A 1153433-nucleotide genomic window follows, 5' to 3' on the forward strand; every position below is an offset into this window, starting at 1 on the left:
TTTTGAAACCTTATCAAGATGTGGCTGAATATTTGCACGGGTTTTTATTATAGTACTTCATTATAGATAATTGCACCATCTGCAAGATCTCTGAGGTTACTATTAATATTGTCTGCCAGGTCATTAATGTACAATATAAACAGCAAAGATCTCAACACACTTCTCTGCAGGGTATAACAGAAGTTGCTTTTACATCTACTACCTCCTTTTCTACTTTACTGAAAATGTAAATCTGTCTACTTTTCTTATTTGCCCTTTGTACTTTCATAATCATTGTTACTGCTACTGTCTTGTGGTTATTGATACCAGTTTCTATGTGAACATCATCAAAGAAGTCAACTTAATATGTTACCACTAGATCTAATACATATCCATCTGTAGTATTGTTTTATAAGACAGTTTGTCATGTCCACAACTTACAAAACTAATTATCCCAGTCAAATGTTGAATGATTAAAGTCTCTTCTGTTGTGATAGTTTTCTCTAAATTTTTTGTTACCTCTGGAGGAGAGAGTGGGGGTGGGGAGGGGTGTAAGTCTAGTAGTGACAAGAGAACACTTATAAGTTTATACTCATCCTTGATATCAAGTCTTACCCAAACAGTCTTGAATGCAGCTTAAATTTCTGTCTTGATGTATCTGAGTTTCTTGTCTATTGCAACAAATATATCAACTCCATTTCCTATTAGGTTATCCATTCAAGACACATTTGCAGGGAACTCCTTGAGTGTGGGTCACAAATGGCCAATGATGTTTATGGCATTCGCTGTCCCACATATTCTCTATGATGCAATAACAATATTGCCTGCTAACAATGACAGGGGATGGGAAGCACAGCAGGAGGCTGCAGAGCATGTTTGAACTACTAAGTCAACAAGTAGCTCACAACAGTGCTACACTGCCATTGATGTGTTATGATGCAGAGCAATAGTAAAGATAAACCAAGCAAACATTGTGTTATATGTAGAACAACAGATGCCAAAGTTGACATTTTGTCAGAAAGGAACCCAAGGAATTTCACAGAGTGACAAAAGAAGTGGCATATGAAATAATAGCATTTCTGCCAGATGAGTCAGTAGAATGTGTGGTGTGGTATATGCTCAACTGTGCAGACAATGTACATGAGTAGTACAATGCTGGCAGGATCTGCTTAAGAAGTGAAAAGTGATATTAAACAGATATTGGGCCATATTTTTCATCAACCTTGTTGGGCAGGGAGCCACAAATCCCATCTCCAGTGATTTAGTAAAGGAATGGATATGAAACATAATTATGTACATGGAAGGTCATCCACAGTGATATGATCACACAGTACATAAGGAAAATTATGGATATTCAAGGTAGGACAAGCTTGTTACAAAAACTGGTGTTTGTGCATTTCAAGGATGCTCAATACAATTTTTAGGATCCACATGATAGTGATATGCACATCAAATTGCACATGACATATATTACAGTGATTTCAAAGGAGCAGTGGATGGTTGCATAACATCAAACGGTGCAACAAAATTGGAAGATATAAGATAGCAAAATTTTAGACAAAACATTGACAACGCATAGAAAACTGTGAAAATCTGTACATAAGATAAACAAATTTGTCCCATCATTCACATTGCAAAGAACCCTGGGTAAGCCAAGAAACAGATGGAAATATGACATAAAGAAATATTCGAGAAACAGGTGGAAATATGACATAAAGAAAGATGCTTAAGTTCTTAATGTAATCAATTGTGGAGGAAACAGCAATAGACAGACTGCAGTGGAGACAGACTTTTGACACAGCAAGTCTACAGGATCAGCGACCGCTCAATATGTAAGTAAGTAATAATTATATGAAGGTGTGCTACATGTGAGGCTGACTCCAGTGAACAGAACACTATTCAGGACTGTTAGGCTATGTTTACATGGAAGTAGTAACCGGACTGCACTGTGCCATGTGACTTTGATCACGTAGTAGTTCTCTCTGTATATTCATCTGGTATACTACTGCAGCAATGTTCTCAAGGGCTGTAGTGAATACTGTGATTGAGAAATGCTATTGCCACAACTACATCTAGTAAATAAAGAAGTTTTGAATATTAACCTTACCATAAAATACTAGCCGTTTAGTGTATTGAAGAAGTCACCAAAAAAAATTAGGACAAGGATATGTGACAGTAACAGGCTGCAGTATTGACTGGCTGAAATGAAAAGTTAAGTTCCACATTCTGGCCCTAGATGTCATTGGACTCAGTATGGAGAGGCATGTAGTCTGCACACTGGCATCCTTTTGTTGTGGGTTTCTTGAATTTGGAACTGTTACTAATCAGTCAGATAGCTCCTCAGTTGGCCTCATTAGGTTGAATATACCCCACACCAGTCCCCCATGAAAGGAAGAAAATCCGTGGCAGTACCAGCAATCCAACTCGGGTCCTCTGCACGGCAGTCGACTGGAGATAAATAAATATTGAAATAAACTTTCTATAATTATGATAGAAAATACCTTGCATTAATTGACAAGCCTTGATAAGATACTTACTGTTGTCTCAAAAGCAAGAAGAAATTATGGGTGGCTGAAACAAAAATGGTGTAGTACTTTATGTTGTGGTTTAAAATAAACCTTAGTTAATGTCATATATTGTATATAAACTAGCTAAATAATATGGTTGGGATAGAGGAAGTGGGGAGGGGGATTCATAGGGCTCCAGCATCCAGCAGAAACCCCTGTGTACTGGCACAGGTTTTAAAGTTATACTAATCACATGAGATGACACAACTCATTTGGCACAGTAATAAATTATGTTCCAATGGATAATAAGATCAGGATACCTGTGAATGAGATGAAAGTCACTATTCCCACATGTAGATACTAAAGCAATGAGTCACTTTTCTTGTTTCAGATGTGTAACCATTAACCTTCAGATATTCAGAAAATGCATTTTTACACATATCTGACCAATACTAATGCCATTTCAGTATTATTGTTTGGTGAAAGTATGCAACTAGAAGACAGCAATAATGAGCTTAGAGCTTTGAATCTGCACAGAACAGTGTAAACATGCAATGATGCATAATTTCCTCTCCATAAATATGCCTGGCATGCATTTCTCTAAGACGGTTAAATGAACACCTTAATGAGTAGCACTACATGGCAGTCATAATGAGCTTAACATAGTGTACCACTCATTTATTTGATTAAGCAATGTTTTCTATTTGCACAGTGATGACAAATAACAACCCCTGGATGCCTGTTAACTTGAGCTGTTGGACAGACACAGTTGCCCACTGAAATGTAGTTTGGGGAAATAAATATAAAAAACAAAGCAATGGTCAAGAAAAAAAAGTCTTTGTCTTTCAAGATGTCAAGAAACCATGTGATCTTGAACCATCTAAGCATTTTGCCAAACCACTCTGAACGGCTTTTACTGCCATCTCCAAAATTACTTTATTTGCCAAGCAAAGTAGTTTACATTATCTCCAGTGACTTTCTCTTTCTGTCTGGCGAGTTTTCAAAATTTTGTCTACTTTCATGACTTCCCCATTTTCCCCCACTTTTCTTCATTTTCCTATCTTTTTCCACCCTCCCCCTCCTGTTTTTGCCGCTCCCACCATTTCTGACACTCTAAACCTTCCTCTCTTGTCATGATGAGTCGCATGCTTTTGCTCTATCAAAATTAAGGCCCCACATTGTATTTCTTGAAACCTGCTGGGCCCTTGGGGCTACTCTCAAAGGCATGACATTGAAACACCTGTTTCTGGATGTAATACTACTCTACACCAACCTCTTTTAGAGTTTCAAATACAGCAATATCTTGCACTTACCTGACTAGTTGGTGACCTACATGCCTCATCTGCCAGTTTCCACTCCACCAGACTTCTCTCCTCCTACAAAATCCTGCTGTTATCTGCCCTGCATGTTTCCTTGGATGGTATCATCTGCCAAGCCAACTTCAGACTGCAACAACGTATCAGACTTTACCTCAAAAAGCTATCCCACCTACTCCTAATCTACCTCAACTGTGGTGTTTCCCTTCCTGTCCCTCTGCGGTTCCCCAAACAGCCAGACCATCAACCATCACTCCTCTCCTACAAACCAAGCTTGGCCACCCTCCTTAACATCCTACAACCGTCACCACTGCCTCGCAGACCACCAACAACTCATAACAAGAACAAGTCACAACAGTAAGAAGTTCTCAAAATCTCATCCAAAGCACTCTCCCACCCCTGAATTATCTGTATTTTCCAAGAGTCACACTTTCAGTCCTCAACCTGCATTTAACCATACTGCTTTGGTGAAAGACCTACTTTCCTTTACATGTAATGTCAACTGGAAATATCACTTTGCAACTGAACCCCAGAATCTTTCCAACAGCAAACCTGTCATTGAACCCTGCTTTGAATAGTTCTGACCATGATCCCAACTTGATCCACCTGTACTACCTCAAAATCATCCCTTACAAACCTTCCAAGAATTCATCACAGTCAGCATTGCTTCGCAACGCTTCCTCAGGTCCGCACAACATGACCATAACATGTCCTTTGCAGAACTCCAGGATCTACATTCCCTAAAAGCTGATCCTTCCAGCAAACAGCGGATCTACCACTGAGGTACTTGACAGATGGGAGTATGTTAGTGAATTCTACAAGAGCTGTCTGATACCTCTACATACAGCATCCATCATCAACATCCCATCCCTGTTATTGAAATTGATCTGCTGTACCTCCTAGAAACCTCAGGCCCCTTATCGGGACTTACACCTCAATCCAAAGAACTTCTTACCCCACCCAAATTGTGTAACCCTCCATAAGATCCACAAATCCAATCATCTTGGCCGTCTTATTGTTGCTGGCTTCAAAGCCCCCAATGAACATATATCTGCTTTAGTTGATCAACACCTGCAACCCATAGTACAAAGACTTCCCTCCTGCATTAAAGATACTAACGTTTTCCGTGATCATATGAAATTAATACCCTTCCTACTCCCACCACACACCTTTCTTGTTGCCATGATGTCATCTTATTTGGTACCAACATCCGCCACATACATGGTCTGTCTGCTGCTGAGCATTTCCTCAGTCAGTGACCACATGGTTCCAAACCTATGACGTCCTTCCTGCTCACCTTAATCAACTTTTACTTATCAACAACTACTTCACCTTTGAGAGGCAGACAAACAAACAGATCAGGGATATGGCCATGGGAACTAGGATGGCTCCTTCCTATGCCAATCTAATCATGAGTCACTTGGGAGCCCCTGGTTTGGTTTAGATACATTGATGACATCTTTGCCATTGGAATCACACCAAGACTGACCTGTTAAAATTCCAGGAATCTCTAAATACCTTCTCCCAATTAAACTTCACATAGTCCTATTCTGAATCCCATGCCGTTTTCATTGATGTTGATCACATTCTCACTGAAGGCCAGCTACACACTTCAATCCACAATCCACATCAGACCTACTAACAAACAACAGTAATTGCATTTCGACAGTTGCCATCCTTTCCATGTCAAATGTTCTCTCCCATACAGACTTGGCATTTGAGGCAGAAATATTTGTTTGGATGCAGACTCTTTACAGCAGTACGGCATCACTCTCAATTCAGCCTTCACTAGACATAATTATCCCAACAGTCTAGTTCAAAAGCAGATTTCCTTGGCCTTCACATCCAATCCTGGTACTGCTGATCCCTCCAGAAAACTACTTTGGAACGCGCCACTTGTCACCCAGTATTGTCCTTATCTTGAATGTATTAATGAGCTACTTCAACAAGATCATGACTTCCTAAAATCATGCCCTGAAATGAGATCCACTATCTGAGATTTTCTCCACCACACCTAGAATAGTTTTTTTTTTATTTTTACCCTGACAATCTCTGCAATATTCTTGTCAGATCCTACATTTCTTGTACACCCATCTCCCTACCCTATGGCTCCTACCCCTATGACTGTCCCCACTGCAAGACTTGCCCTATGCGCCTTCCTACCACCACCTATACAAACCCTGTAACTGGCAAAACATATACTATCAAAGGGAGAGCCACCTGTGAAATGACATGTCATATACCAGCCGTTATATAAACACTGTTTGGACTTTTACATCAGCATGACTACCATCTAGTTATCAGTCAGGATGAAAGGGCATGGACAGAGGGTGTATAAGGCAACACACAATATCCTGCTGCAGAGCGTACTGTACAACATGACAGTCATGATCTTGGTGCCTGTCTCACCACACGCATCATCGGGGTTCTTCCCCCAGTCTCCAGTTTCTCAGTACTTCACATGTGGCAACTAGCACTACAACATGTCCTTGGCTCTCACCACCCACCAGACCATTATTTACATTGATTTCTTCAGTCTCAGCATTTCTTCACAATAACTACTCCTTTACTCACTCAATTTTAGTTTCCTACATCTTTCATTTTCTGAGTTGTCTATTTTTTGCCACCCCACTCTCACCTCTGTTACATACAGTGCAGTTTGCTTTTCACCCTTATTAATTCTTGCACAATATTTTAGCAGTAATCTCTGTCTCACATCTTACTCTGTCTTCCACCATTAAGCACTCAGGCTTCAACCTCGCCTGGGGCAGTCCCCAACAAGTAGTATTTCTTTCTCATCCCATCCGGTGAGTGTCCCCAGACTCCGGGAACTGGGTGACTTTTCTGAACTGTACCCCTTTCCCTAAACTTCACCAGTCCTTTTTCTTCAGCTCTCTTCCTTCCCCTTCAACTCTTCTGCCAGAAGGAAGAGCCATTGGCTCTGAAAGCGTGTAAAAGCTAAACTCGTTTTTAGTTTGTGTCTTCCCCTGCCACCCCATTGTGAGTAGATTTCTTTACCTATCCATTTACATTAAGCATATATGGTGAGTTCTGAAGCATGCCTGAGAATGTCTTTGGCATGGCACAACCATTATATGAGACCAAGGACTGTCTATAATCCCAGAACAGAAGATCAGATGGGTTTGAAATGAAGAGTGTGATCAAACAGGAAAGGTGTGTATGACCACTCCTGTACATCCTCATCAAGATGCATTGTAAAACCAGTCAAAGAAGACGCCAACACCTAATGCATTAGTCTTCTTCAGTACTGTAATGGTACGTGAGAGACAGAAGTAGAACCACAAGCCAAATTAGATCTCTGGCTCTCCTTCAATAAAACTTTTCTGGGTGTGTGACCACATCACGATGTGATAAAATTACAAACATTTTCACCATTATTGCTGGCATCTTTGTCAGTAGTGACTTGTGGTTTCTGATTACTGTTTTATGTCTACTACAAGATCTTGGCTCCTCTAGTTAAAAATAAATGGGTCTTCTGCCATACTACATGTTGACTGGATGACAGAACCAAGAAAGAGGGATAATATATGAAATGTGCTAAGAACATTTGATGTTAATTTCAATTGGTTATCATTGACAAATCCATTGTAAACTGTTATCATGACAAAGTATGATATAAATGGATAGATAAAAAAAGCTACTCACCAAGCGGTGGCGGGGGAATACACACACAAAAAGATTTAGCTTTTACAACCTTTTGGAGCCAGTGGCTCCTTCTTCTGACAGAAGAGCTACATAGAAAAAAGAGGGGTGGAGGAAAAGGACTGGACACGTTAGGGAAAGGGGTACAATTCAGAAAATGGTTGGATCTCCTCACTTCCAAATCAAAGGATTACGCTGCCTGGGCTACACTCAGGGCGCAATCAACATAGTTGGAAGAACCCTTTGTTGCTGCTGATCATAAGTCACAAAGGACCCTGGGTCAGAGGAAACTTACCGGACAGGGTGAGAGGGAAAGGCTGATTGTTGGGGACTGCACTGAACATGACTTGAAGATGCTGCTATGGTGAAGAACCTAGTTTCCTTTACACTTAATGTCAACTGGAAATATCACTTTGCATCCAAATCTCAAAACCTTTCCAACAGAAAACCTGACATTGAACACTGCCTTGAACAGTACTGATAATGATCCCAACTTGATCCACCACCACTACCTCAGAACCTTCCAAGAATACCTCAAGTCCAGCATTGATTCACAACCTTTTCTCAGATCCCTACAACATGACCCTAACCTGTCCTCTGCAGAACTCCAGGCTCTACATTCCCTAAAAGCTTATGACTAACATTATACTTCCAGCAAGCAAAAGGATCTACCACTTTTGTTCTTGACCAACAGGAGTATGTTATTGAAGGTCTGTGCCATCTGTCTGACAACTCTACTTACAGCATCTGCCATAAAATCCCATCCCTGTGATTCAAACTGACCTGCAACCTCTCCAAAAATCTCAGGCCCCTCACAAGAACTTACACCTCAATCCATATGAACTTCTTACCCCACCCAAACTACACACCCTCACCTTTTTTATCTTCTTCCTAAGATCCACAATCCCAATCATCCTGGCCATCCTATTGTTTCTGGCTTCAAATCACTCATCAAATGTATATATGCCTTAGTTGATCAACACCTGCAACCCATAGTACAAAAAGTACACTCCTATATTAAAAATACCAACCATTTACTAGAATGTCTGAAATCTGGGACGCTCCCACTCCCATCATGCACTTTCCTTGTCACCATTGATGCCAACTACCTCTACATCAACATACCCCACATATATGATCTGTCTGCTGCTGAACATTTCCCCAGCCAATGTTCACCTGATTCCAATCCTATGACATCCTTCTTGCTCACCTTAATCAACTTTACACTTACCAACAATTATTTCGCCTTTGAAAGTCAGACAAACAAATAGTTCAGGGGTACAACCATGGGAACCAGGATGTCTCCTTCCTTTGCCAACCTTTCCATGGGTCACTTGGCAGGGGCTTTCCTGGGATCCAAAGTCTTCAGTTCCTGGTTCGGTTTACATACATTGATGACATCTTTGCCGTATGCACTCATGGTGAGGCTGACCTGTTGAAATTCCAGGAATTTCTAAATACCTTCTCCCAATTAAATTTCAAATGGTCCTGTTCCAAATCCCATGCCACTTTCCTTGATGTTGATGTCATCCCCACTGAAGGTCAGTTACATACTTCCCCCCACATAAAACCTACCAACAAACAACAGTACCTAATTTTGACAGGTGTCGTCCTTTACATATCAGACGTTCCCTCCCATACAGCTTTGGGATTCTAGGCATATGTATTTGTTCAGATGCAGACTCTTTACGATGATACACCACCACTCTCATTTCAGCCTTCACTGGATGTAATGATCCCAACAGCCTAATTCAAAAGCAGATTTCCTCGGCCATTGCATCAAATCCTGGTACCGCTGATCTCTCCAAAAAACAACTTCGGAGCACACCACTTGTTGCCCAGTATTATCCTGGTCTGGAATGTATCAATCAGCTACTTCAACAAGACCATGACTTCCTAAAATCATGCTATGAAATGAGATCCACTGTGTCTGAAATTTTGCCCACCACCCCTAAAATAGCTTTTTGTCACCCTCCCAATCTCCGCAATATCCTTGTCAGTTCCTATGCTCCTTGTGCACACATTTCCCTACCCTATGGCTTCTACCACTGTGACCATCCCTGCTGCAAGACTTGCCCTATGCACCCTCGTACCACCACCTATTCGAGCCCAGTAACTGGCAAAACATATACTATCAAAGGGAGAGCCACCTGTGTAATGACATGCCATGTACCAGCTGTAATGTTCAGCCTTTTACATCAGCATGAATACCACCCAGCTATAAGTCAGGATGAAAGGGCACAAGCAGAGGGTGTATACAGGCAACACTGCAGAGAATGCTGTACAACATGACAGTCATGACCTTGGTCCTGTTTCACCACACACGGCATCTGGATTCTTCCCCTCAAATACCAGTTTCTCAGAACTCTGCAGGTGGGAACTGGCACTACAACATGTCCTTGGTTCTTGCCACCCACCTGGCATTAATTTACGTTAATTCCTTTCATCTCAGCATTTCGTCACAGTAGCTACTCCTTTCTTGACTCAATTTTAGTTTCCTACATCTTTCATTTTCTTAGTTGTCTGTTTTTCACCTTCCCTCATGCACTTAGCTTTTCACTCTTATTAATCCATGCATGATGTGTTAGTAGTAATCTCTGTTTGTTGTATTACACTGTCTTCCATCTTTAAATCTCAGGTTTTCAAATCTCATCTGGTGCAGTCCCCAACTATCAGTATTTCCTTCTCAAAACGTCCAGTAAGTCTCCCCTGATCTGAGGTTCTGGGCGACTTTTCTGAACTGCACCCCTTTCCCTAAACCTCTTCAGTCCTTTTCCTTCACTTTTCTTCCTTCCTCTTCAAATCTTCTGCCAGAAGAAGGAGACACTGGCTCCAAAAGCTTGTAAGAGTTAAATGCTTTTGTGTGTGTGTGTTCCCCTATCACCACTTGCTGAGTAGATACTTTATCTATCTGTCTATATTGTATAATCAATAATTGATTATTTTTGTTGTTATATCTAGACAAAGTGCTGTTTTTGCATTAGTTGGTTATGTCTTGGCCCCGTCAGTGCTTCCTGATGCTTTCAAACTGGTGTTTATGCCTTATTATGGAACAGATTCAGAAGCTCACACTGCCTGCCATCCTGCAACAGCTGGCAACCATGAAGATGAATGCTTGTACCCCATCAGTTAATTTTAGTTGGCTGCCTCCCTATCTCAACATCGTATCACCTTTTTCTCTTTTGCTAGTAAGTGGCTTCCTGGCTAAGGATTGGGCCTCTTTAAATTGTATGGACTCACCACGCTTGTCTTCATGTTATGATTTAATACCCTGACCTATCCTTTTGTATGCCAGAAGTCACTGAGGTTATCTGTTATTGTAGGCTCATGTATATTGATGAGACAGAATGCCCTAACAGTGTGTGTATTGTGGAGCACAAGTGATATGTAGGCTTTTGACTTTACACTAAACTAGCAGTGGCAGAGCATGAAGACAAGTGTGGTGAGACCATAAAATTTAAACAAGGTTATGTCTTAGCCAGACAGTCAGATATCACCAAGAGAAAAATCAAGGAGCCTGTAAAGATAGAAAAGTGGCCTACTAATATGAACTATGAGAAGGACTGTAGCTCTCACCAACCTGGGTCCTACTTATTACAGGCCAGCAGACTGACTGAAATTGTGTAACTGCACTAACACATGCTGTAAACATCTCATTGGAGGATGTTTGCTATTTGCAGGATTCATATTGATACTTAAAAAATGAAGAAAGGGAGAGTCTAACATGCCATCATCATCAAGATCATTAGTGGCAGGGCACAAGCTTGCAATGTTTCAAGGATAGGGGAAAGGAACTGTCTAACATTTGCCTGGAGTGAATTAGAGAAATCACAGAAAACCTAAATGTGGATGGCCAGATGCTGATTTGAACCATCATCCTCTTAAATATGGGTCCATGGTGATGACAGTTGTGCCACCTAGCTCATTTGTTGATTCTTACAGAAGAAATTTTATTTCTCGAATAAAATCACAATACATGGACATTAATGTGTTCCATAACTCTACCACAGATTGGTGTCAGTAATTTAAGATTATAGTCATGTACGCATTTACAATCACCATTCTTGAAAATTAAAATGAATTGTTCCTCTTTTTAACAAACACTCGGAATGATGTATTACTCCTGTGACCCACAGTAAACGCTTACCAGAAGGGGAATAGTCTCTTCCACATAGTCCATAAAGTACTTCTCATGTATCCTGGCATACATAAGGATAGGTCAGGGTATTAAATCATAACATGAAGACAAGCGTGGCGAGTCCATACAATTTAAAGAGGCCCAATCCTTTTTCTGTTGTGCAACTCTAGTTGAATATCTATCATTTTGCCGTTTGTGTGACAGTTGTAAAATGGAATGGTAATATGATCTTTCTCAATGAAACAAATTCAGAAGACTGAATTCATTATATCAGTATTGTATCTGCCATCCACTGTTGTTGTGCCAGTGTGATTGCAAGATGACCGCATAGATAATTTTGATCTGTTACTTTAAGTAAGATCAAAAATCTTATGGTTTTTTTTCAGAAGACTGCATAAATATTCAGTTTCAAATTCATTGCATGATACTTTATTTGTTGTAATTATGTTTATATTGGTTACCTTCAGCTATTATTTGTCAACCAGGCTTTGACTCCATTTACATCTACTACGAAACTTGCTTTGCTTTTGTGGCAAATTTTTAGTGTAGCTGTTGAATGATGGGATAGATTTTTCCCATCACTGAAAAACTAGGTTGCCACATATGTATCTAAACTGTTCTGAACAATACTTTCGAATTTATGCATTGATGTTCCTGGAGATGAATGTTTGATGTTGTCTGTGCACATAACATGCAATTCATTTGCTGTTGCACTTGATAAGCAGAAATATTTTCCTGCCTTGCTTGATACTTGTAGCCATTTCTGCCATAACAATGTCAATGTAATGGATAGTGATTTTCTTCCTGAATGTTAATGAAATCAAGTTCAAGTCTGTGAGTTATCTGGACATGAGAGATATTGGCCTCTGGAGTCATTACTTTAACTTATCAAGAGAATTTTCAGAAATACATAAAATAAGGGAAAGCAACCATTCACCTATAGAAGATTGATTCTTGGAGCACAGTAAAACATAACAGAAAATTGCATTCACACTAGTTATCAAGCACTGCTCTTTCTCCAGCAGTAGCACACACATTCAAGTACAACCACACAGGCACCCAAATGCACACTGCCATGGTCATGGCAAGACTAATTATTGATTCTTGATTACTGAATTTTCAGATAATACATTGGGAACCATCTCAATGAAATCCTGATCACTGGCACCTCTTTTAATGAAGCGAGCCTCTCATCCTATACCCATCAAGTGCAATTCCCTTTATTATGTGACACGATCAGGATGTTTCCACACAACAGTCTCCAAGTATTCTCTAAAGCTTTCTGGTACTACAGCTTCTGAAGAAAATGTCTGTAAAAGCATCCACATATGTTTAACTCCACTTTGGCTCTTACATTTAACCAGATTATTTTTCACTCAGCATCTATAATAACCAGCTTGATATGACTGAATTTATTACAGCAATAAATACATCACTGCCATTGCTGCCTTGCATACCCTTGATCTATGAACCAATTGGAATTTAAGATTCCACCACTTTTCACTTCTGGCTTCAGTCAGCTTTCTGTTCTTAATATGCATGTGTGTTATTACTGTTAATAACTGAGATTAGTTCTAAGGCATTAGCTTCAAAGCTCCTGCATGTAACTAATCCAATATTAATTTTATCAAAAGGAAAATTTTGTGAGCTAGTGTGTGAGTGACCTACCTTCCTTTATGACCTTCCTATCCATATTTTCTCCCAGAGGAAGAAATTAATAGTTTTAAAAGCTTTACAAGTTTTGCAAATTTCTATTCACTGATGGCAACTAAAAATTGCCACACCATGAAGGCTGCATGTAAATAAACATCAAGATGGTATGCTTGGATATATAAATGATAAGTATTCCAGCACAACAATAACAACTGAAGATAGCTGTAACACCAACTACATTCTGTGTAAAAAAGAAGCTTATGCAGTGGGCTTCTCATTCAGAAATCATATTGGAATGTCGATAGTTGTGAGAAGATTATGTTACGCTTCACATAAGAAAGAGAAATTCCATTAGCACGTGTTGGAATGTGATAGCAACGGGATTGTGCCCTATTAAGAATGAGCTTTGTCATTCCATGATATTGCTGTTCTTACTGGTTGGATTCAGTGATTATGAATACGGAATCATTGGGTTCAGGAGTGCCAAGCAGGATCTCAAAGGCCCCCTGTGACTAATGCCTGAAGAGACATATATACTGTTGTTTCGGCTGGGCATGATTTTACAGGTATGCCACATATCTTGAGTCAGGGAATGGGCTTGTTTGAAGCAAGACAGTTATCAACATGGACAGTGTGGAGCCTCATGGATCCTCGGTACAGTGACCAGTGGTATGGCTTCCTTTGATGTGACTACAGAGAGAGGTGCATCAACAGTGGCGTGATAATATTGAACGCAGATGTGACACTGTGCCATCTTTTCAGGTGAGTGTTGATTCTATGTACTGCATCATGATTTGTGGGGGATCCAAGGAGAATAATCATTGTCACATTACATACATCATTGTCATAAGAGCTCAGCAGTTGGTGTGTAGATATGACAGGTGCTGTTGGGCACAAATCATTACCATATCTGATTCATCTAGATCATAATTTGGACAGCAGCCATTTCATTTATGACATATTATGCCTGTCTCTTAGCTCTATCACCAAAGTCCCTGTGATGTTAACTTTCAATAAGATAATGCAAGACTTTATGCTCTCAGCACACTGTTGCCCTAGTCAGTCATCTCCTCCATTGAAAACATTAGATTATGGGTTGCCAAGAAACTGGACCCCCACTATTCACTAGCCACACTTTATTAACTCTAGCACAGGGTTAAAGCAGCATGGAATGCTGTATGTGTACCTGTCATCCAAGCTTAGTTTGACTCATTGCCATCATAGCTGCCAGATTTGGTAGCCCAGCATACTAAATTTCACATCCTGTACACCCCAAATCATCTACAAATCCAATCATACATGCTGTATGCTGTATATGTACAATAACTGTAAGTTAATTGTTTGCTATCTTCTTTGGTACTGCACTTTTCACGTTCAGCTCTTAATGTGTCAGTTGACAGTATTAAAAAAATTTGCTCTTATAGTTATGTATTGACCAGCAATTCTGTCTCATAATTTTGTAACTCAGTATTTCTTACTACATCTGCCATAGAAGGAAGAATGTTCACCTCTGTTCTTGGAATGACTGATGTAGTATTTTTCTCTAAAACCAGCAAGAAATTTTTAAGTGAGTCTATAGAGAAGAGTTATTCTAACCAAATTACCTCCCATGTGAACATACTCATCCATCTGATTAGCCACTGCTTTTGTCTAGTGTGTTCCTGACCTTTTGAGGGGCTATGGGATATGAGTCTTCAAATTGCAGAGATCAACAGATCTGCATCTGATACCATTGTATATTTTTTGAACCTCTGATTTGAGCACTACACTTGTCACCGAACCCGAACTCTGTGTTTGGTTCTGGGATTGATACTGCATATTGTCACTTCTTGCTCTCACAGTATTTAACTTGTAAACCAGCAGTCAACCAAGTAAAACAGCTTGCACCCCATCAACTTTCATCTGTCTTGATAACATGTGAGAGTATTATGAAGCCAATAGCCTGAAACCAAATCATGGCAAAACAGTGCTGTAGTCAGTGCTTACCACCACTACAACAGACATGTAAACTGAAAGTTGAAAGACTCTTGGCAGGGAACTCCTCTCAATAACAGCTCCACACCATTAAATACTTCCGGGTTATTCTTGATAGGAGCCTAACATTTAAAAAGCAATGTGTCAGTGTCAGAATTAAAGTTACAGTATGAAACAGTATCTTAAAAAAAAACTCAAAGTCACAAGTTGGTAAGCACATTCACATGTACCTCAGAGGTTGGTTTTAGCCTTGTGTTACTCCAGTGTACTACCAATCTTGCCACTAAGGTTGACGTTGCTCTTCATTAAACTTGCCACCAGGTGACAAGATGCTCGATACAAACTCTAGTTGAGGAGATCAAAGTTCTGACTGGAATAACAACACCTGGCATCAGATAGATAGTAACAGTGGAATCCAAAAGAATAAAAATCAACTCTAATGATACACACCCATTTCATGGGCATTAACCTATTGCTTGACATTGACTCAGGAGGAAAAAATTTGTCTCATGTACAGTGTCACTAGTGAAGTAAAAGACAGCAGGGGACTTCAACACTGGCAAGCCAAAGCTACACATTTTTGGATACTACTAAAAGAGAAACTGCTCACAGGAAACACCTGCCTTGGCCAACAAGATGGTCATTTAACCATCTTCATGTGGGAATTGGTTGAAGTAAAGCTTCCATCTTAAAAAGGGGACTCTACGATAATCAAGATGTGCCCTGTGTGTGTGATGCTAAACAGATGATGACTCATGTCCTTCACTGCCTGTTTACACCATCTCTTCAGGTATTGTGATGCAAGAGGGTCTGGCATCATCAAGTTCAACAGCTGCCTATCTTGCAGCAGTGCTACACTTCATCTAAATGGTTATCATATACATGCTGAGAAGAAAAAGAAGGAGAAGAAGACTGCACACTTCCACACCTTGTGTCAGGCTACCTATCTTCACAAAATCCACCAACCATCAAATAAAGGGATTGAGGATGACATTATGAAAACAAGCTGCAAGTGTCATTCATGCTGATATGAGCTGTGGTCTTACAGCTGGCTGCACCCAGTGTGTTCAGTATCTGCTTATAGAGCCACATTGACATTACAGAAAAAATTCCCTAGCAGATGTTCTGATTTCATCCTGCTCTTCCTTTATAGCGTACGAGCTTTTTTGTTGAAGAACATTATTACAATGCCTAATACAGGAGCTATCAATGAGTATTATGTCCACCTGACATGCTAGTCAAGTCTTCACAGAAACCTCAGTCAATGGACAGAGAATCATGTAGTGCACCAGATATGCTCTAAGCAGATGTCAGCACTTATTTTTTGTTGTTAAAATGTAAGGAAACAGCCTTGCAACTGTTATCCACATTCGCATTCCACCAAGTAATCTGTGACCTCACTGTCTACCAGTAGCCTCCAGTGGACAGATGTGAGGTGCTCATGTAATGCGCATCAAAAGTTTCAGTAATGTTAATGATCATTGGCAAAGACAGAAAGCAGAAGTGCCACAGTTTTTACCATAGGTGAGTAAGTGCTGCCATTATGCAAAGCACCAGCCTGCAGCCTGTAAACCGTGGGCAACACAATGTTTAGCTATCTCTGGAAAGCAAAATGTATGTGTGCACTTATACTCAACAAGCACAGTTTCTGTTCATCTCCTACTACGTAAAACTGTATATTGCATGAGAGAAGGTGCAGATTAAAGCAACTGGAGACTAACTAAAACTGTAGAGTGACTGCTAAAACCAAAGTCATAATTATATGATTGTGGCACTACAAGCAGTGAAAAGCTACAATGATAAACTGCAATTATGACTGAAAGAAACCTCTGAAGACACTTGAAGTAATGCAATTAAATTGGTATAGTTATATGAAAAGAACAGCTCTCCTCAAAACCAGTCAAGTGTACTTTGGTAGAAATGATGCTGGCAAGAAACCAAGAAGAAGTTCTTTGTCATGTAAACAGGTGTCTACTGTATATACAACAACTTTTCATGGATAAAGTGGTATGGATGAAGATCAAACAAAATAGCACATAGCTTTTTGGGGGCTGAGGGATAATGGTTATGAGTATTCTTGTGTCATCAGCAAGTATTTCTTTGAAGTCAAGAGGAAGTCACTTAAATGGTCTAAGAGTAGGAGCGGACCCTATACAATACTTTAATTTGTCTTTTGTGTTTTTGTTTGGGTGGCTAGCAGATCATACTCAAAATCTTCAGGTTCTGAAGTTATTATTGCATTGTTTCAGTTATTATTGCATTGTTCCACTACACTATTTAATTCCAGGTCCTCTCATTTGTGTCTTATCATTCCTTAACCGAGTTTGAACACACTAGCTTTTCACTTTGAGAAACTTTTCAGCAGTTCTATTATTTTCTCTTTCTCCCCTTTCCTCTTAAGTCATTAAAGCAAGTTCCAATGCCTTGGGCAGCTAGAGATCTAATGCTACATGCTATACGTTTCTTTTTTATGATAGAGTACCAAGCATTCACACAGAATTTTAATAGTAGATGAAATTGTTTCATAATTACTTTTAATCATGTGAATACTTACCCTTTTATATATGATATCATCGAAGCCAATAATAGTGAATGTATCATCAGAATTTATTTGATTGTAGTCATGTGCTTTTATAAACACCAAAGGTAATATTCCATGTCTTTTCAGATCACTCTCCATTTTTGAAGAAAAAGATTTAGCTAATACAGCTTTACATCCCATATAGCGAAGCTGAAGGGCAGCATATTCATTTGTGCGACCTGCACCAAAACCGTATTCAGCAACAACTATCCATGGGGATGATGATGCCTTGTATGATGATGCTGCATTATGAACACTTGTCAATTTTCCAGACAACTGGCTCTGCACCTATAGATAAGCATTTAAAAATTAGTTTGAACTGAAAAAGGTAAATGATACCTCCAGTGTATAGCAAAATATTTTCACATTAAGATTATGGAATTTTAAATTGATAACTAGTTTACCTGATTTCTGAGGTTGTTTTCTGCATTCACAGCACTGATGAATAGGTTTTTGCAGTACTTGCTGAGATTCCCACAGTATTTCAACCATGGACCACTAGGAGAGATGATATCCATATCACAACAGCCTTTCATTTTTATCAACACCAACATATTTTTGTACTCATTTTCCTGAGGAGCTGAGAAGGGCTGCAGGTGATTTATCCACTCTGTTCGTTGTGAGCCTTGCTCTTCATTTTCATTTGTTTTTTGCTTCTGATTTTCTGGGATCTGGACATCCCTCTTAAGGCTCGACCTAAAAAGTCCTTCCAGATTTGCATCATGTAAAGAGAAAACATTTCCTTTTGTATCTTTCAGTTGTTGTTCTAGGGGATTTGAGTCTAATGTACCAATGATAGAGAATATTGTAACCAGTTCTGGGGATGCTACAAATATATTTGAGTTTGGTGTAATAGAAAATTCTTTGAGATGTTCTCGATTGCAGGATGTTATTATTGCGCTGTCATTATTGCCAGCAGTCCGAATAATTTCAACTTCATCACAGGAAAGGGCAGGAAATTCTGCTCCAAATTTCCTGAGAATTTGTGCTGTGCCTTCTTTTTCCATTACTTGGAGAATATTGTGTGAACTTGGGCTAATTTTTAGAGGAATTCTGCTCTTCAAACCATGTGAGAGAGCTTGTCTGGCAATGTCTGCACAATTTATTAAATCCTTATATGTTGCCATTGAATATCTCCCAATGAGGCCTAGATGCAGTTTCCTTGGAACACTAAAAGGAAGCACTTTTGGAAATTTATTTACAGAGATGTCCACACTTGGTATAAATGGTATGCAGATGTATGGATCTGTTTCACTGAGATTTAAAGTAATTTTGTCATCATAAACTGCATCTTTATCAGGTGTTAAATTGACAACATGTTTCATTGATGCATCTGCCACATCACTTCTACCCGTTGTTTTGAGGTGTGAATGCATCCTCAAAGTATAAGGAAACAAAGAAATATCTATGCCAATATCTGCACCCAATTGGCAAATTTTAGCCATTTCCAGACATGATAATAGGTGTACTCCAGGTCCAGAATACTCAACAATGTTTATATTATTTGGGTGAGTCTTTAAATTTTCATGTAATTTTGCTACAATATCATGTGCTCTGACAAATTTTTTCTGTACTCCAAGCACATCAACTTTGACAATATTAAGATCCTTTAAGCTTATGGGAATGCCACATATTACATCAATAGCAGTTGAGCTGTTAATATGTAGACCCATAGAAGCCAGACCACCAGCAAATGAAGAATAAAAGTCAGTAGCAATGTTGAAACTCCCAGGTATATTGTAATTATAAAAGAGAACTTGATGAGGTGAACCAGATCCGGGGGGCCAAAAATCCATTTTATACTTTGTAGCCGCTGCAGTAAGAAAATTGTACATCTCATCATCATAGTCCGTGGGTCGGTGCAGTAACTGCTTGCTGTCCTCATATCCTTCTTCTATTATTCCATCGCAGTGAAGGCTACATGACAAATGGTCACAATTTACATTTAATAGTTGAAGTTGCTGGATGGTCAATAAGGCTTGCCTGTCTTGAAGTGCCAGGTGGTCCACATGGACATCAAGACCTTGAGGTATATGTTTTGTTGAGTCGACTGCTCTGTGGCAGTAAAGAATTTTCTCTGTCAATGAAAGAGGTTTTTTGAGTTTTCTTCTGGCATCATTGAGTTGTTTTGACCATAATTCATGTATGTTGTTTTGCAAAGTGTGCAAGTTCTTGCTTATTGTTGTAGCCATCATCCATTTTCTTAAATGATGTATGACAGGCTGAAAATGTATAAAAATGATTATATAGTAGCATTCTTACATTATTGTTAGAGGAAACATTGTAACTTTTAACATATTTGTCATTATATTTATTATTTTATACATGAAAATATAAAAGAAAAGTCTGTTATCCAGGTACAGATACAGTTCTAAATTATTTCCCATAAAGTGTGTAAGTACTAACCTATTCTCTCAATTTGAAACTCTAACATGCTTGTTTTTTATTTTTGAATTCAATTTTAAATTTTTGCATTCATTTTTTAAAGTTAAATCTCTTCAGTTGTAGACTGTGTTTTGAAAACTATGCACTTTAATAAGAGATTGAAAAGTTGTTCAGAATTCTTTGATAAAGTTAGAAAACACCTCAGTATCATAAAATTTTAATGCTTCTAATAGGTTTTTGTGCTACTAGTGTGGAATGCCTGGTGATAGTGTCCTCCAACAGATTACTTGAGATAATCAGTTTGAATCCTTGCTTGTGGATGAACTTTGATCAACATAATTAGACTTGTAAGGGGAGGAGAGCTGGCAGTATATAAATCTTGAATGTTAGAGTCTATACATATACCATATATTTTTGTAAACATGACAGCATAAGATGCCATTCATAATGATCTGTCCATCAGATAGAAAAGCTAAACTTTGTGGTGTCTTGACGGTTTCTTTATATGATTGTGGTAAATATTGTGGAATTTTGTATTTCCTCCAGATCTCTTTTGAAAGTGTTGGAATTCATTTTGTTTTTCATTACCAACAGCAAATATGTGGCATGACTGACAGATAAATTCATAACTTGTGACTATGAATAAAGAATTCGAAAGTCTATCTTCTTGGATGAAGAATGATGAAAAGTAAATGATACATAGGAACCAGTAAACAAATGGGAGCTCAGCCGGACCAAGTGTTATGAGATACTCACCAGACTGAAGTAGAATCTTACACTTATTTCTCAGTTGGATGGGACTGCTTCATCTTTACTTAGATGCATCAACATGTTCATCAGTTTCACCCATGGGAAGAGGTCTAGTTGAGTTTTAAGTTTGTTGAAATGTGCTACCTGGAATGCTTTAACAGTCACATACCTGCTTGCTGATATTTTTCTACAGTTCTACAACGATATGAGGCAATTCTTTCACATTCCTTCATTCAGTTACTGATACAAGTCATGAGGGCATGATATCCTATAATTAAGTAATTGTGTTCTCTTCTATAGTATGGCTGCTATAGTGTGCCTGGAAAGTTCAACACTAAACTGGATTTAGGGAATCTCACTTGCGGAAGCAAACAATACACATAATAATTAGTAAAGTGATGGGTAGAATCTCAGAAAATCATTTGTAGTCATAAATGTGGACAGAAGTAAACAATGGAAAGTCTGGGATGGAACAATAATGATGTGGAAAAGATAGATTACAACCCACCACATAGAGGAGTTGTTGAGTCACAGGCAGGCACAATAATAAAGTCCGTTAGAAATATTTCAGCTTTTTGAAAAAATCCTTCTTTGGAATTAGTAAACTTAACATCTTCAAACAAGGCCAGCTGACACATGTAGGTCCTCTGTCTCCAGGTGCTAAGGACAGACTGCAACTGCATCAGACATGAGCAGCAATCTAGCTGGAATGGGTAGTTGAAGTAAGGAAGAGGTGTGGGGGCAAGGCACGGGGAGTATGTAGGGTAGGGTGAGTGAAGATGCTAGTGCTGCCTGTGAGAGCATGCAGAGACAGGATAGGGCTACTAGGTGCAGAGTTGAGAGGCTGTGCTGAGGAGGAGAGAAGTAGAGATGAGGAAAGCAGCACGTAGTGCTTTGGTGTGATAGAAGTACTGGAGTGGGAGCAGGGAAGCGGATAGGCAAGTGGAGGACATGGACTAGCAACATTGAGGCCATGGAATTACAGGAACAAAGGATATGTTGGAGGGAGAGCTCCCACTTGTCTAATTCAGAGAAGCTGATGTTGGTGGTGTAGTGGAACTGGTCTGTGCACCTTCCTTCTTCAGGTACTGGAAAATCCATCACAGTTTGGTTCACTACATGATCCAATAATGCACAAATGGTAAACTTATATTCAGTGTAGTTTTGATGGCATATCTAAAATGGCCTTGTATTTTAATAAACAAAAATAAAGCTTGAAGGTAATATAAGGTTTATTTAGAAAATATAATTACTTTTTCATAAATTGCAAAATTGAAACACTGACATTTAAAAATACTATAATTGTATTTAAGGTTTCTATAACTGTTTTGAAAAATAAATTGATAAAAATATGAAATGAAAACCATTAACCATTTATAAATTGTTGTGAATGTAAAAAATTGATATTTGAGCATCAGCAAATTTCAAAATGAAAATCTATCATAACTTTTTGTATCTTCTTTATTCTTCTTGTTAAATAGGTAGTAGTTGTGGATGCAGTAACACGTAGTGCTGTGTTTGAGTTGAACATGTTTGTTGGAAGCATCCTGTGGTGTGTCATGATTATGTATTGTTTTGAAGTATTTCCAAAAATAGAATAAAACTGTTTGAAGAGAATTCAAAAGCCTACAACACCTTGTTACTGCACTGACATATAAAACTAGAACACCCAGAATCCTATATAGAAATGCAGGAGAGTATCATCCACCAAGACTGCTGAGCTAACAATTGAAGAAAAACTGCAATGGACAACAAGAAAAGAGATATTTTCCAGTTGTTATTATCACTATTATCACTAAATGTATTGTACTAACCCTCCTAAGACTAATTTAAGCTCAAGATAAATTATTCCAAAATTATCATGATAGAAGCAAGGTTTGGAAAATTGTTTTTAATGTTAAATACTGTGAGAATTTTAACATTCCAGATGATGTAGATTATGAAGCAGTCATTAAAGTGAAGCACATTATGTTGGGTGGCATGTTCAGCAACTTGATGGTCCATCTGTCTCTTGGCCGTAATTTGATGGTGGCAATTCATATGGAACAGACAACTTGTTAGTTGTCATCCCCACTTAGAATGCACTACAGTTGTTGCTGCTAAGTTGGTGGATTACATGGCTGCTTGCACAGATGGCCCTGCCTTTGAGGGGTATGAGATGCCTGTGACAAGACTGGAGTCAACATCAGCGGGAGGATGTAGGGGACAAGTCTTTCGGCTCGGTCTATTGCAGGGGTATGAACCATGCTGCAAGGGCTTTGGAGCAGGGGTGGGTAGGAACAGACAGGGTATTACATAGCTTGGTTGGGTGGCAGATTTCCACTGTTGGAGAAAGTGGGGAGAATATTTCTCATTTCAGTGCATGATGGGAGGCAGTCAAAGCTCCTGGCAGAGAATGTGATTCAGTTGATCCAGTCCTGGGTGACACTGAGTCATGAGAGGAATGCTCCTTTGTCACTAGATAGTGGGTATGTGGGGAATTATAGGTGACTAGTGAGAGAAGGTCTGGGAAATCTGTTTCTGTACAAGGTTGGAGGGTAGTTTCGGTCTGTGAAGGCCTCACTGAGACCCCTGGCATATTTGGAGTGGAACTGATGATCAGACTTGCAGCAGCTAGTCTTCATCAAATGAATTCCACTCATTTGATTAGTGTATTAAATATTAATTCTCATACATCACATGTCACAAGACAATGAAGGCTATAAAAGCAAAGGTGTTTAAAAATCATCTTGAAGACTGATCATGTAATTGGAAATTTTGTAGTAAGACTGCAACCTTTCTGTTCCTCTCCCAAATAAACTTATTGTACTTTAGAAATACGCTTCCTAAATTTAGTTCAAAAATGGCTCTGAGCACTATGGGACTTAACTTCTGAGGTCATCAGTCCCCTAGAACTTAGAACTACTTAAACCTACCTAACCTAAGGACATCACACACACCCATGCCTGAAGCAGGATTCAAACCTGCGACCGTAGCGGTTACACGGTTCTGGACTGTAGCGCCTAGAACTGCTCAGCCACCCTGGCCAGCACTAAATTTAGTGTTGCTCTACCCAGGTTTGGGCAAAATTTAAAGTGTGTGCGTGTGAGTGTGAGTGTGTGTGTGTGTGTGTGTGTGTGTGTGTGTGTGTACTTGAATGGGAAAAGACTAGTAACTCAAAATCTGATGAAATCTACTCTGTTGTTACCTGTGTGATATATGCCTTACACATCAGTTAACTGCAGGAAAGTGGTTATTGCGTATATTTTGTACTAGCTGATATAAAAAACTCTTTGTACAGGTTGAAAATTTAGCTGCACTGTATTTACCATTACCCATTGCTACATACACTTTAAAATGAAAATCATAGTGAGGAACTACTCATTTCATTCATTCACACATCATATTCTGTAAATCTCATCATGAAAGAGAGCCTTAGGGATGTGAAATGAATAAAGTTGTGCATTAGTAGGCAGAAACAGCCACTGAAAGCTACTTGTGTAAACTAAACAAACGTCAAGTTATACCATGTGCTAATCCAGTTGCAGTGATAATTATGGGGATTGCTTCTAAACCATGTTATGTATGTGTTTGTTTATTAGAAGTAAAAACAGCTACTCTGGAAAAGTGACTGCTCCTACTCCTGAACTACTAAGTTGCTATTTTTATCAAATAGTCAAAGCATAGCTTGTATATAAATTTTACAGAACACTTTTAGACATCTAAATGGGGTGTCTCATGTTAATCTATATTGGCCAATATCTCTTGAGTGGCACAATTCTGCAAAAAACTTCTCTAGTAAAAGTTGTAAAGTTTGAAGGGGGTCATGGAGTGATTACCTCAAAATGACCTTTTTTTTTTTGAAAAACCAATGGTTTGTCATCAGGGGGCTCTCCATTATAACTTTCCCAGGTTACCAATATCTCAAGAACAAAGCAAGACCGGGAAAAACGTTCAATGGAAATCTTGCTTACTGAACTTGAAATGGCCTTTAAATTCTTAACCTGAAAGCAAATACTATCAGCATTAGCAAAACCCAATGTGCACCACTCGGAGGGTGCCGACTCAGAGACCAGTATTGTGCTTGTGCTGGCACAATCATAGAAGAGAAGGGTGGAGCTTTGAGGCTAACTAATAAGCATTATTGTTGGGGAATTTGAAGTCATGACTGGAGGTTCAGAGAAATTTTACCTTTGGAGACAATGAAAATTTCTTTGCTGTGCTCACTTAGAATGATTCTTGACTGGCTTGATTCTCATAATTTTTCTCTTATGAACTTAATAAAAATGTGTGTTAATGGGTGTAGAAAAATTCCACCTTGTTGAACTTTGATGAATTTTACCTTGTAGGACTTCGAACAGTCTCGACTTGTGAGACTCTAATGAGCTCCTATGAAGTGAAATTTTTCCTCATCTGTACAAGCAAAAGTATTCTCAACATGAATGTTTGGAGTCCATAAGAGAAAAGTTTATCTGAGTCACCTTTTCTCACAATCAACTTTCTCGGGCCCGTCTTTCATCTCTGCCTTGAAAAAGATGGATTACCATGGGATATTTCATTATTTTATTATTTACATCAATATTGAGATATGTAAAGGTGCCCTCTTGAAAGACACAAATCCATTAGACACCTAAGTAATTTTCTGAAAGAGCACACTTGAATGCTGCATGTTTTGGCTTCACATTGTGGTGTAAATAACAGTGAGAATGTGTAAAAAAATGGTCGTTTACACTGTCATAAGTCAGTTGTCCTGCAACACGCTTGCTGGATGTTTCCTTAAAGGAAAAACCTAAGAAAATCAATAATAGTAAAAGTGATCAGTAAAATTTATTTTTCGACTCTAATCTGTCCAAAATGGCTGATTATATGCCATTAGAAATAGTGAGAATGTAATTGTTGGCGAGTGTTGTGATAATTATGCAGCTTTGCAAAGATTGTGTGCCAAAAGGTATCCAAATGCCCGTCATCCCATGAAGGTACAATTAGGTCTCTGGTAAGACAAACTGAAAGAGGGACGTTGAAAGGGCAGAGACAAAAGGTGGGCCCAAGAGAGGCCATTGCACTGGGAGTTCATGCTATTGTCACTGAAGATCCAAACCTTTTGACTCATCAGATTCAATGAATGCATGACATGCCTCGATCAGTGATATCTTGTGTTTTAAGATACTTTAAATTCCATCCTTATTGCTTACATATCACCCAAGAAATTGAGTCTGGGGCTTCTGAGAGACATCTGACACTTTGTGATGGGCCGATACGCAAATGTGTGCTCACACTCTCTTTACAGATGAGGCAAACTTTGACAACATGGTAGGAGTCAATCACCATAATGCACATTACTGGGTGGAAGCAAATCCTTGCTGGCAATGAGATCATTGAACACAGAGACAATGGTCAATCAATGTCTGGGCAGGCATAGTTGGAGATTACATGATAGGTCCTGTTTTTTACAGTGAAATGTTGAATGGCTTGCACTATTTTCATATTCTCCGGAATCTGATGCTTCCTTTGCTAGAAAATATCCCTCTAGACATATGAGCATGTATGTAGTTTCAACATGTGCCTCTGCACATCAGGCCAAACCTGTCAGAAGATACCTTAATGCAACTTACCCAAATCCATGGATTGGTATTGGTAGTGCAATTCATGAATTCCTGCCAAGATCATCAGGCTTAACTCCACTGGACTTCTTCTTAAGGGGAGCTGTGAAACAGGTGTACTCCACTCCCATGAAGATGCCAGAAGATAGGAGAGAAAGGATCGTGGCAGCTTTCTGGGCAATCACCCATCAGACACTGAATGTTGAGATTAGTTTCTGACAGAGAGTGAAAATGTGCATTAGGCAAAATGGGCTGTTGATCAAGCATCTGAGGTCCTACATTTCCAGTGAGAACTATGTTAATCAGCCATTTTCAGGCCTAACTATGTGCGAAGTCAACTGGGTAACCTTCATGTGGTCCACATTGGTTTCTGATAATGCCAATGGTATTTGCTTTCAGGTTAATCCCTACTAAAGAATTTCAAGATCGTGAAAATTTCACCATCAGGCAGAGCTCAGAAACCATACAAGATTTTCATTGAACATTTTTTCTGATCTTTCTTCGTTCTCAAGATACTGCTAACCTAGTAAAGTTACAATGAAGTGCCCCTGGTGGCAAATCATTGGTTCTTTGAAAAAAATGTTCCCTACAAACAATGCATATTTTTTCACATAGAATACAAATATGGAATAAAAAATAGGGGTTACCGTTTGCAAAAATGAACTTGACCTTGAAAACAGGGTGCCACTCCAGAGATATCGGCCAGTATAGATTAAAATGGGACACCCTGTATGATGAAAGCAGGTCGCTGGGGAAGAACAGTAGCAGTGGCATTGTAGACAGAACAACAAGGGGTAATTCAGTGTAGGACTGTTTATAAGAATAAATACAGAAATGATGGTTCTTTGCTTAGGAGAAAACCAAGAATGGTTGGACAAGCATTCAACCAGTAGTTTGGTGTTGACTTTGTGCAAATATTTTCTCCAGTGGCAAGAGTAAACTCATTTAGACCACTCTGCCAGTCAAATTTGATGTGCATGTCTCACAACTGGATAACATGGCTACATTTCTCAGTGATAAAATTGACACGTAAATATTCATGGAACAGCTGGATTTGCTGATGAATTCTTACAGAAGACAAAAAGAGTCAAGAAGACAAGTGAAATACCTCAGACATTGAAAACTAGTGATAAAGTGCATGAATTTTGGAAAGTCATTTGTGGGGTGTATCAAGCTGGTCAACAGTGATATGAAAAGTTGATTGTAACTCTAACATCAGTTGGATTACAAGTTACAAATTTGGACAGTGTAGGAAAATGCCCAGCCTTCCAACTTATTTATGAAGATGACATCATAATCACTTCAGAAGAAAGTCATCGATGAGTTATCTGCCAGATTTGATGTAAGGGTTCCTGGTACCTTAGGATGTTATTGGAGGATCGACATTAAGTCAGTCTGTTGACAAAAGTACCATATGTCAAAGTGGTTATATTGGAGAAGTCATACACCAGTTAAGAATGGATGGCTGCGAACCAGTAAGGACTCCATTGGCAACTGGGAGAAACTTCGATGCAACAGCAACAGTGGAAGATGTACTCATTATCCACTCAGAGAACTGGTTGAACCATTGATGTACATCATTGTTGGTACTCAATGCAGCTTGTGCAATGGATTCAATAAGCTAAGACAGTACAATAGCAACCATAATTTTTTTCACTGGCAAGTGGCCAAGTGAATCCTTAGATACCTCAAAGAAACCATAGAAAAGAAAGTGACATACATAAAGTATAAAGGAGGAAGTTTCTGAAACTTCCTGACAATTTAAAACTGTGTGACAGATGAGGACTCAAAGAGCACAACTCATTCTGGAAGGAATTTTTTGTTTACAGATGTGAATTGAGGAAGTTCCATGTATATAAAACAATGAAAACAAATCAATTTTTGACAGAATAATTTAATTGGATAGGTAAAAAATCTACTCACCAAGCGACAGCAGAATGCATACATAAATTAGGCAAGCTCTCAGAGCCAGTGGCTCCTTCTTCAGGCAGAAGGGTTGAAAGGGAAGAAAAATTGGCAAAGGAAAAGGACTGGAGAGGAAAAGGGGTAGATTTTGGGAAAGTCACCCAGAGCCACAGGTCAGGGGAGACTTGCTGGATGGGATGAGAGAGAAAGACCAGGTCATTGTCCCAAAATCTACCCCTTTTCCTAGGTGTCTTGAGTCCATTTCCTTCCCTCCTTTTCCCTCCCCTTCTGCCCGAAGAAGGAGCCACTGGCTCCAAAAGCTTGCCTAATAATAATCTTCTTTTATGTGTGTGTTCTGTTGTCGTTGGTGAGTAAATTTGTTATTGGAAAGGTAGCATATAAACCAGGTGCACATATCCCAGATTTTCACTCCAAGTTGAAGTACTTTGACATACAATACCATTTTGTACAGCAAGCTCTACAGAAGTATCCCCTGAAACTGGAATATCAGCTGACAAAAGACATGCTGACAATTGCTCTAACAAAGGCCCTTCCTGAACTGAAACATGAGAAATGTGTTGAAGGACTTGGACTTCAATCCTCAAGCCAGATACTTAGCACTCAATTCTTAATTTATAGCTGTCTGTGTCAATATTGAGGGGCCATGCATGAGATTCAAATTTTACCACCGTGTAATAACTTTCTACAGATGTAACTAAGTGCACCATGTAACAACTGTGGCTTCTACAGATGTAGCTAGGTGCATACTTTATGCTAGGTGCATACTTTATCACACCTGTTATTAAACAATAGAAAAACAAGGTAGGAATATCAACAATACCATGAAAAGGATAGACTTCTGCTCACCATAAAGATGACATGTTGAGTTGCAGACAGGTGCAATGAAAAGACTGCTACACATAACCTTTTGGCCAAAGCCTTCTTCAGAAAAGAAAACACACACACACATTCATACAAGCAAGCACATCTAATGGACACATGACAGCTATCTGTGGCCACTAGGGTCAGAATGCATCTCTCATGTTGAATAAAGCAGCAATCTGGTGTGGGGTGAGGAAGGAGAGATGTTGGGTTTGAGTGGGGTGAGAGAAGAGCACCGTGTTCTGGAGTGTGCAGGGACTAGATGGTGGCAGGACAAGGCTCCCATGCACAGTGTTGGGTGGCTGTGGTGGTTTGGGGGGGGGGGGGGGAGGGGCAGGAAAGAAGGAGAGGAGCAGAGAAGGGGAAAAACACTAGTGGGAGTGTCGTCAGAGAGCAGCGCACAGTGACAATGAGGGGTATGAATTGCAAGGAGATGACAGGATAGAGGGAGCAGAAACTGCTTCCACAGGTGGTGTATGGCTGCACTTACTTCTACTGAAAGATTGGTGTTCTCAGGAAAGTACCTGGGGAAGGAAGGTGGGTCCAAGTTGGAGGTGAGGAGATGAGAAATTCCTGGGAGGTGACTAGGGGGTGTTAGGTGGGAGGGGGGGGGGGGGGGGGGGGGAGAGGCAGGGTCTGATGTAGGTATTAGGTTGGGTTTGGTTGGAAGGACTGGTGGCAAGGAGGTGATCCCATTGCAGGGATTGGGAGAAGGACATTAGGTCTTTGACAAATCCAACATGGTTAACATTTTTAACATCGTTAACACAGCCTCAAAGCAGATCCTGACCTAATAGTACTAACTGCAGACAGATGTTCCACCAATGTCATTACAAATCACGATAAGTACCCGGTGGAAGGCTCTGCCAGTTTTCTGAATACTCCACCTATAAGCTCTGCTAGAGTGAGGCCATCCCAGAAATCCCTGCTTAAAGACTTAGGTCCTTCCCAGAACCTCTCCCCTGAATCCATTTCCCTCTTCAACCCTATGACACCCCACACACACACACCTTCTAATACTCTCCAAAATCCATGAACCCACCAATGCTGGACACCCCATTGTAGCTGGTTACTGCGCCCCCAATGAAAGAATTTTGACCCTCATTGGCCAACACTTCCAACCTGTGGCCCAAATTGTAGCAAAAAATCCCCACTATACAGTTGATCACCCAGAGATGATGTATCTACAGTGACAGAAACTCCATTGCCTGGTACACTGAAGATCTCACAAAGGCCTTCACAGACAGGCACAATCCCACAGATCTAATCTGCAAACAGACTGGCTGTGCCAAATTCCCACCCTCCTACCAGCCCAAATAACCAGTTACAAAGGAGCACCACCTTCATGACAGTACCAACCAAGACTAGGAAAACACATCCATTGTGAGGGCTTTGATCATTTACCATCATGTGCTGAAGTGTGGAACATCCTGTTCAAGGTCCTTCCAACCCCTTCTACAGTGGTGTTCCATTACCCACGCAACCTCCACAACATTCTAGTCAACTGTTATACCACCCCAAATCCTAACTCCTTTCCACAGGGATCATACCCCTGTTGGAAATCCAGCTGCAAGACCTGCCCAATCTGCCCACCCTATTCCAGTTCTGTCACAGGCTTGTCCTATTCAGTGAGAGACTGGGCCACTGGTGAAAGCAGCCATGTCATTTACCAGTTCTCCTGCAATCGCTGCACATCTTCTTGTACTGATATGATTACCAAAAACTCTCAACAGGATGAATGGCCACCACCAAACTGTGGGCAAGAGGAAAGTGGACCGTCCTGTGGCACAACATGCAGCTGAACATAACATTATTGATTTCAATGGCTGCTTCACAACCCAGGCCATCTGGATCCTCAACTCCACCACCAGCTTTTCTGAACTGTGCCGATGGGAGCTATCTTTACAACACATTCTGTGCTTCCAAAATTGTGCCGGCCTCAATGTATGGTAACCATGGTAACCTATCATTCCCATGCCCTCCACCCACCTGCTTCCATCCCATCTGTCCTGTCTCCTCCTCCCGATTTGTGTCCCCTCACCACCGTTGTGCACAGCTGTCAGATAATTCACCCACCCATCTTTCTACCCTTCTCTGTTCCTTTCTTTTCTGACCCAGCACCCATCCACTGCTTCCCAACACTGTGCCTGGCAGCCTTGTCCTGTCCTGTATGCTCCACAAGACAGTGTTCTTTTGTCACCCTATCCAAACCAAGGGTTTGGCATCCTTCTCTTACCTTGCTCCAAACAAGATTGCTGCTTTAGTTCAACATGAAGTTACTTTCTGTTCATAGCAGCCAGAGACAGAAGACATGTTTGGGGTGTGCTTGCTTGTGAAAATGTGTGTGTGCTTTCTTTTTTGAAGAAGGCTTTATGCTTATAAAATATTTTTACTGTATTTTCAGACAGTACTTCATTACAGGTGACTGTATTTCCCACAAATGTCTTGAGGTTGCAATTAATTGAGGTTGTTGTTGTTGTTGTGGTCTTCAGTCCTGAGACTGGTTTGATGCAGCTCTCCATGCTACTCTATCCTGTGCAAGCTTTTTCATCTCCCAGTACCTACTGCAACCTACATCCTTCTGAATCTGCTTAGTGTATTCATCTCTTGGTCTCCCTCTACGATTTTTACCCTCCATGCTGCCCTCCAATACTAAATTGGTGATCCCTTGATGCCTCAGAACATGTCCTACCAACCGATCCCTTCTTCTGGTCAAGTTGTGCCACAAACTTCTCTTCTCCCCAATCCTATTCAATACTTCCTCATTAGTTATGTGATCTACCCATCTAATCTTCAGCATTCTTCTGTAGCACCACATTTCAAAAGCTTGTATTCTCTTCTTGTCCAAACTATTTATCGTCCATGTTTCACTTCCATACATAGCTACACTCCATATGAATACTTTCAGAAATGACTTCCTGACACTTAAATCAATACTGGATGTTAACAAATTTCTCTTCTTCAGAAACGCTTTCCTTGCCATTGCCAGCCTACATTTTATATCCTCTCTACTTCGACCATCATCAGTTATTTTGCTCCCCAAATAGCAAAACTTCTTTACTACTTTAAGTGCCTCATTTCCTAATCTAATTCCCTCAGCATCACCCGACTTAATTAGACTACATTCCATTATCCTTGTTTTGCTTTTGTTGATGTTCATCTTATATCCTCCTTTCAAGACACTGTCCATTCCATTCAACTGCTCTTCCAAGTCCTTTGCTGTCTCTGACAGAATTACAATGTCATCGGCGAACCTCAAAGTTTTTACTTCTTCTCCATGAATTTTAATACCTACTCTGAATTTTTCTTTTGTTTCCTTTCTTGCTTGCTCAATATACAGATTGAACAACATCGGGGAGAGGCTACAACCCTGTCTTACTCCCTTCCCAACCACTGCTTCCCTTTCATGTCCCTCGACTATTATAACTGCCATCTGGTTTCTGTACAAATTGTAAATAGCCTTTCGCTCCCTGTATTTTACCCCTGCCACCTTTAGAATTTGAAAGAGAGTACTCCAGTCAACATTGTCAAAAGCTTTCTATAAGTCTACAAATGCTAGAAACGTAGGTTTGCCTTTCCTTAATCTTTCTTCTAAGATAAGTCATAAGGTCAGTATTGCCTCACGTGTTCCAGTGTTTCTACGGAATCCAAACTGATCTTCCCCGAGGTTGGCTTCTACTAGTTTTTCCATTCGTCTGTAAAGAATTCGTGTTAGTATTTTGCAGCTGTGACTTATTAAGCTGATAGTTCGGTAATTTTCACATCTGTCAACACCTGCTTTCTTTGGGATTGGAATTATTATATTCTTCTTGAAGTCTGAGGGTATTTCGCCTGTTTCATACATCTTGCTCACCAGATGGTAGAGTTTTGTCAGGACTGGCTCTCCCACGGCCGTCAGTAGTTCCAATGGAATATTGTCTGCACCGGGGGCCTTGTTTCGACTCAGGTCTTTCAGTGCTCTGTCAAACTCTTCACGCAGTATCATATCTCCCATTTCATCTTCATCTACATCCTCTTCCATTTCCATAATATTGTCCTCAAGTACATCGCCCTTGTATAGACCCTCTATATACTCCTTCCACCTTCCTGCTTTCCCTTCTTTGCTTAGAACTGGGTTTCCATCTGAGCTCTTGATATTCATACAAGTCGTTCTCTTATCTCCAAAGGTCTCTTTAATTTTCCTGTAGGTAGTATCTATCTTACCCCTAGTGAGATAGGCCTCTACATCCTTACATTTGTCCTCTAGCCATCCCTGCTTAGCCATTTTGCACTTCCTGTCGATCTCATTTTTGAGACGTTTGTATTCCTTTTTGCCTGTTTCACTTACTGCATTTTTGTATTTTCTCATTCCATCAATTAAATTCAATATTTCTTCTGTTACCCAAGGGTTTCTACTAGCCCTCGTCTTCTTACCTACTTGATCCTCTGCTGCCTTCACTACTTCATCCCTCAGAGCTACCCATTCTTCTTCTACTGTATTTATTTCCCCCATTCCTGTCAATTGCTCCCTTATGCTCTCCCTGAATCTCTGTACAACCTCTGGTTCTTTTAGTTTATCCAGGTCCCATCTCCTTAAATTCCCACCTTTTTGCAGTTTCTTCAGTTTTAATCTACAGCTCATAACCAATAGATTGTGGTCAGAGTCCACATCTGCCCCTGGAAATGTCTTACAATTTAAAACCTGGTTCCTAAATCTCTGTCTTACCATTATATAATCTATCTGATACCTTTTAGTATCTCCAGGGTTCTTCCATGTATACAACCTTCTTTCATGATTCTTAAACCAAGTGTTAGTTATGATTATGTTGTGCTCTGTGCAAGATTCGACCAGGCGGCTTCCTCTTTCATTTCTGTCCCCCAATCCATATTCACCTACTATGTTTCCTTCTCTCCCATTTCCTACACTCGAATTCCAGTCACCCATGACTATTAAATTTTCGTCTCCCTTCACAATCTGAATAATTTCTTTTATTTCATCATACATTTCTTCAATTTCTTCGTCATCTGCAGAGCTAGTTGGCATATAAACTTGTACTACTGTAGTAGGCGTGGGCTTCGTATCTATCTTGGCCACAATAATGCGTTCACTATGCTGTTTGTAGTAGCTTACCCGCATTCCTATATTCCTATTCATTATTAAACCTACTCCTGCATTACCCCTATTTGATTTTGTGTTTATAACCCTGTAGTCACCTGACCAGAAGTCTTGTTCCTCCTCCCACCGAACTTCACTAATTCCCACTATATCTAACTTCAACCTATCCATTTCCCTTTTTAAATTTTCTAACCTACCTGCCCGATTAAGGGATCTGACATTCCACGCTCCGATCCGTAGAACGCCAGTTTTCTTTCTCCTGATAACGACATCCTCTTGAGTAGTCCCCGCCTGGAGATCCGAATGGGGGACTATTTTACCTCCGGAATATTTTACCCAAGAAGACGCCATCATCATGTAATCATACAGTAAAGCTGCATGCCCTCGGGAAAAATTACCGCTGTAGTTTCCCCTTGCTTTCAGCCGTTTGCAGTACCAGCACAGCAAGGCCGTTTTGGTTATTGTTACAAGGCCAGATCAGTCAATCATCCAGACTGTTGCCCTTGCAACTACTGAAAAGGCTGCTGCCCCTCTTCAGGAACCACACGTTTGTCTGGCCTCTCAACAGATACCCCTCCGTTGTGGTTGCACCTACGGTACGGCTATCTGTATCGCTGAGGCACGCAAGCCTCCCCACCAACGGCAAGGTCCGTGGTTCATGGAAGGGTCCCAAAACCCTTCCTGCAGGCATCCCTGATGTTACTTGTAGATTTATGACTCTAGATCTACCATGAAATCTTCAGGCCAGCTGTAAATTTCATTTGATACCCCAAATGCTCATACCTTCATTAAAAAGTAATGGAATGGTACTAAGTCAGGTAATTTTTAGAAGTAAAAAAATACTGCATTTTTGCTTAGCTTGGTTTGATACATATAGATGTTTGGATGTAAGTTTCAGTGTGATGGTGCTCAATGTCAAGAAAGGTGGATTTGGACAATGACAAGATTGAGTTAGGAAGAAGATTTAAGTTTTTGCAGAATGTGATGTAGGTTTTCTACAGTGTGTGTCTACACAACCAAGCTGTCTTCAATAAATCAGTATCAAGACATGTGGCCTAGCTTCTGTGCACCATTAAAAGGTGGGGGTAAGATTGGGCCATCCTCTTATTTTGTAGATCCTCAGATTGAAGTAGTTATGGATAAGTATGAAGTGGGTAGGATGATAATAAATAAGGTTCTAGGCAGACTCACAGGTGGTCACTGTAAAAGGTAGTATTCTAAGAGCGAGTGGCCATTTGTATGAGGGTTGATGATTTAGACTGAGGTTGCATCAATAATGTCAAGAAGGCATCCTAGTGGGAGAGGGATCTGAAAGGATTAGGGATGTTGCAGGGAGTGTTTGAGTTATTGCATGTAGGATGGGAGACACTGGGCAGTGTACTGGAGGTGTCAGTGTACCAAGTGTGACAATGGGATTTATTCTATTGGTGATTTGAAATCTAAAGCAATGTGACAGCTAGGATGGATGTTTTTGTGTATTCTTGCAAGTAGATAAAACATAGTGGGGTGTGGGTTAGGAGGAATAACGTTTTATATGCAGGTAGTTATAAGGCATAATGTTTTAAGAATTTTCTTTAGCTCAGCCTGGATAAATGAACTGGGGTCATTAGGGACAGTTTTGTATGCCAGAAAATATTAATTTCTTGCCCATATTTAATCCAAAAAATTTGATCATGTCAACTTCTTTCATAAGCTGATTATTATGTGGTATTTTAAGTTCCACACAGTTCAAATGTTTGGGTCTGAAATGTACCATGTGGGTTTTTGCTATGTTCAGTTTTAACCCATTCAACTGAAACCAGTTTTTTTTAGGGTATGTAATATTTAACTGAGATTTTGTGTCACAGCTTTGCCAATTTTCTTCAGCAGAGTTGAATTTTGCTGCTGGCTGCTCATATAATTAGAAATCAGTGTCTTTTTCTCATTTTCTAAGCGCTAAAATTTTCTAATATTTCTTATAAACCACTATTCATTGGTGCTATAATAGCCTTCTGGTTACTGAATGCCTCCTTTACTTTCACTCTCTTGCTAAGCAATTTGATTTTGTGGAATTCAACACTACTAAAGAAGGTAAAATATTCTAAATTTATGAAAATATTGAGACAATGAAATAAAAATTAATGCCATTATGAAATACATACGAATGAGGTCACAAAATATGTGAAGAGGAGAATTCTTCCTTCTCCTTTCTTTTTTAACTTTTTTTTACAAAAAATACAGAGGGATTGTACAAAAACAACACAAAAGTGATGATAAACAGATACAATGATTTGGTTTGGTGATATAAAATTGGCAAATACTGGGAAGGATATGAGGTGCATGTTTAACATCTTGATGAGTGCTTAATCAAGTTAAAACTAAAGATGCTGTACACAAAAAGGTATTTTAATGTAAGAAACACATCTCTAGTTCAAGTAAATAATTTTGATGCCTTGGTTCTTAATAACCAAGTTAAGTTGATTATAGTTGACACTGTAAAAAGAGCCAAGTGAGACATCAGGAATAAAAATATCTTATTAACTGGTTCTGGGTGGGAATTGTGCTGCATGAGGAAAATCCTGTAGATGCAGACACGGAGAAAATGAAAAAATTATCGTGAATAAGGAATTTTCTATAAATTATGTTAAAAGTAATAATAGAGAAATGGGTCCAAGAAAAAAGGCCATTAACACAGTAACTGGACATCTTACTCCTTGCAATCACTCCTCAAGCAACATTTTTGAATGAAAAGATCTATGAAAAAAAAATATTTGTCCTCAGAACATCAGTATTTATGAAAATGGTTACTCAAATGAACTGTGGATGAATATACCTCAAAGGTTTAAATAACAGGAAACAGATAATTATACTTGCATTTTCAAGCTGTCACATTTAATGAATAATGAAAACAGTTAATAACTTACCAGTGTCATGATTTGTCTTGTGAAAAAGTCTGTTTCTATTGTCATTGATTTCACTGTTGATTTTGAACAACATTTCCAGAGAATGAACTTACCATTTGTTGCTAGGCAACTGACTAACTAATATGGTTCACATGTTCACTTTGTTGGGTTATTCTTATTTTCCCTCTTGTTGTTATTATCATAATTAAAAGCTTCAAATTTTCTGAAAAGTAAACTGTGCTAGAGGACAACTAAGAGAAAAACATGAATAGCTTGGCTTTTCAGAACTAACAGTTCTGATTCTTTGTCTGATAAATTAAGAAGGAATGGGCTTTAAATGACTGCAGTAGAAAAAGTAGTAGAATAAGGTCAGGACTGGAACTTCCTGGCAGATTAAAACATTGTGCCAGACCAGGACTCAAAACTATGACCTTTGTGTATTGCATGCAAGTGCTTTAACAACTCAGTTATTCAAACATGGATGACAACTTTCCCTTACAGCTCTATGTCAGTCAGTACCTTACTCCTGCCTTCACAGAAGTTCTGTATATCTTGCACTCCTGGAAGAAAAAGTATTGCAAAGAAATGTATTACCAACAGCCCAAAGACTAAAAGATTGTTTCCAGAATGAATTTTCACTCTGCAGTGAAGTGTGTGCTGATTTCTTACTTTAGTGCTAGTCCTGAAAAGTTACTGGTGGAAGTAGGTCTCTAAGGGCAGGTCATGACACAGGCTTTGATAACTTAGTCACTCCGCCACACACCGTTGGGTGGCTTGCGGAGTATAAATGTAGATGTAGACACTAGAGAACTTGGGTGTTCCAGGTTTGAATTCCAGTCTAGCACTCAGCTTTATCCTTCTACGAAGTTTCAAATCAGCACATAGTGAAAATTCATTATGGAATTGTCAAGATATTTTGATGTTGGATTAATTGTTAACTATTCATTTTTATGTCACTTTAAACACCTGTGAACCCCAGATCTGTATAACCATGCATATAGGTAGAACAGAATTCAGTCATTACTGTTTACATCCATTGGTAAGTGAAAGGGATGTGGATCAGTTCAAGACATACAGTTGAAACAATGAAGCAAGTGTTAAAATGACATTTATAATGATATGTCATAAAAACACTATAAGATATTTTACAAAATAAAATTTAACCACAATGCTCCTGCTTTCAAAATACTTTCTGCTTTCTCAGTTACCATTTAAATATCTGCCGTTTATCTACTGCCACTAGTTTTTATTTTTAAATGATCACACTGATATATGTCATGGAACCATAGTTAATTATACCCTATAAGAATGCAGGCTAACTTACAGTAAACATAAATTCTTGTCATGCTACAAACAGGAAACTACAGTTCTTGAATCTGTACTATCAGATGATTTATAGGAGTGGCCAATAAGGTAGGCTTTTAATTTCCTTTTGAATTTTTAGAGGTTTTCCTCTTTATTACTTTATCTCAAATTGGAGCTTGTCGAAGACTTGTTTAGTGTTCAGAAAGGGGTTAACCAGTATATTTTTGTGCAAATTCCTTTTGTATTTTATTTTTCCTTGAGCTGTAATTTGCACAGCTACTTCTATTTTCTTCCACAAGCTCAACCCTCAGCAGAAGCAGATCTTGTTTTAGCATCAAATCTTGTTAAGGAATTAGCATACTGGGAAGCAAATTTAAGAATGATGTACTTATGTATTTGTTGTATGAAAATACAATTTATTCAACATAATGTGATGGGCAGGGGATGTCAGGGAAATGGTGAAGCAGATCATCATATGAAAAATCCAGTCAGTCACCAGCCCAGTCAGAGTCAACATAACCAATTGTCATATGAGAACAGTGTTTATCTCTAGCACAAAACAATTTGGTTTTAGGGTTCCCATCATATAATGCAATAAATGTTTGAAAGAATTCAATAAATTCAAGCTTGCTCATGATTGGCACCTGCTTAGGATACATATTGCTGCACAAATATCTGGCCTGGAACTTAACATGGCAAACATCAGTTACCCTGTAAATTTTCTACATTTTTTTGTAAATGTCTTCATTTTCAGCTTTTTCTCTTTATTACACAGTGTGAACAAAACTATTTTCAAACATATCAAAAGCTTTTAACACTTCTAAAGATAGGTACTTCGACAAACAGTAATAGTACCTTCCCTTAAATTTTGAACAATATTCATTCCCAAATAGTTCCTAATCAGACCTAAATCCTTCATTTTAAAGTATCATTTAATAATAATTATCAGTTTCACTTTGGGAAGTTGGAGCTATCAGCAGGTCGTGTAAACAAGTAAGTATGTTTTATAGTAGCAATATTCAAAATCACTGCTTACAAACCCTTGGCAGTTGTTACAGTGCAAAATTTAACATTTAAATTTTTGGGCGATTCCTTTAAATTGTACAAAGCCTTTCTAAGTTAACAAACTTTACCATTCATTTTATTGCAACAGCTACTGTGTAATTTAAAATAATATTCTCCAATTACAAACATCCACTGCTGGATGGTATAGTTATTCTCATAAAAAAAAAAAAAAAAAAAAAAAAAAAAAAAAAAAAAAAAAAAAAAAAGAAAAAAAAAAAGAAACACGGAAAAGTCTTGCCAAAGTTAATTTTGCAAGTGGACTGTATATTTCCGAATAAATCAATCTGTGTTGGAAACCTTTAGGTACAAGACAAGCTTTGTAAGATACATTATCTTTCTCTTTTTCACTAAAAAAACTTTACAGTTGTTTGGTTATATATGTAATACCATGTATTATTTTCTTCCAGGAATTGCAGCTCTCTTGCTTTTGCATCTTCCCAATTTTTCAGCACCACCACTAGACTTTGCTTGAGGGCAGGTGCTTGGGTTATTATCATTCACTGCTGTCGACTGGCCCAGCTCATAATCCTAGTAGTTCAGGCATTGAATATTCCTTCTGGGTCTCAGACTGTATGTCCCCTCATCCTCATGATCTACATTTTTCTCTGTATCCTCAAAAGAAACTTTTGTGTTTTCTCCAATTTCTGGTTCTTCTGTAAGCTGACCTCTCTTTTCTCTGATAACCTCAATTCTCATTTTTTCTTTCTGCCCCTCCAAGTCTGAAATTTTATCTTAATATCTGATTCTATTACAGGAATATCAATTTTCTTCTCCCTTTCAGATGTTGCTAGTGCCAATAAAACTGCATTTCAATGTTCCTCAATTTTCTAGGTGGAAGCTATAAATATTCTGTACCCCTTCACATCATAGCCCTTAAATAAAACTCTTGGTTTTTGGTGTCTAGTTTCAATCTCTTTTCTTTGGGTACAAGGACAGACAAACAAACCTAAAATATTTTCAAATCTTCTAAGGATAACACTATGCCATAAAAGGCCTCAAAACGAGTTTTACCTCTGACAGGATTTGGCAGTTTTATTTAGTACATAAACCACTGTGTTAACTGCTTCTGCTCAGAAATGTGTGAGCAGTTCTGAAATCATTGAATGAGCAGCTTCAACCAAGGTGCTCATTTTCCTGTCAGCTCTTACATTTTGCTGTGGTGTGTGCATGAAACTTGTTTGGTGGTGTAATGGAACTGCTCCACATACCTTGATTTTCATGAAGTATTGTATTTTTTCATGTAATGCCGATTAAAGTAATGACCCTTATGATACATTATTAATGTAATGCTTTTTGTTTCTTATAACCATTGCTTTTATTAAACATTAAGTACATTTGTATCTCTTTGAAATTAATTTTGATCATATCAATACTGCACACATGTCTTTGGATGTAAATATCAATATATTGAAACATCTGTGAGCTGCAGGGTATAGTATCTTTGCTGTTGATTTTTGTGTATCAATTCTGTAGGTCTATTATTGAGTCATGAGCCCATTGCTGTTGTATAATGGTGAAGTTGGTTGAACTCTGAAATCTAGTGTTTTACGATTATGATGGAGTGAGATGCGAACAGTAATGATGAGTTATAATTCTTGTAAATGTTAAAAAAAAATTAAGCACAATCTCAATATCTGATTCATTATTTGATTACACCCTAAGGACATGAAAGCACAGCTCATCCCTCTTGTATGAAGCAAGGTCATTGAAGTGAACAACCTGCCAAAGAAGAATTCTAAGTCAATGAGACAAAAGTAAATTATATTGTTTTTAACAGCAATTTGACCATTTTTTTATTTGTGCTAATCATTTCTTGGTGTAGCTATTATTGATGCCAATTGAGTGAGGAGGAGTGTTAAAATTGATTATGCCATTTTCATTCAAAAACATACCCAGGTCAGTATTCATAAACTGCAGTTCATTATCACTCCTTAGAACTTTAATTTTCAGACCAGTTTCTCTGTCAGCTTTTGCAGCAAAATTCCTAATCAGATCTTTAACTTCACCCTTCTGTTTCATAAAGAATACATTGCAATAGCCCGAGTAGTCATCCTTCAAAAGAAAAAAAGATATCTCACTCCTCCAAACAAGTGCAACACATGTCCGCATTAGCTCTTGATGAACTAATAGGGAAAGGCAAGAAAATTTGTTTACCTGCCAAACAACATTCACAATCAACAAAGTTGTCAACAAAGTCCACTCTCTTATGGAAAAAGAACTTTCCCACCATTTTTTATGCCAAACACTCAAGTTCTCAACACGTTTAGAGAAATTTACCAGGCCACTATTGATACTGACTGATGAAAAGTCATTGTCAACAAGAAGTGCATTTTATCTGCACATGTCAGAGTAACCATTGACAGTTCCCATTGCGTTCTATGTAGGAGAAACAACATATGATACATTTTATTGACCTGTTTGGATAATGCACAGACTTCACTTTTACTATTCAAGAATTCACATTATTCTTTGTTTGACTCTAAACAGTTACCTTTGTCCAACATTGCTCCCACAGAAAACAGACTGAATTTCAGTTGAGGCATAAAAAGCACTCCACTTAGCACTGTTTTGCCGCCTTTAACACCATTCCACACATTCAGTTTCACAGTATCACACCCAAACACATCATTAAGTTTACCGTCACCCACAGTAAATTTTGTCATGCTTTGCACACTGTGTGGTTTCTTAAACAATTCTCTATTATTGCACATGTGATCATTAGCACCTGCATCCATGAACCAATAACTTTCTAGGTTAATTCCTTGACTCATACACATGAAGGCAGTTACAAAATGGCCCTCCTTACAACAAGCTTAAATTGTAATTTTTTACTGTGTGGTTGTAGGCTTTTCCGACGAATCAAGTGTTTGTACTGTTGTCAGTTGTCCATCCTGGTGCAGTCGTTTTTCAACAGTCAAACAATGGAAAATCCAGGGTGGAATGTAACAATATTATGAAAGTTACTGTGGCCCCCCGGAGAGAATCTCTGCTCTCATAGACCAGCACCTTCTACGTATTACCCGGAACCTACCCTCCTATATAAAAGGTCCCAACCATTTCCTCCACCTACTCTCCAGTTTCTGTCCCTTTACCACATGGTGCCCTGTTCATCACTATTGATGCCACCTCCCTTTACACTAACATTCCTAATGCCCATGGCCTTACCGCTATTGAACACTACCTCTCCCAATGCCTGACGGATTCCAAACCAGCAACCTCCTTCCTAGTAACCATGACCAACTATATCCTCACCCACAATTACTTCTCCTTTGTAGACATTACCTACAAACAAATCCGGGATACGGCTATGGGCACCTGCATCGCACAATCCTATGCTAATCTATTCATGGGCCATCTAGAGGAATCCTTCCAAAAATCCCAGAATCCTAAACCCCTCACTTGGTTCAGATTCATTGATGACATCTTTGCTATCTGGATCAAGGGTGAGGACACCCTATCCACATTTTTCCTGAACCTCAACAACTTCTCTCCCATTTTCTTCTCCTGGTCCTACTCAACCTAACATGCCACCTACCTAGATGTTGACCTCCACATCCAAAAATGGCTACATCAGTACCTCTGTCCTTATCAGACCTTCTAACCACCAGCAATACCTCCACTTTGACAGCTGCCACCCATTCCATACCAAGAAGCCCCTTCAATATGGCTTGACCACTCATGGTCATTGCGTCTGCAGTGACAAGCAGTCCCTCTTGAAATATACCAAGGTTCTTACTGAAGCCTTCACTGACCATACTTATCCTACCAACCATGTACAAAAACAAATCTCCCATACCTTATCTTTCCAGTCTCCCACCACCGCCAAAAGTCCCAGCATCTGGTCACAGAGGAGCATTCCCCCATAACTCAGTATCACCCAGGGCTGGAGCTACTGAATTACATTCTCTGCCATGATTTCGATTACCTCTTGTTGTGCCCTAAAATGAGAAATGTCCTGCCCACTGTCCTTCTCACCCCTCCCTCAGTGGTATTCTGCCATCCACTGAACCTACACAATATATTTGTCCATCCTTACACAACCCCTGCTCCAAATCCCTTACCTCATGGCTCATACCTCTGTAATTGACCTAGATGCAAGACCTGTCCCATACACCCTCCCACCACCACCTACTCCAGCCTGGTCACTAACATCACATATCCCATCAAAGGCAGGGCTACCTGTGAAACCAGTAATGTGATCTACTAGCTAAACTGTAACCACTGTGCCACATTCTATGTAGGTATGCAACCAATGTCCACAGCTCGTGGTCTCGCAGTTGTGTTCTCACTTCGTGAGCACGGGGTCCCAGGTGTGATTCCTGGTGGGGTCAGGGATTTTCACCTGGCTCAGGATGACTGGGTATTTGTGTTGTCCTCATAATTTCATCATTCATGAAAGTGGCAAGATTGGACCGAGCAAAGGTTGGAAATTTGTACAGGTGCTGATAATCAAGCAGTTGAGTGCCCCACGAACCAAATATCATCGTCATCATGGCAACCAACAAGCTATCTGTCCACATGAATGTCCACCGACAAACAGTGGTCAAGAAACAAGATGATCACCCTGCTGGTGAACACGCTGCCAAACATGATATCCTTCATTTCAATGACTGCTTCACAGCCTGTGCCATATGGATCCTTCCCATCAACACCAGCTTTCCTGAATTGTCCAGGTGAGAACTTGCCCTGCAGTACACCCCACGTTCCCATAACCCTCCTGGTCTCAACCTCATTAGTCATTGTCCTCACCCATCCAGCCCCTTCCCTTTTCCCATTCCAACACTACACAGCCATCATTCCACAATGACAATTAATCTTTTTATTTATCTCCTTTTCCACTAACCCCCCCATCCCCACTTCTCCCCTGCCCTATGTCCAATCTGCAGCACTTCACAGTCTGCCGCCCCCACCATTCTATCCTTCTCCCTCCCCCTCCCTGCCCCTGCCTCCTCCTTACCTCCCACCCAGTCACCACTCCCATCATGCACTGGTGCTGCTGCTTGCAGAGTGGTTTCAGTTGCCTGAGACTGCAGTTGTGTGTGTGAGTTGTGTTTGCATGAGTTTGTTTGCACGCGCATGCACTCGCGCGCCTGTGTGTGTTGTGTGTGTGTGTGTGTGTGTGTGTGTGTGTGTGTGTGTGTGTGTGCGCGCGTATTTGTGTGTCATCTGTTGTTGATGAATTCCTTTATACCTGAAAGCTTTAATTGTCAGAGTCTTTTTGTTGTGCCTATCTGTGACTCAGCATCTCCGGTATATGGTGACTAGCAACTTTCATAATACTGATATTTCAACAGTGTAACTTGGTGTCATCTTCAGATGATACCCATAAAATGAGCGTCTTTGCTACATCCTGCCTCCTTTATATTCTTATTTCTCCATCCCTTCCTCCACTGTCAGCTGTTCATATTTCAATAGCCACTTTAAGGAAACAGTCCCAAAATGATGAGGTCAGTCTCAGCATTTCCTTTTCTGCCCTATAGCCACGCAGTGTTCTGCAACCACATATTGCTTAAGTTCGGTGTTCGTGAATCTTTCTTCAGTTGTTGGTACATTTTCCCTAATATATGCCATACTGCATTTACATGAAATATGGTGAACACCTGTTTTATGAAGCCCCATGTCATCTTTTACCGTACCTAATAAGGATGAAAAATTCATTTAATGTTATATCAAGGCAGGCTTCTACTGATTTTGTGTGATAGTTTGCCTGCGCACGGTAGATAAGCCATTGTCTTTTCCTTCTCATTGCGTTCTGCCTGCTGGGCTTGCGCTTTCTGCCTGAACCATGTCAGATTTGTCTCTCATTGTATTCATTCTTCTTTAAAAGGTGCTTTAGGTAGGCTTTCTCCATGTGATATTGCATGGGCCCTGTGTACCAGTGTACATAACACACTCTCACACTGTGAAGGATGATGGCAGCTGGCAGCATGGAGATACAAGTCACTGTGGGTGGCTTTCCTGTATGTACTGTTTAGTGCTGTTCATTCTGCACTTGACTAAGACTTCAAAAAGCGAAGTTTGCCATTCTTCTCCACCTCTTTGGTGAATTTGATACTGGGAGTCGGAGGGTTCAGATGCTGGAGGAACTCCTGAAGTCTTTTAGTCCCACCTGGCTACTCCATAAACGTGTCACCAATATATCTCAAAAACCATGTAGGCTTCAGTGCATCTGTTTCCAGAGCCTTCTCTGTGAAGTCCTCCATAAACAAGATTGGCCCAACTGGTGACAGTAGGCGACACCACCCATTTGTTCATAATAGTCACCACTGAAGAGAAAGAATGGTGATGTGAGGACAGATTTGAAGCAATTACTCATTGTCAGGATGAACTACTTCTTGATCAACTTGAGGGAATCAGCAAGTGGCACTCTGGTGAAGAAAGATACCTCATCAAAGTTCACCATAAGGTCCTGGTCACAGTGGCATAGTTCTCATGTCTGTTGAATGAAATGTACAGAGTTCTTGATGTGTTACATTTACTGATGTAAGGGCTTAACACTGCCATCAGATGTCTGTCCAGCTGGTGTGCTGACTGGCCTATGTTGCTTACAATAGGATGTAGAGGAACATCTCATTTATGAACCTTTTGTAAGCTATAGAGAGATGAGACACATATTGGGGAAACTGTATGGACAATTAAAGAAAGAAGTAAGGAACACAGAAGGCACACAGAACTTAAGCAACCAACAAAAGCTGTGTTGCAGAACACTGCTTGGATACAGGGGTGACCATGAAGTATGAGGAAATGGAAGTGCTAAGACAGGCCATGCCATTTTGAGACTGTTGTTCTGAAGAAGGCTATTGAAATGTGAGTGGCTGATGAACTGATCAACAGAGACCCTGGGTTCACTCTCAGTAAAGCTCAGGACCCAGCACTCAGCCAGCTAAAATCACAGCGTCAGCCGAGAGCAACTTCTGCACCCAATCCAGGCTGTAGGACTACTGAGGGACCAGAGCCCCCTATCAGCTTCCAGCTGGAAGCTGCACCATTGCCCCCACCACTCCATCAATTGCGGCATGTGACCAGCAGTGGAGCAAGGACTGGGGGGTGATAAGAGTATAAATAAGGCAGGTGTAGCAAAGATGCTCATTCTACAGGTATCACCTGAAGATAGCAGCAAAGTATGCTATCGAAATATTGTGTTATAAAAATGACTGCAGCCAAACGGACACCCGACACCATCACAAATAATTTTTTGCTGTCTCCTTACACTGATGAAAGCTACCTCCAGCTGATGAGACTGACTGTTTCTCTCTTCCTCAGTGGGCAATTCTGAAATTAACTTACCTTGTTAAGTGTTTGCATCGAACATAAATGTTTATATTGCTCAAACAACAATATTAACACCTTGATTAGCCATTTTCTCTGAAAGTAGTTCACTGGTTTGCTTCAATTTAGTGTTGATTTCTTCTAGATTTGACATAACTGTAACCACTGAGTCATCTCCGAATTGGAGTGAGAATAACTTTTACTGAAGTTGGTGAATGCTCTCCTCAGACTCTTTCTCATAGACAGTCTTCTGATATCCACATATCAGCTGGCATCACACACAGAGGCAGGTGAATGAGTGATGCTATCTCCACCTGCACTGATGATACAGTAAGTTCTCATGCTTTTGTGTCCTTTTCAGCTGTGATTTTTCCACAGCTTATTTCTCCTTAGGAGGCTTAATAGCTGTGCCATTGAAAACACCTAAAAATCTCTTTCTTCTTAATATCACTTCCATTTGGTTTTTCCACTCTGCTCAATTGCAAACAATGTCAAATGCTGATGTGTAGAAACTTCCATTGCACAACACATATACTAAGCCAGTAACATCAAGTTTGCTGTTTATTGTGATACCACAAACAAAAAAAAAAATAAAATAAATAAATCTGCCACTACCATAGAAACCAGACTTATGCACATAGGGCTGTACCTGTAATCAGGCACAGTAAATAAAGCTCAATAATGAGTCTGTTTGTGCATATTTTATTTAATTATGTAATAGCTGACACTCAATGGCAGCCAACAATAGCACACTCAGAGTATTTAAAAAAAATAATAAAATAAAATAAAAAATAAAAAAAAAATAAAAAGAAAAATAAAAATAAAAATTTGAAGCATCCGATAATGGAAGTTAACACGAATCAAGAGAAATACAGTGTTGCCACATTAAAACAACCTTAACATTTTACCACTAACAGTCTGTTTAGGACACGGGCAACAATGTATCTCCATAAAAATTGATGTTGAAGATTTAAGATGAGTTGCAAGATAACATGGCTACAAGTCTTGATGAAAGATCCAGTCACAGCACAAATGTAATGGCCATTGGCATTTTGCCATGGAGGGGAGAAGAAGGGTAAACTGAAACATTTGCATCTGTATCAATAAGGAATTTTAGCATTGTAGACTAGTCTCTTATAAACAGTCGAGAGCTGCCCAGTTTGAAATCAGCTGTGAGTACTGCTGATTTCTGGTGACATCTTCCTTGTCGTAGGGTGGTTGATCCTGCCAGGCTGCAGCTCTGTATTTGCTGAGATATAAGCAGATGTTCTTTGTAGTGAGTGAACACCTGTTTCTACTGGAAAAGCATTACTGTTGCAGTGCATGAACTGGATACCATATTCGTAGGGTCTCAACTTGTGTCCAAAAATTGCTTTCATAGATTGCCCAATAAAGTCTGTATGACACACATGTCCTGCCTACTATTTATAGTGGAAGGTGGCACAGATACTGTCACTGACAGCAGTCAAAATCACATTCGGTTCCTTTAATTTTTTCGTATTTAACTTAGGTGTGGATGCACTTTTCTCCATGCGTCTCGCTACCTGTCTAGACTCTTGATGAAATCAATAGTACTAGAATGGTTTTAAAAAGAAATTAAATGCTTTTCTGTCTTATTTAACTGATCTGAACATAGGAATTGCCATTTACTATGTAAGTCTATGACATTGTTGCAGCACGTGAAAGGGCAGATCACCTGTTTCTGTGACCAGGCTATAATTCTTTGTTCTGCTTTTGACTTCTTGTCTTCCACATTTTCATATGCTCTTTTGAGATTTTCTTTGTTAATTTTTATCTACAGTAGTATTTTTGAAACAAATAGTAACCCTTTTTAGGTGCAATTTTTGTAGCAACTCAGTGAAGATAATTTCTTTTTTCATCCTGTTAGAATTGTGATCAACTGACTGTATTTATTTTCTGACAATTTTATTTTTGTGATTTAGGACCAAACACTATGATGGTTCATATAAAACCATGGCACCTTTGTGAGGTACTAAAACTATGGTGGTAAATAGATTTCCCACTTCCCTTTTGTGAGCTGTTACGCATTGCCATTACAAGTAAAAAAATAATGAACAGTGTTTTCTGTTTTTATTTTATGTTTTATTTTACTTTATTTAAAAATTATTTCTACCTGATGTTGGAGTTAAGTTACCACAATATGCAAAAAATCCTTGAAACTTTATCACACAATAATGGTATGAGCTGATATAGATCACAATAATGTATATTGCAGATGTGAAGCAATGTGTTCTGACAACAGAAGAGATCCCAAGACAAACAGAAACTGATTGTTATAGAAGTTTTCATACACTTGGGTGCAGTGTACTACCACAAGATGTCAGGTGTAGACAGAGGTGGTAAGATATTTCCAAAGGCTTTAGGATACCCCTGAGTTGGTGGTAAGTATGCTTCACAAGGACCATAAATGACAGATTAATTTTCTGGGAAGTATACCTCCCAAGCCCCTTCCAGAAACTATAGTACTATGGTGGTAACCATACTTCCCAGTAACCATTAAAAGACTGCTGTTTGATCGGATATATACTTCCCACAGTCCTGTAGGCTGTATTTCACAACAAAAAGAAACTACAGCTGGTGCAGCAGACTGCTGCTAGAAGCCAGAAGTGTATAGAAGTAGTAACTCATATTCCATTAAACTCCGTAAAGAAATACGTTTAAAGGAAGTATATCCGCTACAGCCCACGAAAGGGTTAAAGATACAAGAATCACTAGAAATTCGTTATTTTTCTTCAAAACACTCAATAATCAGTAAGTCTGCAGTTGGATTCTTCTTACACATTGTTTTATCTTTAATTTGACCTATTGTTTAGGTCTGTGCTCCATTTGGTCACAAAGTTAAGAATTTTCTAAATTCATGAGCTTCTGTTCATCCATCTATTGCCTAACCTTAGTTTCTTTGTGTCTTTGAGACTTTTCTGTTGATGTGTTACACTAGTGCATAATTATTTAGATTCCTATGCTTATATTGTCTGAGTGGTGCCTTTCTTATGCTTGCAAGATTAAAGCAGTCATGTAAGTCATTTCTGATTGCATTTCACCTTGTGTCTACGTTACCCTGTCAGTCCAGCTGTCTATTTGGACAGATATATTACCATCTCTGTTTTCTGTTATATCTCATCTCAGCCACCTTCTCATTTCTGCTGTGCATGGTATCTGCCTGTCAGACATTTGCGTGTGCTGCCGTAAATTCCTCAGGAATGGCAGTGCACATTTGAACATGTTTTTGTGCGTAGCTCAGAGGGTTTTCATCTTAAAATATGCCCACTTGCAGCCTCATAAAACTAACTGACAATGGTGCTGCAAGGAGCACCAGTGCATCATTCACAAAAGAAAAATGCAATTTTTATACCATGCTGTATTGTCTTGCAACATATAATGAAATTATAAACAATAATGCACACATCATAAAAAGTTTTGCATTGCCCCAGTTCCCATAACTCCTGAAGATAGATGTTGACTGTGGATATTGTATCACAGACACAGTCCCTTTTACTATTCAGAGATGTCACTAAACCTTCCCAAAGGTGTAAACAACCATGCATGAGCAGCACCTATTAGATGGAGGGGGTCCAACAGCTGATCAGTTCCAGTCATTCCACCAGGAAGGAGGTACACGGCTCGTGTAGTCTGTAGTTCAACCATGTCTAGATGGTCAATACTACAGTTCAATCGCCTATGCATTGTTACTTTGTTCCAGGAAGAGCTCTCAATAAGGGAGTGTCCAGGCATCTCAGAGTGAATGAAAGCAATGTTGTTCAGACATGGAGCAGATACATAGAGGCAGGAACTATTGATGACATGCCTCGCTGAGGATGCTCAAGGGCTACTACTGCAATGGGTGATCACTGACTATGGCTTGGAGGAACCCTGACAGCAACGCCACCATATTGAATAATGCTTTTTGTGCAGCAACAGGACATCATGTTACAACTCAAACTGTGCACAATAGGCTGCATGATGTGCAACTTCACTCCTGACATCCATGACAAAGTCCACCTTTGCAACCATGACACCTTGCAGCACGGTACACAATCAAGCAAGGTGGTGCAGCAGCTAGCACACTGGACTCGCATTCAGGAGGATGATGGTTCAATCCCACAACTGGCCATCCTGATTTTCCCTAATCCGATAAGACTGGTGACCTGTCTGGTCTCCTCCCCCTAACAACCCAACCCAACATTGTACAGATGGGCCGGTCAACATGCCGAATGGACTGCTCAGGATTAGCATCACATTATTTTCCCCAATGAATGTCACATATGCCTTCAACCAGACAATCTCGGAGACATGTTTGGAGGCAACCCGGTCAGGCTGGACACTTTAGACAGACTGTCCAGTGAGTGCATCAAGGTGGAGGTTCCCTGATGTTTTGGCGTGCATTATGTGGGGCCTATGTATGCCACTGATGGTCATGGAAGACACCGTAATGGTTGTACGATACATGAAGGCCATCATCCGACCAATAGTGCAACCATATTGGCAGCATATTTGCGAGGCATTCGTCTTCATGGATGACAATTCTCACCCCTGTCATGCACATCTTGTGAATGACTTCCTTCAGGATATCAACATTGCTTGACTAGAGTGTCCAGCATGTTCTCCAGACATGAACCCTATCAGAAATGCCTGGAATAGATTGAAAAGGGCTGTTTATGGACAATGTGACTCATCAACCACTTTGAGGGATCTACACTGAATCGCCATTCATGAGTGGGACAATCTGGACCAACAGTGCCTTGATAAACTTGTGGATAGTATGCCATGATGAATACAGGCATGCATCAATGCAAGAGGACGTGCTACTGGGTATTAGAGATACTGGTGTGTACAGCAATCTGGACCACCACCTCTGATTGTCTCACTGTACGGTGGTACAACATGCAATTTGTGGTTTTCATGAGCTATAAAAAGGGCGGAAATGATGTTTATGTAGATCACTATTCCAGTTTTCTGTACAGGTTCCAGAGCTCTAGGAACCGAGGTGATGGAAAACTTTTTTTGATTAGGCAACAAACGATAGTGTTTTCCTCTCCAGCCTCATGCTTCATCCTAAAATATAAATTGTCACATTTAAACATACCAAAAGGACAACCAAATGAACCACTGAATGAGTGCTTCACCAGATAATCCAAGGGTCATTAGGGTCCATTCTCCATTTCTGTACTATGGATATATCTTAATCATATTTATAATAAATTCAACAAGCATCAATTGACATGTATGCAACATATGCTGCACTCATAAATCTTCAACTAAAGGTGTGCCGGCAAAACATGACTTTAAAATCATAACACTTTATTTGTAGATTCTTAAGCGTGTGCAGCAAACTGTCAATTTGAGAGTACTGACTAAATGGATCACTAAAAAAGAACATATCACTTTGCATTGATAAATTTCATTATTGAACCATTTCGGGTACAGTCCATCTTCAAAATGTCTGGCAAACAGTATTCAAAATTATAAGCACAAGTGTAATTTATGAACATCATTAAGAGTAAAGATACTGAAGTTGTTAAAACAATATTCAAAAAATAATCATACCAAATAGAATAGCAGTCATACAAGGCATGAAGTCAGATGCATCCATCCTTACCATCAGTGCTCAGTTGATGAAGAGTCACTGTTAAAAAACCGAAATACTGAAAAGTGTCAGGAGGTGGGTGGGTACTATGGGTACAGTAGCATTACCAGCATCCACAGAAATATCATAAATGAAAAACTTAATAACAACAGTATTAAAAATTGTACAGAAATCAAAACAAAGACCTAAATAAAAAACTAACTACAGAAATTCTAAAAAAAAATATAGACAGCAGTTAAAGGTACATACATACTTCAAGAAGGGCCATTAAGAAAGGGGAAGAAAGGATAACAGGAGAGTGGAAGAAAGGAGAACTGGAGTAGGATACTGGGAGAATAGCAAATCAGTCATAATGAAAAATTCATACAAAGGACCAGAAAATATTAAGCAATGAAAAGATCCTTTGTACTAGATGGCAAACACCCTAGTGGGCTAGTGGATAGAGGAAGAAATCAGAGAGGGGAGAGACATCTTTGTTACATAAATGTTGCCTCTGCACCAATGAATATTTAATGGAGCACCAAGTTTTCTAGTAACCTAGGCATCTGCAATAAACATATGCTTTTACTAGTAAATTTAATCAGCATTACATAATGAAGTAAAAATACAAAACTTAACTTGATGGTTATCATGAATAGGTTAGCAAAGACAAAACAATAATGAAAAACTATATTTTAGAAAGCCTCAAGCTAAAGACTGTTAGAATATGAAAATAACCGTACATACGGGGTGGTCCTAAATTAGTTATCTGAAAACAATTATGAAAAGGAGGGATTGCTATTCACGGAAAGATGACATGCTGAGTTTCAGACAGGCAAAACAAAAAGACTGTTGTACACTAAGCTTTCAGCCAGACTGCAGAAGTGGCTGCAGATGTACGAGTGAAGTTTGCCTGCTTGTGTGAATGTGTGTGTTTTCCTTTCTTTTCTGAAGAAGGCATGACCAAAAGCTTAGTGTGTAACAGTGTTTTTGTTGTGCCTGTGTGCAACTCAGTGTCTAATCTTTACAGTGAGTAGCAACCTATCCTTTTCGTAACTGTTGACATTCGAACTTGGACTTCCTATTGTTTGATAATTGTTGTTGTTGTTGTTGTGGTCTTCAGTCCTGAGATTGGTTTGATGCAGCTCTCTATGCTACTCTATCCTGTGCAAGCTTCTTCATCTCCCAGTACCTACTGCAACCTACATCTTTCTGTATCTGTTTATTGTATTCATCTCTTCGTCTCCCTCTACGATTTTTACCCTCCACGCTGCCCTCCAATACTAAATTGGTGATCCCTTGATGCCTCAGAACATGTCCTACCAAACGATCCTTTCTTCTAGTCAAGTTGTGCCACAAACTTCTCTTCTCCCCAATCCTATTCAAAACCTCCTCATTAGTTATACGATCTACCCATCTAATCTTCAGCATTCTTCTGTAGCACCACATTTTGAAAGCTTCTATTCTCTTCTTGTCCAAACTAGTTATCATCCATGTTTCACTACCATACATGGCTACACTCCATACAAATACTTTCAAAAACGGCTTTCTGACACTTAAATCTATACTCGATGTTAACAAATTTCTCTTCTTCAGAAATGCTTTCCTTGCCATTGCCAGTCTGCATTTTATATCCTCTCTACTTCGACCACCATCAGTTATTTTGCTCCCAAAATGGCAAAATTCCTTTACTACTTTATGTGTCTCATTTCCTAATTTAATTCCCTCAGCATCACCCGATTTTATTCGACTACATTCCATTAACCTTGTTTTGCTTTTGTTGATGTTCATCTTATATCCTCCTTTCAAGTCACTATCCATTCCATTCAACTGCCCTTCCAAGTCCTTTGCTGTCTCTGACAGAATTACAATGTCATCGACGAACCTCAAAGTTTTTATTTCTTCTCCATTGATTTTAATACCTACTCCGAATTTGAAAAACATTGGGGAGAGGCAACAAACCTGCCTCACTCCCTTCCCAATCACTGCTTCCCTTTCATGTCCCTCGACTCTTATAACTGCAATCTGGTTTCTATACAAATTGTAAATAGTCTTTTGCTCCCTGTATTTTACCCCTGCCACCTTCAGAATTTGAAAGGGAGTATTCCAGTCAACATTGTCAAAAGCTTTCTCTAAGTCTACAAATGCTAGAAATGTAGGTTTACCTTTCCTTAATCTTTCTTCTAAGATAAGTCATAGGGTCAGCATTGCCTCACAGGTTCCAATATTTCTATGGAATCCAAACTGATCTTCCCCTTAGGTCGGCTTCTACCAGTTTTTCCATTCGTCTGTAAAGAATTCGCGTCAGTATTTTGCATCCGTGATTTATTAAACTGATTGTTCGGTAATTTTCACATCTGTCAGCACCTGCTTTCTTTGGGATTGGAATTATTGTATTGTTCTTGAAATCTGAGGGTATTTTGCCTGTCTCAGACATCTTGCTCACCAGATGGTAGAGTTTTGTCAGGACTGGCTCACCCAAGGCAGTCAGTAGTTCTAATGGAATGTTGTCTACTCCCGGGACCTTGTTTCAACTCAGGTTTTTCAGTGCTCTGTCAAACTCTTCACTCAGTATCATATCTCCCATTTCATCTTCATCTACATCCTCTTCCATTTCCATAATATTGTCCTGAAGTACATCACCCTTGTATAGACCCTCTATATGCTCCTTCCACCTTTCTGCTTCCCCTTCTTTGCTTAGTACTGGATTTCTATATGAGCTCTTGATATTCATACAATTGGTTCTCTTTTCTCCAAAGGTCTCTTTAATTTTTCTGTAGGCAGTATCTATCTTACCCCTAGTGAGATAAGACTCTACATCCTTGCATTTGTCCTCTAGCCATCCCTGCTTAGCCATTTTGCACTTCCTGTCGATCTCATTTTTGAGGCGTTTGTATTCCTTTTTGCCTGCTTCATTTACTGCATTTTTATATTTTATCCTTTCATCAGTTAAATTCAATATTTCTTCTGTTACCCAAGGATTTCTATTAGCCCTCGTCTGTTTACCTATTTGATACTTTGCTGCCTTCACTACTTCATCTCTCAAAGCTACCCATTCTTCTTCTACTGTATTTCTTTCCCCCCATTCCTGTCAATTGTTTCCTTATGCTCTCCCTGAAACTCTGTACAACCTCTGGTTCTTTCAGTTTATCCAGGTCCCATCTCCTTAAATTCCCACCTTTTTGCAGTTTCTTCAGTTTTTATGTACAGTTCATAACCAACAGATTGTGGTCAGAGTCCACATCTGCCCCTGGAAATGTCTTACAATTTAAAACATGGTTCCTAAATCTCTGTCTTACCATTATATAATCTATATGAAACCTGTCAGTATCTCCAGGCTTCTTCCATGTATACAACCTTCTTTTATGATTCCTGAACCAAGTGTTAGCTATGATTAAGTTGTGTTCTGTGCAAAATTCTACCAGGCAGCTTCCTCTTTCATTTCTTAGCCCCAATCCATATTCACCTACTACATTTCCTTCTCTCCCTTTTCCTACTACCGAATTCCAGTCCCCCATGACTATTGATTTTTCGTCTCCCTTCACTATCTGAATAATTTCTTTTATTTCATCATACATTTCTTCAGTTTCTTCATCATCTGCAGAGCTAGTTGGCATATAAGCTTGTACTACTGTAGTAGGCATGGGCTTCGTGTCTATCTTGGCCACAATAATGCGTTCACTATGCTGTTTGTAGTAGCTTATCCACACTCCTATTTTTTTATTCATTATTAAACCGACTCCTGCATTACCCCTATTTGATTTTGTATTTATAACCCTATATTCACCTGACCAAAAGTCTTGTTCCTCCCGCCACCAAACTTCACTAATTCCTACAATATCTAACTTTAACCTATCCATTTCGCTTTTTAAATTTTCTAACCTACCTGCTCGATTAAGGGATCTGACATTCCACGCTCCAATCCGTAGAACGCCTGATAGCAACATCCTCTTGAGTAGTCCCCACCCAGAGATCCGAATGGGGGATTATTTTACCTCCAGAATATTTTACCCAAGAGGACACCATCATAATTTAACCATGCAGTAAAGCTGCATGCCCTCGGGTTAAATTACGTCTGTAGTTTCCCCTTGCTTTCAGCCGTTCGCAGTACCAGCACAGCAAGGCCGTTTTGGTTAGTGTTACAAGGCCAGATCAGTCAATCATCCAGACTGTTGCCCCTGCAACTACTGAAAAGGCTGCTGCCCCTCTTCAGGAACCACACGTTTGTCTGGCCTCTCAACAGATACCCCTCCGTTGTGGTTGCACCTACGGTACGGCACGCAAGCCTCCCCACCAACAGCAAGGTCCATGGTTCTTGGGGGGGTTTGATAATTACCTAAAAGGAATATTAAATAATGCAGGAGATTTACTTACTTAAAATAATTTATTCTCAGTTATTGTTAGAAAACCAATATTCTTTCTACTAATGTTTGATGCGGGTTCCCCGTGGTAGATGGCAGATATCCCATCTGATATCTGCCATCTGACCTGCAACCCTCGGGTGACTGACATCTATATGCCACACAACTTGTTTCCAAAAACTGATAAGCAATGTTTTTATAGTATGTAATAGATAAGTGAAGCAACTGCATATCAGGAAACTGAAATGTGTTTAAAATTTTAAAAAATCAGGTTCATCTGGCTACACAAATGTATATGACGTACAAGCAAAAACTGTAGGGGACTGAGAGTCAAAGCATTCTCAAAATTATGTTGCTGAATTTATTGGTATGTGTCATAAGCATATCAGAAGAGAAGGGAATGGTACAGGTCACATGCCTGTTATGTGACCAGGCACTTGGCAACACTATAAGCTGTGTAAAAAGTGACAGAGTTAAAATGGAATGCACAAAAAGTTAATTTCAAAAATTAAAAGAAGAAGTCCATTATGAAAAAAATTCTACAAAGCCTTATTTTATGCAACAGATATTTATATATGCAGATAAATTAGACATATAGCATCTCTACCTCCTGGTCTCATTGATATAGTAACATTATTTCTTGTCCATTTTGGAGAGCCTCTCAACATCCGTTTTAATATATGTAATTACTCTCATATTTTAATAGTCCTTAGTATAATGGTTTGTAAAATATTGTTTTTCATTATTATTTGGTTTTTACCAACCTAGTTATGATTACTCTCAAATTTATATTTTGTATTATTTCTTCATTATGTAATGAAGTTTAGTGTTGTGGCATTGATAGGTCACATCAACCATGATTAACACCATCTTTTGACTGTGATTGCTCTGCTGAGCCTCCATTTTAGTTTTTAGTTCTGATCTATATTGCAAGCTGTGTACACATATATGAGTTACTGTGAAATATATATCAATGTGGAATTTAATGGGGATAGTTATTGCATTCAGCCAGTAATCGTATCCCATTCCCATACTGGTGACCCCATAGTTTCTACGTCTCCCGTGACTTCTGCGCCAGCCGGCCGCGGTGGTCTCACGGTTCTAGGCGCGCAGTCCGGAACCGCGCGACTGCTATGGTTGCAGGTTCGAATCCTGCCTCGGGCATGGATGTGTGTGATGTCCTTAGGTTAGTTAGGTTTAAGTAGTTCTAAGTTCTAGGGGACTGATGACCACAACTGTTAAGTCCCATAGTGCTCAGAGCCATTTGAACCATTTGAACTTCCGTGCCGGGTGTTGTAAATCACCATGTTATGTGCACGATGCCATGGCTACCTCACCCAATGCTTTGTTCAAAGATTTTGAAGCACAACAACAATCGCCGAACATCTTCATTCCTTCACCAGCAATCAGTTCTACATTAATTCACAGTGATTTGTGATCTCAAGCCACATTAATTTCACACTTTGTCACTCTACAATGGTTGAGTGCGACACTGCTAACACAAACACTGGACTCAGGTTTTGTGTCGCTGGACTGTGCTCGCCAGCATGTGAAGCATGAAGTGAATAATATTCAGAACTGTGTACCTACTGATTGATCATATAATGCTCAAAGTGATCTTGATTTGCATACATACTTTGACTCTCAACAGACCACAACAACAGTTACTGTCATGCCATGTGCAGCACTGCCATTATTGCAAAATGCACCCGGTCACTATCAACCGTGACCTGTTCCGGTTTTGCCTCATTGGCGAACTAATCAAGAACATTTTAGTGTGCACAATTCTCCATGTTCACTTAAGAAGAACTTAAAGTTTGGTAATACGAGTTACTGACCACACCCCTCTGCCTCCCACCCACCCCGTCCCTGCACTCGCAGGGAGCCCCGGTTTCGGTCACTCTGCTGCTCGCCTCTCCCACAGCATCTCCTGTGTCTGCTGTGCCGGCTTCCACATTGTGTCCGGGGTGGGTCAGTTAAATTCAGTATCTGTAAACTCCGGTCCGGTTTATGGGACCCCTGTAAGTATTGTGGAACTGCTCATTCCCACGGTACCGACCGTGCCAGCCACATTGTGCTTTCACGACACGTCAAGGACAATGAAACCTGCTGTTGCTACAGATGTGCTTGCCAGTAACACACCTATGCCTACTGTGCCGGTCTGCTGTATGGCCTCTCTTACCATGGACCAGCTGGTTTTCCAAGGGACACCAAAGCTGCCTTCATCCCCTCCCACTGGTCGTCTGCCGAAGCTGCCTCCTTTATATGAAGACAACCCTGTATCATGGTTTGATCTTGTTGAGCATCTTTTTGAGTTGCATCATGTGTCCGACAACAACTCTAAATTCCTATGGCTCATCACGCACCTCCATGATCGCTCAGACTTAATTTGTGATCTACTTCTCTCACCACCACCTCTACCAAAGTACAAGTTCATGAAGAAAACGATTATAGACCAATTTTCCTGCTCACCACAAGAATTAATCATCAAGATCTCATACAAGGAACATCTGGGGCACCAAACTCCATCACAATCCTGGCGCTGCCTTCGGTTGCACCACGTTCAGTGCCATGTGTTTCAAATAGTGCTTCTAATGACAGTTGTGCGTGTGATACGAACACGCCCACTGTGCAGGCAGCCAACCCGTGTGTTGATAAACATTGCCCCTCTCTCGTGTGCCAACCATGTGACTTGGTGGCCATTGCTGTTCCCCACGCAATGCCAATTCCTCTCTTGCCTGCGCCCATTACCCAAGGCAAGGCTGACAACAGACAGTCACTGTGCACCCCAACCTGGTCCGTGGTGCGCGTGTAGCCGACCTCTCCAAACAAGCACATGCCGTGCTCACATGATAGGTATGACGAACTGTGTACACATATATGACTTACTGTGAAATATACCTCTATGTGGAATTTAATGGGGATAGTTATTGCATTCAACTGATAATCGTATCCCTTGCCCATAGTGTTACTTGGAAAAGCACACATTGCTTGCAGATGCCAAGATTACTAGAAAACCTGGTGCTGTATTAAATATTCAGTCAATGCAACAGCACCATTTATGTAATAAGGATGCCTCTCCCCATCCCTGATTTCCTTCCTTAACTGTCAGGCTGCTTGGGGTTTATCACTAGCATTAAGAATTCTTTCATTGCTTATATTTTTTGGTACTTTGTATGAATTTTGGATTGTTGATTGTGGTTAGTATATTATTCTCGCAATATACTGGTTCTCCATTTGTACCTCTCCTGCCATCCTTTCTTCCCCTTCCCTACTGGTCCTAACTGAACCATGTATTCATCAGGCACTGTAAGGGTATAGTTTTTTAGAATTTTTATATTTAATTTTATATATTTCCTTCCTTAACTGTCAGGCTGCTTGGGGTTTATCATCTAGCATTAAGAATTCTTTCATTGCTTATATTTTTTGGTACTTTGTATGAATTTTGGATTGTTGATTGTGGTTAGTATATTATTCTCGCAATATACTGGTTCTCCATTTGTACCTCTCCTGCTATCCTTTCTTCCCCTTCCCTACTGGTCCTAACTGAACCATGTATTCATCAGGCACTGTAAGGGTATAGTTTTTTAGAATTTTTATATTTAATTTTATATTTAGTCTTTGTTTCTATTTCTGTACTGTTTTTAGTATTATTGTTATCAAGTTGTTCATTTAATTCTGTGGATGCTTGTAATACCACTGTAACCATACAGGCTTACCAGCTGGTAATACTTTACAGTATTTAGGTTTTGTAATGGCGACTCTCCATCAATTGAGTACTGATGGTGAGGGAAGACACATGTGATGCTATATTTTGTATGAATGCTATTCTATTTGGTATGATTACATTTTTGTAACACATTCTGTATCCTTACTCTTAATGACTTTTTCATATTATGATTGTGCTTACAACTTTGTATTTTGCTTGCCAGATGTTCTAGCAACCAATTTATTGTTGACTTCGTAATTGCTCTCAGCATTACATTATGGTCACAGGCCTCCTGTGCAACTTTATGTTACATCTACAGTCACACTTACTCATGTGTGAAATTCTGTGTTTATCCTCTCTCTTACACACACACACACACACACACACACACACACACACACACACAAAACTCCCAATCATATAATTAAATACTTATATACTTATTTTAGATATGAACTGTCTGACAAAGCTGGCATTATCAAGGTATTCATTTTAACAATTTTCCGTTAGACACAAAAACAAAACATGGACTGTATGTTAAGTGTAATTAAAAAAAAAATCATTTCCACATATTTGTGAAAACATCTTTGAGATTATAAAACAGCCATACAAAGAAAAATGTTTACTATTCAGATATATAGGTACAGTATCCTGGACAATTTCTGTTTCCTAGACACAGCTGCTTTGCATGTCTACAATGCAGTTTTGTAAACGTCTCTATTAAAATGCCTCTTTGTAGCTCTATAGGCAGGTGAACCAATGAAGTTTGTGGAAGTAGCTTGGGGCCAATGCAAGAGGAATGGAATGATCATTGGCTGAGTGATATCTGGGTGGAAAAGCTGTAAGTGCAGTGTGAACCTTTCAAGGAAAAGTCATATGCATTTCAGTTTAATATGGAAAAAATAGATGGTTGAGGAGCAGCATGCAGAATTTAGTGAGTCGATTGTGGGAATGTTTTAGTCAAAACTGTAGGAAGTGGATTATACTGAAATACATATTTGCTTAAGTTTGGATAGCAAACTTAATTATTAGAGTTAAATAATATAGTTGGAAACATAAAGTAGCAGATCAAGTGGCACTGTGAGAAGATAGGGTCATATACAGAAATAGTTAAAAAAGTGATTCTGAGGGAGTATCTGAAGAAAAATACTATTTAGAAGTAAAGAAAAATAAATTTCCTGGAATTGTTAGATCTAAAAAGTTGTAACAGAAGCTGGGAAGTTTACTTTCAGTTCATATCTTTAGTACTATTTATATCAAGCTAGGTGAACATCAAGGAAAGTCACCTTATGGACGTATTAATCTGTAGGAAGATCACATATCTACGGGAGAAATTAGTGCATAAAATAGAATAAAGAATGTGTTGTTGGATTTATTGGATGAGGTAGACATTTTAGGTAAATCCAAACCTAATCAGTTGGAAGAGTAACTTGAAAGATATAAAAGAGAAGGGAAAGGCTCTTTCAGATTTGATACCCAGTTGAATAATAGTTATAGCTGGTAAAAAAGTAAAAGATGACGCTATATCAAAATTATTTGCAGAATATCTGCAAGAAAGACATCTCCTCAAAACTAGAACAATGGTGGTAATTAATACTACCTCACATGAAAGGAGATACAATAAATGAAATAGATTTTAGACTTCTCATCTTCCTTCCTATAATACACAGAATATTCTCTAAAATTATTATAAAGTCAGTAAACAAAAACCACTCAGTTTTAATCAGATAAAAGTATAAAGTATAAGTTGGTTTTGTAAATGAATATAGCAGAGTGAACACCCTACAGCATGTGAAGAAACTTTTTCAGTGGAGCAGTTAGAATGTAGTATGAGTTATCACTGCACCTGGAAAGGAAAGATTTCAAGATAATTTTTGACTCAGTTTCAACTTAACCTGTACTGACAACCCTACAGAGAGAACACATTGATTCACTCTATGGCAGTTATAATCGCCCCCTCGTTCCTTCTTCCATCTGTTGCGCACAAGCCTCACAGAGTGGCCGCGTGGTTTGAGGTGACGTGTCACGGAGTGAGCGGCCTCTCCCGCTGGAGGTTAGAGTCCTCCCTCGGGCATGGTTGTGTGTGTCATTCTTAACATAAGTTAGTTTAAGTAGTGTGTAAGTCGAGGGACCGATGACCTCAGCAATTTGGACCCTTACGAATTCACACACATTTGAACATTTTTTTTGTTGTCCACATTAAACAATGCCTAGTCCAAGTAATTAATAAGCGAAATCTTTTACAAAGATTTGAGAGGAGGGAAGATTACAATAAACTCTCAAGTTCACTTAGCTTCTCATGTTGAGATGGCTCAAGTTCTTCTTGTCTAAGGGTCTGATACCTGAAGCTGAAAATTTAACATCAGGTCCTCATGATTGGTTTGAACTAAATAAATTGGGAGATTGTTCTTGCAGAATTTTTTAAATAAATATACTTTCCACTGATTTCTCACATTTCAGTATATCATACAGTATTTTGATTTTTCACATCAACAAAATTGAAATTACATTGCTTGCATTTATTATGCAAAAATACTCCTGATCACATCAGAGGTATGCTTATGACTTTCAATCTTTGTGGAAATAAAAATACTTCAAAGAGCTTACAATTATTCTTAACAAATGAATTCCTACTAGTTTCATTTAAATTACTAATTTCAATTATTATTTCATAAATGAATCAAGAAATAAACGTAGTAAACAGTACACAATTGCATAATTAATAATAGAAAATTGAAGTGTGCAAATAACTTGTAATATCAAATGTTAAAAAAAAAAAAAAAAAAAAAATGTGAACCAGTACTTATTGATTATAAAATCGAAACTGAAATATTTTATAAAGTAATTCCTTTTCATAAATTTTAGCTTGAAATATAAAAAGCTGTTTATAAAATTATATGAAAGTTTACAGAAAAGCAACTGATCTGTCCAAAATTCAAAAAATAAAACTGGTGTTGACAACTACAGTTGAGGAAAAGCAATGCTAGAGAAGGGTGTCCCACTACAGCACCCCCCTCACATAATATGGAATAATGTGCTTACAATATTTTGTGACCTACTATAAGGTTTGCCTAACAGTGTACAAAATGATACCGAAAGATAGAATACAGATTGTCAAAGTTAAGTTCCAAAATTACAAGAAAATTTTACATTGTGTGATCATCACTTCCCTATGAACATAAATATAGTTTAGCTTACAAAGAACTGAAAAAGGTAAAGAAGGAAATACATAGCATTTGACAAATTTCTGATTACAATAAACAGTGTTCTTCTTGCTTACAGTTTGTCTGTAGTCCAAATAAGTGTGAAACCTGGGTAGTGAAATGGAAAATTAACACATGGTGACAATTTCCAAAATTGTGGACAAAAGTCACATGGAGTTGCCCTAACATATTTAGCTTCATACAGAATGGTTTAATCTAGTAAAATCCTTAAGTCTCTTTCAGCATTGCCATGCCATGAATGAGGTTTAAGTGTCTATTTATGTTACGCAGAAATAAATAATAAAATATTACAGAAAAATGTTACCATAATAACCTAATGTAAATGACATAATACAAAAGTGAAACATTGTTCCTATAAACATAGTAAATATCATACCACAAATGTAAGCATATTAACCATCGTAAAGTAGAATTCAGACGTACAGAAGTATCTCACTCATAATATGTTAATTACAAGAATATTGATTTAGTTAATAGGTCTCATTAATCAATATACTTAAGACTGAATGATCCCTGCAAGTGTGAGTAACAGGCTGTTAATTAAGAATGAAGTTATGCCAGAAACACTGCCTTAAATCAGCAACTTAAGAAGTGAGTACAATTTTAGTGCAATATAGGTTTACATGAATGTGTTACACAACATAATTACAATGATCCCAAAACCAAAATCTTAACATATTGCAGAAAACATGAGAAAAATATCTACTATACAAGTCATAATCTTGAACTTTTTAAATTTTCACATTTCTGTGTTGAACATAACAAATCATCAGTCATAGAACATCAACCTTCCACAGGATTATACCTGAGTCAAACAAGATTTAATGTTACATACTGTATTGGGAAGTTAATCCCCCAATTGAAAAGACAAATGTTTATGTGGAATAGCACTGTCCATACCAGTGGCTTCTTTTCTAAACAAATAGTTCCTTGAAATTTATATAAATACAAGAATTTTGCAAGTAGGATAATTTCTTGGCTCATAATTTAAAAATGTGTCACAAGACTGATGTAGTTGACGGATGCTTGAGTACATTACCTAGCACCTTTGATCTCTTGGGAGTCAACTGGGCCAAAAAGGGTACAGCCATACAGGAGTGTGGGGGTGAGTCCACCCACATCTTTCAGTTTCATCCCTAGATTTCTCATCACATACTCGAACTGATAGGTAACTTCCTGTCTAGCTTTCACATCGAATCCTGAGACATTGTTTTATGTACTACTAATGCAGTTCAATACTACCCTCACATCAAACGACATATGTTTTGCCTGTCTATGTAGAAAAACAAATATTCAGCAGTGATGTCAAAATGGGCTAAAAAGTGTTCACATATATGGTACATTAATAAACAGAGATAAATATTATGAGAAAATGAACTAGTAAGGTAATATACACATATATAAAAAATACCTCAAAGTAACATTAACTTGGAAATTAGCAGATTAAAGGGAATTATGTACACAAACAAGACAAGTTGGACTGCACTGATGCAGCAAATGCCTAGAAAATGAGGCATGGACCATAGTCCACGATGTACTGACATAAGAATTCTGTGTTTAACATACACATGTGTTTGGTTTGCACATATGAATTTTCAAGATACTATTCCTAATATTTTCAGTACCGGTACACAGAAATAAAATGAGTTGTCATTCAATTTATCACAACACCCATGGGTTTACTCAAAACAGTTCATGACAATTAAGTTACTTTTTGCAGAGTAAACAAGAATAATAATAATTTTTAACACTAATAGCATTCTGAAATCTGAAATCTGAAATCTATCACTAGATACTCAATGGCATTGACTCATTTCAAAATTGTAGTAGGATCTACCCATTTAGTCACGTGGCATATATCTATCAAAATCTATTACATAACAGAATTACATATTTGTATGAACCAGCAAATATAGTGTGGCATAGACTTAAACTCAGTCAATAGATAAGACAGAACTTTTGAAATTATGGGAATGGGATCAGTAATTGTGATATAGAAAACTTAACCCGCCTTATGGAGTACTCCAGATGTCCAAGGGTGAGGGCGTGCGGGCATTGACATCGGTGGAAATCATGCACATAGGCAGGCGCACCACAGGTACTTCTATCTCGAATGAGGTGGGTTGTGCAGGCAAAGTGGTGAGATGCAGGTCCACTTCATAGTCATTCAGCCACCATGGCCGGATGAGATGGCAGCCAGCCCAGGAGTAAGCTGGCAGGGTGGTCGTCGGCTTGGTGGGGGCATGTGTGGCCCTTGAGTGGATTGAGCTGTCCATAGAAATGAAAGCATGTAGAGATGCTCAGTCACATTTGCACAGGAGTGTGAGGTTGTGTTGATGTGTAAGGGACTGTTCCATGGCAGGACCTCAGTATCTGTCAAAAGAATGAGGACTCGGTCATCGAACATCACTACAGAAATGTCGTTCACTCGGTGCGGCAGCACACTGCAGGACAAACTGATAATAGATGAGTGTGTTTCCAATGTTGGAGGTGAGGGCGTGAAACCTGTGCTGGGTGAAACAGGGGGTGAGGTTGGGAAACCAGTGAATGGTGGTGAACAGTCTTTGGCGGAAGAGGTGTGCGGTGAGGTTGATTGGAGCACATCTTCATTCTTGATCAAGGATGGATCATCTGAGAGTCCTTCCATCAGGGTTGATGAAAGCCAGTTTCAGGCAATGAAGAGAAACTGTCAGTGTGCGGTCTTTAATCATGATATCAAAAGTTGTGTCCTACCACCACAGGACCTCGTAGGGGCCAAGATAAGGAGATTGAAGGGGCTGCCTAACCACATCATCACACAGCATGACATGGGAGCAGTTGGAGAGTGCTGTGGGAACATAAGTCTCGAGCGGTGAGTGACTGATGGGTTGTTGAAAATGCGTGCACATCCTGCTAATGAAATCTGGCAAGGGCTAATGAAATCTGGCGAGGGTGGAAGACCCTCGCTAACCTGGGGAAGAATAAGTTCCCCCGGTAGGACTGAATTGTCACCAAAAACAAATTTGGATATAGTTCCCTGGAGGTCAGGTTTATAGGTCAAGTGTAGACCAAAAAGCACCCATGGGAGAGCTTCCGACCAGAGACAATCATGGCGTCAAAGGGGGTGCAGTGCTATCTTTCCACCAACCCATTGCTTTGTGGGTGATAGGTGGTAGAATGTATTTTTTTAATACCGCAGGTATTGCAGAGGATGGTGAAAAGGGAGGATTTGAACTGTCGACCCTGATCGGTGGTGGTAGTGGTCGGGCACTTGAAATGAACGATCCACGAGCCAATGAAAGCCTTGGCTACCATTTCAGAAGTAATGTAAGGGAGAGGGACAGCCTCGACCCAGCAAGACAAATGGTCAACAGTTGATAAGATATATCTACGGCCCTCCGAAGGAGGAAGAGGCCCGATCAGATCAATATTTATTTATTTATTTATTGTTCCGTGGGACCACATTAAGGAGAAGTCTCAATGGTCACGGAATGAGTCAATACATGAAATTATAACACGATAGTGGAAACAGATAAAATGAAATATAAGAAACATATTCAGGTGACAATTCGTAAGTTTAAATAAAGAAAATCAACATTGTAACACTGGAAATTGCTTAATTTTTCAGCTCTTCCCGGAGATCCTCGACAGAATAGAAGGAGTGAGCCATGAGGAAACTCTTCAGTTTAGACTTAAAAGTGTTTGGGCTACTGATAAGATTTTTGAGTTCTGTGGTAGCTTATTGAAAATGGATGCAGCAGAATACTGCACTCCTTTCTGCACAAGAGTCAAGGAAGTGCATTCCACATGCAGTTTTGATTTCTGCCTAGTATTAACTGAGTGAAAGCTGTTAACTCTTGGGAATAAGCTAATATTGCTAACAACAAACAACATTAAAGAAAATATGTACTGTGAGGGCAATGTCAGAATTCCCAGACTATTTAATAGGGGTCGACAAGTGGTTCTCGAACTTAAACCACACGTAGCTCAAACAGACCGTTTTTGAGCCAAAAAAACCCTTTTTGAATCAGAAGAATTACCCCAAAAAATAATACCATATGACATAAACGTATGAAAATATGCGAAGTAGACTACTTTTCGTGTTGAACTGTCACTTATTTCAGATACTGTGCTAATGGTAAATAAAGCAGCATTTAGTTTCTGAACAAGATCTTGAACATGGGCTTTCCACAACAGCTTACTATCTATCCGAATGCCTAGGCACTTGAACTGATCCATCTCGCTTATAATATGCCCATTCTGTCTGATCAAAATATTGGTTCTTGTTGAATTGTGAGTTAGAAACTGTAAAAACTGAGTCTTACTGTGATTTAGCATAAAATTATTTTCCACAAGCCACGAACTTATTTCATGAACTACGTTATTTGATACTGTTTCAATATTACACACAAGATCCTTCACTATCAAGCTGGTGTCATCAGCAAACAGAAATATTTTTGAATCACCTGTAATACTAGAAGGCATATCATTTATATAAATAAGAAACAGCAGTGGCCCCAGCACCGACCCTTGGGGAACGCCCCACTTAACAGTGCCCCATTGGGACTGAACATCACTACCACTCTCAATATTGCGGAGAATTACCTTCTGCTTTCTGTTCTTAAAGTAAGAGGTGAACCAATTTTAAGCTACTCCCCTTACTCCATAATGGTCCAACTTCTGCAGTAATATTTTGTGGTCAACACAGTCAAAAGCCTTCGTTAAATCAAAGAAAACACCTAGCATTCACAACCTTTTATTTAACCCATCCAAAACCTCACAGAGAAAAGAGAATATAGCATTTTCAGTTGTTAAACCATTTCTAAAACCAAACTGAACATTTGACAGCAAATTATGTGAATTTAAATGCTCCAGTAACCTTGTACATACAACCTTCTTGATAACTTTAGCAAACACCGATTGCATAGAAATAGGTCTAAAATTGTCAACGTTATCAATGTCTCCCTTTTTATAAAGTGGCTTCACTACCGAGTGCTTTAATCGGTCAGGAAACCGACCACTCCTAAAGGAAAAGTTACAGATATGGCTAAGTACAGGGCTAACATTCATAGAACAATACTTCAGTATTCTGCTAGATACCCCATCATATCCATGAGAGATCTTGGTCTTTAGTGATTTAATTATTAACTCAATCTCCCTCTTGTCAGTATCATGGAGGAGCATTTCAGGTAACAGTCTTGGAACGCTTTTTTCTATGAGCGCTATATGATTCCCTGTTGGGACTATGTTTCTATTTAGTTCACCTGCTATATTCAGAAAGTGATTATTAAATACTGTACATGTATGTGACTTATCAGTAACACGGACATTCCCACTATGCACTGATTTAATATCCTCGACCTGTCTCTGCAGACCAGCCACTTCCTTTACGACTGACCATATGGTTTTAATTTTATCCTGAGGCTTAGCTATTCTATCTGCATACCACATACTTTTTGCCTTCCCAATAACTTTTTTAAGCACCTTACAATACTGTTTGTAATGGGCTGCTGCATTTAGATTGACTGTTTCTAATGTTTTGATATAACTGCCACTTTGTTCTACAAGATATTCTTATCCCTTTAGTCAGCCACACAGGCTGCCTGTTTGTGCTAGTACCCTGTTTTGAACGTTCTAATGGAAAGCAACTTTCAAAGAGCACGTGAAATGTCTTGAGCAAAGCATTATATTAACCGTCTACTGTATCAGCACTATAAACATCTTGCCACTCTTGTTCCTTGATAAGGTTTACAAAGATCTCTACAGCAACTGGATCAGCTTTCCTAAAAAGTTGATAACTATATTTAACATGTGTTGCAGCACAAAAATCTTTTAGAGTTAAAATTTGTGCATAATGATCTGAAAGGCCATTCACCTTTTTGCTAACAGAATGCCCTTCTAGTAATGAGGAATGAACAAAAATATTGTCTATGGTTGTTCTACTGTTCCCTTGCACTCTCGTTGGAAAGAATACAGTTTGCATAAAATTATATGAATTAAGCATCCTTTTTCTTGCACAATCACTTATACAATTAATACTGAAGTCACCACATATAACTAACTTTTTGTATTTCCTATAAAGTGAACCAAGAACTTCCTCTAGCTTTAGCAAAAATGTTGTGAAATCGGAGTCTGGGGATCTATAAATAACAACAGTAAGAAGTTTAGCTCCACTAAATTTAACCACACCTGCACAACATTCAAACACCTTTTCAGTGCATTACTTTGAAACATCAATTGACTCAAATGGGATACCGTTTTTCACATACATGGCTACTCCCCCACACCGCAAAGAGCTCCTAGAAAAGCTGCCAGCCAACCTGTATCCTGGTAAAGGAAGCCTCTGAATTATCTCCTTATTTAAGAAGTGTTCAGATATACCAATAATTTCAGAGTCAGCATCTATAAGCAGTTCACTAACTTTGTCTCTAATACCTTATATATTTTGATGAAATATACTAATTCCCTCATTAATCGGATACCTAAGCTTTGTCGAAAGTGGTTTCTTTGTTAGAGAGACTTCCCTTAAGCAGCAATACCTATCAGCTGACTTCAATCTAAAAAAGGTACAGCTCTAACACCCACAACTACTGGAATTTTCCCATGAGAGATCCCACCACCCTCACCCATGCTGTCACCTATAAGCTTTGCCAACCTCCCCTTTCCATACCTGTTGAGGTGCAGGCCGTGTTTAGTGAAACCCATCCTGCTGATAGACTCCACCAACACCACTGAAATGTGACTCATGCCTTCTGTCATCAGCGCACCCCCAAGTCACATGTTATTACGCCTGACGGCTGTATTAAGATGAGGCCGATCGTGACACTGAAACAGTTCCACAAAATGCACATTCATGTTGCCAGTCTGAGTGGCTATCTTTTCCAGGTCACCACCTATGTCATACTCCCCATCCCTGTCAATACTATTACCAGCCCCACCCACAATCACTACCTGATCCTCTTTAGTAAAATTCCTACATAACCCCCTATGTTAACAGTCACCTGAGCCAATCTTGCATTAGGCTTCACAATGCTGGTGACCTGGTACTCACTCCCCAACAATTCCTGCAACTGCTGGCCTACACCTCTACCATGAGAGCTACCTAACAGCAGAACCCTCTTCTTTCTCTTAGACTTTGCAACTGTTCTAGCCACCGTAACTGCTGAGGTCTGCTGCATACTTCCTACATCTACAGCTACCAGAGATTCCTCTCCACTAGACTCTGACAGTTGGTCATATCTATTGCAAACACCAATAGTGAAACTATCTGAAAATCTCCTTCTCCTAGCAGATCTCTTGCCAACAGCCAGCTCCCATTCCCCACTCCCCTTCTCCCTCCTCATTCTATCTAGCTCCTCCTGTGCGTTTTTCAACTGCACCTGAAGGGCACAGATCTTACGCTCCTGCTCCTCTATCAACTTACTCTTGCTACATAACCTGCAGTTCCAGGAGAGGATCTCACCAGAATGCCCACTGACTTCCCCACTGCATTCCCTTCAGTGAAAATACTTCAAACAAGTCTCACACCACAATCCACTACTCACGAACCTAGGGCAAAGCCCACCCTTTTCACTCTTGGTAAAATTTTACAGTTATTGAAACAAGAAAACAACTTTATCTAAGTTCCGCTACTACAATAAGGAGATGTTAAAAACAGACTACAATAATCACAAACTTGCTCTACAAGGGAAGTAACTACTATTATTGACAGTATTAATCAACAACAAATGAGAATATAACAAAAGACTGACACAGAAATTAAATCAAACGTCTAATGACACAGTAACGAAACTGAAAGCAGTTCCCAAAAATTTCTTCTGAAATTATTTCACCAGAAAACACCAAGAACACCGGTTGAAGACTACAAAGTTCCTAAATAAACCACTATACACAAACAATTAATTAGTACTTAGCTTTCAATGCGCCGCTACAGCTGCAACTGGTCAGGGCGGAATGTAAACATGGGTAAGAGGTTAAGTTGCTTAATATGAAACACTCACAAATATCGGGCCACAACACAAGAAAGGCAGAGGTGAATGAAGAAAACACTAATAAGTCACTTATATAGTAAATATTATCACAAAAACCATTAAAATATATATCTGAAACCTAAAAATATATGAAAACTTAGAGAGCGATCTCACACGCAATCACTCATCCTGCGGGAATGTCGAACTTGCCCAGAGGCAGGGAAGAGTGGCAGCTGATCTCATTGCACTGACAAGCAACGCAGCTGCATGCGCAGGTTTGACAGTCCCATTTGATATTCTTAAAAAACAAAACATTCTGACATGAGATGTGTTGGAGTTGAAGGTCTGGATGACCATAGACAAGTGATTTTCATGTTCCTCTGCTGAGCTGCTGAAAACAAGAATGTCATCCAGATAAGCAAAGCAAAACTCGAACTGTCGCAAGATAGAGTGAATGAAATGTTGCCACGTTTGCGCCATATTTTTTAGTCCGAACGGCATGAAGTGGTATTGGAATAAAACAAGCGGCGTGATAATAGCCTTCTTAGGATTGTCTTCTGGTGCCACGGGAATCTGGTGGTAGTGCATTTACAGTCAATAACACTGAAAATTATGGTGCCTGATAACATATGAGTGAAGTCATTGATGTTTGGCACTGGGTAATTGTCCATGACAGTATGAGCATTTAAGTGTCTGTAATCGCCACACATTCAAGAAGATCCATCATGTTTGGGGACGAGGTGGATTGGTGAAGACCAGTTGCTGTCTGAAGGTTGCAGAACACCGGCCGCCAAAAGTTCATTAATCTGCTGCCGGGCTGCGAGCAACTTGATAGGGTTGAGGCGTCTGACCTTGTGACTAATAGGAGGGCCATCGGTGGTAACTATCTTGTGTCTCGTTCCATCAGTGATGGAAGAAACTGAGAACTGCACATGAGATTGGTTAACATCCTGGCGCCAAGTCTTCGGATGAGTAGGGTGCAACGAGATGTAGCCATTACCACAAGTGGGGAAACGTAACACGAAAGACACATGTCTCTTACGGGAGTGTGGCGTGCGCTTGTGTAGAGGGGGTGGGTGTGTGCGCCGCGCTGAGTGAAGGGAAACGGGTGGCGACTATCCGCTGTCATCCTTGCACTGGACAACCAATGTGGGCGAGAGCAGCACTGGTGTCGCACGTCGGGCCACAATGGCTGCTGGGTCATGTGGCCGATGAGTGAGAGAGGGGGAATGTTTATCAAGATGCACGCTAACTATCTGAGAGGTGGGAGTGGTCGCAATGTGCATGTGACTGTCATTAGCAGCACTGTTAGAAACACACGGCACTGGATGAAGCGAGCGCGAGCGGGAGGGTGGGGGTTGGAACGTCACATGCAAGTAAAGTTTGTGGACTAACCTGGTGAGAGTTCGAGCAATCTTGTTTAGGTGGTGGCGCCATGGACTGCAGTTGCAGAAGTGAGGTATGAGCTGTGACGAGCTCACTGTAAGTGGATGTGATGCATTGTTTTATTGTAGAAGTGACTTTGTCTGTGAAGAAGCGGGTGAAGCCATCAAAGTAGGTATGATTGAAATGTCAGCACCAGTGTTGACCACAAAAGCTAGACCTGACACAATGTCAGTCACATAGAGACGACCACTCAGCCAGGTGGATGAGTGAATGGAGTGTAATGTAAGAGGATGCCTGTCAGGTTCCCTGCAGGACTCGGCATCTCTTAGCTCCTGCAGTCAGAGTTTGGGTGTTGGCATGGCAACCTGCACTTCTAGGCATCGTTGCCGAGCACTTTGTGGTACCAGCAGAAAGAGTGAGCAGGGTGAGGAGGAGATGGAGACTGTGACAGTGGGGGTGGCTTGTCCTCATTGATTTGTTCCAGTAAATAGACTGGTACATAAGATGCGTGGGCGATCCTGGAGTGCTCGGACAGTAGAGAGAGTGAGCTGACACTACCAGGAGAAGTAGACAAGGTGACGGTGGAGAAAGCCCTGCCTCTGTCGGCCGAAGATCAGTATGCGGGGGCAGCTGTGTCAACGAACAGTGTGGAATGAACCAGCTGATGTTGCTGCAGCAGCGAATACAACTGGTCAGTGATGCGTAAGCAGCAGCCAATGGACTTGAACGAGTGTAATATCAGATGGATCAGTAGATCAGTAGGTAGTTTGGCAGACCTCACAGCCCATAGTGTAGCGTCAGGCATGGTATGCTCATTCACGAGCTATTGGAGGTGGCACCAGAGTTGTGAGGGGGTGCATTCCCCCAGGTGCTCCTCGTAGAGAATCTTGATTATTAACTCTTGTGGTGAGCAGGCAAGTCATTCCATTATAGTCTTCTTGGCAAACTCGTATTTTGGTGCAGGCAGCGGCAAAAGGGCACATCACAAATCATATCTGAGTGGTCATGGAGGTGTGTGACAAGGCAGAGAAACTTTGTGTTGTCGTTAGACACATGATGTAATTCGAACAGATGCTTGATGAACCCGAACCACGATGCCGGGTTGTCCTCATATAAGGGTGGTAGCTTCGGCAGGTGGCCAGGAGGGGGTCACGACGGCGGCTTTAGTGTCTCCTGAGGTAGCAGCTGGACTGAGGTTAGGTCAGAGGGTGGCACGGTAGGCCCGGATTTAAACCAGGTGAGCGAATCCATAGTAGCGGCAGCTTGCATAGTTGACTGTGTGTCATGAAAACACAGCATGGCAGGCATGGACAGTACCTTGGAAACGGGCAGATGGGTGGCACATGAGGGAGGCCTGGAAACTGGACTGTCAGTGACGAATGCTGAATGGAAACGACCCGCTTCTGGAACAGGGTGAGAGACCGGCGGGGCAGACACAGGCGGTACTGTGGGAGCGACAGGTGGTTGAGCAACCAGAAACAGGGACCCCCATAAGTGAGGGTGGTGTGGGGGTGTGGGGAGGTGAGAACGCCACCCACGTGGAAACTATCTGATGCATAACATGCCTGTAGCATATGTGGCGGGCCACTGAGCCGAGGTAAGGGGTCCATGTTACGCAAAACACTGAACTGTGCATGTAAATCAGACACAAATGGAACACCACGTGCGTGGAACGGATCCGGCGTGGTTTGTGGTTATGGCGGTGTTGCACATGGCCTGACAGTAACTGATATAGCATGTCGGTGGGTGGCTAAACATGTGTTCGAATGGAGATCACTTTGTTCTTGAAACATTCGATTTGAAGAGACACAATTCGAAATATTGTTCAGTTCACATTTCACATTTGGATGGCCATAATCCGGTGACGTGAAGCCTGGGTCCATTGTTTGCTCTAACGACGTAGTTGTAGACCATTGAAGGTTAATGAGGTTAGCACACGGCTTTGGTTGAGAATGCGAATCACTGTGCATAAATGATGAATATGCCATTGGCGAAGAAACAACGAAACTCGGTGACCGAAGTTGTGCTTCCACATCTTCAAACAAGGCAATCTTTTGGCTTGTTCATTATGTAGTGCATATAACCTGTTGCATAAACACCAGCACGGAAGATGCGAAACACAAACAAACTGTGGAGTCACCACTATGGGAATGGGATTGGTAATCGGGATATAGAAAACTTAATTCCCATATATGTCTTAGCTCATATATTTGACACTGTATCCATACAGAATGAAGTATAACAAAAAACTGACTAAAGTAAAGTTAAGATGGAGGCTCGACAGAGCACTTAGAGATCACAGATATTAAGTTTCGTGGTCAATAAGAACTATCGACTCCACAAGATCACATCATCTTAAATACTACATTCCTGAAAAAGTTGTTGTGGTCTTCAGTCCTGAGACTGGTTTGATGCAGCTCTCCATGCTACTCTATCCTGTGCAAGCTTCTTCATCTCCCAGTACTTACTGCAGTTACATCCTTCTGAATCTGCTTAGTGTATTCATCTCTTGGTCTCCCTCCATGATTTTTTCCCTCCACGCTGCCCTCCAATACTAAATTGGTGATCCCTTGATGCCTCAGAACATGTCCTACCAACCTATCCCTTCTTCTAGTCAAGTTGTGCCACAAGCTCCTCTTCTCCCCAATTCTATTCAATACCTTGTGATCTACCCATCTAATCTTCAGCATTCTTCTGTAGCACCACATTTCGAAAGCTTCTATTCTCTTCTTGTCTAAACTATTTATCATCCACGTTTCACTTCCATACATGGCTACACTCCATAAAAATACTTTCAGAAACGACTTCCTGACATTTAAATCTATACTCGATGTTAACAAATTTTTCTTCTTCAGAAACGCTTTCCTTGCCATTGCCAGTCTACATTTTATATCCTTTCTACTTCGACCATCATCAGTTATTTTGCTCCCCAAATAGCAAAACTCCTTTACTACTTTAAGTGTCTCATTTCCTAATCTAATTCCCTCAGCATCACCCGACTTAATTTGACTACATTCCATTATCCTCGTTTTGCTTTTGTTGATGTTCATCTTATACCCTCCTTTCAAGACACTGTCCATTCCGTTCAACTGCTCTTCCAAGTCCTTTGCTGTCTCTGACAGAATTACAATATCATCGGCGAACCTCAACATTTTTATTTCTTCTCCATGGATTTTAATACCTACTCTGAACTTTTCTTTTGTTTCCTTTATTGCTTGCTCAATATACAGATTGACTAACATCGGGGATAGGCTACAACCCTGTCTCACTCCCTTCCCAACCACTGCTTCCCTTTCATGCTCCTCGACTCTTATAACTGCCATCTGGTTTCTGTACAAATTGTAAATATCCTTTCACTCCCTGTATTTTACCCCCGCCACCTTCAGAATTTGAAAGAGAGTACTCCAGTCAACATTGTCAAAAGCTTTCTCTAAGTCTACAAATGCTAGAAACCTAGGTTTACCTTTCCTTAATCTTTCTTCTAAGATAAGTCGTAGGGTCAGTATTGCCTCACGTGTTCCAACATTTCTTCAGAATCCAAACTGATCTTCTCCGAGGTCGGCTTATATCAGCTTTTCCATTTGTCTGTAAAGAATTCGCATTAGTATTTTGCAGCTGTGACTCATTAAACTGATAGTTCGGTAATTTTCACATCTGTCAACACCTGCTTTCTTTGGGATTGGAATTATTATATTCTTCTTGAAGTCTGAGGGTATTTTGCCTGTCTCATACATCTTGCTCACCAGATGGTAGAGTTTTGTCAGGACTGGCTCTCCCAAGGCTGTCAGTAGTTCTAATGGAATGTTGTCTACTCCCGGGGCCTTGTTTCGACTCAGGTCTTTCAGTGCTCTGTGAAACTCTTTACGCAGTATCATATCTCCCATTTCATCTTCATCTACATCCTCTTCCATTTCCATAATATTGTCCTGAAGTACATCGCCCTTGTATAGACCCTCTATATACTCCTTCCACCTTTCTGATTTCCCTTCTTTGGTTAGAACTGGGTTTCCATCAAAGCTCTTGATATTCATACAAGTGGTTCTCTTTTCTCCAAAGGTCTCTTTAATTTTCCTGTTAGCAGTATCTATTTTACCCCTAGTGAGATAAGCCTCTACATCCTTACATTTGTCCTCTAGCCATCCCTGCTTAGCCATTTTGCACTTCCTGTCAATCTCAGTTTTGAGACGTTTGTATTCCTTTTTGCCTGCTTCATTTACTGCATTTTTATATTTTCTCCTTTCATAAATTAAATTCAATATTTCTTCTGTTACCCAAGGGTTTCTACTAGCCCTCATCTTTTTACCTACTTGATCCTGTGCTGCCTTCACTATTTCATCTCTCAGTGCTACCCATTCTTCTTCTACTATATTTCTTTCCCCCATTCCTGTCAATTGTTCCCTTATGCTCTCTCTCAAACTCTATACAACCTCTGGTTCTTTCAGTTTATCCAGGTCCCATCCCCCTTAAATTCCCACCTTTTTGCAGTTTCTTCAGTTTTAATCTACAGTTCATAACCAATAGATTGTCGTCAGAGTTCACATCTGTCCCTGGAAATGTCTTACAATTTAAAACCTGGTTCCTAAATCTCTGTCTTACCATTATATAAATCTATCTGATACCTTTTAGTATCTCCAGAGTTCTTCCATGTATACAACCTCCTTTCACGATTCTTGAACCAAGTGTTAGATATGACTAAGTTATGCTCTGCGCAAAATTCTACCAGACGGCTTCCTCTTTCATTTCTTAGCCCCAATCCATATTCACCTACTATGTTTCCTTCTCTCCCTTTTCCTACTGACGAATTCCAGTCACCCATGACTATTAAATTTTTGTCTCCATTCACTACCTGAATAATTTCTTTTATCTCATCATTTATTTCATCAATTTCTTTGTCATCTGCAGAACTAGTTTGCATATAAACTTGTACTACTGTAGTAGGCATGGGCTTTGTGTCTATCTTGGCCACAATAATGCGTTCACTATGCTGTTTGTAGTAGCTTACCTGGATTCCTATTTTTTTATTCAGTATTAAGCCTACACCTGCATTACCCCTATTTGCTTTTGTATTTATAACCCTGTATTCACCCGACCAAAAGTCTTGTTCTTCCTGCCACTGAACTTCACTAATTCCCACTATATCTAACATTAACCTATCCATTTCCCTTTTTAAATTTTCTAACCTACCTACCCGATTAAGGGATCTGACATTCCATACTCCGATCCGTAGAATGCCAGTTTTCTTTCTCCTGATAACTGAAAAACGGGAAAGAAAAAAATTAGATATTTATGCACTTATGCACCATGTCTATAACCTTTCAGTTCAGTGATATTGTGTAATCCAAACAACTTCTTAGATTTAGGATACACAAGTCTGTATGCCTTAGGGTGCAGATTTCGAAGACTTTTGAATGATCCTATACAAATATCGAAGAATTTCTTTATCTCAGATGTCAACACTTTAGATTTCTCTTTGCCTTTCATCAAGACAATATCTCCTATGTCAAACTTAGAGAAAATCTGTCTTTACCATTTTGTCTCTGATTTCTTCTATCCCGCTGCTTGTTCATCATCTTCCTGACACATTCTTCTCTGTCTAGTGGTGACAGAATTTTTCATGGTGGAAGCTCAACATTCTCAGAAATAAAGTTAGCTAGTCTGTGATTAAACATAATTTCAAATGGTGAAAAACCTCCTGAAGAATGTTGTAAGCTGTTCATAATATCCTCAAAATCACTGACATAATCTATCCAACTGGTATGATTCTTACTGCAATATCTTCTAAACAGCCTTCCAATTTCTCTCATATATCTTTTTGCAGGATTACTCAGCAGATGGTACACAGAGATTAGAATATGCTTTATTTTAGCATGATCAACAAAGTCTTTCCAAGCTTATGATGTAACCTGAGAACCATTGTCAGATAAAAGTGTTTTAGGAATACCCATCTAATGAAAATACATGTTTTCAAACTTAGAAATGGTTTGCTTACTGGATGCTTTCTTAAGAGGAAACAGCAGTATGAACTTTGGAAAAACATCGGCCACCACAAAAAATAACAAAATCCATTTTTAGATCCAGGCGAAGGTCCATAGACATTCACAGACACGAGGACTAGGTTATTATTAGGCAATATGTTTTGCATTTGACCTCTACTTGTTTGGTTACTTACCTTCACTCTTTAGCATCTGTCATAGCTGGCACTCTTCTCCTTGATTCTCCTTCCTATGTTATAAAAATAGATGTTTCTCTCAACATTTTGTATACATTTGGTTGATCCAAATTGACCAAAACCCTCATGTGCATTAGTAATTGAAGTATCAATACACTGTTCTAACCAACATAGTGGCCAATCATCCGGGTCAGTCTTTGTGTTCTGAATAAAGTAACCTTGTGTACCTTATAATATTGTTGAGTGTTTTCTCCTCCTTTCTTACCCAACATACTCTTAACCAATTTCCAATTTTGATCATGACTTTAATACTGGTGGATGTCTTTGTGAATTTTCAAGATCTCTTTTTCCTCTTTCACACATCTCAAGTACATAATTCGAACTTTCTCTCTCTCTCTCTCTCTCTCTCTCTCTCTCTCTCTCCTTCACCAAAGTTGTTAGAAGAGACACTCCCTTAAGGTATCCCAGACAAAGCATCAGCAACTACATTGTGTGTGCCTTGAATGTATCTGATTTCATATATCAGCTGCTGTAAAAACAAGGCCGATTGAGTAATTTTGTCATAGTACAGCTTACACTCCTGTAGATAACAAATTGCTTTGTGATCAGTATAGATGATGACTTTGTGACCTAGTAAATAATTTTTAAACTTTTTGAATGCCCAATGCACACCCAAAAGTTCTTTCTCAGTTACAGTGTATGTCTTTTCAGGTTTCTACAATACTCTACTAGCAAATGCAAGTGATCTATGTTCAACAACACCTTCAACTTCAACCTCCTGAAATAAATGAGCACCCAAACCAACATCACTACTGTCTGTACTGTCTGTCATAACAGAAAAAGACAAATACAGACGTAACAGAAAGAGACAAATTCAATCTGAGCAATATTTGAGTTTGACACAAATATCCTTTGACCTCATCAAAAGCACCCTGACATTCCTGATTCCAATCCCAACCAGTATTCTTCTTCAAAAGTTCACACAGGCATGAAGTATTCAAAGCTTGGCTGCTTCAAAATTTTCTATAGAATCCAGTTAAACCAAAAATAATTTAAGCTGTTTTTTGTTGTGAGGAGCAGGAAAATTGGCATTTGAATCAAGTTTCTCTTTATCAGGTGAAATTCCTTTGTCAGATATAACATGTCCTAAAAATTTTACTTCTTCCACACCAAATTTACACTTATTCATTTTTAAAGTCATACCTTGTGATTCCAGTTTTGAAAACACATCTCTTAACACATCCAAATGTTGTTCCCAGGTCTTTTCAGTGGTCAAAATGTCATCAACATACACAATTAAATTTGAAGTCACCTCACTTCTCAAGACAGAATCCAGAGCTCTTATGTATTCAGTTACAGATACATTTAGCCCAAATGGCACCACACAGTATTGAGAACACTTACCTTCATACAAAAATGCAGTATACTTTCTAGAATTAATTTCAAGTGGAAACTTGTAAAATCCAGATGTCAATTCATGAATTTTACACAATAAAATTTGTGTAGCAGCTTGTCCATGTTCTCCAGGATGGTCATTCTCTCCAATAAGAAACTTATTAAGATGTCTAGAGTCCAAAAAATTTTCATTCCACCATTTCTTGTACTTGCCACAACCAAAGAATTATTGTAAGCTCTCCTATTTCTCTCAGTTACTCGCTATGTTTCCATTTTCTGAATTTTTTATCCACATCTTACCTGTTTGAAAATGGTGTACTATATGACTTGAGAAAGAAAGGTTTATTATTTCTAAGGTCCCTGGTCTTTCACTGAAAACATTTCTATACTCTGAAAACAAATTCTTAAGTTGTTACTTTTGTTGGTTGTTAAGAGTTTTAGCTTCCCTCATCTTAGAATCTACTACACTTTCAAAATCTTGATCCTCAGTCACATCAAAATTTATATCATTATCAGGTAATCACTTTGGTTCACAATGTTTTGCAAATAGTTACAACTTTTCCCACAGTTTAAAATACAGAAATTAGTGTTTATATAAGTATTACTTTTATGTTCCAAAATAAACAATTATTTAGCACTCCATCCAAACCAAGCCTCAACTTTTACTATCCAATCCACACCGAGAATTATATTTTCTTCCAGACAAGGGATGACTAAGCATCCATGTTCAAAAATCTTGTCTTCTATACTGAAAGTTAAAAGTACCTGAGATTTTACCAATTTGCTTTGCTTCCCTGTAACTCCTCTTACCTTTACTCTGACAATGGGCATTTCCACAAAATTCTTACTGTAGCTGATTTTGTCTCTAAATTGTTCAGATATATCACAAATTGGGCTACCTGTATCAATCGAACAGTTGCCTTCCCACTGATCAGTCTTAATTTTAATGCAAGGACACCAAAGATCTCAATCATCCTCTCTGTTGTCAGACATTTTGTGCATAAGGTCACTTTCAGATTCATCCAATGCCCCATCCACACTATCTTCACAAGGTTTTAATAACTTTACAGGTATCATAACATTACTTTGTTTACTCATGTTGTCAGGTAAAGATTGAACACAGTGAATAGATTCCAAGGCACAACTAATGTCACTTGTTACAAAAGGAATGCAAAACACATTCCTCTCAATATTGCACTTCCTGGTTAGAGCCTCTTTCACGTCATTCCACCAACTGGGATACAAATTCTGACTAACCACAGCTAACTTATTCCAGAATGCACTTTTATCAAAATTATCATGAACTTGGTCCCAAACAAACTTCAAAAAGTTTCCACCTTATTCTCCTGGCTCACAGATACATGCGTTTACTGTTTGGATCATTACTGTGCATGACATTAATGAAAAACTGTTTTGACTGGACTGGTATTCCATGACCCTCACTTACAACAACACATACATCACTTACCTTATCTGTATTATTAACATTACAAATAGCTGATAATCTTTCCACGAATACCTGATACTCATCATCATCATATTCCTCCAAAATTACTTCATCACTGACAATATAAGTCTCATCTCATTCGCAGCTTATGCTCTAGTGGCAAGCGGTGCTACCCCTGGATCACAGGGTCCCGAGTTCGATTCCTGGCTGGGTGGGGGATATTCTCTGCCTGGGGACTGGGTGTTTATGTTGTCCTCATCATTCCCTTATCATATTGTGGAAGTGGCTAGATTAGACTGTGTATGGAATGGTAATTTGTACAGGCGCTGATAATGGTGCAGTTGAGTGCCCCACAAACCAAACTTCATCATCAGGTCTCATCTCCATCAAAGTCAGTTACCTCAACTACATTCATTTTCAGTATGCCACCCATCTCAGACTTACCAACCTCAGTTACTTCACAGCTCTCACTCACATTTACATAAAAAATAGCACCTAGTTCAGATTCAATAAGTCATCATCTGATTCACATACTTCAACAATATTGTTTTTTGCCCAAGAGAAGAAATCATTAGTCCATGGTAGATACTACACCAAAAGTTTCACTACTGTCACATTCTTGTCTGTGATTAGCAGTTACATCACTATAATTAAATATAGTATCACAAAACTTTTGATCAAAGCATAAACAAGAAATCAGATATTCTTTCTGTTCAATTTCAGATACATATCATTAGCACTGCTATTATTGTGTAATTGCAGGTGTAACTTAGGGGTCCTGTGCTTGTTATGTTTCCTCACCCCAAAACTGTGCACCTTCATTGAGCTGAACACCTGTTTCTCAAGTAGTTACTTCCATGATTGTTTCTTCTATTAAAATGCCATGGTTATTCCCATTATTTCTATCCTGCTGATGTTCAGAATTTCTCTCTCTATTGACACTTTGATCCTGATGAAAGTTACTATTATCTCTGTTTCTGTGATTACTTCCATTGTGATTTCTGTTATTCCTATTATTATGTTACATGCTTCTTTCTACTGCCCTATCCAGCCTGTCAACATATTGTAAAAACCGTTCAAGGCAATCGTCAGGTCCATGTACCAAATCCCACTGCAGACTTTCTGGTAATCTCCTTTTAAGCACATCAATCAAGGACATTTTGCCAAATGATTTGTCAAGATGTGCTAATTTTTTAAGTTCGTTCTAACAAAACTCTTTGGTGTGACATCACATATGCTGGACTGCTGTTGAAATTGCTCGTCAATATTTTATAAAGTTTTTGTCTTAAGTTACTTATTTTAAAGTTTATTTGTGTTAATATTTGCTGTAAAACTAACTTATTAGTGGATTTTCAATAATCTCAGTCTTTCTTCCTGTGTTATTTATTCCACTGGTCTGTTATTCATGAATGTGCTTATGTCATTCGTCCAAGCCTCACACCTTAGTAGTGTGTTTACATTTTGCAGTGTGCGCTTGCAGCTTTTGCAGTGATAAAGCTAAGTACTGACAAAGTTATTTGTGCAATGTTATACAGTTATTAAATTTAATAGTTTTCAGCAGTGTTTCTTGCTGTTTGTGGTAAAATAACAATTTAATAGACTTTCAGAAACATTTGCCCCCTGTGTTTTTTAGAGCTTTCTGTACATTGAAGTCATTTAGTAAACTTTCTGCTTTAGTTTTCAACTGACATTTCTTATTGTTCCTAGTGAAATATTTCAGTAAAATTTTCATTCAGTGTTTTAACTTCATTGAGTGTTCCAGTGGCCGCTTGAATTTTTGGTTTTAGATAATAATTTTGTGAATTATTGTTGGTATTGGTGTAAGTTTTGCTTTAGTAATATTAATATAAGTAGTTGCTTCCTTAGTAGTGAGAGAATTTTGAGACTGCTATTGTTAGTTCTATTAATAGTTTTACTGGTGTAACTGAACTTAGGTAACGTAGATATATAGTTTTTTTTTCAGTAATTGTAAAATTTTACCATGAGTGAGGAGTGTAGGCTCTGTCATAGGTTTGTGAGTAGTGGGTTATGATGTGAGATTTGTTCAAAGTACTGTCATTGGAGGGCATGCAGTGGGGAAGCCAGTGGGCATTCTAGCGAGATCCCCTCCTGGGAATGCAGAATCTGTAGTAGAAATAAGTTGATAGAGGAGTATTAGTATAAGATCTGTGCCCTTCAGATACAGTCATAACACACTAAGGAGGAACTAGATAGTTTGAGGAGGGTGAAGGGTGCTGGGGAATGGGAACTGGCAGTTGGCAAGAAGGCAGCTAGGAGGAGGAGGCAGTCAGACAGTCACCGTATTTACTCGAATCTAAGCCGCACCTGAAAAATGAGACTCGAAATAAAGGAAAAAAAAAATTCCCGAAACTAAGCCGCACGTGAATTTTGAGACTCGAAATTCAAGGGGAGAGAAAAGTTTTAGGCCGCACCTCCAAATCGAAACAAAGTTGGTACACTGTATATGAGAGACAATTTAGGTTGAATGAATGACGATTGAGCTACAGTAGTTTGGTTTGAGTCGTAAGCTTAGCAGTTAAGCTTTACCAGGTAGCAATTGCTATGCATCAGGCGCTCCGTCCATATTTATACGGATACCCTTCCTTTTTCACGTGCTTCGTCTCGTTTGAATCGATTGCTTACTTTGCTTTGATCTGATAATTGCCGTTTTTTTTCTTATAGGTGTTTACGTCACTCTAAGCTGAAAATGCATTACTTTACTGTGTCATGCACTGTTTGTCGCATTCTGGTAGTGCATATTTACGGCCTGTCGCCGCTCGCGGCATGGCTTGCTTTTGTGCGCGCTACCGCCGCTTACAATTTTTTTTTTTTAAAAAAAGAGAGGAATCGTCTCATTAGCGAAACAATGGCAGGAGACTGCTATTTGTTGTTAGTTACACTGCTGCTTTCTTTGATAATAGTCAACAAGAAACAAATAATAGATTGCATATGATAGAACATGTTCTGAACGATAGTTAGGCGAAAATTTTTCTCCGTCTGAAAATCTTTGCGGCCGCTTCTTTAGTACATCAAATTCTGCACAGAAATTAGAGTCATCTTAGATTTAAAAATCTAGTCAGTTGCTGTGCTTCATTTCTGACCGTATCACTATTAGGCATAAGAATAATACGAATATAAACATGACACGATATGTATATTCTTCCGCGTTTGCTGTTGTCTCACTCTAGTTTCGTAGTTTCTTAGGCAGACAGGATTTAAATGAGATAACAGCAAACACGAAAGAATACATCGCAAAATGTTTATATTCGTATTATTCTTATTGTGAAGAGAATACTGCATGTGATTCACATTTCATCAGGTTCCTATTAGCAACCATCTCTTCTCACAGGTAGGAAAAAATTCAGAACGTAGAGTTGGCCATATTTACAAACATCCCAAACAGTCTTACCAGTCAGATTTTCACAGTACATTGAAATTCTGCTACATTCGAAGATGAACAATACAGAATTTGTATTTACTTTGTTGGATAATGTATAAAAATGCAGTGGTCGAAACGCGGGGCGGAGAAAAAAAGCTCGTCTTCCACCTTTTTTTTTTAATTTATTTACTGGCCCAGAGGTTTTGGCGCCAGTATTTATCTTTGTGCCTACAAAGCATGCCTGTGTAGCACTACATATATTCGATGGCAGAAGTTAGTTGTGGCGGCACGTACCAACATTTTTCAGAACATCCGCTTGCTTTGCACTCGATTCTAAGCCGCAGGCGGTTTTTTGGCTTTCAAAACCCGGAAAAAAAGTGCGGCTTGGATTCGAGTAAATACGGGTATAATTTGTGTATGTGCAATAGATTTGACCAAATGTCAGAGTTGAGTGGAGTGGAGCCTCTTGTAGTTGTAGGTGTAGGGAACGTGCAGCAGTCCTCAGTAGTTAGGAGGTCTAGGTCAGTGACAAGGTCTAACAGAAAGAAGAAGGTTCTGCTGCTAGGTAGTTTGCATGGTAGAGATGTGGGCCAGCAGTTGCAGGAAGTGTTGGGGAGTGAGTACCAGGTCACCAGCATTGTGAAGCCTAGTGCAGGGTTGGCTCAGGTGACTGACAGCATAGGGGAGCTATGTAGGAATTTATGAAGAAGGATAAGGTAGTGATAGTGGGTTGACCAGGGAACAGTCTTGATAGGGATGTGGAATATGGTGTAGGTGGTGATCTGGTAAAGATAGCTACTCAAACTGGTGGCACTAACGTGCATTTCATGCAACTGTTTCAGTGTCATGATAGGCCTCATCTTAATGCGGCTGTTAGGTGTTTTAACATGGGGCTGGAGAAGGCACTGATGGCAGAGGGCATGGGTCACATTTCAGTGGTGGCAGTTGAGTCTATCACTAGATTGGGTTTCATTAGGCATGGCCCCTACCTCAATAGATATGGGAAGAGGAGGCTGGCAAAACTTACAGGTGACAGTGTAGTTGGCGACGGTGGGATCACTCATGGAAAAATTTCTGTAATAGTTGGTGTTAGAGCTGCACCTATTTTAGATCGAAGTCAGCTGATAGGTATACCTGCTTAAAAGAAGTCCCTCCAACTAGGGGCTCACCTTCAGAGGATATCATGTTTCCAAATAGAGAAGGAATTAGTATATTTCATCAAAATATAAGAGGTATTAGAGATAAAGTTAGTCAACTGCTTATAGATGTTGGTATACTGGAGCACCACTTAAATTATTTGACAATTCAGAGGCTTCCTTTACCAGGATACAGATTAGCTGGCTGTTTTTCAAGGAGTTCCTTGTGGACTGGGGGAGTGGCCATGTATGTAAAAAACGGCATTCCATTTGAGTCCAAAGACGTATCACGTAACTGCACTGAGCAGGTATTTGAATGTTGTGCAGGGGCAGTTGAATTTAGTGAACCTAAACTTCTAATTGTTGTTGATTATATGTCCCCTAACTCTGCCTTCAGAGCAGTTCTGCACAAGCTAGAGAGGGTCCTTGATTCACTTTATAGGAAGTACCAAAAATTAGTTATATGGGGTGACTTCAATATAAATTTTGTATATGATGATGCAAGAAAAAGGATGTTGGTAGATCTCCTAAATTCATATGATTTGATGAAGACAGTGTTTTTTCCAGCTAGGGTGCAGGGGAACAGTAGCACAGCCATAGACAATATTTTTATTCATTCTTCATTACTAGATAGACATTCTGTTAGTAAAAGTGTGAATGGCCTTTCATACCATGATGCACAAATTTTAACACTAAAAGGCCTTTGTACTCAAACAAATGTCACTTATAATTACAAACTATGTAGGAAAGTTAATCCATCAGCAGTAGAAAGTCTTTTTAATCTTGTCAAGTAACAAGAGTGGCAGCATGTTAATAGTGCTGATTACATAGATGACAAATATAATGCTTTCCTTAATAGATTTCTCATGCTCTTTGAGAGTTTGCTTTCCATTAGAATGCTGTAAATGGGGTACTAGCTGTGAAAGGTAGCCTGGGTGGCTGACTAGTGGGATAAAGATATCATGTAGAAGAAAGTGAGAGTTATATCAAAATATTAGAAGTGGTCACAATCAAGCTGCAGTATCCCATTACAAACAGTACTGTATGGTGCTTTAATTTCACTGAATGATCATATGATTACTGAAACTGAACAGTTCAAATTTCTAGGTGTTCAGATAGATAGTAAACTGTTGTGGAAAGCTCATGTTCAGGATCTTGTTCAAAGATTTAATGCTTCCATTTTTACTATTCGAATGGTATCTTAAGTGTGTGATTGTTTGATATCAAAATTAACCTACTCTGCTTATTTTCATTCATTTATGTCATATGGTATTATATTTTGGGGTAACTCTTCCCATTCTGGAAGGACATTTTTGGCTCAGAAATGGGCAGTTCGGGCAATAAGTGGTGTAAGTTCATGAAGCTCTTGTTGACACCTGTTCGCGAGTCTGGGTATTTTGACATTGGCCTCGCAATATATATGTATTCCTTACTGTCACTTCTTATTAACAATATTAGTTTATTCCCAAGAATAAGCAGCTTTCACTCAGATAATACTCGGCAAAAATCAAACCTGCATTTGGTTCAGATTTCCTTAACTCTTGTGCAGAACGATGTGCAATATACTGCTGCATCCATTTCATTAAGCTATGACTAGAACTGAAAAATCTTAACAGTAATCCAAGTGCTTTCAAATCAAAACTGGAGAGTTTCCTCATGGGGTCACTCCTTCTATTCTGTTGAGGAGCCTTGAAAAATTAAGCTGATTCTTGATGTATTGTTGATTACGCTTACTTAAACTTATGGCTTGACTTTTTTCAGGCTCATAAACATTTTATTTTTATCTGTTATTACTTTTGTGTTGTAATTTCATGTACTGACATGTTCCATGACCTTGGAGATTTGTTCCTCAGTTTGGTCCTAAGGAACTTGACATGTAAATAAATAAATAAATAAACTCCTATAATTAGGACCAGTCAAAAATTCACTTTTCATTCTCACCTGTTCTGCTTCCAACCAAAGTTTATTTAAAAAACTTTTCTCAAAACTCTGATTTGTCACCCATTGACTTAAATTTAAATTTGCCCATGACAGAACTTTGCCTTCAAGAAATCTTTTAACCAATTTAATTTCTTAACTGTCAGTCATGCTTCACACAAAGCTATGTCTGTAATGGTGCAGAAAATCCACTGGATGTAAATTACATGGTGGAAAACCTTTGATAGGAGTGTTGGACCATGCAATACATTATTTGAACACAGATTTTTGTTAATACAACTTTCTGAACTGCTGAAATATTTTTATCTGAAACAGTTACATTAGTTTGCACATTGTTCGCTACATTTAATTTTTTTTTTTTTTGTTTTTTTTTTGTTTAAGCTAGTGTTATTTTTTTGGGTGGTAGCTCCCAACTCACACAGTTTTTTCAGTATGGCCTTCTGTTCAACTCTGATGTCATCAACATTGTTTAATTGTTTCGTTGACTCAGCTATCAACTCATTTTCTAAAACAAGGAATTTATTTTCTAACACATCAACTTTTTCATTCACTATTTTTAAACCTTTTGACAACCAATTTCTTAACTCTGAAACTTTATTACCAAATTGACCTATCTGATCTTGTACCCTGTCCATTTTACTATCATTTTCAATTTTCAAGTCATTTATTTGTCCTTGCATTGATGTTTGCAAATCATTTAGTCTTTTATTACTTTTAGTTAAATGATCATTATCTGCATTAAATTTGCTGTTGTTGCCTATCTTCATTTCATCTAGTTTTGCCTAAATTAAATGCAAAACGTCAGTCTTTACTGTTTTGTTACTGTCTATTATTTCACTTGGCTCAAACATGGCCAGACTGGATCTTGCAGCTTCAATTTCTACCTCACATTTGCTTTCACCCCTATTTGTTTTGTCAACAAGCACACAAGTCCACAAACAAATTAACTTCACAAATAGTTTGTAATTATCTTTCCTTTTTGATGTCACTAACTGTAGTTTAAAGTCCTTTTCACTTTCATTAGATCGAGTCCATCATTTTCAGAAGTGCATCATCACAGTTGGTTTAAAGATCCTTTGTTGGGCATCCTTCAATTTTGCTCCACATGATAGAAAATTAATTACTACATAAATTTAAGAAATCAATGAAATAAAAGAATTTCTGAAACAGACAAAACTTCATTATTAGTCAATTAATCACAGATGACACCCACACTTCTAATCTACTCCCTCCATCCTACTTCCATCTATCGTCCACGCTGAAGTCATTTATGAACATTTGAGAGGAGTGAAGATTACAATAAATTCTCTAGCTTACTTAGCTTGTCATGTTGAGATGGCTCCAGTTCTTCTTTTCTAGGGGTCTGATTCATGAAACTATAAATGTCACTGCATGTCCTCACCATGGGTTTGAACTAAATAAATCTGAAGATTATTGTTGGAGCATTGTTTTTTATGTCAGCATATTTTCTCGCATTTTAGTATATCATGGACTATTTTGATTTTTCACATTAACAAGGCCAAAATTACATTGTTCACACGAAAATAAAAAAATAAATCCAATCACATCAGAGACATGCTTACAGCTTTCACACTCTGCAGAAATAACAATATTCCAAATGATTTACAATTATTCTCAACAAATGAATTCCTATTAGCTTTATTTATTTTATTAATTTTGATTATTGTTTCATAAATGAATCCAGAAATAAGCATAGCAAACACTACAGGTTTGTGTAATTAATAATAGAAATTTTAAGTGTACCAATAATTAGTAATTTCAAATGTTTTTAAAAATATAATTTTAACTGTACATTCAGAGCTAGTACTTATCGATTGTAACATCAAGATTAAAAATTTTTTTATAGTCATTCCTTTTCATAAATTTTAGCTTGAAATATAGCATACTATGTATAAAATTATATGAAAGTTTTCAGAAAATCAACTGAGATAATACTGACCTGTCCAAAATTCGAAAAATAATACTGGTATCAACTACTACTGTTAAGGAAAAGTAATGCTAGAGAAGGTTGTCCCGTTATTCCAGATTCTCAAACTGGGAAAAAGAAGAAGCAATATGTGTTACTGGCCCACATCTCAATCACCTTTATTTTGCTGCTGATGTACTGTGTGCCTCTAATGCAGATAAACTGCAAGAGCATAATTAAGAAGTTTGAAAATAAGCCTGAAAAGTAATAATATTTAGACTAAAATAAAATATAATCAACACATTGAAAAGAAAAAGCATAAATTATTAAAAATTCATAGACACCACTGAGAAAATTTCAAATTTAAAACAGCTGAAGGGAAAAGCTGGATAGGCAACAAAAGAAATAAACAGAAGTGAATACATGGCATGGTTTGCTATTGGTAAACTAAACAGAGTTTTTAAAAATCAAGCTTTTATTGTGTGAAAAAGGGAAAGCATACAGTCAATGTATATTACAACATTTTTCTTGGTGCAATTAGACATGGGATTTTAATGTACAAACCATTAAAACCAATTTTGCTCAGTGAATAATAGAGCTATGAATGATAGCAGCATGTAGAAGGGATGGGGGAAACAAACAAATGGATCAGGAAAAATGCTAGGAGTCAGAGAGATTGAAATTATAAGATGTGAAAGAGCAGTTGGTGTGTCACAAAAGTGAAGGACAGATGGACTAGAATCTGAGACAAGAGAAAAATTAGAAGCTATAGGGAAAATGAAATATAAGAACCAAACAGTGGAGAACAAAAGACACAGTGTAAAGAGATACTGTAGGGTAACGTAGGTAATGGCAGATGGAGACGGGCTCAGGAGGAGGTGCGGTAGATTAGAAATAGACAATGGTCGCTACTTCAAGAGTTGTACAACTATTAATATTTGCTCGACCCTCTTGCTGACAATGCTGAATCTATAGAAAGGAAATCCACAATTGGCAAAATCCATGTTACATTCTATCTGATATTCAATCATATTTCTGTGTTGATGAAGGCATGATGACCTAAAGTTGTGAGTGAGAATAAATGAACACATGCAGACATTAGGCGTGGTACCACATAGTGGCCTTTTGCAGATCATTCTCTGCAGTAATCATGACACTGATGCCTTCTTAACAGATACTGAATTTGGTTTATGCCTCCCAGTATCAGCGCTTCAGTAATTCACAGGTAGGAACTTATTAATTCATTATATGTTTGATTCCCACCATACACACATAACTTGCACCTGATGAACTACTTTTATTGTGGTCAACATATGGAGCACTGTAATATAATGTTTATAAGTCATTTCTGTTATTCAGGAGGTTTGAAATCCTCATCAATTCATCCACATTGCTCAAAGGTGAGATCTTAGATGATCTGCAAGGTAAGCAGATTACAATAATTACAGAGTGTACAGAAGCATCTGAACAATCGTTCATCCTATGCTCCATATGTGAATGGAACAGGGAGAAGCCACAAAAACTGATACAGTAAGCAATATCCTCTGCCATGCACTTCACAGTGATTTGCAGAATATGGATGTATGTGTAGTTAATTGTATAGCTAAATTTCTTGTCCAGATGAGCTTGTTAATAGCTTCCTTCCTAACTGTCTTCCTTCCTTTGTCTAGCTTTTGATCGCCCTGCCATCATTTTACATTTTATACATTTTTTATCTTTTATTTCCTTGTTATCTTCTTCTACTCCATTAAAATCATCTTTCAATTTTATCTGTTGTCATCCAGTTTAGTCTTTCCCACCATTCTCATCTTACTTATCCTTTCCCTCACTTCTCAGCTGATATCTCTGTCACTTACAATTTTTTCCAGGCCTCATCTCTTACATGTGTTTAATTGATGTTTTTGCTCTTATCTTGTCCTACTTGCTCTCCTTTGGCATCCTGATCTGAGTGAATTTTCTAATTTAATTCCAGTTTATGTGGTTTCTTTCCAACTCTTTCTTTCAGTAAATGAAGAAACCTCCATTTCCAAAAACTAATTTTTTAATGGCTCTGTGTATGATGTTTGATGGTGTGATGATGTGCATAGACTAGAAAACAGTCCCTTCACATTTCATAAAAGATTAGGAATGAAATTTTTCCTCTCTTTACTGGCACAATTAGAGTCAAATGATAAAGTGGACAGTGCTTCTGCAGATAAATGCTGACATCCCTAAAGACTGCTGATGTGTACTACAAGACACAAACATCTACCTGTGTGATAATGTGGTGACACTCTATAGTGCGTAAGTGTCAACCACCCATCTGCTTCAACAGATGTCAACAGCAGATGACATGTTGCACAGCACCAGATTGGACCATAAGCAAAAGCAGACACCATGCACTTCCTTGCTGCAGCTTGGGGTTTTTCCCAGAAAGGCATGTGACAGAAAGTGCTCCCTGATCAGCACCTCCTGTGGCAACACTGATTGACTTTCATCTCTGTTTGAACAAGATTCCATTTTTCTGTGTGTTAATTTCAGAGTGTTTTGTGTTATAAGAACAAACATTTGATGGTTTGCTGTAACATTGCTCCAGATAGGTTCGAGTGAAGCAAAGACAGTGGCAGTGAGTTAGTACTATAAGCTTTGGCTGAATTGTAATTGCTGGCATCTGAAAGCCTTATTGAGAACTAGCGATAGAGTGCTTCATTTACTCTTGATATAGAATAAGTTTTGTTATTAATCCTTATGCACTACCAAGTAGCTTCGTTTTCACAGTTTACTTCCTCTGCCTCACAGACTCTCTTGTATTAATGTCTGCAGTCTGATGGATCATATCAGTCTTACCAAACGCATTATCACAGGAGTGCACATGTGCACCAGCATGAGACTGTCTTTTCACAGATAACCAGCTATTTTCTTCTCCTCAGTAGCAGAAATATTTAATGTATTGCCTTGCTTGTATTAGTAAATTCATACGTGACTTGTAATTTTACCCACCTGTTTTCTTCATGTCTCATGCACATTGTGGTAGTAGTGTGTAACTGTACCCACACAGACAAAATGCCATTTCCCACACCACTGTAGCAAAAGTATTTAATTGTATTGTTTGTGTCATGAGCGATTAAGCTTAGAGTAAATTCACGCATGGTCACTTTGTCCGCTTCCTCTTGCATTTTGAGTGCATGATAGTGTTTTGCAGTTATGATAATACTGTGTGTGCACAGTCTGGTTATAACTATATGCTGACATATTTGTCTAACAAGGAGATGGTCAGACCTGTGAAGCTAAAACATAGATTGATGTTTTTGCCACTGTTTGTTAGCAATGAAAAAGGTCCATATGCAAAATTTTACCTGCTGACATGAACTGGAAGTCATCTAAACAAAATCACAAAAACCGCTGTTTTTCTTACTTGGCACTTGTAGTGAAGGCTGGCCACTCCTGCAAATCTTGAGCCATGAGCTGTTGGTATAGTGAGCACTGTGCACATGGTCAGAAAGTGTGCTTGTCTTATCGCAGCATTCACTGAAGAGGAATATCGCTGCTAGGTTTTGGAGAATAAGGGAAACCAATATTTGTCTCTCTGGGATCCACGTTCTTTCAATTTCTGCCATGTTTCAGAAACATATCATCCTGAAGCTAGTTTGAGTTGTGAAATATATTGTGTTCATCTACACGTATGCTTCACAAGCCTCTTAACACTGAATATTCAGTTTCCCCTCACAGGTGTTGGCGAACTCTGTAAATGTTTTGCTGCTTGCTATGGACATATACAACAGACACCTGAGGTGGATGTTCAGGTCAGTTACACCAAACAACACCTTTTTAACAGTAGTTCATTTATTCACCTCTTTACACAAGCAAGGCTTACAAAGAACTGCGTATGGCAGAAGAGAGCAAAGATAATCGTAGCTTAGCGTCCAAAGATGATGCTCGGAGTCTAGAGACAAACGTATATCGATGCTGGATGCTGGTGTTGATCTCATCGGCACCACATAGCCCCCCCCCCCCCTTCCCCCCACGCAGTACGGAGTACTCTTGAGAGGCCGGGGGGCGGGGGGTTTGACCAAGGCATCGGCAGGGGTGGTCCGCGGGAGCCGAGCCACGGTCAGCTCGACAGCATTGTCGGGGAGCTGTAGATGACGTGAAGGAAGGTTTGGCCACCGAACCTGGAAGTCGTTGAAGTGCACCGGGCTTCGTACTGGGCATGCTGGCCGTGGGGCGACAGGTAGGCCGGCGGTTTGTGAGTGGAATAGAGCAATGACAATGATGTTTCCGGTGGGTGTGGCGAACACACGATGCATGTCCAGGTGGACGTCGGGTGAGAGGGGAACACATTTCACCAGGTGGCAGGGAATGGCGGAGGTTGTGTTATGAGCACCAGATGAAAGGAAACACATGACAAACAGTGTCATGGATTATGTCTGGGGGAACAAGCACAAACACCTCGAGCAAGGGCATGTTCCACGTTCAAGATTGGGGGGGGGGGGGGGGCGTGAGAAACCTCAGCAGGGTGATGCAAGCGATGGAGGAGACGTGAAAGGGACCGGCGAAGGGCCCAGCAGCGAGGGCGTGATTGTAGGTAAGCTCGATGTGGAGAGCATGCGGCACTTGACGGAGTGCGTGAGACCGGAGTAGGGGGCGAGATCAGAGGAGAGCTCGATGATTGGAGCTGGAAGTCACTCGATTGAGTGTGTAGGTCAGACCTGGAGGGAGTGGTCGGAGTGTCATTAGCCACGACAGTGAGTGGCGTGGTCGTGGCCTGAAGGGGGGTAGAAGAAGGCTCTACATGAGCAGGCTTAAGTCTGTTGATAGAGACTGTGACGACTGAATCTTTCATCTGGATGTAACAGGTGTTGGCTGAGCGCTGGAGAACTTGGTATGGGCGGGTATATGGAGGTTGGAGGGGAGCATGGACAGTGTCATCTCAGAGCATGACGTACTCGCAATTGTCCAGAGATTTTGGGACGTGAACCTTAGGGCGGGAATGGCTGGTGGGTGGAGTGATGTGGAGGTTGATGAAGTGGAGTCTGACGGGGTCCACGAAGGAAGGTAAGTCAGACTGAGGGAGAGAAGCAGAAGGCCTCACAAGTTCGCCAGGGAGAGCAATGTTCTGGCCGTATACGAACTCGGCTATTGTGCCTTTGAGGTCTTCCTTGTAGATCATATGAATGCCGAGTAGCACAAGAGGAAGGGCCTTTGTCCAAAGAGAGTCATGGCATCAAAGAGCCGCCTTGAAAGTGCTGTGCCAGTGCTCAACTAGCCCGTTACTTTGCGGGTGGTATGCTGTGGTATGGATGCGCAGGATGCCGCAAATGTTGCAAATCTTGTTGAACAGGGCTGACTCAAATTGTCTGCCCTGGTCAGTCGTGATGATAGCTGGACATCCGAAACGTGATACCCATGACTCGACGAAAGCTCGAGCAACAGATTCTGCGTAATATTGGGGAGGGGACAGCCTCGACCCAGCGAGTTGTTTGGTCGATAGACGAGAGAACATAATGAGAGCCGTTAGAGGGGGATAGAGGGCTGACAATGTCAATATGAATATGCTGGAAACGCCCAGGAGGGATCAAAAAGGTGCCGAGGTGGGGGTGAAGTGTGCTTGTGTACTTTGCATCGTTGGCACACAAAGCAGGAGTGTGCCCATTGCTGGCAATCCTTGTTGACATTTCTCCACACAAAGTGCTCCACTACAATGCAGGCGGATGCATGAACACCAGGGTGGGCTAAATTAAGCAATGCGTTGAAGACAGCTTGACGGAGCAAGGTAGGGATGAGGGGGCGTAGCGTGCCCGTACTGTCGTTGCACCAGATCTCACCAGAAATGCCAGGGAAGGTGGAGCAGATGAAGTGTAGTGAAGAGGTAGAGTCTGAGATCAGGTTTTGTGTGTCCTCATCGACGGGCTGGAGGTTAGGTAGTTCAGAGAGGTCTAACAGCGAATGGACAGCATCGACTCGTGAAAGGAAATCAGCAACTATATTGTCAGCACCCTTTATGTGTCTGACATCAGTGGTGAACTGAGATATGAAGTCCATGTATCTGAAGCGGCGAGGAGGCGGGTCAGCTGGTTTGTAATAGCCACAGCCAGGGGTTTGTGGTCCATTAAAACATAGAAAGGGCATCCCTCAACGTCAGTCTTAAAATGCTTGATCGCTTCATAGACCGCGAGCAACTCCCTGTCAAACGCGAAATATTTCCGTTGTGCATTGGTGAGCTTGCGCGAGAAGACCTGGACAGCTGAAGTCTGGCCATCGATTGTCTGGTTAAGGACATGGCTGGTGGCAGAATCACTCGCGTCTGTGGTGATGAAAAGCTGCACATTGGGATGAGGATGTGCAATGGTGCAGGCCTTGGCAAGAGGACTTTTGAGGGCGGTGAAAGAGTCAGTCATGGCAGGGGTCCATGGAATGGGCCGAGATCCAGAAGTGTGGGTGCCTGCCAAGGCATCCGTCAGTGGAGCCTGAATATCCACAGCCCAAGTTAGATGTCGGCGATAATAATTAACTGTCCCTAGAAAGCGCCGGAGCTCTTTGAATGACACAGGTCTGGGTAGGTTTAGTATTGTTTGTACCGTCTCAGGGGGTGGTGAAATGCCATCGGCAGAAACCCGAAAACCAAGAAAAGTGGCAGTGGGTTGATGTAGCTGCAATTTGTCCTGGTCTGGTCTCGATGCCTGCTGCCGTGAGAGTGTTCATAACAGTTTGCACATGTCGAATGTTGGCCTCGACGGAGGACCTGAACACAAGAATGTCATCAAGGTATGCAAAGCAGAATTTTAGATGGCATAGCACTTCATTGATGAAGCGTTGCCAGGTCTGGGTTGCATTTTTCAGACTGAAGAGCATGAATCAAAACTGAAATAACCCAACTGGGGTGGTGATGGCTGTCTTCTCGATGTCTTCAGGTGCCATGGGGATCTGGTGGTAGGCCCATTTGCAATCAATGACAGAGAACGTGGTCACACCTGCGAGGGAACTGGTAAAGTTGGCAATGTTGGGTATGGGGTAAATGTGCCTGCCAAAGAGTTGACTGCAGGAGGGGGCGAGGCCATCAGCGGTGTCAGCGAGTGGTTACCGGTGTTCAAATTAACGTGGCGTCCATGGCGTGCAGGGGGAGGGCGAAGCTGTCGGTAGGAGGCAGGTTCAGTTCTCCAGATGTGAAGCTTGCATTGTAGTGCAGAATGTGCTCGGTCAGCGGCGTGGATAAGTACGTCAGTTGCTTGATCTTCAAGGCAAGAGATGCCAGTTTGGACAGAAAGAGGAAGTTTCTTGATCCAGATTGACAAGAGCATGTTATCAGGCATGGCCTGGTTGTTAACAAGAAGTCAGAGATGGCACCACAGCTGTGATGGAGTCGAGTCACCGAGTTGTTCCTTGTAGATGAGCTGCTGGACCTTTTCAGTTGATGTCTGTGTAACACGTTCCAGTGTCGTCCTCTTGACAGAAGCGTATACGTCTACCTGAGGAGGTGTGGTGAATAATCATGAATCAAGTCAGCATGGTTGTGGAGATTGTTAATGAGACAAATATAGTGTGACTGGCCATCAAGCGAATAATATTGAAAGATCTGCTTGACTAACGCAAACCAGAATTCGGGGTTCTCAATGGATAACACAAGCAGTTTCGGTAGTTTCACGAGTGGTGGCAGCCTGGAAGCAGCCTGGGGGTGAAGTGCGGAAGCAGATGTGAGGTCCAAAGCATGGGCGGCAGTAGCATTCTTGAGCCTTCATAGCATGGTTGGGGAGCTCGATGGAGCTCTGAACTGGCCATGCGGTAGAGTGAAGGTGGCACATTGCGGTGGGGGATGGTGTGTCGTGTCATAGAAGGCTGACGCAGATGAGACACCGGTTTGTGCCGAAAATGAATGTGGAAGCTTGACAGGAGCCAGTGCGGATGTGACAGGAGAGATGTGTTACATGGAAGGTGGCCCGTCGCGGATGGCTGACACAGAAGAGGCGCCCGGCTGTGCCGAAAATGGTTGCGGAAGCTCAACTGGAGCTGGCGCAGATGCAACAGGTGAGAAATAATTCATGAACTGTGGGTGCATGTTAACACGCTGATAGCTTGACAAGAGAGCTGAGCCGTATTCACCTGTGTGGCAATGAGGCGGCGGAGGTGTGGGCTGAACCGAAGCACCATGTGTATAGTGATGCCGAACATGGGGTGAGTGGTAAAAAGGTTCATTGTTCATAGTCACTCCACTCGAAATCACGTTCAGATAAGGTGGGAGCCATGGCACAGAGCACTGGGACGTAGTAGTAGAACATAGGGTGTCGTTAGGCTCACTAGACCACTTGTTGTTCACGTTGCAGGCTGATGTGCTGAAGTCAGAAGACACATATTGATATGGGACAGAAGTAGCACCAAGTGTGGTCGGAAGCTGAGGTGAAAGGCCCGTGAGCCTGGCAGGGCCGACCACGTGGCTGTAGTAAATGTGGGGTTGCACAGAGTAGGGCGTCGAGAATTGTTGCTCCGGCAGTGGAAAGTTGTCCAATGAAATATTAATGGAGTTCGACGTTGGTACTGCACTGCATCAAGAGCCATAAATAGTGGTGGCACAGTTGGTGGAGGTAGGCACATAAGGTGGCAGTAACAAAGGCGTTTGGTAACCAGAGTCATGCCTGTTCCCAACCTCACTTATTGTTGCAGGCTCTAAAATGTCCGGCGAAATCGGCGTAATCGTCAAGTGAGGGGCATCATGTTGCAGTCCTGGCGGGGGTACATCGTGTGCAACACAATGCATGTCAGTCACAAAATCCGGTGTTAGGCGTTGGGCTGAAGTCATTGTTCGAATGCTATGTTGATGTAATACACACAAAAATGACCGATGTGGAGGCCGCAGACACAGTAAAACAGCAAGAACAGAAGACGTTACAACTCGTCGGGGTCACCAGTGAGGTGGATGTTCGGGTCAGTTACACCAAACAACACCTTTTTAACAGTAGTTCATTTATTCACCTGTTTACACAAGCAAGGCTTACAAAGAACTGCCTATGGTGGAAGAGAGCAAAGATAATCTGAGCTTAGCGTCCAAATACGATGCTCAGAGTCTAGAGACAAACGTATGTCGATGCTGGTGTCGACTCATTGGTGCCACACACCTAATGAAGCTCTCAATAGAAAACATTGATGAAGACTGTGTGATGGGTGAAATGGTAGTTAAACTACTAGACAAGCATATGAATAATGCAAACATGTGTCTAGAAATGATTGAAATATTCGATAGTGCAGATTGAAAATCAACCATTGGCAAAGAAACCGGAGAAAATTGTACTCACAAAGAGAGTATTAGTGTCATGTATAACCACCAGTTATCTCAAAAAGCAACACTGGGAACTAAAATTATCTTATCAGACAATGAAAGAGCGGTGATGTATTTGTTGTGCCGTAACATCTACAATTTGAAAATATGAGGATCGCAGCTCGTGAGACAATGGGAGTTAGTATGCTCTGTATGCTCATAATTATTACATCAGTTATGTATATTGTGCTTACCAATAAGTAGTGTAGAAATTGTATCTCTATAATGTGTTACTATTCCACTATCACACAGCCAGTACCCCATTTCCCATAGTAGTGACACCGGATTTCAGAGTCATACTGCGATATTGCTGTTAACTCAAAAACATGATGTGTTGGTTACGCCGTTGAGAATGCATCAACAACATCTCTTAACAAGTGCTCATGAATTCCAAGAACATTCCATGTGCAAAATCGCTAAATATCCACCAGGGCTTGGCCGGTACTACAGTGCCAAAGGACATAGTGACAATGCCTTCATTATCTGCCACATCTTCAGACCAAACTTGCATTGCCACTCATGCCAAGCAATGAATTGTCCCAAGACAAATGCCGATTTCCTTGAGTGACTTCACAATAAATGTTCCAGATTTGACACCAAGTGAATCTACTCCTTGCACTTCAGACAAAACGGCAACAGAGAATTGAAAAAAATGATCGCTACCTGCCTCCATAACAAACGTTAGTTTAACTGACTTCAACTTTTGCATAGGACAAAACATAGCTTGTTCCAGTGCTAGTGATAATGAGCTTTATGACACTCACATTTACAACCTGAACCATATGGACATCTCCCACAGTGCTGTTACAGTTGAATAACAATGGCCTGTGGCATACCACGCCATCATTCTATTACGACATTCATCTGTCAATGGACAGTGGAATCAAGATTTTCATCACCTCTCAGTACCTGTGCTTTCCAATTTCCCAAATCTGGTTCTGACCCTTGTGACTAGATGCAAGTTCCAGAAGACAGACTATGAGTCACTCATACCTCAGCCACACCAGCCATGCTGGGCATCACAACCGACTAGCTTCTGGTCCCTCATTGTGCTTTGCATTTGTGTCACCTACACCCAGTGCCAAAACCAACTATGGACTCTGAGAACATGTTTTTCACCACCTCACCTCCACAATGTCAGATGCCACTGCCGCCCAGTTCGAGTGATGTCACAACTGTGTCAACCATATCACAAATGTTTGCACACCTACACAAACCCCATGAGACAAGGTCTCTGCCACAGGATAATAAATGCACTACGTCTTCCTTTTTTACATTTCCAGGACCACATGCACACTCTCACCTACATTTTCTGCCATCTGAGACATCTGACATTGGGAAAGTTGTACATACTGCATTGGCCTCAAAATTTCACTCACACACATAGCAGTTATTCAAGCAGCCACCTGTGTCCTATGCACATCACCCATGATGCTAATGCCATCCACTCCATGACATTACTTACCTCATCATGCATATCCCTACATTGAGCCACATTTCCTACCCATCTCACACACTGATACTCCTGCACCATGCAACGACCACATTGCGATGGTGCCTTACAATCAAATCACTGGCAGCTATCATACCATCCACCATTGTCTAAACTACTGTTGTTCCATGCAGAGTCTCCCACAATGTAGTTTGCCCTCAGTAAGTGTTTCATGTCAGCCAATGGCATCTTTGGGGACAACGAGAAATTTGCCATTTTTCTTAACCATCTCAGAGACAGCGCAGACCTTATCAGTGACTTGTTTTTGGATGTTCCAACTTCTTACAAATACAAAACTGCCAAGACACTACTTCTGCAATGACTAACATGCATTCCTCTCAGCAGCTACACCCTGTCATCAATGACATTAATTTGGGCAACAGCACACTGTCTTCATGCTGGCACCATCTGTTGAGTTCTAATTCACCCAACACTCCTGCCTGATTGCACACTATGGACACTTTGGCACCTAAAACTGCCAGAGAACATCCAGACAGCAATGCTAGCACATGAGGAGGCACAGCTGGAATTCAAACTTCAACTCGCTGACAGAAGGCAGACACAATCACACCACCACATTCTAGTCAACAATCAACAGTGTTACACTGTAGTCAATACCTAGAATGTCTGTGCTGAAACTGATTTTGCACAATCCCAGCCAAGCTGTCCTGACATTCAGTGCAGCTGCAGACTGCCCGACAACGGCTGGGTCAATCCAATCCAAACCATGCTATACCACCCTCTCTACCACCACGAGTGACTTTCATTGCTCCAGTGGACATCAGTCACTTACCATGACAGCCAAGGTTGCCGCCTTCATGCTGACTCTGTATATAAACAAAAGCCATGCAGACAAAGTGCATCACCTGCTACCACATTCAACACACAGCAATGCTACTGCTGGTTTAACAGCAGATTAGGGCAGGATGCACAGTGCTGTAGACAACACTGTACCTACCCCAACTAGATCTGTGACCTGATGTAGGTGCACCAGGATGCTCTTCATTAACAACAATAGAGCACCAATGCAGCATTTCACTAGAAGATGGTTCTCAACTATTCATCCATGACAGGTGCCTGCACATGCATTTCCTAATTGACACTGGGACCAATGTAAGCTCTGTACTGCTGGCTCTTGTGCTTGCTACACTGTCACCATTACCACTGTAACTGCATGTGGCCAGTTACTCTGTAGTCACAGTTGCTGGGAATTCCACACATCGTGCTCGAACTTGGCACAGATATGCAAATACCTTGGAAATCCCTAGTGGCAGAGACAGTTGAACAAGCCCTTGCAGCTGATTCTCTCTGGCACTACCAACTACAGCTGGATATAAATCGTGCCCTCCTATTATGTTGGGACAGCCAGCAGCTGGTCTGTGGTTTGGGCAGCGATACACTTCCTGCTGGCACTGTAATGCCCTCGGTCATGCTGCAGCTGCTTGTTACACCACTTGACCTGAAGCTACAAAGTGAAGCACTTTACAACCAGCTATGCTTAAAGGCAGCTGGGTACTCATCAGTACATCATGACAGTGAGCTCATGTGCCTCAAAGCAAATAACTACAGAAATGAATCATGCACGCCTCTGCACCACTACATGCAACTCAACAGCATCTTGATGACCTTCATCATCTTGACACCAATTACTACCGTGGTTCCACTACTATGGGCACTTCCCATATTAGTGAAGTGTCACAACCCCTATGTGAGTGTGCTCCTGAGACAATACTGACTTAAAAGTGACAGCAAATCACTTTGCACCGCACCTCCTGGACCTGCTCCATGTTCCCCCATTAGATCACACACTTTGCACCCCACCTCCTGGACCTGCTCCATGTTCCCCCATTAGATCACAATCAGTCTGTGACATGTGGCATGGTACAATCCACCACATTACAACCAAACTAGGTCTCGCTATCCATTGATGCCCCTGTGATCTAGCTCCCCACAAAATTAAAGGAGCTAATGCCACGGCGGAGAACTTTTGCGAGCTGGCATAGTTAGACCATCAGACAGTGCTCCCCAGTTAAACTAATTCAAAAGAGTGGTACTTGGTACCTATGCAGCAATTACCACGATCTCAATGCCTGTACAATGATTGGCAGCTAACCCATTCTGAATTTGCATGATTTTTCCGATGTCTTGGCCAGGGCAAAAATTTTCAGCATTGTCAATTTCAAAACAGCATACCTGCAAATTCTGATGGCAGCCAAGAACATACCAAAAGCTGTAATAATCATGCCACTCAGTGTCTTTGAGTTCCTCTGTATGCCATATGGGCTAAAAAAATGTGGCACAGGTGTAGCAATGATTTATTGAGAGCATACTACACGATTTTTCTTTTTGTTATATCTATCTAGATGATGTCATATTCTTTTTGTGAAATGAGCAAGATCACAATGATCACTTGTTTATCATTCTTGATAAGCTGGCCTCTCATGGGGTCTTGGCAAACAATGGCAAGTGCCAACTTCAGCAAACCTGGGTGACGTTTGTTGGACACCACATTGACATGTCTGGGGTGCATTCTACTCCTGAGAAAATGCACCAGATACACCTTCTCCCACATCCCAACAACTACCAAGAGCTGCACAGGTTTTTGAGGATGATAAACTTCTACAGGAACCAACTGCCACACGCTGCTGAGACTTTGCTACCAGTCATCCAAGCATGGCATGGCAAGAATACATTTGGTAAATGACACTTAAATCGGACACCGCAAATACAGGCGGCCTTCAACTAAGTAAATAAACACCTGTTTTACACATCATGGTACTGATGTTGCAGTCAGGGCTGTGTTACAGCAAGATATTGGTGGAATTCCTCAGCCTCTTAGATTTTTCTCTCACAACTTACCGACACCCAGGAAAAATGTTCTATGTTTGACCCCAAATTACTAGCCATATATAAGCAGTTTGTCACTTGTTGAGGGGAGACTCCTTGCCCATTGGCAGACACATTCCGCAAGCTGTTGGTAGGTTCAGCACCCACCTATATTTTGTAACACAGTTCACTTCTGACCTGAGATACATTAAACATGCCAATAATATTGTTTTGGGCTATCTTTCCCATACCACAGATACCTCTGCCCAGTTGGACTTCGGTAGCATTGCAGTTGCACAAGCAACAGATGCCAATCTCCGCAACTTATTTAACAAACCAGACACGAGATTCCAATTGAACAGCGCGCACTACCTGGTGTGACCAAACAAATTTGGTGTGATGTTTTGAATACATGTGTCCAACCAGTCATCCCAGAGCTGTATTGCAGGACAATTTTTGACCTTCTTCACAACCTTCCACATTGAGGCATGTGCCCTACCATACACCTCATCATGGAACAGTTTGTTTTGCCTAACATTAAAAAAGATTCAGCCACCTGGGCCAAGACTTGCATTCTGTGTCAGCAGGCAGAAACTGGCTGTTATGCGCAGCTCCCTTTGAAAAATTCCTCATTCTAAAGGGGTAGTTCCAGCATGTCTACATTGACTCTGTAGGACCACTCCCTGAATTGCATAGTTACCATTATATTCTGTCATTAATAGATCACGTGATATGATTGGTGGGTGTAATGCCCGTTTCTGACATATTAGCAGAGGCAGTAGCATAACTTTCATTGACAGTTGGATTGCCAAGTTCAGCTGTCTGGCCTCCTTAATGTTACACCAAGGTCAGTAGTTTGAATCCCTATTATTCAGTGGCTTATGCCACCTTTGCAGGTGCCACTGATTTCACGCAAGTGCCTACCACCGCCAGTCCAATGACCTCATGGAATGGTGGCAGTGGATGATGAAAGCTGCTGTCAAGTATCACTTAGAATCATGGGTAGTGGCCCTTCTGTGTGATCTCCTGGCATTCACATGGCACATAAAGATGATTTTGGTGTGTCACTTGCGAAATACTGCATGGTGAGCCCCTACTCTACCAGCTGGTTCGTTACACATGAAATGGTCTCCACAGTCCAGGACTTACCAGACTTAGTTGGACGTGTGTGCACACATATACAAAACATCCATGTGCCACACTGCTATTGTTACATGACACAATAAATTTTTATTCATAAAGACACTCCCAACCCCACTGTCTCCTATGCACTGATTAGTCAATTTCCAAGTGTGTGTGATCTCCATGTTTTTCTACCTGACGAAATATCCATCACATTACGTGATACTGACCTCATGATTACTGCAACCTACAGGGACAGGTGGTTGGGTGCAGGCACTGTCACACACAATTTCATGTACACTACTCCTGTCCCACCAGAAGATGACTTGGAAGTATTTCAGAAACTTCAAGAAAGAACTAAAGGGCACAACATAAAGCATATGCATGACGTAATTGCTATAACAAGACACATGTATTTTATTTTATGACACCAACCAAAGACATAGATATAGTACACAGCAGAGAGATTAATTTAACATTTCACTTCAACACTTCCCCTAAATGTATATCTTGCTAAATGCAGAACTTAACACATTCCAATTAATGATCTTAAATATTTAAGCCGGACATGTGGCAATGGTTTGGTGAGAATATCTGCAGCTTGCTGATTGCCTGGTACATGCTCAATGGCTAGCTGGCCTTCTTGAATCTTGTCACAGATGTAGTGCATGCGACCATCAATATGCTTTGATCTCTTGTGAAATTCACGATTTTTAGCCAGTTTAATAGCACTTGCATTATCAACAAGAAGAACAGGAACACTCTCCAGTGGCAAAATTTCTTCATAGAGCCTAGACAGCCATATTCCTTCTCTTGCCCCTTTCACTGGCAGCCACATACTCTGACTCTGTTGTTGGCAGTGATATGCAATGTTGCTGCCTACTAGCCCAGGTAACTGATCCTCCACAAAATCTTGCAACCACTCCACTAACTGAGCATCGGGTTGCTGGATCACTGGCATAATCAGCATCAGTATACATCTCAAGTTTTTTGTTTGCATGGCTAGTATCATATTTTATACCCAATGACACTGAACCTTTTATATACTTTAGGATTCTTTTTACCATAGACCAGTGTTTTCTCGAGGATTATCTAAAAATTTTGACACATAGATCACTGCAAATGCTATATCGGGCCTTGTACCAACAAGTAAATATATAAGACAGCGAACTGCTTCTCAATATGGAGCATTAGTTGGTTTATCACTGGTTAACTCATTTGGCTGCAGGTACTGCTCTATTGGAGTTGACACAGGATTGGCCTCGGTCATGTTGAACCGTCGAAGAATATCTTTAGCATAAGTTTCTTGATTAATCTCTACTGATCCATTATCATGACATACAATATTAATATTTAAGAAATATCCTATTGGCTCAACAGTAATTTTAAACTCTTCTTGAATTTCCTTCAGGAAAACTTCAATATCCTTCTTCTTACTTGCAGATATTAATCCATCATCAACATACAGAACTACCATCAACTTGTCATTGGAGTTTTCTCGATAGAACAAACACAGATCTGCCTTACTTTCCACAAGCCTAAGATTTATTAGGAAGTCCTTGAAGTATTGGTTCCAGCACCTTGGAGATTGTTTTAGTCCATATAAACTTTTTTGAAGTTTGAATACCCGATCAGTTCCATCACTAAATCCCTCAGGCTGCTCCATATATATCTCTTTTTTTAAGAAGCCATTCAAAAAAGCAGATTTTACATCAAACTGCGCCAACTGGAGTTGCTCACTAGCAGAAACACTCAAAACTGCTCTAATTGTGTCATATCTAGCAACAGGACTGAACATTTCATTAGAGTCAATACCTTTTTGTTGACAAAATTTGTCAACTACTAGTCTTCCTTTATAGTGATCAATTTTACCATCAGCCTTACACTTAATTCCACAAATCCAATGGTTTGTAATGGGCTTATGGTCTGGAGGCAGAGGTTCCAAAGTCCACGTAGCATTTTCTTTCAGTGAAGTCATTTCTTCCTCCATTGCTCTTCTCCAGTGTTCATGGTCTACAGAATTAATAGCATCAGTACAATTCTTTGGCTCATTTATTTCAGCCAGCATAATTTTAATAAGGCACTCTGGTTTCTTCAGTTGTTGCCTATTCCTCAATTCTCTTTCACTAGAACTTTCTTTTGTAGGTTCCTTAAACACATTTACATCTTCATGATTCTTCAATTCTTCATTGTCTGTTTCACTTGGGAGTAACACCACTGTTCTACCAGTTTTCTCAGGTTCAAAAACAACATCCTTACTCCAAATAATCCGTTTTTCTGATTCAATCCACACTCAAAAGCCATCAATACCATCAGAATAACCATCAAAGATTCCTGGTTTTCCTTTTGGATCCAATTTCTGTCGCTGTTTCTTTGGAATATGAACAAAATACTGTATCGCCTTTCCAGTGAATGCCTCATAAGGTGTTTTGCCATCCACACAACTTGTACCAGTTTGTGTAACACATAAACAGCTGTGTTTACTGCTTCTGCCACAAAAAATTAGGCAGGCCTTGAGCTAGCAACATGGTTTGAGCTAGTTCCACAACTGTTCTGTTAGTGTGCTCAGCACATCCATTCTGCTCTGGAGTATAAGGATTTGTGATGATGAGTTGTATGCCATTTAATTTCATCAAATCTTTAACTTCAGTATTATCGAATTCTAGTCCACCGTCACATTGAAATGCTTTTGGTAGTTGACCACAAAAATTCTTCACAATGCTCACCATTCCTGCAATCTTCTCTGCAGCCTCAGACTTTTGCTTGAGAAAATATATCATGTGTAATCTTGAAAAGTCACAAGTGAAGCAAAGAAAATATTCTGCTCCTCCCAGCAATTTACACTCCATAGGTCCACATAGATCAGCATGAATCACTTCTCCAGGTTGTGTGGCACGCTACTGTCATAACTGAAAACTGCTGCAATGCTGCTTCCCATAACACATGCCTCAAAAAATTCTTTGCCAAAGTCTTTAACTTCAACACCATGCTGCTTCAAGAATTGTTGGACATGATGTTTGTTTTGATGACCCAAGCATTCATGCCAAATTTGCAGGGAGTCCTTTGATGCAAGATTTATCTCAGGATCAAAAGGCTCAATTTGTGTTGTCACTTGAATCAACACCTTCAATAAGTTTGCTACTACATATGTCACATGCTTTTACAATGCCATTGTTTTGAAACTCACACTTGTCTTTCAATGAATAAAAGTCTAATCCCTTGTCCGTAGCAGACGATACAGAAAATAGATGTCTTTGCCCTTCTGGAGTATACAAAACATTATCCATATGGCATAACTTCCATTTTCCATTGATGAAAGCTTCCAAATAAATAGTCCCTTTTTCTAGAGCATTCATAGTTGAATCATTGCCCATGCATATCTGCAGTGGCAATGCAAACTTAGTAAATGATGTATACCACTCAGTTTTCTTAGCCATGTCATTTGTCATTCCACGATCAGCAATCCATGAGTCCTCATCCAACTCTGCACTTATTACTTCACCAATGAAAGCCTGGTCAGGCAAATCACTTTTATTTTGGTTGTGGACGGTATTTTGTTTGTGTTTCACATTTGGACATATGTTTTTAATATGGCCAAATCCACCACAACCGAAACATTTGAGCTTCTTTTTGTTTGTAGACTTTTTGTATTTGTTTGACGAAGTAACGTTCCTCACAGTGGTGCTGTCTGCATTTTTAATGTTTGCTTTGGTAGCGAAAAGTGCAACTACCTCATCTCGTTTCTCCCTTCGACAAGCACAACGACTGTCATCAGAAGTTAACACATCCATTAAATGTTTTAGCATTTGTTGATCTTCAGATCTTGCCCACCATGACTGTTGCTGACTTTCATAACTGTCGGGAAGTGTGTTAAGCAGTCGCACCATTGATGATGGTTCATCAGGTTTCACATTCAAAGAATCAAGTTTTCAAAGCGAGATGGGTCACCATGTCATCACCTGAACTCATGTAAAAATTGAAGAATTCTGACTGAACAAATTGTGCAGCTTGCTTTGTTTTCTGTTCAAACACAGCATGTAGCTTGTCCCACATATCTCATTCACTCTCACATGCAACCAACAATGCCATGACTTTTGCTTCTACAATTCTAACAATAATCTGACTTGCTGCATGATTAGCTTTGTTCCATCTTTTCAGCACAGAATTAAACACATCTATTTGTGCAGGGAGAGCATAAGGGAGCAATTGACAGGAATGGGGGAAATAAATACAGTAGAAGAAGAATGGGTAGCTTTGAGGGATGAAGTAGTGAAGGCAGCAGAGGATCAAGTATGTAAAAAGACGAGGGCTAGTAGAAATCCTTGGGTAACAGAAGAAATATTGAATTTAATTGATGAAAGGAGAAAATATAAAAATGCAGTAAGTGAAACAGGCAAAAAGGAATACAAACGTCTCAAAAATGAGATCGACAGGAAGTGCAAAATGGCTAAGCAGGGATGGCTAGAGGACAAATGTAAGGATGTAGAGGCCTATCTCACTAGGGGTAAGATAGATACCGCCTACAGGAAAATTAGAGAGACCTTTGGAAATAAGAGAACAACTTGTATGAATATCAAGAGCTCAGATGGAAACCCAGTTCTAAGCAAAGAAGGGAAAGCAGAAAGGTGGAAGGAGTATATAGAGGGTCTATACAAGGGCGATGTACTTGAGGACAATATTACGGAAATGGAAGAGGATGTAGATGAAGATGAAATGGGAGATATGATACTGCGTGAAGAGTTTGACAGAGCACTGAAAGACCTGAGTCGAAACAAAGCCCCCGGAGTAGACAATATTCCATTGGAACTACTGACGGCCGTGGGAGAGCCAGTCCTGACAAAACTCTACCATCTGGTGAGGAAGATGTATGAGACAGGCGAAATACCCTCAGACTTCAAGAAGAATATAATAATTCCAATCCCAAAGAAAGCAGGTGTTGACAGATGTGAAAATTACCGAACTATCAGCTTAATAAGTCACAGCTGCAAAATACTAACATGAATTCTTTACAGACGAATGGAAAAACTAGTAGAAGCCAACCTCGGGGAAGATCAGTTTGGATTCCGCAGAAACACTGGAACACGTGAGGCAATACTGACCTTACGACTTATCTTAGAAGAAAGATTAAAGAAAGGCAAACCTACGTTTCTAGCATTTGTAGACTTAGAGAAAGCTTTTGACAATGTTGACTGGAATACTCTCTTTCAAATTCTAAAGGTGGCAGGGGTAAAATACAGGGAGCGAAAGGCTATTTACAATTTGTACAGAAACCAGATGGCAGTTATAAGAGTCGAGGGACATGAAAGGGAAGCAGTGGTTGGGAAGGGAGTAAGACAGGGTTGTAGCCTCTCCCCGATGTTGTTCAATCTGTATATTGAGCAAGCAGTAAAGGAAACAAAAGAAAAATTCGGAGTAGGTATTAAAATTCATGGAGAAGAAATAAAAACTTTGAGGTTCGCCGATGACATTGTAATTCTGTCAGAGACAGCAAAGGACTTGGAAGAGCAGTTGAACGGAATGGACAGTGTCTTGAAAGGAGGATATAAGATGAACATCAACAAAAGCAAAACAAGGATAATGGAATGTAGTCTAATTAAGTCGGGTGATGCTGAGGGAATTAGATTAGGAAATGAGGCACTTAAAGTAGTAAAGGAGTTTTGCTATTTGGGGAGCAAAATAACTGATGATGGTCGAAGTAGAGAGGATATAAAATGTAGGCTGGCAATGGCAAGGAAAGCGTTTCTGAAGAAGAGAAATTTGTTAACATCGAGTATAGATTTAAGTGTCAGGAAGTCATTTCTGAAAGTATTCGTATGGAGTGTAGCCATGTATGGAAGTGAAACATGGACGATAAATAGTTTGGACAAGAAGAGAATAGAAGCTTTCTAAATGTGGTGCTACAGAAGAATGCTGAAGATTAGATGGGTAGATCACATAACTAATGAGGAAGTATTGAATAGGATTGGGGAGAAGAGAAGTTTGTGACACAACTTGACCAGAAGAAGGGATCGGTTGGTAGGACATGTTCTGAGGCATCAAGGGATCACCAATTTAGTATTGGAGGGCAGCGTGGAGGGTAAAAATCGTAGAGGGAGACCAAGAGATGAATACACTAAGCAGATTCAGAAGGATGTAGGTTGCAGTAGGTACTGGGAGATGAAAAAGCTTGCACAGGATAGAGTAGCATGGAGAGCTGCATCAAACCAGTCTCAGGACTGAAGACCACAACAACAACAACAACAATTTGTGCTGATGTTGCATCCACTGGCAAAGCTGCCAGTTTTTCTACTTCGCCAATACACACATCGTAAGCACCGTCTAATGCACATAAAAAATTTCATACTGCGAACTTCTAAATAGTCCAATTTTCAGTCCCACACAGCTTCTCTATACCATGAAAATCCATTGTTGTCCTGTAAAACAGTTCAGATTTACAACTGCAAAAATTCTACAAGAGAAATGTGCAGTAATTATTCGCGTATATACAATACGACCTGCGCGTATAAAACAAAACACGGTAACGCATTTCTGGTGCCACGAAATGTAAAATTGCAATACCCAATTCCTTTGTTGAATCATGTACTGGGCCTATAACCTATTGCAGAAACTTCAAGAAAGAACTAAAGAGCACAACATAAAGCATATACACGACATAGTTGCTATAACAAGGCACACGTATTTTATTTTGTGACACCAACCAAAGACATAGATATAGTACACAGCAGAGAGATTAATATAAACATTTAACTTCAACAGGCAGGATTCACCTCCTGTTTTTCAGCAGATGGTACACTCACAGTCACTGCCCCAGCTTACAGCACCACAGGCCCCACAACGTCTCCTGTGGATGCAAGAATGCATAACAATGCTGCCAAATTGTTTCCCTTTTCAAATACCACTGCTGAGCCAGCAACAATTAAAGATACTGGAAAAACTATGTACTTATCTGTTGCCTCTGCCAGCATCAACCCATTAGTTGCACTGCTGACATCATGCTTTGGGCATGCCCTGTGCCCTCCGGTGCACCTTGCTGACTACGATATGTCTTCTTCCGTCGTATCCACTGTCACACAGCCACCCATGTCACTTCCAACAGATGGTGCCTGCCACAGCCTCTCCTGACATGCTCTGCACTAGGAGGGGAGAGGGGCTCTCTGTAGCGATGTAACATTTCTGACTTGAAAAAAGGAGGATCACTGCCCTGTAGGCAGTGGGAGTTAGTATGCACTGTATGCTTGTAATGATTTTGTCAGGTACGAATATTGTGCTTATCAATAAATATATGAAAATTATATCTCAGTGCTTTGTCACTATTGTGCTATCACACTACTGGTACCCCATTTCCCAAATACTGTTCAAAATATATATTGCTCTGTCCATCTGAACATCAATAGTATAGAAGAAAAAAGGAAGTCACTGGACATTGTAAGAGCTAAATGGAAATTGCGATGGAGTTAAATGTGTATCTTTTCGAGCTATTTACCAAAGCCAGACAAAAGTCATTTAGTGTCAGTGATAGAACTTTACATGATTGAGCAATGCAGTAGGCACTAAAGAATTGACATCTTCTCAAAGTTTGATTAGTCACTTCAAAATATTTTATAAAATATTGGCAAGAAAAAGAATGAAATTTATATTGAGAAACAGGTCAGAAAATTAAGTGATTCAAACAGAAATGATGTTGTTGTTGTTGTTGTTGTGGTCTTCAGTCCTGAGACTAGTTTGATGCAGCTCTCCATGCTACTCTATCCTGTGCAAGCTTCTTCATCTCCCAGTACCTACTGCAGCCTACATACTTCTGAATCTGCTTAGTGTATTCATCTCTTGGTCTTCCTCTACGATTTTTACCCTCCACGCTGCCCTCCAATACTAAATTGGTGATCCCTCGATGTCTCAGAATATGTCCTACCAACCGATCCCTTCTTCTAGTTAAGTTGTGCCAAATACGCCTCTTCTCCCCAATTCTATTCAATACTTCATCTTTAGTTATGTGATCTACCCATCTAATCTTCAGCATTCTTCTGTAGCACCACATTTAGAAAGCTTCTATTCTCTTCTTGTCTAAACTATTTATCGTCCACATTTCAGTTCCATACATGGCTACACTCCATACAAATACTTTCAGAAATGACTTCCTGTCATTTAAATCTGTACTCAATGTTAACAAATTTCTTTTCTTCAGAAACGCTTTCCTTGCCATTGCCAGTCTTCATTTTATATCCTCTCTACTTTGACCATCATCAGTTATTTTGCTCCCCAAATAGCAAAACTCCTTTACTACTTTAAGTGTCTCATTTCCTAATCTAATTCCCTCAGCATCACCCAATTTAATTTGACTACATTCCACTGTCCTTGTTTTGCTTTTGTTGATGTTCATCATATACCCTCTTTTCAAGACACTGTCCATACCATTCGGCTGCTCTTCCAAGTCCTTTGCTGTCTCTGACAGAATTACAATGTCATCGGCGAACCTCAACATTTTTATTTCTTCTCCATGGATTTTAATACCTACTCCAAACTTTTCTTTCGTTTCGTTTATTGCTTGCTCAATATACAGATTGAATAACATTGGGGATAGGCAACAACCCTGTGTCACTCCCTTCCCAACCGCTGCTTCCCTTTCATACCCCTCGACTCTTATAACTGCCATCTGCTTTCTGTACAAATTGTAAATAGCCTTTTTGCACCCTGTATTTTACCCCTGCCACATTCAGAATTTGAAAGAGAGTATTCCAATCAACATTGTCAAAAGCTTTCTCTAAGTCTACAAATGCTAGAAATGTAGGTTTGCCTTTCCTTAATCTTTCTGCTAAGATAAGTCATAGGGTCAGTATTGCCTCACGTGTTCCAATATTTCCACGGAATCCAAACTGATCTTCCCTGAGGTCAGCTTCTACCAGTTTTTCCATTCATCTGTAAAGAATTCACATTAGTATTTTAAATTAATTAGTATTCACTTATTAAACTGATAGTTTGGTAATTTTCACATCTGTCAACACCTGCTTTCTTTGGGATTGAAATTATTATATTCTTCTTGAAATCTGAGGGAATTTCGCCTGTCTCATACATCATGCTCACCAGATGGTAGAGTTTTATCAGGACTGGCTCTCCCAAGGCTGTCAGTAGTTCTAATGGAATGTTGTCTACTCCGGGGGCCTTGTTTCGACTCAGGTCTTTCAGTGCTCTGTCAAACTCTTTACGCTGTATCATATCACCCATTTCATCTTCATCTACATCCTCTTCCATTTCCATAATATTGTCCTCAAGTACATCGCCCTTGTTTAGACTCTCTATATGCTCCTTCCACCTTTCTGCTTCCCTTCTTTGCTTAGAACTGGGTTTCCATCAAAGCTCTTGATATTCATGCAAGTGGTTCTCCTTTCTCCAAAGGTCTCTTTAATTTTCCTGTAAGCAGTATCTATCTTACCCCTAGTGAGATAAGCCTCTACATCCTTACATTTGTCCTCTAGCCATCCCTGCTTAGCCATTTTGCACTTCCTGTCGATCTCACTTTTGAGACGTTTGTATTCCTTTTTGCCTGCTTCATTTACTGCATTTTTATATTTTCTCCTTTCATCAATTAAATTCAATATTTCTTCTGTTACCCAAGGGTTTCTACTAGCCCTCGTCTTTTTACCTACTTGATCCTGTGCTGCCTTCACTATTGCATCCCTCAGAGCTACCCATTCTTCTACTGTATTTCTTTCCCCATTCCTGTCAATTGTTCCCTTATGCTCTCCCTGAAACTCTGTACAACCACTGGTTCTTTCAGTTTATCCAGGTCCCATCTCCTTAAATTCCCACCTTTTTGCAGTTTCTTCAGTTTTAACCTACAGTTCATAACCAATACATTGTGGTCAGAGTCCACATCTGCCCCTGGAAATGTGTTACAATTTAAAATCTGGTTCCTAAATCTCTGTCTTACCATTATATAATCTATCTGAAACCTTCTAGTATCTCCAGGGTTCTTCCATGTATACAACCTTCTTTTATGATTCTTGAACCAAGTGTTACCTATGATTTAGTTATGCTCTGAGCAAAATTCTACCAGGCAGCTTCCTCTTTCATTTCTTAGCCCCAATCCATATTCACCTACTATGTTTCCTTCTCTCCCTTTTCCTACTCTCAAATTTCAGTCACCCATGTCTATTAAATTTTCGTCTCCCTTCACTACCTGAATAATTTTTTTTATCTCATCATACATTTCATAAATTTCTTCATCATCTGCATAGATAGTGGACATATAAACTTTTACTACTGTAGCAGGCGTTGGCTTCATGTCTATCTTGGCCACAATAAAGCGTTCACTATGCTGTTTGTAGTAGCTTACCCGTACTCCTATTTTTTTATTCATTATTAAACCTACTCCTGCATTACCCCTATTTGATTTTGTATTTATAACCCTGTATTCACCTGACCAAATGTTTTGTTCCTCCTGCCACCAAACTTCACTAATTCCAACTATGTCTAACTTTAACCTATCCATTTCTGTTTTTAAATTTTCTAACCTACCTGCCCAATTAAGGGATCTGACATTCCACGCTTTGATCCATAGAACACCAATTTTCCTTCTCCTGATAACGACGTCCTCTTGAATAGTCCCCGCCCGGAGATCCAAATGGGGGACTATTTTACCTTCAGAATATTTTACCCAAGAGGACGCCATCATCATTTAATCATACAGTAAAGCTGCATGCCCTCAAGAAAAATTACGGCTGTAGTTTCCCCTTGCTTTCAGTCGTTCGCAGTACCAGAATGGCAAGGCCATTTTGGTTAGTGTTACAAGGCCAGATCAGTCAATCATCCAGACTGTTGCCCCTGCAACTACTGAAAAGGCTGCTGCCCCTCTTCAGGAACCACACGTTTGTCTGGCCTCTCAACAGGTACCCCTCCGTTGTGGTTGCACCTACGGCACGGCTATCTGTACCATCGAGGCATGCAAGCCTCCCCACCAATGGCAAGGTCTATGGTTAATGGAGGGAGGAATGAAATGATAGAAGTTTTTATTATGATTGCAAATCATAAGGTTACTAGTTTTAGTGACTCTTACATTCACAATGCAGATCAGTCTGGTTTCCAAAAAGAAAAGTTTGTTAAAAGAACACTGTCATTCTAAGGGGAAAACCATACAGAGGCAACTATGCAGTCCATTACTGCAATCACACACTCATACACTAAAATGCCCATAATGAGTCTGGATGGTTTCTTGCTGCCTAAACTAAGTGCATGTCTTCAAGAATCAGCCACATATTTTGGACTTCATGTCAAAAGAACAATATTCTTAGCAGACAATCTTATGGTAGACACACCAAAGTTGGGGAAAAATGGGAAATGAAAATGTTACTATTTTCATGCATCATGCTTTTCTTCCATTCCACAGGAACAAATCTCTTTTCCTTTTAGATTCATGACCAGGTCATAAAAGTTCTGATTCATTAAAAGCTGTATTTTGTGCTCAGTATGACAAAGAAGTAGAGATACTTCAGATTCCAACTGGCATGACGAACGTAATTCAACAATTAGACAGAGAATCTTTTTGGTAGTGGAAAACATTTTACATAAAACTAACAGAGAAAATAACTGTGTGCAGATCACTGCAGTTTCAAGTCTACCATTGTGACAATATTCCCAAGTTGCAATCGGTAGTGCATTGTCAGTTTTCCTCTTCATGGTTTCAAAACTTGGTTAACTTTGTATGGCACTTTTCAAAATCTATTGATATTAGACCTCATTCATTTCTTAACACTGGCCCAGTTTCATCTAAGGACATCTAATAATGTCTGTGACTAGCAGCACTGTCATATTTTGTCTTTACTTGTATGTTCTTGGTGTACAAAAAATGTTTGTTTGGAACATTGCATCAATATTTTGCATTTTTGTGGCAGTAACAAGAATTAAAATGAATTTTTATGTATTCCAAGCCATGATATTTATTTGAATCTATTCCATGGCATTTGGAAGGCATGCTATAGATAACATATCAGTTGTACTTGTCAATGAATGTTTAATTATCTTATGAGCACTTTCACATGGTGAATCTGCTCTCTCACTGCTGTGGCAAGAGAGTTACACATAGCTAACACCACCATGTCTTTACATGGCATTGGCATAACATAGCAAGAGAGGTCATGGCTATACTACTCAGTTATGAGTGCAGAAAACATGTAACAGATTTCTTAAAAATTTTTACAGACTTCCAGGTCATGTCAGCAGATAAAATACTGCATATGGACTTTTTCAACATTAGCTTGCAATGGTGAAAAAATCAACACAGGCTTTGACATGACAACTCTGGCCATCCCCTTGTAATTTATGCAGACCACTATGAGTGTGTCACAAGCTATAGGTTGCTTAATGCTGTGTTGACAGTGTTATATTTAATAAATGAAGTCCACACCTCAAACTGTGAGCACCCACTGTGTGTCACCCACTGCAACTTATTTGCAGTTTGGTAGCTGCCCTCTCTAAGCATAAAAACAGTCTCTCCTATAATGATGCATATGCTGAAGGGTGCTATGTCAAATGAAGTGAACATCTTCAATGTAGTATTTAGTTTCACTTTGGTATGCACACCAGATCCAGGTGCATGTGAATAGTAGTGTTCATGAGAAGAGAAGTAATAGTTTCCTTTTTTTTTGGACAGCTGAAGGTAATAGATTGTCCTATGTAATACTACTACAATATAGTTGTGTCAGTTCCAATAAACAGGCTGTGAGAACATTTCTGTGCCCTGTTATTTCATTCTGCAGACCTAATCCCATGTGTGCCACTGCATGGTACAAATTGAGCTCAAATATTACAAGATAGGAGGAATGTATTTCCCACAGTAAAAATTGTCACCTGTTTTTCAGTAGATTTATTAGATCCATTTACATAATATTTTTCAAAGAATAAACTTTAGTTTTTGTACAAAATTTATAGTAAACACCAAAATATTATTTCAGTAGAAATGTGAATACTTAACTTTTGAAAAAGTAAGATGTGCATTTACATTGATACTTAAAATGTATTTTTAGGTTGTATTTTGTTCTTCTGTTTTCTTTCAGGAGAGATAAGATGCAATGCTCGTTGTGTAGCAAGCACGGCACATGTTGCCACCTGGAATAATAATGAAATAAACATTTTTTCATGTACTGTATAACTTAAGTAATTTTACATTAAAGAATGAAAGCCTGAAAAATTATTGATGTTTTTTCACTCATGAAGATGAATAATAGAGTAATGTAATTGGTAATGAGAAATCACTACAGACTGAGTGAATATGAAGACTTAAAATTCTGAGCGGTTCTAGGCACTACAGTCTGGAACCGCGCGACCGCTACGGTCGCAGGTTCGAATCCTGCCTCGGGCATGGATGTCTGTGATGTCCTTAGGTTAGTTAGGTTTAAGTAGTTTTAAGTTGTAGGGGACTGACGACCACAGCAGTTAAGTCCCATAGTGCTCAGAGCCATTTTGAACTTAAAATTCAGGAAGTATTTAGCTGTTATAAAGCCCTCTTCTACTGTATCCTGGTGACATGAAATGTAACTATCACATCAGTATTCTCAAGATGCTTGCTGAAATAACATTTTCCTCAGTCCTAATGGTGATTCAAATATTAGAGTGCTTTGCTAATCATATTCTTGCTAGAGATGATACACCCTTGGCTTTCTGCAACCTATGAGCTGATATATCTAGACAGTTTCATAGTAACACACATTTAAATTTGGACTCCAACCACTTTGCAGTGTGGAATTTTCCATGTACGAAAAGCATTTTTAATAGAGGAAAAGAAAAATTAAAGAGAAAAATAAGTTCTGGTTGGCACTACTTGGAGCTCTGGATCTTTGCTCTGATACCTGCCCCTCCCCTCCTCCCCCCCCCACCCCCCACTCCCCTCACCCGCACTCCCACCCCACCCAACCCCCATCACCAAGGGACAGTTTACATCTATTCTCAGATTCACAATGTAATAGGAAATGAAACCATTTACTGAAGAACAGAATACCTTCACTCATGATTCATACACAAAAAAGAATGAAAACAAATCTGTGACCAATCATGCTGCCCGGCTTTCTATACATTCAATATCCTCTGTTATTCCTATCTGGTACAGGTACCACACATTTGGTCAATATTCTAGAATGGATAGCACAAGAGTCTAGTAAATAATGTCCTTTGTAGATTGACTGCATTTCCCTAGTATTGTACAATGAACTGATGGCTGCCACCTGCTTTATGTTAAACTGAGCCTATGTGATTTTTCCATTTCATATCCCAACAAATTGTTACACCCAAGTATTTGTATGGTTTCACTGACTAATTGCGACTCATTGATAAGCCTTAAAATGCTACTTTTTTTCATTTTGTGAAGGGCTCAATTTTATATTTCTGAACAGTTAAAGCAGGTAGCCAATCTCTGCACTACTTTGAAATCTTGTCAAGATCTAATTGAATATTTGTTTAGTGTTTTCAGACATTACTTCACTACAGATAATCTCATCATCTGTGAACAGTCTAATGTTGCTATTAATATGTCCTGGAGGCACACTTTAACTACTTCTACATCTGCTGATGACTTTCCACCCAAGATAAGATACCCCCTACCAAGATATCCTCAATCCTATCACAAACTTCACTTTATCCATTATTAATGTACGTGTGGAACTGTGCCCAATGCTCTTTGGGTATCATGAAATACAGCATCTGCCTGACTGCTGTGATCCATGGGTTTCAGGATGTCATGTGAGAAAAGCACAAGTGCTGTTTCACATGATCAGTGCTTCAGAACACATGCTGATTGGCAAGGAGGAGGTCATTCTTTTTGAGGTATCTCATATTTTTTAAATTCAGAATATGTTCCAAGATTCTACAATAGATGGATATCAAGGATATTGGATGGTAGTTTTGTGGATCACATGTGCTACCCTTTGTACTTTGATGAAGAAACATCTAGATAAATCCACATATGGCGCAAAATCAGGTAGTCTTAATGCCAACATCATCTGACAATAGTGCATGTGTAAGTTGTGCTACCACTATACAAATCAATACAAGGTGCAAAATCAGGTGATTTTAATGGCAACATTTTCTGACAGTGGTACTTGTGTAAGTTCTGCTACAGCTACATCCTCCAACTGGTTACATGATCTGTGCCTATAGGTTGGGTAGTAATGGTACAGCAGGTGAACTGGTTGAAGGTGCATTACTTAATAAACCTATCTGTTGTAATTTCCTTAACACCTACTGTTCTTACATCACACCTTCCTCAACCAACACTTTCAGGATAAAAACTAGATCTGAAGTGTCAATGAAGTGCAGCAGAGGTGCTATTATGCTCTTGGTAAATTGATACTTACAGGTATGACATGTCCCTCTTCCACTGACCATGACTACACCATAAAACATAAGTGTGTTGGTGAGCTAAAATAATTTGTTATGTGTGCAAGACCCAGAATTTCACTGGCAGAGATGGCCCTAGCCTATGCATTTCTGGGGTGCAACAAAAGATTGGCCACACTTCAAGAACATTTGAAGGCACTGTTGCCATGGTCAGCCATCTGCAGGCTGCTGCCTTGGGGTATAGCATTGGTGGAGAAACTGGCATATTAATGGGACATCTCAGATGTCATTTGTTTCACCCACAGGTTTTTTTGCCAAAGCACTTCCAGTGTACCTGGTATGAGGGAACTGTGCTCATCACAGAGTGAGTGGGAGGTTGTAACATGTTTGCATGACTCAAAATATGGGCACTGTCTGTCTGGCCATGTCCATTCTCTCCGTGAGTGGACAAGTGGCTGCTCCTTCATAAGGGTAGCAGGAACACAGGGGAAGGGATTTGCTAGTTATCAGCAGCTCCAGTGTTGGGTGCATTATGGGATACCTCTGGGAAATATCATCTAGGGCTGGCAAAAAGTTCAGTGGGCACCCAGTATGCCTTTTGTGAAACCTCATCTGAGATGTGGAGAAAGCCCTGCCTGCAACAACAGCGAGTGCGGGGTGAAGTTGTCTTCTAGTTGTGGCTCATGTTGGGTCCAATGACGCCTCTTGCTTGGGTTCTGAAGCCATCCTCAGTTTGTACATAAGACTGGTGGACATAGTGAAGAATGCTGACCCTGCTTTGGCATGCAAGCAGAGTTCACAGTTTGCAGTATTATAAGAGGGTCACTCCGAAAGAAATGCACACTATTTTTTTTTAAATCCATCTTTTATTCTACATGTTTGAAAGTTTTACAGTGTGTAGATACATCCTTTAGGAACAATATTTTCATTTCTCCACATAATTTCTATCCCTCTTAACTGCCGTATGCCATCTTGGAACTAGTGCCTGTATACCCGCACAGTAAAATTCTCGACCAACCTGTTGGAGCTACTGTTTGGCAGCGTGCACAAGGGAGTCATCATCTTCAAACTTTGTTCCACAAAGATAATCTTTCATTACATGTAAGCTTTCAGTTTCCCAAAGAGATGATAGTCACATGGAGCCAGGTCAGGACTGTAAGGCGGGTGTTTCAGTGCTGTCCATCCGAGTTTTGTGATCGCTTCCATTGGTTTTTTGACTGACATGTGGCTGTACTTTGTTGTGCAACAGCAAAACAGCCTGCTTTTGCCAATGTGGTTGAACATGACTCAGTTGAACTTGAAGTTTCTTCAGAGTCATCACATATGCATCAGAATTTATGGTGGTTCCACTTGGCATGATGTCTACAAGCAAGAGTCCTTCGGAATCGAAAAACACCATAGCCATAACTTTTCTGACAGAAGTTGTGGTTTTGAATTTTTTTTTTCTTGGGTGAATTTGCATGATGCCACTCCATTGATTGCCTCTTCGTCTCCGGTGAAAAATGATGGAGCCATGTTTCATCACCTGTCACAATTCTTCCAAGAAATTCATCTCCACCATTCTCGTACTGTTCCAAAAGTTTGCTGTGTACCATTTTTATTGTTTCTTTGTGAGCCACTGTCAACATCCTGGGAACCCACCTGACACATACCTTTTTTATTGCGAAGACTTTCAGTGTTCTGCAAACACTTCCTTTCCCTATGCCAACGTAGCATGACAATTCATTCAATGTGTCTGTCAGCAGTCACCAATTCATTAACTCTCTGCACATTGTCTGGACGTGTGCAGTATGAGGCCTGCCACTGTGAGGACAATCCTCAATATTGTCATGCCCTCTTTCATCACGTAACCTGCTTGCCCACTGACTGTACTGGGATCGACAGCAGCATCTCCATACACCTTTTTCAACCTCTTGTGGATGTTTCCCATTGTCTCGTTTTCACAGTACAGGAAAAAAGCACATTGCTTCTGATGAATGTCAAGTGTAGCAGCCATCTTGAAGACATGCTGTGATGGCGCCACTCACAGGAACAGGTTGAACTAAGTTTGAAAACAAGCGGGAAGGATGTATCTACACACTGTAAAACTTTCGCACATGCAGAATGAAAATTGTATTTATAGAAAAATAGTGTGCATTTCTTTTGGAGTGACTCTCGTACTATAACTGCCAGATCCTTTGATGTGGAGCCAAGTGAAGTCTCTCAATCAGAGGGTCTGAAGACTGTGTGAAGGTCTTGTCAGTAAATTTCTGCACCTGTGTTATAGAGCTGGGAATTGCAGGACTCTTCTTGATAGACTGGGGGTGCACTACACAGAGGAAGCAACTGCTCATGTGGCAGTGTATTTGTGGAGAACAGTGGATTTTTTGGCTAGGCAAAATACTGAGGCCTGATGACTGCTCATCAGTCAATACCTGTCAGAGAGTGAAATCAGATTCTGTACAAGGTAAAGACACTTCAGATGTCTAAACTGTAACAGTAAATCACCAAAGCTTTCATAACAGAGTTCCTGAATTTACCACACTCTAGGAACAGTCACATGGAACCAAGAGCTGGAGAAAATCCAAAGTAGAAAGCTCTGAAATATTTAGTAATATGGAACACATATTGTAAAGACAGATTATACATCATGGGAGGGTAGTGATCATTGCATGGACTAAAATATTTTGTTGGTTGAAACTGAGTCTGGCTGTGAAGTTATTACACTACAAGTAACCAGCCTAAGTGAACTCAAGACCATCATCATATGTCCTTACCAACCACCTCATTCAACTGTACCAGTTGTAGAATCATTCAGAGAAAATCTATGCTAAAAACGGAAGTACCCTGATCATAGAATACTGGTTGGAGGCAACTTTAACCTTCCGAGGATAGACTGGGATATGTGTAGGTCCATTAGAAGTTATAAGGTAAGTCAGTCTTGTGAAGCAGTCCTGAAAATACTTTCCAAAAACTGCATTGAGCAGAAAGTTTGGCAACCAACATGCAATGGAAATATTTTAGATCTTGTAGCTACCAATAGGTCTGACCTTATTGACAGTGTCAATATAGAGACTAGGATTAGTAATAGTGATGTCATCATAATGATAATGGTTACTGAAGTTCATAAATCCCTCAAGGAAGCTAGGAGAATGTTTATGTTGGAAAGAGCACATAATCAGTTGTTAGCATCCTACTAAGGCAATGACTGGAAATAATTCACTTACAATATGATAATAATATACAAATTAGGGGCAAAGTTTAAACTGATTGCAAATTGAACTCTGAAGAAATATATGCCAGGTAAGTGTATTAAGAGGGAAAAAGCTTAGTTTACAAACAAAATGCAGAAAATGCTGAGGCTGCAGAGATTGTTGTGCTCTCAGTTCAAAAAAGGATGCAGAAATGCCAACAGACAAAAGTTGGTAGAAATTCATTCGTCTATAAAAAGATTGATACATGCTTGTATGTTAGCAAAAGATCTTGCTAACATGAAAAATTCTGGTCCTACATAAAATCACTAAACAATTCAGTGGCTTCTATTCAGTCACTCATTAGCCGGTCCTCTGTAGCAATAGAAGGCAGCTGTTTATAGACTCATGCAAGCAGAAGCATCATACAGACATACCATTGTTTGACTGTCACAGAAATTCCTGTATGGATGATGTAGAAATAAGTGTATCTAGCATTCAGAAGAAACTGAAAGAGTTGAAAACAAATAACATGCCTGGTGTGTATAGAATTCCAATTTGGTTTTGTGGATACTACTCTTCAGGAGTGCCCCCTTACCTAGTTTTCAATTATCATGAATTTCTGACCAAGCACAAAATCTCAAGCAACTGGAAAAATCACAGGTGACTCCTATAAATAAGAAGGATAAAAGAATGGACCCCCAAACTTACAGACCAATATCCTTAACATCAGTTTGCTGCAGACTTCTTGAACATATCCGAAGTTTGAATATAATAAATTTGCTTGACGCACAGTAGCTTCTGTCCAGCTATCCAGATTTAGAAACTATTGCTCATGCAAAAATCAGCTTGTCCTTTTCTCATTTGACATCATGTGAACCACAGATGAAGAGTAACATGCACGTTCCATATTCCTAGATTTCCAAGTAGGATTTAACACAGTGCTCCACTGCAGTCTGTTAATGAATGATTGAGCTTATGGGATAGATTTCCAGACATGTGAGTGGCTCAAAGATCTCTTAAGGAGTACACTCAGAACATTGTCCTTGATGGCGAGTCTTCATCAGAGCAAGGATATCACCAGTGGTGTCCCAGGGAATTGTGATAGAACTGCTCTTGTTCTTCATATACAAAAATGATCTGACAGATAGGCTGAGCAGCAAGCCGCAACTGTTTGCTGGTGACACGGTGACACTATAGTGTCGGGAGGGGGGAGTGTTGTTATTGAATGACTGTAGGAGCATACAGAATGTCTTAGACAGAATTTAAATTTGGTGTGATGATGAATGGTAGCTTGCTCTAAATGTTGAAAAATATAAGTTAATGCTGATGAGTAGGGAAAACAATCCAGCATCATGATTTAATTTCTAGGTGTGATTGTGCAAGGCAATATGAGATGGGAAAAGGATGTATGATTGGTAGTAGGGAAGGTGAATGTTTGACTTTGGTTTATTGGTAGAATTTTAGAAAATTCTGGCTCACCTATAAAGTGGACTGTGTATAAAATACTGGTGCAACCCATTCTTGAGTGTTTGTGACATTGAACCAATTAAGAGGCATGCTGTCAGATGTGTTACCATTAAGTTCAGCCAATGCACGAGGATTACAGAAATCCTACTAACTCAAATGGGAATCCTCAGAAGGAAGACAACCTTTCCTTTGTGAAACACTGCTGATAAAATTTAGATAACCAACATTTGCAGCTGACTGCAGCAGAATGACTGTATGTTGCCAGAGTACATTTTGTGTGAGTATGTGTGTGGATGTTGCTGTAACCAGGTTATACATTTATATTCTATATTACAGCAGTGGATAAATTTAAGAATTCCACAGAAAACTACTGTGTGTGAGTGTGTAAGGTGGAAAACTTATTTTCTTTCTGCATCTGGGCTTCCTTTATCAAATAATAGGGCTGGGTGAAATAGAATTGTATAAAAGGTAGCAAGAACATTTTATTTTCACTCAGGATTATAGCTGAATGTCATGTTAACCCTTGAGTAAGTCCACTTGCTTCAACTCTTTCCTTTCTCTTCTGCCACATATGGGAAACTATGAGTTAAACCAACCATTACCTACCCTTAAAGAGAAGTAGGAGGCCCTTTAAAAGGGCAAAAGGGCAAATGCTGGGACAGTTCCTTTGAAAGGGCACGGCCGACTCCCTTCCCTAATCTGATGAGACCAATGACCTCGCTGTTTGGTCTCTTCCCCCAAACAATCCAATCCAATCCAATCCCTTTAAAAGTTCTTTGCTAAACATAATTTCTTCAGGAATTGATGACCCATAAATGAGAGGTGGATAGTGCAAATTACTGTTCCTTCTTTTATTACAGTGAGGTGACAAAAGTCATGGGATACCTCCTACTACTGTGATGAACCTCCTTTTGCCCAGAGTAGTGCAGCAACTTGACATGACATGAACTCAATAACTTGTGGAAATATTGAGCGAGGCTGCAAATATAGACATCCATAATTATGAAAATGGTGCTGATGCATGATTTTATGCATTAAGTGACCTCTTGATTATGTCTGATGAATGTTTGATGGGATTCATGTTGGGCAATATAGGTAGACAAATCATCTGCTTGAATGGTAAAGAATTTTCTTCAAACTAATCATGAACAATTGTGGCCCGGTGACCTGGCACAGTGTCATCCATAAAAGTTGCATCACTGTTTGGGATATGAAGTCCATGAATGAATGCAAATGGTCAATGATCAGTTCAGCTGGACCAGAGGACCCAGTCATTTCCTTGTACACACTGCACACATCATTATGAAGCCACCAACAGCTTGCACAGTGCCTTGTTGATAACTTGGGTCTATGGTTGTGTGGGGCCTGCACCACACTCAAATCCTACCTCCACCTCTTACCAGCTGAAATCAGGACTCATCTGACTATTCCACAGTTTTCCAGTCATTTAGGGCCCAACTGATACAGTAACGAACCCAGCAGGGGTGTTGCAGGTCATTTTGTTCTGTTAGCAAAAGACTCACATCAGTCACCTTCTGCCATAGTCCACCAACACCAAATTCCACAGCACTATCCTAATGAGTAGGTTCATCATATGTCCCATATTGATTTCTGTAGTTACTTCATGCAGTGTTGCTTGTCTGGTAGCACTGACAACTTTACACTGTTCTTGGTCATTAAGTGAAGGCTGCCAGCCACTGCATTGTCCATGATAACAGTATTGCCTGAAATGTGGTATTCTCGGCACACTATTGATGTTATGCAGCTTGGAAAATTGAATTATTTAATAATTTTTGGAATAGAATGCCCCTTGCATCTAACTCCAACTATCATTCTGCATTCAAAGTCTGTCAATTTCTGTCGTGCAGTCATAATCGCATTTGAAACTTTTTCGCATGAATCATCTGATTACAGTTTACAGCTCCATCAATGAACTGTCCTTTTACGCCTTGTGTGCATGGTACTATTGCCATCTGTGTATGCACATTTCACTATCCCATGACTTTTGTCACCTCAGTGTATATTTATGAATGTTACTATTGCTTTCAGACATTGATTAAATGTTGACAAGACACTTTTTACGAGAGTAAATAAATAGTGAGGCTTAAATAACTGTTTACAGGAAGTACTAGAGGAAACACCACATATTGTCCTTATTTCATGCTTCTGTGCAACAATGACACTTTTCCCTCAGTGACAAATTACCACAGTATATGGTGCCAAAAGAGATTAGTGAATAAAAATTGGAGAAGTTAGTCAATTTTTTTCATCTCCAAAATCTGATTACCTGTAACATAAAAGTTGCAGAGTTTAGACATTAAGATGATCTGTAAGTTGTGAATTCCAGTTCAAGTTCTTATCAGTATAAGTAGTTAAGAATTTAGAATATTCTGTTTCATTCATTGATTTATCATTATGTATCATTGTTTAATAGTGTGGTTATGCCTTGAGTAGTACTGAATTTCAGGTATAGAGTATTGTCTAAATTCAGTGATGGTCCATTTGCAGAAAATCATTTAAGTTTCAAGAAAATGTTATTTGTACTTTCAACTGTTGAAGTTTTTCCATTAGGCTTGATTATAATATTTGCATTGTCTGCAAAGAGAATTATTTCTACTTTTTTAATTATAGAATGGAAGATCATTTATATATAACAAGAACTGGAGGAAAAACATAACTGACATCTGTGATACACTTATAGTAATTACTCTCCATTCTGAAGATGATGTTTCATTCTGTGCACTCCCTGATTTTCTTAATGAAATACCCTGCACACTACTGGTTACACAGCATGAAAATGTAGTTACGCAGCATGAAAGTCAGTTATCAACAAGATCTATGATACCATAATATTTGAGCTTCACTAGAGGTTTACTGCAAACAGCACAAACAGAAATTAAAAGCATGTATAATGTTGTTTTTGATTTGGAAAAAAAGGGATTTGAAATACAAATTAATGTTGACTAAATACCTTTTTCTCCAAGTACCTTGAAGAAGGAGGTAGGCACTGAAACTGGTCAGTAATTATTAACATCTGTCTTAATAACTTTCTTGTAAAGTAGTGTGACAGTAGCATAATTCACTCTGTCTGGAAATATACCATGTGATAGTGACGTGTTACATTTATGATTGAATACATGTCATGATAGTGAAAAATAGTATTCTCATCACTGCTGTCTCTCTGCCATCTGACAGTAAGGTTGGTACCTTGCAATGTCCACTACTGACATCTCCTCTGGCAGCTGGTAAGAATCACCAGAAGGCCATCATGTGGGCCTGCCTGCTGCATAAAGCTGCAGGTAAAACCCAGCTTTGGGGCCACTGCAAGACATTTTGAATCATACTGTGCTGAAGTCTTTGTCTTGCACCTACTTTTGTGACCTTGCTGCCTACTGGGTTTCCATTGGACTAGATTCTTGATTGTGTTTATGATGTGCCCTTTTGGACAAGAAGTGTGAACTATCAAGTGATTACAGTGTTCTTTGGGGAAGCAGAGCTTAGAGTAATTGTCATTTGCCTACATATATGAGTTATTGCTTCTTGCATACATTTTATTACATTATCCCTAGAACTGTCTATGCTAATCTTCTCAGCTACTTAAAATAAGTGATTATAAAGTATTAGGAATGAAAATGCACACAATACATGTGTAATATTCTACAATATTTATTGTTTTCTTTTATAAACCAGTTTCAGGCTGTTACATCATCATCAGGTACAAAGATAAATATGTGTGTCTGTGAAATTTTTGTAGTATCAAAAATTTTAAACTAGTCCATGTACAGTTCATTATTTAATATGTCACATATTTTATGCAAGTTCAGTAGTTTTTCCATTGCATTTTCACTGAAATAATTCCTCTCTTCTTAGTCTTAAATTGAATATTAACACTGTCACCTTTGGAAACACACTGGAATGCTCTGCAGATGCACTAGTTTAAAATCTTTGATCCTACAAACATTCCATAACCACAGCCAAAAACTGCTTTGTAAAAAAAAAAAGAAGTAATGAATATTGTAGAATACTAGAACAGTGTCATGTGTTTTTTCATTTATAATATATAAAATATCTACCAAGAACCAACAAAACAGTGAATCAATGCGATAATTAGATATATTGTTCACCTAACTGCTATCTTAAGTACTGTTTTCATCAGTAATATTTTCACCAGTAAACGTTCCATCAATGAAGCTTTTTTTGGAAACCTCTTCATGCAACAGCCTTGTTTCATGCAAGGTGAAATTGTATTTAATGAGCCACAAGGATCAAGTATGCCATTGGTTTAGACAATCCTGTGCAGAATGGGGTCTGTGTCAGAATATCATATTTCAGTGCTAATAACTCAATCAACATTGTTTGCCTACTTTCTGTTTCGGCCACAAAAGGTTGTGCAAAAGAGGCAAATCATGTTTTTGCCTTTGCCAATCTATTGAATACATTTAGCACCACACTGATCCTGATCCCTTTTCTTTTGTAAAAACGGGTAAGAAGAAGAATCCGTCTGCTGTTTTTGTTTAAAATAATGTACTTGAGAAATCAAGTGAGGCCCGTCATAGAATGCCTGGCCGGCAAACAAGTTGCTCTCTATCTTAGGGCCACTTTGGACTGGTGGTTGTAGTAATAATCAAATCCGTACTGCCATATTTTCTACCATAGCAAAATGCACCCCGAGCACCTCGGCCATATACCTGGAGGCACTGGTAAATGTGGATGGGAGAATCACCATTCTATACAAGTTTTTAGTATCAAAACCTTGCTGTAAAATAATTATAAGGTGATGCAATTTTTCCACATGTAATTGTCTCTGATGATTGCAGATGAATAGAATTTTAATTTTTGGATACACATTTACTAAAAATTGGTCTTAAAAACAATGTCAACATGTATGTTTGTTCTCACATAGTTGGATTAAAAAATGTAGAACAGCACTGCAGAAATTTTTTGTTAAAATTCGGAGCACCTGTGCATGGATCAACATTATACACAGTAAAATTGTAGCTGTTGTCACCTTGATAAAACATTCTAGGATACTGTAATGAGTTATAAGCATGATGTATTTCATTGATTCTCTGAAGACAATTATCATGAGTATGTAACACCAAGTCTCTCCTATCACAGCTCTGGTCTACTAGTTGGTGCATTATAGTGACTCAGGTGAGGTCCTCTTGGTCTTCTTTTAGCTGTAATTATTTGTAATTATCAAACAATGGAAACTCCGAGGTATGAATATCAACAATGTAGGCTCTGGATTTGGTGGAAAGTTGAGTCAAAACATCCCCATAACACTGTTGTTAACCTTTCCATCAAAACCCTCAGCTCCACAGAAGTTTCAGCCTATTCAAACACCTCACCTTTGGCTCTACATACAAATTTAACCATGTTGAGCTTGTCAAAGACCTATTTCTCTTCTCCCAATTCCTGCAATGCAAACAATTCTTTGCTGCCAATCCCTCCAACCAAAACCTCTCTAATTCCAACACTGAATTCTGCCTCTTCTAGTTCCTACTACCATCCGACCGTGATCCTTCACTCTCCTGCCTGACCATCCACTATTCACCTACTAGTAATTCCCTATCTCCAACTTAGCTTCATCATCCTTCCCCAAGTCCCTTCCTCAGAACACAAACCTTTCAGTAGAAGAAAGAACAGCCATACACAAACTCAAAACAAATCATTACTTAATCATCCTATCAGCAGAAAACATTTCCACTGCAGTTGATGTTAATGACAACAACTACTTGGCAGAAGGCCTCTGCCAACTATCTGAATCCTGCACTTATAAAGTCTGCCAGAGTGATCCCATCCCAGAAGTCCAACACAACCTCCAGTCCCTGCTTGAAGCCTCAGGCTCTTCCCAGAACATCTCCTAGAAATCACTTTCACTTGTCAATGCTACAACAACCCACACACCCACGTTCTACATGCTTCCCGAAATCCACAAACCCAACAATCCTGGACACTCCATTGTGGCTGGTCATTGTACCCACACTGAAAGAATTCAGGCCTCACTGACCAACACCTCTAGCCTATTGCCTGCAATCTAGCCTCCCATATTAAAGACACCAACCACTTCCTTCACTGACTCTTCACAATCCCTACACCCTTACCACCTGGATCCCTATTCATCACAGTTGACACCACCTCCCTGTACACCAACAACCCTCATGCCGAAGGTCTTACTGCTATTGAACACTACCTTTCCCAATGGCCTTCAGACTCCAAATCCACTACCTCATTCCTCATATTCCTTACTTATTTTATCCTAACCCACAACTGCTTTTCATTTGAAGGGAAGACATATAAACAAATCTGTGGCACAGCCATGGGCACCTGCATGACATCCTCTTATGCCAATATTTTTATGTGCCATCTAGAGGAGATCTTCCTAGCCTCCCAAAACACCAAACTCCTAGTCTGGTTCAGATACTTCAGTGATATCTTCATGATCTGGACCCAGGGCCAAGACACCCTGTTTTAATTCCTTCAAAACCTCAATGCCTTCTCTCACATCTGCTTCACATTGCCCCCTCAATCCAGCGTTCCACCTTCCTAGGCATTGAGCTCCTCCTCCCTGATGGCTCCATCTGCACCTCTGTTCACATTAAATCTGCCAACCACCAAAAGTACCTGCATTTTGACAACTGTCATCCCTCTCACAACAAAAAATACCTCCCATACAACCTGGCCACCAAGGGAGTATGCTGAGTGTCCCACCAAGGCCTTCACTGACAGGCATTATTTTTCCCAGACCTATGCCGCAAACAGATCTCCCATGCCATTTCCCCTCACACCCTCAATCCTCCCACCATCCCCAAGAACCAGCCACAAAGGAGTGTTCCCTTCATCACCCACTACACCCTGGACAGGAGTGATTGAAACATGTCCTTCACCAGGGCTTTGGTTACCTATCATCATGCCCTGAAATGAGGGACAGCCTGCCCTAGATACTTCCCACACCTCCTAAAGTGGTGTTCGATTGCCCAACCAACCTCCACAATATCCTAATCATTCCTTATGCAACTCCTAATCCAAACCCCTTGGCACAAGGATCATTTCCCTGTAGAAGGTCCAGGTGCAAAACCTGCCCAAACCACCCAGCCGTCACTTCCTACTCCAGTCTTGTCACAGGTTCACTCTATCCGATCAGGAGATGGACCACCTGTAGAAGTAGCCACACCTTTTATCAGCTCTGCTGCAATCATTGCACAGCTTTCTATATTGGTATGACTACCAACCAGTTGCCCAGCAGGATGAATGGTCACCACCAAACGGTGGCAAAGAGCAGAGCAGACCCCCTTCTGCCACAACATGTAGCTGAAAATAATACACTTAATTTCAATGGCTGCTTCACTACCCTAGCCATTTGGATCCTTACCTCCACCACTAGCTTTTCTTAACTGTGCACATAGGAGTTATCCTTACAACACATTCTATGCTCTCCAACCCTCCACTCAACAGTTTTCACCCACTCTGTTCTATCATTTCCTCCTCATTCTCATCTTCCTCTCTGTTCATTTGCAGCCCTCTGCCAATGAATCTGCCCATATTTCTCCACTCGTCTTCTTTTTTGCTCCTTTTTTCCCCACCTCCCTGCCCCACAACCTCCTGATGCTGCACCTGTTGGCAGTCTAGTCCCTGTGCTCTCCACCAGACAGTGTTCGTCTCCCTCCCCACCCATACACTACTGTCCCTCCCCCTTCCCTGGCACCTCTAAATTGTTGCTTGCATCACATGAGATAGTTGCATTCCAGCCCGAGATGCTGGAGTTGGCGGTCATGTGTGCGTGACGTGTGCTTGCTTGTGTGTGTGAATGATGAGTGTCTCTCTTTTACTGATGAAGACTGGCCAAAGGCTTTATGTAGGTGTCTTTTAAATGTGCTTATCTTCAACCTGACATGTATTCTTTATGGTAAGAATCTTGTAATTGTTGCACTCATCATTTGGAGCTGGTTGAAGTGCCACTGTAAAGCTCTTGACATATAGGTTTACATGGTGTAGCACAATTTGCAGGCTTCTCAGCAAACCTGAGTTTAAACTTGTAATATGCTGTTGCCCAATATTTGCCTAGTCTTGGTAATTAGCCAAAAAAATAAACTTCAAAAACCTTGGAACATCTATTGGCAGAAAAGAGCCAATCAGGTGATACATGTGGCCCTGCAACTCAAAAGCAGGCATTAACAACCCTTCAGTGGTATGATTCACTCCAAAAGAAGTCATTTGGAAAGCCCCATTGTAGGCCCTTAAGTTATCCAAGAAGTACTTCAAAAGCACAAGCACATGTTCTCCATTTAATAACTGTGTTGAACAATTCTCTCATTGTTCTCCTTATGCTCATTTTGCTTCCTTCAACTTTTGAACATCAGCTAAGTTTTTGCTTATCTTGAATCTGAGATGAAGTGCTCTTTGTTTACTTAGCACTTTTCTAACATGGCTATTAAACCATGGTGGATGTTTCCCATCCCTTAAAACATTACTCCCAACGTACTTTCCTAGGGAACATTGAATGATACATTTGAATTTTTTCCATTTGTTCTCCACATCTTCATCCTCATCACTGAATATTTGATGCCGACTGCTGAGATATTTTGAAATTTTTATCCTGTCACCCTTGCTGAGCAAATATATCTACCTACCTTTCTTAACATTCATTATGGGACCTGTTGTCTAGATGCGGTCACAGCCTTATGATCACTGATAACTTCCTCTACGTTAACTGATTCTAAGTTTAGATCTGTTTGTTGCCATGAGGCTTAAGACGTTACCCTCACAAGTTGGTTCTCTAACTGTCTGCTCAAGGTAATTTTCAGACAAGACGTCCAGAACAATGCCACATGATTCCCTGTCTCTGGTACCAGTTTTGATGGCATAACATTTCCAATCTATACCTGGCAAATTGAAGTCACCCCCTAATACAATGGCATGCTCAGGAAAATTACTGATGTTATTCTGCAAGCTCTCCCTGAAGCACTCTACAACTACAGATCCTGGCCCAGGTGGTCTATAAAGGCACCCAATCACCATTTTTGACTGACTGTTCTTTCATACTCAATTTTGCCCAGATTAATTCAAATTTGGAATCTGTGATAACCTCGCTAGATTTTATCAAATTTTCTACTGCAATAAACATGCCACCACCATTGGTTACTAACCTATCCTTATGATAGTCTGAACTTAGGATTTCATTGTCACTGACATCTGGTTTCAACCAGCTTTCTGTTCCCAATACTATCAGTACATTATAACCTTCATTAAGTGATACTAATTCTGGGACCTTTCCTCGGATGCTCCTGCAGTTTACTAAAATCATATTAATCTTTTCTATCTCTGATCTGTGAGGACCAAGATTCTCTGAGGTTTCTATGGCTGATTTAACAGGTAAATCATGTTTGCTCCAAAGGGAGTGGTCCTCTAACCTAAAAAAGCCAAATATGCACACCACATGTACTCCATTACCCTAGTAGCCACTTCCTGCATGTAGTGCACGTCTGACCTATTAAGGGGAACCCTACAATTCTGCACTCGATAGTGGAGGTCAAGAAATTCACATACGATACTGTCACAGAGCGATCTGAGCCTCTAGTTTAGACCTTCCATTCTGCTCCAAACCAGAAGACCATGATCAACTCGGGGTGCAATGCTACAAATAGACAGCTTAGCATGCACTCTGCATGCATTGCTAGTTCCCTTCACCAAATCAGCCAGCCACTGAACAGAGCAGAGGATGGCCTCAGAACCCAAACAGCAGGCATCATTTGTGCTGACATGTGCTACTACATGCAGCTGGTTGCACCCAGTGCGCTTGATAGCTGCCAGCAGGGCCTCCTCCACATCTCGGGTGAGACCTCCTGGCAAACATACCGAATGCACACTGGAATTCTTTCTCACCTTGCCTGCTATCTCCCTGAGGGACTCTATCACCCACCTGACATTGGAGCTCCCAGTGACTAGCATACCCACCCTCTGTAGTTGTCCCGACAGGGCAGGAAAATTGACCGCTGGCCCAACAGGAGAGTCATCCCATGCTGGCTCAGAGTTATCGTCAACACTGGGAAGCACATCATACCTGTTGCTAAGACATAGGGAGCCAGCTGCATGGCCAGCTCCCTCTTTTGCCTTCCACCAGTGACATGCAAACCCACCACTGTCTGCCACCCACTCTGGAGTGAGGACGGACTGGTCAGATTTTACATATCAGAAGCTGCAGTGACGCCAAGGCCACCAGCAGATTCCAGTGACACCAAAGGTGTCACAGGTCTTGTTACTTATGCCCTGACATCACCCCAACTTCAAGCATTAGCTAGAAGCTTGTCAACAGTAGCCAACACAGCTTCAAGCTGTTTACAGACAGGAGCCAACTCTCCTTGTGTCCTCTCAGAACAAGCACAGTTTCTAGCCATATCAACTGTGTATAAAATAGATATGAAGTCTCACATGATGCTACTGAGTTTGAAAATATACCAAAGGAGAATAAAGTAAAACTAAAAGTTGGTGTGCAGATTTATCAATGAACTCTGAGACCACAAGCTATTAAACAGAAATAAATTTCTCTACACAGAAAATTTACACTAGGTAGCCACCCTACACAAAGATGTGTACAAGACTTATGCAAAAACAAAAACTACAATTAATTTTCTAACCACTAGTCTACAATTTAAAATACACATGTACAGTTCACTTCTTTGCAGAAGCACATGAACAAAAAGCAAAGACTAAATTAATTTACAGTTCATCACACAAGTGCTGCTGCTGCTGCTCTGCTGCACTTCTCTCGGCTCAGCGGCAGTTGTGGCCCTGCTGGAACAGGTGGTGATGGGGGAATGTATGGGACAGGTCTTACATCTAGGTCTATTACAGGGATATGAGCCATGAGGTAAGAGTTTGAGAGCAGGGGACAAATTATTGTGTAGATCCAGTGGATGGTGGAATACCTTTGTGGGAGGGATAGTGGACAGGACATTTCTCATTTCAGGGCATGATGAAAGGTACTTGAAACCGTGGTGGAGAATATAATTCAGTTGCACCAGGTCTGGGTGGTACTGGATTATGAGGGGAATGTTCCTCTACAGCTGGATGGTGAGACTTTGGGAGGTGGTGGGAGACTGTAAAGATAAGGCACAGGAGATTTGTTCTTGTACAAGGTTGGAAGGATAATTATGGTCTGTGAAGGCTTCAATCAGACCATTGATATATTTCAAGATGAACCGTTTGTCTCTGTAGGTGCAGCAACCATGAGTGGCTAGGCTGTGTGGAAGGGACTTGGTATGGAATGGATGGCAGCTGTCGAAGTGGAGATGTTGCTGGTGGTTAGTATGTTTAATATGGACAGAGGTACTGATGTAGCCATCTTTGAGAAGGAGATCAACATCTAGGAAGATGGCTTGTTGGGTTGAGTAGGACCAGGTGAAGCAAATGGGTGAGAAGCTCCTGAGGTTCTGGAGGAATGTGGATAGGGTGTCCTCACCTAAATCCAGATCATCAATGAATCTGCACCAGGTGAGGGTTTAGTATTCTGGATGTTTAGGAAGGATCCCTCTGGATGGCCCATGATTATATTAGCATAGGATGGTGCCATGCAGTTGCTCATAGCCATACCCCAGATTTGTTTGCAGGTAATGCCTTCAAAGGAGAATTGTGAGTGGGGATATAGTTGGTCATGGCAACTAGGAAGGAGGTTGTTGGTTTAGAATACATTGGCCATTCGGAAAGGTAGTGTTCAATAGCAGTAAGGCCATAGGCATTAGGGATGTTAGTGTAAAGGGAGATGTCATTAATAGTGACAAGCAGGGCATCATGTGGTAAAAGTACAGGAACTGTGGAGAGTCAGTGGATGAAATGGTTGGAATCTTTTATGTAGAAGTGTAGATTCCAGATAATAGGTTGCAGGTGTTGGTCTATGAAAGCAGACATTCTCTCAGTGGGAGCAAAGTAACAGGCCACAATGGGGCGACCTGGATGGTTGGATTTATGGACTTTAGGAAGCAAGTAGAAGATAGGAATGTGGGGAATGGTAGGGGTGAGCAGAGAGATGGACTCTGGACAGAGGTTCTAGGAGGGGCCTAAATCTAGAAAACTTCACAGAGTTCAACAGTACCTCACCATTCTGCAAAATCTACACCCATTGTCCAATGATGAAGATGTTATGTCCACCTCAAAACAGGTCAGTTAAGTGCCATTACCTAATTGTGCTCATTTGATCACATCCAGCATTATTGACAGTGTCTCCATAACTGGGTTGTCCATTGATGATAGTGTTACAATAACATCGATTGCTGTGCCCTTAGCCACCACTTCCAGCCCATCCAGTCTCAGACTATTTGTACCCTCTGTGATGGGACAGTTCATAACATCAACACCACCCCCAGCCCATCGGTCTGCCATTGCCGACCTTGCCTGCCTCCGCACAGACTCAAAGCAGCAAAGGCCACCATGGAAGAACTCTTACATGCTGGTATTATATGGCCATCCAACAGTGCCTGGGCTTATGCTATCAAGGTAATCATCAAAAAGGTGATTGTGTGACGACTGTTGGTACCTGAACGCCCAGCATATAATAGACAGCTATCCTGTACTGAACTTACAACACTTCACACACAAACTTGGGGTGCCAGTATATTCAGTGTTGTTGACTGTGAAAGGGGCAATTTATAGATACCTATGGATGACGAGAATATACAAAAAACTGCAATAATCAGGCCATTCGATCTGTTTGAGTTTTATTTATGGCATATGGACTAAAAAATGTGGTCCAGACTTGGCACAGATTTATTGACAGCCTCCTATTTAATATGTCCTTCTGCTTTTATCTGGAGTGTCTTAACATATGGATGTGAACCATGGACTCTGGGAAAGGCAGAGAAAAAGAGACTGGAAGCAATGGAAATGTGGATATGGAGAAGAATGACTAAAACAAGCTGGGTAGATAGAAAAAGTAATGAACGCTGCTAAATTATATAGGAAGAAGAAAATAAAAAAAATGATAGGGCACATAATGAGACACCAGTTCCTAAAGAATGTATTTGAAGGAAAAGTTTTAGGAAAAAAACCAAGAGGCAGGCCAAGAGCAACATATTTTAATAACATCAAAGAAGATATGGGGATAAAATCGTATGAAGAATTGAAGAGGGGTGACAATGGAGAGTGGGTCATGGCTAAATTGACAAGGCATAGCCTTTAGTTTATGATGATCTGCTATGCTTACCTAGGTGACGTGATAATTTTCTTGCAGCCTCCCAATGAACATGAGATTTATTTACACACTGTGTTAGACAAGTTAGCAGCACATGGCATAATCAATACCATTATATGCCAACTTCAGCAATCACATGTTACCTTCATTAGATATTTGGTTGACACTTCAGGGATATACCCCATGCTGGAGAAAAATCGGAACAAATCTGCCTCCTCCTCCCCCCTCCCCCCACCCTCCCCTCCCTCAGACAACCACAAACTACAACACTACAACATTTACTCAGAGTCATCAGTTATCAGGTTTTACAGGCATCATCTCCCCTCCCACACACTGCTGAAACTCTCTTGCTTCTGACCTAGCCACTGCATGGCAATAACACCACCAATGAACAACACCTGATGTGTATGCTTGAAAGATTAAATCTAATCTCACAAAGGCTGTCATCCTTGCCCTTCTGTTGTGGGATGTGTACCTTGTGATCACTGCAGATGCCAGCGATCATGCAATTGATGTGGTTCTGCAAGAATAGATCACCAGTGCAACAAAACACTGCATTTCTTCTCTCAAAAGCAAACCGATACTCAGAAGAAATGGCTGACTCTTGATAGTGAGCTCCTGGCCATCTACAAGGCAGTCCACTATTTCCAGGATGACACTGAAGGATGCCCTCTAATCATTTACATTGACCACACGCCTCTCACAGATGCGATCAGAAACCCTTGTGTTAACACCACACCAAGTCATGCTTCCCACTATGACCTGGTTTTCGAATTTACCAGTGACATCAGACATGTCTGTGTTTGGAAAATATAGTCATGGACTACCTGTTTCATTTACTGGTCACATCTACTCAGCTGGACTTTGATCTACTCACTGATCCTCAGGTCACAGATCCTGACCTACAACAACTACTCGCTAGAAAAAACACTGGGCTACAACTACAACAGCACACACTGCCTGGACCCATCAAACCTGTTTGGTGTGATGTGACATGTTTGACTTGTTGCACAATCTTGCACATCTTGATGTATGTCCCACCCTCAAATTAGTCATGAAACTCTTCATCTGTCCCAGTGTTAGGCATGATTGCACTGCATGAACCAGGGCCTGCATCCCTTGTCAATTTCTCAACAGACAAAGCTTGGACTTTACACTCAACCCCCCCCCCCCCCCCCCCCCCCCGCCCCACCCTCATCCAAAAGGGGGATTTTCAACACATTCACATTTATTTAGTCAGGCCACTCCCTGAGTCACAGGGATAATTGATTGTACAACACATTGGGTTGAGGCCAACCTGTTACCGAACATTCCAACTGACACAGTTGCCAAGGCCTTTGTTTGCATCTGGATTGACAGGTTCAGCTGTCCTACATTGCTGATGACAGACAAAGGCTGAAAATTTGAGTCTCTCTTGTTCAACGAACTGCACCAACTTTTTGGGTGCCATTATTTTCCCCACAACTGCTTATCCCACCCTGTCAAATGACCTAATGAACTGATGGCACCACATGCTCAGGGCACCATTAATCTGCCACTCACAGTCATGGACCAATGCCCCACATGGGTACTTCTAGGAATTAGGATTGCTTTTAAAGAAGATTTGAATGCCTTGCTTGCTGAGGTCTATATGGTCAGCTGCTCCATTTGTCACTCAAGGTGTAGATACACTGGATGATAAGTATTTGGAACTAGTGCAACATGCAAATGAGCATGTATGCAACATTTGTGTACCATTGCCTACCCATCATGCAAAGCCTACATTTGTTCATAAGAACTTAAATACCTGCTCTCTTGCTATGCTGTGCACAGGTGCCATCAAGCTGGCTTTGCACCCCCACTACAGTGGCCAACACCACTTAGTCAAGCAGGACACCTACACATTTGACATTATCATCTTAGGAAAGACCATTGCAGTGCCCTTAAACAGACTGAGGCCTGCATGGACTTGAGCTGACTCCTTGCATGCATGCCCTGCATAGGCAACTCCACAGCAGACAGACAATTACTACAGGTACAACTAAATATGACTGACTTTCTGCCAGAAGATACTGATGTCACCATTCATGGCTCACTGTTAGTCATCTCTGCCCCACTATAGTCTCCAGGTCAATCAAACATGCCACACCCCTGCCCTCCTTCATCGATACGGTAGGTTTAACATCTCGCTTCATGACGGATGGAGCCCTCATCATCACCAACCCTGTATATGCTGCTCTCACAGCTGATGCTGAGGATGATGCGGCCTCTACTACCACAATGCCAGCTTTTGTCATCATGCCGGGTATGATGCCTACTCCTCCATTGTGATGATGATGTCACACCTCCTGCTGCCTTACGAGTCACAGACCATCAAATCATCTACACTGCACTGCTGTCCCCTTCTCCTCAGCCTTCAGTAGCTCCTCTCACTTTGTGCTTTGGCTATGCACTGCACCCACCAGTACAACTTGTCATTTATGACATTTCAGCAATTTACGGCTCCACCACACTGACATTCCACTGGTGCACATAGCTTTCTACCACATACTCTGCATTATGGTGGGGGGGCGTCTCTGGGGAGGTAGCTCTGTGGAGTTGCCCAGAACAATCTCACTGCCCTGAGGTAGCTCAACTAACCTCTATGGACCTGCACTTAGTTCGCTCTGATCAATGATTGTGACAACATACTCTGTACCCTGTAGGGCAATAAAATATATTAGTATGAAATGGTAGACCTGTTAGTTGTTATTATATGTAACTACTATCTTAAGTACCATACTTCCAACACCTCAAGCCTTCAAGGGGGCCATGTATTATAACTTTTAATTCCATCCTATTTTGTATGTGTGAAATGTTTGTGAAATAACTCTGTAAATTATTCACCTCTGCTCTTGCTTTAAATTTACACATTTATGTGACTGTACCAACACCTGAAACAACATACCTAATCACTGGACTATTTTGTTCATATTTTATTTTTGCGCTTAGGACTTTTGTTATTACCTTGTGAGTTTTGTCTTTCACTGTCTGGCTCCCATTAAAGGAACAGATGCCATTCTGCTGTGCTCATTGTAAAGATTGTTATGTACATGGTAATTAGATTTTCTTAATATCATAGGAAGTTAAATTTATTCTGCCTTTTATTTCTAACAAATGCCATGCCATTTTTATACAGTTTTTAATTTGTATGATGTGTTTGCAGTGATTGCAGCTGGAACAGAGGCATTGATGGCACCATGTTAGTGGACATTAATGACAAACACTTTTTATATTCAGTCAATACTTTTAATTGCGTCTTATGCTATACATCCCTGAGATACGTGGACCAGTCATTTTATTTGTATCTTGCAGGATTTTCATCTGAGCTATGCAAAGAATGATTCGATCATTTGTCTGCTAACAATGATGTCATCATGCGGCCTACACCAGTTGGGCACAGGTCCCATAAAAATATAAAAGTTTCTGATGGTGGTTAATTTCCCTTATATGTTGCATTCTCAGCTGCACGTCAAACTTGTTATGAATCGTTGACTGTATTACCATCTCATGACACATATCCTTTTTTTCTGAATTTATATTAAATAATTGAAATTACTGTTTTTAACCTATTTAAGGGTACCAAAATGTCAGTATGTATCAATAATTATTAACAGGTACTTGAAGAATAAACCAAAAAGATCTGCTACATTATTGAATAAGAAACAAATTAAAGCAGTGATACGAATGAGACTGAATTCCTGTAAAATTGCTGTGACAGAAGTGGTGACATATTCCACCAAATTTAATGATAATTTCCTAAGAGTGACTGTAAACATTGGAGCTAAACAACAATAGATGGACTGATGTTCATACTTCATATACCACTGTCAGGCCCTATGGAGGTTAATCCACCCACTTTCTCAGACAGAAATCCTGTGTTACTACAGGTATGTGTACAAAATAACAGCAGTAATAGCTAATAAATTAAGCATATGTTCTGGATGTTATAGACTTACTTCTAAATACTTAACTAAGAAACTATGTGATATCTCTCATAACTATGACACAGTTCACAGATGAATTGTTGGACATTAGCGCCAATGGGCACAATTTTTTGCCAGGTGACCACATTGCCTTCATCAAATGCGCTGACAAACTGTTCGTCAGTGATCCTGTCGATGGCAATGTGATCACTTGCCGAAATATTGTGCCTGTTGGTCACTGACTATTTCATCAAGAATAATATTGGTAGAAGTTGAAGAATCACATATACACAACAGAATAAAACATAAATCACTACCTGTTAATAAATACAGTATTAACAAATAACACATGTTACTTTTACAATAGACGGAACGGTCATAGTTTTTTTCTTGCTATATGCCACTTGCTATTCTCATGAACAGAAGGTGAAAATGTACTACATGTTACAGCTAGAGATTCCCTCAGCTGAGAAACAGAAGAAAATTCTGGAGAAAATAGTTCAACTATAGAACTGAATAGAAATGTTACCTGGAATCTTACAGTAAAAGACGCAGAAGAAAAAGGAGAGAGGAATATTAACAATGTTGGTTTGAATCCATTCCATTGATTTGATGTACATGAAGTTTTTGATAAATAATGTTACCCTAAATTTTCTCTTGGCATTGAACTCCTGCAGTCGCTTCACTGTGCTGATTAGATGCTTGTAACCACCAGATTCGCCTTGCACCCAAGGATGATTAAGTGCTTCTTCTGCTGAGAGACGACTCGATGGATCCACATGAAGAAGCTGCAACATATATTGTGACATCAGTATGTGTTTTAATCATAATTGTTGAGTCATGTTTATATTTCATGTTCTTCTGAAATGTTTCTTTCAGACCAGTGTAACCCAGTTTCATCATTATTTTTTAAACTGAAGACACCAAGTATGCTGAGACACATTTACATCATGAACAACTTAGAACAGATTTTTACTAAGTATGTTAGAAATTTTTGTTTTACTTGATGGTTGTTGTTGTTATGGGTGTAGCAGGAAAAGCATTTCTGAAAAGGAGAAATTTGTTAACATCAAATATAAATTTAATTATTAGCAAATCTTTTATGAAAATATTTGCCTGGAGCATAGCCTTGTGTGGAAGTGAAACATAAAAGGTAAAGAATTCAGAGAAGAAGAGAATAGTACCTTTTAAAACATGGTGTTACAGAAAACTCAGCTGCTCTTCACTCTACTCTATCTTGCACAAGCCTCTTCATGTTTCAAGAACTACTTCAAAATACAACACTTTGAAACTCATTACTGTACTCATCCATTGGTCTCTCTCTTCAGGTTTTACTCCTCATACTTTCCTCCAGTATGAAATTGATGATTCCTTCATGCTTCAGGATGTGTCCTATTAACCAGTCCCTTCTTTTAGTCAAGTTATGCAATTAATTTCTTTTTTCCCCATTTGATTCAGTACCTCCTCATTAGTAATCAATCTACAGACATAATCTTTAGTATTCTTCTGTAACACCATGTTTCAAAAGATTCATCTGAACTGAACTGTTTATCATTCATGTTTCATTCAGTACAAGGCTACACTCTAGACAAATACTTTCATATAAGTTAAATTTATATTTGATGTTCACAGACTTCTCTTTACAGAAACGCTTTTCCTGCTACAGCCAGTCCACATTTCATATTCTCTCTATTTCAGATATGGTCAGTTACTTTGCTGCCCAAAGTGCAGAACTCATTAAAAATTTTTAATGTCTCATTTAATAATCTAATTCCTACAGTATCATCTGATTTAACTCAAATGCATTCCATTATCCTTGTTTTACTTTCATTGATGTTCATCTTATAACCTCTTCCACACCTGACTGTCAAACTCTGACAGACTATATTTATAGATGTAAATCTGTTCCAGACCTTCACTGTCACCCCAGTCTTAAATGATCTATCAGACATTCATGGAGAGCACCTCCCTCTATGTGACGATAGACCTCTCAAGAGAACAACATCCTCCTGGAAATCAATCAGACTTATGAATAAGGAGTCTCTGGAAATTTTTAACCATAAACTGCAGCATGAAGATTGGAGTTTAGTAAACAGGGCAGGTAATGTTGATGCTTAGTTTAACATATTCATAAATGAATTCTTATCACATTTTGAAGAAGTTTTTCATAAAAAGTTTGTTAGGAACAATATTTCCTTGTCCTTAAAGAAGCCATAGGTCACAAGTGGGATTAGACAGTCATGTAAATCAAAGGGGTAACTTTATATTGCAGCTAGAGTGTCCAAGGACACAGAAATAGCTAGCTACTTTAAAATTTATTGGAAGATCCTAAAGAAAGTGGTTCCAATATCAGAAGCACAGTATTATGAAAAAGAAATTGATAACTCTAATAATAAAATGAAGACTATTTCACATTAAGCTATCAGGGAGACTGGAAGGAATAAAAAAAAAAAGACCTGTAGACAGCTCCAGAATCACACAAAAAGGGAATCTTGTACAAAATCCCGAAATCATAGCTGATAACTTCAATAAGCTCTTCCTGTCAGTGTCTGAATTAGTCAAATGCATATAGTAACTGAAATTGAAAGAACAGTTGCCTCCATAAAAAATAAAAACTCCTGTGGAGTAGACAATATTTGTAGCAAGTTGTTAAAACAGTGTTGTGCTTCTGTAAATGATACACTGCATCACATCTTCAATGCCTCTTTGCAATAAGGAATTATTTCTGAAAGACTTAAGTATGCTCTGGTCAAGCCTCTGTTCAAGAAAAATGATGCTACGAATTTCAGGGCAGTATCTCTCTGGACTGTTTTTTTTTTTTTTTTTTTTTGAAGATACTTGAAAAAATTATGTATTCTAAAATTTTAGGACACCTGCATAAATTCAGTATTCATAGCAAAAATCAGTTTGGTTTCCAAAAAGGTCTCTTAACAGAATAAGCAATCAGTTTCCTTTAATTTACATCTATGGTCACAAAATTTTGTTAACAGATTACTGGTTTTGGTCTTTAATGACCAGCATCAGATCTTCAGCATTTTTGCTGCAGATCTGATGATGGTCATTAAAGACCAAAACCAATAATCTATTAACAAAAGTTTGTGACCATAGATGTAAATTACAGGAAACTTATTACATATACGGGTCACTGTTTTTCATGACAGTGTTGCAGCTTGTGAAAGAATAAGCAATCTATGCTCTTATAAATATGGTTTTGGAATCTCTAAATGAGAAAATGGTGACAACAAGCTTACTTTGTCATTTATGTAAAGTCTTTAACACTTTGAACTACCAAATACTGTTATTGAAGGCAGACCATTTATGAATACATGGTGTAGCAAATATCTCAGTATAGTCACACCTGAAAGACAGGAAACAGAAAGTAGTCGAACAATGGAAAATCCAGAATGGAATGTACCAATATTAGAGAAGGAAAGTTGCTACTTGCCATATAGCAGAGGTGCTGAGTCACAGATAGTCACAACAAAAAGAATCTCACAATTATAGCTTTCAGGCATTAAGGCATTTGTCAACAATGGACACACATACACATACACACTCACACAAATGCATCTCACACACATGACTGTAGTCTCAGGCAACTGAAACCACACTCAGAAAGTAGTCTTAGATAGATTAAACAATTTGTGTGGTGGCATGGCTTCATCAGAATAGAGAGGCATTAACTGTGGATTGCCACAAGGATCTATTATTGGTCCTTTACTATTCCTGATATTTATAAATGATTTACCTCATTCTACAATGATATAATGTAATTCTACCATCTTTGCACATGACACTAACATAATGGTTAATGGTTGTAAATGTAAAATGTTCAAGACTCTGTTAATTATAATCTTATATATTTAATCAAACAGTTTCCTGCTAATGATCTTTCACTAAACTTTAGTAAGACTAACTTCATTCAGTTCATTTCCAACTGCCAAAATTGAGGAAGAAATAACTGTTAAAATATGACACACAGGTAACAGAAAGAGTTGAAGTAACAAAGTTTCTGAGAGTTAAGACTGACTGTAGAGTAAACTGGTCTCATCATATTTTAGATATTTACAAGATTATCAATTTTTACTCTGTGAATGATCTCTGACCATGGAAGCTTAAGCACTGCAAAAGCAACATACTATGGTTACTTCCATTCATTGATGTCGTATGGAATCATTTTCTCGGAAAATCAACCCCTAGCACAGAAAATATTCATTGCTCATAAGCCTTTTGTAAGAGTGACATGTTGCAGAAGCCTATTATGGAAACTTTCAGTTATTACAACTACATCTCAATACATATATTCACTTACATGTTTCATCAGTAAAAACACTGATTTATGCCATTGTAGCTGTGAATACCACCAGTACAATTCAATGGGGAAGCATGATTTTCACAATGAATGTAAAAATTTGAAAGAAGTGCAATATTCTGGTATAAATACATGTAATGCTCTTCCTCAAGAAATTAAATGGGAGATAGGCAACAAAACTACATTTAAAGAGCTTCTGAGGTAATTTTTTTTAGCCATGTCATTTCACAGTTTGGAAGAATTTTTAAAACACAGTGAAAAACTGCCTTAAAACCTCAAAAAACCTGTAACAAATTTATGGAAAGGAAAGTTGCTATTCACCATACAGCAGAGATGCTGAGTCACAGATAGACATAACAAAAAGACTGTCACAAATAAAGCTTTCAGTTATTAAGGCCTTCATCAACAATAGACCCCCCCCCCCCCCCCCCCCCCCGCACACACACACACCCCTCACACATACGACTGCAGTCTCAGGCAACTGAAACCACACTGCAAGCAGCAGCGTCTGTGCATGATGGGAGTGACAACTAGGTGGGAGTAAGGAGGAGGCTGGGGGGGGGGGGGCTCATGTGGTGGGGGAGGGGACAGTGAAGTGCTGCAGGTTAGATTTTGGGCAGGGTAGAGGTGGGGAGGGGGGGGGGGGCAGTAGTGGGAAAAGAGAGAAGTAAAAAGACTGGGTGTGATGGTGGAATGACAACTGTTTAGTGCTGGAATGGGAACAGGGAAGGGGTTGGATATATGAGGACAGTGTCTAACAATGGTTGAAGCCAGGAGGGTTATGAGAACATATGATGTATTGCAGGGAAGTTCCCACCTGCGCAATTCAAAAAAGCTTCTGTCAGTGGGAAGGATCCATATGGCACTGGCTGTGAAGCAGTCATAGAAATGAAGGATGTCATGTTTGGCAGTGTGTGCAGCAACAGGGTGGAATCACTGAACAATAAACAACATTGCAAGACATTTCGCGCACGGTCTGTCAGTGAACAATGTCATGTTTGGTGCCAAAAGGTGGCCTAACAGCAGGCACCAGCACATATAATTTCAGTGCTCTGTAACATCATTGGATGATGTTTCCAGACATAGTTTTCTATCCTCAGTTTGTTCCTCATGACATCCTCTACAGTAACTTGAAGTTTGTTGGTACTTTTTGTAACACCCTGTATCTTGCTTCCACCTTTCAGCTTTCCCTTCTTTGCTTAATAATTTTCCATCTGAGCTCTCTATATTGATACAACTGTTTCCTTTTTCCCAGAGGTTTGCCATTTTGCAGTTCCTATCAGCCACAGTTTTTAGAGATCTGTATTTCATTTTGCCTACTTTATAAACTGCAGTTTCATATTTTTTCCTTTCATCTATTATGTTCAACATTTTTGCATTGTCAAATGATTTCTACTGGGCTTTGTCATTTTGCCTTTTTGGTCCTCTGCTGTCTCTACTATTTCATCTTTCAGGTTTACTACACCTTTGTCTTCTATTGTGTTCCTTACACATACAATCAATTATTGCCTAAATAACATTGTTGAAACTCTCAACAACCTCCAGTTCTTTCAACTTGCCCAGGTCCTACCTTCTTAATTTACTATTTTTCTGCTATTTCTTCAGTTTTAATATGCAATTCATATTCAAAGAATTATCATCAGAATCTACATCTGCCACTGGAAATGTTTTGTAGTTTTAAATCTGGTTTTGGAATCTTTGTCTTATCATTACGTTAATCATTTTGGAGCCTTCTCGTATCTCTACATCTCTTCCACATATGCAACTTGTTTTTAATGCTTTTTTACCAAGTATTAATGTTGGTTAAATAGTAGTCTTTACTGTATTGTTGAATATCTAGAAAATCAAATTTCTTACCCAATATCTGCTAGCAACCTGTTAAAGGTTTTTACACTAGATATAAAACTCCAGTCTAAATTCTAAACTAGCACACAGAATCTGTGTGGAAATTATGTTTACTTCCAGCTTTGTGGAGCCGGCCGTTGTGGCCGAGCGGTTCTAGGCGCTTCAGTCTGGAACCGCGTGACCGCTACGGTCGCAGGTTCGAATCCTGCCTTGGACATGAATGTGTGTGATGTCCTTAGGTTAGTTAGGTTTAAGTAGTTCTAAGTTCTAGGGGACTGATGACCTCAGATGTTAAGTCCTATAGTGCTCAGAGCCATTTGAACCAGCTTTGTGGTTGCAAATTTCACAGTTCATCCAAAATTATGTCTTATCCTGCCACCTGGAATTCATGGAAGTATCTTACTAACAGAAAAGAAAGGAGCATAGGCTGCAACTGAGAGATGAAGGAAGGACTTATTTGCAGGGAATTCATTTTAGTCAATAACAGTGTATAAACTGTGATGGTATATAAGTTCTTAAACATCAAGTTCGCATTCCCCATACTGTGAATCTTGCCTTGGTGAGGTGACTTGTGTTCCTTAATGATATAGTTAGCCATCTTGTAGGTGCAACTACAACAGAGGGATATCTGTGGAATGGCCAGACAAAACAAAGGTTCTTAAAGGGGAGCAGCAGCCTTTTGAGTATTTACAGAGACAATAGTCTGGATAATTAACTGATATGGTCTTGTAACACTAGTCAATATGGAGTTCCTCTGTTGGTACTGCAAACAGCTGAAAGCAAGGGGAAACAATAGCCATAAATTTTCCTGATGGCATGCAGCTCTACTGTATGGTAAATGATGATGACATCCTCCTAGATAGAAACCTGTGGGGTAAAAACAATATTATGAAATGGATAGATTGCTACTCACCATGAAGATGACCCATTAAGTTTCAGACAAACACAACAAAATACTGATACACATTGTACTCTTAGCCAAAGCCTTCTTCCAAAAAGAAAAGAAAACACACACATTCATACAGGCAAGAGTACCTCATGCATACATGCTTGTGTGAGGTATGCTTGCTTGTGTGTGTGTGTGTGTGTGTGTGTGTGTGTGTGTGTGTGTGTGTGTGTGTATGGTATTTTTTTTTTCTTTTCTGAAGAAGGCTTTGGCTGAAAGCTCACAGCTCCATGCTATTCATCACTCCAATCATTATAGATCATGATGTTATCACAGTGACAACGATTAATAAAGTTAATAAATGCCTCAAGAAGGCTAGGGGAGTTTTTATGCTGGGAAGAGCAGTTAAAGTATTGTTGAAATCATACTTAGACAATGAATGGAGATCATTTAATTCCAGTATGTTGGAAACAGAGTAACCCACCAGGGTAGCCGAGAGTGTTAATGCACTGCTTCCTGGACTCAGATAGGCATGCTGGCAGCTTTCCAAAGCTGTTTCACAGAGGAAGACTGCACTGTAGTTCCTTCTCTAGATTGTCACACAGATGACAAAATGGTAGATATCGAAATAGATTACAGAGGGATAGAAAAACAATTAAAATCACTCAAAAGAGGAAAGGTCACTGGACCTGATGGGATACCAGTTCGATTTTATACAGAGTATGTGAAGGAACTTGCTCCCTTTCGTGTAGTGGTGTACAGTAGGTCTCTAGAAGAGTGTAGCATTCCAAAAGGTTGGAAAAGGGCTCAGGTCATCCCCATTTTCAAGAAGGGACGTTGAACAGATGTGCAGAACTATAGACCTATATCTCTAACATCAATCAGTTGTAGAGGCTTTGGGACATGTATTATGTTTGAGTATAATGACTTTTCTGAAGACTGGAAATCTACTCTGTAGGAATCAGTTTGGGTTTCAAAAAAGACAATCGTGTGAAACCCAGCTCATGCTATTCGTCCATGAGACTCAGAGGGCCAAAGACACGGGTTCCCAGGTTGATGCCATGTTTCTTGACTTCCACAAGGCATTTGATACAGTTCCCCACAGTCATTTAATGAACAAGGTAAGAGCATTGGACACACACCAGTTGTGTGATTAGATTGAAGAGTTCCTAGATAATTGAATGCAGCATGCCATTCTCAATGGAGAGAAGTCTTCTGAAGTAAGAGTGATTTCAGGTGTGCCACATAGGAATGTCGTATGACCATTGTTTGCCCAGTGCTTGAATATTGCTTACCAGTGTGGGCTCAGTACCAGATAGGGTTGACAGAAGAGATAGATGTCCACTGACTGTTGTCAGTAGCGAGCCAGTGGGTGTGTTGGACCTTCCATTGAGCTACGGACCCCCTTGAAGATGTCTCCCGCAGTCGGAGACGAAAAGTTGGGAATCGACACAGAATTCGTCAACCGACCATGGCATAATAGCCCAGATAATTATAATGGACATGATATTTCTGGCCGTGAAAGTCTACATTTTGGTAGAAGAGATGGAGCAGCACGCTTCATTACAGGATCATTTAGTAATCACAAAAGCATTACAGAGATGATAGGTAAACTCCAGTGGAAGGCTCTGCAAGACAGACACTCAGTAGCTTGGTACGGGCTTTTGTTGAAGTTTTGAGAACATACCTTCACCGAGGACTCAAGCAGTATATTGCTCCCTCCAACGTATGTCTTTCAAAGCCACCATGAGGATAAAGTCAGAGAGGTTAGAGCCCACACAGAGGCATACCAACAATCTTTCTTTCCATGAACAATACGAGACTGGAATAGAAGGGAGAACCGATAGAGGTATTCAAGGTATCCTTGGCCCACACCGTCAGGTGGCTTGTGGAGTATTGATGTAGATGCAGAAAGTTTAAACTGACTGCAAATTGCACTCTGGAGAAGCATGTGTCAAGCAGGTGAATTAATAATGGAAGAGACTCACTGTGGTTTACTGATAAATTTCAGAAAAATGCTGTAGAGCTTAGAATCTTGCACTCTCAGTTCAAAAAATGATGTGCAAATAATGACAGGCAAAAATTAGTAGAATTTGTGTATGCACAAAATGACCACACATGAAGCATAAAACTTCCACCTTCATACCTCAGTGAAACATCTTGCTGAGAACCTCAGAAAATTCTGGTCCTATGTAAAATCACTAAGTGCATTGTAGGTTTCTATACAGTCATTCATTGACCAATCTGGTGTGCCAATACAGGACAGCAAAAGGAAAAATGAAGTTTTAAATTTCATGTTTGAAAAATCAGTCATGCAGAAGGATCTGACTGGCACACAGTTTACTGTATGGAGGACATAGAAACAGATATCCCTGGCACTGAGAAGCAATTGAAAGAGTTGAAAACAAATAAGTTGCCAGATCTGGATCAGCATCCCAATTTGGTTTTACAGAGAGTACTCTTTGGCATCGGCTCCTTACTTAGCTTGTCTTTATTGAGAACTTCTTCTCCAGTACAAAGTCCCAATGATTGGAAAAAAGTGCAGGTGACTCCTACATATGAGAAGGGTAAAGGAACAGAAGCACAAAATTACAGCTCAATGTTCTTAACAATGATTTGCTGCAGAATTAGTGAGCATATTCTAAGTTCAAATATAATAAATTTCCTTGAGACAGAAAAGTTTCTGTCCATGCATCAACAAAGATTTAGAAATTTTTTGCAGAATTCAGCTTGTCCTTTTCTCACATTATAACCTGTGAAATATGCATCAAGGGCAACATGCAGAATCAGTATTCCTAGATTCCTGGAAAGCAACTGACACTGCACCACATCGAAAAAAGTTAATGCAGATCTGACCACATGGAGTAGGTTCCCAGATAAATGAGTGGCTTGAAGACGTCTTAAGCAACAGAACACAGTATGTTGTCTTGGACAGTGAGTGTTTGTCAGAGACAAAAGTATCATAATTAGAGACCCATGGAAGTGTGATAGGACTGCTCTTGTTTTCTATTTACATAAACAGTCTGTCTGATAGGGTGATCAGCAAGCTGTGATTGTTTGCTGATGATGCTATAATATACAGGAAAGTGTCATCATTGAGTGACTGTAGGAGGATACAGGATGACTTAGACAGAATTTCTGTTTGACAAAAGGCAGCCTGGTCTAAAGGTAGAGAAATGTAAGTTAGTGTAGATGAGTAGGAAAAACAATTCTGTAATGTCTCTGTACCATATTGGGGTGTGCTGCTTGACACAGTTCTTTTCATTAAATATGTATGCATAATGTTGCAAAGTAATACAAAATGAAATGAACACATAAGGGTGGTAGTAGGGAAGGTAAATGGTTGACTTCAGCCAGAAAAGATAAGAGGAAATTGTTCTCATATGTAGGTGTATAGAGACTCAGTTTTCTCTTGCTCCATTTCTGATTCAGAAAAGAGAAGATTGGTAATGCTACATAGTACTGTCCATTATGATGTGTGTGGTGGCTTGTAGAGTAAGCATGAAGCTATGATGGTGGTTTGGTGAAAATAAAGCTAATGCTCTTTGGAACTTACCAGCTATCTCTCAAAAGATAAAACATCTTTGCTCCTCCATTCCTACATATTATACTTTACACTGAAAATCAATGTCAGATCACTACTTCTGAAATGTGAACATTGTCATAAATTAATTGATAAATGCAGCTGAACAATAATCAAATCATTACTGAATTAGGTAAAATACTTGTTTAATATTATTGTCAGTACCTGTGTAATAAGCTCTTTGGCACTGTCAGACACTTCTTCCCATAATGGAGAAGTAAAGTTTGGGGGCTCAAACATGTAGCTGTCTCTTTCAGCTTCACTGCTATCATTCCAGTATGGTTCAAAACCACAAAGCCTGTGAAAAATAAAAACACACAATAATGGATGAAGGCATCATTTATATTTCCCACAAAAGTCTTATTGTCACTGATTACCTTATCAAAATATTACCTGCCACCAATATTATGAATTGTATTGTCTCATGTGAGACTATTTAAAAACGGTTCTGAAAATTTTTAATTTTAAAGAAATAAAACTGAAGTGCTGGTAGCAATAAGTTTATAATATACAATGTACATACACAAAACTGTAACATAAATAAAAACTGTACTCAGCTGGGTGACAAACACAAACTACACCTTTTTGTGAAAAAAGCCCCAGATTAAGTTAACACTGAAATATAATGAGATGAACATAGAAGTGTACTTAAGATAATGTTAGTGACTAAGACTGGATAGAGAGGGTATTCATGTAGAACTACTTGGAGCATTAGACCAAGCTCAGATAATGAAGAGGCCTCAAAGAAAGTGACAATCTGTAAATTACTACCAGAATGTCTCTCTAATATTGACACAGTAACAGTTTGTCAGAGATTTTGCAATGAGCATAATGACTGGTCTCTGGGAAGCTGATTTGTCATATCATGGCATTATGTCTCATACTGGGCATTTTATTATGACAGTGATGTGTGTGTGGAATCTGTGTAGGGTCAGGGTCAAACATGACAAGTGGGAGATAGATTATGCTATTTGCTAAAATAAGCACCAGCTAAGCTCTGTCTTGTACTGAAAACCTTAATAAACAATAAGGCTTGATTCATTGTGATGGAAAGCTGCAACAGGTGTGGACCTTTCTGAATCATCAGTGTGAATGTATCTAATGTAGGCCAGACTGGAGGCAAGCCATTGGCTTAGCTTCCACTGTCCAGGAAACACAAATGCCTCAGACTATGACAGAAATGTGGCTGAATCAGTGGTATACTGGGCTGCAAAATGAAGTGTATTAGGATGAGTACTGCTTCAAGGTGTCCTGCTGATATCATCACATACATATTAGAAGCTAACATGGTGACCATAATCTGGTAGTCTTCAATGTTGAGCTGTATGGCAGACAAACTCCAGTTGTTGGTTACAACATGTGATCTCAACACCTACATATTCAGGAGAGTCTGAATAGTAACTTCTACATAAGGGATATTTGAGAGAATGAGGTAATATCCCTCCTTCAGACAATTCCACATGTCACATTTCAACAGGAGACTGCCCAACATCATATGGTGAGGCTTATGTAAGGCTTTTGTAAATAACAATAAGTACTGCTCCTTCTCTTACCAACATGTACACCTGACTGCCCATTACACATTTATGTGATATTGTTGGTTAACAATTTGTGCATCAGTATCCTTCAACAGCCTCTGTTGATGCTTTCACCTGAAGGGACATTCATTACGAAGATTTCTGAATCTCTTTCATTCCATGATTAGAAGCTCTGATTGCAGCACACAGTGGCCTAATAACACTTCTTCTCAGACATTACACTCAATAAATTCAAAGAAAAACAAAACAATTTCCACACTGGCTGCTCAGTTGAAATGCATACAATACTTTATTCAGTGCTACTAGCCAGTTTACACCTTAGTTCATTGTGAAGCACAGTTATAACATAATAGTGACAAATTTCATTTCATTTTCAGTGACAAATGTATTAATAATTTACTATTATTAAATTGCTATTAATTATTTGTGCTTATTCATGCTAAAATTAAGATAATAAAAGTAGGAAGAAAGTCAATACTTAAAATTACAAAACTCTCTCCCATTTTCACTCACACCTAACAAGGCATACCCAGGCATGAAAAGAGTAAACTGTGCAGTGTTGTCAATATTAAAATGTGCAATTAAAATCCCAACTAAAACATAGGATAAAGGTTCAAAAAATATCAGGAATGTGTCTGGCTGATAACTTACCAAAAAAATTTAAAAAATGGGATGAACTAGTGACAATGGTAATGCATTAAAACTTACTTTCTAACAGTTTAGGGAGCAAGTCAGACATATCACAAAATCTTAAAAGTTGTATCACATTTTTCTCATTGTTAACTAAAACATAAAACAGATCAGGTCATATGCTAATCTTTGCCCTCATGTCTGAATATAAAATATGTTCCGTTAAAATGTGGAATACTGTAATCTGTACAACACAGCAACCATACAGCAGAAGGCCCTCTCACCATAGCAGGAAGCCATGTGTCATCAGACAGTATCCTGTCTGAAGATGAATGAGAAGGACTTCATGTCATCTCAGGGACCAGAAGGCGGCACCCCATTACTGACTAGTAGTTGGTTTTCCTAACCACAACTTATTGTTTGTCCCCTTTAGCCACTCTTTTTCCTACTGATGCATGACTCTTTACCTCAATAGAGCCAAAACTAGTTTTGGGGTTTGTAACCCATCATCAGGGGCATATTATGTACCTCTACAGCAGCAACACACATGCCACTTAATGTGATGGAATCTGAAATCCATCCTGTCACATAGTATACAAGCTGTCTTGTATTTTACTGATATCAGCCTGTGTACTACATAATAGGACAGATTTTGGATCCTATCATGTTAAGGGATATGCATGTCACTGCTTTAGAGATACATAGTATCTACTGATGATCAGTTATAAACCTGAAAATTGGTTTTACCAAATAAACATTTATAGTGCAACTCATGGTGTATAGATGATGTCCCTTAATAAATACCTGAAAACTGTGAAGCACCAAGCATTCAGGATTTTTACATGTGTATAGCTTGTAGGGAGACAGTACAATGACCTAACTGATGGCATTGACAGCCACATCTGTAGTAATAGTAGTAGTAGCAATCTACCGTATCTTCCTTCGCCGTCGGCGTTGTCGTGGTTACCGTGAGACACCGTTATACCAAGAGGAAAGGCGCGTCGATCTCAGAGGATGAGATATGATGACCTTAAGCCATAGACAACACACAATGGTCACGGTAGCACCTGATTCCAGAATAGCTGCAGTAGTTAAGATCTACGAACTATCCCCTGTTGACCAGGTCCCCAAAACTTAACTCGTAACGAGATCCCTTCAAAGCAAATTGTCATACGATCGTCTATAAAGGCTTCGTACAACGAGAGTACATGTTACGGTTTATGGAATAATAACAGATACGACCAAACTGTCTTGTCTCTTCTGCTTTATTTAACATAACTTCGTTCACAGTTTCATTTTGCATTCACCACTCATTCACCGAAACCCTTTGATGAACAGTTTTGGTTGCATAACACCAACAGTCAATGATAATGATACAGCTTTTCTCCTTTTTATAAATTGAAGCCCGCTCTCCGTGATATAATAAAAAAAAGCGGTCTCAATACTGCGTGCCTCGTGAGACGCGAATAGACTTATCCTGGAATTGACCGCCCTGTAGGTGTACTCAATTTAATGACCACACTACACTGTCCGCTATTTCGCGTAACTGAATGTCCATTTGTTAGTCTGATTATACACTGTAACTATTTAAAATTCGCCCCTATATTTTTCACAACGCACAACTAGCACTTCGTTACGGGTTTTCTTTTTTTTTTTTCTAAGAGTAAACGGAAAAAAAAGACGCCGTATCATTGGCTTAGTCGATATAAAGCAAAGCACCTTAATATGCCCAATTTTACCTCTTCTTATAGGATCGGCTACCTTAATCATTAATTTATTACATATTATTTCCAATAACGCTAAACAGGTATCGCCGTTATATTTTAATTGTATTCAAAAGCATGTTACTACTATTATGACCGACCAAATCATAACAAATCGCGCGGCGTGCATTTTTAACGACAACTTTACACTATTCAAGTTCCATTACAGCTGTCTTGACTCGTAATGTTACAGCAGTAGTAGTAGTAATAGCAGTAGTACTTGCAGTTCAAACAACAGTAGCATGAGAAGGGTAGATTGCTACTCACCACATACAGGAGATGTTGAGTTGCAAACAGGCAAAATGAAAAGACAGCTATATATTCAAGCTTTCGGCCAAAATGAATTCTTCAGGGATATTTCTGAAGAAGGTCTTTTGGCTGAAAGCTTAAATGCTTAGCAGTCATTCATTGTGCCTGTCTGTGACTCAGTGCCTCATTTGTGTGGTGAGTATCAATATGTCATTTTCATAACATTGTCATTATTCCACCTGGGCTTTTCATTGTTTGGTAGTAACTCTATTCATCCATGGATTACATTTACAAGGAGACTGAAAATGTCATGGTATTAAAATTTAAGAACAACTAAAATAGCATTCATGGAAAACCTTAATCAGGTTGGGTGGGTGAAGACTGGAACATCCACACTCTTGAATATACAGCTAGCATGTTTAAAACAGTGCTATCTCATTCGGTTTATCTGCAGTGTACAATACTGTTTTATAAAGAAATTGCCGGCCGGTGTGGCCATGCGGTTAAAGGCGCTTCAGTCTGGAACCGCGTGACCGCTACAGTCGCAGGTTCGAATCCTGCCTCGGGCATGGATGTGTGTGATGTCCTTAGGTTAGTTAGGTTTAATTAGTTCTAAGTTCTAGGTGACTGATGACCTCAGAAGTTAAGTCGCATAGTGCTCAGAGCCGTTTTATAAAGAAATTATTTAATAATGTGAAAGACTAGTACTAAATTTTTCATTCATTTCTCACTCTTAATCACTGTGAACAAAATACGCACATTGTTTCACAATGTAACACTACACATCATATCGGCTTACCTCAGGACCATAGTGATGAAGTTTGATTTTCCTGTTTATGTTCTGGAATTTCACAGTTTACAAGCCTCAAAATTGATCCAGCATTTATCTATAAGTGAGATATTGAACTCAGAGAGTGGATGAATATTAGTATTGTACATTCCATGGCTTTGTGAGTAACGTTTTCTTTTAGTAATATCTTTAATCATCTTGGTTGATTTATTTTGCAGTTTTATTCATCAGTAGAAGTTGTAACACAGAAAACAATTCCATAGCTAACAAATGAGTGTATACATGAACAGTTTTAACTATAAGACACTGGCTGTGCCACACAGAAGATAGGACTCTATGGGTGTAACATGTTGTTGACATATTGTTTGCAAGTATCTTGGTGTGCTCACATTACTTCAGCAAAGAATCAGTATTCATTCCTAGAAATTATGTGTCTCTTACACAGTGTATAGAGGTATCATTTGCATTTAATTTAACAGTCATTTTCCCTCTAGAATCTTAACTTCATGGCATCTGTTTTCTTTATACTGTCTCACTTTGCAGCATACTGACCAACTATAAACTTCCTCCAAGAATTCATTTGATTTCTTTTCAAGGAGTTATCCTGTTTTTTAGTGACTGATATTTTTATCATCAGCACACTGAATTTTTACCTTGACTAACACCACTGGAAAAGTCATTCATGTATAGGAGGAACAATATTATCCTAATATGTTATTCTGTGGAATTCCTGTATAAATAAATGTTGTCTGTTGTATGTTTAGCCCTTTTTGAGGTTTGTATTATCTTTAGTCTTTGTACACTGCCTCCTAGATATGATCAGAATCAGTATTTAGCTACAGTCTCACCTTCAGTGTCCGCAAGATCACATAAAACTCTGCAACATGTGAGATTTATTAAGTAAGTAATGCAGCACTTTTTTTTCAGCTAATTTCAGTTGAAAATATGTATAATTTGATGTGTGACTTTGTGGAGTTTTCCTGCTTCAGCCTCTGTAGTTTCATGAAGTTGTGATAGGTGGGAGCACTATCCCCAGCCTTCAAAACGGTGTCTCTGGTAGAGGTGCATTTCAAGCAAAGAGCTGTCATTGAATTTCTTTTGGCAGAAAATTAGAGGATCACAGATATTTGTAGGCACTTGTAGAATCTCTACAGAGCCCTTGCCGTGAACAAAAGCATGGTGAGTCATTGGCCAAGGCATCTGTCATCACAGCAACAAGTTCACACAAACCTGTCTGATCTCCCATGTGCCTGCCAGCTGCAAACAGTGGTGACTCCTGCATTTTTGGAGCATGAGGATACGTTCATGTCGTATGCAAAAAAGGCAAATGAACTTCTCCATCTCTGTGACAGTACAAGGCCTGAAACAAGTATTCACACCCACGAATAGCTCACAAAACTTCATTAGACTGTTTTTCCTCATCCGCCCTACAGCCCAGATCTTGCACCTTTTGACTTCCACATGTTTGGCCCAGTGAAGGATGCCCTCCATATGAAGCAGTTTGTTGACAATGAGGAGTTTATTGATGCAGCAAGACATTGGCTCAAACCCTGCCCAGCGGAGTGATACCATGCACCACAGGCTATCCCAGTCAGGTGGCAAAGGCCAGAGCACTGAACAGAAATTATGTAGAAAAATAGGGTTTTGTAGCCAAAAGAATGGGAAATAATATTGTGTATTGGAACCCTGAATAAACCAACCTGCTTTCAGAAAAAAGTGGTGCATTACTTACTGAATACTCTTTGTATATAGTAAATTCATTTGGAAAATGAATCTTTATGATGTATTCAAGGAAAACGACTAAATAGCCACATGAGTCTCCCCTACTGACCAATTTGTCACTACAGCTACATAGTTGTTGTGTTTACATAAACTTTTATTAAGCTTTGAATTAAAAACACATGCAAGAGTACCAACTGTCCTGTATCTTACTAAGTTTAAAACTATTCTGGCATCTTTAGTCACCAAGGTGACAATCGGCTCCATTCCTGGGTCAGGGTTCTTATTTGACCCACATTAAGTGTTGCAATGCTATGCATTGTACAGATTCAAAAAGGCTATGTTGTTCTTGAAGTAGTTGTGAAAACTGCTTTCATGGACTGCTGAGAAACAGTTTGATGAGCTGGTGAATCTGGAACAGCAGAGAAATCTTAAGACTTGTTCACCATAAGGAGCTGTCACTGGATGGCAAGTGGTAACTCCTCAGCCTCATCATGGAGGCTGCATATAGGGCTGGTCTTATAAGCACCTGTGGCCAGACTAATATTCTCATGGAGGATAGCATCAACAATCTTGAGGTAACTAGGTCTTGCTGATCCATAAAGCATACCTCCATAAGTGCATCCAGTGCCATACAAAACCTTTACAAACTGGAGCAGATGTGCCATGTTTACTCCCCAGGACCTGCGACTAAAGACGACAATTTTGAATGAAATATGAGGCCCAGAAACCTCAGATTAAAAAAAAATTAAATTAGTGTCCTTCATTTGCAGGCCTGATACATTGAAATGACAACAAGAATGGTTAAAATCCACACAAACACACTAAACTGTAGAAAATATGAAATCAGTATGAGCCAAGTCACCTATTCTTACAACCTTCAAGTTGCAATTGGTGAGTTGCTGTTACTGGGTTGATAGAGGAAAGAAAGAATGCAAAGTCATCCACAAATAAAGAACACCCCACTGAGTTCCATACCATATAGGTTATACCATTAATAGTAACTGAGAACAGAGGTGCACTTAAACTACTGTGTTGAGGCACGCTATTCTCCTGATAAAATCTGTCAGACAGAGCTTCGACAATTTGGCATCTAAAAAACCACTGTGATAGGAAAAACTGTATGAGTACAGGCAATCTTGCAAAGAAGCCCCATTGATGGAGCTGTATGAGAATATTTGTGCATCCAAGTATTTCATAAAACTTGTCTATATCAAAAAATATGCCCACTAGGTGCAGTCTCCACAGGAAAGACTGTGATATAGCCATCTGCAGCAATGTCAAGTTGTCAACAATGGATCAATACCTCCTGTCATTAAACTGAGAATGCCAAAAAAGTTCCATGGTCTCAAGGGCGTAAACAAGGTGCAGTTTACCATGTGCTACAGGATCTTTACTACACAGTTAGTTAAGGCAACACTTTGATAACTTTTGGGACCAGACTCCTATGTATCAGTCCTGTAGGGATCATAAACACAATGTTAGACTAATTAAAGTGCACACAGATGCTTTTAAGCAGTTGTTCTTCCTGTGCTCTGTAATTGAATGGCATGGAAAAAAGCTTTAATAAGTGGTCTAATGGGAGGCACCCTTTTCCATGTACTTCACAGTTGTTTGTAAGAATAGATATAGAAGGAACGAATCATCATAAATTGTCATCCTCCTCCTCATCATCATCACCATGATCTACTCTTCACTCTAGTGAGGCAGATATGGTTGAGTGAGCCCATCCCGGAGTGTTCTATCCATCCAGTCATTGATTTCAATGTGATTAGTATTGTACAGCTCATGCAGTGTATTTGGATATCTGTTTCCCTCATATACCTCAAGTTCTTTCTTTAGGACTTTTGCCTGGTACACTCTTTCAAAATATTTTTAAAGTGTGGTCTCTGGAGACAATTGAAAAGTTCTGTCCCACAGCAACTGGAGAAGGTGTGAAGAAAGAGACTGTCCATAAAGTGACAGCTGAAGGGAGTCTCCTGAAGCATTATTAATACAGTAGGTCAGCTTTCAAAACTTAAAATCAGCCAGTGAATGGAAAACTTCTGACAACAACTTGAGGCAGGTGCAAATAATGTCTTACTGTCTGAAGCAAAACACACTGCCATAACAAGAAGCAGAAAATTTTGTGGGATTGGTCTTTAAACATCCTACAACTATCAAAATAAATTCAAGCACCTTATTTGCCAAATGAAAAGGGGAATATTCTCACCATGGGAACTACAAGGCAAAGTGCTGAACAACTAAACTTTGCCTTGATTATAGACTTTGTTGATCTGGAAATCACACAAAGCATACAGTGCAGCTAAATTCATATTCCAAAAAGACACAGATGCTAACAGAATTGACAAATAAAAGTGCAACAAAATACTCAGTAAATTAGTTCTTGAAGCATATAAAGGCAAATGACCTACATGATGTACATAATCACACCAAGGCTCCAGATGTCAGAAGGTGGTCCAAATCCTTTATTCAGCAGCACTTCTGGAGCTGAAAAATACAAGATTTTTATTATTTTGTATATATACTCTGTACATATATAAACCATTAAACGGCACTTAAGAAACCCTCGATGTCGGTCTTAAAATTATACTGCCTTAGAGTATTGAGTGAAAGTCTATAGTAACTGCACTATTAGTCATAAATTTCTCTCTCTCTCTCTCTCTGTATGTGTGTGTGTGTGTGTGTGTGTGTGTGTGTGTGTGTGTCCATGCTCTGCAGAAAACTGCAAGGTTGAAAGTTGAGATCTAATGGTCTTGTCATGAGTCTGTACACAGCTCATTTCTTTCTCTACTCTGTGAATGGTTAATTTTCATGTTTTGTATCATAATCAGGATTTTCTATTACAGTGACTGAACTGTAATTGTTCATACACAGTTAGTGTTGAAAATGAAAAGATTACTGGAATTACAACTGAAGGCATTCTAAAATGTAATATGAATATAGAGTTGTTGTCTACTAAATGACTAAAATCACAATAGTGATAAACATAGTAAATAAACAGTGAAAGGATGTCTGTCTGAAAGCAAGATGATTCTGAGATGATGTAAATGAAAGTAAATGCATATAGTATTAGGATTAGCACCCAAAAAGTCTAGCTGATGCCACTTTGTCTCTCTTAACATAATAACAGCACATAATTTGTACATATACAAGGTGTCCAAAAGCTTTAGCATAAAATGATATGGATGGTAGAGGATCCTAAGCTTAGTATTTCGATATAAAGCAGTAATGGAGGACAGTGAATATTCTAGGGAGTATTAAGACCTGAATGAGCAATATATGCAAAGCTTGTGTTTATAAGCTACTGAAGAAATCTCGTTTCATGTAACTGCTCCAATTCTTATAGGGAATTAGCAACTTTTAGCTCAACAATTAAGAAGATAATGAACAGGCTTAATTTAAAGTTATTTGTTCACTGCCTTGTAATACATTGCTCCAGCCAAAATGCAGCCCCACTGTGACTGCTGTGCTTGAACATGGGATGAGTTGCTTGATGTTCATAAAAAGCTGGAAATTGCCCTGACAACTGGCAGCTGCTGTGAATCAGGCATTGGAAGAGCATTCAAGAGTCATATACCTGTGACACTGATATCAGAGGTACCCCAAGTTCTGTCCTCTCCTGCGGATCCTGTCTCCTCTGCAGAAAGTACAGGCTCTGCAATTAATAGTCCACTTGACTGTGAGTGGCATGTCAATGGTAGATTGGGAGCACGAAGGACTCAGGATGTTGTATCAGTCCTTCTAATCAACAAATTTGAGTTGCTGTCTTTCACCTGTTTTGAGGGAACCTGTTTTTTTTTCTAGTGTGAAGAGGAGGCAAACACAAAAGTGTAGGGGTCTATTAATCTTCAGCATTTCAAACACATGGCAAATGGTGGTACCCCTTTGGGAAATGGAAGCAAGGGACTGGAAAGGACACTAGGTGCACTCAGTGTGTATGCCTGGAGCCTCATTCAACATGTTGAAGAGGCTATTCCAGCAGCCATTGAGGGAACAGGGTGCAACCAACTGAAGACTATGGTGTATGTTTGAACATATGATGCCTGTAATATGGGCTCCAAAGTCATACTTGAGTCATTTCAGTGACTGGCAGAGATGGTTGAAAAGATTTGTTACCAGTACATTCGAATAACACATGAGTGTTATGGAGAACCTTTTGGAACTCAAAAGGGAATCCCTGGAGAGAAGGTGATGTTCTTTTCAAGAAACATTACTGAGTAAATTTAGAGAACCGGCATTCAAAGCTGACTGCTGAATGCTTCTACTGTTGGCAACATAGCTTGCACATAAGGACCATGAAGAAAAGATACGAGAAATTGGAGCCCATATGGAGGCATATAGATAGTCATTTTTCGCTTGCTCTATTTCCAAGTGGAACAAGAATGGAAAAGACTAGTAGTGGTACAGGGTACCCTCCACCTTGCACCAAACAGTGGCTTGCAAAGTATCGATGCAGATGTAGACCAGCCTTTTGCATGGAGTTTCAATGAAGCTCACAATTTTAAGCATTATCCTGGGAACTCATTGTTGCCCTTTGGTTCTGAATGAAGTGGACAGACTTAACCTGAGGCTGTGAACATTCTGTGATAAGACAAGCTGCAACTTGCTGGACTTCCACAATAGGATAGAGCTCTGTATGGTCCCTTTAAATGTGCCAGGTGTGCACTACACATCAGAGGCTGCTACTTAGGTAGCTGACTATGGGAGGGGTGCACATAAAGTTTTTTTAGATTAGGTGACACTCCATCCAATCCAGATAACAATTGGAATTGGAAGCCCAGAAGTACCAGAGTAAGACTAACAGAAATGCCTCCCACAGTTCTGAGTACTAAAATCCTAACAGTTAACTCCCACAGCATTTGCAACAAAGAGCAAGAGTTTGCTCATGAAAAGCAGTGAAGCTCACATAATATTAGGTACAGAAAGCTGGTTGAAATCTGACATTGATAGTAGTGAGGTTTTTGGGGAACATTTAAGTATATATTAAAATGATAGAAATGGAATTGGTATATTCATCACAGTAGACAAGAAACTCAAATCCACCAAGATAGAAATTGAAGCAGCATATGATAATGTGTGGAGAAGACTCAATATCAAGCATGGACATAAAATGATAGTTCGAGCCTTTTATTGCCTACCAAACTCATCTCCTGATGCAACCAAAACTATAGAGAAAACCTCAGTTCACTTGTACGTAAGTTCTGCAATCATCAGTGGAGATTTTAATCATCCAACAGTTAACTGGGAAAATTACAATTTCCTTAGTGATTGACCTGATAAGACATACTGTGGAATGTTACTAAATGCCTTATCTGAAAACTACATAGGACAGATAGTTTGGAACTCCACTCATGATGCAAATATATTGGATTTAATGGCAACAAATAGACCTGACATTTTTGAGGATGTCCACATCAAAACTGGTATCAGTGACCATGATGTGGTTGTGGCAACAATGATTACCAAAGTACAAAGGACAACTAAAACAAGCATAAAGACATAAATGTTCATTAAATAGTTAAAAAATCAGTACCATCGTATCTCAATGCGAATCTTGAAACTTTCAGCAAAGGGCAGGTGCATGTAGAGGTACAATGCGGCAAGTTTAAAACAGTACTAGATCATGCACTGGACAGAAATGTCCCCAGTAGAATAGTTCATAATGGGAAACACACCATGGTATACCGTTACTGCAAAGAAACTTCTAAAGAAACAGAGACTACTGCATAATAGGTGTAAAACAAAACACGGGGCTATAGATAGAGGGATGCTGAATGGAACACATTTGGCTTTCAAAAGAGCAATGCATGAAGCCTTCATGGACTACCATAGCATAATATTGTCAAATGATCTTTTGCAAAACCTCAATAAGTTCTAGTGATATGTAAAGGCTGTCAGTGGCACCAGTCCCTAGAAAATGAGACAGGAACTAAAACTGAGCATAGCAAAGCAAAACCTGAAATGCTTAACTCCATTTTCAAATGTTCATTTGCAAAGGAAAACCCAGGAGAATTGCCCCAATTTAATCCTCATACCACTGAAAAGATGAAGGAAATAAGTATTAGTGTCAGTTGTGTTGAGAAACAGCTGAAATCATTAAAACTGAACAAAGCTCCAGTGCCTTTTATTTATACTGAATTTTCCACTGAGATAGCCCCTCTTCTAATTGTAATCTGTCTAGATCCCTTAAACAAGTCTCCATGCCCAATTCTTGGAAAAAAGCACAGGTCACTCCCACCTACAAGAAAGGTAATTGAAGTGTTCCACAAAACTACTGTCCAATATCCTTGACATCAATTTGTTGTAGAATTTTAGTACATATTCTGAGCTCAAACATAATGAGATATCTTGGACAGAATGACCTCTTCATTGCCAGTCGGCATGGATTCTGAAAACATCTATCATGTGAAACCCAACTTGCACTTTTCTCACATGATATACTGAAAGCATTGGATCAAGGCAGTCAGGTAGATCCAGTATCTCTTGATTTCCAAAATTCATTTGACTCAGTACCAAACTATGCTTATTGTAAAATGTATGGTCATAGGGCGTATCAAGTGAAATTTGTAACTGGACTGAGGGCTTCTTAGTAGGGAGGATGCTGCATGTTATCTTGAATAGCTATCATCAGATGTAGAAGTAACTTCAGGTATACCCCAGGGAACCATTTAGGGACTCTTTCTGTTGTTGCTGTAGATTAATGACCTTGCAGACAATGTTAATAGCAGCCTCAGACTGTTTGCAGCTGATGCAGTTATCTATGTTGAAGTACTGTCTGAAAGAAGCTGCATAAAATTAAATCAGATCTTGATAAGATTTCAAAGTGGTGCAAAGATTAGCAACTTGATTTAAAAGTCCAGAAATGTAAAACTGTGCACTTCACAGAATGGAAAAAACATAGTATCCTTCTACTATAATATCAATGAGTCACAACTGGAATCATACAATACCTAGGTGTAACATTATGTAGGGATGTGAAATGGAATGATCATGTAGGCTCAGTCATGGGTAAAATAAATTTTGGTTTATTGGTAGAATACTGGGGAACTGCAATAAGTCTACAAAGAGATTGCTTACAAACCACTGGTGCAACTGGTTCTGGAATATTGCTCAAGAGTATGGGACCCATACCAAATAGGACTAACAGGGGATCTTGAACATATACAGAGAAGGGCATTATGAATGGTCACAGGTTTGTTTGATCCATGGGAGAGTGTCCTAAAGAAACTGAAGGAACTGAACTGGAAGACACTTGAAGATAGATGTAAACTATCACCAAGAAAGTCTGTTAGCAAAGTTTCAATAACTGGCTTTAAATGATGATTCTAGGAATGTACTATAATCCCCTGAGTATCACTCACATAAGGATCATGAGGATAAGATTAGAATAATTACTGCATGAACAAGGATATTCAAACAATCATTCTTCCCACACTTCATACATGAGTGGAACTGGTGGAAGCCATAGTAACTGGTGCAGTGGGATGTACCCTCTGCCTTCACAGTGATTTGCAGTGTATAGATTTAGAAGTAGATATTCCATGACAAGCAAATACCAGTTACATCAAAATTGGTAGTGTTAGCTTGAGAAAACAATACACAGTTTTAATACTCTACTTCTGAGACATGATCTTGGATGATATAGTAGAGATTCTACATGTCTCAACTGTGTGGCTTTCAGATGTTCTCGCTTGTGGCATGCCAAAAGATTGTAACAGGCAGCTGTGGCACTTAGATGTTCACAGCAGTGTTTGTGCATGAAGTAACATTCAGATAACTGTGTATGAGTTGCCCCCCCCCCCCCCCCTTGTTTACACTATGAACTTGCTCTTGGACTCTCAAGTTTATGACTATTTGGCCCATACTTTGTTTATGATTTGGTTCTCAATTCTCTTCATGAATATTTCATTAACAGCTACTGCATACTGTCTCCTCCTCAAAACCAAACTAACAAAGCACTGCTTCTTCAGTGTTTATGAATAGGTACACAGCTCCACTGCAGTCACAGTGTCCTGAACTTTGTTGCTGTTCCATTTGAAATTTATGTTTCAAAGAAAACAGCTAGCAAAGTACTGGTGGAGCAGCAATTGCACCCATGTCATGAACATCGTATACAGGCAATGAGGCCAAATGATTTTGAATACTAAATTTAGTTCTGTCAATACATTATCCACCACAGTACTCCAGGAGTGAACTTCCAACAGTACAAATTTTTCACAGGCTTCTTTCAACTGTAACTAAACTACCACAAAAGCTATGTCTGGAGCAATGAAAATCTGTTCCCTACATTCATCTCAGTTCATCAGCACTGAATCTTTATCAAATCATGGGCTGTAGTTTTATAAGATCATCTAATAGGACATTATTTGCTGTGATCCTAATGTTATAGTAAACAGTACCTAGTGTTCATTCAATATTTTCTGTGGCAGCTGTTGAGACTATTCCTCTTACTTTTGTGAGATCTGATCTCATGTTGCAGCACGTCATTTCAATATTATCGCCTGTGAGATCATAAATGGCAGATAACTTCATAATTGGTTCAAGTACATCACCAAATATAATTAGTTTTTAAGAATAAATGTAATTGTGTAGATAAAAAAATCCACTCACCAAGTGGCAGCATAACACATGTTGAAAGCATAAAAATTTGTAAGTTTTTGGAGCCTGTGGCTTCTTCTTCTGGCAGAAAAGTTGAAGGGAAGGTAGAGGGGTCCCTTCCCCTTCAGCCCTTCTACCAGAAGAAGGAGCCAGTGTCTCTGAAAGCTTGCAAATTTAAATAACTTTACATGTGAGTTCTCCAGCTGCTACTTGGTGAGTGGATTTTTTATCTATCCAATTACATTACATTCTCATAACTGGTTGGAAAATGGAGGCTATGTCATGGATGGATCTCACTCCTGTGGATTTATTTCAACTGGGTTACAACAAAGTCAGTGGTATGTGAAACCCAAATAGAAACTGAAGGTAAATGAGTGGTTGAGTCCTAGCTCTGTCTCTCAGTATACGATAAACAACAGGGATATTTTGACAGAGAGTAGAAAAAATTTATGAGCTATTGTAATACGTGCATTGGGACTGAAAAGGTACTAGAGGCTTAAGTTGATACTGCCAGATGTAAGTTGTTTTTATTTATAAAATGCTAAATATTCATTTCTGATCATTTGTTCTTGATTCCAAAGTATACAATTTAAGTTTATATGTGATCAGTGTAGTTTGTCTCTAGACATGTCCCTCCCATGGGTTATAATCTATGACCTCAACAAGAGTAATGTTGTTGTTGTTGTTGTGATCTTCAGTCCTGAGACTGGTTTGATGCAGCACTCCATGCTACTCTATCCTGCGCAAGCTTCTTCATCTCCCAGTACTTACTGCAACACACGTCCTTCTGGATCTGCTTAGTGTATTCATCTCTTGGTCTCCCTCTATGATTTTTACCCTCCACACTGCCCTCCAATGCTAAATTTGTGATCCCTTGATGCCTCAGAACATGTCCTACTAACCGATCCCTTCTTCTTGTCAAGTTGTGCCACAAACTCCACTTCTCCCCAATTCTCTTCAATACCTCCTCACTAGTTATGTGATCCACCCATCTAATCTTCAGCATTCTTCTGTAGCACCACATTTCAAAAGCTTCAATTCTCTTCTTATCCAAACTATTTATCGTCCATGTTTCACTTCCATACATGGCTACACTCCATACAAATACTTTCAGAAATGACTTCCTGACACTTAAACCTATACTCGATGTTAACAAATTTCTTTTCTTCAGAAACGCTTTTCTAGCCATTGCCAGTCTACATTTTATATTCTCTCTACTTCGACCATCATCAGTTATTTTGCTCCCCAAATAGCAAAACTCATTTACTACTTTAAGTGTCTCATTTCCTAATCTAACTCCCTCAGCATCACCCGACTTAATTCGACTCCATTCCATTCTCCTCGTTTTGCTTTTGTTGATGTTCATCTTAATCCTCCTTTCAAGACACTGTCCATTCCATTCAACTGCTCTTCCAAATCCTTTGCTGTCTCTGACAGAATTACAATGTCATCGGTGAACCTCAAAGTTTTTATTTCTTGTCCATGGATTTTAATTCCTACTCCGAATTTTTATTTTGTTTCCTATACTGCTTGCTCAATATACAGATTGAATAACATCGGGGAGAGGCTACAACCCTGTCTCACTCCCTTCCCAACCGCTGCTTCCTTTTCATGTCCCTCGACTCTTATAACTGCCATCTGGTTTCTGTACAAATTGTAAATAGCCTTTCGCTCCCTGTATTTTACCCCTGCCACCTTCAGAATTTGAAAGAGAGTATTCTAGTCAACATTGACAAAATCTTTCTCTAAGTCTACAAATGCTAGAAACATAGGTTTGCCTTTCCTTAATCTCTCTTCTAAGATAAGTCGTAAGGTCAGTATTGCCTCACGTGTTCCAGTATTTCTACGGAATCCAAACTTATCTTCCCCAAGGTTGGCTTCTACTAGTTTTTCCATTCATCCGTACACAATTCTCGTTAGTATTTTGCAGCTGTGGCTTATTAAACTGATAGTTCGGTAATTTTCACATCTGTCAACACCTGCTTTCTTTGGGATTGGAATTATTATATTCTTCTTGAAGTCTGAGGGTATTTCGCCTGTCTCATACATCTTGCTCACCAGATGGTAGAGTTTTGTCAGGACTGGCTCTCCCAAGGCTGTCAGTAGTTCTAATGGAACATTGTCAACTCCTAGGGCCTTGTTTTGACTCAGGTCTTTCACTGCTCTGTCAAACTCTTCACGCAGTATTGTATCTCCTATTTCATCTTCATCTACATTCTCTTCCATTTCCATAATATTGTCCTCAAGTACATTGCCCTTGTAAAGACCCTCTATATACTCCTTTCACCTTTCTGCTTTCCCCTCTTTGCTTAGAACCGGGTTTCCATCTGAGCTCTTGATATTCATACAAGTGGTTCTCTTTTCTCCAAAGGTCTCTTTAATTTTTCTATAGGCAGTATCTATCTTACCCCTAGTGAGATAAGCCTCTACATCCTTACATTTGTCCTCTAGCTATCCCTGCTTAGCCATTTTGCACTTCCTGTCGATCTCATTTTTGAGACGTTTGTATTCCTTTTTCCCTGCTGCATTTACTGCATTTTTATATTTTCTCCTTTCATCAATTAAATTCAGTAATTCTTCTGTTACCCAACAATTTCTACTACCCCTCGTCTTTTTACCTACTTGATCCTCTGCTGCCTTAACTACTTCAGCCCTCAGGGCTACCCATTCTTTTTCTACTGTATTTCTTTCCCCCATTTGTGACAAATGTTCCCGTATGCTCTCCCTGAAATTCTGTGCAACCTCTGGTTTAATCAGTTTGTCCAGATCCCATCTCCTTAAATTCCCACCTTTTTGCAGTTTTTTCAGTTTTAATCTACAGCTCATGACCAATAGATCGTGGTCACAGTCCACATCTGCCCCTGGAAATGTCTTACAATTTAATACCTGGTTCCTAAATGTCTGTCTTACCGTTATGTAATCTATCTTATACCTTCTAGTATTTCCAGGATTCCTCCACGTGTACAACCTTCTTTTATGATTCTTGAACCAAGTGTTAGCTATGATTAAGTTATGCTTTGCGCAAAATTCTACCAGACGGCTTCCTCTTTCATTTCTTAGCCCCAATCCATATTCACCTGCTATGTTTCCTTCTCTCCGTTTTCCTACTCTCGAATTCCAGTCACCCATGACTATTAAATTTTCGTCTCCCTTCACTATCTGAATAATTTCTTTTATCTCATCATACATTTCATCAGTTTCTTCATCATCTGCAGAGCTAGTTGGCATATAAACATGTACTATTGTAATAGGTGTGGGATTCGTGTCTATCTTGGCCACAATAATGCATTCACTATGCTGTTTGCAGTAGCTTACCCGCACTCCTGTTTTTTTATTCATTATTAATCCTACTCCTGCATTACCCCTATTTGATTTTGTATTTATAACCCTGTATTCACCTGACCAAAAGTCTTGTTCCTCCTGCCACTGAACTTCACTAATTCCCACTATATCTAACTTTAACCTATCCCTTTCCCTTTTTAAGATTTCTAACCTACCTGCCCGATTAAGGGATCTGACATTCCATGCTCTGATCCGCAGAATGCCAGTTTTCTTTCTCCTGATAATGACGTCCTCTTGAGTTGTCCCCTCCCAGAGATCCGAATGGGGGACTATTTTACCTCCGGAATATTTTACCCAAGAGGATGCCATCATCATTTAACCATACAGTAAAGCTGCATGCCCTCGGGAAAAATTATGGCTGTAGTTTCCGCTTGCTTTCAGCCGTTCGCAGTACCAGCACAGGGTTACAAGGCCAGATCAGTCAATCACCCAGACTGTTGCCCCTGCAACTACTGAAAAGGCTGCTGCCCCTCTTCAGGAACCACACGTTTGTCTGGCCTCTCAGCAGATACCCCTCCATTGTGGTTGCACCTATGGTACGGCCATTTGTATTCCTGAGGCACGCAAACCTCCCCACCAACTGCAAGGTCCATGGTTCATGGGAGGGGGGGAACAAGAGTAATAGCCATGTTATTTGTTATCTGAATACTGCAATACAAGTAAACTTATAAATTTTTATGACTATCCTAGATAATAAAGGAACTTTTTTGTGTTTAACTATAATAAGCACTTTACTTTTTCTAGTTTATTTTGTTTTCCATAGATACGATTTCTCTAATGACTAATGGTTTTGTACTTGACTTATTACTGTAATTTTTTATCAGATTGTAGTTGAAGTCACATGTAGACGTTAACAAACTTTTATCTAGAAATGTATTGAATAATGTAATGATATCTTATCCTTTTAATTCAACAGTTTATGTTGAGTTAATCTTTTTTTCAGTTGAAGAGAAGGGCAAAATAAGAAAATATTTTAAACTGGATGCTACATCACTGAGTTTAGTGGTTTGTAAGCTGCATAATGATCGTGCAGGACAAGGAGAGAGCAGTAATTGGAAGTAGAAAGTTTTGCATTTAGATAAGATATAGAACAAGAGGTTTTATACTAAAGCCTGCATGATACATAAGTTATGTACTTAGGGCTTCGAATACACTACCCCATTATATAATCAAAGTGTTTAATAAGTATGTGTAAAACAATATTCTGCAGTAGAACTAACCAGAATAGCTCCTTGGAAACCCAGGATGCCTCTTTTGAAGCAGATGGTTTAGGCCATGGTCAGTCATCTTGAGGCAAGAGTTTTCATCTTCAGATTCAAAAAGTAGATGTTCCGGCTTCAGATCACCATGAACCACACCAGAACCATGCAGGTACTGTCAATACAATGCAATATAACGTAAGGGATCTGAAAGCAAGAAACCAATAGTAATCCTGTCTTATATGCAAATTATTAAAAGAAAGTAAAAAATTCAGAATGTGTGTATAGATTATTCAAAGGTTTATGCTTTACAACATTCTTGAAAATTATTAGGATGTATTATGAAATGCATTACAACAATAATGGTATTAAAATGATTTTATAACATATTTCTTAAAATATGTGTCTGTAGCTTGTAGCTGTACTAACACTGGGGTAGAAATAGAATGTAATGTTTCATCAGGAATATTAAAATTTAGAGCCATTTGTAAACTTTTGTGGATATGTTAATGAATCTGAAGAGTAAACAAATTCCATTCCTAGGTAACGTTTATATATGTGTTTAAAGGTAGATTATGAAGTTTTTGATTAAATTACTTGTGTGAGAATAGAAAAGAGTTATGATGCTGTGGACGTGATACATTAAAATAAATGGCATTTCTGAGCAGCAAAATTGGCTTGCATCATACCTCTGTAGCCTCTGAAGTATCTCTGTATATTCTTAAAATTTCTTATTGTTTAACTTTGTTCCTGCTGCTATCTCCTCCCTATGTGAAGCTTAATACGTTATTTACACAAATGTTGTTCACATGAAAACAATAACTTTCTGTTTTGATGGTACCATACTGTCTATGAACCAATGAACAATCTCCATCCATTTTCATGCCAAATTAAATATTACCAGTGAAAACAGATTTCCTTTTGTGGTTGTAAGTACATCAGCAGCAGATACACAGACTATATTGAAGTATGCACAGATTTAAAAGGAATACCTTCGCTGAATTTTATTTGGTGACTCAGACTACTTGTCAGAATGATGTGTTAGTATGTAACATGTCATCAGTTTGTCAGATAATTTTCTTAGTTTACCTTCAGATGTAGTTTATATTTAATACAATACATTTTCATGTAGGCTGTGCCATACATGTCTGTGACATTCAATAATATCATCAAGGCTCTATGAATGTTTTTGATTTGTCACATATGTTAAATTAGACAGTTTAAATGTAATCTTCAGACAACTGTGGATATATTTCAAAACTAAATTATTTATACACAATTTCACTGAGGAATTTTAAAAATCTCATGCTTGAGATGAAAAGTTATTAACTTTTAAGCTGCCAGCCTCCTCCATAACTGTGGTCACTAACATATGCTTGTGCTGTGGTGCTCAACTGAAAAGGTATCTTTCTTGAATCCTGATGGTGGAAGAAAGTTTCATCACCAACATTTAGTTGGCATGAGGAGGAGAGGTGGTGGTATGAAGTTTTTTGCCACCAGATATGCAAGTGAGAGAGTGGAAAATTATGCTGGCACACAGACTACTCCTGTTACATACCACCAAGAGGCTGCATAGCTTGTCTCCATCTAGAAGACTGATCACCTCAAAGGTGTCAATTGCCCTCATGCCATGAGACATTGTAGAGAGGTTCAGATTTAGTCCTGGACATCAGCACTGATTTTCAGGACTAAATAATGCATAATGGACCACTAAATGTCACGAGAGTGGTTCCCCCAGTAGAAAATGAACCAGGAAATATGTTTGTTTCGCCATCTTCAGCAGCAGCTGTTAAAATCACTTACTACTGGTTATCTGTCTTGATCTGACAGAAATTTAATTAAAGAGAACTACACCAGACACATTTTCCGTGGTTATTCTGCAAAATGGATACATACATTTGTACATTTTTGGTTGTTTTAGGTTAAAAACAGTGTCTTGTTTGTTCAGTTGGTGTGCAAGTTACTCATAGTGCTTCCTTACATGTTCTACTTCCTTCCTCATTGCTAGCAGTGGTTGATGTCAAAAGACTTTGATTTACATATGTGCTTGGCAGTTGTTCCCATTCTGCAGTATTTCTTGTGCTGCATTATTTACACTTCACTTTAGTATACCATTTCTCACTGCACAGTAACAGTGTTTATGTCTGTTTGTTTGTTTTCATTCAAGTTGTAAGTATTGCCAACCCACCCCTTTAACCTACTTTCTTTTTTGGTGGGAGAGGGGGTGAGGCTCGATGGTGATTGTAGGACAGAATCTGGAAGGAGATGGTAGTGGTAAATGGAGACTGTGGTTATATGTGTCTATTTAATGTTATATTAAGATGGATCAATCAGTTTAAAGAGTTTGTGAATTGCCAAGTTTATATTATGTTTTATGAGTTGTTTCTTTTCTGTTGTGGTTTTTTGAATGTGGTAGTTTTTGTTGTTATTTGTCCTAACAATTTCCATGTCTATGGCTCTGGTGGTAATGAGACATGAAAGTGGAAACCATTAGGATAAATAACAACAAAAAGCACCTCCTCACCTTACAAGAAAACTACCACATTCAGAAAACCACAAAAGAAAAGAAACAACTCGCAACTGATCAGACCAACCTGGCAAACCACACACTCCTTAAACTGACTGATCACTTAATAGAACGTTAAATATGCACATACAGCCACAAGCTCCATTTACCACCACCATCTCCTTCCAGATTCTGTCATACGGTCACTATCCAGTCCCCCAACAACAAACAAAAAATCTCCCCCTCATCTCCTCCCACATCTCTACATAACGTACCATAACTTACAAGATAATTTCACTAATTTACACTAAGTCTCTCTCTCTCTCTCTCTCTCTCTCTCTCTCTCTCTCTCTCTCTCTCTCTCTCGCACACACACACACACACACACACACACACACACACACACACAAACACACACACACACACACTCTCTCTCTCTCTCTCTCTCTCTCTCTCTCTCTCTCTCAAACACACAGACACAAAGTAGTTTCACAGGTTGGCAACAATCACAGTGTGAATGAAAAGAAACAAACAGAAATGAACACTGTTACTGTGCAGAGTAAGAAACAGTTTACAAAAGTTAAGTGTAAACAATTCAGCACAAGAAATACTGTAGAATGGAAAAGACTTCCAAGTGCATATGTGAATCGAAGTCTTTCAATGTCAACCGCTGCTAGCAAGGAAGGATTAAGTAGAATATTTAAGGTAACATTGAAAGTAACTTGCACACCAGCTTTATAAAAAATAAATAAATAAAAAGTTTTTAAACTAAAATAACAAAGAATGTACAAACTTATACATCCAATTTGCACAGTAACCACGGAAGATGCTTTATAAATAAAAGCAAAATGCGTTTGGTGCAATTATCTTTAATTAAATAGCAGTCAGCTCATGATGGATAACCAATAGGAAAGTAATCAGGGAATATTGTGTTGACAGTAGAGAAGCAATAACAGCAGAATATATCAGCAAAGAGTTCTCAGTGACTTTGAATGTGCACTAGTCATCTGATGTTACCCGAGTAACAACATCAACAGGGACATTTCAACCCTGCTAAAGATGACCAAGTTGACTGTTGGTGATGAGACTGTGAAGCAAAGATACAAAGGAGCAACTACAACTAAACCAAGACCAGGGAGACCTCATACACTGATCGACTGGGACCATATAGGGGAACCTGGCCTAAAATAAGACACCCAAAGCAAAACTGACTCTGTACTCCAAATTTATTTATATTTGTTTGTACAAAGTTGCAAACATGAATATAACTAACAAACACATGTTTTTGTACACAATATATTTAAAAAAAGAAAATATGTATTGCACAAAATCAGCATTGCAAAATTACTTCAGTGTTTCATTTTACCCTAGTTACTGGGGGTAAAAAGAAACATGTGTAGGTCATTTTACCCTAGTAAAAATATCATGTCATAAAGTATTCAGTCTTTGCATATGTCACATACAAATCTCTTAGCTGTCCTAGGAAGACCTGCACATGGCACATTTTACACACTGCAGCCAAGTCTTCCTAGGCTTAGAACGACTAAATAGGTCATTGCAGTAAATACAAGGAGCATCGTCCTCGTCAGCATCTCCGCCCAAAATATCTCCTTTGTCTTCACTTTCATCCCTGAATATCAGCTGTCTTTTTGCACATCTTCCCGCTTTTCTCTCTTCTAATGCTCGCTTTCAAAAATGGCTCTGAGCACTATGGGACTTAACATCTGAGGTCATCACTCCCCTAGAACTTAGAACTACTTAAACCTAACTAACCTAAGGACATCACACACATCCATGCCCGAGGCAGGATTCGAACCTGCAACCGTAGCGGTCGCACGGTTCCAGACTGTAGCACCTAGAACCGCTCGGCCACACTGGCCGGCATGCTCGCTTTCCCGCAAACTTTGCTTGTAAATTTAATAGATATGGACTACTGGTAAAATTTGGGAAACATCCCGTTTTCTTTTGCTTCGAACATAAGATCCAGAAGCTGATGGGACTGGTAATATATCCTGTGGTGAAACTCGGATATGTTGGGTCTTGGAACAGTATGTTTCCCTTAGATCTGGTAGAGGGGTATCTGGACTATTCACACTATTTTCATTAGAACCATATGGAAGTGTAACGTCTGCTTTTGAAGTCGAGTCATTCTGGATACGTTGTTCTTCTCAATGTGTTGGCTCAACTATATTCTCCACTGTAACTCCTCCATTGCCAATCTCTTCGCGCTTTTCATCAATGTTTGTTACTAAAGAAGGCAAAAATTCGTGCGCCGGAAATATTTGTGGGCTGAACGGCCAAATTCCGGTTTTCATGAAACCACTAAAGGCATTACTAATGGTAGCAGCATTCCCATACGCCTCACAAAATATTTCAGCTACCTGAAATTGAGTTATGACTCTTCCTGGATCATTTTTTAACCACACTGTGGCGGACAGATCATAGTAAGTCTTCAGAGGACCATAGAAACATACTTCTAGAGGTTGCAGCTTGTGTGTGCAATGAGGAGGAAAAGAAATCATAATTACGCCGTTTTCTCTCGCGCAAGTGATTACTTCTAAGCCTTTATGCGTACTATGTCCATCTAATAGTAATAAAACTTTGTTAACTTTGCTTCCATTTGCATACTTTTGAAAACGTTTAAGCCAAATGAGAAATGAATCTCCTGTCATCCAGCCAGACCCACTAGGCAGCCCTAGTGATCCTGTAAGTGCGCCATCTAAAAGCTCGTGATTCCATCTTTTCCTTGGAAAAAGTAGAGTTGGCGAGATAAAGTTTCCTGATGAACTCATGCAGCATACAACAGTAACATGCTGTCCTCTCTCTGCACTGGTGATTGTCCCAACTTGTTTTTTACCTGTTGCTGCAAACACTTTTTGAGGTTTCTGCACTGTTGAAAGTGTTGATTCGTCAACATTCCATTCCCTAGCGGGCTCAATATTATTTTTCTGTGATGTTTGTTCAAGAATGTTAAAAAACTTTTCTAATTGCGGTTTGTTAAAAGACTGGGCTCTAGCTGCTGAAGTGGGCTCTCGTTTTCTGAGAGCAATGTCTGGATTTCTCTTTCGAAATCCCCTAAGCCAATCCCAGCCTGCCATTTCATCTTTTTTGCTGAATCTGTGAGATATTCTATTTTGCTCTGCTAACTGAAAAGCTAATTTTCGTATAGCGTTACATGTAAGACCAAACATTCGGGATTCTAAATCTTTTATGTGATCGACCAGCAATGTTTCAAGTCTCTTAGAAAATGTAGGGATGAATCGTCCCAAGCCTTTGTCTGCTCCAGTGATACGTTTGTTTTTTTCCATAACTCTTCGACGTAACATAGCTTTTGGAACACCAAATGTCTTTGAAGCGCCGGCCTGTGTGGCCAAGCGGTTCTAGGCGCTTCAGTCTGGCGCTTCAGCAGGTTCGAATCCTGCCTCGGGCATGAATGTCTGTGTTGTCCTTAGGTTGGTTAGGTTTAAGTAGTTCTAAGTTCTAGGAGACTGATGACCTCAGATGTTAAGTCCCACAGTGCTCAGAGTCTTTTTTTTTTTTTTTTTTTTTTTTTTTTTGTCTTTGAAGCTTTTAGCCATTTCATATCTTTTCTTTCAATAGCTTGAATAGCTTGTTTCATTGAGTCTTCGCTCCATGACTGACTATCTGTCTCTTTCTTGTAGGTCCCAACCATTTGTGCTGAAAAGAAGCTGAGTGTTACGCACCTATTATTTTATGATCCTACATAGACAGCATACTTTAAGTTAGGCATATGATATTATTATATTGCATCAATTACTATCAACCAGCAGTTATAGCCTCAGCCTACAAATATTTCTGTATATAAAACATTTACGATATATAATTTCATTATCTTATTAATACTGTTTTGTTGTTTTTAGTATTATAATTAATTTTAATATGTAAACACAACAATAAAGATTCAAAATATACGATTTATTTTCCAGGGTAAAACGGCACATTATATATGGGTAAAATGACCCACTGTTTCATTATACCCAAGTAACTGGTGTATCATTTTACCCTGGACAGCCATTTTGTACTCGGAACAACAGGCGCATGACCAGCTTATGTCTATCAACAAAACTTTGTAGTCAACAAACAAAGAAAAGAATATGGTTCCATGACCTTAACTTACATTTTTGATAACAATATAATAAAGTAGGTATTTAGAGCATTATGTGACTTACCGATATTAGATCAGCACCTGTTGATTACAACTTTGAGCTCTAGCGCGGAAAATAAACACAAGAGGCATACACTATTAACACAGTACCACTACTATCAACTTATGAATTGCGCACTACACTAGATTTACAGCTGAGTATCATGATATTCGAGAAACAAGTGGTGTCTCATTTTATCCTAGTATTTCATTTTACGCCAGGTTCCCCTAGTCCTGAGAAGGGTAACAGTAAAAAATTGTATGAAATTGGGGGAAGGAATTACTAGTCATTTCCAAAGTGCTGCCTTCAGCGAACACAATGACTGCGTATAAGAAGCTAAAAATGTTGGGATACAATAGTCAAACAGATCCTCATCAGTCAAACATTTTTGCAACCAGTGCTAAACTATACTCAGTGCAGTGTAAAGAGTAATGCCACTGGACAGTGGGTGACTGGAAATGGATGATTTGGAGTGATAAATCACGCTTATATCTTGTGGCAATCTGGTGGAAGAGTTGGGGATTGGGGAACACCTGGAGAACATTACCTACCATCATACATAGTGCCAACAATGAAGTATGGGGGATATGGTGTATTGCATAGGAGTTTTATACATTTTTAGGATATAGTGCTTAAAAAAATGCTAAATGCAGGTGGATATGGACATAATTTCCAGCACTATGTACTGCATGCAATAGATTAACAGTTTAGAAACTATGATTGTTTGTTCCAGCATGATAATGCACTCTGTCATAAAGCAGCGTCTGTGAGCCAATGGTTTGTGGACAGTAACATTTCTGAAATGGACTGGCCCGCCCAGAGCCCCGAACTGTAGACTCATCACTGGGATGAGTAAAAAAATCGACATCGCTTCAGGCCCCAATATCCAACATCATTACCTTCTTTGGTTTCGGCTCTTCAGGAGAAATGGGCTTCCTCAAGAAAATCAGCTCGTTTGACCTCCTGATCTGGGACTGATGAACACAACAAGACCTCTGTAACTAAGCTGTTGGAATCCTTCACTGAGCTCTTGGTGGTACAATGGTTGTGCAATGAACATTGTGTGGCACAGACTAGGCAAGATGGCCGCCGAGTGCCGAGTGAGATCACAGGTGTTTTCTTCATCCACTAAAAGAATTTATTTAATAGGAAGTAATGTCAAATTTAAATTTTCTTTGTATCGTCTACTTGCTGTAGTGTCCGTTCTTGTCACACAACTGAATATTAGCGTCCCAGCACAGCTTCTTGAAAAAACTTCGTGTTATCTGAAGGCCTGATAATCGCAACATAACCCAAAATTTTGCGTGACATAAACACAAAAAAATCTATTCAGGTTTTCTTGATAGTGCAAAATTCGTTACAAAAGACAGCTACTAGTTTCATCAGTGTCTATTGTCGCAATGAAAGTGTAATTAAACGTTTCCAAATCGTATTTAATGAACACATTTCGTATGTTTACTAGTTAGATATACGCGATCTAGGCCTAAATTTTCCGAGCTATAAATGTTTAAAAACTTGACCAAACACGCTTGATAACGTAAATTCTCTAAAAGCAAAGTAATTACTAATTCTTTCTTCTGTCATTGTATCTCTAAATCAGTACAAAAACAACAACAACTGCATGTAAGACCTTTGTGTCGTTCTTTGTTTACTTACTAGTGTCCTTGACAAATTTAAAACATTCTTTAAATTTAATTATTCCTTCGAAACTGACCATGAGTGAGAAATGTGGGAGCGGTTACAGGGTAGTGAGTAGAAGGATTTTTTGTCAATCTTGAAGGAAATATTTTCACTGGGGGGGGGGGGGGGGGGGGGAGGCAGTGGATAGACTGTTGGGAGAACAGAAGAGGTTCTCTCCTGGAACTGCATAGTATGCAGTAGGAACATTCTGATTGGGGAACAAGAAAGGAAAAATCTGTACCCTTCAGGCATAGTTGGAGGAAGCAAGGAAGGAACTGATAAGGATCAATGGAGTTAGGGGGAGGGGGGTGTTGGGAAATGGAAGCTGGTAGGAGGATAGGAAGAAAGAACGCAATCTGACAGTTTTATCATAAACCATTGCCAGAGTTACGTGGAGAAGAGCCTCAGATAGAAAAAGGAACAGGAAATGTGCAGTACGCTTCAACTGAGGCCAAGAAGCCTAGGAATGTACAAAGTGTTGAGAAGAAGAAAGTGCTGCTAGCAGTAGTAGCCATGGGCGAGGTGTAGGCCCTTAGTTACAGGAAAGTTTAGGGGCATTGTACCAGGCCACCAATATCTTCCAAGCCAAATGCAGGGCTAAGTCATGTGATAGAGGACTTAGGGTCTTTATGTAAGGACTTTACAAAAGAGGACCACGTAGTGATAGTGGGTGGGGTGGGAAACAGTTTGATAGGAATGGGGCATGTGGCATAGGTGATGACCGGGACAAGATAGCTTCCCTGACTCATGACACCAATGTACGCTTTGTTGAGCTGTTCTGGCATCATGATCAACCACACCTTGTTGGAGCTGTGAGGTGAATCAATGTGGTGTTAGAGATGGCTCTCAGGGCAGCCAAGTTTGCTCATGTTTCTCTGGTGCCTGTCGGGACTATCAACAGATGGAGTTTCACTAGGCATGGCCTACACTTAAACAGGACTGGGAAGGGAAGATTGGTACAGCTGATTCATGAAAGTATAGGGGGTGGATCTTGGGCCACACATGGTCAAATATCTGTTGTAATGGGTAGGAAAAGTAAGTCTTTTTTAGGATAAATCTAGACAACAGGTTCCCCTGCCTAAAGAATATCTCCATCAGTTTAAAAAATACTGAAACAATCACTCACAAGACAGATTTTAACACTCCAAATATCACACATACCTGATGTCACAAAGAAAAACAAACCATTGGAAAGAGTAACATGGGGAATTTCATAAACGAAACAATCCTCTATCAAAACATAAAATCAATAAAAAAATAAAGTACAACTATCAGGAGTTGAGCTCCAATCTTTGAACTGCACAGTAGTTTGTGTTACAGGGCACTGGTATAGAGACACAGAAATCCAACATGTAGTATTATCATTGTATGAAAGGGCAAACTCTTACTGCAGAACTGCTTCAAGGGGTGCAGGATCATGCATTTACAACAGAAAAGGAACACAGTTCAAATCAGAGATGACCTCAGTACAGTAAGGGACAACAAACACTTTGAAATATCAGCTATTGAATTAACAGGGCTTGATATCACCAAGAAATTAATCATTCTGTGTGTGTGTATAGATCTCCCAGTGGTAGTGTGGACACTTTTTCAATAAATTAACAGAAGTTCTAGATAAAGTCTCAAGTACGAAGTTCAACATAATTCTGTGTGAGGACATCAGCATCAACACTAATATCATAAATGAATCCAGAAACACACTCATAAATATCCTTCAAAGTTTTGTCATGTTCCTATCTGTCAGTAGTGCAACAAGGGTTATGCAATTACTGCATCAGTAACTGACCATGTGGCTACAAATATGGACAGGGAATGTGATATAAAAGATCTCGGACTATCAGACCATCTCTGTCAAATAACAACAGTAAAATCAGGCATCGAATATTTCCCTAAACTACAAGCCTACAAACGACACCTATCAGAAATCAAAATAAAAGAGTTCTCCAAAGAACTAGCAAAACAGAAGCTGGGATGAAGTGTAAAAGGAAGCCAATGTGAATATGAAATTCTCTAATTTCTCCACGTTGTTTAAATTGAACTTTGAAAAGGCATTTCAAAAAGCTTGACTGTTGCAGCCAGAGGATCACTTGGATGATGGTACGGCATGTTGTGGTCTTCAACAATGAAAAGCAGATTCTGCCTGCATGCAACTACGGTCATTTGTGCATATGATGTAGACTTGTTGGACACTGTCTCATAGAGTGAATTTATTTGAGACGTACTTGCTCCACTCCAGGCCTTATGGTCTGGGGTATGATAAGCTACAACTGTCGTTCACCTTTGTATTTCTGAAGGTGACACTAGCAGACACTCGGTATGTGCAGAATGTTGTTAGACCTGTTCTTTTGCTATTCTTGGAACAGGAAGGTGATGTGTCAGGAAGGTGACGTGTTGTTCTAACAGGATAATGCTCGCTCCCACACTGATCGTGAAACTCAACATGCTCTGCAGGATGTGCAGTGACTTCCATGGCCAGTGCAGTCTCTGGAATTGTCTCCAACCAAGCACCTGTGGGATATGATGGATGGAAAGTGACTCATGCAACTCGCCAACCAACAATTCTTACAGAACTACGTGAATGGGTTAAGCAGGCATAGTGTAACTCATCCCAGGACAATATTCGCGATCTGTTCAACCAACTGGATGCCAGAGTCGATGCCTACCTTGACGCCTAAGGAGGCTACATTACATACGAATATGGGAGTTTCAGCATGGGTCGATACCTGGTACCTCATAATCTCTTGTGCTATTGACCTGTAAATGTAGTCATTTCATTTAGTCCATATGCACTGTTGCAACAATAAATTTTGAGTGAACTGAATGTTTCTAAAAGTGTGTGCTAACCTCTTTCTGACAGTGTATATAGAAAATTGTGTACATGTTGGTGCACAGACAATGACAGCTGATAAAAGGACAGCAACCTGCATGTCAAAATGTAGCTGCACTACAGGCAGATTAGCCTCTTGCCAACTCTCAGCAAGATCTATGAGCGCCTTCTGCTAAAACCCATACAGGAACATATTACCAGAGTGCAACTTCTGCCTGATTTCCAATTTGGATTCCGGCAGAATCACTCTGCCCCATAACAGATCATGAGAGTGGTTGAAGCAGCCACGGAGGGCTTCTGCCACAGAGGCTACTGTGGGGTAGTGCTACTAGACATAGCCAAAGCCTTCGACTCAGTATGGCATAGAGGGCAACTCTACAAGTTATAGACACAAGGGTTCCCTGGGAGCACAGTTAAGCAGATCAAAAGCTATCTCACGAATATGACTTTCTCTGTCAAAGTAGAAACCGCCACCTCCACCAAAAGGCGTATTCGTGCTGGAGTGCCACAGGGATCGGTCCTGGGGCCCGTTTGGTACAGTCTGTACACTGCGGACACACCAACGGCCCCCCTGGTGCACACAGCGCAGTACGCAGACGACAGCCTTCTACAAATGAAATGCGAACAAGGACCTGGTCATCCATAGGCTACGAAGGGTTTTAGATGACACAGAAACTAGGGCCTGTCGCTGGCGCATTACCATCAGTTCTGAAAAGACGCAGGCTATGCTGATCACCCGGAGGCTTGGAAGGCGTGGAGCTCCTCAACGTCCCCCCCCCCCCCCCACCCACCCCACCTTCACCTAAACGGAACCTAACCCCTGGCGCAGAACCGCCAAGTACCTTGGTGTAACCTTGGACTCTTGTCTTACGTGGAAACCCCACATAGACGAGGTCCACAGGAAGGTCTGTGCCAGAATGCCCATCCTATAACCAATCCTCAACTCAACCAGTTCCCTTCCCTGCTCTGTGGGTGTGAACGTATATCAGGCCCTGATACAGCCAGTAATGGAGTATGCATGCCCTGTCTGGGGATAGGCGGCGAGCAGCACCTGGACAAACTCCAGAGGCTGCAGAACTGCGCCCACAGGAGGGCACTGCGCCTGCTCGTCAGATTTCCTATTAACGATCTGCACGCCGCTGTTGAAATCCCACTCCTAAAAGAGCGCTTCCAAGATCTGGCAAGGGCCTTCTATGCAAGCCCTTCAAGGTCAGGAAACGTCCTCATCCACGCCCTAGGTCGGCATGACATGTCCCGTGACAAGCATTAACGCCCAGTGACGATCTTCAATGACTAAGTCGAAGAGAAAATCCCTAAATCAAATTCCTGATCCTCTTCCCTCCCCCATAATATCAATCATCTCGCCAACCCTAGGCAAGTACCAGACACATACAGAACAATCATCACATCGCACAGACAACCAAAAATCACAGAAATAAACACACACACAAGTACAAAGTGGAGTAAAAGCCGCAATGCTACAAACGCCCCCAAACACTTCCCCAGAGAGGGGAAAGCATCAGATGAGAGTGAGTGAGGCTGACGTAGTGATTCAGTGTGGGTAGTTTCGTTCAGTGCATGCTGCAGACGTGTTTAGTGTTCCGACTTTAGTGTCTAGTGGACTATTTTGTATGACCATATTTTATTCGTTTACTTTAGTCTCTTAGTGTATTGTGAATTAAGTTTGCAATGGATAAATCTGTTATCAAAAAGGCGCGCCTGGAAGTTGATGATACTTCAAGTCAACCTCCAGCAATTATTGTGTCATCAATTGATTCGTCGCCTTCGGGCGAGAACCGTTCACAGACGAAACTTGGACAATCCGGTAAGGGAAGATCATTTCAGAAGTCTTGGTTGATCAAATATACGTGGCTAGAATATGAAGCATCTACCGAAAAAGGGTTTTGCAAATCTTGCAAAGAGGCAGATGCTAAATGTTGTGGCGTAACAAGCTTGCTACGCCACACTGGGAAGGGAGCCGAAAGAAAGGCACGCGTACACACACGCCGACTGGCGTCAATTCTGGAACAGGATACGTTATGACTGCTATAAAGAAAATACGTAGCTTTGGAATATACTTAACTTTTAATCTTTGTTGGTTTACAACGTTCTTCTTGAGACATTTATACGATAACTCTCAAACTAGGTAAGGCTAATGGCGCCTTGCTAGGTCGTAGCCATGGACTCAGCAGAAGGCTATTCTAACTGTCTCTCGGCAAATGAGAGGAAGGCTTCGTCCGTATTGTCGCTAGCAATGTCGCCCGTACAACTGGGGCGAGTGCTATATCGTATCTCGAGACCTGCCTTGTGGTGGCGCTAGGTCCGCGATCACACAGTGGCGACACGCGGGTCCGACATGTACTAAATGGACCGCGGCCAATTTAAGCTACCACCTAGCAAGTGTGGTGTCTGGCGGTGACACCACACTAAACATCTATTACAATTTTCTTAAAAAAATGATGCTATTATTGGCTTCAATCAAGAAGCCTGAACATTTTTCTATTTTGGTTCACGAAATAAGTGAGTCTTCGATTCACGAACAAATGTCATTTTGTATTCGTAATGCCGATGATTCCTTAATCATCAACAGAGATTTCATGTTTTATATTGAATGTAAGGCGTGATAGTTTTGAACACTTTTGGGAATTGTTTTTAAAAGAAAAACCTTCACAAGTTGATGATCCTTTGCTTCTTCGGAATCGAAGTAAACCAAAGAAGTATGAAAACAACAGAGTCAGCTCACCACGCACTTTCAAAACCCCAAAGGAATACTACAAAGCTATTTACATTGAAGTTTGTGAAACGGTGCAATCTTACATTACTGAGCGGTTTGCTTCAACTGGACTCACACAGATCATTGCTGTTGAACAAGAGTGCTTGCTTTTAGTAAACAGAGGTGAAGGAAATTTGGAAAAATCAACTGAGTTTTTCAAAAATGACCTAGACATTGAGAGACGGCGCTTACACTTGAATATGTTAGCCGATGTTACTAATAAAAAACAACTGGTCTTAAAAAAAAAACCATGCGTGATGTAAGAAAGTACATTACACAAAAGTCTGCAGTTGGAGAAATGTTATGTGAAGCAGTGAAGTGCATTAAGCTTTTCCAAGTAGTTCCAATCACGACTGCAACAGCATAACAGTCATTCAGCGCTCTTAGACATCTGAAGTCGTATCTCCGATCAACACTGGGACGGAAGTGATTGAACAACTTGGCTGTTCTTCATGCCCACCGGGATGTTTTGGATATCCGACCAGTCATCAACGACTTCATATTCAGGAATCCAGTCAGACGGTCGACATTTGCACGTTTCTAAAGGCACTTTAGCCCTAATAATGGCATTTAGAGCAATACCAAAATTCTGTATAAAATAGAGAATTAGATACGTGCATAATGATAAATTTTCAGTTTCGAAATATTAGTACTAGTTTAGAACTGTATTACTATAGTACTGTATTAGTTATTTTCAAATACTTAAATATTTTTAGGGTCTAAGACCCAATTGAAACCCGCTATTTACATGATTTTTGACTGAAAGTATTAGGCATACTGTATTAACTTTATTAACTGTATTAAAGCATTAACTTTGAGATATTGTTTTTATTTAATGAAATCTGAGCCTTATGCAAAGTAAGCTTAAATTAGCTATTTCACTTGTTAATCGAAGTGCTATTACTGTGCAACAGCAATATTTTATGTTTTATTCTTTTAATGATAGTTTAGGATTTATTTAAATATAATTTCAGTCTTTTCAGAGCTATATATTCCCTGCTCTGTAATAGTCTATAAGCATGATTATTACTGTAAATTAAATTAGCTTTTTACGAAAATGCCATGCACGTTTATGTTTTCTTTTTTTAGAGTCAAAAAATGTGTCAAGCTTGTCGAGTTTCCGGAGTGTCGAATTATCGAGAGTCCAGTTTTCGGGGTTCTAATGTTGATCATATGACTCTAAAATGCTTAAAAAAACTTTAAAACTCACTATTTTTCATCTAAAATTTAGAAAATTTCCCAGGGAAAGACCCCCAGTTCCCCCCCCCCCCCCCCCCAAATATTTTTTACAAGTCGGCACCCCTGCTATCATACTATGGCGAGACGCCGAAGAATTTAAAACAAATGTGGAGCAACAATGGTTTCCAGCACATGGAAGACGAATGTATATATGTCTCCAAGAGATACACCTTAAAGTTTCTGACGCCCCTGTGCTATCTGGTTACAAAAAGTATTACCTCATTAAGAGACAGAAGTGGCTATTTTTGAAACAATGCATACCACTCCTCACCTCTCCTCCTCATCACTAGCCTATAAGCAGTCACTGCACCAGCGAACGTACATCAAATGTTAAGAATATGTACCCTGTGTTTGCACTCACACAAAGTTCGGCCAAGAAGTTCCTCTGAGATCATTATACAGCTCCTCCAACCACACTTCCTGGATGCAATTTTAGCACACAGTGTCCTATGGGGTTTAGCAACTACTTGCATCAAGGCTAGAGTCACTGAGAGCATTCTAATGCAGTGTCTATCGAACAGGGTGCAGAGCACTTGTGCAAGAATGGCTGCATCATACTACAAATATAATCCACAACAGCATCTGCACCACAGGCCACCTACAAGGGTAGCCTGTCACTTGACAGAATAGTGGGTGATGGTCTGTAATCACAGGCAGACAGGTGGCTCTGCATAGGTTCAAAAGCCAGTAAGCTACAGAAACCCGCACATCCTATTGGGTTGCAAGAGTAAAATGCTATTGAATTGTTAGGGAGGGTAAGATGAGACCTTGGTAACAATTCCTGATCACCATCAACTGATTCACAAAAATTAAGATTGTGAAGGAGATCATCAGGGTGTAAGGTAAAGTTTCAGTTACCACCTCGAAAAAAAAAAATCGAGCTGTGACAATGGTGTATATTGATTGTCTAATTCTATACATATTCACATTTTAGTCCAACACATTTTTTCCCAACGATAGATGACTCGACAGAAACTTATGTTGTACTGATCTGCATTTTGGCTGTTCAGGAAATATTCCACTTCGAAAACAAACGTATTGTCATTCTGAAAATGCCTGCTATGCAATGGTTCCTTCATCTGAGAAAAGAAGTAGTAATCAATGGGTGAAATAATGCAGTCACGAGAGAATACAAGGAGTATACATAATGAACTGCCATGGAGCAAAATTACCCTTTTTTAAGCATCCTGCCACGCTTCCTCGTGAGATTTCGGCAGTATGCTCCTGTGACCGTTTGCGCCTTAGGAGCATCATGTGTTATTGGTTAACCATGGCAGTTTCAAAAGAATATCCACAAGGGGAAGGCCTCAGACACGGCCAACAGATTCGACTCTATTTGGCAGGTCGTCTGCGCACAAGCTAAAATGAAGGACTCCAAGATATTTTGGCTCAACAACGCCCCACTTTTGAGGAAACTGCGCCTACAGTTCGTTACGTGCAAACGACTCAGAACTGATGAGATGGACAAATAACAGAAAACTGAGCATTTGTCTCTAAAAGTCTGTAGAGCTAGATTACTAAACCCCCGTACAATTTTTAATAGGAGTTGGTATCTTTTCGCCGTTCCCACCAACCTGGACACATGAGCGACACATGCTCTTGAGTACCTATACGGCAAACATTGTTGTTAACAATGTTAAAATTCTTGGTGAAAACTTCAGTTGTCTTTTATTTTCCACAATTCGGTACTAGTTTCGGTCAATTAGCAGTATCAAGCTTAGCTGGCATAAACAACAGGAAAATTATACCATAATTCGAACAAAAATAATTTGTTCTTTTTAGTCCACCATAGTACGTAAAACATTTCTAATAATAATAACTGTGTACGATAATCTTCGTCAAGAAACAAGTCCACATCGACAGCTATTAACACACCGACAGATGTAACTGACATATGGCTGATTTATTTATTGCCTGAGTACTGGGGTTTGCTGACACTTGTGCTCTTATAGTAAATATTACGGACTTTAGTAATGGCGTGCCTGTTTTCTAATAGTTGACATAATTGTTTTATCGCTTAGATTTTTTCCTTAGTGTGGCATCTTAGGTGAAATATCAAGCAGTTACAGTTCGGAAAGTACTAGTTTGTATGACAATGACCATCTTCGGCGCTAATATCAACTTTTGCTACTGAAATTGGCACAATATGGACGCTTTTGAGTTTTTTTTTTTTTCTCCCTAACATGGACCTACTGGATGATTCGTTTGAAGAAGCTGATGAAGACATACACAATGGAGAATTTAACGAAGAGGATGATTTTGTTGAAGAAAATAATGTTGTTTGTACCCCTGACAATGATGTAGGACACAGGGTTTGAAGCTGCAAATAAACAAAAGGGGTAACAGGAAGAAGATTCCCTGGGTGACTGTGGAAAACCGAGCAAGGTCTTGCTTAGACTGAAATAACAGTGTCCGAAACAAAAGACTCCCTTCTCATTTTGGAGTTATATTAATTATAATAATTTGTAACTAGTGTATAACAGATTATGAATTCCTTTCAAATAATATTTTGAGCAATATAATTGTCATTAGAGGTTATAAAACAGGACATCTTGTACTTATATTGTACGTAACATACCAATGGAGATCTAAAAATAGAAATAAACTGGTGAATAATCTGTAAATCTATGGTTCTCGTTGAATAAAATTTGGAGTAGTGAAATTTACCATGTAGCAATGTAACATTTCTTAACCACGACACCCCTCCCCCTTTTAGAGCTTTGGGGCTAGTCACGGTTCATGTATAATCGAAAAAGCTGAGGAAACATGTGAATGAAATCACTCAAATCCAGAGAGTGAGGGAAAGCATTCGTTATAGCTCACATGTCTGCAGAGACTAATTTCATTTGACTTGCCATGGCTGTAGGAAATGTTAATATTTTTAATTACATGTAAGATCAGAGATGTTTACAATTTTAGTTAGAAATTAATCATAACTAGAAGTGGGCACAGGCTTTCAGGGGAATGAAATAACGAGTCCCGACGCAGTTAAAAGCTTTGTTTGTCAGCGGCCGACCAAACACTTCACTGAGGATTCTTTTGATGGTTCGCTAAGATTATGAGGGTCGAGGTCACAGGCGTCAGTGGCAACCTTTTGATGCTCATAATGGAAGTTAGAATGATAGTCTCACATTTCAACAAACACATGTCGAGGAAAGTTCCCGAGGGAATGTTCAGGACAGATATTGCAGAGGGCTGTGTGTACCCAGGATCAGTGTAAAACGGAAAAAAAGTCAGAGAGGGGCAGATTAAAGGAGAGTAGAGATTCAGGGAGTAATCAGTGCAGCCGGAGTGCTTTGACGCTGCTCAGTAGCACCTGGTGGGGCAATTGACTGTTCATTTACGAGAAGATCGTGATAAATTCTGGTGGACACGTGACAACTGCAAGTTAAGTAGAAGTTTTCACTATTCATTAGGATAGCATTGAACAGAGACCTCCTGTCTGTTTCAAAGAACTAAGTTAGAGGAATTTCATTAAATAGCAGGAACAAGTTACAGATTCGTACTTGTCTCCTTTACTGTAGGGCAAGTGCCCATTACTGTGCGAGGTGTCGCAGTGGCTAGCACACTGGACTCGTATTCGGGGGGACGACGGTTCAATCCCGCGTCCAGCCATCCAGATTTAGGTTTTCCGTGATTTCTCTAAATCGCTCCAGGCAAATGCCGGGATGGTTCCTTTGAAAGGGCACGGCCGATGTCCTTCCTTAATCCGATGAGACCGATGTCCACGCTGTCCGGTCTCCTCCCCCAAACAACCCAACCCAACCAAGAGCCCATTGATTGACAGCGAATTATTTCGAAATGTTCATGGTTTACGATTTAGGCCAAGTGGCCAGTAGTTATCAGAAGGAATGGCAATGAAGGCACTCGTTTCTGATAACGGTCCTCCCTAGTGATTACTGCATGCAACTGACATTCTGTTAAGAGGTTCAACCTGATACTTGGATAAACAAATGTGTTGGTTAGAACAATAAACGAATTGACTAAAAGCAATAACTTGCTACTTCAGCAGATTAGTCGTACCAACTCCACAAGAATTACCAACATGTTGCAACCGAACACTAATCCCAATCAAGGGGAGCTCTTTTCTATCATCTCCGGTATAAATGTTGACAAACAAGCTAACTGAATTCATATTATCACTAAGATCCTGGCTAAGCCACGCAGATAACACCGAATCCAAAAGAAAAAAAAAGTTGGTGTAGGGAAACTATGCCGGGACATGACTTACTGAAAAAAGGAATGAACAGATAAACAATCGATTGGCCCATCGGTCGTTAAAATCTGTCGTTTTTTCTATCACTAGATGGGACTTCAATTGCACCAGCGGCGTAGCATGTAACTATCCCTTCTCCATATGGGAGCAAGTTTGTGTGCTGTCTGTGGCTCATTAAGCCGACCGCTGTGGCCGAGCGGTTCTAGGCGCTTCTGTCCGGAACCGCGCTGCTGCTACGGTCGCAGGTTCGAATCCTGCCTCAGGCGTGGATGTGTGTGATGTCCTTAGGTTAGTTAGGTTTAAGTAGTTCTAAGTCTAGGGGACTGATGACCTCAGATATTAAGTCCCATAGTGCTTGTAGCCATTTGAATCCTTTTTTTTTCTTTTTTTTTTGTGGCGCATTACACAACGTCTGGTCACAACAGGGTTCATTACAGTTACGTACCCCTCGGGCCTGCGGGATCTCTCAGCCGCCAATACCGCACGACCCGCTCTTTTCCTTTCATTTACACAGACAGAGCGATTACCTGCAGGGCCGACAGCAACTGGCGCACGGCGGCTGCGGCGTCTCGCTCGCTGTAGTGGCCACGGCCGGCCAGCCGCTCCAGAAGTTCGCCGCCGGACATCAGCTCCGCCACCAGCTGCACCTCCGACTCGGTCTCCAACACGTCGCGTAGCTGCACCTGCAACGTCATCCCACTATATCGTGCGAAACTCGCCGCTAAGCGTCAAGAGTGGGCGACCCGCAAGTACGGGATAGTTATAATTAAACTGACGGTCTTCCAAGGCGCTGAAACATCTTAAGTGGACATTACACGACGATCCGCCGCGAACGGTACTGGTCTATGGCGATAGACATCTAGCGGTATAATGGGTGAAACTACGAAAATTAGCAGACACATTATCAGCACGCCCGAATAGAGAGCAGTTCTAAACTGCCGTCAATCCGCGCATGCGCAGTAGGCACCGATAACTCGCGCATGCGCAGAAGGTTGTACCACAGTGTTTTCTGTTTGTTATTTGGTTATTGTTAGGCGGCTAGTGGATAATTTCAGATTTTCGTGTTCGGGATTTTTCGCGTTGGGGCTCTTCCACATTTTTTTTCAGTAAGCAGGTTTCATAAATCCAGAAAATAACCTTTTTTTGCTGTAGACTGTTTTATACTAGCTGTTTGTGAAAGGAGTTTTTCTATTGATAGCTTCGTATTCTAGAAATTAAATGGAGCGAAGAGGCGTTAAGCGTCTTAAATCAGGCATACAGCGACGAAAGGTGTATGTATAACCCACTGTATCATATAATAAGGTAGTTGGTAATCGTCCCTTTCTGAGTAATATGCATATAACGTTATACGGTGATTTTCGATTTGCATCGTAATGTCTTAGTTTACGAAAGTTCAGGTTTGATTTGATTGCATCTTTTGCTTGATTTCAGCATGCCAGAAAAGAGAAACTGGCAGTGAAAGCGAGAAAGTCCTTGCAGTGTGGCCCAGTGCGACAGACGAGGAGTGCAAAACTCGGAAAAATAACCACAAGTACACCTTTAAGTATGAGTCCTTTAACAAGTGTTGCAACTTGCAGTGCATATATCCACAACAACTTTCGAAATGGTGGGCTGTGCTATTCTGTTGCTAAAAGCTAGAGTCTTAAAAGATTCACCAGTCGCCAGGAAACGTAATGGTACATCCAGCCTCCGGCCTGTGGTGGCCGAGCGGTTCTAGGCGCTACAGTCTGGAACCGCGCGACCGCTACGGTCGCAGGTTCGAATCCTGCCTCGGGCATGGATGTGTGTGATGTCCTTAAGTTAGTTAGGTTTAAGTAGTTCTAAGTTCTAGGGGACTGATGACCTCAGAAGTTGAGTCCCATAGTGCTCAGAGCCATTCGAACCATTTGGTACATCCAGCCTGCAACGTAACGAGGCATTTACCAGTGCTTTATTCGTGATCTAGGCTGGTATAATCACAAAACGTATAAACATATGATGTAATTATTACTTTCAAGAATGTGAGACAGCCTCCCTCATGACTGTGTCACACTTGCTAATTCCATCTCCTATCACAGACAGCAGCTTCTCTAAACAGGCCATGTCCATCCTCACGAAGCTTCGAAATTCATGCGGATCTTCGAGCTTCAGTTCTTTTATAAGTATTGAATGTAATCCCTTGCCTTTCTACCTTCTTTTCAGCGAGGATCGAACTCAACAACGCCTGGCTTTTTGTTTTCGTCGTCGTTCTGCCCTAATCAGAAGATATACTGTCACTACCAGGGCAATAGCTCCGAAAACAAATGGGTCCTCCATGTGCAAAATGCTGTATAAATACATATACCTGTGTAACCGAGTGTCGTAATATAAAGCTAACTGTTGAGTCTCAAATTTAGAACGGTAGCAACCTACATACGAGAAAAACAATTACGTAATAAATAATAATAAACATCTTCTTATGAAATTGGAACCTTGAGCTACATATATAATTACAACGGATGACACCCCAATATGTCACACGGACGCCCTTGTGTTTCGTGCTGTAGTTCGAACGACTTTACGAGAGATCAGACAGTTCTGTTTGCTTTTCGAGCGTTATCACTGTCTACTACGCATCCGCGCCAGGTATATTCCGCGTGGATGGTGTAATAGGTCTACATGAACCAGCCTGTACTTACAGATATGCACGCTTGGGGCGCTGGTGCATAGATCTACGGTTTAGGCGCATCGTGTAATACGGGCTTTAGGTACGCTCATTAATCGGTGCGCTCACGGAGTATCCTGAAAAAATAATAGTTCCACTTCCTATCACCAGGTGAAAATAAAGCGCTGTAAGCAGAGAGAATATGATGTGGATGCAGCAAAAGGTGAGGAACGATGAACCACTTGATAATGGTGGTTCTGGTACGGTTCGTAGAATATGGTCACAAGTTACAACAGGTGTTGAATACGGTCTCGCCACTGAGCGACATCCTGTTTCCATAACATGGCACGGTCGACAGTTGCTCGCAGCATATCCAGCGTAAGCAGAGTGATACGTCATCGTATGCTATCCTTCATATTAGGGAGAGTCTGGATACATCCGTGATAGAGACAATCTTTCAGATATTCGCACAAATAGGCGTCACGTGGATTTACGTCGGGGTATCTGGAAGGACACACATCTTGAAATTGCCAAGAGATGATGAGTTTGTTACTGAAGGTCTCTCAAAGTAAATATTTCACCTGGCAAGTGACATGTGGTGTTGCCCCATCGTTCCTGAAAATAGTGGCGTGGCTACAGTTGCATTCTTGCACAACTACACTACTGGCCATTAAAATTGCTCCAGCAAGAAGAAATGCATATCATAAATGGGTATTCATTGGACAAATATATTATACTAGAACTGACATGTGATTACATTTTCGCGCAATTTGGGTACATAGATCCTGAGAAATCAGTACCCAGAACAACCACCTCTGGTCGTAATAACGACCTTGATACGTGTGGGCATTGAGTCAAACAGAGCTTGGATGGCGTGTACAGGTATAGCTGCCCGTGCAGCTTCAACACGATACCACAGTTCATCAAGAGTAGTGGCTGGTGTATTGTGACGAGCCAGTTGCTCGGCCACCATTGACCTGACGTTTTCAATTGGAGAGAGATCTGGAGAATGTGCTGGCCAGGGCAGCAGTCGAACATTTTCTGTATCCAAAAAGGCCCGTTCAGGACTTGCAACATGCAGTCGTGCATTATCCTGCTGAAATTTAGCGTTTCGCAGAGATCGAATGAAGGGTAGAGCCACGGGTCGTAACACATCTGAAATGTAACGTCCACTGTTCAAAGTGCCGGCAATGCGAACAAGAGGTGACCGAGACGTGTAACCAATGACACCCCATGCCATCACGCCGGGTGATACGCCAGTATGGCGATGACGAATACACGTTTCCAATGTGCGTTCACCGCGATGTCACCAAACATGGATGCTACCATCATGATGCTGTAAACAGAACCTGGATTCATCCGAAAAAATGACGTTTTGCCATTCGTGCACCCAGGTTCGTCGTCAAGTACACCATCGCAGGCGCTCCTGCCCGTGATGCAGCGTCAAGGGTAACCACAGCCATGGTCTCCGAGCTGATACTCCGTGCTGCTGCAAAACGTCGTCGAACTGTTCGTGCAGATGGTTGTTGTCTTGCAAACGTCCCCATCTGTTGACTCCTGGATCGAGACGTGGCTGCACGATCCGTTACAGCCATGCGGATAAGATGCCTGTCATCTCGACTGCTAGTGATACGAGGTCGTTGGGATCCAGCACGGCGTTCCGTATTACCCTCCTGAACCCACCGATTCCATATTCTGCTAACAGTCATTGGATCTCGACCAACGCGAGGAGCAATGTTGCGATACGATAAACCGCAATTGCGATAGGCTACAATCCGACCTTTATCAAAGTCGGAAACGTGATGGTACGCATTTCTCCTCCTTACACGAGGCATCACAACAACGTTTCACCAGGCAACGCCGGTCAACTGCTGTTTGTGTAAGAGAAATCGGTTGGAAACTTTCCTCATGTCAGCACGTTGTAGGTGTCGCCACCGGCGCTAACCTTGTGTCAATGCTGTGAAAAGTTAATAATTTGCATATCACAACATCTTGTTCCTGTCGGTTAAATTTCGCGTCTGTAGCACGTCATCTTCCTGGTGTAGCAATTTTAATGGCCAGTAGTGTAGAATCACGTGTTGCGCAAAGAGGTTCTTACAATGTGCAGATGTCATTCTAAACCTAACTGGTCTGTGAGGTGTCATCTCCTCAAAGAAGAACGGACCGAAAATGAAGGAGCATGTGAAACCATACAACAGAGTCACATAAGCTGAGTGCAATGGATGTCTCTTCACAACATGTAGCGGAGTAGTATAGTTCTGTGCATTCACTGAACTATGCAGAGTAAAATGTGTCTCGTCCGTCCAAAGAATATTCCCCAGACACATGACATCCACTTCCAAGCATGCCAAAAAATGAAGGGCGAAGTCACAACGTTGTAGCATACAGGGGACAGGCAAAATAATGTGATTAGTGGTAGCAATGGGATGGTTGCGTATGACAATCAACAACGCAAGTAAGGCACGTATCACACTGGACTGTGCGTGTTCGGTACGGTCTAGGCATGAGCGCAGGTTGTTCATGAACAGTGCATACTTCGTATCTGCATTCATAGCCCGAGGGCGAAGAACAATGAAAGACCGAACAGAGTTCCAAAGAGGGCAGATTGTAGGGCCCATTAGCTGGAGCATCAGTAACAAAGACAGCCAACTTTTTGGATGTTTCAAGAGCAACTGTATCAACAATCATGACAGCCTACACAAAACATGGAAAGACATCATCATGTAAACGTAATAGTGGGCGCAAATCAAAACTAAATGACAGAGATCGTCGTGCGCTAACATGAATTGCGTCTAAACAACACAGAACTATGGTGGCTAAAGTGACAGCAGAGCTCAATAGCCATCTTCGAGACCCTGCATCAATCTACACTGTCCGCCGACAACACCATACAGCGAATATTCATAGACGAGCTGCTATACCGAAACGATTAGTGACAACAACCAACTCTAAAAAGCGTAAAACATGGTGTCAGGAGCATAAATCCTGGGCGGCTCATCAGTGGAAACACGTCATATGGTCCGACGAGTCAACGTTCTCGATATTTCCAACAACGGGCTGGATTTACGTCTATAGAGTGTCAAAAGAAGCCTACAATCCCGATTGCTTGATTCCAATGTTTAAGCATGGAGGTGGATGTGTGATGGTGTGGACAGTCATATCACGGTATTCTGCTGGTCCCATCATTACTCTCAAAAGCCATGTTACAGCCAACGATTATGTGAACACTTTAGGTGATCAAGTGCACCCCATGATTCAAATATTGTTCCCCAACAATGAAGCCATATTTCAGGATGATAATGCACCACAATCGTGGTATGAGGAGCCTGAAACTGAACTGCTGCGTCTTTCCTGGCCAGAACAGTCCCTGGATTTGAACACCGTCAAAGTGTTAGGGGCAGTATTGGAGGGCAGAATCCAGAGCAGATTTCCGCCTCACTCGTCACTACAGGCGTTAGAAGAGGTTCTGATTGAAGAGTGGCATAGCATTCCATTGGAGACTATGCAATCGTTGTATGCCAATATTCCAAGAAGAATCGCAGCTGTATTACAGGCAAATGGGGGTCCAATCCCTTATCAATAAACCACTCCCAAGTAAGTACACGTGTTCACATTATTTTGCCTACCCCCTGTATCTTCATTTTGTGCACATTCTGAATCTCGGATAGCACTGTAAAATGCGCCATAAAATGTTTTGAATAGTTGACCATGGGGGAGGGAATCTCCAAGAGGCAGCTCGAGCACTGGCTGCAGAATCTGAGGCGCGTGCTGCACGTTTGCCTACAGCTACAGCAACTTCATCAACAACTACCATGGGAGTTGGCCACCGCCCTCTTCCTGCTGCACTACCTAATTAACTCGTTTCTTCAAATTTCTTGATCATCATCTTTAGCCGATTTATTGAGGCGGGGCCACTTTGCAGCTGTTTCTGTCGACGATATTCCCAGAATGCAGCGCTGCTATTACTGCCGTTCTGATAAAACAACTTTGCCAGCAGTGCACGATCTTTTTTCCGAATAACCATTGCATTTCGATGGAAAACGTCACCCTTCTTAACCCTTTATACCAACAGTCACTTCACAAAAGAAATCAACAAACGTTACCAAGCGACGAACAGCATACTAACATCAAAACAGGAAATATTTCACATTCTGACTGCTTACAGCGCTTTTTCTCGCCTAGTGGCGGGAAGTGGAACTATTCTTTTTTTTTCGACGTACTTCACAAGTGTTCCTGGGATGTATACAACCAGCACTGCCGCATTCCGAACACCGTCGGTATAATTATAGCCATCCAGCATAAAATGGGGCCGGGAGAAATGTGTTATCAGCAGAGAAACAGTAAGAGGACAAAGGGTCGGTCAGGGGAACACAGCGACTTCCAACGTGGAGTAGACATTTGATGTCACCTGAATAATAAATACACCAAGAACATTCCAACTCATCTTAAGCTCCCAAGTCGACATTTGGAGATGCACATTGCACAACATTATTAAAGGATCACTTTTTCGAAACAGTGTAATTATTTCCAACTGCGATGCAAAAGTTTAAAATATGGCTCAAACGTGCCTACAACATTCCTCTCTAATGGTGCAAAAGTGTGGCGTCCTGTGACGTCACTCGTGGACTGGCGACGCTTCAAACAGCGAGGTGTCTACAAATGCGGAAAAAGGACCAAAACTCGGAAGTTCAGGCGAAGTGTAAGGTGGGTGAACTATGTCATATTGGCACAAAATGTCACCACAACTCTTCCAGTTCCACCGTGGACCTGTCACACGATAGGAAGGTTATCACATCCCCTCTTACCCACGCATCAAACCCTCTTTCGACGTCTCTGCGAAAGAAGGAAAACTGCGACGACCAATATTGAAATCACACGGTCCTGTTGTTGGTGGCCGAGGAAAACATTTCAGACTCAAAGCCTCTCAGAATCGACGCGAAGAGGCTTTGTGATGTAGCAGAAAGGACGTCAATGAAATCACCATTTCCTAAGGGCGTTGATTCCTACTCATTTCGCGGTCGAAAACAACAGCTTGCAGCATGGTGAGCAATAGGATTACATCCTCGACAAAATTTGACACTTTTGACACTCCCGGATGTTTCCGCCGTTCTCCGTCTGGGGGTGTCAGCAGTGTCTTAGGGGAACAAGGACGCCTCAAGGAAAGGATGGTTTCATTGACTCCTTCCTGCCACCCCATGAGGCCTTTTCGTGTCGATTTTAAGCGGCGTTGAGTCTGAAATGTTTTTCTCGGTCACCTATAAGAAAAACGCGTGATTTCAACGTTGGTCGTCGCGGTTCTGACCTCCAGCGCAGAGGCGTTGGAAGTACGGGTGAAATGTGGGTAAGAGGGGATTTGACAACCTTCCTATACTGTGACAGGTGTGCGGTGACGCTGTGCAGAATTGTGGTGAAGTTTGATGCCATTGCGACGTCATTAGGCCACCTTACACTTCACTTGAACTTCGGAGCTCTGGCCCTTTTTCTTTCGCATGTGTCTACACCTTGCTGTTGAAGCGTCTTCGAGTCCGAGGGTGACGTTGCACAGTGCCACACTTTTGCACCATTACAGAAACAGGTTGTACGCACCTTTGACTAAAATTTCAAACGTTCGCGTCGCAATGGGAGGTAATTACGGGGTTTCGAGAAACTGACACTGTAATTGCGTTGCACCGTGTCGTTACCACGTGAAAACGAGAAGGGACAACCAAGCTAGATCAAGAGGAGAGAGACTTTATGTAATGACGGGCGGGGACTGTCGAACATAGCGGAGTGTGTCTGTAGAAAATAGCATGAAATCAGCTGAGTCAAGCACTCGTGAGTTTCCAAGTGCTGACAGCAGTGAATGTGCGTAGGAACTTCAAAAGAACGGGTTACAACTGTCGAACAGCTAGTGATAAGCATTAATGTAGTCAATGCTAAGCGATGCTTCAGGTGGTGTGCGAAACGGTGGTTTGGAGTGATGAATCACGTTGTACCCCGTGACAGTCCCATGGTCCGATCGAAGCCTTTGCATTTGGCGAATCCTCGGATAACGTTGTCATCATGTATAGTGTGAACCCTAAATTACGAAGGAGGTGGTGTTACAGTAAGGGAGGGAAGGGTGGGGGGGAGTGTTTCTGGTTAGGGTGGGGCACCCTTATTACGCGTAAGAAAGGGCTGCAGGATGATAGCAACATGTTTCACGATATTCTGTACTGCGTACAGTAGAGGAACAGTTAGGAGCGATCATTGTTTGTAGTTAGATAACCATTTGTTTCATAGGTGAAATTCACGATACACGTAATGATGTGCAAGGGTTGGCCTCTTATATAAGGCGAAAACAAAATTTACCAGCAGTTTCTTGTAAACAAGAATTTTCCAGATACCGTGATGGGGTATTGTGCCGTATACGGATGAGTGATTTTATGTGTACTAACGACTGCGACAAAGGTTAATTTTTTTTGTCCTTCATGAAATAACGTGCGCTGGATGTTCGTCTGATACTCGCATCCTTCTTGGTCGGTGTTGTCCTCATAATCACAATTAAAACTAGTAATGTGTAAATGTGACGCTGTCTGCGTGCTGGATATTTCTGTGGATCTTCGATATTTTCTACCTTCTTGTGTGAGACGTATTTCGTGACATGAACAATATAGTGATGTACCAATTCCGTGCTGGTCGTATATTCAAGCGTTGCACCTCCAGCCCATTGCTTGAGCATGCTCATTGTCTCATTCGCTTTACGATGACGAGATTCGACAATGTTAAATCCTATCTTTACAGGGCCGTTGTTGCCCCCTTTCTTTTGTTCTGTTTGCAGTGCACCTGGCCAACGCCATTGCTATTAACTTCACGGGGCATTCCTCCGTAGTTCTATTGCTTTATTACCGTTCATACGAATTCTCACTCGGCACTAACGAAGCAGAGCTTGAACGTGATGCGGAAATTTCAGAAACGATTATGATTCACTTGTCTCGACGGCTTATATCTCATCACCTTCAGCTTCGACTTCGTGGTACATTTCTTCATCAACAAAATGTTTTTAGTTCTCCAACTCCAAAAGTCACTCGACGATAGCCGCTCCTATCAATTTTGAATGCCGATAAATAGAGCTGCCTGCTTCGGATAATGCATCTCTCTTGCAGTTCTTGCACAAATAAAAGCACAGTGTCGATCATTTACGCTTGACATCCTCTGTGGCCGTTTCGCAAGTGTTTATTTGAGTCCTGGTCAAAGGCAGTGTTCCTCGACTGCTAAAATTGTTCAACTGAAAAATTCTAGTGAGCAACCTGGTATGACTACATAAACAAAAATTCAATTTACAACAAATTACATATTGCACAAAGCAGGTGTTACTAACGGAAAATAATTATATTATTTCACAAAGCAGACAGGATAGTTGTAAGTAAACTACCGCTGCTTCAGCGGAAAATTATTTATCATATTTACCCAACTTATAGGAATGATGTTCAGACTGTGGGCTGCAGGATTTGCGTCGTTAGTAGTGTTAGTGTTTTAACTTGCCGTGAGGCGCCGGTACTGGTACGACGACGTACGGTTGAAAGAAACATCAGTGTACGTTACAGTTCAAACAGTCAGCTTGGGTCTGGACAATGTGTGCAGGGTTTTAGTCGCAAAGCTGTTTTGTCAAAACAACAACAATAGTCTTGCTGCTGTTTGCGAGTACCGAAGCATGAAAGGAATACGGAAAGGTCCTCTTTCCGTACCGTGATTGAAGAACATGATTCGCAAGTCCAAGTTAACTCGCTGTTTGGGAATTGCTTCTAGGAGCGACCGAAGCCCAATTGAGCCTCAGCCCTGGCTGAGAATGCTGGACGCAATGAGCGATCTTCTAGTAGTGCACGAGTTGTGTCACTACACCAGAACATTCCGTGATCATTCAGTGTTTGGGGCAGCAGTAGACCAATCTCTAGTGCGGTTCCAGTCTGTCGTGGATCCCAATGGTTGCCACATTGAGAAACGTTTGTAGCTTGGAACCTAAACATGGTATGCAATTAACAAATGTTACTCTCTCATATGGAAATTAACATATTTTTCCTTCAATGGTTTATTCGGAACTTCTCTTCCGTATGTCCTTTCTACAAAGTTTCATTGTCGTACGCTCAGTCGTTTCTCACTGGGGACCATCAAGTAGCGAAAGTTTATTTATAACCAACTGCATTTTATTCTACGCATGTACGATAAAAATTCACTGCACGTATGCTTGAGGTTTTCAACGGACTAATGATACAGAACAACTCCAGCCTATCGTGACATATGCCTTGATTGCTGGAAACCCTCACTCTTCGAATTTTACAGGTACCCAATGAGGAACAGAAAACGAGGATAGCATACCTGGATTCCAGTATTTGCGTGCATTCTGTCCCGCGTCTCGATATAAACCAAGCGTTGAGTGGTTAGGTGTCAGTGATCCACCGTGACGAATACGGAGCGGATCTTCTCGGAGTTTTCTTCGTGGCACTTATGAAAACGAAGTCTGTGCAAAATCGTTGAGTAACTGAAATCATCGAACTGTCATAACTGCTCGAAATCACATGATATAGTGAGACACAAACCATATATTAAAAAAGTCAGAAAGATCTGTCGTATTACAGTTCCTCACTGTTAGCAGACATAGACTATGAAGCATGCCAAACGTCTGTTTCTTCGGCTTGCTATCAAGTGTGGAATGCGAGGAAGACTTGAAAGATGAATCTCGGACCGAGTGTATAATTTAAATGACCTGCAGCTGAAGTCTATATTGCATACTATCGACAGGTAAATAGAGGCAGAAAAAACAGCTGGATGCCGAACTTCCCGTCTAGAAGGACCAAATTTCGTCGTATGTAATATTTTTTTCCATTTTAGTACATTTTATATTTCAACAGGTATCACGACAGCCAGATAACATTCTTCACTGGTACAGAAGTGAGACATTAGCTCGTCTTGCTGCAGATGTAACCTGTTCGCAGCGGTCATGAAAGTAGAAATCAGAAGGGAAACCACGGCAGAAAGACAACAGAACACTGCATTAAACTCAAATTACCTGTCTTCTCCAATTAGTTTTCCCGGTACAGACTCCATTTTGTCGACCGTTAGTAAACTGTTCGCAGAAGTCATGAAAGTCGAAATCACAACTGAAAGCACGGTAGAACGCTAGTAGAACTGATAAAAGGTCGGGCAGAAAACGATTTTCAGTAACTGCATTAAGTCCAAATTTCCTGCCTCCGCCAGTCAATTTCCCCGGAACAGACTCCATTTTACCGACAGTTCGGAATAACTTCACAAAATGTCAGCGTGAGTAGTGGCGCTCAACTTTAGGGGAATTGTTCATCATAAACAAAATGCAAAACAGTTGCAAGCTTGCTAAGAAATCAATTGTTTGTACAGCTCTTCACTGAAAGCCACCAAAACGTGAAATGCTAATATTTTAGCACAGTCAGTGCCAACATGACGTTAGATATAGTGTCTGCGAGAAACAGAACAGACGTCGATTACATGACGTATTGGTGACAAGCGCGAAGACATTAACTGTGATATATAAAACAGCAAGATCTCCGCCTACCATTGGGGAATCATTCAACACTCAATAATACTAACTCGCATTGAAATGATTACTTATATTCCACAAACATGAAAGCAAGGCCCCACAATGGACCTGCAATATCGTAGTATGACGAATTCTGGTATATAAATGCCACGTACACGCATCTGTCAGATTGAAAGGTTTCTCGCAGTCCAAATACTTCACCAATGAAATTTCACCTATGACGCGTGTATTTCTCTAGCACATTCCACTAAACAACACAAAATTAAACATGTAATTTTAATAAACATGCGAAGGCATCGAAAGCGGAAGAAAACAAAAATCGAAAAAATTGTATCAAAGTATAAAAATAGGAAGTATACGTAAATGCTGCAAGAATGAAAGCAGTGTCAAAAGGTAAATGTTTTCAAAAATGTAAAATTTGCTATGGAAAGTCCTTTAACGAAACAAATTCGTTGTAGTTTCGGTTACTGAATTCACTGAAAATGCTAATTAAATTGCTCCGGCTTTAAGTTTCCACTAAATGCAAATACTTCTAAAATACCAGAACTTATCACAGTAAAAAATTTAAATAAGAAATTTCTAGATGCAGGAGCTCTAGTCATAAAATATGATAAGGGTAATGCGGTAGTACTATTATATGAAAAACATTACACTGACAAAATATTACAGTATCTCGAACAGAACGGCATAAACTAAATCAGTAATGACCCATTCAATAAGTTCCAAACAGAACTAAAAAGAAAATCTGATGCCTCTCCGTTTCTGTTGCACTCACGAGAAAAATGTAGATTAAAGTTAATGAATCCAAGGCTTCCTACTGCAAGAGTTCACATTAAAATACATAAACGTAGCAAGTCAATTACATTTATTAATAATAACGAATGTCCTCCCAATAGCGAACTAAATTTCATACTCGATAAAGAACTTAAAAGTATATACAAATCCGACAAAATTTTCAGCGTTAAAAATAGCATCCAAGTTGCTGACCATATAGTAAACACGACTATCCAAGAAGATGCAATTTTTGTCTCTGGGGATGTTACTAATATGTTTACGAACATACCAATTGATGAAATATTAGAAATAATTAAGCGTAATTTACTACAGCATAAACTATGGCAGTTGGTGAGATTGTAGAGTTGTTAAGTCTTCTTGCAATTTAGCCTTGATTTCAGTTACTTTACCGTTGATGGAAAAATTTATCGCGCGGAAGACTGTCAAATGATGGATAATAATTTACCAGCATCTTATCACAAATTTTCCCTAATGACTTGGAAATCAGGTTTTCTGATAAATTCCCCGATATAAAGTAGAAAATCTTGTATTATCACCGGCATGTTGACGACAGTATAGTTCTATTTAAAGGAACCAAGAAAGATTTAAATGAAGTAACAGATAAACTCAACCGAATGCACCAAAAATTTAAGTTCACAGTTGAACATGAAGCTGATAGTAGCATCATTTTCCTCAAATTGTCAATTAGTATATTGAATGGGAAACATATTGAAACACGTATGTAACGCAGCAGCGATGGCGAGGCATTGTAGCATCTGTGACCAGAGAGTATGCGCTTGACCGCGCGAGTGTTGCGAGCGGTTCTCAGTCTGTTAGTAGTAGTCGTTGCGAGTCTGTCAGTAGTCTGTCGTTGCGAGTCTGTCAGTTCAGTCGTTGCGAGTCTGTAGCTCTGTCTAGTTGAGAGCAGTACGCTAATTGTCGTCATGCAGAGCGGTCGGTCAGTAGTAGCAGCCCAGTGCGGTTGTGTGATGTAGGCGGTCGGCAACACTGGTCAAGATGAGGAATAAGGTATACTGTTAATTAATATAATCATTAGATAATGAAAAATTTTATTTACTGTAATTATTCTCCAACAAGTCCCCCAATAATAATTTTTTATTTCAAAAGCATTTTCTCAAAAATTTAATTTTTTATTGAACTCAAGATTTCGTTGCACTTCCCATTTCATTCCACTTCTTTTGAAGAAAAACTCCACTAAAATCACAAAAAAACAGAATATTATTATTTGCAATGCAGTTCCTCCAAGCGGTGCGCAACAACAAGAGCAGATATGTGACATCCATTTATTCCGAGGTAAGACTTTAATTCTGATTGTTTTACACAGGGCCAAAGACCGATATTTCGGTTTAATTGAATTTTCTTATCACTGAATGGACTTTAATTTTTTTTGAAGGATTTACATTCGAGTCAGATTGCGTATTTCACATTTTTGTTGCCATTGTCAGTACATTTCATTGTGGGCAGGTTACGCATAGAGCAATGTCCATTAGCATCCCTAAATAATATTGTCAATTATTATAAATTTTGCGGGGAGGTTACACTTGGCTCCCATTTCTATTAAGTATTGTCATTTTGTTTTTTCTTTCTTTTAAAATTACGGTGGGGAGGTTACACTTGGCGACCCTGCCAGGATCGAATTTCGTTGAGAGTCTTTTGAGCAACAGTCAGATATCTGCTCTTATTTGCTTAAGTATAATTAGGATTTAGCGCAACGCTTTTAATAATATTGTGACTTTCTCTCTACAGGTCAACGGTGATTTGTTGCTTTGTTGTATTTGTGTGTTGCTTTTGCATTGTGTTTATTTGTTTTGTGAAAAATTTTGACTATTGTAAAAATGCCGCGAAAGACTGTGAATAGTGTATCGCGAGGTATTTTGAATGAAATTACCGACTTAAACAGCGTGACCGATAGTAATTATGACACGCAGTGTGATGATGACAATCCTGCGTTCACTAACAATCAGTGCATTCCAACCACTAATGATGACTTTCACCTTAATGATGAACAAACGAACTCAATTGTCTCGTGTGTTAACTTCACGACAATTGATGACGCGGAGCGGTCTATAGTAATGAGCGCTGCCGAGCTTAACACACCCGATTTAGAAAATCCAAGTAATGTACAGACAAATTTGTCTAATGAAAATGAACAGGATACTGAAAGTACGACGGATTTATTTAATTCCGAAATAATGTCTGACAGTGTACATCCGACTGCTCAGAATAACCAAATGGTTACAGTAAGCGTGAAAGTTCCAGATCCACCACTAAACAGCACAGAGAGTATAAACGCTAACTTTGGCTTTGAACAAATCATGGTAAGATTGCTACAACAACAGAGTGAAGATATCAAACAACAATTTAGTGAACAGGATAAAAAATTTAATAAAATCGATGAAAATTTCAAACAACAGAACGAAAAACTTGACAATAATGACAAAAAACAAGACAAACTTAGTGAACAGGTCAGACAACAGAGTGAAGATTTTAAACAACTTAGTGAACAGGTCAAACAAGATAATGAAAAACTCAATCAACAGTTAAATGAAAAATTAGACGACAGTTCCAGACAGCTTAGTGAACAAATAAGAGCCGTTGCCGCGCAGTGTCATGACACTAAGGAACAGTTGCGAGTGGAAATTGAGGCTTGTTCACGAAAAAATAGCGAAGAAATTAAGTCTGTTGCGCAAGAATTAAGCGAAATGCAAACAGTCGCAACAGAAACACTCAGAGACGAAATTAGCGGAGTCGCTAAACAGTGCTCTGAAAAAGCTGCACAATTACGGGACGAGTTTAGAGCAATGACGGTAGAACTTTCGCGCACTATGGACGCAAAGATAGACGCGAAATTCGAACAGCAGAACACTCAGATTAACGAGCGCTTTAATCAGCACATACAGAACAGTGATACGCGTTTCCGCAGATTTATTCAGGATCAAAACAAAGTAAAACGACAAGTCATGGAAACAATCACTGCACAAAGACAAGAGGACAAACGTAAAATATTCGCGAAAGCGAAGACGTATGTAGACAATAATATTACTACAGTGTCCGACAAAATTAATACCATAGAACAATTGAACGCGGAATTACGGGATGAAATTTCTGATCTTAAAGCAAAAACAGATACACACTCAGTAAATATTCAAACAGTGACAGATAGATTCGAACAACTAGATCTAACACAGGATTGCGATGTCATCAAAGCTGATGTTAAAAAACTGAGCGAAACTACGCGGAAGTTGCAAAAACAGATTAATGCGTCTGATTCTAAAACCGATGATCAGGTTAAAATACTGACTGAAAAATGTGATGAATTGGCCAGTCGTATTGATGTTATCGAAAATACTAATGACAATAAATCAGACGATACTGCACCGGTTTCTTTTATCCAAACACCTGAATTTCAAAATTTACAGCAGACAATTAATGAGATCGATTCATCTAACAACACGTTACGTAGGAAGTTGTCAAGTTTACAACAAGAAGTAACAGAAATGAAAAACACTTCAGTTAATAACATACAACAGACGCCACTTTATGAACATTTGTCAGACTTACGCAGCGTGTATAATGTGAGCAATTTACAGCAGCCACGCGACTTAAAATCTGAAAAACTACGTAACTTGAAGTACGAAATGACACAGACAAACAAATTCACACACAAACCTGAACGTGTTATCAAATTCAGTGACGAGAACGTTGATTATAAGAAATTTGCATTTGTGAGAAAATGTAAGGAATTTAATAATGGCAGAACACAGATACATGATTTGCATTGTATACGACAATTTATTTTTGTACTTTCACCGCTATTACCTGTAATGCAGAAGCTAGCTTTGAACCTGATGCGACAATTTGGTATTGCATTTTTATCAGCATTGCCTATAATGCAGAAATTAGAATTAGCAAGAATTCAGCGATTTGCTTTTGGAATTTTACCGCTATTGCGTGCAACGCAAAAGCTAAAATTTAGTTGCAGTGCGTAATTGACCTCAGGGGATTCATTACGCTTTAATGAATATGTGCCGTAGCGAGCATAGGGCCCCGAGCTGTAGTAGTGCTGTTTCATCTTTAGTTTTCTGCACTGCTGCCTTTTCTTCTACTATCCTTTATATCTATCAAAATAGCTCTTTAACTATTGCTCTTTCTAGAATTAAGAAACATATGTAATGAAAACCGGACATGACAAATTTTTTACCGAATGTGACAATTTTCAGTAGGCACTCCCGTAATGACAACTACCGCCGTAATTTTAGTAACAGATAAAATCGTAATCATCAGTATGTGTAAAGTTATTAGTAACAGCAAACGCATTTTTTGGTAACAATAGACCTTTTCACCACAACAGCATGAAAGTAAGCCGCTTAGCATACGTAACCAACAATGCAGTCTACAAGGTCAACCAAACTTTAATGTTTCGCCGCGTGCACGTATAGTCCTAGCTCCAACAAATAGTAACGCATGGCAGCAAAGAAATAACTACGTACAGATAACACACTATTTCAACTCGTATCGCAATGCGCCGTATAGAAATTACTATCATGACAGACGTAAAAATAATGACCACAATTTTCAGCGTACATTTAATAACAGTCGATCTTATGAGCAGCAACAACATCGGCGACAACATATTATGATGAATGAAACAGACAATAGGTGTCATCCATAGCGTAACACGTCAGTAAGAAATAACAAAGCAGTTCATATAGTGGATATGCCACAACATTCTCCCGTAAATAATAACACATACGATAGTTTTTAACCAGATACAGCACAGATTGCATATTACAGTAACGCAAACATTACTTTTGACACGCAGAATTTTGCTCACGAGAATGTTATTTGAAACATGCTCTGTTGAATGCTCCACTTTTATCGCACCCAGATCTTACTAGAAATTTTTCCATTGCTACCGACAGTTCCAACACCGCTTTAGGCGTACACATTTTCCAGGAAATAGAAGAAGATGGCTCTACAGTAATTAAAAACATCGCATTTGCAAGTCGCATTTTGTCACCTGCTGAACGAAATTACTCCGTTACAGAACTTGAAACATTATGTGTTGTATGGGCTTTCACGAGATTTAGGCATTTTCTTTATGGCAGACACACCACCGTTTACACTGACCATAGAGCCATACAATTTTTGCTTTCAGCCAAATTCACTCACGATAGATTAAGTAGATGGAAGCTGTATTTACAGGAATTTAATTTTACGATTGTTCACATTCCCGGCACACAAAATGTTATAGCAGACGCACTATCGCGTTCTCTCAGCAACAATCAGCAAGACGTAGCCACCCACTTCTGCAAAGCAAATTTCAGTGTCATGTACATTCAGCAAGTTGCATTTGAAAATTTTATTTCATCGTCATTACAGGACATAGCACAAGAACAAAATAAAGACAACGTGTGGAAAGAAATTAAACACCTTTGGCAAGATAAGAAAAATGTTACGATTAGGAACCACTACACTGTACGCAATGACATTTTGTTTCGCCGCTCTCATCCTGACAGCAACAATTGGTTATTATGCATACCTGACGAACTGGTTAACAAATTAATTTGGTACACTCATTTAAGTTACGCACATTACGGAGCACGAAAATGTTTTCTTATACTGAGACAGAACTGTTATTTTACTAACATGGAAAAACGTATACGACGAGTTTTAGCGTCTTGTAAAATTTGCCAGAAAGCTAAATCAGACACCACTTCACATATTCCTCCTTTATATCCCATTATACCTGTTAAATTAAGACATATGGCCGCAGTAGATATTTTTGGTCCGATTCCCAGAACTAACAGAGGTTTTTGCTACATATTTGTCGCTGTTGAGCTCACTTCAAAATTTGTTACTTTCACTCCATTACGCAAAGCTACTGCTAAAACTGTTTCAAATGCATTTATAAAACATTTTCTATCTCATGTAGGGCATGTAATGAAAGTAATTTCCGACAATGGATCTCAATTTCGTAGTAACAAATGGACACGCATGTTACGAGCCAGAAACATTTCTCCGATTTATATATCCAAGTACCACGCTTCTTCGAACCCTTGTGAAAGATTAATGAAGGAAATTGGTAAGCTGTGCCGAATATACTGCCACAAAAGACATATTGATTGGGATACACACATACTCTCATTCCAAGATGTAATTAATTCCATTCCAAATGAATCCACTATGCTATCTCCGACTGTTATACTGAAAAACGTTGAACCACCGAACAAAATTAAAGAATTAATAGAATTTCCCAAAAGTCGTCGCCTACGACACCACGAAATAATTGACATTGCGCTGAAGAACATCAAACGTGCCGCAGAGCGCCGGAGAAGACAGCAAAAACAGGTTTGTAAACGCCGAGACTTTCACGTTGGACAGAAAATATTAGTGCGTACACACTATTTATCCAGCAAATTAAAAGGTAAGTGCAGTAAATTTGAACTTCTATACGCAGGTCCATATCGGATTCGCAGCATCCCTCACCCCAATGTTGTACACGTCGAAACTTTGAGAACCAGAAAATCGAAAGGCAATCACCATATATCAAACATTAAACCGTTTATTGAGTGAAACCACTGTATGATTCAACACACTATGATGCCATTTACTAATGCAATTATTTCACGTGACTAATTATTGATGATTATCGTATTTTTTCTTGGCAAGTGCCCGGCAAGGTAAGGTTAGCAGGTCGCTCTTCTTGTCGTTACACATCAGACCGTGCATATTTTTCCAGATGAATTTACACATTTATGACTATTTTTGCAATTATATTTATGTGACTACTTATTGATGATTATCGTATTTTTTCTTGGCAAGTGCCCGGCAAGGTAAGGTTAGCAGGTCGCTTTTCTTGTCGTTACACATCAGACCGTGCACATTTTCCATTTTTTTTGTGTGTATGATTGTACTCCTGTTTTGTCTGTATGCACTATGAAATAGTTAAGATATAACACACACCAGTCGACTTTGACATTTTTTTTTTTTGCCTTATGACGTCTCAACATCGTGACTGTTAAACATTTTTTTTTTGCTACTGCATTGTATTATTCTGTGTACATTTTTGCATCTGAACACTGTCAACGTCTTTAACATATTACGTTTTCTGTCATGCTATGCTGTATGGTTAATTATGTTACCATAAACCAGTTATTATCTAGAGGGTATATGATTTAAATGCAGGACATTAATCTTTGTTCATCAATTTCAGAAAGGAATGATGATTCTAAGAAATAAATTCAACAGAAATGGGAATTTCACCTACGGAATAAACGAAAGGAGATGCAATAACTTTATGAGGAAGAGTAAATGGATCAGGATTAACAAACATTAACAAGAATATACTATACTCATCACAGAATAGCAGTCTTAACTAATTTTTTCTTTCAGAATACAAGGTGATTGATGCAGACTGTCAGAGAGAACTACACATCTTAGTTTTAGTGATGAAATATGCTAGAGATAAGGAATAGTTATGTAATGAGTAATGAAGTGATTTTTTGCAGATGATAGTGAATACTGATGAATAATGATGAAGGAAATGGTATTATGAATAATGAAGTTTTTCTTTACAGGTGACAGATGAGGATAATGTTGAAGTTATGTATTTATGCTACGTAGTTATTTAAGTATTTGTTGCAGTTTGCTTTGACAGCAGGTGTTACATTGCATAGTAGGATGACTGAAAGTTTTGGAAAGGACAGCTATGGAACACATTTTTATACACACTTCACTGCCTGTTAATTCGAAGTTCACTTCTTTTCAGCATAGTGTGCGTTTCTTCTTTCAGGTCAATAATCCGTTTTTTGTAATTTTTCCAGGAGAAGTTTTTTTCATGATACTTACTAAACCTGTTAGTTATTATACCTGTTCTAGTACTTGCATTTTTATTTTTTACCCATTTGTGTTTATCACTTCTAAATGTGATCACATGTACTGCCTTGTTACATAATCTTGCTACAGCTGACTCATGACGAATGACGTTACCTATCCTCATTTGCAGCAATAGGTCAAAAGCAAAAAGTATTATGCCTCAGCAATTAATTATCGATCCCAACGCAATGCATTGCTAACAAAAAGAATATAAAATGTATTAACAGTCCCAAATAGTGATACCAGTTTGAGAAAATTCTGAATAATACTGATCAACTCTGAATAGCATGTCACTTGAGTAATGACCTCTTAATGAGACTATATTCAAAATAATGCTTTGTCACTAGCTAATAACTGCCACTGTCTATTATAATGATACTACGTATAATGCCTGTGATTATTAATGATTTGCCTGTAATTAACTGATTTTAATAATGACTTTGTAATGGTCTGAATACTACTGAAGGAGGAACACTGTTTATTGTAATGTTACCACTTATAATGCTTGTGATTACTAATGATTTGACTGTAATTAACTGATTTTAATAATGCCTTTGTAATGATCTGAATACTACTGAATGAGGAACACTGTTTATTGTAATGAGTACTTGTAATGCCCATGATTATTAATGCTATGACTGTAATTAACTGATTTTTAATAATGACTTCGTAATAATCTGAATAATACTGAATGATGATTTTATTCAATACTTGCTGGCCACTGAGTGCCAATAATTAATGTCACTTGAAGAATTGTGATTAATTATGCCATTGATTAGCTCTTGTTTCCAATGTTGATACTTTGTAATTTGAAATGAATGTGACTGTTTAATAATGCTTTGTAATTAATTAAGGCTAATAATTCTTACTATATTGGAATTTCAAATGATTAATTAACGATGCCATACTTTGTTATTGGAAATGAATGTGACTGTTTCATAGTGCTTTGTAATTAGGAAAAGACTAATGATTCTTAATAGATTGGAATGACACATAATTAATTAACTATGGTACTGTTTAATAATGCTTTGTAATTAATTAAGGCTAATAATTCTTACTATATTGCAATGACAAATGATCAATTAATTAACTGTAATTAGACAAATGATTAATTAACGACAAATGATTAATTAACTGTAATTAGACAAATGATTAATGTGATTAATTAACTGGAATTATACAAATGATTAATTAACTGTAATTAGACAAATGATTAATTAACGACAAATGATTAATTAACTGTAATTAGACAAATGATTAATGTGATTAATTAACTGGAATTATACAAATGATTAATTAACTGTAATTAGACAAATGATTAATTAACTGTAATTAGAAAAAGGCTAATGATTATTGGAATGAAAATGATTAATTAACTGTAATTAGAAAAAGGCTAATGATTATTGGAATGAAAATGATTAATTAACTGTAATTAGGAAAAGGCTAATGATTATTGGAATGACAAATGATTAATTAACTGTAATTAGGAGAAGGTTAATGATTCTTAATTATACTCTGTAACTGAAAAGAATGCGATTATTTCATAATGCTTTGTAACCAGGAAAAGAAGGCTACTGATTCTATGTACAACAATTAATGAACATTTTTCTGTAATACTACATACTTGGTACAGAAATGTTCAATAACTGGGCTATGAATGCCACAAACTGCTAATTAAGTCTGTAATTGTCAATATTATGTGACTTGATGTCCTTCACCTCATAAGCTGACTACCCTGAATTATTGCAATGTCCATTTGTCCTGTCTATCCCAGTGATCATGGAGCACTATATTTGGTTTTGCACTAATTCTACGTTGGTGTGCCTTGTAAGAGTGTGGTGTTGACACGACATGCTGTCCACCACCATGAGCGATGAAGACATTATTATGGTCCCACTGTTTGGTGTACCTAATGTACTGCCGAAATGAAAACATGGAACATTACTACGACAGTTCAGTGTCTTTGCTACACTGATAAATTCTGATGGGAAAAGAACTTCAAGTTGTGTCACTTGGTGTTGTACTTCTGTGGAAAGATATGGACTTTCAGAACAGCTGTGTGGAATCTAAAGTGCTACAACCATGATGCAATCCTTCCCTTTCCTATCCTGATTCTTGTCACATAAAGAAAAAATTTTTTTTTGGTAACATCATTTATGTTCATAGGTTATACATTTTTCGATTCGCTGAACTCCAATGCGAGTACACTTATGTCACTTGTCAACATAATATTTTTTGCCAGTCTGTTTATTTGTTCTGAATATGCTAAAGAATTTTTTCAGTGCCTGTGCACTTTATCTGTCAAAAAAATTTGTATATACTTTTCTGATTTGCTACTATGTTTAGTATTCACATTTTGTCTTTGTCTGATATATTTTGTACTTAGTGCGTGTGCACAACATTTAAATATTCTGTAAGTTGTAGAATTTTGTTAGTTAAAGAAAAATTTTGCCGCGCTTGGCAAGTCCAAATGACTCACCATCGCTGCCAAATTTTTGCCCCCCCAGTGGAGGGTTATGAAACACGTATGTAACGCAGCAGCGATGGCGAGGCATTGTAGCATCTGTGACCAGAGAGTATGCGCTTGACCGCGCGAGTGTTGCGAGCGGTTCTCAGTCTGTTAGTAGTAGTCGTTGCGAGTCTGTCAGTAGTCTGTCGTTGCGAGTCTGTCAGTTCAGTCGTTGCGAGTCTGTAGCTCTGTCTAGTTGAGAGCAGTACGCTAATTGTCGTCATGCAGAGCGGTCGGTCAGTAGTAGCAGCCCAGTGCGGTTGTGTGATGTAGGCGGTCGGCAACACTGGTCAAGATGAGGAATAAGGTATACTGTTAATTAATATAATCATTAGATAATGAAAAATTTTATTTACTGTAATTATTCTCCAACAAGTCCCCCAATAATAATTTTTTATTTCAAAAGCATTTTCTCAAAAATTTAATTTTTTATTGAACTCAAGATTTCGTTGCACTTCCCATTTCATTCCACTTCTTTTGAAGAAAAACTCCACTAAAATCACAAAAAAACAGAATATTATTATTTGCAATGCAGTTCCTCCAAGCGGTGCGCAACAACAAGAGCAGATATGTGACATCCATTTATTCCGAGGTAAGACTTTAATTCTGATTGTTTTACACAGGGCCAAAGACCGATATTTCGGTTTAATTGAATTTTCTTATCACTGAATGGACTTTAATTTTTTTTGAAGGATTTACATTCGAGTCAGATTGCGTATTTCACATTTTTGTTGCCATTGTCAGTACATTTCATTGTGGGCAGGTTACGCATAGAGCAATGTCCATTAGCATCCCTAAATAATATTGTCAATTATTATAAATTTTGCGGGGAGGTTACACTTGGCTCCCATTTCTATTAAGTATTGTCATTTTGTTTTTTCTTTCTTTTAAAATTACGGTGGGGAGGTTACAATATCTTTAAAGTTTACGTGAAGCCTGCATATTCAGGTATAACTATTGGAAATAATTCATGTCATCCAATACAGTACGAAAAAGCATATTTCTATTCAGCTTTACACAGAATGTTACAGTTACCGTCCACAGAAGAAGACAGATCTACAGAGTTACAGGCAATCAAAAAGCATTAAGGAACAATTACCAAGAGCGTGATACCCTATGTGATCACAAGTATCCGGACACCCACAAAACATACGTTTTTCATATTAGAAGCTGCCACCTACTGCCAGGTACTCCACACCAACGACCTCAGTAGTTATTAGACATCGTGAGGGAGCAGAATGGGGCGCTCCGCGGAACTCACGGATTTTGAATATGGTGAGGTGATTGGGTGTCACTTGTGTCATACGTCTGTACGCGAGATTCCCACACTCCGAGACATCCCTAGATCCACTGTTTTCGATGTGACAGTGAAGTGGAAATGAGAAGGGGCACGAACAGCACGAAAGCGTACATGCCCTACCTCGTCTGTTGACCGATAGAGACGACCGACAGTTGAAGAGGGTCGTAATGTGTAATAGGCAGACATCTACCCACGCCATCACACAGGAATTCCAAACTGCATCAGGATCCATTGCAAGTATTATGACACTTAGGCGGTAGGTGAGGAAATTTGGATTTCATGGTCGAGCACCTGCTCATAAGCCACACATCATACCGGTAATTGCCAAACGATGCCTCACTTGGTGTAAGGTGCGTAGACATTGGACGACTGAACAGTGGAAAAACGTTGTGTGGAAAATCGCTCGGAGCGTTATGGGACTTAACTGCTGAAGTCATCAGTCCCCTAGAACTTAGAACTACTTAAATCTAACCAACCTAAGGACAACACACACATCCATGCCCGAGGCAGGATTCGAACCTGCGATCGTAGCAGTGGCGCGGTTCCAGACTGTAGCGCCTAGAACCGCTCGGTCACTCCGGTCGGCTGTTGTGCGGAGTGACGAATCACGGTACACAATGTGGCGACGTGATGGCAGGATGTGGGTATGGCGAATGCCCGGTGAACGTCATCTGCCAGCGTGTGTAGTGCCAACAGTAAAATTAGGATGCGGTGGTGTTATGGTGTGGTCGTGTTTTTCATGGAGAGGGCTTGCACCCTTTGTTGTTTTGCGTGACACTATAACAGCATAGGCCTACATTGATGTTTAACCATCTTATTACTTCCCACTGTTGAAGACCAATTCGAGGATGACGATTGCATCTTTCAACACGACCGAGCACCTGTTCATAATGCACGACCTGTGGCGGAGTGGTTACACGAGAAGAACATCTTCGTAATGTAAAGAGTCCTGTCCTGAATCCTATAGAACACTTTTGGGATATTTCGGAACGCCGTTTTCGTGCCAGGCCTCACCGACCAACATCTATAACTCTCTTCAGTTCAGCACTCCGTAAAGAATGGGCTGCCATTCCCCAAGAAACCTTCCAGCACCTAATTGAACGTATGCCTGAAGGAGTGGAAGCTGTCATCACGGCCAAGGGTACGCCAACACCATACTGAATTACAGCATTGCCGATGGATGGCGCCACGAACTTGTAAGTCATTTTCAGCCAGGTATCTGGACACTTTTGATCAATAGTGTATAATGAAATTGTACCACACGCTACAGAAAAATATTAAACGAAAGAAGAACAATAGTATAGGAAAGCCAGAAGAAAAGAAAAAGTATATTACACTCACATAAAAAGGTCCTATAACAGACCGCATTGTGAAATGGTTCCCAAAATAGAAAGTTCAAGTAGCATTTCGAAGTAGCATCTCCCTTAGGCACGCACTAAAGAAAATATATATTGGGTGAACATTTGAGAACAACTAAACATACTTTAGGCGAGATTGAAGATAGTATAAAAATTTTCCACACCGCAGATAAAGGTCTCTGTTAAATGTTTTGGAAGAATTATAAATTTTCGTAGAAAAGAACAAAATAGGCAAAATTTATTAAACCAATAAACCGGTTTTAATTTACGTGGGTGCTTGTACTTATCTGGTGAAATGCTGTAGATAAGTAACCAAATTATAACGCCTACAGTATTATCCCAAAAGAAATATTTTTAAGAACAGTAGTTTTGAATGTATTCCGGTAAAGATATTTCTAAATATGTATTTTTATACTGTGTTTTGAAGGATATTTCTATTTTTACAGATTTTCTCGTATTTTTTTGAAAGATAAGCAGGTATGTACAAATATGAGATGCCTATATACACGCCCATAAAAGAGGAGATTAAAATGTAAATTTAGTTTACCGTAGTTGTAAATTATCTTTGGATACACTATACCACGGACGTTACAAGTACTGTTGTACAGCCAATTTCATCTTTGGCGGTGTCAGTGTCATCGTTTACAACACTCACGCTCATAAATTAACGGTAATGCTCATACATGTTGAATCAACGCTCTGGTGGGCGGTTGCGGGTTTAAATCACCTCGGGGTATGACCATGCGGTGCATTTGACCTGCGGTCGTCGCACGGTGGCGCTGGCAGCAGTCCACATACACAAAGGTGTGTTGGTGCATGTCAGAGTACGGTGCAGCGAATAAGTGTGCAGACGTTTTCAGACGTGCTAATGGTGACTGTGTGTTGAAAATGGTTCAAAGAACATATATTGATGTTATGAGGGGTAGAATACTAGGGCGCGACTGGAGGCTGGTCAAACACAGCGGGTCGTAGCACGGGCCCTCCATGTGCCGCAAAGAGTGATCTCAAGATTATGGCAACGAATCCAGCAGACAGAAAACGTATCCAGGCGCTACAGAACGCGACGTCCACAGTGTACAACACCACAAGAAGACAGATATCTCACCATCAGTGCCCGCAGACGGCCACGGAATACTCCAGGCAGCCTTGCTTGGGGCCTTACCGCAGCCACTGGAACACTTGTGTCCAGACACAAAGTCTACAGACGACTGAACAGATTTGGTTTATTCGCCAGAGACCTGCAAGGTGCATTCCATTGACCCCTGGTCACAGGAGAGCCCGTAAAGCCTGGTGTCAAGAACACAGTACATGGTCATTGGAACAGTGGTCCGAAGTTATTTTCACGGACGAGTCCAGGTATAGTCTGAGCAGTGATTCTCGCCGGGTTTTCATCTGGTGTGAACCAGGAACCGGATACCAACCCCTTAATGTCCTTGAAAGGGACCTGTATGGAGGTCGTTGTTTGATGGTGTGGGGTGGGATTATGATTGGTGCACGGAAACCCCTGAATGTCTTTGACAGAGGAACTGTAAGAGGTCAGGTGTATCGGGACGTCATTTTGTACCAGTATGTCCGCATTTTCAGGGGTGCAGTGGGTCCCACCTTCCTCCTGATGGATGTTAACGCACGGCCCCACCGAGCTGCCATCGTGGAGGAGTACCTTGAAACAGGAGATATCAGGCGAATGGAGTGGCCTGCCTGTTCTCCAGACCTAAAGCCCATCGATCACGTCTGGGATACTCTCGGTCGACGAATCGCTGCACGTCTTCAAACCCCTACGGCACTTCAGGGGCTCCGACAGGCACTGGTGGAAGAATGGGAGGCTGTACCTCAGCAGCTGCTCGACCACCTAATCCAGAGTATGCCAACCCGTTGTGCGGCCTGTGTACATGTGCATAGTGATCATATCCCATACTGATGTCGGGGTACATGCGTAGGAAACAGTGGCGTTTTGTAGCACATGTGTTTCGGGACGGTTTTCTCAACTTATCACCAATACCGTGTACTTACAGACTTGTGTCGTGTGTGTTTCCTATGTGCCTGCCGGCCGCGGTGGCCGAGCGGTTCTGGGCGCTGAGTCCGGAACCACGCGACTGCTACGGTCGCAGGTTCGAATCCTGCCTCGGGCATGGATGTGTGTGATGTCCTTACGTTAGTTAGGTTTAAGTAGTTCTAAGTTATAGGGGACTGATGACCATAGAAGATAAGTCTCATAGTGCTCAGAGCCATTTGAACCATTTTGAACCTATGTGCCTATGCTACTAGAGCCAGTTTTGTGTAGTGCCATGTTGTGTGGCACCACATACTACAGTTATCCTTAATTTATGAGCATCAATGTACATTCCTTTAAAAGTAATTGAGTGCTGTAGTACAGCCAGTTTAATCTTTAGGGCTGTCAGCCAACTTTAAACACAGTCTTTAATGCTGTCAGCTAGCTTTAAACGTAAGTCACCATACTGTAAATGGAAGATGTTCTTTATGCAGCGGCAATGTAAGTTTTCCCCATAATGTCAATTTGTATCTTTTCCGGTTTATATTCTGATGATGCTCTGGTCCATTTAAAGAGCGAAACCGATAAATAGAAAATACAAAGTGCGACTTGTGGCTGTTTTCGAAAACTTAAAAACTTCAATGCCATCCGTACAAAGTCTAGATCGTGCAGTCCCTCCAACCAATGGATTACAGCGCTCGTTATGACTTGGTTGTTGCCACACTGGCTGAGTTTGAGGAAGATGATGACTATATGAAACGTGTTCTTTACTCAGATGAGGTCACATTTCATTTGGACGGTGTTGTCAACCGACTCAATGCTAGGATCTGGGAGATCGAAAATCCCCACGCAGTGCTTGAGACCGTTACAGCCAGCCCTAAGTTGAAAGTTTGGTGTGGTTTTATGCACTATAAAATTATAGGTCTTTTTTTCTTCTGTAAAATTATAATCAAACTCAATACCTATCTTGATCAGTTGTAATATTTTTGTTGTGCGACAGATTCAGGAACATTCCGGAATTAATTTTGCAACAAGATGGTGCACCACCTCTTTGGAGGTTAGACGTTCTTGACTATTTGGATACAACATTGCCGGGGAGACGGTGTGGCCGTGCGGTTAAAGGCGCTTCAGTCTGGAACCGCGTGACCGCTACGGTCGCAGGTTCGAATCCTGCCTCGGGCATGGATGTGAGTGATGTCCTTAGGTTAGTTAGGTTTAAGTAGTTCTAAGTTCTAGGGGACTGATGACCACAGCAGTTAAGTCCCATAGTGCTCAGAGCCATTTTGCCGGGGAGATGGAACGGGCGTGGTGGTCCCATCAACCGGCCTCCGCGATCACCGGACATAACACCACTGGATTTCTTCCTTTGGGGTCATATAAAGACAAAGGGTCACCAAACGCATGTGAACGGCATCACAGTATGATGCGCATTATTACTGAAGCCATAACATCCATTCCTTAAGTAATGTAGATTAACACCTTGGTGGAGTTGGAATATCGCCTGGGTATCCTTCGGACAACGAAAGGAGCACACGTGGAAATTTATTAATTGTGTGTGTGTGTGTGTGTGTGTGTGTGTGTACACAAAAATTTGTATATGTTAACCTGCACTTCAAGATATAAAATATGTGTCTATGTGTTATATTTTCTGTTTTATCCATGTTTGTAATGAGGGAAAGACTTCTGGGACAACCTTCATGTCTCAGTCCGCGATGTGTGTCAGTAAACGTTCACTGGGAAAGTACGTGGTTACGCAGTCCAAACACCATAGATTTCCCGTTATTATTTCGTGAAATATTAGTGACAAGAAGTTAAATTTCTTACTTCAACTTCAGAGCCCATACTGTTCGCAGAAAGTGGTCAATTTGAGACAACTTTTTCTTCACTGTCCCGATTGATAGCTTTCATCTTATTAAGTTCTGGTACAATAAGTTGCACCGAGAATCACTTTAATTTGTGTGTCCATTAACTTCACAGTCTGCTCGACAAGGCAAAGCAGTCCACTCTGCTAACAGGAGACTCAAGTGTCTGCACGTCGCGTTGTCAAATGCACCTTGTGAGATATCAGTCCATAATATGAACCAGTTCAAGATATTTATATTTTAAATTTATAGCCCTCTATGCACCGGAAAAAAGAAGGAAAGGAAACAACCTATAGCTGCTACTGTATGCACACACTTCGCTCTCTCGCACAAGACATCACAATCCCCTCTTCTTAAACTCTCTTCAGTCAACTTTGTTGCCGTTTATGCCTAGCGACCTCTCGATACATTTCTAAAGGTCGACCTCTCTGCATAACATTAACACAGATTACACTGTCCAGACACTGAAATGAAAGTGCTGTTTCACACTATTATGCTCGTAGAAATGTTTTATACCAAATGTTACTAAATGTGTAAGTATATAACATCCGAAATAATGAATAATAACAATTTCATAAGTGGCAGCTACACAGCGTAACAGTAACACAAATCCAGTAATAGCGCAACTATCTCCGATGTACATAGGAAAAAAAAAGAAAAGAAAAAGAGAAAGACACAAAATTACATTGTCTATTGTAATATCTTCACAAGCAGCACACGAACACCCAACTAGCTTCACCATTTCCGAAATGCTCGTTTCCAAGCGCCGGCCTATATCAGTCTGCCGTTTGTCGAAGTTGTCTATGTCATTTGTAATAAAACAAGATTTGAAAGAACCTTTTCTCCCACTAGTGACAACCTAAATTCTGGCCAGATTTGGTCTTTCTGTCGTTTATAAAGTGCACCATCCGTTACTGTGGATGTTTGCGAGTGTTTCTAACTCTCGAGGGTAAATTTTTCTGTAAATACATCGATATGTTCACTTTCTGCAAGTTGCCCTTTGAAGATTAGTTCACAAAAAATCATCAGCAAAGCATATTTTAACAAAACTATAGTATTTATTAACATTTTTAACAGACTATTTCAACTACAGATAAAATTTATGTCACCAATTATATTTTTATATTTCTTATTTCGATATGTAATCGATGTTGTAACATAGCACAAAGTTTCCTGTTTTAATATTTGAAACTGTTTTAACCTTTGTTAACTTATTACTAAAAGTCTTCACATAAATGCATGTCCTCAAGTATCGTTCAATAAACTAAATTTGATGAATAATCTTAAAAAGGAGATAACACTAACTTAACGTTCACTCATCGAAAGTTCTGGTGGTTTCGAGAGAAACCAGCTTGTCATATATTATTGTTCGGAGACGCTATCTGCGTCAGACTGTTTTTGATATCGATTGAGTTAGAACCTATAAAGATCTTTGCAATGTATGTGGCAGATAGACAATGAAAAGAGTTCTATGTTTTGTAGCTAACATGTGCATTTGGACATATGAAACTACGTGTGAAATTTTTATGTGGAATGACATAATAAATATGACATAATAAATATTAATTTCATGCCTTGTCATTTAACACCCTGGAACTCAAATATGAAATTACGAAACATTTCAATGCCTCTGGACACTCAACCCTATTAAAAAGCTAAGGGAAATTTTTACAATTGTTTGAGTTCACCTTTCTTGCAATTGAATATACAATGAGGTGACAAAACCATGGGATGCCTCCTAATATCGTGTCGGACCTCCTTTGCTCTGCACAGCTCAGCATCTCGTCGTGGCATGGACTCTACAAGTCGTTCGACGTCCTCTGCAGAAATATCAAACCATGCTGCCTCTATAGCCGTCCATAACTGCGAAGGTGTTACCAGTGAAGGATTTTGGGCACGAACTGACCTCTCGATTACGTCCCGTAAATGTTCGATGGGATGCACGTCGGGCAATCTGTGTGGCCAAACCATTCGCTCGAATCGTCCAAAATGTTCTTCAATCCAATTGCGAGCAATTGTGGCCCAATGACATGGCGCACTGTCATCCATAAAAATTGCATCGTTGTTTGGATACATGAAGTCCCTGAATAGCTGCAAATGATGTCCAAATAGCCGAACATAACAGGCGCAGTCCATTACATGTAAACACAACCCACACTATTATGGAGTCATCATCAGTTTGCACAGTCCTCTGTTGACTAATGGGTCCATGGCTTCTTGGGGCCTGAGCCACGCTCGAGCCCTGTCATCAGCTTTTACCAGTTGAGACTCACCTGACCGGGCCACGGTCTTCCAGTCGTTTAGGGTTGTACCGACATAGTCATGAGCCCAGGAGATGCCATACCGGCGATGTCGCACTGTTAGCAAAGGCACTCGTGTCGGTCTTCTGTTGCCATAGCCCGTTAACGCCAAATTTCGCCACGCTGTCCTAACGGATACGATAGTCGTATGTCGCACACTGATTATTGCGGTAATTTCAAGCAGTGTTGTTTGTCTTCTAGCAATGACAAATGTACGCAAACGCTATTGCTCTCGGTCGTTAAGTGAAGGCCATAGGCCTCTGCGTTGCCCGTAGTGAGAGGTAATGCCTAAAAATTTGGTGTTCTCGACACACTCTTGACATGTAGATCTTGGAACCTAATGATTTTCGAAACAGATTGTCCCATTAAAAATCTGTTAATTTCGGAAGTGTGGCAATAACCATGTTGAAACCTTTTCACACGAGTCACCTGACTACTAATCACAGTTCGGCTAATGTACTGTCCTATTACACCTTGCGTACGCGACATTACCGCCATCTGTATATGTGCATATAGCTATCCCATGACTTGTCACCTCAATGTACAGTGCATACTAAACACTATCTGTTTTTAAGCAATGTCGATGTGAACTATAAACAAAATTTCTTACTTCTAAAGGAAGGGATGGGCGTCATACATTGCAGTTCCCCACTTGCGGCCCGTATCGTCGCCAGAAAGATTCCCCATTCGTCTATGGCCCGCTTACACACTTTTTATATCTTCAATAAGACAATACACCGCCTCCTCGCCGCTTCATTGTGGGACAAAGGAGTGAGCAACACTCCACTGACATGAAGGTACTTGTGTGACCTCAGTTCACATGTTTCGAATTCCGCTGACGCCGTGGAGAGAAATGTAAATGCGTCAGACCAAGCTCCGATCGATCTTCGTCATTTACAGACGGTGGTCGACCGTACATGGATGCAGAATGCTCCCCAACGCTTGCGATATCTAGTGAAGTCTATGTCATGGGTAAACTACTGAGAAGCCACATCTGAGAGATCAATAGAAGGCGAACCCCCAAATATCTTATTAAGACTTTAGAAAGTTGTATACGGGCTTGTACAACGAAGCTGGTTTTTGTCGACGATTTCATTTTTTGCTTAGACTAACGACATCATCCGAGAAGCGAAGCTACAAGTTGTTCTGTAAAATATAAATTTTCGCAACCAGAAATTACGTACTTATTGAGGACGTCCTCTACAGATGGCCAAGGAGTTCTTTCGACCACGGCCTAACCGAATCGGCAGGGAGTACGAGAGAAGGGGCGTTAGCGAGTGAGGTTCTTTAGGGGTGACTACTTTTCAAATTTTACTGTTTCTTCTCTTTTTTCTCAAATTCCTTCAACAATTGTCTGGATGTTGCACCAATTCGGAACGGCTGAGGTCCCTCGAGTGAGTTAGGTATCGGAAGTGAAGACCCATACCGGCACGACCACGGTGACGTACATGGTAACGCCGGCGCGCTCCCCATCGACTGTCTAGAGATCTAAATGCACGGAAAGTGGAACACTCTTGCTCTGCAACAGAGATCGAAATAAGTAACTAGGTCTCACTTCAAGCAGCACCTCCGCTGTCCGACGACATTTCAAACCAGACAAAAACAGTCAGCTGAGCGTTGCTTTAAAATAGTCAGAAAAAGATTAGCTAGGTTCGGATTTCAATAAATAAAACGTGAAAACAACAAGCACAACGGGTAATAAACGAGCATTGATCGTGAAGTAGAGATATAGCTAGCATCTCCCCATGTAGCCCGTTAGTAACGAAAGTTACCTGACAGTAGACAAAGTAGCGGCCGCCCTAATTACTCCTAAGTTGCTTGAACTAGAGCGCACACAGTTAGTTAACCTTAACTAGTTACCATCGCTTATAACTATGCCACTAGGTCTTTATGATGAACTATGACTACGCTGATGAGCATTAGCCCTAACTTAAACTAGCTCTCCAGTTTAAGGGGAGGACCTAAGCCTTTTATAACTATTCAGACTGTAGCTTGACTAACAGTGAAAGTCCCCGTAGGCCAATTAATCACTGCAGAAAGAGAACACATCTCTGTGTAGGACTTAGAAAATAAAACATTACGTCCGTCACTAAGAAAAACTGATCACGGCAGCAACGAACCAAAGCTAAGCTTAATAAACATGGACACGTCTGTAAAATAACACTAACAGCTGAAGAACATGGTCATACAATAAGGAGCTCGGTTCTTAAATCCACTCAATATGCACAACGGCAGTCCTGAAGAACAAGAAAATCACAATGGAAACCCTCAAGATAAATACAGAGGAACACAAAGCGGCGGCTTAATTAAGCACTCTCAGGCTCGTCCAACAACGAAAAACATGATCATAAGAAATTAGTAAAATACCTTCACTAAAATTTAATACTCAGTGGAACCGGCTCTCTCAAACCACAAGTCATCGAATATTTTCGAAAAAGAATGGTTGTGCAGTGATTGGCCCGATCCTGTCAGAAAGACGTATGACGTGGCCTGCTATCAGTCGCCAGTCATTAGCTGCCATGTGGTGAGCTGTTGCTCAGAATTGCAAGTCTGGCTTCTGGCACATCTGGGAAGTCAGAATATCTGCTTCTTCATGCCTCTAATGCCAGAGAATCCTCAACCACGTATGCATCCAGAGTGTCGAAAAAATTCTATCTTTCCTCTCTGCTCTGCGTGAAACCGGTGCAAAAGATACTCCACAAATGAGAAGGCTCCGGCAAGAATTGGCCAAGGAGATATTTCTGTTTTAAACAGCAGCTCAATGTCCCATCTAGCAAGTGTTTTATAAGTTATCCAGTGACCTGCCTTCTGGCCTTTACAGTTTTGGAAAAAAAGTGAGTTCCAAACTCCCACTTTTCACTTCTCAGACATCAATTTTCCTCTGAAATTTCTAGAAAACAGCGAACTGAACTCCCATTTACAGATGTTTTTTTTCGACCCCCACTGAGCTACCTTTCTGCCTTGTCACAGACACAAGTTCTCACTCCACGTGGAGTGTCATCCGACTGTCACACTTCCTCCCCCACAAGGGAAGAAGAAAAAAATTTTAGCAATAAATAACTACTGAGCTCCCCACGAGAAAGCGTATATGAATATCTCCCGACCAGCTGGGCTCCTCCGTTTTTACAGGAAAAAAAGCGTTATGGATGGACAACTACATTCCACCAAGCTGTTCATTGAGCAGACGGACAGATTTGTAAAAATAACTTATTCTGCACTTGCGACGCGTACGACTTGGTTCATTATACTGGCCCTTTTTATCCAAAATCCGGGACTGCACAGCGCGTTGTCGCAGTCTGCGGAGTGTTGATTCCTCGCGCTCCATCAGCATCACACCGTGTAAATGCCTAACCGGTCGCCAGTGTCTGGGTCACTGCCCTGCTCCCAGGAGCCTAGTAGCAATAACATACGAGACGTATTAGTCCCTAGTTTAACAGGAGTGTCTCCAGGTTTTATTTAAAATACAAGGTGAAATATAGAAATTGTGGTTGTTTCTTCATGATCTATGCTGAGTATGAAATCGAGTACAAACGTAAGATCAAAATTCCAACAAAACTGGGTCTTGACATGAAATTTCTGGTATCTATATGTGGCTTCTCGCGCGAGCTCTGATTTCCCGCCGGCCGGTGTGGCCGAGCGGATCTAGGCGCTTCAGTCTGGAACCGCGCGACCGCTACGGTCCCAAGTTTCGAATCCTGCCTCGTGCATGGATGTGTGTGATGCCCTTAGGTTAGTTAGGTTTAAGTAGTTCTAAGTTCTAGGGGACTGATGACCTCAGATGTTAAGTCCCATAGTTCTCAGAGCCATTTGATCCTTTTTTTCTGATTTCCCTTATTTTATTATGATGATCGCTTCTCACCATGTAGGCCACATAACTGAAACGGTATTCCTTAAGCACCTCATTTATTTACAAGCCGCTTGTGAGGTACAGTGTCAGAAGCCTTCTGGAAATGTAGAAATTCAGAACCAATTTGAAATCCCTTGTCAACTGCACTTAACACTTCATGTGAGTAAAAAGCTAGTTGTGTTTCACAAGAACGATGTTTTCTAAAACCGTGTTGACTGTGTTTCAATAGACCCTTCTCTTCAATGTAATTCATAGTGTTCGAACACGATACATGTTCCAAAATCCTGATGCTGAGCAGTTATCGACACGCAAGGAAATCACATAAGATAGAACAGCACCATTACGTATATTCGAAGACACTGACCCATATTAACCGAAAAATAGAGAAACGTTAGATGCGTTAATGGAAGAGGTGGAGGGAAGCAGGAACCCAAGTAGTAGCAAAAGAGAGAATATATGTGGTGTCTGTTCTTGCGGACATGTCCAAAAGAACAAACTCGATTTTGGTCCTGCAATGTGAATGTGAAAAACCAAAGTGAAGAAGGAAAGAATCGAGACGAAGGAGAACTAAGATAACTTACAGGTAGACTACGTGGTATCAGGGAAGTGCCAACAAATTCAACTTCGCTGGTGATCACCACTGCAACAGCGGAGACCTTATCGTGCCCTATAGATGAAAAAGAAATTAGAAAACAGTTTGTATGTGTGTGAAAATACTCATTTTTTCCAGATGCATCGAACCGCCTACACCGAAAGATCTGGACTGGGCAATTCCAAGACGCTTTATCTCGATCTTGGCCACATGTTATGAAAATTAATTTTTTACGCACACACTTTACAGAGAAGGCATGAGTAAGAATCTGAGTGATTGCAGGAGAATGTAAGACAGACAAAGATTCAAAAGTGCTTACCTTACAGAATACTGGTAGAAGACAAAACAAGATCAAGTAAAACTGGGATTCCCGATTATGGAAAATTATGCAGATTCGAAATGACAGAACTCCATGCAGTATTTATAGGAGATGGTAGACAGAGATCAGTTCTTAGACGTAGGCTACCTTATGAGGCAGCAGTGCTCATATGTATTTGTTTGACGAAAGTTCCGCATCAGATCCAGATGAAAATTATAATCGCCGTTGGGAACAGGCACGATGTAAGTGGATACCAGCGTTTATTGCTAGAGTCAGGTTGCAATCGAAGTTGAGAAATAATGGAATCTGTACACAAGAGTTTGGTTACAACCGAAGAACAGAAACCGAGTGAGGTTGCGCAGTGGTTAGTATACTGGACTCGCATTCGGGAGGACTACGGTTCAAACCCGCGTCGCTTTAGGCAAAATGTCGGGATAACTCCTGTGAAAGGGCACGGCCGAATTTCCTTCTCCATCCTTCTCTAATCTGATGTTATGCTCCGTCTCTAATGATCACGTTATCAACGGGACGTTAAACACTAATCTCCTCCACCTCCTCCGAACAGAAGTAAAAGAACCTGCGCACTCTGATGCACTTTCTATCTGTAAATCAGCAAGAGAATAACCAAAATTGGAGACTGGACGGCGACTGCGAAGGTATGAAAATGGGTGAGATAGATGCGAAATGAAAACAGACGATGGGACCACAGAATCAGCCAGATGACTGGAGAAATAACTGGGGACATGACGAGAAATAAGATATCTGGAAACACGACAATCAGCAAGCAGGAACGAAAAATATGCAGAGGTGAAGGAGTAAGTGCGAGTGAATTTTGGTTCGGATCACATATATTTAGTGAAAATTTTTTACAGTGAAAGCCATACTAGGACTCTATTTTCTGAAAAATTACCACGTCGAGCTACAATTGAAAGAGAGATTTGTACTGGTGAATTTAAATGATGAGAAGATTAAATAAAAATTCTTAGGTAATGCAGAAACGCTGGTAGAAGGAAGTTATTCGTTAGGCTTCACTGCCAATGAAATTGAAGAGGTGTTGATGGGAGCTAAGAGGAACAAGGGAAGAAGCAGTAGGTGAAATTATCCTGAACCAACAAAAGATTGTGAGGAGGTTCAAACAGATGATTTGAACGAAGATGTGACCTCAGCCTCGATCACAGAAGTTTTAATAAAAATACGTAATCCCAAAAAGAAGGTCTCCTATTTTTTTATAAGCACATAGACCTGTTTATTTCTACAATGGTCTTCATCAGTTTACAGCTTGAACATTTAGCTATTTTTCGACGTAATCACCATTTCTGTAGATGCATTTTTGTAGACGTTACTGCAGTTTTTGTATGCCCATGTCATACCAGCTCGCTGCTATGATGTTCAGAAAGTTATGAACCTCTTCTTTCATCTTGTCGTCGGAGCTGAATTGCTTTCTGGCCAAATGTTCTTTTAACCAGTCCAGAAAGTTGTCCTGTTTGGCTGCAAGGCGGTGAAGAAATGCGCAGGAAGCTTCAACTCGTTGCTACTTGTGGTCTTCAGTCAGCATGCGTGGCACCCATCTTGCGCACACCTTCCGGTAGTTCAATGTTTCCGTTAAATTTCTGTGAGCGGTGCTTCGGGAAACCTCAGGAACTAACGTGGAGAGATCATCCAGGGTGATCCGCCGATCTTCACGCATGCTTTGCTCAACCTTCAACACTGTCTCCTCAGAAATTGACGGTCTCCCGTTCCTTTGTTCGTCGTGAATTTCGGTCCGACCAGCTGCAAACTCTCTACACCACTTACGAACATTTTTGACATCCATGCACGATTCACCATACACTTCCGTCAATTGGCGATGGATTTCAATCGGCGCAGTGCCCTTTGCGTTCAAAAACCGAATTACTGCGCGCAATTCGCACTTGGCGGTAACATCCAACGGGAGCTCCATTCTCAACGGCTGCCAAGCCAAGACTGAGCTCCTGAGCGCGGCGTGCGCATGTTTACACACAGGGCGTGAAGCTCTTTTCATAATAGTGTGACCAACTGCCATACAAACAGAGTTCTGTACTTATATAAAAAAAATAGGAGACCATACTTTTGGGATTACCCTCGTAGATGATTTAGACGATGACGAAGGCGACGAAGAATGGGAAAACGTGTGTACCCGTGGATCAGAAGAGGAGGAGGCAGAATTCTTAGGATGCAACGTAAAAGAAGACGATTATTCAATTTTTTAATTGAGAGGATTTGTTGGCGCTCTGTTAAACACACCAAAAGAGGAAGAAGACACGGGCAAGGATGAGCACGTTTCAGATGCTGAGAAATGTTCGCATGTGCTATTGTTAGGAGCAGAAAAGAAATGGCACAACAACAAAGAGGTATCAAAAGTGATTGCAGAGACGATCCGTGGCGTAACCCGTTCTGTGGAAATAATGAAATGGTAAATATGTATTGGGAATTTCAGGAAAGTGAATAAACTTAGTAAAGTCATGTAGACGAAAATTGTGTAGTGGGCTGTCAGTCTGATCAGAAAAAGAAGAGAAACTGTAGACTAACCCCTTGTTAGGCGTAAATGCCACCCAGTAATAGCAAAATTAGCTCAGGAAAAAGTCAGTGCAAAAGCAGAGAAGAGGAAGGAAAATCAGCAAGGACCGATAACGGAGGCAAAGCTTATTATGGGTGATAATGATTTATTACTATCAAAGATGTGTCGATATGTAAGCAGCAAATTATTTTACGTATTTTTTGAACCTTACCACGTGTTGGAAATTGGACATGACAATGTCGTTGAATTAGAAACATTGTGAAGCGAAAAATCAATTGGAAATTATCGTACTTCATATGTCAAATTATTATTTACAGAATGAGAAGAATAAGAACTCAGAGACACTACATTCAGTCTCAGGTCTGTTCTGAGAGGATGCAATAATAATGAGAAATAACATAAGAAAAAGGAGTCATCAGATCGCAAAGGAGAGTTTTATCAAGGAACAAGTTCAGTGTCAGCAGGAGAAGTCAGGAAGATGGCTTAGCAGGTACTGAGAAGAGAAACATTAAACGGGATCATTGGCTGTAGTTGCCCTTTGATGAAATTGTGCGTGTTGGTGAGGTTTATTTTACTTCATATGTTTGCCAGATGCGAAGGAACACTTAGCAAGAAGCCATAGAGCTTGATTCTTATGTGGTTGATGTTAGGTAGTAAAGAGTGGCGGGAGTTTGAGGATAGCAGACGTGAAGGAACGATAGCCTGTGAGGACTTAGCACACGTCAAGAAATGCTGCAATATGGGCATAATTGATGAGTATAACAGTATGTGATTTACGTGAGTAATTGTTAGTTTGATGAGAGTGAAATGTGATAATTCTTGTGTGTCTTCAGGTACTGTTGACAGAACAGAGAGATGAACTTTTGGAGGAAAATTATGACGAAAGCAAACGAATAAAAATACTAAAAAAATTAATTTGGCATGACGCTGATTGAAGGAAGGAATAAGTTATACAAGGATTTTCAGTAAAAGATATGCAGGCCATGAACAATTGCAAATGAGAAATAAGATATCCATGAAGGATAAGAAATCATAAGGTAAGGAATCAACGAAATAAAAAACGGGTAATGTAATATCTTGTCTTGTAAATTTTCACGTAGGTGTCGAGAACTGTGTTATGCTTGTGCTTATGTTTCAGATTGGTAATCACCACAATTTGAGGGACCCACAGAATAAGAGACAAAACGAGTTCATAAGATGGAGAGTGATGGATGTATAGAGGATTTGACATGTCGAAGGAAAAATAGCGAATGAAGAGAACAGAAGATGATTAAAGTATTTAGGGTGGCCACCACATCTGCTTTGGGTAAAATATAATTACGAGATGTCTACGAGTAGTGGTAGACCTCTCTGGGCTAACCAGTAGAGCACGTCAACAATAAGTAACTGTATGAAAAGAATTAACCACTAACAGAACTCTCCTGAGCGCCAACGAAAAGAATATTGAGAAAAGTATTATTACATAAAGAATAAAAAAGGAGTTTGAAAAATTTTTGTAATTAAAATTTAACTGTCATGGAATAAATTAAATGTAAATATGAATTTTGGAAAGAGTGAAGAATTAATGGCAACGTATAATAATAACTTGTAAAAGAATTGATGTAAATGAAATGTTTAAAGATAAATCTTTGAAAGAGTAGAAATTCATGTAAGAATTAATAGTAATGACATACAAAAATTGCTGAAGTACTTGAGTTAAATTCAAAACAATTTAAAACATTTTACTATTGAAGGAAGTGTAAGAAGAGGGGATTATGTTTGAATTTTATGAGATCTGTGTTAGTAATATTCGTACTGGAAACTGTCTGAGATCACACCAGTCACACGTTGGAAGGAGGCAAGAGAGCGCCGCAAATGGCAGATGGGTCGAGAGAACTGGAACAAGTAAACAATGCGCTATGGCACAGCCGTAGTCACACTCACGCCCAGTAGCGCAAGAAACTGGCACGGCAGGTTGAGCAGCCACTGTCCGCCAGCCAAGATAAGCTTACGCGAGGACGATACCCTCATATCTCTTACCTACTTGGAGCTGGATGACCCCCCCCCCCCCCACACACACAAGCGAACATTCAAAGGGATGTCCGGAACCACTCACCACCTCATCGAGGACGAACTCACAGCTGGACGTTCTGAGACTTCACTGCTACAAAACGCGTCCAATAGCAACCCTTTTTATGTATTTAAAATGATGACGTCACATGGAGACTGCACGTAGCTACTGCCAACGAAGCAGTACATGTTCCCCATGTCATTTACACATCGTGAGCACCGAAACAATCTCAACAATACTCATATTTTCCAAAGTCTTGCGTGCGATGAAATACTTCTGGCTTTAATGTAGACCCTCTTGGCTGGAATGGAATATTTCTGTCGACTGAAAGGAGATCGTTGACCGCTTATCAAGCGAACACTAATTACGTTTCATGTTGGGTGAGTGAAAAGACGGTAACTACTCAATTTTGATGTATCTTGTGACACTATACAGGAAGGAAGGGACACTATTTCGACTTTGTTTCCTACACCTGCACCTGCGAACTAGCGTTGACTTTTGTGATCATACCGAGGACGAACTTTTTGTAAGGAAGATTATGGTCACCATTACTGTGAACACCTGTTCTTACGACTTCGTATTTGTGTGCAATGAAGAAAGTGGGGAGAAACTTCATGTCGTGTACAATCTCTCACTGCACACAGTTCAACTTCTTGTCAAACTGATGTCAATGTGCCAAGCTATACTCGTTGCCATGAACCTTGAACACAGTATCTACTCCCATACCTCTCACACCAAACCATCTCTTGTGACGGACTTGTTTTGTGCCTCAAACTGATGACAATTCTGTGTGGATTTCTTTCCGGGACAATCTTATATATTGTTGTATAACAGACACTGACCTGTGGATATTCATTATAAAACACACGAATTCTGCTAACTAATTGTCTTGTTTTAATTTATTTAAATACCACCTTGTACGGAGAACGGATGATATAAGATTTGATACCTCCAGTTCTGTATTGCTATTTACTTGGTGTTTGACCACACCGCTATTTACAGATGTGTACACCATTTTATGCAGAGTGACACAAGTGTGATTTATGTATGAAAAATTCAGTTTTATATTTTTTTGTGCATTCCAAGGATTTTACATTGTTTTTTGTCGCGTTTATTGCTGTATCTATCTTGAATATTACGTATATCTTGTAATATCTATATTATTGCATGATGATGTACCTTCGAGTGTTTTACTGCGTTTGCTGTATCTTAATTTATGTACACGTGAATAGGTATGAATGAGTTAAATTTTAAAAAATTGTTGTTAGTGAGAGTGAATGATTAATTGAGGTTTAAACTTTGAAAAAGTATGAGTGGGCATTAGCCATGAGTGAGTCAATGAGTAAGAAAGGTAATAATACATTATTTTTATAAAATGTTTGATTGTGAATATGAGTCAAGCCAAGAACAGAAATTGTTATGTTAATTTTGAAAAGAAGCGTGAACGAGTTGTGAGCTGGAACACTAGATAAATCTGACATGTTTAATAAAAGAAGTTCACATTTTATGCCAGCAAGGAGAGAGTATACGATGACTTATTAGATTGGTACCGAACATAAGAAATAATGATGTGTACCCTTGGTAAAATTCCATCCCTCTCCAAACACACAGTGCCGAATAAGAGTACATGATACCACTGCCATGTTACTCACAATCCCAGAGCCATTTCAGGGCAAATTTCTTTGACGAACCTATGTTATAAGAAATTCTGAACAAATTTAAAGAGAGCAAAAAGGGGTGATTTTACGTCCTTGTTTTACTCAAGCTGACCGGTAACTGATGTAAGACGCAAAATAAAAAGACAAATCAAATAGGAATAAATTAATCCCACCAACAAATAAAATATGAATCAATACCAGTGACTGCCAATGTTTACCTATGTAGATTGCAATTTGTTATATTCAGCGGCATGCACACCTAAGTACGAAGTCTCTGTGAAACCATCTTGCATTTGGCTGTAGGTGAGGGGATGTGCCGTGAGCCGTAACAGCCTCAGCAGAATTCGCAGCAGGTGCACAAACCCCGGGTTGTCAGACTAGACAATGCTTTGAAGTAAGCCGACTTGGCATTGGCTGCATTCGAAGTCACACACTACGTTGTATCTCTAGCCTGTGCGGGAAGATGGAGACTCTTTTTAACAAGTTGTGTGTGGCCTGGGGATGCTTGCTGTTTTTCACAGTTCCGGAAAAAAAACATCGTTCAAATGGCTCTGTGCACTATGGGACTTAACATCGGAGGTCATCAGTCCCCTAGAACTTAGAACTACTTAAACCTAACTAACCTAAATCACACACATCCATGCCCGAGGCAGGATACAAACTTGCGACCGTAGCAGTCGCGGGGTTCCAGACTGAAGCGCCTAGAACCGCTCGGCCACATCTGCCGACTATTCCGGTAGCACTCATACTGTGCACGCTACGGCTGGCAGTCAGAATTTTTGAAATTCACAGACTGCTAAGGTAACGTCTGAGAGAGAGAATGGGAACAAGGATGTGTGGAGCACCTTCGAAAATTATAAGATACTGCCACTGCACTCAGGCCCTGCAAGGAAAAATGTTTAATGAAGTATAAAAACAGATACCATTGGTTAATATAAGCAATTTAGAAGTGAGAGTAAGAAACACGACTGTACTTACAGAGGTTCACCTTTATTGGTCAACATGCGAACGTAGACAGAGGGAGGAGGGGAGGAGGACATAGTTTTGGAGCACTAATTATCACGAATTTCGTAACGGGTTTACCACTGGAAACGTGGGTGATAGAGGGAGACCAGCGCCTTTCAAGATAGTTTCTCACTGATTGGCACACAAAGTATTTATCATTCAGCCGATGAAAATTACGTGGCTCCAGAAAAACACAACCGAGTCTCCCCTGTTGGAAGCAGACTGCTGAAAGCCAGGAGCCGTCCCCTGTAATACTCTTCGGCCAGGCTCCCATCAGGCAGATTTTACTTCGGCAGTGAAAGGCTCTCATCCGCCTAAGCTGAAATTAGATGCAAGTCTGTGCTACAGATCCAATGACTGATCTTGCAGTCATTTCAGCCTCAACTTGCAGATTGTGAGTACAGTCAGATCCGGCCTCAAACCCGAGGCGAACTGTAGGGCACGTTCACTTATTTTTAACTTACTTACTGCGTTGGCCACACAAACAGCAGTCGGTCTTTGGCTTCACCAATCAGTCTCCTCCAGCGTTCTCGGTCCATGTATTCTTCTTCAGACAGCCCCAGCGTACTCATATCATCTCTAACCTGATAAATCCATCGGAGTCGTGGTCTTCCCCGTGGTCTTTTGCCTCTAATATCTTCCTCCATACCTGTCTCATGATCTGGCCTTCTCGACTCATTACGTGTCCATACCACTTCATTCTTCTTTCTTTGATCACTGCCACGATGTCCATTGACTTGTAAAGCTCCTGCAATTCACCGTTGATTCTTTTCCTCCATTCATCTCCATCCTACACTGGCCCAAAAATCAGTCTGAGGATGACATTCTCAAATGTCAACACTTTTATTTCCATCTTTTGAGTGATGGTACAGGTCTCTGCTCCATATAAGACTACAGGTTGTATTATTGTCTTGTAGAATTTGGTCTTTGAGGATCTCGATAGAAGCCTGGACTTAAACAGCTTTCCCAGAGCAAACCTTGACCTGTTTCCTGCTTGTGTTCGTGCGGTAATTTCCTGGTCACTCACTTTTAACTATGTTCAGTAATTTCAGTCTTCATTGTGAACACATGTTTGCAGTTAAAGGTTCGATATGCTATCAACTCCGGCCGTAGATTCAAACTCATACCCTTCTATAGCGTTTTTTACCTTTAAACACTAACCTTCGGAAATCACAGTGTGACTTACGTGAATATACTGTAATTGTTTTATCCAGATACTCGTGTATCTGAACAACATGCCAGATCCCGTATCCAGGTTTGTCAATGTTCTGGCTTATTATTATCAATGACTGTCAAACCATTTCTTTTGTAGTTGAGTGTAATAAGTTGAGTTGACTGAGATCATTGTTTAATTTCATAGATAATCGAACTCCTTTATCATTATTTTGGTGACCAATATTTTAATTATATCACACAGACAGGCCCACTTTAATACATTAAATTAAAGATTCAGTTTTTTAAGCACCACCACCACTACCACCCTAATGACACCTTACAACTGGCTGTCAACTTTTCGAAAAAGCTATATCGGCATTTCCCTGAACATTCCAAGGAATTCGCAGAAACCCTAAATTTCGATGGCAGAATGAAATGTGAGTATAGCTTCCCAAGAATTCGTCTCACTGTGTGCCAACATGAATAATTTGGAAGTATATACTCTTGGAGTAGGGAAGCAAAGTAAGACAATAAAGGCAAGTTTTCCAGTCCAGATTTCGTACCAGTTAGTTTCATTCCAGAGCCTTCAGATGAACTAGCTGCAGTTTTAGCAGTCATACACAAGCACTCGCTTGACGAAGATCTGTATCTGAAGTCTGGGAAGTTGTACATGCCACATCAAAACACAAGGAATGAAACAGAAGTAATTCGCTGAACTATATGTCCACATTACTGTAAATGATTTACAGTAGCATTTTGGAACTTATAATGTATTCGAACATATGAATTACCTCGAACAGAACGATCTATTGACGACTTGATCTTTATTGGCACACAGTAATGAATGCTGTCGAGAGGGGATCTCAGGTTAATTCCATATTTCTAGTATTCCAGATACTAGATCTAGTATTCCAGGGGGTCTTTGACACCGTTGCTCAAATTGTGTGTCTGTAGTTCCCCAATGAACAGGCTCTCTACTGTTCTTTATCTACATAAACAAAGAAATGGTTTAACAATCATTGACTATAATAAGCTAAGGCACTGGCAAAGCTGGACACAGGATCTGGCATATGATTCAGATAGACGTATATCTAGATAGTCTATTAGATTTTTCGTAGATGATGCTGTCAGTACCATATGGAAAAGTCATCAGAAGATCAAAACTAATTTCAGAATTATTTAGACAAGTTATCTGCATGGCAGGAAAGTGACGACTGAAACTGAACAATAAAAAGTTTGAGATTCTAAAAAAAAGTTCGTTAAATTTTTGTTACACAATAAATCACTCTATTTTAGCGGTTGTGGGTTCGACTAAATACCTATGGATGCCGTTGGGAAGACGAAATGGGATTGCCTACATTACACTTGTTCGTCCTCTTCTGGAGTATTTGCTATATGGTATGGGATCCTTACCAAGTAGGACTTATGAAGGACGTCGAAAAAATACACAGAAGGGCAGTTTGTTTTGTATTGTCGCAAAATAGGGTGTGTGTATCGAAGTGTATCATAAACGACTGGGGTGACAATCATCAAAACAAAGGCAATTTTCGTTGTAGCGTGATCTTTCAACGAAATTTGAATAATTAACTTTCTTCTTTGAATATATTGTTAATTCCAGCCTACATAGGGATGAATGACTATCGTAATAGAATAAGACAAATCAGAGCGTTTACGGAAACATTTAGGTACCCATTTTTCCATGTACTCTTTGACAGTGGAACGTTCGAGAAGTCGTCTGAAAATGTTTCTATGAACCCTCTGCTAAACAATTAAATGTAAAATGCACTCATGTACATGCGGACGCATAACTTCCGCACTACTTTACTCTGCCTGTTAGAGCCCTTCGAGAGACAGACACACCTCAAGCGCGGCTCATTGGCCGCTAGAGTGCCTGAGAGAGGACTGGACACTCGGTAGTGGAGATAAGAAACAAATAAAACAGGGATCCGTGACCATGCATGCCTAGTTAGATGTGCCGAGCTAGAAGCATAGGCTGCATACTGTGTGATATCCAAGGCCCACGTCAATGTACCGTATTTTGATTTCGTTATTTACTCGTCATTTTATTTCTCTTTGAACTGGGTGGAGGGAGGGGGGGGGGGGTGTGTGGTGTGGTCCGCATCAATAACTCAGGAACTGGAGAGTTTTAGCATCGTTAAAGAATATGTTTAGCCCTTCGTTTTTCGAGTTTGCATTAATCCGCCGTTTTTATTCGCCACCTTTATATGCAGATTTCCTTCGTCATGTGAAAGCTGAAATGAAGTTTTATTACGTCAGCGAACGATCTGAAATACGTTTTACGGGTTGTGTTGTTCACTCCTACTTCAGTGAGAGCTGCCCAGGCGGCCAGGTCGCCGAGTTCAGAAAGGAACAAACGGCTGCGTGAGCGCGAAATACAGTGGTACGATTTCAAGGGCCTCCACTTCTTTGATAACGGAGCAGAAAGTTGACTAAAAAGGTGGGGAACAGATGTACTGACCAAGCGTGGCCGTAGCTGCATTTATTGTATTTCCCAACAAAAGCATTTCTTGCTACAGAACAGAGGCTGAGAGCGGGGAATACGGTTCATTGTGCAGTGTTTCCGATATGAGTGTCGGATTGCAGGTAACACTCTTTATCTGTTAAGTGTTTGAAGAAATTTATCTTTGAAATTTGCTCACTTGTAGAGCTGGTTTGCGCTTCAATCGTCGTCTTTATTTCTATATGCGTTAATGACGCTTACTTTCGTCTGCGTGGTTTAGTTTTTCTCGTTTATTCTAGCAGGCACGTGTGTTACTAAGCGCAAATACTGCACCGACCGCTCTTTCTTGCTTGTTTGTTATCTGCTCGAGCCATACCGCTACCTGTAAAATATTTTCAGTGCCTTACGACGCGTTTAACGCAAGTAACGGGAATACGTGTTTCGCTATCCTGCTTACGCACGAACTCAGGCGGGTTAACCAGTGCGTGTGTGGGCGTGTGCGCGCGCCCTTATATCTGTGTGTGTGTGTGTGTGTGTGAATGAGTGCGAGAGAGAGAGAGAGAAAGAGAGAGAGAGAGAGCATACTGCAGTGCTGCCTCTGCTTTCCGTAATACACTGAGTGTGTTGCGCTGATTACAAAAAATAAAACATTTTCACAATTCCTAGAGGATTGTTGTGTGATGGATCGTAAGTCTTAGAAACACACTTACGAAAGATGGAAAATAAAATGCCTGGAGACGCCGCACCACATAGGTGATCTTTTGCCATGTACACTCCTGGAAATGGAAAAAAGAACACATTGACACCGGTGTGTCAGACCCACCATACTTGCTCCGAACACTGCGAGAGGGCTGTACAAGCAATGATCACACGCACGGCACAGCGGACACACCAGGAACCGCGGTGTTGGCCGTCGAATGGCGCTAGCTGCGCGGCATTTGTGCACCGCCGCCGTCAGTGTCAGCCAGTTTGCCGTGGCATACGGAGCTCCATCGCAGTCTTTAACACTGGTAGCATGCCGCGACAGCGTGGACGTGAACCGTATGTGCAGTTGACGGACTTTGAGCGAGGGCGTATAGTGGGCATGCGGGAGGCCGGGTGGACGTACCGCCGAATTGCTCAACACATGGGGCGTGAGGTCTCCACAGTACATCGATGTTGTCGCCAGTGGTCGGCGGAAGGTGCACGTGCCCGTCGACCTGGGACCGGACCGCAGCGACGCACGGATGCACGCCAAGACCGTAGGATCCTACGCAGTGCCGTAGGGGACCGCACCGCCACTTCCCAGCAAATTAGGGACACTGTTGCTCCTGGGGTATCGGCGAGGACCATTCGCAACCGTCTCCATGAAGCTGGGCTACGGTCCCGCACACCGTTAGGCCGTCTTCCGCTCACGCCCGCCTCCAGTGGTGTCGCGACAGGCGTGAATGGAGGGACGAATGGAGACGTGTCGTCTTCAGCGATGAGAGTCGCTTCTGCCTTGGTGCCAATGATGGTCGTATGCGTGTTTGGCGCCGTGCAGGTGAGCGCCACAATCAGGACTGCATACGACCGAGGCACACAGGGCCAACACCCGGCATCATGGTGTGGGGAGCGATCTCCTACACTGGCCGTACACCACTGGTGATCGTCGAGGGAACACTGAATAGTGCACGGTACATCCAAACCGTCATCGAACCCATCGTTCTACCATTCCTAGACCGGCAAGGGAACTTGCTGTTCCAACAGGACAATGCACGTCCGCATGTATCCCGTGCCACCCAACGTGCTCTAGAAAGTGTAAGTCAACTACCCTGGCCAGCAAGATCTCCGGATCTGTCCCCCATTGAGCATGTTTGGGACTGGATGAAGTGTCGTCTCACGCGGTCTGCACGTCCAGCACGAACGCTGGTCCAACTGAGGCGCCAGGTGGAAATGGCATGGCAAGCCGTTCCACAGGACTACATCCAGCATGTCTACGATCGTCTCCATGGGAGAATAGCAGCCTGCATTGCTGCGAAAGGTGGATATACACTGTACTAGTGCCGACATTGTGCATGCTCTGTTGCCTGTGTCTATGTGCCTGTGGTTCTGTCAGTGTGATCATGTGATGTATCTGACCCCAGGAATGTGTCAATAAAGTTTCCCCTTCCTGGGACAATGAATTCACGGTGTTCTTATTTCAATTTCCAGGAGTGTATTACACATGATGTACATTGTATTACGGGGTTAGTTTCTCACATTTTTGTGAGCTCTGAACATTTTTCACTCAGGAATCCATGACCCAAAATTAAAATTTACGGAATCCCTTCAAAAACTACCCTATCATCGTCTAACGGTAAGTAATTGACTGAGATGGGAGGATGTTAACTTGTGGACGGTTGTACTGAGCGGGCGTCGGCATGCGTCGGCGGCGTGCTCTCCTTGCATCTCTGGTCGCGGTTCGGGACGAGGTATATTGTTATCGAAGGTAATGAAGTAGCATTGTGCTCAGCTAATAACATATGTTAATTGTAATTAATTTGTCCAAGAACTGCCCCAATAATAACTTTCTTATAAAGTAACTGATTTAAAGAAAAGGATTCATTTCAACTTAAATAATACTTCCTATGCATTCCCTCCAAGAATCAAAATTAAATATGGGCCAGCATTGCACGGAGCTGTGCCGAAAAATAAGAGCAGATATAGATGCAGTTTTCCTCAGGTAAGAATTTATTAGGTTTAATTATTTCACAGGGCCGAAGGTCAGCGCAGCTGCCCTTATAAGATTTATCAGGTTTAATTATTGCTGTTCACATGTTACATTCAGTTCATGCTTCATTATTTAATTAATATTATTGTGGGTTTATGATCACTCTTCGTTAGTTAATGTTTGTGGGAGTTTACATTTGGCCCATTATTATTCTTTAATTTTGCAAGCAGGTTACGCTTGGCTCCTTTTTATTATTCAGTTTTGTGGGAAGACAACATTTCACTTAACATTGACTTTCATATTCTTGCTGGGAGGTTACAATTTCACTATTATTGACATTCAAAATTTTGCGGGGAGGTTACAAGCTGATCTATCTGAGCTAGCGTACAATTATTGCTGTTTATGGTGCTTAAGTTGGTCTCACTACGTACAGGCTGATTCAGTTGCCCTTATCGATGTCGTTTTATGCAACCCGGAATTATATCTGGCCTTCAAAAAACACACACGACATTTTCACATTTTCTCACTCGCTACGTGCAAACTATTAGTTCTACAGAAAAAATGAACATAGTTTTTTTTTTTAAATTTAATGTAGTTAAATTTTGTAGTGGGATACGTTTTCGGTGGAGGACGCGGTTTTCGAGTTGTTCGAGAGAAACGTATTAAAGTGACCTTCAAACACTCATCCCTCACCAGTCCGGATTTCTACAACATTGTTCGTGACATTTCGCTCTACCCTGAACAAAACGTGCCAAGAACACGAACTATTGGTCTCTATTGGTTGGGCTATTATGCCCGCAGCGTAGTCGGCTATTTTGTTAACATTATTAATTTGAACGTGCCCGTGAAGGTATTGAAGGAAAGACGACTTTTGTAAACGTTACGTTAAAAGGAATTACGTTGAAAATTTAACCCTGGTAAGCACAGTAAATTCGCAGTTAGAAGACCTGACGAATTCAACGATGCAATTGTTAATTTTATGCTGTTAAAATTCACAAAACTGTTAGGTAAAATTTACCCAAATGTCAGTTTTACAATTTGTAATTACTCGACTAAGGTGGTGGCGTAATAGAGCCACTCTATCAAGACCGAAAACGGTAGTATGTTTGAAATAATTTGTGCAGTAGCAAATTTTTCTGTAGTGGTAGGAGGGAGTGCCTTAAACAACATATCAAAAAGCCTGACCAGTGGAGGCTGTGTGTGGCATTAGGGGTCTGTTTAAAGGTCACTTTTGTACATTTTTCTTGAATACCTCGAAAATTACGATATCTAGCGAAATGTATGCTAGTACAGAATTTAATCACATCACAGTTCCTACACAAAGGTCCTATTCATTCTTCTGTAGGACTAATAATTTGCGCGTAGCGAACGAGAGAATATGAAAATGCCGCGTTTGGTTTTGAAGGCCAGTTATAACACTGCAGGTTGCATAAAACGACATCGTTAGAGACAGCTGTATATACTTGCAGATCGTCCGCAACCGATATGAAAACAATATGTCTTCGAGTACGGTAAATACATATTTGCAAAACTGCCAAAATTTTATTTGTATTATGTACAAGTTTTTGGGAATGCCGGGCGAGGCCACTGGTTTTATGCGGGCAGATTCTCAAAGAGACAGCTTCCGACCAAACAAAAGTTCAACGCGATCGTCAACTGATGGAAACAGTGACAGTCTCAGGTGGTAGTCATCAGGCAGGTGCAAGGAGAAGGACATGGGCTCCTAAATGTGAAAAAAAGATGTTTTGTAACATGTTGGTAACCCAAGACAATTGAGATAGAATCCAGGTCAAACACCTGAGCGTCTCCAATTGTCCAGAATCATGATACGGTCTGATGAATCATGTTTCATTGATAAGCCATATATGGGCTGTTGAAAGTCCACGCACTACCCGTACGAGAAGTTACCACGGGAGAGCCTCAATAAACACTTGGAGCGTAGTTGATGGAGACCACCTTATTAAATTTCTCATTTTACCACATTTCTTGACTGGTGCGAGGTATTTGTCTTGAGAGCGACTTACGCGGATTTGTGAAGGAAGATTCCTCGAAACTTCACATTGGTATATGGTACCAAGAAGATGATGATCCAGCGCTCTTTCTTTGCCTCCCCTGAACATGCTTCATAGGCATCTTATGACAGGAAGTAAGAGGAAGGGTTGCCCAGCCCCTTGCTCTGCGCGCTTTCCTGACCTCCCACTACAGCTTTTTTCCCTATAAAAATTCAGAGAGGCCAATGCGCATCCAGTTCGGCAGTATCAGTAGACAAGTCTACTAAGTACATCGTTATAGCGTTTAATTCCATAATAAGCCAACATGCAATCTTACAGAGAGTGAGATAAAACATGTTCGGTCGTTGGATGATCTGTAACGTGGTCGTCATTTTGAACATTTGTTGTAAAGTAATTTGGCTTATTGAAGCTGGCAGGACGCAGGTTGAAATTTTTTCTTTGATTGTATTAATCAGCACAATTGTGAAACCTACTTCGATGCTTTGTTTAACCTACTGAACCTTATGAGAAGAACACAAAAGGAAACACAATTTCCACACTGCTGCAGGAACTTTGTTTCATACATCCGTTCATAGGCTAATTTTTGAAAATTATTCAAAATATTGATGGGCCTTACTACCTATTACGGTTCCCCGGTTCGGTTCCCGGCGGGGTTAGGGATTTTCTCTGCCTCGTGATGGATGGGTGTTATGTGATGTCCTTAGGTTAGTTAGGTTTAAGTAGTTCTAAGTTGTAGGGGACTGATGACCATAGATGTTAAGTCCCATAGTGCTCAGAGCCATTTTACTACCTATTACACTTTAACCTGAGCAGTTATGACTCTGAAGATATTCCCCTTCTTGTACAAAATGTTGACCGACGAATGAATAACAACCCGATTTTACTAGTGTTAATGAGATGGAAGCCTGTGGTACTGCTGAAGTCGGCGGCCCTTGGTGTCATTCGAGAGGAGTGATCTTTGTGCCGGTACCTGATTTCACCATCTGCTTTCTCTCATCATCAAATACAGACATGACATCAAACTGTATGCACACCCATTAGTCACCTACATTCAACGTATACGCTTAAGACACAATTGTTACACACCCCGATGAAAGATACCATAGTGCGCAAAGGAAGAACATTATTCGCACCAAGCGAGGTGACGCAGTGGTTCGGTAGGGAGACGGTCCACACCCGCGTCCGGCCATCCTGATTTCGATTTTCCGTGATTTCTTTAAATCGCTTCAGGTACGTGCCGGAATCGTTCCTTTGAAAGGGCACGGCCAACTTCCTTTGCCATCCTTCCCTAATCCAATGTGACCGATGACCTCGGTATTTGCTCCCCTCCCCCAAATCAACCAATCAACAAACCAACCAACATTATTCGTTTAGAGGGCGGAAGCCACCTCTCTGGGACTCCAAGACTGTTACTATTGCTGCTGTTGTGATCACAGCAGACCAATGACTGGATTGGTACCTCTCTCTACGCTCTACTGCACTGTGCAGGCATCATCTCTGCCTATATCCATTTGAAATTGACTAATGTAGTGAATCTTTGGTCTCCTTCTTCAAGTTTTATTCTCATACTACGCAGCCGTCCTTCAGGAAATTAACGATTCAGTGATTCCTCAGAAGGTGTGCTATCAACTGATCCCTTCTGGTAGTCAAACTGTGCTATCCATTTATTTCCCGATCAATTCGATTCAGTACCTCCGCATTATCTGGAATACACATCTGACCTTCAGCTTTCTACTGTAGCTCCACATTTGAAAAGCCTCTCTTTTACTGAATAAAATGTTTTCGGGCTTGCAGCCGCGTCAAGTGATTAAAATGCAAAGAGCTTTCGACCAAGCACTTCTTGCCCATCGTCAAGGGGAATGATTGCTGATTGGTTGGTGGTACGTCCTAATATAAAAGATTTTTAATAAAAATTATACCAGTTGATGTCCCACCATCATACAATTTAAATATGGATGTACGAAGGTTAATATAAACGAGTTGCCGCCTGTGGCGTTACCGGTGCTCACAGCCTCGCCATATATGGGCACTGGTTTATTTCGCTTTTGCTGTGCCCGCTTCAATCTTGCGACCTCTTGATCCGACGCTGATCTGAGCTGCAAGCCGTCACCGCTATTAGAAGTGTTATGGACGATTTTTATTTCGATGGTGTCTTTAGTTACACAATCCCAGAAGCCGCAAATGTGAGCCTTGACAGAGATCTCGTCAAATTCGAGTCAGTAAACATTTTCTAGCGCATACTTGGCTAAACCGGATTTTTCAGAATAGCGGAGGTGATGAACTTCTCATGCTTCTTCCTGCATTGTTCAACATTACGCATTGTTTGTCCCACTTAAGACTGACCACACTCGCAAGGTTTCTTGTAGACTCCAGGTATTCTGATATCTGCCCCATCTTTAATTGGTCTCAGTAGTTACCGGATGTTTGTTGGGAGGCCTTAAGATCGATTTGATGTTGTGTCTTTTCAGCAGGCGGCGTATCTAGGCCGACAAGGAACCAGAAAACGGCTAAAAAGGAATTTTCTTTTCCTGTCCTTATCGGTGGTATCATTGTGACTCGTGGCTCACACTAACGGTTTACGGGACTGTTTAATGAAAGAAGTCATAGAAAGAAAAAGCACCGATGACACGATGGACTGCAAATTAAGGCGGCCTTGGATCCATATATTAAGAGGTTTTAGCGGGCATGGCAAACGCGGAGTCTATGTATGCCTACATATGGTGATGTTGTGAGCACCAGTGACGTCATAGCCGGCAGCTCGGACTCACGAGAAACACGGGGCTCTCAATGAACTTGTGATCACACTAGTCGGCTTGTCTGCCACACTTCGCGAACGCTCAGCTTCGTGCAGGGCCCACGAGAAATCAAAATGATAATGTAACCACTGAAGGCCTTAACTTCGTCGGGTTATATCGAGAGTTTGCATGCATTTAAATGCGCAGTTAAGAACTATTAAACCCATCTGAAATAATAATTCGCTCCCCGCCAGAGAGGATGCTATCACGTGCTGCGACGTACGCGCCACTGCCTGTCTTTCTCGTGGGCCTCGCGCCAGCTTGTATGTAAGGGCGTATCAGCAGCCTTCAGCAGTCATTCCACTTGACAATGACCAAGCGGTGCTTGGTGGGAAGATAGTGGCATTTTAAGCACCTGACGCCACTGGCTGGAAGTTCTGAAGCATTTTATTCATTGTTACCGCCGGGAGAGCCTAAATTATTACATTTTTCCTTTTCTGGTCTGAACTATTTATCACCTGCAGCTACGTTTCATTTTCAGATAAATACCTCCCAAAAAAACTTCCAAAATTTAAAATTTGTATTCAGCTTAACAAATTTGTCTTTCTCGGAAACGCTTTTCTTGCTCTTACCAGTCTGTATTTCATATCCTCTCCACTATGACCATCATCAGTTATTTTGCTGCCCACACACGAGTAGTAATACTCATCTGCTATTTTTCTTGCATAATTTTCTTATCTAATTCCTTCAGCATCGATTGATTAGATTCTATAACACTGGTTTTACTTTTGTTTACATTCATAAATAACGTTTTAAAGATACTATCCTTTAAATGCGAACATTTTTAGGTTAAGCTTTACCGTGACTGTTACTGACATTAAATGAAACAACAAGTTTACTGTTATCAGTCACCGTTTTATTTATTTCCACGACGCGTTTCGAAGGTTTAAACCTCCATCATCGGGTGGATCTACATTAGTTAGTATTAATTTGTGTGTGTGTTGTGTTACGATTCTAGGAGGAACTTGTGGCACTGCCTCTAGTGGTCACAGGTTCCTTCGAGTTACGACAGCAAAAGGAACCTGTGACCACTGGAGGCAGTGCCACAAGTTCCTCCTAGAATCGTAACACAACACACACAGAGAGAGGATGCTATCAAATGTAAATCCACCCGATGATGGAGGTTTAAACCTTCGAAACGCGTCATGGAAATAAATAAAACGGTGACTGGTAACAGTAAACTTGTTGTTTCATTTAAAGATACTATCCATTTGGTTCAACTACTCTTCCAAGTTCTTTGCCATCTATCGCAGAATTACAATGTCATCAGCAAATGTCATACTTTTAATTTCTTCTCCATGGACTTTAATTTCTTTTGTAAATTTCTTCTTGGTTTCTTTTACTACTTGCTCATTGTCTCACGCGCAACCACTGATTCCCTTTCATGTCCATCGACCCTTATAACTGCAGTTTGGTTTCTGCATAAGTTGCAGATAATTTTTGCTCTCAGTATTTTATCTCTGTTACCTCCATCAAAAAAGGTGTTAAACTTTGCCTTATTCCCAAGCTTTAAACACTGAGTTTGAAACCGGTGCGGTCTACAAGATACTCAGGTTTTTACGAAGGCCCCAGGATGCTCAACGGTTGACGACCCCTCAGACGGCGGACTGATCCAAATTAATAATCGTTAGGATCAGTTGACGAAAAATCTTTAATGAGTAATAAACTAATTTATATATAAGACCTGCTTTCACAAATTCATCTCGACAGGGACGCGGTGGCACTGAAGCTCGCCTATTTCATGACCACGTGGCCGTGTTTGAGGGCTGCGCGGTGCGGGCTGGGCTCTGTTATTCGGACACGACAAGACCTGTCGCCGGGCTGTCCTCCTGCCGCAGCCGCCCACGTGACGTGTGTCGCGAGTTCTGCGCTGCTGCGGACAGCTTCTCATCCCTCTCGGCCCTGTCCGGTGTGGCGACTTCCGCTGACAGCGCCGCGCTACGTTTTCCAGGCCGGCAGATACGCTAGGCGTGGAGTTATCTGCATACAGCGACACCGCAGCGCATCTAACCTGCCGACCGTATGTGAACACGTGCCAGATAAGTTCTCCACAGGCTAAAACTTGAAACAGCAAATACGTACCGTACTGAAATAAAAGTGACCAAAACAATGTTTCCCATCATTTGTATATCAGCGAACGTCTCTGAGCTGACCTAAAAGCAAGATAGGCAGGAACTTACCATGTAGAGAGTACCTGCCTCTGATAAGCTATCATTGGTCAGTTGGTCCTGACGTCACCGAGGAGACTGCAGTGTCGCAGTTGCAAGAGGTCCATGATTAAGGAATTTGTTGCTAGCGCACTCGAGCAGATGTAATTTCGATGGATTGCTCACGCGCTGCCTGCGATATGTAAGCTGTAAGAGACTCTCAGACCACAGAGCAGTGTTGTATGCAGTAGGAACTGTGTAGCAGTTGTAGTAGTCGTAGCTATCAGTCGCGTGTGTGGAGTTGGCTGAGCCGGTCGTGGGGAGCGATGGCGGAGCTTGAGCATTGTAGTATAAGGTAAAAGCACCCTCACGCATATATACTATTGTTATATCAGGCCCCATGTAATATGTTTTAAAAAATCTCTTAATAATAAACTTTCTCATAAAAAATTAACTTTTGACAATTATTCATCTCAATTTAAAGAATTTACTAATTTCTCCAATCGATAGTCATCCTGATTATTGTACAGAAAAATCAGTTGTTTCTTTTTATACATGACCAATCTATCGGCCAGCGTTGCACTGAGCTGTGCCAGAAAAATTTCTTATAGGAGCAGATATATACGCGTTATCCGGCGACCTTATGAGGTAAGAATTTTCTATTTATTCAGAATGATTTTTCAGGGCCATGACGCAGCACCGCTGACGTTCAAAATTTACCAGTTTAAATCCACAGTCAATTATTGAAAGGTTATAAGTCAGCCACAATTGTTATTGAGAAATTAGTCACGTTATTATTGGTAGGTTACGGAATAATAAACTGTTGCTAGGTTTCACTAAATGTCAATGCTATACATATTTTCACTGTTGGGTAGTTACGCTAAATGTGAATATTATTCATATTATTTTATTATGGGCAGGTTACACAGTTCTACGTTGCACTAAGCGAGGGGTCACCAAACTACGGCCCGCACCCGCTTCATCGACGGTACTTAAATTTGACTGATGAAACTTAGGGAACACAAGATGTTGTGATACAATTTTAATCTTCTCTGAAGGGCCAAAGAATCTGGCACACCTGCCTAATATCGTTTAGGGCCCCCTCGAGCACGCAGAAGTACCGCCACACGACGTGGCATGAACTTGACCAAAGTGTAAAGTAGTGCCGGAGCGAATTGACACCATGAATCTTGCAAAGGTGTCCATAAATCCCTATAGTACGAGGGGGTAGAGATCTCTTCTGAATAGCCACGATATGCTAAAAAATGTTCATGTCTGGGGAGTTTGGTGGCCAGCGGAAGTGTTTAAACTCAGAGTGTATCTGGAGCTACTCTGCAACAATTCTGGACGTGTGGGGTGTCACATTGTCCTGTAGGAATTGCCCAAGTCAGTCGGAATACAGAATGGACAGGAATAGAAGCAGGTGACCAGACAGGATGCTTACGTACGCGTCACCTGTCAGCCTCGTACCTAGACGTGTCAGGGGTCTCATATCACTCCAGCTGCACATGCCCCACACCATTACAGAGTCTCCACAAGCTTGAACAGTCACCTGCTGACATGCAGGGTCCATGGAGTCATGAGGCTGTCTCCATATCCGTACACTTCCATTCGCTCGATTCAATTTGAAACGATACTCGTCTGACCAGGCAACATGTTTCCAGTCATTAACAGTCTAATGTCGGTGTTGACGGGCCCAGACGAGGCATAATGTTTTGTGTCGTGCAGTCACCAAGGCTACACGAGTGGGCCTTCAGCTCTGAAAGCCCATATCGATGATGTTTCGTTGGATGGTTCCCACACTGACCCAGCTGGCCCAGCATTGAAATCTGCAGCAGTTTTCGGAAAGATTGCACGTCTGTCACGTTGAACGATTCTCTTCAGTTGTCGTTGGTCCCGTTCTTTCAGGATCTTTCTCCGGCACCAGCGATGTCGGAGATTTGATGTTTTACCGAATTCGTAACATTCAAGGTGAACTGGTAGCACGGGAAAATAACATTTCATCCCTACCTGGGAGAAGCTGTGTCCCATCGCTCGTGCGCCGACTATAACACACGTTCAAACTTACTTAAATCTTGATAACCTAGCGTTGTAGCAGCAGTAACCGATCTAACTGCGCGAGACACTTGTCTTATATAGGCGCTGCCGACCACAACGCCGTATTCTGTCTGTTTTTATACCTCTGTATTTGAATGCGCGTGCCTATACCAGTTTCTTTGGCGCTTCATTGTAAGTATTATGTTAAGAACACTAGGAGAGCTTCACACGTGCGAAAAGCTCCTGGGTGTTATTTTTCTTAAATTTACTATGTTCAATGGTCACGACACATTAGGAAAATTTGCAAATTCCGGGCGATCTGTTCATACACTGCATCATACATCCGCAAGCGCTCTATGGGAAAGGCTTAGATACTTCTTGTGTACTGAAACTGGTCCTTCCTGTCGTGAAATTTATTCGAGGACATGCACTCATTCTCTTGAAGAAATTGATTCTGAATTCTGCGACTTGCCACATTACACAGCAGTGAGTTGGCTCAGCTGCGGTCAATTCCTGTTGGGTTTTTACTAGCACCGAAACCAATTAGTTTTTTTCTCACTGAAAAAGACAGAGCTGATCCACAGCTGTCAGATCCTACCTGGGTCGTTTTTGGCGTACATCACATCTCACTTGAATGAACTGATCTATAAAATTTAGGGAAGGGATGAACTCGCCTGTGAACCCCAAAGAAGCATCAAAGAATTTCGAAGAAAACTGTCATTGTTTTGTAGCACGGCTTGAAACAGAAAATTGTCTCATTTTTACTATTTCAAAGAGCTTTGTGCTCCAATCTCCGAAGATGTCAACCTTGATTTCCGATGGAAATTTTTCTTAACTTGAAGACGCCTTCTCCAGATAGATTTTCAAATCTTGGCAGAAATGAATAGTAGTCGTCTATTATACAATCCATTCGATTGTATCCTTGACGATGTGCCAGTTGAGCTATAGTTGGAACTCATTGATTTGCAACCAGATGACTTGATGAAAGAGAAGTAAAGAGAAGGAAAACTTATTAAGTTTCACCGCTGCTTAAATGACGCCAAGTTTACGAAACTGAAGAAATTTGCCGCTGGTAGAGAGTCAGTGTTTGGAACAACTTATATCTGTGAACAAACGTTTTCGTAAATGAGGTATGTTCAGTTAGTACATCGAGCGAGATTTACTAATGGACATTTGAAAGCAATTCTCTTGATTGGATGCGGACTATCAAACAAACCCTGTATGATATCTTAAAAGCCAAACATCAGTTTCAAAAATCTGACTAACGATTTTTGTTTCTTAGTTTGTGAGATACGGGTATGCGCACAATAGGTCTGATGTAACTATCTTTCTGCTAACGTCGCATTCTTTGAGAGCGTTTTTAGTAAATAAATATATTGATTGTCCTTGTTTTTGTGCACTGTGTGCCACGCATCCACGATGAACACGGAACACAGAACTTGTTTTGTGTCTTTCTTCACAGAGCTTTCGTTCTGGCTTGCAAGTATTGTACAGAATGTTGATGTGGCACTCGCTCGTCATTTTGTTGTTATTCGGCCCTCTGTGAAAAAAGTTTTGTGACCTCTGCGCTAAGCGATGAACGCGACGTTCTTCCTCGGTGTCAACTCCAGGACATTTCAAAATAATTAATGTTCCATTTCGTCACGCTGGAAGCTATTGTGTTCTCTTTTGATTATTTTATTACATTTTTACCGAACGTAAACCCAAGACGCCGCCTGAGCTAGGATTCATTCATTCACTCGGTAAATTACTGGTTACTACAGCAAGACATCATTTTTTGATTTATACTACTCCTGGCACGAACTGCCTAGAGGAATTTTTCCACAAGAAAATGCCCTGTTAAATAAATGGGACGTTACAGAGCGCTAACAATAACAGGATGAAAACCAGAACGAGACAAGTGAAAGCAGCTTAACTCTGCATAGCGAGCCTCACCGTCTCTCGCAGTTTCGTATGTTTACTGTTTGTAATAATTATCAGACCAACGTTTCATTAGATTTCTGGAATTATAAAATACGTTTATATCAATTGTATAATCGTTATATCCTCCTTTACATATTGTCAGCAAAACTACGATCGTAGTAGCACTACAGGAAGATATTGTTTGTAAATCATTACTCTACTGTTCAAATAATGTATAAGTATTCTCAAATCAATAATAATGTATTAGCATGTAATTCAGCAAATGTAAAATATTTTAAATAAATTGGAACCATCTGGCTGATAAAGGGCATGAAGATAAGTCTTAAAACAGCCCGCCAAAGGAATGAAACGTTTTTCAAAAAAAGAAATTTCTTTCCCAATGATTCGTAATTGGGATTCCCTCTACTCCATTCACAGCCTGTTGCGTATGTGAGTGAAAAGATGAAGTTCTGGGAATCCTTCCCTCATTTCCCGCAAAAGATTTCTGTTTGAGATTCCCACTGTCTAAATAGTTTCCCACCGCCTAACTAAAAAGGGCTTACATCAGCTCGACATGGTCTCATGAAAGATGTATATAAACTAAAAAAACAGTAATATTGTTGCGCATCAAATACGTTACTAAAATTAGAGAATAAAGATGATGTTACAATCTGTCTCAAAATGTATTCAAACTGTACCAATGTACTCAGACATTCTACTGATGGAGATGAGACCACTTTCAGAAATCACAGTAATTCTATAACGATTGGCGATAAGTTTTGTAGCGGGCTGACAATTTCTTGTTTGACCTTCCAGTGAATCGTCGATGTTCTTCCATTTGAAGACAATGTATCCTGCCAGGCATGTCAAGGTACTCGCGTCTTATCTTCAATTCTGAACGAATTGAGAGCAAATATAGAGCCCAGTTGTGTTTGCATCTACTTTTGACATTAATATAACGGGATTTACGGTTAAACAGGTGCCTAGTTTGACGCATAACCGACTGGAATGACGTTTTTCACAATCCGTGTTGGTTGCTCAACATTCATGTAATTATTTGAGGAAACAGAATTATTCTTTGGCCCAACCGCTCAAATCTCCAAATCTCGACGAGACTGCAGGAGGATTATTCAGAACCTTCGAAGAGGTACATGTTTTCATCTTCGATAGGATGAATATTGATAGTCGATTGAGTTACATCTGTTGATGTGATACTTCGGTTGATGGTGAAATACAGCTTAATTGCGATGTGGGAGGAGCAAGTATATTTGGCTTTGTATTCACGATGAGTTCGTCGAAAGAATAATAAAAGAACCGGAAGGATCTGAACTACGCGCTGAAGCTGTGCATTACGACATAGGAGTCAAAGGTTTGGACGTCTGGAAGTAGCTTGGGCTATCCACAAATAAATCATATTTCTCAAATCATGTAGATCGTTATTGGCACTCCCATGAAACCGCTTATTAGGCGAAGGAGTAGTTGTGCCAGACCCATGACTGGACAAAGAAGTTAACGGAAAATCTGCGTTTCATATTTCAGAGGTTCTCGTGCACGGTAAAGTGTGATGATAGCTGCACATTAACTTTAACGCTACTCTGCGGAAGCTGTGAAATGTGTGCCAAAGAAAACTCAAAGGTGATTTAACTGAACTAGTAAACGATCGTTCCAAACTCGAGTTACGCCGAAGACGACATAATTTCCGTGAAAAACGGATACGGCTTCAACTTTAGCAGATGGAGGGTCTTAAGAAGATTTTTGGTCGTTTTTTCTGTTATAATTTTAGGAACTCTCTATGTGTTTCAGAAAAATGTGTTGACATCTGTGTACTCAGCCTTAGGTCTCTTTAACAATGTAATGAGCTTGGGAACATTACATATTGACTGCTAGGTTGAAGCAAGACTATCTAGCAATTTATTAACTTTGTCTTTTAGTTTTGAATAACCGACACTTTCCGTATTTGTTTGGTCTCGGATATAACAGTCTTCTATCCGTTATTTATTAATAAAATTGTAAAAACCTGGCAAGTCCATTTGCCGCAGCAGCAGTGCTAAAATTTTTGGTTTCTAAATAAAACTTTTTTAAAAACGAGTAATATTTACTCGGGAAATTTCCATTGCTTTGAAATATCGAATTATTACACAAATGTGCAAAAGCGATCGGCACTGTTTTAACAATAACGTCTATAGTTAGAACCTAGCAAGAAACACATGGAACTCGTATAAGAATCGGAAAACATAGCAGAGACAATAACGTAGCTGTTGGCATATGGGGTGGCCTATTAGATGTTTCGCGTGCATATGGAGTATGCAAGACTTGCCCCCGCCTGGTCTACAGGTTAGATTCTCGATTTTGTCAACGGGTATGAGTTGTATTGCAGAATGGTACCATCCTTACTTGGTAAGTATTTTGTGAAGTGCGGTCGGAATGAAGTACAATGCTCTATTTAATTTAAAAGATTAAAAACTGGAGGAAGTACAACAATTCAGAGACACCAGTCAAAGAGAAAAAAAAAGAAACATCCACAGTGTTCTTTGGAGGCGAAGCTACATTTGACTGATATACCTACTACTTGGTTGACGTGCTACAAACTTGGGATAATAACTGAACAACTAATTTTGTGGTCGTTTCAGGGTGAAAAGATGATACCATCCGAAAGTCATCAACTTGTGACGTTTTGCTCTCGCTGTCGCAGCAGCCGTCTCCTTCGACTTTGCAATCTTTGCTGGAGACGATGAGACTGTTTTCTGCCATAGCCTCAACCCCATATCGATCATGGTCTCCTACTCCTTCACTTTCGCTAGAATTTTACAGTCTTTGTTCTACGTCCACGTTGTTCATTGGAAGCAACAGAAGAACAAAAATAAAAAACGGAAATCGTTTATTTCTGAAACCGATTATTTTGAGCAGTTTTAACTGTCAGCTTGAACTGGAGACGAAAAGAACAAGCGTAAACGAAAACCGCTGTCCCTACTGAGGCTGGCGACCATGTCTGTTATGATGCCGTCTCTTCCCAGGCTGTGCTGCCTTCAGGTTTCATTGTTAACCATCTGCTCCGTATTGTCGCATCGTAATAGTTCACGCATGCAGGTAGGCAACCCAATAAACAGCTTTGCAAAGCGGGCTGCGATCGCGTCTACCCGAACAATTCGTGTCAATGAATTGCTCGCACGAACTGATGTTTGCTGCGTCACATACTGTAACCGTGAGCATCTGTAATGTGAGCTGAAAACTTGGAGAGAAGTTCTATCCACTGATATATGTCTGTTTTCTGTATGTCTTACGATTTGGCGCAGTCGTTTTCTGAAAACCCAGAGGTACTTATGAATAACCCAGTACGTCCCAGCCCTCCCCAAGGTAGAAAACGAAATGGTGGAAAATATTTTTTTCATATTGTTAATTATGACTACACATTAATTATATTCCAATCCGAAAACAATTGATGGTGAAAGGGTTAAGGTAAATGATGCACTCATCTACATCTACATCTACGTTTATACTCCGCAAGCCACCCAACGGTGTGTGACGGAGGGCACTTTACGTGCCACTGCCATTACCTCCCTTTCCTGTTCCAGTCGCGTATGGTTCGCGGGAAGAACGACTGTCTGAAAGCCTCCGTGCGCGCTCGAATCTCTCTAATTTTACATTCATGATCCCCTCTGGAGGTGTAAGTAGGGGGAAGCAATATATCCGATACCTCACCCAGAAACGCACCCTTTGGAAACCTGGACAGCAAGCTACACCGCGATGCAGAGCGCCTCTCTTGCAGTGTCTACCACTTAAGTTTGCTAAACATCTCCGTAACGCTATCACGCTTACCAAATAACCCTGTGACGAAACGCGCCGCTCTTCTTTGGATCTTCTCTATCTCCTCCGTCAACCCGACCTGGTACGGATCGCATACTGATGAGCAGTACTCAAATATAGGTCGAACGAGTGTTTTGTAAGCCACCTCCTTTTTTGATGGACTACATTTTCTAAGGACTCTCCCAATGAATCTCAACCTGGCACCCGCCTTACCAACAATTAATTTTATATGATCATTCCACTTCAAATCGTTCCGCACGCATACTCCCAGATATTTTACAGAAGTAACTGCTACCAGTGTTTGTTCCGCTATCATATAATCATACAATAAAGGATTCTTCTTTCTATGTATTCGCAATACATTACATTTGTCTATGTTAAGGGTCAGTTGCCACTCGCTGCACCAAGTGCCTTTCCGCTGCAGATCTTCCTTCATTTCGCTGCAATTTTCTAATGCTGCAACTTCTCTGTATACGACAGCATCATCCGCGAAAAGCCACATGAAACTTACGACACTATCTAGTAGGTCATTTATATATATTGTGAAAAGCAGTGGTCCCATAACACTCCCCTGTGGTACGCCAGAGGTTACTTTAACGTCTGTAGACGTCTCTCCATTGAGGACAACATGCTGTGTTATGTTTGCTAAAATCTCTTCAATCCAGCCACGCAGCTGGCCTGATATTCCGTAAGCTCTTACTTCGTTTATCAGGCGACAGTGCGGAACTGTATCGAACGGCTTCCGGAAGTCATCGCTGATGGAACGGTAACCATTACTCTTCTTTGCTGTCCGTATTGAAAAGGAGCAGGTAATGAGCCTACAAAGCTGATAACATAAATTTACTGTCAAATGAAAGTAAAACAAAACGAAAATGAAGACAGTCTGTTAGAAAGTGCATTTATCTGTATATCTGTGAAACTAAAATATGCTGTTGTGTAACATTCAATACCGTGTAGCTCTACCGCGTGCACTTTAACATGTTCAGATCCTCAATGATATGCCCCAAAAAGCCATCGAGACGTTTCTGATCAAACTTGTCCCACTCTGCGGAGAGAATCCTCCTTTGATTATCTACGGTTTGAGGAGGGTTGCTGTGACAATGCATTATAAGTTTCATGCCGTCCCAAGCTTGCTCAGTCAGATTCATCTCGGAAGAAGCACAGTACCCTCCATTCGGTAGACTGCTCATTCCTGGAGGAAGACATTCGCGAGGCGGTCGTGGTGTGGTCGTGCGTTATCGTCTTGAGAGACGAACCGATCACTGGAATGTTGATTGTAAAGCTGGACAAAAGATTGAAGTGCCACGTATTACTATAGCCGAAAAATTACACTCGGTAGCGACGAGAGGAGTTCGAACGCGGTACCGATCCTAAACGTGACTGTCCCACCATCCTGGTGAACCCGCGAGCTGCTAGTCTGAGATGCGTATTGGTACCTGGTAGCCTCCACACCCTTATTCTACAATCATCAGGCTTCAGACGAATCTTACGCTAGTCGGTGAAGAGAACTGGATGCCGGTGACCCATGTTCCATTTCAGGTGTTTCCTTCCCAACCTTCTTCGCGCACAACCGTGCCCGGTGGTTTGGGTCAAGAGAACTACAATGGTCTATTTTATTCACTGCGGGCTATATCTGAATCTCAATTTGTAGGCAGTCATCAGTAACTGGAATTGTTTACCGCTGACTGACACTATGAGGGATGTATTCAATGTACTGTGTCTCACGATAGCTATTCAATGTTCAAGTGTTGTCGTTTGTTGTAACTAATAAGGCGAACACTTCCCGTTAGAATAACCCTTATCGAACACTTGATATAAAAATCTTTGTGTAAATATGGGTTTTTTGCATAAGTTCGTAGCGTTTTTCGGTAAGTTTAATAAACACAACCGATATAGATAACAGAGACTTTAGACATCAATAGTAGCTGTATATTCTCCTTCACTATTTATAACAGCTTGTCAACGCCGGGGTATATTTTCGATTCCGCAGCTGTAGAAATCACGTGGTTTTGAGGCGAAGAACTCGTCAAGCCATGTTCGGAGCGCGTTTCCATTCTTTGAAGGTTGTTAGATGGGGAGCAGCAAAGGCGAAAATTTGAACCATTTGAGGGCGCAAGATCAGGTAAATAAGTTAGGTGCTGAATGACTTACCAACCCAACTCCTTTGTAGTGTTTTTTGTCAGTCTAGCAGAATGCGGGCGGGTGTTACTGTGGAGTTAGCATCACTCACGCAGTCTTTCTAGCCGTTTTTCTTGGACTGCGTGTGCAAGTCGTCTCAGTTGTTGATGGTGAATGCCAGCAGTGAGTATTACACGTCGAAGAAGCAATTCGTAGTGCACCACACCTTCTCTCTTCGATCAGATGCATTATCTTTTGATAATGATGACGTTTGGTTTGTGGGGCTCTCAACTGCGAGGTCATCAGCTCCCGTACAAGGTCCCAATTTTTTATACAGTCTTATTTTTAACAGTCCAATCTAGCCACGGTCATGAATGATAATAACGATGATGAAGACAACACAAATATCCAGTCACCGGGCAGGGAAAATCCCCAACCCGGCCAGGAATTGAACCCGGAACCCCGTGATCCAGAGGCAGCAACGCTAGCCACTAGACGACGAGCCACGGACGCATTATCTTTTGCGGATACGCGCCAGTCTTTGTACGGGGAGTAACTGCTTTGTTTGGAATAAACCATTCCTTTGTTTTTCTTGTGTCAGAGAAAGTGGTATCCATGCACGCGGATTTTGATCCTTCCCCATTGCATGCCATCGTCGCACGGTGGTGGAATGATCACAGTTCATCATATTTGCCAGTTCTCAAGTACACTAATGTAGATTACTGCGCACCAATGCGTTTATACTAACTTCACCAAACTCCGAAGCTCTGCCTGAATGTGAAGAATCACTAATGTCAAACGCCCCTGCTCAAAACGAGGAACTCATTTTCTTGCCGAGCTCTGTCCAGTGGCATTATCCCCATAAACGGGAGAAATGTTTCTATCTGCCTCCGTTGCTGTCAGCCGGTTACTGAAATTGAACAGCAGAATATGTTGGAAAAGTTCCGATTTCTCCACCTGGCACTCCATTTTCTAGCGTCCACAGCTCAACTCACTATCTCCAAATGGCAAAACGACAATATGTACACTCAAAAAGGACCACTTAACTACAAATAAAAAATGGCAACCGATAAATAAATCCATAACAACTGGAATACCAAGATACAAAACGGATACGCTACGAACTTATGCACCAACATAATAGTTGTCTGTGTAAGCAACGTACTGTAAGACCCACTGCTTTCATTTGATATAAAATAAAAAATTTTGCAGCTGGTTAAAAAAAACAAATGGTTAATTTTATGAAGTTAGTTACAGTAATATTTATCATTAATTTTTTATCGTTATTCCGAGGGAAAAAAATGAAGTGAGAATCGTGATGCAAGAACAAAGTTTGAGCACAGGATCAGACCAGGAGGTGAGCATTATGCGGTACTGCTACCTCTACTGCAGACATTTCTTCAGTTATAGAAGGCACGGGAAAGCGATTTGTATACTCATGAGTCCTTGAAATAGTCTGTCATATACGAGTAAGTACCGTTCACGACCGCGCAAACTTGCGCAAGAAGTCACTCGGCAGAGTTTTGTTAAGTGTTGGGTTAATTATAAGAGTGTTAGAGCTGCGTCATTTAAATGCAGAGAAGTGTAAATTGCAAGTGAATCGTCTGATCTACGAGTTGTGGCATAATTCTGCTGAACTCGCTGCACTCTACATAAATTCGAGATCGGCTGTGACCGTTTGATCTGTCCTAGTCGATTAAAGCAAAAGGAAGGAAGGCCCTTTTTTTAACATTATTTAAATTTTCACGTTATAAAAGTATGTTGTAATTTAGCGCAACAGACACTTGTGCGAGCACATGAAATTGCTTGAAATTGTGCGTCCTTTTCCGTATACTTTGTAAGCTTACATTGTGTGGTTCAAGTTGTCGCATAAGGTTTCTCTTTTAGAAGTTATCTCCAGATTTACTAATATGAATTGGATGTCAGAGCCACCACTTATTCGCAGTGACGTAATAGATTTTATGGGAGACAGCTTTCGAAAACTGATTTCACCAAGTGATATGAGGGAAAAGCTCATATTAATTTTGACACTTTTTTCAAAATGTTTCAAATGGCTCTGAGCACTCTATGACTTAACATCTAAGGACATCAGTCCCCTAGACTTAGAACTACTTAAACCTAACTAACCTAAGGACATCACACACATCCATTCCAGAGGCAGGATTGGAACGTGCGACCGTAGCAGCAGCGCGGTTCCGGACTGAAGCGCCTAGAACAGCTCGACCACAACGGTCGGCGAAACTTTTTTAAGTAAAGCCTTTTGAAGCAGTTAGGTATTTAAGTCGAAGCACGAGGTCAAAATGCTTGGTTCTGACAACTAGTCTTTATTAAAAGGCCAACATTTGATTACTATTAATTAATTACAACATCGACAAAACTTGTAACTGTCTAGACGAAAACCAATTTCAGTTTCGTAATCCTTTGACGAAATGGAGTCGTTTGATATGTATGTCGCTAGATATGTATCACACCAACATTTTTATTTTAGTGTTTTCTTAGAGTTTTTTGTTTGTATGTGGTTTTAAATCTACCATTTCTTTTTCAACTCGGCTCAGACAATATATTATAAACGTGTTTTACACTGGAGCAGAAGCGCAGTTTGTGAGGGACTCCGAATGTCAGTTGAATGCGCTGAAACCCTCATGCAACTGGCCACGAGCATAACTTAAAATTGTGTGAAACTTAATTTGATTCACTAGAAACGTCAAGATTTTGACTTGGTTCTTGTTTGACGCCATAGGAATGACGTTACACGCCACCAGACCAAATGAAGCAGCCTTAGCTGAAGAAGGTCAGTGCTTCTGAGTTTTCGATTTTATCAGGCAACATATTGGCAACAATGATTAGGTCAGCCGCGATATGTCTTTCTTTTTGTACCGGACAATAGAAAACAAATGTTACTTAATATTTCGTTTGCTATTTACAGGGTCCAGTGACATTTGTGTGACCACAACCTATGCTCGACGTCAACGTGCAATAACCACTCACAGATGGCAGCACCAGATAGAGGTTATTTAAGCGTGTCCGAGGGAAAGAGGAAAACAGCTCAGTCGTTGTCGTAATGCGGAAAGGAGGGGGTTTATCTGACGTACAAAAGGGTATTATCATTAGCTTTCAGGTCAAGGGTGGACGTACACTCCTGGAAATGGAAAAAAGAACACATTGACACCGGTGTGTCAGACCCACCATACTTGCTCCGGACACTGCGAGAGGGCTGTACAAGCAATGATCACACGCACGGCACAGCGGACACACCAGGAACCGCGGTGTTGGCCGTCGAATGGCGCTAGCTGCGCAGCATTTGTGCACCGCCGCCGTCAGTGTCAGCCAGTTTGCCGTGGCATACGGAGCTCCATCGCAGTCTTTAACACTGGTAGCATGCCGCGACAACGTGGACGTGAACCGTATGTGCAGTTGACGGACTTTGAGCGAGGGCGTATAGTGGGCATGTGGGAGGCCGGGTGGACGTACCGCAGAATTGCTCAACACGTGGGGCGTGAGGTCTCCACAGTACATCGATGTTGTCGCCAGTGGTCGGCGGAAGGTGCACGTGCCCGTCGACCTGGGACCGGACCGCAGCGACGCACGGATGCACGCCAAGACCGTAGGATCCTACGCAGTGCCGTAGGGGACCGCACCGCCACTTCCCAGCAAATTAGGGACACTGTTGCTCCTGGGGTATCGGCGAGGACCATTCGCAACCGTCTCCATGAAGCTGGGCTACGGTCCCGCACACCGTTAGGCCGTCTTCCGCTCACACCCAACATTGTGCAGCCCGCCCCCAGTGGTGTCGCGACAGGCGTGAATGGAGGGACGAATGGAGACGTGTCGTCTTCAGCGATGAGAGTCGCTTTTGCCTTGGTGCCAATGATGGTCGTATGCGTGTTTGGCGCCGTGCAGGTGAGAGCCACAATCAGGACTGCATACGACCGAGGCACACAGGGCCAACACCCGGCATCATGGTGTGGGGAGCGATCTCCTACACTGGCCGTACACCACTGGTGATCGTCGAGGGGACACTGAATAGTGCACGGTACATCCAAACCGTCATCGAACTCATCGTTCTACCATTCCTAGACCGGCAAGGGAACTTGCTGTTCCAACAGGACAATGCACGTCCGCATGTATCCCGTGCCACCCAACGTGCTCTAGAAGGTGTAAGTCAACTACCCTGGCCAGCAAGATCTCCGGATCTGTCCCCCATTGAGCATGTTTGGGACTGGATGAAGCGTCGTCTCACGCGGTCTGCACGTCCAGCACGAACGCTGGTCCAACTGAGGCGCCAGGTGGAAATGGCATGGCAAGCCGTTCCACAGGACTACATTCAGCATTTCTACGATCGTATCCATGGGAGAATAGCAGCCTGCATTGCTGCGAAAGGTGGATATACACTGTACTAGTGCCGACATTGTGCATGCTCTGTTGCCTGTGTCTATGTGCCTGTGGTTCTGTCAGTGTGATCATGTGATGTATCTGACCCCAGGAATGTGTCAATAAAGTTTCCCCTTCCTGGGACAATGAATTCACGGTGTTCTTATTTCAATTTCCAGGAGTGTATTTCCGAAACGGCTAAGTTCGTAAACTTCGTGTGCCGCAGCGGTAAAGTAAAACGTGCATGGTGAAATGGCGGTATCTAAAACCAGCGCAGAGGCAACTGTGGTGCACCACGGGCCATAGATGGCAGGGCTGAATGACAGCTGCGGAGATGTGTACGGGAGAACAGAAGTGTAACTTTTGAGCAACTGTGCAACCAATGAACCAAGGGGCTGCCAACAATTCTCCTCAACGACCATACGGCGAACGCTGCTGCTTATGGGTCCCCGCAGGAGGCGCTTGATTCATGCATTCATGCTGACTGCTGTCGATCGGCGACGAAGGCTGGAATTTTCAGACCAGTACCGCAACTAGACGTCCACCGAGTGGTGACAGGTGGTCTTTTCAGATGAATCACGTTTTATGTTCCCTCTGACAGATGGCCGTTAGAGTATACGGCGTGAGACGTCTGAAAGTAAACATCCTACCACAATCGTCGAAAGGATCCAGGTCGGAAGGCATTCCCTGGGTGATTCGTCATTCTGGAAAGCACACTTGATCAACACAAGGGTGCATCTATCCTTTTGGACCATATCCGTCCCTGAATGCAGTGTGTTTTTCCTCGACATGATGACATCCACCTGGAGGACAGTGCAGCATGTCACAGAGCACGCAGTGTATGTGCTTTTTACGGAGAGCACCTCAATGATTTTTTTTAAATAAAGGTGCTCTTGTTTGCAAGATAGCTATTATTAATACCAATTACACTTAGGTGGTATTCATAAAAACACCTGCCAGGGTAGCCAAGAGCGCTAATGCGCAACTCCCTGGATTCGGGTAGGCGCACCGGTCCCGAATCGAATCCGCCCAGCGGATGTGGTTTTTAGGCGGTTTTCCACATCCCACTGGGTGAATACTGGGCTGGTCCCCACGTTCCGCATCAGTTACACGACTCGCAGACATCTGACACACTCTTCCATGGCTTACAATAGACACAGGCAATTGGGGTACACTACTTCCATCCCGGGCAGTACAGGGTGGTGACAGGAAGGGCATCTGAGCACCCCTTACATTAACATGCCACATCCGATTAACCATGGCCGACCCTGCATAACCGCGGGAGAAGGCTCAGGAAAGAGAGGAAGGTATTAATAAAAACAATTTTGCAACCGAGACTGTGTTTATTAAAAAAATTCCATAAGCGGTTGTTGTACCTGATAGTTAACAATGGATTATAACCAGTAACACCTAGATTTTACCGTACACACCTGGCCACCAGACTCTCCGGATTAAGGATTTAAATCCTGTCGGAAAAATGCGGGACCACCTCGATAGGTCTGTTCGCGCTATGGGTCCTCCACATGGAAACATAACACAGGTGACCATGACACTGGAGTCGCATGGCTCCAGACCCGTGTCTGTATCTTTCAGGACCAGTTTCATTCTCTTCCTGCACGTCTTACAGTGGTCCGTGCTACAAGAGGTAGTTATTCAGGCTATTGATAGGCGGTAACGATAATGTGTGTGGACGATGTACAAAGCTAAGATGAACATATGAAATGGGTCCGTGGACCGGGAATCATGGAGAACTAGCGATCACGGGATAAGTATATCCACGGGAGATGCGGATTTGGGTATCTGCTTTCTGTGAAGTACATGACGAAATATACGTAGATGTGAGTGCCGCATCATTATTCAGTAATCAACATGGCAGTGAGGCGTTTACCGGAGAAATAAATAATTTACTCAAAGTGTGATCAAAACTATGGAAAGATTCTCTAATATCGCAACAGGACATAGCGACATTTCAACATTTACCAAGTGAATTGGCCTCTGTCGGTAGGCTAACGGTTTCGTTACCCTCAATATGAAGAGCAAGAGTCATCAGTTCTCTGCAAAAGACGCACAAAGGTACTTAAATCCTTAGCAGCCGTGTAAAAAAGAAGGTACAGTTAAATATTTAGAATTACTTATTTTTCTGTGCCGCATCCCGTGTCTTGAAGGAGTTGGCTCATTACATTTTGGATTTTGCAGTGTTACTGGTGGAGGGTGTTCGGATGCCATTTCTGTAATTAAATGTAATAAAACAGTTGTTTGTACTCAGTTGCTTTTGAGTTGTTGGTTCAGTCAGATGCTGCTCAGTAACTACTCACTGTACTTGAGATTACAATATACACTATTGGACCTATAGCTGCAGCTTTATTCAGAAAAGTACTTATTCGTGTAGTGCAAGTGAATAAAGCTTAAAAAATTTCAAGGGAAAACGTATCTGTTTTTAATTACAGCTTACAGTGACTTTTTAATGATACTTATCTTCAAATGGTCACGCAGCAATACATCTGCAGAGATAATGCAAAAGTATATATTTTCTTGCAAGCAGCCATATGCTCTAAAGAAGGATTAATATAACGATCGACGTCGTCCTCTTAATAGATGCACAAAATGGAACTGGTCAACGACCTACAGAAATCTGGAAATTTCAGTTTATAAAAGGAAACTGCTATTAAAATGCTACTTACTAGGACCAAAATTTATAGAAAGCCTTTGGAAGAAAATTCGGTAGTGTAACTTCTGTGGGAAAGCTCAACTCCCATAATTTTAAGACAAATCACTGTTGATTTCTGGGTGAAGTCAGCTGCAACATGTTGTGGATTAAGCACGTAATGCAGCTTCGTAATACTGTCTAGAACACTGAATAAGCATGTAACAGGGGCATTGCTCATCGTTCGTGATACGACTAAAAACGTTAAGAAGCTACACCAGGGCTAATACTTCGACGAAACGCTGGAATCAACATATTATTCAAAGAAAAAACTCCAAGAAAGAACGCGTAAAGCATGCGGTAAGAGGCGGGGTACACGAAAAGAAACACACCTGGAAGACCGGACTCGTCACGTAATATGCAGATGGCTGTGCCGTGAACATTTTTCCATTGGAAATCTTCAGGCCACCACTCATGGACTGTCTTTTTGACTCAGGCTTGTTGTAAAGACACTACATAACGTTCTCTTTAACGATGCGCTTAAAGAGATTGTCGATTTCAATATCATTTTGAACTAACAGGTTACAACATCACCCAATAACTGATTCTTGTCAAGCATCTTCTGCATCTATGGCCGAAAACCGTTGCGATAATCAAGCGGTACCAGCGTTCTTCTCCACGACCCTTTAGCCGCTATTAAGTTGGGATCATAATTACCTGCTGCTAGCGAGCCCCTGCGCTAGCGTGGTGAGGCGCGCATCCCTCCACCCTGTATCGATCGCTGGTGGGGCCTCAGATTACGATGCATCAAGTTAGCACTCGCCCCAAATTAGACAAAATATATCATGGCTTCCTTAAAATCTGTACTGCAGCCAAAGCTATGTATCTGAAAAAGTCATAAATGCCTATCTATATTCGACGCCAGTCCCTGGCGAATAAGTTTGTGTTGTGGAGAATCCAAACTCTGGAGCTCTGAGTTATTCAGAATATAACTGGGTTACAGGAGCTCCTTTAGACAATTTCTTCTTTTTCTGATGAACGGTAACCTATGTTTAACAGAAGCGCTTCCTTGCTACCTAGTTTAGAGAACGAAAAAAAAAAAAACACTTAGATTTTACTTTTTCGTAGTTACTCCCTTCTTGCAATAACCATATGACACGCAAAACATTAAAAGTTAGCAACACATTCGCAACAACTATGCAAATGCAGTGACCAGAAGCCATCAAAATGTGAACTGAAATCAAACGATCTAGATGCCAGTTATATTTTAGCGTCGTTCACACCAGCGGTTTCGACTCATTTAAGATTCAGTCTCAAGAGTGTTAAGTGGGGTGAGATTCCCGTGTCCCAGTAGTGCCCTAATACACTGTTATGACATTGTTTGTAACAATAGTATGAAGGGTGATTCCGAATTCCTATTACAGGCTTCTTGGGGTTGTAAATGGGACTCAGCAGGTGAAATTTTGATAAAGAACTCACGTCCGAAAATGCATAATTTGGATATAAACTAGTCTGAAGGTCGGATCACTTTTAAATCTCCGAATTCACCCTAGGCACATCACATAACACCTTCATTCCACTAATAACGGCTGCGAGAAACTGGTATGTTCACAACTAAGATGTATGGCTGTGGTGCTCCACGGACGGGGTGGACTCTCCACTTTGAAAAGAATGTCCTTTTTCACGTAGAAGATAACTCGAAGACAAGTAGGTGAAACACTGCTCGTGCCCTGTGCTCCTACAGCAAACAGATCAGAGCTAATTGTCCCCGCTGTGTGCGTACCGTGAAGGGAGAGATTCGAAAGTGATCCCATCATCAGACTAATATTACTGTATCCAGGGGGTACATTTCCGGGCGTTTCCTCTATTAAGTCCCGTCTACAGCCACTAGAAGTCGGTAACAGGAATTTTGAACTACGAAGTTAAGTCAGGTGTTGCGTGCGTCGCTGTAATAACGTAAGTGGCAACCACAGACGGGTCTCAGAGAGCAAATAGACGTGGAAGGTCACAGCTGCGTTGTGCGCCTGCGCGTTCTGCTACTCACCATCGAAATGGCTCTGAGCACTATGGGACTCAACTGCAGTGGTCATAAGTCCCCTAGAACTTAGAACTACTTAAACCTAACTAACCTAAGGATATCACACACATCCATGCCCGAGGCAGGATTCGAACCTGCGACCGTAGCGGTCGTGCGGTTCCAGACTGTAGCGCCTTTAACCGCTCGGCCACTCCGGCCGGCTGCTACTCACCATCGTTCGGCCCTTTCATGCAGATAAAGTGAGATATAAAATGAACAGCCAAACAACTGGTACATCTGTGTAATATTGTGTACGGCCGCCGCGAGCACGCAGAAGTGTCACAACACAACTTGGCATGGACTCAACTAATGTCTGAAGTAGTGCTGGAGGGAAGTGACACCATGAATCCTGTAGGGCTGTCCGTAAATCCGCAAGAGTACGAGGGCTGGAGATCTCTTCTGAACAGCACGTTGCAAGGCATCCCAGATATGCTCAATAATGCTAATGTCTAGGGAGTTTGGTGGCCAGTGAAAGTGTTTAAACTCAGAAGAGTGTTCCTGGAGCCACTATCTAGCAATTCCGGACGTGTGGGATGTCGCATTGTCCTGCTGGAATTGGCCAAGTCCATCGGAATGGACATGAATGGATACAGGTGACCAGGATGTTTACATACGTGTTACCTGTCATCGTATCTAGACGTATCAGAGGTCCCATATCACTCCAACTACACACACACACCCCACACCATTACATAGCCTCCACCAGCTTGAATAGTCACCTGCTGACATGCAGGGTCCATGGATTCATGAGGTTGCCTCCATACCCGTACACGTCCATCCGTTCGATGCAATTCGAAACGAGATTCGTTCGACCAGGCAACACGTTTCCAGTCATTAACGGTCCAATGTCGGTGTTGACGGCCCCAGGCGAGGAGTAAAGCTTTGTGTCGTGCAGTCATCAAGATAACGCGAGTGGGCCTCTGGCTCTGAAAGCCCATATCGATTATGTTTGGTTGAGTGGTTCGCACACTGACACTTGCTGATGGTCCAGCACTGAAATCTGCAGCAATTTGCAGAAGGGTTGCACGTCTGTCACGATGAACGATTCTCTCACGTTGTCGTTCGTCCCGTTCTTACGGGATATTTTTCCGGCCGCAGCGGTGTCGGAGATTTGATGTTTTGCGGGTTACTGATATTCACGGTACACTCATGAATTGGTCGTACGGGAAAATTCCCACTTCATCGCTACCTCTGAGATGCTGTGTCCCACCGCTCGTGCGCCGACTGGAATAGCACGTTCAAACTGACTTCAATCTTGATAACCTGCCATTCTAACAACTGAACCAGACACTTGTTACATTAAATAGGCGTTGCCGACCGCAGCACTGTGTTCTGTCTGTTTACATATCTCTATATTTGAATACGCATGCCTGTACCAGTTTCTTCGGCGCTACAGTGTAGAATGCTGTGGCGTCCATTAAAAACGCTGGGGAACAGTGAACACCAATTTTGACCTTTTTCTCCTTATATTTGGGCACTTATTACAAAAGTGCTTTCAATTTCTATCCCATTAGCTCTAGCTTTATAGATATAGCTTATTCACGTTCCGCATATACCTCACATACAAATAAATGTAGGAGACATTTAGATGACTCAAGCACTTCCACTTTTATTAAACGGTTGAATTGATCTAACCACCATCATTTATTTACACATAAGTCGCGTTAGGTTCATAAATTTTCTTCCATTAGGTCACTGGCACATCGTTTCTGTGACTTCTCCGTTGCAGTGATCTCGGACATACACTCTGGATACTTCAACAGCAGTCCGCCGACGTACGTATAGCCCCTACTCCATGATACCTTTCTTCCAAACGTATTTCCTGGTGAAAACACTCACCCTGTTCACCGCTTACATCACCAAGACAATCTGGAAATCCGTCGAAATGGCAGTGAAGAGAGTGTAATTTTATGTTCACGTTACAAACTACTGATGGCCTTGGGAGAGCCAGTCATGACAAAACTCTACCATCTGGTGAGCAAGATGTATGAGACAGGCGAAATACCCACAGACTTCAAGAAGAATATAATAATTCCAATACCAAAGAAAGCAGGTGTTGACAGATGTGAAAATTACCGAACTATCAGTTTAATAAGTCACAGCTGCAAAATACTAACGCGAATTCTTTACAGACGAATGGAAAAACTGGTAGAAGCGCACCTCGGGGAAGATCAGTTTGGATTCCGTAGAAATGTTGGAACACGTGAGGCAATACTAACCTTACGACTTATCTTAGAAGAAAGATTAAGAAAAGGCAAACCTACGTTTCTAGCATTTGTAGACTTAGAGAAAGCTTTTGACAACGTTAACTGGAATACTCTCTTTCAAATTCTGAAGGTTGCAGGGGTAAAATACAGGGAGCGAAAGGCTATTTACAATTTGTACAGAAACCAGATGGCAGTTATAAGAGTCGAGGGGCATGAAAGGGAAGCAGTGGTTGGGAAGGGAGTGAGACAGGGTTGTAGCCTCTCCCCGATGTTATTCAATCTGTATATTGAGCAAGCAGTAAAGGAAACAAAAGAAAAATTCGTAGTAGGTATTAAAATTCATGGAGAAGAAATAAAAACTTTGAGGTTCGCCGATGACATTGTAATTCTGTCAGAGACAGCAAAGGACTTGGAAGAGCAGTTGAACGGAATGGACAGTGTCTTGAAAGGAGGATATAAGATGAACATCAACAAAAGCAAAACGAGGATAATGGAATGTAGTCAAATTAAATCGGGTGATGCTGAGGGGATTAGATTAGGAAATGAGACACTTAAAGTAGTAAAGGAGTTTTGCTATTTAGGGAGTAAAATAGCTGATGATGGTCGAAGTAGAGAGGATATAAAATGTAGACTGGCAATGGCAAGGAAATCGTTTCTGAAGAAGAGAAATTTGTTAACATCGAGTATAGATTTAAGTGTCAGGAAGTCGTTTCTGAAAGTATTTGTATGGAGTGTAGCCATGTATGGAAGTGAAACATGGACGATAACCAGTTTGGACAAGAAGAGAATAGAAGCTTTCGAAATGTGGTGCTACAGAAGAATGCTGAAGATAAGGTGGGTAGATCACGTAACTAATGAGGAGGTATTGAACAGGATTGCGGAGAAGAGAAGTTTGTGGCACAACTTGACCAGAAGAAGGGATCGGTTGGTAGGACATGTTTTGAGGCATCGAGGGATCACAAATTTAGCGTTGGAGGGCAGTGTGGAGGGTAAAAATCGTAGAGGGAGACCAAGAGATCAGTACACTAAGCAGATTCAGAAGGATGTAGGTTGCAGTAGGTACTGGGAGATGAAGAAGGTTGCACGGGATAGAGTAGCATGGAGAGCTGCATCAAACCAGTCTCAGGACTGAAGACCACAACAACAACAACATTACAAACAAGTGTACAAAAACTAGTGAGTCTATTCTCCATTAGTTCTTCATAGTTAGAAGCCTTACGTTTTCAAAGAAATTCTTTACTACCTTGCAGAATGAGGACCACTCAGCTGCCTCAGATCCCTCATTGAGCCTTGAAAGTTCCGGTCATTTATCAGATGATGGATTTATATCCATCAAATATACCTGTTTTTATTTTCTCCTTACTCAATGTAAGACATTTTTTACATAACCAAACCATTTTCCATGTCTATTCAGAACCTTGAATAGCTGCTTCATTAATACAAGTTTGATTTGCAGTGATTCCAGTACGATGTTATTTCTATCAGCCAAAAGGTCTGTGATGATTTTGTTTCTCCAACGATCATGCTTTCACCAAGAGGCCGCTGTATTTTCACCCAGTGTTGATATTTACGTCTAGCGTCCCATCGGCGTATAAAACGTGAGTATTTGGTGTACCGCCACCCCCCCCCCCCCCCCTCCTCGTTGTTGTCCCAGAAGAGAATTACTTGAGATCGACGCAGATAACCCATTGGTGGCTGCAGAAAGACATATTCCCTAAGCTTGATTTTCAAGCATAGAAACTCAGTGATCAGTTGGGAATTTTCTTGTACTTGTTCACATTATGCAAAAGAAGACATTTTAGGCTGCGTTCGGAGCTGCATAACCGCCATTCACCTGGTGGTCATATCCGTATATCGTTTCATGAACAGTCCTTCAACACTGGCAGAAAAAGCAAATTGGTTTTCATTTATGAAGATTGGCAGGAAACATTTCTCGTTTGCGACAGAATGTGACTTTTGTTCGCGGTAACAGCAGTGTTCATTTGCAGCCTGGAAGCTAACAATTCAGGCCACTTTCTTGGAGGACTTAAATGTCTAATTATGTCGTTCACTTCCGCTTGATTAAAGCCGGTTGCAACTGATGAAGGTCCTGCAGAATCACTGTCATTTTGTTCAGGATAGCTTTCAGCTGATTGGTCCTCTTCTTCTGATGACTGTGGAAGATTTGTAAATATATAACAGGTGTCTGAATGTGGAAGCGGGCGTCTTGCATAGCATAGATAGGGATATTTCCATCTTTTCTAGTTATTGCAGTTGATACCCTTTTCCTCACGGTGTTTTTCCACCTTTCAGCCGGTAGGTGATGACGGAATCGAGGCGCACGTCCTGCAATATTTCTCAAATGATTTTACAGAAAACATTCGGAAAAAAATCATTTTTGCTTTACTAGTAGCTTTTATGTCAGCTTCATTATGACATGCCCATCATTTTTGCGTTTGTTACATATTACATAATATGTTGCTTTACATGAAATTTATTTAACATATAGAATTTTATTTAGACTTGCGTAGAGGCGTCTATCTGTCACCAATATCGAGAAAATTTGATGTGATGTAGCACACTCGTATGCGATCCTACCGCCCCAGCGATAAAGCCAGAGTGAAATATCCACAGCATTTCCCATATTTCATTAACGGTTTGAGATATCAAAATGAGATTTTGGCAATATGCAAAGAGGAGAGTATGTTTCCTTACGGTTATTATGAAAAACTTCGTTATCTGGGGTATTATTCCACTAACTACAAACTTTTCCAATGAAAGAATGTAATTTTTAATGGTCATCGATAGCTGGTGAAATGAGAAATGCAGTGGGTTTTGGAACAACATAAACGAAGACATTAAACGTTTATTTTGTACTGAGGATGTGCTTTTTCATAAGGTTCCTCAGTTAATATACTTAATAAACCACTGTTTCAGAACTCTCTCCTAATTGCGTCTGCACACCATACTATTGAGACGTGACTGTGTAAATTACGCTGTATTTGGTAAAAGGAGCAAATTTCAACATGGCATTGAAAAAATGTGTTGGCTTTACTCAAAATTCGCCACTCGTGACACTTCGCTGAAAGTTACAAATGGTTAATAAGCCAGGCGAAAATACGAGGGTGAGTCAAATGAAAACCTTAAATATTTTTTTAAATATTATTTATTGAGCAGAAGTGGTACAAAGCTGTATCACTTTTCAACATAATCTCCCCCACGCTCAATGTAAGCCCTCCAGTGATTACATAGTGCATAAATTCCATTAGAAAAAAATTCTTTTTAAGTCCGCACAACCACTCATGCACCGCGTGGCGTACCTCTTCATCAGAACGGAACTTCTTCCCTCCCATTGCGTCTTTGAGTGGTCCAAACATATGGAAATCGCTTAGGGCAAGGTCTGGTTAGTATGGTTGATGAGGGAGACACTCAAAATGCAGGACTGTGATTGTTGCAACTGTTGTACGGGCAGTGTGGGGCCTTGCATTGTCATGTTGCAAAAGGACACCTGCTGACAGCAATCCACGTCTCTTTGATTTGATTGCAGACTGCAGATGATTTTTTAGGAGATCTATGTATGATGCACTGGTGACAATGGTCCCTCTAGGCACGTATGCTCCAAAATGACGTCTTTTTCTTCCCAAAAGAAAGTCAGCATAATCTTCCCTGCTGATGGTTCTGTCGAAACTTCTTTGGTTTTGGTGATGAGGAATGGCGCCATTCCATGCTCGCTCTCTTCGTTTCCGGTTGGTGGAAGTGTGCCTAGGTTTCGTCCCCAGTAACGATTCTTGCAAGGAAGCCATCACCTTCTCGTTCAAAGCGCTGAAGAAGTTCTTCACAAGCATCAACACGTCGTTCTCTCATTTCAGAAGTCAGCTGCTGTAGCACCCATCTTGCAGACACTTTGTAAAACTGGAGCACATCACGCACAATGTGGTGCGCTGACCCATGACTAATCTGTAAACATGCTGCAGTGTCACTCGGCGGTATTCCTTCACTATGGCTTCAACTGCTGCAATGTTCTGTGGAGTCACAATCCGTTGTGCCTGACCTGGACGAGGAGCTTCTTCCACTGAAGTCACACCATTTGCGAACTTCCTACTCCATTCGTAGAGTTGCTGCTGTGACAAACTTGTATCACCGTACTGAACCTTCATTCGTCGATGAATTTCAATAGGTTTCACACCTTCACTACGCAAAAACTGAATAACAGAACGCTGTTCTTCCCTGGTGCAAGTCGCAATTGGGGCGGCCATCTTTATACTGATACTGCAACGGTGTGTGTGCTTCTGCACTATGCTGCCACCTACAGGCCATTCTGCACTCTGTTTGTAGCACGCTTACCAACTTACAGGATAACGGTGCGAAATTTCGATTTGTTATTACAAATTTAAGGTTTTCATTTGACTCACCCTCGTAGTTCGCTGCATTTTCGGCTGAATTCTTTTTAGATACTAACCAAAGCACCATGCAAGCGTGAACATGGAGGGGCTACACTTAATATTTACAAAAAAAATGTGAGTGTAGGCTCCAGATTAGAACGGCACTTCCCCTCCAGCGCTCGGCATTTTCGCTATACCTGCCCACAGCCCTTACCACTATCACCCTCCCCCTAGGTTCCCTGATGTCTGCGCTTCCACCGGCCGCGGTATTTTGCGCGGTCTCCAGCTGTTGACAAATACCATAATTTTAACTCATTAATACAGGTTTTAACTCTATTCTGTGACTCAGCTTCACTGTGCAAAAAAGTATTTACACTGTAGTTAATAAGAACAATATTTTTTTTCGGTATTAATGGTGATTGTGCTCTGTGGCTGTTGATTGAATTATTTGAAGAAATACAGCAATCAGCCACTTCTTTTGTACAGTTTCATTTAATGCAAGTGCGCAGTTTGTCTTTTACTATCTTCACCTTGCATGATACATTAGATCTTGACTAGTACAACTTTTTATTGACTGCAGTTTTGAAGCAGCAGCTACCCTGTGCCAAAACGAATTGTTATTTTGGAAAGCGCAGCTGTAGCATCAAAAATCTTGTAAATGAAAACGCTATAGATGAAGATCTAATGTACTAAGCAAATTGAAGATGGGTGAACGTCCGAAACACGTCCTTGGATACGATAAAGCCATACAAAACAGGTTCCAAAGAGCTATCAGCATCCAACTAGAAAATGATCGTGCGTTGCGAGTTAAAAATAATGGGGTACAATGGGCGAGCAGCTCGTCGTAAGCCACACGCTGTATGACTGGCTCCCGGCGGAGGTTCGAATCCTCCCTCGGGCATGGGTGTGTGTGTGTGTGTCCTTAGGATAATTTAGCTTAAGTAGTGTGTAAGCTTAGGGACTGATGACCTTAGCAGTTAAGTCCCATAAGATTTGACGCACTTTTGTATTTTTTTTTTTTGTATAACTGTACAATGTTACCTGCCGTCATACGTAGCGCGAATAGTGCAATATGGAATGGAAGCTTCTTTCATGACTGAGATGTGGCCCCTTAGTCACCCTCAGAAAACGTTAAACGTGGAAGGATATGAACATATTTTACAACACTGTGTATTGCATATACACTCCTGGAAATTGAAATAAGAACACCGTGAATTCATTGTCCCAGGAAGGGGAAACTTTATTAACACATTCCTGGGGTCAGATACATCACATGATCACACTGACAGAACCACAGGCACATAGACACAGGCAACAGAGCATGCACAATGTCGGCACTAGTACAGTGTATATCCACCTTTCGCAGCAATGCAGGCTGCTATTCTCCCATGGAGACGATCGTAGAGATGCTGGATGTAGTCCTGTGGAACGGCTTGCCATGCCATTTCCACCTGGCGCCTCAGTTGCACCAGCGTTCGTGCTGGACGTGCAGACCGCGTGAGACGACGCTTCATCCCGTCCCAAACATGCTCAATGGGGGACAGATCTGGAGATCTTGCTGGCCAGGGTAGTTGACTTACACCTTCTAGAGCACGTTGGATGGCACGGGATACATGCGGACGTGCATTGTCCTGTTGGAACAGCAAGTTCCCTTGCCGGTCTAGGAATGGTAGAACGATGGGTTCGATGACAGTTTGGATGTACCGTGCACTATTCAGTGTCCCCTCGACGATCACCAGTGGTGTACGGCCAGTGTAGGAGATCGCTCCCCACACCATGATGCTGGGTGTTGGCCCTGTGTGCCTCGGTCGTATGCAGTCCTGATTGTGGCGCTCACCTGCACGGCGCCAAACACGCATACGACCATCATTGGCACCAAGGCAGAAGCGACTCTCATCGCTGAAGACGACACATCTCCATTCGTCCCTCCATTCACGCCTGTCGCGACACCACTGGAGGCGGGCTGCACGATGTTGGGGCGTGAGCGGAAGACGGCCTAACGGTGTGCGGGACCGTAGCCCAGCTTCATGGAGACGGTTGCGAATGGTCCTCGCCGATACCACAGGAGCAACAGTGTCCCTAATTTGCTGGGAAGTGGCGGTGCGGTCCCCTACGGCACTGCGTAGGATCCTACGGTCTTGGCGTGCATCCGTGCGTCGCTGCGGTCCGGTCCCAGGTCGACGGGCACGTGCACCTTCCGCCGACCACTGGCGACAACATCGATGTACTGTGGAGACCTCACGCCCCACGTGTTGAGCAATTCGGCGGTACGTCCACCCGGCCTCCCGCATGCCCACTATACGCCCTCGCTCAAAGTCCGTCAGCTGCACATACGGTTCACGTCTACGCTGTCGCGGCGTGCTACCAGTGTTAAAGACTGCGATGGAGCTCCGTATGCCACGGCAAACTGGCTGACACTGACGGTGACGGTGCACAAATGCTGCGCAGCTAGCGCCATTCGACGGCCAACACGGCGGTTCCTGGTGTGTCCGCTGTGCCGTGCGTGTGATCATTGCTTGTACAGCCCTCTCGCAGTGTCCGGAGCAAGTATGGTGGGTCTGACACACCGGTGTCAATGTGTTCTTTTTTCCATTTCCAGGAGTGTAGTAAAAAAAAAGTTTGAAAATAATGATTGTTTGTGTCAGCATGATAATGGATCCCGCCATAAAGCAGCATCTGTGAGGCAACATTTTGTTGGCAATAACATTCCTGAAATGGTCTGGCCTGACCAGGGTTCCGACTTGAAGCCAATGGAACACCTTTGGGCTGAGTTAGAACAACGTTGCCAACATTTCTAATTTCCCCAATTTCTGATCTTGAGGATGAATGTGCGGCCATTCCTCGACACACTTTCACACACCTCACTGAAAGTGACCCCAGAAGAGTTCAAATGGTCATCAAGGTGAAAGGTGTACCCCATATTAGTGTCCACTAATAGGTGTCTGGTCGCTTCTGATCAGATAATGTACTTATTATTAATACGAGGGCTATCCACAAAGTACGTTACGTTTTGGAATTAAAAATAAATAAAGTATTGGAATTTTTTTTATTATATACAGATGAAAGCCATACTTAAATACTATTTTTCTACATAGTTGCCATTTAAATTAAGGCACTTATCGTAGCGATGGACGAGCTTGGAAATTCCTTCGTCGTAAAATTCGGCCGCCTGCGCCTTCAACCACGTGGTTAATCAGTAACCCGGTAGAAATACGATTTTTGTGGATTTCCTGGAAAGAGGCACTACAATAAACTCTCAAATGTATTGCCAAACTCTGCACAACCTCAGAGGAGCAATACAAAACAAGCGCAGGGGAAAGTTGGGCTCAAAGATCTTGCTGATTCATGACAACGCCCAGGCCCACACAGCTAATGCCACTCGTGAAGTTCTCGAATATTTTAAGTGGGAGTTGTTTCCTCATCCGCCGTACAGTCCCGACCTGGCACCGAGCGACTTCCACTTATTCCCAGCAATGAAGAAGTGGTTGGCTATGCAGCGTTTTGATGACGAGGCACAGCTTCAAGAAGAGGTAACCACGTGGTTGAAGGCGCAGGCGGCCGAATTTTACGACGAAGGAATTTCCAAGCTCGTCCATCGCTACGATAAGTGCCTTAATTTAAATGGCAACTATGTAGGAAAGTAGTATTGAAGTGTGGCTTTCATCTGTATATAATTAAAAAAATTTCCAATAGTTTATTTATTTTTAATTCCAAAACGTAATGTACTTTGTGGATAGCCCTCGTATCAGCTAATTAAATTGCTTGATTTGGAGGCAAATTTCTGTACAGTTACGGTAGAGCACTCACGATGTTGGGATGTCTGAGCGTCCGCAGGATCGGCAGCTGCTTCATCGCCGCACTCCTCACCAGCCGCGTCTGCAACAAAAAAAACGGTGGCCGACTCACTCATCTGGCTCCAGAAAAGTATGTTGGATACAATATCACTTGCGGTCCAAAGACATTAACTGAAGGAAGAAAGGAAGATTGAATAAACGTCCCGTCGACATCGGTGTCACTAGAGATGGAGCACAAGTTCGTGTTAGGGCAGTGTGGGGAAGCAAATCGACTATGCCCTTTTCAAATCAACCATCGCAGCATTTGCCTTATGCGGTTTATGGAAATCACGGAAAAACTTCACCTGTATCGCCAGAGTGGTATTTGATTGGACCTTTGAATGCGTAATCCGAAGGCGGCAGGACCCAGGATGACTCCCAGAACAGGCCTTCCTGATACTCCACTCACAGTTCTAGACTGCTTCAAGGATTCTCTAGTGTACCCAATGTTTTATCAGTTCGAAGATTTACATTCATTCATGTGAATGTGGAACGAGCTCAGCTATACGTTTAGAAAGGAGAAGTCATTGAGATACACTTAATCTATATGCTATATTAACAATACACTACCACTGCACTGATTATTGCTAGTCATGCTTATGCCAGCTAAACTTAATCATATAAATTACAAAGATAACTACTAGAGTAGCTGCTGTTTATCTTCTTTTAATAGCTTCAAGTGTGCTTGACTTTCAAACAACATATTTACCAGCATATGGAAATGCTGAGACCTATTTACACTCTATTACTACGCATACAGTTTGACAATGGGCACTGGTATTTGCCACGTATCTAACAGAAGTTTTCAATCCCTAAAAATACACATTCAGAGAAGTGATAGAGCCGTTTCTAACAAAGTATGTCTTTAATTATCTTGTGAATTGGTACGGATTCTCAATTTTTTGCTTTATGTTAGACCCGAGCTTGTTGGATAACTTTGCACCAGAGTACATAACTCTACTCTGGGCCCTAGACAAGGGGGCAAAGTCTGCATGACACCTGTCAGTGTGCCGGCCGCGGTGGTCTCGCGGTTCTAGGCGCGCAGTCCGGAAGCGCGCGACTGCTACAGTCGCAGATTCGAATCCTGCCTCGGGCATGGATGTGTCTGATGTCCTTAGGTTAGTTAGGTTTAAGTAGTTCTAAGTTCTAGGGGACTGATGACCACAGCTGTTAAGTCCCATAGTGCTCAGAGCCATTCCAACCATTTTTGACACCTGTCGGTGTCCCTTACGTTGTGCAATGGTTCACTGGACGGCTTCGGCCGTTAGTGTTTTGCTTTTGGTTGTGGCTAACATTGGCTAGCTGATAGTACTGCATGAGATAACCAATTTCGTCTGCTGTGATACTTTTTACCGCTTAACTGTATTTAGTACTGTTTATTTACCAGGTGATAAGGGTACGCTATTTCAGCAATTACGTTCTTTATTAAACATGACGACGCATATGAGCATTTGAGATGTTTTGTGAACATTATTTAGGGATTATTTACTTCTGTGCGTGATTTCTGCTTTCGTATAAGCTCGAAGGGGTCAAGCGTGGCTCTTTACCTCCCGCACAGCTCATAAATGTGTGTCGCTCTGTGTGGTGACCGGGCTTGCTTCCTCCTCTTCCCGGTAGACCCACGCGAAATCAGCCAATTTACAGTAAACACATTGTAACTGTGCAAATCGCTGTTAAGCTGAGACTGATTTTTATTGTGTGATCACTGAGTACATGTCTTGGAAAATGAATGTAATAAACCCAAAAGCTGTAAACAATGTCTTGCGTAAAATGTATGGCCAAGTGAATTAAACAATATTATCACTACTCTCTTCTGCTGAATAACCTTTACTCTGACTTTAAGTGCATTACAGCATTGTTGTTGTTGTTGTTGTGGTCTTCAGTCTAGTGACTTGTTTGATGCAGCTCTCCATGCTACTCTATCCTGTGCAAACTTCTTCATCTCCCACTACCTACTGCAACCTACATCCTTTTGAGTCTGCTTACTATATTCATCTCTTCGCTTCTCTCTACGATTTTTACCCTCCACGCTGCCCTCCAGTACTAACTTGATGATCCCCTGATGCCTCAGAACATGTACTACCAATCAATCCCGTCTTCTAGTCAAGCTGTCCCACAAATTTCTCTTCTCCCCAACTCTATTCAATACCTCCTCATTGGTTATGTGATTTACCCATCCAATCTTCAATATTCACCTGTAGCACCACATTTCGAAAGCTTCTATTCTCTTCTTGTCCAAACTATTTATCATACACGTTTCACTTCCATACATGGCTACACTCCATACAAATGCTTTCAGAAACGACTTCCTGACACTTAAATCTGTACTCGATGTTAACAAATTTCCCTTCTTCAGAAACGATTTCCTTGCCATTGCCAGTCTACATTTGATATCCTCTCTACTTTGGCCATCATTAGTTATTTTGCTCCCCAAATAGCAAAACTCATTTACTACTTTAAGCATCTCGTTTCCTAATTTAATTCCCTCAGCGTCACCCGATTTAATTCGACTACACTCCATTATCCTCGTATTGCTTTTGTTGTTCAACTGCTCTCCCATATCCTTTGCTGTCTCTGACAAAATTACAATGTCATCGGCGAACCTCAAAGTTTTTATTTCTTCTTCCATGGATTGTAATTTCTACTCCGAATTTTTCTTTTGTTTCTTTTACTGCTTGCTCAATATACGGATTGAATAACATTGGGGATAGGCTACAACCCTGTTTCACTCCCTTCCCAAACACTGCTTCCCTTTCCTGCCCCACGACTCTTATAACTGCCATCTGGTTTCTGTACAAATTGTAAATAGCCTTTCGCTCCCTGTATTTTACCCCTGCCACCCTCAGAATTTGAAAGAGAGTATTCCAATCAATATTATGAAAAGCTTTCTCTAAGTCTACAAATGCTAGAAACGTAGGTTAACCTTTCCTTAATCTATTTTCTAAGATAAGTTGTAGGGTCAGTATTGCCTCACGTTTTCCAACATTTCTACGGAATCCAAACTGATCGTCCCCGAAGTCGGCTTCTACCAGTTTTTCCGTTTGTCTGTAAAGAATTCGTGTTAGTATTTTGCAGCTGTGGCTTATTAAACTTATAGTTCGGTAATTTTCACATCTGTCAAAATCTGCTTTCTTTGAGATTGAAATTCCATAGGTTCAGTAATAGTTACCAGTTGCCTTTAAATGAGACTGTCAAAACTTAGATCAGTTTGATTACATTAACCTGTGAGTGGTTGAGACTGAAGGTAGGGAAAACTGATATTTTTTTAAAAAAACACTATTTCTCTACCATAAAGCAGGAATCGATTGTTATAGGTATTTTCGTCTCATTTCACATGACATTTTATTCCTATCCTGTTAATGCTAAAGCATTTGGATTTAGTGGTATTCATAGTTTTCCAAATCAGGACACAAGCACTTGAACACAAAGGGAAAAGTTTGGTGGTTGGAGTCCTTGTCTAGTACACAGTTTTAAACTGTCAATAAATTTCACTGAAACAATAATTAAAAGATGACCTTGGGAAAGATCAGGCTGAGTTCCGGAGGAGTGTTATTAAATGCGAGGAAATACTGACACTATGACTTTCACGAGCCACTTCCATTAATGCGACTATCGAGTATGTTCGATGTGAACGTGTAAAAACGACTCATAGATGGCAGCTGATCAACTGTCCGTGGAGGGTTTATAAAACGTGTAGAGCGAACGCAGGAAGCAGTGCTGTCGTTGGCGTAGTGCGGAAATGGAGCGTTATATCTGACGTCCAAAATGGCATGATCATTGGCTTATGGGCCAAAATTTCTAAAACCCCTAAGTTCGATAAATAAACCGTGTGTTACCTAAAACAGGTGCCGAGGCACCACGGGCCATAGACGACAGGGATAAACGACGGGTGCGAATATGTGTGCGGCCGAAAAGTAGTGTAGCTGATGAGCAGCTGACCGCCCAGATGAACCAAGAGACTGCCAACAGTGTCCCTCAACGGCCTTTCAGCGAATGTTGCTGCGTATGGGCATTCGCAGCAGACGCCTGGTTCATGCACCGATGCTGACAGATGTTCAGGCTGCAATTTTCACGCCAGTACCGCAACTGAGTGGTGACAGGTAGCCTTTTCAGAAGAATCTCGTTTTATGCTCCATCGAACAGATGGGCGTTGGCGCGTTTTATGCTCCATCGAACAGATGGACGTTGGCGTGTACGGCGTTATGGCTTGGGTGATCTCGTCATCCTAGAAGGCACAATGGATCAACACATGTATGCGTCTATCCTTGAGCGGGGTGTCCAATCTTATATACTCTGTTTTTCCTCTGCAGGATGTCATCTATCAGCAGGACAAAGCAACGTCTCACACAGCTCGCTGTGTGCAGGTGTTGTTCGAATAGCACCAGGATGAGTTTACCGTAGTCATCTGCCCACAAGGCTCATCGGCTTAAACCCAACAGATAATCCGTGGGACTACTTCGGTCGTGCTGTAGGCGCCATGGATCCTTAACCAAGAAACCTAACGCAACTGCCCACGGCACAGGAGTGGACAAGACTCCACATCCATGTTGATAACTTCCAGGGCCTGACTGACTCTCTTCCCGCGTGTCTCACAGGGGCCTGCTCTGCAAACGGTGCTTACTCAGGCTTCTGACAGGTGATCACATTAATGTGGTTTGACAGTATATATTAGAACGGACACCAAAGGAAGACGAACATACATTTAAAACGCTTATAGATGTACAAAAGATTGTCACAGCGTTGCCCTGAATACACTCTTCGCTATTCTGGAATTGTTAGTGTTAAAATAAATGGGGAAAAAGGTTTTCTCAGCTTTTAGAGATACCAGACTGCAATTATAGGGGGTGCGTTAGTTGTGAAGGGAATGAGATGGGATGTAGCCGTTTCCCTGAAGACTGGGAATGAGATAGGATGTAGCAATTTCCATATGTTATTCAATCTGAACACAGAGCAAGCCTAGTAAGGAAACCAAGGAGTAACTTTGATAAAGAGTTGAAGTTTAGGAGAAGAAATTAAAGAGCTAAGGTTTGTCGATGGCTGTGTAGCTCTCTCAGAGACAGCAAAGTACTTGGGAGCTCCATGGAATGGAATAGATATTGAGCCATGGCGGCTGGCACTAGCGTGCTCCACTTGCATCGCTGATATCGATATTCGGCTGTCCTGCTGTCTTTGACGCCTCCCCTTGCGGTTTTTCGGATTAGCGTGTGACGGGGGAGTCTCCGGTCGGCTTTCAACGAGCCAACTTGTGTTGAAAACAAGCCCGCGTCCCTAACCGTTGTGCATGGGCCTCGCCGTGCTCGCCGCCTTTGTCTTTCGGCGCGCGCCGGATGTACGGTGCCGATCATTGGGCGCCTTGAAGTGCAAAATTGTAGTGGGTTCGTCGTCTCACGCTGAACAGCTTCCCAGCTCGTAATTTGCAAGCTCCAAGTTACGTATGACTTTTATTCTGTGTTCAACTAAGAGGATTGTTGAAACTTATGGTGGCATGGGTAGCTGTCAGAGATGGTTCTGAACTTGGTTCCAAAGTGGCTATTTTTAAGGAGACTTACGTTCCACATTCCGTTTCTGTTTATTGGTGGAGTGTATGTTTTAAGTGGTTTTCATGCATATTTTAACTTGTTTTAGCGCATATTGCCAATTTTCGGACTGGCTGTGGTTGTGTACGTGCCCGGCAGCTGTAGAGTTGATGGTTTAATCATTTGTCACGGCAGCATTTGGTACTTTTATTTAATGTTCAAAGTGCTTTTCCCGCTAATTTACTGGGAGACGGATAATGTTAGAGTATTGATCCGTACGAACTTGGGGACGCGCTTATTATTTATTCCAGTGTGGCTGTGATTTGACCTTCTTTTCATTGCAATCTATTTTGTGTTGCAGGCCCTTTGTTAAGACTGCTTGTTACTGGGCGTCGGCGCGGTTATGGACTGTCAGAACCGCTCATTGTAGTGCCGGTCGGATTATACAGGGTGGTCGTGATCGTGATCGTGACCGGGCCAAATATCTCGCGAAGTAAGCGTCCAACGAAAAAACAACAAAGAACGAAACTTGTCTAGCTTGAAGGGGGAAACCAGATGGCACTATGGTTGGCCCGCTAGATGGCACTGCCATAGGTCAAACGGATATCAAATGCGTTTTTTAAAAATAGGAACCTCCATTTTTTATTACATATTCGTGTAGTACGTAAAGAAATATGAATGTTTTAGTTGGATTACTTTTTTCGCTTTCTGATAGATGGCGCTATAATAGTCACAAATATATGTCTCACAATTTTAGATGAACAGTTGGTAACAGGTAGGTTCTTTTAAATTAAAATACAGAACGTAGGTACGTTTGAACATTTGATTTCGGTTGTTCCAATGTGATACATGTACCTTTGTGAACGTATCATTTCTGAGAACGCATGCTGTTACAGCGTGATTACCTGTAAATATCACATTAATGCAATAAATGCTCAAAATGATGTCCGTCAACCTCAATGCATTTGGCAATAAGTGTAACGACATTCCTCTCAACAGCAAGTAGTTCGCCTTCCGTAATGTTCGCACATGCATTGACAATGCGCTGACGCATGTTGTCAGGCGTTGTCGGTGGATCACGATAGCAAATATCCTTCAACTTTCCCCACAGAAAGAAATCCGGGGACGTCAGATCGGGTGAAAGTGCTTCGACGACCAATCCACCTGTCATGAAATATGCTATTCAATACCGCTTCAACCGCACGCGAGCTATGTGCCGGACGTCCATCATGTTGGAAGTACATCGCCGTTCTGTCATGCAGTGATGCAGTGAAACATCTTGTGGTAATATCGTTAGAACATTACGTAGGAAATCAGCATACATTGCACTATTTAGATTGCCATCGATAAAATGGGGGCCAATTATCCTTCCTCCCATAATGCCGCACCATACATTAACCCGCCAAGGTCGCTGACGATCCACTTGTCGTAGCCATCGTGGATTTTCCGTTGCCCAATAGTGCATATTATGCCGGTTTACGTTACCGCTGTTGGTGAATGACGCTTCGTCGCTAAATTGAACGCGCGCAAAAAATCTGTCTCCGCCCCGTAATTTCTCTTGTGCCCAGTGGCAGACCTGTAGATGACGTTCAAAGTCGACGCCATGCAATTCCTGATGCATAGAAATATGGTACGGGTGCAATCGATGTTGATGTAGCTTTCTCAACACCGACGTTTTTGAGATTCCCGATTCTCGCGCAATTTGTCTGCTACTGATGTGCGGATTAGTCGTGACAGCAGCTAAAACACCTACTGGTGCATCATCATTCGTTGCAGGTCGTGGTTGACGTTTCACATGTGGCTGAACACTTCCTGTTTCCTTAAATAACGTAACTATTCGGCGAATGGTCTGGACACTTGGATGATGTCGTACAGGATACCGAGCAGCATACATAGCACACACCCGTTGGGCATTTTGATCACAATAGCCATACATCAACACGATATCGACGTTTTCCGCAATTGCTAAACGGTCCATTTTAACACGGGTAATGTATCACGAAGCAAATACCGTCCGCACTGACGGAATGTTACGTGATACCACATACTTATACGTTTGTGACTATTACAGCGCCATCTGTCACAAAGCGAAAAAAGTGATCCAACTAAAACATTCATATTTATTTACGTACTACACGAATATGTAATATAAAATGGGGTTCCCTATTTAAAAAAACGCAATTGATATCCGTTTGACCTATGGAAGCGCCATCTAGCGGTCCAACCATAGCGCCATCTGGTTTCCCCTGTGATATTATTGGATTACAGACATTTTTGCATATGAGAAAAGGACAGCCATCGAGCTGTAGTTTGTAATGATACTAAGCATGACAACGCGAGAGTAAAGAAACGAAATCTGTTTACAACGTGCGCCTATACCAAGGCGCGCGGCCAGCGTTTAAAAGGTACTTTTAAACACTATGACTCGCTGGGCGCAGATATTTAAAATCATTGCCGCAGCGCTTGATAGCAAGAAGCTGCGAAACAGAAGAAAGAACAATTTATCATTTGTTAGGAAAATTCTAGAGTCTTTATAGTTAGTTGTACTTCTGGTCGCCGATATGTTAACATGTACTTCATTACCTTTGATGTTTGGTCGCCGACTTGTTAAAACGTGTTGTGTAGCACCGCTACAAGTTATATTTCATTTAGTGTGAAAAACCACGTTATCACCAAGATAAAAAACGCTTTTGTAAACCTTGTGACGATAAAAAATACTTACGCGCACGCCAGGACATTTAATTTTTACAAAATATCACACATACCAAAGCAGCGATTGTTGGACTGCTCCATGTATGAGAAAAACATAAAAAAGTAAGTTTTGTATTCATTGTAAATTTGTTAATGTTTATAGTTTAACGCCTTTGTTCTTTGAGAATATATTGATGCTTCACTGTACAGAAAATCTATGCTTATTCTTTTCTTTAAATTAACCACAAATAATGTTTATGTTTAAATGAACTTTGTTACAGGTTCGCTCTTTATCGCGGTGTCTCAATTGTATTTGGGAGACCATTAATGTGTTCAGTTTCCGATCTGACAACTTTTTTTACAAAATTTCACCGTTTTGCATTTTTTTATTATTCAAATAGGTCCCTTAGGTAATTTCATTGAAGAGTCTGATTGAGTGAAAGCAATCCGGGTTAAGAGGTCATTTGAGAAACTATTTTCACGCAGTCAATCTGTACGTCTCCTGAACACAATCGAGAACCGATGCATCGTCGATCATTCATTAATTTTTCTCTCTTTCCAAGTCGTACCAAAAAAAACGGCCAAGGAGAACCGCCGTGAGTACGCAATCTAGTGTTAAAAGGTTGCATACTTTATCTTGTCGGCAAACATTGCCATAAATTATCATCATCATTGTTATACTTGGTTAAATGAGAAAAGCGAAAAAACCTTTTAACGCTAGACCCCCTTCAAACTAGACGAGTTTCGTTCTTTGTAGTTTTTTCGTTTGGTGCTTACTTCGTGAGATATTTGGCCTGGTCACGATCAATGGTATATAAATATATACCTCCTGTTATGTGATCCTGTGCACAAGCCGTGGGCAGTGAACGCTCGTATTGTCTGCCGGCCGTAGCGTTATTGCTTCCAAACATTGTTATGGGCCTTAACGCTGTTCCTTAAAGTTAAGTTCAACTTGGGAATCATTCTGAGTCATTATGTCTATTAGTTGAAGCCACTCTATTATAATATTAGCGTTTCTGTAAGTTATTTTACTGGTTGCGTTATTAGTAGCCATTCTTATTTAACACCTGTTTTAATCATACGTGTATCTTTAATGAACATGGAACTTGTTCTTATTTCTGTGTGCAAGTTTTGCGACCGTGGTTGGCCCACCTTGTATTTTTAGTATAAGCATGTTTAACTGTGGTCCTTTATGTGGGCAGTTCAGTTTTATTAAGCTTTAAGATCTCTTGTTGTTTATGGAGTTGTGGTATTATGTGGCTGTGTAAGTTTGGTTGCAAGTGTATATTGTTATTAGTCTTTAGTGATATGGTTAAACAAGAACGATTGTTTGTGAATGATTATTCACCGTCCCTACTATCAATGATGTTGGTTGTGGACACAAAATAATATGATTCTTACTCTTGTTTATGTAATTCTGTTAAACTGAAAATTTGTATACTGTATCGGTAAGAGGGCAAATGTCCGAATTGAAGTTTATAATAAAATTTTTTTGAGCCAAATTAAAATTGTATAATAATCACAGACTTGTCCATTACCAGTGATCCCAGGTTCCTATCTCCTTTAAATAACTGTAGTGAGATTGTAATTTTGGAGAATGGAGTAGTACCTGGGTTCAGATATTTTTGATAAGAGGTTAAAATATGAACAACAACAAAAGGAAAACAAAGGCATTGAGTGTAATCGAATTAAATCAGGTTATACTGACGGAATGGGATTAGAAAATGACAGAAAGAAAGTAATAGACGATTTATACTATTTGTGCTCCAAAGTAATTGGCGATGGTAGAAGTAAAGAACATATAAAATATTTGTTTGCAGTAGCAAGAAAGGCCTTTCTGTCAATGACTGTTAGTATCAAATATAAATTTAAGTGTTAGGAAGTCATTTTTAAAAGTATTTGCTTGGAGTGTAGTCTCTAAGAAACTAAATGTGGACAATATTGAATACAGACAAAAGGAGAAAAGAAGCTTTTGAAATGTGGTGTTACACAAGAATGATATCGGCAAAGCAAGTAGCAGGCATGAAAACTCTGTCAGTTGTTTCGAATTGGAGAGCCTTCTGTTCAATTCTCAGTTCTCAGTGATAAAGATAGGCTCCGAGTTCTGCAGTTGGGTGTCATCTGTCTCTTGAATGGAATTTGTATACAAAAACAATTTCAGCATAGATTTTCATTTCTTCAGTCTCTCTTCCTCTATTGGTCGGGTTCATAGGCGGAAACCGATGTTTTGAATAAGCTGACAGCGTTATTCACTGTTTTGTAGGATCCCGTGTCCCAGTCTATACATACGGAACCATTATAGGATCATTTTTTGTCCGTCTCTCTGTCTGCCTGTCTGTCCGACTGTTAAACACCCATTTACTGAGCAACGGATGGACATATGAAGTTGAAATTTATGTCCCGTACTAAGGTGTACAATTAGTTTGGCGGTGTAAAAAACGAAGCTTCTAAGTCAATGCAATCAAAAGATATGGCCAGTTAAGTCACATATTTTAGTATTCGCAAACTTACTCAGCAGAATCACAGGGTACTTCCCGGTGACCTATAGTCATGAAATTTGGCAACAAGCAATGGTTCACAGCCTAAGTAAAGGAAACAAATCCGAGAACCGTTAATTTGTAATAATATCAAACGAAAACCCTTTTTTTTGTCATTTGTATTCGAATGTCTGTCTGCCCGGACGCCTGTCTGTTAAGATACCTTTCTCTCTGGAACTGGTCGAAGTATTAAGTTAAAGTTTATGTCGCATATTAAGGTCTATAGTCCCATGGAACTGTAATAAATGTAAGCTTATAAGTCAGTACCATCAAATGATACGGCCATTTATGTCATATATTTTGATATTCGAAAAACTCACTCACCGAAACGCATAGAATAACTGCCGTTGACCCAGCATTATGAAATTATGTAAGAAGCAAGTTTCCGCATTACAACTACAGGAAAAAATAAAAAATTGTTAATTTATAACTATATCATACTTTTTTTAAAATTTATTATCCGATTGTTTTCGTCCGTCCGTTGATTATACACCCTTTTCTCGGGAACGGGCAGATTTATTTACATACCAAGGTCTAGGTTACCTTGGCGGTGTAATAAATGTAAGCTTCTACGTCAATGCAGTCGAAAGATACGGTCATTTATGTCACATATTTTGATACTCGCAAACTTACTCATCAAAACCTATAGGGTGCTTTCCATTAACCTAGAATCATGAAATTTGGCAGAAAGCAAGGTTTCACAGTACAAGAAAATAAATAAAACCAGAAAAATGTTAATTTGCAGTTACATCACACGAAAAAAATTATTTTGTCGTGCTTTATCCGACTTCAGAATTAAAATTTAAGCATTCTCGTAAGTTTTGAGATTACTTGGGACCATTTCTTGCTAGTACCAATATCGATAACAGGAAAAAATCACCGAGATTCTCGATTCCCAGGATGGATGAACTGTCTATATATATTATTAAGTTTGTACGTAATCATCAGATCGATAATCCTACTAGGACCTGGTCTTTTTCCCTTTCTGCCACTTTGATGTACTTCGCCTCTTCGTACTCAACGTCTACGGGCAGAATTTAACCGACATCACTGCGTCAGAGTACTCTTACGGCAAAGGGCAGAGGTCGTTCGACATGTGAGGAAATGGATTCATTCGTTGGACTTACACCAGTTGGAAACGCGAGCTCCGACAGCAGAGATTTTATGGCGTGGTGTCGGTCCTTCGTGATCTTGGCAGCAATAAGTCGCCAGGCCATGAAACGCTTTATGTGTCCATTCGCAGGTTCGCAAGCACCGGGCGGCCACTAAGGCGGCCGGGACCTCCTTCGCTGCCCATTTTCGCTAGATAAATGGCAGAAGTGAAAATAATTTCCAGCGAGGTTTGGCCGACGAACTACGTCGCAATAAATACTGGGACAGTGAGATATTAGGAAAAGAGGACTGACAGCTCTTAGTGGCAGGAATTGATGACGCGTACTTTGGGTGCAAGAAATACATATCAACGCGTAACGCGTGCTGTCAATAAATAAAGGGAGAAAATGAAAGTGATATCACAAATGAATAACAAAGAGATAAGTAAGCGAAGTAACAGGTTATAAATATGTTAAAAGGAGTTAATGAAGTGTTTCATACATTTCTTGGCTGTAGGACCGTACAGTCCTGGACTAGATTACATTAGCAATTGCAGGTTGATTCCAACAGTTACACGGTGACTATCACCAATACACGACCAGTTGGCAAAATGTTTGACAAAAGAGAAGATGCGTCTCTTGTTGGCCTAAGGTTAAGATATGAGCGTACCAATTATGATAAGTCTTTCGGGCGGACTGACTTTTTAGAACCAATTCGCTGAGTTGCACTGAACATAGCGGCATATGAAACCTAGGAAAACAACCGGCCGGTGTGGCCGAGCGGTTCTAGGCGCTTCAGTCTGGAACCGTGCGACCGCTACGGTCGCAGGTTCGAATCCTGCCTCGGGCATGGAAGTGTGTGATGCCCTTAGGTTAGTTAGGTTTAAGTAGTTCTAAGTTCTAGGGGACTGATGACCTCAGCAGTTGAGTCCCATAGTGCTCAGAGCCATTTGACCCATTTTGAACCTAGGAAAACAACCTAACGTATAAGAACAAACTGGTATTGGAGCAGAGACAGTTTACAGGCTACGCTTCAAGAAAATTGGACTCAGGCATAAAAGAGGCTGTGGAAATTAGAACGTGTGCAAACAACATGACACAGTGTGTTTTTTAAATGTGGCTGATGGATATTTACAAGGCTGATGGACAAGGACAGACGGAACAGTTTTAAATGGTAAATCCTGGTTTGGGAACCGCTGAGTCAAAAGTTACAAAGGAAAACGTATTGTGTGGTAACTCTGTCAGTGGAATACGAGAACTTACGAATCAATGTTTGTACGATACAATAAATGTATATTCTATATAAAGACAAGACGTTATTTAAAGTTGTCAGCAAAACTTTGGAAAATTCTTGGCCGACTTACTTCAGATTTCCAAACTATACTCTAATAAACATTCAGACAGCCACATAATATATACTTTTTTAACAACAATATACGAGTTCTCTGCTAAAAGTGACTCGAGGAAGAAAACGCTGTGCTGTGAAAATGTGCGGTTTAGTTTTATTTCTAGCGGTCAGATTTAACTATGACAGCAGGGCATTTAAACCATTTTTTCTTATATAATTTAAAACAAAAATTGTATACTCAACATAGAGCTGTTTAGTTTTCTTCGTAGTCGATTCTAACAGAAAACAGGAAAGTTGCATTTACGGCTTACTAGCTTACGATCAAAATACTACTACGTACGGAAAGTAAATCTCGGAAACTTTGTAATACTATGCGTTCAAAGATTAAAACTATACGAAATACTGTCATTGAAACTACTGTCCTGATAGATCCAGCAATTAGAGAGGTCTCTCTCATACACCATACGCCAAAGACTACAAGCGATTTACCCATTCATTTTCAGCGACTTCAATCCCCACGAATGTTTCGTTTCCAATAACAACATGGAGGAGGGAAGGAGAGTTGGAGGATGAGATGAAGCAACAGAAGTGGGGGGGGGGGGAGTGATGGACGAAGAGAAGTGGAAGGAGGACGAGGAGGGGCAGGAGGAGATTGACAAAAAGGTGCGGGAGGGGAGGGGGAGGGAGGACATTAAGGCGCACATACAATCTAATTTACGTAGTAGGTAAGAGCCTTCCTTCCTCGTTGCGGGGGTCCTATGGCTGTCTCCGTATCCTGCATCTCTGTCTGCTCTGAGCACTATGAGACTTAACATCTGAGGTCATCAGTCCCCTAGGACTTAGAACTACTTAAACCTAACTAACCCAAGGACATCACACACATCCATGCCCGAGGCAGGATTCGAACCTGCGACCGTAGCGGTCGCACGGTTCCAGACTGAAGCGTCTAGAACCGCTCGGCCCCTGCATCTCTGTCGCCAGATGCCTTGATGTCGCCATTCTTCCTCATCCTCTTCCATTTCCAGTCTCTCAGTCGCTTCTTGCATACCACTCTGTCACTATTTCCGTGACCTCCCTCTAGTTCTCCTTCTAGAAGGTTGCTATGAAAGTGTTCTCTTGGGCCATCTGCCTTCATCCATTCTTTTGACACGCCCAAACCATCCCGGCTGTCTTTCTTCTATTTTATCCATAATACTATAATGGGTCTCTCTCCTTTCTCTTATTTCCTCATTTCTAACGTGGTCAAAAAAAAAAAAAAAAAAAAAACGTGGTTTACACAAAGAAGCGGGTGACAGAAAACTTCTAGGAACAGCAAATTACGTGATGCGTCCAGTGAGATGACCCGTCCTCATACAAAGGTATGGAAGTCTCCCGTCTGCCTCTACAAGTTGAAGCGTACAGTCGAGAAGCTCTAGTGAAATGGTGTTGTACACGAATACCGAACTACATTTGTATCTTCCAATATTTTTTATCCTAATCCTATTTCCTTTACTTAGACGAACTATTTTTATTTGTATCTTCCTTGGTATTCTTGCCTTCAGCTTCTTTATTGCTACTACTTCATCGTCCGTTCCAATGACACCTTTCCTTATTCCCTATCAGCTTACCGTTGCCCGACTTATCTCATCCCTCTCAACTATAAATTTTTCAGCTCTGTCTTCATTTTTAGTGGTTCTATACACCACCTTATTCCAGTTAATTTTTTTTGAGATCTGATATTCAAAATACTTTTCACAAGCAGTGCTCCACAGTTATGAAATGTTTCAGGAAACGGACGTTCAAACCAAATATACCTGCTATACCAGTTATTTACAATTTGGTTCAATCAAAGATCAGTTTTAAGTGGTTTAGAGATGTCATTCATTCCTAAGTACGAGTAATAATTCACTTTTCTAAAAATACTAATTGATTACCATTTATGTCAAAACCCAGACGCATCTACTACATTTCATTTTGTTTATCTGTCTCTGTTTACCTAGACATGTCCGCCCAAGAGCTGAACGATCAGCGCGTTGGAATGCCACGCACGGGTGAATGGGTCGGTGAGGGAGATTTTCTCCCCTCACGGACTGGGTATTGTGTTGTCCTCATCATCATTTCATTCCCCACTATCGATGCACAAGTCGCCTCCCCATTGTCGACGCGCAAGTCGCCCAATGTGGCGTCGCACTCAATAAGGCTTGCTCTTGGCGGCCGAACTTCCCGACTGGGAACTCCCGGCCACTGACGATATACCATCATTTTTTACCTAGACGTGTGGTAGAAGCGCTAAAACATACAAAAATCAAAACCACTATAAAAATTTCGGAATAAAGATTAAACACAATGATGATGATATGTATATCAAATGAATGCATTTGAGGAGTACATACATGGAATCAAATTATCTCAAAGAAAAGTATTAAGAAAACCATCTACGAATTTGTAACGGTGTTCTAACAAATTACTCTTAATTAAGACATCGTATTTTAAATGAAACAAGTTAAGAGTGTCGTTGCACTATGATGTTGTAATGTGATTGAGATATCTCAGTTGCTTGAAAAAGATTTTTAAAGGACGAGTTAAAAACAATATTGAGCAGTGTTGTCGTATTAGGTTGCTGGGGTTTGTTTAAGGAAGCTGTGCACCACGAAACCTATTACGTCACTCCGAATAACATGTAATTCTGACTTTCAATAATGTTAATAATATTGAGAGTGTTTTCTAACAAGAAAACCCCCATCGAAACTTTAATCACACAATGAGAGCTGATGAAGTAAATGCAAGTACAATGAGTGATTTGAAAAGAGACGAATAATTTCAAGCAAATTCATGTTTTAGACTTTGACTATGTGAAAATTTAAGTTATGGTGAAAAAATAGCCTTACAGGTGAATCAGTCAATCAGATGCACATGGCATGCTTCCAGTTGTTTTTACATCGACAAAATTGTGGATAATTCAACTGAATTATATGGCAATAGGAAAGCCGCAAAACCATAAAATAGAAGCAAAAAGCAGGAAGACCAGAATAACGTCGACTATTCGTGTAGCTGATCCTTAGCATAAATCATTGTAACGTACTGCGCATAATCAGGCGGAACGGCCCGTTCGATTACACCACTGGCGACAAACTACCGGCGACCATAACGATCATAAAGTATATGAATGTGACTGCCCAGTGCGAAATAAAATGCAATGATCGAGTAAAGATAGTTGTAGAAAAAGAACAGATGTCACATACATTCACTGGAACAATTGTTAGGAAATATAACACACCAACGAAAGAAACAGCTTATAAAACCATCGGTCGAGCGACTGTTGAGTAGTGCTCACCAGTCTGGGAGCCTTACCGGCTAGTATTAACTAGTAAACACCCCCTCCCCTCCCTTTATTGTATAAAGAATCAAACTCCCTTGTGTAAAACAACTTCAAACATCAGAGTAAGTAGAAATGTGTTAATATGTTAAATATTTGACATTAAGCATGTAAGCGGGAAAAAATTTAGGAAAGATTTGAAATTATGTTTAGTGTCTCCAAGTACGAGTCTCATTATCAACACTGGATTAGTACTAAGTACTCTCATTATCAAACGCTGGATGAGTACAGTATGGATAATTTGTACTCCCTAACTTGTACTCCGTTTTAGGCAAAAGACAGTTAGTCATGCATCTCAATGTTTATAATGTCATATATTCTGAACTCTCTGTAGTACAATAATATAATTTTACAAATACATTCAGTGGTACGTCTATATTTACTTCCATGTGCATTCTCCACAAGCTACGATACTTTGCGTGGCGGAGGGTATCCTGTAACACTACTCTTCATTTCTATTTCTGCTCCACTCGCAAACAGAGCGAGGGAAAAGCAACATTCTATATGCCTCCCTACGAGCCCTAATTTCTCTTATCTTCGCGGTCCTTACTGTAAATGTTAGTGGCGGCAGTAGAATCGTTCTGCAGTCAGCTTCAAATGCCGGTTCTCTAAATTTTCTCATTATGTTCCTCTAAAAGAACGTCGCCTTCCCTCCAGGGATTCCCATTTGAGATCCCGAAGCATCTTCGTAAGACTTATGAGTCGTTCAAGCCTGTTGGTAGCAAATCTAGCAGCCGGCCTCTGAACTGCTTCCATGTCTTCCTTGAATCCAACTTGGTACGGATCCCAACCACTCGAACTGTACTCAAAAGCAGGTCGCACCAGCGTCCCTTATGCGGTCTCCTTCACAGATGAGCCACCCTTTCCTAAAATTCTCCCAATAAATCGAAGTCGAGTATTCGCCTTCCCTACCACAGTTCTCACATGCTCATTCTATTTCATATCGCTTTGCAACGTTACGCCCAGATATTTAATAGACGTGAGTGTGTCAAGCAGCGCACTGCTGATGCTTCATTCGAACATTAATGGTACGTTTTTCCTACTCATTTGCATTAACCAGATAAATTATGTATACAGAAAATTACAGTGGTCTTATCACACTTCCCCGGGGCACTCCTGACTATACCATCGTCTCTGATGAACAATCGCCGTCGAGGGCAACGTACTGGTATTTGGATACCTTTTGCCAAATGTGAAGCGAATAGAGTTAGCTGTAAAGAAGTAACATCATGTCTGATGATGAAGTTTCACTGCATGAACAACAAAAATGTAGTAAGCGATAAATTATTTTGCTTTCATCATTTTGTGACGGGATCGTGAATGATTTTCGTGAAGACTGGGAAGTATGTGTAAAATTTGTTGGAAGTCGCCAAGTGCTGTCATTCTCAAATACTGGATGAATATAGTCTGGACAATTTGTGCGCCGTGATTTACGATGCCTCATTATGCCACAAGTCGGTGTTCTCTGAGATCAGACATCGCCTCAACGAATTCACTGTGAGTACGCAAATGACCAAACCTCGCTAATTTATCGCAACAGATTCTAAGAATTGGAAACATACCCCATGAAGCACTTTGGTTACATGGTTATATCGACTGTTGCGTCTAAGAAACGTTGGAATTAAATACCTGAAACTGACAGAGGGCCTCAACTACTGGGTAATGTCCGCCCCCGGTAGCTCAGTGGCAGTCTGCCGCCGGCAGTGCTGCGAGGCGGTCACGCGCCAGAGCGCTGCGGGCGAGGCGCGCACGGTGTGTTTGTGTTTACTTCGGCCGCTGTAAGTGCCGTTTTCCTTCTAGACCACCATGGCGCACAACTATCGGAAGAAGACATTACGTTTCAACTTTTGTTCCGACTTCGCCCGACCCAAGGCCCTGGAGGTAGACCGGTTTATACGCGATGAAGTTAAAATACCACCAACGGATCTAATTGGTATCCACTTGTCCATAGTTAGCAGTACCGTCTACGTCAAAATGATCAACGATGCGGCGTGCGACAAGGTGCTTCAAGAGGCAAAACGTGGACTGCGCTTCTGTCATTCCGACGGCAACGTCGGACCCGTTACCGTCGATCACGCAGGTCTCGGCACACGGACGATAAGGATCTTCGAACTGCCGTTCGAACTACCTGCAGACGTCGTCATCGAGGCGCTCCGTCCCTATGGCAACGTTCTGGAACATGTTGCCGAACGATGGGTCCAATTTCAGACCTATCCAGTTTTAAACGGTGTTAGACAGGTCCGCATCGAGTTGCAGAAACACGTGCCTTCCTATCTACGTATCGGAGGCTGCCGTGCCATTATAATGTACGACGGCCAACCTCGGACCTGTTCCGGTTGCGGGAAAGAAGGTCACCTACGGTCTGAATGCATTCAACGACGTGTCGCGCAGCTCCCGTTGTCGGAAGCGTCCGTCACACCCACGATGACCGCCCTACCGGTCACTTACGCAGCGGCTCTTGCCACGTCTACAGTTTCGTCCAGTCCGTCGCCCGGTCCTTCCGATCGGCACGTCCCACCGTCCCAGTCACCAACGGACGGTACAGACGTCCCACCTGACAACCTTGCCGCCGAACAGGCTCCCGCACCGGATGCTGAGGAGACCAGTACATCTTCACAACACCTGTCTGACAATTTCATTGTACCCACCGACGCCTTCGAACCAGGTCGACGCTCCTCCTTGCCGTCGTCCGACACTGAGGAACACGTGCGCAAACAACGCTCGCCACGTAGGCGCAAACGCCGTCGCCGTTCACCCACGGGCTCTCAGAGCGTTGCCACCCGCGACGACGAAGACGACACCCAAGCAGCCGACATTTCCACGCAGAGGTCGGCGGACAACTTTCACGATGAACAAGACGTTTCGCAGGACGGGACCACTATGGAGATCGCCACGCACAATGTAACAATCGGTGCGCCGGTTGAGACGCCTGTCTCCCCGCCGACAACTCCAGATCTCTCTCACCACGACGCAATTCCCATGGACATTGGACAGACCCACGGCACCGGAGCATGGGCCGACGACATTGAGGAAGGTACGCCCCCTCCTCCGGATGAGTTACCTCCGCCGGACGAGGCTACCTGTTAACATCAAAAGCGAGGCATTGCAGCTGATGGGACGGGACTTCCTGTCGGTGCCCTCCTCTTACTTCCCTTGGTGATGGTAGATGCGCGTCCACCACCACTGAAACAAACATACCGGTTTGCCACACTGAACATCAACATGATCGGCACTGCACCCAAGCTGCAACTCCTATGTGACATGCTTCGGGCCTCTGACGTCGACGTCGCCCTTCTTCAGGAAGTACGCGTTGCCACACTACCACCAGTCTACGGCTACGACTCATACACGTCCACATGTGATCAATCAGGGCGTGGAGTGGCTTTCTACATACGCGAAGGAATCCCACTCACGGACACGACAATCCTTCCCTGTGGAAGAGGCATGGCTGTTACCATCTTCGACACGCGCGTCATCAATATCTACGCTCCGTCTGGCTCCACGAACCGTCGGCAGCGGTCCACTTTCTTCGGACATGACGTGGCGCCCCTGTTTTCTGGACGCTATGATCGCCTTGTCATGGGAGGCGATTTCAACTGTGTCCTCCATCCGCAGGACCAAGTACCTGGTTATTCGCCATGCCCGGCGCTGCTCACCTTAATCGAAGATTTTCATCTAGTAGACGTTTGGGAGAAAATTCATGGCAATACCCCCGGTTTTACCCATTATACAGCACATTCTGCGAGCAGACTGGACCGGTTTTATGTCTCTGCTCACCTCGACAATGAAGTCGCCCAAGCTGAACGATGGCCCCTTGCATTTTCGGACCATTGCGCCGTCATTTGCTCTCTGGCTCTGCCACCTCAGTCAGTGTGGCGCAGCAGAGGTTACTGGAAGCTTAATACCTCCCTCCTTAATGATCCACACTGCCGACAATGTATTGCCACTACATGGGCGTCTTGCGAAAGACGCCTTGCGCAGTACACATCCACGTTCCATTGGCGGCTCAAATGTGCCAAACCTGCGATCAGAAAGGCCTTCATACAATGTGGCAAGGAAGCAGCAGCATGGCATCGAGATACCACAAATTTTCACTACGCCTTCCTCCGTGAGCTCGATGCGCTCCCTCCATCACCTGCCACCCACAGGGAACGACAACGTACTAAAGCTCGTCTCCTCTCTCTTCAACGTGCACGACTGCATGGTGTCGTGGTGCGTTCCCGACGACAAGACCTCCTCCACGACGAAACCCCATCCACAATCCATGCCGCATCCGCCCATAGTCGTCGACGTCGGCTTTTCGTCCCCAACATCACGACCTCCGATGGTGTTCACCACACAACACAGGCGGCGGTCGTGTCCGCCTTTGCTGAACATTATCGCCAATTTTATGATGATGAACCGATGGCGACGCCCATTCCTGATGATCTCCGTCCTTCCCCTGATCGGACTCTCACCGTAGCGGAGTCAACGTCCATGATGTCTGCAATCACCGCAGAAGAGGTGGTAGATGCGATCAACAAAGGGGCCAAGAACAAATCACCCGGACCAGATGGTCTCCCAGTGGAATTTTACCGGGCGTTCACCACGTTAATGCTTCCTCGCTGGACGGAAATAATTCAGGAACTCTTTACTCCGTCCTTCCCAATTCCACCTGAATTCGTCACTGGCATTCTTCTACCTGTGCCTAAACCGAAGGGAGGGTCTCATGTCTCTGCATATCGCCCCCTTACACTACTGAATGCAGACTATAAAATCTATGCACGCCTCTTAGCAGCGCGCATACGCTCCTTTCACCTGAGCAGACTGCACGTGGTTGTGGGGCCACCTTACAAACAGCCCTAGGAGAATGCCGTGACCTCATTGCACTGGCGTCGGTTTGTCGCCTTCGTGCAGCACTGGTATCCGTCGATTTCACGAGTGCCTTTGATCGCGTTCGACACCCATTCCTCCTCATGGTGGCGACACGTATGGGGTTCCCTTTGCTTTTTGTCGATGCCATTCGCCGGTTACTCCTTCCCGCGGTCTCGATGGTACAAGTCAATGGCAGGCTTGTAGGACCGATTCCTATACGCCGCTCTGTGCGTCAAGGATGCCCTATGTCTACTTTACTATATGCCATTGCACTTGAGCCCCTCATCACTGGACTTACCTCTAGACTGCAGGGCCTCACTTTGCGTGACCACACCTTTCACTGTAGGGCTTATGCGGACGATCTCCTCTTTCTCACCTGCTCCTCCACGGAACTCAATGATGCCATCCAATGGATCCACCAGTATGGACGTCTTTCTGGTAGCATTCTTAATGTCAGTAAATCGACTATGATGCACATTGGGCGCGGCCTCCCGGCTATGGTGCCGACCCCACTCCCAGTTAGTGCCACCCTTCGTTACTTGGGTATCGAATTTACGAGCTCCACACACCGCACAGTGGCCCTGGCTTACCGGCGGCTTTTGCAGTCGATTCGGCACCATGTTCGCGGTCAAGTGCACCGTAACTTAAACCAACTCCAACGTGTGTCCTATGTCAACATCTATGTCGCCCCTAAACTGGTACACGTCGCCCAGATCCTCCCAATGCCGTTACTCCTTGGCCGCCGCATCCAATCAGCCTTTGGATATTTCGTGTCAGCAGGGGCACTTTTCAAAGTCCGCTACAACACTCTAACACTGCCTCCTGCAAAAAGTGGCCTCGGACTCGTCAACGTGCGGGCACGCTCTTCTGCACTCTTTGTCCACACTCTGTTGCGGCACTGGCAGGGGCCGGTCCCGTCCTTAACACGCAGTCTCTTAGATATCCTCCGACCAGCTTCTCTCGATCCACCGATCAATGTGGCACCTATTTCTCCATTATTGTACTACGTCGCGAATTGTTTCATAGAACTCAGCTACGTTCGGGCCGATCTTCCAGTCACCCGTCCTCCCCGTACAAAAGATTATTATCGTTTTTTTATGCTGTCCAACCCTTGCGACCCCATGGTGCTACAGCATCCTGACATTCACTGGCGCACGGTTTGGGGGTGTGTGCATGCACCCTTTTTACCGTCGTCTGTGTCCGCACTCTGGTATGTTTTAGTCTATGGAAAATTCCCGACTAATAGTCGACTTTATCGCATAGGACTGGCCACCTCCACACTCTGCCCTGACTGTCAGCTCGAAGACACCGACGAGCACCGTCTTACGTGCCCCCTGAAACAAAACGTATGGCTCCTCATCCAACGAATCGTGGGCTTTTACCTCCGTGCCCCGCCAACGACGGTAACCCCGGATTTCCTGTTGTTGCCCCAGACATTTCACTACCCTCTTGCTAAGCACCATACCCTAATCTGGTTTCGAGGACAGGCTTTAGAATATCTCTTTCGGAGTGGTCCGCATACAGTCCTTGACTTCTGGTACAAAGTTGTGACCGCGCATAGCACCCTCACCCGAAAACCATCTTACCGACAAACTTTTGCCGGTTATCTCCGCAGCGTCTTCCTTGACCCCCCTCAAAGTTGGGGTGTACCATGCCTACCTGTCACATGATGCAACACCCTTATCCACGTTCTCATGCATCGACCAAAAACAAACACAATTTTTTTTTTTTTTTTTTTAGGAAGAAGACAGAATATGTTATATTTTGTTGTATTTAATTTTTTTTAACTAACAGTCATTTGTATATTTTTTAAATGGTACCTTGAAGAACTTTTGCATAGTGAATATATATGTACTTTTAGTTTGTTCAATACAAATTTTTAAACAAAAACAAAACAAAAAAAAAACAAAAAAAGGAAAACAGGATATGTTCTAATGTGTTGTATTTCATGTTATTCTAATAATTTGTTTACCTAAAAAAAAAAAAAAAAAAAAAAAAAAAAAAAAAAAAAAAAAAAAAGTGGTCAGCGTGACAGACTGTCAATCCAAAGGGCCCGGGTTCGATTCCCGGCTGGGTCTGAGATTTTCTCCGCTCAGGGACTGGGTATTGTGTTCTCCTAATCATCATCATTTCCTCCCCATCGACGCGCAAGTCGCCGAAGTGGCGTCAAACCGAAAGACTTGCACCAGGTGAACGGTCTACCCGACGGGAGGCTCTCGTCACACGACATTTCACATTTCACTGGGTAATGGTTAGAGAACTCTGGCCACCAATATAATAGGTAATCTACTAAATACTAAATGAGAGAGGTAGATCCGATAACATCTAATTTTTATTCATGGAAAAGCTAAGAACGCCGGAAAGATTCATGAATAGTTTGCCATCAAAAGAGACACTGGAACACGGCTTTCTTTCACAAGATGTTATTGAATGATTAATTACCGAGGGTCGTCACCTATATTCCTCTCTGGTGGCCAGAAAACAAAGTACGGGCACGTCGTTGCTGTTGTGGTCTTCAGTCCGAAGATTGGTTTGACGCAGCTCTGAATGGTACACTGTCTTGTGGGAACCTCATCATCTCCGAGTAACTACTGCAAGATACATCCTTCTGAATCTAGTTACTGTGTTCATCTCTTGGTCTCCCTCTACGATTTTTACGATTCTTTGCAGTAGATCAAATCATACTTCTCAAGCAGAAAACAAGGAGTTGTTGGAGGCTCAAATATTGCCTCCAGACACTTCCTCGCTGATCATAGAGGTTCATTTCGATGCAGGACTCATCACTGAAGACAATTATACTCCAGTCAATTATACTTCCCTCCAAATCTAAATTGGTGATCCTTTGATGTCTCAGAATGTGTCCTGTCAACCGATCCATACTTTTGATCAAGCTTTGCCATAAACTGCTTGTTTGCCCAATTCTATTCAGTATCTGCTCATTAGTTACGTGATCGACCCACATGATCTTCAGAATTCTTGTGTAGCACCACATTTTGAAAGCTTCTATTCTCTCTTTATTTAAACTTTTTATCGGAGGTCCGAGTGGTTCGAGTCCACCCTCGGGCATGGGTGTGTGTTTGTCCTTAGCGTAGGTTAGTTAAAGTTAGATTAAGTAGTGTGTAAGCTTAGTGACCGATGATCTCAGCAGTTTGGTACCATCAATCCAGACAAATACTCTCCTGATGACATCCTCCTGAGTAATCCCTGCCCAGAAATCCAAACTAGGGACTGTTTTATCTCCGCAATATTTTATCCAACAGGACCACATAGCAGAGCTGCATGTCCTCGGGAAAAATTAGGGCTGTAGTTTCCTCTTGCTTTCAGCCGTTCGCAACGCCAGCGCAGCAAGGCCGTTTAGGTTGAGACCAGAGGAGTCAATCAATCAGACTGTTGCCCCTGCAGCCTTTGAAATGGCTGCTGCCCTTTTTAGGAACAACACGTTTGTCTGGACTCTGAGGTTAAGCCTCTCTTTCTCTACTCTGCCTCATGACCTGAAGTCAAAAGCGATCATCGACATCTGTCCTCTTAACGTGCCCGCAGCAATCGTGGCCGAAGGTGGTGGCGCCGACCGCTGAGGCATCAGGTCTGCTAAAAGTGTGTGCCGCTGGTTGTAGCGAGTTGACTGGGTGAAGCCGAACTTATCATCCTGTTGACGCCAGCGCGGTTGATTCGATAGAGTTAAAAGTATAACTCCGGAATGACTTGGAAGGCTGCAAAAGTGCAACCATCTCATCACTCTAAGCACTCTAAGCAGCAGCCATTTCAGAAGTTGCAGGGGCAACAGTCTGGTTGATTGACTCTTCTGGTCTCAACCTAAACGGCATTGCTGTGCAGGCGTTGCGAACGGCTGAATGCAAGAGGAAACTACAGCCGTAATATTTCCCGAGGACGTGCAGTTCTGCTATATGATCAACCAAGAAATCAACTGCCGAGGCCCGCAAGACTCTCTCGATGCCTCGGGAAAGTACTTGCAAAAATCCCCGTAACCAATCAGTAAAAGGGCGTAAATGTACCGCCAATCCCAGACATGGGAACTGGTTTCCTGTCTGCCACCATATACTCGTAATTCAACATGCATCAGCCAATGAAAACCTTAGTTTCATTAGCCAGTAGGGACTAGGTGAAGATTCCCGTGGCTGATTCTTCTTGAAGGGAAATTCTACAATTTTAGGAAGGCTACCAGCCTCGTTCCACAAAAGGTGCACTGGAAAGATTTTCCAAGTGCATGTGCGGCAATAATTCTGGCTTAGTAATACAGCGTCACGAGAGAAAACATAACAGGCAGTTTCACTGTGGATACCGAAAACCGCCAATCGATGGCTTTTACGAGGACCAGGTCTAAACCCATCCACCCGTGAGCTATCGGTTGTTACTGTATGCAGAATTCGCTTGAGTACCTTCGGCTACGTCTCCCACAGACCAGACACGGCCATTGGATAACCTCCGCACGCGGCTCGCCATAGTGCCGTCTTTTCAAAAGGGAATGGTCCAATAAGACATGTCGAAACCTACCCTGAAATTTTTTGCACAGGAAGGAGACAACGAAAGAAATGTACTGTCAAAGTATTAACTGCTAAGAGGCACTGGAAGTATTGAAGAAAATCGCTGACACTTGCCAAATTCGGAGCGCACCAGGAGGCGGTAAAAAATGTACAACCCCACTGGCGCTGTAGCACATCCTTAGGGGCAACTAGGCACACACACACACACACACACACACACACACACACACACACAAACACATACACACTCACTCACACACACACACACACACACACACACACACACACACACACACACACACAGCCGAGGTCGGCGGTACATTTGTAAACAGGAAAGACGACACAACCCGATCGTAGTTTGTAAAGGACGTTTGAAGTTACCGTTCGTTGATAGTTTCTCTGACACTACAATACACAGTTACCATTCTCTCGAATTAGCCACTCAAGTAACATCTATTACTAATTATGAGTTGCTTTTTGCAGCATTGGTAAGTATTGATTGACAACACAGATAATGCTGAATTAATATTCATTGTGCTTTCGTAAGGCATACCTACTAATAGTATCTTTTTTTCTTCCAGTTTCACAGTAATCTGGAATCCAATTAACGTTCTCGATTTAGCAGTGATGAAATATGAAGAACATGGTTTCCAGCCGAAATCACCTACTTGCCACAAGGACGTGCATATGTGTCGTTTGTTAATTGATTTCCTTGACATTCATTTGAATGATATCGACATTTCGTTTGGAATTGTGGATACATTAGAAGAAATAGGAAATAACTTTGACGATTCCATGAATTGTGGTTCGGACGACGTCAGTTGTGCCAGTAACAGTTCTGAAGAAGAATACCTTCCAAGCCTAGAAAAACACGTACTGCAACAGCTTTCAGCGACAAAGAAAAAGCAATGAAATATGGATTAAACGAAGGACGGAAAAAACGCTTGAAGTTACGCAGTGTGCAAAGGCGTTTTCGTTTCGTATAATCGGAGCGTGAACTGTACAAACGGAAGAATGAATTACATGAAGTAAGAAATATGCGGCAAACGGAAAGCCGAAACCATCTGGGCCCTCCGAACTGCATCTGACATGAACGTAGCTGATTTCCAGGCTTCGTCGACCTGGCTACGCAGGTTCAAGATATCGTATAGAGTAAGAAGTCGTCAAATTACAAAGTTTAGCTCACGTAAACGTGTAGAGCAGCTGCCAGTGATACACAATGCCGTAGAGAAATTCATAGCTGACGTAAGGACGAAACTTGCTGCTATCCCCGCAACTGCTGTTTATAACGCTGATCAGTCAGGTTTCGTGAAAGAATTGCATGCACACCGCAGTTAATCATTTCGGGGTCAAACAAAGACGGAGTCGGTTGCCCAATCAGTGAAGGCAATGACACATTCATATACGGTAAGGCCAGTGATTAGTATGAGTGGTTTACTGTTTCCGCAGCTACACCCGTATATCTGTGTTCAAGAACTGCAAGACAAATAAGGACCAAGAGTAAAAAAAATCGACTGGTTAGTTGAAAAAATCTTGCAATCGACGTACCAAAATCTGGAAAAATGGGAAAGAATAATTTTCAACATTTCGTTCGAAACCTATTCCTACCAGCTGCAGAAACTAACTCATTGCTTTTGTTGGATTCATGATCTGGACGAAATAACACCTCTGTTTTTGTGGAGGAGGACGAAAAATCTGTAGATGTAATGTGGATCCCGCCTGGAACTATTAGTGCGATTCAGCCTCTCGATAAAGAATTTTTTCGACAGTGGAAAGCGTTTTTCAAGAAATTATCAGAGCCGGCCGCTGTGACCGAGCGGTTCTAGGCGCTTGAGTCCTGAACCACGCGGCTGCTACGGTAGCAGGCTCGAATCCTGCCTCGGGCATGGATGTGTGTGATGTCCTCAGGTTGGTTGAGTTTAAGCAGTTCTAGGTCTAGGGGACTGATGACCTCAGATGTTAAGTCCCACAGCGCTTGGAGCCAGTTTTGAAATTATCAGACAACGTAATTTCCGATACCTCTCTTCTTCATTTCAGGTTTATCAGTATTCTTAAGCTCCAGGTATTTGTGCATTTTCTAAGACTGTCAACTCATTGCTTGATTTAATCTGAAGAGCTCTTTCATGCATTAAGTCAGAAATTTATAATATGAGTATCCATTTGCTCTGATAATAATAGATAATACTACTGCCAAAGTCACTGAAAATACAAAAAACGTGAATCGAAATTTCTAAAATTCTTTCAATTTGGTTCAATATACATTCAATAGAAGTTCGCTACGAGCTCGAGAAGTTGACTTCTTATTATGAGAACATAATGATTTTTGAAAACAACTATAAGATTCTTGCAGCTTGTCGTAATTTGGCCTATGTTATTTATTTTCTCTATTCTCTGGACCACACAATTCTAACACTTGCGTTTTTATTTTTTGTTGTATTATGCATTCAGTCCCCCCCCATGAACCATGGACCTTGCCGTTGGTGGGGAGGCTTGCGTGCCTCAGCGATACAGATAGCCGTACCGTAGGTGCAACCACAACGGAGGGGTATCTGTTGAGAGGCCAGACAAACGTGTGGTTCCTGAAGAGGGGCAGCAGCCTTTTCAGTAGTTGCAAGGGCAACAGTCTGAATGATTGACTGATCTGGCCTTGTAACAATAACCAAAACGGCCTTGCTGTGCTGGTACTGCGAACGGCTGAAAGCAAGGGGAAACTACAGCCGTAATTTTTCCCGAGGGCATACAGCTTTACTGTATGATTACATGATGATGGCGTCCTCTTGGGTAAAATATTCCGGAGGTAAAATAGTCCCCCATTCGGATCTCCGGGCGGGGACTACTCAAGAGGATGTCGTTATCAGGAGAAAGAAAACTGGCGTTCTACGGATCGGAGCGTGGAATGTCAGATCCCTTAATCGGGCAGGTAGGTTAGAAAATTTAAAAAGGGAAATGGATAGGTTGAAGTTAGATATAGTGGGAATTAGTGAAGTTCGGTGGCAGGAGGAACAAGACTTCTGGTCAGGTGACTACAGGGTTATAAACACAAAATCAAATAGGGGTAATGCAGGAGTAGGTTTAATAATGAATAGGAAAATAGGAATGCGGGTAAGCTACTACAAACAGCATAGTGAACGCATTATTGTGGCCAAGATAGATACGAAGCCCACGCCTACTACAGTAGTACAGGTTTATATGCCAACTAGCTCTGCAGATGACGAAGAAATTGAAGAAATGTATCATGAAATAAAAGAAATTATTCAGATTGTGAAGGGAGACGAAAATTTAATAGTCATGGGTGACTGGAATTCGAGTGTAGGAAAAGGGAGAGAAGGAAACATAGTAGGTGAATATGGACTGGGGGACAGAAATGAAAGAGGAAGCCGTCTGGTAGAATTTTGCACAGAGCACAACATAATCATAACTAACACTTGGTTTAAGAATCATGAAAGAAGGTTGTATACATGGAAGAACCCTGGAGATACTAAAAGGTATCAGATAGATCATATAATGGTAAGACAGAGATTTAGGAACCAGGTTTTAAATTGTAAGACATTTCCAGGGGCAGATGTGGACTCTGACCACAATCTATTGGTTATGACCTGTAGATTAAAACTGAAGAAACTGCAAAAAGGTGGGAATTTAAGGAGATGGGACCTGGATAAACTGACTAAACCAGAGGTTGTACAGAGATTCAGGGAGAGCATAAGGGAGCAATTGACAGGAATGGGGGAAATAAATACAGTAGAAGAAGAATGGGTAGCTTTGAGGGATGAAGTAGTGAAGGCAGCAGAGGATCAAGTAGGTAAAAAGAAGAGGGCTAGTAGAAATCCTTGGGTAACAGAAGAAATGTTGAATTTAATTGATGTAGGAGAAAATATAAAAATGCAGTAAGTGAAACAGGCAAAAAGGAATACAAACGTCTCAAAAATGAGATCGACAGGAAGTGCAAAATGGCTAAGCAGGGATGGCTAGAGGACAAATGTAAGGATGTAGAGTCCTATCTCACTAGGGGTAAGATAGATACCGCCTACAGGAAAATTAGAGAGACCTTTGGAGAGAAGAGAACCACTTGTATGAATATCAAGAGCTCAGATGGAAACCCAGTTCTAAGCAAAGAAGGGAAAGCAGAAAGGTGGAAGGAGTATATAGAGGGTCTATACAAGGGCGATGTACTTGAGGACAATATTATGGAAATGGAAGAGGATGTAGATGAAGATGAAATGGGAGATATGATACTGCGTGAAGAGTTTGACAGAGCACTGAAAGACCTGAGTCGAAACAAGGCCCCCGGAGTAGACAATATTCCATTGGAACTACTGACGGCCGTTGGAGAGCCAGTCCTGACAAAACTCTACCATCTGGTGAGCAAGATGTATGAAACAGGCGAAATACCCTCAGACTTCAAGAAGAATATAATAATTCCAATCCCAAAGAAAGCAGGTGTTGACAGATGTGAAAATTACCGAACTATCAGCTTAATAAGTCACAGCTGCAAAATACTAACACGAATTCTTTACAGACGAATGGAAAAACTAGTAGAAGCCAACCTCGGGGAAGATCAGTTTGGATTCCGTAGAAACACTGCAACACGTGAGGCAATACTGACCTTACGACTTATCTTAGAAGAAAGATTAAGGAAAGGCAAACCTACGTTTCTAGCATTTGTAGACTTAGAGAAAGCTTTTGACAATGTTGACTGGAATACTCTCTTTCAAATTCTAAAGGTGGCTGGGGTAAAATACAGGGAGCGAAAGGCTATTTACAATTTGTACAGAAACAAATGGCAGTTATAAGAGTCGAGGAACATGAAAGGGAAGCAGTGGTTGGGAAGGGAGTAAGACAGGGTTGTAGCCTCTCCCCGATGTTGTTCAATCTGTATATTGAGCAAGCAGTAAAGGAAACAAAAGAAAAATTCGGAGTAGGTATTAAAATTCATGGAGAAGAAATAAAAACTTTGAGGTTCGCCGATGACATTGTAATTCTGTCAGAGACAGCAAAGGACTTGGAAGAGCAGTTGAATGGAATGGACAGTGTCTTGAAAGGAGGATATAAGATGAACATCAACAAAATCAAAACAGGGATAATGGAATGTAGTCTAATTAAGTCGGGTGATGCTGAGGGAATTAGATTAGGAAATGAGGCACTTAAAGTAGTAAAGGAGTTTTGCTATTTGGGGAGCAAAATAACTGATGATGGTCGAAGTAGAGAGGATATAAAATGTAGGCTGGCAATGGCAAGGAAAGCGTTTCTGAAGAAGAGAAATTTGTTAACATCCAGTATTGATTTAAGTGTCAGGAAGTCATTTCTGAAAGTATTCGTATGGAGTGTAGCCATGTATGGAAGTGAAACATGGACGATAAATAGTTTGGACAAGAAGAGAATAGAAGCTTTCGAAATGTGGTGCTACAGAAGAATGCTAAAGATTAGATGGGTAGATCACATAACTAATGAGGAAGTATTGAATAGGATTGGGGAGAAGAGAAGTTTGTGGCACAACTTGACCAGAAGAAGGGATCGGTTGGTAGGACATGTTCTGAGGCATCAAGGGATCACCAATTTAGTAGTGGAGGGCAGCGTGGAGGGTAAAAATCGTAGAGGGAGACCAAGAGATGAATACACTAAGCAGATTCAGAAGGATGTAGGTTGCAGTAGGTACTGGGAGATGAAAAGCTTGCACAGGATAGAGTAGCATGGAGAGCTGCATCAAACCAGTCTCAGGACTGAAGACCAAAACAACAACAACAACAACATGCATTCAGTTACCCATTCAAAAGTAGTCCACTATTTTTAGATAGCACCTCAATCGGTACACCTACGGAACTAGTACAATTTTGGACTTGGCAATACACGCTGTATATTGAAGTCTAGTGAGACAGTTTCACAGTTACGCGATTTTTTGGCTACTATCATTATTCAAACCAATAATTTTAAGTTTCTTTTACAACTCAGTCCCAGCTGAACCCACGTCTTACACTTCACGAAGTGTATTCAACGCTCATCATTTTTCAAAGTTCTTTGTCCGGTTATAACACAGTCCTAAAAATTTTGAAAAGTTGAATTTTATGGTAAACAGAACACGGTTTCCTCTACTTTTTTATTTTTATTTACTTATTCTTTACCTGAAAACCCGAATATTAAGCTTTTCTTTATTGATTTGCTCATATTTGGGATAATGATATTCATTTTATCCATCCTACAAGGAAAGATGAAGAATTGCAAATATCAGCGTCTATTTTGGCCCACATTTGTTACTTTTTTCCAAGATAGCCCCTTTTTCACCATCGAGCAGTACCGACTTAAGATGGCAGCACTATACATCCCGTTCTACCTTTGCCTCATCAGTTTAAGAGCCCATCGTGAGCACTCATCATGTTCTTCGCTCACAAATTATAATTTCACGGGAAGGAATCCACGAGTGGTTACAAAATACGCGTTAGAACTGTTCAAACAACGGACGGATCAGATAATTCAAACTTCTTTGAACATTACTGCTTTGATATTTCCCAGAAAATCATTCGAAATAATCTTAAAGTATTTGATAGGTATTTTCCTCGTTGTATTTTAGCATTAATTCAGACTCAGCGAGTATCTTTCCAACGTGCTCTGACTTGCGGGTCGAAAAATACAACGGGTCACGCTTTCCGAAAACTGAGCCTGGAGAACTTTTCCCGAAAGGAAGTGACTATGACAATGTTTACATTAACAAATTTACAAAATTCTTCATAAGCATTAGTTTTATATGTACTTCCGCAAACAAAACTTTTCTAGGTTCTATCAGTGTTTCATGTACAAAATTTTTGTATTCCACGAGTCACTGTCGGTCACTTCGGCCAACTTTTCCGCGAACAGAATATGTCGTTTTATTCGCCAGTTTACTATAATAACTGTTAGGAACTAAATGCTCCTCTCTGCCCACAACACTAATAATAACGCGATGAACATGTGCAAAGCCTGTGTATCATCGCGTAGTGATAATATTATGTGAGAATTACGACATATTCAGGCAGTAGCACTAATTGCTTGTATATGGGCCCGACATTTAGTGAAAATAACATAAATACATAGAATGGTTGCAATTCGAAAGCTAGCGCTAATAAGATAATTTCATAGGTTGGAGCTTCCTTGCTTTGTTTGGAACATTTTAATAAAAAAAAAATTTGTAATTTCTAATGGTGGAATTTGCCTTGCTTTCTCTCTCGATGAAATATTTGGATATTGTGCCTAGTTGCCTAGTGTACTGTACGATTTTTGTGTATGTTTCATGACGATTTTCCATTGACAATATGATGCTTAAGAGTAATGTAATAGGAATATTTGACTTGTTTTGTGCATTACAAAAACTATATATGGATTCGTCTGGCGTCAAATTGATATAATACAGTCCTGTCTTCAGTCTGGCCGCGCGGGATTAGCCGAGCGGTCTATGGCACTGCAGTCATGGACTGTGCGCTGGTCCCGCGGAGGTTCGAGTCCTCCCTCGGGCATGGGTGTGTGTGTTTGTCCTTAGGATAATTTAGGTTAAGTAGTGTGTAAGCTTAGGGACTGATTACCTTAGCAGTTAAGTCCCATAAGATTTCACACACATTTGACAGTTGATCGTTGCACCATGATGGGGTCATCAAACAGAACAACTCCTTCAGAGTCCCAGAAGACCGTCGCCGTGATCTTACCGGCTGAGGACCACGCTTTTAACTTTTCCTTCGGAGAAGAGGTGTTTTGATACCGCTCCATGAAGAGCCATTTTGTTTCCGATTCGAACTTTTAGACCCAAATTTCATCATCTGTGACGATTTTTGACAAAAAATTGTCGCTACCAGCCTCGTAACGCGCAAGCAATTCCGCACAGAGGATCCTAGCGGGCACATACGTTTCAGTACCCCAACTGGTGGACGAGTGTGTCAGTACTATAGGCAGAGACGGCCAATTGTGCAGCGAGGAGCTGATCTGTTGATCACTTCGAATGAGAGTGCCCGCATGTTCCAACACTGTAGAAGTCACAGAAAAAAAGTGAGAGCTATTTTTTTATTTTTTTTATTTTTTAATTTTTAATTTTTTAATTTTTTTTTAAATTTGGCCTTTGAGTGTGTACTCAATTTAGCCATCGGCAACACATAGTGACAATGTACACATAATTGAATAAACAAATAGAGAAATGCATATTTACAAGAATAAAAAGTTTAACTGTTACAGTTTTGTACATAATGTTTTAAAAATTGAATTGAATTGAATTGGAAAATAATTAAAAGTGTCTTGGCTTACAATTCACACCAATTGTGAAATATCTTCATTAGCAAGACATATTTATAATTTATGTACACCATTAAAACCTACAGATTGTAACCAGTACTCTTGATGAAGTTAACTATCACTTTATGTAGACGAACGTCTTTAGTACACAAAAGAGAAGAAGCTGATTGAGGAAGATGATAGCCCATACTCAGCAATGTCTTCAGAAAGACCAACCGTTCACGGTCAAATTTGGGGCACATAAATAAGATGTGGTTGACATCAGCTTCCGACTCAGGATCACACTCACATGCTGGTGAACTGTAAACGTTGATCCGATGTAGATGTTGTGGGAAAGAGGCATGATTGAAGTGGAGTCTTATGATGGTAGAAATCGTGAATCGGTCCAGATGTGTCCTCATTAACCACGGCTGTGAAGGAATCCGAGGTTGTAGCACTGCGTAATAACCGCCTTTTATCTGTTGAGAAACGTTCACATTTCCTGCCATTGTTGTCTTGTGTGATCCTTGACTTCACGTAAGTAGTCTGTATAAGGAAGGTGCAGATACAGGACGGTGCCTAAGGTTGCCGCTTGTTTGGCTAATGCATCAACTTCATCATTGTAGAGGATACCACAGTGGGAAGGTACCCACAACAAATGGATCGTCCGGCCCGTGCGTGTGCTGCGAATATATTCAGATTTCACATCCAAGATATAACTGTTGGTTGTTTTGTTCCATCGACTATACTGAATGTTTTTAAGAACGCTTTGCGAGTCAGATACTATCAATATCTTGGGGAAGGAAGTGCTAGAGACAAACTTAAGTGCTTCCAAAACTGCCACTGTCTCCGCCGTAAAAATAGAAGTGCTCGTAGGCAGTTTGAAGGTTTTGCGGATCTGGATCTGAGGGCAGAAAAAAGCGCATCCTGTACACTCTTCTTGCAGAATTTTGGAGCCATCGGTATATACACAGAGAAAACCCGGCCATTGTGCGTGAACGAGACGATTGAAGCCAACGTTGACATTAGTACTGTACAGCCAGGTCGTACTTAAATAATGGACTGGGATCTGGGAGCAGAGCGTTAGAAGATCATATTCAAAAACAGGTAGATGCGCTGAACGCCGTATAGAATGTATGACAGGTGACCAAGTGTCAAAGCTGGCACAAACGGCTGGCACTTTATTCCTTCTGTGGGATGCAATCCACAGTCGATAAATGCAGTCTCTACTTTGATAGACGGAACTGGCCATAATGGCCATGCCTTGAATGTAGAACTTGTCCGATAACATTTGGCGCCTAATGCTCAAGGGCATCTCCCCTGCTTCTATTAAAAGGGCGTTGGTGGGTGTCGATCGCATGGCTCCAAGACAGGTACGAATGGCTCTATATTGAAGAGTATCTAATCTGGAATCTTTGACGCAGTGTGGTAGAATTGACAGCCATAGTCTAATCCGTCGGTACATGGTGAGTAAAATACTCTGGTGCGCTCCCCACCAGACACGAGTGAGTGATCTGATTACATTTAAACCTTCTTCACACTTGGTAACGGTGGATAGGATGTGGGGCGCCCAGCTTAACCGAGAGTCAAAAATCATCCCCAGAAATCGAGCGTGAGATTTTATTTGGAAGGTGTACTTGCCACAGGTAATGTGATCTTCAGTGCGAGCTGTCGTCGACTTGGAGAAGGGAACGACTGCTGATTTCTCAGCCGAGATCTCCAGCCCAATGATAGAGAGCCACTCATCGATGTGTGCGATGGTTGTGGTTAATGCCGTTTTAGCCTGAAGATATGAAGCAGCAGTAGAATAAACACATATATCATCAGCATGCTGTAGGATTTTTGTGGGGGGAGTAATTATGCGTTCTAGGTCGTGCGTATATAGAGTATACAGGAGAGGACTTAAAACTGCACATTGCGGCAAGACCTGGGAGACATAAAAAGGTGCGATCATGGTACCTTTGAAACGGACGTAGATCGTTCTTTGAGTAATCAGGGTACTGATACCGTAGATCATCCGTGAAGGAATTCCGAATCCTGCCAGCTTGTCCAAGAGTATCGATATTTGTACGTGATCATCTGCACCCTTAACGTCAAGAAAAGCTGCCACTACTGTCTCTTTCGTTTGAAAGGCTGACGTGATATCCATATTAAGCAAAAACAGGTTATCCATGGTCCCTTTGCCTTTTCTGAAGCCGTATTGACTCCGAGGCAACAAATTACTTTTTTCAAGCCACCATTCTAGTCTCCTTTTTACCATTCGTTCCAGTGTATTTGCAACACACGACGACAAGGCAATAGGTCTATAATTAGTACCGACATTTGGATCTTTACCACTTTTGAGAATTGCAATTATTACTTGCGTATTCCATGTTGATATGAGGTCTGTCTTCATCCAGTACTGATTGAAAATGTTCAAGAGAATGTCTTTCACTTCTATAGGCAGGTGTGCAAGCATAGAGCAGTGTATATGATCAATGCCAGGGCAACTGTCGCTCGATACTTTAATAGCTTCGTTGAGTTCTTCTTTAGAGAAAGGACGAAAGAGAACATGATAGCGGTCTTCTTCCGCAGGGAACCGATTGTTTAAAAATGGCACCGTGGGAGGAGCGATTGTAGCTATGAATTCCTCTAACCAGGTCGTGGTAGCAGGAGGGGAGGAAGACAGTCTTCTTGTTCCAAGGGCTTTTATTTTATGCCAGATGCTTGCCATACTGGTTTCATTATATAGGGACAGGCAAAATTGTTTCCAACTGTCCTTCTTGGTTGTCTTCAGGAATTTGTTAACTCGCGCATTCACTTTTTGCACAGCCAAGAAGTTGTCCAATGAAGGATTCTGACGATAGGTTTTCAAGGCGAGCCGTCGCTTCGCAACTTCCCGAGAGCATTCAGAATTCCACCAAGGAGGATACCGGTGCTTCATTACTGTAAACTCTTTTTTCTTAGGGATGCTGATGCCAGCTGCGATGTTCATAGCATTGAGTAAAACTGGGTAGGCATCTTCGTCCCGTAAGTCACGTCTCGTATTTGCGAGTGCCCGCCGAACCGTTTCCTTATAAGAGGCCCAATTGGCTTCATTGATTTTCCACGTAATATTAGAGTAACAGATGTGCGTAGTATCGACGTTGATGTTAATGTGAAACTTTATTGGGAGATGATCGGATCCCATTGAATCCTTTTTAACGCACCAATTAGATATTTCAGTAAAGCAGGGGGTGCAAAGAGTTACATCAACTGCGGAGGGTCTACGTAGAGGTGAAGTTATCATAGTAGGAGAGCCATCGTTGAGTATCACTAGGTTATTATCTTCGATAACGCTTATCAAGGTCCTGCCGTTCCTGTCTGTCCCGTCTCCTCCCCACGCTACATGGTGGGCATTCACGTCTCCAGCTACGATAAAGGGAGGACGAAGCTGACTTATTAATTGTCTCCAGTCATCTTCCACGATACTGTGGTGGGGAGCGTTATACAACCAGACAACTGTAAAGGTTTTGTGGGCGGGTCGTATCTCCACAGCAACTAATTCAAGGTTGGTGACAGGTACGTGTAACGGGTGTGGTCGATGCGGCAGCGAAGTTTTTATCAGTATAGCTACGCCCCCCCCCCCCCCCAATCGAGACGGTCTTCCCTTACTATAGAATAATTTTGAAAGCGAACAGTTCGTTCGAATTTGAACCAAGTTTCACATAACAGAACGATATCAGGCTGACTTACGAACAGTTCTCGTTGCAAGCTTTCTCTATTAGAATTAGCCGATCTCGCATTCCACTGCAATACTTTTAAAGCCGCCATAATTTAGGGAGAGAGAGACTGAAATATGCCCGTAACGAGGTGACGGATATCGGAATTGTTCATAGCACTATTTTGTCTCATGTTTTGCATGACAATATCAATCACATTTATTATCTTATCTATAAGTTCAGCATGACCTTGAGGCTGTCGTTGATTCGGTGCTTGTGGGGTTGCTAATCTGTGAGTAGCAGGCTGGTATGGATTTTGGCTGATGGGAGTGAATGAATGTTGCATGGGATATAACAGGCTGCGGTACTGAGACCACTCACGAACGTTACTTTGGTTGTTTACTTGCGCCTGCCGCCGGGGAGGCCGGTAAGAAACGTATGTCTGCTGGGGCACAGTTGCACATTGAGTTGCGTCCGCACTTCCGCGTTGTTGACTCTGCTAGCGGCGGGAAGAGTTGTGGGTTTTGAAAGTCCGGAGAGCTCAAATTTATTGGAGCAGGAATGATCGGAGCCGGCAAGTGATGTTGTTGAACCCCGGTGACGGATGCATAGGTTGGCATACGAGCAATAGACAGCGCATCCCTGAAGTCAATGTTGTTGAACGTAGCTAATTCTTGAGCTCGTCGCCGTATATGGTATTCCGGGCAGGAACGGTCCGTGGATGAATGTTGTCCCCCGCAACGAGCGCAAATAGTGATAGGTGAGACACAGGATTCAACATTATGTGGACCACTACATTTAATGCATATCATCTGAGATCGACATTGTTTGCTGATGTGCCCGTAACGAAGACAGTTAAAGCACTGCCTGACAGTTGGTACATAGAGGTCGACGGGACATCTTGTTCTCTGAATAGACACGGCTTCCGGTAAAGTTTGAGAGTCGAAGGTTAACAAACAGGTCTGCAATTGAACGATTTGGTCTTTACCATATTTCTTTGTAAACCTCCGAACGCCTACAACAGGGAAGGGAGATTGTACGACTTCCAAAACCTCCGCTTCTTCAAGGTTGGTGACTACTTTCCTGATTACTCCCAGCTTATGGACGACAAAGAAAGGAATGTAAGCTTCTATATTTTTTGACTTTAATACCTCACTGGTAACTAGGAAATTAGCCTTGTCTGGGGTTTTCAGTTCCACCTTAACTTTTGTTTTTCCTGCTGAAGAGATGTTAAGGATAGAATTCTTCACTTCTGGCAAGGAAATATGCAATAATTTCCCTAGTGCCATAGGGTGCAAGCGGCCGAAGTTTGTGTCCAAACATTCCATGTAAACTACGAATGGTCCCCTGTCTGTACGTTTGTAAAAGTTGAGAGACCTCGGAGTAGGTGCAGGTCCCACAGGAGGAGTGTTAGTTGCAGCATGTTGGTTAGGAGTGAGCCCAGAAGCAGTTGCTACAGGGGGGTCAGCTAAATTTGAAACGTCAGTTACAGGTAAGAGTTGATTAGCATCTGCTATGAAGGTTTTGGAATTTCTTAAATCCAGACTGACCTCACTTTGTCGCTTGTTTCTCGTAGCGGAGAAGCTGGAGGAATCCTGTTCCGATAAATCCATATGCTCTTCTGCTGGCTGTATCCAAGATTCTCTCCGAACAGCTGCTAACGAGTGGCTGATCACAGCCGTCGTGTTGTCCAATGTAGTTCCTGGAGGAGCTGGTAAGGATGCTGCATCTGGATGTAGCCGCTGGGCAGGTGGTTGTTGTTGATGTTGTACCATAGGGGCGTCGAAGTCACCACCCCCTTCTTCATACACCCCACCATACATTGCAGGGGCTTGCCGTCACCGATAGTAATGTCAGGTGTTAATGTGCTTGTCAGCACGCGGCCGGCCGCACCGAGCACGTAAACAAGGCCCGTCCGCGCTGCTCGCCCACCGAAGCACGACTTGGCGCTGCTAGGGATGCGTTGACACCGCAAAAACACACGGCAACTCTAATTTGTAGGAGAACAGAGACTAAATTGTCTATATTTTTCAATATTTCTCGAGCACCACACGAAAACTGATGGTTGTTGAGGTTGCTAAACAGAGATAATGAAATGAGAGCTATCTGATCAGAATGCACCTCCGTTACAGAGGCCAATGTGAAGGTTAGTTACAGCGTCGTCACGTATTGAAACTTCGTGAAACTCCAGGGTTTGAAGAGGGAACATTCCACGATCTCCTACACCAAATTCCTCATTTTTTTCAACTGAAATTGGCCGAGAAAAAAAGTGTTGCATTATTTATTGAACGGCCCTTGCACGTATCAGATATAAAATCGTTAAAACAGAAATATTAAAGAAAAACATTACTTCTTTAGTCAGCAGGAAAAATATACGGGTGTATCAAAAGGATCATCCGATTTAAAAAAAAATCATATCTGTTATGTTATTTGAGATATGTGCGTTTAACGACGTATTGTTGGAAAGAGCAAGCTCTCGTGTATTCATGGTTCCAGCTAGGAAGCCGCACCGTGCGCCCATTTCTAATAAAAATGATCTCGGGACAACAGAAAGCATTTTGTTCTACGTTTTGCACAGTGCGCGTCAGTAATAACTATTCTGCGTGATTTTCGTACTGATGCTCCTACAGCACAGAGCATTAGGCGAAGACTTGAACAATTCCGAGAAACAGGTTGTTTGTGTAAGGGCAAATCGCCGGACCGCCCCGAGTGTCCGACACAGACACCGAACGCATCCGCCATAGTTTCACAAGGAGCCTAGAGAAATCCGTTCGCCGTGCAGCTCGACAGCTCAAACATGCCCCAGATGTCCGTCGGGCGCACGTTTACACATGAAACCATACAAAATTCAGCTACTGTAAGCTCTTCATGAAGGGGACAAACAACAACACGTGGAGATCCGTAATTTTGTTCTTGGAAAGATGGAGGATGACAGTATTCTTCCACGCTTCGTGTTGAGTGACGGGGCAACATTCCATTTAAATGGAAAGATGAAGCGTCATAATGTGAGAATATGGGACACGGAACAACCACATGAAGTTGTACAACATGAGAGGGACTCTCAGAATTCAATGTGTTTTGTGCAGTTTCATGGGAAAAGGTGTATGATCAATTTTTCTTTGCCGAGAAGACTCTTACGCGAAGCAAATATCTTGATATCCTTAGAACTTTCTTGTCCCACGGTTCGAGACTGATTTTCATTTACCAACAGAATGGGGCACCGCCACTCTGACATCTGTAAGTGCGGTATTGCTGAACGATGGAGCGGACGCATGGGACCAAATGATTTAGCCCTACATTACTGACCTCCACGGTCATCGGACCTAACTGTATGTGTTTATTTCTTGTGGAGGATTATAAAAGACTCTGTTTATGAGCCTCCGTTACCAACAACAATGAATGAATTGAGACGTCGCATAACAGCAGCTGTGGAAGCTGTAACTCAAGATATGCTCGCTGGAGTGTGGGAACAATCTGATACCGCATTGACATATGCCTTGCATCTGAAGGAGGCATATTGAACACCTATGAAAAGGTATGAAAATTTTTTTTTGAGTTTCCCGTTCATCAAGAAACAAAATTAATTGTATATATTTATTAGTTTGATAAGTACAGATGTGCCAAGTCGGATGGTTCTTTTTGATACACCCTGTATAATAAGATAAAGTAAACGAGAACATACGTAGTATAAAGACCGATGAAGAAGTTTCCGTTAAAAAGCCAGATTTACCCCTTGCCTACGCGTCGGTGTTCACACAACCGCATCGGAGCTACGGTGGGTTGCATATACGTTCAGGCAACGCACTCAAACGGAAACACTTTGATCGACTGTGATATAACTGTCAAAACTCTTTGGGTTATAGCCTAACGAACTTACGTTGGTAATACATTGTTCATGTACAGTTGGGTGGCCTGGTATGCAACAAAACAGAAATGTAATTGAGAAGGGTTTGGCAGAGAATAGATAATAAGACTGTATGACCAAATTTTTTCTACACTATTGAATTTTACAATAAACAACGTGGCAGAAGTGTTTCTCGAGTAGCTGTGACATAATATATCAACTGCAAACATGGGAGCTGTTATCCGAGGCTGTACGGGCGTCTTCGGAATGAAAATACGTTTTGTACGTTCTGTACCCGTGGTCTAGGGGTAGCGTCTTTGATTCACAATCAAAACGTCTTCGATCCCGGGTTCGATCCCCGCCACTGCCTAAATTTTGATAAATAATCGGCATTGGCGGCCGAAGACTTCCGGCATAAGAAGTCAGCCTCATTCTGCCAACGGCCTTGTCAAAGAGGGCGGAGGAGCGGATAGAGGTTCAGGGCACTCTCTTGTCCTAGGGGTGGGAAATTGCCCCTAAAGGCGGGAGAATCAGCAATGATCAACGACATGAGGATGCAGAAGGCAATGGAAACCACTGCATTAAAGACACGTAACGTGTATCCACAGGACATGTGGCCTGTAATTGAAGGAGTGTCATGATGATCTCTCCATTGGCAAAAGATTCCGGAATAGTCCCCCAATCGGATCTCCGGGAGGGGACTGCCAAGGGGGAGGTTACCATGAGAAAAAGATTGAATAATCAACGAAAGGATAACGTTCTACGAGTCGGGGCGTGGAATGTCAGAAGCTTGAACGTGGTAGGGAAACTAGAAAATCTGAAAAGGGAAATGCAAAGGCTCAATCTAGATATAGTAGGGGTCAGTGAAGTGAAGTGGAAGGAAGACAAGGATTTCTGGTCAGATGAGTATCGGGTAAAATCAACAGCAGCATAAAATGGTATAATAGGTGTAGGATTCGTTATGAATAGGAAGGTAGGGCAGAGGGTGTGTTACTGTGAACATTTCAGTGACCGGGTTGTTCTAATCAGAATCGACAGCAGACCAACACCAACGACGATAGTTAAGGTATACATGCCGACGTCGCAAGCTGAAGATGAACAGATAGAGAAAGTGTATGAGGATATTGAAAAGGTAATGCAGTATGTAAAGGGGGACGAAAATCTAATAGTCATGGGTGACTGGAATGCAGTTGTAGGGGAAGGAGTAGAAGAAAAGGTTACAGGAAAATATCGGCTTGGGACAAGGAATGAAAGAGGAGAAAGACTAATTGAGTTCTGTAACAAGTTTCAGCTAGTAATAGCGAATACCCCGTTCAAGAATCACAAAAGGAGGAGGTATACTTGGAAAAGGCCGGGAGATACGGGAAGATTTCAATTAGATTACATCATGGTCCGACAGAGATTCCGAAATCAGATACTGGATTGTAAGGCGTACCCAGGAGCAGATATAGACTCAGATCACAATATAGTAGTGATGAAGAGTAGGCTGAAGTTCAAGACATTAGTCAGGAATAATCAATACGCAAAGAAGTGGGATACGGAAGTACTAAGGAATGACGAGATACGTTTGAAGTTCTCTAACGCTATAGATACAGCAATAAGGAATAGCGCAGTAGGCAGTACAGTTGAAGAGGAATGGACATCTCTAAAAAGGACCATCAAAGAAGTTGGGAGGAAAACATAGGTACAAAGAAGGTAGCTGCGAAGAAACCATGGGTAACAGAAGAAATACTTCAGTTGATTGATGAAAGGAGGAAGTACAAACATGTTCCGGGAAAATCAGGAATACAGAAATACAAGTCGCTGAGGAATGAAATAAATAGGAAGTGCAGGGAAGCTAAGACGAAATGGCTGCAGGAAAAATGTGAAGACATCGAAAAAGATATGATTGTCGGAAGGACAGACTCAGCATACAGGAAAATCAAAACAACCTCTGGTGACATTAAAAGCAACGGTGGTAACATTAAGAGTGCAACGGGAATTCCACTGTTAAATGCAGAGGAGAGAGCAGATAGGTGGAAAGAATACATTGAAAGCCTCTATGAGGGTGAAGATTTGTCTGATGTGATAGAAGAAGAAACAGGAGTCGATTTAGAAGAGATAGGGGATCCAGTATTAGAATCGGAATTTAAAAGAGCTTTGGAGGACTTACGGTCAAATAAGGCAGAAGGGATAGATAACATTCCATCAGAATTTCTAAAATCATTGGGGGAAGTGGCAACAAAACGACTATTCACGTTGGTGTGTAGAATATATGAGTCTGGCGATATACCATCTGACTTTCGGAAAAGCATCATCCACACAATTCCGAAGACGGCAAGAGCTGACAAGTGCGATAATTATCGCACAATCAGCTTAACAGTTCATGCATCGAAGCTGCTTACAAGAATAATATACAGAAGAATGGAAAAGAAAATTGAGAATGCGCTAGGTGACGATCAGTTTGGCTTTAGGAAAAGTAAAGGGACGAGAGAGGCAATTCTGACGTTACGGCTAATAATGGAAGCAAGGCTAAAGAAAGATCAAGACACTTTCATAGGATTTGTCGACCTGGAAAAAGCGTTCGACAATATAAAATGGTGCAAGCTGTTCGAGATTCTGAAAAAAGTAGGGGTAAGCTATAGGGAGAGACGGGTCATATACAATATGTACAACAACCAAGAGGGAATAATAAGAGTGGACGATCAAGAACGAAGTGCTCGTATGAAGAAGGGTGTAAGACAAGGCTGTAGCCTTTCGCCCCTAATATTCAATCTGTACATAGAAGAAGCAATGATGGAAATAAAAGAAAGGTTCAAGAGTGGAATTAAAATACAAGGTGAAAGGATATCAGTGGTACGATTCGCTGATGACATTGCTATCCTGAGTGAAAGTGAAGAAGAATTAAATGATCTGCTGAACGGAATGAACAGTCAATGAGTACACAGTATGGTTTGAGAGTAAATCGGAGAAAGACGAAGGTAATGAGAAGTAGTAGAAATGAGAACAGCGAGAAACTTAACATCAGGATTGATGGTCACGAAGTCAATGAAGTTAAGGAATTCTGCTACCTAGGCAGCAAAATAAGCAATGACGGACGGAGCAAGGAGGACATCAAAAGCAGACTCGCTATGGCAAAAAAGGCATTTCTGGCCAAGAGAAGTCTACTAATATCAAATACCGGACTTAATTTGAGGAAGAAATTTCTGAGGATGTACGTCTGGAGTACAGCATTGTATGGTAGTGAAACATGGACTGTGGGAAAACCGGAACAGAAGGGAATCAAAGCATTTGAGATGTGGTGCTATAGACGAATGTTGAAAATTAGGCGGACTGATACGGTAAGGAATGAGGAGGTTCTACGCAGAATCAGAGAGGAAAGGAATATGTGGAAAACACTGATAAGGAGAAGGGACAGGATGATAGGACATCTGCTAAGACATGAGGGAATGACTTCCATGGTACTAGAGGGAGCTGTAGAGGGCAAAAACTGTAGAGGAAGACAGAGATTGGAATACGTCAAGCAAATAATTGAGGACGTAGGTTGCAAGTGCTACTCTGAGATGAAGAGGTTAGCATAGGAAAGGAATTCGTGGCGGGCCGCATCAAACCAGTCAGTAGACTGATGACCAAAAAAAAAAAAAAGAAAAAAAAAAGAAAAAAAAGAAAAAGCGATGTTACGCAAGCTGTGCAGGTAAGCACAGTGGCAGGTTTGACTCCGTTAGCAGGACTTTATCTCAGCATTTCGTTTTTAGAGAAGCCCCTACACAAAGCCCCCAGAGGCTTGCCTCGCCTTAGACTGGTACAGCTACTCTGCCGAAGCCTGCCTGCACTGAGTGGCCCTTCTGGTAGCTATGCGACCACCGGCGAAGCTCTCGACTTGGTTGGAGCGCGCGAACCCTCCAAGCCGGCACTCAACGTGCCTTAGATAATTCGGGTCTCCTTGCGAGTCGAAGGTTAGTAGAGAGTAACGCGCTGCCATTACCCACAATTTGAACAGTTTGTATTGTTAAATGTAGTGGCGTGTATAACATGTTCCTAACAATAGAAAAAAGAGCTAGTGAAAGCAGCACTCAAAAATTAGTCGATAAAATGGAAGATATGTCACTGCATCAAGCGAACGGAAATTGAACGGAAGCCGGTAAGGCTTCTTCACAAAATCAAGTGGACAAATGCGACTGGTGGCTACGTTTACGCGACATTTAAGCCACGGCCATGGTGCTCAAATAACATTTTTCATCACGATAGCTTCAATTATCAGCATAGGAATCACACAACCAATCGGTTGCAAATAATTGTTTGATACACTGACCTAGGCTTCTACACCTTTAAGAATGTCTTCATTGGAATGAAATTTTAAGAAGTCGTAAGATTACATTGCGAGAAAGCAATGGTCAAAGTTTCGAGCAGATATGCTCAAGTCAAAAATTAAAATTAAACCGTTCAAGCCTTTTGAATGTATGCCTTGCTAGGAACAACTTCATTTAGTCTGATGTCGTTCCTAGCAAGCCTTGAACAGTTTAATTTTAATTTTTGATTTGAGGATATCTGCTCGAAACTTTGACCATTGGTTTCTCGCGATGTAATTTTACGGTTTCTTAAAATTTCTTTGTGATGAAAACACCCTTAGAGGCAAAAACACCTGCCGGCAGCTGAGGTCATCAGTCCCCTAGAACTAAGAACTACTTAAACCTAACTAACGTAAGGACATCACACACATCCGTGCCCGAGGCAGGATTCGAACCTGCGACCGTAGCAGTCGCTCGGTTCCGGACTAAAGTGCCCAGAACCGCTCGGCCACCTTGGTCGGCCGTGCGCGAAGTCCAGGCGACACTACCTGCAACGGGTTCCACAGCTAGACGAGTTTGAGAGGGACCGCTTCGTGGGACTGTGAGAGGCTGGGTGGTCTTATCGTCATATTGCGCTCCACACCAGTCGTAGAGACATCAACCTTGTCCGTTGTTGGCGACAGTAGACACAGAAAGGCACACATGCATGGCATGTGGCATCTGTATGTCCAACATGCATCACAAGAAGGGGGGACTGACGTATTAAAGTTACTGAAGTTAAAATCTTCTGGGCTGTTAGGCCGCATAATATTTCCTCTAAAATAATCCACGTTTCGACCCCTCTGCTGAGATCTTCTTCAGGACCTTCCGGTGTCCACTACTGCTAGAACACCGGAACATCCTGAAGAAGATAACAGCAGAGGGGTCGAAACATCGATTATTTTAGAGGAAATATGACGCGGCTTAACAACCCAAAAGATTTTAACATTAGTGACAACGGCTACGAAAACCTGCAGACTAACATAAAACGTTTCTATGGACTGACATATTGTCTGCCACACAACAAAGGGTTCGACAGCAACGACAGGGGTCATTCTCCGGGCTGTATTTTCTTATACGCAAAATCCCTTGAGTGCTAATACCATTGGCAACCGTTTGCATGATACAGGGCTCACTATACGCCGTCCGTTAGGGCACCTGCGACTCACATCCACGCAGCAACGCTCCTGACTCGCCTCTTGTGGACAACAACGGACAAGGGGCCGTGCAGACCGGCAGTGGGTCATCTGTTGTGACAATTCTTGTTTCTATCTCGGAGGCTACGACCAACAGGTTCGTGTCTGCAGAAGTGGTTTGTCGTTGCCCATCACACGTCCCGCCAGCCTGGTGGGATGGTATGGGGAACGATGTTCTATGGTGTCCACTCACTGTTAGTGTCCTCTATGGGTTCCGTCAACTAGTGACTCAGCCATTCGTAAACACCCATGCCCTCAGCCTATTTCAACAGGACAAAGCTCGCCCTCATACTGTTGCCACCTCACGAGCGTGCCTTGTCGCTGTGGATACTCTCTCGTGGCGAACCACACCGCCCGATCTCCGGCCGATCGAGAAAATGTGGGGCTCCATGGGGCGTGCACCAGGACTCCATCTCACCCTCCAGTCTGAGCGCACAGGCACAAGCGGCGTGGGATTGCATATCACAGAACTACATCAGAGACACGTACAACTCCATGCCGCGACGTATGGACGCTTGTATTCAAAAGCCCTGTGGTCGGACTCCCTATACTAACATGTACGTTTTGTGGCCGTGTGGCGCAATAAACGTTGGTCCTTCAAAGATGAATTGCTGTCATTTCCTATGTGTGGTACCATCTGCCTGCCTGATTACAAAGATCGCAACTTGCCTTGTCCTTCTGGGTGCAGCTCTTTTTGTCCCGATTAGTTTAAATACAAGTGATCGAAGATAAATTAACTGTATGAGTTTAGTAGTTATTAAATAATGAAATTCGAACATTAATTTTATGTATGTACTCGAGGCTATGGAGAAATGACGATAAACGTGATGATGTTCCCCATGTTTTCGGTTCTTGTTATGAAAGTATTGGGATTAATATGTAAATTAATGTTTGTCAATATGGCTATTTATGAGCAAAAGCCCGTCTTCAAGCTTAGCGATATTCCAGCAAGGCTAACCTGGTACTCAACAGTCACCACAGTCCGGTACTTGCTGCAGAAGACACATTTAGGGTGGTAACGCAGTTTCACTGTAGCCTGTCGCCTGTTTCTCCTTGGATACGAGTCTTTAAATCGACCCAATAAAAACTGTCTCCTCCACTTTTTAGCTAGAAATCGAGGAGGCGACACATGGTTTCTCGTTCGATGTGGTCTGCAGGTAGGCAACATGGACTTGAGACTTAGGGGCCATGTTGGCAGAAGCAGCCTCAGAGGAATCGGAACGCAACTACTACGCGAGCAATCACTTCGATCGTTTTGCTATTAGTAAACCGTGATAACTCTTTGGCTAATTTACGATGCTAGCACGAATGTATGACCGCAACTGATGCTCGTAATCAACTTTGCTATCTTTCTCAATTGTCTCGTTATCTAAATCTTCTTATGGCCTCTGAACTGTTTTTTTATTCTTTTGAACTCAATCATCCGAGCAATGTCCGTCGGATTTCTTCTTATATTCTTGTTTAATTATTTAGGCACTGTGCGCAATCTTTTCTCTGCTACTGATGTTATTCATTTGTGCTCTAATTGCTTGTAGTTTTGAGGGTCGTATCTGTTTTATTTAAGTTTAAATACGGCTCTCTTCTGACCAGTGTTTGTCTGACATTTGTCCTACAGTTTACATCTAAACATGTCAGTTGCTAATGAGCAAAGGACTGGATTTAATTTAACCCTGCCAGTAGGAAAAGAAATCAGTTGTTTTAGTATCTGTATACAAACTGAAAGCTTTCAGGCACGTTTTCACTTTTAGCAGAACTTAGGAAAGGCCATGGGGCATGGAGAGCGCTTTATATACTTCGAGAAACAAGATATTAGTTCAACCTATGTCAGTATACTCATACGGCCGGGAGAGGAGTGTGCTGACTACATTCCCTTTCGTATTTGCATCCAGTGACGCCTGTGGGCCGAGGATGATACGGCGGCCGGTCGGTACCGTTGTGCTTTCACGGCCTGTTCGAGCGGAGTTTAGTTTTTATGTCAGCCTACTGACGAATGACTATGAATGATAAGTGATTCAAAATTGTCGCTTAGCGTGTGTACAAATTCCAGAAAGGCAAATAACGAACTACCAATAGACCTGTTTCACTATAGAGGACACGTGGGCAGAAGCGATAACTGTGTGCTCTATGAAAACATAACAGTAAGAACGAACCAGAACGTTGGATTCTGTAAGTTCCAACCGAATGTTATTTCGATGTGACGTAAGGAAAATTCACACGGACCTTTGGGAAGTGTCACCTGCTCGAGACCTCTTATCTGTTAAAAAGCTTCTGCGAAGAAGTCTATGTTTTTTCGACAGAAGGCGACCATCTCAAATCCTGCCTGGATAGATTGGAGTGAGGGAACGTAATGCTAGTTCGTTTAACTGCAACAGCGCTTCTGCCTCGCAGTTGGAACTTTTGATGGTAGCCAACTCCTATTAAAAGGATCCTCACCTATCGCTAGCCAGCTTGTAGAATCACAGCTGAGCAGTCTCCCACCAAACCAAAAAAGAGAACTGAACAGAAAGCAATAAAAGGAAGAGTCACCGGACGTATCTCGATAGCAATTATTATATGGACTATTTGATCAAGGGAAATGAGCATAAAATACGCTAAAATATGTTAGGGGACAGTTTCAGAGAAGACTGGTCATGTAACATAGGTCATCATTTCGTAGGTACATTGTATATTCCAGGTGTTAACTCTGTAGTGTGAGACCATTGACGAGCATTGTCTATCCAGGTACAGTACATTTACATAATGTCTTATGAAATGCACCAAAGACATGAAAAAGAAACATAATAACGATTACGTTAAAGACAAAAGGAGTGAAACGAGAATGACATATTTTAATAGAGAACTAAATACAAAGAAATCCTCTTGCCACTAGACTCGTCAGTTATTGGCGTTTTGCTGAACTTGTATTATTTATGCTGTGAATTAGCGATTCACCGTACAGATGTATCCCCAACTCACTTGGCTGTCGGCGCCAGCGCTGGTGTTACCTTTCGCCAAGGCAGAGTGCAACTGCATCAGCAAAATACTCGCTTGCAGGGCCACAGTGACGCATGGATGGCGTGCTGTCACATTGAGGAGCCGTTCGGTATACGTGGGTGGACCAGCAACCTCAACTTGGTGCTGGCGTCTGAGGCGGTGGACAGCGGCTGACAAGTCTTTGCATATGGCACCGGGACATGCATGGTGTACTGGCCCAGCTTGTTTACATCCACGTGTGGCTGGCTTAGGGAATTGGCTGGCGATTGTAGGTGGAGGAAGGGGCTATTTTTGTCGTCATCACAATGACTCACAGAGGAGATGCAGCATCAAAAACACCAGCAAGAAGGAAACACTGTCAGTTACTTGCTGAGGGGATAGCCGCCTTGACGAGGTGAAGCAGGAAGTGGTGGAGCCCACCAGCGATGCAGCCTGCTGGACTCCGCAGTGTGGGTTTGCAGTAGCTTGCCATCAAGAAAAGCCACAGTTTTTGTCAGGAACAGCGGATTGTGCTTGGCTTCATGGATGCTGTGAATGTGGCGTGGCCAGGATACAATCTGTTGTTAGCTGTGCTGTGTGTTAGGGTACGATGGCTAAAGGAGATTGTTACAGCTGTGATCAGTGCAAATCTTAGTAGTGCAGACGACCGTGTATGGTTTGGTCAATTTGAACTGTGCAAGAGACCACAGTGCATAATTTACATATTGTTTCCGAACCCGTGTGGAATTAGAAACCGTACTAGTAACTTCTTAGAAATTTCTTCCTCAAATTAAGGCCCGTGTTTGGTACCAGTAGACTTGGCCAGGAATGCCCGCTTTGCCTGTGCGAGTCTGCTCTTTATTTACTTCGTCCGTCATGGGTTATTTTGCTTCCAAGGTAGCGGAATTTCTTCACTTCGTCTAACATGTGATCACCAATGATACTACGTTTTTCGCTATTCTTTCTGCTGCTTCTCATTACTTCGTCTTTTTCAGGTTAATTCTCAATCGATATTCTGTACTCATTAGACTGTACATTCTATTCAACAGATCCTGTAATCCTTCTTAACTTTTATTGCCGCCCGGGATTAGCCGAGCGGTCTCAGGCGCTGCAGCCATAGACTGTGCGGCTGGTCCCGGCGGAGGTTCGAGTCCTCCCTCGGGCATGGGTGTGTGTGTTTGTCCGTAGGATAATTTAGTTTAAGTAGTGTGTAAGCTTAGGGACTGATGACCTTGGCAGTTAAGTCCCATAAGATTTCACACACATTTGAACATTTTTTTAAAATTTTTTAACAATGTCATCAGCGAGTCTTACATTGCTTTCACCCTGAATTTCAATCCCACTCCTGAACCTTTATTTATTTCCGTCATGTTTCTTCTATATATAGATTAAACAGTAGGGGTGAAAGACTGCTTTCCTGTCTTACACCTCTTTAATTCGAACATTTCGTTCTTCGTCTTCCAGTCTTATTGTTCCGTCTTCATTCTAGTACATGATGTGTATTACCCGCCTTGCTCTGATTTGTTTATGAATTCCGAACTCCTTGCATCATTTTACACTGTCGAACGCGTTTTCTGGGTCGACTAATCCTATGTAAGCCTCTTGATTTTTCTTCAGTCGTGCTTCCATTACCAAGCGCAACGTTACAACCGTTTCTTTGGTGCCTTTACCTTTTCGAAAGCCAAACCGATCTTCATTTAACAGATCCTTCGTTTCCTTTCCTTTCTTCGGTATACTGTCCTTGTAAGCAGCTTGGATGCATCAGCAACAAAGCCGATTGTTCTCGTACTTGCCCTTGCTCTCTTCGGAATTGTGTGGATGATTATTTTCCGAACCTCTGATCGTACGTCGCCGGTCACATAGATTCTATACACTAATTTGAATACCCATTTGATTGCCACTTCCTCCAAGGGTTTCAGAAATTCCTATGAAATGTTGACTATCCTTTCTACCTTATTGGATCTCAAGTCTTGCACAGCTCCTTTAAATTCTTAGTCTAATACTGGCTTCCCTGTCTTTTGCAAACCGACTCCAATTTCCTCATAGAGCCCTTCAGCGTTCTTTTTTCCCCTATCCGCTTTCTCCTCTGCGTTTAATAGTGGACTTTCCTTTGCACTCTTAATGTTACCACCCTTGCTTTTAATTTCACCGAAGGTTGTTTTGACTTTTCTGTTTGCTTAGTCAGTCCTCCCGACGATCATGTCTTTTTCGATTTCTTCGCATCTTAGCTACAGCCATGTCGCCTAGGCTGTTCTGCTCTTCCCCTTCGTTTCATTTCTAAGAGATATATTTTGCTGTATTCCTGCTTTCCCTGAACACTTTTATACTTCTTCTTTTCTCGATCAAGTGAAGTATTTCTTACAATAGCTGTTAGAGAACAATTTTAAGTTGTGAACAGTAGATTAATAAAACATTTTAAAATATAAAGAATGTACGATCAATAATTGTTGTAACATGTATTTAGCCGGCTGGTGTGGCCGTGCGGTTCTAGGTGCTTCAGTCTGGAACCACGTGACCGCTACGGTCGCAGGTTCGAATCCTGCCTCGGGCATGGATGTGTGTGATGTCCTTAGGTTAGTTAGGTTTAAGTAGTTCTAAGTTCTAGGGGACTGATGACCATAGATGTTAAGTCCCATAGTGCTCAGAGCCACTTTTTTTTTAACATGTATTTGTATCACAATAAAAAGTCCCAGTCCTTTGACGCATGTCACCATTTGCCGCCTCTGGCCAAGATTACGCGAGCACTGCAGGTATCCCTTAGTGTAAGTTTACGTTTTAACATCCAGCGATGTTCATATGTGGAGGCTACATTGTATATTGCCACGTTTATATTTTGTGGCTAGAAACTTACACACACGTCCGGTAGCAGTGGGATACTTACGTATATGATGCACTATTTTCCTTCAAAGAGATCTGGAATATTTCAAGTCGTCAGTGCTAATTATCGTGACATCCACTATATTTTGTTCTTCAGGATGATTTGATAATGGACAGACTGTCCGAAACTAGTCATCAATAAGTAAACAAAAATTTCTACAGAAACTTTCTAACAGTTATTGTAATCACATTAAAGTTACAGACCTGTTTCAACCCCAGCGTTTTGGAGATACTGAAGTATTTCTTTTGTTTTTCAAGATCTCATCGCAGTTACCATCTTTTAACCTATGTTTGTCCCTTCATATGTGAGTGCTCTTTTTAGAGATGTCCACTCCTCTTCCACTGACCTCGCCAGGTTTGCCGAGAGAGCTAATACGCTGCTTCCCCGAGTCGGGTAGGCCCGCCGGCCCCAGATCGAGTCCGCCCAGCGTATTAACGACGAGGGCCGGTGTGCTGGCCAGCCTGGATGTGGTTTTTAGGTGATTTTCCTCATCCCACTATGTGAATACCAGGCTGGTCCCCACGTTCCGCCTCAGATACACGAATCGCAGACACTTGCTGCATGTTCACACTATTTCATGATTTACACTAGACGCAGACTGCTGGGGGGGGAGGGGGGGGGGGTACGGGGTGACGGCAGGAAGGGCATCCGATCCGGTCACCGCTTCAGATTAACCATGCCAAATCCGATTGTAACAATGCCAACCCTGTGAAAACTGCGGGACAAAGGCACAAGCGAAAGAAAGAAAGAAAGAACTCCTCTTCAACTGAGCGGCCTACTGTGGTATTCCTTACCACAGTATCCACATCTTTAGCCAACATCAAACACGTGTCACCACTGAGGTACGTAACTATACAACTATCTGAAACAGTTACTACATAGGTTAAGCACTTCAAGAACAGCGAATGCGTTCAATGCTTTAGCGTGTCTCACTGTGCCATTCGCTCTAGAATAACAACGAAATAACCGATGTACAATTATGGTTTGCTTCCAGTGGCATCACTTCTTGGGTAGGCGTGCTGCATTCGACGACCAATCGCTGAGCCGTCAATTTTTTCTTTAATTTATGGTTGAACTTTCTGTGAATGAAATGCAGTCATTTCTTCGCGTCATATGATCTCTGTTGCCTCAATATCTTTGAAGTTTCACTGTTCATTTTTGTTGCAGTCATCTTTGTTTGAGATTATGATTGAGACAGAGAACACGATTTGTTTCCAAATTTACTAAACGCGCAAAACAAACTGACACTCGGTACGGTGGACGGTGGGGCTAACCATAAATGCACTTCCAATTTACGGCCACTCCCATTAGTCACGGTGCCGAGTGGCAACTTAGTTTGCGCGTACAGTAAATCAAGTAATGTTTTAGCTTAACCGTTGAACAGCATACTTTATGATAAATTATATTCCCATGAAAAGTAATGTTTCTATGTTGTCCACTAGTAAACTGTTTTAAGTACTATACATTTAAATAATGTTTCTTATAGACAAGAAAATCTGTCCGGCTTTAATATTTCCTCTAAAAAATATTTCTTTTGAATGAAATGTCGTGCATGTTGGTTTGTGTTACTGAAACAAAAGGCATCAATAATAATGATGATGGTAACAGTAATATGCATTGAAGTATCAAGTGCACACTGTGCTTGAATAACTTCCATTATGTAGGTAGTAAACAAAATAACACCCTAATCATACGCAGGCAGAAACCAGTAACAAAACAATTATCCATTGTGATCCGTGAGCATCACACGTTTATTGTTTCGTCTTTTCCACTTTCTGTGTTATAAGAGTGCGTAAGTGACCACTAACATCACTTATTTGTTTATTTGGTTAAACTCTCTCAACCTGACGTCTATAACACGTAACTTCACAAATGTATAGCACACATACAAATGGCAATACATGCCACTTTGTGACGAGTCACCTTTAACTCTTAATGACAATTACTGCAATTTTCAAGTGAGTGACTGCTATGTCCACTTACTAACGATTCTGCTTTACTGGTATAATCTGACTTTATTAACACGTGAACTGTAATCAGCATCTCACGGTATCTACCAGAAAATGAAACATTTACTGGTAAAAGTTTATATTTGTGTGTTAGGAAGAAAAAAATGTTCCTTCGCTTTTTGATAATACGTATTTCCAGGGGGAAAATTAATATTTAACAAACTGACTTCATATAAAGATATAAAAAGTCCATGACTGTTCACCCACCAATTACCGAGTGACAGACTGCCAGTGCTTTGCATTTCGATGTATTGTTGTTGCGTTCTTCAGTCTGAAGACTAGTTACCAATCCTCCATGATACTCTGTCCCATGCAAGCCTCTTCATTTCCGAAGAACTGCTGCAACTTACGTCCTTCTGAATCTGCTTACTGTATTCATCTCTTGGTCCCAAGATTTTTATCCCCTTTCCCACACTTCTTCCAATACTACATTGGTGATCCCTTGATGTCTAATAGCGTGTCCTATCAAGCGATCCCTTCTTCTATTCAGGTTGTGCCACAAACTTCCCCCCCCCTCCCCCCCCCCCCCCAGCCCAATTCTATTCAGTACCTCCTCACCAGTTATGTGATTTATCCGTCTAATCTTCATCATTCTTCCGTAGCACCACATTTCAAAAGCTTCTATTCTCTTCTATATTCGATATTAACAAATTTCTTTTCTTCAGAAACGCTTTTCTTGCCATTGTCAGCCTACACTTTATCTCCTCTCTAATTCGACCATCGTCAAGTTATCTTGCTGTTAGCAAAACTGATCTACTACTTCAAGTTTCTCGTTTCCTAGTCTGATTCGCTCAGAATCACCTGATTTAATTCGACAACTTTTACTTTTGTTGATTTTCATCTTACACCCACCTTTCAAGACAGTGTCCATTCCGTTAAACTGCTCTTCCAAGTCATTTGCTGTCTCTGACAGAATTACAATGCCATCGGCAAATCTCAAATTTTTTATTTCTTCTCCCTGAACTTCAATTCCTTCTCCAAATTTTTCTATGGTTTCGTTTCCTGCTTGCTCAGTGTACAGATTGAACAACATCGGAAATATGCTACAATCCTGACGCACTCTTTTCTCAGTCACTGCTTTCTTTTCACGCCCCTCGACTCTTATATCTGGTTTCTGTTCAAGTTGTAAATACCTTTTCGCTCCCTTCAGAAATTCAAAGAGAGTATTCCAGTCAACATTCTCAAAAGCTTTCTCTAAGTCTACTACTGCTATAAGCCTAGGTTTGCCCTTCCTTAACCTATCTTCTAAGATACGTCGTAAAGCCAGTATTTTCTCGCGTGTGCCTACATCTCTCCAGAATCCAAACTGACCTCCCCGTGGTCGGTTTATATCAGTTTTTACATTCTTCTGTAATGTATTTGAGTTAGTAATTTGGTACCATGGCTCATTAAGCTAATAGCTCGATAATATTCCCACGTGTCAGCACTTTGGAAGTGAAATTACTACATTCTTCTTGAAGTCTGAGGGTATTTCGGCTGTCTCATATATCTTACACACCAGATGGAAGAGTTTTGTCATGGCTGGCTCTCTCTAGGCTACCAGTAGGTCTCCAGGGGCCTTGTCTCGACTTAGATCTTTCTGTGCTCTGTTAAACTCGTCTCACGAAATCATGTCTCCCATCTGCTCTTCATCTACGTCCTCTTCCATTTCATATTGCCTGCCAGTTCATCTGCCTTGTACAGACCCTCTATAAACTCCTTCCACCTTTCAGCTTTCCCTTTTTTGCTTAGGACTGGTTTACCTTCTGAGCTCTTGATATTCATTCAGCTGCATCTCTTTTCTCCAAGGGCCTCTTTAATTTCGATATAAGTTCTTATTATTTTGCACTCTGTTTGGTAGACTGCGATACTCATTCTGGAGACGCAAACGTATCGTCTGCGAGCTAAATGCCTTTCGTGGCCAACAGAAAGTTTTCAGTGATTCTGGTTGTACACAAGTTTTCATAATGGCATTAGTTGAGTGATATTTTCTTGAGGTTTAATTAAATGCATTTGAGCCATAAAAATGGAAATTGTCAGTCAACGACGGTTAATTGAAAAGTAGCTTTCCGTGAGGCTATAATTAAAACACTGAAATAGTTAAATCAAAAATATATTATATTTACATTATTGTGCAGTTTTCTACACAATCACCATCCAGATTTAAGCATTTGTCATACCTCTTACCGAGCTGACAAATTCCCTCTAGAAGCAATTCAGTCAACTGATATTGCAGCCAACCCATAATAGCATCTGCAAGTTTTACGTCGTAGCACTAACTTTCGGGAGCCGAGTTACTTTTCCATGTGCATGAAAGGAAGAAATCACTTAGAGGCAAGTCTGTGATGAAGGGCTGTTGTTCAGAAACGTCCCACTTAAAGTGACGCAGCAATTCTTGTGTTTGCCAAGAAAGTGTGGTCGGGCATTGTCGTGCAAAAACACGGCACAGTTGTCAAAGAGACTGCGTCGTTTATTTTGAATGGCTCTTTTCAGTTTTCTTATGTCTCACAATAGGCGTGATAACTGATTGTCCTTTCACGTTCCATAAAGTCATAAAACAAGATTTCTTTATCGTGCCGCTAGCAGTAGCCACAACCTTTCTGGCTGACAGAGTTAGGCTAATTTTTTATGGTTTGTAGGACGCAGCGGTATACCATTGACTGCTGTTTTGCCTACTTATAGAATTGCTAACCCTTGCCTTGTCATTAAGTTGATCATATTTCCACGCTCAAATTCGGGTCACATTACAACTTTCGATATTCCAAGAAAGAGGAAGATCTTATTTGAATGTAGTAATACTTTACTAGTATCGGTATCTTCTAAGACGAAGAAGTGTGAACAGACCAACTGTATTTACCAGTGCTCTGGACTGTCTTCAGCCTGCAAATGAAAAAATTCAACACAAGTTTCGTCATAACTCACTCTAGCCATTAACATTGCTTTAGTAGTTTCTATAGCAAGGTGTTTTGGATCGCTTTGTCAATCAGTTTCACCAACGTAACTAAAACTAATTATACAGTGTACGTATACAGATGAAATAAATATATAACTCGAGATAGATCGTTTCATAGTTGTTAAATCTGGGACAAATAGGTGTCCAGAATTGCCTCTCAAAAAGCTAAAAAGCTTGTGACTGTTCCAATAGAAACGTGACTGTTGCTTACTTATTCGTCACTAGTCGTGATTACGTTCGATAGGTCTTCCACTTTCGCATCCTAACAAAGAAAATCCAAGCAAGCTGTCAGACCTTGAAATTTGAGTCCCTCGGGAAGGAATTTTTGAAATGAGTAATTGTGTAGATACGATCTATTCAGAAAAGTTCGAGAAATTTGAAGAAATGTGTCCGACAGTTGAGACAGTAGTTTTCGCGAATATTTTCGTTAATTTTCCGTACAAGTTTGCTGCTAGCTACAGACGGATGGCCACTTCTATCAGCATCGTTGACATTCGACGAACCACTCTTAAACATGCAGCATGATGACGCACTATATCTCTTTACTTATGACATTGTTTCCGTATACATTATACAGCTCAAATTTTGGGACGAATGTCAGCACGTTTTAAATTCGTTGCCTCTAAAAACCATACTACGGATATCACATTTGGCGCAAATGTCAGTTCCAGTGCTTGCTTTGAACGGTTACCGTAGGCTAAATAAGCGGTGTTATTTTCTCACTGTCCCTACACATTACACACTGCCCTAATGCGAATGTCAGTGTAGTGACGATTGCGTTCCGTTCTCTACTTCCCGTGTTAGACCACTGAAGTTTCTTTTCCAATATCCCTCGTATTTAACGCTTAACCGTAATGGCTTTAATTGACAAGAGACCAAGTCTTTTGAAACTTGTGTTACTACAATTATGCGCTAAGGAATGTAAGCTGATGCTTGGGTAGTTGAGCACTGACCTTGTTGATGACCTTGCAGGCGTACTCCTTCTTGCCCTTGTACAAGCACTTGTACACTGTGGACGACGCCCCCCTGCAACAGAGAGATAATGGATTTCAGTCTGCAGCTGCGATTTCGTGCTGCAGCGTACTTTGCGCTCTTCCTTTGTTCTGGCAGTCTGGTGCTATAACCACTGTTTCTTAGACTTCGCATGTAATTAACTAGAGCCGTTGTTAAGTCGCAGAAAGACCTAACGCTCCTGCTATCTAAGAACACTCCATCAACGCTCCACTGAGTTTACAAAGCGCACCGTTGACTTTGTGTGTGTGTGTGTGTGTGTGTGTGTGTGTGTGTGTGTGTATGTGTGTGTGTGTGTGTGTGTGTGTGTCTGTTGACAAGAATGGTGAAGGTGTCGTAACGAATGCTGCTCCTCTTTGAAGGCAACACAAGCAACCACAGAACTAAACATCTCCAGCTAAGAGAATGCTAGCTGTCAGCAACGTTTTAAATTCAAACCTACTGTGTGATTGGCCGGAATTCTTAACGAGAACTTTGCATATTTAATTGTGCAAATACGGTTTTGCCTTCACTAAACCCACATTCTCCCTGTTTAACAGGAGAGTGTTTCATAAAGTAATTTTGCATAATTATGAATGTAGTACTGGATTTTGATATTTACATTTACAAAATTACTGACAGAGAAACATTAACAGAGCAAATATATACTTTAGTATGGTATGTATGTTTATGTGGCTTTTGTTCCAGCGTATCACCTGCAAATAATGAGGATTATTCATTGTTACGTTACTTAACTCTGATTCAAAGAATCCGGCAACACCTGCACAATGCGAGGCCGACCACCAGACATCACAAGAGGTGGATTTGCTAGTATAAAATGAAGCGGGGATTATTTTGTTGTCAGTAGAGTAGCAGAAACAGCATAATTGGTTGGTCAGCAGAGCTCAATGAATTTGATACTGGATTAGGCAACGAATGTTACATGAGTAACAAATCTATCACGGACGTTTCCACCTTTCTAAAGGTGCCCAGTTCGAATAATGATGTGATTGTAAGCTGGAAACGCGTACGGACAACCACAACTAAACAAAGACCAGGAAAACCTTGAGTACTGGCTGAAAGGAAACGTCGAGCACAGCGGTGGATGATTGCTGAAAAATATCGCATGAAATCAGCAGCAGGAATCACTCTTGCATCGCATGAACTCAACACCAGGAATCACTCTTGAATCAGCAGCAGAAATCATTCGTGAGTTATCGTGTCTTATCTTCAAGGTCCTTACGTGCGATGTATGTTGGCGGCAGCAGAATCGTTCGGAAGTCAGCTTCAAATGCCGGTTCTCTAAATTTTCTCAGTAGTGTTTCTCGAAAAGAACGACGTCTTTCCTCCATGGATTCCCATTTGAGTTACCAAAGCATCTCCATAACACTTTACGTGTTGTTCGAACCTAGCGGTAACAAATCTAGCAACCCGCCTCTTAGTTGTTTCGATGTATTCCTTCACTCCGACCTGGTACGGATCCCAGAACTCAATAACAGATTGCACCAGCGCCTTATACGCGGTCTCCTTTACAGGTGAACCAATCTTCCCTAAAAAATGGCTCTGAGCACTATGGAACTTAACATCTATGGTCATCAGTCCACTAGAACTTAGAACTACTTAAACCTAACTAACCTAAGGACATCACACAACACCCAGCCATCACGAGGCAGAGAAAATCCCTGACCCCGCCGGGAATCGAACCCGGGAACCCGGGCGTGGGAAGCGAGAACGCTACCGCACGACCACGAGATGCGGGCAATCTTCCCTAAAATTCTCCAAATAAACCGAAGTCGAGCTTTCGCCTTTCCTACCACAGTTCTCACATGCTCGTTCCACCTCACAGTGCTTTTCAACAATATGCCCAGATTTTTAAACGACTTGACTCTGTCTTTCTGGACACTAGTAATACTGTATCTGAACATTACAGGTTTGATCTTCCTACTCATCCGCGTTAACTCACATTTTTCCACGTTGAGGACTAGCTGCCATTCAGCATACCAACTGGAAATTTAGTCTAAGTCATCTTGTATGTTCTTACAGTCATTCAACATCGACACCTTACGGTACACCACGACATCAATGGTCTAGCGGTTCTAGGCGCTCAGTCCGGAACCGCGCGACTGCTACGGTCACAGGTTCGAATCCTGCCTCGGGCATGGATGTGTGTGATGTCCATAGGTTAGTTAGGTTTAAGTAGTTCTAAGTTCTAGGGGACTGATGACCACAGATGTTAAGTCCCATAGTGCTCAGAGCCAACACCACGACATCATCAGCAAACAACCATAGATTGCTGTCCACCATGTCAGCCAAATCATTTATGTACATAGAGAACAACACCGATCCTATCAAACTTCCCTGGGGCACTCATGACGATACCCTTGTCTAATGAACACTCCCCGTCGCAAACAACTGGGCACTATTACTTAAGAAGTCTTCGAGCCACTGACATATCTGTGAACTTATTTCATATGCTCTTACCTTCGTTAATAGTCTGCAATGGGGTGCCGTGTCAAATGCTTTCCGGAAATCTAGATATATGGAATCTGCCTGTTGCCCTTCATCCATAGCTCTCGATCGACGCTTTCTAAAACTATGCTGATTCGCACACATACGCTTCTGTTTCAAGAAAGTTTACTGTGTTCGAACTGAGAATATGATCAAGATTTCTGCAGCAAACAGAAGTTAGGCAAGTTAGTCTGTAATTTTGCGCGTCCGTTCTTTTACCTTTCTTACATACTGGAGTCACCTGAGCTTTTTTTCAGTCGCTTGGGACTTTGCACTGGGCGAGAGATTCATGATAAGTGCAAGCTAGGTAAGGGGCCAGTGCGGTAGAATGCTCTTTGTAAAATCGGCGCCGGCCGTTGTGGCCGAGCGGTTCTAGGTGTTTCAGTCCGGAACCGCGCGACTTCTATGGTCGCGGGTTCGAATCCTGCCTCGGGCATGGATGTGTGTAAAGTCCTTAGGTTAGTTAGGTTTACATAGTTCTAAATTCTAGGGGACTGATGACCTCAGATGTTAAGTCCCATAAATCGTTTTACATTTCGTTACGATCCATTACTGTCCTGTAGAGTACAGCAGCGTCGGAAACCACTGGCGGTTCCTACAGTCCTTATCTCATGACCGTTCATGTACGGTATACATGTGTGGTGTCTGTTCTTTCAGATATCTAATTATTTAAATGCCCAATTGCGGCTAATGTCGGAGAGAACAGACACAACACATGTATGATACGTTTGCAAGCTTCACTTATATGACATGCTTCGTGCGGATGCACAACGGGGTCCGACCCTCTTGCGGGAATATAGGAAACGCTGCGAGCAACCGAGGTACATGGACAGGGAGGCTGCTTCGGAGTGTGGGATAAGTTGAGAATTTGGGTCAGACGGAAAGCTTGCTCAGATAGCTGAAGCATTTGAGGGGACTGCTCACTTAATGCGTGATATCCGGGATCTAGTCCCGGTCTGGTACTAATTTCAACTTTCGTCTTTGACTTATTTCAATGGCCAATTATGGCTGACATCTGTAAGTTGCTCGAAATGCTTATGCGGGGCTTCTGATATCGTTATTGGTCGGTTTTATGAGGCTGAAATTCAGAGGCGAAATGGTGGACAAGGGTCGGAGGGGCAGGGAATGTAGAATATGAGTAAAACGGCGATGTAGGACACCTTTACTAGCGATTAATGGATAGACTACTACTCTGGTCGGAAGGACGACGGTTCAATCCCGCGTCCGGCCATCCTGATTTAGGTTTTCCGTGATTTCCCTAAATCGCTCCAGGCAAATGCCGGGATGGCTCCTTTCAAAGGGCACGGCCGACTTCCTTCCCTAATCCGATGAGACCGATGACCTCGCTGTCTGGTCTCCTTCCCCCCAAAAACAACCAACCAACTACTCTGGTGTGCAAAACTTAAGGACGAACGTAATTGTTGCACGATGTTTCACTGGCAAGTAACGTAGCTCGATGAAACACGGACAAAATATAGAAAGAACTGCTACAGTATAATAACTGCAAGAAATATTCAATGAGACGAACAGGAACGACAACGATTACACTAAAGTCACTGCGATTTACAATGATCCTCAGGACATGACAAAAGGTGGGACATGGTCCTTGACGGGGTGTGTGATCGTTGCAGACGGCACCTTATGCTCTACAACGTGCCCCCATGCTGGCCATCGGAGTCAATAACTTGTGGATGGTCGCTGGGACATGTGGACGTGCAGCAGTACTTGCGGGACGCATCTAACAAGTGCTGATTGGGGTTTAAGTCGGAGAAGGGAGAGCGGCGAGGGTGGTTCGGCAGGTCACTCGATGCATCGAATATCCTCTCGTTCCAAGAGCTCATCCACCTGCGCAACTCGACGCTGTCGAGCACTGTCATCCATAAAAATGAAGTCAGGGCCTAATGCATTCCTGAAAAGACGCACATGTGGAAGGGTGACAACGTCACAATAACGCTGAGCGGTGAGTGTACAATATTCACCGAAAGGTTGATGTTCTACAATATTACTGGGTACAACACGTCTTTCCACTTTTCTCCGTATGAGAGTACTTCCAGAATCACTAATCGGACTGAATCTGACCTCATCCGAGAAGAGCACGTGACCTCGTTGGTTCAAATGGCTCTGAGCACTATGGGAGGTCATCAGTCCCGTAGAACTTAGAACTACTTAAACGTAACTAACCTAAGGACATCACACACATCCATGCCCGAGGCAGGATTCGAACCTGCGACCGTAGCGGTCGCGCGGTTCCAGACTGTAGCGCCTAGAACCGCTCGGCCACTCTGGCTGGCCCTCGTTGGTCCAATCCAAAGCTCTTGGCAGCAGGTAAACGGTAATGACGATATGAGGTATGAGGTTGCTTAACGGACTATCGTACTGGTCGCTTGGCAAAGAGATCATCCCCCCCCCCCCCCCCATCCCACATGCAGTCGCTGTCCTACTGTGGAGCACGTGACTGCGTGGCTTGCAGTCCTGAGTCCTGGTAGATGTTGGTTGCTATTGCACCATGTGTTTGACGTCGACTCCTTCTTGCTTGTTGCGCATTGCAGCAGTCGTCTGATGGTGTAGTTGCTCTTCGGGCAGCAATGCCTATGATTCGGAATTACCACATCCACGTGAAACCATGCTGTGAGCAATACCAAACTCCTGTACTACACGCGTCGCACTTCGTCCTCCTTCCAGTTTCCGAAGATTTTTTCCCTGTCTGAAGTCAAACAGATGTTGTAACCGGCCCACGTTATAATGATGAGCGCTCTCGTAACTGCTTACTGTCTGATTGATACATTGTCTCTTCCTGTGCGTTTTGTGGCGCCAGCCCCATTTGGCGCTGTGGCCACGCTGACCTCATGCAATGCGATGTCCGGTTTCTGTGCACGACTGCGAGACAGCAGGCAACATGCTCCCACACTTTCATACATTTCCACCGAGTAGTTAATGTTTCTGTAATTCCATCTTTCTTCGAGTAGTTAATACGTTATGGTACCTTATCTAGCTCGTGAAGAACAGTGTATATATCTGGACCTATACTCTGCAAGCCACTTTACAGTGTCAATGTTAAAAAAATATCGGCTCAACCACTTCTTTATGGTGTAAAACACTAAGATTGACGCGTTTCGGAAGTCAAGCTTCCATTATCAGAATAATGAAAAGTAAAAGAACCTGTTTAAACTCGCTAAAATTGAACATGCACCAGGCACAATAAAATTGATAATAAAATTAAAACATCGTGGCTACTTCGCTTGTTGCAGCCGTGTCTTCCAAGGTGCGTCTCCACATAGTCGTCAAAATATAAAAAAACCCTCTAAAATGGTGTAGCGTATGGTGTTCAGCATCTAACCACATGGCTCTCTCCTCTATCGTCGTAGCCGCCCGTGCGTCTTCGTTGATACCACACAGCACGTAGCCAAACATGACACTGAAACGCGAGTGAGCTCACGCGCAAGTAAACAAGGAAGTCACAGAGATGTCTATACAAACAGATTACGTATACATGTTCCAAGGACCTCATGAAATGATGGTATCCTGCCAATTGCTAAAAATGTAATTACTAAAAGAAACCAGTAAAATGCTTGAAAAAGTTATTTGTATCACCAGTTAGCTGTTCAGTGTGATCTGATTATCCACGCTATGTATCGTAATTTCCAGCTGTTCTAGTACATCCACTTTTTTACCTTTGTTCTGTCTATCCAAAATAAAGGGATCCTGATCTACTCCAAACATGGGGTGTCCCGTTTCCCAAATATGCGTGGCTACAGCTGACTTTTCGAAATTATTAAGCCGGAAAGCATCGCTATGTTCTTTGTAACGTACTTTAAAGGACCTACCAGTTTGGCCTACATAGCTTGCCTTGCATGTGTTACACTGAATTTTATAGACCCCAGCTCTCTCATATTTATCCCTTTCCAGCTGTAAATTATTTCTTGGTTTAAACCTTTTAAAGTTGATACCGCTTTTCAGACCAATAATACGCTGCGGTTTAAACTAAGAAATAATTTACAGATGTTAGATGTTGAACAACATAGGCCACACCATTTTAGAGTTTTTTTTAAATATTTTGACGACTATGTGGAGATGCACCTTTTGAAGACACGGCTGCAACAAGGGAAGTAGCCACGATGTTTTAATTTTATTATCAATTTTATTGTGCCTGGGCAATGTTCCATTTTAGCGAGTTTTAACAGCTTCTTTTTATTATTCTGATGATGGAAGCTTGACTTCCGAAACGCGTCAATCTTAGTGTTTTACACTATAAACAAGTGGTTGAGCCGATATATTTTTTAACATTGACATTTACAACCACGACCTCTCATCCAGTATGAATAAAATCAAACTTTACAGTGTGTATCAGAGGGCACTTGGTGCATCACTCTAACTTTCCGCCCCTCTTGTGTTTTAGTCACGACTGGTGAGCGGAAGAACAACCGTTGACAGAGCCACCATATTAGCTCGAGTCTCTCTAATTTTACCTTCTTTTAGTTACGTACGCTCTTGGAATTTTAATACGGACCCCAAGATAACCACAATACCTCTCCTGTAGCGTCCCCCACTGGATTTGATGAGGATCTGCGTAATGCTTTCGTGATCGTTTATCGAATACGTGACTAAACGTTGCATCTCATTTAGTTTCTCTATCAGTCCCCTCTGGTAAGTTCAGGACGGAGATGCAATACTCACGTATCGGCCGAACATCTCTATCGTAGGCAGACTACAATTCTTCCACTGAAGCTGTCCGACATCTGTCGATCCTACGATTTCTTTTAGGTGTTGATCCCATTTAAATCACTCCGTACACATGTATTCGCATATGTAATAGACGTGTCAGTTACCAGTGATTGTTCGGCCATCGTGTAAGCAAATTATAATTCGTGTTTCCGCCTAATTTTCTGCATCCCCTACTCTTTTCCACTCGAGAATGGCGCGTGGGAAGAATAAATGTCGATAAGCTCCTGTATTGGCTCTAATTTCTCGAATTTTCGCGGCATGGTCATTACGTGAGACATATGTATACGTTGTCCGATTCTTTCCGGTAAGTGGTCTCTCCAAATTTCAACAGTAAGCCTCTCTGTGATACAAAATGCCTCTCTTGTAATGCCTGTCAATGGCGGTTGTTGAGCATTTCGATAACACTCTCGAGCCGACTAAACAATCCCTTGAACGAAACGTGCCGCTCTTCGTTGAATATTCTCAATCTTTTGTCGGTCGTACCTGGTAAGGATCCCATATTCATGAACAATATTCAAGAATCGGTCGAACAAGCGCCTTATAAAGCACTTCCTTTGTACAAAAATTCCATTTCCTGAAGATTCTTCCTATGAAACTCAGTCAGGTATCAGCTTTTGCTGCTGTTTGAGATCGGTCTGATTAGTTACTTCTAGATATATTACGCTTCCAGCAATTTCTCATAGTTGTACAGTACTGGCTTTCTTTTCTTATATATGCGCAAAACGTTACATTTAATTATGCCAACTGCCAGAGCCCGCACTATTTATCAGTCCTCTGCAATTCATTCTGCATATCGACGACATCATCTGCGACCAGTTTTAAAAAGCATCCGATGTTTTCTACTAGATAATTTATATACATTGTAAACAGTAACGGCCCTACGACACTTCTTGGGGTACTCCGAAAATTACCTTTACGTCTGTCGAATTTGTTCGTTTAAGACCGACTTGTTGAGTTCTATCTGCAAGGAAGTCTTGAAACCAGTCGCAAATCTGGTCCTATACTCGATAAGCTCTTTTTTTTTTTTACTAAACGGCAGTGCGGGACGGAGTCTAATGCCTTCCTGAAGTGAACCTGAAACAAGGGCCATCTTCTGCAATAGTTTAGCATTTCACTACCATTTTCTGGCTTTGCCTCTTCCCTATACTCTACACTGTCCACGAAAAATGCTAGTACAATTCTTTTTCTTTATACAAAGATGCGCATCAAGGCACCATCGTTGCATGATAGAAGATGCCCTACACCACAGCCAATCCTATTCCACTCGTGAATGGAGCGAGAGAAAAGCGGCTATATGCTTTCGTACGAGCCTTGATTTCTCTTAACATAGTGTCCCTTACGCGAGATGTACATTGGTCAGTAGAATTGTTCTGCAGTGTGTAGAAAATGTTTGTTCTCTAAATTTTCTCAATAGCGTTTCCCTGTGACAGAATTAGTGTACCCCAGCTGTCTGCGTCTAGTATAAATCATGAAATAGTGTGAACGTGTTTGAAATGTATGCGAGTTGTGCAACTGAGTCAGGACGTGGGGACTAGCCCGGCGTTCACCTGGTGGGATGTGGAAACCCGCCTAAAAACCACATCTAGGCTGGCCAGGACTCTGGTCCTTGTCGTTAATCCGCCGGGCGGATTCGATCCGGGGCCAGCGCGCCTACTTGAGCCCAGGGAGCAGCGCATTAGCGCTCTCGGCTAACTTGGCGGGTTCGTGATGCAGTATATAACTGTATCGAATGCCTTTCGCAAGACAGGGAGCACGGCAAAAATATCGGTCTCTCCTGGCGAGTTTCGAGGCCGAATACAGCGGGATGGGTTTCAAAAGGTCCTTGTTTTCAGAATCCTTATTGTCTCCTGCATAATGGATAAACTGGAGTTTTGCGGTTGCTGAAGTGAATCCCAATGATGCTCCAGGTAGAGAAGGAAGAGCAGGAAGCTGAGATCTTGCCCAACGTTGCGGACCGTTGAGGGATATCGATGGGAGGCGCAGTGTTTCATTAAAAAATTAAACACGCAAAAATAATGGATTCGGTTCACGTCGCCGGCCGGTGCGTTGTGAGCGTCAAAATGTTTCTGCGCCCTCTACAAACTCGTTATTTGTGTTGCGATATCGATTCGGATTGGGAGGTGTTCGCTATTTTTTCTTCAGTTGATTTCCGTTACAGTGTAATGGCGAGAGCTGCCGGTGTCTTCCGAAGACTATTGGGTAGATGTGAGAGAATCGCCAAGCTACACCACGATAAGTGGTAGCGCCGCATCCGGGCCCCAGCTTAATGTCGAGTAGCAGCGACGCTGGGGACCCTACTGCGGGAGCCGCAGCCCCGTGACCCTGCAGACGGCCCGGGCACTCGCTCTAATGAGGCCCACCATTGTGGGCCCGCTACGCGCCACCTGCTATCCGCGCCTCTGTTTCTGCACGCCCGCTCTCTGCTCTGTACGTTTCAAAGGAGCCCGAAATGACAACAGGCTGCCGCAAATGGCAGACTAGAAACAATTGATCGCCGAGCCAAGTGAAACGTTGGCGAAAGTAACATATCCAATTGCCTCTGTATCACTCCTAACACACTTTTTATTTCCTTTCTTTTCCTTTCTAATCAACTCCTTCTCTGCCTATTAATATGCTGCCGGAAAAAATATGCAACACCCTTAAGGACAAGGCGACTTTATCGACAGTCGACGTGACAGGTAGTTTATTAGTAGTATATGACAACAAAGTCAGACCAAACAGCAGCATCAGTACACAATGACGACCCCCCCCCCCCCCCCCCACCAGGCTCGTAAAGGTGCCTAATGGCAGCCTGCGATAGGTTGTCTCAAGAACCTTGCACCTTTTGTTGCAATTCGGCCATAGTTCTTGCGGGCTCTAGATAAAGAGAGAACTCCCTTTTTATCATCCATGCGTGTTCAATTGGTGAGAGACCTGGTGATCTTACTGACAAGAGAATAGTTCTGTACCATGATGAGCAGGTTACGTCATAGCAGCTGTATGTGGTCGTGCACTGACGCGCTGCAAAGCACATCATCTTCCTGTCGAAGAAATGGCCGTACCGTAGCATGGGGATAACAACATGTGCAATGTAGTGGACATTTACTTTACCCTTCTGAAAAAAAACCAGACGTGACCGCGCGCTCTAACTGATTGCTCGCTACGCCACGAAGACTGGGTCAGGACACGTGTGTTGTGGGCGAATACACTTTGGAATAGGCCGCTCTGCCTGTCTACGCCGTACACGTTTAAGTCCATCACTCGCGTACGTATTCTCTAGTCGACTCTTTCACCACACCGGAGTAGCCGTGATTGGCGTGTCATGGCGTCAGTATCAGCATGGGCAGAGCCACATATGATCCCGTCGATCCATCCAACCAGCCTCCCGCAGATTCGTACAGCGACCACGTTTAAATAACTAAAGTCGTTCAACATGGAGTACGTAATCGTCGGCGGGATATGATTATGCCCTAGAACGAATATTGTACACACTGTTCACCTCCAAACTCAGTCCAGCTACTGCCTGGATAGTCAAAACAGAGGGCGCACGGACAGGTCTCTATAGCACCATCTGAACGTCGTTGACCGTGACAGATGAATCACTGCTACTACAACCCCTCAGAACGCTCATATTATACCCTGGTGCAACTGAACACAGTCTTTCAGCATGTTCTTTTTTTCCAGCAGCGTATGTAACGCACAAAAGCTGACCAAAATACGTTGCACCGATTGCTGCAGTGTTTTTATGTGTTTTCTTAATTTATTTCATTAACAGTAGCACAGATAGAAGTAAGAAAGAATTGCAGGGCATGTTAACTGGAACGAACAGTCTAATAAGCGCACACGACAGATTGAGAGCAAGCTAAAGAAACATGTAAATATTGAGGAGTTGTACAAAAGAGTTTATCGATAAACCTAATGTCAAGATGAAGGACACGAAATAGTCGAAGTTAAGCAATTCTACTATCTTGGAAGCACAACATATAATGGACAAATGACGAAGGCCTTAAAGGTGAGAGTAACACAGGAAATGCGGGGATTTTTGGACAAAAGCAGGTTACTAATAGCAAACATCGATTTTACTTCGAGGAAAAAGTTCTGAGAATGTGCATTTGGAGCACACACTATAAGCAAGTGAAGCAGGGACTGTGGGAGAATCAGAAAAGACGATATGGTGCTTTAGACGTTTACTGAAAAGTAGGTGAATTGATAACATCGGAAATGAAGCGGTGCTCCGCAGGAACGATGAGAAGAGGAACATGCGGAAAATATTGACAATAAAAAGGGATAAGATAACAGGATATCTCTTCAGATATCAAGGAATAACTTCTATGCATCAAGGAATAGCGTCTATGGTATTTGAGTGAGCTCTAGTGACTAAAAATTGTAGGGAAAGTTAGAGATTTGGAATATTTAAAAAAAGTAACTGAGGTGCAGTTTTCGTTCTGAAATGAAGAGACTGGTACAGGAGAAGTAATAGGAGCGGGCCGCATCTATATCTACATCTACACACACACTCTGTAAGCCACAATAAGATGTATGGCGGAGGGTACCGTGTACCATTGCTAGTCATTTTCTTTCTTATTGCACTCGCAAACAGGTTGAGGAAAAAATTACTGTGTACAGCGTGATCAGAAACAGTCTAAAGGTCTTGTGAGGTGTTGCAGGGTAGGTTGTGCTGAGAAATAATTGTAAAAAAAATGACTCTTTGCTACGTATCGGAGTTAATTAGATGTAAGTTAGCCAATCAGGCCATTGCGTGTGCAAATTCAAGCGGCCCGCCAGACACAATTAGCGTCAATTGTTCTCAAAGCGTAGACGATAGTACACGAGACTGCTCAGTCTTTGGCTCGCGTTCTATCCTTACTACCGTCGAACATCTAATTTCTGTATCGCTCTCTTATTCGGTTTAAGGAAATCAAACGAAGTACACCGTCTCCGGCAGGCCGCTTCAATTTGCGCGCAGAATGACCTGGTGGTTAACTTCATTGCTAATTAACTCGGAAACGGCGCAAGGTATCGAATTGTTTATTATGAATTATTTTTTATCACACCCTACGGTGCAACATCCTTATAAATTTTCAGAGTGTTACTGACCGTCGTACACATGCCTTTGTAAGATCCCCAATTTTTCTTAACTTGTCTTTGCGGTCCTTATGCGAAATACACGTTGGCGGCAGATGAATCGTTTTGCAATCAGCGGCAGATACATATTCTCCAAATTTTCTCAACAGGTTTCGCGAAAAGAACGTCGTCTTCCCTCCAAGAACTCCCATTTAAGTTCAAGAAGCATCTCCGAAACACTCACGTGTTGACTGAATTTACTGATAACAAATCTAACAGCATACTTCTGAATTGCTTCGATGTCTTCCTTTAATCCAACATGGTGGGGATCCCAAACATTCGAACGGTACTCAAGAATGGGTTGCAAAAGTGTTCTACACGGGGTTTGGTTTGTAGATGACTTACACTTTCCTAAAACTCTCCCAATAAACCGAAGATGACCGTCCCTATTAATGTCTTTATACACTCGTTCCATTTCATATCGCTTTGTAAAGGTACATTACAAAACTAATGTTTTATTCGAAAATTACAGGATTGTTTTTCTTACTAATTTTCATTAACTTACACTTCTCTTTCTTGAATTTAGAGCAAGCTGCTATTTATCACAAAAAATAGAAATTCTGTCTACGTCATCCTGTATTCTTCTGTTGTTACACAAGGACTGAAACAACTAAATAAAATCTTCTTTTGCATTCATTACGTGTCGCGTGAGAATAACTATTCTGAAGAAGTGATAAAATACAGTGTTTAAGAAGTATAATATTGGTTAGTTTTAATTACGTGGATTCTCCTGAAACTGAAATCATTTTTCAAAAAGTACTGTTGCATCTGGTAAAGGTTTCTGCCCCCCGCCTAAAAGAATGCCAACCGTAGTTACAGCTCTGACAGAGTGGAGAAAGTAAACTCTACGGGATGTCCATTGTTACTGACTGGGAATGATAGTCATTTAGCGCTTCGGGAGAGCCTAAATATGACTGGATCTGAGAGGAGTTAGTACGAAGTTCAAATTTTGCATCTCGACAGACTGTCGCGTACAGTGAACAAGAGAGGGAAACAAGGCTTGAGAGTATTTTGTGAGAATTTAAGCCAAGCACTGAAGTTTAAGCGTACTACAGAATGCTGCATGTACTCAGTGGCGCGGGCGGGGCAAAAAATGGTTCAAATGGCTCTGAGCACTAGGGGACTTAACATCTGAGGTCATCAGTCCCCTAGAACGTAGAACTACTTAAACCTAACTAATCTAAGGACATTACGCACATTCCTGCCCGAGGCAGGATTCGAACCTGCGACCGAAGCGGTCGCGCGGTACCAGACTGAAGCGCCTAGAACCGCTCGGCCACACTGGCCGGCCCGGCGGAGCAGAAAGCTTAGTTAGAAACAACGGATGTGTCCAGAGTACTGGAAGGGTTTTTGACTGCAGCATGTTTTTCCACAATTTTTTTAGATAAACTATAGTCTCATACTAATGTCGCCTCGCGAGAAGTTGTGACGCTTACACACTGACGGAAAAAAATCGCAACATCAAAAAATAATTAATGTAATCAAATTTCGGGAATCATTTGTCTAGATAACATTTTTGAGTGGTCAACAATGAAATATCAAAGGTTACCGTAAACGCGAGATCAGCCATTGCAAATTTGAAATGTTGGTAGATTAATAACGGGTGTAGCCGCTAGAACGTTGAATGCAAGCATGCAGACGTGCATGCATTGTGATGTGTAGGTGCCATGTGTCAGTTTGTGTGATGGAGTTCCATGCCTGTTGCACCTGGTCGGTCAGTACAGGGACGGTTAATGCCGTTTGTGGATGACGCTGAAGTTGTTCGAAAGTGTCCCATATGTGCTCGACTCGATACAGATCTGGTTATCGAGCAGACCGAGGCAACATGTCGACATTATGCAGAGCATGTTGGGTTACAACAGCGGTATGTGGGCGAGCGTTATCCTATTCGAAAACACTCCCTGCAGTGATTTTTATGAGTGGCAGCACAACAGGTCGAATCACCATACTGACATCCAAATTTGAGACAGAGTGTGTGGGATAACCACGAAAGTGTTCCTGCTGTCATACGAGATCGCACCCCAGAACGTAACTATAGATGTAGGTCCAGTGTGTTTAGCACGCAGACAGGTTTATTGGACGAGGTCTCCTTCTAGGCAAGACGCATCTGTCACTGAAAACACAACAGACCTCCTCCCTGGCACTCAAATGAGCTCTCACGTGACACAGCTCAAGCTAAAAATGCCGGAGGTTTTGGGTCTGTAGATTGCACGCTACAGCGCGTCTGGCTCGGAGATGTCCTTGAAGTAATCCGTTTGTATAGTTCGTTGTATCACTGTGGTGCCAGCTGCTGCTGAAACTACTTCTGCAGATGCAGTACGATGCGCCAGAGCCTCACGCCGAACACGATGGTCGTCCCTCTCGGTAGTGCCACATGGTTGTCAGAGTCCAGTCTTTTTGCTATTGTACATTCTCGTGACCACCGCTGCCAGCAATCGTGCACGTACAGTGGCTTCTTTCCTGCCAAGGTTTTCTGCAACATCGTGGAAGGAACATCCAGCTTTTCGTAGCCCTATAACACGAACTCGTTCGAACTCAGTGAGGTGGTGATAATGGAGTCTTTGTCGTCTTAAAGGTATTTTTGACCAACATCAACTCACCACGTCCAATCCCGAAGGTAACTAATGCTCACGACCGTTACAATGAGTATTTAAAATGAAATTGATTGCATCCTCATAAAGGCACTACTAGTGCCACTCGTATACGACTGGCTCGAATTTTGAACACACACCATCTTTCAGATGTAGATACATGCCTATCAACTTCTGTTTATGTCGCATGACTTTTTTTTGGTGCTGCGATTTTTTTCTGTCAATCTATTAGTCTTACGCCACGTACGGAGTGCTTGCTGGACGCCAGTAGCCACCGAGTATGTAACACGAGAGACAACAAATAGTGCAAATCACGCACCACGCACTCAAAGTGCAACTTGCTGTAAATGGACTACATACACTTGGCTGGAGACTGCAGTGGAGCTTTCTCGAGTAGAAACAACTTTGGACTCTGGGACGTGACGCAGGAAGCGCACGTCACCAGAAGGTTCTTATATCGGGCGCTGCAGCGACCCAGCGGGTAGAGTCTTCGATAGTCTTTAGAGTCTGCGATTGCGACTAATGTCTCACTATATATGCTGCAGTAGGAGTAAATGGTAATTGCAGTTCGGTAGATCGCCTCATATAGTCATTCTGTACCACTTAACCACCTTCGCGCATTTTACTTCCATCCCTCTTCGCGCACTTTACTTCTACCCCTCGGATGTAGCCTGCAGAGCTCCTTATCTTACAAAATCCATCAGTAGTTGCTTGCTGTCTTCCTTGTTCTGGTCTTTAGCAGGATGTTGATGGCAACGAGTTTTCCACTCAGATCCGCAGCCGCACGTAATTGTCCAGTTTTCAGCTCCCTCTCAGAACGTGACAAGACCGCACGTAAAAAACATAAATACAGCGAGTTTTAAGTTAACATTAAAATAATTTCTCCCGCTATCCGTGCTTATAATTGACAGTTACCTTGAGGATATCAGGATCAAATTTTTGTGTACTTGACGATAAAATGGAAATTATTTTCCAAGTATTTCTTGATGCTGTACACGAGCTAAACGTACTTTGCAAGCTACCTGGTTTGGTTAGGGCATCGTAGTTAACAATAAGTGTTAACTGTCATGTGATAGGCATACGTGGAACAAACTTGCATCTTGGTTGAAAGTACCAGGAAGCATGCTCCGACTTCGAATTTCCCTTTAACAATCTAATAACTACGACGCAAACGGTAAAAATTTACTTTAGTATTCCTTTCCCCATTTTAGGGGAGTTTGGTGCGGGAGAGATCAAGAGGAGGCACTACCCTCCCTCCCTCCCCCCTTTCTCTTAACATTTGGAGTAAGGAGTTCTTATTCATTATCATCTCCTTCCAAGGATTAGGTGTTGCAGCTATGTGTTCCTGTCTCTATCATCCATCTGTCCATCTCTCATCTCTTATGATGTTTACCTAGTCCTCTTTTTCCAGTCGGCCGATAATTCATTGCATTTTCTGGCAATTTATTTTCTATCATTCTATCGACATGATCCTTCCATTTCATTCTGTTCTCTTCTACGTTTCCGACAACTGAAAATATTTTTAAATCTGATCTTATCGTATCATTCCCCATTTTATGCAATTTATTAAATATCTCATAAACTTACCCTTGCTTAGCCTCTGATACCTGTATATGCGCTTTTTCTTTTTTTGTTACTGTTCATGATTCGGAACCATTACACCATAATTTTACAAAATTTCATTTGTGTTTCCTTTCTTGTGCTTCTTCCTAAAGTTCTTCCATTTGTTCCGCAGATAACCTTCTTCTCAAGGCCTTTGTCATACTTAAAACAAATATCACATCCTTGATAAACGATGTGGGATATTGGTTCTAATTTTTTTTCCCTTATTATTATTTTCGATGTGACTGGATTCTTTCCTTTGAAAGTAATTATCTTTGTCTTACCATCAGATATAGTTAAGTTGCCGTATATCACATTTTAAAACTAAACTAAACTCCTCCCGAACAGGCCATTAAGGTCCAGCGGTACCGACCGGCCGCCGAGTCATCCTCAGCTCATAAGCGTCTCTTGGCGCGGATGTGGAGGGGCATGTGGTCAGCACACCGCTCTCCCGGCCATATGTCAGTCTCCGAGACCGGAGCCGCTACTTCTCAATCAAGTACTTCCTCAGTTGGCCTCACAAGGGCTGAGTGCAACACGCCTGCCAATAGCGCTCGGCAGACCGGATGGTCGCCCATTCAAGTGCTAACCCAGCCCGATAGCGCTTAACTTCGGTGATCTGACGGGAACCAGTGGTACCACCGCGGCAAGGCCGTTGGCATATCGCATTTTAGCTCTGTCTATATACTGCTCTTTGCGAATTGTCGTATGTTTCCTTTATAATTATCTGGTCATCAGCATACAACGGAGTATTTAATGGTGTGATAGGTCCTATTTTAATTCCTAACTGTAGTTCATCTTTCCGTTTCATAACTAGATCGTCAGTATATAAATTAAATGAAGTGTGTGATAAACTGCATCTTGCTTTATTAAAATTTGGACTGACGTTTTTAGCCTGAACTCATAACTATATTTGTACTTACACACTGAGTCTTTATGGTATTAATGAGGTGTTTAGGAATATCTTTTACTTCCAATATTTTCCACAAAAGAGGTCTTTTACCTTTTCACAGGCTTTCTCATAATCAGTAAATACTAATTGCGTTTCTAAGCAAATTCTCGATATTTTCTAATATTTTTTATTATAAATGTACTGCCATTTCATAAACGTCCTTTCTGAAGCCTAAATTTTTATTCATTACAGAATTCTCAGAAACTTGTAAGATGTGATTTCCCATATTCCTGCTACTACATATCTTATTTAATCAGTTCTAGCATTACGTGGCTGATCGCTGTGATACTGTACTCTAGCCTTAGAAATAATATTCTAACCTACAACTTGCAATTTCAGTGTCTTGTTCTCGCCCCCTGGATAAATTTCTACGGACACAATGCCAACGCCATTACTTAATGAATTTCCATTAGTTCTTTCGGAAATACAGAGTATCCAGAACCATTAGCGTCAAAATTAAGTAGACGGGACAGGATTCTAAACAGTGTATTTTGAGACAAGGAACCAATGATCGCAACTCTCGTTTAGAAGAAAAGACAACATTCATTGAGTGAGTAGTAGACGGAGAAACGATATACACTTGGATACCACTTCCCTAAACACTTTACAGAAACGTGTGTGTTGCTCAGCAAGCTTCATTCTCAAAGGCATCTAGCAGAACTAAGAAAAAGAGCGATAGACCACAAGTATTCAAATACAAGTTCAAAGGTTTTCCTTTGGCACTCTCTCTCTATTTTGTAAGCCAGTTTCTCGCAGAAGATGAGATCTTTTCTCTGTAATGTGTTATTTATTCCTGTATTCCCTTTTTTATGTTATATTAATTATTTAATACTTTGTTTATAGGTTTTTTGATCAGTAGTCTGTAAATTATGTCCTGATTCGTTCCACGACAAAGTATCTGTGTCCCGGAAGTTTAAGAATAAATATTTCCGATGGAACGACGTCCTGAATGAGAAGTGCGTGTGAGGCACGTTTATGGAAACCGCTTACATTTCTCCGACGTTATTAAAAGCATTATAATATACAATCATATGTAATGTGTCCATTGTCTATTTTTTACCAACAGATTTCTTAAAGTAGATGGTGTACTGAATCTCAGTCAAAATTCAAGACGAAGTGGTTGGTAGATTGCTTCAGTGCGCTGTCAAATTCTTCACGCACTATCATTTCTCCCATCCTGTCTTCATCCACGTCTTCTTCCATTCATATAATATTGCCCTCAAGCTGATTTTCCTTGTACAGACGCTCTATATACTCCTTCCACCTTTCTGCTTTCCCTTCTTTGCTTAGGACTGGTTTTCCACCTGAGCTGTTGACATTCATGCAGGTGGTTCTCTTTTCACTATTTTTACAAAATGTTTGGATTAACCTGTTACGAAGATACTATACATGAGACCATATTCTGCCCCGTTCCTAGTTTAACAGAGGCGTTAGGGGGTAGATTTCCTGTAATGCTGGCAGTAATGAGACTGACGACGTAAGTAATGTGCAACGTCTCAGTTACTCTAATTAAGAGCTTCTCCTCTTGGTATTCATGGCTTAATTAAATTTTAATTGGGAGCTCGCGACGTAATCCGCGAGAAGCATACCCGTTTAAAGACTCACTTAACTCGATAATCCGAAACAGATTAAATGAAACTTGACCGTTGTTGACGAATTAAGTCAATTTACGTGAAATTTCGTCTAAAGATCTGTTCCCGTATTGCGATATAATTGCTTTAAATTTTGTTTATTACACCATCAGGGTAGTATAAAAACAATTATATCCATGCAACCGACTTCTAACCCGTAATAAGCCATTTTCAGAAAGTTACTTTTAGAAATTACGGTTTATGTTGTTTAACAAGATGCACACACAAGGTCTTCACAATTACGCCTATTTGAATGATTTCTACGACTTGACTTCAAACATGTGCGCACGTTCGCGCCGCAAACAGACACACACAAACACACAATTAAAGTGCAGCTGCTTGTTATATCGATTCGCTATCGCGTTGATAATATTCATGTACGAGTGAGATTTTTTTGATGTGTTCTTTCCTAGAAAATTATCTTTCCCCTTCTTCATTTATGAGAAGTTGAGCGTTAAATAGGTACATGTTTATCATTATCAAAAGGAGCGTGCGAGCACCGAATGATATACCCAATGCATCAGCTTGTGGAAAACGCAGTCACCAAAATTATTGTTATTGTTTGATTTTCAGATATCTTTTCTAAATAATACTGCAAGTTAGCCACAAAACTGTTCACAAAAATTGTAAATTTATAATGGATATGGTTATTATTTCTCTCTTTATCGTAATGCATGTCAAATGTTACAATCTACCAACTTATATCGTAAGTGATCACTAAAAACATGAGAAGTATTGATGCGTGCGAACAAGCTCCCTTTCAAAATATGCTGGCTGGTAACTTTAGATTAAACAATGAATTTTATGTTTTGCGAGCTCCTGATATGGTGATGTTCCATTTCGTGGTATTGAAATAATAATTTTGCTGGAACATTGAGATATCCAAATAGGTAGAATGTCTTATGGACTGATGGAATTCCTACGCAGCTTGTACCACTCGAATAAACGGGTGGGTTCGTTAGAAACTTCTTTACATGTCTGAAGAGCACGAAACACCTTGAATTCATAGAGCCACATCAAAACTGATAAAAAACCAAATTATTAGTGAAGTGTTGCGGAAATTGCTTCCTTTCACGTACTCTAATATTGGTGAAAAGAGATTCTTTTCTTCTTACGGTGACTAATCTTGATACTCATTTTTTTCGCTTCCAGGAGACAGTAGAAAGTATGAGCAGATAACTCGGAACAACTGCATAAAATGGAACGGAGTTCCTTCTATAACTTGCGACCAAAATGAAGTATTCGTGTATCTTTTGTGAGCTCGATTTTGACTTGAAAGCCGTTAAACGACCCTCTAACAAAGCAGAAAATATCTTCTTTTAAGTGACTGCAAACGAACGATATTTACTGTATTCGCCAACCTTCTCAACAAACGAGCATAACTACCTATTATCCATCAATTCAAATAGAAGAGTTATCATTTTCCATGTCTTTTATCTACTTATTGACATTTTCAATAAATATTGAAATTAGTGGATATCCTTACGTAACTGAATACTGTGCAAGTATAGCTGTTGCCATAAGCTGGTCGGTTTTTTACAAGGGACCGCCCAGTTGTAGCGGACGGACAGAATCAGCTCGTTGGCATAAGTGGACTCAAAAACAATAGTCGCCACAGACCACTGTATTAGACTGGAGGGAAACTGACGGCTTTCGGAGTGTATAGGCGTAGGGACTAGGGGACAGGCCAGAACGTCGGAATATGTGAGAACTGAGAAGGCAGTAAACTTCATCTGTCGTTGATGCACTGTGCAACGACAAGGGCATAACGAAATCTCCACGAAAGGTCGGCAGCAGAGGAAAAAAGGCGAAAAGTAATAGAGTAGAGCTGGAACAAAGTCGGTTGCTGGAAGAAAAGATACCTGAGATCTGTCCATCCAGTGAATTGGTCCTAGAAGGGGAAGAGAGCTGACGCGGGTCGGAGACGACCATACTTGCCTACTCATTTGTTTACTTGCCTTGCTGGCCTGTGATACTCCATTCACTTTGCAGAAATATTACGAACTTTTAGTCGACCTACTGTCCTAGCTGATTTGTCTGCTGATAAACGCTGAGGATAGAGCGGGTAAGTGGGCGCATTAAAGGGAACTGTGACGGGGAGGAACTGTTTCGTGATCTGATAGAAGAAGAGTGTTGAGTCGATATGGAAGTGATAGGGGATCCAGAATTAGAATTTAAAACGGATTTTTAAGAACTGAGGTCAAATAAGGCAGAAGGGATAGATAACATTCCACCGGAATTTGTAAAATGATCAGGGGGAGTAGCAACCGAACTGCTATTCAGGTTGTTGTGAAATCTGTGAGACCGGCGACGTACCGCCAGACGTATGGAAAAATATCATTCACACAATTCCGAAGACACCAAGGACAGATAAGTGCGAGAACTATTGCACAACCATCTTAACAGCTCATGCTTCGAAGCTGCCGATAAGAGTAGTATACAAAATAATGGGAAAGATAACTCATGTTGTGTTGGATAACGAGCAGTCTGGCTTTAGGAAAAGTAAAGGTATCAGAGAGTCAATCCGGATTTTGGGCTTCATAATGGAAGCAAGGCTGAAAAAAAAACAAGACATGCTCATAGGATTCGTCGACTCACAAAAAGTGTTCGACAGTGCAAAATGGTGTAAGACGTTTGAAATTTTGAGAAAACTAGGAGTAAACTATAGGAAAGATAAGTAATACAGAACATATACGAGAAACAAGAGGGAACATACGATTGTAAGACGAAGAACGAAGTGCTCGGATTAAAACGGAAGTAAGACAGGTATGCTGTCTTTCACCCCTACATCGAAGAAGCAATGACGGAAATAAATGAAAGGTCCAAGAGGGGGATTAAAATTCAGGGCCAAGGATAAGATTCGCTGATAATGATTCTACCATCAATGGAGATGAAAAGGAATTACAGACACTATTCAGTGAAATAAATAGCCTACTGAGCACAGAATATGGATTGAAAGTAGACCGACGAACGTCTGAAGCAAAGATAAGTAGCAGAAACGAGAATAGCGAGAAGCTAAACATCAAAATTGGTGATCACAGTAGAGTCATGGAAATTAAGGGATGCTATTTTGGAAGCAAAATAACCCATGACGGATGAAACAAGGACGACATGAAAGCAGACTAGCACAGACAATGAGGGCATTCTTTGTCAAAAGGAGCCTTCTGTATCAAACTTACGCCTTAATCTGAGGAAGAAATATCTGTGATTGTACGTTTGGAGGACAGCACTGTACCTTTGGTGGACAGAATTTAGGTAAACTGCAACACAAGAGAATCGAAGCTTTTGAAACGCTGTTTTTCATAAGAATTCTGAAAATTAGGTGGAATGATAAGGAATGAGGACGTTCTCATCAGAATCGAGGAAGAAAGAAAGATACGGAAAACATTGACAAGAGGAACGGACTGGATGATAGGACATGTATTAAGACATCAAGGAATAACTTCCATGGCCCTGGAGGGAGCTGCAGAAAGTAGAAACGGTGGAATACAGAGAGTGGAATGTATCCTAAAACTAATTTAGGATGTACGGCGCAAGTGTTTCTCTGAGGTGAACAAGTTGGCATACGAGAGAAATTATCCATAGCGAGCCGCATAAAATCAGTCAGAAGACTGCTGACTCAATAAATTAAAAAAAAAAAACATAAAAAATCAGAAGCCTCAACTCTAGCTGAATGCCAGTTAGCTACGAATGCTATAGCCGTAGGGTCGAAAATATCGTTCCTGTGAAGCACAACTGACCTTTTAATCACATGAAGTAATGAGTACTATCGACAGGCGTTCTGAAGTTGATTCCATGTTTTTAGATTCCCAGAAAGCTCTTGACACTGGCTTCCAATGGAACTGCGTATCTGTGAATTATCGCTTCATTTGACCGACTAGATTCGTGACTTTCTGTCAGAGATCACTGTTTGCAGTAACTAACGGAAACACATCGAATAAAATAGAGGTGATATCCGACGTTTCCCAGACAAATGTCATACACCCTCTGCTGTTCTAAATCTACATAAACGACTCAGGGGACAATCTGAGAATCCCTCTTTGAGTGTTTGCAGATGATGCTGTCGTTTACCATACGTCTACGAATTACGAAATGATTTGCATATGATTTCTGTGTGGTGAGAAAGGTGGCAATCGGGTCTAAACAATAAAAAGAGTGAGGTCATCAACATGAACGCTAAAATGAATCCGTTAAATTTCGGTTACACGATAAATCACATGAAATGGAATGATCGTGTGGAATTAATGGCCAGGGTTGTTCGACCGCCTAGTCCAAGTCCTTTTAGCCGTCCAGAGTGGCCGAGCGGTTCTAGGAGCTACAGTCTGGAACCGCGCGACCACTACGGTCGCAGGTTCGAATCCTGCCTCGGGTATGGATGTGTGTTAAGTCTTTAGATTAGTTAGGTTTAAGTAGTTCTAAGTTCTAGGGGACTGATGACCTGAGAAGTTCCCATAGTGCTCAGAGCCAAGTCATTTTACTTGACGCCACATCAGTGACTTGGGTGGAATACCCTGAGTTTTGTACCCATATTTCTTTCGATATGCTTCTCCGTCGTTTATTGGTCAGTGGTTCCGGGTAGATGTTCTATGACGTTTCTCAAAATCCATGATTGAGAACTTCACTCAGTTGTTTTTTTATAGAGGGTGGCCAGTCCTCTGGTCGAGCAAATTTAGCTACGTCTTTGTTTTTCATTTGTCGTCCGTTCCACCTGCTTCTTTGTCGTTTTCTAGTTACCATTTCTGTGCTGCTATCGTGTGACAAGAGTCAATCGATGACAATTTCAGTCATTTTCTTACTGCCGTTGCTACCATCGTTCGGGCTGGGCCGCTAGACCATGAGCTGCGCACACAAATCTAAAGGCTGTCAATTCACCTATATATCTAGAGATTACAAATACGGACATCTTAAATGGGAATGATCACACAGAAAACGTCACTGGGAAGGCGAACTAAAGACAATTTTATTTGCAGAATAGAAGAAGCAACAGGTCTACTAAAGAGACAGCTACACTACATTCGTCTCTTCTCTTCGGGAGAATTGCTACGCGGTATAGAATCCATATCAGATAGGATTGACGGGTGAACATCAAAAAAGTTCAAAGAAGGGCAACGAAATAGGGAGATAATGTCACGGATATGATACGCAAGGGAGTGGCAATCATTAAAGCAAAGGCGTTTTTCGTTGCAGCGAGAACTTTTAACGAAATCTCAATCGCGAACTTTCTCCTATGACATCGAAAATACTCTGTTGGCGCCCACCAACATACGGAGGAATGGTCATCGTAATAAAATATGAGAAATCAGAGATCACACAGAAAGATTTTAGCGTTCGTTTTTCCCGCGTTCTGTTCTAGAGTGGAACGGAAGAGAAATATGCTGAAGGTGGTTCGATGAATGCTGTGCCATGCATTTAAATGTGAATTTGAGAACAGCCAGGTAGATCTACGTGTAGATGCAGCTGGTAGCCCTCACTTACAGCTGGGCTATGTCCACGACCCAGATAACCGGTGGTTTTCACATTTCATTGTGAGAGGACCACCAGTTTATCTGACATTAATTGACTATTCAAGTTTTTCATTCCCTCATCTGACCTGCCGCCTACACGTTGCACTAACCAGGTGGTAATAAGCACGCACACCATGGTGAACAAATCAAATCATTTCATCACAGGCACAGCCACATTGATTAGGACTCTGGCCAAACGGCTCGGAAGTAGAAGTCTCTATAAATTTAAAATTTTCCTTATGTTTTTAATTGTGTTCAGGTGATAAATTCATTCGCTAGTTATTTGGTCCAAGATTACATCCAACGAACTCAGATATTTTAACCAATTTATGCAGAAAACTACCGTTTCGAGACTGGTTGTTGGGTGTCTCCATACTACATCTGACGCCGAAAATCAAATTAAAAATATAATCAGATTAATCTCTTTTTTCATTTTATGAGACTATTAGTGATAGGGACAACCTATTAGATCGAAGTAAAGGGCACAAATAAAGTATGGAGCGAGCAGATGACGGAGTTGTGTAGCGAATATGGGCCATAAAAAGCACCAGTGGTGTACCGTACTATAGGCATGTGGGTACGAGTGCCCAAATCATTTAATAATTGCACTACAGGAGTAAGAATGCACTGTGGTGGCAAAAAGTGCACAGTTTTCAAACGCCGCAGGCTGATCAGATACTGCCACGTTGTGTTTATGAAACCAAGCGACCATTTCGATACACCACTGAGGCAAGTAATTACGTCTGCATTAATCTACTGTAGAGTTAGGCTAATTAAACTTAGTTTATAGCCAGTGTCCTCTACGTTGTAACATTCAGACCGAATCTGGAGACAGCCCTTTACAGTTGCAGTGTGTTAATGTACTTCGTTTCCAGTAACTCACTACTGGCTCAACACGTTGCGCTAAAGTGGGCAAAACAAAGTGACGTATCTCCGAGTAAGACGCGAAGCGAAGCACCTATAGCAGCGACCAACAACCCACGTAATATCATCGTAACCTCGCAAAGTCTAAAAATACAAGCAGTCAGCACCCCTGTAACGAACCATTCAGTGATTTCAGGATTTGTAACTCACTTCTGTTGGATACAAGTGTATTACATTAAATATTACGTCATCTTACTTGGTCAGTAGGTCGATTTTGGAGTATGCTATAATATCAGTCTAAGTAAGATCTTCAATCGCTGCATCACTTCGTTGAGAAACGTGTGTTTCAGTTGCTCCATCGTAAGACGAGTGAAACAGAGAAAGAAAAGTATTGAAAAGCGAAACGTATTATTGCAGGGTCATGTAGCAGAAATCATTGATCAATGAGAAGCTGTGCGATGGATGTGCAGGAAAGTACCTCTGTATATCTGTGGGCTTGCCACCTGATAACGTCAGTCATATTTAAGGACATATCAGCGATCTATCAGTACCGACAGATTATTCTAGCTTACAGCTATCTACACAGAGGGCTATAATTGCATCTAAAAATTAAAGCACTCTTCATTCTGAAGTTTGGTCTGAAAAACATTATGCCTCATAAGCAATGCGGCTAACCAAAGCTATAGGCCCTAGCGTTCCTCCAATCGGCTAACTGAGCCTCCATACTACTTTTGCAAGAGGAGGAGGAGGAGGAGGACGAGTGCTGTCGGCGTGAAAGGGTGCGGACTGCAGTTTCACTTTGAATTTTTCAACAAAAGAACCATTTTCACACGTGGAAAATTTTATATGCGCTGGCGGAAGGCGGAATTGCAATTTGCACAATTAATCATAACATCGCTGCAAGGCTGAAAGATAAGTACTTTTCACAGTCATGTCATATCTGAGAGAGTGGCTGCCCCGTAGTGACATCTCTGTAAATGCTGCGTTTACAGGAAACATTTAAAGAGAGCAAGAATGAACATCTTTTGCTTCCATATTACTAAAATTTCGAGAAAAAGTCCACTAAACCAGAACAGTACTGCAACAATATTGCCTACTAAGTGTTTCAAAAGAACCAAATTACTTTAAAAAAATCTATATTTACAGTAGCTTTGTAATGTGATTTTTGCGGAAATGCAAACGTTTTCGTTTATTGTTTTATCATCAGTCTACTGACTGGTATGATGCGGCCCGCCACGAATTCCTTTCCTGTGCTTACCTCTTCATCTCAGAGTAGCACTTGCAACCTACGTCTTCAATTATTTGCTTGACGTATTCCAATCTCTGTCTTCCTCTACAGTTTTCTCCCTCTACAGCTCCCTCTAGTACCATGGATGTCATTCCCTCGTGTCTTAGCAGATGTCCTATCATCCTGTCCCTTCTCCTTATCAGTGTTTTCCACATATTCCTTTCCTCTCCGATCCTGCGTAGAACCTCCTCATTCCTTACCTTATCAGTCCACCTAATTTTCAACATTCGTCTATAGCACCACATCTCAAATGCTTTGATCCCCTTCTGTTCCGGTTTTCCCACAGTCCATGTTTCACTACCATACAATGCTGTACTCCAGACGTACATCCTCAGAAATTTCTTCCTCAAATTAAGGCCGGTATTTAATATTAGTAGACTTCTCTTGGCCAGAAATGCCTTTTTTGCCATAGCAAGTCTGCTTTTGATGTCCTCCTTGCTCCGTCCGTCATTGGTTATTTTGCTGCCTAGGTAACAGAATTCCTTAACTTCATTGACTTCGTGACCATCAATCCTGATGTTAAGTTTCGCGCTGTTCTCATTTCTACTACTTCTCATTACCTTCGTCTTTCTCCGATTTACTCTCAAACAATACTGTGTACTCATTAGACTGTTCATTCCGTTCAGCAGACCATTTAATTCTTCTTCACTTTCACTCAGGATAGCAATGTCATCAGCGAATCGTATCACTGATATCCTTTCACCTTGTATTTTAATTCCACTCTTGAACTTTTCTTTTATTTCCAACATTGCTTCCACGATGTACAGATTGAATAGTAGGGACGAAAGGCTACAGCCTTGTTTTACACCCTTCTTAATACGAGCACTTCGTTCTTGATCGTCCACTCTTATTATTCCCTCTTGGTTGTTGTACATATTGTATATGACCCGTCTCTCCCTATAGCTTACCCCTACTTTTTTCAGAATCTCGAACAGCTTGCACCATTTTATATTGTCGAACGCTTTTTCCAGGTCGACAAATCCTATGAAAGTGTCTTGATCTTTCTTTAGCCTTGCTTCCATTATTAGTCTTAACGTCAGAATTGCCTCTGTCGTCCCTTTACTTTTCCTAAAGCCAAATTGATCGTCACCTAGCGCATTCTCAATTTTCTTTTCCATTCTTCTGTGTATTATTCTTGTAAGCAGCTTCGATGCATTAGCTGTTAAGCTGATTGTGCGATAATTCTCGCACTTGTCAGCTCTTGCCGTCTTCGGAATTGTGTGGATGATGCTTTTCCGAAAGTCAGATGGTATGTCGCCAGACTCATATATTCTACACACCAACGTGAATAGTCGTTTTGTTGCCACTTCCCCCAATGATTTTAGAAATTCTGATGGAATGTTATCTATCCCTTCTGCCTTATTTGACCGTAAGTCCTCCAAAGCTCTTTTAAATTCCGATTCTAATACTGGATCCCCTATCTCTTCTAAATCGACTCATGTTTCTTCTTCTATCACATCAGACAAATCTTCACCCTTATAGAGGCTTTCAATGTATTCTTTCCACCTATCTGCTCTCTCCTCTGCATTTAACAGTGGAATTCCCGTTGCACTCTTAATGTTACCACCGTTGCTTTTAATGTCACCAAAGGTTGTTTTGACTTTCCTGAATGCTGAGTCTGTCCTTCCGACAATCATGTCTTTTTCGATGTCTTCACATTTTTCCTGCAGCCATTTCGTCTTAGCTTCCCTGCACTTCCTATTTATTTCATTCCTCAGCGACTTGTATTTCTGTATTCCTGATTTTCCCGGAACATGTTTGACCTTCTTCCTTTCGTGAATCAAGTTTTTCTTCTGTTACCCATGGTTTCTTCGCAGCTGCCTTCTTTGTACCTATGTTTTCCTTCCCAACTTCTGTGAAGGCCCTTTTTAGAGATGTCCATTCCTCTTCAACTGTACTGCCTACTGCGCTATTCTTTATTGCTGTATCTATAGCGTTAGAGAACTTCAAACGTATCTCGTCATTCCTTAGTACTTCCATATCCCACTTCTTTGCGTATTGATTCTTCCTGACTAATGTCTTGAACTTCAGCCTACTCTTCATCACTACTATATTGTGGTCTGAGTCTATATCTGCTCCCGGGTACGCCTTACAATCCAGTATCTGATTTCGGAATCTCTGTCGGACCATGATGTAATCTAATTGAAATCTTCCCGTATCTCCCGGCCTTTTCCAAGTATACCTCCTCCTCTTGTGATTCTTGAACAGGGTATTCGCTATTACTAGCTGAAACTTGTTATAGAACTCAATTAGTCTTTCTCCTCTTTCATTCCTTGTCCCAAATCCATATTCTCCTGTAACCTTTTCTTCTACTCCTTCCCCTACAACTGCATTCCAGTTGCCCATGACTATTAGAATTTCGTCCCCCTTTACATACTGCATTATCCTTTCGATATCCTCATACACTTTCTCTATCTGTTCATCTTCAGCTTGCGACGTCGTCATGTATACCTGAACTATCGTTGTCGGTGTTGGTCTGCTGTCGATTCTGATTAGAACAACCCGATCACTGAACTGTTCACAGTAACACACCCTCTGCCCTACCTTTCTATTCATAACGAATCCTACACCTGTTATACCATTTTCTGCTGCTGTTGATATTACCCGACACTCATCTGACCAGAAATCCTTGTCTTCCTTCCACTTCACTTCACTGTCCCCTACTATATCTAGATTGAGCCTTTGCATTTCCCTTTTCAGATTTTCTAGTTTCCCTACCACGTTCAAGCTTCTGACATTCCACGCCCCGACTCGTAGAACGTTATCCTTTCGTTGATTATTCAATCTTTTTCTCATGGTAACCTCCCCCTTGGCAGTCCTCTCCCGGAGATCCGAATGGGGGACTATTCCGGAATCTTTTGCCAATGGAGAGATCATCATGACACTTCTTCAATTACAGGCCACATGTCCTGTGGATACACGTTACGTGTCTTTAATGCAGTGGTTTCCATTGCCTTCTGCATCCTCATGTCGTTGATCATTGCTGATTCTTCCGCCTTTAGGGGCAATTTCCCACCCCTAGGAGCTACAAATGTGAAAATACAGTTCACGTCCTGTTCTTGAAAGTGACGTCTTAAACATGGAAACGGTCCGACACCTCTCACTGAACGAGATAAAGAACGTTTCAGAATACATGTAGTAATCATATGGAAATTTGTGTGAGTTCAAATTCATGGCTTAAGCGTGAGGAATATAGAACGTGTGAAATTTTTAGATGAACTGCGTTTAGTAGATGAGTGCCAAGCGATCGCTTAGAATCATCTTAAAGAGGTGTCGTTACAAAATTTTTAAGTGACATGAACTGAGAGCCGATAATTTCAAACAATGTACAGTATTTTTAACTTAATTTTCCTACAAATAATAGTAATGTGCACTGATTCTTAAACGTCCAGCGGGAAAATTAAGAATATTTAAGTTAGTTGAGGTGAAATGAGCGCAACTGCACATCGGAGCAACGTACACGCAGATGTGGAAATCCCTAAAAGTCGTCCAATGGTGACAAAATTATTTGGGATCACAGATGTTTTTCATTACTCATTTCCACTGTGGAATATTTCAGTTTATGTCGCAGCTGAGCACTTTTAAGATAGAATAATACTTGTTCCTTGCTAGAGGGGCAACTGCTTCCATGGTGTTAAATGCGTGCGGCATTGTATACCACCGCACGTCGCACGTTCTGGGCAGCAACTGCTACAACTTGCGTTTCGCGGTTAGAAGTATGCCCAATAGCCCTTTCAGGCACAAATTGTCTTCCAGAGGTTACATGTGACTGTTATCCAGGAATCACAGGTATGCAGTGATCATCTGACGTCACAGACCATGTCAAAAAAATATTTGCGTTAAAGCAATTATAAGAGATCCGTAACTATTCGTGATGTTACTAAATGGCTTGGCAGATAATGTTTTCAGCTCTCTCAGATCGTTTCCAGACAATGCGGAGAAGTCAAGAGGTGAAAAAAATGTTAATAAATGAGACTTCGAGAGGAATTGCGACTTACGCAGACATCTGAGCCTTAACAAAAATAAATGTTACGCAAATACTGTAGACGAAAAGACCTGATGTATTTTGTAAGAATGCATAGCATGATATCATACGAGTATACGATCGCGCGAGTAGTCACTGAAATGAACCACATGACGTGTTAGGAACGACTGAACGTGGCACAATCACACAAATATCGCCACAGAGAAAGCTAGTGGCACATTGATTTATCGGAGGAATAGACAGGACATTTAATTACTAAAGAAGGAGACCGCTAAGGAAATGGCCAACATACATGGTGAAGAGTATTTAAACCGACAAGTTCTGGGAGGTTGTAGGGGACATCAAAACAAATATTTTTCCCTAATGTCATTTTTTCCTATGGGGGTTATTTAAACCGATACAGACCGTATTACGCTCTTCAGTTGTTACAGGCCGTATTAGGATCTTCAGTTGTTAGAGGGCGTATTACGCTCTTCAGTTGTAGGCAACTGCTGTCCACCAGTGTAGTCGTGCATTGTCTCTGTTTACTAATGGAGCGATACACCTGGAGTGAGTACACTGATATGGTTGGTGCGTACTACGTAGCGCACCACAACGGACGAGCTGCACAGCGTGTTTATCAACAACATTATCCTAATCGCCGTATCCCGCGAGGAAGCTGTCTTGCGGCATGTGGAGCGGGATCCTTCAATCAGCACTCGTGCAACTGCACGTAACATGGGGACGAATCAGACGAATGTAGGAACAGTCCTTCGAGAGCAATTGTTACGTCCATTTCACATACAGCGTCTCCACAACCTGAAACCAGTTGATTATCCAGCCAGAGCACAGTTTTCGCAGTGGTACCTGGAACAGTGTGAAATGCATCCTACATTTCCATCCAATTTTCTCGCTAGAGCATTGCCAGAATTGCTGGAAGACGCCCCGCTCCCTACAAGACAACGCATGTGGTTCCAACATGACGGGGCGCCAACACATTTCAGTCGTCGTGTGCGTCGATTCCTGGACCGACGGTTCCCAGAAACGTGGATTGGCAGAGGCGGTCCTGTACCGTGGCCTGTTCGATCCCCAGACATGTCCCCTCTGGACTTTCTGTGTGGGGAGAGATGCGCACCATTGTTTACCCAACTCCTGTTGCATCAGAAGAGGATATGGTTGCCTGGGCAGCAGCAGCAGCAGCAGCAGCAGGAACAATTCAGGGTACTCCTGGGGTTTTTGCCCGTGTAAGACAGAACGACCCGACGGTATAACCTTTTTTTACGTGTCAATGGAAGCATTTTTGAAAATCTACTGTAATTGAAATTGGGTTGTGTTAATGTGTTGTCCCTTGGTCATAAAAAATGGAAAAGTGTTTGGTGGTTTAATTAATTTGCCGCCAAATAAATCTTCCTCTACCGGTTTAAATACTCCTCATAGGGAAAAATGACATTAGGGAAAAATATTTGTTTTTATGTCCCCTACAACCTCCCAGAGTTTGTCGGTTTAAATACTTTTCACCCTGAATAGCAGTGAGAGGTGTTACAAGGAACGAACGCCCATTGCAGCAACTAAAGCTTTACTCTCAAAATTCTGAGAGCCCACTTTCCAGTATTAGACAAGAAACATATTATTGACAGAATAGTACATGGGTTTATTACGGGAAGTGGGCGACGCGCTGCAGGCTTCGCCAACAGCTGCTGCGTAGCGCTTTACTCTGGTGGGAGATTAGTTCCCGAGGCGACTCTTTTATCGCGCAACCTGCAACGGCGTGGCTCCACATCGATAGCGCTGCAGCTAATCAGCGGAAACGCCCGTGACAGCGGCGAGACTCTGCGCTCAGCAAATACGACGGCCGGGGAGGCGCGCCGCGATTAGCCCAGGAGATACGCGGCAGAGGCGGCGGCAGCGGGACTCGGCAGGTGGGCGTGCAACACCGTCACACGACACGACAGGCAGGCGAGCGAGCGAGCCGGCGGCGCGCCGGTCACCGCAACGGACGCGCACTTCGGAGGAGTGGGGCCGATAGCCCCGTCCCTCTTGATTTAAGTTTCTTGTGGTTTCACAAAACCAATGAAAATCTGGCCGTTCACAAATGATGCAAGTCAATACTTGTCATCGACAATGAGTCTATTCAGCTGCTATTTCTGTTATTTGAAAAATCTAATAGTAAATGTCTACACTACATACTGTTTTCAGTGGCAGAAGGCATAGTTTAGGGCAAATGTTTGAGCGGAGCGAAAAAAAACTCCGTAGAAATTACACAATGGATTTTTGTCCGAGTTTTTGTAGCCAAACGGAGAGTGTGAAATGGATCATTGCGTTATCAAATAGACTAGCTTGTGGTTTAGTTTTGCAAATCAGGTTTAATTGATTGAAAGCAATCAGGGTAAGTAAGATAAATTGTATTAGTGATTTTAGGGAAAACTGAAATATTTCAGCAACAGTTCCTGCTATCTATGTAAATGAAGTGTCGAAAAGTTTATCTCTCCGAGGCTAGCCATTCTGCGCATAAAAAGTTGGACTGGTGTACAAATTACGGAATTCTTTCTTTCGTATTGAACAAATAAATTAAATATCAAGCTATAGCACAAATTGTAACTTCCCTGCTTTCTCTTGATGTATACAATAGAATACCAATCGATATTTAAATATATTGAATTTCATACTTTAGAAGCAAGACTTGAGTTTTTAAATAAATATGCTTTGTCGAAGAGTAGGAAGTAATATATGTTAGAGAAAAATTTGGCATACCTCATTTGCTGTACACGATTTCGAGCACCATTCAAACTCATGTCAAATGTTTCTCAACTCTATTTTTGTTTCATACTTCTACACAAATATTTTCACCTTCCATTCTTCTTGTTCATCCTTACCCGCTCACACCATTCCAAAAGTTAGGTTTTCAGAATGTACAATTTTTTGAATTCTGCGAATACAACACACTGAAAATAGATTTTCGTTATCTGTTTGGTTATTTCGATGTATAAGGTTATCACCTACAGGATATAGCAGATTTCAACATACACGTGTAAAATAACGTTTTCAACAAAAGAAACAAAAGCGCGAAAGCATAGGCAAGATAAGTAGAAACAAAAATCTAACCTTAATATAATCTCATCACCAACCTAAACTATCCCTTCCTAAAACTAAAGTACGGCGAGGATAGGTCAGCCCAGAGTACGGCTAAAGACTATACTAGCTAACCAATGTAGCAGTCCTCCCTGAAGCGTCGCCAACATCCCTCGCACCTCTGGTCCGTTCTATGATACACTATTTGATCAAAAGTCTTCGGACACTTGGCTGAAAATGACAAGTTCGTGGCGCCCTACATCGGTAATGCTGGAATTCAGTATGGCGCTGGCCAGCACTTAGCTTTGATGACTGCTTCCACTCTCGCAGACACACTTTCAATCAGTTGCTGGAAGGTTTCTTGGGGAATGGCAGCCCTTCACGGAGTGCTGCACTGAGGACACGTATCGATGTCGGTCGGTGACGCCTGGCACAAAGTTGGCGCTCCAAAATATCCCAAAGGTGTTCTGTAGGATTCACGTCAGCACTCTGATCAGGACAGTCTATTACAGGCATGCTATTGTCGTGTAACCACCCCGCCACAAGCCGTGCATTATGAACAGGTGCTCGATCGTGTTGAAAGATGCAATCGCCATCCCCGTATTGGTCTTCAGTAGTGGGAAGCAAGAAGGTGCTTAAAACATCAATGTAGGCCTGTGCTGTGATAGTGCCACGCAAAACAACAAGAACTGAAATCCCCCTCCATGCAAAACACGATCACACCATAGCACCACCGCCTCCGAATTTTACTGTTGGCACTACGCACGCTGGTAGATGACATTCATCGGGCATTCACTATACCCACACCCCACCATCGGATCGCCACATTGTGTACGGTGATTCGTCACTCCACGCAACGTTTTTTCACTGTTCAGTCATCCAATGTTTACCCTAATTGCACCAAGCGAGGCGTCGTTGGGCGTTTACCGGCATGATGTGTGGCTTATTGAGCAGTCGCTGGACCATGAAATCCAAGTTTTCTTACTTCCCGCTTAATTGTCATAATACTTGCAGTGGATCTTAATGCGTCTGGAATTCCCGTGTGACGGTCTGAATAGATGTCTGCCTATTGCCGGCCGCGGTGGTCTCGCGGTTAAGGCGCTCAGTCCGGAACCGCGCGACTGCTACGGTCGCAGGTTCGAATCCTGCCAGTAGGAAGGAGAGCTTCTATAAAGTTTGGAAGGTAGGAGACGAGATACTGGCAGAAGTAAAGCTGTGAGTACCGGGCGTGAGTCGTGCTTCGGTAGCTCAGATGGTAGAACACTTGCCCGCGAAAGGCAAAGGTCCCGAGTTCGAGTCTCGGTCGGGCACACAGTTTTAATCTGCCAGGAAGTTTCATATCAGCGCACACTCCGCTGCAGAGTGAAAATCTCATTCGATGAATTTACATGTTTTGCGTAAATGTGCACATAATTTTACTTTCGATATCTGTATGTATCAGCTTAATTGGGAAAGTACAGCAAGCGTTTGATTTGACTGCATCTTCTACGCTATTTCAGCATGCCAGTAAGGATAGTGTTGAGAGAACAGCCCCAAGAGTCAGAGCAGCTGTGCCGACCACGATCAGTGATGACTGTACAAGCCTTTTTGCATCTTTGTTCTCGCGCTATTATGAAACAGTTTCCTTTATTACTGTGTCACTTGCGCGAATCCTATCATGTACGATCGACAGCAGCTTGTCAAAACAAGGCACATCCATTCTGACGAACTTTCTAAATTCCTGTGGAGCTTCAGATCTCAGTTTCTTCATCAACAGGGAGTATTATGTCCCTAGCTTCACCACTTCTTCCCGAGCCGGGGTCAAACCCAGTTCCTACTCCTCATATTACGTCATCGTGCTGCCCTTCTAACGACCAAGGCGGACAATGGCACAGCAAATGTTGGGTACATGATTGCGTCCTCCATGCCTAAAATTCTGTGAAACGTAAACATAGAATATAGTCTGCTTGTATTTGCATGACATAAAACCAACACTTCAGTCCACAATTCTGTATAGTCATAACGTAATTTCAATCTAGTTGCTCAAGGCAACAATAACAGCTTAATCAATACGTACCTAGACCTCTCAGAAGTTTCAATAGTAAACGAGCAGCTTCAAAAACATACCAACTTTCACACTCAACGAGTAAACAATCCTGCAGTTCCACATTTGTACCACTGAGGCGCTAGTGAAGAATTGCATGTTAGGTGTATCACGTAATAGAGCTAACGAAAAAGTTGGTAGTTCCAGACCTGTACGTTTGGGACTCTGGTGCAGACTTGTAAACGATAGGTGCGTCGTGTAATACCGGCTTAAAGCATTCCACCAGAGCCGGCCGGAGTGGCCGTGCGGTTCTAGGCGCTACAGTCTGGAACCGAGCGACCGCTACGGTCGCAGGTTCGAATCCTGCCTCGGGCATGGGTGTGTGTGATGTGCTTAATTAGTTCTAAGTTCTAGGCGACTGATGACCTCAGAAGTTAAGTCGCATAGCGCTCAGAGCCATTTGAACCATTCCACCAGAGTTCAACCACAAAAACTTTCACCGTTTGTTCACATTGGTCCTATCGAAGTTCCAGCGTCGCCGAAGCCTGCACCCCGAGAAAAGGTGGTAGCCTTTGCCACACGGTCGTAATCAGACAAGAAGCTTTTTCCTTAAGAGGCAGCAGCATTGTGAGAGCGATTGCAGCGGGGAGCTTCCTGCAGTTCGGCCATTGTCTCGCAATCCAATTAAGGCGTGGCGGAGTGTGCGTGTGTCGCGGGTAGCAGAGTCGTTAAGGGCAGCGGGGGCCTTCTGGTCGATGGCGGCGACACGCGAGCCGTGTGCTGTGCTGTGGCGTTACAAATGACTATCGCCCCCGGACCAACCCCAGGGACTCTGGGACTGCAGTGGCCACCAGCCACTGTCACAGACAAACGGCAGCCTCCGACAAGAAATACCTCCGTGAGGTCACAGCGCTGTCTATGAATAATAGTATACAACCACACATTTATTTCAAAAGTCCTTTTACTCCATTCTCACACTCTGTGGTACTGATACGGAAACTGTGGTAATGTAATATAGAGAATCAGTCGTGGTTTCAATAAAGATGATTTTGTTAGTTCTTCATTTGCGACGCGTTTCGCCTACATTTAAAGGCATCTTCAGACAATCTAGAAAAATTGCAAAACCCAGTACAAATAGAATGGCCGTACAGAAAAATCTAAACCAACACACCACCTAAAAATTCCCTAACTCTGCAACATAAAAATTATAGGTCATAAATTGCGTTCGGGGGGGGGGGGGGGGGGGGCTGTATGGTAGCTAACGGGTGTACTAGGTCCCAAAGTATGAAATATAAAAATTTAACACCTACCTAACTATGGGTACATAATCACCTCGTGAAATGAGGAGTCAAACATGTAAAATTGCATCCTTTCTCCTGTTGTATAAAGTCATGGTTTATATATTTTAACAATGTTGTTTCCCTTCTCCAGATGACTTTTATGCTATTGGCAGAACCTGTACATTTAAAAAGTCGCTTTTCATCTTATCATACGAGAGTGCTTCTTTATTGCCATTATTGGCTTGTGGTGTGTCACCATACTACTGTAAACCTTCACGAGGTAAGCTTTTGCCTGTTTTCTTTTTAATGACTATTGCTAATAATCTTGCTTGCAACCTCATGTAGTTGTTGCTTTAGATAAAAATTACGACCATCGGCATTGTTCACTTTTTAGCGCTATACATGCACTTGGCCCACGGTTTCTGGGTGTAATTTTATACGATTGACTCCTCATTTCATGAGATGATTATTTACCTGTAGTAGTTCGGTAAGTGTTACACTTTTGTATTTCATACTAAGCGAGTTAGTGAGCCCTTCTGTAGCTATCATTCCCCCCACCCGTCCCCTCCAAACACAATTAAGGACCTGTAACTTTTATGTTGTAGAGTTAGAGAATTTTTACGTGGTTTGTTGGTTTAGATTTTTGTATAAGCCATTCATTATATTTGTACAAATTTTCCTACATCGCCTGAAGCTGCCTTTAATTACAGGCGAAATGCGTCGCAAATAAAGAACTAATAAAACCATCCAGAAGGCCTTAGTGAGTTAATACTACAATATGTGTAGGGCGTGAACAGTATATTATAACGATGCTGATAACGATAATAATGGCAACAATAACATTATATTAAATATGTCAATCCTATTAATTTTGTTAAGCAGTTTCATCATTACGTTATTGTCGAAATTGAGTAATGATATCTATCAGAAATGTGTGACAGTGGTACGGAACAGACCAAATCTGGAAGAAAAATATACTGGTCAGAGGAAGTTCTAAAACAATAGGGTATGGTTAGCAGATGAGAGGAAAGAAAGAAAACATAAGCAGATAGGGATTACAGTGTAAAAGAGAGATTGGTTAACTGCTGGACGAAAGGCAAAGTGATATGCCGATAGGGAAACTATGCAGCTAATTAAAAAACTTCAATCTTCCCTTGAACACGCAGTGTTTTTCGGTAAGTCGTAGGTTACAGGGCAGTTTGGTTGAATGGAGGGCATGCAGAAGATTTGGTGTGGTGCAAAGAGACGGCCAAGTTGCTGGATGTATACGACCTGGTACTGCAGTTATGATGCAATGTAAGTATTTGGTAGGCGAGGAGCCATTTTCAAGATACTCGTGACAAAGAAACCGGTGAAGTGAACAGAGCTTGTGACAATCATTTATCTGTCTGGTCGCATCCGCAGTAACTTGATACAGGAAGAACTGAATGATCAAAGAACCGAAAGTGAAACACATAACATCTCAAAATAGTGGATCTTTCGTTGAAATAACATTAAACACTAATCTTACTTCCTTACTTTTCTGAGTAATGTGTACATTCTTTGAAAGAGAGTATCTTTTTAATTGAGTCAAGAAGATACACAATTTATTTATTATTCATTCCGATGCTAATAATCATCATAGTCTTGTCGCAGCTTCATGAGTTGACAGAGTGGCACAATAACACGGCAGACAACACTTACAGTTTGTAGTCTTCCTTGCATAGTTCGTCATTCACTTTTCTGTGTATTCGTGCTAAAACTTCCCACATCGTCAATTTTTGTTATAGTCTTGATTATTTATTATCACCATAATTGGTTTTCTCATATCGTCAGCTATTCTCATATCTTGCACAATGGCTCCACATACTGTAATTTCAACGACAAGTCACCCTTATCATTAAGTATTTACAGCATTCTTATTTATTAGAAAGAGTTTTTTTTACACATTAGAAAGAGTTTTTTTTGTTTTTTTTGTGTTTTTTTTTTTGCTCGATTGATGTTTCTGGATCATTCGGTCATTCTGTTAGAGATTCCGTTCTGTTCAATAATCTGTATAAATTTGTTTGAAGTTTAAGATGAGAATGACTTTGCATACAGAGGAACTAACTACACCTTGGTAATGAATTTTTCATTGGGTGTGTATGAACTGTTGTGTATATTGCCTGAAATTGTTTCCACTTTCCAGTACAAAACTGATTTTGACGATGCCCTTCTCTTTAAGTCATGCACTCCATTCACGCTACTAGTGTTCTGCAAAAATAAATCAACTAAAAATTGACGATAAGTTATTGTTTCTTTTCTTCCTAATGAGATATGACCACATTTCGTGATTCCACAAGTTAGGTTTATGGAAATAAAAGTAAATGTCATCGTCCAATTATACGGTAAGTGCATCTGTCAGACTGTGCATTTTAATAAAACCAACTTGTTGTTGTGGACTTCAGTCCATAGACTGGTTTGATGCAGCTCTCCATGCCACTCTATCCTGTGCAAGCCTCTTCGTCTCCGAGTAACTACTGCAACTTACATCCTCCTGAATTTGATTAAGGTCTTCATCCCTTGGTATCCCTTTATGATTTTTACCCCCCGCCCCTCCCCACAGTTATCTCCAACACGAAGTTGGTGATCCCTTGATGTCTCAGATGCGTCCTACAACCGATCCCTTCTTCTTGTCAGGTTGCGCCACAAATTTCTTTTCTCCCCAGTTGTTCTGTACCTCCTCCTAGTTTCTTGATCTACCCAGCTAACCTTCAGCACTCTTCTGTAGCACCACATTTCAAAAGCTTCTATTCTCTTCCTGTCTAAACTGTTTCTTGTCCTTATTTCACTTTCATACGTGGCTACAATCGATACAAATACTTCTAGAAAAGACTTCCGAACACTTAAATCTATATTCCAGACTAATAAATTTCTTTTATTCAGAAATGCTTATCTTGCCATTACCAATCCACATTTTATATCCTCCCTACTTCGACCACAATCAGTTATTTTGCTGCCTAAATAACAAAACTCATCGACTAGTTTAGGTGTTTCATTTCCTAATCTAATTGGCTTAGAATCACCTGATTTAATTCGACTACATTCCATTATCCTTGTTCTACTTTTTTTGATGTGTATCTTATATCCACCTTTCAAGACACTATCTATTACGTTCAATTTTTCTTTCAAGTCCATTGCTCTCTATGACATAGTTATAATGTTATCGACAAACTTCAAAATTTTTATTTCTTCTACCTGAACTTTAATTCCTTCTCCACATTTTTCTTTTATTTCCTTTAGTACTTTATCAATGTACAGATTGAATAACATCGCAGATAGGCTGCAAACCCGTCTCACTCCCTTCTCAACCACTGTTTCCTTTTTCCGCGCCAGGGTTCTTATAAATGCCGTCTGATTTCTGTACAAGTTGTAGACAGCCTTTCGCTCCCTGTATTCCACTCCTGATACCTTCAGAATTTCCAGGAAAATATTCCAGTCAGCGCTGTTAAAAGCTTTCTCTAAGTCTACATATGCTGTAAACGTAGATCTGCCTTTCCGTAACCAATCTTCTAAGAGTAGTCGTAAGGTCAGTATTGCCTCACGTGTCCCTGCATTTCTCCAGAATCTAAACTGATCATTCCCGAGGTCGTCTTTTGCCATCTTTTCCATTCTTCTGCAAAGAATTCGTGTTAGTTTTTGCAACCATGACTTATTAAACTGACAGTTCAGTAATATTTCACTCCTGTTAGCACCTGCTTTCTTTGGAATTGTAATGATTATATTCTTGTTGAAGTCTGAGGTACTTCGCTTGTCTCATAGATCTTGCACACCAGGTGGATGAGTACTGTCGTGTCTGGCTCTCCCAAGGCTACCAGTAGGTTTGACGGAATGTCGTCTAGTCCTGGGACCTTGCTTCGACTTAGGTCTTTCAGTACTCCATCAAATTCTTCTCGTAGTATTACGTCTCCCGGTATCATGTCTCCCGTCTCATGTTCATTCACGTCCTCTTCGATTCTTATAATATTGCCCCCAACTATGTCTCCCTTGTACAGACCCTCCATAGGCTCCTTCCACCTTTCAGCTTTCCCTTCTTTGTCTAGGACTGGTTTTCCATCTGAGCTCTTGATATTCTTCTCTTATCTCCAAAGGTATGTTTAACTTGCCTATAGGCAATACCTGTCTTTCCTCTAATTGTATATGCTTCCAAATCCTTACTTTTGTCCTCTACCCATTCCTGATTAGCCATTTTGCATTACCTAGAAATCTGTTTTTTTTTTTTTGGCTTTTGTATTCCATTTCACCTGCTTCATTTGCTTCGTTTTTATATTTTCTCCTTTCATCAATTAATTTCTACTAGGCCTTGTGGTTTTACCTATTTCATCTCTGCTGCCTTCACTATATCATATCTCAAAGCTACTCATTCGTCTTCCACGTCCTTCCCCGTTCTAGTCAATCGTTTCCTAATGCCCCCTCTGAAACCTTCAAGAACCTCTGGTTCTTTCAACTTATCCAGATCCCATATTCTTAATTTACTACCTTTTTGGAATTTCTTTAGCTTTAATTTACTGTTCATAACCAATAATCTGTGCTCAGAGTCCACATCTGCCCCTAGAAATGTCTTACGATTTAATATCTGCTTCCTAAATCACTGTCTTAGCATCATATAAGCAATCTGAAACCTTCTGGTCTCTCCAGATCTCTTCCACGAATACAATCTTCTTTTACGATTCCTAAACAAAATGTTAGCGATTATTAAATTGTGCTCCGTGGAAAATTCTACAAGGCGGCTTTCTCTTACACTCCTTTCCCCCTGTCCAAATGCATCTACTATTTTTTCTTCTGTTCCTTTTCCAACTACTGTATTCTAGTCTCCCCTCCCAATTACATTTTCGTCTCCCTTAACTACCAGAATAATTTCTTTTATCTGATCATGCATTTCTTCAATCTCTTCATCATCTGCGGAGCTAATTGGCATATAAACTTGTATTACTATGGTGGCTTTTGTGTTTATCTTGGCTACAATGGTGTGTTCACTATGCTGGTCATAGTAGCTTACCGTCATTCCTATTTTCTTACCCATTATTAAACTTACTCTTACATTACCCCTATCTGGTCTTCTATTTATAACCGTATATTCACCTGACCAGACGTCTTGTTCCCGCTGTTACAGAACTTCACTAATTCCAAATATATCTAACTTCAACATACCCACTTCCCGTTTTATATTTTTTAACCTAACTACACGATTAAGGGATCTTACACAACTCACTCCGATCCGCAGAACGCCAGTTTTATTTCTCCTGAGTACGAAATCCTCCTGAGAGTCCCCACCCGGAGATCCGAATGGGGGAGTATTTTACCTCCGGAATATTTTACGCAAGAGGATGCCTTCATCATTTGTATGGTACGACTACGCTACATGATACATGTATCTCGTGCCCCAGGATGGGACGTATCCAGTTACTTCGAAACACAAGTCGGAGGAAATATTGCCGTCATATTGGCATCAAGTCCGCAGTAAAAGACGGCTATTCCTTCTGGTTGTAAAGTGTCACGAAATATCACCGACGCCTGCCGCAGGCGGCATCGTACGTCAAAACGAACGTCGCCCGCCCCCCTCCCACCCAGCACAGCTACAACAGCAGCAGATGCCAGGAGCGCCGTACAAATATGTGGGCCTGCTTGCGTCGTTCATCACAGTGCCTACACGCGGCACGCGACAGCTGTGAATCAACAGGTGAAACGAAACTGTTTCCAGAGATGAATGGTCTGTAATATGTAGACCATTGTATCGCACCTGCGCCACACATCAAGGGAATACGGTACGGAATCAATCTCGCAAAAATTACGAGGTGTGATCAAAAAGTAACGGGATTTTTTTGATTTCACGGACTTCATGCATCACAGCTTTAATTTTTTTATCTTGTTATAGCCATGCTCCTGACGTGCGTTTATATTTTCACCTGTTTCGAGTATGTACTTTATTGTTGACAGTCGAAAAGGTGATGCGAGTTTTTGAGTTCTCGGCGAATTTTTTCTTTCAGAAAAGTTGTATCAAAGGATTTCCATTAAATTTTGCTTTAAAAGTCACTCAAAGGGCAGCACCGCAATCAAGATGTTGACTATGGCTTTTGGCGAATCTACTACGATTATGACAAGATTTTACGAGTGGTATAAACGATTCATATCGGGGCGAGAATACTTTGAAGACGACGACCGCCCGGTTAGTTAGTTAGTTAGTTGGTTGCGTGTTCCATTGATCAGTCGCACGGTACGGAAGCCGTTATGATGTGGAATGTGTCAAGTGCACAAGAAATGCACATATCATACAAGATTTTTTAATATATAAAGTACCGTGTTTAATGTTTCTATTATTTACCTCATTCCCTTAAATGGCACCACATGCGTATACTATATTAACAGATTTATTTATTGTTATTCAAGAATTCGTCTATGGTATAGAAAGAGTTGTCAACGAGATAGGATTTCAATTTATTTTTGAAGCTATTGCTGCTGTCTGTCAGACATTTTATTTCATCTGGTAATTTGTCCAAAATTTTTATAGCAGCATATTTTACCCCTTTCTGTGCCAAAGATAGGTTGAGTAAAGGATAGTGTAAGTCTTTCTTTTTTCTGGTATTATAATCATGAATGTCACTGTTGTTTTTAAACTGGCCCATGTTATTTAGAGCAAATTTTATTATTGAGTAAATGTACTGTGAGGTTGTTGTAAGAATTTCAAATATTTTAAAAAGACGCCTACAAGACGTGCGATTAAAAACCCCACACATTATTCTAACCACTTTCTTTTGAGCAGTGAATACTTTTTGTATAAGTGTTGAGTTAGCCCAAACTATTATTCCGTATGACATCAGAGAGCGAAAGTATGCAAAGTATGTTAGCTTTCTAGTTTCTATATCCTCAAAATTGGCAATTATTCTGATTGCAAAAGTTGCTGAACCTAGTCGCTTTGGAAGATCCAAAATATGAATTTTCCAATTAAGATTCTCATCTGTATGTACGCCCTAGCACACCAGTTACAGATAGCGATATGGAAAAAATAAAGCAATTGGTTCTGCAAAATTGCCGAATCACCATCAGAGAGGATGCTGATAATGTCGGTACATCTTTTGACTCATGCAAGCAATATTTCAAATGTTTTGGGCATGGAAAGTGTAGCAGCAAAGTTTGTCCTGAAAATGTTGAATTTCGGTCATAAACGACGTCGTTCAGGAACTGATAAATCAAGCCGACAACGATCCAGAACTTTTAAAGAAGGTTATAAAAGCTGGCGAAACATTGGTACACGGATATGACGTCGAAACTAAGACCCAATCGTCCCAGTGGAAACTGTCTGAAGAGCCTAGACCGTAAAAAGTTGGACAAGTTCTGTCACATGTGAAGGTTCTTCTTACTGTTTTCTGCGACTAAATCGGATAGTGCATTAAGAGTTCCTACCTTATGGTCACACGGTCACGAAGCAACCCGAAGAAAACGACCTGAATTGTGACAAAACCACACGCAGAAATTGCATCACGGTAATGCTACAGTTCGCATCTCAATGCTCGTTCGTGATGTTTTGGAAAAAAAATCTAAATTGTTATGTTGCCTGAGCAACGGACATGGCCCATTGCGTTGTCTTTCTATTTCCGAGGCTGAAGAGGACCATGAAAAGACGTCGTTTTGCCACTGTCGATGAGATGAAATCAGAATCGCTGAAGGAGCTGAACGTCATAAGGAGAAGTGTTTCCAGAAGTGCTTCCAATAAAAAGCGCTGGCACGATTGTGCTATATTTTAAGGAGATTACTTTGCAGGAGACAAAGTTGATGTCGATTAATAAATGTATAGCCGGCCGGGGTGGCCGAGCGGTTCTAGGCGCTACAGTCTGGAACCGCGCGAGCGCTACGGGCATGTGTGTGTGTGATGTCCTTAGGTTAGTTAGGTTCAAGTAGTTCTAAGTTCTAGGGGACTGATGACCTCAGAAGTTAAGTCCCATTGTGCTCAGAGCCATTTGAACCAATAAATGAATACTCGTTAAGAAAAACAAAAATTCCCGTTGCTTCTTGATTACACCTCGTATAGCGTTCTCTGAACTGACACTCAAGGCTGCATAAGAAGAAAACTAAATAATGGATCCTTTTTAGAAAATCAGAAGGACAGCATCACGCCACCCACTAAAATGTAAATGTCGTGTGACTAGGGCCTCCCGTCGGGGAGACCGTTTCGATTTGACGCCACTTCGGCCACTTGCGCCTCGATGGGGATGAAATGATGACGATTTGGACAACACCACACCCAGTCCCTGAGCGGAGAAAATTTCCGACCTAGCCGGGAATTGAACCCGGGTCCTTAGGATTGACATTATGTCGCGCAGACAATTTTTTTTTTTATGAATACCCGTTTATCATTTGCATTTCTTCTTGGTGTAGCAACTTTAATGGCCAGTAGTGTATATAAAGAACTAAAATCGTTATAAAGATGTCGACCATTCAGCTACCGGGGTCCAACACGCTATCCACTTTGATATAGAAATGCAGCGAAAGAGGCGTTTACCGACATTGCAGGAAGATGTTTCGAAAGCTCTCTACATTTGGAAATAAATTGCCGTATCGAGTGGACATGTGAAATCACCTGTACAATACACACCCTTTCAGTCCAAACAGTCTTAAGATTGGTTTAACAAAAAATAGAAGAACGAGGTGTGGTTTTAATGCTTGAGCTGTTCTACAGAGTCTCACCCCACTTGAGCACAACGCACAGAGCGTTGGTACAACCACGCGAATATTTTAGAAAAGTACTTCTTTTACGTGATGTCACATTGTCCACTACTGTGTCACATTGGCTTGAGTGGTCCTTATGTCGTCAAAGCATTGTCCTATTGTGTGAATTTCGTCATTTTGTTCTTCTCTTGGATGCTGTTCAGCTCGCACGACACGTAATCTTGAATATCGATTATGTCGTCAAAGTGTTGTCTCCTTAAGTGAATTTCTGCACTTTGTCGTTTTGAGGTAGGGTCGTATCGATAACACCAAGTCTCGTCAACCGTGACGTTTCTTAAGAAAATAATTGTCCTCATTTTGCATTTCAATCAGGTCGCGGCAGAGATCCATGTGTCGTTGGTTTTTGTTCGGGAGTCAAGATGTGCGGGATAAACTTTCCACACACTTTTCTCTTCTTCAAAACATTCTGGAGAACGTCTTGCACACTTGATTTAGAAATGTTCCACTGCGATTGCTGACATAGCAACGTTGACATGCTGTGGTTGAATGTCTACAACCTAACGCAAGCGCTCACAATCGACTGGCAATGCATATCGGTTGTTTGCAGTTGACAGTTCAGGCTGCCACCCTAGTTACTGCCATTGCATCGCTTGTACTCCAGGAATAAACTCGGTTTCGGAACTTTTTGGACGGACGGTGTATACAACAGGATACGGCGTAAGAGCGCGAGAACTTTAATACGGAACCCTAGAGATTTGCAAACATGACATGTTGTGGTGTCATCGAAGAAAACTGAACGTTATTTTTGTAAATATAACATAAAAGTTGCGTTTAGCGCATTTAAGGCATTAAGGCATCCTCTGTGCCAAATTGTTTGACAAGGGACGAATAAATATTTGCAGTCGGGCACTTATAAAAGCAATGGCACGAACCGATCGAAAATCTGTAAAGTGTACACAGGTCGGATTACTAGAGATGTTTAACGAACTCGCATATAGAGAGAACATAAACGCAGATGAGCGCAAAAAACCTACTAACATGCACATCTTACGTATCGCTTCTCAGGGTGGCTTGTAGACATTTTATAAGAAGTGGAAATAGTTTCCGGTTATCGTTAATGAGGAAAACTAGTTCGTTCATGATATCTTACCTCACTCACTGCGGCGTTTCCTAACAAATTTGACAGGATATGTGTGATGGTCTTGTGCACCACAGATAAAAACTGAATTTCGGCGATTATTGCACGAAATACTCCGGACGGCGCAGTTAGCATCGGCCCCACTAGTATTTACTCTTATTCCTGTTTCAATCATATTTACTACACACATCAATAAAAGTTTAGCATCACCCCAGTTCCCAGAACTCCTCAAGATAGACGATGACTGTGAATATTGTATCATAGTATCGCAGACACAGTCACTTTGACTGTTCAAAGATGTCACTAAACACGCCCAAAGGTATAAACAACCACGCATGAGCAGCGCCAATTAGACGGAGGAAGTCCGACAGCCGATCAGTTCCAGTCATTCCACCAGAATGGAGGTACACAGCTCGTGTTGTCTGTTGTTAAACCATGTCTAGACGGTCAATACCGCGATTCTATCGCGTCCGCATTGTTACTATGTGCCACTAAGGGAAGTGTCCAGGCGTCTCGGAGGGAACCAAAACGATGTTGTTCGGACATGGAGGAGATACGGGGAGACAGGAACTGTCGATGGCATGCCTCGCTCAGGCCGCCCAAGGACGACTACTGCAGTGGATCACCGCTACCTACGGATTATGGCTCGCAGGAACCCTGCTACGATGTTGAATAATACTTTTCGTGCAGACACAGGACTCGCGTTACGACTCAAATTGTGCCAATAGGCTGCATGATGTGCAACTTCACTCCCGACGTCCATGGCAAGATCCATCTTTGCAACCACGACACCATGCACTGCTGTACATATGGACCCAACAACACGGCGAATGGGCCGCTCAGGAGTGGCATCACTTTCTCTTCACCGATGAGTGTCGTACATGCCTTCAACCAGACAATCGTCGAAGTCGTGTTTGGCTGAAAGCCTTAGAGACACTGTCCAGCGAGTGCAGCAATATGGAGGTTACCTGCTGTTTTGGGGTGGCATTATGTGGAGCCGACGTATGCCGCTGGTGCTCAAGGAAGGCGCTCTAACGCCGGCCGGTGTGGCTGTGCGGTTCGAGGCGCTTCAGTCTGGAACCGCGCGACCGCTACGGGCGCAGGTTCGAATCCTGCCTCGGTCATGGATGTGTGTGATGTCCTTAGGCTAGTTAGGTTTAAGTAGTTCTAAGTTCTAGGGGACTGATGACCTCAGATGTTAAGTCCCATGATGCTCAGAGCCATTTGAACCATCTGAAGGCGCTTTAACGACTATACGATACGTGAATGCCATTCTCCGACCGATAGTGAAACCATATCGGCAGCACATTGGCTAGGCGTTCGCCTTCATGAGTGATAATTCGCGCCCCCATCGTGCGCACATCTTGTGAATAACTTTCTTCAGGATAACGACATCGCTCGACTGGAGTGGCCAGCATGTTTTCCAGACATGAACCCTATCGAACATGCCTGGGATAGAATGAAAAGGTCTGTTAAAGGACGACGTGTCCCACCAACCACCCTGAGGGATCTACGTCGAATCGCCGCTGAGGTGTGGGACAATCTGGACCAACAGTGCCTTGATGAACTTGTGGATAGTATATCACGACGAATACAGGCATCCATCAATGCAGGTGGACGTGCTACTGGGTATTAGAGGTACCGGTATGTACAGCAATCTGGACCACCACCGCTGAAGGTCTCTCTGTATGGAGATACAACATGCAATGTGTGGTTTTCGTGAGCAATAAAAAGGGGTACAAATGATTTTTACATTGATCTTTATTCTAATTTAATTTTCTGTACAGGTTCCGGACTCCCGGAACCGAGGTGATGCAAAATTTTTTTTTATGTTTGTGTAATTGATGCCTTCTTTAAGGTTGCATTGATTTGAAATATTTTAGCGCTCTTTTCTATAGAAAAAATTACATTTTTAAGGAGTTAATCTGCACATTCCTTCCTTGCTGAAGTGATAGGTAGCAGCAGGGAAAAAAATCGTTTTATTTTATAGCCAAATTCGGAGTTATTTTATGGCAAATTCGCTGATATGTTTTGTCAAATTCTTAGTTATTTTTGCCAGATTTGTAGGTATTTTTAGCATTAGTTGCTATTTTTTCGAATTCATAATTGTTTCTCGCCAAATTCGGTGATTTTTTTCCAAATTGGAATTCCTTTCTTGCCACATTCGGAGCCCCTTTTTGCCACATTAGATGTCCCTTTTTGTCATATTCGGTGACCGTTCTTCTTAAACTCGATGTTTTTTTGTCGAATTCAATTTTATTTTTTGCCAAAATCGGTGCTTCGGCATTTTCTTTTACAAAATAAGACATTGTTTTTTAATTAAGTTTTTCCAAATTCAATGTTTTATTTGCCAATTCGTAGTATTTTTCCAGTATGTGGTGTCGATTTTTCCCAAATTCGATGTTAATTTTTGCCACATTTGCTGCTTTTTGCCAAATTTGGTGCTATTTTTTTGGTCATATCGAAGTTCGTTACCCGGGAATTGATCGTCATTTTGAGATTAGACACGAACCTCAGGCTTGCAGTGATTAGAAGACAAAACCCAATTTTAATATTCAATAACTATCAGTTCAGGGTATTAGAAACCGCCATCTGACATTACATTTTTATACGACAAAATAACAAATATCGCGATATCTCTTAAAATCGCATTAGTTCGCTAAAAACGTTTAATTTCGCTTTATTTTTCGCGGCACCGTTTTCGTGAAATTTTACTGTCTCTAGGTGTAGGTTATACGTTTATGGGAACAATACTTTGGATGCTATTTTTAACTCTTCCACAAAAGACGGCCCGTTCATGTAGTATACTTTTTCGGTCGTAGAAGAATTTGAAGGTATGCAGTTGTAGGCGATCAGCATGAAGGCGGATCAGAAAAATCTACTGTACGGATGCTGAATGCCTCTCTCCAGTATCGGGGTGATTTGAGGACTCCACAGTTATGGGACTGGATGCCCCATCCATTGCCGAATTCGACAGACGACATGCACGGCCACACCGCATCCGCCTCATGAACATTTCGTTTTAGGAGACGCAATCAACAAAATGGAGCAGTCTGCGCTACGTGTCCACATCAGTCCGACTGAGTCTATTTAAGAGCGGATAAAACTCACTGTGCATCTTCACAGAGACTCTAATCACACAATGGATGACCTTAAGGGAGAAGTCCACGAAGAGTGGAACAGGCACGAACTGTATCTTGTGGATACATTTGTGTTTCAGTGCACGGCGTTACGGAAAGGTGTTGAAATTATCTAGCAAGAGAATTTGATTTCACAGATGTACTTTATTCGAATAAGAAGCTTTCTTTTGGTTATGATCTTTATTTATTTCACATTAAAATTATTTTCTTACCTTCATTAGGATAGGCTAAAGTTTAACAGGCTAGTCAGGAAGAGTCAACGCACAAAAAAGTTGCACACGGAAGTTCTACAGAGTGAAGAGGTACGCTTCTACATCTACATCTACATCTATACTCCGCGAGCCACCTTACGGTGTGTGGCGGAGGGTACTTATTGTACCACTATCTGATCCCCCCTTCCCTGTTGCATTCACGAATTGTGCGTGGGAAGAACGACTGCTTGTAAGTCTCCGTATTTGCTCTAATTTCTCGGATCTTTTCGTTGTGATCATTACGCGAGATATATGTGGGCGGTAGTAATATGTTGCCCATCTCTTCCCGGAATGTGCTCTCTCGTAATATCGATAATAAACCTCTCCGTATTGCGTAACGCCTTTCTTGAAGTGTCCGCCACTGGAGCTTGTTCAGCATCTCCGTAACGCTCTCGCGCTGACTAAATGTCCCCATGACGAATCGCGCTGCTTTTCGCTGGATCATGTCTATCTCTTCTATTAATCCAACCTGGTAAGGGTCCCATACTGATGAGTAATACTCAAGAATCGGACGAACAAGCGTTTTGTAAGCTACTTCTTTCGTCGATGAGTCACATTTTCTTAGAATTCTTCCTATGAATCTCAACCTGGCGCCTGCTTTTCCCACTATTTGTTTTATGTGATCATTCCACTTCAGATCGCTCCGGATAGTAACTCCTAAGTATTTTACGGTCGTTACCGCTTCCAATGATTTACCACCTATGGCATAATCGTACTGGAATGGATTTCTGCCCCTATGTATGCGCATTATATTACATTTATCTACGTTTAGGGAAAGCTGCCAGCTGTCGCACCATGCATTAATCCTCTGCAGGTCCTCCTGGAGTACGTACGAGTCTTCTGATGTTGCTACTTTCTTGTAGACAACCGTGTCATCTGCAAATAGCCTCACGGAGCTACCGATGTTGTCAACTAAGTCATTTATGTATATTGTAAACAATAAAGGTCCTATCACGCTTCCCTGCGGTACTCCCGAAATTACCTCTACATCTGCAGATTTTGAACCATTAAGAATGACATGTTGTGTTCTTTCTTCTAGGAAATCCTGAATCCAATCACAAACCTGGTCCGATATTCCGTAAGCTCGTATTTTTTTCACTAAACGTAAGTGCGGAACCGTATCAAATGCCTTCCTGAAGTCCAGGAATACGGCATCAATCTGCTCGCCAGTGTCTACGGCACTGTGAATTTCTTGGGCAAATAGGGCGAGCTGAGTTTCACATGATCTCTGTTTGCGGAATCCATGTTGGTTATGATGAAGGAGATTTGTATTATCTAAGAACGTCATAATACGAGAACACAAAACATGTTCCATTATTCTACAACAGATTGACGTAAGCGAAATAGGCCTATAATTATTCGCATCTGATTTATGACCCTTCTTGAAAATGGGAACGACCTGCGCTTTCTTCCAGTCGCTAGGTACTTTACGTTCTTCCAGCGATCTACGATAAATTGCTGATAGAAAGGGGGCAAGTTCTTTAGCATAATCACTGTAGAATCTTAAGGGTATCTCGTCTGGTTCGGATGCTTTTCCGCTACTAAGTGATAGCAGTTGTTTTTCAATTCCGATATCGTTTATTTCAATGTTTTCCATTTTGGCGTCCGTGCGACGGCTGAAGTCAGGGACCGTGTTACGATTTTCCGCAGTGAAACAGTTTCGGAACACTGAATTCAGTATTTCTGCCTTTCTTCGGTCGTCCTCTGTTTCGTGGTCAACGAGTGACTGAATAGGGGATTTAGATCCGCTTTCCGATTTTACATATGACCAAAACTTTTTAGGGTTCTTGTTTAGATTGTTTGCCAATGTTTTATGTTCGAATTCGTTGAATGCTTCTCTCATTGCTCTCTTTACGCTCTTTTTCGCTTCGTTCAGCTTTTCCTTATCAGCTATGATTCGACTACTCTTAAACCTATGATGAAGCTTTCTTTGTTTCCGTAGTACCTTTCGTACATGATTGTTATACCACGGTGGATCTTTCCCCTCGCTTTGGACCTTAGTCGGTACGAACTTATCTAAGGCGTACTGGACGATGTTTCTGAAATTTTTCCATTTTTGTTCCACATCCTCTTCCTCAGAAATGAACGTTTGATGGTGGTCACTCAGATATTCTGCGATTTGTGCCCTATCACTCTTGTTAAGCAAATATATTTTCCTTCCTTTCTTGGCATTTCTTATTACACTTGTAGTCATTGATGCAACCACTGACTTATGATCACTGACACCCTCTTCTACATTCACGGAGTCGAAAAGTTCCGGTCTATTTGTTGCTATGAGGTCTAAAACGTTAGCTTCACGAGTTGGTTCTCTAACTATCTGCTCGAAGTAATTCTCGGACAAGGCAGTCAGGATAATGTCACAAGAGTCTCTGTCCCTGGCTCCAGTTCTGATTGTGTGACTATCCCATTCTATACCTGGTAGATTGAAGTCTCCCCCTATTACAATAGTATGATCACGAAACTTCTTCACGACGTTCTGCAGGTTCTCTCTGAGGCGCTCAACTACTACGGTTGCTGATGCAGGTGGTCTATAGAAGCATCCGACTATCATATCTGACCCACCTTTGATACTTAACTTAACCCAGATTATTTCACATTCGCATTCGCTAATAACTTCACTGGATATTATTGAATTCTTTACTGCTATAAATACTCCTCCACCATTGGCGTTTATCCTATCCTTGCGGTATATATTCCATTCTGTGTCTAGGATTTCGTTACTGTTCACTTCCGGTTTTAACCAACTTTCCGTTCCTAATACTATATGCGCACTATTTCCTTCAATAAGAGATACTAATTCTGGAACCTTGCCCTGGATACTCCTGCAGTTTACCAATATTACGTTGACTTTTCCTGTTTTTGGTCTCTGAGGACGGACGTTCTTTATCAACGATGATAATGTCCTCTCTGGTAAGCCGTCAGGTATTTTATCGTTTCGCCCAAGGGGGGTCCCTCTAACCTAAAAAACCCCCGTGTGCACGCCACACGTACTCTGCTACCCTAGTAGCTGCTTCCGGTGTGTAGTGCACGCCTGACCTGTCTAGGGGGGCCCTACAGTTCTCCACCCAATAACGGAGGTCGATGAATTTGCAACCATTATAGTCGCAGAGTCGTCTGAGCCTCTGGTTTAGATCCTCCACACGGCTCCAAACCAGAGGACCGCGATCGACTCTGGGCACTATGCTGCAGATATTAAGCTCAGCTTGCACTCCGCGTGCGATGCTGGTTGTCTTCACCAAATCAGCCAGCCGCCGGAAGGAACCAAGGATGGCCTCAGAACCCAAGCGGCAGGCGTCATTCGTTCCGACATGTGCTACTATCTGCAGCCGGTCACACCCAGTGCGTTCAATAGCTGCCGGAAGGGCCTCCTCCACATTACGCACGAGACCCCCCGGCAAGCACACCGAGTGCACACTGGCATTCTTCTCCGACCTACCCGCTATTTTCCTAAGGGGCTCCATAACCCGCCTAACGTTGGAGCTCCCTATAACTAATAGGCCCGCCCTCTGTGACTGTCGGGACCTTGCCGGAGAATCGGCCACTGGCCCAACAGGCGAGGCATCCTGTGGTGGCTCGGAAACGATGTCATCACCACTAGGAAGCACCCCGTACCTGTTGGAAAGGGGTAAGGCAGCTGCCACGCGGCCAGATCCCACCTTCGCCTTTCGGCCAGGCACGCGCGAGCCCACCACTGTCCGCCATTCACCCTGGAGTGATGGCTGACCGGTAAGATGCTCACTGCCGGAAGACGCAGCGACATCAGGGGTTCCATGCGATTCCAAGGCCACCGAAGTAGGCATAGGTCTCACCACAGTTGCCCCAACGCCACTACGAGCCGACGCCTGCGCCTCGAGCTCGATGAGCCTAACAGACAAAGCCTCCACCTGCCCCCGAAGAGTGGCCAATTCTCCTTGCGTCCGCTCACAACAACCACAGTCCCTACACATGACTATGTTTACCCTACAAGCGAACGGTGTACTCGCCTTATTAGCAGCAGGAAATCGAAGTGCTCTCTCACTGACGGTCTAACCGACACTGAGCTGTTCTAATCAAACAAACAAAAGCCTGTACGATACGAGGGTCGATAGCAACGGCGATACTGTACACTACACTGTTATTAAAATAAACGGTTGTGTCTAGTAGGCACTCAAACACGCAAGAAATTACAAAAATAAAATAGTAACTACCCAGATAACTGAAAATAAGTTGTACCTGTTTGAAGCTCGTAAAAATGTGTAACAAGCGAACAGTGTACTCGCCTTATTAGCAGCAGGAAATCGAAGTGCTCTCTCACTGACGGTCTAACCGACACTGAGCTGTTCTAACCAAACAAACAAAAGCCTGTACGATACGAGGGTCGATAGCAACGGCGATACTGTACACTACACTGTTATTAAAATAAACGGTTGTGTCTAGTAGGCTATAGATATAATGAACAGCTCAGTAAGCAGTTCTGCTGAAGAGGAATGGACATCTCTAAAAAAGGCAGTCATAGAAATTGGAAGGAAAAACTTTGGTACAAGGAAGGAAACTGAGAGGAAACCATGGGTAACAGAAAAATATTTAAGCTAATCGAAGACAAAAGGATGGACAAAATGTTCAGGGAAATTCAGGAATACTGAGATACAAGTCACTAAGAAATGAAATACACTATGTGATATGTGATCAAAAGTATCCTGACACCCCCCCCCCCCAAAAAAAAACATACGTTTTTCATATTAGGTGCATTGTGCTGCCACCTACTGCCAGGTACTCCATATCAGCGACCTCAGTAGACATTAGACATAGAGAGACAGCAGAATGGGGCGCTCAGAGGAACTCACGGACTTCGAATGTGGTCAGGTGATTGGGTGTCAGTTGTGTAATACGTCTGTACGCGAGATTTCCACCCTCCTGAACATCTCTAGGTCCATTGTTTCCCAAGTGATAGTGAAGTGGAAACGTGAAGGGACACGTACAGCACAAAAGCGTACAGGCCGATCTCGTCTGCTGACTGACAGAGACCGCCGACAGTTGAAGAGGGTAGTAATGTGTAATAGGTAGAATCTATCCAGACCGTCACACAGGAATTCCAAAATGCAACAGGATCCACTGCAAGTACTATGACAGTGAGGCAAGAGGTGAGAAAACTTGGATTTCAACGTAGAGCGACTGCTCATAAGCCACACATCGCGCCGCTTAATGCCAAACTGACGCCTCACTTGGTGTGAGGAGCGTAAACATTGGACGATTGAACAGTGGAAAAACTTTGTATGGAGTGACGAATCATGGTATACAATGTGTCGATCCAATGGCAGGGTGTGGGCATACATAATGCCCGGTGAACGTCATATGCCAGCGTGTGTATTGCCAACAGTAAAATTCGGAGGCGGTGGTGTTATAGTGTGGTTGTGTTTTTCATGGGGGGCCTTGTACCCGTTGTTGTTTTGCGTGGCACTATCACAGCAAACGCCTACATTGATGATTTAAGCACCTTGTTGGTTCTCACTGTTGAAGTGCAATTCGGGGATGGCGATTGCATCTTTTAACACGATCGAGCACCTGTTCATAATCCATGGCCTGTGGCGGAGTGGTTACACGACAATAACATCCCTGTAATGGACTGGCCTGCACAGAGACCTGACCTGAATCCTGTATACCACCTCTGGGATGTTTTGGAACGCCGGCTTCGTGCCAGGCCTCACCGACCGACATCGATACTTCTCCTCATTGGAGCACTCCGTGAAGAATGGGCTGCCATCTCCCAAGACACCTTCCAGCACCTTATTGAATGTATGCCTGCGAGAGTGGAAGCTGTCATCAAGGCTAAGGGTGGGCCAATACCGTATTGAATTCCAGCATTACCGATGGAGTGCGACACGAACTTGTAAGTCATTTTCAGCCAGGTGTCGGGATACTTTTAATCACATAGTGTAAGTAGGAAGTGCAGGTTAGCCAAGGCGAACTGCTTGCATGAAAAATGTGAAGAGGTCCAAAAAGAATTGGTTGTTGGAAGGACTGACTCAGCGTATTGGAAAACAACCTTCGGTACCGTTAAATGCAAGGGCGGTAATATTAAGAGTGCAATGGTGAAACGTAGAGGAGAGAGTGGATATGTGGAAAGAGTACATTGAATGCCTATGTGATGGGGAGTACTAATCTGATTACGTGATGGAAGAAAGAACATGAGTCGACAGTATTAGAATCAGAATTTAGAAGAGCTTTGGGCGAATTATGATCAAATCAGATAGAAGGGATGGATAACATTAGATCGAAATTTCTAAAATCATATGGGGGAAGTGACAACAAAAGGGTTACTCAAGTTGATGTGTAGAATGTATGAGACTGGTGATATACCATCAGACTTTCGGAAAAATATCATCTACGCAATTTCGAAGATCGCAATGAACTAGAAGTGCGCGAATCAACGCAACAAGTTGCTGATAGAACAGTATGCAGAAGAATGGAAAAGAAAATGAAGGATTTGATAGATGACGATCAGTTCGGCGTTAGGAAAGGTAAAGGCACCAGAGTAGCCATTGTGACGTTGCGGCTGATAATGATAGCAAGACTTAAGAAAAATCAAGACACGTTCATAGGATTTGTCGACCTGGAAAGACCGTTCTCAAATTTAAAATGGTGCAAAATGTTCGAAATTCGTGGAAAAGTAGGTATAAGATATAGGAAAAAGGCAGGTAATATACTATATGTAGAAGAGGGAACAATAAGTGGAAGACCAAGAACGAAGTGCTCGAATTAAAAAAGGTGTAAGACTACTACTCAACCCGTACTTCGAAGAAGCAAAGACGAAAATAAAAGAAAAGTTCAAGAGTGGGATTGAAATTCAAGGTGAAAGGATATCAATGATAAGATGATATTACTATCCTCAGTGAAACTGAAGAAGAATTACAGGATGTATAGAATGGAATTAACAGTCTAATGAGTACAGAATATGAACTGAGAGGAAACAAAAGAAATACGAAAATAATGAGCAGTAGCAACTTAACATCGTAATTGGTGATCACTAAGTAGATGAAGTTAAGGAATTCTGCTACCTAGGCACCAAAATGATTCATGATGGATGGAGAAAGGAGGACACGAAAAGCAGACTGGCACGGACAAACAGCACATTCCTGGTCAAGGGAAACTTGCTAGTATGAAACACAGGCCTTAATCTGAGGAAGAAAATTCTGAGAATGTATGTTTGGAGCACAGGGTCGTAAGGTAGTGAAACATGGAATGGGTGAAAATCGGAGCAGGAGCGAATCGAAGCATCAGAGACGTGGTGCTACAGTCGAATGTTGAGAATTAGGTGGGCTGATAAGGTAAGGAATGATGACGTTATGCACAAAATCGTCGAGGAAAGGAATATATGGAAAACGCTGACAAGAAGAAGCGACAGGATGGCAGGACATCGGTTACGACATCAAGAAATGACCTCCATGCGATAAGATTGAGCGGTAGAGGGTAAAAATTGTAGGAGAAGTCAAAGATTGGAATACACCCAACAAATAATTTAGGAAGTATGGTGCAAATGCTACTCTGAGATGAAGAGTTTCGCACGCGAAGGAATTCATTGCGAGCCGCACTGATGACTAAAAAAAGTATTATGGTTTCATTTCCTGCTCCCAGGGAATGTAGGATAACATGACTTCTTCATAGGTACGCAAACTGAACAAAATTTCTCTTATCACTTGACCTACAGGGCTAAAAAAAAAAAAAAAAAAAAATAACAAATTTCGAAATTATTCGAAGTACCAACTCATAAGGACATTACGTCTTAACATGCCGTCGACGTCAACGGCATTAGGGGCAGAGCAGATGCTCGAATTGGATAAGGATGGCTTTAAAAAATTACTAACTGGCGCGTTAAGGAAATCCAGTGTAATTCTAGACTGCTGGACGAGGACTTCGTATACGCTCCACACGAATTCGAGTCTAGTGTTGTCTCAAACAACACAAAACCTGGTCCAGGTATAGTGTTCATATCTTTATTTAGCTGTTTGTACTCCGGGAATGAGAAACATATAGCCAAAGGTGCTGAGGAACGAATAGTAATTAATGTCTCACAGTACTATACGTGATCAGTAGTGTTTTACTCAAGACTGTGCATTTAAGAGGCCGTTTTTGGTAGCCCAGAGTTATCTCGGGATATTAAAAAACATTTGTGCATACGAAAGGCGACCCAAAAGTAACTAAAATCGCTTTACTATAAGCAGAGTAACGTGTGCCCGATAGCGTGATGGCAACGACTGGATGAGATATTGCAGAAAGAACGGCTTGCACTGAGCCATTCAAAGGTTTTTCTCGTGCACTAAAATAGGGTAATAAAAGATGGAAAATTAAAATGGCGAAGAGATCGTCAGTATTACACGGCCCAGTCACATTAACGTGACTACAGCCTGTTTCGACGTCAACTTGCAATAACAACTCACAGACGGCAGGTAGCAGCACCAGCAGAGGAGGTAACATAAAGCATGTCGGGGGACGTAGAAAACTTTGCAGTCGTTGTCGTAAAGCGGAAACGGAGCGATTTATCTGACGTCCCGTCCAAAAGGGCGTGTTAACTGGCTTTACGTTCAAGGGTGGAAGCAATTCCGAAACGGCTAAATCTGTAAACTGTTCACCGTGGTTAAAGCATACCGTGCATGGCAAAATGGCGCTTCCAAAACCGGTGTTAAGGCAAATGTGGTGCACCAGTGGCCATAGATGACAGGGGTTAAAGACGGATGCGGTGATATGTACGGGCGAATGTACGTGCAACTGGGGAGCAGCTGACCGATCAAATGAAGCAAGTGGCTACCAACAGTGTCTCCTGAACAACCGTTCAGCGAACGTTGCTGCGCCGGCCGGTGTGACCGAGCGGTTCTAGGCGCTTCAGTCTGGAACCGCGCGACCGCTACGGTCGCAGGTTCGAATCCTGCCTCGGGCATGGATGTGTGTATTGTTCCTTGGTTAGTTAGGTTTAAGTAGTTCCAAGTTCTAGGGGACTGATGACCTCGATGTTGTCCCATAGTGCTCAGAGCCATTTGAACCATTTGAACGTTGCTGCGCATGGGCCTCCGCAGCAGACGCCTGGTTCGCGCACCCATGCTGACTGCTGTTCATCGACGAAACCTGGAATTTTCACACCTATACTGCACCTGGACGTCCAACGAGTGGCGACAGGTGGCCTTTTGAGATGAATCTCGATTCATAAAACGTTTGTGGCATTTGACGGAGAAAAACTAGGTTCATATTCGCAGCAAAGCAAAATTTCGAAAATATTTTCCCAAACTGTTCCCAAACTGTAACGTAACGGCAATTTTGGTCTTTGAAACTGAGCTGTATAGTCAGTTCTGTGTTATTAGTAAGAAGTGCAGTAAAAATATCAAAAGTATGTAATTACACACAGCTTTATGTTTCTGTGTTTGATACTCCTATGAACGCTCATAAGTTTCATAGGAAAAAGGCGGACGGATCTAATGGCAACAACCAAGGCAAGACAAAAGGTAAACAAAACTGACGGAATAAATACAGCGAAGACTGCCGAATGGAATGTAAGCGGTCTTAACATGATGGCTCTTGTATCAGAAAAATAGTTATACTCTAAAAACATAAATATGACAGATATTAGTGAAACTAAGAAAAAAATTGAAAGGCACCAAAATGTTGATTGAGTACATGCTGACATATAGCGGTGTAGAACAGCAGAACTGGACAAGTGCTGGAATTGGAATATTAATAGATAAGAAGTGGAAAAGGCCTCGCACATGCTACATATATGTAAATCAGAGAATAATTGGTGCTCGATTTAATTCTGGCAAAAGATTTAATCGCAAGACTAGGGAATATGGAAACAGAAAACGTGGTAGGAAATTATGCAGAAGCACGCCTTAAGAACAATGTGGCAAACCTTAGCTATAAAATACATTTTAACGCGGAAAAGAAATACATAAAAATACTTGGATTCTAGAGGACTGCGATCACAAATACTCTATGTAATAGTCCATGAAAAAACGAGAATTGTTTGATACGCACGAGTCTGCAGGGAAGTGGCATGGTAGTTGTTACTAAAATGATTGTTTTGGCTATGTGGAAGAGATACGGCACAGAGCACAAAGAGGGAAAAGACAATGAGAAGTTTGGAATAGGGCTACTACAGGATTGTAGGATATTATCAAAGACGACTAACTAAATATATTTTAGCAATACCATCAGCAGAAGACACATGTATGCAGTATCATAAGAATAACATTAAAGAACGAAACACGGAAGGACACCCAGCTCATGTTCTGTAATTGAATGACTATCCTTATGCTACTTTATGGAAGTGAGTCATCGATAATGAGAGAGGGAGAGAGAAAAGACGCGTACAAAATGAAATATTTAAGATCTATAGAAACTGTTCTAGATGAGATCGATCTAAAAATGTGGAGAGATTAGTGAACAGTAGCAAACGTATAACCAAAACAATAAAACACGACTACTAAAAAAACGGAGAGATCATCTAGAATAGGGTCAATCAACCTCTCTTTACCTACCGCCCATTTTTGTACCTCTGTTAGTAGTAAAATTTTCTAACTCCTCACTGGTTCCACAATAATGGTGATTCGTAAAGTAGAGAAGTAACTTTACTTTATAAAATTTCTAAAGCAGAGTTACAGTAAGTTGAACCATATACGACGGCGTAGTGAAACGTATTGTTCCTCCGTGGTTTTTATGTGAGAATTCCTAAAGCTTTTTAAATAAAACAAATATTATTAACATTCTACTTCTTTATTCTCCATGTCGACATATTTGTTCCTCATCTTAGTCGCACTGGCTTCGAAAGCATTTCTCCTAAGGAGATACACCTTCGTTGATACATTCACTGTACAATGTTTGACTTTGTTGACAGAGCCACTACCTCACCTATGATTGCACCGCTTCATCCTATCAGAGTGAGTTCCTCAAAGATATTCTTTAAGTTTTGCAAACAGATGAAAATCGGATGGGCCCAAGTCGGGACTGTATGCTGTATGACGGATGATCGACAAAAGTGAACCAAATGAACGGTCGGTTCGGTGTAGCAGTCGTTGCACTCGTGTGTGGTCTAGCATTGTTGTACTGAAGCAGAAGGTGCTCCATGCGTGGACGAAATCTTCAAATTCGAAACTCATTTACTGTAAGCTGTTTCTCATGCACCGCCATCTTACATTTCACAATTCTGGCATGCTACCGTCGGAGGGCTGCAGATATGTAGACATGAAGAATAAAGATGAAAAACGTTAGTAACGTTTCTTCTACATAAAAAGTCTTAAGAACTTTCACATGAAAAATTCGGAGGAATTACTTTTCAGCAGTCTCTCGTAGTAATACTTTGTGTCAATATTTTTTTTTTAAACTGATGAAACTAATGCTGATCGGTGCTGGTGAGTTCACAAAGACGCTCTTCATTGCGAAGGACGACAGCTGTACAGGGTCGACCGGGCCGTAACTTGTCATGCACACCATTTTCACCAACTTGAAAATGCCGTGCTCATCACCTCACAATGCGCACTTCTATTGTATTGCGTTCATACACCTTCAGCAAGCGCCGATGGATATCAACCGGCGCAATTTCTTCAGCGGTGAGGAATTCAATCACACATCGCTGTTTTATACGCGCATCCATATCAAACTCCATTTTGGGACACTCCTCTGCTGCCGCCAACCGCCGCAGAACAACGGAAAGAGGAGGGTTCAAGCATTAGCACTACACCAACGATATCTGGCGCTGACATCCAACGTCACCACAAAAAAATAGGAGGCATTAGTTTCGGAACGATCCTCGCACAGTGGCCTGATTCACGGCGCTCCTGGAAGGCGGCGTGAGTTGACGTCTTGTACGATAACGTTAACCACGGGCGCGGTTATCGCTCGTTCGCGGCTGGCTGCGTTTCATTAGGCAGTCGGCTGCGCTGCCCTCACCGGCTGTGGCGTGTCACGCCGAACAGGCTGCTTCGCCGCATGAATGACGTAACGAAACACGAGCGCCAGGTGACAGCCATGCTACGATAATGAAACGTCAACACTTGCCAGGTCATTGGCCGAATGATTATATGCAATCTTTCTTACAGGTTCTACATCTATACTTCGCGAATGCACCTTGTGGTATGTGGTACTAAAGAGAACAGCTGCAAGGAGAACCGTGACATTGACAGAGAACGTGAAGCTAGTAAACACATTTTTTTTCTGTCAAAATATTGGTACGTGGCCAAAAATGTAATCCCCTACCACAGAACTGAAGCGGATAATAATACAACCAGTCTGCTGACTACTGTTGCGTGGAGACATACTTTAAGGTGGCATACAACGCATACGCTATAAAACCAGAAGGAAGACTCGGCCTGATTGTCTTTTTGCTAATGTGTGGTGGCCCATTGATACATAGGACACCCATAACCACAGAAAACAATCTTTCTTGCCCTGCAGTAGCCTTGTTTGACAAAATACAGACCAGAGTTGGCAGTAGCGCTCATGGACAACACAAATGTTCGATCTAGATTCGATCACATGCGAGAGTACATTACACTGAAGAGTTACATAACTGGGCGTGCTCTCAACCACTGAGAGAAGGCTGCAAAGGCATTATACTACTCTGTCAGAGGCAACACACTCAGGAATACCAAAGAGCCGAAGTTTTCGAAGAGCTGGGAGAATTTCTTACTACATTAAGTCCGCGGCACCTGGTAAAAGGTTGTAAACGAGACGATGCCGACCAATAAAAAGTGGCAGACGTACACTGAGGTCACTAAAGTAATGGGAAACATCCTAATATCGTGAAGGACTTTTTTCCCGGCGTACTGTAGCAAATCGACGTGTCTTGGACTCATAAAGCCGTCGGAAGTCGCCTGCAGATATATGGAGCAATGGTTTCTCTATAGCTGTCCGTAACTGCGGAAATGTAGTCGGTGCAGGAAGTTGTGCACGAACTGATCGCTCTATCATGTCCTGCTGTATAGTCGGTGCGGTCACGGGTCCAGGAGAGGCGCTGCAGACCACGTTGTGCAGTAAGTAGAGGCACTCGCCTCGGCCGTCTGCTGCCATGGCCCGTTAACGCCAGATTCCGCTGCACTGTCATAACGGACACGTTCGCCGTACGTCGCACACTGATTTCTGCCGTTATTTGACGTAGTGTTGCTTGTCTGATAGCACTGACGCAAACGCCGCAGCTCTCGGTCGTTAAGTGAAGGCCGTCGGCCACAACGTTGTCCGTGGTGAGAGGTAATGCCTGAAATTTAGTATTCTCGGCACGCTCTCGACACTGTGGATCTCGAAGTGTTGAATTCCTAGTTTCCGAAATGGAATGTTACATGCGTCTAGCTCCAACTATCACTAGACGTTGAAAATCTGTTAATTCCCGTAGTGCGGTCGCAATCCCGTCCGAAACGTATTCGCATGAATCATCTGAGTACAGATGACAGCTTCGCCAATGCACTGCCGTTTCATACCTTGTATACGCCTCACTACAGACATATGTAAATGTGCATATCGATATCACACGACTTTTGTCACCTTAGTGTGCTCTGCCACCTCTATGTAGTGCGAGACTGATCATTATACGTGAAGAAAAGACGGACCTGTTCTCATAAGACGAGGTGGGGTGTATTGTATTATCAGTGAGAAGCAATAATTAGCGAAATAGATCGCTTAGGAGAGCTCAGTGAAACCGAACGTGGCTTAGTCACTGCTTGTTATTTGAGTAACACATCCATTAGAGACCCTTAAACCTTTCTAAAGCTGCCAGATTGACTGTTGGTGATGAGAATGTGAAGTGGAGAGGTGGAGGAACAACCGCAGCTAAACCAAGCCCAGGAAGACCTCATGTACCGACGAACGGGGACAGCGGAACATTGCGAGGGGTCTTTTTTCGAAATAGGGGGGGGGGGGGGGGTTTAAAAAAATTGCAAGAAATCAGCGGAAGGAATCACTCGGCAGTTCCAAAGTTCTATAGCACAATTAGTTGCGTAGGAAGTTAAAAAGAATGGGGTGCAATGGTCGAACAGTTCCTCGTAAGCCAAACATTTCTGTACTCAGTGTTTCCTTACGCTTGAGATGGCACAAGCGGCGACGCCACTGGACAGTGGGTGACTGGAAACGAATGATTTAGAGTTATGAATCACACTATACACCGTGGCAGTCAGAGGCAAGGGTTCTGGTTACGTGCCAATAAGAACTAATGAGGTGCTGTTACGTTATGAGGGTGTTTTTCGTCGTTAGAGTGTGGTCCCCTAACTGCATTTAAGAAAACTTAAAATGTGGAAGGATATGCACACATCTTGTGGCTTTGTGTGCTGCGTAAAGTAGAAGAGCTCTTCTACTGTGAATGTATGTACAATACTGGCCATTAAAATTGCTTCACCACGAAGATGTGCTACAGACGCGAAATTTAACCGACAGGAAGAGGATGCTATGATATGCAAATGATTAGCTTTTCAGAGCATTCACACAAATTTGGCGCCGGTGGTGACACCTACAACATGCTGACATGAGGAAACTTTCCAACCGATTTCTCATACACAAACAGCAGTTGACCGGCGTTTCCTGGTGAAACGTTGTTGTGATTCCTCGTGTACGGAGGATAAATGGGTACCATCACGTTTCCGACTTTGATAAAGGTCGGATAGTAGCCTATCGCGATTGCGGTTTATCGCATCCCGACATTGCTGCACGCGTTGGTCGAAATCCAATGACTGTTACCAGAATATGGAATCGGTAGGTTCAGGAGGGTAATACGGAACGCCGTGCTGGATCCCAACGGCCTCGTATAGCTAGCAGTCGAGATGACAGCCGTCTTATCCGCATGGCTGTAACGGATCGTGCAGCCAAGTCTCGATCCCTGAGTCAACAGATGGGGACGTTTGCAAGACAACAACCATCTGCACGAACAGTTCGATGACGATTGCAGCAGCATGGATTATCAGCTCGAAGACCATGGCTGCGGTTACCCTTGACGCTGCATCACAGACAGGAGCGCCTGCGATTGTATACTCAACGACGAACATGTGTGTACGAATGGCAAAACGTCGTTTTTTCGGATGAATCCAGGTTCTGTTTACAGCATCATGATGGTCGCATCCATGTTTGGCGATATCGCGGTGAACGCACATTGGAAGCGTGTATTCGTCATCGCCATACTGGCGTATCACCAGGCGTGATGGTATGGGGTGCCATTCGTTACACGTCTCGGTCACCTCTTGTTCGCATTGACGGCACTTTGAACAGTGGACGTTACATTTAAGATGTGTTACGACCCGTGGCTCTACCCTTCATTCTATCCCTGCGAAACCCTACTTTTCAGCAGGATAATGCACGACCGCATGTTGCAGGTCCTGTACGGGCCTTTCTGGATACAGAAAATGTTCGACTGCTGCCCTGGCAAGCAGATTTTCCAAATCTCTCACCAATTGGAAACGTCTGATCAATGGTGGCCGAGCAACTGGCTTGTCACAATACGACAGTCACTACTCTTGATGAACTGTGGTATCGTGTTGAAGCTGCTTGGGCAGCTGTACCTGTACACGCCATCCAAGCTCAGCTTGACTCAATGTCCAGACATATCAAAGCCGTTATTACGGTCAGAGGTGGCTGTTCTGGGTACTGCGTGAAAATGTAATCACATGTCTGTTCTAGTATAATGTATGTTGTTGTTGTTGTGGTCTTCAGTCCTGAGACTGGTTTGATGCAGCTCTCCATGCTAGTCTATCCTGTGCAAGGTTCTTCATCTCCCAGTACCTACTGTAACCTACATCCTTCTGAATCTGCTTAGTGTATTCACCTCTTGGCCTCCCTCTACGATTTTTACCCCCCACGCTGCCCTCCAATACTAAATTGGTGATCCCTTGATGCCTCAGAACATGTCCTACCAACCGATCCCTTCTTCTGGTCAAGTTGTGCCACAAACGTCTCTTCTCCCCAATCCTATTCAATACTTCCTCATTAGTTATGTGATCTACCCATCTAATCTTCAGTATTATTCTGTAGCACCACATTTCGAAAGCTTCTATTCTCTTCTTGTCCAAACTATTTATCGTCCATGTTTTACTTCCATACATGGCTACACTCCATACAAATACTTTCAGAAACGACTTCCTGACACTTAAATCTGTACTCGATGTTAACAAATTTCCCTTCTTCAGAAATTCCCTCAGCATCACCCGACTTAATTCTACTACATTCCATTATCCTCGTTTTGCTTTTGTTGATGTTCATCTTATATACTCCTCTCAAGACACTGTCCATTCCATTCAACTGCTCTTCCAAGTCCTTTGCTGTCTCTGACAGAATTACAATGTCATCGGCGAACCTCAAAGTTTTTATTTCTTCTCCATGGATTTTAATACCTACTCCGAATTTTTCTTTTGTTTCCTTTACTGCTTGCTCAATATACAGATTGAATAACATCGGGGTGAGGCTGCAACCCTGTCTTACTCCCTTCCCAACCACTGCTTCCCTTTCATGCCCCTCAACTCTTATAACTGCCATCTGGTTTCTGTACAAATTGTAAATAGCCTTTCGCTCCCTGTATTTTACCCCTGCGACCTTTAGAATTTGAAAGAGTATATTCCAGTCAACATTGTCAAAAGCTTTCTCTAAGTCTACAAATGCTAGAAACGTAGGTTTGCCTTTCCTTAATCTTTCTTCTAAGGTAAGTCGTAAGGTCAGTATTGCCTCACGTGTTCCAGTATTTCTACGAAATCCAAACTGATCTTCCCTGAGGTCGGCTTCTACTAGTTTTTCTATTCGTCTGTAAAGAATTCGTGTTAGTATTTTGCAGCTGTGGCTTATTAAACTGATTGTTCGGTAATTTTCACATTTGTCAACACCTGCCTTCTTTGGGATTGGAATTATTATATTCTTCTTGAAGTCTGAGGGTATTTCGCCTGTTTCATACATCTTGCTCACCAGATGGTAGAGTTTTGTCAGGACTGGCTCTCCCATGGCCGTCAGTAGTTCCAATGGAATGTTGTCGACTCCCGGGGCCTTGTTTCGACTCAGGTCTTTCAGTGCTCTGTCAAACTCTTCACGCTGTATCGTATCTCCCATTTCATCTTCATCTACATCCTCTTCCATTTCCATAATATTGTCCTCAAGTACATCGCCCTTGTATAGATCCTCTATATACTCCTTCCACCTTTCTGCTTTCCCTTCTTTGCTTAGAACTGGGTTTCCATCTGAGCTCTTGATGTTCATACAAGTGGTTCTCTTGTCTCCAAAGGTCTCTTTAATTTTCCTGTAGGCAGTATCTATCTTACCCCTAGTGAGATAAGCCTCTACATCCTTACATTTGTCCTCTAGCCATCCCTGCTTAGCCATTTTGCACTTCCTGTCGATCTCATTTTTGAGACGTTTGTATTCCTTTTTGCCTGCTTCATTTATTACATTTTTATATTTTCTCCTTTCATCAATTAAATTCAATATTTCTTGTGTTACCCAAGGATTTCTACTAGCCCTCGTCTTTTTACCTACTTTATCCTCTGCTGCCTTCACCATTTCATCCCTCAAAGCTACTCGTTCTTCTTCTACTGTATTTCTTTCCCCCATTCCTGTCAATTGTTCCCTTATGCTCTCCCTGAAACTCTGTACAACCTCTGGTTCTTTCAGTTTATCCAGGTCCCATCTCCTTAAATTCCTACCTTTTTGCAGTTTCTTCAGTTTTAATCTACAGGTCATAACCAATAGATTGTGGTCAGAGTCCACATCTGCCCCTGGAAATGTCTTACAATTTAAAACCTGGTTCCTAAATCTCTGTCTTACCATTATATGATCTATCTGATACCTTTTAGTATCTCCAGGATTCTTCCATGTATACAACCTTCTTTCATGATTCTTAAACCAAGTGTCAGCTATGATTAAGTTGCGTTCTGTGCAAAATTCTACCAGGTGGCTTCCTCTTTCATTTCTTAGCCCCAATCCATATCCACCTACTACGTTTCCTTCTCTCCCTTTTCCTACACTCGAATTCCAGTCACCCATGACAATTAAATTTTCATCTCCCTTCACTATCTGAATAATTTCTTTTATTTCATCATACATTTCTTCAATTTCTTCGTCATCTGCAGAGCTAGTTGGCATATAAACTTGTACTACTGTAGTAGGTGTGGGCTTCGTATCTATCTTGACCGCAATAATGCGTTCACTATGCTGTTTTAGTAGCTTACCCGCATTCCTATTTTCCTATTCATTATTAAACCTACTCCTGCATTACCCCTATTTGATTTTGTGTTTATAACCCTGTAGTCACCTGACCAGAAGTCTTGTTCCTCCTGCTACTGAACTTCACTAATTCCTATCCATTTCCTATCCATTTCCCTTTTTAAATTTTCTAACCTACCTGCCCGATTAAGGGATCTGAGATTCCACGCTCCGATCCGTAGAACGCCAGTTTTCTTTCTCCTGATAACGACATCCTCTTGAGTAGTCCCCGCCCGCAGATCCGAATGGGGGACTATTTTACCTCCGGAATATTTTACCCAAGAGGACGCCATCATCATTTAATCATACAGTAAAGCTGCATGCCCTCGGGAAAAATTACGGCTGTAGTTTCCCCTTGCTTTCAGCCGTTCGCAGTACCAGCACAGCAAGGCCGTTTTGGTATAATGTATATGTCCAATGAATACCAGTTTATCATCTGCATTTCTTCTTGGTGTAGCAATTTTAATGGCCAGTAGTGTATGTATCAGCATAACAATGAACTCCATCGTACTGTGGCATCTATGAGACTGTGATTTGTGGACGTGGACTTGTTTGCCCATAGTGCCACCCTGAAACCAATGGAATAACTTTGCTATGAATTACAACATCGACTTCGTCCCAGATCCCAGTAACCAACATCACTACTATATCTAGTTTCGGTTCTTCAGGAAAACGGACTTCCATTCCTCCACAGACATTCAGACGTGTCACTGAAAGTGTCAACAGTAAAGTTCAAGCTATCATATAGGCAAAAGGTGGCCACATCCCAACTGAATGTCCACTTATCGAAGTCCCGATACTATTGGGTCATGCACTCGTAATGTACCAGCCTTAAAAAAAAACTAATTTCGACAACCGCGCTGGCCGACGAACTGTGTTACAGCACCAAATCGACAGCCTCCGATAACCTTCGACAAAGCTGCGAAGAGAGTCAAGCTCCGCAAAGAAAGCCGCAAAAGCCGGACGAACGTGGCATCTCTCTACATGGTGTCAGCTTCCCGAGAACATCCAGCCACAATAAACATCCAATTGCGAATACGATATTGAAACTGAGAGATTTCGCGTAAGTTAAATGGAAAGACATGTTTTTGTAAATCACTAATGCGTATGTTTATCATTTGTTATCTTTTTCATTATCCCTTTGGTGCCTTGTTGTGCCAAAAACCTACGTGTCATGAATCTAAACTATTTAATTAACCATCTAAAATACATAAGATAACAATAAAAGTTACTAGACAAAGAAAAAAAATCTGTTCCGTTCATGAATGGTGGGCGGGAGTCGTCAGGCTTCTGACTGGTTTGATGCAGCCAGCCACGAACTCATCTCAGAGTAAAACTTGCAACCTACATCCACAATTATTTGCTGAATGTTTTCCAATCTCTGTCTTCCTCTATAGTTTTTAGTCTCTTCAACTTCCTCTAATACCACGGAATTTATTTAGCACGGAAGTTATTCCGTGATGTCTTAATAGATATTCTATCATCTTGTGCCTTCTTCTTGTCAGTGTTTTCCAAATATTTCTTTCCTCTCCGATCCTGCGCAGAACCTTCTCATACCTTACCTTATCAGGCCACCTGATTTTCAACATTCGTCTGCAGCTCCAAATCGCAAATGCGTCAATTCTCTTTTGTTCCGGTTTTCCAAGAGTCCATGTTTCACTACCATTCAAAGCTGTCCTCCAAACATTCATTTTCAGAAATTTGTTCTTACAGTTAAGGCCTATTTGATATTGGTAGACTTCTCTTGGCCACGAATGCCCTTTTTGCCAATGCTAGTCTGCTTTTAATGTCGTCCATGCCCCGTCCGTCATTAGTTATTTTGCTGCGTGGGTAGCAGAATTCCTCAACTTCTTTTACTTCGTGACCACCAATACTGATGGTAAGTTTCTCGCTGTTCTCATTTCTGCTACTTACCGTTACTTTCCTGTCTCTTCAATTTACTCTCAGTCCATGTTCAGTCCATTGAGAAGATCATGTAATTCTTCACTTTCACTCCAATCCTGAACTTTTATTTTATTTTCATCACTGTTTCTTCAATTTATAGATTCAACAGTAGGGTAAAAGACTAAATCCCTGTCTTACACCCTTTTCAATTCGAGCACTTCTATCTTGGTCTTCCCTCTTGGTTCTTGTACATAAGGTATATTACCCGTGTTTCCCTACAGCTTATTGCTATTTTTCTCCGAATTCCTGACATCTTGCACCAGTTTACACTGTCGAACGCTTTTTCCAGGTCGACAAATCCTATGAACGTGTCTTGATTTTTCTTCAGTCGTACTTCCATTACCAACCGCAACGACAAAGCTACTTTCATAAAGCCAAACTGATCATCACCTAACATATTCTCATAATTATGTGCACGAATATATCTGATTTTGACGTCAAGGTCATTTCGCAAGATGATTTTGGGGGAACTGATACTTCGACTCGTACAGGAAAGTATACTCTGGAAATTTTGACAATAAACTTCTACTTGATGCATAATGTATATCTCGTAGCGTCTGCCAAAGGAGAAGAATAGGTATCTGCGGGGCGTACTGACGCTTATTTAATGAAACTGTGACAAAAAACAAGCTCTTATTTCGTCCTCTTCTGTATAATCTAATGCTTGGACTTTCTCTGTTAATCCTATCTGTTGACTGACGAGCGGAATTCAATATTCGACTGAACAAGCGAATCTTTCAGTCCGGCATCTGCTCTCCGTAAAAAAAAGTTTTATGCGGTCGTAACAATTTATGTCGCCACGGCCGTATTTTAACGGTTATTACTGCTTCCAGTGACTGATCTCCGAACAATAATGGGCATTTCCTCATATTTATGCCAATACGTTACGTTTATTTACGATGCGAGTCAACTGCCACAGCCTGTGCCATGCGTCGATGCTCTGTGACTGTTATTACATTTCGCTGCAGCTTTCTGGTGTCGCTTCATTTCCACATACTTCATCACTCACAACACCCGCAACACGCACACTCATTTTGCTTCAGACGTTATGAACCAGACCAGTTACATGTACCGTGAACAGTGACGGTACTAAACTCTCGAACTTATTTTTACATCTCACGAATTGGCTCCGTTAACAATGACGCGATAAGTTCACCTGCTAAGAAGTTCTGGATAAAGTTCGAAAGCTGGTCAAATAATGTGTAAGACAGTCTTTGTTCACTAGTGGACAGAGCGAAGAGCGTTCCGCAATTCAAGAAACGTTCCTTCAATCCGGACACCGTTATTTACTTCTAGCTGAAGCCCACGGAACATACGCACAGATTCAGAAAAACTGGATGATTTATTCAAGAGAAATAACTTCACAACCTGAGCACGTCATAACGCGTTGGTCCACATCTTGCCCTTATGCAAGCTGTTATTCTGCTTGGTACTGACTGATTAAGTTGTTGGAGGTCCTTCTGTGGAATATTGTATCAAATTCTGTCCAATTGGCGTCTTCAACTTTTGTAGTCCTGTGTTCCTGAGTTGCATGCAACATTACAGTATATTGGTAATTTGTACTTATGGACCGTCTGACAGCAACTGAATAAAACACAATTTTAGTCTATCCAATTGGCGCTTTAGATCGTGAAAATCCCGAGACAGTGAGAGAGCCAAGCCCATAATGCTCCAAATGTTCTCAATTTGGGAGAGACTGGCGACCCTGCAGGCCAAGGGTTTTGGCGAGTTCGAAGACAAGCACTAGAAACTCTCCCTAAATGAGGAAGGGTATGATCTTGCTGAAATATAAAGCCAAGATGGCTTGCCAAGAAGGGCAACAAAACTGGACATGGGATATCGTCGACGTACCTTTGAGCTGTAAGGGTGCTGCGGATGGAAACCACAGGTGTCCTGTTATGAAATGGAATATCACCCCAGACCATCAGTCCTAGCTGTTGGGCTGTATGGCGAGTGACGCTCAAGTTCGTATCCACGCACTATCCGGGGCGTCTCCGGGGACGCCTTCGCTGATGATTGGAGCTCAGTTCGAAGCGGGAGACAATTCTACTCCAGTCAATGAGATTCCAGATCCCGATGGCCAGCGAAGGCTTGTCTGGAGATGCCCTGGACAGCTGTGGGATACCAACCTGATTGTCACCTGCCATACTGCCCGACAATGAGGAGTGATGCTCTGGAGTGCCATTTCATTTCACAGCAGGACCACTTTGGTTGTCACCCACGGCACCCTTACTGCACAGCATTACGCCGACGATATTCTATGCCCCGTTTTGTTGCCCTTCATGGCAAGCCACCCTGGGCTTACATTTCAGCAAGAAAATTGCGTGCATATGGAGTATCGTCTCAGTTATGCGACTGGATTCGTGATTTCCTCTCAGAGAGGTCAGAGTACATAGTGATAGACGGTAAATCATCGAGTAGAACAGAAGTGATATCTGGCGTTCCGCAAGGTAGTGTCATAGGCCCTCTGCTGTTCCTGACTTATGTAAATGAACTAGGTGATAATCTGAGCAGCCCCCTTAGATTCTTTACGGATGACGCTGTAATTTACCGTCTAGTAAAACCATCAGACGATCAATTCCAATTACGAAATGATCTAGAGAGAATTTCTGTATGGTGCAGAAAGTGGCAATTACCACTAAACAGAGATAAGTGCGAGGTCATCCACATGGGTACTAAAAGAAGTTCGATAAATTTAGGGTATACGAAAATGGTTCAAATGGCTCTGAGCACTATGCGACTTAACTTCTGAGGTCATCAGTCGCCTAGAACTTAGAACTAATTAAACCTAACTAACCTAAGCACATCACACACATCCATGCCCGAGGCAGGATTCGAACCTGCGACCGTAGCGGTCACGCGGTTCCAGACTGAAGCGCCTTTAACCGCACGGCCACACCGGCCGGCTAGGGTATACGATCAATCGCACAAATCTAAGGGCTGTCAATTCGACTAAATACCTAGGAATCACAATTACGAGCAACTTAAATTGGAAAGACCACATAGATAATACCGTGGGGAAGGCGAAACAACGACTGCGCTTTGTCGACAGAACACTTAGAAGAGCCGGCCGGGGCGGCCGAGCGGTTCTAGGCGACCGCTACGGTCGCAGGTTCGAATTCTGCCTGGGGCATGGATGTGTGTGATGTCCTTAGGTTAGTTAGGTTGAAGTAGTTCTAAGTTCTAGGGGACTGACAACCTCAGAAGTTAAGTACCATAGTGCTCAGAGCCATTTGAACCACTTAGAAGTTGCGACAAACCCACTAAAGAGACAGCGTACATTACACTTGTCGGTCCTCTGTTGGAATATTGCTGCGCGGTATGGGATCTTTACCAGATAGGATTGACGGAGGACTCGAAAAAGTGCAAAGAAGTGCAGCTCGTTTCGTGTTATCGCGCAATAGGGAATGAGAGTGTCACTGATATGATACGCGAGTTGGGTTGGCAGTCACTGAAACAAAGGCGGTTTTTTTTGCGCAGAGATTTATTTACGAAATTTCAATCACCAACTTTTTCTTCTGAGTGCGTAAATATTTTCTCGACACCCACCTACGTAGGGAGAAATGATCATCTTAATAAAATAAGAGAAATCAGAGCTCGAACGGAAAGATTTAGGTGTTCCTTTTTCCCACGTGCCATTCGAGAGTGGAATGGTAGAGAATTAGTATGAAAATGGTTCGATGAACCCCCTACCAGGCACTTAAGTGTGAATTGCAGAGTAACCATGTAGATGTAGAAATGCACTTCCGCTCACGGCGAGAGTTTCACCGCTTGTCTTCGTGCTTGCGAAACCTTACCTCGGCCAGCAAGATCGCCAGATCTATCTATTGAGAGCGTTTGAAGCATTATGGAATGGTCCTCCAACCAGCTCGGGATTTTGACGACTTAACGCGCTAATCTACATCTACATCTACATCTATACTCCGCGAGCCACCTTACGGTGTGTGGCGGAGGGTACTTATTGTACCACTATCTGATCCCCCCTTCCCTGTTCCATTCACGAATTGTGCGTGGGAAGAACGACTGCTTGTAAGTCTCCGTATTTGCTCTAATTTCTCGGATCTTTTCGTTGTGATCATTACGCGAGATATATGTGGGCGGTAGTAATATGTTGCCCATCTCTTCCCGGAATGTGCTCTCTCGTAATTTCGATAATAAACCTCTCCGTATTGCGTAACGCCTTTCTTGAAGTGTCCGCCACTGGAGCTTGTTCAGCATCTCCGTAACGCTCTCGCGCTGACTAAATGTCCCCATGACGAATCGCGCTGCTTTTCGCTGGATCATGTCTATCTCTTCTATTAATCCAACCTGGTAAGGGTCCCATACTGATGAGCAATACTCAAGAATCGGACGAACAAGTGTTTTGTAAGCTACTTCTTTCGTCGATGAGTCACATTTTCTTAGAATTCTTCCTATGAATCTCAACCTGGCGCCTGCTTTTCCCACTATTTGTTTTATGTGATCATTCCACTTCAGATCGCTCCGGATAGTAACTCCTAAGTATTTTACGGTCGTTACCGCTTCCAATGATTTACCACCTATGGCATAATCGTACTGGAATGGATTTCTGCCCCTATGTATGCGCATTATATTACATTTATCTACGTTTAGGGAAAGCTGCCAGCTGTCGCACCATGCATTAATCCTCTGCAGGTCCTCCTGGAGTACGTACGAGTCTTCTGATGTTGCTACTTTCTTGTAGACAACCGTGTCATCTGCAAATAGCCTCACGGAGCTACCGATGTTGTCAACTAAGTCATTTATGTATATTGTAAACAATAAAGGTCCTATCACGCTTCCCTGCGGTACTCCCGAAATTACCTCTACATCTGCAGATTTTGAACCGTTAAGAATGACATGTTGTGTTCTTTCTTCTAGGAAATCCTGAATCCAATCACAAACCTGGTCCGATATTCCGTAAGCTCGTATTTTTTTCACTAAACGTAAGTGCGGAACCGTATCAAATGCCTTCCTGAAGTCCAGGAATACGGCATCAATCTGCTCGCCAGTGTCTACGGCACTGTGAATTTCTTGGGCAAATAGGGCGAGCTGAGTTTCACATGATCTCTGTTTGCGGAATCCATGTTGGTTATGATGAAGGAGATTTGTATTATCTAAGAACGTCATAATACGAGAACACAAAACATGTTCCATTATTCTACAACAGATTGACGTAAGCGAAATAGGCCTATAATTATTCGCATCTGATTTATGACCCTTCTTGAAAATGGGAACGACCTGCGCTTTCTTCCAGTCGCTAGGTACTTTACGTTCTTCCAGCGATCTACGATAAATTGCTGATAGAAAGGGGGCAAGTTCTTTAGCATAATCACTGTAGAATCTTAAGGGTATCTCTAATTGGACAGAATATGGCACGATATCCCTCTGGGGGACATTCAACAACTCTGTCAATCAGTGCTAAGCCGAATAACTGCTTGCATGAGTGCCGGAGGTAAACCAACGCATTATTCTGTTGCTCAGTCTGTGAAGCCCTTTCTCTTGAATAACTTACCCAGTTTTTCTGAAACTGTATTTGTTTATCTGTACGTGTTCGTCATATCTACCGATTTCCGTCCGATTCGGATACTGTCTTCGTGGTGTATCGTATTTTTTTGTTGTTCCTTAGAGTGTACCTACGTTTTTACAATCGATCGGAATGGTTTGTTGTTCCAGCGACCGATACTAAACGTGCTGCAAAGAGAGGTTTCGATATGTGTGTTGTAGTTCGGCGCATGCCGAAACGTGAGGAAATTACGATGCGATTGATAAAATTCGAAATAGCGATGGCAGCCTCTCTCAACAGTATCACATGCTGATTTTTTTACCGTTACTTCTCACAGCCTGCAGTCTCAGAAGACACGGCACCATTAGGACTTCAGTTGCAGGTTTGCTCGAGTGAAGGATGAAATGGGGATCTTGATTTGTCTGTCATCGATTTTCACCGGTTCGCAGTACACGAAGCTACACTGATGCTCATAAATTAAGGATAATTGCAGAATGTGGTGCCACACAACGTGGCACTACACAAAACTGGCGCTAATAGCATAGGCACATAGGGAAGACACACGACACTGAGCTGTAAGTCCACGGTATTGGTGATAAGTTGAAAAAAACCGTCCCGAAACACATGTGTTACAAAACGCCACTGTTTCCTGCGCATGTACCCCGACATAAGTATGGGATATGATCACCATGCACACGTACACAGGCCTCACAACGAGTTGGCATACTCTGGATCAGGTGGTCGAGCAGCTGCTGGGGTATAGCCTCCCATTCTTGCGCCAGTGCCTGTCGGAGCTCCTGAAGTGTCCTCGGGGTTTGAAGACGTGCAGCGACACGCCGACCGAGAGATGTGCTCGATGGGGTTTAGGTCTGGAGAACAGGCAGGCCACTCCATTCGCCTGATATTTTCTGTTTCAAGGTACTCCTCCGCGATGGCAGCTCGGTGGAGCCGTGCGTTATCATCCATCAGGAGGAAGGTGGGACCCACTAAACCCCTGAAAAGGCGGACATACTGGTGAAAAACGACGTCCCGATACCACTGACCTGTTACAGTTCCTCTGTCAAAGACATGCAGGGGTGTACGTGCACCAACCATAATCCCACCCCACAGCATCAAACCATGACCTCCATACAGGTCCCTTTCAAGGACATTAAGGGGTTGGTATCTGGTTCCTGGTTCACGCCGGATGAAAACCCGGCGAGAATCACTGTTTAGACTATACCTGGACCCGTCCGTGAACATAACCTGGGACCATTGTTCCAATGACTATGTACTATGTTCTTGACACCGCGCTTTATGGGCTCTCGTGTGACCAGGGGTTAGTATAATGCATCTTGCAGGTCTCCGGTTGAATAAGCCGTGTCTGTTCAGTCGTCTGTAGACTGTGCGTCTGGAGACAACTGTTCCAGTGGTTGCGGTAAGGTCCCGAGCAAGGCTACCTGCTGTACTCCGTGGCCGTCTGCGGGCACTGATGGTGAGATATCGGTCTTCTTATGGTGTTGTACACTGTGGACGTCCCATACTGTAGAGCCTGGATATGTTTCCTGTCTGCTGGAATCATTGCCATAATCTTGAGATCACACTTTGTGTCACACGGAGGACCCGTGCTACGACGTGCTGTGTTTGACCAGCCTCCAGACACCCTGGTATTCTACCCCTCATAACGTCATCAATATGTGTTCTCTGAGACATTTTCAACAGGCAGTCACCATTAGCACGTCTGGAAAAGTCTGCACACTTACTCGCTGCAATGTAGTCTGACATGCACCAACACACCTCTGCGTATGTGGACTGCTACCAGCGTCATCGTGCGACTACCGCAGGTCAAATGCACCGCATGGTCATACCCCTAGGTGATTGAAACCCACAAAACCGCCCACCAGAGCGTTGCTTCACAGTGTATCAGCATTGTCCTTAATTTATGAGCATGAGTGTATATCCGATCATGTGAATCTGTTCGACAGCATTTCGCGGGTCATTTCTACTTTTAGCACAGCAATATACCGCCTCGTGGCTCTCTAAATGTGTCTGAACGATTTGAGGAACAGTCTTCGAGATGTCAATCCTGCTGAAAAATCGAACAAGAAGTGCCCGCCTCGGACCGACCTCCGATTGGCTGAGTTGTGGGCAATGGGTAGGGTTGACCATACATGGATAAGATTGATGCCAATACTTTCGGGGTGTTCCGTAGAGGTGCAGTATTCTAACCCATAGTTATTGGGCTTTCTCTCATAAAAACTATCTGACGGGATGGAGAAGACTGTCGTTGTTACATACAGGGCGGATAACCTAAAACTGGTGAGAAAAAACTTTTATAAGGCTGACGCAGACGTGGCCCTTGTTAAATATCAAAAGACCTGCCAATCACAGAAAATGCTGGAAAGCGTTATTATCTTGATCACACAAACTTTTACAGTTCACTATAGTGAAGTGTAAAAGTCTGAGAGATCAAGACGGACCTGTAAAATAAAGTGCCAAAAATATGATCACGGACTCATTTTCAGATTTTATGTCTTCAACTGATAAGCATAATTTCGATGCGCCAGTCGGTTGCTGTCACATACAGGGGTTGCACAAACATACTATACAATGCATGCTTGAACATAAATCAGATGATAGCGAAGCCTGCAGGTTGCGCTGTTGTATTTGACCACAAACGGCACCGATAAAATGTCTTCAATACACTGCAAGTGTCAGTCGTGGCCAGAACACTGTTGTCTGTAGTTACACTAGTTATGAGTACATGATGTCGGAGTTAAGTGAGTTCTAACGTGGGAAAATAGTTGGTGGTCGCATGGGGGGGGGGGGAGGGAGGGGGTGCTTCCGTATAGGATGTTGCTACTTCTGGCCGAATGGCTCTAAGCACTATGGGACTTAACGTCTGAGGTCATCAGTCCCGTAGACTTAGAACTACTTAAACCTAACTAACCTAATAAGAACATCACAAAACATCCATGCCCCAGGCATGCGACCGTAGCAGCAGCGCGGTTCCGGCCTAAAGCGCCCAGACCCGCTCGGTCACAGCGGCCGGCCTTCTGACCGAGATCACATCCAAAGAGTGAAATTTGGCGGGGATTCAGTGTTGATTTGGGCAGCAGTATAGTCGTATTCAATGAGACCCGTTGTTATTCTGTGAGGTCGCATTACTGCCAAGAATTATGTGACCATTTTAGCTGATGAGGTCCATTCCATGCTCTAATGTTTGTTCCTCAATGCTGATTCTGTGTTCCAAGATTAAGGACCCCTATTCAAACAGCTCGCATCGCCCAGGGCTGGTTTTGTGAGCGCTAGGTTGAACTGTCGCTCTCCCCCGGTCACCTCAAGTCACCAGATCTCAGTATTACTCAGCCTTTGTCGTCTACTTTGGAGGGAAGGGTGAAGAATCGCTATCCGTCTCCATCATCGTTATCTGAACTTGCCACTGTTTTAGGGAAAGAATGGTATAAGATTCCCTTGAAAACAATAGAGGGCCCAGACTGTCAAATTCAAAATGGAAGCTGGTTTGAATCCCAGCGGCTTTCCTACACCGTTCAAAAATGGTTCAAATGGCTCTGAGCACTATGGGACTTAACTTCTGAGGTCATCAGACCCCTAGAACTTAAAACTACTTAAACATAACTAACCTAAGGACATCACACATATCCATGCCCGAGGCAGGATTCGGACCTACGACCGTAGTGGTCGCGCGGTTCCAGACTGTAGCGCCTAGAACCGCTCGTCCACCACGGCCGGCCCTCCTACACCGTATTAGGCATGTTAATGTGTTGTGTTTACTGTGTTTCCATATTTATGTCCAATCCCTGTATCTACCCAAGTTCCGAGTACTTCGCCTTCTCATTACGTATGTGTGCATGAGACGCTGGTTTAGTTGATTTCGGGGAGGGGACCAAACAGCGAAGTCATCGGTTCCATCGGATGAGGGAAGGATGGGGAAGGAAATCGGCCTCGCCCTTTCAAGGGAACCATCCCGGCATTTGGCTGAAGCGATTTAGTGAAATCACGGAAAACCTAAATCAGAAAGGCCGGACGCGGATTTGAACCGCCGTCCTCCCGAATGGGAGTTCGGTGCGCTAACCACCGCGCCACCTCGCTCGGCGCGTGAGAGGAGCAGATGTGTTTAATGGGAACACAAAACAGTGTGAACGATAAAACAGTGCGCGTTGTCTGTCGAGTGTTATACGAAGCGCAATCCGTGGGAAACGACTGCGGAATTTTTTGTGCAAGAATTTAGGACTAAAAGTGTTTTGGCAAAACCTCCAGCAAAGTCTGCAATGCGAAACTTAGCGGCAAAATGACGAATAGCAAATAAAAACACTAACTATTCAAAAAGAATTCGACGACAAGAGAACATCGCTCGACTCCTACTGTATACAGGGTGTTACAAAAAGGTGCGGCCAAACGTTCAGGAAACATTCCTCACACACAAATAAAGAAAATATGTTATGTGGACATGTGTCCGGAAACGCTTAATTTCCATGTTAGAGCTCATTTTAGTTTCGTCAGTATGTACTGTATTTCCTCGATTCACCGCCAGTTGGCCCAATTGAAGGAAGGTAATGTTGACTTCGGTGCTTGTGTTGACATGCGACTCATTGCTCTACAGTACTAGCATCAAACACATCAGTACGTAGCATCAACACGTTAGTGTTCATCACGAACGTGGTTTTGCAGTCAGTGCAATGTTTACAAATGCGGAGTTGGCAGATGCCCATTTGATGTATGGATTAGCACGGGGCAATAGCCGTGGCGCGGGACGTTTGTATCGAGACAAATTTCCAGAACGAAGGTGTCCCGACAGGAAGACGTTCGAAGCGGTTGATCGGCATCTTAGGGAGCACGGAACATTCCAGCCTATGACTCGCGACTGGGGAAGACTTAGAAAGACGAGGACACCTGCAATGGACGAGGCAATTCTTCGTGCAGTTGACGATAACCCTAATGTCAGCGTCAGAGAAATTGCTGATGTACAAGGTAACGTTGACCACGTCACTGCATGGACAGTGCTACGGGAGAACCAGTTGTTTCTGTACCATGTACAGCGTGTGCAGGCACTATCAGCAACTGATTGGCCTCCACGGGTACACTTCTGCGAATGATTCATCCAACAATGTGTCATTCCTCATTTCAGTGCAAAAGTTCTCTTTACGGATGAGGCTTCATTCCAACGTGATCAAATTGTAAATTTTCACAATCAACATGTGTGAGCTGACGAGAATACGCACGCAATTGTGCAATCACGTCATCAACACAAATTTTCTGTGAACATTTGGGCAGGCATTGTTGGTGATGTCTTGATTTGGCCCCATGTTCTTCCACCTACGCTCAATGGAGCACGTTATCGTGATTTCATACGGGATACTCTACCTGTGCTGCTAGAAATGTGCCTTTACAAGCACGACACAACATGTGGTTCATGCACGATGGAGCTCCTGCACATCTCAGCTGAAGTGTTCGTACGCTTCTCAACAACAAATTCGGTGACCGATGGATTGGTACAGGCGGACCAATTCCATAGCCTCCACGCTCTCCTGACCTCAACCCTCTTGACTTTCATTTATGGGGGCATTTGAAGGCTCTTGTCTACGAAACCCCGGTACCAAATGTAGAGACTCTTCGTGTTCGTATTGTGGACGGCTGTGATACAATACGCCATTCTCCAGGGCTGCATCAGCGCATCAGGGATTCCATGCGACAGAGGGTGGATGAATGTATCCTCGCTAGTGGAGGACGTTTTGAACATTTCCTGTAACAAAGTGTTTGAAGTCACGCTGGTACGTTCTGTTGCTGTGTGTTTCCATTCCATGATTAATGTGATTTGAAGAAAAGTAATAAAATGAGCTCTAACATGGAAAGTAAGCGTTTCCGGACACATGTCCACATATCATATTTTCTTTCTTTGTGTGTGAGGAATGTTTCCTGAAAGTTTGGCCGTATCTCTTTGTAACACCCTGTATATTTTCCGGACCAGTTTCATTTTTTCCGTACAGCCAGCTGTCTCTCAGCTCTGTCAAAACAATAAGTTTGTTTATGAAATAAATAGCGCCTTGTAGCAAAAAAAAATAATTATTTTACAAACAAACCTATTGCGAGACTTCCGTAAAAAGAAACTACCGTCTGCGTCGTGGAAAAACACGCACTGACTCCTGTTTACAGTTACGTTCCACTACTGATAGAAATTTGTTTAGCAGCATCAGCTGCTAACAACATCTCCAGCTATTTTTCGCAAAGGAAAACTGCGAAGCTTCTACGCAGCCTCCCTCACAAATAACGCGCAGTAATGTAGTGAGTATATTATACAAGTGAAGTAAAATTCACGCACTCGAACTTCGCATCGTGATTGCTCACATACTGGCAATACAAAAATGTTTCTCACAAAATTTTGTCCCGCGCATATTTCGTGCAGTAAATTGACGTTAAAGACTGGCAATCTGGCAACACTGTAATCCCGTATACGGTAACTACCTCTGTCCGGGGATAGCAACAATGCTGTGCAGTTGGTGCAGAGGGTTGGAGGACATTTTTTGTTTTTATTATTAAAAGTAGTCTATGTGGTGCGGTATCTGGCTTCGTAGTCGTCATACAGCGATTACAGTGAGTCTTCTACAAAATATCAGTTATGTAAAATGAACACAGAAACGCAAATACAATCATTTTCATCGGTCAACTTTTAAAGAAAGCTTTCGTATGTCGTGGGCGTGAATTGTTTTGCATCACTGCACCTACTAGATTCCAAACCTTTTTTGTGTGTACCCTCCCCCAATGACCTCATCGATTAGTACCAACTATTATTCAGCTCCATTACATTCCGTTAGGGCCTTACGTCACCAGAAGGTCTAGCAACGTGTTTTGCAAATGATTTCTATGGGACCATTAAGAGGAGAGTATACAGAAAACAGATTTGGAATCTAGTAGGTGCAGTGGCCCGAAAGAAAAGGCTTCTTTAAAAGCTGACCAATGAAAATTATTGTACTTCCATTTCTGTGTTCGTATATGTAACTGCAAATGGTTTGTAGAAGACCCACTGTAAGAGCTGTGTGACGATTAAGACGCCAGAAGATGTAGTCTACTTTTAGGAAATAAAAACGAAGAAATCTCGATCCAGACTCGAATCCTCGACCTTCTGCGTGCTAACCCAGGCCGCTATCCACTGCACCCACTTTACAGCCCCATTCTATTGAAACACCGTACATGTGATTATAGCGTTGCCAGATTACCAGTCTTTAACGTCTTTAACTTCCATTCACTGTCATATGCGCAGGACGATATTTAATGAGAGATTTTTGTATTGCCAGCAGTTGAGGAACCGCGGCGCGAAGTCCGAGTATACAAATGTTTCTTCACCCATTATATTAGCGGTCGAATCCCATAACTTATCCTCATTTTTCTCAGAATCTGCAACATCTAGCAACATTTTACACTGGCGAATGCTTTTTCCAGTATGTAGTGAAGATTATCCTGCGAACGGGCACCGGGTCGTGTACTTCCGTGCAGTGAAGTATGGGTTCGTAGAATGCTATTGTGTAATTGTTTGGAAGCTCATTATTACATTTCTCACACATAACTTTTCTTCGTGGTATTTTAAATTTAAATACACCATATTCTGTTGAAGTAGATATAAAGAGAAAGTTTTCGCAATGAGACTTATATGTTACGTAGACGATTTTCTTCTGCTTGTACATTCAAGTATTGGAATTGTATGTTGGAATACCCATGGGGAATATAATGTTATTAGTTTATACTTACCGACAGTACACTGCTTTTTGATTCACTTCTCTCGGTTTCATTTGAAATTGAACGTTGTCATTTCTCTGTATTTTGGTGATTTGAACGCATCTGGCTAATTGGCCACCGTTTTGTTGTGCTACGTAATCGACTATTAGGACTCAAAAACATATTAATGAACAGGCACACAACTGTTAAGCTCCCACCAGCTTATTAGCAACAAGCAATCCTCTGCAAGCTGTTAGGTTACAGATGCTGAGAAACGTACTTCGAAGGGTGCTGCATTGCTGTCTGATGATTATGGAGTACTGGACTAAGTGAATTCACTTTCGATTATGATGTTATGTATAAAGGTGAATCAGGCTTTAAAATTTCACTCAATGATTACTGGTTTTGTATACTAATATTACGCTTACACGGAGAGAGAGACTGTGCCGTTGCACAGCTGGACGCTGTAAGGATACGCTTAACACACGTGCAATGTAATCCATCGCCTTTGCAAACTGATCTATTCACTGTGTAATTAGCAAATATTACACACGCAAGTCCATTTCGTTCCTCTGCGCTCAATCTATGAAATGATGGGTGTTGCGAGACTACTTTTGTAATTCAGTTCACGAGTCATATCGCGTTCCCAATTTGTTTTTGTGCCATTAGTATGATTAATTTTGCATATCTTGGAAGTATCAGGGCAAATTATCAGTACTCGGAATAGTATATACTTTTCTGAACACATGCACAACTTACAAGGTACATTTCGAACAATTATCTTTATGAAACGATGAGTGTTTATTTCCCCGTCTCGGCTCGCACATTTTATTCGAACTATCTGGCATTAAAAATAAGAGGCATTACTTATTTGAAATATAAGGGCTAGTCTGTCATCAAGGATATATGCTGACGGGAAAAAAGCGCAACACCAAAACATAGTGAATGTAGAGTAATGAAATTCCGGGAATACATTTGTCTAGGTAACGTATTTAAGTGATTAACATTGCAAGATCACAGATTAATGTAACTGCCAGATAAGCCATTGCAAATGTAGCCGCCTGAATCTTGAATGTAAGCGTGCATACATCGGGTTGGACAGGTGCAGATTGTCAGCTTGTGGGATGGAGTTCCATGCCTATTGTCTAGGTAACATATTTAAGTGATTAACATTGCAAAATCACAGATTAATGTAACCGCCAGATAAGCCATTGCAAATGTAACCGCCAGAATGTTGAATGTAAGCGTGCATACATCGGGTTGGACAGGTGCAGAATGTCAGTTTGTAGGATGAAGTTCCATGCCTATTGTACTTGTTCAGTCCATATAGGGACGGTTAACGCTGTTTTTGGATGACGCTGGAGTTGTCGTCCGAAGATGTCCCATACGTGCTCGATTGGAGACAGATATGGTCCACCATGTCGACACTCTGTAGAGCATGTTGGATTACAACAGTTATATATGGGCAAGCGTTATCCTGTTGGATAGCATCCCCTGGAATACTGTTCATAAATGGTAGCAGGACGGGTTGAACCACCAGATCGACGTATAGTTTTGCAGTCAAGGTGTGTGGAATCATCACGAGAGTGCTCCTGCTGTCATACGGAATCGCACCCCTGTAGGTCCAGTGTGTCAAGCACGCTGACAGGTTGGTTGCAAGCCATCAACTGGCCTTCTTCTAATCAATACACGGCCCTCATTGGCACCGAGGTAGAACCATATTTCATCAGAAAACACAACATACCTCCACTGTGCCCTCCAGTGAGCTCCCGATTCACTCTGGAGTCGCAAATGGCGCATGTTTAGGGCCAGTGGAAAGCGCACTACACGGCGTCTGATTCGGAGATGTCAAAGTAGCCGATTTGTAACGGTACGTTGCGTCACTGTAGTGTCAACGGTTGCTCGCATTGGTGCTGAAGATGTAGTATAGTGCGCCAAAGTAAAAGCCGAACACAATGCTCTTCCCTCTCGGTAGTGACACGCGACCATTCGCAGCCTTGTCTTCTTGCATCTGTACATTCTCGTCACCACCGGCGCCAGCAAACGTATACAGTGGCTACATTCTTGCCAGGTCTTTCTGCAGTATCGCAGAAAGAAAATCCAGCTCCTCGTAGCCATATTACACGAACGCGTTCAAAATCAGTGAAGTGCTGATAATGTCATCCTTGTCGCCTTAGAGGCAATCTTGACTAATAGAAACTCACCACGTCCAGTGTCAAGATATATAACGCTCACGACAGGTACAAAGTGTATTTAAAGCAAACCTGATTTGCATCCTCATAGCGGCGCTGCTAGCGCCAATCTTATGCGACTAGTGCGAAATGTGAATAGACACCATCTGTCAGATGTAGAAACATGCGCTCCAACTATCGTTTATGTAGCATAAATACTTCTTGGTTTTGAGATTTTTTTCCATCAGTATAAAAAAATGTTGTTTTCGGCGGTTTTAAGTTCCGATAAACCTACTTCGTATTTCCACATAATCGACGTGCACTTCTTCCACCAGTTTCTTCAAGCCCTCGGAGAGGAGAAAACGGCAAATGCCGTAACTCGATTTTCCAGGAACGTCGCTCAAAGAAAGGCGAATCAAAATAAGCGAACTCGTGTCTGTCTTATCCGTAGATGCTCGACCGTTCCTGAGAAAAGACGGTGAAAGTTTTCGACGTAATTTAGATGCTTTTCATAGCGCGATTCTCAGGCGAAATGGCGGCATTAAGGTAGCGTCGCGGCTTCTCAATTTTGCGCCACGCGTTCGAAACCCGATAATCGTTTTTATTTATTTTAATTCAGCTTTTGTTTTTTCGTTTATCTACTCACGTCCGTAGAGGGTTACTACACGAATGTTTCTTATCGAGGTTGAGAGCAGAAAGGCGTTATACTAATTGTAAAATTACAACTGACGTTCAGAAAGTCATACATTTATAATATGATATATGTGCGTATGGTATTTTCAGGGGTTACAATCTTTTTTATTCACATATTCTTAAATTTCATTTCTTATAGTAAGCCTTACTTTTATTCTGGGAAAATTTCGTGCATCCCTTGGATGATACTGACAGAAGTATTCTAAACATAGATATTTCTAAAATTACGAGCATCGCACGAGGGCATGTTTTGCCACAGTGACATATCTTCGCATGAATCTCCCTCGAGAGAGAAAAAGTGGTCAACAATGCAGAAGATCTCACGCGTTTGCAAGAATTTCACTTCAGACCATGCGTAACTTTTCCGAAAACTGGCGTTTGCAACTGATTATAAATCAAGACACACTACAGAGATTTGACCGAAGGCAATTTGAATTAATTTTCTCATTATTTTCTCATTATTTTCTTTGGTAATTCATTCAACAGACAAACCATTAGTAGACGAACAAGGACAACGTTACTTCGATATACACTGGAAAACATGCGTGTGGTAATCTTCTACGGATCGGGTAAATAAATTAAAAACAAAAATAAATCCGTAATCGGGATTCGAACACAGGGCGCAAAGTGTGAACCTGCGACGCTAGCACTGTATCACTGCTTCTGTTGAGCTAGTTACTCGCTGAAATGCACACAGAGTACCTCGAAAACTTTGACTCTCGTTTTCTCAGAAATGGTTGAGTATCCAAGCACAAGCTGAGACAAGTAAGTGTTCGCTTATTTTGACTCCCCTTACACTGAGCGAAGTTTTTGGGAAATCGAGTTGTGGCACTTGCCGTGTTCTCCACATTAGAAGTTCTCCGCCTGAGAACGGTCGCCTTGAGTTCTTCGTCATATTCAAACCACTGTTCATCAAGCCATTACTTGCAGTACAAGAAGCGGTGATCGTCATAGAGTGCAAGATCGGAACTGTAGGATCAGGGATGGGAAAGTTCCCAACGGAAGTGCCGAATCTTATCGTTAACGAGGGCAGTAGTGTGTGAACGCTGGGCGACTATCCTGGACGACAGTTTTCCGCTACGTCGATTTTGGATGCCATGACTCAGTGTGAGGGGTGCGTGTCGCAGTATATTTCGCCAGAAAGTTTTGACACACATACCACGGAAATAACTAAAGTAACATTCTTTTCATCCAGAAAACAGAAGATGTCTCGTGCTTGAACTTTTTCGATTTTGGAGAAGTTGACTGTCGTTGGGTGATTTTTTACTCTGCATTAATATCTTACATCCAAGTCTCGTCGCCCATAACATTATGGTAAATTATTAAACCCTTAACCTGTCTATAGCGCTTCAAGAACTGTCATCTACTTGACATTCTTTGTTGTTTGTTTTGATCTGCAAGCATTGTAGGTACCGACATCGCACAGAATTTGCCATACTCGAGTTTTTCCCTGAGAAAATCCATCAGCCAAGGCATCCCAGTTTTTGGTCCATTGGCTGAACGATTTTATCGGTCTGAATATTGGGTATGCCACTCTGCTTCACAGCATACAGATTTGTACGACCGTTTTAAAATATAGACACGCTTGTCTAATCTTTCCTTCACTCATAAACATTGCACATTTGCTGATGAATTTGGGCACCTCTAGATCCTTTTTTATAAACAATCTAATTACTGCTGCGTAGTTGGGGAAGTGCCGATTTTCAAAATGACTAATTTTTTTGCTTTCAGGCACAGTCGAAGGGCTAAGGAAAAAGTAATGACTTCTGTGGCTTCGTAGGCAGTCAACAGATGGCGCTGCATTCATATATCTATGGTCTCAACTGTCATCATTTAAATATAAACTAACAGCCCTTATTTATCACACGCAGCTGTACATTACGGTGTTTATGTAAACCGCTGCTCGCATCTCGTGGTCGTGCGGTAGCGTTCTCGCTTCCCACACCCGGGTTCCCGGGTTCGATTCCCGGCGGGGTCAGGGATTTTCTCTGCCTCGTGATGGCTGGGTGTTGTGTGCTGTCCTTAGGTTAGTTAGGTTTAAGTAGTTCTAAGTTCTAGGGGACTGATGACCATAGATGTTAAGTCCCATAGTGCTCAGAGCCATTTGAACCATTTTGTAAACCGCTTGTCGTTCAAACTGATCTCCATGAACACAGTGTGCACCATATGTCAAGTTGGCATAAATGTTTGCATATGGTAACGACTAGCATTTCAAGTGAGAGTTCAGTGTTTTGCGCCCCCTGTCATTGTTGCGAACAGCCACGATACCGTCGCTAGTTGTGTTTTTATCTCGTGCGAACAGAAACCAGACTGTCGCCGTGTTTTTTAACTGTGCACTTCTCCTTCTTGTGTGGCTTCATCCGCACCGTCAACGCCTTGTTTTTGTATTTTAAGTTCCGCAACTTTCCGCCATTTTACTGTTATTAACAAAGTCACCGTTTTATCGCTTTTTATATTGCTTGTTCTCTCACCATTGTTTGTTTAACTTTTCTCTCAGCTGCAGAGCAGCGTATTAAGTTCCTGTCAGCCCGCCGCTCCACAGGAGGGGGGGGGGGGGGGGGGGGGAAATCGAAAACCAGTAAAGGAATAAAAAACAATAGGCAGGAGTGAGGCCATTTACATTCTGTGTGTAAGGAAAGATTACACAAAGGGTTTCTCATTCACAAATCCCATTTGAATGTTGGTGGCACGTAGTTTAATAAAGAGAATCCATACATATTATAAAAATGGATGTATGTATCTATGTATGTTCCACATTTCATCCTAAAGCGCTGCAGCGATTTTAACCAAACTTGGTACACATATCGCTTACTGTCTGGACAGAATCGCTGTGGGTGTAAGAACCATTTACCTGCGAAGGGGATGAAGGTGCAAAAATATTGTAGCCCACGACGCGCCAATACCTTTACGAAACTTTTTCTCACTGACAACCTCCACAAAATGAACAAAAGAAAAAAAGTTTGTCGAACAAAATTTTCGCTGTTCATGCATTAAAACCGCCGGATGAAAAAATGGTTCAAATGGCTCTGAGCACTATGGGACTTAACTTCTGAGGTCATCAGTCCCCTAGAACTTAGAACTACTTAAACCTAACTAACCTAAGGACATCACACACATCCATGCCCGAGGCAGGATTCGAACGCCTAGAACCGCTCGGCCATCCCGGCCGCTGCTGCATGAAGTATGACGTTTTAATTTATTACTTTCTTTATAGAAAATGTATTCGAGACTGTTTTTGCAGACAGCAGTGACATATACCATAAAATAAACCGCAATATTATAGTGCTCCCATCGTAAGATACACGGTTCAGGAGATATGACGTTATAAACATTGATCTATGTGAAAATGAAACTGCAGGACGGAATTCGCTACAGATACAAATGAAATATGTGTACGAATACATTTGAAATTATGTTCAATGTATGTGAAATATGTTCGACACAAGTGTACGGAGGCAAATTCATGGGTAAAAGGCTCATCCTAAGCACCTGGAATGATTTCAACCAAATTTGGTTCACATATTAGTGACATACTGGAAAGAAGAGAAGGAGAGGGGATGGAGGAGATGGACTGAGAGGGAAGTAGTAGTTGGACAGAGTTGAGAGTAAGTTGGACAGAGAGATGGGAGGCGCCTCATATGGACAGTGAGAGGATGGTGGGGGAGGTAGGCAGAGAGTGGGGATGGAGAAGGTGGACAAAGAGAGAGGGTGGACAAAGAAGATGGATAGAGAGAGGAGGAAGGAGGAGATATACAGAGGGAGGGATGGTAGGAGGAGACGGACTAGCAGAAGATTAGAATAAATACACACACGAACAACATTGGGTACTCCTTTATTATTGAATAAATGAATATGGTATCGGTATGTCCAGGAGGACGGTACCGGTACTCAACGCCATACAGGATCAATAAGGCCCGGCGCGATTATCATCCGAGAAGACGGACGTTATCTAATGAACGAAAATTTTATGGCCATCCTCTCAATACAGCGTTGATCCACTTTTGGAGAGCAATGCAGCAGTGATTTTGTTTGGTGTGGATTCGATAAGTTCACTCACGACTCGCGCACCTAATAAGTTATATGTCAGTGGTTTGTCGTCTCTAAACTAGCGCCTAATGGCGCCCAAGATGTGTTCCATCGGATTCGGATCAGACGAATTTGGTAACCTAGACAGCAACGTGTGTCTACTATCATGCTCTTCAGACAACTGCAGCATGATTCTGGCCTTGGGACATGTAAGGTTATCGTGTTGGAAGATGGCATCGCACCCACTTTAATGTTCACGTGTCCACAGCTGTCATGGTGGCTCTGATTATTACCACAGGCCTCATGGAAGCCCAGGTGCTCTGCGCCTGTGGTGCTGTGCTTATTTCGAACAGTTGGGGTATCTGGAAACGAACCTCGACCTACTGTAACAAGAACTGTGATTCATTCGACCAGGCAAAACGTTTTCATTCATACATTGTCCATTCTCGTTAAACCTGTGCCCACTGCAACCCTTAGCTGACGATGTCTTTGGTCAATATGGGAATACGTATGATCGTCTGCTGCGGAGGCAAATGTTAACAGTGTGCGCTGAAAGGTGTGCTCCGAAGCGCTTGTGCTTACACCAGCGTTCTGTAGTCACGTCTGCTTCATATCCTCCTTCACACAGCGTGCGAAACTCTGACATCCAAGCTGTGTGATTAAACGTAGCCGCTCAGCACCTTGTCGACTACTTGTGGTTTTCCCGTCCTTCAACCACTAGACAATAGCGCGCGAACAGCCGATCAACTTCACGTTTCCGCTTTACTCATTCCCAGCCATCGCGTAATAACAATCTGACCTTTGTCTAAGTCGCTTGTGTCAGTGGGTCTCTCCTCCGCTGTGTATAACAGGGTGACCCAAAAGCCCATTAACATTTGAAAATGCATTTATTCACGAAATACGGCATTGACCCTCAATTACCTTTCATTTATAGCGCATCTGTTACCAAGCGCTAAGTCCCGAGAGACTTGAAAAAAGGACATGTGACTCTTGTATATAAAAAGGATAAAAGAACAGATCTGCAAAATTCTGTAGCAATATGCTTAACACTGGCTTTCTGCAGAATTCTTGAACATATCCTCATTTCGAACACAATACATTTTCTTGAGACGGAAAAGCTTCTGTCCACAAATAAGCACGGAATTAGGAAGCATCCCTCGTAAGAAACAAAGGTTGCCCTCTCCTAACACGATATACTGCGAACTCTGGATGAAGGGCAACATGCAGGTTCCATATTCCTAGATTTTCAGAAAGCGTTAGAGACGGTGCCCCCTGCAGACTGCAAACGAAGGTACGAGGTTACGGAATAGGTTCCCAGTTATGTGAGTGTCTCAAAGATTTCTTAAGTAATAGAATCCAATCCGTTGTTCTCAAAGGCGAATGGTCATCAGAGACAAGCGCATCGTCAGGAGTGCCCCACGGAAGTGTGATAAGACCTCTGTTATTTTAGATGTAAATAAATGATGTGACGGACAGGGCGAGAAGGAATCTGCTGCTGTTTGCTAGTGCTGTGGTGTGTGGGAAGGCGTCGTCGTTGAGTGACTGTAGGAGGAACAAGGCGACTCAGACAGAGTTTCTAGTTAGTGAAATGGATGGCACCTACTTGTAAATGTAGAAACGTGTAAATTAATGTGGATGAGTAGGAAAAATAAACCCATAATGGTCGAATAAGGCATAAGTAGGTCACCGCCTGAAACAGTCATGTTGATTTATCAAATGGCTCTGAGCACTGTGGGACTTAACTTCTGAGGTCATCAGTCCCCTAGAACTTAGAACTACTTAAACCTAACTAACCTAAGGACATCACACACATCCTTGCCCGAGGCTGGATTCGAACCTGCGACCGTAGCGGTCGCGCGGTTCCAGACTGAAGCGCCTAGAACCGCTCGGCCACTCCAGCCGGCCTGTTGATTTACCAACGTGTAGTATTGCACAGCGAAATGAAATGAGACGAGCACGTAAGGACGATAATAGGGTAGGCGAATGGTCGACTTCGGTTTATTGTAAGGGTTTTAGAAAAGTGTGGTTCAACTGTAAAAGAGACCGCGTACAGAACACTAGTGCGACTAGTTCTTGAGAACTGCTCGACTGCTTTGGATCCCCGGCAGATCGGGGTGACGCAAGACGTCGAAGTAATTTAGAGGCGGGCTGATAGATTTGTTACCGGTGGGTTCGAACAACAGGTGTTACGGAGATGCTTCGGATACTAAAATGGGAATCGCTGAAGGGAAGGCGACATTCTTTTCGAAGAACGATAATGAGGAACTGTAGAGAACCGACGTTCGAAGCTGACCTCAGAACGTTCTGCTGCGCCAAAGTACATTTAACGTAAGGACCACGAAGATAAGATAGGAGAAATTAGGGCTCATAGGCCTGTAGACAGTCGTTTGTCCCTCGCTCTGACTAGTAGTGAGACAAGGTACTCTTCACCACGCACCGTACGGTGGCTTACGGAGTATGTATTTATATGCAGATGTAGAAGTTATGATGGAAATAAAAGCAAAGTTTAGATATAGGATTAGTAGGCCGACTGGAAGGATGTCAGTAAGAAGATATCCACATTGAAAGTGAGGGAGAGTTGCAGGACCTATTGAACAGAATGCACACACACTGTGGACTGAAAGTAAATCGAAGATACGAAATGAATGAGCAACTGCAGAAATGGGATTAACGATAAACTTAACATCTGAACTGGGGACCATTACATGGACGTAGTAAAGGAAATCTGCCACCTTGGAAGGAAAATTATACATGGCGGACGAAGCAAGAAGAAAGTAAGAGGTAGAGTAGGACAGGCAAAGCGGGCATCCCTAGTATTGAACACTGGCCTTAATTGGAGAAAGAAATATGAGAGAAAGTACTTTTAGAGGACAGATCTGTGTAGATGTGAAACATGGCTTTTGGGAAAAACGAAAAAAGGAGAATCGAAGCGAATGAGATGTAGTAGAAGGACGTTGGCATTTTTGAAAATTAGGTGGACCAAAAAGATAAGAAATGAGGAGTTTCTCCGCAGCGTCGCTGAGTAGAGGAACCTCTGGCAGAAAACTGGCAAGAGGAAGGGGTAAGATGACAGGAAGTGTGTTAAGATATCGAGGAATAATTTCCATGTTTATTAGGGGAACTGTAGTTGGTACAAATTGTAGGAGAAGATTTGATTTTACCCGATAAATGATTGAGAATGCTGGGTGTAAGTGGTATTCACAGATGAAGAGCTTGGGATAGGAAAGGATTTCGTGGAGGGCTGCATCAAACCAGTCAGAAGATTTAATGGCCCAAAGGAAAAAAAAGTTTCCAAGTTTTCCTCTGACGAAAGAAACCCTGACAATTACTAGACAGTATACATTATGCCAACTGGATGAAATATTCATGGCTATGGGCTAGTCCTGAACTCGAATAATAAATCATTAGCACACTGCTTAAATATATTTTAAAATGTTGTTTATCAAGTGTCTGGGTTTTGCGGAGGGCTATAAATCCGAAATGTCCATTTAAACAGGCTCCACGCATCGACCGACAGAAAGAAGGTCGATTCTCAGGGTAAAAGTGTCTGTATCTACATGTGTACTCCGCAAGTCACTGCAAAGTGCATAGCGTAATGTACGTCCTACCAGTAGTGATAGTTAAGTCCTGTTCCTTTCGATAGGTGATGCACGATGGTGGCAGCAGAATGTCGCACTGTTTCGCATAAAGGGCCTCTAAATTTATCAAAAATGGTTTTACAAGAACTACGTCGTCTTTCTGCCAAGAATAGCCATTAAATTCCCCGAGCGCGTCTGTTACACCATTAGATGGGTACAGGAGGTGCTGGCTGTACCTACCTGTTACGACCGTAACAGTGAGTCTCTGAATTCTGTTTTCATGTCTACCTGATAAGGACTCCAAACACTGGACTAGTACTCTACAACTGTTCCCTCTGGGGACATGCAATTTCCATTGCAGATACTTTGCGTTTTAATGGAATCCTTCAACAAGATCGCTTTTCCTGATACTGATTTTACGTGGTCATCACATTGTACATCACTATTTAGTATTACTCTTATGTTCTTATACGATATGATGTGTACATCACTATTTAGTATTACTCCTACATTCTTATACGATATGATATGTTCAACATATTCCCAATCAACCTTTTAATGGGGTACTATAGGGTTCTTTCTCCCTATTTTACAGGCATTATCATACGAGGGAGTGCTGAAAAGTAATGTCTTCGAAATTTTAATCAAAACTCGTAAATTTTTATAAATGAAACGTTCTACATCTTTATTATTCAAGTATAAATATTTAAAATCCTCTGCTGTTAGTGGGATCCGAATTGTAGCATGTGATATTGCGGCGTGTAATGTAGCTAATGTCGTTGCGTGAAAAACAGCGTGCTATAATCGAAAGCACGATTTCGAAGAGATCGTCTGCACATGGTGCACCTTTCCCTTCAGAATGACAATGGCAAACAGCACATGACCACTGCAACATCTGCACCAATCCGGCGCGTTGGGTTTGTGGTGACGATTTTCACGACTCCAGAGAGTAACGCACCACAATCGACAAGCCGTGCTCCAAACATTCGTAGCGTAGCAGCTGTATGGGATGGCAGTACAAACTGTACCGAGGTCCACTAGTGGCCGCAGCTGCCAACCTATGGGCATCACGTGTCTGGATAGTGATCAGTCGATGCCTCGTTAAATAGCACTGAGCTACGGCGGACAATTATCTTCAGTGGGCCGAGACGTGTACAGTCTCCAGTTACCGTCGAGTCTACAAACTGCAGTATTCGTCCGTCGTCTCCGAGATTTAGGCTCCGTAGACAACGTAGGCCAGGTCTAGACCCAACGAAGGTATCACTCAGAGGCACAGTGCACTACTTTAATATTTTAGAGGACTTGTAATAATTTCAAACGCCTAATAGTGCTGGACACTTCACAGGAAGAAGCATCATTTAAGCTATTTCTCCATATATAATAAATATCATCTTATTACTAATTGTTTGGAATCTTTCTGAGTGAAGATAACCTACGCCGTCCCCCTGCATTTCCAACAGAGTTCACTGTCGTCGATCGTCCTCTATACTGTCCCGACTTCCATCCATCCGATTTTCCACTGTTTCCAAAACGTAAAGAACACCTTGCACGACTTCACTTCGATAGTGATGAAGCGGTCGCCGGCAGAAGTGAAGTTGTGGCTTCGTCAACGACGTCAAACATTCTACAGTGACGGTATCAACAAACTGGTATCTCTCTGGGAGAAATGTCTTCGTCGCCAGGGTGACTACGGTGAGAAATAAAAATGTAGACATGAAGAACAAAGATATATAATGTTAATAACGCTGGGTTTTACTTAAACGTTTTAAGAGTTTTCGCGTAAATAATTTGGAGGCATTACTTTTCAGCACGCCCTCGTGAATTTACCCACGTCTAAGGAGAGCAGCCCTTCATTACACCAAATGGAAATTTTGTGCGGTCTTCAAAGAACAATGCTTTTCTGTAGACTACAGCATCGCCAGTGTACAATTTTATAATGTTTTTAATCATGTCTAGTAAATGGTTTATGTCCAAAGGGCCAGTGGGAGCTGTAATTATCGTATGTCAGCGGAACTTAGTAGATATTCTCATGCGTTAATACGGAACCGATTTACCCTGGAAAAAATTAATTCCAATTTTGTCAGCCAGATGCAAATCTGGTGCTGTGGATGCAAGAAAGACGTATAGAAATGTTTCCATATTCAATGCACTAGGAACGGGACGTGAGCAGAAAAAGTAACGAGAAGGCATAATGTTGATTTTATTATAACCGACGCTTCCACGATTTGTACAATATGACTATCGGAGACGATGACGAGATGCTCCATCCGTGAATCGACGTGACCAGCAGTTGCTCGCAGCAATTCCGGTGGAATCTGAGAAAATCATTCCCCTGTATTGGCCTTCAGATCAGGTAGAGATCGAACGCATCCCTTTTAAACGCGTTCTTTCAGCAAGTGCTCTATCATCTGAGATACCCAAGCTCGACTGACAATCCGTCCTCACAGCTTCAATTCTGCCAGTACCTCGTCTCCTACCTTCCAAACTTCATAGACGATCTTCTGCGAACCTTGCTCGCGAAAGGCAAAGGTCCCGAGTTCGAGTCTCGGTCCGTCGCACAGTTTTAATCTCCCAGGAAGTTTCACATGGATCCAGATCAGATGATCTCGCAGGTCATGCCTGTGGAAAATCACTATAGACAGACGTTCGTGGAAGATTGCATTAAGCAGATCTTTCACTGCCCAGCGACGTAAGGTGTTGCCCCACGTTGCGTGGAAACAATAGGTTTCTACATAGTTGTACTCTTCCAAAGCAGGAGTCACATGCCGTACAAGGAGGTCTCGATAACATTCAGACATCACACTACACTTGACAGGCCCTCTGAATGTATTCTCTTCAAAAAAGAACGGAACGAGAATAAAGGTTCTTCTGAATCTTCACCCCACTGTCACGTACGGCGAGTGCGACGGCTCTTCTTGCACAAGACGCTGTTTAGCAGTATCCCGAATGACAGTTCTGTGCGTTCACTGCACCCTGTAGTGTAAAATGAGCCTCGTCACTCCATACACTATTACCTGATCACTTTTCATTAACTTCGATCTGCGCCAGAAACCAAAGAGGAAATTCAGAACGTTGCTGTGGATGAAAAGGTTTCAGTTGCTTCACCATCTGGATCTTGTGCGTATACCAGTGTAAAATAGACCGCAAAACTTTCCGAACTGTCGACCGTTGGATGGACAATTATGGTAACGCTGCAGGAGCACTAGCTCTTCACGGGGCATGTGCTTTATGGTCAATTAATATCAACCTCGTCAGTGAGTTCCACTGGGATAGGACGCCTTCCTCCTCAGGTACCCAGATCACCCGTGTTTTCGAATTTCATTACCGTCTTTAATGGCATGGGGGCTCTCTTCGGAGCCTTCAGTCGACGATACTCTCTCAATGCAGCAATGCAGCACTGTAATTGCTGCCGTTCACACACAACAGCTTCACTAACAGCGCACGGTCTTTCTTTTTCGTAGCTGTACTGTTCACTCACGTAATGGCTTTTGAAGCGACAACGTGGGTGTCATGTCGTCATACAAACAGTATACAGTGCAATATTAGCGCTTGGTGGCCAAGACTGGAGCTAATTCGTTTTCCACCGTAAATCTGTTCCACATTAACGCATCAGTATATCTACCAAGATCCGCTGCCATACGATAATTACAGCACACGCTGGACCTTTGCGAGTAGTTGCAGTTTAGTTATAACCACCCGTAATACTGAGAAGATCCTGCTACGTTTGCTTGGGGCTCATTTGACGTCATTTTCGTTTCTGTTTAACAGTGTAAAGTCTGTTAGTCAAATGTTGGCCAGACAAATCACATAATCTGCGTAGACACTTCGTGTGATCGTATTTTAGCAATTGACGATATGAATCAGTGTCTACCTGTTCACTTACATCCGCTGTTTGCAAGACATCGTGCACAAATGAAGGAAGTTTTGCATCCCTTGGGTAGTGAATTCAACAATCGTACATAACGTATAGAACGACTGACATTAAAAATTAACAAACAGTATTTTTAAGTGTATAAAAAAGAACACACTCTGATGTAGGGATATTTTATGTAATTATATCAGATATTAACAAAGATAATCAAAGAGATGTAATGCAAGCAGACATATAGGAAACGCTGCCATTGTAAATAATGCAAATAGCAACTTACAATTAGAATCTCTCTCTACTGATATTCATTGCTCGTTTCGTTTTGATCTTGTTGCTCGTATGTCGTATCGAGCTAATTTTGTTTCATTTGTTATAAGAGCGATTATTCTTATCTGGACTTAAAGGTCGGTATTGTCGTATCATGGTTATGATTATTAATGCATTGTAAAGCAAGACTGAGCGTACATGTATTCATTTATTAGATAATAACCTCATTTTGGCACTTATTTGACAATTTCCAGTAATTTAGCTCAGCTGCTGCGGAGGCAAAAAGCATTATCGCTGGCGGCCATTTGATCTAGGCACTTTTTCAATTCGGGTATATTTAAAATCAAAAGCGCACAGAAAATACTTAAAATATGGAATAAATGATCCTGGAGCGTATTTAAACATCAGAACATTGATTTAAATACCAGAACTTGACGTAAGTGGGAAAGGGTAAATCCTACGATCCTGGCTTGACTGTATGAAACTGCGTAAGTAACTGAGACTTAATTTCCAATTATACTGATAGTGAGGAGTGAGTAATTTTACATTTATGTATGTTTGCAGGTGGGGCTATTGAGCCGCCAAATAACTGTTAAAATTCATGGTGAACTTTGAGCTGTTCAACTGCTGAAGGTTCAGTACGAATTTTAACAATTTACCTTTGTTGTAAATAATTTTATTGCCTCATAATTAGGTGTTTTATGTGGTGGATATACGCACACCAAAAAAATTTGGCATCAAACCGGTTCCCAGGACTTCTGAAGACAGGCGTTAACTTTGGATATTGCATCACAGACACAGTTCGTTTGACTGTTCAGAGATGTCACTAAACCCGCCCAAAGATGTAAACAACCATCCATGAGCAGCGCCCATTAGACGGAGGAGGTCCGGCAGCCTATCAGCTCCAGTCATTCCACCAGGAAGGAGGTACACGGCTCGTATTGTCGTTCAGCCATGCCTAGACGGTCACTACCGCCGTTCGATCGCGTCGGCATTGTTACTTTGTGCCAGGAAGGCCTCTCAACAAGGGAAGTGTCCAGGCGTCTGGGAGTGAGCCAAAGCGATGTTGTACGGACATGGAGGAGATACAGAGAGACAGGATCTGTCAATGACATGCCGCGCTCACGCCGCCCAAGGGCTACTACTGCAGAGGATGACCGCTACGGCTCGGAAGAACCCTGACAGCAACGCCACCATGTTGAATAATGCTTTTCGTGCAGGCACAGGACGTCGTGTTATGACTCAAACTGTGCGCAGTAGGCTGCATGATGTGCAACTTCACTCCCGACGTCCAAGGGAAGTCCATCTTTGCAACCACGACGCCCTCCAGCGCTGTACAGATGGGTCTAGCAACATGCTGAATGGACCGCTCAGGATAGGCATTACGTTCTCTTTACCGATGAATGTCGCATATGCCTTTAAACAGACAATCGTCGGAGACATATTTGGAGGCAACCCAGCCAGGCTGAACGCCTTGGACACTCTGTCCAGGGAGTGCAGCAAGCGGGAGGTTCCCTGCTGTTTTGAGGTGTCATTATGTGGGACCGACGTACGCCGTTGGTCGTCATGGAAAGCGCCATAGCGACTGTACGATACGTGAATGCCATCCTCCGACCGATAGTGCAACCATATCGGCAGCATATTGGCGAGACATTCATTTTCATGGACGACAATTCGCGCCCCCATCGTGCACATCTTGTGAATGACTTTCTTTAGGATAACGACATCGTTCATTTAGAGTGTCCAGCATGTTCTGCAGACATGAACCCCATCGAACATGCCTGGGATAGACTGAAAGGGCTGTTTGTGGACGACGTGACCCACCAACCACTGAGGGATATACCCCAAATCGCTGTTGAGGAGTGGGAGAATCTGGACCAACAGTGCCTTGATGAACTTGTGGATAGTATGCAATGACAAATACAGGCATGCATCAAACCAAGAGAACGTGCTACTGGGTATTAGAGGTGCCGGTGTGTACAGCAATCTTTACCACCACCGGTGAAGGTCTCGCTGTATGGTGGTACAACACGCAATGTGTGGTCTCCATGAGCAATAAAAAGGGCGGAAATGATGTTTATGTTGATCTCTATTCCAATTTTCTGTACAGGTTCCGGAATTCTCGGTACCGAGGTGATACAAAACTTTTCTTTGATGTGTGTATGTATACGGCTTACAGAACCAACGTATATCAAGTGCAAAAATATAGCTTATGTGATCGTTTTTTATTAGATGCTAATAAATATGAACTATTTAGTCTGGGCCAGCACCGACTCTGTACTTCTATCATATCAAACATCTTGATACAGCTCTATATACCGTATACACCACTAAAGTCTGGGGCAACATACCTTTGTGAATTTCTACACTTCTGTTGTAACTACACTTTATGTTGTTAACATTAGAGATCCTGTTACGTTGGCTTCGGGCGCATCTGACGTCATTTTCGTTTCTGTTTAACATTCGCCGTCCAGTGCAATGCCTGTCAGTCAAATATCGGCCGAGAAAATCACATAATCTGCGCTGACATTTCATGTGGTCGTACTTTAGCAGTTGACAGTATGATTCAGTGTCTACCTGTTCGCTTGCATCTACTGTGTAAGTAGGCTGTTTAGGTTTTTATGTTGGTAACGCCACGTAGCGCTCTGTATGAAAATCACTGACTGTGCTGTGTGCAATCTGTGGCTGGTTGGCATTTCGCTATTTTAGTGTTGGGCAGTTGGATGTGAAGAGTGCATAGCGTTGTGCAGTTGGAGGTGAGCCGCCAGCAGTGGTGGATGTGGGGAGAGAAATGGCAGAGTTTTGAGTGCGGACGATCTGTACGTGTGTCCGTCAGAAAAAGGAAATTTGTAAGACTGGATGTCATGAACTGATATATATATATTTACAAATTTCCTTTTTCTGACGGACACACGTACAGATCGTCCGCACTCAGAACTCTGCCATCTCTCTCCCCACATCCACCACTGCTGGCGGCTCACCTCCAACTGCACAACGCTATGCACTCTTCACATCCAACTGCCCAACACTAAAATAGCGAAATGCCAACCAGCCACAGATGGCAGAGTTTTGAGTGCGGACGATCTGTACGTGTGTCCGTCAGAAAAAGGAAATTTGTAAATATATATATATCAGTTCATGACATCCAGTCTTACAATATATATATATATCAGTTCATGACATCCAGTCTTACAAATTTCCTTTTTCTGACGGACACACGTACAGATCGTCCGCACTCAAAACTCTGCCATTTCTCTCCCCACATCCACCACTGCTGGCGGCTCACCTCCAACTGCACAACGCTATGCACTCTTCACATCCAACTGCCCAACACTAATATATATATATATATATATATATATATATATATATATATATATATATATATATATCTATAATGACTTTTGAACACAATTAAGGTAAATACATTGTTTGTTCTCTATCAAAATCTTTCATTTGCTAACTATGCCTATCAGTAGTTAGTGCCTTCAGTAATTAGAACCTTTTTATTTAGCTGGCAGTATTGGCGCACGCTGTATTGCAGTAGTTTGAATAACGAAGATTTTTGTGAGGTAAGAGATTCGTGAAAGTTATAGGTTAGTGTTAGTCAGGGCCCTATTTTTTGTAGGGATTATTGAAAATCAGATTGCGTTGCGCTAAAAAAAAATATTGTGTGTCAGTTTACTGTTGATCAGAACAAGTAAAGAGAGAAATGTCTGAGTACGTGCAGTCTTTCTCAGCTGTTTGAAAATCAAATAACGTAAAAGGTTTACCAGCACTGTCATTCTTAATTTTTATAAGGGGATGTTTCAACTGTCTGCAAGATATCGTGCATGAATGAAGCAAGACAGTTCAGTTCAGCAGGCAGGCTTCGTAGAAATTATTTCGCCTCTACTGGAAAGATAAAAAACGACAAACTTGTTCATTCGTCACTTATAAGGAGTCAAGAGCAATAATGCTCATGCCCGAACTATTGATGCACGGTCCAGTGCGATGCTGTTCCCTCAGTGAAGCAGACGGTGCGGTGTTTAGCTTTAAGGAGAGGGAATTTGCTGCGTGACAGAGGAGCTGGAATGGAAGCAATCACTTAAGGCGGGCGGCTGGCTGCCAGAATTCATTTCCAGCGGCGAGAGGCGACCCGAGGCGCCGCGCCGCCCTAGTCTCCCGCCCTCTGGCGTCGCGACGCGTCGCCTCGGCATCTCAGTTACTGCCGGCGGTTTCCCATTTTGCGCCGCGGGAAACCGTCACCAGTAACTGAGATGCGTCTTCGCACCCAGCAAAAGACCGATGACGTGCACAATGACATACTTATTAGGTAAAGATAAACGGAGGCATTTCCATAAATCATTTCATCCGAATTACTAAGTGATAGCCGGCCGCTGTGGCCGAGCGGTTCTAGGCGCTTCAATCCGGAACCGCGCTGCTGCTACGGTCGCAGGTTCGAATCCTGCCTCAGGCTTGTATGTGTGTGATGTCCTTAGGTTAGTTAGGTTCAAGTAGTTCTAAGTTCTAGGGGACTGATGACCTCAGATGTTAAGTGCTTAGAGCCATTTGAACCATACTCAGTGATAAACATTCCCACATTTGCAACGACCGCTCTACAAAAAATATAATAACTTCATGCCTGATTTTCAGTTCCATAACATTTAACTGTATTTGAGACTTCGCGACGTTCTTCTTTTCGTACGCCAATAAAAATAATTCAGAAAGTACACCCTTCGCAAAAAATAAATAAAATAAACGAAGCGCCACGAAGGAGTTATCCGAATGAGGCGGAAATCGGTAAATGTGATAGATATGTAAAGACAAACATAACGTAACATGAAATATTAGGATAACAAGATAATTTATTCAAAAGAAATAGTTTTACAAATAGAGTTTGTCAATAGCGCTTTGGTCCACCTCTGGCTCTTATGCAAACAGGTATTCGGCCTGACTTGTTGGATGTCCATCTGAGGATGTTGTGTGAAATTCTGTCCCATTGACGCTTAAGATTGTCAAGATCACGAGATGTTTGGAGGGCGATGCTTATAATGCTCCAAACGTACACAGTTGGGGAGAGATCCGGCAACCTTGCTGGCCAAGATTGAGTTTTGCAATCACGAAGTAAAGCAATAGAAACTCTTGCCGTGTGGAGGCGGGCACTATCTTGCTCAAATATGAGCACATGCCATGAAGGGCAACAAAACGTAGCGTAGAATATCGTCGACGTACCTCTATGCTGTAAGGGTGCGGCGGATGACAACCAAATGGGCTCTGCTATGAAAGAAATGGCACACAAGAACATTACTCCTGGTTATCGAGCCGTGTGCTGGGCGACAGTCAGGTTAGTGTCCCACCACTGTTCCCGGCGTCCCCCGGTACAGCTTCGCTCTGGTATCTCATTCATTAGAGTAATATGTACATACAAAAATATATCGCTGTACCACACACAGTTCAGGAGATGCGAAGTCATAAACATAGAGCTGTGTGAAAATGAAATTCACTACAGATATAGGTGAAATACGTGCACAAGTACGAGCGAAATAAGTTAATTATACACTACTGGCCATTAAAATTGCTACACCACGAAGATGACGTGCTACAGTCGCGAAATTTAACCGACAGGAAGAAGATGCTGTGATATGCAAATCATTAGCTTTTCAGAGCATTCACACAATGTTGCCGCCAGTGGAGACACCTACAACGTGCTGACATGAGGAAAGTTTCCAACCGATTTCTCATACACAAACAGCAGTTGACCGGCGTTGCATGGTGACACATTGTTATGATGCCTCGTGTAAGGAGGAGAAATGCGTACCATCACGTTTCCGACTTTGATAAAGGTCGGATTGTAGCCTATCGCGATTGCGGTTTATCGTATCGCCACATGGCACTCGCGTTGGTGGAGATCCAATGACTGTTAGCAGAATATGGAATCGGTGGGTTCAGGAGGGTAATACGGAAGGCCGTGCTGGATCCCAACCGCCTCGTATCGCTAGCAGTCGAGATGACAGGCATCTTATCCGCATGGTTGTAACGGATCGTGTAGCCACGTCTCGATCCCTGAGTCAACAGATGGGGACGTTTGCAAGACAACAACCATCTACTCGAACAGTTTCACGACGTTTGCAGCAGCATGGACTATCAGCTCGGAGACCATGGCTACAGTTACCCTTGACGCTGCATCACAGACAGGAGCGCCTGCGATGGTGTACTCAACGACGAACCTGTGTGCACGAATGGCAAAGCGTCATTTTTGAGGATGAATCCAGGTTCCGTTTACAGAATCATGATGGTCGCACCCGTGTTTGGCGACATCGCGGTGAACGCACATTGGAAGCGTGTATGCGTCATCGCCATACTGGCGTATCACCCGGCGTGGTGGTATGGGGTGCCATTGGTTACACGTCTCGATCACCTCTTGTTCGCATTGACGGCACTTTGAACAGTATACGTTACATTTCAGATGTCTTACGACCCGTGGCTCTACCTTTCATTCGATCCCTGCGAAACTCGACATTTCAGCAGGATAATGCACGACCGCATGTTGCAGGTCCTGTACGGGCCTTTCTGGATACAGGAATTGTTCGACTGCTGCTCTGGCCAGCACATTCTCCAGATCTCTCACCAATTGAAAACGTCTTGTGAATGGTGGCCGAGCAACTGGCTCGTCACAACACGGCAGTCACTACTCTTGATGAACTGTGGTATCGTGTCGAAGCTGCATGGGCAGCTGTACCTGTACACGCCACCCAAGCTGTGTTTGACTCAATGCCCAGGCGTATCAAGACCGTTACTACTGTCAGAGGTGGTTGTTCTGGGTACTGATTTCTCAGGATCTATGCACCCAAATTGCGTGAAAGTGTTCAAATGGTTCAAATGGCTCTGAGCACTATGGGACTTAACATCTGTGGTCATCAGTCGCCTAGAACTTAGAACTACTTAAACCTAACTAACCTAAGGACATCACACACATCCATGCCCGAGGCAGGATTCGAACCTGCGACCGTAGCAGTCGCGCGGTTCCGGACTGAGCGCCTAGAACCGCTAGACCACTGCGCCCGGCCGTGAAAATGTAATTACATGTCAGTTCTAGTATAATATATTTGTCCAATGAATACCCGTTTATCATCTGCATTTCTTCTCGGTGTAGCAATTTTAATGGCCAGTAGTGAATCTCACTGTACGACACAGTTCAGGAGATGCGAAGTCATAAACATAGAGCTGTGTGAAAATGAAATTCACTAGAAATACGAACGAAATATGTTAAATATATATGAAATACTTGATATGTGCAAAGCCACAGATAAAAAGGTAATCGTAAACTCTGGAACGATTTCAATCAAATTTGGTACATATATTAGTTACTATCTGGAACGAAATACAGTGGGGTAAGTAACATCAACCTCCCATTGGGATGGCGTATGTACCATCAACGTCCTATTCGAGAGAGTAGGAGGAGGAAGAGCTAAACGGATAAAGAGGGGATGGAAGAGATGGACAGAGAGAGAGTAGAAGAGGAGGACATGGACAGAAACGGGGCAGCGAAAGAGATGCGCATAGAGAGAGTGAGGAAGAAATGGACAGGGGGAGGGGTGGGGGAAATGGACCGTGAAAAGGAGGAGATAGAAAGGGGAGAGAAGGAGACAGATAGAGAAAGGAGGAGATGGACAGAGAAAGAAGCGAGGAGGAAATGAACAGCATGAGACTTCAGTGATGAGTCCCTTTTCTAATTGAGCTCCGATGACCAGCGAGACGTGTCTGGAGACATTGCAGTGAGATAACAATCCGAATGTGACCCGCCATACGGTCCGAAATATGGGAGTGATGGTCTGCGGTGCCATTTCTTTTCATAGCAAGACCCCACTGGTTGTCTTCCACGGCACCCTTACAACACAGCCTTTCATGGTAACCTGTCCTGGATTTACATTTCAGCAAGACAGTGCCCGCCCGCACACGACTAGAGCTTTTAATGCTTGCCTTCGTGCTTGCGGAATTCTACCTTGGCCAACAAGATCCCAGTGTAACGTTTGGAGCTTTATGGACACGGCCTTCCAACCGGCTCGGGATTCTGGCAATCTAACGTGCCAGTTGAACAGAATCTGGCACGACATACCCCAGAAGGACATCCAACAACTCTATCACTTCTACTGATTTCCGTCCAACTCGTATAACTGCTTCGTGGTGCGTCGATTTTTCGTTGTCTTAGAGTGTATTTTGCGTCCGAACGCAACAGTAGAAGTAGATGCATTCGTTGAAGTACAACTCAGGGTTTAAAAAGAAAAGAAAAAAAAAACTACTTACGAAATTCCAGGATGCTGGAATAGCTGTGGGTCAGCAACTTCTGTTAATCAGTACAACGAAAAACCAGTTCAGAGCTGCAAATTTTACTTTTTTTTATTCACTCGATGGCTAATTTCGGGTTGTGAGCCATTTTCAAATCATCGTAATATAGTCAAAAATGGTATTTCCGTAGATGTGAAAACCATGTTAATTTTTTTTTTCCTTTATTGATTTTCAATTCCCCCCGAAGCGGGCGGGCTGGCAGTAGCCTAGTACGCTGCTCTACAGCCTACAGACTTTTATTTTAAAAACGGAAGAAGAAAAGAAACAAGAAAAACAGGCTATGAAACGGTGACGTAAAGTGTAAAATGGCGGAAAAATGCGGAAGGTTGAAAAAAAAAGGAAAAGGGGTTGGCAATGTTAATAAAAGACACAGGAATCAGACAAGTAACATAGTACACACACAATTAAAAACACGGTGACAGTCTGGTTTCTGTGCGCAAGAGATAAAAGGCACACCCAACGACAGTATGATGGCCGTTCGCAACACTTCCCAAAAAACACAACACGGAACACTCACTGTAGAACACTGCACGAAAGTGGCGGCATAACCATGTTAAAAATGCCTCGCGTATTTATACTTAGCCTTACTTGATGATTTATGTTGAGAACAGTAGGAATTTGCCTTACTTCCGTACATTAGTCGCTCTAATCCTCTAACTGCGCTGAAGACCTTGCTGTCGTGCGCCCCCAAAACCCCTCTACTACTGCTACTACACTCTAACTGATTATATCCTACCTATACATGGAATGTATAGCCAGACTATATAATTTTATTTATTGACTCTTAATATGTTGTTTAAACGTTTTCTGCGGAAGAAATATCACAATGTATGTAAAGCCCTCTAGTGGTTAAGTTCTTACGATCGGTGCGCGCCTACATAACATCCTAGCGTCCGACCCAACAGAGGGCGCTGATCATTGATCTGTCTTTTTTCAGCTGTCATATAGACTTTTTATCTTTCATAGGCTATTTATAGGTTGCCACAGGCAATGTATTACGTATATTAATTGTTGACCGTAAATTCACCACAAAAAGGGTCGGACCTATTCTCTTCGTATATTTCCTTTTAATAATTTTATATGGGTGGCTGTATTCGTCTTTTAATGTACCACAATTGGTTTCTATGATAGTTACCAAATTTTAAAGTTTGCTACATGTATTTTACCTAATGTGTTTTTATCAGATTGTTTTTTCCGTAAATGATGACTACATCTAGGGAGGAGTAGGCAAACAGATTCCTGGTAGCTACTATACTTCAGAAGCCAGTTGAAATAATGACTGTGTGGACGATGTGGCCTATTCTAAACCTTATTTTAGATCTATGTGACGATGCTGTGCTGATTATGTCTATATGTTTTCACGATACCATTATGGCCTTATCACTTTAGGACATGGTGTAAAAAAGGTACATTTTATCGTATTTTATCTGTACATTTCCCTGGTTGTATGATAGTATACTGTGATATATATTGCTGTATTATGTTGAAAGACACACTGCTCACTAGATATATATATTTGTATATTGCAGATCTGAGGATGGTCATTACGGACTGAAACCGGTCATCGTCTAAAGAATTGATATTGTGATCAAAGATTGGAATAAAAAACATTTATGTAACGGACTGTTACAGCGCATACAGATTATATTCAGTCGAAATGGAGCGTTAGGAAGTATTAAAGTGTTTGACTTACAGCTGTTGTATGGAAAATGAGAGACAATGGTTTGGTACCAACAGTGCCGGTTCATCGGACCAGATTTACGACACCGCTGCCACTTACTTGAAGCGGACCTCTGTCCAAACGTCCCTAAGCCAAGTCAGAATGGAACCTCAGTTGTGTTCATAGTTGATTTTTTAACATTATTGGTAAAATCATAATGCAATGCCTAGCTGAACGAGTTGCCTTGCAGACAAGTTCTGAACTGATTAAAAATTAGGTCTGTGGATGAGCACTGTCATGATATGTAGGTCGTAGAAGTTAACGAAAGAGAAAACATACTGTTTTGACTGTTAAAAACCGTACTAGAAACATGAATGCTCCTATTCAGCGAGGTGACGTAGGGGTTAAGTCACTTGACGGAGTTTCATATCCGTGTTCGGTTATGCAGATGTAGGGTTTTTGTATTATCCCAAAATCGCTTGGAATGAATTCTAGAGTGGTCGTTTCAAACGGCACTGCCGATTTCCTTCCACATTATTAACAAAACCGAGCTTGTCCTCTGTCTATAATGATCTCGGCGTCCGCAGCATGTTAAATGCTAACCATCCTTTTCTTTTTCTTGCACAGAAAAGATCTTAAAAAGCCATATATTAATCACATAACACTCTGATACACGATTAAATGATACATCCTGAAAGCATTCTTTAGCTAGAGAGGGAATAAAAACAATGCACTCCGTGTTCAGGCCACTAGTGGCCTACCGGGACCATCCGACCAAAGGGAATATAGAACAAAAACTTAATTTCTTACAGACAGACGGATAGAAACAAGACCCTGTATTTTACTCAATTTGTTTAATGCGCAAAGCTTAAATATAATCCCGTTAAATATAAAATAGTGCGTATTAACAAGAAATCATGATAGCAGTGGTAGAGTCTTTTGCTATTTAGTGTAACTGAAGACGACAACGACATGTACAGACAACACATTAGCAGAAACAAAACTAACTTAGACTTTGTTTGGGAAGGTAAGTCAATGAAACACTCCAGCGAAAAAAGGAAAAAAAAAACCATGAAGGAATTTTCCGAATGGGATCGACATCGAAGGATATGATGGTCCACCTCTGGTCCTTATGAAAGCAGTTACTTGGTTTCGCATTGATTGATAGAGTTGTTGGATAGCCTGTGTAACATATCACGAAAATTTTAAGCAAATTGATTGTTTAGATTCTGAGAAAACATGTAATTTGTATGAAAAAATAAAACTCTTGGAAATCGAGCGACAAAGTTTGGATTACCTTTTTAGTGCAGTCCAAGTCCACAGGATGGATTATCTTCATCTTCTGCAAAGTCCTCCCCCAGCTTCCTCTTTGACCTCCTCCTCTTTACTCTGGCTTGTATTTCTAGGCTATTGCAGCCCTGTGAGCAGTCCGAAGAAGTTCCTTGTCTAAAGCAGGCATCGTTCGTATCATGTCGAAACTTGTCTTCATCCCCTTATTTCGAAATACTTTGCACATTAGAACGTTGCCGTCATTGAAACAATAGCACCATACACACTAAAGTGAAGTGTTTCTATTCCAACAAACACAGTGTTAATCTTCGTACATCCATAGTTGAAATGGAGGACAGTGGGACGTCAGCTGCTATAAATTTATATTAAAAATGAAGAAATTCCTCCAGTTGTATTACTAACCACCTTCCACACGGAGCACGTCCGTATCTCACCACTGACTTCTAGTATCACCCGCCCGCAGTTGACGTCGACAAGTGTATGGGCCTGAAGATGACGTTCTTACAACGTTGAAACTAGTTGCCAAAATAAAATCGACACCTTAAATAAAGTTGAAACTAGTTGCCAAAATAAAATCGACACCTTAAATACAGCTGGACGAATTTCTTCGTTTTTAATATAGACACAGTGTTGGAGATTCTTGATCATATAACACTATTTACACTTTGGTTGGGATTGTGAGTTTTTCCATGGACACGCTTTTTCAACAGTTCTGGCGCTGCTAAGCCTCTGAAAATATGTTTGATTCTATATTTCTAGATTTCTAGAAAGCTTTTGACAACGTTTCTCACAAGAGACCTAATAAAAATGCGTTCCTGTGGAGTATCGTCACAGTGGTGCGACTAGAGTCGTGATTTCTTGTCACAAAGGTAACTGTAGATAGTAATCGACGGAAAGCCATCGAGTAAAACAGAAGTTATATCTGGCGTTCCTCATGGGTATGCTATAGGCCCTCTGCTGTTCCTAATCTATTTGAATGATATAGGAGACAATATAAGCAGCCCTCTTAAGATTTACTGTAGATGATGCTGTCATTTAGTGTCTAGTAAAGTCATCAGTTAATCAAAACCAGTTGCAAAATGACAGACACGATACCTGCATGGTGCGAGAAATGATAGTTTATTCTGAATAAGGAAAAGTGGGAGGTCATCTGCATCAGCAAAGAAAAGAAATCGATTAATTAACACTATAAATCCCACAAATCTAAAGGTAGTGTATTCAGCTAAATTCGTAGATATTACTGTTACGAACAATTTAAATTGCAACGATCACACAGATAATGTAGTGGGGAAGGTAATCCAAAGAGTGTGTTTCATTGGCAAAAGATTTAGATGGTGCAACCGGTCTATTAAAGTGATTGCCTACATTACGCTAGTCCGTCCTCTGATAGAATGTTGCTGTGTGATATGGGATCCGTACCATATAGGAATGGCAGATAATATCGAAAGGGTGTCGCGGATATGATACACGATTTAGTGTGGCATTCATTAAAACAAAGGCATTTTTCGTTGCGACGAGAACGTTTCCCGAAATTTGAATCACCAACTTTCTCCTCTGAATGCCAAAATATTTTACTGCTGGAAAATCAGAGCTCATGTGACAAGATTTAACTGCTCTTTTTTTCCCACCGTCTGTTAGAGAGTGGAACGACAGAGAAATAGTCTGAAGGTGATTCGAAGACCCTTCTGCCAGGCACTAACATGTGAATTGCCGAATAGGCTTGTAGATGTAGATGTACCTTGGGGTAAACTTTTTTCGGTGTACTTATAACGGGAGACGAACGCTTGGTGCAAGGGCGAGGCAAAACAAATTAAAACTGCATGAAAGACCATATAGAGAAGTGTTAACAATGTTAAGTCTTTCCAGACCGATGAAGTCTGATAATCTTGGAGGGTGTTGGCGGATAACACTCTCGTGCGTAGGGAAATCGCAACGTCAGAAAATCATAGCAAACTGCAGGAACACCTGCAGAGATTGACGTATAGCGCAGAGACTATCGGTTGACAGCCTACCGTAAATAAATGTAACGTAGTGCAGGAAGAGACCTGTTATTGTGGTTATACCGCTAACGCGGTTGTACTTGCGCCTGCTGTTTGATGTGGGTCCGTTCTTGCTTGCTGCACAATGTAGCGGTTATCGGTATCCTCTCTTTCGGGCAGCTGTACTTCCTAGTTCGGAACGCTCCTCTTGCACGTGAAACCATGCTGAGAACAACAACAAATCCCTGTACTACAGTCGTCACATCTCGTCCTTCTTCCAGTTTCGCGGCGATTTTGCCCCATGTGCAGTCATCCAGATGTTGTCTCCAGGGTCATGACGTAATGAAGAACATCTCTACAGTGCACCGTAACTGCTCGGTGATTAGCACACTGTGTTTTCCCGTTGCTTCAACTGGCTCTTCTCACGTCCAATCTTCCGACTAGTTTGATGTGGCCTGCCACGAATTCCTCTCCTGTATCTACCTTTTCATGTCAGAGTAGTACTTGCAACCTACTTCCTCGTGTATTTTCTTGGTGTATCCCAATTTCTGTCTTCCTCTACAGTTTTTGCCCTCCGCAGCTCTCTCTAGTACCAAAGACGTTATTTCCTGATATGTTAACAGATGTCTTTTCATTTTCTTCTTTCTTCTTGTCAGTGTTTTCCATACATTCCTTTCCGATTCTGTGCAGAACCTCCTCATTACTTACCTTATTTGTCCATCTAATTTTCAACGTTCTTCTGTAGCGCCACATCTCAAATTGTCCACTGCTCTTCTGTAGTGGTTTTGCCACAGTCCAAGTCTCACTGCCATACAATGATGTGCTGCAAATGTTCGTTCTCAGAAATTTCTTCCTCTAATTATGACCTACTATTGATGCTATTAGACTTCTCTTTGCCAGGAATGTCCTTTTTTGCCAGTGCAAGTCTACTTTCTGTGTCCCTGTTTCGTCCGCCACGGGTTATTTTGTTGCTTAGGTAGCAGAATTCCTTAACTTCATCTACTTCGTGATCACCAATTGTGATGGTAAGTTTCTCGCAGTTCTCATTCCTGCTACGTCTCATTACTTTTATTTTTGCTTCGATTTACTCCTAATTCATTTTCTGTACTCATTAGACTGCAGATTCTGTAATTCTTCACTTCCACTGAGGCTATGCATTCATCAGCAAATCTTAACACTGATATCCTTTCACCTTGAATATTAATCTCACTCTCGAACATTTCTTTTAGTTCCGTCATTGCTCCTTCGACGTACAGACTGAACAGCAGGGGCGAAAGACTACGTCCCTGTCTAACCCCCTTCTTAATCTGTGCACTTCTTTCTTGATCTTCCAGTCTTTATTGTTTCCTCTTGTTTCTTGTACTTACTGTTACATTACCAGTCACTCCCTGTAGCTTACCCGTATTTCTCTCAGGATTTTTATCATCTTGCACCATTTTACACTGTCCAACGCTTTTTACAGGTCGACAGATCCTATGAACATATTTTGATTTTTCTTTAGTCTTGCTACCGCAACGCCAGAACTGCCTCTCTGTTGCCTTTACCTTTCCTGAAGCCAAACTGATTGTCACCTAACAGATCCGCTCAATATTATTTTTCATTCTTGTGTGTACTATTCTAGTCAGCAACTTGGATGCATGAACTATTAGGATAATTCTCGCACTTGTCGGCTCTCGAAATCTTGGGATTTGTGTGGATGATATTTTTCAGAAAGTTTGTTGGTATATCGGCAATCTCATGTATTCTATACACTAATGTGAATAACCGTTTTCTTGTCACTACCGCCAACGGTTTTAGAAATTCGAGTGGTCTGTTACCTACCCATTCTGCCTTATTTCATTTTAAGTCTTCCAGGTCTCTTTGTTTATTTTTTTTAAAATTGTTATGGGACTTAACTGCTAAGGTCATCAGTCCCTAATCTTACGCACTACTTAACCTAAACTATCCTAAAGACAAGCACACACACCACACCCGAGGGAGGACTAGGACCTCCGCCGGGACCAGCCGCACAGTCCATGACTGCATCGCCCTAGACCGCTCGGCTAATGCCGTGCGGCCCAGATCTTTTCTAAGCTCTGATGCTAGTACTGGATTCCCTATCTCTTCCCTGTAAACTCCCTTTTCTTCTTCTATCGTTCTACACCCTCGTAGAGGCCCTCAGTGAACTCTTTCAATCTATCTGCTTTCTCCTCTGAATTTAACAGTGGAATTCCCATTGCACTCTTAATATTACTGCCCTTGCTTCACCGAAAGGTCTTCTGATATCTCTACATGCTGAGCCAGTCCTTGAGACAATCATTTCTTTTTCGATCTCTTCACATTTTCATGTAGCCTTTTCGCCTCGGCGCTATAATCGCGATGACCACACGCCATTTGACGTCCCGCGTTCTGTGCACGACTGGGAAACCACTGAGTACATGCGCATGCACTTTCGTTCACTTCCATCGAATAGTTAATAGGTTGTTAAAAAAATGGCTCTGATCACTATGAGACTTAACTTCTCAGGTCATCACTCCCCTAGAACTTAGAACTACTTAAACCTAACTAACCTAAGGACATCACACACATCCATGCCCGAGGCAGGATTCGAACCTGCGACCGTAGCGGTCGCACGGTTCCAGACTGTAGCGCCTAGAACCGCTCGGCCACTCCGGCCGGCTTAATAGGTTGTGTTTGGAGAGCAGTGGATATTGTCCGTTTCAATAGTACTACATTTTTGGCTAGTTAAATGGCCTTTCGTTACTCCGTGTTACTACAGATTCGAGAGTATTCGGTTGTTGGTCCAGGAGGGGAGAAGTGGTAGAGCTCTGACCGCTAACGACTTCTGCCGGTAGACTGAGAGTGCGTTGCCTCGACTGCGGCGCTCGCTCAGTGCCCTTAAAGAGCGATCTCTGCTCTACCGCTGGGTCACGCAAGTAGGTCGGCTCGTCTGCCGGTGCCAGCCGAATATTCTCTTACGTCACACGGACGAGGTGAAAGCCACTGCCAGAGGCTGTGCCCGGCTTCTTTATTCCGTTGCACAAGCGCGCATGTTCGCTGACCGTACTTGTGAGAGGAGTAGTAATCTCGGCAGCCGGTGGCGCGTCGCAGTCAGCGCCTGCACCTTCCCCTGGCCGCACCTGCTGGCGGCCTCACTCGCCGCTTGACAGCCGACACCTCGCCTCCCGCAATCTCCTGGCGGCAGCATCCAATATAAAGTTTGCTCAACAGCCTTTCCCTCACATGGAAACCCAAAACGCTTTCTGCACCGGATCTGACACTCGGGCAACTTCAGAGCAGTGCAGCACATTGAAAATGGAACATTTTTTCCCATATTACTTTCAACCTGTAATCTCCGTGCTTCGTCTTGTAATTCGTTTGAAAATATGGAAGGAAGTAATTAATTAAACCTTATTGCTCACTGAAGAGGATGTTTCGAAGTCCTTGCATCCGACGTCTACTGGTGACAAATCACGAAAAAACTTCTACTAGAAACAAAATGTTCGGCGATGCTTCTCGGCGACTCAGAGCGTATTTCTACTGACAGAGCCCTGTTTAACTACACAGGAAGTGATTCGCAATCGACCGGCTACCAACTCGCGTCGGCAGACGGTTTCATTTAACTCGCTCCGTATGTGGAGGGCCTTAATTTTCAGGCTTCATCTACATCTACATCTACATGATTACTCTGCAATTCACATTTAAGTGCTTGGCAGAGGGTTCATCGAACCACAATCATACTGTATCCCTACCATTCCACTCCCGAACAGCGCGCGGAAAAAACGAACACCAAACCTTTCTGTTCGAGCTCTGATTTCTCTTATTTTATTTTGATGATCATTCCTACCTATGTAGGTTGGGCTCAACAAAATATTTTGGCATTCAGAAGAGATAGTCGGTGACAGAAATTTCGTAAATACGTAGATCTCGCAGCGACGAAAAACGTCTTCGCTTTAATGACTTCCATCCCAACTTGCGTATCATATCTGCCACACTCTCTCCCTTATTACATGATAATACAAAACGAGCTGCCCTTTTTTGCACCCTTTCGATGTCCTCCGTCAATCCCACCTGGTAAGGATCCCACACCGCGCAGCAATATTCTAACAGAGGACGAACGAGTGTAGTGTAAGCTGTCTTTTTAATGGACTTGTTACACCTTCTAAGTGTCCTGCCAATGAAACGCAACCTTTGGCTCGCCTTCCCCACAATATTATCTATGTGGTCTTTCCAACTAAAGTTGTTCATAAATTTAACACCCAGGTACTTCGTTGAATTGACAGCCTTGAAAATTGTCCTATTTATCGAGTAATCTAATTCCAACGGATTTCTTTTGGAACTCATGTTCTGAAGCGACGAGAATCTTTGCCTAATCGACTGGTGCATGGGGGTTTCTGTATATGGCAAGTGAAATGATTGTTGCAGATCGACCATTATCTTCTATGGAAAAGGACTGGGAATTGTATACAGCAGTGGTCATCAAATATTTTTGCTCCAGAGCCAGGACTGGATTTGTGCGGCAACATCTCACGCTGCACATTTATAGACCTTATTATTAATCGGTAACCCCCCAATGGACTAGATAGAGAAAGGAAGCGACAAGCTGGCACCCAGCCGCCAGGTACTCATCGTTAAAAGTCAACAACTTTGGGAACACTTCGTGTCGACTGCTCTTTGGTTCCTACTGCTGTCATACTAAGCGACCCCAAAGTTGTGACACTGTAGCTATCTAACGATGGGTTGCGTGTCTGCAAGAGCGGATGACTAATTGATTAATAACGGTAACTGCACTTCTATTTAAACGTGTTTACCAATATGAGACACGATCTCAAATATCTACTAAACGTTGTGAATGTCTTTTTTTCTTCTCTTTGCACTGTGTTACCCCCAAACTTAATTTAACTTCATGTTTCTTGCTAAGATAACCTTTCTGTAATGTGAATTCACGAGTCATTGTTACTTCTGTCTGAAATTTGTGCCATAATAGGTGATCGTTACGCTGCAAATACGCCCACGAGTTGTGAGCACTGGAAGCCGAACAGTAAAACATTTTCCCCATCACGTTCCATCTGCCCGCAGCGTTCGCGTTACTTACTCGTCTGCCCCTGAGGTTAGCAGCCAACTGTAAATAGCCACGGCCGAATTCGCCAACGTCAACAAAAATTAACCATATCTTAAAATTCTATTGTTCTCACATCTATATCTACATCTACATTGATACTCTCCGAATTCATCGAACCACCTTCACAAGAACTCCCTATTATTCCACTCTCGAAAAGCGCGGAAAAACCAACACCTATGTCTTTCCATGCGAGCTCTGATTCCTCTTATTTTATTATAATGATCCTTTCTCCTTACGTTGGTCGGCGTCAAAACAATATTTTCGCATTCGTAGGAAAAAACTAGTCTCGCAGCAACGAGATGATACAAAACGCGCCGTCCTTCTTTGGACTTTCTCGATGTACTCTACTAACCCTAACTGGTAAGGATCCCACATCGGGTAACAGAACTCCAAAATAGGAGAGACAAGCGTAGTATAGGCAGTCTTTTAGTAGATCTGTTGCATCCTCTAAGTGTTCTGCCAATAAAACGCAGTCTTTGGTTTGTCTTCAACACAAAATTTTCTGTGTGTTGTTTCCGATTTAAGTCGTTGGTAATTGCAACTCCTAGGTATTTAGTTGAATTTATGGTTTTCAGATTTGGTTGATTTATCGTGTAACCGAAGTTTAACGGATTACTTTTTGCACTCATATGGATAGCCTCACACTTTTAATTATTTAGGGCCAACTGACAATTTTTGCACCATACAGATATCTTTTCTAAATCGTGTCGCAATTTGTTTCGATCTTCTAATGACTTTACTAGGCTGTAAACGATAGCGTCACCTGCAAGCAACCTACGAGTGCTGCTCAGATTGTCTGCTAAATCGTTTATATAGATAAGGAGCAGCGGAGGGCTTATAACACTACATTGGGGAACGACAGAAATCACTTCTGTTTTACTCGATGAATTTCCGTCAACTATTAAGCACTCTGACCTCTCTGAAACGAAATCATCAATCCGGTCGCATAACTGAGACGATATTCCATAACTACTAATTTGTTCACAAACAGCTTGTGAAGTACGGTGTCGAAAGCTTTCTGAAAATGCGGTATCAATATGAAATGCCTTGTCGACAGCTCTCAACGCTTTGAGTAAAGAGCTAGATGTGTTTCACAAGAACGATGTTGTCTAAATCCGTGTTGACTGTGTGTCAAAAGACCGTTCTCGTCGATGTAATTCATAATGTTCGAACAAAATATACGTTCCAAAATCCTGCAGCATATCGACGTTAATGATATGTACCTGTAAGTTAGTGGATTACTCCTACTGGCTGTCTGTGTGACCTGTGCAGCTTTCCAGTCTATGGGTACGGATCTTTCGCCGAGCGAGTGGCTGCATATGATTGTTCAGTGTGTAGATGTTGCATCAGCATACTCGGAAAGGAATTTAATTGGCATACAGTCTGGACCGGTAGACTTGCTTTCATTAAGTGATTTAAGTTGCTTCACTACTCCGAGGATTTCTACTTCTAAGTTCTCATGTAGGCAGCATGTCATTCTCAATGGAGAGAACTCTTCCGAAGCAAGAGTGGTTTCAGGTGTGCCGTAGGGAAGTGTCGTAGGACCTTTGGTATTCACCGTTGCTATTAAATAACCTTGTGGATAACATTGGAAGTTCACTGAGGCTTTTTGCGGATGATGCTGTAGTTTATCGGGAGCTTGTAGCAATGGAAAATTGTACTGAAATGCAGGAGGATCTGCAACGAATTGACGCATGGTGCAGGGAATGGCAATTGAATCTCAATGTAGACAAGCTTAATGTGCTGCGAATACATAGAAAGAAAGATCCTCTATCATTTAGCTACAATATAGCAGGTCAGCAACTGGAAGCAGTTCATTCCATAAATTATTTGGGAGTAGGCAGATGCCAGACTGAGATTCATTGGAAGAATCGTAAGGAAATACAGTCCGAAAACAAAGGAAGTAGGTTACAGTACACTTGTTCGCCTACTGCTTGAATACTGCTCACCGGTGTGGGATCCGTACCAGATAGGGTTGATAGAAGAGATAGAGAAGATCCAACTGAGAGTAGCAGCTTCGTTACAGGATCATTTAGTAATCGCGAAAGCGTTACGGAGATGATAGATAAACTCCAGTGGAAGACTTTGCAGGAGAGACGCTCAGCAGCTCGGTACGGGCTTTTGTTGAAGTTTCGAGAACATACCTTGACCAAGGAGTCAAGCAGTATATTGCTCTCTCCTACGTATATCTCGCGACGAGACCATGACGATAAAATCAGAGGGATTAGAGCCCACACAGAGGCATACCGACAATCTTTCTTTTCACGAACAATACGAGACTGGAATAGAAGGGAGAACCGGTAGAGGTACTCAAGGTAACCTCCGCCACACACCGTCAGGTGGCTTGCTGAGTATGGATGTAGATGTAGATGTAGGCAACTGTTCTTGATTCGAATTATGGAATATTTACTTCGGCTTCTTTGGTGAAGGAATTTTGGAAGGCCGTGTTCAGCAACTCTGCTTTAGCAGCACTGTCATCGATAGTATTTCCATTGCCATCGCGCAGAGAAGGCATTGACTGTCTTGCCACTAGCGTACTTTACAGACGACCAGAATCTCTTTGGATTTGAAGCCATGCTTCGAGACAACGTCTAACTGTGTAAACTATTTTAAGCATTTCGCTACAGACGGCCAGAATCTCTTTGGATTTTTAGCCATGCTTCGACAGAACGTCTAGTTGTGTAAACTATTTTAAGCACTTCCCACAGAAGTGCGAGCTAGATTTCGAGCTTCTGTAAAAGATCGCCAACGTTGGGTATTTTGCTTACATTTACATGTGGAGTGCTTTCTTCGTTGTTCTGACCTAATAACTCTTCATTACTGAGCAAGACAACTACATTCATAACGAAGCTCTTAACTTTATCTGACGTTTTGGATTCGGCTATTAGTTGCTATAGTGTTACTTATAATCCGTCTTGATTGCAAAAATGTTAATGCACATGACCGGTTTCAGTTCCTGTAGAACCATTTTCAGATCTGAAATGCATTTATACTAATTTACTATTTCACAAATGCAAACCTAATTCATCCTATCCGATCAACATCAAATGTACCACAACGTACCTGCAATTTTGGTTACAGGAGTAACCCGTCCACACACACAGCAATCTTCACATGCTGCGTTACATTAAATTGGTTGGCAGAATGCACGTGATTTATATTAATTACAAAACTCTTACCGACAGGTGGCGTCTCTTACATTTGTTACGTTACATATGAACATACTGTATTAAGTAGATTATTGTAATTTGCTTTTATCTCTAGATATACTTAGTTACCCACGGCGATGGACATCAGACGACTGAACGGCTCGCAGCACGACACCGAAATAGCAGGAACTACAGAAGCAGACCATGGAGGAAAACAAGTCTACCCAGCGCCACGGATATAGAAATCACCCTTTGTTTTCGATCGTACAAAGATGATAATTTTATTGTGTGTTTTAATTTTGACTAGTACAGATTTTAACCTTGACAACTACAGATTTTAACTAAGTATTTCTAGAGATAAAAGCAAATTAGAATAATCTACTTAATACAGTATGTTCATATGTAATGTAACAAATGTACCAGACGCCACCTGTCGGTAAGAGTTTTATAATTAATATAAATCACGTGCATTGTGCCAACCAATTTAATGTAACGCAGCATGTAAAGGTTGTTGTGTGTGGACGGGTTACTCGTGTAACCAAAATTGCGTTCTGGTACATTTGATGTTGATCGGATAGGATGAAATAGGTTTGCATTTGTGAAATAGAAAATTAGTATCATTGTCATTTCAGGTCTGAAGATGTTTCTAGAGGAACCGAAACCTGTCACGTGAATAAACATTTTTGCAATCTAGACAGATTATAAGTAACATTGTATAACCAGTGATTGCCGTATCCTATCAGACATTATGCCTGTTTTTGCAAAATTAGTTTCTAGTTGCATATTGCGGCAGACCGCACGAATATTTGATTCGGGGGAGCAAGCGGCCCGTGGGCTATAATTTGACGACCAGTGGTATATCGCCTCGAAGCAAGCTGGCAAGCACAACGAGGAATGTGGCTGAATGAAATTGTCCTCCCACCGTGAAAATGAGAACTTGGTACCAAAAGCAGTCAGTGTACAATCGCCTACGTGTCTGGCGGGCGCTAGCCGCAGTGCCCTACATTCTGACTCGGAGTGTGTCTGCAGCCGCTTACTTTGAGCCTACAACGTGGAGAGACACGCAGCGTTTTCTGACCAGGCGACAGAAAGCTGGCAGCCTGCAGCGTGCAGCAGTTCCGCTAGGCAGTCAGTAATCCGTGTCCATCCGGCTGTTTTGTGTTTCAATGACGCGTGGAGTAAACCTATCTCGAACGCGGCGGCGGAGCACGGAATACGCGGAACGCCAGCAACGAACACGTGCTGCAAAATGCAGGCGACACTTGCAGCTTGATACATTGGGTACCATAGAAGACCTACACAGCTCATCACGTCATTATGTGAAAACTGGGGCCAACGAGATGTCTGGCCCTGTGCTGTGCCTCGCAGCACGTGACACTACAGATCTTACGAAACGCAGCCACCGTTTGCTGCAGGAAGTGAGTTACTATTCCACGCCAGTTTAATGCTTTGCAGCAACGCCTTTAAATACATTCAAGCTCTCGATAACAAATGACAAAGTTAAGGACTTTGGTAGGTAACTTTTCATTCACGTACTGATTTCTATCTTGGCCTCAGGCAAGGTAACTACTGTGGCGCAGCTAGTTCGTTGCGGGGCCCGTATTTCTCGCGGGCCCCGGTGGAAACCAGCATCTCGATTAGCTGACGGGTGGATACTGATTGCCAGCAACTAATCTACGTCTACACTCCGCAAGCCACCTTAAGAGACACATATGTCTGACTTTTCTTGGAATGTATGCTCTCTCAATTCTTCAGCAGTTGTATCTTTCTGTGATACACAACGACTCTCTTGTAGCGTCTGCTACCAGAGTTTCAAAAAATGGTTCAAATGGCTCTGAGCACTATGGGACTTAACCTAACTAACCTAAGGACATCACACACATCCATGCCCGAGGCAGGATTCGAACCTGCGACCGTAGCAGTCCCGCGGTTCCGGACTGCAGCGCCTAGAACCGCACGGCCACCGCGGCCGGCTACCAGAGTTTGGTGAGCATCTCCGTAATGCTCTCGCACTTACTAAACGACCTCGTAAGGAAATCTGCCCTTCTTCGTCGGATCTTTTCTATTTATTCTATTAATCAAACTTGATGAGCGTCTCAAACTTATGTGCAATGCACAAGAAGCGGTCTTACAAGTATATTACAGTCAGTTATTTCGTGGGCCAATTACATTTCCGTAAGATTCCTTAAATAAATCTCAGTCTGGCACCTGTTCTTCCTACTGTTTCTTTTGTGCGGTCTACCACTTAAAGTTGCTCCGGACGGTTACTCCCAGATATTTTACGTTCGTTACCATTTTCAGTGATCTTTCGCCAACAGCACATTCGAATACCAATGGGTCTCTTCGTATATTTCTTAGCTATGCCTTGCATTTATTTACGTTCACGCTGCTACTGCCTACACTTCCTGCATATCGCCAGTCTTCTGGCGTCCTTCTTGTAAACAATGGAAGCATTTGAGAACAGCTTCATGGCACTACCAACACCTTATCCACTAGATCGTTTATACAGGGTGTTTCAAAATATTTCCATCAAACTGCTATGGATGATAGATCACGTCATGGGAAACAACTATTGTCAGAGACAGAATTGTCACTGGCACTTCCTGGTGACGCGAGGCGTCTTTTTCTTGAATTCCTTGTCCTGGGTCGATGAGATTCCACTGAACTGTCAAGCTCTACTAATGCCGTGTGCTGCATGTGCATGCTGCCTCTACCAGTAAATAGACAGAGATTTTCAAAAAGGAGGCCCAGAATTTAGTCACAAATCTGATCCAATATTCCGTATCTTCTTCACTAAACGACGGTACAAAAATGTACCGAGCGCCTTCCGATACAGAAGGGACACAGCATCCGCCTGGGTTCTTTAGTCTACGATATCTTGAATCTTAAAGACTAACAGAGCGGACTGTGTGTTGAAATACGTCTGTTTACAGAAAGGCATTTCCACTTTTCAGCCTGGCTGTGATAAAATCTCTATCATTCGTACCACTTCCCGCAGATTTCGGCTGTTTGCCATTTTCAAGCTTATACTCATATAAGCGTAAATTTACGCCATCACTCTTTGCGGGCGTATATAAATGTACATTTTTTATTTCAACACGTAGGCTCGTAGAAGGCACGAGTGAGAACAATGTTCCGCATTCATCAACGCTGTAAAATAAAATTACTTCCGTAGTGGCACACGTACATAAACATAAAACTCATAATACATCGCACAGAACACTGCTCCAGCCAGGTAGTTGTTCGGTTGAATCTCGGTCACAATATTAGCTATACTACCTTCCGGTTTCTGCCTAGAAACATCCTGGAAGTTTCAACTTCTGAGTAATATCACAGCAATTTTGCCAAGTGTACGTATGCATTAACCATACACACACGAACCGACTTGAAAAAGCGTCCAAAAGCTTTCCATGATGGACAGAAGTCAATATCACGTGATACTCTAAGGCATTTTAAACGAGAGGCTTAGACGGTTGCAGGAGAGTGGAGCAATTTGTTTGGTAGGCTGCTGATAAAATGGGATCTGCAGTAAGAATCCGTAATTACAGAGACCTTAGCGCCAGACCGGTTGTCTTGGCACTGACCCAAAGTCTCCGTTTCGCCCACGACGTATAACATACAGACATCATTTTCTTCATTATGACCTGAGAACCGTGCGCCTGCACGGAAATGCAACAAGGCAAAGGGAAGGAAACAGAATCCCAGAATACTGGAAAAAAGGATTATCACCGCATTGTTCAAGAAGGGAAACCGAAGGGCCGCCACACTAAAACTAATAGACAATTCTGAGAGGAATGGGACTTAGGAGGAGGAGAAAGAGAGGGAGAAGTAACATGGTTTCAGGGAGAAATATAGCATTATGGACCTCATTTTTGCATTAAGATTACTGGAAGAAAGGTACTGGGAACATGGTGAGAATATTGCAAGTAAATTTTTGGATACTGAAAAAGCCTACGGTAGTGTTCCTCGAAACAAGATCTGGACATGCTTATAAGATATAAAGATGGCGAAGTATTCAATTGGAAAACTAAAGATATTTAGGAGAATGGCTACATCCTGTCCAGACAGGCAGTGAACGATCGAAATAGTTCGACACAAAACGGATATCCAACAGGGATGTCCCCTATCGCCATGCATATTCGTAATAGTAATCGACAATATTATAATATCTTTCAAGGAAATGGACAATGAACCTAATGACCTAGTATTCACGTTACGAGGAGAAATAGAAGTTGAGATTCAGAAAAAACTGACAAAACGAAACAGTATATTTACAAATTTTGGACCGAAGATACACAACACCAAAACGTGGAAATCATGATCAGCAAGAAAGGAAAAAGCTCGAACGAAATTACAATCAGAACGAATGAAATTATGGTAGGTTTCCCATTTCAGATACGTCGAAAGTACAATTTCAAAGTACATTGTTAACCAGAAAATATTTCACGTGACACAGAGAACACGCAGTTTTTAAAATCAAGTCAGAACTCCTCTAAGGAACTGCGCCAGAACCGCACGGCCACACCGGCCGGCCACACAGGACATCCGACAGCATGTGAGAGGTGGATACAAGAGAATGTAATGAGAATGTAATGTTGGTGGCTGATTGATTTTCCTCCATCGCGATGTGGTCCACACCTCTATACTGCAGGGTGGGGAGGGGGGTTGAGGGCGGGTGGATGGGAGGGCACTGCGTCGTACACATAAATTCGCGTAACAGTCAGCACATCTCTGATGCTGTTACATGTAGTCCTATATTTTTCTGTGCATTAATTCTGTTCCGAAAGTGTCTAGCGACATTATAATCCATAGCGAAACGCTATGTACAATTCATTTAGATTTACTGAAATGAAAAGACTGAATAGATAGGGATGAAATAAACGAAGATGCAAAAACGTGAAATGGTTGAGAAATGCAGACTCTTCAGTGCAATAATAAATAGGGATGAAATGAAGGAAGATGCTACAACATAAGATGAAATGATTGAGAAATGGTGACTCCAATAAATATCTCGTAACGAATGAAAATTTGTGTGAGACTAATATCTTATCATATCATAGCATTTCGACTATTTCATCCTCATTGACTCCGTTTGTTTCACTTCAGTAAATTTATTTTGTATAATCCGTATGACAGCTGAAGTCAAGGAGCTCCATAAAAATTTTCTCCTTGTGTCTATCGCCACACTCGTGTTTTCTGCCTCATGTGTCTCTTAGAATTTCTTCACAGCCTTAACTCTTTTGATGATTATTACGTAAGCTAAACAACTATTAAAACATTGTGCATGACATAGTTCAGTTTAACTCCCACGTAATTTATTTTCGTTCATTTAAAAATATTGAAGATTAGCTATATTGAACTGTACAAATGTAATTGTAGAGGTAGTCTAATAAAAGGAGTTGCTCCTAGTTAAACAAGTGATTGAGTATCATCAATAGTTCACTGATAGACTGCGAATCACGAACTTTTGTAATGACTGTATACAGCGTAACATACTAACTGCACTCTTTTAAGGTTAACTGCCGACTGACTGGCACAGAAGTATCTGTACTGAATGACTGGCGACGAGTGACTGATGCTTTGTTCGTAATACCAGTTTAATGATGTGCGTAGGACAGATATCATAAAAAATTAGAACATAAAGCTACGACATATTTAAGATATTCGCGTGAAAGTAAAAATTAAATAATCACATTACACATAGAAATACACTCCTGGAAATGGAAAAAAGAACACATTGACAACGGTGTGTCAGACCCACCATACTTGCTCCGGACACTGCGAGAGGGCTGTACAAGCAATGATCACACGCACGGCACAGCGGACACACCAGGAACCGCGGTGTTGGCCGTCGAATGGCGCTAGCTGCGCAGCATTTGTGCACCGCCGCCGTCAGTGTCAGCCAGTTTGCCGTGGCATACGGAGCCCCATCGCAGTCTTTAACACTGGTAGCATGCCGCGACAGCGTGGACGTGAACCGTATGTGCAGTTGACGGACATTGAGCGAGGGCGTATAGTGGGCATGCGGGAGGCCGGGTGGACGTACCGCCGAATTGCTCAACACGTGGGGCGTGAGGTCTCCACAGTACATCGATGTTGTCGCCAGTGGTCGGCGGAAGGTGCACGTGCCCGTCGACCTGGGACCGGACCGCAGCGACGCACGGATGCACGCCAAGACCGTAGGATCCTACGCAGTGCCGTAGGGGACCGCACCGCCACTTCCCAGCAAATTAGGGACACTGTTGCTCCTGGGGTATCGGCGAGGACCATTCGCAACCGTCTCCATGAAGCTGGGCTACGGTCCCGCACACCGTTAGGCCGTCTTCCGCTCACGCCCCAACATCGTGCAGCCCGCCTCCAGTGGTGTCGCGACAGGCGTGAATGGAGGGACGAATGGAGACGTGTCGTCTTCAGCGATGAGATTCGCTTCTGCCTTGGTGCCAATGACGGTCGTATACGTGTTTGGCGCCGTGCAGGTGAGCGCCACAATCAGGACTGCATACGACCGAGGCACACAGGGCCAACACCCGGCATCATGGTGTGGGGAGCGATCTCCTACACTGGCCGTACACCACTGGTGATCGTCGAGGGGACACTGAATAGTGCATGGTACATCCAAACCGTCATCGAACCCATCGTTCTACCATTCCTAGACCGGCAAGGGAACTTGCTGTTCCAACAGGACAATGCACGTCCGCATGTATCCCGTGCCACCCAACGTGCTCTAGAAGGTGTAAGTCAACTACCCTGGCCAGCAAGATCTCCGGATCTGTCCCCCATTGAGCATGTTTGGGACTGGATGAAGCGTCGTCTCACGCGGTCTGCACGTCCAGCACGAACGCTGGTCCAACTGAGGCGCCAGGTGGAAATGGCATGGCAAGCCGTTCCACAGGACTACATCCAGCATCTCTACGATCGTCTCCATGGGAGAATAGCAGCCTGCATTGCTGCGAAAGGTGGATATACACTGTACTAGTGCCGACATTGTGCATGCTCTGTTGCCTGTGTCTATGTGCCTGTGGTTCTGTCAGTGTGATCATGTGATGTATCTGACCCCAATAATGTGTCAATAAAGTTTCCCCTTCCTGGGACAATGAATTCACGGTGTTGTTATTTCAATTTCCAGGAGTGTAATTTGTTTACCCATTAGATATATCTTCGTAAACTGGTATAAGTAATAAATGGTTCAAATGGCTCTGAGCACTATGGGACTTAACTTCTGAGGTCATCAGTCCCCTACAAATTAGAACTATTTAACTCTAACCAACCTAAGGAAATCACACACACCCATGCCCGAGGCAGGATTCGAACCTGCGATCGTAGCGGTCGCGCGGTTCCAGACTGTAGCGCCTAGAACTGCTCGGCCACCTCGGCCGGCTGGTATAAGTAATAGTTCTGTTTGATGGGGGTAAGGTTTTCACGAGTCTGTATCTACAAAAGCCAACCAAGAATATTCTGCAAAGTTAAATTTTCAAAACCCGAAAATTTTGTTACCTAACATATTATTTTAGTGCGAGCATACATTTTTGAAACAGAAAAACTGAGGCTACAGACCTACAATACTGTATTACAGTTTAAGATTCGACCATTATAGAAAATGATAATTTTAAATAGGAATAACTTTGAAAATAATAAGTTTTAGAAAAATTACAACGTTTGTTTGAAAGAGCAGAGTGAAGATTAGCAAATAAGTTATGCCAGTCCTAAGACAAACAGTTATCAGCATGGTCGAATTTTTCAGTGGAAGTGGTTTTACGTGACCGTGAAATTGTGAACGTTTAACTGAAATAATGACTAATTATAACACTATCAGTAGTTGCCTGAAAATTATAGAATGAATAATAAAGCTTAGCAAAAGGCAGTGGGAATAATAAATTATCGATTTTCTGAAATGATTATGTGTCTGAAAGGTATCAGAAAAGACAATAAAATGTTTATTTACGTTGTGGAATTATAGCAAGCGCGACTATTCCGCCTTTCTAGGTTTCAAATGGAGCAAGTCATACATAAGCTATATGAGAGCCCTTTGTTGTAATAAACGGAAATCATAAATGTAACTATTAGTGACCATGGAAATTTGAGTCAGGGCTGTATTAGATATTCTCAGATGCCCTAATGGATAACGCGTCTGTTCATGATTTGCATAAACTGTACAGTGCAAGACCTGTCCATCCCCAAGGTTTCAGCCAACTAAATATAAAATCTCAGCTGCTTGTGAGTGTGTGGAGGGTGAATATTTCGAAGACAACTTCAAAACAACAACGTTACCCCTACGGCAGTCAGACATACGCCTTAAAAAGATGTTACAGCCCACTGTATAGCATTGTACCTTAAAGAGGCTCATAAATCTTTACTTGACAACTGAATACAATTCCCAAGAACTCATTCAGAACCTGCAATTGACACACATTATTCCACCATTCCAAAGAGTGCTTGGCCGTCAACGAAGTGAATAGCAAGCTGGAAAAAATACAGCTTTAAGAATCAGATAGACACGAGATTCATCGTCCAGGAGCCACCAGAAATACAGAAAAATACTTCTAGGCCAGTTTTGATATCACGGATACGAGAAACTTGATAAGAAATTATAAACAATGCGATAGCCACAGATGAATATTTGAATGAAACAAAACGTGTCTCATCTCCAGTATGCAAAATTTATGACCAAGTGGGCACAAAAGAACAGAACTAAGATATGAAATGAATCCAAAAGAGAGGAGCTATAAGAGCGATATCCATCGAAACGCAAATACTGTTGGTCAAGTGTTCATGCTCGATTGAACATTGGATCATAATACAGAAATAATATTTTCTGATTGTTATTGGTTTTTCTAGTAAATAGTGAAGAAACATCAACATGAATTTGAACCAATATAAAATATAGGACATTATAAACAAATAATCCACACGATGTACACTATGTGATCGTAAGTATCCGGAAACCTCTAAAAACATACGTTTTTCATATTAGGTGCATTGTGCTGTCACCTACGGCGAGGTACTCCATATCAGCGACCTCAGTAGTCATTAGACATCGTGAGAGACCAGAATGGGGCGCTCCGCGGTACTCACGGACTTAGAACGTGGTCAGGTGACTGGGTGTCACTTGTGTCATACATCTGTACGCGAGATTTCCTCACTCCTAAACATCCCTAGGTTCACTGTCTCCGATGTGATAGTGAAGGGACACGTACAGTGCAAAAGCGTACAGGGCGACCTCGTCTGTTGACTGACTGAGACCGCCAACAGTTAAGAAGCTCGTAATGTGTAATAGGCAGACATCTATCCAGACCATCACAGAGGAATCCGAAACTGCATCAGAATCCACTGCAAGTACTATGACAGTTAGGCGGAAGGTAAGAAAACTTCGATTTCACGATCGAGCTCGTAAGCCACACATCACGCCGGTAAATATCAAACGACGCCTCGTTTGGTGTAAACATTGGACGACTGAACTGTGGAAAAACGTTGTGTGGAGTGACGAATCACGGTACACAAAGTGGAGATCCGATGGCAGTGTGTGGGTACGGCGAATGCCCGGTGAATATCATCTGCTAGCATGTGTAGTGCCAACAGTAAAATTCTGAGGCTGTGGTGTTACGGTGTAGTGATGTTTTTCATGGAGAGGGCTTGCACCCCTAGTTGTTTCGTGTAGCACAATCACAGCACAGGCCTACACTGATGTTGTAAGCACCTTCTTGCTTCCTACTGTTGAAGAGCAATTCGGGATAGCGATTGCATTTTTCAACAAGATCGAGCACCTGTTCATAATGCACGGCCTGTGGCGGTGTAGTTACAAGACAAGATCATCCCTGTAATGGACTGGTCTGGACAGAATCCTGACCTGAATCCTGTAGAACATCTTTGGGATGTTTTGGAACGCGGACTTCGTGCCAGGCCTTACCGACCGACATCGATAACTCAGCTCAGTGCAGCACTCTCTGATGATTGAGCTGCCATCCACCAAGAAACGTTCCAGCACCTGATTGAACTTATGCCTGCGAGAGTGGAAGTTGTCATCAAGGCTGAGGGTGGGCCAACACCGTATTGAATTCCAGCATTACCGATGGAGGGCGCCACGAACTTGTAAGTCATTTTCAGCCAGGTGTCCGGATACTTTTGATCACGTAGTGTACAAACAAAAGACGCATAACATTATTTAGTTATTTTAAACCACGACAGAGGCGTTTTTATTTATTTTTCGTCTCCCAGTTTCAATTAGAAGGGTTCAGTGATCTTGTCAGTTTGTTGTATAAATGAGAAGTAATGACGGAGTTGTGGTGTCACCGCTAGACACCACACTTGCTAGGTGGTACCCTTTAAATCGGCCGCGGTCCGGTAGTATACGTCGGACCCGCGTGTCGCCACTATCAGTGATTGCAGACCGAGCGCCGCCACACAGCAGGTCTAGAGAGACTTCCTAGCACTCGCCCCAGTTGTACAGCCGACTTTGCTAGCGATGGTTCACTGACAAATTACGCTCTCATTTGCCGAGACGATAGTTAGCATAGCCTTCAGCTACGTCATTTACTACGACCTAGCAAGGCGCCATTATCATTTGCTATTTATCTTGTGATGCATGTACCGTCAGACAGATGTTCACCAATTATGGATTAAAGTTAAGTATTCCAGAAGCTACGTACTATTTTTGCTACTATAAAGACCTTGTCATTTTCCAGACCTCACGCCCGGCTGTGTGAGCTTTAACGCGTGCCTTTCGGCTTCACCTCATAGTGGCTTGGCTGTCTTGCCAAGTCACAACAGGAGTAATCCACCCGGGAACGCAGTCTAAGCGAGAGAAATGTCATGTCTATAAAGTCAGAAAAGACGTGTGATCAAAAGAAAAAATTGGCTAGGGGTGAGTAGGACTAACGCACTGAGGGTTCCGTGCAGACTTATGTATACAGATACTTCATCCATTCCGGGAATCGAGGGTCTCGACAATTTTTGCCTGTTGTCGTCATTGATACTGGCAAAATATCGGCCCCAGGGATTCCAAGACTTCTGAGAATGTTGTGATTTCAATTTTGAAGTCGGATAGCAAATGAAAATAGCAATACTTTTTCCTGTGATGTAATTACAAATTTACAATTTTCGCTTTCTTCCTATACTTGTATTGTGAAACCTTGCTTCTTGTCAAACTTCATGATGCTAGACTAGCGGGAAGTACCCTACAGGTTTCGATGAGTGAGTTTGCGAGCACTGAAATATGCGACATAACTGGCCGTATCTTTTGACTCCACTGACTTAAAAGCTTCTCTATTTTACACCGTCAAGGGATTGGAGACCTTAAAATGTGACATGAATTTCAGCTTGTTACATCTACCTGTTCCTAAGAGAAAGGGTTTCGAACAGCCGGCCAGAGAGACAGGCAGTCAGACAGATAACAAAGTGATGGTATTAGTCGAAAACAATGATAATGCACCTGGGAGTGAGAGTCTTTCGGTCGGCTTAGCGTGAGTCAGTGCGTAATCGGTGTCGGTAGTACGCGCACAACTGTCTTTGAAGCACTGACAATGCGATGCGTGTCGCATAGTCATCACTGAACTTCCCGAATGAGATTTTCACTCTGCAGCGGAGTGTGCGCTGATATGAAACTTCCTGGCAGATTAAAACTGTGTGCCCAACCGCGACTCGAACTCGGGACCTTTGCCTTTTGCGGGCAATTGCTCTACCAACTGAGCCACCGAAGCACGACTCAAGCCCGGTACTCACAGCTTTACTTCTGCCCGCGAAAGGCAAAGGTCCCGAGTTCGAGTCTCGGTCGGGCACACAGTTTTAACCTGCCAGGAAGTTTCATCACTGTACTTGCTTACCGTAACGTCACCGCATGTGTCCGATAACGGGCAAGTGCAATAATATCGTGGCTGAGTAGTATAAGGGTTCTGTTTGTACAGACTGAGGTACGGTACCATAAAAGTGAAGTGATTGTTCGCGAAATCCAAATGAGTCAAATGGCTCTGAGCAGTATGGGACTTTACATCTGAGGTCATCAGTCCCTTGAACTTAGAATTATTAGTACCTAACTAACCTGAGGACATCACACACATCCATGTCCGAGGCAGGATTCGAACCTGCGACGGTATCAGTCGCGCGGTTCCGGACTGAAGCGCCTAGAACCGCTCGGCCACAGTGGCCGGCGCGAGATCCAGTAAATCAAGTTTGCAGTGCCAGTTTGAAACAAATTTTCGTTACGAGCGACACATTCACGATTTTCACAACATTTTTATTTTGTCCATACATTCTACTTAATCTGAAAATATAAACGATTCGCGCTGTGTATTTCAAAACATTTGTTTGCGATATAATCAGAAGTTCGGAGTGGTAATACGAAGTTAAGCGCTGTCGTGCTTCGCTAACACTTGGGTGGGTCACTGTCTGGTCTGCCGGGCGCTATTGGCAAGCGGGGTGCACTCAGCCTTTGTGGGCCAATTGAGGAGCTAGTTGACTGAGAAGTAGCTACGCCCGTCACGAAAATTGATCACATGTCCATCCGTACCCGCATACGGGTGACGCTTAAGGCATGAGGATGACACGGCGGACGGTCGGTGCCGTTAGGCCTTCAAGGCGTGTACGGAGGGTGTTTGCTTTTATATGATCAGAAATACTCGAATACCCCAGTGTAATGAGGAGTTAACCACTAGATGTCAAGAAAGGCGGACTCACCAGTATTATAAGGGGTTGGGATATTGTATTTTCAGAAGAGATGCGGTAAGAGCAGAATGGGTCGGTCTGGTGACACGAGCAGTAATTGTGCCGTGCGCCAGCAATCCTTGCGATTTGTCATCTAGTATCGATCCTTCCGCTTCTGTTGTTCGAACTTCCGAGTACCAAGGCGGCGGTGCCTGCTGAGGAAAGGCTGTTCGAGGAATAGCACAGGCAGTACAGCGGAGAGAATCGCGAGGGGAGGAAGTGCGAGTGCTGTGTGCGGACCTTGGCTATCAGCAGCTTGTTGATAGCTGACGGAGCTAACTATAGTCACCGTCTCCCATTTATAACTAATACACAGTCTAAATTTAGGCCTTAATTGCGCAGATATCTCAGAAATGAGGACTCGAGTCATTTGAAATTTGTGCGATTTACGTATTTTCTAAACCCACCGCTGAAACAAAATGGTTGAAATGGCGCTGAGCACAGTGGGACTTAACTTCTGAGGTCATCAGTCCCCTAGAACTTAGAACTACTTAATCCTAACTAACCTAGGGACATCACACACATCCACGCCCGAGGCAGGATTCGAACCTGCGACGGTAGCGGTCACGCGGTTCCAGACTGTGGCGCCTAGAACCGCTCGGCCACCCCAGCCGGCGCAGAACACTTAGAAAATGCAATAGGTCTACTAAAGAGACAGCTTACATTGCGGCTTGTACATCCTCTTCTGGTGTCCTGCTATGCTGCACGAGATCCGCATCATACAGGACTGAGGGAGAACTTCGAAAAAATTCAATGAAGGGCAACTCGTTTTGTATTATTGCAAAACAGGGGAAAGAGTGCCACCGTATGATACGGGAATTGGACCGTCAGTCATTAACAACAAAGACTTTTTTTGCGGCACGATCTTGTCATGGAATTTCAATCACCAACTTTCTCCTCAGAGTGTGAAAATATTTTGTTGGCGCCCACCAACATGGTGAGAAATGATCGTCGTAATAAAATACGATAAATCAGGACTGACACAAAGATTTAAATGTTGTTTTTTTGTTCCGCGCACTGGTCGGGAGTGGAACGATAAAGCAATAGCTTGCAGGCACTTAACTGTGAATGGCTGAGTACTCATGTAGAAGTAGCCGCCATCATCTGCCCCTGCTTACGTCGTTACATCGAGGACGAGGAGTTGCTTTAGGACTGCCATCATCAAGTGGCGCCTACACGAAGACACGGAAATAATGGCTCCCTCCGTGACTGCACGGGCCACGTGTAAAATTTGAATTCAAACAGCTTTTGATAATGACCACCGCAATATTGTGATTTCTTGTATTGCGATGTATGCTAATCAATAATGTTTCTGACATTACTGTATGAAAATCCAACCCTGCCACAACCCAAAACCTCATGCATAATTGATTTGCATATCAAGTTTATTACTTGTTTAATGCCTATGTATTCAATCCCTGATGGGGTAATTTCACCAGCTGTGAGAATCTTTGATTTCATTGTAATTATTTGGATTTATAAAAGGCTCTTTTTTTCTTTCTAACAGCTGAATGTGATCGTTGCCTTGTCCTTGCCAAACTGAGCGACGATCGTCCTGGCAAATTCTGTGGTCTACGCACGTAGCCTGTCATTATTGGTTATAAGGTAGGTGTCTCTATTATTTATTTTTAAATAATATGTTCACTTTCATTAAAAATTTAGAATTTCGACTGGACGATTACTTGTGTAGCTTGCTTAATTTTCGATAGCATAGCTGCAGGATATAAATGAGACGGTATGCGACTTAGCACTTAAGACAGTTAGAGAGCTTGGACAAATGGAGTAGAAGTGAAAGATAAACTCGCCAACACAGGCTCCTCTGTCCCTTTTCTGTTACGGTGGTAATCAGCAATCATAAAACTGTTCAAAAATGTTGACCATGGAGCACCCTACAACTTTGTTTTTACAGGCCCATGCATTTGAAGAGGTGAGGGTGGGATGAGTAAGAGGAACAGTAGCTATGCATAACAGTCGAGAAGTTGAACCACAATTTCAGCCTGCTAGCAGTTATGGGCTGTTGTGGATTTTCTTTTATATGGCTAGAAAGTAGGGGTCCAAAGTCTTAGTATGTTAGTGGTGTGAATTGGATAGTTGTGGTTTGTGGGGAAAGGTCTTATGGATGGAAAGCTCTGGTGGGCTATCCTCTTTGCCTGGGTTTTTGAAGGGTTCATGGAAATATACTCCTGGATGCACCTGAAGATGAAATTATAGAGTTGAGGTATGGATGATCTTTGGAAAAGACAGCAGTGATGTCATTAGCGTATTGTAATAGGTACACAGGAGTTAAAAGGAATCGTAAATCGTATTTTCTATTATTTTTCCTTTGTTACAGTTTCATTCCGTTGACTCTAACAGGCGAGTATGGTCTGGCAAAGGTACAATTTCCGTTCTTCAACCAGAAAAATACAAAACGAATAGTTATAAAAAATAATAGAAAGATAAGATTTTTCACATTGTTGTCAAACGATTTAACACTCGCACTCCTTTGAAAGAAGGACTGATAAAACTGGTGAAGCACTTGTGCTGGAATAGTATGATTTGGGGGGGGGGGGGGTCGGGGAGACCTTGAGTGGTTCTGGTGGAGTAAGCTGTGGAGTATCAATAAAGAAAGAGGTTTGGTATCTGGGAATGGGCATAAAAGAAGGATGGGTGGTAGGGAAACATGGTACTTGGTGTGGGTGTAGCTAGGCTAGTATGGAGGTCTTGTCGTGGTTATGGGGAGAAAAAGTAGGAGAGGACGGGAAGGGAACACGTGGTTATATGATAGGAACATTTCAGGGTGGGTTTCACAATGGCACAGCTTACTGCCTGGGTTTTGGATGCATATGTATGGTGGATAGAAGGCACGAAACACGACGCACGTTGTAAGCTATAGAAAAGAGCTATAAGCATAATAACTCGAAGTAGTAGTTGGCCTCATTGCAAAGAGCTATTTTGAAAACTGGGCATCTTTACTGCACCAAGTGAGTGCATCTAAAAATATATGGTGCATATCAGGGATAATATTGCTAGCTACTCTACTAATAGATCTGTACATAATCATGGAACAAGAGCCAGTGTGGACTTACAGTTACCAAGGAAAAGCTCAAAACGGTATTTTTCTATCAGTGAATAAAATTGTGTAATAAACTGCCCAAGGAAATGAGAGACATTGTTAAAATACATATCTGTTCAAAAAGCCAGCTAAACCATTCTTCGTATGTAACGCATACTATCTGTAGCGTTTTAATACGTGATCATGGTCTACTGCTTTCGGAAGAAAGTCTTCAGGATTTAAAGTGTACGGTGGTAACGTCTTTGTAACGCAATACTTCTCGGGTGGAAAGAAGAGAGGACTGGAAGGAAACATGGATATTACTTCAATGTTGGTAGCCCAAGAATTGGTTGTCCGAACAGGCTGGACTTGTCGTAAGGGCCATAGAACTATCAACGGGTGTCCTTAGCGTGTGCGGAGTTGAAGAGCTATTAGGAGATATTTGTGTGTAAATAAGAAAAAAACATTGTATAATAGGACCAACGGAATGAGGAGGTACAGATGTTACGAGGATGGTGTTCGCTCTGCTCGGCCAACCTGATTTGGATTTCCCATGGTTTTCCTAGATGACTCCAGACAAATGCCGGGATGGTTCCTTCATCAAAGCCACGACCTACCAGCTGTCCTACCCATATAGAGCATATTTAAGTGTGCTACGTATATGTATATTTTAGCTATTGATTTTTATTGCATTACTATGTTTTTATTGTATTACTGCGTTTTAGTGTATCATTGTGAGATGATCCTTGGATGAAATAAATAAATAAAATAATAAACAAATCTCTTAAGAAACCACTGGTTGCGCCAGGAGGTGAAATATTAACGATATAGTTGAAGGGAGTATAGAATTTCCGGAGGGTGGGACACAGAGTTACTAGGGAGGCTTTGTCATAGGCCTGCTGGAGTAAATGGATAGGAGGCGATGGCTTGGCTATGTCAGCTGTGTGAAGGATGTATTGGGATTAGGAAGGAACCTCAGGGCACTACTGCTACGGGATGGAAGATAACGGAACTGGTGTTGATTTCTATGACAAAGTATATGTGGTTGAATAGAAAGGCTGCAACAATGCGGATATAATTAATTGCTTGTGCTTAGGTCTGGAGTTTTAATAGGAAACTAGAATGTCATATATGGCCATGGTATTTTTCAAGGCCAAGTTATACGAAAATGGCTGAGCCGTGTGGCTCGATCAGCGATATCCCCACCGCCGTATGGGTGCCGCCACCTACCGGGCAGATTGGGCAGCGAGCGGTAAGCTCTAGAAAGTAGCATGGGACTTTGCTTTGGGACGCCTAGCAATGATGTGTTAGCACAGTATGAAATTCAACTTTTACACAACGACACAAGTTCAGCACAATAGGCTGTGGTGTGGTAGGACTGGACCAAGTGACACATCAGGTAATCACCATCGACAGTTGCACTGAACTTTTCTTTGGCAGATTTAAACAAGACAAATAACAAAAAAAACCATCAAAACATTTTTAAAATTACCACACAACTTTAAAACCACCATTTAGGGAGGCCACTTAGGAGTCACCAAGACTATTGCTAAGATTCGGGAGCGTCTAACCTAGGCGACAGTGTATAAGGACATTCGTAGATTAGTAGAGCAATGTCGCGTTTGTAAAGGGTCCAAGCCCAACTCTAATGCGAGAAGAGGTTGCTGCAATCTGCCAGTGAGAATGCACCAATGGACCAGGTGTTCATTGATTATATTGGACCATTGCCGAGAACGCGGAATGGCAGTAGATATTTTTGGCAGTGGTGGATGCGTTCACAAGCTTTGTATGGTTCACCCTTAGTAGTGGAATAACAGCGGGTTTACCCATTCGCCACATTACTAACATTTTTTCGATCTTTGGTCCACCAAGGTCGCTTGTTAATGATAACGCCCCTGCTTTCGTGTCGCAGCAGTTCAGGAAATTTTGTTTCGAAAGTCATGTCACCGCTATTCCCTAATACCCGCAACCTTCATTTGCGCAGGGAGTGAATCGCCATCTTAAGGCCTCTCTCATACCCTTCCACCAGACGTCGCAGCGAAGATGGGACGAGACGATCCCTTGGTTGAACTAAGCCTTCAACTCTGCCCGCCACGAAGCGAGTAAGGCTGCCCCTCTCTCTCTCTCTCTGATGTTTAGTTATCTTGTGAACTCCCCACTCGCCAGTTTGTGGTCCATCAATGATTTATTGGCAGAGGAGGTGACCAGCGAGCAGAATTGGAAACGTGCCACGGAAAATATCGAACTTGCACACCGGAAAGCGCTACAATGAAGGGCGCCGTCCATTTAAAGTCCAACCAGGGGCGACAGTTTTCATTCGTAATTTTGCGGCAAGGAGCAAGGAAAAGACAAAATCTCGAGCAAGATATCACCACGTTCGTGGGACCCTGAAAGGTGTTACGGGTCTTGAACCTAGTCAGTTTGCTGGTTCGGAATAATCGGACGGGGGAAACCTCACGGGTTCACATCTCTAAGGTCAAGGGAGGGAGCTAGCTCTCGTCTCTTGTCTTGGACGAATCTGGGATGGTTTCCGGTTTTCTGAGGTGGAAGATGAGCCGTGTGGTTCGATCAGCGATATTCCCGCGGCCGGTATGGGTCATCTTTCCGGTGGTGTGCGCAGAGCGCGCAGAGGCGTCACCTACCGGGCCGATCGGGGAGCGAGCGATAAGCTCCAGCAGGTAGTGTGGGACTTTGCTTTGGGACACCTAGCAGTAACGTCGTTTGCCAAGTCTAGCGGCGAGTACAGGTGCCGTGCGAGGCAACAGGAAGAGCACATCTAAAAGGGGCTGTTTAGCCGGGTGACGGCGCCGTAGGAAATGGTTCAAAATGGCTCTGAGCACTATGGGACTTAACACCTGAGGTCATCGGTCCCCTATAACTTAGAATTCCTTAAACCTAACTAACCTAAGGACATCACACGCATCCATGCCCGAGGCCGGATTCGAACCTGCGACCGTAGCAGTCGCGCGGTTCCGGACTGCAGCGCCTAGAACCGCGTGGCCACCGCGGTCGGCGCCGTAGGAAATATCGCCAGCGTGGAAGCAGTCACCTTACTGGGAAGCCGTTGGTGTATTTCGCTTGCTACATGTCTCCTAACAACGGGATCTGCGGCGGCTGGCTTCGTCGAACAAGCAAGAGGGTAACGGCCTTGCTTGTGCTGTAAATTGTGGCCGGAATCGACTACTGGGTTCTGTGCTGTTGACTTCATTTTCTTGACTTGCCGTTGCTACTCCTACTGAGCCTGTCCTCGAATGTTTTTAATTTCAACTTGCTTAGTACGCAATGTTCTAGTGAGAGTTGCATGTGATGTGATGATTAACATTTACTATGGCCTGCAGTGCTGATACATTCTGTTTGTAGATTGTTACTGCCAGTGTTTGACCGTCATTGAAAACAGTTTGGCTAGTTCTTGCCTAAGTGCCGCCTGGTTATTGTATTTGTATCACACGATCTAGTCTGCTCGCGGCTTAATGTATAATTGGCGTTAAACACATAAGATAATAGATTTGTACTGCTTAGCTGATGTTGATTAATAGGTTGATTAATTCTACAGATGATGTGCTGTAGTGAATTATTGTGTTTCTAGTTTCTTAACGCAGATGTCAGTCTGTTGTAGATACCCACTAGTTCTGGAATTTTTCGCACCTATTCGTGACTGTTGCTGCTTCCGTTTGTGGGTCCATGCCGAGCCTGTATTGGAAACAGCTGAGTGAGCGGGCGTCCGCTTCTGGGCGTAGTCTGTTGAATCCCACGAGGTTCCTTGGTCACATGAAATTTTATATTTTATATCCTACATTGTACGGTGCCTGCCATTTAAGTAACGTGGTTGTGTGCCATTGATATCTGATTTGTTGTTGCCTATACTCTGAATTACTTTGTTACCAATCACTGCAGTAACGAAAGACTACATTTTCTCCTTAAATTTTAGTAAATTGTTCTTGAGGTTGATCATAGTTTTTGAGAAATAATTTTTAACTAATTTCACCAAGTGTGTAATAGGCCTTGAGTGCCGTGGTTTATGAATGTTTAAATTTTGAAGTAACTTGCACTCACCTTAATGGTAATTTTAAAGATGTGTGGTAATTTAAAAAATGTGTTGATGGTTTTGTTATTTGTCTTGTTTAAATGTGCCAAATAAAGTTCAGTGCAACTGTCGATGGTGATTGCCTGATGTGTCACTTGGTCCAGTCCTACCATGCCCAAAACCTATTGCTCTGAGCTTGTGTCGTTGTGTAAAAGGTTGAATTCCATGCTGTACCAACACATCAATGGTGGTTTTTAGATTATTGAACTGATGGAACAGAAAATAAGTGAAGTAGATGAATTAGTCGTGAGAGAAGAAGTATGGACAGAAACCATACTGATTAACAGGCAGGGATAACTGCTGGTTCAGCTGAAGTTCGATTCGAAGATTTTTCTAAACACCAAGTTGAGGCTGACGGGGAGACAGAAGAAGATGTTGCTGGGAGATTTGTTGGATTTAGATGTGGGAATTTTTTCAGAGCTCAGAATAGCAACCTGGGTGGATTATAACAGTGTAGAAGGTGGCAAAGTTCACTGGGAAGAAATGCAAGCAGGAGAGCTTCTGTAAAGTTTGGAAGGTAGGAGACGAGGTACTGGCAGAAGTAAAGCTGTGAGGACGGGGCGTGAGTCGTGCGTGGGTAGCTCAGTTGGTAGAGCACTTGCCCGCGATAGGTAAAGGTCCCGAGTTGGAGTCTCGGCCCTGCACACAGTTTTAATGTGCCAGGAAGTTTCAATGCAAGCATTATTTCAGGTGTCTGTACGTGATGTAATCATGACTGGGAATAGTGTGGAAATTCTTATGAAGTATCTGTTTTATTTGTTGTGCTGTAATTGTTCTCTACATACTGGAATCCAAGAGCAAGGGCTGGGGTAGTGGTATCGGCACGTTCATGGCCAGTTCGCAGTAAGTGGGGAGCCATCCGGGACTGTAAAAGTAGGATGTAAAGTGGTTTTCTTTGCTTAGACTATCAAGCGAAATGGAGAGGGTACTACAGAGCAGCGTTGTTGCCGGTGAGGTGAAAGCTTCCCATTACATTGAGGACTGTGGTGCTGAGATTGGCTGATGTTTGGCGCCAATCCCGAACATTGTTTGCATTTTTAGATATCTAATGTGTCCCTTTATTTGCCGGTGGCGTGCGAATGTGTCTGAAGGATGAATCAGCAGGGCCTCACGCTATCGTTTCGTAATAAATGGCGTGTGACGAGGACCTCCCGTCGGGTAGACCGCTCGCCGGGTGCAAGTCTGTCGATTTGACGCCACTTCGGCGACTTACGCGGCGATGGGGATGAAATGACGGCAATTAGGACAACACAACACCCAGTCTCTGAGCGGAGAAAATATCCGACCCAGCTGGGAATCGAACCCGGGCCGTTAGGATGGACAGTCTGTCGCGCTGACCACTTTTTTTTAATCACAAATGTAAAGAAACAGGGATACAGGGATGTTGTTTTTATTTATATATTTATTTATTTTCCATAAAGATCACTTTGTTAAGAGGAACATGTAAATCATTTCATGGTATAGTATGTGCATTATATATGGAGCGGTGAGAGAAGCGTGAGGGTCATTATCAGCTGTCAAATGTGCACACCGACTGCACCCGGCACATCCCAACTGCGTGGGGGGTCGAGGAAGACTGCCTGAAGATAGTTGGCAAAGGTTTTCCAATAGTGTGACCATCTATGAACCTCATTGTGGGCTTGCTGCAAGAAATACCAAAAGTCCAGTCGCGACTTGGCAGCATCCCCATAGAGGTACGCGATCGTCCAACCCTTGACCCAGATGATCGAGTGTGATTTAGTCGCCGGAAAGTGATCACTCTCCGGATGTAAGAAGGAAGCAGGTGTAATATGTTGCGGGGTCACACGGAGGTAGCAAGCCACTATCTGTCTTCCTAGGAGCCATACGTCCTCCACCGCGATACAAGTTAAGCGGTGATGGTCGTCATCCACTTGGTGACATTTCGGGCATAGTGGAGTGTCCACTAGTCCAATTGCATGGAGTCGTTGGTTGGTGTTGAACTTGCCACAGGTGACAGAGAACCACAGTGCCCGAACGAAGGTAGGAAGGAATTTTTGGTGCACATGTCTCCAAATCTTCGGCCAATGCAACTTGGGGTGTTTGAGTTCAATGACATTACGACTTATCCGTCGTAGCAGCCAAACATAAAAATCTTCGCGCATGGTGGTCTCGTGCGCGGAAGCTCGTCTCTGATATAGCTAAGTTCCACGATAAATGTTGATACATGCGCAAAATGTGACGTAATGTTGCCCACCACCACCGGAGGTGTGACGGACGCTGGAACTAGGAGATGTAAAGGAATCACGCCCGCTGCGCCATTGCTTGTACATAGTGGCTAGAAAGAGCGCCGTCGCTCGGCAGTGAACATTCGTAGGTCCGAGTCCCCCCTTGTCCATAGGGAGCGTGAGCACTTCGTATCGCACCTTGAGGGGCGATCCAATCATCACAAAATAGCCTAGTGCTGATTGAAGTCGAGGTCCGAGCGTGAGTGGTACGGGCAGGATCTGCGAAATATGCACCATTCGAGAAACCACATAAGTGTTCAGATATTCGACTAGCTGCAAAGGATCAAGGCGCCGCAGGAGATGTTGGCGGACCATGGTACGTGTTGTCTGTAAAATACGTCGGTAGTTAACTGCCGCAGTATTTTTTACAGATGAGGTAAAGTCTATGCCGAGATAGCGGAATCGTTGCACATAAGGAAACGGACTGATTTCTTCCGGCGTAAGGCCCCTTCCAACCAGCATTGCCACCGATTTGTTCATGTTCACTGCACTACCCGCCGTCACACTGTGGTCCAACAGCAGTTCAAGGACCGTCTTCACCTCTTCCTCAGAACGAACGAGTAGCAGGAGGTCGTCCGCATAGGAACGACATTTGAAGGTGTAGCCCCGCACTTCCATCCCAGAAAGAGAATTTGTTAGCCTCCCAATTAATGGTTCCAACGCTATCGCGAACGGCAGCATCGAAAGAGGGCAGCCCTGGCTAATGGATCGTCGAATTTGAATGGGCCCTGCTATACGACCATTAACCTGTACCAAGGATTGTGAGCCCCCATAAATCCTTCTAATGAGACCAGTAAAACGGTCTGGAAATCCCATTTGTTCCAGTACAGCGTACAGATAGTTGTGGCGCACCTTATCAAAAGCACTGTCAAAATCAACCGCCACCACCGCCGCTTTAAGCCGGCACTCCTCCGCCAGCGCTATCACATCACGGCATTCGCCAGTAGCTGTTTGCACATTCACCGATCCGCCCGGTGTCGTCTGTTCCGGAGAGAGAACGCTACGAATTACATACGACATCGGGACGCGAGCAACCATGCAAAGATCTTATAGTCGGCATTAAGCAGGGTGATAGGGCGATAATGTGTGACCGTAATTCCTGGCTTCGGTTTATGTACTGGCACCAAGAGGCCTTCCATAAAAGCCGGTGGAATAGACGCATCGGAATTTAACATCTCGTTGTACATTTCCGTCCATCGCGGTGCCATTTCGTTGCGAAATTCTCGATAAAATTCAGCAGGAAGTCCATCAATGCCTGGGGACCGATTCAACGCACCCTTTGCGATCGAATCATGTACTTCCGTACAGCTAATGGCTTCCAGTAAGGTTCCCGCAGCTTCCACCATCAGTGTACGGGAGACGTACGTGGCTATACGTTCGAGGTCATCGACAGGGGCTGCTTCTTCCAGATAGATGTGTTGGTAATGGTCGACGAATGCAGAGACAGTGTCCGCTTGACGCGTCACTCTTCGGTCTTCGCGGGTAATTAATTCCCGTACCAAAACGTGTCGTCGGTGCTTTCGTTCATTCACGACGTGGTGCATGGAAGGAATCTCGTGCATTATCGTATCGTGACACCTGGCGCGCACCATGGTTCCCTGAAGATGTTTCCGAGCTAAAGCCACTAGTTTAGCTTTTATCCTTTTGCGTTCGATCCAGACGTCCTGTCCCGGCGGACCATCGTCCAGGTCGCGCAGCGCTGCAAAATATAAGTCGGTCGTACGGCGGCGCCATTCTGCCATCTCCCTGCTATATGAGATGAACGTACGGCGAAGCGCCGGTTTAGCACAAGTCAGCCACCAATCAAGCTTCGTCGCATACCTTCCAACCCTTCGCTCGCACATCGTCCATGTCTCAAGGATCCGGTGACGGCATTCACGATCATGTAGATGTTGAATGTTTAATTTCCACGGGGCCTAACTACGGGGAAGAAGCACCGTACAGATGTAAGGGCTGTGATCGGAAAATGCCAATGGCCAGCGTTCCGCGTCGTGGACATCATTTGCATGAGCCCGTGAAATTTAAATGCGATCTAACCTGCTTGCCGAATGACTTGTCACATAGGTGTATCCCGGTGCATCTCCATGTCGTAATTCCCACGTGTCACTAAGTACAAGGTCGTTGACAACGATTCGCAACTCCTGGCTGATGTTTGCTTGCGGCCATTGGTCTTTCTGGCTGAGAACACAGTTGAAATCTCCACCAATTATTACACATTCGTAACGTCCATGGAAAAGTGGGGCAATGTCTTCTGCATAAAATCGCGCCCTTTCCCGCCGCCGATTGTTTCCCGACGGTGCATAAAGATTGATGATGCGTGTCCCAAACGTCGTGAAAGCCATTCCCCTGGGCGACGGAAGGTAACACACGTTTTCCACTGGCAAGCTATCTCGCACGTAAACTGCCACCCCACTCCCATTGTGATCTCCATGTGACGAATAGGATTGGTAGCCTGCGATGTATGGGAGTGCAGCTATGTGGACTTCCTGCAGCAAAGCAATATCCACATCAGATGCCCAAATCGTTTCCTTAAGTAGGTGTATTTTGGCAGGTGAAAGCACGTCATTTACATTTAATGTCGCAATACGGTACGCATGGCGTTGAATCCCACTCCGTCGATGCGCAACAACATCTCCCTGCATCGGCGCTGGGGGCTGAGTTAGAAGACGTTCTCTCGCCCCTCTCCCTTCACCTTCAGCAATTATTAGGCTGTGTTCGTGAGTGCTGGCTGCCTCTGTATGACGTCCGGCGCCTCCTCAATATCGTCATACCACATCTTTGCAGGCAGTGATATATTCGCGTCCATTGCCACAGCGTCTGCGTCTGGAGAGCCAACTGGCTGTGATTTCTCTTCAGCATCACCACGTCCCGGTACCGTCAATGTGACAGACCGCTGCGGGTCTGATCGAACAGTTTCCATTGCCTCATCCTGTTTCGTAGAGGCTGTGTGTCGTCTTGGTCCACTGGCACATCGTCGTCGGGGCAAGGGGAGTCATCCCTAGGAGATGTCGTGCGACGACGCCCTTTCTTCCTTTTCGGGGAACGTTGTTTGCGTGATCTTCCTTCCGCGTCCTCAGATTATAGGGAATCACGGCTGCCCGACAGAAAAGCATCCGTAGGAACAGGAAGTGTTTCGAGTCCCATCGTTGTACTTGGCAGGAGTTCGGTCGAAACTGATGTTGTCGTCACAGAGTGCGTTCCAGACGGAACAGCATCCGTAGGGTCTGGAACTGCTTCGTGTACTATCGGTGTGCTTGGTGGGAGTTCGGTCTCATCTGATATTGTCGCCGTAGATTGTATGCTCGATGGAGCAGCATCCTCTGTCATCCCGACGTCTGTTACAAGGTTTCGGAGAGTGCCATCTTGATCATCCACCGGGGCTGTGTCTTTTTGGTCATCAGCGGACGCAGTGAGGGCTTTGGCATAGGTGATCGGTAGTACTGTCATCGCCGGCGACGGCTCCCGCACATCTGAAGGCAGTTGCGCAATCCGCCGTTGCATACAGTTCGACCTGAAGTGTCCCTCCTGGCCACAGCCAGAACATGTACGTGGTTGACCATCGTAAATCACCACCGCCCGACAACCACCAGTTGCCAGATAGGACGGTACATGATTCTGAAGATCAATGGTGATCTGTCGCACTCCGTTAAGAACGGAGTACGTGGCGAATTGAGTCCAGCGTTCTGCTGTGTGACCATGTACCGTGCCGTATGGCTTAAAAGCCGGGAGCTCAAATGGCAGCTCAAAAACACGTATTGTCCGTACACCCAGACCAGCATGATCTACAGTTACCGTGCCGACATTCCCGTCACTATGGCAAAATCGGAGACCTGCTTTTGTCGCCTGTAGAATTCTCTCACACGCCGCGTCATTTATCATCTTAACATACACCGTGGGACTAACGATGGACAGGTGAATTCCGACAATATCGTTTGGCGGTATCTTGACGTCCTCTCGAATGAATCGTTCCACTGTTAAAGCCTTTGGTCGTTCGTAGTCTTTGCAGAAATTGAATCGTAATGTAGTTTTCCTGTACTTGTTCGCCATGATCGTTGTTACTAGCCCGCGCGCAGACTAAGTCCACAAGTAAACAAACACTCGCACACGCCGCACAGGCGGAAGTATCGGACCTCCGCTTCGCACGGCCGCTAGCGCCGAAGTGTACCACAGCTACCGGGGGCGGACTATCGTTTCGTGATACACTGCTGAATGGTTTGTAATTAAACGACGGTCGTTTCTAAAAAATCTGGTGACCGGTTTGTGTGCTCGAATGGCTCTCGTCTCTTTAGTGCTCAAGTGTTTGGGATGGACATTTCTTCTATGGTGAGCACCATGAGAAGCACACAAAACCTAAATTGTTAGCTTCGACAGTATTCTTCAGCAGTATTTAGACTGTTTAAAAATATACATGCAAATACAAGAACACTTACTAATCTACGAGTGGAGTATGTTTGCGCAGCAAAAGCAGCACTGAAATGGATCTAGAGGCACCTAAGAATTACACGCAGACCGTGACTCGAAAGGAAATATGCATGTAGTTTTTACGACTAAACTAGGTTGTTTGCCGAGACAGAAGATAAAGTCGTAAAGGAAAGAGCAGATGCGATTGCGAAACAAAGAGCGCGCGTGGTGCCCTCAAACTGTCACCAGCGCGCGTGTCGGGGCCTCGCAACAGGTTACACAGCCATGCAGCTGCCTAAGTGGACAGGCATGTGGCGCAGTCACGCACCACGACTCATTTATATTCCGCGCGCTACATTTGGAGCTACTTAAGATCTTTGATTGTGAATACCAGCTAATTCTGTAAAAGCGCGGAATTATTCAACAGGTATCAGGGCACTCTCTACTGAACATTCTCGACCTATAACGAGATGTTTGTAGTCTCCTCTTGGAAACACGGTCTTTCATGTGTCTGGCCAGCTTTGCAGCTTGTTAGACGTATTACTTCATTCATTAATAGACATACCGAGATGTACTAATTTCATGCACATAATCAATTGTTGGAGGATACACTATTGGATCATCCGTGAGTGTGGATAATCCAGCAGAGTGGAGTTCAGCTTCGCTTCGGTATAGATGCAACGACCATCGCCTGCTGAAATCTGGATTTCTCGGCGCCCTCTTACATGGTCTACTGGTTCGTTTCGATTCCCTAATACGGTTATCGTCTACAGGAATATCCGAGTCCAGTTGTACAGGAGGATTCACTGCAGCTCGACATGAAACTAAAATATTTGATCAAAAGTATCTGAGATATGGCTGAAAATGGCGCCCTCCATCGGTAATGTTGGAATTCAGTATGGTTTTCGCCCACCCTTGGCCTTGATGACAGATTCCACTCTCGCAGGCATACGTTCAACTACGTGCTGGAAGGTTTCTTGGGGAATGGCAGCCCATTCTTCGCAGAGTGCTGCACTGAAGAGAGGTACCGATGTCGGTCGGTGAGGCATGGCACGGATTCGGCGTTCCAAAACATCCCAAAGGTTTTCTGTAGTATTCAGGTGAAGACTCTGTGCAGGCCAGTCCATTACAGAGATGTTGTTGTGAAACTACTCCACCACAGGCCGTGCAATATGAACAGGTGCTCGATCGTGTTGCACTTCAACAGTGGGAAGCAAAAAGGTGCTTAAAACATCAGTGTAGGCCTGTGCTGTGATAGTGCCACGCAAAACAAGGGGTGCAAACCCCCTCCATGAAAAACACGACCACACCATAACACCACCGCCTCCGAATTTTACTGTTGGCACTACACACACTGGCAGATGACGTTCAGCGGGCATTCGCCAAACCCACACCCTGCCATCGGATCGTCACATTGTGTGCCGTAATTCGTCACTCCACACGAAGTTTTTCCACTGTTCAATCGCCCAATCGACTAAACCTTTATCGCTTGATTTGTAGTGTAATACGTGGCATGCCAATTTGAGAGTTGCTGATAATTGAGGAATCGTAGCAACAAGTTGTACAATCTCTTTCTGAAAATGTAGCGTGGGATGGGAGGTGGGGTGGCGATAGGGAGGGCATCGGGCCAGCCTCTGCCACGAACCTTGTCAGATCCAATAATTAACTTGCTACCCCGTGAAGACGGGGTAAAGGCCAGGAAAAAGAAGAATAACACAAAGAAGGTGGCATCATTTTTTGATCACCCTGTCCAACTGTATAGCTGACACTCAGGAGCACGTAACAGAAGTGTAAAGCTTTGTTCCGCTAGTAATTTTCTAATTAATACTGAAACTAACGGTTTTTACTGTATGTCTTCCCAAATGAGGAGGCTACAGAGATCCGATAATGTTTTCTTTGGTTAAGCGTCAATTTATGGATGACTTTAATTTTGATGTAGCTCGCTTCAAATTATAATAACTAATTTCACCAAAATAGCGCCGAATGTGAGAAAGAGTCATTCGTTTGGAAGAAGATGTAATGAGCTCAAGGATATCTCTGATGTGTAGTAGCTGAGGGTTAGACGCTAAAAGCAGATGATAGGTAACACGAAAAAAGAGGCGCCTCAGAACTAGCTAATAAAAGTGGATAAACGTTTTTTGGAACGCCCCATTCATGTAACATCAGAAAATAGTGCCATCCACGGTACTATGCTGTTTCCTTTATTGGGACCAGCAGAATAATTTTTTTCTGTAACAACCAATACTTAATGTCCGCGTCGCATAGCCAGTGTCCACCACAGCGGATCTCGTACTACACGCCGTGTTGCTGAAAGTCTTGTACTGAAAGCTGATACACTCAGATGTTTACAGGCTCTAGTATAGCCTCCTCAGATCTCTTGTAGCATATATGCTGTATCCAAATCTTTTTTCTAATTCAGGGAATAAACTAAACTCTCTGTACGACATTTTTGCATATACTTTACACCATGTGCTATCACTGCATCAATAGTTTTCGTTCTTGCAAGTTCCCATTGGGTGATAGTAATTTTGATATAGAAGTTATTTAGAAAACACTATAATATACTGATGTAATTCTTCATGCTTTCCCGGCGATCTGTTGACATCTTGGATATTCGGGATCCAGCCGGATGTTCGCGTCGTTCTCGCACGATATTTCAACAGCGTGCCTCGCTGTCTTCTTCTGGTGCTACCTGAGACTGTCAAACAGTGACAGCATACTATTTCACAACAATATAATGATAATTCTTTTTTCGATGTAACGTTGGGACTAGATTCGGTAGCAACCTACCCCTTGCCAATCCAGTCGTTTTCATAAAATTAAGGTGTTTAGTATCGAATTTTCTCAGTATTGCACATATTTCAGTTGTTTTATAACATAAACAGCATTCACTTTGAAGATGTTCTAAAATTTTGAATAATCACATCAATTTTTTAAATTTACTATTTTAATCTCATTTTGTCCCAGAACAATGTATCGACCACTCATATAAACCACTAGCTGACAAACCCGGCATTGAAGAGGTATTAATTTCGCCAGTTTTCCATTACAAACGAAAACAAAAAGTTAACTGTGTTTGTAGTGACGTATCGAAGTAATTTCGTTCCCATGTATTCAAGAAAACAATTTTGAAATTATGAAACAATCCTACAATGAAATACCCGCAATGTACAAATGCATAAGAGAAGTTTCCAAACCAAGACGCATGAACCCGAAAACTTTCTGTACTCTGGGCGCAGGTGCTTCGCGTATCTACAGCGCCATTTTTTAAACATCTCCCCGGTAACAACTCTTCATAGCACTGCTATCATTTACGCCTACACTCATTTGTATTTCGCAGTTGAAAGCTTTCTAAAGCGCTTTCAAGTGTCGGGACTTCCTTATGTTGATTCGACTATAGCAGAGTCTGGGTAGCAAAGAGTAAATGTTTTAGAACTTCACGCATGATGAGCCATTTTTTTCACATATCTCAGTGCTTATGACGTCAAACCTCTTGAACTATGTGTCGCACAATATTTTTGTGCAGGTACATTCAGAGGCATATGTGGATACTGTTAGCGAAATACGTTGCGAATCGAGTTAGTAGCAAAGAATTTACAAAATTAAACGTCATGGCTCTGAGCACTATGCGTCTTAATTTCTGAGGTCATCAGTCGCCTAGAACTTAGAACTAATTAAACCTAACTAACCTAGGGACATCACACACATCCATGCCCGAGGCAGGATGCGAACCTGCGACCGGAGCGGTGGCTCGGCTCCAGACTGTAGCGCCTAGAACCGCACGGCCACTCCGGCCGGCATTAAACGTCATGCACAATTGGCAGTTTTCCATGATTCTCAGTGTTCATGACGTTATATCTCCTGAAAACTATGTATGGTACCATGGTATACTTTGTAGGCACTTTTAGCGGCATGTGTGGATACTGCCTGCGAAATTTACTGCGAATGCAGTTAGTAACACAAAAGTAATACATTTAAAGGTCATGCATGATGCGAAAGTTTTTCACGCATCTTATTGTATGTTGTTGTTCTTGTTGTGATCTCCGGTCCAGAGACTGGTTTGATGCAGCTCTCCGTGCTACTCTAGTCTGTGCAAGCTTATCCCCGAGTAAATACTGCGACCTACCGCCTTTTGAATCTGCTTAGTTTATTCACCTTTTGGGGTCCCTCTGCGGTTGTTACCCTCGACGCTTCCCTCCAACACTAAATTGGCGATTCCTAGATGCCTCTGAACGTGTACTACCAACCGAACCCTTCTTTCAGTCAGGTTGTGCAACAAATAACTTTTCTCCCCAATTCTATTCAGTAACTCCTTATTAGTTACGTGATCTACCCATCTAATTTTCAGCATTCTTCTGTAGCACCACATTTAGAAAGCTTCTGTTTTCTTCTTGTCCAAACTATTTATCGTCCATATTTCACTTCCATACATGGCTACACTCCATACAAATAGTATCAGAAAACATTTCCTGACACTTAAATCTACACTCGATGTTAACAAATTTCTCTTCTTCACAAACGCTTTCCATGCAGTAGCCAGTCTACATTTTATATCTTCTCTACTTCGACCATCTCCAGTTATTTTGCTCCCCAAACAGCAAAACTCATCTACTACTTTAAGTGTCTCATTTCCCTATCTAATTGCCTCAGCATCACCTGATTTAATTCCGCTACATTCCATTATCCTCGTTTTGCGTTTGTTGATTTCTTAAATCCTCCTTCAAGACACTGTCCATTCCGTTCAACTGCTCTTCCAGGTCCTTCGCTGCCTCTTACAGAATTACAATGTCATCGGCACACCTCAAAGTTTTTATTTCTTCTCTACGGATTATAATTCCTACTCCAAATTTATCCTTTGTTTCATTTACTGCTTGCTCAGTATACACATTGAATAACATCGGAGATAGGCTATAACCCGGTCTCGTTGCCTTCTCAACCATTGCTTCCCTTTTCGTGCTCCTCGACTCTTATAACTGCAGTTTGGTTTCTGTACAAATTGTAAATAGCCTATCGCCCCCTATATTTTAACCCTGCCACCTTCAAAATTTGAAAGAGAGTATCCCAGTCAACACTGTAAAAAGTTTTCTCTAAGTCTACAAATGCTACAAACGTAGGTTTGCTTTTTCTTAATCTATCTTCTAAGATAAGTCGTAGAGTCAGTATTGCCTCGCGAATCCAACATTTTTACGGAATTCAAACTGATCTTCCCCGAAGCTCCTACCAGTTTTCCCGTTCGCCTATAAAGAATTCGTGTTAGTATTTTGCAGCAGTGACTTATTATACTATTAGTTCGGTAATTTTCACATCTGTCAACACCTGCTTTCTTTGGGATTGGAATTATTACATTCTTCTTGAAGTCTGAGGGTATTTCGCCTGTCTCATACATCTTACTCACCAGACGGTAGAGTTTTGTCAGGACTGGCTCTCCCAAGGCTGTCAGTAGTTCTAATGGAATGTTGTCTACTCCCAGAGCCTTGTTTCGACTTAGGTTTTTCAGAGCTCTGTCAAACTCTTCACGCAATATCATATCTCCCATTTCATCTTTATCTACATCTTCTTCCATTTCAATAATATTGCCTTCAAGTACATAGCCCTTGTATAGACCCTCTATACATTCCTTCCACCTTTCTGCTTTCCCTTCTTTGCTTGTGAATTGTTTTCCATCTGAGCTCTTGATATTCATACACGTCTCTTTAATTTCCTTCAAAGGTGTCTTTAATTTTCCTATAGAGATTGTATCTTTCCCCTAGTGATATATGCCTCCACATCCTTACATTTGGCCTCTGTCCATTCTTGCTTAGCCATTTTGCTCTTCCTGTCGACCTCATTTTTGAGGAGTTTGTATTGCTTTTCTCCTGATTCATTTATTGCATTTTTATATTTTCTCCTTTCGTCGATTAAATTCAGTATCTCTTCTGTTACCCAAGCGTTTCTACTAGCCTTCCTCTTTTTACCTCCATGATCCTCTACTGTCTTCACTATTTCATCTCCCAAAAATACCCATTCTTCTTCTACTGTATTACTTTCCCCTGTATTTGTCAATCGTTCCCTAATGCTCTCTCTGAAACTCTCTACCATCTCTGGTTCTTTCAGTTTATTCAGGCCCCATCTCCTTAAATTCTTCCCTTTTTGCAGTTTCTTCAGTTTTAATCTATAGTTCATAACCAGAGTCCACATCTGCCCCTAGAAATGTCTTACAATTTAAAACCTGGTTCCTAAATCTCTGTCTTACCATTATATAACCTATTTGAAACCTTTCAGTATCTCCAGGCCTCTTCCAAGCATACAGTCTTCTTTCACGATTCTTAAACCACGTGTTAGCTATAATTAAATTATTCTCTGTGCAAAATTCTACCACGGGGCTTCCTCTTTCAGTCCTTGCCACCAGTCCATATTCACTTACTGTTTGTCCTTCTCTTCCTTTCCCTGCTATCGGATTCAAGTTCCCCAGGACTACTAAATTTTCATCTCCCTTAAGTATCGGAAAAATTTCTATTATCGCATCATACACTTCTTCAATCTCTTCATAATATGCGGAGGTAGTTGGCATATAAACTTGTAGTACTTTGGTAAGCGTGGGCTTCATGTCTGTCTTGGCTACAATAATTCGTTCACTATGTTGTTCGTAGTAGCTTATCCGTGCTTCTAGATTTTTATTCATTATTAAACCTATTCCTGCATTACTCCTATTTGATTTTGTATTTGTAAACGTGTATTCACCTGACTAGAAGTCTTGTTCCTCCTGCCACCGAACTTCACTTATTCCCACTATATATAACTTTAACCTATTCATTTCCCCTTTTTAAATATCATAACCTGTCTGCCCAACTAAGGGATCTGACATTTCACGTTCCGATGCTTAGAGCGCCACTTTTCTTTCTCCTGATAACGATGTTCTCCTGAGTAGTCCCCGCACAGAGATCTGGACGGGGGACTATTTTACGTCCGGAATATTTTACCGAAGAGGACGCCATTATTATTTAACCACACAGTAAGACTGCGTGCCCTCGGAAAAAATTACGGCTGTAGTTTCCCATTGCTTTTATGCGTTCACAGTACCAGCACAACAAGGTCGTTTTGGTTAATATTAAAAAAATGGTTCAAATGGCTCTAAGCACTCTTGGGCTTTACATCTGAGGTCATCAGTCCCCTAGACTTAGAACTATTTAAACCGAACTAACCTAAGGACATCACACACATCCATGCCCGAGGCAGGATTCGATCCTACGACCGTAGCAGTCGCCTGGATCCGGACTGAAGCGCCTAGAACCGCTCGGCCACCGCGGCCGGCGGTAAATGTTACAAGGCCAGATCACAGTCAACGATCCAGACTGTTGCCCCTACAACTACAGAAAAGGCTGCTGTTCTTCTTCAGGAACCACACGTTTGTCTGGCCTCTCAGCAGATACCCCTCCGTTGTGGTTACATCTACGACACGGCTATCTGTATCGCTCAAGCACGCAAGCCTCCCCAACAACGGCAAGGTCCGTGGTTCATGTACATGACGTAATATCTCCTTGACTACGATAGACAGGTGGTTTTTACATTCCACAGCGACTGTTGCCTGCCAGTAAGGAATATGTGTACCTACTTCGGTTGATATCGATCCAATAGTTTTGGTGATGTGGACCACAGAAACACACAGACACAAAATATATATATATATATATATATATATATATATATATATATATATATATATATATGTGTGTGTGTGTGTGTGTGTGTAATTTTATTTGCTTTCCATTGATACAGTACTCTCTGGAATGCGTGAGTGAATGAATGTGAGTGTGTTTTATTTTGCTATACGGTGGTTTAGTCTGCTGCAGAGAATCAGCGGTAGTCGTACAGAATGGCCAACCCTTGTAGTTTTCAGATAGGCAAAGAGGTTTTCTCTCCTCGTGTGAAAGTTACCAGTGTTAGGTTGGTGACGGAAGCCACATCTCTGGGTTTTCCTGGCCACGGGGTGGTGTGGGAGACGTTGGAGTGTGTGAGACGGTCAGTCTGCTTGCAGCTCGCCGAGGGTCTGCAGCCGAAGTCTCTTTCCGGGTGGCGCGTTGTCCCATAGCAAGAAGGGAGCTTTTAGATTTTGGTCTCGCGTTTCCTCTTATAAATATTGATTTGCTGTGTCGCAACAAGGAAAGCAAGGCTTTTGCAGACTTTCAGTTTGATTCGTAATGTAGACTTTAGTTCGATTCGTAAGAAGAACGTAGCACAAAGGTGTTGCATTTGTTGAAGCGGCCTCGGTTTATTGCGAATGTTTGTGTGCCAGCAACTGCGTGTATATGCATTCAAATCTTTTCCGAATCTTGGTAATTTTTGCTCCTTTGTAAATTTTCTTTGTCTCATTACCTTATGTCCTGTTGAAACCATCCACAAGGGTCAATATCAGAGTTTGTTGGCCCTCTGTCATTATCATTTGTCTATTCAAATGTGTCCTCAGTAAAATGTTAATTGTTTGCGACTGCGTGGTTTGATGTTACTAAAATTTGGCCACCGTACGTAGAAATGGTGTCTTCGCGAACCACATGGGCACATGAGTCTGTCATGAAACGCACAGCACTTCACAAGCAATTGTACTTAGTTACCAGGCAACAGCAATTCTATAGATACATTATTACATCAATGTTTTAAGGAATAAATAATTTTGCCTCCAATCTTATTCAGTGTACCTATGTAACGTCTCTGTTACCTACGCCATTTACCTTGTAGTTTTCCTTGTTAGCCCATCCATAGCGTTTCCAAGCCTACAGGTCCAATAATTAGCGTCCCTTTTTATTTAAAACAAATGCTTTGGAATAGATCTTGTTTTCAGGAATGTTGCTACAAGCTGCACTTATGCACAGTGTCCACGCACACTTTACTTTATTCAATATATGATTCACGTGAACAATGCATGGATCATATTAATAATGGCATCCCATTCCTTATCAGTGACTTTACAATCAATGTTCTTCTGTCAGTTTTTTACATATGAATAAATTATGTAGTTTTCCGACTCAGGGCAACCTCTTATTTGTCGTGTGGCTAGAGTGGGTGGCGACCCAATCTTTTAAGTTGGTTTCAATGTCAGATAGCATTTTCTTATTCAAAGTGCGCGTGGCTCTTTTAGCCATCAGGATATTTTCGAAGTGCTCTTCACGCTTGTTACACATAGACCTTTTATTCACGCTACTTACACATGGCGACCCTGAAATACGGTCGCTAATGAAGTTTCAACATGGATAGTGTGGGATAAATAGGCACCATGAAGGTGCTACCAAAGAGCTATGTGAGCGCATGGCCCGTTTAGAATTACACATGAGAGGCGTAACGGCCCATGAAGCTAAAATAAATGAGCGCAATGGCAATTACTCCGACAGTGATTTCGGGATCGGTGGCGAGTTTGATTATCGTTACGATCATCGTTCTCGTACCACGTGCGAACGGCTGGGATCCCCTCAGGAATGTTCGCGAAGGAGTAGAAATCATGAATTTGATTTCAAACAGTTTCTCACAGTGAGGAGTTTTGAAATTTTCCGTAATTCGGCCACGGGAATTCAGCTGCAGGCCTAGATGGAACAATTCGAATTCTCCGTTCCTCCGTTTCTCCGACGTTTCCAAGTACGCACAAAATTGAATACACGATCGTTTATCTCGAAGGTGAGCCAGCGGTGTGAATGAGGTCAATTGCACGCATTTGCTACTCAGTCAGGCAATTTCGACAACATTTTCTTTCAATTTATTGGTCAGTAGCAGCCCAAAGTCGAGTAAAACACGGACTTATCACGATACCAGAACCCAACGGGTCGGAATTCTCCAGCACTGTGCAGATGTTCGAACACATGCTGCAGGCGAATGAGTATTTAAACGATCCCCATGGGCCTGCGGAAATTATTGACATTTGTCTGGGAAAAATTCCCGTGCAATTGCGGCATGTTATCCTTGCAGGATGGTGTAAGGACGACATAGGAGGTTTCCGTAATCTGCTCCTAGAACGTGAGTGCGGTGCGAACGGCAGCGCGTAGTTATGGCTGGAGCGCCTACGAGCAGCGGCAGCGCGAAAATGGCTCTAAGCACTATGCGACTTAACTTCTGAGGTCATCAGTTGCCTAGAACTTAGAACTAATTAAACCTAAGTAACCTAAGGACATCACACACATCCACGCCCAAGGCAGGATTCGAACCTGCGACCGTAGCGGTCACTCGGTCCCAGACTGTAGGGCCTAGAACCGCACGGCCACTCCGACCGGCAGCGGCTGCGCGAGCGGAGCCGCAGCCGTCGAGGCAGGTGGCAGTCACAGCGCAACGTCACACAGCGAGCGATCGTTGGCAGCGTCGCGACTCTTCGCGGAACTCGGGTAGAGTGAGTAATGCAAATGGTAACCGATCGCTAAGCGGGAACTGGAGACACCCCGGAGAGGTAGAAAGATATGGACATGACGTAGGAGTAACTACGGCAGACCAGGGAACGGTAATTATGACTTGCCCCAAAATGATAACCGATCAAGCAATGGCAGGGGTGCTATAAACAGTGCAGGTGGCCCGCCAGAGGGTGTAAAAATTCGTCCGGCGAACCCCCGACAAAATCCGCCTACTGCCCCTAATCAAATGGAACAATGACAGTTGACTGACGCAGAAGGCGTCAACTTACTGAGGACCAATGCCATTGTCGATATTGGAGTACATTTGATTGAGAAGAAAGCAGATGATCATGCATCTCTGAGACCGGAACGACGTGTTTCCCCTATGTTTTTTTTATTCATTTCTTATGTGGGTAAAATTAAAGTGCATTATTTACTATGAATTGTGAAGGGTTCCTCAATATGTTTACTGTTGTATCTTCTTTTCAGCAGAAAAGGGTCGTGTTGTGTAGTTTTATAACATCAGAGTATGACTGATAATGAGGGTCAGATGAGGTGCTTTCTCTCATAGTAAGATAATTTTTCTTCCTCATGAGTGACAAGGTATAGAGTACGGTGGTGTGGCGAGTAAATGATAGCAAATGGTTCAAATGGCTCTGAGCACTATGGGACTTAACAGCTATGGTCATCAGTCCTCTAGAACTTAGAACTACTTAAACCTAACTAACCTAAGGACATCACACAACACCCAGTCATCACGAGGCAGAGAAAATCCCTGACCCCGCCGGGAATCGAACCCGGGAAAACGATAGTAAAGTGTTTGTTTATGATTAACTTCAGTTGTCGTGTATTTATTGCCTCTAGGTGAGGATGATTTTGTGAGACTTTCAAATGTACTGCGATGTTTATGAAACGATTTGACGACTTGTAGCCGGCCGCGGTGGTCTCGCGGTTCTAGGCGCGCAGTTCGGAACCGCGCGACTGCTACGGTCACAGGTTCGAATCCTGCCTCGGGCATGGATGTGTGTGATGTCCTTAGGTTAGTTAGGTTTAAGTAGTTCTAAGTTCTGGGGGACTGATGACCACAGCTGTTAAGTCCCATAGTGCTCAGAGCCATTTGACCCATTTTTTGACGACTTGTAGGCTGATGGATTTGTGTATGAAGTGAGACTAATAGCGTTTGATTTTCAGTGATGCCACGTTATAAGATGATTAGAAGTGTAATTCGCCACCACCTATTACTAGGTACGTTTAAGGATACCAGAATATGGAAGCCCTGGAAGATGAATATTGAAACACGTTTTAAAAGCATGCAATTTTATATTCGGTAAATAATCAAGGTAACAACCTATAAATGTGAAATATCGTGAAAGTATGTGACGATCCCTGGCGACACATAGTGAATAATGGTGCAATGGTTGTATCATATGACAATTAGTAACATGAGAAATTATGGCCCTGGACAAATGATTTGATTTTTTTGACTATCGTTTATGTGTTTACGTATAGGATAAAGTGATTCTGACTTCTGCTTTATGCCCACTAATTCCGTTTAGATCAATCTCATGCTTAAATATTAACACGTAATAATTCCAGGTACGAATTGTATGAACCTTCTGTGTCTCAATAACCATAAATTCTATTGTGAAATGTTCATAGAAAAGATATCACAGAAATTTTCCACAGATCATCAAACATGTACTGCAAGCCATGGAGAAGCAGTCAAAAAAAAAAAAAATAGCAATATGGGTATCGAAAAAATACATTTTTGTGTGGGGATCGTGGTCGTCCTATGTGTCTGTGGTGACTGGTATAAATTCTGCAGATTGTGTGTGGGAATGTAGTTAGCAGTAGATAAAATTTTGTGTTTACATTTAGTAGCGTCACCAAACCTACTCCATTTCCTTACCAAATCTTGTACACGACCTGTCCTGAACCATTGTCTCAACGTATGTAATGTTGTATCTATGTGATATAAGAAGTATCTTCGTTGTTTAAATTTTGAGTATCATGTCATTCTTGTTAAGGGAACTCAGATAATTTCCTAAGAGTTAAATTCATTTCTTTTTATCTTGGAAACTAATCCTAATCCTTAATAATTCGTCATATAAGTTTTCTTTTTTTAGATTATTAAGAAGGCTCTCTTTCTAAAACAAATTTCGGGTAATTTTTCATGGCCTAGTCAGTAGTTGGAATTTCCGCAATTTTTTTTTGTAATATACGCACCAAATTATGTGAAAGTCTCAGTGAGTGCAGCTATTAAGTGGGCGCAACATCGTCAGGCTGCGCATCAGAAAGTAAGGGACCTGCTGCAAAGGCAAGTGTTGCGGCGCCTTGCTATCAACAGCGAGCCAGTGGTGTGGCGAGTGGTCACGGCTGTTTCCACGCCAGAGGGGTCGGATGCTGGTTTTCACCAAACCCCATATTGTCGGCCGGCGCAGACAACGTGGCGCGACAGGGCGTCGCCCTGGTCGCTGATGTGGGCGCGCTGGGTTAGCGTGACGCTGAAGGGCGTCACTCGCGCACACACAAGTGAGATTTGGGCAGTGCCGGAGGCATTAGCCGTCCGAAGTGGCCGAGCGGTTCTAGGCGCTACAGTCTGGAACCGTATGACCGCTACGGTCGCAGGTTCGAATCCTGCCTCGGGCATGGATGTGTGTGATGTCCTTAGGTTAGTTAGGTTTAAGTAGTTCTAAGTTCTAGGGGACTGATGACCTCAGAAGTTAAGTCCCATACTGCTCAGAGTCATGTGAACCAAAAAACATTAGTACGGTCTGACGACGGCATGGCTCCTGATCTATTGAGACGTTACCATCTCAGGGAGGAAGATGGTTTCGCTGAGTTTCACGGCACGGTGACGTGGCCATGTGACAAGTACAGTGCTGTGCAGTTGACCGCTACCAAATAGCACCTGAAGTGGACGTTCCCTGCTTGCTGAGGGAAGGCACGAAGAAGAGCTTATTAGTGCCTTTCTCGCTCGGGAATGTCCTGACGAACATTGCATGGCTCTACCAACTGAGCTCTGCGCAAACGATGACGACGATGGTACGAAGACTGAAGTGACGTACCCTCACGTTCAGAAGAAATGCAGTCCTGGTCGATGTGCCTTGCTTGCCGAGGGCGGCGCTATCAGAAGAGCCATTTTTGCCTCCGTTGGGCAGGAATGACAAACGACCACGGTGCACTAAGATGTCCTAACGGAAGAATTGACACTGGCCACGACGAAGTACATCCGCGCGTTTCGGAACCGCCGAGTAGGCGTGGCGAACAGACAGTCATGCGTGCTGACAGCTATGCCGGCGGGAGACGTTCTACCAATGAGGTCCTTTACTCTGTGGGACGATGGCGTGTGCTCTAGTGGATTCGGGGGTGATGTCACCCCACGATCAGTGAAGTGTTCGCCACATAATATGGATGTGTGATTGTCTTGAAATAATCTATCGAGGCGCGTATATCTTTAGTGTGTTACGGCGTGAAACTAGCTATGATGATAAACAAAGTGTCAACGAAAGCTGCGACGTCATGCTTACAAACCACCGACGTAATATTGTCTAGTCTAGCCGTGAACTCACGAGTTAAACCGTGTAGTATTGTGTTTGTTTCTGTGTTAATTATGATTTTTTGTTGAATATCGTTAAACAATTTAATTTCCAATGTTACTTTGATGACCGACAGAGGTCTGTTTTGTCAAATAAATTTCATGTTTTCTCTTTAAAATTTTATTTGAAATACTTGTAATTTGGCTATTGCACTGAGCATTATGATCAAGACACAAGTACCGATCATCTTATAATAATAACTCATAATAACTGTTTAAAGCAATTTTTAACATGATATCTCCTGGTTGTAACTGCAATAAGTTGGGTGATATGATGTCAACTTCCAATGTCATACATTCCATTTATCTTAATCTGTTCGCTTTGCAGACCACATGAGGTCACAACTACTGACAAATTTCATCCAAAATTCATTTAAATATTGTAGATTAGTCGTTTCTTTTGAGCTGCTTTTTGTCTTTTGGGATAATTGTTTCTTAAGTTATGTTTGTTTCGAAGACTGTTGGCGAAACTCCTAGCATGTATAGAAATTTCACAGCACAGACTTCTCCGGGACGTTTGCGGTGATAAAAGGGTCATGTAGTCCCCTTTCATTATCATTTTATTTGCTTTCCAGTGATACAGAAATCTCTGGCATGCGTGAGTGAATGAATGTGGCTGTGTTTCATTTTGCTATACGGTGGTTTAGTCTGCTGCAGAGAATCAGCAGTAGTCGTACAGAATGGCCAACCCTTGTAGTTTTCAGGTAGGCAAAGAGGCTTGCTCCCCTTTTGTGAAAGTTACCGGTGTCAGGTAGGTGGCGGAAGCTTCATCTCTGGGCTATGTATGATATCACACAGCCCGTATAGGATGCAGATAGATTTGCGTCAGTTATGTGTTACGAAAATAGTGTGAAAGGCTTTTACGACAGCTGATCACTTACGATTTCATCATCTTGCTGCTTCACTTGCATCACTGGTGTAATGGCGGTGCTGTTGATTGACATTACACTATTGAATATTGTGACAAAATACATTGTATCGGCATCCTATACAGTCTGTGATATCATACATAGTTAACCACAAGGAAGAAAACCAGCAGAAGACATCACTGATTTCGATTTCTAGCCATACACTGCCCCGCTTCTCCACCGCAAATGCCACACGAGCCACTACAGTAATAAACAATGGACAAAGAGTTTTAGATTAATATAGTTTAAGACTGTTTAACTTTAAGTAACATTTCTCTGTATGTATAAACGCCTGAAGATGAACAGAACATGTTCGAAACACGTTGCATTATGTTAGATTAAACATAAAATAAAAAACTGACTGTTAGCAGAAACTAGAAATAAATAATTAAGTAATGCAAGGCTTTTGCCGACTTTCAGTTTGATTACTAATGCAGACTTGACTTTTATCCTTAACAAGAACGTAGCACAAAGGTGTGGTATATGTTGAAGCGCCCTCGGCTCAGTGTAAATGTTTGTCTGCCTGCAAGTGCGTGTATATGCATTCTAATCTTTTCCGAATCTTGATAATTGTTACTTCTTTGAGAATTTTCTTTGCCTCATTACCTTATGTCCGGTGGAAACCATCCACATGTGTTAATATTAGAGTTTGTTGGCCCTCTGACATTATCATTTGTCTCATTCAAATGTGTCCACAGTAAAATGTAAATTGTTCGCGACTGCGTAGTTTGATATTACTGAAATTTGGCCACGGTACGTAGAAATGGTGTCTTCGCGAACCACATGGGCAGACGAGTCTGTTGTGAAACGTACCGCATTTCACAAACAATTGTACTTAGTTACCAGGCAACAGCAATTCTATAGATACATTACATCAATGTTTTAAGGAATAAATAATTTGGCCTCCAATCTTATCCAGAGCACCGATGTTACGTCTCCGTTACCTACGCCATTTACCTAGTAGTTTTCCTTGTTAGCCCATCCATAGCGTTTCCATTCTCTCAGGTCCAATAATTAGTACCCCTTTTATTTAAAACAAATGCTTTGGAATAGATCATGTTTTCAGGAATGTTGCTGGAAGCTGCACTTACGTACAGTGTCCACCACTCTTTACTTTATTCAATAGTGGATTCACATGGACACTGCCTGGATCTTATTAATAATGACATCCCATTCTTTATCAGTGACTTTACAATCAATGTTTTTCTGTGAGTCTTACATATGAATAAATTAAGTAATTTTACGACTCAGCGCAACCTCTTATTTGTCGTGTGGCTAGAGTTGGTGGCGACCCAATCCTTTACGTTGATTTCAATGTCAGATAGCATTTTCTTGTTCAAAGAGCGCGTGGCTCTTTTAGCCATCAGGATACATTCAAAGTGCATTTCACGCTTCTTACATATAGCTGCCTTTTATTCACGCTACTGATTTTTTAACATGTATGGATTCACTTATAAAATGTAGCGGAATAGAGACGGGCCAGGTATGACGCCGCCATTTATCAGTGTCCCTCTTCGTTGCTCGCAGTTCTCTTACTCGCTCTTTGCAGCACTATAGCGCCTTTCATAATTTTAGAAGACTTTCGTCTTGTAATATTTTTTATTGTTTTTCTGTTGGCCTATGAAACCTAATGACCAATAGTGATCTAGTCTTTTCCTCCAATTTTAGTAAAAAATAAAATGCGTAAAAAAAAGGAATCACCCAGAAGGGAATTAGAAAACGAGATGAAACGCCACGGGCAGAGAGTGTATGTGATGTGATTTCAGAGATTACAACTTCGAGCGGCATCATTTATCAGTATGAAGTTGCCTCTGCCTTCCTCTCCTGCCAGATTAAGTTGAGAAAGTTATACAGAGCTGTTATATCATTTCCTGAGGCAAGCTGGCATACAAGTATTTAACTGGTCCTTGATATGCTGAATAGGATATCTCCTATAGGAGACAGATCTGGGGAGCTTGCTGGCTATGGGAGTACCGCAACATCACACACATGGATCTTAGAGACATGCGTCAAATGTGGACGAGCAGTGTCCTGCTGGAAAACAGCACCCTAATACTGTCGCAAGAGGTTAACGCTTGAGGTCAGAGGATGTCTGTGACGTACCGTTGGCCGTCAGATCCCTCCGGTCACTAGCAGCCGTAACCACGGCTCTCCACTGGATAACACCAAGAATAACGACGCCGTGCCTCTCCAAAACATTAGAAGGATGAGAACTCTCCCGACGTACCATTATACTCGTCGACGATGGTCATCCGTGGTAGCCAGGCTATTCATGCATGGGACACAGTTCCCTCGTCTGGCTGCTGCTGTTCTCCGACTAATGGTGCATGATGACACAGAATCATGCAGGAAGTCAATTCTTGATCTCAGATGGCAGGCGTCGGAGTGAAGGAATTATGGTGTGCTTGGTGCACAACACGGCGATCCACCCTTCTGGTGGTCAGACGTGGCCGAACGGAGCCTTAGCGTTGAGTATGCCTGTCCACATTTTCCTATGCAGTCCAATATTGAGCTGCTGTCACATATGAATGGTCCACAGCTCCGGATATTGCACGTTTCGACCAGGCAGTCATGACGCTGTCCACTCCCCTTACCTTCTCTATCAGTCCTGGTAACAAAAATACTAACACCAATGCGCTCAGGTGGCCGTTCTACCGCTCACAGACAATTGAAACTCTATTAATTTACTCACACGTAGATTATGTGAATGTGTACAAAGTTACAATGTTTCTTCTTTTCTTTTTATCAAGCAGTACATTTGTTTACTTAAGACGTAAAGTTGTCATACGTCAGAAACTTGCTTTGAACGCCACAGTGCCTTACTAGGCGTTGCCTTATTGGCAAAATTTGTTTCATTCAACCAGTTATAGGGCTACCTACAGCTGAATGTGGAATCTGAACCTCGATGCAATTCAGTATTTTCACAATATCAACCACAGCGAGAGATGGAAGAAGTGACAATTGATAGATAAAATTCTTGGACGGACAGGCGACCAAACCGCTTATCTTTGAATCCAGTCTGGTTGTTCATTTAATTACGTGTACATCTTTGTTGCACATTTATGTCAATTATGTAATCATATTAGGGCTCTTCATCTGTCCCTGACTAATAAACTGACGGCACTATTCACGAATGTACCGAGTACTTTGTTTTCGTGGCCACAAGGAACGGAAAAGCTTTCTGTGGGCCGGCCTAGGTTGAGAAAGAGGTTGGCAGGTTAGGTGTGTCGCCACAATAGAAGACACTTCGTCAACTTCTACTTAATTCCATTTCCAAACCGCTGCAGAGAATAATCTCTTCTTAGAGTTGCCAATTTTGACAATACTATGCTCGATTTAATGCTGTTGCTATACTTCCAATTCCTTTCTTTTCTGTTAACTACGTACATAAAATCTTGCACATATTCCAGTTTCTGTCTCTACAGCCCTATTTTTTCATCTCCTCACACCGACGTACTTTTATTTTCTGCCAGCCGGGGTGGCCGAGCGGTTCTAGGCGCTACAGTCTGGAACCACGCGACCGCTACGGTCGCAGGTTCGAATCCTGCCTCGGGCATGGATGTTTGTGATGTCCTTAGGTTAGTTAGGTTTAAGTAGTTCTAAGTTCTAGAGGACTGATGGCCTCAGAAGTTAAGTCCCGTAGTGCTCAGAGCCATTTGAACCAATTTTTATAATTTTCTCCTTGTTTATTTTTATCACACGAAATTTTCCAGTAGATTCCATCTCCTACCAGTTTTTGGAGCTCTTCTACACCCCAGGCTAGATCAGATAGGTCATATGCGAATCTCAGACACTGCATTTTCCGACCATTATTACCACCTAGTTCGTTAGTAAACAGTGCTCATGCTCACATTTCTTTCCCTGCGCAGGATGAAGCACGTAAAAAGAAATATTTAACCTCTTGTTAATTAGGCGAACAGTGACAAGGGGCTCATGAAAGAAGAACCAGCACGTTCAGTTTTCTTAATTATTGGTATTCAGGCACGAGCTTTACTTTGTTTATTTCTTTTCTTAAACAGATGATACGCTTGCGGCAGATCAACACATTTTATGAGATAAATTCATTAGTACAACTCTCGCTTAGGCGCAACATTAGATTATGGAGAAAAAAGGCACTGAAATGTTTTGCCTGTTTTATAAAAGTTTGGACGGTGCGTTCCTTGGAGGTTTACTCCATTCTCCACATCCCATTTTGTGCAACGTAAGCACCACATATCACCTATCTCGGCGATGCAGTTATCTGATCAAAATTAGTAAACATAGGAGCCATCTGTCTTTCCATCCACACATTTATTTTAACTCATGTTACAGTTTCTCAATACGGACACTATTTGTTACACGGCAAACTTGAACACGTCTGTGAAATTCATTGAAGTCGTTGACACGAATGGCCTAGGAAACCGGAACTGCAGTCCGCTTTAGAAATCTGTTCTTTGGGTTGCCTAATTCCAGGAACGAAGTAATTTGACTGAATGATTTGTCTACGAGTGACTGTAAACTGAAAACCATGCAGCCTCCATGGTTCCATTCAAAAGTTATCACTACAAGCGTTAAGAAATTTATTCCACTGGAAGACGAGACGATAATTTACTGTTACGTAGTAGTCTATCGGCTGCTGACGGCACCACAACCACACCCAATCCAGCCCATTCTCGTCCGACTGAAACCGGCGTCCACGCATATCTTCCTTCTGGTCGCTAAAGACGTGAAAATCACACGGTGAAAGATCTGGGCTGTACGGAGTATGTAGCCGTGTTTCCCAAACAAAAACCCGAAGCGATTGGCAGTGTGGGGGAGGGCGTTATAGTGCAACAGCATGATTCCGTCCGACAGCATTCAATAGCCCGAGGGTTACCGGCAAACCCAAGACTGGTAATATCCCACATCGCCAAGTTCCGATAAGGTCATGATGACCTTCTTTTTCAACTTCGGGGGACCTACTATCGTCGAGTTGCTCCAGCGTAGAACCACAAACAGTGTGCAGCACTATGACGACACTTTGCAGAAAGTGTGACGCTCCGTAAAGTCAAAACGCCGAGGAATGCTGGCGGACGGAATCATCCTGTCGGACAATAAATCTGCCCCAGCACTGTCAATTTGACGAAGGCTACGCTTCAGCTATTTGGGTGGGAAACACTGCAACATCGTCCGGAGAGCCCGGATCTCTCATCGTGTGATATTCACATGTTCGGCGATCTGAAGAAAGATAAGCGTGGAACTCGTTTTCAGTCGGCCATGGCTAGTGCAAGAGTGGGTGCGACTGTGGATCAGTCAGCGGCCGACCGTGTTCTACAAAACAAAAAATGATCGTCTCGTCTCCCAATGGGATAAATGTCTTAATGCGTGTGGTGATTACCTTTGAATGGATACATTCCATTGTCCCGTTGTGGCGGGTGTTCGCTTTGCACTTCACTGCGCCTTATAACTGTTACGACACGACTGCTACTTGATGCGTCTACGCCACGGCGAGTGTTATGAATCAGAACATGGAGGGACGCTCTATCCGCTGGTATGTCATTTTTCTGTGTGGCTTTCAGTTTTGCACAGTTGTCTTCTCAAATCCTGAAGGTATTTGTCAATAACCCTGTTCCGACAGCTTTTATTAGTTCACATTGTCAAAGTTTTCTCCTGAAACGAAGGTATACGTTTTATACCTCGCTAGATGGTAACACTAATAGTTCATTTCCCACGTTAAAAGTGGGTTTAGCAAAGCAGCGCTCGAATAAAGTACACGAATGCACGATAGCAGAACGACACGTTTATAAACGAGTACATTAAAGCTCCCATTACAAGCCCAGAGACGGGGACGAGCTACTTCACCTGTGAATCTGAGAGCCAAATTATTCGTAGAAGGAAGCAAAGGTTGGCGTTAGTGCACTACTGCAAGTCCAGATCCCATCCAAATCAAGTTCCGAAAGCAAGGCAATGTCGTCGACACAGTAAAAATATGGTGCATAACTACAGCCTTCATACGCATTTGGAAACTGACTGTTGTCTTTCTTCTTTTCCTTTCTTTGTTGTATTTTAACCCTCCTCGCGTCACATAGGAAAAGAGGGCAGGGATCGCTGTCAGTGGTACAAACATCCTCATCGTCAACCACTGGGTTTATGCTCATAATATCGAAACAACCTAATTAAAATGTGAATATTTTATAATTATTTAGAGAAATGGTTTTCACTGATGTTATTAAAAAGTTGTTAGCTCTCCTCGTCTACACTTTACAAAAATAAAATAAGAAATGCATATTAAAAGATGGCACGGAAAGGTGAAAATCTTAAAATGGATCACTACACATTCACTACAAGTTGAAGTTACAAGAGAAAGGTGTTCTTAGAGTGTGGCTGTAAACAAAGTACTTAAGTGGAATGTATTCGGGTGAAAAGTATTCATGTGAATGGACGGAAACAGAGCTGTAGGAGATGGCTGAGGTGTGCTTGTGCAACGGTGTGAAGAGAAAAGAGGTAGAGGAAGATGAAGAGCACTCGTGTCGACTGCGGTATGGAAAAGAGGCTTAGAGGTGTTGGTATGAATAAATAACGAAGCTGGCGGGTGTCATTGTACGGGAGAGGGAGTCGGCTAAAATTACTTTGGAAATCAGGCTGGTTGGATATGTCGAAATAGTCGTCGCAGCATACCAGGGACTCGAAATTTGAGGGGGATCAATGAAATTAGTGGAGTGGTGTTTGCAGATAGTGTCGAATATACAAAAACGATCAGTTTGACTGAACAGAAGTGAGGTAGTAAAGAATACACGTGGGGACCACTATACGCATGACTGCTGTTCGCTCCTCTCACAGCTTTATTGGTACCCGACCAAGGAGGAGACTGGCCAGAGCAGATGTTTCCTCTGGCGGCCTTTGCTGGCTCAGAGTTTGCGCGAGGAGCATCGCGCCCCACTGAGACAGTCTAGGGTGTCTGTTTCCATATCACTGTCTGATGGGCGTTGGGATGACGATGATTCTGCTTCCGCGTCGCTGCTTAGTTTTGTGTTTTCTCTACATCATATCCAATTTGGCCGGCCGGAGTGACCGAGCGGTTCTAGGCGCTACAGTCTGGAACCGCGCGACCGCTACGGTCGCAGGTTCGAATCCTGCCTCGGGCATGGATGTGTGTGATGTCCTTAGGTTAGTTAGGTTTAAGTAGTTCTAAGTTCTAGGGGACTGATGACCTCAGCAGTTAAGTCCCATAGTGCTTAGAGCCATATCCAATTTGTCTGGAGTACAGTAATCCAGGTCGTCTTCTTCTTCTCTTGCGTCGAGTAAGTCCTTCCATTACCTGGTGATTATAAGGAAACTTTCGCTACCTGAATCAGTGTAGATAGAAAACTATTTACCGTATGGGTACCACTTGCTGGGAATGATATTCAGACTGTGAGTGCAGCATTTGCGTTGTTAGTAGTGTTAGTATTCTTGCCGTTAGTCGCCGGTACTGCGATGGGGCATAAGGTTGAAACACATGCTTCAGTGAGCATTACAGTTGCACACAGTCAACATCGGTCTGGACAAGGTGAACAAGGCTTTGTTCGGAAAGCTGTTTTATCAAAACAACAGCAACAACGCTGCTGATCTTCGCGGTTATTGGCGCATTAAAGGAATACAGAGACATTCTAGTTAACTGGCGAATAGGGAACCGCTCCTCGGATAGGCCAACGGCCAACTGCGACACAAATTATTGAAGAAGTTACTATTACCATGGCTGAGAATGTGCGATCTTCAAGCAGTGTACGAGCTGTGTCACGATAGCTGAACATTCCATGGTCCACTATTCGAAAAGTGCTGGGAACAATTGTGAAACGGTGTCTCTGGTGCCGCTCAATGTTGTCGCGGATGCAGATGGTCATCGCACTGAGCAGCGTTTGTGACCTGGAATGCCGGCCGAAGTGGCCGTGCGGTTAAAGGCGCTGCAGTCTGGAACCGCAAGACCGCTACGGTCGCAGGTTCGAATCCTGCCTCGGGCATGGATGTTTGTGATGTCCTTAGGTTAGTTAGGTTTAACTAGTTCTAAGTTCTAGGGGACTAATGACCTCAGCAGTTGAGTTCCATAGTGCTCAGAGCCATTTTTTTTGACCTGGAATGTAAACATGGTATGCAATCAGCATATACTACCCTCTCAACAAAAAATTAAAATTTGGCTCTTTCAGTGGTTTGTTCGTTATTTGTCTCCCACATGTCCTTACAAATGTATTCACAAAGTTTTAGTGTCTTACAATCATTCGTTTCTGATGATGGCCCTCTCAGGTATTGAAAGTTAATTATAACCACTCTGTACATTAACTAGGAAACTATTGTGTCGGTGAGATGGTCATTTTATTGATCTCTTCTTTTCTGTGCTACTGGTATCAGAGATCTAGGAGAGCTATCGAAGTGGGTAGCAAAGAAATTTATGGCACAATTATCTAAAAGAAAGTATGATCTGAAAGAGAAGATTCCGATACATCAATGAATCATCAATTTGATATTGGAGGGAAGTGTGCGTGTCTTAGAGGGGATAAAATTGTAGAGCGGGACCGAGACTTAAGTACGGCAAGCTCAGATGCATGTAGGTTACAATAGTTACGCACGGATGAAGAGCCTTACACAGTATAGACCATATATATCGTATCGAAGATCACAACAATAACAATCACATTTCAAAACCTTTTATTCCCTTCTTGTCTGATTGCCTGTCCTCCAAGTTCCACTCCTGTACAAGAAAACAGTTTTGTTTCTTATGAATACAACATCCTTCAGATGATGATGATGATGTTTGGTTTGTGGGCCGCACAACTGCGCGGTTATCAGCGCCCGTACAAATTCCCAACCTTTGCTCAGTCCAGTCTCGCCACTTTCATGAATGTTGATGAATAATGAGGACAACACAAACACTCAGTCATCTCGAGGCAGGTGAAAATCCCTGACCCCACCGGGAATCGCACCCGGGACCCCGCGCTGAGGAAGCGAGAACGCGACCACGAGAACATCCTTCAGAGTTGTCCCCGCCCCCTCCCCCCCTCCTCCAGCTATCCGAATATGTAACTATTTTACCTTCGGAATATTTAAGACAGGTCGGACGAACGGACGCTAAATGACGGCGAGCACGCTTCGAAGGTGAGAAAATGAGGTAAGTTTTTCAGTGCTTACGTGTAACTTTCATGATGTTGTACTTGAACACTGTATAATGTAGGGATCGAAAAGAGGAATTAATAGACTACTCATTGAGACTACTGCATTTAACATTCGCTTCGCGTGGTTGCGGTATGGAAGGCGGGAGGTGGTGGGGGGGGGGGGGGGGGGGAGAGGCGGGGGAGGGCTGCAAAATTGCATGCTATTGGAAACTCCGCGTTTTCGCCTTTGGCTGCAGGACCAAGGCGGGGGACAGTTACGGGAAGAATATCATTGCCCGAGCTGGAGTCAGCGATTAAGGGAAAAGAGCTGATGCTGATGTCATCAGTTCCAGGTACGCTGATATTAACATAAGCGAAATTCTAGCTCGTTCTCTCCTTGCTTACCTACTTGCCGTCAGATAGAAACACTGCGGTACCAACGTAGCAACGCCATTCGGCTAAATGTTACAAGGCCAGATCAGTCAATCATTCTGATTTTTGCCCTTGCAGCTATTGAAAAGACTGCTGCTCCTCTTTACGAACTTCGCATTTGTTTGGCCTCTCAATAGATATCCTTCCGTTGTGGCTGCACGTACAGTTCGGCTATCTTTATCGTAGAGGCACCGAAGCCAGCCCACCTTAGCCAGGTTCATGGTTTATTTATTTAAACATGGGGTGCCTTATCATAACATGTAAGCTTTCACGGCCGGCGTCTTCATTAATTAAAACTTCCTGGCTGAATTGCCGTGGTCCATATATAAAACTTCTTCTCCTTCCTGACCTTTCGTTGCCTACCGCGGGCGTCGGCGACTCACATCAGAAGATGTTGCCCGCAGTAGGCAACGAAAGGTCAGGAAGGAGAAGAAGTTTTATATATGGACCACGGCAATTCAGCCCGGAAGTTTAATTAATGATAATGTGGTGACTTATTTCAGTACCGTTTTTTGTTTGTTGGGGACTGCATAATTTTTGCTGCATCCGGCGTCCCTATTGACAAAATCCACCACTACTTTGCGATCACCATTTGCATGAACGTGAAAGGGGGAAGTGATAGTGGTATATGACTCCGTGAATGACAGCAATTTCGCTTGAGGATTACAGATGTAGATGTAGCAACTTGTCAAGCAGGCGACACTGAAGTGATGCTCGCATTGGAGATCTGCGAACTGCACGGAAGAACGCATTGCTTCGTATCGAGTTGGGCCGCCAGCCACGTGTGTGCGCTTGCTTCGTGACGTGGGGTGCGGTCGTCGCCACGCTGTCTGCTGTCTGCTGCCTGTTCCCACCTCCGCCGCGCCGCTGACCTGCCGCGGCTGTCTTGGCCCACTTTCTGCAGTTGCTGGAGAAACCGCAGCAGCATTCCTGCGGAAAATCTCACGGGTAGCGCATGTCTTGCGTCATCTGCTCTCGTGCTGTCGCTTTCGTGAAATCTCAGCCAATGGACCGAAGGACGATACGAATCGCAGGTCGCTTTGAAGGTGAGAACACTGTATAATGTAGGGTTCGAAAGAGGAATTAATAGATTACTCATTGAGACTACTGCATTTAAGATTCACTTTCGCGTGGAAATAATAGTTCCAGCGGATCTCCAAAATCAACATTGGTGCATTTGTCGGAAAATGGAGAAATGAAGCAAATTCCCGCAGGTAGTTTGGGATAAATTCCGCAGCTCCAACAATGTGACGACAATTATTTAGAGATAACCCCCCCCCCCCCCCCCGCCAAGGATGACGTTCAACACACATTGACTGAGATTATCTCACATGAAGTTATAATTCCGTTGTATAACATGAAGACTGAGGGGAAACTTTCTGGCAAAGCATTGATATCTTTACTCCTTACGTCGGAACCCAATAAAGAACGACTGGAAGAAGAAGGGGTGCGAAAAGGAAAGTTATCTACTGAGAAGGAATGCCGTGGCATAGAAAAGAAAAAAGAGCTTGCTGTAGAAACAACACGAAGTAAGCTATAGCTCATTTCACCCATGCCAAAAAAGGAAGAAAATAGATCAAACAGCAAGTTGATTATTCTTCAGTCAGATTCATACTTCTCACATCATGACAGTAGCTAAGATGTAGATATGGATTTACTATTTCGCGAAGAAATATCCGAAGAAGAAGAAAAACAAGAGCCTGAGTTTCAACGAAATATCAGAGGACCTAACAAAGTGCACTATTTACTAGGTACCTGAATAGCTTAGCCTCAGTAACTGAATCTCTCAGCTTTCCCTACTAATACTCCTTTCATGGAGAAGAAAGTATTGTTTTTGTAGAAGTATTTTTAAGTTTTACGTTCAAATTTACGAGACAGTGCAGTTCTTTATTGTGTAAGGTAACTTGGCCACAATACAACAGTGTTACAAAGGGTTATTTCAACTGCTTTCATCACGATGTCATTTACTTTTATCCGCGTTTATCTCAAGTGGAGCAAAGACTCACTCTGCGGGGCTTTAACATATTTTGTGGGGTAAATCCCCGCCATTTTCGTTTAGCAAAACGGTAAATTTCTCTATGATTAATAACCATTCAGAGCTGGAATTTGGGTGGGTTATAGGTAACAATCCAATCTATGACTTCAATTTCAAATCGAGGGAAAAATCTATCCTCATTGACCACAATATTAGGAAAGCCTGAAAGTTGTGAGCCTTTACCCTACCTACCCAACTCAGGGCTTTTGCGAGGCAAAGTCTGAAAGTTCATCTCAAAAAAATGTTACATAATTATTTTTTATCTGTTTGCTGATACATGTGTTCACTCGTGATACACAGTGAAATTCCCGCAACGCAGTACCGCAGCACGCCACTAGAGGACCCAAAGTTGACTCAGGCCACTGACGTACTGGAGTACCGTGCGGAAATTCGTTTTCTCCATTTGAAGGGGAACAACACTGCAAGAATACGTGCTGAGTTGGTACAAGTGTGCTCTGTCATATGACACACTGGTTATGAGGCGCACACACATCCAGCGCGCTCAGACAATTCAGACTGACGAAGAACGAAGTAGCAGTCAGTGTGCTCAGACAATTCAGACTGATGAAGAACGAAGGAGCAGTCAATTTACCCGGAGAAGAAATGGGATCACAAGAGAAGTAGTGCCTCTAGTGCTGAAATACCAGTGTATTACAATCAAAGCGATAGTGAAAAATGTGAAAATCAGTCTTGGATCTGTTGTCAATGTACTGCACGACATTTTGAACACGAGAAAGATCCCTGGAAAGGTTCTCATGCGTCGCGTCGGATGGTGTCATGCTAACAGCACAATATTTCAACGTGGCAGTTACTCACAATCTTCAGGTGCAATATAGGAATATGTGGTCGCTGCCGGCCACTGTGGCCGAGCGGTTCTAGGCGCTTCAGTCTGGAGCCGCGCTGCTGCAACGGTCGCAGGTTCGAATCCTGCCTCGGGCATGGATGTGTGCGATGTCCTTAGGTTAGTTAGGTTTAAGAATTTCTAAGTCTAGGGGACTGATGACCTCAGATGTTAAGTCCCATAGCACATCAGAGCCATTATGTGGTCGCTCGCCAGCATACGATGGCTGGCTGAAAAAGCGCAGGAGACAGTGGAAGAGAAGGTAACGTTATCGCTGAGGTCATAATTGTTAAATGGGACAGAAGTGCGAAGAAAAGTTTAAATGGCGAGGGGACTAGTGATTCTGCAAAACCACATGTTTAAAAATATTGAAAGTAGCATAGTTCAATGACGTATCTTGGGGTGAGAGAAGGGCTGTAGTAGGAAGAATATTGTGATTGTAGTATCTGCAATTTAAAGTTGTTTGAACAATTACTGTAGTAAACTTAATCCGTGCTACAGACGGTTTGAACCAAGTAACTTAAGTCTCTGTTGGTCCATTAAAAATGGCTCTGAGCACTATGGGACTCAACTGCTGTGGTCATTAGTCCCCTAGAACTTAGAACTACTTAAACCTAACTAACCTAAGGACATCACACACATCCATGCCCGAGGCAGGATTCGAACCTGCGACCGTAGCAGTCGCACGGTTCCGGACTGAGCGCCTAGAACCGCGAGACCACCGCTGCCGGCTGTTGGTCCATTATGACCAGGGGACATCGGCTGGTACATATTTTTCAATTCGATAAATTCCACCAACAGCCTTGTACTTTAGCTTATTTTATTTCGAACGCCACCAGTTTCGGCAATTCATTTTGCCATCTTTAGGCCCCACACGCCTTTTTCGAATCTACGAGCTTATTGTAAAGCGCCATAAAACTGAATATCGTGAATCCCAATCGTTGTGCAACTGATCCATACGAAAGCGTGATGCGGGCTCAGTTGGTATACGGTTGTTGGTAAAGTTTATTGAATTGACAAGTAACTTAATGTCTACAGCAAATAATAGTAAAATTAATAATAGTATTGGGCACGCTAAAATTTCTTCATGTTTACGGTAGATAATCTAAAACCTGGCGTGACCTATTGTAGTTAAAGCCATCTCCATAACAGTCCAAAAGCCAACTCCCTAACAGTCCCTTAGCACAACGGTAGTTAAGAAACAGGTGAGGGCGAAGGCAGGGTTGGTGATCGTTTACAAAACTCGACAACTATAAAAATCTGAACAATATTCTTTCAGTACATACACTTCCTGTATTTGGTCCGAATAAAAGCGTGGTAATGCAATAGTTGCCGTTTCTCGTAGGATACATCGCGCTTTGTGAGACTGAGGCACCACAAAAAATTATACTATTTATTTACATTAATTACAGCTGACAGCAGTCTTTGCTGCTCTGACGACGAATCACATCCTAAACCTAAATAAGACGACAACATAGTAGTAAACGGAAATATTTGAAACACAGGAATAAATGATCAAGGTGCATACCACATCGCTGCAAGAGAAAAGCACTCTGTGATAAATGGTCAGTATACGCTGCTGTAAAAACTCTATCCCGCACCAGAAGTCGAACCTGTATTTATTTTTTTGCGTACAGCATACCAACATCCGGGGCACGGGAGCACGCCGCGCGGTCCCGCTCATAGCTTTACCGTGCCGATACCGTCCGCAATACAGTTTTAATCTGTCGGGAGCTTTCATTAAAGAGTACACTCCGTTGAACGCAAAGTTTCATTCGTCATTCGGAACTGTGTTGTGGAACGGTAAGCAGTTTTAATCTGTCAGGAAGGTTCAGTTAAATGAAGTCCATCTCGCAAAGTGAAAGTTGAGTTTAATACGAACGGAATTCCGCATAACCACATAACGGCAAAAATCTCATGCTCTAATCTGGAGACGACAATCACAAAAGCACTTCAAAATGCAGTTGACTGGTCCGACGGGCCAGTATTCATCAACAGCCTAAATGTACGTAAGAAAATTAAGGATTTGTTAGCTGACGGCCAGTTTGGCTTTAGGAAAGGTGTAGGCACCAAAGAGGTGTGGCAGTGACATTTTTCATGTCTGGTGCAAAGTGGTATCAAAAGTGCGCGAGAATTTTTTTTTTTTGGTCAGGTATTGTTTTTTATCTTTGCCGTAAGACTATAGAGTCTCCTAGTTTTTGTTACTCCTCTGTTGTTTTTTTAGTTCCTTCTCATTGTGAGTTTTTACGAATAAATATTTTTTCGTTAACTAATTATACCGGACGGCTATGCAATTATTTGTTGTAGGCAAGTCGCCTACATAATTGGTGACCTCCGATTAAGGAACTTTAAATATTTTTTTAGCTACGTCGAACATTAACTGCAAAAGCAATGAACGACGACGGCAAACGATACGGTTCGATAATGGAAGAAATTCATAGGTTTCAGAATGAGACAGAAACTGTACAGTTGCATATTTCGAAAGATATGAACTTCAAGCATATACTGGACCAAAGGAATGACGTTGGTTCAACAACCATAGCACACACCAGCAAGGCAACGTCATCGGAAACTGGGACTACTGCAGCACAACCACAGCAAGTAACAGCAATGGAAGTACCCGATGGTTTCAACGCTTCACCAACTCAACGGTTTCAGTTACGGGCGCCGCCATTCATGCCTTCTCAGCCACACACATGGTTCGCGGTAATGGAAAATATATTTCTACAACAAAGAATAGTCAGTCATCACGAGAAGTTCACCTTGGTGATAAGTAATTTGGACCATCAGACCTCGGCTTTGATATCTAACATTATAGTGAACCCGCCTACAGAAGGAGCATACTGTAGACTGAAAGAAGGACTAATTTCTCGGTGTGTGAAGTCAGTTGACATCAGAGTCAAATAAGTACTGTACCAAGAAAAACGGGGAGATAGGATCCCGTCAGAATACTGGCGTCATTTACGCAGCCTGGTAGATAGTTCCACAGTCTCTGATAGACTGTTACTCCACGTATGGTAACAACAGCTACCAACGCAAGTAAAAACTACACTAGCTATATACGACGAAAGATCAGTTGACAAACTGCTGCTCGCTGCAGATAGAATCTACGAGACGCACGAGCCTACTGCAACAGTCGCAATGACGTCGACAGATGCCACGTACGGTAACTATCATTACCAGCAAGACCAAACTGACGATATAACAGTAAACTGTGCTGCGGTCGCAACGCGACAAACAACAACCGCCCCCGAGACATCCGACGCACACCAGAGCTGGACGTCGAATAAAATTTAAGTATCAAGATATCCCTGGGGCTCCGCACTTTAAGGGGGGGGGGGGGAGGGGGCTGTGTGGCAGTGATATTTTTCATGTCTGGTGCAAAGTGATATCAAAAGTGCGCGAGAGTTTTTTTTGTCATGTGTTGTTTTTTATCTTTGCCGTAAGACTATAGAGTCTCCTAGTTTTTGTTACTTCTCATTGTGAGTTTTTACGAATAAATATTTTTTCGTTAACTAATTAACCGGACGGCTATGCAATTATTTGTTGTAGGCAAGTCGCCTACAGAGGTAATTCTGATGTTGTGGCTAATAATGAAAGTGAGACTAATGAAAATCAAGACACGTTTACAGAATTTGTCGACCTGGAAAAAGCGTTCGTCAATGTAAAATGGTGCAAGATGTTCGAAATCTGAGAAAAACAGGGGTAAGCTGCAGGGAGAGACGAGTAACATACAATATGTACAAGAGCCAAGAGGGAGTAATAAGAGTGGACGACGAATTAAAAAGCGTGTAAGACAGGGCTGTAATGTTTCACTCCTAGTGTTCAACTTGTACATAGAAGAAGCAATATTGCAAATAAAGAAAAAGGTTCAATAGTGGAATCAAAATTCAAGGTGGATGGATATCTATGACACGATTCGCTGATGACATTGCTATCCTTAGTGAAAGTGAAGCAAAATTGCATGACCTGCTGAATGTAATGAACAGTATAATAAGTACAGAATATGAATTGAGAGTAAATCGAAGAAAGACGAAAGCAGCAGACATGAGAACAGCGAGAAACTTAACATCAGGATTGATGGTCACCAGGTAGATGAAGTTAAGGAATTCTACTGCCTAGGCAGCAAAATAATGAATGACTGATGGAGCATGGAGGACATAAAAAGGGTGTCAGCACTGTCAAAATGGCATTCCTGGCTAAGAGAAGTCTACTAATATCAAACACAGGCCTTAATTTGAGGAAGAAATTTATGTGAATGTGCGTTCGGAGCACAGCATTGTATGGTAGTGAAACATGGACTACGAGAAAGCCGAAACAGAAGAGAATCGAAGCATTTAAGATGTGGTGCTATAAACGAATGTGGAAAATTAGGTGGACTGATAAGGTAAGGAATGAGGAGGTTTTGCGCAGAGTTGAGGAGGAAAGGAATATGTGGAAAATACTGACAAGGAGAAGGGACGGGACGATAGGACATCTATTAAGACATCATGGAATGACTTGCACGGTACTAGAGGGAGCTGTAAAGGGGAAAAACTGTGGAGGAAGACAAGAGATTGGAATACATCCAGCAAATAACTGAGGACTTAGGTTGCGAGTACTACTCCGGGATGAAGAGGTTGGCACAAGAGAGGAATTCGTGGCGGGCCACATCTAATGTCAGAAGACTGATGGAAAAAGAAAAGAAGAAGAAAACTTGCAGCAAGCGGTGACGTAATGGTTTCGTCGCGTTGTCAACTTAAGACAGTGAGATGAAGACGACTGGCTCGTCTGAAATGTTACTTGCTGGCAGATCGAAACTGTGTGCCGGACCGAGACTCGATCTCGAGACCTCTGCCTTTCGCGGGACAGTGCTCTACCAAGTGAGCTACCCAAGCATGACTCACGACCCGTCCTCACAGCTTCAGTTCCGCCAGTACCTTGTCTCTTATCTTGTGTTTCTTCTTATTTGTGTTTTCTCTAGTTTCTGCTCATTTTATTAACAATGTGATGACGTTGAATAAGAAAAAATAATTTCATTTATAAAAAGGGAAACAATCTAGTGAAAGACAATATTCCCAGAAGATCCAAAGACCATGTTTTATACAGAGAAATGTATATGTGAGGAATATAAAGCCATTGAAAAATGTGAAAGTGTACTTTTCACTTGTCATCTTCTTGTTAACTTGTCTCTTGTTCGTGGGAGCTCAAGCTGACCAGATGTAAGTTAGGTAACCTCTTAACTGTTTGCTGGATAAATATTACTTACAGATATATATATTGTTGAGTCCACGATTAATTTGAACTACCACCTTGTCTTCTTGCCACTTATTCAATTTACTTTGTATTTGTTTCGGGGGAAAACAGGCGAGATTAAATAAAACTGTAGAAACTTCGTGCTATTTGTCCGCAAATTACCCATCCTCAATGTGGGTTGCCTCCATGTCACTACTGTCATGCTATACTGAATTGCATTAATTTCAAATTGCTAATTAGTGTTGTACCTTTGAGAAACCTATACAGTGATCGTCTTATTGTGAGGCAGGAGGAAAAGCCACACGTTGAAACTAGCAATTGCTTTTCCGACTTTTGCCGCAAGAAAAAACATAATTATTTAATCACTACTCCGTTGACGATATCTTTTTAATTTTCTCTTTCCAATAACTGCCTAAACCACAGTCAGACAGGAAACCCATTCATGCACACCTATACCCACAAACACCTGGCCCAAAGACGCATTGTTCTGAGAGCCCGGTTCTTCGAATGGAAGCCGTCTCTAAAGCCTAAAAACTTCTAAAAGAACTGAAGTATGAGCGAAAAGTCTTCCGTGAGAATTCGTGTGACAATCAACAAATTTCACAAGCAGATACAGAAGGTACACGCAAGTAGAATATGTCTTAGATTGGAAGTAAAAAGGTTGCGTTTTTGCCATTTTGTGGTTCAGTGTCAGAGAAGGTTAGAAACTTCCTGAAACGACATAAATCTAGCCAGTATTCAGGCTTCCAGACAAAATACGCTATCAGGCTTCTCAATGGTAACGTAGCGCTGGGGTTCCTGTCGTTTAAAAATCACGGTTTAGGTATGGGTGGACCGCGCGCGATAGTACAATGCCTGATTATTCTACTCAGAGATAGATATACCTTGCTAATATACCTTGTAATATGGATACAAAATTGCATCCACTGATACGTCTATTATCAAGAGGGATACACTGTAAGATACACAGATAAATAATACAAAATAAAAAAAGATGCACCACGAAGGAATTGCACGAGTGAGACGGAAATCAGTAGATGTGACGTACATGTGTAGACAAACAAATGATCATATTTTCAGGAAAATTGGATGATTGATCCAAGAGAAAGAGCTTCATAAATTAAGCAGATCAATAACGCATTGGACCACCTCTGGCTCTTATTAAAGCAGTTATTCGCCTTGGCATTGATTGACAGGGTTGTTAAATGTCCTCCTGAGGTATATTGTGCCAAATTCTGTCCAATTGGGGCTTTACATCAGCAGATTCCTGCCCTGGTTGGAGGCGCTGCCCATAATGCTCCAAACGTTCTCAGCTGGGGAGGGATCGAGGGACGTTGCTCGCCAAGGCAGGGTTTGGCAGGCACAAAGACAAGCAGTTGAAACTCTCGCCGTGTGTCGGGCAGGCATTATCTTGCTGAAATATAGGCCCAGAATAGCTTGCCATGATGAGCAACAAAACCGGGCGTAGGATATCTCTGACGTACCGTTGCGCTGTAAAAGTACCGCGAATGACTACAAAAAGGGTTCTGCTATGAAAAGAAATTGCACCGCAGACCATCATTCGTGGTTGTTGAGCAATATGGCGGGCGGCAGTCAGTTGGTATTGCACAGCTGTGTGGGGGCGTCTCCAAACACGCTCTTCGCCGGTCATCGGGGCTCAGTTCGAAGCGGGACTCATCACTGAAGACAATTCCACTCCAGTCAATGAGATTTGCAGCCTAAGACGAGTCTGGAGACGCCCCGGACAGTGGTGGGATACCGACGAGACTGAAATGAAATTTGAAAGTTGTGCTAAGGTCTTAAGGGACCAAACGCTCAGGTCATCGGTCCCTAAGCTTACGCACCACTTAATCTAACTTAAACTAACTTGCGCCAAAGACACACACACACACACACACACACACACACACACACACACACACATGCCCGATGGAAGACTAGAACCACCGACGGGGGTTAGCCGCCCGGACCGTGACAAGACGCCTTAGGCCGCGCGGCAAGACAAGACTGTCGCCAGTCATAGGCGTCACTGACTTGCTGAAATTGTAAAGCTCTTTCTCTTGAATAACTATAAAATTGTAATCATTTATGCTTCTGTACATGTAGATCTCATCTACAGGTTTTGGTGCCATTGGGATAATTCCTCCAAGGTGCGTCTTTCTTTTTTGTCGTAGAGTGTGTAAGTAGGCTGTTTAGGTTTTTATGTTGGTAACGCCACGTAGTGCTCTGTATGAAAATCGCTGCCTGCGCTGTGTGCAGTCTGTGGCTGGTTGGACTCATTGTTGGAATATTTACCATTGTAGTGTTGGGCAGTTGGCTGTTAACAGCGCGTAACGTTGCGCAGTTGGAGGTGAGCCACCAGCAGTGGGGGATGTGGGGAGAGAGATGGCGGAGTTTTCAGAGCGGATGATCTGGACGTGTGTCCATCAGAGACAGTAAAATTGTAAGAATGGATGTCATGAACTGATATATATATATATATATATATATATATATATATATAATGACTTTTGAACACTATTAAGGTAAATACATTGTTTGTTCTCTATCAAAATCTTTCATTTTCTAGCTATGCCTATCAGTAGTTAGTGCCTTCAGTAGTTAGAATCTTTTATTTAGCTGGCAGTAGTGGCGCTCGCTGTATTGCAGTAGTTCGAGTATAGAAGATTTTTGTGAGGTAAGTGATTCGTGAAAGGTATAGGTTAATGTTAGTCAGGGCGATTCTTCTGTAGGGGTTATTGAAAGTCAGATTGTGTTGCGCTAAAAATATTGTATGTCAGTTTAGTGATGATCAGAATGAGTAAAGAGAGAAATTTCTGAGCACGTTCAGTTTTACTCAGCTGTTTCTGTCTCAAATAACGTAAGAATTTTCCAGCACCGTCATTCATAATTTTTCAAAAGGGACGTTTCAAGTGCATCTAATAACACATAAAATAAAGACCTGACAACACGTACATTTACATCTACGTTTACATTACATAATTATTTACTCCATTGGCCACCATGCAGAGCATAGTGGAGGGTACATCGTACCAGCGTTATCGATTCTTTTCTATTTAATTCACGTATTACGTGAAAGAAAAACGACTATTTGTATGTATGCGCTCTCATCTCTTTCATTTTATTTTCTTGATAGTTCGCGAGAGATACTATGGTGGCAGCTCTGTGGTTGCAGAGCCTTCTTTGAATACAGATCGTCAAAATTTACCCAACAAGTTTTCATCAGAATCACGTTAACTTTATCTTTTGTGAAGACATAGTTGAACTGTATCACGGTATCAGTACGGAGATTATTACGCAGCAGTGGCCCACATATGTGGTTTCTTCAGTTTAAAACACGACACGTTTCGGGAAGGTATGATCTCAATTTAAAGGTCTGTAAACAAGGAAAACACAAATCATTACTTCACATTATTTCATATGCTAGTAATCATGTAATGTAAACCTGTCTATATTGCTCACGTAGTACTACGTATCTCAAAATTAATATGCCGTTAAGGATAGTCAAAAATAAGCAAGGAGCAATTATGCACTGTCAAACTTCGACCATAAATATAATAGACTGGCCCTGACGTCATTTTCGTGGCTCCAACATCTCTGGGCTAAAGTCACGTGAATGTTGGCAAAACATGGTTGTTTCGTGTTGCGCTTATGGCTGTACTCAGCGTTTTGTCGGGGGAAATGGCATTACATTTCACGTGTGTTTCTATGATAATGCAGATGCGTTTATTGAAATCTGCTGAAGTTACATTTATATGTTTTTTACACTTGAAATATAGTATCACGTAAATTAAAGTGTTGAAAGTGATGCCTGTAAAGTCAGACTCATATTAAATTTTGGAAAGTATCTGTGATAATTCGGTTATAGAAGTATAAGTGTTTCTCGTTCCTACTCATAGGTTCCCTAAGGATGAAAACCGAAGACAGCTTTGGATACAGGCCCTGAAACGGAAAAACTTTAAGCCATCTGCACACACGCGCCTTTTTGTATGTACAAGTGAGATTATAATAAGGTAAGTGCACCTATAGTCGATACATGAAGAGCATTTTTTTCTGCCTTGTAATACTATTAAATAAATGTAGGTTCCAAAATTATTTTCTGAAACTTCAGAGTCTCACCTTTCATCTAAAATATCATTTTTTTTAAAACTGATAGTTTAAACTTTTGTAAAAATAGTAGGAATTGAACCTTTGAAGTGCACCTAAAATTGATACTCTAAAATGGACCTATAGTTGACATAATTCCCATGTCCCATTTTCTTTTATAAGCGACTAGAGCTCAAAACGCGGCGAATCCAATATTTACAGTTTTGACACGAGGCCACTCTTACTGTTTAAAAGAATTTTAACGACATTTTACTTTAACTGATAGTTTATAGTAATTTAGTCCCGCTGCCCACCAGAGGGACGTTCGATATACTTTTTACATTTTATAAATGGTACTGTGAACAAATCAATGTCAAATGTAGTTCTGACATAATTTTTCGCAAATAAAAAAGTAATTTTTGTTGGAAGCGTTTGGCAGTCAATTGAGAAATGTGGGTAAAATACGATACAAACACAGGATGACAGACGCATTTGAAATCCCGCCACGTTTTGCCAACAGTCACGTGGTTTATGTTGGAGCCACACCAGCCCTATAGCTGCTGCACAGCAAGGCCAGTCTACTAGTATCTATGGTCGAAGCTGTCAAATATACAAGACAGTTCATTCTACATATTTCCTGACCAGCGAGAGTAGTCAACTGTCAATCACATACTTAGGATTGTAATAATTTTTTAAGTACAATCTTTGACAGGTGATTGATAATGACTCGCTGGTCAGTAAACACAGCTCTGTGAGAGTATTAAGTGCCATCAGTAATTACGAATGTTATGGCACCATATGTATAAATGGAAGTCTTATACAGGGTTGGATAAAAATATGGATACATCGCAGCAAAGATATTCTTGAACATAAACGCAGATGGTATCGAAGCCTGCTTTGCAGTGTTTTATTTGACCGCTAACAGCACCAGTGCTAATTTCTCAATATGTTGCGTGTGTCAGTCATGATCAGAGCAGTGGTCTCTGTTGTCGTGTGTGCATTATGTCGAAGCTCAGTGAATTCGTACGTGGGCAAATTGTTGGTGCTCGTGTAGTGGGTGTTTACGTAACCCAGGCAGCCAAAGTATTTGGTGCTTCAAGAGGTACGATGAAAGCGGAAAAAATCACGTGGTAAGTCACAACGCAGACGAGTGTGTGCTGAGTGATCGTGTCAGACGGTCACTGAAGAGGATTGTGACGAAAAATAGGAGGATGACCTGTAAAAGTCAGTACAGAAATCAATGTGTGATCCACAAGCAGGGAATTCCAGAGCGAACTGCAATTCCACAACCTCTCATCAATGACATAAATGCTCGTAACAGGAAAACGTGGTTCCGAAGACATAAAACCTAGACTGTGGAGTAATGGAAGAAAGTCATTTGGTCAGATGAGTCTTTTTCACACTGTGTCCAACTTCTGGCCGAATTTATTTTTCAAGAGTGAAATATGGCGGGGACACGTTGACTATTTGGGCAGCCGTATCGTGGTATTCCAAGGGCCCCTTTGTTACTTTTCTATGTTCGCATTACTGTCAAGGATTATGTGACCATTTTCCCTTATCAGATCTATCCTACGGCACAATGTTTCTTCCCCAATGGCGATGCTGTGTTCTAAGAGGACAGGATCCCCTTTTATGCAGTTCGCATTGTCTAGTTCGTTTTGTGAGCACGAGTGTGCGAAGACGTGGATTAATCGTAGCATCTCCTCTGACGACAGTAGTCACCGGATCTCAATATTATTGAGCCTTTGTGGTCTACTTTGGAGAGAGCAGTGAGTGATCGCAATCCACCTCTATCAGTTTTACCTGAAGTTGCCACTATTGTGTCAGAAGAATGGTATAAGTTTCGCTTGAAAACCATACAGGACTTAGATTTATCCATTTCGAGGCGACTGGAAGGTGTTCTCAATGCCAATGGGCGTCCTACACCTTATTACGGATGGTAATGTTTTGCTTTCGGCATTCCGTGTCTTTTTCTAACCTCTAATTCTTTGACTGCGCATATTTTCTGCTTGCTTCCTTTCGACCGCGCGTAACGTCATAATATTTGTAAGATACTTAATACTACGGTACATGTACATTACACACAAATTTCTGTTACTTGTTTGTAAAGATATTAAATAATGCCAAGTAGTGATTTGCGTTTTCCTTGTTTATAGAACTTGATATTGCGATCATGTCTTGCCGAAAGATGTTGTGTTTTAAAATTAAATCACATATTCGGATAACAGGTGCATCATAACCTTCGTACTGATACTTCCTCTTCCCTAGAAGGATATTCATTTTATTTCCCCACGCGTTTCTGTTACAGCTCTGTCTGTGATATATGTGGTGTCACCGCCAGACACCACACTTGCTAGGTGGTAGCCTTTAAATCGGCCGCAGTCCGTTAGTATACGTCGGACCCGCGTGTCGCCACTATCAGTGTTTGCAGACCGAGCGCCGCCACACGGCAGGTCTAGTCTAGAGAGACTCCCTAGGACTCGCCCCAGTTGGACAGCCGACTTTGCTAGTGATGGTTCACTGTCTACATACGCTCTCATTTGCAGAAACGACAGTTTAGCATAGCCTTCAGCTACGTCATTTACTACGACCTAGCAAGGCGCCATATTCAGTTACTATTCTGAACAGATAATTGAATCATGTACCGTCAAGAGCGAAGTTCATCATTAATGGATTAAAGTTAAGTATCAAACTAATTACGTCCGCTTTCTGAATTCTAATTTCTTGTCATGTTCCAGACCTCACGTCAGTATAGATCTTCCCTCCTCACGCCAGCCTGCGTGAGCTAAAACGCGTGCATTTCGGCCTCCAGTTGTAACACGGTGTTGGCTCTTCTGCCAACACAACAATATACCCACGTGTTACCGTGCTAGCAGCCTGTCTCTGAATTCATTCAGTGTCCGTTGTGTCTACTGGATAAAGTTTACAAACATTAGAGTAATATTCTACAATTGGTGGCTCTATCGTGTTATACGGAATTTCCTTTACGGATGAAGTGCATTTTCCTTAGCGATGAACTCCATTTTCCTGGAACCCTTCCAACAAATCTCTTTTATTCGCTTTCCCTAATATTGATTTTTTTTATTCCTAGTAATTTGTTAGTAATACGATGTGACGTGCTGAAGATACGCACCACTAAAGTTATTATCAGATACTACCGGGTTATTTCTCTTTATTACAGCTGTTACATTACATTTGTGCACAATCAAAAAGAACTACCACATATTAGGCCGACAGGAAGTAGAAAGTTTGTCCTACTCTTAATGCAGTTCCTTACTATCGTCCGACGACGACGAAGTGTGGAATATGGCCATCGAAAGATTAAAGTAGGTGTAGCAGAAAGGGCGAAAACATTACGTTCAATTGTAATGAACTAAACATCAGTGATGCCAACAACTACACGGGAGTGTGTTACCACTTGAAAACGATCGAAGAGAACTACGACTAAACCTCGTGGATTGTAGCTAAGTGACACTGCTGCAAGCCCTAAAATTTTATGTACTTTCCCTTTTGTCAGATTTACGTTAGGTGATTTTAAATTCCGAGGAAAATGCAAAACCTAAAAATAAGTAGAGCCAGTTTCTATGTTGTTCTTTGTTCTGCATTTGATAAGTTAGTTCGGAGACGAGATAGGTGCATAAGAGTGGAATGGACGTCAGGGAAGTCAGTACCTTTCAGTACTGGAGTCTGCCTGACAATTTCCCGTGTCCTACGACGCCTGCCGGCCGTGACATAAACAGCTACTGGTGACTACGGGCAGCAGGCGATGTGACGCGCTAACGAGATAAGCGGGCGTAATGAATTGCAGCGCCACGTAATTGGAAGCGGTGAATGGAATTAATCCAGCTGCCAAGCCCCACCTGCGGACGATGGGTAGCCGCGCCTCAGAGGGTACACCAACACGGAAAAAGTTGGTAAAACGTGGCGCTCTTCAGCTGACAAATTTCCCTGACATCATTAAACCTATAACACTAAAGGGAGGAGGATGTTACATTGTTAGTAAGTCATCATAAATTTTACGGCTTTTATTAAAAAAAAGCCATAATTTATAGTTCATTTATCAGGTAATTACAATCACAAGCTCTCCAGCTCCCCAGTGGTATGTTACAGAAAAATAAGTATAAAATGTCCTGTTTTACACCATCTAGTGACAATACCACATTGGTGGGAACGGCGAATTGGTACCAAAAGCAATTGGAAATTATACGAGGGTTAAGAAAGTGGCAAGTGACCACAGAGTTATTTTCACACAGTTATTACTTTTGCAGTAAGGTCTCGATTTTCTGACCTTCGCTAATAAGACTGTCCCTTTTATCCGCCATTGATTTTGTAACTACTTCTGACTATACGTTGGGAGACAGCTGCGCAACCATGTGTCGTAGCACGGAACTGAACATACTCTACAGGACAAAATAAATGAAGTTCTATTCAAAAATAATGCGACAGAATGATGGGGGACAAGCATTCCTGTGGGCGCTAATTTCATTCTGTGTGATGTACACTGACGTGAGAGAAGTTACGGGCTACCTCTTTCTGCCCGGCGTAGTGCGAATGGACGTGGAATGGCCTCAACAAGTAGTTGTAAGTCCCCTGCAGAAATATGGAGCCATGCTGCCTCTATAGCCGTCCATAAATGTTAATATTTTCCCAATACAGGATTTTCTGGATGAATTGATCTCTCGATCATGTACCATAAATGTTCGGTAGGATTCATGCTGGCCGATCTGGGTGGCCAAATCATTCGCTCGATATGTCCAGAATGTTCAAACCGTTCGCGAACAATTGTGGCCCGGTGACATGGTGCATTGTCATCCATAAAAATTCCATCGTTGAACAGCTGCTAATAGTCTCCAAGCAGCCGAACCCAACCATTTCCAGTCAATGATCGGTTCAGTTGGATTAGAGGACTCAGTCTGTTCCACATAAACACAGCCTACACCACTATGGAGCCACAACGAGATTGTAGGTAGCATGCTTTGTTGACAATTTGGACCCACGGCTTCGTGGGGTCTGCGGCACACTCGAACCTTCCGTCAGCTCTACCAACTGAAATCGGGACTCACCTGATCAGGTCACGGTTCTCCAGTCGTCTAGGGTCCAACTGAAATTGCCACGAGCCCGGGAGAGCTGCAGGCGGTGCTATTAGCAAAGGCACTCGCGTGGGTCGTCTGCTGCTGTAGCCCGTTAATAGCAAATTTCGGTGCACTGTCCTAACGGACGCGTTCGTCGTACGTTCCATGCTGATTTCTGTGTTTATTTCACGGAGAGTTTCTTGTATTTTGGTACTCACAACTCAATCTGGTGTGTCCCGGTCGTAACTTAGTCTATTGCGATATTCGGTTTAAGATATGTGTTAATAAGAACAATAAAGCAGAAGAAATAACCAGTACACCAGCAGCGACTGAGTAGCACTGCAGTACGGCCATGGCAAACAGTACGCTGTGGACTAGCACACGAGGTGGTGCATGTCGAACAGGGATGGTAAGGCGGCTTACGGTAAGTGCGTCGAGCCTGCACACACTCCAGCTTTGAGATCTGTGCGTATCCTTGTTAGTTCCACGTCGCTTCGCAAGTCGAATAGGTGATTGTGTCACTAGACAGACTACAGTAGGTCAATATTATTGTTTATTAATATGTTTTCCCTATACTGCTAAGGAAAGGAGTGCAGTACTACCGCGCAGTATTTAGTCTGGTTAGAAGACCATCAAGAGGCTGCTGCAGGGTTACTGTTCTTTGTTGCAAGCAGAAGAAAGAAAAGGAGCTGGATGGAAAAAGAAGTATAAAAAATTCCTGAATTTTTTTCTTTAAAAACTAATTTTTAGGGAAGATCTTCTATCGTAGCTGTTGGTACCGCCCTCTGTATTTAATGAGCAACAACTCATAAGTACCACTCTTAATTATACGGTTCTGAAATAATCTTCCTGTTTTGAACACGTTGTAGTAGGTACACACAGCAACGGAGGTGTCAGCAACTGGCAAGGATATTGTCAATACTGCCCACAGAAGGCACAATGTTTCTCAGGCAGTGCACACATGTTCTTTATTGTTTAATTTCAGTAAATATTGAGCAACAATGCTGACCGTGTAGGGGGCGCTTTAGGCGAGTCAGTGTTGGTAATGTTGCGCAGTATTTAGTCTGGTTAGAAATGTTGGACGATCAAGAGGTTACTGCAGGGTTACTGCTCTACTTTGTTGCAAGCAGAAGAGAGAAAAGGAACTGGATGAAAAACGAAATATAAAAAATTCCTGAATTTTGTTCTTTAAAAACTAATTTTTAGGGAAGATCTTGTGTCGTAATTGTTGGTACCGCCCTCTGTATTTAATGAGCAACAACTCATAAGTATCACTCTTAATTATACGCTTCTGAAATAATCTTCCTGTTTCAAAACGTTTTAGTAGGTACACACAGCAGCGAACACAAAGAAACCCGGAGGTGTCAGCAACTGGAAAGGATGTTGTCAATACTGCTCACAGAAGGCAGAATGTTTATCAGGCAGCGCACATATGTTCTTAATTGTTGAATTTCAGTAAATACTGAGCAACAATACTTATCGTGTAGGGGGCGCCTTAGGCGAGTCAGTATTGGAAATTTTCGGCAACTTCCGCCAAAGGAGGCGAAGTGTGTTGACCGTCTCACTCGCACTTCACGGCCGAGATCACACCACGTGGACCGGGCCCGCGCCTGCAGTGCTCTAATTAGTGCTGCGGGCATGTGCCTCGCTTTCGGTCAGTCTCTTATGCAGTCGACAACAACAACAGGGACCGGTTGAGAGGTAAACATCCACGTGCACCGTGCACGGGTTGCCCTTCTCGTTTAGTGTGCAAACTCCGTCTCGCTGTCTGCTACCGCCACACAGTAGCGCTTCAATGATCGCCACTTGCATGTCTTAGAGACACTTCGTCAAACGGAATATCGCGTTAAATTACTTTGAGAACGTATTATCAAATGGGCACGATTCATTTTTGACGAGAAACAAGCAGTCGTTTCTCGTTGTCAATGTGCGTGTCAAGGAACGCACTTTTGTCGGATATGCAATCGAATCACACAACTACGTACACATAATATTTCCGTAGTCTAAGTAGCTGCTATCTTCCTGATCTCGCCGGAACTGGATCGCAGATTTTTTTCCTCCCGCGCCCCATATGGATGGTGGTGGGGGTGGGAGAAGGGGGGGGGGGAGACTGTCAGCGGCACAATCAGCGCGCTCTTTAGCCAGGTGATAGTAAAAATTAATGAGACGAAAAGAAACAGACAGCTAATTTAATACTTTTTGAAGGTGAAAATAAAAGCGAAGTTTTTATATATACCAGAGGTAGGACTTCTTGCACGTTTAGTTAAAATAGTAATTATAAAAGATTAAACGAAATACAATAACACCATTAAAACATTTAAGATATGATGCTGAAACACTGATATTTAAAAATAGCACTTTTCTTGGACTAAAGCCTGGAAGGACCTGCCCTGCGGTAGTGGGTCTATTATTGAAGAGGGAAAGGTTGGCTGGTGAGAAGGGTAAGAATGTGGTGCAATAAGGACGGAGAAATGGTGAATAGTGTCGATGGGGTAGGAGTGGCCTTTAGAACAGAAGAAGGGGTGGAGTGGTGGTGGGTATGGGTGATGCTAACAGTTGTTGAGAGAGTGGGGGTGGGGAAAGAAGGCCAGCTGAAGAAAAAAAGGTGTAAGGAAATGTGAGACGAAGAGGAAGAGGTAGCCCTGATGAGGTGGAGTGGGTGGAATGAACTTGGTAGGATGAGTAAATTTCAGGGCGGAGTTCGTGATCTGGGCGGGGGCGATGGTTGAAGTTCGTGGAGAATGTGCAAGCGTAGGGTTGGTGAGATGTGTTCGTAAAGGCGAAGGCAGCATACGAGGATTGGGAAACGGGAAACTATAGGATTATTGGAGTCCTGGATCACACCGTGAACGGTGATCTTCTTATAAGCAGCAGAATGCCGACAGCGCATGCGTCACAAATCGTTGCTGCTGCCCCCTAACGCAAGTGAAAGTGCAGCGCCCCAGCGGCGAAAGCCTGCAAAAGCGATGAGTCTCTATCGATTACTACTGTCTATACATCCTGTCAGCCGGGTCAATACCGTTGTCCATTAATCATAAAAATTATGGCATATAAAACACGGTTCCAAATCTTACTTTAAGGGTGACCCTCGTATACATTTATAATGTAGCCTGCCAGTGTAATTTAGATTGATACCTTTAAAACACAGTCATAATAACGGGACGCAGGGGCAAGAACATCATCAGTTAATACACCGGGAAAGTCTACGTTGTCACAGTATTTCTGTCACAATAATTTTTTAGGCTGACTCCATCTATAGACTCCAAAACGAAATCGCAAACATCTACGGAAACATTTAAATGACACCTACACCTACACGATTAGTCTCAAAATCACACGTAAGTGTGTGACAGAGGGCTCATAAACCTTCTTAGACTACGTATTTCTCTGCTTGTCCGCTCTCGAATACCAAGTGGGAAAATTGAACGCCTAAATCTTTCCGTGCGAGCTCTGATTAATTTTATTACTAGCTGTAGCCGGCCACGCTTTGTTGTGGCTCAGTCTCTTTAGATGGATATGAAAGAAAAGAGAAAGCACAGGTTTGTAATATGTGTGGGAATTGGATTTACGTCTCAATCTCCTTCTCTCCCCGGTCTCTGTCCATCTCTCCTTCCCCATTTTTGTTCTTCTCCTCCTTCTTCCCCCTCTCTCTATCCAATATCTCCTCCTCTCTCTGTCCAGCTTTTCCTCCCCCTCTCTCTTCATCCTCTCTCTCCATCTCCTTCTGCCCCTTCCCTCTCCCTCTTTCAGAGTCCATTACCTCCTCCACCCTTTCTCTGTCTATCTTGTCCTGCCCCGTCTCTCTCTATCTCCTCCTGCCCCCGCTTTCTCTTCATCTCCTGTTTTCTACGTTCATTTCCTCCCGCCCCTCTGTTCATCTCCTGTTCCCTCCTCTCTCTGGCCTTGAGACTTGTTTATTATTATTCTAAATCCAGATTCTGTAGTCGTATTCTATGAATAAGCCAGCAAGCCATAAATACAACTTTCTGTTTGGTAACAACGTTTCACTATTTTGTGTATAGATTTATACAGGGTGTTACAAAAAGGTACGGCTAAACTTTCAGGAAACATTCCTCACACACAAATAAAGAAGAGATATTATGTGGACATGTGTCTGGAAATGCTTAATTTCCATGTTAGAGCTCATTTTAGTTTCGTCAGTATGTACTGTACTTCCTCGATTCATCGCCAGTTGGCTGCATCAGCGCTCAGGGATTCCATGTGACGGAGGGTGGATGCATGTATCCTCGCTAACGGAGGACATTTTGAACATTTCCTGTAACAAAGTGTTTGAAGTCACGCTGGTACGTTCTGTTGCTGTGTGTTTCCATTCCATGATTAATGTGATTTGAAGAGAAGTAATGAAATGAGCTCTAACATGGAAAGTGAGTGTTTCCGGACACATGTCCACATAACATATTTTCTTTCTTTGTGTGTGAGGAATGTTTCCTGAAAGTTTGGCCGTGCCTTTTTGTAAGACCCTGTATATTACAAAGTATGTAGTCTACATATGCCTATGCGTTTTTTACTGTAACATGTAAGAATTTGAAGTAAATCGTGAAGGAATGTTTTGATATGTTTGGTAACAACGCGTTCCCTTTATGTATTACATATATATATTCATGTATTATATGCATTAAAAATATACATATATTAAAAAATTAGGTACCTCAAACACCCCTATGTTAGAATTCAGGTTATGACAAAATTTCAAAGCAGTCGGTCAAGAACTTTCAGAGATTAACGATTTTGAACCAATCAACATTTGCATTTTTATAACGTTTCCCCTTTTATTGCCTGTATATTAAATATATATCAGCAGATATATGAAGATACTTGAGTGTATATATATATATATATATATATATATATATATATATATATGTAATTTTAATAACAATGTTTCCCTAGTATTAAATTTATAAAAATTGTGTCTTACATGTATAAAAAAGAAATAGATACCTAAAAATATGCCTGTATTATAATGCTACGCTGTGCCAAAATTTCAAAGCAATAGATCAAGAACTTTCGGAGACACTCGATTTTGACCAAACGAACATTTAAATTTTCATTTATGTACATAGATGATCGTTATTTCTGCCTATGTTGGTGGGAGCTGACAAAATATTTTCACACACTGAGGAGATAGTTGATGCCCAAAATTTACTGAAAAGATCTCCTTGTAACTCTCTTTACCACAATTCCCGATAATACGAAACGAATTGCCCTTCTTTGAATTCAGTCCTGTCTGTTAAGAATATGGGCCAATTATCCCTAGGTATTTAGATGAATCGACAACATGTAAATCTGTGTGGTTTATAAACTGAAACTTAACGATTTTCTCTTTCTTTTATACTCATGTATAGGACCTCACACATTTTTGTTTAGGATCAACTAGCAATTTTCACATAATGCAGATATCTTGTCTGAATGATCTCAGTCGTTTTAATTTTAATCTTCTGGTGAGTTTACTAGATGATAAACGACAGCATCATCCACAAACAATACAAGAAAGCTGCCTAGGTTGTTTCATAAATTGTTAATATAGATTTGAGCAAAGAAGGGTTTATAACACGTCATTGGGGAAACATAACCACTTCGGTTTCACTGGATCAGTGACTGTCAAATTTTCTTGCTCAAGAGCCAGTACTGACACTGTGTGGTGGCTCCTTGGGTCACATATGTACCGACCTTATTATTAATTAGTAACCTACATAAATTAGTATTTTAGGAGCCCCCAATAGACTGGCTTTAGTAAGGACGTGGTAAGTTGTCTGCCTGCTTCCAAATACTGATCACTAAAAGTCGGCACCGTCCGGACCATTTCGTGCCGACTGTTTTGTTTCGGATTCCTGTCAACCTCAGGGACTCTAGAGTTGGAATACTGTAAACTACTGATGAAGTATTGTTGTCCTGTCTGTGTGAGCGCATGATCAATTGATTAGTAACAGTAATCATATTTAAATGCACTGTGCAGTGTGGGGACGACCGGAAATCTTAACTAAACGTCTTGAATGTCATTTTCCTTCTACTCATTTCGTTGTATTACAACAATCTCAATTTAATTTTAAATTCTTTCTGAAATACAGAGTGATTCCGCGATGATATTACGAACTTTTAAGGATGATAGAAGAGGATAACTGCATGAATTTGAGGTAGATATCCTGCTCCAGACACAGACGAATCGAAAGTTATAAGCGAAAACTATTGTGATATTTCTGATAGTGGAATATGGTACCGGTGTTGTTGATGCTAAGACTGTAAGGAAGACAACTTTCAGAGATGGTAGTATGGATCAAACAAGAAAGAAAAGTGTTGTAAACATAGGCTCTACAATGGAGACTTGAGCTACGAGCATTTGTTCATCTTCTATACTGTGACCACATCTCTTCTACCGAACTAGGGTCATAGTTCTTAAGGTATACATTTTAGAGCCCATATTAACTGGAAATATTTTTCTTGTTTCGGTCCATACTACCTCCCCCAAATATATGGAAACCGAACAGCTTGCACTAGAAGAGATCGGTTACATAGTATCGAAGATGAACAAGTGCTCTTATCTCTTAAGGTGTTCATTTTTGAATTCATGTGTACTAGACATTTTTTCTTTTTTGATTCAGTTTACCACCTCTTAGAGCTTCCTACCTTACAACCTTAGCAAGAACGGTATCGGTACTTGGATTCCACTGTCAGATATATCATAACTATTTTCTCTTATAACTTTCGATTTGGCCGTTTCCGAACCATGATGCCTTACCCCATATTCGTACCACTTGTGAAGATGAGCGTCTCTATAATTAGCTTTTTCGAATCCATTTTACTTTCGTTTGAAATTTATGCCTTAGCTGCTGATCGGCACGAGTCGCACACGCCCTTGATTTTTCAGTAGTAGAAGACAAACAATAAATAATTCCACTCGCACGCCTTCTAACCCCACAGTGCCCACGCTACTTATGTCTCCGAGGAAAGTGTATTTTTATTTCGTACTGAACTGGAAACTCACACTCATAAGAAACTCTTAACTTCAGTTGATATTTTAGGATTCGGCTGTTAATTGATAGGTGTATATTGTAAAATACGGCTGAGAACCGTGGGTCGCACAAACATTTCATTCGTACAGCCTGCACTAGATGGTCTCCAGTCGGTTACTGCAAATTTTCTCCCTTCTTACAGGACAACTGAGACGATACTCCACAGGCACACAATCTGATTACTAGCCGCCTATAAGCAACAGTGCTTAAAGCCTTCTTATTTTTTACTCGTATACAGATGGAATCACTTTCTCATTCCGTGTCAATAGTATGAATGGAGGGCCCTTTGCGTTTCACAAGAAGGATGTTTTCTGAATCCATGCTGGTTGTACGTCAGTATAAACGCCAGAGAAAATTCACCTGACTACTCTTGGGAGGCACACCTGGTACCGTGTGAGCTGTAATGCAGTCTGCCTGTCGCCAGCGACAGAATAGAATCACCTGCTATTCTCGGAGGAAGTTTTCTGGTCCATCTTCAACTGCAGTATGTTCGAGCCAGCTGTTGTATCCCCGCCAAATGCGCACTTCGATATAGAATGGCACTGATGGTGGCAGCGTGTCGCCTCGTCCGTAGCGCCGATAACTGGGACCGCACAAAGCGGGTATCCTGGCCTGAGCCACTGGCCAGTCGTGTCCGATAAATCTAGCCACGCCTCCGCTGACAGGCAATCTCCTGGGGTTTATGGGGCTTGCAGCAAGCGCCTGCAATCGGCAGGCTACCACCACCTCGCTGTACGCTCCCGCATTTGCTCCAGCTGACGTGTTAGTCCGAATATTTCGCTGGAAGACCGGTGCCGGAGCGTGTGCGAGGTCCACTTGGCCAGCACGACTACATTGCAGAGAAGCATCATGACAGTATTATGTGTCCACGGTAACTTGAGGCGACTTGACGCTTTCTCTGGTGCTGCCAGAAGTGGAGAATATCGACACTAGAAGTGGTAGTCACGAAATTAGACACCTCAAGGTCACACCCTCTCTCTGTAGTCCCCCAGCGCTAAGCGCTATGGTTAGCCTGCTTCAGAGCTTTGTTGGCGCATATATACAGTACGTCAGCGCCTGTGTTTCCCTGCGATATCATGTACACACACGTGGTTTCTGTCTTCCATGGAAAGATGTGTGTGTTTGGTAGTGAGCAAAATGCAGGAGCAAGGGCTTATGAGTAGAGCTATTCCGGTCAGCGTGCGTAAGGGGCGAAAAGACATACGAAAACTAACTAAGGTTGTCGTATCGAAAGTAGAGAAGACTTTTTTTGCTGAGCTCACCAGCAGTGAACAAGCCAGGACCAATATAAATTTTGCACAAGTTCATAAAACGACAACAAAACACTGTGGTATTTTCGAAACGACTATATTACTTATTAACAATGCAGTATCATCTGCAGAATCTCTAGACATGAGCACATGTTCTGATTCTTTATGAAAATGATATAAATAAAGACGCCAATTGTGGACTTTGACGACTTTCACAAAATATCAGTATAAAGAACTGTACTTTGATTCTAAGACGCAGTAGACTATCCGACGGCTAGAAAACTACAGAATGATCTCCGCGAAAAACTTAATTATTCTCGCTCAGAGACCTCTGTTGTTTGTTTTCACCACTCACTTGATTTCTAATTTATAAAGTATAAAGATGGAAAAAAATGTGTAAAATGCATTTACTGCGTCCTGAGGACAATAGTCTTTGTAGTGAACTCCGATGAAACTTAGGTTTCACATAATCACTGGTAAAAACATATTTTACTCGACTTCAACAGAAATATAAATTTTGCACAAGTTCATAAAACGACAACAAAACACTGTGGTATTTTCGAAACGACTCTATTACTTATTAACAATGCAGTATCATCTGCAGAATCTCTAGACATGAGCACATGGCATGAAAGTATTACACTTGCGTTTGTACAGCAAGTATCCGCGATAGGGTGATGGGTGCAGTGACGAAGAAGCAGTAAGAGCTGAAAGTCAAAAATTTTCGAGAGGTATGGAATATTTTCGGTCGTTATAAGACGAAATGACATCATGGCAGCGGCATATGTTGTCTGTTGAAAAAATTCCGGAACATTCGTAATAAGGCGCCAATGGCGTGTTGGAGCGAAATGCGGTTGGCACAGGCCTGTGTTTAATGTGTAACTGTACGAAATGGCTCTGAGCACTATGACTCTGAGCACTATGCGACTTAACTTCTGAGGCCATCAGTCGCCTAGAACTTAGAACTAATTAAACCTAACTAACCTAAGGACATCACACACATCCATGCCAGAGGCAGGATGACCGTGGTCACGCGGTTCCAGACTGAAGCGCCTTGAACCGCACAGCCACACCGGCCGGCTAACTGTCCGAAGTTTCATTGTTGTGTGTCTGTTAGTTATTGTTCAGTGCTGTATTGAGTAGAATGTTGTGTCGCACAGTTTGCGAATTTCGAGACGGCCGACCTAGAGGACCAACGCGTCTGCGCTAAATGTTGCGTCAAACTCAAGAAAACCTTTACAGAGACACACCAAATGAGCAGGAAGCCTACGGTGATGAATGCTTAAGGCGTACTAGGTGTTATGAGTGGTTCACACAGTTTAAAAATGGTCAGACAGAAGTTAAAGATGACCCTCGTGTAGGACGTCCTGTGATATCTACCGACGACGCACGTGTCGGGAACGTCTACAAAATGGTGCGTGCCAGACGAAGACTGACTATCCTAGAGATGTAACATTTCAGTACGATTATCTCATGAAATCCTGACACAGCATCTTGGAATGCGTCGTGTTGCCGCCAAGTTTGACCCACGGCTCATGAGTCAAGATCGGGAAGACCTTCGACTCGCAGTCTGTGAAGAGCTTTTGGATCGCGCAAATGAGAATGAGATGTTCCTTAAGAGAATCATAACTGGTAATGAGACGTGGGTCTGCGGTTATGATGTTGAAACCTAGATTCAATCTTCACAGTGGATCGGGAAAGGTTCTTCAACACCAAAGGTCAGGTCAAATGTCACAGACATGCTGATAGTTTCCTTTGAAGGATTAGTTCTCATGAATTCATGCCACAGGGACATACTGTTAATCGATGGTAATATCGGGACGTGTTGCGAAGCCTGCGAAAACAGGTGAGAAGGAAACGGCATGAAATGTGGCGAGACCATGGCTTTTGCATGACGATAACGCATCCGCACGTTCACCCCTGTTGGTGCATCCTTTGTACTCTCCACACCTGGCCCCGACAGCTTTTTTTTTTTTTTTTACTTCCAAAGTTGAAAACCCTGTTGAAAGGACTAAGATTTTCGACGATAGACGAGATAAAAGAAAATTCGCAGACGGCGCTTCGCACGATCCAGCAAGAGGAGTACCCAGACTGCTTCAGGAAGAGGAAACGACTTTGGGAGAGGTGTTATCAATTGTGGTGGAGGGTATTTCAAAGGAGAACATACACAATAAGTAAAAGGTATGTGCAGAAAAATTTTGTGGACAAAGTTTCTGAATTTTTTTAACAGACCTCGTACAAGAACTCGTGTGCTACTGTGCACGGGGTCTCTCGTAAATCAAATACGGTCGGCCGGAGCGGCCGTGCGGTTCTAGGCGCTACAGCCTGGAACCGAGCGACCGCTACGGTCGCAAGTTCGAATCCTGCCTCGGGCATGGATATGTGTGGTGTACTTAGGTTAGTTATGTTTAATTAGTTCTAAGTACTAGGCGGCTGATGACCTCAGAAGTTAAGTCGCATAGTGCTCCGAGCCATTTGAACCATTTGAGCCAAATCAAATACCTTCCAACGCTACACGATACAATAATTATGTTTCAGATGCTCCCAGAATTAATTCTATAGTTTTCTCTCTGGAAGTTTGTGCAAGATCCAACAGAACGCAAATTTATAAGCAACGACATTTTTCGTTACAGAGGCGGGACAGTTTCGCACCTCTCATGGTATTTTATTTTTTATCTTGGAATACTTTCATGTTTGCACGATAAAATATGTATCACATGCATCTATAAACGCTGAGAATATTCATAGATTATTTTCAGTACAAATATGTCAGTAGTTCCGCTTTTCTGCAGGCGGAATTAAAAATTTATTTTGTTCAAAAATATATTTTTTCTCGGCAGCTGGCAAGAATTTCCTTCTGGAAAGTACTCCATGAGATTCTAGACTAAAAGTGGAGATGTTTAATGTAGTTTTCGGTATTGTTACTAGCATTTGAAATTATCACTAACAGGACTGTGTGATGACATTGAGGTCATCACCTATTTTCGTAATGGCAGTTGTAGTTGAAAGATATTCATTTGTCTCCGAGTGCTGCCAACATTAGGCTGCTCATAGACGCAAAGAACATATTAGCACAGTGTAACACATGCAGTCACGATACTCTCTGGTGTGAATGTTGTTGCCGTTTAACAGCTGTAATGGCACTTGCGCTCCAAGCGATGATAATGCGAATAGTCACATGTGTCGTAAGAATAATGTGTTTTTTAGATTATTTTTCTACTTAATTAACGAAATAATAGTCATATTTTTGCGTTCCTTGCATTAGTAAATTACCAAGGGACTTGAATTATCGCGAAATACATGTAAAAGCAGCCGTATCTCAGTGATTCAATGACGTAAGCTACGGCTTATGCATGAAGAAATATTTCAATTATGTGTACAGTTGCAGCTTACTCTGCTGACTCTAAGAGAATGTAAAAACATATTTCATGCATGAGAAGTGTATATTGTTGTTTTCTGTTCTTATTACGATAGTCGCTTTCCTTGACACATAATAAACATTTTTTTATGGAATCGATTTTGTGATATAAATATATTTTTGTGAATGTAATTAATTACCTTTGCTTCGAAGTGGTCGCGCGGTTCCAGACTGAAGCACCTAGAACCGCTCGGTCACACGGGCCGGCTGTTGGAAAACAGTTTCAATGCTGTTATTTTATTGTGACATCTGTGTGGCTTTCCTTTCAGTTCCAAGTGAGATGGCTTATTTGGTACATTAAATAATGTAAGTATTATTACAAACAGGTTTCCTACTTTCCACATTCACTGATATGACTGGAAGTGTAGCCAGCAAAACTTCGCATTGCTGGGTAGGTATACGATGTCTTTCATCAAAAGGGCAGGTCTTCTGGTGTTTACTATCAATTTTGTCTTCTTAAAGGAAAACGACTTTCTTCAGTGAAAATTTGTACGTTACAAGAGAATCGTAAATAATCTTTCCTGTAATGTATCGGTTCATACCTACCACAGTCCTCAGGAAACTAAAGAAATACAAACGTAGTGTAATTGTTTGTTTGTGTCAATTTTTGTGGCGCAACATGCACTCTCTATTGCAAAAATATGATACAAAAGCAGTATAAACTATAGTGTTTCCAATCATCCGATATCGTACTCATAAATGTCACTTGCTGGCCACATGCCCGAAAGAACAGTCACCACATTAACGTGAGGGCATCCAGCGATCTCTTGAGTGCGGATACACACCAGACTTGAGCTACTACAGGAATCATGGAAACGGCGCGAGTAATGAGGATAACCGGAAAGGGCACTATATTAGCAGCGCGTGGATAAGTTGACAATTTGGGTCTGTCGAGAGGCGTGCTAGAGTATTCCGTGCAGACGCGATGTTCCCTGAGTCCGGACGGTTTAGTGGCCAGTTGGCCGTCAGCGACGGAGCGGCGAGAGCATTTGCTTTGCGTCCCGCCAGTCTAGTGGCGTATGCGAGTTTGTTTACTTTGCGCGAGCGCGAGTCGCTTGCTAGAAGTTCATTGAAGTAACATGGCGCAGTCCTGTACGACTGAATATCCACGACCGCGAGCATACGAAGTAAAAACCTTCTTGTCCGCAGCTCGTGGTCGTGCGGTCGCGTTCTCGCTTCCCGCGTCCGGGTTCCCGGGTTCGATTCCCGGCGGGGTCAGGGATTTTCTCTGCCTCGTGATGACTGGGTGTTGTGTGATGTCCTTAGGTTAGTTAGGTTTAAGTAGTTCTAAGTTCTAGGGGACTGATGACCATAGATGTTAAGTCCCATAGTGCTCAGAGCCATTTGAACAAAAACCTTCTTGCGAGATGAACCACAGCTAGATCCACAGGACATCACTGATATTCTCTTTCCGATCACGGCCAGTGTCGTCAATGTTAAGATGATTAACGAAGAAGCGTGCACGAAGGTGGTTACCGGTGCTGCCAGAAAACTCCAGTTCAGGCACTCAGGTGGGCATAGTGGCGCTGTTACCGATGAACATGCAGGCCTAGGCATGAGGACCCTCGGGGTATTCGAGCTGCCTTTTGAGGTACCCGTCGATTCCGTTATTTCTGCTCTTTAGCCATACGGGACTGTCAGCCACTTGGCAGACTTTTACAATGCATCCCGTACTCAATGGAGTAGGGCAGGTCAAAATCGAACTCATGAAGCACGTTCCTTCATACCTAAACATTGCCGGTTATCGGGCAATTATCGTGTACGATGGGCAACCGCTCACATTCTCAGGATGTGGACAGCAGGATCATATTCGTCCTGATTGTTTGCAGCAGCGGATCACCCAGATTCCATCAGGTAAGCGGTACAACATGTTCCTCATTCGATTCTACCAATTAACTATGCACCTACCAAGTGTGGCGCAGAAGTGACGATACCTACAACGACTGCCACTGGTGATTGGGACAGATTACCACTGCAGACAAACTAACACGTTACTGACGGGGCCCATACCACCTGCTCGCTGTTGAGGGAGTCGCCAGATAACCCCAAACAGCAAGTGCCACAACACAACGAGCGAATGGATTTTGATCCACTAGTCCTGCCAATCCACGCTTTCCTCTCAGAAGGCACAGAGGAGTCAGGTCTGCTCTCACATTCTGACTCGGAGACGCACGTCCGGAAGCAGCGTTCACCTCGCAAGCACAAGAAACGCAGACGGACGCCACCTGTTACTTGTCACTTGTGGGCAGATAGCGAACGTACTGATTTCGAACGTGTCGTGGACGCACCTGCTACGGAAGCGTCGACTGACACTTCTCCCCGTTTAAGAACTGAGACGATGGATTCTTCTTCTCCTGGAAACCCGTTCGGAGATGAAGGGGGCAATGGAACACTGTCGCAACCCCGAGGAACCATCTTTGGTAGCTGCTATAGCACCCTGGCAGCCTCTCTCCAGTGACTCGTGGGCGGACGACGTGGATGACGACTATTTGGCGGGCGCAGCCCTTGTAGAAGAGGAGGAATTCCCCCTCCCCCCCACATCAACCCCTCGTCTCCGTCGGACAGCATAATAATAAAGACGACAGGATGGAGTTGGGGTGAGCAAATTCATCGCAACTGCTAACACTGACGACTGCCATTACCTTAGATGACGAACGACAGTCATATCGATTCGCGACTATCGACATCAATACAATCCAATTGCACGTGATTTGTCGTTGTTACGCGACACACTTTATGCGGCCGACATTGGCGTGGCCTTATTGCAATAGGTATACGTTCTTGGCTTCATGGACATCTCTGAATACACGACATGCATATCACATGCGTCGGATACGGACAGTAGCGTCGCAATACTTCTCAAAGAAGATTTAGTAGCCACCGATGTACGTTAACTACCGAATCCCAGGTGTATAGCACTTACGGTCCAAGTGATACATCTCGTCAATGGTTACGCACGTGCCGCTACCAGCAAGAGGCGTGAACGTTTGCTATTCCTACTGAGGAATTAAGGCAATTAAGCAAAGGGAGGATAGATAATATGATGATCGGGGGCGATTTTAATTGCACACGAAGGACCAGATTCAGCGCTGTCATTCGCGAGCTCGGATTGGTAGACACTTGGGACATTATCTATGCAGGTAGACCGGTTTTCACACACTTCACGGAACATTCGTCCAGCGCAATTGACAGGCTATCAGCATTTACTGATGATGCTGCTTACATCAGTACCATCACGCTTAGATGCAAAAGGTGCTAAAAAATGGTTCAAATGGCTCTGAGCACTATGGGACTCAACTGCTGAGGTCATTAGTCCCCTAGAACTTAGAACTAGTTAAACCTAACTAACCTAAGGACATCACAAACATCCATGCCCGAGGCAGGATTCGAACCTGCGACCGTAGCGGTCTTGCGGTTCCAGACTGCAGCGCCTTTAACCGCACGGCCACTTCGGCCGGCGCAAAAGGTGTAGCGTAGCCGCAGCCCGTGAACATTTAACCTCACGGGATTGTCAGAGGGCGGTATGAGACATGGGGAGACAGTGCCTACGACGACGAGGAGCGTATACGCCTGCTTTATAAAGGTGGCTGGACTGTGCCAAGCCGAGTCTTCGACGTTCCTTGAATAGGTTTAGTATGGAAGCTGCGGCTTGGAGACGCAGCACTACAGAGTTCTTCTACGCCATCCTCAGGGAGTTTCCCGTTATCCCGAAACTGTAGGACTGCCAGATGACTGTCAGCAGAGCAAAAGTGAAGATTGTGACTATGATCCGTCAGCACTTGGAATAGACCACCATTCGTGCACGTTAAACGGTCGAAACTGCTCACAAAAGGCCCTCGATGTACCATATAGCCATGGAACGAAAGTGCAGACACAGGACTTTGATCCATGAGGTCTCAACGGAAGACGGCGTATGTCAGGTCATGCAAAGAGACATAAGCAATGCATACTTTATCTATTATTCTCACCTGTACGCGGAGATCTGATCCGGAGGTCATTGCTGCTGCCGCTGGTTTGACGCACGCCACGGTTACGCTGGAACTCTAACAGTAACTGCTAGAACCGGTGACTGAAGAATAAGTGTTGTATGCCATTGGAAAAGGAGCACTAAGTAAGAGACCAAGACCGGGTGGGTTACCCCTGGAGTGTTACAGGACTTTCCCGAGGCTCTTGGTACCCTGTTGGACATGTCAAGAGCTCATGACGTCAGAGGTGCAATTTCCAGCTGCCTCTGTGGAAGGTGCCATCATCCCAATCCGCAAACGTTGCGGAGGATCACGTATTACGGTCTACCGACCATAAACTTCGTTGAAAGGTGATATGAAATTCACGACACGTCTACTGGCAGCTTGAATTCGGCGTAAGATGTCTCATGTCCTATCACTGGATTAGGCATCGATGGGTGAGACTTCTAATATCCGCACCGCACTGTGCCACTACAGAGACCTGATTTTCCATCGCCAAGTTGCATCGTGCACAAGGAGCTCTGGTTGCAATCGACTTTAGTCAAGTATTTGATCATGTACATCATACGCACTTAAATGCCGTTCTTTAGAATCTGCATTACAGGGGCGCCTTCGCCGAGGCGGTGCTTCGACTACTATGTGGTGCAACATCGAAAGCGCTTATCAACGGTAGACTGTCGAACACCTTGCAGATTCGCCGCTCTATTTGACAGGGATGCCCCTTACCGACGATACTCTACGCCTTAACATTAGAACCTTTGTTGTGCGGTATGCGACACCGCCTCATGGGATTGTCGCTTGGTGGCATAGTCACTATGTGTTTGTCGTCTCGGACGAAGATTAATCTGAAGTCGTTTGAACATTATTAAAGACCCTAAGAGTTACATTCGTGGACGCCCACATGCTAAAGTGGCTTTTAAGAGGTATATTTATGTATTTGTAATTATTAGTTCCATTATCTTACGAGAACGAAGACTTGCAACGGTACAAGGTTTGTTACAGAGACTGACAGCCACTCCTCTTAATAAATGGACAAATACACGAAGATAACAATATTGATTATAGCATCCACAAGCTCTGGGAAGAGTACCAAGTAAGAGTTTTTTACATTGCCGGAAAAATTTTACAGTTAAACGTCCAAGTGAGTATAGGACAGGGTAAGGGCAGGTACCAACAGATTCGTCGGATGACCCTCCACGAAGGAAGTCGCTTACACAAAACCCTTCCTGCTGAATATTGTCCAGTGCACAGCGGTCTCTGGCACTTGCACTAAGTAGGATTAACAGAAGAGAGGGAGAATATTGAATCATGGTCTCCGCTATTTGCCATGGCTTTGCTTAAACCGTGCAAACGTGTCACAAAAATACAACAATGGGAGATGCTATAGAATCGATGTGGAGCACCTCAGAAAAGGTTCCTTTAAACCTCAAAATGTAGCCATTTGAAGATCATAAGAAACATATTTCATCCTTCAATAAGCATCTCGCATAATGTCAGTTATGGTCAAATGGGTTTTACTGACAGGTGGAATATGAATGTTGTTGTTGTAGTTGTGGTCTTCAGTCCTGAGACTGGTTTGATGCAGCTCTCCATGCTACTCTATCCTGTGCAAGCTTCTTCATCTTCCAGTACCTACTGCAACCTACATCCTTCTGAATCTGCTTAGTGCATTCATCTCTTGGTCTCCCTCTACGATTTTTACCCTCTACGCTGCATTCCAATACTAAATTGGTGATCCCTTGATGCCTCAGAACATGTCCTACCAACCGATCCCTTCTTCTGGTCAAGTTGTGCCACAAACTTCTCTTCTCCCCAATCCTATTCAATACTTCCTCATTAGTTATGTGATTTACCCCTCTAATCTTCAGCATTCTTCTGTAGCACCACATTTCAAAAGCTTCTATTCTCTTCTTGTCCAAACTATTTATCGTCCACGTTTCACTTCCATACATGCCTACACTCCATACAAATACTTTCAGAAATGACTTCCTGACACTTAAATCTATACTCGATGTAAACAAATTTCTCTTCTTCAGAAACGCTTTCCTTGCCATTGCCAGTCTACATTTTATATCCTCTCTACTTCGACCATCATCAGTTATTTTGCTCCCCAAATAGCAAAACTCCTTTACTACTTTAAGTGTCTCATTTCCTAATCTAATTCCCTCAGCATCACCCGACTTAATTCGACTACATTCCATTATCCTCGTTTTGCTTTTGTTGATGTTCATCTTATATCCTCCTTTCAAGACACTGTCCATTCCATTCAACTGCTCTTCCAAGTCCTTTGCTGTCTCTGACAGAATTACAATGTCATCGGCGAACCTCAAAGTTTTTATTTCTTCTCCATGGATTTTAATACCTACTCCGAATTTTTCTTTTGTTTCCTTTACCGCTTGCTCAATATACAGATTGAATAACATCGGGGAGAGGCTACAACCCTGTCTTACTCCCTTCCCAACCACTGCTTCCCTTTCATGTCCCTCGACTCATATAACTGCCATTTGGTTTCTGTACAAATTGTAAATAGCCTTTCGCTCCCTGTATTTTACCCCTGCAACCTTTAGAATTTGAAAGAGAGTATTCCAGTCAACATTGCCAAAGCTTTCTCTGAGTCTACAAATGCTAGAAACGTAGGTTTGCCTTTCCTTAATCTTTCTTCTAAGATAAGTCGTAAGGTCAGTATTGCCTCACGTGTTCCAGTATTTCTACGGAATCCAAACTGATCTTCCCCGAGGTCGGCTTCTACTAGTTTTTCCATTCGTTGTAAAGAATTCGTGTTAGTATTTTGCAGCTGTGGCTTATTAAACAGATTGTTCGGTAATTTTCACATCTGTCAACACCTGCTTTCTTTGGGATTGGAATTATTATATTCTTCTTGAAGTCTGAGGGTATTTCGCCTGTTTCATACATCTTGCTCACCAGATGGTAGAGTTTTGTCAGGACTGGCTCTCCCATGGCCGTCAGTAGTTCCAATGGAATGTTGTCTACTCCGGGGGCCTTGTTTCGACTCAGCTCTTTCAGTGCTCTGTCAAACTCTTCACGCAGTATCGTATCTCCCATTTCATCTTCATCTACATCCTCTTCCATTTCCATAATATTGTTCTCAAGTACATCGCCCTTGAATAGACCCTCTATATACTCCTTCCACCTTTCTGTTTTCTCTTCTTTGCTTAGAACTGGGTTTCCATCTGAGCTCTTGATGTTCATGCAAGTGGTTCTCTTATCTCCAAAGGTCTCTTTAATTTTCCTGTAGGCAGTATCTATCTTACCCCTAGTGAGATAAGCCTCTATATCCTTACATTTGTCCTCTAGCCATCCCTGCTTAGCCATTTTGCACTTCCTGTCGATCTCATTTTTGAGACGTTTGTATTCCTTTTTGCCTGCTTCATTTACTGCATTTTTATATTTTGTCCTTTCATCAATTAAATTCAATATTTGTTCTGTTGCCCAAGGATTTCTACTAGCACTCGTCTTTTTACCTACTTGATCCTCTGCTGCCTTCTCTACTTCATCCCTCAAAGCTACCCATTCTTCTTCTACTGTATTTCTTTTCCCCATTCCTGTCAATTGTTCCCTTATGCTCTCCCTGAAACTCTGTACAACCTCTGGTTTAGTCAGTTTATCCAGGTCCCATCTCCTTAAATTCCCACCTTTTTGCAGTTTTTTCAGTTGTAATCTACAGGTCGTAACCAGTAGATTGTGGTCAGAGTCCACATCTACCCCTGGAAACGTCTTATAATTTAAAACCTGGTTCCTAAACCTCTGTATTACCATTATATAATCTATCTGATACCTTCTAGTATTTCCAGGGTTCTTCCATGTATACAACCTTCTTTCATGATTCTTAAACCAAGTGTTAGCTATGATTAAGTTGTGCTCTGTGCAAAATTATACCAGGCGGCTTCCTCTTTCATTTCTTAGCCCCAATCCATATTCACCTACTACGTTTCCTTCTCTCCCTTTTCCTACTACCGAATTCCAGTCACCCATGACTATTAAATTTGCATCACCCTTCACTATCTGAATAATTTCTTTTATTTCATCATACATTTCTTCAATTTCTTCGTCATCTGCAGAACTAGTTGGTATAATATAAACTTGTACTACTGTAGTAGGTGTGGACCTCGTATCTATCTTGGCCACAATAATGCGTTCACTATGCTGTTTGTAGTAGCTTACCCGCATTCCTATTTTCCTATTCATTATTAAACCTACTCCAGCATGACCCCTATTTGATTTTGTGTTTATAACCCTGCAGTCACTTGGCCAGAAGCCTTGTTCCTCCTGCCACCGAACTTCACTAATTTCCACTATATCTAACTTTAACCTATCCATTTCCCTTTTTAAATTTTCTAACCTACCTGCCCGATTAAGGAATCTGACATCCCACGCTCCAATCCGTAGAACGCCAGTTTTCTTTCTCTTGATAACGACATCCTCTTGAGTAGTCCCCGCCCGGAGATCCGAATGGGAGACTATTTTACCTCCGGAATATTTTACCTATGAGGACGCCACCATCATTTAATCATACAGTAAAGCTGCATGCCCTCGGGAAAAATTACGGCCGTAGTTTCCCCTTGTTTTCAGCCGTTCGCAGTACCAGCACAGCAAGGCTGTTTTGATTATTGTTACAAGGCCAGATCAGTCAATCATCCAGACTGTTGCCCTTGCAACTACTGAAAAGGCTACTGCCCCTCTTCAGGAACCACACGTTTGTCTGGCCTCTCAACAGATACCCCTCCGTTGTGGTTGCACCGACGGTACGACTATCTGTATCGCTGAGGCACGCAAGGCTCCCCACCAACGGCAAGGTCCATGGTTCATGGGGGGGAATATGAATAGAAGGGAGGAAATAATAGTTAACCTTCCCAACTATTGTTTGTTGAGACCTTCCCAACTATTGTTTGTTGAGCGTACATTTTGAAATAAACTTGCTTCATCTAATACGTCATTTAAACTCGTTGTTTTAGCTGAGAAAAGCCATGTCACCTGCGGAACCAAAACATTGGTATGTAACCCTCTTCACTGTAGAGAACATATTTTATTTCCTATACTGCTTCCACTATACAGCAGAGATGAATAATCAGAGTAGTAACCGTCGTTTCCTAACATGACCTAGTTTATTTATTGTGGATACCGTAAATGCCTCTTCCTGTCTATACTTCCTTTCAAATCTTTCCGAATCCTAAGAATCTTGTTAGGATTTAATTTGTCACAACAGTATTCTACGTTTAAAATCCATACTGAATTACATTCTCAAGGTAAATAACATTTCTTACAATTTATATTCGTAAAATTTAGAATTATATGCATTCGACTCTTCCAGTCAGGAAAATCAATTTCAGGAAAATGCTGGAGAAAAGATGCAGGTGAACAAGCTGATAACGAAGAGAAGGATGAAGATGCATTCAGAAGCTTTTACAGTAAAAAGCAATCCTTATAAGACAAAATGTATCTGTGTTTAAGGTACCATTCAACAGATTGTACCAATTACCAACTGATTTTTGCAGAATTTTACTGTTACATTCCTTCTTTCTACATAATATATCAGCAGACTTGTAATTGAACATTATTGAAACTAAACGCCTGGAAATGTATTCACGTGTACTGAAGAAGAAGATGATGATGGTGATTCGTCTCCACGATCTGTTAACGGATGGTTGTTTCTTTATACAGGAGTTAGGTTCTTTATTCAGGGATATTACAGGAACGACTATTCGAATCGAAAAAGTCTAGTAAATATGGGCTCCAAAATGCATATCTCGAGAAATATCAGCACTTCTTAATCTTCACTACTTTGAAACACAGCTCTTCTATCGAACAAGTGCTCATAGATCTTAAGGGGTTCATTTTAGAGCCCATGTTTACTACACTTTTTTTGCTTCAAATTATCGTTCCTGTCATATTGTGGATAATTCGTCATTCCTCCTGGGACGCCCAGTATTAGACCACTGATGCGAAATATTGTTTTAAAACTCGGTCAGAGAGATGTATATAGTATTATTTCCACAGATAATGCCCGTATACTGCTTATACAGTAATGAAGAAATACAGCTCTGAATAATGGTTCTTCAAGTTGATTTGGAATAAAGCGAGTAAAGCCTGACAGTCTGATAACGAGCTACTAATGCAGAGAGAAAGAAGACGATCTGCAAATAAAACTTTCGCAATATTCATTTCTCGTAATTGGCTTGTTTCGGTAATTGGCTAAATTATAGCCTGACGAAACTCAACAGTGTCAGGACAGAAATAAATAATTACGTTTAGAAGTAATCAATAACGGTCTACTTGTAATTAAAGGGGATTTGTTGTTGGAACCCCGGCCTATATTGTACACGTAAGTCACATATGTGAGATGCTGAGCAGTTCTTGGCTACGCAAGTGGCCCATCGAACTTAAAAACATCGTTCAACACTAGCATAGAACACTGTGCCTTAGAACAGAGAGAACTGAAAATCTTTTGCTGCGATATCTCTCGTATATTACATTCGTATATGAATAGCCTTGAAACAGTTAACAGTACTTTTTCATGAAACCGATGAAAATTATAGTAATAATATATGGTAATATTAATGTTGTGCAGCTCATAGACTTGATCAAGCGTTAGGAATTCTTGCGACGTTTTTTTTTTTTGCCAAGCCCTCTGCCTGTTTATTCAAATAGCCCGTCAGTTGTCTTCGAGAGGATACCCTTTCGATCTTAACACCATAGAAAAACCTGAGACGTCCCCAGGAATCGAATACGTCACCTACTGATCAACTGTGCCAATCACGAAATACAAGTTGTTTCAGGAAGAATACTCAATATTTTAGGAGGTGGTAGTATACGCCCCCGTTTCACAATCTTTTTTTTCTTTTGGGGCACACCGAAGTACATTTCAAACTTTCGCAACATTCCTACATATGATTTTTTTTCCTAGATACAAAAATGCAAAGTAATTAAGTACATACAATATTTTTTATGATGGGACGACTGTGAGGTAGATATTTTACAAGTTTATTACTGTAAAAACGTTTGGCGATAAATTTTTTGTGTTCTAGTTATTTTATCTGCAGAAGATTTCAAGACATTACAAATAGCGCGACGTACCTTATATGTATTCGGCATATGACAGGAACGAGAAACGGCATGAAACGGCGGTTGGGAAACGCTTAGGCTAATTCCAAAGAAGAATTCCATGTAACATGTGTCTAGTTTTTATGGTTACATATATACAGCTGTTATTACGTACTGCAAAGAAATATTCAGTGAAGGTGTTAAGCAGAGACAAATGATTAAGATCAAAGTTGATTTTAATAAATTCCACCTCCGACTTCAAATGCTTTCGAATTTTCTTGAAACACCACATGTAGCTTTTCTGAGGTCATCTTGAAGTTCATTTATGAGGGCTTCACTATTCATAAGCCGAACGCTCAAACTCTCTCTTCTACTTACTTTTTCTTTGTACATTTCGCCTATCAGCAATCCCAACAGGAAAATGACTAAAATGGAAAGCTTTTGAGACCTTCGTCGCCACGAAATTCGACATTTTTTCTGCCGGGGAATGTTAAGTCATATGACGACTAGAATGTCCAGAGTGCTGGAAGTACATATCCATCCTTGTAGCCAAAAGTACCTCTTCCTATGAAGCTGGGAGTTCGTTTACAGAAAAGTCTAAGTGTAGATAATGAGGCTCTGTAATGCTGTAACACAAAAATCCCAGCCCATCATACATCTCGCCGACACATGGAGAAATTATGTGTGCTTCTTGAGAGACTATGTTCTACCAACTTAATGGTGTCTTCTTCTTCTTCTTCTTCTACTACTACTACTACTACTACATTCTATTCTTTTATACGATGAGATGAAATACACGGTGACTCAGTTGTCCCTACCTCTGGATTTCATGTAACCTGTAATACCTTGAAATACTATGTGCTAGAATTTCGTATTCTCTCGCTCGTTACATTCAAACTATTAGTCCTACAGAAAATATGAACAGGATCTTTCCGTAGGAAATTTAATGTATTTATATTTTGGATATATTTTCGCTAGATACCGTATTTTTCGAATTATTCAAGAAAAATGTACATAAGTGACCTTCAAATGGGTTTTTTTTGAATACCTTGAGAACTTTGGCTTCCACCGAAAATTACCTTTCATAAAAAAAGTTATTATTCATTATTTCTGCAGAACTAATAGCTTGTACGTAGTATACGAGAGAATACGAAGTGTTTGGTATTTGGAGGCACTGGGGATTGTGTAAAACCCAGCAGCAGGGGCAGCCGAATCACTCTTAATGGCTCTTTGACACAGCACCAACCTCACACTAATTAACCAACTAACTCCGTCCAAAAATCGGTACCCACCGACCGCTATGTCATCCTAAGCTGATAGACCTCACTGTATGCGGATATGGAGGAGCATGTGGTCAGCACACCACACTCCCAGCCATCGTTTTTTTCGTGACCGGAGCCGCTACTTCTCTGTCAAGTAGCTCCTCAACTGACCTGAAGAGAGATCAGTGCACCGAACTTTGCCAGCACTGCTCGACAGACTCGGACAGTCATCCATCCAAGTGATAGCCAAGCCCAACAGTGCTTAACTTCGGTGATCTGACGGGAACCTGTGTTACCACTACGGCAGGGCCGTTGGCACCAAACAGTATAGTGATAACGCGAGTAAACCCTCTCGATACCGGTACTCTGCAATTAGGAAATCGTCTATGCTATTCTCTACAACCAGCAGTGGCGTTTCCGTACACAGATGCCAAAAACGCATAATCAGCATTTGTAAGTACGTGCGCGTACTTAAACGACACAGCTGAACTGGCCAACAAGTCACAGTCACTGTCACAAATGTAAAAATTCAGCTATGTGAACTCAAGCACAACACGAGAAATGGAACTTATCTCTATAATGAGCCTTATCTCCGTAATCAATAAAAATTTGGCACACATTATACGAATGTTTTATTCGAAGTACTCAACAATGTCACCATCTAAAACACGTACTATTCGACCCGAAACACTATGTTTCATGTATACAGGGTGTTACAAAAAGGTACGGCCAAACGTTCAGGAAACATTCCTCACACACAAAGAAAGAAAATATGTTATGTGGACATGTGTCCGGAAACGCTTACTTTCCATGTTAGAGCTCATTTTATTACTTCTCTTCAAATCACATTAATCATGGAATGGAAACACACAGCAACAGAACGTACCAGCGTGACTTCAAACACTTTGTTACAGGAAATGTTCAAAATGTCCTCCGCTAGCGAGGATACATGCATCCACCCTCCGTCGCATGGAATCCCTGATGCGCTGATGCAGCCCTGGAGAATGGCGTATTGTATCACAGCTGTCCACAATACGAGCACCAAGAGTCTCAACATTTGGTACCGGGGTTGCGTAGACAAGAGCTTTCAAATGCCCCCATAAATGAAAGTCAAGAGGATTGAGGCCAGGAGAGAGTGGAGGCTATGGAATTGGTCCGCCTGTACCAATCCATCGGTCACCGAATCTGTTGTTGAGAAGCGTACGAACAATTCGACTGAAATGTGCAGGAGCTCCATCGTGCATGAACCACATGTTGTGTCGTATTTGTAAAGGCACATGTTCTAGCAGCACAGGTAGAGTATCCCGTATGAAACCATGATAACGTGCTCCATTGAGCGTAGGTGGAAGAACATGGGGCCCAGTCAAGACATCACCAACAATGCCTGCCCAAACGTTCACAGAAAATCTGTGTTGATGACGTGATTGCACAATTGCGTGCGGATTCTCGTCAGCCCACACATGTTGATTGTGAAAATTTACAATTTGATCACGTTGGAATGAAGCCTTACTGACGAAACCAAAATGAGCTCTAATATGGAAATTAAGCGTTTCCGGAGACATGTGCACATAACATCTTTTCTTTATTTGTGTGTGAGGAATGTTTCCTGAAAGTTTGGCCGTACCTTTTTGTAACACCGTGTATTTACAGAAAGCTACATTATTACCCGTGGCTTCGCCAGCTCATGCGTATAGTATATACAGAGACATTAGAAACAGTCTGAAAAGCTTGTAAGGATGTTTCGATACCTTGCGTCCTTGCCGAATTAATTACCACTGAAGTTAGCCAACCAGTTCGCTGGTCTCGCAGATTCAAGCGGCCCGCCAAATACTCGCACAATTGGTGTCAGTTCTTGATGATAGCGCACAAGACTGTTCAGCTTTTGGCCCGGATTCGATCCTTACTACCGTCCCACGTCCAATTTTTGTATAGCTCTCTTGCTCAGTTTGGCGACACCATCTCTGGAGGGACGCTTAAATTTGCGTGCACTGTGGTCTGACTTCAACGGCTAACTGCAGTGCTTTTTAACTCGGAAACAGCAGCACATATTGAATTTATATCAACAATTACACATATAAAAATGTTTTGCATCACCCCGGTTCCCAGAACTCCTGAAGACAGACGTTGACTTGGGATATTGTATGACAGACACACTCCCTTTGACTGTTCAAAGATTTCACCAAACCCGCTCAAACATGTAAACAACCATGCATGAGCAGCGCCTATTAGACGGAGGGGGTCCGACAGACGATCAGTTCCAGTCATTCTATCACGAAAGAGGTACACGGGTCGTGTTGTTGTAGTTCAACCATGCCCAGACAGTCAATACCGCGGTTCGATTGCGTCCGTATTGTTACTTTGTGCCAGAAAGGGCTCTCAACAAGGGAAGTGTCCAGGCGTCTCGGAGTGAACCAAATCGATGTTGTTCGGACATGGAGGAGATACAGAGACACAGGAACTGTCGATGACAAGCCTCGCTCACGCCGCCCAAGGGCTATTACTGCAGTGGATGACCGGTACCTACGGATTATGGCTCGGAGGAACCCTGACAACAATGACATCATGTTGAATAATGCTTTTCGTGCAGCCACAGCACGTCGTGTTACGACTCAAACTATGCGCAATAGGCTGTATGACGCGCAACTCCATCTTTGCAACCACTTTGCAATCTGCGCGATGCAGATTGGTCCAACAACATACCGAATGGACCGCTCAGAATTGGCATTCTCTTCACCGATGAGTGTCGCATATGGCTTCAACCAGACAATCGTCGGAGACGGGTTTGGAGGCAAATCGATCAGGCTGAACGCCTTAGACACACTGTCCAGCGGGTGCAGCAAAGTGGAGGCTCCGTGCTGTTTTGAGGTGGCATTGTAAGGAGCGGACGTGCGCCATTGTTGGTCATGGAAGGCGCCGTAACGGCTGTACGATACCTTAATGCCGTCCTCCGACCGATAGTGCAACCATATCGGCAGCATATTGGCGTGGCATTCGTCTTCATGGACGACAATTCGCGCCCCCATCGTGCACATCTTGTGAATGACTTCCTTCAGGGTAACGACATCTCTCGACTACAGTGGCCAGCATGTTCTCCAGACATGAACCCCATCGAACATGCGTGGGATAAATTGAAAACGTCTGTTTATGGATGAAGTGGCTCACCAATCACTCTGAGGGACCTTCGCCGAATCTCTGTTGAGTAGTGGGACAATCTGGACCAACAGTGCCTTGGTGAACTTGTGGATAGTATGCCACGACGAATACACACATGCATCAATGCAAGAGGACGAGCTACTGGTTATTAGAAGTACCGGTTTGTGTAGCAATCTGGACCACCACCTCCGAAGATCTCGCTGTATGGTGGCACAACATGCAATGTGGTTTTCATGAGCAATAATGAAGGCGCAAATGATGTCTACGTTCAGGTTCCGGAACTCTCGGAACCGAGGTGATGCAAAACTTACAAGCTATTCAGGCTATTCCTAACCGCCCTTTATATAATGCGTACATAAATTCATGTCTAAATCTCAGCTGTTTTACACCTTACGACTCGAGAGTGAATATTAAATTTACATGTGCTATCTCTGTGGCAAGTTTTGGTTTCCAGACGCGTTGACAATAATATTAGCTCAGTGCCGGGCTCATTCTCGAGACCTGGTTGACACACCGAGCAGTGCAAATAAGACATAAATTACATTTCACACTTTTAAAGATTTCCAAGTCAACTAAATACAGGAAAGAAATACAAAGAGATGGATCTAGAACATTTTTACGTAACATCCCCTTCACATCCCCATCTCTCCCACACTACTTTTATTCAAAAACTGAGTCATTTGTCTACCAAATAGTTTTCAGCAATTTCTCCAGGTGTTCCTGGGCTATGCTTTCATGTCATCCCTTTTTCTAAACCACACTGAAAGCGTGCTATGTGGATATCGCTGTAACAGTATTTTTTTTTTTTTCAGTTTACAAGTGATGTGCCAAGTTTGGTAGAAATTTCTTCAAGCGTTACAGACATGAGATGATATGTCACAGTTTTTGTACATCACCCCTCTCCCGAAACTCACACACACACACACACACACACACACACACACACACACAGGAGAGATATTACGCCAGTTACCTATATCGTGGCTACGCTTTCATAACATTAATCAGGAAAAATTAAAACTCTCCGGCATTTGTTCCCCCTACTTCTCTTCCTGTCTGTTTCATGTCACGCAGTTCCTCTTCCATCAGCCTCCCCACACTCTGAACCTCATCAACCTCCCTCCACACACACCGTACTCCTTTCCCGCCTATCCACTACTCTTCTACATCTTCCACCTGCCTCCTACACTCGCACTACTTTCCCCCTCTGGCCATCTCCTCACCTCTTTCTGTCCACCTCCTCCTTCCTCTCTCTCTCTGTGTATATTTTCCCTACCACCCTCTTTCTCCATCTCCTCCTGCCACCTCTGACCGTCTCATGCTCTTCCTTCTCTGTTCAATCCACCCTGCCCCTCACTCAGTCCATCTATTCCTTCCCCCCTCCCCCCTCCTTTCTCTGAGCTTCGCCTCTCCTTCTGCGCACATCACCCTCCCCACTCTCTCTCTGTTATCTCCTCCTTCCCCCTCTCTCCATCTATTATTTGTTCCTCCTCTCTCTGTCCACCTCCTCCTCCCACTTCTGTCCATCTCTTTCTTCCCCTCTCTGCCCATTTCCACTATCCATGAGCCCCTTCCCGCTCTCTCATTCCGTCTCCTTCTCACCCCCATCCACCTACTCCTCTCCATTCTATATACCCATGTTCACCTCACCCTCTATCTGCCTATCTTCTCCTCCCCATTCTCTGTGTCCCTCTCCTCCCCTCCCCTTTCTCTGTTTCTCTGTCCATCTGTGCCATTCCATTTTCACCCTCACATCAATGAGAGGTAGTGTTTCTTACTCCACAGTGTTTTCAAGTATGTCTACTCAACACATCGCTGCAAATATTATCGCAAAAGAGAATTAAGAGAGTTAGTGGTGAGCTTCCTACTCCTGTTCTGGAATGGCTCGAGTAAAACAACTTTCTCCAAGCTTATGAGTGCACTCTCCTCCTTACACTTCTTTTGACGTTGTTCGATAGTGCCAACAGACAGTGGAAACTGATCTTCTAAATTTACGTAGCAATGCTGTGGTTTTTCAACTATTCCAATTTAAAAGTCCTGAGCACCTCAGTAATTCTGCCACGTAGTCAGAGCCAGCCAGCAATTGCAATTTCAATTTTATTTTTACTTAAAGGCGAAGTAGCATACGCTACATGCTTTAAAAATTTTCTGTTTCGGTTTGGATCGCCTTAAAGCTATCCAGCGATGACACTTTCTCAAAGGGAAAACAGGCAGCGTTCGATGTACAAAATATCGTGGTGCATCAAGAATATTAGGTGGGGTGTAGGACAAGACTAGAACTACATATGCGACAGTTTGGTGTTGAGAGAATTTGCAATCTTCTAGTCTCCGTACTTCCCTCACAGCGATTGATCCATCGAGCCGACTGAAAAGTCGCCATGCTTGTTTAGCCAGGGTGCATCTTTGCTCTGGCTGGTGACGGGTTCCTCGTCCAACGTATTACACTGATCAACAACCATTTTGCATTCTTTTTTGTAGAATAAAAAAGTACCCTTAGAAATTTTGTTTAATGTAAAGTTTTCGTGTTATTTAAAAAATATTTTCGAGTTATTTAAAAGTGTAAATTACTTTCCTTACAAATTCAGTTTTCTTATTTTATTTCTATAAAGCCTTGTAGCTCCAAGAAAAAATATAAACGTTAAGGACTAGAAAAAGTGGTTTGTCTGCATATGTCAAAAATCAAAATGCATGTGCACTGGTGTGAATGTTATTACATTATGACAATGATTTCCATCTCTATCTTTGGCTCATTCAGTAGGTAAGAAGGAAACATGAACGCGTGGTCCTGCTGCCAGGGGGACCATCAAATGAAAAGGCCATAGCCGATCATGTGCGGTGATTTAGAAGTGGTTGCACTATGTACAGGATTGCGGACTGGTTTCATAACATACTGTTGCTTTCTGTGTTTGTGGGACACCAAAGACATCAAAAACCACTAGTATGTCACAAAATGGCATGAGGCATATTGCAAGAAAGGATAATGTTAAGAAAAACATATTTTGGTGCCGAACAAAGTGATGTTGCTTCCGAATAGAGATTTTTCCAAAGGCTTTTTCATTCATTTGAAAGATGTTTTTCTCAGTGTCAACAAGGCAAAGTTGAAAGAACGTCCGTTTATTGGACAATTCAGAAATTCGTTACCTGATGAGACCTTTATGCTAAATTCGCGAATGTCGACTTACAAATTTTTACTTCTTTCAAAGGCACATTTCATGACTTGTTAAGTAACAGAAGAAAAGAGATTTGTCTTTCTATAGTGACTGAAATATTGGACAAATACAAAAATGTGGCACATGGAATGTCACTAAAAAGATTTTTTCTTTCACTTTTTTATTTTTTATTTTATTTCACTTTTTTTCTCAAAAATTAGGAATTGATAGCAGGAACAGGGTGAACGTATCCTTCAATATATCCTTCTCATGGAATGTATCTAACTTGGATTGTGGAACACTTCAGTGATGAGCGATTATTGTTGAGTTTCGCTTAGAGATGCTAACGAGATATCTTAGAAAAGAAAAGTATGCTCATCCCATTTCTCTAAATAAACTGACATTAAACTTTGTAAAACATTAACATTTGCATTTATTTTTAGTGGTTTTATCGTGTGTTTGACTTACTGTATGATAAGAATATTGTTATGTTATTTTATGTAATTATTTGAGCATTTCTCGTTTGATGTTTATAATACTTTAGTTTTAACAAGTTCCACAATAGATTGGAAATAAAATCGATTCGATTTTTTTATCTTTTCTTTCTGAGAAATATATCGTCATATAGAAAATCTGGTTGTAACTTTCAATTAAGCACCCCAGGATTGGTTGTAACTTTCAGTTCAGCATCCCAAAATTAGTTGAATAAAGCCACTTAGAAACCAGATGCAGAAAAAAGTTCCAATTTGTTGACCAGTGATACTGAGCGCAGCATCTGACGTAACATATCTGATATACGTGAGAAGGTTTCCATCAAAACTTCGATTAAATAAATTTGGAGTGACATTTCAGTGAATTGAGTGGTAGGGTCCAGTCACCAGCGAACTGTAGTTCTTTTCCTTTCTTCAGCGCTACGTACTCCTTTTGCTGCCTGTTTTATGGGTAAGCAGAGCCTTGTTAAAACTGACTGGCTTCGTACCTGCAACACAGTCCCCGTCAATACCAAATGTCAATCAAATGGCTCAAATGGCTCTGAGCACTATGCGACTCAACTGCTGAGGTCATCAGTCGTCTAGAACTTAGAACTAATTAAACCTAACTAACCTAAGGACACCACACACATCCATGCCCGAGGCAGGATTCGAACCTGCGACCGTAGCGGTCACGCGGTTCCAGACTGAAGCGCCTTTAACCGCACGGCCACACCGGCCGGCCTAAATGTCAATCACAAAGTTGTTTTTTCGATTTATGGCTGTGATCTGATGAGGACTGTTGATAAAATGTCGATATACTGACTTTTTTTCCAAAAAGTTCCGAAGAATATCTGCGACTACTTTTCACCGATATATCGATACATAGATATCGATATATATGCTTATTTTGTATTACATTTTTTCGTAATTTTCGGTAAATATTTGAAATTGTTATTTTGAAACTGTAGTAAACATACTTTTACTTTCACTGTGTGACGGAGTCTTACTATTTTTTTGAGGTTTAATGATGTTCCTTGTTTCTCTTGTCTGGGTGAAGCAAGTGCAGATGGCACGAAGAAGAAGTCCGATTGCCCCCTGTGTGTGTGTGTGTGTGTGTGTGTGTGTGTGTGTGTGTGTGTGTGTGTGTGTGTGAGGGGGCGGGGGGTGAATGATGGAATAACGAGACATGCAATGTGAAGAAATAGCACACCAGTTGCGTTAAAAAACAATTTTTAACGCAACTAATGTGCTATTTCTTCACTTCGGCATTCTTCAAAAGCAGTTGCTGAAATTGATGAACAAAAATGTGAATGTTGAGATTGGCCTTTGCGGTGGGCGGAGACGTGTGTGGGAAATGCTGGCGTAATCGGCCCTCGAGACTACCAACACAAACTCAACATTTAACTCCAGTACTCAATTTTGACATTGCGACTTCTAGTTCGCTGTCGTTTCAGAAATGAAAAAAGAGGGAAGTCGACATGAAATGTTTTGGACAAATCCGATGTGTGACGAAAACGAACAGCGGACTCATCGGACACCTTTTATTGTGTCACTTATGATACATGCAGTTACCATTGTTAGCGAAATGTATATCCCCAAGCATGAACGTGCATCGTTTTGCTATCAATTCTTGCTCCAGAGATCTTGCTAGGTTGCTGATGTACAGAATATCTAATAATAAATCAATACTTAAATATGCAGCTCTAAAACTTGTAGCTTATTTGAAATGTGCAGCCGATACTTTTTTGGCCGGTACTTCGAAATTTTTTCAGGCGATGTACCGATGTATCGATGATCTTTGTCGATGTTTCGAAGGCTGACAATGACATCATTTTCAATATCGATCTATGGATTCCCCATATTTAAAAAGTCAACAGTCCTACATCCGAACGGAGAGGCTTTGGTGGAGGTTTCACAAGAGAGTAACTTGAATGAGTGACAGTTATGAGGACGATCGAGCCAACAATGAGGCATATATCTTTCGGGCGTGGTAGCTGTCAGGCAACACGTAGGACTGAGTGTGGAGGAAATTGTGTCACTTACGATACATACCCCAAATCAGCCCAACTGAAGTAACGTTCTGTCGTTCACACATGGCAAATATCAACCGAAAGAAATTGTCTCTTAATAAACTCACTGGACTAAACGTCAGCGAGTCCCTTAAAAGAGCACACTGGTCGTTTCGCAACGCTGCAGATTGTTTAGAACTGGTACTAGGTATTATGTGACTCTCTAACGGGGACGTAAGTCATGGCACGTGATGTGCGTACGTACCAGCAATCATCTGTAAGGAATCTGCCCAAGAAGATGGATCGACGTGGAGATGTAATAGACTGGCAGATAAGAGGTATCCTCTTAGGACGTGCCCATGATCACGTGTGCCACGTAACACGGAATGAGGATAGTGGTCATAAAAGATCGCAACTGACAGGGGCCAGAGTCGATGGTTGAGCTGCACCAGTAACAATCGATTCCAAGCCCGGTAGGAAATTCTGCTGTCATTGTTTGCAGGTCTGCTTCAATCAAATCCCGAACGAATATTGTGATGGCAACAGCATGCAAAGGGCAGATGTAGTCGGTGAACTTGCAAAAGGCCATTGTTCACGCTGGCCGTCTTCCATGGGGCCAAACAACGTAAAAACGGGACAGTACCTGACTGGATGCTTGTAGTATGAGACCAGTTGCAATGTCTACTCCTTCCAAATGACACAAGGCGTCGTGTGCACCTACGGTCCATTGAGGCGTTTAACACACAAATGTCCTGAGTAGTTCAGACCGGAAGTGGTTCAGGGGTGTACTTTTTTCATACCGTCACTTCGGCCCACTAATCATGGTTACCGTAAACGTGAAACAGTATGTTGGTTTCAACGTTACCGGTAACCAAGATGTGCATTTTGTTCCAAAGCGTCGTGATTAATACCTGGTGTTTACAATTAATGGAGGTCCATTGCGGTTGTAATTATCGTAGGTAGGAAACCTCATAGATATGTTACTGCGGAAGGATTTACGCCGAAAAAGAAATTCAAATTTTGGCCAATGGTTGTAAATATGACGCCTACACTGTTGATATGACGGTATGACATCCACGCTCAAAACGGTTAATAATAAAATCAAGGTAATGCTTTCCTCATTTGTTTGAACTTCTCTGCTCACGTCCAGTTCCTAATGCAATACATGTGCAAACATTTGTATACGTATTTCTTGCATTCGTTCACAACTCCAGCCCTTGCAAACCGAGCAAGGTGACGCAGTGGTTAGCACACTGCGCTCGCATTCGGGAGGACGACGATTCAAACCCGCGTCCAGCCATCCTGATTTAAGTTTTCCGTTATTTCCCTAAATCGCTTCAGGCAAGTGCCGGGATGGTTCTTGTGAAAGGGCACGGCCGATTTCCTTCCGCACCCTTCCCTTCACCGAGCTTGTGCTCCATCTCTAATGAGCTCGTTGTCGACGGGACGTTAACAACTAATCTCCTCCTCCTCCAGGCTTGCAGCTAGTGGCCAAAATCTGAACAAATTTTTTCCCAGCGTAAATCGGTTCCGCGTTAACGCATCAGCATATGCGCCAAATTTCGCTGCCATACTATAACTGCAGTCCGCATTGGACCTCTCTGAGTAGCTGCACTTTAATTATAACCACCCGGTACATATACGGTGGACACTTTCGACTTGGCAGTCTTGTTCACAGCACTGTACACATAGGTTCCCGCTTTGACTAACATCGAGGTACTCTATCGCACCCTGACAGGCTAGCTAAAATACCCAATCGTAATTCCACATAAAATGTCTGTGTTTGTTTGGAACGGGGGATTAAAAGTAGCAGTCAACACCCGTACAATTTTGAAGTTCTACGAGATCTAATCATCACAGGGTGGCTTCCGCTGGATATGTCACATGAAGAAATGTGTGGACTCCGTTCCTCGCCGAAATATAGCCGTTATCAAGGCTATTAGCGTGATGTCTCCTGGCGGTGATTTTGTTTTCGTGAGAATATACTGAAAAAATATTTTATTATGCCATAAACGAAGCAAGGCTAAATTCATCTCACAGGGTAATATAGTAGTTAACACAACGAACAAGACAGTTAGAGGATCACTTTTCGTAATACCTAAATTATTCCTCGTTGCGACGTACAAGCTCGAAAAGCTTGTAATTTCACTCAAAGGCGCCTACAATCTTCCTCTGTAATGGTGCAAAAGTGTGGCGCCCTGCGACGCCACCCTCTGGTTCCGTGACGGTTCGGACACCGAAGTGTCGACACATGCGAAAAACAGCTGGAGCCCAGAAGTTCATATAACGTGCAATGTGGGTTAATGATGTCTCACTGGCACCACATTCCATCTCAGTTCTGCCCAGTGCCACGTGGACGTGTCATACGACGGGAAGGTCGCCGCTCCCTCTCTTACCCACATTTTACCCCTCTTTTAACGCATCTGTGACGCCTAGCGGTGAAATTACGAGGTATTCTTATGTGAGGCCGAGGAAAACATTTCAGACACACCGCCGCCCTGAATGGACACAAAAATGTCTTAGGGGTGGCATAAAGAGGATTAATGAAATCACCACTTCCCCTGAGGCGTTCATCCACACACATTTTGCGGTCTAAAACGTGGCTTAAAGAGGATTAATGAAATCACCACTTCCCCTGAGGCGTTGATTCACACACATTTTGCGGTCTAAAACATAGTGCAATAAACAACAGGACGTTATTCTTGATAATCTTTGACACTGCCCGACGGCCGCTTTAACCTCTAAGGACATCGTAGTCTAGCAACCCACTGAACATGGCCACACCCATTTGGAGTGCAGTACGACCATAATTTTTACTCTGGTGTATAGTGTGGAACCACATGGGACAGATAAAAACGATTCTACGAATTTTGAAAGCTGTACGAAGCAGCAGAGAGCGTTTATGTGTTTTCAGTCCTCCTGTTTTTCGCACTCCTGTGGTATGGTCATGGAGGGGTGTGATATTGACAAACGTGTGAATAAAATGACAAGGACCTCTCTAAGACCCCCCCCCCCCCCCCCGCAGTCTAGCTGTACTGCGAGTACCACCTGTCCACATTTGTTGAGCACTTTAAAAATTTACTTACACAGTGAAAACCCGGATGTGAATCTTGGCTGCCTGCTAGTAGCCGTCAGAACTGGGGGGTGTTACATGGTTGCCTACCTGCAGGCATCTAGTACTCTCATCATGTGTTTACTCTTTGGATGGGTACATTTTTAAAGTGCTCAAGAAACTTGGGCAGGTGGCACTAGGGGTGTTACTGAACTGATGGCAAGAAGAGTGCCCCTTGCCGTTTTATTTACATATACGTCAATGTCACACCCCTCCATGACCACGCCAAACAAGAGTTCAAGACAGGAAGGCTAAAGAAACATAATCACCTTTTGCTGCTTTAGATAGCTTTCAAACTTCATCGAATTTTTTTGAACGGTCCCATATGGTTCCACATTGTACACCAGAGCAAAAACTGCGGTCGCACTGCACTTTAAAGGGGTGCGATCACGTTCAAGAGTATGGCTAGCCATGATGTCTTTAGAGAACGGGTGAAGCGTCTGTGGGGTGCCAGCAGTGTCAAAAAATGTCAGGAATGTCAGCCTGTTGGTCATTACACTTTGAATTGTAGTTTCTGAACCCAAAATGCTTGGGAATCAACGCCCTATAGGAAGGGGTAGTTTCAGTGACACCATTAATGCCTCCCCCTGAGACCTTATATTGTCGATTGTGAGCGGTGGTGTGTCTGAAATGTTTTCGTCGGCCACACATAAGATAATCATGTGATTTCAATGCTAAGAGTCGTGATTATGACTTCTATCACACAGTTGTCAAGAGTGGGGGTGTGGGGGTGAGATACAACAGGGGCTGCGATGACATTTCGTCGTGTGACACGTCCACGATGCGATTGGACAGAGTTGTGATGAAGTTTGGTGCCAGTGTCACGTCCTTAACATACCTTACACGACACATGAACTTCTAAGCTCTGCCGTTTTACTTCTCACGTGTCGACACAATGCTGTTGGAAGCGTCGCCAAACCTGAGGGTGACGTCGCAGGGCACTACGCTTTTGTTAATTTTAATTTTAAAAACCAACAGCCTCAGTTGCAAAGTTTACCTAGATTTACCTAGGTTTCAGTCAGGATAACCTGACCTTCTTCAGAATAGCAGTAACTACCGTTGTCCATAGTGGACATCGTCAAGCTAAAACTACAAGTCCATTGGTTAAATTATGATGTGATTTGGCGAACAACGCTCCAAAGGACACCTTTAAACGTCACTGAGTTAGATCAATTCAAACTGATCCAGCTAGTCTGAACCAAAACTTCGTATCCAGTAGATTGTGGCAAGGTGACGCTACCCTCCCGTGACCCTTATATGGATATGAATGCCATTAATTATGTTAATAATAAGTTGTGTGTGATCAGATGATGGCATCAGTGCTATCATATAGTACTGACCACAATCGGTCATATTGAAGGATTATGTGGTAGCACCTATATTCTATAATGGGGTCGTGTCTTGGTGATCGTCATTCTGGTCACTAAAGGTGTCCTTTGGAGCGTTGTTCGCCAAATCACACCATAATTTAACCAATTTCCCGTCTTCCTCCCATAGTTTAGACTAGTTCTTTAAGTACATATTGATCTTTGTCGGTCAATTATTTGAAGTGTGTTGACCGGAGCGATGTTCGCCAAGTCACACTTTAGCTTTAAACATAATTCTTCTGTCATTCCCTAAGTTCGGTGGCAGTGGTCCACTTGGGAACCCGTGTCTATTGCCCTCTGAGTCTCGTGGACGAATAGCGCGAGCTGGGTTTCACACGATCGTCTTTTTCGAAACCCATGCTGATTCCTGCAGAGTAGATTTCTAGTCTCCAGAAAAGTCATTGTACTCCAACATAATACGTGTTCCAAAATTCTACAACTGATCGAGGTTGGAGATATAGGTCTATAGTTCTGCACATCTGTTCGACGTCCCTTCTTAAAAACGGGGATGACCTGTGCCTTTTTTCCAATCCTTTGGAACGCTACGCTCTTCTAGAGACCCACGGTACACCGCTGCAAGAAAGGGCGGGGGGGGGGGGGGGGGAGGGGGGGGGGGGCCTTCGCGTACTCATGCGTAAAATCGAACTGGTATCCCATCAGGTCCAGCGGCCTTTCCTCTTTTGAGCAACTTTAATTGTTTCTCTATCCCTCTGTCGTCTATTTCGATATTTACCATTTTGTCACCTGTGCGACAATCTAGAGAGGGAACTACAGTGCAGTCTTCCTCTGTGAAACAGCTTTGGAAAAAGACATTGAATATTTCGGACTTTAGTCTGTCATCCTCTGTTTCAGTACCATTTTGGTCACAGAGTGTCTGTACATTTGGTTTGATCCACCTACCGCTTTGACATAAGACCAAAATTTCTTAGGATTTATTCCCAAGTCAGTACAAAGAACTTTACTTTCGAATTCATTGAACGCCTCTCGCATAGCCCTCCTCACATTACATTTCGCTTCGCGTAATTTTTGTTTGTCTGCAGGGCTTTGGCTATGTTCATGTTTGCTAAGTTCTCTTTGCTTCCGCAGCAGTTTTCTAACTCGGTTGTTGTACCACGGTTGCTCTTTCCCATCTCTTACGATCTTGCTTGGCACATACTCATCTAATGCATATTGTACGATGGTTTTGAACTTTGTCCACTCATCCTCAACACTATCTGTACTTGAGACAAAACTTTTGTGTTGAGCCGTCAAGTACTCTGAAATCTGCTTTTTGTCACTTTTGCTAAACAGAAAAATCTTCCTGCCTTTTTTAATATTTCTATTTACGGCTGCAATCATCGATGCAGTAACCGCTTTATGATTGCTAATTCCCTGTTCTGCTTTAACTGTTTCAAATAGTTCGGGTCTGTTTGTCACCAGAAGGTCTAATATGTTATCGCCACGAGTCGGTTCTCTGTTTAACTGCTCAAGGTAGTTTTCAGATAATGCACTTAAAAAGATTTCACTGGATTCTTTGTCCCTGCCACCCGTTATAAACGTTTGAGTCTCCCAGTCTGTATCCGGCAAATTAAAATCTCCACCCAGAACTATAACATGGTCGGGAAACCTACTCGAATTATTTTTCAAATTTTCCTTCAGGTGCTCTGCCACAACAGCTGCTGAGCCAGGTGGCCTATAGAGACATCCAATTACCAAGTTTGAGCCTGCTTTGTGACCTTCACCCAAATTATTTCACATTTAGGATCTCCGTCAATTTCCTTCGATACTATTGTACTTTTTATCGGTATAAATACGCCTCCCCCTTCACTGTCCAGCCTGTCTCTGCGGTATAAATTCCAATCTAAGTTTAGAATTTCATTACTGTTTACATCTGGCTTCAGCCAACTTTCTGTCCCTAGTACTATGTGGGCGTTATGTCCGTTTATTAATGAGAGCAGTTCTGGGACCTTTCTATAGATGCTCCTGCAGTTTACTATTAGCACATTAACATTGTTATTCCCTGTTGCGTTTTGCCTAGTACTACCTTGTCGCGTCTCAGGAGGCGTCTTGTTGGGCCTAGGGAGGGAATTCTCTAACCTAAAAAACCCACATGTGCACTCCACACGTACTCCGCTACCCTTGTAGCCCCCTATTCAGGGGGACCCTACATTTATCTACCCGATAGCGGAGGTCGAGGAATTTGCACCCCAGATCTCCGCAGAATCGTCTGAGCCTCTGGTTTAAGCCTTCCACTCGGCTCCAAACCAGAGGACCGCGATCGATTCTGGGAACGATACTACAAATAGTTAGCTCAGATTCCACCCCGCGAGCGAGGCTTTCCGCCTTCACCAACTCCGCCAACCGCCTGTATGAACTCAGGAAGACCTCTGAACCCAGACGGCAGGAGTCATTGGTGCCAATTCGCAGTCGGGTGCACCCAGTACTCTCTATCGCCGCCGGCAGGGCCTCTTCCACATCTCGGATGAGACCCCCCGACCTTTCCGCTATCTCCCTAACATTGGAGCTCCCAACCGCTAAAAAACCCCTCCCCCCGTGTGCCTGCTCGGACCTTGCTGAAGGAGCGGCCACATGTCCACTCACAGGCAGAGCGGGCGATGCCACACGGCCAACCTCCACATTGGCCCTCCGCCTCGTGCGACGCGAACGCCGCTGAACCCGCCACTTCCCTTGGGGAGAGGGTGGCCCAACCCCGCTCGGTACGCGCGAAGATGTCTCGACAACAGGGACCGTGGGCGAAGCATGCAACACCTGGGGTGTACCATGCGACGCACCAGACTCCCAACTGCTGCTACACTCTGAGGCAGCAGCCTGAAGACGGCTGACCGCGGCCATCAACACGTTCAGCTGTTCGCGAACAGTGGTCAGCTCCTCCTGCGTCCGTACACAGCAGTCACACATGCTATACATCCTAAGAAATGAATTTACTGTAGAGAGTTAATCACTTTTAACTAGACTGCTAATTCACTAAAGGCGGCTGATAGCTGTCTAAGCTGTGGTTACTAGACACTTCTTGTTGAAAACAATGAAAATAAGCACTATCTGTCTCTCGACTGTATTCAAAACAAACGCTAGCACTACTGGCACTACAGCTGACTAAAGGGACTCTCTCTGACTGTATTCAAAACAAACACGAAATCTATGGAACATTTACTAGTATTCGAAAATTAAATCTTCCTAAAAGCAAAAACACACGGAAGAAGAAGTGACAAGTAAGAAAAATACAGTTAATACTTAAATTAACGTAGCTCGCTGTACAGCAGATATGGAGCAGACGACACTGACACTTTGACCATTTTTGTGCTAAGTCAATAGGATGTTCATGCGTTGTACCATAGCTAAGCAAATGCTTAAATTTACGTCTCAAAAAATTTTTAGACCTAGTCATAATAATGATGATGTTGGCTTTATATTATCCTTCCTACTCCTAAGTTCTTTTTGGGTGATTAAACTTAGTGTTTAAGCACAAAATTTTCCTAGACAGGTCATACGTGGTAAGGACGTGATGTCTTCCTCATATCATGACCAACGAATACTTCATAAATGTTAAGGCAGTCGATCTAAGTACGTTCTGCACAGGATAACACATACTCCCTTTTCCTCAGCTGTATCTTTCTTTTATTTCACTTTACTAGTAAATTCAAAGTCAGGAGTTAGGTTCTCGTCTTGTCCCAACAAGTACCCAACACACAGTATGCGCAGGCGCAAGGTATTGTGACCGCCTAGGCCGGCCTCATGACGCTATGGCCAGTTCTAGTACAGCACTCGTGGCTGCCGAAGCAGTTTCACATAAGTTTTTTTACAAAAAGAAATGGCTCTGAGCACTATGGGACTTAACTGCTGTGGTCCTCAGTCCCCTAGAACGTAGAACTACTTAAACCTAACTAACCTAAGGACATCACACACATCCATGTCCGAGGCAGGATTCGAACCTGTAACCGTAGCGGTCGCGCGGTTCCAGACTGTAGCGCCTAGAACCGCTCGGCCAGTCTGACCGGCTAAGTTTTTTACAGTCTGACGATAATTTATGGATTTGTAGCTTTAGCTTGACGATGTCCACTATGGACAAACGGTAGTTACTTTTATACTGAAGATGGTCTGGTTATTCCGACTGAAACCTAGGTAAATCTAGGTAAACTTTGCAACTGAGGCTGTTGGTTTTTAAAATTAAAATTATTATTTATACAGTTACTGACAGGGCCGCGAAATGTTGAAAATTTTTAGCTACGCTTTTGCATCGTTACAGAGGAAGCCTGTAGACACTTTTCGGCCCAATTTCAACTTTTGCATCGCAGTGGGAGACAATTACAGGGTTTCGAAAAACGTGATCTTTTAATTTTGTTGCACAGGGTATTTGGTTTTTGTGCATAAAAATTAAAAATCAGTTTTTCTTCAGGCTTACGATTCCGCACAGTAACCCTGCTTATTTTGAATTTTAAAGCAGGACTCGATTAAAAATCTTTAACCTCTTACGTTCAGTTAGTTCGTACATTCATTATAAAATAATTATCGTTTCATTATTGCAGTTATCGTTATGGTTGTTAATTTAGTTCACAGTCCCTTCTAATTAAATATTAGCATCATAAAAGTGCTCCCTGGACGTTTTACGTTTTGTGACTCTGAGTCACAAAGAGCAAGAAGTCACGTAGCGCTGTGTATGAAATATAACTAAACTTAAAAATTATTTCTTAATTTGAACCGGACGCATTATCACCTACCGTTCAAGAATAAATGCTAGATAACTTTATTGTGCTCAGTGTTGAATTCGGTGACTACATACAAGGCAAGGACATTCAGGAAAAATATGTACACTTAAAGACTGGCTTTCTTTCCACGATATTGATGTGCCAAAAGCTGTGCAAGCAGCACTGACCTGCCGATGACGTCTCCCAGGATGTAGCAGTCCTCGAGTCGCTTCCCGGCCTGCTCCGGCAGCCACGGCTGTTGAGCCGCCACGTCCAGTTGTAGGGGCTTTGTCTCCGACATCTGCAGGCAAACAGAATTTCTTCACTGCCGAGCATAGGTCGAGAAATATCAGCTTCAGTGTAAATTTCTCAAAACATATTTTCCACCACCAGCATAACAGCGAGCGTGCGTCAACTTATATTAAAGAGAAGCATGGAACGAAAGAATGACGCGTAAGTAACTACAAATATTAGCTGGACTTACCGTAGGTGCTTGTACAACCGAATAATATTAAATAGAAAACACTTCCTAATGCACAAAATTATACCTATTCTCTCATCAACCGGTACCTGACTTCTTAGGCCGTCTTCAGGCGACAGATAAATGTCGAAAATGCACATGAAATGGCGTGTGAGTTATAGAGAAGATACAAGAGATGCAAAATTATGACATTCAGAATGTTTAGAAGGAAAAACATTACATTTTTTTGGCAAACAGAGGTATTTACGTTAACTAAAATTGGCAGTTGCGAGTAGGACTCGCACACTGAGGGTCCCATACAAATTTAATTATGTATATATAAATATCAACAGTATCAAAATCTCTACAGTAGTTCCGAGGACTAGCCGGCCGATGTGGCCGAGCGGTTCTAGGTGCTTCAGTCTGGAACCGCGCGACGCTACGGTCGCAGGTTCGAATCCTGCCTCGGGAATGGGTGTGTGTGATGTCCTTAGGTTAGTTAGGTTTAAGTAGTTCTAAGTTCTAGGGGACTGATGACCTAAGATGTTAAGTCCCATAGTGCACAGGGCCATTTGAACCAGTTCCGAGGACTAGCCCAAATATACAAAAACAAGTGAGCAGGCGACTTCAGTTTTTATTTGCTTACTAAAACATTACGAAACTTATATTTTGTCTTTGCATGTAGTAGAGTTCGTCTGGTATGTTTCTGATGGATGATGATTCTAAAGATATTTTTATATCACATATTTACAGTTTAAAAACCTTCAGATATTTTACTTTACTTCTACTGTGAAACTTTTCTTCTTGCTTAATTTCGTATTTCTGGGTCAACAGGAAGTAACCTATATATTTTGATCAGCGAATTTGCGAGTATCAAAATATGTGACATTGTTATGCCGGAGCCAAGGTAGCCCCTGAGGGCTGGCAACCCATATTACACAACAGAGGATGGGGTTGTCTATGTCCAAAGCATACCAAAAGCACCATGGTAAACACCGGCTATTTACGTACAAGATAATGGAAGCAGACATTCTGAGCACTACTTCCTGCAGGGGGAGCTCGAGCCACGGCTTGCAGGAAGTGTCACCACGCCGAAACTTGATTGACTGGAGACAGCTATTTAGGAGCTAGAACCAGCCCCGAAGTTCAGTTCACTCCGGATGCCGACCTCGTGGACTTCGACTGCTGAAGATTATGTCTTAGTCTCTGAATTGGACTTTTACTAATGTGTGTGTGTGTTACCATGGACCTTTGTGGAAAATTAGAAGTGAAGTTTTGTTTGCCTTAATTAGGAGACTTACTGGCATCGTTATTGTTACCTTCTTTTGCTATTCAGTCATCAACCTTCTAAACTTACATAAGTAAAAGTTGTGTTTTTGAAAAATTGCGCATTGTCTGTCACAATAGACATAAATGACCGAATCTTTTGATTGGACTTACCTAGAATCTGAAATTTTATACACCGCCAAGGGATCATAGATCTTAATATGTAACATAAATTTGAACTCGGTATGTCACCTGTTGCAGAGAAAAAGTGTGTCAACAGACGGACAGACAAACGGACAGACGGATAATAAAAAACAACAATTTTTTTCGTGTTTTATAATTACAAATTAACAATTTTTGGATTTAGTCCTTTACTTATAGTGCCAAGTCTTGCTTCTTGCCAAATTTCATCATTCTAGGTCAAGGGAAATCAAACTATCGGTTTTGATGAGTGAGTTTGCGAGTATCAAAATATGTCACACAAGTTAGGGACTTCACTGACTTAGAAGCTTAAAATTTTTACACCGCCAAGAGACCATAGACCTTAATATGTGACTTCAATTTGAAATTTATATGTTAACCTATTCCAGAGGAAAAGGGTTTTAACAGACAAACAGACAGACCAACACAAATTAACGGTTTCGGAGTTTTTCCTCTACTTATACTGTGCAACTCTGCTTTCATGATTCTAGATCAGCTGGAAACGCCCTACAGGTTTTGATTGGAGAGTTTTCGAGCCACATAAATGGTCGTATCATTTGATTGCATTGACTTAGAAGATTACACTTTTACACTGCCAAGGGACGATAGCCCTTAATATACGACATAAATTTGAGCTTGATACGTCTACCCGTTCCCGAGAAAAAGAGTTTTTAACAGTCGGACATACAGACAGACGGACAACAAAGCAGTCCTATAGGGGTTCCGTTTTTACTAATTGAGGCACAGCACCCTAAAAAGAAAACAAAAGATTTTTATGTAAAGATAAGATATGTTAGGGGTATAGGTAGAAATACGGTGATAATTAGTACCTTAATATGTATCCTCATCAATGTGTTAGTTGGTTTTCTCTGTGTCTAACAGTGTTCTCGCAGATGTACCAAATAATTTACAACCTGATGTTTTCTGCACACTCATAGCTGCACCGCAAAATGATCTATGCCTGTCAGTACAGACTACCTGTTTTGTGTCCGTGCATCCACGCATAAATACATAACCTGCTGTCCAGGTGAAAATAAACATTAATGGCTTGTTTGTGCCACGCATACTTTGAGGTACGAACCACCCTAAAAACATAGTATTTGCAGTAGCAGTAATTCTTAGTCTGGAAATGAAGTAAATACTAATGGGATGTTGTTCAGTATACTGTACTCAGTCATCAACAAAAATATCTGCACGTACACCCCCAACACTGTATATTTAACAACTGATGAAAAATGAACTTGAATTTACAATCTTCATCTACTATTTGTAACTGAAACTAAGTTTAACATTGAGTAAATAGGAAACTGAATAGGTCACTCACTACTAAGCTGGCATTCTGTGCATAGTATTTCCAGTGGGATCATCTTACTGTTTTCCTTAAAAGAATGTAATACATAACATTCTACACCATACGACCCGTTTTCTATTAAAAGATGATCGACAAAGGTTTCATCTCTTATCTATTAGAAAGGCAATGACTCTGAAAAGAGGTTCCATGCTAAGACCCCGCCTACATTGGGGAGGTAAACAACTACGGATAAAGAAGAAAATAACAGCTAACAGGAAAAGCTCAGGCAGCGCAGTTCACTCGTTACGGTCTGTGAGAAGCAGTGCAGATTCAACGTTGTGGAAAGGGTGAGCTGATGCAGCGCCGCGACAGGTGCGGCATCGATTTTTAGGTGTCCGAAGAAGCCGATAATCGCTGGGCGAAGACGCTGTCCAGGCCGCGGTTGGCAGCGCATTGTTCCTCCTGGCCCAGCGGAGCCGAGCTCAGCTGACACAGCCGCCGCCTCGAGCACCAACCCCCTCCTCCCTACCATCCCCCGGTCCCGTCTCCTTTCCTCCTCCCACTGAAACACTCCCGCCGCAAGTCAGTCGTTGCAGCGTTTCCCAGGAGCCATACACTAATTGTCACTAGGTATCTTTGTCCTTTCGGCATTGAAGATACAGGGGCTACACGAAAATTAGGAAACTACTAGAGAAGTGCATGTTTGAACATAAACGCAGATGACAGCCAAGCCTGCAGGTTGCGCTGTCTTATTCGTCTAGGAACGGCACATGTACGAAGTCCTCAACACGTTGCAGTTGTCGGTCGTGCCAGAATAGTGTCATGTTTCGTTGTGATTACGGTATGCAGGAACTAAATAATTTGAATGGGGACAAGCCGTTGATTTTTTTCTAGAGTCACCACATCGAAGATTTATACCACACACAGAGAAGGGGAAAAACTTCATCTGCCAAATCAGGACGCGGACAAAAGTGACTGTTGAGTGATCGTCACACACGGTCATTGAAGAGGACTGTGACGAAGTAGAGGACGACAGGAACCTTGTCAGCACCAAAACATTCCGAAGGAAGCATCATTTGCAGGGAAATGCTTGGCAAGGGGAGTTCCAAAATTACTGATCAGTATATGCCCGTAACAGGAAAACGCGGTGCCGAAGCCGTAAAAGCTGCACTATGGAGCAATGCAAGAAAGTCATTTGACCGGACGAGACTTGTCTCAAATTCTTTCCGTATTCTAGCCGAGCTTACGGCCCAATAGGACATAGCGGAGATTTGGTGATGATCCGGCAGCCAAAGCATGGTATTCCATGATTGCTCTCGCTTGTCTGGTCCACCCCTTGATCAATGTTTTTCCTCAAAGCCGATGCTGTGTTAAAAGACGATATGGCTCCTGTTCACACAGCTTGTATCGTCCAGGACTGATTTTGTGAGCACGAGGTTGAATTGTTGCATCTTTCCCAACCCGCACAACAGGCATCAGATCTCAATATTATTGAGTCTTTGTGGTCTGCTTCGGAGAGAAAGGTGCGAAGGTGCGTGACCGCTCAGTCATCGTTCCCTTAACATCCCATTATTTTGCAGGAAAAATGATACAAAATTCCCTTTAAAACCATACAGGACCTGTATTCATCCATTCCGAGACGAATGGAAGCTGTTTTGGATGCCAAGTTTCCTACACCGTACTGTGTTTTTGGTGGTCCCATGTTCCTGTCAAATCCCTGTACACTCAACCATGTCATTGTGCGTGTTACGATATTATTGTACAGGCACATTCCCTTACATGACTTTTATAAATAAAAGTGCCCAACCTTAGATACTTTTTGGTTTAACAATTAGCTATGAAAGGAAGTGTTAGGTATAGATAAATAATGCGATAAATAATAGCAGTAGAGCTAACCACCTAAACCGAATTTAGTTATTTAGTTGTTGAATTTATGCAAATGAAGAAGAAAGATCGTAGAGATGGCATTTTGGCCTCTGCTAAAACTGACAGTACTGATGTGGTCGGTGGAAACTTACGACATGAAGTCACGTCAGTTGAGCAACAGATACCTATAGTATTCCACTGGAAACTGATATTCAACGAAACCTATATCACTGAAAGATAGTGAATACACATCAAAAAAAGATTTACGTCACATCGGTTACGCGAGTTCTGGAACCTGCACAGATACTTATCAACATATACACCAATTCCGCTCTTTTTATTGCTCATGAAACCACACAATGCATGTTATACCAACATACAGCGATACCTTCAGAAGTGGTGGTCCAGATTGCTGTACACACCGGTACCTGTAATACCCAATAGCTCGTCCTCTTGCATTGATGCATAACGGTATTCATCGTGCCATAGTATCCACAACTACACCGAGGCCCTGTTGGTACAGATTGTCCCACTCCTCAACGGCGATTCCGCGTAGATCCATCAGAGTGGTTGCTGGGTCACGTCGTCTATAAGCAGCCCTTTCAATCTATCCCACGCATGTTCGAAAGGGTTCCTGTCTGGAGAAGAGGCTGACCACTCTAGTCGAGCGATGTCGTTATCCTGATGGATGTCATTCACAAGACGTGCACGATAGGAACGTGAATTGTTGTCCATGAAGACGAATGCATCGCCAATATGCTGTCGATATGGTTGCACTATCGGTTGGAGAATGGCATCCACGTATCGTACAGCCGTTAAGGCACCTCTCATGACCACCAGCGGCGTACATCGGCCCCACATAATGCTACCCCAAAACAGCAGGGAACCCCCACCTTACTGCACTCGCTAGACAGGATGTCTAAGGCGCACAGCCTGACCGGTTTGCCTCCGAACACGTCTCCGACGAGTGTCTGGTTGAAGGCATATGCGACACCCATCAGTGAAGAGAACGTGATACCAATGCTGAGCGGTCCAATCAGTATGTTGTTGGACCTATCTGTACCGCGCTGCATGGTGTCGTGGTTGCAAAGATGGACCTCGCCATGGACGTCGGGAGTGAAGTTAGGCATACGTCTATCTATTGCGCACGGTTTGAGTCGTAACACGACGCCATGTGGCTGCACGAAAAGCATTATTCAACACGGTGGCGTTGCTGTCAGTGTTCCTCCGAGCCATAATCCGTAGGTAGCGGTCATCCAATGCAGTACCAGCCCTCAGGCGGCGTGAGCGAGGCATGTCATCGACAGTTCCTGTCTCTCTGTATCTCCTCCATGTCCGAACAACATAGCTTCCTTTAACTCCTAGGTGCCTGGGCACTTCCCTTGTTGAGAGCCCTTCCTCTCACAAAGTAGCAATGCGGACGCGATCGAACCGCGATATTGACCGTCTAGGTGAACGGGAAGGTGTCGTCGTTGAGTGACTGTAGGAGGATACAAGATGACTTGGACAGGATTTGTGATTGGTGTAAATAATGGCTGCTAACTCTAAATATAGATAAATGTAAATTAATGCAAATGAATAGGAAAAAGAATCCCGTATGTTTGAGTACTCCATTAGTAGTGTAGCGCTTATCACAGTCACGTCGATTAATCAGGTCGGATTGAGGGATGACATAGAAGCAATTCAGAGGCGGGCTGCTAGATTTGTTACTGGTAGGTTTGATCATCACGCGAGTGTTACGGAAATGCTTCAGGAACTCGAGTGGGAGTCTCTAGAGGAAAGGAGGCGTTCTTTTCGTGAATCGCTGCTGAGTAAATTTAGAGAACCAGCATCTGAGGCTGACTGCAGTACAATTTTACTGCCGCCAACTTACATTTCGTCGAAAGACCACAAAGATAAGATAAGAGAGATTATGGCTCGTACAGAGGCATATAGGCAGTCATTTTTCCCTCGTTCTGTTTGGGAGTGGAACAGGGAGAGAAGATGCTAGTTGTGGTACGAGGTATCCTCCGCCACGTACCGTATGGTGGATTGCGGAGTATGTATGTAGATGTAGATGTAGATGTAGGCATTGTTGAACTACAGACAACACGAGTCGTATACCTCCTTCCTGGTGCAATAACTGGAATTGATCGGCTGTCGGACCCCCTCCATCTAATATACGCTGCTCATGCATGGTTGTTTACATCTTTAGGCGGGTTTAGTGACATCTCTGAGCAATCAAAGGAACTGTGGTTCAAATGGTTCGAATGGCCCTAATCACTATGGGACTTAACATTTGAGGTCATCAGTCCCCTAGATTTAGGTCTACTAAAACCTAACTTAACCTAAGGACATCACACACATCCATGCCCGGGACAGGATTAGAACCTGCAACCGTAGCAGCAGCGCGGTTCCGGACTGAAGCACCTAGAACCGCTCGGCCACAGCGGCCGACCAAAGGGACTGTGTCTGTGATACAATATCCACAGTCACCGTCTATCTTCAGGAGTTCTGGCAACCGGGGTGAAGCAAAACTTTTTTGGTATGTGTACAAATAATGTATTTTGAGTTGATGTAGCAAACTGATTTACTACAGGAAACTGTTTGCAAGGTAACGAAAGCCATTCGAGATTGTAAGTGTAAAGAAATCGTACCTATGACCATTGTTCTACAGAGTGTCTGAAGAAACTGTAACTCACTCTTCATTTATTGTTCGGAGGCAACGAAGTGGAAAAAGAACACTGTGATTGTCCAGCTGAGATGTTTAGCAGAGGTCAGAAACACTTTCTCGTAAAGAACGCGATAAATAATTCAGGTTAGGAAGAGCGAGAATTTTTGTGGATTTTGTCTGTGGAGGACTAAATTTTAAAGACGGACTTACACAATTTCGCATTTTTTTTGCTGATAAAGGACATAAATAACAATAAAAGAAAAGCATCTGGTAAAAAATGAAAAAAATTCTTTTGCCTTTTCAAAATTGTGAGAGACGTATGTGAGCTGTCAAGGTAGAATGATTCGTGTCACTTTGGTGTGGGTTTGTGCACCGTTGAATAATGCCGCGTTTTGATAAATGTAGCTGAATAAATGAGATCCAACAGACAGTATTTTGAGAGGATGGTGCTCAGTGGTAGATCTTACGATAAAACGACTGTAGTAAAGCTTTTATAAACCGTTGAACCTGACAGCGCGCTAGTATTTTATTTTAAATTATTTCTACTTTCGTATGATCGCCTGTAACACAGACGACATGGTAAATCCTGATTATTTTTCTAACTATAGCAATATTGGCCATTCGTCAAGAGGCAGTCTGATAACCTTCCAGTTCGCTGAGCAGTGATGTAGCTTTGGAGCAGTGTTTCTCAAACTGTGTTCCGCGGAACAATGACTTTCCGAGGAAGTGGCTAAGTGATCTACGAAAAACCATCAATAATGGGGCAGTTTTCCGACATCTTGACGATACAAATTTTTTAAAATTTTTTTATTATGACTTCTGTTTTATTAATAATGATTTGAAATTGAAGTGATCAAAGTAATCACTGAATAAAACACGTTTTTTTATTCATAAAAGTTTTTTAACTTTCAAAATAAGCAAGGTGTTCCATCACACCAATAGGATTTTCAGAGTACTCTATCAGAGGAAAATTTTGGGAACCTCTGCTCTAGAGGACCAGTTTCCTCGCTATACCTGCGCTGTCTAGAGCGTCACTGAGTGAGCTTATATTGAGTCGCTAAATCATACATCAAGCTTCTAATTTTGTCTGACCCAGTACTCTGATTGTAATAATAGTAACAGTAGTTTGCCACACTTCAATCAATGCTCTTAGATACTGGCAGATCACCATTCTTGACTCAAGGTGATACATGGTTGCTGACGTATAAATTTAATCAATAGGGTAAGTTGGTACAATTTCGCTCATTTCGGACAAATGCTATTGCAACTGGAAACACGTTGAGGAAAGAAATAATTTAAATTATGGCACTTGTTCTTTGTTGTTTAATGAATGTACAGCACAAATTTTACACCATTTCAAGTCTTGCTTTAAACACAAGAAAAGGTTACAGAATTGAGTAAAATTGTTCGAAATTGTACCACACTAGGTACAATTGTGATCACATCTTAGTACAATTCTGATCATTGTCATCTTCCACATAAAAAGCACTTTTACCCCTGGCGCCGACGGAAACTTCTTGGTACCAAACATTAGAAAGCAGCGAATCCAGTCACCCTTTGCCAATGATTCAGCACTATAATAATGCAAGAAACAGAAACCACAGTTATTCTCGTTGTTTACTGGCGGTTTTAAGCTTTTAACACTTCTTCCATCATTTTTCCTAGTATTACATTTCTTTTTATTGTTCTTGTTGCATTTGTTTACTTCTGTGTTTGGTGCCTGTTGAAAATATTTGTCTTGCTGCGGTGGTTTTCCAGGTTTTCACCTTAAGTTAGTCGAATTGATGTCTGTGTTTTCCTTTTTCGAGACGATACCTTTCTCTCTGGAGTTGGCAATGTCCTTGACATAATCGTGCTGAGAAATTGTACTGGATGCTGGTCCTACGGATTTTCCGTGGTCTTCGGTTACATCTTTTAAAGATATGCGCACCTCGTCCAGAATTCTGGTAGTAGCTTGATTGGTTGAGGCTGAAGAAGCAGGAGCCTCGAACAACGTTGAAGATGCAAAATTCTCCTCAGGAACAACATCTTTGCAGAAGAGCATTATTATTGTGCACTGGAAACCCTTGATTGTACACCATTCAGATGCAGTTTTACTCCAGGCATCACAGGAAATAGTACAGAATCTTGGCTTTGTAGTGGTTTCATTGGGGGTTACGAATCCAGTCAGTTGCATTTCTGTGATATTGAGCCTTCAGAGACTTGAAGAAACTTAATTCTAATGGCTGTATTAAAAGTGTACTGTGTGGAGGCAATTCCGAAAGTTCTGTCCCTTTTTCCTGACAGTACTCTACATCATCCAAGGTGGTATGGCTCCATGGTCGTCCATAACAACTGTAATACTACCCACTGTTTTGTATTTCTTAAAGATTTCTTCATTAATCTACCCTGATTCACTCATCTCCTCAATGGAGCCAGGAGGTAGCCCATTTTCAAATTCAGGAGCTTTCCTCGGTCCTTTGAAAATTACCATTGGTGGTAAATACGTACCGGATGCATTCATGCATGCAGCAACAGTCACATTTTGCTCTCATTCCACGTTAGTTAGCGAAACAATTTCTCGCTTACCTTTACGACTATTTTTATGGGTCTGTTGTTAAGAAAAAGCTGAACTCATACATATTACAAATACACTCCGGTTTATCAAACAAATCATATTCCTTTAAGATTTTTTCCAAATTTTGGAAATATTTACTTACTTTCGCTTTATTTAAGCCTTCAGCTCTGGATCGTGAGAGACCCTCGAGTTTTTGCAGGCTATGCTTAGTGTGTCTCCTAATAAATGCCCTATGTCAATCGATTCCAGCAACCTTCCTTCCTAAGTTCCATGGAGGTTTCAAATTATTTTTCTCAGGCAACCGAAATGCAGCTCTTCTTAACTGGAGTGGCGATATATCCAATCGTCGCTGTTCTAGAAATAAAGTTTTCTGAACCAAAGCATCTTCCATTTCTGAACTGAATACCGCTGGAGGACCAATTCTGTTTTCTATAGTAGGAGGCAATCCAGCTTGTATTTTCTTTTTAATTTGTACTTTACGATGAAGGGTGCTGAAAGGAATATCGTATAATTCTGACGCAGTTAGAAGGCTCTTATTGCCTCATGTTATGAATTTGGAATCAATTCATTGTAAATTTTCTTTTTTGGTTGCTTTCAGGGCCTGTAAGCGAAAAAAATATGGATTTTCTTTGCAAACTCACGAGACAAAATATATTTAAATGTAGAGAACTTATTTGTAGTAATAGTGTATAATGTGGACACAATAACTAGTCTTGACGGATTAAACTAAAGAACTGCATTGATCGAAATTTTACTGGGCTATCGAAATTGTACCTTTTTCTGGTTTGAAATGAGCTTTGGCTACAATGAGATCCTGAGTAAATAATAGTACTGAACTGTGCCAAGGGACGGCAGCACATGTCACACAGTCTTTTTTTTTTTTTTTTATAGATGCCTCAGAACACGCCGGAAAGGAAAACAAGTCTCCAACCTTACTAATACAGAATTTACAAGCACATGGAAACTGATAAATTTATAAAAGCGCATAAAACTGTGCAACTTCACTTACCTCTCAGGAAAAAAAATATAATCTCTGTAGCACAATCTGTCGTATTCAGGGAAAAGACAGGGTGAGCTGTAGAAACCTTCCGCAACGCCATGCAAAGGCAAGGGTCCAAAGACTACGAAACGGAAAAATGGCGCGAACCTTATGTTGATCGGAATTATACCTATATCGAAATTGTACTGCCTTACCCTACTCAGAATTATCAGTCTTTGATGAAGAATGTCTTCAATGCACAAACATAATATTGTATACGCATCGAAGAAGCGATGTAGCTAAACATATTACAATCAAATACTCAGAAGACGGTTTTTTGAGGGGGTCGGAAAAAATCTGAAAATCTCATAAGTGTGTTGGAGGGTAGGTTGTGCCGAGAAATTAGCACTGAAATTAGGCAATCAGACGGTTGTGCGCGCAAATTCAAGCGGCCCGCCAGAGTCAGTTGCTCTGCAGCGTAAATGATAGCGCACGGAGACTGCTCAGATTCAGTACTTACTAGTGTCCCATGTTCATCTTTTGTATCGCTCTCTCATTCAGTTTTAGGAAATCAAACGAAGCACACGTTTGGCGACACCGGCTCTGGCGGGCTGCTTGAATTTGTGAGTCCAACGGTCTGATTGGCTAACTTTAATGCTTGTTTGCTCGGAAACGGCGGAACGTATCGATTTTTTTTCATATAAGTTATTCCTCAGCACACTCTACCCTGCAACATTGTTAAAAGCGTTCCAAACTATTAGTGACCAACCTGTGTATCAGACAATACGTTTTCCATTTAAGTTGTTTCTGATTAATAAAATACAGTTTTATTCTATGAGAATGTCTTGTGGAGGGGATGGAGACTGTACACGATGACTGAATCTCAGAACAATAAGCTGGGCGACCTAGCAGTGGCTTACGTAGATTGTATGAAAGGCATTTTGTGAAACAACCAGCACTTATATGACGACGCTGTATGTTTACTCTAGTCCTCCAAATATGTAAAGATACCATTATTTACAGTTTGGTTTCTTAGAGCCCGTAATTTGGTAGAATACTAAAAGTATTTGAGTAGGGTAAGTGCCTAATTATACGTATAATGGCAGTAACAACGCCACAACTGGCGATAGTTTGTCTCATCCAGCCAAAAATGAGCGCAGTCCTACTTTCTGCAGATGAGAGGCTGGCTTCGCTGACTACCTCTCGAGAATCGAAATCCAGTCTTTATATAGAAGATGGATGAATCTCCCATTACTTTGAAAGCGTCGGTAAAATGTTCCGATACGTATTCAGGTCTGGAACATTGTTACAGAGGACAGTGTCAAGTGGGCACAAACTTGAATATCCGATTTGGACGGTTTTCCCGAAAGTTTTGCTAGCGAAACTGAAAGCTGTCATTTTACTGCAAGCCGTAATACTGCGTGTCGCATTATACAGCCTTTTCTTAAGGACACTAGTTCACAGAGAGGTAACAAACTGTTAAATTTTTTCAGTGGCGGCGTTAGGCGCCGGCGACCGCTGACGGCCTCGTGCCTGTGGGGGACTCGCAAAAAAGTTGATTAAACTGTTAAAATTTTAGCTACTTAGTTGTCCATCTCTATTTCGGTACGAATGTAGTAGTATTTATCGAGAGGGTCGCCTTGCAACATTATGATAGTCAAGCCCCATTACAAACTGAATCTAAGGTGTACTCCTATGCGGCAGCGCGCCAAGCGTGCACTGGTTCTGGTTAGGCCTATAACATTAGACGATTCGCGCGGGATACACCTGTCGCAAATCAGCTCATGCGCACTAGACGGCAGTAACGCGTGGAACTCGAGGGAGACTGTTGCAAAGTCGTTCATAGAGACTAAAAAAATTTGTAAAATAAATTATTAAATTTAATACTTAGAGAGGAAACTGATTTCCATATTAAAGAAAGATACATGTTAAATGGAAAATACACTTACTTTTCTTTATTCCATATTCACAGCTCGCTTGATAGGCACAGTTTTTCCGTATTGACACTTCAAGCCGACAACAAGCAAACGAAACAGCGCTCTGTGGAAGAGACAATACAGGCAGGAGCATTGTCTTGGCCAGTTATATCAGCTCTCTGAAACCAATCCTACCTAGTGACAATTCATTCTCGTTTCATGTTATTGAACTGGTACAAGTGAATAAGTCTTTTATCTCTGAAGGTGTGGTTGTACCAATATCAGTCATACACACTAAAGGAATCCCTCCGATTGTAAGTACACAAACACATTTCTCAGCGTATTTATTTGGCTGCTGTCATGCATCACAGAATTAAAAAAAATATTCTGCCACGTATGAAAATCGCGTGTTTATTTGCCTGCTATCATACATGAAAGAGTACAAAAAAATATTCTGCCACGTATGATAATCGCACAGCTTATTCGCTCTATACTGTGACATTCAGAACTTTAAGTGTCCTACTGTACTTATCAACGTACTTAGCACAAAATGTTCTTTTAGGTCATCAAGTCTGGAGGGCCCTCAAGAGACAGGGACACGGGGAGAAAATGGGAATCCGGCGCATCAAAATGAAAATGAAAAGATGAGACGATTACATACAACAAAGCTATGAGTTCGAGCATGATGAAATTTCTTAAAAAAAAACTTCAGGTGTAACTGGTCCAGTGGCTTCCGATGAAGCTCTTATCCAAGCGTCTTTAGTTTCTGAACCAGAACCAGCTTCAGGGTCAAATGAATCTGTTACCCTTTCTGACACAGCATCAGAGTTGGGTGAAACTGCTCTGATCCGAGAATGTGAGCCGAATAAAGACTTCAAAAGTGATAATGAAGAGCAAAATGTTCACATAAGAGAGTCATTTATAGAATTAGATTCGGGAAAGTGGGTATTTCTATTAACAGATTCGCAGTATCATGATTTAATTCAAAATGGTCCCCAACAAAACCTAGGGAAACCTGTTGAAGGCTACTTTTTTCACATTTTCAGAAACAGATAGTAAAAGAAGGATGTTGTGACTGTAAGGAACTGCGTATTCTGTAAAGGAAGCAAATACGGAAAAACGGTAGATAAAGAAAACGAGAGATTGACTAGGGAATCACAAAAGTATTGGTATAACTTTTTTGAAAGAGTGATCGATATTATGAAATGCTTAGCTTCACACAATCTGGTGTTTAGAGAGCATCGAAAATCCCTTAACCAGAACGACAGCGGAAACACTGGAAATTTCATATATTTCATATATTTAAATTGTTATCCACATATTATCTAACACTAAAAGAGCACCTGCAACGTATCACGCGTTCGGGAAGACGACGGTTCAGTCCCACGTCCGATCATCCTGATTTAGGTTTCCCGTGATTTCGCTAAATCGCTCCAGGTAAATACCGGGATGGTTCCTTCGAAAGGGCACGGCCGACTTCCTTCCCCGTCCTTCCCTAATCCGATGAGACCGATGACCTCGCTGTTTGGTCTCCTTCCCAAACAACCCAACCCAACCCAACGCAACGTATTAATGGAAAGCAAATTCGTCAGCATTATCTAACCCACGACATCGAAAATGAATTAATTACATTAGTGTCCAAATCTGTTATCAACGAAATTATAGACAGAGTCAAACAAGAAAAATATTATGCCTTCATGCTCGATTGTACCAGGTTTTCGAGCCTTGTGGAACAAATGTCAATAATACTAAGATTTTGTAATTCCTCAACTGGAGAGGTAGAGGAACATTTCGTTGGGTTTATTGACGTCGCTGAAACAACGGGAGAGTATTTAACAAATGCCGTTTTAAAGGAACAATAAAACAATTTCCTAGGCATCCGCAATGTCGAAGTCACGGATATGAGGCTGAATTCATGTTCATTGAAATAAATATACAAAGTCGGAAATTCTTGACTGGCGTCGTGTACAAGCCGCCAAAAATAAGCTCAATGAGTTCTTTTCAGTCGGAATTACATTCACTTCAGTGTCAATACGAACATGTCATCGTAATGGGTGACTTGAACATAGACCTGCTAAGAGACACTCCCTCCGCAATAAACCTAAGAAGACTGTTTAGTTGCAATAGCATGAACATTCTTCCATTACAACCTACACACCATACGGCGCACAGTCATACTCTTATAGACGTAATCGCAACGAAACAGACTGACAAAGTAAGAGATGTTGGTCAAACATCGGCCCCTGGCCTCTCAGCACATGATGTAATATTCCTGGCCTACTCTGTGCAGCCCCCAAGGATCAAATCGCGTTACATAACTTGTAGGAACATGAAACGTATTGACCTTGACGCTCTAACAGCCGATTGCTCAGAAATCCTATGGCATCAAATAATCAGAAAACCCACAATCGACGGCAAAATTAATGACCTTGGTGATAAACTCACTGCCCTCTATGACAAACATGCACCTGTGCGCACAATCCGTGTAAGAAAATCTCCTGCTCCATGGCTGACAGCTGAATTACGTCAAATGATGACTAAGAGGGATGCTGCCCACAGGCGTTTCAAGGCAGATCCGAAACCCGAGCGTTTCGAAGAATATAGAAAGCTACGGAACAGAGTGAAACAATGCATTCGCAATGCTAAAATCAGGCACGCTCGCTCCCTTGTATGCAGCGATCTGACGCCCACGACTCTATGGAAGAATCTCCGTAGCTTGGGGGTCGGAAAGGCAAAATCGGAAACTACTTTTCATGTGTCTGCTAACGAATTAAATGAATTCTTCTCTCCACCTCTGAATACCAGCACAGCTGATAATTACCGTCCACAAGAATCCCCAAACAGGATAACTAACAACGATACCTTCCATCTAAAACATGTAACAACAAATACGGCAAGAAAAGCAATAATGAGAATCTCTTCTGATGCAATAGGCAACGACAGTATCGGTATAACCATGATTAAGAATGTTGCCGATATCTTAGTACCTGTCTTAACTGACATATTTAATTTTTCCCTCGTGAACGGAATATATCCTACTGCATGGAAAAGAAGCCTAATTCGACCCATCCCTAAGATCGAAAACCCGCAACTGCCTAGTGATTACCGACCAATTAGCATACTGCCTGCTGTTTCCAAAGCACTTGAATATATTGTTCATGACCAAATCACTGAACACTTGCATGAATTCAGCCTATACGACAAATTTCAATCCGGTTTCCGTAAACATCACAGCACAAACACTGCTCTAATTAAAGTAACTGATGACCTGAAATATGCCATCGACAATCGAAAGGCAACAATATTGACGCTACTGGACTTCAGCAAAGCTTTTGACACTGTTAACTTTGACATATTGCTCAGAAAAATGCAACAGCTTAATTTCTCTGATAGTGCAATGAGATGGTTTGAAAGCTACTTAAAAGACAGACAGCAATGTGTTGTCTGCGTAAATGAAAAATCTTCCTGGAAACATGTTTCCTCGGGAGTGCCACAAGGATCAGTCTTAGGACCACTTTTGTTTTCTTTATATGTCAACGATATTTCGTCGGTTCTGTCCTCCTGTAAATATCATTTCTATGCCGACGACCTCCAGCTCTACCTAAGTGTCAGACCTGAAGATGTAAACACTGCAATCGCTCAGATGAATGATGATCTGTCTTCAGTAGTGAGATGGGCGAAAAACCTGGGGCTTAAACTAAATGCAAAAAAGACGCAAGTAATCTTAATAGCCCATCAGAAATTAATAAGTTCAGATTTCCGCGAACGGCTACCTCCTATTCTGCTCGACGGTACTCCAATACCATATCAGAAAACAGTGAAGAACTTGGGTGTAACTTTGGATGAGCATCTCAACTGGGCGGAGAATACAGTCGCAGTGTGCCGAAAGACGTCTGCTTGTCTCTATGCTCTCAAAAAGTTTCGGAACATATTTCCACAGGACTTGAAACGCCAGCTCGTGCAAGCACTCGTTCTACCGAACCTCCACTATTGTGATGTGATTCAACAAGGCATGAGCAGTGAAAACAAAAGACGGCTAGAGCTAACCATGAATGCCTGTGTGCGTTACACCTGCAACATTCGCCGATATGATCATGTTAGTGCTTCATACTCCGAGCTAGGGTGGCTGCGGCCTGACAAATTGCGTGACTACCACACTCTATGTCTACTCCACCGACTCCTCATCGCGCAAGCACCCCAGTACCTTGCTTCAGAGATTAAAAACCTGTCATGTCATCATAATCGAAACACGAGGTCACTCTTATTTGGTATCCTAACTGTGCCCACTCACAAAACAAAAACTTTTGCAAACTCCTTCTCAGTTGCCACTGTCCGCCTATGGAACAAACTGCCCCTTACCTTGGGCAAAATTCGATCTCCTGCTGCTTTTAAGAAGAAGTTGAAGCATTTCCTACTATCATCCTCACAAAGTTCTCCACAAAATTAATGTACAAGGACAATCCCCTCATCTGTCAAATAGCAAAGCTAGCGTCTCCTATCTTGCTCCTGAGATGCCTTCCTCTTCATCTTTCTCTATTAGCCACGCAATCTTCTTTTCCTTTATATTTCCTTAATTATGTTTCATCATGTCTCTATTCTTCTCCTCCCTTCACCATGAGTCTCCCTCATACTCCGTGCTGCCGGCACTCCTATCTAAAATCTGTCTCTTCAATAATGTCTAATTATAACAGTACTTGTGACCTAAGAATATAAACTCTATATGTATGTATTTTTCCAGGTGTACCTTTCAAATTGTTTATCTCACTTTTTGTACTAGATGTAGTTTAACATGCCTACTAAAACATATGAATGTAAAATAAGTAGAATGCCTGGTTAGATGTAAGAGAGGGCCTGATGGCCCTAATCTTGCCAGGTTAAATAAATAAATAAATAAATAAATAAATAAATAAATATGGCTGGCAATAATAAAGGTGTTAGAACAAGAATACTTAATATTAATCGACGAGCTTTGTTCACGACCTGTGGATGCCATTGCTGCAATCTGCTTTAGCCAGATCCGTCTAATAATTCTACAACAGCTAAAACATTTTTCGGCCTCATCAATAAAGTTTATGTGCTTTTTACAAAATCAAGCAAGCGTTGGGATCTTATTTAAACTTAACTGAAATTGACAGTGAAACCACTGTCTGAAACACGATGGGAAAGTAGAATCGGAGCTGTAAAACCGATATTTTAGCAGTTTGATGACGTCGTCGAAAGCGTGAGTGACCTGAAAAATAGAGCTGATGATTCAGAAACTCCTAGCGACTGTGAAGCAGTCTTGAAGGAAATGTTAACTTTTGAGTTTATTGTTGAAATGCACGTGTGGTATGAGGTTTTACAACGTGTCAACAGTATAAGTAAACTATGGCAATCGGTTCAAGTGAACCTGAAAGTCGCTACTGATACTTGACGTTCATTTCGTGACAGGATTCAAGAATTCCGTAACACTGGATTTGAAACAAGCATTGCAGAAGCTCTATTGTTTGTATAAAAAGTCAGTTAAGAAATTGAGTCTCAGTTTAAAATAAAAGAATAGCGCAGAAAGAAAGAATGTTTTTTGATGAGCAAACCTTTTTACAGAATACGCTGCGAACGTTTTGAATAAAAACAGACTGCTTTTAGTTGGGGTTTCTATTTGGAAGGCCACTGATTATAGGTGAGATTGTGCAAATAGAGCAAACTAAATAATAAAAGAAATCAATTTGAACCAAAAACTGTGAGTTAGAAACATGCACTTGTAGTTTAATATGAAATTTGCGACGGTATTTGTGACTGCAGGCTACGAAAAAATGAATACTTATTTTTCAAAGAGCTCACGTCACATAGCTAGTGGGCTAGATTTGGAATGCAGGACAAACATATATCAGATTAGCAGTCAAACAAAGCAGTTTAGAGACACGTCAAATGAAATAAATTTTTGTAGCTTTCCTTAACTTTGCTACGTCTTTCATCGCCCTAGACCAGGTAGCGGATCTGTGGTGCTTGTTGAGGTAAGCGATCGCAAGTAGCGATTGTAAATGAGCGACGCCAAAGTGTGGCAGTCTGATGCCGGAGATAGCTGTAAATGTCTCGCAAAACTAAAAGCTACGAAGAATAATGTCTCAGTCACGTCATTGATGTGTATTTTATGTCAGATGCGTGTGAGACCAAGAGTAACTATTATGCTGAAGAATAATGTCTCAGTCACGTTAATGACGTGTGTTTTATGTCATATGCGTGTGAGACCAAGAGTAACTATTATGCTGGTTCCACCATCGCTGCATCTGATATACGGTGTGGTATTCGTGTCCTCTGTCTAGGGTACATAAGCCAGATTTGTCGATTTGAGGCAGCGCCATATAGTTATTACGACGAATCCTACATCGGCTGCTTCCTTCCATCTCAAATAAACTTGACACTTTCGAAGAAAGATACGTTTTCTGTAGATTCATGTTATTTCGTTATTTCCACATACTTACGCAGTTTACTTCAGGTACTACTATCATTTCCTGCTTTCCTGTTCTATCAGTGAATGATTTGCGGGAAGTGCGATATCCCTAAAACCGCATATGAGCTCGAGAAACTCATCATCGTCATTTGCTGTTATTGTTATGGGAGTAGGTAATACGTTGTTAGACTCCCCGTGTTACACGCTCTTGGAATTGCAATCGTAAACTTCTCTGACGTGGACAACGCCTCTCTTTTGAAGTATGCCGCTAGAGATTATCTCTGCAGTGCTCTCGTATTTCCTAAAAGATCCGTAACGAAACGCTTCACTCTTCTTAGAAACCCGTCTCTCTATGAATCGTACCTGGTCAGAATCACCGGGTGAAAAGAGAAAAAGAATTGCAGTAGGAGGGTTTTATGACATACTTCCTTCAGGATGAGCAACCTTTCCCAATCAGTTTTATATGGTGTCTCTCCGATAATGCAACTTTCAGCAAACCATTTACGTTGTGACGGATTTATGGCATTGTCTAGTTTGTAGAATAAATTTACAACAACTGAATTTGTTAATTACAAATAATTCACTAAAATCTGGCAATTTTAATTAGCTATGCTAATTAGAGTAATTCATCTGGGAGCAACAAAAATAAATGGGCAGTTGCCCCAGTTTGAGAAATGTAATTAAAATATGTCATCATAACACTTACTTCCACTCAAATAATTAACTGAGAGGTGACGGATCATTATTTTCTTAATTACTTATCAACCATTGTAAACTACACAAGTGGTAATTCCCTGCCGATTAAAACTGTGTGTTGGGCAGAAACTGGAATCAGAAAGAACTTTGAACTGGGCTTTTCGCTTATAATGCTCTTACTGATTGAGCTAACCGACTCGACTCACAGCCCAGACTGGAATATCTAGTTCTGACAACATACGGTTTTAATCTGACAGGAAGTTCGAAATAGCATACGCTCCTGTGCCTACTGAAAGTACCAGTCTCACACACATGTAAGACTTCAGACATCCACAGTAATAGCAATGGAAGTAATACAAATAATAATAGTAAGAAGTAGACAAACAAGAAGAAGAAGAAAAAAAGGTGACACAGGGAAAGTTAACTTTTTTTTACCTCGAAAGAAATGTAAACAATGTGTATATGCAGTTACCATTAATCGTTGGGAATTCTGTCCTATCTGAACTCAGTGAACGACCATAAAACAGTAAATAATGAAATTTTAATTTTTTTTCAGTTCAGTTTGTAATTATATTGTCTGAAATTGTATTATTCACTAGAATTTCATGCATAATCTATGAACGGCAGTTACGATAGTTATTTTTAACGTACTTTTTTTTACTTCATGGCAGAGTTATTGGAAGTTTGCGTCACGGTCAATCAGCTGCAGTATCATAATGTTGTACTGAAAAGTATCTGGCTCTCTAGTACAGTAAGTGTAATTTAATTTCTGAGTAAATAATGGTTTTGATAAAAAATAGTGAAGTAATTAATAAGAGGTTCCAAATTCAGGGCAGTTTTTTTGAACTCGAACTGTGCCCTTTTTTTATCGACATTCTTCGATTCATCCGCAGAGTCAAGCAGCTTGGTCGTACATTTCAGTGTTAAATGTCATTTGATTGCGTTTCTGTCAACCAAGAGCATATTTTAGCTGTATCTTGCCAGTGTAAAGTGGGTTATCTTACGTTATCATTACTGAGCTTAAGATAACTTGCTCTAATATCTACTGTTACGTTATCATCCACTATTTGTAGAATTCGGTTATCGACCTTAATCCCTACGAATTCTTTCTTAAAAAAATTAAATGTTCCGCTTTTGTCCACTGCGAGTCGCACTGGAGCCGAGACCGTGCAACATAAAACAATACAGGAGACATACGCCGTCATGAAATGTGATTTTATTAAAAAATGGAAGCAAAACTTCAGGTGCTCAGCATCACTATATTTTCGTTATTTGTATATAGTTCCCACTCCCTTGCTTTAACGTGACCATATAAACCCCGTGAAATGTGCAAAATCTGTTTTACAATGTAAGTTTGCCATACTGAAGGCTATGCAGCAGACAATAGAAGAGACGAGAGAGAATTCTTTATAAAAAAAATAGATGATATGATAACGTTAAGCACCTGTAAAACTACTTGCGCTTTTGACATGCACCTTATACTGTTTCGTACAGAGTGGCACGTATGAACTGAATCAGGAGTCTGTTCCGTGACCTGCGGGAAGGAGGCTGGGAGTAGTTGGTTGTCAATAGAGAAACAGCCACAGCACAATGAGTCAGTGGGAGAGCTCAGTGTCTTCTAATGCGCATTAGGCTTTCGTTTTATTTGAGTAAAAGAAAACTTGCAATCTCTGTCCGCCCCTTGTAGCTGAGTGGTCACCGCGACGGAATGTCATACCTAAGGATCCGGGTTCGATTCCCGGCTGGGTCGGAGATTTTCTTCGCTCAGGGACTGGGTGTTGTGTTGTCCTTATCATCGTCATTTCATCCCCATAGACACGCAAGTCCCGAAGTGGCGTCAATTCAAAAGACTTGCACCAGGCGAACGGTCTACCCGACGGGAGACCCAAGCCACACGGCTTTTCCATTTCCATTCTAAGCTAACCAATTCAACAGTTGTTATTGTGAAGTGGAAACGCGAACGAATGGCCACAGCTAAACCAATGCCAAGAAGACCTCGTGTACTGACGGACAGGCACTTTCGAGCAGAGGACGGTTGTAAAAAAACAACGTGGAAACAGTGGACAGAATTCGTGAGATCCAAAGTGGAATCAGCAGTCCAACTAGTACAACGACTGCGCGTAGGGAGTTAAAATGAATGGGGTACAATGGTCTAGCAACTCCTCACAGGGCACATACTTCTTTCTCCAATCCCAAGCGATGCTTGACGTGGTATAAAGAACGACGCCACTGGAGTGTGGATTACTGAAAACCAATGATAGCGAGTGTTGCATCAAGCTGTATCCTGAGGCAATCCGATGGATGAGTATGGGTTTCGTGAAAGCCTGGATAACTTTACCTGCCGTCATGTGTAATGCCAATAGTGAAGTAAGAGGGAGGTCGAATTGCGGAGTGGGGGTGTTATTCGTCGTTGCGGTATGGTCCTCTTATTGCGCTTAAGAAAATATGAAATGTAGGAGGACACGATGACATTTTACAGCATTGTGTACTGCGCACGGACGAAGATTGTTTGCACGAGCATGACAGTGCACATTGTCATAAAACAGCATATTTTGGACAGTAGTTTGTTGACAATAACATTTGTGAAATGAAATGGACTGGGCTGCTCAGCGTCAGACCTCAACCCAGTGGAATACCTGTGGGATGAGGTACACTATGTGATCAAAAGTATCCGGATACCCCCAAAAAACATGCGATTTTCATATTAGGCCCACTGTGCTGCCACCTACTGCCATGATCTCCATATCAGCTACCTCAGTAGTCATTAGACATCGTGAGAGAACTGAATGGGGCGCTCCGCGGAACTCACGTACTATGTCTACAGTTTCCGATGTGGTAGTGAACTGGAAACGTAAAGGGACATGTACAGCACAAAAGCGTACAGGCCGACCTCGTCTGTTGACTGACAGAGACCGCAGCGGTTGAAGAGGGTCGTAATGTGTAATAGCCAGACATCTTCCAGACACAGAATTCCAACCTGCATCAGCATCCACTGCAAGTACTATGACATTTAGGCGGGAAGTGAGAAAACTTGGATTTCATCGTCGAGCGGCTGCTCATAAGCTACACATCACGACGGTAAATGGCAAACGACGCCTCGCTTTGTGTAAGAGGCGTAAACATTGGACGCTTGAACAATGGAAAAACGTTGTGTAGAGTAACGATTCACAGTACACAATGTGGTGATCCGATGGCAGGGTTTGGGTATGGCGAATGCCTGGTGAACGTCATCTGCCGACGTGTGTTGTGCCAACAGTAAAATTCGGATGCGGTGGTGTCATGATGTGGTCGTGTTTTTCATGGAGGGTCTTGCACCACTTGTTGTTTTGCGTGCCACTGTCACAGCACAGGCCTACATTGAAGTTGCACCTTCTTACTTCCCACTGTTGAAGAGCAATTCGGGGATGGCGACTGCATCTTTCAACACGATCGAGCACCTGTTCATAATGCACGGTCTGTGGCGGAGTGGTTACACAACAAGAACATCCTGACCTGAATCCTATAGAACACCTTTATGATGTTTCGGAACGTCTACTTCGTGCCAGGCCTCACCGACCGACAGCGGTACCTATCTCAGTGCAGAACTCCGTGAAGAATGGGCAGCCATTCCCCAAGAAACCTTCCAGCACCTGATTGAACATGCGCCTGTGACAGTGAAAGCTGTCATCAAGACTAAGGGTGGGCCAAGGCCATATTGAATTTCAACATTACTGATGGAGGGCGCCACGAACTTGTAAGTCATTTTCAGCCAGGTGTTCGGACACTTTTGATCACAAACTGTATAACGTCGACTTCGGTCCAGACCCTTACATCACTGATCACTACCGTTTGTGGTTCCAGCTCTTGAGGAAGAATGGCCTGCAATTGCTTCACAGACACCTCACTGATACCGTTCCCCAGAAAAGTTAAAGCTGCCGTTAATGTCTAGTAACAGGTCTCCGGATACTTTTGATTATATGGTGTAGTTGTGAGAAACAGTCACTCAACGAGTAATGAACATTGCTTTTCCTGCGGTCAGCAAATTTCTTAATTTCCGTGGAAATGCTGATGTTTCGTATTTCATCTACATGCTGTGTTGTTTGCCCTACTGCCCCAGCACTTGCACTTGCTCAGTCCCTTTCTGCTCATAGCCTAAGAGACATTGCAAATTAACCTACTGGTCACGATTGTTCATGGCTGACATCTTTGTTCTACTGGACGTTTTTATCCTCCAGGGCAAGATTGCTGCAATTGAATCTCGTGATTGATGACTGTGCAGAAATTATAAGAGCGATTGCTCCAACGATTTTCACCCCAGTTGGTTTCCTTTTACTTATTCACAGATTCTTGTGATGAACGCCCAACTGTCGCTGCACACCTTCTTAGCAGATGTACGATAAGCATCTGGAGACAAGACTTCGGCGCACTATTTTATCTTGCGAGACCTCGTACGCACAATCATTATGCACAATATGTTATTTTTTCCGGTTGTACCGAATGTGATGGTAGGTAATTAATTGTAGTTCTTCTCAGCCAGTAGCATAAGTTGTCATAAATTTAAAATGCTATGTTTCCTAGGTACGGTGACGAGCTCGCGACGGGGAATTGTTTTAGTGGAATCATAGCACGTATTTTTGTTATCCTGTTACACATATTTTTCAGAATTAATTTGGGAGCTAATCATGAACGGTACGTTGATGGTTTAGTGATTCTTTAGCCATACAATAAACAGTAACTAGCGAATTTAGTTAAGAAAGTAGGGGAATTTGTCGTAAGTTTCCGAAGTTTCTTCTTTGGCGAGTTGTGCAATGATGTTTATCTTCTCTCGGCTTCTGCTACCGTTCATCTGAATCACAACTAATGTAAGAAAGTGGGATTGTGTCTTGTGAAGATGTCACCAACACATGCAAACTAGGAGCTTACGGTGTTCAACGGTGACTTCTGACTCAATCTAGGAGGAGGTTCAGAGAGTCCGTAAGTGGCTGAACAACAGTAGACCAAAGCTAGGATGGTCTGCTTTAGAAGATGGGTTATGATAGGGCGAAAGTTATTGACTTCAGTCACAGGACACCCACTGTGTTGGCGAAATCCTGCATCTCGATGTCATACATCCCCTCCCCCCCCCCCCCCCCCCAGGACAATATTCAACCAACATAGACTTTATGCAAGTGCGATAAGAAGGCACTGTTTCCGAATGGTGTGACAGCATCTCATCGCCTGCGATCTCTCATATTTGTCCAACAGCGAAAGCGAATCTAACGGAAGAAACCGGAAGCGTCCAACCAAACGCCATGCGACTTCCACTTGTTCAAATATCTAAAGATACTAGTGGCTGAAAATGATTTTCAGTCTAATAAAGAAATTCTGACAGTAATGTACGGGAAATTTGTTAGATGTCCCAGAAATGTACTTCAGAGATGAGGTCTACAGTAAACACCTAATGCGGCAAAGTGCATAGATTTAAGTCGGGACTAGATAAAAAAAAGTAAGTGCATTTTTACCTAAACCGTGTGACACTAAGTACTGCGGAACATACACTATAACTAAGTTGAATTTCGTCATTAAATACAGTCCTTACTGCAATGAAATTAGTCTCAATGAAGATGAAATGTCCTATATTATTTTACAGTGCTCTAGAAACGCTGTACACTAGTGTTACCGTTCTGAGTACAAATTAAGATACAGGCCTGAATACAAGCGCGGAATTCCCGCTGTCCACGTGTCTGTGCACAGATGCAGAACGCACAGCGATGAACCGCTGCTTGCAAAGTTTTAAAACACAATGGAGATACGACGCCAACGATGGACGTCACACTACAATGTTTCAGGTTTCGTTGGCGTTGTGATAACAGAGATAGGTCAAAGCTGGGATTTCATACAATTGCAATGTACTGTATTTATGTACATCATGACACAAGCAAGCAAAGTACTTTCACAACAAACAGATTTGTATCTGCAGACCCAAAAACCAACCTCTCACAACTACAGTAAACGCGATAAATGCACGCTATGTACGTCATACCTTTTTACGTAATCGTGCTGCTGTCAAGTAGGCGTTTTGCAATTGTGGTATACGTGCGTCTCAATTCTTCTCGAACGTTTCATAGCACGCCATTCTGTCTGTTTCGGGTGGTTTTGTAATATGTATGACATTACTCATAGATTATCTCGACAATGAAGAGGAATTGGTCAGTTATATCTCTCTTATCTCGGTATACGATACTCACATTAAATTTATGACACAATCCAACGGAAGTGACTTTTGTAGTCTAGGAACCTAAATCATTCTCACACTTTTCACACAGAGAGCTGTTACATAAAAATAACACAAGATTTATTACCAAATACTTTTAAATTGTAATCAAAATTTTAAACAATTGTCATTATTAGTATTTGTATTGCTTATTCAGGAAACATTTAACGAATGTAGTAAATTGTATTAGACTCTTTGGATGTAAAGATTAATGTATTCAAATATCTCTGAGCTGTAAGCTATGGTATCCTTGTCGTTGAGTTTTATGTGTCAGTTATGGAGTATCATGAATAGTAATCTTTCATTGAGTTATGGCGGTTGTACGATAGAAGTTGCTGTGTTATAGCGCAAAATATTGCTAAGTATCTGTAATGAAACTGCCATGTTAGAGAATAGAATCCAAATTGTGAAATTATACCGGAATACAGCAAGAACAAAATAAAAGGAAGAATAAAAATTCCTCACGCAACAGACTCCTTATCTGTCAAGAACCGAGCGCGTCATGCCTACTAGACAACGGTTATTGAACGAGCCTCAATTTCGACAAAGATCTACAAGAGCCAAATGAGTGTATTTTTAGTTTTTAAGTGTCATTGCGAAGTTTCTTCTCATTTTGAATGGGTGCACACTCTTAATGATACCATTCTTCAAAATGTGGGCGAGAACAGTCGATGATTTTCATCAGTAACAGGAAGAGGTTCGTGATAGATACCTTTTCTATATTAGGGAGAAGTATTAAGAATTATAATCCCTTTTTATTTGAGCACCGTTTTTATACTACTACTACAGAAACTGCTCGCAGCTATGCTTAATACGTAAGCAAAACACTTTTATACTCCAATGTCTGTTCTGATGTAGACCAAAACATTAGTCATATTAGCCTTGTTTCTGGTAGACATCTACGAACAAGCTTCCGTGGTCAAGTCGACATATAGCTGTGACACAATGTCAGTATGTGTCAGACACGAAACTTAGTGCTGGGAGATATTTTCATCGCCGAATTTGGCGAGTCGCTTCACTATAAAGTCCTTTAAGATGAATTACGTCTTGCCTAACGAAGCTGACGTGATAAGTTTGCTCTGCTACAACAGAACTGTGTTTGCTCAGCACGGAAGGCTTACGTCACGTCTTTGAGCAGCCGCCACATTCAGGAACGTGTTTGTTCACTGCGAAGGTGCGCCGTCTATTTACTTCTATACTCCGCAAGGCACCCTAAGCTGCTTGGCGAAGGGTTTCTCCGTACCGCTACCGTTATAATCCCGTCCATCTCCTCCCTCCCCCCCCCCACCAGAAAAATAAATAAAATCCCTCCTCGCAGTTTTCCTGTTCCATTCGCGAGGAGAACGACAGACCGTGCGCCTCTGATTTTCCCGTCATGGTTGTTTGGCGAGATGTATGCGAGAGGAAGCAGCATTTTGTCGACATTTTCTTCGAAAAAGTTCTCGAAATTTTGTCAACAACGCCCTTCGCAACCGCAACGCTGTTTTGGATACTATCACAGCAGTCTGATCTTAAAACTCTGGTGCTTACTAGAAAAATCGAAACGAAATCCGTTGCTATTCTTCTCATCTTCTCTGTGTCGTATATTAAACCTACCTGGTTCAGTTACGTACCACAGATTTTGCACCACATAATTAATTTCGGCTTATGATGACCATTTTCAAGACCTCATTACAAACAACTTCCCATTCACATGGAGTCAACATTTGTAAACAAGATACAGTCAGAAAGTAGTACGCCAAAACAACTTCGTCGTTTTATATAAAAATGTAAGTACCACACACAAATTGTTGTACGGAGTTTGAATATGGTACTTAAATCTCTATACATAAAAGGGAAGTATCCTGACTGACACATCATCATCTAGTACAAAACGCTAAGGATAGAAATTTGAAATTTTGAGAGGGTGCTAATCTTATACAGTAGGCATGGTATAAGAAGGCATTTTTCGAAATGCCACCACTAAGGAGATGAAAGGCTTTTTTTAAAGTATGTCGCTACTAAGGCCATTTTGAAGCAAAAACTACGAAAGTTGATATTTGGTTTCTCGAACACAATATATACATGTTTCAGTGTTTTTGGAAATTCAGTGCCTAAGGGGATGAAAAAGCGGGTCAATTACGGGACAAAATGTTTTTTCAGAATATATCGCTGTTAAGACAATTTTGAAGCTAGACCCACTAAAATACACTCCTGGAAATTGAAATAAGAACACCGTGAATTCATTGTCCCAGGAAGGGGAAACGTTATTGACACATTCCTGGGGTCAGATACATCACATGATCACACTGACAGAACCACAGGCACATAGACACAGGCAACAGAGCATGCACAATGTCGGCACTAGTACAGTGTATATCCACCTTTCGCAGCAATGCAGGCTGCTATTCTCCCATGGAGACGATCGTAGAGATGCTGGATGTAGTCCTGTGGAACGGCTTGCCATGCCATTTCCACCTGGCGCCTCAGTTGGACCAGCGTTCGTGCTGGACGTGCAGACCGCGTGAGACGACGCTTCATCCAGTCCCAAACATGCTCAATTGGGGACAGATCCGGAGATCTTGCTGGCCAGGGTAGTTGACTTACACCTTCTAGAGCACGTTGGGTGGCACGGGATACATGCGGACGTGCATTGTCCTTTTGGAACAGCAAGTTCCCTTGCCGGTCTAGGAATGGTAGAACGATGGGTTCGATGACGGTTTGGATGTACCGTGCACTATTCAGTGTCCCCTCGACGATCACCAGTGGCGTACGGTCAGTGTAGGAGATCGCTCCCCACACCATGATGCCGGGTGTTGGCCCTGTGTGCCTCGGTCGTATGCAGTCCTGATTGTGGCGCTCACCTGCACGGCGCCAAACACGCATACGACCATCATTGGCACCAAGGCAGAAGCGACTCTCATCGCTGAAGACGACACGTCTCCATTCGTCCCTCCATTCACGCCTGTCGCGACACCACTGGAGGCGGGCTGCACGATGTTGGGGCGTGAGCGGAAGACGGCCTAACGGTGTGCGGGACCGTAGCCCAGCTTCATGGAGACGGTTGCGAATGGTCCTCGCCGATACCCCAGGAGCAACAGTGTCTCTAGTTTGCTGGGAAGTGGCGGTGCGGTCCCCTACGGCACTGCGTAGGATCCTACGGTCTTGGCGTGCATCCGTACGTCGCTGCGGTCCGGTCCCAGGTCGACGGGCACGTGCAGCTTCCGCCGACCACTGGCGACAACATCGATGTACTGTGGAGACCTCACGCCCCACGTGTTGAGCAATTCGGCGGTACGTCCACCCGGCCTCCCGCATGCAGACCCTCGCTCAAAGTCCGTCAACTGCACATACGGTTCACGTCCACGCTGTCGCGGCATGCTACCAGTGTTAAAGACTGCGATGGAGCTCCGTATGCCACGGCAAACTGGCTGACACTGACGGCGGCGGTGCACAAATGCTGCGCAGCTAGCGCCATTCGACGGCCAACACCGCGGTTCCTGGTGTGTCCGCTGTGCCGTGCGTGTGATCATTGCTTGTACAGCCCTCTCGCAGTGTCCGGAGCAAGTATGGTGGGTCTGACACACCGGTGTCAATGTGTTCTTTTTTCCATTTCCAGGAGTGTAGGTATTTGCTTTCTCGGTCAGAAATACAAAAAAAAAGAAACACTGTTTCAGAAGTTTTGGAAATTCAACTACTAAGGGTGTAAAATAGTGGCTGAAAATTTTTCTTAAATAAATTGTTATTACAGAACTACTGAAGCAGTTTCAAAGCTACATCTACGAAAATTAGTATTTGACTTCTTGGTCAGAAAGTAGAAAATAAGTGTTTCAGTGTTTTTGAAAATTCAGGGGGAGCGATGGCGACGGTCAAGGGCATCTGGCCACCTTCTGCCAGAAGGTTGCCAAATCCAATAAATTACGTGGTGACACAGGATAAGGGCAGAAAAAAGAATAAAGCCTGTTGCATGGGGGCTTAATTAAATAAAATGCAAATAATTTTAATGTTTGGTAGCTGTATGTCCGATTACGCTGTGTCTCGTAAACGGTTGGCCCTGACTAGTATTATTACGCTATCTGACTGCATAGAACAACAACAAAGAATGAAATGTAAATTTTCGTTAACACAATTAATTAATTAAGTCCCCAGCAACTATAAAACCTACGAAACCAAAGCACAAGTGTAATTGTTCTGTGTGTGGGAGTGTGATTCAACGTACACATCTGGCACGGTACTTCTTCAACAAGACAAGAAATTTTAAATATCATTTATACTGAAGTAATTTAAAAAAATAAAAATATTATAATTGCGCAAGAAAACCAGAATTACACTCTAATACAAGAACACAAGCCAGATGCTTTGTTGACTGAACCTGTAATGACGCATTATTTAAGACACTGAAATAATGAGAGAGAAAAGATTTTTTTTTTTTTTTTTTTTTTTTTTTTTTTTTTTTTTTTTTTTTTACCTTCGTTTATATTGATGAAAAGCAATCTCTCCTCACCACTACGACATCTCAGCGAACGAGTTCTCAACAAGGACTTTTCACTAGCACATCTCAACAAGCACTGCCTACTACGAGTTCTGAACAAGCACTGCCAGTGGAGGCGGCTGAATAATACTCTTTGGCGCAATCTCTGGCGCTGTGGCTCAGTGTAGCCACCTTTCATATGCCCCTCCTCCACGGGCCAGAATTTGATGGTATTTTTGCCAGAATTGGTGGTGAAAATACCACCAAATTCGTCCACAAAATACAGACAAAAATAAAAGATAATATTAATACGTAAATATCACATAATTAGACAAAATTTTGGCTTTGCACTGACCTTTCAATAACCTAATATATAAAATACAGTAAGCAATACAATTTCTTTCATACATGTGACTTTACATAATAGTTTACACAATACACAAAAATAAGTTTATACAAATGTTCACATAAAATGCTTTCAATGATTAGTTCCAGCAGTAGCACCCAGCAATGGTCAACAGGTGCAGACACCAACAAGTGACATCATTTTAGTAGAAACAGTTCCATTAGTGGCACTCAGCAATGTTGAGCAAGTACAGACACCAACAGGTGACATCTTTTCAGTAGAAGCAGTCCATCAGTGGCACCCAGCATTGTTGAACAGGTGCAGACACCAACAAGTGACATTATTTCAGTAGAAGCAATCCATCAGTGGCACCCAGCAATGTTGAGTAGATGCAGACAGCAAGAAGTAACATCATTTCAGTAGAAACAGTTCTAACAGAGGCACCCAGTAGTGTTGAACAAGTGCAGACACCAACAAGTGACATTATGTCAGTAGAAACAGTTCCATCAGTGGCACCCAGCAATGTTGAGCAGGTGCAGACAGCAACAAGTGACAACATTTCAGTAGAAGCAGTCCATCAGTGGCACCCAGCAATGTTGAGCAGGTGCAGACACCAACAAGTGACATCATTTCAGTAGAAGCAGTTCCATTAGTGGCACCCAGCAATGTTGAAGAGGTACACACAGCAACAAGTCACATTTCTCAGCAGAAGCGGTTCCATTAGTGACATCCAGCATTGTTGAACAGGTGCAGACACCAACAAGTGACATTATTTAAGTAGAAGCTGTTCATCAGTGGCACCCAGTAATGTTGACAGGTGCAGACACCAACAAGTGACATTATTTCAGTAGAAGCAATCCATCAGTGGCACCCAACAACGTTGAGCAGTTGCAGACACCAACAAGTGACATCATCTCAGCAGAAGCAGTTTCATTAGTGGCACCCAGCAATGTTGAACAGGTGCAGACACCAACAAGTGACATCATTTCAGTAGAAGCAGTCCATCAGTGGCACCCAGTAATGTTGACAGATGCAGACACCAACAAGTGACATTTCAGTAGAAGCAGTTCATTAGTGGCACCCAGCAGTGTTGAGTAGGTGCAGACACCAACAAGTGACATTATTTCAGTAGAAGCAGTCCATCAGTTGCACCCAGCATTGTTGAACAGGTGCAGACACCAACAAGTGACATTATCTCAGTAGAAGCAGTCCATCAGTGGCAACCAGTAATGTTGACAGGTGCAGACACCAACAAGTGACATTATTTCAGTAGAAGCAGTCCATCAGTGGCACCCAGCAATGTTGAGCAAGTACAGACACCAACAAGTGACATTATTTCAGTAGAAGCAGTTCCATTAGTGGCACCCAGCAATGTTGAGTAGGTGCAGACACCAACAAGTGACGTTATGTCAATAGAAGCAGTTCCATCAGTTGCACCCAGCAATGTTGAACAGGTGCAGACAGCAACAAGTGACAACATTTCAGTAGAAACAGTTCCATCTGTGGCACCCAGCAATGTTGAGCAGGTGCAGACACCAACAAGTGACATTATTTCAGTAGAAGCAGTTCCATCTGTGGCACCCAGCAATGTTGAACAGGTACACAAAGCAACAAGTCACATTTCTCAGCAGAAGCAGTTCCATTAGTGGCACCCAGCAATGTTGAACAGGTGCAGACCCCAACAAGTGACATTATTTCAGTACAAGCAGTTCATCAGTGGCACCCAGCAATGAAGAGCAGGTCCAGACAGCAGTCCATAATATTCACTATCACTAATCACACTGTTCATCAGAGTTTATAAGCAGAAATTAAACATGTCCTAGTGGCACCAATCATGTAGAAAAAGTACAAGTAACAATCCATAATATTCACTATCCTAATCACACAGTTCATCAGCAGAAATTAAACATTTCTAAGTGGCACCCATTATGTTGAAAAAGTGCAGGTAACAGTCCATAATATTCACCATCACTAATCACACAGTTCATCAGCAGAAATTCAACATTTCTAAGTGGCACCCATTATGTTGAAAAAGTGCAGGTAACAGTCCATAATATTCACCACCACTAATCACACAGTTCATCAGCAGAAATTAAACATTTCTAAGTGTCACACATCAATGTTGAACAAGTGCAGGTAACAGTTCATAATGTTCACCACCACTAATCAGACAGTTCAGGCATGAACAATTGTTTGAATACACATACAAATGCTTTTACACACTAAACATATAAATTCTAATAAACACACAAATGATGTCAGATAATTGTCATATTAACTATTACAAATACACAAATATGAGTAAACCTATAATATTTATGGGTGTCAGTGCAAGCCACAACAAACAAGTAAAATAATATTTAGGAGATAGGTTGGGACTAATTATTTGGGATTAGGAAAGGAAAACACACAAAACACACTCACTCATCTTTCATCCACATTAAGTACTACTGTGTAATTGAATAGTGTTAACTGTGTAAATGCAATTCTGTCAAAATTTGATGTTCATCATGTGTATCAAGTAGTAGTGGCAGCAATGTATAACTGTCAATAATAGTTAGTCAACGTCATAGTCATCATGTCAAGACCAATGTTTGCCAAGCCAGATCAAATGTACGGTTGCTGAACAACTGTCAGTGAGCCAAGATATGCAAATGCTTCCTCTCTCAAAAAAAAAGTATATACTGCTTAGTGATTTAACAAAGTGTGTGTATAGACTTTCTTCCTTCTACTTGAGTGTTCTAGTCTGCTATCTTCATCCTCCTTGTTCCATATAGACCAACAAAAAAAAAAAAAAAATATGCACCTCACTTACTTTACCTCTTATACACCAAAACTCCAATAATCATCAGCATCACATAATCTCAATACTTCAATAATACCTCTTACGTCGATACATATAAACCTTATCATTAATAGCATTTAACTTACCTCTTGTCCACCAAAACTCCAATAATCATCAACTTCACATAATCTCAATAATACCTCAATAATACCTCTTCAATACGTCGATACATATAAACCTAATTACCAATATCATTTCACTTCCATAACAACTCTTTCCTCTAGTCAATCTCCTCGAACAAGTACAGATAAAATCCTAATGCAAACCTCATCATCCCATACAATCCGAAGACACACTGTCAATACACAACCTCTGTGTAATCCATCTGACCCAAATCTTCTACTCATTATGAATTATAAACAAAAGAAATGCATACATGACCTCTAACAGACTTAGTTCGAATAACTCTCAGTAATTAAGTACGATTACGGAGTGTGAATGATCATAATATTTCACAGTGTTTACACCACTTCAATAATTATGGCAGAAGCAAACATGTGGAGTACTTCTTGTGTCAAGTGTCACTTCCTATTTCAATTGCTCACGAAAAATGCAGTGTAATAACTGTCAATGGTCTAAACCTAGTTTTGGTATGTCATGTCGTTAGCTTCCTTCCTATTAGCATACATTTATACAGCTTCCATAAAACCTCCAGCTCATGTGACTTCTATGAAGTTTCTTGTACTAATGTCGTTCGTCGAATTATAGCAGTTCATTTTCCTATCTTAAAAATATAAGGCACTGAGCATAAGCAAAACATGCAATAGCGAGTAAATATACCAGTAGAGAACAGAATGTCAACAAGTGGATGCAGCACAATTCTTACAACGAGGCTCTGCCAAGCGAACAATCTATAATTAATACAATAGTGTGACCTAAACTCTATGTTCATACACAGTATATCAGCATTTCTATATACCAAATTAAAGAGTAGTTATGACAACAAAACAGAAATGTGGAAATATGCAATCCATAAGCAAGGCAGCAAATATGTTATCTAACATAATAAACAGGTCATTAGCATCATATCAGCATAAGCAAATAAATGTTCATATGTAATCTTAATAAGTAAACATGAAGGCGCAAGCAGATAAATCACAAAGTATAACTTACATACATAATCACAGTCAGCACAATTAATCAGGTTACAATTATAATTTAAATAAATAAGCACAGCAGGCACATAATAGAAAAATATGACATCAGTGAAAAAGCAGTGCAGCCAAGCGATGCATAATATATACAAATAACAACCCTGTTCATTAATAAAACATTGACAAAAATCAGCAAATGTACGCAAGCACATCGCTTCGCAAGTAATTTCATAGAACATGAAATTAGCACAAACTATGAATCACGTAATTGCAAGCAGCAAATTAGTCTAAAGTACGTACCTAAGTGGAAATATGTTACCTGAAAAATGAACTCAATTAATAGTTACCTTTTTAGTTTATTAGTTTCTTCTTCGAAATTACGTTCTTCCTGAAATTTTCTCGATAGCAAGTCCTCTTAACGTCGGAGACACACAGAATTTACCTGAAGTTCTTAAATATTTTATAGAACCGTATCCTGAAAAATACTGAACGTTAATAACATAATTCATCAAGTCACTATAGCTTTATACTGAATTTAATCGGAGAAATTAGACTGTGTATTTGTTTACGGCTGTCAGTGCATTCGCACTGAGCGCTCGATCAGCTGTAGGCGTGTGACGTAGGAAGCAATTGTTTGCGGTCAACGACTGCCTTGTGCGGCGCGCAGACTTGACTGTTGCTTTGAGTAGGTGCCGCCGCCAAAACACAGCGCGGTATCCTTGTATTCTCCGTGTGTTTACATGTAGCTGTTAGTTTCTCACAAGTATGTCATTCCACAAAAATTTTTCAAAAGTATATCATTCCACAAAAATTTTAACGTTGGATATATGATGTATTCCCTTAGAGCGTCGTGATTTAAGAGTTTCTACTTCAACAATGTTATCATGAATAATTTTGCGAATTCTATATGGACCGTTATAAAGCAGAAAAAAATTGCGACACAATCCCTTTCCTTTGTGAGACAAACGGTGGGACTTAATTAATACCTTTTGACCAACTGACAAGATTTTTAAACGACCAGGATGTTTAGCCGATTTCTCTCTTCTAGCAGCCGCAGATGCAATATTTTGTAGAGCCAGGTTGACAACTTCAGAATGCCGCAGTTTCCGTGAAGGCGGAAAAGGAACGATTTCTGATATGCGATTTGTCGGTGCTTTGTTTTTTAATATCAGTATTGGCGGTAAAGAAGTTGAGTCATTAGGAAGTTCATTCAGAATGTTTTGAAAAATATGAAGATACTGATCCCAAGTTCTGTGATTCTGATGACAATAAAGACGACACAATTTATTGATTTCCTTCATCCATCTCTCTGAAGCGTTAGATTGAGGGTGAAAAAGTGAAATGAAAATTGGTTTAATTTTACGACGTCGTAGAGTACGAAGCCAAATTTTAGAACGAAACTGTGATCCATTATCTGATATAACCTTATCAACATGACCCACTTCTTTAAGAAAATGTTTGATGAAAGCATTAGATACTGAACGAGCTGTTGCTTTGCGTAAAGGTGTAAAACACACATATTTTGATGTCAATTCCACTGCTACGAAAATGTACGCAAAACCATTAGTAGAACGAACTACTGGACCGAACAAATTGACTGCAGCCATGTCCTTTAATTTCGCTGGAATGATAGGAAACAACGGTGCTCTGTGAGAAATTGTTGGCGGCTTAGCCTTTTGACATAATTTGCATTTGGCCAGAACAGATCGAATACGTTTTTCCATATTACTGAAGTAGCAATTTTCCCATAATTTATGAAAGCATTTTCTGGGACCAAAGTGTGCATAACTGAAATGCATATACCAAATCAGCTTATTAACCCACTCATCAGGAATACAAACTAACCAAACAGAGTTGTCGACCGATTTTCGTTTAAAAAGAATGTCATTGCGAACTGAATAGCATCTAGTTTCTCTGGATCAGGAAGAATACCTTCTGTAGAAATAATGTGACCGAGAAATTTCACCTGAGAACGACCAAATTCAGATTTTTCCAAGTTCACTGTAATGCCAACTCTTGCAAAAATACGTAATAATGAATCCAAAATTTTGTTGTGCTCACTCCAAGAACGTTTAGCAATAAGAATATCGTCAACATATGAAGTAATATTGTCACGAAGATAAACAGGTAAAATTTCATTTAAACTAGGAATGAATGCTGCTGAAGATACAGTAAGTCCAAACGGTAATTTCCGAAATCACTTGTAGGTAAAATCGTCATATCCGGTTATTGTTTACTTACTCTCTAGCTAGATTGATAGTCGAAGAGTTGGTTTGACAGATGCAAAGAATAGTAAAAGAGTAGGCAGCGGTACAGAAAACTAAAAGGGAAATAGCACCACTACAGCTCGGGGCCCTATGCTCGCTATGGCACATATGCACTTAGAGTAGTGAATCCCCTGAGGACTTTAATAGCCGCACATAATTTCCAGTTTGTGACTTAGTGGCAAATTTGGCGGAAGTGCGTACATAAATTGATCTAACCATGAACATGGATGTATGTCATTCTTAGCATTGCGGAAGATCTTAAATTTCCGAACAGTCAAAAAGTGTTTATAGTCAAAGTTTTCGCCTCGTGGCGACAAAGACCTACCGCGTCTGTCCCAGTCCGAATGTCGATTATTGTCAAGTTCACGCGCCTGACGCTCTCTTGTTGCTTCTCGTAAATGAAATAAATTATTTTCTTCAAACCCCTCTGGTATCTGTGATTCTAAATTTCCTTTGCCGTCTTTTCCTACGATTTCGCCTTCAATTTGTTTGACTTGCTTTTTTAATGCCTCAAATTCCCTTTTCACGCGTTCATTAACTTTTCCTAGATTTTCAACATGCTTATTTATGTTCTGGTACTCTTCGGTTTCTGCAAATGGTAATGAAGCTGTATCATCCGAATCTCTGTCCCCATGTAAACTAAGATTTGTCAATTTATCTGAAATCTCCTCAACTCTTTCCGATAAATCACCTATTTGTTCTTTCTGTTTATTTACGTCTTCCGTAAGTGTCGCGACTCGGGTTTCAGTATTAACACATTTGGTAGTTAACTGTTCATATTGTTGTGTTAGGTTATTTATTCTGTCATTTGGTACGGATTCCTCGATTCTCTCAAATATTTCTTCCTTATCGTGTGCGCGTTGTAAATTTAACTCTGAAAATTTTTGTACTATCACGCGATCTCTTTCTTCCTGTTCTCTATACTGTTCCCTTTGTTTAATCTCTACTGCAATTAATCTATTATTGTGTGAATTCAAAATCGGTTGTACTTCTTCTCTGATTTCTTTCTTTAGCTCATCTTTCATATTTTTGAAACATGTCCCTATTCGTGAGTCTAGCCGTGTTTCCAATGTTCCCATCTCAGTTCTGATTGTTCCTATTTGTGAGTCCAACCGTGTTTCCATTGTTCCCATATCAGTTTTTAATTCAGATCCCAAAGTTCCCATCTCGGTTTTAATTGTTCCTATCTCTGTTTTAATTTCAGATCGTAGCTGTGATCACATTGTTCCCATCTCAGTTTTAAATTCAGATCGAAAATTTAATATTGCACTCATCAACTGCTCCATTTTAACTTGTTAGAAATTCCTTTCGCCCCTAACATTTCCCACAAAACCAGCTTCCTTCGTCATAGCTGTAAAGCTATCTGTGTTCGATACTATTCCAGAATCTTCTATCGTTAATCTCGTATTCTGTGAATTTTCTGATTGAGAAAAATTTTGAAATGGTTCCGGACTATCTTCCCGACTTATTAAATTGTTTTCCACTTCATTATTCATGATACTGTTTTCCTCTGTTGGCGAGTTCGCCATGTTAACAATTTCGTCATTATCACTATCCACCATTTTTGCCTTTTTCATCGATCACGTAATCATTTACAAAACATACAAAACTCGTCACTATACGAAAATTACACACAATGACTCTTTATCTCCAACAATACCATTCACATGAAATGTTTCCTTCAAACACGATTAACGAACAATTGAAATAATTGCACTAGATTGTCAAACACGTATACAAGACAACAAAATTAATTCTGGAAAAAAAATACCATTAGAAGAATGACAATTACCAAATCTACACATGCAAAATAGACTACAATTACTAAACTACAGATTACTACAACAATACTACTGTCTACTATTTTTACAATCAGAAGAATTCCAGGGGACGATCCGAAGCAGCAGTCGCCACGTGCATGGGGGCTTAATTAAATAAAATGCAAATAATTTTAATTTTTGGTAGCTGTATGTCCGATTACGCTGTGTCTCGTAAACGATTGGCCCTGACTAGTATTATTACGCTATCTGACTGCATAGAACAACAACAAAGAGTGAAATGTAAATTTTCGTTAACACAATTAATTAATTAAGTCCCCAGCAACTATAAAACCTACGAAACCAAAGCACAAGTGTAATTGTTCTGTGTGTGGGAGTGTGATTCAACGTACACATCTGGCACAGTTCTTCTTCAACAAGACAAGAAATTTTAAATATCATTTATACTGAAGTAATTTAAAAAAATAAAAATATTATAATTGCGCAAGAAAACCAGAATTACACTCTAATACAAGAACACAAGCCAGATGCTTTGTTGACTGAACCTGTAATGACGCATTATTTAAGACACTGAAATAATGAGAGAGAAAAGAATTTTTTTTTTTTTTTTTTTACCTTCGTTTATATTGATGAAAAGCACTCTAAACATCACAATCTCTCCACACCGACTCGCCACTACGACATCTCAGCAAGCACTTACTACCACGAGTTCTCAACAAGGACTTTTCACTAGCACATCTCAACAAGCACTGCCTACTACGAGTTCTGAACAAGCACTGCCAGTGGAGGCGGCTGAATAATACTCTTTGGCGCAATCTCTGGCGCTGTGGCTCAGTGTAGCCACCTTTCACTGTACCGTATTTACATATGTTGATTCGAAGCGACTGCAAAATTGTTTTTAATCTGGCCTTGAAGATGATGAACTACCTGCTGTATGATCTGTTGTCTGTAACTACAATGAATATTAAAAAAAAAAAACCTTAACTGAATCACTGTGAATTTTGCTCCAATTATGTCGCAACTAGTGTACCTGGCGAGACTCCCAGAAAGGAATGTAACACTTAAGAACAAATGTAATGATGATTTCGTAAGCTACGGCACGTCTCCATGAGCGATCTGCACGTTCTTGGGTGAACAATTGTCGGCACCCACTAGTAAGCTACTTCATATAATGTTCTTTCACTAAGGACAGTTTGAGAAAAATATCCTCCAGTTAATCTGTCAATTGGTTTTCCTACTAGTTTCATGTGGTCGATCCTCTTTAAATTGTTTCGGACGCAGTACCGAGTAAAAGAGAGCTATTAATGTTCATAGCGAGTGATGGCCAGTCGTTTAGTCGAACTATGCTGGGAATATCCGTCACTATATGCCAATACAGTACATTGATTTCTATTGGGGTCAATGCAGTTCTCCTTGCATTCCGCCACCATTTTGCGGCGTTGCGACTTTTCTCGGTGATCAAAAGTAATCGGACACGTGGCTGAAAATTACTTACAAGTCCGTGGCACTCTCCATCGGTAATTCTTAAATTCAGTATGCTGTTGGCCCACCCTTAGCCTCGATGACAGCTTCCACTCTCGCAGGCATAGATTCAATCAGGTGCTGGAAGGTTTCTTAGGGAATGGCAGCCCATTCTTCACGGAGTGCTGCACTGAGATAGGTAACGCTGTCGGTCGGTGAGGCCTGGCACGAAGAAGACGTTCCGAAACATCCCAAAGGTGTTCTATAGGATTCAGGTCAGGTCTCTGTTCAGGTCAGTCTATTACAGGGGTGACATTGTCGTGTAACCACTCCATAACAGGCTGTGCGTTATGAACAGGTGCTCGATTGTGTTGAAAGGCGCAATCCCCATCCCCGAAAAGCTCTTCAACAGTGGGAAGCAAGAAGATGCTTAAAACATGAATGTAGGCTTGCACTGTGATAGTGTCAAGCAAAACAACAACCGGTGCAAGGCCCCTCCATGAAAAATACGACCACATCATAACACCGCCGCCTCCGAATTTTACTGTTGGCACTACGCACGCTGGCAGATGACGTTCACCAGGTATTCGCCATATCCACACCCTGTCATCGGATCGCCTCATTGTGTACCGTCATTCGTTACTCCACACAGTGTTTTTCCGCTGTTCAATGATCCAATGTTTACGCTTCTTACACGAAGCGAGGCGTCGTTTGGCATATAACTGCGTTATGTGTGGCTTGTGAGCAGCCGATCGACCGTGAAATCCAAGTTTTCTCACCTCCCGTCTGTCATAGTACTTGGATCCTGATGCAGATTGGAATTCCTGTGTGATGGTCTGGATAGATGTCTACCTATTACACATTACGACCCTCTTCAACTGTCGGCGGTCTGTGTCAGTCAATAGACGAGGTCGACCTGTACGCTTTTGTGCTGTACGTGTCCGTTCACGTTTCCACTTCACTATCACTTGGGAAACAATGGACCTCTGACAGAATTACAATGTCATCGGCAAACCTCAAAGTTTTTATTTCTTCTTCATGGATTTTAATACCTACTCCGAATTTTTCTTTTGTTTCCTTCACTGCTTGCTCAATATACAGATTGAATAACATCGGGGAAAGGCTACAACCCTGTCTCACTCCCTTTCCAACCACTGCTTCCCTTTCATGTCCCTCGACTCTTATAACTGCCATCTGGTTTTTGTACAAATTGTAAATAGCCTTTCGCTCCCTGTATTTTACCCCTGCCACCTTCAGAATTTGAAAGAGAGTATTCCAATCAACAATGTCAAAAGCTTTCTCTAAGTATACAAATGCTAGAAACCTAGGTTTGCCTTTCCTTAATCTAGCTTCTAAGATAAGTCGTAGGCTCATTATTGCCTCACGTGTTCCAATATTTCTACGGAATCCAAACTGATCTTCCCCGAGGTCAGCTTCTACTAGTTTTTCCATTCGTCTGTAAAGAATTCGCGTTAGTATTTTGCAACTGTGGCTTATTAAACAGATTGTTCGGTAATTTTCACACCTGTCAACACCTGCTTTCTTTGGGATTGGAATTATTATATTCTTCTTGAAGTCTGAGGGTATTTCACCTGTCTCATATATCTTCCTCACTAGATGGTAGAGTTTTGTCAGGACTGGCTCTCCCAAGGCTGTCAGTAGTTCTAATGGAATGTTGTCTACTCCCGGGGCCTTGTTTCGAGCCGGCCGGCGTGGCCGAGCGGTTCTAGGCGCTACAGTTTGGAGCCGCGCGACCGCTACGGTCGCAGGTTCGAATCCTGCCTCGGGCATGGATGTGTGTGATGTCCTTAGGTTAGTTAGGTTTAAGTAGTTCTAAGTTCTAGGGGACTGATGACCTCAGCAGTTAAGTCCCATAGTGCCCAGAGCCATTTGAACCTTGTTTCGACTCAGGTCTTTCAGTGCTCTGTCAAACTCTTCACGCAGTATCGTATTTCTCATTTCATCTTCATCTACATCCTCTCCTATTTCCATGATATTGTTCTCAAGTACATCGCCCTTGTATAGACCCTCTATATACTCCTTCCACCTTTCTGCTTTCCCCTCTTTGCTTAGAACTGGGTTTCCGTCTGAGCTCTTGATATTCATACAAGTGGTTCACATTGCTCCAAAGGTCTCTCTAATTTTCCTGTAGGCTGTATCTAGTGAGATAAGCCTCTACATCCTTACATTTGTCCTCTAGCCATCCCTGCTTAGCCATTTTGCACTTCCTGTCGATCTCATTTTTGAGACGTTTGTATTCCTTTTTGCCTGCTTCATTTACTGCATTTTTGTATTTTGTCCTTTCATCAATTAAATTCAATATTTCTTCTGTTACCCAAGGCTTTCTACTAGCCCTCATCTTTTTACCTACTTGATCCTCTGCTGCCTTCACTACTACATCCCTCAAAGCTACCCATTCTTCTTCTACTGTATTTCTTTCCCCCATTCCTGTCAATTGTTCCCTTATGCACTCTCTGAAACTCTGTACAACCTCTGGTTTAGTCAGTTTATCCAGGTCCCATCTACTTAAATTCCTACCTTTTTGCAGTTTCTTCAGTTTTAGTCTACAGCTCATAACCAATAGATTCTGGTCAGAGTCCACATCTGCCCCTGGAAACGTCCTACAATTTAAAACCTGGTTCCTAAATCTCTTTCTTACCATTATATAATCTATCTGAAACCTGTCAGTATCTCCAGGCTTCTTCCATGTATACAGCCTTCTTTTATGATTCTTGAACCAAGTGTTAGCTAGGATTAAGTTGTGCTCTGTGCAAAATTCCACCAGGCGGCTTCCTCTTTCATTTCTTATATTCACCTACTATGTTTCCTTCTCTCCCTTTTCCTACACTCGAATCCCAGACACCCATGACTATTAAATTTTCGTCTCCCTTCACTATCTGAATAATTTCTTTGATTTCATCATACATTTCTTCGATTTCTTCGTCATCTGCAGAGCTAGTTGGCATATAAACTTGTACTACTGTAGTAGGCGTGGGCTTCGTGTCTATCTTCGCCACAATAATGCGCTCACTATGCTGTTCGTAGTAGCTTACCCGCACTCCTATTTTTTTATTCATTATTAAACCTACTCCTGCGTTACCCCTATTTGATTTTGTATTTGTAATCCTGTATTCGCCTGACCAAAAGTCTTGTTCCTCCTGCCACCGAACTTCACTAATTCCTACTATATCTAACTTTAACCTATCCATTTCCCTTTTTAAATTTTCTAACCTACCTGCCCGATTAAGGGATCTGACATTCCACGCTCCAATCCGTAGAATGCCAGTTTCTTTCTCCTGATGACGACGTCCTCTTGAGTAGTCCCCGCCCGGAGATCCGAATGGGGGACTATTTTACTTCCGGAATATTTTACCCAAGAGGACGCCATCATCATTTAACCATACAGTAAAGCTGCATGCCCTCGGGAAAAATTGCGGCCGTAGTTTCCCCTTGCTTTCAGCCGTTCGTAGTACCAGCACAGCCATGCCGTTTTGGTTAATGTTACAAGGCCTGATCAGTCAATCATCCAGACTTGCCCCTGCAACTACTGAAAAGGCTGCTGCCCCTCTTCATTAACCACGCGTTTGTCTGGCCTCTCAACAGATACCCCTCCGTTGTGGTTGCACCTACGGTACGGCTATCTGTATCGCTGAGGCACGCAAGCCTCCCCACAAACGGCAAGGTTCATGGTTCACGGGGGGCGGGGGGGGGGGGGGGGGGGGGACAAAATAGCGCTAGCAAAAGCAGTCACTGCAGATGAACAGAACAAGCCAGGTCGACAACACAAACGGCAGTGAACTGACAATGAGTTGCGTTAGACAAGCCTAGCGGCAGAAATACGTACTTCACAAGCTCCCCCTCGGCAGTGTTGTTCCTGTTCTTTTTTTTGGGTACTCCTCATACAGCACGCCCTTTCTCGTGCACTGACGTACACTGAGATGTAAAATGCCGTGGGACAGCGATCTTCACATATGCAGATGGTGATAGTGTCGCGTACACAAGGTATAAAAGGGCAGTGCATTGACGGAGCTGTCATTTGTACTTAGGCGATTCATGTGAAATGGTTCCCGACGTGATTATGGCTGCACAACGGTAACTAACAGACTGAACGTGGGATGGTAGTTGGAACTAGGTGCATGGGACACTCCATTCCGGAAATCGTTAGGGAATTCAGTATTCCGAGATCCATAGTGTCAAGAGTGTGCCAAAAATGCTACATTTCAGGCATTAGCCCTCACCACAGACAACGCATTGGCCGACGGCCTCCATCTAAACACCGAGAGCAGCGGCGTTTGCGTAGAGTCGTCAGTACTAACAGAAAGGCAAAACTGCCTGAAATAAACACAGAAATCAATGTGGGACGTACGACGAACGTATCCATTAGGATAGTGTGGTGAAATCTTGTGGTAATGGGCTATGGCAGCAGACGACCGACACGGGTGCTTTTGCTAACAGCACGACATCGCCTTCAGTGCCTCTCCTGGACCTGTCTCCATATAAGTTGGACCCCACAAAATTGAAAAACCGTGGCCTTGTCCGATGAGTCCCGATGCCTGTTGGTAAGAGCTGATGGCAGGGTTGAGGTGTAGCGCAGACCGCACAAAGCCATGGACTCAAACTGTCAACAAGGCACCGTACAAGCTGTTGGTGGCTCTATAATGGTGTGGGCTGTGTTCATATGGAATGGATTGGGTCCTCTGGTCCAACTGAACCGGCCATTGACTGGAATTGGTGACGTTCGGCCACTTGAAGACCTTTCACACAGACCGTCATGGACTTCATCTTCCCACGCAACGATGGAATTTTTATGAATGGCAATGAGCCATGTCACCGGGCTACGGTTGTTTGCTGTTAGTCTGAAAAACATTCTGGTCAGTTTGAGCGAATGATCTGGTCACCCAAATTACCCGACATGAATCCCATCGAACATTTATGGGGCATAATCGAGAGGCCAGTTCGTTCACAAAATCCTGCACAGGCAATTATTTCGCAATTACGGATGGCAGTAGAGGCAGCACGACTCAGTATTTCTCGCTGAGTCGCTGCCAAGTCGAGTTGCTGCAACACGCCGGGCAAAAGGAGATCCGATGCGATTTTAGGAGGTATCCCATGACTTTTTCATCTCACTGTAGTTACGTTACACACTACCAGAGGGATGAAACTATGTAGATACGAAAATGAAGTTATAGTGTTTTATTTAAAAAGCCTTCAGTGCTTCCACATAAAAAGTAGGAGACATTATTTTTCAACAAGTCCTCGTACTATTGCCTAACGGCACTGTGGACACTGATAGTCCAAATGAGAAATCTTAGCATAAACATGCCGAAAACTGAAACAAATGAGCCAGAGCAGCAAGTATTTCATAGACAACAACGAGTACATCCATTTTGGCAGCTCTTAAATATGAAGGTAAAGTAAGACTGAATTCTCTGCCGCGTCAGATTATAATGACAAGCTTTCAGAAACATTCAGTGGTCTTCACATCAAACATATAAACCAACCTGAAGAAAATATGGCATACTTTTTTCTTATGCGTACTGCAGTTTAAGAGAGTGTTACAAATTACACGTTTCGCTTTCATTTAATGAGCATTAATTGTGGTTCTGTAGACGTAGCAAACATAAAAAACAGTCTTTGATTATGAATGTGGTGTACAATTTACTACGGCGTTTAATACTCCTTTTGACGTGATCAAACAAAGTTACGAAACACTCTGAAAGACACTGAACACGACTTCAGTATATGTAAATTTCATACCTTATTCATAAACAAAAACAGTTTTTAATCTATGAATTAACGCTGAAGAAATGTATCATGTGTGCTATATTTACAGAACCGTCACCAACGATGATTTGTAAATAAAAGGTAAAAACGTGTGAAGTACGGTAATACTCTGTTAAATTGCCGTATGGCTAGAAAGTTGATATATAACAGCTATCTCGAAAGAGGTTCACCTAAAAAAATATTTCACTGAACAAAGCAAGTTATGAGCAGTGCTATCTACAAGCAATAATCTATGACTCTGTGACGATATTGTATGAATTCATCAACGGAGCGCTCAGAAAACTTCAAAGAGTTGTGGAAAGATCTCTGACTGTACACTCACCCACCCACCCACCCACGCACGCACAGCCGCCCACCCACACACACGCACAACCACACACACATACACACTCACACACAAACACACTCACAGTAAAAAAAGAATGGTCGAATGTCTTATGATACGTTACTAACCGCAGCAACCTACTGAAATGGGAAATTTAAATGAAATACGAGTGGACCAGCCACCTCACCAAAACCAAGAACAAAAAATGGACAAACCTGGTCATGTAATAAATTCCAAGAAACAGGAGAAGACTTAGGGCAAGCTCGATAGACCAAGGGGATAAGGGAATCCTCACCTAGCAGAGAAAATCCCACGATAGTAGTAGGTGAAAACTGCTGAAACCGCACGTCGACGTGTGGCTGGAAGATGCCTCATCATTTTGAGATAAATACAGATGATGATGACTATGAGGCAAAACTTGATTGTACTGTGTTTAAAAAGTTCGTGGAAAAATAAAAACTACTTACGTGTTTGGAGTAAACCTTTTTTATTTTTCGACATAGTCTCCTTTTAGACTTCTACGCTTCGTCCATCGCTGTCCTAATTTGTTAATCCCTTCCGAATAATCGAATAATAGGAATTGTCCAAGTCTGCAAAACAGCTGTTAGTTGCTGCAATCACCTCCTCGTTTGAATAAAAACTTTGTCCCGCCAGCCATTTCTTCTAATTGAGGAACAAATAGTAGTCCGAGGGACCCAAGTCTGGAGAATAGAGGGGATGTGAAACGAGTTGGAATCCTATTTCCAATAATTTTGCAACCACAACTGCTGAGGTATGTGATGGTGCATCGTCGTGATGGAAAAGGAATTTTTTGCAGTCCAATCGCATGCGTCTTTCTTGCAGCTTGGTTTTCAAACGGTTCAATAACGATGAATAATATCCACCTGTAATAGTCTTACACTTTTGCAGATAGTCGACGAGGATTATCCCTTGCGAATCCCAAAAGACAGTCGCCTTTTTTGGTGCAGATTCTCTCTTGGTAGCCCATTGTTTAGATTGTTTTTTGGTCTCAGGAGTATAGTAATGTATCCATGTTTCATTCACAGTGACGAAACGACGCTTAAAGTCCTGTGGATTCTTCGTGAACGGCAGCAAACCATCCTTGCAACACTTCACACGATTCCGTTTTTGGTCAAGCGTGAGCAATCGCGGAACCCATCTTGCGGATAGCTTTCTCATGTCCAAACGCTTATGCAAAATATTATGTACCCGTTCATTCGAGATACCCACAGCACTAGCCATCTCACGCACCTTAACTCTTCTGTCATCCATCACCATATCATGGATTTTATCAACGATTTCTGGAGTCGTAACCACCACAGGGCGTCCAGAACGTTCACCACCACTTGTGCCCATATGGCCACTCCGAAAATTTTGAAACCTCTTATAAACTGTTCTAATCGAAGGTGCAGAGTCACCGTAATGTTTATCAAGCTACTCTTTAGCCTTCTGAGGCGTTTTGCCTTTCATAAAGTTATGTTTAATCACCATACAAAGTTCTTTTTCGTCCATTTTTTGACCATCACTCGACTTCCTTGATTCTGACGAACGCCAAACACAAAGAAATAGACCAATATGGCAGAAACTTGGTGTGCGTTCTTTCTAAAGATGCTACTAACTAAACGTCACCTCGATACGCGCCGGTGGTGCCATCTCTCGGACTTTGCACGGACTTTTCAAACGCCCCTCGTATAAAGGGCGATCAAAAAGTTTCCGTTCGAAGGCAGTACAGTCCAGAATCGGTATGTCAGTCAGGCAAAATCCCCATGAGCATTGAGACAATCAACCCACAGACGCTTGAGCTTGAAGACACCCATCTGGTAAAACACCGTGTCTAGCTGCGTGAGGAAGCCCGTAACTGCTTGCTGCACACCCTCGTGTGACAGGAATCATTGACCCTTCAAGGTACCTTTTAAGCGATCGAAGGCGTGATAATCAGGTGTGGAGAGATCAGGATTATAGGGCGGGTGTTCGAGCGTCCCCCATTTGAATTGGCGAACTTCTCCTAGCCTCCCAGATCGACCCGTGACTTGTATAGAATCGCGACCAGCACGAAACGTGACCCACCGTCCACAACGGTGGTTTTCGAGAGACATGCTCGTCCATACACATTCTTCATTCTGCCATGGATGTCTACCAGTGTTCGTCCTTCAGTAACAAAGAAAAGAGTAACAGAACATTGGTTCTGTTTGGACCCGTTTTGTAATAACGTCGCCATAGTTCACATTTCCCTGTTTACCACATGCACGTCGGAAAGACACGAATGCCACACTAATCCCTTGCTGCCGGCCGCGGTGGTCTCGCGGTTCTAGGCGCGCAGTCCGGAACCCTGCGACTGCTATGGTCGCAGGTTCGAATCCTGCCTCGGGCATGGATGTGTGTGATGTCCTTAGGTTAGTTAGGTTTAAGTAGTTCTAAGTTCTAGGGGACTGATAACTACAGTAGTTGAGTCCCATAGTGCTCAGAGCGATTTGAACCATTTTGAATCCCTTGCTATAAGGCGTGCTTATATTATCTCATCGGACGCTAGGACAAAACAAACGTTTCGCTAAACAGAGACAATTTGCCAGTCCAAAAGTAAAAATATTTTGTTCTCCTTCCAGACGAACTGTGTCTCAACCATTCCTTCCTGTTGCGAGAAGCGAATTGCAGAACACGTCTACCTGGAAATATTGGAAACTGGTTGGTAAAACACCTCACTGTGGAGAAGAAAAGATTCATTTTCCTGTGCTCGTATCCACGCTATAGTAGTGATTCTTCAAATTTATGAACCATAAAAATGGTTCAAAGTGCTTGAAAGAGACAGAAGCTGTTGGTTATAGAAGCAGCGAACGTTGTGTATACATGAGCATTCTATAAGGCACAGTTTCCGAGCGTGTTCTGATCACAGTAACATAAAACTCTTCAGATAATAAATAGCGGCCTCCATTCTCAGTTTGTCGCATAAGCCTTATCATCAAACACTCATTAAAATAGGTATTAGCATCAAAACATACATACGTTGATTTTACTACTGATTATTTGTCATGGGGTGTGAGAAGGAACACCTGAATCTGTGTCGATGTAGCGAGAGAGAGAGAGAGAGAGAGAGAGGGTGCAAGGAACGAAGGGTGGGGGCTCAACATCTCTTAATGGAGTGTTGCTTCATAGCCGGGTATATTGTTGTAAAACAAGTTTTTATGACACCTCTTACTGATTTACTCGGCTTTACAGCGCTTCCTTTATTGCAGTCTTTCGCCTTCATAACGGTAGACGATTTTTTTTCGTTAGCAGCGACCTTGTTATGCTGCACGATGTCTTCTCTTCGGGGGCAGTCGCTGTTTGCATTTTCGACAGAAAAATGATTCTATTACACAGAACATAGCTACACACTAAAATAAAAATGGAGTACAAAAATAAAACTTTGTTGGAACTCCCTATCGATATTTCGATATAACTGTGCTTGTGCATGGTTCGCTGTACTATCGGCCGACATGTCATTCCGCTTTTCGCTGTACTCTCGTTAAATCTTTGTTGTGTTTCAGTCATAAGAATGCACTTCTTTCCTACAGTCACTGTTTCACTAGTTGCGAAATTAAACAATGATTACTAACAGCAGATTGCAACGGGGCTGAAATAATATAAGTTCGTAGGCTTTCGTGGCTGGTGTCATTAAGGATAAAAGAATTTTCAGTATTAACAGTGAACCACACTGAAGAGAACCGCAGCAAGTCGGCCGAAACGTCGGTAATTCGGCTTTTTAGTAGGTAGGAGTGATGTGGCCCAATACCCAAAATTATTTTATCCGAAAAAGGATGAAATGATTCGTATTTCTCTGAAGAGGAGTCGATTTATGTGTCTGTGGACTGTATACAGCTGCAAAAATCTTCGCTATGTATCCGTTTATCATCTCTTGGGCGTTTCTATTTCGTTTAAGTACTGGAACTTACAAATTCTGTTACAAACGAAACGTCGTTCTGGAGAGAAAAAGACATCCTCCTCACAGATGGCTGGCTAAAAGCTCTATGTGAGTGTGTTCCTTCTGCAAGATAGTCTATGTGTAAGTGTGTTTTGTACAGAATACAAACAAGCTTAAAACGAACATGTCGATGTAACAGGGTTCTTATTGTTCCTTAATATACACTCCTGGAAATTGAAATAAGAACACCGTGAATTCATTGTCCCAGGAAGGGGAAACTTTATTGACACATTCCTGGGGTCAGATACATCACATGATCACACTGACAGAACCACAGGCACATAGACACAGGCAACAGAGCATGCACAATGTCGGCACTAGTACAGTGTATATCCACCTTTCGCAGCAATGCAGGCTGCTATTCTCCCATGGAGACGATCGTAGAGATGCTGGATGTAGTCCTGTGGAACGGCTTGCCATGCCATTTCCACCAGGCGCCTTAGTTGGACCAGCGTTCGTGCTGGACGTGCAGACCGCGTGAGACGACGCTTCATCCAGTCCCAAACATGCTCAATGGGGGACAGATCCGGAGATCTTGCTGGCCAGGGTAGCTGACTTACACCTTCTAGAGCACGTTGGGTGGCACGGGATACATGCGGATGTGCATTGTCCTGTTGGAACAGCAAGTTCCCTTGCCGGTCTAGGAATGGTAGAACGATGGGTTCGATGACGGTTTGGATGTACCGTGCACTATTCAGTGTCCCCTCGACGATCACCAGTGGTGTACGGCCAGTGTAGGAGATCGCTCCCCACACCATGATGCCGGGTGTTGGCCCTGTGTGCCTCGGTCGTATGCAGTCCTGATTGTGGCGCTCACCTGCACGGCGCCAAACACGCATACGACCATCATTGGCACCAAGGCAGAAGCGACTCTCGTCGCTGAAGACGACACGTCTCCATTCGTCCCTCCATTCACGCCTGTCGCGACACCACTGGAGGCGGGCTGCACGATGTTGGGGCGTGAGCGGAAGACGGCCTAACGGTGTGCGGGACCGTAGCCCAGCTTCATGGAGACGGTTGCGAATGGTCCTTGCCGATACCCCAGGAGCAACAGTGTCCCTAATTTGCTGGGAAGTGGCGGTGCGGTCCCCTACGGCACTGCGTAGGATCCTACGGTCTTGGCGTGCATCCGTGCGTCGCTGCGGTCCGGTCCCAGGTCGACGGGCACGTGCACCTTCCGCCGACCATTGGCGACAACATCGATGTACTGTGGAGACCTCACGCCCCACGTGTTGAGCAATTCGGCGGTACGTCCACCCGGCCTCCCGCATGCCCACTATACGCCCTCGCTCAAAGTCCGTCAACTGCACATACGGTTCACGTCCACGCTGTCGCGGCATGCTACCAGTGTTAAAGAATGCGATGGAGCTCCGTATGCCACGGCAAACTGGCTGACACTGACGGCGGCGGTGCACAAATGCTGCGCAGCTAGCGCCATTCGACGGCCAACACCGCGGTTCCTGGTGTGTCCGCTGTGCCGTGCGTGTGATCATTGCTTGTACAGCCCTCTCGCAGTGTCCGGAGCAAGTATGGTGGGTCTGACACACCGGTGTCAATGTGTTCTTTTTTCCATTTCCAGGAGTGTAGTTAGAATTCACAAACTGGTTGGTATTCCATTTTTTAAATTTGATTTTTGATTATATCTGTCTCCACTCCGCCAGCTACATTTAACGACTTTTGAATTTTCATTATATTTTTACACATTTGTTTATAAATGGTTACATACACAAATAAGGTGTCCTGATGTAAGCGTATTTTAGATAGGTTCCTATTATACAGTTCATCCTTATGTTATTCGTACTTAAAATGTAGTAATGGAGGTGGGTAACCTTCCGCTGCTTTAATATGAGGTGTAATTTTGTTTGCTACCTTTGATATTTAGTGAAAGTTAATAATTGGTGATTCAAAGCTGATTCTTTTGCACTTTCAGGGTAGATCTAAGAAAGTCTCAAATTCTAATTTTGTAGATATGAACTAGGTAACATTCCTTTACCACGTTTATTTATAATCTAAGCCCTGATGATTCCATTAAACCATGCATTCCTCATCGGTTCTGTATTTTTATTGCCATAAAATTTCCATTTCCTCTTTTAAGGGGTACGGGATGTTCACTTTTCCAAATACCCTATGCTTGTAAACTTATTATTGAAATAAAATCGTTACTTGGAGGTCTAATTATTTGGAATTTTCCTCGTACAATACTTCCTTCAACATTAGTGTCAGATATTTCGTTATCTTCAAGACCAGCACGTATTACGAGTGTTCAGTATGTTATCCCATCGAAATATCATACACAGTACTTACTCATTACGATAAGCAACCACCAGCAGCTGATTTTATTTCACATTTTTAAGTTTTTCAAAAATTGCGTAAGCAGGTGTTGGTTTTTAAATATTTCCAGAGAAATGCTGTGTACTCGTTCTCATATTCCATAGTGAATGCAATATACTTTCCAATGAATTTTCCAGACATGAAATGAAATTTACTGGTGAGACGGTACAGTACTTGACATAAAAATTGTTCTTTCTAGTGAAATATGAAAACAGAGACGAAATACGTGTGTACCTACATATTTCCTGATGCGAAAATGCTGTAAGTTACAGCAATATTGTCAATATCCTTACGTTTATTTAATAAGATGAAAAAAATTCAAATCGTTCAGATGCTTTTGGACATGAAACCAATTTACGTGATTTAGGTGAAATTGACGTGTTTTTATAAGTAATAGAAACCGTTTGGATACTTTTGAAGATGGCGCAAAAAATTCATATCATTCGAATATTTCGAACATAGTAAAAAAAAATTAGATTGTTCAGATATTTTTGAATGCTGTACAAATTTCAAATCACTTGGATGGTTTTGAACAGGGCACCAAAATGGCAATTAGTACAAGTGAGCTACTTCTGTGACCCCTGATTTTATAATTTATATTTTTTTTAGTTTCCTGCAGTCTCTAATTTTTTAATTTGTTCCAGTTCCACCTTGCATTTTCAAAATTCCTGCCAGCAGCATTTCGGATTCCGCCGTCTTGGATTGTGGCAACAGAGGGGGACATCGCTTTTCTCAGTGCTTATCGCGTGGAAAGTGTCCCACGTAAGTAGGTAGCTGTACTGCTTATCTTCTAGATGCTGCCAATTTTTCAACACTTTCGTAAATAATTCGTTTCAATTTTGCAATTAAGGTGGAATAGTTTTACCATGGAAGGCTCTCCCGAAGATCCCAATAACACGGATTGAAATTCGTCTACTCCCGCGTCTTTCAGTGTACTGCCAAACTTCTCTCAGTATCGTATGTCATCTCGTTTACTTCCTCTTTTATATTAGACAGAAATTTAGAAACGTGACTTATCAGACCGTCTGATGTTTCTCATGCACACACTACATCGGTTATCTGCCTCTCTACTCCGAGAAATGAGTCTCCTTGTAAGTTAATTCAAACGTGTTGTAGTGATTAGCAACAGCCGCGAGTATTAATGCGGTAGAAATCAAGAGACGGTACCAGAAGCGGAGAGTGTTATGGATGAACCTGCAGCAGAAACGCCAACGCTCTTTCTGTGGGTCCCACCGAGTACAATTTCATATCCGTAAGAGCCCAGTTACAGCTGGGATGTAACCCTGTGCGGAGCCGCTAAAGATAGCTGTTACATTAAACGATGGGCGTATGCCGCCCACGTCGAGATATCCAGTGACACAGTTGTATCAGACCGGCTGTAGGCACGTTGTTGCCAGTTTCCACTCGTGCGAACTCATAACCCAGCAGTTTTCCAGGCCCCACCTACACCTATACCCCGAAAACCATCTTACGGCATGTGTGTGATGGAACTTGTCTACCAGCTTACTTCCTCCTTCTCCCGCTCCAGTCGCGTATGGTTTGCGGGAAGAACGATTTCTTGTAAGCCCCTGTATGGGATCTAACCTCTCAGATTTTACCCTCATGGTCTTTTCGCGAGATATACATAGGAGTAAGCAATATACTGGTTGACACTTCTAGGAATGTACTCTGTCAGAACTTTAGCAGTAGACCATTACGTGGTGCAGAACGCCTCTCTCTCGCTCTTAATTGAATCTTCTGTATTACTTCTGTCAGTCATACCTGGTACGGATCCCATACTGACGAACAATACTGAAATGTTAATCGAACGAATGTGTTGTAAGCTACTTCCTTTGTTGACAGACGATTTCTTGATGACTCTCTCAATGAACGTCAGTCTGGCGTCTGCCTTACTCGCAATTAATTTTTTCCACTTCAGATCACTCTGTACCCATATTCGTAGATATTTTATGCAAGTAACTACTTCCAGTGGTTGTTCTTGCAGAAACATACCATAAAGGAAATTTCTACGTATTCGCAATGCGTTACATTTTTTTATGTTGAGGGTGAATCTTCACTCCATGCATCAAGCGTCGTATATATACATAGCGAAATATCTCACGAAATAAGCATCAAACGAAAAAACTACAAAGAACGAAACTCGTCCAGCTTGAAGGGGTAAACCAGATGGCGCTATGGTTGGCCCGTTAGATGGCACTGCCATAGGTCAAACGGATATCAACTGCATTTTTTAAAATAGGAACCCCCATTTTTTATTACATATTCGTGTAGTACGTAAAGAAATATGAATGTTTCAGTTGGACCACTTTTTTCGCTTTGCGATAGATGGCGCTGTAATAGTCACAAACGTATAAGTACGTGGTATCACGTATCATACCGCCAGTGCGGACGGTATTTGCATCGTGATACATTACCCGTGTTAAAATGGACCGTTTACCAATTGCGGAAAAGGTTGATATCGTGTTGATGTATGGCTATTGTGATCAAAATGCCCAACGGGCGTGTGCTGTGTACGCTGCTCCGTATCCTGGACGACATCATCCAAGTGTCCGGACCGTTTGTCGGGTAGTTACGTTATTTAAGGAAACAGGAAGTGTTCAGTCACATGTGAAACGTTAACCACGACCTGCAACAAATGATGATTCCCAAGTAGGTGTTTTAGGTGCTGTCGCGGCTAATCCTCACATCAGTAGCAGACAAATTGCGCGAGAATCGAGAATCTCAAAAACGTCGGTGTTGAGAATGCTACATCAACATCGATTGCACCCGTACCATATTTCTATGCACCAGGAATTGCATGGCGACGACTTTGAACGTCGTGTACAGTTCTGCCACTGGGCACAAGAGAATTACGGGACGATGACAGATTTTTTACACGCGTTATATCTAGCGACGAAGCGTCATTCACCAACAGCGGTAACGTAAACCGGCATAATATGCACTATTGGGCAACGGAAAACCCACGATGGCTGCGACAAGTGAAACATCAGCGACCTTGGCGGGTTAATGTATGGTGCGGCATTATGGGAGGAAGGATAATTGGCCCCCATTTAATCGATGGCAATCTAAATGGTGCAATGTATGCTGATTTCCTACGTAATGTTCTACCGATGTTACTACAAGATTTTTCACTGCGTGACAGAATTCTGATGTACTTCCAACTTGATGGATGTCCGGCACATAGCTCGCGTGCGGTTGAAGCGGTATTGAATAGCATATTTCATGACAGGTGGATTGGTCGTCGAAGAACTATCCCATGGCCCGCACTTTCACCGGATCTGACGTCCCCGGATTTCTTTCTGTGGGGGAAGTTGAAGGATATTTGCTATCCTGATCCACCGACAATGCCTGACAACATGCGTCAGCGCATTGTCAATGCATGTGCGAACATTACGGAAGGCAAACTATACTCACTGTTGAGAGGAATGTCGTTACATGTATTGCCAAATGCATTGAGGTTGACGGACATCATACATGTATCACAGTGGGACAACCGAAATTAAAATGTTCAAACGTACCTGCGTTCGACATTTTAATTTAAAAAACCTACCTGTTAGCAGCTGTTCGTCTAAAATTGTGAGCCATATGTTTGTGACTACTACAGCGCCATCTATCACAAAACGAAATAAGTGGTCCAACTAAAATATTCCTATTTCTTTATGTACTACTCGAATATGTGATAGCCGGCCGGGGTGGCCGAGCGGTTCTAGGCGCTACAGTGTGGAACCGCGACCGCTACGGTCGCAGGTTCGAATCCTGCCTCGGGCATGGATGTGTGTGATGTCCTTAGGTTAGTTAGGTTTAAGTAGTTCTATGTTCTAGGGGACTGATGACCTTAGAAGTTAAGTCCCATAGTGCTCAGAGCAATTTGAACCATTTCGAATATGTGATAAAAATGGGGGTTCCTATTTTTAAAAAAACCAGTTGATATTCGTTTGACCTATGGCAGAGCCATCTAGCGGGCCAACCATAGCGCCATCTGGTTTCCCCCTTTAAGCTAGACAAGTTTCGTTCTTTGTAGTTTTCTCGTTTGACCCTTATTTCGTGAGGTATTTGGCCCGGTCACGGTCAATGGACCACCCTGTATATATATATAATCCCCTGGGTCATGCCCAAATTTACTTTTGCGTCTTAAGACCTCTCTCCATTCAGTATGACATGCTGTTTTCTGTGTACCAGAATCTCTTCAGTCCGGTTACACAGTTGATCTGGTATACCGTACACTCGTATTTTGTTCATTAGGTGGCATTGCAGCACCGTATCGAATGCCTTTCGTAAGTCAAAGGAAACGATATCTATCTCGGCGCCTGTTTCTACTGCTTGTGCTCCGTCCCTAATGATCTCGTTGTCGACAGGACGTTAAACACTAATTTCCTTCTCCTCCTCCTCCTTCAGTAGCAATTCGTTGAAATTCCCAATTCCTTTGTTTCCAAACAATTCCTCAACTAACCGAGCCCGATGTCCCTAGCACAGGACATAGAGCTACACTATGTGATCAAAAGTATCCGGACACCCCAAAAACATACGCTTTTCATATTAGGTGCACTGTGCTGCCACCTACTGCCAGGTAATCCATATCAGCTACTTCAGTAGTCGTTAGACATCGTGAGAGAGCAGAATGGGGCGCTCACAGGAACTCATGGACTTCGAGCGTGGTCAGGTAATTGGGTGTCATGCAAGATTTCCACACTCTTAAACATCCCTAGGTCCATTGTTTCCGATATGATAGTGAAGTGGAAACGTGGAGGGACACGTACAGCCCAAAAGCGTACAGGATGACCTAGTCTGTTGACTGTCAGAGACCGCCGACAGTTGAAGGGGGTCGTAATGTGTAATAGGCAGACATCTGTTCATACTATCACACAGGAATTCCAAACTGTACCAGGATCCATTGCAACTGCTATGAAAGTTAGGCGGAAGATGAGAAAACTTGGACTTCATGGTCGAGCGGCTGCTCATAAGCCAAACATGACGCCGGTAAATGCTGCCAAACGACGCCTCGCTTCGTGTAAGGAGCGTAAACATTGGACCATAGAACAGTGGAAAAACGTTATGTAGAGTGATGAATCGCGGTACACAGTGTGGCGATACGATGGCAGGTTGTGGGTATGGCGAATGCCCGGTGAACGTCATCTGCCAGCGTGTGTAGTGCCAACAGCAACATTCCGAGGTGGTGGAGTTATGGTGTGGTCGTGTTTCTTTATGGAGGGGGCTTGCACCCCTTATTGTTTTGCGTGGCACTATCACAGCACAGGCCTACATTGATGTTTTAAGCACCTTCCTGCTTCCCACAGTTGAAGAAATGAAATGATCGTATGGCTTTGTTGGCCTCAGGCCCCATGCGGGGAAGTTCGGCCGCCGTATTGCAAGTCCTTTTTAGTTGACGCCACTTCGGCGACTTGCAAGTCAATGAGGATGAAATGATGATGGACACACAACACCCAGTCATCACGAGGCAGAGAAAATCCCTGACCCCGCCGGGAATCGAACCCGGAGAGATATTCAGGGATGGCAAATGCATCTTTATACACTATCGAGCACCTGTTCATAATGCACGGCCTGTGGTGGAGTGGTTAGACGACAATAACATCCCTGTAATGGACTGGTCTGCACAGAATCCTGATCTGAATTCTATAGAACACCTTTGGGATGTTTTGGAACGCCGGCATCGTGCCAGGCCTCACCGACCGACATCGATACCTCTCCTCAGTGCAGCACTCCATGAAGAATGGGCTGCCATTCCCCAAGAAACCTTCCAGCATCTGTGAGAGTGGAAACTGTCATCAAGGCTAAGGGTGGGCGAAAACCATATTGAATTCCAGCATTACCGTTGTAATGCGCAACGAACTTGTAAGTCACTTTCAGCCAGGTGTCCGGATACTTTTGATCACATAGTGTACTTCTATTTTTAGCGTTAATATTGCAGCTGATTAGTGTAGACCGCTCGCAACCCCTAAAGGTGACGTACAGACTTGCCAGTCTCAACAACATAAGTCGATACTTTACTCACGTATAATTTCTTTTGCCCACATTTGAGATTCTTCGTGCAGTCACACTGCTACAAGAGAGGTAACGGGGACCAAAAGATTTAATCTGGAGGACGCTACTGCCATTATCTCAATTATTTAAAATTTTGCCTTCTTGGAAGTTAAGTGATGATCAAAATGGATAACACGATGTAATATTGCGGAGTAATTATAAAGCACGCTGTGGTTTTGCCTCAATAACGAAACAGCAACAGCAGGTACTGTGGTGGTGAGGTGGTTGTATCAGTACGGCTGATCTGATCCCTGTTCTGCTTCGCCACGGTCCACTGACATCCCATTACAAAATCCAATTACGTTCCTGCTGCTTGTGCTGCTGCGGACATTCTGGAAATTAGTCCAGCACAGGTTACGGACAAAAAGCAAGCATAAACATCTTACAAACATTTGCATAGTAATTCGAGTGGAAAGTATATCTGATATTAAGCACTGGCTTAGGGGACGGCGCTTTTTTGTTTTGCACTATGCGACGTTCTTCATGCGTTAAAAACCGGATCACCAGTACCATTTGCAAACACTACCTCTGAAAACATAACTACCTCTCCGAAATACGCGGCAACCAGTCTTTTCTCTGCATGTTTTCGCATGTTGTAACGTTTGGTACTATTCCGTTACCTTTGCGAAGTGGAAACGCCGGAGATGAGGAGAATCAGACAAGCTTTACAATTATACTCTCTTAATGTGAGACGATGGACTATCACGCACCTGAATAGTTCCTGTGTGCTGTGGAAGATAGCGTCACAGGAACCGATGGAGGGGAAAGGTAGGTAAATTAAGACCTAGCAGCTCTTTGTGACCTGTTTTGGCAGGAGTTATATTTCTGTTTACATATTTTTATCCATTATTTGACATTAATAGTCCGTCTTTTATTCTGCTGAATGATACTTTACAGTGTAATACTCCTCTCTGCGGAGAGCCTTCCCATTCCTTATCTCATCAATCCACATAATTTTCAACATTATTTTGTAGCAACGCATTTCAAATACTTGGATTATCTTCTCTTCCGGATTTCCCACACTCTAGACTTCTCTTGACCCGGAATGCCTTTTTTTACCAGTGCTGTTCTGCTTATTATCTCGCCCTTGTTTCTATCCATCATGGGCTAATTTGCTGTCTGGGTAGCTGGATTCCATAATTTCTTAGTCACCAATTCTGATGTTAAGTTTCTCGCTGTTCTCATTTCTGCTACTTATCATTACTTTCGTCTTTATTCGGTGTACTCTCACTCCAAACTGGGTGCTCATTAGATTGTTCATTCAATTTAAGACATGTTGCAGTCTTCGTACTTTCACTGAGGATAACAATATCATCAGCGAATCTTATGATTGGTATCCTTTCACCCTGAATTTTAATCTTCGACGTTTACTTCTCTCATTGTTTCTTCGATGTATAGATTGAAAAGTAGGGAATCATCCCTGCCTTGTACCCCATTTTATCCGAGCACTTCATTCTTTCTTTCCCATTTTTATAGTTTCGTCTTGGTTCTTGTGCATATTGTATAACACTTATCTTTCCTTACAGCTTACCCCCATTTTCTCAGAATTTCCAACGTCTTGCGCTATTTTATGTTGTCGGTCGCTTTTTCTAGGTCGACAAACTCTGCGAACGTGACTTGATTTTTCTTGTCTTTAGTTACTGTGTAGGAAATAATGCAACCAACTACAAGTTTTCTTGAAATGATTTTGTTATACCATTACTAGTTTCGGGCCTGAACCCATCGTCAGATGATAGCGTTGACTTCTTTGCAATATTTACATTTGTCTCATAAAACATAACAAAGTTTTGTGATGCATAGTTTAAAATGGTTTTACATTTCCTAATATATAATAAAAGCTTTTGTGAATAGAACGCATATAAGTGTAAAAACTATGTAATCACAAAAAATTTATTATATTTTAGAAACAAATGCAAAACTTCAATAAATTTCAACACTACCATTTGACGATGCGCTCAGGCCCGGAACTAGTAATGGTATAATAAAATTATTTCAAGAAAACTTGTGGCTGGTTGCAGTATTTCCTAGAGCATAGTTTACGAAAACAGCCGCGGTTTTTTCTAACCAAAATGCAGAAAACTTTCTTGTCTTGCTTTTATTTTCAGTCGCAACTTCAGAACACCTCTCTAGTGCCATTCCTTTCCTAGAGTCAAATTGTTGGTCATCTAAGAGATCCTCAACTTTCTTTTTCATTCTTCTGTATATTTTTCTTGTCAGCAGCTTATATACATGAGCCGTTAAGCTGAATGTGTGATAGTTCTAGCACTTATGTGCCCATGATGTTATCGGGAATGTGTGCATGATATATTTGCGAAAGTCTGATGGTACATCGCCATTCTCGTACAGTTTACTCACCAACGTGAATAGTCGTTTTGTTGCCACTTCCCGCAACGATTTTAGAAATTCCAGTAGAATGTTATCCATCCCTCCCGCCTCATTTGATCTTAAGTCGTTCAAAGCTCTTTTTAAATTCTGATTCTATTATTGTACCTCCTATTCCTTCTTTTACCACGTCGTCAGACATGTCTTCCGCCTCATAGGGTTCATCGATGTATTCTTCCCGCTTATGAACTCTCTCTTCTGCATTTAACAGTGGAATTCCCGTTGTACTCTTAATGTAACCAAGCTTGCTTTCAGTTTCCCCAAAGGTTGTATTGATTTTTCTATATGCTGAGTCAGTCCGTTATAGCTGCACAGAATCTATGACGTCGATGTCTCTACTTTCACAGATTCTACACCCCGACTTTTATAGAAATGGCTCTGAGCACTATGGGACTTAACATCTATGGTCATCAGTCCCCTAGAACTTAGAACTACTTAAACCTAACTAACCTAAGGACATCACACATATCCATGCCCGAGGCAGGATTGGAACCTGCGACCGTAGCTGTTCCAGACTGAAGCGCCTAGAACCGCACGGCCACACCGGCCGGCACTTGTATAGACGTTTGGTTGCTATTTACCCGATTAAGTTTAGATATTCCGTTGGAATGTTATTTATTACTTGTGCCTTAGTTGCTCCCAAGTCTTCAAAGCTCTGTTAACTACATCCGTCTTCCATATCAACTCCCATTTCTTCTACCACGCCATCAGACAAGTCCTCCATCTCTTAAAGGCCTTCTGTGTAATCCCACCTCTCTTTTAACAGTGGAATTCCACTTGCCCTCTTATTTTGATCCCCCTTGATTGTAATTTCAAGGAAGGCTGTTTCGACTTTCTACATATGCTGAATCAGTGCTTACGACGACCATTCCTTCATCGACTTCTTCACATTTTTCTTGCAGCCATATCGCCTTGGCGTCGCTGTACTTCTTTTTAATTTATTCCTCAGTGGCGTGTATTGCTGTATTCCTGTCTCTTCTTCAGCATTTTGTATTTCCTTTTTTCGCCGGTCAATTGATGCACTTCTTATGTTACCCAAGGTTTCTTCGCAGGTAGTTCCTTGTCCCTATGTTTATCCGTACATGAGCCGTGCGCGGCTCGTGTTCATTCCGTTTATTGTTTGTCATTTTCTCTTACCGTCCTGCCGCCTCGTTTTCTTATTCCATTTACAGGCGTCATTAACTTCCTGCCTTACATGCCTTTGAGTGGCAGCAGCAGCGCTTATCGATAAGTGCTCTGTCGTACTATCTCTGGAGCGACCGATAGTATTACCGGATCGTCGTGAATCTGGAAGTGAGTCGGGCATGGAGCAGCAGTAGGAACGGAGCGCCTGTGAGGTCCGGGTAGCCGGTACTCGCCGACCGCTGGCGACACACATGTACTGTCCGACGGAAGGAGACCTGAGCGGCGACGACCGTTGGTTGGTCATTCCCGGTCGGTCGTCTCATCGGACGACGCGTATTTGGTCGCCGACCGCTTATGGAAACTCTGTGTGTGTCGACTTGTCATTTCTCCCTGTTGTTCCACGTTGAATGGTTTTAGGATTGTCGGAGTTCTTGGTGCAAGTGTTTACGTGAAACTGTGTGCAGCTTCTGTGATTTCCACTGAGCAGATGAATGCTGTCTGCGTACTGGAGTAGCCAGTTGATCGGTTGCGACGGAGGGGAATTGATTAAGTTGTTGGTTCGTTCTTCAGCAGTCCCTATGTCGTGCTGCCACTCGATTATTTAGTGTTACGCTTGGCTGCCTGCCTCACCTAAACTGTTGTTACAATTTCCTGCCTAGGCCGACCCTTGGATCACTTCTGAGCACCACTGTTCTGTTGCTTGCGATCGTGATTTTCTTTTGTCGCAAGTACTGTGCCAAGCCTTCAGCCGTGTATTAATTTTGTCTGTTCTATGTTTAGTATATGGCCTTCAGCCAAACCTTATGTGAAGTATTTTAAGAATAGGCGTTCAGCCGTGTTTTATTTAAAATTCTTGTTTGCTCTGTATTGAGGCCTTCAGCCGCGATTGTTTTAAAATTTGTGGCTTTCAGCCGAAATGTGTAAATTCCTGTCTGTAAGGTTTCTCTTTAATTATATCGAATTCTTATTATGGCCTTCAGCCGTATTCTGTAAATGTTTATCTTAAGGTTTGTCTTTAATTATTTTGGCTGGCTCTGAGCACTATGGGACTTAACTACTGAGGTCATCAGTCCCCTAGAACTTAGAACTACTTAAACCTAACTAACCTAAGGACATCACACACATCCATGCCCGAGGCAGGATTCGAACCTGCGACCGCAGCGGTCACGCGGTTCCAAACTGACGCGCTTAGAACCGCACGGCCACACCGGCCGGCAATTATTTTGAATAATTGTTTAGGCCTTCAGTCGACAAGATATTTGAGGTTTTCTTAAGATGGTTTTCTGTTGTACTGTAAATGCTTGTCTTTATAGGTTGCCTTTTATTATGTCGAAATATTATTGGGCTTTCAGCCGAAGAATTAATTTAAATTTTCCTTAATATGGCTTTTAGCCGAAATTGGTAAATACTTGCCTTTTAAAGACTTTCCTTTGGGGATCTCAAATATTATTTCGGCCTTTAGCCGAGAAGATATTTCAATTTTACTTTAAGTAAGGCCTTCAGCCGTTTGTCTAAATTCTTGTGTTTTAAAAGGAATTATTTAAACCTTATTGCAGAGAAGTTAGTTGGGCTCTCAGCCGTGAATTGGTCCTTGTTGTTTTAAAGAGAAAACTGTGCAGTGGTTTTGGAGGAATAAAGTTGTGTGTTCTTGTGTAGCTAACAGTAACTGATCATGGCCCCTTCCCACAACCTGAATCGCTCTTTCCTGGGTATCCGTATTTTAGTCCAATTTTTCTGACTGCTCGTTTTAGAGTTGTCCATTCCTCTTTAACTGAACTGCTATGGTATTTATTGTCGCTGCATTTGCAGCCTCAGAGACCTACAAAAGCATTTCATCATTCCTCATTTTTGCAGTGTCCCACTTCTTTCCCCATTAATACTTTTGGGCTATTCTCTTAAACTTGAGCTTACTCTTCATAATTACTAAATCGTGATCGGGATCTGTATCTGTTCCGGGATACATCTTATAATTCAATATTTGATATCAGAATTTCTGTTTGACCAGGCTGTAATCCAGCTGTTATCTTCTTGTGAGTCCTGGCCATTCCCAAGTACGCCTCACTCCACCCTCCCCTCACCCATTTTGATTTTTGAACAAAGTATTAATAGTGGAAGAAAGAGAGTCTGAAGAGAGTTACAGCTTATCTCTAATTATCCTCCCTACTTCTCTCCCCGTGCCTCACTCTCCTCTCATTCCAAGATGACGACTTGTCCTGGCGTTGAAGTACGTTTATTTTTCTTAAATGTCATCTGATTTCCACGAATTTAGAAGTTGGTTTGTGACACTCTGAAATAGTTGCAGTACTGTGTGAGGGTTCGGTACCGCTGTTGGATATTTGACTCATCAGTATTGTGGCGTCATGCTTATTTTTCACTTCAAACAATTGTGCGGAGGGTTTCACTTTGTTTAACCATTAACTCACGTGATGTGCATCTCTCAGACTGCACGAAAATTTTCGAATTCGCTCTCCAACTTCGGTTAGTGCAAAATGTTTCCATATTGCTCCCTACCCTACTTACAACGGCAACCCCGCAATATACTGCTTGCTGTCGGTGTGTTGTTGCAGTCTTTGTTGTTGGCAGGCGTTGGCGTTTTTTCATTGTCGATTTTTTACGATCCTGTGTTTTATCAGATTATTAGTCGGTGGATGGAGGAAGATAGATTAAGAAATAGACGAAAAAGATGACGATTTTGCAGTAGCCAATGATCATAATTCTGCTAGCCAACAACAGGATCAGTCAAGGTGAAAACTTCCGGATAAGGGTGATGGGGACCTTTCTGCTTCTACAATAAAATACTTAAAGTGTTAGTTAAAATCAAATGTGTCCTGAGTAGTCGTAAAACGTAGATTCCAGCACTGAATATCAGTTTTGCAGACTTTCTTTTATACCTATTGGGCGCAGTTTTTATTTGCAGATTTAAACCCTGGAATTTACTTTTATAAGCAATTATACTTAGTACAAAGATACTACAATTTTTCAGAACGTCAAATTCAGTTCTCTAACAGTTGGTTTGCGTGTGCTATTTAATAGACTGCACAAAAGTAATACTGTAAGCTTTACTTAGTGCGATGTAATCAACAGCGAGTATTTAAAATAATTTTAAAAATATATCTTATGCACTGTAAGGTAAAAAAAGACCCACTATAAAGGAATTATCCGAATGGTACGGCAAAAAAGATAGAAGTGATGTACATGTGTAGACAAGCAAAATTATTGCAATTTCAGAAAAACTAGATGATTTATTGAAGAGAAAGAGCTTCACAAATTGAGCAAGTTAGTAACGCATTGTTCCACCTTCGACCCTTATGCAAACATTTATTCGGCTTGGCATTGATTGAGAAATACCATGCCAAATTCTGTCCAACTGGCGCGTTAATCGTCAAAATCCCGAGTTTGTTGGAGGGCCCTGCCCATAATGCGCCAAACATTCTCAGATGGGGACAGATCCGTTGACTGCTGGCCAAGGCAGTATTTGGCAAGCACGAAGACAAGCAACAGAAACTCTCGTCGTGTGCAGGCGAGCATTATCTTGCTGAAATATACGCCCAGGATGGCCTTCCACGAAAGGCCCAAAATGGGACGTAGAATATCGTCGACGCACAGCTGTGCTGTACGGGTGGCACGTCGACAACCAATTATGTGTCGGACCAGCCATTCAATTTGTAGCGGAACTCATCACTGAAGGCAGTCCTACTACAGCCAATGAGAGACCAGGTCGAAGACGCGTCTGGAGACGTCCTGTACGGCTGTGGGGTACCAAGCCGACTGTCGCCCGCAGTACGACCCAACAACCAAGAGTGATGGTCTCGTGCGCCATTTCTTTTCATAGCAGGACTCATTTGGTTGTCGACGTGCCACCCGTACAGCACAGCTGTGCGTCGACGATATTCTACGTCCCATTTTGTGGCCTTTCGTGGAAGGCCATCCTGTGCGTATATTTCAGCAAGATAATGCTCGCCTGCACACGACGAGAGCTGAGAATATTACTATTTAAGCAATTGTGCGGTGTGACTGTGCACAGTTTTTGCTGGCGTGGAACAGTTTAGCGTTCGCACAAACAACATACAATTGCAACATCAGAAGCTCGTGGCGAATGTACCGAGTACCAGCTGGCGGCTCTCAACAGCTGCACCGTCACGGCCTAGTGTTGTTCTCAAGGTCTCGAAGCAATTGCGCGCTGACATCGTTGCGGCGGCACCTCCATACAATTAACTTTGCAACTCTATCTACGACTCTGTAGCACACCTGTCTGAGGTGGAAAGAAAATCGATACATTGGAGGATTTCTACGTGTTACGTTGCAGGTGTCAGTGTAATAGAAAAGGAAGAAAGATTATCTGTTATGTTGCAGGAGTCTGCGTAATAGAAAAGGAAGGAATATTACAGTTTAATGTTCCATCGGCATCAAGGTCACTAGAGATGGAGCAAAAGCTCAGATTGTTCCAAGGACGAGGAAGTATATCAGCCGTACGCTTGCAAAGGAATGATTCCGTCATTTGTCAGGAGTGATTTTAAAAAACTGCAGAAAATCTGAATCAGGATGGTCGGATGCGGATTTGAACCGTGGGCCTCCCGAATGCAAGTCCAGTGTGCTAACCACCGCGCCACCTACATCTACATCTACATCTAGATACATACTCCGCAATTCACCATACGGTGCGTGGCGGAGGGTACCTCGTACCACAACTAGCATCTTCTCTCCCTGTTCCACTCCCAAACAGAACGAGGGAAAAATGACTGCCTATATGCCTCTGTACGAGCCCTAATCTCTCTTATCTTATCTTTGTGGTCTTTCCGCGAAATGTAAGTTGGCGGCAGTAAAATTGTACTGCAGTCAGCCTCAAATGCTGGTTCTCTAAATTTCCTTAGTAGCGATTCACGAAAAGAACGCCTCCTTTCCTCTAGAGACTTCCACCTGAGTTCCTGAAACATTTCCGTAACACTCGCGAGATGATCAAACCTACCAGTAACAAATCTAGCAGCCCGCCTCTGAATTGCTTCGATGTCCTCCATCAATCCGACCTGATAGGGATCCCAAACACTCGAGCAGTACTCAAGAATAGGTCGTATTAGTGTTTTATAAGCGGTCTCCTTTACAGATGAACCACATCTTCCCAAAATTCTACCAATGAACCGAAGACGACTATCCGCCTTCCCCACAACTGTCATTACATGCTCGTCCCACTTCATATCACTCTGCAATGTTACGCCCAAACATTTAATCGACGTGACTGTGTCAAGCGCTACACTACTAAGGGAGTATTCAAACATTACAGGATTCTTTTTCCTATTCATCTTGCATTAATTTACATTTATCTATATTTAGAGTTAGCTTCCATTCTTTACACCAATCACAAATACTGTCCAAGTCATCTTGTATTCTCCTACTGTCACTCAAAGACGACACCTTCCCGTACACCACAGCATCATCAGCAAAAAGCCGCACATTGCTATCCACCCTATCCAAAAGATCATTTATGTAGATAGAAAACAACAGCGGACCTACCACACTTCCCTGGGGCGCTCCAGATGATACCCTCACCTCCGATGAACACTCACTATGGAGGGCAACGTACTGGGTTCTATTACTATTGGTGGTCTCAACGCAGGGTAAATTAAAAGCATTGGCATACAGTATTCTGCGAAATTTGACTGTAGGGGAGAAAGCTAACAGCAGGGTTGCCACACGTTACCCCCAGTGAAATTCCCTGATATTTCCCTGATTTCGAGACAAGTTTTATCATTTTTACCTGACAAATTTTGGGATCTCAAGGGTAAATAAAGACATAAGCTGGCAAAAAATTTAAGGACTTCTGTATTTCTAAAGGTGTGAGCAAAAATCTTAAGTACTAACACCAACATCTTTTGTAATGAACTGTTTTCAGATGGAGAAAGCAAGCAACTTGGTATATATGTTTCATTAAGACCACTGATGTTATTTTATTTCAACAAAACGAAACACATTCGGTGACAAAAATAGGTATTTTCTTGTAGTCGCAAGAAAGATTTAAAATACATTTACTGATTTCAGAAATATCCTCAGAAAAAAGTAAGCCTCTTGAAAAAAGTGCATAAGGTGGGGAAGAGTTGAGTAAACCAACACTATAGGTGACCGCCAATAAAATGTTGGTTCTACTATGTTTGTTATTGTCGGTTATTACCCAATGTGTTGTGTCTTTTATTTTACAGATATTGTGTGGTTTTTCTTTCAAGAAAAACATGAGAACATAGCGTACAAACTGCCAGAGACTGCCACAATTTTCTTCTTCTTATCGTCCACAATTTCTAATGTATAAACTACTTTCGGAGTGTCAAAAATACACTAGACTAATAAAATGACGCACTGTACAATGTACTTGTGGCGAGACAGTTGCAATCCCTGAAATCCGTAGCGCATGGCCTCTGGCCTGCCGAAGAGCACCGCAGTCCTGGGTTCACGGATAAACCACGAAAATCCACTGCATTACGCCACACACTGACAGACCCGGCCTGCGGGCAGGTCTGTGAGACTAGATCCGACGGACAGGACCAACACATTAGTGGGAAACGATGGCCTTCAGACCGGCAGTCCCGATCCGTCAGAGGTACCCACAGAAATGACCCGTCGGGGAAGTCCACTCGTGTGGCCAGCTATTCACGTGTCACATACACCTTGTTGATGAAATGGGAACACGTTGATCACTCCATGCTACAGATAACTTGCGCAAATACTCCGAGAATCAATACTAATGAGGATAGGTAGCAACTTACCGTAAAGATGATCGGCGAGCCGCGGACTGGCACGTAGAAAAGACAATAACATTCTCGTAACTAAATTTTTGGCCATAGGCTTTGTCAGAAAACGAGAGCGCTGACATTCGCACAATCACTCAGACACAACTAATGCATACATTACCGCGTCAATAGTCTAATCAGAATCAGATACAAACCAACCACTCCTCACGCCTCCCCGCCTCTCGTCGGCAACTGCTAGGTTAGGGTCAAGAAGTGGTGGCAGCAATGACTGGAAGTTGAGGGGAGTATTAGAAAGGGGAGAGGCAGTAAGAATGATGGAGTAGGAAGCAGCGCACGTATTCAGCTGCACCCAGCCACCGACATCTCAGTACATTTCATCTACTGAGACAAAAACGAGTTTTCCAGTGTTTTTTTCTAATTTTCCTGATATTTCCCTGATTTCTGTGACACATTGTAAATCACATATTGGATAAGTATGTGCCGAAAAAGTAGGTTACGCACGGAAAAGACCCACCGTGGTTTAACAGCGCAATTCGGAGAATGCTTAGGAAGCAAAGGCAGTTGCACTTGCGGTACAAGAAAGATCGGGAGAATGACGACAGGCAAAAGTTAGTAGAGATTCGTGCTGCTGTAAAAAGAGCGATGTGCGAAGCATTCAACCACTACCACCGTCATAGCAAAAGATCTTGCTGAAAACCCAAGGAAACTGTGATCTTATGTAAAATCGGTAAGCGGGTCGAAGGCTTCCATCCAGTCACTCACTGATCAGTCTGGTCTGGCAACGGAAGACAGCAAAACGAAAGCTGAAATTTTAAATTTAGCATTTGAGAAATCTTTCACGCAGGAGGATCGCACAAACATACCGCCTTTTGAGTCTCGTACAGATTCTCGTATGGAGGACATAGTGATAGACATCCCTGGGGTTGTGAAGCAGCTGAATGGGTTGAAAATAAATAAATCGCCAGGTCCTGATGGGATTCCAGTTCGGTTTTAGAGAGAGTACTCTACTGCATTGGCTCCTTACTTAGCTTCCATTTGTCGCGAATCTCTTGCCCAACGTAAAGTCCCGAGCGACTGGAAAAAAGCGCAGGTGACACCTGTATATAAGAAGGGTAGAAGGACGGACCCTCAAAATTACAGACCAATATCCTTAACATCGGTTTGTTGCAGGATTCTCGAACATATTCTCAGTTCGAATATAATGAATTTCCTTGAGACAGAGAAGTTGCTGTCCATGCATCAGCACGGCTTCAGAAAGCATCGCTCCTGCGAAACGCAACTCGCCCTTTTTTCACATGATATCTTGCGAACCATGGATGAAGGGTATCAGACGGATGCCATATTCCTTGACTTCCGGAAAGCGTTTGACTCGGTGCCCCACTGCAGACTCCTAATTAAGGAACCAGCATATGGGATTGGTTCCCAAGTATGTGAGTGGCTCGAAGACTTCTTAAGTAATAGAACCCAGTACGTTGTCCTCGATGGTGAGGGTTCATCGGAAGTGAGGGTATCATCTGGAGTGCCCCAGGGAAGTGTGGTAGGTCGGCTGTTGTTTTCTATCTTCATAAATGATCTTTTTGGTAGGGTGGATAGCAATGTGCGGCTGTTTGCTGATGATGCTGTGGTGTACGGGAAGGTGTCGTTGTTGAGTGACTGTAGGAGGATACAAGATGACTTGGACAGGATTTGTGATTGGTGTAAAGAATGACAGCTAACTCTAAATATAGATAAATGTAAATTAATGCAGATGAATAGGAAAAAGAATCCTGTAATGTTTGAATACCCCATTAATAGTGTAGCGCTTGACACAGTCACGTCGATTAAATATTCATTGGTACAATTTTGGGAAGATGTGGTTCATCTGTAAATTAGACCGCTTATAGAACGCTGGTGCGACCTATTATTGAGTACTGCTCGAGCGTTTGGGATCCCTATCAGGTCGGATTGATGGAGGACATAGAAGCAATTCAGAGGCGGGCTGCTAGATTTGTTACTGGTAGGTTTGATCATCTCGCGAGTGTTACGGAAACGCTTCAGGAACACGGGTGGGAGTCTCTAGAGGAAAGGAGGCGTTCTTTTCGTGAATCGCTGCTAAGGAAATTTAGAGAACCAGCATTTGGGCTGACTGCAGTACAATTTTACTGCCGCCAACTTACATTTCGCGGAAAGACCACAAAGATAAGATAAGAGAGATTAGGGCTCGTACAGAGACATATAGGCAGTCATTTTTCCCTCGTTCTGTTTGGGAGTGGAACAGGGAGAGAAGACGCTAGTTGTGGTACGAGGTTCCCTCCGCCACGCACCGTATGGTGAATTGCGGAGTATGTATGTAGATGTAGATGTAGATCTAGACACGTTTGAAATTCCCTGATTTTCAGAACTTGTGGCAATCCTTTAACAGTAACAATGAAAAGTTTCCGAATTTTCATGTTAGTCAATTGTGTTACATTACTGCCAAGATAAAATTCACAAGGCAGTAGCAGCTATTTCTAAAGACCATCGCAAAACGAAAATTTTCGGTCCTATTTTCGAATGTTATTTATCAGCAGGGGTGTGCTTCATTTCAAATTAGGATGCGTGTATGATTCTGCCCTACGAGCCACGAACCTATTGCACCTGACTGAAAAATACACGTCTTCTTCGTTGCGACAGAGAGCGACGGGTAACGCTTAACAAATTACGTATTAGCAGGTGGGTACCTAAGCCCAAGTACGGAAAGCGCAAAGCATTTTGTCGCAGGAGACGTCCATTTTTGCTACTGAGAAAACAAAGCTTGTAGAGTTCTTCAGTGTAAGTTGCTAGTATTTTCGACAGCAATTATCCGCTGATTTGATGAAGAATATTTTTTTCTATACCTTCCGAGGAAAATTGTGTTGGCTCTGAGCACTATGGGACTCAACTGCTGAGGTCATTAGTCCCCTAGAACTTAGAACTAGTTAAACCTAACTAAGGACATCACACACATCCATGCCCGAGGTAGGATTCGAACCTGCGACCGTAGCGGTCTCGCGGTTCCAGACTGCAGCGCCAGAACCGCATGGCCACTTCGGCCGGCGGAAAATTGTGTCCTTCAGGTTATCTTGTGAAGCTTTATTGGCCAAATCGATGTAGGAGATATTTGTATACGGGAACACATAGATCGACAGGAAGGGGAAATCAAACGCAGATCGAATCGATTCCTCACGTGGTATTGACAGTCATTGGACATACAACAACTAGAATTGATGTCTTTTTCGGAGGATTATTACACCAGCTCCTATGATTCGCTGGTTGGTTCCTCATTCACGCCTCAAAACACAGACACTCGTTTTTAGAGCTTAGACTATGTTCCATATCGATTGAAGTATCACAGTGGTGGGCGTATACCATATTCACAGAGGATAGGGTTCAGATCGCCATCTGTGTATCCACATTTAAGTTCGCTGTAGATCCCCTAAAATACTACACGTTGTACGCGTAACAGTTACTTTGAACACTGAACACCTTAAGGTCACCAGCGCTAGGCAGATACGAAGAAGATCAGTACCAAAGAGAAAATTCTCAGCTAAACACCACAGAAAATTGGTAACAAGTAATAACTCCATTCAAAATTTTCAGCCATGCGAGACTTCCTACTTCCGTAAACATATAGTTCGCGATCCAACAACTGTGAGAATTGTAATTATATGAACAACGTACAGAGAGACGGTAAACATTTTTCGTTGGCGGATCTCGTGATACCAAGACAGCGCTAAACAGTTTAGCGCTCAACTGAACTTGCGCCACTTATTAGTGTTTCAAGAATTTTCGCGGAATTCGCTCGCACGTGTGTGTCTTCCATACGGAGGTGGCTGGCAGAATGATACGGGCTCTCACAATCATAATAGACTGCAGTGAAAGTGATATGGAAAGTTACAAACACGCCAACCAATGTCCGCCAGTATGCACGCACAGGAGGATCTTCAAGGCGCACTGAACAAAGTGTGCAACACGTGTGCAGCGCATTAAACTTACCAGGGCTAGGCAGTTGAACAACAAACGAAGTTAGTTAGCTACATGTTCCTTAGATCATTTGAGCAATTCTTTTATCGAAATGATGCGGAAGTAGGGCCCAATCAGTTTACAGGATATGTTTACATCATTAGTGTAAACATTAATGAACTCATTATAATTTTATTCCAAGTCATACCAACACACTTAAAAACAAGATTTTTCAAAATACAAGTCACCAGTTTTTTAAGCGAAATTCGTCAATGGAATAGAAGGAGCTGTCTAGGAGGAGCTGTATAGGATAAATTATTTTAAATTGCGTTTAAACTTTTCTTCACTACCTATCAGATATTTTATGTTACTGGTAAAATGATCAAAAATTTTTATTGCTGTATATTAACTCCTCTCTGAGCCACTGACAGCTTTAACAAGGGGTAATAAAGGTATGTACATCACTAATCTTCTCAAATTGCGATGGATTATTTATGACGAATGTCATTAGCGAAAATATGTATTGGGACGGCGCAGTTAAAACTCTTAGCTCCTTGAACAGGTGCCTACAAGACGTCCATTCGTGAACACAACTTATTATATTTACTTCTCACTTTTGTGTAGTCAGTACCTCCTTTATGAGTGATTAGTTACCTCCGAAAATTATTCTGTACGACATTATTGAGTGCAAATATGCAAAATATATCAGTCTGATACGTTTATTCCAATATTAGTAATTATACGATGAGCAATAGAAGCTGAACTTGATTGTTTAAGAAGCTCAGTAGAATGTCTCTTCCAGTTGACGTTTTCGTCAATATGTACACCCAAAAATTTGGAACATTCTACCCTACTTACTGACTCCTGCTCATGTGCTACATAATTATTGGTATGGTTATATTTGTTGTACAGAACTGAATGTAGTGTGTTTTCTTTTTTAATTTAGGTAGAGTCTATTTCCAGAGATCCACTTAATAAGTCTTTAAAAAATATCATTTACTAGTTCTTGCACTGCCTTTTCTCTACTGGGATTTATTACAACACTAGTATTGTCTGCAGAAGGCATCAATATTGTTTGTTGAAAGTTAAGTGGAAGGTCATTCATATGTATTAGGAATAAGAGTGAACCCGCAGTTGAACACTGTGGGACTCCCTTTGTGATTTTGTCCGCTCCTTCCCCCCCCCCCCCCCCCAAAAAAAAACACAAAAATTTTGTGTCTTTCTGACAATGTCTGCATTATGCAGCACAAGCTTTTTCATTGTGTTTGTCAAGTATGATTCAAACCAGCAGGTGTAAGGCCATCAGTTCCATAAAACCTGAGAGTACCAAAATCTATACAAATGAAGGCCTTCGAGAAAAAAAAAAAAATATCAGCTGGCGATATATCATTATTTAAGGCTTGTAATGTTTGCCGATTGAATGTACACATAGCATTTTTAGTCCAGCAACCTTTCCGGGATCCAAACTGCGATGTGCAAAGTATGAGAGTCGTTCAATAAGCAATGCCCCACATTAAAAAAAAAAGCCATTAATATACGTAGACAAACGTCCTTGTTGGTGATTCACATTTGATATTTGTTCTGTGTGCTGGTGAAGTTTCGAACCGATCTGGCAGATCGCAGAGCCGCAGAACATGGCGTCTAAATACGACTCACGTTACAAGCAGCGTGCTGTTATTGAATTCTTGTGTGCAGAAAAAGAAATCATGATGAACATCCATAAACGTTTGTGTGCAGTGTATTTCGATGCCGCAGTTGATAATACAGTTGGGCGATGGGTAAAGAAAGTTACAGCCTCAGGAAATGCAGAAACAGAGCTCCATGATTAGCCACGCTCGAAACGCCCTTTCACAGTCACTCTGCTCCAGACGAGCTGAATCGTGCGGATGCCATTATTCGTGACGACCGGCGCATCACAACTCGAAAATTGGCTCTTCAGTTGTCTGTCAGCATTGGCAGGGCGCCTGCAATGATCGAGAGTCTCGAATATACAAAGAAATGCTCACGATGGGTTCCAGGAATGCTCACAGCGGACCAGAAGATTGAGTGAAAGGCCATTTCATCCGAATTGTTGGAGCGTTTTGAGACCGACGGAGAGGCCTTTCTGTCACGAATCGTTAAGGGATACGAAACCAGGGTGCACCATTTTGCGCCGGAAACAAAAAGGCGGTCCGTAGATTGGGATCATCCTCATTCACCACAAAAGGAGAAATTCAAGACAACCCCCTCCACCGGAAAAGTCATGGTGACAGTCTTCTGGGATCTCATGGAAGTGATGCGAATAAGGTCAGTCATCAATTCAGTGGCATACGTGAAGACTCTGAGTAAACTTAAGATTCTTTCCGACCTGTTCGATCGGGTAAGAATCTAGCAGAAATCTTGCTCCATCACGAAAATGCACGCGCACAAACAAGTCTGAGAACCGGTGACATATTGCCAAATGGGGTTGGACATCATTGCCTCATCAACACTACAGTCTAGACCTGGTACCCTAGGACTGTCATCTCTTTGGGCCGCTTAAAGGTTCTCTACGGGGAACACATTTTGAAGATTACGAAAACATAGCTACGCCTACAGGACAAGAGCTCTCACCAGCAGGGAATACATGCTATTCCACAACGTTGACGTACGGCCATCGAACTTGATGGTGACTGTGTAGAAAAACAGGATACGGACAAGACATGTTGTTGTATATTGTCTCCAAATTCTCACTCTTAACAATAAATATGTTCTGAGAAAAAAATGTAGGGCATTACTTATTGAACGACCCTCGTAATTTGTTTCCACTTAAGTGTGCCTCAAAGACAGATACAGGGACACTAGACAAGCGCAGCTAAAGAGTCTCAGGTTACAAAACTGAAGCTAACACCACACAGGCACATAAAAGTAGCGACACGTAATAACTCCATAGACTTGGGTTGCACTGTTAACGCGCACTATGTGTGAGCGCTGTGCAGCCGCACGGGCTCTTCTGGTTGACAATACCCGCCATGCCTTTGTGACGGTGCAGCTGAAAACCGGTCTCTTTCGCCACGGCGAGAAACATGTCATTTGTGATGGAACTGGAGCCCTTCAGGACTCACGCTAAGTACGAGTAAGAGAGTGAATGCAGTCGATAAAAATGTGAGTAATGTATCTGGAATAATATGACCCGTTTGTACATGGCTGAGCGGCCATCTAAAGGCGCATACACACTAACAGAATAAGGCAAACGATCGACAGCGAATGGATTCGCCGGACTTAGGTCGCCAACGAATTGGCGTCCGACCTTTCATCCTCACCAAACCAGTTGGGACCAACACGTTCGGCCACATGGAATCGCCGCTTGTCAAGGTTTCTCCCATTTTTTTTATTTCTATAAAGTAGCGTTTTAATAACGGTTTCAACGGCCGAGGTTACGACGGAAGAAGAGGCTTTAGCACGTCGCACGAGCAGCATTTATTTTACTGTAAGACGCTGATCATCAGTAAAAGAAGAGGAAGAAGCATTGACGCTAATCGACGCCCTTTTATATAAAAAAAATAGGGAGCAGTGTGGCGGTACAAAATCAGTGTCAGACGTTGAAGGTGGATTGGATTATGGGCTATTTCAAATTTTTTTGTGAATCTTAGCTGCAGATTTCGAGTTGTTATTGATTTTTTTTATCTGTGTTGTATATTGTGAACTCCGCGACTGTTAATGATAGTTGGTGAATGACGCAACCAGCGTCATTCACCAGCTTTTACTGAATTGTGTAGGCCCTAAAATTTCTATAGATGACACTTCTTTTAGGAGTTATATGCCTGAAGATATCCATAAAGATTCCATTTTATTTTTCACATCGTGTACATTATTTTGTAACAGCTCATTTATTTCCCTCCGAGCGCCTAAGATTTGCTATTTAAAATTTACAATGGCAGTTCGTAGCATCCCAGAAACATTCCCGTTTGCGATTAAACTATCAGCTCTAATGCTGTCTCCACATCCCACTCAATACACCAACATTTTTAGACACGATACATACAGAACCGTGGGTCGCAAGGCCAGCTCACCTCCAAAGCTCTGATGTTACCACTGGCAATTCGAACAGCATACAAGGTCAATCGCTTCGTTGTCGCTTGGTTATCTTTCGCTGGTCTAGTGAAAGGGGCCCAAACTTTTCCTGACTTAGAGAATGCCGATACTTTGGTGGTACAGCTTGTTTATTTTGAATGTTAATAAATGAGTAATTTTGTTGTATTCAGTGATTAATTTTAAATAATAACTAATAACACAGAAATAATAATAACATCAAAAAATAGTTAGTGTCGTAAGGAAGTCAGAAAACCCCATGTTATTAATACCTTTTCTCGGAGCACACGTCCCGTGGGACACCAGCGTTCCGTAGAACCTAGTTTGTGAGACCCTGGTCCCGTCTTTATACCGTTTTCAAATGATTCTGTCATTCATCATCTAGTAAAGTCGTCGGAAGATCAAAGCTAACTGCAAAATAATTTGGATAAGGTATTTTCCGCTAACCGATAAATCACACAAGTCTAGAGGTTGTGATTCAACTAAATAGCTATAAATTATAATTACGAACAATTTAAGTTGGAATAGTCACTTGGATAATGTTGTGGAGGAAGGTAAACCAAAGACCGCGTGTTATATGCAGAACACTGGTTTACTAAAGAGATTGCCTAAACTATGCCTCTCTGTCCTCTGCTAGAGTACTACTGTGCGATATGAGATCCTTATTAGATACGACTGACGGAGAATATCGAAAAAGTTCAAAGCAGGCAGCTCATTTTGTATTATCACTAAATAGGGAAGAGAGTGTCACTGATATGATACGCGAGTTGGGATGGCAGTCATCAAAACAAAACAAAGGCTTGCATTTTCAACTTTTCGCGGCATAATGAATAATCCATTAAATTTCGGGCATGTAGCCATGCAAATGAAATTTCTTCCACTGATATTTCGGCCGCGTATCGTCCGGCCATCCTCAGAGTGAGTCACAAGACTGATACTTTTTGTGCGGCTCCATGCCCGAAATTTAATGGACTAAAAGAAAGGCGTTTCTCGTTGCGTCGAGATCTTTTCGTACAATTTCAGTCTCCAACCCTCTCCTCCGAATGTAAAATATTTTGACACCCACGTAGGGACAAATGATTGTTGTGGTAAAATAAGAGAAATTAGAGCTCGCATGGGATTATTTAAGTGTTAGTTTTTGACGGGCGCTGTTCGAGAGTGGAACGGTAGAGAAAGAGAGTGTCAGTGATTCGATGATCTCTGCCAGGCACTTAAGTGTGAGTTGCAAAGTAATCATGTAGATGTAGATGTAGGTGTATATACTTTGGATAATTACGTTATTTTGTTGAAAAATAAAGTCACGGAGACCTCAGGGCACAGTCGTCGTCCTTAACATGTATTAAATGCAGCACCTGCTGTCCATCCAGCTCCTATGTTAACGCCGGCCGGTGTGGCCGTGCGGTTCTAAGCGCGTCAGTTTGGAGCCGCGTGACCGCTACGGTCGCAGGTTCGAATCCTGCCTTGGGCAGTAATACAAACACATCTTTCTGCTGCCCCGTCACTGGTGGTCGTCATCCTGAGAGGCCGTGGAGCTACAGACGTTGTCGCAATTATGCCAGTTTCCTGAATCTAGGAATGAGGTGTCTGTACTATCCATTCGGCCGTGCGAGCAATACGTGCTAATCACGTGGAACCGCTTACATCCTCCATGACGTTGAGTATGGCCATCCCGAATAGTGTTGTCAGGCGACCAGATTTAGCCGATCATTTCCGGCTTTTTAAGGTCATACCTGACTTTCGGCAAAATATCACCCACACAATTCTGAAGGCTGCAAGTGATGATAAGTGCGAGAATTATCGCACACAGCCGGCCGCAGTGGCCGAGCGGTTCTAGGCGCTACAGTCTGAAACCGCGCATCCGCTACGGTCGCAGGTTCGAATCCTGCCTCGGGCATGGATGTGTATGATGTCTTTAGATTAGTTAGGTTTAAGTACTTCTAAGTTATAGGGGACTGATGACCTCAGAAGTTAAGTCCCATAATGCTCAGAGCCATTTGAGCCAATTACCGCACAATCAGCTTAACAGCTCATGCATCCAAGTTTCTCACAAGAATAATGCACAGAAGAACGGAAAAGAAAACCGAGGATATGTTAGATGATGATCAGTTTGCATTTAGGAAAGGTAAAGGCACCAGGCAGACAGTTACGACGGTGCGGTTGACAATGGAAGCAAGACTAAAGAAAAACCAAGAGGCCTTCAAGGGCTTTGTCGACCTGGAAAAAAGCGTTCGACAATGTAACATGGTGCAAGATGTTCGAAATTCTTAGAAAAATAGGGGTGAGCTATAGGAAGAGACGGGTTATATACAATATGTACAAGAGCCAACGAACGAACTGCTCTGATAGAAAGGGTGCAAAACAGGGACGTAGTCTTTTGCCCTGCTGTTCAGTCTGTACATCGAAGAAACAATGACAGAAGTAAAAGAAAGGTTCATGAGTGGAAACGAAATGCAAGGTGAAAGGATACAAATGATGCGATTCGCTGATGACGTTTCTATCCTGAGTGAAAGAGAATTAGAATTACATGATATGGCGAATAGAATGAGCAGTCTAATGAGTACAGAATATGGATTGAGAGTAAATCGAAGAAAGACGAAACCAATGAGAAGCAGGAGAAATGAGAACAGCCAGAAAATTAACATCAGCATTAATGGTCACGAAGTGGATGAAGTAAAGGAATTCTACTTCCCAGGCAGCAAAATAACCAATGATGGACGGAGCAAGGAGAACATCAAAAGCAGACTGGCAGCGGCATATAGGGCATTTCTGGTCAAGAGAAGTTTACTAGAATCAAACATAGGCCTTAATTCGAGGAAGAAATTCATGAGAATTTACGTTTTGAGCGTTGCTTTGAATGGTAGTGAAACATGGAATTTTGGAAACCCCGAACAGAAGAGAATCGAAGCAATTGCAATATTGTGCTGCAAACGAACGTTGAAAATTAGGTGGACTGACAAGGTAAATAATGAAGGGGTTCTGCACAGAATTGTAAGGGAATATGTGTAAAACCTCGACAAGAAAAAGGAAGAGGATGATAGGACATTTGTTAAGACGTCAGGGGATGACTTCAGCGGTACCAGAGGGAGCTTTAGAGGGCAAAAACTGTAGAGGAAGACAGAGATTGGAATGCATCGAGGAAATGAGGACGTAGGTTGCAAGTGCTACTCTGAGATGAAGAGGTTAGCACAGGAGAGGAATTCGTGGCGGGTCACATCAAACCAGCCAGAAACTGATGACTCAAGAAAAATCCAGCCAGATAGCCAAATATATACAACTCCGCCCTGTGTAGCCTTTGTTAGGCACTCCAGTGACGAAGGACAGAACGTACAACTAAGGGTCATTCCAAGCTTAAGACGTAAACGTGAGGAATGAGGAGGAATAAGGAGAACCATAAAGATATATAGATATATCGAGCAATTCTGTTTTTACGTCTGTGTCATATGTTTTACTTCGTAGGCAGAAGGAGCCTAAGTGTAAGAACATAAAGAACGCATCTGCAGGGCGATTCGCAGCGCTATCCAGCGCAGCTGTACGCACCTACTGAGTGCACACAGAGAGCGCTGGTTAGCCTGCTAGTCAAGGCGCAGCAGTGCCAGTTCGGGTAGAACGTCGCGCACTCCATTAGCTCTGCAGTCTTCTCACACGATTTTGCAGAAACTATTCTATAAAAATTGATTTCTGCTTTAGTTAAGATTCATACAAGAGCATGCTGACGAATAATGCCTCCATACTTTTTGTGTGGAAACCCTTAAAGCTTTTTAAATAACACAAACGTTATGAACATTCTACATCATAATTCTTTATGCGTACTAATTTATTTTTCAAGGTAGTCACTCCGGCGACGAACACATTTTATACGGTCACTGTAGAGTGTTTGACTTTGTTGACAGAGCCACAATCTCACCTCTGCTTGCTCTGATTCATCACTGTCCAAGTGAAGCCCTCGAAAGTATTCTTCAAGTTTTGGAAACTGCTGCAAATCATATGGGGCGGGCAATTCGGGACCGTACGGAGGATGATCGATGACAGAGAATCCAAGACGTAGAATTGTTGCAGACGTCGCAGCGCTCGTGTTTGGTTTTCCACTCTCATGCTGAAGGACAAGGTGCTCCAAGTGTGGACCAAGTGTTCGAATTCTAAACTCGATTTGAGCACGCTGTTCTTCATGCACCGACATAGCTACGTTATACATTTTATATGCTACAAATCGGAGCTCTCTAGTGTCAGAGAGCTGCAAACATGTAGGCATGAAAAATCAAGAAATAGAATGTTGATAACATTTGCTTTATTTAAAAAGACTTAAAAGTTTTCACATTAAACATTCGTAGGCTTTACTTTTCCGCACGCGCTCGTATTTTACTTCAGTTGTATCTTGGCAATGAAGCACCACAGGCAGTGCAGACCGTTCTTCTAATACGGCCCACATACCTGTTCTAATGAAGGCCCTGGGGCCATATTTGGCTAAATATCTTTAACTTTTCTCTCATCCTGTTTTTAGATGGCTAAAAGTGTATACTGGGATAAAAATGCAATGTTCAATGCAATTAATTCTGTTCAAGAAGAAAATATGTTACTTAAACAAGCAGTAGGTGAACTTTGAATACCGAGTAAAACACTGAGGACGTATATGAAGACTCTGAAGTCTCAAAACGCTGACTCTGCAGATATTTTGAATGTTGCACTAAGTCGTGAAACTATCTCATCTCCTTATATAGGAGGTCGCTGGTCAAGTACTGTAAAGGAACGGAGAAAAATTATTACGGTTAGGACGCAGATGACGATAAACGTATGGTTTTTCAGCGAGCTATTGTAAGCCGCCATCCTGGTATCGCCTTCATATAAGAGCAGTTCCTCTTTAAAGCTAGGATCCAAGGATTTGCAAAGGAGAAGAACGTGGACAACTTTCGTTTCGATTCTAAAGTTGGAAATTCACAACACAAAACACAAACCAACGACAATCTTTCAGTGTTGGCCTCTGGCGCTTCGCAGTGGAAGATTAAATGTGTGCATATTGATCCCACAAACCACACAGTCTGTAATTAGGGGCTCCATGCTCTGTGACAATCGTGTTCAAGTGTTTTCTGAAGTTCCCATGGTCAATTATTAGACCTACCTGAGTTTAATCCGCGCTCTCTTCAGGCCCGGGATTGCAGAACCTCTCTTAATATATAGTTTCGGCATCATTAGCTTGTCATATTTTTGTTTTCGAATTGTAGCCCAACAGAAATTAGATATTGAGAATAAAATGTGGCTTGGGCGTCTGCCTTGTTAGAACTGAAGTCAGCAGGAGTCATCGGGACTTACAGCTCTCTGCCGGTCAATTTAGACCCCATTTACTTCTCACTAATGCATTTAACTCAGTCTAAGTAGTAATAGGCAGTTCGAAAATGAAGTCTGTGCCGTCTAGTGATGGAAAGATATGCTGTGCGAGTTGCTCGTTGCGTTGTGCTCCGTTACCCTGTGACACTACAACTCCAGCAAGCCTAGTCACGTGCCAGGACACGCGCGTGAGCGTCCGATTAATCAGAATCACATTTATATTCCTACGGAATGCTGATCTACACATTAAAACTAACACTCTGGTGTATTTCATTTTTTTAATATCAAATTTATTTTGATGTTTACATAGCTTTACATACTTATTATCTCACAAAGAGAAATCGGAAATTAAAGGGACAATCATGGACAGTTTCCTTACGTAATGCAAAATAGTGTACGATCGTCATGAGAAACGAGGCAGTCCTAGAATCCGTAGAAAATTCGTCCTCCAGTTGGCACCCAGGCATGATGGAAAACTTCTGAGGAACGAAGGCATTACCCGTTTTGTATGTCTCAGAAGGTAGAACGTGACGCCTGCCTTTCTCAGCAGTTGGCAGGAGACCTATATCTTGGAGTCGGAGAGTTGCTGAAGACCGGTCACTCGATCATAAAAACTATGGAACGCGGCCATCTCACTCTCATTCTCTTTTTTCGGACGTCACGTTCGAAAGACACCAATGGTTATCGCATTCGGCTCATGCATTTGCCGCCTGGAGTCTCGTTACTGTTTTGCTGTTCCTTACGCTAGACAGAGACGAGTAATTACCCCAGCCAACGTAGCTCGTCGATCCCCTTAAAGCAAGACTTCCTGGGTCCTATATTGTAAGTATCAGCGCTGTGCGCTCTGCCTTCTGGATTTTGACTTCTCCTGGCTGTCGTTATGGGTTTTTGGGTTTTCTAAAGCGCCATAGTTTAACAGGACGCGAACAACTGTTTCGGGTAGGGGCAGCCTGCTGGTAAGAAGACGTCTCAACCCTTCTGTCTCCTTCTCATCTCGACTGAATTATCATGAATGTAATAATCTTTCTCCTCTCTTTCTGTTTTGTCTCAAAAGTTTTCCGTCAACGGTAGTATCAGCAGTGTAGAGATTAAATTTAGCTTCTAGAGTAAAGTCACGTTGTCCACTACTCTCCAATTATTAATTCAGTAATTTACCAACAAGTTCTGTTTCCCTTTAGTGTCAGTATTGTGTTTAAGACTGTCTACCGTAGAGTTCAAAATGGCTCTGAGCACCATGGGACTTAACTGCTGAGGACATCAGTCCCCCAGAACTTAGAACTACTTAAACCTAACCAACCTAAGGACATCACACACATCCTTCCCCGAGTCAGGATTCGAACCTGCGACCGTAGCGGTCGCGCGGTTCCAGACTGTAGCGCCTAGAACCTCTCGGCCACTCCGGCCGGCTGCCGTAGAGTATTTGCGACGACCGTACTTTTGTGCAGACTGTTCCTAGCAATGTGAAAGTTGCTTGCTGTAATACGTAAATACTAGCTGACAAACATGGCACTACCAGGGTATTAATTTTGCCGATTTTCCGTAAGAAACTAAAAAAAAAAAAATAACTATGTTTTTGCTGAAGTATCGAAAATATTTCATTTCTATGTATTCGTGAAAACGCCTGTGAAATTATGAAAACTCCTACAAAGAAATCTGCATAATGTCAAAATGTATAAGTTTACTATTGAAATAAAAAAAATGATGCCGCACAGGTTCTGTACGCTGGGCGGAGGTGTTTCATGCGTCTACAACGCGATTTTGAAACCGTCTCTAATGCCTTGTCATACCTCTATAGAGAGCTGTCGTTTTCGCCTACAGCCCTTTGTGCTTCGAGTTGAAAGCTGTCAAAAGTGATGTCATGTATCAGGGATTCCCTTACGTTGACTTGACTGTAGGAGTGTCTTAGTAGTAAAGAATAAATTAATAAATCTTCATGTATGGTGCGGAATTTATGCCACGCATCTCAGTTTTTGTGACGTCATATCTCTTGAACTAAGTGTCATACAATCGTATGTTTAGAAGATACTGTCAGCGGCATGTGCGGATACTGTCAGCAAAATATTTACGAACCGAGTCAATAGAAAAAGTGTAATGAATTTAAACGCCATGCACATTGCGGCAACGTTCCTCGCGTCTCAGTGTCAGATCTCCTGAACCATAAACACCCCCCCCCCCCCCCACAGTGATTGTTGCCTGACGTAAGGAGTACGTGTGCCAAGTTTTTTTTAATTCGGCCCAGAGATTTAGAAGAAGATATGGAACCTACAAACATGCACACACATTTTTATAATATGTATGGATTTTAAACATAACTTTTCACTTCGTCTGTTGTGGCCCCTGTCTACCTCCTCAGCGTCTTAATTAAACAGGTTTGAACCCCTTGAAAGTAGGGGCGAGCACAACGCATGTACACTATATGATCAAAAGCATCCGTACACCCCCAGAAACATACGTTTTTCATGCAAGGTGCATTGTGCTGTCACCTACTGCCAGGTACTCCATATCAGTGACCTCAGTACTCATTAAACATCGTAAGAGGGCAGAATATGGCGCTCTGCGAAACTCACGAATTTCGAACGTGGTCAAGGGATTGGGTGCCACTTGTGTCATACGTCTGCACGCGAGAATTCCACACTCCTAAACATCCCTAGCTCCACTGTTACCGATGTGATAGTGAAGTGGAAACGTGAAGGAACACGTAGAGCACAAAACCGTACAGGCCGACCTCGTCTGTTGACTGACAGAGAGACCGCCGACAGTTGAAGAGGGTCGTTATGTGTAATAGGCAGACATCTATCCAGACCATCACACAAGAATTCCAAACGCGTCAGGATCCACTGCAAGTACTATGACAGTTACGCGGGAAGTGAGAAATCTTGCCGGCCGGTGTGGCATGCGGTTCTAGGCGCTTCAGTCTGGAACCGCGTGACCACTACGGTCGCAGGTTCGAATCCTGCCACGGGCAGGGATGTGTGTGATGTCCTTAGGTTAGTTAGGTTTAATTAGTTCTAAGTTCTAGGCGACTGATGACCTCAGAAGTTAAGTCGCATAATGCTCAGAGCCATTTGAACCGTTTGAGAAATCTTGGATTTCATGGTCGAGCGGTCGCTCATAAGCCACACATCACGCCGGTAAGTAACAAACGACACCTCGCTTGGTGTAAGGAGCGTAAACATTGGACCATCGAACAGCGGAAAAGCGTTGTGTGGGGTGACGAATCACGGTACACAGTGTGGCGATCCGATGACGTGTGGGTATGGCGAATGCCCGGTGTACGTCATCTGCCATTGTGTCTACTGCCAATAGTAAAATTCTTAGGCGGTGGTGTTATGGTGTCGTCGTGTTTTTCGTGGATGGGGCTTGCACCACTTGTTGTTTTGCGTGCCACTATCACAGCACAGGCCTACACTGATGTTTTAAGCATCTTCTTGCTTCCCACTGTTGAAGAGCAATTCGCGGATGGCGATTGCGTCCTTCAACACGATCGAGGACCTGTTCATAATGCACGGCCTGTGGGGGAGTGGTTACACGACAATAACGTCCCTATAATGGACTGGCCTTCACAGAGTCCTGACCTGAATCCTATAGAATACCTTTGGGATGTTTTGGAACGCCGACTGCGTGCCAGGCCTCACCGACCGACGTCAATACCTCTCCTCAGTGCAGCACTCCGTGAAGAATGGGCTGTGATTCCCCAAGAAACCTTCCAAACCTTGAACGTATGCCTGCGAGAGTGGAAGCTGTCATCGAAGCTAAGGGTGGGCCGACACCATATTGAATTCCAGCGTTACCGACGGAGGGCGCCACCAACTTGTAAATCATTTTCAGCCAGGTGACCGAATACTTTTGATCACATAGTGTATAACCAGTGTCATTGCATCTCAAAGGTGCAATGATTCGAAAGACTGCTATGGCCGTAATTCTGAGTTTCTGCTGATACACACAACGCATTCTAAATGCGAGAATTGTCAATGGCTTTCTTCTGTAAGTACGAGGACGCAGCAAAGCGTGGTTGGGTGTCTATAGCAACACATGTAGGTGTAAGATTTGGACACGGTAGTGGTTTGACTCTCTGAGGCTGGCTAGTGGTTCAATTGCATCATCAATCATCTCAATGAGATGAGTGCCACAACAGCTGCACGCTTAAGGCAGCGAATGGGAGCGAGCGCAGGCTGTTGATGGGGCGGAGCCGAAAGGTCTAGCAATGAAGAGACGAGGCTAGCCCTATTTTACACTCTACTATTCTGTGCCATGGCTGCTGTTGACTTTGTTCCAGCTTTGTGTCGAATCCGATAACTATATGATGGCTTGTCCGATTTCATTTCTACGAAAATATTTTTGTGTAAATGGGAGTATACCAAATCTGTTACTGCAATTTGTTATTTATGGCTATATTACTGTTCATGTGAAAAATAAATACTTATATTTTTAATTTCGCGCGATTTTTCACTCCGTAACCCACATGGGATCGAGTAACATCTTAACTTCGTAACGAACACCTTACGTATCACTGTTTATCATGCTAGTTGTGAAATACAATCACTTCACGCGCAGTTGATTCGCTTATGTTGTACTGAAAAAGGGTGATTGCGTGTAACATACGGTTCAATAAGTTTAAGATCACACATTATAGTGTACAAAATGATGGTAAAGGTTCGAAATATTTTTTCAAGTTGGAAATATACTGAGATTTATCTCCTCCCACGAATAAAGGAAGAGATGTAAAACCACTTACAAGGGAACCTCTCCATCGCACCCCTCTCAGATTTAGTTACAAGTTGGCACAGTGGATAGGCCTTGAAAAACTGAACACAGATCAATCGAGAAAACAGGAAGAAGTTATATGGAACTATGAAAAAAATAAGCAAAATATACAAACTGAGTAGTCCATGCCCAACATAGGCAACATCAAGGATAATGTGAACTCAGGAGCGCCGTGGTCCCGTGGTTAGCGTGAGCAGCTGCAAACCGCAAGGTCCTTAGTTCAAGCCATCTTCGAGTGAAAAGTTATTTTTTTTTCAGACAATTATTAAAGTTCAGGGACTCAAACATAATCAACTTCGCTCTCCAAACTTCCAGGACATGTTCAGATTTGCTTGGACACATGCAGGATTTGACGGTCTACACACGGAAAAATTTGAAAACGTTAAAAACGTATGTTTTGACAGAGCACAGGGAAAACTGTGCGACTGTGAAACTGTTGCATTCATTTGTTGCAGTTTATGTGACAACCTCTTATGTTTTCATCACTTTTTTGGGAGTGATTATCACATCCACAAGAAAACCTCAATCGGGCAAGGTAGAAGAATCTTTTTACCCATTCGTCGTCAAGTGTACAAGTTAGATAGGTCGACAACATATTCCTGTCAGGCGACGCACATGCTGTCACCAGTGTCGTATAGAATATATCAGACGTGTTGTTCTGTGGAGGAATCGGTTGACCTATGACCTTGCGAGCAAATGTTTTCGGTTCCCATTGGAGAGGCGCGTCCTTTCGTCTACTAATCGCACGGTTTTGCGGTGCGGTCGCAAAACACAGACACTAAACTTATTACAGTGAACAGAGACGTCAATGAACGAACGGACGGATCATAAATTTGCGAAAATAAAGAAAGTACAATTTTCACTCGAGGAAAGACTTGAACCAAGGACCTCTCATTCCGGCACTGCTCACGCTAACCACGGGACCACGGCACTCCTGAGTTCACAATGTCCTTAATGTTGCCTATCTTGCACATGGACTACTGAGTTCGTATATTTTGCTTATTTTTTTCATAGTTCCACACAACTTCTTCCTGTTTTCTCGATTGATCTTTGTCCAGTTTTTCGAGGCCTGTCCACTGTGCCAACTTATAACAAAATCTGAGGGGGGTGCGATGGGGAGGTTCCCTTGTTAGTATCGTGCGCTATCGTGTTAGCTCAGGTGCAGATGAGCTTTCAAAAAGGGTTGTCAGGCTCCCATCGCATCGTCTCACTTTTATCATAATTACCCTTCTCCTTTTCGACGATGGTTTATTTGAACGCTACTATTATTTAGTGATCGGTTGGATGTATTTCATGAAACGCTATGCATAGATGCCACTAATCGTTGATTATATTCTTTATCGAAAAGCATGTTTGAGCAGAAGTCGTAATTGCATGTCACGATATACGAATAAAACTTCAGCTTCCAAGAATGGTTGAATGTTGGACGAAAATCTCTACTTGCCGTTGCTGTTCAGGATTCTTCTACATTTTCTACTTCTTTCGGTGCGTGGCGGAGGTCACTTTCCTCCTTTCCTGTTGCAGTCACGAATGGTTCGGGGAAAGAACGATTGTCGCAAAGCCTCTGTGTGGTCTCTAATCTCTCTAATGTTACCTTCATGGTCTTTCCACGAGATGTAAGTAGACGGAAGCAACATATTGACTGACTCTTCAAAGAACGTACGCTCTAAGAACTTTAATAGTAAACTGCACCATGATGCATCACACCCCTCTTGCAGCGTCTGCCTCTGAAGTCAGCTGAGAACCTCCATGAAGCTTTTGAGCTTTCTAAATGAAACTGTAACAAAACGTGTTGCTCTTCTTTCGAGCTTCTCTATTTCCTCTATCAGGCCTATCAAGTGCGTGTCCATGTCGTTGATGTGTTCTTCGGTCCGAAGCCTGGTTTGATGCAGATACTCTAGTCCGTGCCTCTTCATCTCCGAATAACTATTGCAACTCCTATATCCTTCTGAATATACTTACTGTATTCGTCTCTTGGTCGCCCTCTACGATTGCGCCCCAAGCACACTTCCCTCCAATACTAAACTGTGATCATTTTCTCAGAATGCGTCCTCTCTACCGACCCCTCCCTTTGATCACGTTGTGCTACAAATTTCTTGTCTCTCCAATTCGTTTCAGTATATCCTCAAAAGTTACGTGATTGACCCACACAATCTTCAAAATTCTTCTGTAGCACCACGTTTCGAAAGTTTCTATTCTCATTTTTGTTTAAACTGTTTAACGTTCATGTTTCACTTCCATACATGGCTACGCGCCAGACAAATACCTTCAGAAAAGACTTGCATTTAAATCTATATTCAGTGGAAACAAATTCCATTTCTTCAGAAGCGCTTTCCTTGTCAGAACCAGTTTATATTTTATATCCTCTCTACTTTGGCTACCATTAGTTATTTTGCTGCCCAAAATGCAAACCTCATCTATTACTTTAAGTGTCTAGTTTTCTAATCTAATTCCCTTAGCATCATCTTATTTAATTCGATTATATTCCATTATGCAGCCTAACGGAAACAGAACGCCACCATTTACAAGTGTTTGAGAATAAAGTTTATAGAAAAATCTTGGGTCCATATTATGACAATGAATCACAATGCTGGAAGAGAAGACACAACATAGAAATCCACGAGCTATCACAACAACCAACGATAGTAAACATAAAAAATGCTATAAGACTGCAACGGGCTGGACATCTGATGAGAATGAAAGAAGATCAAATTGTATCCATATTATGACAATGAATCACAATGCTGGAAGAGAAAACACAACATAAAGATCCAAGACCTATCACAACAACCAACGACAGTAAACATAACAAATGCTAAAAGACTGCAATGGGCTGGACATCTGATGAGAATGAAAGAAGATTAAATTGGGTTCAGAATATTCAGGGAGAAGCCATATGGCAAAAGACCAAGGAGTACTTGGCGCAATGAAATTGATTGCATATGCGAAATATTGGGAATAAATAACTGGCAAGAGGCAGCACAAGACAGGACCATTTGGAAGAACCATGTGAGATCAGCATGGGAGCTTCGATTCCTTTAGAAGCCCACTACTACTACTACTACTACTACTACATTTCATTATCCTTGTTTTACTTTTATTGATGTTCATCTTATATCCTCCTTTCAAGAGACTGTTCATTCCGTTCAGCTGCATTTCCAAGTCCTTTGCTGTCTCTGACACAATTACACTGTCAACGGCAAACCTTGAAATTTTTATTTCTCCTCCTGGAACTTTAATTCCTACTCCAAATTTTTCTTTGATTTCCTTACTGCCTGTTCAATGTACGGATTGAATAACATAGGGGATAGGCTACCACCCTGATTCACTCCCTTCTCAACCACTCTTCCCTTTCACGCCCTTTGACTCTTATAACTGCCGTCTGGTTTCCGTACAAGTTGTAAATAGCCTGTAGCTCGCTGTATTTTACCCCTGCTACTTTCAAAATTTCAAAGAGAGTGTTTCAGTCAACACTGCAAAAGCTTTCTCTAAGTCTGCAAATGCTATAAACGTAGCTTCGTCTTTCCTCAACCTATCTTCTAAGAGAAATCGTAGAGTCAACATTGCCTCGCGTGTTTCTACATTTCTCTGAAATCCAAACTGATCTTCCCCGAGGTCGGATTCTATCGGTTTTTCTATTCTTCTATGAAGAATTCGTGTTAGTATTCTCAGCCACGACTTATTAAACTGACACTTCAGTAGTTTTTCACATCTGTCAGCAACTGCTTGCTTTTGAATTGTAATTACTACAATCTTCTTGAAGTCTGAGGGTATTTCGTCTGTCTCATACATCTTGCACACCAGATGGAAGAGTTTTGTCACGGCTGGCTCTCAGTAGTTCTGACGGAATATCGTCTATCCCCGGGGCCTTATTTCAGCTTAGATCTTTCAGTGATGTATCAAATTCTCTCTCCTCTCATCTTCATCTACGTCCACTTACCTTTCTATAACGTTGCCTTCAAGTTCATTTCCTCTGTACAGACCTTCTATATACTCCTTCCACCTTTCAGCTTTCCCTTCTTTCTATCCGAGCTCTTGATATTCATAGAGCTGCTCTCTTTTCCTAAAGGGGAAATATGCTTATATATTTGTCCTCTATCCATTCCTGCTTAGGCATTTAGCACTTCTTGTCAGTCTCATTTTTCAAATCTTTGTATTCCCTTTGGCATGCTTCATTTGCTGCATTTTTAAATTTTCTCCTTTCATCAATGAAATTCAATATCTCTTGTGTTATCCAAGGATTTTTACTATGCCTTGTCTTTTTATCTATTTGATCCTCTGTTGCTTTCACTGTTTCATCTCTCATAGCTATCCATTCTTCTTCTCCGGCATTTCTTTCCCCCGTTCTTGTCAATCGTTGCCTAAGACTCCCTCTGAAACTCTCAATAACCTCTGGTTCTTTCAACTTATCCAGGTCCTACAGCCTTAATTTCCTACCTTTTTACAATTTCTTCTGTGGAGTCCTCCCCACTCGTATCTTATAGGGTGCCTAAAGGTTGCTGCTTTCTGGATAGCTATACAACAATTCAAGAAAATCACAAAATGGGTTTTATTCCCATAAAGTAGATTGACAATGCTTAACTTTGGTTTACAATGTCGTGTCGCAAGCTATTGGCGACATGCAAATAATCAGTGTCTTTCGCTATATAGAATGTCCACGCGAGTAATGGATATGGATCACTAATATCGACTGTTCTAGTGCCTCTCTTCTAGTGTGTGGTTTCTAGTATGGGTCTTGTGTTGCCTGCTGTTCGCGGAGGCTGGCAGGAACGGCGCTTAAATTCTCTTCGGCTAGAGGCCGCTCCTTTCGTGGTGCGGTCCTAGTCAGCGAACTATTGGCTGACGTCGTCTCACAGCCCTCTCTGCTCTTGCGTTCTTCATCCTCGTGCTGGCGCTTGTCGCTACGCCGGAACATCCTCAGTTTTATTCTACAGTTCACAATCACTAAAATGTGGTCAGAGTGCCCCAGGCAACGTCTTAAAATTTAAAATCTGGCTAAATCTCTGTCTACCCATTACATAATCAATCTGAAACCTAGCGGTGTCTCCAGGTCTCTTCGACGCATACAATCTTCTTTTATCATTATTAAACCAAGTGTTAGCGATGATTAACTTATCCTACGTGCAATATTCTGCAATGCGGCTTCCTCTTTTATTCCTTTCCCCCAATCCATATTCACCCTGTATTTTTCCTTCTTTTCCTTTTCCTACTATCGAATTCCAGTTCCTCGTCACAATTAAATTTTCGTCTCCTTTAACTATCTGAATAATTTCTTTTATCTCTTCGTACATTTCCTCAATCCTAACTTCAATTTATCCATTTCCGTTTTTAAATTTTCTAGCCTACTTGCTCTATCAAGGGATCTAACATTTCACACTCCGATCCATAGAACGCCAGTTTTGTTTCTCCTGATAACGACGTCCCCGCCCGGAAATTTGAACAAGGGACTATTTTGCCTCCGGAATATTTTACAAAAGAGGATGCCATCATCATTTAACAGTAGAGAAGAGCAGCATCCCTCGGAAAAAATTACGGCTGTAGTTTCCCATTGCTTTCAGATGTTCACACTACCGTCACAGCGAGGTCGTTTTACTTGATGTTACAAGGCCAGATCAGTCAGTCACCCAGACTGTTGCCCCTGCAACTATTGGAAACGCTGCTGCCCCTCTTCAGGAACCATAGGTTTGTCTGGCCTCTCAACAGATAACCTTTTGTTGTGGCTTAACATACGGTAGGGCTTTCTGTATCGCTGAGGTACGCAAGCCGCACCATCGATGGCTAGGTCATGCATGGTTCATGGGGGATGGGGAACGGGTCAGGTCGAGCTAAATTAAACTGGTGGAACTAATGTTTTCTAAACTGCTTCCTTTTTGGTAGACTAAATATGCTACGGATTCTTCCAATGAATCTCAGTCTGATACCTGCCTTACCAGCGATTAATTTCATGTGGTCGTTTCACTTTAAATCGTTCCGTACGTATATTCCTACATATTTTATGGGAGTAACTGCTTCCAGTGATTGTCCCCCGAAATCCTGTAATCATGCGATAAAGAGTCTTTCTGTCTATGTATTCGCAAAATGCTACATTTGTATTTGTAACTGTTTAATTGCCACTCCCTGAACCAAGCGTCGATCCATCGATCCACTGCACATCTTCCAGCATTTCGCTACGATTTTCTAGCGTGACGTCTTATCTGTATACAATAGAGTCATCCGCGGAAAGCCTCATGGATCCTCCGATGTTATCTACTTGGCCATTTGCACATACAATGGAAAGTAATGTTCCTCTAACACTCCTTTGTGGCACGGTCGAAGTTACTTTTACTCGTGAAGAGTTCTTTACTTTGACATGGTGGCTTCTGTTTTCTAGAAAATCTTCAGTTCAGTCACATAGTTGTTCAGCTATTCCGTACGCTTGCGTTCTGTTCATTAGGCGGCAGTCTGCAACTGTATCGAATGCCTTTCCGAAGCCAAGCAACCTGGGCGCGTTCGTTTTCCACTTTCTGGATTTCATGAACGAACAGTGCGAGATGAGTTTAACACAACCATTGTTTTTGGAACCCATGTTCGTTCCTTGGGAGAAGATTGTCAGCCTCCAGAAATGTCATAATACGTGCGTATAAAACATGTTCCAAAATTATACAACTGACCGACGTCAGAGAAATAGGCCTATAGCTGAGTCTGTTCTACATACATTCTTTCGGAAAACGGAAATGACCTGTGCTATTTTCCAATCATCTAGAACACTTCGCTCCTCCGAAGAACTAGGTGCACTGCCCCTCTGCTAGAGGGAAAAATTGTTTCGCATACTTTATGTAGAATCGTACTGGTATCCCACCAGGTCCACCGGTATGCCTCCTGTTGCGCGATTTTGCTTGAATTTCTATCCCACGGTCGTTCATTCCGATGTCAGCCATTTTGTCGTTCGTGCGACGATTTGAAGAAGGCACTACAGTGCGATCTTCCTCAGTGAAACATTTTTGGAAAAAACTGTTTAGTATTTCGACCTTTTCTGTGTCGTTCTCCGTGTTAATGCTATTATGGTGACAGAGTGTCTAGACAGATGCCTCCGATATGTTTACTGACTTAACATAAGACAAAAACTTATTCAGACTTTCTGTCCAGTCAGTTTACTTTAGAATTCTTGAACGATTCATGCGTGCCTCTACTTACGAATGTTGCAGTGCAACTCTCGTTGTTTTCGTTGCTGTCTAACGTAGCTGTCGAACGACGGCGCGTCTTTTCACTCCCTCAAAACTTTCTCAGCACGAGCGTATTGAAGAGTGCCTTTGAACTTAGTCCATTGATGCTCATTATTGTCATTGCTGGAGATGGAATTTGGTTTCTTTGCTCTGTTTGATCATTCAAGATTCGATCAAGTTGGTTGCTAAGGTGGCTTTATTTTTCTATTTCTTCCGACAAACTCATCTGCAGTCCTTTATCAGCAAAATTTAGTATTTCCAAGTTGTGTTGAGCGCTCTTCTGTGGCGCCATGTCGGATCATATACATAACAAAAGTTGACTTATTTAAATCTTTTAGCTTTAGTGGATCCACTTTTCCGTATTCAGTGGCTATGCTGTCGTCTGACGTTGAGCTCTTTCCCGAAACTAGTTACGATGAAATAAATCATTCATTAATAAATGTGTCTGGTTGCAATTTTTTCTTCCGTAATATTCACAAAACCAGCTGCCTGGTTCTCAAACCAGCATGGATATAGCAAGTTCCTTTATTTTTGTCGATGTATCTATATTGGGCGCTAAGGGAAAATGATGGTAATTAATTCACTAATGTAGCTGCTATGGTATTGGATTGTCTCTTCTCTGACAGAACAGTGTTCAAGATCTGACAAACGCCTTCTGTAAAAGAGGCGTTACCCTCAGCATTTTCTCTCTAGTTCACAGCTTCTTTCCGCCGCGGTTGTCTGGTGGAGTCAGTTTTTCGGGACAGCAAGCTGTTTGGCATGCACTGCGTGAGCCGCCATTAAGTCAATGGACGGCAGCTTAATTAAACCCACGATACGCCCTCCGACTGGCGCTAGGGTTTTCCTGCAGCGAGACATACGACGCCGTTTCGAGTCAGCTGGAGTACATGCAGCATATCGATTATCTGCTGGTAACACGGTTCCGACGCAACATGTTTAAAATTTCATCCTACATATACTTGTTTCGAGTAACTCAAAATATTAATATTTGCATGAGAAAATGAAAGAGAGCTTAAAAAAACTTAACGCGAAGTTCATAACTTCTGGAGAGAGGAGAAGCATAGCGTATGAAACAGTGGTGCCCAATTTTTTTATGAACAGATACAGTATCAGGCTATAGCTCCAAAGACGTTTAACACCTAATTTAAATTTTAGATTGAATAATGTCCCTCTGCTACTGTTAATGATTAATTAATATCCAAACAAATAAAATTTCATCGATTTTGTAGATTTTTATAAAGCCAAGGAATAATGTGTCTACGGGTCCTCGTCCTTGGCTGAGTGGAGTACACGGACGCTATTCCCTGTATGGCCACTAATGTTTCCTTGGTAGGCGGACTGCACTTCACGATGCCAACTGAATAGTAGCTGCTCATGGTCTGGAATGGTAACAACGGCTGGGAGAATGCTATACTAACCATATGCCTCTCCGTATCGGATCCAAATAATTGAGTGAGCTTAAGACATGGCGGATCGTTGGCTTTACACGGTGGTCAGGGCCGGAACGTAGAGTTGGTAATGTGTCAATGAGGCAGTTGGTACTGGCTATTTCTTTTTTGTTTTCCCCAAGATCTCGTCGAGTGCTCATTAAAAGTAATGCACCAAATTCATTATGTTTTTCAATTTTACTTTCGTTGGTCCCTTCGTAGAAAATCTACTCTAATTTTTGCGAAATGAAGTTGCTATTCCTACGTTTTTTCCGATATTAATGGATATATGTTCTGGTACCGAGCGCCGCGGGGTTAGAATCCGCGCCAGACGGCGTGGAACTCGATGACCACTAGAGGTTTCTGCAGCAGTGGTGCCGTAAGCCGTGGCTGCGCACGTTCCTGGCCCCGAGTCTAATGTGAGGGCACCACTGTGGAGCACGTGGTCCCAGCGGCCAATAGCGACGTACCCCGTCGTGGATTTAGGCAGCTACCTCTTACTCATCAAGGCAGTCTGGTATTCGTATTTAGTCGATTGATATCCGCTGCAGTCATGGACTGTGCGGCTGGTCCCGGCGGAGGTTCGAGTCCTCCCTCGGGCATGGGTGTGTGTATTTGTCCTTAGGATAATTTAGGTTACGTAGTGTGTCAGCTTAGGGACTGATGATCTTAGCAGTTAAGTCCCATAAGATATCACACACATTTGAACATTTTTTTCGATTGATATCTCGCTGACAGACATCGTGTTTACATTGCGTGTGCTTACTTCCCGTTTACGAGTGGACGTTGTTTTGTTTTCGTGAGGTTATCTCTTGTGACCCCACTGGTTAATACTTTGTTGTTGATCTTAGTGTCTTGCTCGGTTGTCTGTCGTCGTGCTTGTCCTTCCATTCCCATTCGTCCGTCTTGTTTGTTCACGGGGCGCTCCCGTTCCGTCCCACCACGTTTTCATTAGCGGCAACCCCGCACCATTCCTGTTGCGGTTACAACACATGTCACCAATCTGTCGCCAAGATGTACCACACTTCAGCATGACTTCGAGCGCAGACAATCACTGGATGTCACCTGAGTAACAAATGCATCAGCGACATTTCAACCCATCTAAAGCTATTGACCACTTGAATTTAAAGTAAAACCGCGAAGGAACAACCACGGCTAAACCAAGACCACGAAGACCTCATGTACTGACGCATCGAGCATTGTGGAGGGAAACTGAATAAAAAAATCGAGTTAAATCAGCGGACGGAATCACTTGCAATCTCCAAAGTGCTGCCAACACTCCATCAAGCACAATGGCTGCGCATAGGACATTAAAACGAATGCTGTGCAATAGTGAAACAGATCCTCACAAACGACATATTTCTATAGTCAAGCGATGCTTAAGGTGGTGCAAACAGCGGCGCTGCTGGGCAATCGATGACTGGAAACGGCTGTTTTGGAGTGAGGAATCACGCTGTGCCCTTTTGCAATCCGATGGAAGGGTTAGGATTTGACGGATGCCTGAAGAACATTACCTGTTCAAAAATGGTTCAAATGGCTTGAAGCACTGTGGGACTTAACATCAGAGGTCATCAGTCCCCTAGACTTAGAACTACTTAAACCCAGCTAACCTAAGGACATCACACACATCCATGCCCGAGACAGGATTCGAACCTGCTACTGTAGCAGCATCGCATGAAGAGTCCTTCCTGAAAATTGTTGTTGAATAAATGGTGGAAAAAAGAAACTAGAACCTAGACATGAGTATAAAGTCTAAACCAGAGGTTCAGACGGTTCTGCGACGGTATCAGACGCAAATTTCTCGACCTTCGCTATCGGGTGCAGAATTGTAGGGTTCCCCTTATACGTCAGGCGTGCATTACACACAGGAAGCGGCTACTAGGGTAGCGGAGTACGTGTGGCATGCACATAGAGCTTTTTTAGGTTAGAGGACCCTCCCCTTGGGAGCAAACACGATTTGCCTGTTAAATCAGCCACAGGACCTCAGAGAATCTTGGTCCTCGCAGATCAGAGATAAAGATTAATATGATTTTATTAAACTGCAGGAGCATCCAAGGAGAGGACCCTGAATTAGTATCTCTTATTGAATGTTATAATGCACAGTTAGTATTGGAAACAGAAAGCTGGTTGACGCCAGATGTCAATGACAACGAAATCCTAAGTTCAGACTGGAATGTTTATCGTAAGGATAGGTTAGTCTCCAATGGTGGTGGTGTGCTTATCGCAGTAAAAAATTCTATCAAATCCAGTGAGCTTATCACGGATTCTGAATTTGAATTAATCTGGGTGAAATTGAGTATCAAAGAACGGTCAAAAATGGTGATCGAATGCTTTTATAGACCACCTGGGTCAGGATCTGTAGTTGTAGAGCGCTTCAGACATCGCTTGCAGAATATCATTGGTAATTTTCCTGATCATGCCGTTGTAATAGGGGGTGACTTCAACCTGCCAGGTGTAGATTGGGAGTGTCATTGCCATCAAAACTGATGCCAGAGACAGGGAATCGTGTGGCATTGTTCCGAATGTCTTGTCCGAAAATTACCTTGAGCAGATAGTTAGAGAACCAGCTCGTGAGGGTAACGTAGAGAAAGGTATCAGTGATCATAAGGCTGTGACGGCATATATGACGACGGGTCCTACAAAGAATGTTATGAAAGGTAGGAAGATATATCTGCTCAGCAAGGGTGACAGGGTACAAATTTTAGAATATCTCAGCAGTCAGCAAATATTCGGTGATTAGGACGAAGATGTGGAGAACAAACGGAAAAAAATTCAAAGGCATCGTTCAATATTCCCTAGACAAGTACGTTCCGAGTAAGGTTTTAAAGGATGGGAAATGTCCACCATGGTTTAATAGACGTGTTACAAAAGCGCTACGTAAACAAAGAGCACTTCATCTCAGATTCAAGAAAAGTAGAAACCTAACTGACAAACAAAAGCTGAACGGAGCGAAAATAAGTGCAAAGAGAGCAATGAGAGAAGCCTTCAATGATTTCGAACGTAAGACGTTGTCAACCGATCTGAGTAAAAACCCTAAGAGATTTTGGTCGTATGTAAAATCAGTAAGTGGGTGAAAATCATCTACTCATTCTTTCAACGACCACACCGGCACCGAAACGTAAGATAACAGAGAGAAGGCCGAAGTACTGAATTCAGTCTTCCGAAGTTGTTTCACCGCGGAAGATCGTAACAATGTCCCTCCTTTCAATCGTCGTACGAACGTCGAAATGGCAGATATTGAGATAACCGATCATTGAATTGAAAAGCAGCTGCAATCGCTTGGTAGTGAAAAGGCGTCAGGACCAGATGAGATACCGATAAAATACTGTAAAGATTATGCGAAAGAGCTTGCTCCGCTTTTAACAGTAATTTATCGTAGATCGCTTGAGCAACGAAAGGTAGCTAACGACTGGAAGAAAGCGCAGGTCATTCCCGTTTTGAAGAAAGGCCGTAAGACAGATCCAATCAATTATAGACCTATATCTTTGACGTCAACCTGTTGTAGAATTAAGAAACATGTTTCATGCTCAAGAATTATGACGTTCTTGGAAAATGAACAGCTCCTCTATAAAAATCAACATGCATTCCACAAACAGAGATGCTGCGAAACTCAGCTCGCTCTGTTCCTCCATGAGGTCCACATCGCAGTGGACAGCGGCGCTCAGATTTATGACGTGTTCCTTGATTTTAGTAAGGCATTTGACACCATCCCGCATTGCCGTTTAATGAAATAAGTGCGAGCTTACGGAGTATCGGAGCAGACTTGCGATTGGCTTCAAGACTTTCTTGCAGATAGAACTCAACATGTCGCTCTTAACGAAATGAAATCGACACATGTAAAGGTAATATCCGGAGTACCACACGAACGTGTGATAGGACCGTTGCTGTTCACAATATATATAAATTATCTATTAGAAAGTGTCGGACGTTCTTTAAGGTCATTCGCAGATGATGCAGTTGTTTATACCAAAGTAGGAACGCCAGAAGATAGTAAGAATTTGCAGAACGACCTGCAGAGAATTGATGAATGGTGCAGACTCTGGCAGTTGATCCTGAACGTAAATAAATGTATCATATTGCCCATACATAGGGAAAGAAATCCACTAGTGTACAGCTACGCTATTGATGACAAACAGCTGGAGACAGCGTCTGCTGTAAAATATCTAGGCGTAACTATCCAGAGCGACCTTAAGTGGAATGGCCATATAAACCAGATAGTTGGAAAAGCAGACACAAGACTCAGATTCATCGGAAGAAGTGGCTTATAAGGCGCTTGTTCGCCAGATTCTTGAGTATTGTTCATCTATCTGGGATCTCTATCAGATAGGACTGATAGAGGTGATAGAGAAGATCCAACGAAGAGCTTCGCGTTTCGTCACGGGATCATTTAGCTGGCGAGAGAGCGTTACAGAGATGCTAAACAAACACCACTTGCAGACGTTACAAGAGAGATGTTGTGCATCACGGAGAGATTTATTATTGAAATTTCGGGATAGGAATCAGACGACATATTACTGCCCCTCGCATACATCTCTCGTATTGACCACGAGGAGAAAATTCGAGGAATTAGAGCCATTACAGAGGCTTACTGACAATGATTCTATCCACGCACTATTCGCTAGTGGAACAGAGTTGGATGAATCAGGTAGTGGTTCCGAAAGTACCCTCCTACACACACCATTAGGTGGCTTGCGGAGTTATTCAGGATGTTAGGACTGTAAGTGCAGATACCTATAGTGATGACTGAGGACAGTGTACTGAACATTACATGAGTATCTACTACATCTGAAGACAAATAATTACAGCTGTTACGAATAGTATGTCTTTTAGGTCGGTAAGTGACTTAAGGTACGAGTGACGCAAGTAAACCGTTCAAGTTTATTTTCTCCTGGGCAACAGGTCAGGTGTTGAAGGCAAAAGGATAGTTTATACTGACAGGCGTAGTGCACTTCGCGGTGCAATTACGACTGTGTGGAGAAGTCAGATAGTAAATCATGTTATGCGTTTGCGGAAGACTGTTAGACATACAGAGAAAACAACTTTCAGACTGAATGTGGTACTTATTAAGGTACCAACAATCTCAGTATTGTACCTATACCTCTAATACCTTACGATGCTGCAGTGGTGCAGAAACGAACGTATATCTGCCAAGCGACAAGAAGATGGAACTGCATGACACCAACCTTAGAAGTTGATGTAGGCTGTGGTTGTAAGTGCTACTACTGTTGTCAGCCGTATGGCCTAATCAGTACTACAACTTACACGTCGCTGGCTTTCGTGAACATTCGGAATTAAGCATACCTTGCTGTTTCATTCAACATCCAGCATCCAGTAAGCCGCCCCCACCCCCCGCCCCCCTCACCACCATCCATTATTATGAATAGCTTCCGATTACTTTAAAAATAAGTTAATGTGTCAAATAAATATTTGACGTTAAGCACGTAAGCCAGAAAAAGTTTGCTAACGGTTTCAAATTATGTTTAAGTTTCTTGGAATTGCTTTCATTGTCGAATACAGGATGAGTATAGCGTGTGTAATTTGCGCTTCGTTTTATGAGAAGGTATTTTTTCACGTATCTCAGTGTTTATGACGTTATTTCTCCTGAATTATATGTCTTGCAACGATATAATTTTGCAGGTACATTCAGTGGTGTACTGGGATAGTTTCTGCGAAAATGTGTTGCGAACAGAGCATGTAGGATAAAAGTTACAAATAAAGCGTCGTGCTCACTGCTAAAATTTAATTTCGTGAACAGCGAAATCTAGAAAACCATGAACATTTTTCCTTTCATTATTTTGCGGTGTCAGCGAAAATCGTTTCAAAAATGTTTGAAATTACGTGTAAAGTTTGTTGGGAGTCGCTGTGCTTTTACTTAAATTTGCACGTCGTGATTTACGCAGTCTCAAGACATACACATACTTTCTAACTGTAATACTTGCCTTATTGTTTTAAACCCATAATGTAACGTCACATCTCTTCAACAGTAGATTTCATTTACATTGACAGACTAAGGACATTAATGTTACTTAATAAAAGAAGCATGGTCTCGTGTAGGCAATACGTCAGATTTTGAACTAATCGTGTTCTCTCTACTATCCCTTACCACATTCGATCGTCGCAAAGAAAAGTATTTCATTTTAAAATCAGCAAATTTGCGGGGAGGGAAGGGGACGATGATGTTATATGGGAGCAACGAACCTGAGGGAAGAGAGATAGGAGACAGAGGAATGAAAAGAGACGGTGTAATAAAGGATGACCAGGTTCAAGATATAATAACATAAAATGTAATAACTTGAAACGCAATTCAGAGTTTGCTTCTACAATTATCGTAACCCAAAATGTTTTCTGTGTTTGTTTGCTACAGTTGGTACAATGTGAGCATGCGCGTAACTGCTTCGTTCCCGTAAATGCACTTCAGTATCCATATGGATTCCAGAAAAGTTCTTTCTCTCGCGGAGCTTAAAGTCTGTTACACTGACCCAATGTCGTTTTCGGGTCGAGTGTGGACTGCGACCAACTCACGATGTTCTCACTAACGTAACAATCAATAAAAGGGGAAACTGGGAGCTTGCTTTCGGTGTTGGGCCACCACTGCAAGCACGCAGTTCCAGAGGCCACTGTAAAATTAATCCATACGTCCTACCAGCGGAGCGCTCCTAAGACAATCCGACAGGCAAGTAGGCAGTTACCTCGTTCGACGATACGTGATGTTGTTCACGAAAGGTTGTGCCTACGTTCGTAGAAGCTGCAGCCTCGTCACAAAATCATGGCTGAGGACACGTCACGATGGTAGGCATTCGCGGAGACAATTCTAACAAAACTGGGTCTCTTCTGCACGTAGTGATAAGAGTGTGAAAGGGACTCTCCGAAAGTGGAATGGATTGTTGAAGGACAGGGTTATAGGCCCACTCTTCTTCGCGGAGCCTACATTTAATGCAGCAACATAGGTGGACATGTTGGAGCTGTATGCTATGTCATAACTTCCTCGGGACGTGATTTTTCAACAGTGTGGTGCACCAAACCAGTTTGTGAACATTGGCGAATTTCTTGAATCATGAGTTCTCGGATCGCTGGGTTCGGAGAGGTAATCCATCGATTGCATGGCCATCTATAAGACCAGACATTAAGCCACTTGATTTTTTTCTGTGGTTTTTTTTCAAGAATCAATTGTACCAGACACCAATTCATGATCTACCATATCTACGACATCACATTTCTGCAGCTGTTGCAAATGTGACTCCTGAAAAGCTGCAAAATATTGGTCTGGTCTGAAAGTGCAGTGCATTGGCGGAGGTATCACTTGTACTCCAGGGATTCATGTGCAAAAGATTTCCGACGTGATTATGGACGCACGGCTTTGAAATCGCGATAGTACTTGGAGATAACGAGTGGGATATCACATATTAGAAATCGTTAGGTAATTCAATATTCCACAATCCACAGTGTTAAGAGTGTGCCGAGGATACCAAATATCAGGCATTACCTCTCACTACGGACAACGCAGCGGCCGACGGCCTTCACTTAACAACCGAAAAGCGGACAAGTAACACAGCGTGAAATAACCGCAAAAATCAATGTGGGATGACCGAAGTAATCCGTTACGACAGCGCGGCGAAATTTGGCGTTTATGGGCAGAGGTGGCAGATGACCGGCGAGAGTGCCTTTCTAACAGCACGACATCGTCTGCAGCATCTCTGCTGGGCTCGTGATCATTTGGTTTGGACCTTAAACGACTGGAAAACCGTGGTCTGGTGAGTCCCGATTTCAGTTGGTAAGAGCTGATGGTAGGGTTCGAGTACAGCGCAGACCCCACGAAGCCATGGACCCGAGTTATCAACAACGCACTGTGCAAGATGCTAGTGACTCCATAATGGAGTGGGCTATCTTCACATGCAATGGACTGGGTTCTCTGAGCCGATCATTGACTGAAAATGGTAATGTTCGGCTACCTAGAAATCATTTGTAGCCATTCACGGGCTTCATGTTCCCAAATCATGATGGAATTTTTAGGGATGACAATGTGCCATGTCACCGGGCCACAGTTGATCGCGATTGGTTTGGAGAAAATTGCGGATAATTCGAGCGAATGTTTTGGCTACCCGGAGCGACCGACATTAATCTCATCAAACAATTATAGGACATAATCGTCAGTTCATGCACACAATCCTGCACCGGCAACACTATCGCAGTGTGGACGGCTATGGAGGCAGCATTGCTCAATATCTCTACAGGGGACTTCCAAGAACTTGTTGAGTCTATGCACGTCGAGTTGCTGCACTACGCCGGAAAAAGAAGGTCCGAAGCTATATTAAGAGGTAATGGCCGGACCACGTGGTCCAGGGACTTCATGGCTGAGAATTCCACAGTGACGCTGTGTCAATGAAGGAGAGATGCTGAGAGTGCCAAAGATGGCGGACTTTGTGAACCCTTAATGGCAGAAATTTTACAGTTCATATAGAAATTGATAGTAGCCAGAGGAATCTTGATACCTCAAAAAGAAACATGTACATTACCATTATTTGCACGACGATTCTGATGGTGTAATCAGATTTTCAATATCTTTATTAGTTTAAAGTTTAGAATCTGACAATAAATTATACAAGTAACACCCAGCAACGAATTTCCAAAATCTATACGGTTCATCCGATTTTCTCGATCTATGTGTCTTTATAAAGTTATTAGTGTAAACCTAAATTGGTATAAATTACAGGCAAGTAACTTTAATTGTACATGAGTTAGTGGAGGTCAAAGTGACCGATTACTATCGATCGCGTCAGGCCATAAGTACTCCACAGTTACACGAAAAACCGGTAGCAGCATGCTTACAAATATATTTATTCATCTACGTCTTTGTTTATAACCGATATATAGTATTCATGAAGAAATTGGTTAATTATTTACTGTGTTTTATAAAGCACAGAGACATTAGGCTACTGGCTTAATGTTGTTTCTATTCCTTTGATGTTTGTTTATTTAAGTTGTTTATGTCTTTAATAATGTGTGTAGAGCGTGCTTATGGTCCAGTCATAGGAATATTTGTTTAATTTCAAGTTATTTAAATGTAAACCCAATATATCGAATGTGTTTCATTATGTTTGTGGGTGTGCGTTGGCTTGAAGATAGGGCGGGAGCGCTCTAGCCAGTCACAACGCTCGTGAATGGGGAGACTGGATGGAAGTGGGAGAACACGTGGGTCACATTGCTGCTGCTCGCTGCTACTCTCGCTCGCCGCGCCAACATGCCTGGACGCCCGAAGGGAAGACGAGGAGAACAAATTGCCGCGGTCGTCAGCCTCCTGGCCCAAGCGCTCGGGCTGGACAACAGGCAGAAGAGGAAGAAACCTGCACAGTGCTTCCGCTGTCAGAAGCTGGGGCACTTCGCCGCGGACTGCACAGGAGTACTCGCATGTTTGAAATGTACAAAGTCGCACCTCACAAGCGAGTGCACGAAGCCCAGGGATGCCTCCGCTACATGTTCCAACTGCGGCGGTCCACACGCCGCCAACCACCGTGGCTACCGTTATCTCAAGAACTGTGACCGCGGGAAGGGGCGGTACACACGTCGACGGCGAATTACCGCGCAAGAAGAGGTCGCAATGAACCAAGAAGCGGTAAACGCTCCGCCCGCGCATCATTCCACCGGCACTTCTTCGGGTGCTGGCACTGGCGCGAGTGGAGGATAGTGCTGCTGCAATCCCGATAGCATTCGCAAGATCGATGATGCTGTCGCCAACACAGTTGCCGCTCTCAAATCTGCCATGGCAGAGGAGAGGGCTGCACTTCGGGCCGAGGTGGACGAGGTACTTGCAGCTCCGCGAGTTGCTGGCCTGCAAGTCTCGCAAGGGGCGAGACGTTACGACTGCCACCATCGCCACGCAGATGGACGCTCTCCCGGCTCCTGCGGTAACGCAGAGCGCTATGGGGGTGCCCACTTAGGTGGCGAATGAGATGTCTGCCCCCTCCTCGAAAGGGGAGGGTCTGCGGAATCAAGATTCCGAGCCAGCTCCACCAGGAGGAACACGGGACGACGTGGCCAAAGACATCGAATTGCCCGCCCGTCCGCCTTCCCGAGGACAAGACGGAATAGCCGCTGCTGAGAGATGAAGACACAACTGCTGCGCCCATCGAAGAACAAGACACAGAAGAGGTAGTCAATACGCCGCCAGCAGAGACAGAGATGACTGCGCCAGGACTACTGAAGATGGTCGCAAAATCATTGCGTGACAAGACGTACGCGCATCACAGTATCCCGTACCCTTTTACCGACTCCAATGTTGCTAAACCACCTCTACCCCACAAGTCATATGATTTCGGTTGGGCAATTGCCAATCTAATCGCCGTCTTTCCTAAGAGGGACTTGGACCTTATAAACCGCTTCCCTATTTTTACCGAGTATGACTGGCAGCGCATAATCGCTGCTATTCCAAGAGTTAAGCAGAAGAAGAAGAACAAACATTCCTCTTCTTCGCACCGCTAGATTCCTAGCACCCACTGTATTTTTTCCTGTCGAGCTCAGACAAGTTTTAGCTAACCCTTTTAATCCCAGTCAATTTTATCTTATATTCGTGGAGTAAATGACAATAGACAACAGATTACGATATTGTAGACCACCTCAGGGGAGGTTGTCCATACCAGAGAGCAGAGAGAGAGTGGGAGAACAGTACGGGAGATGACACGAGAGAGTCCCAGACAGTACGGCGCGACGGACGCACTGTCGCTGGAAAGACTAGGAGAGTGGAGCAGTTTGCGTGTGGGCGTGGGAGATACTAATATTTCGTAGTGCCGACTTGTGTTCTTGCGAGATTTCCCTGGCTTCTGCAGTGAAGACTTAGTATGCTTTTAGAAGTGAATATCTTGCGAACTATGTTGTTGTTCATAACTAATTACGTGAAGTAGGACTCTATTGTTTCCCGGTTACACAACTTACATGTAATTTAATTGCTGGACCATCGACACCAATAAGTGTTTTACAGTAATAAAGGACATTCTTAAAGGTACTTCTGTTATCGTACTCATCAGTTAAAGTCGTTAAAATAGTATCTACAGAATTTATTTACTTGCAGTCTTTAATTTATAAATGTCTATATTACGTTCAAAATTTGTAATTGCCTTCTGAAAGGAACCTTCGACCATTTGACTCATGTGTATATTCATATTGTAATACTGTAGCCTCAGCAATATTTGGCTTGTAATGCGGCAACTACGTATCCCATGCCCTAGACAACGAAACCAGCCAAAACTTTCAATATTTCAACTCTGTGTCTGAGGATATGTAGTTGGGGGCTACACACCATCACACCACATCATTTATGTTTTTGAAAGCCCGCAAGTCACAATACTTGTGGAAACATACCGTCTATAAATATGTCAATTACTTCTCATTTATTACATTTTATATTATTGTTGTTTAACCCGAACACTCTGTACAACAGCTGAAAAAAAGCGAAATGAAAGTAGTTAGCGGAAAAGGAGAATAAAAACAATCGTAATCGGTTATGAGCGCTCGCTTTACTGTTTTACAAAAAAGAATGGCTATCACGTTCATTTTTAGGAGAGAAATTATTTTTATATCTTCGCCAAACAACAACGTGTAAATGGAGACGTCTAAACTCCGGCTGTACAGACACTTTTAAATAATAATCCACAGCCGACCAATTCATCTGACTAAAACACTAAAAATCTTGCACTAAAAATCGGTCGAAAATTAAAACTTCAAAACAAAGCGCACAACAGACTAAACTGCACGCCTCCAGTCGCTTCACCCATTGCTTAATTTGCCGTTGTGAGCAAAGGCCTTTTTCGAGGCACTCGACTTCATGTGTCCGTTGCTTGCAGATACGAAATCTTCGATCGGAAACTGACAGAAATGGATCTGCATTCATTGACTGCAGCAACTCTTGACGGATATGAAACCGGTTGTCTTTGACAGAAGTGATACTCGTTGTCGGTCGCTGTCGGTTAGCTTCTTTTTACGTCCACTATAATTATGCTGCACCGGTTGGCAAACCATTTCTCGTAGCCGAGATGGGCAGTCAAGGTTAATACGACAACATATCGGGCAACTTCATTCACGGTGCGGTCATGTGCAAGACCAAACACGATAGCTCCTTTCCGACATTCTGTCACGCTTCTAAGTCCCTGCATCTTACTTCACCGAATCCACACAACCGATTGGCACACACACAACACTTCGCTGCAGTGAATTACGTCAGTGGTGCAGGGACATGTGACCTAGTGGTACCAGTTGTACGCTACCTGCAGCGTTCCAGAGCGACCATTATCCTCTTTCTCGAGTGGCACCAGAACTAAAGTGGCATAATACCCCTGGATGTTTCTTTGTGTAGGAATATTTCAGAGAGCGCATTTAGTGCGAATGGCCAGTTTAAAAGTGATGTCAACTTGCTTCAAGTTTCCTGCGCCATCGATACTCGGCCCTGACCCTTCCAAGCCGGTTCTCGCGTCGCGGAAGCGTCCGTCCTGATGCTATCTATACCCGTGGTCACGGGCCCTGCGATCAATATACGCCTTCCACTTCTGACTTACGTTTCACGCCGCTGTCCGCTCGTGCCACGGCCGTGCATTGTACAGATCTTGCCTTGATATTACTATGCTGAAAATCAGTACGATGACACCGCATAAACGTTCAGCATCCCATTCTTTGTTACGTTTAAGGCAAATAAAAGTAAGAGAAATATTTAAATCTCGCTGAAATTATGAAATGCATAAATAAAGGTTTGCCTTGGGAAAGAAATGTCACAAATGCGATGGCACGGTGTGGTTAATAATGTGACAACCAAATTTTCTGTTGTTCTGAGTTACTGCCATCAAATACCTATACTACAGCAAACAGCCCCTGGTGGCTAGTGAACAATTATTCTTTGAAGGCTCGTTGACGCAGAAAATACTGTATGGACTTCCACGTAAAAAATAGTAATGAATATAATTCGGAGTTCGTAAAAATAAATCTCTAGACTTTTTGAGATTACAACGCTTAAACTACGTGGTGTGACAAGCAACCTGTCGTTCTGCGTTCAAACACTGTGTGCACAATTTCCTAAATCATGTCTTCGAACACACGAAATCATCAGAATAAATTTAATGTGGTAACAACAAAAGGTTTTTACAATGAATGCAGGCACCAGCAATTATGGGTAAAACAGTTCAATAGAACACATTTGCACACAGAGATGACACATACCTTCTAATGTCTCAGAGTCAGAAAAAAAGAATAAGTAACTAGAAGAGGAAATCGTCGCTTCCTAAGATAGCGTCTGTATTCCTTTTTTTTTTAAAAAAAAAAAAAGAAAAAACAGAATGCAATAGAGAGGTTGCTTATTATGTCTTACTAATATTGTCTGTGAGTTGTAATTGACATTGGTTATTCAGTTTTTCACACATAACATACGCATTTTGTGACATACAAGTTTTTAGAGGATGATTTTTTGTTTGCAAACATAATAACAACAAAAAACAATACTCCTTTAATAGGATATGTTAAAGTTATCGTGAGCTTTGGTCCACTACAAACAGAATGCGTTACATTAAAAACAAAATCGCTGGTAATTGGTTTTAAGTGCTTTCCTAAATTTCTGCCTTTTTTATTTTGACCTGTTGCACTGCGGTTTATTATGTTCCGAAATGTTACATCGTGTGTGACCGTAAAGGTACTTAGCTCTTAATTTACGAATAGTTAATGTGTAATGGTTTTCTTCTTAATTCGACGGTAAATCTGTCTGGCAGCCACATGTATGGCTTAGTATTCCGACCCGGTATAGCCAAGGATATTTATTTAGTAGGAGGATTGAAACACCACGTACTCGGCCACTTGAAGACAACTTACATAATATTCGGAAAAGTATTGGTTCGGTTTTCAGAAGCCGAGTTTGAAAGTTGCTGTACAATCCCTTAGAGGTTTATCACGGATTTAAACGAAGTCAAACTCTTCTTGATAAATAAAACACGAATTAAGTCAAAATGAACGTTAGGAGGGCAATTGAAAGTGTTCGATTAAAGGATATAAATCATTCATAGAGTTTCTCATTCATAATACCGGCCACAAATGGAAGATGACACAGAAAATGACGGCATACGGTTTGCATCTATCAAATTTGTTTAACTGAGGGAGATCGCAATATGGTATCTTATTTCAGTCATCACACGAATGCAGAAAATACCTATTTACATAAGTGAATTTTTATTGTTCCCACCAATGATCACAAAACCTTTTGTCCTTAGACTAGCGGTATCGATCAGCAGTGACCATCTTCAGATCTGTTTTATAACGCGTCTTAATATAATAAATATATAGTGGTGTAAATAGCTGCTAAACAAAAATCGATTAAAATCGCTAAACAGAGGAACGGCAGCTAGACATTAAGAGATAATTGTACGATTTTACACAGTTTCTGAGAGTTGTTTATATAATATTCTTTTACGGCTCGTGTTTCCGTACTAAACCATTAAGCATACTCATTGTTTTGCATTTCAGCTAACTGTGAAAGGCTGTTTAAAAATCGCCAATTAAGTATTTTTCTTGTTCACTAAGTTGTGATCCAAGTTTGTTTACTTTGGCAGCAAATACTTCCAAACCTCAGTGCTTAAATAATTTACCTTTCCCTACCCCGCGCAGAACTTCCTTCCACGCTAAACAACGTAGTATATCTTTGAGCACATCCTACAAGATTATATACTGGGACAGGACTTAGGTTAGCAAGTGTTTGCGGTTTTATGAGACAGAGGCGGAATGGTGTCGTCACGGCTGTCTCTAAGTTTTTGAATAGATGTATTATACACAACCAAACGGCAAAATTTTCGATGTTGTTCAGGGATATTTTCTAAGCATTATGGTAGAAATGGCTGTGGTTTGCAATGGCTTATTACAGAGCAATCGCGTAATTTAGATTTATTCTGTTTGTTACCCAATTACCTCAGTTTCGGCAAAAAGCCTGTAACATATAATCACCAAAAGGTGCAACACCAAACAGAGAGTAGTGCAACAACACTGAGATATAAAAATAGTGTGACGTGACTTCTGCCAGACCGGGAACAGACCAGAAAAGCCGTACTGTGCCGTTCTTCCACTGCATTCACTGAACCCATGCTAGAGGATCATATCGGCTAACTTTTCGTCAGTAAATCTATCCATACTGCTATGTGTCACTGTTATAGCACAACTAACACGGCCAGAAAAACTACCCTAAGCAGAATTTTATGCAAACTTAAGGGCGAAGCGTAAAACCCGGATTTTCCGATTTAGCCGAGCGGTTGCCTTCATCGTTTCGACTATCCGAGCACACTTCCGTATGCCGTGTGTCTACGTCCTGCAGTCGCAGTTACTGTTATTCCCGCACAGGGTGAGATTTTATTATTATTATTATTATTATTATTATTATTGCGGCCTGTCTAGGCATGTAATACTATTTGCAGTGTCTGTGTTTTACGATGTACTATGCAATGACCTACAGACAAGCAGACAGGGTTGCACAATGGACATGAACGGATGCAGGTGATCAGGCTGGATGCTTACGTACGTGTCACCTGTCAGAGTCGTATCTAGACGTATCCCACTGCACACGCCCTTCACCACCGGCTTGAACAGTCCCCTGCTGACATGCAGGGTCCACGGATTCATGAGGTTGTCTCTATATCTGTACACGCCCATGCGTTCAATATAATTTGAAACGAGACTCGTCCGACGAGGCTACCTGTTTCCAGTCACCAACAGTCCAAAATCGGTGTTGACGGGCCCAAGTGAGGCGTAAAGCTTTGTGTCGTGCAATCATCAAAGGTGCACTAGAGGGCCTTATGCTCCGAAAGCCCATATCGATGATGTTTCGTTGAATGGTTCGCAGGCTGACATTTGTTGCTGGTCCAGCACTGAAATCTGCAGCAGTTTGCGTAACTTCTGTCATGTTGAACGATTCTCTTCAGTGATCGTTGGTCCAGCTCTTGCAGGATCGTTGTCCGGCCGCATAGATGTCGAAGATGTGATGTTTTACCGGATTCCTGATATTCACCGTACACTTGTGAAATTGTACGGGAAAATCCCCACTTCATCGCTACGTCGGAGATGCTGTGCCCATCGGTCGTGTGCCGACTATAACACCACGTTCAAACTCACTTAAATCTTGATAACCTGCCATTGTAGCAGCAATAACCGATTTAACAACTACTCCAGACACTTGTTGTCTGGCCGGCCGCTGTGGACGAGCGGTCCTAGGCGCTTCAGTCCGGGACCATGCGGCTGCTACTGTCGCAGGTTCGAATCCTGCCTCAGGCATGGATGTGTGTGATGTACTTAGGTTAGTTAGGTTTACGTAGATCTAAGTCTAGGGGACTGATAACCTCAGATGTTAAGTCCCATAGTGCTCAGAGCCATTTGAACACTTGTCTTATATAGGCGTTCTTGACCGCAGCGCCGTATTCTGCCTGGTTACACAACTCTGTATTTAAATACGCATGCCAATACCAGTTTCTTTGGCTCTTGGACTCTTGCGCAAATAGTTTTATTTCAGTGTAGAAACAAAAGTAAATAGGGGTAATAAATGAAAACGGTATGCAGTTACTCTATAAGAGCCACCCGCGACCATGGATCCTTTTGACCGACAGAGTTCGGGCTTATCTCATATGAATAGATTATTGTAATCACAGTAATGTTAGCAACCTTAGATTGTATATACGATATGACAGCGCCATTGTTACTCTGATTACAATTCACTGCGGCGATCACAGCCGTTACGAAACACATCAAATGAATTCGCATTTGCGAATAAGGATTACATCAGCTGCAGAATAGTATGTCGGCAATGAAAATTTGTGCCGGACAGGTACTCGAACCCGGATTTTCCGCTTACCGTGAGAGGTCACTTGACCATTTTTTAAATCATCTCATTTTGTTCGTAATCGATCGTTGCGTTTGTTCGGGGCGGACGTCCGAAGACACCCATTCAAGTTCTTAGTTGATCTATTTACTCAGTTTTTTTTTTATTACCAAGGGCAGCTAACCCTCGAACCGAACACACTGAGTTACCGTGCCGGCTTAACCATTTGCCTATAATTGACGACTCAAGGTCAGCCCCCAACTTCCACATGTTAACCATGCGTCTATGACCTGCACTCGTACATCAATTATGTGCGTTCGCGTACAGGTCAGACGTTGTACTTCAAAGTCGCTTGCCCGATATCGGCAGATAAATACGGTATTGTAGTGCCAGTGTTACTCTGATTACGATCCACTGCTGCGACCATTGGCGTTACGAAACACATCAAATGAATTGGCAATTACGAATAAGGACTACCAACCATCAGCTGTAGAATGGAATGACGACAGTGAAAATTTGTGCCGGACCGAGACTCGAACCCTGATATCTCGATTATCTCGTGCGGTCGTCTTACCATTTGGCTATTCGTGCATGATATATGGAAGTTTGGGTGTGGATCCCACTCGTGCACGCATGGCCACCTAATAAAGCGACCGCTCGCGATAATCGGTAAAGTCGTGTTCGAATCCCGGTCTGGCACAAATTTTCATTGTCGTCATTTCAATATACACCTGACGGTAGTCCTTATTCGCAATTGCGACTTATTTTGACGTGTACCTCAGATTGTTGTTGAACTTAGCTTAAAAATAGGTGCTTGTCATCCGAGACTGGTTGGTAAATTAATTTTACGGTGCGAATGTGTGACTGTACTACTTCACTGAAATCTGCTCACTTACTGTTGCTCCGATGTACTGATTAACTACTCAGTGGCTATTGAATTTGCCTGGCACAATTTCAACTGAAAGAATATGAATGTAATTTCCAAATCAAGGAAGGGTGCTACATATTTTGAGTCAAAAATGTTTTCGAACGCATATTCAAAGACTGTGTGAACGAAAAACAGGTATCTGCTTGAGGCAGCTCGCAACCTCTGGTAAACGCAAGCGTCATTGAGAAAACCTTTCTAGCCAATATAAACACAACAGCAACATATGCCACCATCACACATATTCTCACACGACAATGATACGTGCGCTGGATTATTGAATGATAGCTAGCGACGATGTTATGCTGGGGGCCGCATTCGTATAGGTGCTGACGTCATCGTGAATGAACAACACTTTAAAGCTGGCGTCAGTGTGTACTCGGCAAGCTGTGTAGCGCTGTTTGTTTCCAATGACGATGCGTGTCCCCGACTAAGATACGTAAACACCTTCAGCGATGACGAGCTGCGCTGGCGCCAATATTGCTCTAGCAGGCTGTCCTCTGATCTCGCTCACGCACGGGCTATCCCATCTGCGCAAGCACGTCCTCGCTACAAACAGTATACACTTATATCTCCACGGAAATTGAATCCTGCAGTGGGGCTTGCAGCGTCGTTGTTTACTTTTCTCCACCGCTCGTTTACCTCACCAAGTCCCACACACTGACGTCGCCATTACGAAATACAAATCTTACAAAATCTCCCTGAGGGCTACTCAGATAGTCGTGTTCCATTTGAATATGGGTGACACGCATACTGGACGAAAGTCATCGTTTCCCCACTCGGATAGCCGAAGACGTTAACGCGCCGCTTCTAGGACTCGGGGAGGAGAGCTTGACCCTGACCAAATCCTCATCGACAACGACAACTATGGCTGGTGAGCTGGCATTTTTTTTTTTTTTTTGCGGTTTCTCACAACTCATTAGGTTAATACCAGGCTGGTACCCACATTCTGCCTCAGATACATACTACACGAACTTTTAGAAAAGTTATCGTACTTGCATACAGAATTAGCTCTATACGCATACAGATAGTGTACGCACATTCCGTTCTTGTGGGGGAGGGGGTGTGGCGGGTAGGTGTATAAAGGACTGATGACTTTAGGTGTTTAGCTTTTCAAACTCTTAATCAGCAGCAGCAGCTTAAGATCTGTTGTTTACGAGATCACAGATACAAGTCAGATGTCAACTCTCACTGGATGGTTCATCGAAAGTAGACGGAGCATCGAAAGTGATAGTTTGGTGTGGAGTACGGTTAGGGAGAGATTCCGAAATCAGATACTGGATCGTTAGACGCATCCAGGAGCAGGTATAGACTCAGATCTGAATTTTAGTAGTGATGAATAGTAGGCTGAGGTTTAAGAGACTAAACAGAAAGAATTAAAGCACAAAGAAGTGTTACATGGAGATACTACAAAATGAAGAGATATGGTTGAAGGCTATAAATACTGCGATAAGGAATACATCAATAGGTAGTTCACCTCAAGGGGCAATCACGGAAGCTGGAAAGAAAAACAAGGATAAAAAGAAGGTAACTGCCAAGAAACCATGGGTAACAGAAGAAATACAACAGTTGATCGATAAAAAAAGGAAGCACAAAAATTTTCAGGGAAATTAGGGAATACAGAAATACAACTCACTTAGGAATTAAATACATAGGAAGTGCGGGGAAGCTAAGGTGGAATGGCTGCTTGAAAAATATGAAGTAATCGAAACAGAAATGATTGTCATAAAGACTGACCAAGAGTGGTATCATTAAGTGTGCAATGGGAATTCCACTGTTAATTGCAGAGGAGAAGAGGATAGGTAGTAAGAGTACGGTATACTGAAGTCTTCTATGATGGGGAAGACGATGATGTGATAGAAGAAGAAACAGGAGTCGATATGGAAAAGATAGGGGATCCACTATTATAATTAGAATTTAAAAGAGCTTTGGAAGACTTAAGATTGCATGGGACAGTAGAGATAAATGACAATCCAGCAGAATTTCTAAAATCATCACTGAAGTTGCAACAAAACGACTATTCACGGTGGTATTCAGAGTGTATGAGACTCGCTATATACCATCTGACTTTCGGAAAAACATCACCCACACAATTAGGGATACTGTAAGAGCCGACAAGCGCGAGAATTATCGCACAATAAGCTTAAAAGTTCCTTCATCCAAGTTGCTGACAAGATTAATATGCAGAAGAATGGAAAATAAAATTGAGCATTTGTTAGATGAGGATAAATTAGGGATACTGTAAGAGCCGACAAGCGCGAGAATTATCGCACAATAAGCTTAAAAGTTCCTTCATCCAAGTTGCTGACAAGAATAATATGCAGAAGAATGGAAAATAAAATTGAGCATTTGTTAGATGAGGATAAATTTGGCTTTAGGAAAGGTAAAGGCACCAGGGAGGCAAAAAAATGTTCAAATGTGTGTGAAATCTTATGGGACTTAACTGCTAAGGTCATCAGTCCCTAAGCTTACACACTACTTAATCTAAATTATCCTAAGGACAATGCCCGAGGGAGGATTCGAACCTCTGCCAGGACCAGCCGCACCCAGGAAGGCAGTTCTGACGTTGTAGTTGATAATGGAAGCTAGGGTAAAGAAAAATCAAGACAAGTTCGAAGGAATTGTCGACCCGGAAAAAGCTTTCGAAAGTGTCAAATGGTGCAAGAAGTTTGTAATTTTGAGAAAAAACAGGTGTCTCTATAGCGAAAGGCTGGTAATATACAATATGTACAAGAACCAAGAGGGAATAATAACAGTGGAAGACCAAGAACGAAGTGCTCGGATTAAAAAGGATGTTCAATGTATACATCTAAAAAGCAATGTCGGAAATAAAGGAAAAGTTCAAGGCTGGAATTACAATTCAAGATGGAAAAATATCAATGGTAAGATTCGCTAAAGACATTACTATCCTCAGTGAAAGTGTAGAAGAATTGCAGGAGCTGCTGAATGGAATGGACAGTTTAATTGGCACAGAATATAGATTGAGAATAAATCGAATTAAGATGAAAGTAATGAGAAGTAGCAGAAATAAGAACAGCGAGAAAAGCAACATCAGGATTCGTGATCACGAAGTAGATGAAGTTAAGGAATTGTGCTACTTAGGCAGCAAAATAACCCACGATGGACAGAGAAAGGAGGACATTAAAAGCAGGCTAGAGTGGCAAAAAAGAGCATTCCTGGCCAATAGAAGTGTGCCAGTACCAAACATACGCTTTAATTTGAGGAGGACGTATCTGAGAATGCACGTTTAGAGCAGAGCATTTTATAGAAGTGAAACAAAGGCTGTGGGAAACCTGGAAAAGAAGAGAATCGAAGCATTTGAGATGTGGTTTTACAGAAGAATGTTGAAAATTAAATGGACTGATAAGATACGGAATGAAGAAGTTCTCCACCGAATCGGCGAGGAAAGTAATATACGGGAAACATTGACTAGAAGAAGAGACAGGTTGGTAGGACATGTGTTAAGATATGAGGGGATAATTTCCATGGTACTAGACGAGTTGTAGAGTATAAAACTGTTGAGTGAGACAGAGACTAGAACTCGTCCAGCAAATAATTAAAGACGTAGGGCCCATGTGCTACTCTGCTGAGACGAAGAGTTTAGCACAGGAGAGGAACCAAACCAGACAGAAGACTGATGTTTAAAAAAAAAGTGGTTTCTCGTACTGGTCAGCAGTTCTCTATTCACTGCACGCTAACGTAACCTGTTGCCATGTGCAGTCGTAAGAGACGAAGGAGTGCTGTCTGAAGACGGATATTTGCAACTTTCTTTCGACGCGATGATGTCCATCTCATTACGGGCTAGCTGGCCAGGAATAACTAGATACCCCGGTAGTTGATCGATGTCTGGTGGAGTGGCCACTACTTTCCCCGGATTTCTATCTACATCCGCTCCAGCTACTGCCGGGTCTGGGTGCTGACGAGTCCTCTCCATTTGGCTCCGTCCTCCCACCACTTTTCTTCCTCCACTTGCTGCCAGGTCACACCTCTCCTTTCAACAGATATTCTCACTCCCATTTTCCACCGTGTTCTTGGGCGCCCTCTAGGTCTTTTCCCATCCATCTTTAGTTCTTCCATAATTTTGGGGAGTCTCTGCCAATGCATCCTCTTAACATGCCCATACCATCTTAATCTCTTTCTTTCAATTTCTTCTCTCATACTTTTTTGTTTGAGGTCCTTTCTAATCTCTACATTCCTTACTCTGTCCATTCTTGTTTTTCCCTTAACTGCTCTGAGAAATTTCATTTCCCCTGCTTGCAGTCTGCTCCAGTCCCTTTTTGTCATTGTCCATGTTTCTCCACCATAGGTGACAATAGGGATATAATAATTCTTATACATAAGGAGTTTTGCTCTTTCTGAAACTTCATTATTCCAAATCAGAAATTGGTAGAAATTGCCTCCCTTCTGTAACCTCCTATTAATTTCGTTATTTATTCTTCCATCACTAGATATTTCACTCCCTAAATAAGTGAAACTTTCTACCACTTTGAGGGGTTCTCCATTCAAGGTAATATTTCCGTTGATTCCTTTCTCCCTTCCAAATACCATTACTTCACTCTTATCTTTATTTATTTTTAATCCATACCTTTTCATTATTTCCTTCCACGCATCAAGCTGTAACTGTACATCTACCTCTCTATCACCCCATATTACCATATCATCTGCAAAAATCATCTTTTTGTCTTTTTCTTTTCCTATATCTTTAACTGCCCTATTCATTCCCTCCATCACAACATTAAAAAGCGCAGGAGATAGAATACTTCCTTGCTTAAGTCCTTGTCTTATTTCGAAGTATTCAGAGTTCCCCAATGGTGTTCTAATTCTACAATTGTGGCCTCTGTACATTGTCTTTATAACATTAATGTATCCATCTTCTATATCTATCTTCTTCAGTTCGTCCCAGAGTCTTTCCCTGTTAACTGAGTCATATGCCTTTTCTATGTCTATAAAAACCATTATCACCCTCTTGTTATACTCCCAACTTTTTTCCATCAGTTGACGGATAGAAAATATCAGGTCGATCGTGCTCCTTCCTTTCCTAAACCCATGCTGTTCTTCACTCAGCTCCTTTTCTATCTTTTCACTTATTCGATTTAGTAAAATTCTTTCAAAAATCTTGGCTGTATGGCTCATGAGGGTTATTCCTCTGTAGTTTTTACAAAGTCTTTTATTGCCTTTCTTGAAGATGCGAACAATGTTTCCTGTTCTCCAGTCGTCAGGTATTTTACTATTTCTCCACACGCTTGATAGTACTCTATACAGCCACTGCATTCCCACTGGACCTGCTGCTCTTATCATGTCCACTGATACTTCATCAGGTCCTGGGGCTTTCCCCCCATTCACCTTCTTCACAGCTTTTTCCATTTCTTCCCGTGTAATTTGTCCTAATTCTGCTTCCCAACTTCTCTCAATTTCTTCATTATTTGCTGTTTCCTCATGTACCTGCTCCTCAGCGTTTAACAGCTTCTTAAAATGTTCTTTCCAGAGATCTTTTATATTCCCTGGATCTTCAATAATGGTACCGTCCTCTGTTTCCATCTTCCCCGGATTTAAGTCCATTAAATTTCTGTCTGTTCAAACATGGCTCAAATGGCTCTGAGCACTATGGTACTTAACTTCTGAGGTCATCAGTCCCCTAGAACTTAGAGCTACTTAAACCTAATTAATCTAAGGACAACACACACCTCCATGTCCGAGGCAGGATTCGAGCCCGCGACCGTTGCGATCGCGCGGTTCCAGACTGTAGCGCCTAGAACCGTTCGGCCAGTTCAAACATGTGCAGACAATTGTGTATCTGGAATGCACATCTCATGGAGCGGATTATTGGTGCTTGTGCTGACATTCCAATACATGTGATGGTTGAAATCAATGAGGAATGGGTCAAGTGGATAACAACAACCTTACAACGAGGTGGACAATACGTTGAGGGCATCCTGTAGCATCTATGTTTTATCACCACCATTTGTCTTGTTCAGCACAAAATGAGACTTAAATTGAGAATGTGCTTAGATGAAAATCACCATTGTTTTTCTCCTGTAACTCTCTATCTGTCAAACATGTCATATGAGCCCCTTTGTACCTGAAATTTACGATTGTCATTCATGATGTTGGTCTCCAAAATTTCCGCCATATTAGTAATAAAACTTCACAAGTTTGCTATTCTTACACTACTTCGCTGTTTTCACCTGTTTTTGTTTTAGAAGCTTGGTTTCACACGTAAGGACCACCCTACAGTAAAGGTTCCTAAGCCAGCAGAGGGGAAACAAACTCCAGGGAACGATTATGACATTATTTTTAAATGACAAGCACTCTTGTTTTGTTGCATATCTGAATGGTGCAAGCACCACTGGCTTCGCTCTAGTCGACACTGTGCACAACTTATTGATCTGTAATATTTTAAAAAAAAAAAAAAAAAAAAAAAAAAAAAAAAAAAAAAAAAAAAAAACACTGACGGACGATATACAAGAGAAGTATCCACGAAGTGTTAGACAATAGTACGGATGTTTTCAGCACAAAAGTGATAGGGCAGCGAGTCACGTTCGGGGCAGTGTTTATATCTTCCAGCGGCAACCATTGTCCATACTATCCCATCTGCTCCGATATGCAGCATACACTCTCCACACAACTTTCTTATCGTATGCTTGCGGTGTGCATCCGACTGTCATCTTATTAAGAAACAAACATCGACATGATTTTTCGGCAGAGTATGCAAAGTTACGAGTCTACAGAAACTGCACTTTCTCGGCTCGTAAATTGAATTAAAATTGGAAGGAAGAAATATACCGTGCTAAACATTACTATTTCTTACAGTCGTTACCATCCGTAACGTTGGCTATTCTCCGCACTTGGTGCTAGTAATTCAACCCTGGCGACGAATTCATTTCGTCAAACGTGAGACCAATTTGTTTCCTGACCGCGCGACTGCTGTGACTCTTGTATTGGGCCGTAGGTGGTCCCTGTGCTTCCAGCCGTGATCGAAGTTGCTCCTTATGTCCCTGCTGCAGCGCGGCTACCATACGTTTTCATTTTATAAAATTTTTATCAGCATTTGGTAATATAAGTACAGACTCATTCCGTTTTCGAATAGTTTTTTTTTTCATAAAGCACCATGGGGTCTAAGAAAAATAATTAATATCTATATCGTGCAGAGACAGCGACGAGTTTATGGCTCGAGGAGAGAGAGAGATGAAAGTTAGTGTGGCACGTAATCTATTTTTCCCTAATTGGAGCAAGCGGGATCGCCTACGTCAGAACGACTTTAGAAAAGGTAGACTGTCATTAAGGAAACCAACTACGAATGAGAGAAGGAACATAACCTACCAGTCTATATGCCATTTTTGATCACGGAAAAATATAAGATTATATTGCGAAATATACTGAAAGATTTTAAAATGCTATTTAATTTAATCAATGGTATGAAATCGCTATATACTCAAGAAGGCATACATTTGACAGATAAGAAGGGAAAAACCCCTAGTAGTCAATCAAGGCAAAATTGTTTGCCATATAAGATCCTACAGGTGTGGCAAAACTCGTAGCCAAAAGGCATAAACTTGGAAAATAACAGTTACTTTACGACTACATCGTTCGCAAACGACCAATGATAAGAGCGGAGTCAGAAGAAAATTTGCAGACGAATGTAACAATAATAAAACGTTCGGGACGTATAGCTCAAAATAACAATCATGAAACAAATGGCTATGCAAGAAAAACGTTATTTTACAGATTGCTGTAACAGTGCTTAGAGAAAAAATACATCAGCCAACTTTGTTTACTTGTCTGGGTTACAATAACAGATATGATACTGAAATAGAAGACACTATCCATAGATACAGACTAGAATAGATGTATTAATATCAACTTTGAAAACCTTAGGAGGAAATATCGCAAAATCATAACGCTTAATATCACTTCAAAACTAGCTTAGTTTTCTGAAACTAAGATAAGGTTATTAAGACAGCTAGATAACAGGATGGGAACATAAAAAAATGAGATTTTATGCACAGAGAAAACGATTTTATGAGAAAAAATTAGAAATGATATGTCTTTATGGAAATGAATACTTATAAAATAACTGAGGAAGTACACAATTACCAAATACAATAAAAATGCCATATAAAAACACGGTGAGAAATGCATACATGAACGTAAATTCCGAAGCTATCCAAGACTGCAGGTTGCCCTGTGGGATTTCAGCACAAAAGCCACCAATACAAAGTCCTCAGTATTGTGATGGCACATGTTAGATGTTGCCAAAGAGGTATACGTAAGTTACAAACGGAAGCGATGCGCTGAAGCAGAGATGCTTTTAGATGAGAGAGATGAGCCTGTCAATTTTTTTTATGTCGATAAAAAGAGAGAAGTCGGTGATCTGTCTTCATGAAAAGAGGACGCGAACATTTTATTGCACTTCCTATTCCTATTGTAACAGTTCTGTTAATAAAATTGGATTTGTGTTAACATAACTAACGAGAAGTGAATTACGGTGTCTGACTTTTTATTTGACAAACAGTTCATCTCACCGCATCGAAATACGATTTCCTTTCATTAGGTGACATGGTCAACAATTAGCAAGTTGTACGGCGGCTGTATTCGAGACGACCGTCGCAGCAAGAAGAAGGGGTAAAGTTATCCACACAACTAACAACAGTTAGTATTAAGCTTCCTAGAAAGTTTATTTCAGATGTGTTTTATGGTGTCTGTTCGGCAGCCGGCCGTGAAAGCATTTGATTAACTTCCGTTTATGACTTCACAGTTAAGAGACAGAAAACATTTCCAGTTCAAAAATTCGAATTCATTATCGAGCCAGTACTAAAAAAAAAAAAGAATACAATAAACAGAGACCAGATCCCGCAATCTTCGGAAATTTTCTCCAGAGACAACCTCAGCAAGTGTAGTCCACCCACATGACCCATGTCGGACGTTGGGCTGTTACTCGAGTATTACTCGTCAGTTTGGGACCCTTACCAGATAAGATTAATGGAGGAAATAGAAAAAAAATATTCAAATGTGTGAGAATTCCTAAGCAACAAACCTGCTGAGGTCACACACTACTTAAACTAACTTATGGTAAGGACAACACACACACCCATGCCCGAGGGAGGACTCGAACCTCCGGCGGGAGGGGCCGCGCAGTCCGTGACATGACGCCTGAAAGCGCGCGGCCACTCCGCGCGGGGGAGGAAATAGAGACGATCCAAAGAAGAGCAACGCGTTTCGTTACAGATCTTTTTCAGTAGAAGAGTAAGCGTTACGGAGATGCTCACACGACTCTCGTGGCAGGCACTAAAAGAGAGGCATTGTGCATCACATTACTGAAAATATTCCGGCAGCGCACATTCCTTCAAAATTCATCCTGTACGTTGCTTCCTCCTAAGTGTATCTCGCGGAGAGACCACACTGGTACCATTGGCCACCATTCCCTTGTGCATTGTGTCTCAGGTGTAATTACTGAGATGACTATGATGAGGGCATGCGGAATCTAGTATCGTCGGTGTGTTGTTGGTGATGATGAAAGAGAAGACAAATGGTGAAGCTCGGTACTAGCACATAGCATACGTTCTTCGAATAGCACAAAAGGGTTCGATGAGGTTAGCATCTTCATCTGGCGACCGGATATCCAACGTAATTTTACATGCCCTCACTAAATTAACGCCGGCCGGAGTGGCTGAGCGGTTCTAGGCGCGTCAGTCTGGAACCGCGCGACCGCTACGGTCGCAGGTTCGAATCCTGCCTCGGGCATGGATGTGTGTGATGTCCTTAGGTTAGTTAGGTTTAAGTAGTTCTAAGTTCTAGGAGACTGATGACCTCAGCTGTTAAGTCCCATGGTGCTCATAGCCATTTGAACCATTTTTGAACTAAATTAACACAGTGGAATAATTTATAATTTAGCTTAGTACATAAGGCCAAACACTGATGTTCAGGAACTTTACGCCACTACCTCTTCATCTGCTTTGCTTCTTCTTCTCCCTTTTCTTCTTCCAAACACGATATAAATGAAACTACTGATACCACAGTCCTATCGCTCGGCAGACGTTCCGTCTTCCTACGCTTTTATAAAAAAATGATTGTCTCAAGATATGCTCTTGGTCAAATGAATACCCAGCTCCCCCTTCCCCTCCACTTCAGAGAAAAATCTTCACAAACCGAACTCGCATCCTAGCCACCAAATAGATACATGTATCAATTTAGTATCCGTTTGAAGAAACCCAGTATATGTAATGGATATTGGGTAGTGGGAAGGTACCCAGAGCTATTTGTCGTGGAATGTCTACATCTGTATTCCATAAACCACTTTATGCTGTGTGGCGGACAGTACTTTGTGTACTACTCTCCCTTACCCCTATTCCTGTCCCAGTCTTAGATGGCATGTGGGAAGAACGATTGGTGGTAGGCCTCGGTAATGGCTCGAATCATGGGTATGGGTGCAAATAAATAAATCTTTCCCAATTCAAGCAGCTGAACCCGTACTGGTTATCTCAGATTAAAAGGCCATATGATATAAGTGTGTGGGCTTCCACAGCCAGTGCCCATTTCGATAAAATCTAACTGGATATTATAACACTAAAAACAGCTACTAAGCAAAAATGGATTCTCTGTCGCTTTTTTTTTCAGTGGTTTTACTCACGATGTCCAATCTGTTGGTTCCATATGGCAAAGGACATCACAGTTCTGAAACTAAAGCTCATTGTTGGTTATAACTGCTAATAACTGTAGTAGCACTGGAAATAGCCTTTCATACTACCACCCTTTTACGGGCACCTTGTCTTTGGACTTTCCCATAGCTTTCCAGAACAGTGACGTGAGATGACACGCAAATTATAAATCGGGAGGTAAATGAGGAATATCAAGATCAAGAATCAGTTGTTTCAACGAGCTGAACAGGAGCGCTGCAATGACGGTCGAAACAACGGTTGTCTTTTGTAGTTATTGCTGGCCGCCACCGAATCCCTTCATGAGCCAATCTCCCCAACTCAGAGTAGCAATTGCTACCTACGCCTTCAATTATTCGTTGGATATATTCCAATATCTACGTTCCTCAACCCTCTCGTACCGTGGAAGTCATTCCATGATGTCTTAAAAGATCTCTTGTCCTCCTGTACCTTCTTCTTGTCAGTGTTTTCCGTATATTCCTTTCCTTGACGATTCTGTCGAGAACCTCATTCCTTACGTTATCAGTCCACCTAATTTTCAACATTCTTGTGTACCACCACATCTCATACCCTTCTATTCTCGTCTTTTCCGGTTTATCCACAGTCTGTGTTTAACTACCATACAATTCTGTGCTCCAAACGTACATTCTCAGAAGTTTCTTCCTCAAATTAAGGCCTATGTTTGATACTAGTAGATTTCTCTTGGCCAGGAAGCCATTCTTGTCAGTGCTAGTGTGCTTTTTATGTCATCCCTGCTCCGTCCTTCATGGGTTATTGTGCTGCCTAGGTAACAGAATCCCTTAACTTCGTCTACTTTCTGATCCACAGTTCTAATGTTAATTTTCTCTGTGTTCTCGTTTCAGTTACTTCTCGTTACTTCTATCCTTATTAGATTTACTCTCAATTCATATTCTGCACTCATTAGACTGTTCATTCCAATCAACAGATCCTGTAATTGTTCTTCTCTTTCACTCTGGATAGTTAGTTACTTCCTTAATTAGTTACATGTTTCATATATCGTTCCTACTCATACAAGTGCAATTTAAAACAAGTTTTTCTATGGCTACCAGTTTTTAAGTAGAAATTCGTCAGCGGAATAGGGGTTGTCCAGGAGAAATGATTGTAAATCATATTTAATCCTTGATTCACCAACTGTTAGACATTTCATGTTACAGGGCAAATGATCAAAACATTTTGTTGCTGCATATAGAACTCCTTTCTGAGCCACTGACAGCTTCAATAATTGGTAAGAAACGTCATTTCTTCTCTCTACTATTGTAGGTATGTACATCATTGTTCTTCTCAAATTGTGATATATTATTTACGACGAATTTCATTAGCGGAAATATGTATTGTGACTGCGCAGTTAAAATGTCTAGCTCCTTGTTACTGTTCGCTTTTGTGCCATCAGTACTTCCTTTCTAAATGATGAGTTAGCTCAGGAAATTATTACGTACGACAGTATTAAGTGGAAATATGCAAAATATGTCAGAGGGTTGGTACGCTTGTTTCCGTACTAGCAATTATAGAAAGACATAAGTAGCTGGACTCAGTTATTTAAGCAGCTCAGTAATATGTTTATTCCCATTCCCGTTTTCAAGTAGTGTCATCAGCGAAACTTTGAATTTTAACTCAAATCTCTTTCATTTATTTCTGACATTGCTTCTTTGTTGTATAGATTGAACAGTAATGGCAAAAGACTGCGTCCCTTTGTTAAACCCTTTTAATCAGAGCACTTCGTTCTTGATCTTCGAGTCTTGTTGTTTCCTCATGGTTCTTGTAGATATTGTATATTTACCCGTCTTTCCCTACAGTGTACCCTTATTTTTCTCAGAATTTCGGTCATCTTGCACCATTTGATATTGCTGAAGTAATTGATACTTTTAAAAAAATGGAGTAGCCTAATACAAAAAAGTTTTTTTATAAAGAATGACACACGCTGTTTGCATTTTTCCAGGTAACGCGTGCGATGGTGCCAATTATAGTGACTTCGCACCACACTCTCTTCTCCAGACGGTGACCGAATACAGATGGTGAATACTTAAACTGCGGTATCGACGGTTTCTCTGTCGTCCGCACACGCTGCACCGCACGTCGCTCCCATCTCCGCGGAAAAAGATACGTTTAACTCGTTGACTGCTGTGTAGACGTGGCAGCCACAGAGGAACCACACGCCTGACACTGTGTGTCTGGGTTTGCCTGGCCGCAGAATTGAGAGCACGTAGAACGGAAACTCGGCTGCAATCCGTGAACCAAAATTTAGTGCACATGCGCGGAATCTGCCGTACTGATACCGAGTAAACAGATGTGTTTGAAGTCAACACATAGGTTTTGTTTATTTTATTAATTGCGAATTTTAGCTGCTGCGCTTACCTACAAGTAAACAGATGTCTGGCGTACTGTTAAAATGTATAATGAGCAGTAGTAAGAGAAAAGACCGCACAGGAAAGTAATGAGCAGTTTCCACGAACCGTCTGATAGCAGCACATGAGAAAAATGAGTTTTCCGATTTTCTTCCTGTAAACAACAAAAGCCCATTACATTGTAAAAAATACTGTGTATGAATGAAGCAAAGCTACATTAATTCTTGGAGTTAATTATTCGGTAGGGGTTCTCCTTTTCCTTTAGAACCTAAAAGGCGACCATTTTCGCATTTTTGCGTTTTTTTCATTACTGTACATAATAAGCCTCATTTGATTTTGTAGAAACTAATTGGCTCACAAAATTAGTATCTGTTGTGTCTTATAGTTCCATATCATAGCTTGATAATGAAGTGTGTACTTTTTGATACTGATCATAGCATCTGTGATACATTTCGAAGCGCACTATAGCATAACATTTGAAGGTTTTGTAGTGAACTTGTGGTTGCTGGCTACTCTACGTTTGATTCATGTTAGGTGATACGATGCTCTGTGTTAAATTTAGCCAACATATAAAAATAGTTTCTGAAGGTGGAAGGAAATCCACATCTTACAACAATATGGAAAAAATAGAAGTTGAAGCATTTTAGTTGAGCGTGTTAGCGCCGAACGCGCTGCCTGAGCGCGCCACGTGCATGTATTGTAGCCCGCAGCTTATAGTTAGCCGTGAATAGTTCGTGGAAGCCGTTTCCCAAATGGAAATGGAAATGCCGTGTGGGTAGGGCCTCCCGTCGGTAGACAGTTCGCCTGGTGCAAGTCTCTCGAGTTGTCACTACTTAGGCAACTTGAGTGTCGATGGGGATGAAATGATGATGATAAGGACAACACAACACCCAGTCCCTGAGCGGAGAAAATCTCTGACCCAGCCGGAAATCGAACCCGGGATGTTAAATATGACATTCCGCCGCGCTGACCAGTCAGCTACCAGGGGCGGACGATTCTAAAATTATTGGTCACGAATTATTGTCGCACTTACCTCTTGGAGAAACTGATAAAGAAGAAGACATTCTACACCAACAGTTGCATAATGCAAAAGCTCATACTTAGGACAAAGCTTGGCAGAAGTTCCTGTACGACACTTATCAATCGTCATTTACACACATCAAAAGAAGTTTTGCACCACTCTGGTTCCCAGAACTCCTGAAGACAGACGTTCACTGTGTATATTATATCACACACACAGTCCCTTTGACTGTTCAGAGATGTCACTAATCCCCTCCCCCCCCCCCCCCCCAAACAAGATGTAAACAACCATGCATCAGCAGCGTCTATTAGACGGAGGGAATCCAGACAATCAGTTGCAGACATTCCACCAGAAAGGAGGTACACGGCTCGTGTTGTCTGTAGTTCAACCATGCCTAAACGGTCAATAACGCGATTCGATCGCATCCGCATTGTTACTTTATGCCACGAAGGGCTCTCAACAAGGGAAGTATCCAGGCGTCTCGGAGTGAACCAAAGCGATGTTGTTCGGACATGGAGGAGATACAGAGACACAGGAACTGTCGACGACATGCCTCACTCAGGCCGCCCAAGGGCTGCTACTGCACTGAACGACCGCTACCTACGGATTATGGCTCGGAGGGACCCTGACAGCAACGCCACCGTATTGAATAATGCTTTTCGTGCAGCCACATGACGTCATGTTACGACTCGGACTGTGCGCGATAGGCTGCATGATGCGCAACTTCACTCCAGACGTCCATGGCGAGGTCCATCTTTGCAACCACGACACCATGCCGAATGGACCTCTAAGGATTGTCATCACGTTCTTTTCACCGATGAGTGTCGCATGTACCTTCAACCAGACAATCGTCAGAGACATGTTTGAAGGCAACCTGGTCGGGAATGGCGCCTTAGACACACTGTCCAGCGAGTTCATAAAGTTTCAGGTTCCATGCTATTTTTGGGTGACATTATGTGGGGCCGACGTAGCCGCTGGTGGTCATGCAAGGCGCCGTAGCGGCTGTACGATACGTGAATTCCATCCTCCGACTAATAGTGTAACCATATCGGCAGCATAATGCGAGGCATTCGTCTTCATGGACGACAATTCGTGCCCCCATCGTGCACATCTTGTGAATGATTTCCTTCAGAATAACGACATCGCTCGTTTAGAAAAAAATGGCTCTGAGCACTACGGGACTTAACATCTGAGGTCATCAGTCCCCTAGAACTTAGAACTACTTAAAACTAACTAACCTAAGGACATCACACACATCCATGCCCGAGGCAGGATTCGAACCTGCGACCGTAGCGGTCGCGCGGTTCCAGACTGTAGCGCCTAGAACCGCTCGGCCACTCCGGCCGGCTGTATGGTGGTACACCACGCAGTGTGTGGTTTTCATGAGCAATAAAAAGAGCGTAAATGATGTTTATGTTGATGTCTATTCCAGTTTTCTGTACAGGTTCCGGAACTCTCGGAACCGAGGTTATGCAAAACTCTTTTGAATTGTGTATTAAACGAATATGACTCATTACATGTTAACACGTTGGTTGCCTGATGCTCAGTGATGAAGTTCCATCTCCAACAACAGAATGGACAGCGTAAAGAAGCGAAATCAGAGGGTGGCTCCTTTGCTTTGTATGAAGTCAAGCGTTGCGCTCGACGACATATTGAAACAGGTTAAAGCGAAGCGGCAGCTGCTTCGTACTAAGGTAGCTGCTTAGTAAATAAATAATATGTTGGGGTGAACTTACAGGTCTGGGTTTAATTCCAAATATTTGTATAAACTGAATTTTAATGGAGTCTACTGTCATCATTTAAAATAATACCTGCGTGTTAATTTGAGGCTGAAAACGTAATGAAAATTTCAGCACTGATGCAAACACTGAAACTCTGCAGAACGTCCGGTAAAAGATGTTTCTGTTGGAAGTGAAGTTGATTTATCAGCTCTTAGTACTGGGAAAGAAAAATTAAGATGTAAAATAAAACGGCTGCAAGAAAAAAATGACATTTACAAGACAAAGTAACTTCATTGTCATCTGATATTAAAAGCAGTGGCAGTTTACAGCTCGCATACATGAACAGTAACCCATGTAAAAGCCCAGTGTGGAACAGACAACCAAGAAATGTAAGTTCTATATGTTTTCAACTAATTTGTTCATAATGTAAATACATATGCTCATGTTTTCTCCATTTAATAAATATTTGAAGTGCCATTAGTTGACCACGCCACCTCGTACCAATTACAGACACAACAGTCTGCTGCCAAGTATTGAATCCTCTGATTCCGGTGTGCATAGGGACTTCGGATGTGGAGACTAGTTTTTAACTGTCCATTTACATATACTACTCTGTTCTGTGAAACAAGTGGGAGAATCACTTTTGTCCACCAACATCCCAGGATGCAAGCACGCCCCTGTTCCATTAACCAGAGATATTACAATGGTATCGTAAGTTTCAGAATAGGAATGTACTTTGATTCTCGAGTCTTCCGTATATCACTTTCTTGCCATCGATATGACCACAATAAGTTTTACACTAAGGAATTAATTATATTAGCTGGTGGTGGGCATTGACTTAAATCAATGGGGAAAGTTGACAATTCGTGCCAGAGTGGGATTCGAACCTGGGTATCCTGATACCTAGGCATGCCCTGAACACTGCACCATCTGGACACAGTGGTCATCGGAACTGCACAGACTACCCCAGCACGCCTTCCATCAGACCCTAATTGAATGAATTAAGACTACCTGCAGCTGTCACTTTTTTCTTTATTCATTGTACAGTCCCACAATTTCAGTTTTAGATTATTATCAAGCATCATATTAAACAGTAGCAACATACATGTAGTGTTTTAGCAGTCAGTTAAAAGTTAAACATCATGAAAGTTAGATTCTAAAATGTGCTAGGAATAATAAAACTTGTTGTTGTTGTTGTTGTGGTCTTCAGTCCTGAGACTGGTTTGATGCAGCTCTCCATGCTACTCTATCCTGTGCAAGCTTTTTCATCTCCCAGTACCTACTGCAACCTACATCCTTCTGAACCTGCTTAGTGTATTCATCTCTTGGTCTCCCTCTACGATTTTTACCCTCCACGCTGCACTCCGATACTAAATTGGTGATCCCTTGATGCCTCAGAACATGTCCTACCAACCGATCCCTTCTTCTGGTCAAATTGTGCCACAAACTTCTCTTCTCCCCAATCCTATTCAATACTTCCTCATTAGTTATGTGATCTACCCATCTAATCTTCAGCATTCTTCTGTAGTACCACATTTCGAAAGCTTCTATTCTCTTCTTGTATAAACTATTTATCGTCCATGTTTCACTTCCATACATGGCTACACTCCATACAAATACTTTCAGAAAGGACTTCCTGACACTTAAATCTATACTCGATGTTAACAAATTTCTCTTCTTCAGAAACGCTTTCCTTGCCATTGCCAGTCTACATTTTATATCCTCTCTACTTCGACCATCATCAGTTATTTTGCTCCCCAAATAGCAAAACTCCTTTACTACTTTAAGTGTCTCATTTCCTAATCTAATTCCCTCAGCATCACCCGACTTAATTAGACTACATTCCATTATCCTTGTTTTGCTTTTGTTGATGTTCATCTTATATCCTCCTTTCAAGACACTGTCCATTCCATTCAACTGCTCTTCCAAGTCCTTTGCTGTCTCTGACAGAATTACAATGTCATCGGCGAACCTCAAAGTTTTTATTTCTTCTCCATGAATTTTAATACCTACTCCGAATTTTTCTTTTGTTTCCTTTACTGCTTGCTCAATATACAGATTGAACAACATCGGGGAGAGGCTACAACCCTGTCTTACTCCCTTCCCAACCACTGCTTCCCTTTCATGTCCCTCGACTCTTATAACTGCCATCTGGTTTCTGTACAAATTGTAAATAGCCTTTCGCTCCCTGTATTTTACCCCTGCCACCTTTAGAGTTTGAAAGAGAGTATTCCAGTCAACATTGTCAAAAGCTTTCTCTAAGTCTACAAATGCTAGAAACGTAGGTTTGCCTTTCCTTAATCTTTCTTCTAAGGTAAGTCGTAAGGTCAGTATTGCCTCACGTGTTCCAGTGTTTCTACGGAATCCAAACTGATCTTCCCCGAGGTTGGCTTCTACTAGTTTTTCCATTCATCTGTAAAGAATTCGTGTTAGTATTTTGCAGCTGTGACTTATTAAACTGATAGTTCGGTAATTTTCACATCTGTCAACACCTGCTTTCTTTGGGATTGGAATTATTATATTCTTCTTGAAGTCTGAGGGTATTTCGCCTGTTTCATACATCTTGCTCACCAGATGGTAGAGTTTTGTCAGGACTGGCTCTCCCACGGCCGTCAGTAGTTCCAATGGAATATTGTCTACTCCGGGGGCCTTGTTTCGACTCAGGTCTTTCAGTGCTCTGTCAAACTCTTCACGCAGTATCATATCTCCCATTTCATCTTCATCTACATCCTCTTCCATTTCCATAATATTGTCCTCAAGTACATCGCCCTTGTATAGACCCTCTATATACTCCTTCCACCTTTCTGCTTTCCCTTCTTTGCTTAGAACCGGGTTTCCATCTGAGCTCTTGATATTCATACAAGTCGTTCTCTTATCTCCAAAGGTCTCTTTAATTTTCCTGTAGGCGGTATCTATCTTACCTCTAGTGAGATAGGCCTCTACATCCTTACATTTGTCCTCTAGCCATCCCTGCTTAGCCATTTTGCACTTCCTGTCGATCTCATTTTTGAGACGTTTATATTCCTTTTTGCCTGTTTCACTTACTGCATTTTTATATTTTCTCCTTTCATCAATTAAATTCAATATTTCTTCTGTTACCCAAGGATTTCTACTAGCCCTCGTCTTTTTACCTACTTGATCCTCTGCTGCCTTCACTACTTCATCCCTCAAAGCTACCCATTCTTCTTCTACTGTATTTATTTCCCCCATTCCTGTCAATTGCTCCCTTATGCTCTCCCTGAATCTCTGTACAACCTCTGGTTCTTTTAGTTTGTCCAGGTCCCATCTCCTTAAATTCCCACCTTTTTGCAGTTTCTTCAGTTTTAATCTACAGGTCATAACCAATAGATTGTGGTCAGAGTCCACATCTGCCCCTGGGAATGTCTTACAATTTAAAACCTGGTTCCTAAATCTCTGTCTTACCATTATATAATCTATCTGATACCTTTTAGTATCTCCAGGGTTCTTCCATGTATACAACCTTCTTTCATGATTCTTAAACCAAGTGTTAGTTATGATTATGTTGTGCTCTGTGCAAAATTCTACCAGGCGGCTTCCTCTTTCATTTCTGTCCCCCAATCCATATTCACCTACTATGTTTCCTTCTCTCCCTTTTCCTACACTCGAATTCCAGTCACCCATGACTATTAAATTTTCGTCTCCCTTCACAATCTGAATAATTTCTTTTATTTCATCATACATTTCTTCAATTTCTTCGTCATCTGCAGAGCTAGTTGGCATATAAACTTGTACTACTGTAGTAGGTGTGGGCTTCGTATCCATCTTGGCCACAATAATGCGTTCACTATGCTGTTTGTAGTAGCTTACCCGCATTCCTATTTTCCTATTCATTATTAAACCTACTCCTGCATTACCCCTATTTGATTTTGTGTTTATAACCCTGTATTCACCTGACCAGAAGTCTTGTTCCTCCTGCCACCGAACTTCACTAATTCCCACTATATCTAACTTCAACCTATCCCTTTCCCTTTTTAAATTTTCTAACCTACCTGCCCGATTAAGGGATCTGACATTCCACGCTCCGATCCGTAGAACGCCAGTTTTCTTTCTCCTGATAACGACATCCTCTTGAGTAGTCCCCGCCCGGAGATCCGAATGGGGGACTATTTTACCTCCGGAATATTTTACCCAAGAGGACGCCATCATCATGTAATCATACAGTAAAGCTGCATGCCCTCGGGAAAAATTACGGCTGTAGTTTCCCCTTGCTTTCAGCCGTTCGCAGTACCAGCACAGCAAGGCCGTTTTGGTTATTGTTACAAGGCCAGATCAGTCAATCATCCAGACTGTTGCCCTTGCAACTACTGAAAAGGCTGCTGCCCCTCTTCAGGAACCACACGTTTGTCTGGCCTCTCAACAGACACCCTTCCGTTGTGGTTGCACCTACGGTACGGCTATCTGTATCGCTGAGGCACGCAAGCCTCCCCACCAACGGCAAGGTCCATGGTTCATGGGGGGGAATAAAACTTACTTTACAAAATATTCATCATAGGCACATTATGCCGTAGAAGCCTTTGCATCAGTCTGTACTTAAATACCATCCACCATCATTGTGCTTATGAGTGCAGATGTCGTAACTGTCATAAAACTGATAGCACTGTGATTGTCACATTTCCTGCTTGAAATTTCATAAGATATGTGTATTCCTTAGGGCTTGCGTCGTTATATAACTCAGCAACTTATATATTTATAAAGAGTGTACAGACTCCCTGCTGTTGATATTAATTTTTATTCTTTCGCTTTCACTACAGACCTGTTCTGGCTAAATTGCCATCATAGTGTGCCCTGCGATGGAATGTGGGTGATATTATTTTTATTTTATATTATAGTAGAATGCTCAGATAACCTCGATATTGAGCACTCTAAATACGGACCATAGTGAAGACTTACTGCTCCTCTTTGAAGAGAATCGTTTTGGAGTGAATAAAAGGTAGTTTTTACGAAAGCAGAACGAGTACTAATAAAAGTCTGAAATGTCCCAAAATTATGCCACAGCTGTGTTAGGATATATATACAAAAACAGGAAACAGAAAGCGGCCAGTAATCGCGCAGTGTATCGACATAGTCCTTGTCCGTGGCAGCAGAAACAGCTATTAACCACTATCCACTTACACCTGTGACAATGGCGTCAGTCAATATTTGGGAAATCTTCTGAACACGAGTGTGCCGAAAAACATGAAGAAATATTTAGTGACCATAGAAGCATGAATAATTTGACAATTTCCTGGAATATTGCTAGGTTCTACAGTAAATGGGCAATATTGAAAAACATCAGCCCGACTAAGATATAGCATTGATATAAATGATATTATAGTTTTGTTATTTTGCTACCCGTTATGCATTTAAGTGAGGTATGTATCACCTTCTTCTGCGAAACAGTTTTGTTTATATGGCTTTAAATAAGGTATCCTTTTTTGTCTGTTTCGGTGAAATACCGTGCGGACATAGTTTTTCCTTTTTTTCCAAGCGGGCTATTAATAACGTAAATCCTGGAAAATTTGGAGATGGCTTACGAGCGGGAGCAAACATGAATGAAAATGAATACAAGTGTGGTGCGTCCACTTGTTACTGTGAATCAGATGTGGGTTCAGTACCTCAGACGATAACAGAAAAAGTAGTCAGACCAAATGAGGAACACACCAAAAAGACTGTTTTTTTGAAATTCAGAAGAGTTTCATCTTACACATTACACTAATAATCGACAGGCTACTACGCAACTATTTTGGACCAACTGAACGAAATATATGTGTAAGGAGATTAGAATTGTGAAATTTCGGTAGGATAATGCCCCAGACCACAATAGTTCTTTGGAAATAGGTTTCAAATATGAACTGTTGGAACATCGTATCATTCAACAAATTCATTTTACTTCCACCTGCTTCCATACCAACTGAATATATGTATTAGAAATGTTTTCTACTCAGTGAAGTAATTAAGGCCGCCGTAGATGGGTTCTTTATAGAACTTGCCCTCGAGGGGCGTGATGCTAGGTGAACATTTATAATTTCAGTATGGGAGGTTTTAATGAATTAATACAAATGAACTCGATAGTATTATAGGTAGCTTATATGCACAATGAAAACAGCAAAGCGTCTAATACATTGGTTGGTTCGTTGATTTTTTTGGGGGGGGGGGGGGGGAGGGGGGGGGCAAATAACGAGGTCATCTGCCCCATCGGATTATGGAAGGGAAGCTGTCGTGTGCCCTGTCAAAGGAACCATCCTGACATTTGCCGGGTTTGCATCGTCGTCTCCCGAATGCGAGTCCAGTGTGCTGCCTACTGCGCCACCTCGCTCGGCTCTGATAAACCTATAAGAACTGAGGCACGTTTATTGTCTTCCTAAAATTTTGGCGACTGTGTATACTTTGTACTGATACAACTTCAGCTTTAGCTAGAGATACTAGTTACTCAAATGAGGCCCATAACTGGTTAAAGGAAAGCAGAGGAATATACATAAAGTGGGGCTGCTTGGGAGAAAATAGTCTTACCATCTTCAGCGATTGGAAAGTATTCTGGAGAACTTAAAAAATCATGTTTTATTTCTTCGTGTGAAGTGTGGGTCTGCAGCCTCATCTGGGCTTCTCCATATGTTGCAAAGTTCACTGCATTAGACAGAACAAGTCGCCACATTGTGCCATAGCCATGTCATATTTACAAAAGCCATTAGTAACGGCGCTGTCATGTGTGTTATTACTTATACTGTTAAGTTGTCTTCAGCTCTGCACAGCTGTCATGTTGCTATAAACCCACACTATTAGAGAATAGTAATAATAATAATAATAATAATAACAAGTAACTTGAACCTCTGTGAAAAAAAATCACAAATTCAGTAACTCTGCAGTATTTATTGCCTTGTTGATGACGTCTGGTAAGATAGCGCTCAGACACAAAAATTAACCTGCAAATGAAAATTACGGAGACACCGGAGATGACTCACCTGCCAGGCCTACTTGCCTGACTTCGTTAGTGGGGTACTTGCGAAATACATATTTGTAGCAGTACTGTCATACTAATTCAGTCCGTCAGAGGGGTGAACATTAGTGACCACTATGCGAAATAAAAAGTAATCGGGTGAACAAGAGCATCATCGTGGGGAAACATATACAAAAAAAATTTGATAACTCATCCAGCTGTCTTCCGGTGGCATGCTGGTGAATTGTCCTCAATGGATCAGTGCATATGATAACGAAAGCTCGCTATGCTGTTGAAATACGGCGTTATTCATAAGTAACTCCCGGTTTCCAGAACACGACTGTGCGGAAGCTGCTAGACATATAAAGAAAAACAACGCATATCAGTGGACAGAGTAGCTCTTCAAGTTTTTAAGTCGCATTACACTTGCTCAGTGTAGGAATCGTTTGTGTTTCATGAAATGACAATACGTACATATAATTACTGGAAGTCTCTGCCCACTTCGGAAATCTGTTCATTGAGTTGCCTATCGGCAGGCGTGAACTAATTCAATGCTACACTATGGAGTGGATGTTTTGTCCACGGGTTCTGACGCCCCTGCCCCCTAGTGCAACTGCGCCACAGCGCGTATTAGAAATTGAAATTTAGGGATATGCTCTGTCCTCTGATAAGTGTCATTTTTCTGTAGGTTTTGTAGTTTTTGTGCAGTCCATCTTCTGAAACTCCAGAGGTACTTATGAACAGCCCTGTATTGCGCATCTTGGTCATGTTGACACAGCTTCGCCTTCAAACTCTCCATTCCTGATACACACCAAAAAAAAAACTGAAGAATCGTAATTTTTCCTGTTGAGCAGTATGCTGTCCAGTTACATTATTGTGACCACCTGCCAAAAGTCTGAATAACCACCATTTCTAGCGATCAAACGCTGGGATACGTGCAGGAAGACAGTGAGTGAGATTCCGGAAGTTACTGACAGGGATGTGGAGCTATACTGACTCCAGTTCTGTGGCCAGCTGCTTTATGTTTCTCGGTAGAGGGTCCATGGCAGGTACAGCCCGATCGAGGTGGTCCCACAGATTCTAGATTGGGTTTATGTCCCGAGACTTTGGGGGCCAGAGGACTACTGTAACCTCATGTGGTTCTCTTCAAACCACACACGTACACTGAGAATTACTTGAGACGTTGCATTGTCCTGCTGGTAGATGCCATCATGCCGAAGAAAAACAAACTACTTGCAGGGGTGGACATGGTACCCAAGGATTGATGCATACTTTTGTTGATCCAGTGTGCCTTCCAGAATGACGAGATCACCCAGCGAATCCCACGAAACTTTCGCGATACCGTAACGCTCCCTTGCTGGCCGCGGTGGCCGAGCGGTTCTAGGCGCTTCAGTCCGGAGCCATTTGAACCAACGCTCCCTTCTCCGGCCTGAACTCTTCCGAGGATTGTTGCAGCTGTTTGTTTCCAAACGTTTTATACAGTACACGCCAATGGCCATCTGTCTGATGAGGCATAAAACGTGATTCATCTGAAAAGGCCACCTGTCGCCACTCAGTGAATGTCCAGTTGCAATAATGGCGTGCAAAATCCAGCCTCAGCTGTCACCATGGGTGCTTGAACCAGGCACCTGCTGCGGAGGCCTAGACATCTGCAGCAACGTTAGTAGTAGGTAATGGGGATATCGCTTCACGTTGCGGGTTGCATACATTCAGGGGAAACTTGATTGATTTATGACCCCTTCCCCCTCCCCTTAATCTACTGTTCTGCGAAATGGTTTATTACACTGTAGGGATAATTTGCCCTTCCGAGGAACACCCCCACCCCTCCCACTCCACCACTCCCATCCCTCTGAAAATCTCCAACACTCCCCCCCCCCCCCCCCCGCCCTCGTCGATACAAACACGCTTTCAGGCTTGAGTTATTCGAATAGCCCCCTTCACTCTATCAATATGATTGATAACTAATTGACCTGATCAATTAATTAACCCCTCACCTCTGGTAAATCCCCCGGCCCCCTCCCCTACCCCATCTGTAAGTTGGCGGGGGTGTGCTGGAGAGGTAGGATCTCACAACCGGAAATTCAATTATGTAGAAGAGGGTAGATTTTTTATTTATAAAATTCAACTTTCAGGGGTTGGATCTCTCTTGCTCGTCATTCTCTAATGTTTGGGAAGATGCAGGTCCTGTAAAATACATCGAAAAGAAGTAATTAAATCGATCGTTTTTTTTTATATTCTGATCGCACAAGGAATACTGTCATGAAACACTCAGCACATGTAATTACACTGTTAAAAACTTTCGACTGCAACAGATGCACAGATACAGATATACAGAAAACAAGTCAAATGCACTGCAGCTGTAGAATATGTGGCTGGAAGTGACTGGATGCGTTCGAATACAGTGCTATACTGTACTATCCGATCAGAAAAATAGTGTATCTGCGCTAGGTGTTGACAACTGTACTACATTTACAAGCAATTTTAGAATATGTGGTGAGAGGTGATGTCACAATCGCATGGGCAGGAGTGACACAAAATCAGTAAAATTACAAAAACTGATGGAAAATATGTATAAGATGAGGGAAAATACGCCAAAATGCGGTGGAAGCTGAGGGGGGATGGGAGTGTACTTGCATGTCTTCTGTTTGGTGCAGCAACATTCTTGTACATGCAAGTGAGAATATGACAGCAAAAGGAATACGAGAAAAAATTTACTTGGAAGCACTGGGAACCAGGCAAACGGCCGTTTTTCGTTAAAGCGATAAGACGGCTGTAACAGAATATTTAACGTGGATGACCACCAATAGAGTAATAAATTTATATATGTCGGATCAGAGGACCAGGTGGACCTCAGATTTATTAGCAACCACTTTGTAGATTTTTAAAAAGTGTCCTTAGCTAAAGACCGTTGTATTACCAGCTGGGGGATTGCAATGTAGAACTACAGAATGGATTGTGTTTGACCCTATGCAAGACTGTTTAGGTGTTTTAAATCCTAACAAACAGTATTTGCAATGTGCTTCTCTGTACTCTCCACGAATCACAGCCATGTGGTGTCAGCTAACAGCTGCTGCATGGTTTTGCAACAACATTCAGCTGTATGTCTTTTGAGGTAATAGTGCTACATGCAAGTTGACTACGGTCCTTGATGCATTCCTAGTAAGGAGAACCACCTTCCTATAAATTGACGAGCATCTGCATTAAAGGATGAAAGAAAGTGGATGGAGTGATCGGTTGAAAGAGGTTATAATGAGATATTATTTAATGATAGGCTGATGATGCATTTTAGAGAGAGAGATGTTGTGGTGGGTCATCTATGACACGTTTAACCAGGTCTTTTATGTTCTCTCAGGGTGCATCAGTTGTGTGCTACAACTTAAAATCGACTCCTATACAATTGCATGTTCTGTGTGTGACTGAAAGCGCTGTCTACTTGCAATCGTTGACAGTAAATCTCTCCATACCACAGTCAGAAGAGGACTTCCAACACATGTGTAATGAATAATGTCAATCGATGGACAACCTATATGAACATCCTCCTCCAGATAAACGAAGATGTATGCAAAGTACTCCATTTCCCTTCCACATCTTGGACATAAATCGAGTCTTCAGTTTCATAACTCCAATTATTCTAAGTTAGTGACACACATTTGTTAGGTGCTGCAAACCCTGTGTATACACTTGCTTGACAGTTGTCCTGTTTCTGCAGAATGGCATGTAATTTCACTTGTCAAATACTGCTGCTATACGTTTGTTTCCCTGTAAGAGACATTTTCGGTTCTGACGATCATTTTATGGGACTGCTGCGAGCATAGCATAATTTCTAAACCATAATCGGATGTCAGCTCTGGGTGCTATACACCTCTGGAAAGCTGTATTGTGCACGTATGACAAAGAATCTATGTTTTTCTTTGATGTAGAAGGAAGTAGATTTATCATCTTAAAGTTTGTCACTGTAGTGAGTGAGGTAGAAAACTTGCAGGACAGATGTATGTCAGATGTTGGACTTATATGTCCTGCATTAGAATATTAAGAGTATACTGCATGACTAATATTTTGGAACCACATGGCTTTAACATTATACCATATTCAAGCGCAGAACTGTGTAGCCTTAAGAGAGTATCTGTTTATGTACTATGATCATTTCTCTCATTCCAGTACCTTTTTGGTACTGACCCTGGACGCTAGACCAATGTTATAAAATTGATAGCACCTTTAATTTATTAAAAAGCTTGAAAGCCCATCTGTCTGGAGCGCCGTCATGCACAAACCACACATTTCTTCTTAACCATCCGTTATATCATCATGGCACTCTCATATCTACTCTACAACGATAAGGGGTGCTAACTTCCATGGCCTTGTACACTTGGATGGGTGCCGTGAGTAAGATTGGTGTGGAACAGCAGTTATGGAATCAGCTCATTCTGTTCCTTCATGAGATGTGGAATGTAGTGGGTACAGTACCCTCTGACTTTTTGTCAGCTGTAAATCAAACCAGCAACAGTGTTGCGGGGAGGGTTGCCAAAGACAGTATGGGGAGATCTTATAATCTCCAGCTTTATCCTATGAGTCTGAGAAAACTCTAATACTCCCATGAACGTAGGGAGAGACAGCCAATCGTAATCATAAATGATGCACTGTGATAGAAGGGCTAGAAACGTGTAAATAACCTAACTTCATCGGTACTGGACCCTGTCTGGTATATTTTGGTGTATATGCCCGAGAATTATCCATAAATGAATGTATTGCACAGTCACCCATCTTCATTCGCAATCTATTATATGGTACATGCAAAGCAGTGGACGAATGGTTTATCGATGATACAGAAATTAGAAGCATGCTGCTGTGTCATTGATTGGTGTTGAAATTACAGAAAACTAGTTCAGATGGTTCAAATGGCTCTGAGCACTATGGGACTTAACATCTGAGGTCATCAGTCCCATAGAACTTAGAGCTACTTAAACCTAACTAACCTAAGGACATCATACACATCCATGCCCGAGGCAGGATTCGAACCTGCGACCGTAGCGGTCACGCGGTTCCAGACTGAAGCGCCTATAACCGCACGGCCACTCCGGCCGGCCAGAAAACTAGTAAAATTGCTAAAATTGAACATACTATCAACTGTGGTGCTTAGTACAGTACATTGTCCCATATCGACAGTGCCTTTTCCATCCTATCTGTCCACTTTTATGCTGTTGATTATTACATAATGATTAAGTGACGCCACGTGTTTGACATGGAGAGAGTCTTCGTGGGAGCAACACCGTCTGTGGATGGCCAGCACCAAAAAACTGATCGTGCACATGGCTGCAATATGAGGAATCAGTGTTCTTGATCTCTTTGAAACCGAACACTTAGACATCTGCTAACCCGTCACTGTGGAAGATGAGGTTAAATGTAGAAGTCATCACCTTCGGGCAGCTGTTTGGAAATGCACCACTATGCCACAAACTCTTCCAGTTTACATATGTTGCGATGTCCTCCACATTTTTATTAATACGAAACACCGCCTCTGTCTTTTATTTCAACCATCCTGTGTGTTGGTGGAGCAGCATAGTTTACACCATGTGATGTCCAGCTTTCTGCGAGAGTCAATGGATTGAAGTGTTGTTGATTTAGTACCCTATACAGACTTTGAAGTTATGGTGGATAAACAAAGTGCATGGCAGTGTACAAAGCTGTAGAGGTACATTCTGTGGAGCAGAAATACAATGTATCAAACTGCTAATGAAAGTACAACACAGGACCCTCTCTAGCGATTGATAGTCTGTGGGATATGGTCCTCCTACAGTACGGGTGACGAAATTTTACACTTGTCTGTGGAAGCGACTTCAATCACTGGCCACCTTCTTCAATGTACCAATACCTGTGTTTTTAATAGGATCACCACATATGCTGGATGTCAGCATGCAGATAATATTTATTTTCGGTATATTGGAAGAGAGGGATGTGGTCATCTCGTCAAGTTCTTTACTGAATTACGTTAGTGAAATGTTTTTAGTTTGTAGAGTTTTTCCCTGTTGTATGGTAGAAAGCAACGAGTATAGAGAGAATGTTTGGGTGACAGTCATGAATGCACCTCGAGGGATGCAGATCTCCATTGGACTGCAGTACCTGTATGTAGTTTGGAAATGTACCACGATCCAGTAACAAAATCCTCGTCCTTCTTCCAGTTCTCATATACTAATTTTCCTAATAAGAAACAAAACCATAACTGCTCATAGTTTTTTCTATACTATCTCGTGCTGTGGGAGAAAGCTTCGTTTGGTGCAGGCCTTACACATTGTACACGGTTGGCAGAGCTATTCATATTTATCTTGAGTGGTCAAAACAAGGTCCTGTCACATTAACTCAGCTCACAGTATGCAGAAGGTAGTTGACATAGTGCTCTCCGACTTCCACTCAGTTCCAAGTTAAACTGTAATGATCACATGGACAAAGCTGCAGAGAGGGCAGGGCAGAGACTGAGGAGCAGTTACAAGATGCATAGGGACAGTCTAAGACCAAGACCGCTTTTCATGCAGGGTGACAGTAACATAGTCGTTGCCGTCTTGGTTTTACGCGTAATAGCTGGTCTCTTATAAGATGTTTACGTCTATCTTCCTAAGACACACTGTTACCATTCGCAAGAAAAACAAATTCGGCATGTCTGTCCTTTGCGGATTTTCACTCAATGTTGTCTGGTGCCACCAGGATTCAGCTATTGGCGAAGTATTGTACTTAGCAGGGGATGTGTGATAGATTCTCTGTGATTGGCAGCCTTATGAAGTTTGTGTTGGGGGTGTAAAGCTACTATGGTCATTACTCTAACATACGCAAAAAATGGCTATATTTGGTTGTAAGGGAGGTATGGATTTGATGTAGGCAACTGCGATTTCATTGCACTGATAGCTGCAAGGGGGATGAAAAAATTTACATGGAAAATTATGTTCAGTCATAAGAAGGATATAGATACTGACATTTTCAGAGCCACAGCCATTAGGAGGAGGAATATCCGATACTTTGCTCGTTGTCAAATGTCAGATTGGGGGTGCAATCGTAATATTTAATTGTACGTAATTACAGTAATAAATAGGTAGCTGGTTTCCGTGGATGACACGATTTGGTATGCAGAATGCATAATGTGTGTAGTCAAAGCCCGGAATGAATTGACAGTTCCAGTCTAAGGTGTAAGTCGTCACTGAGCTTCCAAACCAGTCAGGTGTGGAACAGGCATGTAACTGACCTAACCATGTCGCCCCCTGGGTGTGTGGATAACGAACTAATGCTCAGTATGGTTTGGGCTGTCTCCACTGTCGCATGTGTTGCATGTATTCTCCGTGGAAAAAAGAGCTACTCAGTATCGACCACTGCCAAGTGCTGGCATTGGACATATTAATAACATCCAAATTCCAATCACTTCAGTCATCGTGGAAACCCATTGCGATTAGACGGTCCTCTCTGGAAAGCCAAGTCGAGCTGCAGACGGGGCATGATTGCTGAGATACGCGTGCCATGGTGGCAATCTGCTGTGTGCGACATCTGGCTTGGGTTGTTGCATGTGGGCATTAGGACGTGATTGTACGGGATGCGCGAGTGTTACTGTGATCTTTGACATCTAGCCATGACAGCTGCTACTGTTACAGATTGGATTATAGTTTAAGAGTGTTGTTTAGTGGTTCTCAGTACAGCACAGTGGAAATTCTTGAAAATTCGTGATAAGTTCTTATGGCACCAAATTGCTGAGGTCATCAGCCCCTAGACATATGCACTACTTAATCTAAGTTAAACTAACTTCCACTAAGAACGACACACACACGCATACCCAAGGGAGGACTTGGACCTCCGACGGGGGTAGCCATGCGAACCGTGGCAAAGCTCCCAAGACCGCGTGGCTACCCAGCGTGGCAATCACAGTGGACTCTGTCTTGCAGAGGTATTTGTTGTTGTCTCTATTCTATCACACAGTACGCCCTTCCTCATCGTTCTGAATGCAGCAGAGAGAAGCAGTTTAGAAATTCTGTAGTTCTTTAAAACCTCAATCGCAATTTCAAATTCCCGATTGATGATTTTATTGTTTCCCGTAGTGGTATTGTAAGTGCACATCTGTCCAGCCCCTCTTGCAAATTGTTCAAGGACACAGCGTGCAACTGAGCTGAAATTTGAAACTTTCAGGTCATCTTAGATTCCCAGGCTGGGGCTGTTGCAGTTATTATTGATCCAAGTTAAGTGTAAACGGTTAAAGAATGTCTTGTATGAGGCTGCATGTGAACCATTAGGTCTGATCCCTAAATACATATACCACAAAACTGCTGACATTAGGATATGGAGGTACATTATAAACGGAAGGCATGTGAAAAATGGTTAGCTACGAAAGATTAATATGATTGGAAACCGCATATCACAGCTAGAACAGAGATGAAATTTTTTTTAATAAAAGCCAAGAATAAATCCTGTAAATAAATGTGAGGAAGAAGCAGAGAGACGTACAGGATAATCTGGTCCTCGAACATCGACTGTCTAGTTGAAGCTCGCGAACAGAAGTAAGTCAGCCTCAGTTACATTTTGGTATTTTGGTGAATTATCACTTCACGGAATAAATGTCACAGTGTAAACGGCGACGAACTCTCTCGTAGTGGAACTGACTGTTCGTGGCAGTTGCGTTGCGACTAACTTGCGCGACATTGTTAAAGTATTATTGATCTTTGACATACGGTACGTAATATGTTACAAAGAGTGTACCTCGTAACGCTCCGCATGTAATTGCCCGGGTTCTACCCAGTATTTGACAATGAGAGCACTTAGCGACTTGCAACTAGCTTTGGACACAATTTCAAACCCTTACGAAAGTTTTTCTCGATGATACCCGCCCTCAAAATGAGGAAATGAAACAAGTTTATCGCTTACTACATTTTCGCTGTTCGTGGCGTAAAACTGCCGCATCAGGGGTGAGTTTTAATGCATTAATTCTTCATTACTAAATATATTCCCAAAACGTTTTGCTGACAGTATTGATATATACCACTAAACGTCCCTGCAAAATTATACTATTATTCGTCACGTAGTTCAGGAGATATGACGTCATAAACAGTGAGATACCCGATAAACTACGTTTTTTTTAAAAAACGGAGCGCAAGTTATTCAGATTATATTCATCATGTGTTTGATGATGAGAACACTTAGCGACTTCCAACTCACTTTAAAGTTAATTAGAAACTTTTTCTAAACTTTTTTTTCACTCACATCTTTAACGTCAAATATTTGACGTTTTTGCTCTTCTTTAAAGTAATCATAAATTTGAAGCTTTTTATGAAACAACATAGATTTTTTAAAGGGCAGATATAAGGCAAAATGCATTCTTGTACTTAAAAATATATATCTCCAAAAACATTACAGCTAAAAAGTAAAACTTGAGACTATTATGCTCAACATGCTACTTTATATTCTGTATAATTTGTGTTTGAAAATGCTCATCGACGTACATTTTATAAGGATTCGAATTTTTAATTACCATTGTTCCTATAATGTACCTTTTCTCGTAAACTAAGCAATCAATACAATTGGAATATCACAGTTTACATCTGCAATAAGTGGTTAATAAAATATGTGGAACAGATTTTTGTTTAAGATCGCAGTTGCTTTGAAATTAATTTTTTTAGTTTTATGTTATCTGGGACTGCTCTATTTTTCTCTAATTATAAAGGAGACCTTTTCTCAGAGAAACGATAACGGGAAAGTGCTGCGCACGATTATTCAGTAAGTAATACATAAGACTATGCAAATTTTCAGGATATTAGCTTTTATAGTTCCTGAGAAAAGCTACATTATAGCTCAAAAAGTCAGTTTATGGCAACTCTCTTTTAGCGTTTTTATTTCAATGTTTGACAATATTGCTATACCCCTAGTAGCTACCACTGTCCCTAGCCATAATCTTTATTGTCTTCCTCGTCTCCCTGGAGTAATCTCTTTCCCTGCCTCCTTTGTCTTGCTAACTTTTGCATTTTTTTCTTCTGCTGCCAGAGCTTTGTCCAGTCGCGCTTCATCGATTCTTCTGAGTATCTACAGCGTGAATGCTCCTGGATGGAAGCCTAGTCTCTGTACGCACTTACTCCTACCTACATTTCCACTACTGAACACTAGACAGTCATCACATGCAGTTATCTTCATAACAATTGAAGACATAAATACTGTTTTTGGACTGCGCACCCATATCATGGTTATTGTAGCTCTTATTTGTATTCTGTGTTTTCGCCTGTACACATTTTCTCAGCGGTTGAGGATTGCTTAGCTACCTGGTAGTTGGTTTTATAACATCTAAAACAGCAAGTGGAAAACCATGTTTGTCGATTTATCGCTTTCCAGTGGCTTCTGCCTGAAGATATTTGCTCCGTATGTCACAAACGGAATGTTGAGGATTATCATCTGAGGAAAGTTTGTGGAAGAATAGTGCCCATACAGCTTTCTGCGTTGTTTTCACACTATCTAACTTATACCTTACAGCTTTTTCATAATATACTTGTAAAGTGTGAATTTCATTGTATGTCAGTCTATTAACACCTCCTAGTGGCTTTCCATCTTCTATTTTCTTGCCTTTTATTTCTTTCTTCAACCTGGGAAGTCTACCTCCCACTCGCTTTTGAACATGCCCAACACATTCCAGTTTTTCAGTTTTAGTTTGTGACGAGCCATAAGGATTGCTCTCTAAAACAGTCTTAAAAGCACTGGAATCTCCATCACCTAGATACTTCACATACCTAACACTATCTTGTTCAACTGACCTTCGGAATATTAGTTTCATCTCAGCTGATTCCATTGCACCATTTGACCCCTGGTAATTCATGCTGCACACTTTCTTGTGTTGTTGCTGCCACCTTTCTTCTTCACTGCCATCACTGCTCTTTCCTGTGTCACACTGACAGCAATATTTGCTCATTACTTGGAAGTCTAAGATTTTCTCAGTATCCGTAATAATGACAGATGATACACCATGAAGTGATGTATGGTCTCCTCCATCCAGGTTCCATCACAAAAGACACACAAATCTGTCTTCACTACATAGTGTCCTCCTTACCCCTCGTTGTTAATATCTACATCTTCTATCTTGTCCTCCTTGCACTCAACTTCAAGAGCACTGAGGAGTGTTCCGTTGTAATCGCTGAATCTAGTCACTGTTGCCAGCATGTTCATCAACCCACAAAACAAATTTGTGCCTTCTCCGCCTATACCAAGCACCTCATGGCGTAACACGATATTGTATTCACCTGGTAAATCTTCCCATGGAGAGCAGATGTTTTGAACTGAACATCATATTTACAAACTTTACACAAAATATGTATATTACTTACAGTGCCAATTCTGTCACTATCATCATACATTCTATGGTCCTTTGAGCCACAGTTACCATACGCACATGAAATATTAAACATATGGGCTAGTACTTCTAAGTCAGTTAACCTAAATCCTTTGGAAAACTAGTTTTCACTAAATTTCCTCTCAAATGAACTCAATGAGTTTGTCGAAAATCGTTCTTCACACGTAGGAGCAGTATCTGTAACACTGTTATTTAAATTCGATATTTCCTCACCTTTTTGGATATGCGTGCACTGGTACGACCCATTTCGAGCAAAACGGGTTGGTATACGCAAAACTAAAAACTGAAATAAGTTTGTAGCACATACTATTAAGAAAACCACCTTATAAACAGAGGAATAAGTAAATATAATCCTTCTCTCAGCCTTCTAAACTCATTTGCCGTTCGTTTAGATTGCGTGAACGAAAAATTAACGCATAAAAAATTCTAGGATAGAGAAGATGTGAGTCACAGCATAGAAAGATGGGGCGTGGCAGGCGTAGATGCCCAAAAAACTTTTTTTTAAACATATTTCTGGCTAGAATTCAATTATGAAACTTTGCGATGCTATTCTTAAACAATCAGTGTAACAAATTACGGAATAAAAGAGTTCGAATTTTTTCGCAGGGTTTTGCCGTACATCTCCCCTTAATAAATCAGAGATTTACTAGCTACTTACTGCCTGGAAAGAGCCACTGTGGGGTGGGAATGAAAAGGCGGCGACATTAAGACACAGCTCAGGAACACCTGGAGCAGTTTCAACCAAATTTGGTAGATACGTAACTTAGTATTTGTATGAAAATAATGTGAGAGTGAGATTTCCCACCACTACTACCTATGGGAGTATGGATGAGAAGGTCTGAGTCAAAAGTTTTCGAAAACGATCTTTTAGAATTTATTTCCTGTATTTATTTGATTTTGAATCCTTTTAAAAATATGAAATCCAGTTTGTATCTTACGTGTGCTGTTCAGTGTGTAAACCAGACCGCGAGAACCAATACAACAGCAAACCATTAATTTTGTAAACATGTTTCGAAACCTAAGATGAATCCACACGGTTATATATCACAGATAAATTTAATATCCTCTCTCGAGTCGATGGTGTAAAACAGCAGCGAATCACACACATATATCTGCAATATGTAACATACGCGTATGGTCAATATCTCTTTTCTAAGCCCACCGATCTGCGTCAACCAAACTAGGTGCACATATCAATCATTACTAGGAAAGAGATGCTGTGTGGGTAAAAACCACCAACCTCCCATTGGGATGGAAGTGGGTGTAATAACCTGGCGAAGAACAGTGGAGGAGGGAGGAGCAGGTCGGCAGAGAGTAGTGGGATCAGGAGATGGATAGGCAGAGAAGGGTGCGAGGAGATTGGCAGACAGAGACAGAAAGGATGGACGATGAGAGGGGTTAGGAGAAGATGAACAAGAGAAGGAGGAGGAGGAGGTGGATAGGAAGAGGCGGGAGGAGGAGATAGACTAATAAAAGATTGTAATAAGTAAATATCCAGGAAACTCTGGGTCTCTCAGCTAGCTTGCTATAAAAGAGCCAGTCGAAAAATTAACAACAAGGGGAGGAGACATACATATGACTTTCATAATTTACAAAGGCATAGGATAACGGACCAGTAAAGAATCTATATCGATATCTTGATGAGAGCACAATACATAAGCTACAAGTTCCTATAGTTAAAAAAGCTTACAAGGTATTATAGACAAGAATTAAAATAGGAAAAGAAATCTCCAGAACAATACGACCAACCAAAGATACCTACTTTGTTTAAAGTTCTTAAAGAATAGATGAAAAGATGTGGAGGAATTGACCTAGACGTACAAGCGGGGTAGTTATCGATTTTATTATCCGCTGATCATCAAATAATTTTGGCTGCAGATGACGATGATATAGAGTACATGATAAAGTAAAACTTCGAATAACTAGGGGTGACAATAAAATTTTCTAAAGCAATATATCTCTCTATAAGCACCGAAGAGCATGACATTGTATACATGAAAAAACTGTTGAGGCATGTCAAAAGTATAAATAACTGAGAGTTACGAGTGTCGTTTAACATCTGGGTTCCTGTAAACACGAAATAAATCAGGGGACCACACAAGCTAAACAATCAATCAATAAGCTGAATTCCATCAGATGAAATTAAGGAAAAAAATTATATGAAGCAATAAAACAATGCATTCATTTATATGGAGCAGAATCCTGGGAAATGATAAAACAAGACAGAAAGGGAATTGAATCCTTGCACATGATTTTCTGAGATAGAGTTTCAAGGTGAGAGAATCTCCCAAATACAGAAATCAGGAAGCAAATGAAAAAGCTCAAGTACATCACCGAAAAACTGAAAAAATCGGCATTTAAAACTGTATGGCGTGTGATGAGGTTAGGGGTTCAACGATGGCTGAAAAAAAAAGAGTAAGCACTATGCCGGCAATCTCCATAAAAGAAAACAAAAAAGGGGGAAGACCCTGCACAGAACAGAAATATCAAATGTATAAGGATAAGCAAAGAAGAAATTTAAAAGAATATTTATGCAAGGATGAAGAAGCTTGGATACAAGTTGGTGAGAAGTAGCCTACAGAACTACAAAAGAATTTATTACAAGAGGCGCAGTGCTTTTGAAGATTATTAAAAAAAAAAAGTTGTTCCCCAGTAGTTAGTCGCTTCCTTAACAAAATGAACTGATGTGAAAACGCACTCCATTATTTACAAACAGATTTTCTTAGTTTACAATTTCCTTAATTTTGAGCTGAGCTATAATCATTTATTCCGTGGAGTAACGTTTGTGTTGAACTGTTCAGCTGGCGCCGCCAGAGTGGTGTAAAGTTTATATTGCACTCAGATGCTGAATCTAGGTCACCAGTTACGACTTTTGTACCGTAAAAAGTAAATTTTCCAGGCTCTTGTAATTAGATTCCATAATGCTGAACTCAAGCGCTCACTACTAAGCTACCAAATAACTTTTATATAAAATCCTCCTCCTTTTAAGAAAGTCAAATGTAACAGTGTTTCAAGGCGAAATCAGTCATTCGTCCAGATTGTTGCTTTTGCACTTATTGAAAAGATTGGTGGTTCTCTTTATACGTCAGTCTGGCCTCTCCGAAGATACATCACCGATGTAGTTGCAACTACGGTATTGTTATCTGTATCGCTGAGGAATGGGAGACACCCCACCGTAGTGGGGGCCATTACAATGTATGAAAAAAAGAGAGTGTGGAAAACAAAATATATCTGTTTCAGAGAGCTGGAACGGTGATCGAGATACTGCAGAACAGTCTGAACTAGCGTTGATCGAGTGTGAAGTAACGCTTTTAGAAGTGCACTAAATCACTACGGATTCCTTCCAACATTAACACGGGAGAACCCTCCCTTGGCATCGTCCGTCAGAGCTGGTACTCTTCCGCCAAGGAGCATGCGATGTTTAAAAGACGCGCCAGCAGCGTGTGTAGCGAGCGAGCGCATCGCCGGCACTCACCGTCGCTGGCAGTCCTCACATCCGCGTCGTATGCCGCGCAGCGTCGCACTGGCGGCGCGAGACCAGCTGCCGACAGCCGCCCCTCCACGCCCCCTCCCCCCGCCCCCCCTCCTCACACCAAGCAACAACTGCCGGCGTTCTGACACCGCAACTCTTCAGCGCAGCCGCTGCCACTAGGTTTCGAGCAGCGACTGCGTCGAAGTGGTGATCGCTACCTACCTTAGTGCCGTAACAGTGAACTGAGGCATGCTAGAGCGGCCAAATGATACACTGGTGAGCAAAACTTAAGACCGTAACTAAATCCGAGTTCACACATGCAACTTATCTGTAGCCACAGCTAGTGGCATACTGGAGTTGCAACGCAGTTGCATGTGTGATCTCCAAGTTTTTAGTGGCGCAACTTAAGAGAAGCAGCTTTTGTCATGCCACAAATACACTACTGGCCATTAAAATTGCTACGCCAAGAAGAAATGCGGATGATAAACGGGTATTCATTGGACAAATACATTATACTAGAACTGACATGTGATTCATTTTCACGCAATTTGGGTGCATAGTCCTGAGAAGTCAGTACCCAGAACAACCACCTCTGTCCGTAATAACGGCCTTGATACACCTGGGCATTGAGTCAAACAGAGCTTGGATGGCGTTTACAGGTACAGTTGCCCATGCAGATTCAACACGATGCCACAGTTCATCAAGAGTAGTGACTGGTGTACTGTGACGAGACAGTCGCTCGGCCACCATTGATCAGACGTTTTCAGTTGGTGAGAGATCTGGAGAATGTGCTTGCTAGGGCAGCAGTCGAATATTTTCTGTATCCAGAAAGGCTCGTACAGGACCTGCAACATGCGGTCGTACATTATCCTGCTGAAATGTAGGGTTTCGCAGGGATCGAATGAAGGGTAGAGCCACGGGTCGTAACACATCTGAAATGTAACGACCACTGTTCAAAGTGCCGTCAATGCGAACAAGAGGTGACCGACATGCGTAACCAATGGCACCCCATACCATCACGCCGGATGACACGCCAGTATGGCGATGACGAATACACGCTTCCAACGTGCGTTCACCGCGATGTCGCTAAACACTTATGCGACCATCATGTGCTGTAAACAGAATCTGGATTCATCCGAAAAAATGACGTTTTGCCATTCGTGCACCCAGGTTCGTCGTTGAGTACACCATCACAGGCGCTCCTGTCAGTGATGCAGCGTCAAGGGTAACCGCAGCCATGGTCTCCGAGCTGACAGTCCATGCTGCTGCAAATGTCGTCGAACTGTTCGTGCGGATGGTTGTTGTCTTGCAAACGTCCTCATCTGTCGATCCAGGGATCGAGACGTGGCTGTACAATCCGTTACAGCCATGTGGATAAGATGCCTGTCATCTCGACTGCTAGTGATACGAGGCCGTTGGGATCCAGCACGGCGTTCCGTATTACCTTCCTGAACCCACCGATGCCATATTCTGCAAACAGTCATTGGGTCTCGACCAACGCGAGCAGCAATGTCGCGATACGATAAACCGCAATAGCGATAGGCTACAATCTGACCTTTATCAAAGTCGGAAACGTGATGGTACGCATTTCTCCTCCTTACACGAGGCATCACAACAACGTTTCACCAGGCAACGCCGGTCAACTGCTGTTTGTGTATGAGAAATCGGTTGGAAACTTTCCTCATGTCAGCACGTTGTAGGTGTCGCCACCGGCGCCAACCTAGTGTGAATGCTCTGAAAAGCTAATCATTTGCATATCACAGCATCTTCTTCCTGTCGGTTAAATTTCGCGTCTGTAGCACGTCATCTTCGTGGTGTAGTAATCTGAGTGACCAGTAGTGTACTTTGGTGCCGTAACAGTGAACTAAGGTAAGTTAGAGGCTAAATTATACACTGGTGAGCAAAACTTTATAACTTAACTAAAGCCGAGTTCACACATGCAATTTATCTGTCGCCACAGCTAGTGGCATACTGGAGTTGCAACGCAGTTCCATGTGTGATCTCCCAGTTTTAGTGACGCAACTTATGAGAAGCAACTTTTGTCATGCCAGAAATAGTTCAGCTTTGTTGTATTTTGATGCGCCACTTCCTTTCCACAACTGCTCCCAACAGTGGATGGCAGGTACAGTTTCGCAACTTCTGAAATTACAACGGCAGCTTATGTTCGATTTTCTCTCTCTCTCTCTCTCTCTCTCTCTGTGTGTGTGTGTGTGTGTGTGTGTGTGTGTGTGTGTGTGTGTAAACAATGACGTACCCGACAACCTTAAAAGTTTTTTGAATGAATATATAAATAAACCTATATACGTAAACAAAAAGGCGAGTCATATAAACTTCGTGATTCGTGAGACCAAGCATTGTACAAATTTTGGATTATCTGCAAGAAACAGCTTCAGAGTGTGATGTGACAGCCGTTAAAGTAAAAATTAGTTATTCGAAATGCCTGTAACAATGAATACAATACTATTCTAAAATCTTGGAAGAGTAACGTGTCTGCAGCTGATATTTACCTGCCAGCTGTTGGTTACTTCGCCATTGCAGGCAGCGTTTTCGTCCCCGAGTGTTAATATTTTTATAACTGTGTTTGTGCCTCTGATTTATCCCTATGCGAAATTTATTTCCAGATTCAAAATTTGGATTTCGTCTTCCTTGTATTTAACTCTTGTCACAGCTCCAGTGCCATAACCTGCATTATAACATTCATACTCGCCCATATTATTTAAATGACGCCATATTGAAAACTGTGTGACTATAAAGAATTTCTGGCGTCCTGTGTGAATGGTAGCTCACGATGCCACTACAGAAAGCTACAAGCTGTGGCTCTTGGTTGTTGTACAGATTATTACCCGTCTTTCCCTATACCTTACCCCTATTTTTCTCAAAATTCCGAACATCTTGCACCATTTTATATTGTCGAACGCTTTTTCCAACTTAGCGAGGTGGCGCAGTGCTTAGCACATTGACCCCGCATTCGGGAGGCAACGGTTCAAATCCGCGCCCGGCCATCCAGACCTAGGTTTTCTGTTATTTCTCTAAATTTGTCCAGGAAAATGCAAGAATGGTTCCTTTCGAAGCGCATGGACGATTTACATCCCAATCGTTGAAACAATCCGAGCTAGGGCTGTGTCTCTAATGACCTTGATGTCGACAGATCCTCCGAACGTGTCTTGATTTTTCTTCAGTCTTGCTTCCATCACCAACCACGTCACATGTGCCTCTCTAGTGCCTTTACCTTTCCTAAAGCTAAACTGATCGCCATGTGACAGATCCTCAGTTTTCTTTTCCATTCTTCTGTGTATTATTCTTGTCAGCAGCTTGGGTGCATGAACTATTAATCTGATTGTCCGACAATTCTCGCACTTGGCGGCTTTTACAACAGTGGAAAATGTGTAGCTGAAATCTTTCGAAAGTCTCGTGATATATCGCCAGTCTAGGTGTCTAGACACCTAGTCCATGGCTGCACTCTGCTATTATTGCTGAACATCAAACTGTTAAGTGATTATCCGATGCGATGTTACCTCGTTATGTAGTTTTACATCACGCCAGTTCAACGGATACCATGCAATAGGCGTGAAATATCATCGGTCCATTATCTATCACCCAACAATTCCTTATTCCACTAATATCTGGTATTTTCGATCGTTTCCCGTGTCACCACTGATCCACCCCAACTGCTTGGGGCAGGGGCACTAGGCAAGTCATACACCCAGTAATTCTCCAAATAATTAGTGGTATGTATACCAAATTTGACTGAAACTGCTCCGTACATTCCACAACAATGTTTTACCTTCACTCCTGTCCGCCCCGGGTAGCGGTGGTCAGCGTGACAATGTCAATTCTAAGGGCCCGGGTTCGATTTCAGGCTGGGTCGGAAATTTTCTTCGCTCAGGGACTGGGAGTTGCGTTGTCCTGATCATCATCATATCATCCCCATGGACGCGCAAGTCGCTGAAGTGGCGTCAAATCGAAAGACTTGCACCCGGCGAACGGTCTACCCAACGGGAGGCCCTATTCACACGACATTACATTACCTTCACTCCTTTCCACACTTGCACCCACGTGACCAAGCATATGGGTTGTCCTCGTGTATATCTATACTGGGCAACCCATCCTAAGGTGTGTGGTAAGAATGACTATGGGTAAAATTCATGACATATGATTCATCTGATTCTCTCGTCGCCATCGTTTCACGGGACGTATGTGGCAGGAAGTCATGTTTTACCTGTCCCTTCTTGGAATAAGCGCTCTTGCAATCTCGGCAAAACGCCTCTCTTGCCTGCGACGGGAGTTTATTGAACCTCTACTTAACATCCCAACGCTCACTAAGCGGTCCCGTGATGAAACGCGACCGTTGGATCTTCTCTATCTGTAATTGGTAAGAGTCCCATATTGATGAATGGTACTCAGGAATCAGTGAGATGAATGCTTCGTATAGCATTTATTTCATGAAATAATTACATCTCTTTAAAATTCTCACTCCAGCATCTGATTTTTCATATCATTGGCTTTGTGTGGTCATCCCAGGTCATCCCACGGTAAGTAATTCCGTATTGTTATTACCTAAGTACATTTAGGTGACGAAGGTCATGGGATATCTTCTAATACCGTATCCGACCTCCTTTTGGCCGGCGTAGGGCAGCACCTAGACGTGACATGGACTCAACAAGTCGTTGGAAGTTCCCTGCAGAAATACTGAGCCATGCTGCCTCTGTGGCCGTACATAATTGCGGAAGCGTTGCGGTGCAGCATTATGTGCACGAGCTGACCTCTCGATTATGTCCCACAAATGTCCCATGGGATTCATGTCGCGGAATCTGGGTGGCTAAATCATTCGCCAGAATCGTCCAGAATGTTGTTCAGACAAACCGCGAAAAACTGTGGAACGGTGACATGGTGCATTGTCATCTATAAAAATTTCATTGTTGTTTGGGAACATGAAGTCCACGAATGGCTGAGAATGGCCTCCATGTAGACGAACAGAACCATTTCCTGTCAGTGATCGGTTCAGTTGGACGAGACGACACAGTTCATTCCCTGTAAACACAGCCCGCACACTTACGGAGCCACCACCAAGTCGCACAGTGGCTTGTTAACAACGTCGATGGCTTTGTGGGATCTGCAACCCTGCCGTCACACCTTACCAAATGAAATCGTCTCATCTGACCAGGCGTCGGTTTTCCAGTTGTCTAGGGTCCAGCTGATATAGTCACGAGACCAAGATAGGCGCTGCAAGCGGCGTCGTGCTGTTGCACTCTCGTTGGTCGTCTGCTGTCGTAGCCCTTTAACGTCAAATTTCACCGCGTTACTCTAACGGATATGTTCGTCGTACTTCCCATGTTGACTTCTGCGGTTATTTCACGCAGTGTTACTTGTCTGTTAGCACTGGCAACTCTGCCAAACGCCACTGCTCTCGGTTGTAACTTGAACATCGTCGGCCATTGCATTGTTTGTGCTCAGAGATTGTGACTGTTATTTGGTGTTATCGGTACACACTTGACAATATGGATCTCGGAATACTGAATTCTCTAACGATTTCAGAAATGGGATGTCCCATGTGTCTAGCTCCATCTGCGAGGGTAATCCCAAAAGTAAGGTCTCCTATTTTGTATAAGTACATAGACCTGTTTATTTCTACAATGGTTTACATCAGTTTACAGCTTGAACATTTAGCCATTTTTCGACATAATCACCATTTATGTCGATGGTCTTTTGTATACGCTGTAGCAGTTTTTGTATGCTCATGTCATACCAGCTCGCCGCCATGCTGTTCAGAAAGTTATAAACCTCTTCTTTCACCTCGTCGTCAGAGCTGAATCGCTTTTCGGGCAAATGTTCTTTTAACCTAAGTAACAGGTGATAAGTCACTGAGCCCTGAAACTGTTGCAAGAGAGCAACGGTTTGCCGAGCAATGTGTGGGCGAGCGTTGTCATGGAGAATGCGTACGCCCTTGCTCAACATTCCTCTTCTCCGGTTCTGAATTGCCCGTCAGGAACCAGCGGGCAGAGATAATCCAGGGTGATCCACCGATCTTCACGCATGCTCTGCTCAACCTTCAACACCGTCTCCTCAGAAACTGACGGTCTCCCGCTCCCTTGTTTGTCATGAACTTTGGTCCGACCAGCTGCAAACTCTCTACACCACTTACGAACATTTTTGTCATCCATGCACAACTCACCATACACTTCCGTCAATTGGCAATGGATTTCAATCGGCGCAGTGCCCTTTGCGTTCAAAACCGAATAACAGCGCGCAATTCGCACTTGGCAGTAACATCCAACGGGAGCTCCATTTTCAACGGCTGCCAATCCAAGACTGAGCGCCTCAGCGCGGCGTGCGCATGTTTAAACACAGCGCGTGAAGCACTCTTCATAACAGTGTGGCCAACTGCTACACAAACAGAGTTCTGTACTTATAAAAAAATAGGAGACCTTACTTTTTGGATTGCCTTCGTACCATTCCGTGTTGAAAGTATGTTAATTCCCGTCTTGCAGCCGTCATCACATCGGAACCTCCTCACATGTATCACCTGAGTACAAATGACAGCTTCGCCTTTGCATTGCCCTCTTATTCCTTCGGTACGCGATATTACGGCCATCTGCATCTGTACTTATCGCTGTCCAAAGACTTTTGTCACCCCAGTGTATTTTACGCTTTCTAGTTAGTCGTTACCAATAGCGTAATCGCACAATAATGTATCTTTTCACCTATTTATGTGCAGTTCGCTACATTCATTTGCATTCAGAGAAACTGCCAACACCTGCAGCAATCGTCTGTCCTCTGCAAGTCTTCCTGCATTACGCTACAGACTTCTCACACTGCAACGTCCTTCAGACAATAGAATCGTCCGCAAATAGCCTCACTTAGCCACAAGAGTCATCCACTTGATCATGAATATAAGTTGTGAATCAGATGTGGCCAAGAGTTTGGCTTGCGAACCGTGCCCTGGCATAAGTGCAGGAGTGCACAGCCTTGCAGTACATTACCTCACTACCCCACCTCCACATCACACCGAACTGAGCGCGGAGTGAGGGAATAGGGGAAATTGAATGCACCTAAACAGCAGTACAGTCGCACTGCATTCGACTTTGTTTCACATTTCGAAACAACATATACCACACACAATACAAGTTTTCAGTATTATTTATTTTTGGTGGGCTAAAGGAACAATTTTTGTCTGGAACGAGCTTCTGACATTCAAACAGACGCAGACAAATTCACAGATTTTTACACTGAGGTTGCCTTGTAATCGGGACTTATTTAGTTTCATAATTGAAACAAGATATTTCACACACATACATTGACGGAAAATAAATCGCAGCACGAAGAAACAAGTAATGTAGAGCAATGAATTTTCGGATATACATCTATTGAGGTAAAATATTTAAGTGATTATCGTTCCAATATCAAAGGACAATGTCAGTGCGAGAAAAGCCACTGAAAATTTGAAGTGCTGGTATATTAACAACCGGTGTGACTGGCAAAATGTTGACTAAAGGCAGCCAAACGGATATGCATTGTGCCGTACAGGTGCCGGATGTCAGTTTGTGGGATGGAGTCCCATGCATATTGTACTTGTCGGACAATACTGGAAGGTTAATGCTGGCTGTGGATGACGCTGGAGTTGTCGTCCGATGCTATCCCATACGTGCTCCAGTGAAGAATATCTGCTGATCAAACAGCGTAATGTGGGCGAGCGTTATCCTGTTAGAAAACACCCCCTGGAGTGCTGTTCATGAATGGCAGCAAAACAGGACGAATTACCAGACTGACGTACAAATTTGCAGTCAGGGTGCGTGGAGTAACCACGGGAATGCTCCTCCTGTCATATGAAATTGCACATCAGACCACAATCCCAGATATACGTCCACTGTGTCTAGGCTGCAGATAGGTTGGTTGCACGTGCTTATGTGGACTCCTTCCAATCGGCATTTGGCTATTAATGACAAGGAGGGAGAACCGGCTTTCCTCACCCCCCCTCCGGTAAGCTCTCGCTTGACGCCACTGAAATCGCAAACTGTGGCGGTTTGAGGTCAGTGGGACGCACGGAACAGGGCGTCTGGCTCGGAACTCTTCTTGAAATAAACGATTTATAACAGTTGGTTGGGTCACTGTGGTGCCAACTACAGTTCGAATTGCTGCTGCAGACACAGTTACGATGCGCCACAGCCTTCCGCCGAAAACCACGGCCTTCCCTCTTGGTAGTGCCACGTGGCCGTCCGAAGCCCGGTCTTCTTGCTACAGTATCTTACTGTAACCGCCGTTGCCAGCACTCATTACAGTGGCTACATTCCGCCAAGTCTTTCTGCAATATCGCGGTAGGAACAACCAGCTTCTCGTAACCTTATTACACGACCTCGTTCAATCTCAATGAGCTGCGACAATGGAGTTGTCGATGCCTTACAGACATTCTGCACTTACATCAACTCACCACGTCCCGTCTCAAAGGTAACTAACCCTCACGACAGTTACAGCGCGTATTTAAAACCAACCTGTGTTGCATTCTCATAGTGCCAGCGCCGTTAGTGGCACACTTATCCGACTGGCGCTAAATTTCAATAAATTCCATCTTTAGGATGTAGAAACAGGCCTCCCATCTTTCTCTGAAATCGCACAACTTCTTCATGGTGTTGCATTTTTTTCCGTCAGTGTATTATTTTGATCGAAATATTGTAGCACTGTTGCAACCTCATTATAGAGAGTGGAAATACTACCTGAGGAAAGCAATGTAGACGCCCTGGACAGTTTTAAAGTAAAAGATTTGACATTAAATGGAAATTAACTTGCTGGCGAACGAGTTACATCTGCACTTACACAGGGACGCTTTCAACTGAAACAGCGAATGTTCTCGAAAACAGTTTGAAAACAGATGTAAGATTGGTAGTGTTCTCTAATCGCTTAGGAAACTATCCTCTGTAATTCTTTCAAGGCCACAATGGATTCTTCAAACTCGCGTTTGCTTTAACAGAAGTGAGCTTAGGGAATTGTTCTCTGTTTGTCAGAATTTGTCCCTTCTATAGAACTATTTTCTTTTCAAATGCATCCCCATGAACTTAGAAAGAAGTTCTCACCTAAAAAGTCTTAAAATACGCATTGTGCAGTCAAGTCCACTTACAATGCGAGATCTGCAGTCCATTCCAGATGTTGTAATTTCCATTCCTGCTCTCCTTTTTCCTTCATAAATTCAACAACATGAGGCTTTAAATGGAAAAATCGTTCCAGCCATTCCCCTTGACTTAATCAGTGCACTTTGCAGCAATATATAAAGTCTCCATATTCTTCGTTCAATTCCATCGAAAAATGTTGCAACTGACAGCTTTTCGACTTCAGAGATTTTATTATTCGTTTCCCCAATTTCTTCACGTGCTCCATGCGTACAAATTCTTGATGTATAGAATAATGACTCCCGTCTGTCGATCGTTGTAATTTTCTGTTTTTGTTGTTTCATACCAAATTTGCTGTACCTGTCGATTATGCGACTGCGTAATAGGTACTGACAATTCTCATCCCTCTCTTCTGTCATCTCCCTAAAGGCTTGTGGCGACAGATCGCTAAACTATCTCTTTTTGTGCAAACAACCAGGTATCTCTGAGAAGAACAGAGCAGAGTTGAGACAGGCCGAGCCTTGGGCCGCAAGTAGTCCGCACTTTTGGTTCACTGTGGCCGCCCTGTTGTAATTAGTAGTGGCCCTATAATACTCCCAAACTTACATTTAAGTTATGACCACCTGCTTAATAGCTTGTTTGTCCTTCTTTGGAACTAAATACATTACTGATTCTGCGTATCATGGATCCGACAGTTTGTAGGTTTGTGGGGGTATATGGCATTAGATGTCTACAAACAGGTCACATATTTCTCGGAAATAATGGACCAATGACTTGCTTACGCGATGATGGCGCCCAATAGTGACCCAGATGGGCTCCATAGGATTTACATTTCGTCGCTGAGACGTCAACGAGAGTTCACTAAAGCCCCTCAAACCACTGTAGCATGGTTCTGGCTCCAAGACATGGACAGTTATACTGCTGAAATACCACAGAGCCGTAGGGAAAGACATGCAGCATGAAGGGATCCAGGTGGTTAGCAAAAGTCAGCGCGTCTTAAAAAATGGTTCAAATGCCTCTAAGCACTATGGGACTTAATATCTGAGGTCATCAGTCCCCTATAACATAGAACTACTTAAACCTAACTAACCTAAGGACATCACAAGCATCCATGCCCGAGGCAGGACTCGAACCTGCGATAGTAGCAATCGCGCAGCTCCGGACTGAAGCGCCTAGAACCGCTCGGCCACCGAGGTCGGCAGCGCATCTTCAATCACTACCACAGGTCCCATGCAATCGCGGGAGAATGTCTACCATAACATAATACTGCTGTCACCAGCCTGCGTCCGTGGCGATCTGCACGAGTTGTGGCGCTGTTTACCTTGATGACGGCGTTTTTGAAGACGAGCATCGACCTAGTGTATCAAAAATGTGATTCACCTGTAGATCTGACACCTATCCGTTGATTCGTGGTCGAAACTTGTGGTCCTGTGCCCAATGCAATTGTAATTGACTAAGTCGTTGGGTCGACATGTGAACATATAGAGGTGGTCTGCTGTACAGCTTCATATTCAACAATGTACGATGAAAGGCGTGCTCCGAAACACTTGTGTGTGCACCAGCATTGTGCACTTTCGGCAGAGATGCCACAGATCACCATATATGATAGTTTACAGAGCAGACAACCATCTATCCACTTTACAGAGCAGACAAGCCTTCGAACCCCACGTTCTGTGAGGAGTCGTGGACGTCCAACCGTTTAGCGCCTAGTGGTAGTTTCACTGTCCTACCTCTTTCCGTAGATGCTCAGGACAGTAGCACGTGAACATTCGACCTGCTTCGCCGTTTCAAAGACAGTCTTCAACAGGACCTGCGTAATACTAATCCCCCTTTGTCAACGTTGCTTATCTCAATGAAGTTCCCCATTTGCAGTCCATATCTTCACTGGGGTGATTCTCTGTCAGTGTCTGCTCCGCTTACATACTTTTTTTACCCCGTCACGTGTCCACAACTCCACCAGGTGGCAACCAACGTCGCGGTGGACGGTGGTCATAATATTTTTGCTGGTCAGCGTACATTTATGAATTTCATTCCGTTAGGAGCGACGAGTTGGGTTCGTCTGTAAAGAAGTCATGAATCCTGTCTCAGATATGGTACAATAACAGTAAGCTCTTATTTTTTTCACTAAACGACAGTGCGAAACTGCATCGAATGCCTTCCGGGTGTCAAGGAACATGGCATCAACCAGAGCGCCTTTGCCTATGGTGCTCTGGCTCTCATGGACGAACAGAGTGAGGTGAGAAAAATAGTCCGTTATTGAGTCCTCCTTGATGCAAAACACCTTGTTATTCGTTTATTTTTATCTTTTTTTTCTTTATTATCCCAAACTAGTTTCGGCGACAAATATCACCATCATCAGTGGACTTTTTAATCTGAAACATGCAGAAAATGGCATGGTTATACAAACACAGTAAAACATTATCATATTTTTCCAATTCGTCTTTTGAAATATAGTTTTAAGTTTGTTGAAGAGCTTTACCCTAAACACCAAATTGAAGTGTTCCAAGATAATATTATTGTTTCTACGCCATGCCAGGCATTTCCAGTAAAGCTCTTCAACAAACGTAAAACTACATTTCAAAAGATGAATTGTAAAAATGTAATAATGTTTTACTGTGTATGTATAACCATACAATTTTCTGCATGTTTTAGATTAAAAAGTCCACTGATGATGGTGATATTTGTCGCCGAAACTAGTTTGGGATAATAAAGAAAAAATATAAACGAATAACAAGGTGTTTTGCATCAAGGCAGACTCAATTTCTGACTGTTTTTCTGTGCAAACACGGATCAAATGGAAAAGTTCCAAGATAATATTATTGTTTCTACGTCATGCCAGGCATTTCCAGTAAAACTCTTCAACAAACTTAAAACTGTATTTCAAAACACGAATTGTAAGTTTGGGATAATAGAGAAAAAAAACGAATAACAAGATGTTTTGCATCAAGGAGGACTCAATTTCTGACTGCTTTTCTATGCAAACACGGACCAAATGGCAGAGTTCCAAGATAATATTAGAGTGAGGTGACTTTCACAAGATCTCTGTTTGCGGGCTCAACACTGATTTTTATAGAGGAGATTTTCGTTCACCATAAGCCTCATTATGCTTGTCTACGGAACATACTCCATGATTCTAAAACAGATTGACACCATCGTTACAGGCCTATAATTATGCGTCTCAGTCCAACAACTCTTCTCCTAAACGGCAATGACCGGCTCTTTTTGGCAGTCGCTAAGTACTCTTCGTTGTTCCATCGGCCTTCAGAAACCTACTACCAGAAGGAGAGGAAGTTATTTCACATAATCTCTGTGGAACCTCACAGGTATCTATTCCACGATTACTTATCTTAATATCTGCCATTTCAGCATTTGCGCGTTCATTGAAAAGAGGCATTGTATTACGTCTTCTGTGGTGATATAATTTCCGTTGACCGAAGTCAGCATTTCTTTCTTCTGTCTGTTATCATCTGCTTCCGTGTGAGTGTAGTCCTGAACGAGTGAATAGACGATTTCGATCAGCTGACTGGCTTTACATATCACTTGGGAAAAATTTACTTTGAAATTTACTGAATGCTACGCGTCTCACTCATCTTACCGTCATATTGACTTCATTCAGTTTTTGTTTACTAGGCTTCCATTTTTCTTTAATCACAGATGAAGCTCACTTTCCTTCTAACATGCCTGTTGTACCACGGTAGGACTTTCCCATCCTTCACAGCCTTGCTCGCCACATATTTGCCTATGATATATTTTAAGGTAAAGTGTTCTACCTGGAATATAATGTACCTAGTAACATACGACGCTTCCTGGTCGGTGCTTCAACCCAGTAAGCGATTTTAGAAGCCACATGAACGACCGCGAACTAGAGACAGCTATCGGCAGTTTCTGGCTATTTTTATTGTTTTTGTTGTTGTGAAAAGTGAGTTTGTATTTTGTGCAGCGTCTATAAATTTTACGAGTTTTACACATTTAAGTACTGTGTAATATATTAAAGCTATTTTGAGCATATTGTTAATTCTTCAGTTACAGAGTTTTGTGGCAAGTAAAACTCTGTATATTTTTAAAACTAGTTACATAACGCGTGGACGATTAAGCCGAACTTTGAATGTTGTGCACCATCTTGTACCTCGAAACCGAAAATGTTTTTACCATGGATACTTGTATTGGTTGCCGAAAGCTTCTATTTCAGAATGTTTTTAACTTGTAACTGGTTTTGATAACTTGTTTTTCGTAACACTTCGTCTTAATTTGACTTTACTAATTGTTTATTGGTGTGTGGTAGAGTAGTAGTGTAACATATAGATTATTAAATGTAGTATTGTCAAGATTTTTTTCGATTGCAACACTTTGATTTTGATGGTTCAAATGGCTCTGAGCACTATGGGACTTAATATCTGAGGTCATCAGTCCCCTCGAACTTAGAACTACTTAAACCTAACTAACCTAAGGACATCACACACATCCATACCCGAGGCAGGATTCGATCATAGCGATCCTGCGGTTCCAGACTGAAGCGCCTAGAACCGCTCGGCCACACCGGCCAGCCTTTGATTTTGAGCAGAATATTTCTTTCTATATGTATGACCTTGGAACCGTTTTTCACTTTTTGGAAAGTTTTGCTCACATAAAAAGAATGCTATCATTTCACAACGCAATACGAAAATACATTAAACTTCCGTTACCAGGGTGACTTGCGGCCAATGTCTGAACAGTGCTCCGAGGTAAACCGGTACATTGCTGGAAGGAAGTCATTCCCATCCTGAGAGCAGAATATTTGATGTTGGCTACTTAAATACTCCCGGATTTGTATCCTACCTCTCTTGTTAACCACAAATATTTTCCTGCCTTTTTTAACATTACTTTTGTAGCATATCGACCGTATTTAGTCAGAAAGTATGCCAGACAAGAAATAAGTTGCAACAGAGCCAGCTGCAGGCAGGCAACAGAATTATGCAATGGGAAGCAAAAGATGATCGACAGGCTTTGCGAAGCAGAGCCAACTGGGCGTGGTGCAGCAACAACCAACACTGCAATACGCTATCGATAGGACGGAGGCCTTTCCTCACTTCCCAGAACAGAGGTATTTCGAGCACGTGCCTTAAGCCCTAAACGAACATAGTCTGGAGTGTATAAGTACTCAACCATTCGTGTGCTAAAATATCCTCGTCTCAGTATCAAAGCCTACATCACAAGCCTGTGACACCCACAGTTACATCCCCGAATGCATTATAGGGTCCGCTGTTCGGGCTGGGCATCCTGCCTTGAGTCACGAGAGCAGCCGCCGCTGGAATAGAGAGCCACGTGCTCGTTGGAGGGAGTCACGCCCCCCTTCGCTGTATCATCAGCTGCACTGCTGACCTGTTATCGTGGTCGCAGCTGGAGACCTCGCTGACAACAGCATTTGAGTGATGCCACGCTTGACCCCACTCTTTGCACTGTCAGCAATGACAGACATCTATTGTTTCACATGAGGGACAACTGGATTCCCCCACCAAGCTGTTCCTTATGTACTACGTGTAAAGGCCGAAATAAAGAAGTTAATTTAACAAATCTACTGTTCTCTGTAGCGTTGCTCTTGGGGGGCGAAAAGAAAAAGAATTGTTATTTTATATTTTTTTGAAAAATGTCGAAAAAGTGAATATTTTGGTGGGTCACTTGGCAACAGAATCAGGGATTGATTACACTATTATAATAACATACGCTGAGCATTAAATACCTGAGTAAGAGCAGCAGATTGATTTATTTGAGATGGTTCGGGAGAAACATTATCATTTCTGTGCATTTTTATAGTCGCGATGTAGTGATACCCGGAACAACACTAAGGAACCAGAAGATTTATAGACTTTAAAAGAAATGCAACACTACATAATTAAAAAAAAGAGTTGATTCATAAATAATAGGAAAACGATAATGTTCCTTCTGCCTCATGCTGTGCTCGGTCCATCAGCGTCATCGTAATTTCTGGTGATGAACTGACAGAAAATAAGTATCATTCAAGTAAATGACGAGATGGAAATTATCATGGTTAATTTACTAAAATAAGCGCACTTATCTTTAACACACGTTTTTTGAATGCTACGTACCTTTTCATATTAAATTACAATAGATGACCATTGTGGTTAAATACTTTATACATAACAGTCAAAATGTCCACTTGATGCTGTCTGTTCATAATCAGTTACAAGAAACTACATGTTTTCTGATTGGAAATATAACAATTAGCACATTTATTGAATATTTTCATATAAAATATAAAATACCGATGCGGAACGCAGCAAGTCCGCGTCCACATTTCATGCAATACAAACAGTAAAAGGTGAGGCGCCCAATGCCTCATTTGTCTTGAAACAACAGAATTCTTATTTATATCATTAATCGATACATGTACACAGAGATTTACAGGCACCGCGCAAGAACGGCAAAGATAAAGACTAATAGATTCTGTCGCTGCTATGCGATGGTTCATTTCTTTTACTTTACAATTGTTCGATAACTTTAGGCCATCAGGCGATTAACATTGAGCGTATATTAATGTTTGTGAGGCCAAAATTACTAATATTGCATCTCTTGACATCCCATTTAACTCTTCGTGGGTGAGAGCCTACGAGTCATCTAACACTGGTGTCAGATCATTGATGTCGCCTTCTTAGAGGAACGTCTAAACCTACAACCTACGGAACGGTGAGTCCAAAATATTTTGACAGTATTTTGGTCTTGGAGAAAAGATTTGAAGGTCGTGCTTTTTGTAAAGTGGATTTTATTGTGAGTAGAGAACCCGTGGATTTCTCTAGTTTCAGAGGTAATGGAAGTCACGATTGGTTAGTGTCCGTTAGATGTGCACAGTGTAAACTTGAGGCCCACTCAGCGCCATGTACGGAATCAGTTCCAGTAAAATGTTATACATATAATCGTTAGAAGCATATGGCTAGGGAACGCTGGAGGTCTAGATGGCTCATGATTAGACGTAAGAATTAAGTTAATCTATTTAGTGTTTTTGTATTATGAATATTAATTCTGAAAATGAGTGTTGTCAGGGACAAAGGTTCGACAGAAACAGAGAGGCAAGGTGTGTCAGAGGCAGAAGCAGTACGCATATTGTTAGAAAATGCGGCGCAATTAACAGCGGATAACGTAGAACTGCGTGGGCTGGTAGAATCGCAGTCGTCACAATGGGATGTAGATTTGTTAGTGGCAACTTTAATTGCTTTTCTTTCTGGATGCGCAGGCCTTTGTAGAAGACCTTGGAAATCTAGCTGAAATGCGAGGTCGGTCTGAGAAGGAATTAATGAGTGTTGCAAAACTGAAACTAATAGGAGAAGCTAAAATTTGTGTAGGGTATACAAAAGCTCTTAAAGGAGCCACGAAATTCGAAGAATTAAGGGAAGTATTCCTAAGGTTAAAAGCAGCGAAGTTAACACTGAGTACAGAAAAGTATAGTTTTGTGATGGAAGAGGTAGCATGTCTATGTCATATTTTAAGTAAAGATATGGTTAAGACAGACCCAAGATTAATTAGAGCAGTACGTGTATTTCTGTGCCAGAATCTACAAACGGGTTGCAATTGTTCTTAGGAGTTGCGAACTATTATCAACGGTACGTAAAAAGTTCCACATATATTGCCAGACTGTTGACACAGTTGTTAAAAAGGTTACTAAATTTGTTTGGTCATAAGAGTTGCAACATGCTTCTGAGGAGCTAAAGAAGCTTTAACATCGAGCCTGATATTTCCGGATTTTAATAGAGAATTTATCATGTGATGCATCAAACCATACACTTTCATGTATGTTGTCGCGATAGATAGAAGGCGTAGAACATCCCGTATCTTACAAATCAAGGCAGCTAAATTCTCCAAAAAGAAATTAGAAAGAGATGTTAAGCTTTATTTAAGGAATCACATATTTCAAATGTTATATGTATGCTAAAAGTTTAGTGCAATAACAGATCATGTGTCACTAAAATTGTCGATGGGGTTAAAGGATCCTTCTAATAGATCGATGCAATGGGCTGTAAGCCTAAGTGAATTTGATTTTGAAGTCACGCATAAACCTGGGAAGAAGCATTGAAATACGGATGGCTCAAGTAGAAAAGTATAAGTATTACATATTGGGGGTAATGAATGTAAGGAATGGCAAAGTGCACAGAGAGCGGATAACGAATGTAAGCAGTATTCTAAGCAGTCACAGTTTTGTATGCAGGATGGATTGCTATGCAGAGAAACCAAGTTAGGACCATTGGTAGTGGTACCAGTGAAGATAAGGAATAGAGTGCTACAAGAAGCTGATGGTCACGTATTAGCGGGTCATGGGGGTTGCAGGTCTACCAACAGACGAGTAGCAGAAAGATATTGGTGGAGGAACAGGCACAGAGAGTGGATTTGTGTCAAACAAGAGTATCATTGCAGAGGTTACTCAAAGCATTAGCACCTTTCGAGTTGCTGGGACTGATGTTTTAGATCCATTCATTGAACACCTGGAGGGATAAAGTGCATACAATCATAGATCATTTTTCAAGATACGAAGGAATGGTCGCGATGCTAAACCAGCAGGCAACAACAATGGCGTATTCCTCTGCGTAGCAACCCATCCTGCATACAAAACTGTGACTGCTTAGAATACTGCTTATATTCGTTATCCGCTCTCTGTGCACTTTGCCATTCCTTATAGCCAAATGGTTCAAATGGCTCTGAGCACTATAGGACTCAACATCTGAGGTCATCAGTCCCCCAGAACTTAGAACTACTTAAACCTAACTAACCTAAGGACATCACACACATCCATGCCCGAGGCAGGATTCGAACCTGCGACCGTAGCGGTCGCGCGGTTCCAGACTGTAGCGCCTAGAACTGCTCCGCCACTCGGGCCGGCATTCCTTATACTCATTACCCCCAATATGAATACTGAGTAATTGGATACTGACGTTAGAAGAGCCTGAAACGGCGGTAACAGACCAGTGAACGAACATCATGTCAGATCTATTCAAGGAATTGTATAAGTTATTGGATATGAAGTAGTTAAGGACGAGTCCTCTCCATCCGCAAGCCAATGGAAGGACTAAAATAGTGCATAGGACAATCGGGAAGATATATGGATATTACGTTGTCTCATATCACATCAAATGGGATGCCTATCTGAAGTATGTTGTCTCCACCTAGAACTCAAAACAAAATATGAATACAGGATTATCGCCATACGAAGCAGTATAAGGTCGTAAAATTCCATCACAGTTCGACATATTGTAAAGGAAGAAAGAGAAGGCTGGAGTGTGTCAGAGTGACCAGCGAAATTTGGAATAGAGTACGGAGTGTAAATACACGACCACTGGAGAAGCACGAAGAAGCAGTGGGCCGTACGGCAAGAATACCCCAAAACAAGGTTGGTCAGTGTGTGATGCTATCAACTTAGTATACGCCGAAGTGAAAGATAAAAAAGTTAGTTCGATGTATCTCAGGGGCCATTCCAAGCGGTAGGCATTACATCGCCAGTAAATGTAAAGATTCACTTGCCAATGAGAACGACGATAGTGCATGTAGAGCGGTTGAAACCTTTTCGAGGGGGCCTGGAAGTCATTCCAGGGATAACAGATGTGGACCGGAAAGCGAAAGTAAGGAGAAAGGTATCGGAAGATAAACGAGAGGTTGTGAATGAAATGGTAACGAGGAACCCTTATGGATTGAGGACTAGGAGACAGTCACTTAATTTTTTTTTTTTGAGATTAGGTACGGATTTAGTGTAATTAGTATAAGCTACTGTGGAGCAGCAACAATTTGAAGGTGGAGGAAAGCGTGTGTCTCCGTGCCGGTAGGTGAGGTGCAGAGAAGGCGAGATGATGCGATTCATAGAGGGACTGCTGATCTTCGTCGGGGTGAAAGTGTTACGGAGCCAGCACCTGGGAGATGGAGTATTTTTCGCCAAGCAGGAAGATGTAGTGATAAGCAGTCATCGCAGGGTGATAAAGTGATATTCAAGCTAGCCACAGCACTGATGAGAATTGATGGAGCGGAAGTTTCCATTTCCATTTATATACCAGTAGCAGGGAAACAAGCACGGCTACATATCTCGTGTGTATCCTGTGAAGTGTGGGATATTGTGGAAATTCATAATAGTAAATACACAGCGACTATTATTAATTACAAAAGACAAAGGAAGATATGTATAAATGGAGAAAGCAAAGTTACAAAAATACTTCCGACGAAAATCACAGTCTGTCGGAATACGGTATTAAGAGGTGGGCACATTCAAAAATATAAACTGAAGGAAGGTATTTAATCCGCTCCTTCAGAGTTGGCGACCAAAACAATCATCATAGATATAGTTTTTCTTTCACTGGATCTGTCGTCAGGTATGGCTACATAATGTTTGTCCACGATAAGTTGACGATTGGCATTGTGGCTGTCGGGAACGGCCGTGCCACCCATTTCGACTGCCGAGGGGAGAGGATCGGTGAGGCGAAGGGAGAATCGGCTGCTCCTAGCAGTGCTGCCACCACTGCCTGCGTTTTGCACTTAACACGAAATCGCAGGTGGCACTCGCGGAAGTATTACCTGCTTGAGTCAAACTTCCGTCGGGTCGAAATCACCTAATTTGTTGACATATTCGTGATCGAGATTCTTACGTATAACGTAGGCATTATTTATGTATCGAAAACAATGAAAAATGAGTATAGATGGGTGTACGACTTTCGACACTATGCACAGAAAGTAAAAAAACACTGATTTTTGGGATCAGTTTTCACATTGCATTCATCATTATCATTGCCACTTGCGGATATGGCATTGGTGATAACTTCACCGATGGCCATTTCCATTATTCTATCTCGTGTACAGTACTCTTACTACAGCTGCTGTACATTCCTGCAGTAACCTTGCAAGTCCTGTGCAGTAAACAACATTAACAAGATTCTGCAGTCTTTGCTTCGACATCTCGCCAGAGGCATTGTTGTCACTGGAATTGAGTTTTATTTTGGCCTATGCCAATTTTACCGGATTTAGATCTCAGTTGTAGGGCGGTAAACGCACTACTTTGTGGCATCTGCTCTCAGCGATTTTATCCACAACGTACACTTTGAAGGCGGGTTTGTTTCCCTTTATTGTAGATAACAGTTCAGTTTTACTCATTGAGTAGTTGCACTTTCTTTGCTCATCTTGCAATCACTCTAACGTCGTAATCCTGAAATCGAACTTCCTGCTGTGGTATGGCGCATTATCTACACAACCACAGAATTGGGTGGAATATTACGAACGACAATATCTGCAACCCCCCCCCCCCCCCTCTCACCTACGTCCGGTCCTCTAGTTTCGTCAGACTCAAGGAGTTCGCGATTAATAGTGGAAACTGTTTCTTGATTTAAATTTCCTGACAAATTAAAACCGTGTGCCTGAACGGGCTCCCAGCTTCGAGTCTCGGCCCGACACAAAGTTTTAAGTTGTAAGGAGGTTCCACATCAGCGTACACTCCGCTGCAGGGAGAAATTTTTCTACTTTCTTGCAGCTTGCTGCAAGTAGGCCTACTCGTCAAATTTGTCTTTTCTTGGAAGTTCTTCTCAAACTTGCAGAAGTTGTGTGTTCAGTACTGGTGCGAAAGTATCATTGTCAAAAAGGAGAGTGGCACAAAGACAGATAGGTAGAAACAAATGTACCGTTGCAATCCCTAAACACACATAATTGGCTGAATCAGTCAAGGAACTATAAACGGGTTTACCAATTAATTTGTTTCACCAGAAGGCAAAGTAGAACGCCAGTACAGACGTCTTTAAATATTAACTGATTTATTTAATGTTATCGTAAACAAAAATGCATTACATTTCTGATAAAAGTAATAAATCTGCTTGCAAAAATCGAAGAGTAATTAAAAGTTTGTCTGTTGGAGAGATACCACGCCGCAATTTTGTTTCCTATTATCGAGTACCTGATTATACAATAGACACGAGAAATCCTCTAATTTCAGTTAATTGGATAGTGTTTTTTGGTAACATCAATATGTACTCCAATAATACTTTATTTTTGTGTTTAGTTATGGTTTTTAATCATTAATAATAAAGCAGCAATAGTGGCGACTGCTCTGGCTTTAAAGAATAACTGCTCTTCTGTGACTAGTACTTGCTGCGAGTTCCTGAAGTAAACTTGCCCCAGTGGCATGAAGAAGTAAACCTGAGTAAGTTTTTGTTTTAATGTAAACACATCAACAAGTACTTACAGAAGTTGCTTGCTAGTTTTGTAATACTTCGCGTCTAGGGTCAGTTTGAGGTTGGCAGCACTCGGAGACAAATGAATATCTTTCAAGTAGTGCCGATTTTCTCCGCTTCTGGCAGCACTAGTGAAATCGTCAAGTTATCATGGCCAAACAGTAGCTGAAAACTGTTTGCTATAGGGGTACAGATAGGACCAAATCCAGGTAGGCCATATAAATTGTTTTGGATGTAAAAACTTGTATGATGTACCACTCCTGAAAATCGGACCCCATTACCCACACCGCGCTTTGGAACGAACTTCAAATTATAATTAGGGGCCTTGCAAATAACTGTATTCTTTTAGGTAAAACATGTCAAAACTTTTTTAGAGATTGTTGTTAATGTTAGTAAAAACGGTGCAATGTTGTGCTCTTGCAGTCAAAATACTCTACTAGGCAAATTAAGAACAGTATTTTCCTGAAAAGCAGCACATAGGCACCTCGGGGAGGACGAATGTTGTTTTGTTTTGTGAAGCGGTCCCGACAGCTAGTGCATGCTGTCGTAAATTCGACCGCCAACAGTGCTTATTCTCCGTAGCGCTCCAACGCCGTATTTTCACTTCTGGAGAGATGCAAAAATTGTTCTGCGCACTATTAATTTCATTCTAAGCAATATTAGTGAATAATACAGCTAAATATTGCCGCGTTCAGAAATCAAAAGCATTTCTTTCTCTGTTCCGTAACGTTAGAAACGCTTCAATTACATGCGATTCAGACATTTAAAATGCAAAGGTAAATCGGTCACACGTGGGATGGGCGGGCTCGGTTACAGCTAGTTGTTTCGAGCAGGGGAAGCATACGTCAGCAAAGAGGCTAAAATTGAACGGAGTGGTTTTTTATTAAACGGAACAGTGTGCGAGATAATGGGACCTAATTTCCACTTGCCCGCCGGGATTTCGAGGGTAACTCACCTGAACGTTTCGCAGCCTCATTTGTATTGGCCAGAGTAGCCCATGGAACTGCTACCTCCCGCATATCAAACAACATTAAATCAAACTCTAGGTCCGGAATCAATGCAGTCTATAAACACACTTCTGAACCAGCAGGAGCGACGAGTCACCCTGGGAACTTTAGTGCGGCATGTAAATTTATATCAGGAAAATGAGTACCGCAAGGAGACAATACTGACTACTGTCACACTAACTACCACACAGACACTTGTTCTGATGAGTGTAGTCCTTGTTTTGGTATGCAGAAAACGAAGCACATGACGGAGTTCACTTTCTTTAAAAGTTGAGCATGGTTTGTGTTCTTCTGGATTAATTTTTTTATCTAATATTATTCATGAGCGTTTAGGTCTACAAAGATTATTAATTAACAAGGGCCCAGCCATCATTTAGATTCCTGTAGATTAGATACCCTGAACATAAAAGTAGCAGAAGGAAGATGACGGAACAAGGTAATATTATTACGGATAATTGATTCTTTTTAGCTTATAAATTTGGAATACAGAGTTAGAAGTTATTGCGCAAGAAGACTAGTAATAAAGTAAGTTACACAGTGTTTGGTTAAGGAGCAGTGCAAGGGGTCCAGTATAAATGTGTAAGATTAAGTGATGGGCTAAGGAAATCAATTGTTAGAATTATTTTTAAGAGGCGAAACAGAGTTAGAAGGACCAGTCCCCAGGAACTCTAGTGTAAAGGTTAATCTAATTTGGTCGACCTTAGGGACCGGGTCATGATGAAAAGGAGGGCAATGTAGAGCATCGGCCGTATTTTGTCAAAGAGTACACCAAAACGAAGTGAGTTGCAACAGAACCAGCTGCAGGCGGACAAGAGTGTCATGCGTTGTGAAGCAAAACACGGCCGACGAGTGTGGTATAGCAATAGCCAACGCAGCAATATGGTAGTGGAAGGACGGAAGCCTTTCCTTACTTGGCACCACAGTAGTTAGAGTATGTGCCTTAAGCCCTAAACAAACATAATCTGGAGCATATAAGTACTCCACTATTCGGGTACTAAAATATTCTCGTCTCAGTATCACAGCCTACGCCACAAGCCTGTGACACTTGCAGTGACGTCCCTGAATGCAGCACGCGGTCTGCTGTTTGACCATGGGATGGGGAATCCCGCCCTGGGCCACGAAAGCAACCGCCACTGGAGCAGAGAGCCGCCTGCTTCGTGGAGAGAGGTGGTGGCTGACTCCGTGGTATGGTCAGCTGGGCTGCTGTCATGGTCACATCTGGAGACGTCCCTGACAGCGGTATTCGAGTGATGCCATCCTTTTTCTCACTCTTTAGACTGTCAGCAAAGTCAGACATCAATTGTTTCACATGAGAGACAACTGGACACCTCCACCAAGCTGTTTCTGATGTACTAGGGCCGAGGGCCGGAATATATAAGTTAAATAAACAAATCTACTGTCATTCTGATGTATCTTTTCATACTCCATGAGTGACAATTCATGGGTCATCTAACACCTGTAGCACCTGCAGTGATCTATCACAGCTTTATTATCAAGACTTACGATTAAACCCATACCGTTCATTTGAGTTTCATCTATTTGTCCCCACATCTCTATCCCGAGAGCTGAATATTTTATGTCGACTACTTAAATACTCTGAAATTTAAGTAAACATAATTTCCTACCTTTTTTAACATTACTTGTAACACCCATAGTCATCTATCAAAGCCTTATGACCAGGACTTATCACTGGACCCTTACAATGCTTTTGTTTTACAGATTTGTCCCCGCATCTCCATCCTGAGAGTTATATATTTCATGTTGACTACTGTCATAGTCTGCAAATTGTGTCTTATCACTCTTACTAACTACAAATAATTTCCTACTTAAATAAATTTTACTTATAATACCTGTAGTCATTTACCACAACCTTATTATCAGGACTATTATTATTATTGAACCTAGAAAACCCAAATACTATATATATCACGCATACACTAATCATTGTCGTCCAGTTTTATTTCACTATATCTCCATCACCACATCCTTGCGAAACCGAATTCTGAAGGTATGACAATAATATCGATCGTTTCCAGTTATTTTACAAGGCTACATGCTTCTCATCCTTGCCATCACGTTCCCCCCTCCAATCCCCCATCTCATGTCACCGCGCCTCTATTCATGCTAGCGATATTACACACCTTTCTCCAGTACTTTTTCCCAGACAGTAGGTCATATTTTTGTCTCATTTGGTTGGATCTGCTCCTGGCGTCCCATTGCAGAACTATCCATGAAAACACACACACACACACACACACACACACACATATATATATATATATATATATATACGTCTACATATTTCTATAGAGGGCGTTTTACGCTGCTGACCATTTAAACTTCCACAACAGGAAGGGTAGGAAATAAAGAAATTTTATTTAATCTGCATCTCTCTCTCTCTCTCTCTCTCTCTCTCTCTCTCTCTCTCTATATATATATATATATATATATATATATATATATATATATATGACAAATGCAAGCAGGCGACTTCAATTTATATATATATATAAATTGAAGTCGCCTGCTTGCATTTGTCTGTATGTGCAGGCTAATCGCTAATCTCAGAAAGTTCGGCAGGGATTTTGGTCCCTGAATAATGGATACACCGACCCACAAGTGTGGTCTCTGTACGCAGTTCATAAATATTTCGTATAAATTACCAACAATTAAAGTTTAGTGCGAAAGCGAAGCCAGTGCCAGCTAGCGAGCAACCACCGTAATTCTACAGAGGAGCAGTTACTTGAGAGACTGGAAAGCGTGTCGCAATTTGCTTCTGGCGTGATATTGACGCTTTAAGGATTCTGGCTAGAAACCGAAAGGCTGTACTATCGGATCACGGCTGGGTCACATTTTCTTTCACTTTGCCTTTTACGGTAGTGTTCACCTCTCGAGCACCTGTAGATTCGCCAGAAGCGAAACGTGGCTCAGAGTCCACGTTATAGTGTAGCTCCTCTTTTCCCGGTTGGATAACTGGCTAGGAACATGCACGTCGCCTAAGTACCATTCACTTGATTGCGGTCGTTTTGAAAAAACTGCATATCGCAAATAACGTGCGAATTCAAAACCTATGGTTTTCAGTTCTTTATACATAATGTAAAACGCAGTGTGGTGTGCATCTTTGCTTTGTTTATTTAAAGAAAGCTTTACAGCAACGCAACTTATGATTCAACGTTCAGCTTTCTCAAATGGTTCAAATGGCTCTGAGCAGTATGGGACTCAATTTCTGAAGTCATCAGTCCCCTAGAACTTAGAACTACTTAAACCTAACTAACCTATGGACATCAGACACATCCATGCCCGTGGCAGGATTCGAACCTGCGACCGTAGCGGTCGCGTGGTTCCAGACTGTAGCGTCTAGAAGCGCTCGGCCACCCTGGCCGGCGTTCAGCTTTCTCCTTTCCTTGCGTCAAGCATAGAAACGAACATAATTCTCTGCATCCTGAGACGAAATATATTATTCGTTTGTGCACTTCCAGATTGTGCAGAAGACTGGTAAAGGTATCCCCACTGGCGACGGATTTACAATTATGACGACAAGTTCGGACAAACAATTTCTGCCTCCCTCAAGTTAGCAATCGCAACATTAGCAGCTTCACTACGTTTACATGCAATACGTCCTTTCACATTTAAACTTTCAGATTTCAGAGCTCCTTGAATCAAACCTAGATGTGGACACTATTCTTTGCGTGGCACCGCAAAGAAGTCTGTTATAAAAAGTCCACGACAAAAACTTCGGCAATGAGTTTAAACAGCGCCTCATGTACTAAGGTCCACAATAATTTGTTCTGTGACAGGACCTAAACACGTACATCACGCGAGCTCTTTCTTATTTGTTCTTTTATTTATGACCCCTCAGCAAGTCTCCGACACGTATTGAATCACTAACACACATATACACCCGTGATTCGCATACAGTACCTTTACTTTCGGTGTAAACATATTACTTACATCACGATGTGCTCCCATTATTGCCATGAAATATCACTCCAAGCGTCACTTCTGTATGGAACACATAACATTTTTGTCTCCAGATAACTTGCCCACCGTGCAGTACTTACATTGCATGGCTTATGTGAAACTAATAATACTCACATGGTTCACGTTGTCCTCTGAATAATTTTAGTCGTGATCCACAAACAAAATACGCCACGCCGTACATACTTAGTCCTACCCATGCGATCCCGGACCCTGTCGCTAATAGTCTATAATATGAGCAATACATGATTACATTTTAGATGACTGGAGGACGTACAGGGATGGCAGCGACGGGTATGTCTTCCCAAGTTGCCTGAGTGCTATGACAGATTTCATTATCGGTTGTGGCTGGCGAATAGAGGCAAGCCAAGCTGTTGGCAAGCCAGGAAAGAAGTTTTCAGTGGATGAGAGGGATGGAGAATGTGCTGGCCCATGCAAGATTCGAACACCCTCTACATCGAGGAGGGTCACGCAACTTGTGGTCTCCTTGAAAGATAACGCCACGGAGACTTTGGCACAGCGCACAGCCGTCAGGATTAAAACATCAAGTATGTAAGGGGTGCTGTGCACATTACTGGCTTTGCAAATCAGAGGCTATCGTGTTGAGTTCCCAACTGCATTGCACACCACACCCTGTGGGGCAGGCCTGTATGCTGATCATGAACGAAATTGGAAAAGTTCATTCTGCTTGAAAACCTTCACAAACGGCTATGTTCATCGTCATGCTGCACTTACATTGATCAGAAAGAATTTTCTGACCACCTTCGGCACGGATAACAACGGCGATGCGTCGGGGCATGGAAGCAGTCGATGGTAGGTTGCCGGAGGGAGTTGGCATCACATCTGTACACAAGTCACCTAATTTCCGTAAAATCTAGGGAGAGGGGCGATGAGCTTCGACACCACGTTCAGTCACATCCTAGATGCATTTATTGGGTTCAGTCTAGCGAGCTGGGGGACCAGCACATCAATTGGAAATCGCCACGGTGTTCCTCGAACCACTCCACCACACTCCTGGCCTTGTGACAGAGGGCATTATCTTGCTAAAAAATGCCACTGGCTTCAGGAAACTTGATCGTCATGAAGCTGTTTTCGTGGTCTGCAACCAGTGTTATTACGAGCTCCACTGGACCCAGGGATGCCCATATGAATCCTTCCCAGAGCTTAATGGAACCGGCACCAGCTTATCGCAGTCCACCAGAGTACAGGTGTCAAGGAGCCGTTACCCTGGAAGACGACGGATTTGCTCCCTCCCTTTGACGTGACGAAGAACGTATCAGGATTCCTCATACCATGCAACGCTCTGCCACTGCATCAACGTCCAGTGCCGATCGTCACATGCCCATTTCAGTCATAGTTGCCGATGTATGTGGTGTTAACATTGGCACATGCATGGGTCGTGTGCTGCGAAGGCCCATCGTTCTGAGTTTTCGGTTCACTGCGTGTTCAGACTCATTTGTATTATGCCCAGAATTAAAGTCTGATGTTAGTTCCGCCACAATCCACCACAGGCCGCTGTCTATCTTATTTTAGTAATCTGCCCAACCTCTGATGTCCGACATCTGTAATGAGGGTTGGTCGCTCAACACCACGATGTCTGGATGTGGCTTCACCTTGATTTCGCCACATGTTGAAGACACTCATGCAGCACTCCTCGAATACCCAAGAAGTTGTCCAGTTTCTGAAACGCTCGTGCCGAGCCTCCGCACCATCACAATCTGCCTTCCGTCAAAGTCAAGTAGATCGCGCGCCTTCTCCATTCTACGTACGGACAGCATACTCAGTGATACTACATGCACTTTGCGTGCTTCTGACTAGCAATGATTCCTCACCAGGTGACGCTGCTATCGCCTGTATTGATTTATACCTATAGTAGATCCGTGATCATAATGTTCTTGCTGGTCAATGTAGAACCGGGACTCGTCTGGAAAGACAATGACGTACAACCTCTGCATTCAGTTTTACTGGGCATACGACCATTGGCACACCTTTCCCTGCCGCCTTGTCAAGGGGAGCCGTGATAATCACCCCTGTGTTTACACTCATTGGTGCACCAGATGTCACCGCACTGTCATTGTCGACATCGTGAAAGGTATGTACCTTTAGATCGCCAATGAAAGTGCATGTGGAGAGTACGTGCCACCATAGTTCCTTGAAGGTCCAAGTGCTCTAATGCCAGAAGGTCAAAAGAAATACTGCATCGAAAACCTTCAGCACATCAGTGTTCTAAGCTGTGACTGTAAAACCAGAGCGCGATGATTTTTCGGACGCCCAAAGGAAATGATGTACAAACTTATTAACACCAAAAAACCGTGCGGCATACCAGGCTTATCAAAACTGGATGCACTTGTGACGTACCGCGACTGTATTGGATGAGCAACAACAACCCTCACTTCCACATAAGAAATATTTCAAGGGTGCGGGAGAGTCGTGGGGTTGAGGAACCAGTGGAAATACTGTTGATAGTTGAGAACGGCTTTTATTGATTTTAATACATGACGTGGGGAGGCGAGCCCTCCTCTAACTGTTTTCCCTCTCCAGTGCCGATGAGTGGGCGGAGAATTTCGCCTACTGACCCGATACTCCGCATTGCTGACGGAAGGCCTGTGGTCAGCTGACAGCCTTTAGAGGTCACCGCTATTGACGTCAGCAGCCCGGTTACTGCTGTGCAGTACAATTTAATGCTGCACTCAGGTATCCTGGCTTCGCAGCCCACCTTGCATGTCTGTTATTGTGACCACACGTTACCACACTGGCAGCTACCGACTTGCGGCTGTTACACAGTAGGGCATCTTCCGCACTACTTGCCAATACATTTGCTGAAGACTTACAAGTTTTCCTCAAAGATTAGACAGTGGTACTACATAAAAACGAACTTCAGAAAATCTTCGAACAGATTCAGCCATGAACACCCTTGGATTTAAGAATAATTTATGGGCAACAATCTTTAATCTACTGAGAAACTCAATTTCTTGAATATTCGTAAATGAAGATGCAGCAGATCCGTTCTCTGTCAAGTGCGCAGTAAAACAAGGATGCGCATATTATCTACACCACAGTTTGTCATATAGCTCAACCCATTACTACGCAAAATCTAGTCATCCTGCACGGGTGTGACATTTGGAAACTCAAGCACATTTTGTAATTCTTAAGCGGATAACCTGGTGGTATTTATTACAAATGTCTAAAACTCGTACAAGCTAAAGCAAGGTTTAAATTACACGAAAGAGCATCGTGTTTAACGATAAACCCTACAAAAACTATGCTCATAGCTAAGGGACAAGTACAAGGTAATTCCAACGGCTTTGTTACGTAATAAAAAAAGAAACACAAAATCCTCGGAGTACGTGTCCCGGCCAGTATTCGATAAATGGCAGCTTGCAACTAGTAAGCAATACTATATTATAACAGGGAAATAACTAAAGCAAATGCAACAAGAAACCTGACATTTACAAAAAAGGTAAAGTAAATAAACGAATTTTTACTGTTAATGGCTTGTTACATATCTCGAATTCCACATCTGCCCAGTGATCTGGGACGAACTATAAGGGGAGATAAAAATGCTCTGTTCGAAGGCTGTATGTCCAGAATCGGCACGAACTGAGGCGACGCCACCCTGAACATTGAGGAAATAATCCAACCGACGCATCAGGTTGAAGATACCCGTTTCGTAAAGCAACGTGTCCTATTGCGTGAAGAAGACTCTCTGACTACTACACATCCGCGTCCGACAGGAATCGTCGAAACTTCAACACCTTAGTTAAGGGACTGAAGGCGTGATTACGGCATGAGCCGGGATCAGCACTCTCGAGTGTCTTCCATTGATTTGGTCTGTAGTGGATGAGGTTGGACTCCCAGATCGACTGCCGTCTTGTGTCGAATAGCAACCAGCACGGAACTTCGTGCAATATTGCACAACGGTGGTTTTCGACAGATATGCTATCCCACTCACATCCCTCATTCTCCGATGGATTTTTACCGGTGTTTTCCCTTCGGCAGCCTAGAAAAGAAGAACGGCACATTGGCCCTGTTTAGACGCATTTGCCGACCGGGGTGGCCGAGCGGTTCTAGGCGCTACAGTCTGGAACCGTGCAACCGCTACGGTCGCAGGTTCGAATCCTGCCTCGGGCATGGATGTGTGTGATGTCCTTAGTTTAGTTAGGTTTAAGTAGTTCTAAGTTCTAGGGGACTGATGACCTCAGAATTTAAGTCCCATAGTGCTCAGAGCCATTTGAACCATTTTTAGACGCATTTGGAAATAACGTCGCCATACTTCGTGTTTCCACATTTATCGCGCAAATGTCGGACATGGACGAATGCAACACTAATCCATGCTTACATGTCGGTGCTTGTCTACCCGCATTGTAGTCGATCTACGTTGCTTATATGCTGCAGCAATGCCCTGAAACGAGAAAGCGGTCTCTGCTGACACACAAGACAGTCATAGACAATGACCCGGCCAGTACGACAGCGCCCTCATTCGCCAGATACAGACCAGAGTCCGCAACAGCAACGATGGAATACACAAATATTCCAACTGCCCTCGTCGACACGGGACAGTATTAAATGCAGAAGATCTGCAACGCAGAAAAGAAAATACCTGAAGCTGTCAACGTCGTCAGGAATATCACTGTCAGAATTTGCGCAGTACTGATGAAACATCGTATGGCAAAATGTCTCAGTGCGTTTATCACCAGAAACCCACAGCGCGTGGTTCAAAGTTGTTAACAGGGCGATACCGGCCAATGAAAAACTGGCAGCCATTCACTTGCTCCGAACAGAGGACTACGACACACGCAGTAAACTACATATTGTGGAGCACAGGGTCTTATGTCAAAAGGTCGCACCCATTTGGCAGACTGGTAAACAAATACTCAGCCTGGTCGACAGAACCGTGCCGAACCATTTTAACGCAACAGCTATCACCCGTACCATCCTTCAAGGCATTACATGTACACAAGGCTCAGCCACCAAATGGATGGTCACCTGCACAGTCTACTAATTAATTAGTAAGTTTAAGAATAATAATTACAATGGAAATTTTTTGGCGCCAAACAAGAGGTGCGACAAGTCAGTACGCCCGTCAGCATGTGTCTCAGGTAACTTACACACACGCACTCCAGACAGTCATGCTTATGATTTTTCGTATACACGAAAAATCTGTAACATACAATATCGGATTATTAGACGATAGTTCTTCGAGCCTTGAAGTTATTAAGCTCCTCTTCTTCTTTGAAAACAAAATTACGATATCCAGCTTTTTTGCTTCTCTGATACCAGTAACGCAGATAGATCAGGTGAAATAAGAAACTAGTAGTGATGCTGTCTTTGTACTGTACGAAGTGATATATTTCGCACTATTGGTGAACTAAACAGAAATTCACGTCCTCTCTCTATCACAGACGGGAAAAGACAGATCGTGCAAGATCGATGAAACATCCGATAACACAAGAAAATTAATATTCTCAATCTTTTCTCGCTAGCTCCACAGGCTTGATTGCTATGGGCGTACCACATTTTACCCTTTGCCGTAAACTACTTAGGCGAATGACGATAAAAACAGACAAAAAAACTTATAACCGTAAAGGTAAACGAACAAACGATCCAAATGAACAGCGCACTCCATCTTTCAGAAGCGGCACATCATAAAATTACAATTCTAACATACATGTGGGAACAACATTGAAAAACAAGGAAAACTCCACGTTAAAGGAAATCCTTATGTTCCTAGACATTGCATTAGATACAGCCTTTGAATGGTTGTGACTAATGTCAGTAACAAGGCTGGACAGCAAGCTGTATAACAACAGCACCAAACCGACGCGTTCATATCAATAGAAAGATGCACTAAAATGGCATGTCAAGACCTAGAAGAAAGCTGCTGCAGTTTGTCGAACGAGGCATGCCTCTACACACAGTCGGCTTCTTAGGAACACCCAGTCACAATGAACTTCCAGCTGCGAATTACGGGAATGGACAGGGATCATGGAATGGGAGCTGAAAGCCGTTTCATGAATGAAACCGAAATACATTTTTTGTAAATTACTAATTTGTATGTTTCTGTTATCTCTTTCATTAATAATGTTATGTTATTACTGTGTCAGGAATAAAAATATTTCCATTGATCAGATTTTTGATACTGAATTAACTATGTAAAGTTCAGAACATAATAATAAAATTGAAAGAAAGTGGATACTTCTCTTCATGCGAACCAGTGCATTTCCTGACGTGCTCTATTATCCTGCATGGCAGAGCAAATAGTATGTCCATCCTTTCGGGCGCTAGTGCCACTGAGACCTTGCATGGCGCTGAGTATGACAATTCTGAATAAATCGATTCCATATTGGCATGACAGTCGTAAGATATTGATCAACGGGAGCAGCAGTATCATGGACCGACAGCTCGTAGTCCCGCTAGGCTGCAGAACTACTGGTAAACGTTTCACCATCTTTATACAAAGCATAACGCTATCTTCTAACAATCAAATGCGTTTTATCAATGAAAAAACCCTCTGCGTAATCTTTATTTATATACAGAATGTGGTTGATGTTACTCTTACCTAAGCTGTGCCGCCACGCAGAAACGCTAATCGTTTTTATATTCAAGCACGCAGTACATTACGCACCTGTTTGACGTTTCTTACATGCCGCCATCATGCTTCGGCCAGCACTAATGTTCCCACATAGGGCGACCAAGAACTACTGAAAATTAACACAGCGAATGCCATAGCGGCTCTGAAGAGGAGCTCCGTTTGTCTCCAACAAGTAGTTCATTTGCCGGTAACCTCGCGAAACCTCGCGCAGCCGAAGACCGCATCTAAATCACTCCAGCCATTAGTGGTGCTACGTAAATAACACTTTGGAATGCAGGAGCCCGCTCAGAACAAATACTCCACTGTAAAAGTCTGTGAATTCATTCGGTTGATTGATTGATTATTAGTGTGTTAGGGCACACAATAACGAGGTTATCAGCACCCGTTCCCAAAATAAATGTTGACGAGTGCAGCCAAGATTTTTTAAACAAGGATCAATTCAGAGCCGATCTTTGCGAGAATTGTAAATGCTCAAATTTCCAAATTGGACACAGCACATCAAAACAGGTAGATAAAACTAAAAATAAAATACCAGTATGAAACAGGTAAAAATAATTAACTGTGGCTGGGTGACCACTTACAAATAATGGGTGACCAAACCACTTTACAGCACATTAAGATCTCAATCACAATATTTTGGGAAGAAGTCCAGACATCACACAAAAACGTAAAACTCTAGCCACGCTCGCCTCCTTATTAGTTAAAATAGGGGGCAGGTCTGGTGGGAAACTTAAATCTTCCCTCAAACCCGCATGTAAAACACACTCAGGTAAAATATGTCGTATCGACAGCTGTGTCTCACATGTCTGACGCGTTGGTGGCTCCTCACGACGTAACAGAAAACCATGTGTCAATGGACAATGTCCTATTCGAAGCCGTGTAAGGGCTCCTTCGTCAGCTCGTCGTGGTCGGAAGGAGGTAAGCCACGGTCGGACAGAATCCTTCACCGCTCGCAACTTATTATCCCTCACTTCCAGTCACTGAGCCTCCCACCAACGCATGATCTTCCGAGTCACGAATAATTTATTCGGTCCACGTCGGTCAGACATACACACCACCATGACCTGGTCACACAGAGCATTAAATATTAAGCGTGCAGTGTCCTTGGAGCGAGGCTAGTAATGCACACCGCTCATTTGCGCCTCCATGGATATCCCCCCAAAAACAGTTCTCGTTGGCAAGGAGAATGTGATATTCTTAGTCTTCTTCGCGACCTACAGAAGCATACCTAGGGGCTGTAGTTCATTCCCAGTCGGGAATAAACTGTGGTTTTGTGATAGTTGGCATCTACCTTCTAGCATCTGCCAATTCAGGATTTTCTTATTTCCCTGACGCTATGTCAAACGAATCTGTGACTACTAGGCTGTCCTATTTTGTGTACCTGTTTGCATTACTCGGAATGGGTCCCGTACAGTTGACCAATAATATAACATGTGCCACATGAGCTTTGTAGTTAAATTCCGTTGTACACTTAATATTTCCAGTATTTCAAGACCAGATCCAAGGAGGGGGTTATCGGTGTCATGACTTCTCTCCCCCAATGTGAATTTTTCTAAAAGTGTTCATATTTTTACGTACATCGATTTCAAAACTACTCAGACAACTTTTGGAGAATAAAATGGCATGCAAACTAACATACCGTAGTCGGAGGTGGCACAAATACTAGAGAAATATGGGTTATGTTTAACGTTGGAGTAGCAGAGCAACATGTTTTATGGATAAAAAATGATTTAATTGTCTCTCACAGATTGCTTACATGCAGGGGCACGGCTGTGGCAGCGCCGACGAGATGGCATCATCATGCCCTTCCCTCTCCTAAGTCAAGTCCCTTACTTTCAAATAGGCAAATTAGAGAGCTTCTCAGGCAACATATGCGCATTAGATATCCTAATCACATTTCTTTACTCCTTTAATCCGTGCCCCTTTCTTGGAAATAAATCAGTCAGAGAGCTTGTAAGCGGACTTACACAATCACACCTCAACGAAAGATTGGAATATCACAAAGTTTACAACAATGACTTCTTATAGTACACCCACTGACATTTATATATCACCTTATTAACAAAATAAACATAATTCCTCCTGAAAACAAGAACTATTTTGGTTAGTTAGAAAAAATAATTACAGAACAACGCAAGCTCTCTCCTAATCGTATACAGTGAAAACAAAAACAGTGAAAATCTTTATCTCATGATGATGATGATGATGATGATTATCAGTCTTTAGTAGTGAGTTGTTCCACTCTGCGAGGTATGGTCTGGATGAGTCTGATGGACTCATACCCCAAGTTTACCTTGGGGTATGAGTTCCCGCTCCTCATTGGCAGCTTCAGTGAGGTCCTGAAGATTGTCAAGTGAATTCGGATGCAATACGATGGTCACCTTCAACAAGTCCCATGCATGCTCAGTTACATTCATATCTTGTGACTTCGCTGGCCAATGAATTCGGTTGATGTTGCATCTTTGAAGATACAGAGACATTGCTGGAGTAAGGTGCGGTCTTGCATTGTCTTCGACTAGGATGAATTTGCCACCGACTTCACGTCTGTAGGGGCTTACAATAGTTTGTAGGACGTCTTGGAAGTATCGGGGACCAGTCAAACTGCCATAGATGGGGATTAGAGGGGCCTGCCATCCCATCATTACTCCCGTCCAGAATATTACACATCCACTCGCAAATGTATGGAGTTCATGAACGTATCAGCGTTCCTGGTGTCACCTAGTGCTTCTCCAAACCCTAACACTTCTAGTGTCCAGTCGCCAACCAATCCTGGTCTCGTCAACGAACATCACATTACCCCATCCTACAATGGTCCAATGTTGATGGCCATTGCACAGGTCCTTCTTTTGCGTTGGCTCCATTGGTTCAGTGCAAAACTTCTCGTTCGTCTTCTGGAATGGAGATCACCCTAATGCAATCTCTTACGCACTGTTTTGTCTGAGATACGAAACCCCGTTACCGGGAGAAGTCTTTCCAATATGTCTAGCAGTAGATGTTGGGCGCCTGCAAGGCGACCGTTGGAGGAAAAGATCCTACTTTGGTGTTATCATACAAGGACGACCACTGGGAGGTCTATCTTTCACATTTCCCGTCTCTCTGTACTTTCTCCACACATTAGACACACCACTTTGAGTAACATGTAATCGATCGGCAACATCTTGCTGTGTATGACCTGCTGAAAGTAAAGCAACTATCCTGACGCTATCAAAGTGCTGTACACCTCTAAGTGGCATGGTAATGCAGTGCTGAACACAAACTGAACGAAGCTGTTGTTGATACTGGATTGCTCGCGATGTGACGCTGTGGCAGCGTTATGTTTACATAACTTGGAAACGGCCACGAAGCGTGCCAGTAGTAAACGCCGTCCAGTTTATGGGCTCTAATTAGACAATGCATGAAGTACCTAGGTCGATGAGACCTCTAGTATCATGGACTACATTTTGCAATAGAATTCCAAACTTTTGTTGAGCAGAGTATTTAGATTTCCCAAATACAGCCCTTTGTTTTACTAGGCATTAAAATTAAACAACCTAGAGCCGCCGTCTTGTCAGAATTTAGGGCAACCTGACATAGCTTCATCAGCAGAACACAGACACAGCTTCATCAAGTCTACACTTGTCAGAGACCTTGTTGACTTCACAACAACCTGGCACAGAATCAGTCATTACAGTGTCTGTACATTACAGTGTCTGTGTAGTTAGATGCAAATGTTCCCCAGACGTGCATGCATGTCCTGGAGACATGCTCGGATAGCAGGAGTGGTTAAGGCAACTGCTCACGATAATGGGTCAAACCAGATTCGAGACCTTGTCTGGTACAAATTTCCGTGCTTTTCGAGTAAACGGCACGGCTGATGCACAATCGTACTCATAAATTGTGGATACATTTCCTGACATAATTCGTCAGCATTCTCAGCAACCTGACACACACGCACACACACACACGTACATTTTGCTCTCCCAATAACGTTATTTTACCACCATTTTACCATCCATTAAAAACAAACATCCAGTCCCTATCCTCTAGAGTCGACCGTCTTATTCTCTGTATTCCACCTAACAACGCCTCACGTTCGATATTTGTACTCCACTTGGTGCAAGGCACGAAGGGCCCGCAAATTCAGTGTCACAATGTTATTATTGTTCTACAACGGTCCAGAATTCACGTGGCTCTCTTATTGAGGCTCTCTAAAAAGTTTTTGAACTGTAGCTCCTTTCCTTTCCATAATCAACTGCCAAATAATACTAAGATCAATAGGAAGTTTATCGACCGACGTCACGCTTTCCAGGACTTTCACATAACAAAGCATGGTGTGGTTTAGACAACTGTTTAATGTGATATATCACTTAAACCGTATATTTTCGTAATAGGCAAGTATATCTACGAAAAGCATCAAATGCGATATGCTAGCATCGTAAACACTAAGATACGCATGGTAGCTATTCGGTTTGCTTCTGTCAAAGATAAGGATAAACAACGTTCCAGAAAGAGGAAATTTCGATTTCTCATTGAGTACAAAAATTCGATCTTCACACCCAAGTAAAACATAATTTAAAACTGTGTTATTTGTGGAAACACATAAAGACTTTTTCTATAAGAGTAGAAAACGCATGAGGGTCATTTACTGGCACTACCGATCTAACTTACAGGTTGAGACACACTTGGTGATAACTGACTAACTCATGTTGTTGCACAGTGAAAACTGCATGAGACTTCAATGAATTAACATTCTGATTAGTAGTTCTAACATCTGGATTTAATACACATACATACAGGTAAAAAACGAAGGTTGTTGTGCTATCAACTATCCACTTTGAATTGTTTTTCAGTATTAACCATATATTATAGTGGCTTAGCTAGGATAGTTACTTTTTTTCAGTACAAAACGTTTGCCATTCTCTGGTGATCATCCTAACTTATGCTGTCACAGCAGTGGTAAACAACATGACAAATCAATAAGATAACATGCTTAATAGTAATTTAAACATCTGAACTTAATACACATTCGTAAAGGTAAGAAATTAGAATTGCTATGCTTTCAACTGTCCACCTGCCAATACTTTTCAATGTTAGCCAAACATTATTAGCTTTTCCCTGCTGTACAAAACGCTTACCATCTTCTGTTGGTAATGCTAACTTATACTGTCAAGCAGTGGAAGTCGATCTTTAATACACTTAGACATTATTTCATAGGGTCGAGCACTAGTTATAAATCATAGCTTCCAGTTTGGTAAAACCATGTTGTTTAGCCAAGGAAGATGTGAAATTTCCTCGTAGAAAATCATTAGGGACACTTCATAAAATAGGTAAGATGGCTACCGATGTGATGATTCACTCCTGGGCTTGTGATTTGACTTATAAATTTAACGCAGAGTATATCTTTATTCAACACTTGGAACTCTTCCACATTAAGCTGTCTGTTCCAACCTCCTTATCGTTTTTAAAAATCGTCTTGCTGTTTCCTTAGTAGTCTTCTTGCACAATGAAGTCATGGTTTTATGTTAGGCAATCATATATTTCAATTTTCTTAAAAATCCCAGCAAAAGTTTGCACTAAATCCAGGTCTAAAGGTAAAAGCCGTCTACACGAAGTCGCTGCAGTATTGCAGGCAGCAGCTCATCGTGGAGGCTTTAACACGTAGAAAACTTTTAAATACACCATAGTTTTACTCCTTTTACATCACAGACAATCTCTTCTCCAATTGGTTTTGGCAGTCCGCAAGTACAAAGTTGCTCCCCTTCTGATAGCAACCTGATACATGTGCAACCCATATCTGTATAATATGAGAAATAAGACAAGTGTAAGTTTGAATACGTCGAAATGTCTTTACTTGTCTGAGACCTTGCTGACTAAACATAGGCACACATCTTAGCACAGGTCTCCGTTGCACGCTCATGATTCCTAAATTTAGAACAAGTCTTGATTCGTTTGACAGCTTGTTGACTAAGTTTAGCGCATGACGTCATACACGTCGTTTGAGGAAGGAGGGGGAGGGGGTGGGGGGTTTAGCCTACTTCCTGGTATTTGTATGGGTTGACTGATTCCGATTGTAATTCAGGCGTCGTACATATTGAATATTACATTTTTGCATCTGTTAAGTGCACAACTTTACATTTGTAGAGGTTTAAAGTAAGCTGTCCATCTTTTCTTCATCTTGAAATCTTATCAAGATATGACTGGATATTTGTGCAGTCTGAGGTTACTATTAATGTTGTCTGACTGATCATTAATATTTAACATGAACATTAATCGTCTCAACAGACTTCCTTGGGACATACCTGGTGTTACATCTACATCTGTTGATGACTCTTCATCTGAGATATATAAGCTTGTGCTCTACCTATCAAGAAATTCCCAGTCCAGTCACAAATATCGTTTGATATTGTTGTAGTAGTCTTTGTCGTCAGTGCGTACGTTGATAACAAAGACCAAGGTACCACTGATGTCGATGTAATCAGGGGCGCTACTCCCAGACGAACGCCAGACTCACATATTACACAATTACTGAAATGAATAGAACTCTGGTTCACAAATATAAATTCAGACAAATTCTCAACTTCAAGAGGCCGTCATACATTTGTTGGTGGACTCGCTTCGCCTGGCGAGTCTGCTTTCCTGTGTAACATGGGCTATTTAAGAGAAGTCTAGATTGCAGGAGTGGTGACTCGTTCCTACAACTCATTAACAGACGGTAGCATGAGTGAAATGCTTTTCGGAAGCCAAGAAGTACTGTACTGACATGGTTGCCGTGATCCATGGGTTTTAGAAAGTCGTGTTGTAAAAGCACCAGTTGAGGCTAGCATGACCAACGTTTCCGTCAGTTGTCGCCTTAGTGAGGCGACATTTCGGTGTCCACCGCCTGGGTATCCGGCAAAGACACGAGTTTACATGTCCGCTGGGGAATCAGTCGCAGCAGAGGTTAGTTTAGATTAGATTAGTACTTAATCCATAGATCGTGAATACGACACTTCGTAATGATGTGGAACGTGTCAGGTTAATAAAAGGTGTCCATACAAGATATTACATTAGACAAAATATTACATGCCACTCAATACTTTTTTTTTTTTTGAGGTTGGGGAATTACCCACGTACTATATCAAAAATGCATCTAATGAGTTAGAAATTATTTTAATTTCCTTTTAAATGCTATATGGCTATCTGTCAGACTTTTGATGCTATTAGGTAAGTGACCAAAGACTTTTGTGGCAGCATAATTTACCCCCTTCTGAACCAAAGTTAGATTTAACCTTGAGTAGTAAAGATCATCCTCTCTCCTAGTGTTGTAGCCATGTACACGGCTATTACTTTTGAATTCGTTCGGATTGTTAATAACAAATTTCGTAAGTGAATATATATACTGTGAGGCTACAGTGAAGATTTCTAGCTCTTTAAATAAGTGTCTGCAGGATGATCTTGGATGAGCTCCAGCAATTATTCTGATTACACGCTTTTGTGCAATGAACGCTTTTTTACTCAATGATGAGTTACCCCAGAATATGAAGCCATACGAAAGCAGAGAATGAAAATAGGCGTGGTAAGCTAATTTACTCAGGTGTATATCGCCAAAATTTGCAGTGAGCCTAATAGCATAAGTAGCTGAACTCAAACGTTTCAGCAGATCCTCAGTGTGTTTTTCCAGTTCAACCCCTCATCAATGCATACACCTTGAAACTTTGAATATTCTACCTTAGCTACCGATTTCTGATCGAAGTCTATATTTATTAATGGGGTCTTTCCATTTACTGTGTGGAACTGTGTATACTGTGTTTTGTCAAAGTTTAATGAGAGCCCATTTGCAGAGAACCACTTAATGATTTTTTGAAAAACATCATTTACAATTTCACCAGTTAATTCTTGTCTGTCGGGTGTGATAGCTATGCTTGTATCATCGGCAAAAAGTACCAGCTCTGCATCTTCGTGAATATAGAATGGCAAGTCATTAATATACAGGGTGTTACAAAAAGGTACGGCCAAACTTTCAGGAAACATTTCTCACACACAAATAAAGAAAAGATGTTATGTGGACATGTGTCCGGAAACGCTTAATTTCCATGTTAGAGCTCATTTTAGTTTCGTCAGTATGTACTGTACAACGTGATCAAATTGTAAATTTTCACAATCAACATGTGTGGGCTGATGAGAATCCGCATGCAATTGTGCAATCACGTCATCAACACAGATTTTCTGTGAACGTTTGGGCAGGCGTTGTTAGTGATGTCTTGATTGGGCCCCATGTTCTTCCGCCTACGCTCAATGGAGCACGTTATCATGATTTCATACGGGATACTCTACCCGTGCTGCTAGAACATGTGCCTTTACAAGTACGACACAACATGTGGTTCATGCACGATGGAGCTCCTGCACATTTCAGTTGAAGTGTTCGTATGCTTCTCAACAACAGATTCGGTGACCGATGGATTGGTAGAGGCGGACCAATTCCATGGCCTCCACGCTCTCCTGACTTCAACCCTCTTGACTTTCATTTATGGGGGCATTTGAAAGCTCTTGTCTACGCATCCCCGGTACCAAATGTAGAGACTCTTCGTGCTCATATTGTGGACGGCTGTGATACAATACGCCTTTCTCCAGGGCTGCATCGGCCCATCAGGGATTCCATGCGACGGAGGGTGGATGCATGTATCCTCGCTAACGGAGGACATTTTGAACATTTCCTGTAACAAAGTGTTTGAAGTCACGCTGGTACGTTCTCTTGCAGTGTGTCTCCATTCCATGATTAATGTGATTTGAAGAGAAGTAATAAAATGAGCTCTAACATGGAAAGTAAGCGTTTCCGGACACATGTCCACATAACATATTTTCTTTCTTTGTGTGTGAGGAATATTTCCTGAAAGTTTGGCCGCACCTTTTTGTAACACCCTGTATATTAAGAACAGCAGAGGACCCAAGACCGAACCTTGCGGCACCCCATTCTTGATTGCTCCCCAGTTTGAGAAATCACCAGTTTTTTTGCATATTATGTGAACTGTTTATTTCAACTTTCTGCACTCTTCCCGTTAAGTATGATTTAAACCATTTGAGCACTGTCCCATTCAGACCACAGTACTTGAGCTTGTCTAGAAGTATTTCGTGATTTACACAATCAAAAGCCTTCGACAGATAATAAAAAATCCCAACGGGTGACTTCCGGTTACTCAGAGCATTTAATATTTCATTAGTGAAAGTATATATAGCATTTTCCGTTGAATAACCCTTCTGGAAACCAAACTGACATTTTGTTAAAACTTTATTTTTACAAAGGTGTGAAGCTACTCTACAATACGTTACTCTTTCAAGAATTTTGGATAAGGCAGTCAGAAGAGAGATTGGTCGGTAGTTGTTGACATCAGTCGTATCCCCTTTTCTGTGCAGTGGTTTAACAATGGCATACTTCAGTCTATCTGGGAAAATGCCCTGCTTCAGAGAGCTGTTACATATGCGGCTAATAATCCCACTTATTTCTTGGGAACAAGCTTTTATTATCCTGCTGGAAATGCCATGAATTCCATGTGAGCTTTTATTCTTGAGAGAGTTTATTATCTTCCTAATTTCAGCAGTGGAGGTGGGTGGAATTTCAGTTGTATCAAATGGTGTGGGTAAGGTCTCTTCCATTAACTGCCTTGCTTCTTCTAATGAACATTTAGATCCTATTTTCTCTACAACATTTAAAAAATGATTATTCAAAATGTCCCGATGCCAAGATGGAACAAGATATCAGATAATGTTTTTCGAGGCAACTGTCCTGCCTGTCGTGACTGACAGAAATACGTCATAGTAAACAACAATGAAGACACACGATGACGTTCTATCAGTAGCACGAGTCTTCATACACTTTAATGAACATGAATACCACCCCTGCGGGGAACCTTGGAGTCGAACAATCTAGACGAGCACTTAACGTATTTGCTACGAATCATGAACCACCATGTCTGATCATTCAACGGCCAAAACTGTACAAAATCGTTAGATTAGATGATCCTGAATCAAGAGTAGATGGGCAGTAACGGTCAAAAATGTCACAGGTTCACGGGGGTCCTTTTCTGCTAAGTCAAAAAAGGCAGACGATATTATCACAATATGTTTCATGTTACAAATGCACATAGATTCTGTCATTTTACTAACAAAATGATTGTTTTCAGACATTTCAGGTGTCACCCATACTTCCAATGATGAAAAGAACATCCCAGCGTTTGTTACCCTCCTACCTTGAGATTGCTATTTACTTGTTACGCTCTTGTCCCTCGATTCACAGCTCACGAACGCAACAAGCTAGACCTTTGGATTTCGCAAAATAATTGAATAAAATGTAAAATTTAAATCAGCTCTGGTCGAATTTTTAAATAATAATTGGTCACAATAGGACATGGCGAATATTATCGCAAAAAAACCGTCCACATAAATCACGACATGTGTTATGAATATTGTACTGAATATAATACTATTAATCAAACGATTAATGAAGATATAACTTGTCAAGAACACGAGGACGCACATACTTAGATTGTTACCAAGTTTGTCAAATTAGTTAACGGGGCTGAGTATCTATTCAGTATTCAACACTGACATTTGAATTACTCGCATAATGCTAGGGAAAATAGATAAATGGATGTTGGTATCGATACTTCCCGCATTAAATTGATGTTATCCGTCTGCGTGAAACAATCGGATTGCGCTAGCTAAATCTTCGCCTGCTCTTCATGCTGTGACCGCCTGTGATTGCATTCCTGCTTTCTATCACAAGGAAAAGAAGGACATAAAAATGTTGAAAAATCCAACGCAGTACCAAAAGGCTTTCACAGATTTTGCAGATGTGCTTCTGATATTGGGAATATATTTAACGTCTTAGAAGAATTAAAGTGCAGATCAAAGAAAAAAAGTTAATGATGCCGATTCGGTTAGATTAAACGTTTTTTATACCAACATATAACATGAAATGTGAATATTCGTGTAAAGTTGTAAATTTGTTTTTATCTAATTTTGACACCAGGATTCTATCGCCGTGTAAAACAGAAATGGAACAGCAATTATTGATAATAAAATACATTTCGCAAATATGGAGCAAACCTAACATGTCGAAACCCCACAGATTTCGTAAGGTATGACAACGAGGGGCTTTAACTATTTTTCATGACTCTCCAATTACTCGTCAATTACCAGAAATGAGCGACGTTATTTTAGACGAAGAATCAACATCCACAAAATGGATAGCCGACGTGAATTTCACCATAATATTTTTTATAAATAAATGAGTGATTTTGTCTGATTATACTCGTTTTACAGAAGAAGACACTGAAGAAATTGGTACTGACCTGTAGGGTGACTTTGATGAGGACGATAATGTTGATGAGTCCGACAGTGATTAAAAACATTCACATTTTTCTCTTTAAATGAACTGTATTTTTGTAAGTTTATCCACTTTCTTTTTGTGTAATTTATTTCAGAAATCCTGCAGTACGATGGTTTCGAGTAAGCTCTATATTAATCACGTCAGAATTTGAGGGTTGCAGATTGTTCATTTACTTGCAACATAGACTTTCATACGAAAGTAGTGAAAGGCTGTGATTAGGAAGGTGCTGCAGTAAATTCGATTTTTTTTCTGCGCCTGAGCAACTTATTTTATCATATCCAAAATTTTTCTGACATAATGTTTTGTTGCCGACCGGTAAAATTTTTTAACCGTTTTGTAACAGTCGCAGAATGGAAGGTGCTCATATTTTCTTTTGCAAAATTGTTTCTACTTATTAATTGACCCAAATCTGATAATAAAAGAAATTTTTAGGTGGTTTTCTATGATTTGGCTTTTTGGTTGCATCTTTTATTTGTTCAAACGGTTCCCCAGGATTACGCTACGCTCTAAGCGTCTGAAAAATCAGACATGCCGCTATGACACAACAGGTAAAATTTGTTGACATTTTTGAAAGTGCCGTCCGATCAGATGTGACTCGAAAAATTTCTAAAATTAGTATCTTTTGGTTTGGTGTAATCGAATCTATCGACTTGATATGTTTTTGTCGTATTGGTACAAGTCAAAAATTTTGGTCGTAGGCTCTCGTGCTACTAGGCACGCTACGAGTTGAGGTCTTTACAGATAAGAGAAAGGCTATCTGCATCCACACCACCACACCCCTCTTATCGACATTAAAATTTTCATTCTAATGTGGTCAGCACACCGGAGCCCTGACACTATACTAGGGTTTGGCCTAAAGTTTCGTCTCCTGCTGCTGGACTTCGTAATTTACAATACATTGACTAAGAACGTGAACGTCACTAATGACCGCATTTTAATATAACGTAACTTCTCATCCAGAGCGAATTTTTACTCTAAAGCACTGTATGCGCTGATTTGAAACTTCCTGGCCGATTAAAACTGTGTGCCGAATCGGAACTTGAACGTTCAAGGGCCCCAGGTTCGAGTCACGGTCTGGTACAGTTTTAATCAGCCAGGAAGAATAGTATCCTGTCATACACTCTTGATGTGCTTCATAATTACTGAAACAAATTCTGCGAATTTTCTAGGGCAACACTTCTGCAACACTGGGAAGTCAAATGAAGTCGTAACAATTTTTCGTCCATATTCCATACTGTCAGGTATTTGGTATGTAATCCGTTTACCAAAAGTACGTTAGTTTACCATAATACGAGGGTTGACTGAAAAGTAATGCCTCCACCTTCGTAACTCTTTAACAGTTGGCAGCATTGGTATGCTGCAGGTACTGGCTCGTTCCGCAGCCTCTTCTCTGCAGCTCCAGTTGGCGGGAAGATTTAGCATTGAACGGTTGTGTTATTACAGTATAAAGTTGGAACACTGCGCAGACGGTCGGTGAATGCGATTTAAGCAACTTGCAGTCATTGAATTCTTGACAGCAGAAGGTGCCACCCCAAAGGAGATTCATTAGAGAATGGAAGCAGTTTACGGTGATCTTGCTGATGTGAGTATTGTGCGTCGTCGGTCGAGTAAGTTTAAAGATGTTGAGGCGGGAACATCTGACCTGCGAGACAAACAAAGAGTTGGACCTCCTGTGGCAGCAACAACCGAGTTTCACAAGCAAAATGTTGACACATTGATTCAGGATGATCGTCGTATCACTCAGGCAGAAACTGCAAGCACAATCGGCATTTCACAAGAACGTGTGGGGCCCCATATTGCTTTGCTTGGCTATCGGAAGATCTGTCCACAATGGGTATCTCTAATGCTGACTCCCGAAATGAAAGCGCCCAGACTTGAAATTTGCCAGGATCCGCCATCTGCTCCCGATAATGAAATACGATCTGCGGGGACATCATTATGCTTCTGATGAAGACGTTGAGAGAACTGTGCGACTGTGGTTACGGAAACAGGGTGTCGACTTCATCCGTGACGGTTTCAGAAAATTTGTTCATTGTTGGCAGAAATGTACCCAATTGGCTGGTGATTATGTGGAAAAGTGAATATTGGAAATTAAAGATCACATTCTAAGGATTATTCCTGCGTTCCACGTACTAAAATATTCCCATCCAAACCCAGTTAACGAAGGCGAAGGCATTACTTTTCATTCAACCCTCGTATTACGTCACAGGAGAGGCAATCGTGGCGGGTAGCATCAATCTCTCAGAAGACCGATGACACAATAAAAAAAAATCACTAAGCTGAGATCACCTGCACTAAATTTAAGATTTATACATTACACAGTGAGATATAATCACCTCTTTTACACATTCTGAACCCTCTGGATATCGATGGGTATCACTAGTTTCATTTGCAAGTGAAAAGGTCCATATAAAGCCTGTTTGCTAAAATGCGTTATTTCATGCATGACTGTTTATATTTTGTGTGATTAGGATATTTTTTTAGTTTTAACACGAAATACGGAAATTTATTTTAACTAAATTTCGTTAACTATAATATGTGATTTTTGTGCAGCGGCCGTTAATAGTCAAGTGTCTTCGTCTAGCAAACGTATATACGGACACCAATACGTATACTACGCAACGGTACAATCTATCATTACTTTGAAGATATTCTGGTGTGGCTGAGCTAATAAACAGCCAGTTCCTATCCTTATATATGGGATATAGAAATTACATTATAGATAAGTTTTCTCAAACAGGGGCTGACAATGCCACAGCGCCTGAAAAGAATAAGTGCTCGGCAAGCACAGTTTCGTCGTTCTACCGCGTGGCTTACGAGTTGTTTCAAAAAATGTGTGTGAAATCTTATGGGACTTAGCTGCTAAGGTCATCAGTCCCTAAGCTTACACACCACTTAACCTAAATTATCCTACGGACAAACACACACACCCATGCCCGAGGGAGAACCCATTTGTTTACAAAATCGGCCCTATTGTACAACACTGACTCCTCATACACATCTTGCTTAGGCAAAAATAAGTTAAAAATCGGAACTAGCATTACTCACAAAATATTTATTTGTTATTGCTTCAGAAAGGCAAAATATTGGAACATTAGTCTTACTATGGTAATGGAAACGGAAATTTCAAACAACCTTCTGATTTATTAGAATAACCGGATGTGGCACCCGGTTTCGCTCAGGGAGTTGATATGAGCATGCATGGTAGTTGGAGTATAATGATAGCTATTTTAAGTATATAGACGTAAGAAAATTTTATTGAAAAAATATTCCAGCTACTTACAATACTTGTTCATAAACAACATTTTTCATTTTGTTATCCGGGTTATATAAGTACAAATTTTCCGAATATCCTATTCGAGGGAAAACTATGTATAGCAGACCGTGGCCGAAGAAGTAGACTTTGACGTTGATGCCGCAATATTTTAAAGTTTGTCTTTGCTCTTTGCTAATTGTAAGACAGTAGGCTAATTTAATTGGTAACTGCGCTCTTTTAAACTGGAATGGCAATTCAGTAGAGATCAGTGGTATTCTGGGGATAAATAGTGTGTATCCCTTGTACTTTCCAGTCATACATTTGGCTTCGATGATGTTATTGGATAGCTGTCTGACGATCGTCCTTGTACATAGTTTTGGTGAGTTGAGATTTCTGAGTAGTATGCTCGGAGATCCAGTTTTAAGTCAAAGCCAGTGTAATGAGTTTAGAAATTATTGAGGTAAGTTCACACTTTCTTTAATGTTTACCACCGCGTCGATCGATTTGTATATTCTCTCTCCACCAGAATCTTCTTTTGAATATTAAAGTTGATACCATCGACAATATTATTTTTAGTTTCCAAATAGCAACTCCGGATTGATATAGTTGTGAAGATTGTTCGGATAAATTTGGTCGATGAGTTTGCTTTCTGCAGTGGCTATGTTGCAGATATAACTGTTGAGTTTAATGAGGCCGGTCGTCTCATCAGTACTATATGTGCCTTCGCCTATTTGTAAAAATTGTTAAGCAAAATGTGCTGTTGTTTCGTCTTTCGATAGTTCAGCTCTCATGTTTTTTGTTAGACTCAGTATTTGTACGTATGGTGAGAGATGTGATCTTTTTATGCATGCACTGCTGTCGTCCGCTGGAGTTGACTTTTGGATAACTGGAAGTGTTCGTCGAAAATCTCGTCAGAGTATGAGTAGAGCTCCTTCCACCATTTCAGAGTTTCCTCGCATGTGTTATAATGTTCTGTCCATGGCTCTGGTGATTTTTATGTAACGTTGTGCATTCGTCCCAGGAGTAAATTTTACCTTGCTTTAAAAGTTCACCCTGTCCAGATGCTCCTGAAGTTCTACATACTGGGAACTGTCTTCGGCTATATTCAACAGTAACTGTAGGGCGGAATGGGCAGTTCTTCCTCCTTCCATAAAATTTAGTTGCAGTGTCGGATGATGCCAGCGCAAGTGCGATGTGTTGTTTAGCACGTTTTTCCACCAGCAGTAGATTTATTAGGAACGTTTTCCCTGTGCCCCGTGATGCACCCAAGCAAACAATTCCGCAAGTGTTTTGTCGATCCGGTACATGACAACGTTGTAAGTTGATTTTGATTTTCACTGAGGAGTTTTTTGTTGTGAGCAATGTATTGAAGTTGTACGTTGATGTTGTAGCTTTTTCCCTTTGTAGTTTCGTAGTTTAACACAATGATAGCATCTCTTCGTGATGCTTGCATCCCAAGTTGTACTAAGGTATGCTTGCTTATTGCTAAACATTTATCTTCTAGGTGAGTGAGTGTTTCATTGAAGATGTAGTTGTTAAATTTGATGGTCATTTGAGGATGAGCTTGTCGGATATGATACAGTAAGTCATCATTCATACTTTCTTTGAGAAAGTCCAGCAGCTGTTTTGGAATCGATGGCTACATGTTGCTAGAATTACGGTGAATAAGTGACTCATTTCTTCAGCTGAGGCTGTGAGTGAGGCTTCTTGTAGCATTAATTCCCAGTGGTTCACGTTTTCTAGTAGTCCTAAGTGCTGGCATGTTTATCCGTACGTCTGACATAGGTAACCGTCAATATTCTTGAGATCTGTGAAACATGTTGGTCCTCGTATTTCGTGTAGCAACAACCAGAGACAGAAACATTCGGCGTTGTTCGGATGTACGGTGTAGACCTTTACACGGCCTAGAACCCCAGTTTTCATGGTTCCTGGATGATCATCTACTGGAATTCCTTGTTTTCGTCATTGAAAGATTTTTCTTGTTGTGTTTCATGTGTAATAAGTAGGGGCATCCACACATAGTAATTTTTTCGCGAATGGATCCCTTTGATACAGTTGGTAAAAATCTGTTGTTTTCTAAGGTGGTTTGTTTGTGATATTTCTGGCGGTGGAAGTAAACTCTCTGTTCTTTCTCCAAATGCACTGCTAGATGTTGCACAGTTGGTTCACGTTCATGTATGGGAGAACCGAAAATCCGCCGGCCTGTTTTGTTACTGTTGATGTTGCAAGCCGTCATAAATATATGTCTGAGTGATGCTATCTTTGCATAAAGGAAAGCATTACCTCCTCAGTAACCTTCAAATTGAGAGCTACACCCTTAATTTTTATATATGAAATTAGTGAATATAGTCATAGCATTTTTGTCGCTTAAGCCTGCAGTCACTTCCAGAACACAAATTAATAATCAAAGTAATTAATTTTATAAAATGGAACCTTAAATTGCTGGTGTATCCATGTACCACCACAATAATATCAAATCAGTGGATATTTGAGGGAGTATGAATGAGAAAAATAGCGTGTTTAAGTTTACAAAATAATGACAAGTTTTATTAATCCTTTTATAACTACAACGAGCTGATAAATCTTACACAAAAAATGACAAACACAAATCAGAAAAGGGCAAAGTATACATTGTGGTGAGAGCTATACACATTCTCCACTGAATTAATCACTTTTACAACGCAATTTGACATTGTTTACACGAAGCCACTCTGAGGCCCATCTCTATTCAAATCCAACTACGAGCAAGTATACCACAAACTACGGTTCACCTGTGAACAGGGAGCTGTGAATATCATTTAATAACCCTACGCCGATGCAGCAGTATTTTACCCCTTCACCTTGATTCAGGCGGCAGCAGGAACGGCCCGCTGTGGACGGGGAGCGGCGCGTTGCGGCAGCTGTGATGTTCTGACTCGTCCACGAAAATTTGCAAACTACGCGGTCTGGCTTTCTGACTATCAGAACACTTCCCTGTTAGAGCCCTGAAATCGCGGCAGATTTCAGTGTCAGGTGCACCCATTCGCTGGTCTGGCCAATCAATTTGACTCCCAAGCACGATGGTGCGTGCTGGAATTGTAAAACGTCAGACAGCCGCCTCAGAACGAATAAGTTCACCCTCGTGACACATGATATGTCCGAAATGATACGTAGTTCCACTGTTGTATAGCTGGAAACTGCCACTGGCTATTAGCTCACCACAAAATACCGTCCACAAGTCTCAGCTACTAGGGAAAGACCTGAAGTTCCCCACCAGGGGAGGGCCATAAGACATAGAAAGCAAGGAATAACTACCGCTTTCCACCAAGCCTCGGTACGGGAGATGAATTAGCAAAAGCGAAACCGCCCCCACATTGCACAAACCAATCGAACTATCCTCTACTGATTGAATCTTCCCTCTTGAATCTTCTGTTGTCCTGGCAGCCAATCCAGACACAGCACCGGAGTTCCCACGCTGGAGGAGCAAGCCTCCACTTTGCATATCCTGACAGGAGCCAGTCAGTGACTCCAAATCTCTCATGTTTGAAAAAAGAAGATTTTAGAGCAGGTAAAATAAAAAAATAAAAAATCTACCTAGACGGGATCCAGCTGAATGGTTGACATTGTTCCAGAACATTCCATAACATTCGAGAGTGTACTGGAATGTTCCACAGTGACCTGGGATCTTCCGAGATGTTCCAAACATTCTGGAATCTTCCCAAATTTTTAAGACTATTCATGAATATTCCAAAACGCCCCAGCTCATTCTAGAACATTCTGGAATGCTGGAATGTGGAATGCTCTCGAATACTCTCGAATATTCTGGAATGTTCTCGAATACTATCGAATGTTCTGGAATGTTCTAGAACTTTCTAGACTGCGAAACACCACCTCATACAACTCCCTTGATCGTACCAGGACTGGTTTCTGAGTTTTAGCGTCATGTTCATTTTACACTTACTTTCATAATATATATTGGTTACTATGACAAAGCGTTAGACAGAGTAGTACGACATGAACCACCTGTTACACTTATTATGCGCATTGTGCCAGGTTACTGAATGGACAATACAAAGAAAGAAAAAACTCAGAAATATTATGGATCTGTTCCGTGAATGAAACTACCATTTACTAACTCCAGATAGCGGGCTGAACAGTCTAATCGTCAATCTGATACACACTTGTTAGGGAAACCTAATCAGTCTCTTAACACACCAAACGGTGAGAAAAACAAAGACACCTTGCCTCGTATCACTAAGCAGGATGAAAAGAGAGGAGCGCGAGTTCAAAAAATATACCTCGCTCTCTCAATGTGTAATAGTGTAGCATCTCTCAATACCATTTGCAATATTGTGCTATCCTTCTCTTCAACTGAATGGCAGCAAAAACCTCAGATCACAGCTTGTCTAATAAAACAGCTTTCAAACGGCTTGTACCGGATCAGCGATGCGTGCCCGCACAAACTGACAATAAAGGTATATCATACGTAAAACTGCTCCTCAGCGCTTACTAACTCACAACAGCATGAAAACCATTACATGGCGAGACAACTTAGGACTGCCCACGTCTGACCAGAAAAAACGTACTTTGGACGCGCCTTTCTTTCACTTCACTTATCCAGTTCATGTGTACACACTTATATCGAGTTAGACTGACACTGTGACCGATATGATGTTTATTAAAGAGGTTTGATACTGTGTACTGAGTTCACTGGTAGCTAATTACATTGAGTAGTTTTCAGGTGATAGGACTGAGTTCATGCTTTGGTGGGCAGTTACGGCTGCAGCTGGGCGAAAAAAAACTTGCCGAGCATAGACAGCGAAAGAGGTCGCTCTATTAGCGTCAGCTCGGAAACCAAGGAAAGGACGTGGATGCAGATATAGCGACAGGGCCTGGTAGCCTCTGGTACTACTTTCGTGCAAAAGAGCGCTCGTTGGCACATACAGCCTGTGAAATAGGAAGTCGCCTAGCCACGGGCAGACAAGTACTCTGAGCGGACCACAGTCCATTGTTCCAGAGGCTTGCAGCAGAGCTTTTTATAGCTGCTTTAGTCGAATCGCGACGACCGGAGTCACGATGATTGTTCTCTGTCGAGGAGAGTGCAATCTTCAGATTCTGCAGGTATCCCCTTGACGTTTCCCTGTAGACCTTCCTAAGAGATTCGTATCTGTTAAGTTCGTGAAAAAAGGACACAATGGCTGAAGTGGGCCAGCATGGCAGACGCTATATTTTTTATAGTCGCGTAAGCAACAATGCCAAACTGCTTCCCATACCACCGGAGAAACAGTATGTGGACTGGGACGCCTATGGTGACCTCAGAAGGCACACCAGCGGGCGCCTGCTCTATGTGACAGAAAGCGACAGGACTGGAGGAGCAGAACTTACCTGTTTTCTGGAGGGAGGCTGTATTGAGAGCGGAGAACTACGTGACTGGCATATAGAAGCACTCTTGTATTTTGACTGATTGTTTCAGCTTTTTGAGAGTAATCAACATGGAGCATTTTTGAAAATGGTAGTGGAGAGACTGAGACGTTCGGAGATAGATTCAGGCTCTGGCCATGAGCAGATAGATTCAGTCTTTGACTTGGTGGTTTTATTCGTCTGGGTGTTGGTCATGACGCGAGACTGATAGTATATTACTTTTGATCCAAAGACACGGTCGCAGACCCTGGGACGGGAGGAAACGAAGTCCATTGTTCGAGTGGACGGAGACCTGCACTGGTGGCCACAATGCAGACTCCCGCAGGTGTATGGTGAGCATTTTGCAGCTCTGGCACTTTAGGAATCTTTAGGGTGAAGTTTCATTGTCCACGGTGTGCTCTTTCGAACAGAAGCAGTTGCTGTTCAATTTACGCATATCGTGGTAGCTTGAAACTTTGCAGTTCACAATCACTGTCAGTTAAAATAGTCAGCCAGATTGCATTATCCATAGTGAAAGTTGAAGTTAGTTATTCACCACTCCCCAACTTTGGCAACCGTACATCAGTACATACTTCATTGCATTAAGCAGGAGCAAGTATCAAATCAAGGTTGTTTATAGCTGTACATGTCCAATGCCATTTATAAAAATAAATCTCTTATTATCTTGTATGTTATTGTTATTTCAAAAGATAACAATCCTTAGTCACTTATTAATTTGATTCACTTATATGGGACATAAAAAGAGTTAGCCGGCCGCGGTGGCCGAGCGGTTCTAGGCGCTTTAGTCGGGCACCACGCGGGTGCTACGGTCGCAGGTTCGAATCCTGTCTCGGGTATCGATGTGTGTGATGTCCTTAGGTTAGTTAGGTTTAAGTAGTTCTAAGTTCCAGGGGACTGGTGATCTCAGATGTTAAGTCCCATAGTGCTCAAAGCCATAAAAAGAGTTATTTCTGAATATTACACGTTTTCTCAACTTCAGTTTCACTGGCAGGGCCCCAACTTAGTCGTTTGTGCATAAATATCCTGTCGCGTTTAATTTATAAGTGTAACCAAGGATTGGTTCTAGGCCGCATAATATTGCAGGGCAGAAGTCCAGTAGACGTACTCCACATACCTTCCCACAAAACGAGACACTTATAACTGCTTCTCCTTCTTCCTTTCAAATTCTACCTGCTCATGTGACATGACCACCTCCTAGCCGCTCATTGGCCCAACTACTGACTCCAAAGACGTCCAGGTAGCAGACAAAATATCGAAATCGATCAATTGCGATCGGAAAATAAACTTAAGAGCTATCCTGTAACTGATGCGAAAAATTCGTGACCCAAATGAAGGGTGGCTGAATCAACAGACACTTCCCAGTTTAAATAACATCTTTAACAGAGATGTAAATAACTTATTTATTTCCTTTCTTATGTAAGCAGAATAACAAGGGGCAGTATGGCGTGATCTTATGGCGTGCTAACATCATCGATGATGTCATTGATGAGTGATGGGATTTCCCCACCTCCACTCCCACCGCCACCTCCTTCTGACAAAGGCCAATTGCCCTATGTATAAAACAGCAGGAATCCAAATTTTGGCGGGAAATTCAAAATTTTCCCAGGAAATTTAAAAAAAATAGCCCAATTGCGCAAGTGTGTTTCATGTAGGGCTGTTGTCCCAACTATAAACCATGCAAAATTCAATATAGTGCTTGCTAGGTGACTTGGAATGCAAGCATCAGAATCCAAGATGTTTGATCTGGAATACAAGATGGAAACCAGGGCATACTGGTGCACCTCTACGATGTCATAATACAGCTCAGACTGCCAGTCTATCTATAACGCTTAGGAATTCTGGTGTGCAGGCCCAGAGCAGGAAAACTATCACAACTTTATTACGTCACAATCCAAGGTGATAGGACATAGGGAAGTGACTTGCATGTAGAGACCTCTGGGGCTATTTATAGCAAACAGGTCATTGTGTAATTCTATCTTGCCTGTCTCAAGTTAAGTAATTCCCCCTGCTTAAACAAATGTTTATATTTAGCCAGCACGTATGTCATACAGGATCGTAAGTTCAAATTGTACGCTGTGTAGTAGAAGCACTCGCATCTTTAATTAAACAAATACCTTGCCGGGCAGAACTCCCTACTCGGTGATCGCAAAGCTCTCGATCACAAGACTGGTTGAGAACTCTGCTAACACCCTATCTGTAGCATCCTTGCTGAGAGCCAAGACAGAAAGTGGACAATTGCGTCTTTATTTAAACAAACACCACACCAGGAAGGGTCTCTTCTAGTAAGTTCACCGTCTGCAGACCGTCCACAAACACTCATGGGACTGTCATGGTCACACGCTGCCATAGGCAGCAGGCAGGGTGGACACATTGTTGGCAAACTAGGTGCATTCAGACCTTGTGAGACCAATTGGGGAGCTACTTGATTGAGAAATAGTGGCGCCGGTCATGAAAACTGACTATGGCTGGGAGACTGGTGTGCTGTCCGCATGACCCTTCATATTCACATCTGGTGATGCCTAAGGTCTGAGGATGACATGGCGACCGATCGGTGCCGATGGGCCCTCAAGGCTTGTATTTCTCTACTGCAGGTTGGGAAGAGCTCTCATTTACAAGGAGAATCGTAACGTTCAAAGAAGTGGTAAATACAAACGATGAGAAAACAGAATCGTACGAGTTTAATGGCCTGTAGCTTTCTTATCCACAGCATTTCAACATGAAAAACTGTCACCAGTATCAAACGCCAGACCACAGAACACCTGCCGACATGGTCTTAAGAGTGTAGGCGAATAGACCCCATAGTCCATCCGTGTAATGACTGAGCATGGTGCTCCCAGGATACTGGGGCTATGAATCACATGTATGCGGTGGAGTGCAGCAGGCTGGCATTCTGTCACATGCACAGCCACAGCTTATCGTAGTTATGAAATTGTGTTTGTAAGCAGTTGACATAGAGTGGTTCTTCTATTATCAGTGTATGATACACACACAGTATTGATCATACTGACGTCTTCTATGCTATTCAGTTTAGAGTATACAGCAGCGCCTCCCCCTCTCGTCATGTGGCGTGATGTTGTTATGTCTGTATTGCAGTCAGCTCACCCACAATGACAATAGTGGTATACAATATACTCCATATGCACCACATAAAGATTTGCTGAGTATAAGGACGTCAGAGGTTTCTACTAGATTTCTAAGTCGAACGTCGAAATACCAAGAGCAAAGTGGTGTCGTTTCTACAGAAGTCAGAAAACGTATGAGACTTACTGTCAGTTCTTGAAAAATGGAAACAGTTGTTGAATAGCATATTATTATAAATTACAACGTCGATCCTTTGTTACACAAGAAGAAAATGCTGTTGATAGCACTGATACATTTCGAATACGTCATACAAAACTCAGAATCCATCTGTGTTTTATGGTGTAAACGTCAGACATCTCCACAGAACATCTAAAAGACGTCAGGTGACATACATACAGCAAGTCACTGACTTTTCATGTCAGTTTGGTGTGAAATCAACTTGATGATATTTCTACATAAAGAAAGTGCAATCATGCATTTCTGCTCATGCTGTAACATCTTGGAACTGTATTTAACGTGTTAAACTCAGCAAATGTACTACAAAGTTATCCATTTTCCACTTAAATAATAGAACTTCCGCGCCAAATACCATCTTAGTATATATGTATAGTTAAGGCTCACCGGCCTATTGACCATCTTCTTCTTCTGTGCGGATGCACAAACGGTGTCCGAACTCTTACGGGAATCGGCAACTCGCCGCGAGTAATGAGTATAATGGGCGAGGGCACTACGAATGTAGTGCGGGGCAATACGTTCAGAATGTGGGTTTCGCGGGAGGCGTGCCAGAGATAAATAGTGTAACTTTCTTGCTATTTGTCATGTGAGAAAAGAGATACAGCCTTCGATTTGATGGACCTCAAGCATATTCACTTTGTTTTTGGAAAGAACATCTTGTGACCACTTGTGTTGTTCCTGTCTTTAAAAATAACTTCATTAAAATGGAAATGTCGCTTATGTCTCCCAAAGAAGTAGCATCCATCACAAAATCCTTAAAATCTAAATATTCCAGTGGGTATGATAACATCAATGAAGTTAATCAAAGAGTGCTCATGCGAGTTGAGTTCTATCTTAAGTTATTTGTATAATAAATTTCTTATCAGCAGAACATTTCCAGACTGGCAAAAATATGCTGAAGTTAAACCTCTTTACAAGAAGGGGGATAAAGAGATATCATCAAACTATTGACCAATTTCACTTTTGTCGCCTTTCTCAAAAAATATTTGAAAACAAGTTTATCAAAACTAGACATGATTGTCTTAATGGGATTTCCACGATCGTTCATTAAATAAATAAAAATATGGCATTTCAGTCTTTGATCGCTATTTTTTATTTTCAATGACCGGTTTCAGGCTAGCTGCCCATCTTCATATCTGTTAGAAAAGTTAAAATATAATTAACAAGAGAGATACAGTTAGTTCAAATTGTTCAAATTGCTCTGAGCACTATGGGACTCAACATCTTAGGTCATAAGTCCCCTAGAACTTAGAACTACTTAATCCTAACTAACCCAAGGACATCACACACACCCATGCCCGAGGCAGGATTCGAACCTGCGACCGTAGCAGTCCCGCGATTCCGGACTGCAGCGCCAGAACCTCACGGCCACCGCGGCCGGCATACAGTTAGTGATAGGAATATCTTAGTTTACAAAAAGAAATTTTGGAACGTATTAAATGCCAACATACCATATATTGTAGTTGCAGAGTAACTTGTCAGTACACAACTATCGGTTCGCTGTCATAACTAAAGTAAATTTTAATCTGTTAAAACCTTATATCGCAGTTTTAGAGAAACATGATTGGTAACAGTCAAAAAAGTGCCCTCTACCTATAAGAATTGTGCATATGTTATTATTTCACCGTACATATTAATGGCGAATATACTTTTTGATAAAACAATTTTTAAAGTAATAACATACGAATAATCTTTTTTTTTTTTTGAGTGGACCATGTACCCAACTAATTTACACTAATTTAAAATTTCTTTATGAAGAAACTTAAAAATATAATTAAAATGTAGATATTCTTTCGAAAATGTGCGTTTCCTCTTCTTTGTTTTGACTGGTGGTGGAGAGGATTTCCCTACGTCAGTACACAACGCCACGCCAAGTCCTCTTCCGCTCCGCCCAATTCACCTCGCTGCCACTACGATGAGGACCGTTCCGCTGCAGTTGGTTCTTACTGGAGCGTGCTGTTGCATTCAAGAGTAAGCCTAAGACAGGTCTTTAAAAATCTCATAATAACTCCTGTGCATAAAATCGCTTTGCTCATTAAGTAGTAGGCCTGGGATTTTTCTTTGATGAGCGTATATATCAATCTCTTCGAGCACGTTGAGATAGAGACTTTTTGGAGCTTTATGTAGCACCTCCATTTGTTCATTTATATTACTCACTTCATGTTTACTATCTTTTACGTGTGCTCCAAATGCTGTCCGATTGCTATGACTGCAATGTTCCCTGTATCAAATTTCAAAATTCCTCCCTGTCTGTCCTATATAATAACTGTCACATCTCCTTAAGCATCAGACTGCAAATAATATATGGTTCAAGTTACAGTTTGGATTTCTTAAGGGTTGGGATATAGAGAGAGCTGTTTACACTTACAGTTAAGTCATCAGATAATAAATTAGAGGCTACTGACATTTTCTGTGATCTGTAAAAAGCCTTTGACTGTATGAACCACAGCATCCTCTTAAGTAAATTAGAATAGTATGGTGTCCCTGGCAATGCTGCGATATGCTTTGAGTCTTATCCATCTAACAGCAGACAAAGGGTGTCACTGCAAAATACCTGTGTAGTAAGCAGTCAGTCTTCACCTGACTGGAAATTAATTACATGTGGTGTTCCATAAGGTTCCATCTTGGGGCCATTGCTTTTTCTTGTGTACATTAATGACCTGTCATCTGTTACATTGCCAAATGCTAAGTTTGTTTTGTTTGCAGATGATACAAACATTGCAATAAGTAGCAAGTCAAGGACAGATTTAGAAATAACTGCCAATCAAATTTTCACTGACATTAATAAGTGGTTTAAATTTAGTCTGCTGTCATCAAACTATGAGAAGACCCACTATATGCAGTTGAGAAACTGTAAGAGATTTCCTTCCAGCATACGTATAACATACAAAGACATGCACATCAAAGAGGTTGACAGAGATAAATTTATGGGAATACAACTCAATAATACGAGGTGCATTCAAGTTCTAAGGCCTCCGATTTTTTTTCTAATTAACTACTCACCCAAAATCGATGAAACTGGCGTTACTTCTCGACGTAATCGCCCTGCAGACGTACACAGTTTTCGCAACACTGACGCCATGATTCCATGGCTGCAGCGAAGGCTTCTTTAGGAGTCTGTTTTGACCACTGGAAAATCGCTGAGGCAATAGCAGCACGGCTTGTGAATGTGCGGCCATGGAGAGTGTCTTTCATTGTTGAAAAAAGCCAAAAGTCACTAGAAGCCAGGTCAGGTGAGTAGGGAGCATGAGGAATCACTTCAAAGTTGCTATCACGAAGAAACTGTTGCGTAACGTTAGCTTGATGTGGGGGTGCGTTGTCTTGGTGAAACAGCACACGCGCAGCCCTTCCCGGACGTTTTTGTTGCAGTGCAGGAAGGAATTTGTTCTTCAAAACATTTTCGTAGGATGCACCTGTTACCATAGTGCCCTTTGGAGCGCAATGGGTAAGGATTACGCTCTCGCTGTCCCAGAACATGGACACCATCATTTTTTCAGCACTTGCAGTTACCCGAAAATTTTTTGGTGGCGGTGAATCTGTGTGCTTCCATTGAACTGACTGGCGCTTTGTTTCTGGATTGAAAAATGGCATCCACGTCTCATCCATTGTCACAACTGACGAAAAGAAAGTCCCATTCATGCTGTCGTTGCGTGTCAACATTGCTTGGCCACATGCCACACGGGCAGCCATGTGGTCATCTGTAAGCATTCGTGGCACCCACCTGGATGACACTTTTCGCATTTTCAGGTCATCATGCAGGATTGTGTGCACAGAACCCACAGAAATGCCAACTCTGGAGGCAATCTGATCAACAGTCATTCGGCGATCCCCCAAAACAATTCTCTCCACTTTCTCGATTATGTCGTCAGGCCAGCTTGTGCGATCCCAAGGTTGTTTCGGTTTGCTGTCACACGATGTTCTGCCTTCATTAAACTGTCGCACCCACAAATGCACTTTCGACACATCCATAACTCCATCACCACATGTCTCCTTCAACTGTCGATGAATTTCAATTGGTTTCACACCACGCAAATTCAGAAAACGAATGATTTCACACTATCCAAGTAAGGAAAACGTCGCCATTTTAAGTATTTAAAACAGTTCTCATTCTCTCCACTGGCGGTAAAATTCCATCTGCCATATGGTGCTGCCATCTCTGGGATGTATTGACAATGAACGCGGCCTCATTTTAAAACAATGCGCATGTTTCTATCTCTTTCCAGTCCAGAGAAAAAAAATCAGAGGCCTTAGAACTTGAATGCACCTCGTAAATTCAGTTGGGAAGGACATACCATGGAATTGCTTAGGCACCTAAACAAGTTTGTATTTGCAGTGAGAATGATGTCAGATGTAGGAGATATAAATATAAAAGACTTCCATACTTTGCTTACTTTCATTCAGTTCTGTTGTATGGGATCATGTTCTGGGGCAACTCATGAAACTGAGCAAAAGTTGTAGGGTGCAAAAGCGTGCGATAAGAATCATTTGTGGTGTAAATTCTTCTGCTTCTCAGCACATTTATTCCTTAATGAAATTTGTTGCAAGTAATACACCTCTATTTCCAGCCAATAACTCAATACATAGTATCAGTATTAGGAATAAGAACAATCTACATAAAGACATAAAAACACTTACCTTGCTCCAAAAAGGGGTCCAATATTAGGAAACACACGTTTTCAATAAATTGCAAGCAACTATTAAAAACTTGGTTTCCAATAAAGCACTGTTTAAACAGAGTTTGAAAGACTTTTTGATAGGCACCTTCTTCTACTCTATAGATGAAAATCTTAACAGAGACTGTTAAGACAGCTTAAGTAAAAATGTCTGTTGGATTTCAGTTTTTACAGCACTTGGTCACAACAGTCAATATTAGGTATTTTGTGTATGATAAACCTATTAGTAGTGCATAACAATGTTTCAGTCTGACAGCACGTTAATTCTGTAAATATTTGCTGTTCCATCTTACTGCATTGTATTCACTTATTTTGACAATCTTATGACAAATGATCGGGTCAGTAAGTATTATATTCAAATGTTTTCTGCTTTTGTGTTATATACTTTCAGACATGTTCCACACTCATGAGAATCATCTCATTTTTTGGGTCTATGGAATGAAAACTGAATCTTATCTTATATGTGCACATTTCAAGGTTGTTTTATGTTTGTGTTTTAGAGTAAGAGTGTGTCTGAGTTCCTTGATCAGTGTAGCATGTGAAGTATCCTGATTAAATGGTGTTGGAGTCGAAACTTGTAGTTTGAGCTTCAGTTGATACTCATTTATTGCACTGTTAATTTTTTACTTTGTCAATTAACTTCATGATAGTAATAAGGTATTTAAAATTTGAGTCAGGAATGGTGTTCAAGCCCTATTTCCCCACTCATACCATCCCCAAGGCAACTACATGGCATGCTGCATTAGCATTTATGAGCTATAAACCACATTTAGAGTTCACAATTTAAAGTTCTTCATAAATAATACTCGCAAATGAGCACTTTAGTCTCACAAGTGCTGCACACCATATGAGCCTGTTCCTGACATATGGCAAATTGAACCCAAAGTTTCCAGATATTGACTTTTTAAATGCCGCACTACAAAACAGATGGTCAGGATCATCCTCTTCAGGAACTTCTTTCCCCTACAGGTTTTGTCAGGTTTGTACTACCAGAAGATAGTTCTGTTTCTTCTTCCTCACTAGAAAATTCATCCTCATTTCATTTTGTCCTAGATAAGAGTCTTTATTTCCCAGTATGAAGTCTTCTCTTTTGTAGGTCTATTTGATGTTTTTCTGGTTCCTGCTTGATTGTTGTGTCATTTTAATCCTATGAGAGGAATCTGTCTCATGTGATGCCTTCTTCTGTAGATTCTATTCACTTTTTTTCTTGCTATAGAACACTTCAATACATTTTTACTGAGAAAACTGGTTAGGACAGTAAATGCAAGTGCTTTCTGCCCTCTCTTTGATGTCTTCTGGTTTATGGTTTGGCCTGGAGAAATGTGTTGGGGCTTGACATAGCCTACAGATGTTGATAAACTTGCTATCTGCTCTTCCGTTCACTGTCCATTGCCTTTCATCAAATGACCTCCACTTTCAGTTCCAGAAGTTTGTAGGTCACAAACTTCACCATCACAAAGTGCTTCACCGCTGTCAGCAATATGTTCTGCTTAATGTTCAGCTGCAATGAAATCAGCTACTGTGGAAACTCCTCTGTTTATTGGATAAATGCCCATACATTTAAATCCACTGACGACTATTGCACCACTCTGGACTCTGAGGTATGGCTCTCCAAAGTTCTCCACAATCATAGATGTCTATACCACCTTTTCCTAAAGCCTGTCTGATCTCTTTACTATAATGTCTTCAGGGGGTCCACGAAAGTCTTATTGAGGGGTTGTAATCTATGTTTAGTAGGAGGAGGCAAGCAGAGGATGGTCACATCATTATCTTTTGGTTTTATTATGACACCTGTATTCCTGATAAGAAAATAATGCCCATCCAATATGACCAAGACTGATCAGCTATAGATTTTGTATGTTTAATGAAGTGGGTAAATTATTCGGTGAACAGATAGAAGTGTGCCCAACCTGACTGATGACAGAATGAGATTTTCACTCTGCAGCGGAGTGTGCACTGATATGAAACTTCCTGGCAGATTAAAACTGTGTGCCCGACTGAGACTCGAACTCGGGACCCGAGTTCGAGTCTCGGTCAGGCACACGGTTTTAATCTGCCAGGAAGTTTCTGACTGATGACATTTTGCAGTAACTCCAGGAAGTCCACCTTTCATCAGTCTGGCTGTACCATTGGTGCATGAAAAAAACAATCGGAGGCAAGAAGTTGCTGCCTGCACTGAAGCACAAGATGATCATCAACAGCCCTTTCTCTCTGTAGAAATGTGGATTCCTATCTGTTTTCTTCCTTCATGCCAATTACATGAGGAATTTTTTTACACTACACTTCGACCGGACTTACCAACACTTTAAGATCTGGTTAGGAGGAGATCCAGGCCAGGAGGATAACAATGTCTAGTGAATTTGGCTTCCAGAAAATCAAAAAATTTCATGACACCGTCTTGATTGAAATCGATGTCTCAAGCAATTGATGTTCCTTCAGGCTTTTGTACTGAAAGTTGATTCTTGTTGTAATGTTACAAGTAGAAGATTTGACTGCCACAGGATGCTGTGAGTGAACATGAAAATTTGTTGGTGTGGCCAGCTGCTGGTAGGTGAGCAGAGCATAAGTAAAAGTGGCTAACTAGCCATGAGGGTCAGTGGCCATCAAGGTTTTCCCAGGCAGAAAAAAGAAGTGTGTTCTGGTGACATGGTCATGGAATGAGTTAAGATGGAGGAACCTGTGACTTGGAACATTGTTATTAATACAATTCTAATGAAAAATATGTAAAATTTACCACAAGTATGCTAGAGAAAAACCAATAACAGTTTTTGAACTGCCAAATGGGGATAGCTCATTGAACATAAATCCATGTCAGTGAAGGCTTCAGTGAGACCCTCGGTATATTTTTAGAGGGACTTCTCATCACTACAGATATGATGGTGGTTGCAGCTTGGCTTGTACATCACGTGACTGGTTTCACAGGTGGCCCTGCCTTTGATGGTATAGGTGATGTTACTGACTGGACTGGAGTAGGTGGTGGTAGGTGGATGTATGGGGTCTTGCATCTAGGTCTATTACAGAGGTATGAGCCATTAGGTAAGGGATTAGGAGCAGGAGTTGAGTAAGGGTGGATTAGCATATTGTGAAGGTTCGGTGGATGGCGGAATACCACTATAGAAGGGGTGGGAAGGATAGTGGGCAGGACGTTTCTCATTTTAGGGAATGACAAGAAGTAATCGAAACCCTGGCAGAGTATGTAATTTAGTTGCTCCAGTCCCAGATGGTACTGAGTTACGAGGGGAATGCTCCTCTGTGGCCGGACTGTGGGACTTTGGGAGGTGGTGGGAGACTGGAAAGAAAAGGCATGGGAGATTTGTTTTTGTACAAGGTAGGGAGGACAATTACAGTCAGTGAAGGCTTCAGTGAGATCCCCGAAAATGACCACAGGTGGCTAGGCTGTACAGAAGGGACTTCTTGGTATGGAATGGGTGGCAGCTGTAGAAATGGAGGTATTTCTGGTGGTTAGTAGGTTTGATAAGGATGGAGGTACTGATGTAACCATCTCTGAGGTGAAGGTCAACATCTAGGAAGGTGGCTTTTTGGGTTGAGTAGGACCAGATGAAGCAAATGGGGGAGAAGTTGTTGAGGTTCTGGAGGAATGTGGATAGTGTGTCCTTGTCTCGAATCCAGGTAGCAAAGATGTCATCAATGAATCTGAACCAAGTGAGGTGTTTAGGATTCTGGGTTTTTTAGGGAGGATTCATCTAGATGGCCCATGAATAGGTTGGCATAGGATGGTGGCACATGGGTGCCCATAGTCATACCCCGGATTTGTTTGTTGGTAATGCTTTCAAAGGAGAAGTAATTGTGGGTGAGGATATAGTTGGTCACTCCATCACTACACAGCTGTCATTGCACCACCACTCCCAGTCTTTTAATTTCTTCTTCTTTTTATTTCTCTCCTTTCTGCTATTTCGCATTGACTGTCATATCATCTGAAAGTCCCAATTATTGGGGGTATTGACTACTATGACCTTAGTTCTATATTTGCACACTACAGTGCAGCATTTACTTAAAAAGATGCAGAATTCTCTTTCAAAGTCACCTCGCCATTCAAAGTCACCTCGCCATTCAAAGTCATCCCACTTTGTGGTACCTAGAAAATCATCCAGTACGACACAGCACGGATACCAGAAAGGGAAACCAACAGAAATAGCAATTTAATTTATTGTACAGGGCTTATTCAACCAGATGGTAGTGTCAGATGTTTTCCTTGACTTATGAAAAGTGTTTAACACAATTAATGATGCAGTCCTAATAGAGAAACTAGAAAACTCTGGTATTCATGGATAAAGAGCAGATTGGATATCATCATGTCTCAGTAGTAGGAGGTGACATGTAACTATTAACAATTTAAACACGTCAGAAGTTAAAAGCATTAAATGTGATGTAACTCAAGGATCTGTTGTGGGACCTATCCTCTTCAATTTATTTTTAAATAATGTACAAATGTATGAAAATGACCATAAGATACTGCAGGCATATGATATGACTCTGCTAAATCTTTCCAACAACTTTCAAGCACTTGAGAAGAACACTTTCATATCAGTCAATGACACATCACAATGGCTTATAGACAATGAGTTAATAATTAATCTGGAAACAAAAGGAAGAACATAAAGATGTTTTTCTAGGTGAAAAAGAACTGAAAGATGTAACTGCAGTTAAATTTTTTGTCGTAATAATAGACAGTCAGCTAAACAGGAAGCAGCAAATAAATACTATACCCAACAAGCTGACCTTAGTGATATTAGTAATGAAACAACTGGCTCAGTATGTACATCAAGACCTTTTGTGCACTGTCTATACTGGACTTTTTGAACCATACATGCAATATGGTATCACACTATGAGGGACTCAACCACCACAGGAATGAAAAGAATATTCACACTACAAACAAAAGACGTTTGAATTATATTGAAAAAGAAGCAGAAAGAATCTTGTAGAAACTATTTCAAAGAATTTAAGGTTTTGATATTTCCATCACTGTGGCAAGCTCCCACAAAGCTGGAGACCAATGAGACTGTTCATCCTGACAACACAAGGATCAGAAAACAACTGTGGTGCATTTCTCACAGACTCCATACTTTTGAAATAGGACCTAAATATGTTGATATAAAATTAATACAGGCATTGCCAAGGTACTTACAAAATCTCTAAACTGAGATGATGGTCCCTGCATGCCTAAAAGAGTTTTCAATAGAAGAAGAATTCTACAGTGTGTCTGAGTACATCAGCAGACAGTAGGGAAAAGTTTATGCTGTGAATGATAAACGCTATGTACAATATTAAGAGAAACTAGAATTAGAGATTAATGTGTAGCAACTGCTACTCACATTGACTGCTGTTCCGCACTCATTAGGTCCATTCATGCCATCCATAGATAGACTTGTGTCATGAATTCACAGACTGCACAGCAACAAATGAACGGTGTAAACTGCCAAGTTTGAATCCGCCACTTGAAGCACTGAATAATGTTGTTGCCTACTCCTTGGAGTTTTAACTTTTGTTTTTTGTGTTTATTCTGTTCGTTGGTTACCGTTTTTGTTGTTTACAAGTTACCTGTAGCAACTGTGCTCCTTTTTCTGTAACACCAAATAATAAATGATTCAAGTATATTCTCAGTGCGTGTCTGAATATCTATTAAGTATGAGTAGCTCTACACGATGAAAATTAATGCCGACATGATGTCTGACTTGGAAGAGTTCCCACACCATTTGTTGAGAAAAGTGGCCCAGGGTGTTTGGCTAAATTAGTTACTTCCAAAAAACACACATAATACATCAGACAAAACTGACTTCCAAACCTTTTTATATATAAATGTACCATCTGCTATTCTATAGCTTTGGTGCGAATGATCATGTGGCATTGCTGGATGGAAGTTCCTACCTGAGGAAGTTCACCCACTGAGTTGTAAGTGTGTTCAGTCAACACCACATTGGATGATTTGTGTGTTGATTATGATGAAGCAGTGATGACAACACAACACCTGGTCCTCAAGCAGAGGAAACCTGACCAGGCTGGGAATGGAACCCAGGCCTGTTGCATGGCAGTCAGATGTGCTGACCACTATGCTAAGGGGATGGACCCTTCGTGGGAATTTTGCATTGACAAAGTAATATTATTTAGCACCATTCTGTTCTGTTATATTTGGCATAATACAAAAGTCCAACTGAAAACAGTCTGCTGCATGTACTTGGTATTATTTCACTTATTAGGACTTGAAGACAGCTAGAAAATATGCCTTGAAATCAGAAAAACAAATGTGGAATCCTATTTAGAAAGCACTGGCCGCATTGCCTGCTTTGGTATGGCAGATTGTTCTCTATGTATGACTTCAGAAATTACGTTTAGTTCCAATATATTATTTTCTTTTTCACTTAAAAATATTTCGTGTGATACCATGTCATATGTATATTCAAAATGTGTAACTGGTAAGCTTCTATCAGCAATTTAGCAATAATGGTTTGGTAAAAACTAAATTTCCTCCTGAGTGGATGCTTTAGCAGACCCCTCCCCCCCCCCCCCCTCCCCCACCCACTTCCTATTTAGCCCAAGGCGTCACCCTACAATGTCAATATCAGCTCGCAGGGACAAAAAAAAAATGCTGATCTACACAATTGAAGGTCTTATACCAACCGGCTATATGTTAATATTTGAGGCTTGTGCTATTTGATGATTAAATACTATTTACACATTCTCAGTTGAGAAAACTGTGGCATGCTAAGCAAATTGTTGCCAGTTCAGTGTGTGACTACTCTTGAGTACACTACTTTCCCCAATGGTTTGGAAAAAGATGTTAGTAAGAGAACTGGACAATAAGTGTTTAAGGCTGTCGTGTTATCTTTCTTATGAAGTGGTTTAATCATTGCACATTTTAACCTGTTTGGAAAAATTCCCTGTGCCAGTGATGCACTGAATATATCACACAGGACATTCCTTAATAAGTTGGAACAACTTTTCAGAATTCTGTTTGAAATATCATCAATCCCACAATAACTTTTGTTCTTTAGAGTTTTTATAATTGCATTGGCACTGAGCTGCAGAGGTAGCATTTTCACTTGACATCATATGTCGGTGACATCGCATTGGCACCAAGTGACAGAAGTGGCATCTTAGCATGGTGTCACACATGGGAAAGATCACACTGACACCAAGCTGCAGAGATGGCATCTTCACATGGTGGCATCACATTAGCACTGAGTTGCGGAGTTGGGATCTTCACACTGCACTATCCCAGCAGCACCAAGCTGCAGAGACAGCATCTTCACATGGAGGCATCGCATCAGCACCGAACTGCAGGGACAGTATCATCACACAGCAGAATCGCATTGGCACTGAGCTCCAGAGGGGGCATCTTCACACGGTGGAATTGAACCAATACCAAACTGCAGAGGTGACATTTTCACATAGCATCACATGTGAGGAATGTTGTATCGGCACCAAGCAGAACAAATGGCATCTTCACACAGCATCACAAATGGTGGTCCATGTTGTGTGTGATACTGCATCGGCACTGGATCAAATACAGAGCAGTAGAGGCCGCATATGTCAGTGGAGAAACACAAGTTAAGTACAGTCAGTGGCTGCAATGTTAATTTGTTTTCTCATAGTCAGCCATGACCAGTGAAATTCACAAATCGCAAAGTGATTGTGAGTCAGAGGGTGCAGGAAATGATGTTAGCACTGACAGCACACCAGTGAGAAGGGAAGAAATAGGCTGGGGACCAGAAAGTGATTTCAAGCATTCTTTGAAACACTGCGTAACAAATTAGAAAAGATAGATTTACAAATGAAGAGTATAAAAACTGAAATAATTGGGAATATAGATTCAAAATTAAAGGAATGGAACTAAAACTTGGTGATAAGTGCAGTGAGTGGAAAATGTGATCAGCTACATATTAAATTTACTGAGATTATAAATAAATATGAAAATATGGTTAAAATGGTCAAGGGAGTTAATCTCAGAGTTGATGAGGTTGAAAAGGGATTGATAGCCAAAATTGAAACTGTCAAAGATTGTGTTGTGAAACAAATTGAGGCAGAAGAAAATTGCATAAATTATGAAATACAAACAAATACAGAGTTTAAATTAGTGAATGTAGGCATTGCTGAATGTTATAGATGTGTGCATTAAAAGCTGGAAAGGGAAGATAGCAAGAGAGAGAAACAGACAAATGAATTGAAGGAATCGATAAGTAGTGTAGCAGTTGGACAAGGGGATTTAATGATGGGGCATCCATAGTGTAAGGATTGCATACAAAACCATTCAGTCGAGAGGGTAAATACTGTGAAGTGGACTTCTTGGCTGCAAGTAAAGTTAATTTTGTTGCTGGCATAAGTGACATGACAAAAATTAAATTTGTGAAGGAAGGGTGAGCTCAGTCATGAGATAGTCAGCACGCAGAGCAATTTGACTTTCAGACTTTTCAAATGAGGTTCTTGAATAAATACTGGGGTAAGCTAAACAAGTAAGATTACAAAATGAATTTTTGAATGTGTCATGATATAAGTGCAGTAAAGAGAGCACGAGGGAACTTTGTGCAAGGGAATCAAATAAATTTACACATTTGGACAGGCCAGGAGGAGTGCTTACAGAAATGTCTACATTGAAAAGGAGACTTCAAGAATCACTGCAGTGGGATATCATCCACAGCCTTAGGGATTCTGTAGAGGAGTTTCTCTATTTCATAGAAGACATGGAGAGGGCTCTGTGTTACAGACTAAAATTCTTCCTCAGAAAAAAATTCAACAATATTTTCATTACTGCGATGAAGTCTCAGCTATGGCACAAATTTTAATGCACTGTTTCAGTGACTGTCCTTATTGAAGATAAAATTAGGACTCATATGCCTCCAGGCAAATTTAATTTCATCAATCACGAGACTAAAATCTGTTGAGCAGAAGGTTAGTAACAAAAAGCATGACAGGGGTAATTAAATAATTATTTCAGTGAAAATCCTAGGCCTGGCAAGAAAGATGATAGTAATGCACATAACAATCTTAGTAGGAATTGGAGAGACAGAGAGCAGGGAGATAATGTGAATTATAATGAAAAAGGGGAAATTTTGGACAGAAAGGCAGTAAGGCTAGGGTCTAGACGTGAGTGCACAGGGTGCAAGTTGTCATGGCAGAAAGCCAGAAGACTTATGAGAGCCTCACTTAAGGTCCACATAGAACTAATGGATATGCAATGAATAGGACCAGATTCTAGGCTACAATAAGGAAGAAAATTGTAGTGAGAAACAAAGAAGAGAAATGGCTATATGCAGCATGGATGCAGTTATAGGTTGGCTGGTTGGTTTAAATAGGGGGGAAAGGGACCAAACTGCTAGGTCATTGTTCCCACAATTATAGGTAATGAAAATGTGTGGGAAGTGTTTAATAACTACAGTAACTGGAACAGGAGGAACAATGTTACTAATATGTGCAACAAGAATAAATTTAATACTGATGATTCTATCAGTTATGATGGGGAGTTGTTTGCCAGAAATAAAATGATTGAACTGGAAAATAATGAAGACAATAGATCGGGTTAGCTTCAATGGAGATTGCTAAGAACCCTGGAATAGAAGCAGTGGCTCTGCCATAAGCAGAAATAAGTGTTAATGTGAAAATGAAGGGAAAACAAATAATAATGAAGTTATTTTTGATGTGGTTATGTAGTTGTACATGAAGAAGACTAATGATGAGAGTTCTTCAAATATTTATGTATGTGAGCCTGTTCAAGATGGAGCATGTGCTGTTAGTGATAATATTGATAATATGCCTGTACCAGTGGGTCCACATGTTGAAGCAATGGATAGTATGAAAACCCTGTGACTTTACCAGTGGGTGCACATGATAATGTTGTGTGTGATAATGATGAATAAGTGAGTGATGCTAAGTTTGATTGCAGTAATGCAAATGTTGGAGAGTTTTGGCTGAAGAAGAAGTTGAGACACATGTTTTTATAAAAGGTAATCAGGTGATTCTGTATAAGAATATTAGTAGTGACTGGATGAGGAAAAAAATAATCTGAGTATGGTGCTGATGACTGGGTATCTTATGGTAAGACCCATAAAATGTTACTCCCTGCGGAATGAGATCATTTAATATTTGAAGTGGAAAGGAAAATTGAAGAATTAGAGGGTTAACAGGATATGTGGGAAGTAGTTAAGGATTTCTTTCAGGAAAATGCAGATTCAGAGTATGGAGATGTGTATAAGGGTATTAATCAAGCAATGGAAAATCCAGGATGGAATATAACGATATTATGAGAAGGAAAGTTGCCACTCACCATACAGTGAAGATGCTGTCAGCTTCTCCACTATGTGGTGAGTGGAAACTTTCCTTCTCATAATATTGTTATAAGGGTATTAAGAGTGTTTGTATAACACAATAGAGAATGTATTGAAGAAATTGAAGCAGTCCTGTTGGAAGAAACTGAATTAAAGTGGATAGTTGTGGAAAAAGTCCAACCTGTTATTAATGTTAAAGTGGGAAATGTACCAAGTGTTAGATCCTGGATCTAGTGTGTCCTGATGTATCTGAATCATTCAGGCAACAGATAAGAAGCAGAGATTTGGTGGAATTGATGTTGACTGAAACTGGGGTTAAAATAAACTGCATCTAGAGGCTGTAGCAAGCCAATAAATAGGCAAATTCTGTTAAATTTTAAGACTGGGGAGCAGTATTTTGAGATAGTTTACTTTATGGTGGCTGGTCAAGCTCAGAACATTATTCTCAGAATGGATTTTCTTGATAATTATTGATGTAGCATAACTGTAAAAGACAGAGCTCTAGAGTTTCATGGGGATTCCAGAAAAAGTAAAGTTCTAAAGAGAAATGAGAGATAAAGATATGATAGCACATTTACAGATGAAATAAAAACATGACAAGGCAATGTGCTCAATTGTAAAGTGTATATTTGTTTACTGTTTTTATATAGTTATAAGCAATTTTGGAGTTGTTCATCATTAAGTGTTTACTACACAAAAACAAACACACACGCACACACACACACACACACACACACACACACACACACACACACACACACACACACACGTGGGTGCGATTAGTAGTGTGATATACAGTACTTTACTTGTTTTTTCTTGTGTTAGTTGTTGAATGTACTGTTCAAATTTAGAATTATGGAGATCAATGGATTTGGGATTATGTCAATATATGTTAGTGGATATTTTCGCAGATGGAAAAGCAGAAATTGATTTATTTTGTCAGTTAGTATCATAGGCAATCTGTGGATGAAAAATTTAAGATTGATTTGTTTATTGTCCTTTAATATTATGGTAATATCCTGCTGTTTTAATCCATGTTTAAGCATTTGTACTGTCTAGATAACTCTAACCTGAGATCTAAACACAGTGCCCACATTGTGAAGCAGGGAAGGCTTTCTATGACTTGATCACTGGGTAGTCCTGGTTGAAAGATTTTGAGCACTTACTCATTGTGGCTTTTGTTTGAAAATTTTGATAGGATATGGCTTGGCTGGTGATGGGTGGCACAGCACCACTGGATGTACACTGACGAGTGTGGAAAGTGTACAATTGTGTCAAGACACAAGAATCCAGTTACACCATCCTGATTCAACTACAGGAACAACTTTATATGGCTAAAAACAGTGAAAGTGTTAACATATGGTAATGTTGAACACTGCATGTACAAAGACTAACATAGGCATTTATTTCCTGTAAAATCATTTTAGTTGCTAGTTCAGTGAAAGATTTATTATCAAATTACTAGCAGCATGTTTAGGTTAGATATATGTTTAAGTTAGATACATGTTTAAGTTAATGTATATATGTTTGCCAGTGATAGTGCTCATGCTGATTGGTTCACCACTCACAAAATTATTACATGAGTTTTAACACAGTTAATTGTCTGACAAAACTGGTATTAATTGACATTATACGAACGACAATGTATGGTGCTACTTCATAGACCACTCAGCAGGCATAAAGAGGGGTGTGTTATGGTGACATGGTCATGGGCCGAGCTAATACAGAGGGACCTGTGACTTGGAATGTTGTCGCAAATATACTTTTAATAAAAAAATAAATAAAATTTCTCAAAAGTCTGCTGGAAAAAAACCAATGACAATTTGTAACTGTACCAATGGGATTAGCTCATTCCACATAAATCCATGTTTGGCATTTCAATAGTTAAAGAAGTATTAACATTATTACCATTATGGTGTACAATAAATTGTAACAACTGAAGCTATTGCAAAAGTCACACTTGTGAAGCACCGGATGAAAGGGAATAGTGCCCACAATTTATAAATAGATTATTTTTCTAATCAAACAAATAAAAGAAAATGTTATAATTTAAGTTTGCTGTGCAAATAGTATCAACTATGGAATCCTCTATAGACACAAAAGATCTTACTAGCACGAGTTTCCATCTTCAATATTCCCATAACTTTCAATATGTGTGTTTAATTATAGTTGTGATACACAAAATACGTGAAGTTAGTGTTTTGACTAAAGTGCCAAATGTGGTGATCTACATGTCTGAGATTTGTTTAAAATTGTTGAAATAATGTATAAGTGAGTTAATAAAGAGGTTGCAAAAGGACTGCAAAGATTTGAGTGGCTCAGGCAAAGATTTGAGTGGCTCAGGGGAACACAGTGGTAAGTGCCATTGCCGTGTATTTTGTGACAGATGGCTACTGATGCACACAATGCAATACACTTATTAGTAGTTCTAAATTCACTCAACAGATGACAGGGTGAAGCTTATTGGTAAGCACCAGTGTCCATCTGTTATGGAAACAATGGTAAGTGACAGAGAAAATGGGGGCTATTAATAACAACCTGTGTACTTCTGAAATTATGGCAAGATTGAACATGATAGAAGATAATAAGTGTACTTCCAGTGATACTGATATTTCCAAGAAGGATTCAGAATAAATTTTTGCTGACTCAGATGACTCAGAGGTATGTTAATTTGTAAGTATATTGTATTTAGTATGTTTCATGAACATAGTGGTAAGTGCATGTACATACCATTATGATCCTGAAGTACATGAATTTTGAGGTTATATTAGAATCACTACTTCTTTTGGTTAAGTGACGTATGTATAAATATTTTTCATGTACATAATTACACCTGATAATATTAATGGTAATAATAATAGTAATTTTTGTTGCTATACTGGTTAATAGCGAATCAGATTGTATTTCCTAAAACAAAGAACAGTGTATTGCTGCTGCACAAACAAGTCAGGATGGGACACTCGAAGAGATGAAGAGGTTGTCTTGGAAAAGGTTGAGGTTCCATTCTTAGTGCAAAATTATTGGACAAAGAATATGTTTCATACACAGGAGAAACTGTAAGTAAGGAAGTATGGTATCTAATTGCCAGTGCCCTTGTAAGTATTTTGACAAAGTAGGATATTCAAATGTGATGAAAACGTTCAAAAAATTTGGGGAAATAGGTGACTTTAACATTCAAAATGCATTTTTATTTGGTTTAATGAAATGTAATGCTGTTGCACATCTTCAAAAAGTAGTTGGTGAATCTCAGAGAAATTTTACTATTTCCTACTATGTAAAAGTTTGTGAAACTGATATTAAAGTCTGCAAGCAAGCTTTTCTTGACATTCATGATCTGCATAATAATAATTGCAGCTGCATGGAAAATATACAGAAGAAAACCTCATCTGGATTGATCATGCCACCCCAGGACAAATGTTGCAAGCATTCCATGTGTCCACACGCTTACCCTCAAACAAGTGTTAATCACGACAGGGAATGCATCAACAAAATACTGAAATACAAGAGTCACTACAGATGCTCAAACAATGGTGGTAGATTGTACTAGGGCGCAGGCTCAAAAATTGCCTTCTGTTATGATCACTATAAGAACATCTTTTGCAATGATATGTCCTATGATTCTGTACCTGCAGGTAAGTACAGGTGAATTTTCACTGAAGAATTTAACATAGGAGTAAAATCACCAAAGAACAACATGTGTATGACTTGTGACATGCTGAAAGTGAAAATTGAGAGTACTGTTGACCCCCAGCAGAAAGCAAGTCTTGAGTGTCAGTTGGAATTACACCAATGTCACACAGAGGCCAGGCAGGCTAACATTGGAATCCAGACAAAACAGGCAGAACCAGACAGATATCTTCATGTTGTGAATTAGACTCTCATTGCAATATCTGATAATTGCCATGGCCAAAAATATAAGAACTCCAACATGGTTGTGTTTTGGAAGTATCTTCCCCATTAGTGGGCACACAGTGTTGCCCTCTGATAGAGATTTTGGCAACAATTGAAAATTATGTCTGCCGGCAAGCACAAGATGTGTACAGTCCAGATCAGTGGTTGGATATCATCCAGAAGTCAGCAAAGAAGAATCCAGTTTTTTGTGTCCAATATGAAAAAAGAGCATTTCTTTCAAATAGGATACACAAAAGAAGCATTTGTCTTAAGAAAGAAGACAGTTGACGGTGGAGATGTCAACCAAAGAATGTATGCAGTTGGAAGGTGACCTTAGAATTTCCGTCATCTTTATGCATAAGTGAGTCATTCTGTCATGACATCTGGCATGAAATGAGTTTCACAAAATGTGGATGGCAATGCCCTGTTTCTACCCTTCAACTTAAATACAATGGGCCAAAACTTATTGAAAAGAAGAAAGTTGCTGACATGCTGTTGCTTGTAGATCACATATCTCCAGTCCATCATGGACTTTTCCTGCCACTAAGGAAACTGTTTCAGACAGAGAACACATTGGTGATGAGAGTGGTGAATGACAATATAGTTTGAGTAAAGTGTTGAATAGCTGCTGTAAATTTTCATAAGTAATTTTCTATCTCCATATATTTTTAATGATGTGTGGTTGGTAAAACGTAATTGTATCTATACGACCCTAATGTAATACTTCTTGTATATTTCATTTGTTTTAGTCAGTTTTCAGTTTTATTTGTGTCTGCATAGAGGAAGACAGATGTTAAAGGCACTACAGAATAAAAGCAATGTGGAAAAAAAATTATTCAGATTTGTAAGTCAATTCTAACTTTAAATCCACTGTATGTCAAAATATGATTTTGGCACTTACCATTGTGTTTCCTCAAGCCACTCATTTCTGTATGTTTTATCATAAGTATGTATGTAAAATTATTGTGAAAATTACAAATGGTGATCAGGATCAAAGCTTCTGCACTGAATCGAGGGGTGGTGATGTGACCAAACCTTCAAATAAATGTGCAGGGCAGAGTTTGTTTTCTATCGCCTGTTGTCTTTCATCTGATGGTTTGATGAGGTATTTTTGTCTTTATTTTGTCTGGATCCATAACATTATGGGTGGTGTGTATGACATGAATGCTATTTTCATGTACTGTGACATGTATGTTATAATTTAGTGCCTGATGCTGGGTGTAAATTGCACAAAGCAATTCCCAATTTCGTACTTGGGATAATACTGAACAGTTATTCAGTTATTTGTATGCCACCACCATTCACATACATTGTGCTTTTCTTTGTACATCTTTTATTAAATTATTCACTAATGTTTCATTGTTAATATAAGGTTTTGTTATCAACATTATTGTGCTGTGTTGTTTGGATGAACAGCGATGTTGTTGGGACAAAGAGAGACACTGTGTGACCACCCCTTATTTATGAGAGCAAACCATGCTCAAATTTAGTGGCCATACACTACTCTGGCAGAACTTACTACTGCATCATAATTGTGTATGTTAAAAGGGATACTTGATGTGAGGAGTAGGAGCCAGAACCATGGGGAAAAGGGTTATGATTTACCTATGACTGAATCTCTACAATCATTCCATTTCATATCTCTAAAACTTGTTGTATCAGGGTATTTGTATGAGATGGCTGATTTTAATTGTGACTCATTGATGTTACGGTCATATGAAACAATATTTCTGTATTGCTCAATTTAAGCTGTTCCACCTGTTACACAACACCACTGACACTTGTATCTAATCACTAGTTTTGCTGTGATGTGAGACTCAAACAGAGGAGTGCTTTCAGGATCATCCTTCGTAAAGACACATTTAATCGTAATTCAGTATGTCTGTTTGCTTTACTATCCACAATTTCAATTCCTTTGTCAACCATCACTATCAGAAACTACCTCTGGTGCCACTGACAGCTTAACAGAATTTCTTTGGTGTTTGTGAGAGATTTTTCAATAAGATTTTATCTTGATAATCACTGAAAATTTCATGCAATGCCCTTTGGTCATACAGTCACATTTTATTCAGCAGTTCTCTTCCTATAATACTGTGTGTTGTTTTATACTTGTGGAGTTGCACTTGTTGACAGCAGTGAACTTTTTGTATTGGGTTTTCTTTAGTGGCTTCATTTTCAGTTTTCATGGTATGAGTGCACCAGATATTTATGTTCATTCTGTGTGCAGCCGTTTTCTATGACATTATAAAATTATATATCTCTTTTTTTTTTTTTTTTTTTGTTACAGTTTCAGTGTAACTTTGGTTGCAATAAGGAAAGGAGCAATAAGTTATTTTTACTCCAATATATCATATTTTGCTCTGTGATTTTCTGCCAAACATAATTGAAGACAATGTATGTGAATGGTGGTGGCATACAAATAACTGAATAACTGTTCAGTATTATTCATTGCTTTTTATTGGAGTTTTGCTCACATTATCTGTGATGCTCTAGTTCTGGAATGGTTGTATTTCACTGGTATATTGTGGAAAACCTTCGTTTTCATTTTTAACTGAGTATTATAAGTTTGACTTACATTGAGCCTAAATGGAGATGGATAAACTGAAAATGTACAGTATCCAGAAATTTGACAGTAAAAATTTCCAACTGCGGAAATATCAGTTGCAAATTACTTTTTGTGCTGAAAAAGTGCTTGATATCGTCAAGGGGAAACCGAGGCCAACTGAAACAGGTGAGAGTCAAATGGCTTGGGATGACTTAAATGCTAAGATGATGCTCATTCTATCTACTGTGATGGAATTTGACCAATTGCAATCTGTTATGACGTGCACAAATGCAGTGGAAATGTGGACCAGACTAAAGACTATTCATGAACAGCGATCTACAGTTAATAAAATGGCCTTGAAGCAGACATTATTTGTTTACAGAATGTCACCAGCAGACATAATTCAAGTTGAGTCCTTGGCACAAGCGTTAGCTGATATTGGGGAACCTGTTACAGAAGCTGACAAAATGGCAAAAATTTTGGGAAGTCTGCCAGCAAAGTTTGCAACTTTTTCAACAGCTTGGGACTTGTGTGCTGAAGATCAAAAAAATGTTAAATAATTTGATTTTAAGGTTATTGAAAGGAAAACAAAAACTTTTACAATGCGCTGAAAACTCAACAGCCTTCACAGCAGTTAATGTGAACAAAACACACAAGTTCAGTTCAAATACCAGTAACAACAGTGCGTCTAACATGGTCAGTAGAAAAGATGTTGAATGTTATTACTGTCACAAAAAGGGACATTTTAAATATGAGTGCAGAAAACTTTTAGCAAAACTTAAACCTCAAGCAGGTGTGTTGATTTTTGTAAAGGGACTGGGTGCATGACGTACTTTGTACACAAGTAGTCAAAAGCTGTCATTATGCTACCAAGGGAAACATGTATGAGCTAAATCACACATTAATTTTAGTTTATTCAAACAACAATACAGTAAACTGACACTACATCACTAATTTACTATTTGATTTAACAAATAAGAAACTTTCATATCATTCTATTGCTGCAGCTGATGTATCAATCTATTCCAAAACTTTTTTAAGCACATACTGAACAAAAACACTCTTTCATTGCAATATAAAAGGACAAAGGTTGCTTATATTGAAGAAGTATCAGTATCATGAAGTTCCTTCCATCTATGCAGTTATTTGTCTTGTGCAGTTTCAGGAAATGCATTACCCTTCTCACATGTATGCACTGTTTTTACATGTCCTTTGCAAGCAAAGCTATGGCATGAGTTACACCTTATGGTAGTAGATATGTTTCTTGCTTGTTCGCCTGTCACACATCGACCTCTTTTCTTGGTGGTAGGCTCCTCAGTTCTTTCAACATGTTGATCTTTGTATTTCACGAGAAAAGCTGCAATATCAGCAGGAAGTGAAGGAATATTAGCTCTTTGCACCAGTTCAGGCTTCTTAAGAGACAGAGCTAAAGCTTTCAAGAAGATTTCTCTCTTCTTTTTTGGTTTACCTCATTTGTGTGAAAAATTGTTTGAGCATTGATTCCCGCTATATCCATTAGAGCATGGGACACAACCAATGGCCATCTTTTTGTCACCCATGCAATGGAATACGCAACTCCCAGTTGATTGACTATGACAATTCCTCCCTTTGTTATATTGTAATCCAAAACTATCTCTGGTTTACCTGTAACTTAGTCAGTGGTTCCAAAATCATGCATAGTTGAAAGTAATACAACTAACTGCATTGTTTTGTTTTGGCACACGTGAAACTAGGGTCATGTCATTCTGAAAACCAAATAAAGAGGAGTGGATAGCTCTATATTTTCCAGGTAAAAATTCTTGTGGGGTCTTACGTTTGTTTTTTCTCAATGTGCTGATGCATATTAGTTGCTTTTTCAAAAGGGAGTGGGCTAAGGAATATGTAAAGCACCAATTATCTACTGTAACGTTTCTACCTCAGCCTTCAGTCTGAGTAAATAGCCTTCCTACAATATCACAGGAAGAATGAGAAACATCGTATGACCTTTAGGTTGTTTTCCACAATATACTTCAATGTTACTAGTGAAGAATGTGTTAACATCCGCTAAAACAAAAATCTTTGTCCCATACTTTGCTGGTTTGTTCAGGATATACTAAACAAAAGAACAGCGACACCAGAAAGCTTGCAACTTCTCACCTACTGTCACAAATTACACTACACTATAAGCATTCTTCCAGGCATCCAATACTTGCCTTATTGCAGCAAGTTTATCAGCTACTATTCTTTCTTGCCTTTTACTCTTGTCATCAAAACAGATACACTGTAAGAGAAACAGAAATGTTCTGCAGCTCATCACAGCTCTTGTAATCTCCATACCAGTACCATCTGCTATCCATAGTTCAGTGACATTTGTGTGGTTTGCTTTCATAGTCCTGATGAGATACAGCAATCCCAACAATGCCATTATTTCACCTCTTTTAGTTTCTTTAGCATCCCTTTCTCTGGAATATTGTGCATGTTCTTTCTTAGATTTTTACAATTTCATCAATCACTTCCAGGCTAAGTATTATTCATAAAGCCTCTGTTTCACTTGTCAGCCCTCTGGCAACAAGTGTAGGCCAGAGAATATTTTCACAATATTCTTTCTTTTTGTTTCCGAAGTCACATTAGGACATATTTTATTCCATTTACACGTCTTGTCCCTCCCAATAAAAATACCGCCAGTGGAGAGGGACTCTTCACAGTCATCATCTGAATCATGGACTTGATCAGAATCTGAATAGTGGTCACTTCGTGTGATAAATTCCTCTTCTTCTTCAGAGTCATCATCATTTCCATTGTCTGGTACATAGTTGAACTCTGGATCCTCATTGAGTAACCTATGAAGCTCGTTGTCTGTCAGCTTTGATCTTGCCCTGCACAGTGTTATACCTGCTTGTTGCATGTTATCTTTTGATTCAATTAAAGAAGAATGAAATAAAAATGAAGGAAAAATTACTTGCGTGATAGGATGTGTGGCGTACTTTTTACACTAAGATGACACACTCAAAGTTTATTTAAAATTACTGTACCTCTTGTGAACCTATGACAACACAACTTCTCACTGTGCTAGCTGAAACAATAATGCAGGAATAGGTAGGGGTTTGCTATTGCAAAACAACAATGGAACTATGCACAACAATGTTACTCATGGTTGGCATGCTTTATACAGAGGCATGCTTGTTCAAGGGCTAATATGAAATCTAATAAGTGTGGGCACCAAGCTTTTAGTGCAGAACATGCATATATTTTTGCTCCAGGTTGTGAAAACATTTGGTTAGCTGACAGTGCTGCATCAAAACATATGATGTCACACAAAGAGTGATTAAAAATATTGAAGCCAATTTAGTCAGATGACACTTTGTTCAAATTGGAGACAATTTGATCATCACAGCAGAAGGCATTGGATCCATTGAAGTATTGTCATTAGTTGAGGGCAAATGGCAACCTCACACTTTGGAAAACACATTATATATTCATAAGCTAACGAAAAATTTATTTGCTGTTGGAGCAGTCACAAAAAGAGGAATGGAAGTTATTTTTGACAAAAAGAGAATGGAAGTTTGCAGTTCAGGTCTAATTGCAGCAGGAATTAAGATGAACAATCAGTGTTATCAAATGTTGTTTAAATGTCCAAATGCACAACAGGCAAATCCTGCTTCCCTGAATTCCGCCATGATCTGGCATGAGAGACTTGGGCACATTAATTTCAGTGGCCTCAAGAATGTGGCTGATCTGAATTTAATACATGGTTTCAATAAGAATAAAGTCAACAGTCTTCATTGTGAACCCAGTCAGTATGGCAAGATTAAAAGAAAATCTTTTAATTAAAATTTGGAATCAAGATCAAAAGTTCCTGGTGAATTTATTCATGTAGATTTGAGTGGATGATTGAGAAAACCATCTCTTGGAGGTGCACAATTGTACATAGTTTTCAAGGATGATTGCACTTCATACAGGTTCATGTATTTTCTTAAAAGCAAGCACGATACTTTCCTTGTGGTTTTGGAATTTCAGAGAGTGATTGAAAGACAATCTGGAAACAAAATCAAAGTTCTGAGAAGTGACAGTGGAACTGAATTCATAAATAAGAAATTTGAAGATTATTTCAAGAAAAATGGTATAATACATGAGAAAACAAGTCCCTTTACACCACAGCAGAATGGTAGAATTGAACAAGAAAACAGGTCAATTGCTGAGTGTGCATGCACTATGTTATTAAGTACTGACTTGTTTCATGAATTGTGGGCTGAGGCAGTAAATTGTGCTGCATATATCTTAAATCACCTACAATATAGCAATATTGTGCCATATGAAAAATTGTTTGGAAAACCTCCTCCTTCACGACACATGAGGAAGTTTGGATCAGCAGTATATGTACATGTTCCTGATAAACTTAAATCAAAATGGGATAGTAAATCAAAGAAACTGATCATGGTTGGCAATGGTGGGTACAGTACCAATTATCGCCTCTACAGTACTGAGTCAAAGAAAACTAAAATCTCCTGCAATGTCTCTTTCAATGAAGAACAAACCAATAGCTTAAACATAGCACAAATATAAACTGAATTTTAACTGGCAGACCATGCTGCAGAAGATGTTCAGGAGAAATGTGAAGAGGACAATACTGGTGAACAAAAGAAAGAAAATCAAAGAATGAATCTGAGAGATAGGTCTAATCTACAAGCAGCTGCTCAGTTTTCGGACCAAGATATAACTTGTTCTGCCATTATCTTTGAACCTCAAACTTTTGAAGAAACAATGGCATCAAAAGAGTCATCAAAGTGGAAACAAGCTATGGAAGAGGAAATGACGTCCTTGAAGAAGAATAAAATTTGACATCTAGTACCATTACCACAAAACTGCAAGGCAGCTGCATGTAAATGGGTTTATCATGTTAAGCAGAATTCTAAGGGAATAATTGGCCACTTTAAAGCTAGATTATGTGCAAAAGGCTATTCTCAATGAGAAGGCATTGATTATGAAGAGACATTCTCTCCTGTGGTCCAATATGATTCAATCACAGTTTTATTAGCCATAGCAGCTTCATAGGATAAGGAAATTAAGCAGTTTCATGTTAAGACTGCATTCCTTAATGGGGATTTGAAAGAAGAAGTTTACAAGGAGCAACCAAAATGTTTTGTTGTAGAAGGCTCAAATAATGTTTGCAAACTGAAGAAGAGTCTATATGGACTCAAACAATCAGCATGCTGATGGAATCAGAAATTTGTACAGCTTCTGACAATGCTTAGCTTTGTGCAACTGATTGCAGAGAAATGCGTTTTCCATACTTTAACAGATGACACTGATGTGTCCCTGGCACTTTATGTGCATGATGTCTTTCTTATTTAGAAGTCTCCAAAAGTACTGGAAAATGTTCTGATAGCACTGGGCTCAATGTTTGAAATTGCTGTAGGCAATGGAAAATACTTCTGAGGATTGGACACAGCCCTTCTGCAAAAGATGTCTATATAGGCCAGCAAAGATACATCAATTGGTTTCTTCATAAGTTCAACATGGATGATTAAAAAATGAACTCCACTCCATTTGATGTTGGAACCATGTTGCACAGTAGGCAGTCTCCTGCAAATCAACATGAGGTGAAGGAAATGGAAAGCAAACCTTATCAGCAGGCAGTTGGCAGCTTGATGTTTGCAGCAACTGTCTCACAGCCAGACATCATGTTTGCTGTGAGCATGGTGAGTAGGTTTTTACATAATTACATTATGAAGTATCTACAGGGGACCAGGGTCCTGACCTTAAGATGCAAAGCTGACTCTACTGGACTGGTGGTCTACTCAGATGCCGACTTTGCTGGTGATTGTGACACTCGTTGGTCAACAAAAGGCAATATGAGCTTGTTAGCAGGTAGGCCTCTGACATGGTGTTCACATCGGCAGAAATGTGTAAGCAGATCAGCAATGGAGGCTGAATACATAGCAGCTTCAGATGCTGCTAGTGAAGTTGTTTGATTGTGCAGTTTCCTCAGTGAACTTGGTTTTCAGTTAGACAAACCAACTACACTCCATGTAGGCAATCAGAGTGCAATTCACCTGTTTAAAAACACAGAACATCACAAACACACCAAGCACACTGACATTAAATACCATTATATACATGAACATATTGCAAATAATGAAACTGAAGTCTATTGTGTTTATTGTAATAAACAGTTGGCAGACTTATTCACAAAACCTTTAAGCACAGACAAATTAATATCAAACAGAAAAGTTGTGCCAATGATCTCAAAAAAATAAATAAATAAATAAATAAACCTCAATAAAATAAGAGTGGGAGTGTTGACAGCAGTGAGCTTGTTGTATTGAGTTTTCTTTGGTGGCTTCATTTTCAGTCTTCGTGGTATGAGTACAAAAGATATTTATGCTCATTCTGTGTGCATCCATGTTCTGTGACATTATAAAATTATATCTTTGTTTTCTTGTTTTTGTTGCTATGATTGTAGTATAATTTTGGTTACAATAAAGAAAGTAGGAATAAGCTATTTTTACTCCAATATACCAATTTCTGCCAAACATAATTAAAGACATCAGCAATTTCTTCATATATAGTGGGTGTCCTATGACGAACTGTTCTACTATGTGCAAGTCTATCCTGTGCTTGGTTAGCTACTCTTCTAAGCATGAGCCATCACTCATCAACATGAACCTGTTCAGAACTAAATGTTTTGATTTCCATTTTGGACGCTAATTCATATTCATTCAGTTTACTTTTCAGTTAGGTTACTAGAATTGCCTCTCTTCTCTTGTGGTCTTCAGTTCAGAGACTGGTTTGCTGCATCTCTCCATGCTACTCTATCCTGTGCAAGCTTCTTCATCTCCCAGTACCTACTGCAACCTACATCCTTTTAAATCTTTTTAGTGTATTCATCTCTTGGTCTCCCTCTATGATTTTTACCCTCTACACTGCCATCCAATACTAAATTGGTGATCCATTGATGCCCCAAAGTATGTCCTACCAACCAATCCCTTCTTCTAGTCAAGTTGTACCACAAATTTCTCTTCTCCTTAATTCTATTCAATACCTCCTCATTAGTTATGTGAGCTACTCATGTAATCTTCAGCATTCTTCTGTAGCACACCATTCTGAAAATTTCTATTCTATTCTTGTCTAATCTATTTATCATCCATATTTCACTTCCATACCTGGCTACACTGTATACAAATACTTTGAGAAATGACTTTCTGACACTTAAATCAATACTTGATGTTAACAACTTTCTCTTCTTCAGGAGCACTTTCCTTGCCATTACCAGATTACATTTTGTATCTCCACTACTTCAACTATCATCAGTTATTTTGCCCCCCAAGTAGCAAAACTCATTTACTACTTTAAGCATCTCATTTCCTAATCTGAATCCCTCAGCCTCACCCAAATTAATTTGACTACATTCCATTATCCTCATTTTGCTTTTGTTGATGTTCATCTTATATCCTCCTTTCAAGACACTGTCCATTCCATTCAGCTGCTCTTCCAGGTCCTTTGCTGTCTTTGACAGAATTACAATGACATCAGTGAACCTCGAAGTTTTGATTTCTTCTCAATGGATATTAATTCCTACTCCATATTTTTCATTTAATTCATTTACTGCTTGCTCAATATACAGATTGAATAACATTGGGAACTGGCTACAACCCTGTCTCACTCTCTACCCAACCACTGCTTCCCTTTCATGCCCCTCAACCCTTATAACTGATATCTGGTTTCTGTACAAATTGTAAATAGCCTTTTGCTTCCTATATTGTAACCCTGCCACCTTCAGAATTTGAAAGAGAGTATTCCAGTCAACATTGTCAAAAGCTTTTACTAAGTCTACAAATGCTAGAAACATTGGTTTTCCATTCCTTAATCTATTTTCTAAGAGAAGTCGTAGGGTCAGTATTGCCTCACATGTTCCTACACTTCTATGGAATCCAAACTGATCTTCCCCGAGGTCAGCTACTACCAGTGTTTCCATTCATCTGAAAAGAATTCATGTCAGTATTTTGCAGCCATGGCGTATTAAACTGATAGTTTGGTAATTTTCACATCTGTCAACACCTGCTTTCTTTGGGATTGGAATTAATATACTTTTCCTGAAGTCTGAGGGTATTTCACCTGCCTCATACATCTTGCTCACCAGATGATAGAGTTTATTCAGGGCTGGCTCTCCCAAGGCTATCAGTAGTTCTAATGGAATGTTGTCTAGTCCCGGGGCCTTGTTCTGACTTAGGTCTTTCAGTGCTCTGTCAAACTCTTCACGCAGTATCATATCTCCCATTTCGTCTTCATCTACATCCTCTTCTATTTCCATAATATTGTCCTCAAGAACATCGCCCTTGTATAGACCCTCTATGTTCGTCAGGATAGAAGTCAGGAGCAGAGGGCGTTGTAAAATGACAATTAATTGAGTGGAATGGACCCAGTTTATTCTTGTAATGATGGTACAGTGATGCCTACGTAGGGCTGAGCAGCCCCAAGAGGGGTTGCCGTCTGCTCATCAGAGAGGCAGAGGCTAGAGGAGCAACTACTCGGGGCCGAGGTCAGAAGCTAAGAGAGCGCGGAGCTGTTTCCAAGCTGCCCTCGCCACTCCCGGCCGCATCCCCACATGATCACACGATTAGTCTCTGATTGGAGGATTGATTCCGCCAACGCGCCTTGCTAGTAGCGTACCCCCGTCAGCGCAACCAACCCGTGGGACTTGAGTCTGACCGAGGAGCACGTGGCAGGAATGTGCTGACCATGGTCTTCCGGCCAGCACCTTCCACCACGGTATGCCCAAGCTGGCTACGGCCGAACATTATACATGGAAAATTTTATTTAATAAAACTTTGTCGGCAATGATCCCTCTTGGGTGGTCTCCTCCCTGCACATCCTTTCCCCTTCCAAAGAAGGCTCTCTGGATGAAAGTGAATGAGCTTATTCTAATTGATTATTCCATTTAAAAATATATGCAAATATGTGCAAAAGTTACAACGTGGCCTGAAGGGCCTGAAAGAAGGCTCTTGAGAAACAAACTTGTGAAGTTGGTGCGACGGCAGTGGGGCATCGCCATGCTGTGAGTGTGTGTCGGCGGTATCAGTGGTGGTGGGTACCCAGGCGATGATGAGGGGCACCGGATCACAGCACACTGAAACACTCCACCCTCGTGGGGGTGAGAGAATGCTCCCAGGCCTAACAGTCACAAGGGGGTTTTTCCCCATAATATTACTTTGAGTTCTTAAATCTAGGATTACAATGGTAATTGCCCAAGTGGGTGAATGAGAACATTACAAAATGACAAAAATTTAAAGAGAAAACAAAATGACTTACATGAGGGTTAAGACTAGACAGTTAAATTGTGATTCCATAGACTTTACATAGAAATACAAATCCATTACAAAATTAGTTCATTGACCTGACACCTAGACTACAACTTAATTATAAGGGGGGGGGGGGGTCATGCCTGATCGCATGCACCAAGGTTGGCAGGTAGTTTCAGGTGTGATATTCACCTTCAGGTTGTGTGGGTGGTACTACTTCTCGGAAGGAAGTGAAACATTTGCAAAACCCTCTTTTACAGAGTATCCAGGATACTATAATCAGAATCATTACAATGATTATTACCGAACCAGCGCTGGGTAATACAACGGTGGTTAATCGCATGGTTTGGTGCCAATCAGCAATATGTGAGGCCACTCGGTCAAGAGCAACTTGGTTGTGTTCCTGGGTAAGGAGATGATTGATCGATTGGAGTAGATCTGAATCATTGGTACTCGGTAAATTCTTTAGCTTCTCATGGTGATGGAGTTTAAAAGAGAGTTCAGGAAGGTATAAGGTAAATGTGGGAATGGCGACATGAAAGGTGGAGTGCAATTGAGCTGATATCCTCATAGAAGCAGCGTATACGTCACATCTTGAGCTATATATCTAAAAAGAAAGATGATGAAACTTACCAAACAAAAGCGCTGGCAGGTCGACAGACACACAAACAAACACAAACATACACACAAAATTCTAGCTTTCGCAACCAATGGTTGCCTCGTCAGGAAAGAGGGAAGGAGAAGGAAAGACAAAAGGATATGGGTTTTAAGGGAGAGGGTAAGGAGTCATTCCAATCCCAGGAGCGGAAAGACTTACCTTAGGGGGAAAAAAGGACAGGTATACACTCGCGCACACACACACATATCCATCCACACATACACAGACACAAGCAGACATTTGTAAAGGCAAAGAGTTTTGGCAGAGATGTCAGTCGGGGCGGATGTACAGAGGCAAAGATGAAGTTGAAAGACAGGTGAGGTATGAGCGGCGGCAAATTGAAATTAGAAATTAGCGGAGATTGAGGCCTGGCGGATAGCGAGAAGAAAGGATATGCTGAAGGGCAAGTTCCCATCTCCGGAGTTCTGACAGGTTGGTGTTAGTGGGAAGTATCCAGATAACCCGGACGGTGTAACACTGTGCCAAGATGTGCTGGCCGTGCACCAAGGCATGTTTAGCCACAGGGTGATCCTCATTACCAACAAACACTGTCTGCCTGTGTCCATTCATGTGAATGGACAGTTTGTTGCTGGTCATTCCCACATAGAACGCTTCACAGTGTAGGCAGGTCAGTTGGTAAATCACGTGGGTACTTTCACATGTGGCTCTGCCTTTGATCATGTACACCTTCCGGGTTACAGGACTGGAATAGGTGGTGGTGGGAGGGTGCATGGGACAGGTTTTACACCGGGGGCGGTTACAGGGGTAGGAGCCAGAGGGTAGGGAAGGTGGTTTGGGGATTTCATAGGGATGAACTAAGAGGTTGCGAAGGTTAGGTGGACGGCGGAAAGACACTCTTGGTGGAGTGGGGAGGATTTCATGAAGGATGGATCTCATTTCAGGGCAGGATTTGAGGAAGTCGTATCCCTGCTGGAGAGCCACATTCAGAATCTGATCCAGTCCCGGAAAGTATCCTGTCACAAGTGGGGCACTTTTGGGGTTCTTCTGTGGAAGGTTCCGGGTTTGAGGAGATGAGGATGTGGCTCTGGTTATTTGCTTCTGTACCAGGTCGGGAGGGTAGTTACGGGATGCAAAAGCTGTTTTCAGGTTGTTGGTGTAATGGTTCAAGGATTCCGGACTGGAGCAGATTCGTTTGCCACGAAGACCTAGGCTGTAGGGAAGGGACCGTTTGATGTGGAATGGGTGGCAGCTGTCATAATGGAGGTACTGTTGCTTGTTGGTGGGTTTAGTGTGGACGGACGTGTGAAGCTGGCCATTGGACAGGTGGAGGTCAACGTCAAGGAAAGTGGCATGGGATTTGGAGTAGGACCAGGTGAATCTGATGGAACCAAAGGAGTTAAGGTTGGAGAGGAAATTCTGGAGTTCTTCTTCACTGTGAGTCCAGATCACGAAAATGTCATCAATAAATCTGTACCAAACTTCGGGTTGGCAGGCCTGGGTAACCAAGAAGGCTTCCTCTAAGTGACCCATGAATAGGTTGGCATACGAGGGGGCCATCCTGGTACCCATGGCTGTTCCCTTTAATTGTTGGTATGTCTGGCCTTCAAAAGTGAAGAAGTTGTGGGTCAGGATGAAGCTGGCTAAGGAAATGAGGAAAGAGGTTTTAGGTAGGGCGGCAGGTGATCGGCGTGAAAGGAAGTGCTCCATCGCAGCGAGGCCCTGGACATGCGGAATATTTGTGTATAAGGAAGTGGCATCAATGGTTACAAGGATGGTTTCCGGGGGTAACAGACTGGGTAGGGATTCCAGGCGTTTGAGAAAGTGGTTGGTGTCTTTGATGAAGGATGGGAGACTGCATGTAATGGGTTGAAGGTGTTGATCTACGTAGGCAGAGATGCGTTCGGTGGGGGCTTGGTAACCAGCTACAATGGGACGGCCGGGATGATTGGGTTTGTGAATTTTGGGAAGAAGGTAGAAGGTAGGGGTGCGGGGTGTTGGTGGGGTCAGGAGGTTGATGGAGTCGGGTGAAAGGTTTTGTAGGGGGCCTAAGGTTCTGAGGATTCCTTGAAGCTCCGCCTGGACATCAGGAATGGGATTGCCTTGGCAAACTTTGTAAGTAGTGTTGTCTGAAAGCTGACGCAGTCCCTCAGCCACATACTCCCGACGATCAAGTACCACAGTTGTGGAACCTTTGTCCGCCGGAAGAATGACGATGGATCGGTCAGCCTTCAGATCACGGATAGCCTGGGCTTCAGCAGTGGTGATGTTGGGAGTAGGATTAAGGTTTTTTAAGAAGGATTGAGAGGCAAGGCTGGAAGTCAGAAATTCCTGGAAGGTTAGGAGAGGGTGATTTTGAGGAAGAGGAGGTGGGTCCCGCTGTGACGGAGGACGGAACTGTTCCAGGCATGGTTCAATTTGGATAGTGTCTTGGGGAGTTGGATCATTAGGAGTAGGATTAGGATCATTTTTCTTCGTGGCAAAGTGATATTTCCAGCAGAGAGTATGGGTGTAGGACAGTAAATCTTTGACGAGGGCTGTTTGGTTAAATCTGGGAGTGGGGCTGAAGGTGAGGCCTTTGGATAGGACAGAGGTTTCGGATTGGGAGAGAGGTTTGGAGGAAAGGTTAACTACTGAATTGGGGTGTTGTGGTTCCAGATTGCGTTGATTGGAATTTTGAGGTTTTGGAGGGAGTGGAGCTGGAAGTGGGAGATTGAGTAGATGGGAGAGACTGGGTTTGTGTGCAATGAGAGGAGGTTGAGGTTTGCCGGAAAGGTTGTGAAGGGTGAGTGAGTTGCCTTTCCGGAGGTGGGAAACCAGGAGATTGGATAGTTTTTTAAGGTGGAGGGTGGCATGCTGTTCTAATTTGCGGTTGGCCTGTAGGAGGATGCTCTGAACAACAGGTGTGGATGTGGGAGAGGAAAGATTGAGGATTCTGTTACCCCCGGAAACCATCCTTGTAACCATTGATGCCACTTCCTTATACACAAATATTCCGCATGTCCAGGGCCTCGCTGCGATGGAGCACTTCCTTTCACGCCGATCACCTGCCGCCCTACCTAAAACCTCTTTCCTCATTACCTTAGCCAGCTTCATCCTGACCCACAACTTCTTCACTTTTGAAGGCCAGACATACCAACAATTAAAGGGAACAGCCATGGGTACCAGGATGGCCCCCTCGTATGCCAACCTATTCATGGGTCGCTTAGAGGAAGCCTTCTTGGTTACCCAGGCCTGCCAACCCGAAGTTTGGTACAGATTTATTGATGACATTTTCGTGATCTGGACTCACAGTGAAGAAGAACTCCAGAATTTCCTCTCCAACCTTAACTCCTTTGGTTCCATCAGATTCACCTGGTCCTACTCCAAATCCCATGCCACTTTCCTTGACGTTGACCTCCACCTGTCCAATGGCCAGCTTCACACGTCCGTCCACACTAAACCCACCAACAAGCAACAGTACCTCCATTATGACAGCTGCCACCCATTCCACATCAAACGGTCCCTTCCCTACAGCCTAGGTCTTCGTGGCAAACGAATCTGCTCCAGTCCGGAATCCTTGAACCATTACACCAACAACCTGAAAACAGCTTTTGCATCCCGTAACTACCCTCCCAACTTGGTACAGAAGCAAATAACCAGAGCCACATCCTCATCTCCTCAAACCCGGAACCTTCCACAGAAGAACCCCAAAAGTGCCCCACTTGTGACAGGATACTTTCCGGGACTGGATCAGATTCTGAATGTGGCTCTCCAGCAGGGATACGACTTCCTCAAATCCTGCCCTGAAATGAGATCCATCCTTCATGAAATCCTCCCCACTCCACCAAGAGTGTCTTTCCGCCGTCCACCTAACCTTCGCAACCTCTTAGTTCATCCCTATGAAATCCCCAAACCACCTTCCCTACCCTCTGGCTCCTACCCCTGTAACCGCCCCCGGTGTAAAACCTGTCCCATGCACCCTCCCACCACTACCTATTCCAGTCCTGTAACCCGGAAGGTGTACATGATCAAAGGCAGAGCCACGTGTGAAAGCACCCACGTGATTTACCAACTGACCTGCCTACACTGTGAAGCGTTCTATGTGGGAATGACCAGCAACAAACTGTCCATTCGCATGAATGGACACAGGCAGACAGTGTTTGTTGGTAATGAGGATCACCCTGTGGCTAAACATGCCTTGGTGCACGGCCAGCACATCTTGGCACAGTGTTACACCGTCCGGGTTATCTGGATACTTCCCACTAACACCAACCTGTCAGAACTCCGGAGATGGGAACTTGCCCTTCAGCATATCCTTTCTTCTCGCTATCCGCCAGGCCTCAATCTCCGCTAATTTCTAATTTCAATTTGCCGCCGCTCATACCTCACCTGTCTTTCAACTTCATCTTTGCCTCTGTACATCCGCCCCGACTGACATCTCTGCCCAAACTCTTTGCCTTTACAAATGTCTGCTTGTGTCTGTGTATGTGTGGATGGATATGTGTGTGTGTGCGCGAGTGTATACCTGTCCTTTTTTCCCCCTAAGGTAAGTCTTTCCGCTCCCGGGATTGGAATGACTCCTTACCCTCTCCCTTAAAACCCATATCCTTTTGTCTTTCCTTCTCCTTCCCTCTTTCCTGATGAGGCAACCATTGGTTGCGAAAGCTAGAATTTTGTGTGTATGTTTGTGTTTGTTTGTGTGTCTGTCGACCTGCCAGCGCTTTTGTTTGGTAAGTTTCATCATCTTTCTTTTTAGATATATTTTTCCCACGTGGAGTGTTTCCCTCTATTATATACATCTTGAACTATTATACACTAGGCCACTTATTCAGTGTTACCCGGTACGATTCAGTCTCTGACATTGAACGGTGGCACACCAGGGTGGCGGTGACAGTCTGTGGAACAGTGAACAGAAAACTGTTGCGAACAGGCTGAAGTATTGGTTGACGAAGTGAGACTAGAACACAATGACATGGAGGTGTAGTAGTTTCAGCTAAAAACAGTGATATCTCACACTCAGTAGTGTTAGTGTGTAAAATTAGCGTGGAGCATAAGTAATGTGTTGTATGGAAGCAACTGGATAGTTCAGCGCGAGAGAGAGTGGTGTGAGTTTGTCGATCCCGACTAACTATTAAAAATTCTTGAGTCTGCCAAACAACATGGTGGTGAAGGGTAGCCCAAGAGACTGGAAAAGTGTATATTTGATAGCACTCATATTCGTAATTTGCGCACGTGATTGGCAACCTCATTCACATCCGAATACCGTCCGAATCACGGGTAAGTCGGACCTCCAACGCAGCATAGTAAAAGGGGAGGTTGCTTTCCCGCACGGCATAAAGCATTTGTTTAGGGGCCAAAATTTGCGACGACACATTGCGTAGGATGTGCAAGAAGGGCTCTGAGGGTAACAGAAGTGGATTGAACTTTCCTTGCAGTCCGAGTTGAATGGCCGAGTGTAACATGTGCACGTGCAACTGTGCTGTGTGTATATTAAATAAAAGAATCTGCGTGGTCTTCATAATGTCCAATGTGATAGTTAGATTACGTAATCCTGAGCGAAGATGAGTCCACTCTTGGTTAAAGGATTGTTCAAGTGCACCATAGTGTCGTGTTAATCTGTCGGCTACAACTTGTATTTGTCTAGTTGTGGCTAACAGGTTATTCTCAAGATGTGTCAGGTGCACCTGTTGATGTACCAACACTTCGTGATTAACTTGTGTTTCCGAAAGCGCTTGCTGTGTGTCCAAATCCCAGCATTTTGCATCTGTTTCGTCAGGAGTCCCAAAGACAGATTTTAATAATGTACCTCCAATGGGCAACCAGGCTCATTTGAAATGAGGCAGTGGTACTGCATCCCTAATACTGTTCAATTGACTTTGAAGGGTTGAAATAATTCTAGTCACTTCCCACAAAGATCGGAGAAATTCATGTTCCTTCGTCTGCATCAAGAAGGTTTCATATTTTGACCATTGCTGAGCTGTATCATATAAAGCACGGTCTTCCTCTTCTAATAATGTTAAGTTGACATCAGCTAACACAATAGCATAATGTGGAGTATGCACCAGATTGTGACGACGTCCAAAAAGCACGCCAGATGTGGAAGGGTAGACGTGAAATGGAGGTGCCTTAACGGCGACGACGACAACCATTGGGATTAAAATGCTTCCCATGGTGGATGATAAATTGACAGCCATTTGAACGGAGGTTGCTTTCAGCTTCCAATGTTGATAACAGTCAACTGCGAGAGAAGGTATTAGTGACCCTACAAGTAAAAATTTCCTGGCTTACTTGATGAGTAATTCAGAGATGAGAGACAGGGTACAACGTTGTAGCAATAATTACCTGGCAAGTAGTGACGATGGACCCGTTCAGTCACGCTTACTGATGAAGAAGGCCACGAAGTAGAATCACGGCAGGCAACCAACAGTTTGGCAGCCATGGGGGTAGCAAGGTGGCAAGACAATGGTGTAATTCAACACTGAGTATCCGCTGATCAATCACGCGTCAGCAAAAAAAGACGCTGAACGCGGAGGCAGTACTACACAGCGCAGACTAAGCGTAGCTCGCTGGAAAAAATTTTTCAACCTGCTATGGGATGAACGCCAAGTGTTGTTAATTAATTTGAGAGTTTGTACGAAAAAAAAGTTTTTTTCTTTTTTAATGAATAAAATGAAAAGGAATCCTGTGATCGCGGTGTAAACCTGCACAGCCTAGGCACCTCCCACGCATTGGCCACTACGCAAGGGCACCCACCCCGCTAAGGCTCGACATGGCGAGACAGGTGAAGTACTTCATAAATTTCAGAAATAATATTGAGTGGTTTTTCAGCTGTAGAAAACCCAAATGAGGGTAGGACAACTCAAGTTAACTCAATAATCATAGGATCTTTACTTACAGAAGTGGTCAATAGAGAGATTAACTGTACTGAAGTCGGAAATGAATGTTAGCGAGAGCGAGTCTGTTGCTCGTGAATACAGAGGCTGGGCGTGAAGCAGTGGAGGCAGCGCAGGGCAGCTTTATCAGCACTGAGGCGGCAGAGTGCTGGGCTCAGATAACAGCGTCGGAGAGCGCAAGTGGCTCTGCGTCCGAGACGAAGACATTGTAAGTGCAACTTAAAAGTAACAGTTTATTGAAAAGCAATAATAAATGAATAGCTGATGTCACAAGGACGTTTGATTCCATTTTAACAGAACAACTTAAGTGTTCAACAGGTAAATTGATTACGTTGTTGATTAAAAGAAACTGCTACTGAACATAACGTACATACGTACGTACTTCCCTTTCCCCTTCCGAAGAGTGGAGGGCATAAACGATAAAAGCCTTGTTCATGTACTTAGTATATGACAATACAGGTCTGGTAACATCGACAGGTTACACCAAAGTAGTGTGGATATGAACAGTGTGAGGGTGTTGTAAGTTGTTATTGGGCGTATGAAATGTTGTGTAAATGTGTGACTAATGGTAGCTGATGGCGGATACGAATTGAAGGCCAATAGGTGCTATCAGAGATACTTCCAGTCCAGAAACAATGAAAGTTAAAAGGGAATACCGAATATGACACAAAAATAACGTATAACCATAAAGTGCACTAACATTAATCATAACTAAAAATTGATAACAATAAAACATAACACTGAAGTGATAATAATTGACAAGAAATAAAATAAAGGGAATATTTCCTGAACATAACTTCTGAATCGGATACGAAATCCGTCAGGGGATGTTGTTCTTTTTAGTCGGTTGACGAAGTGCATAAGGGACCACGTCAGTAGAAACCGACAGTGTGTGTAATATAACAACATTGTTCTTAAAAGTGCAGTTTGCACTGTCAGATGGTGAAAAGCAACTAATCCGTTCAGCAACAGAAAAGGATGCCATCTGGTGAACGGTATCTGAATCTTTGGCAGAATCCGATGATTTTGCAATGGAATTGCCATCTAGAAGAAAGTGGCGTTGTATAAAATGTAATAAAAGAGCATCTGGGGCTCAGTTCATTTGTGGTTGAGTGCCAAAGGCGTAGTGTGAGTGCAAATTGTCTCACGGTAATTGATGTATGAATTGTTTCGTGGTCAACCAAGGAGCCTAGGATTCGGTGACGTGTAAGTACAAGTTCGCGGTGCATATGAGCTACCTGCGAGTGACTCGACTATTAAGTTCAACAGTGCATTAGTGCAATCTGCAGACTTGGATTGATGATTATATAATTTGCAGGGCAATGGAGCAACCTGCGGACAGTGCTAAGCAACCTGTCTAATAATTGAGGGGTAGGCAGTGCATTGGAGCTATCTGCGATACTGTGGTTCGGCAGGCCTAAGGGCATCCATCTGACTTAATAAGAATTAGTGTAGGCACATGGGTTTCCTGTGATACATGTAATAAAAGTATCAGCGGCGTTATTAGCGACCTGCTGTACTAGGAAAATGTCAACTGTTCAAGCAATAAAAATTAGCTCTGAAGCTAGAATAGCATACATGCATAAATAGCGTCACTTTTTGTGTGTGCAGTACATAACACTACATAAAATGAAAATCATGAACTATAAATCACTAGCGCTAGCATAATGACATAATTAAAAACAATGACATATATTGACAGGAAAATAAAAACACAATGATGTATAATAATAATGCTGTAAGTAGTCGGAACACTCAACGTTAACATGTAACACTGGCCACCTGGGGCTGGCTGCTAAGCTGTGTGTGTGTTAGTTTTAAAACTGACGATAACAAATTGATCTGAAAGGACAACTAGGCACAGTTCCCATAGCGCTTACATCACCAGCTAATCAGATGCAAAGTACGTATCTCACAATGGATCATCGGCCGATATTTTGGGGCAAGACTGCAACAAGGGAGAGCAATATCTCGGTGTAAATAGGTGGTAAGATTAAAAGACCGGTACTGTCGGAAGAGGGTACCTAACATGTTGTAGGGGTCTCCTCATCGACAGAAGAAGGAAAACAGGATAGAACAATGACCACAGCGGTAGAGTAAAATAAATGGGGAGGGCAAAAATAACTGCGTAGCAACCAAGGAACAATAGCCCATCGATATACGGCAGCCCGGATGATTGGTCGTTTGTGCCTCGTCAGTAGCGTGAAAAACCCGTGGCATTGCATTGGTTTGCCCATATCTGGCCTTGTCCAAGGCAGATAACGTTAAATGTCATCATAGTTCGATGTGTAAGAGGGTTAGGGCTGTAGTTTGTAGCTTATACAATGAAGCAAAGCAGTCGTGAAACTTCACTTATAGGATTGGCAGACTAAGGTATGCAGAATAATGTAAATCGTTAAGAACTTCATGTGATTTATCCAGCTAATGTGAAACAAAACAAGGAAAATAATTTAAACAATGAATCACATCTACTTAATATTTATGTTAAGATTTATTGGGATGTTTGAATGAATTTTGTTTGCCGTGTCTTCCGGCTGCATGAAAGAAACCAGCTTGGAGCTGTTGGCGAGCACGCAGTGCACGGTAGGTGCGGAGTAGGCACCAGCACGTCAGCGGTTATGTGAGACGGCGTGTAGCCGCGAGAGACCGGCCGCTACTGCTTCGACAAATATCACGCACTTAGCGTGTACCAGAAATATCGATGAATTAGAAATTGATAATTATCTAGAATAAGAGTTTTTTAAAAAGGCTGTTAGCTATATAAAATGATGGTAAATACATTGTAGTCTGTCATACACGGAGGATAGGGCAGTAATTTGCGGTTTGTTTTTGTAACTACTAGGATGCGCCGCGTGTTGAGACGCTGGCGGCGGCAGCGCACGTGGTGATAAGATACATCATCGCGCGGAGTGCTGTTACTGGCTGAGAAAAAATTATGGCCACTGGCCAGTTCTTGGCAAGGAGAAGGGACAGCGCTGAAGGGAAGAAGGGAGGTGACAGCTGATGTGTTGCCCCGCCAACAGCTGGTCCCGTAAACAAAGCGTACGAGGTGTATGCATTTCAAGTCCTGGCTTTATCTGTTCTGATTACTTACGAATAGCTGCAGCAAATACAGAACTATGACATATAGTACAATACACTAGACGTCAACGTAACAAGTATTAAGAAAAGCTCGGAGTAAAAATACTCCACATGGACTGGTTTGCCAAATAGATGGCAATAGAGGACATTGAAGAATATTATTCGGAGTTAGCAGCCGCGGTACTGCCAACACCAAGTGTATTGGTTGCATTTGAAGCAAGTCAGTTGCGTGGCATTGCTTGCAAAACATAAAACATAATCATACATATGAAAATGCTGGCCGGAAGACCATGGTCGGCACATTCCACTACAGTATGCCCAAGCCGGCTACGGCCAAACATTATACATGGAAAATTTTATTTAATAAAACTTTGTCGGCAATGATCCCTCTTGGGGGGTCTCCTCCCTGCACATCTATTTACTCCTTCCACCTTTGTGCTTTCCCTTCTTTGCTTGGAACTGGGGTTCCATCTGAGCTCTTGATATTCATGCAAGGTGTTCTCTTTTCTCCGAAGGTCTCTTTAATTTTCCTGTAGGCAGTACCTGTCTTAGCCCTAGTGATATAATCCTCTACATCCTTACATTTGTCCTCTAGCCATTTCTGCTTGGCCATTTTTCACTTCCTGTCAATCTCATTTTTGAGACATTTGTATTCCTTCTTGCCTGCTTCATTTACTGTATTTTTGTATTTTCTCCTTTGATCAATTAAATTCAATATCTCTTCTGTTACCCAAGGATTTCTATTAGCCATCATATTTTTATCTACTTGATCCTCTGCTGCCTTCACTATTTCATCTCTCAAAACTGCAGAGGTACTGTATGTACTCTGGCATCCATGGAAGATGGTCTGTTAGCAGACTGTGATGCTTATGCAAGTTCAGCGTTCCATCTATGAAAAACATGTTTGTGAGCTGATGGTTCTCTGCCCCACACCATATGTTTACACTCCATGGATGCTGACACTCCAACTAACAAAGCCAACAAGGATTGTCAACAGACCATCAGTGCATGTTGCAGCAGTTTGCCATGATTGGTAAATGTGGCTTCATCAATGTTCAAGATATGATACAACTGGAGTATCCTGTCTTAATGCCCATGTGCAGAAGTTAACAAGACTCTCATAATTGTTTTCATGCTGCTCTTGGTGGAGAGAGATGTAAAAGGGATGAAAACTATCTCAATAGAGAATGCTTAGAACGCATACCTAACTCATGCCATCTCCTTGTGTGATTGCATGGGTTCTAACATACAGATCAACTGCAACAGCAGCAAGGACAGTAATTTCCCCCTCTTCATTTGTCACTTATTTCCTGCTATTATGTTGTCTATGTGCTATACTATCACTTTCCAGTTTGTCTGATGAACCAGTTTCAGGCTCTGTCTCAGGTTGATACTGATCTTAGGCCAGACATGGCTGCTTGTCCTGTTCCAGAGATTGCCCCTCAGTCTGCAAGATCCGGGCCATCACAGAGGGTGGGCTTACTGGTAGTTGGGAGCTCCAGCATCAAGTGCGTAATGGGGCCCCTTAGGGATATGGCAGCAAGAGAGGGGAAGAAAACCAATGTGCACTCCGTGTGCATACCGGGGGGAGTCATTCCAAATGTGGAAAGGGTCCTTCCGGATGCCATGAAGGGTACAGAATGCACCCATCTGCAGGTGGTCGCTCATGTCAGCACCAATGATGTGTGTCACTATGGATCGGAGGAAATCCTCTCTGGCTTCCGGCGGCTATCTGATTTGGTGAAGACTGCCAGTCTCGCTAGCGGGATGAAACAGAGCTCACCATCTGCAGCATCGTCGACAGGACTGACTGCAGACCTTTGGTACAGAGCCGAGTGGAGGGTCTGAATCAGAGGCTGAGACGGTTCTGCGACCGTGTGGGCTGCAGATTCCTCGACTTGCGCCATAGTGTGGTGGGGTTTCGGGTTGCACTGGATAGGTCAGGAGTCCACTACACGCAGCAAGTGGCTACACGGATAGCAGGGGTTGTGTGGCGTGGACTGGGCGGTTTTTTAGGTTAGATGGCTTTGGGCAAGTACAGAAAGGGCAACAGCCTCAAAGGGTGAGGGGCAAAGTCAGGACATGCGGGGACCAAGCAGCAATTGGTATTGTAATTGTAAACTGTCGAAGCTGCATTGGTAAAGTACCGGAACTTCAAGCGCTGATAGAAAATACCAAAGCTGAAATTGTTATAGGTACAGAAAGCTGGCTGAAGCCAGAGATAAATTCTGCTGAAATTTTTACAAAGGCACAGACAGTGTTTAGAAAGGATAGATTGCGTGCAACCGGTGGTGGCGTGTTTGTCGCTGTTAGTAGTAGTTTATCCTGTAGTGAAGTAGAAGTGGATAGTTTCTGTGAATTATTATGGGTGGAGGTTACACTCAACAACCAAGGTAGGTTAATAATTGGCTAATTTTACTGATCTCCCGACTCAGCAGCATTAGTGGCAGAACAACTGAGAGAAAATTTGGAATACATTTCACATAAATTTTCGCAGCATGTTATAGTCTTAGGTGGAGATTTCAATTTACCAGATATAGACTGTGACACTCAGATGTTTAGGACAGGTGATAGGGACAGAGCATCGAGTGAAATTATACTGAGTGCACTATCCGAAAATTACCTCGAGCAATTAAACAGAGAACTGACTCGTGGAGATAACATCTTGGACCTCCTGATAACAAACAGATCTGAACTTTTCAACTCTGTAAGTACAGAACAGGGATTCGGTGATGATAAGGCCATTGCAGCATCCCTGAATATGGAAGTTAATAGGAATATAAAAAAAGGGAGGAAGGTTTATCCGTTTAGCAAGAGTAATAGAAGGCAGATTTCAGACTACCTAACAGATCAAAACGAAAATTTCTGTTCCGACACTGACAATGTTGAATGTTTATGGAAAAAGTTCAAGGCAATTGTAAAATGCGTTTTAGACAGGTACGTGCTGAGTAAAACTGTGAGGGACAGGAAAAACCCACCGTGGTTCAACAACAAAGTTAGGAAACTACTGCAAAAGCAAAGAGAGCTTCACTCCAAGTTTAAATGCAGCCAAAACCTCTCAGACAAACAGAAGCTAAACGATGTCAAAGTTAGCGTAAGGAGAACTATGCTTGAAGTGTTCAGTGAATTCGAAAGTAAAATTCTATGTACCGACTTGACAGAAAATCCTAGGAAGTTCTGGTCTTACATTAAATCAGTAAGTGGCTCGAAACAGCATATCCAGAGCACAAACGAAAAAATGGATGACATCCAAAAAAGTGTCAAAGGAATAGAAAAGCAAATGGAATCACTCAACAGAGGAAAGTCCACTGGACCTGACGGGATACCAATTCGATTCTACACAGAGTACGCGAAAGAACTTGAGCCCCTTCTATCAGCCGTGTACCACAAGTCTCTAGAAGAATGGAAGGTTCCAAATGATTGGAAAAGAAGGGTCGTCGAGCAGATGCACAAAACTATAGACCTATATCTCTGAGGTCAATCTGTTGTAGAATTTTAGAACATGTTTTTTGCTCGAGTATCATGTCGTTTTTGGAAACCCAGAATCTACTCTGTAGGAAGCAACATGGATTCCGGAAACAGCGATCATGTGAGACCCAACTCGCTTTATTTGTTCATGAGACCCAGACCCAGAAAATATTACATACAGGCTCCCAGGTAGATGCTATTTTCCTTGACTTCCAGAAGGCGTTCGATACAGTTCCGCACTGTCACCTGATAAACAAAGTACGAGCCTACGGAATATCTGACCAGCTGTGTGGCTGGATTGAAGAGTTTTTAGCAAACAGAACACAGCATGTTTTTATCAATGGAGAGACGTCTACAGACGTTAAAGTAACCTCTGGCGTGCCACAGGGGAGTGTTATGGGACCATTGCTTTTCACAATATATATAAATGACCTAGTAGATAGTGTCGGAAGTTCCATGCGGCTTTTCGCGGATGATGCTGTAGTATACAGAGAAGCTGCAGCATTAGAAAATTGTAGCTAAATGCAGGAAGATCTGCAGTGGATAGGCACTTGGTGCAGGGAGTGGCAACTGACCCTTAGCATAGACAAATGTAATGGATTGCGAATAAATAGAAAGAAGGATCCTTTATTGTATGATTATATGATAGCGGAACAAACACTGGTAGCAGTTACTTGTGTAAAATATCTGGGAGTATGCGTGCGGAATGATTTGAAGTGGAATGATCATATAAAATTAATTGTTGGTAAGGCGGGTACCAGGTTGAGATTCATTGGGAGAGTCCTTAGAAAATGTAGTCCATCAACAAAGGAGGTGGCTTACAAAACACTCGTTCGACCTATACTTGAGTATTGCTCATCAGTGTGCGATCCGTACCAGATCGGTTTGATGGAGGAGATAGAGAAGATCCAAAGAAGAGCGGTGCGTTTCGTCACATGGTTATTTGGTAACCGTGACAGCGTTACGGAGATGTTTAGCAAACTCAAGTGGCAGACTCTGCAAGAGAGGCGCTCTGCATCGCGGTGTAGCTTGCTCGCCAAGTTTCAAGAGGGTGCGTTTCTGGATGAGGTCTCGAATATATTGCTTCCTCCTACTTATACCTCTCAAGGAGATCACGAATGTAAAATTAGAGAGATTCGAACACGCACGGAGACTTTCAGACAGTCGTTCTTCCCGCAAACCATACGCGACTGGAACAGAAAAGGGAGGTAATGACAGTAGCACGTTAGGTGCCCTCCGCCACACACCGTTGGGTGGCTTGCGGAGTATAAATGTAGATGTAGATGTTTCATGTAACTGGCCGAGGAGGTTGATATGTATTTTCCGATATGGTTGTCATCTATTGAGGTATCTTGCCACATAAGCCATACAAGAATGAAATGCATTCCTCCTACATTCTCCATACACCTTGAGCATGTCAGCTTTATCTGTATTAGTAAATCCCATTGTCCACTCATAACCTACTGCTTGGACTGTCACATGCTAACTGACTAGCAAGTTGCAGTACTAACAACTCAAGTAACACACAAGCACAATGTAAGCAAACTCAACAACATTTTACCTAACAACTAAGCAGATTGAATGGCACAAACATGTGTTGATGTGGAAAATTTCAAAATATGATATCTCATAAATGACTTACACTTGAATCCTATAACAAAAACCACTGACTTGCTAATTTGTGCTACTTTTAATTTGTTAATGTCAACAGGCATTATCCCATTTACAAAAGTGTATGTTTGCACAAAAAACCCTTTCTAATTATTCTACAATCTGTTAATTGGCTAACAATATGAGCCCCTGACTACCAATCTATTCCGTCAAAACCATACATCAATAGCACTTTCTGTTTTCGTTATATTTTTAGTGCAAGGCCAAAATTAGCAGAATGTAAAGAAACAGACTCAGTTTTTTGTAAAATGATGAGGATTTAATTTTGATATCACTGACAAGGGGATATCAATAATTATCCTTAATGTGAAATTATCACAAGGATGACTCTAGTTTGTTGTAGGACAATACATACACTCCTGGAAATGGAAAAAAGAACACATTGACACCGGTGTGTCAGACCCACCATACTTGCTCCGGACACTGCGAGAGGGCTGTACAAGCAATGATCACACGCACGGCACAGCGGACACACCAGGAACCGCGGTGTTGGCCGTCGAATGGTGCTAGCTGCGCAGTATTTGTGCACGGCCGCCGTCAGTGTCAGCCAGTTTGCCGTGGCATACGGAGCTCCATCGCAGTCTTTAACACTGGTAGCATGCTGCGACAGCGTGGACGTGAACCGTATGTGCAGTTGACGGACTTTGAGCGAGGGCGTATAGTGGGCATGCGGGAGGCCGGGTGGACGTACCGCTGAATTGCTCAACACGTGGGGCGTGAGGTCTCCACAGTACATCGATGTTGTCGCCAGTGGTCGGCGGAAGGTGCACGTGCCCGTCGACCTGGGACCGGACCGCAGCGACGCACGGATGCACGCCAAGACCGTAGGATCCTACGCAGTGCCGTAGGGGACCGCACCGCCACTTCCCAGCAAATTAGGGACATTGTTGCTCCTGGGGTATCGGCGAGGACCATTCGCAACCGTCTCCATGAAGCTGGGCTACAGTCCCGCACACCGTTAGGCCGTCTTCCGCTCACGCCCCAACATCATGCAGCATGCCTCCAGTGGTGTCGCGACAGGCATGAATGGAGGGACGAATGGAGACGTGTCGTCTTCAGCGATGAGAGTCGCTTCTGCCTTGGTGCCAATGATGGTCATATGCGTGTTTGGCGCCGTGCAGGTGAGCGCCACAATCAGGACTGCATACGACCGAGGCACACAGGGCCAACACCCGGCATCATGGTGTGGGGAGCGATCTCCTACACTGGCCGTACACCACTGGTGATCGTCGAGGGGACACTTAATAGTGCACGGTACATCCAAACCGTCATCGAACCCATCGTTCTACCATTCCTAGACCGGCAAGGGAACTTGCTGTTCCAACAGGACAATGCACGTCTGCATGTATCCCGTGCCACCCAACGTGCTCTAGAAGGTGTAAGTCAACTACTCTGGCCAGCAAGATCTCCGGATCTGTCCCCCATTGAGCATGTTTGGGACTGGATGAAGCGTCGTCTCACGCGGTCTGCACGTCCAGCACGAACGCTGGTCCAACTGAGGCGCCAGGTGGAAATGGCATGGCAAGCCGTTCCACAGGAGTACATCCAGCATCTCTACGATCGTCTCCATGGGAGAATAGCAGCCTGCATTGCTGCGAAAGGTGGATATACACTGTACTAGTGCCGACATTGTGCATGCTCTGTTGCCTGTGTCTATGTGCCTGTGGTTCTGTCAGTGTGATCATGTGATGTATCTGACCCCAGGAATGTGTCAATAAAGTTTCCCCTTCCTGGGACAATGAATTCACGGTGTTCTTATTTCAATTTCCAGGAGTGTATATCAGTGTCTGATTGTGATCCATTAGAAGTAGGCAGTAAAGATACATGAAATATATGAAAGATATCAAGTCTTTCTTATGACAATATGCAGAATGTGACTGCTGACAAAGGCCTTAATGGCCGAAAGTTATGACTGTGTGAATCTTTTTATTGTGCCTATCGCAACTCAGCATCTCCACTATATGGTGAGTAGCAACTTTCCATCTCTCATATTGTTACACTCCATCCTGGATTTTCCATTGTTTGATGTAATATATCTAAGTTATGATATTCCATTTCAACAGGTATCATCTCCCTCATTTTATTTCACAGTGTGGTATCAAAAAGTTCAATTTTTTGTCAATTTTGTATGCAAAATTCTGCAAAATCACACAAGGAGATGACATGAGTTGGGTAGGCATCCTTAGCATTCTCCTTGAGATAGCTTTCATCCCTATCACATCTCTCTCCATCAAGAGCAGCATGAAAACAATTATGAGAGTCTTGTTAACTTCTGCACATGGGCATTAAGACAGGATACTCCAGATGTATCATATCTTGCACAGTGATGAAGCCACATTTACCAATCATGGCAAACTGCTGAAACATGCACTGTTGGTCTGTTGACAATCCTTGTTGGCTTTGTTAGTTGGAGTGTCAGCATCCATGGAGTGTAAACATATGGTGTGGGGCAGAGAACCATCAGCTCACAGACATGTTTTCCATAGATGGAACGCTGAACTTGCACAATCATTACAGCCTGCTAACAGACCATCTTCAATCGATGCCAGAATACATACAATACCTCTGCAGACCAGGAGAATCCTGTGGTACCAACATGATGGCTGTCCAGCCCATAGTGCACAAAATACTACACATGTCTTTCTGAATTGCATTTATACATTTTGTAACTACAAAAATTAATATATTTACTGAAATATGGCACAAAAAATTTACTATAGGTGCAATATGGTCATCACTTTCAACTAGAAGACATCACTTGATAACGGCAACAAGCTGAAACAGGCCTGTTATGTAAAATATTTAAGGAAATTTACTATCTTATTGAAGTTAGTTATGGACCTACATTTTCATTGTGTCTTATAATGACACATGCTATGTTGTAGGCCCCACAGAACAAAACATGTTTCCAAATCATTGTACTGGATGCAGAGGACCTGTACCTTGTCTGGCCCATTCCCCAGATTTGATGCCAGTAGATTTTTTCTGTAGGGAAAACTGAAAGACTCTGTCTACAAGGATATACCAATGACATCCGATGATACGCAATGATTTATTACTGCAGCGTGCTTTGACATCTCCACTGAAATGCTAGCAATTGTGCAGCCATCACTCTATACCAGACTGGAAGCATGTACTGCTGCTGCTGGTGGTAATTTTGAACATAATCTGTGTTGGTCTGTTGCCTCATTACTGGTCAGAATCCATGTAACTAGTTTATTCAGTTGTGTTGTCATTTAGTATGTGCTGTCGTAGCTGTCTTAGAAATGTCAGTCTGTGAACTTTTGATAATACAATTTCTCATAAATGACTTGCACTAAAATCCTGCAACAACTCACCACTGATGCTCTGATTTACACTAGTTTTAGTTTGTTAATGTCAGTAGTATCTGTATGTTTACACAAAAATTACACTTTCTAAGTAATATTACAGTCTGTTGACTGGCTAATGATATAAGCTTGTGACTACCAATCCATTCTGTGAAAAATGCACATCAATGGCATTTTCCATTTCCGCAATATTTGTGGTGCAAGTTTTAGGTGATTCACCTTGTGTAAGGAAAGATTATGCCATGGATTTCTCATTCAGAATTATATTTGATTGTTGTTTGTTTGCAAGAAGATTATGTTATGCCTTGGATAAGTAGCAAAAATGTACAATAGCATGTGTTGGAATTTGACAGTGGCCTTAGTGTGGCTTACTGAGACTCTGGTATGCTATTGCTGCTCACATTGGTTGGGATCTCATGCATGTCATGTGTTAATGAAACTGATTATAGTGAGATAAACGTACTAATCAATCCTGGATCATATGAAGTGGGTGATACTGCACCAAAGAAATAAAAATAAAAATCCACTAATACATAGCTATGTGAGATATGTTTCTAAATACTTAATGTAATTACAATGATGATTATGCACTTCTCAAAAAAGATAGGCAACTGATTGTGTTTCATTTATGAAATGTATGTTCCAAAGATTGTTTTGCATAAATAGATTGAGATATGATAATAATTTCTTTGCTACATATTGTTAGAGGTAAATCTTTGTTCTTTTATGCAATTAATTGTATGAGTTTGAAGTGCAAGAATCGAGAATGAGTTGTATGTGTTTTATTGATTTATATTGTTTAGTCAAATGACTGAAAATATATGTGTAATTCTGCAGAAAGTCAGATTTCACATTATTATTGAAACAGCAATCTAATCATCCTCTAGATGATTATTGAGAGATAAAACACAGAAAGGAAATGGATAACAAGCCATCAACATACAAGAAAGAACAGCAACAAAAAAGATGAGTGTTTTTATTATTAATAGAACTGGTTATTTAAATTCAACTGTCCCTGTCACTCGCTGCACTTTGTCACTATTTCAGTCTTGAAACTGCTGTGGAAATGCGACTGAGCATCCAAATTATTAACACACTGCAAACATTAATGAATCAACTTTGGACAACAAGAGGGTAGTGAAGTTTAGAATATGGTGACATCATCTGGGATTTTCTGAAAGTGGAATGTGGATACTGTGTTGGACAATTTTTCTTGTTGCAGATTAAAAGATATTGTGTATATTTTATGTGAATGATTTGCCAGATATGAACCACAGATACAAAACAACAACAATAACAGCAGCAAAGAAGGAGTTCACAAACAAAGAGGAGAAAAGGATGGAAAAAATAAAAAGCGAGGTGAACAGTTAACAATGTTGACAGCCAACAACAAAGGTAAGTGCTGAAAATATTTTCTTTACATTTTTGGTTCATTGTTTTGTTGTATAATTATTAACAATGGCAGTCATTGAAGAATCTGTAACAATAGGGAATAATACAGACATGAGAGACTTAATTAGTGTGGTGAAAGAACAACAGGAAAATGTTTGTGACAAACTTATAAAACAGGATAAACTAATGGATGAATTAAAACAAGATGATAATAATGATATAAGTACCACACTGTCATTGTTAATAAAAATGCACAATGATGTAAGGATCAGTTAATAAAAATTATTAACAATCAGTTTGCAAAAATAAATGAGCAACTTGAAAATCATAAACAAGAAAATACGAATCAGTTCACAGAATCTGTTCATTCAATAGGAGCATTATTTGATTGTATTGGAAAATACACTTCAATTACATGATGTTGATCAAAAAATTTAGAGGTTAGATGGTCAAGTAGAATCTGTGGAGTCTAAAGTGAAAGAAACTGAACTTTTAATAATGAAGTTAAAAATGTCAAAGATGAGATCACTGAAGTAGATTAAAACAGAAGAAATTGCAAAAAGATAGGAAATTAAAGATATAGAACTTGGTTAAGTTGAAAGAACCAGGGGTGATTGAGAATTTCAAAGGGCTCATTAGGTAATGATACACAGGAACAGGGGAAAGGAAAACAGTAGAAGATGAATAGGTAGCTTTGGGAGCTGAAATAGTGAAGGCAGCAGAGGCTCAAATAGATGAAAAGACAGTCTTGGTAGAAATACTTGGATAACACAAGACTTACTGAATTTAACTGATGAAAGGAGGAAATTTAAAAAAATGCAGTAAATAAAGCAGACAAAAGGGAATACAAACATCTAAAAATGAGATTGACATTAAGTCCAAATTGGCTAAGCAGGAATGGTTAAAGGATAGTTGTAAGGGCTTAGAAGCGTATTTCACTAGGAGAAAGATAGATGATGACTACGGGAAGATTAAAGAGGCCTTTGGAGAAAATAGAAGCAACTGCACAAATATCAAAAGCTTAGACGGAAAACCAGTCCTAAGCAAAGAAAGGAAAGCTGAAATGTGGGAGTAGTATATAGAGGGTCTATACAAGGCAGATGAACTTGACGGCAATATTTTAAAAATTGAAGAGGGCTTAGATGATGATGATGAGGTTAGAGATATGATACTGCAAGAAGAATTTGACAGAACACTGAAGCCCTAAGTTGCAGTAAGGTCTTGGAAGTAGATAACATTCCTTCCGAACCATTGGTAACCATGGAAGAGCCAGCTGTGACATAGTTCTTCCATCTGGTGAGCAATATGTATGAGACAGGCGAAATAGCCTCAGACTTCAAGAAGAATGTAATAATTCTGATTCCTGGCAGGTGTGAAAATTACTGAACTACCAGTTTAATAAGTCATGGTTGCAAAATACTAACACAAATTCTTTACAGAAGAATGGGTACATCTGATGTCAGGGAAGATCAGTTTTGATTCTGGAGAAATGTAGGAATGCATGAGGCAGTAATGACCCTATGACTTCTCTTAGAAGATAGGTTATAGGAAGGCAAACCTATGTTTATAGCATTTGTAGACTTAGAGAAAGCGTTCGGCAATGCTGGCTGGAAAACTCTCTTTCACATTCTGAAGGTACCAGGGGTAAAATACAGGGAGTGGAAGCCTATTTACAACTTGTACAGAAATGGATGAAAGTTATAAGAGTCAAGAGGTATGAAATAAATGGAAGCAGTGGTAGAGAATGTAGTGAGACAGAGTTGTAGCCAATACTTAATATTATTCAATCTGTTTGCCAATGACATTGTCATTCTATCAGAGATGGCAAAGGACTTGGAAGAGAAGCTGAACAGAAATGAAAGCGTATATAAGATGAAAATCAACAAAAGAAAAACAACGATAATGGGATGTAGTCAAATTAAATCATGCTATGCTGAAGGAATTAGATTACAAAATGAGACACTTAAAGTAGTAGATAAGTTTTGCTATTTAGTCAGCAGAATAACTTATGATGTCTCAAGTAGATAGGATATAAAATGTAGACTGATAACATATTTGAAAAAGAGAAATTGTTGATATCAAATCTAGATTTAAGTGTTAGGCAGTCTTTTATTAACAAACTTTCATAGGGTGTAGCGATGTATGTAAGTGATACATGGATGTAAAACAGTTTAGACATGAAGAGAATAGCAGTTTTTGAAATGTGGTGCTGCAGCAAAATGCCAAAGACTAGATAAGTAGATCATGCATATAATGAGGATGTGAAGAATAGAATTGAGAAGAAAAGAGATTTGTGGCACAACCCAGGAATGTGTCCTATCAGTTGATAGGACACATTCTGAAACAACAAGGAATCACCATATTATATTGTAGGGAAGTGTTGGAGTGAAAATCTTAGAGGGAGACCAATAGTTGAATTCAGTAAGCTGATACAGAAGGCTGTAAGTTGTAGCAGTTATTCAGAGATGAAGAGGCTTGCACAGGATAGAATAGCATGGAGAGCTGCATCAAATCTGCTTTTGGACTAAAGATCACAACAGCAATGCATTGTACTTAAAACAATTTTCAGATAAAAAGATGTCAAGAAGGGTGAGCAGTGATGGTAAAAGTTTTTTGAGACATATTATAGTATCATATTTTCTGAGAACTGATGGTCAGTAAATTTTCATTGAATATGTGTAATTTGAATACCTATGAAAATTCTTGGCTTTGTCAAAATAATTTGAACTCCAAGAACGCACTAATATAATATTTTAGGAATTTAAAATATAAGTAAGTAAATGATATTGACAAAACACTTTTTATTGTAAAAGCAGGTAACAGGTGATTCATAGTCAGGGATAAAACCCTACTACTGTGAACATATATTATTAATAAGTGACATATGTTAATTCAAACAGATACAGTTCTTAGACAATATGTGCAAATTTAACTGTCTATGTCTTCTTTATGTACATAAAGAATCAACAGTTTTTAGTACCTTAGGTGTCTAAAGGACTGCTTATGTAAGATACAGATTGATTTTCTAATGACTTCAGTATGTCATTTATGCAACACTGATTATTTCACTATTTCATTCTGATATACAGGGTGATTATAATTAAAGTTAAACCCCCAAAACACTGTAGAAATAACACCACTGGTCAGAATTATGTCAAATTGCAACAGAATTTTATCGGAGAAGGGGTAACCGTATGGCAGAAGAAAAAAAAGTTTGAAAATTGATCAATAGATAGTGCTGTGTGTGTCAGAATGAAAACACCTGTCATGTGCACAACCCATTGAAGTTTGTATAAACACACTCCTTTCATGAATGTGGCATTTGCTATGACTGTCTCAAGGCAGGATTGTGCTCTGCTTGTAGAGCTGTATTACAAGAATGATGATTGTGCACACATCACTCTGCAGGAGTTCCGGATACTGAAGGATTTGAAAAAAGGCATTCATCTGAGACTGCCATATGTCTGTAGCAAATGATTTGCAAATTCGAAAAGACAGATTATTTTGATGTACTACCTGGTAGAAGGAGGAAATGAATTGATTCAATTTCAGTAGAAGCAGTGGCCACAGAAATGCAGGAGGAAATGAGTGGCGGTGAGCAAACATGTAGTGCACAGAATTACCCTAACATTGGACATACCTGTGAGCACAGTGCGTAAAATCATACAAAATATCCTTCTATGCTATCCATTCAAAATTATCCATGTGCACGAGTTGCTTCCTGTTGACCTGCCAGCAAGAGAGACCTTGGAAGATTTTGTGGACGGACAAAGCCCACTTCCATCTGACAGGAAATGTCAATACACAGAATTGTTGAGTATGGCCAATGGAAAATCCACACACAAATGAACCAGTACCACTTCATCCTGAAAAGGTCACTGTGTGGTGCAGATTTACAGCATAATTTATCATAAGGCCACGTTTTTTCAAAGAGACAGATGCTTCCTGTCCTGTTACCTGTACCATCATTGGTAAGTGCTATGAGTGTCTTTTGTCCAACGTCATTCCAGCTCTCCAACAGCGTAGATGTGTGGATGGGGTAATTTCTATGCAAGATAGCAAATCTTCAAACATTGCAAATCCAGTTAAGCAGCTTCTGAAGCACCATTTTGAAAATGCTAGAATTATCAGCCACCATTTCCTTACAGCCTGGTCATCATAATCACCTAATCTTAATCTGTGTGACTTCTGGCTGCGGGAATATCTGAAAGATGTTGTGTTCAGTGTTCCAATTGCAAACTTAGCTGCATTGAAGGCATGCACTGTGCAACACATTCTGAACATGACCCCACAAACACTTCGATACATTTGGAACTTGCTGTTTCTCGATTTCAACTTGTTGCAGAAATGGGTGGACAACATATTGAAAGTGTTTTGCACCAGCCACATAGAAATTAATAATCAGATTTGATTTTGATAGATGCTTTTTATGCAATTTTTGACCTCAGGACAATTAAAAACTGATGTGAGTGATGCTTTTTATGCGATTTTTGGCCTCAGGACAATTAAAAACCAGTTTTTTCCATCTGATGGGATAGGACCTTGCCATGGTGGATGGGCTTACATAATTAACAGTATCATACCAGTACACCCACCCACACTGAGTAGTACAGTTTTTTTAATGTCAGAGGTACACCTTAGGCATTTTTGTATGATTCATTTGGCATTTGGAGCCGACCACTATTAAATTCTGATGCTTACAGCGCCATCTATTGCTAAATTTTGCAACCTTTTTAATTCTGTCATACATTTCCCCCTTTCTCCAATAATATTCCATTACAATTTGATGTCATTCTGACCACTGGTGTTATTTCTACAGTGGTTTGGAAGTTTAACTTTTATTATAATCACTCTGTAAATGGCAAATTGTCACATAATTTATACTACTTTTTGTGACACTTGTGCATGACATTTATTCATGTAATAATCGTTGTTGTTAGTAACATGAGACACTAAACTTATAGAATGACTTATGATACAGATTTACATTAATTTTGTGACCAGAATTAACAGTTCTAGATTAATTAATAAAACATAGAGGGAACACTGTGAAGATGTCTTTGGTATTGAGCTTTCACACGTCGGTTAAACATTGTGATACCTGTAGTTTTAACAGGTGTCTTTGGAGTATCTTTGACACCAAAAATAAGGGGAAGCACAAAATAGTGAATTATCTCAACAAGGCTTAGCAGGCTGGCACCTATGAATAATCCCAGAGTTCCACCAATGTTCACTGAAACAGAATAATGAAAATGTTTATTTAGTATGAAAATATATGCAGTATGTGTGAAATATTATAGCTGGTTCTAATGCTCAGCTGCTGTTAGTATCCATATGGTAGTAAATTATGAGATGGAATTGCTGGCATGTACTCACCTTCAAGAGGCAAACTGTGTAGTCCTGCTGGCAGTCAATTTAAAAGTGACACACTGCACAAATTTTGGAACTAACTGTTCCCTCCACAGAGAGGAGAAAGGGAGAGTCTGGGAGTGAGTAAAGAAGAAGGGGAGGTCACTCAGACCTCAATGCAGGAGGGATCCACCTATAATGAGGATGAAGACAGACAATGATAAAGGAAGAAGGATCAGAGAGAATAGGTCAGAGACAGTACACTAGTGAGCATTGTGGCAGCTTCACTCAAGATAAGATGTCAGTTTGTGAAATAAAGATAGAGTAGGAGGAAGAGAGATAAAAAAAAAAAAAAAAAAGAGTGGGAGGGATGTGTTAATGGAGATTAAGTCCATGAGATGGTGAGATATGAGAATGTGCAGAAGGACAAGTTCCCATTTCTGGAGTTCAGAGGAACTAGTATTTATGGGGAGAACTGATTTAGTCCACATGGTACAGAAAGCACACAGGTTCTTAGACTCAGCCTATGGAACATGTTGAGCAACTAGATATTGGATGCCCCTTAGGCCAACAATTCTTCTATGCACATTCATGCAGTCAGCCAGATTAGTGAAGTCATGCCATATAAATCAATGTGCAGTGGAGAGATGTTAGATGATAAACAACATGTGTGTTTCACAAGTTGCTCACCGAACGGTTCTAGGCACTTCAGTCGGGAACTGCGCTGCTTCTATGCTCACAGGTTTGAATCCTGCCTCGGGAATGGATGTGTGTGATGTTCTTAGGTTAGTTAGGTTTAAGTAGTTCTAAGTCTAGGGGACTGATGACCTCAGATGTTACATCCCACAGTGCTTAGAGCCATCACAAGTTGCTCTTTTGATGTAGTGTTTACCAGTGGCAAGGCTTGAGTGGTTGATTGTGGGTGGCTGAATTAGTTAGGATTGTCATTAGGTTTGACTAGGATGTTATGGAATTTAGGAGTATGATAGAAGATGAGAGTAGGTGGCGTGCTGAGGATATAGACTTAAGAAACTCATACCCTTGGCAGAGTAAAGTACTGAGATATTCGAGGCCTAAGCAGTGCTGGATGGCAAGGGGGATGCTTGTGAGTGTTTTTTGAAGTGGCTGCTGTAATAGTCAGAGGATAAGGGGGTACTCTCTGGGAGATTTATTTGTGAATGAAATTTGGGATAATTACAGGAGACAAATGCCTAGGAGATGTTGTTGGTAAACCTGCTGAGGAATTATATGGGGGAGAAGCTACATGTGCCACAGATTTCTAGGCTGTAGCAAATTGAGTGTTTACTGTGAAAGGGGTGGAACTGTTGAAGTATAGGTATTCTTTGAATAGCTTGCAGGAGTGCAACTGGATGGTGTCTTGACAACCACCAACATTCCACCAGCTGAACATCCCATCATTATCAAGGCATAAATGCAAAGAGAGTGTCATACAAGGAAATGATCGGTAGGTGGGACTATGCTGACTGAGAATCATAGTACGACATATGCAGAAAGACAGCAAACACAGCATAAACAGCTATCATCACTACACAACAAGGGACGACCAACATCCCACACAACAAGAGACGACCAACATCAGAAATTATTGATAGTGAATATTAACTACCAGTAGGTGCACAAACAGCTTTAACTCTGTGCCTGCATTGTTTGACCAGGGAGAGAGGAGGATATCAAGAAAAATTTAAGCAAAAACCCCTACCTCTGTCTAGGAGGTCACTTACTAATTTAATCTCAGTTGCTTCCCTAACAACACTGTCCCAGTAGCTTCAAGTCCATGCCAGAATGCTCAGCTGCAGTAACCTGTTGTCATTTTACACTCCACATAATGTTCCTTCATGGTCTTGATGGTCTAACCAATGTATGGCATGCCACAACTGTGTGAGATACAGTATGAATTTACCTTACACAAATAAAAATCATTCATTAAGGGCCATAGATGCCACCTCTTTACATTCATCACTCACTTGATTCATGGTTGGTTGATGATAGGGCACTGCATGTCTGATCTATCTTTGACTATAATTGTTCTGGCAAAAAGTGATTTTGAGGCCACACTGAGACAGTTGATGACAACTATTAGCCTGAGGATCATTATTCTTTTAAGGGTCATGGAAGGGCCCTAATCTCAGATACTGGTCAAAAGACACTTTTCACACAATGTTTCCACATAATGTGATCAATCATGTTTGGGGGGAGGGGGGGGGGGGGGGGGGCATAGACTCAGATGCCACCTCTTTACATTCATCACTCACTTGATTCACGGTTCATTATTGATGATAGGGCAATGCATGTCTGATCTATCTTTCACTATAATTGTTCTGGCAAAAAGTGATTTTGAGGGCACACTGAGACAACCATTAGCCTGGTGTCAGTTGGCTTCCTATAAATGTTGTATCCTAATGTAGCATGAAACTCCTGACTGACAGATCAATGAGAGTAAGGCAGCCATCCTTTTCCACCACTATAGTGATGTGAATATTCAGGTGCACAGGATTCAGATGTTTTAAAAATCTGTACAAATTCTCACTGTTGTGAGATCAAACAACAAAAATATCATCAACCTATCTAAAAAAGCATCCTGGTTTTATGGCCACCGACTTTGGGGCACCTTCTTGAAATCTTTCATAACCATATTTGTAATAACAGGTTTCAAAAGGCTCTCCTCACAACTGTCAGCTTGCTCATAGAACTCATTAATTAATAAAATACATGTTGAAATAAGTTAATTTAACACTGAACTTAACTTCAGTCAGCATCAGACAAAAATAGGAAGTGAAGGAGAGACCACCTCAGAACATACTAAAATATCAGACTTATTAAAACACACTACTTCTAACTGATGTTTCCTAATGTGTTTTTCTACATGGTATGTCAGAGCAAAATCTTCATTGTAAATGTATATGTAGTAACTTCTTGTTTCATTTTATATGAAACTTCTGAATGAATTCCACACAAGCACTCTCTGTCTTTTGCCAAGTGCATTTATCTTCAACATAAAATGTAGCAAATTCACCTGTCCACACTTAATCCTGGTGCTTATTAGTGATGTCCACAGTTTCTAAGTGCATACTGATGAAATACTGTTTACACAAATCTTTTCTTCTTTCTTATGACAGATAGTAGCTCAGGCACAACATGTTAAAAATTTCACATGACATCAGCACCAAACTGGACATTTCAGCTCAATGTCAGCATCTAGCAAAGCATCATTTCTTGTTCATTACTACCATTTTTCATTGTCAAATCAACTTTGAGTACAGTAGTGATTGTGTGCAAAGTCTGTTCTTCATTCCAGAGAAAAATTTAGTGCTACCATTTGAAATGAAGTGACAGAAGTTGTTATCTTGTTGGCTCAGTGTAATGTCATTCATAAATTAAATCATTAACACAGAGGATCTAATTTGCATGGACTGTGTGAAACATACTGATAAGATTGTTTGGATAAGTATGACATGAAGTGTTTACTTCAAGTGCCAGGCCACCAAATTTATAGGCTTATATAAATTTTATAATGATTTTATTTCATTTATCTGGTCTCTTTGAACTAAATTTATTACACTGATTTATATTTTGACATTAATTTTGTTTCAACATCAGAAAGAGCACAAATATCTCTGAGCTGGTTGGACGGTTACTAATTGATACTTGAACATAAGCTTTTCATTAGTATTTATAGAATACTCTCATGCAAATGTTATGAATGTTTTTAGGCTGAATTTTAAGACTAGGATGGTGGAAGGGTTCAAAATGACCCATCATACATTTTTCGTTGATTGTCATATCCAATAAATTTATGTACTTCATTAATGAAATTATATGACTTTTACTAATTTTGTCTCCTCTTTCTGAAGATGTTTCAGTATTTATAAAATATTTTAATTTTCTTCGCCATTTCATTCTGTATACCTAGAATGGCAGAATGGGTCAATTTGACTCCACTGTAATTTTTCTTCTGAATATAAGTAAATTATCCAACAATGCAGTGTCAACAGTGAGCAGTAATGCAGAGCAGTTGCTCCTCATTGTTGCAACTTGGCATGTGTACATTCCAGTCTGCCACAGCTTATGTTGTATTGCATTGTATTGTATTGTATTGTATTTTTATTGATCCAGGCAATCATAGTATTGTACGGCTGTACATATGATATTGGATAGGTCAAGAGAGCTACTTACAAGTAATTTTTACAAATTGATTTTTACATTATTTTGTAGCAAGGAAATTATCTATCTTAAACAAAACAGTTAACACAAATCATAGAATTGTAAGGTTGTGCATACGATATTGGACAGGACAAGGGAACATATTTGCAAGTAATATTTAATAAATTGATTTTACATTATTTTACAATGAGGAAGTTAGCTATCTTTAACAAAACAGTAAATACAAATGTTGTATGATAAAATACAAACAGCCAATACAAATGTAATAGTAAAGTAGTCCAGTGTATTTCATAGACATGCACAGTATATAATAATCCAGTATATTTCACAGACATGCTCAGTATATAATTTTCAGACCTAATTGAACATTTATCATATTGTTTACATTTTTAACCCCTTTCAAAAAAATAATCAACTGCATAAAAGCAATGGTCCAAGAGATATTTTTTTTAACTTATGTGTGAAGGCTCTTGGGTTCTTCGTTGCTTTGATTTCATTGGGTAAATTGTTATACATTTGTATTCCAACATTTAAAACACTTTTTTGGTAGCAGGTAGTCCTGGACTGAATCATATGTAGGTCAGATTGCTGCCTTGTTGCATAGTTATGAATATCTCCATTGAATTTTAGTGTGCAGTCATTGTTTAACAGGTATGACTTGACATATGACTTGTTGTGTCACTCAGGCAGTCTTTGTCCCTGAAATACATTTTTGAACACGTATGTCATCATGGAGTTTCTGATGAAGAAGTGTTATATCTCTTAGAGGATTCCAAAGTTGAATCAGAAGTTGATTTCACTGATGAAGATGATGATTATGTATCTGACAAGTGAAAATGAAGACATTGTGAGTGAGGGGTGATTAGTGGAACAGGATTCTGATGCTGATATATGTCAATTATTACTTCTATCACCACAGCAGGTACAGTTGGAAACTATAAAGATGATTGCAAGGGATGGAACTCTGTGGGATATTGGAAATTATTCATCTTCTGGAAGGCGGTCAGCTGTGAATGTTTTGAAGGAGACAGGAGGTCCCACTAAATTTGCTTGCCAATGAGTGGACACCTCTGTCATCAGTGCCTTTCATCTTATTTTTGATGAAGCAATGCTACATCTCATGAAGAAATATACAGAATCAAATGCTTGAAAAGTACTACAAAACAATGACTGGACTCTGTCACTTGAGGAACTGGAGAAACTGACAGCCACCATGTATGTTCAGGGTGTACAGTGCAAAAAAGGTATGTCTGTGGATAACCTCTGGTTGAACACTTGGGGGCCAGTTTTTATCAAGGACATTATCCCAAGGGACAGATATCAGGAGCTTTTCAAATTTCTCCATTTTGATGAAAAATTAACCTGTGCTGAAAGCTTGGCATCCAATAAATTCACTCTTGTATCTGAAATTTGGGTAAAGTTCATTGAAAACATTCTTTGTGCTTACTGCCCTGGAGAAAATACAAGTATAATCACTGATGAGCAACTGTTACCAAGCAAAGCAAGATGCAGATTTACCCAATTCTTATCCAACAAACCAGATGAATATGGTCTCAAATTTTGGTTGGCTATTGATTTAACGACAAAGTATATGTGTAATGCTTTCCCAAACCTCGGCAAAGAGGACACACACAGAGAGAAACAACCACTTGGAGAGTACATTGATCTGTGTCTCATGGAGCCACTTGTAAATTAAGGAAGTAATGTGACCACAGACAACTTCTTTACATCTCTTCAACATGCTAAAAAAACTCAAAGAAAAGAAAAATACATTAGTTGGCACAATGAATAAGATCTGCTGTGAAATCCCCAATGAGTAAGTAAGCCAAATGCCGAAATACACTCCACCACAATACTGCACAATATGGCAATACAAACTGCACCTTGACTGTACACCAAGGAAAGAAGAATAAAAATGTAATTTTTCTGAGTACTGAGTATGCTGCATGCTGAAGCAGCAGTAAGCAAGAAAGGTAGGAAAGAACCTGGAATCATAGCATTCTACAATGCAACAATGTATGGGGTGGATGCAGTTGACCAAATGACCCATATATATACTACGAAGGTTGCATGTAGGAGAAGGCAAATGCATGTCATCTACAACATACTGGACATGGCGGTAATAAATGCATGGGTCATCTATAACATAGTAATGCACAAGAAAATGGAAGGGAAGAAGTTCATACTTCAACTGGCAAATGAACTCAATGGAACAAAAGAACAAGAACATCAGGCAAAGGAAGAGGATATGGGACTGAAATCACCTAGAAAGCAAAGGAAGTGTCAAATCAGACTCTGCAAAGGCAACAAGACCAGTGGAAACTTTGTAAAGAGCCACAAAGCTGTGTGCAGAAGATGTGTGCATAAAACAGGAATCACCTGTGCTAAGTACATCTAGCAGTTTCAAATGACTTGAGTGAAAAGTAATACAGAGCTGTTTGTAAAACCCATATTAGAGTAAAATGAACCAAATATATTAAATGTGTCTAGAAGATTGTATGAATAGTTAATAAAGTAAAATTTATAGTTGAGAAACTTGTTAGCAGTAGCAACAATAAATTTATATAGTACATTAGTGTTCAAATAAATTGGTAATTATTATTTATAATTGTAAATAACTGATGTGATTACGAGAAGTAAAGTATGGATTAACAAACACAAAAAAGTACTTGTTTAAGTCAAATAAGAAAGTATTTTATGTTGGATAAAAGTGATCCCTTTCCGCCATTTTAGGAATATCAGAAACTCTGCCATTCTAGTGTTAATACTAAAAGCTAAAAGTCACATGAAATAGTATGTTATGATGAGAGGACAACATTGCTTTACTGGATGTGGCCAGTTGATATGCAGTACACAAGCAAGGTTTTGATTTTAATCCATAAATTTTCTGTTTCTAACAGTGGATGACATAAGCAGTGATTGTTAGAAATATATGTAACCAGTGAATCAGTCACTGGGGTCTCAGTTTTCAAACCAACTTTCATGAGCCAGCTGTTTCTTTTTTCATAAATATGTAATTTTCTTGGCACTACTACATTAGTTACACTCTCAAGAATTCAACAAGTTGCAGCAAATTTTGATGGAGTAGATACTCACAAAATTATTTTACAGATACTGCACCAATACAGATCACCAAGAACTGAAGATGAGTATTTGATAAATAACTTATGCCCTGGTATATTTCATGAGTAATGGAACTGATCAATGTTCCAATTTTCATTATGTTTTGTACTTACCATGTATCTTGTGAATTAGACCACCTGATACATAAACATTTTTTTCTGAAATTACATAAATTTGAGTTTTGTGTTATCAGAAAGTAAAGCATTACTTTAGTTATATCCAAAATAAAAATTTATGCTCAAATGATGTATTAAAGTGGATAATTATTGATTTAATTATTTTTCAAAACACAATTTTTTCGATATTTCCAAATGAAATTGTAATTACATTCCAAATTATTGTCATTACTGCTATGTTTGTAATTTATTCTGAAAATATTTATTTGAAAAGATGTAATTACTTACATGTATCTCTCTCTGGATGTAAAAGAATAGTATGAGGACTAATCTGTGATGTTATGTGGAAATCTAAAATGGAGAAAATCCAACAACTGTTGGTAGAAACTGAAACCATCAGTGTTCAGATTTAAACTATAAAACCTGATCATATTCCTAGATGTAACATTTGTTGTGCATGAGTCATGTTTTTCAATGAACCATATTTTTGACAAGCAGATGGGGCAACTATATGTTTTTTATATTATTTGGTCTTGCTTCTTGGTAGTTGCACTACACTAGTGTAGGAATTGCTAATTCTATTATTTCTCAGTTTCAACCATTTAGTTGTTTTTCACAGTAATACAGGGAGATCTGTAATAAATGATATATGAGTTGTCTTATCAGCCACTTTGTTCTTTGTACCATATGGGACAGTAATGTACTGTTGCCATAAACTTAGTTGACACCCAGTGCAGTCTCTGGTGGGAGTGAGCCTATGAGCCTAAAGGCATTTCCCATTTACAGTCACTCCTATCAGACACTGCACTGTGTGTCAGCCTAGTTTGTAAAAACATAACCTGGTATGATGTGTTGTGTTTGTTAAGGGCAGGCAATGAATTATTTGAAGATGAGATACAAAGCTGCAAAAACATTACACAGGACTGATGAAGCAATGGTTCTTGTAGGACAATGTTCAATTGGAAACATATTATGTTCCCATATATTGTTTACGTAGAGCTGTGTCAATGAGGTTTGTGATGGCTCTGCAGAATTGCAACACTACTTTGCATGAGTGTGCTGTTGTGCTTCATGTTGGCATTTATAGGCATGAGTGGTGGCACATATTCAGTCATTCATTCATTCATTCATTAGTCCATTTGATTCATTACATACTTAAACAGTAGATTGAATACAGGACAAGTCAAAATTGCGAAAGGAGTAGAAACACCCCCCCCCCCCCCCCCCCACACACACACACACACACACACACACACACACACACACACACACACACACACACACACACACAGAGAGAGAGAGAGAGAGAGAGAGAGAGAGAGAGAGAGAGAGAGAGAGAGAGAGAGCATGGCAAAATTAATTACAGATAACAATCATAAATTACAAGTGACAAATATAGCAATTTAAATTTAACCAATATTACATAATCATTGTTTACAAGGCCATTTTTTGTAATTTAAAAATTCTTTTACAGACGACAAACATTTTTCCACTAGAAATGACTTAAGATTACCATATGTTTAAAAAGAAAATTATGTTGCTGGGATTTTAAATCACTGGGTAGGCTGTTATATAGCTGAAATGTTATTTGTGATACACTTTTTTGGTACTGTATTGTTCTACATTGTGATATGTGGATATTATTTGTGTTTCTTGAGTTGTGACTGTGTATATGCTTATTTTGTTGAAGATGTCCAGTTTCGTTTAAAAGATACTCATTTGGGAACAGGATACAATCATATATGTAAAGGCTTGGTAGGCTCATTATTTTCATCTGGATGAAACGTGGTCTACATGTTTCCAGTTTTCTTAGGTTGCAGATAGCCCTGATTGCTCTTTTCTGCATCCTAAAGATCTTTATGCCGGTGGCTGAATTTCCCCAGAATATTAGCCCATATCGAAGTATTGCATGGAAGTATGCATAACACACCTGAATAACTGTTGACTTGCTTGCACTTTTATTTAACACACGCAGAGCATAACAAGCTTTTGAAAGTTTTTTCTCAAGTTCTTTTATATGACAGTCCCATTTTAAATTATCTTGTACCCATAGGTCTAGAACCTTAGTGTCAGTAACTGAGTTCAGTAACGGATTTTCAAGGTATGGTACTGTAACAAAGTTTTGCACATGTGGAGAGAAGTGGAAATTCATAAAGACAGTTTTTCTTTATTTATTATTATTTTATTTTTTTGAAACCAGCTAGTAGTTTGGGACATTACAGTATTTATTGCTACTTCCAATGAGATTTTGTCAGCAGCTGTTATTAATATGCTGGTGTCATCAGCAAATAAGATTAGTTTTCCCAATTTAATAAAGTCATTTATATCATCAATATAAAGGAGGAACAGTAGAGGTCCTAGGACAGAACCTGGTGGCACTCTGTACTTTATTGTTGATTTACTGGAGACATATGTTGTTGTGATAACATTTCCTTGTACTGAAATGTCATCATGCCTTAAAACCACCACTTGCTGCCTGTTTTCTAGGTAAGATCTTATCTACTGATTTGGGATTCCTGGGACACCTTTTTGATCTAATTTGCGAATGAGAAAGTCATGGTCAATTATGTTGAAAGTTTTTGAAAGGTCCAGAAAGATACCAGTAGCATCTTTTCTGTCATCCAGTGCTTTAAGCACAGCTTCTATGTACTCATACATGGCTGTTGTTGTAGACTTTGATTTACTGAATCCATGTTGATTTACTGAATCCATGTTGATTTGCTGAGAGTAATGATTTTTTTGTAATGTAGCTTAGTAGTCTATTGTAGAAAATTTTCTCAAATATTTTGGAGAAAACACTGAGTTGGGATACTGGACAATAATTATTTACATTTTCAGAGTCCCTGTTTTTGAACAGTGGAGTTACTTTAGCCGTTTTTAGGCTAATGTCTCTATCAAGATAAGGTATCTGTTTTTTAATTAACCCAATGAATAGGCTGGATGTAGATGCATATTTATGCAGTATGGAAGCTTCACTCACATAAACACTTTCATATTTTATGAAGCACTCTGTTATCAGTGGTGTGCCATATGTGATGCCCTGGAAATGGAGATGAATTGTTGGCTTTAAATTGTTGAATGCATGGTATCTTCATACTTCTGATTGTGTTTGGTGTAGGCATGGGTATTCAAACACAGAGATGTGTAAACAGGCAGAATACAGTGCTGTGGTCAGCAATGCCTTATAAGACAACAAATGTGTGACACAGTTGTTAGATTGGTTACTGTTGCTACAATGGCAGGTTATTAAGATTTAAGTGAGTTTGAAGATTGTGTTATAGTTGGCACAAAAGTAACAGAATACAGCATCTCTGAGGTAGTGATGAAGTGGAGATTTTCCCATATGGCCATTTCATGAGTGTACCATGAATATCAGGATTCCAGTAAAACATCAAACCTCTGGCATCACTGTGGCCAGAAAAAGATCCTGCAAGAAGGGACCAATGATGACAAGAGAATTGTTCAGCATGATAGAAGAGCAACCCTTTTGCAAACTGCTGCTGATTTCAATGCTGGGACAGCAACAAGTGTCAGCATGTGAACCATTCATTGAAACATATGATATGGGTTTTTGAAGCTGAAGGCTCACTCATGTAACCTTGGCAATGACTTCACACACAGCTTTATGCCTCATCTGGGCCCATCAACACTGACATTGGACTGTTGATGACTGGAAACATGTTGGCTGGTTGGTCAAGTTTCATTTAAAATTGTATTGAGTGGATGGACATGTGTGGATATGGAGACTACCTCATGAATCCATGGACCCTGCATATCAGCAGGGGACTGTTCTAGCTGGTGGAAGCTCTATAGTGGTGTGGGGAATGTGTAGTTAGAGTGATATGGGACTCCTGATTCGTCTACATATGACTCTGATAGGTGACGTGTATGTAAGCATCCTGTCTGATCACCTGAATCCATTCATGTCCATTGTGCATTCCACCAGACTTGGATAATTCCAGCAGGACAATGCAACACCCCACATGTCCATAATTCCTACAGGAACTCTCTTCTGAATTAATACACTTTCACTGGTGACCAAACTCCCCAGGCAGGAACATTATTGAGCATATCTGGGATGCCTTGCAACATATTGTTCAGAAAAATCTCCACCACCTCATACTCTTACAGGTTTACGGACAGCCCTGAGGGATTCATTGTGTCAGTTCCCTCCAGCACTACTTCAGACATTAGTCAAGTCCATGCTACGTAGTGTTATAGCACTTCTGCATAATCATAGTGGCCCTACAAAATATTAGGCAGGTGTACCAGTTTCTTTGGCTCTTCATTCTACAATGCCTCACCTTGTGATCTTTGTTAATGTTGTTTCATGGTAAATACTTCTCTTGTAAGGCCTACTGTCAAAGGTTTCTCTCTAGTTTGAGAATGACAGTCAGTGGCACAAGATTCCTTTATTCCCTGAACTAATCACTAATGGGAGACAGATCTTGCACATATCCATACTGCTAATTAATTTGCTTCAAATATTACTGCTATTGTTTCCATAAAATATTGCTAAATTTACAGAAGTTATCAGTAACTGCATCTGGTCATACATTTATCATTGTGGGACAGTAGTCATCATAATTACACACTTGGTTTCTGTATTAATTATAATATGACAAAGTCAGCAATGCCTATGATGAGTCTGTATTCGTTGACTGCAGTGGTCATCTAGTGGTTATGGTGTAATATATTATTAAGATTTACTTTTTTCTATTCCTGCTGCCTTCCATGTCAGCAGATATTGAGCTCCAATGTACCTACTGTTTGAATGTTGAGTTGGGTGCAGCTGTACCAAAAATATGTGTTTGGATTTTTCACTGTGATATAGTACTGTCCCCTGCTACTTGATTCTAGACTTTAGAATTCTTGCCCATGTTCTTTGGTGAATTGATGAGGGAGTTGCTGAGCCAAGGTAGCTATCATGAGGCAGTCCCTTTTAAACACATAAAGTTATTCACAAATTTGTTTGGAGACAGCATGAAAAATGAAAACTGGCAATGTTCATATAAAAAACAATGTGGATATTATTGTATTGATGAGGAGAAGAGCAGAACCTAATTTGCCCATAATATTCTGAATTTGATACTTTCAAGAAAAACTTCAATCTAGCATCAACCTTAAGCATTTAAAATGTCCAATTTCATTGCTTATTTGGCCCCCTTGTCATAATACAATCTTTATCAAACTATAGCTATACACTGCTTTTGGTAGCAGTTACCAGTCACAATAACATTAACATTTCTTGGTATTACTACCTGTCATATTTACTAACTCATTTACATTCATTTCCACATCTTTTATAATGATACTAGGAGGCCTTACACCCATTAATAGTTGCTTAATGACAGTTAAAAATCATTTTTTTCAATGTCATTTGTATTAGAAAGATACTTTTATAGCAGCATGACAGAAATGTTTAACAATTCTTACTTTATGTACTTAAGTACATTGGTGATTGTTCTAAAAATAATACATCTTGAAAAATCAAAATAACTTGTTATCGCTTTTGAGTAGACCAATTTTATATTCTTGTCCTACAATGAAATGTATGTGACAAATTTTATTAATTCATAGGCTGTACAATTACTGAAAGTTTCAGGTTGTTTTGTCAAATGGCATATCCTTCTCATAATATTAGCAATAAGAAAAATGTTCTCAATTGTAAAAAATAAATAAAACAATAAAAAACTAAAAAATAATAAAAATTGTGGGAAAATTGTGGAAATGTCAACAAAACTTTAGTGGAAACATCAGCCATGGGAAGGATTTTCTGAGACACTGGTCAACTAGCTACCTATTCCTCTTTTAACAAATTCTGTCCTTTGTCAGCATGCTTCCCTAGGTCCATTTGTTTCTTCTCAGAATTCCTATTTTTCTCATCATCAGTGGATGACATAGCATCAGTCACACAATTTTTAAGTGGGAATCTTTGCAGCGTATCATATTTTACATTATAAAGCCACATGGGAAGACAGTGGGAGACACAGGTGCAAGACTCCCATCCTATGAAAACCAGGGCCACCTGTGAAAACAGTCACATCAAGTACCATCTGTTGTAACATCTACATAATACTTTATACAGGCATGACCACCAGTCAGTTGGCCACTGAAATGAATGGCTTAGTTATAAAGGCTACTTTACAACCCATACCATTTGGATCATTCACCTCTACACTGACTTCTCTGAAAAACATGGATGAGACAAGTCCTTGTAACAATTCTTTTATTTTCTGTATGTTTTCTAACAGTTGTTCCTTGAAACCCTGGAGGAACTTATAAATAACCTCATATTTGTGAAATATGAATTGAAATTAAATAGAATTGGCATGTGGTCAAAACGTATTACATAAAAAAGATAACTTCTCATTGTAAATTGTCTGCAGTGTATACAAATGATATTGCATCTGTTTGTTGCTGATAATCTTATAAGCATGGAAAGCATTATATGATAATAAATACAAATTCAGAAAGATTATAAAAAGAAAATTTAAGATTATTAATGGATGATAAATACACACATGTAGCTGGACAGAGATGTCACTAGCTTATGAGCTATCATCCTTCCAGTTTGGGTATGCAATCTGACACACACACGTCCACAGATACGAAGGATGTATGCAAGGAATGGGTAATAGGCAATAGCAGTCAAAATGGAGGTGTTATTAGTGAATTGTGCATGTGATACAAAGAGAGTCTTTCTTTGTGCCAAGATCAGTATCAAGAAAGGTAAATCACTGAGTAGAAAAAGACCATGTGAATGTCACCTGTTCCACATTAAAATGTTTCTTACCTACAGGCATGGCTTCTGTGGGTGCCACATCAGCACTGGGAAGCAGCAGCTATCCACCTTTTTTATTGTGTTCTTCATCCTTAGCTTTTCCTGTTAGAGGGATTGGCTTTCCTAATCATCCAAAACAATCTATGCTGCTGGAAAGCAGCATTTCAATTAATGCTTAGTTTCTTCATATCACTTTGGGTATCTGTGAACCAGGAAGTTTGAGGTTTCCCTCTTTCTTCCCTCTTTGTAGCCATGGAAAGATACTTTTTCATGACTAAGTCATTTGTTCTTCATGTTAAGTGACCATCCATCTCAGCCTGGATTCTGAGAGTTTCTAATTTGTGGAAGCAACTTTAAGGTTACTTCTTGTATATTCATTACAAGTGCACTTTATCTTTCACTATTACATCTCCCATCCATCATAACAAGTCTTTTTTTCATGCCTAGGCATCACTGTAATACAATAACATGGGTGAGACAGCCATTTTATAAACTTTGGCTTTGAGTTTATAGGCATCTTCACATCACACAGAACCTTTAAAAGCATACGCCTCTTGTTCCAACAAGATGTTATTCTCTGAATTACATCTGGTTCAATTGATCCTGGAGTTGCAGATGACAAAATGTGTATGTCAGTAAGTTTGTCAGAATCAGTACACACAGACACGATCTTGCCAAGCCAGTCCGGAAATAAAACTTACCTGCCCACCCTTCCTGTAACACCACCACACCCATCACCATTGTGAAGTCACTGGGCAATAATCATCTTATCATCCAGTCCTTTAAAAATTGAATTACAACATTTATCAGTGCAGACTGCAGTCAGCTACCTCTCATCACACCCAGAGCTGAAGGAAAGCCTACCCAAAGTCCTAGTTTCGTCCAAAGGAGCTTTCTATTCCAACTCATATGCAACAGCATATATACTCTAAGCCACTGTACAGTGCATGACAAAGGGCACACTATTATTGTCTACTATCTGTTCTATTCCATTCAGGTACTGAACAAAGCAAATTTGATGGTCTGTATACCTCTGTGTGTGCATTAATCTCTCTTGTCTTATTATCATGATCCTTAACTGAGATAAATGATGGGGTAGCATAATGGTCACACAGTATTCTTTACATTCACGTTCTCTAGAGTTGTTCAACTGGGTTTCATGAGAACTACATATTTTGTCCAAGTATTCCCATTTAAGTTTCCTGAGAATTCTGTTACACTTCTGTATAGGCCATAAGAACCTCTTACAATTCTAGCAATATGTCTCAGAATTTGTTTGGTGTCTATCATTGTGCTTACCTGACAAGGACTTTAAATATTTAAACAATACTCAAGAATTGGTTACTTTTAGTGTCTTGTATGTAATTCATATTACAGATACATTACACTTCCCCAGAAAGCTTTGAAATAATCTAATCCTTTCATTCCCATTTCCTGCTGCAGATTATATGTGCTCATACAATTTAATGTTGTTCTTAGAATTACCTCTAAATACTTACACATTGTGACATGGTCAAGATGTTCATCACTTATCTTGTAATCAGGTTCTTTTTCTTTGTCATAATATCTCACATTTATCTGTGCTTAAAGAGAACTACCAATGAGTACACCAACATCCTCCCCCTATCAATACCCTAACTGTATGACCTGCCACATAAAGCCAGCCACCAACCGAATTTTCTGTCCTTTAAAAGGCGTGGCTATTTGTGAAAACAATCATATGATATATCAGCTGCAATAATAATTACCAAAAATACCACCTAAGCTACAAACAACTTTGTACGTTAGACAATGCTGCTGCTACCAACCACTGGGGAGGAAACCAGTAAGTTTGTGGATATAAATAAGAGTAAAATATTCACTGGTATAGATGAAATTTAACTGTGTGTACTAAAAGACTGCATTAGCAGTACGGAAGGTCCTCCAACAGACAGTACAAATGAGTCATTCATATCCTGCTGCTTCACTGATTCCTAAAGCACAAAAAATTCTTCCAATTGTAATAAAACTGGCCAGTCCTATTTCTATCACACATGGTAGAACAAAAGTAATTTTGATAGATAAAAATTCTACTCACCAAGTAGTGGCAGGAAAAAACACTTACAAAAGGCATTACAGTTTGCAAGCTTTTGAAGCCAGTGGCTCTTTATTCTGGCAGAAGGGTTGAAGGGGAAGAAAAAAGGGTGAAGGAAAAGGACTGAAGAAGTTTAGAAAAAGGGGTGGAGTTTAGAAAAACTGCTCAGAACTCTGGTTCAGGGAAGACTTATTGGATGGAATGAGAAGGAAAGAGTGATTGTTGGAGAAGTTCCCAACATCCAGTCTTTCTTTCTCATAGTGCCCAATAAGTCTCCCCCGACCTGGGGCCTCAATGACTTTTCCAAACTCTACCCCTTTTCCTTCACCTCCCTCCCTTCCCTCTTAATCATTCTGCCAGAAAAGGGTCCACTGGGTCTGAAAGCTTGCAAACTGTGATACCTTTTATATGTGTACTCCCCTGCCACTGCTTGGTGAATAGACTTTTTTATCTGTTCAATTACTTATATTTTCCGAAATTGGTAATTGACAGATAGCAGAAAATGATACATTAAATTTATGACACAATCCAGTAGAATCAAAATCATAAGACTGGAAATGTAATTCACTCTTATATTTACCACAAAACAGAATGAATATATAAAATTAACACAAAATTTATTCCCAGCATAATTTGAAACTGAAATTATAAATTAAAATTATTGTCTTTATTCCTATTTGTTTAACTTATTCTGAAAACATATTTATTTTTCATACCACTATTCTAATTAAAAATTATGCTCATCTATAAAAATAACAAAGTTAGTCTATAAATACTTTATTTACATAACCAGTTTCAGTCATCTCACATCATCAGGCTCATAAAAGAATTCACATCATTATGTTAGGTGAAATATGAAATTTTTATTGTCAGATGATAAAAAGATAACTAATACACTGTTATCAACATAATATAAATTATGTTGGCAACCCATAACAGCAGTGTGAGAGGGTGTACTCATTCATGTTAAAACTGTAATTGATATCACTGCTGTGAACAGATTCATACCAAAGAAAGATGACTCTGTCAATGTTTTTTAATATCACTGAACTGCAACTTCTGTTACTTTGTGTAACAAGATGTTAATCAGTGAGTTTTGGTATGGCAAGTTGTTAAACAGTTGTTATGGAGATGTGAAATTGTTATGTTCAAATGACTGAATTGCACCAGAATGGAGGCTGATTTGTGATATGTGGAAATATGAAATGAAGAAAATGAAGTAGATGATGACGAAATCATGCAGTGTGCAAATGGTCAATATGAACCTAATTATACTGCTTAGATATAAGATAATTATTGTTTTCAGCAAGCCATGTGATCAACAGCCCATGCTTTCGAGAAAGAGCCATCAGAATGAGATGAGTACATTGTAGTATTTTAATTATTATTTCAAAATTCCTTCTTGCATAAAATGTTTGCACACACTTAGTGATATTATTCCTGAAAAAGTGCATGTGAACCATTGAAGATTTTTATTAGCAACACAGGAGGAGTTCAGAACACCAGTCACAAAAAAGTGCAGAAAATGCAGAGAATTAGAGATTGGTGTCATTACTGTTTTCTTTTTCAAAAATAGTAGAAACTCTTATGAAAAACAGACTTATGGGTTATCTATGTAAATTGCAAATTCTGTGCAAAGAAATGTTTGGTTTCAGTTCTGTTCAGAGAACAGAAGCTGCTGAAGTAAAATTTCTTTGGTTAGCAACGAAATAAATAACACTGTTTTTCCAATCTCTCTCAAGAATATTGAGAAAGGTTATGGTAGCCATGCTGAGCAGTTGTTTGTGCTCCATTTGGTGACTGGTGCTGATTTAATCAGGTGTTTTGGGGAACTGTTACCAAGTTTTCTTGTTAGTGTAATCTACTGGATATTTTACCTGCAAGCAGTTAGCAACAAATGTCAAAGCATTATCGCTGGGAAATTTCTCTCAGCACTATTTTTAAAGTGGAAACTAATGATGAAATCCCAGTCAATACTGGCCAATAGTTGGCTATCACTTTGCATACGAGTCACAACATCAAGACTATCATGATGCACCCTCCTTCAACACCGTTAATTACAAATAAGCATCAACTGGGAACCATCAAAATATGCTCTCAAGATCACTGTCCTCAGAATGATCAGATGGAGATGGATCAGCATTCATCAAGTTCAGCTGTCTTGTCTCAGTGTCTGACAAACAATACCCAGTTACAAAAGGCAAGACACCGATCACCATCACCCCAACAGGCAGCAGCTCCAGATGCAAATGTTCCGAAGAAGGCACAGGCAAGTGAAAAGCACAATAGTAATGTTGAAGGGGACATAAATATGGTAGATATTAAAAATGTTGCATACACTGTGGAAGTTCTAGAAGTAGACAGTAACTTGAGTGTAAATATAGGAGACAGGAATTGCAATAAGCAGCCTACTTCCCTAAAGTCTGTTATGGTAGTCATAAAAACTTGGACAATCCAGTGACCACAATGGCACCTCCTACAGGAAATAATAAATGGTAATGTAGGAAAGTTACATCTGATAGCTATTGGAAGAATGTTATTTGCAGAAAGTAATAACTTAAGACAAGAAATAGTTAATATCTCAGCTATTGGTAGAAACAGGTATAAAATTGAAACCAAAACAGGGCAGCCTGCAAACAGGTTGCAGTTGCTTGATGTTTTTTTCAGATGAAGAATATGGAGGCTTACATTCCAAATTTCCTAACAAAGAGAAGGAGAGTTATCTGTGATGCTGATATTGTATTATCCCACCAAGATGTCCTTGCAGAAATAAAGTCGGAATTTTTAGTAACCAACGTATGAAGGTTCACAAAGAAAGTAATAGAAAACAGAGAGCTGAAAGTATTTCCCACACCGAAATGTGTTGTAACATTTAAGCCTCAACAATGTATGTATATTTGTGCAGTATATGATGCCCTGTTGCACTGTATGTCCAGTCAGTTTTGCAATGTCACAATTGCCTTAGATACTTCCATTTAAGTTTGCAATGTCGTAGTAGTGCCCGCTGTGCCAAATGCATGGGAGCCCATGAGACCTCACAGTGCTCACATGCCAGAGAGTCCAGGTGTTTAAATTGCAATGGAAACCACCTCACTACTGATTGCTATTGCCCAATTTATCAGCAGCACATGGAAGCAAAGTGCAGCAAAGCCTATGGCATCTCTTACACAACTACTGTCTCGTCACCGCAACCATCATTTGCATAGACTATTGCTGGTGTTTCTACAACACAAGAGCTCTCTTCTAGTGACTGGTCTAAAATATGCGAGAAACCAAAAGGTTTGAACATGGTGGACAAAAGGTTACAACAGGGACCTAAGCATGCAGTTATGTTGGTTCCAGCACCCAGGCATTACAAAAATATACCATTTATTTGCAGTCCATTCTAGCAGGGATATTCTGATATGTTATACAAATTTCAGTGTCCACAGAACACAATACAAAACAATCCATATCCTCCCAATCCTCTGGCAACATCTTATGCTGGTCGAGGAACTACTATTAACAGTCTTTGTGCTTTAATAATGCAGATCATTCTTTCTCTTAAAAAATGAAACAGATATGGTAACAACACAGGTTCTTACACATAATACTGTTAAAGACTTCTGCAAATCTGACAATGGCTTTTTAAATACTCCAGTGGAATACACGGTCAGCAATCTCGAACAGAGAAAGTCTTTATCAGGAGCTTAGCAGCAACCACATACCGATAGCTTGTATTTGCAGAACTTGGTTTCAGCCAACCCAACGAATACAATTCAAAGGATATGCTGTTCTCAGAAATGAAAGAGATGATGGGAAAGGAGGAGGAGTAGCCATTTTGATTAGAGAGACAGTTAAATTTAAAAAATTGGACATCATTGTTAGGACAACAGAATGCCAGGTAGTTGCTGCTGTGATTCAGACTCCTAATTACGCATTCACCATTGTCACCATTTATAAACCACCTAAGAGTAAAATACAAGATCTTTCACTGGATCAGATTGTAGTCCAGCTTCAAACGCCATTTTTCCTCTGCGCAGACTTCAATGCACACCACTAACTATGGGGTTGCAAAATAGATGACATGGATGGCAGAGAGTTAGTTACACTTTTTGAAAAGTTCAATTTGATTCTTCTAAATGATGGTTCTCCTACTATGATACATAACCCAAAAAGATAACCGTTGGCCATCGATTTGACATTGTGCTCTGTTGACTTCAACTGTGTAATGGAATGGACAGTCAAACAAGACCTTCTTGGCTCAGATCATTTCACTCTGGAAATCGCAATAGACTTACCTATAAATACAGTAGAAATTATCTACCCAAACAGCAGGCGGAAAATAAAGGATTCTGGCTGGCCAAAGTATACTGCAATAGTCTAGGTGAAGTTTCAATCTTTTAACAATTTGTTAGCTCCAAAAGAGGCCTACCAACAGCTAATTTCAATTATTGAAGACGCTGCAACAATTTCCATTACAAGAAGAAAGGAAGTCATTGTTTTGAAGCAACGCCCCCCCAGTCTGGTGGACACCAGAGTGCTCTAGAGCCAAAGCACAGTGCAAATTTGCACACTGTAATTTCTTTAAACAACAAAATGCAGAAAACTTCATTGCATATCAGAAAATAGCAGCAAAAGTTTGAAGGCAGTTAACAGACTGTAAAAAGAATAGCTAGCAAAATTTCTGTGAATCTTTATATAACAATGTTAGTATCACTGATGTTTGGAAGAAATTAAGATTTTTCAAAAACAGGAACTCCCCTATGCATATTCCGTTAAGTGACGCATAGCTTTAAGACTTTGTGAATTTAATCTCATCAGCTTCTGCGGCTGAGCAGCCATATTGCAGTTCAACCAGCAAGAGATGTGATTAACAGTGGAAGACCTATGGACATTAAACTCCCATACACAGACTACCTCCTAAAAGTAAAAAAAGATAAGCATTTCTCTCATGGCAGGAAGAATGGAATGAAAGCCAACAAACAAGAGGTAAAAGCTAGCATGTATACTTACATTCATACCAAGACAGACATGGTTTGTGAACTTCAAACATTCAAGGAAAATTATAACATCCATTGTGAGAATGCGTCTCAGTCATGGATCTTTGCCTCCCCACTTATGTAGAATTGGTGTATCAGAGACACCCTATTGTCAATGTGAGGAGGGAACAATTGTGGAGGGATAGTATGGCAGGGATGGTGGACAGTGAAGTGCTGCAGGTTAGACAGAGGGCACAGGAGAGTTGCACAAAATCCTGAACTGGAAATACTTTTGCAGTTATGGATTGCTACAGAGGCAGGATGGATTAATATTTCTGCATGGGACTTCCAATGACTTATTGAGTCCACACCACATGGAATTGCTGCACTATGCCATACAAAGGAGATCCATCATTATATTAGTAGGTATCCCATGACTCTTGACTCTTCAGTGTAATTTAATCATCAGCAGATAAAGGCAATAATAATACTGACTTCTTTTTAGACCTTAACCTTTTAAAACACTCATACCATGCTCTAGGACTTTTCCTTAAGCTGTATCATGCCTCAAATAACTTACAAACTCTGTATGTTCCTTCCTTGCATTTAGGAGGTTGCTTCACATACATTTCTGAGAAAACTTTACCATTAAGAAATTCACTTGTAGATCCATTTCTCTACAATTAAACCTTTTGGACAACAGAATGGAACAAAACTTTCAATGTTCATATCAGAGCTACTGGCAAATAAATATCATCCAGAATTTGTGTTTGTTGAAAGCCACTTAAAACTGATCTTGCTTTGAAAGTGTTATCTGATTTTCGTGTAAATCCCACTTTAAATGAGAACATTTACATTCACTGGTTTGGTTATTAGTTTCCACATTTCATTTTTATTTAAACTTTCTTATCCATTGCTTGCTTCCAAATTTCTGACTCAATTCTGTTCATCACCTCCCCAAAGTTTTCTGGACTGACAGCAATACAGAAGCTTACATAAATGAAGCTATTCATTCCATAATCATTAAATCTATCAGGCATTCTACATTCTCTAGTTGACCTTCACAAATCATGTTTCCATTTTTGTTTATGATTGCTTGGACAGCCTTCAATGCACCTTTCTTAAATTTGCTCATTTACTGATTCATTGTTTGTGCTTTTGCACTCAGAATCACTAAAATCTTTATTCCCTGAGTAAGAGTCCTTAATATCAATACATCTGACATCATCTTTCATAGTATCAGCATGTGTGGCAAAGATAACTTTTGTTGTTAATCAATATTCTATATCCTACTTTACTGTGATGATGATGATGATGATGATGATGAGGTCCCATCCTTCAAGGACCATAGGGGACAATGTGGGAGACCTGCACCGATGACTAGGCAAGTTCTTAGCAGAGGTGGTTTGCCATTGCCTTCCTCAGACTGTAATGGGGATGAATGATGATGATGATGATGATGATGATGAGGACATAACACTCAGTCATCTCAGGGCAGGGAAAATCCCTGAGCCCACCAGGAATCGAACCTGGGACCCTGTGCGTGGCAAGCAAGAATGCTACCATGAGCTGTGGACCTGTACTCTATTAAAATTTCCAAATCTGCTTTACAATGTCACTTTGACTTTCTCAATTGTTCTGGCACACATACAAAAACACTACTTCTATACAGTTTTAAATATTTAATATTAAATTTCTTCCCAAGCAATATCTCACAAGAAGTTTCCCTTTCAATAGTATTAGCCTAAAGTTCTGCTTTTAAGGTATGCAGCAGCACAAACCAGTTCTTGCAAAAACATCCTATCTACTCTCACAGTAATCTTGACATATCCATAAGTGACCTGTTGTGTCTTTCAACACCACTATTTAATTCATGTATGTAAGGAGGACAGGCATTTAAGATGGTTCTTTTCTGTCTTAGAATTTGATACACACTAGAATTTAACTATTCTTTCCCATTTTATCAGTTAAATCTTAAATTTCAATAACATATTCCACAAAAAGCTGTATATTTGACTTTTAGATTTGATAGTGTAGACTGTAGCTGCTTTATTATAATCATAAATAAAAGTGAGAAAAAATATTTCCCCATGCAAACCTGGAGATGAGTGAAGCCCATTCAGATCATTGTGAATAAACTATAATGCTTCTTTTGCTTTGCTTCTACTGTTTTCAAAAGGTAAATCATGCATTTTGTTTTCAATGCAAACTTTACACTTCATAAATTCTGATTCTAAATCTGTTGCCAATCCATCTGCTATACGATGTTTACACAATGTCTTCAAATCATTAAAATTTACATGTCCAAGTGTATGATGCCATTTCTCCTTTAGTCATAAACTCTCCTTATTACTCACACTGATCGTATTAATCTCTTTCTTGTAAATTTTAGTTGTCATTTTATACAGCCTATCTTCTTTCAAAGCAACTGCAAGCATGTTAGTGTCTTTATCAAAAATCTTCGAGATATTGCCTACAGGCACAATTTTGTGTGTTTCTGTTACTTTAGCACCACTTACCAAATTTATGTCCATAATTTTAATTCCAAATAAGTTTTTAATTTCAAGTGAATTCATGTCATCATAAACTATAAGATAACTAATTATATTTCATACTATGGAGCTTGCAAAACTTTATGACCCATTATTTTTACATTCCCCCCCCTCCCCCCCTCCCCCCTCCCTCCCTCCCCCCTCCCTCCCCCTCCCCCCTCCCTCCCCCTCCTCCCTCCCCCTCCCCCTCCCCCTCCCTCCCTCCTCCTCCCTCCCCCTCCCTCCCCCTCTCCCTCCCTCTCCCCCTCCCTCTCCCCCCCCTCTCTCTCTCCCCCCCTCTCTCTCTCTCTCTCTCTCTCTCTCTCTCTCTCTCTCTCTCTCTCTCTCTCTCTTATCAAACGAAAGTGCATGGGACAGGTTTTACACCGGGGCCTACACTGTGATGCATTCTATGTGGGAATGACCAGCAACAAACTGTCCATTCGCATGAATGGACACAGGCAGACAGTGTTTGTTGGTAATGAGGATCACCCTGTGGCTAAACATGCCTTGGTGCACAGCCAGCACATCTTGGCACAGTGTTACACCGTCCGGGTTATCTGGATACTTCCCACCAACACCAACCTATCCGAACTCCGGAGATGGGAACTTGCTCTTCAATATATCCTCTCTTCTCGTCATCCGTCAGGCCTCAATCTCCGCTAATTTCAAGTTGCCGCCACTCATACCTCACCTGTCTTTCAACAACTTCTTTGCCTCTACACTTCTGCCTCGACTGACATCTCTGCCCAAACTCTTTGTCTTTAAATATGTCTGCTTGTGTCTGTATGTGTGGATGGATATGTGCGTGTGTGCGAGTGTATACCTGTCCTTTTTTCCCCCTAAGGTAAGTCTTTCCGCTCCCAGGATTGGAATGACTCCTTACCCTCTCCCTTAAAACCCACTTCCTTTCGTCTTCCCCTCTCCTTCCCTCTTTCCTGATGAGGCAACAGTTTGTTGCGAAAGCTTGAATTTTGTGTGTATGTTTGTGTGTGTATCGACCTGCCAGCGCTTTTGTTCGGTAAGTCACCTCATCTTTGTTTTTATATATAATTTTTCCCACGTGGAATGTTTCCTTCCATTATATGTGTGTGTGTGTGTGTGTGTGTGTGTGTGTGTGTGTGTGTGTTTTCTGTAGCCCACAATCTGTAAATATTTATAGGGTGAATCAATAAATCAGTTTAATCAGTGGAACATCTACATAAATAAATAAAGCTACTTAATCAATTTTTGAACGTGGAATATCAGTGTGGTGAATAATGTAATACAGCTTGTTCCAGGTTGGGTACAAGCAGCTTCCAACACAGGAACAAACATGTGATCAGTTCAATGTATATGTGTGCAATGGGCAGACAATAACAAGCATTATTTCCATTACAACAGCTCATACTGCCCAGTTCTCAGTTACATGCTTGGAAGCTATTAGTGAAGGTTGGTGGGTAATAAAGGACCTTGACCCTCCCTCTCTTATTTTACATAGTGCTATGTTTGTGCTTCATGTCCCAATAAATGATATTTTAACATTCACACAATATCATATAAGGGACACTCAATTTTCTACAATGGACGAAAATTTACTTCATAAATTATAATATCCAAATTTATACACTCAATATTTGTGTCTACATATAGACTTGTACTTCTGCAGGAAACTGAATGATCAGTTATGTGCCTTACATGGTTTTCCTACTATACATAACAGTCACACACTGTGCATTAATGCTGTTTATTATGTTTGTCTGACATATCAAAATGTGAAAATTTACCAACTGTACATATAAATAAAAATGTTTACAGCTCAGATTAGAAAAGTATTCCTTTGAAACATTTCACAAAGGTTGTGCACCCACATTTGTTGAAAATATTAATGAAAGTATTCCATTTTGTTTAATTATTAGTTAATATGAAATAAAATAGCACAATTATTTTAAAGAATTAAAGGTGACTACTCACCAACCATGTCCAAACTCCCGCGGACTACAACTCTCCGGTAACGAAGAGATGAAGATCTTTCCAAGGAAATGTCTAATATGGCTATGTCTCCCAAGTCTTTCCTGCAAGAAATCATTCCATAATCTATTAAGCATAATAAGGAAAACGGACAGAAGGTATCCTGCAGAGGTCTCTTTAACAACTCAGCAGATTTGCTGCTACAAATCAATGTATATACTCACTGATGATGTTTCTAGCCAGAAACAATGAATTATTAAAAAAAAAAAAAATCTATCACATTCACAAGCATAACACAAGAGAGGGGAAAAATTTCCACCAAGGCTCTGCAACTCTCACAAAAGTCTGAAGGGGAGTAACTAAGTCACAAATAAAAGTATATAACAAACTTCCCATCAAAATAAAAAAGGAAATTAACAACATGTAGGTATTCAAAAGGAAATTAAAAACATTCCTTAGAGAACAAACTTATTATAAAATGAATGAATTCCTAGAGTAATAAGGCATCCTTCTGAGTAAAATTAGAGGAAACCACTTACATAAAAAAGCCCTTTTAAAAGAAAATCTTTACCTATGTCATGAAGACAAAATTGTATATTCCTGATGTAAATTTCAATGATGAAATGTAAATTTATTTCTATTATAGATTAAAATGTCTACTATCATTTATTCTACACTTTAAGTATTCGCTAAAACTTACTTATGTGATAAAGATAAAAATCTTGTATTTCAATTTAAATCATAATGACAGAATGTAAATTTAATTATTTATTTGTGGCTTGGAATGTGTGCTTCTATTCAGTTTGCTCTTTAAGCATTCTCTTGAACTTATACTATTAAAATGCAGCTTGTAATGTTGCCCACAACTAATGGTTCATCAAAAATATGCATTTGTATGATATATAAAATACTCATAAAATTTTATTTCATTTTACTTGACTTGTTCTTTATTAATACACTGAAGAGCCAAAGAAACTGGTACACCTGCCTAATATCATGTAGGACATCCCCCCCCATGAGCACACAGAAGTGCCAGAACATGATGTGGCATGGACTAATGTCTGAAGTAGTGATAGAGGGATTTGACACCATGAATCTGCAAGAGTACAAGGGGGTGGAGATCTCTTCTGAACAGCACATTGCAAGGCATTCCGGATCTGCTCCATAAAGCTCATGTCTCGAGAGTTTGGTGTCCAGCAGAAGCCCTTCCCGACATGCAGAGCCCATGAATCCATGAGGTTGTCTCTATAACTGTACACGTCCATCCACTCAATACCGTCCGACCAAGCAACATGTTTCCAGTTACCAACAATCCAATTTTTTGTGTTGATGGGCCAAGGCTCGGGCTCAGGTCTTGTGTCATGCAGTCATCAAGCGTACATGAGTGGGCCTTCAGCTCGGAAAGCCCAAATCAATGATATTTCATTGAATGTTTTGCATGCTGACACTTGTTGATGGCTCAGCATTGAAATCTGCAGCAATTTTTTGAAGGGTTACATTTTTTGTCACATTGAACAATTCTCTTCAGTTGTGGTTGGTCCTGTTCTTGCAGGATCTTTTTCAGGCCACAGTGATGTCAGAGATTTGATGTTTTACTGGATTCCTGACATTCACAATACACTCGTGAAATGGTCACACAGGAAAATCTCCACTTCATCGCTAACTCAGAGATGCTGTGTTTCATAGCTCATTTGCCAACTATAACACCACATTCAAATTCACTTCAATCTTGATAACCTGCCATTGTAGCAGCAGTAACTGATCTAACAACTGCGTCAGACATTTGTCGTCTTATATAGGTGTTGCTGACACAGTGCTGTATTCTGCCTGTTTACATGTCTCTATATTTCTTTGGTGTTTCCATGTAGTACACCCTTTGCACAATATGTAATCAGCAGGACCAAATAAAGAATCATATCAAATCAAAGTGTGATAAAGACATTAAGGGCTACCAAAATATGTAATTTGCTCATGCTCCAAGAAATAGTGCACACCAACATACTATTTTTATGAATTGCTTGTTATGCAAAAATTAGTAGCAGTATGTGTGACAAAATTAGTGTTTTAGTGACAGACTATTGATCCAAAGGTATCAGATTCAATGCCCTGTCACTCTTAGAATTTTTGTTTATAACTTATTGCTAGTTTCACTTCTGGCAGTGATTGTTAATGTGAAAAAAATGCTGAGTTACACTATGGTTCAGATGCCTTGACAAATTATAGCTCTCCTGATAACTGAACAGGAAAGTGAGTTGAAAGGTTGGAGAAAAGCAAAGGCTTATGACTTTGAATAAGACGTTACCTAATATAAGTCATGAGGCTGAAAATTTAATTGAGTACAGAATGGTGCTTACTCAAAAATGTACACAAAACTACAATTTTGCACTTTCTCATGCATTTATTATCTGGGAAGTCCTATTGTTTAGATGACTGGTTTTTCAACTATTCCGGATTAATAGCACATAAAATCAGGTTGGAATTCACAAATGAACAAGAATCCAGTGGCAGAATTTAAATTTTTAAGTGATTGCAGTATAAATTAATAACACTGCTGAAGAATCAGTGGTAGCTCTAAGTCACTAAACAAAGCAATTAAGTGTGGCATAGAACAAAGTTCGTAATTATACAACATACCACAGTTCACATGCAGTACTGTCATCTAGTACTCTAACAGAGAAAAATTCATAACAGTGTTTCACTCAGGACAGCCCTTAATAAAAATCACCATGCTCAAAAACGGTCCATTCAGATGACAATGATAGTTCATGTATCCACCAACCACAACACTATTTAGTAAAAATATTCATTAATGTGAGTTACAGAAATCACTTAAAGGTTTTTGACACTGTCATCATTGAGTTTTTGTCGATGTCAATATACATATTTTTGCCAACAATTTGTAGATACCTATTGCACTAGCAAACAGGGGAACAGACTTGATATAGGTGTTACATGTTTGTTAACTTGACTGGGATTTGGGACAAACTGCTGACTTTGAGGGACATTCAACTATTTAAAGATCAGCGTATGAGTACAATGTTATTTTGGAAACTACACAATCATTTGGAAAACAGGTTGATTAAATTTTTCCACTCAGAATGGTATGTAAGTATTGATAAAAATTTTATTAGTGAAAAATGTGGTGGTCTAAAAATTTAGAAATGTTTATGGAACGATTTTATGCATCCATATTAGGAATACCATACTTATGAATGCAACTGTCATATTGGAAATTTTGGTAAATTACTCAAATTTAATGAATTTATCAATTAGTGAAGTATGTCAGCTTGAGCATATAATTTAGGTCTATAAAAGTATACTGATTGATGTTGGAATTTAATAAGAATGGAGGCAAAATCTGCAATGGAAGATGTAGCTGCTTCTGAGACTGAATATTAATTATCTCACAAATTAAGTAGTTTCATAGGATTTGAAATATGTTATTTGGAAGTTGAACTACTGATTTTAATTACTAGTGGTTTCAGTATGCCCAGAAGTACATATTAGCTCATAGTGTATTTCACGTTATGTAACACAGTGGATTTTTCAATTAGGTTTAACACTTTGTAAACAGATTTCCTGGTAAAACTAAGCAAGATATGGGGGTCAACACAATAAAATGTTACCATGACTAATGAATCTATGTGGGAAATAGTTTAACTGATGTTTTTTAATATCGGAAACTTAGAGACTGAACAAAATTTGAGAAATAATAAAAGGGGAAAAACAGTTATTAACAGGAGTTGAAGTCCTAACAGATGGAGCAATTACTCATCGCCCAACACTGGATTTTATGGACAGATACTGACAAACAGCTGGCTGTATAGCCCACTGCACAGCAATTAGTTGCGAACATTTTAAAGTACAATGTAAATAAATTATCAAATTTTTCACATAACCTTCATTTTTAATAACAGCATTAATCTGGAACTAGGTTTGGTCATTGCCTTCCAGACAAAAATTTACAAATTTTATACAAAAGTTTTACATATGTATAGACAATAAATTTCTTGGATAAGAAAAAATTCTACTATTTTATAAATAAATAGCAATGATGATAATAATAGGAATAACACCATATTTACATTTTACACTTGCAGTATACTTCATTTATAATCCAACCAACTTCACAACCATCTCTATTCACAGCCTCCAAATGTTCAAGCCATGAGTTCATTTTCATGCAGCCCTGACAGTGTGTATGGTTATGCTCATGCTCAGTAAACAATTACATGGAAAGTATATACAAAATAACTTACATTGACAAAATGCTCTAAATCTAGAGCAAAATAATGAAAATGTTTCATTATGAATTTAACATTTATTTCTGTTTTATGGCAACATATTACTTAATTACTTCAGTTAGGTGGATGGAAGCTGTCTTTTAATCTCAATTCATTGCACTCAAAACAAATTACTTAAACTTATTGAGGAGAAAGTCAAATTTACTATTAGTATCAAATCTTACTTAACTTTTGGTAAATTTTTGCTTTACTGTTGTTTCTCCTGTCAGAATGTTCATATTTACTATAGGTATTGCAACTAGTTAATTATCATATCATCTTTTCTAGTAATGCATATTCACTGAATCCATTGGAAACAAAGATGAAAATAGCACTTTGTAACAACATGAAAAATGAGTTCTATTGTGCCATATAGTTCCATGTAGCATTGAAACAATAATATTTCATTCAATTTTTGTTTAAAGTGCTACAAACTATAAGCAAAGTACCAAACTATGTGACAAATCATACAGACACTTTACCATAACAGCATTATATTAACCTTTGCATATGGTAGTTAGCCTTTATAATTTTCTTTTTCTTGTGTTTTCTTGAAATACTTTCGATAACAAACCTTGTAAATTGCAAAATTGAATTTGCAAAACAAATTAACACAAAGCCAGAGTTCCTAACCATTGCTGTCCTACACAATACTTTTCATACTTGTCATTATTACCTCATTACCGGTTTCCTTATTGCTCCACACATCTTCATCAGTACCTTGTTGCTCTTCACATACTTCATTACATATTTTCACTTCATTAATGTATCTTTACTTCATTAAGTACTTCTTAATTATAATATAATTAAACCCTAATTCCTTGCTTTATTGACTTAAACAAAATTTATTTAAAAATGACACTTTAAATAAAAAAATCAGTTTCATTTAACAAAACTTGATGAAAGCTTGTACTTTTACTTCTAGTAATGTCACAATTATTACACCATTCTGGGCTATTATGCCATAGTCAGATGGCTTTCACATTAAAACTGAATAGTTTATCCCCATTTTAGCTTCTTTGAGTGTCTGATTCACACCCTGGCTCACTCCTTTTCATTTCTCTTTCTTTCTCTTTTTTTATGTTTTGATGCAGCCTGTCTCTCCTGTACCAACCTCTTCATCTTGGAATAGTACATGCAACATACATCCTCAATTATTTGCTGGATGCATTCCAATTTATGCCTTTCTCTACAGTTTTTGCTTTCTACAGCTCCCTTTGGTACCATGGAAGTCATTCTCTGCCATCTTAAAAGATGTCCTATCATCCTTTTCCTTATCAGAATTTTCCGCTTATTCTTTTCCTCTCCATTTCTGTACAGTAGATCCTCCTTCCTTACTTTATCAATCCACCTAATTTTCAACATTCATCTGTAGCACCATATCTCAAATGTTTTGATTCTTTTTTGTTCCAGTTTTTCCACAGTCCATGTTTCACTAGCATACAATGCTGTGCTCCAAAGATACATTCTTAGAAATGTCTTCCTCATTTAAGGTCTATGTTTGATACCAATAGACCTCTCTTGGCCAGGAATGCCCTTTTTGCCAGTGCTAGTCTGCTTTTGATGTCCTCCTTGCTTCACCTCTCATTGGTTACTATGCTGCTTAGGTAATAGAATTGCTTAACTTCATCTACTTTGTGATCATCAGTCCTGGTGTTAAGTTTCTGTCTTCTCACGTTTGCTACTTCTCATTACTTTCGTCTTTCTTTGATTTGCTCTCAGTCCATATTATGTACTCATTAGACTGTTCATTGCATTCAGCAAATCAGGTAGTTCTTCACTTTCACTCAAGCTAGGAATGAAATCAGCTAATCATATCATTGATATCCTTTCACATTGAATTGTAATCCCACCCCTGAATCTTCCTTTTATCGATGTCATTGCTTCTTCGATGTACAGATTGAACAGTAGGAGCAAAAGACTACATTCCTGTCTTAAACCCATTTTAATCCAAGCACTTCAGTTTTGGTTGTCCATTCACTATTATTCCCTCCTGGCTCTTGCACATATGTACCAGGTGATCAAAAAGTCAGTATAAATTTGAAAACTTAATGAACCATGGAATAATGAAGATAGGGAGGTAAAAATTGGCACACATGCTTGGAATGACATGGGGTTTTATTAGAACCACCCCATATTGCTAGACATGTGAAAGATCTCTTGTGTGCATCGTTTGGTGATGATCATAAGCTCAGCTGCCACTTTTGTCATGCTTGGCCTCCCAGGTCCCCAGACCTCGGTCCGTGCGATTATTGGCTTTGGGGTTACCTGCAATGGCAAGTGTATCGTGATTGACCGACATGTCTAGGGATGCTGAAAGATAGCATCCGATGCCAATGCCTCACCATAACCCCGGACACAACATTATTCCTTGACTACAGCTACTGTTGAGGAATGAAGGTGGCTATTCTGAGCAGATGAAGTACCATCTGTCAGACATTTTCTGAAATTTTGTATTTTTTTGGTTCTGATAAAACCCCATGTCACTCCAAGCATGTGTGTCAATTTGTACCTCTCTATCTACATTATTCCGTGATTTATTCAGTTTTCAAATTTATACTGACTTTTTGATCACCCGGTATATTACATGTCTCTCCTACAGGTTACCCCTATTTTTCTCAGAATTTCAAACATCTTGCACCATTCTACCTTGTCAAATGCTTTTCCCAGATCAACAAATACTATGAATGTGTCTTGATTTTTCTTTAGTCTAGAATCCATTATCAACCAAAATGTCAGAGTTGCCTCTCTGGTCCCTTTACCTTTCCTAAAGCAAAATTGATAGTCATCTAACACATCCTCAGTTTTCTTTTCCATTCTTCTGTATATAATTCTTGCCAGCAACTTGGATGCATGAAATTAAGCTGATTTTGCAATAATCCTCATACTTGTCAGTTCTTGCAGTCTTCAGAATTGTGTGGATGATATTTTTCTGAAAGTCAAATGGTGTGTTGCCAGACTCATACATTCTGCACACCAACATGAATAGTCATTCTATTGTCACTTTCCCCAACTATTTTAGAAATTCTGATGGAATGTTATCCATCCCTTCTTCCTCATTTGATCTTAAGACCTCCAAAGCTCTTTTAAATTCTGATTCCAATACTGGAACCCCTGTCTCTTTGAAATTGACTCCTGTTTCTTCTTCTATGACATCAGAGAAGTCCTCCCCCTCATAGAGGTCTTCAATGTATTCTTTCCACCTTTCCACTCTCTCCTCTGCATTTAACAGTGGAATTCTTGTTGCACTCTAAACATTACCACACTTGCTTTTAATTTCACCAAAGACTGTTTTGACATTCTTACATGGTGAGACAGATCTTCCAATCATTTCTTTTTCAATTTCTTCACATTTTTCCTGGAGCCATTTCATCTTAGCTTCCCTGCACTTCCTATTTATTTATTCCTCATTGACTTGTATTTCTGTATTCCTGATTTTCCCTGAAGATTTTTGTTCTTCCTTCTTTCATTGATCAGCTTAAGTATTCCATCTGTAACCCTTAGTTTCTTTGCAGTTGCTTCTATGTTTCTCTTTCCAACTTCTGTGATTGCCATTTTGAGAGATGTTCATTCCTCTTCAACTGTACTGCCTACTGAGCTATTCCTTATTGCTTTATTATAGCCTCAGAGAACTTCATGCATATTTCATCATTCCTTAGCACATCTGTAGCCTGCTTCTTCGCATACCGATTCTTCCTGACTAATCTTTTAAGCTTCAGCCTACTCTTCATCACTACTACATTATAATCTGAGTCTATATCTGCTCCTGGGTATGCCTTACAACCAGTATCTGATTTCAGAAACTCTGTCTGTCCATGATATAAGATAATTTAAATTTTCCCGTATCACCCAGTCTTTTCCAGTTACACCTCCTCCTCTTGTGATTCTTGAATTGAATATTCAGTATTATAGGCTGAAATTTACTACACAACTCAATTAGTCTTTCTCCTCTCTCATTCCTTGTCTCAACTAATATTCTACTGTAACCATTTCTTCTCCTCCTTCCCCTACAACTGCATTCCAGTCCTCTACGACTGTTAGATTTTTGTCTGCTTTTGTGTGTTGTATTACCCTTTCAATATCCTCACATACTTTCTCTGTCTCTTCATCTTCAGGTTGCGATGTCAGCATGTATACCTGAATATCATTGTTGGTGTTGGTTTGCTGTCGATTCTGATAAGAACAACCCTATCACTGAACTGTTAGAAGTAACTCACTTTCTGCCCTAACTTCCTATTTATAATGCAACATACTGCCATTATACCACTTTCTATTTTCATTGATATTACCTTTTACTCATCTGACCAGAAATCCTTGCCTTCTTTCAATTTCACTTCACTGACTCCTATTATCTCTAGATTGAGCCTTTGCATTTCCATTTTCAGATTTTCCAGCTTCCCTACCAATGTTCAAGCTTCCATTAGGCTTTTGTTGGTTATTCAATTTTTTTCTCATGGTCATCTCCCCTGTAGACTATCTGCTCCCAGAGATCTGAATTGAGGGGACAATTCTGGAATCTTTTACCAACAGAGAAATCGTCATGACACTTTTTTAATCACAGGCAAGATGTCCTACAAGTTACATGTCTTTAATTCAGTGACTTCCATTGCCTTCTGCATCCTCAAATGAGGGTGACTTCATATGCTGGAAGTCTTTGGCACCAAGGCTGATTATTAATCAAAATTTAAGCAGTGGCGGGTTTTCAACCTGTGACTAGGGACACTATCCCTAGACCTTGGGTACATGGACAACTGCAGCAAAATTCCATTTTCATGTGTTCCTGCATAGTGGTGTGATGCCACATTCTTAGAATATTGAAGCACAATAGGCCATTGTAGGTTGCTGTTTTCTGCCGTTGGTATCACCCCATGGTGGAAGACTTTTACACATATCTTCAGTACCAGGATCAAGATGTCAATTTCTTGCCCTCCTCTTTCCTACTTAAATTCCTGAAGTATTTACCAATCTGTCTGGCCTGTTTGCACAGCCCTTTGTGGCATCCACTTCTGGCTGCCAGTTCTTCAGTCCTATGAAAATGAATGTGGTGGTTCCAGGCTGCAAACATGTTCATGTTTTGCCATAGCTGATCTGTCAGTCTCCAATTTTACAGCTGGAATTGTACTCATCTATTGTTTTTTTTTACAGCTATTTCCTTAGTACCCATGTACACATCCTGACAAATACACAGAACTCTATAAATCCTGCATTTCCAGCAGTTTTCGGGGATCCATGGCCAATTTCAGGTGATCCTGTGTCTTCTGAGTGGGTTTGTAGATTACAGCAATGTTTTGTTGTGTCAAAATGTTTCCTATACAGTCAACATCATTAACGTGAGGCAGAAAAACTTCCAATTTCATTGGCACTTGTTCATCGCTATGGATTTGTGTGGATGTCTTAAGACTCTTTTTATCTCAGCGGATGAAGAACTATTCTTGAGCACTGCACTGATGATGTGTTTTAATCCTGCATCAAGCAGCTCTGGTTTGCAGATGTTTCTTGCTCTACCTGGCAATGTTTTTAAAAGTTTTCCTGCCTTCTATCAAGGACATTACTGATTGCGTAGGGAAAGTTTTGACAAAATAGAACACTGCTGTAATCTACAAACCCATCTGGAAGATACATGATCATCTAAAACTGGTCATGGATACTCGCAAACCACTGGAAAAAAGCAGAAATTTATAGGGTTCTGTGTATTTGCGGAACATGTAGATGGGTACTAAGCAATGAGCGGTGGGGGAAAAAAAGAAAAAAAAAAAAAACGACCAGAAAAGCACAAGAGCAACCATAGAAGGAGGGACATTGATATATCAGATGTTGTGGAACATGCTTTTGCAGCCATTCATTTTGATAGGACTCAAGGTTGATACCATGAAAGGCAATACAATAAGGCCAAACAGATTGTTCAACATTTCAGGAATTTCAGTAGCAAGAAGGAGAGCATTATACTTATTGCCTTCTACATCCTCATGCTGAAGATGTGTACTAGTCTTCCACCATGTGTGATAGCAATGTCAAACAGAAACCAACAAGGGCCTGTTCCATCCAAGTATTCCATTGTACATATGTTACTTAATGCAGTGACCATCATTTGAATTTAGCGCCATTCCCAGAGCACAAAGAAGCCAAGGGTTTCTAGTGTATGCTTCTCTTCTCTGTATGAGCTTCCATGGTGCAATTTGAGCAGAGTGTGAAAAAAAACATCTCTGTGAAAAGAATCTAGTGTGATGGTGGTACCTTTCTTTGTATTGTATGTGTGTGATTTCTGCAATATATTTATCAACAGTGATGATGTGCATGTTTTAATTCAAAATTGTGAGAAAAGTGAGGGTAAGCTATAGGCAGGATGGGAAATATTCAATATGTATAATGGCCAAGAGGGAATAATAACAATGGGTGACAAAGAATGAAGTGCTCAGATTAAAAAGAGTTAAGACACAGGTGTAGCCTTTCACTCCTGCTGTCCTGTCTCTCTACATGGAAGAAGCAGTGATGGGAATAAAAGTGGGATTAAAATTCAAGGTGAAAAGACACCAGTGACATGATTCTCTAATGACACTGCTATCCTGAGTGAAAGTGAAGAACAATTATATGATCTGCTGAATTAAGTGAACAGTCTAATGAGTACAGAATATGGATTGAGAGTAAATCAAAGAAATATGAATGTAATGAGAAATAGCAGAAATGAGAACAGCAAGAAACTTAACATAAGGATTGATGGTCACAAATTAGATGAAGTTAAGGAATTCTGATACCTAGGCAGCAGATAACCAATGACAGATGGAGAAAGGAGGACATCAAAAGCAGACTATCACTGACAAAAAGGGCATTTCTGGCCAAGAGAAGTCTACTGGTATCAAACATAGGCCTTAATTTGAGGAATAAATTTCTGAGAGTGTATGTTTGGGGCAGACCATTGTATGATAGTGAGAGATGGACTGTGGAAAAACCAGAACAGAAGAGAATTGAAGCATTTGAGATGTGGTGCTACAGACATATGCTATATATTAGGTGGACTGATAAAATAAGGAATGAGGAGGTTCTGTACAGAATCAGAGAGGAAAGGAATGTGTGCCAAACACCGACAAGAAGAAGGGACAGGATGATAGGACATCTATTAAGACATCAGGGAATGACTTCCATGATACTAAACGGAGCTGTAGAGGGCAAAAACTGTAGAGGAAGACAGAGATTTTGAGTACAGCCAGCAAGTAATTGAGGATGTAGGTTGCAAGTGCTACTCTGAGATGAAGAGTTTGGCACAGAAGAGGAATTTTGTGGCAGGCCACATCAAAGCAGACTTAAGATTGATGATGAAAAAAAAAAGCATGTTATGAGTGTGGTGACCATTTATCATGCCATAAATTAAACACATTAAGATAAGTGGAATAACATACTGGGTAATAAGTTACAGCAATAAAAATAAGGTGGCCTAAGTATAATGGCAACTGTGTTGTGTTTTGATTGTGGCAGACACAGCGTATCATAAATTATAGTGATAAAGATAAGAGTGTCATAAATATACAAGCAGCCATGTTTTGACAGTGGCATTTACACTGGGTCAAAAACTATACTAATTAAGATAAAGTTCTGTTGTAAAAATATCCAGCTAACATGAGTTGTAACTTATAAAGATAAGGATAAAAAATTATAGTGATAAGCCCTAAATAAACAATATCCCCTCTGCAAGCAATGAAATAACTCCCCAGGGTATGAAATTAGATCTTAAATAAACACAGAATTACAGCCAAAGTCATAAAAATTCCAATATCACGAAGGTTGCATGCTTGCCCCTGCTGTACAGTTGCCCCTGCTTGACACTGTGTCAGCTCCTGCTGAGCAGCCCAATGGCATACCTGAGGAACCTTTATACAATGGTGTGGAAAGAGCTCTAGAGGTTGACCAATAACAACTGCATTATGTCAGTTGTCACTCAGTCTGTTGGTGAACGTACTTCATTTTGAGTTCTTTTTTTAATAAGTGCAACATGCTAGTTTGATTTTGTTCTGCTGTATTACTTTTATTATGTTGATGATTAATGGAAAGTCTCATATAAAGATGTGAAACAAATACTAACAAAGAGATAGAGGGGCTGGCCAGTACTTACCTCAGCTCAGTACAGCCAATAGATAAAACAAAAAAAAAAAAAAAAAAAAACAACAGAAAATTTACATTCCTAGCTTTCGGAACTTTGTTCCTTCATCAGGGAGGAGAGAGGGGAAAAAAGGGAAGAAGAGAAAGTGGATTTAGTTACCTGGGTTGTGAGTAACTAAATCCACTTTCCCTTCTTCCCTTTTTTCCCCTCTCTCCTCCCTGATGAAGGAACAAAGTTCCGAAAGCTAGGAATGTAAATTTTCTGTTCTGTTTTGTGTTATCTATCGGCTGTACTGAGCTTTTATTATGTTAACCAGTTTTTGGCTTACAAGGCCATCTACAGACATATTTTTGTTTTGCATCAGAGGTTTATGTCATCCTCATGATCTGTATGATAAAGTCAAGATCTCCATACATTAAGATGTTCAACATTCCAATGGTGGTCACTAGAGCACATGCAGAGATACTCCTTAGCACTCTCTTACTTTTCTGTGGAAGCCAAGTATCATGCATTGGATGCTTTTGACATGCTTGGCAATACCCACTCCTTCAACCTCCACAAACACCAGGTAAATTGAGTATCTCTGTCACACAGTGACAGACACCAAACTTGTCTGTCAGGAGGAGAACATTGGAAGAATGGCTGTCAGTAGGCCTCTATATTTGCACGAGAGAGAGAAAGAAATATTGTTGCTGAAGTACTCAAAATGTGCAGCCTTGTAACTTTACCCACAAGCCTCTCAGTGGTGTAGTCTTCAAGCATTTTGCTCTGTCAAGGAATAAGTGTCCAGAAGCTTTCATGTGATGTAACACATTGTGCACTAGCAATTGTAATAGGGACATGAGACTGCCAAGGGCTGAATCTGTGTGCTGGTTTGATGACTGTTGATTTGGTATACATGCCAGCTTGAATGTCTCTTTTGGATGATTCTCCACAGAAGTTCAGGTGAATCTGGAACTAGATTCTGACCCAGAGCAGGGAAGTACAATCCAAAAATAAACTCAACACTCTGTTCATAAAATGATTTCCAGTAGTTGTAAAGAGAGATGGCAAGTGTCACATTCCTTCTGTTAGTTAACATGGCCCCATGCATCAGATCATGAGAAGCCATAAAGAAAAAGGCTTTATTATGTTAGATAATTAAGTATTTTACTGATAAAAGCATTTTAAATCTATAATGAATATCCTACTAGAGAATTCATTGCTAAAAGACACAGTTAGGGGAACTATGGCTAATATCGCACCATTTTTTTGGGTGTAATTTTGTTGTATTACTTTTATTGAGTTGCTTTGTTAATTTTTTAGCAACATGATTATTGCTGTCCCTTATCTGAAATAATTAAGTGAATATTTCATCTAATAAATAATTCAAAAATAAAAAACCACACCAAATACATATAGGAGTTTGGAAAAAGGTATTCCTAATATAGCACCAGGCGTCTTCCTACTATTGCCCCATGCAATATTAGAGTTACTAGCTCTAACAATTTTAAAATAGAATTAAGGAATGAAAATAAATTAACTGAACATTTTAGAATATTATTATATTTAATTACATGTGCAGATACAGTTCTGTCACACAATTTCACATAGAAAAATATCATACACTACATACATTACACAAAGCTGGAATTTATGCTTCCAAACAGAAATCACAAAGGTTTTATAGCCAGTACACTGTTCATTACACCACATGCAACATTTAGTACAAGTTATCCATTTTTCTTTGAGCCTGTCAGTCATATAAAGCTGGTTACAGAAAGGACACTCACAATCATTTTCACTGTCTTTGTCATCTGTGGGCACTAAATCGTTTATCGGGATCTACATCTGATTCTGAGGATATCTCCAATAATGGCTTATATGGGACATTCCTTTTCTTGATTACAATAGTTTTCTTCCTATGCATGATTTTTCCTTTTTATGTTATATAGTGAGTTGATTTTTTTTATCTATCAGCAAAAACAGTTTTTGCAACATTTTTATTTGATTTTTGAAATCTCTTCACTGAGTTTCATTTTATTTGGTGTACTTGCCAGAACAGTTGCTGGGCAGCTTGGTTATCCTCTTCTCTTCAAATGCACTGTTTGGTCTTTCAGTTGTGGTGAGGGACTTATATCTGTTGGAAAAATGCTGTTGTCATTTGCAGATAGTGAGGAAGTTTCACACCTGGCTTGTCCTTGAACAATAAGTATACCACTCTTGTTTCAGGTGGTTGGGAGCCACTAGGTCCAGGCTGGGGCTCAAGTAGTTCCTGTCTGATGTGATTCATTTCAGCTGAATACCTGTGATTTTCTGCTGAATGATGGACAGAGTCTTGTGGGTTGTCTCACTGAGCAGTGGACATGGTAGAGTCAGCCACTGAAAATTCATGGTCTTGGAAAATGTTTCTGTGCAGTGGATACAACCCAGTTATTCTAAAACCATGTTCTACTGTAGCTACTGTGGCTGACTTTCTGTGGGCTTAATCAAACAGCTCTGCAATCTGGAAATGACTCACCATTCCACCTGTATGATTTTTCAACCTGCTTTCTATTTCCTGTGCATAGTAAGTTTTTGGAGGAAATATGAATACTCTGTGAAGAGGTTGCATCTCATGAGAACAGTAAGCTGATAAGCTCACTATGTGTACACCACTTTTCCTAGCTGACCTGAGTAAAGGTAAGTTTCTTGTGTGTGAATGGTGGCCATCTGAGACCAGCATCATGGGGTCTTCCTTGATAGGTTTCACACTTTCTGAAAACTGGTCTTCAAATCATTTAAGGATACTTTCAGATTCTATCCATGCTGATTTGTGTTAGACAGCCATGCTTGCATTTGGTGCCCCATCTAACAGTTCTGGATTTTGATTTTTTCATGAAAATACAGATAAAGGAGGTATAAAGTGACTTGTTGCACTCATGAAATTAACAGCTGTTACTAACAATCCTCTCTCTGCTGCCGATACAGAGCCAATTGGGCTTTTAGCTTTCAGTGTAAAACTTCCACTGTCTTATGCTATATAACTGTCTCATCACAACTGTAAAGTCTCTTAGGGTCAAAGTTTATCTTCTGTAGAAGAGGTTTGTAAATGTCAAAAAACTGCTGAACATTTTCCCTGCTAAATCCTCTAATATGTTTCACTGATATTTGTTGAGGTTTTCTTAAACTAAGCTCTTGGTGTCTCCGCATATGTGAGTGGAGCCACTTCCAGCCAGCAATAGTTGTCTCTTTATTAGAAGGAATTCATACAGATTTTTTTTCTGCCGAGTCAAAAGACATCTTCTTCATAGATTTTGCAGTTAAACCGTAAAATCTGGCCTCCATGTCCAAGCACTATTTGTCTAGGGATTGCTCTAGCTCAGTGTTCAGCACAGGTTTTCTCCCAAGTTTAACTGACACTAACTTATTTGAATCTAGACTTAACTTTGTTTTTAAAAGTTGATTTTGGAACGTCAAATTGCTTTGATGCATGTCCCAGGTCCATCTCTCTATTCCTAACAGCAATGATAGCTCTTTTCATACTTCCCTCAGTCCACTGATTTCTCTTTTTAGGTGGCATCTGTAACAATATGTGATAACTTGTTGCAAGTACAGATAGAACAATGATATGTCAGAAATGGTATGCATAAAAAAGTGAGCCTATTATCACACAATGTGACATTAGAATGATCATAGAGCTGCAGTATTAGGTGCAAACCAACATTCCATTATGGCTGACTCTATTGTCATAACTAACAATACAAATGACAATATCCCGATGTCTTGTCAAGCTACATTATTTGTGGTTCTGTTTTATGCTGCACTTTTAAAAATAGCTTGCCTCTTAAAAGATTGATTACTGTACTTTTGGAATGTCAAAAACTTTTGCTGTGCACAAAACTTTTGAAACATTACACAAACTGAATGCTGCAGTACATCCAACTAAAGATGACACAGTACTGCAGAGTTGATGTTACATACCTGATTAACCTAATCCAGCCAGGTGGCAGAACCTACTTTGGGTTATTTAGAAGGTTACAACATTAGGCTGAGGTGCAATAATAGGCAGAGTTCCCCTAATGAGGTACAATTCCTTAAGTTTTGGCTGTGTAATGAGTATTCTGTGAGGTTTCGGTGTTGCAGCCATAGGACATTGACATCTTGCCATATTTGGCTGGCAACTATTCAGCCATCTTCGGGTAAAGATGGCTGAATGATTCTTGTACAAAATTTTGTGGCAAGATGCCAATATCATCCAGGTGTAGCCCCAATATCACATGAAATTAATGTACGTTTTCAGTTGATTTCAGTGAATTGGTGTTCATTATAAAACAAAGTACAAAATTAATATAATAGAGGGAAATATTCCAAGTGGGGAAAATACATCTAAAAACAAAGATGATGTGACTTACCAAACGAAAGCGCTTTCGTTTGGTAAGTCACATCATCTTTGTTTTTAGATATATAAAGTACAAAATTATTTATGTTGAAGCAAAAATGTGAAGAATGAAACAGACTTAACAATATTATTACAAAAATTTACCTGAGTACTTCACTATTGTATGTCTCATCTATTTGAATCTCTTCACATCCACTGGGGCATTGACAATAGATAGCATTTGTATCATTGCTGGATTTTGGCTTCAGCCTATGTAACTTTTCTGTCATGTGGTGACATAGCAATCCCTCTATGTCACAGACATCCTTCTCCTCTGAAATGAAACAAAAACATATCATCTAATTGTGTTTCATACTTACTGACAAAGTAAGCGATCACAGACCTTGTTCATAATTGTGAAGATGTATGGGATGATGTCACAGAGAGCATTGCCTTTGAAAGTGTAAGAGCTATTAATATTGTAATTATTTTGATGTTTTTTGTTGTTGTTACTATCTTGTCTAATACTGTCATTATTATTACTCCATTTGTACATTAGACAACAGTGTGTTTGTTAATGAAATGTTTTAAAAAATTAAATGAATCACAAGTATACAAGTAGTGTTTATGTCTTCTGGACCAATAGAATGCACCAACTCCATAGTGCACCTCCTGTTCTATCAACTTTATCAAATGACAGCTGGATATCAGAATTCTGTAAAGGCAAACCAATGGCAATCCATTGTTATTGTTTTTTCCCTCTTCAGCTTACTGCAACTTGAGAGTTTTTTCACCAGATGCATTTTGCTTTTATTTCGAAGCATCTTCAGTGATGACTGACATTTTTTCTCTTGTTTACATGTTCTGAAGTTCACTACTTTTTCTCTAAATGTTGACAGAGTCTGAACTTGAATAAAACTTGGTTGCAGTGTGTTAGCAGTTAACAAGCACTATCGGAATATTTTTATTTGAAATGTTTGTGGTTTTTGGACATAAGCATATCTGGTTACAAGATGGTACTGTATAGTAATTCTTCTTTGCAAATGGTTCCTAAATGTCAAGTCCCTGGGGACACAACCAGGCTTAACGAATTTTCCCCCATATCAATAGAGTTAATTACTAAATGACAGTGTCTAGTATGTTTGAGTGAAACAGTATTTAGTTTTATTGGTTCCACCATCTATGACATACAGCAAAGCATGAATCGTGTAACTAGTACTAAGATAACAGTCATGCAAGGATAACACTGTTAGAATGTTGTAAAACAACATTTAAAAGTGTGAAAAGCTCACTTGCTCAAATTCTTATGTTATTGGATCTTGGATGGGATTAGGTCTTTATCACTAAGCTGTATTACTAAATGTGAGTAGTATTTCCACATTTAGACTGAATATCCATTAAGAGCATTAAAATATTTTGTGTCATTAGAAGAAACTCTTTCATTTTGGATAAAAATAAAATATGAATTTCATTCAGTGCAAGTGAGATAACTAAATACGGAAGCTTTTTGTTTGGTTCGTGATTATTTTAAAAGCCATTTTGTGTATAATTACTACTCGCATATTACAGCCATTAGAACCTCTAGTCATTTATTTTTCTTGTAGTCCAATAAATTTTTGACTGATATTATTACGAAAGTAAATTTAATTTCTTTTCATAGTCAAGTAAATACCAAACAATAATATCCAGGCTAGGTGTGCGCCATAGCTATTTCGTAGTTTGATGGAAGGTAATAGTATTATTATCACTCCTGACTACCGTGAAAGTAATTGAGATTAATCCAAATATATAATCTGGCCACAGTTTTCTTATAATCTTATCAACATAGATAGAGTTCAAATAAATAATTTTGCATAACATTGCATACTTCTTGATGGTCATATTCAGAATATAAATTTAATTTGTCATAATTGAAGGTGGTAATGTCATAAGTGCCAGGATGTTTCAGAAACTACAACAGTACCAGTAAAAAAACAAACAACTTTTTCCAATTACTAACTGATGAAGAGACAGCAGTTGCAGGGTATAAAACCACTCTACAAAAATACTAGAACCTTTCAAAATATTCGCTTGTTTCCTTCAAATATTTTGAAGAAAGTGGTTTACGTAATATAAATGTTCCTTGTGACTGGGGCAGAAATATTCAACAACTAGCTGAGTATCTGGCATTGCCCTGGTGTGTATTTATTTCAGTTGTATTAATCTATTTCCTCCTTTACCCTTTCTCTGTCCATTTCCTCTGCCCCCTCTCTGTCCACCTCTTCCACACCCACTCCCTGTTCATCTCCTTCTCATCCTCTCTCTACCCTTCTACATTCTTTCCCTTTTATGTCCATCTCCTCTTCTCCACTCTGCCTGCCCATATCCTTCTCTTCCCCTTTCTCTGTCCATCTCCTCCTCCACCCCTCTTCATGTCCTTTTTCCCTCATACCTCTTGAACTATATGCCATACAATGATACAATTTTTTAGGTACATTCAGTAGCATATGTGGATATCATCTGCTAAATGTGTTGCAAATAGAGTTAATAACAATGAAGCAATACATATAAAAGTCATGACGTCATGCATGATGCGACAGTTCTACTGAATGAACATCAAAAATTTAGTATCCAATAAACTTTTTTCCTTTCATCTTTTTGTAGGGCTTGTTAGCAAAGAAAAAGTTTCATTAAGTTTTGAAATTATATGTAAAGTTTGTATCAAGTCACTAAGTTCTCTTGTTCTCAAATACTGGATACAGTGTATAGTAGCTATACATTATTTAATATGTAGCTACATTGTGCAACAAATAGTTCAGAAGTACGGAATAAACACACAATAGCAGTCCTGTTTAGTCTTATTCCACTACAGATGAAATAATAAGCTTCAGGACAATATAATGAAATATTTTTCTAATCAGAATTACAAGACTAAAGATAAAACATCAAATTCAATGAAACAAAGGAATAATCCAATTCTCAAATACTAAATGAGCTGTAACTTTAGAAGTTACAAGGAATAAAATGTCAATGTGGACTAAGTGCACCTTACTCACATGATGGCATCTCCCACGGATACTCCCTGCAGTATTGTTATACTCTGAGGCTGTATGGTAATTTGTAGGTTATTTGTCAGTCCGTGTTAGAATATCTCACTGGAGTCGGTGTCTTCTCCCTCTAGCACACCTCGTGTGTTAGAGATGGTGGGCTGTCATCCTGTGTTGTCACCACTTCTTGTCCAAGTGGCTGTGCGGATGCCATCTCTTTCTGTTGCTGATGAACTGTGTCATCATCTGGCAACAGCATGTGTGCTGGTTTCACTTTGTCTAGTGAGATGGTTTGCTGTTTTCCATTGATTACTGTCTATATTGTACATTCACCTCTTGTTATTACCGTATAGCGAGCAGAATATGATAGTTGCAGTGGCAGTCATATTGCATCCGTCCATAATCATACATGAGAGCAAGAACCTAGATATTTATGTGCAAACATTTAGCATATGATATGCCACTTACCCTTTGTTGGGCAGAGGTTAGACATACGTTTACGCACCAACTGCAGGACAGGTGGCATATTGATCATTGTTTCTTCCGGTGGTGCAGCAAAAAACTCCAGTCTAATACTTCCCAATTAACTCTGCTGTGGAAGCTTATAACTCTGTTTTACAAGCAGTCCTGAGGCCCCACAACACCAGCAGCAATGCCATGTTGTTGCACATCAGGAAAGCCTTCAAAGTCCTATGCCGCTACTCAGCTACACAGTTACTTGCTGGGTGGTAGGCAGTTGTGCAGTGATGTCCGAATCCACACAGTTTGGCTAGTTCCAAAAATAATGTCGATTAAAACTGGCAACCTATAACTACAATGCAAAGGATATTTGAACCATATGACTCAGGTAAATAAGAATGCTTGTACCCTTGTTTACACTGATGTATCTGCAACTGGCACTGCTCCTACTCTTCTGAAGGCATCAGTGGCCCACAATGTCCAGATGGACATGAACAAATCGTTCGATAGTCTGCGTGAACTCTCCTACTGGTTTGTGAATGTGCTGACTGACATTACATCTCTGGCACACCAAGCACGCCTTTGCCTACCTCCCACAATCCCTCTTAATGCTCGGCCACACATAGTGGTCCATTATAAATTTGATGCTGGCTTTTGCACTTCAATGGGCTACTCCAGGAACACTGTCAAAGATAGTCTTCCGTAATTCATCAGAAATGTAGGGTCTAGACTCAGCTCACAATAACTCACAACAAAGGCTGACCTATTCCACTGCTGGCCATACTTGCTGAAGCTTCAGTCCGATAGTGTCGTCCTGCAGGACCTGTTGTAGTTGTTGATCAGTGGCCTGTGTTGCTGCCAATTCCCGATAATCAGTGGTCTGGGACATGTTTCCTACATTGGACCAATAATTAATTGGATGCGAGGTTTCCAACAGTCAGATTTGTCAAGGGGAGTAGCTGTCCTTCAATTTACTGAATGTGAATGTTATCGGTTTGTGGCAGTGGTAAATACGGAAAAACCTCAAGGAGGGGGCACTAAAGATATCTTCAACTACCTTTACTTTTACTGTAGTAAAAAGTAACCAGTTGCAAATTTTAGGAGAGTTTTGTTTAAACTGATTATACACACATACAAGACAATGCCATCTTATGATATAAAAAAGTTACAGTTGTTGTTCTCTTCCTTAAATGATGAATTCTATGTGCCTATTCTTCCTGTCAAATAGGATAATTACGTCATCAATAGGACAATCAACATCAGGGTGAGCTAAGCCATTAAGTCATTCCTCCTTCATTATTGACCTCAGCCGTGTCTTTGTAAGCCGCATTGTTGAAAAACTTCTTTCTACCCTAGCAATAGATGCAGATAGACAAGTAAATATTTTGTACAGCATGTACAAAGTAGGATAATAAGATCTAGGACAAACAGACAACACTTGCATAACAGTCACGATCATTAAGGGTGTTTACGATAGTTTGCTTGTACTGAGAATCTTTCCCATTAGTCTCTTTTTAATCACAAAGAGTGATTCTTCTTCAATAGGACTTTTTACTTATTCATTCTGCAGTCTTAATATTTCTGCTCCTGAATGTAAACTAGCTTCCTATTTGGCACTCAACTCTTGCGAGGCCAATTGAGGAGCTACTTGACTGAGAAGCAGTGGCCAGGGGATCGGTGTGCTGCCCACATGCCCCTCCATATCCGCATCCAGTGACGCCTGTACGCTGAGGATGACAGGCGGTCCATCAGTACTGTTAGGGTCTTCAGAGACCTGTTCAGATGGAGATTAGTTAAGTTCTTCATGTATTAGGTATCTATGTGTCAGACAGAAACATATAAACTACGAAGACGTGGATGCGCATGCTACATAGGAAAGTACAGCTACTGGATAACTCAGTTCAGTTGAGTTGACTGATGAAAGAAAGGAACAAATAGCGTGCAGGCTGACTGGTGGGGACGGCATGGGTGGCAATGCGGGTGGCCCCGCAAAGGGGGGTGTGCGCCCCGCACGCAGCCCATATGTATCCGTCACTGGTGTGTGGTCGGCATAAATTGTGAAAGCCGTGCCCCCTATCTAAGGACAAAAATATGACAGCTTCATAAATTACCAGGAGCTCTCTATGGTATGTGCTCCACTTCATATATTCTGCTTCGAGTTTACATAAAACAAATGTTGCCCAACCTCATTCGCATATCACTGAACTACCCTTCTTCAGTTTAAATGTTCGATTCCACGTAAATTTCAGCATGACTAGTTTTTATGCTTCAATTATATATTCCACATCTAAAGACAATTTTCATTTATTTGATCAAGAACACACTATTTTTCTGACAATGTAATTTTATTTTTCATATCGATCCATTTAGCAACATAGAGCTTGAACCATGAAGATTAGTAATTACAGCTATTAGCCTTAATGAATCAAAAAACATTTTATAGTAAAACTAAAGTTGTTAAGCTTTAGTTTTCATGTAAAGAAAACTTCTGTTTTAATTTTTAATTTTTAAAAATTTGTCATCGCTAATTCACTATTGCTAATATCGGCAATTGTATGAAAACAGGAAGCTGATAGTTTTTATATTGTCAAAACTTGCAACCTGTAATATCACAACCCTTTTGAGATCCTGTATTCTCTCCCAGTCTTATCCCCACTCTCCTAAAGAGGGCATATGTGTAATATCAGTAATTTACTCCAATTTAAACTGCTGATTTGATTTTGTCTTTTCTGGTTATCTGGATTTGAGTACACTGAAGATTTCTTTTGTAGCAGATTATAATTTGTACTAATTTAAGCTACTGTTTGGACATTGTGTACATTGGGCCTCACCAGTATGCACAACAAAGGAAACATGTTGGATTAAAAGTTAATGCACTATAACAAATTTCTACATAATACAAACTTCAGTCATGTGGTAGTAATAATTTTGCTATTGTAATTATGGAGTAATTAACAATTAAAGTTCCAATATTTCTAGTCATCAAGAGACAGCTACTTTTATGTTTTCAAGCTAAAAAGTTGTTTAAATCCCTAATAGAAATATGACATGATGGTTTTTCAATCAGAATTAAGCATACTCATATTTTAATTGATATTAGTTAATGGAACTGTGATTACAATTATGTAGGAATATAAAGTTTAGCTCTTACAAAATTTAATTAACTGAATCTAGGTCTTTCATTCCATAAGACTAATCACTCTGTTTACCTGTAAATGATACGGTGATCATTCTCTAAGTAAGTAAAATGATGTATACAAACTAATGAAATACATTGTTGCAGTAACAAAAAAATAATTTATAATATTAATAGAAATAGAGTCTTTCCTGACTTTGTATGGAATTATTCACTTTTAATTCATGTAAATTTCTATGCAATTTGTGAAGATGTATCTAAAAATTTTAATTGTATAAATCTAAAAAATTAAATGTAACAATGTCAGAAGTCATATAAATAGAGATGATTTGCACACCGCCATTCGTCAATCTGAAGTCAGTCTTATGTCAGTCATGAGACAGTGTTAAGTCAGTTTTACACTTCTAGTGTGTGAAATAAAAATCTTTGTGGACAAGAAATACTGGAACTTATTTCAACCATTGAAAAATTCCTTTATGGCAATGTAGTAACATTAAGATGAACCTATGGCAGCATTAAGAAGCAGCACCACGGATTACACAAGATACATATTATTTATTTGATGGAGGATAGCCATATTATGATGTGACATATTGTTTTTCTTCTGTTAAGCAATGATACGCATCCCAAACTTCACCACGCAAAAACATTTTTGCTCCATTATATGACAAACCTTCATTATTAATTATTAGGGCAGAAATCTTTGTATAAATAGTTATTTCCAAAAAAAAAACATTATGTAAATTATACCTGAAATTGCAATTAACACAGTCATAATAAAATTTAGTTAAACTACATTCTGTTCTAGAACAATATGGAAGTCATGTAAGCAATACTTATAGAAATTGTAGACACCAAAGTAACTATCAACTTCTTTCTTTTATATTAGAATGTTGCACAATGCATTTTCTTAACAAGTGTGCTGCAGAAAGTGTCAAGAATATATGAATTAATGCTGATGATGTTAAAAAGTAAGAATATTCCAGATGCTTTTACTGAAATAAGAAACCTTGAAGTCGCATGGGGTAGCTGTGCAGTCTGAGGCATCTTGTCATGGTCTGCGCAGCTGCATCCATTGGAAGTTCGAGTCCTCCCTCATGCATGGGGTGTGTGTGTGTGTGTGTGTGTGTGTGTGTGTGTGTGTGTGTGTGTGTGTGTGTGAGACCTCAGCAGTTTGGTCCCATAAGAGCTTACCACAAACTTCCAAAAAAATGTACCTTGAACCTATTAATTGGAAGGCATAAACATAACTAACACCCTAAAGAATGAGACAGCCACACCAAGACAAGTAGCATTTAGTTGCTAATATAATGTTTCTGCCATTATGAAACTATATAAACATTGACAACACTAGAATAGTTAGTTCAATGTGGGATATTTAATTTGTATGAACATTTTGATAGTAAGGGATATGTAACGTGTTAGTGTGATACTAGGCGTGCTAACAGAACTGCCATCTGTAAATCTATCTTCACTTGGTCGAATGCTTTTCACATTTCTGTGGGTTACTGTAGCAGCTATCAGCCTCTCGCACTCTTTCCCAGCAGTGCTGCTGTCAACAGTGCTTGGACCTCAGCAGATCCTGGCAGGCAATACCAATAGAAATATATCGCCCCTAAAAATTTTCTGAGCTGTATTGATTAGGTGGTCAAGGTATTTCTTCAAATAAATCTATCTTGACTCTAAGGGAGTGTATTGCTTTTGTCGATGGCACCTGCCCCTGGAATGTCACTTGCTGTTGTGGGACTGTGCATTTCGCCTCATTGATCACTATGCCAAATTTGTTAATTGACTCAAAAATGTCCTTGAGGTGCTCTTCATGCAGCTCCGTCAACTCTTGAAATATTACTGTATCTCATTGCCCTATCAGAACCCCTCAAAGAGCATTAAAGATAAACACCAGTGCTAATAGCCTGATTGTAAAGTGACCTGTTTCCAAATTACATACAAAAATAACCACTATATCAGAATACATATAATTCGAAAATGATGCTTTGCTGATTAACATTGTTCTTATGTGAAAAACACAATATAAATGTGAAATTAGTACTGTAACTAATCGAAAGAAATGTACCACATGGTCAGGATGCACCAGTAAACCTATCATTATAAAATTACTACAGCAAATTAAATAGAACATATAAATAAAGCATGTTAATTGAATCTCTGATATATGTTAGCACTAAAATTCAGGCACTAGTTGATTTGTTATAAACAAATTTAGAAATGTAATTGTTACCTGTAACATAATTAGTCAGAAAATGTTATATTAACTCATAACTAAGTTGAAAATAGGTTCACCTTTTTCAGCACTGAGATTGTAAATTTTTAGCTATGTGTATCTCATATTCAGTTTAACTTTTAATTGTGATTTTACATAAAATTGTAATTTTCATTGTCTGTAATTGTTAACAAAAGTATAAATAGAGGTCACACAGGCGCCTTGGGGCACTCGTTTTTTGGCTAGGGTTGCGAGCAAATGTATTGTAGGCTCACTGGTTTGTTGACTGTTGTGAACTCTGTGTCGTTTGATGTCAACTTTGGGTACGTGTGATGTAACCGGTACAGTTCACCAGGCTCGGACACCAGAGTCCTGGAAATATATTGGTGTTAAAACTGCACTGTACTTTGGAATTTATTTGGGAGTCTTCCACAATCCTTTTCATAGGCTGCACAGCGACGAGACGAATCCAGGAAATTTACAACACCCCGAGAACTAAACAACTCTCACTGTTGGTAGAATTGCCGTGAAAACAACAACACATTGACTGGGCATTTCATTCAAAAGTCAAAATATTTGCAATGCAGAGGTGGGAAAATACAAACATCTCAACGTGGGTGGAGGTGCTGGGAGCAAGTGGAAGACTGTGAAGAGGACGACTCACAAGAATTCCATGTACAAGAGGCAGGAACCATAATCTTGTATGTTGCAGACTGCGCCACGGACGTCGCCAGGAGCAAAAGTGATATTCTGGAATGACATCGGGAATGAATCAGATAAGTACCTCTTTTAATTGTGTGCTACAATTTTCTGTTTTTGTTTCATTGTATACATGTGACAATTTCACTTGATAGGCAGGAAAGTGTTTTGTCTAGTGTCTAGCCACTTTGATTAAAATGAGCGAAACTCAGTTAAATCAAATAGGCATGACCACGCTGTCAGGTCATCAATTTCATGCTTCTACTCCAAATGTACACTTAAACAGTGAAGCAAATTCCGCGAGCAGTAGTTCGCCTTTTCATGGTTTTTCGGGAGCAAATCAGCAACTGAATTTAATTGATCAGATATCTCAATTGTTGAATAACAAACTACAACAACTGGTAACTCAAAATAACCAGTTAGGTAGCAACATTAAAGAGGTCACAGAAAATCTGGACCAAAATTTAAAATCATTGAGAGAAGAAATCAATGCAACAAATAACAAAGTACAAATTGTTGCATGTGACATAGAAAGGGTAGAAACCAAAGTTGACTGTTTGGAGGCTTTCACAATCTCCGAATTTAAAGAAACAAACAAAAGCATTGAATTAGTTAATGAACATGTGAAAAACATGGAGGTAGTTGTTTTAAATGAATTAGTGAACTGAAAAGATGAGTTAAAAATGTTGCAGGAACTCATTGTTTCAGAAAAAGAATTGGTAGGGGAAAGACTGAAATTAAATTCTGAAGTTGTTTCTGATTAGATATCTCGTATTGACGAGAAAGTAGAAAGTGTAACAATAGAACTGCAAACATTCAGCTCTGAAGTTTCAAAATTGCAAAATAATATAATGCCCAATTTTGATTCGAACCAGATGTTTGTGCATAATTGTAACAATTTTAGTTTAAAATGTTACCCAGGCGATGTGAAATTGCATCTGGTTGACTTTGTGCATTAGTGCAAAGACAGTTTCCAACCTAACATGCCGGAGTCTGCTAAAGTTAAATTTGCGAAACGTTTTTTGGATGGTGAAGCCCTTACATGGGCGAACCAAAACAATGATACAAATACTACATCTTTTGCTGATTTTGAACACCAATTCTTGACAATGTTTTGGTCAGAAAACAAACAGGCAAGAATAAAATCTGAATTTCTTAACGGTAGCAAATATCACACAGGTCTTGCAATTAGCATGTGAGAATTTTGTGAAAAACAAGTAAAGACATTGTCACATTTGAGCAAACCTTTGGACGAACTGATACAGATTGAGACACTGAAACGGCGCCTATCCCACCGTTTTCAGTGGTGACTTGTATATGGACCAGATGACAGTGTTGGCGAATTTTTACGTCATGCAGACAAAATTGACCATGCATGGCAGAATGATGACAGACAGTACAATCAAAACCTCAGAAACACTCACAATAGGAATGGGGGGTCACAACAATATAATGGACACAGAAATAATAACTGGCATGGTAACCAAAACAGTAGTTACAACAGACATGAAAACCATCAAGAACAGAGAAACAGTAACCAGCTTCACAACAGAAATTCCAACCAGGGAAACAGGTAACCACCTCGTTGGGAGCCTGTCACTTTGGGGTGTATAGTTACGGCACAAACCAGGCAAATAGGAGGTTAAAGAGACAGAAACGTAAAAGCAATCATAAATGTAATGTAAATAGGGACTACTACTTAGATGATACTAGTTATAAGCAAAACTTTTGGGATCACATGTTGAGTGAATTGAATAATGCATATACTCAAGCAGGACCACAGTTTGAACTTAATGAACATGACTTAGCATTAATTGGTGACACATTAACATCTGATGTAGACATAACTTAGGATATGTATGGTATCACTAGCTTGTTTTCTGATGAAGGTAAGGATAATGAGGTATCTATGTTAGTAGAAATTGGTAGCCAAAATGAGGAAATAACACCTGACTTAGATAATGAAACAGGTAGCGATTTCAGTAGTGTAACTTCAGATGTCGAACACTTAGTAGTTAAGGCAGATGTGCATGCAGAGGCATCACACACAGATTATTTTGATGATGATTTTGATAAAGATAATGTTGTGAAGGATGATGCATTTGATGATATATGTACACAAGAGAAATTAGATGGCATTATTAATGTTGAAGTTATTGATAATGGTGTTGCAACTGAAAGTAACTCTGAATGCGAAGTTGGTTCACGTGAAGATATTAAGAGTGCAAACAATGTATTGGTACCAATTTGTATAAAAGAAATCTTAAGTAAATCTACTAATAAGAAGGAACAAGCTAAGTTGATATGTGAGAAGATTTTGGAATCTATTATCAGTGAAAATGAAGTTTGCTTAGAAAATAATAAGGAAAGTGAAGTCATCAAATCAGATCCATCCATGAAAGATAATTTTAAGTCTAGTGAAAGTAAGGTATCTGTCTCATGTGTATTTGATTCCAGTCATAATGACACTCAATCTTATGTTGATTCTGACATTGAAACCTGTAGTGAAGAAGTATGTAACAACATCAATACAACTGAATTAGAAAGTGACTTGTTGGCAGAGAACGTGAATAGTGACCCAAACATTACCTTAGGTAGTCCTTATGTAGAAATAAGTATTAAAAATTGGTCAGGACTTTGTTTGATTGACACTGGCAGTCCCATTAGTAGTATCTCAGACAAGTTGAGGAACAGGATAAAAGACATGGAAAGTTACATCTAATTTCCAATCACAGGTGTACGGATTAAAGGTGCCACTGGCAAGTTTAGTAAGTTAATAAATAAACAAGCTTTAATTACATTTTCTGTTGGCAACATTAATTTTGAACATGGTTGTTTAGTTATTCCAGACCTCAATGAGCAAATGATTTTAGGGATGGACTGGATAGTTAAAGCAAAGGTGAGTTTTGATTGGCAAAATTCAGAATTACTGTTCACTGAATCAAAGACCAGTATTCAAGGAAAAGTAGTAATCCAGTTAAATTCAAGTACAAGCAGTAGTAACCATATTAGGGAAACAGTTTATCCAGAGTGTAGCCATTACATGGAGGAAGAGGAAAATAGGGATCACAATAACCAGAATTTGGTTGATGATAGTTACTCCCTAACCATATCACAAAAGGTAAAAGAAGCAAATGGCTTGACTGAGTCTGAAAAGCAGGAATTGGAAAATGTTATCTGGGAAAACTGTAATATTTTTAGTGATCAATCTATTAGGGTCAAAGATTATGAATGTCATTTGAAGTTAAAGCCACATGAACCCTTTTTCATTAAGCCTTATGGGATACCCATCTGTAAAAGGAAAGAAGTGGAGAGGGAACTCCAGAAAATGCAAAAATGGAGAATAATAGAGAGAAGTCACAGTCCATATAACAGCCCGATGGTCTGTGTTTCAAAAAGGATGGTGGTGTTATAGAAAGAGAAACAGATCATCCTGAATCCATGGAGGAAGTCCTGTACAAATTCAATGACAAAATATTTTTCTAGCCTGGATTTGACCTCAGGTTTTCATCAAATCACATTAGCACAGGATTCAAGCAGTACACAGCCTTTTTATATAATGGTAAATGTTTTCATTATTGTGTTGTTCCATTTGGGCTGAATGTGCCTGTAGCCGAGTTTATTTGAGCTTAGGATCATGTGATTGGAAGTGAACTACTATCTAAACTAATTATTTACGTGGATGATATATTAATAACCAGCCAAACCTGGGAGGAACACCTTGATACTTTGTACAAGTTAGCCAATAAGTTCAGACAAGGCAGTATGACCCTTAAATTAAGTAAATGCAAATTTGGAGTATCAGACTTGAAGTTTTTAGGCCATATAATTAACAGAGAAGGCTTTGTACCTGACAGTGATAAAATTTCTGCAATTGTCCAATTTCCATGTCCAAAGAACAAGAAACGGCTGAGGTCATTTTATGGTCTATGCAATTTTTATCGTAAGTATGTCAGCATCCATGCTTTAAATGCACTGTGTTTGAGAGAGCTATTAAAAAAGAACACCATATGGGAATGGACAGATCAGTGTCAAGCAGCATTCAATGAGATCAAACAACAACTAAATAACAGTCAATCACTCCACAGACCTGACCTTTCACTACCATTTTGCCTAATGACAGATAGTTCAGATTACAGATTGGGTGTACATTTGTTTCAACAGAAGGAAATTGATCAAAAAATAGAACATCTTTCAATCCGTTTTGCCAGCCGAGGTCTGCAGAAACATGAACGTAATTACATAGTGACTGGAAGGAACTACTTGCCATTGTATGGGGTTTCACTAAATACAGGAACTATCTAGCAGGCCATAAAGTCATAGTTTTCACGGATCACAAAGCTCTATGTCATATTCAAGACTGTAAACTTTTCAATCTTAGATTAACCAGGTGGGCCATATTTTTACAACAATTTGATTATAGCATTCAGTATATAAAAGGGGATCAGAATATAATTGCTGATGCTTTGTCTAGATTACCTGTGGGGGGTGGTCAGGAAGAAGAACTATTGGATAACAAAGTTTTTAAAATAATGTACATGAGAGGGATTAAGGGTGAAAAGGAAATTACTAACATTTGCAGACAGCTTAGGGGATACCAGTACCAGGATGATGATTTGAAACTTGTGAAAAGCCTTATTGGTAAAAAGGGTTATGAAAAGTTTGGCATGTATTATCAAAACTTTAAAGGTATTTTATTCAGGAGACATAACACTGACTCTGACATCTGGAAGGTTTGTTGGCCTATACAATGTGTTGATGTTTTAATTAAGTACACACATGAGAGCTATGGACACTGTGGAATCATGAAATGCACTGACAAACTTAAGGAAAATGTCTATTTTAATAATATGTTTAGAAGAGTAAGACAGGTTATACAAAAATGTGATCGGTGTCAAAGAGTAAAAGTCACAAATCAGAAAGACCAAGGTTATTTACAGAGTATTGTGCCAAAAGGCAAATTGGAACTGATAGGAATTGATTTGTTTGGTCAATTGCCTAGAACTAAAGAGGGTTATACATATTTGTTTGTAGTTGTTGACTTATTCACTAAACTAGTAAAATTGTATCCACTAAAGAAGGCAACAAGCAGGAAAATTTTAAACTGTTTCTGCAATGATTACTTCACACAGATTGGAAAACCATAAGCCATACTTTCAGACAATGGGAGCCAATTTACATCTAAGTTTGGAAAGATTTCATGAAAGATGAAGACATTAGGCACGTTCTTATTTCCATATATTCTCCGTCTTGCAACCCAACTGAGCGCTATATGCATAAAATAGGCAGGCTTTGTAGAACTTACTGCTCTAAAGATCGTGCAAATTGGTCAACTTACATATGTAATTTTGAAGATGTTTTGAACACCTTACAACATACAACAACTGGCTTTAGGCCTTATGAAGTCCATTTTAACAAACACCCACCAAACATCTTGTATGAACTGATAAATTTTCCTGTCTGTAATGAGTTAACACTGGACGAGAGAATGGAAATAGTAAAGAAAAATATTGAAACACACTGTGCCAAGAGAAAGTTATGTACACACGAGAGAGATGTTGAAATTGCTATGAATTGTTGAGGATTGTCTTGAAATAAGGTAAATGATTCAAAAAGAAAGTTTACACTGTACAATGTAGGTGATGTAGTCGTAACCAAAAGTTATGAGAAATCCAAGGCAATCAATAGAGAGATCAAGAAATTTTTCGATATTTACATTGGTCCATTTGAAGTTTATGAAAAACCACATTCAAATGCCTACCAACTTATCTATCCCAAATCAAAAAAGCTATTTGGTTTAAGAAATGTCACTCAGTTGAAACCTTATGTGCAATAATTGCAATCCCTCAGGGGAGGTACACAACCTTTGAGTACTATGCATGTGGCTTATGCAAGGTGCCCCAGCTAATGTGACATTTTCTTCTCGAAAACACTGATGCCACATTCTACGATACCTTTCTGACACACAAACTTCCGACAATACATATGTTAACTTTTTGTACCTATGTTTGCTTATATTTGTTATGTAAGATATTTTCATGTGATTTAATTTGTAGTATAAGATACATTTTGTTTTGATTGAGTAATCTGCATCATCAGATGTATTGATAATTTGACATTTACATCCTACCAATTGTGACTACTGCTAATATGTGAGGACTATGATTTGAACTTACGTTGCCAGGAAAAACGAATATGTATTTTCTAGTGAGGAACAGTTACACATCTTTATAGACAACAGACCATACTGTATTTATAGCAGCTTATCCAGAAATGAAAGGTGAATTGTGTGAAGATACACTAAGCTTATTAACACATACTTAAAGATTTTATGGTACATTTGTGCAGTTAAAAAGAACTATATACATCTTTTCACTGTTTTTTTTTTATCTTATATATATTATTCACATGGAAGGAATTACTATGTTTTGCTTCTCATACCATTATACGATTAACAATTGAATTGATATGTTACTATATATAAGATCACATGAGATGTTGGAAAGACATTATGATTTATGAAAGGGTTGAAGTGATTTGTTAAGAAGGGATTATCACCATGATATACTATATACATGTTTCACTCAGTTATGTACACACGAGAGAGATGTTGAAAGCGCTATGAATTGTTGAGGATTGTCTTGAAATAAGGTAAGTGAGTTTGTGATTTGCATTTGTATTAAGGATTTGAGGTTGCTGACTCATTCCTGTTTCTGATTCACATGACCTGATGTTTACCGTTTATTGATGGAAGATGGTTTGATTTAATATTGCATTTTCATAGGGGTATTTGGATGAGGATGATGATGATAATGATGATGATGAGTTTAGGTTATATGATATGCAATGCTGCTGAGGTGGTTTGGTGGTATTCAACCCTCATTTATTAATGGTTTTGATGATTAGTTTAATTGAGAGGATTATGATGATGATGATGATGATGATGATACTGTGCAGTCACACACAACGAAACTTCTGAATGATTTGAATCACATGAAGTAGAACTCTTATACATTTTGATTGAAGGAAATGCTGATGTGAAATTACAATTGAGAGTTATTTTTGGACAACTATGAGAACACATAGCACACAAATCACATTGAAAAACTGTTATTTTACATTAGTCACATCTCACAAGACACAATCTGGAGACTAGTTTGGTATTGAGGGTTAGGAAATGACAACTTTAATAGACAGACTGAGGACTTTGATTAAATGAAATATAAGATGCCATGTGACAAGGTTCTGGATTTTTTTTACAGAATCTCCTTACTGCGAGGTCGCTAACTATAGCACAATTACATTTTCACTTGCTTAAGTGTATCTTGCCACTTTCAGGAATTTTATTGACATAATACTTATTTTGTGACAATTTATGAAATCTTGAAGCTGTTTCACAGTGTTAATTTGATCTGACTTTCTGGATGTCTGCTAAACATTTTGAAACATTATTGCATTTGATGTACAAAGCCAAGAAATATTGACTATACGTAGTATATTCAGATACTTGTGACAACAACCCGGATTGGATATAAATGAACAGTTTCTATACTGTCACAATATAAATATACAAATATAATTTTGAATATTCATGTTTGATAAGATTTGTAAAATATTTTATGGTATTGCAAACTGTTAGGATAAATTTTATTCTTCTGTCTTTTATATGATGATATTATTCTAGAACATGTCATATGGACACTTTAAAAGTGCAACGTAATCAATCCAATCAAATTTGTGATTTGTTAGCTTAGTTGTGTTTGAGTGTTTGAAGGAGGGAAAATTAATGGACGCTCTAGAAGTGATAATTTCGGAAAAACATTGATTCAGAAAATTTGACGTAAATATTGATTTTGTAAAAGTTTGGAAATTTCTTTGTAATCTCATATTTCCAATTCTTGTTTTCTTGATCTATATGTTTGTAGCTATTTGGAAAATTTATCTGTATGTAAATTTGCACGATTCAATTTTGTACCTTTTAAGATATATGCAGTTTGTGTTATTTTGTCCAAGTAGTACTGTATCACATCACACTAATATTTCTGTGAGAAGAGTTTCGTCTATCAGGCTAGGCAAAACTCTTCGGGGGGTATTGAAATATTACTGTATCTCATTGCCATATCAGAACCCCTCGGAGAGCATTAACGATAAACACCAGTCCTAATTGCCTAATTGTAAAGTTACCTGTTTCCAAATTACATACAAAAATAACCACTATTTCAGTATACATATAATTCAAAAATTTAGCTTTGCTGATTAACATTGTTCTTATGTGAAAAACACAATATAAATGTGAAATTAGTACTGTAACTAATCGAAAGAAATGTACCACATGGTCAGGATGCACCAGTAAACCTATCATTATAAAATTACTACAGCAAATTAAATAGAACATATAAATAAAGCATGTTAATTGAATCTACGATATATGTTAGCACTAAAATTCAGGCACTAGTTGATTTGTTACCTGTAACATAATCAGTCAGAAAATGTTATATTAACTCGTAACTAAGCTGAAAATAGGTTCACCTTTTTCAGCACTGAGATTATAAATTTTTAGCTATGTGAATCTCATATTCGGTTTAACTTTTAATTGTGATTTTACATAAAATTGTAATTTTCATTGTCTGTAATTGTTAACAAAAGTATAAATAGAGGTCATGCAAGTGCCTTGGGGCACTCGTTTTTCGGCTAGGGTTGCGAGCATATGTATTGTAGGCTCACTGGTTTGTTGATTGTTGTGAACTCTGTGTCGTTTGATGTCAACTTTGGGTACGTGTGATGTACCTGGTACAGTTCACCAGGCTCGGACACCAGAGTCCTGAAAATATATTGGTGTTAAAACTGCACTGAACTTTGGAATTTATTTGGGAGTCTTCCACAATGCTTTTCATAGGCTGCACAGCGCCGAGACGAATCCAGGAATTTTACAACACCCAGAGAACTAAACAACTCTCACTGTTGGTAGAATTGACGTGAAAACAACAGCACATCGACTGGGCATTTCACTCAAAAGTCAAAACATTTGCAACGCGGGGGTAGAAAAATACAAACATCTCACTCTGAGAACACCAAAATGTCATCCAGGCAAGCAAAACATTACTACAACCCTCTTAGCACTCGTATCTAAACTGCTGCCACTAGTCCATGACTGTGCTGCATTCTTAAGACCAAATGACACCTGGATGTACTCCAATAACCCGAATCACATTATGATAGCTGTCTGCATTACGTCTCCTGTGAGTGGTATCTGGTCACATACCTTTTTGTATTTAATGACACTAAACGCTGTTGCTCCTGCCAGTTCATTGGTGAAATCTCTGATGCAGGGCACTAGGTAATGATCTGAGACTGTATGGGCTTTAGCACTAGTATGGGAGGCTGTGGCCAGTATGAACACTTTTCATAATTCATATGGTATCTCAAAACTATTTGAACCAGAGTTTTGGAATTTAGTATCTTTGGATTAACCAGTTTCTGGAACAACATTAAAGCAGTTCTTTGTGTCTTGCCATCAGCACATGGACCATGCTGTTGAATGTACTGAATTCAATGTACTGGTGAATGCTCAGAAATGATGCGACTTTCACCCCCAGCAATAATCATTGACAGAAATGTGGAATCACGTCTAGCTCTATCCAGTAGTTCATCAGAAATTCTCCATGTTCCATCTTTCTGTTCAGTGCTCAATGGTCTATTTACATAACATAAAATATTATAGTATATACCTCCATTATACATTTCTATTAAACTAATAATAAAGCATCATATCCTATTTAAAATGGGAATGTTAGGAAAAAAAATCAACTATGGTAAAACGTGAACTGCTGCCATAACTCGCATGCTGTAGAAAATCAGTGGCACTACTCACTATGCTAAACCAATGACAAGTTGTTGATCGCCAATTTTAGCATATTTCCTCTTGCTAAAAGCCTGAATCATAGCTATGTTTCTAATTGAAATTTAATTATAACAAATTGTACCAAGAACACTGCATTTTTGGTGGATCCTCAGTGTGCCATTGCCTTCAAATGGCATAGTCTCATAATACACAAGTTACAATAATTCTTTTGCCATGAATATGATGTTTCTCATATTTTATTTCAACGAATCACAGAGTTAACAATGTGGTTTCAAGTGATTCTCAATTTAATGGTGCTCAGAAACAGCGTATATATATATATATATGTAAAGGCTTGAAATGAATGCCAATATGGCACCTCGCAACTCTGTATGGAAGGAAGATGGCATGCGTGTGAAGTAGATGGCATTGTGCCATCTCATTGTTTGATGCTCAGAATATCTGACATGCTAGATATTGCTCTGCCTTTTCGGAAAGACTCCTGAATGCGCTATTCCACCTAGGATGTCAGAAACTCTGCATGCTCAATGCTCAACGTTCGGATGCATGGTCTGTTTGCTGACAGCTTTACATGCTCCACATTTGCATTGGCATGTGCTGTAGACGGGCAACCAGCTGTGGGATTGTCTAGCACTGAATCTCACGTTCACAAAACCTGTCATTGCCGTCGAAAAAACAACTTCTTGAAAGTGACACATCTGCACGTGCTTGCTTAATCACTGCTTACGTTTCACTAGGGGGTTTTCCCAAGCTTAACATAGGTCTTACTGTTCACTCTTTACTCACAATCAGTATCCATTGTGTCACCGTAACTAATGAGCTAAGAACGGAAACGATGTGTTGCTAAAAACAGCTCTGCCACCTAGCGAATATGCACAGAAATGTGACCCAGGTCATTTCAAGCATCCACGTCTTTCTTGACATCAGCTGGGGTCATTCAGCTATGAGAACTCGAAGAGGCAACACATGTGTGTGACTGATGAGTTGGTCACATTTTGATAGTACCCAAAATTTTCCAAGTGTTGAAACGGTGACTTGTGATATTTGCACGTGTCAATACTCAATGCTCTGAAATATTTCAGCTTGTGAACTTACGATATGCATGTTAGGCAAACTAGTCTGAACTCTGAAACTGTACTGTAATCGTTTTCAAATGATCTGAACTTGTGCTTTTGACCTGTCGTATATGTGGTACTTTAATTTAAAGCTTTGCTATTTAAAATTATATTTATTTTTGAGATATTTTACTAGAGGCTTACCCAATACTTAAAGTAAGATACTGATCTTGTTTGCTTCAAGCTCCTACACAGTCACACTTTACTTCAGTAGTAAACAGTTAATGAGCTGATACAGTGCTAAAGAAACAGTGAAAGCGCACCGTTTTGTTAAATAGTAAGACAGTGTGAGTTGTGGTCATTAATTGTCACTGCATAATTCTGTCTGCATATATTTTGGTCTTTGCAACAGCATTTTGAGGGAAAATGCAAAAAATATATTTGGATGGCCCCTAGACATTAGCATAAGCAGATCACAAAAAACTAACTACTCACTCAAAAATTCAGAACTTAAGTATTTCAATTAATAATACTTGCAGTCGCACTTGGGGCTCAAAAACAAATAAATTAGAAGTAATATTAATGTTTTATTAGTTTTGTACCATCACAGTGAAGGCAGCAGACGATCAAGTAGGTAAAAAGACGAGGGCTGATAGAAATCTTTGGGTAACAGAAGAAATATTGAATTTAATTGATGAAAGGAGAAAATATAAAAATGCAGTAAATCAAGCTGGCAAAAAGGAATACAAACGTCTCAAAAATAAGATTGACAGGAAGTGCAAAATGGCTAAGCAGGGGTGGCTGGAATACAAATGTAAGGATGTAGAGGGTTATCTCACTAGGGGTAAGATAGATACTGCCTACAGGAAAATTAAAGAGACCTTTGGAGAAAAGAGAACCACTTGTATGAATATCAAGAGCTCAGATGGAAACCCAGTTCTAAGCAAAGAAGGGAAAGCAGAAAGGTGGAAGGAGTATATAGAGGGTCTATACAAGGGCGATGTACTTGAGGACAATATTATGGAAATGAAAGAGGATGTAGATGAAAATGAAATGGGAGATACGATACTGCGTGAAGAGTTTGACAGAGCACTGAAAGACCTAACTCAAAACAAGGCCCCGGGAGTAGACAACATTCCATTAGAACTACTGACAGCCCTGGGAGAGCCAGTCCTGACAAAACTCTACCATCTGGTGAGCAAGATGTACAAGAGAGGCAAAATACCCTCAGACTTCAAGAAGAATATAATAATTCCAATCCCAAAGAAAGCAGGTGTTGACAGATGTGAAAATTACCGAACTATCAGTTTAATAAGTCACAGCTGCAAAATACTAACGAGAATTTTTTACAGATGAATGGAAAAACTGGTAGAAGCCGACCTCGGGGAAGATCAGTTTGGATTCCGTAGAAATGTTGGAACACGTGAGCCAATACTTTCCTTATGACTTATCTTGGAAGCTAGATTAAGGAAAGGCAAACCTACATTTCTAGCATTTGTAGACTTAGAGAAGGCTTTTGACAATGTTGACTGGAGTACTCTCTTTCAAACTCTGAATGAGGCAGGGGTAAAATAGAGGGAGCGAAAGACTATTTACAATTTGTACAGAAACTAGATGGCAGCTATAAGAGTCAAGGGGCACGAGAGGGAAGAAGTGGTTGGGGAGGGAGTGAGATAGGGTTGTAGCCTCTCCCCAATGTTATTCAATCTGTATATTGAGCAAGCAGTAAAGGAAACAAAAGAAAAATTCTGAGTAGGTGTTAAAATCCATGGAGAAGAAATAAAAACTTTGAGGTTCGCCAATGACATTGTAACTCTGTCAGAGACAGCAAAGGACTTGGAAGAGCAGTTGAACAGAATGGACAGTGTCTTGAAAGGAGGGTATAAGATGAACATCAACAAAAGCAAAACGAGGATAATGGAATGTAGTCGAATCAAATCGGGTGATGCTGAGGGAATTAGATTAGGAAATGAGACACTTAAAGTAGTAAAGGAGTTTTGCTATTTGGGGAGCAAAATAACTGATGATGGTCGAAGTAGAGAGGATATAAAATGTAGACTTGCAATGGCAAGGAAAGCGTTTCTTAAGAAGAGAAATTTGTTAACATAGAGTATAGATTTAAGTGTCAGGAAGTCGTTTCTGAAAGTATTTGTATGGAGTGTAGCCATGTATGGAAGTGAAACATGGACAATAAATGGTTTGGACAAGAAGAGAATAGAAGTTTTCGAAATGTGGTGCTAAAGAAGAATGCTGAAGATTAGATGGGTAGATCACGTAACTAATGAGGAGGTATTGAATAGAATAAGGGAGAAGAGGAGTTTGTGGCGCAACTTGACAAGAAGAAGGGACCAGTTGGTAGGGCATGTTCTGAGGCATCAAAGAATCACACTTTTAGCATTGGAGGGCTGAGGGTAAAAATCATAGAGGGAAACCAAGACATGAATACACTAAGCAGATTCAGAAGGATGTAGGTTGCAGTAAGTACTGGGAGATGAAGAAGCTTGCAGAGGATAGAGTAGCATGGAGAGCTGCATCAAACCAGTATCAGGACTGAAGACCACAACAACAACCATCACATATGTGGGCACGGGTCGGGGATAACTTGCAGTAAATAACTTGGTATGCACTGCAGGCCTGCTTGTGAAACCATTTAAATAAGCTGTGAGAAAAATTTTGGAGCGACCAGCAGTATCAGTGCATCATGATCGTCCGAGCACTGACCAGTCCAGCAGGAGTTGCAGCCATGGTAGCTGCCAAGCCATTCCTCAAAGCACTGTACCACACAACTACACTGAAAGCAATGGACACCAGAAAGCTATCCACAGCTGTTGTACACACAAGGGGGCACACCTTTCCACATTAGAGCAGCATCCTACTGCAGTGGCGGCAGCAGCAAAATCACTGTCGCAACAGCTTAAGTTAAATATTGCTGTAGGTATGCTATTTTTGTAATTCAATTCTCTTATTAGCCATAGTGATGGAGTACAAGATTAAGAGGTTACTTAGTGGCTCCACAACTGGTGAGAGAGAGCCTATTAGCTCACAGAGACAGAAAGAAGCAAGGGATAGAACTACAAAAGACATGCTGACTTTGTTGATGATTCAAATTAATGGGCAAATACATGAGTCCTTGGGTAGTTTGGAAAGTTCTATGGGGAACAGAACAGACAGGAAAATAGATAGTTCCATGGTTGAGGTACTAAATGATAGAGAGGAAGCCATCAGCAAATTGGAGGATCTAAGGGAAGAGTTTGTGGAATCAGAAAAGAATTTGCTTGCTGATACAGTTGAGGCTGAATTCAAGGTGAGATTGACTCATGCAGGCAATTTTGTAACACAAGAGATGAAGAGATAAGGTGGGCTCTGACTAAGGTGGATAGAAAGATTGTAGCCAATAGTAAAGAAACAATAATTTTATTGGTGGGTGAATTGGCAGCCACAGCTGGTAATCTAAGGAAAGAGATGGGAATGTGGTTGCCGTAAATAATATTGAAATTGTGACTTCTGAAATTTTCCCGGCGTATTTCGTCTTCTAATAATTTCCGGGTATGCAGCCGGATCCCATCGACATTCTGCCACGATATTTCGGCCCAGAGACGTCCGGCCATCATCAGGTGGGTACACAACTACTGAAGAGCCCAGGTGCAGTCGCGGTATTTATGCCGAATCTCGCGCATGTGAAATGTACTGGCATCCTACAGCGCGTGCGTCAGGTGTTGACATGCAGCAGCATAGCCGAGTTGTACGTGCTGCCCTCGGTGGTGAAAATAAAGGTTCATCTAGTCATTCGGTATCGAATGACACTGTCGATTCCACTGTGATTGTATAATTTTAATAACAGGATTCCAATTTTTATCCAGCTGAAAGCCGTTGTCACGATTTATAAGATTATTGGCAAGACGTATTTGCACTGATTCCTTGATTACGGAATCCCAAAAACCGGAAACTGGGGATAAAATTTTTGTTACATTGTATTCCATTGAATGTCCCAATGAAATACAGTGCTCTGCTACTGCCGATTTTGACGGTTGCCGCAGACGGGTGTATCTTTCATGTTCTATACATCGTTCATGGACAGTTCTTGTCGTCTGGCCTGAATGTGGCTCTGCATATATTGGCCAGACGACAACAACTGTCCATGAACGATGTATAGAACATGAAAGATACACCCGTCTGCGACAAATTAATCTTCTGACCAGTTTATTTCTTACAATGTAGCTGAATAATAATTTTTAAATAAATACTAGACCTACCTAAGTAATGTATTTACAAACTGAGTTTCTCAGTGGACCTGTTAACAGAAGAGGCAGATACACTATGAAAGACTTTTCTCAGCAGGAGTTTAGAAAATTGGTACATATGGATAGACCGTTGGGTGCCCTCTCTGAAATTTCTGCATTAAGAGGAAGTCTACATCCTTTTATCGTAGTTCACTAAATTCATCACCTAATGTTCGCAACATTGCTTTGATTTTCATAACAGGGTGCATAGGACAACAAGCAGTCAAGACCAATGTTGTTATCATAGGTCTTTAATAGTGACTGTTCTTTCGGTCATGAATGTAAGTATTACAAACCTAGGTGGCACACAATGATAAGAACACTGGTCTTGATTCCCCATTGTCTCATTCTTTCAGTTATGGGAATCCAAGTAATGTTGGGAGCACTAGGTGGTGAATTCAGTGGGCTGTCATATACAGATGTAAGCAGTTTGATGTACAAACTTTTGGGTCAGTCCAGGGATAGTGCACAGATATGGTTAAGGCAACTGCTCACTATAACTGAGAAATAATTGTTTGAGCCCTAGTCTGGCACAAATTTACATATGTCAGAGTTGGGTAATAGATTATACCTAATACAGTCGATGTCAAGGAATTCACAGTAAATGAATTAATTTTGAAGTGTTTCATACAGCTGTATTTCGTCAATAGTGACTGTTCTCTCAGACATGCATATAAGAAAGTTTTTCAGATTTTATAGGGATCATGGATCTGGCAATGTGCCATAAAACAAACTTTGGATAAAACAATTTGTGCAGGAATCTGAGAAAGTACCAAGATAATAGGAATGAAAGAAACTGCAGAAACAATCAGCAAAATCAGAACAGGAATAGAAATGAGGATGAGAATTGGAGAGGAAACAGGACTGTCAAACTGAATAATAGAGGGCAACAGGGATGAATAGCCACCGGCTTGCCACACTGTAACACCGGTTCCCATCAGATCACCAAAGTTAAGTGCTATCGGGCTGGGCTAGTAGCCATCCTGGCTGCTGAGTGCTGTTGGCAAGCAGGGTGCACTCAGCCCTTGTGAGGCAAACTGAGGAGCTACTTGATTAAGAAGTAGTGGCTCTAGTCTCAGAAACTGATGCATGGCTGGGAGAGCAGTGAGCTGACCATATGCCCCTATATCTCCATATCCAGTGATGCCTATGGACTGAGGATGACATGGAAGCCGATCGGTACCATTGGGCCTTCATGGCCTGTTCAGGAGGAGCTTAACAGGGACAGAATGTGTCAAACTATTTTTTTAAGTGGCATCGTCTTTGGGGTAGTAAATAATGTCAGGAATAGGATCAAGAGTCAAAAAAACAATTAAAAGCAAAATACGAAGGAGTTTGACGAGAATAATAAAACTGAGCAAGTAAAGGAAGGGAGAATGTGTGTAATGGAGGCAGTTTTGTGTTATGAAAGTTAATGCAGAGGCCTTTAATTTTATATTTGCTTGGGGTGTTAGTATTGAAACATTCAGTTAAAAGCAGATGTTCACAATCAGAACGATAAAAGGAATGTTAATAAGAGAAAATCTTGCAAAGAAACAGTGCATCAAAGGGGAGGAATTAATATTGGTTGTTTATTTAATTAGGGCAGTGACAATGCTAGAGACGGTTTGGCATTGATGTTCCATAACACATCAGAATAAGGTGTGGAGGCTGAGAAATAGTGGTGTAATGAGAGTGTGAACTGCAAACATAATAATAATAATAATAATAATAATGTAGGTAAAATGAAACCTGCTTCTGTGCAATCAGTGTCAATTATGTGCAGGCAATGCGGCCTGAATATAGTGTGGGTGAAGATGTAGAAGATGGTGCATGCTCCAGTGATATAATTGAGAGTAATTGCAAGCAGGCACTGGTTGCTGTATCAGATGATTTTGTTGACGGTTGTGATGTGCAGAATAGAGCTGCAGATAATACTTTCGTGGTAGAAAGTGTGAGTGATACATTATAGCCTACTGAAGTATATTCTGTTTCAATTAGTGTGAAGGAAGAAGTTGGGCATGCACATTTTTTTGTTGAACTTTGGGAAAGTAGGAAGGACAGTGATCTCAATTATAATGACTGGGTAGTCAGGACCAAGTAGTTTAAAAAGCAGGCACCTGGGTCTTCAGAGCTTATTAAGCTCGATTAACCTAAGCAGATAAAGGGCCAGGTGAAAAGAACTATTACCCATGAAATATTTAATGGGTACAAAGAATTTTAATTATTTGGGGGAGAATACGAGTTTATGATGGGAAAAGATAGCATAGGAAATAACAACACAATTAATAGAAGTTCACCTGGTGAAAACTGTAAGGATGATCATGAAATTCAAACCCTCTTGATATTAATAATAAACAACATATAGATGTGGAAGAGTGTGAATAAAACAGTTAGTGGATGGAGAAAGGTGAATGTAAATGTGAAGACAAAGACTGGATAGACTTTGCAGACTTTCGCCAGCAGCATGGGACAGAAAGAAATATAGTATTGCTAGAAAGTTAAGGTATTAAAAGTGCATAATTTAGAAATTAAAGAGACCTTTAATTTTATATTTGCTTGGGGTGTTAGTATTGAAACATTCAGTTAAAAGCAGATGTTCACAATGACTAGAGACTGTGTACATGAGGTATAACAGGATTTTTGGCAGTAACACAACTAAAACATAATTTTATTCAAAAAGTTCAGCCTATAACAAATATTAAAGTGGAAGAGATATGATACGGTACTTTGATGCAACTGGTAGTTACATTTGTGGGATAGCAGAGAATTGCAATGAACATATGAAGAATAAGCAAATAGTTGAATTTTCAGTCACAGGGGTGAGAAATAAAAATGCTACTGGACATTACAGTAAGCCAGTAAGGAGCAGTAGCAGCTTATAGTCGGTGTTCTTTCAAATTAAAGTGGTGTATATGGACTGCACAATTGGCTCTGTGTAGCATAAGATTTTTGGGGGTCATACTGTCATGGGTATATTTGTTAGGGTAATGTTATGGGGGTCAATTTGTTGTGTGCTTTTTATGTTTAAGTTAAAATTTTGAAGGGGTAGTTTACTGAGGATGCATGTTGTGTGTATTTTGGGGGGTAATATTTCTTATTGTTATCGAACTGCAGATGACAGAGAGAGTAAAAGTGTTGCTGAACAGGCTGCAGCTGGTGTCATCCCTCTATAGTATTTAATGTGTGTTTCCAGAATGAGATTTTCACTCTGCAGCGGAGTGTGCACTGATATGAAACTTCCTGGCAGATTAAAACTGTGTGCCCGACTGACACTCGAACTCGGGACCTTTGCCTTTCGCAGGCAAGTGCTCTACCATCTGAGCTACCGAAGCACGACTCACGCCCGGTCCTCACAGCTTTACTTCTGCCAGTATCTCGTCTCCTACCTTCCAAACTTTACAGAAGCTCTCCTGCCAAGGGACATCGAGTACGTCCCACGTGTCCTCTGATCGGTCCACTGATGTGGCCACCGCGGGTACTGTCTGCACTGTGGTTGACCTGTCACCCGTGGTCGAGTGGGAGATCATTCCAAAGTCTGGCAGGCAGTGAAAAAGTTTCCGAAGGGCCGATTGTAGGGCCTCCCCAGTTCGTTTGATGAACTGGTTTCAGGCATTATCTGTGGCTGACGATGTCTCTGGGCCGGATGCAGTCGTCCATCCTGTTACAGAGGAAGCTTCTCATCCTGCAAGGTCTGGGCATTCACAGACGGTGGGTTTGCTGGTAATTGGGAGCTCCAACGTTAGGTGCATAATGGGGCTCCTTAGGAACATGGCTGCCAAGGAGGGGAAGGAAGCCAGTGTGCGCTCCGTGTGCATGCCGGGGGAGAGTCATTCCGGATGTGGAAGGGTGCTTCCAGATGCCATGAAGAGTACACGGTGCAGCCAACTGCAAGTGGTGCCGCATGTCAGAACCAATCATGTATTTCGCTTTGGATTGGAGCAGATACTGTCTGGTTTCGGACGGCTAGCAGAAATGTTAAAGACTGCCAGTCTGCTTCTGAGATTAAGGCAGAGCTCACCATCTGCAGCATTGTTGATAGAACTGGCTGTGGTCCTTTGGTACAGAGCCGAGTGGAGGGTCTGAATCAGAGGCTCAGGCGGTTCTGTGACCGTGTAGGCTGCAGATTCCTTGGCTTGCGCCATCAGGTGGTGGGTTTCTGGGTTCCGCTTAATAGGTCAGGAGTCCACTATACACAGGAGGCGGCTACATCAGTAGTGGGGGCTGCGTGGAAGGGAGTGGGCTGTTTTTTTGGATTAGAGAGTCTCAGGGAATCACAGAAGGGACGTCCGTCTAAAAGTGGGCAGGTAAAACACAGTAAGGTAATTGTAGAAACCATTGGTATTGTAGTTGTAAATTGTTGTAGCTGTGTTGGGAAAGAACCAGAGCTCGAAGCCTTAGTAGAAAGCACTGAAGCTCAAATAGCTGTAGGTACAGAGAGCTGGCTAAAGCCGGAAATAAGTTCAGCCGAAGTTTTTTCAAACGATCTAACAGTGTTCAGAAAGGATAGATTAAATACAGTTGGTGGTGGATTATTTATTATAGTCGGTGGTGACTTTAATCTAGCCTCAATATGTTAGAAAAATTATACGTTTAAGGCCAGCAGCAGGCATAAAACGTCATCCGAAATTTTTTTTGATCAATTAGTTCATGAGCTCACTCGAAGCGTAAATGGTTGCGAAGGCATACTTGACCTTTTAGCAACAAATAATCCAGGACAAATATTGAGTATTGTGATGAATACAGGGATTAACGACCACAATACAGCTGCTGCTAGGTTGAATACCGTATCACCTAAAACCGTCAAAAAGAAATGCAAAGTAGGACCTATATCCATTTACAGAAGCTGATAAAATGGTCTTAGCGCCTTTTTAAGAGACAGTCTTCACTCCTTCTGATCTGATCATGTAAATGTAGAAAAGTTGTGGAATGTTTTCAAAGAGATAGTATCAACAGCAATTGAGACATATATACCACATAAATTAATAAGTGATGGTACTGAGGCAAGACACAACCAATACCTTCACTGCCCGATAACAACGGTGAAGTCACTGATGACAGTGCCACCAAAGCAGAGTTATTAAACACGGTTTTCAGAAACCCATTCACCAAAGATGACGAAGTAAATATTCCTGAATTCCAATCAAGAACAACTGCCAAGATGAGAAACATAGAAGTAGATATCCTCAGAGTAAACGCATTATTGTGGCCAAGATAGATACGAAGCCCACACCTACGATAGTAGTACAAGTTTATATGCCGACTAGCTCTGCAGATGACGAAGAAATTGAAGAAATGTATGACGAAATAAAAGAAATTACTCAGATGGTGAAGGGAGACAAAAATTTAATAGTCGTGGGTGACTGGAAATCGTCAGTAGGAAAAGGGAGAGAAGGAAATGTAGTAGGTGAATATGGATTGGGGCTAAGAAATGAAAGAGGAAGCCACCTGGTAGAATTTTGCACAGAGCATAACTTAATCATAGCTAGCACTTGGTTCAAGAATCATGAAAGAAGGTTGTATACATGGAAGAAGCCTGGAGATACTGACAGGTTTCAGATAGATTATATAATGGTAACACAGAGATTTAGGAACCAGGTTTTAAATTGTAAGACATTTCCAGGGGCAGATGTGGACTCTGACCACAATCTGTTGGTTATGAACTGTAGATTAAAAATGAAGAAACTACAAAAAGGTGGTAATTTAAGGAGATGGGACCTGGATAAACTGAACGAACCAGACGTTGTACAGAGTATCAGGGAGAGCATAAAGTAACAATTGACAAGAATGGGGGAAAGAAATACAGTAGAAGAAGAATGGGTAGCTTTGAGGGATGAAGTAGTGAAGGCACCAGACGATCAAGTAGGTAAAAAGACGAGGGTTGGTAGAAATTCTTGGGTAACAGAAGAAATATTGAATTTAATTGATGAAAGGAGAAAATATAAAAATGCAGTAAATCAAGCAGGCAAAAAGGAATACAAACGTCTCAAAAATGAGATCGACAGGAAGTGAAAAACTGCTAAGCAGGGATGGCTAGATTACAAATGTAAGGATGTAGAGGGTTATCTCACTAGGGGTAAGATAGATACTGCCTACAGGAAAATTAAAGAGACCTTTGGAGAAAAGAGAACCATTTGTATGAATATCAAGAGCTCAGATGGAAACCCAGTTCTAAGCAAAGAAGGGAAAGCAGAAAGGTGGAAGGAGTATATAGAGGGTCTATACAAGGGCGATGTACTTGAGGACAATATTATGGAAATGGAAGAGGATGTAGATGAAGACAAAAATGGGAGATATGATACTGCGTGGAGAGTTTGACAGAGTACTGAAAGACCTGAGTTGAAACAAGGCCCCGGGAGTAGACAACATTCCATTAAAACTACTGACAGCCTTGGGAGAGCCAGTCCTGACAAAGCTCTACCATCTGGTGAGAAAGATGTGTGAGACAGGCGAAATACCCTCAGACTTTGGGAAGAGGATAATAATTCCAATTCCAAAGAAAGAAGGTGTTGACAGATGTGAAAATTACCGAACTGTCAGTTTAATAAGTCACGGCTGCAAAATACTAACGCGAATTCTTTACAGAGAAATGGAAAAACTAGTGGAGGCCGATCTCGGGGAAGATTAGTTTGGATTCCGTAGAAATGTTGGAACACGTGAGGCAATACTGACCCTACGACTTATCTTGGAAGCTAGATTAAGGAAAGACAAACCTACGTTTCTAGCATTTGTAGACTTAGAGAAGGCTTTTGACAATGTTGACTGGAGTACTCTCTTTCAAACTATGAATGTGGCAGGGGTAAAATACAGGGAGCGAAAAGCTATTTACAATTTGTACAGAAACCAGACGGCAGTTATGAGAGTCAAGGGGCATGAGAGGGAAGCAGTGGTTGGGAAGAGAGTGAGACAGGGTTGTAGCCTCTCCCCAATGTTATTCAATCTCTATATTGAGCAAGCAGTGAAGGAATCAAAAGAAAAATTCGGAGTAGGTATTAAAATCCATGGAGAAGAAATAAAAACTTTGAGGTTCGCCAATGACATTGTAATTCTGTCAGAGACAGCAAAGGACATGGAAGAGCAGCTGAACGGAATGGACAGTGTCTTGAAAGGAGGGTATAAGATGAACATCAACAAAAGCAAAACGAGGATAATGGAATGTAGTCAAATTAAGTCGGTTGATGCTGAGGGAATTAGATTAGGAAATAAGACACTTAAAGTAGTAAAGGAGTTTTGCTATTTGGGGAGCAAAATAACTGATGATGGTTGAAGTAGTGAGGATATAAAATGTATACTGGCAATGACAAGGAAAGCGTATCTGAAGAAGAGAAATTTGTTAACATAGAGTATAGATTTAAGTGTCAGGAAGTCGTTTCTGAAAGTATTTGTATGGAGTGTAGCCATGTATGGAAGTGAAACATGGAAGATAAATAGTTTGGACAAGAAGAGAATAGAAGCTTTCGAAACGTGGTGCTACAGACGAATGCTAAAGATTAGATGGATAGATCACATAGCTAATGAGGAAGTACTGAATAGGATTGGGGAGAAGAGAAGTTTGTGGCACAACATGACTAGAAGAAGAGATCGGTTAGTAGGACATGTTCTGAGACATCAAGGGATCACCAATTTGGTATTGGAGGGCAGTGTAGAGGGAGACCAAGAGATGAACACAGCAAACAGATACAGAAGGATGTAGGCTGCAGCAGGTACTGGGAGATGAAGAAGCTTGCAGAGGATAGAGTAGCATGGAGAGCTGCATCAATCCAGTCTCAGGACTGAAGACCACAACAACAACATCCTCGGAGTAACGAAGCAGCTTAAATCACTTGATAATGGCAAGGCCTCCGGTCCAGATTGTATACCAGTCAGGTTCCTCTCAGAGTGAGTTGATAAAATAGTTTCATATTTAGCAATTATATACAACCACAAGCTCATAGAAAGATCCATACCTAAAGACTGGAATATTGTAACGCCAATACCAAAATAATAATAATAAAAATTTTATTGTTATTCAGCTGATTACAGCAACAGACAAAGTCAAGAGCATATATTTCTACATAAACTACTATATCGATGTAAATTTGTTTACATAAAATAGGTACTCGTTAGAATACAGTAGTTTCATCTACAAGAATTTCATCAATGGTGTAAAACGGATTGTCACTAGTAGCTTGTATAAATTAGCTTTAAAAATATTTACAGGCAGTTCTTTAAAGTCAGCACTTAGTCTATTAAACATCCTTAGTCCAAGGTGGGAGTTCTGCAATTTTGATAATCTATGATATGGCACGTCTACAGATGTTCTGTTTCTAGTATTATGGCTATGAATATCACTTATCAACACAAAATTAGAGACATTGTTTCTAATGTACAATAAAACATTATGGATGAATAAGTTTACTGCCGTAAGACTCTGAAATTTAATAAACAGAGGTTTACAATGTTCTGTTTTATCAGAATCCGTTATTATTCTTATTACTTTCTTCTGTAACAGTAAAATGTCATTTACATGACAGCTACTACCTCACAGTAAGATTAGATTAGAGATGATGCTTTGGAGGAAGCCAAAATATGGTGATGTCACATAATCATTGGGAACACGTCTTTTTAAATTTCTAATAGATAAATAACTCTTGAAAGCTAGCCAATATATTTTTAATGTGTGGTTCCCATGTCAATTTATTGTCAATAGTAACACCTAAAAATTTAACATTTTCTAATTCTTGGTAGTTAGGAATCTCTTTGAGGCTGAAGTAAGTGTATGGGTTTTTGTTTCATTTAGTAAGAAGCCATTAGCCTTGAAATAATGAAGACTGAGCAAGGGTATTTTCGGTCAGTGTTTTTAGTGTACCTAGATCAGAGCTTTTATATAGAAAAGTTGTGTCATCAGCATACAATATTGTGTGAGAATTTATGAATGAGGGCAGGTCATTAATCATTAGTATAAACAGTAAATGTCCAAGCACTGACCCTTGAGGCACTCCATACCTAACAATAACCAAATTTGATTTCTCCCTACAAATGCACACAACTTGTTGACGGTTCTCTACAAAAGACCTGAACATATTTATACTGTTGTCATCAAAACCATAGTAAACTAGCTTATTCAGTACAGTGTCATGCTCTACACAATCAAAGGCTCTGCTCAGGTCACAAAATGTAGCCTGGGCATAGTCCCTAGCTTTGAAAACATACATCTATTTTTAAAAGGGAGTCCATTGCATCTGCTGTGGATTTACCTTTCCTAAATCCAAACTGTTTATCACTAATTATATTTAATGTACCCAAGTAGACACTAAGTTGTTCATACATAATTGTTTCTAAAATTTTTGAAAAAACTGGGGTATGGATATAGGTCTGTAACTAGAGGGACAGTTCTTTTCCCCCTTTTTAAATATGGGCACAACTCTAGAAATTTTTAGTGTCGGGGAACTTACTTTCAACTAGGTATTTGTCAACACTAAAAGTTAAGGATAAATCAAACAAGCAACAACATTTTTCAACAAATTACATGACATATCATAGTAATTAGTGCTAACTGAAGGTTTTGAAATTTTTCACTATGTTTAGGATATTATTTGGGCTCACTTCTGTGAAAGTGAAGATGCTTGGCGGAAGCATTTCAAACCAGCTGTTCATAATACTAAATGCATTTTCAGGGGCTACGTTTATTGAAGTACTAATTTCTTCAATGAACTGAATGCAATATTTATTAAATTTATTTATTTATTTCATGTTCCATAGATCTCATATTGTGAGCACGTCACATGAGATGTGGAACGAGTCAAACATACAAAAAGATACAAAACAGTCTTCATTAAATATATCAAAATGTTCTACATAACTGCATATAGTTAATACAAAGTTTAGAGGAAAAACAGATATTGTACATATAACAGCAGATTTCTTTGAGTGTTAATACAAAATTTCATGTTTTAATTTGGAGAAAAATTACAAGCACATTTCTTTGTTAACAAGATGGATAATTCTATCTAAAAGCTATTTCCCTTTTTGCATCATAAAACTTTTCTAATGTATAAACAGAGATATTTAACAAATATTCCTCTAGTTTTGCTTTAAAAAGAGGTTCGTTTTCTCTTAAACATTTTGTCTGGTCAGGGAGATGGTTAAAAATTTTTGTTCCTGACCATTTGACACCTCTCTGAACAACTGTCAGGTTCTTAATTACAAAACAAATCAGCGAAAATATGTACTGGGATACAGTGGTCATTATTTGCAGCTTTTTGAAAAGGTTACAGAATGATGTCCTAGGGGGTACTCTGCACATAATTCTAATAGCCCTTTTCTGGGCCACAAAAATTTTCTTTGCCAAAGCTAAATTTTCCCAGAAGATAATTCCGTAACACATAATGGAGTGAAAATACCCTTAGTATGCGGACTTCATAGTGGTTAGGTCTCCAATGGAAGACATCACTGTGATAGCATACATAGCCGAGTTCAAATTTTTAGGGTCTATTGTATATGGAAGGACCAGTCCATTTTGCTATCAATATGTACTCCAAGAAATTTAGACACATCCATTCTTTCTATTGGTTGATTTCCACATGTTACATTTATTTCTCTCACTTTTTTTTGTTTTTGTATGGAACTGGATAAAATTTGTCTTACTTGAGTTTAGAGAGAGACCATTAACACTGAACCAGTTAATCACTTCAGAGAGTATGTTGTTAACTGACTCCACGAAATTAAAATCTGATTTTCCACTCTTGAAGATGGTGATATCGTCAGCAAAAAGAGTAAATTTGCAAGGCAGGCTTGCATACAATGGTAAATCATTTATAAATATAAAAAAAACAGTGGCCCCAGAATTGAGCCTTGAGGCACAACACAACTAATAGAAGTCCATTCAGGCTGAGTGGAGGTATCCATTGACTCATTTGAGCTGTTTAAAATTACTTTCTGTTTTCTTTCCTGAAGATAAGATTGCAGCCAGTTATCTGTGACACCACTTATTCCAAGTAGTTTGGCTTTCTGCATGAGAATTTGGCAATCTACACAATCAACTGCCTTTGATAAGTCGCACAAAACACCAATTCCTATCATTTTTTGATTTAGACATTGAAGTACTTCATTTGTAAGTGCATGCGCTGCATCCTCAGTTGAACAGCCCCTTTGAAAGCCAAACTGGCTCTTATTGATAAGTCTGTTCATTATGAGGTGTTCAGTAATTTTATTGTGCAGTATTTTTTCTGAATTTTAGAGAAGTCTGTTAACAGTGAAATAGGGCAGTAGTTAGTGAGCTCAGCTCTATCACCCTTCTTGTGCAGGGGCTTCACAATGGCATACTTGAGTCTTTCAGGAAAAATGCCTTGCTGAAATGAAGCATCAGAAATATGGCACAGAATATCACTAATCCATTTACATGAAAATTTCAATAAATTATTGGATACAATATCAACTCCTGCAGAGTTCTTACACCTTAAAGATCAGATGACTGTTTGAATTTCCTCTACAGTGATAGGATTAATGTACATTTCTGGTATTATGTTGGAGTATGCATCCTGACAAAGTCATAGCTTCCTCAACAGAGGGCCTACAGCCAATTTGTTGGGTTATTGACAGGAAATGTTTGTTAGAAATTTCCGCCACACTTTTTTGATTTTCTATTATGTTACCCCCATGCCTGATTTTTAGGTCATCTGTGTCACTTGTTGTTGTCTTTGTCTCACTTTTTATGATGTTCCAAATTGTTTTCATTTTATTATTAGATTTATCTATTTTCTCCTTATAGAAAAGGGCTTTTGACTTCTGTATTACTTTCTTTAAAATTTTGCAATATGATCTATAATGATTACATTTTTGTGTATCATTAGTTGTTCTGATTTTAGCATAAATTTCTCTCTTAGTTCTGCATGACTGTTTAATATCTTCTGTGATCCAAGGCTTACTTACGGAATTTGGATTAATATTTTTGACCCATTTCTTTGGAAAAGATTCTTCGAAAAGGGCTGAAAAATCATTTATAAAATAGTTAAATTTGTCATTATCATTATCAGTGTTGTAAATAAAGGACAAGTCCATTAGCTGCAACTTACAGTTGAAGGATTCTTTTGCCTCTTTGTTCATTATTCTTATACATTTCCACTGAGGAAATAGTTTAACAAGAGGGTTAACACTGTAAAGAGTGATTAATTGACCATCATGGTCTGTGAGACCATTCATAACCTGGTTTACATTCATGTTCTGGTATCTACTTACATTTAAAAATACATTGTCTATCATAGTTTGGGAATCTGGTGTGATTCTAGTGGGAAAATTGATTACTGAATTCAGATTATAAGTGGACATCACATTCTGGAAGTTACTTCTATTGCTATTATCAGTCAGACAGTCTACATTAAAATAACCTAAGGCTACAATATCCCTTGTTTTTGAAAATAAAACTGACAATACCAGGTCCATGAGACTAAAAAACATTTTTATATTTCCTGATGGTGCCCTGTAAGCAGCCAGGACTATTAATGAATTGAGATTATTTTTTATTTCAGTAGCACATGCTTCAAAATATTGGTCCATACAGTATTTTGTAATGTCAATTACTTTGTATTCAAAATTTTCCTTAACATATATTGCCACTCCCCCCATTTCTTTATTTACTCTACAGTATTGGGTTGCTAAGTCGTAACTTGGTAAAAAGGGCATGATGCTGTTGCTAGTAACATGGTGCTCAGTGAAGCACAATATCTGGGTATTATTTATACAGTCTCTCTCATTAATGTTGATAAGCAATTGGCCTATTTTGTTAGAAAGGCTTCTCACATTTTGATGAAAAATTGATAACCCTACCTTCTTTATTTTGTCAGTGCTGTTATTTCTTGACTGAGATTGCCGAGGAGTCTGCCTAAAGTCATGTAGTAGTAAACATTTGATACTGTTTAGGGTATTGGCTTTTTCTTCTTCAGGCCTGCACACAAAAAAATCCTTGAAACAGGAAGGCGGCACAACATTTCTTCCACTAGGCACCATTCTATCTGTTGTAGTTGTCTTCTCATTTGTGGTTGCTGGTGATACTATTGGCTGCCTGGGTGATTCTGTCATTGCTGGGACTGATGCTCCTGTTAATGTAGCTTTTGTTGACTTCACCTTTTCATGTAGACCTACTGCTTCTGTCACTGTTCTCTCTGTTGGCATGTTAGCAGGAGTTGTATTTACAGTACCATTGCTTTTGAAGTGGTAATCAACTAATACTGATAGCTGCTCGACTGTTTTTGGATATATCATTGTTGTTGTTGTTGTTGTTGTTGTCTTCAGTCCTGAGACTGGTTTGATGCAGCTCTCCATGATATAATAAAGCTGCATGCCCTCGGGAAAAATTACAGCTGTAGTTTCCCCTTGCTTTCAGCCGTTCGCAGTACCAGCACAGCAAGGCCGTTTTGGTTGATGTTACAATGCCAGATCAGTCAATCATCCAGACTGTTGCCCCTGCAACTACTGAAAAGGCTGCTGCCCCTCTTCAGGAACCACACGTTTGTCTGGCCTCTCAACAGATACCCCTCCGTTGTGGTTGCACCTACGGTACGGGCATCTGTATCGCTGAGGCTTGCAAGCCTCCCCCCATCATTGGGATGGCTGTATTGTGAGGACTGTTATCTTGCAAACTGAGTCATTCTAGTGTACATACAATGTTTTCGCTGAGTAACCTTTTGCCACTTCTGTTATGTTTTGTGTATTTGCACCTTTGAAGAAAGTCCACACTAAGAAAATGTGCATTTGGGTACATTTTGCAGATCTTGTGCAAATGCCTGTTTGCCTTTTTAATTTCGAAATTTACGCAGGAAGTAGTCATCAGATTGTGTCTGTGAGGTATTCCAGTTACAATTACGATGCTCTCTCTTGCAGAATGTGAAACTTGCTTCAGGTTACCGATAGCGGATGCTAGTTCATTTCTATAAACATCATTGGTTCCCCCAATCAACACAATACTTCTGTTTTCGTTTTCTAAATATTCCTGGTCGATACTTTTGATAACTTCCTTCATGGGTGCCCCAGGTTTGACAAAGCCACATGCTTTCACATTGAGCTCATAACGAAATATTTTTGAGAGATTTCGTCCATGACTGTAAGAGTAAATAACTATTTCTTCACTTTTACCAAACATCTGCGACTTATTACACTTTTCTTGTGCTAAATTGTTCACTTCAGATTTTTCTACAGCTGCTGTGTTTGTATCTGAATGTAAGTTCTCACAACCAGTACAACATAAGTACTCTGGGGATCGAGTTTTAGAGTCTCATCAGTGTATAAGCGTTTCTTATATTGGCTGTTTTTCTTCTCTAGTTAATCACATCTGTTATGTAAAGCGCACATTTCACTTAAAAGCACTGCAATTTCGTCGTCTTTACTGTCTCTTGTGTATACTAAGAGCAAGATTTGCATTGATACATTGCGAACAAAGACATGTCTTTAGATTGGGATTGATGTTTACACAATTAAAAATGGTACACAGTTCTGCAATTCACGCACATTATACATTTTACAGCACACTTCTGACAATGGCATACCTTCGAGATCGGCGGAACTTCATGAATTGACGAGCTAGTCGCACACGCAATTTTTCTATCACATTTTTCTGTTCTAAAAGTGCTTCTTTCTACTACTTTTGCGACAATATAGCACGCCACACATAGCTGATCACAATACCAACCGAAATTATTGCAAGACTAACACTTTTCTTCGTTTACCGAGCATTTATTTTCGGAACTCACAAACTCACTTTCCACCACCCCCGACATCTTGAGAAATTCTTCTGGGGTAATGGCAATTTCTTCTTCGTGTTTAGTGTGCGCAATGGAGTCTATTACACTCCAGGCCTTTTTGCATTTATTGTTAGAAGTTTCTTTGTTTCATTTATTGCCTTCCTATACCTGTGTTTAGCTTTAGTATACAGTTCCTTATGCAGGTATGATTTACTGGTTTTGTACAGACTAAAATACATCATAACAGTATTTTTCAGTTCCACTAACTGCGGCGTATACCATGCCTTCATTTTTCTTTTCTTGTAATTACTACTAATATTCACTGTACACTTTTTCAGAGGGATGTTATTTTCAAATATATTTAAAAACATGGAGAAAAACTTGGTGAAAACAATATCAGCTGAACAGTGTTGAAGCCCAATAAAATGTGTGTCCCAACTGAAATATGTGAGGGCATGTCTAAATCTAACCACCCTCTCTTTGCTCACTGTTCGAGTAATCACAATTTTAGATTCTGGTTTGTTGCAGTCTGAGGTTACATTAAGACTAAGATATATTGCATCATGGTCTGAGTAAGGGAAACTAATTACATGAGTGGACATACAAGTTCTCTTAATACTTGCAAATACATTGTCTAGACAGGATGAGCCTCTGGTAGGTTTTGCAGTTAACATAGTACAAGTTAAATTGTCAAAGCATATTTTTGAGCTCCTTCAGTTTTTCTGTGCTGCAGGATATCAAAACTTGAATTGATTTCCCCTCCAACGACAATATTGCATTTTTGCATTTCAGTATACATATGTACATTAAGAGTTCCCAAATGTTTCTCCAGAAAGATATGGGGGTCACCACTAGGTGGCCTGTACACTACTACTACCACCACCACCATTAGCCTAAGGCTCTCAATTACTAGACCTGATATTTCAAAATGCATTTCATCACAAAGGGTATTAAGATCTATCCTGCCACAGTTTAGTGCAAGAGGTGTTTTTGCATATATTGCTACCCCACCATGTAAGTGCTGTTTTCTGCAATAACAACTAAGTAGTGTGTAATCATCCAATACTTTGTACGTAAGCTCATTCTCTTTACACCAATGTTCACTTAAACATAGAATGTCTACCAAGTTTTGATTTGAAAATTCGTTCACTATTAAGTTTTTATCTGCCAAACCTTGAATATTGAGGTAACACATTTTAAACTCTACTTTAGGCATTTCTTTTTTTTTGCATATTCTATTAGTTGACATGACCTAATGTTACCGCATGAGAGTTGACCAGGTTGTGTCCTTATGTCACGAGAACACCGAGCCTGGTCTATGCATACAAGTTTTTTGTCATCTCAGTTGAAACATAATCCAAACACATTACTGGTCTTTTTTCGTTCTATAGCTTATCCAATACTATTCCGAGAATTATATCACCTAAAACACATTTACCTAAACTATTGAAATGTTGACCATGCTTGGTATGCCGTTCTCTGCTGCAACTACTGGCGTTTATTAAGGAAACATTCTTACTGATAGCTTTGTACTCCTTGCTGGTCTGCTGTACTTCCTTATTCACACATGACCACTGCGGCAAATCATGTCGATTAGGCATATTAACGACAATCATGTTGGTGTGGCTTAACACTCCGAGAGTCTTCTTCAGTGCCAGAGTAGCTATCTTCCCTTCATATTTGGATTAAAGTTCAGTCTTGATCACGTTATGTCTGTTTTAATGAGTAACCAGTTTTGGTTTTCTCTATAAAACCACCATCAGACCTGTGAATAAATTTAAAAAAATACTAGATACCAATCTTTAAATGAATGAAAAAGTCTAATTATGTCAAAAACTTTTAACAAAACAAAATAAAATTAGTTATACCAATTGGCTCCCATGGGTTGGTAGGGCGAGCTCTCCTTGCTGCTGTGCAGTCAACTGATGGTTATGAGTGCTGAGCACGAGCTTAAATATGCAGAGGCTCCGCCTACTTCCTGTCACACTACTTCATAACTGCCAATCAGCGTTCATAATATGACGCCATCGTAAAAGTATAAAAGTAGGAAACACACTAATAACATAAAATTGATTCATTTAAATATCTGATTAACAGATAATAGTTGTGTCTACAACTTATTTATATTTTGGATAAAAACAGTGAATTACGATGTGTGATAGCTGTGCCCTCTATGGACAACCTTAATATTATTACAGTGCCAGTTACATCAAAGATGTAAAATCCTTGGCGTTGTGGTATATATCGATTATACCAAGTCGTCTACATCACAATTGCATCTTTGTTGGATGCTGCAGAATCGTCTTGTTTTAACTGTAGTTTTTATGGCAATGTTCTTCATAGCATTAAGTTAGCAGCCAATAGTACGTTCCACATTATGTATATCTGAATAACTGATGAGACTGCTGATGCAGCATATTTTACATACATTGCTTTTGCCATGGGTATAACTAATCTTATATTTTTAAAAAACAAAAGAGTACATGCTTTTATTATAAAATTTCGTAATAATATTTTTCGGGAAAATCTAATTGTTCATTGAGCAGCATTGATGATTTGGTTTTCAAATGAGCATATATCTCGATTTCTTCTAGGATATTCATAAGTAAGCCTTTATTTGCATAATGAAGAACTTGTAAATTCTGTTGTACTGTCCCCTCAGCATGATTATTGAATGTTATATGATGACCAAAAACAGACTTTGTTCGTGAGGTACCTGACGTATGTTCTTTGTACCTTACTGCAAAATTTCGACCTGTTTGGCCGATATATATTTTCTCACAGTCTCTACATTGGATCTTGTACACTCCTGATCTGGTAGATTTTCCATTATCTTTATTTACGGTATGTCTTAATTTTTGTTGTAAAGTATTGATAGTTGTAAATGCTATTGTTATTCCAGAATTTTTGAATAAGTTAGTGATTCTATCTGATATGTTTCCCATATATGTCATCTTCATATATTTTGGATTACTTATTAGTGGAGTACTTTGTGATTGTTGTACTTTATTAAAAATGATATCTACCTGTCGTGTGTCGAAAGAGTTGGCTTTTGCAATTTGTTTTAAGATGGTCATTTCCTTTTTGATCTCATTAGCTTCTAGCGGTAATTTTAGTATTCGGTGTATCATAGACTTAAAAAATGCTTTTTTATACTTGTCAGGATGACATGATGTAGCATTAATAATAACATCAGTGGTTGTAGGTTTCCTGTATATGGTGAATAAATGTTTCCCATTGTTATTAGTTATAGTGAGATCTAGGTAGTTAATAGATTTTCGATTATCATGCTCAACTGTAAATTGTAACTTCGGATGCATAGAGTTTAATTTTATAGGAAGTTTCTCAATTTCGTCTTTTGAACCATTATAAAGTAATAATGTATCGTCTACATATCGCTTGTAATATGTGATTTTATTTGCGATATCAGGGTTATTTTCCAGGAATTGCGTCTCAATGTGGTTTACGAAAATGTCTGCTACTGTCCCAGACAAAGAATTTCCCATTGCTAAGCCATCTTTCTGACAATAGATTTTAGTATTAAACGAGAAATAATTGTAATCTAAAGTGCATTCAAGTAGTTCTATAAGTTCGATTATTTCGTCTTTAGTCATATTTTTGTATTGTATTAAGTTATTCCTAATTATATTAATCGTCTCAGTAATTGGTATATTTGTATATAAATTTTTAATATCTAATGAGGCGAAATTTGCACTAGTTGGAATGTCTATATTGTGGATTTGTTGTGTTAGTTCATAACTGTTTTTGATACTGAAGTTGCTGTCATATGTATAGAATGCTTTCAAAATTTTATTAAGTTTCATATTTAGTTTATATGAAGGACTACTTCTGTAGCTGACAATAGGTCGTATAGATTTCTCTTTTTTATGCAGTTTAATCTGTGATCTTAATTTAGGTATTTGGGGATTCATATTTTTCATCATATTTTTTTCCTCAGGGGTCAAGAGGTTTTTATTTTGATCGACTAGTTTCTTAATCTTTAATTGGAACTTTGGAGTGGGGTCTTTAGTCACTTCAATGATCCCATTTTCGTTAAAAAATGAGAGTGTTTTAAATATATAATCGTCTTCTTTAATAATTACAAGGGTATTTCCTTTATCGGCCTTTAAATGAATGAAAAAGTGTAATGATGCCAAAAAAAATTTTTTTTGACAAAAAAAATTTTTTTTGACATCATTAGACTTTTTCATTTATTTAAAGATTGGTATCTAGTATTTCTTAAAATTTATTCACAGGTCTGATGATGGTTTTATAGAGAAAACCGAAACCAGTTACTCATTAAAACAGACATAATGTGATCAAGACTGAACTTTAATCTAAATATAACAATTAATTGATCACTGTATTCCAAAAATGTTTACCAAAATTATCTTCCTTTCGTTTCTGCTGACGCCATTTGCTCCGGCCATTACCATTACAAAGTCTCTTTCTGCGAGGGCTGTGCTTTCTTTCTTGATTGATGTTGAAACGTCTCAGAAACCAGCTCCTGGTTTAACGGTACCTTCTATTTCAGACTCGTTAATCACATGAGGTCCGCTTTCCGTTAACACAGCTGCTAATCCTCTGGCATAACTGTCTGAATAAATCTTGATTTTACGTTTTTTATTATATCTTACGTGGCTGTTCGCTAAGTTTTGAGTATCCTGCACCACCTTATCAGATGAGTATGCTGAAACAACTTCTATGTCATCTGTGTTTTGAAGCGAATTGTATTTGTTATTTAACAGTAACACAAAGTCCTGCCTATGTTTATTGTTAATATGTTTGTAAGAGCTCCCCTTCGATTTTACAGTTACCCATCTACTGCTAGGCCTGTTGAGAGCCGTTTTAGTCGTAGCTTCACTTTCTGGCAATCCTTCAATGTGTTTCGACATATTAAGACATACCTGATGATCACCCTATGCCAATTTAAGCTTGAGTCTTCTGTTTTCTTCACGCAGAATTTTGGTGTCCTCCCGTAGCCCAGCAATAATTAACAACAGATCATTTTCGGAGGATGAAGCACCGATTTTCACATCTTTGGTCGTTGTTTTACCACGCCATTGCTCTGACTTGTGTGGATTTAATTCATATTTCTCGTACAGTTTTTTTAATTCGTCCTGTAAGAGTCCAATAATTGTAATATATGATAGGTTTTCCTTTTTGATACTGTCGGTCTTCCTTGCTGCATCACAAGTACACGTTTCATTATCATTAAGGGATGCATCCTTTTGTTTACAATCCGCACAGTTTCACATAGTCGCACAGTTATCCTCGCTTCTCAGGGAAGGATCAAGCTTTCCGCAACGAAAATGAAATTTATGGTTCCACTGGACACAGACGAAGCCACTTTTAACAGGTTTCGCGCACTTTTTGCAAGATTGACACTATATAACATTATTTTCGCGAACTTCTATATTCAGAACTTCCGCAACTGACGCCATCTTGACATAAAAAGGGAAGTAGGAGTAACCTGCTGAATTACAGGCCTATATCACTAACGTTGATTTACAGTAGGGTTTTGGAACAATACTGTATCCGAACATTATGAAGTACCTCAAAGAAAACGATTTATTGACACATAATCAGCACGGTTTCAGAAAATATCGTTCTTGTGAAACACAACTAGCTCTTTATACTCATGAAGTAATAAATGCTATCGACAGGGGATGTCAAATTGATTCCATATTTTTAGATTTCCAGAAGGCTTTCGACACCGTTCCTAACAAGCGTCTTCTAACCAAACTGCGTGCCTACGGATTATCGCCTCAGTTGTGCGACTGGATTCGTGATTTCCTGTCAGAAAGGTCACAGGTCGTAGTAATAGACGGAAAGTCATTGAGTAAAACAGAAGTAATATCCGGTGTTCCCCAAGGAAGTGTTATAGGCCCTCTATTGTTCCTGATCTATATTAACGAGATAGGAGACAATCTGAGTAGCCGTCTTAGATTGTTTGCAGATGATGCGGTCATTTACCGTCTTGCAAAGTCATCAGATGATCAAAACAGCTTGCAAAATGATTTAGATAAGATATCTGTATGGTGCGAAAAGTTGCAAATGACCCTGAATAAGGAAAAATGTGAAGTTATTCACATGAGAACTAAAAGAAATCAACTAAATTTCGATTACGCGATAAATCACACAAACCTGAAGGCTGTAAATTCAACTAAATACTTAGGGATTACAATTACAAATAATCTAAATTGGAACGATCACATAGATAATATTGTGGGTAGAGCAAACCACATACTGCGATTAATTGGCAAAACACTTAGAAGGTGCAATGGGTCTACTAAAGAGACTGCTTACAGTATGCTTGTCCGCCCGATTCTGGAGTACTGTTGTTCGGTGTGGATCTGCGTCAGGTGGGACTGACGGATGACATCGGAAAAGTACAAAGAAGGGCAGCTCGTTTTCTATTATCGTGAAGTAGGGGAGATAGTGTCACAGACATGATACATGAATTGGAGTGACAATCATTAAAACAAAGGCGTTTTTCGTTGCAACGGGATCTTCTCATAAAATTTCAATCACCAGTTTTCTGCTGGCCGGAGTTGCCGAGCGGTTCTAGGCGCTACAGTCTGGAACTGCGCAACCGCTACGGTCGCAGGTTCGAATCCTGCCTCGGGCATGGATGTGTGTGATGTCCTTGGGTTGGTTAAGTTTAAGTAGTTCTAAGTTCTAGGGCACTGATGACCACAGAAGTTAAGTCCCATAGTGCTCAGAGCCATCTGAAACATTTTTTTTTGGACTAGTTTTCTCCTCCGATTGCAAAAACATTCGATTGGCACCCACCTACATAGGGAGAAATGATCATCACGATAAAATTAGAGAAATCAGGCCTTGCACAGAAAAAAATTAAGTGGTCGTTTTTCCCGCATGCTGTTCGAGAGTGGAATGGTAGAGAGACAGCTTGAACGTGGTTCGTTGAACCCTCTGCCAGGCACTTTATTGTGAACAGCAGAGTAATCACGTAGATGTAGATGTAGATTTTGCAGGGAGGAACTTTGTTTCACTATAGTACAATTGCATTGGCTTAGGCCATTCTGATCTTGAATGAAAAAAGTTGTTGCTACTGAAACAAAAAGTTTGTACATTGCATGCATTCCTTGTGAAGAGTACTATCTGATTGCTTGTGTCATGTTTTGGTCTTAGGTTTAGTGACTGTGTCAGATCTGGTTAGCAGAGTGAGTGGGTTTTGATCCGACTGATCCTCTTTATTCAGACACTTGTAAATGGTAGGTGACTCACTAGGTAATTTTTGTTTCTTGCTACCATCATGTCAGCTGGTTGTCAGGAGAGTTTGAAACAGCACCCATGATCAAAACTGCATTGTTGGAACGATATAAATGGTCCATTTGATAAGTCGTTCCAAAATTAATGGAGAATACACAAAGAATCTTAAGTAATTTGATTGTGGTACTTTGACCACATGAGTTTAATTTTCATTTTCATTTGTTTATTGTGTTTTGCCAGACAGGGTGTAGGTCTATGCATGGATACACCCAGAAACACGAGAAATTAGAAGCATTAGTCTTCTAAGGTCGCTGTTATGTTCATATTTTGTTTACAGAATATGTGTTCTTACTTTTGGTATACACAGTGACCCATATCACGTTATCGATTACGGTAAGTTATGAGAGAGCTCTCATTCAGGTGTTATCAAAGACTTGAAATATGCTGTGCGTTTACGAGCGTGTAATCGCTGGACAGAGTCAAAGAGTAGAAATATCTCTAAGGACAGAGTGAGAGGAGGAAAACTGTCATAGATGAGAGAGATGGGTAGTCATGAGATGATGCAGCTTGATGCACTTGACAGAGTCTACTAACAAAAGCGGAATAGTCGAGAAATGTTTAACTAAAAATTAATATTAATCACATCTAGATGCATGTGGTTGGGCCAACACATGAACTATAAGGCAAAGGATGTGGCAACTAAGTACGATATACTAGTTAAAACGATAGCATATCTGTTCTTATTTCTGCCAGAACCTTAAAAGAAAATCAGGGAAATGAGAGCAAAAACTGTTAGATAATAACTTCGGCTCATGAGGTTAACGTCAGGAAGCACACTTACGTACAAAATTACTGCAGCAACAACAACAAAAAGGAAATCACAAAATAATGTTGTCTCACAGTCATCCACAAAATGCACATCTAATTGCAAGGCACCAGTTGTGCTGGTACCACATATGTCTGCGAAGTTTAGTTGGTTCTTCCTCTAGGAGACCTGCTAGCACTATTTTAATAATTTGTGTATGTCTTTTTCCTCTTAAGGTTTCTTCAATGAAGTAAGGACCAGTCACTTAGTATCCAATAATCCCACTTACGTTCAGATTCTACTTTTTTAATTATCAACCTACATCAGCTGTGCGGATTCCCAGAGACCAAACCTGCATATTTTGTACATGTATAATTCCATTATTTCTAAAGGTAGCTTCACAGACAAAGAGATTTACTTGAAGAAATAACATTCTTTATTGATATGACATAGAACTGAAGCATAGAATTCCATCTGTCATCTGCAATCCCACTGGTTAAGCTGCTGGTGAAGTGACACATGATACAAATGCAAACTGTTTGCATGCAAAATGAATTCCCACTATGGCTTACACAAAGAGAAACTGTGTTATTTGCTAGTAACAGTAACATAATAATTACAGATAGGACACCAGAAATGTTGGAAGTAAAAGTTGAAAAGGCAATTATGGTGGTCCACAACTGGTCAAATAACAATAGAGTAACCCTTAATATAAAATAACATGAACTTCTACATAAATAAAAAACTATTATAACAAAACTTAAAGTATGTAGTTAAACTGTAGAGGGTGTAACTGCCACAAACGTTTTATGTGTGCTTGTTGATCAACGATGAACATTAGGAGGTACTTAGAAAAAGAATTAGCACAATGTGCTATGCCTTAAGAATATTAATCACAGTGTGTAAAAACTTATGGCTAAAAGAATATAATTATAAAAACATTCAGTCTATCATCAACTGTAAGACGAGTTTCTGGGGTGTAAATGCTCAGAATGTGGAGAATGTGTTCAAACTGCAAAAGTGAGCCATTAGTATAATGATCAAGAGTCACAAAAGGTCCCACTGATTAAGCCATTCAAAAAAGAGGTATTGGGACAGTTCCAAGTGACTACATATTGCAAACTACAGTTTTTATACAAAAAACATTGACCAGTATGCAACAAACAGCTCAATACATGAACATCAAACCCGATACAGCGACTGCTTGCACCAGGAATAAAGATCCAAAACCACCGTGTTTTATCAGGGAGACAAGGTATATAACAAATTGCTAAAATTGATCAAAAACGTAAAGAAACTCTAAAAATTTAAAACATACCTTCAAGAATGTTTACTACAAATAGTTTTTACACCATTAAAGAGTTCATTCGATATAAAATCATTAGAAATAAATGATCAGGATGACCAGTTACAAAGAGAATGGAATATGCTTGTAAGCAACACAATGCATTGTAGTTTGTAATTTACGCCAAGCAAGACAAAACTAAATTATATTATTGGAGGAGTCTTATGATTTATTTCTCTTATGTTTAGCAGACTTTTTCTGCCTTATGCATTTTAATGATAAATTGTGTATATGTATATTCGTATTACGAATTTATGAATTTCTTATGTATACCCTGTTATGTTTTTCATTATCTTACCACGCTGTTTAGCGCCCGAAAACCTCAAACCACACACACACACACACACACACACACACATTATCTTATGTACCTGTGTGTGTGTGTGTGTGTGTGTGTGTGTGTGTGCGCGCGCGTGCGCGTGTCAGACAACGCTGGGCCGACTTATTTCTCTCGACATAACATGTTGATTATGAGCACCAGCTGTCAGAACATCTATTTCGTTCGCTCCGTTCGTTGCATGCTCCTTACACTCATGGTAGTATTCCAGTACCGTAGCAGTAATAATTTTTTTGCACAGTTGCTGAATTGTTATTCTTGTTGAACACGGTCTGTCATGGTGGGGGGCACACCTTTCTACATACAACTGAACTGTTCTCATCGCGTTTCTTCTGCACTTTCTATAAACAATTGGAAGCCGCCTCGTTATTCCACGAGACTACTACACGAGGAAGCCGGCATTCCACTCCTGCGTGATCGCTTCGGACAGTCCACCAGGGTGTTCTACAACGAAGCTGACTGGGCCGCCAGGTCCACCACAGGTCGACGATACGTTAGTCCACCACAGGTCGACGATACGTTAGCCTGACCTGCTGGCGGTAGTAGTGTCTCCCGCGGCGCAGATGCTGACACAAATAGCGTCTCTAAATCAGGAAGGTGCTCACGGAGTCCAATCCACACTAATAGGCCAATAACCCACAGGTTAGGTCTATGCAGGAACAGCAGTCTGGCTGCTTTCCCTGCACCCACACCTGGCTGATGAAGCCAGCGCTTCTAAGCGAGCGGGCGAGCCTATTAACTTCCTTTTGATTGGTGAAACAAATGTGTTCCTTTCCGAAAATTTTGAATTTTGAGATATCGCAATTTCTGTTAACATGTAAACAATTTCTGATTTCTATATCTGAATTTGAGTGAGTTTTACAGGTTGAATATCTGTGATGGAAAAGAGGTGTTTTAAAATTTAATTTTATTGCCATTGTTTAACCGCACCAATATAAAAACAAATCTTTCATGTACAAGGTGTCTCACTATTCACGTTGCACACTTCTAGAAGTTGTAGGGGTACTTAGCAGATCAAGCTTTAGACTAGAATCCATGTCTAGAAATGTCATCTGGCGATGCTACGGAGCGTCAAAGTTATAGGCGCTAGCACCCGTAAATGTATAGGCCTATACATATACAGGGATGATGTTACTAACTTTAGAGGATGATGGAGATGGATAAGTGTATCATTTTCATCCATTAAGTCCCCTACACAGCCTCTAGTAATGTGTAATATGAATTGTGAATCGCCCAGGACCCTTTAAATGTCCTTTGTCAGGTGGTACAGAATTTTTTAGTTAAAATTACACATGATGTGGTTAACCGTTTCAGATCCATAGTACATTACATCGTAGATAAATTTAAAACCAAGTAAACTGGCCTCAAGTGGAGAGAAACAGGAAAATGTGTGGTGCTCTTTTTGCCACAATATTGGTATTTTTATTCTACGGTATGGCAGCATCTGCAAGCATTTATAACTCTCATGTAAAAAAGGGACATATTGCCTTGTTTGGCATGACTGTAATCACAAATTGTCCTTCATTTATACAAAGCTACTCTGAACTTCTTAAAATGCCTCTAAAATTTAGTAGGTTCTGTTCTGTGAAGCGTTTATGCACACAGCCGCGAGATTTTGTTGGGTCAAAATTATTTCCCCTTAACAACATGAGGACCGTTTTCAGAAGACATGTCGATTGCTTCTAACGCTGTTACTGACTCCTGTTATATTCAAACAACTTTCAGATCGATGCGAACACGTACAGAATGAACTAAATTATCGTAATACGCAAAAAAATGAATATTTTAGACTTTACCTAAGATTTTTGTTAGTACTGAAAATTTTACTTCTCCAGCAACAGGTTCCTTTTCGCTTTCTGTTTCACATTTTTGTTCTCAAACAAGCAGCACTTCATTCATGTGGGCAATAGAAACAGAATGAAAGCTAGATTTTCTTCATGCCCTTTCATATATGCATAGTGGCGGTGGAACACTATTTCCTTCTTATCCGACGTGAAGTTTATCTTTAATTGGGTATGAAACCACGAACTTGAAAACGTATAAATCACGAACTTTATCCTGAGACGGCAATCAGTTTCATATTCAAAATAGATACGTCCTATGTTCCGAAACTAGTAATCGGATTTGGACGACTTTTGAATTCGTCGCTTTTATCAGCACAGCACAAGCTGCAGAAATTACTATACTTCTATTTTAATATCGAAATTGATACCGGTATTTCTGTAATTAATATAGCTATGAAAATGCGCAATTCGTCGTTTGGGTAGATCTTCTTCAAAATTCATCTGGGTGAAAACAGAATTTCGATGTCTTAAACTATTTCAGGAAATACACAATCTCTTCAAACGTATCCAAACACCCTTATGTAATACTGAAGTGACCGTAAGACCACACAAAGGGCGGAACAACTAGTATAACAGGGGACTGGGGGTATTGTGCTGTCGGTAGAGAAACAGTTACAAGAGAATGGGGCGGTCAGGAGACTAGTGGGCTAGTCATTAGATGTCACCTGAGTAACGATTCCATCAGAGACCTTTGAACCCTTCTAAAGACGCCCAAGTCGACAGTTGCTACTGGGACTGTGAAGTGAAAACGCGAACGAACAACCAAAGCTGAACCGATACCAGGTGGGTTTCATGTTCTGATGGACTGGGACCGCTGAGCAATTCGGATGGTGGTTGTAAAGAATCACGTGACATCAGGTGAAAGGATCACTCGTGAGCTCGAAAGAGCTACCAGCACTCCAACTGACACAATGACTGTGCGTAGGGAGTTGAAAGGAAAGGGATGCAATGGTCGAGCAGCTCCTCATAAGCTACACATTTTTTGTACTCAGTGCTAAGTGACTCTTGAAGTGGTGTAAAGAGTGATGTCAGTGCATGGTGGATGACTGGAAAAAAGTGATATGTAATGCTGGACCGTGCTATACACTGTGGCAATCCAATGGAAGGCTCTGGCTTTGGCAAATTCTGAAATCATGGATAGTGCAGACAGTGAAGTACAAAGGTGGTGATGTTACGGATGGGGGTATCTCTCGTGGTTAGGTTGTGGTCTCCTCATTGTGTTTAAGAAAATGCTAAATGCGGACGGATATGAACAAATTTTACAGTACTGTGTGCAGTGTATGGTAGAGGAACGGTTTGGAGACGATGGTTGTTTATACCAGCACAACAATGCACCCTGTCATACAGCGACATATGTGAGGCAACGGTATGAGACTAAAAACGTTCCTGAAATGGACTAGCCTGCCCAGAGTCCCGACCGGAAGCCAATGGGTCACTTTTGGGATGAGTTATGACATCGACTTCGCTCCAGACTCTGGTTTCAGACAACTCATTGTAAGTGTCCCCAGCAGAGTTCATCAAGGTGTAGGGTGTACGCACCTAATACTGATGGCCACTACTTTGTGTACAGATACTTTGTATCGGATAGTGTATGTGAGGTGGGCCGTTTAGCTGTATGTGAAAGTATATGCAGATGTATCAAGTTGCTTATAATATAGGACATCTGTTATCACCAGTGTCAGTTGTTGTGTGATTACAATAAAACGACACAAAAAGCTCCACAATTAAGGTACGACAGCATGTCAGAGAACTGGTTTGACTGTTGAGATCGAATAGTAGTGCCAAATCATGTCATGTATTAACATGTGCTGTTGTGTTACAGGTTAATTTATTACAGTGACTACAGTACATATAAATGAGATGTGTTAAAATATAGATATTTAAAATAAAAATAAATAAAACTGTAATTCTGTGCAGTGGTAGTTTGACGACTAGGACAGACTGAAATGTTAAAAACACTGCTTAACTAGGTAATAATAAATGGATTCTAATGTCATACAATAAAAAGCAAATTCCACACAAATGTAAATCTTGTGTTCTAATTGCCTTGTTGTAATGTACCATTCTTTACTGGCTGGTATGGGTTTTGTGATTTAAATTTGTTCATGAAAGTAAATATGTTCTCGAATAATGACTATATCACATTGCTTATATGAAAAGAAAACATGCATTGATGAAGCTTGAAAGAAGTTATTAGCGTTGTTAATCTTTTATTATGGCATTGTCATGTACGAGGTCAAGGTCATGAAGGGGGGATTCCTGATGGAGCACACAAATGATAAATATGTCAGCACGCTTTTGGCGCTGGAGACATACGACAACCAAGCTGCTGCGGCTGCTGCTGCTACTGTTCATCTTTATGCTGCACAGTACCCTCAAAGGCATCATCCCGCTAACATTTTCCTTTGCCTGGAGCAATGCCTTCGGGAAACTGTAATCGTCATCCACAATTAAACAGAGGTCATCCACAGGCTAGATGTACTCCACATACTGAAACATGATTCTTGAAACTATTCATCAATCATCTCAGCAAAGTACCCAAGATATTACCAGGCAGTTCCAGATATCTCAAAGACTGGTTGTTGAAGTGTTGCACTATAAAGAACTGTATCCATATCATTACACGTTAACTCAACACCAGCAGAAAGAAGACCGCATTCGAAGAGTACAGTTTTGTGAATGGCATTTGCAACAAGTGGAAAATAACAGACTAAGAAAGGAGTGTATGTTACAAGATATCGATCTTATCGCATCTGGTGTCATGTTACACATCTGGTGTTGGGTTACACTCATGGGATCCTCGTTTCCTCCATTCCCTCTCCCTCGGGGAACTACCAGGAATTGATCAAACTCATCCGGGGGATTCACCCAGGCAGTTGCGCCTCATGACATAAAAATTGCGAGGACATCTTTCCTCTCCCTTCTGGACCAATGAGGATGAAGCACCTACTTTACACCTTTTACAACTGGAATACTTGTGTGAGAGAGGTTACAAATTAGCTGGACAGCATGGTGTGGCATTCGCTGTGTTATTCAGTGGTTTGGTATTTAACTAATTTGTAAATGGAAATGATAATCTTATTTTATTACATTGAGTAGTTACTAAATAATTTTTCTCCCGGCTAAAGATTTGATCAAGTTGCTAAAGAACTCCAAGTTAACGTCGTGTTAAAGTGTTGTCTGTAAGTTGTGTAAGTGTCACTAAATCACAGTTCATACAACAGATTCTATACAACTATTGATTAAGATGGAAGCAGTTATCTTCAGCAAAATGATCAATAAAACCACCGAATATCAGCCACGCACAACACTGACGTATGTTACCTGAAACAATATTCTTCGCAACTCGTGCGTAATTAATTTCGGTTCCATACATCAGCTAGAAAAGTTTGTTGTAACGTTCGTGCTATGAGCACTGTTTTTTGAGAACCAATCTGATTCGAATTATATTCATTAAAATGAGTTCGGGACCACCAGTGCACACTCATTTTTACACATTTGTATCACCTTCGGCATTTATTCTGCAGAGTTGCGTAATTTAAATTTGAATTTGCCGCTGAGATAATTGTTACGATGGCGGCAGACAATTGATAGAGACTTTCTATTGTTAGAGCAAGTAAGTAAACATTTAAAATGGTTATTAAACGCTATAAAATCTACTTTCGTATTGTGCACTATTAGATTTCATCAAGCAAACATTTGATTTGTTTCTAAGGAAAACACAGACAAACACGCGATACAAATCGCTATCATCAATGACTGCGCTCGTTGCAGCGGAAAGAAATAATTAGCAGAGATCTCATATAGGCAGGTACGGAAGCACTCTCAGTTTTACAGATTTTGCGTATTTTCCTCAGATTTACTTATTTGCACAGTGTTTTCACAACTTTGCGTGTTTCGTCCCATTATGCAACACTGTTCTCGACGATGCAATACTGTAATGTTCTCAGGCAATCCTATTACAAATTAGATATCACTGTTACTGCGACCACATCTCCATCTTTTATTAAAGGAGGCACTCTGGAGCATAGGGAGGGGTTGTGTCTGTCTGTTTATAAGAAATTACGCCACTCTAGGCCAATTTACTTAATATAGCAGAGGCCAAACCCAGACAAGTAATGTGTAAGTATTCTCAGTTTCAAGTATTTTCCACAATTGTGCACGTGATACCCGATTTCGAGAGTTACATCGTTTCGCGTCACGACTTCGCTTAGCGTCGTGTAGATATCTTGGTGTTGTCAGCTTTGGATCGATTTATGTATCACTTCCAAGCAACCTCTCCATTACTAGTGTCTGACGTCGTAGTGTTAGAAACGAACACATTGGTAGAAATACTGTAGTTATAGAGAATTCTATCAGCCAAAGATATGGTACAAGAAATATCACACTACATTACTAGATTATCTGATGTCTGTTAAAATAGTGATGCATCAAACCAAAGATACTGTTTGCGTAGCACTACTCTAGAGAGATTCGTCGATTATCTGTGACAACCACCATAGAGTAAATATCTCGGGTGTGAGCATTCACATGCGCAGGGCAGATTTTGTGGTGTCAACATTTATTGCCGGCCTGGTCACGTGTTCTCGGGACGTCGTGCGTTTGTCCGTATAGCGTCCTGTATATTTAGAATGTCACTACATCCTTAGTACAGACGGATTCTTTTCGTACGTGTCGTGGATTGCGCAGACACTTTAACAGTATCCATTTCATATCGGGAATAAACCAGCTACGTAACTTTTAAGAGCAAGTGATATTGCATTCTGCTTCTTTGCGATAGGTGTCACAGTTCAGATGCACTCGATTTTTGGTAGTTTTCGGTATGATACGGCACTTTATAGTATTACAGAGCCTGGCGTACATTTTTGCAGTGATAGTCTTGCAAAACGACTTGACAGTACGCTAGTACTTTTGAAAGTGTCCGAAAAACACCGAATTTGCCACACATTAGCGATTATATCCCTGCTAATTCGTCCTTCTTTATTGCTATTTCTGCGTATTTATTTTCTCGTTTTTGCGACCTAAAGCACAATGTTTCTTACTGGTGATACTTTGAAGTATTTATTTAATGCATTTTACGTACTTGCTCCCAGTTTGTTAAATAAATATTAGACTGAGTAAGAAGGGGGGGGGGGGGGGAAGACGATTGGAGAATAAATGTACTTTAAAGCAAATACAGTTGGTCATGTAACAGTCAACCCATATAACACCATTAAGGGAAGTGGAAAGTGACACAAATGAAAGAGTTTGGGGACATATTTACCAATATTTTACGCTTCTTAATCAAATGGTGACGAAAATGAATTGAAGGTAAAATACACCAAAGAAGATGAATGTGTACTTTGATTAGCTACCTTCAGCCACACACGTCCAAATTTTTCTCTGTCCAAACATTCCTCTTCAAAGTGTTTCGAACATACTTTGGAATATTTTGTGGGGACAAAATTACTCCTCCCTATTTTCTGGAGCCACATCATTACTCGTTGTTCATCATTCGGGAAACTAAAATATAAATCACAAATAATCATTCTCCATGTCCTAGACACATTTAACATGGTCTCCTACTGTAACTTTATAGCAAACAAAAAGGTCTGGACACATATTATACGAAGACATATTACAGACTCCCACTCTATTGAATTTATCTGTCTCCCGTCTTTCAAATCTATATACATAGTCGACAAGTCACTGATAAATGCATGGAGGATAGTATTTGCTGAAACAACTAACCACTCCCTTTCCTGTTCCACTAGCAAATTTACGACAGGAAGCGATTGTTTGTAAGCTTTTGTACCAGCCGTAATATCTGTTATATAGTCATAAAATTGTAGAAAAATAGGTCTACAGAATCAAGCCTTGATTATAATGCGTCTCGAAATTTTTAAACATATACAGTGTCTCTTACTAATATGCTAACTATAATTAGAGCTACATGGCATGTACCCATGAAAAGTTACTATCCCTCCATTCAAATAGTTTTCTTTGCATCCGTAGCAACAACAGTAATTCACCATCGCTATTACACTATCAACAAACGGTGAAAGCACAACAAAAACTCTTGATATTATAAACTTCAAACTCTGCGGAAAGCACACACGCATAGTGAAGTCCCGAAAACACGTGACAATCCTGGTTTAATGCTGACAACATGCGCAGAACGCAATGCTCACTCCAGAGGTATTTACTCTATGACAACCACAGCGAAAATCATGTCGCCTGCTGGAGGGTACATTACCTCTCAGACTCCGACGTGTGGGTGTGTAACCAAGAACGCCGATTACACCAATACTGTGCCCAGCAATTGCCTAGAAAGTAGCTGCTGGTGCTCATAACTGCCGCTATATCAGTTCTGGCCGCTAGATCTCGCGCTCGCAGTAAAAACGGCTGGCAGATACCAAGTCGCAGGTGGAAATACCGAAGACTATTAAAGACTAGATTACGAGGAACTCATCTGTATTCACCGGATAATGCCGATTCAGAATCCTTACACCATCGTAGCCACCACTTCGTGCACGTGAGAGATCCACACGTCTGCAAAACACTATGCCAGAAGGTCTCCGCAGACGTGCTGGAGAAATGTACGCAACATAAGTGTAATCACTTCCAACCTAGTAGCTGTCACAAATGGCGGTCAGTCGTCCAGAGAGAGGTGGTCCTGTAACAGGAAAATCCTGTACTAACTTGTCGACGCTTTTGCAGATAAATACTTCTAACAATTCAAGCGCCAAGCACATCTCTCCCCACCAACCTTTCTTTCCTGACCAACTGGAAACATACTTCCCTGCTCCTTCCTCAAACGGTCATGCTTTTGAAACTAGCATAAATAGTTCCATTTGGACCCAGGCGGCAGCCCGGGCGGAATTAAGACTCGTAACAAAATAAACCTTTCAAGTACATACGATATTACTATAACCCTCGTACACTGAAGCACCAAAGAAACTAGTATCACCATGCGTATTCAAATATAGGGATATGTAAACAGGTAGAATACGGTGCTGCGGTCGGCAATGCCTATATGAGGCAACAAGTGTCAGGCGCAGTTGTTAGATCGGTTACTGCTGCTAGAATGACAGGTTATCAACATTTAAGTGAGTTTGAACGTGTGTTATAGTCGGCGCACGAGCGATGGGACGCAGCTATTCCGAGGCAGCAATGAAGTAGGGATTTTCCCGTACAACCACTTGGCCAGTATACCGTGAACATCAGGAATCCGGTAAAATATCAAATCTCCGACATCGCTATGGGCGGATTCTGGAAGAACGAGATCAACGACGACTGAAGAGAATCGTTCAACGTGACGGAAATGCACTCTTCCGCAATTTGCTGCAGATTTTAATGCTGGACCATCAGCAGGTATCAGCATGCAACGAAACATCATTGATGTGGGATTTCGGAGCCGAGGGCTCACTGGTGTACCCTTGATAAGTGGACAACACAAAGCTTTAAACCTCGTCTGGGCCCGCGAATACCGACGTTGGACTATTGATGACTGGAAACATGTTGCCTGGTCGGACGAGTCTCGTTTCATATTGTATCGATCGAATGGACGTATACGGGTATGGAGACAACCTCATGAATCCATGGACCTTGCAGGTCAGCAGGAGACTGTTCAAGCTGGTCGAGGTCTGTAATGGTGTGGGGCGTATGCAGTTGGAGTGATATGAAACCCCTGATACGTCTAAATACGACTGTGACAGGTGGCACGTAAGTAAGCATCCTGTCTGATCACCTGCATCCATTCATGTCCATTGTGCATTCTGACGGACTTGGGCAATTCCAGCAGGACAATGCGACACCCCACACTTCACACGCCCCGAATTGCTACAGAGTGGCTCCAGGGACACTCTTCTGAGTTTAAACACTTCCCTGGCTACCAAACTCCCCACACATGAGCATTATTGAGCATATCTGATGAATCCTTCCCGTCTGCTCTATATCTCTTTTGTTACGCAACCTTCCCTTCTACAATAACCTATGAAACCTTCCATAGGAATTCTATCTCTTGCTTAATAATGACAAATGAAATCTTCCCTTTGAAATTAATTCTCTTTCTCAATCTTCGCATACAAATTTAAATGCTGCTTATTAAAAGTGATTTTCTGATTATTAAGACGAAACATACAACGTGTCGTCGTCGTTGCCCTCAGTCGTTATCTGCAGTAACCCAAAACTGTTCCTTACCTTTTTACTGCTACTGGATCGCCATCTGACTGCTACATCGATCTGCGACATAAATATACTTACTCTGTTTTACTACACTCTATTAGCTGCTGGTGGGCTGTCATAATAAGTGGCTGTATTTATTACCAAAGCTGACGTTATTCTTTGATTAATTTGACGAAGTCACGTAATGCATAGTTAAACTCTTTCTTGACAACAATAAAATTTTGCAAAGTTTTATGTTGATGGCTTTTGGGATGGATTATAATCAGTAATGCAACATTGCTGGCAAAAATTAATTATATTCTGAGTGAAATGATTTTACAAGCGCTCAAATTTGACTTACTTTTTACAACAATCTTACAACTAGCATTGCGCAAACATACCTTCAGCAGTCTTGAGTTTCTCAAAAAAATAATTTAATAATATTAGTTCCCCTTATGATAATACAGTAGTTAGCTGATGTCTCTGTACATCCGTTTATAATCTCTTGTAAATCATAGCTGGTGGCTGGCAGGAACACCGCTCCTCTCAACATCAAGCTTCAGACCTGCTGCCGATCCGCTTCACTTCTCGCTTAGTACTGACTTTCTACGAACGCTAAAGTGCGGTCTCTCCCGCCAACAATGCTTTCTGGTGAAGACAATCCCTGCTACCATTACAAAATGTATCAATGCTCGGTCTTTCCCGCTATTTTCTTAAAATGTATCCATACACGGTCTCTCCCGCTTTTTTAAAATTATATCAATGTGCGGTCTCTCTCGCCAACAATACTTTGGTGCAGACATTCCCTGCTACCACAATTATTTCCAAAATGACAAATATTAATTATTCCTACTTAATCCTATTAATAAAATATAAACATCTTTCATAAATTGTGGTTTGACAATAGACAATAGAAATATACACATCTTACACTGCGATGCCTTGCTTCGTGTTGTTCAGAAGAGATGTCCATCACCTCGTACTCTTAAGGATTTATGGACAATCCTGCAGTATTCATGTTGTCAGTTCCCTCCAGCACTACTTCAGACATTAGTCGAATCCATGCCACGTCGTGTTGTGGTAGTTCTGCGGGCTCGTGGGGGCTGCACCCGATGTTAGGCAGGTGTACCAGTTTATTTTGCTCTTCAGTTTATATTAAGCATGGGAAAATCTAAGTACGTTATGTAAATTTAACTGATCCATAGAATTCCAAAGACACACGCTATACCGTCGACACACAGCTGTATTTGCTACTAAAACTTACTAGTGCATTAATAATGAGTGGGCTATACCTGAAGCGTGAGCAGAACTGGTGCAAAGACTAATTTCCTCCACCATGCGTGATCCATTACTGGCATATCAGCGAAAAAATTGTAGCAATGAAATCCAATCAAAGATCACGTCGACGGTAGGCTGGATCTGCCAGGCATGTAACCCTATCTATATTACGTCTCTAAAAGACTCGTAAATAGATTTAAAAATAATCATATACGACATTGGCACATGCAAATGAGGCAACGAAATGGTTACAGAGCAGCAGAGAAAATAAACTCTTCCTACAAACAAAGTTATAGACAGACTCACAGGGGTCATATAAAATGCCACCTTAGAGACTAAGCACCGTACACCGATAAACCGGTTCTCGAAAGACCTATTCCGAACGTAATTAAAATAAGTGAACAACACTCGCGCAATAATAGATGGAAAACACGGATTGCACGGACCTGATGACAGAGCAGTCAGCACCGAACTTAAGAGGAGAAGATGTGTGTCTCTGCTGCCGCAGGATCACGACTCTTGCAGAAGCCACTTTTAGCATGAAGACAGACCTGGAAATAATCAGTCACGTCTATGTGCCCGCAGTTGCGGGGAAGTGCTATGTCATCGGCTCCAAGTAACCGTGGGAAGAAATCATAAGCAAGCTGAGAGATGGGATGGTTTAACGGATAGCCGCACGTGTGAACGTCTTCGCCTAACTGGCGCAGTCTCTTAAGACGAGTGCTGCAGTGGCAGTTGGAAAGGAACAGGATCTGTGGATTGTCCACGTGCTGACGGTATCAGAGGAGGCTGGCGACTGGTAATATCGACAGTTTGTGCCACCTGGCGAAGATCGGTATCAGTCAGAGGAATGAAATCGTACTAAAATTAATTTATAGTATTCGCCTGGGGGCTGCTGCTTACAGTCTTATTAACAAAAACAGCATTATTTACTTGCAAAAATACATCATACTCGTTACAATTCCATCAGCAGATGTTGGACCTTAAGAATCTAGCCTGAATCCGTCTTTCATACATCGTTAGAGCTCCAACAACACGATGTTGTCGATGACAAATTACAAATCAGGAGCCTAATACTTCTGGTAGATATGGCAGCTGTATCTGCCTGCACAGGGAGATTTTATAAGTCGGTTGTACTATGAGAAAAATGTTCTGAGACAGGTATGTATTAACTTGTGTCGTGTTTAGTTGTGTGATGAGACTCATTGAAAAAAGCGATCTGACATCATATGTGGTGTTACATTGTGATCGATGTATCGCAAGATACACTCACACACTGTTTCACACGAAGAAGAAAAAAGAGCTGTGATCAGCCAAATTGTTTTATAAGGTTGCTGACCATTTTCTTAGCAGGCACTCTTTCGTCACTGTAACACACTCCTTAGTAAGCAGATAACTTCTTCAAAAATTCAATAGCATAATGCTGGATTTGTTAGTGGTAGTTCGCTCAGAAACAGTGTTGAGAACCAACATTCTCAGGTAACGAAATGTAAGCGAAAGTAGACCCTGTATAGATAGAAACGTTTATCTCTCTCTAGCTCTTAAGTGGACTTGGTACAATAAGGAATCTGTGTTTTAAAAAGAGCTGGAAGGATACATGTCCAAATGATGTTCTTATATGTGATCTAGAGTGCGGCTGCCAAAGAGGTGTTTTGTGTAACCGATAACCATGTTAAAACTACAGACATTCACTATGGGCACTAAGCACATTGTTTTATAAGCAGTTATAGGTCCTGACTGGTTTTTTATTAGGTAGCGAATCAAGATATTGCATCCTACCACTACCGATAATCCATTAAAACTACAGTATCCCACAAAATTTACACATTCAGTTAAAATATAAGACCTATTCGAATTCTATGAGTCGTGATCAGAAAAGACACCATGGTCAATTCCATCAGAGTATTACACACCCGCAATAGACAAATTTCGGAACGATCTTAGGTATACACATTCGTTAATTTTAAGAGGTCTGCTCGACAACCAATGTCTCATATCAGGAAAGCATAATTTATTCTATAGAGCAACCAAGCAGACATTGTAGAGCAGGTGTGTAGTTAGTTATTCTTTGCACTGTCAGATTTACTCTCACTAGAATTTTCCGCACTGGTCTGCTTATGACGAATAGACATGATCCAGATGTGCCACTTCAGTACTGTCACTCATCAATTCTCCGGACGACAGTTGGTTAATCCCATGTCAATCTATGTTAGTACCTTTATATATCTGTTATTTCACTATTACTGGGTAGGTCAGCCCCTGGAATGCATGTTTCGACATTAAATAATTAAAACTATAGGAATACAGTTCTATAACCGATAATTCGACCTGATTTTCAGGAATGACTTTCTGCATGTCACCCATATCTACCTCTACTCCCGGAATGTTGTGTTTCAGCTCTCACATCGACTAGTCTCAGTTTTGACCACTTCTCTCTAACATGTGTCATCTTTTGAATAAGTATGGTGAACATAGAATGACGATCATACGTACTGATGACAGAAAACAACATTCCAAGTACACCTTCCGGCGTAAAATCAAGCGCCGGCACTCCAGTCGCGAACGTTAGAGCAGAGAGGGCTGTGAGGTGGCGTCAGCCAATAGCACGCTGACCGACCCTTCTTCAGACGACAACGCAACATAAGCGGCCTCTATGCGAAGAGGACATAAGCGCCACCAGCTGGGCGCCAGTTCAACAGCAGCATCAAGATTAGGCACTTCAAGACATTGACTAAGGAAATGTACATACTGAAGAACATTGTTTATTTTGTCTGTCACTCTTTGCTTGTGACACATCTGTTTAACACAAAGTTAAGTATTGTTATGTACTTTTCGAAATAAAACTCATTAATACGATTTGTCTGAACTGTTGTCTAGTGATCTGAGAAGCTGGTTTCCCAGACATCCCATGTTTGACAACTAGGCAGGATTCAACAGTACAGGGTTGGTGTCCTTTCAGCCATCTAATATACGATCATGTGACACTTTAGACATCCGTACCATCACCAGTTAGGCCTCTTCTTTGCATTACCAGAAATAATTTCACGAGATTTTTTTTCCTTAATATTCTTAACATACCAGCAAAAATCTTTGGGAGTGTCGATGCTTTGGACGGTTTTAGAAACCGTAAATAATAACCATGTCTCCAAGTCTTGATTCAATGGCGTGTACCAGACCCCCAGCAGTAACATTTATGACGAACAGACGACCATTCCACCAATTTCACACTTTCTACAGCATACTAATTTACTTGCGAAGAATATCCATTAGCGCTTGGAATCTGTTTTATAAGCAACAATTTCTTTTACAACCAATGGACTATGATAGGAGAAGATCGCAGGATGGCAGATAGAGCTGTAATCGACCCTGGACTCTTTGACAATGTTAGACACCACCTGCCACATCCAGCAGCGATGAGACGTTGACTGGTGCGTGGTGCTCGATTACGGCGTTCCTTATGATTCGGTTACGACAACAGCCGTGACCTACCACACGGATCTGCTGTTATGGTCTGTATAGTCTGTGAATACCAGTCCTAATTCGGCGATACCATTATTGACATTACTGCTGAGAATCAGGTCCGGGACTGAGAAAAATACATTTCTCATACTTTAATGTAGGACTTCTGGGTAATACTTACGTCACCTTTGTTGGAGTCAGTGTTAAGAATCTCAATTAAAACTATATGCAGACAGAACATAACTAACAAGCTTTCCTCGGTCTCGAACATCTGGACAGTGCAAGGAAAATTTCGAATACTCTTTCCACCTGCAGTAGATAAACTGCTGCTCTTCAGCAAGTCATCCGTTAGATGACACAACATGGATGTAACTGGCACCGAGTACAATGCAGCAAATTGAAAATACTGTTTGTTGCAATTAAAAAAACACTTCAACAGTCTTGCACTGGGTCAAACACAAGATCCACTTTGTAGTTGTATATTGTAGTCTACAGCCTGGTAATACAATGGTCTTTATCCAAGGAATACTTAAAACCTCCTCGTAGTCACCCCCCCAGGGGCACAGCATTCATTTGCTGAGTACGGGCTTGGCGACTCCAGGGTCCTGAGCTGGGGACTGGTCAGCGCCGCCAGTCTCCTGTCACCGTAACCCCCGGACATGCTTCAGCGACCACCGTATGGCGCGGCGGTGGAATGTTGTGTGCTACGGGGAATGGTAATCTTAGCTTGACCGCCTGGATTGCGAGCAAGGTAAACCTCTATAAAAACCCCTCAATCTTCCGGTGTGCTGCGCGCCTATGAGATGCATGGCTGTTGGGATGGAACAGTCGCAAGCGGGCAACCTCTGGGGCACCTGCCGCACCCCAGTTGTATAAGGCTTACTCAGGCACGCGGGGCTCTGTCTGAGCGGCCCTTTAATTCCCTAGCTGCTCGTGGGACGCACATGGCAACCATGTATTTCCCTTCACCAACTTCGCAATCAGTCAAGCGCATGAGGGAGGCTAGTCCTCCAGATATGCAGATAGAAAAGAGTAACAGGGCTCATGGAGTCATAAATGAGAATGTTTTCATCGTGATTAAGAGGAAGGAGGGCTCATTTGAAAAAGTGTCTCCTTTCTACATACATAAAGGTTTAGAAGGACTCGCAGGTACACTGAAATCTATCAAACGCCTGAGGAATGGTACTCTGTTAGTTGAGACTACTAGGGCAAAGCAAGTGGAGCTGCTTCGAAAGTCAACCAAGTTAGGCGAGTATGATATTACTGTCGAGTTGCACAATTCCCTCAACTCCAGTAAAGGCGTTGTCACCTGCCGTGATTTAATGGATATCGATGTCGACGAGCTGAAGCAAGAATGGGCAACACAGGGGATTGTAGACGTGGAACAAAGGATACGTAGGAATAATGGAGTTATTGAGAAATCTGCCACCTTCATTGTGACTTTCAATTCGCCTGTCTTACCTGAATACGTTCTGGCTGGTTTCCTCCGACTTAGGATTCGGCCTTATATACCTAACCCTATGCGATGTTTCAAATGTCAGCGATCTGGCCATACGACAATGAGTTGTGGGGGTGAACCAACCTGCGGTATATGTGGCAAGGCAGCTCATGAAACTGGGACCAACTCCACATCTCCAGCGCTGTGTATCAACTGCTCTGGGGGCCATCCCGTCTGGAGCAGAGACTGCCCCGTCTTTGCGGAAGAACGAAAAATTCAGGAGATCAAGGTGACAAAGAGGCTACCTTATGTGGAAGCCAAAAAAGAGTATAGGGCTACAAAACCCCCTGTCTTTGCCACATCCTATGCCTCCTTGGTACACAACCGTGCGTCGCAAGTAGACGCTTCGACGCAGACCATGTCCAGCGTAGCAGTATCCTCCACCAATACCTGTACCTGCGTTTGTACCTGCCAGAGCACTCCCAATAACGACATAGCTATTCAGGTTGCTCCGCCTGCACCAACAGCTATTGCAGAGAAGGCTACAGTGAAGCCTTCGAAGGCCCTCCAGACACAGAGTGCCTCTCCACTTCCCCCATCCCCGACTTCCACAAAGAAAACGGGACCAGGGAAAGGGGCACGGCGTTTGACGTCAAACCTGCCAAAGGCACCATCGGATGTCGTCATGGCATCCCTGACTGATGAGGAGGAAATCGTCATGGATTTTGATACCTCTTCCCCAGAACCTGGCAGCCCCTCTGCTGCCATTCGCTCTACAAGTGCCTTACCAGCGCGGCGCAAAGACAGGGGGAAATCTAAACCGAACCGCTGATATGGCTCCCATACTTCAGTGGAATATGAATGGAGTCAGACCTCGCTTTGCAGAATTGCGGCTGTTAGTACAGGAAAACCCCTTTTGCATCTCTTTGCAAGAGACACATTTTAAAGAGACTGACACGCCTGTACTTACAGGATATCACATGTACAGGAAAGACGACCTGACTGGTAATAGGGCTCAGGGTGGGGTGGCAGTGTTCATTAAGGACACATTCCACTCCTCACTTGTGACAACCACAACACTACAAGCGGTTGCAGCTCGGATCCTGGCCCAGGTTAATGTCACAGTGTGCTCCTTGTATTTACCACCCGCTGAGTTCATTGACAGCGAAGCCCTCGCACGGCTCATTGATCAGCTACCCCGTCCCTTTCTCATTTTAGGAGACTTTAATGCTCATAATGCATTATGAGGTTCGAACAAAACCTGCCCCAGAGGCCAGATGATTGAGCTGTTGATCAGGACTTCCGACATCATACTGCTGAACACAGGTCAGGCCACGCATTTTAGCACCGCTTCAGGTTCGTCTTCTGCCATAGACCTCTCTATTTGTTCGCCTGTGCTTGCGGACATTGCTCAGTGGGTCGTAGACGACGACCTTCATGGCAGCGACCATTATCTTATCTGGCTCCATCTGCCAGTTGAAATGGGTCGTGTCGCACAGCCGCCGAAATGGTTGTTCCGGAAGGGAAACTGGACGCTCTACCGGCAGTTGGCTGTTTTTGAACGGTGTGAAGGCGTCCAGGATTGGGTGGATCACATTACGGCGGTGATGCACCATGCCGCTGATGTATCCATACCAAAGTCAAAGGGAACACCTGTGAAGCAGCCTGCCCCTTGGTGGAATGACGACTGTCGTACCGCCATCAGAGACAGGCGGGCGGCTTTGAGGAGATTCCGTCGGTGCCCCACTGCTGCGCATCTGACAACTTTCCGAATAGCACGGGCGCGGGTTAGAAAAATCGTTAGGGAGAGTAAACGGAGGTCTTGGCGTGAGTTCCTGAACTCCATCAATAGGTCCACATCTTCAAGCAAAGTATGTGAAGCCATTAGGAGGATCTCAAGGCGATACTCTCGACCGCCACTAGCAGCTATACGTGAGCGGGGGTGTCTCCTAACATCTCCAAGAGACAGCGCCCAGGCGTTGGCAGAATCTTTTCAAACTATTACGGCCGATTCTAGCCAGGACCCAGAATTTCTGCGCTATCGGGGTACACAGGAGAGGGCTGGTTTTGATTTCCGTTCAAAGAACGCTGAGGAATACAACCAGCCTTTCTCTTTGTGGGAGTTGGACTCTGCACTGTCCGTATCTCGGGATACCGCACCTGGTCCAAACCTGATATCGTATAGCATGCTGCAGCAGTTGGATCTGCGGTCAAAGGAAGTCCTCCTTCAACTTTTTAATGAAATTTGGAAGACAGGCGACTTTCCTAGTTCGTGGAAAGAATCGATTTTAATTCCCCTTTTAAAGCCAGGGAAGGATCGGACCGAACCCAGTGGCTACCGTAGCATTAGTCTCACGAGCTGCGTCGGAAAGACATTTGAGCGTATGGTCAATAGGCGCCTGGTGTGGGTTCTCGAATCCAGATCCTTACTTACCCGCTGCCAGTGTGGGTTCAGGAGGTATCATTCCACCCTCCATAACCTGATCCTACTCGAAACAGCGATACAAGATGCTTTCCTACGTAAGCAACACCTTATCGGGGTTTTCTTCGACCTGGAGAAGGCGTACGATACTACCTGGAGGCATAACATTTTGCGGCAGCTTTATGAGTGGGGTTTCCGTGGGCGTTTACCCACACTCATCAGATCCTTTCTGTCGGACAGGTATTTTAAGTATAAGGTTGGGAATGTCCTGCCTGACCGTTTCCAGCAGGAGAACGGTGTCCCTCAAGGAAGTGTCCTCAGTGTGACAGCTTTCGCAATTGCCATCAATAGTATTGCGTCCACAGTACGACGGCCCGTGCAGTGCTCCTTGTTTGTGGACGATTTCTCCATTTTCTGTGCGTCTTCCTCCCTCACAGCTGCTACACGCCAATTACAGCTGACACTCGTGCGATTGGAGGAATGGTCTAAGACCACGGGCTTTAAATTTTCTTTGGAGAAGACCGTTTGTGTAGATTTTAACCGTTCCCGTTCTCTTTTTAATCTCCCTGTTTTAAAACTAGGAGACACTGTTCTCCCCTTTATGGAAAAAGTGAAATATATCGGGCTTATTTTTGATGAGAATCTCACATGGTTGCCACACTTAAAGGATCTAAAAGTCCGCTGTTTCAAGGCTTTAAACGTCCTTAAATGCGTCAGTCATAGATCCTGGGGCGCTGACAGGGCACGTCTGCTCCAACTTTATAAGGCCTTTGTACGGCCTCGACTGGAATACGGATGTCAAGCTTATGGCTCTGCAAGACCTTCCTACCTCAAAATGTTGGATGTGATTCACCATGAGGGTATTAGGCTTTCAACGGGGGCTTATCGCACGAGTCGAGTTGCTAGTCTGTGTGTCGAGGCGGGAGAGCCTCCGCTGTCCATTCGGCGTCTTCTCCTCGTGGTACGGCACGCGTACAGGGCCAAGTCCACTCCTCTTTCATTGGCGTCCAACACTTTTTCCCAGCCGGCACTGGCACGTCGCTTCCGCCACCGTCCGGCGGCAACAAAGTCGTTTGGCATCCGTGCAAAGGAGAGTCTCGAGTCAGTACACCTGGAGGGCATTAAGGTACTCCACCAGGGATGGAGTAGGGGATCTCCCTGGCGACTACAAAGGCCAAGATTGCTTCTTGATCTGGCTGCTTACAGGAAGTATTGTACCCCGGACCACCTTTTTAAAATTAAACTTACTGAGATTTTAGAACGTCATTCCGATTTTATTACTGTTTACACGGACGGGTCTAAACAGGGGGATTTTATGGGCTGCTCTGCTGTGTTTCCCGATACTGTCCATCGGATAGGGCTCCCAGAGCAGTTCTCAGTTTACTATGCAGAACTGTTTGCCATTCTGCAAGCATTAGAGCATATGCGCCGACATCGTGGCACGAAATTCATCATCTGCTCCGATTCCCAAAGTGCTCTACACGCTCTTGAACAGATGTACCCAGCAGATCGGATGGTGCAAGAGGTGCAGGACGCACTCCTGGTCTTGCAACAGCAGGGTAAGGATGTAATTTTCTGCTGGGTTCCAGGGCACATAGGGATTCCTGGAAATGAACTTGCAGATGCGGCTGCCAAGGAGGCTTGCTCCATCCCACCTCCTGCTCGCTGTTCCGTCCCCCTGCAGGCCATTACGTCTTTCGTGACTCGGAAGGTCATGCGTTGGTGGGAGGCTCAGTGGCTGGACGCGAGGGATAATAAGTTGCGAGCGGTGAAGGATTCTGTCCGACCGTGGCTCACCTCCTTCCGACATCGACGCGCTGAGGAAGTAGCCCTTACACGGCTTAGAATAGGACATTGTCCTTTGACACATGGTTTTCTGTTACGTCGTGAGGAGCCACCAACATGTCAGACATGTGGGACACAGCTGTCGATACGACATATTTTAACTGAGTGTGTTTTATATGCGGGTTTGAGGGAAGATTTCAGTTTCCCACCAGACCTGCCCCCTATTTTAACTAATAAGGAGGCGAGCGTGGCTAGAGTTTTACGTTTTTGTGTGATGTCCGGCCTTCTTCCCAAAATATTGGGATCGAAGTCTTAATGTGCTGTCCAGTGGTTTGGTCACCCATTATTTGTAAGTGGTCACTCAGCCACCGTTAATTATTTTTACCTGTTTATACTGCTATTTTATTTTTAGTTTTATCTCCCTGTTTTGATGTGCTGTGTCCAATCTTGCAATTTGAACAATACCCATTCTCTCACAATTTGGCTCTGAATTGAACTTTTGGGAACGGGCGCTGATAACCTCGCTGTTGTGCGCCCTAAAACACTAATAATAATCATCATCATCGTAGTCACACGTCTGGACACTTTATAAAATCCATAAAGTGATTTTTCAACTCTTGGTTTGTGATTTGACATATAAATTTATTATATTTCTGTATGCTACAATAAGATATCATCAACTTTAAGCAATCTATTCAGACAGTCTAAATGTTGTCAAAAATCACATAGCAATTTCCCTGGCAGTCTCAGTCAAGATCTGTTGTTGCATAACCAGTGTACGTGGCGTTACCACTATCCATGAATCTAGTCGTTACAGCTTCTATCGACCAATTATGCCCTCTGTATAAGGTTTTTTTCTAACTATTTGTGTGATGCTGTGTCCGCCTCCTCCTCTGTATAAGTAAGAAATAAATTCATTTTATTCCCCAAGGGGTCTACGATGAGATTGCTTTTCAATCATGAGCACAGGTCTCAATCAATTAGGTGGCATATTGCGTAGTGATTGTAACAGATCACTGATACTCATTGGTTTCTATGCAAAGGCCCAAGACTTCTTCTCCAGACACTTTTATCTAATGCTTATATCAAATCTCAATTACACTTTAAGTGTAAATGCAGATATCCTATGTGACCATATAATACAGAGGTTTCCTATCGAATGTTTTGATATTTCCAACATATTTTCAATATTTATCTATTTTTCCCTATTCCATAAGTAAATGTACAAATACGAATGTGCTCTAACTTTTTACATGTTCAGCTGTGGTATGGTATTTTATTTAGACACTCCATCTTTGATACAGAGCCCTAACCCAGCCAGGATGTATACCGGTACTTATTCCTCTAAATGGCAACACCAACGTTAAAACATACGGATTGCTGTTGGGGATAGTGTGTTGATGTTATTCGGCTATAAACACACAGTTACGCTATGTTGCGAGTAGGCTTCCCACTCCATCCACCGACGCCTTCAGATCGTCGTCAGTGGGGGTGGCGGTTTTGGAGTCAGCAGTGGCGCTGGAGATGGTTTTCTGGGATACATTTGGAGATGAATCCAAATGATGGACCGCCCTGTGTTAGGTGTGGGATATTACTGGGCTGGATCTACAACACAGAATGGTCAGGGATATTATTATTGGGTGTGAATCCAGCATGCACTATATCTGGGTTTAATCCACTCACATAATTAGCCAGGATGTCAGTTGGGTGGATCCATCCACACAAAAAAATTAATGGATTATGTTCCGTATGGGTCCACGCTCATATGATCCAGGGTATCCTCCAAAAAGCTGATCCTCAAGCTATACGCATGGGAATATTGTTCTGGCTCGATCCAGCAGGCTGTACATCGAGGAATATTATTCAAGCCTGGGTCCAGCATGGGTTCATTCAGTGTGGATCGATCTGCACAAAGTCCACGGTCGACCTATATGCTCAATAGTTCTTGAATAATGTTCTGTATGGATCCGTCCGCGTATGGTCCGAGGTATCGTTTGAAAGACCGATCCTCGGGCGATACGTAGGGAATATTGTTCGGGCGGACCCAGTGAGTAGTACGTAGGGGAAATATTGTTCGGGGCTGGATTCAGCATTCAGTACACCCGGGATGGATCATCCTGCGTTAGGTCCAACGCCACATCCGCCACTGCAGCTGCCATCGGCGCCCCTGCCGCCTCTGCTTCTAACGACGACGCCCCCAGCGTTGGAGGACGGAGAGAGGGGGAGCTTACCCACGAAATAATATAACTGTGTGTTTACATGATGTTAAGTCAACACAGTACCTCCAACAGCAGTCCATGGGTTGCCATTTGGAGGAATAACGATATACCCTGGCTTATTTGAGGCTCTGTATCATAGGTGGAGGGCATAAAAAAATAGCTTGCCAAATATGTTCGTGTAATCAGTAAGAGCATGTTTATACTTGCATACGGAATGTGGAAAAAATGGATGAATACTGAAGAAAGCGTCAAATGTCAAGAAATTTGATTGTAAATCTTGATACTCTATGCTTACATAAGATATCTGCATTTTACTCAGATTGTAGTCGAATTGTGATATAAGCACTAGATCAAAGTGTCTGGGGGAGAACACTTAGACACTTACCTAGAAAGCTAAGAGTACGAGTGATCTTTCAGAGTCACTGTGCCGTATGCCTCCTAATTGACTGAGATGTGAGCCAAAGGATGAGACAGAGAGCTTGTCGTAGACCCCTTGGAAAAAAAAATGGATTGTATTGTTACTTACACAAAGGAAGTGATAGACGTAGGGTAACAGATCTACTTAGAAAAAAAAACATAACATTATACAGTGATCTATTAGAATCACTGCGCAATGTGCCTCCTAATTGACTGAGATCTGCGCTAAAGGATAAGAGAGAGAGAGAGGACTTGTTGTTGACCCCTTGGAAAAAAGATATCGATTTAATTGTTCCTTATACAGAGGAAGTGATAGACGCAGCGTAACAGATGTCCTTGGAGAAAAACATGATCATTATACAGAGGGTGTAATTGATAGAGAGGAGCTGTAACGATTAGATATTGGGATAGTAGCGATGCCGCTTACACTGGTTACATAACACCAGACCATGACTTCTGCAGAGAAGGAGGCTGCCAGGGAAACTGCTATGCGATTGTGGATAACTATACGACAGTCTGAATAGACTGTTTAAAATGGGTGACCTATTATAGAGTACGGATATATAAAAATTTATATGTCAAATCACAACTAAGTTATTGGTAACCATCTCATGGATTTTATAAAGTGTAAAGATATGTGACTATGAAGAGCTTTTATGTATTCCTGCAAAATGGATCGTGTACTCGTATTTGACCCGTGCAAGACTGTTTAAGTGTTTTTGAACTATACAAAACAGTATTTACAATTTGATACAGTGAAATCTGAGCCAGTTATGTCCATGTAGTGTCAACTAAGAGATAACTTGCGGAACAGCAGCAATTTGACTACTGGATGGAGTAAGAATGTTCGAAAATTGCCTTAAACTGTTCTGACACTGAAGACCGTGGAAAGTTTGTCCATTACGTTCTACCTGCATACAGTTTTAATTATCAGCAACATAGAGCATATTAACACTGATTCCAAAAAAGACGATGGAAGTATTACACAAAAGTGCTATATTAATGCATGAAAAATATATTTCTCTCAATCCTGGACATGGTTCTCCACGGTACTTTCAAAAAAAGATATCGCCGAATCAGGACTTACTAGTGAAGTGACGGATATATAAAGTTACTAAGATAGACTGACATGGGGTCTAACCATAACCATCAAGCTAATTAATGTAGATATGTGTAGATGACTGGGTCGAAGCACGTCCACCTCCACCAAAATGGACTGATAAGACGTTACACAAAACACCAAATGGTGACCTGACACTACTGAAGTTGCACATTCGGACGACTGTATACTAGTCATAAGCAAATCAGTATGGAAAATTATAGTAAGAGTAAATCTGAGAATGCGAAGAACATCTACGCATCTGTAGGAGAAGGTCTGGTTGGTTTTGATATAGAATATATTACGCCCTTGTGATACGTGTAGGACACATTACTTGCTGAGAAATGTTAGACCATTACCTATTAAAGTATATATATCCCTAGGATATTTCTAGATCATACGGAATTGATCATGACGTCCATTTTGGTCATGACTCCCACAGTTAGAATATAAAAGTATTACACTTTTGGCTGGATGTGTACATGGCGTGGAAGACGGCAGTTTCAATGGATTATTCGGTAATGGAATAATACAATACCTTGATGCTCTACTTAAAAAATTAGACAGCCTTGAACTACAGTTGTTTATGAGACCACGTGCTATGTGTCTATAATTTTAATGTAGAAATCAGTTATACGAAAATGCTATACTGGCAGTCGGTCACTTACAAGGGAGAGCAAAAGAAACTGGTACACCTGCCAAATATCATGTACAGCCCACGCGTCACGCAGAACTGCCGCAACACGACGTGGCATGGACTCGACCAATGTCTGCAGTAGTGCTGGAGGGAACTGACACCATGAATACTGCAAGTCTGTCCATAAATCGTTAAGAGTAAGCGGGGATGGAGATCTCTATTGAACAGCTCCTTGCAAGGCATCCCAGATATGCTCAATAAAGCTCATGTCTGGGGAGTATGGTGGCCAGGGAAGTGTTTAAATTCAGAAGAGTGACCCTGGAGGCACTCTGCAGCAATTCGAGGCGTGTAATGTGTGGGGTGTTGCATTGTCCTGCTGGAATTGCCCAAGTCCGTCAGAATACACAATGGACATGAATGGATGCAGGTGATCAGACAGGATGCTTACATACGTGTCACCTGACATAGTCGTATCTAGGCGTATCAGGGGTTTCATATCACTCCAACTGCACACGCCCCACATCATTACAGACCTCGACCAGCTTGAACAGTCTCCTGCCGACATGCAGGGTCCATGGATTCATGAGGTTGTCTTCATACCCGTACACGTCCAGTCGCTCGATACAATTTGAAATGAGACTCGTCCGATCAGGCAACATGTTTCCAGTCGTCAATAGTCCTATGTCGGTGTTGACGGGCCCAGACGAGGCGTAAAGCTTTGTGTCGTGCAGTCATCAAGGTTACATGAGGGGGCCTTACGCTCCGAAAGCCTACATCGATGATGTTTCGTTGAATGGTTCACACGTTGACACCTGTTGATGGTTCAAATGGTTCAAATGGCTCTGAGAACTATGGGACTTAACTGCTGAGGTCATCAGTCCCCTAGAACTTAGAACTACTTAAACCTAACTAACCTAAGGACATCACACACATTCATGCCCGAAGCAGGATTCGAACCAGCGACCGTAGCGGTCACGCGGTTCCAGACTGTAGCGCCTAGAACCGCTCGGTCACTCCGGCCGGCCACCTGTTGATGGCCCAGCATTAAATTCTGTAGCAATTTGCGGAAGAGTTGATTTCCGTCACGCTGAACGATTCTCTTCAATCGTCGTTGGTCTCGTTCTTGCAGAATTTTTTTCCGCCTGTACCGATGTCGGAGATTTGACTTTTTACCGGATTCCTGATGTTAACGGTACACTCGCCAAATGGTCGTACGGGAAAATCCCTACTTCACCGCTACCTCGGAGAAGCTATGTCCCATCGCTCGTGCGCCGACTGTAACAGACGTTCAAACTTACTTAAGTCTTGATAGCTTGCCATTGTATTAGCAGTAACCGATCTAACAACTGCGTCAGACAGATGTTGTCTTATATAGCCGTTGCCGACCGCATCACCCTATTCTGCCTGTTTACATATACACTACTAGCCATTAAAATTGCAGTACCAAGACGAATTGCAAATGACAAACGGGTATTCATTGGACAAATATATTACACTAGAACCGACATGTAATTACATTTTCACGCAATTGGGTGCATAGATCCTGAGAAATCGATACCCCGACCAACCACCTCTGGCCGTAATAACGGCCTTGATACGCCTGGGCATTGAGTCAAACAGAGCTCGGATGGCGTGTACAGGTACAGCTGCCCACACATCTTCAACACGATACCATAGTTCATTCGTAGTAGTGACTAGCGTATTGTGACGAGCCAGTTGCTCGGCCACCATTGACCAGACGCTTTCAATTGGTGAGAGATCTGGAGAATGTGCTGGCCAGGGTAGCAGTCGAACATTTTCTGTATCCAGAAAGGTCCGTACAGGACCTGCAACATGCGGTCGTGCATTATTCCTGCTGAAATGTAGGGTTTCGCAGGGATCGAGTGAAGGGTAGAGCCACGGGTCGTAGCACATCTGAAATGTAACGTCCACTGTTCAACATGCCGTCAGTGCGAACAAGAGGTGACCGAGACGTGTAACCAATGGCACCCCATACCATCACGCCGGGTGATACGCCAGTATGGCGATGACGAATACACGCTTACAATGTGGGTTCACCGCGATGTCGCCAAACACGGATGCGACCATCATGATGCTGTAAACAAACTTGGATTCATCCTAAAAAAATTGCGTTTTTCCATTCGTGCACCCAGGTTCGTCGTTGAGTACACCATCGCATGCGCTCCTGTCTGTGATGCAGTGTCAAGGGCAACCGCAGCCATGGTCTCCGAGTTGATAGTCCATACTGCTGCAAACGTCGTCGAACTGTTCGTGCAGATGGTTGTTGTCTTGCAAACGTCCCCATCTGTTGACTCAGGGATCGAGACGTGGCTGCACGATCCGTTAAAGCCATGCGAATAAGATGCCGGTCATCTCGACTGCTAGTGATGCGAGGCCGTTGGGATCCAGTACGGCGTTCCGTATTACCCTCCTGAAACCACCGATTCCATATTCTGCTAACAGTCATTTGATCTCGACCAACGCGAGCAGCAATGTCGCGATACGATAAACCGCAATCGTGATAGGCTACAATCCGACCTTTATCAAAGTCGGAAACGTGATGGTACGCATTTCTCCTCCTTACTCGAGGCATCACAACAACGTTTCACCAGGCAACGCCGGTCAACTGCTGTTTGTGTATGAGAAATCGGTTGGAAACTTTCCTCATGTCAGCACGTTGTATGTGTCGCCACCGGCGCCAACCTTGTGTGAATGCTCTGAAAGGCTAATCATTTGCATATCACAGCATCTTCTTCCTGTCGGTTAAATTTCGCGTCTGTGTCACGTCATCTTCGTGGTGTAGCAAATTTAATGGCCAGTAGTGTATTCTCATTTGAATACGCAGGCCTGTACCAGTTTCTTCGGCGCTTCAGTGTATAAGAGGATCATTCCATCATGAGGTATCCCCGTTTGAGAAACAGAAACATATTCTTTATCGTGCCAAATGTCACTCAAGAGCTAAAGGGAGAGGAAAGCATATGTTTGTGCAGGGCCTAATTTCCCTCATGTTACGTTGACTCTGAACGTGTTTTCGAGCCTGTTGACTGATTCTATCAGTCAGAATTCCAGCATTACCCTGTTGAATTTTTTTAAGAGCTCATCTACTTACTAGGTAGTGTGTTACAGCGACAAAAGAGACAGTGCTAGGAAGGTGGTCAGCAACCTTATAAAATACTTTGGTTGATCATAGCTCTTTTTTTCTTCTTCCTAGGAAGCATTAGACGCCGGCCGCAGTGGCCGAGCGGTGCTAGGCGCTTCGGTCTGCAACCGTGCGACCGCTATGGTCGCAGGTTCGAATCCTGCCTCGAGCATGGATGTGTGTGATGTCCTTAGGTTAGTTAGGTTTAAGTAGTTCTAAGTTCTAGGGAACTGATGACCTCAGGTGTTAAGTCCGATAGTGCTCAGAGCCATTTGAACCATTTTGAAACATCAGACATCGATCATAATATATCACTAGAAATGTTGTCCGAACGCTTTTTCCAATGAGTTCTATCAAGATGGCAAAAGGAACACATGTTACTGCTTATTTGTGTCAGAAGGTTTTTCTGGTAATATAATCGACTTAATAAAATCTCGCTTTGCAGATAGACTCTACTTCCATATCTCGCAGAAGTATGAGACTCCTGATTTGTGACTTGACATTGACAACATTGCGTTTCGAAGCTCTAACGATATAAGAGGGGCGGATTCGTGGGTAGAATCTTAGGGTCCAACGTCTGCTGATATTATTGTCTCGAGTACAAATATGGAGTAGCTAATAAATTGTGCTGATTTTATTAATAAGATTTAAGCAGCAGCTCACAGACGTGTAATATAAATTAATTTTAGTAGGTTTTTATTCCACTGACTGTTATGAGTCTTCGCCAGATGGCATACACTGTCGATATTATTAGTATCATGTTGAACAATAGGGGTTTCTCCGGTGATAATGAAATAATAAGCAGCCAATTGCACAAAAAGAGATAGATTTTTTTAGCGGTTTTGGGCACTTAGTGCCCTTCTTCAGATGGTTATACCTATCGCATTACCTGCGCGTGTCAAGAGCGAAGTGCATACAGCAAAATGTCATGGTCCTAAAAATATACAGGCGGAATAAGTAACACTATACGGAATCCATTAATACAATTATTAATGGTTTCTGCATTGTGTTACTTATTGCTCCGGTATACACCGAATCCTTTAATATAATTATTAATGGATTCAGTGTTGTGTTGCTTATTGCTTCTCCATATTTTTAGGCCCACGGCACAACCATCTGAACAATGACACTAAGTGCCAGAAAGTGGTAAAGAAATTAAATTTCTTTTATGCAACTTTTTGCTTGTTATTTCATTAATACGACTACAGCTGCTGAGAATGGATAAAATATTAAACTTTCTGCCGGTTATTCGCGTCTGTTTTGAACGAATTTCATCTGTTTGGCAACAGCAAAATGCATGACTCGTAGTCTTCTTCGTGTTTATCAGAGAGCACCTGAAGAAGACTGCGAATCACGTGTTTAACATAAGGTGCAAGGAAGACGCAAATAACCGGCAGGAACCCGATTGTTCAACATGACAACGTCTCGCCGGGAAAGCTTTAAGAATTACATAACAATATCAATGACTTGCTTTCTCTGATCGCGGCAGCACATGGGCAGTCTGCAGATCCTGCTTTCTCCAACAATCGCTGGCGCATTCGTCTTATGAGGCAAAGGCGTTCGCACTTGTTGCTGACTGTTAGACTACCCACCGATAGGTGATTCCCAACATCCCTCAATTGGCATATGATTTTTCTCAGGGTTACTTGCAGCCAATGACATGTCACTTCCCCGCGACTGGCGAGCGCATACACGGGATGAACGGTTGAAGTTTGATAACTATTCCCAGGTCTGTCTGCTGGCTCGTAGTGACTTCTGCAGGAGTCGTGGTTCTGAGTCAATAGAGACACATATCTTATCGTCATAAATACGGTGCTGATTGCGCTGTTATCCATCTATCATTGTACATGTGTTGTTTCCATTTTTGAATCAGGTTAGGAACTGGTCATTTTATAGCACTGTGACCTCTGCAAGTCTGTCTATGATTTTGTGTGTAGCAAGAGTTTATTTTTTCTGCTGCTTTGCAACCATTTCTTTATCTCATTTGCGTGTGGTGATGACTTATATGATTATTTCTGCATCTGTTTACGAGACTTATTGTGACATAACATTGCTAGAGTTACATGTCTGGCAGATCTAATCTACCAGTGACGTGGCCCTATGATTGTACTTGGTTCCTAAATTTTTTTCACCGTCGTACCAGTTATAGATTACGCGTAGTGGGGGGAATACGTCTATTGCACCAATACTACTCTCCTTTCAGGCATGCTCATTATTAATGCACAAATAACTTTTAGTAGCAGATATAGCTGCGCGCTGACGGTGCAGCGTGTCTTTAGCAGTAGAAATAACAAACCGTCCTCAGATTTTGCCATTTTTACTATATAAGGCTTATAGTAATGTCGCATATATTTGCACAATTTACTTTGTTACGAGTTTTCATTCCACCCAGGAGGCCGCCTAGGTCAAAATGGAGTCACCCATGCTAGTTTCAAAAACATGACCGTTGAAAACAGGCGGATGGGAATACGTTTCCGGTTGGTCTGAAAGAAAGGTCGCTAGAGAAAGGTGGGCTTGAAGCTGAAACTGTTAGAATCTGTTATCCGCAAAGGAGTACACAGGTTTCCTCTGGTGAGCGTGTAGGTGTCAACGAGCTAATACTGGTTTGTCTAGGTGTAGAGGAGCTGGAAAGGGTGGTGTTCGGCGCTTAAAACTGTTAGCGGTTTTCAGCTGCAAAAGCGTCCATAAGTTAAGACAATTTTTGCTGTGTAAGGACGCTCTTTCCATGGACGACTGAGCGCTATTTGTGTCAGCTGCTATGTCGGAAGTGGTTACACATGTGTTGCGGAAATTTCTCTACCACTTCTAGGGAGATGGTATGGCGTAGTGTTAGACAGACGTGTGGTTCCCTCCCGTTCTCGACCTGGTGGCCCTGATCGTACAAAGATTATCTTACCGAATCGACAATATCCGGCGAATACACGTGAGGAGTTCCTCATAATCTATGTGTGTACTGGTATTTGATGTTTCTACCTAGGACTTGGGATCTGTTTGCCGTTATTACCGCGAGCACGAGATTTATCGTCCAGAATTGGTATAGCGGCAATGTCAGACACCAACCGCTACTTTCTCGGCAATTGCTGGGCACTGTGTCCGCGATCGTCGGCATTCGCTGTTACACACCTCCAAGTCGATGTCTGAGGGGGCTGAACTACCCTGCAGCAGGCGGCATGAGTTTCGCTGCATTTGTCACAGATACTGGACGACTCTCTCTAGTGCTGTCCTACAAATACAGTATCTTAAGTGGGAAGAATCATAATCTTACTATGACGTCGCACAATCTAGCAATATAAAGTGGTATTTTTTATACACTATCTTTGGCTTATAGAATTCTCTATGTCGTCATCATTTCTACCAACATATTAATTTCTAACGCTATGACTTCAAATAATAGTAACTGAATGATGGATTAGAAGTAATACATAAATTGCGACCAAAGCTGGCAACATGATGATGCTGATACGACGCGACGTCATTACTTATGTAATGAATCCCTCCACAGTGGTATTTTTCTAGATAGGCTTAAATATGCTATTGTCAGACCATTACACAAAAAGGAGACGAATCATCAGTGGAAAACTTCCGTCCCGTTTCATTATTGACAATATTTTCAATAGAGTTTGAAAGGGTAATGTACAACAGACTTTATAAACACTTAGTACAGAAAAATATTCTCATTCGCAATCAGTTTGGATTTCGGAAAGTATTGTCAACTGATCAAGCTAAATTCACTTTTACAGATGATATATTACAATCAATAAATCAAATGTTACTACCACTTGGAATATTCTGTGATCTGGCTAAAGCTTTTGATTGTGTTAAGCATGATATCCTTATACAAAAGTTAAACTATTGTGGGATAACAGGAGTAGCAGGCTCATGGTTCTTATCTTCTCTTTTTAACAGAAAACTGTGTGTGTCTGTATCAGGCTTACCACATAACAGCAGTCATTCAAAATATGAAACCATCAAACAAGGGGTGCCCCAGGGCTCTATTTTAAGTCCCTTGTTGTTCCTATTATATATCCTTCTATATGCAGTGTCACAAAATGCAAGTTTTGTTTTATTTGCAGATGATACAAGTACTGGTATAAAAAACAGTACCCATGATCTCACTGAGCAATCAGCTAATGAAATATTTTTAAGTATCAGTGGGTGGTTCACAGCAAATTGATTGTCACTGAATTTTGACAAGACCCAGTACATGCAGTTTAGTACCTCACAAAGAACACCTGACCCCATAAGTATAAGGTATTCAAACAATGAAATTAAAGCTGTGGACAGTGTAAAATTTTTAGGGCTAACCAAAATTGAAAAACTCACACTCTAAACTTAATGAAACACCTTAGTTCACCCACATTTGCAGTACGCATGATAGCAGAAATAGGTGATTTAAAAATGAAAAACTTAGTTTATTCGGCCTTCTTCCACTCACTAATGAGTTATAGAATCATCTTTAGGGGAAACTCCTCTCACAAAGAGAACATTTTCAAAATTCAGAAACAAGTCATTAGAATTATATCTGGTGTCAATCCTAGATCAACATGCAGAGACCTCTTTAAGAAACTGGGTATTTTAACTACTACTACTCAGTATACATACTCACTAATGTACTTTGTCATTTCCAACATGTCTCTTTTTACACAAAGTAGTGCAAAACTTAATTATAATACCAGAACCGAAAACAATCGGTCTAAGGACTATAAAAGCTTAACATTAGTACATAAAGGAGCTAAATACGTGGATACTCATATATTCAATAACTTACCAGAGCATATCAAAGGTCTTCTAAGTGATAAAGATCGGTTTCAGAGTGAATTAAAGAACTTCCTGTTCGCCAACTCCTTCTACTCCATTGATGAATATCTTCACAAGGATTGTAGCTCATAACTCTGTCTGCATTAGAATTGTACAATATCCATGTATCTGAGAAAAAAAACCCTTGACTCTTTCCACATCCCAGACACTCCTCTCCAAGGGATCCATGGAAAACGATAAATGTAAAGTGATGTAATTAATTGCGTACAATGTGCAAAATTGTCCAAAATACATAGAACTTAGGGTAGTTACATATTACTTGCTTAGGTGTGTCGTCTGTTGATGCCTCGAAATATTAAACAAATAGACTTTGAGTGACGTAATTATTATAAACAACCCCTTCCTATGCTCCAGAGTGCCTCCAGTTAGAAAAGATGGAGCTGTAGATGTGTGCCTCAGTGAAATGACATCTAATTTATAAGGTGATTGTCTTAGCGCATTATGACATCTACGTGAAGTCAGGAACAGCCCTGCATAACTGGGCAATATACTCTTACAGTGGAAAAAACGTCAAAATTAAGTAAAATTGAGGAAAATACGAAAAATATGCAAATCTCACAGTGATGACATATCTGCCTAGATAGGGCTCCTAAATTGTTGCTAACAAATAGACCTAGAGTGTCGTAATTTGATATGAACATACAAACAACGTCTACAACCTCTCCATTTGCTCCAGAGTGCCACCAGCTATAAAACAGGGAATTTGTAAGAAATGGGTGAAAAATACGTATAACTGAGGACGCTATGAAAAGTATGGGAAAATACACGAAAATGAATCTGCCTTGCTGCGGTCTCTGTTAGTGACACATAATAGTGGTGTTATCTAATATAACTCAAGTGATGTGACTTAATGGAATTCGTTATTAACGAATAGACACATCCTCGCCCTACACTGTCCAGCTCCTGAGTGATCCACCTCACACAAGTGTCCCAGTTATAAAAGATGAAGCTGTGTGGTGGTTGCATCATCGTCATTGGTCCAGAGGGGAGGCGACGGAGGTTCCCGTCATTTTTACGTCACTGACACAATTGTCTGGGCGACTTCCCTGCGTGGAGAGGCGGTGGGGGAAACGAGGAGCCCAAATACGTAACCCAACACCAGATGTGCAACATGACACCGTATGCGATAACATCGTTATCTCATCCGGAACACATATTTCTTTCCTACAAACGAACATTTTATAAAGGACGTTAAATGGAATGACGAATCTAGCTTTACGAGTGAAGAATTTTCAACTTTCACAACAGACATTATTGGTCAGAACTCAACCCACATGCCACCTGTGAATGTGTGCCTTTTGGGAAAGCTTTGGCATAAACCGTGGGCTGGAAGTGTGAGAGGAGTGCTTTTTGGCGCTACAAGTTGAATGTTCACCTCTATCGTACGTGCCTTTGAAATAATTTACCTGATGCATTAGAAAATGTTTCATTTGGTGTTCGGCGAAAGCTATGGAGTCAGCATGATGGTGCACCACCACATTTTGGAATGAACATGTGTAATTATTGAAATGAAGTATTTACAAGAAAAAGGCTTGGTCATGGAGGTCCATTGTTCTGATCTCCACGTTTCTCAGACCTTAATCCACCAGATTTTTATTTGTGCAGACACATAAAGGAACGAGTTTATAATATTTCGCCCATGGATGTATACAACCTAATAAGTAGCGTGCATGCTGATTCAGGAGTGGTGGATGCTGGAGACTTGTTTAGGGTCCAGCAAAGTATGATCTACTGAGTGCAAACTGTTTGCAAATGCAAGGTTGTTGCTTTGAACATCATCTGTAAAGTGACCGTTGCTCGTATGTGTGCGTGACGGCTATGTGAAGATAAGTCTAGACGTCAGATATACAGAATGGAGTTACTGTGCACAGCGTAATATGCAATCTAGTGCAGCCTCCGCAATGTGTTTTATGTATCCCACTGGATACAGTCGAAGTTACTGTGACCACTATTATTCTCTGTTGGCTTTATTTGTGTCATGGACGGAACAAAGTGGTCATCCACGTATGTAAGAAGTTCATGTTATGTCTTAATGTTTAAATATAGGTAACAGTAGCAGTGAGAAATATACAAGATACTGCTTTGTAGAGGTGTAAACTGGATTCAGTTTGAGACTTTAACTGAAAACGAAGTTTGGCGCGAATGCAACTTTAACATTGGCGTGTCTGCATATCTTTCCTCATTGCATTACCATGTCTTGCTGAGCTAATGGAACGGCTCCGGCACAGTGCAGAGTTCATGCAATCTTTTCTTGGCCATACTGCACGCAGATACAGCGATGTCAGAACCTTGTTTTTTAAATTCACGTTTCTGTTGAACCTACTGGCGGGACTAGGTTTTGCTAGACTGACTTTTGTCTTGAAATGGGATGAAGAATTTGCATGCCGACCAACAAGTGTGTCATTTTTACTTTACCCTTGTACTATGTGCTAAGTCATCGGCACCTACATGGACGAGTCTGATTGTCATGTAATAATGTCTCCATATACGTTAATTATGCACCAGTATACAATTCAATTGGTTCTGTTAGTTGAGGCAAATAACACACTGAAATTAAGACAACGAGGCAGAGATGGGTGATAAAGTAAAACGAAGCACATGCTGCCAAGTACTTAAAAAGTTACATGTGGAGACTGCAAAAAAAGAAAAAGAGTAGGACATGCAAAATTAACTTTTAAATAAGCTACAGTAGCTTTCAACGCATCCAAAGCGGCCTGTTGGAAGAAATTTAAACAAATGTAAAGAACAAAGTAGAATCAGCTTTCAAGCACCATTCTCTGACCAGCTCGGGTGGGTGCACACACAGCGTATGTCATAGCCGGCAACAAGTGCAGAGATATTTAGGTTACATAAAGAAAGCGTGTTGAACAGAATTGACGAACTGCAGATGATGGAGGGACAAAGATCTTGCCGATGTTGGAGACGATACACACAACTCATCTGCTTTTTACAGAATAGAGTCACACAGGAGTACGTTTCAATGCGAGAAAAGTGTATGCTACAGAGAAACAACACAACTTATTACCAAATTTTTCATTCATGTAATGGACATCTAATTTTTATCATAGTGTAATTATAGTAAATTAAAAATATAAATCGTTTTCTAATCATTTTTCTATAAGGGGTAACTGAAATTAACTAACCACTGCCAAAAACATACCATTTTATGAAAATGAATAGACTGTAATGTACTAAATTAATTCATGTAGCTTTTTCACGTATGTCATTTATTTATTGATAACTGTATGTGGTAAATCAAGTGCAATAATCTCATAAATGTAATCAGCTTTAATTAACACATAAACAAGGGCCTAACAAATCCATCACTGCTCTATGTAACTGAACTTCAAGAATGCAACAGCCACATTGCAACTCGTGCGCTCAAACTGAAATTAATTACATCACTCAGTATTTATGTTGGCCTAAACCAAACAACGCATTCGTCCTCAACACAGTTTCAAGGAATATTGTCAGATTGAATGCGATTTTTCTCCGTATATTATGAGTTGTATACATTTTCAGTTGACCAATAAATTGCTTCCAAAACATATATTTACTTCACCAGTACAATACTGTGATTACAGCACATTTGATGAATATGAAATACATTTTGTATGATGTAGACACTGAGATCTACTGGAACAACAGCAGTGGCTTTTGAGAAAGTGCAGTGATGGAAATTGCAATATGCAACAGTTATGAGAATACATACCTGCAAATGGCATCAAGGGAGTATTGCAACCACAAATTTCCAGTTCTTTTTGCCTCCTACACTCCAAAATACATATACTTTGCGAGTATCGTTTATAATGTTTCAGTCCATCCGTTTCCCATGAAAATCTACATTGTCTCACTTCTGGGTCCACTGATGGTACCAGGTGATCATTGTAAACCTGAAATTACAAATATTATGTCTAAAAATTAAACTATATTTTAAGCATAAATACCACTCAATATGAAATTGTATGTTAAAAGTTGTTTGTTCATCCAGCAGTTTCACTTTTATCCACTATACTTTGCATTTAGTAGATCACAACAGTTGTCTTTTGCAACATGTTGCATATTTTTGCTGTATTCAGCTTCGACTGAAGTCTCTGAGTAACCTTTTTGCATAGTCACTCAGGCACTTTCAGTTTGTCTTTCAGCCAATGGTAAGCCTTAACAGATTAGAAGGCATGAGACTTTCTTGATTTGAAATAGCTTATGTCATTCTAGTTCATGGATCTTTATTTGGAGGTCTGTTCTGATTTCTGATTTGGGAATCAGACTGACCTTGTATGGTGTCAATGTGCGTTGGTTTTCATAGTCTACAATTATGTAAGAATTGGGTGGGACTATTAAAATTTCTTGTGGTGGGTAGAACTTGGGTGAAGTGGTTAAGTTATTTCAGGACTGCTTGCCACATTTCTGTACTGTTTACTCCGTTTACTACACTTTCACGGCAAGTGGTAGTATTCTACCACATGGAGAGATGGAAACTCATAGGCTGCTTTATTTTCATTAAGTGGAAACTGAATATAGTGACTAACATTACCTTTTCAGCCTGTGATGCTGCAGTTTCAAGGTCGTCATCATATCCAGACTTTAAAAAAGCTGTTGCTGTGTCTCAAGTCATGTACTGAGAACACAAGATTTTGCACATTTCTTATGAAGTTGAATTAAGCATAACCAAAACAAGTCATACTTATGTGTAATACAATGGCCCACTAAATGGTTGCAAAACTGCTGGCACTTGTTGATTTACAATCATGACCCATGAATATTGAGAGACAACATATTGAATTGCATTAATTAAACATTAGTATTGAGTAATTTCCGTTGCTTGATACTATGTTGCAGATGCAGAAAGATAGGTTAATGAGTGCTGTTTCAATGATCAATGCTTGCTAAAAGTGCTGTAGAGTGATCTTACACATTATTGTGATATAAGATGCAAATCATATTCATAATTTTTGTATTGACATTGATGGCTCAGCTATTCTTTTATGCTTAAAGCCAATGATTTCAAAACTAAAGAAACATTCTCATGTGCACTGTTGGACACTACTAGAAGAATGCAAATACTCCTTCAGTTCTTAATCACTTTGTTGATGGATCATCATTCACAAGTCAGCGTACAAAAAATAGTTATTAAAAGGCCAATTTCAACTGTGCAAGATTATTTAACCACATATTGCTGTGTGTGTGTATGGTTCTTGGTAGAATAACATTATAATAAATGAAAAGTGCAAGTTTGTATTTGCTCTTCGGTGAAACAAAAGCAAAGTAGCACTTTTCATTTATTACACCTATTGGTTATCATTGCATAGTTATTCTTTTCTGTGAGTTCCTAATTGCTTTTCAGCTACAGTTGTCTCAGTTAGCTGCAATATTTATGATTAAATGTTTTACTTAAAGATGTTGATACTGCTACCTTTAATGAGAATGTATAACTTTACATTGATATTCATGTTTTGCAAGCAACTTAATAATCAATGACTACTTGAATACTAAATACAAAATGTATGTCATAAACTGGAATTACTATGATGATCCTCTGGAAAATAGATTTTCTGTAGTTTAGTGCTATTTGATATTTGTCAGCTTGTTTGATATTGTTGGAAGAATATGCAGCTAAGTTAGAGAGAAGGTAATAGTTTTAAATTTTCGTTTATAGCTGGGGTATGAAAACTGTGGTTAGGAGTTGCTGTATTGCTCGTGTACTGCAGAGAGAAATTGATCTTCATATGTGAAGTAGAAGGTGAGTCGAGGCTATTTGTGATCACTCATTGAAATTATCCTGAGAACTAAAACAATGAAGTGTGGAGTACTGGAGGAATAATATGGAGTTAGGGTGTAATTACGATTTTCGTTCAAACTTGTGTTTGTCTGAAAATATATGGAACAACAACTTCAAATGAGAGGGATATTACTGTCTTATGTTTAAATGGAGAAACTATACCACTTTCTTATTGGTTTTTTGCATGTTAGATGACAGATATTTCACAATTTGTTGAAATTTTTCGTCCTTTTAACGTTGCAATTTTCTTGCAGTGCTAATTTTTATTTTTCATTACAGTAATATGTCATGTGGGATATTTATTTATAAGTATGGATGTTTGTTCATTATATTTTTGACTGAGAAAAGTTGTTTATTCCGTTGTTAATTTTTCAGCTTCTAGATCAGCTGTTAGTAAGGGAAACTTTATGTGGAAGTCTACTGATATTCTGGAGAAGTTGATAGTGCTGAAGGTGTAATTTTTCTTAGTGAATCAGTCTTTGTAACTTGTGGTAAACCTTCGAAAAACATATGTCCACACATGTATTTTCATGTGTTGGAGGTTAGATACAGAGTTGACTGAATGTAAATGAGCAAACTATAATTTACCTAATTTATTCACTTATTTTTATATGACTTTGAGACATGTACTTTGATAAAATTTGTTAGTGAGTCTGATCTGGTGTAGTGTTGACTATACTGAGGGAACATTAAGAATGTTCTGAGACTTTTTGGTCATACAGATGACACTTTTGATCAATTTTTAGAGTTCTTTAAATAATTCACTCCTAAAGTTGTGTTTTGGTGAACTCTGAATATTCTTGATATGATGTTTGCTTTGATTGAATATCTGATTGTTTCTGAGAAGAGTTTAAGTCTCGTGTTTTGTTGGTTATTCAAGTGAAAGTGCTTGAGTCAGAGATGTTTATGTTGTGAATCAAGAAATCAGGAATGTTTGCATAATTAGGGCGCAATTGAATATAGCATGGTTCACCCACTTAAGCTTACTAGTAGTTTTGGTGTGTCAGCAGGGGCTTCAGGAGCTTGTCATGCTGCAGTTGAATGGCAGGATGTCAATTCACTTACAACTAGTTTTATTCAGAATATTATAAAGTTACTATTAGCTATGAAGGTGGAAAACAAGGAACAAGTAGTTAATGTAAAGGGACTTAGTAACAAATTGAAAACTGTTGTAAAGGGACTTGATGAGAAGATACAGATTAGTGTGAGGAATGAGGAGAAAGATTAGATGCCAGTTGCTAGGGAGTTATCTGTGAGATTAGAAGCAAATGCAAGAGAACAGCAAGCTAATATTATTACTTCACAGGGGTAGATCCACAGTTCAGAGGAAAAATTTGAATTAATTGAGGAAGAGGTTACAGAGGACCTGGTGTACTTAATATGCAGTTAACAAAGGAGTTCTGTTCAGGACTATTATCGTTGAAAATAAACTTGCCATTGTTCAGGAAGAGCAGAATAAATTTCAGGAGGTTGTTAGTAAATAGAATAAGAAGATACAAAATGACTTTATGACTTTATGAGAGTAAGGTCAGATGAATAAAAGAGATTTGTTCGAGAGATTTGAGGTGATGCCTATCCAAGAAGTTATTACTCAGAAACAATAAAAAGTTTCAAACAATTATGTACAGTACTACAGAGTTCAAAAGAGAATTTTGAGTAATAGGCATTAGATCAAATGGAAATATCAGAAAATAAGGAAGAGATTAAACAATAAATTAAGAAGGCTGATGATCTGACAACTTCTGTTACACAGTTGGTTGTTAGTGCTAAACAGAACTCCAGTGGTATTATGCCTATAGGTGTTAGTGAATCTGAAGAGATGGGGTCGTTGATAAGGTTAATGAAAGTCAGGTGGAGATTCATAAGACATGAATAGAGTTAGGTCAGGAATTAAATGAGTGTGTACCTAACACCAAAGGAAAGTGAGGTGAAAGTACAGCCACTGTTACTGCAGAGTTCATGTAAATCATTATGTAGATTCAGGTCATTAACATAAGGCATATCCTGTGTCTCATAACGATATGAGGAGATATCATTAAAACTGTGGTCATTTCAGTCATGAAAAAGTATGTCATGAAGGCATATCTGGTTTTGAGTAAAATCATTTCTTATCTGTTAACAAATTTAGTGTCCAGAAATGTGTCAAATAGTGTTCATCTTCATGCTTGGTCACAGCAATTTTATTATTTACTCTGCTCACTTGGCCTATTGGTTATAAGACTGAATTTTTGAATGGTTGTTTTGAAGATGAATACTGTATGAGAAAATTATACACATTTATTCTGATAAAGACCAGACAGAAAGGAAGAGTAAAGAACTAGGAGGAGCTAAATGTCAGATTCCTGAAGTGGTTGACTGAAATTTTTTTGTAAAGTGGCTGTAATAGCAACATAAGCTTGTGTAAAATGTTATTGGTTTACTTGTCACGTCAAATTCTGATGAAATTCCATAGTTTCAGTGATGGAGGCAATCATCAAAAGCTTGGAATTTTATTCCAATTTTATTTGACAAGTAAACCGAGAACTTTTTATTTAAGGGCTCTGTCATGAAAAACTTTGTAGCCATAAGAGCAACATGTGATCCCAGTGATGATGCTACCATCAGTGATAAAGAGGAGTAGTTAGACTGCTTTAGGGATATGACTGAAGCGACTGTTCCCTATCAGAAACTGTTTGTTCTCAGCGACTTAAACAGTAGAGTTGGGCCTCGAATAAATAATAGTGTGGCTGGGAAATTTGGTGATGAAACGCTGAACATCAGTAGGAGTAGATTAATTGAAGCATGTCACCAGATATAATGTCAAATTATGATTTGGTTTTTCCAGCAAGCAGGACATCTATAAGAACATATGGATTCAACAAATTAGGAACTTAAGGTCAACCGTAGATTTAGTAATTGCCAAGCAGGATGGAAGTTCGGTAGTTCAAGATGTAAGAGAGTTTCAAGGGCTAGAATGTGAATCATATGACCACATAGTATTGCGAAGAGTCATAATCCGACCTGAGAGCCAAATATGTAGAGAGGAAAGAGAAATAAGAACTTAGTATAAAAATTCGACCTCCAAATATAGGGCTTCTTTCGCACTGGAGTATATGAGATCTGTACCAGGAAAGGTTGAGCAGAAACACAGAGTGAATAAGGACAGAACTGCAGCTTCGGTAAATGAAGACTTAAATTCATGTTTACTGGGAGCAGTTAGGGGCCTCTTGGAAGTAAAGAAAGGAAGGAATGAAGAGTAGGGTTCAACATCCCATCGACATTGAGGTCATTAGAAACTGTCGAGATACGGACAATGAGGGAGGGATGCTGATTGGATGACTCATGCCTGGAGAGAAAGGACTGAAGAAAATAAGACTGCCTTCCAGAAATGGTGAAGCGCTAAAAGAAAGGAAGATAGAGCTCAATAGAATGCAATTAAGAGAGTACTAAGAAGGATGGTTATCTGAGGCAAAGAAGAGTTGTGGGGGAAGAAATATGACAATGAAGAGTCTTTAGTTGGATAAAGCATGGGATCAGAAGGTTGGCGATTTATATGTCAACTGAGAACTCCTGCTTAAATTAGAGGAGTATGCCAGTATGACTGCTGTTCTTAAATGGAAGACACATTTTAAAGATCTTGTTGCAGAGGATAGAGAATAGTTTCAAGAAGAGCAGAAAGAAGTGGAGATTTATCCTGTGGAAGAGGTGGTGATAATGGAGTTTATCAGGTCCTTCAAGAATCAAAGAATGAAAGGCAACGAGTCCTGATGGTATAGTAACGGAATTATTCAAGTAAACAGGGCATAAAGCATTAGCAGTACTAGTACCTGTTTTTAATAAAGTGGTTTGAGGAGATGAATTACTCTAAGAATGAAAGGTATCACACACTACACCCATATATAAGAAAGGGGGCAGGAGAGATCTGACTGATTACAGAGGAAGAAGTGTAATAGCTTCAGGAAGGAGGTATTTCAGTGGTAAAGCAAAGAACAGACTGGAAAATCTTGCGCAGCTTGTTGTATCACAGAAACAGTCGGGTTTTACTGCTGAGAAAAACTTTGTTGATAACATTTTTTATGTACGCCAGAAAATGCTCTGAAAAAGTCAAGAACTCAGTTTGGCGTTTTTTGATTTAGAAAAGGGCTATGATTCTGTGCCAAGGGGTTTTTTATGGACAGCACAGGGAAGGATGGAGTGGATGGTGCATTAACGAACTTGGTGGAAACTATATATCACCAATACAAGGCAACTGTGAAGGTTGGCTGTAAGTTATCACAAAGTTTTAAAACAAGTAAGAAGCTAAGACAGGCATACTGTATGTCATCAACCTTATTTAAGTTGTATTTAGAAGCTGTTCTTGGTTACTGGAGTAGACAGTGCAAGTGTTTGGGTGTGACAGTACAGCATCAAATCTTACATTCATTAATTTTAGCCAACAATCAAGCACTTATAGCTCTGGATGAGGATGGTGCCATGTATCAAATAAGACTGTTAATGAACACTTATAAACAATGGAGACTAACAGTCAGTACAGATAAAACAGAATATTTTGTTGTTGGAAGTGGGTAAGGTAAGGATTTGGATTTTGAGTATGCAAGGCTACGAAATGTGGAAGTGTTTAAGTATATGGAATCGCTAATTGATAAGACTAGACATTAGATCATTAAATGGCATCTTTTGGTGTCAGGACATATCGAGATGAACAAAGAAAGTACTGCTACATGCTGCGGCTGAAAGCATTCTGACGTATGGCTCATAGAGCGACCCCACATAAATGGACTTACAAATGAATTAATAAATATAGAGATGGATGTAGTCGCACCATTCACAGACAGGACTAATGCTTGAGCACTGTGACAATATAGATACATCGGATAAATGAAAGAACAACTACTGCATTGTTTACTCAACTCTGCCTGGAAAAAGGAGCTAAGGAAGGCTAAGGGAAACATGGATGGGATTAGACAAAGCAATGGAAAGGAGAGGTCTATCAGGAGAAGTTTGGCAGGTGATAAGTTTGGGGCATCTGAGAACTGGCAACTGCTGATAAGTGGGAATGGTTGCTAAACTAAAAAAGAAGTTATACACTTGTTCTTGTGAGCATATTGGCGTAGGACAGCACAGGGCACAGCAGAACACTTTCTTTTCATGGTACAAATTTCAGTCATTCTGGTTCGAGCAGTCTTGATTAATTCTTTGAACATAAAGGTATGTCATCAAAAATCAATTTCTGTACAATCCTTACAGTCATGCTGAGTTCATTAGCATTTATCTTCTGAAACATCCTTCTTGTTTATGCAACATTATTCTTGCTAGAAGGTGTAAAGATGATATGAAAGCTTGTCAGAGTTTATTGTGAGATATGGAATATAACAAAAGTGATGAGAATGTTTGTGGCAAGAAAGACGATCAGTTCTGTTATCCTGATCCGTGGCTACAGAGAAGTTAGAATTATGATTGTGGGCCATTTAATAGATTTTGTGAGAGATATGGATATAGTAAAAGGAGGTCTCAGAACGACAGAGAAGTTAGAATTATGATTGTGGGCCATTTAATAGATTTTGTGAGAGATATGGATATAGTAAATGGAGGCCTCAGAACGACGTTGAAATGTTTGGCGCTTTGGTCATAATCACGGCAGTAGAGGAAGTGGCTGAGATGGTCGCTGGGTTGTCAGAGAGTCAGGTCCATGCACTGTGGAGGTATAAGCAGCAGATTTATGGAACAATGAGAGTTAGCAGCCATATAATGGACAGTTGTTGCCAGCAGACAATTGAGGTCTTGCAAATATGACAAGCTATAGTTATGAACCAATGAATATATTGAATTTGGAAGATCTGAGGGAACTTTTGGCTAGTGAGAGATGGGAAAAAATTCCTTTGTGGCTCCAGTGTTTCTAATAAACGCTAATGCAGTTGTTTTGTCTAGTGTTCTAGATATGAATAGCTAGATGTCTGTGTTGAGTGGGTCAGAATTTCAGAGGTGCTACTCTTTCTTTACTGTGACCTAACGTGAAATGGGGTGCGAATTGATGGAAAAATTGTAGAGGTGAAGAGACAAGTTGGTACTGAGTTTCTGTGTAAAGTTAATAGGGCTCCTGGAAATTTTGTAACTGTACCAAGGTTGGTAATTGATACAATTTTAGACACTGATTGTTTGTCTACACACCAAGGAGAGATGGACTCAGGGTGTGCTTAAGCGATTTTTCAGTATTTGTATTTCACACGAAATATGGTGTTGTGCTCAGTGTGTTGAGATGGCAGAAGAAGTAATGAAAGAAATTTATTTTGTGTGCTTTGAACTTATTCTCCAGTGTTTTCCAAACATGCTCATGCAACTAAGGGTTTTTCATGTCAGTTCAGTACTAAAGAAAACAAAGAGTTTTTTGTCAGACCATATCCCACACCACTGATTTATAAAGAGAGAGTGAAGGCTGAGGTTGAGAAAATGTAGCAGCAATGTATGACTGAGCATGCTGTCATTTCTGTCAGTTCACACAATAGTCTGTTGGTGGTGGTTCTTAAGAAGAAAGATGGTATTATTTTGGTTTCAGATTCTAGAGAATAAATAAAATTACAATGCTAGAAACTGCCAGACCATTGACATTAGATGAAATCTTGCAAAACTTTTGTGGTATTAGAGTCATGCCTAATATTGACTTAAGTGTAGATTTTGGCCGCTTGAGTCGCAAATTTAATGTCATAAATTTAAAGCATATTTATTTTGTGGCTCCTATTATCAATTTAACAAGTTGCCCTTTGGGATGAACGCCAGTTTGTCTGCATTTATCAGAGGCTTTAATAGCAATCTTCCAGCAGATGTGATAAAAAGATTAATCACTTACAATGAAGATGTTTCATTTGCTGAAGATAGTTGGAAAAAATACATTGAGATTTTGGACTAGGTTATTAAGTATTTTCAAAGAATATGATGTTACTATGAATCTAGAAAAGTCAGAGTTTGTTAGGTGGAATGGCTTGGACAATCTATGATGGCATCAGGGATTCTATCTTAATGAAGGTAACAGATGTTGCACAGTTGATGGTCACCCGTTAGTGTTCGTGCATCTCTCAGTTTTTAATAATATCCAAGTGCCCCACTTAGCTAGGTAATAGCTCCAGCGAGCGCATTTTTCCTTAATTACGATCAAAATCTTGCATAAAATATTTCAGTGGCCAAATTCGTTTCTGATTACCAGTCATTTTCTGTAGACACGGAAAGATTCCCGTGCTAAGGCTGCATTAAAATACAGCCAGGGTAACCTTATGGATCATACAAGGATCACGACGTTAGGAAAACAGCCTACTGAAGGTATCTAGTACACATGGTGACTCTAGACATATTTTATGCAGCCTTAGAATAAGGAACGTTTCTTAGGCTACTGTAAATGGAAAAACGCTGAATTATTTTATGCGAGATTTTGTAACACTGTTATAGCTTTAATAGTGCGATGACCCTTCATACGAGGGGGAGGGGGGTGGGGGTTCAGTTAAGATAATCGAAATAATCGACCCCGACATCTCTAGAATGAGTGATTATTTCCAGGTACAGCGGAAACGTGACGAAATTTCTGGCGTACGCAAGTAACGTTTAGAGTTTATATCGGCGGAACGAACTACTATGTTTTCCATTTTCTCTCTATTTTTAATGGAATTATCTGCTTTTTTGTGTGCAAGAGGATAGAGCCTCCGGGAGGCCTTCAGCGACATACCATGTGTCGAGCTTATTTAAACAGTAACAAGATAGCAGCGCCGCTAACCGCCGCCATTCCAACTGGAGAACAGGATTTACAAACATCTGCCTACTGCAGCAAATGTAAGCTAATATGTAACTCAAATCTGTTTATTGTCGTATTTAGTGCTCAATACATTGACCTTGGCAAACGATACATGTAATCCTAGATGCTAGTAAAGCTTAAATTAGAAATTTAGAAAAGCTTATAAAAACCCTAAAAAGTAAAAAAGAATGTTTTGCTCATTTAAGTTTAATATAAGTTGTAATATTTTGATCCAAGCGTCGTCGTCGTGGGGGACCGCTAAGTAAGTAAAAAAAAGTAGTTAACAGCAGCTCTCCTTTCTAGAACAGCATACTTTCATTTTTGCCCAGTATAAGCCACTTCTGTTTAGTGTCATTTCTTCCAGGCCTTCGCGTCCCACATCTACACCTCAAAATAGCTAGTGAAGTTATAATTACTTGTTACGTAAAATATGGAAACCAATATGTGCTTAACATTAGCCTAACAGTGTTAAAGAATAGAGTTCCTTATTCTTACATACAGTTTTCTTCCATAGTTTCATACGAACTTACTCTCTTGTAGTAATCTGTCTTACGAGGCCTATGTCATGCAATGGTTTGACAATAGAATACTAACTCACATATCATTAAACAGCAAGCACGAGTCGCGCGGAGTGTATGCGGCACGCAGGTCGTGACCAACTGCGGTGACCCGGACAGGCAGGTGCGCGAGAGTACGCCTCATTGACAGTTATGTGTATATTGCGAATTTTTCAGATTAGATTAATTTAGACTTATTAGACTCAACAATTTGATATTGTTGTTTTGATATTTGGCCCCAATGTGACGATGCCTGAATTAAAAATATCACTACTGGCATTAAACTTAAGGGGGCAGTAGTTTTTTTTACTTTTTACAGGTTTTTTTTGTCTTGGAGTTTTTTTAGATTGTTGATTCAAGTTCTATTACACGCTTTTTAAACTTCATACCTTACTAGTAGACATAGTACAAGGGTAATCCCAAAAGTAAGGTCTCCTATTTTTTTATGAGTACGGAACTCTGCTTGTGTGTCAGTTGGTCACACTGTTATGAAGAGTGCTTCACGCACTGTGTGTAAACACGTGCACGCCGCGCAGAGGCGCTTAGTCTTGGCTTGGCAGCCGTTGAGAATGGAGCTCCGTTGGATGTTACCGCCAAGTGCGAATTGCGCGCAGTTATTCGGTTTTTGAACGCAAAGGGCACTGCGCCGATTGAAATCCATTGCCAATTGACGGAAGTGTATGGTGAGTTGTGCATGGATGACAAAAATGTTCGTAAGTGGCGTAGAGAGTTTGCAGCTGGTGTAACCGAAATTCACGACGAACAAAGGAGTAGGAGACCGTCAATTTCTGAGGAGACAGTGTTGAAGGTTGAGCAAAACATGGGTGAAGGTCGACAGGTCACCCTGGATGATTTCTGCTCGTGGGTTCCTGAGGTTTCCCGAAGCACTGCACACAGAATTTTAACGGAAACATTGAACTACCGGAAGGTGTGCGCAAGACGGGTACCACGGATGCTGACTGAGGACCACATGCGGCAACGAGTTGGTGCTTCCCACGCATTTCTTCACCGTTTTGCAGCCGAACAGGACAACTTTCTGGACTCAGTTGTCACGGGTGACGAAATCTGGGAACACCACTTTACACCTGAGACCAAGCAACAATTACGCCGTGGTGGCATCCTTCTTCGACAAGGCCGCGGAAATTCAAACAAACACAGTCTGCCGGTAAAGTCATGACAACCTTTTTTGGGATCGGAAAGGGGTACTGTTAGTCGACTTTATGCCCACTGAAACCACAATTAACACTGACAGGTACTGCGAGACTCTGAAAAAACTCAAATGGGCAATTCAGAACCGGAGAAGAGGAATGTTGAGCAAGAGCGCACACATTCTCCATGACAACGCCCGCCCACACATCACTCGGCAAACCGTTGCTGTCCTGCGACAGTTTCAGTGGAACAGAATCACCCACCCACCCTACAGTCCTGACTTGGCGCCCAGTGACTAGCACCTCTTCTCTAGGTTAAAAGCGCATTTGGCCGGAAAGCGACGCAGGTGCGACGACGAGGTGAAAGAAGAGGTTCATAACTTTCTGAACAGCATGGCGGCGAGCTGGTATGACATGGGCATACAAAAATTGCCTGAGTGTCTATAAAAATGCATCGACAGAAATGGTGATTATGTTGAAAAATAGCTGAATGTTCAAGCTGTAAACTGATGTAAACCATTATAGAAATAAACAAGTCTATGTACTTATAAAAAATAGGAGACCTTGCTTTTGGGATTACCCTCGTACGATTGACAGTCTACTCCCCCTTCACACAGATACACACAATACACGAAATTGCAACTTGCGATCTCTTTCACTTACGTGATTTACATGTTTCTCTTTTTAATTCACGCATATATTCATTGACCACGTTTTAGCATATATTTAGCTAGCGCAGGTAACACAAGCAATAAACGTTGACGATAATTCTAAATCAAGTGGGAAGAAAGTGGGCTCCTATTATGCTCTCTTGCAATAGGCTTTCTAAATTATTAGGTTTAGTGCTGAACTGTAGACCTAAAAAAGAACTAGAAAAAACCTGCAAGAGCATATGTTTATTTTTTAAACTGAGTCACTATCACCCTTTCTTTGCTTTGTAGGTGCCGAAGTGGGCGACTTTAAAGCCAAAAATCAATATTGTTGGTCAACCGCAGAAGATAAACATATGTTGTATAGGGCTTTCATTTAGATCTTTTGGAGCTCTACATTCTGGTATTACCTAACTTAATGTAGCTCTTTCCGCGACTGCTACGGTCGCAGGTTCGAATCCTGCCTCGGGCATGGATGTGTGTGATGTCCTTAGGTTAGTTAGGTTTAAGTAGTTCTAAGTTCTAGGGGACTGGTGACCAAAGCTGTTAAGTCCTGTAGTGCTCAGAGCCATTTGAACCAATGTAGCTCTTACGTACTGCGTAGCGTGTAACGAGAGAGTGAGTGCACTGGCGGAAAATATTTTAACTTAATTTATCTGATGAAATGCAGACGGCAGAACAGACTTACATGGTACGGGTGAGAACCATTGCTACTAAACCAGCTGTCAGAAAAAAAACCTGTATAAAATCGAATTTTTCGTATGGGAGCTACGATGCCGCAGACAGATATACACATACACACGTTAAACTTATAACACCCTTCCCTTTGCGTCGGTAGTTAAAAAGAGATTCTGGAAACACAAAGGAAGAGTGATTGCAGTTAATGTCCCGACGACAACGAGGTCGTCAGAGACCGACCGAAAGCTCTGGTTAGGAAAGGAAATCTGTCGTATTCTTTCGAAGGAGGGATTTTAACCCAATAACAGCGCATTTATGAGGTCGCTAAACTAATACCGGACGGAAAAGCTGATGAAGCTTTGAGTGGATGTGTTGCGCAGTGTCTCTAATATGTCAGTCTATAGTGCCACGTCGTACTTTTCAGTTCTGAGGTCACAGCGAATACGCAAAGATGCATAGAAACTGGCGTCTCCTGATTTCGTCCAGGCCATTTGATTAAACTATCATGAGTTTCTTTCTTCATGAAAGGGGCAACGAAGATGCTCCCGCAGCTTTTTCCATGAGATTTTCGTCTCTTCTCTCATATGAACTGCTGAATGTGAAGACAACATTTTGGCACATATGTCGAACTGCAAAACAGCGTAGGGAATTCCCTTCCCTCTATGAAGGTTTGGGGAAGGTGATACATGGCTATGAAAAGTGTTTGTGTCTGAGTGGTTACTGTGTAGAGAAGTAGCTGAATGGTGTGGCCAAATGTTGCAGATAAAATATTTTTGATTCCCATTGTAGTTTTTATTTCAACCCGTAAACGCCATACTGGTCGCTGTGAAATCATAATTTATACACATCAGCTAGTATGGCTGTTTTACATATCAGATGTATGATGTTTGAGTACTGTAGACATCAAAACAGTTTTCTAAACATAGAGCAATTGCACACTTTTTACAATGACGTGCCCTTTCATTTCTTTTTTCTGCTCACTAGCTCCAAAACACCATTTTGTCAGTTTTTCCTTCTCAATTGAGGGTACGAGCATTGCAAAATGCGCTCATGTATTTTTTTTTTCCTTCCTGATGTCTCACAGGAGTCTTGCCTGCGACAATGTACTTAGATAGCTGTCCGCTCCTTTGGACTGTGCGACGTTGGTCCTGAGATCAGTGCAGTAGTTTCTTTTCTTTCCAGTGATCTTGTGGTATATAATGGAGGAGTTTAAAAAACTCATATCAATGATATAAAAGATTTCTTAGTATACCCCTTCACTCTGCGTCGTATGATTGTCTTGAAGATCTACGCCGACAAACATTACATTCTGATAGTGAGGGGCTCTTTGAATTATCGTTTGGGGTTCTTCAGTACCTGAATCACTGAAAGACGGCCCACTTACATTCTTACCACTGTTGAAAGGAGTAACAATAAGTTTCTGTATAACCTCCTCATCATCACCAAAAACTACTCTTTTCGCCAAGTTGGTTGTTTACGAAGTTCCGCTCCCATGTGGTAGAGTTGACGTGTACTTCGTTTTAGAATACATTTAAGAGCCATCTACTAGATAGAAATTGAACTTCATGTATTCACTTGGTGAAGCACGTTAGCGAGCTGAGCTCATCATACTGTTCAAATACCAAAACAGCTTGATGCAACTGTATCTCGTCATTTTATGCAGTTGAGTTAAGCGATTTAGAGAAATCATAGAAAACCTGAATTGGAATAGCTGGAAGTGGATTTGAACCGTACACCTCCCAAACATATGTCCAGTAGAGTAACCGAACTTGGTTCGGGGAGACAGTACAGAATGTAGAAAATCACCTCCTCCATCAAGCTGGTACCGTTTGGATTGCGTTTCGTCCATTGGGATGTCTTCCAATAACTGAGGCAACGTCCCTGTCTCACAATGTAGATAATTGTCACTATTTACAGCTCCATCAATAGAACAGGGACTAATGATGAGATTCTTAAAAAGCCCTCACCATACATCAGTAGGCCAAGGTTATTGTTTATCAACTTCTCTCAGACAGCGTGGATTTTCAGCTGATGTTTAGCGCATATTGCGAAGATTGATTTGTCCATGGACTGTAAATGACGCGTAATCGGTTACCAAAATTGTACGTACAAAAATTCACTTCTCAGTTTTTCTAGATACCACTAGGAGAACTGAAACAGATTCTGAAACTCATTGTCATGAAGGTGGTGACGCAGCGAAATTGGAATTTAGTATTCGCACGACATTCCATTGGGTGACCCAAATCTTACATTCAAGCTGCCTCGAAATGACACATGGACTTTGAGTCACTTCTCGGAAAACTTTATTTGTCTTTGTTTCATCAATAGAAAGTTCTTTTCATTTATCTATTTTATTCTTGACGCTTCCACTTTCTCGATATCTTTCTTAATATTTGCAATCGTGGTGAGAGCTTGGCACTATCATGATAACTTTCAGCATATAACCGCATTGCTGCTGTAACATTTTTTTTTTTTTTAGCAGTCACCTTAAACGAAAATCCTATCTACTTTTCGACCGTAGTCGAATACATTGTGAAAGTATGAGCAGCTTCACGAGCAAGTTGTGTGATCGCTACGACAGCAGAGCATAGACTAGTGAGCTTGAAGCGCGCGGGCAAACACTGTAACAGCACCTGAGGTATGTGTGTGCATGCATATGCTACAGTAGGGCAGGATTTTATGGGATCTCTTCTCCTGACAGCAAGCCAGTGACGCGCCGTCGTCGTCTTTCTGCCTGATCAAGTTCCACACATGTTATGCCACTGAAGTCCTCTTCAAAAGGTTTCTCCAAAGAAAAAGATATAATAAACGGTTCTATGAAAGAATTAAAATCGCCAGCTTTAAATGTAAAAAATTACATTCGTTCATCAGAAAGTTCCCATCACACTTCCTTGATGTACAGCTGACGCTATTTTTGCACGTGAATTAGTCTCCTCACTAATAACATCGGGATGACATTTTTGTGATTAGTAATCTTCACAGACTAAACTATGTAACTGGTGTGAAGCTTAATTACCACGTATTTTGTTTCCTAGGTGGGCAGTCATGTATCTGTTTTGTTCGGCGACACAATCCTGATAGTTGTCTGTAGAGCTGTATTTTAAACTCAGCTACAGTAGGGTATAAAATAAAGTTCCCATGGCACAAAATTAAAAAGTCCCTCTAATCTATACTATAATACGTAGAATATTTTGTTGTACCATTTAGTGGCTTTTTTACCAAACACTGGGTGTGGCATGTGATACTGTTGTGTTGTATTGATAGTTTTGTACATTAGATTAAGTCTAATTCGTATTAATTTCAAATGAATTTTCATGTTTCTCCCTCTGTGTTCCGACTTCACAAACATTATTACAGCTCTATCATACACTCCTGGAAATGGAAAAAAAGAACACATTGACACCGGTGTGTCAGACCCACCATACTTGCTCCGGACACTGCGAGAGGGCTGTACAAGCAATGATCACACGCACGGCACAGCGGACACACCAGGAACCGCGGTGTTGGCCGTCGAATGGCGCTAGCTGCGCAGCATTTGTGCACCGCCGCCGTCAGTGTCAGCCAGTTTGCCGTGGCATACGGAGCTCCATCGCAGTCTTTAACACTGGTAGCATGCCACAACAGCGTGGACGTGAACCGTATGTGCAGTTGACGGACTTTGAGCAAGGGCGTATAGTGGGCATGCGGGAGGCCGGGTGGACGTACCGCCGAATTGCTCAACACGTGGGGCGTGAGGTCTCCACAGTACATCGATGTTGTCGCCAGTGGTCGGCGGAAGGTGCACGTGCCCGTCGACCTGGGACCGGACCGCAGCGACGCACGGATGCACGCCAAGACCGTCGGATCCTACGCAGTGCCGTAGGGGACCGCACCGCCACTTCCCAGCAAATTAGGGACACTGTTGCTCCTGGGGTATCGGCGAGGACCATTCGCAACCGTCTCGATGAAGCTGGGCTACGGTCCCGCACACCGTTAGGCCGTCTTCCGCTCACGCCCCAACATCGTGCAGCCCGCCTCCAGTGGTGTCGCGACAGGCGTGAATGGAGGGACAAATGGAGACGTGTCGTCTTCAGCGATGAGTGTCGCTTCTGCCTTGGTGCCAATGATGGTCGTATGCGTGTTTGGCGCCGTGCAGGTGAGCGCCACAATCAGGACTGCATACGACCGAGGCACACAGGGCCAACACCCGGCATCATGGTGTGGGGAGCGATCTCCTATACTGGCCGTACACCACTGGTGATCGTCGAGGGGACACTGAATAGTGCACGGTACATCCAAACCGTCATCGAACCCATCGTTCTGCCATTCCTAGACCGGCAAGGGAACTTGCTGTTCCAACAGGACAATGCACGTCCGCATGTATCCCGTGCCACCCAACGTGCTCTAGAAGGTTTAAGTCAACTACCCTGGCCAGCAAGATATCCGGATCTGTCCCCCATTGAGCATGTTTGGGACTGGATGAAGCGTCGTCTCACGCGGTCTGCACGTCCAGCACGAACGCTGGTCCAACTGAGGCGCCAGGTGGAAATGGCATGGCAAGCCGCTCCACAGGACTACATCCAGCATCTCTACAATCGTCTCCATGGGAGAATAGCAGCCTGCATTGCTGCGAAAGGTGGATATACACTGTACTAGTGCCGACATTGTGCATGCTCTGTTGCCTGTGTCTATGTGCCTGTGGTTCTGTCAGTGTGATCATGTGATGTATCTGACCCCAGGAATGTGTCAATAAAGTTTCCCCTTCCTGGGACAATGAATTCACGGTGCTCTTATTTCAATTTCCAGGAGTGTATAATGACCTAAGCTTTGCTTACCATAACATACCTCTGTAATAACGTAGCGTTGAATGTACATCTTCATGTATTCAATGAACTTCCAATGAGTGATGCCGTAGTAAGGGATACCTTCTTTGGGCATCACAAATGCCTAAAAGAAAGATTAATTATACTCAAATATGTAACACTGTGTCTAGAATAATCAACTGAATGGTATTCATATAAATTGCTTCTAATAATAAAGACGTGAAATATCTAAGAGTGAAACAGAAAAACCTTGATTTAATTAAAAGAGAAAAGTTATCAGTATGCTGTGAGTAGATTATAGAGTTCTAGTGGTAAGAAACGGAAGAAGTGGTAGGAGGGTGAAGACATAATGAAACAACACTGGCCAATGCTTCATACTCTGATCATTTCCCACTCATATTACACTTATTAATGTCATTTGGACGAAAAAACGTAACTGAAAATAGGCATTCTCAAAGGTGCTAAGTGACATAACATTGCTATTTAGTTATAAACAAAATTATGTATTAATAAGGTATTTGCATTGGTTCTTGTATAAGAAACTATATCAGAGTAAAGTATTCTTGTTTGACTATTTACCATATTAAGCATATGCAAATAACACTGAGCTAAAAAGCGTATAATGTAATTTTTAAATCTGAAATAAGGAAAAGTGCTAAACTACAATAGATTTCCTCTGAAAGGTGTTATGTCATTTAGCTTACAAAAACATGTGATTAAGTGTTAATATAATTAAAATGATTTTATCAGTACAAAACTGGGGTTCAACAGTATGAAACATTGAAGTATTTTGTCACTGATTTTGTAAAATCATATTTTTCGAACAATAATAACACTAAATATCTTTACCAAAAAGACTGGAATTAAAAGCAGTATGAAATATGAACACTTTTCACTATTAATCCTGACAGGATTCAATGTAGAATAAGTTTACTTCTTCAGGAATGTAGTTCAACATTGACAACACATCTTTCTTCTTTTCAGCAACGATACTACTTTGATGTTTCAGGCAACAGTCAATACCGTCACTGCGCGATCTTCTTCTTCTTCTTCTGTAGTGGTCAATCCAAGGATTGGTTTGCAACAGCTACGATGGCAGCTTGTCTCCATTCTGTGCGTCTTTCAGCTTTTCTCTTCATTTCTTTATAGGTGTTACATCCCACATCTTTCACGATTTGGTCCATGTACCTCAGTCGTGGTCTTCCTCTTGGTCTTTTTCCCTCGACATATCCCTCTATGATTGTGTTCAGGAGTCCTTTATGTCTTAATAGATGGCCTGTAAATTGCACTCTTCTTTTAACAATGAAGCTCCAGAAGCTTCTCTTCTCACCTGCTTTCTCCAGAACCACTTCGTTTGTGGCCTTGTCGATCCATTTTATTTTGAGCATGCGTCTATAGCACCACATTTCAAAAGAATTTAGCTTCTGGTCTTCCTCTGTCCCGAGAGTCCATGTTTCACACCCATAGCATGCCACACTCCACACACATGATTTCAAAAATCTTTTCCTGATTTCAAGGCTGATGCTCTTAGATGTTAATATGTTTTTCTTCTTGTTAAAAGCAGCCTTTGCTTGAGCTATTCTACTTCTCATTTCTGCCTTGCTCCTTCCATAGCGATGGAAATATTACCGATGATGGTGCCACTAAAGCGGAGTTACTAAATACAGTTTTCCGTAATTCCTTCATGAAAGAAGACGAAGTAAATAATCCAGAATTCGAACCCAGAGCAGCTGCTAGCATGACTGACATAAAAGTAGATATCTTAGGTGTTCGAAACAACTCAGATCACTTAAGAAAGGCAAGTCTTCCGGTCTAGATGGTATGCTTTCTGGTTCCTCTCAGAGTATGCAGACACAATAGCGCCTTTCTTAGCTATCATATACAACCGCTCACTTGACGAAAGATCTGTTGCTAAAGACTGGAAAGTAGCACAGGTCACATCAATATTCAAGAAAGGAAATAGGAGTAACCCATTTAATTACAGACCCATATCACTAACCTTAATTTGCAGTAGGATTTTGGAGCATATGCTGGACTCGAACATTATGAATCACCTTTAAGAAAATGACTTATTGATACATAACCAACACGGATTCAGAAAATATCGTTCTTGTGCAACACAACTAGCTCTTTATTCCCACGAAGTAATGAGTGCTGCCGACAAGGGATCTCAGATCGATTTCTTATTCCTAGGTTTCCTGAAGGCTGTTGATACCGTTGCTCACAAGCGACTATTAATCAAATTGCGTGCATATGGAGCACCGTCTCAGTTGTGTGACTGGATTCGTGATTTCCTCTCAGAGAGGTCACAGTTCGTAGTGATAGACGGTAAATCATCGAGTAGAACAGAAGTGATATATGGCGTTCCGCAGGATAATGCCATAGGTCTCCTGCTGTTCCTGATTTATATAAGTGATCTAGGTGATAATCTGAGCAGCCCCCTTAGATTGTTTGCAGATGACGCTGTGATTTACTGTCTAGTAAAATCATTAGGCGATCAATTCCAATTACAAAATGATCTAGAGAGAATTTCTGTATGGTGCGAAAACTGGCAGTTAGCACTGAACAAACAAAAGTGCGAGGTCATCCACATGGGTACTAAAATAAACCCGATAAATTTTGGGTATACGATAAATCGCACAAATCTAAGGGCTTCCAATTCGACTAAATACCTAGGAATTAGAATTACGAGCACCTTAAATTGGAAATACCACATGGATAATATTGTGGGGACGGCGAAACCAAGACTGCGCTTTGTTGGCAGAACACTTAGAAGATGCGATAAACCCACTAAAGGAACAGCCTACATTACACTTGTCCGTCCTCTGCTGAAATACTGCTGTGCAGTATGGGATCCTTACCAGGTAGGATTGACGGAGGATATCGAAAAAGTGCAAAGAAGGGCAGCTCCTTTCGTGTTATCGCGCAATTGCGGTGAGAGTGTCACCGATACGATACGCGAGCTGGGGTGACAGTCACTGAAACAAAGGCGGTTTTCTATGCGGCAAGATCTATTTGCCGCGTGGGATTAACCGAGCGGTCTCCGGCGGTGCAGTTTTGGACTGTGCGGCTGGTCCCGGAGGAGGTTCGAGTCCTCCCTCGGGCATGGGTGAGTGTGTTTGTCCTTAGAATAATTTAGGTTAAGTAGTGTGTAAGCTTAGGGACTGATGACCTTAGCAGTTAAGTCCCATAAGATTTCACACACATCAGATCTATTTACGAAATCACCAACTTTCTCTTCCGGATGCGTAAATATTTTGTTGACACCCACCTACGTAGGGAGAAATATTCATCATAAAAAATAAGAGAAATCAGAGCTCACACCGAAAGATTTAGGTGTTCCTTTTTCCCATGCGCCATTCGAGAGTGGAATGGTAGAGAAGTAGTATGAAAATGGTTCGATGAACCCTCTGCCACGCTCTTAAGTGTGAATTGCAGAGTAACCATGTATATGTAGATGTAGACAGGTATTTAACCTTCCTGTGTACCCCTCAATGGCTTTGCTTTTTTCAAAAGATAAAATTTTCTGCGTTTTTCTATATTACTGAAAATTGTTTTCATCAATACTTTTCCAGGATATCTCGCATCTATTCAGAAGCAGGAGGCTTTTGCTATGTTGTTCATTTTGTTAATAGAAATTATGGAATCTGCAACAAATTGCAAGTCAACGAAATGATTTACCTCTATGTGTACATCTTTTAACTTATTTATATTTTTCCTGATGTAATAACTTTCCAAAGTTTTGCTGGGATAAATGACTTCATTATTCTTTTATGCCTCACAAGAGCAAAACCTCGGTAGTACTGTAAATAGGTGTGACTGCTTAAAGATAATTTTGCTGAATTACTTCAAAAATTCCAAGAGAAATTAGGAACAGACCCAAAATATTATTCTGCTTTTATTTCGTCTTGCACAATTATCACTAGGCGTATGCAGTTCCTTTCGTTCTGCAGTAGCAACACTGATAATTCGTAAAAGACGTGAAGCTATTTCGTTAAACCCTCTCTCAGCAATACATTCATACCATTAACACACATAAGAAGTGCGTGTGTCACCTAAGCTAATGCAGAAGATAAAACAGCTCAAATGATGACGATAAAAATTCTTAGAACGAATAAGAGTAGGGACATAGAGTACTCTCTCCTAATCCATAGAACTAATAGATATTTCACTTCCTGGAATTTGCGCTAAAGCAGTTGTGGCTTTCATCTTGACCGTAGCGCTTTCTGCTTTACATATGTGTAACTCTAGTGCGTGTATTGTGGGTACGCTTTGTGAACTTTGCCCTCGAATTCCGCATTGCAGTTTGTTGCCTGTTTTACATGTATCTGTCTTCTGGATGACGGAATTTCCGTTCACGGAAATTTTTCTGAAAGCTTTTCTCATAATATTTGTATCCAATTTCGTTATTTCATTAAACGCAACTGACAGTCTGTGGATATTTAAGTCTGGACTCAGAAATTGGGTGATAAATTTTGCCCTTGACGAATGGGTTCCATCCTTCGTAAATGAATTAATATTATTTTTCACTTTGCTCTCGTCATCATCTGTAACATAGATGGTGCATTAGGCTTCCCATTGTCAATGTAACTGTTACCACTCTGTCTCTTTTTAGAAATTAACACTTATGTTTCGTTGCGGCCTGCATCGTTCATGTTCATAAACGTATTTTTGCAAACCTGAAGTAACTCACCTTTCCCATTTGGGACACTGTACACTGCAGTAATCTGCTGCCTAGTTTCACCTTCACTCTTGCTATTGCGTTTTTGGTGTCTCTGGACCTCTCCAACGTTGACATATTATATAAGATTTTTTCTGGCTTATCAGATCTAGCTTACATCATTTAGTGAAGAGACGCAGTTTGGAATATTTCTCGAGTTCTCCGCATTGGAATTTGTATTTACATAATTTCTGCAAGACTGAATTACGAAGATGTAATCACCAATATCTATCCTAGATAATGGTTTCAGTTTTAAATCACAATTTAATATAATTAATTTTAACATGAAACTCAGTCACATCAAGTGCTGGAGATTTCTTCTCTTTAGTTTTAGACTGGCAGGCACGATCTTAACAACAAAATATAACCATTTTTACTTTAAATACAGGTAATGTATATAATTCCGCCTCATAAAGCATGACCCGCACTACATTCAATACCGCCAACATTAACAGTACTGAGCTGCATCTCATCGGTGATAAGATCAATGCGGCCCTTAACACTTTTCAAGAGGTCATGAGTGCTGGATTTGACACCAGTTTCGCCATCAGTTTTATCCCGAAGTCGACGAGAAGGATCCTAGCGCTTATGAGACCGAAAATCTCAGTTATAAATATTTTGGAACTTAACGTCATTGAGAATTCCACTCCACAATTAGAGAACGTTTGCACCTCTAATAAAACGACCAGCAGTTCTTAGGAGGAAAAAATTGATAACTAACACAATAACAACTATAAACATCTTCAAAATTATAAAAAGCCCTGTCAGTTTCGTAGTCATGTTTCAAGTACAACGCACAGATTATCTCGCTCGGCACTCGACAATTGCCTTCCCAGTCTACCCCCACCAGGAAAGCAGATGTCATCCTTAATGGTATTTGCGAACAATGTAATGAGCATTTCTTGAATATATTGAGCAAAATTAAGCAGATCACTGAAGAAAGGTCAGTCATGAATAGGGAGGAGGAAACGTTTGGTGTACAGCAACGACCAAAATCAAGGAGAAATAGCGTCTCAGCTTGCCGTAGGACCGCTAAGCTGTTACCTACGTGAAGACGATGAAAGTACTGATATTAAACTTTCGTAGAAGCAGCTGAGAAAGCTAAATCGGCTGCGAGTAGTGAACGCCAACAAAAATGAGCCCTGCAGATTGAGACAACATCTTTTGTGAGTGCAGATGGGTGCAAGACGTGCACAGTATGTTGCTTCTCTTTTCCCTACTACCTTTGCGGATGTATGGGATACAAATAAAAGTACCTGAGGTGTAGATCACATCTAAGCCGAAAATCTATAAAAATTTGGTAGCATCTGGACATGAAAAACAAAATAAAAGTAACAAGAAGAAGTAAAACGTACAAAACAGTGGTTACTGAATCCATTCGTTACCCAAATTTGGAAATGTTAATTACGTGATGTGTTGTCAAACAGTAACAATGATTGCACAGATCAGTGAAAGAGAAGTATATTCCGCTGTTATGGTTTTTCTGGGTATGAGCGACGAAATGTAATGTCCCCGTGGCAATAGGTACTCACTTAAGTTAGGATCATAAACCAGGTTTTTTTAAAACTTCATGGCAGATTAAAACTATGTGCCCGACCGAGACTCGAACTCAGGACCTTTGCCTTTCGCGGGCAAGTGTTCTACCATCTGAGCTACCGAAGCAAGACTCACGCCCGGTACTCACAGCCTTACTTCTGCCAGTATCTCGTCTCCTACCTTCCAAACTTTACAGAAGCTCTCCTGCGAACCTTGCAGAACTAGCACTCCTGAAAGAAAGGATACTGCGGAGACATGGCAGGAGACATGGCAGGAGAGCTTCTATAAAGTTTGGAAGGTAGGAGACGAGATACTGGCAGAAGTAAAGCTGTGAGTACCGGGCGTGAGTCGTGCTTCGGTAGCTCAGATGGTAGAGCACTTCCCCGCGAAAGGCAAAGGTCCCGAGTTCGAGTCTCGGTCGGGCACACAGTTTTAATCTGCCAGGAAGTTTCATATCAGCGCACACTCCGCTGCAGAGTGAAAATCTCATTCTGGAAACATCCCCCAGGCTGTGGCTAAGCCGTGTCTCCGCTATATCCTTTCTTTCAGGAGTGCTAGTTCTGCAAGGTTCGCAGGAGAACTTCTGTAAAGTTTGGAAGGTAGTAGACGAGATACTGGCAGAAGTTCGGCTGTGAGTACCGGGCATGAGTCGTGCTTCGGTAGCTCAGATGGTAGAGCACTTGCCCGCGAAAGGCAAAGGTACCGAGTTCGAGTCTCGGTCGGGCACACAGTTTTAATCTGCCATGAAGTTTCAAATCAGCGCACACTCCGCTGCAGAGTGAAAATCTCATTCAGGTTTTTTTAATTTATTTTATTTATTTATTTATTGTTCCGTGGGACCAAATTAAGAAGAAGTCTCCATGGTCATGGAACGAGTCAATACATGAAATTATAACACGATATTAGAAACAGATAAAATGAAATATAAAAAAACATATTCAGGTGACAAGTCGTAAGTTTAAATAAAGAAAATCAACAATGTAACACTGCAATTTGCTTATTTTTTTAGCTCTTCCAGGAGCTCCTCGACAGAATAGAAGGAGTGGGCCATGAGGAAACTCTTCAGTTTAGACTTAAAAGAGTTTGGGTTACTGCTAAGATTTTTGAGTTCTTGTGGTAGCTTATTAAAAATGGATGCAGCAGAATACTGCACTCCTTTCTGTACAAGAGTCATGGAAGTGCATTCCACATGCAGATATGATTTCTGCCTAGTATTAACTGAGTGAAAGCTGCTAACTCCTGGGAATAGGCTAATATTGATAACAACAAACGACATTAAAGAAAATATATACTGTGAGGGCAATGTCAGAATTCCCAGACTATTGAATAGGGGTCGACAAGAGGTTCTCGAACTTACACCACATATAGCTCGAACAGCCCGTTTTTGAACCAAAAATACCCTTTTTGAATCAGAAGAATTACCCCAAAAAATAATACCATACGACATAAGCGTATGAAAATTTGCGAAGTTGACTACTTTTCGTGTTGAAGTGTCACTTATTTCAGATACTGTTCTAATGGTAAATAAAGCAGCATTTAGTTTCTGAACAAGATCCTGGACATAGGCTTTCCACAACAGCTTACTATCTATCCGAACGCCTAGGAACTTGAACTGTTCCGTATCGCTTATAATATGCGCATTCTGTCTGATCAAAATATCGGTTCTTGTTGAATTGTGAGTTAGAAACTGTAAAAAATGACTCTTACTGTGATTTAGCATCAAATTATTTTCCACAAGCCACGTACTTAATTCATGAACTACATTATTTGCTACTGTTTCAATATTACACACAAGATCCTTCACTACCAAGCTGGTGTCATCAGGAAACAGAAATATTTTTGAATAACCTGTAATACTAGAAGGCATATCATTTATATAAATAAGAAACAGCAGTGGCCCCAGCGCCGACCCTTGGGGAACGCCCCACTTAAAAGTGCCCCATTGGGACTGAACATCACTACCACTCTCAATATTGTGGAGAATTACCTTCTACTTTCTGTTCTTAAAGTAAGAGGCGAACCAATTGTAAGCTACTTCCCTTACTCCATAATGGTCCAACTTCTGCAGTAATATTTTATGGTCAACACAGTCAAAAGCCTTCGTTAAATCAAAGAAAACACCTAGCGTTCGCAACCTTTTATTTAATCCGTCCAAAACCTCACAGAGAAAAGAGAATATAGCATTTTCAGTTGTTAAACCATTTCTAAAACCAAACTGAACATTTGACAGCAAATTATGTGAATTTAAATGCACCAGTAACGTTGTATATACAACCTTCTCGATAACTTTAGCAAACACCGATGGCATAGAAATAGGTCTAAAATCGTCAAAATTATCATTGTCTCCCTTTTTATAAAGTGGCTTCACTACCGAGTACTTTAATCGGTCAGGAAACCGACCACTCCTAAAGGAATAGTTAAAGATATGGCTAAGTACTGGGCTAACATACATAGAACAATACTTCAGTATTCTGCTAGATACCCCGTCATATCCATGAGAGTTCTTGGTCCTTAGCAATTTAATTATTAACTCAATCTCCCTCTTGTTAGTATCACGGAGGAGCACAACAGCGGTGCGGTTTATGAAGGCTGAATTAGTTGAATACTCGCTTTTAAAACTTCTGCTTATTTATGAAACGTGTAATTGCGACTGCAGCCAACTAGCATAGACGAACTCGAGAGTGTTGCATTGAAAATAACACACAGACACGCACACATACACTACAGAACTTTCAGTATCTTATTATACTGTACTATCATTTTATCACTCGAATTATTCATATTTACATCACGTGAGGTTGGGCAGCTACAAGTGGTTTTCAAAGGAATCTCTGTGAGCTGAATACCAGAACTCATGAACTGTTGTTTGTATGATGCAATAATTACCTAGACGATGTGCTGTATACAGTAAAATCTTTCCTGAACATCGTGAGCATCTTGGCCAGGCCCCGTAAAACGTGTAGGTTTGTCCGCTGGGCTGTCAGGACTTTTGCCTCCATTTCTATGTCGAATATATTGTGGGTATAAATCACCTAGAAACTAGCATGTGTTTATACAATCCTGAATGAAATACCTTAGTTATTCAGTTACTTGAACGAAAAACAGAATCAAGATGCTCGGAAAAATAACATCAAATAACAACTTAATGATGACCAGTACATTTTGGAGCATTCAGTTAACGAAGATCTTTTATGTTACTGTACTGTAATACGTCCGAAAGCTGACACTTTCACCAAGTCCCCATGAGTGGCCGTGGAGGAGGAAGGGGCCGGACTCCCTGTGGATAGCCCCTAAGAAGAGGGACACTGCACATTCTGCAAGCACACAGCGGGAAGCCGGGCCGACGTCCTCCTCTCGCCACAGTGCGAGGGGTCAATCTGACAACGAGAAGCGTGCCGAGACCTGATGGAGACCTGCAGCCATTAGGACGGAACACCAAGAGTGTACGAACGAAAGCACCTGAGTTCTGGCCTGGCGGCAGTCACATTACCTGCCTTAGGAAGCAGGGATGTACCGACAATTCCAGCACCCCACGGGCACAGGGAGGAGAGTACAAAAAAGCGCGGGGGATTGGCGCAGGAAAGCGTGTAACAAAGCCAGAAGATGTTTTTCTCGACAGTGAGGATATTCCTTGTAAATGACGGACGCCAGCAGATTTTGAGACGGAGCCCAAACATAGGACTGTCCAGGACTCACGCAGAGAGAGAGAGGTTAGGAGAAGTGTTGTGTAGCTTATCTTCCAACAGCCTCGGAACGCAGGAAAACATCTTAAGAAAGTGAAACCACGAGAAAGATGCCGATTCACGAGCCACACTCCAGCCCACGCCAGCTAGAAAATTTCCACCCCGCACGGAGAGGCGTGGCGATGAAACGGTTTGATCTGTCATTGGGCTACATTGAAAATTTCGTCCGCCAAAGACAACGCCGAAAGGGAAAATATTTCGAAGAGGAGCTGAGCCGAGAGATGGAGGAAAAGCGAGAAGGGGGGTACCAGAGAAACGGCAGAAGGGAGATGACATGGGCGCTCTTCCACCATCGCCAGCATCCGCCTTCCGACGCTGTGATAGCTTAGCTTCGGCCAGGCAACCGACAATGAGCAGACAACACGGAGATGATACCTGGGTTCCACCGCAAAGCGGCGATTGCTGATGAGGGCTGCCGACGCGTCAGCACAGCTCCGGCGCGACGCGCTGCACCGACGCAGCGCCTGCCGCCAACAGCAGTATAAGACGAACGATTACGAAGAATGTTGAGACGATTCGTTCCCTCCTCATTCCCCTTAACAACTAAGTCGTGTCCACAGCCAGTCAAATCGGCCATGAGATTTGTAATTTTGTTTTGGTTTGTGTAAACAGGATGGAAATAAATACATTTCTTTCATGGTTTTATAATATAAGCAAACTTTTACGTTGGTACATGAACACCTTAAATTTGTACCCTTTGTGTTTGATTTCATTTAATTTCTCGAGTTCACAACATTTTGGCGCACAACTTGGGGCCACCTCATTGTTAATTTTCGTGCTATCTGACGTAACAAAAATAATTTCACGAGTTCACTACAGTATCCACAACGATCTAAATGAAAAATTTGGCTCTGTAAAGAACTGATTCCAGTTGTCTTCACGTATCTTCGTTAAATTAAGGAGCATCTAACTAGGGAGAATCTGAATTCTAACGAACGGAAGTTATTCAGTGACTGTCAGGACTGTAGGATGACTAAACCTAATTCGAATTCTCATCAAGATTTCTTACATTTCAGCTAAGAAGAGAGGCCGATAAATAATTTTTGTGGATTATCTGGAACCTTTTCCCTATACAAAAAGCCGTAAGAGGTATATATTTGTCGTGGTTAACATATTTACTCGTTTTGTTTGGTTATTTCCCAGTAAAGAAATGGCAACTCGAGTTAACATCCAACATGTAACAAAAATATGTTATGTTTTGAGGCTGGACAAGGTTCTGATAAGCAATAACTCACCCACCTCTTTATCGCAGGAATTTAAGAAATTTTGCCTCAATAAAGCAGTTCCTCTCATCAGGACTACACCTTAATATCAGGAACAGTAACTTACAAAACGAGTTAACCGTAATTTGAAACCGACTCGTATCATATTTCACGCTCATTCTCAAGTGTGTAACGTTACGCATACGTAGGCGAGTGATTTGACTGCCTGGAGTTGGTGTGTGGGGAGGTGAACTGTTGTACAACTGAATACTTGCGGGCCCAGGGCTCAGAGCGTGTTGCGGCATGTCCACCTAGGTGACCGGTATAGGTGACTACAGGTACAAAGACGAGCAGTACCAACGGAAGTGAGTAATCCCAGAGCCACATTCGTGGACGACTGCTGCTCGCATGGCCTTTGTGCAGGAGGTGCACCAGAAATGGTGGAGTGTCAGACGAGCTGAAAGATAGCTTCATACAGCTCTGTGGGAATCTATAATAATTTACACCCTCTCCATGAATCATGGATCTTTAAGTTGGTGGAGAGGCTTGCGTGCCTCAGTTATGCAAATAGCTGTACCGTAGGTCCAACCACAATGGAGGAATATCTGTTGAGAGGCCAGACAAAGTGTGGTTTCTGAAGAGGGGCAGCTGTCTTCTCAGTAGTTGCAGGGGCAACAGTCTGGATGACTGGCTAATCTGGCGTTGTAACATTATTGGAAAAGCTGGCTCTGTGAATGGCAGAGGACAAGAGGGAACTACAACTGCAATTTTTCCCGAGGGCATGCAGCTGTACTACATGGTTAAATGATGGCTGTATCCTCTTAGGTAAAATATTCCAGAGGTAAGATATTGCCCCATTCAGATCACGGGGCGGGGGTTATTCAGGAGGCTGTCGTTTTCAGGAGAAACAAAACTGGCACTCTACAGGTCAGATCCTTTAATTGGGCAGGTAGGTTAGAAAATTTTAAAAGCGAAATGGTTACGTTAGAATTAGATGTAGAGGGAATTAGCGAAGGCGCTGCAGTCATGGACTAAGTGGCTGATCCCGGCGGAGGTTCGAGTCCTCCCTCGGGCATGGGTGCGTGTGTTTGTCCAGAGGATAATTTAGGTTAAGTAGTGTGTAAGCTTAGGGACTGATGACCTTAACAGTTAAGTCCCGTAAGATTTCACACACATCAGATCTATTTACGAAATTTTAATCACCAACTTTCTCTTCCGGATGCGTAAATAAGATTTCACACAAATTTTTTTGAATTAGCGAGGTTCGGTGGCAGGAAGAACAACACTTCTGGGCAGGTGAATACAGAGTTATAAATACAAAATGAAACAGGTGTAATGCAGGAGTAGGTTGAATAATGAATAAGAAAAAAGAAACACGGGTAAGCTACTATTAACGGCATAGTGAACACAGTATTGTAGCCAAGATAGACATTAAGTTACATGTACTACAGTAGTACAGGTGTAAAGGCCAACTATTTCCGTAGATGATGAAGAGATTGAAGAAATGTATGATGAGGTAAAACAAATTATTCAGATACTTAAGAGAGACGAAAAGTTATTACACATGTGGAACTGGAATTCGATTGTAAGAAAAGGACGAAAAGGAAATATAGTAGGTAAATATGGACTCGGGGAAAGGAATGAAAGAGGAAGCTGCCTGGTAGAATTTTACATAGAGCATAATTAATCATAGCTGACACTGGACTTAATAAACGTGAAAGAAGGTCATATATGTGGGAGAAACCTGGAGATACCGAAAGATTTCAGACAGATTATATGATGGTAAGACAGAGATTTCGGAACCAGATTTCAAATTGTAAGACATTTCCAGGTGCAAATGTGGACTCTGACCACCATTTATTGGTTATGAACTGCAGGTTAAAACTGAAGAAATTGGAAAAAGGTAGGAAATTAAGGAATTGGGACATGGGACTTGGGTAAGTTGGAAGAACCACAGTTGTTGAGGGTTTCAGAGGGAGTGTTAAGGAATGACTGAAACAGGGGGAAGGACTATAGTAAACGTCAAATGGGTAAGTTTGAGAGGTTAAATAGTGAAGGCAGCAGAGGATCAAATAGGTAAAAGACAAGGCGTACTAGAAATCCTTGAGTAACACAAGAGTTACTGAATTTAACAGATAAAAGGACAAAATGTAAAAATGCAACCAGTGAGGCAGAAGAAAGGGAATGCAAACATCTAAAAACTGAGATTGACAGGAAGTGCAAAACGACTAAGCAGGAATGGTTCGAGGAGAAACTTAAGGATTCGAAGCATATGTCATCAGGGGATAGCTAGATACTGCCTACAGGAAAATTAAAGGGGCCTTTGTAGAAAAGGGATAGAGAACCAGTCTTAAGCAAAGAAGAGAAAGCTGAAAAGTGAAGGAGGGTATGCATTGTATGTACAAGGGAGATTTAGTTGAGGGCAATGTTATAGGAAGGGATGAGGACGGTGATGAAGATGAGATGGCAGATATGACGAAGACCTAAGTCGAATCCAGTCCCTGGGAGTAGACATTATTCCATTAGAACTACTAATAGCCTTGCGAGAGCCAGCCATGATAAAACTCTTCCATCTTATGAGCAAGATGAATGAGACAGGCGAAATCATCAGACTTCAAGAAGAATATAATAATCCCAATTCCAAAGACAGTAGGTACTAACAGTTGTGAATATTATCAAACCATCAGCATCATAAGTCATGTTGAAAATACTAACACGAATTTCTCACAGAAGAATGGAAAAACTGGTAGAAGCGGACTTTGGGAAAGTACTGACCCTACGACTTATCTTAGAAGATAGGTCAAGGAAAGGAAAACCTACTTTTACAGCATTTGTAGACTAAGAGAAAGCTATTGACAATGTTGTCTGGAATACTCTCTTTGAAATTATGAAGGTAGAAAGCGTAAAATACAGGGAGTGAAAAGCTGTTAACAACTTGAACATATATCAGACAGCAGTTACAAGATTCGAGGGGAACGAAAGGGAATTGGTGGTTGAGAAGGGAGTGAGACAGGGTTGCAGTCTATCCCCTACGTTATTCAATCTATACATTGAAGAAACGATAAAACAAACAAAATAAAAATCTGGAGTAGGAATTAAAGTGCGAGGAGATGAAATAAAAATTTCGAGGTTGACTGGCCACATTGTAATTCCATGAGAGATATTAAAGGACTTCAAGAGTAGTTGAACACAATGGAGAGTGTCTTGAAAGGAGGATATAAGATGAACATCAACAAAAGCAAAATGAGGATAATCGAAATTAGTCAAATTAAATCATGTGCTGCTAAGCGAATTAGTTTAAGAAACGAAACACTTAGGGTAGTAGATGAGTTTTGCTATTTGGGCAGAAAATAACTGATGACAGCCGAAGTAGGCAGGATGTAAAGGACAGACTGGCGCTGGTAAGAAAATCGTATCTGTAGAAGTCAAATTTGTTAATGTCGAGTATAGATTTAAGTGTCAAGGAGTTTTTTGTAAATATATTTGTATGGAAGTGAAACATGGACGATAAACAGGTAAAATAAGAAGAGAATAACAGCTTCTGAAATGTCGGGCTACGGAAGAATGCTGAAGATCAGATAGGTAGATGACATAAATAATAAGGAGGTCTTGAATAGACTTGGGGAGCAAAGAAATTTGTGCACAACCTGACTGAAAGAAGGGGTCGGTTGGTACGACACATTCTGAGACAACAAGGTATCACCAATTTAGTTTTGGAAGGAAGTGGAGGGAGACCAAGAGATGATTACAGTAAACAGTTTCAGAAGGATGTAGATTGCGGTAGTTGTTTAGAAATGAAGAGGTATGTTGCTATTGTGTCGAAAACTGACATTCTGAGCCTGTGGCTGTGTACGAAATATAGGTTGACTTTTACATAGAAGATAACAGCGACCAGCCACTTTTTGCAGTGCTATCTATTTATTTTAATAGCGCCGTTACCGCTTCTGAACACTATAGGTTAATCTTCAGAAGGCTAGTTCACTTTAACATATATTTTACATTAACTTTCACTTTGTTTTCCCAAATTATGAAATTATTTTGGGGTTGTGGTGCCGTACAACCAATGTGACACAATGTATTTTTATTGTAATGATACATCATAACGATTTTTAATGATGTGAACAAATTACTAAAGTGAAGATGTTTTGGTTAATTACGTTGAAAAATCCATGCCATTACGTTCCAGTGCTGACTTCTTGTGATCATGCAGCAGTGAAGACTGTATGACACACTTTTTTTACATGTAGGGATTCACATAACCTACACCACCACTCACACACAAAGAACTTTCACGACATGGACGTATTGTACGAAGATGGCGATATCGCAAACATAACAGTACCAAAGACTTCCACTCTGAGAAATGATTCGATATATACATATAAGTGACTGTAGGAGTTCACAAATTACTATACTTCGCGTCATGTTGGAAGGCGGTCCTGTTTTCAGCAGTTCTGCGCATACCCCACCATTAATTGCTAGCAGTCAATAAGATTCATTGTCATTCCGAGCGGCTAGTCATGATTTGTGAAGTACACTGCGAGAATCTCTCTCTCCCAAACGCTGCGCCGTTGCCTTTTTTTTTTTTTTTGCAACAAAGCAGTTTAATTCACTGAACGACCAAACTATTCATTCAGATGTCCTGTTGCTTTCTTGTAGCAGTACAGCTGTGATTGTGTATCTGTAAACGCTTTAGTGTGATTTTCAAATGAAAATGTCATGTGACGGCAATAAACGTTAAGTCCCTCACGAACAACTTTAATTTAATTGCTTGGCTGTGGAGTATCGTCTTAGTTGTTCGGCCATATTCGTGAGAGGTGGTATCTGGCGTTAGCAAGGAAGTGTTATGGACGCTCCTCTGCCCTGATCTTACAAACTGTTTAGGAGTCAATCTGAGCAGCCCTCTTGGACTGTTTGCAGATTATGCTATGATTAACGGTCTTACAAAGTCATGAGAGATTAAAGCAAGTTAGAAAAGACAAGCTATCTGTATGGCGAGAAAAGTGGCAAAATTGACTCTATACATGAAAAGTCTGAAGTCGTCCACATGAGTACTGAAAGGAATCCACTAAATTCGGTTTATGGGATAAAACACACTATTCTAAAGGCTGTAAATTCAACTAAATCCTTAGGGATTACAATTACGAATAACTTAAAATGCAATTATCACATGGATAACGTTGCATGGAAAGCAAACCAAAGACAGCAATTAAATGGTGGAACACATAGAAAATGCAACAGGTTTACTAAAGAGACTACATATACTATGCTTTTCCGCTCTCTTCTGGAATACGGCTGGCAGGTGTGGAATCCGTAGCAGATAGGACTGATGGAAAACATTCAAAGAAGGGCAGCTCATTTTGTATTTTCCCGAACTAGGGTTGACACTGCAACGAATATGATACGCTTATTGGGGTGGCAATCACCAAAACAAAGACTTTTTCGTTGTGGCAGGATTTTCTCTTGAAATTTCGGTCACCAACTTTCTCCTCATAGTGTGAAAATACTTTGTTGGCGCCCACTTACATAAGGAGGAATTACCATCATAATAAAAAAGCGAGAAATTACGGAAAGATTAAAGTGTTCGTGTTTCCCGCGCGCTGTTCGAGAGGTGAACAGTAGAGAAATAGCTTGAAGGTGGTTTTACGAACGCTCTGCCAGGCACTTAATTGTGAATTGCGGAGTAATCATGTAGATGTAGATGCCTTGCAAGCAGTCGAGGAGGTTTATATCCCGTATTCATAAGTTCTTCAAATGTGAATCTGAAAGCGATACTCCTATTTTTGACATTCTGAAGGCTCAAGAACGAACTGCAGAAGTACGTGTCGGCAAGAGAATTGTATCGAGAATGGTAACAAAAGTGTCTGAGTTGTAGAAGCCTCAGTAAAATTTGTTTTCGTGTCGCCTGAAAATCATCGAAATCGCAAGAAACCTGTAACACAAAAACACAAACAATTGGTTTGACAACGATGTTTCAAAGCGCTCTGTGTGTGAAATACATATAAGAAAGGAATACCCAACATCGCAAAAACTTGTTACAGTTATGCCTGAGCAAATCGTCAATGCTAAAAATTTTAAAATACATTGATTTCAAATATTTTTAACTGAAAGAAGTGACATAGAACCAGCACGAAGCAAGTCCTTTATAAAAATGCACCATACGAGAGGAGGAGGTAATTCTACAGTGTATTACGTTGATGAAATATGGGTGAATCAGAAACATTCAATGAATACCTTCTGGAAAATGAGTGATGATACTGACGGTTTTAAAGTTCCGTTAGAAAAAGGTTCTCGGATACTTATTCTACATGCCGGATCTTCTTCTGATTTGGTTCCTGAGAGTAAACTTCTATTTAAGTCTGAGAAAATCAATAGTGAGTACCATTCGGAAATGACCGCTGTCACTTTCAAGAAGTGATTCACTGAGAAATTCTTGCCATACCTAGTTTCGAAGCCGGTCATTGTAATTACTGTACCAGCTATCATTCAGCTGTTACAGACAAATGATGAAGTACGAGCTCCAGGAAAGGGGATATTGTGCTCTGTCTGAAAAATAAAAATATTGCGGACAGTAGAGTGGAGGATATGTGTGATGTTGTGTTTGGTAATGGGAGTGTTTATGTCTGAGGGGGGTAACTGATCCAAGTGTCAGACGCTAGCGGCAAGGTGTGGGACAGAGGTATTGGTGTATTCAAGGACTATGGGGAAGAGAGAGAAATCAAACTGGGGATTATGGGGACTGTAGAAGACCTTGGAGTGGTGGGAAGCAAAATGGTTATCCTTACTGAGATTGCCAGGGAAGGGGAAGTTGTCTTGAAGCAGGGGGGTAATGTAGGGTGGGATGGCTACTAGTAAGGCGTTGGAAGGCAGACCAGTACTTGGAGGAATTTGGCACCAGTACCAGAGTTTCTTTGCTGTTAGGAGGTTTAGGATGTGTCATTGTAATTGCCAGTGGCGGAGGAGTGTATCCCGGTCACAGGTGCAGAAGAAGGAGTGGCAGAGGCTGCAGGATTCACAGAGGAGAAGGGCAGCCTGAAGAGGAAGAGTAAGGCAGTGAGGGTGGATAAGTTTGCTAGGAACATGGGCCTTCATGGCACCAGTGATGGTCTTCTGGAGGAAGAATGAGCCATGCCTAATGTCAGCTGGATGGTGAAAGGTAAGGGGATGGCTTTTGGCCTGTGATGCAATGGACTCTCAGTAGGTATTCCAGTTGACACGACAGTAGTCACAGACATACTTCAGAGGAGGAGCAGGGTGGGGGTACAGGAGGGGGACGATGGGCTGATGATATGGTGAGAAGAAGTGGGTGGTGGTTGCTACCAATGGGGTCGAGGATCTCTGCAGTGATACAATCAAGGAGATTGGGTGGGGGGGGGGGGGGCAGAGCGAGGATGTCATCTGGGGAGGACTTACTTTTGGGAAGGGGTTTGCTGTATGAGGGGAACAAGGTCACTATGGAAGGTGGTGAGGAACTGATGCCACTGCTGAAGAATGACAGGGTCATGGCTGTGAATGATGAGGTCTGCAGCAATCACATAGGTGAAGGTGTGGTCAGCATAGGAGATGAAGTCAGAGGGGAGAGAAGCTGTGGGGTGGACATAGATAGTGGTACAGGTGACAGTGAGCAAGGGAAAAAAGATGCTAAGGTGTTCCATCAGGTCATTGAGCAGGGGTTGTGGCCGGACAGGGTCATGCTTGAGGTAGCCAGGTGCGACCCCACCAAATGCGAAAGGAAGGAGGGTGTCAGTGCAGTGAAGTAAATAGGGAGAGGTGTGAAAAACTTGGTGAGGTTGGAGGACAGTTTCGTTAAGGATGAAGGAGTCGACCCGTTGCTGGGACAGGGTATGCATGAAGAGGTATTTGCTGGCAGGGAGGGAGCAAATGTTTATGTGTAGGCTACAATACTGTTTGTGCACCAGGAGGTGACAGGGGAGAAGGGAGTGGGGGGAGGAAGGGAGAGAGGCTTCAACGAGGGTGTTTAGACAGGTGAAGGTGAAGTGGGGCTGGTTGTGAGAGTATGTGACATAGGTATTCAAATGGAAGATGGAGTGGGCAGCAAGGGAGATCTGCTGGAGGGTATGAGGTCGTTGGAAGTGGTGGATATTCTGGAGCACGATGGTGTGGAACAGAATGGTATCTTTCCTCTTAGAGGGAGGGCAGAGGAATTTGTTCAGATGGATGGGCTGGTCTATGGGATGAATGGGGAGAGTGAGCTCGGGGTTGGATGGAGGGGGTTTGGCCTTGCATTTGGGAGAGTGGTGGGATGGGGTTCATTGCAGGTGTTGCAGGAAGGAAAATAGATGAGGTCTGGACACTGTTTGAGGAAATGGAGGCATTACAGTGGGGGCAGGTGGGGTGAGGTTGGAAGTTTTTGGTGAGGTGGTCATTGTAGAGGAGACAGTGTTGGTAGCAATAGGATTGAGGAGGGGAACAGGAGGGGGCAGCGGGATGGTGATAGTTGAAAATCAGGGCTCCCTTGGTGAGGAGGTGATCTACGGAAGAGGCGGACTCGGTAAACATAAACATCAGGAAGGTAGTGCTGGAGATGTTGTAGATATGGTGGGCTGTGCAGATTTCCTGGGTGGGGTGGCCATTCAGTTCTGCCTCACCTCTGCCACCAGGACCAGTTTTGTGATCATGTCAGTGAGGGTTGACAGATGATGAGGAGGTTGGCACTGATGGGGAGAGGAGGAGGTGAGGAAAGGTGTGAGGGACACATGAGGGCTAAGGGTGATGCGGGGATGTTTCCAGAGGAGATCAGTGTGGAAAGAGGTGGAGGGGGATTTGATAAGGGCAGAGTCTCTGTGGAGGATAAGTTGAGCAATGGGAGCAGTGGGGATACATTTGTGGATTTAGAGGGCGGGGTGTTGGCATCAAGAAATTTAGGATCAGTGTTGGAAGGGATGAAGGAATGCAGTGTGAGGACTGGGGATGCGGGAGGAGGGGTGATATCCATGGGGGATCAGAAGGAAGAGGGGTGGGTGGTGGTGTTTCGGAGGGGTGGAAGTGAGGTGGCCACTTGGGCACTTGGGGGTTTTAATGTGGGATCGCCTGGAGGAGGGGTGAAGGACTGGTTGGAATGGGAGGTGGTGGGAAGCAGGCCCCTCACATGTGGCAGAGGCAGCTCCATGGTGGCGACGGTGGCAAGGCAGGTGATGAGTCGGGTGTGGTATGCAGGGGCGGTCATAGCAGGGCAAGTGGGAAGTGGGGGAAAGTCTTCCTGACAGGTGGTACTGGCGAGAGGGGGGGTAGGAGCAGGAGCAGATACAGGGGTATTGTTAAGAGGAGGAGGAGCAAGCACAGGAGCAGCATACAGTTAGGGATACAGGAGTGTGGAGGAGATAGAAGGGGAGAAGAATGTGAGAAGAGGGGATGGAGTAGACGAGATGAGGGAAGCCCAGAGGAGGCACTCCGGGAGGTAATCGTGGGTGCAGGGGAAGGGGAGGTGATATGATGGTGGTAACAGTTGGTGCAGTAAAAAGTGAGGTGAATGGGATGGTGGTACTGTGGGTGTCCATGGTGAACTGTGTGTTCTCCCAGTGACAGGTATCATCGAAGTGTGGATGAGAACAAACATGGGTGGGAGTGGCTGTGGCAGGGTCTTTGAAAACTTCTATTGAGCTCTGAGAGTAGCCCAGGCAGCAGAATCTTCTGATTTGGGAGGTATGAGACCCCAATCCACAGAATGTGCACAATCGTAATTTTGATATGAAGGCATATATAATTCGTCATCATATAGTGAAACGAGTAGATAGCATTTTTCTCTATAAACCTTTACTTGTAAACATAAATAACGAAATATTAATTCTTATTCGTTGAAAAATGAGTTTTCTAGCTTAAGTACTACCCAACAAGCTCTGAAAACGTAAATAAAAGCAAGTCCACTTTTAAATCCTACTTGCCCCTGAAACTGCAGAGAACGAGTGCACAGTGCCACCAGCAGATGGCTCCATGGTAAAAGAAAGAAGTTTGTTCTTTGTACCACGATTTCATACTACCATCAGTAGATAGCTGCACAGTTAGATATGCAACAGGGTCGTTAATTTAATTATTTTCTACATCTAAGAAGTTGAAAAATTTTTAAAAGTCTGCAAAATACGTCTGCAGCGAAGTTTGTATAGGTACTTGAGACGATGTTTGATCACTAGACCATGATATCTTACTGCTGCTAATATATTGCTGCGCAACCGAGTTGTAAGTCGATTATCTTTCTACTTCTAAAAAACCAATTCCCATATCTTTTATGCCATGGTCGGTGTCCCCCAGGGCTCCATCCTCTCCCTTCTCATCTATCTCCCGGACACCCCTGATATGCCCAAGCCAACCCCACCTGTCCACCTCCTCCAATATACTGATGGCACCGCCTTCCTGGCTCTCTGTCTTATCCTTCAACAATCCCAATGTACCCTCCAAACCCACCTTGACCAGTTCACCACTTGGTGTAACCAATGGCTCCTTTGCCTCAACCCCCCCCCCCCCCCCCCCCAAAAACCCAGGCAATCATCAGAAGCCACACCACCTGCTCCTTCCGTCACCATGATTTCTACCTCACCATTCATGGTCATCCAATATAGCTCACCCCACCCTGATATTCCTTGACCTCACCCTCAATCGTCACCTCACCTGGACCCCTCACCTTCTAACCATCCAGCAGAAAGCCCATTCCAATCTCTGCCTCCTGAAACTCCTGTCTGGCTGGACATGGGGACTGCATCCTTCCACCATCCTCCACAACTACAAATCCGTCATCCGTCCTATCCTCTGTTACATCCCCCCCCCCCCGCCCCACCCTTTTACAAGGCCCTCCAAATCCTTGAATGCCATGCGCTCTGCCTTGCCTTCTGTATCTGCCTTCCTTCCTGCACAGAACTCCTGTATGACCTCATCCCCTTCCCCCAGCTGGCCGCAGTGGCAGAGCAGTTCTAGGCGCTTCAATCCGGAACCGCGCGACTGCTATGGTCGCAGGTTCGAATCCTGCCTCGGGCATGGATGTCTGTGATGTCCTTAGGTTAGTTAGGTTTAAGTAGTTCTAAGTTCTAGGGGACTGATGACCTCAGATGTTAAGTCCCATAGTGCTCAGAGCCATTTGAACCATTTTTGAACCCTTCCCCCAACTCCTCTTTTTCCTCCAACATCTCCGCCTCCTTTACACTGTCTGCGGGCTTGATCCCTTCCACCCCCTGGTTTCCTTCCTCTCCACCCCCCGCCAACTGCTGCGCCTCTATCGTTGTATCCCTCCCTCTCTCCACCTCCACACCCTCCATCTCCTTCAACAGGGCAATTTCCAGCACCTCCACCTCCCAGATGTTGAGCTCGCCATGACATCTACCCTTCCTTCCAACTGTAACCTGGCCTTGCTCCCCCTCCCCAGGGCCCCATATTTACTCTCCCCTTCTTCTCCCAGAGCGGATTTTCCCCCTTCCCTCCCTGAATTCCTGCACCCCCTCCTCTACAGCTTCCCTCCCACGTCCTTCCCTCCCTGTCGCTCTTCAGCACGCCCCCCACTCGTCTCCCCTCTCTCCTCCCTCAATTTATTCGCTTCTCCCCCCCTTTCCTCCTCCCTCCTCTCTATTCCCCTGGCAGATGCTCTCAGTATGCTCGTCATAACCAGTGTGCTACGTAGGTGTTGTGTTTGGTGCTGTTCTCCCGTTCATCAAGAGCTATGATTTTAGTTGTGTGCTGGTATTATACATAGCGTTACTGTCAGTGATTGTTATGTGCTACGCCGACCGTCAATACTCTTATACTACGGTCATACTTCACTTTGTGTTCCTTAATTGTTTCAGTGTGTGGTTTTTTGTGTAACTACTTTTTTACTGTTTTATCTCCATTTTACAGTCGCTCCCTTTTTGTCTCTTCTCTTACATACTGATCCCCATATTTTTTTATATCTATGTACGCCATGTTTTCTCCATTCTGTTATTTTAAATGTCTTATTACTGTGTTTCGGCTGCAGAGCGGCGCATATGCTGCTGCCAGCCCGTCTCAGATGGGGCACTGAAACACAGTAAAGGAAAAATGAATTCTAAAAAATGCTAATGTATCAGCAAAATACATCTGTAGTGCCAGAAAGGGCTATCTTTACATTGCTGAGTGAGTATAATACATACGAAAAAGGCTGTTTGATGTCACAATATTGCAAAAACCTCTGTAATGTAAAAGAAAGCAGGAATTAATTTTCATATATACACATATTCATCAAAACAGTGCAAAAATTTCGAAGTATTTACCCCAGTGGTAGATTTCAATGTCTAATAACAGCTGACATTTTAGAATCAGGCCTAATAATTTGATGCTGTAAAACTACCCTGACCAGAAAAATACATGTTAACTAAGCAGATAAATAGACTGAATGTAGCTAATGAGGCCTACTCACAAGACATCCTCAAAGAATATATTCCTGCATTTACAAAAGTTTTCAAGCGGCATTTTGGGACGCACAAAGATAGTTCATAACATTATTCACTGGAGAAAATATAAACGAAGCTATTCATTTCCAGTTATTGCTGTTATTACAAATGTCACAGGCCAACTGGAAGCTATGTAAATAACAGCAGTTTGCAGTCAGAAGGCTCTCTACAAATATATATACACTGCGTCTGTAAGATATTATTGCTCACAATATTCTAAAACAGAACGATGTTCACATATCTAAATACGTAAATTCTACATTCAAACTTTGCAGTTTCATTTCCCGAGACTATGGCACATGAAAATAGAAACGTGTAACCAACTACATCACCACAGCCACGGACACTCAGTACAATTTTCTTATTAGGGAAAGAGGGACAGAATAAGTAGTTTTTAATACCAAGATATTACTGAGATAACATGTAGGCCTAGTACTTATAAATACATGGACGAAGACCGTAATAGGGAGAGATGTGACGTTACCAGGACAATGTTTGAGTTGATATCTCAGAAAAACGATTTACTGTATATTGTAAGACGTCTCACACTTTAATGGCACAAATTAAATACTGTCATAGCAAATTTTGTTTGTTGCACTCATTAAAAATCTTATTTATGGTAGTACAAACAAAATCGCTACAAAAATTCGATTTCATGCGGCTTGCAGATGCTAAGAGCAATCATAATACGCCTAACGCCTAACGCAAGACTTTGTATGACCACCATCAGTTGTTATAAATGCTGAAAAATACCACAACATGTATTAAAATAGGGGTATTGTCTATAACAGATATGCAGACCAGATGCGGACGTCATCGTCTTCTAAAAAATTAGTGGATAACAGCCGGAAATGACGCTTGAGATTTTACCAGCCCATGATGCTGCCTCAGCTGGAACACACGCTTAATATCAAGATCCAAAGCACATCGTACATTTTAGGACTTCCAATAAGCATAGTTCAAACAAAGTGTCTGTAAATTTTACAAGGTATTGTACTTCAAGATTTCATGTAAAAGCATCACACTGCCAATTTGCAGAGATGAAGATATCGATGTCGTAACACACAGAAAGCAGAGAAGAATTAATGTGATCACAGTAGCAATGCCGGCGCGAAATTACCATTAATTGACGAAGTGCCGTAATTATACTCCATAACAGAGTAGTTGACAAGAAAGATGCCAGTGATCATATAAGCTATGTAGCTAGACGGTCTTGCACAGGGAACAAACACAAGGCCTATTCAGTAGCGATTTCCGGCTAGGTAAGACCGAGTTCTTTAGCAAAGGAAGACATAAAAACTTTGCTGTAGTTACGTGTCTGGCCACTTGATGAAATACATAAGGTCATTATGAATAATGCTGCCCACTCCTGGGCTTGCGATTTATTCTAAAATACTGAAGGTCATCGATGTTGAACTCTCAACCCAACTGTCTTATCGCACCGTATAGTCCTACATGTTGCTGTATATGCGAGATATCATCTTTAACCGAACATTTTGCTCCACCCAGGAAAAACTTTATAGAATTACTGAAGCAGGTCGACTCCGTTCAGGTAGATTTATAGTGCATTTTGGTGATGTAGAATAGTATGTGAATCCCACATGAGCTATGTATAAATTAATGGCGTCAGAGCTTAAACTGGAAAAAAAAAGAAAAAAAAATGACGGCGAATAATAACGTAATGGGATAATTTAGTGCTATATTCCGTGATTTATGTGACAGAATTTCAAATAGCGACGGACAGATTGAACCACCAACGGTACTGTGGAGAACAACGTTTCCTCTGTTTTAATATAGCACTTCTGTCGCAATCAAGGTAGCTTATTAAAGACGAGTACGGATAGAATAGAGTTAAGGATCCACCTGTACAGTATCGGACAAACAACAGAGAGCCTTTTGACCCAATGCTAGCAGCACATACCGAAGTCACAGCATACAAGTGTAGGAGACACATTGCCGGAGTGGGTGGAACCTACTGTAATTGAGTGATATTAAATTGTCATCTATCGTCTGGCTCTCATGTGCTGTAAACGATTTGACTGCAGCAGGAAGGTAAAGCTGCAGCGATGTTGGTGATCAACAGCAAGCCAACACTGCGGCCATAGTGCTCTCAAACCATGTCATTGCACATGTAATACATCACAAAGTTCGTGTGGATGGCTATATACAGGGTGGTCCATTGATAGTGACCGGGCCAAATATCTCACGAAATAAGCATCAAACGAACAAAATACAAAGAACGAAACTCGTCTAGCTTGAACTAGATGGCGCTGCCACAGGTCAAACGGATATCAACTGCGTTTTTTTAATTAGGAACCCCCATTTTTTATTACACATTCGTGTAGTACATAAAGAAATACGAATGATTTACTTGGACCACTTTCTTTGCTTTTTGATAGATGGGGCTTTAAAAGTCACAAACGTATAAGTACGTGGTATCACGTAATATTCCGCCAGTGCGGACGGTATTTGCTTCTCGATACATTACCCGTGTTAAAATGGAACGTTCACCACTTGTGGAAAAGGTCGATATCGTGTTGATGTATGGCTATTGTGATCAAAATACCCAACGGGCGTGTGCTGTGTATGCTGATCGGTATCCTGGACGACATCATCCAAGTGTTCGGACCGTTCGCCGGATAGTTACGTTATTTAAGGAAACAGGAAGTGTTCAGCCACATGTGAAACGTCAACCACGACCTGCAACAAATGATGATGCCCAAGTAGGTGTTTCAGCTGTTGTCGCGGCTAATCCGCACATCAGTAGCAGACAAATTGCGCGAGAATCGGGAATCTGACAAACGTCGGTGTTGAGAATGCTACATCAACATCGATTGCGCCCGTACCATATTTCTATGCACCAGGAATTGCATGGCGACGAATTTGAACGTCGTGTACAGTTCTGACACTGGCACAAGAGAAATTGCGGGACGATGACAGATGTTTTGCACGCGTTCTATTTAGTGACGAAGCTCATTCACCAACAGCGGTAACGTAAACCGGCATAACATGCACTATTGGGCAACGTAAAATCCACGATGGTTGCGACAAGTGGAACATCAGCGACCTTGGCGGGTTAATGTATGATGCGGCATTATGGGAGGACGGATAATTGGCCCCCATTTTATCGATGGCAATCTAAATGGTGCAATGTATGCTGATTTGCTATGTAATGTTCTACCGATGTTACTACAAGATGTTTCACTGCATGACAGAATGGCGATGTACTTCCAACATGATGGATGTCCGGCACATAGCTCGTGTGCGGTTGAAGCAGTATTGAATAGCATATTTACATTGTCTTCTTTTGCGAAGACATTTAGAAAGGCTGTGTTTGGTAAATCTGCTTTGGCAGCACTGCCGTCTATAGTATTTCCATTTCTGTCGTGCAGAGAAGAAATTAATTGTGTCTTGTCGCTCTTTGGGTTTTCTGTCAGGTTTCCAGACAAAGTTTCGTTGTGGAAATTATTATAAGCATCTCGCATTGAAGTACGGACAGAATTTAGAGCTCCTGTAAAAAGATTGGCAATCTTGGAGACATTGCGTCCGTTTAAATTTGGCATGTTTTTTTTAGTTGTTTCTGCAACAGTGTTCTGACGCGTTTTGTGTACCAAGGAGGATCAGCACCGTACTTTGTTAATGTATTTAGTATAAAGCTCTCTGTTGATGCCGATACTATTTTTTGAATTCAAGCCACATCTGGTCTCCACTTACATTGTAATTTGGAAGGAGTGGAGATTGTCTCTCAGGAAGTCGTCAAGTGAATTTTTATCTGCTTTTGTAAACGTTTATTTTTGGAGGATGTGGGTGTTACAATATTTAATCTCGCTACGAGAGCCCTGTGTTGTTCTCTAATCCCTGTATCCATTTTCATTGTTGTTATTAGCTCAGGATTATTTCTTGCTAAGAGGTCATGTGTGTTTGCACAACCGTTTACTATTCATGTGGGCTCATGAACTAACTGCTTTTCAGAGAGTGCGTTTTGTACAATGTCGGATTTAAACATGTATTTTCGCAAACATATTTAGGGTAAATTAAATTCACCATCAACTATAATTGTATAAGATTGTGTGAGTCAGGTACTTGGTTGAAATTAAACTCGAGTTTTCTCTGAACCTTTCAGCAATTTTATCATCTGAATTACGACATCGGTAAAAGAATCGAATTATTATTTTATTCCGGTTACCAAGCATGACCTTTGCCCACACTAACTCACAGGAACTATCCACTTCAATTTTGGGAGTAGGTAAACTACTTTTAACAGCAACAAACACGACACCGCCAACTGTGTCCTTTCAGAACACAGATTTTTCGCAAAAATTTCGGCTGAGCTTATCTCTGACTTTAGCCAGTTTTCAGCATTCTATTAGTGCTTGTAACTCTGGTACGTTCCTAGTACACCTACTACAATTTACAACTGTTATACCGATGGTTCCTGTATCTACATTCTTCCTGTGTTTGGCCTGCGCCATTTGAGACCGAAGCCCTTTTTGTGTTTTCCTGAAATCCTCTAACCTAAAAAACCACCCAGTCTGCGCCACACAGCTCCTGCTACCCCCAAAGCCACCTCCTGCCTGTAGTGGACTCCTGGCCTATTCAGTGAACTCGAAGCCCAATCACTCCATGGCGCAAGCCTAGGAAACGGCAGCCTACAAGGTCGCAGACCCGTCTGAGCCTCTGATCAGACCCTCCATTCGGCTCTGTACCAGAGGTCCACAAGCTTCCCCCTTGAGGATTCTTTACCAGCTCATCACATTCCAGTCTCTCCTCACTCATGTGGAACTCCTTCAAACACTTTACATCATCCACAAACTCGACTCCAATAATCCTATCGTTTCCTCTCTACTTTCCAATCCTCACATGCAGCTGCGCCTTTACCAACACAGTCCTCCAATCCTCCACTTACTCGCCCTCCATATGCTCTCCCAAGGAAACTTCAACCATTTCCTCCTCTCAGATCATGTACTCTGTTCCGACATTTACCCATCCTACCAGATATATGTCCACCCCACCCAGTCCATCTTATTAGGGCTTCTTTCCCCTCCCCTCTCCACATAACCTTACCCCCTCTTTTTCCCTTCTACGTTCTTTCCCCACCTCCTTTACCCAACAACTGTTAGTGTCACCGGCTCCCACCTCTATTCCACCCCTCTTCTGTCCCATCAGCCACCCCATCACAGCAGTGCACCGGTCCTACATCGTTATACCACCACATTGCTATTCTATTCACTGGCCAACCTTTCCCATTCAACAGCAGACTACCTATCCTGTGGCACGGTCTTCCAATTTCTAGTGATAGAAAAGTGCTTCTTTTACAAGTTAGCGTTTCGGCAACATGTTTTAAATGTGTGATTCCTGTATTTGATTTTCATTTTAGCTATATGAATAATGTTTTGTAAATACCAGTGCAAAAGTCATCCTTTGTGTATCTCAAAACTTCCATTTTATTTTTTCCTCTTGAAAGGGTTTTAAAGCCAGTTTATCTCCGTTATCTGTTTCTTGTTTTTTCATCTACTTTACTATTTTATTGTCCATTGACTGAACAGTGGTCGCCTGTACCATGGACCCTGATATGGGGTGCGGGGAATGTAATAAAAATAAAGGAAAAAAATTGCAATTTGACTGGTGAGCCAGTTCTTAAAAGAACTCTTGAAAGTCGCTAATGCAAAAATAATAATTGCAGAGCGAGGGGCATTCAGTGCTGGGGATGTTTCAAGCAAAACCGTGTGGGGTTGGCCGTGTCCTCCTTTCCCTCCCCTCCCCATCTTGACCTGGCATCTGCGGTTACCAGTATGACCTTGGAAGTAAGGAAGTGCTGCTGCTGCTGCCAGTGAAATATGACATGCGCTATTGTGTCAACAGTAATATGACACCACGTTGATGCTTACATCAGCACTTTTCTGCCCAGTATGTCTATTGCGACGCCACTATAACGTACCCTAGCTACATACAGTTTGCACTCATATCCTGATTACGCTCTTAACAACAACTCCCAGCAATAATTTAAGCATTAAACAGTAAATTTATGACAATGTAGCTGGCAGTTACACTCACCACAGGCCAATCAGTCGTTGTAAGTTCCTTAAATTTTACTACCAGTTTTGCATCCTTAGTTGTTCCATTCGAAGTCATATCAATGGCAGTGCTTGGCCGTCGTCCATCCTTCCTGAAAAATAAGTATGGAACTTTATTGGTATTTTTGAAAGTTTAAGTTATGAAAAATGCAATATACACAGTAATGTAATTGGTAATTGTTATACGATCCTATCCATAATAAGCTTGAATGTCATTGCACCGAGTGTGATGTCCATAACAGGCAATCAGTGAGTCACTGTGCATGAAAAGAATTTATTTTTTGTTAAAATCTGAGAATACGTCTTTCATTGATGACTAGTAGTGTAATGTGGTCAAAACGCGTTACATATTTCACTAAACTTTATATAAGCTGCTACAGAACCATAAAACTAAATTTGTATATCGAAAAGCGAATAAACTCCTGCGAAAGAATTTTGCAGTTTTTCTCTGAGAATAACGAGGTTATTGAAGGCAGCAGGAGGCAGTTCTCATAGTACGGCAGTATAATGCCACTGGAGAATAGAAATGATTCCTCCTCGTACACACAACGTGGGCGATTTTAGGGCAGAGTGCTGTGAGTGTATGATAGTGGGTAACCTGACACTTCTCCATTTGGAGATATGCGTTGCTAGGATACAGTAAACGTTGCATGGGGGCTTAATTAAATATAATGCAAATATTTTTTGGTAGCTGTTTGTCCGATTACGCTGTCTCGTAAACGGTTGGCCCTGACTAGTATTATTACGCTATCTGACTGCATAGAACAACAACAAAGAATAAAATGAAAATTTTCTGTTAACACAATTAATTAATTAAGCCCCAGCAACTATAAAACCTACGAAACCAAAGCACAAGTGTAATTGTTCTGTGTGTGGGAGTGTGACTCAACGTACACATCTGGCACGGTTCTTCTTCAACAAGACAAGAAATTTTAAATACCATTTATACTGACGTGATAAAAAAAATTAGAAATACTATAATTGCGTAAGGAAATCAGAATTACACTCTAATACAAGAACACAAGCCAGATGCTTTGTTGACTGAACCTGTAATGACGCATTATTCAGGACATTGAAATAATGAGAAAAAAAAGAAAAGTAGTTTGTTACCTTAATTTATATTGATGAAAAGCACTCTAATCATTACAATATCTCCACACTGACTCGCTACTACCGCATCTCAACCAGAACTCTCCAATATCACATCTCAGCAAGCACTGCCTACTAGCACATCTCAACAAACACTCCTCACTACGACATCTCAGCACCGACTACTTTTCACTAGCACATCTCAACAAGCACTCTCTGCTACGAGTTCTTAACAAGCACTGACTACTATGACCTCTCGATAGGCACTGTGGAGGCGGCTGAATAATACTCTTTGGCGCAATCTCTGGCGCAGTGGCTCAGTGTAGCCACCTGTCAACGTTTCCGTCAGTAAAAATGAGGTATCACGATACCTCCTGCTGAGAGACAGTGCTCTGGGAGCTAGAACCAAAGCAGTATACTCTCTGGATAGCTAACGACAATTTCTTGCACCAACAGAAGCAAGATACACCACAGGTGGCAGAAATCGCTTGTGCATCCGATATTTCGAGGTAAGTCCGCTCTAGCTAGCTCATAAATACACTCCTGGAAATTGAAATAAGTACACCGTGAATTCATTGTCCCAGGAAGGGGAAACTTTATTGTCACATTCCTGGGGTCAGATACATCACATGATCACACTGACAGAACCACAGGCACATAGACACAGGCAACAGAGCATGCACAATGTCGGCACTAGTACAGTGTATATCCACCTTTCGCAGCAATGCAGGCTGCTATTCTCCCATGGAGACGATCGTAGAGATGCTGGATGTAGTCCTGTGGAACGGCTTGCCATGCCATTTCCACCTGGCGCCTCAGTTGGACCAGCGTTCGTGCTGGACGTGCAGACCGCGTGAGACGACGCTTCATCCAGTCCCAAACATGCTCAATGGGGGACAGATCCGGAGATCTTTCTGGCCAGGGTAGTTGACTTACACCTTCTAGAGCACGTTGGGTGACACGGGATACATGCGGACGTGCATTGTCCTGTTGGAACAGCAAGTTCCCTTGCCGGTCTAGGAATTGTAGAACGATGGGTTCGATGACGGTTTGGATGTACCGTGCACTATTCAGTGTCCCCTCGACGATCACCAGTGGTGTACGGCCAGTGTAGGAGATCGCTCCCCACACCATGATGCCGGGTGTTGGCCCTGTGTGCCTCGGTCGTATGCAGTCCTGATTGTGGCGCTCACCTGCACGGCGCCAAACACGCATACGACCATCATTGGCACCAAGGCAGAAGCGACTCTCATCGCTGAAGACGACACGTCTCCATTCGTCCCTCCATTCACGCCTGTCGCGACACCACTGGTGGCGGGCTGCACGATGTTGGGGCGTGAGCGGAAGACGGCCTAACGGTGTGCGGGACCGTAGCCCAGCTTCATGGAGACGGGTGCGAATGGTCCTCGCCGATACCCCAGGAGCAACAGTGTCCCTAATTTGCTGGGAAGTGGCGGTGCGGTCCCCTACGGCACTGCGTAGGATCCTACGGTCTTGGCGTGCATCCGTGCGTCGCTGCGGTCCGGTCCCAGATCGACGGGCACGCGCACCTTCCGCCGACCACTGGCGACAACATCGATGTACTGTGGAGACCTCACGCCCCACGTGTTGAGCAATTCGGCGGTACGTCCACCCGGCCTCCCGCATGCCCACTATACGCCCTCGCTCAAAGTCCGTCAACTGCACATACGGTTCACGTCCACGCTGTCGCGGCATGCTACCAGTGTTAAAGACTGCGATGGAGCTCCGTATGCCACGGCAAACTGGCTGACACTGACGGCGGCGGTGCACAAATGCTGCGCAGCTAGCGCCATTCGACGGCCAACACCGCGGTTCCTGGTGTGTCCGCTGTGCCGTGCGTGTGATCATTGCTTGTACAGCCCTCTCGCAGTGTCCGGAGCAAGTATGGTGGGTCTGACACACCGGTGTCAATGTGCTCTTTTTTCCATTTCCAGGAGTGTACTTAGTACTCGTTATGACAAATATACCGCACGGAGATAGTGAGGTCTTATCTGAAGCGATGTTCGTTTGTCTCCACTAACAGATTTTTGGCTACCAAGACACGGGGGCAAATGAAGTAGCTTGAGAATTAATTCTTTTACTCGAAGCAAAGTATTTGATGCAGTGACTGTAGGCGGGAAGTTACAACTATAGTGCACACCGGAATCTGAACTCGGGCTCCTGTCTTCAGCAAGGAATTTGATATATGAGCGTGGTACTTGGAAAACTCCACGCTTCAGCTTTTTACGAACTCCTCGCATTTCTAACCAAATTCTTAGTTTCTTATGTTCGCACATGTCAAGAGGATGTAATGTTTAATCAAAATCCGAACAAAAGCAATGGCAGGCATAATCAAAATGAGCCGTACTAAAGCGCGGTATAACTTCAGTCTGACAATCTGTTCTGCTCTCTAATTGAGTCCCACTACAAAAAATAGTATTTCTTCGCAGATTCGTACTTCTCATCAACGTATTTGATGTGCCAAATGTATCGCAGCAGGAAAAAGACTAATATATTTGAACGCAGTACGGGTAAGGCCATCGGGGCCAGACGTCCTTTCTGTGTAACAGCACGAACATCCTCCACACATTACAGGCCACCGTTGAAGGGTGTATCCTGTGTTGGGGTAAAACTACCACCACCAAGATGAGATGTTCTGGCAAACTTTGTGTCAATAACTGATGTGATTTGAACAGTAGATAGTCGTGCCACGTAGCAGTAAATCATTTTCCAATTCAGTGCTGCACAAGAACAAATGAACAGGCACACTATCGAGAATAATCTATGTACAGGGTGTTTCAAAAATGACCGGTATATTTGAAACGGCAATACAAACTAAACGAGCAGCGATAGAAATACACCGTTTGTTGCAATATGCTTGGGACAACAGTACATATTCAGGCAGACAAACTTTCGAAATTACAGTAGTTACAATTTTCAACAACAGATGGCGCTGCGGTCTGGGAAACTCTATAGGACGATATTTTCCACATATCCACCATGCGTAGCAATAATATGGCGTAGTCTCTGAATGAAATTACCCGAAACCTTTGACAACGTGTCTGGCGGAATGGCTTCACATGCAGATGAGATGTACTGCTTCAGCTGTTCAATTGTTTCTGGATTCTGGCGGTACACCTGGTCTTTCAAGTGTCCCCACAGAAAGAAGTCACAGGGGTTCATGTCTGGCGAATAGGGAGGCCAATCCACGCCGCCTCCTGTATGTTTCGGATAGCCCAAAGCAATCACACGATCATCGATATATTCATTCAGGAAATTAAAGACGTCGGCCGTGCGATGTGGCCGGGCACCATCTTGCATAAACCACGAGGTGTTTGCAGTGTCGTCTAAGGCAGTTTGTACCGCCACAAATTCATGAAGAATGTCCAGATAGCGTGATGCAGTAATCGTTTCGGATCTGAAAAATGGGCCAATGATTCCTTTGGAAGAAATGGCGGCCCAGACCAGTACTTTTTGAGGATGCAGGGACGATGGGACTGCAACATGGGGCTTTTCGGTTCCCCATATGCGCCAGATCTGTTTATTGACGAAGCCGTCCAGGTAAAAATAAGCTTCGTCAGTAAACCAAATGCTGCCCACATGCATATCGCTGTCATCAATCCTGTGCACTATATCGTTGGCGAATGTCTCTCGTGCAGCAATGGTAGCGGCGCTGAGGGGTTGCCGCGTTTGAATTTTGTATGGATAGAGGTGTAAACTCTGGCGCATGAGACGATACGTGGACGTTGGCGTCATTTGGACCGCAGCTGCAACACGGCGAACGGAAACCCGAGGCCGCTGTTGGATCACCTGCTGCACTAGCTGCGCGTTGCCCTCTGTGGTTGCCGTACGCGGTCGCCCTACCTTTCCAGCATGTTCATCCGCCACGTTCCCAGTCCGTTGAAATTTTTCAAACAGATCCTTTATTGTATCGCTTTTCGGTCCTTTGGTTACATTAAACCTCCGTTGAAAACTTCGTCTTGTTGCAACAACACTGTGTTCTAGGCGGTGGAATTCCAACACCAGAAAAATCCTCTGTTCTAAGGAATAAACCATGTTGTCCACAGCACACTTGCACGTTGTGAACAGCACACGCTTACAGCAGAAAGACGACGTACAGAATGGCGCACCCACAGACTGCGTTGTCTTCTATATCTTTCACATCACTTGCAGCGCCATCTGTTGTTGAAAATTGTAACTACTGTAATTTCGAAAGTGTGTCCGCCTGAAAATGCACTGTTGTCCCAAGCATATTGCAACAAACAGTGTATTTCTATCGCTGCTCGTTTAGTTTTTATTGCCGTTTCAAATATACCGGTCATTTTTGAAACACCCTGTACCATGCTGGGTGAAATCAGGGTGCTATGCTTTCATCACCACCATCGTTATTACTGTATTATATTAGGCGAGTTTCTTTTCTGTGATTACTCAGACTGCTCATTCAGATAACTGCAGTGTCTTCCTCAGTATCTCCTCTACCTAAAGTCGATATTGGAGAACACTGTGTAATAGCCTCTTCTCTGGGACTGAACTTTGTGCATTTTTTATCTTCCATATTGTTGTTTTCTGACATCTCCGCTTTTCATATTTCCCCCCAAGGTTACAGCACTCATGGAACATAACAGTCTCGAATATGAGGTATTTATGCCTGAATTGTCGTTTTAGCGAACAGTCTCAGATTTGTTTTATACAAAAGAGCCAGGTTGTAAGGAAAAAGGTGGAGTAGGGATTTATTTTATTTTTCGATTTACTTTTCCAAATTTTGCAAAGCCCACTTAGATTATTCCACGTCGTTAAATACTTTTCTGCTTCCATATGGCGTGTAAACTGTGGGCTGCTGAAGGGTGGGTATACAGTACGTGTGGTACACTATTCATTAATTTACTAAATATAAGTTTCAGCGAGTCAACACTCTGTTTTGTAGACAAAAACTTGTTAATGTGACTGTGTGGACTTCCCTGGCGTTTCAACATAAGTTATTCTTGTTGGGTCTGACCTTCAGGAGAGGAAGCTTTCGGATAATCTTACTGGAACTAATGCATACCAAGTTTTTTTTCTTTAATGTTTTTTCATCTCCCTTGCCTCATATTTGCTGTTTTGGGCTGCCAGCGGTACAATATCGCGATCTTCAGCCAAATGCTCTTACAATACAAATACAACAAGATTTATGGATGCAAATTCAAAAGCTTTTGAAAATATAAAGATCATTGTATGACGTTATTTACGTAAAATACAATGCTGTTATTCTTAGTTTAGAACTGAAATCAAAAAGCCTAACAGGCGAAGATAAAACCGAAAAAACTCTTAAACACCTTCAAAAGGACGACGACATTCATTAAAAAGCAGCGCTGAACTTACACAGAAAAGCGTGAAGTTTCTGCACTGGGGAAAACATGTTATCAAGAGAGGAAAGAATGGATGTTCTTTAGGGTGCAAATAAGTGATAGGACGGACAATTATCGAAGTGGCTTTCATTGTCTGGGAGAAGGAGCTGGTTGAAAATGCATTGCTATGAGATATGGAGTCTGTGTAGGTGCAGTGATGGCGGGACGTGTTTTTGAAGGCGCGGCAGCATACCAGGATTATGGGCAGAGGGACAGCAATGGAGTTATTGAAACCTCGTTAGTAAATAGTGGAGGTGTGTCGGAAGTTTGATGAGATCACAGTGGATTCACGTCAGGGAGGGTAAACGGATGTGGAAAACAAGGTAGAGTGCATGATCTTCAAGAATTTTCGGCGACTGATGAAGCTTGGGAGCTTTTGACTATTAGTAATTTTAGTCTATTGTGGATCTTATGTTGTATCCAGATAAGGGAGGGTAATTGGATACGGACAGCAAGGCGGATTGTGTGACGTTCAAGAATTTGTAGGAACTGACAAAGCTGACTCTGGGCAGGTATACATGTGATATTTGTATGGGAGAGGATGGGTCGGATGAAGGTTTTGTGGGTGTGAAGGGTAATGGGAGGTATAATCCACAACTTGTGACAGTAGTTTTAGTCTATTGTTGGCTTTCTCTTGGATGTTTAATAGGATTCTACTGTGAACGATGGCCATTTTATACGCCGTCTAAGAGGAACAGTGCGTGAAACAGAAATCGTCGCTGTTGCCCACTAACACAAGTGAACGTACGGCGACTCAGGGTGAAAGCCACCAAAAACGATGAATCGCTGCCTAGTACCACTGACGCCACAATCTACCGGCCGCATAAAGCTCCATATTTTGTAATGCAACATAAAACAGGATTCCAAATTTTAGCCGGCCGCGGCGGCCGAGCGGCTCTAGGCGCTTTAGTCCGGAACCGCGCGACTGCTACGGACGCAGGTTCGAATCCTGTGATGTCCTTAGGTTAGTTAGGTTTAAGTAATTCTAAGTTCTAGGGGACTGATGACCTCAGATGTTAAGTCCCATAGTGCTCAGAGCCATTTGAACCATTTTTTCCAAATTTTACTTAAAGGACAATACTTTCCTCTGTTTATAGTGTTTTCTGCCAGTCTTCTTCCGATTGGATACCTTAAGAGACAGACCCAATAGCGAGACCCAAAGGCAAACAAATACCTTCAAAGTTAGGAAGGATTTTAAAAAGCGTTTTACGTCCACCAGCCAAGATTAGAGCGCTCCTTGGCTCGTTAAATGATGGTCTAGGAATGAGGAAATACGGCATTCACAAAATCCCTTGCCATTGTGGCGAAACGTACTCGCATGTTGGCCAAATAATTCGCACCGCACGTACCACCTGAGGAATCTGCAGTGACCAAGCACTGTCTAATCAGGGGCACAGAATGACTTTTGTGAGACACAATCTCATCTGCATGTCGCTGTTGTGTTTGCATATTAAAGGAATCAATTAAAATTAGACTAACAGACAACATTATCTATAGAGACAAGCAATCCTGTTGGCAGAACGCTCGCAACTGAGCATTATAGCAGAGGTTGAAAATACCGCTTCAGTTGTAAATTACTTTATTTTCACACGACCGGTTTCGGACTGTTATGAGCCTATCCTCAGGGGTGTCGCACTGGAAATAGCAAAAGACTGGAGATAATATTCACAAGCCGCAACACACATAAGAAACAGAGAACAATTTTTTCTAAGAAGATTTAAAAACTTAAAAAAAAACATTTCGAAACCGCCAGTCGGGGTAGGTGCTACGAAACCTATGTCAATGTGCAAGTGGCACCAGACAGTACTACGGGCGACTGCCTGGGTAGGGAATATATACAAATGATGTCACGACACGTGGTCCCCGAGCGCCGCGTGTACCAGGCGCGGTGAGCGCAGAGCAGGGGGTGGCGGATGAGAACGAGGAGGAAAATTGGCAAACAAGAGTGGAAAAAGTGCTGCCATGTATTGACGGAGAGAAGAACACGGCGCCACTAGCCCGGCCGTTCTCAATTTGAATTTAGTGGTTTACATTTAAAATGAAGAAAAAAATAAAAAGTTACTTAAAAAATACACGATATAAGTTAAAAGTGCTTTATGCGTAGTAAAGGAGCGTATTGAACAGGTCGGTCCAGAACTGCGGTAAAATTGAGTGGAAGGTGCGATATAAAATTATTATATAAACAGAAAAGCGCAATGAAGCTTTCCTTTTACATGAGTGGCAAACAAGTTTTAAATTTAGTGGGGGTATGTAAGTGGCAACGTGGAACAAAGCGCTACAGTCATCAGTTAAAAGCACATGCACATGTGCCACTCCTATTTACATGCTCACGTTACTGATCAACAAGGAAAGTAGCGAAACCTTACAGTCTATACTGTCAGAAAATAATATGCCAATTAATACCTAATCTAATGTAAGCCTCAATTAGTTGTCGACGGTTGGTTAGCAGGTTTAAATTGACCCCATTTTTAATGTGTCCTTTTAATGCTATTGCTGCTAGCTATTAATTAGCATATTACTTTTCCTACATTTCCTGATTTTTTTTCATTTTACCAAGTTGTCCATTGAATTTTCCTAAATAATTTTCACATGATGAGTAGGAATTTTATTTGAGGCTTCCTCCAATAGTGCCCACGAGTAATCTGTTACCTCTGGATTTTCCTATTGTAATCATTTGTGGGGGCATGTGCATTTGTCGCTGTGTATACCTCGTTTCCAGATATCGCTGAGATTGTGGAGAGTCTTTCTGATGTTGAATGGAAGTTTATTATTGAATCTACAATTGATTTGTGCACAACAAAAGCTGTGCCAAATTGTTTGAGTCCCTTGTTCAGTTGGACAGCTGGTTTTCCTTTGTAGATTCTGAAGATTCCTGGATCAAAATCATTTTCGTCAGTAAACGGTGTATCTTGAATCGCAAGGGTTTTTATGTGGGATTTTTCAATAGTATTTGGGAGTTGTTTAGTTGTTTGAGTTTATCTACTCTGGAGAGCGTGTTAGCTCCTATGAAGTTTTTCTGTTTTGGTCTTAGAGATTTTGAGAAGCTCCGAGTTGTCTGCGCATGGCTATCTCTAGACATTGGTTTTAGATTAAGCTGTGACTAATGCCTTTTAGTATAAGACATGATTACCACCGTATAGTTTTCTATTATTTTGTGGTTGTCGCCTACTGGCATTGTGTAAAATGTGAGCCTTAAGCTTCTTGTTGTGACTCTCAGCCTGAGAGCATTTTCATGCCAGTCCCTGATGTGAGTTCGGCTGTACACGTTTGGGCAGAGGGACTTACAATTTTCAGCGTTCTCAAGGGGGAAAAAAGATTCACAGTGCAGTACTTCCTGAGAAAGACCGTTATGACCTCCATTTCGCTCTCTTCAATACATTGTCTTAGATTTCAAACTTTGTTATTTCCGACATTTTATACGACGTGTTTGTAACAATATATAAGTTATTTCACAGTGTAGTAGCGGCCTCGTGGGAATTTGAACAGGAAGGTTATTTCTAAAGCAGGTGTCTGCTCTTTCCCGTTAAGCAAAGTAGGCCTATAATCGCAGGTAGGCCGTTACAAACTAGGCGATCCCCTTCAACGTGGCGACAGAAATTAATCTAATACGTTATTTTCTCTGTTATCCAATAATTAATGTTTTAAATTTTGAAGCTCCTTTTTGTAACTGCAACCATTACCTAGATTTTAATTAACGAAGTGCTCTATGAGAATGTTTCTAAATTTTATTGCAGATCTTTACAAATAGTCTCCAATTTGTGTAATTAGTATCTGGCAAGCTACAAATTATAGCGTTCGTTACACTGTATTCCACAACTGACGAATCAAACACCCCTCAGTCGTCTAAATTTCCAAATTTAGACTGCTGAAAAGTGTTTGATTCGAGATGGCCGAGGTCTCGAACCATCTCTGGAAATATGAACATACAGAGACGATGTTTTTCTGTTGTTCTTGACGAAATTATTTCCATTTTCAGAACACCAAGACGAAAGAAACGATTAAAAATAATACCTACAATCCACAGCCTGATCAAAGCCCTGGGAGAGTCCCTATAGCTCCAACATTTTTTCGTGGTCTATCTTAATCCTAACATGTATGGTTCCCTCCTTCATCTATAAAAGGTTCCTACCACACGTATGCAATGTGCATAAAGATTTCGAAGGATGGAGAAAATTACAGAGAGTACATGGCACAAGGAAATAAATTGGCTCAGTTTATGAATGGGGTATTTGTTAGTGCTTATTTCTATAAGGGTGCACATGGCGTGATAAATCTCTTTTGACGACATGGTAGATTCAACACTACTAATGGAATGGGGAGTGCTTGTGTGTTGTCAAACGGACGTGTAGGCGTCTCTATCATAGTCTTACAGATGCGGCTACCTCGCTTATATTCGCGATGTTTTTTTATTGCAGTATGGTGGGGTTTGATCACTAGGTGAAACTACAACTGAAGCTACATCGTGTATGATGTTAGAGTAATAAACACTTGACAGTTTTGAGACGTCTCTTGCCACCTCTGTACAAGTTACTTGGACTTAGCTGCTTGGAACATATCTCAAAAGCTGATCAGAAGAATTTGTATTCTTTAAATCCCTGTTCTGCCCAATTCGAACAATTTTCATTTGCAGGGAATGAGAGCTCTCTCATTTTATGTGAATCTATCTATATGTCTCTTCCTTTAATGTGACTGCAAAGCATTCCTTGCCCTGCAGTATGGTGAAAGGACTGAATCAGTTTTCTCTTAGCAGCCTCTTGAGGAAGACAGATTGTGCTGAGTAATTGGCTCAGGTGGGTGGTGGGTATAAAAAAAAACTGAATAATTTTACCCCACAAACAGAACTTTAGGACCCTTTTTGATACCAGTGAAACTGTACGCCGCTACCATTTCTTCTGTTGGCCATTGTATTGTTGGCGGTTCCACATACCTCGCCGGCAATTGTTAACCGTCCTGCAGGCAAACTGAAAGCATTTTGGAGGCATCCACTTTCTCAGTGCACAGCTGGAAATTTGGTTGGTACCATTAGTGTTCCTATTTTCTATGTGATCAAAATTTACTTATCAACTAAATATCATATTTTTACGCTTAATTATCAAAACATCTGCCAGGCGCTTACTGAACACTTTCTCAAGGTGGCTGATCAGAGGCAGACTACTGAAAGAACTAAGATTAATAGTCTCAAGAGTTTTGAAGAAACCTCTCCCAAGATCACATATACCCAATCTGAACTCGAAGAGGGAGTGATGCGCTCTTTGCCCCATGCGCGCGAGGAAAAGAGTAACAAATATTGCACCTGTTATAATCGTCCAGTTTGCCAAAGTGTAGTGTGTAAAGAGTGTGGAGAAGAGAACGTGTGTGAATACTCAATACAAATGAAAAACAGTGTACCAGATCATATGTGAAGTTCATTATATGCTGCTAATTTTTCATGCCGTATGTGTTCATCTTACAGGAATCAATTACTCTATCATGTTATTTCCAAGACAATAAAGTAGTTTGGATTTTTGTTTTTCATTCCACATCACTTTTATCAAGTGTTACATTAACTTGTTTCCCTTTTATGATTTATTTTGATTTTTTTGTTCAGCTGATGTTTTATATTCTGATATATACAAATATGAAATATATAATAAATATTTGTGATTAAAATAATATAAATTATTTTCATCACTAAGCCAAATTGATTTCCTTTTTTAAAGCCACAACATAATTTGTGAATGTATGCTTTCCCGCCGTATACAGCTGGCGAAGAGTTCTCGGGCTTCCAGCCGGGTGGCGGTGTCTTCAAACTGCGACGTTTCGACGAGTGACATACTCATCATCTTCTGGCGAAGAGTAGTGTTTCTATTTTCTATGTGATCAAAATTTACTTATCTTCGCTAGAAGATGATGGGTATGTCACTCTTCGAAACGTCGCAGTTTGAAGACACCGCCACCCGGCTGGAAGCCCGAGAACTCTTCGCCAACATAATTTATGATACAAAGTACTTGTTGATTTTACCCTGGGAAATAATAAAACCTTGAAATAATAACGGCACTGCTACAGATAAAATGCGCTTTATTATTTACAGCGGTACAGCCCAGTACGCGCCGTTAAGCTAAGAGCGCACCACACCCCTATCAAGATATTCCACTTGAGGGACTGCCGCACTGCTCAGAGAGCCTTATCTGGTCCACTGCCGTATCTGTGGTAAAGTCCCCGCAAAGTCACAACCCCATCTGAGGGTTAAGGGCTCTTAAAACTAGACATGGACAGTGTTGTTCTTCTCACAGAGCTATACATTCTGAGATAGGTCTTCTCACTGAACAAGTTCAAAAGGACTACGTAGTTCATTTTTCGTGTTAAAATACTACCAACAAATCTTTAAAGTAATAAATTTGAAGCAAGATTTTACTGCCTACAGAACTGTGTGACCATTAGGAAAAAACCCAGTGTGCATATTTCTAAGAACTTTTTTTTCTACATGGAATGTTTTAGTTAGGGATGGGCTGACCGCATTCAGTTGTCACCCTAGCCTTTGCTTGAAAACTTGTGTAATGCGAACCACCAAAAATTAAATTATTCTTACAGTCACCAACAGCGTTTGTCTGCTTTTTCTTATCTGATAGGGCCTGGGAAAAGAAATAAAACGTATTCTTAGTTAGTTTAAAAAATTTTTTAAGATGAGGAAGAAATATTTAGCTGCAGTGTAAATAAAACTATGTAGCGAGTGCTAGCAAGTGTCAAGGAACAGAATATCGGAATTGAAGCCTTTCAGTAGTGGAGCCTGTACTGCACTACAGTGAACTAGCGGAGTGGTTTCGGTCTTCTGATTCGACACAGTTCGGAACTGGATCCTGAATTGAACTAAGTGAAAAAACGGATGGGTTTTGGTCTTTTGATCTGGAGTCCTAACTGAATTACAGTGAGCTAACAAAATGGTTTCAGTCTTCCAGTTTGGTACAGTTTCGAACTGGAGCTTGAACTGAGCTAAGTGAACTACCAGAACGGTCTTGGTCTTCCAATCTGGAACAGTCCGGAACTGGAACCTGAACTGAACTAAATGAACTAACAGAAGGGTTTCAGTTTTCCAATCCTTCACAGTTCACACAGTTCGATGCTGGGCCAGAACTGAACTAAGTGAACTAACGGAAATGTTTTGGTCTTTCAATAAGATTCAGTTCATACATTTCACCGTTAAGAGTTCAGAACTGCAGACACTTAGGTCCTGGGAGGTAGGATGTACTCAGTATAAAAAGAGGGGAGATTTGTGCATGTGCATTCTCAGTTCCAGAACGTAGGAAAATGAGTAGTAAAAGATAGTTCACTGCTTCAAACAGTTCCTTTCCTAGAATAGTTCATTTGAACTAATTCGTTCATGAACTACACATCACTACTTAAAATGATAAGTTATTTAAAATATTTGGGTATTGAAAAAATAGTCAGAATATTTAAAAATGTTACAGCAGCGATTAATTTTATGAATTTTGTAATGTCATGAACCAATGTCGGTCTGTAAATGTTAACTTTAACTGTAAATAAACTTTGTTTTACATAACAAAACAGTCCACATCACATAAAGATGTTGATCTATTTATAGATTACCAGTTTAGACCACTGTTCTGATCATCAGACAGCTTATTGATGAAGAGAGTAACATGAATGTACTTAGATAAATGTAAACAATAAGTACAAAAAAATAAACACAGTACAACAACAAAAACGTAGAAGAAAGACAGCTATGTCCATAGGAGTCTGCTGAAACTGATGAGGAGCAGGCCCCACTCTAGTATACATATGACCACTGTTGCATGACATGCAGTTTGCTTTGCTTAAATAGCGGATGCTCCACCCACTGTCTCCAGCATTCCAACAGTGCCAGCCAGTGATCGTAAAACACGTTACATCGAGTCTAAATACAATTATATGTGTACAATATTTACGTCCAGATCATAGGGGTAACTAGTAGCCACTAAAACTTCACATGATGCCCGCTATAATTCCCTGTGGGTAACAACCATGAGGCAAAGATCTTTAGCACGAACGCCACCAGTAATCATGTCAACGTCCTGAAGATCGATGTATTATGACTGCACGTCACAGATACATCAGTACTGACTTACAATCTTTGGCTAGCCAGTAATCAAGGTTATCACCGTCAAGATTGATATGTTACTATTACCGATCAGAAAACGCAATAGTTATTATACGTTGATAATAGTTTCTGTCACAATTATATTCAAAACTGACGTGGCATTTCACTACTGAAATGAGCTACAAGCAAACAGTGTTAAGCTAAAAACCATTAGCGTCCTTGTATAGGGACAAGTTCATAAGATATGCTAGGTACAGATGGATGCTCTGCAAATCACACTTAAGTGCCTGGCACAGGGTTCATCGAACGACCTTCTCAATTCTCTATTATTCCAACCTCGTATGGCGCTCGGAAAGAACGAAAACCTACATCTTTCCGTACAAGCTCTGATATCCCTTATTTTATCATGGTGATCGTTTCTCCCTTAGTAGTTCGGTGTCAACAAAATATTTTCGCATTCGGAGGATAAAGTCAGTGATTGGAATTTCGTGAGAAGATTCCGTCGCAACGAAAAACGCCTTTCTTTTAATGATGTTCAGCCTAAATCCTACATAATTTCAGTGACACTCTCTCCCATATATCGCGATAATACAAAACGTGCTTTCCTTCTTTCAACTTTTTCGAAGTACTCGATACATATCGGCAAAAGTGGGCAGTCTTCGTGACTATGACGTCATCTTTTCAACTGCTGCCAGCAGCAACTTCCAAACAGTTCCGTTGCAGCAGCTCGGTGTACGTGCGTCCATTATTTATTAATAAAACTTATAGCAGTGAATGACGATGAACGTTTCCTGGGCTGTCGGCGTCACATACAATTCTAACTTCCCGAAGAGTTAGGAAAAACAAAAGACGATGTGTCATGAGGCATGGAGTTAGAGATTTAGCAAAAGCTTTAAAGGTCATTTGTATTCTACTCACTGAGCTGTGTTAGAAATGGAATGATTTACATTCATTTTCGTTACAATAAATAATTAAGACAGTCACAGGAAGGTTTTCCGATGTGTACCGATCACTACTTCAGAATGAAGCTCGACATATTTTGGGTATAGTGTAGACACACACTAACACACACACACACACACACACACACACACACACACACACACACACAACACACGCAAGCATACTCACGCACAGACACACACACATACAGACACAGACACTGACACACACACATAGACATTGCCTCGTTCCGCACCCGTGCCCAACACTTACGGTGGTCATCCGTTGTCATGTTCAGTGGTTCTAGCGCAGCTGCAAATTATGGTTCCATTGCGATTTAATATACGTGTCTATTTTAAATCTATGGTATTGAATAATTCCAGTTCCGACCGAAATTCAGCACTGAGGCAGTGTCACATGCAGCCCGCTTAGTGAACGTAAGAAAACATAGTAATAAAATGCAATTTTGTCATATGATGACATGGTAGGAGACCGTGGCTGTTATTTGACGACAAATGTTGATAGTATTGGAACAGCAACCAGCCACAATTTTACTTTCAATTCCTTTATTCAAAGGGTACCGTTACCGGTTTAGAATCGTTGTGATTCATCTTCAGACGGTTTACACGTAAAAAAAAAAACCATCACATGTTATAAGGAAAGTGTGTAAACCGTCTGAAGATGAATCACAACGGTTCGAAACCGGTAACGATACCCTTAGAATAAAGGAACTGAAAGTAAAATTGTAACTAGTTGCTATCCCAACACCATCAACATGGGAATAAAAGTTTGCTGCAGTCGATTAAGCGGTTCAGCCAATTTCATCAAAATCCATTCGCAAAAGAGCAGCTGATCTTCAAGTACCGAGGTCGACAACGCGTCACCACGTTAAAAAGTGTTTAAAATCAGGTTCCTTTTATCTGCCGTGTAAGGTTTGTTGCAAAATACATTCTACTCGTCAGATTTGTCAAACCATTATTTATATTCATTCCTGTATCTTAAGGAATACGTGGTCGGAAAATCTTTTGTAGGTGTATAATCCTAGCAGTAGTTTTTTCCAAATCTTTTCAGAACAGCATTTTGGGATTACTAAAAAGTAGGAAAAAGTTAAGATATTGTTTTTAACGCCTTTGGTCCTCTACATAGTCTCCTGTCACTTGAGTAAATGGCACAGAAAATTCATACAACTCAGTGAAACTGTCAGAAAAGTTTTTCTTAGGGATGTTTGAGTGTCACATTCACACTGCTTCAGTCTTGTCCAACCATCAGAGATCCAGTCTACACTTTGTAGTTTTGTGGTATGTTTGTATTAACAGCGCTAAGTCACGTCACCTGCGATGGTTTTTACCAGAAACGACTCGTCAGCAACGTTCATATCAGTCACGTTGCAGCAGGTGTTCATACTTCGTCGATTTTGTTCTGGAGTCAAGATGCGAGGGACAAGCTTCACGCGCATTTTTCTCTGCTTCAAAGTGTAATGGATAATAATATCTTGAACGCTTGATTTAAAGGCGTTCAGTTCGCTGCTGCGTTGCGATTTGTGACACAAAAACTTTGAAACAGTATCGCCACGCGTCCGCTACTAAACCTTGGCTGCTCACAATTGAATAGTGGAAAGGACATACGTTATTTACAGTTATTAATTGAAGCTGCCACCGTGGTGACTGTACTGATGTCGCTTACACCTGAGGAATAAAATCAGTCTCAGTGTCCACCTCTGTAGCTACGGGGTCAGCGCGGCAGATTGCTAACATTGGGGGTCCGGCTTCGAATTCTGGTTACATCGGAGATTTTGTTCGCACGGGGACCGGATGTTGTGCTGCCCTTATCTTCGCACCATCATAATAGGGCCGAAAATAGAATTGTAATGCATATATGCATTCCCTTCACGAGTTTAAGCCAAGTATTACTCACATTTATGCGATCGGGGATGCTCAGTAGCAGCCAGCCTACATGTACATTTAACAATTAAGCGTCAGAAAGAGCATTAGTGATGAAATCATAGGAGGCAATGTTGTGCAACCTTAGTAGGGATAGGATCCGACTATTCGGGAGTAGGATCTTACAATCTGAGACAGTGTTCCGAGACAAACTTCCGTCACAATGTCCGCAAACGTGACGTCAGATCCGCCTAGCTGTTGCAACAGCGATCTGAACGCCCATTGGCCCCGAAAGTTTGGATATATACAGGGAACGAGAGAAATGTCCTTATTGGCTGACGGAGAAAGGTGGGGGTGGTCTCTCTTGTCCTTCGGGAGGACAGGGAGAGCTAGTCGCGAGGAGCCAGCAAAACGGATGGTCGGGTAACCGGGGCGGCTCTAAAAGAACGGTCGCGAGTGCATATTTCAGATGTTAAGCGTGATATAAAGTGAAGTTATTAGTTATAAGAACGCCGCGTGTTGTGGGCAGTGTCTATCATTATGTAAATTCAGAAAACTATGTTAATGTGTGTGAAGGGTCGAATAATGGCGTAGTCCAGAGCCGCCATATTGCAAATTCTGATTCTATGACGTGTGTGACAAAGCAATTTCTGTATTGAAAGAAGTACAGTTCAAACGTTGTTGACAATTAACAACTGGCATCCCTAAACACTCCACTTCAGCAGGATCACCACCTACATGGAACCTGGCGACTGAGGGCTACCACTGTGCTACGAGGGACTTACCGAAGAGGAAGACACCGGGTTAGTGATACCACCCAGAGAAGTACTTCCTTCTCACTACAATGCCACTGAGAGTGTTGTAGAATCCAAGGCGTCGCATGCCAAGTCTAAGTCTATGTAACTTCGTATCAGGGCATGGCTTGGCCCTTAATGAATGTTGTGAATTGTCGACACACATGGTCTCTCCTTACACTGTTTAGACGGCTATGAGGGCACATACAGAAACCAATGTCATATTGAAAAGATAAGACCCGGAACTTTATGGACGGACTGTGTATAATTTCTACTGAAAGGAAAACCTTAACAGAAAGCAATGGCGTAGAAAAAAAGAAAGAAGGAAGACTAGCGTCTAACGTTCTGTCGACGTTGAGGTCATTAGAGATGGAGCACAAACCCGGGTTGTGGAGTGGTAAAGAAGAAAATCAAACGTGCCCTTTCAAATGAACTGCACTGCATTTGCCTTAGGTTATGTCAAGAAATCACGTTAAACCCAAATCTGAGCTGCCATATGATGATATAAACTGTCGTTCTCCAGGACACGAGTCCCCACTACAGCACCTCAGTCGGTGGCATTTTTCTTTATTTAAATTCTCACTTTTGTATTTCTACGCCGAGAAATACTCTTCTTGTCATCGTAATTTTCTTGAAATATTGAGTTTACAAGTTGTCGGTGAGGCTGCGGGCTCTGAAACCAATAAGAGTAATACAGAACTGTGCTCTGGGACAAAATGCCTTACTCCAGAATTACTAATGACTACTAGGCACTGGCTGCAAAAAGAGTGATGCACCCAGAAGACGTGGGCGGATATCAGTGTAGAATCGTACATGAACACACCATCGGCGGAAATCAGAGTAGCAATTCTCTGTGAGGGTGGGACGGCCAGCAGAGTGTGTTAATGTAGCTTGCGTTTAGTCTTCTTACCAGGCCTGCTTAGGATATAAGTAGCCTGGTCATGTGTTCGTATGATGGCAGCGCTGTAGACTGCATTACTATCACTGACAGCGCTCTCCGTCCTTGCTAAGAGCCTCTGTGGCTAGTCAGACTCGCAGTTGTCAGTTAACAGTTAGTAGTGATGGAGGTTGGACTCGCAATTGGAAGTTAATAGTTAGTAGTGGTGGAGGTAGCAGTGTGTGAGCGAGCGCACGGTCCGGACATGTGGCCGTCAGGGAGATTTAATATTGGTTGGCAATGGATTGTAAAATGATGATTGATGTATCTGCTAATGTTTGGATAACGGGATTATTTATGATTATATACTCTACTGGCCATTAAAATTTCCACACCAAGAAGAAATGCAGATGATAAACGGGTATTCATTGGACAGATATATTATGCTAGAACTGACATGTGATTACGTTATCACGCAATTTGGGTGCATAGATCCTGAGAAATCAGTACCCAGAACAACAACCTCCGGCCGTAATAACGGCCTTGATACGCCTGGGCGTTGAGTCAAACAGAGCTTGGATGGCGTGTACAGGTACAGCTGCCCATGCAGCTTCAACACGATACCACAGTTCATCAAGAGTAGTGACTGGCGTATTGTGACGAGTCAGTTGCTCGGCCACCATTGACCAGACGTTTTCAGTTGGTGAGAGATCTGGAGAATGTGCTGGCCACGGCAGCAGTCGAACATTTTCTGTATCCAGAAAGGTCCGTACAGGACCTGCAACTTGCGGTCGTGCATTATCCTGCTGAAATGTAGGGTTTCGCAGGGATCGAATGAAGGGTAGAGCCACGGGTCGTAATACATCTGAAATGTAACGTCCTCTGTTCAAAGTGCCGTCAATGCGAACAAGAGGTGACCGAGACGTCTAACCAATGGCACCCCATACCATTACGCCGGGTGATACGCCAGTATGGCGATGACGAATACACGCTTCCAATGTGCGTTCATCGCGATGTGGCCGAACACGGATGCGACCATCATGATGCTGTAAACAACCTGAATTCATCCGAAAAAATGACGTTTTGCCATTCGTGCACCCAGGTTCGTCGTTGAGTACTCCATCGCATGCGCTCCTGTCTGTGACGCAGCCATGGTCTCCGAGCTGATAGTCCATGCTCCTGCAAACGTCGTCGAACTGTTCGTGCAGATGGTTGTTGTCTTGCAAACGTCCCCATCTGTTGACTCAGGGATCGAGACGTCACTGCACGATCCGTTACAGCCACGTGGATAAGATGCCTGTCATCTCGACTGCTAGTGGTACGAGGTCGTCGGGACTCAGCACGGCGGTCCGTATTACCCTCCTGAACCCACCGATTTCACATTTTGCTAACAGTCATTGGATCTCGACCAACGCGAGCCGCAATGTCACGATACGATAAACTGAAATCGCGATAGGCTACAATCCGACCTTTATGAAAGTCGGAAACGTGATGGTACACATTTATCCTCCTTACACGAGGCATCACAACAACGTTTCGCCAGGCAACGCCGGTCAACTGCTGTTTGTGTATGAGAAACAGGTTGGAAACTTTCCTCATGTCAGCACGTTGTAGGTGTCGCCACCGGCGCCAACCTTGTGTGAATACTCTGAAAAGCTAATCATTTGCATATCACAGCATCTTCTTCCTGTCGGTTAAATTTCGCGTCTGTAGCACGTCATCTTCGTGGTGTAGCAATTTTAATGGCCAATAGTGTAATTTTGGAACTGGATGACATATTTTAAGGTAAAATCTGTTGAAGGCATTGTTTGCTCTGCAACAAAATCATTCCTTTGCTAGCCACATGCCTATTTGTGGTTAGGGCCTACAGTAGTTAGAATCTTTTATTCAGCTGGCTGCAGTTCCTGCTTGCTGTTATTGCTGTAATTCGTGTGAGGAAGATTTGCTGTGAGGTAACTGAATTATGAAAAAGTGCACGTTATTATTATAATTTCTTGTAATTCAGGGCCATTCTTTTGTGTTAATTATTTGAGCAGTCAGATTGCGTTATTCTTGTATATTGTGGATAAAAAACGAATAGGTTAAGTGTCAGTTGTATTTGTCGGGGAAAATTCTACAGGCCAGTGTCGAAATAATAAAAACGAGTAAAGCATTCAACAGTTTAAGCACGTTCAGTTTCGAAACTTCCTGGCAGATTAAAACTGTGTACCGGACCGAGACTCGAACTCGGCACCATTTGCCTTTCGAGGGCAAGTGCTCTACCTACTGAGCTACCCAAGCACGACTCACGACCCGTACTCACAGCTTTAATTCCGACAGTACCTCGTCTCCTACCTTCCAAAATTCACAGAAGCTCTGCTGCATACCTTGCAGAATTAGCACTCCTGGAAGGAAGGATATTGCGGAGACATGGCTTAGCCACAGCCTGGGGGATGTTTCCAGAATGAGATTTTCACTCTGCAGCGGAGTGTGCGCTGATATGAAACTTCCTGGCGGATTAAAACTTTGTGCCGGACCGAGACTCGAACTCGTTCAGCAATTTCATCTCGCGGTAAAGACTAAGAATTTCCACTCAGCAGTTTAAGAAGGTTAAGTAAGTATTCAGCTATTTAAGTAAAAACGTAGAATTTTCACCTTCTCAGTTATTTCAGTTTAAGTAAAAACATATTTAGAAGTTTCATCTGTCGACCCTTAGCCGAGAATACTCACTGGAATCTTCTCACTTTCTTTCAGTTTGAATAATTAGTGCATGACGAGAAATTTGATATTGTGTACTGCTAGCGCGTAACTGTATATGGAATTTGCTTTGCAGTTGTAGTCTCTTATTGTTGTACTATATTGTAATGAGCAAAGCAGTTGTGTCATGCATGTGAATTTGCACTAAGTATCTTGTAGTCGCTTTTTCAGCTAATACGATATTGATTATTTTAAGTGCAGTTTTAGTCCATTTTCCTATTTTTGCTTTTCAAATTGTTTTTTTGTGTGTTACCCTGTGAAATACTGTGATAATCAAGGCGTGTCACAAGCGTAACATTATGCTAAAAGTAAATTGAGAAATGACAGCGACGGCGAGAGTAGCTGTTTTAGCAGCACCTAGTAACGAAGAGACAAATATTCAAGACAATAATTTGGTAACTGGGCATAGGGACATGGAACAGGCAGTAAATAACGGTGTGGAAATGGAAACAATCAGTGAACAGGGAAATATTGTCTATCGATCTGTTAGTAGCTGTTCGCCTCAGGAGTGCGAAATAACAGGATGGAATCTTGAAAATACCGTACATTCAGGTTTCGCGTCATTACCATTCTCTCAATTGTACATTTTTGCTTGTTAGTTGCACGGGTACATAACGACTATAAGGTTCAGATTCTTTGAGCATACACTGCTAGTGAGGTTCTATTGCAACATTTCGGTTTACTTGAAGAAACATTTGTTTTTATTTAAAATGCTTTCAGAGAGGTCATCGATGACACGATGTTTGGTTTGTCTGACAGCTGTACAATTACATTACGACACTACTAACGAGTGACACAATTTTTATTCTTGCTTTTGCGCTGAATCTGTTTTATGTCTGCACAGTTTTTCTGCGTTCTTCTGAAAAGTAAAACACGCTTTGGTAATGACTTTTGAGGCATAGCTACAATGAGACAGTTATTTTTGTAACACAAGAAAACATTACAGTGTAGTACTTTGAAGGTCACGGCAATGAACGTAATAACTAGGACATTTATACACATAGCTCTTTACTTTTGTTTATGATAAGTTAAGTACATCGATTTTGGGAGACCTTTGCTTATAGACGACGATAACTACGACAGTTGGCACATTTTTACCATCGATTTTTGGAGACCTTTGCTTATGGACGACGATAACTACGAAACTTGGCACATTTTTACCGCTGAGCGATTACAGAAATATTCTTACAACAAGAAGTATAGTTTAGCCCACAGGACAGGCATTTGAGTGATTACTTTTTGTACTTGCAATATTTTTAGAAATATTTTTGAACTGCAATGATACAAAGAAGGATTCTGGTGATACCTTTCGTTCCACAGTTTAATCTGTAACATCTGAGGTAATGTTCTTGCTTTTGCGCTGAATCTGTTTTATGTCTGCACAGTAGCCAGGGGGGGGGGGGGGGGTAGCCTACTTTGTGTACCATGCGTGTGGTAAGTGCAAAGAGCCGTAGCTAATATGGTATTTGCTTATTCAGTTTTACACATCGGTACCATATTTCTCTAACACAGAATTACACAGCTATCTGGTCATTTAACTGAAAGAAATAAACATTTTTTTACGACGTCTCTGACACTTATCTATGTAATTACACAGTTGGATTACTTTGCATTTATAACATCGTACTTTGTCTGCCTTTTGGGATCTGTTCACTTAGATTTTCGGAACCACTGTGAAACTGCGAGAGCTTCGAGTGATGTATATTTAATGAGATCATGACTTTTGAAGCACGTTTGAGGTAGATGATGTATATTGTGGGTAATAAATAAATAGGTTAAATTTGAGTTGTATTTGTCAGGGAAAATTCTATAGGCCAGTGTTAAAATGATAAAAGAAAGTAAAGCATTCAGCAGTTTAAGCAAATTCAGTTGCATTCAGCAATTTCATCTCGTGGTTAAGTCTAAGAAATTTCACTCAGCAGTTTTAGAAAGTTAAGTAAGCAGTTTAAGTAAAAACTTAGAAATTTCAAGCGCGTATAAGTACTCATGAACAGCATCAGATGTTGAGTGAAGGACATGGAGATGCTGCGAACTAGAGTGACACAGCATTATTAGTACCTGACAGAGTTTCACAGTGTCCTCATTGTTGATTTCCACTAGGCTGCTGATCGAATCGTGCAGTATCCAGATTTGTGGTGCATTTGTATATGGCAACAGACCGATTTGGAATGCGCGGGATCATGGGAGCAGGCAAGTCATGATTCCAGTCAACCCCGTCCAACGACTACAAGAGAGTATCACTGTATTAAGAACCAAGCACATTGTAACCCCTTCACATCTGCAGAACAAGTAATGGACTACCTACAACATTCTGTGCGGTCACACATGATTCATCGGAGACTATCAGTAGCCAAACTGGGCAATCGTCATCTCATGCGTAGCCCGCGATTAATGCAACACCAAGTGCTGCGTTTGAAGTGGCGTTCCCCGGCCACCGGGAAGCATGGACTGCTGATGAACGGCACCACATTGTGTTCAGCTATGAATCGCAGTTCTGCACTATCCTAGATGACTGTAGTTGGCGTGATGGTTACCTGGTGACAGGTTCCATTCTTCAGATGTCTTAGAAAGGCACAGCAGTTTTAGCCTGCCGTCATGGTGGGTGAAGTCGCCATATATGACTCCACGTCAAGGCTGGTAGTGATCGTGGGAACTCTGACAGCACAACGGTACATCACAGACATCCTGCGTCCTTACGTGTCACGTCTCATGGACTTTGTTGACATTTTTCAACAGTACAATGTCATTCAACACACGGCATTAGCCTCTTTTAACTGTGTGTTATTGTACCGAGGTTCTCAAATGGCAAGCAAGATCCCCAGTACTGTCTCCAAGAGAACATGTGTGGGACCAGTTCAGACGTCAATTACGGCCCAGTGTCAGTGTGCGGGATATTAAGGCCCGTCCTGCACCCACTGACACGAGGGGAGGACGAAGTTAATTTATTTGCATCAGACTTTCATTTAGCAGATCTAACGTACGCAGCCAGTTAGTTGTACCCATGGTGTGCTACAGAAAAACTATAGACCATCTTTCATGCTTTTCCAGGACTTACCTTATGATTTAATTGAAGAAGGAGGGAGGAAAAAGGAAATGGAAGAGATTTGTGATATCATCTTCATCAGGAGTTTGTGCGACATGAGTGGCGACGAGCGGAAAGTGGCGACGAGCGAAAATATGTGCCGGACCGGGATTCGATCGTACGAGATCTTGCTTATGACCCAGTTCCGTTAACCGCTGCATCAGCTAAGACGCAGTGTTTATCGCAAATGCGTCGGTACCCCTCGCGGCTGACCCACATTCCCACGGATCGTCACCTGTCCGCAGTCCCTGTCCATTTCTTCCATGCTCGCTACTCTGAGATTCCCCTCAGAGGTAGGACCTACTTGTGTAACCGCAATGAAGAAAGTGGATCCATTGCCCATTCAGGCGAATCAATAATATGAAAGCATGGTGTCTGTTCTTTTGGACATCTCCGAAAGGACATACATCATGTATTCAAATAAACCTTTTTTTAAAATCACTAACTTTTTTAGGAATCATTGGGCGTACTTGCGACACAGTTTCACTTTGTTTATTTACGTGTCCACCCACCAGTACTAAGGCTTTGGTTCATATTTATAATCTGTCGTACACTTATCAGATGTTTAAGTAGTTGATTTAGCGGGCAAATCATTCTGTGAGACGTGTTATGGCAATAAACCATATTTTTATAGTGACCACTAGTTTCGTTTACTGATTTGATGGCTCCTTTCATTAACATGTCCGTGTGAGGCGTGGTACAGGACTGGGTTACTATTAGTGAATTCAACTTAGACACTAATCTTCGCGCTATTTTATTTCTTGTACATTTGCGTTATCTTGTGGGTAGTTTCCCTTCCCTGCACGTCACCGGGGATAAAATCTATAGCGTCTTAGAGGTTTCCTAAACAGCTTAACATACACCTAACACTCAACGCCAACAAGATCTGATTCACTCTGCTAACGAGAGTTGCTGCTGCCTCATCCTCGCCTATGCTGATGGAAAGAATTTGGTGCCTCATAAAACCAGCCACCTGCGGACCTCACTGATGGGTTCCTGGCGAGCTGATCAACCAACATCTTGATTCGAACTCAAGACGTACCCTGATGTCACAGGCCGTTGTGCTGCAGAGAGACCGTGATGTAAGCCTTCGCGCCTTTAATGGGTGTCGTCTCCGACGTACACGGTAATAGCCCGGAAATAGGTTAGCAGATCTGCAGACCACGACACTATCCCAACTACTGTAGAGGCCGCTATCCCGGGCCTCCGTTATAGTAAGTCAGCCACACATTATAATGTGAAAGTCTCTTAATCCATAAATTATGTTAATATTTGCCTCCGTTTTTCGAGTAGGATAGCTCTGCTGCTAATGGTCCTCTCGCAACAGCGTATAGACCTTTAATGGCGAAGCTCGTGCAACTGCCAATTACAGACAACAGATAGAAGAGGATGGGTTTCCAGGCTTTTTAATGTGTTCCTTTGGCCCAGAGGCTCCTGCCAACCTACTGAACGAGATCAGTGGAGGACGATGGTTCTGAAAGTACCACACAGTAGTGCCCGAGTTGTGGGGATTCCCATGGGGCAGGGAGGTAACCTTGAAGATAACAGGCCCAACTGTCTCAGGTGTAAAATCAGAAAGAGAAGTGACCTTGAGATAAGACCGTTATCTGTCCTTGTACTGCTGCAGCTATCCTACTTATGTTGGCAAGCTGTTCCTCCGTCCAGTAGCACTCTTTCCACTTACTTCAATTTGTAGGATCAAGACTATTAGTCTGTTCTCAGTATTCTTGCCACCTCTTCATGAGTCGACCAACTTCTCGTCTTTCAGCAGGATGGCATCTACTGGCAAACTTCGGTATTCTGTCGTGCTCCATTCTAAAAAGGTGTGCCGCGCAGGGTAGCCGTGCGGTTTGAAGCGTCTTGCCACGGTTCACGCGGCTCCCCCCGTCGGACGTTCGAGTCCTTCCTCGGGCATGGGTGTGTGTGTTGTCCTTAGCGTAAGTTAGTTTAAGTTAGATTACGCCTAGGGACCGATGACCTCAGCAGTTTGGTCTCATAGGAACTTACCACAAATTTCCAAATTTAAAAAGGTGGTTTTATTAAGTTCTCTTGTTAAATTAAGTGTGCGTACTTAATGTGGAAGCCTTTGGTTTTAAAGTCTCAGGAAGCGGTTTAGATTTTCCTAATGTTGAATGTCTTTCTGTTGGCATTTTACTTTAGATATCTTCAAATTTTTTGTGCATCCATTTTGTCTAACTTCCTTGAATTTGCAATTTATTTCATCCTGAGTAATTTATATTGCTCTATTCATTCATATTGCTAAATATTACTAACTTTCCTTCTTTCGTCGATGAACTGCATAATAACCCAAAGTTTATTCGTAGTTATCCTTCTTATAGCAATATTTGTCGGCCCAAATTCCATGATTACCATTGTTAGGGAGATTCCTTCTTCCTCAGGTGAACCATCTATTATAATACTCACCGTTTCGGTATTTATAGCGTCATATTCAACGTCCTCGATTGTTTGGTAGTTATGTTTCTGTCTTCTTCCCATAACAGTTTTTACCCTTCTAGTATCATCGAAGTTACCCCATCGTGTCTTAACACTCACACAAGATGCCTCTTCCTTCCTCCAGTCATTCGGTACCACGTATTCCTTTCCTCGCCGATTCTGTGGCCAACCTCTTCATTTTTTGTGAGTCCATTGATTGACTTAATTTCATATTTCAAAATCAAAACTTTATTGTAGGGTAGTGCGTTTGTGTGTGTGTGTGTGTGTGTGTGAGTGAGAGCGAGAAAGAGAGAGAGAGGAAGAGTGAGAAGAGACAGAGCTTGGAAATTTCTTTGTAACAAGTTTACAAGATGAGTGTTGTTACTTCAGTTTGGACTCACCAACAAAGACACTATTTGTCTCCTGATTGTACTTACAATGAAAAATAATGACTGACACTCACCATGTATTTATATTGTTGATGGCGTAGCAAATCCCTCTGTCTGAGTGGAGTGGCAAAAAATTGTCACAGCAGTTTATCTCTTCACCTCTCCAGTGACAGGTATCGAATAAATCTTTGCACTTCATCTGCAACTGATAAGCAATATAATTTGAGAGCGTTGATAGCATGTCAAGTTAACTTACATAAATTTTTGTAGTACGACAATACTATATTAAAAATATAATTAAGACAAATGTTACTTCGAACTTTCCACCGGAAAGGTGTCTGTTATGGACGGCAGTCTTCAGTATGTTCTGTTTTTACGTATCTTCCTCTCACAGCGAGCTTTGCTGTTATATCTGTGGCACATTGATCGACTTCTGCCAATTCACGGCTGCTTCTGATACACGATTGTATCTGCCTGAGATAATCGACGCGTCGGCCAGTGTCTAGGGAGGGCATGGTCACCATTGATGGCTTTACAGTTTGGAAGGAAAACAAAGCGTTCTGCGTCAATCTATTTCATTTCGGCTGCCCTGGAGTGAAGGATGTTTTGCTCGTGCTGATATGTGCGCTTGCGAGCTTTGCTCCCTTAACATACAACTGAGAGAAAAAGAGGAAACCATTCGTGGAAGTAGTAATGAACTTGTAATGACGAAGTGATTTTAATTAGGATATACAGCTCCTCTCTATGCACCTATTCTGCAACTCAAGGTAATGCGGTTATTTATTTTACGACCTGGCGAGTTACATTCAAACAGCGTGGTTTCTTAGGCAGTGTGATAGTCGCGGTTACGATCGTTGCGGGGCAGATCCGTTTCGTTTAGGTGTTGTTTCTGATTCATGACCAGGCCTCGTCAAGGCAGTGTTTCAGAAACCAAATAGATTGTGTGTCTTACATGACTATAAAATGTTCGTTGAAGAACTGGTGCTTGTGTAGGTGTGCTAAGGACAGCACGTTTTTCGTGTAACTTTACACTGAGGTGACAAAAGTCATGTGATATATCCTGACTCCATGTCAGACCTATCTTTTGCCCGGCGTATTGCACCAACTCGACGTTCAAGGGCTCAACAAGTCGCTGGAAGTCGCCTGCAGAAATATTGAGCCATCCTACCTCTAAAGCCGCCCATAATTACGGTGCAGGATTTTGTACACTAACTGCCCCCTCGATTATGCCCCTTAAATATTCAATGGGATTCATGTATGGCGATCAGTGTTGCCAAATCATTCGCTCGAATTATCCAGAATGTTCTTCAAAGCAAAGACGAGCAACCGTGTACCGGTGGCACAGAGCACTGTCATCTATAAAGACTTTACCGTTGTTTGGGAACAGGAAGCCCTTGGACGATAAATGATGGTGCTCCAGGCCACTTCACCGCTAATGTCGCTACGCATCTCAACCGTGTCTTCCCCTAAGGGGTCCAGTTGTATGTCCTGCTCGCTCAACGGTTCTCAGCCCGTGCGATTTCTGGTTATCTCAAAAGTACCTTGTATGCAGCGCCCATTTCAGATGGGGAGGTTCTGGAGCAGCTTATTCTTGCTGCCTTTGACTCTGTTCGGATGCAGGCTGGCCGATGTGAAGGTATGAGAGAGAACATGCTACGGCACTGTGGGTGCATGGTACAGCGCGTATTAGGCCGCAGTCTCTGTAACAATGTGTGATTTAATAAATGATCTCTGCTGAGTCGTCCGAACAAGACACGGTCAGGACAAAAGCACCACAGGCGCAAAGATGCGAGCCGGAGCCGGTGCCATAGAGGCTCAGCACTATCGCGAGTTCCACCAGCACGACGGGCGGCGATGAGGATGATGAAGATATCGACTTCACCTCGGCCAATTGCCGGCCGAGTACAATTAGCCAATGACCGGATGACAACGGGCAGAAGGCTATTCGGAAGATAGAAGAGGAGCTCTCGCCCACACGCTTATAGATCATCGTCCAGTGCTGACTTAGACAGGGAACGTCGTTTAGTGAACTCTTATAAGTGAACAGACAGTTGTTGTAAATTGCATTTCCTATGTACTGAGAAATTCACCTACTATTATTTACACTTGGCCACTGAGAGCCTATTTTCTGTTATATTACATGCTGTGTTGCAGACTTCACTATTCGACAAGTCACAAAGGTAAGTAAACCTCAACTCATTTGTTACTAACTGTTGGAGTGTTGTACGACCTTCGTTCTCCTATGCTGTTAACTGACTTGGGGCACAGGTATGTAATAGCGGTAGGGAACAATTAACTTAGCGGTGTACTGCACCAGAAGCCGTTTCACGAAATCACCAATTTTTTTTGTACCTTAACAATGTAAGTAGGCTGTTTAGGTTTTTATGTTAGTAACGCCACGTAGCGCTCTGATCACTGACTGTGCTGTGTGCAGTCTGTGGCCGGTTGACATTGTTGGAATATTCGCTATTGTAGTGTTGGGTTGTTGGAAGTGAACAGCGCGTAGTGTTGTGCAGTTGGAAGTGAGCCGCCAGCGGTGGTGGATGTGGAGAGAGAGATGGCAGAGTTTTGATAAGTTGCTATAAGCGATCTGGACGTGTTTCCGCCAGAAAAAGGAAGTTTGTAAAAATGGATGTCATGAATTGATAAATATATATATGATGACTCTTGAACACTATTGAGGTAAATACATTGTTTGTTCTCTATCAAAATCTTTTATTTGCTAACTATGCCTATCAGTAGTTAGTAGAATCATTTAGGTGGCAGTATTGGCGCTCGCTGGATTGCAGTAGTTCGAGTAACGAAGATTTTCTGAGGTAAGTGATTCATGAAAGGTATAGGTTATTGTTAGTCAGGGCCAATCTTTTGTAGGGATTACTGAAAGTCAGATTGCGTTGCGCAAAAAAATATTGTGTGTCGGTTTAGTGATGATCAGAATAAGTAAAGAGAGAAATGTCTGAGTACGTTCAGTTTTGCTCAGATGTTTGAAAATGAAATAACATCAGAGGTTTATCAGCACAGTCATTAATAAATTTTTCTAATGGGACGTTTCAACAATGACTGCAACTCGTCCTCCACAGCAACAGCGACGAGTCCCTTACAAAACTGGCAACGAGGTTTCCAGACGTTCATTATGCTTATCCATTACGGATCTTTTAGACCCGTGACTGTTAATCGAATGTAATTAATTTATATACAACTGCAAGCAGTCACTTTTTTGAATAATTATGTTTTATTCCATGAACCGGTTTTCGAACCTTTTCAGGTTCATCTTCAGATGGTTTCTGGAAGTTACATAATTATTTCCAGCATAATGCTGGGTGCTGGATCTATGACAAAAAGATGGAACACGCTTTAATGTATCGCCATGACGCCTGACTGGCGAATCTAAACATTTCAGTTTCTACTGGTAGCGCCAAGCGCTGATTACGTCAGTATTGCCCCTCACATGTCTCCGCCCAGTGTAAAGACCATCCTTGTCATATAAATTTTTGTTCGTCATTTTCAGCAACTGTTTTTGAAGAATACCATTGTGAAGAAACAGCACACGAGTTGCGTTAAAAATTGTTTTTTAACGCGACTGGATGCTACTTCTTCACACTGCAGATCTTGTTATTCAAATCATACCGCCATCATTTACCGCCAGTGCAGTCGGACTTCTTCTTTCGTGCCACTTATACCTGCTCCACACAGTCAAGAGAAGGATTGGACGTGATGAAAGCTCAAAAAGTAGTAACACTCCTTCACACAGTGAAAGTAAAATTATGTTCTACTATAGTTTCAAAAGAACAACTTCAAATATTTACCGAAAATTGCTAAAAAAATATAAAACAAAAATATAGACTTTCGATATTACCATTTTGATATCGATTAATCGGGGTATATCGGTGGAAAAAATATCACCGACATATATGTTTATTTTTTGATTTTTTGGGAAAAGAAGTAGTCCCCTTACTGGCGTAGAACAGATAGCGGCACTAAACATTACAATACTTGCACAGTGTGTATTGCCTGCACACCTACCTATCGTTTGGAGGAGAGAAGTGAATGTGGACGGTAAATGTTGCAACCACAGAACAAAAAATTGAAGTGCTCCTGATTTACGGAGAATGTAGATGTGTTGGGGCAGTTGTTGCCTTGTGCGCCGAGCGTTTTCCAGAGAAAGCTCGCTCTTACAAGGTTGTGAACGCCTTTATGTCTGACAGCAGCGTGCAGACCGGCAAAAGGAAAAGAAGGAAACGTGTTACAGCAGAAACTAATGAAATAGCTGTAGTAGCGGCAGCGCACCAGAACCCACCGGTAAACGCACGGCAGTTACCCTGCGATTCCGATATGTCACAATACTGCGTCGTCGTTAGTGTGATCCATACCAAGTGTCACTGCATCAAGAACTTCAAGGCGCCGATTTTCATAACCGGGTGGTGCAAACGACGCCCATGTTCTTTGCCGCGATACTATTTTCCATTGAGTATGCGTTGACAAACCATGGCAGCGCTAACCGGCATAACATACATTACTGGAGCGTAGGCAATCCCCACTGTTTACGTTGAGATGGCCATCAACGTCCTTGGCCTCTTAACGTATGGTAAGGCATAAGGGGGGGGGGGGGGGGAACAAACTCAATGGTCCGTATTTCATCGACACCACGTTGAATGGGCGCAGATATCGAAAGTTTTTGGGACAGGAGCTACCGGTACTACTGCAGGATGTTGCCCTGGACGTCCGACAACGTATTTGATTTCAACATGACGGTTGCACAGCGCATCTCGCAACTTAAGAACGGGAGGTATTAGACAGCATTTACATAGTCAGTGGAATGGTAAAGGTGGCCCTATTAATTTGGATTTGATGTCGCCGTACTCCTTTCTGTGGGGATATTTAAAAGATAAGGTGTACCAGCAAGCGCCAACGGGCCGCGAAGACTTAGTCGACGGTATCAGAAACGCTTGTGCTGACATTCCAGTAGATATGCTTCTGTCCCGTGTACGGTAATTTGAAAAGCGTATCACTAAGTTGATTGAAGTTGGTGTCTGAACAGTTACTCTAATTGGAAAAGCTGAGTAGCGTTCGCCTCGAGTGCATCGAGTGGTGCAACCAGTACTCCCTTTTCGATATGTCGGAGGAATACATCGTTGCGAATGCGATTTCCAACTAGAGGCTATGAAATATTGGCGTGCCCTACCCTCGCAGCGTGGAGGTGGGGTCACAAGCCACTGGATGTTCAAGGTCCATTGAGTAGCGTGTCGTTTCTCCGATTACAGCGCCATCTTTGGCGAAACGAAGAAAATGCTTCAGACAAAGCGGATGCAGATTTTGCCGCAAAATCGTAATCTGAAATAAGAAACGAGGGTTTCGATTGAAGATTTCAAAGTTGTCCCTGGCCATCCACGCACGGGGTGGGATGGGGAAAGGGTCGAGTGTGGTGTCATTGGATGTCCCCTCAACTATAACGTTTTTGATACTATGTGTAGTTTTCGAGATATTTCAAAGTCTTAAGGTAAAATGAACAACCTGTATTGTTGTTGTGTCGTCAAGATGACGAGCTGACGATGGAAACTGAAGTATTTAGGCGGAAGCTGATTCTAATTTGAATTGCATTTTGCTGACAGAGTACTGGACAGAAAAGAAAAAGAATCCGTAAATGAACGTATAATTATATTGATGAATATAATCGTTTTCAGCTTTTGACTGAAATACCTGATGCTTGCAGATTCATTGATATAAGCAACCATTCATGAGAGTGTTAGAATAAATGTCTTATGAAGTGGTGAAAATGAGAAACATTTCTATATCTACGTCAATATCAGTACTGCGCAAGCCACCTGACTATGTGTGGCCTAGGGTACTTCCGGTACCACAAACCGATCCTTCTTTCCCCGCTTCATTCGCGAATGGTGCATGGGAAGAATGATTGTCAGTAAGCCTTTGTATTGGAACTAATATCTCCCGTTTTCTCGTAGCGACGATACGTATGTGGAAGGAAGCAATATGTTGTACAACTTTTCCCGGAAAGTACTCTCTCGAAATTTCAATTTAAAACCTCTCTGTGATACACAACGCCTCTTTCGTAGCATCTGTAGCCTCTTATTCTCCTGAAAATGCAAATGGACTTGGCAAAGATGTAAATTAAGACATCAGATAAAACGATCATTGAAGAGTTGTTAGAAAGTTGTACGATGATGGTAGTGTTATTTCTATATAATAAAAAAAATTGAGGTTGAACTTGAAATAGAGTTTTGAAGAATAGCTTCTAGAAGTAAAAGTTGTAGCCCTTATCCTCCATTTGGGGTTACTTGTAGAATGGAAAATGATAATATGAAAATCTGTCCTTATAGAATAGAGCTATAGAATACAAACAAAGAATACTGAGTTATTGCCCTTATTTTTGAAAATATCTTTGTTTATTATGCAAAAAATATTGTTGTATTGTTATGAAAAGGGCGTTGCTTGACATTCTGAGGGCGGAAGAGTGGCGGCATGTGAGAGACCACTTTATTCTCCTGATTTCAGTGGCTTAGCGATAACCCAGACTACAGATGGTGCTGAGCCCCAAAGATGTCAGTCTGGAGTGCTACGTCCACCGACGGAGAAGGCTACTATTATTATAAGGATTGTAAAGCATTAAAAGACGCTTATTTGTGAGTCGAAAATTATAAATGTGAGTTTTATTGTGAGTATGAATTCAAAGCCAGCGATTCGAATTTGGTGACTGATAATACTGTATGTTGTTGCTGCGGTTTTCCGTCCAAAGAATCATTTGGCACATCTCCCCATCCTACCCTATTCTGTGTACGCCTATATTAATATCCTGGAAGATAGTAAACAAACCTGTATTAATTCTCAAGCCAGACATGGCCTTTGAGCAGGATTGACAAAATACTGTGTAGATTAATATTGAGAGAGTTTTTGATGATAGATAGGTGACAGTGCCTTAAGAGGAAACTGTCTGTTTTTGTTTGGTAGGCTGGGAAGTGGCGGTGTCAGCTGCAGATAGCTCTGGTTTTTGTTTTATTTTTGTGATGAGCAAGCTTAGTTTGTACAGTGGGGTAATATGACACTTGTTTTGACCCAACTATATTGTCAATCAACATACAAATTTTGCTGAATGAAAAGAAAACACAGGTTCATTATCCCATGTTCGGCATTTACCCTAGTAAAAGCAATGAACATTATTACCAATGCGCTTTCAGTGCCTTTTTATTTGTTATAATTTTTGGAAGACTGAAAAACAGTTATAGATCAAGCAATTACAGAGTCAGATGCATATCAGTTTTGTAATTGTGGGCTTCAGTCCATAGACTTGTTTGAGGCAGCCCTCCATGCTACTCTATCCTGTGCAAGCTTCTTCATCTACTAGTACCTACTGCAACCTATATCCTTCTGAATCTGCTTAGTGTATTTATCTTTTGGTCTCCCTCTACGATTTTTACCCTCCACGCTGCCCTCAAATACTAAATTGGTGATCCCTTGATGGCTCAGAATATGCCCTACCACCCGATCCCTCTTTCTAGTCAAGTTGTGCCACAAAGTTCTCTTCTCTCCGATTCTATTCAACACCTCCTTATGTGATCTACCCATCTAATCTTCAGCATTCTTCTGTAGCTCAACATTTCGAAAGCTTCTATTCTTTTCTTGTCTAAACTATTTATTGTCCACGTTTGACTTCCACACATGGCTACACTCCATACAAATACTTTCAGAAACGACTTCTTGACACTTAAATGTATACTCGATGTTAACAAATTTCTCTTCTTCAGGAACGTTTTCCTTGCCACTGCCAGTCTACATTTTATATCCTCTCTACTTCGACTATTAGCAGTGATTTTGCTCCCCAAATAGCAAAACTCATTAACTACTTTAAGCGTTTCACTTCATAATCAAATACCCTCACATCACCCGATTTAATTCGACTATATTCCATTATCCTCGTTTTGCTTTTGTTGATGTTCATCTTCTATCCACTTTTCCAGACACTGTCCATTCCGTTCAACTGCTCTTCCAGGTCCTTTGCTGTGTCTGACAGAATTACAATGTTATCGGCGAACCTCAAAGTTTTTATTTCTTCTCCACGGATTTTAATTCCTACTCCGAATTCTTCTTTTGTTTCCTTTACTGTTTGCTCAATATACAGATTGAATAACATCGGGCATAGGTTACAACCCTGTTTCACTCCCTTCCCAGCTACTGCTTCCTTTTCATGCACCTCGACTCTTATAACTGCCACCTGGTTTCTGTACAAATTGTAAATATCCTTTCGCTCGCTGTGTTTTACCCCTTCCACCTTCAGAATTTGAAAGAGAGTATTCCTGCCAACATTGTCAAAAGCTTTCTCTAAGTTTACAAATGCTAGAAACGTAGGTTTGCCTTTCCTTAATCTATTTTCTGAGATAAGTCGTAGGGTCAGTATTGCCTCATGTGTTCCAACATTTCTACGAAATTAAAAGGAAGGTCAGCGTTGGGCGTGATATTGATAGTTCATTGATAGAAAAATCGATTTTCAATCACATAGTGATCATCTTCAGTGCTGTGGTGTACAAATTAAACTCATAGGCACTGATATCAAGTTATTATCAGTAACGAAAAATAAGAAACGATCACAATTGTGATCGTTTCTATTTTACCTCCGGAATATTTTACCCAAGAGGACGCCATCATCATTTAGCCATACAGTAAAGCTGATGCCCTCGGGAAAAATTACGACTGTAATTTCCCCTTGCTTTCAGCCGTTCGCAGTACCAGCACAACAAGACCGTTTTGGTTAGCTTACTAGGCTAGATCAGTCAATCATCCAGATTGTGGCCCCTGCAACTACTGAAAAGGCTGATGCCCTTCTTCACGAACCACAAATTTGTCTGCCTCTCAACATATACCCCTCCGTTGTGGTTACACCTATGGTACGGCTATATGTATCGCTGAGGCACGCAAGCCTCCCCACCAACGCCAATGTCCATGGTTCATGAGGGGAGGTCAGTTTTAAACATTGAGATTATTCTTGTTGTGCAGTCATGCGCTCAATCGTCTGTGCATCGATATTTCTGAAGCAGAGATATTGCTAGAGCAATAGACGCGTATTACAGAAGTCTTACTGTTCAATGCTACATAACGTTTCTTGAAGTTAAAAATGTCTAATTTGTAGTTGAGGAGCACATTGCACCAGCATATCTCATACTAAAGATCACACTGTCTCCCAAGTTAAGGAAAGATTTACGGAGAATGCAATGCACTTAGCTCATCTCACGATAAAAAGTAATAATAATTAACCGACTACGATTACAGTAGCCCCACTGGTGTATCAGATGCCACTACGTTACAGCTATATGGGGCCAAAATTATTAATAGCTAGTGTGATGTATTTGAGAGGTGTGGTCATGGCTATCTTACATGGAATTAAAAAAAGAAAACTTCGGTGTCTGATAAGTGCTACTTCTGTGTAGGAACAAGATCATCACTGTAAGACGCCTGGTGGGTGGAGATTTTCAGTTTTCTACCATCCTACGCCCTAGTACAAAGGGGGATAGTAACGTGCGATGTGTGATACAGCTTGCACAAGACTACTTGTTATGTGCGCAGAATCGCATTCTCGTTCTCAGCAATGGGCGAGTCCACCCCTCTGTTCCAAAGGAACGGACGTGGGCTGCCTCACTTTGCTGTCGCCTACTAGCTGTGTGTTTCATCTGTTATGAACGAGACACTCGTTTCCCACCACGGCTACACCGCGGGAATGGGGGTGTGCACATGCTGGCTGCACTACAACCTTTCTGAAAATATTTTAAAGAAATTATTCAGTGAAAAAGTTGTTTCTCAACTGCTTCATAGCCAAATGCGTCAGCTGCATGATGAAGTGTCTATTGTCTGTACTGTCAACCGCATAAACAATCAGTCTTATTGGCACATTTTCTTAATATATTTTAAACTGTGTCCTCAGTCCTGCAGTCAATATATTCATTATTTTAGAAACATTTTTTCAAATTCGTTAAGGAAAAATCTAGCCTTTGGAATGTGGGTTTTAAAGGTAGTGATGGGAATGGACGTTATCTCTATGATGTTATATTCTGCAAAACAATTGTCTTAGAAATATATTCTGTTTCATGACTAACAACCACTGTCTTCTACCTACTTGCTTTCGTATTAGGGAATTCCTGAGTGATAATTTAGGATTTATTCTACTGGAGATTGCATGTTCATGATTAAGAAATCACTTAGTATTAAAATCACTGGAGAAGATTTTATCAGCTGTGACTGCAAGCTTAATTTACTGACTTTTACTAGCTTTAATTTTGTCAGTAGCTAAACAAGATGTGTGGCGTAGGATTGTGCTGGTTTGCTATGAAGACTATATTCCATTCCTTTACCTAGCATGTCAGTTCCATGTTTGGTATAGCTGTACTGGTTCTGCTGAGGACTGTGTTAAGAAAGTTAAGCCCTATGTTGGTCTCCAGACCACCGCCATCATGATGGGGAGCTTTTGTATCATTCTTCCTGTTAACTGGTGATAAACCATCTATCCTCTTGTGTCTTTCAGTGATGGTATTCTATTGTGCCAATATACAGCAGACACTACATTCATAAATGTAATCAAACTGAAAAGGAGTCAATAGTTTACAGAGTTGCAAACGGGCTTCATACAACTTAGGGTTCAAAAGATCGTTTTTTGTTACACAGACACCTACAAGAGTCCTTCAGGCTGAGTGTTTTACAAATATCGTGCTTCTGCGCAGAGATACGCTTTGCTGTTTCCACCTGTTTCCCATCACTGGTTTCCATGATCGACTCTTCATTCGACTTATATTCTCTGAGTGTCGTCTGTTGTCCTTATTCTTTTCATAATATCACAGTATTTTTTTATGTAGCTACGTTAATACGGTAAATACCAAATAAGCCAGTACTTTATTTTTATAACGTTGTCCAACGCTCCTCCACCTTGCATCCACGATCTTTTGAACCCTATGTTGCAACTCTGTAAACTATTGACTCCTCTTCAATTTGATTACATTTATGAATGTAGTGTATGCTATGTATTGGCACAATAGAATACCATCACTGAAAGACACGAGAAGCTAGATGGTTTATCACCAGTTAACAGGAAGAATGATATAAAAGCTCTCCATCATGATGACATGAACAGATGGACCCGTCATGGCCAGTGGGTGGATATCACGTTTACATTTATAGCATTGCACCTATATTCTTATTATTACCTGCACACCCTGCTTACCTCTCGGCCCTCTGCAGGCCCCCCTGTAACTTGCCCCTCCAACTTCCTTGCAGTTCTCATCAATCGTTCCCTGTTTTCAGGGCTTACGACATGGTAGGTCACGTTACATACACCGATTTCTCATATTGTGCATCAATTTTTACAACATTATTTATGTTATAATGCTAGCTTAATAACGTTTGTAGCAGAGATGTTTTCAACATTATTTTGTTTACATTACCTGTATCTATTTCCTTAATAGTTTTTATATCAGATTATTTATGTTATTATATTGGTATGGTGAAGTTCGTGGACGTGTTGTTCTTCAACATCATTGTATTACACTTGATGATACATTTTGCTACGTTCTTCTCTACATGAATAATTCCACTGTGTACTTTGTTTCTCGATAAAATGTAAAGAATCACTGGTCAATGGCGGTGGGGAACGAAACGTGTTGTGTAAAATGAAAATTGCAACTGCTGCTGGCATTTTATTGAAAGTGAAAATTGTGCTGAAGAACCTGCATCAGTGTATAAACATGCCTCGTATGCTGGAAACGAATTAATTATTGATCTGATGAAGTTCAAACTCTGGATTAATTACTTTTACAGTTTTTATGAACAAATTTATAACAAACTGCATGACTGTATCAAAAAATTTAATTATTATAGTAGATATATCAAATAGCTGCTTATAATAAGTGATCTTTATTTACGAAAGACTGTTTCGGCTTTATCACCATTTTCAAGCACCTGCAATTAAAATTTTGGTGAGAAAAGATATGGGTGGCAATGTCAATTTAAATGCGCCGTTGCGCTGTCGAGAGGAGGTAAGCACGGACCGTGAGTATGCGTAGTTAGTAGAAGTGTTTGTGTGCTGAGGGAGGGGGAGTCACACACTCTCCAGTTAGCCGGGCTAAGCTACGCCACTGTGTCTGTATATTGGTAGCTACATCGGATATTTATTCTGCTGTCAGCCGGAAAAAAGTTACATGTTTTTTAGTAGTAGCGGTCGTTATTTCAAGTTTTGCCGTATGAATGGAATACAGTATAGCAAAGTTTTGGAAGTATTAAATAGTGCTTTTCATGAGTCTTCCATGATTAAACAGGATTTTATGAGTGCTATAAGCGTTTCTAAGATGACTTTGAAGATAATGATGATGATGATGATGATGATGATCAGTATCCTGGACGCACCAGAACATCGAAAACCGTTGATCTCGTGAAAAAAGTGAAATAAATGATTATAAACGATCGTCGAATCACGATCGGAGAATTCACTAATGAGGCTGATGTGTCAGTTGTCTCCTGCCACGGAATTTTGCCGATGTTATGGGTATGAAACGAGTGACAGCAAAATTTGTGCCAACAGTTTAAAGAATTCCGAACAAAGCAGCTGCGAGAGCACTTCACTCAGGAGTCTTTGCATGAAGTCAGCAACGATGTTAAACAACTGAAAGATGTCATAACACGTGGTGAACCGTGGGTTTACGGATATGACGCCGAAACTAGGACTCAAGATCGAAAAAGGCTTCATAATTGCGGTAAGATGCAAAGGTTATGCTCAGTGTGAACTTAGATTCTAACGACTTACTACACCTGAGCTGTCGCCGCAAGGTCGAATGATCGGGAAGGAGTACTACTCATAACATAAACGCCGTTTGCGTGAAGCAGTCCGAAGAAAAAGAACCTCCCACATTTACGGCGAAACAAATCATGGCTTTTGCAGCACCACAATGCGCCTGCCTACACTTCGCTGCCTCTTCGTGAACCTTTGGCCAAAAAAATACCGTAATTCAGCGTCAGCCTCTATACTCGCCAGACATGGCCCCACTTGACTTTTCTCTGGTAAAAAAATAAAGCGACGTCGATGTACAAGCATATACAAAGTTAAAAAGGCATCACTGAGGTAGCTAAAGCTATTTCCTAAGATGAGGTCCAGATGTGTTCCAGGGATAGCGAAAAGGACTGGCATAATCGGAAAACAAGCGACAATTTTGAAGGGGAGAATATTGATGTAGACGATTATATAAAATTCTTCCCAAAGAAGGAAAATCCTATAATTTTTATAGATTTGATTTTCCAGCTACATTGCTTACACGGATCTCAGTCTATAGTACATTTGAAGATGCTTATTGTATGCAACATAAACCGATCATACTTTTTGATATCCTTAGGACTGATCGGAAAATTAAGAGATGTTCGGACGATAGTCAACTACCACGTCTTTTCCTCAACACAATGTCTATAGAATTAATTTAGATTCAAAACTTATTGAATAAGTTTACCCATACAATAAAGTATCTGAATCTCACGAAGAAATTAGTTTACTCAATTTGACAGTTCTGTATGTTTCTTCGGAATACTTACTGAATATACCAGATGCGTAAAGTTGTTTCTAAAACACTTGGATTCAGGGTCAAAAACATTCTCCTTCATGCAAACTGCTTTATAGCTGGCTAGACGCCCAGTGAAGTACACCACTTCTTTAAGAGCATCACCAAACTGGAATATATCCATTTTTGATTTTGTTTTAAGGTACCTGCCAACAAAACAAACAAAAATCATTTTGAAATATTTCTCCAAATTATACTCATATATCAAATTTGTAAAAGTTACCCATGTTTAACTATGCAATGTTTTATTTTCCAGTTCTTAAGGAACTTCCTGGATGAAAATTGTATCGTCTATCATACTTTTTCATACATATCATACTTTTTCCTGTTATCTACGTTCTACCATCCTTCTGCTGCCCTCTACAGCTTCCAGTCTTGTGATCATCGTGCAGGTCTACAAACTAGAGCACCATGTAAAACATGCTCAATAACGTTTTGCGTATCTTTGATCCCGCAGCCAATCCTCTCTATTGCTCCTTGAAAAGTCTACTTGACTACTGCAAAACGTCTTAGTATAAGTCACACCAACACGTCTCTTCACATAAAATTTGCTTGTAACTTATTTGCTGGTTCATTCATTATCCTGTGAAGGCCATGCTGGAAGCTGTGAGCAACCCTGAGTTAAAATTAAAATTCCAGCAATGTAACAAAAACGACTGCAGGATCACAAACTACTGACTTCACACAACATGATGCCATATTGCAACGTCATTACCGTCCGTTACGTGATGACAGGCAATAATTCCAAAATGACAGACATCATTGTTTGTTCTTGGCAGGGTGGTTTCATTGAATCCCTTGTGAAAGAGGACAATGAGCTGCTGAAATTCACCTCAGACATTACTGTACCTATGAAGATGACCACCTGCAAGATGAGTGAAGTATTTCACAGATGGAAACACAAGTACCCATGATAAGCCTAGTAGCGGTCGCCCTCCAACTGCATCCACGGAATGTAACAAGGAAAGATTCAGATTTTCTTGAACCTGCACAGACAGTAAGTGCTGACCTGCAACCAGGGCCGTATTGGAGGGCTACTGCCGTCCCCACAACTTTTTCCCGATGGATACATCATCTCTACACTACTTCATATGGAGAACATTTTCTTATTACAGAACACCACTTTCGTTGCTTATAGAACTTATAGAGGTTTACGTTTCTTCTCAGTGAAGTTATAGGCATTGTAGCAGACAGTTCTGTTGACTTCTGCGATTCTAAATGTAACTTCGCTCTTTTAATGCCCAGTGTATTATGTTTTACGAGAAGTCTATAAATTGTGCTAGCAATTGAAAGACGTCTCTTTCAAGTATGAAACCTTGTACAGTAGATTAGTATAGCAGATTATTTCGGTAAATCTAGATCCAGGTTTTCAGCTACAGAAGATGTTCTGCGTGGTTCGAAATGATGTGAAACTGATACGGACCCATCTACATCGTGTAAGAATAGTAACATCGGAAAGGGCATTGCTGAAGATAAAATGCAATCATGTGATGCAATTCATTGTTATTTGAATTTTCAAAACGCAATTCGTAATCCTGTTTCCTGGAATAATAGTACGTGGAGGGAATTTAAGACGAAATACGCTTGGGTGAAGTTTAGGTAAGATAAGTTGGGGTGCTCAGTGCAGAATATAAAGATGAGTAACTCATAGGAAATGTGCATTTCTAAAGAACGGAGTAGTATTTCGGTGGGTCCAGTTTGTGGAAGTGATCAATCCCAAATATCATTGAGAGAAAAGAATAATAAACACAGGTATTCCGAAACCCATTTAACTGCTTCCAGACAAGGAAAAACGAGACGCGACAGTGTTCTGAAAAGACGAGTAACTGAGCAGGATAATGCCATTTTTCGAAGTGTAAGGAGAGTGTTTCGCACAGCATATTTTGAAGCATGGAGAAACAAACCATATTTAGTCTTTCACAAGCTTGTGGATTTGCAAATTCAAAATTGTCTCCACATGGACGAAACACTGCATAGTAAACTCAGTTGTGCGAACATCACAGACTGCATTGCGTACGCTATGATCCATAATATCGAAGAATTACAAAACCTCTGCATTCATTGATGAGTCTACAACGGTGGCTTCACAGTCTATTTGAATAGTGTATTTAAGGTTAGAAGTTAGGGATGGTAAAGGAAACGCCTTCTACCCGGATGTTACTGAACATTAAAAAGGAAACGTAAAAAAACAGAGGCTGAACTTATAAAATATCTGTCGCAGAATATTTGTCTTCAAACTACTTGAATGACAGTTTGATTGGAACCTGTAGTGATGGTGTAATACTAGCTAGGAATTCAGGTGTTTTAGAACGACTCAGGAACAAGTAACAAACTGCTCAAATGGCGTTGTTTGTGCTACCGATTTGGATTAGAGATTGCTGATCAAGTTGAACAGGTTCTGGGTTTGAATCATATCAACAATTTCTTAATAAGCTGTATGCATGATGCCATCATTATGCAACATGAACTGTCAGTTGTTGCACAAGAGTCAGGTGAAGAACTTTGAAGATACCCGAAGTATTCTCAGCGCACTGGGTGGCCTCAAGCTTTAGATCAGCGCAAGCAGCATGGAAGACTTACCAGGCTTTGGATGCACATTCTAATGACATAACAAGAAAACTAAATGTAAGGGAATATTTGAAGTGGTTACGAAAAACTCTATCAAGTCGTGAGTTCGTATGAAACATTGCGCTGTACTGTGACGCTCTTGAAGAGAATAGTATCCGCTCATAAGGGGTTGCAGAAAACACCATCATCTCGAAAGTTCCTATGTAAACTTGCACTGCTTTGTGGCGTTCTTGAAGACAGTAATATCCTGTCACAGTACCTCCCAAAGGACAGGGCCAACATGCGCTCATCATTTAGAAACATTTCGAGGTCAGTAAGCGTTACTGAACAACTGAAGGAAATCAGTGGTGCTTGCATGAATGAAGTAAATAAAGCTATTTCAGAAGTGTGCTTTAGAGACGTTTCATTGGTTCCCAGAAGAGAGTCAAGCAGAATGACTAACCAAATTGCTAGGAAACAGTTCTGTCAGATCCTTAGTGACAATTTGAAGCAAACGTTAATTTAGAATGACAGTGAAGAAATCAGACACTTCATGAAAGAGACTGATATACTAAAGAGTAAAAAATGGCTTGTGACATTGTAAGCTGAATGCCTGAAGAGAGAAATAATCAAAGAAAAATATATGATCGCTTTTCTAAATGTAAGAGCCTGTTTCAGAGGTTATTTTTGATAACAGTGGAGAGTACATTCTTGAAAACGTAAAATCAACTGTAGTTCCACTTTGCGTAAATACAATGGGATTGCAGCTTGTCGAAGACTTGAAGAAAATAAAAACGGAAAGCCGTAATTTTATAAATTATCTAATTTGACAAACAGTTCCGGTGCCTTATTGGCACCGTCTTCAGACCCCTGCATAAATCGGTAAAATCAGGCTTACAATAGACAATTCTGATACGCAATATCAGTTCTCATTATTTAAAATAAATTAACCATACACATGCACTTGTAAAAAGTATAAGAAGAGAGATCAATACACCAAGACGGTAAAGTATAATGCATTACACACGACATTGGTCACAGAATTATAACGTACCCATTAACTGTATTAGTAAAAACCGCTTAAAACACGATGCTAACGTAACTTACGAAATAAAGTAGACGTTCTCATACTGTAGTAATTAGAGAAACCTTAATTGAAGAATACACGGAATAATCTCGTACAAACAGTGGTCGTACTTAAACGTCCTGAATACAAAGAATCTGTCTCAATATTTAAATATCGAAAAATAAGGAGCAGGAATAATGAAGGCATAAAACGCGAGAAAGGAGTAAGGAAAACGAACTCTAGCACTGTATTTGAAGTATGAAAGAATACGATAACCGTTAGAAAAACCATACAACCTGAAAGTAACCATGCGTTTAGGTCAAAGTAAGAGTCCAAGGTCGAAAGCGTATTTTTTTTTTTTTTGGAGTATGTACCTGTAATTTAAATGCCTTATAGTGCGTGTAATAGAGTATTTTTCAATGAAGGTTGCTCTAATTACTAAAATATGAGAACCTTTACTTTTTATTGTGCAATATTATGTTATCATTGTACTTTAAACGGTTTTTATTGATACAGTTAATGGATACATGAGAATACTGTGACCAACGCTGTACGTCATGCATTTTACTTTACCGTCTGGATTTCTATGATCTCTCTTCTCATACTTTTTACTAACCCATATATGTGGTTAATTTATTTTAAATAGTGACAACTGGTGTTGCATATCACATTTGTCTATTGTAAGTTTGGTTGTGTCCGTTCATTCACGAGCCTGAAGATAGTGCCAATCAGACACGGAAACTTGTAGTTAAATAAGATAATCAGTAAAATTACGGCTGTCTGTATTTATTTTCTTCAAGTCCTGGAATTAGAATTGTTTGTGATGAGAAACTCTCTATTCGCACATTAGACTGTTGAAGAGGCACCAGCACAATGGACTTAGTTATAAACATTGTGGAATCCGCTTTCTGTTTGCAATCTTTCCCTTTATTTCAGTTGTGGGGTCTCCGCTGCATCTGTGGAACCCCGAGGATTACAGCAAAGTGTGGATCAGAACACATTTGCATGCCGAGGCCAATCAGTGCAGCAAGGTTAATCTACATGTGCAGCAGACTGCGCGATGCTCCAACGTATGGAATCTTCTCCAGGTGAGCCCCCCCCCCCCCCCCTCTCACACTGTTTTCGTCAGGAATACAGTATTACTTGCAACACTGCTCGTGCCACTGCGGAGAAGGTCAGAACATTTGGGTGAGAAACCCTCCGAGTACTGTCTTCTCAGTTCTGTTAAGGAACAGAAGTGAGGTCAACAATGCGAGGTGATAGAGGATGTTTGGCCAGCAATGTGTCGGTGTCTTCGGGAAGCTAGAACGGAATTCTAGTGTAAGTGTGTTTTAAGTCTTGGAGAATGATGGGGAAATTGAGAAATTGTGCGCAAAGAAATAAAGACTATCCAGAATGAGATTTCCTCTCTGCAGCGGAGTGTGCGCTGATATGAAACTTCCTGGCAGATTAAAACTGTGTGCCGGACCGAGACTCGAACTCGGGACCTTTGCCTTTCGCGGGCAAGTGCTCTACCAACTGAGCAGAAGTAAAGCTGCGAGGACGGGGTGTGAGTCGTGCTTGGGTAGCTCAGTTTGTAGAGCACTTGCCAGCGAAAGGCAAAGATCCTGAGTTCGAGTCTCGGTCCGGCACACAGTTTTAATCTGCCAGGAAGTTAAATAAAGACTATGCTGGAAAGTGATTTACACTGGTTCTATTGAGATGATTTACTAAGTTTCTCTAAAAAGTAAAAATTTAAAAAAAATTAAAAATTGTTTCTCATTACATTCGGTATGGCCCCTGTGCTTTTCTGTTAAGTAGTTTCAGTGTCTAACTCATTTTTAACATCGTTCTGTAACAACGCTTTTCAAATACAGCCAGTTGTTTCTCGTATTTTTCCACATTTCTCTTCCGTACACACAAATGGGAAATTTGTATGACTCCCTGAGCGCTGAAATGGAATGATCGTATGGCATTGTTGGCCGGGATGCTCCAGTCGGGATCGGCCGCCAAGTGCAAGTCTTATTTCAGTCGGCGCCACATTGGGTGACTTGCGGCCGGTGATGAGAAGGAAATGGTGATGAGGACATCATAACACCCAGTCCTCGAGCGGAGAAAATCTCCAACATGGCAGGGAATCGAACTCGGGCTCAGTGCATAGGAGGCAAGCACGTTGCCACCCAGCTAAACAGGCGGACTCTTTGAGCGCTGCCGCAAGCACTTGTTGATGCGTTCTGTGAAACGTGTAAAAACAAAACTTAACGTGTCACTTAGCACATCGTGTTTCTCACTGATGCGTCACACCTCTTAAGATCGCATCGCACTGGGAAGATATTAGTTGCTTCACTCATTTACAAAGGGGTGTAATCAGTGTAGGAACAGGTGGTGCAATACTTTCAACTTAAACATTTTCATTTACGTTTATTCTGAATGAAAGTTTCCAAAAAGAGGAAAGAAACTATGCTGTCAAATAACTACACACACAATGGTAACACTCAGCAGAGATATCAGGAACGGTAGATTGGGCATCACGAAGCAGAACAATCGTGATAAAGTTGAACTTCTCCATCATATAAGAGACATGAGCTCATCATATCTTCACATGAACTGAAAAATTTAAAGCTATTTAGCCATTTCTATAGATGACCTTTGCACATTGTAACATCTTTTGTCACAGAAGTTTAAGAAATATATCTTAAAAATACACACATCAAAAAAAGTTTTGCATCACCCAGTTCCCCGAATTCCTGAAGATAGACAATGACTGTGGATATTGTATCATAGACACAGTTCCTTTGGCTATTTAGAGATGTCACTAAGGCCGCCGAAAGATGTAAACAACCATGCATGAAAAAAATGGCTCTGAGCACTATGGGACTTAACATCTGAGGTCATCAGTCCCCTACAACTTAGAACTACTTAAACCTAACTAACCTAAGGACCCCATCCACATCCATGCCCGAGGCAGAATTCGAACCTGAGACCGTAGCGGTCGCATGGTTCCAGACTAAAGCGCCTAGAACCGCTCGGCCAAACCGGCCGGCACCATGCATGAGCAGCGCCTACTAGACTGAGGGGGTCCGACTGCTGATCAGAACCTGTCATTCCACCGGGAAGGAGGAGGTACACGGCATGTGTTGTCTGTAGTTCAACCATGCCTAGACGGTCAATATCGCGGTTCGATCGCGTCCGAATTGTTACTTTATGCCAGGAAGGGATCTCAACAAGGGAAGTGTGAAGGCGTCTCGGAGTGAACCAAAGCGATGTTCTTCGGACATGGAGGAGATACAGAGAGACAGGAACTGTCGATGACGCGCCTCGCTCAGGCCTCTCAAGGGCTACTACTGCAGTGGATGACGGGTACCTACGGATTATGGCTCGGAGGAACCCTGACAGTAACGCCACCAAGTTGAATAATTGTTCTCTTGCAGCCACAGGACGTCGTCTTACGATTCAAACTGTGCACAGTAGGCTGCATGATGCGCAACTTCACTCCCGACGTCCATGGCGAGGTCCATCTTTGAAACCACGACACCATGCAGCGCGGTACAGATGGGCCCAGCAACATGCCGAATGGACCGCTCACCGATGAGTGTCGCATATGCCTTCAACGAGACAATAATCGGAGACGTATTTGGAGGCAACCTGACCAGGCTGAAAGCCTTAGATACACTGTCCAGCGAGTACAGCAAGGTGAAGTTTCCCTGCTGTTTTGGGGTGGCATAATGTGGGGCCGATGTACACCGCTGGTGGTCACGACTGTACGATACGTAAATTCCGTCCTCCGACCGATAGTGCAGCCATATCGGCAGCATATTGGAGAGGCATTCCTCTTCACATCTTGTGAATGACTTCCTTCAGGATAACGACATCGCTCGACTAGAGTGACCAACATGTTCTCCAGACAAGAACACTATCGAACATTGATTTTTGGCAACATGGTTGTGGAGAGAAGCAGCGATTAGTATGATTAATCAATAATTCAAGAACAGTCTTAATCGCATTTATTATTGTTATAATACCGCCAACCAGTTTCAACCCGACGTATGGGTCATGTTCTGGGCGTTTACACCATTGGTCGACTGCTGGTGGTGTCACTCCTGTCTACATAGTTTCCTGCCGTTATGTAGACAGGAGTGACACCACCAGCAGTCGACCAATGGTGTGAACGCCCAGAAGATGACCCCTACGTCGGGTTGAAACCGGTTGGCGGTATTATAACAATAATAAATGTGATTAAGACTGTTCTTGAATTATTGACTATCGGACATGCCTGGGTTAGATTGAAAAGGGCTGTTTATGGACGATGTGACCCAGCAACCGCTCTGAGGGATGTATGCCGAATAGCCGTTGAGGAGTAGGAGAATCGGGACCAACAGTGCCTTGATGAACTTGTGGATAGTATGCCATTACGAAAACAGGCATGCATCAATGCAAGAGCACGTGCTACTGAGTATTAGAGGTACGATGGACGTGGAAGAATTATGGGCAAATTTTAAACACATTGTAAATCACGCATTGGACAAGTATGTGCCGAAAAAGTGGGTTATGGACGGAAAAGACCCACCGTGGTTTAACAGCGCAATTGGGAGAATGCTCAGGAAGCAAAGGCAGTTGCACTAGCCTTACAAGAAAGATCGGGAGAATGAGGACAGACAAAAGTTAGTAGAGATTCGTGCTGCTGTAAAAAGAGCGATGCACGAAGTATTCAACCACTACCATCGTCATACCTTAGCAAAAGATCTTGCTGAAAACCCAAGGAAATGCTGGTCTTACGTAAAATCAGTAAGCGGGTCGAAGGCTTCCATCCAGTCACTCACTGATCAGTCTGGCCTGGCAACGGAAGACAGCAAAACGAAAGCTGAAATTTTAAATTTAGCATTTGAGAAATCTTTCACGCAGGAAGATCGTACGAACATACCGCCGTTTGAGTCTCGTACAGATTCCCGTATGGAGGACATAGTGATAGACATCCCTGGGGTTGTGAAGCAGCTGAATGGGTTGAAAATAAATAAATCGCCAGGTCCTGATGGGATTCCAATGCGGTTTTACAGAGAGTACTCTACTGCATCGGTTCCTTACTCAGCTTGCATTTATCGTGAATCTCTTGCCCAACGTTAAGTCCCGAGCGCCTGGAAAAAAGCGAAGGTGACGCCTGTATATAAGAAGAAAATTACAGACCAATATCCTTAACATCGGTTTGTTGCAGGATTCTCGAACATATTCTCAGTTCGAATATAATGAATTTCCTTGAGACAGAGAAGTTGCTCTCCATGCATCAGCAAGGCTTTAGAAAGCATCGCTCCTGGGAAACGCAACTCGCCCTTTTTTCACATGATATCTTGCGAACCATGGATGAGGGGTATCAGACGGATGCCATATTCCTTGACTTCCGGAAAGCATTTGACTCGGTACTCCACTGCAGACTCCTAACTAAGGTACGAGCATATGGGATTGGTTCCCAAGTATGTGAGTGGCTCGAAGACTTCTTAAGTAATAGACCCCAGTACGTTGTCCTCTATGGTGAGTGTTCATCGGAGGTGAGGGTATCATCTGGAGTGCCCCAGGGAAGTGTGGTAGGTCCGTTGTTGTTTTCTATCTATATAAATGATCTTTTGGATAGGGTGGAAAGCAATGTGCGGCTGTTTGTTGATGATGCTGTGGTGTACGGGAAGGCGTCGTTGTTCAGTGACTGTAGGAGGATACAAGATGACTTGGACAGGATTTGTGATTGGTGTAAAGAATGGCAGATAGCTCTAAATATAGATAAATGTAAATTAATGCAGATGAGTAGGAAAAAGAATCCTGTAATGTTTGAATACTCCATTAGTAGTGTAGCGCTTGACACAGTCACGTCGATTAAATATTTGGGCGTATAATTGCAGAGCGATATGAAGTGGGACAAGCATGTAATGGCAGTTGTGGGGAAGGCGGATAGTCGTCTTCGGTTCATTGGTAGAATTTTGGGAAGATGTGGTTCATCTGTAAAGAAGACCTCTTATAAAACAATAATACGACCTATTCTTGAGTTCTGCTCTAGCGTTTAGGATCCCTATCAGGTCGGACTGAGGGAGGACGTAGAAGCAATTCAGAGGCGGGCTGCTAGATTTGTTACTCGTAGGTTTGATCATCACGCGAGTGTTACGGGAATGCTTCAGGAACTCGGGTGGGAGTCCCTAGAGGAAAGGAGGCGTTCTTTTCGTGAATCGCTACTGAGGAAATTTAGAGAACCAGCATTTGAGGCTGACTGCAGCACAATTTTACTGCCACCAACTTACATTTCGCGGAAAGACCACAAAGATAAGATACGAGATATTAAGGCTCGTACAGAGGCATATAGGCAGTCATTTTTCCCTCGTTCTGTTTGGGATTGGAACAGGGAGGGAAGATGCTAGTTGTGGTACGAGGTACCCTCCGCCACGCACCGTATGGTGGATTGCGGAGCATGTATGTAGATGTAGATGTAGATAGCGTGTACAGAAATCTGGACCACCACCTCTGAACGTCTCGCTGTATTGTGGTACAACATGCAATGTGTGGTTTTCATGAGCAATAAAAAGGGCGGAAATAATGTTTATGTTGATCTCTGCGTATTCAATTTTCTGTACAGGTTCCGTAACTTTCGGAACCGAGGTGATGGAAATTTTTTATTGATGTGTGTATATATTAACATCATATTCCTGTTGGTATAGGTGGCCATAATGGGTTGAGGGGTTGAGGGCAAGAGGGAACACTTGTGCACCACACGCTCCCACCCTCACCAACATGCAATCTGGAGTACAGAGTTTTTGTTCACAATGAGGAAGGATAATCAGTAATTCTGTGGGATATCATACTTTTTTTTGTAAGGTATAAAATATAGGTTTCATGGCACGACATTTCTCGAAGAACAACTCATTTTTTGTGTAAATGACAGTTTTAGAGCCTTGATGATGATGTTGCCAATGACATTCAGGCATCTAGTGCCTATACTAAAATATCTATGAGACTGGTTTGATTAAAAGAGACAAAAACACAAAATACAACCACAGCTAAAGTGGGCTAAAGCAATTCATTGTTAATTGATTCTTTACCATATAGTGAAGACGGTGTGTCGCAGACAAGTACAACAAGAAGACTACCATACAAGTACGCTTTCGGCCAGAAGGCCATCTTTTGAAGTACACAACATATAAACATACATTCAAACAAACACAACTCACACATATATGACCACTGTCTTTGGCTGCGGAGGCCAGCAACTGTGTATGTTGGAAGAAGCATTCTGGGTGACTGAGCAAAGGAGGAGGCTTAGGTTAGAGGGAGAGGGCTAGCAGGGTAGGGGTGAGAGATGGTAAACTGCCGCTTGTGGGATAATACCGGGATGTGGTGGAGATGGTAAGGTTGCTTGGTGTCGTAGGATGGTTACAGAGGTAGGTGGTGGTGGGGAGGAAGGGGCGGAAAACGAGAGAAAAACGGGAGAAATAAAAAGACTGTAGGTACATTGGTCGAATAGAATGCTTTTTACTCCTGGAGAGGGAACATGGGAGGGGTAGTTGCATGAAGGACAATGACTAACAAAGATTGAGGTCAAGTGGTTATGGGAACATAGGGTAAATTGCTATGAGAATTCCCACCTGAGCAGTTCAGAAAATATTATGTCGGAAGGAAGGATCAATGTGGCACAGAGTGTGAAGCAATCACTAAAGTGAAGAAAATTGTGTTGTGCAGCGTGCTCAGCAACTGGATGGTACAGACATTCCTTGGTTGGGTCAGCAACTGTGTGGTCCAGATGTTCCTTGTCCACAGTTTGTTGGTGACCAACATGTAGACAAACAGCACATTGGGTGTCATGCCCACATAGAATGCGACACAGTGCTTGCAGCTTAGCTTGTAGATCACTTGACTGCTTTCAATGGAAGCCCTGCCATTGATGGAATAGCTCATACTTGTGGCTGGAGTGGAGTAGATGGTGATGGGAGGATGTATGGGACAAGTCCTGTATCTAGGTCCATTACAGGGCTAAGAGTTCGTCGCAGGCATAAGAACTATGAGGAAATGAGCAGGGAGTAAGGGTGGAGTGGGATGGAAGAGGATACTGTTTAGGTTTGTTGATCAGCGGAATACGACTGTGGGAGAGTTGGGAAGGATAATGGGCAGGTCATTCTACATTTCAGGGTACAACAAGACGTAATCGAAAACCGGGCAGAGAATGTGATTCAGTTCCTCCACTCCCAGGTGATACTGTGTCATGGGGAGAATGCTCATTTGTGGCCATCTTTGAAGAGGAAGTCAACATTGGGGAAGGAGTTTTGTTTGGTTGAGGAGGACCAGATGAAGTGACTGGGGGAGAAGGTATTGAGGTTCTGGAGGAACGATCCAGATCATGAAGGTGTCATCAATGAATCTGAAGCAGGTGAGAGGTTTAGGATTCCAGCTGCTTAGGAGGGATTCATATAGATGGCCCATGAACATATTCGATAGGATGATGCTCTACAAGTGCCCATTGCTGTACCATGGATTTTATTGCATTTGATGCCTTCAAAAGTGAAATAATTGTGGGTGAGGATATAGGTGGTCATGGTGGTCAGGTTTTAGGTCCATCCAGCTTAGGGAAAGAGAGTGTTCAGTGGCAGTGACACTATGGGCATTTGGGTTGTTAATGTAAAGGCAGATGGCATCGATAATGATGAGCACTTCACCATGTAGTAAAGGAACAGGAACAGAATCGAAGGAGGGCAAACTTCAGGTTATAGGCTGGAGATGTTGGTCTATGAAAGCAGAGATGTTCTCAGTGGTGGTAGAGTAACTGATCACAATGGGGCCACTGTGTGGACTTTAGGAAGCATGTAGAAGGTAGCAGTGCAGGGAGGGGTAGGGATGAGGAGAGAGAGTTAGGAGAGTGGTTCTGGGATGGGAGCAAGGATTTGAGAAGAGACTGGATATCTCACTGAATATCTGGAATGGGGTCACTGTGGCAGTGTTTGTAGGTGTAAGAATCTGACAGTTGGCAAAGTCCTTTCGCCAGGTAATCCTTGCAGTTCAAAGGCACAGTGATAGAGCCTTTGTCAGCAGGTAGAATTATTAAGTTAGGGATTGCGGTTTTTCTGAGGATGTAAGGTTATCTTGCATGTTGAGAGATTTGGCGAATGATGGTGAGATAAGGTTCGACGTTAAGAAATTCTAGAAAGTTAACAGAGGGTGATGTGGAAGCAGTGGGGGTAGATCACAGTTGGATGGACGAGTGAACTGAATCAAGCAGTGCTCAACATAGTTTTTGGTTTGAGTCTGACTGATAGGGCTGGTGGCGAAAAAGTGTTCCACTGTTGGGAATGGGAGAAGGAATGAAGGTCTTTAACAAGTCCAACATGATCGAATTTGGTGCAATACGTAAAAATACGTAAATAGCGTAAAAATATGTGTGAAAAAATTAACAAAATTATGCAAAACTACGTGGGAAAAACCACAAAAAGGGCGGAATGAATGAAGTATGGGGAGACATGATGAAACCTGAGGGAGAGGGGCCGATTATGAAAGGTGAAAACGAACAGAAATCGACGTGGAAACTCAACGAGAACAAAGAAAAAAATGAATAAACAGATTATATTGGGGGTTACACGTCGGTGAGCACAGACGTAAGTATGAAGAAGGGGACAGCAGATGCGACTATCTTAGGTGAGGTTAGTAAGCGCATAGTGAAACAAGAGAGGAGAAAGAGTTTTGGTTGAGGGGGCTGGTAGGACGAGGTAAAGGTTAGGTGGCACAGGAAGGTACGGAAAATAACTCGAGGAAATTCGCGAGAGTGACGCAGGAAGAGTGACCTGTTTCAAGGTCTAGGATTTATGATTTCAGAGGGAGTAATATGGACTATGAGATGCTGCACCAACAATCAAAGTGGTCACATAAAAGTGTGTTGTGCGCGAGTGAGACGGGTGACACAGTGTGACTCATAAGCCAGAGTGTGTGGTACAGTTTAGAAGGCGACATATAAAAGATAGGAAAGAAATGAAACAATATGGCGGACACTGAGTAAGGTAATGCGCTTGAAAATAGTATCAAAGGAAAACAGCAATGAGCTTTGGGATGGAAGGCAAGCTATTTGTCAGAATTAACCAATGGAAAATCAAGGATAGAGTAATGACAATATTATGAAAAGGACAGATTGTTACTCACCATATAGTGGAGGTGTCGAGTCGCCGTCAGGCACAACAAGAAGACTGTTAAACAAGTAGGCTTTCAGCCAAAATGCTTCCTTCTGAACGAGACAACATACACACAAACATACATGCACACACAGCTCACACACATATGACCAATGTGTCTGGCTACCGAGGCTGGACTACAAGCAGCTGTGCATAATAGGAGAAGTATTCTGGGTAGTGGGGGTAAGTAGGAGGCTGGGATTGGGAAGGGGAGGGATAGAAGGTTAGGGGTGTGGGACGGTAAAGTGCTGCTTGTGGGATCATACAGGGATATCTTGGGGAGAGGGTAAGACAGCTACATGCTGTCGGGAGGTTAGATGGAGGGCAGGATAAGGGAGGTAGCAAGAAAGGTGAGAAGTAAAAAGACTGTGGGTGCAGGGGTAGAACAGAAGGCTGTATAGTGCTGGAGTGGAAACAGGGAAAGGTATAGGTGGATAAAGAACAGTGACTAAGGAAGATTGCCAGGGCAATTCAATAAATCTGTTGTTGGTAGGATGAATGCAGATGGTGCAGACTGTGAGACAGTCATTAAAGTAAAGGACGTTGTGATGGGCAATGTTCTCACCAACTGGGTGGTCCATCTGGTTTTTGGCATGACAGTTTGTTTGGTGTCATGTCCATGTAGAGCGAAGCACAGTGGTTGGAGCTTAGCATATAGATCACTTGACTGCTTTCAGAGGTAGCCCTGTCTTTGATGGGAAAGGTGATGCTTGTGGATGGACTGGAGTAGATGGTGATGAGAGGATGTATGAGAGAGGTCTTGCATCTACGTCTGTAACAACTATACAAGCAATGAGGCAAGGGGTTGGGAGCAGGGGTGGACTGGGGCTGGAAGAGGATATTGTGTACGTTCGTTGGGAAGCGAATTACCATTGTGGGTGGGATGGGAAAGATAGTGGGTAGGACATCCCTCACTTTAGGGATGATGAGAGGTAGTCGAAATCCTCGTGGAGAATGTGATTCAGTTGCTTCAGTCCTGGGTGGTACCGAGTCATGAGGGGAACGCTCCTTAGTGGCCTGGATAGTGTAACTTAGGTTGGTGGCGTGAAACTGGAGAGATAAAGTATGGGAGGTCTGTTTCTGTAGAAGGTTGAAGGCTTCGGTATATTTCGAGAGGGACCGCTCATCACTACATATGCAATGGCCATGGGTGATTAGGCTGTATAGAAAGACTGAGAGACGGGTGTCGAAGTGTAGGTATTAATGATGGTTGTGTAAAATATTTTCCACTCCATTATGCCATTTGATACAGCAACTGTATGTAGAATATGTGAATTGAAGACAGTGTTGGTTGCAGCTTATTCCCTTATTAACGACACGTGTCAGCTTTGTGGCACATCTTCAGATTATCTTACAATTTTCCATTTACACTGTATCAAAAACCGTAAAATGTCTCTGTGCTAGACTGAAGCACGTGTCGATTCAGGTGAACCCGCAGAGACCTTTTCCTTTTATATTAAAAAAAAAAAAACATTATTCAGCTCTGTGCTAAACTGAAGTACACGTCGAAAGAGATCGACTCTGTCAGACCTTAAGAAAATCATGAGGGAAGTTTTAAGATAATCCGAAGATATCCCACGAAGGCGAAATGCGTAGCCAATAAATGAACAAACTTCAATCAAGACTGTATTTAATTCAAATATCAGTCTGATTCTTGAATGCTGACCCAAACTTTCCTCCTAGGAGGCTTATGGAGTTCCTTAGAGATACTCTTGTAATGAAAGATGCTACGTTCGAGCTTCCTATAAGGTCTTCTCGGTTTAGTCGGAAATTACGTAGCTGCAGGATGAATTTATTTTTTACTTGCAGATTAAGTTAAGACCACAAAGAAGAAATGCCACTCCACCCAATTGTTAGCAAAATTGGCATACCAACGTATAAATTAGCAAAACAGATGACAGCCAATGCTCAGACCCTTTATGGGCAAATGCATAACATAAGAAATTCGGCACGTTCCGTGCAGAACTATCAGAACCTCCGACTGGGCTAAAAAGACCTCAGGATGAGCCTCGATATGATGGTCTCTCTCTTTACAAGAGTATCCATAGGACACTCCGTAAGCCTCAAAAGAGAAAAGATTGTGCCAGCGCAAACACAACTATTTGAAATAAATGGTTGTAGCTACGTCATAAGTTGCTTTAGGAAGCATGTTTTTGATTCTTGATGGTGACTAGGTTCGGACACTCACGTCCATTTTCAAACCATTCAGCAAAGAGAACTAGGCATTACGATTTTATACAAACGAGGCATATATATTTGCAGTAGTATTATATTACACTAATATAGATCAAAAGTACACAAACTTGTCACGATTTTTAGGTTTTTGAGTTGTCTTAGCAGCTGCATAGCGTATCATAAGTTTGACAACAGAGGCGGAAGTGTATGTACAAAAACAGTAAGCAGTAAACAAAAATGTTCAAATGTGTGTGAAATCTTATGGGACTTAACTGCTAAGGTCATCAGTCCCTAAACTTCTTACACACTAATTAACCTAAATTATCCTAAGGACAAACACACACACACACACACACACACACACACACACACACACACACACACACACACACCCATACCCGCCGCAGGGAGGACTCGAACCTTCGCCGGGACCAGCCGCACAGTCCATGACTGCAGCGCCTTAGACCGCTCAGCTAATCCCGCGCAGCAACAATAAACAGACCATATAGGACATACATTGGAGAAAAGGTGTACTGAGACACCAGTGGTTACCAGGAAAATCCTAGAGGCCGCTGACACCAGCGCGCTTTGAACATAAAGGTTTGTTGACTGAACAATACGTTCTTTTTTCTTTCATTACTGTATGCTTGAAAACTATTTTTTCTGTTACATCATGATATGACATTACCTGTACAAAACCTACAATTTCATGAGCTAGGCTCAGTAGGTAACACATTACACATACCGTAAACGCAGTCCGTAACAAGTTGCATGTCTTACTGCCGATATGCACAAACCTCCCCCACCTGAATGAGATTTCCACTCTGCAGCGGAGTGTGCGCTGATATGAAACTTCCTGGCAGATTAAAACTGTGTGCCGGACCGAGACTCGAACTCGGGATCTTTGCCTTTCGCGGCCAAGTGCTCTACCAGCTGAGCTGCCCGAGCACGACTCACGCCCTGTCCTTACAGCTTTACTTCTGCCAGTACCTCGTCTCCTACCTTCCATACTTTACAGAAGCTCTCCTGCGAACCTTGCAGAACTAGCACTCCTGAAAGAAAGAATATTGCGGAGACATGGCTTAGCCACAGCCTGTGGGATGTTTCCAGAATGAGAAAAAAATGGTTCAAATGGCTCTGAGCACTATGGGACTCAACTTTTGAGGTCATCAGTCCCCTAGAACTTAGAACTACTTAAACCTAACTAACCTAAGGACATCACACACATCCATGTCCGAGGCAGGATTCGAACCTGCGACCGTAGAGGTCGCGCGGTTCCAGACTGTAGCGCCTAGAACCGCTCGGCCACCCGGGCCGGCTCCCAGAATGAGATTTCCACTCTGCAGCGGAGTGTGCGCTGATACGAAACTTCCTGGCAGATTAAAACTGTGTGCCGGACCGAGACTCGAACTCGGGACCTTTGCCTTTTGCGGCAAGTGCTCTACCAGCTGAGCTACCCAAGCACGACTCACGCCCCGTCCTCACAGTTTTACTTCTGCCAGTACCTCGTCTCCTACCTTCCCAACTTTACAGAAGCTCTCCTGCGAACCTTGCAGAACTAGCACTCCTGAAAGAAAGGATGTTGCAGAGACATGGCTTAGCCACAGCCAGGGGGATGTTTCCAGAATGAGATTTCCACTCTGCAGCGGAGTGTGCGCTGATATGAAACTTCCTGGCAGGTTAAAACTGTGCTCTACCACTTGCCCGAGAAAGGCAGAGATCCCGAGTTCGAGTCTCGGTCCAGCACACAGTTTTAATCTGCCAGGAAGTTTCTCTCCCACCTGTTTATCTCCACCAATTTGCTGATGACACCACTTTGCTAGCACTCTATCCTACCCTTCAAGGTCCCAACGTACCCTCCAAACCCACCATGACCAGTTCACCACTTGTTGCAACCCCTACAAGACCCAGGCAATCATCATAGGCCGCACCATCCGCTCCTTCCATCTCCAGTGATTTCTACCTACGGTTCTCACTCCTATCCTGACATACCTTGGACTTACCCTTGACTACCACTTCACCTGGACTCCCCAACCCCTTATGATCCAAAACAAAGCCCACAATAAACTCTGACTTCTGAGACGCCTGCCCAGCCAGACATGGAGAATGTGTCCTTGCACCATCCTTCACACCCACAAATCCTTGATCTGCCACATCCTTTGTTATGCCAGTGTCGCTTGGATTTCCGCCCCTCCCAGATTCTAAAGGCCCTCCACATCCTGGAATGCCATGCAGTCTGCCTCGCCTTCCATATCTGCCTTCTGGGCCCCATGTGCATCCTCTACAACCTAACCCCCTTGCTGTACTATCTTCTTTTCCTTGAACACATCTACACCCTGTACATCGTCTGTTGACTCCATCCTCCTCACCCCCTGGTGTCCCCATTCCACTCCACCCCACCCCATTGCTGTGTCTTTACGATTGTGTCCTGCCATCTCTCCATCTCCATCCCCCCCCCCCCCACCACCTCTCCTACCAACTCTAACCTCACCTTCCTCCCCACTACTCCTCAGGGCTCTCTCTCCCCTACCCTTCCTCTGGGCGGTTTGTCTCACCACTTATTTTTCTGTGTCCCCCTTCTGTGTCCCTGTGCTCCCTCCTGCCTCCCCTCTTCATCTCCCGCCCTGGCCGTCTCCTGCCTCTTGGTGCACCACCTGCCTCCTTCTTTTTCCTCTTCCTCCCACTCCCCAGTCCCTCTCCCGCCCCACCTTCCTCCCTTCTTTTTCCCTCCTCTCCGGCAACCCATCCCTTGGCAGGTCTGTACCAGTGGTTTTTATTCTTCACGTGTATGCTGTTGTTTACAGTAGTTTTTTAAGTGTCGTTTACAGTGGTTATTAAGCGTCTCGCTGTGCGTGTTTTTTTATACTATGGCCGGCTTTTAACTTGTGTTTGACTCCAGTGTAGTTTAAGTTCCCCACGAATTGCCAGCTGTGTTCTTTTAACTTTATGTCGACTTTTTAACTGTCCCCCAGTGAATGTCCCCGTATTAGTGTATATTTTATTTTCGTTATCTCCATTTACTGTGTTTTCATGTCCCCCTTTTTTTCTCCCTTTTTATGTATAAGTTCCTCTTTTTATATTTGTTGCAAAGCCACTTGGCTGAAGAGTGGCTGACTGTGACACTGCCTGTGACACTGCCTCCCTGCCCAAATGAGGCAGGGACATGAAATTACAATAAAGAATGAAACAAAATTGCATGTCTTCACTACAATTCAAAACCAGGAAATGTGGCAGCCTCCACTCCAAAACAAATAAATTAATCTGCCAATTTACAAGAATACTGCCCGCTAAGCAGATCATCTCAACAGTAATCCAATGGTCTGTATTCAGTCCTCAGTGGTTACGAGAAATGAGTTATTTCATACAGAATGTAGTAAAACAGTTCTACATACAGAGACCAAAAACTACACTCCTGGAAATTGAAATAAGAACACCGTGAATTCATTGTCCCAGGAAGGGGAAACTTTATTGACGCATTCCTGGGGTCAGATACATCACATGATCACACTGACAGAACCACAGGCACATAGACACAGGCAACAGAGCATGCACAATGTCGGCACTAGTACAGTGTATATCCACCTTTCGCAGCAATGCAGGCTGCTATTCTCCCATGGAGACGATCGTAGAGATGCTGGATGTAGTCCTGAGGAACGGCTTGCCATGCCATTTCCACCTGGCGCCTCAGTTGGACCAGCGTTCGTGCTGGACGTGCAGACCGCGTGAGACGACGCTTCATCCAGTCCCAAACATGCTCAATGGGGGACAGATCCGGAGATCTTGCTGGCCAGGGTAGTTGACTTACACCTTCTAGAGCACGTTGGGTGGCACGGGATACATGCGGACGTGCATTGTCCTGTTGGAACAGCAAGTTCCCTTTCCGGTCTACGAATGGTAGAACGATGGGTTCGATGACGGTTTGGATGTACCGTGCACTATTCAGTGTCCCCTCGACGATCACCAGTGGTGTACGGCCAGTGTAGGAGATCGCTCCCCACACCATGATGCCGGGTGTTGGCCCTGTGTGCCTCGGTCGTATGCAGTCCTGATTGTGGCGCTCACCTGCACGGCGCCAAACACGCATACAACCATCATTGGCACCAAGGCAGAAGCGACTCTCATCGCTGAAGACGACACGTCTCCATTCGTCCCTCCATTCACGCGTGTCGCGACACCACTGGAGGCGGGCTGCACGATGTTGGGGCTTGAGCGGAAGACGGCCTAACGGTGTGCGGGACCGTAGCCCAACTTCATGGAGACGGTTGCGAATGGTCCTCGCCGATACCCCAGGAGCAACAGTGTCCCTAATTTGCTGGGAAGTGGCGGTGCGGTCCCCTACGGCACTGCGTAGGACCTACGGTCTTGGCGTGCATCCGTGCGTCGCTGCGGTCTGGTCCCAGGTCGACGGGCACGTGCACTTTCCGCCGACCACTGGCGACAACATCGATGTACTGTGGAGACCTCACGCCCCACGTGTTGAGCAATTCGGCGGTACGTCCACCCGGCTCCCGCATGCCCACTATACGCCCTCGCTCAAAGTCCGTCAACTGCACATACGGTTCACGTCCACGCTTTCGCGGCATGCTACCAGTGTTACAGACTGCGATGGAGCTCCGTATGCCACGGCAAACTGGCTGACACTGACGGCGGCGGTGCACAAATGCTGCGCAGCTAGCGCCATTCGACGGCCAACACCGCGGTTCCTGGTGTGTCCGCTGTGCCGTGCGTGTGATCATTGCTTGTACAGCCCTCTCGCAGTGTCCGGAGCAAGTATGGTGGGTCTGACACACCGGTGTCAATGTGTTCTTTTTTCCATTTCCAGGAGTGTACATTTAATAATAATATCACAACACGCAGTATTAATCACAAAGACCAAAAAGTGCAAACAAATAATCAGCATGCAGTAAATCATACACAGGCAAGCCATTTATCACAGATGTTCTTAATTTTATATATTGTGCTCTAACGAGCAAAATGTACAGTTCTGTTTTTAAATGCATAGCGCAACCATGTCACAGCACATCCAGTAGTGTAACAACAAGCACCATCGATTGGCGAAGACTGTAAGAAATACGCAAATTGGATTTCTTAAAAAGTTTTAAATTATGTCATAAAGATAACAAATCCTTCTTTTTAAGGAGTAAACTTTTTGTTATACAACTCATGTTAGATTCTCGGCGCAAACTGGTGCGAGAGCAAACTGCTGTATTGAAATGTAGTTAGGTTACGATAAACTGTCGATTGACAAAATCCAGATGAGTAAAAACTGAAGTATTTAAAAATCTTTAAAGTATATAATAAAAGTAGCAAATCCTTTCTTTTAGCAGATTAAACTTATTATGTGGCTTAATAATACTCCGTTGCAAATGGCTTGTCTGCCGGTGATTTACTGTATGCTGGCTGTTTGTTTCTACCTTTTAGTAATTGTGTGCAGAGCAGTATATTGCGATTTTAAGTTATTATAGTCAAATGCAATTTCTGCTCACTGAATGTGAAACTGTTGTACTACATTCTATATTAAAGTAAGACGCTTCTTTTCTCCATTAGAGGAGTCAATGTAAAATAATGTGTTATTGTTGAGATGATTTTCTTGGCAGACAGTCTTATTGTAAACTGGCACGTTAATTTATTTTTGGAACGGGGTGCTCGCGCTCTTTTTGATTTTGAGCTGTTGTAAAGACTTGTAACATTTTGGGGTCAGGGCGCAAATTATGTGTAATGCATGACAGTATTGAGTGCAGCTCACGAAACTGTAGTGTCTCCTGCAGATGGCGACATGTCATGACGTAATGCATAACACTTTGGTGTAATTCGACTCACTGGGGACCAATGAATGGTTTTCACATAAAAACAAACCTTTGCGTTGTAGGGTTTTCTAGACTATATTAAGTTAATGAAAGAAAGGTGAATGTATTGTTTGTGTGTGTATTGTGTATTGCACTGGCGACCTAGAAACGATGGAGAGGCTTTGTCCTACCGTAGCCCACAGTGGCCCACAATCCCACAACAGGCCACAGCAGTCCACCCACCCCACAGCTGCCGCACACCGAACACACAGTTATAGTGTAGTTCGGCCTCCAGTGCTCCCTCCCCCCCTCCCCCCCCCCGGGAACGTCTCATACCAGTCGAGTGTAGCCCCAATATTTGCGTGGTAGTGCAATTACGGTGAACCCGTACGTGGAGACAGTGTTTGCGCAATAATCGCTGACATAGTGTAACTGAGGCGGAATAAGGGGAACCAGCCCGCACTCGCCAAGGCAGACGGAAAACCGACTTGAAAACCATCCACAGACTGGCCGACACACTAATCCACTGGGCGGGTTCGTGCCGGGGACCGGCACGCCTTCCAGCTTGGGAAGCAGTGTTAGACCGCGCAGATAGCTGGGCGGGCAATATATTGTTTAGTCAGCAAACATTTTATCTTCGACGCGAGGTTTGAAAATGCACATAGGCGCCCGAAACTAGTCACCACCAAGAAATAAAAAAAGGTACTTGCTAATACAACTTATAAAGGAGCTACAACCATTTATTTCATTTATAGAACAAATTGCGGATCTTCTTTTTATCTGCAGCGTGCTGCAATATCGTAAAAATGTTTTAATTCGTGCTTACTTCAGTCTACCAATTCTTTGATGGGAATTACTATGAATGAACAGGCAGAGTGCTGATGTTTTGTATGTCCATCCCTTTGACTGGAGATCTTTGTGGCCACGGCCGTTCACCATTGTAAGAAAATGAACCCCTACAGCCTTCCTTATGACCTTATTTATCATATAGCTACCAGTTTCGGCTCTGCATTGAGCCATATTCAGGCCGTAGTTGATTCTGAAGGGATTATGACGATCCATATATACACTGCATCACTGGCCATCATAACTGGTTGACGGAGAGTGTCTGTAACTGTGGTGTCACCACTTCATCCCTCAACTGCCAAATGACTGGAGAAACATTCGAAATACAGATCAACGACACATGTTCTTGAATGTTGTATACTGAATGTGTCTCCAGTCAGTTGGGAGTTGATTGTTGTGACGCCACAGTTACAGATAGTATGTGCAAACCAATTGTGTTAGCCACTGATGCAATGTATATATGGATCGCGATAATCACTTCAGTATCGACTACAGCCTGAAGGTGGCGCGCTGAAGTGCCAAAACTGGTAGCTACACAATAAATAAGACCACAAGAACGGCTATAGGCATTTAATTTTCTTACAAGAGTGGTGATGGGCTGTCCATGACCACTGGTGGCCAATACGTTTATTGGGTCATGTGAAGAAGAATCCCTGGAGTTGGCAGTCTACAAGCCTTGGTGCTTTTTTCGATATGCATATGATAGGTCCGTAATCTGACCTACAAGACATCCTGCACCACCTGATTCAGCGAAGACGAAATCCATGTTGAGATCAATTAAGGATGATATAGCACTTCGGAAACTAGAAGCCTACCACATCCCTTGCTAGTGTGACAAAATGCATGTACGCCAGACTACCCTCACAGTACAGGAGAGATGCACTGAAAATAAACGCCACACATACAACTAACAGCTGACGAAGTCCACTGTGGAAGAGCACTACTTTTGTCACAGACACGTTTTGAATAACGGGAGGGGGCAAGTTGTAGCAACAGTCCAGTACCTTCTCGGACTGTATTCTAAAAGAGGCTGTAAAGATTGGACTGCATGGTGAACTAATAAATAGAGAAATGAGTTTTCAGATAAGAAAGGATTGAGATCCAACACGCGGAAATTCGTCGCTGTCATGGCAACTGAAGAATAAAAGGCCGGATATTCGCTGCGTCTGCACAGACCTTCATCCGACGCTGGCGGTAGAGTGAATGTGGGCGTAGGAATGTTCCCTGCTGACGCAGTTTCCCCATCCTCGCACTAGGTCTCCGCCCAGAGACGAGGCTGTGGCTGAATGGGAGAGCATATGAAGGTAGCGAGTCATCAGGAACGCCTGAAGATGGGAAGAAATCGCCTTGCCGTACTATCAAGCTTTCTGTAAAATGACATCAGGCTAAATACCCAAGAAATACTCAAAATAAAACATGTAACTGCTGTACAACAGCCGCTGCATACAGATGAAGGAGTTAGAAATCACGATGTTGTATTTTGCAGGCCACAACATGTGCTGATTTGTCAAGTTGGTGAGATGCAACACGCCAGGAGACTGCGAGACGTACTGACTTGTTCACTAAGCAGTTTTTCCTATCGGAACCTTTCGGAAGGAGACGGAAGCCGCTGCTGCGTGAGCAGGTGAGTATTTATATATACAAGCAACTGCTAGGAGAATTAAGTTATTGGTATTGTTGCTGCAGTTGTCCTCTGTGTGTGCATCATCAAAATAGAAAAAGTTTAAGTCTATTATGCTCTAATCCTACTACTAACTATTTTGTCTATAATTTATTTCTTGTAATTCAAGAAACCAGGGATTCTGCTACTTTCGTGCTTCAGACCTTCAAGCATTTGGGTGATGGTGGAAGCACAATATGATCAGAAAGATTTTAGACGTTCGAGTAGTAGGGGAGTGAGCCGTGCTGGCCCCGGCTTATGCCTTGGTTTAAACCTTGACTGTTACTCTGTGTTTGGTTTCCCGCTGTTATAGCGGTTATGCCGTGGTTCTTCCTCTTTCTACGTGAGGCAACAGTGGTGTGTAACGATATTCGCACATTGTGCTATCTTTGGTCTGGTGCTTATAGTTTCCGGCTAGGCGGTGTGCTACAGTCGGTCGGTTGGTGTGGATCATCCAGGAAATTTCCTCGTGGTGCAGTGGGCCGGACCCGATGGAGGTCTCTACGCAGTGTCGGAGTGTGTTGGAGCTGTTCCGATTGCTACGTGGTTAGTGGCTCACCGGTCCAGGACATAAAAGTTGAGTGGTGATTTAATTTCCGAAGCTAGTCTGTTCATATTGTGCCATTGGTTTTCATGTTTGGCTGTTGTGGGTATTCACGTGAGCAACAGTGAGTGTTCGAGTTGGCAAAAGTTTGGGCACCATCCGGTGGAGTTTAACTGTATTTTGGTTATTTGAAGTCCAAGTGCACCAGCGGACTTTTCTGCCTTGTGGCCGTTAGCGTACCAGTTACCTGCCCTGGCCGCTGACATAAAATTCAGGCAGTGTCGTTTCCTCACCGTGTTGTCGCTGTCCAACACATGTGTGTAGTTGGCTCTGAGCACTATGCGACCTAACTTCTGAGGTCATCAGTCACCTAGAACTTAGAACTAATTAAACCTAACTAACCTAAGGACATCACACACATCCATGCCCGAGGCAGGAGTCGGACCTGCTACCTTAGCTGTCGCTCGGTTCCAGACTGTAGCATCTAGAATCGAACGGCCACTCCGGCCGGCTGTGTGTAGTTTTGACAGCTTATGCATACTTGGTTGTGGGCGGGTACGCCTTTTACGTTTTGGCTTTGGAGTTCCTTGCGTACTGGTCGGGTGGGTAGCAGGTCGTCTTATCGGTGGGTCCGTTGACTGTCTCTTGGTTGGGTCGCCTGCGGATCGGATATAGTTGTGCCGACTACCTGTCTCCCCTAAGCGAACGTTATGATTTCAAGTGCAGACCGAGCCCCGGAAACTTCTGAGCGCCGCTGGCTGTACTGCTTTTTCTTATTGGTGTTTGATTGTGTATTTTAATGGCTCATAGCCGATGGTTTGAATTGGTATGCTTTTAGTTGTGTTTTAAATAATGACCCTTCGGCCGTGTAAAATTGAAAGTTCCTTCCTTGTCAAGTCTGGCCTTGTTTGAGCCTTCAGCCTCCTTTTTCAAAATTATTTAAGGATAAAGCCTTGGGCTTTCTTCCTTGTAAAAATTTATTGTAGTTGTGTTTTAAATCATGGGCCTTCAGCCGTTTTAAAAATTAAAGAGGTTGTGCCCTTAAGCCATAAGATTGTGTGACATATTTAATCGGTAGCTAAGCTCGGAAATTTGTGCTTTAACGGTTGGGCAGCTAAATAAAATTATGTGTGTTCGAGTGTTACTGACAGCCGGTCATTTTTGGTCCCTTTCCACGATTCCAACTACCTGTTCTGTCCTGCGATTTAACCAGGCGTTTCAGCGAGCGGTACACAATCTTGAGTGCAAGATAACTTCAACACCAAATCTGGAGCGGTAAGTGTCGGCTTAACTGAAGGACTAAAACATATATCAAGAGTCAAGTTTTGCAACTATCAGTGATGGAGTACTCGACATTCTCCGCAGTGGCAACAGGAGCACGATCTTTCATGGAGGAGTAAATAACAGGGATACATTTGGCTTCGAAAAAACCGTGATATGAACCATTATTTTTACATATCTGCGTAGTACAAAAATAGTGTACATAAAATTGTCATTTCACTCAGTGCAGCTAAATGAGATATTAATGTTCAATGTCTAAAAGAATATTGTGGTGGCTCTGCGTTTAATTTTTGAGAATATTTTGTACTCACATATACAGTCATCGGATTTGGTACCGATCTAAATGCTTTTTCAGCAGTGAATGTGAAAATATGCAGTGTCTCAAGGACTGCTTTACAGATTCTGAGCACTGTACTGCTTTTGAAGTGTATGAGAAGTATAAAAGTGTCAGTTACACTGAAGTGGTTCTGCTTCAGTGTAACAAACGGATTGATAGTTGCTTTAAGGCCCACAAAATCCAGTGCGCTGTCATTTCTGTTTTATTAAGGCAGATACAGCTGTCAATACTTTGCTGGGTGGTGGAGGTATTTAAAATATTTACTCAAATTGTAACAGCCTACTGCTTACAATAGATAATATTCTAAAACTGTTGACGATGAAGTAGGATGTATATTAAATTCGTGCTGTCCAATGCGTATGAAATCATAAAATGTGTTCTGTTTCAGCATAAGGAAGTGGTTGATTGTTGCATTCAGAAGTAATAATATAGAGTGAAAAAATGTTAAAAAAATGAAATATCTACAAACCTGTGTAAATACTGATTGGAAAAAAACTTACACAATTTAAACTCTGCATACCCCTTGTGGTAGCTAGAAAGTATCTAGCTACCTCCAGAATGTTTCTACTTTCCCATTCCCTCTGGATTATATACAAAGACAGAGGTGATATTTACTGATGATTAGGCAGTACAGGACTTGGCATAAACAAACATTCATGAAGTATATAGGGCTATTACAAATGATTGAAGCGATTTCATAAATTCGCTGTAGCTCCATTCATTGACATATGGTCACGACATACTACAGATACGTAGAAAAACTCATAAAGTTTTGTTCGGCTGAAGCCGCACTTCAGGTTTCTGCCGCCAGAGCGCTCGAGAGCGCAGTGAGACAAAATGGCGACAGGAGCCGAGAAAGCGTATGTCGTGCTTGAAATGCAGTCACATCAGTCAGTCATAACAGTGCAACGACACTTCAGGACGAAGTTCAACAAAGATCCACCAACTGCTAACTCCATTCGGCGATGGTATGCGCAGTTTAAAGCTTCTGGATGCCTCTGTAAGGCGAAATCAACGGGTCGGCCTGCAGTGAGCGAAGAAACGGTTGAACGCGTGCGGGCATGTTTCACGCGTAGCCCGCGGAAGTCGACGAATAAAGCAAGCAGGGAGCTAAACGTACCACAGCCGACGGTTTGGAAAATCTTACGGAAAAGGCTAAAGCAGAAGCCTTACCGTTTACAGTTGCTACAAGCCCTGACACCGGATGACAAAATCAAACGCTTTGAATTTTTGGCGCGGTTGCAACAGCTCATGAAAGAGGATGCGTTCAGTGCGAAACTTGTTTTCAGTGAAGAAGCAACATTTTTCCTTAATGGTGAAGTGAATAGACACAATGTGCGAATCTGGGCGGTAGAGAATCCTCACGCATTCGTGCAGCAAATTCGCAATTCACCAAAGTTTACGTGTTTTGTGCAATCTCTCGGTTTAAAGTTTACGGCCCCTTTTTCTTCTGCGAAAAAAAACGTTACAGGACACGTGTATCTGGACATGCTGGAAAATTCGCTCATGCCACAACTGGAGACCGACAGCGCCGACTTCATCTTTGAACAGGATGGTGCTCCACCGCACTTCCATCACGATGTTCGGCATTTCTTAAACAGGAGATTGGAAAACCGATGGATCGGTCGTGGTGGAGATCATGATCAGCAATTCATGTCATGGCCTCCACGCTCTCCCGACTTAACCCCATGCGATTTATTTCTGTGGGGTTATGTGAAAGATTCAGTGTTTAAACCTCCTCTACCAAGAAACGTGCCAGAACTGCGAGCTCGCATCAACGATTCTTTCGAACTCATTGATGGGGACATGCTGCGCCGAGTGTGGGAGGAACTTGATTATCGGCTTGATGTCTGCCGAATCACTAAAGGGGCACATATCGAACATTTGGGAATCCCTAAAAAAACCTTTTGAGTTTTTGTGTGTGTGTGCAAAGCATTGTGAAAATATCTCAAATCATAAAGCTATTGTTGAGCTGTGAAATCGCTTCAATCATTTGTAATAACCCTGTAGTGATTATGCTATGGCATTTGACATAAACATTTGGTGCGTTTGTGTGTGTGTGTGTGTGTGTATGTGTGTGTGTGTGTCTGTGTGTGTGTACTGAATAGCATCAATTTACAATAATCAGATGTAGTTTGGGTTCTAATGTACGTAATACGCCTAGTGGTTACTTTGCCTCGTTTCGTAACCTTAATGACACCTTGTTCAGAAACTGAACCTCAATTTCTGTTTGTCTTATTTATTATTCTGATCAAATATTTCACACAGGTAGTATCGTGATTAACATTTAGGCTATTTTAGAAGTAGTGACTGATGTAATACCTTTTCGCAAATTTTTTTATGACAGGCCTGTTGTCCCTTGGGCAGATGATTACCGAGGGAAACGGCGTGGCGGAGCCGGGCTCGGCAGGCTGCACCACGAAGTTGATGGGGTTGTAGCGGAACGCGTACCACGCCTCCTGCACCAGCAGCACGGCGCACACCCACGATACGGCCACGCACACCAGCCAGAAGGCCCTGACAAGCAGCAGACGATGTCAGTCAGCACCGTGAGAGCAGCGACGTGCTTGCAGACTTAATGCCAGTCGTCTCTGGACAGAGTAAAACTAGCGTTTGCTCACTTTGGAAATAAAGGATTATTCTACTTTAATAATTAGTGACAGTCAGCCATTTTGCAGGCACAAAATACAGGATGATCGATAAGTAGCTTAGAGATTTCACAAGACGGCTGTACGAAGACTGCAGGGCATACGGAATACAATTTAAATTAAACATTTAAAAGAATCCTGACACAAAAACCCTCTAAAAACTAAAAAAAAAAAACAAACGGTGGTTTTCCCCTTTGATCTCCTAATGTAAGCAGTAACATTTTGATCCATGCGTCGTCATTTTGGGAGACCGCTACGTAAATAAAAAGAAAAAATAAATAAAAGAAGTAAACAGCAGCTATTCATTCTAGAACAGCATAACTTTCATTATTGCTAGGTATAAGCCCCTTCTGTTTGGGAAAGTCTCCTCCAGGACTGCGCGTCCTGCATCCACACCTCAGAGTAGCTAGTGAATTTACAGTTACTTATTATATAAAACATGAAAACGAATCCGTCCTTAGCGGGCCGGTGTGGCCGTGCGGTTCTAGCCGCTTCAGTCTGGAACCGCGTGACCGATACGGTCGGAGGTTCGAATCCTGCGTCGGGCATGGATGTGTGTGATGTCCTTAGGTTAGTTAGGTTTTAAGTAGTTCTAAGTTCTAGGGGACTGATGACCGCAGATGTTAAGTCTCATAGTGCTCAGAGCCATTTGAATCCGTCCTTAATTAGCCCAACATTGTTAAGGAACAGAGTTAACTACACTCCTGGAAATGGAAAAAAGAACACATTGACACCGGTGTGTCAGACCCACCATACTTGCTCTGGACACTGCGAGAGGGCTGTACAAGCAATGATCACACGCACGGCACAGCGGACACACCAGGAACCGCGGTGTTGGCCGTCGAATGGCGCTAGCTGCGCAGCATTTGTGCACCGCCGCCGTCAGTGTCAGCCAGTTTGCCGTGGCATACGGAGCTCCATCGCAGTCTTTAACACTGGTAGCATGCCGCGACAGCGTGGACGTGAACCGTATGTGCAGTTGTCGCCAGTGGTCGGCGGAAGGTGCACGTGCCCGTCGACCTGGGACCAGACCGCAGCGACGCACGGATGCACGCCAAGACCGTAGGATCCTACGCAGTGCCGTAGGGGACCGCACCGCCACTTCCCAGCAAATTAGGGACACTGTTGCTCCTGGGGTATCGGTGAGGACCATTCGCAACCGTCTCCATGATGCTGGGCTACGGTCCCGCACACCGTTAGGCCGTCTTCCGCTCACGCCCCAACATCGTGCAGCCCGCCTCCAGTGGTGTCGCGACAGGCGTGAATGGAGGGACGAATGGAGACATGTAGTCTTCAGCGATGAGAGTCGCTTCTGCCTTGGTGCCAATGATGGTCGTATGCGTGTTTGGCGCCGTGCACGTGAGCGCCACAATCAGGACTGCATACGACCGAGGCACACAGGGCCAACACCCGGCATCATGGTGTGGGGAGCGATCTCCTACACTGGCCGTACACCACTGGTGATCGTCGAGGGGACACTGAATAGTGCACGGTACATCCAAACCGTCGTCGAACCCATCGTTCTACCATTCCTAGACCGGCAAGGGAACTTGCTGTTCCAACAGGACAATGCACGTCCGCATGTATCCCGTGCCACCCAACGTGCTCTAGAAGGTGTAAGTCAACTATCCTGGCCAGAAAGATCTCCGGATCTGTCCCCCATTGAGCATGTTTGGGACTGGATGAAGCGTCGTCTCACGCGGTCTGCACGTCCAGCACGAACGCTGGTCCAACTGAGGCGCCAGGTGGAAATGGCATGGCAAGCCGTTCCACAGGACTACATCCAGCATCTCTACGATCGTCTCCATGGGAGAATAGCAGCCTGCATTGCTGCGAAAGGTGGATATACACTGTACTAGTGCCGAGATTGTGCATGCTCTGTTGCCTGTGTCTATGTGCCTGTGGTTCTGTCAGTGTGATCATGTGATGCATCTGACCCCAGGAATGTGTCAATAAAGTTTCCCCTTCCTGGGACAATGAATTCACGGTGTTCTTATTTCAATTTCCAGGAGTGTATTTATTTTGCATCATATTTTTACATATTCACGTACAAACTTAGTTTCACGCATTAATATAACTTACGAGGCGATGTGCTACAGCGGTTTGACGATAGCGCACTAACTCACATCTCATTATACCGCGAGTCGCGCGGAGCGTGGAATGCGGCCAGGCGTGACCAAATGCGGCGACCCGAACGTGCTGTCCCGTGAGGGCAGCCGTCGTTGACGGCTGTGTCTATATTGAAACTTTTTCGAAGCACATGAACACAACACTCTAGCCCCGCATTCACACAAATACTTTCAGGGACGAAACACGAATTTAAGATGCGAGTACGTTTTTCTTCTTTAATTCAAAAAATATTCAAATGTGTGTGAAATCATATGGGACTTAACTGCTAAGGTCTCAGTCCCGAAGCTTACACACTACTTAACCTAAAGTATCCTAAGGACAAACACACACACCCATGCCCGAGGGAGGACTCGAACCTCCACCGGGACCAGCCGCACAGTCCATGACTGCAGCGCGGTAGGCCGCTCGGCTAATCCCGCGCGGCTTTTAATTCACACATATATTATTTGACTACGTTTTGTATATATTTAGCTAATTTAGGTAACATAAGCAATGAGCAATGGCTATAATTATAAATCAAGTCCGAATAAAATGGGCTGCAATTGCACTCTCTTACAATAGGCTCCCTAAACTCTTACGGCAGAATCATTTGATTTAGTACTGAACTACAGACATCAAAAACAGCTACAAAAAATCGCCATCTTTCTGCTTTTTAGGTGCCGACACTGGTACTTCAGAAGACAAACATCATCATCGTTGGTCAACCGCATAGGATAAACATATGTCCTTGCGGATTTTATTTATATTATTTTGTGCTCTATAATCCAGTAATGTAGTATCATCGCCACAGATACTACTACAACGCCACGCCAACACAAGGTTGGCAGCCCGTCGTGTGCCGAGCACAGCGCACTCTAGCGGGCTGTGCAGCTCGACGGAACTGGAGTGTGCCTCGTTCACTTCTTAACTAGATTTCAACCTAGACAGACACGCTTTCATAATCGGCCCTCAGCTAGTTCTGCAATGTTTGCATTGATTTTCTGAGGAGGGCCCATCAGGCTCAGTCCCTGAGAATATGTTGTATTAGTTCATGGTATTCCATGTTACGAGATTGTCAGTTCATAGCCGCAGCTGCAGTCCTACAAACTACTGAAGATAAGTAATTTCATTGTACTATGTGTTTCTTGAATAATAATCTTTCTCTGTAACAGTGTGCCGTACCGCATATTATTGCAACCTGGACTCCTTCAGCTCCTATCAACTCGACCTCCTACTTATTTGCATTTAGCAACGAGCTGAAAACACCCACGCGTTTTGTGCCTCTAAAAAGTGAGACACAATAAGTACTATATAACCTAATGTAGCTCTTACGTATTACGTGGCATATATCAAGAGAACGCGCTGGCAAACATTTCAGCCAGGTGCCTGGATACTTTTGATCACATAGTATAGCTAAGAACCACCCCGAATAAAAAAAAAAGCATTACGATCTAATCTTTCGTTTGCGAGCGAAGATCCGCGTATGCTCTGGGCGTTAAAAATGGCACGTCTTAGTGAATGGATTATGAAGTTTCGATTAGTAGTACGCACCGTGGCGTAGTTACAGAGCGTACCACTATGTTAAATTTCCTACAAAAAAAGGTCCTATTCATATTCTTCTTTAGAAGTAATGGTTTGTGCGAAGACCGCGAGAATGTTGAATAACTCGCTCGACGCGTATGCGCAGTAGCTTACGTAGATTTTGTAGGCCAGTTTGAGGTAGCATATTGAGGTAGCAAGTTGAGACGAACAGTTTCATACGAGACACTTGAAGTCTATCAAATCGGGAAACTACCTCAAATAGGCCTACAAAAACTACGTAAGCTACAGCGCATGGGCATCGAACGAGATTTTCAACATTCTCGCGCTCTCTTCGCAAAAACAATTACTTATAAAGAAAAAATAGAGACGCCATATTTTATACAAAATTTAATATAGTTTAATTTTGTACTGCATCACGTTTTCGCTAAAGGATGTGGTGTGGTGTCACCGCCAGACACCACACTTGCTAGGTGGTAGCCTTTAAATCGGCCGCGGTCCGGTAGTATACGTCGGACCCGCGTGTCGCCACTATCAGTGATTGCAGACCAAGCGCCGCCACACGGCAGGTCTAGAGAGACTCCTTAGCACTCGCCCCAGTTGTACAGCCGACTTTGCTAGCGATGGTTCACTGCCTACTTACGTTCTCATTTGCAGAGACGATAGTTTAGCATAGCCTTCAGCTACGTCATTTTCTACGACCTAGCAAGGCGCCATTATCAGTTACTATTGATATTGTGAATCATGTACCGTCAAGACCGACGTTCTTCATTAATGGATTAAAGTTAAGTATTCCATCAGCTACGACCGTTTTTCTAAATTCTAATTTCCTTGTAATGTTCCAGACCTCACGCCAGCCTGCGTGAGCTAAATCGCGTGCATTTCGGCCTCCTTTAGTAAAACGGTGTTGGCTCTCTTGCCAACCACAACATGTGGTTTTCGAGTTATTCAAGAGAAACCTACAAAACTGATATTAAATGTGTTCTATCTTGGAAACCATTCGGAATAGGGCACACGTCCATACGAAGTTTTTTGTTCAGATTCACCCCTAAAAGCATGTACCTTTCCTCCTGACTCACCCTATATATACCTAATACACCTGATGTCAAGAAACTCACCTTCAGTGAATTAATTTCGAATTACTTTGTTAGAGTGTGGCCGCGCGGGATTAGCAGAGCGGTCTGGGGAGCTGCAGTCATGGACTGGGCCGCCAGGAGTGGCCGTGCGGTTCTAGGCGCTACAGTCTGGAACCGAGCAACCGCAACGGTCGCAGTTTCGCATCCTGCCTCGGGCATGGATATGTGTGATGTCCTTAGGTAAGTTAGGTTCAATTAGTTCTAAGTTCTAGGCGACTGATGACCTCAGAAGTTAAGTCGCATAGTGCTCAGAGCCATTTGAACCATTTCAGTCATGGACTGTGCGGCTGGTCCCGGCGGAAGTTCGAATCCTCCCTCGGGCATGGGTGTGTCTGTTTGTCCTTAGGATAATTTCGGCTAAGTAGTGTGTAAGCTTAGGGACTGATGACCTTAGCAGCTAAGTCCCATAAGATTTCACACACATTTTTGTTAGAGTGTGGATCGTCAATAGTGTCTGTTCTTTCAGAAAGGCATGTAAGAAATGATTACTGTATTGTATTCACTTCTAAATCCAACTACGTCCATTGGTATGCATCTGCAAATAACCTTACGGTGTTTGGAGAAGCATACATCGCATCCTACAAATTTTTCCGCTTTCCCCATTCATTTGGAAAAACGAGTGTTCGTTAACCTTCATTTTAGCCCAATTTCTCCGATTTTCTCGTTATAGTCATTTCGTGACATGCATGTCAGAGGAAGTGACAAGTGCCGAACTCTCACAGAAACGTTCTCTGTCTGTGTGTCAACAGTAAACAGCGATGCATAACGCCTCTCTTTCAGCGTCTGTAAGTGGATTTTATTGGGCACCTCTGTAACGGCAATGTGCCATAGCGATGATCAGTATCTGGAGCAATACTCAAGAATCGGTCTATCAAGTATTTCGTATGCCACTTATTTTGTGGATGAATTCCATTTTCTTACAAAAGCTCTCAGCCTAGCATCTGATTTTCCTGTAATGTGTGTGGTTATTTCACTTTATACTGCTCCGGAAGGTTATCTACTGTTGTTCCTGTTCCAGTGGTTCGTCATGAATGATGTATATTCGAACAGTGGGTGGTTTCCTCGTCTATTTTATGCAATACGTTGCATTTATTTACTTTCAGGATCAGCTGCCAGTCCCAGCGTTAGTCATCAATCCTCTGCAGATCCTCAATGGTTGGTTCAAATGGCTCTGAGCATTATGGGACTCAACTGCTGAGGTCATAAGTCCCCTAGAACTTAGAACTTCTTAAACCTAACTAACCTAAGGACAACACACACATCCATGCCCGAGGCAGGACTCGAACCTGCGACCGTAGCGGTCGCGCGGTTCCAGACTGAATGCAGATCCTCCTGCAATTCCTTACAGCCTTCTGGTATTGCTATTTTTGTATAGAAATTTGCAACAACTTATCGAACTTCCAATCCTAGATCACTGATTTCTACAAATATAGTGTCACTTTTAACAAATTTTGGACAATACACTGATGTGACAAAAGTCATGGAATAGCGATGTGTGCGTATACAGACGCGGTAGTATCGCGAACTCAAGATAAAAAAGGGAGTAGCACTGGCGAAGCTGTCATTTGTACTCATGTGAGTCATGTGAAATGGTTTCCGACGTGATCGTGGCCGCACGACGCAATTTACAGACCTTGTAGACGGGATAGTAGTTGGAGCTACATTTCGACATTTCGGAAAACGTTATGGAAGTTAGTATTCCGAAATCCACAGTGTTAAAAGTGTTCCGAGAGTACCAGATTTCAGGCATTACCTCTCACCACGGACAACGCAGTGGCCGACGGCGTTCACTTACCGACCGAGAGCTGTAATGGGCTATGGCAGCCTTTGCTAACAGCACGACATAGCCTGCAGCGCCTCTCCTCGGATCGTGACCACATCGGTTGGACCAGAGATGGCTGGAAGACCGTGGTCTGGTCAGATGAGTCTCGATTACAGCTGGTAAGACCTGATAGTAGGGTTCTGGTGTGGCGCAGCCCTCACGAAGCCATGGACCCAAGTTGTGAACAAGACACTGTACAAGCTGGTGGTGGCTCCATAATGGTATGGCCTGTATGTACATGGAATGGACTGGGTCCTCTGGTCCAACTGAGCCGATGTGTGACGGGAGATGGTTATATTCGGTTATTTGGAGAACATTTACAGCCATCCATGGACTTCATGTTCCGAAACAACGACGGAATTTTTATGGATGACAATGCGCCATGAAACTGGGCCACAGTTCTTCACGATGGGTTTGGAAAACACTCTGGATAGTTTCAGCGTTTCAGCGAATGATTTGGCCACCCAGATCGCCCGACATGACTCCCATCCAACATTTATGGGACATAATCGAGAGGTCACTTCGTGCACAAAGTCCTGCACCGGCAACACTTCGCAATTATGGTCGTCTATAGAGGCAGCAAGGCGCAATGTTTCTGCAGGGGACTTCCAGAGACTTTTTTAGCCCATGACAAGTAGAGGTGCTGCTCTTCACCGGCAAAAGGAAGTCCGACACGATATCAGGAGGTATTCCAAGCCTTTTTATCAATTTACTATTTATGTTGTACGGAAGAGGTTGATAGGTCTATATATTTCTTTATGTCTCATTTATTGTGAAGTAGAACCCCGTGAAAAACAAGTGATCGTAGGATATTGAAACCATGTGAGCATTTGCAAGGAAATTGGGAAGAGAAATAAAGAATAAACCTTTGAAACGAATACATTTTAGTTTTCATATGAGAGGGTAAAATTTTGTTAACTGCGTGTCACTTCTACGTTCCAGGTTAACAACGTTGCTCTGTGGGGACCGTTTGCATCCACGACAGCCTAGAAGTTTGTACGGATACTACTTTACAATTGTTTGCAGCACTTTTCGAATGATGGACCATGGAATGGTGAGCGTTCGCGACACAGCTCGCGTACTGCTAGAATATCGCCCTTTGTATCCACCACTCTCAGCCATGACCATCTGGTTGTCGGCCTCACCCAGGAGCAGTTCTCAAAACGCCAGTTAATTCAGACTTCCGAATCACATTCTCCAACCACGGGTGCGCAAAGAGGACCTTTCCGTATCCCTTTATTACGTCGACCCTTGCGGAGAACAGCAGTGTTATTGTCGTTCTTACGGTGGGCCGCGCGTTTAGAGGCGCCATGTCACTGACTGCGCGGCCCCTACCGCCGGAGGTTCGAGTCCTCCATCGGCCATGGGTGTGTGTGTGTGTGTGTGTGTGTGTGTGTGTGTGTGTTGTTCTTAGCATACGTTAGATTAAGTAGTGTGTAAGTCTAGGGACCCATGACCTAAGCAGTTTGGTCCCTTACAAATTCACACAATCATTTTTGTTATGGTGAAACAGCTATACGAGTAAAGCCGTGTTCTCGTTGCCCAGACCTAGTTGACTGTCTACAAGTCTAAATGAACACTGACGCTTGCGTCTCAACCCTGCGTCGCCTTGCCACTACCAGCGTCTAACGGCGAGTCACGACACTGACTACGCAAACTTTGTAGTGCACAGTCTGAGCATCATTCCTATGAAGTTGAGCACTCGTATGGCAGATCGTTTTCAGAGTACACAGACTCAAGTACCGAAAATTTAATTGCAACCACCCTGTATTGCTACTGTGCCTTCCTTCATAGCACTGTTTTCCACGGTTGTTTCCCTCACCAAACTTTCATTGTATCTCTCTACATCCTCCTAAAACATTTCCTAACAGTTTTGTTCACTTCAACATAAACTGTTGAGGAAACTGTCTGAAAGATTCTCAGGCCACTCGCAGTGTTAGTTCAGGGTAAAACCCCTAGCTTTCGACGATTACCTCCATCGCCTTCGTCAGGACCAACTGAAAATCAGTAACTAACGCGATAAGAAGTCCGAGAATGTTTTACGCAACAGTGCCGTCGCGAAAGACTTCATCGACAGGCATAGAGTTAGTTACGGATGCAAATCAATCAGCGATCGGCAAGGAGAAGTACTTGAATTCGCTTCAGGGAAATTGTTGACCTATAAATCAGGATCATCGGAAAGGGATCGAAGGACTTTTCCTACGGTGCATGCTTTCAGTGTGCTAATCACTGCTGTCGTTAGGATTGTAAAGATCCTGCTGTGTGGGATCCACTTGTTAGAAAATGTTGCTGGTAATATTTTTTAACAATTAATTTTACGAATCAATGTAATAAATAACTTACCTCTCGACAATATGACGATCTTCTTCTACAAAATATCGTAACCCATGAATAGTAGTATTTAGACAGTAATTTTTCAACATTTTCAGGAACTTCCATGGAATGGCAGTCCATCCATTAGTTTTCACATTCCCACGAAGAACTCCTCCCTGCAATTATAGGAACAATTTAAAGATTATTATCTGCAATTGTGTTAAAGGAAATTCATGTAAACTTTAATGGTACGGTTTAGAAGAGTAATAAAGTATAACTCTTGACATCCGAAAACATTTTCTTTACCAGGATCTCCTGCGTCATTTTACAGACAGCTGTGACATCAGTAAAAAAAAAGAAAAAAGTAATTTTTAACTAACTGCCCAAATTTCCTATGTGCTGTGTGTTAAGGGTTCTGCTCTCGATGCAGGTTTGGCTGTGCGGTTACGCCCCCTGTACCTGTAGTTACATGACACATTAGCATGGTATTTTTATGTCTAAGTCTACATCTTGTGGCGGTACATTTATTTAATGGCATATGAGAAAGCTACCATTATGGAGCAGGATTTATTACATTATTCAACTCATTGATATGAAATGCAGTTATTAATTATATTGAATGGACTTGTGTGGCATTTTAAATCAGGGAGAAACAGACGGAATAGTTGTTCCAGCTGCAGAAATGTTTCTTTTCCATAGATCTGATTTACTTTGGACCACAGCTAAATTTGTTGTAGTTATCTGTTTCGAAATTACTCATTCCTTTCCCTGTAGAGTCTGGGTCAAACCAACTGATATTGTCTATTACGAAAAAAAATGAAGGTGTTGTCTGTATTAATAATAATCATGGGGGACTTACGTGGATTTTAGTTATTAATTTCAGTTGAATGGAGCACTGGAAGAAATGCTTTACTGCATGTCACTACCAGATAGAGGCCATCCTCCACAGTAAGGGTCACAGAAGCTCGTCCAGTCGATGGCACTAGATTTGTAGGTAGCTAGTTCGATTCCTGGCGGCGGAGTAAATGTTCACAGCCAGTAATTAACTAGGGAGAGGGGCAGGAGTAAAGTTCCTGGTCATAAGAATTTGGGTCGAAGTAGTGGATTAAGTTTTAAACCTCATCACGGCATGACGGCACGTGTTACTGATCATGGAGATCCATCAGTATGATGAAGGCCTTAAGCTCAACGGCTCTCTTTGCGGCAATTCAAGAGGGGTGGGCTATGTGCCAGGATCGCGCTTCAGAATCTGAAAGAGGCTACTTCGGTTCAGCAGTCCATATTGTCAATCGTTTTTTGAGGCGATATTAAGCAAGGACGGCGGACGCATCCCATCGCTATCGAGGGTAGCTCTATGTTATCGGACAAGATTCTCCGATTCTCCACCCTACTCACCAGCTCTAAATTCAACGTTCTGGCTACAGCATTCTATATTCAAGAAGGTCCTGCATGGGCGTGCCCCGCCACCCAGTGAACGATTTCCCTCAGGAGGCAGGCTCAAGGGCATGGAATGGCCTGCGGTACCAGCTAAGATTAATCCAAATGAGCACGCTTCGTAACACTGAAATTAGCAGAACGTCGTCGCTGGAGCATTCGCCACAAGCTTAGTCTCAGGATGGTCGCCGTGGAGGTGTGGGACACGCTTGAGTTGTGACGTCTCAACCACCTTGTGGACAGGAAGCAGAGGATGATAGAATAATGTTAAAATGAAGTTTCCACCGTTATGCAGGGATGTTCAAAATGGTTCAGATTGCTCGAAGCACTATGGGGCGTAACGGCTGGGGTCATCAGTAACCTAGAATTAGAACTACTTAAACCTAACTTAACCTAAGGACATTACACACATCCATGCCCGCGGCAGGATTCGAACCTGCGACCGTAGCAGCAGCGCGGTTGCGGACTGAAGCGCCTAGAACCGCTCGGCCACAGCGACCAGCAAAGATGTTCACTTTCAAACAGACTGCCTTTATTTTTGGTTAGTGTTTATGAAACGTCCCCTTTGAACAATTGTACATGACTGTGCTTAAACTGACATACAACATTTTTAGCGCAACGCAATCTGACTTTCAAAAATCCCTGCAAAAGAATGGCCCTGAGTAACATTAAACTATACCTTTCAGAAATCACTTACCTCACAAAAATCTTCATTACTCGAACTACTGCAATACAGCGAGCGCCACTACTGCCAGCTAAATAAAAGATTCAAACTACGGAAGGCACTAACTACTGATAGGGATAGTTAGCAAATGAAAGATATTAATAGAGAACAAACAATGTATTTACCTTAATAGTCATAATATATATAGCAGTTCATGACAAATTACAAAATTCCGCCATCTCTCTCCCCACATCCACCACTGCTGGCGGCTCACCTCCAACTGCGCAACGCTACGCGCTGTTCACATCCAGCTGCCGCTGCCCAACACTACAATGGCAGACAACAATGCAAACTAGCCACAGACTGCACACAGCACAGCCATTGATTTTCATACAGAGGTGGCGTTACCCATAAGAAAACTTAAACAGCCTACTTACATTTATATTATTTCTTTTTTAACATTTATAATGCCTTTTTTTAATGTTTGCTCACGTAGAATCTTAACCTACATAGATTAGCAGATGTGCAAGTGAAATGATAATTAAATCGACACCCTAGCTGCAAACATGCGTTGATATACATCATTGCGGACATGTTGAAAATGTGTGCCCATACCGGGAGTCGAACCTGCGATCTCCTGCTTACATGGCAGACGCTCTATCCAACTGAGCCACCGAGAGCACATAGGATAGTGCGTCTGCAGGGACTTATTCCTTGCACCCTCCCCGTGAGACCCACATTCCCAACATGTCCGCACCACTACATTCGTAGTGCGCCTAATAGATGTTTGCCCATCACAATTATTACTCGTGGCTGGTTAATCTACCAAGTCCCGTACGAGTTGGGACATACCATGTGCATTCGCACTAGAAGGTCAAACATCTATTAGGTGCACTACGAATGTAGTGGTGTGGATATGTTGGGAATGTGGGTCTCACGGGGAGCGTGCAAGGGATAAGTCCCTGCAAGCGCAGTACCCTCTGTGCTCCCGGTGGCTCAGGCAGTCTGCCTTCGGCAGTGACACAGTGCGGACTGTGTTGCCTGCCGGCCGCGCTGTGGTGCACGCGCCTGTTTGTTTACACCGGAGCAGCTTCGCGTGTGCGGTGTTGTGAGTCTAGAACGAGATGGCACACTCGTACAGAAAAACGACTTTGAAGTTCAGTTTTGCGAGCGACTATACACGACCAAAGGCACACGAGATTGAACGCTTCTTAAGAGAAGAGGTAAAAATCGATCCACAGGAAATTGTGGGAATCAGTTTATCGATCGCTTCAAGCGTCGTCTATGTCAAGCTTGTTGACGAGGCTGCTTGCGAAAGACTTCTACAACGATCACCCAACGGGTATCGTTTCTGTCATGCCGACGGGAATGTTGGTGCGGTTACAGTCGATCACGCGCGAATGGGGATCCGCACTATACGAGTCTTCAAACTTCCGTTTGAGGTCCCGTCTGAACTTGTTAACGACGCCTTTCGACCATACGGTACAGTTCTATCCCTTGTGGCCGAAAAATGGACGAGTTTTACTACGTACCCCGTTTTAAATGGGGTGAGACAAATACGGATAGAACTGCGAAAGCACGTCCCCTCTTATTTGTACATAGGACGTTGTCGAGCGATTATAATCTATGATGGGCAACCTCGCACTTGCTCGAGGTGCGGGAAAGAAGGCCACGTCCGCTCGGAATGCATCCAGCGACGTTTAGTGCAAACACCACGGGATGACGTTCAGGCGCCACAACAGATGACTTTCTTACCGTTGACCTTTGTGGAAGCCCTGAGAGGAGACGTGAGGGAGATTTCCGATGGGCACCAGCAGCTGACACCTATAGAGAACATGGACACCAACGGACTGGAACTCCGACCACCGGTTCCACCACAGCACACACAGGCCACCACACAAGAGATGCAGCTGACGGCCGCTCCAGGCTCATCCGTGGTGGCTGTCAGTGCTTCCACGGAGAGCGTGATAGGCCAGGACCAAGACGGAGGATACGCAACCCAAACAGCCGATGTGGAAGCAAGGCAACGGAAACAGCGTTCGCCGAAGAGAAGAAAGAAGCGTCGACTGACTTCTGCTGACGATAGCCATAGTCCCGAGGGGACAGTGGACGACAACGACAGTATCGACCTGAGACCACTGGATTCAACAGATACCGAGATGACGATGCAGGAATTACACAGCGACGATAACTTGAACTCTCCTTCTGGTGACCGGAAGGCAGAAGTGGAGATGACAACTGTCCAACATCAGAGCGGTGACAACGTTGCCTCCCATCCTTCGACCAGTTCCGGAAATATGCTGGGGGACTGGGTGCAAGAAATGGACCAACAGGAACAGAATGAAAATACGAACGCGACGATTGAGTATAGCCCTGGCTAGAGGCCGGGAGGGATCGGGAAATGTTGAACAACTTAGTGTGGTGAGGAGCGCCGGGGGTGCAGATAGACGCTTAATGACACCGCCCTACAACTGATGAACACACGCCAGGCGTACCGCATTGCAACGATAAACATTAACGGCATTCGGACACCGCTTAAAATTCAAATGCTGAAAGATATGTTATGCGCTGCGGACGTGGATATTGTACTCCTACAAGAAGTGCGTTTCACATCGCCGCCAGAGTTCTACGGCTACGAGGCACATTATTCAGTGCACGATGAAAGTGGATGCGGTGTGGCGATTCTCACCAGGGAAGGAATAGGACTGGAGGACGTCATGTCACTCCCTTCGGCACGTGGCATAGCGATCACTGTCGACGGCGTTCGTTTCATCAATTTATACGCGCCATCTGGCTCCACAAAACGAAGAGAAAGGGCGACCTTTTACACCGAAGAGATACCACCGTTGTTCGCTGGACGCTATGATAACTATATAGTGGGCGGCGACTTTAATTGTGTCGTCGACAAAAAGGACCAAGTACCTCATTATGTGCCATTCATGGAACTGTGTGCGTTGATTAGCGAAATGGCGCTCCTGGATACCTGGGAACTGCAGCATGGCGACAGACCGGGTTATATATTTGTAACGGGACACTCGGCGAGCAGACTTGATAGAGTGTATGTGACACGAGCTCTACGGACGGCGGTACTGGATGCCGAAACCTGGCCATCGGCTTTTACGGATCATATGGCGTACGTCTGTACCATTTCACTAACGCGCCAGAAGATATGGCGGAGTAAGGGCCACTGGAAAATGAATAGTGCACTTTTACGTGACGCTGCATGTCGCCGGTCGATAGAGGCGGTCTGGGAGACCTGCGTTCGCCGCCAACGAGCATACACCTCGATTCTCCAGTGGTGGATCAAATGCGCAAAACCAACGTTACGGAGAACGTTGATACGATACGGGCAGGACAAATCGAAGTGGAACCGCACGGCGACTGATTTTTATTTTACAGCCCTGAGGGAGCTGATGACCCAACAACCATCGCCGGAAAGGCACACAGCCATGCGCAGGATAAAAGCCAAGTTATTACAGCTGACGAGACTAAGAATGGAAGGTATAATGGTCCTGGCGAGATTGGCGGACACAATTGCTGCCGAAACCCCCTCCATGCACCACGTAGTACGTGAATGCCAACGACGACGCAGGACATTGATCAGGGAACTAATCTCTGAAACTGGCCAGCAAGTTGTAAACCAGCGTGATATTGCGCATGTGTTTACTGACTGTTTCCGCCAGTTATATGGACCTGTACAAGTGAACCACGATACATTACATGATGTCATCTCGGAAATGCCAGATAGAGGACCACCACTGGATGCAGAGACTTTCATCACAGCGATAACAGAGGACGAGCTGACAGATGCCATTGCCAGGGGGGCTCCGAACAAGTCCCCAGGACAGGACGGCTTCCCAATTGAATTTTACCGCGCCTTTGCATACCTCATGGGACGGACCTGGATTCAGATGTACAACGAACTCCTGTTACCGCAGATGGAGATACCTGCCGAATTTACGGAGGGTATCATCATCCCAATACCCAAACCATGCGGTGGCAGAAGGCCAGGAGATTATAGACCACTCACTCTCTTGAACTGCGACTATAAGATTTTCGCGCACATCCTTGGGGATCGCCTGCGGTCTTCAATTTCTGATAGACTCCTCATAGATCAAACTTGCTTCGGCGGTAAGAGTAACGTACATACGGCGCTCGGTGACTACCGAGATATCATCGCAATAGCAGCGGCATGCCGAGTGCGTGGGGCACTCGTCGCTATTGACTTCGATCATGCCTTCGACAGAGTGGATCATACCTTTTTGAATGCGGTGATGGGCAGATTGGGAATCCCACAGGCCTTCATTCTAGTGATCATGCGACTGTTACACGGCGTGCGATCAAAGGTCTCGGTGAATGGGCGGGGCACTGACTACATTGTTATTTCAAGCTCAGTTCGTCAAGGTTGCCCCATTTCGATATCTTTGTTTGCAATGGCTTTGGCACCCTGCCTATATGGTCTCCGAAGACGGTTGGAGGGAGTGCCGTTGCCACAACTGACCTTTCATTGCCGCGCTTATGCTGACGATGTGATGCTGGTGGTAAGGACAGGCGAAGAAGTACGTACGGCGTTGGCATGGATACAGCGATACGGGATGGCGGCAGGAAGCGTGCTTAATCTACAGAAATCACGCTGCATGAATGTCGGTCGAGGATTACAACCGGGAGAGGAAGGCCCGCTCATGTTAGTTAAGACCATAAAATGTCTAGGTATTGCGTTCCACACGGATGTGCAGCGGACAGCAGCGGATGGCTACCGACGCGTATTGAAGCTGATGCGGACAACGGTGCTGTTACAGAAATTAAGAGGGTTGGATATGATTCAGAGGGTGACCTATGTTAACGTATACCTAGCACCGAGACTCACTCACGTAGCGCATGTCCTGCCTTTAACGCGCACAATGGCATCACGGATACAAGCAACTTTCGGAACCTACGTGAGTGTGGGACACCTGTTTAAGATCCAATACACAACGCTTACGCTACCACCTGGAGAGGGTGGACTTGGTCTAGTGAACGTGTATGAAAAGGCACGGGCGTTATTCGTCAGTACGATTTTCCGACAGTGGCGCGGTCAATTTCGCAATATCTCGGGTGCGTTGGCCAATATACTTGCGCCCACTTCAATGCTGCCCCCCGTCAATGTGGGCCATATTTCACCGAAGCTGTCACATTTCAAGTCTTTTTTTTGTGGAGCTTAGCTATGTCAGAGATTCCTTCCCAACAACACGACTACCGACGACGCTAGATCCAACTCTTACTGCGCCGGTGCCCCAGGAATACCCTGGAAAAGAAGTACCCAGACAAGAACTGGCGACAGATGTGGCGCGTTATACGGAACGTTTACCTCCCAACGTCGGTACGCTCAACGTGGTATGTGGTGGTAAATAGGAAGTTCGCAACGAATCAACGGCGGCACGCGATTCATTTGGCAGACACTCCACTATGTTTAGGCTGCGCAACAGTGGACACTGATGAACATCGTTTAGCATGTAATGGGACGGCTACAGTGTGGCACTTGGCACAACAGATATTGGCGTTCCTGTTACGCTCCGCCCCTCACACAATTTCATCAGACACACTTTTTTTCCCCCAAGAATCTTATTTTCCGGTCCAAAAAACCAATGCAGTGACATGGGTACGGGGAATGGTGGTGAGCTACGTGTATAACGAATCGGAAAAGGACATAATTGATTTTTCGCATTTTCTCCTGGATGGACACACGAAGCTGCAACAGCATAAGAAATATGGGCAAGACATCGCTAATTACTTGCGACTTAAATTTACCGATCCGCCAGCCAGATGGGGTGTGACGGGTGAGAGATGAGATAGACGAAGAAGCCGAGATAGACACCGATCACACTTACGGACCCTTAGTTAATTTCGAGAAGACGACCCAGTCTTACACCAACGTCTGGAGAACAAGTCGATAGATGGCTCTCTTGCGCTATCGAACGTCGGGTCGTGAGCAGGTGTCGTCCCCGACAGGAATTTCATTTCATTGCTACAGGAGCATGTTTCTTTTGTATTTGTAATATCCGCAATGCCTTCATGTCCTTCATTTGAGCATTTTCAGTTTTATTCATTTCCTTAATTAATTAATTTTCTAATTAGCCACTATTTGTCAACATATGGAAAAAAGGTGGATAGAGCGTCTGCCATGTAAGCAGGAGATCCCGGGTTCGAGTCCCAGTCAGAGCACACATTTTCAACATCTCCCCAATGATGTATATCAACGCCTGTTTGCAGCTAGGGTGTTGATTTAATTATCATTTCATTCTAGAAAAGCTGCACGGTCATCAATGGAATCTGTTCTTTCTGGAACAGATAATACCTTCATATATAGATATGCAAGTGTTTTTACTTTTTTTAAATTTTTTTTAGACGTAGTGAGCAATGTAGTGCGAACAGCTGTCATGCCACTATTGCGTGTGATGAATACTAGCTAGTTTTAGCCGCTACTGTTAGTGAGAATGTCTTACCGATTGGTGGTCGGCAGTCATGCCTGTGGTGCGGCTGGGTCTTCAGCAGACGAAGTGTCCACCTCTACTGACATGTCGCGTGTAACGAGCCCGCGGCAGCGCTCGCTCCGTGACGACAGTGTTTGCACACTCTGCTGATGCGATCGCGGTTCCACGGCCCACAGTGCACGTGGCACAACGTTGTTTACTGGAGAAACGACTCCGGCGAAGCGGCGAGTCGCTCGCCATGAAAAGTGTGGCACCATGAAGGCGGCATGCAACAAACATCAACTTTGCACGAAATATACTACATACTTGTAGATGCAAATGATTAGTATTTCAGCACAACCGCATAGATCAGTTACGATTAACTTTTTCTACATTATTTATAAAGGGTGTCGAAGGAGGGATGGTCAATATTCAGGAATATGGTAGGAACATTCACACGAAGCAAAAAGTACATAAACATGGGCTGTAAAATGCGTACCTTAAGGCCTATGAGTATTTGTTCAGTAGAAGAAATGTCTCACAGTAGCGAAGATGAGAAAGCGCACATTGCTCATAAGGTGTGCACTATCGAGCTCCCGTTTACTGGACTTTTTTCTTGTTTTGGTCTATGCTAACACCTCTCAGGAAGTGGAAAGGAAACAGCTTGCAATAGAAGAGCTTTATATCACATTATTGAAGATGAAAAAGTGCACATACCTCTTAAGGTGTGAGTTTTAGAGCCCTTGTAGATTAGATTATTTTGCTTCGAATGATCGTTCTCGTAATATCCCAGAATATTGCCCATTCCTTTTGGGACATTCTGTGTAAGGAAAGATCACGCAGCTAGATTGGCCTTCAGAAATTATATTTGAATGTTGCTCGTTTGTGAGGAGATGGTGTAATACCACGTGTAAGGAGGGGACAGACCGGACAGTGACAGAATCATTGCTATCTAGACTGCAGTATATCGTTCTGCAATACTGCTGCTTGTGTTCAAAGGTTTGGCGCATTTGGGCACTGAAATGTACCTATGGTAACAGGTGAAAATTTGTGCCGGACCGGGACTCAACCCCGATTTCTCGCTTTAAGCGAGCAGTCGCCTTAACTGCGTAAGTCATCCGAGCACTCTTGCCTTTCGACCCAAATTCCCAGCCTGTTACTCACTACTGATGAAGCGATACCTACCCATAAACCCCTTACTCGAGATCAGGCATGGTGTGCGTCGACACTGAAAGAAAGGATCATTGGTCGAAGTCAGTGTAAATGGGCTCGAGTCTGGTACTTATTTTGACCACCTGCCATCTTTTCTTCGAGCGACGTGACCAGCCCACTGCCATTTCAAGTATTCACTCTTTCCATTACGTCACTGACCTTTATTGTCTGATATCAACCGCTTCCTTTCTGTCTTTATTCGTGTAGCTCAACATTGATCTTTCCATTCCTCCTTGGGATACGGTTTGCTTTCTAACAATGAACTCATTCATTGTCCATGTCCGACACGCATGAGTCATTGCCGGTAGTATTCATTGGTAAAAAACTGCTTTCTTCAGCTCGGCCGACGTCTTGGACTTCAGAATTGGAGAGAATCTTCCACAATCTTGCGAGCCTAATTTAACACGTTGAAATATTTCTGGTGTTAGGTGTCCTTTCATACTTAGTAATTGACCAACATAAACATATTCTGTGACCCTATGCTGATTTGTTTCCTCTGGTGTCCATTCATTCATCGTGATGTTGCTTTTATCGTAATTTATATTTAGACCAACTTAAGAGCAGACTGAAAAAATGTCACTAACCAGTATTTGAAGTTCTTCTATACTATTTGCAAATAATACATTATCGTCAACGAACCTCAATTTATTTAATCTGTTTCCCTTTGAATTTCCGTTATTTTCCCGTTCAATTTTGACATTGCTTTTTCGAGGACTGCTGAAAATAGTTTTGGAGATGTAGAGTCACCTTGTTTTACACCCTTTTGGATGGGAAATTCATTGGTTTCTTCAGCTACATTCATAACCGCAGTAGTTACGACTCAAGTTCCTCAAAGATGAGACTCTAAATTGGAGTTCAGAGATCCACTGTCGTGTTTATATGTTACTCCTAATCAGAGTATTGGTTTTCTGGTGACTGTAAATATGCTGTTCCAGCTTACTCAGCACGTTGAAATGAGGTAATCAGTAACTACGTAATGGATGAGATCGAGGAGGAGATCGATCAAGAAAATTGTTTAAAAATCTAATCCACTCCTATTAATGGGAGAAAGACTGTTTTATTATATTCGACCTTGGCCTGCATACTAAGGAAACTAGGGTGACATGATCTCTGGAGAACATCGTTGTGATGAATTTGAAGAATGTGAATGAGTAAAGGCACAAACCTATTCCTGTGATCAGAATTAGCGAATGTTTTGTCACAAGCAATTGATTATGGACGGGAGCGTTTGCGACCAAAGGAAAGGGTGTTCACAGTAGTTCACAAATTAGCCAGCTATGAAGCATACATGATTATTGGCAATCAGTTTGATTTTGTTGATTTAGGAAATATGTCAGTATTTGATTCTGTCTTTCCATCCGATAAATATAAACTCGCATTATGTTCAATAAAAGAGTAGAATAATTACATGGTGAGTATAATATTTCTTCCTTTCCTTCATTCTACACAAAAACTCATCATCCAAATTACAAAGAATTTAAAACTCAAGAATCAGCCTGGTACCGTAATCACGGCTTAAATGCAGTAGAGCGATTACACGCAGCGAAAATCTAATGTAGAGCCCCAAATCCGGCATTCAAATCCGCTTGTCCGTGGTCGGTACCGGACAGCTTACACAACCAACCAGAAGCAGTGGTACTGCGAAATCTGTTCACGCTAAACGATACTGGAGATCCTAAGTAAACGTAGAGATTGTAAACGTAGAGATTATGTTGTATGCATGTCTTCCGCTGATTCCTGATTGCCGCAGCATTCAGCATAAAATCACACTGAGGTTACAAACGTCATCAAATACCTTCTAATATCGCATCAGATGTCCTGTACCCCGCATAGTGCAGCAAGTCGAAGTGATACGAAGTTAAAAAGTCGTTGGAGGTCTGCCGCACAAGTATCGAACCATGTTGCTTCTAAAGCCATCCATAGTTGCGAAAGTACTGCCGGTGTTGGATTTTCCGCACGAACTGACCTCTTGATTATACCCCATAAATGTTCGATGGGATCCATATCGTGTGATGTGGATGGTCGAATCATTCGTGCGAACTGTCCAGAATGTTCTTTAAACCAATAGCGATCAGTCGTGGCCCATTAACACTGCACATTGTCATGCATAAAACTGAAGCCCATGAATGGCTGGAAATGATCTCCCAGAAGCCGGACACAACCATTTCCAGTAAATTATCGGATCAGTTGGACCAGAGGACCCAGTGCATTCCGTGTCAACATAGCCCACACCATTATAATGCCACCATCAGCTTGCACAGTGTGTTGTTGACAACCTGGGTGCATGATTTCGCGGAGTCTGCGCCACATTCGAAACTTACCATCAGCTCCAAATAAGTGAAATCAAACTCATCTGATCAGGGCATGGTTTTACAGTCATCTAGGGTCCAACCGGAATGGTCAACAGCCGAGTAGAGGCGTTGCAGGCGATGTCGTGCTGTTAGCAAAGGCACTCGCATCGGCCGTTTGCTACCATAGCCCATTAACGCTAAATTTGGGCGCACGGTCCTAACTGATACGTTGCGGTTCGTCCCACATTGATTTCTGTGGTCATTTCAACGGAAAGTTGCTTGTCCGTTAGAACTGACACCTTTATGCAAACGCCGCTGCTCTCGGTCGATAAGCGAAGGCACTCGGCCACAAAGGCCGTCGTTCACAGCTTTGTCCGTGTTGAGAGGTAATGCCTTTTCTCGGCTCTCTCTTGACAATGTGGACCTCGGAATAATGCATTCCTCAACGATTTCCGAAGTGGGCGTTTCATACATCTAGCACCAACTGTCACTCCGCGTTCAGTGTCTGATAATTCACGTGGTACTGCCACGTCACGTCGTAAAACGTCTCACATGACTCTCCTGAGTACAAATGACAGCTCTGCGAACGCTTTCCCTCTTATACGCTATACTACCGCCATCTGTAGTTACACGTATCACTAACCTATGAATTCTGTCACCTCAGTGTATTTCACTCTCACGCCGTCTCCATGCAGTGCAGAGGTGGGGGAAGACACTGGTCGGATGCGACTGTGCTCCCAGGGTGCAAGCACATACCGTAAGTGTAGTTCCCAGCCAGGACTGATCAGGACGAAGTTAGTCGCTGTTCACAACATAGGCAATATTTTGTCCGTGAGGCTGGTCGAGTGAGTAAGACATCAGTCCCAGGTTTTTATTGGTGCATAGGGAGTGTGCAAATGAATCCCTCATTGAAGGCACTTAGCTTGACATTGAGCACTGCTTTGATGACTTGACGCCAGGAGTTCAGCAATATTACCCACTTCTTGTGCGATACACGCTCTCCATTACAATTCTGAGTCAGGAAAAATGAGTGCTTTCTCTAAAAATGTAGTTTTATCTGTTGTTGTTGTGGTCTTCAGTCCTGAGACTGGTTTGATGCCGCTCTCCATGCTACTCTATCCTGTGCAAGCTTCATCTCCCAGTACGTACTGCAGCCTACATCCTTCTGAATCAGCTTAGTGTATTCATCTCTTGGTCTCCCTCTACGATTTTTACCCTCCACGCTGTCCTCCAATACTAAATTGGTGATCCCTCGATGTCTCAGAACATGTCCTACCAACCGATCCCTTCTTCTAGTCAAGTTGTGCCACAAGCTCCTCTTCTCCCCAATTCTATTCAATACCTCCTCATTAGTTATGTGATCTATCCATCTAATCTTCAGCATTCTTCTGTAGCACCACATTTCGAAAGCTTCTATTCTCTTCTTGTCCAAACTATATATCGTCCATGTTTCACTTCCGTACATGGCTACACTCCATACAAATACTTTCAGAAACGACTTCCTGACACTTAAATCTATACTTGATGTTAACAAATTTCTCTTCTTCAGAAACGCTTTCCTTTCCATTGCCAGTCTACATTTTCTATCCTCTCTACTTCGATCATCATCAGTTATTTTGCTCCCCAAATAGCAAAACTCATTTACTACTTTAAGTGTCTCATTTCCTAATCTAATTCCCTCAGCATCACCCGACTTAATTCGACTACATTCCATTATCCTCGTTTTGCTTTTGTTGATGTTCATCTTATATCCTCCTTTCAAGACACTGTCCATTCCGTTCAACTGGTCTTCCAAGTCCTTTGCTGTCTCTGACAGAATTACAATGTCATCGGCGAACCTCAAAGTTTTTATTTCTTCTCCATGGATTTTAATACCTACTCCGAATTTTTCTTTTGTTTCTATTACTGCTTGCTCAATATACAGATTGAACAACATCGGAGAGAGGCTACAACCCTGTCTCACTCCCCTCCCAACCACTGCTTCCCTTTCATGTCCCTCGACTCTTATAACTGCCATCTGGTTTCTGTACAAATTGTAAATAGCCTTTCGCTCCCTGTATTTTATACCTGCCACCTTCAGAATTTGAAAGAGAGTATTCCATTCAACATTGTCAAAAGCTTTCTCCAAGTCGACAAATGCTAGAAACGTAGGTTTGCCTTTTCTTAATCTAGCTTCTAAAATAAGCCGTAGGGTCAGTACTGCCTCACGTGTTCCCATATTTCTACGGAATCCAAACTGATCTTCGCCGAGGTCGGCTTCTACCAGATTTTCCATTCGTCTGTAAAGAATTCGCGTTAGTATTTTGCAGCCGTGACTTATTAAACTGATAGTTCGGTAATTTTCACATCTGTCAACGCCTGCTTTCTTTGGAATTGGAATTATTATATTCTTCTTGAAGTCTGAGTGTATTTCGCCTGTCTCATACATTTTGCTCACCAGATGGTAGAGTTTTGTCAGGACTGGCTCTCCTAAGGCTGTCAGTAGTTCTAATGGAATGTTGTCTACTCCCGGGGCCTTGTTTCGACTTGCGTCTTTCAGTGCTCTATTAAACTCTTCACGCAGTATGATATCTCCCATTTCATCTTCATCTACATCCTCTTCCATTTCTATAACATTGCCCTCAAGTACATTACCCTTGTATAGATCCTCTATATACTCCTTCCACCTTTCTGCTTTCCCTTCATTGCCTAGAACTGGGGTTCCATCTGAGCTCTTGATATTCATACTTCTCCTTTCTCCAAAGGTCTCTTTAATTTTCCTGTAGGCAGTATCCATCTTACCCCTCGTGAGATAAGCCTCTACATCGTTACATTTGTCCTCAATGCATGCCTGTTTAGCCATTTTGCACTTCCTGTCGATCTCATTTTTGAGTTAATTTACTGCATTTTTATATTTTCTCCTTTCGTCAATTAAATTCAATATTTCTTTTGCCATCCAAGGATTTCTACTAGCCCTCGTCTTTTTACCTACTTGATCCTCTGCTGCCTTCACTACTTCATCCCTCAAAGCTACCCATTCCTCTTCTACTGTATTTCTTGCCCCCATTCTTGTCAATTGTTCCCTTATGCTCTCCCTGAAACTCTGTACAACCTCTGGTTCTTTCAGTTTATCCAGGTCCCATCTCCTTAAATTCCCACCTTTTTGCAGTTTCTTCAGTTTTAATCTACAGTTCGTAGCCAACAGATTGTGGTCAGAGTCCACATCTGCCCCCGGAAATTACAATTTAAAAGCTGGTTCCTAAATCTCTGTCTTACCATTATATAATCTATCTGAAACCTTTTAGTATCTCCAGGGTTCTTCCATGTATACAACCTTCTTTCATGATTCTTGAACCAAGTGTTAGCTGTGATTAAGTTGTTCTCTGTGCAAAACTCTATCAGGCGGCTTCCTCTTTCATTTCTTAGCCCCAATCCATATTCACCTACTACGTTTCCTTCTCTTCCTTTTCCTACTGTCGAATTCCAGTCACCCATGACTATTAAATTTTCGTCTCCCTTCACTATCTAAATAATTTCTTTTATGTCATCGTACATTTCTTCAATTTCTTCGTCATCTGCAGAGCTAGTAGGCATATACTTGTACTACTGTGGTAGGCGTGGGCTTCGTGTCTGTCTTGGCCACAACAATGCGTTCACTGTGCTGTTTGTAGTAGCTTACCCGCATTCCTATTGCTTTATTTATTATTAAACCTGCTCCTGCATTACCCCTATCTGATTTTGAATTTATAACCCTGTATTCACCTGACCAAAAGTCTTGTTCCTCCTGCCACCGAACTTCACTAATTCCCACTATATCCAACTTTAACCTATCCATTTCCCTTTTTAAATTTTCTAACCTACCTGCCCGATTAAGGGATCTGACATTCCACGCTCCGATCCGTAGAACGCCAGTTTTCTTTCTCCTGATAACGACGTCCTCTTGAGTAGTCCCCGCCCGGAGATCCGAATGGGGGACTATTTTACCTCCGGAATATTTTACCCAAGAGGACGCCATCATCATTTATCCATACAGTAAAGCTGCATGCCCTCGGGAAAAAAATTACGGCCGTAGTTTCCCCTTGCTTTCAGCCGTTCCCAGTACCAGCACAGCAAGGCCGTTTTGGTTAGTGTTACAAGGCCAGATCAGTCAATCATCCAGACTGTTGCCCCTGCAACTACTGGAAAGGCTGCGGCCCCTCTTCAGGAACCATATGTTTGTCTGGCCTCTCAACAGATACCCCTCCGCTGTGGTTGCACCTACGGTACGACTATCTGTGTCGCTGAGGCACGCAAGCCTCCCCACCAACGGCAAGGTCTATGGTTCAAGGAGGGGAGGGGGATTTTTATCTATGGGACATAAAAATGAAGCCCATGGATAGTTGCAAGTGATGCACTAATTCGCGGAATAATGTAGGTAGTTAGGTAAAACATGACACACATGCCTGAGATGCTGTGAGGTTTAGTTGGGATAAAAACGAGTAACGAATGCAAAAACCGGTGCCACTGGATAGCAACATGTCATCGAGGCCGTTCGGGAATCGTGTATGAAGTGAGCTGTAGTGAGACAGCGAGTAAGATGCGCCAGCAGACGTGGCATGTTGGAATTCACGATATCCAGTTTTCTGGCGCTATAAGATAAGATCATTGATTTGAAAAAAGTGTAAGGGGTCTGAAGATGGCAAATGAATTGACGAAACTGGTTGCTTTCGAAACAAAATAAAATACATTAAAGTGTACGGCTGTTCGTAAAGTTTATTGAATTGAAAATTACATACCAGCCAATGTTCCCTGGCCGTAATGGACCAGTAAAGTTAGAATAGCTTGGTCGCTTTCCTGAAGTTATTGAGAATTATTCCAAAATGTTTAGTTCAGCCACGTCATTTTTCTTACAAGCATACCAACACGGAGACTTCTATCGAGTGTGCTGTCGGAACGCCTTGTTTTCCTTTAGAACCAGGTGGCTCTGTTGTGCGATCATTAGACACTATTTCGAATAATCTCTGTCCGTAAGTACCTATGGAGCTCAGTATAATTCATTCATGCACCATACCGTGGCGGCTTCTCTCCAATATTCTTAGAAGAATGCTTGTAAAATATAAATTGATTTAAGTAAATGAGTAAAGTTGAAAATGTGTGCCAGAACGAGATAAGAACGCTTGTCTCCTGCTTACTATGCGAATGCTCTGATCACTAAGGCATCCGGACACAGTGCTCAGCGTAGCTGCACGGTGCACGGACTACCATAGTACGTCTCTCGTGAGACCGGAAGTTTCAACTGATCTATACAATATTAATGTAGTGCCCTTTGCCCATTATCCTCATTACTCGTGGCATTTCGCCAACTCCCGTAAGAGTTCGACCCTGATGTGGATCCTCACTGAAGAGATCACTGGCCGTCCACGCCTTAATTTTATATATGCGGGGTTTGTTCATGTCTGAAAGAACGGACGCCACATCTATGTATCAATACAAAAATGTTGCGCACCATCTTGCGTCATCATTTCGCCCCCCCCCCTCCCTCCCTCTCGCCGCACGACTTAACGGACGGTTCTATTGGTGACGGGTGTCCTCCAGGGAAACTGCAACGTAAACTAAAGACGCAGCTGAAGTGTAAATGTGCCAATGTTCTGCAAGCTTCGAGGTGCGGAACCTTACTTATAGCCGGGACCTCACTACGACGTCAGGTATAATCGGGAAAGGGGCCCCTTTGAGGGAAGAAATCGGTGAACTCACCTTTATTTAAAAATTTTCCTCACGTAAGGGCCAGGATATTGAGGGCAAGATGAAGCTGTGTTACCAGGGCCCCTAACGTATCTTTAACTTACTTAGCCCGGTTAATCTGGAGGTTCATCTTAGTCAAGTGAAACCCTGGGAGCAGCAGGTGTAAGCTTCGGGCCCATTTTGATGTAGGGCATGGCCTCCATTGAGAGGCGGAGGATGATATGCGCGCCGTTGGCGCCAGTCGCTTCTCTGTATTCATTTACGATCTCTGCGATCGACTCTGTATTGCGTGGTCGCGGTTTTCCTCATTGGCCAATTTTCAGCTGTTTAAGGGCACTTCGCTGTGGGGAGAGTGCTGGTTTTGGTCGGTTGGTTTGCGCCCAGTGTGCAATCTGGTTGTCGGCGGTCGCTCTTTGCACATGTTCTGCCTCTTTCTGGCGCGTGGAAGGTGGGGCTGCGGTCGGAGACGTCCGTGCGGTCGATGAATGTGTACTGTGGCTAGTAAGAGGGCGATGGTATCAAAAAATGGTTCAAATGGCTCTGAGCACTATGGGACTTAACATCTTAGGTCATCAGACCCCTAGAACTTGGAACTACTTAAACCTAACCAACCTAAGCACATCACACACATCCATGCCCGAGGCAGGATTTGAAGTTGCGACGGCGGCAGTCACGCGGTTCCGGACTGAAGCGCCTAGAACCGGCGATGGTATCATCTGTGCTGCTAAACGACATCAATGTATGAAAGTGGCTTTGGAATGTATCACAGCCTGCAACTAGATACCCTACAGAATCAAACGGTGGGAACTATTCAGGTTCTTAAAGTCCTGCTGTACACAAAGCACTCCGTCTTCAGGCCACGAGTGGCGTACTGGGACCATCCGACCGTCGTGTCATCCTCGGGGGAGGATGCGGATAGGAGGGGCGTAGGGTCAGCAGACCGCTCTCCTGGTCGTAAGATGGTATTCTTGACCGAAGCCGCTACTATTCGGTCGAGTAGCTCCTCAACTGGCATCACGATGCTGAGTGTACCCCGAAAAATCGCAACAGCACATAGCGGCCTGGATGGTCACCCATACAAGTGCCGACCACGCCCGACAGCGCTTAACTTCGGTGATCTCACGGGAACCAGTGTATCCACTGCGGCAAGGCCGTTGCCCTGCTGTATATATGTATATTGAATTTCGTGCTGTTTGCATTTAACGGCTCTCCCAGTTTGGACTGGTGCACAACTTATTGAACAGTGGTTACCTGTGTGAATGAGGGTTGCCTGTTTTGAACGCTCTTTAGATACGGGCAAGGAGTGTGTATTTAAGTGCGTGTCTGTACACTTCGAGATGACCACAGGTTCGGTTTCCTGGCTGCCTGCTGGTATTTAGGTAATGTGCTGAGAAGTAAACAAGTAGGGGCTTAATGATGAAAAACTTGTATGCTAGAGTTCTGTCGTATTGTAATTATTGAGTGTGTGTTTATGGAATACATATAATTAATCTGCTCTGGGGTTATGTTATGAGTTAAGTAACGAGTGCGTGATTTAGCACTATGACCAGCTTCTTATATATTTGAGTATATTATCACTTCCCGCTCTGGCAGTAATAAGCCTGTCTGCACGTTTTATTAATGACAAAGTAGAGCATATATTTAAAGTGGTTGATTCTGAGTGTGAATGGCTTGTCGGTCCCTTGTGGCCGTATTCCTGTTTTGAAATTTTTCTAATGTTTTAAGGATTGTTTTGCTCTGGATACTGCCCAGTTACTGTGTGATTTTATGTTGTTGCTTCAGTGGTATAATCAGCGATGCGCGTCGTCCTTTGCAGCTGGTCGTTTAACTGGGGGACGACGCCTTGGCGGCGGCCAGTTTGAATTGTAACCGATAGCGCGGTCGCTGTGCTTACTAGTAGACCCCAGTTCTTCGACGAATTTAATTTGAGTATTTTATTGTTTGTTCCTGATGACGCCGAGGCGTCCGTCTTACCTTATTCACTGTTCCTTTAGTTTTCTTTCAGCCTCGGTCTGAGTTTAGTTTCCGCGCACCTCTGATATACATGTCACTGAAATTTTGTAATACACGAAAAATGCCTTTCTTTGTACTGTGTTTTTAATCTCTTATTCAGAAAGAGAAACTTTGAGTTGATACTGCTGTTATGTCTTAAAAGGTGTCCAGCTTCTGTGGGAGTGTTTCTCATTAAACCATTTGTTTGTATGGTTCTTAACATTTATGTAAAGAGGTGTTGAAATTATTTATTTCTTGGGATGGGCTTTGACACCAGCAAACGTTTTGTCTGTTTAGTAATGTTTCAATTCTAGGGAAATTATGTATATTATTGTGGGGTAACAACAGTCTGCTGCTGGCTTGAAATTGTTAAATAAAATCTGTTGGAAATTACAAGCCAAAATTTGTGTTTGCTTGGTAATTATTGCCTTGTCTTTATTGAGTTGAAGTATCTTTGAGCGTGCGTCCCATGTCACACTTTTACTTCAAATATTTCCAACTGTGCATCGCGGCTCGCAAAGGCGTAACGATTTTAAAGTAGGGACATCGGGATCGTTTCACAGAAACAACAATTTTTTTTATTTGCTATCTGACAATGAGTAAAGGAAAAATGAGTAGACTAGTAACGCCATCTAGCCAGCCGGCAAGTTAAGTATTGTTAGATAGTAAGATGGAAGTCGAATTGTGCTACGTCACTCATTTGTTTTTATTCAGAAACGGTTTGAACGTTAGTTTTGTCGACTGCATGTCGTTTTTATTTTATGTTTGTCTTCTGTGTTTTGTGTCGCACAGTTAACACGGCCAAATTTTTTATACACTGAAAAGCCAAAGAAACTGGTACACCTGCTTAACATCCCGTAGGGCCCTCGCGAGCACGCGGAAGCGCCGCAACACGATTTGGCATGGACTCGACTAATTTCTGAAGTAGTGCTGGAGGGAATTCGCGCCATGAATCCTACAGGGCTGTCCATAAATCACGAAGGAGATCTCATCTGAACAGCACGATGCAACTCATACCAGATATGCTCAATAATGTTCATGTCTGGGGAGTTTGGAGGCCAGCGAGATTGTAAACTCAGAAGAGTGCTGCTGCAGCCACTCTGTAGCAATTCTGGACGTGGGGGTTGTCGCATTGTCCGCTTGTGAAATGGTCATACGGGAATATCCTCAGTTCATCACTACCTGGGAGATGCTGCGTCCCACCGCTCATGCGCGACTAGAACACCACGTTCAAACTGACTTAAATCTTGATAATGTGCCATTTTAGCAGCAGTAACCGATCTAACAACTGCCTCAGACACTAATTGTGTTATACAGGCGTTGCCGACAGCAGCGACGTATTCTGCCTGTTTATATCCCCCTGTACTTGAATAGGCATGCCTATACTAGTTTCTTTGGGCTCTTCAGTATATGACATTTGAAATGGATCATGCAGTTCTGAAGACATGAATGGAGAAAATTCAAGAATATGAGAAAAGCTACTTGAATTTAAGCTTTACGTGAACTGCTGTTCGAAATGAAGAACGACCAAAGTTCATCATTTGTTTCAAAGTCCTACATACTGAAACCACTCTGAGTATAATAAAATCAAAAATCATTTAGAGTCAAACCACAGTAGTTAAATGAAATAATAGAACATAACCTTCACTAAACAATCTACGATTTCTTCAAAGACTCTACTTTCATGTAACTAAGTTGCCTAGCTTGTTGCAAAGAGCGCCAAACCCACACCATAGCGAAAGACCTTATTTTATCAGCTTCTTTGGACGTGGTATCTATTATGATAAGCGAGTCTGCTGCCAAGTAACTGGCAAGTGCGCCTTTGTCACACAACGCTACTAGTTGTCGAATACCCAATATGGTTGACGAGATTATCGATCAGCTGCTTTAAAAAAAAGTTTTTTGCTACTTATTTGGATTAAGTTGCAGACAACCACAATGTTGCGCATCTGATATGTTACGGGCTGTTTGTCCATGACAACAGATTTAATGAGGATACTCTTCTCTGCAAGAAAATAACTCTTGGAACAAAAGCAAAAGTCCTGTTTGAAATTGCAAAAGATTTTGCGGAAGGGAACATTTTGAACTTGAAAAATTGTGAAGGAATGTGTACAAATGGAGTTCATAATATGGCTAGCCGTTACGCCGGAGTGCAAACTCTGATTGGCAAAGAGGTTCCTCGGGTATTTAGATACATTGTTTTGTTCACCGAGAAGCACTGGTATGAAAAACATGAGCCATGTCCTTCAAAAGGTTGTTCAATCAGTGATCGAAGTGGTAAACTTCAGTAAAAGTCGGACGCTTCTGTCTAAATGTTTTCAACAAATGTGCGTTAATATATGGGCTGAGCACGATTTCCTTATTTATTTCATTAGTTCTCGCGTGCCTTAGTGTGCGAATGTCTTCAAAATGTTCTATGCACACAGGAATAAACTTTACTCTTGCCCTGTTCCAGAGAAATATTTGAAACTTTCCGAGACAGTGACTGCTACGAATTGTATCTTTGTGTCCTCCTTGAAAAACTCAGTTCACTGTGTGTATCCCATCAATGTAATGAGAGAAACGTTCTGAAACTGTCGGACAAAGTTTCAGCCTAGAGAAAGAAACTAATACTGTGGAAGGAACAGTTGAACGATAAAAATGCATAGTACTTTTTCCCTGCTATTCAAATGGTTTCCGAAGACAGTTACTTCGAGTTGAGCGAAGAATTGAAATCTGTTTTAGTGAATCATTTAAATTTTCGCAGCACTTCAAGAAGTTGATAACACAACAGGATCAAAGTTTCTTTCAGCACTGAACTTCCATCAACACTTTTGACGGAAGAACAGGAGCAATTTGTTGATATTTTCTTAGACTCTACATTGTAATAGAAGTTAGTTTTCTCATGAATTTGAGTTCTGGAGTTACGAAGCAGGAGTATCGGCAAGTAGGTAACAAGGTCCATATGAGTTACGTTACTTTCTTCGACTTCCTGCTTATGTGAGGTAGATATCCCATTTGTGGAACTGATGATGAAGAAGCAAGCTCATCCTTCCTATCGATGTACGTTTCAAGAAACAGATATAATAACATTGAAAGTTGACTAAAATGTGTTATGTCTACCGTTCCTAAGGTAGCAAATACTCTTATTCATTTTTTTTCAAGACTTATGTTTATTTACCCTACCGAGTCGGATGTCACCCGCGAAATGAGTTGCGGGTGTTTATGTATAGCTCATGGGCGCCGTCGACCTACAGAATTAGAAAACAACTACTTTAGTTGACACACACATCTTTTGTGCATAATTCGAGCCCAAAGTAGCTCATTAAATCAATTACATGTCCAGAATTACCTAATTAAAATTTCATCCCACATAGACTTTCACATCAGTAATTACTATTTCTAATGAAATTAATTACGCAGTATTTATCATCAAGCGGAACAGAGCGTAGACTCCAACACTGGGCAATGCTACATCTTGTCAGGCGGTAAAATTTGCTAGGCAGAGAGCGGATCACGACACTTTTTCACTTGTGTGAACCTCTTCTGCAAGGCCGCAGGCCGCTAAAGTGTAACTCATGTTTTATGCTGCTGATTCCCGTTTCTATAGTTTTTGAGCTACGTTAGCTTTAAATTTGCCATTGAATGTCACCAATCACAGAAAAGGTTGTTCTTTTCGATTTTTGAGATCTGGAAGATTTCTGGTTGTGTTGACCACTTCGGCTCTTACCTTGATACACTGTACTGAAAACACACTCTATAACTGTAGCTTAGAGCAGCTGCACTTTCTCTCTCGCCAGAGTTGATAATTTAAATGGGATCTATCAAGGAAGACTTCTAATCTAGCCTCAATTACTATCATATAATGATCCATGTAGTTCACACATATTAAGACTGCTTCAATGAGCTGTTGTAAAATATTGTTAGTATGCGACGGGCGCATTTATGTTTGTTAACGGCAACATGGTAAGCCTATAAATTCCTAATAGGATGATGAAGACCTCTTAGTTTTCGCATTCACTTATAATTGCGAGTATTCATTAACTAAATCTGTTTTAGAAGAGTACTAGCGTTGGCAAATTGAGACGACAAATTTTTCGGTCAAGGAAGGGAGTAAAAATCAGTGTTGCAGAGTGTTTTCATGGTGCCCTTAAAATCACTGTGTATGTATACGAACATGCCTAGCATCGTCAGATTTCGTTTCCACTAGATCGTGAATGATAAACAGAACTGTACGAACTCTAACAGTGAGAGCCTGGGCAAATGGGTGCAAGGCCACATAAGAGGAAAAAAAATCTTTCTGTTTTACCAGCACAGGCTCCATCAACCGTCCGTAACACACAATTGTTATAGGTCGTTGAATAAAACGGTGCTAGAGACTACGTTTACATGCTCCTTGGAGATAAATCCGAAGAATGTAGTAATGGTAGTAGTAGTAAATTTATTTATCCACAAATCTCATTTCCGAGGATACTCCACATGTATTAGTATTAAAATTTAAGAACAACGAAAATAATTTACATATACAGACATTTGCAGACTTACAGGTCCATCCAGGCGTTTGCCTGAAATAATTTAGGAAAACCACGGAAAACCTAATTCAGGGTGGCTGGTTGAAAACTGGAGCCTCCACCCTCCCGAATATATGGCCACTCTGTTTAAAACAGTGCTATCTGACACTAGTGTACAATACTGTTTTAAGAATAAGGCTTATGCTACACTGTTTAGTCATTTCTCGCTACCAGATACTGCACACACTATAAACAGATATTTTATGAAGTTACACATACTGCACGCACTATCAGCTGATGTCAGGACTATTTTGCGCACCCTAACTTCCCATTTGCTATCTTCTGCATTTCTCTACAAGGAGTGAGAGGTTGAGCTCAGAAAAAGGATAAGTTGTTAGTAATATACATTGCATATTTTCGGGAGTAAGTATTTCCAGAAAACGAAAAAAAGGAAGGAAAAACAGGACCTGAAAGTTTTATTTGATGTTTTATGTGTTTTATTAACGTTATTATTTTTCTTACATTTTTTACTAAGCCCCTATTGTGTTTTCTCAGTAATGCCTCTGTGTGTAGAGTGTCTCGATTAACATATACTTTTTAACTGCCTTTTTAAGTAAGTTCGTTTTAGGAATTTCCGTGATCTCCTTTGACAATTTAGTCTGCAGTCTTACTCCTTGGCAGAAAATGCTGTCTGAGTTTTATGATTATTCGTTCTTGGTAGATGTAAGTGAAATCTGGATCTTGTTCCATGGTCATGGACAGAGCTGTATGTTTAATAATGATCAATGTTATTTTTGATGTGTGCAACTGTTTGGATTTGTACAGAAGACTGCCGGCCGAAGTGGCCGTGCGGTTTTGGGCGCTGCAGTCTGGAACCGCGAGACCGCTACGGTCGCAGGTTCGAATCCTGCCTCGAGCATGGATGTGTGTGATGTCCTTAGGTTAGTTAGGTTTAACTAGTTCTAAGTTCTAGGGGACTAATGACCTCAGAAGTTGAGTCCCATGGTGCTCAGAGCCATTTGAATCTTTTTTTTTTTTTTTTTGTACAGAAGACTTAAAATTTTGACTGCAGCTTATCAATAAATTTGCACGCTGCAGTTAGAATTCCTAGTGTTTTGCACAGATCCTTAGAATGAGCTCGACAACTGTTTTTGGTTATTATTTTTAAGGTCTTTTCTGAAGTTTGAAAACTGTTCATATTCTGTGCAGTTGATAATGCCGTAGCTAAGAAATGAGTGTACATATTAACAATACGTAATTAAAAGGCAATGGATGTTACACACTGATGACAGGACGCTAAGGGCGTAACATGCAATGACATTCTATTTCCAAATATCTCTGTATGTTCACAGCATTTCAGTTGGAAATCAATATTCTTCTTAGAAATTTTGCTTCTGTTATATTATCTATTGAGGTGTCATCTACATTTAATTTGATAGGGTCATTTTCCCTCTCTGGTAAGTGTTCTACTGTAAGTTTAGACTTATTTGAGGTATGTGCGATCTCTGCTCTTTACATCCTTTCTGCTAAGTATCATCAGAACCAGATGTTAGTTACCCCTCTTATGCCTAATGTTTCTAGCTTATTTAGAAAATATTATGGCCCAAAGCCTCAGAAAGATCTAAAAATATGACTGTGACACAGTCATATTTATCAAGAGAGTCAAGTACCATTCTCGTGAATTCTACCTATGGCTGATTATGTACTTCTACCAAGACGGAAATTAAACTGTGATTCACCTAAAAGGTTGTAGCTATTCGAGAAGCTCATTAACAGTTCTTGAGAAAGATATCAGCAGGAGAATGAACCGGCCATTTTCTGTGTTTTTTGCTTTACACATGTTTAGCATAGGTACAGGCCTTGCCTGTTTCACATACTCTGGAAACTCCCTGATGCAAATGATTCATGTGATGATTGTTAAGGGATCTTGTCATAGACACTAGACTGATGCAAAAAGGGGTAGGAAATTTTGTGTTTTTGTTTTACATTGAGAATTTATCTCTGTACCTCAAACTTTCTGTGTTGTACTATAATGAAATCTACAGTTTTTTAACTTGGCACTCTTGTAACTAATGTTGGCTGTATTGTCATAGCGTCCTAAATCCATCATCTTGATCGCACAGTCATTTATTAAAAGCATGACAGTATTCGGCCTCTAATAATAGGCCATCTTCAGATGACACGCCATCTGGCTGACGGTGAGGACGCTTTGAACAGATATACCCCTGTCCATTTTCCTGCTGGCATCATTCTCTACATTTAGGCAAAATGTTTTAGTGAGAAAAACGTCTCCATTCTTCCAACAATTCTATTACAAAGCCATAGAGCATTTCTGATGCACTTTCGTACGAGCAGTTTGGCCTGTTACCATCATTACATCATGTGTCTCGATTCGTTTACGATCCTTACCTAGCGTGTCTCGATTCGTTCGATATTTGCTCTCGTGCTTGCTTGGTGAAGAGTCTGAAGACTGCAGCACTGAAGCACTGAAGAAGTGGTCATAGCCGCATCCAATTTAATACTAAAAAGTGGTCGTAGCTGGGTCGTTTATACGAGTTTCTTTAAAGACGTACTACACTTACTCAGAACTTCTTCAACAAATCTTCAAGGGGCCACCAAAAGGTATACCAATCAGGCAAAAACACTGTGATCACTGAGGGAATCATCCTACCGACGCACCATGTTGAAGATACGCGTTTGGTAAAACATCTACAGCATCGCCGGCCGCTGTGACCGAACGGTTCTAGGCGCTTCAGTCTGGATCCGCGCGACCACTACGGTCGCAGTTTCGAATCCTGCCTCGGACATGGATGTTAGTGATGTCCTTACGCTAGTTAGGTTTAAGTAGTTCTAAGTTCTAGGGGACTGATGACCTCAGATGTTTTAAGTCTCTTAGTGCTCAGAGCCATTTGAACCGTTTCTACAGTTTGAATAAGCCCGTAACAGGATTCGTCGTCCTTTCGAGGCCTTTTAAAGGACCGATGGCGAGATAATTGCATGGGGAGACATCGGAACTATAGGACGGGTTCTCGTGTATCTCCCAACTGAGTTAGAGTAATTCTGAGTCGACGTCATTTGCAGCACGGGGACGTGCTTTATCATGAAACAGAAGCACTACTTGACGCAATACTCTGCAACTGTGGTCACTGACAGACGTACTTCCGCATACACGTTCTTCATTCTCCGATAGATGTCTACTGGTATTTGTCCTTCGACAGTCAAGAAAATAGCAGAATGTTGATCCTGTTTGGGCGCATTTAGGTAATAACGTCGCCATAGTTCTCATTTCCGTATTTACCGTATCCACGTCGGAAAGGCACGAATCCCTTGGCTACAAATCGGAGCACGTACAGCCGCATCGCAGTAGCGCAACGTTACTTATACGTTGCAGCAACGCCCTCAAACGGAAACTTTTTGATCACCCATTTTATGTATTCCATTAGGTTTTCATAATACTGAACTCACTTATTCGTCAAATTTATTGTCACTTCTTAGTAGCCCCCGAATGTTTAACTGATGTGACATGCTCCGCAATATTATGACTGATCTTGCAATCGTACACTAGTAGGTTTTCTCTCTTAGTTACGGACCTTACCTTACTTTCATCTGCATGTCAAGAGAGTTGCCGTTAGTTAAACAAACTGTAAATTTCATCCACCACATCTTTCTGCAGACTATTACGATCATCCAATGACGGTACTTTCCTGTAATCAATAGCTTCATCGGCGAATAATCCGATAGTGCTGCTTCCTTCCATCTGATAAATGCTCTCTCTAAGAAAATTTTCATTACTATGTTCTATTAGCCCAGACTTCTTGGAGCTAATGGTTTATTTGTGAAGCTACTCCACATCTTAATACTGGAAATAAATTTCCTCATTGAGCCGCAATCACTGTGGATATCCTGTGATTACGCCTTCTATATCGTTTAACATAAGCTCAACGGCCAAATAGATAGTCACCTATAGAGAAATCATTACAAGCATCATTTAGTACCGTGTAATTCTGCCCCTGGACTTGATAACCATATGGATTGGGCTAGGAAGCGAGTCCATGAAGTTCTGCAGGTGCGTCGCATTCACGTTAAGCCATCTGCTGACAATTTGACCGCGCAATTCACCAAACTGCTGGGATGCTGGTGGCCTTTTAACCTCTGTTCCAACACGTCCTATAGATTTTCTGTGGGTTGAAGTCAGATGACTCTACACTCCAGTCGAGATATAATAGCATGAAGGAATGTTCAGAAACCAATCACATACTCTTCCTGCCCGATGAACTTCGTTGTTATCTTCATGTGCCTGTCTGAGCAGTGGTCTCTTCGGAAGGGACCGTCACCAAACGCTCACTGTATGCCTTTCGCGTCGCAATATTCTCTGGCTAACAGATTCGTTCGAACTTTCGTACACTGACTGTAGGATTTGGAAACGATTTTGGTTCACAAGTCGTGAAACGCGTCTCCAGTCCCTCTGTTTCGAACTTATTCCGACCAGCATTTCTGCCGTCACGTGTTGTGGCCCCGTGTGTTATACAACTTCTCGCAGACACATTGAACAGTTCGCCGCGAGACATTAACGAATCCATCAATTTCACACACCTTGTGGGCGTGGACACGACCAAACACGATTGTTCCTTTTTGCCATTCTACCACGCTCTTGCATTTACCCACATTTACACACAACGTCCGCTTGAAACTTACATGCCTCACTGATCAATACTGTTTATGCTCACGTAGATGCAGTGCGCGCACGGTTGAGCACATGACTGAATCTCTGCACCATCTGTAAAGGCTTAACGATTCGCTTGTGTGTGTGCGCCCTGGCGAGAATAACTTTTTATATTTCTCTTTAGAACGCCATTTCGGCTGGTGTCAATATGAGATCAAAACTTAGAACTTGTAAAAAACAATATTGAGTGCATCAGTAAAGACTCTTCCAGAAGAACATCGACTGATGACCTGCTGCTCTCCGGAGCGTGATGGTGTCGGATTTGTCTTCACGTAGTGCAGGGGTTTCGATTGCTGATTGCAGTTTATTGGTTAATGAATAGGAGAGGAGGAGACTACAGATCAGCAACATAAAGCTAAATGGACGCCAGATATCCTTGAGGACATACTGAAATGAGGACGTCTCGATGCAAATAGATGGCAACTAGCCAATCCACAATTTCGATCTGCACAGGTGATCCGCAGGTTGCTGTGGGTCAAGTCACAAGCACGTGAAGACATAAAATAGGAACAAAGGTAACGATAACTATTCGCGTCCCTAGATAAATGCAGCTTAACAAAGAAGAAATCAATGATTCGGATCACAAGTTATAATAAAGAGTCGTGAGTAGAAACACGTTGCGAGCATACGGACAGGGATAACACGACAAAGACTACCGATCTAACATTGATGAAACCGTAGGTCCAAACTGAGTAATCGCGTCTACAACAGGGCCAGCTTTGCTACGAACGAATTACTTGATAAAAGATGAGAGTAAGTGTGCAACGTTGGCAACAAACACATTAAACCCAAAATGTTGGTTACTACCGCTCGACAGCTGGTCACGAAGCAAAGCCTACTAAGAACTGCCACAGACAGCCTGCTAAGCACTGCAACGAACTCAGGTTCTCGCACACTGTATACTTCCTCCGAGGATGAAAAGTTGCTGCTGCCAACATGAGCGGCGGCGAGAATGCCGATGGTGACTTAAACTTTTAGTCAAGAGGTCGTTCGATCCACCTCCGCACAAGTTGGCGTTACTGGGGTAGCGTCAGGCGTCTGGCCGTCAGAGAGGCCGGTATCCCTCTCCACACCATTTGAATCTCATGTACTCAGGCAAGCTATCTGTGGCTAGACATGAGCCGAGGAAATTGCTTTTAAGGCATAATTAAGCGAATGAAGTTCATCTTCTTAATAAAGGGGTGTACAGCCTTGTGCCTGCTACCAATGAACTCGTAATTTGTTTAAATATCCGCCCACTTAACTGAGTGATGGCCGACACGTTAGCTCAGCGTGTTCGGTGAGAGAGCTAGTTGCCCTCTGTAATAAACTGAATGAACGGATTAACAAGGAACTTGAACAAGCTTCATGGAACGTCTGCCCCGAATAAATGCAACGACCAGTAGCGAACTAGTATGCAGCGGGCCCGGGTATGAGTCGCGGACGGGTGTTGTTACCGTCATCATCGACACGCCAGTCGCCCAATGTGGCGTCAATTGAAAAGACTTGCAGGGCGATTGCCGAATTTCCCCAGGTGGGGCCTCCCGGCTATCATGTGCCACATGATCATTTTAATTTTGTATAAGTAGCCTGAATCTGTCATTAGAACAGCGGTTTGAATTTTATTTAACCACCTCCATTTTTACAGAGACTGAGATGGATGGATATAGACACGTGCTCTTAACGTCTATGGAAAGTCTCTGTATTACACGCTGTATGATCGTATACAGGGTGTTACAAAAAGGTACGGCCAAACTTTCAGGAAACATTCCTCACAAACAAAGGAAGAAAATATGTTATGTGGACATGTGTCCGGAAACGCTTACTTTCCATGTCAGAGCTCATTTTGTTAGTTCTCTTCACATCACATTAATCATGGAATGGAAACACACAGCAACAGAACGTACCAGCGTGACTTCAAACACTTTGTTACAGGAAATGTTCAAAATATCCTCCGTTAGCGAGCATACATGCATCCACCCTCCGTCGCATGGAATCCCTGATGCGCTGATGCAGCCCTGGAGAAAGGCGTATTGTATCACAGCCGTCAACAATACGAGCACGAAGAGTCTCTCCATTTGGTACCGGGGTTGCGTAGACAAGAGCTTTCAAATGCCCCCATAAATGAAAGTCAAGAGGGTTGAGGTGAGGAGAGCGTGGAGGCCATGGAATTGGTCCGCCTCTACCAATCCATCGGTCACCGAATCTGTTGTTGAGAAGCGTACGAACACTTCGACTGAATTGTGCAGGAGCTCCATCGTGCATGAACCACATGTTGTGTCGTACTCGAAAAAGGCACATGTTCTAGCAGCACAGGTAGAGTATCCCGTATGAAATAATGATAACGTGCTCCATTGAGCGTAGGTGGAAGAACACACTGACGAAACTAAAATGAGCTCTAACATGGAAATTAAGCGTTTCCGGATACATGTCCACATAACATCTTTTCTTTATTTGTGTGTGAGGAATGTTTCCTGAAAGTTTGGCCGTACCTTTTTGTAACACCCTGTATACAAGGTGTTCGGAAATTTCCGTTACAAACTTCTAGGATTTGTGGAAGGGAGTGACACTAACATTTTGAATAGGGACCCATATCTGCAAACCTGCCGTTTCCGTTCTACGACGGTTTCAATCCAGACGTGTAACGATCCACGTTTGCTGAGGGATAGAGAAAAGTCATAGAACTGCTAACTGGTCGTTAATACTTGATCTTCCTACAAAACATATTGGAGTCGTTCTTGGAAGCCATACCACTGAATGTCCGTCAGGAAGTGCTGTTTCAGCATGATGGTGCACCGCCTTACTTTTCAAGTGACGTCTCAACAGATGTGATGAAGGATGGATAGGCCGAGGTGGTCAAACTGCCGTGATCGTCGGACCTCACTCTATGGACTACTTCTCGTGGGGTCGTATGCAAAATTTAATTTATGATACTCCTGTAGAAACAGAGGAAAATCTGCTGGCACGAGTTCTGGCCGCTGCACTAGAAACTGAAGAGACGCCAGGTGGGATGGAGAGTGTGTACCAGAACACGCTTCATACGTACAATACCTGTAACAACGTTGATGGTCGTAACATCAAGCCGCTGTTGTAACACAACAGTATTGTTCTTTACGTACAGTATGCTGGGGTCTTTTATGTTTTGGAAAAATGTAAACACGCAATGTTTAAGGGTTAATACGAACAAATGCGCTTAAGTGATAAATGTATGTTTTGTTATGTTTCCTTTGGAATTGTTATCTGATAACTGCAGTGCGTCACTCCTAATTCAATTCCTCAAACGGAAGTGAATGAGTTAAACAGTTGTTTAGAAACCGTCGTAGAAAGGAAGCGGTGTGTTTCCGGACTTGGTTTCTATTCAAAATATTATGTACTCACTCCCCTCTACAAGTCCAAGGAAGCTTTTAACAGGTATTTTCAACACTTCGTCTATTATTAGGGGACTACGTGGTATAGCTGGTAATGTCATTCGGAAATCTAGGATACGGAATGTCGTTGTAGATTTTTGCTCGTTCGTAGCCTGTCCCATAATATCAAAACGATACAATGCTTCGTAAAAGTTCTCTTTCTCTCAGTCTCTCTCTCTCTCTCTCTCTCTCTCTTCCACTCTCTCTCCCTCCCACCCTTTCTCTTCATTTCCTGGCGTTATCGCCACTGCTGGAGTTGGTAAACGTTTCGCACTCGTTCTGGATTTAGCAGTGATAATATTTCTGCGGCCCAGTATCACTGCAGTCGCCGGATGTGTCCTGTGAAAGCACAGTCGATAAATTGTGCGCAGCCAGCGCGACGCTCTGCTGTGAACGTGCGGCCACATGGCTGCCACAAAGCAAACACTGTGCGGCGTGCGTGTTGGCGTGCCGAGCCGCGCGTTGGTTAATATTGCAGTTCACTGGCTGCGCCCACTCTGCTTCGTGCCTGCCCAGAAACAGCCGCGAGCCACAGTGGACGTTACGCCGTTTGAAAACAAAACGATTCTCCTAAAAAAATATATATAGCAAAGTTTGTTCACATAACTGTAGCGGGAACTGCAGTTTAGAGCACGTTCCGTGAAGCAAGAAATTATACCAATAGTGTATTACCAACAGCTCTCTTACTCCGCTAGTTCAGTTACCATTGAGCAGATAACTTACGTTGCTGTATATTAACTGTTAAATGCAGTTTTAATTCAGGCTACACGGGATAATCATAACTGACAGTTTTAGCCTTTCCCTATAGGGTGAGCAGAAAGTCCAGTTACACTTAAACTGCGCTGTCCACTCACTTTAATGTGACCACCGCCTACGTCTGACGTCAACGTGCAATAACTACTCACAGACAGAATGTGGCAGCACTAGCAGTAGAGGGTATATAAAAAGTGTCGGGGCCGGGAGGGGGAGGGGAGGGGCGGAGAGGGGGGGGGGGGGTGCCGAAAACGGTGCTGCTGTTGTAATGAGGAAACGGAGTGATCTATCTGACGTCCAAAAGGGCCTTGGGCTGATGTTGGAAGCATTTCCGAAACGGCTAAGTTTGTGAACTGTTGGCGTGCCGCCGTGGTTACAGTACCCGTGCTTGGCAAAATGACGCTATCCGAAGCCGTTGCCGAGACCTGTGATGCACCACGCGCCGTAGCAGGCATCCGATTCATACCCTCATTCTGACTGCTGCTCATCGGCGACGACGACTGGAATTTGCTCGCTGGTCAGCCGGACGTGCGCTGAGCGGCGGCAGGTGGCCTTTTCAGATGAAACACGTTTTATGCTCCAACAGACAGAAAGACGTTGGCGTGTACAGTCCTGCAACAATCGATGTAAGGGTCCAAGCCGAACCGTTATAGTCTGGGGAAAGTTTTCGCGGCATTCCCTGGGTGATTGCGTCATTCTGGAAGGCACAATGGATAAACCCAACTATGCATCTGTTCTTCATGTCAATCACTAAAGGCAGTTCGTTTTTCCTTTGCACGACGGCATCTACTAGCAGGACAATGCAACGTGTCACACAGCCCTCAGTGTACGTGCGTGGCATGAAGAGCGGCAGAATGAGTTTTCCCCTGGCCACCAAACTCTTGGACTGAAACTCAGTCGAGAACCTGTGAGACCATATGTTCGCGCCATGGATGGTCAAGGAGTCGGCTTCACATCCCTCTTGATCGCTCGATACCTTTCAGTTTCTCAATGACTCTCTTCCTTCACCCCTTGCAATAGTGGTTATTCAGGCTTTTGACGGGTGGTGAAATTAAAGTGACTGGATGGTGTATCGTGGTGCCATGTGGCCGTTCACATCCACCCATTGAACTTGGTTTGATGCACCGTTGTTACCCGTCAAATGTGGAAAACGATTTACTGTATAATGCTGTAATTCATCATTGAAACAAACGAAACTCCAATTATGTAATTTTAGTTTTTCAAGGTTATAATTAAAGCTTTATATGACTAACCCTCGCATAGAGAGAGCATCGTACAAGCACTTACAGTTTTCTAAAGTGTTATGCTTTTTGTCCGCCACACATTGACTTAACAGTGCGGACATAGCCTGATTGGTTATTGGTGAAACTGATGTACTACAGCATTTCTTAATATGACACCATTGTATATGACTTTAGTTGGTTTAATTAATGGAGCTCCGTATGACCTATGAGTTATATTTTCATTTTCTTGAAACTTGGTTACGACTTCTTGTACCTGGAATAAGAACGAGTCAAGACTTATGTATTTAATTTCTGTGTGCCTTTTTGTATTCATGAATTATTAGATAATGGTTTCTATTAATGACATGACATGAAATCTTGAACCTAAATATTGTACGTTTGATTGATTTAGATAGTAATACATTGTCAAGTTGGTCTCTAAAGTGGTACTAGGGTACCTGGTTTCAGTTTATGCCTTATTCGCCCGCATCTCGTGGTCGTGCGGTAGCGTTCTCGCTTCCCACGCCCGGGTTCCCGGGTTCGATTCCTGGCGGGGTCAGGGATTTTCTCTGCCTCGTGATGGCTGGGTGTTGTGTGCTGTCCTTAGGTTAGTTAGGTTTAAGTAGTTCTAAGTTCTAGGGGACTGATGACCATAGCTGTTAAGTCCCATAGTGCTCAGAGCCATTTGAACCATTTTTTATGCCTTATTCCTTATGATTACAACTGGGTTCCTACGAAGCTGTTTTGCACAAAAATATTTTTTATCGTGCTATTATGTCATACATATGTAAATTAAATGTTCACCTTGTGCCTTTCTTGCACTTGACACGTTCCACATCATAACGGCTACCGTACCGTGCGATTGATCAATGGAACACGCAACCAACCAACCAACCTTGTATTGTAATATAGTCCTACATGATGATGGAGAAAAGAAAAAAATATAGTGATTTCACCCAATGTTAGTTCGCCCCCGGTAGCTGCGTGGTCAGCGTGACAGACTGTCAATCCTAAGGGCCCGGGTTCGATTCCCGGCTGGGTCGGAGATTTTCTCCGCTCAGGGACTGGGTGTTGTGTTGTCCTAATCATCATCCTTTCATCACCATCGACGCGCAAGTCACCGAAGTGGCGTCAAATCGAAAGACTTGCACCAGGCGAGCGGTCTACCCTATGGGAGGCCCTCGTCACACGCCAGTATTATTATTATATACCCAATGTTAAACATGTTTATTTGATTGTTATTAACTTACGACATGGTATTACCCAGATGTCTTACGGTCTTACTACTCACGTGGGTTTTCTTTGGTCTGTCAACTTACTAGATCGTTACCTGTGTACTGGACAGCCAGTGTATCGCCTGCCACGGATTGAGCCACATTGGCTTACTGCTGGAAAAGTATGAGGATTGTTTTACACATTATGACCTTGCTTAAAGTGTCGTCGTATGTGAAGACATGCCTGACATGTACTGTTGTGACTATTCTTTCATTAGCACTTGAAATTATTTGATTTCATAAGACATTGATACCTTTTTGATGCTGCCTTGCATTTTCTTCTGCTTCTTCATTGTACAATTATCTGGAAAATGAATTATCCGAATGGGGAGGAAATCGGTAGATGCGATGCGACGTACATGTAGAGACAAACAAGTGATTACAGTTTCAGAAAAATCGGATGACTTATTCAAGTAAAGAGCAAAACAAATTGAGAAAGTCAATAATGTGTTGGTCCATCTCTGACTATTACTCCAAGCAGTTATTCGGCTAGTCATTGACAAAGTTGTTGGATGACCTCGTGAGGAATATCATGCCAAATTCTGTCCAACTGGCACGTTATATCGTCAACATGCGACCAACATGGGACCAAACTGCTGAGGTCGTCGATCCCTAAGCTTACACACTACTTAAACTAAGTTACGCTAAGGACAACACACACTCATGCCCGAGGGAGGAATCGAACCTCTGACGGGAGCAGCTGCGCGGACCGTGCCAAGGCGCCCCAGACCGCGCAACTACCGCGCGCGGCTCCGGTTACGAGACAAAAGAAAGTTACTCGCCGGCTGTTGTTGTTGTCCTGTACTGAACCGGCCACAACTGCTTATCGATCTGGCATTGACTGTCGTGGCGGTGGTTGTCCCTGAAAGAAAGTAATCCTAACCATCGATGATGTGGCACATGATAATACTAGTGTCTACACGACCCCGGAAATGAATTTTCGAATATGTTCGGTATCCGCTATCTGGCGAAGTATCTTGTCCATTCTCTGGTAAACTGACAGCCAATAAACAGTACCTTGTTTCACTTCATTCCAGCCATGTGACACACCAAACTACTCCATCCACCTGGGGTCAAGAAAGTCTCCCTTCAACACTGTAAACATTCCCAAAAAGTGCTCGTGGGTTTACACAATGTAATGTATTTAGTATCACTTGTAAAATACAATCGTGAACTGTAGGTAACTGCCTCGGACGTGCGGCACCTTCATGTACTCCAAGCTCATCGGCAAACCGTTGGAACTCAGTCTGGAGAGTTGCATCTTGGCTACTGTGATTGAAGGGGCTCCATCCAGTGACAAAAGTTACGTTGGGATTTAAATCGTCCTTGTCCTCTTCAGAAAGCATGTAGAGTGTAGACTTTCCGTACACTGGCCTCTTGGCCTGCACCAGTCACTACTGCTGCATGGTCCAGCTCAGTGACAAAGGGAGAGTGCACTAAGTAAATTAAATCAGTACCTTTGATATCAGATTCGGATTATTCAAAAAATTATCTTCCGTTTGATATGGATCTCGTGTTTATCAAATTGTTATTTCAAAAGTAGTCATAATAAAGCTTTAGTTATTCACTGTAAGACTAATTTTCCCCGACGATTTGAGATCACCGGCGGTTTGTCTAACCATCAGACATTGTGGGGGCGATCAGGCTTTCTGGTACCTAATTTGATTAATTTTACAATACCGCATTATGGTGAATACTGACAGAGGCTTACCAACAGTTAGTTTCAAATTCAGGCCACTGCTACTTGACGTGGATGGACTCAAGAGTACCCACCGTTTTCGAGGAAGTAGCCTCCACTTCCGCATTCCCAACCCCTCGGGCGTGGTTTCTAACCGCTGCTTGGAGGAGTAAATGGTAACTGGAGTGTTGGTTAGGTTGGTTATAGAGCCTCGTCTTGTTGGTGGAAGCTTACTGTGTGGTGGGCACCTCGGCCGCAAAGTTCTCGAGAGACTCCTTGAAAGCGGCAGTTATGACTAGCTCATCGACTTGAACAGAGGTGTGCAGTTACTACGGTCATGAGCTCGGCAACAACCGATCTTAACGTTACTGAGCATGCTTTGTGCACAGACTGCTACCATTGATCGTTCCGCTCGCGAGGTTGTTCATAGTGAAATTCATCACCGAGTTCACATTCAGTAGAGGTCGAAGTTATGCTGCTAATCGATCAGAAGATATAGAACTGGAGCTATTTTAACATAATACCGGAATTGTTATTTAAAGGGCCTACAAAGGCTGCCGTTGCGTTTCATGTTTTTTCTTCTTGCACTCCCTCATAGTTCAAGAACAGTACCGCATTAATCCAATACTGTCCATAGGATGTAGTGTTTTTTATTCTATATTCTTGTCGTTCAGCGAGAATCCACAGGACCTGGTGAGCATACATTTACTGACATACTCGTTTATCACGCTACGTCGCCAATTTATTATGTGTTATTGGAAATACAATATAGCAAATGGCTCTGAGCACTATGGGACTCAACATCTTAGGTCATAAGTCCCCTAGAGCTTAGAACTACATAAACCCAACTAACCTAAGGACATCACACACACCCATGCCTGAGGCAGGATTCGAACCTGCGACCGTAGCAGTCCCGCGGTTCCGGACTGCAGCGCCAGAACCGCACGGCCACCGCGGCCGGCTACAATATAGCAGATTTTACGAGAGCAGATACATTTTCAGTTGTCTGTAGCTTCCCTCTATTGTGCTATTTATTCCGTCAATTAACCATCAACTGAACCCCTGCTAGAAGAGAATTAATTCAGTGCAAGCCACGGTCAGGATAACAGCCGACAGGCAGGTGAATAAAAAAAGCTCACCAGTTGCAGAGAAAGAGAGAAACTGTTTGTACAAGTAATTATTTTTCTCGTGATCACCTCCCCCTTGGCAATCCCTTCTAGGAGATCCGAGTGGGAGACTATTCCGGAATCTTTTCACAGTGGAGAGATCACCAAGACACTTTTTCAGCTACGGGCCACATGTCCTGTGGGTACAAATTATGTGTCTTTAGTACATACCGGGTGGTACATTGATAGTGACCGGGACAAATATCTCACGAAATAAGCATCAAACGAAAAAACTACAAACAACGAAACTCGTCTAGCTTGAAGGGCGAAACCAGATGGCGCTATGGTTGGCCCGCTAGATGGCGCTGCCATAGGTCAAACGGATATCAGCTGCTTTTTTTAAAAATAGGAACCCCCATTTTTATTACACATTCGTGTAGTACGTAAAGAAATATGAATGGTTTAGTTGGACAACTTTATTCGCTTTGTGGTAGATGGCGCTGTAATAGTCACAAACGTATAAATACGGACGGTATTTGCTTCGAGATACATTACCCGTGTTAAAATGGACCGTTTGCCAAATGCGGAAAACGTCGATATCGTGTTGATGTATGGTTATTGTGATCAAAATGCCCAACGGGTGTGCGCTACGTATGCTGCTCGGTATCCTGGACGACATCATTCAAGTGTCCGGACCGTTCACCGGATAGTTAGGTTATTTAAGGAAACAGGAAGTGTTCAGCCACATGTGAAACGTCAAAAACGACCTGCAACAAATGATGATGCCCAGGTAGGTGTTTTAGCTGCTGTCGCGGCTAATCCACACATCAGTAACAGACAAACTGCGCGAGAGTCAGATTTCTCAAAAACGTCGGTGCTGAGAATGCTGCATCAGCATCGATTGCACCCGTACCATATTTCTATGCATCAGGAATTGCATGGCGATGACTTTGAACGTCGTATACAGCTCTGCCACTGGGTACAAGAGAAATTACGGGACGATTGTAACCTCCCAACAGAAAAAAATATATATCATTCACATTTAATATAACCTACCAACAGATAAATTACATAGCCTACCAATAATAAAATGTGACTAATCTCTCAATAAAATTGTGGCTGACTTATAACGTTTCAATAATTGACTGTGAATTTAAATTGGTAAATTTTGGACGTCAGCAGTGCTGCGTCATGACCCTGAAAATTCATTCTGAATAAATTGAAAAATTTTACCTCAGTGAAGTCGCCGGATAACGCGTATATATCTGCTCGTATAAGAAATGTTTCTGGCTCAGCCCAGTACAATGCTGGCCGCTAGATTTGTCACGTATAAAAAAAAGAAACAACTGATTTTTCTTTACGATAATCGGGATGACCATGGATTGCAGAAATTAGTAAAGTCTTTAAATTCAAATGAATGATTATCAAAAAAGTTAATTTTACAAAAAAAGTATTATTGAAAGATTTTTTAAAACATTTACATGGGACTTGATGTAACAATAGTACAAATATTGTTTAACAAACTACATATGCGCGCGGCTGCTTTTACTTATACTACATCGCTCAGGCACCGCCATCGCTCCCCACGTCCGGCCTGGCGAACTCCATACACCAGCCTGCTAGCTACTACTTATTCCTACTGACATTGCTCTTACTGCAGCCGACAATGCTCTCTGGTCTGAGATTCTCTTATAGCTTACATATCGCACGCAGCGCGTGAGTAATCCATCGAAATTACATCTGCTCGAGTGCGCTAGCAATAAATTCCTTAGTCATAGCCGGTCGATGTGGCCGTGCGGTTAAAGGCGCTTCAGTCTGGAACCGCGTGGCCCGCTACGGTCGCAGGTTCGAATCCTGCCTCGGGCATGGATGTGTGTGATGTCCTTAGGTTAGTTAGGTTTAATTAGTTCTAAGTTCTAGGCGACTGATGACCTCAGAAGTTGAGTCGCATAGTGCTCAGAGCCATTTGAACCTTAGTCATAGACCTCTTACACGATGACAGGTTTTTTGCACGCGTTCTATTTAGCGACGAAGCGTCATTCACCAACAACGGTAACGTAAACCGACATAATATGCACTATTGGGCAACGGAAAATCCAAGATGGGTGCTACAAGTGGAACATTAGCGACCTTGGCGGGTTAATGTATGGTGCGGCATTATGGGAGGAAGGATAATTGGCCCCCATTTTATCTATGGCAATCTAAATGGTGCAATGTATGCTGATTTCTTACGCAATGTTCTACCGATGTTACTACAAGATGTTTCACTGCATGACAGAATGGCGATATGCTTCCAACATGCGGTTGAAGCGGTATTGAATAGCATATTTCATGACAGGTGGATTGGTCGTAGAAGCACCATTCCACGGCCCCGGATTTATTTCTGTGGCGAAAGTTGAAGGATATTTGCTATCGTGATCCACCTACAACGCCTGACAACATGCGTCAGCGCATTGTCAGTGCATGTGCGAACATTACGGAAGGCGAACTACTCGCTGTTGAGAGGAATATCGTTACACGTATTGCCAAAAGCACTGAGGTTGACGGACATAATTTTGAGCATTTATTGCATTAATGTGGATAATCGCGCTGTAACAGCATGCGTTATCAGAAATGATAAGTTCACAGAGGTACATGTATCACATTGGAACAACCGAAATAAAATATTCAAACGTACCTACGTTCTGTATTTTAATTTAAAAAACCTGCCTGTTACCAACTGTTCGTCTGAAATTGTAAGCCATATGTTTGTGATTATTACAGCGAAAACGTGGTCCAACTAAAAGATTCATATATCATTACGTACTATACGAATATGTGATAAAAATGGGAGTTCCTATTTAAAAAAACCGCAGTTGATATCCGTTTGACCTATGGCAGTGCCATCTAGTTGGCCAACCATAGTGCCTTCTGGTTTCCCCCTTCAAGCTAGACAAGTTCCGTTCTTTGTAGTTTTTTCGTACGACGCTTATTTCCTGAGATATTTGGCCCGGTCACGATCAATGGACCACCCTGTATATATATATATATGACAGAACACAATTATTTATGAATGTGTCAGATTAGTCTTAGATACACCAGAAAATTAATCGGATCGTTATATTTGTCCAAATCAGACAGGGGAACATAGATGAAATAACTGAAAAGCTCGCTGGAGTAACATTCCTAACAATATTTATATCTACGCTTCAGACTGGGAAAATCCCCTGGAAATGGGATCACTTAAATACATTTCCAGAAAAAGAAAACGTAACACTGTCAAGGTCAAACACTGTGTAAGTTTTCTCAACTGTTTAATAGAACGGACCATTTGTTGATTAGTCTCTCCAGAGTCTTTTAGAACCAAATTTAAATGACGATTTAGACAGAGGACGAAATTGTGCTCATTTCGTGATTCGTTTCTGTACATCCCTGTATGCGGTATCTCAGAGCCATAAAACATAATAGCTCACATTCTACTTATGGTGACCACATAATGACCCACAGCCACTACAAACAGAAACACAGACGTAATTACGTGTGGCGGAGGAAGTGGAGGAGAAGTATGATGGAAGCGCAGCTCACCTATCAGGAAGTACGTGAGCCAGAGCTGACAACACGAATCAAAGGAGTCCTGTTTCGAGTCTTCTTCACTGACTGCAACGTAAGCAGCAAGAGGCAATCTGTTTCGGAGAATTCAGTTGTGTCAGTTTTTCACCCAGTCACTCAGTTCTCCTCACAAGAAATGGCTTGTGACGTCAGATCTAGCTTTCTACTGGGGCAGACTACCGTAGCTTAGCTATCTGCGTTGTGATTTGCTGCCCTTAGTCATACGGCCATCAGCTTTCTACGACCTACTGACACAATATGAAGCGACCAAATGTCATTTAGCTCGCATTCAAAGGCCTAGTTCTGGACACAGCTGTTGCCAACAACGTGCTACATATATCGATGAATGAATTTTCTGCGTTTCAGCTTTTCTTTCAAATCAAATTAAAAGATTTCCTTTCATTTAGTTGCCCAGGGAACCCCAGCCAATTTATGCCCTGTTGCGTCCCTTCGGTAGTGAATTCAATAAATCGTACATAACGTGTAGAAAAAGTGACATTAAAAATTAACAAACAATATTTTTAGTCGTATAAACATGAACAAACTCTGATGTAAGGTTATTTTGTGTAATTATGTCGTATATTATATAACAGACAATCAAAGAGATGTAGAAGTAAGCAGACATTGTAAACAGTGTATAAATAGTAACAAACATTGAAAATAGTGCACGAGGGTGAGTCAAATGAAAACCTTAAATTTGTAATAACAAATCGAAATTTCGCTCCGTAAACGTGCTACAAACAGTGTGCAGAATGGCAGCATAGTGCAAATGCAGACATACCGTCACAGTACCGGTATAAAGATGGCCGCCCCACTTAAGACTTGCTCCAAGGAAGAACAGCGTTCTGTTATTCGGTTTTTTCGTAGTGAAGGTGTGAAACCTATTGATATTCATCGACGAATGAAGGTTCAGTACGGTGATGCATGTTTGTCACAGCTGCAAGTCTACGAATGGAGTAGGAAGTTCGCAAATGGTGTGACTTCAGAAGAAGATGCTCCTCGTCCAGGTCAGGCACAACGAGATGCGACTCCACAGAACATGGCAGCAGTTGAAGCCATAGTGAAGGAAAACCGCCAAGTGCACTAAATGACATTGCAGCATATTTACAGATTAGTTACGGATCAGCACACCACATTGTGCATGATGTGCTCCAGTTTCACAAAGTGTCTTCAAAATGGGTACTACGGCAGCTGACTCCTGAAATGAGAAAACGACGTGTTGATGCTTGTGAAGAACTTCTTCGGCGCTTTGAACGAGAAGGTGATGGCTTCCTTGCAAGAATCGTTACTGGGGACGAAACCTGGGTTCACTTACACCAACCGAAAGAACTTGCCCCCTTCTAAGAGCCGTGTACCGATCTCTGACATCGATCTGTTATAGAATTTAGAACATGTTTTTTGCTCGCGTATCATGTCGTTTTTGGAAACCCAGAATCTACTCTGTAGTGATCAACATGGATTCCGGAAACAGCGATCGTGTGAGACCCAACTCGCTTTATTTGTTCATGAGACCCAAAAAATATTAGATACAGGCTCCCAGGTAGATGCTATTTTCCTTGACTTCCGGAAGGCGTTCGATACAGTTCCGCACTGTCACCTGATAAACAAAGTAAGAGCCTACGGAATATCAGACCAGCTGTGTGGCTGGATTGAAGAGTTTATAGCAAACAGAACACAGCATGTTGTTATCAATGGGGAGACGTCTGCAGACGTTAAAGTAACCTCTGGCGTACCACAGGGGAGTGTTATGGGACCATTGCTTCTCACAGTATATATAAATGACCTAGTAGATAGTGTCGGAAGTTCCATGCGGCTTTTCGCGGATGATGCTGTAGTATACAGAGAAGTTGCAGCATTAGAAAATTGTTGCGAAATGCAGAAAGATCTGCAGCGGATAGGCACTTGGTGCAGGGAGTGGCAACTGACATTTAACATAAACAAATGTAATGTATTGCGAATACATAGAAAGAAGGATCCTTTATTGTATGATTATATGATAGCGGAACAAACACTGGTAGCAGTTACTTCTGTAAAATATCTGGGAGTATGCGTGCGGAACGATTTGAAGTGGAATGATCATATAAAATTAATTGTTGGTAAGGCGGGTGCCAGGTTGCGATTCATTGGGAGAGTCCTTAGAAAATGTAGTCCATCAACAAAGGAGGTGGCTTACAAAACGCTAGTTCGACCCATACTTGAGTATCGCTCATCAGTGTGGGATCCGTACCAGATCGGGTTGACGGAGGAGATAGAGAAGATCCAAAGAAGAGCGGCGCGTTTCGTCACAGGGTTATTTGGTAACCGTGATAGCGGTACGGAGATGTTTAGCAAACTCAAGTGGCCGACTCTGCGAGAGAGGCGCTCTGCATCGCGGTGTAGCTTGCTCGCCAGGTTTCGAGAGGGTGCGTTTCTGGATGAGGTATCGAATATATTGCTTCCCCCTATTTATACCCCCCGAGGAGATCATGAATGTAAAATTAGAGAGATTCGAGCGCGTACGGAGGCTTTCAGACAGTCGTTCTTCCCGCGAACCATACGCAACTGGAACAGAAAAGGGAGGTAATGACCGTGGCACGTAAAGTGCCCTCCGCCACACACCGTTGGGTGGCTTGCGGAGTATAAATGTAGATGTAGATGTAGATGAACCGGAAACGAAGAGAGCGAGCAAAGAATGGCGCCATTCTTCATCGCCAAAACCAAAGAAGTTTCGAACAGAACCATCAGCAGGGAAAGTTATGCTGACTCTCTTTTGGGACGAAAAAGGCGTCATTTTGGAGCATTACATGCCTAGAGAGACCACTGCCACCATTGCATCCTACACAGATCTCCTAAAAATATCATCTGCGGCCAGCATTCAAATCATAGCGATGTGGATTGCTGTCAGCAGGTGTCCTTCTGCAACATGACAATGCAAGGCCCCACACTGCCCTTAAAACAGATGCAACAATCACAGACCTGCATTTTGAGTGTCTTCCTCATCCACCATACTCACCAGACCTTGCCCCAAGTGATTTCCGTATGTTGGGACCTCTCAAAGACGCAATGGGCGGAAAGAAGTTCCGTTCTGATGAAGAGGTACGCCACGCGGTCCATGAGTGGTGGCGTGGACTACAAAAAGATTTTTTTTCTAAAGGAATCGATGCGCTTTGTAAGCGCTGGAGGACTTGCATTGAGCGTGGGGGAGATAATGTTGAAAAGTGATACAGCCTTGTACCACTTCTGCACAATAAATAATATTTAAAAAAATATTTAAAGTTTTCATTTGACTCACGCTCGTATAAATAGCAACTCGCAATTAGAATCTCTATCACTATTGATCCTTATTGCTCGTTTGGTTTTGATCTTGTTACTCGTATGTCGTGTCGATCTATTTTTGATTCATTTGTTATAAGAGCTACTGTTCTTATTTGCACTTACAGGTCGGTATTGTGGTACATGTATCATGCTTATGTTTCTTAATACGCTGTAAAGCAACGCTGAGCGTACTTGTATTTATATATTAGACACCAACCTCCAGTTGCGACTTATTTGAGATTTTCAGCAATTTAACACGACTACCGAGGAAGTGAAAAGGATTATTGCTGACCGCCATTTGATCCGCCACTAAGCGGACTTTTTAAATTAAACTATAATTTAAAGCCAAGAGCGCCCTCTAAGGCGCAACAAATGCTTAAGATATGGTATAAATGATCCTCGCGTGTATTTAAACACAAAAATTTCGATTTTAATGTCAGAACTTGACGGGAGTAGAAAAGGGTGAAACATACGATCCTGGATTCACTGTATGAAACTGCGTAAGCAATTGAAATCTAATTGCCAATTGTACTGATAGTGAGGAGTAAGTCATCTTCCGACATCTCTTGCAAATCATTTTATTGTCTCATAAGTAGATGTGTTTTGTGATGTATATATAACTTCCAGAACTCACAAATATCAGGTGCAACAGTACAGCTTATGTGATTTTTTTGTAGATGCTAACAAATACGAACCATTTAGTTTGAGAAAGTGTTAGATTGACATTACTGTAAATTTTTACCACTCGCAGACGATGTCAATACGAACAACGCATATAGCACCGAAAATGCAATTCTATAATCTCAAACATTTTAACATAACTTTTTATACTATGTACACCACAAAACTGAAATAGCAGGGAATTATTTCCATAGTAGAAGGTGGAGCTGTAGAGGGACGCAGAGATTGGAATACAGCCAGCAAATAACTCACGACGTAAGTTGTAAGTGTTAATCTGAGGTGAAGAGTTTGGTACAGGAGACGAATTCGTGGCGGGCAGCATCAAACCAGTCAGAGGACAGATGAATCAAAGAAAGAGAGAAAAAAGAAAAACCCTGTGATGTTCAGAACCTCTGATAACAGCGTTTCTTGATATAAGCTGCCTATACAGTTGATCGGCTATAAGGAATTTTATATTGTACCACTCAAAGATTGACAGTTCGCATGTTATATGATGGTTTTTGAGGGTTTGTGATAGGCTGCCTATGCATGTCTTCCCTTTGAAATTGTTCAGATGAACTGCCACACCTCACAGAAACAGTAGTGAGTGCAGAATCTCTGCGCATGCTCCCAAAGGTAAAAGATGAGCAGCGGCGCCCGGCTATCATGTGCTAATGTGCTACAGCGTATTGTAAATACCGCACCAAAATTATGCCATTTCTCTTGTAACGCGAACGCCGTATCTCATCTAATATTAGACCGAAATTACACTTATATCACACCACTTCTCTTCGAATGCACGGTGAATGCAAATAAAACAGACGAGATCATATTTTGTAGCGCTCTCTCTGCAATAACTCGGAACCAGTGTCCAATGCTGAGACTATGGCCAGCCATGCTACGATCAACTCAGACAAGGGACACAGCTGTCTGTTTTCAATAGCACATGCTCTAACATGACGTTATGCATTCCGTCACTATCAGTGCTACTTTGCTCCCAGCCGAAGTTCAGTATTTTTCTCTGAAATTTTTTGTAGTGTGTTGTGTAAGCTCTGAGCATTAGGGTCTGTTGTGTACGTTTTCTGGTAACAGCACTGTGTCCTAGTGTTTTAATGCACAGGCTGGCAATTCGCGGATCCATGTTTGATTCCCAACATTTTTTTGATTTTATTTTATTTCTCACAATGCTAAACTATTAGTTACAAATTTTAAATACATTTGAACAACTGAATAGATACACATAAAATTAATATATTCAATCTAGTTGCAATTACTACCCTTGTAAGTCAAAAGTCTATAGGCTAGATGGTAGTAATAAATCGATTTGTCTGTATATGATATAAAGATGAGCTGCTAAACAGGCTCTATTCCAGTAGTTAATTGGAGGAGAAGGGAGATTTAAACAGTTGCGTAGACGTGCTTCAGATGTAGGGACGTAGTATGTGGCTCACCTATTTCGCTTATGTAATACTGAAAATTACGAAAACTTGCAAAATAGTTTCATCAGCTTCTAAATTGTCCAGAACTATTCAGTAAGTCCGAATACTCAAACACTCATGAAAATCAAGAAGGAGAATCACCTCCCCCCCCCCCCCCAGTGGTTAAAGAAACTGAAGAAATTATTAAAACCTGATGAAGCTAGTGGAAAAGACTAATACAGCATAACATTTGAAATCGTTCCTTACAAAAATTAAAAAAATGAGTTAAAATTAATCTTTGAAAAACCTAGAAAACACAATGACTCCCAGGAGAAGGCTGTCTAGATACATTCACAAAGTAAAAAAGGTAATAAACAAGACAGTAGCAACTACGGATTAACTTTTTTGCAATCAGTTGCATATAACGTATCTTCCAGCACAAAGCAGAGGAGAAACAACACTGAAGAGTAATTTAGTTGAACCTCAAGGTGACTTTAGGAAGGGCAGATTATGTTCTGAAGAAATATGTAATCTGAAGGCGAAGATTTGCCACAGATTACTGAATTCAAGCAATGTTTGTTGATTTACAAAAAGCCATTGATTCCGATGACAGAAAATAAGTATGAAATAAAGCTATGTGAGTAAAAACAAGTTGATGCTGCTTTCAAGTTCCTAGAGTATTTAGCATGTGTGTACCCTAAGAAAATGTGAAACACTTTCGAAAACCTTACATGTAAAAGATGAGGGATTTTAGAGGAATTTCCTTCTTGATTGCGTTGCCTCTCTACTGAAGCACCAATGTCTCGAGGTGCCTCTCCCTTAATCCCGTCTCCAAGACTTCATAGTACTTCCTATATGTCTTCCCGATTAATCAATAATCATTCTAGTTTAGATGTTCGGTATATCACAGAGTACTTCTCTCCCTAAATGCAAACATTTTTGGTTAGGTTTCAGTGTGAATGCTACTCATATCGCATGAAATAACAAGGTTAGTGTTACCAGTCGGAACTTATTTGTATCTACGCCGCGTTTCGGAGGTTTAAATCTCTGGCCTCAGGTGGATTAATAGACATCATGTGCTGTGTTACCAGTCTGTGCAAGCCTGTGGCGCTGTTTAGTACAAAAAGAGAAAAATTAAAAAAAAACATTTCAGTAAATAAAACAATATTTAAGTACATGGTCCACATTTTTGAGGAGGTTTTTGATTCAAAAGGTGAACGAAAATATAAATGTAAGACAAATACCCAGCGGTCACAGGATTCTTTATTTTTCATGTTTCGTCACATACACTTTCACAATTTGTAAACACTGAATAGAGAAAATATGGCGCCTAGAATCTAATACCTGCAAACAAGGTACGACAAACAAACCACTATTTTTCAGCAATTTGGAAGTCTTTGGTTGCATAGGTGAACAGTGTTCACAGTTCTTGTATGTTTATTATTACTTCGTTACACCAGGTGTGCGGGTAGGACTGAGAGATAGCGAAAGGAGTGAGAGAAGGAGACGACAGATTTGATAATGACATTGGGTAGTTAACTTTACATCTCTTACACGATATGTCTACGTATTGGTTGAAAAAAGACATGGATTATGATTTGAATATCATATGCAGATAAATGAACTCTTAACAATATAAACACACCCACACATTATATATATATGGTGATTCAGTTACCCTACCTATGGGTTTTTTGCAATTTGCTATGCCTACAGATACCGCAAGAAATATTTGCATATTTTTTCGCTCTGTAAACACAAACCGTAAGTCCGCAGAAAAAATGAGAATAATCGTTTTGCACAAAATTTCATGTGGTTAAATTTTTTGCTGGAATATGCTTCCGCTAGATGCCTTAGTTTTAGAATTATTCAAGAAAATCTTACAAAATTGGCATTCAGCCGTGTTTTTCATAAATAGCTAGAAAACCGTGGCCACCAGCGAAAACGTAGCCCAGTACTAAATTCAACTTTATTAAATTTGCTACGAAAAGATCCTGGTCATTTTTTTTCTGTAGGGCTAATTGTTTGCAAGTAGGGAGTGAGAGAATGTGAAAATTTCGCGTGTGGTTGTTAAAGATTTTGTGAGTTACATCAAACCCATAGGTAGGGGCAGCTGAATCACCCTACATACAAGGTGTTGGTGTGTGGGTGGATCTGTCAGGTTTTGTGAATTACGGAAGTCAGTTGTTTATTTACAAACTCTTACGGGAAGGTGATTTAAAATCAGCGTCAAACAACACATGATACCACTAGGAAGCAAATAATACCACAGATGAGTGGTATTTATCCACCTGCATGAAACATCTGCATCACTCCTCTTTAATTCACATCCAGCGCTTCTTAGAGGCTTCACAGGAAGGCTTTCAGATTATTTCTCGACCGTTCTATTCTCAAATGGGAAAAAAGAAACACCTGTATTTTTCCAAGACTGCTCTGACAGCTCTCATTTCATTACGATGTTCACTTCTCCCTATGTGGGTGGGCGTCCACTAAAATATTTTCTCATTGGAGGTAAAATTCACTGATTCAAAATTCTGAGATAAATTCTCACCTCAACTAAAAACGCCTACGTTATAGTGATTTCCGCCGTAGCCCTCGGTATCACTCCCTCCCCAATTTCGCGCTAATACAAAACGAACGTTGTCGATGTCCTCCACTGTTCCTGTCTGGTAAGAATCACATACCCCACGGCGGTATTCCCTCAATGGACGGACAAGCGTAGTATAGGCAGTCTCTTTAGCAGCACCTCCTGAGGGTGGCGTCACAGGGAACAGAAAAAAGATTCAAATGGCTCTGAGCACTATGGGACTCAACTGCTGAGGTCATTAGTCCCCTAGAACTTAGAACTACTTAAACCTAACTAACCTAAGGACATCACAAACATCCATGCCCGAGGCAGGATTCGAACCTGCGACCGTAGCGGTCTTGCGGTTCCAGACTGCAGCGCCTTTAACCGCACGGCCACTTCGGCCGGCTCAGGGAACAGATATCGATCAATTTCGCCAACAACAGACCTAGGCCGAGGGTGGCCGACTTTTTCAAATCAGTATGCCACTACGTTCCTGCTCGCAATGCAGCGAATCTCATTGCTCGAATGTACAGACTTCTGAAGAGAATCGGTGGAACTGAGTTCTTTCTGCGGTCAAATCGGCCGACGTTCTCATACAAGAAGCATGAACTGTGAGAAGCTGCTAAGTTTAGTCCAACAAAGGTGCTTGTAACATCCTCAATAAGAAAAATATAGTTCAGAATGTATGGGGTGAAACTGCAGCTCTATAGAAAATCACAAGTGAGTAAAATCTGTATCGGAAATTTCAGACGTAATTTATAACCTCAAAAATAATTTAGCTGAGTCAGGTGGAGTAACCTATGCTTAAAGGCACTGTAGCGGATCTTTCTTAGGTTGCGGAAGTTAGGCATTAGCTGTCTACAGATTATTAATACAGCTAACTGGCGTTTTTATGCTAGTTGGATGGTCATTCAATTACATGAGGTGGTTTGCAAATGCGATGTACGTGTTTCCAGTTTTCAGTACCTTATGTGTTCAGAGTATCTTACTTTAAAATTCATGTTCATCTTTCACAAGTACGCTGAATTAAATTCAGTGAAGGTTAACTGATATATGTCTGTTTTGCTGAATTTATCTGAAATTGTGCAGTGTGTCTGTATTCTTGCTTTCCAGTGTCTGCACGGATCATCTGGCATATGTAAGAAACGTTTCTCTCTTCATCTCATATATTCGTAAAATTAGTCTGGTTAATCTATTAACTAAAGGAGGAGTCAGCATTGCTCGCCACTTCCTTTTCGAGACGGATGTACTCGTAGTTCATTCAAATGTTTTTCTTTTTAATACCAAAAGCCACAATGGAGCAATCGTCTCAAGCCACAGAGACGGCGTGATGTCCATCACGGAAGTTAAAATAGATTCTAACATCCTTACGAGAATAGATTGTAACCTAACCAAACCTAATCTATCCTCGTTGATCCCGCAAAAGACTGAAGAAGGAAATCGGACGTAATGTGACCACACAGGCGGGAGAAATTATCGGGCAACCTCTGCCGACGGCATCTGACGTTCGTTGACAGTGCCACTGTGAACGCAACTTAATTGTTCTGTCAATAAACCGCAGTATTTGGTTCGCCTTCTCCTCAGTATTTTCTACTTGATAGTTCCAGTTTAAGTTTTTCGTAATTGTAAGCCCTAGGCATTTAGTTGAATCGACAACCTTTAAATTTGTATCATCTGTCGTGTAACGGACATATAAAGGATTCTTTTTAGGACCTCAAAAACTTTAGTGTTCAGTATCAAAAACGACTTTTCAGACCTTATAGGCATCTTGTCTAAATCAATTTGTAATTCGTATTGACCTCCTGATAACGTTATTTAAAAGTAAATGACAGCATCATCGGCAAACAATCTACAAGTGCTCTTCACACTACCAACGAAATCTTTTATATGAAGTGGAAATAGCAAAATGACTTTTGTTGGGAACGCCAATTATCACTTCTGTTTCACACGTTGGCTTCACGTCAGTTATTAAACCCCATGCTAACAAATGTTCAGCAGTCTACATATCTAACCTAAAGCCAAAATGCTAGATATCCTTGAAATACTCCAAATACATAAATTACAAACACCTAAGAAAACAACCTGACTTCATCCTGAATGACAACATTTACAACAGTATCTACTCTGTTTTCAACAGCACCCTACATTATTAAATTTGCTTCACACGCACAAACACACACACACATACATACAAATTTACTAGGAAAGTGACCATCATGTTGGAAAGGAATAACAGTTATTACTTACACCTGGTACAATTTCATGGTATCTGTCCTCTAAGAGTGTTTTCTCGAGATGGCCGCATTACCTTCGGAGAAATCTCTCGATTTTAAATATGTTTCCGCAAAAGACAGAAGAGTCCTATATGATTTGTTGTCTTTCACGTTTTGAAGTCTTGCCGCATCCGGCACCCTATCATTGAGATTCACTTGCAAATGCCGCAGAGAATATTTTGCACCAAACCACACTAATGAAAAAACATTCAATGGCTCTCGGGAAAATCGGCAACTGCGCCTTACCTCCTCCCTACGACGCGTGGACATTTACGGCATCCTACATTTTCGTAGTGTACTTGGAGAAAAGTAGGAGTGATGATTTATTTGAGCTACAAATAACAGGGCTAGTGAGTACAAATCACTTGCAGATATACTTTCAAATTCTTGCCTGATCACGCAGAAGCTGATAGTTGGAAGACGCGCCGTTTCAGCGGCCTTCAAACGCTCCTGACCTCTGTTGGGGAAACGTGTAAACACTGCAGAGTCCTAGCAGTGGTGCCCCGTAGCGGTAAGTTTGGAAAACTGTTCGCGGCTTCAAAAATTCCCGCTACATGCCTTTGCTCTCTAAAGCACATGAATGATATACACGTGTGCTATTTCAGTATCGACCAGAAATACCATTCGTTTAATAAATCTGTGAGAGGAATGGCTACGAATCGTAACAAAAAAACGTAGAATTTCCTTATTATTTGGATACCAGATTAATAATCTAAGGATCGGGGATAACTCATTTACGTTTTCTATGATATTATTTCTTTCAGTAACGGAATGGCTGATTATTTTCATATCGTTCCAAGATCTCGAATTGCGTCTCTTGTCATTGATATACTGACTGAACAAATTTTGTTAATTATCTCATTCATTATGTATTTCTCAAATTCCATAAAAAAATTAAGATCTGACTCTACCGTACTAAATATGGTAGAAACTGAACACAAAACTTATTCATAGCGCATCAATTTCTCTGAATCAGAACCAGGCAAAGAAATGGAATAGTTAACCAATATGGGCTCTAGTTTTGGACAGCAATGGTTGAGATAGTACATTTTCCGTGGATTTCTCGTTTTAATGATTTCTTATGTGAGACAAATAACAATTCATACCTCGATCCGCTTTGTTCTTTAATTTAATACTTTGACAACTCAGTTTCCAAGAACAATAGAATAACGCATAAATTCCAGAGCGCCGCGGTGAATGAAATCCTAACTATTGTTGCAAATTAATGCGCTGTTACATACGGCAACAACGGTACCATTGCACATGCAAGTGAGGCGTGTGTCAATGAGCTCTTTCATCTACTCACAAAGAATTCACAAACGCTTCGTGCGAAGCCCTGTAACGCGAGGCAGGGCTAATTGAATGTATACAGAATTCGGGGACTTTGTGTTCTGAAAATTTGTCACCTTCGTCTGCAAAATCAGTAAACAAGAGAAACGCGAGTGGAAATTTCTTTGAGTATTACAAACCAATGATTAACCAACGGTGCAAAAAGAGTGGGAAATAGGAAAAGGACAGAGCGCATGGGTACACAGCCTGATTGAGAGAGATATAAAAAAATCAACAAAGATTTAACCATGATAGTGATTTATGCTACATCTACACTTATAACATTTTCTGATGGAAACTGATTTACTAATTGACGCAGAGCGATGTTTGCTTTTCTGTACATCATTTATGTTGAAATATTATTCATAGCCATCACCACAATAATCCACATCAAGGATTAAAGCTATCGATTCGTTAGACGTCAACATTTTCTACCCCACATTTTAGAGAGAGAGCTATAATTCTTTTTCCTCTTAAATTCTGTACAATACAGTTACGATTGTTCTGTTATTTGTAGCCGGCCGCGGTGGTCTCATGGTTCTAGGCGCTCAGTCCGGAGCCGCGTGACTGCTACGGTCGCAGGTTCGAATCCTGCCTCGGGCATGGATGTGTGTGATGTCCTTAGGTTAGTTAGGTTTAAGTAGTTCTAAGTTCTAGGGGACTGATGACCACAGATGTCAAGTCCCATAGTGCTCAGAGCCATTTGAACCATTTGTTATTTGTAATGACTTGGATACAGTTTCTTCACCTTAATGTTAATTTATTGACATTATTTTATAGACTTAAGATTTTATTTCTGTCCAGTAACCTATTATTGTTGTATTGTAAGAGTGATTAGCGGATATTTAAAGTAGAAATCTGATTCACATCATTCACAATAATTTCTTAATCTATTAACAATAAAATTCTGGTGATGTAAAACTTAAGTAGAATTTCCTTTCCAAAATCGTTTCCAAAATTACCTTATTGTATAGAGGAAACATAATCAGATTCTTTCCTCCATAATCAGAAAATGTGTGCTTAAAATGACCGCTTTATTAATTTTGTAGTAAGTCCGTTTACTAATATGTTATCTCTCCTAGGATAATTGTCTGTATAAACTGTAACTGTGGTTCTTAAAATTTTCATATTAAATTAGAAACATTGTGCCTTTTTCTATTTAGACTGCGTCCTTGCAAATATTGAACTATTCATCGTCCATGGTTATTGTGGAAATGAATACCACTGGCAGCGAGAGAATCCTTTACTGTGCAGCTATTTCCCATGTCCTTCTTAATTTAGACAATTTCGGGTGTAGCGGATTCTTGTTACGGTATGTATCCAAAGTGTTCAAGTACCCAGCAAGTACCCAGTTCGGTTAAATAAAGAGAAAAACGCCTTATTTACTTCACAATTTTGTTGCCGATGTTTGTATTGATTATGCACCTCTTTTGCGTTTTCAGCCCAGGTTAAAACCAACCGCCATCTCGTGCATCGCTAACATCACTTCACAGCATAGCGTAACAAGTTTGACACTGTACAGTTAATCTATTTTGATGACGGTGTAGTTGTTGATGATGGTGACGACGACGACGACGATGATAGAATTGTTAATCAAACTGGAAGTCCTGGTAGAGGCGTGAGGCCATAATATCAGTAGCTAGGAACGTGAATTTAAAAACATTAATAAGTCGCTTAAGTAATACAGATCCAGACGATTTTGAACCCATTATTGTGCTTGTGACGCGTTTCGGACTCAGTCCATCATTAGATGACCCTGTAACAAATAATGAAAAGAAGTGCAAACAATGATATCACACTTTACAGATTTACCAAGAAATAATGTTTTGAAGAATATAAGTACATAAAATCTAAGATCATGATATCTATGGACGCAGAATAATGTCCGTACAAATGACAAGCAAAACATATGCTACCGTATACAATAATCGGTAGCTGGTTACAGTTAGAGCATCAAGGCACCGCTAAGCTCGTATCTTTAGAGGGCAGCACTTCTGATGACGTGTAAATCAGGATTCTTAATATAAAATAACAAAAGCTCAATCACCATTAATTTGCTAGAAGAGCAACTGTAAAAACACTACAATAGTAGAAGAAATTCCTGTTACAACGTGTAATGTCTCTTGCAGCGATCTCTCCGCGATAGTTTCAGAAATTTTATAAATTATATAACTCAGTACATATCTCGAAATATCTCTTCTTATCTTACCGATTCCTAAACTTTAATATACAATGATTATCAATGCAAAGTAGTTTCAAGCACTATTATTCGTTGGAGCGTCCATTTACTCCATGGAATAGCTTCTCAGCTATCTATGTTTTCTCTTATGAAAAGAATGAAGGAGATCTTGCCGATTAGCCGTGAAAGAAGGAGGATGTAAATGTATGTATTGTTGAGCTAGTCGCCATCTTGATGAGATTCTGTATGAGAAGGAATTTAATACATGAACTAAACTAAAGTAAGTGTGTTCGCGTATTATTTAACTGATTATTATTGACAGTGTCTGCTTACTATGCTGTGTTGCAAGGGATCAGTGCGGAACGTCTGATTTACACTGGACGAACCTGCCGTTTTGTATGCTCAAGATATCCAGTTACTTCAAATAAATAGGCTAACACGGTCTTACCAGCAGATCTCCGGTCTTCTCCATGTGATCACCGAAAGTTAATAATTATTACAAATGTTTTTAGGAAATCGACTGACAATTTTTGTCGCACCGAGGCTTCGAAATTGCTTCACTGCTTTATGGAATTTAAGTTAAGCTCAATTCAATCAGGATAGAACAGTACTGAACTGTGTGAGTGTGATAAGCCTGATTTGTGAATGAAAATTCCCTTAATATACGCATGTTTTTACTACTCTGTTCAGTGAAGCTAAATCAGGCCGGTGTGTGAGAGGTTTTTTTAAATTTTTAGATCCCACAAAAAAATATTAAATTTGGCGTCAATTCAAGATCTACAACCTAGACAAGAAAAATGTTCATCCCGTAGTGTTTATAAGAAGTTTTAGGGGAGTATTGCCAAAAAATTGGAGTGAGTGGCAAAAGGTTATATTCAGGGGTCAGGGGCTATATGGGCATGTGATATGATATCAACTTGGGACACATATGAAGATTTTGAACGAGCATTTTTATCCAAATACTGGTCCGAAGGAGTACAAGAACGTTTAAGGCAGGAGGTATTATACCCGGAACTTTTTTTCCTTTTCACGTGGGTCTTTAAAGAAATACTTTGAGAAATATATAAACAAATCGCGGTATTGGGATAAGTCTATGCCGCTACAAGACGTGATTGGCATATAAAATCTCGAATTCCGGCCAGCATCAGAAATAGAATGCTGTATATTAATGAGCATGACCTTGACACTTTCATGACTGTGCTTGACACTATAGATATGATCGAGGAAGATGAACATCGGCCAAGACAACCGGTTATGCAGAGGAGAGTGATTGAGGCGCCAAACGCAAACCGGAACGGAAACGGATTTAATAATTATTATACTAGGAATAGTCAGAGATTCAATGGAAACAATTGCAACGGAAATGGAAATTTCAATAACAGTGCTGCGAGGGGCAGATTCAGAGGCAATCGAGCAGGTCGCAGATACAACCCAATGTTTGAAAATGCAAGAGGTTATCAGAACCAGCAGTTTTCAAACAATAATAATGCGAACAGAAATTCTGACCCTCGATTTGAAGCAAATAACACAACCAGTCATCAACAACAACCAATCATAACAGAAGTAGTAGATGATTCAAAAGAAAATAATAATCGACATTTAAACTGAAGGGGGCCGCTTTATGCTCCGTAAAGTCGGCCAGGGAATACAAAAGGGGCAAACCTGCTTTAAATGAAATTAATTCTGTGGCAATGTTGAGATATAATGAAGGCTAATTAATGACAGATGAATTGACGAGAGACTTAGAGGCCTGTGTAGTCGAAGATAAAAGGGTTCCTGTGTCTGAGATCATCACAGAAATGGGAGGAATTTTAACCAATATTGTATTGGACACAGCTTCATCTACAGACGTAGTATCCGGAACTTTGTTTCGCAGAATTAGTAAAATTAAGAAAGTCCCTGTCCTACCAGTACAAAATTGCCGAGTTATAGGTACAGTGGGAGCAAAATCCTGGAACGTCAAGATACAAACGCTTATAGAGATAAAATTGGGAAATGTAGCTAAACAATGCACATTCCTTGTAGTGGAAAAGCTGTTAGTAGATTGTATTCTTGGCATTGGAACTTCGCAATCCTGCAATTGGAAGTTGGACTTGCTAGTAATTAAGAATGTTCGCTATATCGCCCGAAAAAATTATGAAAATATCGCCGAAATACCTGCGATAGACTGTAATCTTTTCACATACTGAAATGTACGTGTCAAGCAAAATGTTGTCTAAGAAATTAGCAAAATTTTTTGAAAGACTTGAGCCCGTTGCAAGGCCATTTATCTGGTGATAAATTTTCGTATTAAATGTAAAATAATTAATAGATAAGAATATTTAGCTAACTGCAATAGCTTAGCGATATGCATGGGATCTATTTCTCCGACCTGCATAAAGTTTTAAATAATTTCTAAAGTTTCAATTGGTACATTCATATGAAGGTTCTTAGTATCAAGAAGTGAAAATTAAGACAAGACTTTTTTTTTAAATATGTACCATCTTTATACAATTTTTGATAGTGATGAGTTTTTGAAACGAAAACGATTCTTTCATTTTAACTTGACAAAAGCTATTAACAAAGTAATTAGAGTTTTGCAAACTCTAATTACAGAACATATCAGATAGTTTTCGTTATGGAGCTTGGTTTGTGCTCGTCACAAGCTTTTCTTTTGCCTTTTAGTAAGGATATTGCGGAGAGATGGCTTAGCCACAGCCAGGAAGTTTCATATCAGCGCACACTCCGCTGCAGAGTGAATATCTCATTCTGGAAACATCCCCCAGGCTGTGGCTAAGCCATTTCTTCGCAATATCCTTACTTTCAGGAGTGCTAGTTCTGCGCCGGCCGCGGTGGTCTAGCGGTTCTAGGCGCTCAGTCCGGAACCGCGCGACTGCTACGGTCGCAGGTTCGAATCCTGCTTCGGGCATGGATGTGTGTGATGTCCTTAGTTTAGTTAGGTTTCAGTAGTTCTAAGTTCTAGGGGACTGATGACCACAGATGTTAAGTCCCATAGTGCTCAGAGCCATTTGAACCACTTTTTTTTTTTTTTTTTTTTTTTTGCTAGTTCTGCAAGGTTCGCAGGAGAGCTTCTGTAAAGTTTGGAAGGTAGGAGACGAGGTATTGGCAGAAGTAAAGCTGTGAGGATGGGGCGTGAAACGTGCTTGGGTAGCTCAGACGGTCGGGCACACAGTTTTAATCTGCCAGGAAGTTTCGCATTATTCTGCATTATGTCTCTGACAAGCTTCCTTGGATATTAGGTCAAGGTCTTCAGTTCCCTGGATTCCAAAGTGCGCTTGTATCCAGCAGAAAAATACCACCTTTACCTTGTAATGGAGACGCTTGAAGGAGCCCTGAATAATCGGAACCATTTTCTCTGGTGGACACATCTATGAAATCGCTTAGAGGGTACTGAAGATTCGAGGCAGACATGAAAATTGTCCCCTCTACCTCTCCGCATCTGCTCCAGTACCATCGTAATCGCATAAACTTCGGTGTTGTAAACAATGCATTTGACAGGCGAATCCTCAAGATATGGTTAGGGAAGTACTGAGCAGTCAGGTAAGGCCCCTGCTTGGATCCATTGGTATACAATAGAAAAAATAGTGGTGCTTATGAAAAGTATTGCTATAAAAGGATTCGAAGACAACACTAGATGTGCCATTTTTAAAAATTTCTTCATATCTAAAATAACTCTCTGCGTGTTAAGAAGCCAAGGTGTTAAAATAATCCACCTTAGGCGTAAAACAGTAATGTTTTCTAAAACAGTTGCTGAAAGAGTGGCTTCTCTGCCAAATGGTTAAAAAAGTGTCCTCCAGTGGCGGGCGAGCAACATTGTATTGTACAGGTGATTGTGCCACCATAACGATGTGGAAGATTGTCGCAATATATCGCCTGATATAAAGTGGAGGTTCATCAGCCTCATACAGATGTTGGATGTGGGATGGACTTAAACGTCCTTTGCGTAGCGTGATACCCTTATGGTGAATAAAGATTTTCAGATACCGGTAAGAGTATCGAGCAGCCTCGCACACTGTTCATCCACACTCGAACCGAGATCATAGAAGGATTGTATAAAATTGGGGCAAATTTGTGTTGTCCTCTCCCAATGTCCTGTGGCTTGTAGATTTCAGTATACTAAGAGCCTTAAGAGGTCTTGTTTCCAGGTTCCTTAGGTTATAACAAAACAACACAGCGCTTCATGATCTTTCGGTTAATTAATTCTGTAATTTTAAAGTAATTTCTTGTGTGTGTATGGAATTTATTAATTTTGACAGTATACTTCATTTAAAAATTGTAATATGATTATGATAATGCAACTGGGAAATAATATTGTAAGAATTTTTAGTAGAAACGCTGTCGAAGTCAGGGAAGTTCATATAATATAGAAAATTCAAAATATCTGTCCCATTGTTGACAACAATATCGTTGAGCGCAAGTGCTCGCACAGTAGCAGAGAGAGAGAGAGAGAGAGAGAGAGAGAGAGAGAGAGAGAAAGAGAAACTAGAGAATTACTAGTCTTGTGTCGTGATGTACTGACGAAAAGTGGCTGCGCTATAATGCAAGATAAGAGTAGTCTTCCACATGTTTTTTGTTGTAAACATGGCAGGGCATTGTGACAATGTGAGCGAGCATATATTTGGCCTCACTACAAGGCGGTTAAGAAGAAATGTTAATGGAATAAGAGTGTTATGAGGCCCAAAATTATTAAAAGTTGCTCATTGATAAAGAAGCGCCTGTTGCCAATAATGGTCATTACACAATGCATTACGTCGCACCACTAACAACTCGCCACAAAGTAAGATCAAGCCATTTATTTTTTCAGCAACGTGCACAACTTGCCAGTGTAATAGTTTCAGTACTGAGTCAGAAACGTTGCGAGGGATGCTGATTATTACGATTCATTAACCATCAGCGAGGTCCTGACCTTTCAGCATAAATACAGAGAAAGTCACGAGCGAAAGCGATGATTCACTGAAGATAAAAGTAATTACATTTGTAATTAAATTAAATCGAGTAATTCCTGAAATTAGGTGCAGCAGTAATTAAAGTTCTTTGTGCAATGTAAAATTTCCACTGCGTCCAATCAGCGAAATGAAAATAGTTTCAATAGCAAACTGCATATTACATTTCAATCAAAGTGACTCATATATCACTTTATGGTACGTGTTTTACAAATATTTCATTTGCTTCTGCCTTTCGTAACACTGGCAGCGCAAAGGTGACTATTGCCAATTTCGAAATCATTACTAAATTTTCTAATCTAACATTGATTATGAAATAGCGCTTAGTCGTGAATGTTTGTTCCACGAAACCTTATGACAGATAACATTACAGTGAGATATGTTATCCAGAACATTTCGCATGACAGGTTTCCAGTACGTAATCCTTAATATTTTTTGTCAATTGAAAATAATGTCAGTGCAATCTTAATTAACATAATATCATTTTATCTTACCTCGCTTTACAATCAAAATAGCGTGTGCGCATATTTGTCCCGCTACTTCCTTCCAAAACATTTGCAATTATTCCGCAATTTGAGTTTCAGTTCAGTAATTACTCAAATTTAACTGTTGCTCGTGTCTGAGCTGCCGACCGTAATTAATTATGCGAATCTAAATTCCATACTATTTACAGGTCTCATTAAAAATTATTGCTAGCCACAGTGGTTATTGTTCCCGGGAAATAACTGTGCAATAACGATCAGGTTATAACTACGTGCATTGTTTCGGTTAGCATTGTTCTTCGGAATCGATGCCTTTTCCCATTAAATAATGAACATTAGGTAAAAGTGTCACTAAAATTATTTGTATACCAGAGAGTGCAGATACGCTCTGAGGTATTCAATCAGTTTAGCTTTTCACCAAAAGTGAGCGTCTGCAACTTCACTGAAGAGTTGAAATTTAAAATGGTGATTCTCATTTTAATTTCTACAAGATTAAAAACATAACTTCACCAGTTATAAAGAGCACACACGACTTCTTACTATACTCGGAAAACCCTTAGCGTCCCTTAGAAAGAAGGTAATATTTCAGACACTACTTTTTGGGGACGTTATTTTCCTTCACAAAACGATCAGTTTTCATTTTACCGATTCTATATTTAAAATAACGTGGGGACAGATAGGATCGCAGCAAAACTGCAAAACCATGAAAGCTCCAAACCTGAAGTTGTTAGAGGATATTATGATTACACACAGAATTGTAGACATTCTCAAAAAAAAAAAAAAAAAAAAAAAAAAAAAAAAAAAAAAAAAAAAACTTTTTGGGTGGTATCTCGACCGGAGAGCTTGTTGCCTCCAGCAGAGTGAATTTATATTGAAAACCAATGCAGGAAGCAGCTAGAGAGTTGTCTGTATTCCAAGATCCAGAAAAAACAGTGGTTGATAATGCAAAATCTTTCCCTCGCAGCTGGTGAGGGGACACTACAGTGACTACTGAGATTTGCGGAGTTAAAGGAGTTTGCTTTTACGAGTGTGAAAATTGTCTGGTTCCGTAAATAAAACCCAACACGTCCCCACAGAAGCGTCGCATCATAACGTAATGAAAATGATGTATCACATGACACAGAAAATGCCCAACCGACGTCCCAAATTAAAAACGGGGAGTTGTAATCTTCACCGTTGCTAGAGCTGAAATCAGCATCGGACCAGTCAGTGATCTCTCAACGCTGGCAGAAACTTGGCTCTCGATAGGCAGTACGGTAATCTTCTCCCACTGCATGGACAATAACGTTATATGGATAACTACATTCTACACTGCAGCATTAACTGGGCGACTTACACCTTCTCCTGAAATCCTCTTGATGGCTCCCAAATAGCTCTCAGCACTATGGGACTTAATAAAAAAATGGTTCAAATGGCTCTGAGCACTATGGGACTTAACTGCTGAGGTCATCAGTCCCCTAGAACTTAGAACTACTTAAACCTAACTAACCTAAGGACATCACACACATCCATGCCCGAGGCAGGATTCGAACCTGCGACCGTAGCGGTTGCGCGGTTCCAGACTGAAGCGCCTTGAATCGCTCTGCCACACAGGCCGGCGATGGTTTCCCATACAACCGACGCCTTAGAACGGTTTATGAGGTTAAGAAATTCCATTCATGATCTCTTCCAACTCTCTTTTAAATATGAAGGCATTTTGCTCCCGCGACTCGGAAGTCTGCGTGGTTCTCAACTGATGGTCTGCACGTGAAACTCTGCTGTCCCTTATTGAGAAGTGGCGGTTTTCATTTCAGCAGGGTATAAGCTTTCATAATAATAATAATAATAATAATAATAATGCACCCGTGGTCTAGAAGTAGCGTCAGTGACCAGTGATAAAAATTTCCTTTGTTCCGAGTTTGAAGCTCTCCACTCTTTAAATTTTTTATGAAAGTATCAGCAGTAGCGGGCGAGGACTTCCGGCGTAAAACGTCGCTCTCGTTCTGCCAAAGGCCTTGTCAAAGAGCAGGAGAGTGTCTGGATACCCTTCTGATCTTGGAGTGGGATATTGCCCTGAAAGCCGGAAGACTCATCACTGATCAACGACATGAAGATGCAGAAGGCAATGGAAACCACTGCAGTGAAGACACATAATATGTATCCACAGGAGAGGTGGCATGCAGTTGACAAAGTGTTATGATGATTTCTCCATTGGCAAAAGGTTCCGGACCAGTCCCCCATTCGGATCTCTGGGAGAGGCTGCCGAGGGAAAGTGACCATGAGAAAAAGATTGAATGATCAATGAAAGTGTAACGTTCTACGAGTCGATGGGTGGAATGCAGAAGTGTGAACTTTGTAGGGAAGCTAGAAAACCTGAAAACGGAAATGCTAAATCTGAATCCAAACATAACGGAGTAGAACTCGTTATGACTGGGGAAAGTAGGGCAGAGAATGAGTTACTTTGAATGGTTCAGTGATACGATAGTTCCCATCAGTATTCACAGAAAAACAACACCGAAAACAATATTTCAGGTGTACATGCTGACGTCGCAAGCAGAAGAGAAAGAGATACAGAAATTATATCAAAATATTGAAAGGGTATTAAGTACGTAAAGGGACATGAAAATCTAACAGTAATGGGAGACTGGAATGCGGTTGTAGAAAGGAGTAAAGGAAAGATTATGGGAGAATATGAGCATGTAGTAGGAATGCGAAAGGAGAAAGACCAACTGAATTTTGGTAATAACGAATGCTATATTCAAGAATCACAAAAGGAGGAGACATACTTGAAAAAGGCAGGAACGTACTGGAAGATTGCGACTAGGTTACATCATGGGCAGGCAGAGATTCCGAAATCAGATATTAGATCGTAAGGCTTATACAGGAGCAGATATAGACTCAGTTCACAGTTAAGCAATGATGAAGAGTAGGCTGAAGTTTAAAAGACTAGTCAGGAAGAATGTGTGCCAAAGAAGTGTGATGGGGAAATACTAAGGAAGGAAGTGGTACGCTTGAAGTTCTCTCAGACCATAGCTACTGTGGTAATGGATAGCTCAGTAGGTTGTTTGGTTGAAGAAGAATGTACTTCTCTAAATAGGATAATCCTAGATTTTAGAAAGAATAGCTTGGGTTCAATGGAAGGTAATTCCGAAGAAATCGTGGGTAACAGAAGAAATACATTAGTTGATCGACGAAAGAAGGAGGTAGAAAAATGTGCACGGAAAGTCAAGAATACAGAATTACATGTCACTTAGGAATAAAATAAACAGGAAGTGCGGGAAAATAAAGGTAAAATGGCTACATGAAAAATGTGAAGAGATGAAAGAGATATTATTGTCGGAAGGAATAAGCATACAGAAAAATCTAAACACACTTCGGTGAGATAAAAAACAAGGGCAGTAACATTAAGACTAAGATGGGAATTTCACTGTTAAATGCAGAGGGGAGAGCGCGCAGGTGTGTGAAGTGTACACTGCTGGGATCTATGAGAGGGGAGATTTTTCTGCTGACGCGAAGAAGACGAAATTGGTGACGATATAGAAGAAACAGGGAATATAGTATTAGGGTCAAAATTTAAAATATCTTTGGAAGTTTTAAGATCAAATAAGGCAGTGGGAATGGATAATATTCCATCAGATTTTATAAACTAGTTAGGGGAAGTAGCGACAAAACGACTATTCACTTTGGATTATAGAAAGTATGAGACAGGATATAAACCATCAGACTTTAGGAAAAACATCATCCACACAAATCTGGAAATAGCAAGAGCGACAAGTGAGAGAACTGTCGCACAATAAAATTAACAGCTCAGCGTCCTAGTTGCAGAGAAGAATAATACACAGAGAAAAAGTAAAGGATGTGTTAGAGGACGATCAGTTTGGCTTCAGGAAAGATAAAGGCCCCAGAGACGAAGTTCCGATACTACGGTTGTTAATGGAAGTAAAACTAAAGAGAAATCAGGACACGTTCTTAGATATTTTTGACCTGTAAGAAATGTTCGACAATGTAAAATGTTGCAATATGTCCGGAATTCTCAGAAAAATAGGGGTAATCTGCAGGAAAAGACGGGTAATATACAATGCGTACAACAATAAATAGGAAGAGCGTCAGCAGAACCAATAATAAGTGCTCGGATTCAAAAGGTTGTCAAATAGGGATGTAGTATTTTTCCCCTACTGTGCGATTTATACATTGAAGAAGCAATGATGGAAATGAAAGAAAGATTCAAGAGTTGTATTAAAATTCAAGGTGAAAGGATATTAATAACATGATGACATTGCTATCTTCAGTGAAAGTGAAGAAAAACTACAGAATCTGTTGAATGGAACCAACAGTCTCAGCACAGATTATGGGTTGCCAGTAAATCGGAGAAAGGCGAAAGTAATGAGAAGTAGCAGAAATGACAACAGCTAGAAACGTAACATGAAAATTGGGGATCACTAAGTAGATGAAGTTAAGGAATTCGCTACCTAGGCGGCATAGTAACCTGTGATGGACGGAGCAAAGAGGTCATAAAAAGCAGAGTAGAACTGACAAGAGGGCATTCAGAGCCAAGAGAAATCTGCTGGGATCAAACATAGGACTTTATTTGAGGAAGAAATTTCTGAAATTGTACGATGTACGTTTTGAGCACAGCGTTGTGTGGTGGTGAAACATGTACTATGGGAAAAACGGAACAGAAGAGAATCGAAGCATTTGAGATGTTGTGGTGCTACAGAAGATCGTTGAAAATGAGGTGGACTGGTGGGCAAGAAATAGGGCCATTCTCGCAGAGTCGGCCAGGAAAACACTGATAAGAAGAAGGAACAGGCAGATAGGACATCTGTTAAGACTTCAGAGGACAGCCTCAGTTCTCTCATTCGTTTTTTAAGATATTCCAAAAGCTTATTGGTCTCAAATGGTTTGATGCAGCTCGACACGAGTTCCTCTCCTGTGCCAACCTCTTCATCTCAGAACAGCATTTACACCCTACATCTTTCTTTAATACCATAGAGGTCTCCATGGTTGTAGGAATCGAGATACATCTTTTTCACCTCTTTGAAATTTTCCGTTCACAACAAGACTTAGTGTGGTCTTAAAGACGTATGAATGGCCATCAATTACAGGATCAATGATTACTTTTGCTGTTCAGCACGTTCGATATGATAGACATGAACACACAGGTCATCCGCGTAAAAGTAGAAATGATGCTGAAATTTTATTCAAAGGCTCAAGGACTTTTACGGGTAACCGTATGTACACGCGCACGCACACACACACACACACACACACACACACATTAGCATTACTGAGTTGCTCACAGCTCCCGCGTTTTTCAAGCAACAGCAGCCATATATGTTCCTAAAAACTGGGTTGTTTTGAAAATAAGCCGTATGCAAACACAGTTAGTTTGTTTTTATATTTACCCAGACATGTTTCGACACCAATGTGTCATCTTCTATGCATCAAATTTTTATTTCTGCAAAGTAGAATGTCACATTTACAATAATTTAACTGCCGTAGGGCTTAGAATTGCAATATGTGCAATTTGCTTTGTTTTGTTTAGACACTCACCCTAAAATTACGTCTCTAACTGAACTGTTATATTATATACAGGTTTTTTTGGTTGTTTTCGCCGTTTTTTTTGACAGCTTGTCATCTGAAAACTAACCATGTAGAAAATTATTGCGTATTTGTTTAGAACAGTTTGGAGGGTAGAGTTCATGTACGTTTCTGTACTTACATTTTTCATCCTTTTGCATGTCTCTGGTTGGTGTCTCGATCAACTGCTATTTAGTGCATTATTTGCAAGCAGTTTTTCGCAATTTCCGCTCACTACTTCACGTCACATGCACTTTTACAAAATGTGATCTGAGCAGACACTTCTGACAACATACTCAGTGGGGGGTGTTATGTTATTGTCACTGCTCACTAGTTCACCGTTGATCTTCTGTTTATTTGTGACGGTAATTTTGAATGTTTCGTCAGAACTGGTGTGGTGTGTCTGTTGGGAAAGGCAGAATGTATATAATGTGTGTGTGTGTGTGTGTGTGTGTGTGTGTGTGTGTGT

The 1153433-nt window shown here is 41.6% G+C and overlaps 2 protein-coding genes across 2 annotated transcripts; both read right to left on the reverse strand.

Annotated features, from left to right (window-relative positions):
- Positions 1-15147: 15147 nt before the first annotated feature.
- Positions 15148-20003, reverse strand: LOC124622906 (probable aconitate hydratase, mitochondrial). The gene is made up of 3 exons (XM_047148696.1): positions 18216-20003; positions 17785-18099; positions 15148-15198 (listed from the first exon to the last, which is right to left on the reverse strand). Exons 1-3 carry the CDS (start codon positions 20001-20003, stop codon positions 15148-15150), a joined length of 2154 nt encoding a protein of 717 aa, XP_047004652.1.
- A 98096-nt stretch (positions 20004-118099) lies between these two features.
- On the reverse strand, positions 118100-719138 carry LOC124622290 (calcium/calmodulin-dependent protein kinase type IV-like). The gene is made up of 10 exons (XM_047147960.1): positions 719096-719138; positions 567830-567942; positions 337828-337900; positions 278934-279002; positions 192741-192896; positions 172828-172981; positions 162079-162154; positions 153141-153273; positions 142994-143137; positions 118100-118356 (listed from the first exon to the last, which is right to left on the reverse strand). The coding sequence occupies exons 2-10, from the start codon at positions 567940-567942 to the stop codon at positions 118258-118260; spliced, it is 1017 nt and encodes a 338-aa protein (XP_047003916.1). The 5' UTR covers positions 719096-719138; the 3' UTR covers positions 118100-118257.
- Between the last annotated feature and the right edge of the window lie 434295 nt (positions 719139-1153433).

This window comes from Schistocerca americana, chromosome 7, assembly GCF_021461395.2.
Source record: "Schistocerca americana isolate TAMUIC-IGC-003095 chromosome 7, iqSchAmer2.1, whole genome shotgun sequence".
Lineage (NCBI taxonomy): Eukaryota > Metazoa > Arthropoda > Insecta > Orthoptera > Acrididae > Schistocerca > Schistocerca americana.

What these genes read in the sequence shown, in the direction of transcription:
- LOC124622906 (XM_047148696.1), bottom strand. Translation starts at nt 20,003, where the DNA reads ATGGCTACAACAATAAGCAAGAACTTGCACACTTTGCAAAACAACATA. An exon ending in AAAACAACCTCAGAAATCAG is followed by an intron (nt 18,100 to 18,215) that starts GTAAACTAGTTA and finishes GCTTATCTATAG; the next exon opens with GTGCAGAGCCAGTTGTCTGG. An exon ending in ATGATATCATATATAAAAGG is followed by an intron (nt 15,199 to 17,784) that starts GTAAGTATTCAC and finishes ATTTGGTTTCAG; the next exon opens with GCTATTGGCTTCATAATACT.
- LOC124622290 (XM_047147960.1), bottom strand. Translation starts at nt 567,942, where the DNA reads ATGTCGGAGACAAAGCCCCTACAACTGGACGTGGCGGCTCAACAGCCG. An exon ending in AGTTGCTGTCGGCCCTGCAG is followed by an intron (nt 172,982 to 192,740) that starts GTAATCGCTCTG and finishes TTGTATTGACAG; the next exon opens with TACCTGCATGGTTCTGGTGT. An exon ending in CCAAAGAGCTTATTACACAG is followed by an intron (nt 143,138 to 153,140) that starts GTACTGACAATA and finishes TATATGTTGCAG; the next exon opens with CTTCTTCATGTGGATCCATC.